The sequence below is a fragment of the Tursiops truncatus genome, chromosome 2 (genome assembly GCF_011762595.2).
Source record: "Tursiops truncatus isolate mTurTru1 chromosome 2, mTurTru1.mat.Y, whole genome shotgun sequence".
NCBI lineage: Eukaryota > Metazoa > Chordata > Mammalia > Artiodactyla > Delphinidae > Tursiops > Tursiops truncatus.
In genome coordinates this window covers 76,367,696-77,296,525 of record NC_047035.1, presented here as the reverse complement: position 1 = coordinate 77,296,525, position 928,830 = coordinate 76,367,696, and the positions used below count along the sequence as shown (strand labels likewise).

At 42.1% G+C, this 928,830-nt stretch overlaps 4 protein-coding genes across 5 annotated transcripts; 2 read left to right on the top strand and 2 right to left on the bottom strand.

The window, feature by feature from the left end:
- Positions 1 to 303,960: 303,960 nt before the first annotated feature.
- On the top strand, positions 303,961 to 670,000 carry RYR3 (ryanodine receptor 3). The gene is made up of 104 exons (XM_073799899.1): positions 303,961 to 304,107; positions 304,841 to 304,999; positions 334,044 to 334,151; positions 360,717 to 360,791; positions 363,095 to 363,173; positions 369,658 to 369,770; positions 370,685 to 370,784; positions 373,866 to 373,959; positions 379,039 to 379,113; positions 381,374 to 381,530; positions 397,546 to 397,719; positions 401,244 to 401,365; positions 408,466 to 408,634; positions 409,980 to 410,115; positions 412,245 to 412,340; positions 413,812 to 413,930; positions 419,505 to 419,638; positions 421,455 to 421,696; positions 429,764 to 429,956; positions 443,960 to 444,176; positions 448,656 to 448,760; positions 450,417 to 450,520; positions 451,785 to 451,868; positions 453,501 to 453,660; positions 455,368 to 455,515; positions 456,365 to 456,570; positions 457,163 to 457,337; positions 466,494 to 466,702; positions 468,390 to 468,565; positions 469,436 to 469,472; positions 471,330 to 471,493; positions 474,440 to 474,605; positions 480,527 to 480,613; positions 481,023 to 481,249; positions 482,908 to 483,703; positions 486,718 to 486,918; positions 498,309 to 498,411; positions 499,227 to 499,364; positions 526,476 to 526,749; positions 528,998 to 529,112; positions 530,611 to 530,740; positions 531,894 to 531,997; positions 535,731 to 535,866; positions 545,875 to 546,055; positions 547,544 to 547,652; positions 550,322 to 550,442; positions 556,296 to 556,465; positions 558,863 to 559,083; positions 562,150 to 562,240; positions 563,933 to 564,073; positions 565,412 to 565,575; positions 567,991 to 568,069; positions 571,505 to 571,594; positions 572,674 to 572,820; positions 573,030 to 573,092; positions 574,283 to 574,358; positions 574,473 to 574,596; positions 577,368 to 577,483; positions 578,012 to 578,079; positions 579,045 to 579,166; positions 582,554 to 582,603; positions 582,997 to 583,057; positions 584,958 to 585,196; positions 586,565 to 586,646; positions 595,223 to 595,353; positions 601,650 to 601,970; positions 604,201 to 604,441; positions 611,210 to 611,297; positions 611,393 to 611,485; positions 616,144 to 616,158; positions 618,931 to 619,101; positions 619,823 to 619,882; positions 621,398 to 621,529; positions 621,988 to 622,100; positions 624,863 to 624,959; positions 626,578 to 626,684; positions 627,093 to 627,144; positions 628,243 to 628,299; positions 629,170 to 629,269; positions 629,422 to 629,501; positions 630,971 to 631,047; positions 633,866 to 633,939; positions 634,196 to 634,213; positions 634,627 to 634,707; positions 635,156 to 635,244; positions 636,249 to 636,377; positions 639,252 to 639,356; positions 641,104 to 641,185; positions 641,841 to 643,168; positions 645,400 to 645,458; positions 646,637 to 646,805; positions 647,867 to 647,953; positions 649,460 to 649,660; positions 652,781 to 652,911; positions 656,725 to 656,767; positions 657,251 to 657,378; positions 657,819 to 657,879; positions 658,149 to 658,295; positions 662,943 to 663,077; positions 664,388 to 664,544; positions 666,385 to 666,449; positions 666,858 to 666,958; positions 667,984 to 668,035; positions 668,913 to 670,000. The coding sequence occupies exons 1-104, from the start codon at positions 303,961 to 303,963 to the stop codon at positions 669,006 to 669,008; spliced, it is 14,742 nt and encodes a 4,913-aa protein (XP_073656000.1). The 3' UTR covers positions 669,009 to 670,000.
- A 35-nt stretch (positions 670,001 to 670,035) lies between these two features.
- On the bottom strand, positions 670,036 to 864,229 carry AVEN (apoptosis and caspase activation inhibitor). The gene is made up of 6 exons (XM_033851414.2): positions 863,739 to 864,229; positions 825,029 to 825,206; positions 680,245 to 680,315; positions 674,532 to 674,627; positions 671,350 to 671,710; positions 670,036 to 670,535 (listed from the first exon to the last, which is right to left on the bottom strand). Exons 1-6 carry the CDS (start codon positions 863,982 to 863,984, stop codon positions 670,420 to 670,422), a joined length of 1,068 nt encoding a protein of 355 aa, XP_033707305.1. The 5' UTR covers positions 863,985 to 864,229; the 3' UTR covers positions 670,036 to 670,419.
- A 13,436-nt stretch (positions 864,230 to 877,665) lies between these two features.
- On the top strand, positions 877,666 to 879,305 carry CHRM5 (cholinergic receptor muscarinic 5). Its single transcript, XM_019935114.2, has one exon. It carries the CDS (start codon positions 877,666 to 877,668, stop codon positions 879,265 to 879,267), a length of 1,602 nt encoding a protein of 533 aa, XP_019790673.1. The 3' UTR covers positions 879,268 to 879,305.
- Positions 879,306 to 894,215: 14,910 nt separating this feature from the next.
- On the bottom strand, positions 894,216 to 906,242 carry EMC7 (ER membrane protein complex subunit 7). Of its 2 annotated transcripts, XM_019935229.3 has the most exons (5): positions 905,934 to 906,229; positions 902,273 to 902,392; positions 898,301 to 898,439; positions 896,919 to 896,999; positions 894,216 to 894,712 (listed from the first exon to the last, which is right to left on the bottom strand). In XM_019935229.3, exons 1-5 carry the CDS (start codon positions 906,164 to 906,166, stop codon positions 894,560 to 894,562), a joined length of 726 nt encoding a protein of 241 aa, XP_019790788.1. In that variant the 5' UTR covers positions 906,167 to 906,229; the 3' UTR covers positions 894,216 to 894,559. The 2 variants fall into 2 exon arrangements, with proteins under 2 accessions (XP_019790788.1, XP_019790789.1); XM_019935230.3 differs by lacking the exon at positions 902,273 to 902,392 and having other exon boundaries at positions 905,934 to 906,242.
- Between the last annotated feature and the right edge of the window lie 22,588 nt (positions 906,243 to 928,830).

Genomic DNA, 928,830 nt, shown 5'->3' with positions numbered 1-928,830 from the left:
GCCTTCTGATTGCATCTGCTACTTGTCCTTTAATGCCTACATTCTGATGACCCACATGAATATTATTTTTATTTATTTATTTTTTTGCGATACGCGGGCCTCTCACTGTTGTGGCCTCTCCCGTTGCGGAGCACAGGCTCCGGACGCGCAGGCTCAGCGGCCATGGCTCACGGGCCCAGCAGCATGTGGCATCTTCCCGGACCGGGGCATGAACCCGTGTCCCCTGCATCAGCAGGCGGACTCACAACCACTGCGCCAGCAGGGAAGCCCCCACATGAATATTAAAAAGTCCTGCCTAGGCAACTTTCATTCCAGTTGCTGGATAGGGCACTCAGAATGTTCACTGGAAAACCCAGTGCCATCACCAGAGACACTGAAATTGTAAACTAGCAGATTCATCAAATTGCCACTGCCTGTCCTCACTCCACCATCAAGGAGGCTTTGAGCGCAGCATCTAGAAATCTTCTTGACCAACTGCCCGGTGGACTCAAAAACGGGGTCTGTAGTTTGTTCTCACCATCAATCTTTGTTTTCTTTTTGTTCCCAGTGAAATGCCCATTACTAAGTGCCTCATTTCTCACACCACAGGGAGGCCTAACTTAGGGGGCACCTTATTCCCATCTATACCACCGACCCCTGAAATGAGACACAGCTGCTTAACTGGACTGACCTGTTTCAAGACTGAGAGGCTGATTCAACGAGCTAGGGCAATGGCTGAAATCTGTCCTTTGCTGCTTTCTCGCAGGTTGTCCCAATCTATGGTGTTGCTTTTGCTTTCTCTCTCCCTTTGTAGATGTCTTATCTTACAAACCCTAACCAGAATCTCTCTACAGCTACCCGCTCGATTTTGAGATATAAAACTTCCTGGAAAAAGGGAAGTTTCAAAGGGCAGAATGAGGGGTACCAGAATGTGCTACTGCAAATTATGCCTCTTTGGCGTATGGATTATTTTGAGTTAAATACCACTGAGTAGCAGCAGATGCAGGAAAAGCTCTAAAAACAGTGCACACGTTTTCCTTTTGTAAAGGGAATTTACATTTATAAAAGAAATTTCTATTTGTAAAAGCTGTCTCCTTCTCCCATGCCCTAAAGAGAACTCTTAACTCTTATCAATGGAGAAGTCACAGACTGAAATCCACATCACAAGCCTTACTAAACAACCCTTGTTTACCACACCTTTCCAGGTCCCAGTCCCATAACTTGCCTCCCGCACCCAGAAGCCCCAAACTCCTCTTCCTTTAGCCGAAAATGATTTTAAGCCCAGTTTCTAACCACCGCTTGGAGCTACTCATGTCTGGGGTGCTCCCACATGTAAGCTCCACGCACATGCTAATCAACTTCTGTTTGTTTTTCTCTCGTTAAAAAAAAAAGTTCTGTCTACCTCCAAAATATTTCCCCCAATAGCCTGTGACTCAGAAGACCAAGGTAAAAAGTGCTTAATTTGAAAGATGTTGGTCTTTAACAATGATCTATGACACTTGAGAAAGGAGAAACAGATACAGCCCTAACAAGATGGAATACAATACAGGTCAGTTTTAATTAAGGTAAGGAAATAGATAAATTGGTTAAAAAAAAAAAAAAAAGCAAGAACAGAAAACCTAGCCAGTAGCCCACTTCTTGCAGCAGTGAATTACAGAGGGCATTTCAGGAAAGTGGTGAGTTGAAGTGGCCTAAAGAGAGACCAGCTCTCGCCCCTCCCCAAGCCCCATAGGTAACTATGGTATTAGACATTCAAAGCCTAGAGAAATACAGAAATTCAGATTATTCAGGGACTTGTTATACATCTAGCCAGACATCTTGAGAAACCTAAGTGGGAGGGGATGGTCCATTTCCCAGAGGCTTGATTTCATATGTTGACAAGGCAGCCTCCATGTCCTTGTTCGTAGCCTCCTTCCCATCTTCCCACTTTAGTAATTATATTACAGGGCATACAAATGACTGCTTTGTCAGCGCTTCTGTGCAGACACTAAACACAGGAATGTTTCAATTCCCTCCCAAGGCCAGCCTGTTGGTGCAAGCTCGTATTTGCTCCATGAGGATACAATTCCCATGGTTTAGCATCTCTACAAGATCAAGCAAATCAGATTAGTGCCTATAACTTTAAGAACCCACAGGCTGGGACCTGCTGAGAAGAAAGCTGATTTTTAACACAGTGACTCTAAAAATAATGGCTCCTGTTAAACAAAGTCCCAACGAGAGGTTATGAGTCATCCCCAAACATGACCTAACAACAGTGGAATCACTGCATATTATTAAATATCCCTGATAAATTTTCACAATCCTACATGTCGGGTTTGAACAGGAAAACCATTAAAGCAAGATCATCTAAAATACCACTGCCTGGGATGACACACATGAGTCCAAAGCTTTGACATAAAATGACTGAAGCACCGTATGTGAGGTAGGAGAGGAGTGTTTCTGAATCTTCTGTCAAGGATGTTTACCATCATCACATCAAGTTCCAGTCTGCTCCCATTCCACCCATATTCCTCCTCTGGAGACAGCTCTACCAATTTTATGTCTAAAGAGGAAGGAAGGTTAGGATAGGAGGTCCACCCCCAGACAACCATAGGACCCAGGGGACCCCATCCCCTTAGCCAAAACCTTCATTCTAAACAGAGTTAATCAAGTCTGTGATCGAGGACTGATGGATCACAGTTCTTCCCTGGGATTCACTTTGGAACTAGAGGAGAAGGGGGTTATCCTTAGGTTACAGAGCTAGATGGATGTGAATCCAGAGCTCCTGAAGGCACTGAGAGGACAAGGTCTGTGATGGGAAGGAATAAGGCTAAGACAGAGAAAGAAGAGCAGAAATAAAAGAATCGAAAGAGATAGAGACAAAGAGACAGAAAACAAGCTAGCAACCAGAAAAGCATCTGAATCTCAGGAACTGGGGCAGACCAGCTTCCTTACTAAAACTAGACTCTGGTTGTGGCTCCGTTACATTAGCCAAAATTGCTCATTTTTGCTTAGAATTCTTTCTGCTGGGTTTCCATCCTGCACAACAAAAAATACCATAACTAATATAATTGACAATACACTCTAAATTTCAAAGTATCCCCAAAGAGCAGATAAGACTGTTAACCTCTCCTTCTATATAAGAAAATTGAACCACATTGATGTTCAGTGACTGCTTGCCGTTTTCTACGTGGGCAAAGGAAAACATATTATTCTTAGAGAATGAAAATATTGTAAAACACAAATTCTTCCATGCTGGCAAGCTAGAGTTTCTTCAATTACCAGGGGCATTTTTGATGTAGTTTTGCTTCTCCTGGGCAGAAGCCAATGCATTCACTAGTGATTCTGTAAAAAGCACAATTTACCAAGTCAGTGCACTGAACACCCACGGAGAGAGGAGCCGCCTAGGACAGGCCCAGAGGTCCAGAAACCTTCTCTAAAGCGACATCTTTAATGTATTTTAATAGAGCTTGCTAAGCATTTGCTCAAGCTGGTGAGAGAAATATCTGTCCAAACACACGCCACCTCTCTGAGTCTTAGGAGGACCCCAAAGACTACCATCCCCCACTGGAATCATCTTTGAGACTTAAAGAGGAGGGAGAAAGACAATGGGGTAAAAATGTACATTTTAAGGACAGAACACTGGCCTTTATTATCCTTGTTGGCAAGTGTTATTAATAAGAGTTACCATTCATTCTCCACTTACTATGTGCCAGGAACTACTGAGCATTTCAGCAACAACTTCCCCTATGAGGCACGTAATATTATCCCCAATTTATAGACAAGAAGTTAAAATTCAAAAGGGTAAGTGATTTGCCAAAACCCACTCAGCTAGTAAGTGGCTGATCCAGGACTTGAACCCAGGTGACACGTTTATGAGTTTAACCATTATGATATATCGCCCTCTGACTTTTACCCGTTGTTTCCCTCCAGTGAAGCCACTGCTCCTTTGTTCCTGCAGATATCTAAAGGCATTTAATTCATGGGTCCTACTGCACTATAAACACAACTGAGAAAAAGGAGACTAATGGTTAGATATCATTGATCAAGGAGACCTGGGACTTTTATATACTATTGAGGTACTTCCTTCCATAATGACAGTTAATCTGATATGCAACTCTCAGCCTTACTGTTTTCCGTCCTGAATAAGGGTTAATAAGCCTGTGATCCAAATGATCTTGTAGTAAGCCCTAAGAACAGCTGAGCAACGGCTGTTGAATACCAATGGTGTGCCCATAAGATGCTACTTGCTGTAGACAACACAACCGAATTCTCTCTCCAGGAACTTAGATTCCCCCAAGAAGGCACACAGCACATGGATGGCACATACCCCATACGCAAACATGGATCACGCTTTAGTACAGCTAGAGCCACTGTGGAATAAAGTCAGATGTTAAACTACTTGACCTGGTCCTCTTAAAGGCTTGGGTCTGGACATTCACCTCTCCATAAATGAAGCACCCATACTGCACAGGGCTGTACCACTGGTCCTGGACTCTGCATTCTGCCCATCCGGAGCGTATGAATGCCAGTGTCAAACTCTTCAGGAGTCAGCTAGCAGCAGTGTGAATGATTAAAACAAAGGGTTTTCTGTGGCAATCTCAACAGCAAAGGGGGATAAGGAAACTCCTCCCATGCACACCCTGCTCCCAGCTGCCTGTGCTTGAGTTAAAGGAGGACTTGGCTCTGGCCTCAGGGGGGCAAGGTCATTGCTTATTATTTGGGGGTCAGCACTTACATGCCTGAACAGAGACTGCTTTTGCAGAACTTGGAGAGCTCTGATGGAGGAAGAGAAATGTTGATGGTGATGGTCGTGGTGGTGTTGTTGATGATGACGATGAAAGAAGAAAACAGTGATGGTGAATGCCACCTACAAATATAAGCACAAAGCAGCAACAGATATCCTTCTGGTCACTGCCATTCATAACCAGGAAGCAGCTTCCGTTCCCAAACCAAGCCCACTGAAGTATTCCCCCTCAGAACTAAACACATCCAGCTTCAAAATAAAGCGCTGCATCCCTCCCTCCCCCACCCGCCCTTCCACCCTCCCTGTGCCAAGCTGCGAATGAGACAGCCCTGGCGGGTCAAGAGGGCTGGGAGTTAACAGACAGTTCTGCAGTGAGGAGCGTTAGGAAGACCCGGCTGGGGGGGGGGGGGGGCCAACAACGCACTTCGGAACCTCTTAGTTGTGGAGCTGGAGGAACGGACGCAGAAGGGGAGGAAGATAAGGTAGCCGGGCAAAACAGATTCGACGCCTCTTTCCGAGAGCCCTGAAGCCCCAGGAGGCGGAGCAGGCAACCTTTGGTCGGGAAGGAGAAGAGGCGGGGCACACCGCCAGCAGGACAGACAAGGTTCTCTTTACCTGACCAGGTGCAGCAGCGGTAGCGGCTGCAGCGAGGATGCTACGCTCGAGTCCAGAGCCAGAACCTGAAGCCGCCGCCGCGCCGGCCTCCGTCGAGGCCCCGCCCCAGCCCCACCCACAACCACGAGACCCCGCCTCCCTAGCACGCGCCGGCCAGACGGGCTGTTTAGGGGAGGCAAGCTGTGGACTGATCGGCAGGGCTGACGACCAATGGGAATGCACAGCGGCTCCTGGGCGGGCGGATGGCAAAGTCGGGTGGGAGGCGACCGCGCTCAATCAGCGGAGCGGCTGAGCCTGGCTAGGGCGGGGTTAGGTTATTGGGCAACGCAAATCCAGGCAGCCGGGTAGGAGGTGGTGGTCGCAAGGCTAGGTCTAAGGTAGACAGCCAAGGCAACAGCCAATCCCAGGCCCCAAGCCCCGAGCTTGCCTGCTCCCGGGCGCCTCTCAGAGCACACGCCCTGGACTGCTTCGAAGCGATGCGGGGAAAGGGAGCAGGTCCGTGGCTCCCACGGTTCCTGAGATTCCCACGCCTCGGAGACCCCGCAAGGTTGTGCCACTCCCGTGGTCAGGTCAACGGCCTCTACCCTTGCACCCCCAGCCTAGTCATTTTCGATCATAAGTGCTAAAAGGAGCCAAGGAGGAGAACTCAGGAAACAGAATCCACACGTAAACACAAACTCTTATGTTAGTCTCCCTCACACTCCCAATTCCGCTCCATATAGCTCTTTAACCAGAACCTATGGCAGGTAAATTACTTTGACTACTTGCAGTTAAGAGCTAAACAGGTTTGAGCGAAAGTGTGAGCTAGGGCCTTGGTGAACCGGGAAAGGAGGTTTGAGTCCAGATGTCAAGAGGCCTGGGCCTCACAATGGAAGCTACCTGCTTGCTGGAAAACCTTGGCGTTCAAGATCTGGTTGCCACTGTTTCTGTGCAGTTAATCGGTGTACAGTTTGATGCCAGGGTAAACTCTTTTTCCCTTAAGGAAGTGTGTAATCGTTACTGGAATGAACTACCTTCAAACGTTTCATAAGAGGATTTGAGGCCTTAATGATAGAGTGATTTGGTCTGTGATTTGGGTGGCATTTCTGTCTGTTCCAAGTAGGTAAGCAAGAAAGGGCATTGCCTTCAATCTACTTCCTGATAAATGCAAAATTTATCATCCTTCTGGCACGTAAGAAGAGAAATCTATCCTGAACAGATTCTGTACAAATAATATTCTGTTCATATCATAAATAAATGTCCAAAAAAATGGGTATTTTAAAGTGACTTTTTCCTCAATTTTTTTTTCTAGATTATAGTTTATGGACATTTTGATATATTCTTACTCATATTAGCCAAACACTAATAAGCAGTTTATATATAGTTGTCTCCTTCAAGCCACACATCTATCTCATGTAAATTCCACCTTTTAGATGAGAACACTGAGGCTCAGAGAGGGCAAATAATTGTTCAGGTTCATATAATTAGTTAGGAATAGAGTCAATACTAGATCAATATTTCTGTTTAAAACTCGTTATTATCATTTAGAAGAAGAACAAAGAGCATTAAGACAACTCATTACTTTGAAGCTTTTTGTTTTGTTTTGTTTTGTTTACCTGAAAAACTATACTAGAGGGACCCAATTCTCACACTTCTTGAAACTGCGACTTCAGAAGCACTTCCAAAGTGAAGCATCGCCTCTGAAATGTGTTAGGAGCAATTGCAAGTCAGCTTTGCTCATAGAAAAGAGATGTGATTTGATATTGATGGGTAGGAAGTAAATTTTTCCAGGGCTTGAGTCTAACTAGATTTTAACAGAAGTAGGAATCTTTTAAAATAAACCGATAAAATAACATCATGGCCATAAGAGCTTAGTCCTAGAAAGAAAAAAGAGGATATAACCCAAAGTCTTATTTTAGCATTGTTTCTAAAGCTTTCTGAAGAGATTCATAATCCTCTTCTAACCTTCTAATCAAACTTAGAAATATGGAATCCCTCTAAGTTTGGGAGGGAGAGGTGTGTAGGAAGTGGCTTAAAGAGAAAGAGAAGAAAAATATTTTTCAAAAAAGGTTATTTATAAAGACAAAATATAAGTAAGTTAAAGGTCATAGGTAATAGATAGGTATATACCAATTAACAGGTTAGCGGTATAGACATTTAGAGTTGTACATCCCACCTGGTTTAATGAACAATTACTAAGTGCCTAATATGTGTTAGTGACTGTCCTAGACTCTGGGGATATCCATTTCAATAAAACCCATTTCATGACCTCGATGAAACACAACTTAGTTGAGGACACACAATTTGGATCAGGCTTGAAGAGCTCACTTTGTAAATATCATCACTGGTCTTCATAGCCACCCAGCAGGGTAGGTATTATCCTCATTCCAAAGATGAGAAACTGAGATTAGAGAGAATGATAACTCACTTGAGGTTACATAGTTGAGAAAGTCTTAATCGCAAATTCTTCTGACTCGGAGGCCCACGTTTTTACAGTACACCATTCTGCCTTCCTAAGGGAAGAAACTGGCTCTAATGATCCCCACAGAATGCACCCCTCTCTGAAATATATGGTATGAATTTTTAAATACTGAATTTGGTCAGTTTGTTTATCAAAGCACTCTACTTTCTAAATGGAACCAAGAAAATATAAAAGACGATTCCTGCCTACTTGGGCTTCATGTAATGTTTACATGTCCTCTTTTTAAGCCCTTAGTGGTACGTAGAAAATTTTCATGTAACTCCCCATCTATTCCCAAACTCTCTTCATTACCTCTCAGTTCACTTCTAGTGAAATGAGACAGTGACATTCACTCCAGTATGTGGCCAGTAGACCAAAAGGATCCACCTCACCTCAAAGCTTATTGAAAATGCAGACTCTCAGGACCACCCCAGACTTACTGAATTAGAATCTGCACTGTAATAAAATATCCCAGGTGATTCCTGTGCACTCAAGTATTGTTTAGCTTGTGTGAAATGCATTTAATAACTCCATCAGCTTACTGCCGGAAGAGGACTGCTCCTGACCTGGGACTGGGGAGGGGAACATCTGCAATGCACACGTTCACTTATGCTTCTACCATGACCTCTAACAGCAAGAAACATTACTTGTGCTCACAGATCATTAACTCTCAACTCCTCTCAAAAGATTAAACCACCCCTTTCCTACAAGAAAGGGAGAAAGAGAGACTTAAGCCAGGCTCTAGGTCTTAGATGGATCCTCCATATACCTGCAGCTTCTCAGTCCTGCTGCTGTGACGTTCTACAGCCAATGAAAACCACAGATATCGGTTCAGCCACTAAGTGCTTCCTTTCAAAGAATGAAACAAACAGGTCCTTCCTCCATTAAGCTCCAGCTCACAAGCCACTTCCTCCCTGAAGCCTTCCCTCCTGCCCTGTCAGAGTTCATTTCCAGCTTGGCGCTTCTGTAGCATGTTGTTTGTACTTCTTTTATCCTCTTGTCCCTCGTAAAGGGCTGCAGGCATATTTGTTTCCTCCTTTGGGTTCAAAGCGACTTGAGGGAGAGGATTAGCTGTGGTTTACCACTTTATCCCCATAATGCCTTGCATAAAATAAGTGATCTGCTGTGTTTAATTGCATCTCTGCCCTTCCCTGAAGTAGGTGATTTCAATGTCAAAGAAAAAGCAGAAGAGGTGTTTGAAAAAGAAGCAAAGAAGCCAGACACAGAGCAAAGGACACAGACATTTTGGTGGTTCCCTTTGGAAGGACTCCAACCCAGGCAGGGAACAAAGAGATGAGATGTAGTAGGTGGCATCATCTGTGGCCTCAAGAGTCCCACCTTCCCATTATGTGACCAGACGGGAGCAAGGAGTTTCTTCTATCCAAGAGCTGATGTCAGGGAACGGACATCTGTAGAACCCATGTATGGATATGCCAAGGGGAGACCAGCTGGAGCGAACATGGGAACTAGACACTGCAAGTGAATTCTGGGAGCTGTGATGGGAACATGGATAGGAAGAGCCCCCCAGTGAGCACTCCCAGCGGGGTGGACTTGCCCTCCCACAGAGAAGGACCGTGCTCTGGCAGGATACGACAGCATAACAGATAATTCTAGAAAAGATCCAATATCTCCTTACACTGTGTGGCCCAAATCACCTTAACCAATCTGGACCTCATTGTCACGGACAGGGGATGACACAGTCATCCCAGAGTGCCTGCCGTAGGACCACTAATTTTAATGTTGTTTTTTGTCCTGACTGAGCTAAATTTCTACTTGCAACGTTCTCCAGGATAGATTTTGTGTTTATTTCAACCCCGGGAAAAGCTGTCCACAGGAAACGTTAAACCAATGATTGCATCCCTCTGAAATGTAGGACACAGGGAGCAAACCTAATCTCCAAGATGTTTCCACCTCATTTGCCCTGGGCTGTGTAATCAGCTTTTCATCTCAACACCGGATAAATGCATTTTGCCCGCTGCCACATTCATCCTAATATAGATGCTACTTTGTCAATCAGTAACTACTCATCACCCCCAAATTTCCTGAAAATACTTAGTGCTGCTAAGATGCCAGTCTCCCTAGCATATCCAAGGATCTAAGACACAGAAAAACAAGGCTTTGTGCTGCAACTTTGTTACTTAATATAGATGCACAGTCTGAGAAAGGATTCATCAGACCATGGGAAAGCCCAGAACTCAAATAACAATTGAATGTTACTTAGACGCCCGTTCAGACCACCAGAATAATAGCTATTTGGATTGGGTGGGCTCTGTCCCTTCTGATGCATCATCCATATTTATTTATTCTCCAACTCATTCCGAAAAGGATTTGAAATGACAAATTATCCTTGGAATGTTGCAATGTGTAGGTGAGCATTGCGGAGGCTGGTAAAATGTTTGCAGACTGGCAAGGTATTTTTAACTTGCCTACAGAAATGTTAAAAATATCTCGGATGCCACCTGAAGCGCCATATGGAGAAATTACTCTCACTGAGATACAACCATTATTGCATTTATGCTGTCAGCGGGTAGGAAGAAAGTAAGAACTTGAGTCTCAAGCTGAAACCATTAAATCTCTTGTATTAATTCCATGGAAAAACTCAGGCTTGACTCAACAGGAAAAGTCATAATGACTATAGTTCTTCTGAATAAAGGGTAGTGGAGTGGAGTAATGTATGATTGTTTCATGCCAAGAGATACAGCCTCAGACGCTATAGCAGAACTTGCACTCAGTAAAATCCCACTGTCTCATCGTTACCTGGCAAAACAGGCTTACTACACTGCTTTGTCCAAGAGTCATCTGCTGAGTCATGGAAGCCACCAAGCTGTAGCTCTGAGGGCAGGAGAGAGATAACAGCAGGAATCCAAATCCACTGCTTTGTGCCCAGTAACCCAAAGGTGATGGGCTGGGAAGACTGTCCCTAGCTGGGGCAGAATTTCAGACAATGTAGCATAATCCTGTTTCATTGCTCAGGCTAGCCTAGAACAGTAGCAATCAGGATCAGTGCCAAAGGCAGCAGGCTCTGCAGAGAACAGCTGTAGGCTCAAAGGAAAGGAGAAGCTTTTTAAAAGTGACTTTCTTTTTATTATAAAAGTATCCCATGATTGTTGAAATTTGAAAAATACAAGAAAGCACAAAGGAGAAAATTAAAATGGATTATAATCTCATCATTCATTTATTTAATTCAACAAGTATTTATTCATGTATTTAATCCACAAGTATTTCTTGAGCCCCTTCTAAATACCAGGTCCTTTTCTAGGCACGGGGGATGGAAAGGTGAACACAAACCTGCTCTCTTTGAGTGTATAGTTCATGAAGAGAGACAGATGATAATATAACCACACAAAGGAGACTCTCAGGACTTACTAGGCTAAGTATTACAAGGAAAGGAATATAGTCCTTAAAAGCAGATCAAAAGAGAGTCTGTCCAGACTTTGGGAGATTGGGGGAGAGGAGTGGTGGTCTGAGAAGGCTTCCCGGGGAGGTGACTCTTAAACTGGGGTGCACAGGATGGCAGGAAATGATTAGTGAAAAGGAAGATGAAGAACCACGCAGGCAGAAAGAATAACATGTGGGAAGGAACATGAGGTGTGTTGCAGAACTGAGAGAAGCCAGTGTGGATAGACTCAGAGCTGGAAGGAGAGGGGGACATGAGACTGGAGAGGCAGGCAGGGTCAGGCCCCACAGGGCACTGTTGACCTTCATCTAAATTCTTCAAATAGTTTATTTATTCATATATATGTATATATGTACACATATACATGTGTATACATATATGTGTATACGTATATATACATATACACGACATATGTGTGTGTGTGTGTGCGTGCACGCACATGCGTGTGTGTGTGTGTGTGTGGTTTAATCATCACCATCAAACCGCCAAACTTCCTTCCAGAGCGTATGCACCAGTTTATTCTCTTGCACTGGATATGAGTGTCAATTTCACTTCCTCTTCAGCAACATTCACTATCTTTTTTTTACCTTCAACATTTGATAAGCAAAAAGTATATCATTGAAGTTTTCCTTTAACAGTGAACAAATATGTATTGCCTGCTGTTTTTTTCACTTGCTTCACAGAGAGCGAGACTTTCCTCTCAGTGAAATAAGTATGCTATTGTCAATGTCAGTCAAAGGCAGCCCGAATAGCCCCTCTGTTGGAGATATCTCTTGCAAAGTTTCAGCCTGGGTACCTAATGGACCCACATCAGTCATCCTGGAGCTAAGGAATTAAAATGTGAAAGCAATCCATCAAATTAGTGTTTCCCGTTAGTCTTAGAGCAAATGAAAGCATGAGATTAATTTCCTCCCGGCCAATCACATAGGACAGCCCTGAGGGAAAGAGGGAAGTCAGTTAAGACCTGTTGAGAGGAGAGAAGAGGCAGGTCTGGGCTTGACAGGGAATGAGCCGATCTGAAGGAGGGAACAGAACAGTGGGAATAAAAGGCCCCATGAGGAGGCTGCATGCCAAGGAGAAAAGGATGGCCAGTAGGAGAGTGGGGCAGCAGAGAGAAGCAATTTGGACACAAGTTTGACAGCTTTGCCGTTAGCCTAGGGATCATTGCATTCATTAGCATGCATCACATGCAAAGACCCACTGGCCTCCCTTCTATCCCTAAGTCCCTTCTGCACAGACAGGTCTTGATCTGGGAAGATCAAGACTGTGATTGAGGGTGTGTGAGGGCTGCAGGGGCTTATACATAAATCAGATGTAACATAGGTGGCATCTTCTGGGACTGAAATCGTACAGTATGGCTGGCAAAAACCACAGCTGTGGGAGAGGACCAGGGAGGTATAGGAGGGAGGCAGGGAAGTTTACTTATTTTCACCCCCTGGGACACCAGAATCTTGATAGCCGTTGCTCAGGAGGGACTCAGTCCAGAGGACCAACTACAGCAACACTGGAATAGTTGTTTAACTTAAGACCTTTATGAAACAATAAGAAGAGAAATTTAATTTTTTTGTAAGTGAAGTTGCCTTTATTTTGTATTTTTAAAATTTTTTAATATTTTCAGCTGCGCCGCCTGGCTTGCCAAACAGGTGAGCTCCTGATGGGCTCAGATTTTGTCTGATGCCATGTCAGAGGGGTTTTACTTGTTTTTGAGTGTGTGTCTGCGGTGATGGAGTGGTAAATAATCCTGCCTCTCTCCCTCTGAGCTCAGAACTGATAGAGGAAATAAGCAAAGGTGCCAGCCAGGTTCCTGGGAGGCACCAGTGGGGCCGGGGATGAGGCAGTGTAAGAGCGGGAGCCCTGGCACACCTGGTCCTTCCTGGCAGGTCCCCTCCTCTCACCTTCTCACTCTGGCCTGTTGCTCCAGGTGCAGCAAGTATCTGAATGTCATGCTCCCACCCAAGATTGGCCCTGTGCCGCAGCAGCACAGCGGCATTACTGGTTAATTATTTCATACCCCAAATGTGTAAGCTCAGACACAGAAGCTTTATTTAAAACACACACATGGGCATGTGCATACTCACACACACCTACACATACACACACACATACAGAGAAATAAATAAAAATAGATCAAACTAGGGACCAAAAATGAGCAACCAGAAGTGTTTCAGTGGGAGTGTACCAGAATGCATAAAAATTAAGATGGGTGGGTGGGTGGGTAGAGGGATGGTGGATGGATAGACATGCGATAAAGCAAAAAAGTCAAAAGTTTCCTGTAGAAACTGGGTGATGAGTGTATGAGTATTCACTGCATAAATCTTTCTTCTTTTCTGTACATTAAAAAATTAAAATAAAATGTTGTCAAGGGGAGTGCAACTTGTCATATTTTGTTTGCATGTGTAGTCTGTTGAAAATCAGGGGATGTAGTAAAATCCAGATTTTTATCTTTTTGTAAAAAAATCTAAATTCCGGTAATACTGAACCTACTTGCCAAGTGGTGGGCTGAGGAGCATCTGCCTTTTCCAGGGGTGTGAGCTCACCAGGTCTCCACACCCTTACCATTTCCATTGCCTTATGTCCTCCCTGAGTCACTCAGTTAGGTTTCCTGCCCGACCCTCAGAGGTAGCTGAGTAGCAATCCCTGTCACAAATAGACACAGCAGTGGATTGATTATGTAAGGATTATTCACTTCATAAAAGTGTTCTTCGGGCTTCCCTGGTGGCGCAGTGGTTGAGAGTCCGCCTGTCGATGCAGGAGACACGGGTTCGCGCCCCAGTCCGGGAAGATCCCACATGCCGCGGAGCGGCTGGGCCCGTGAACCATGGCCGCTAAACCTGCATGTCCGGAGCCTGTGCTCCGCAACGGGAGAGGCCACAGCAGTGAGAGGCCCGCGTACCGCAAAAAAAAAAAAAAAAAAAAAAAAAGTGTTCTTCCCACAATTCCTCGAGATTTTTGACATGAAGACTTTAAGGGTCTCCTAGAAGTATCTATAAATTTCCTGAAATTATATGTGTCTGAAAAATAGTGTGCCTATATCCTTATATTCATTTTTCTGGATAGATTGTTCATAGCTTTTTATGAGGCCCTCAAAAAGATTCATGACTCAAACATAATTAAGAATTTACAAAGACGTTCTACTAGTATATTTTAAATGATTCAAATTAAAAAATGCCTTCTACACAGACCCAATCAGGTACACTGTTACCTTGGGACCCCTGTTATCCTGGGTAATAAAGTACCTGTGCACCCCTTCCTGAACCAGAATGGGTCAGGGATCTGTGTGTATGGGTGTGAGTGAGTGAGTGAATGAGTGTCTAGAGGTAAGGTGAGATTTATTGAAGAGGAAGGACAGCACATAGAGTCCCGAAATACTGTGATCCCAGCATTTGAAGTCTACCTCATGTGCATTCTTAAGGGCTGGTGATCTCCAGGAAGTTCTGCATCTTATGTGTACATAGTTCCAGTAGAACAAATTAATTTGGTGAATCGTTTCTTGGATATTAACAATTTTAAAACTCTCTCCTTCTCCTCTTCAAGTCCTTTCTCTAAGAACAGCCAACAGTACCTTGCTTCCCCTCCAAAACCTGACACCAGGATTTCTTGGATTTGTATAGACGGTAATAGCTTATTATTCTAAGTCAACGCTTGCTCACTCATCTCTCCTTCCCTGCAAGAATGTGAGAAGAGACAGCTGCGAAAAAAGTTCCTTTTTACACTAATGATTCTTCCATCAACTTGCCTGATCTTTCCATAATGACTGAACACAAACCACAAACACAAGTTAGAAATGGATTTCATCCAAAAAAACATGTGTTGTGGGCCTACCGTATTTCATGTAATGTGCTAGTCTCTAGCCCTAAGAGCAAATACGACTCAGTCCCTACATTCAAGAAACATTTGCTATGAACACTATTGCCTTGTTTTTTGTATAAGTTACAAGACATAAAAGTCCTTAAGACTATATATCTATTTGATATATAGCTTCTTGCTGAGAGTTCTTATATGGATATCAAAATTTAGTTTTACTATCCTGAGGTTTTGCCTTTCAGAACTCTCCCTAGTCCCTTTTTCTTCAGGGTTGGTCACTCTGAACTTGATCTCACGAACATCCTTCCCAGCCAAGAGGGTGTTCAGGCAGCTGTGACTGTTTCCTGGATCCTAGGCTTGGTGACTGTGGGTACAGGGGGAGGCAAGGCACAAGTGATGCATCCAGGGCAAAGAAAACATTGGAGCCAAGTAGAGGTCCAGTAGGGGCATCAGTCAACGGTCCTGAGTGGAGAAGTAGAAAGGGGTTAGGAATCAATAGCAGGATGTAAAGTAGAGGTACCCAGATGGGGAGCATAAGTGGAAATCTAGAGAAGTTCTTATAGGTATTGTACTTGAGAAGCTTCTCATAGAGAAAGGGATTTGTGGCACACTTACACTTCGATCTCTTATATAAACAATTCTCTATGCCTTTGGGTACCCCTAAATCAATCGTTAATATTTGTCTTCTCTCCATTTCTACTTTTTTGTATATTAAGCTCTTCAATTCTGTCACTGACAATCGTCTGAATAATTTCATCTTATGGATTCTAGCCTCATTGCATCTGAACACATCTATAAAAGTCAGAGTCTGGAATCACATGTGGATGAGTTCCCAAAAAAGGATATTGACTTTTCCAAACTTCTTCCAGTGACAGAACCAAGATAAGAACTTACGTCATAAATTTAAACATAACTTTTTAACTTTTGATTTTATATTGGAGTATAGTTGATTATCAATGTCGTGATGGTTTCAGGTGTACAGCAAAGTGATTCAGTTATACATATACATGTATCTATTCTTTTTCAAATTCTTTTCCCATTTAGGTTGTTACATAATATTAAGCAGAGTTCCCAGTGCTATACAGTAGGTCCCTGTTGGGACTGACAAGTATACACTGCTATGTTTTAAATGGATAACCAACATAACTTTTAATAAGTGACTCTTCTTTACTTAAATGAGCTGGAAGGGTCTTTGTAAATCCAACAAACTGGTAAGACACCAATATATCACCCCATCTAAAGCTTATGCTTACAGCCCAGCCACTCAGAGGGACCTTTTGACATAGGTACCAACTATCTCTGTAAATTCCACAGCAATGCCCTCCCACTCTATTCATCTACCAACTGGGGAGCTGAGGCCAGTGAAAACTGACAACCAGATCTATATATAACCACAAGGGACCCAGGTTATCACCTGATTCTGCACTCCCCAACATCCTCTACCCACCCTGCCCCAAATCAGCTACCTATTCTTAGTAAAGCTCTCATTTATCAGTTTCTCTGGGTCAAACAGAACCAAGAAGATGGACCTAGATAGGATTTATCAACCTCAGCACTATTAACCTTTGAGGTCAGATAAGTCTTTGCTTGAGGGCTGCCATGTGCATTGCAGAAATTTTAGGAGCATCCCTGGCCTGTACCCACTAGATAGATGCCAGGAACACCACTCACCACCCAATTGTGAAAACCAAAAATGTCTCCAGACATTATCAAATGTCTTGTAGAGGCAGGCAAAATCACAAGTGCTTTAACATTAATTCTATCATTTAATCTCACACCAACTCCTTAAAGCTCAGAGAGAAAATCTGGGATAAGATTTCCAAACTGAGACTAGAGCAAAGAACTTCCATTTCCATGACCAGGGTCCTCTCTACCATCCCACCTGTACCCAAAATGAGTGCTAAAATGCATATGGGCCAAGGTTCATTGGATTTTTCTGTTCAGTGCTAATCCTGCTTTTTAGGAACCAGACGTCACATTCCCAACCCTCCAGATGGCTCTCTTGTTGATTTGCTTACTGCTTTAGAAACTCAGCTTCATCTCTGGTAACCGAATTCATTCACCAACAGATATCGCTCCTACTTATTAGATTTTTGGTCTGTTGTGATTTCAAAACAGCCCTTCTCTAGGATAAGCTGTTCAAATTAGTTTTTCTCATTTAACCCAGAAGCATCTAATGCCTAGACACTGGAGTCATGTGAGGTGTGAGGATACTCCTAGCCAGGAAGAAGACAATGCTGACTACTGAGCTGGAACTTAACGATTCCCTATGGAAAATGGAAAAGAGGAGCAAAGGCAAGGCCCGCATAATGGGGATCTGATCTTTCCTTTCGTCCACGCTTGCTCTAGGGCACTGCCACCTCTAAGCCAGCAGGTGGTTTAGCTTTCTGCTATAGTGAAAGGAGAATGTTTGTTCCTGCGATACTGATATGCCAGCTGTTTTACTAAATGTGATCATTAACAAAAATGCAGTTCTTTGTGTGGTATCAACTCTTTTTTTAAAACTGAAGTATAGTTGATTTACAATATTGTGTTAGTTTCAGGTGTACAGCAAAGTGATTCAATTATATATATATATATATATATATATATCTTTTTTTCAGATCATTTTCCATTATAGGTTACTGCAAAATATTGAATATAGTTCCCTATGTTATACAATAAACCCTTGTTGCTTATATATTTTATGTATAGTAGTTTGTAACTGTTAATCCCATACTCCAAATTTATCCTCCCCTCTTCCCCCTTTGGAAACCATAATTTGTTTTCTATGTCTGTGAGTCTGTTTTTGTTTTATATACAGATTCATTTGTATTATTTTTTTAGATTCCACATATAAGTGATTATATAATATTTGTCTTTCTCTGTCTGCCTTGCTTCACTTAGTATGATATTCTCTCATATTCACTTAGTATGATATTCTCTAGGTCTATCCATATTGCTGCAAATGACAATATTTCATTCTTTTTTTAATGGCTAATATTCCATTGTGTGTGTGTATATATATATATATATATATATATATATATATATATATATAAACACATCTTCTTGAACCAATCAACTCTTGAGTGTCATGTCTCAAAGTATTAAAAATAAAAGCAAGTTCACACATGGAGCGGGGGCAGGACTAAGGTGATCAGATGTCTCTGCTAATCACTGGATTTATTATCTTCCCTAGTACACATCTGGCTCCATGCTGGAGCAGAGACTCATTGGCTCCTTGCCAGAGGACACGTGACTTGAAATATCCATATCTTACACAGTTCTAGAATATGAAAGAGGGAGATGAAATTAATTGATAGGAAGACAGTCTTCACTCTTAGAATTTCCTTTCTCATCAAGTTTTATTTTAGAGATTTGTGTATCATTGATTTAGGGCAGCATTCTAGAATTAGTTCATCCTGATCATTTAAGCTATAAAACAAGATCGAGACTTAAGATACTTTATCTTCACTATATGACATATATTTACATTCAAGAAAACAGGAAGGCTGGGAGGAAGCTCCTTGTTTTGCCTGGGTTTTTTGTTTGTTTGTTTTGTTTTTCAGTAATTTCCCTCAATAAGCTAATGGGTTTATATTTGACAAATTACAGAGATTAAGTTAATTTTAAAAGATTTCTTGCAATCTGAGTCCTTGGTAGAAATAGCTGGGGAGGTTTATAAATTTTAAAAAGCCCCATGTAAACAAAAGACATTTACATAATAGTAGGCTGAATCTTCCTAAAAATAAACCTCTCATAATATGTATGTGAAAGATTGGAAAGTCCCACCATTGCCCTAGGCAGAAGTTTTTATTTTGATACAATTGGAATCAATCCTTCTTACTTTCCCTTCACCCTCATAATAATGTATAAGAGGGGATGCTGCATTTGATCTTTGAGCTCTTGGGAACCTGGGATCTGCCCAGAAATGAACCTGGTAAAACTGCACGTGCAGTCCTAAGGTCTAGGACATTTAACCACACCAACAATCAGTGTCCCAGCTGAGCTAGCAAATCCAGTGGAAATTTAAGTCAACTGTCCCAAATCCTTCACAAACCAGATTCAGAAGTTGGCCCCAAACTGAAATAAAGTCACTTGGGCAAAGACTTATTAGCCAGAATGATACAATTAAGAGGATAGTTGTGTCATGATTTGACTCATTTGGGTGGAGCTAGGCTCCGTTCCGTGTCATTTCTGTGAATAGTTTTGTTTTTAAAAAAAATGGTTTTTCAGTTGTAGTTAGAGATAAAAACCTGAGTAACTTTAGATCAGTAAAGTTATGGATTGTACAAGGGCGTAACTAGTGAATATTTATTTGAGAGACGGGGAAGAGGCAATCTCATGGTGTTAACAAAAGCAGTTCCCAGGATCCTCCAGAACCCATGTTCTCACCCAGAGAGCCTGAGAAAATAGCCCCTCAATTAAGATGAATATTAGAACACGTAAAGGATAATGGTTTCATTGAATGTTCAGTTATAAGGAAACTCCTTCTCTCTGATTGGGAACACCTTGTCAATCTCAAAGAATTTGACATCAGAGAGTAAGGGACAAGAAAAAAGTACAGGCTGGACCAATTTATAAGAACAGAGTGGAGAGGATCCCTGTCGTCTTGTGAAGTTGGAGAAGAAATCCAAGGAAAAGGAGCTGGTGTTTGGGTTTAAAAGTGTTATGTGTTTTTTTATATAACCTTCAAATTAGATCATAGCTCATGTAAAAAAATCTTATTTTAGTTGTCTGGGGAGCTCACTGAGTCCATTCCCTTGACTTTGGAAACATTCTGGAAAAAATTTTCCAATTTGGTATCTCTACTTGTCTCCTTTTGAATTTTTAAGTAAATGGTACATGAAGATTAACCTTCTCAGCCACATTTTGTGCAGAGTTTTTTCTCTGCACCTCACATGTATCTACTATGTTTTCAGAAATGTGATTCCATTATGATTTACTTTAGCCATTTCATCATGTGTTCTGCCTTCACATTTCCTACTTACATAGTATTAAGAAGAATAATTTTCTATAACAAATTTATTCAGACTTCTAGTTCTTATTTTCTTTGCATTTCATCTACAAATAAGTCAAACATGCCAGAGTTTTCATTTTCCTGGAGCTTGATATCAAGTCCCTGCTAGTGGAATATGTGTACCCGTGACTGTGGGTCTTTGGCTCCTCCATTTATCTCCCCTGAATTTTAACTAGAATTCAACTTAATCACGAATAACAACATGGTCATCAATTATGGCTAATATTTGTTGAAAACCTACCATCAGCCAGACACTGTATTTAATAGAAGAAGCAATTGGCAATGTGCTCTGAGCACCCCTGCATGTTCTTCTGGGTGTGCCAGGAATGCAAAGTTCTGACCACTCTTTAGTCAGGCCATTTCTCAGAGTTGTGCTTGCAACACATAACCTTGAGGTCTGAGGTAGGGTCTCCCCCTGGACAACAAGCAAGTTTGCTTTTGCTTTTAAGAAAGTGGTAAATCCCCAAACCTAACTTAGTGTAAATCCTGCAACTTAGCCCATTGTGTGTGCGAGTGTCTATCACAGGCCTTCAGTTGCCCCGATGGGACTTGGGGGACATAGAGAACCAGTCCAAATGAGCAGGAAGCTCTGGCTACTATGAGTAATGAAGTTCTTTGTTTTTGACTTAGGAGTCTTGTGTCTTCTGCCAGCATCCTGCAGCACGCTGACTTGGTAGCTTATACGTAGGGTAAAATTACAGACCCTGTCTGCACAGTTCCCAACAGTTTTGTATGTTATCAAATTTAACTCTCAGGAAACCCCTATGAGACTCTTTTCTCCCACTTTCCTGAAGTTATTCTCAACAAAAGAATTAATCAATAGTCAATCTAAGAAAGAAATGGAAAATTTTATTTGCGCCAACCTGAGGATTATAACCCGGGAGACAGTCTTTCAGAAAGCTCTGAGGACCATTCTGAAGAAGTAAGGTGAGGGGGGCAGTATAGACGAGATTTTGGTGAAGGGGTGCGTGCAATTGAGCACACATCTTGGTAGAAGGTCACTGCTATTTGTGAGGAAGAGATATGTTAGTTAATGGTTTTACTGCTCTTCTGTGTATGGGAAGATGCAAGAAACTTGGCTCCTAAAATGTTCTCCCGAAAATACCTAACCATCTGAGGACCAGTTCTGCCAGTTTTCCCAGAGCACAAAGTACCTCATCCTGAACTTTGCCCTGCATTCCTTTCAGGGTTCACCTTTTATAGGTCAGCGACTTCAATGAGTTGATAGAACTGGTGAGCAACATTCTTTATTTCACGATCCCTTCCTTTTTGTTCTTAATTTCAACCAAGGTTTGGGAGGCATGTAGTCACTAATTTGTCCCACGGCGCTAAAGTATTTAAGCTAAGAACTTTCATTCGGTGCAGCCCAGTATCTCCCCAGATGGTCTGACCCAATAGGTTCCATACCAATTGCTATCTTTAAGGGAATTTATATATCGGCATTGTACGTAAAAAGTTCACAAAGACTTTTGTACATGCAAGGTGAGTGGTTGGTCATCATGACCTCTTACAGGATTGAGAAAGGAGTATTATCTTCTAAGCCATTACATCGCTGGCGCCAGAAGAAGAAAAATTGATCTTTAAGGTTGAGCAGGTATGTCTGCCATTGGGGTGGTCTGGTTAACGTATAATGCAGATGCACAGTGCATGCTAGAGGGAAGGGAAGAGGCCCAGATGAGCAGAGAAAAAATTCTGTTTGGATTTTTCTTATCTGGCCTTGAAATACGCATTTTATTTCATCACTATCAACACTCTACTGGTCACATTTTCCTTCATCACTGTCTCGAGTCCATTGTCATTCTCTTGTCAGCACCTTCAACTCCATATGCTTCACCTGCAACCACGAGGTAAAACCCACAAAGCTGTTCAATCCCAGGTAAGGTTCTCTACACCTGTGCTGTTAAGAGCAGTCCCTCCATCTGCAGACAGGGAGGTTCACCACATCCAGCCTCAGCTGAGTCATCTCTGACTTCTCTTTTCTTGTCTAAGGAGCGTTTCTGCCTCGCATTCTCCTCAGATGCTAAAACTTCACTCTTTCCTGAAATCTCTTCCTCTAATTCCTTAACTTCAGCGTCCTACTTCACAGAAAGCATAGATATTCCTGGGAAATAATTTCATCAACTCCCGTACACAAAGACCATTAAAGGTATGTTTGTGAACATGGTCCCCACCGCTTCCGTTCTTAAAAACTCAAGCTTTTCAAGTCAAATGCTTCCCTCTAACCCATGCCTTTGATCTAGTCTCTGCTCACCCATTGAAACAGCAGATGAAACATTGACAAGCTTAAACTGGTTTTGCCTCCTTAAGTAGGTTGTTGGTTAATCAAACCGTGAGTTATTTAACTGAGACAGCACTGCACACGTGCAAGATGGGAATCCTTGTCTCCAGGATGACCCAGAACCAAGAATCTTCAGTCTATGGAACTCAAAGAATAGAAATGTTAGCACCAATGCCTTTTGCGAAACAAGTCTGTTGATGGGCATTTAGGTTGCTTCCATGACCTGGCTATTGTGAGTAGTGCTGCAACAAATATTGGGGTACATGTATCTTTTTGAATTATGGTTTTCTCTAGGTATATGCCCAGGAGTGGGATTACTGGGTCATATGGTAATTCTATTTTTAGCTTTTTAAAGAACCGCCGTACTGTTTTCCGTAGTGGCTGTATCAATTTACATTCCCACCAACAGTACAAGAGGGTTCCCTTTTCTCCACACCCTCTCCAGCACTTGTTGTTTGTAGATTTTCTGATCATGCCCATTCTAGCACCACTTAAATTTCTAAGGTGGGTTCAAACCATGTGACTGCAATGTTATTCTTAAATAACCATAAGATGCCAAGTGTTAACTATGGTAAGAGTTGACGTTTGAAGAGGCTGGTAAACTAATAGGTAATTTATAACAAATGACCTGCAAACAGGTTATATCAGATCATTTGCTACATAGAGAAGAGCAAACTATTTTTTTCAGTTTCAGGTTAACTTATTTGCATCATTTTTGACTATTTTTATTGTGTGCTCATCGTGTATCCTGGGGTAGTATGTATCATAGCCACCACTGCTGTTCAATTTCTTTAGAAACTTAGATATTTAGCTTAAACTGCAAGAGTCAGATATTCCTTGGCCCCATGACATCCCTTGGCTGTACTCTGTATTTAATCATTTGGCAACACCTTCCCCCGTGATGTCTGCCAAGCACAGACATCAAATGTACGAGTGGAAAGGACCTTGAAGATTACTGAGTTTGACACCAAAATTTTACGGTTGAAACTAAGATCCAGGGATGCCACAGGAATTACCCAAGGCCAAGCAGCAGTTATTAGGAGAGATTAAACCGGAATTCAGTTCCTTTTAAGACTTAACAATAAATCTGCTCTTATTTCTACTTCCCTGGCTTTGCATGGGGCCACTCAAAATGTGGAGCAAATCTTCTCTTAACTGCTGTTCCATTGCCTAGAGCCTCCTTCAGCTGGAAGCAGCGTGGAGAGGTGCCCACTGCAGAGTGCTGAGCATTTGGGCACTGTTGTCAGAACCTGACTTTGACCTAACAGCATATGTGCCCTTGGGCAAAACCCTTCCCTATTGGGCCTAAATTTCTCCTTCAGAAAAAAAAAGGAAGTAGGGGAGTTAGAACAAAAGACTCCTAAGATCTCATTCAAATCTCATTCTGTGCAAATGCATAAAGTAAAACTTGAGTTACGGCTGTGAAAATTTGTTTTTTGAAAATAGAGATGTGGGTGTACTATATCCTCAAGGCATTTAAAATCTCTCTACAGATATTCAAGGAGATTTCTAAGAATTACAATTTATCATTTAAGTGAATTATATTCTTATTTCTAAAAACAGGACACTCATTGAACTTTAATAACATCAGATTAGAATTACCCAAATTACTATATATCCACTTCCAAAATGCATTTTCACCCAAGATTTTAGTGACCCCTGAGGACTAAGGACTAAGAGAGATGGAACTGGCTCTGATTTAATTAGGACTAAGAGAGAAGAAACTGGCTCTGGTTTAATTAGGACTATTTCCATCATTTGAAATATTTGAAGAAAAAAATGGTAGAAAGGATTGTGTGTCCAGGTCCTCCAAGCAGCAAACACTAACGTGATTAAACAGGCAAAGGCGTTATTAGGTGACATACCTATGAGGGAAAATGGGGAGAGAGCCAGAAAAGGGTGGGAGAACAATCAGACTATGACACAGGTTTGACCACAACTAAAGGAAAGGGGGGAGGAAGTTTGGGTGGAAGCATCCTGGATTCTCAGACAGTCCCAGGAAGGTTCTGCAAGACCATCAGGGGTCCTTGAACCAAAGCTGGCCATCAGAAGAGTTCTATCTTTAGGGACAGACTTGCTTCAGTCTCCCTCCTGTGTTCAGGGAAGGGGGATAGAGTACGGGAATCCATTCAGAGTTGGGGTCCTTGGTTGATTAAGTTCCCTTAATTAAGGTCTTTGAAGCCCATGCTCAAGGCCTCCACAAATTTATATTCCTTTGACTTTTTAATATCTTAGAAGTCTTTGCTCTGGGTACCAGTTATCATTTTACTGGCTTCCTCCTATAGGTAATCCATAAAAAGAATATGAATTCTAATTCCATAATTTCCACTTAATCCCTCTGGAATTAACTTTTTCCATACATAATGTTGGCTTTCCTTATCGATCTCTCTTTTACAAAATTACTCTGAAACATGATTGAAAGCATCTTGCAGAAAAATTTGTAAGAATGCTTTGGGCTACAGAAATTGTCACAAATATATTCTCACTTATTTAGTAGGTTAGAAGGGAGTGGAGTATTAAGAAAATATTTTCCTTCAGGTCTTAAGAGCTGGACCTGGCCTGATCTTTGCTCACAGCCCGAAAATCTAGGAACCACAGAGGGAAGATGGAGAAGATTCATGAGAAGGATCAAAAAGGATGCATCTTCACATATCCACACTTAGTCCTCCCACATGTCAACCCTACGTGTGTGGGAAACATTGCCTAAAGGGTGTTAGAGCCCCTTACTTAGATCTGTACTGTTCTTGTGCCACACCACTCCTGTTCTGGGATACAGTTTCCTTATATTGGAGAAATTATTGCTAATTGCAAGAAATGTGTATGCTCTCAGGCCATCAGTCATGGGTCAGATTTTAAATCTAGAATTCTCACCTGTATTTAGAGTACATTGCTTTCCTCCAATTCCTCTCTTTTAAATGCCTGCTGCCAGTTTTTTGTCAAATGGGAATGTGTTGCAAATGGATGTAAGCCAAATTGGTTGTGTAAACTCTCTTAGGTTCTTTTTTAACAAAACAACAGCAACACAAACTGAAAACGTAGTCACTGAAAAGTGTGAGGTGGCTGAGGATTAGCAATCCTCAGTGGCTGGAAACAACCAATTTGGAATCAAGCTTGTGGTTCCATACACAAGGTATAGACTACATGCCTCACTGGATTCTTATAGTCTCAGTTCATGAGAGAATACGGAGTGATTTAAAATATTTTGGCCAGATTTTCTTTCATTAAAAATAAGGGGGTGGGGACCAGAGGGCAGGCAGCAGAAGCAAGAACTACAATCCTTCAGCCAGTGGAACAAAAACCACATTCACAGAAAGATAGACAAGATGAAAAGGCAAAGGGCTATGAACCAGATGAAGGAACAGATAAAACCCCAGAAAAATAACTAAATGAAGTGGAGATAGGCAACCTTCCAGAAAAAGAATTAAAAATAATGATAGTGAAGATGATCTATTCCCAGAAAAAGAATGGAGGCAAAGATCAAGAAGATGCAACAGGGCTTCCCTGGTGGCGCAGTGGTTGAGAGTCCACCTGCCGATGCAGGGGATACGGGTTCATGCCCCGGTCTGGGAAGATCCCACATGCCGTGGAGCAGCTGGGTCAGTGAGCCATGGCCGCTGAGCCTGCGGGTCCAGAGCCTGCGCGTCCAGAGCCTGCGCTCCGCAACGGGAGACGCCACAACAGTGAGAGGACCACGTACCGAAAAAAAGAAAAGAAGAAGATGCAACAATGTTTAACAAAGACCTAGAAGAATTAAACAACAAACAAACAGAGATGAACAATACAATAACTGAAATGAAATATACACTAGAAGGAATCAATAGCAGAATAACTGAGGCAGAAGAATGGATAAGTGACCCAGAAAACAGAATGGTGGAATTCACTGCTGCTGAACAGAATAAAGAAAAAAGAATGAAAGGAAATGAAGACAGCCTAAGAGACCTCTGGGACAACATTAAACACAACAACATTCACATTATAGGGGTTCCAGAAGGCGAAGAGAGAGAGAAAGGACCAGAGAAAATACTTCAAGAGATTATAGTGGAAAACTTCCCTAACATGGGAAAGCAAATAGCCACCCAAGTCCAGGAAGCTCAGCGAGTCCCATACAAGATAAACCCAAGGAAAAACACACCAAGACACATAGTAATCAAATTGGTAAAAATTAAAGAAAAAGAAAAATTATTGAAAGCAGCAAGGGAAAAATGACAAATAATATACAAGGGAACTCCCATAAGGTTAACAGCTGATTTCTCAGCAAAAACTCTACAAGCCAGAAGGGAGTGGCAGGGCATATTTAAAGTGATGAAAGGGAAGAACCTACAACCAAGATTACTCTACCTGGTAAGGAGCTCATTCAGATTCAGTGGAGAAATCAAAAGTTTTACAGACAAGCAAAAGCTAAAAGAATTCAGCACCACCAAACCAGCTCTACAACAAATGCTAAAGGAACTTCTTTAAGTGGGAAACACAAGAGAAGAAAAGAACCTACTAAAACAAACCCAAAACATTAAGAAAATGGTAATAGAAACATACATATCGATAATTACCTTAAACATAAATGGATTAAATGCTCCAACCAAAAGACGCAGGCTCACTGAATTGATACAAAAACAAGACCCACATATATGCTGTCTACAAGACACCCACTTCAGACCTAGGAACACATACAGACTGAAACTGAAGGGATGGAAAAAGATATTCCATGCAAATGGAAATCAAAAGAAAGCTGGAGTAGCAATACTCATATCAGATAAAATAGACTTTAAAATAAAGAATGTTACAAGAGACAAGGAAGGACACTACATAATGATCAAGGGATCAATCCAAGAAGAGGATAAGCAATTATAAATACATATGCACCCAACATAGGAGCACTTCAATACATAAGGCAACTGCTAACAGCTATAAAAGAGGAAACCAACAATAACACAATAATAGTGGGGGACGTTAACACCTCACTTACACCAATGGACAGATCATCCAAACAGAAAATTAATAAGGAAACACAAGCTTTAAATGACACAATAGACCAGATAGATTTAACTGATATTTATAGGACATTCCATCCAAAAGCAGAAGGTTACACTTTCTTCTCAAGTGTGCGTGGAACATTCTCCAGGATAGATCACATCCTGGGTCACAAATCAAGCCTCAGTAAATTTAAGAAAATTGAAATCATGTCAAGCACCTTCTCTGACCACAATGCTATGAGCTTAGAAATCAATTACAGGGATAAAAACATAAAAAACACAAACACATGGAGGCTAAACAATATGTTACTAAATAACTAAGAGATCGCTGAAGAAGTCACAGAGGAAATAAAAAAATACCTAGAGACAAATGACAATGAAAACACGACAATCCAAAATGTACGGGATGCAGCAAAAGCAGTTCTAAGAGGGAACTTTATAGCAATACAATCCTACCTCAAGAAACAACAAACATCTCAAATAAACAATCTAACCTTATACCTAAAGAAACTAGAGAAAGAAGAGAAACAAAACCCAAAGTAGGTAGAAGGAAAGAAATCATAAAGATCAGAGCAGAAATAAATGAAATAGAAACAAAGAAAACAATAGCAAAGTTCAATAAAACTAAAACCTGGTTCTTTGAGAAGATAAACAAAATTGATAAACCATTAGCCAGACTCATCAGGAAAAAGAGGGAGAGGCCTCAAGTCAATAAAATTAGAAATGATAAAGGAGAAATTACAATGGACACCACAGAAATACAAAGTATCATAAGAGACTACTATAAGGAACTCCATGCCAATAAAATGGACAACCTGGAAGAAATGGACAAATCCTTAGAAAGGTACAACCTTCCAAGACTGAACCAGAAAGAAATGGAAAATACGAACAGACCAATCACAAGTAATGAAATTGAAACTGTGATTCAAAATCTTCCAACAAACAAAAGTCCAGGACCAGATGGCTTCACAGGGGAATTCTATCAAACATTTAGAGAAGAGCTAACACCCATCCTGTTCAAAGTCTTCCAAAAAGTCGCAGACGAAGGAACACTCCCAAACTCATTCTATGAGGGCACCATCACCCTGATACCAAAACCAGCAAAGATACTACAGAAAAAGAAAATTACAGACCAATATCACTGATGAATATAGATGTAAAAATCCTCAACAAAATACTAGCAAACAGAATCCAACAGCACATTAAGAGGATCATACACCATGATCAAGTGGGATTTATCCCAGGGATGCAAGTATTCTTCAATATACACAAATCAATCAGTGTGATACACCATATTAATAAATTGAAGAATAAAAACCATATGATCATCTCAATAGATGCAGAAAAAGCTTTTGACAAAATTCAACACCCATTTATGATAAAAACTCTCCAGAAAGTAGGCATAGAGGGAACCTGCCTCAACTTAATAAAGGCCATATAACACAAACCCACAGCCAACATCATTCTCAATGGTGAAAAACTGAAACCATTTCCTCTAAGATCAGGAACAAGACAAGGATGTCCACTCTCACCACTGTTATTCAACGTAGTTTTGGGGCTTCCCTGGTGGCACAGCGGTTGAGAGTCCGCCTGCTGATGCAGGGGACACGGGTTCGTGCCCCAGTCCAGGAAGATCCCACATGCCGCGGAGTGGCTGGGCCTGTGAGCCATGGCTGCTGAGCCTGTGTGTCCGGAGCCTGTGCTCCACAACAGGAGAGACCACAACAGTGAGAGGCCCGCGTACCGCAAAAAAATAAAAAACACATAGTTTTGGAAGTCCTAGTTACAGCAATCAGAGAAGAAAAAGAAATAAAAGGAATCCAAATTGGAAAAGGAGAAGTAAAACTGTCACTGTTTGCAGATGACATGATACTACACATAGAGAATCCTAAAGATGCCACCAAAAAACTACTAGAGCTAATCAATGAATTTGGTAAAGTTGCATGATACAAAATTAATGCACAGAAATCTCTTTCATTCCTATACACTAATGATGAAAAATCTAAAAGAGAAATTAAGGAAACCCTCCCATTTACCATTTCAACAAAAAGAATAAAATACCTAGGAATAAACCTACCTAGGGAGACAAAAGACCTGTATGCAGAAAGCTATAAGACACTGATGAAAGAAATTAAATACGATACAAACAGATGGAGAGATATACCATGTTCTTGGATTGGAAGAATCAACATTGTGAAAATGACTACCAGAGCAATCTACAGATTCAATGCAATCCCTATCAGATGATCACTGGCATTTTTCACAGAACTAGAACAAAAAAATTTCACAATTTGTATGGAAACATGAAAGACCCCGAATAGCCAAAGCAATCTTGAGAAAGAAAAACAGAGCTGGAGGAATCAGGCTCCCTGACTTCAGACTATACTACAAAGCTACAGTAATCAAGACAATATGGTACTGGCATAAAAACAAAAATATAGATCAATGGAACAGGATAGAAAGCCCAGAGATAAACCCACACACCTATGGTCAACTAATCTATGATAAAGGAGGTAAGGATATACACTGGAGAAAAGACAGTCTCTTCAATAAGTGGTGCTGGGAAAACTGGACAACTACACGTAAAAGAATGAAATTAGAACACTCCCTAACACCATACACAACAATAAGCACAAAATGGATTAGAGACCTAAATGTAAGACTGGAGACTATAAAACTCTAAGAGGAAAACATAGGAAGAACACACTTTGACATAAATCACAGCAAGATCTTTTTTGATCCACCTCCTAGAGTAATGGAAATAAAAACAAAAATAAACAAATGGGACTTAATGAAACTTAAAAGCTTTTGCACAGCAAAGGAAACCATAAACAAGACGAAAAGACAACCCTCAGAATGGGAGAAGATATTTGCAAACAAATCAACGGACAAAGGATTAATCTCCAAAATATATAAACAGCTCATGCAACTCAATATTAAAAAAATAAACAACCCAATCAAAAAATGGGCACAAGACCTAAATAGACATTTCTCCAAAGAAGACATACAGAGGTCAGGAAGCACTAGAAAACCAGCTCAACATCACTAATTATTAGAGAAATGGAAATCAAAACTACAATGAGGTATCACCTCACACCAGTTAGAATGGGCATCATCAGAAAATCTAGAAACAACAAGTGCTGGAGAGGGTGTGGAGAAAAGGGAACCCTCTTGCACTGTTGGTGGGAATGTACATTGTTACAGCCAGTATGGAGAACAGTATAGAGGTTCCTTAAAAAACTAAAAATGGAATTACCATATGACCCAGCAATCCCACTACTGGGCGTATACCTAGAGAAAACCATAATTGAAAAATTCACATGCACCCCAATGTTCACTGCAGCACTATTTACAATAGCCAGGACATGGAAGCAACCTAAATGCCCACTGACAGATGAATGGATAAAGAAGATGTGGCACATATATACAATGGAATATTACTCAGCCATAAAAAGGAATGAAATTGGGTCATTTGTAGAGATGTGGATGGATCTAGAGACTGTCATACAGAGTGAAGTAAGTCAGAAAGAGAAAAATAAATACCGTATATTAACGCATATATGTGGAACCTAGAAAAATGGTACAGATGAACCCGTTTGCAGGGCATAAATAGAGACACAGATGTAGAGAACAAACGTATGGACACCAAGGGGGGAAAGTGGTGGGGTGGTGGAGGTGGTGGTGGGATGAATTGGGAGATTGGGATTGACAATATATACACTTATATGTATAGAATGGATAACTTATAAGGACCTACTGTATAAAAATAAATAAATAAAATAAAATTTAAAAATTAAAAAAATAATATATAAATAGTGTTTATTGATACTTAAAAAAAGGGGGAATAATGAAGGGGTGGAATTGAGAAAATGCAGTTTTATTTTATAATTTTTATTATTTCCAGATGACATTTCATCTTGCTTTGCATGTCCCACTTTTATAAATGCATTGTACAGAATAGATAAGGTTTCAGTCACCTTTGTAAAATATTATTATGCATTATATTGCCCTTTGGACTTCAGAAATCACTTGGAAATCCAAAAAAAAAAAAAAAAACAATTTGTCCAGTCACAAAACTGCATACCCTTATATTAACTAGTCATTAATTTTATAGATAAACTCATTTTTGAAATTTATTTCTTTACCCAAGCTTCTGGTGTTGATTGGGTGATGGATAAGAGAAGTGCATGGAGTTGTTGCCTTTAGAATGTAGACCTTCTCATTAGATGCTTGCTGACTCTCAAGGCCAGCTGCATTATGACCGGAACAGCAGCTAAAGCTGGCTGTAGCTTAACCTAATCTGATACAGACACATCACACCATCCACGCTGTAGTAATCAGATGATTTCTTTCTCTTTATGGAACCCTAAGGCTCTTCTTTCTATCATACTTCTGTCTGCTGCAGGGATATGAGCTGGCCTTAGTGTATTCCCACTGTTGATAAGAAATGCTTTCCCTTCCTTCCCACTTCCTCTACCCCCATCTCTTCTTTCCTCCCAGCTCCACTCTGAGTGAAGCCAGTTGTTTCCTGCCTCAAGGCCTTTGCCCTTCCTCTTCTTTCTTCTTGGAGTGCTTTTCCCTTGGCTTTCAATTGCCTAGCTCCTGCTCATCCTTTAGTTCTGAATTTGAATGTCAGAGAATTTAAGGTAGAGGACCTTTCCAGTGTACCCCATCCAATTCAGCTGGCCCTTTTCCCCAGTTACTTGTTATAACATCAGCCAGAATATTTTCTGCATATATCATCTTTCTCATCTGTTTCGATTTGCTTGTTATTTATTGTCTTGTTAATAGTCTGTTGCTTTAATTGTTTCTTATTCATTGTCTTATTTTAAGGGCCAAGAGGTTGGGTACCACGTCTACCTTGTTTACCACTGTCTCCTTGGTAACTAGAGGAATAGTTGCCCCTAGTAGGTGTTCATTAAATATTTGCTGAAAGAACATATATGGTCTCACCCACTGGGCAGGAGAGACGGACCACTAAACACTTTTGCTCATAGCAGCCAGGTTTTCCTGTTAATTCATTTCAGGTTACCAAGGGCATTTTGGGGTCTTCAAAAAACAAATATTCTTTTCCATATCACTAGAGCTTTCTTCCTTCATGCCCAATAAACTCCCTTCACTTCCTGTCTGTGAGACTAGGATTGCTCAGTTTATCACTCTATGGCTTGTATAGGTGTTTTCCCACCACTCATCTAAGTTTTTGTGCCAGTTAAAGATTATTGACTCTGAGCTCCAAATTCATCCTTTTTGCCTGCTCTGTGAAAATAGATCTTGGCTTCTCCAGCATTGTTCCTTTACCAACTGACCAAGTGTCAACTTGTCAAGAGAGGACACCGGAGAGACATTGCAGGAGGAAAAGGTTTTGCTTCCTGGCTCCTCGTTTGCTAGGCACAGATTCAGCAGAGCCTAGTAACCTTGTAGAATGTCTGTTTCCCAAGGCTGCAGACAGGAGGCACTGAATAAATGTAGTAGAATAGCACTGGGTTCCTCATCTTAAGTTCTAAAATGAGAATTCAACATCTCAATAGAACTGTCTTGTCTGCAAGGCCTGGTGCCAAATCATTTGCTAACAAAGTTTCTTCTAACTTAATGAAATCTATTGACAGTGTGGCAGAGAATATGTACTCCTGGTTCCTTCCAAAAGTGCCCAATTTGTAAAGAGCTCTGAAAAGCACAAATCATTAAAACCAATCTATTAAGAGGTGCTATGCCAGAAGATGTCCAATAGACACTACAAAAGAATATGAGATAAATCAAAGCTAAAGCCCTTCATCTAAAGTGGAACAGCTATAAGTAACACAGCAAGCGCAAAGTGACATACTGCATCCGTGAACAGATGAATGGATAAACAAAATGTGGCATATACACAAATGGAACCTTGAGGACCCTACACTAAGTGAAATAAGCCAGATACAAAAGGGCATAATAGTATAATTCTAGTTATACGAGGCATAAAGTCAAATGCACAAAGACAAAAAGTAGAATGATGGTTGCCAGAGGCTGGGAGGACAGAAAATGGGGAGTTATTGTTTAATGGGTATAGAGTTTCAGTTCAGGAGGATGAAAAAGTCCTGGAGATTAAAATAGTAAATTTTATGTTGTGTACATCTTCATGAAATAAAAAAAATTTAAAGTGAATTCCAAAATGAAAACCTAAAAGGTCATCTTGTCCTGATACCTTCTACTTCCAACAACACACACACACACTCACTTCACCCTGATTTTGTGAATATCATACTTTTTCCTCTGGAAGAAGGCACAAAATAGCTCCATAACTGTGGGAAGCAGTCAGCCATGAGAGCAGGCTGCGGACGTGCCAGGCATGCCGCCGCTGCTCGAAGGGACTGTCCCTACTTGTCCCCCTCCTTGTTCCATCCCATGGGAGATAAATCACCAGGGCCCAGAGATCAGAGAGAATGTAAAATGAGACAAGCAAAGCTGTCTCCCCCCTGGACATCTAAAGACCAAGTGGTCAGATGTGCAGGTTATTTTTGATGATTCTGGGTTTATGAGTTTTCTCCCAGGGAAGTTAACCTTGAGCCAAGACAGTCTTCAGATGATGTAAACCACCGTCTGGCAACCTTCCCTTTTCTAGTCTATATATTCTGCAACTGTAGCACAATAAAATTTGCCTTGCAACCATCAGTTGTCTTGGTCCTTCTGACCCCATTCGTCGGAGCTGTTTCAGTTCCTCACCCCTTCCCTTCTGGCTCTGGTCGGTTTGGTCTTCTTCGCCCGGCTGGTCCGCGGCAAGTGGTGCCCGAACAGGGATCTGAAGCATGAAGGCAATTAAAAGAAAAAGAAAGTGCAGGTAAGAGAACCTTATGCAAAATAAGTGTGGCCACGAGTAAAAGTGAAACTAATAGTGGCATAAGGCAATAGTCAGAAGTAAGATAAGATGGGGCAAAAGGGCTCAAAGGAGCGTGAATTTTTTGCTCAGGTTTTATTTTCGATGCTTAAAACTCGGGGTAATAAAATTTCTACCTCACAGCTGACTGAGTTTTTACAGCATATTTATGATGTATCTCCCTGGTTTCCTGATGGCGGCTCTGTTGACATAGAAATCTGGCAGAAAGTTGGAGAAGATTTAAAAAATTATTACGAGCCTCGAGGGCCTGGTCATACTCCTGTTGTTACATTTAGTTTGTGGAATCTGATAAAAATATGTTTAGATTCTTCTCATGATAGTGTTGATTTGAATGTAAGGTCAGAAAACAAAAGCCTTCTTCAGAAGATAAAACTGCCTTAATGGCTTCTGCACCGCCCCTCCCTAAATCTAGGGAACTTATTAATTTTAACATATCAGATGAAGAGGAACATTTCGATTTAACAGATGAGGCTTTTAACACGAAAGACAGAAATATCCTGAGGATGATTTTCTAATGGCTGTGATAGATAAGTCAGTGAAAAAGCTGCAGGTTAATAAGGACTGTCTTCCTCAAAAATCTACATCTGTAAAGATGCTCAGTCCCTTGCAGCGCGCTGTACAAGGAGCAATAAAACGAGGAGAAGATCCTATTTTCTGTTGTCCCGTCATAGAAAGACCTGATCCCAATAATCCGCAACAGGCTATTAGGGAGCATCGGGCTCTTCCTTTTAAAGTTTTGAAAGATTGAAAATCTGCCTGTGCTCGATATGGGCCCACTGCTCCTTGTACTACTGCTATGGTTGACGGGAGAAGCTATTGCAGGAGAAGCTCTTCCCCCCGCTGATTGGAAGCCCATTGCACGAGCTTGTTTAGATGGTGGAGATGATTTAATATGGAAGTCTGATTTTTATAAACGGGCTGCTGAACAAGCAGAAAAGAATGCTGCCCATAATATTCCTGTAGATTATCACATGTTGGTGGGTGAAGGACCGTATATATCGTTTCAAGATCAGTTGTCTTATCCGTTTGTTGCTTATCCTCAAATAAATCATCTGGCGTTGCAAGCCTGGAGGAAATTACCTTCTGCACATAAAACTGAAGATCTTTCAAAAATTAGACAGGGACCTGATGAACCATATGCTGATATTGTAGATAGATTGTTACAGGCGGTGGGGAGACTCACTGGGGATGGACCCACTGGTACAATTGTAGTTAAGCAGCTTGCTTTTGCAAACGCTAATAATGCATGTCAGGCTGCGATTCGACCTTGGAGAAAACGGGGAACATTGAGGATTATATTCACCTTTGTGCAGACATTGGGCCCACTTATATACAGGGTGCTGCTGTGGCTGCAGCATTAACTAAAGTGGGGTTCAAAAACAATCAAAAAAAAACAAAGACTTGTTTTAAATGCGGGAAGGCAGGTCGTTTTGCTAGAGAATGTAGATCTTTTCATTCTAACCCTAGCCCTTCCTTCCCCGTTCAAAAACCTCCAGATGGTCGGGAAATCCCTGGTTTATGCCCTAAATGCAATAGGGGAAAACATTGGGCATGAGATTGTCGCTCGCTGATCCACAAGGATGGGACACCACTGTCGGGAAACTCCTCCCGGGCCCTTCCCGGGCCCTAACAAACAATAGGGGCGATGTCTGTGTATCCTCCTCAAATGATCAATCAGACATTAACCAAAAACAAAAACATACAATATCCTCGCTCTCCAGAGCAACACCAGGAAGCGCAGGACTGGAGCTCAGTACCTCCGCCCGATAGGTATTAACTCCTGAAATGGGTCCTCAGGCCCTCTCTACGGGCATCTGTGGACCTTTACCCAAGGGTTTGATGGGACTATTATTGGGAAGAAGTAGTGTCACCATGAAAGGTTTAACTATTACGCCAGGAGTCATAGATTCTGACTACGAAGGAGAAATAAAAGTCATGGCACAAACTATTAACAATATAATAACTATTTCTCCTGGTGATAAAATTGCACAATTGCTACTTTTGCTCTTTGTACCTCATGGACAAATTTTACAACATCAAAAGAGAGAAACAAAGACTTTTGGATCATCTAATGCTGCCTACTGGATTCAGAAGATAGGGAAAGAATGTCCAGAAATGAAATGAACCATTAATGGAAAGGTTTTTTCAGGTTTGTTAGACACTGGAGCTGATGTCTCTGTTATGACGCATATACACTGGCCTAAACATTGGCCCATTAGTCCTAGTATTACAGAACTTCAAGGAATAGGACAAAGTTCTTCTCCTATGCAAAGTAGTCAGTTATTATTATGGCAAGATAGTGAGAGCCATTCAGGATACTTCCAGCCTTATGTTTTGCCTGGGCTGCCTTTAAACCTCTGGGGATGAGATATATTAAAAGAAATGGGAGTATTGCTTTATAGTCCAAATTCTCAAGTCTCTAATATGATGTTGGATCAAGGATTTCTTCCCACAAAAGGGCTGGGAACAAATCAACAAGGAACTGTCTATCCTATTGATGTGAAAATAAAAAATGATAGACAAGGTTTGGGTTTTTGTTAGGGGCCTTGGATTCTCCTCCACTCACTGCTGATCCAATTCCTTGGCTGACTGATGACCCTGTATGGGTGGACCAATGGCCCCTCACAAAGGAGAAATTAGAAACTGCAGAACAATTAGTACTGGAACAATTACAATTAGGGCATTTGGAAATTTCCAATAGCCCTTGGAATACTCCTATTTTTATTATCAAGAAAAAAAATCTGGAAAATATAGGTTAGGATCTAAGAGCTGTTAATAAAACTATGCTAATAATGGGAGCTCTTCAACCAGGCCTACCCTCTCCAACAGCCATACCACACAATTATCATCTTTTAGTTATAGATTTAAAAGATTGTTTTTTCACTATTCCTTTGTTTCCTGAAGATAGAAAACATTTTGCTTTTAGCTTGCCTTCCTTAAATTTTAAGGAACCCATGAGGAGATTTCAATGGAAAGTATTGCCTCAGGGCATGGCAAATAGTCCTACGTTATGCCAAAAATGTGTGGCTCAGGCCTTGACTCCTGTGAGAAAAAGGTTTCCAACGTTATAGCTCATACATTATATGGGTGATATACTTTTAGCCACTGATAATATTTCTTTATTAGAGACTGCTTTTCAACTTTTACAACAGTCCTTACAATCATTTGGCCTGGTCATTGCCTCAGAAAAAATTCAAAGACAATCTCCATTTTTATATTTGGGTAAATATATAGATAACACTACTATTAGGCCTCAAAAACTGCAAATTCGAGTTGATAATTTAAAAACATTAAATGATTTTCAAAAATTACTTGGAGATATTAATTGGCTAAGGCCTTCCTTAAAACTTACTACTGCTCAGTTACAGCCTCTGTTGGATATTCTTAAAGGCAATTCAGACCCTTCATCATTATGCTGCATGACTCCAGAGGGTTTCCAAGCATTGCAAATAGTTAATAGAGCTATCAGCTCTGTGCAGTTAACTCGAATACATACTCACCTGCCAATTTCTTTAATTGTTTGTCCAACACCTCATGTACCTACAGCTGTTTTATGGCAAACTGCTGGGATTATTGAATGGATTCATATGAAAACTACACCCTCTAAAGTTATTAACCCTTCTTATGAACTTATTAGTAATTTAATAATGCAAGGTAGAACTAGATGCTTACAACTTATAGGAATATAACCTTCTCAAATTATTATCCCGTATTCAGTTAGTCAACAAAATTGGCTTTTTCAACATAGTAATGAATGGGGACTTGCTCTTGCAGGATTTCCAGGAAACCTAAAATGTCATTATGCTGCTGATAAGATAATTCAATTTATTAAAAATAATCTTTACATTTTTCCTTCTATAATCCAACAACACCCTATTCCACATGTACCTTTGGTTTTTACAGACGGGTCCTCCTCAGGAATGGCTATTGTACTCATGGATGACGGGACAAAATTGATTGAACAAACTTCATTGACTTCAGCTCAGCGTGTTGAACTACATGCTGTTATTATGGCTTTTAGCATTTTCCTTCTGTGTCTCTTAATCTGTTTTCTGATAGTAAATACCTTATTGATCTATTCTTTTGGAAACTGCTACCATAGGACATACTAATGACCCTGAATTATCACCCTCTTTTCGTTTGCTTCAACAGCTTATTCGTTCCCACGATGGTCCTGTCGCAGCCCTACATATCCGTGCTCATTCTAACTTGCCTGGTCCATTGACTAAACTTAATGCGACTGCAGATGTTTTAACTCGATCTAAACGTGATCTTTATCCCGTGCATTTTCCTCCCAAGAATAGAGTTGAAGTTACTCCTCCCCCTCAATCTCTTTTCCCTAAAGCAGGATATATCCCGATTTACCGTACTCCTTTCTGTTCATCATGCTGTCAAGAATGGCTAATGTATTGCATTCGCTACTTGCGTACTATAAATAAACATGGTTTATGTCCAGCACGCCCTTACGTTATGGTGAGTTATGATCAAACTCCTTTACAAGCAGCACAACACTCCCATGCTTTACATCATCAATCAGCTACCACCTTACGCAAACAATTTTCCCTTACTCGTGGAGCCGCCCGACAAATTGTTAAGCAATGCCCACAACGTCGACCTCACCTTCCCGCTCCACATTATGGTGTCAATCCTCGTGGATTATTACCTAGTCATTTATGGCCAATGGATGTTACTCACATCCCCTCTTTTGGGAAATTGCAATTTGTTCATGTCACTATTGACACTTATTCTGGCTTCTTTTGTGCTACCGCACAAACAGGAGAAGCTGCTAAACATGTTATCACTCATTCATTACACTGTTTTGTTTTCATGAACCTTCCCAAAATTATTAAAACAGATAATGGGCCCACTTACACTAGTGCTGCTTTCGCAACATTTTGTAATTCATTACAAATTACCCATATTACAGGCATTCCATATAACCCTCAAGGACAAGGTATTACAGAACGTGCAAATAGATATTTAAAGCTAACTATTGAAAAAATGAAAAAGGGGGAATTATATAGAACAACACCACATAACCTTATAAATCATGCTCTGTTTATTTTAAATTTTCTCACTGTTGACAAATTTGGCTGCTCTGCAGGGGAGAGGTTGGTGGCTGAGCCACGATTGGCCTCTCAATCTCCGGAGGTCCTCTGGAAAGATCCGTTAACCAGCACTTGGCGTGGTCCTGATCCTGTGTTGATTTCAGGACGTGGTCACGTGTGTATCTTTCCCAGGTCAGCTCCTGGACCTCACTGGCTTCCTGAGCACTTAGTCAAGCAAATAGATGGCTTGCCACAGCTCACAACTAGTTTAGAAGATGAAGAAGCTCTGCATCTCTCCCGAAAATTTGACAGTGTTGATTCAGAAAAAGAAGAAGAGGAGATCGCTTGCCAGGACGACTCAAAGGAGTGATGTTCCAACTTGGGGACAAATTAAACAACTGGTTTCATGAGCTCAAGGGTTAGTGAAACAACAGAATAATCCTGTTACACCTGTAACTTTATTTTTGGCTATGTTGGCAACCATTTCACATGTTCCCTCTGTTAATGCAGCAACTTACTGGGCCTATGTACCTGATCCTCCACTATTACAACCCATATCTTGGTCTGAAGCAGACTTTCCTGTTTTTTATAATGATACGATATTTGGGCCTCTTACTGGGAATATAAAACCGATCAATATATCTGTAAACTATACTAATTGGTTTAATTCGTATCCTGTTTGTTTAAGCCCACTGAATTATGAATCTGGTTGTATGAAAGTTATTGGCTTTGAACACGATGAAAAGTATGGGGGAAAAATTATGTCATATGTCTCTCAAGGCCAACCTACTGTTGTGCAATTCTCTGGTAGTAATATCACTCTTTCTTGCAAGGCCACTAAGACACAGGTGATTTAGCAAATAACATCTATTGGTACACAAATCATCAAATGTTACAAATTTCAGGAAAGATTACTTATGCTAGCCCCAACGATCCCACTAATCATTCTATTGTTATAAGCAATATCACTAAGAGCGATTCAGGAAACTATCTATGCATAAAATTGTCAGTAGAAGGGCAAGGATTGCTTGTCATTGGTCATAAAGTTACAATTGAAAATAAGGTAACTAGAAATCAGTTTCCCTCTTTTATTCCTAACATTTTTCCTGAATCTAATTTTGAACCTTGTAATTTTACATGGAATGATTCCCAAATTTGGTGTACAATTGATTCTAGAAAGGGTTCTTTACTTGTTTCTTCTGTTCCTGTTACTAATGAACATTTAATATTTCACAAAAATTGGAATTTATGGAAATTAGCTTTATCTTACTCCAACGAACCAGTAATAAGTTGTGTTGCACCTCCTTATGCTTTGTTAATTGGTTCTATCAACCTAACGAATTCCTCTAATGGAGGTTATGACATTAGCTGTACTAACTGTATTTTTAATAGCTGCATATTCCCTTCTGCAGAAACCCAATCTATATTAATACTAAAACAGCCTATGTACGTCATGGTACCTGTACACGTAAATGAACCTTGGTATAAAAATACCGGAGTACAGGCATGGGTGGAACTCTCTAAAGCCTTGCAGAGAAGGAGACGCTTTACTGGATGGCTAATAGTAGGTTGACTTGCCTGGGCTGCTCTGTCTGCTACCACGGCTGCTGCCGGTCTTGCTCTTTCACAGAGTATTAATGATGCTCACTTTGTTAATCAATTATCTCAAAATACCAGTCTTGCTTTATCTTTACAAAGTCACATAGATTTACAGATTAATAACAAGTTAGATGAATTTTAAAACGCAGTTTTGGGGATTGGAGATCAGATGGCAGCATTAAAATTGAGGATGCGTTTAGCTTGTCATGCAAAGTACACATGGATTTGTGTTACTCCTTATAAGTATAATGACTCTATTTGGGAATGGGAAAAAGTAAAAATGCATCTGCTGAGTGTTTGGTCAGATAATAATATTAGTCTTGATCTTAAGAAGTTAAATGCTGAAATTCAGGATATGCAAAATGCACATCTTGATGATATTTTGCCAGAAGATGTAATTCAAACTTTACTGGATCATTTAAAGTGGCTAAACCCTCAGTCTTCGATTACTGGAGGGTTGTCAGGATTTATTACCGTGGCCATAATTTGCCTATTATTGATAATAATCTTCCCATGTCTGTTTCGTATCCTCATGCAACAATATACTACTCTCGGCACTAAGCTTCATGGAATAATTTTGCAGCAAAAATTTAAAAATAAAAAATGGGGACCTGTGGGAAGCAGTCAGCCATGAGAGCAGGCTGCGGACACGCCAGGCATGCCGCCGCTGCTCGAAGGGACTGTCCCTACTTGTCCCCCTCCTTGTTCCATCCCATGGGAGATAAATCACCAGGGCCCAGAGATCAGAGAGAATGTAAAATGAGACAAGCAAAGCTGTCTCCCCCCTGGACATCTAAAGACCAAATGGTCAGATGTGCAGGTTATTTTTGATGATTCTAGGTTTATGGGTTTTCTCCCAGGGAAGTTAACCTTGAGCCGAGACAGTCTTCAGATAATGTAAACCACCGTCCGGCAACCTTCCCTTTTCTAGTCTATATATTCTGCAACTGTAGTGCAATAAAATTTGCCTTGCAACCATCAGTTGTCTTGGTCCGTCTGACCCCAGTCGTCGGTGCTGTTTCAGTTCCTCACCCCTTCCCTTCTGGCTCTGGTCGGTTTGGTCTTCTTCGTCCGTCTGGTCCGTGGCACCTAACATCAGTATTGTGCTGTTTTACCAATAGGTGAATTACTCACATGTTTAAGGCAGTGCTATCTAACAGCAATAGAATGCAAGGCACATGTGAAAATTTTAATACTTTAGAGACCACGTTAAAAGGTAAAAACAAACAGGTAAAATTAATTTTAGTGTTATATATCATCTAATCCAATAAATCCAAAATATTATATCACTGCAGTGTGTAATCAATACAGAAAATTACTAGTGAGATATTTAATTTTTTTTCTTTTTTAACCATTCTAAGCCGTTGAAATCTGATTTATTTTACACTTCCCTCACATCTCATTTTGGACTAGGCATATGTGGCTAGTGGCTACCATGCTGAACAGTGCAGATGTAAGGGCTCCAGACAGAAACTTTTAAAAGTAAAGCACGTTTTAAAGAATTGGATATTTGATTTTTCTACAATGCAATGTAAAAGTTACCACATGGAAAATCGTATCTCATTTATTTTGTGATTTTTGAATTAGAACTGAAAATGGTGTGTGTTGATGATGTCATAGTTTAATCAGCAGTATCTTTTTTTTTTTTTCCTGGTGGCACATGATATAATGGTGCATCTTCTAATTCGTGACATTTCAGATTTTAAGAAACACAAATCTCAACCCTCACAGTCTCTGGCTTTTCCTCCATAAAACAGGGCAACAAGAGGACCTGTGGAATAGGGTTGTTATGAGCGTTAAATAAGATAATGTGTGTAAAATATTTAGCAGCTTCTAGGTGCTGCCTCTGTTTCTTAGCTCATGGCCCCTCCCATATTTAAAGCCTTTGCTCTGACCTCTGCTTCTGTCATCATATCTTCTCCAACTATGACTCTCCTTCCCTCTTTCATTTGAAACAACCCTTGTGATTACATCAGGCCCACTTGGAAAATAGAGGATAATCTCCCCATCTCAAGATCCTCAGATATGATCCTCAGATATGATCCATTATTCATATCTGCAAAGTCTCATATAAGTCACACATTTATAGGTTCCAGTGAATAGGATGTGGATATCTTGGGGGACATCATTCTGTCTCCCACATTTGGAAAGGGTAAGGTTTTGCTTTAACCCTGATCTCTATACTCTCTCTATGCAATAGAAAAAAACCTCACTGTGCTAAAGAAACTATTCTTATCAATTCGAGGTAGGTGGCAGCAAATGTAGACCCAGTTGGAAGATGCCAGAGCAGCTGTAAATATGAAGAGAGAATGATCAGATGTGTGGCTGCAAATTGAGGTGAACTCTGTCTTCCCACATAGAGATGTCCCTGCTTCTTCTCACTTACTTTCCCAATTTGGAAATAGCTGTCCCCACCTTTCTCTTTGCATAAAGAGCCTGGACGGTTACTCTAAATGCTTTTAGACCAGTGGTTCTCAGCCTTGGCTGTATATTGGAATCACCTGGGATGAGGGTGGAGGGCTTTTCAAAACTATCAATGACCTTAAATGAAATCAAGATATGTGAGGTTGGGGCCCAGGCACTACTATTTTAAAATATCCCCGGATGATTCTAAGGTATTACTCTCTAATGGTCTCTAATGGGAGTCTCTGGTGTAAAGGAAGTAACTGAATTGCTCTTCCACAGACTCACAGAATGTTCTTTCCCTTTTTCTTCTCTTTACTAAATGATCTTTCACTTTGGTCTGAGTACCTCTAGAATCACGGGCCTTGAAGGTTTAAGAATTTTAGTGTTGGGGGCTTCCCTGGTGGCGCAGTGGTTGAGAATCCGCCTGCAGATGCAGGGGACATGGGTTCGTGCCCCTGTCCGGGAAGATCCCACATGCCGCGGAGCGGCTGGGCCCGTGAGCCATGGCCGCTGAGCCTGCGCGTCCGGAGCCTGTGCTCCGCAACGGGAGAGACCACAACAGTGAGAGGCCCGTGAACCGCAAAAAAAAAAAAAAAAAAAAAAAAAAAAGAATTTTAGTGTTGGATGAGATCATTGAAACGAGGTGACTACTGATTGACCCATGAGCTGGACCTGGGCAATCAGAGGCTCCTCGTCCCTCCCCTGTCCTTGGAATGTGTATTTCATCTGCTCCCCCGCCCCCCACTCCCAAACTAGAAGATGCCTCAAGGACATAGTCTTGAAAATGCAAGGTGTTGTTGAGACCATCTGGATGGCATACACGACTGAACCCCTGCTAAAGCCGCTACATAAACTTTAAGATTCTGGAGGGCGGGTGCGGAGATCTACTCATCTCGTGACCACCCAAGACAAGCCTCATATGTAAATTTCTTGCTTATTAAACTGCCATTTACCAATCTGGAGTGATTCGCCTCTTCGGTCTCTCCTTGCCCTTTGCATACGGGGACGCGCAGGATTATCAGAGAAATTCTCCCTCCAATCTTGTCAATATCTAACCATTGAAGACAAATCCGCTTTGGAACTCTTTCCTGCAAACCAAATGTAAGTGAATCATTAATAACATTTCTTAAACAATTAGTAATCAAGTAAGCTGCTGTTAAGATTTTCCCTCCTGGGAGAATTTTCTTTCTGTGTTCAAAGGATTAGTGGCACTCTACCCTCTCCCCGGGCAGTTTAGATCAGTTTATTTAAAAGCCTGGGGAGTATTTGAATAACCATTTCTCATCTTCCCTCAGAAAGCCCTTCCTCCTCTATCTCTGAGGGTAGAGATCCTATCTCTCTTAAAGCTTATATCAAATGACACCTCCCCATCCTTCCTTCCTGCTCTAGATATAACGATCTCCTTTGAGCCTCCTTGACACTCTGTATCCTTTTTTTTTTTTGGGGGGGGGGGTTCGCGGGGCTCTCACTGTCGTGGCCTCTCCCATTGCGGAGCACAGGCTGTGGACGCACAGGCTCAGTGGCCATGGTTCACCGGCCCAGCCGCTCCGCAGCATGTGGGATCTTCCCGGACCGGGGCACGAACCCGTGTCCCCTGCATCGGCAGGCGGACGCTCAACCACTGCGCCACCAGGGAAGCCCAACGCTCTGTATCCTCTTAATGGTACTCGCCTCACTTTGCTTTGCCTTACAGTTACTAAGTACTTTTTATTAGTTGCTAGTAGATTATAAACTCTTTCAAGGTAGAAATTATATAATCAAATACACAATTCTGCTGTGCCTATTTTTCCTAGCACAGTAGTGTAGGTAGGAAGGACATGAAAATTTGTTGACTTGACATTTTTTCTTGTAAGATTGGTCAGTGGTGATCTTCCTAACAGGACAGAACCCTGGGGAGAGGGTAGGTTTCTCATTACATAGGAAGTCACGGGTACACTGGGCTCCATGCTTTTGTTGACTTGTCAATTTCCTAGACCAGAGATGCTCAGACCCTGCCTGGAGAAGCAGGTGGACCTTTTAGCACCTTATCTCAAGTTTACCTCTTATTTATTTCCAGACTGAAGCACTGACTGTGAACTGTACAGAGTTTACAGTGTCATGTGGTTTTGTTTAAAGTTGACTGCAAATGTCGTTCCAGGTTAAACTGGCCTGGAAGGTTGAGAATCTCCTAACCACCTACATTTGCAGCAGGAAAATTCTAGCAAAAGGAGGGATCAGTAGACAGGAAATCCATTCCCCTTTTCATTAGACCCTCTTGGACGTTTCTCTCTGCCAAGCTGCCCCAGCCTTCACCTCCATCCCAGCTCACCACCCCCTGAATTGTAACTTTTAGTAGCTGCTGAAAGTCACTGCCTTTGCTCATTTCACTCCTCTGCGAATTAGTTCAGTGGGGCTGAGGAAAGCCTCAGGCTAGATCCAGTCTTCACCAACCTGCCAACAAATGTCCCAGAAGAAAAGTAAATTCTGGGCTCCAAGCCGGGGTCAGTCTCCCACAGACTGATGGCAAATAGTAGGCAACTGTACGTTAGGGCAGCTTTGCTAGCTGAGAGCCTTTAGGACAGCAGCAGGGAAGTCTTCTACCTTCCCGAGCAAGTGGAGGGAGCATCACCTGCCCATTCGTGGTTCCTGCAACAGAGCTGGTGGCTCTTGAGCTCAGGGACCATAGAGCCCTCAGTTTCAAACTCACTGAACTCCCAGAGGAAGAAACTAACGTTGTGCTTTCAAGTTGGCACGCACACACAGGGGGCGAATGACCATGGTGTAAAGGCAAGGATTTCAAAAGATCTGATGCAGTTCTAACTGGTGAGTATATATGGAGGGTGGGAGAAAGACCCACCAGGAACAATTCAACTGGGCTTTGCAAGAGAGCAATCTGCAGGGGACAATGGCACCCCTGGACAGGGCTGGGTTCCCTCCAGGTCCAGTTATTTTATACTAAAACCTGTAACCTGGGAGTGGTGTGGCCATGTGTGAGAACTAAAGCTTTCACTTGGGCTCCTCAAGGGGTATTTCAGGCAAAGCTGCTCTTGGTAGAGTCATTATCCTAATGATTACTTAGAATAATGACTAATAATGACTAAGGAACAGCGTCCCTGTTCCTCCCTCCATACAACACCCTCACCCACCTTCAGGTGACAACAGCCTTAATATTTCTTTCAGCTCCTCCCCTCCCCCTATAAAGCTCAGTTCTTCCACTTTGTATTTATACTAAGGTATGAATGGCCCTCAATGCCTTGATAAAGCATTTTTCCAAGGCATTTTTTTATTTTAATGGGAATCATTAAACGAGAGGGATAATTCAGCTCCAAAGGAAAATTTCAGACCGTGTAAGGAATGATACTGGATCTCTAGAGTAACTTTAAACTGACTATAGAGGAGAGAGGAAAATAAGTAATGGGAAAGTAACTGATTACACTCACTGATTCAACAGTTCTAGCACTTGGCAGATTAATATTATATTTGAAGATGACTTCAAGGGTCTTGATCACTCTTTCTTACTTGCCTTTCGTGTTTCCTGGGGGAATCCAGAGGTGGCCTGTGAGCCCTGGCTCTACCATTTACTATCTGGATAATCTCAGGCAGTTCACCAAACTGTGAAATGGAGAACATAGGAAGTATCTAATGCTGTATCTGTAGTTCAGTTGATGATCAATACCTGTGGTTACTGATAGTTCTGAGCCCCCATTAAGTCAGTGTTTATCGTTCAGAAAACTTGAGAGTTACATCTAAACTTGATCGGCCACACAGTTGAGTCCTTTTTTTTTTCGCGGTACGCGGGCCTCTCACTGTTGTGGCCTCTCCCGCTGCGGAGCACAGGCTCCGGACACGCAGGCTCAGCGGCCATGGCCCACGGGCCTAGCCGCTCCGCGGCATGTGGGATCCTCCCGGACCGGGGCACGAACCCATGTCCCCTGCATCGGCAGGCGGACTCTCAACCACTGCACCACCAGGGAAGCCCACAGTTGAGTCTTTGAGAGCATGCTTTATTGCTTATTTCTTCAACTGTTCCCACTTCCTTCTCCACATCCCAGTGCACTGATTGTGCAGTGCCTGGCACATAGTAGGAACTCAGTAAATGTTTGTTGAACTAGAACTTGAAACCAAACTTCTTGTTTCAATTAATTTTTATTGGAGTATACTTGCTTTACAATGTTGTGTTAGTTTCTGCTGTACAGCAAAGTGAATCAGTTATACATATACATGTATCCCCTCTTTTTTGGATTTCCTTCCCATTTAGGTCACCACAGGGCACTGAGTAGAGTTCCCTGTGCTATACAGTAGGTTCTCATTAGTTATCTATTTTATACATAGCAGTGTATATACGTCAATCCCAATCTAAACCAAACTTCTTAACTCATTCTTAGAGTTAATAGAAACACTGTTTCTTCTCAAGAAGGATTATAGAAGCACCACCCTCTGAAAACTCCTCATGATGAAAAGTGAACTCCTCATGATGAAAAGTGATGGAAGCAATTTGAGGCTTCCAGAGGGATTCCCTGGGGGAGAGGAAAGGCCAGGAAAGGGCTAAGATCACTGGGAGAGCTGAAGCCTGACAGGCTTGCAGAAGGTTAGGAGGAGGGTTGTTTCTCACTCATGCAAAGACCTGAATGGACTAGTTCGTAAAACCAAAGAATGTCAGCACAATGGTCTCGGAGGCACTCAGAAATCAGGCCCAGAGAGGGTATGGTGACTTGTAGGAAGTCAGCTACATAACAAAAAGGCTGGGACTAGGTTCCAAGTCTTGCTTCCTTAATCGATGCTTCTTTCAAGACAACACTGGGGTTTGCAAAAAGATATTATAAAGTGCATTAAAAAAAAAAGACATTTTTAATGTTATGTTTGGAACAGGAGAGACGAAAGGGGTAGGCTACTCCTTAGGGCATGGGGTGTAATGTTAAAAGGTAAGAATCCTGTTCCACAGCAGCCTTCTCTATCAAGGAAGTTGATACTTAGCATGCTAAAAAAAGATAGTCCAAAATAGTTAACAGGTAATCAGATTTTAAGATAGGTGAGAAGATATGAGGAAAGTGCTTCAAGCCTTCAGACCCAAAGACATTCCATTTCAGAACACTGAAAAAAGAAAACAAAAAACTTAGCAGCTGCTGTAAGTTTCCTGGGGGAGAGTATAATTCGCCACTTTAAAGCAAGGGTTAACTAGCTGCCTGGGGTCAACAACCGCTACAAGGCCAAAGGAGACTTCACACTCAAGCCTCTCTCCATCCAAAGTTCAGCAGTTTCTCTTCTACCAGGTGTCTCTGGTCATTAAATGGGCCAGTTAATTCCTCCACAGAATCAGGGTTTTGAATGATTGCAGCAGACTGAAAGGAAGCATCTACACCAACAAATGAAATGTTATAGGGCAAGTGGTTAAGTCCTACATGGTTTTTAATATGGTTTTATCAGTATTGTTTTTAATCTGTACAAACACAAAACAGAGAAGATATAGGATAAAAATAATTCATGTCCCCAAAGGTTAAGCATCTCAGTTGACTCCAAGCTCATATCTTTGTGTGATACAGTTGCCAAAATGGCTAATGAAATCTTAGGCGGCATTAATAAAGTGATACCGTTTAAACTAAAAGGAGAATAGGGCTACCGTACTGTGCCAGTCAGACCTCATCTGTAGTATTCTGTTCAGCTTGGTCGGTGCCAGGGAGGGGTAAATAAGATAATACAAGATCTAGAAGCCATGTCATGTGACAGCTTAGAGGACTTGGGAATGTTCATTTGGAGAACAGAAGGCTGTTCATTTTAGTGACTAAAATAGAAAGGAGGCAGTCAATTTGCTGTGTTGCTATATAAGATTAACTGCTACATGAAGGCAAACTTTAATTTAAGAAAGGAAACTCGTGCTGTGGAATGCTCTGCATGTGCCCTCTGTTGTGCTAGGTGAGTTAATTATTTTGTTAAAATCTTTCAGAAACTGATGGACGGGCGGGGTTTGGGTGTGATAAGCTCCCAGTTGCTGGAAGTGGGATGTTCGGCTTAGCACTGCTCATTTAAAGCAGCAGTAACCTCTCTTCTGCTTCCCAGACTTTTGAGTGTCATCCAGGCCCTTCTGGAGCCAGCTTCCTACTTGGAGGCAGGCTCTCCGGGTGGCAGAAAAGGCTGCTGTGCTTCTCTAACATGGATTTCCAAGACAACTTTAAGGTTTCAAATCCCCAGTGAAACGCTGACTGCAAGTGAGGGGCTACCTAGTCGCAATCTTCCTAAGCCGGTATTTCCTAGCCAGTCTTGAATGTTGGGACGGACCCACATTTGTCTAGAACGTGTTGGTGGGAAGGGCTGGGTAGTGGAGGAGAGCCTAGGCCTTCCATTTGCTTATGAGGGACTGTGACCAGAGAAGGGAATGACTCAGGAAATAATACTCTGCGGATACATCTCTCGGCCAGTTGCAGGCGTTTTTCTTCGCATACACCTTTAGTTTAGAATCACCCAAATGCTGAGATCCTCCAGCCTAAGGCATGCCTCTGACAGTGAACAGTGGATCGGCCAGGATCTTGGCAGGAGCCAGAACTCAGCTCGGAGGATTCCAATGAAGAGAGTTTAATGAGGTGTGATCAGGGAATCAGCAAAGGAACCTCAAACGCACCAAGGGGCACACTCCACGTTCAAGGCCACATACTTGCTCTCTCCCTATTGGCTGTACTACCCCCCTGGTATCCATATGCCTCCTTCATCGCCTTCAGGTCTTGGTTATAACACTACCTTCTCAAGGGAGCATTGTAACTGTTGCTCATCGTCATTCCCGCCCTCCTCCCCCATCTAACGTTTCAATATATCCTAATATCATCTGATATTTTTATATTTTAATTATTTATTATCTGTATCTACCCACTACAAGTGCAGAGATTTTTGTCTGTTCCATTCATTGCTATAATCCCAGCACCTGGCATACTGCCTGGCCTAAGGAAGAGGTTCAGTGAATCTTTGTTGAATGAATGAATGAATACTAACTGTACTTATTAGAGCTCAAAGAATTGTCCAAGACCCATCTTTCTGCTTCAACTTGCTGATCACACTCCTGCCCTTTGGAGGGAAGCCTCTGAAATGCACTAGAGCTTCGATTTGGCCACAAGAGGGTGGTGTTGATCAGCTTTTCATTTTTTTAGGAGGCTTCTGAGAACCTTCACCCTTTCCTCCTTAGACCCCCCCCAAAAAACGTGGGATAGTGTCATGTCGGCAGCCAAAGCAAACATACAGTATGTCTCTTCCACCCTGACATTGCTGTGCAAGTGAAATTCGGTTAAAACCTTTGTCAGGAATGGTCTTGGAAGGAGAAAAGTCAGCAGAAGGCAAGAACCTCAGGAATGCACAGGAGGAAGGAGCTGCCAAACGAAGGTGCCTCCGCCATTGAGCTCTGGTACCTCCGCCATTGAGCTCTGGTACCCAGTAGACACCACCAGCTGGTCACACAGCCTCGTGTTTTGTGCCACATCCTCCTACCTCCCTTCCCTTTCTTTTTTCCCCCTTCCCTTTCTACTGCCAACGCCCAGTTGGCTGTACCGGCAAAAGAAAGAGCTCTCATAATACAGGTCAAGGCTCATGGTTCCAGCTGTTACCCTCCAGATGCCACAGAAGGGACTTACAAATTCTTCAAGGAATCTTTGTAAAGACACGGTTCTTGGGGCCGTGAGGGATGATACAGAACCAAGGGGTCAGAAGCCCTGCCGTCAAGACACACAGCAACAACCCTACAAGGCACAAGTGGGCGGGACAGTAAGGGAAGCCCAGAGAAGGTGCATTTGAATTACGATTTGAATTTATTATAGCACTTGAATTTTAGGGTAATTTTCTTCTCGATTGAGAATGAGTAACCATCCGAGAACATGTAAAAGGTCAGCTTTTCAGGATATCCCACTCCTGGAAGGCATAGCATAATATAAAATAAAAGAGCTTTAGGGAAGATAATGCGTTGTTATCTTCCCTAAAGGACTCACAGACCAAATTCACAGACCAACACAGTGAACTCTGATCAAACATATTTTTTATTTGAAAGAGAGACACTTTAGAGAAAACGCGAGGGACGAGAAAGAAATGAAGAGGTCGGATGTCAAAGCAGCAGCTCTGAGTCAAAGCTCCACTTCCTTCCTGGCCCATCCCCCAACTGGGGCCACAGCCATGCCCCCCTCTCCGCTTGGGTGCAGTGTGAAGCCCCCAGGTCACTCCAGACTAATGTGGTAGAACTTCTTCTACCTCTAGAGTGAGGAAGGGAAATAAGATGTCCCTCAGCCTCTTCAAGGTGTCTCTGCTCATTACCATGGGTAGAGCATCTACAAGGAGGTCTGGGTTTATGTACTGCAGGTAGAAAAGCACATAACCCAGCAGCCTAATGAAGATCATGACCATGAAGACAAGATACCTGAAATGCCTGCAAAGAGACATTCATCGTTAGCATGGGGGAAAAAGATAGCCCAGGATCCAGCCACATGAGGTCAACTTCACACTTATAAATGACTGATGAATTGCTTTCTTCAGGCCAACCTGATGGGGAAGTGGGGAATGGAGACACAAAGGGTGAGGGTAGGGGATAGGTTATAACAGAAAAAGATGGTTGTGGTGGTAAGGAATTGAATACAGCCCTCCTGACATTTAAGCCCTCCAACAGAATAGGTGTCCACATAGAAGAGTTGAAGGTGCAGAAGAATAAGACCTTCCAGGTACTATATACGCAGGCCTTTGTGGAGGTTGTCAGAAAAGGTCCAGGACTGTCACACTTGTGAGTCTCATGATCAGTGGCCCTCTTCAGGCCCACTGTAGAAAGCAGTTCTAGAACTTGAAATAAGTCTGGGCCATCTCTGATATTAACATCCACATAAAATGGTTAAGGTTGATTTTTTCTAAACAACAAGTACCAAAAGAAACCAACTTAAATAATAATAGATTGTGTGTGTGTGTGCACCTGTGTGTGTGTGTGTTTTGGAATTTGTGTACACCCACAAATTCCACCTGGAAAACTAACCTAAGGCTTTCAGTCTTTAACTATATTGAAATGGCATAAATTGAAGCTTTTCATTAAAGTGCCACATGGAGTATTTTAGAGTTAGTGTCCTTGTTTCAAAACTTAAAAAAGAAAAGGCCGGGAGAGTTCAAGTAATTTTTTTTAAAAAAAATTTCAGCCTGCAATAAAAGAACTAAGAAAATTAATGCACCCTGAACTCTCTTTCCAGCAAAGAGGAGAGCAGATGATCAGATTTAGAATCTGAAAAACAGAAAGGGGCCCTACTATGGGTTGTAAGAATGGAAATTGAAACAGAAATGCAACCAGCAAGCTTCATCTTGAACTTCTCAGAAATAGCCACTTTCTGTTTTCAGAAAACAAGGAAGGAGGAGTTAGGATAAATCTGGGGCTGCCTGATATTTTCTGGTTGGTGGCTATGTTAATCCTCACTCCATATGCTCTTACCAAGTTACTTACTTCTACGGAGTGAAGATGACCTAGACCAGGAAAAAAAAAACAACAAAGAAACCAACAAGATTCTACCACTTACCTGCTGTACCAAAAGATTCTCTTCTGTTTCTTAATGATGGTCTTCTCCTGTGAGAAGCAATAAAAGCCACAGGGGTGCCTGTTCATGTGCTCACAGAGAGGCAGTATAGCAGGGTGGTTAGAGACCTTGACCCAGAAGTCACTGGCTCTGCCACGTCCTAGCTGCCACGGTGTGAAGCAAGGTACTGAGCCTCATTATTTCCTAACTCTTTGGTTATTGAAAAGAAGGGGAGGGGGCAGGGGGCAAGAAGAGCGAAGCCAGAGGAGGAAGGGATAGAGGAGACTCCAGTTTGGGACAAGGAAGACTTACCATGTTGCTTTGGATGGTCTCCACCAGAACTGACCCCGGTTTCACTATATGGGAGGAGTTGTTCTGGGCTTTGAACCTGGGTGAGAAAAATCAGATCCAAGAATTAAGTAACATAATCCGTGGGACTGATGAAAGGGGATTTTCTAAGTCATGCAACATCTATGATTTATTTCCTAGATTCTTGATAACATTCACAATGTACAATATTCAAAATGTATAATTGGTCAATGTACAAAGAAACAAGAACTTGTGGTCCATTCTCAAGAGAAAAGACAATCAATGAAAAGTAACATGACACAACCCTGATGTTGGATTCACACTGCAAAATGTCTGTCTTCTGGTGGCAGTTCAAACCTCAGTTCGAGTCTGATATCCTCAGCTGGGCTGTTCACAGAATGCCCTGGGCGTGCGTGGTTTTGGAGGTCAGCCTGCGATTTGGGCCAAGTTTAGATAAAATTTGAGGCTCTCCCTCTCTGGCTCTCTGTTTTTTATCCAGCAGTTTGACTACCCCAAACTCTGTTCTCTATTTTCTAGCCCAGACAGACTAAGTTTTCTCAAGGTATTTTAGTTGACCCTCACACACCAAGTTTAGCTTGCCCTCAGTCTAAAAGTGATAAAATGGGGAAATGATCTCCTGCCTTCCCTTCTTCCAAGTGTCAACCACCCTCCAGAATCTGCTTGGTTTTATTCACTCTCCAGTGCCTTCCAACTGTCCGTTCATCTCCCTTGTTTCGTTGTTCAGAGTTTAGAGCTGTTTCCTGCCGGAGGGTCAGATCCAGTAAAAACTTACTAGGCTTTACATGGGAATCTTTTTGTAATCATCAAATAGAGAAGAAAGGGGAGAAGTGACACAGACTCCGCGTTCTGGCCATGATGGAATAGCTTGTATCAGGCTAGTCCAACTCTACAAGCAGCTATAAAAACTGGACAAAATACATAAAAAAGCCATTTGAATGCATTGAAGAATGCGGTCAGAAGACGAGGGGATACAAACCCTGAGCAAAGTAAACTTACTGAGGAAAGCTCCTCATGAGTTCTAGGCTTTTCCCCAAGGGCACTTTGTGGTACAGGGAATAGAGTCCAAGGAGCAGGTGGCAGCATCAGTTGGCTGAGGAGAAAGGGATTGGAGCTTAAGACCATAAGGGGAAAAATCCAAGGCAGGGTTGGAGTCCTGAGTCTATCTATTCAGAATGTTTCAGCGTCCTGCCCTTGGGTGAGTCATTCATCAATTCCTTTGTTTTCGAGGGATAGTAGTACATGAATTTTCAACTGTGCAAAGGATTTGTGTCCCTAGCTCCCATGTTGTTCAAGGGTCAACTGAATCTATAAACCAATTGTATTTCTATATACTATCAGTAATCCATTAGAAAATCAAATTAACAAATACCTTATTTACAATAAAATCAAAAATATCAAATACCTAAGAATAAATCTGATGAAAGATGATAAAAGATGCACAAGCACACTACAGAAAACTATAAAACATGTTTATGAAAAATTAACGAAGATCTAAATACATAGAGGGATGATAATGTTCATGGCTTGGAAAACTCAATGTTGTCTAGATATTAATTAGCCTCCAAATTAATCTGTAGATTCCATGTAATTTCAATCAAGATCTCAGCAAGTTTTTATTTTTTTGGTAGAAATTGAAAAACTAATTTTAAAATTTATATGGAAATTCAAAGGGCCAAAAAATAGGGACTTCCTTGGTTGGCGCAATGGTTAGGAATCTGCCTGCCAATTCAGGGGAGACAGGTTGGATCCCTGGTCCAGGAAGATCCCACATACCGTGGAGCAACTAAGCCTGTGTACCACAACTACCGACCCTGTGCTCTAGAGCTTGCAAGCCACAACTGCTGAGCCCACATTCTACAACTACTGAAGCCCACGCGCCCTAGAGCTTGTGCTCCACAACAAGAGATGCCACCGCAATGAGAAGCCCAAGCGCTGCAATGAAGAGTAGCCCCTGCTTGCCAAAACTAGAGAAAACCACGTGCAGCAACAAAGACCCAACACAGCCTAAATAAATAAATAAATAAAATAAACATTTAAAAAACAAAACAAAGAGCCAAAAATAGCCAAGATAAGCGTTCTGTCTGTCCGGGTGTTTTTTTCCCCCCATTAAAAATCACTTTATTGAGCAATCGCTGACATACAAAAAAGCATAAGTATGCATTTGTAAAACCATCACCATAGTCTATGCCATAAACATACTCAGCGTCTCCAAAAGTTTCCTCCCACCCTCTTTATTTTTTTATTTATTTACTTTTTTACATCTTTATTGGAGTATAATTGCTTTACAACGGTGTGTTAGTTTCTGCTTTATAACAAAGTGAATCAGTTATACATATACATATGTTCCCATATCTCCTCCCTCTTGCGTCTCCCTCCCACCCTCCCTATCCCACCCCTCCAGGCGGTCACAAAGCACTGAGTTGATCTCCCTGTGCTATGCGGCTGCTTCCCACTAGCTATCTACCTTACGTTTGGTAGTGTATATATGTCCATGCCTCTCTCTCGCTTTGTCACAGCGCACCCTTCCCCCTCCCCATATCCTCAAGTCCGTTCTCCAGTAGGTCTGTGTCTTTATTCCTGTCTTACCCCTAGGTTCTTCATGACATTTTTTTTCTTAAATTCCATATATATGTGTTAGCATACGGTATTTGTCTTTCTCTTTCTGACTTACTTCACTCTGTATGACAGACTCTAGGTCTATCCACCTCATTACAAACAGCTCAATTTCGTTTCTTTTTATGGCTGAGTAATATTCCATTGTATATATGTGCCACATCTTCTTTATCCATTCATCCGATGATGGACACTTAGGTTGCTTCCATCTCCTGGCTATTGTAAATAGAGCTGCAATGAACATTTTGGTACATGACTCTTTTTGAATTATGGTTTTCTCAGGGTATATGCCCAGTAGTGGGATTGCTGGGTCATATGGTAGCTCTATTTGTAGTTTTTTAAGGAACCTCCATACTGTTCTCCGTAGTGGCTGTATCAATTTACATTCCCACCAACAGTGCAAGAGGGCTCCATTTTCTCCACACCCTCTCCAGCATTTATTGTTTCTAGATTTTTTGATGACGGCCATTCTGACTGGTGTGAGATGATAGCTCATTGTAGTTTTGATTTGCATTTCTCTAATGATTAATGATGTTGAGCATTCATTCATGTGTTTGTTGGCAGTCTGTATATCTTCTTTGCAGAAATGTCTATTTAGGTCTTCTGCCCATATTTGGATTGGGTTGTTTGTTTTTTTGTTATTGAGCTGCATTAGCTGCTTATAAATTTTGGAGATTAATCCTTTGTCAGTTGCTTCATTTGTAAATATTTTCTCCCATTCTGAGGGTTGTCCTTTGGTCTTGTTTATGGTTTCCTTTGCTGTGCAAAAGCTTTGAAGTTTCATTAGGTCCCATTTATTTATTTTTGTTTTTATTACGATTTCTCTGGGAGGTGGGTCAAAAAAGATCTTGCTGTGATTTATGTCATAGAGTGTTCTGCCTATGTTTTCCTCTAAGAGTTTGATAGTGTCTGGCCTTACATTTAGGTCTCTAATCCATTTTGTGTTTATTTTTGTGTATGGTGTTAGGGAGTGTTCTAATTTCATTCTTTTACGTGTAGTTGTCCAGTTTTCCCAGCACCACTTATTGAAGAGGCGGTCCATTCTCCACTGTACATTCCTGCCTCCTTGATCAAAGATAAGGTGACCATATGTGTGTGGGTTTATCTCCGGGCTTTCTATCCTGTTTCATTGATCTATCTTTCTGTTTTTGTGCCAGTACCATACTGTCTTGATTACTGTAGTTTTGTAGTATAGTCTGAAGTCAGGGAGCCTGATTCCTCCAGCTCCGTTTTTTGTTCTCAAGATTGCTTTGGCTATTCGGGGTCTTTAGTGTTTCCATACAAATTGTGAATTTTTTTGTTCTAGTTCTGTGAAAAATACCAGTGGTAGTTTGATAGGGATTGCATTGAATCTGTAGATTGCTTTGGGTAGTAGAGTCATTTTCACAATGTTGGTTCTTCCAATCCAAGAACATGGTATATCTCTCCATCTCTTTGTATCATCTTTAATTTCTTTCATCAGTGTCTTATAATTTTCTGCATACAGGTCTTTTGTCTCCTTAGGTAGGTTTATTCCTAGATATTTTATTCTTTTTGTTGCAGTGGTAAATGGGAGTGTTTTCTTGATTTCACTTTCAGAATTTTCATCATTAGTGTGTAGGAATGCCAGAGATTTCTGTGCATTAATTTTGTATCCCGCTACTTTACCAAATTCATTGATTAGCTCTAATAGTTTTCTGGTAGCATCTTTAGGATTCTCTATGTATAGTATCATGTCATCTGCAAACAGTGACAGCTTTACTTCTTCTTTTCCAATTTGGATTCCTTTTATTTCCTTTTCTTCTCTGATGGCTGTGGCTAAAACTTCCAAAACAATGTTGAATAACAGTGGTGAGAGTGGGCAACCTTGTCTTGTTCCTGATCTTAGTGGAAATGCTTTCAATTTTTCACCATTGAGGACGATGTTGGCTGTGGGTTTGTCATATATGGCCTTTATTATGTTGAGGAGAGTTCCCTCTATGCCTACTTTCTGTAGGGTTTTTATCATAAATGGGTGTTGAATTTTGTCGAAAGCTTTCTCTGCATCTATTGAGATGACCATATGTTTTTTCTCCTTCACTTTGTTAATATGGTTATCACATTGATTGATTTGCGTATATTAAAGAATCCTTGCATTCCTGGAATAAACCCCACTCGATCATGGTGTATGATCCTTTTAATGTGCTGTTGTATTCTGTTTGCTAGTATTTTGTTGAGGATTTTTGCATCTATGTTCATCAGTGATATTGGCCTGTAGTTTTCTTTCTTTGTGACATCCTTGTCTGGTTTTGGTATCAAGGTGATGGTGGCCTCGTAGAATGAGTTTGGGAGTGTTCCTCCCTCTGCTATATTTTGGAAGAGTTTGAGAAGGATAGGTGTTAGCTCTTCTCTAAATGTTTGATAGAATTCGCGTGTGAAGCCATCTGGTCCTGGGCTTTTGTTTTTTGGAAGATTTTTAATCACAGTCTCAATTTCAGTACTTGTGATTGGTCTATTTATATTTTCTATTTCTTCCTGGTCCAGTCTCAGAATGTTATGCTTTTCTAAGAATTTTTCCATTTGTCCAGGTTGTCCATTTTATTAGCATAGAGTTGCTTGTAGTAATCTCTCATGATCCTTTGTATTTCTGCAGTGTCAGTTGTTACTTCTCCTTTTTCATTTCTATTTTCTTGATTTGAGTCTTCTTCCTTTTTTCCTTGATGAGTCTGGCTAATGGTTTAGCAATTTTGTTTACCTTCTCAAAGAACCAGCTTTTAGTTTTATTGATATTTGCTATTGTTCCTTTATGTCTTTTTCATTTATTTCTGATCTGATCTTTATGATTTCTTTCATTCTGCTAACTTTGGGGTTTTTTTGTTCTCCTTTATCTAATTGCTTTAGGTGTAAGGTTAGGTTGTTTATTTGAGATGTTTCTTGTTTCTGTGGTAGGATTGTATTGCTATAAACTTCCCTCTTGGAACTGCTTTTGCTGCATCCCATAGGTTTTGGGTTGTCGTGTTTTCATTGTCATTTGTGTGTAGGTATTTTTTGATTTCCTCTTTGATTTCTTCAGTGATCTCTTGGTTATTAAGTAGTGTATTGTTTAGCTTCCATGTATTTGTACTTTATACAGAATTTTTCCTGTCATTGATATCTAGTCTCATTACATTGTGGTCTGAAAAGATACTTGATATGATTTCAATTTTCTTAAATTTACCAAGGCTTGATTTGTGACCCAAGACATCATCTGTCCTAGATAATGTTCCATGAGCACTTGAGAAGAAAGTGTATTCTGTTATTTTTGGATGGAATGTCCTATAAATATCAATGAAGTCCACCTTATTTAATGTGTTATTTAAAGCTTGTGTTTCCTTATTTCTTTTCATTTTGGATGATCTGTCCATTGATGAAAGTGGGGTGTTAAAGTCCCCTACTCTGATTGTGTTACTGTTGATTTCCCCTTTTATGGCTGTTAGCATTTGCCTTATGTATTGAGGTGCTCCTATGTTGGGTGCATATATATTTATAACTGTTATATCTTCTTGGATTGATTCCTTGATCATTGTGTAGTGTCCTTCTATGTCTCTCATAATAGTCTTTATTTTAAAGCCTATTTTGTGTGATAGAAAAATTGCTACTCCAGCTTTCTTTGATTTCTATTTGCATGGAATATCTTTTTCCATCCCTTCACTTTCAGTCTGTATGTGTCCCTAGGTCTGAAGTGGGTCTCTTGTAGACAGCATTCATATGGGTCTTGTTTTTGTATCCATTCAGCCAGTCTATGTCTTTTGGTTGGAGCATTTAATCCATTGACATATAGAGTAATTATCAATGTATGTGTTCCTATTACCATTTTCTTAATTGTTTTGGGTTTGTTTTTGTACGTCTTTTCCTTCTCTTGTGTTTCCTGCCTAGAGAAGTTCCTTTAGCATTTGTTGTAAAGCTGGTTTGGTCGTGCTGAATTGTGTTAGCTTTTGCTTGTCTCTAATTATTTTAATTTCCCCGTTCGTTGAATCTGAATGATACCCTTGCTGGGTAGAAATAATCTTGGTTGTAGGTTTTCCCCTTTCATCACTTTAAATATGTCCTGCCACACCCTCTGGCTTGCAGAGTTTCTGCAGAAAAATCAGCTGTTAACTTTATGGGGATTCCCTTATATGTTATTTGTTGCTTTTCCCTTGCTGCTTTTAATATTTTTTATTTGTATTTAATTTTTGATAGTTTGATTAATATGTGTTTTGGTGTGTTTCTCTTTGGGTTTTCCTGTATGGTACTCTCTGTGCTTCCTGGAATTGATTGACTATTTCCTTTCCTATGTTAGGCAAGTTTTTGACTATAATCTCTTCAAATATTTTCTCAGACCCTTTCTTTTGCTCTTCTTCTTCTGGAATCCCTATAATTTGAATGTTGGTGCTTTTAATGTTGTCCCAGAGGTCTCTGAGACTGTCTTCAATTCTTTTCATTCTTTTTTCTTTATTCTGCTCCCTGCCAGTTATATCCACCATTTCATCTTCCAGCTCACTTATCCATTCTTCTGCCTCAGTTACTCTGTTATCAATTCCTTCTAGAGTATTTTTAATTTCAGGAATTGTGTTGTTCGTCACTAGTTGTTTGCTCTTTAGTTCTTCTAGATTCTGTTAAATGTTGTATTTTCTCCATTCTGTTTCCGAAATTTTGGATCCTACTTTACTATCAGTACTCCGAATTCTTTTTCAGGTAGGTTGCCTATTTTTTCTTCATTTATTTGGTCTGGTACATTTTTACCTTGCTCCTTTGTCTGTAACATTTTTTTTTGTCCTTTCATGTTTTTGTTTTTTTGATGAGTGGTGCTGTATTCCTGTCTTACTTGTCTGTCCTGTTATGTCCAGCACAGGAGTTTGCAGGCAGTTGGATAGAGCTGGGTCTTGGTCCTGAGATGAGGACCTCCAGGAGGACCTCACTCCAATTGATGATCCCTGGGGTCTGAGGTTCTCTGTTAGTCCAGCAGCTTGGACTCAGAGCTCCCACCACAGGAGCTCAGGCCTGACCTGCAGCCTGGGAACCAAATCCCACAAGCCAGTCAAGTGGTGTTCCTCCCATCCCCTTAGGTGACTGTGATCCCCCAGTGGTGCCTGGTAGGTGCCCTAGTTGTGAGGAGATGCGAATTCCGCATTCCCCTAGTATGCCATCTTGACTCCACCTCCCATTTTCAGTTAATTTTTGAGCGAGGTGTATGTTGAGGTTCATTTTTTTTTGCCTATGAATGTCCAATTCCTCCAGCACAATTTGTTGAAAAGACTAACCTTTCTTCATTGAATTGTTTTTGCACCTTTGTCAAAAACCTATTGGCCAAACCATGGTCTTTCAGTAGGTTCTGCTGGTTAGATCCAGTTGTGGTGATACAACATTTAGCTCCTAGGCAAATGCTGTTGTAATTGAATATTTCTTCTTTTTCAGTGGCAGGGTAGAAATATACAGTTAAATCTGTTTTTTTCTGGACTTTTCAAGTAACTCTATTAGCCCTTAGTGAGCACATATGTATGACTAATTAGTAAGATGTATTTGGATCTTTCTATTTCATATAACATAGCTTGAAGTTGTGGGTCCCCATAGATATGAACTTTTACAAGTATGGCCCATACTTTTTCCTGGCACAGTGTATAATCCATGAATGTGAACCATTTGCTGTTGGATAAATACTCAAATTCATGTCTTCTTGATATAGTTCCATTCATGTGATCCTAGCAAATAGAAAGAATGATATATGTATCAAGATGACAAAGACCTTTTTAACACTTCAATTTTTAAAAAATGAATCTGAAAATGATCAGCTTTTTAGACTTCCTATGGCCCTCCCAACACCTAGCAGTACATTTGTAATGATGCGGTGCATCAGCTCCCTAGTGGGAGCTCTAAGCTTCAGCGGCTTCGGGAAACAAAGAACTGATGCCTCCTATTTACTGTTTTTTGACTTCTAACTTTTTATTCTCAACACCTTGGTTTTACTGAGAACTGCTCCTGTTTTGTTCCAGTACCTGAGGCTATAGAGGATGTTAATTTGCATGGCTGCAGAACGCAGTTTTAACCTTTTTCTTAGAAATGCCACAAGTCAGTAGGATTTCTGTTGTCATGCTATTTTAGTTCTCTACAAATATCACAACATGGCAAGACAAATTGCTGCAGTGTCAGGAATTAACTTTGTCTTCTGATTAAGGAGTATTCATTTTCATTCATTGGATTGTATGCCTGGACGATCAGATATGTAGATTTAATACATTTTAAAGATCTTGCATTCTTCACTTTATATGCAGATATGTGAAAAATGAAATCTTTTGAGATTTAGAACGGATCCACTTAATTTGCATTTTGTATAACTTTTCATAACATTAAGATTAAGTTGTCAATCAAAACTAATAGAATAAAATAAAAATTTCCTACATCATTAACAGAGAGTTGTTCACAAGGTAATGGTGGATTTGCACAATTCGTAATCAAAATTTATGATACCAGGTTGAAAATATAATAAATGACTTGATCACCAAAAAAAAAGTGTGTGCGTGTGTGCGTGTGTATGTGTGTGTGTGTATATTCCTTCCAGTCCGTCATGATAAGAAGCTTTTTTCATGATATTCTTAATATATGGGAGTGATCTATTCTCTAAGAATCACTGGGTTATTTTTAGGACAGTGGGATTATTTTAGATCAAAATAATGACAATATCAGATTCTTGAAAACTCCAAGATCTGTTTTCTCCTAAGGAGACCTATAATAATGTGTGTTGTTGAAAACTTTGCTGGTGTCTTGCCTTTTATATTAGCTGGATTCACAGAAAAAATGAAGATCTCAGTTAGACAATGTTACTTATGGCCTAATAATTTATGTGCAGCAACAAGAATCTTATACACTGCCAGTGGGATGTAAATTGGCACAAAACCATGGAAAACAATTTGGAGAAAACCACCTCTTCAGCAAAACCACTTTTGGAAAGCCGCAAATGGCAAAATAGAACATTCACTCATCCTGCAAGCCAGTAATCTCACTATATAACATATCCTAAAAATTTCTTGTGCATATACTCTAGGGGAGAATGTACAATAATTTTTACACAGCATTGCTAATAATAGCAAAACACTGGAAGCAACCCAATGTCCATCAACAGTATAATGGAGAAATAAAGTTGTGATATACAGCGGAAGAAATAATTTGTGATTATACTCAATAACATGGATGAATCCCCTAAATATAATGTTGACCAGAAGAGACAGATCGCAGAAGAATGTATGCATTCTAATTTGAGATAGACAAAGTTCAAAGTTGATTAAACTAGACAATATATTTTAGAGTACATATGTAAGTAATAAATATATTAAAAGAAACAAGGGGATAGTTATCACTAAAACTAAATAACCTAACTATATAACCACTAAAATTCATAATAGTGGTTAATATTCTGGAGGAGAGAGGGGATGAGTTCAGGATATGGTAGAGGAAAGTTCTGGAGTATATTTTGTTGTCTGGCCTGGGTACATGAGTGTTGACTACTAACCATTCCTTAGACATTACACATGTGTTTGTACACTACATTTATTCTCTACCTCAATAAAACTTGTAGAGGAAAGGTACTTTAGTTTCATGTTTTTAGTGTCTCAGTTCCCTATATCCGCAGGAGGTGTAGGGGTTGGAGGATGGAGAGTTCACAGGTAACAGCTGAAGGAAACAGAAATGGCCCTTTCACAAAAGGCAACCCCAAAACGGGCTTTCCTTTCATCCAAGTCTAGTCTAGGCCTGTTTGAAACAATCACTCTGGGTCTGCCAAGATGAGAAAGTAATGGCAGGCATGGATTTAAGCAGAAGTAGGAAACACCTGTTTCCAAAATGGCGGACTTGGTTCTGGGGCTCAGAGTTTGCAAACTGCCAATGGTGGGGAGGGGCTCATATGGGCCATGGACATGTGTTTATGATTGGACCCACATGTGTTTATGATTTTTAAGCTAGTTGGTAGCAACTTCAAAACATGAGATTTCACATGAGAATCTTAAATTTCAGTTCCTCTTGAAAAATCAAACCTGGTAGCATTGGGTGCCCATTTAGATGGAACATTCACTCTTCAGTTCAGCACGGTTCTCATCACCCCCCATTGGCTGACACCGAACTTGCTTATTTACGTGAGTGGACTGACCTCTGAAGGCATGAGCAGCACCTGGTTTGTGGGTTCTGTGACCACAGAAATGTGGCCCTTTTGCTTCTAGTACTCCAGAAACAAGCCTGGGTACGGCAGAGGCCATAGGAATGCCCATGGAGGCTGGATGCTATGTGATGCGCTCTCTGAAGCAGCCGTGATGAGGGCCCCTGCATGGATCTGGTACGGAGGGATGAGGTTCAGCAGATATGGCTCAGGCCTCACAGCAGCTTGACGGGGGGGAATGCCAGCAGGGATCATGATGGATGGCTAACTCTCCTCTCCCATTTTCCTGGATGACGAAAGCGGAGGATCCTGGTATGACACAAGGAAGAGTGGGTGGCGAGGGGAGGAAGCAATAGAAACATACTGGTATTGGCCATATCATTGATCTTGAAAAGGTAGGCTGAGAAACGGATTTGACTTGAAGAAAAAAAAGAAATATGACTTTTTTTGCACCTTGATTACTGTGGGAACATTCATTCATGCTTTTTATGTGGTGTTTTACGATGACCTTTTTTTTTTTTTTTGCGGTACGCGGTCCTCTCACTGTTGTGGCCTCTCCCGTTGCGGAGCACAGGCTCCGGACGCGCAGGCTCAGCGGCCATGGCTCACGGGCCCAGCCGCTCCGCGGCATGTGGGATCTTCCCGGACCGGGGCACGAACCCGTGTCCCCTGCATCGGCAGGCGGACTCTCAACCACTGCGCCTCCAGGGAAGCCCTACGATGACCTATTTTGATGGAAGTTAAAAAGAATATTAACGTCTAAATGTTTCCAGTCCCTCTCTCTCCTCCCATTTAGAAAAGAGAATCTTGTGTTTGCTAGTCTATCTTCTCTCTCTTCCTCACCCTCTGTTTATCAGTCCCAGAACAATTCCTATACTTGCAAATGCCAGAGCAGAATCAGAAATGGGTGAGGAAAAAGCCCAGATGACAGGAGGAGAGGGGAAATGAAGGAAAGAAGCCAAATTGAGTTCATAATAAAGCGCGGGAGAGAGGGGAGGGGTGAAAAGGAGAGGGGACTGGGTGGAAAGAGGGTGGGAGGTGGGTTGACAGGTGAATCAGCCTGAGGACCAGGTGGTAAGCAAGAAACCGGTGGAGGACAGGAAGGTAAAGACCAGCATGCTTCCATCGTGAAATAAATAAGACCCCCTCCTTAATATTTAAAATTTATTTGATATTTATAACAGACACAATTTAAAGATTGGAATCACTATTTGGCAGTAGGTGGGGACTGGGAGACTGAATTCTTATTTGAACCTGATGCCGTTACTTACGGAAACAGGGCAATGAGGATCCAGGACTCATAAGGGTTACCCCATAGCATGGAATCCAACAGACCCAGAATCCGTAGAGGGAAGGTAGGGACTTTGAATTAAGGGGAGGGACCTTGGGTTTCCCTGGTGGCGCAGTGGTTGAGAGTCCGCCTGCCGATGTAGAGGACACGGGGTTCGTGTCCCGGTCCGGGAAGATCCCACATGCCGCGGAGCGGCTGGGCCCGTGAGCCGTGGCCGCTGGGCCTGCGCGTCCGGACCCTGTGCTCCGCAACGGGAGAGGCCACAACAGTGAGAGGCCCACATACCGAAAAAAAAAAAAAAAAAAAAAAAAAAAAGAGGAGAGACCTGCCCAATTTTAGAACTGGGCGGGCAAATGAGCAGATGCCAGTGGAACAGACAAGATGTGGGCAATGTCCTGAATCCAAAGGGAGTCAGTAAGGCTGGTGCAAACAGGGATGCGATCAATCAGAGCTACAGCAGCAGCTGAGCGCTCTCTCCATTTCTCTACTGCCTGCAGGGGCAGGAGGCTCTCGTGGTTGGGAAGGAGGTCAGATGAAGTCAGGGAAACGCTGAGCTGAGCTGCTGCTGGGTCACTAAAAGGTCCTAAAAGGGAGAATATTTGGTTAAACGTTTTCCACTTATTTGCCTCACCTGACCGTGCCTCACTGTTGATTGATGGGTGTTTATTTATTTGGAATATAAACGTGTTGATTTTTATGATAGCTGTCCTGTCAGTCATGCCACTCTAAGTATTGGAATTCAAATATATTCCAATTAAACTCATTTAAATTCTATGCATATTTGCAAAATGCCTATTGTTTATATAGTATTTGAATTTTGCCAATTGTGCCAACAGTGTTCTTTACAGCATTTTTCCTATATCCAGGATTGCATCCAGGATCACACATTGCGTTTAGTTGTCATGTCTCTTTAGTCCCCTTTTTTTGGAACAGCTCTGCCTTCTTTTGTCTTTCATGACCCTGCTATTTTGAAGGGTGTAAGACAGTTGTTGCATAGAATGTTCCTCATAGTACATAATAATCTTCTTAATACTAAGAAAGATACAGAGAGAGAGAATCTTAGTGCTGAAGGAACCTGTGAAATTATTCCACATTGCTTAATTTTACAGATGAGAAATCTAGTGTATAAGCTAATTTAAAATTAATTTTAAAAGAGTAATCCAGACATTATAATCTCATTAGGCAGCTGGCACATAAAAAAGGTTTGATGAGGGCTGTAGTATATTCAGAGGATTCCATGAAGGAATCAGGAGGCTGAAGGCTGGTGGGACTTGGATAGAGAGAACACAGAGCATCAGGTGCCTCATGAACAGGACTCCCCTCAGTGACAGGCACCACTTTGTTACATTTTCCAAAGACGGCCATAATAATAGGTCTTTCTAGGACTTGGCCACTTCCTTATCAAGTGAGGAGTCCAAGTCCCTTCCTCCTCGAATTTGGCCAAACTTGTGACTGTTTTCATAAATAGAATGCAGTGGCAGTGACATTGAGTGGCTTCCAAGGCTAGGTTAGAAAAGCCCATGCAGCTTTTGCCTGATTCCCCTGGAATTCAGCCACCATGCTTTGAGGAAGCCCAAGCAGCTCACAGAAAGGCTCAAAGTATTAGGCTCACAGGCGTGGTTGAGCTGCTTGGCAACAGCCAGTGCCAACTTTCCAGCCGTGTGAATGAGAAATCTTGAAGGCAGGTCCTCCAGACCCCGGTCAAACAGCCCCACCTAACACCACGGAGAAGAGAATAGCTGTTTCCACGGGCACTTGCCCAAGTTGTAGATTTGTAAGGAAAAAGGAAAATATTGTTGACATGTACACACTGCTATATTTAAAATGGATAACCGGGCTTCCCTGGTGGCGCAGTGGTTGAGAGTCTGCCTGCCGATGCGGCGGACGCGGGTTCGTGCCCCGGTGCAGGAGGATCCCACATGCCGTGGAGCGGCTGGGCCTGTGGGCCATGGCCACTGAGCCTGCGGGTCCGGAGCCTGTGCTCCGCGGCCGGAGAGGCCACAACAGTGAGAGGCCGACGTACAGAAAAAAAAAAAAAAAAAAAAAAGGATAACCAACAAGGCCCTACTGTATAGCACAGGGAACTCTGCTCAATATTATGTAACAACTTAAATGGGAAAAGAATTTGAAAAAGGATACATGTATATGTATAACTGAATCACTTTGCTGTACACCTGAAACTAACGCAACATTGTTAAGCAACTTTACTCCAATATAAAATAAAAAGTTTCAAAACATAAATAAATAAGAACAATTAAAAAAAAGAAAATATTGTAACTGTCTTAAGCATCTAAGCTGTGTTTGTGGTTTTTTGCTGCACAGCTGTAGATAAACAAAATGCTGGCTAACCTTCGGGTGTCCTGTGAGGAGGAGGCAAGAAACCAGGAGTGAGGTGCTTAGAATCCTTCAGACACACGAGCTTCCCTGGTGGTGCAGTGGTTAAGAATCCACCTACCAATGCAGGGGACATGGGTTCGAGCCCTAGTCTGAGAAGATCCCACATGCCGTGGAGCAACTAAGCCCATGTACCACAACTACTGAGCCCGTGAGCCACAACTACTGAGCCCTTGTGCCACAACTACTGAAGCCCGTGCACCTAGAGCCCGTGCTCCTCAACAAGAGAAGCCACCACAATGAGAAGCCCATGCACCGCAACAAAGAGTAGCCCCCACTCGCCGCAACTAGAGAAAGGCCACGCACAGCAACGAAGACCCAACGCAGCCAAAAAATAAACAAATAAATAAAATTCAAAAAAAAAAAGAATCCTTCAGACACAAAACCAAATATAGGGTCCCAGTTCAAGCATACTACAACTGCAGGGACCCGACCAAAAGAATTTAAACAGAGGGCTCTTTGCATCTACTGGACCTCATAATCAAGACACAGAAGCCACCCCTGAAAGGCTGCAGCTGAGAAACTCTGAGTGTCATCCCAGGCTCCCTGCGTGGCCCCAAGGAGCTTTGCTGGATTAACCATTCAGCTTCCTACACTCCATCCTCATCCTTCACACTAAACACCACATCTCTTCCATCCGCTGTCTGCCTCACCCTAAGTGCTTAACTCCAGGTTTTTGAAACTGTGGCACTTGAAAATGTGAATGGTGAGCAGGCCCAGAGCCTGCAAAGGCAGTCAGAGCCATTGTGCCTAAGACCAACCCACTGCCACAAGAGCCATTACACCAAGAACCCAAGTCCTAAGGCTATCTCAGGAAAATAAGAGCTACTCTACAGTAAAGACTTCCCAAATGCAGGGTGGGATTTTTCTCCCACAGGTCAATCCCACCCTGCATTTGGGAAGCCCCTTGACAGCCATAGAAAGAGCTTTCAATCTTTTCTAAAATTTATTAGCGACTCGTTTTCCTTTTCTCTCCGTCTAGGGAGTAGTTGAAAGACTTCATTGCAACTGATAAGCTGTAATTAGGGACTTATGGTTTCCCTAGAGTTTAGGACCAATAGCTACAGAATCTTATTAGAAAATGTAATTAATGTATTCCCATTACATTTTCACTTACTAGTGGGGAAACTAGAATAGTGATGGGAGGCTTTTCACAAAAGTGAAAAAAGTTAGGTAAATTATCATTTTTTAAGCCTCATTACAAAAGAAAAACACTCTTTTAATGCAATCTTGTTCAGCTAAATGAATAAAATGCTTCTCTGCATTAAAAACAAAATGTCATCTCTCTTCCTCATTTTAAAACAAATTAAGTCTGAATAAGATATTACAGCTTCCAGTGAAATCAGTTCCTCCTGGATTGGGAAAAATATAATCTTGGTTATAAAGAGCAAATGAAACAAACATTACCATGGCTAAGAGACAACGTTAACATCTGATTATTGAAGGGAGGGATGATATTTCACACAGTTCTGTCCATGCTGTGAGAGTAGACATTAAAGTTACTGTACTAAGACATATCCCCACCCATCTACCAAAATGATAAAAATTCCACAAATGAAAATTCACTAATTTTCAGTAAACCTTTTTGCATTTAGAATCAACCTGTTAAACTACTATTATTCCTGGAAAGAGTACTATAACGGTTATGACCACTTTTTGAGGTTTCATCTTGAACCTTTTGAAATAAAGAATTGCTGCCTTAAAAAGCTAAAGCAGGGCTTCCCTGGTGGCGCAGTGGTTGAGAGTCCGCCTGCCGATGCAGGGGACACGGGTTCGTGCCCCGGGCCGGGAAGATCCCACATGCCGCGGAGCGGCTGGGCCCGTGAGCCATGGCCGCTGAGCCTGCGCGTCCGGAGCCTGTGCTCCGCAGCGGGACAGGCCACAGCAGTGAGAGGCCCGCATACCGCAAAAAAGAAAAAAGAAAGATATGTAATAAGCACTGTGACACCTGTAATTTCTGTGCAGTAGGAGAATTCTTTTCCAATTCAAATGCAACCCATATGTTATTTTTCCTACAGAGGCTTCAGGAACATTCAGAATAGAGATAGAAAGCACCAGCAATATGTAAATCGAGAAACTATTCCCAGTTAATGAGTATATATTGGCAAGCATTTTGCCAAGCTTACTTAACAAAGCAAATCTCCTAAGAAATAAAATCGACGAGACCCTGTTTTATAACATCTGAACCTGTACATCTGCAAATCAAAAAACAGAACTCTGAAATTGGCAACAAGTGCCTTGATACAAGGAAGCAGCTGTTTAAGGCCAGAGCTGCAAGGAGCAGGAATAGCTCCCAGTAGAATCTGAACAAGCAGAAAAGGGTGCAGAGCCAAAAAGGAACAATTCACTAATTTGCAGTAAGGATAGATTGAAGTTAATCCCCAAACACCACAATATAGCGTTTTTACTTATTCTGCCTATCGATCTATCATTTAGCTATTGAGTTAAAGGAATGGTAAGTTATTGTTTATCAGTGTGAGTTCAGGCATTCTCAATCCTTTGATTAACTTTACAAAAATTAGAAAAAATTTCTCAAATATTATAGACAGCTACCTCAATCGATTCTACCTGTCTACAAATTGCAAAGGTAATCAATATCCTGGTGCTCAGAATGAGCCCACCAGATAAGCATTTTTCCTTATAGAATTTTCCCTTAACAGGTTCATTTCTGTCTGAGTGCACTATACACACTACGAGCACACATTCTCCCTTATTTTGTATTCCCAGGTACTGGTACCATGGCTGACATAGGTTAGGCATTCCATAAGTCTTCTATCCTGTGAATGAGTCAAAAGGATGCCATATCTCCTTTCAGCTAAACCCTAAAAGTGAAGTAGTTGAGTGTTTTAAGGGTAGGAGGGAGGGAGACACAAGAGGGAAGAGATATGGGAACATATGTATATGTATAATTGATTCACTTTGTCATAAAGCAGAAACTAACACACATTGTAAAGCAATTATACTCCAATAAAGATGTAAAAAAAATGGTGGGTACATAATCTATCTTGCTGTTGGTGATAAATGTCATACAATAAAATTATTGATACAACACATTTAAAAAATGTGTTCTTGCAGAGCAGATGGATCTAAGTGGAGTCAAAGAGAACTCTGAGATATTCTTTTCTCACTTCTGGTTTAGCTTGGAATCCAGAAAATAATGGTAATGAAGAGAAAAGGTGTGGGGTTTCGGTTCATGCAAAAGAGCATTCTTTTCCAAAGGCGCATCGGGTTAAACTTGCACACCTTATTTGTCAGAAACTTCCGATGCTGTATCTCTAGGCCAAAGTGAGCCAAAAAACACTTTTCCTAATCAAATTCAGATTGATTTGGGTCGATAGCTCAAAACTAGAATCTGAATGAGGGCTCTTTGTGTCAGATTTTAGTTAGGCTATTTAAGCCATAAAGTACTTGTTATCTTTCCTCATGTACTCCTCCCAAAACAGAAAAGTAGATATTTCCTTTTCTGATAAAGACATATGCCAAAGTCATAATGGCTGCTTAAAATGGGGAAGAAGGCAGAAAAAAAATTATTTTAATTAACACTTGGAAGATAGGCATCGTTACACATTTTTTTTTTTTTTTTTTTTTGGCTGTACGCGGGCCTCTCACTGTTGTGGCCTCTCCCGTTGCGGAGCACAGGCTCGGGACGCACAGGCTCAGCGGCCATGGCTCACGGGCCCAGCCACTCCGCGGCATGTGGGATCTTCCCGGACCGGGGCACGAACCCGTGTCCCCTGCATCGGCAGGCGGACGCTCAACCACTGCGCCACCAGCGAAGCCCCCACATATTTTTGATCAAAGTATTTGGAGGCTTCCCTGGTGGCGCAGTGGTTAAGAATCCACCTGCCAATGCAGGAGACATGGGTTTGAGTCCTGGTCCGGGAAGGTCCCACATAACATGGAGCAACTAAACCCGTGCGCCACAACTACTGAGCCTGAGCTCCAGAGCCCGCGAGCCACAATTACTGAGCCTGTGCTCCTAGAGCCGGTGCTCCGCAACAGAGAAGCCACCACAATGAGAAGCCCAGGCACCGCAATGAAGAGTAGCCCCTGCTCGCCGCAACTAGAGAAATCCCGCGCGCAGCAGTGAAGACCCAAGGCAGCCAAAAATAAAAATAAGTTAAAAAAAAAAAAAGTATTTGGAACTAGACTGAATGTCAACACCATCAGTAGTTGTCACCATTTGTATTGACACAGCAAGGTAAAATTGTTACTCTGGGCTCAAGGAAAAGTAATGAATAGTGACAGTAAAGTCTTTTATTATTTGGTAAGTTGAATTATACAGAGGAAACTCTTTTCAAATTAGTCAGAGAGGTGGCGCATGCAAACATGATCCTTTCAGAAGGACTGAAATGATAATATTCGAACTCTCTTTAATTTGATTAAAATACCCTCTTTTAGTCCTTAGGAAAGATCTGGTCTCTGAGAGACCATATTTATCATTCTCAGACAATGCTTTTGTGCAGTGACTGTAAGTAATAGAACAGTTCTTAAGCTAGAACCAGAAATATGCTAGCTTGTGGGAAGCCTAACTGAATTCAAACCAAGAGGCAGGAGGGCTCAGAAACGACCTGATAGTTGTAAACACAACCTCTGCCTGGTGTCATACGGTTTGACTGGCAGACAGAAAGGGCTGGGTCAATTTTCATATTTTATAATACTGTGCTAGTTAGACGCTTTTTATTATATGGGATGGAGCCTCAGTCACTGAGTTTTAAAAAAAATGGCAAATCCTACAGATGCACAAGAACCAAGCCCTGAAAGTCGTCAGGATCTGAGACAGGTCTTTTAACCACGTACGCCTGGCTTTTACTCTTGGCTAGTGAAGGCTGCCTCTCACGAGGTCTTGCTTTACTGGGACGTATCTGTTTTATCATCCTGCTTCCTTATTTTTAGATGAGGAGACTAGTTCCTCTGCATACCGCTATTGTAATGATTAATGAATGTTACTAAAAAGCACTTAGAGCAAGCATGCATTTCTTTAATCCATTCATCCTCTCTTCTCAGAGTGTTTCTCTTTCTTTAAACCTCCCACGCTTCCTGCCCCAACCTCATTCTCAGCTGATGACTTACTTGCTTTATATTTCACTGCGAATCCAAAAGCAATGAGAAGAGGATGTCCATAAACCCCACCACGACCTCAACTTGCTAACAAGTGTCTGTGCCTGGGTACCCTGCCTGCCATCCTGGTACCACGGAGGAGGTCTGCCTGTGTATCCCTCCGCTCATACGTTAGGCCCCCTCCCTCTCTTCTACACAAGGACACCATCCCAGCGATACTCCTCTCTCTTCCCTGTATCATCATTTCCCCCTCTCTAGTAGATCATGCCCACCAACATACGAACAAAGTGTAATTGATCCTGCCATGAAAAAATCAAAATCAAAAGCCCTCTCTGGACCCTCACATCCGCCTCTGGCTACCACCACATTTATCTCTTTCCCTTTAGACCAGAACTTGCAGAAAGAATTTTCTATTCTGTTTCCAATTCCTCTTCTCACATACTGCCTTGAAACCACTCCCACCGAGCTTTCATCCCCCCACGCCTCCACCAAAACTACTGCTGTCGAGGCTCTTAACAATTTCCAAACCCAGCTGGTCTCCCCTGGCTATCTGCAGTATCTGTCACGGTCGACCATCCCCTACTCCTTCACTTTGCCTTCCCACTCCTAGTTTCCCCCCATCTCACTGGGTTCTCAACCTCAGTTTCATATCCTGGTGTTTCTTCACCTCCCAGATCTCTAAATAGTGGTGTTGAGACAGGAAGGGGGCAGAGCACGACCGTTGAGGACACCACATAAACTGGTTAGAACCAACCAAGTCCAAGATGGCAGTCGCGGTCGACTTCCGGTAGACCTTGAGCCTCAGTATACACTCATTGAAACACATCAGCACAAGCTAAATGACACACCCACAGGCGCCATGACAGTTCCAAGGCCGACCACAAAAGGTCAAAAGGTGGGCGGTGGCCCAATTCCTGGAAATCCCCATCCTTCCCCAAAAGAGCTGGAATACTCTTCCCACTCATTATCCTATGAAATTACCCACCCTCATAAAAACTGACAACCCCTTACCTTGGGGCCTCTAACCTTCCGAGATGGCCCACATTCTGTTTGTGAAGTGTGTATCTCCCTGAATAAATCTTCTTTCACTTAACTATGGCTCACTCTTGAATTCTTTCCTGTGCAAATCCAAGAACCCACACTGGGTGGCCGTCCCAGGGACTCTTTTGAGACCTGAGATGTGACCATCCTTTCTGTCCTGCAACAGCGTGACCCAGGGATAGTCGTTAGACCTTTTTTTTCTCTACCTACTTCTCCCTAGTTGGTCTCTTTGTATGTCACATGCTGGCATTCTCAATTATATGCCTGCAGGACAGTTCTCTCCACTTTTATGCCTAGTAGGCACCTCAAACTTATACCCAACTGAACACCTGATCTTCCCCCCTACAACCTGCTTCCCCACGGTTTCCCTTGTCACAGGAAATGGCAACTCTATCCTTCTGGTTGCTCTGTCAGCCTTGGTTCCCCTCCTTCTCTGAACCCTAGTTCTAACTGGTCAGCAAATCCTGACAGATCCATCTTTAAAACATGTCCAAAACTTGCCACCCGTCAATGGAAATTCTAACAATTTCCATTGCTACTGCCTCCGTCCCAGCTTCCATTGCCTGCCCCCCTGGGGTGTTACAGTAGTTGTTCGGCTACCCTGGGCTCCGACACTCTGCTCTCAGCACAGCAGCCAGAGGGAGCTTCTAAAAAGGAAATCAGAGTATGTCACTCTTCTACTTCCCACACCCAAGGACTCAAGTCACTGCATTTGACTTGAGAGGAAAGGCTGAAGTCATTACGGTCGCCTCTAAACAAAACCCAACACAAACTAGCCCTTCCCTCTACCCATTAGCCTCTGACCTCGTCTCCTCTATTCTCCTTATTGCCACACTCCAAACCAGCCACTCTGGCTGCCAGGGCCTTGGCACTGGCTCTTCCCTCAGCCTAGAATGCATTTCCACGTGGCTCACTGCCTGACCTCTCTCTGGTGCTTATTCAAATATCACATTCTCCAAGAGGTCTTCCTGACCGTTTAAAATCCTACTCTCCTCCAGCCCACCCCCCTTTCCTGACTTATTATCCTCCAGAGCATTTATCACTATTTAATATTCTACTTATCTCACTTGTTTGAAAAATTGCCTCCACGTGAGAATGGAAGTTTCGTGAGAGCAGGGTTTTGTTTTGTTTCTACATTTTCAGTGTGTGGGAGAGCACTTGGAACAAAGTAGCTCCTCAAGAAATATTCAGTGACTGGCACAAGATCAATGGTCCATGAATGTCATTGATAATTGTCACCTGCTCTCAACTGACCAGTTTTGCTTCCCTGAGCAGGGAGAAATTCAAGGGGAAATTTCAGTGACAAGGGAACGTAGGCTAAGCAAACTCCCAGGGTGTCTGTGTTTTGCGGCACACACCGCTGTCTGCTCAAGCTGCTGTCATGGCATTCAGCACATCTGAGTTCCACCCTGAGAAGCTGGTGAACTGTGTGCTCTGCTTGCCCCTCTGCCCTGTCCCCTGTTCCTCACCCAGAGTTAGAACTGACCTCTGTATGGAGAAGGGAGGGGTCAGGGGGCTACCATGTCAGAAAAGATCAGAAAAACAATGGATGGAAACCGAAGCGTCTGGAAGGATCATCAGGCTGTTAATGGCAGTTTTCTCTGGGAGGGTATCTTTTATGTTGTGTAGTTTGCTTGTCTGAGTTTTCTGTAATAAACAAATAGAAGAAAAAGGTTTGAAAACTTTATTTTATGAAAATAAGAAAGAAAAGTTACATTTGGAGATTCTTCTGCCAGCAGTGTGTCTCTAAAGTGTCCAGAATGACAAGTGCCCCAGGATTGGAAGCTACTGCCCTGGGGGCAAGTGCGCCCCTAGACAGGGCCTGAAATGCATCCATTCCATCCTCAATGGGCAGGAGGCTTGCCTGACTACTTCTGCTTGCTGTGACGCCATGATCACCGAGCAGCATTCTGATAATTTAGTATCCCAGGAAAATTGCCTACTGGGAGAGGCACACAGCATTCGTCTTCTGAGTTACATTTTCTTCAGTAAAAATTAATGTATTCGTTTTCTGGATTTGGTTTTTAAGATGATGAAATTTTTTTGCCGAGAACAACCTCAAAGCCGTCTTATTCAGAAATCTTGTGTCAGTCTGGTTAACACGTTTGCCCTCATATGTCCTTGGCTGGAGGCGAGCTCTGTGTCTCACCTGGTGGTGAGAAGTGGATCTGAATTTCAGGTAACAGCTGAACCCAATGATGGCTGCCTGGTGAAAGATCAACTATTTTGTTGCAACTATGGTGAGCAAGAGAAGGGAGACTCCACTGAAAGAAGCAAATGTGCCTTACGATAACGGGGAAGTAACTAAACCTCACTTTGGTGGATGGCTAACATTTATTTCACGCCTGCGGCTGCACATTTTAATCTTCTCCTTCTTGGAGGCTGAACGACATTATTTATGCCTGGCAACGGACTATGTCTCTTCAACTTTATTTGCATAAAGATCTCCTGGGGATGTTAGTTCACTTGGAATCCCAGGCCCCACTCTCAGACTCTGCTTTTGGCCAGCACAATGGAGAGTGGCCCTAACTCAGGGCAACTCAGTCACGCACTTCAAATCCAGCAAGGCTCAGCCCCCTCTCCTTGTTCTGCTTTCCTCAGTCTGTTTCTGCTCTTCTTACCTCCTGATCTCTGGTCTATTTGTCCTGTAGCTTCTCCCCCGGGCCCTCAGGACTGATGCCTGTTAAGCCTTCTTCAGCACTGAGCTTAGCTTCTTTCTTTAGTCCATCCTTACTCCTCGGAACCCATGGTTTGAGATCATCCCAACCCTAATCCTAGGCCCATGATGGAATGAGAATAGAGGCTGGGAGCCATTGCCACAGGCAAATGTATTCATGTTCAGAGTCCAGAAAAGAAATAAAGGAATTTGCATATTTCAATAAGAACCCCAGGAGATTCTGTTATAGTGTGCATTTGGGGGGACGTCTTTGGATCACATTTTGAAAAACATTTTATAAGGCAATATGCATTTTTCAAACTACAGATCATAATCCACTCGTGGGCCATAACATCAATTTAGTGGGTCACTACCAGCGTTAAAAACTAATGAATAGGGGAGGAGCTTCAAGATGGCAGAGGAGTAAGAAGTGGAGATCACCTTCCTCCCCACAAATACACCAGAAATACATCTACATGTGGGACAACTCCTACAGAACACTTAGTGAACGCTGGCAGAAGACCTCAGACCTCCCAAAAGGCAAGAAACTCCCCACGTACCTGGGTAGGCCAAAAGAAAAAAGAATAAACAGAGACAAAAGGATAGGGACGGGACCTGCACCAGGGGAGGGAGCTGTGAAGGAGGAAAGGTTACCACACACTAGGAAGCCCCTTCGCGGGCGGAGACTGCGGGTGGTGGAGGGGGAAAGCTTCGGAGCCACAGAGGAGAGCACAGCAACAGGGGAGCCGAGGGCAAAGCGGAGAGATTCCCGCACAGAGAGTCAGGGCTGACCGGCACTCACCAGCCCGAGAGGCTTGTCTGCTCACCCGCCGGGGCGGGCGGGGGCTGGGAGCTGAGGCTCGGGCTTCGGTCGGAGCGCCGGGAGAGGACTGGGGTTGGTGGCGAGAACACAGCCTGAAGGGGACTGGTGCGCCACGGCTAGCCGGGAGGGAGGCCGGGGAAAAGTCTGGACCTGCCGAAGAGGCAAGAGGCTTTCTCTTACCTCTTTGTTTCCTGGTGCGCGAGGAGAGGGGATTAAGAGCGCTGCTTAAAGGAGCTCCAGAGACGGGCGCGAGCCGCGGCTAAAGCGCGGACCCCAGAGACGGGCAGGAGACGCTAGGGCTGCTGCTGCCGCCACCAAGAAGCCTGTGTGCGAGCACAGGTCACTCTCCACACCTCCCCTCCCGGGAGCCTGTGCAGCCCGCCACTGCCAGGGTCCCAGGATCCAGGGACAACTTCCCCGGATGAACGCACGGCGCGCCTCAGGCTGGTGCAACATCACGCCGGCCTCTGCCGCTGCAGGCCCGCCCCGCCCTCCGTGCCCCTCCCCCCGCCCCCGGCCTGAGTGAGCCAGAGCCCCCGAAGCAGCGGCTCCTTTAACCCCGTCCTGTCTGAGCAAAGAACGGACGACCTCCAGCGACCTACACACAGAGGCAGGGCCAAATCCAAAGCTGAGCCCCTGGGAGCTGTGAGAACAAAGAAGAGAAAGGGAATAATACAGGATAATACAGGATATTCCAAGGAGATAATACAGGATAATCCAAGGAGAAACACCACAAGACACGTATTAACCAAACTATCAAAAATTAAATACAAAGAAAAAATATTAAAAGCAGCAAGGGAAAAGCAACAAATTACATACAAGGGAATCCCCTTAAGATTAAAAGCTGATCATTCAGCAGAAACTCTGCAAGCCAGAAGGGACTGGCAGGACATATTTAAAGTCATGAAAGGGAAAAAACTACAACCAAGATTACGCAGCAAGAATCTCATTCAGATTCGACAGAGAAATTACAAACTTTACAGACAAGCAAAAGCTAAGAGAATTCAGCACCACCAAACCAGCTTTACAACAAATGCTAAAGGAACTTCTCTAGGCAGGAAACACAAAGAAGGAAAAGACCTAGAATAACAAACCCAAAACAAGTAAGAAAATGGTAATAGGAATATACACATTGATAACTACCTTAAATATAAATGGATTAAATGCTCCAACCAAAAGACATAGACTGGCTGAATGGATACAAAAACAAGACATGTATATGTGCTTTCAACAAGACACCCACTTCAGACCTAGGGACACATACAGACTGAAAGTGAGGGGATGGAAAAAGATATTCCATGCAAATGGAAATCAAAAGAAAGCTGGAGTAGCCATTCTTCTATCAGACAAAATATACTTTAAAACAAAGACTATTATGAGAGATAAAGAAGGACACTACATAATGATCAAGGGATCAATCCAAGAAGAAGATATAACAATTGTAAATATTTATGCACCCAACATAGGAGCACCTCAATGCATAAGGCAAATGCTAACAGCCATAAAAGGGGAAATTGACAGTAACAAAATCATAGTAGGGGACTTTAACACCCCACTCTCACAAATGGACAGAACATCCAAAAAGAAAATAAATAAGGAAACACAAGGTTTAAAGGGCACATTAAACAAGATGGACTTAATTAATATTTATAGGGCATTCCATCCGAAAACAACAGAATACACTCTCTTCTCAAGTGCTCATGGAATATTCTCCAGGATAGATCATATCATGGGTCACAAATCAAGTCTTGGTAAATTTAAGAAAATTGAAATTGTATCAAGTATCCTTTCTGACCACAACGCTATGAGACTAGATATCAATTACAGGGTAAAATCTGTAAAAACTACAGACACGTGGAGGCTAATCAATACACTACTTAATAACCAAGAGATCACTGAAGAAATCAAAGAGGAAATCAAAAAATACCTAGAAACAAATGACAATGAAAACATGATGACCCAAAACCTATGGGATGCAGCAAAAGTAGTTCCAAGAGGGAAGTTTATAGTAATACAATCCTACCCTAAGAAACAAGAAACATCTCAAATAAACAACCTAACCTTACACCTAAAGCAATTAGAGAAAGAACAACAACAAAAACCCCAAAGTTAGCAGAAGGAAAGAAATCATAAATATCAGGTCAGAAAAAAATGAAAAAGAAATGAAGGAAATGATAGCAAAGATCAGTAAAACTAAGAGGTGGTTCTTTGAGAAAATAAACAAAATTGATAAACCATTAGCCAGACTCAGCAAGAAAAGAAGGAAAAAGACTCAAATCAATAGAATTAGAAATGAAAAAGGAGAAGTAACAACTGATACTGCAGAAATACAAAGGATCATGAGAGATTACTACAAGCAACTCTATGCCAATAAAATGGACAACCTGGAAGAAATGGACAAATTCTTAGAAAAGCACAACCTTCTAAGACTGAACCAGGAAGAAATAGAAAATAAAAACAGACCAATCACAAGCACTGAAATTGGAACTGTGATTAAAAACCTTCCAACAAGCAAAAGCCCTGGACCAGATGGCTTCAAAGGTGAATTCTATCAAACATTTAGAGAAGAGCTAACACCTATCCTTCTCAAACTCTCGCAAAATATAGCAGAGGGAGGAACACTCTCAAACTCGTTCTATGAGGCCACTATCACCCTGATACCAAAACCAGACAGAGATGTCCCAAAAAAAGAAATTAGAATACTCCCTTACACCATACATAAAAAGTAAACTGAAAATGGATTAAAGACCTAAATATAAGGCCAGGCACTATAAAACTCTTAGAGGAACACATAGGCAGAACACTCTATGATATAAATCACAGCAAGATCCTTTTTGACCCACCTCCTAGAGAAATGGAAATAAAAAAAATAAACAAACTGGACCTAATGAAACTTAAAATCTTTTGCACAGCAAAGGAAACCATAAACAGGATGAAAAGACAACCCTCAGAATGGGAGAAAATATTTTCAAAGGAAGCAAATGACAAAGGATTAATCTCTAAAATTTACAAGCAGCTCATGCAGCTCATTTCAAAAAAACAAACCCAATCCAAAAGTGGGCAGAAGACCTAAGTAGACATTTCTCCAAAGAAGACCTACAGAATGCCAAACAGGCACATGAAAAGATGCTCAACATCGCTAATTATTAGAGAAATGCAAATCCAAACCACAATGAGGTCTCACCTCACAGCAGTCAGAAAGGCCATCATTAAAGAGTCTACAAACAATAAATGCTGGAGAAGGTGTGGAGAAAAGGGAACCCTCTTGCACTGCTGGTGAGAATGTGAATTGGTTCGGCCACTGTGGAGAACAGTATGGAGGTTCCTTAGAAAACTAAAAATAGAACTACCATACCACCCAGCAATCCCATTACTGGGCATATACCCTGAGAAAACCATAATTCAAAAAGAGTCATGTACCAAAATGTTCATTGCAGCTCTATTTACAATAGCCAGGACATGGAAGCAACCTAAGTGTCCATCAACAGATGAAGAAGATGTGACACATATATACAGTGGAATATTACTCAGCCATAAAAAAATTGAGTTATTTGTAGTGAGGTAGGTGGACCTAGTGTCTGTCATACAGAGTGAAGTAAGTCAGAAAGAGAAAAACAAACACCATATGCTAACACAGACATGGAACCTAAAAAAAAAGTGGTCATGAAGAGCCTAGGGACAGGATGGGAATAAAGATGCAGACCTACTACAGAATGGACTTGAGGACATGGGGAGGGGGAAGAGTAAGGTGGGACAAAGTGAGAGAGTGGCATGGACATATATACACTACCAAATGTAAAACCGGTAGCTAGTGGGAAGCAGCCACATAGCACAGGGAGATCAGTTTGGTGCTTTGTGACCACCTAGAGGGGTAGGATAGGGAAGGTGGGAGGGAAGGAGATGCAAGAGGGAAGAGATATGGGGATATATGTATATGTATAACTGATTCACTTTGTTATAAAGCAGAAACTAACACACCATTGTAAAGCAATTATACTCCAATAAAATTGTTAAATAAATAAATAAAATAATGAATAGTGAATTCCCTAGCAGTCCAGTGGTTAGGACTCCGTGCTCTCACTGCCGAGGGCCTAGGTTCAATCTCTGGTTGGAAAACTAAGATACCACAAGCCATGCAGTGTGGAAAAAAAAAAAAAGAAAAATAGACCAGGACAAAACAGAATAGATTAGATGTGTTACTGAGTCCAAGCTCATACTTCTCACTGCACAACAGGCCAATAAGTCGAGAGATGAGTTGTAGGGGGAAGGTGTAGTGACTTTATCTGGAAAACCAGCAGACCAAGAAAATGCTGGACTAATTTTGCAAAGAATCATCTTCCTTGTGTTAGAATTTTAGCTTCTTTTATACTAAAAGGGGAGAAGGTAAAGCCCTGGTTCCTCAGACTCTAGAGGGGATGTATTAATTTCTTTCTTCCTACATCCATTCACAGCTGGCCTGGTCAGGATATTTCCTGTGAGCTAAACAAAGGTTTTAGCTTAAGGCTCACTACCTGCGAGGCAGTGTTCCCAGAGATGGGCCATTACATATAATTGAAGCTTATAGGCAACATCCCTTTAGTGATTAACTTGTAATAGCATAGAAGGTTTTTCCCTATTACAAGAACACATCACGGAAAATAAAAGGTATTTCTTATTATGGGTTACAGTTAAAAAATAAAAAAGGTTTAAAGGATACTCATGAATCGTTAACATGAAAATTCCTCATCAAACGCTGATTTTGCTTTCCATACTAGAAAAGTGAGTGATTTCTCTCTTTCTTATGATCATACTCTCTCCTGGGCCCATGGTATCTCAAGTTCTGACAGTGTGTGGGTTGCTATTGCTATGGTGATTTTGATATTGGTTCTATCCCCTTGCAGTTCCTTAACAAGCATGGCCCTCCTTATTCTCTACACTTAATTTGAGATTTAATTAGACAGGGTTACAGACCCCTCTTCATTTAAGCAGTATATATTCAAAGATTATCTTGTAGCATTTTCAATTTAATTCCTTAATGTGACAGTGGAGAGGAATAGAAAACTGTAAGAATGATTTTAACTGTTTATCAAATCATTAAGGAAGGATTCAAAGGTGATCAAAAAGCCCAGATAACTTGCATTTCTTATCTTGGCAATGGAGCTTCAGAGGAAGCAGAGAATGGGCAGTGCACTCTGTGTTACTGGGTAGCTGGTGGGACAAGCACCCCACCCCCTGCCCCATGTCTCCATTTATTCCCTACTATCGAGTATGGCCAATTATATATATATATTTTTTTCTTTAAGTCCAGTACTCTGTGGCCTTCTACCTCTAAGCAATCATGAGGCTTATTACCACATGAGGAAAAAGTTAATTCAGGGTAGAAAGAAAGGCCATTTGAATTTCAAATCTGAAGGGTTTTGCTTAAGCAATTTAATAAGTTCATAAGTCTTAAAAGCAAAGATTTATGGAGGTAGAGACGGGATGTCTGTGGCCCAAACCTTGCTTTCTTAACAGCTCCGTGCCAGGTGGTGTTGATCTCAGAGTCTTAGGTCAGGGGAAACCGGTAGATAAGATGCAGAAATGATGAGCCTGAACTTTTCAACACCTTCAGGTTTGTGAAAAGAAGAAAGGAGGCGTTGTCTCCTCTTCTGGAGCCCAAGCCTTGAGCGAGTGGGTGTGTGGGCACATTAAGGTGGGTATGGAGGCCTCCATGATCCTGAGGCTCAGTGCTGCTTCCTGGGAGAAGCCTGCAGGAGGCTAGGGCTTCTTGGGGAGCCCTGGTCCGCTGCATGGCTCCACGTCCCATGCGGTGAGAGAGTGATGGAATGGGGTGAGCTGATTGGGTCAGTGAGCATGGGGCCCTGCTCCTGGCTCCCCTCTGGTATCATCTTGCCTAGGGAGATTTCACTGCCCTGCTGAAGGGATGGAAAGTGCTGGGGGAGCCAGGGCAGCAGCAGGATGAAGAGGTTCCTATGAGAGGGGTCTTCATGTAGGAGCAGGTGGCTGGGACTGTGGACTCCAGGGATGGGTACCAGGAGGTGACCTGAGGGGGCCATATGGGACCAGCCACACTGCGGTGATTACCAGTCAAGGTGCACATCAGACAAGCCATGTCAGGAACTGGGTCAGGAACCCAGTAAAATGCCTTATAGATCTCTTAGGAAGGAGGACACGTATAGAGCAGCACTCTGGAACCGGAGAATTTACTCAGAGAGACCAAGTCATCCAAAATGTATGCTTTATACCAGACCCACTAGGAAACTGAACTTTGAATAATCTGATACCTATGAGGGTGGGGACTTCTGGAATATTAACTACATCTTCTTTGTACATATGAGTATAAAGTCTGAGTTATTTGTAACCCTGCTACGTTGGCTGAGAAAAACACACATGAAAATCACAAGAAAATTCTTTCCTTCAGTTTTGCTTTATTGCAAACTATACTTAGGGAGGCAAAAGGCTGGGTGGACCCAGGTTACCTAAGTCACCCACCTCCCCATCCATGAGCTCAGGTCACTGTCTACCCTTTAAAGTTATTTGTCTCACCCCCAGCGAATCACTCCCTGGACCTCTTCTTCTTCCCTAACTCCTAGTGACTAAACAGTAAGGCCTGTATGACCTTCCATAACTGGAAGTCCAGAGAGCTCAGGCTTGTTTGACTCAGTAGCCCAACCATCCTACAGTCTCTGGTTTTGGTCCACTCTCTGGTCTATTATTATTAGTGTTGTCTTAACTCTGAGACTGGGAGAAGGTGACCGAGGCAGCTCCGAGAGTCACATGCAGACGTAACAGCGTCCTTAGGAAGCAAGAGCATTTCTTCCTGTGCTTCCCAGAAGCCCTCAGCAGACTTCTCTCAAGTCTCATTAGCAGAATTTTGTCACCCACCTGTTCCTAGGCAAATGCTGGCAAGGGTGATGGAATTACAAGATGAAATTAAACTATCTTCAATAAAATTGGTATTGTGGGATCAACAACAAATACCCACTCCCTCTTCCCCATTTTTCCAGCTTCAGCAATGGATGAGTAATTTCTTCCCAGCCCTTGAAGTCTTGGGTACTTTTTGGGAGGGGGTGTCCCCTAATTCTTCTGAAAATTTCAGGCTGTTAGCATCATACCATCCATGGTGTTGAAGCTTCTGATGCTGAGAGGAAGGAGCTTTAGGTCCTGAGGGTGGAGCAGGGTGGGAACTCCACTGAGGAGATCTGACTCCGGCCAAGAGCTCACCCTACTTATTTCTCTCTTTCTCTTGATACCATGATCATTTAAAAAGAAAGAAAAAGGAATCTCTCAGTGTGGGAGCTAATCTTCCACCTAACATTTGAGGCTTATTGTGCCAAGAGAGTGAGCCTCTGCTTCCTGGGTGCTGGCTTGCGTCCCACAGCTGTCTCCGCCTAACTTCCATTGCTTTGCCCATTTAGCTGCAGGTTGTGATTTCTCCTCAGCAGCTCGACTGAAGCTGGTTGGCGATAGCATCATACCATCACACCAATTGTTAACTATTTATTGGAGTAGAAAATGCAAAGCCTCATAAAACAGGCGGGAAGAAGCGGGATCTGTAAGCAACTGGGGACCACAGAGATCAGTTCAGAAGTGGGAAGAGAGAGCACGAGGCCATGTCTGAGGTCTGTGAGGCTCCTAAGCTCCGGACCACGCAGCTTGCCTCAGTTCTTTCTGGTACTTGAACTCTAATAATTTGGAGCCAAAAAGGAAATGACTTGCACTTTATTTGCACAGGGTATAGCTCACTTTATAGCTACAAACTCCGCTGTAGTCATTAATGGTCAACTATCATTTTAATTCCAATTACATAGCTACAAAACATTAGCTCTATTAGAAGGTACCTATATTAACTTAATGATCAGAAGAAAACATTCAAAAAACCTTATTTTTTCCAGTTAATAATGTAAAACCTGTACCTTACTGAAAAAGAATAAAATGCAAAAACACACCGAGACAGAACTATAAACTGGCACAACTTTCTGGGGGGAAATTTGGCCTTATGCTTCAAAAACCTTTAAAATGTTCATTTTCTGGGATCCAATCATCTCTATCACTTCTGTGAATTTGTCTTAAGGAGATGATTACCTCTCACAGGCTCATACACAGATTAATGCACATGGATTCAATGTGTCTAGTACGAGTGAGAAACTGGTAGTAAACTGCATGTACAGTAATAAAGGATGGATTAAATAAAACAAAACAAAACAAACAAACAACAACAACAAAAAAAACACACCAAGAGCAAAACAGCAGTAATGCTGATGCCATCACTGGTAATAATGTGCTTTGTCTTAGTCTGATAATTTTTCTATATGCGTGAAATTTTTCTATACACATACCCACGCAGACACACAGGCACACACACACACACACATATGTCCATTATATTCATTGGGAACATACTACATGCCATTTTATAAAAATTGCTTTTTTCACTTAAAAGTATATCATGGGGCTTCCCTGGTGGCGCAGTGGTTGAGAGTCCTCCTGCCGATGCAGGGGACACGGGTTCGTGCCCCGGTCCGGGAAGATCCCACATGCCGCGGAGCGGCTGGGCCCGTGAGCCATGGCCGCTGAGCCTGTGCGTCCCGAGCCTGTGCTCCGCAACGGGAGAGGCCACAGCAGTGAGAGGCCCGTGTACCGCAAAAAAAAAAAAAAGTATATCGTGAACACTTTCTCATTTCATTATTTCGCTAAAAAATGTATTTTGGTTTTTTCTTAATAACTCTTAGTCATCATGATGAACATACTATGTTTGGGGAACTTGGGGGAGAGCTGGAGGGAACGTTAGAGACTACCTTGCTCATCTTCCTTGCTTATGAGTAAGGACGTTGTGACCCAGGCAGACGCTATGACTTAAGTATACAGAGAAATTAGTGAAAAAAACGGACAAGAGCCCAGACCTGTAGACTTCTAGATTTCATTCTAACAAACTGTTTTACCTGATGCCTTTCATCTTCTCAAATTTTCTGACCTTTTATATAAAATTGAGACCACTCACCGGCCATCAGCAATGGTTTTAAGCCATATATATATATTTTTTAAGGATCTTTTTTTTAGATGTTGGGGGTAGGAGTTAATTAATTAATTAATTAATTTTTCCTGTGTTGGGTCTTTGTTTCTGTGCGAGGGCTTTCTCTAGTTGCTGCAAGCAGGGGCCACTCTTCATCGCGGTGCGTGGGCCTCTCACTATCACGGCCTCTCTTGTTGCGGAGGACAGGCTCAGTAGTTGTGGCTCACGGGCCTAGTTGCTCCGCGGCATGTGGGATCTTCCCAGACCAGGGCTCGAACCCGTGTCCCCTGCATTAGCAGGCAGACTCTCAACCACTGTGCCACCAGGGAAACCCAAAGCCATATTTTTTTAATTGCCAGCAGCACATCAGTCTAATAATCTTAAGGTTGTAAGCTACTTTGATTGCCCAGAAAAATGTCTTTTGATCAGGGTCTGAGGAAGCATTCCTCTTCACAAGCCTTTCTTTGGGGGAGCATCTTGTCCCAACATGGTCTCCTATTCCCCTGAGGTCATTGTTAATTCTGCTTGCACAGTGGTCCCTTTCCGCCAGACTGAAGCAATTTCACCCCCCTTTCTTCCTGCCCAGCCCTGTCCTGCTGCCCCCAGCACTAGATGGGGAGTGCCACCATATATGCAAACAGTCCTACAGGGACCAGGGGCATGAGTGGCGAAGATGCATTTAGAGAGCCCAAGGTGAAGCCTATGGCTATACACCCCGAATCTGGCCTAAAATCTTGACCTCACCATCAAGAACTGCCAACCATTTGACATAATGCAGCTCAGTGCCCTTCCTGTCCAAATAATACGTAATGAGTGTTTTCATTTTGTTATCATGGTTGTAATGCAGGTTCCCTGCTGTTGGATAGTCAGCCGTGTGGAGTGCTACTCATTTAAAGAATATATACTGGGAGTTTGCTGGTTGCGAGTCACGAAGGAAAGTGGTGCATCAGACAGACGTGGAGCCTGCCTTCAAGGACTTAGAGCCCGGTGAGGATGCCCGCGTCTAAACAGGTAAATACAACATGGTGTCATAAAGGCCATGCACGCACGACAGGCGTGGGTAGAGGGGGCTGTGGCAGCACCAGGGGGACGCTTAACCAAAACTGGGGAGGAGGAGGCAGCCGGGGAAAGCCTCCCAGAGGACCGTTTCTGGGTTGAGCATGGAAGGACAAGCAGGAGTTGGCCAGAGAAGAAAGCAAGGGTGGGAGGAGTGGGGGGAGATACAACAATAGGGGGTGAGGCATGGAAACTCACAAGCGGCGATAACAGCTCAGAGTTTCCTGCCCTTAATGAGACCGTGGAGGGCTGCTTTTTTTTTTTTTTTTTTTTTTTTTGCGGTACACGGGCCTCTCACTGTTGTGGCCTCTCCCGTTGCGGAGCACAGGCTCCGGATGCGCAGGCTCAGTGGCCATGGCTCACGGGCCCAGCCGCTCCGCGGCACGTGGGATCTTCCCGGACCGGGGCACGAACCCGTGTCCCCTGCATCGGCAGGCGGACTCTCAACCACTGCGCCACCAGGGAAGCCCAGGGCTGCTTTTGTGCTTACAAATGTTCATGGCACCCCACTCCTGCCCGCACCCATCCAAACCCAGAAAGAAAACACGTAGTGCTTGTCACTTAGTAGGCATTCAACTGACCAGAATTTCATTTCCGGTAAGTTTTACTGATAACATTCCTAACAAACTTAGCTGTACATTGACACTTAGACACCATTAACTTGAGAGTTTTTATTCCCCCCATGAAACAATTATATTCATAGAGCTAAATGCTGGTTTAAAAGAAAATCCCAGTTGTACATCATCTATACTTCAATACAAATAAGTAATACTAAAAAAGAAAATCACAGCAATTACTTTGATCTACTATACCACAGAGATGGCCCATGGTACATAGGGACACTTGCCACTGGGCTTTTTGTTTTTTATTAATGTCCTATTTTAATAGGTTTTTATCTCCTCTCTTCCCATGAGATTGTCAGCTGTCCCTCCTCCCAGATGTCGGTGTCCCTGCCTACAGCCCTCCTCCCCTCCTCCAGTCAGACGTGGCCTTGAAAACCATATGACCATGTCTGTTAAAAGTGCATGCGCTATAAAACATATTATTTTTGAGTAAGGAATTCTTCTCTGAATAATACATTTCTGCCCTTGGGAGAAATGAACTTTGGGGGCATTTATGATTTTCACTCTTCCCAATCATTTTTCACTCCTTTTCAGTTGTGTTCTAAAGAGGAAAGCTTTCTAAAGAACTGAATTTCCCATAGGCAAGGACCTTTGTGTTCTGAGTACTGCCCGCCTCACGTCTGTTTCCTGATCTGTGGGCCTGTAAACATCCAGTAGGGCTGCATGTACCAGGGAGTTACCATGATGGGTCAGAGCTGTAAGGGGTGTGGGGACAAGAAACCGTATGCTCCACGGATTCAGGGTGGTTTATAGGAGGAGGCCAGAGAGGCCGGAAAAGCCAGAGGTCAGCTCTAAAGAAGGCTCCTAAAACATCACATCCAAGGGGTGAGTGCAAAGCTGCGAACCAAATAGACAAGAGAGTGGTATTTACTCATCACTTTTTGTTGTGATTATGCTGTGTGATAAACAAGCCCCAAATTCAATGGTTGTAACAATAACCCTTCATTTCTTTGTCATATGTCTGTTAGGTCGTTTGTGGCTTTGCTTGGGTTGTCTAGACTTGGGTGCAAGTTTTTGAGTCCCACTGGAGCAGCCATTAGCCAGGGCATTTGGTCCTGGCAGAGGACAGGAGGACAAGAGGGGAAGCAGAAACAGATGATACTTCTGCTTAGAACTTGCACCTGTCATTTCCTCCAGATGGCCCAGTCCATAGTCAACAGGTGGGGGAGTCCATGTGGTGAACAAAGAAGGGAAGGAAGAATTGTGAGAGAAGAATACATTTCACTACGATAGTTGATAAGCGAAGAAACTTTGGGGGAAAACCTAAGAGGGTGGAGCCTTAATATTTCAGGATATCGAAGGGCAAGCAAGAAGGCATCAGCAAGCTCTGGTCGACAGGGACCTCTCTTATTGGGCCTGATCACCTGAGTGGCATGTTAACGACACAGAGGTGGGTGGGATGCCAGGCTCTATGAGATGGCCGTTGAGTCCGAGAGGGATGGCCAGCCCAGCCCAGCACCAGTGCTCTTATGAAAGCTTATCTCACAACTAGGGGGTTTGCTTCTTTCACCTTTCAGCATTCAGTACTCTTTATCTTCTTGGGGATGGATGCAGTTCTTTTCTGGCTTGTTGCACAAATACAAATTTACCAGATGGGCCACAATTAAATTTAATTGGATACTTTAACAACAACAACAAAATGATCAGCTTACCTATTAAGTGTTCAGGAATTATAGTCTCAGTCCAAGTTATGTATTCCCCTTCATGCCTCTTTCCTAAAACTATAGTTTTTATTCTGCAATCTCGTTGGTAACTCTCTACCATGATCATCAAGTAAATGTTTCCAGCTGTGAAGGTGATACCATTCTCTCTGGCACCTTGACGTGAAAATTCCAAGTCATCTGAGCTCCAGTATCCTATCTATTGAGTTGCCAGTATGGGCACCTTTACCTGCAGGATGCTTCTTGCTTCTTTCTCCTTTCTATTCCTGCCGACACCTGGCACATATGACGTCTCATGTAGACAATTGCACTAGCCCCTTGGTAGCCTCCTAATCAGTCAATCCACTGTAATCTTTCATTACATTATGGATTTTATTTTTCCTTTAACTTTTTCTTTTTTCTTCCTTTAACTTTTATTTTGACATATTTTTGGTTCTACAGGAAAGTTTCAAGAAAAGTACAAAGAATTCAAGAATACCTTTCACCCAGATCCTCCAAATATTAATATTTTATCACATTTTAAAATTCTTTCTCTCTCCAGATAGATACATACATACATACATACATACACATATACCCCATATATGTGTAGTTGATATATACATGTGCATGTGTGTATATATCTATATTTCTGAACCATTTGTCTGTTGCATTTGGCAGATATATGTCCATTTACCCCTAAATGCTGAAGTGGACATTTCCTAAAAACACAAATATTCTCATGCATAACCATAATACAAAATCAGGAATTATACTGACACAGTACTATTTTCTAATCTATGAACCTTATTCAGATTTTGCCAATTATCCCAATAATGTCTTTATAGCTAAAAAAACAAAACAAAACCCAAGTCACCTGTTGCATTCAGTTGTCATGTTTATTTAGTTTCCTTTATTCTGGAATAATAGTCTTTCTTCACCTTTCATGGTATTAATACTTTAAAGAGTACAGGCCAGTTACTGTACAGAGTACCCTTTATTTGGATTTTTCCTGGTGCTTTCTCACTATTCACATCATTCTTTTTAAAGCTTCACTGAGGCTCAGTAACCCTCAGTTACTATCTGTTACATCCCCAGCAAAGTTTGTATCCTCTGTCCCAAAGGATCTGACTCTTCTCCTTTCTCCAGTCTAACTTTTTATAACAAGCCAGACTGGACTGTACAGTCTACAGACCTCTGTGTTCTTAAGCTGCTCCTTCTCTCTACTGTATGACACTACATCATTCTCTCCACTCCCATTCCACCAACTGATACTACTCTTCCTCTTTCAAGGATGAATAAACATACCACCTAGAATACTCATATTTTCTCCCCAGTCATGGAATCATCTTCTCCCTTTACTGAAATTCTCTAGGCTTTGATTAGAGTTTTATGTTGATCTCCAGCAAAATTAGGATGAATTATGAAACACAAGTCTATGCACACTTAAAGGAAGGAAACAGTATTGCTAGAAGCCAGCTCCCATCAGTGAGGGTAAGCTGCCTCAGCGTAATCTCATTCCCTTTCGTGATAAGGTTGTGAGATGAAGGCTCAGGGGAGCAATAGAGAATCTCCAACTGGGCGATGCATGTGACCAAGTCTTGCAGTGTGAATCAGGGGAAGAAATATGACCTGCTTATTACTGTTGACATACAGATTCCTGGCCTCTGGAGCCCTCCTCTCCCTAAACCTGGTGCCACTGATTCCTCACCTGCAGGTTCAGCCTTAGGTGGTCTAGATCAAGTCACGCTAGTGACCCGTCCAGCTCTGACTCTGTTGCAGTTCAGGTTTGCTCTCTTGCTTCTAAAACTAAGTCCTGACTTGTCCAAGTCCCAGTAACTAGATTCAGTTCTTACTGGCTTTCTATGCCCCAGTACTCTTCTTTGCTACATTCTTGGTCCTCTTTTACCTCCGGGACCATGCTTTGATTTTACTATGTCTTCCCCTGGGAATTGGAGTACTGCCCATGAGCTTGACTAGTAGCTTGGGTTCTAGTAGATCATAAACTGTATTCCTGATGTTAAATGTTCCCCTGGATTTCCAAATAGCCTCCCTAACACTCTGTCCCACTCACCTTTTAGATAAACCCATTATATTATGTAATTTTCATTCTCTGCCTCCCCTCCCTACTTGACTACTTGCTTGTTATCTGTTACCACGATTTCCAGATGCTGCCTGTTGGACCGGGTTCCCTCCAGCACTGATGTGTGGATCTGTCTTCTGATGCCTGGTCTCCCCTTTGGCAGGTACACTTTTATATCTGGATCCTTTCCAAGTTATCCTAGCCTGACCTTCCTGGCAATAGGTAACCATACTATCTCTCATTACTACAGAGTGTTAGCTAATTAAACAACCATATGGGTAGGCTGTTGATTACTGGATCAATGTCAGTTTGGCAGGAGATCTCTAGAGAATACTGAAGGACTCTAGACTTGGTGCTGCACTGTTCAATGTTTTTTATTTTTTAATCAAGGACTAGAGGAAACTAGAAGAAGAATACTCATCAAATTTTCAGATGATCTGTAGCCTGGGGAAAGAGTAATTATAGACCTTTGATATTCTGAGAATATTCTAAGACTACTATGAAAGGGCAAACAAATAATATGAGGATTAAAATGAATAACTGTAATGACTTTTTCTTAGGTTCTAAACGTAACTTCACAAGTACAGGAAAGGACAAATCTGACTTCCAGTGATTTACTCTTGACAATCCAGCAATACAGAACTACAAGAAGCTCCTCTTTACATCACGCTGGTTCTCATTCTCTGGGCCTTCACCTGACTTTTTTCTTCCATCGAGAAAGTCCTTCCCTATTCCTTTCATTCACCCAACTCCTTCTCATCCTATAAGACTCAGACAATCACCTCTTTCAGGAGTCTTACTCCTCTTCTGTGGTTCTTGTGGTTGGTCCATCATTGTACTGATCACATTATGTAGCAGGTAGATGTCCTGTGACCATCTCCCAAAGGAGGCTGTGAGAACTCTGAGATTTGGGTGTAGACCTTCTTTATCATTTATACCTAGTGCTTAGCCCAGGCCATGGCACACAGAAAATAGTGATTAAGTGAAGATGCTGGAACAGTCTTGGTCTTTTTAATAGCTTTCTCTTATTCTCTGGGCTCACTCCTGGAAGACCTAAAATTGCTTCGAGTCACCATTGTGGGTTCCACCTCTGAAACCTGCTTTGCAACCTTGCCTGTTCCTGCTTGAAGCCATTTCACTATAGATCTTGATTTTCATTTCAACTTGCTTCTTAGATGTTCAATGTCTATTTTTTGCCTTGCATTCTGGCCTGCCCTCATTCAGGACTCCCTTTTCCATTTTCCCCTAAGCCTGGACATCCAACCCCAGGACCAGGGCCAGCCTGATTTACTCCTCTGTCCACATGCTCAGGTTCTGTTCAAGGGACCCAGCAAATGTAAGACGCATTTCCTTAACTAACCTTCCCTCGCTCCCTCTCCCCTCCCACCACACACTATAATTCCCCTGGCCAGGATGGTGGCTGGAGCAGCAAGATCTGGGGCTTTAGTTGACTTCAGGTGCTACAAAACCACATACTTTTATATAGTTCATTAGTATCAATAGAAGTGTAAAAATATCGTGAGATGAGGCCCCATTACACTTCGAATAGATCAGATCCAATATGGGCATCACATTTCAAGACAATACAAAATTTAGTTCTTCCAAAAGAGGCAAATCAGAGTGCAGAAAGATTTCCAGGCTCTGTCCTGGAAAAGAAACAACCTACGAGGAGGTGTGTTTAATGTTAAAATATCTATCATGGAAAAAAAATTTTTAAGAAATAGTATAGCTTTCCAAGTAAAGATTAAATTAAGTGAAGATTTTTTTGCTTAATATCAGGAGGATTTTTTTCTCACTTAAAACTGTTCAGGGGCTTCCCTGGTGGCACAGTGGTTAAGAATCCGCCTGCCAATGCAGGGGACATGGGTTCGAGCCCTGGTCCGGGAAGATCCCACATGCCGCGGAGCAAATAAGCCTGTGCGCCACGACTACTGAGCCTGCACTCCAGAGCCCGTGAGCCACAACTACTGAGCCCGGGTGCCACAACTACTGAAGCCCGCGTGCCTGGAGTCCATGCTCCACAACAAGATAAGCCACCACAATGAGAAGCCTGTGCATCGCAGGAAGAGTAGCCCCTGCTCTCCGCGACTAGAGAAAGCCTGCGCACAGCAACAAAGACCCAACACAGCCAAAAATAAAACCAAATAAATTTATTTAAAATTTTTTTGACTTTTTTTTCAAATCATGGAATTTTATAGCAGACATTTAAGGCTCAGATGCATTTTTATCTAAGAGATTAATGTTTTTACTATGCCATATTCCTTGTAAGAAATCTTGAGACATAAAACCTTTTTGTAGTGTGGATCAGAATACATTAACTGAATAATATAGCTTTAGTTCTACTACCTAAAGTCAATGAAATAAATAAAAAAGATTCACTTCCTTGTTAATTATCAACAACAGTAGCCGCAGCGTAAATATGTACATAGCAGGGGGTCGAACCAAGAGATCATTCCTTATTTTAGAGTGGTAAGAGTTTGCCCTTGCAGTGGACATCTACTGAGTTATCTGCCCCAGCCCCCAAACCTATCCTGTTTACACTATTTACAGCCACAGTTATGTAAACCTGGATGGGCCCCTGACCAAAGCTCATTTACAGATTCTTCCTTCAAAATCTGAGTTTGAGATGAAATGTTGGGCCCTCTCCTTGTAGCTGTGTCCATAATGTATCCACTTTGATGCTCACTTCTGCCGTATTTCCCACTGTCTTTTAAATAATCAGAGGAAACCTTCCTCATGTATTCATTGTTTTTAATTATCTTTATAATGTGTGTGCACATATTATTGGGTCAATGCTGATTGCAGTCTTCTGGAAAGTATTAACATTGAGTTAACATTACTTTGGTTAATATTTAGGTTGCAAGTAATATTGAAAATATTTTAAGGAAAAAAAGAGGAAATTTATCTTAGGACTGTCAGAGTATCTAACGAAATCCAAGAACACTGAACCAGATAGCGACAGTATCAGGACGAGAAATTCAATTATTATTATTTTTCTTATCTCCTGGTTATTTTCAGTAATTGTTGGCCCTTGTATCTTTTCAGGTTCACTTCAAGTAGGTTTTGAAGTTTGTCCCGGCTGAGAACATCTCTTTCTAAATCAGAGTGTTTTAGTTGCCATCAACAGTGAAACCTCATTTATCAGACTCTGTATCAATCTCAGTAACAGAATCCCTATTAATGACACCTCTTTTTAGATAATAGTCCAATGATTATTACTTAGGTTCTTCAAGGTCCCAAACTGTTTCCTGAATTCTTTACAAGAAATTAAACGGGAATCATAATTAGTTTGTATTTCACTATTTCTTCATTCTGTAAAAATTGTGAGTTTGTATTTGCGACATATGAAAACGCTATTTGCCAGAACGTTGAACTCAAATCCGAGGGAGGGCAGGGGATACACAAACTTTATCCAGAAGCTGGATTAGCTCCTTGCCGCCAGAGGGAGCCCTAACCTAATTATGTGGATGCCTGGTCTCAGGAAGGATCTGGAGTGAGCCCCAGATTGTTGACAGGGAATATCACAAACAAGAACACACATCTGGAAAATTAAAATAAACATACACATGCCCACAATCTTCCATTTTTACCTATTCATACTTCCTTGTTTCTAAATACTTGTTCATTCATTGTTTGCTACTTGATATTTTTATGTCTTGCCTTGGTTATTTTTAAACCCTGCCCTTGCCTCATTGCTGTCTGAGGTAATAACAAAAGTGTTTCTTTAGGTCAAAGGATTATATAGAAAATAATGCACTATAATATCTGCAACTCACTGCCTAAAACTGAAGGGTGGCCCTGGGGCTACTCCTGATGCATGGGGACTACTCCTTCTTAAAGATGCACTGAGATGTTTGTTCCATTACCTCCCATCACCTCCCGTGTTGTTACAGCAACCGAGTTCTCATGACTTAGCCCGAATTCCTAATTCTAATCAACATCCTCCTCCTCTGTCCAGTAGTGATGGAAACAGCTTGTTAAACACACAGAAAGTTTTGTCATAGCCTTTCCTTGGATTTTTGCTCTTCTAGGTAAATAATATGCATTTTTTTAGCTTCTTTTCAGGCATTACCTGGCATTGCCACTTTCCAGCTTTGCCCTCTTCTGAAACAAGCGAATTGGTTGATTCCAGGTTCAGCACTCTCTAGTCCCCACCCCCTGCATTAGTTTGCCTCTTAGGGTGCCAAGTGCATCATTGGTCAAGTGGTGGGTGTTTCCTCGTTTACTTTGGTTTTAGTTCAAGAACACACCAGAGCCAGCCATTTGGTGTGAAATCATGCTGCTTTCTACTCCTTCAGCAGAACAGGAGAGCAGTCCCCAAGCCCGTCTCCAGACAAACAGCACATCGTTACCTGAAATCAGCCCTTGGATTCTCAAATGCAACCACCAGGCAAGTCACGGTCCCCTTGCTGCTGAAAGGTCTTTTTTGGGCCGGCTGATGACAGGGCTCAGTCTGTGGCTGCCTGGCGGGGAGGAGCCTTTCAAGTTAGGCGGCTGCTGTCCTGTCCAAGGCACGCATGGCTCACGGCAATCATCCCTAATAATATCTCATGAAGACAATCTTTCCTGGGAAACAAATCAGTTGACCACTGCAATCTGTGTAACGGGCTTCCAAGAGGTGTGTCACCCTGCAAATATGTGGGCATTAAGGAGTATGTTTTCCTGGCTCCAGACATGAAAACCAACTCTGTGCTGACAGTTAACGGGCAGTCCGAGGATCCATGGCAAACATGCTGCACGGTCAACACCGTGCCTTTTCCCTCCCGCAAGAGAAGCTCCTGTTCCAACACAAACAGGATCTTGTTGTATCGAAGGGGATTGTCCCAGACTCACACACACCAGAAGGTCAAATCGGAAGCACAGTTTCTTTAGTGAACCAGTGGCTGGCCTCCTTCTCCTCCATCTTTGGGCTTTTGATAAGAATGAAAAAAGAAGCAAGACAAATCTGTGTTTTCCTTTCCTACCCACAGCAAGCACTGTGGGAAACAATGGGTCTCCTTCGTGCTTAGCATATTAAATATGAACCACAAAGTAGGAACAGAAATTCCATTTTCCAGCCCCTCTACTCTGCCTAACACAAAGAAGTGTTAGATATATAAGAGCAGTAGCAGTTCCCGTTTTTTCCAGGTCTTTCGTGGTGGCCGGCCGCTCTGCTAAGCACTTGGCATACATTATATCATTTAATTTCCACCACAACCTTTTCAACTCATATTACTAGTATTCCTATTTTACAGATAGGGAAACTGTAGAGTATAAGAAATTTACTCAAGATCTCACAATCAGTAGGATGAGCTTTGATTCAGCACTTGTAACTGTACTTTTGTCTGGACTTAAAAACTCTGCAAGATAGGACATGTACACAGGCAATACACCCTGGGTTCTGTATCACCAATCTCTAATCTATAGTTCATCTAAGATCCATGGTGTAAATATTGGTGTCCTGTCCTGCCAGTTTCTTGAACCAAAGGGAAACTTCATGTGACTCCGTGGAATGAGAAAAGGCTGCAGGCTCCAAGCTGGGGTGGGGAAGGGGGACACCGGGGGGAGGGGGTGGAGCTCCCAAACTGCTCATGTCTTAGCTCCTGAGGTCGACATTAAGCTTCTTGAGCTGGATGAGAGACCTCCTTACTCCAAATTAATACATTCTGTACAATTGAAGATCAACAAAAATCAATCAATGCATTTTAAAGAGTGTGTATTGTGTGCTCACTTTCCTGCTAGGCTCTGTAGAAGATAATGAAGGAATATGAAATACGGCCTCTGATGTAGATTTGACCATAAAGGAAAGAGACAGGCTTGAGGCTACATGTCACTCTAAATTGCTCCCTATTCCTGGGGATGGCCAGTTATCCCCAGGGGCACACTGTGCTTCTTGGTCCAGCAGAAACATAATCAGGGATCTATAGCTGCGGTTTCTCAAGCATTTTGGTTTTAGAATTCTTTACTCTCTTAAAAATTATTGAGAGCACAAAGAGCTTTTGTTTATGTGGGTTATAGCTAATGATATTTCTCATATTAGAAATTAAAACAGATTAAATTTCTAAAAATAGGTACATATTAACTCATTTAAAATAACAATAATAAGCTCATTGCATATAACAGTTTATGCAAAATAACTGTTTTCCCAAAAAATTTCCTGAGAAAAATGCCCTCATTATACATTTTTTCAAATCTCTTTCATGGATGACTTAATAAAAGAGAACATGATTATTATATATGCTTTTTCATTTAGAACCTGTTGTAATATGTTGTTCCTTTTTCTTTTTTTTCAAGGAGTTGTTATTTTTAATATGCAAAGGCTTTTTATATAATCATAATAATGTATAAATATATATCCATGATACATGTGTTACATACTACTTGACTAATAATCTGGACGCTGGGACTACCTTGTAATTTAGGTTTCTGTGTGCTTTTCTCTATTTTCCTAATTTTCTTTATTGATATGTTATTTCCCACACATAACGCAATAAGTGTTACTGAAGTTAAAAATAATATCTTAGGTAGTTTCCAAAAATGATTTTTCCATCAATTATGGACAGAGAGATGGACTGGATACATACCAAATATAAAACAGCAAGGCTTGCATTTATATGACTAACGTTACTATGTTAGGTATATCCCCAGGCCATGGAAGCCTGGGGTATGGTTTACTTACAAGATAGTAATAAACCCTTCACACTTGGGAGTGCTTAGGAAATATAACTTTTTCTCAAAGGTTCACACTCCTCTTAGTTTCCAGGTGTTCCATATGCATCTATATTATATAGCTGAGCAGTGCCAGAGCAGCTGTCCGGGGACGTGTATGCCACGTAATGCCCCATTCACTTGCATGTTAATGCCTGGACAGTATGCCTGCAAGAGCAGAATGTTGCATTCTTAACATCAAGAGCCGTTCTCGCATTTTGATAATGACTTTAAGTATATTAAATATGTTGTTTCAATTGAAGTGTATGAAGAAAATACAGCATCTCATAGATATGTAGGTGGAAACAGAGGACCTAGTAGACTCCCTGAGAGTGTTTTGGGGACCTCTCGGGGTCCTCAGACCACACTTTGAGACCGGTGCTTCTTTTTCTTTAAATTATTAATTAATTAATTAATTTTGGCTGCGTTGGGTCTTTGTTTCTGTGCGAGGGCTTTCTCTAGTTGGGGCGAGCGGGGGCCACTCTTCACCGCGGTGCGCGGGCCTCTCACTATCGCGGCCTCTCTTGTTGCGGAGCACAGGCTCCAGACGCGCAGGCTCAGTAGTTGTGGCTCACGGGCCTAGTTGCTGCGCGGCATGCGGGATCCTCCCAGACCAGGGCTCGAACCCGTGTCCCCTGCATTGGTAGGCAGATTCTCAACCACTGCGCCACCAGGGAAGCCCGAGACCGGTGCTTTTTATGTGGAGTTTGGGCACAGGCAGTTTGCATGGTTTAATGTCAGTCTGTGACCACATATTGGAACAAGCACAGAAATGTAATATGAATATGGGTGGCAGATTAGGCAGCTGAGCGATAGGATTTGAAAAGCATGAAGAGATGCTCCTGCCCCAAAGTATTCCCCTTTCAGTGCCCCTCACGGTGCTTGAACCTGACCATTTGTCTTATCTTTGGGTTAAGACACTGGATGCTCCTATTTAAATGTAAACTTACCAGTCAGCCTTTAAATAAACCTGTATGCAATGGCATACATTGCAAGACTCAGAGCTAGGAATGTAAATGTGAATAAAACAGAATAATAGAACAATGTATTAGCAACTAGTTCCCTGAGAGAATGGAAAACATGACAAGCAAGTTTTGATGGGACAGGGAATAGTGGCTGAAAAAGTCTGAAGAGGGTGTTACCAAGGACTGATTCAGACCACAGGGGAGGTGGCCAGCATACATAACTTGAGGGACATCGAGAATTCTCATCTGGAAAGAAAAGAAGTATCACCCAAACCTCATTTCTTTGAATTAATCAACTCTTCTTTTAAAATGAACATATGCTTTCCTCTCCCAACCATTATAGAGACAACTTTCAGAACTATTGGACATTCCCACTTGTGTCATTTAGTGTTCCACCAGAGAAAGAGAATCAGTAAGTTCTGTATTTATCTATATATCTATACCCAGATATAGATACAGACGATCCCCAACTTACGATGGTTTGACTTACGACTTTTTGACTTTACAATGGTGCAAAAGTAATACACATTCAGTAGAAACCATACTTTGAATTTTGATCTTTTCCCAGGCTAGTATGATACTCTCTTTTGATGCTGGGCAGTGGCAGCTCCCAGTCAGCCACGCAATCAGAAGGATAAACACCTGTTACGCTTACAACCATTCTGTACCCATACAACCATTCTCTTCTCCACTTTCAGTACAGCATTCAATAAATTACATGAGACATTCAACACTTTATTATGACATAGGCTTTTTGTTAGATGATTTTGCCCAACTGGGGGCTAATGTAAGTGTTCTGAGCCTGTTTAAAGTAGGCTAGGTTAAGCTATGATGTTCAGTAGGCTATGTGTAGTAAATGCATTTTTGACTTAAGATATTTTCAGTTTACAATGGGTTTATTGGGATATGTGGTGTGTGTGTGTGTGTGTGTGTGTGTGTGTGTATGTGTGTGTATATATATATATATATATATATATATATATATATATATATATATATAAAGAAATTGACTAATGTGGTTGTGGGAACTAGGCAAGTCTATCAGGACAAGAAAGCTGGAAACTCCTGGGCAGGAGTGATGTTACAATCCACAGGCAAAATTTCTTCTTCCAGGAAACCTCAGTTTCAACAGATTAGATCAATACAACTCAGACTATACAGGATAATCTCCTTTACAAAAAGTCATCGGACTGTGGATCATAATCACATTGACAAAATATCTTCACAACACCACCAGATTAGTGTTTGATTAAATAACTGGGTACTGTAGTCTAGTCAAGTTGACATAGAACTGACCATTCTAACACATGATGATGAATTTGTTTGATCTCAACTTCTTTCTTCCTAAAACCTTCTTATAAATTAAAATTTAAAAGCAACCTATTAACTCTTGTAAAAATAAAATACAGGGCTTCCCTGGTGGCGCAGTGGTTGAGAGTTCGCCTGCCGATGCAGGGGACACGGGTTCGTGCCCCGGTCCGGGAAGATCCCATATGCCGCGGAGCAGCTGCACCTGTGAGCCATGGCCGCTGAGCCTGCGCGTCTGGAGCCTGTTGCTCCGCAACGGGAGAGGCCACAACAGTGAGAGGCCCGCGTACCACAAAAGAAAAAAAAAAAAAAAAGCGGAAAAAATAAAATACAGTGTGTGTGAAACTATATATATATATATATATATATATATATATATATATATATATATATATATATATATATATATATACACACACATTTTATGAACAAAATTTTCTTTACAAATGCATAGAAATATCTAAATTAAAAGTAATATTGTTTTTTCCAGTTAAAAATAAATAAATAATAAAAGCAACCCAGGGGGACTTCCCCGGTGGTCCAGTGGTAAAGAACCCACCTTCCAATGCAGGGGACTCGGGTTCGATCCCTGGTGGGGGAACTAAGATCCCTTATGCCCCATAGTGTAGCCAAAAAAATAAAAAATAAAAATAAAAACAACCTAGGGAATAAGAAGGACAAAGGATAAGAAAAACACAGCTCAAGAAGAAAATAAGAGAATAGGAAGAGCAAGCTGGTCAGGTGGAAGGGGAATGGAGAAGAGACACAGTATGGACAGTGAGAAATTGCCACAGAGAGACATACAAAATCAGGGTGGGAAAGACAAAGGACAGGAAGACAGAGAGAGTGAAGAGTGACTGTTCCTGAGTTAAACTGCTCTCATCACTCATTTTAAAGAAGGAATTGGAGAAATTATTATTATTCCCAGCTTTCCATTTTCTTTACCCTTAGAGCTGAATGGCAGAGTTTGCCAGGTAGGGACACATAACTCCCACACCTGAAGTGATCTGAAAATTATTAACTTAGATCCTTCCTGGAGCTGGTCCCTGGGCTAGAAATTTCCCATCTCTATGCTCTTCTGAATTTGACTCTAAGGGAAATGTGTCCCTTTCCTCTCTTGATCAGTGCCTTGGGCTCTGCGGTCAGACTGTGTGGAAGGCATCCTTGAAGATGACCCCACTGATCCTGCCCTCTAGATTATACACAACTTTTGTATTATACACTCCTTTTGAGAGTGGGTTGGACCTAGAAAATCATTTATAATGAATAGAATGTGGCAGAGTGGTGGGATGTCACTTCTGAGATTAAGTTACAAAAGATTGTGACTTCCATCTTGCTAGCACTTTCTCTCTCCCTCTCTTTCCCTCTGAATCTTCTGGCTTGCTTGTTCTAATGAAGTGAGCTGCCATGTTGTAAACTTCCTTATGGTGAGGCCCATGTGGCAAGGAACTATGGGCAGGCTTTGGCCAACATTCAGAGAGGAGCTGAGGCCCTCAGTCCAATAGGCCACGAGGAATTGAATTCTGTCCATAAACACGTGAGAGACGATGGAAGTCAATCCTCCCCCCATTGATCCTTGATATGACCAGCCCTTGCTGACACCTTGAATGCAGCCTGTGAGGGACCCTGAGTCAGAAGACCCAGCTAAGCCCACTCGGATTCCTGACCCACATAAAGTATGAGACAGTAAATGTTGTTTTAAGTCCCTAAGTTTTGGGGTAATTTGTAATACAGCAATAGATAACTCATACAGTCTGCCTGTATTTAGTTCCCACCACTGATTAGCTATGTAACCTTGGGCAAGTAACTCGAATTCTATGTCTCAGCCAACTCAACTGTAAAATGTAGACAATAATAATAATACTGGGCTTCCCTGGTGGCGCAGTGGTTGCGAGTCCGCTGCCGATGCAGGGGTCACGGATTCATGACCCGGTCCGGGAAGATCCCACATGCCGCAGAGCTGCTGGGCCCGTGAGCCATGGCCACTGAGCGTGCGCGTCCGGAGCCTGTGCTCCGCAACGGGAGAGGCCACAACAGTGAGAGACCCGCGTACCGCAAAAAAAAAAAAAATTAAAAAAAAAAAAAAAAATAATAATAATAATACTGACTGTATAAGACTACTGTAGGACTAAATGATTTAATTCATATAAAAGCCAAATAGTGCCTGGCACACAGTTAATGTGAGCTTACTACGGCTACTGCGATTACTACAATTATCATCATCATCATCATTAAAAGTTTTGGGAAGGACCACTGTGTATATCCTTCTAGAGAAACACACAAGGTCACCACCAGGCAATGAAGACTAATTGCTGCTCCTTAGGGAGTTATTCTTACATTTTCAGCATTAACTTCCCAAGCTGGGGCTAGCTTCATGAGATTCTATATTTGGAATGGCATGTCCACATACACCGGTGGTCCCAGAGAGCCCAGTGCCTCCGGGAGCCCAGGATATCCTAAACTATTTCTGAAGTATTTGGGAAATGACCTCTCTTCAGCCATCTTTTCATATCTGATCCCTTTCATCATGGTGTGAGTTTACCCAAGGATTTTTAGCACACAGTCATGGATTTATCTGATGAAGAAACGGAGAAGACCTCTGGCCTCAGGGATTGGCAAGCCATCCCTTAACCGGAACTCTGAGAAGAGCCTACAACTGCCCTTCCTAAGATTTACTCTGGAATCTTGCAGAACTTCTTCTCTGGGGATGCTGACAGGGAGATGGGGGAGGGGTGTCTACAAGAGGGAAAGGCCATATTAAAGGATCATTATTGGTCATTTCTCTTTCCTTACCTGTAAATGAAGAATAATATTTTACTTTCTCTACTTTTCTGAGCTGTCTTATTAGAAATGAATGAATGATGATATCTTTAACACATCTGTTACAGAGAAAGGAGGCTTCAGGTAATGAGTACCTTTGATTTAAAAAAAAAAAACTGCCAAAAGGTAACAGATGGAATGTTAAGTACTGGCTGAATGAGCCTTGCAATTTTTGCAGAAATGGGTCTGAACTCAGATCTCAAGGAATTCTTCTTCTCCTAGATATCCAAGAATGCCATAAAGGCACCATCGGTTGACCAGGGCAAGGAAGTTGTCACTCAAATGGACATCAATCTACTCTTTTTTGTGCCTTCCCAATTTGTTTTCTGTAAGCTTGCAGCAGCTGCTGGGAGAGAAGTAGCCTTAGAAGAGGTGCCCATAGCTGTGCTGACTCTGAGAGAGAAGAAAAAAACCTATCAATATAAGTGCTTTGGATCAATAGGATCTAATTTGACTCTCCCAAATTTCAAGTAATTAAAAGAGTTCTTTGTCTCCTCTTTGCCTGAACTGGAGGCATCAAGCATAGTGATTTGGTTTGGCTTTGAAATAAGACAGACTAAGACGTAAATCCAAATTTAGCTTAAAAGGTATTCCTTAACCCCCAATCTTAATCTCTTCATCTATAAAATGGTAATAAAAATGCCTATCTCACAGAGCTGTTGATAGCTATTATTGTGATATGAGAGATAATGTTTAAGATGGAAGATCGGTGCAGGGGCGGAGAGAGAGATTGAAAGCTGGACCTGCCTCTGCGAATGCTGGTTTAGGGAGAATGGCATCACTGCTAGCATAAAGCACTTTGCATATTCCAGGATAACTGAGGGATGGTGTGAAGCAGCAGTCCCAGCCCCCAGGCCTTCAACAGTGTATTGCTGCCTCCTGGAAATTCTACTCTGCACTGTTCGTTAGAAGAACTGAAAACCAATCATCGTATAGGGCTGAGCCTAATCCTATTTACTCAATGCAGCCCATTCTGACTGCTCCAGCCCACAGCAATCTCACCCTTCCAAAAAGCTTCTGCTCCGCTCACTGGACACTGAACAAGTCCCAATTTCCATTGCTGCTTACCTTACTGTACTATGTTTATAGTTTGTCTCAGAAACTAAGTTGCAGATCCTTGAGGATGGAAAGGGTCCCAGTAGTAGGCACCATGAACTGTGCTCCACAAACTGCTCTGTGGATCTCTAAGATTCTGTAGAGGTGACTCAGGTCTATCAGCTGGGATGAGAGAACTGGGCTCCCAGTGCAAAGCTTGGGCTCATCACCCTCACTGTCTCCTACCAGCTTTAGCCAGAAGACCCTGGCTTTCATCCATTTTGCTTTTGCACTTCAACAGTGATGATGATGATGGCGTATTTATTGAGCATGCTGGTATCTCCTTAGGCCCTACCATTGTAGGGGATTTGCCGGCCCAGTTTCCAACTGCCTGAGGGCTTTCTCTGGCAGCCAGAGAATTCACTCCCCTGGGACAGCCTTCAACACTGATAGTGTTTTATAGTATGTAAATACCTCAGTTTCCTTGACCTTCTGGGGGTGACTCTGAGGTGGGTGTTCCTTACTGACTCCCAGAGTTCCCCAATGTGATTAGGCTCCACTTTCTCACAGTGGAAACTGGCTTGATAACCTACCCCTTACTGGCTTTCTTCCCTTCCCCATCTCACTTCCTCACTTACAGGTTTTTCCTGGGATATTCTCCCAAATCCCTGTCTCAGGGTCTGCTTCTGGGAAAGCAGACATTAACTCAGCATCTGTTCATTACCAACCACTGTTTTAAAAGCTTTACAGCTACTGACCACTTCAATTCTTCCACCATCCTATTAACAACTTTAAATTGTATTTTTATTTGCAAATATGAAATTGAAGCAAGGAAAGGTCAGGTGTCTCACCTGAGTTCATAAAGCTAATATATGCTGATGCCAGGATTCAAAGCATAGGGTTCCATCATGAAGAGACTTTGAAATTTGCTGATCCACGTTGATATCGTGCCCATTCGAGAAGAATCACAGCTTCCTCCAGAAGTCCTTGGCAAAGCTCATTTTCTCCCATTAACTCCTGAATCTCGTCTTTGTTTTTAAATATTTTAAGTCTAGATGACCTTGGTCTGGGGTTTGAAGGTGACTCTATGGGAGTCATTGTTTTTTTTAATTGGAGTCGAGTTGATTATCAATGTTGTGTTAGTTTCAGGTGCACAGCACAGTGATTCCGATATACATATACATATACCTATTCTTTTTCAGATTCTTTTCCCATATAGGTTATTACAGAATATTGAGTAAAGTTCCCTGTGCTATACAGCAGGTCCTGGTTGATTATCTATTATGTATATAGCAGTGTGTATCTGCTAATCCTAAATTCCTAATTTATTCTTCCCCCCACCTTTTATTTTGTTTCTTACCTACGAAACTCTGTTATGGAGGTCAGGGCAGGGGCGATGCAACAGGGAGAAGCAGTGTGTCCTGATATCTTGACTGAGTGGTGTTTATTATTTCTGCTGGTTCCCTTGCCCGTGTCACTGGAGGAATAAGGCCTTGGTTCTAGAAATCATTCCCCTAAGGATGGTAGTACCAATAACACAGATGTAGATGTTGGGAGGAAGGAGAAGCTAGCTGGTGTGGAAAACGAGGGTTCGTGGGGAAGGCTCTTCCTCAGGAGAGGAATTCTGTTTTAAGAAATGTTTTGTGTTTGAAGAAATGGTGATACACACAGGTGGAAACATTCAGCATGAGGTTAGAAAAAGTGAGCTTGGAACTTGGAAGAGGTGGTAATAAAGATCTGGGCCTAGAGGTGGTGGTGGATGAAGTCATAGGAGAGGATAAGACTTACATTTATAGAGGATGAAGGAGGGTCAAGGATGGAATATTGGGGAACGCGCATTCCTGATGAAGAAGAGAAGTCATCAAAGGAGGCGGAGAGGTAAGAGAGTCAGGGTAGTGCTTCCCAAGGATGAGGAAGGGGAATAGTATTAGTTTCAAGAAACAGTAACTAATCAATAGGGCCAAATACTACAATGGTCAAGAAGGAGAACAAGGGCCAAAATTAAAATGTCATGCTTGGGATGTCTCTCTTGACCTTGGAGGTCAGAGACTAGAATGTTGAGGTAGAAACTAATGAGAGGAAGGGTTGGAAAATGTGAAAAGTGGTGTGTAAGTCATGCAATTTAGTAAATCAATCCTTTGCCTTTGTGAACGGTATTCTAGAACCACCCAATCCCCAAACCTCCTCAATACACTGTTTTAATGTATAAGTGTTTAAGTGAGGAATCTTTAAGGTCGACCTCAATCTTAACTGTCTGGGTTTGTTTTGTTTATTTGTTTGTTTGGTTGGTTTTAAAGACTAGTAAATCATTCCTTAGGGAACAAATACTCTAGCTAGCCACTAGAGAATTGCCACACAGGTATTATTGATTTTTAAAGAATTAGACTGTAGTCAATTTACTTAACATCACAACTTAATAGAAGGCAAAATAATTTTATTTGATGATTAAGAAGATATTCCAGGATCTGGCTGTACTTCTGGGACATCACCCTGAATTCCATTACAAAGACAGCAGGGAAAACAAATGCTAGACAAGGAGCCAGGAGGTCTGGGCCTAGTCCCAGCTTTCATCAATTCAGCTCACCTCAGAGAGCTTCAGTTTTCTTATCTTAGAATGAGGAGGTTGACTTTATCAGAGAGTCCCAGACCAGTACTGGTCTCTGATGATGTTTGCATTCTTCTCCTTTCCAGCAAAGGAAGGAGGGAAGTGGAGAGTGGGGAGAGAAAGAAGGAAAGAGAGAGAGAGAGAGAAAGGAAGGAAGGAAGGAAGGAAAGAAAGAAAGAAAGGAAGGAAGGAAGGAAGGAAGGAAGGAAGAAAGAAAGAAAAGAGAGAAAGAAAGAAAGAAAGAAAAGAAAGAAAAATTATGTAGTGAGTGTTACACTGCAACATGAGTTGTTTATGAAGTCAAATTTATTTATTTTTAATTCTAAGATTTGTCATTTCTACTGTATGCTAAAATGTTCTTTTATAAAACAATGTTCTAGGCATTAACAGATTTTTTAATATGTTTACATAGCAACATAAAAAGCTAGCAACCTCATGGTACTGCTGAAAATTTTCTCTAGATTTTTACTGGTCTATGGACCCACTGGGCTAGAATGCTTATTTCCTCTTCAATTCTAGGTTGAATGTGTCAAGTAGAGTTTAAAATCTCTGGCTTTTATTTATTTATTTATTTTCACATCTTTATTGGAGTATAAATGCTTTACAATGTTGTGTTAGTTTCTGCTGTGCAACAAGGTGAATCAGCTATATGTATACATATATCCCCATATCCCGTCCCTCTTGAGCCTCCCTCCCACTCTCCCCATCCCACCCCTCTAGGTGGTCACAAAGCACTGAGCTGATTTCCCTGTGCTATGCAGCAGCTTCCCACTAGCCATCTATTTTACATTCGGTAGTGTATATATGTCAGTGCTACTCTCTGACTTCATCCCAGCTTCCCCTTTCCCCCCGCAACCATATCCTCAAGTCTGTTCTCTACACCTGCATCTTTATTCCTGCCCTGCCACTAGGTTCGTCAGTACCACTTTCTTAAATTCCATGTATATGTGTTAGCATACGGTATTTATTTTTCTCTTTCTGACTAACTTCACTCTGTATTACAGTCTCTAGGTCCATCCACCTCACTACAGATAACTCAATTTTGTTCCTTTTTATGGCTGAGTAATATTCCATTGTATATATGTGCCACATCATCTTTATCGATTCATCTGTCAATGGACACTTAGGTTGTTTCCATCTCTGGGCTATTGTAAATAGAGCTGCAATGAACATTGTGGTACATGACTCTTTTGGAATTATGGTTTTCTCAGGGTATTGCCCAGTAGTGGGATTGCTGGGTCATATGGTAGTTCTATTTTTAGTTTTTTAAGGAACCTCCATACTGTTCTCCATAGTGGCTGTATCACTTTACATTCCCACCAACAGTTCAGGAGGGTTCTCTTTTCTCCACACCCTTTCCAGCATTTATTGTTTCTAGATTTTCTGATGATGGCCACTCTGACAGGTGTGAGGTGATACCTCATGGTGGTTTTGATTTGCATTTCTCTAATGATTAGTGATGTTGAGCATCTTTTCATGCATTTGTTGGCCATCTGTATGTCTTCTTTGGAGAAATGTCTGTTTAGGTCTTCTGCCCATTTTTGGATTGGGTTGTTTGTTTTTGTGATATTAAGCTGCATGAGCTGCTTGTATATTTTGGAGGTTAATGCTTTGTCAGTTGCTTCATTTGCAAATATTTTCTCCCATTCTGAGGGTTGTCTGACTTTTATTTGGATCTCAGATGAGAGCAACGGGAGGCACCCAGCAACACGGCCAGTGTCTGAACTCTTATCAGAGTCCGGCAGCTATCTGCCATACTTGTCAGCAGCAGTAACATATTGAGAAGAAATTTCAAAAGCAGAGCTCTCATCCCAGGACACTGGAGCTCTGAATGCCAATGAAAAATTGTGCATCCTTGTAGAGTAGAGAGAAAGAAGATGTGTTTTGACAAATTCCTTAATCACTGTAAAGGAAATTTCACCAGCTCAAAGATACTGGAAATGAGACCCGCTCAGCACAGGCTGGAGAGACAAATTAACCCGAAAGTTGACTACAGAAACATTACCTTAGAACCAGAATAAAAGTTATTTATGTCCATTTTTACCTCCTGAAATGTGGGTCTTACCCTGGCACCTGAAATAAATGACACAAAACTCCATTCATCTCCTTCCCACTGTGTACCTGCCTATTTCTGAAGGAACTCTTAAAACTGTAGCAGGTCAGAGCAAATTGTCGCTGGCAGAAGCTTCAATATATCTGTGCCACTAAACTGCAGGCAGGAAGAATTAAGATGCAGAAATTAGGAATCAAGGGCATTGAGTTTAATGTAACTGAGACTTATCTAAGTGTAGTTTCATAGATCTCAATCTCATAAAGCCCTAGGCAAAACCTGAGGTGGGCACTGATGATTCTACCGACGGAGGAAGCCATGAATTTCAATACACCATAGCAACAGAATACATTTCTCATTAAAGATGCGGACATAATACAGTTCAGAACAAAACTCCATAAGAAACAAAGAACGAAAAGCAGTGTTGGTGTTCCCCATGAACTCGCAATGAGTGAGATCTGCCCAGAATGTTTTGTTTATTGGGGCAGGAAATTGTTTTCTGAAATCAGAGGCATTTGTCTTTTTTGGTGAGTAGAGGCCTCCTGAAAGTCAAATGAGAACGGAACTTTCAGAGAGACAGGCATACAAACAGACCTGAAGGGCAGGCATTGGAAATCATTACAAAGGAAAAGGAAGGGGACGGATCTGCAAGAGAGATCTCAGAATTTTCTTTTTTTTTTTCAGACGTGCGAATTTTTGTTCCCCGACCAGGGATCGAACTGTCACTTCTTGCCATGGAGGCATGGAGCCTTAAGCACTGCACCACCAGGGAAGACCCTCATGATTTTCTACTGACCACTTTTACAAGACACTTTGATAAACCTTTGCTAATCACCAAGTCATTTAATCCTTAAAGTAACCTTGAGAAGCAGGTCTTTTCATTCCCATTTTCCAGAAGATGAAATAGGTTCTGAGAGTTTAAATCACTTGCTCAGAGTCATACAATCCTTAAATTGTAGAGTCTTACCCAGGACTCAAACCCTCATCTGCCTAATGTAAACTTCGTGCTATACACTCAGGAGAGTGTAAATTTGAGGTTAAACGGTGGTTGACCTGGAGGCAAATGCAAATGAGCCATGATACTACTGTGGCTTAATCTATCCCTTTAACAAACAGTTCCTGCTGGAGATGCCCTGAGGATGAATCAGCTCAAAGGATGGCATAGGGTGCGAGGATCCGCCTCCCAGGCTTCTGCAGGTGTGCCCAGCTTGCCTCCATCTCTGCTGAGATTCAGTCAAAACGCCCCCTGGAACAGAGCCCCCTCTTAATTTTAGGAGACTTTCACCAGAGTGGCATATTAACTCTGACCTTATTATGTGATCTTCCAATCTTAAGGTGTCAGAAAAAGAATAAAATAAAGACACTTTCCATGTGTTAACTGCAGGAGGTCTTAACTGTGAATCCTTGCCTGTGTTAAGCAGTTGTGACGTCTGTGACTTTTATGAGAGAGATAGAACAGATATCATCAGAAAAAGACAAATATTTTCCTGCAACTGTCCCCTTGCTAATGAAGAAAGGAATTCAAGTCAAGGCTTTTTGGTATGGCTTCCAATTCTTTGACCAAAGGAATTCATCAACTTAGTAGCTTATCACAAATATCTTAGAAACAAATGATAATCATTACTTAACATTAAAAAAAAGACTAATGTAAGTGTGTACACCATTATTCCTATCAGTGCAGAATCAAAAGCAGGTGCCTTTTTTAGGAATATTTCTGTTCATGGGCTTAATTGGTAACAATACCTTCTTGCCCTCCCACCAGTAAAAGACCTTCACAGTTTAAATACTTGAAAACAAGCACAGAAAGGTGTTTTTTTTTCTCTTTGTTAATGGAAAAATAAATAAATCTTCAGTCAATATATAGATAGTACTCATGTGTATGGTGTTGGATCAAAATAGATGGCAGCGGGCTTCCCTGGTGGCGCAGTGGTTGAGAGTCCACCTGCTGATGCAGGGGACATGGGTTTGTGCCCCGGCCCGGGAGGATCCCACATGCCATGGAGCGGCTGGGCCCGTTAGCCATGGCCGCTGAGCCTGCGCTCCGCAACGGGAGGGACCACAGCAGTGAGAGGCCCGCGTACCACAAAAAAAAAAAGAAAAAAAAGATGGCAGCTAGCAGAGGTCAGCCCCCTCCTCACCTCTACAGTTATTCCATCATTGCCTTTTATACTTTCCCCAGGTGGAACGTGAGTCAATGCAGGCCAAAGTCATGAGCATAATTAACTGGAGAAATGTATTTTCAGCAGATGGATGACTCCTGTAGCTGGGAGGTGAGGCTGAAATGGATATTGAAGACAGATTCAATGTTGTGTAGAGTTTAATATATCTCCAATAATAGGGGTGAAGGCTATCTTTACCAAGTGTGGCCTCTTAGTTCCTGTGTCTCCAAGAATGGTAGGTCTTAGATAGTCACCAGGCTTGGGCCTGCCTTCCCTATGGTTAAACCAGCAAAGGTTTATGAGGCTCTTGGCCAGAGTAAAGGGGCCAGGGTCTTTGACCAGCAAATAGAGTGAGACTAACTGGCCCTCCTGGAGTTGAGTCCACAACCCTGGCCTCATTAACACCACTTGAGCAACTGACCACCATGAGTAATAAAGCATAGCAAATGGGATACTGTGGCCAGATATGACTGTGGCCATTTTTCATTATTTTAAAGCTGTATCAATCTTTCTGGTAAAACACATATAAGAGGCCCTGTTATGTGAGAAAATCCTCAGAACCAATACTTCATGTGAGAATTTGCCAGAGGGAAAAATAAAATACATGAATTTTATTTCAATAATCAGGCTTCAGATTTTGTCAGGCCTTTAAAAAGTATATATGTAAAAGGTACAGAAGTGCTGAAAGGATAAAAATTAGAAATTTCTTGTTTGGCCCTGCAGGCCTAGGGGCTGTTACTACGTGCTTTCCAGCTGCTGGTGATATTGGCTGCACGGTGCCCCACATTCAAATGCTGCTGGTTTCCAGGGCGGGCTCTGAACAACTCAAGCATCCCGATGGTATTTTATTGCTCTGTGGGCACCTCACTGGACTTTTAATAAATGGCAGAGAGCTTTCAGGGGTTTAGAAACCTGGGAGGCTTGGCTTTTTCCAATGAGACTATAGAAGTTGCTATGTCCTCTAAGACCCAAAGTCCAAGTCCTCTAGCTCTCTACGAAGAGAAACTGGTTTGGGGAGATACCCAGTTTAAAATACAGGGTGTGGGGCTTCCCAGGTGGCGCAGTAGTTGAGAGTCCGCCTGCCGATGCAGGGGACAAGGGTTCGTGCCCCGGTCCGAGAGGATCCCACATGCCGCGGAGCGGCTGGGCCCGTGAGCCGTGGCCGCTGAGCCTGTGCGTCCGGAGCCTGTGCTCCGCAACGGAAGAGGCCACAGCAGTGAGAGGCCCGCGTACCGCAAAATAAAATAAAATAAAATACAGGTTGTGGAGGAGCAAACCTGATATGTGGGGATATAGGGTGGTGGGGAGGGTTCTATCAAACTGATGGTTTCTATTTGGCTGTCCTAGAAGCAAGGCGGCACAGTATAAAAAGCACCGAAAAGTATTAGGCTTGGAGTCAGACAATCCAAGTCTGAATGACAGCTCTGCCACTTACCAGATGTATAAATTGACAAGTAACTTAATCTTAGTTTATTCTCTCCCAGACGTCATGGAAGGACTAACAAAGCCCAGTATCTGAAATCTCTCTATCTACCTATCTATCTATCATCTATCTACTCTCCATCTATCTTATCCATACTAGTTTCCTTTCTTTTCGCTCTTTCAACTAACCCTGCAGACAAGGGCTTCAGCTGTCATATTCGGTGTTATATCTGCAGACCTGGATGAATTAAATCCGAAAGTGGTGAGATAATTTGATCACCTGACTACAGCATCATTACTGGTAAATTTTTGGGAAATCTTAGAGAATGCAAGAGGATTTCACACGGAGGTGAACGTTCTACTCTCCCCCCAATATAGGCTGAGCCCCGGAATAAATCCTAGACTGGGTAATTAAACAGATCACTTTTGTGCACACTAAAGCAATGTGCGGACCACCCAGAATCCAAGAGGACGCACTCAGTGTCAGAGCAAGGAGTGTCGTTCCCACTTCCTTTTGTGGTGGGGTTATTTGACCGATAAAGCAGGTAGTGCCTGTCCTACCCCACGTATCTTGATTTCAGTAAAGTGTGTGAAAAAGGCATTTGTAGTCTCACGGACAAGAAAAAATTGGGGCTGCAAAATAATATATTTAGGTAGGTTCTTTACCTATCAAATAATCATAGACAAAAGTATGAAACTTGACCCAAGAGGGTGTCTAGGGATATGGCAAAGTTATGTCAAACCATAGTTTAATGATAATTAGCACTTTGGATGGCAAAACCTAGACTCAAAAATGTCTTAAAGGACCATAGATAGACAGAAATAAATAAAATGAATTAGAAGGGAAAGAAATATTTTTTAAAGCTGGTACGTAAGTACTGAGACATGACTAAAGTGGGGAAGTCTTGACTTGAGTGGCTCATGTGGGAAAGAGAAAAAAAACTACAGAAATTCTAGTTAAATGCAGACATAAGGTGTCATTGGTGCTGCTCCAAAGACAATCCAATATTAGGCTGCGTGTACAGACTGTCCCAAACAAGGGAGGAGAGCACTACGAATTAGGAGGAAGAAGACAAACTGGAATGCTTGTAACTAGGCCATCAGAGCTGATGGAGGCTCTGAAAACTGTGCTACAGGGGATGGCCATGGGAGGAGGAATGTTTAGCCAGGAGATGGGAAAAGTGGATGGTGGGTCACAGAGGTGAGCATGACAGGTGCCCTCCCAGTATGTGAAGGGCCACGATGTGCAGATGGTTTGCTTTCCTCTAGGCAGGCTTCAGAAGAGGCACTAGGGCCAAGGGGCAGCCTCTGGAAGGAAGCAGTTTGGGTAAAATATAAGAAAAAAACACACCATTTTTCTTAGCATCTCTGATGTCCAGTAGAAAATGTGAGACTGGAGTCCAGGAAAGAGGTCTGAAGGTAGAGCGAAGAGAAGGGTCATCAACACAGAAGCTGCAAAATTGGTTGGGATTTTCAGTGTCCTCTGCCACCAGTAGCCCAGAATCGTCACACGTACATCTTCTGGGTTCCTCTTCATCCTAGGGGCACTGCTCTTCGGAGCACCCCTTCTCTTGAAAGCTTCTCTCACCCTGGAACTTCTTGGCCAGCAGACAGAAGGGGGCATCCTGTACCCTCAGCTTTAGAAAGGACCAGTCTGACAGCCTCCCACCTCCGGAAAGTGACCGAAGTCTGGGTGAGATGTCGGCAGTCCAAGGACCTGGAAGCGGTCCCACTGTATATACTATTCTCTATCTTTTTTAGAGTTCCCAGAGCTGGCACCCTAAAATGCAGAGTAAGTTTAGGAGATGAGGGGTAGTCAGAGAGAAGGGGTTTTTATGCCACCTGACCTCTGAACTGTGGATGGAATCCCTGGAAGCTCTCTGAGGTGCCGCGAGATGTTACTCTGCCCAGCAACAATGGATAGTCAAGGGCTTCGATAAAACAGACTGATTGGATTTTGAAGAGGCGACGGGGCTCTCTTAAGGTGCAGAAAGGGCTATTCAGGGAGTTGCAAACTTTGTTATGAATGGACAGACACCCTCACGGCACCGTTTTCTCCCTGCTGCTCAGACGAGCACAGGCACACGCCTCTCAGCCTTCCGCGGCTGGGGCTCCGAAGGAGGCACTCGGGTCAGAGCAAAGCATTCGTGTCGCCCCGGGCCCCACCGCGCCACACACACACGAGGGGAAAGTGGGCAAAGAGAGGGGGTTGGCGCCCAATCTGGGCACGCTGGAGCTAAGCACCTGGCCTTTGTCTGCGAGTCGGAGCGGGGTAGGGGCACCCTCCCGTCGCCGCGGGGCGCGCGTCTCCGCGGAGCTGGCGGCGCGGCGCGGCGCGGTGCGGGGGAGGCCCCACGGCCCCCGCCCGGGTGCCTGCGCCGTCCCCCGCCCGCTCCGTGCGCCCGGCGCTGCGCTCTACGCGGGCCCCGCGGCCGCCGCACACTTGGCTGGGGCGAGAGGCGAGAGGGTAGGCGGGCTGCCTGGCTGGCGTTGGCGCTCTGCAGTGCAGTGTTAGCCCAGCTCCCTATATGGTCGGGGATTAGCTCGGCGCTGCTGAGGCTGAGCCAGGAGCCGGAGGAGGAGGAGGAGGAAGAGGAAGAGGAGGAGGAGAAAGAGCGCAGCAGCCGCGGGCGCACGCCGAGCGGCTGCCGGGCGAAGCAGAGGCGCCGGAGGCAGGGGCACCGCCGGCGCCTCGGGAACCATGGCCGAAGGGGCAGAAGGAGGCGAGGACGAGATCCAGTTCCTGCGGACTGTGAGTCTCCGCGGCGGGGGCGAGGCGGCGGGCAGGTGGGGAGGAGCGCGGAGCCGGGCGAGGAGGGGCTGCGCTGCGCCGCGGTGTCCGATGCGCGGTGCCCGAAGCCAGGAGCCCGGCGCGTTCTCCGCACCAGCGGGGCCGCGAGGGGGCTGCGCGGGAAGGGGCACCTTCTCCCGCCTGTCCCTTCTTCCCCTGACGCCACCCCCACCCCAGACCTCCACCTCCACCTCTACCGCTCTCCGGGCAACTTGCTACTTAATCCGAAACCTTTGATGCCCAAACTTCCAGCCAGGGTTTGCTCGCTGTTGTTCTGACCTGGAGGATCAGAAGTGGAGGCTCTCGCCCCAGAGTCGGCCCCGCTCTTTCACCCCAACACTCCACCCCAGACCCCTGTCGCCTCCACCACGCACTGGGGAACCGCCAGAAGGAACCAGCGGGGCAGGGGCGAGCATGGGGCACCGAGAAGTGGGCGCAGGCGCTGGGTCAGTCCTGGGATCGCTCGGAAGGGAAATCGCCCGCCACTGCCCCTCGCACGTTCAGCCCCAAGCCGGCAGCTGCTGCTGGAGCGTTGCTTGACTGTGCCGAGTGTAAGAGCCGTGGCTTCTGCTACCCGCTCTTCCGAGCCCCGCAGGACAGGGAAACCCCGGGCTCTGGCTCCGCGTCACTCAGGTCCCCTCCCTGGCACCGGAGGGCGCTGCTCCGCTCCAGATTTTAGGGGAAGTGGCGGGGTTGGGGGCTGGGGTGGAGTCTGTCGTAACCACATCCACCTTGCCCCTTAGGAGTTGATGTGAAGGTTTTCGGGTGGGGGTGGACGACAACCAGTAGGGGTGGGGACATTGGGGTGCGTCCCAGCTCTGATTTTCTCCAAGTGACCTTGAGCGAGTCGCATAATCCGCCCTTCCAAGCCTCAGTTTCCTCATGGGTAAAATGAAAAAAATACAACCAGCATTTCAGGGTGATAAGGATTAAATGAGATAGTGAATGTCATAATGTTTTGTAAACAGTAAATTGCTCTATAAGTGTTAAATCATTTTATATGCGCTGCCTAGCCATCAGGGATTGGAATCCTTTCTCTCCTCTTCAAGTGCACCTTCAAACCTGCTCTCTGAAGATCACAACTTAGCTCTTGTCCATCTTTTGCACCATTCCCTCTCCTTCATGGAGTGCTTCCTTACAGTTCCCTTTAGTTTCTCTTCCAAACATGGTTTCTCTTTTGGGAGTGGGACTTGGGTCTCGTTTGGGACCCAATACCCTTTGGTACTACCTTCTGATACTGCAGAATTATCCATCTCTTCATCCTGGCTCCGATCTGCAGACCCAGACCCCATCCTCATCTCTCACACTGCACACAAGACAACCACACATACCACTCCTTAAAGCCCTTTTGCTGTAAATCTGCCTGTTCCCACCAAAGCCCTGTGAGATCCTTAGGCTTTCCTTCCAACAGGTGTTCTTGGTATTGTGTGGACGGCAGCTCAGGTGCTTCCTGCCTTGTGCCTTCCTCAATCAGTCATTTCTTCTGCTTACTATTAATGATCTTCTAGGTATTGTTGATTGAAGAAGTTCCATTCTGACAGACAGGCTCAGTGTTGGGTAGATGACCCAGAGGGTCAAGGCGAAATCCTGGTGGTTTTCTGGAGATCCGATCCTATGTGTTTCCCTTGGCTTCTGTGGCCATCTTTCCTGACTTTTCCTCTCCATCAGGCAGTATCACTGTTTTTTTGGTACATCTGTAACCAAGGCTTACCGTAGAGCAGTGCTTCTTAAACTGTTTGTGTCATGGACATCCTGCCCCTAGATCAGAGCAGGTGGGCCCCTTTTAAAGCCCATTCATGGCCCCTCGTGTGGTTCAAGGATCCAGGTTAAGAACCTGTGTTGCAGAGGTACAGCATGTCAGTTATGGCTTCTACTGAAACCTGCAAGTGACCATGGGGGCTAGTGACTCCAAATGTGACATTGATCCTTTTCCTTCTAGTAATCACCTTAAGCATTTTTAGGTGTGTTCCTCAGTAACCCTATGAAGCAGCTTAACTTCTTCATCTTTGGCTTATTGGGGAGAGAATAGGTGATGAAACTGAGGCACAGGAAATCAAGTGACTTGGCCATGGTTGCCCAGCAAGTTATCGATCACTGTCATTCCATAATGTTAAATTAAATTCCCACTAGAGTGTGACATTGAGCATTACTCCAGAGGTTATAGTCTTAGGAATATACTGAGGGCTTCCCTGGTGGCGCAGTGGTTGAGAGTCTGCCTGCCGATGCAGGGGACGCAGGTTCGTGCCCCGGCCCGGGAGGATCCCACATGCCGCGGAGCGGCTGGGCCCGCGAGCCATGGCCGCTGAGCCTGCGTGTCTGGAGCCTGTGCTCCGCAACGGGAGAGGCCTCAACGGTGAGAGGCCCGCATACCGAAAAAAAAAAATATATATACTGAGATGAGAACTGCCGCTTTCTGAACCCTGACACTCTCCCTCTGTATCCATGAATTAGACAAAATTATTTCTCCAAACCTAACTGATGTAAGTTTTTGATCTGCACAAGATTTTGGTTTTATCTTGCTGCTTTTAGAGGTGTCAGGAATCATAGGGCTGTGCTATCAGTGGAAAATTTTCACTTCTGACCAAGACTAGGTTTGAGAACGTAATATTTCAGTTTAAACTCCCCCACCTACCTTTACCTTAGAGTTTCTTTCTTTTCCCAAAACAGTATCTTTGAAAGCATTTTGGCCATACGTTAGTCATGTAATGCCTCTTCGCCTTAACATCGTCCTGGACCAGAAGGTGGTTGATTTTTGACGCTGAAATAGAATTCTGTCTTTGCAACCATGAACTTTAGAGAGTTGCTACTCCAAGAGCAGAGGCTTTCTAAGCTACTTAAAAAAAAATAGACCCTAGACTAGTACTGTGTCAAGGACCCTTGTCAAATTGTTGATGGTTACCGTGTCCTGTTTATCATGACAGTGACAAAAATGAAAGCAGCTAGAACTATCGAGGACCTGAAATGGACCAGAATTACTGCAGTAATCCCTGTAGGCATGTGTACTGGGGCTTCAGGCACTAGCTGGGTGGTAGTGTTCGTCTTGGTTGCCTCCTCTGATACATTTGAAGCCCACCCTCTCCTAAGTCGGGGGCAGGTCCTACACAAGGGGTTTGGAAATGTAAGCACATCATGTTAACTAAAAGCTCCTATGCCCCAAACTTGAGAACGGCTGTGTAAAACTACTGATTCTCTTCTGGCCTTCCGAAATCATCTAAGTGATTCGTCATGGCAGTCATGTAAGTGAATGAGAGCGAGTCAGCCAGACGGATAGACCTAAGAATTTTCTCGAAGGCTACAATTTTCTCTCCCACTGCTGCTGGCAGTGGCATCATCCTCCCTTCCGATTGCTCTTGCTGACGTAGCCAGTGTCACTGTCACTGTCAGTGGCTCTGAAGCTGCTCAGAAGCAGATAAACCTGCCAGCCACCGATCTGAAAGCCAGAAGTTACGGTGAGAAGAGTGACAATTACCCTATCTCCAGACGGTTGGTGGAGCGGCTGGCACTGCATCATGCTTTGAGAGTGCCAGGAAGAAGATGGTCTCTCCCCCCGATTTTTTTCCCCTTGGACTACAGCATCCGTGAAAAAAGAGAGAAAGGAAAACCTCCAAGCCTCAGCTTGCTGTTTTAAAATGCCACAGCCTTCTCTTTGCCAACGCCCTCTCCACCACAAAGTTAACTGAGACAGAACTCAAAATGAGATGGCATTCGTTTCTATTAGTTTCCATTAAAGATAGGTCATAGCTGCCTCATTTAACCCTCCTCGTAGAAAGTTGTCCTCCTTCATCTAAATTTGCAGCTCTCAAGCGACGGGAGAAGGCACTTGGGCTGAGAACTGAGACTGTTCCCGTGGTCTTGGCTTCCACCCTACAGGGTGACTAGGACAAATCCCTGAATTTGAGCTGCGTGAGCTCACGTCGGTCCAGAGCACGTGCTCGTGCCAGGTTGGGATGACAGTGAACTTTCCTTTGGTGGTTTATAGATTCCTGCTTGCTTCTCCCCTCAGCTGAGTCCATTTACATAACAGGGGCTTGTTGCCAATGGCGTGCTTTTGGTAGCTTTTCCTCAGGGAGGCGGGGCGAGGAGGTGGACAGCAGTGACTTCTGCCTTCAAGCACATCGGCTCTCGGGGCGACGGTGCTTGGTGATGGAGGGAGTGCCAGAGTGCAGACCCAGTACCAGGTGTGTGTGGTTGGAGAGCAGGGCTGGGCTGTGCTGCCGAATCAGGTCTAATGGTTAAAATGGCAAAAACGCAGAATATTCCCACGCTCTGGGTCTCCCAATATGGCTTCGCACTTTCTCAGTCTCTTTTCCTTTGGCTTTGGAAAGCTGATCTTACTAAGGAGCTGTAGCAGGATAGCTGGACACCTGATATCCCCACCTTTCCAGGGAAATGCCCTGGGTGGATGTAGAAGGAAGCCAGTTCCTTCTCACAGAAATTAACTTGCGTCAGAAGGTCACATCAGCACGGGGGTGGGGGTGGGGGTGGGGGTGGAGCTTCTCCCCGGAGGCGCTCATTGCCGTGACCAGGGTTGTCCTGGGGGATTGGGAGGTGCCGCGCTCCAGGGAATGAGGTGATGGTGACTGTGAACCTGGAAAGGTTTGGCATGCGTTGCAGCCCAGTGTAAGAGGAGTGGGACCAAGTACAGGTCTGCAGTTGAATAAGGTGTGTCTGGCGTCTGAATATTTTTTCTGATGCGAATATGATTGTCAAGCAGGATGAGGACACTTCAGGTGAAATACTTTTTTTTTTCACAATTCTTTATTTCTTTTCCAATACTGAATTAGAGGAAGACAAATATATTTCCTGGCTTCCTTAGGGTCGATCTGAGGGGAAAAATTGTTGGAAAAGAAAGGGTGGGAGGAATTTATCTGGAGAGCAAAATACCCTGGTAATTATGTTTGAAGGATTTGTATTGAAATAGATCTTATTATGAATATCTGTGTTCACTTGCCTCTGTTGCTTTTTTTGTGATCACCTGTTTTCACTACTTGCTGGGAAGGATTCTTTTATTTCATCATTTGACTCTTCCTTTACCTTACAACTTAAAGTGGGTTTAGTTTAGAAGACACTGGCTTCATCATTTTCTAATTGACTTGCATCCTCCTGCCTGATTCTTCCCAATCTCTTGTGTAGACCCTGGAATGTCTTCAGAAACCAACACACCAGCTCATTTCCCACAACCCTGCATCCGTAGAAACTCTTCTTTATTAGCTCTGTCTTTAAGCTACCCTTAATACAAGATTTATCCAATAGCAGTGGAATGATAGAATAAAAAAATTGAACTCGGAGGCAGGAATTCTTATTTCTAGCCCTAGCTCACTGTGACCTTGAATGAGTCCCTTAAGAAAATGGAGATCTTCCACACTGTATCGAGGTAGAACTTGCTTTAGTCGCTTCGCAGAAGTGTCACGAGAGGCAACGGTCATTCCAACAGTACGTCAAAGGGGAGAAGAGGGTGTGTTTTATCGGGTATTATCATTGTGTTTCTCCTGCACGAGGAAATCAACCCTGCCTGTGACTGGATCTTGTCGAAAAGTGCATTTCCCCTTCCTCTAAAATGCTCTCTGTCTCAGGGCCTCGCCTTCATCCCAGAGTCGTTAGACGGTCTCCAATGTTGGTCCAGCCCCAGCATATCTGGGAAATTACTTGACTAAAGCAAACGCCAGCTTCCCTCAAGCTATTTGACTAGAAAACTTGATTGAGAAGACAAGTCAGTTGGTGCAAGAGCCTTCAAAAGGCCAGGTAGGTCCCCAGGATTCCAGCCACCAAACAGAACCTTCAGTTATTTTTCATCTTCTCAGATAATTACCAAAGCTATGATTTCCCATTGGACCGCCTTTTCTTATTGAATCCCTTATCTCTTCCCTTCAAAGCTACCCCTCCCGTTTCCTCCTTCCCATTTCTTTTATGAGCCCCATTGTCCTTTCCCCCAGAGCACTGGGACCAGCTTTCTTATAAAGCCCACCCTGCTTTTCCTCCCAGGGATATTGCTGCTTCAGTCACGTCTGTTTGGAGAGTCAGGGCCTTTGAAAAGTTCCTTTCTGGCTGCACCTGGATGAAGCAGATGCTTTGTGGTGGGATCCCAGCCAATGCTGAGGCTGCAGGGTACCACTTCTCCCCAGGGAGCCACGTCGGGTCCTCGGGCTTCAGGCTGGCATCCTCTCAGCCATCTTCCTGTTTGGAAGCCGGTGGGGTATTTTAGGGACAAAGACATTTCCAGCCACTGCAGCCTCCTTTGCTTCAGTGAGTTTTGCCATCATAGCACCTCTTCAACTCAGAGAGAGGGAATGAAAAGTGCTGGCACCTGGGTCCTGATCCCGCTACAGGGATGGGCCTTGTGAGGTGCCAAGATTGTTTTTTTCCCTCCTTGTGTCATTTCTGATTCCTGATTGTTAGAAAACAAAGTTCAGATCAGCTCTGAGACTGATGATGCAGTATTCAAAAATAAAAGAGCTGTGTCTCCTCTCCTCAAATGCACTTCTTCCCTTGTCTAGCTCAGAGCACATTGCTGACTCTACAGGAATGCTCTGGGCTATTGTCCTTTCAGGCCGGACATGGCCTTACCAGTAGGAGACACTGAGGCACGAGGCCCTATTTTTCTCTTTGTTGGTTTTGTCTTTTTCTTTCACCTTCCACCTCCTTAGACAGTGAACCTCATTGATTACAGGTCTCCCAGCCCCCATTCAGGCTTGACTACTTGAAGAGGTCTTACTTTATTGGATCTGGTGCCCAAGAAGAAGGACAGCAGACATTATATCCTAAAATCAGATCACAGAGAGACTCAGAAAGTTTCCCAGGAGCCATCCCCTCCGGGGTGACAGCTGCTGGTGGCTGCTTACTTTTCAGAGTGCAAAGGAGGCAGGAGAGAGCTCTAGAGACAGAAGCTTACAGGCCATCAACAGTTTTCTACTGAGTTTAGTTTACGTGTGGTTTTATGCCGTAGGAACCAACCCGTGTGATGCGCAAGGCAGCACAACTTTCAGGAAAGTGTAAGAATGCAAATCTGAGTTGGCGTCAGTGTCAGTGTGACCCAGAAGGCTAACTTTTTCCTTGGTCTGCCTCTGGGATGAAGCATTGACTCAAGAAATTCCCTCTATCAAAGTACAGAAATGCAAGATTGTTAGCTCAGCAGGTGCCGTTAATGATTAGCATCATTAGCAGAGCCAGTTTCTGAAGAAATAGCAATTGGATTGGTGACACCTGAGAGCACTTGGGAGCACTCCTGAGAGGAGCAAGCCTGGGTGAGCACTGCACTGGTTCTTGGGGAACCCTGAGTAGGTAGAAGAAGCACCAGGGCATGGAAGTCTGGGTTCTGGGGGTGGCGGCACAGAGACTCCATCTTTATCTACTTATGACCTTTGATCACAGGAGAGGAATCCCTGAGCTGCATGGGAGAAAGTGGCCAACCTCATTTCAGGCATTGGGAAGATCGCTGTTCGCAGCCAGGACTGGTGCTAATAAATACTTTGTTTTAGATAATTCAGAATCAGAGACAACAGTTAGAAAAAGAAAGCCTCAGATTGCTATAAGATGAGGTCACTCTACTTCAAACAGAGTACCAAGGCAGCGGCTTCCCGAAGAAGAAGAGTGTTCAAGTGACAAAACTCCATTGTCAGTTATCATATTTGGTGATGTGTTGCTCATCGTTGTACCAAGCAAATGCTCCAGAGTCCCTGAAACCAGATCAGGGACAATTAGAACAATTCCTGCAGCAATAAAGGAGAATGCCAAGGAGAGCTGCCTATCCTCCAACAGAGCAAATAGAAAAGGCTCTTACTGGAAGGTACCTGCTTCTCAAACACACCGGTGACAGGGCCTGGCATTTACTCTCTAATAATTTCACAGTTGAGTTCTCTAATGGGCCCAAGCAGAGAGAGCTAGTCAGTGGGACTACAGGAAGAAATGGAAAGTTCTCCATCAATGGCACCTAAATGTTCCACAGTGTAAGAAGTATTGATTGGCACTGCTGTACTGTATGCTGTGGACCAGATCCAGACTGTAAATAACACCGGGGCGGTAAGTGGGATTTAGTTGGCCACAACTTCACATTGAACCAAAAGCTGACTCCAAGCAGTCTCATCAAAACAGGGCAGGCAACCCAGGAAAAGCGTGAGCCCCTCAAGAGCCCCTTCATCTCTATCATCCAGGACACATAGATGTTGCTCTCAACTATAGCAGCGGTCCACCTCCAAGTCGGCCTCTCTTCTGTCCAGGCTGCCTAGAAAAGAGAAGTCCAAGAATAAACCATAGTGAGGTCTTGAGCAAATCTCATTTCTTTGCAAGAGGGATTTTAAGATGAAAAACAGAACAGAACGTACCAGTCAAATGGGTGAACTCAGAGCAAAAGCATTCACTGTATTTGGTGGCATTTCCATCACCAGATACCTGCAGGACTGTCTGCCTTTCCCTAGGTTTTAGTTCATCCATTTCTGAAGACATGGCAATAATGTATATCTCCGGGATGCCTTGAAAATAGGAGTGAAGAGATTCTGAGTCTCCTCCGGGAGAATTAGATATGTGTATATGGAAGGAGTAGCTTGGAATAAAAGAATGTTTTGTTGCCCCATTGCCTGAAAAGTTTCCTATCCGCAGATTATAAACTCCAGGAACACAGAGGTCTTAAATTCAGTCTACTCCAAATCCCTAGGTAACAGCAGATTAGAGGGCTCACTTTTAAACACTTTTGGGGCCAGGCAGGTAACTAAATGTGTGAATCAGGCTTTATTTGCAAAGAGAGATGGGCCTGATCTACACATTCAAATAAAAAAAAATTCTTAAACGTGGCCAGCCAAGCAAAACACATCCGCAGCAGGATCCTGAGCTGTCTGCCAGTTTGCAGCCGTGGATGAACCCTCAGATTCTGAGTGAATGCGCTCCCTGGAATGCATGAATATTTTTATGAGTAGGATGGGGCTCACAATACACATCAAGGTCCTTGGATGAAAATGTCAACATAAAAGACAGTGTATCATCTGTTTCAGTGTATAAGAGAGAGATTGGCAGGCAGACAGATTAGTAGGGTTAATAAATGATAGACTGGATCATCAAAATGAATGCAGATTGTGTCAGCCTTTAAACACCCTTTAAAATTGTCATATAGATACAGATATCATGAAATATAAAGTAAGCAGGGTATCCATGCAACCTTTATTGGCCAGCCTGGACCTTGGCAAGTGACTGGGAATTACATAGATGAATAAGACCTCATAATGTTCCATGCCTCCAACAGCTGGAGGTCACGAGGGAGCTCAGTCTGGTTTTGAGGTAGCAAGGATATCACTTCAGATGCATTTATAACAATTCATTTCACTTTTCCATACCTCTGTGGTACGAAAATTTTCTTACTAACATCTATGACCTTGGGGACGTTTCTTAACTTCTGCGCTATTTTCTCATGGGTTAAATGAGAGTAGTAATAGTGTGTCTCTCCAAGTGTTGTGAGGATTAAATGAGTTAATCCACGTAAGGTGCTTGGAAGAGTGCCCAAAATATAGTTAAGTCCTCGGTAAATATTAGCTATTAATATCGTCTCAACAACCAGTGTAAAACAGCGACATTAGTCACACTAGCTACTCCAAATGTCATTGCACATCCATTTTAAAGTTGGAAAGTACAAAGGGACAATGCCCTGGGATTATTCCATGGTCTGGATTGCTGACATTCTGCTTCAGTATAATATGACCAGGCCTTGTGAATGGAAATGAGCCTCGGATGGACACAGCCCCAAGTGCACAGACTGAAAGGTCAGTTCTCAGAGTGTCTACTGTGCACAACCTCTTGATGCAAATGTTGATTGACTCTTCCTCTGGCAAGTTTTGATTACCTGTATCAGCATCAGCGGGTAGGCAACGTGGCTTGCAGAATCCTAAACGCAAGCAACACATTGTCCTTGGTTTGGGGAGATTTCTTTTCAACCGATGTCTTAAGTATGGAAATTTGCCTTTCAGGGAATTCGCTGTATTTTTAGCAATTCAAGGTCATCCCACTGTAAAGATCTGGCTGTGCACCTTACCTGATCCCTTCTCATGTCTGTGGATGCAAAGCTTGAACCTAAAGTAAAGCTTGATTTTTGTTACGTACTTTCGTGCCCTCTCCTCTGAAGGGTCCTGCTGCAGGCAGTGGCCCAAGCTTCTGATTTTTACCTCCCTCCTACTCTACCAGACATCATTTCCATTATTTCTCCTCTGCTTTCCGTGGAATTAAATTTGGATAATGTTGGTGATTTAATCTTTAGCAAGAATTTTCCCTTCCCTGGATGAGGGTAGATATTTACCTAGTTAAAATTCTCTCGTCCTTGAGGAGTGTAATGGGAGTCTAGGTGTGTAGGCTGGCTGGTGGTTCCTTGTTTTTGATGAGGTTGTAGCCTCTAGCTGGCTCTTTATTTTCATCCATAAAGCTGGTCCCAACAACCGAAACAATTGGGCCAAGTAGATGGGAAGTTATATTTTAAAAAATTAAAGTGAGATTTCCCCCAGCTAATAGAGAATGGACGGGGGGCTTTTGATTTCTTTAAAGAAAGGAGGAGATTTTTTTTTAGTGCTGAATCTGGATGTTTCACTAGCCATAAATTTCACTTTTTTAGTGTTGAATAGAAAACTAAACTCTATGGATGAGCTATTTCATTGAATCTAGCCTCAGTTTCCTTCCTAATCTATAGAATGGTGACTGTCATAATTAATTCACAGGAAGGGGTCAGGATGAAATGACCACACCCTGAGTCTCTCCAGAGCCAGGCCCTATTTTGTTACTATTGGCTGCCTCCTTCCCCCCAACATCTGATAATGTCTGCTGCTTGAGGATGTCCTCAGAAAGCATACTTTATAAAATATAAAATGCTATAAAGATGTCACACATGCACATTAGAACCTGGGCAACAGTGAAGTCTGATTACATATGTCTGGAGCTCACTATTCTAATCAAATACATTTTAGATCAAAATTATTCTGACATATTTATTTTTGTACATAAATATTATTGTAGTGACTCATAATTAGGCATAATTGTGCATGATCACATAAATGACTATAATTAGTATAAATTTTGCCTAGCCGGACCAATTTTTTAAAATTGTATGTCTTAGTTCTCTCCTATTATGAGCCTTAAAGGTGATGGTTTCTCTGGTACCCCCGCCATTTTCAGATCACCATTATCATCCCTGTCATCAGCGTCAACACCGTCGTCACTTGTAGTCTTTGATAAGAGAGTGTTTAAGAGCTCAAAGGTAAAACAGACCTGAGTGTGAATTCTCGATTGATCATTTGCAGGCTGTAAGACCCTGACTGTCTCCTCATCTCTAAAATGGGAATATTGATAACTTTTCATGTAGCTTTTGAGATCATTAAAGGTGGTAATATTTGTAGAGCTGTAATGAGCACAGTATCTCATACTCTGCATATTTTCTCCTCTGTGCTACAATATATGATGTGATATAATACATATTCTCATGGTAGGTCCTCCTCCCCGGTGGATGGGGATTCCCTTTGCCAGGTCCCCAGCACCCATGCTCAGCCTGTGCTTCTACGAGCCACCTGGGATCCTGAAGCAGCTGCTCTGCAATGATTCGGGAACTGTTTAGAGGGTAGACAATGTACTTTAAAACTGTTTATTTACTACGATTTCTAACTCAGTTAATTGGAAAAAAAAATCTAAATAGCTCTCCCACCTGCTCCCTAGAAGCCTTTGCCAGATGAAATCCTGTGGGTGTGCACGTGTTCCTGCTTGGGTTTCTGCATGTAGGAAGGTGGCAGTCCCAAATCGTGCTTTTTACGGACAACAGGAACCTGGGCCTGACTTCCAGCTGCCTTATAGGTGGTGACAAATACATTTACTGATTCTTGGGCTTTGCTCTGGTCTCTGGCTGTGCTAAGTGCATGTCACTCATGTTCATGTCCTGGTGAACCTTCCAGAATACATGTAAGAAGGCAAATAACTCACAGAGCCCAAAGAGGCTCTGCATCTAGGTTAAACGCCCCACATCAAATGGAAATTAAAAGTAGGTTTACTGGGGTTTTAGAGTACAAGAGATTTAAGGTTAACCTCTGTCTCACCCATAGGTTAGGTTATAATATGCTGTTGGGGAAGATATGCTCCTTTGCCCCAGACTTCTCTCTCACCGTATGACAAGGTGCATGGAATTCCTGACATTCGAGATACTCCTTTAGATTAAGGCATTATCTCCATGGTAAATGGAGTGGTTTGGGAGTGGATTTCGATGTTGCTGTGCCTCCTCTTGGATTATCAGATTACCTAGAAATAAAACCTTGATCTGGGGCTTCCCTGGTGGCGCAGTCGTTGAGAGTCCGCCTGCCGATGCAGGGGACACGGGTTCGTGCCCCGGTCCGGGAAGATCCCACGTGCCGCGGAGCGGCTGGGCCCGTGAGCCATGGCCGCTGAGCCTGCGCGTCCGGAGTCTGTGCTCCGCAATGGGAGAGGCCACAACAGTGAGAGGCCCGCGTACTGCAAAAAAAAAAAAAAAAAAAAAAAAAAACCCTTGATCTGGCATTATGGCATATGGGGTTGAAAGAAAAGGAATGGTCACCAGAGCACTGGCAGGTTCAATTCCGCAGTTGGTTACACTGGATCTCCTAGGGAAATAGGGGAAAGAGAGGGTATGTTAACAAAAGGAAAAAAATATGGCACCTAAAGGGTAAGGATAAGGAGGAAAGAGGCCAAGCATCAGTAACTTCATAATTTTCACCCCAATATTATTGTGTAGATGTTAATATCTTAGACAGAACTCCGTGTTTTCAATTAAGAGTGACTTGTACGTTAACTGTCTCTTTCGTACTGCTGATTTTTCTTCACCTTTCACACTTATCACCATCTAACATACCACATATTTTATTTTCTTATTCTGTTTGTGTCTCTCCTGCCACTCAAGGATCAGAATTTTGTCCTTTTGTTTTCTTTGTTATATTCTCAGTACTAAGGATGGTGCCTGGCACATAGTAGGTCTCTGAAAATAGTTGTTGAAGGAATGAATACATTCTCACATGCTGATCTTCCAGCCCACGTCCCTACCTCATTGTGTCCTCACTGCCTGAGTTCCCCTCTCTGTGCCCTTATAGTTGGTGACACTGATGTAAATGTGTTACAGTGAAGATTAAAAACCCCAAGCATATCATAGAATCTTCCAATCCAGGCTTGGGAATATGGGGACTAATGTCTCAGTTTCTGACCTCCATGACTGACGTGAAGTCAGCTTGTGAAAAATGAGAAATGAGGATGGCTCTGACTTCACATATATGTTTACCTGACTCTCAGGACTAAACACACACGGGACATTTCTAGGTCCTTATGGAAATAGAAAATGGGTATGGGACAATTCCATATGTATGGAACATATGTCTGCTGTATATATCATTGATACGAATTTGATGACTATTGATATTTTTATACTTTTTGTGTTTCTCGGTATTTACAAACTGATGCTTATTTGAGTAGCTGAAGGCTATTTTGATGTCAGTCTACCTTGGAAAAGATTTCTATGTGCTCTAAAAGTCTCTAATCTATACCAGATAGAAACCAGAAACCACTCTGTATAGCCCCGTTATTTCCACGTTGAGCGCCAGCAACAGCATGTACCACCATCCTCCACTGGCACGTGAACATGCAGATGTGGAGTAAAACTCAGCCACCATTCATATTTACAGATGAAAGGAAGCCATTCTATTAATAGTTCAAATTATTGATAATTCAAGATTGATTTTTGTTTGCCTTTGAAATGGACTTTAATACTTTCATGTTGCTCAGCTTGTTTCTACTTATATACTATCTCTGTTTCCTCCAAGCTCTAGCCCTCCTTTAGAGCCTAGAGGAACCTGGGCCTGACTTCCAGCTGCTTCTGGACCTTCTTCTGAGATTTCCTCCTGTAGGGTCCTGAATAAGACTATGGTGAGGCTTCTCTTTCTTATGTGAGTCTACTGAGGTGTTTTTTTCCCCCCCAGTGTCTACTGAGCTAAATCAGAGCTTTATTAGAGCTTTATTATTTATTAGCTTTATTAGAAAGCTAATAGCTTTCTGAAAGTATCCTAAGACATTTATAGCTAGGTAATGACCCTTGGCAATCATCTGTTAATTTTTCTGTTAGGAAACTGAGATACTATACGTTATCCGTCTATCCATCCATCCATCCAACAAATATCTGTTGAGTACATACTATGTGAAAGACATGTGCTAGGAACTGAAGAAGATTTAAAGGGGAGCAAAATACATAATCCTATTCTCAAGCATCTGAAAGTTTAGTGGGAGAGCTTAGACATCTAAAGAACTAACAGTAGATTAGGACAAAGATAGAAGTTACACAGCCTAGAAGGAATCCTTAATTTTGACCAGGGAGTCAGGGACAATTTGAAAAGAGAGGGAGTATTTGAACTGGGTGGGTTCTATAAGGTGTTGGTAGATGGAAAATGGGGTTAAAAGCACATTTCAGACAGAAGGGTCACCATCAAGTAAAACCCAGAGGTATGAAAATATGTGACACATTCAGGGAACTATGAAGACTAGAGTATAGGGGGTACACGGAAGACTCTTGGGAGATGAAAACTATTCTGCAGGCAAATCAGGGTGAACTGGACTTAATTCTTTAGGTAATGGAGAACCAGCTAACATGAATATAATTGATCCTAAAGATTTCAAAATATATGCTCATGTTAATTCACTACTGTGTGGGTTTGGTAAAGTAGAATAGATAGATATAGATTCTGTCAGGGTACTCTTTTATACTGGTTTCTTCAGTTCACGACTGTATATGTGATACTTTGAGAATCCAGTTGGCCCTTAAAGGACAGATATAGAAGATCACTTGAACAACGGCATCTGTATATACGGGACTTAGAGGTGTGAGGCTATTACCGGAGAGAACCTCCACTGACAGGGACCTGGCCTTGCCCCTGGAATGGAAATGAAAGAAGAGTCTCATGCTGCACCTCAACTTTTCTTCATGGAGTGAGAACTACTGCGTAGCTATAGGAGGTGATTCACCTTGGCTTGGGCAAGGGGTTTAAAGTAACAGAAAAGGAAGTAGGCCCTCCAAGAACATCTGGAAAATAGAAACTGATTAGCACTGAAGGGCTGTAGGTCTATTACAGGCCTTCTTGAGGGAGGACTCTGGGTGTTAAAAGCTCAGTATCAGCAGTGTCCCTCATACCTCAAACTGTTAAACTTAGGCTCCTGTACTCCTGCCAGAGGCCATTTCTAGGCCATAGGGCACCTGAGCCCTAAAGTCACAGCAGTAGTGGAATGCAGCCCTTTCTTGAATAGACTATAGGCTTTACTACCCTGGCTCTTTTTGCCTTTGGTGACCTACCATACGGTTACATATAATAGTGAGAAAAAAATAGGAGATCAAAATTCAAATCAGCACATTCAGATGGTTTGTTTAAAATTTTGCTAAAAGTTTAGTGAGGAATATGACTGGAAAGTACTTGCTAATTATTGTTGTCTGAACTAAATAATCTGGTGCTTGATCATATGGTGCAAACTTGGTTTCATGGGACCTAAATTTCCTTTTCTCCACAAGATTGAATATCTCCCTGGGGGCAAGGTCGTCTTTTATTAGCTAGTTTGATTTCTTACAGCTCTTTCAGTGCCCATATGTGTGTGTACAGTGGCTCAGTGATTTCTCGAACGATTTTTTTTATTCAGTGTTTCTGCAAGACCTCATTGCTTAGAGCAAATGGCATGTTTTAATCTAGTTCCTTATAAAAAGGGACTCCACCTTCAGAAATTACAGGTTCCATTCTGAATTAGACAATGTGAACTTCTAATAGGACTGACTCTTTTCCCATAAAGTTTAAAAGGGTGTGTGTGTGTGTGTGTGTGTGTGTGTGTGTGTGTGTGTGTGTGTGTGGTGTGACTGTGATTAAGGCATTTTTGTAGTTGTTTCTGATGTATCCCCAGTGGCAAACAGAGCAGAGCCTATAGCATGTGCTGAGTAAACACTTATAGAACAACCTAATAAAACAAAATGGAGAAGACAGGAGGAAACTTAAGTTTACTTGAAATCTGATACCTAAACTCAATCCAGGAAATGGAGGTAAGAGTTGGGAGTTAGGAAGACAACCATTGGTAAATCAAGATGGCGGTACAGATGGGCCAAAAGGAAGCGATCCTGGATCTAAACACAAAGACCCGGAGGGTCCTTCGGGGCAACCTTCTTACACAGGCTTGAGGCATTCTGGGCCTAAGTCAGGCTGGTCAGTTTTTACTTGTGCTACATTCTGGGCAGCACCATTCTGACCAATTAATAGCAAGAGTAACTCATCTCGAGGTGGTGGTTCTTCAGTTTTGGGTAACATTCTCTTCATCCGCAAATTATTGGGGGTACACCATGTTATGGGTTCCCTTGTCTTCCATTCACCAACGAAACCTACTTGTACTCCTTCCTCATGCCCCCTATTTACTCCCAGAACTTATACTAAATAAAGCTAAAAGAAGAGTGTCATGGTTTTCGTTTTCTTTGTCCTGGTATCCCCCTTTCTGAAAGAGTCTCATGGGAACAGTTGCCAGCATGTCATGTTTTGCTCCCCAGCTTTCCTCCCACCGACTGACTGAACCTTCCTACACACATACTTGGGGGTGCTGCTCATAAGCTAGCCCTTCCAGCAGGCTAGCTGTGCTGTGCTCGAACTGTCCTACTTTTCCTCCCCTCCAAAGTCTGCCTCCCCAGTGTTCCTTTACATCACGATTCTGTTTGATATCTTGTTACTGTTTCTATGAATTAATTTGAGCTAGGCTATTAAAGATTGACCAATGCTGTACCTAGAGAGTTTTATTTTAAAATCAGTCTTCAATGTTTTGATTCATATAAGTAAATAATAACTGGAATTGTAGGCATACTACTAGCAGGATGGCATAGATTGTAGCTACAATAAGAATAGCTACTCGGAGCTACCCTGCTTCCCCGGCTGTCAATTCCCTTCATCAGTCTTAAGGATATTGTTGCACAGAATTAAAATGAACTAAAGAGCAGTGAAATACTAGTTTTCACGGAATTGTTTCTTGAAAGTACCCACTCATTTAGCATTTGGGTTGTAGTCTGCCACTGATTCTGTAAATTTGGACTATTTCTCATTCATCTCTAAAATGAATGGGGCTAGATAATTTTTAAGTTCAGTTCCGGGTCTAATATTCTCTGACAATAACAGTAACTGACATTTCATTTATGAAGAACTATACGCCCTGGGGAAGGGTAAGCTGGGACAAAGCGAGAGAGTGGCATGGACATATATACACTACCAAATGTAAAATAGGTAGCTAGTGGGAAGCAGCCGCACAGCACAGGGAGGTCAGCTTGGTGCTTTGTGACCGCCTAGAGGGGTAGGATAGGGAGGGTGGGCGGGAGACGCAAGAGGGAGGGGATATGGGGATATATGTATTTGTATAGCTGATTCACTTTGTTATACAGCAGCAACTAACACACCATTGTAAAGCAATTATATTCCAATAAGGATGTTTTAAAAAAAAAAGAAAAAAGAACTATATGCCCTAGTAAACATTTCATTTATTCTAGTATTCAGTGAATATTTTTAGTGCCTACTATGTACCAGGCACTGCAATAGGCACTAGGATATGATAGTAAACATGACATATGGAACTCCTTCCCTCATGAAGCTTACGTTCCAGTGAGGGAGACAAAGAACATATAAACAAGGAGTAAATGTGATTTCATATAAGGCTGAAAGCTATGAGGAAAAGCAATACATGATCAGGGGACAGAGAGTGACAGTTTGCAGAGGTCTAGGTGGTTATTTAGGGTGAAATTGTTGTAAGGTTACGTTTCAGTTGTGCTCTGAATGGTATGAGAGAGAAGCCACAGAGAACATTCATTTCTCTCTCAAAGAAAAGAGAGAGGAAAGGTCAGAGGCCCTAAGGCTGGAGAGGCTGGTATGGAATGAACAAGGGGAAGACTGCAGGACGTGGAGTTAGAGGTAGGCAGGGGTCGGATCTAACAGGGTCTTGTAAGCCTTGCTAATTGTATGTGGGAATCACATCAACCCTATATTGTAGGTAGGCATTATTATTATCTCCATTGTACTCAGAAGAAAACTGAGGCTCAGAGAGGACAAGCAACTTCTTCAAGTTCACACATGGTCTGTCTATGCCACAGCCAGGTGGTCTGTCTCCAGGGAATCTACCCTTGACCACTGTGTTTTGTCTTTAAATAGGAAGTTGAGATGAGATTGAGTTGAGATAGTGTTCTGATGAGAAGTGGTTGGGAGGTTTTCAGAAGGGAGTGACATGGTTGAGAGCCCTGGCTTCCATGTAGTAGGAGAGAAGTGGAAGCAGGGAGACCAGTTGGAAGGTGACTGCAATGGTCCAGGTGAGGGGGTAGTGGCTTAGATAGATCAAGGTTTGCTGGAACACTGAGCCATGTCAAAGACCAGTCCATGTGATTAGGTACTTGTGCATCTTTGTGCTTGCTTTTATTTTCAAATAAACATTTAAGCTAAAAAAAATCCAAAAAACAAAAACAGTTAACCCATTTCTTCTACCCACCACCCCCTGCCTCTGGCAACCATTAATCTGTTCTCTGTGTCTATAAGCATAGATCTATATATACATATATAGATATATGCATACATACACACACACTATATATATATATGTATTTTTAAAAGTCCACATTTAAGAGAAAGCATATTTTTTTTCTCTGACTTATTTCACTTAGCATAATGCCCTTGAGTTTGTCACAAAAGGCAAGATTTCATTCTTTTTTATGGCTAAAATCTATCTATCTATCTATCTATCTATCTATCTATCTATCTATCTATATCTGTCTCACAATTTCTTTATCCATTTATCCATCAGTGGACACTTAAGTTCTTTCCATGTCTTGGCTATTGTGAATAATGCTGCAATGAACATGGGAATGCATATATCTTTTTGAGTTAGTGTTTTTATTTTCTTCGAATAAAAACCCAGAAGTAGAATTGCTCGATCATATGATAGTTCTACTTTTAATTTTTTGAGGAACCTCCATGCTGTTTTCCATAGTGGCTCCATCAGTTAACATTTCCACCAACAGTGCACAAAGTTTCCCTTTTCTCCACATCCTCACCAGGACTTGTTATTTCCAGTTTTTCTTCTTTTTTTTTTTTTTTCTTGATAATAGCCATTCAACAGGGGTGATAGCTCACTGTGGTTTTGATTTGTGGCATTTCCCTGATGACTAATGATGTAGAGCATTGTTTCATGTAATACCTGTCTGTCTTCTTTGGAAAAATGTCTATTCAGGTCTTCTGCCCATTTTTAAATTGAATTATTTCCTTTTTTGCTGCTGAGTTGTATGAGTTCTTTAGGTATTTTGGATGTTAGCTCCTTATCAGATACATGATTTATAAATATTTTCTCCTATTCAGTAGGTTTCCCTTTTCATTTTATTGATGGTTTCCTTTGCTGTGCAGAAGTTTTTTGGTTTGATGTAGTCCCACTTGTTAATTTTTGCTTTTGTTGCTTTTGCTTTTGGTGTCAGATTCAGAGAATCATTTCCATGACATATGTCCAGGAGCCTCCCGCCTATGTTTTCTTCCAGGATTTTTTTGGTTTCAGGTCTATGTTCAAGTCTTTAATCCATTTTGAGTTAATTTTTGTGCATAGTGTTAAGATAGTGGTCCAGTTTCATTTTTTTGAATGTGACTGTCCAGTTTTCCCAACACCATTTATTGAAGAAGCTGTCCTTTCCTCACTGTATATTCTTAACTCCTTTGTCGTAAATTATTTGACCATATGTGTGGGTTTATTTCTGGGCTCTATTCTGTCCCATTGATCTATGTGTTTTTATGCCAGTACCATACTATTTGAATTTCTATAGCTTGGTAATAGAGTTTGAAATCATGGAGCGTGATGCCTTCGGCTTTGTTCTTTCTCAAGATTGCTTTGACTTTTCAGAAATTTTTATGGCATCTGTGTGCTCAGTATGTCTGTTTTGGTTTGGCCTCTATTTTGGGTGGAGGAGGGTACATGTGATGGTTTAATGTATTCAGATTTACCAGCGCTCTATAAATACAGAGGACTTCATCTCGTTTCCAGGTAGCTGCTCTCCCAAGAGCAGAGCACTCAGGTGACAGTGCCTTTTTTGCAGTTTTATGAGCAGAGTTGAGAGAGCCTATTTTAAAGGTTGGTGTTCAAGGTTTTCAGCCTCTTCATCCTACTGTATATTTTTTAATACATTAGGGTTAACAACTTTTTTCTAGATAAATATCCTTTGGATCTTTTGAAAGCATAATCTTTTAAAATGGATTCATTCTTTTTCAAATATGTATTAACTTAATATTCTTGATGCCAAGCACCTTAGGGTACATTCACATAGTTAAGGCAAAATAACCTGTCCTTAAATTCATCCCATCCATTATCTTATAGCTGTTTAATTTGTTGACGTTCTTATAAAGTAGATCATTAGCTAATACTACATTTAGAAAGATATACTGAAGCATAGTCAGGTTTAATTAATTTTTGGTAGCAAATTAGAAAGAGACTCTTCACTAGAAAATAAAATAGACTTTTAATAGTTTAACTAGAAATAGACTTCTAGTTTTCTTGATGCACCTGGTGATAATGCTTCTAGCTATTCTGCAGTGACAAAAAATATACACATACAATACATATTTATATGTTACATATAGTAATTATATAATTATTTTAATAAATATATAATTAATTCTGGAGTGACAAAAACATACACATAAATATATATTTATATATTAAGGTCTGAAAAATTAAGATATCCAGTGAAATGATCTTTCAAGTGTAAAGACTAAATAAAAACATTTATAGACAAAACTAATCCAAGGAAGTCTGCCACCAACAGGACTTAACTAAAGGACGTATTTTATGTGGAATAAAAATGATCCCAGGAAGAGGGTCTGAGAAGAAAGAGGAAGCAGTAAGAAAAACAAAACAAATAAAAATGGTAAACAAGGTGATATGAAACAGTAACAATAAGAGTGGGGTTTAAAAAATCAATGTATACCCACAATTCTGGACAATAATAGCCTATAAATCAGGAAGGAGGTTATTGATGATAAACAATTCTTTTTTATTGTTGTGGGAAGGTAAAGATATTAATTTGAGACTTAAATATGCAAGTTAAAATTTCTAAATTAGCCTTTAAAAAAAGAAAGAAAGAAAAATTATATAACTTTATAGCAAGTAAAGAAGAAAAAAAATATAGTGGAGGAAATGTCAATCAATCTAAAGGGAGACAAAATGAGAGATTAAAAAATCAGATGATCAAAGTAATCCAGGTACATCAATAATTACGATCAACTAAATGGACTTACCATCCAATTAAAGTTAAAGATTCTCAGAGTGGATACATAAACAAAATTCAACTATTTACTGTTTATAAGAAACACACTTAAGACGTCATTAGAAATGAATAGGGACAATGCTTATCTTCATAAGAGAATTAGTTCACCTTGAAATTGTAAAAGGTTTAATTGTTATATATCTGAAAAAATAAAGCAAAAATGGACAGTGCTGTAAGTGAAACTGATAAATCCACCCTTTAGAGGGAAATTTTAACACTTTTCTCAATAATTCATTGGTTAAGCAGACCATCAGTAAGGATACAAAAGATTTCAAAGATACGATTAATAAGACACTACATATACATACGTGTAGAGACTACACATTATTTTCAAACATACATTAAGAAATTACAAAAGTGATTGTATACTCGGCCAGGAATAAAATGTTTAGAAAATCAGTATCACACAAATCTACTCTCTCATCACAGAACAAATTAGTTAGAAGTGAATTACCAAAAGATAGCCTTGAAAAAAAAACATGTTTGGAAATTCAAGAAACACACTTTCTAAATGACCCATGAGTCAAGTAAATCATACTAGATATGAGAAAACACTAAGTTAAGAGTTTTGAAAACACTATGTAGCAAAATTCATGATGTAACTCAAGCAATACTTAGAGAAAAATCTATATCCTTAAAGCAGAGGTTAGCAAGCTTTTTCTGTAAAGGAATAGATAGTAAAATATTACTAGTTACAGTCACAACGCTGTCACAACTACTCTACTTTGCTACTGTAGCACAGAAGTAGCCAGGGACAATAGGAAAATAAATGGGTGTGCCTGTGTCCCAGTAAAACTTTATTTACAAAAACAAGATTCAGTGGGCTCTTGGTTTGCTGACCTCTGCCTTAAAGGCGGATGTTAGAAAAAGAATGGTTGGAATAAATGACTAATCATCTAACTTAAGAACTCTTAAAACAAAACAGAAAATAAACCCAGAGAAAGGAGGAGGAAGGAAATGATAAAGACATTAGCAGAAATAAATAAAAAGAAAGACTCCCTAAACCAAAGCCAAACTCTGGTTATTTTAAAAGACTGTTTTAGCCTGGGTGCTCCAGAAAGCAGAACCTTAGGTCAAGACTAAAGTTACTAGCACTTTTTAACTTGAGCGGTAGAAGCCCAGGGCTATGAGAGTGAGGTAAAAAAAGAGTAGCAGAAAGCACAAGGAGCTATCAAAGGGCACAGCGTGTCGCCCGTCAGCACATTCACTCAGCAGTGTGATCTTGCATCCAGGTGACAGTGGAGGGGTGATCCAGTGTGGGTGGGCTCCATACGAGAGAGGGAAACAAGGTGGTCAAGAAAATCCAAGAATGCACATCGATTTGTGTTGCAATATGCAGACTAATAATGCTTCTCAAAGTCTGACAAGACTAATGTAAAAAAGAAAGAAGGGGCTTCCCTGGTGGTGCAGTGGGTTGAGAGTACGCCTGTTGATGCAGGGGACACGGGTTCGTGCCCCGGTCCGGGAGGATCCCACATGCCGTGGAGCGGCTGGGCCCGTGAGCCATGGCCGCTGAGCCTGCGCATCCGGAGCCTGTGCTCTGCAGCGGGAGAGGCCACAACGGTGAGAGGCCCGTGTACCGCAAACAAACAAACAAACAAACAAAACAAAACAAAAAAAGAAGGCGTGAGTAAACAGTATTAGGAATAGTATTTTTAAATCTCTGATGCAGCAGAGATTTAAATGATAAGAGAATATCATGAATCACTTTATGCCAATAATTTTGCAAACTTAGATGTTAGGTCAAATTCCTAGAAGAGTATAAATTAGTAAAACTGATTTAAGATGAAAAAGAGAATTGGAATGCTCCTAAAGACTATTAAATGAAATGAATCACTGTATTAGAAAAAGTTTCCTTCGAAAACACAGGACTAGGTAATTTTATAGGCAAATTCTACAACAGCAAAAAAAAAAAAAAAAAAAAAAAAAAATCAAGCAACTGATAATTCCAATCTTGCAAAACCTTTTAAAAGAGTGTAAAGAGAAGAGAGACTCCCAAATTAATGTATGAGGTGAATACAACCTTTACACCAAAAACAGTCAAATATTATTTAAGAAAGGAAAGTTACCAAATTCACTTTTGAACATGGATGCAAAATCTTAAACAAAATATCATCGATTGAATTTATCAATAGATGAAAAAGTTATGACTATCAATTGGTAAAGCCACTTTAGAAAACAAGTTAGCGTTGCCTGATCACATACACACACCCTGTGGTATGTTCTGGATACAGCCTCTAAACTCATACGTATGTATATGAACATGTGTTTAAGCATGTTCATAATATTGTACAAACAACCGCCACACCAATCAACAACAGACTGGCAAAGCGTGTGCATAGCATACATATAAATAAACAGATTTATAGAGAACAGTGAAATGAATTCTCTCCCTGCAACGATGTGGGTAAATCTTATGAACATCATGGTAAAGAAGCAAGTCCTCGAAAACTACAAACATTTGTTTTCTCTTAAAAACAAGCAAAACCAAACAATATTATTCATGGGTACTTATACACGTGATAAAACTACCAGGGAAATCAGGAGACTGAAAAGCCTGCGAATCAAGGAGAGCTGCTGCCTCCGGCAGATGAAGGAGGGTAGGTGGGAGGACAGACTAGAAGGGCAGGTAGCATCATGAAGAGTCTTGTCTGAGATCTGTGTTTTGGGAGGAAGACTTCTGACCACCTTTTGGAGAGAATGTGAAGGGGTGAGGTTGGTGATCAGGGGACCAGTTACAAGACTTCGAGTTTAGCTCAGGCAAGAGATGATGAAGGTATCGTCAAAAGTAGTGGCAGCCGTCTCACCTAGAGTCTGTCATACAGAGTGAAGGAAGTCAGAAGGAGAAAAACAAGTACTGTATACTAATGCACATATATGCAATCGAAAAAAAAAAAAAATGGTACTGATGGGGACCTCCCTGGTGGCGCAGTGGTTGAGAATCCGCCTGCCAGTGCAGGGGACACGGGTTCGAGCCCTGGTCTGGGAAGATCCCGCATGCCGCGGAGCAACTAAGCCTGTGCGCCACAACTACTGAGCCTGTGCTCTAGAGCCCGCGAGCCACAACTACTGAGCCTGCGTGCCACAACTACTGAGCCTGCGAGCCAAAACTACTGAGCCCACGTGCCACAACTACTGACATCTGCATGCCTAGAGCCCGTGCTCTGCAACAAGAGAAGCCACTGCCATGAGAAGCCCATGCACCACAACGAAGAGTAGGCCCCGCTCACCGCAACTAGAGAAAGCCTGCGCACAGCAACGAAGACCCAGTGCAGCCAAAAATAAATAAATAAAATAAATAAATTTATTTAAAAAGTGGTACTGATGAACCTGGTGGCAGGGCGGAATAAAGACGTAGACATAGAGAATGGACTTGAGGACACGGGGGTGAGGGGAAGGGGAAGCTGGGACATAGTGAGAGAGTAGCATTGACATATATACGCTACCAAATGTAAAATAGTTAGCTAGTGGGAAGCAACTGCATAGCACAGGGAGATCAGCTCGGTGCTTTGTGACCACCTAGAGGGGTAGGATAGGGAGGGTGGGAGGGAGGCTCGAGAGGGAGGGGATATGGGGATATATGTATGCATATGGCTGATTCACTTCATTGTACAGCAGAAACTAACACAGTATTGTGAAGCAATTATACTCCAATAAAGATCTGTTTAAAAAAAAAAAAATGTAGTGGCAGCCGGGAGAGAGAGGAGAGGAAGGATTTGAAAGATATCTCAGAGGCAGAATGAGCGGGATCAGATGGTACCTGGTGGATATGAAAGAGGAGGGAACCAAAAGGTCAAGGTGACCTCAGGGATTCTAGCTGGCATCATCAAGGGGTAAAAATGCCATAACCTGAGCCATGGAAACAAGAGGAGGCATGTTTTTGTGGCCCAACAGGGAAGGGAAGGGGAGAGAAAGATGTCAGATTGAGCTTGAGGTGTATCCAGGATTGGCATGTTTGGTCACTGCCCTTCTAGAACCTGTCCTACTACTACTGCCTGCTTCTTCTGGGAAGACAGGGACCTCATACCTTATGTTACTCAATCTTCCTTAACTTTTCCCAATTTAGTGGCCCCTTTAAACCCTCTTATAAGGACCACAGCTCTCATACGACTGTGGCAAAACAGTTACACAAGTTGCAGGTTTGGAGAACTTACCCTCTGATCAAGTGTCTGGCCTGTGCACATGGTCAGGGCTCCAGCAAGTCCTCTTCTTGCCATTTGTCAAGCTGACAGAACAGCCATCCTAGGGATTCACTTGTTTCTTTAGGTGTTGGAGACTTATTCCAGAATTCCAAAGTTACTTAATTGAAATAAAAGATTCATGTCCAGAGAATCAGAAGACCTGGTATATTCATTTGCTAGAGCTGTCATAATAGAATACCACAGACTGGGGGGCTTAAACAACAGAAATTTATTTCTCACAGTTCTAGAAGCTAGAAGTCCAAGTTCAAGGTGTTGGCAGGTTCGGTTTCTCTTGCGGTCTCTCTCAGTGGCTTGCAGATAGCCGCCTTCTCTCTGAGTCCCCACATGGCCTTTTCTTTGGGTGTCTGGGCGTCTCTTCCAGAGACATTCTGGGAGTCTCTTCCTCTTGTTATAAGGATGACAGTCCTATTGTACAATACTAGGGCCCCACCCTTCTGACCTCATTGACCTTAATTACATCTTTAAGGCCCTGTCTTCAAATTCAGCCACATTGGGTGTTAAGGCTTCAACATATGAATTTGGAGGGAGGACATAATTCCGTCCATAACACCTGATTCTAATCAAGGCCTAACCACACACTAGAGGGGCCAGCTTGGGCAAGTGACTTTTCCTGTACTCCTGCCCTCCTCATCTGAAAAGGAGGGTACAAGGACTAGAACAGTGGATCTCAAACATTGGCATGCATTAGAATCACCTGTATGGCTTGGCGAAACACAGATTGCTGGGTCCCATCCCCAAAGTTTCTGATTCAGTGGGCTGAAGTGAGTGAGACTTTGCATTTGAACAAGTTTTCAGGTACTGCTCTTGGTTCAGGGACCACACTTTGAGAACCATTGGGATAGAACGATACATATGGTCCTTTTAGCTTTGCATTCTATGATGATGCTACGGGAAGGTAATATCTTGCAGCCTTTCTCAACTGGAGTTCCTCATCTGAATCACATAACCTGGAATTTAATCTGAGTGGCTGTTTTCTCAGTTCTCCCAAGGATGGTACATAACTAGTACCAATCTAGATGCATAGGGGGGAAGTTCTTTCATCACAGAGAGGGGACGTCTTTGGACATGAAAGCTTCATCCCCTTGTGGAAACTTCGTTGAAAAGGACTGATATTAGAGGTCCAAGCATGCTCAGGGGACTCCTGTGATGAACTTTACTTTTCCCAAGGTGGTGTCCACAGCCTGCAGGAGAGCAGAAACCCTATCTTACCTGTCACCACCTTCTGGCCAAAAAGGATTCTTAAAAAATCAAAAGATGTTAGAACTCAAAGAGATTGTAAATTATTTCTAGACCAGAATTCTAATTTTTTTAGAAGAGGAAACTGAGGTTCGAGGATGACCTACCCAAAGCCACACGGCAAATTAGTGGCCGGGCTGGAACTAGATTTGAGGTCTAATGATTCATCTGGCCAATCCAGGTGCTACATACCTACTTAGCATGATAAAAAAATGATTCAGCAGGACAAGTGAAAGAAACAGTATGGGAGTGGACGGGCAGGATTTCTGCTTTCCAGTGGAGCAGCAGGTCCTGCCCCAACAGATGTGGTGGGGTGGGTTACTTCAGCATTTAGGAAGGGCGGCATATGTTACATAAACGCTCCTGCGGGGAGGCTTCGCTGACTTATGGCCCCTACCATCTGCAAATTTCCATAGTGTGGAGATTAGAAAGCTGATAATTTGTTGCATTGCCTCAAGCTCAATTTTCACAAATTAAGAATAAAATACAGGATAATGAAAGTTGCATGCCTAAAAGAAATTTGTACCTGATGAAAGTTGAGAGATGTTCATTCTTCTCAGCTGAGTTGGGATGTAGTGTTCGTTTCTTGTACTAAGATCACAGCCCTGATGCCAGTTTTCTGCTTGATGCATTGATATCCATCGACTAAGGATTGAAAATGTATTAATAGGGGAAATTTCCATAACCTGCAATAGTTTAAAAAGTCATTTCAAGGAAAGCAGGTCTTTCATTGATGTACCTGATATTATCCAATGACCTTGTTTAGTGTAGTTATAGAGCCAGTTTGTTTCCTCTTTCAGATTCCTTTTTCCATCCCCCAAACTCAAACTCAGAAGCAAGATGCTTCCCTTCAGAATTGTAGGATTTTGTTAAAATTGTTTTTCTCCAGTTACCGGAATCTATGCCTCAGCTTGTGGCTCTTATTACAATTATAATCAAACTATGAATTTCCCAGCCATACTCTGAGACTCAACCTCAAAACCATTTCCAAAGGGAAAAGACATTTCTTATTAACTCACAGCTCAGAAGTTCTGTTCAAATTCTGGCCCCTAGGTCCTTCCCCATAGGTAATGTCAGAGGACAAGTTGTGATCTGTGATGAGGTATCTAGATATAATATCTCATCTCAGGGGATTCTAAAGGGGCAGAGTATCAGGTTTTGAGCAAAACAGAGTTGGTTGTTCTAAATGTTCTGTCTTGCTCCAGTTAATTAAGACAGAAAAAACATCCACAGCAAAGCCCTTTTTGATCATGGAAATGAGAAATTGGAGTCAGGGAGCATGATTTTCTTACTTTCCCATCTCCCCACTATATATATATAAAAGAGCAGCCATTGAGGTAATGCATGGACTGTCTTTACTAGGAGTGCAGTATTTTATACTGCATCATCATGGTGTAAGTAAAATCTGCTTCCACAGGTCCTCTGAAAGTTCTGAGTTCTTTAAAAGCAAGGGGATGGCTCTCTGCTTCCCCACAAGCTCCTAGTTTCCCTAACCTGCCCTTTGTTGTCAAATGAAAAATAAGAAGTAGCCTTCATCTTTTATTCCCTTTCTCTTTTGAAGTCTAACAAACACCTCCTTTTGTGTTTTGTCTTTGTACTGCCTTCTTTGTGGTACCTCCTGCTGAATCACGCAAGAGAATTTATTTTGGGTTATCTTGTCACTGTTTTTTTGCTTTCCCCCAGCCCCTACCTTGACTTCCCAGAAGCTCTCACTTCACTATCTTTTGAATTTTTCTGCCCTTTCCATCTTCACAGTGATTTGTGATCATCCGTGCCAATTTTTCACTGTCTCAGGAAAAGAGATCGCTCCTATAAGTGGAAAAACATTTTTTCCCTTTAGTATTATTTCCTGTCCACCCATTTTGATATTTTCAAAATAGTTGGACATTTATTATTATCTTCTGTCCCCATTGTTTTGATCTCATTTTTCAGATGAAGTAACCAGGAGATGTCCCATCCCAGGAATAGAAGCAAGTTTTTGCCTTGGTTTCTAATTATCTGGCCCAATTGCAGACACCTTGACTACTTAGTTATTCAGAAAGATGTCTTGGTCATTTTCATTTTTCCCGTGCAGTAGTAATTCATAGTATCTTCTGCCTATGGAGCGGAGCATGATTAGTGAAATGGAGAAAGGTTAAGGGGATTTCCAAAGATGGCCGCTTCTAGCAATCTTATTTTAAGATTCAGAAAATTCTCTGCCAGAGGAAAAGTCCTGAAATGCTTTTGCAGGTTTGTATTTAAAAATGTTCATTCATGGGCTTCCCTGGTGGCGCAGTGGTTGAGAGTCCGCCTGCCGATGCAGGGGACACGGGTTCGTGCCCCGGTCCGGGAAGATCCCACGTGCCGCAGAGCGGCTGGGCCCGTGAGCCATGGCCGCTGGGCCTGCGCGTCCGGAGCCTGTGCTCCACAACGGAAGAGGCCACAACAGTGAGAGGCCCACGTACCGCCAAAAAAAAAAAAGTTCACTCACTTGCTAGAATTTTTGTTGTTGCTTTTTACAAAGCGGTATTACTGCCGAGTAGTGTGAAGTTACCATGAGCCAGAGACAGAAAACTCTTTGCCTTTATTGAAGGTGAGGTTTCAATCCATCCTCATAAACGTCCACTGGAAAAGGAGACTCCATTGACTTCATTAAACAGTGGACCTAGTACCAAAATCTGCCAAATGTCTGAACAGATGTGTCTTGGTAACATTGAGTTGAGTAATGAAAAGTCATTTCATCCTGGAAAGTATTTCCCAGTACTGACCACTTGCCAATTGAAGGTTAAAATTAGGAAAATTAGACCTCACTGTGGCCGTCTCCCCACTGGCAAGTGTTTCCTGACAAAACTCTCAGTTCTCCATCTGCTTGTTTTTAACATATTCATTCTTAGAGGACATTTTTTTTTTTTTTTTCCGAAAGAAGTTTTAGAATCAGCCAGTTCATATAGAAAAAAAAAAAAAAAAGTTTATTTTCCCAGGCAAAGTGTTTTTTCTGGGTGGTTTTTAAGACCACTGCCTTCAAAACATTTCTCAAATGTTTCAACTCAACTCTAACTTTAAAGACTGGCTCTGGGTGAAAGACTCTTGATGAGTATGATAGTACAAGTATTTTGAAAATGGTTTCTTTAGACACCAAGATCTATTTTCAATTAATTCTACTTTCAGCTGAGTTATTAAATCTCCAACCACTAGAAAGCTGAAGTGGGTGGGGAAGAGGGGTAGGAGATGTGACTTAATATACAAAATAAGATACCAAGACATAAAGGTCATTTTTAATAAGTATAATTGAAAAGTCCTGGGCTTAGGCATGACTACTTATATAGGATGGCAAAAGTCTTGATGCTGTAGCTGATTTTCAGAGTTTTATTGTTGAAATCCACCTTCCCAACTCTCCCCATATTTTACAGATATTAAAAAAGAGTTCAAAGGTGTGAAATGACTTCCCTACATTTGCACAGTTGATAAATAGCACAACCAGAAACAGAACTCATCTTTCTTGGTTTCTAAGTCATTGCTTTTTTTGCAATTGTTGCTTTTTTCAATACTAAGTAACTGTGTGATGTAGTGGCTAAAATATATGATGCAAACTCAGGTAAAAGAAGACTAGAGCAGAGTGGAAGCCTACCTCTTCTCAACAATCAACTTATGCATTCAATAACTATTTATTGAGTAGCTGCTATATGTCATGAATTATGCTAGACACAGCATTAAAAATGGCTATGCAGGGTGTGATTGAACAGCTATTCTGTAATTTTGAGTCACATGTAGAATTTTTTGAAAATATCCCCAAACTCCTAAGAATAAAATGGCTGTCTCATGAGGTAGCATGGTCTCAGTGTCCAGCCAGGAGCTGGGTAACCACCTGGTGGAGATTCAGTAGAGCATTTCTGCAATGAATGACTTTACAGCTTAAAAGTCCTAAGGTTCCTGAAAAAGCTTCTATAAATGTTTTCATGACAGGGTTTTAGATATGGGTTGAGCAGAGGAGAAGGTAGTGTGTAACCTACATCAGTTATAGGACTAAAGAAGGTCTCAGACTTCCTTCTCTGTCAAGCGTGGGCCCAACCTGGGTCCTGGAAGAACTCGAAGGGTTCATAGATCTCTCCAGAATTTCCAGCACCTTGTTGCATCAGGCCACATAATATTCAAGAGGAAATACATAGACATTTTTTAATATTGCAAATATTTCAAATTAAAAAATTAATATGCTCTGTTTATAAAAGTTCAAACATGACAGAAATCCCTACATAAAGTCCTTTATCACATCGTCCTCCTATAGAGCAGTTTGGAGTGCATTTCTCCAGATAGTTTCCTCTGAATATACTAACATATATTATTTATACATATTATAACTTATTAACATATTCCCTTTCTTAATAAACATCAAATTACGTTATACTTAGTTTGCAACTTTTTAAACTTAATTATCTTAGATATTTTTCCATGTTAGTATATTTATTTTAAGAGGCTATGTAGCATTCCATTGAATGGGAGTATCAGAATATAAAACTTTTATATTTTTTTCTATTTCTAAAATAACAATACTATACCAGCTTCTAAAGGATGTTGACCTTTATGTTTTTAAGATAAAGGTGACAGGTGATTTTTGGAATATGAGAGAGAGAACAAAACTTTCTTATTTTGGGGTGTGTGTGTGTGTGTGTGTGTGTGTGTTGGGGGAGAGAGACATAGCTGATGGGGAATCAGTCATAAAAATATATTGAAAAAAAGAAATTGTAATTTCTGGACAAACAATGACATTCTGTTGTTCCTACTTACTGACCTAAAGTGGTTTCAGTGCAGTGCTACTGAAATGAATGAAGTAAATCCTCTTCTAATTATCTGCCCGCATCCTTACATGAAATGTTCACCAAAGCGTGGCAGTGCCCTAGGGAGCCACAAGACCAGGAACCCCAGAACCATTTGGGAGGGCACAGTGATTTACTCATGGCTTTACCTTCTAATTTGAAAAACTGTATCCAGGGGAATGTTTCAACTATCGATACCTAAATGTAAGAATTGACATGGGTTTAACTGCATGAGTTCAGAATTCTTCAAAATCCCCTATTTTGGTGTGTGTGGGGATCTTGTCATGATTAGAAATCCTATTGACATCAGAAAAACTGGTAGGCAAGGGTCTCCTGTGACTCCTATAAGGGACCCGAAAGAGTGACTGGTCACCAGCATAATCGTGTTGCTTTATTGGTAAACGTCCTAAAAAATAGCACGCCAGAAGACAAACTAGTGTTTGTGGATTTTTTTATTGATAAACTTTATTGTTTAGAACAGTTTTAGATTTACAGAAAATAATGAGTAGAGAGTGCAGAGTTCCCCTATTACTCCCCCTCTTTATCATAGTTTCTCCTATTATTAGCATTTTACACTAGGATGGTCCATTTGTTACAATTAATGAACTGAGGTTGATACATTATTATTAACTAACATCCATAGTTATTCAGGTATCCTTAGTTTTTACCTAATGTCCTTTTTCTGTTCCAGGATCCCATCCAGGATACCACATTACATTCAGGTGTCATGTCTCCTTAGGTTTCTCATGACAGAGTTTCTCAGACTTTGTTGTTGATGACCTTGACAATTTTGAGACGTACTCGCCAGGTATGCTAATGTCCCTCTACTGGAATTTGTCTGATATTTTTCTCATGATTAAGCTGGGGTTCTGGAGAGGAGGATCTCAGAGGTGAAGGGTGGAGTTCATCACATCATATCAAGGGTACATGTTATCAAGATGATTTATGAGTCCATGAGCTGACCTTGATCACCTGGCTGATGTAGTGTTTGTCAGGTTTCTCCACAGTCAAGGTGCTTTTTACTCCTCTTGCCACTCTGCTGTCCTTGGAGGGAAGTCACTTTGCACAGCCTGCATTCAGAGTGGGGAGTTAGGCTCCACCTCCTTGAGGGCAGAGCATCTACATAAATTATTTGGAAGTCTTCTGCATAGGAGATTTGTCTCTTCTCCGCCTTTGTTAATTTATTCAATCATTTATTTATGTCAGTATGAAGTAATGGATATTTGTTTTATACTTTGAGTTATAACCCAATATCACTTTATTTATTTATTTATTTTTTGCGTTGCGTGGGCCTCTCACTGTTGTGGCCTCTCCCGTTGCGGAGCACAGGCTCCGGACGCGCAGGCTCAGCGGCCATGGCTCACGGGCCCAGCCGCTCCGCGGCATGTGGGATCCTCCCAGACCGGGGCACGAACCCGTGTCCGCTGCATCGGCAGGCGGACTCTCAACCCACTGCGCCACCAGGGAAGCCCAATATCACTTTATTTTGACGCTCATATTATTCCAGCTCTTGGGAGCTCTTTCAGTTGGCTCCTGTGCCCCTTTGATGTACTCCCATCATCTTATTTTTTTAGCACTTCCTTACTTTCTCACCCTGAAAGATGCTCCAGGTTCATCTTGCATAGCCCCTGCCCTAGTCCTAGAATCAGCTGTTTCTCCTTTTATTGGAGAATGGTATTAGAAACCAAGTTCTAGGTGCTAAGTGTGCCGGTTGCTACTAGCGTTTTGCTTATTTTAGGTCCCTTTTACTAACAAAGGGATGTACACATAATAATAACCTTTGTATATACATATATCTATAAATATTCTGAGTGTAATCATCTATAAATAATCGACATCTATATTAAGTAAAACATGACTGCTTATCGATGTCTCCAAACCTAATACCTTACCACGTGGATTGCACTAGACTTCTCCGCTTGCTTGTCTGTAAATTTCACTCCCAGAGTGAGAAACCTGTCTCCTCCCATCCACCATCCATTTACTTACTGGTTCACTTCCAGTCTACCTGTATCGGAATTGTTGACTCATACCCCTGTGGGAAACAACTGAATCGACTAGAGTACAGGCTATGTACAGTTCAATTTGCCTTTAGTCTTACCAACTTCATTTATTTTCAGAGTTACATAGGTTAGCATCTTCTCCCTACTCCCCTCAGTGAGGTTGTTTCATGCATTGGCAATACAATGAGATTTTCTTTGTCATCATCTTCATTCTTTCCTGTTGTTTTCTGATCTCCTGAATGATTTTTCCAAATGTGCGTGCATTAAGATTCACTTTTTATTCCATAAAGTTCAATGGGTGTTGACAGATGCTTAGTATCCTATATCCACTATTATAGTATCATACAGGATAGTTTCCTCACTCTAAAAATCCCCTATGCTTCATCCCGCCCTTCCTCCCCCTGAATGCCTGGAAATTACCGATCTTTTCACTGTGTCCATAGTTTTGGCTTTTCCAGGTCACATGTGTAATTAGAATCATATAGTGGGTAGCGTTTTCACACTGGTTTCTCTCGCTTAGCAATATGCACTTAAGATTCCTCCATGTCCTTCTGTGGCTTGATAGCTCTTTTACTTTTTTCAGTGAATAATATTCCATTGGATGGATGTATCCTGATTTGTTTATCCATTCACCTATTGAAGGACATCTTGATTGCTTCCAGCTTTGGCAATTGTGACTAAAGCTGCTATGAATAATATTCATGTGCAGGCTTTTGTGTGGACATAAAGTTTCAAATCAATTCAGTAAACACCTAACAGCGTGAATGCTGGATTGGATGGTAAGGTTGTTTACTTTGTAAGAAGCTGGCAAACAGTCTTCCATAGTGGCTGTACCATTTTGTATTCCCAGCAGCAATGAATGAGACTTCCTGTTGCTTGACGACCTTGCCAGCGTTTGGTATGTCAGTTTTCTGGGTTTAGCCATTCTAATAGGCGTGTAGTAGCATCTCATTGTTTTATTTATTTAGTTATCTAGTTATTTATAAAAATGTATTTATTTATTCTTGGCTGCGTTGGGTCTTCATTGCTGCGCGCGGGCTTTCTCTAGTTGCAGCGAGCAGGGGCTACCCTTCATTGCGGTGCGCGGGCTTCTCATTATGGTGGCTTCCCTTGTCGCGGAGCACGGGCTGTAGGCGCGCGGGCTCAGTAGTTGTGGCACACGGGCTTAGTTGCTCCACGGCATGTGGGATCTTCCTGGACCAGGGCTCGAGCCCATGTCCCCTGCATTGGAAGGCGGATTCTTAACCACTGCGCCAGCAGGGAAGTCCCTCGTTGTTTTAATTTCAGTTCCTAATGACAAATGATGTTAAGCATCTATTCCTTTTCTTTTTTCTTTTCTTTTTTTGGGGGGTGGGGGCTGCATCAGGTCTTAGTTGCAGTGCAGGCTCTTTCTTACAGTGCTCGAGCTTCTCTCTAGCTGTGGTGTGCGGATTTTCTCTCTGTATTTGTAGCACGCAGGCTCCAGGGTGCGTGGGCTCTGTAGTTTGTGGAACGCAGGCGCTCTTGCTGAGGCGCATGAGCTCAGCAGTTCTGGTGCACGGGCTTAATTGCTCTGCGGCATGTGGGATCTTAGTTCCCCAACCAGGGATTGAACCTGCGTCCCCTGCATTGGAAGGCGGATTCTCTACCACTGGACCACCCGGGAAGTCCCAGACATCTTGCTTTTGGCCGTCTGCATATCTTCTTAGGTGACTATTCAGATTTTTTTATCCATTTTCAATTGGATTGTCTGTTTTCTTACTGTTGAGTTTTAAAGTTCTTTGTATACATCTTTAGATACAGGTCCTTTACCAGATATGTGCTTTGCAAATGTTTTCTCCCATTCTATGGCTTGTCTTTTCATCCTTTTAACAGTGTCTTTCATGTGGTGTTAATTTCATCACCATTTTCTTTAGTCTCAAAGAGTAGCTCTAGGATTGAAGCCTTCTGGTACTACACAGATCAGTTGTTCTGATACAGCCAATGCTTCCTTCCTATCTTGATAACCACTGTTCCAGATTTTCACTGCCAGGCCAAGCCTGCCATACTTTGGAGCCTTTCTCATTGACTTAACTGATTGAAGCAGTGGGGAAGTAGGTACATAAAAACCTGGGAGACTTGGTGCTTAGTTCTGGCTCTGCTCATTACTAGCTGTGTGACTTTAAAAAGACAGTGGTTATTTCTCCGCATCTCAGTTACTTTGGATCTGATACTCTTTTAGCTAGTAGTTTATGAGATATCATTCACAAGCAAAAGCTTTAGTGTCAAAGTACTTGATTACTCTCATTGAGTTTCAAAGTTGGATACTACAATTAGCCTTTTAAAAAAATTGAAGTATAGTTGATTTACAATGTTTCAGGTGTACACCAAAGTGATTCAGTTATATATACATATATTCTTTTCCAGATTCTTCTCCATTATAGGTTATTACAACGTACTGAATAGATTTCCCTGTGCTATACAGTAGGCCCTTGTTGTTTTATCTATTTTATATATAGTGGTGTGTATCCGTTAATCCCCAATTCCTAATTTATCCCTCCTCCCTTTCCCCTTTGGTAATCCTAAATTTGTTTTCTAAGTCTGTGAGTCTGTTTCTGTTTTATAAATAAGTTCATTTGTATCATTTTTTTTAGATTCCACATATAAGTGATATCATATGATGTCTTTCTCTGTCTGACTTAATTCACTTAGTATGATCATCTCTAGGTCCATCCATGTTGCTGCAAATGGCATTATTTCATTCTTCTGAATGGCTGAGTAGTATTCCACTCTATATATATACCACATCTCCTTTATCCATTCCTTTGTCCATGGACACTTAGGTTGCTCCATGTCTTGGCTACTACAATTAGCTTTGAAAGCAAGAGTCTGTTCCCACTTCTGTTCACGCATGGTGGTGAGTTAGAGAGTCAATGTTAAAGCTGTAACTGGATCATTTCTAGAAATATGTATAAGCAATTCCAAATGTCTCACTTACATATCAGGACTTTGTGGGCCCATTTGCTTTTCTCTTAGTATATTTAGTATGGGCTGTGACATCTCCCCTAGGCCTAACATGAGCTCTCCTTTGGAAAGTGCTTCCCAGAATGTAGAACCTACCTACAGGGTCTTCTTCAGACATTGTTAGACCAAGTAGAAAAGAACAGTAAACCCAGTATTTTTTCATCTTCTTCACTTCTCTAAGGTATATGACTGTGTTTTTTATTTAACTTGAATTTCAATAAGAACAGCCTAAGTTGGCTCTTGAGAAGGTAGTAATGTACAGCCAAGTCTGATTTTTGCCTTGATAAGATATTTCTATATTATTCCATTTGCAAAGGGAGCAACTGAAAGATTTTAAGGAGGATATTGATGTGATTTGATCTCTTTTTAAAAGAGATCACTCTTGATGGTTTGTGCAAAAGATATTTTATGGGGACAAGAGTGGAAACAGGGAGACACATTAGGGAGTGATTATGATAGGCAAAGCTAGAAAATGGCTTGGACCAGCGGAGTTGGAGAGACGGCATCAGAGCTGAAGCCTGTTTGGGAGGCCGGGCTGAGTAGACTTGCTGAGAGATTGAACCTGATTGGGGGATAAGACCACCAACCACACTGGTTTGCTCAAGACTGTCCCAGTTTTAGCATGGGTCATGCTAGCAGGGGATTATCCACTCTTTAAAATCAGAGATTGGATTCACATATCACGAAGGTTCTTCTTGGCTCTAAAGTTCTATGTTGCCATGATCCTGTGAAATACTCCTGTAGAGCAGTTTTCCCCCAATTAACAGAAGGTCTAACAGCAATCTTGGTATTTTTTCTGCCAGGGCCAGGCAGGCACTTCAGAAGAAGGCATCCTCTATAAGAATAACATACCACCCCCCCAAAAAAAAAACAGAAACAAAACAAAAACAAACAGAAAAGAATACCATATCCCATCCTTATAATATCTATGTGAAAGAGAGTTCCTTCCCAGTAAGGGAGCGTTAGTGTCTATAAAAGAGATAATTTTCCAACTGGATAGCCCTGGGAAATGGAAAGCTGTGACTCCTCCCTTCTGAGAGATCTTTGAAGAGCAGTTTGGACATCCATTCATCTGAAGGCTGCTCAGAATCAAAAGAAAGGTTGCATGACCTTCTGAAGTCACTTTGGGATTCTGGCAAATGGTTTGAGTTCTATAGCAAAAGAAGTTGGCAAATGCAAAAGTTAATGAGTATTTATTGTCATTACCCAAGATAGATGTTTAACATCCCACTTTCTCAGATACAGGTGACATCCATGAGAGTCCTTAGAGATGCATTTGATCTTGCAGCTGTTCAATTCAGCCTCTCTGCAGCACCTCCCAGAAATCACTTGTGAAGGAACCACGTAGTAAGATGCCCATTTGTTAGTGTTTCATCCACTCAGTTCTAACTCTCTCTTTGGAATCTGGTCTGCCCCCACCTCTTCTGATACAGCATTGCTTTCGATTTGCTTTTCTTTCTTCAAACTGCACACATCAAGTGCAAACATTGTGACTAATGCCACGTGTGAAGCCCTGAACCTACCCATGGGGAAATATCAAGAGTCTTTTCAAATCCTGTAAATGAGAGCATCGTTACAAAAAAGAAAAACTGCTAACTGTCAAGTATCACTTCCTAAGGCAGCTCTTGACTTCTTCTTATTCAAGAATGCTAGGGCTTTCATCTACTTCACAAACCTGCTCGGGAATTGGTTTAATCAGCTTTGCGAGCATGGCGGGAAAGACATGGTCTAGGAATGTGGGTAGGGAGTAGTTTCTCACTAACTCTCACATACACTCTTTATAAAATAAGGAGATCTTTCTTTCAGGGAGGAGTTTCTCAAGGCTGATCTGCAGGTGTACCCCTTTCCTGTGATCCTCGATTTCCTTAGCAATTCACAAGTAAAATAGTTGGACTTCATTGGCTAGTCTGTGACAGAACCGCCTTTCAGCACATTCACCACGTACCCTGACAGCCAAGAGCATGTCATTAGCTGCTTTGGGCGGGCTTGCCATCCTTATTTATGGGATTACAGAAAACTATGTTTTCAATATTTAATCATGAAGGTTTCTAACTTGCGGTCCTTTAATGGCAAGGAGAATAAGACCCATGCTTATAATAACAGCCAATATTTATTTTGCATCGGACAATACCTCAGTTAGCAGCCTCCTACCAGCACTGTGAGGGGTATTATTAACCCCATTGAACAGATGAGGAAACTGAGGTTTGGAAACTTCAAGATGCTTGTGCAGGCTCCCATTGCTGGTAAGCATTAGAGATGGGTTTGCTGCTACTGTGGCTACCGTAAGACAATCGAAGCCGTGATTATCTTTCTTCTGCCATATTTCCTCCTGGGATCTTATAGAAACAACCTTTAATCCAGTCTTGAGACATCTGGAGTGTCTGGGCCTCCCAGGCTGGTGTTGCTCCCACTGCAGCTGGCTCCGTGGAGGCCCTTTGTCACCTGAGCTGCCGGAAGGAAATGGCTGCCTCTCGCCCCTGGTCTTCTGGGCTGGGCAGCACTGATGCCAGTGGTACTGAGTGCAGAGGAAGAGAGCTTGGTACCTCCTACCAAGGTTCCTACGCTGACCAGGTCCTCACCACCTCACTTAGCTCAGTTGTGGGGCTTTCTTTTTTTCTTTGAAGTCTTCTTTGAAGGACTTCTTTGAAGTCCTTCATTTATTATTCAGTAATTGCTATTAAGTGCCCACTTCATGAAGGTCCCTGCTGTAGATACTGTGAGGGAAACAAGAATAAGACCTACAGCTAGGACACTCAGATGGAGATGCCCAGCAGATGCATAGTAGAGTTGTACTTGAATTTGGGAGATAGATAAGGACTATAGTATAGATCTGTGAATCATGTGTAATGAGGTCTGTAATGAGGGCTTACTGGAAAGAGCCCAGAATTTGACGCAAGAACGTCTATGTTACAGTGTCATTTTTGTCTCTTCCTAGATGGTTGACCTCTGGCAATCTATATAATCTCAACTAAACTCAAGACTCCTTATCTCTTAAAACAGAATAATTATCATTCCTACTTCACAGCACTGTCACAAGGATAGCAATGAAGTATTCTTGCATGCTTCTAATGTACTATCAAATTTAAGTTGTTTTTTTTATTATTATTGTTACTGTTATTAACAAGTGAGAAAGACAAAAGTAGGTGGGGGTGAATCTCCATGGAACCAACCTCCTGGTTCCTGGCTGATTTGGGAGGTAGGCTTAGAAGTCTGAAGTTGAATTTGTAGACCTTTCTCTATGGACAGATGCCATAGCACAGATAGAAGAAACAACGGTAGTTAAGAACATAGCAAAAAAAAATAAAATTATATATAGAAAAAGATCGTCACATATTTTCTCTAAATCTTGGTTTCTTCCTCAGTAAAATGGAAATGATTATATACATATCATATGTTTACTTTGAAGATTAAATGAGATTAAAAATATACTTTCAAAACCCCTTAGCATAGGCCCTGCCCATAATAACAATGCAAGAAGTTGGCCCAATGACTACTTAGAACAGTCTGGTGTTAGGATGGCTGGTTAGCCCTGCCAGTTGCTTTGACCAGTTAGTCAAGTGTTCGTCCCTCTGCTCCCTCATCTGTATATAGATGGCTTATTGTGACAGTGGCTGCCACATAGTAAGCATGCAATAATTGGGAGGTACTATTAACAGTAAGTTTATATAATGAGCTAGTAGGAGAGTTGAAACCCATGGAAGCTAAACGTTTAGACAGATGGGACCAAATGGGAATTTCCCATCTGTTTTTTTCATTAGTCAGGATCAGTTGTCTACATTGGTAGGATGTTAAGGCCTACTTCTGACCATTCTAATATTCAACAGAGCCAGAGACAAAGGACCTAGAAAAGACAGGTGGACCTGGAATTGTCACAGGTGAGCTATATAGGAAAGAGTGGGAAGCAGAAGTGAAAGCAGAATTTATTGCCCAAAATTGTGTACGAAAAAGGAAAGATCAGCTCATTTCACTCACTCGCAAGACTGTAAGCAAACACAATTTTAAATTTATGGGCTTATGGATTCATTAACTTCAGTAAGCATCATAGTTAGGCTGTCAAACAAAAGATGTTAACTCCAAAACAATAATTAGAGTGATGGACTGTTATGGTAAGTCACAGTTTGTCAAAAGTAATTTATAAAAGTTACTGTTCTAAGTTTATGTAAGAGTCTTTAGTTGTATTCATTGTATCAGAAGCACTAGGATCTTTCGGGGGGGCTTGCTATTAGCGAATCTGAGAACGTTTTCGTTAAAATCTGGTGATTTGGTGATTGCTGAAATTGAAGTGTATACAATACACCACTAGCATGAACAGCATGAATGATAAAAATCTCAGCACTCTACATCTAGTCAGTTTTTTTTTTTTTGAGATCTACCTTGTATAGTCCATTTTATTTCTATGCAACATCCTTGATACTCCATGTCATAAAGCACTTAACATACAACGAACAGTAAGAGAATCAGTTACAGACTGGAAAAGACATAAAAATAATTGAACACTTTTTTCACATTGCATTTTCTTACCAATTAATTTCAAAATGAGTTGCTGAGGGTTTTTTTAATGTTTTTTTAATGTGGTAAAGGTCACATAATATAAAACATACTATTTTAACCGTATTTAACTGTACAGTTCAGTGGCACTAAGTACATTCACATCGTTGTGCAGCTCCCACCATCATCCATCTCCCGAATTTTTCACTTGGCTAAACTGAAACTCTGCCCCCTTTAAACACTACCTCCCCATTCACCCCACCCCCACCCCCAGCCGCTGGCATCTACCAATGTACTTTTCTTTTTTTTAAACATCTTTAATGGAGTATAATTACTTTACAATAGTGTGTTAGTTTCTGCTTTATAATAAAGTGAATCAGTTATACATATACGTATGTCCCCATATCTCTTCCCTCTTGCGTCGCCCTCCCTCCGACCCTCCCTATCCCACCCCTCTAGGTGGCCACAAAGCACGGAGCTGATCTCCTGTGCTATGCAGCTGCTTCCCACTAGCTATCTATTTTAAGTTTGGTAGTGTATATATGTCCATGCCACTCTCTCACTTTGTCCCAGCTTTCCCTTCCCCCTCCCCGTTTCCTCAAGTCAATTCTCTAGTAGTTCTGCGTCTTTATTCCCGTCCTGCCCCTAGGTTCTAAATGACCATTTTTTTCCGTTTTTTAGAATCCATATATATGTGTTAGCGTACGGTATTTGTTTTTCTCTTTCTGACATACTGCACTCTGTATGACAGACTCTAGGTCCATCCACCTCACCACAAATAACTCAATTTCGTTTCTTTTTATGGCTGAGTTATATTCCATTGTATATATGTGCCACATCTTCTTTATCCATTCATCTGTTGATGGACACTTAGGTTGCTTCCATGTCCTGGCTATTGTAAATAGAGCTGCAGTGACTCTTTTTGAATTATGGTTTTCTCAGGGTATATGTCCAGCAGTGGGATTGCTGGGTCATATGGTAGTTCTATTTTTAGTTTTTTAAGGAACCTCCATACTGTTCTCCATAGTGGCTGAACCAATTCACATTCCCACTGGCAGTGCAAGAGGGTTCCCTTTTCTCCACACCCTCTTCAGCATTTATTGTTTGTAGATTTTTTTATGATGGTCATTCTGACCGGTGTGAGATGATATCGCATTGTAGTTTTGATTTGCATTTTTCTAATGATTAGTGATGTTGAGCATCTTTTCATGTGTTTGTTGGCAATCTGTATATCTTCTTTGGAGAAATGTCTATTTAGGTCTTCTGCCCATTTTTGGATTGGGTTGTTTGTTTTTTTGATACTGAGCTGCATCAGCTGCTCGTAAATTTTGGAGATTAATCCTTTGTCATTTGCTTCATTTGCAAATATTTTCTCCCATTCTGAGGGTTGTCTTTTGGTCTTTGCTGTTTCCTTTGCTTTGGTCTTTAGTTTCCTTTGCTGTGCAAAAGCTTTTAAGTTTCATTTGGTCCCACTTGTTTATTTTTGTTTTTATTTCCATTTCTCTAGGACCTTGGTCAAAAAGGATCTTGATGTAATTTATGTCATAGAGTGTTCTGCCTATGTCTTACTCAAAGAATTTTATAGTGTGTGGCCTTACATTTAGGTCTTTAATCCATTTTGAGTTTATTTTTATGTATGGTGTTAGGGAATGTTCTAATTACATTCTTTTACACGTAGCTGTCCAGTTTTCCCAGCACCACTTATTGAAGAGGCTGTCTTTTCTCCACTGTATATTCTTGCCTCCTTTATCAAAGCTACGGTGACCATATGTGCGTGGGTTTATCTCTGGATGTTCTACCTGTTCCATTGATCTATATTTCTGTTTTTGTGCCAGTACCATACTGTCTTGATTACTGTAGTTTTGTAGTATAGTCTGAAGTCAGGGAGTCCGATTCCTCCAGCTCCGTTTTTTGTTCTCAAGATTGCTTTGGCTATTCGGGGTCTTTTGTGTTTCCATTCAAATTGTGCAATTTTTTGTTCTAGCTCTGTGAAAAATGCCAGTGGTAGTTTTATAGGGATTGCACTGAATCTTTAGATTGCATTGGGTAGTATAGTCATTTTCACAATGTTGATTCTTCCAATCCAATAACATGGTATATCTCCCCATCTATTTGTATCATCTTTAATTTCTTTCATCGGTGTCTTACAATTTTCTGCATACAGGTCTTTCGTCTCTCCTTAGGTAGGTTTATTCCTAGGTATTTTATTCTTTTTGTTGCAATGATAAATGGAATTGTTTTCTTAAGTTCACTTTCAGATTTATCATCATTAGTGTATAGGAATGCAAGAGATTTCTGTACATTAATTTTGTATCCTTCTACTCCACCAAATTCATTGATTAGCTCTAGTAGCTTTCTGGTAGCATCTTTAGGATTCTGTATGTATAGTATCATGTCATCTGCAAACAGTGACAGCTTTACTTCTTTTCCAATTTGGATTCCTTTTATTTCTTTTTTGGCTCTGATTGCTGTGGCTAAAACTTCCAAAACAATGTTGAATTACAGTGGTGAGAGTGGGAAAACTTATCTTGTTCCTGCTCTTAGTGGAAATGGTTTCATTTTTTCACCATTGAGGATGATGTTGGCTGTGGGTTTGTTATATATGGCCTTTATTATGTTGAGGTAAGTTCCCTCTATGCCTAGGTTCTGGCGGGTTTTTAATCATAAATCTGTGTTGAATTTTGTCTAAAGCCTTTCTCTGCATCTATTGAGATGATCATATGGTTTTTATCCTTCAACTGGCTAATATGGTGTATCACATTGATTGATTTGCATATATTGAAGAATCCTTGCATTCCTGGGATAAACCCCACATGATCATGGTGTATGATCCTTTTAATGTGCTGTTGGATTCTGTTTGCTAGTATTTTCTTGAGGATTTTTGCATCTATGTTCATCTGTGATATTGGCTATAGTTTTCTTTTTTTGTGACATCTTTGTCTGGTTTTGCTATCACGGTGATGGTGGCCTCGTAGAATGAGTTTGGGAGCGTTCCTCCCTCTGCTATATTTTGGGAGCGTTTGAGAAGCATAGATGTTAGCTCTTCTCTAAATGTTTGATGGAATTCGTCTGTTAAACCATCTGGTCCTGGGCTTTTGTTTGTTGGAAGGTTTTAAAACACATTTTCAATTTCAGTGCTTGTGATTGGTCTGTTCGTATTTTCTATTTCTTACTGGTTCAGTCTTGGAACGTTGTGCATTTCTAAGAATTTGTCCATTTCTTCTAGGTTGTCCATTTTATTGGCATATAGTTGCTTGTAGTAATCTCTCATGATCCTTTGTATGTCTGCAGTGTCAGTTGTTACTTCTCCTTTTTCATTTCTAATTCTATTGATTTGAGTCTTCTCCCTTTTTTTCTTGATGAGTCTGGCTAATGGTTTATCAATTTTGTTTATCTTCTCAAAGAACCAGCTTTTAGTTTTACTGATCTTTGCTATCATTTCCTTCATTTCTTTTTCATTTATTTCTGATCTGATCTTTATGATTTGTCTCTGTCTGCTAACTTTGGGTGTTTTTGTTCTTCTTTCTCTAATTGCTTTAGGTATAAGGTTAGGTTGTTTATTTGAGATGTTTCTTGTTTGTTGATGTAGGATTGTATTGCTATAAACTTTCCTCTTAGAACTGGTTTTGCTACATCCCATAGGTTTTGGGTTGTCATGTTTTCATTGTCATTTGTTTCTAGATATTTTTTGATTTCCTCTTTGATTTCTTCAGTGATCTCTTGGTTATTAAGTAGTATATTGTTTAGCCTCCATGTATTTGTATTTTATACAGATATTTTTTCTGTAATTGATATAGTCTCATAGTGTTGTGGTCGGAAAAGATACTTGATATGATTTCAATTTTCTTAAATTTCCCAAGGCTTGATTTGTGACCCAAGGTATGATCTATCCTGGAGAATGTTCCATGAGCACTTGAGAAGAAAGTGTATTCTTTTGGCTTTGGATGGAATGTCCTATAAATATCAGTTAAGTCCATCTTGTTTAGTGTATCATTTAAAGCTTGTGTTTCCTTATTTATTTTCATTTTGGATGATCTGTCCATTGATGAAAGTGGGGTGTTAAAGTCCCCTACTATGATTGTGTTACTGTCGATTTCCCCTTTTATGGCTGTTAGAATTTGCCTTATGTATTGAGGTGCTCCTATGTTGGGTGCATAAATATTTACAATTTTTATATCTTCTCCTTGGATTGATCTCTTGATCATTATGCAGTGTCCTTCTTTGTCTCTTATAATAGTCTTTGTTTTACAGTCTATTTTGTCTGATATGAGAATTGTTACTCCAGCTTTCTTTTGATTTCCATTTGCATGGAATATCTTTTTCCATCCCCTCACTTTCAGTCTGTATGTGTCCCTAGGTCTGAAGTGGGTCTCTTGTAGGCAGCGTATATACACGGGTCTTGTTTTTGTATCCATTCAACCAGTCTATGTCTTTTGGTTGGAACATTTAATCCATTTACATTTAAGGTAATTATCAATATCTGTGTTCCTATTCCCATTTTCTTAATTGTTTTGGGTTTGTTATTGTAGGTCTTTTCCTTCTCTCATGTTTCCTGCCTAGAGAAGTTCCTATAGCATTTGTTGTAAAGCTGTTTTGGTGATGCTGAATTCTCTTAGCTTTTGCTTGTCTGTAAAGGTTTTAATTTCTCCATCAAATCTGAATGAGATCCTTGCTGGGTAAAGTAATCTTGGTTGTAGGTTTTTCCCTTTCATCACTTTAAATATGTCCTGCCACTCCCTTCTAGCTTGCAGAGTTTCTGCTAAAAAATCAGCTGTTAACCTTATGGGATTCCCTTGTGTGTTATTTGTTGTTTTTCCCTTGCTGCATTTAATATTTTTTCTTTGTATTTAATTTTTGATAGTTTGATTAGTATGTGTCTTGGAGTGTTTCTCCTTGGATTTATCCTGTATGGGACTATCTGCACTTCCTGGACTTGATCAACTATTTCCTTTCCCATATTAGGGAAGTTTTCAACTCTAATCTTCAAATATTTTCTCATTCCCTTTCTTTTTCTTTTCTTCTTCTGGGACCCATATAATTCGAATGTTGGTGCATTTATTGTTGTCCCAGAGGTCTCTGAGACTGTCCTAAACTCTTTTCATTCTTTTTTCTGCTCTGCTGCAGTTATTTCTATCATTTTATCTTCCAGGTCACTTATCCACTCTCCTGCCTCAGTTATTCTGCTATTGATTCCTTCTAGAGAAGTTTTAATTTCATTTATTGTGTTGTTCATCATTGTTTGTTTGCTCTTTAGTTCTTCTATGTCTTTGTTAAACGTTTTTAGTATTTTCTCCATTCTATTTCCAAGATTTTGGATCATCTTTACTATCATTATTCTGAATTCTTTTTCAGGTAGACTGCCTGTTTCCTCTTCATTTGTTAGGTGTGGTGGGTTTTAACCTTGCTCCTTCGTCTGCTGTGTGTTTCTCTGTCATCTCATTTTGCTTAACTTACTGTGTGTGGGGTCTCCTTTACGCATGCTGCATTTTCGTAGTTCCTGTTGTTTTTGGTGTCTGTCCCCAGTGGGTAAGGTTGGTTCAGTGGGTTGTGTAGGCTTCCTGGTAGAGGGGACTAGTGCCTGTGTTCTCGTGGATGAGGCTTGATCTTGTCTTTCTGGTGGGCAGGTCCACGTCTTGTGGTGTGTTTTGGAGTTTCTGTGGCCTTTTGATTTTAGGCAGCCTGTCTGCTAATGGGTGGGGTTATGTTCCTGTCTTACTAGTTGTCTGGCATAGGGTATCCTGCACTGTAGTTTGCTGGTTGTTGAGTGGAGCTGGGTGTTGGCGTTGAGACGGAGATCTCTGGGAGATTTTCGTTGTTTGATATTACGTGAAGCTGGGAGGTGTGTGCTCCAATGTCCTTAACTTGGCTTTCCCACCTCAGGGGCACAGCCCTGACACCTGGCTGGAGCACCAAGAGCCTGTCATCCACATGGCTCAGAATAAAAGGGAGAAAAAGAAAGAAGGAAAGGAAGAAAGAAGAAGATAAAAGAAAAGAAAAGAAAGTTATTTAAAAAATTAAAAAAAATAAAGAAGAGAGCAACCAAACCAAAAAACAAATCCACCAATGATAACAAGCGCTAAAAAACTTTACTAAAAAAACAAAGAAACAAACAAAAAAAAAACCGGACAGACAGAACTGTAGGACAAATGGTAGAAGCAAAGCTATACAGAAAATATCACACACAGAAGCATACACATACACACTCACAAAAAGAGAAAAAGGGGAAAAACTATTTATATCTTTGTTCTCAACGTCCACCTCCTCAGTTTGGGATGATTCGTTGTCTATTCAGGTATTCCACAGATGCAGGGTACATCAAGTTGACTGTGGAGACTTAATTCGCTGCTCCTGAGGCTGCTGGGAGAGATTTCCCTTTCTCTTCTTTGTTTGTACAACTCCTGGGGTTCAGCTTTCTATTTGGCCCCGCCTCTGTGTGTATGTCGCCTGAGGGCGTCTGTTCTTTGCTCAGACATGACGGGTTAAAGGAGCAGCTGATTCAGGGGCTCTGGCTCAGTGAGGCCGGGGGGAGGGAGGGGTACGGATGCGGGGCGAGCCTGCTGCGGCAGAGGCTGGCGTGACGTTGCACCAGCCTGTGGCACGCCGTGTGTTCTCCCGGGGAAGTTGTCCCTGGATCACAGGACCCTGGCTGTGGCGGGCTGGACAGGCTCCCCGGAAGGGGGGTGTGGATAGTAACCTGTGCTCGCACACAGGCTTCTTGGTGGTGGCAGCAGGAGCCTTAGCGTGTCATGCCCATCTCAGGGGTCCATGCTGTTAGCCGCGGCTTGCGCCCGTCTCTGGAGCTCCTTTAAGCAGCGCTCTTAATCCCCTCTCCTCGCGCACCAGGAAACAAAGAGGCAAGAAAAAGTCTCTTGCCTCTTCGGCAGGTCCAGACTTTTCCCCGGACTCCCTCCCAGCTAGCCGTGGTGCACTAACCCCCTGCAGGCTGTGTTCACGCCGCCAACCCCAGTCCTCTCCCTGCACTCCGACTGAAGCCCGAGCCTCAGCTCCCAGCCGCGATCCGCCCTGGCGGGTGAGCAGACAAGCCTGTTCAGCTGGTGAGTGCTGGTCGGCAGCAATCCTCTGTGCGGGAATCTCTCCACTTTGCACTCCGCACCCCCGTGGCTGCTCTCTCCTCCGTGGCTCCAAGGCTTCCCCCCTCCGCCACCCGCAGTCTCCGCCTGTGAAGGGGCTTCCTAGTGTGTGGAAACATTTCCTCCTTCAGAGCTCCCTCCCACTGGTGCAGGTTCCGTCCCTCTTCTTTTGTCTGTTTTTTCCTTTTTCTCTTGCCCTACTCAGGTACGTCTGGAGTTTCTTGCTTTTTGGGACGTCTCAGGTGTTCTGCCAGCGTTCAGTAGGTATTCTGTAGCAGTTGTTCCACATGTAGTTGTATTTCTGATGTATTTGTGGGGAGGAAGGTGATCTCCATATCTTACTCTTCTGCCATCTTGAAGCTCCTCCTACCAATGTAATTTTGACTCTTGAATTTGACTATTCTAGGTACCTCGTATAAGTGGAATCAAACAGTATTTGTCTGCACCTACTGTGTACTGGAATGCATTTTTAAGGTTAACTTGATACATGTCCAGCAAACAGATTGTACCTTCTTTTTTTTCCTGTGCTATACAGTAGGTCCTCACCAGCCATGTACTTCATACATAGTAGTGTACATATGTCAATCACAATCTCTCAATCCATCCCACCCCACTCCTCCGTTGGTGTCCATATATTTGTTTTCTGCATTTGTGTCTCTACTTCTGCTTCGCAGATAGGCTCATCTGTACCATTTTTCTAAATTCCACATAAGCGTTAATATACAATATTTGTTTTTCTCTTTCTGACTTACTTCACTCAGTATGACAGTCTCTGGGTCCATCCACGTCTCTGCAAATGGCACAGTTTTGTTTATGGCTGAGTAATATTCCATTGTATATATGTACCAGATCTTCTTTATTCATTCCTCTGTTGATGGACATTTAGGTTGCTTCCATGTCTTGGCTATTGTAAACAGTATACTACAATGAACATTGGGGTGCATGTATCTTTTGGAATTATGGTTTTCCCTGGGTACGTGCCCAGTTGTGGGATTGCTGGGTCATATGGACGTTCTATTTTTAGTTTTTTAAGGAACCTCCATACTGTTCTCCAAAGTGGTTGTATCAATTTACTTTCCCACCAACAGTACAAGAGGGTTCCCTTTCTCCACACCCTCTCCAGCATTTATTGTTCATAGATTTTTTGATGATGGCCATTCTGACTAGTGTGAGGTCATACCTCATTGTAGTTTTGATTTACATTTCTCTAGTAATTAGTGATGTTGATCATATTTTTACGTGCCTTTTGACCACCTGTATGTCTTCTTTGGAGAAAAGTCTACTTAGGTCTTCTGTGCATTTTTTGATTCGGTTGTTTTTTTTTTTTTTTTTGATATTGAGCTGTATGAGCTGTTTGTATATTTTGCAGATTAATCCCTTGTCAGTTGCTTCGTTTTCAAATATTTTCTCTCATTCTGAGGGTTGTCTTTTTATATTGTTTATGGTTTCCTTTGCTGTGCAAAAGCTTTGAAGTTTAATTAGGTCCCATTTGTTTATTTTTGTTTTTATTTTCTTACTCTAGGATGTGGGTCAAAAAAGGTCTTGCTGTGATTTATGTCAAAGGGTGTTCTTCCTATGTTTTCTTCTAAGAGTTTTGTAGTGTCCAGCATTGCATTTAGGTCTTTAATCCTTTTTGAGTTTATTTTTGTGTATGGTGTTAGGGAGTGTTCTAATTTCATTCTTTTACATGTACCTGTCCAGTTTTCCCAGCACCACTTATTGAAGAGACTGTCTTTTCTCCATTGTATACTCTTGTCTCCTTTGTCATAGATTACGTGACCATAATTGCATGAGTTTATCTCTGGGCTTTCTATCCTGTTCCAATGATCTATATTTCTGTTTTTGTGCCTGTACCATACTGTCTTGATTACTGTAGCTTTGTAGTATAGTCTGAAGTCAGGCGCCTGAGTCCTCTAGCTCCGTTTTTCTTTCTCAAGATTGCTTTGGCTATTTGGGGTCTTTTGTGTTTCCATACAAATTGTAAAATTTTTTGTTCTAATTCTGTGGAAAATACCATTGGTAATTTGATAGGATTGCATTGAATCTGTAGATTGCTTTGGGTAGTGTAGTGATTTTCACACTATTGATTCTTCCAATCCAAGAACATGGTCTATCTCTCCATCTGTTTGTGTCAGCTTTGATTTCTTTCATCAGTATCTTATAGTTTTCTGAGTACAGGTGTTTTGCCTCCTTAGGTGGGTTTATTCCTAGGTATTTTATTCTTTTAGTTGAAATGGTAAATGGGAGTGTTTCCTTAATTTCTCTTTCTGTTCTTTCATTGCTAGTGTTTAGGAATGCAAGAGATTTCTGTGCATTAATTTTGTATCCTGCTTAGCACCAGAAGTTCATTGATTAGCACCAGAAGTTTTTGATTAGCACCAGAAGTTTTTGATTGATTCATTGATTGATTAGCACCAGAAGTGCTAATCAATTCATTGATTAGCACCAGAAGTTTTTTTCGTGTCATCCTTAGGATTTTCTATGTATAGTGTCATGTCATCTGCAAACAGTGATAGTTTCACTTCTTCTTTTCCAATTTTGATTCCTTTTATTTCTTCTTCTTCTCTGATTGCCATGGCTGGAACTTCCAAAACTGTGTTGAATAATAGTGGCAAGAGGGACATCCTTGTCTTGTTCCTGATCTTAGAGGAAATGCTTTCAGTTTTTCAACATTGAGAATGATTGCTATGGGTTTGTCATATATGGCCTTTATTATGTTGAGGTAGTTTCTCTCTATGCCTACTTTCTGGAGAGTTTTTATCATAAATGGGTGTTCAAGTTTGTTGAAAGCTTTTTCTGCACCTGTTGAGATGATCATATAGTTTTTATTCTTCAGTTTGTTAATGTTGTGTATAACATTGATTGATTTGCATATATTGAAGAAACCTAGTTTATTTTTAAAAGGTGTCGTCTTGGACTAGATTATCAGCTCTTAGCCTCAACTGAAGGAATATTTTCTTTAGAAATGAATTTAATAATAGAAGCTTATGCTTCCTTTGTAATGACACTGACATCTGTGATTGTGTTTCTTGACACTGGCAGAGCTCCCCTCTTGGACAAGCAGTCTCATGGGACTCTGGGCTCAGCCTTAGCTCCTGAGGTTCTGGGCTGAGGGTGGGGGTCAGGCAGGGCTGATCACCATAAATCAATCAAGGCGATCCGAGAAGACCCTGGGAGTGAGTTGGAAATCAAAAGCCAGGCAGCCCTTCTGAAGGGGCTCCTGAGAGGGGACAAAGACACAGGATGGAGACAGGGACACAAGCTCAGATCAAGAGAGTGTGTGAACCTGGATAAGGAATGAAGGGGGGAGAGTCCCCTGAGTCACAGGGGTGGAGACAATGGCATATCTTACGACACTTGCAAGCCTCCACAAGCTCTGATGTCTGGAACGAAAAAGTTTCAAGTCCTAAGGAAATTGGTCAATAGATAAGACTGAGGTTTACTCTCTAGGCACCAATGCAACATTTAACTTCCCTCTAACTTGGCGTAAGATAAGCATCTAATAAATGGTAGATAGGAAGAGTTATAACATGGGAAGATGGGACTTTGGGGGCCATAGTTCAGCAAAGTCATTGATTATAAGGTAATCTAGTCCAGATGCTTCTTTGGAAAGGAGTGAGTCCTATGTCTCGTGACATTGTCTGACTCTCTTGGACATGTCTTTAGGAAGTAGAAGGTGTGTGTCCCATCCTTCCCTTCTGTCCTGCCTGCCTTCACCTATCTGTTTGCCGCCTCTGTCTTTGATTTCTCATCATGTCTCCTGGTGCTAGACATGTACGGTGTTTGCAGCAAACAGAAGTCTAACAATGTTGAAAGAGGGTCTAGCCCTCCTTTTCTGACACTTATCAGGCCTAGATTATTTAGGGACTACTGGACTTCTTGAAGATGACATCATCTCTTTTCTTGAATGATTTGAGAACGAACAAACAACAACCACCAAACAAACAAAATCCTCTGCCCTTGTAGGGACTTCCTTGTTTGGGAAAACTTACTTGCCACATTACTCATACTTACTTGACAAGAGAAAAGGTAAGGCTGTGTAGATCAGAGAGTGATCTGGGTATCACTCTCATCCTCAAGTGACCTACATGTCACTCTGTATCACCCTAATCTGTCATGCAGTCTCCTAGATTTCAGAACTTCTCTGCTGTTCAGACACCTTCAGGTTTTAAAATTTGAATCTAGTTCTCCAGACTAACCCATCCAGATTTCCCAACTTGCTGCATTTTTGTGTTTTGGTTTATTTTATAATGCATATTTAAAATGAGCGATGATCTTCATAAGTATGCTGGAAACTTTAGAATTAATTTATGAATATTTTAATGCATAGCTTCTCCTCTCACTAATTTTTTTTTTTTTTTTTCACGGTACGCGGGCCTCTCACTGTTGTGGCCTCTCCCATTGCAGAGCACGGGCTCCTGATGCACAGGCTTAGCGGCCATGGCTCACGGGCCCAGTCGCTCCGCGGCATGTGGGATGTTCCCGGACCAGGGCACGAACCCACGCCCCCTGCATCGGCAGGCAGACTCTCAACCACTGCGCCACCAAGGAAGCCCCTCTCACTAATTTTTAATTACCATTTGAAAACAAACATACAGGGTATTTTCCCCCTCCTGCCATTGCCGTTGAACCTGATCATGTTTGGGATCTTTTAGATGAGAAGTGTTTTACATGAATGGCAAACTTGTATTGGACTAGATGGGAAACTTCACTAGAAGAAGGGCTGTGTCCAAGCTCTTTGTAGACCAATATAGCATCACTGCCTTTCACCTTGGTAACAGCATGGTGGGGACTGTCTTCACCTCTCATTACTTCCTTCTATGCTGGCAGATTAATCAGAAGAGTATGGAGTCAGGTTGGCTCAAATTCTGGCTGAGTGACCATTGGCAGTTCACATATTTGCACCGCACCTCGCTTTTTTTCCTTGGTGAAATGAGGATAATTATGCTAAGTTCATGGACTTGTGCAGAGCAACCACAGTGGATCAAGCAGGCTGGGGAGCAGGGGAAGCTCTGTGCCGGGCACTGCTGCTCGTCAGTGAGCTCAGACTCAAGCAACAATCAGGGAAACGTACCCAGGGTTTCTCCACTGGAAAATTCTCTTGGCCTCTATTTGGCTTACTCGGAATTTGTTTGACAGTGTCTTGAGCTGACCCATCAAGAGAGGGATTCAGACCTGTCTCCACAAATAAAACGCTCGGTTGTGTTAATGTGAAAAGGGGGCTGCAGAAACATGGTGACCTGACATGGTTCAGCCCAGGACCTAGGTGGAGCTCAGGTCCTTAATTCCTGTCCCAGAGTCTAATATTCACAAGAGCTTGTCTGTTTGTTTGTTTGTTTTTGCGGTACGCGGGCCTCTCACCGTTGTGGCCTCTCCCATTGGGGAGCACAGGCTCCGGACGCGCAGGCTCAGCGGCCATGGCTTACGGGCCCAGCTGCTCCGTGGCATGTGGGATCTTCCCGGACCGGGGCACGAACCCGTGTCCCCTGCGTGGGCAGGCGGACTCTCAACCACTGCTCCACCAGGGAAGCCCCCACAAGAGTTTTGACTTAGTCTTCTTGTAGTGACTACTGAAACAGGGTAACAGTTGTGTGGAAAAAGCAGGAATAATTTTACCTTAATTTTAACACTTTATTAAATTTTGCCTCTCTCACAGTCCCTTGCACCTTAGCAGTAGTTAAACCAGGGAAGATGAGGCCCTCTCACAGCCCTTCGGCCGAAAACGCAAAGCGCTGCCTTCCCTACGGGGGTGATGACCGTTCTTCTACCGCAAAGGAGTGATAATCCTAGCTCACAGCGCTGAGGCCTAACTACATGCCGGGTGCTATTGTCAGCACTTTTCAGGGCCTTAGCGTATTCTAAGCACATTTCTATTCTAGTTTCCTTAGAATGGTCTAAGTACTATTCTAAGCAGCATTTCAAGTGCTCAGAGTATTCTGAGTACTTTTTAGGTACTTAGGTACACAGAGTATATGAAGTTCTTTTCAGGTTTTCCTCAGAGCCACCCCCAAAAGGTAGGTACTGTTTACTCCTCAGAGTTACCCTGACCGCCTTCTGCCACCTCCACCTACCCTTACACCCTAGTCCCGTCACTGTCACCTCATGCCTAGGTACTACACTAGTCTCCTCGTAACTACTGCTTCCATCTTTCCTCCCTTCCACCTCTTCTACACAAAGCAACCAGCATGATGCTTTAAAAATATAGATCAGATCAGATCAAATCATTTCTTATTTAAAGATACCATAATAACAACAACAATAATAACAGACAAAGGCTTCAACTCACTTTCCAACATACCATATTCCAAATTCCCTACACAGCTTTCCTGCAGGACCATGTCTTTAGTCTCTCACCCTCAACTTTGATCAATTGGCTTCAGTCATAGTAGTTTCCCAGCCACCCCAGACATAGTTCTGTCTCAGGGCCTTTGCACTTCCTGTTCCCAGTACTTGGAATGCTCTTCCCCCAAATGATCTCCTTCTCCTCTCGCTCTCTCTCCCTCTCTCTCTCTCTCACTTCATTGAAGCCTCTGCTCGAAATGTAGTCTCTGCAGAGAGGCCTATCTCTGACCCTCTATCTAAAATAGCACCTCTGTCCCTCTGTATCCCCTTACCTGTCTTTATTTTGATGATGGAACTCATCACAACAAGTTGAATCCATTTTTAGGCATTGATTATCTTGTCTTCCCTCTTTAGAAAGTAAGCTTCATGAGGGCAGACTCTGTGTTTTGTTCATGACTGTATTCTAGCACCTAGAACCATACCCGGCATAGAGTAGTGCCATATATAAATAAATTTTATTACTGAGATGCTATTTAGATACAATCAAATGTACCCACTTAAATGAACAGTGTGATGAATTTTTTTTAGTTTATTTATTTATCTATTTTTTGGCTACATTGGGTCTTTGTTGCTGTGCGCAGGCTTTCTCTAGTTGCCCCGAGCAGGGGCTACTCTTCGTTGTGGTGCGCGGGCTTTTCATTGCGGTGGCTTCTCTTGTTGTGGAGCACGGGCTCTAGGTGCGCGGGCTTCAGTAGTTGTGGCTCGCGGGCTCTAGAGTGCAGAGCTCAGTAGTGGTGCCCGGGCTTAGTTGCTCCTCGGCATGTGAGCTCTTCCCAGACCAGAGCTTGAACCTGTGTCCCCTGCATTGGCAGGTGGATTCTTAACCACTGCGCCACCAGGGAAGCCCCAGTGCGATGAGTTTTGACAAATGTATAAACCACTACTACAGTCATTGATGGAGCAGTCTCCCAAAAGTCTCCCAAAAGAGCAGTCAGTCCCTGCCCACTGCCCACCCTCTAGTCCCAGGCAAACACTCATCTGCTTTCTATCCCTATAGATTAGATCTGTCTTTTCTAGAATTTCATGTAAATGGAATCCTGTAGTGTGTACTCTTTTGTGTCTGGCTTCTTTTGCTTACATAATGTTATGGATAGGATATATATCTATCTCTAGATCTATCTATCTATCCACCTATATCATTTCATGTACCAGCAGTTCGTTTCTTTTTTTTGCTGAGTAGTGTTGCATTATACACATGTATCGCAGCTTATCAGTTCACCTGCTGATGGTTGTTTATAGTCTTTGGCTCTGATGAATAAAGTTGTTATGAACATTTATGTAGAAGTCATCTTGAGGATACATGTTTTCATTTCTTCCTACTAAACACCTAGGGTTGGCTTAATATATATTTGAATGAATTTTACAAATGGGGAATTGGAGCCGTAGAGAGGGTAGATGACTTCCCAAGAACCAACAGTCGGTGGGGGAGCTGGGGTTTGCCCCTGAGTGGTTTAACTCCAAAGTGCCTTAGTTTTGAATCTTTCCTTGAAGATTTCTACAGCCCCAGGCAGCTAAGGAATCTGGCACGTGCCTCAGAGTGGCCAGCTCTCTACTCTTGGAGACGGAACGGTAGACTGGGGTCTGACTGGACCCTGATTCCCTTCCCTGTCTTCTCCCCTTCCTGCCTCTCTTTCCCAGCCTAGAGCGGTAGTGGCTTTATTAAGGGAAAGATGCTGTGCACAGCAGCTCCTAGTCTAATTGGAGCACATGGCATGTTCCCTGCTAGCTGGAGGCTTCTCAGCCTGCACGCAGCTGGGGCCCACACGGTTCGTGGCCCTGGAGGCAGGTCATCAGCTGGGCTGGTGTAGCTTCGCTACTGCACCCTCATGTGTACGGTGAGAAATAGACACTAGATCTCACCTTTCCTATTGGTAAAGAAGCTCTTTTCTTCCCACCTGGGACTCTTCACTGAGTGCCTGCTAAACATGTGACAATTATTACAAAGGATAGGACCCCTTGGCAATCTATAGCCTCATTAGAAGGATGGTGAGCAACTATGTAGCATGACGGGAATAAAACTACCTGCCCATGCATGGCTATCTCCATTCTAGCAGCAGGGGAATCCCATGGTGGTATCAACAGGATAGACTTCACAGGAGAGGATGAGGAAGAATGAAGTTCAGGGCTGTTTAGCATCACACCTTTTGAAGAGTCGCCAGAGCAGAGAAAAGTAAAAGAAACTGCAAGAATGGCAGGTGCCCAGGCCTCAGGCAGCATCATGAATGCAAAATACAGGCTAAATGAGCAGCAGAAAGGGCTTGCTTCACCGTGAGGTTAACAGCTCCCAGCCTCGAGGAGCCCCTTTATTCTGTGTTTTTCCCTTCTTGATTGGCAGTAGCTTGGCTGATACAGAAGCCAGTGGTCCCCGGTTCCCAGTATGTGAAAAACCTGGTGCCGTGTTAAAAACACAGATTCCCAGAGCCTACTCTCAGTGCCTGGGAGATAATCTATCTGGGATGGGGCCCAGGAATCTGTAGTTTAGCAATTCCCAGATGATTCGGATGCTTGTTGTCCGGGAACCATACTTAGAGAAAGAGTGTTCTAAGCCCAGCATCTTCCTCTGTGAACAGAGTTCATTGGGAGCCCCGCAAAGGTAACTGCAAGCCAGCTGATGAGGCATCTGGGTCCCAGGAGCTGAGCCACTTGGCCACAGGCCACGTATCCATAGCCAGGCAGGACCCTCTTCCGACTGTCTTCACGGGGTCCCATGGGAGGTGAATCCAACAGATAAGAGTTGAGTTATTTATAGCACATTGCTTTTGCCTCCTGCAGTGTGTTACTTCTTATTTTTTGTACCAAAGGCTCTGCGGCTCTTGTAAATAAGAACTCCCTGTTGGCTTATGTTACTGCATTTATTGTTTGATATTTTTGTCTTCTGTTCTCTTTTGCCTCGCTGTGTTCCAAAATGAACAGCCTGATGTTTCCCCCTCTCCTCTACATCATTGGGTTGTTGGGGGAATTAAGTGAGATACTGCATGTAAAGCATTGAGAGGAGGGCCTGACTCTCATAAGCACTCAATAAATGTTAGTTGTCATCATCATATCATCATTATGATCATCATTTCACGGGTATAAACCTGCACATTTGTATAAATATATACATATGTTTAAACCCTCTGTTCAGTTGCTAGAACAGAGACCCCAGGACTCAACTCCTAGCCTGGCAGCCATTGCTGACCGCAGCCTTTCTTGTCAATCGTAGCTCTCTCTTTCACCCAGTGTTTTAATAGAGCTGAATTGCTCAGCATATCCCCCCGCCCCCATGCTTTTCCATGTGTCTTCTCACACCTGACTCCAGGCTTGGAAAGTCCTTCCCTGAAACATCGTATTCCATGACCATGCTTTAGGCCCAAGACAAGACACTAAAGTCATCCCCTCCCCCACAGTTTCCCCAGCCTTCCTGGACAGTATTAATGTTTCCTCCTGTGAAATCTGTATGATTTATTTCCCTTCCCTTATGCCACCTACACGTTCTACATTATGATAGTATCAGCTGAGCTTGGGTCTTCTCTCCCCTATTAGAGAATAGGGGCCGTGGCTTCAGGACAAGGCTGTGAATTATGTCCTTCTTTGTATCCTCACCCTGTCCTAACTTCTTCCCCAACACGGTGATCCACACATGGTGGCAGTTCCATGCACATTGATTGAATAAAGAAATAAACACAGAATGAACATCACAAGGGTGCCATGTGTATCCATCAGCAACAGAGAGAAAGCAGGCAGCTTTTTTGCAGTGCCTGCCCTCCTTGTTCACCTCTCTCCATCCTTTGCAGGGAGGCTTACTTAGCCAGTGTGGCCACTGTTCCGAATTTTCCCTCTTACCTTCCTCCCTCATTCCAGTTAAAATGTCTTGGTTCTGTGTTGATTGTTGGCTTGCTAACATTTGATAATTAATTTTTGTGAGTATGCTAAAGGTTGAAAATAGCTCCAGAGCTTTCTCTTCCATTTTAACCAGTACAGATCTCTAATGTTCAGTTTTGGGGTGCAGGGGAATCCTTTGGCTGGTGGATTCCAGCTGGCAGCATGAGGATTCATAGGTTACAATAGCAGTTACTAAAGTGGGTTTTCAAATCCACATGTGTACTAAAGAAGTGTGTGCTGGCTAAAAAAATCCACTCTTTTGAGATATTTATATTAGTATTTTTTTAAATTTAATTTTTATTTTGTATTGGAGTATAGTTTTTCAAGCCTATGTAGGTATAACTGTGATTATGAAAATGAAATTATTTAAAGGAATTACTAGATACATCTTTTTTGCCAGTGTGCATTTTCTCAATCATGGGATGTTAGCTTAAAAATCACTATTATGTGTTGAGCTCAAGAAATTTTTGTTAAAGGAGAGGTTATCACATTCAAAACTTACAGTGTCTCTACACTGTACTGTACAGTGTTGTAGCCACTAGCCCCCTGTGGCTATTAAGCCCTTGAAATGTGGTGATGCAATTGAGGACTGGAATTTTAAATTTTATTTAAAATTTGAAGTTTAAATTTAAAAAACTGATACTGGATCCGGCTATTGGAAATGTTTTAAGTGTGGTTAGAACAAGGTGGATATAAGAATTTACTTTTTCAACTAAAAATTTTATAAAATATAAATACAGATCAGGTATTTCTGATGAAAATTTAGCATCTGAATTGAGGTGTGTAGTAAGTTGGAATTATACACCAGATTTCAAAGACTTAGTATAAAAATATATAATATGTCATAGTGACTTTTTATATTGAGTCTATGCTGAGGTGACAATATTTTGGATCTATTGGGTTAAATAAAATATTATTAGTAGTTATTTCACCTTTTTCCACATGCTTAAAATGTGGCTCCTAGAAAGTTTACATTACACGTGTGGCTCACTTTATACATTTGTTGGACAGTGCAGCACTAAACCGTATCTCTCAGTGGTTAACTGTTCACAGCAGAAACCTGTTCTCTTATTCTCTGTGTTTCATATGGAGCAAAGGGGTTCTGCGATTACCTTAAAACAAGTGATTAAGCAAAATTGCTGCCTTCCATGCATACCTCATGAGCACCCCTTTGTAGGTTCCCTCTGTTCCCCATCTGTACCTTTCCTCTAAATTCTCCTTTTAACGAGATCATGATTTTTGTTAGCAGCTTGTAAATCCATGGGCACAATACTGGGAGAAATGCAAGATAGAGTAACAGTGGGAGACTTCAAATATTTGAACCTGTGTAGGCAAACACATTCAGCTGAAAAGCAGAGGGCCAGACAATGCACAATGCATCAACATGCTCTGCAATAAAAGTCCTTTCCTAAGATATTGTAGAAGTGACAAGGTGGACAGAATTCTGTCCAACAGGGAAGCCCCAGATTGATGAGCCGCAGAAGAATGCACTCTAGAAGAAAAGTGATTCCTTAGAGTTCATCAGAAAAAAAAATTAAGGAAGACTAGACAGAGGAACCCTAGTCTCGAGCAAGGCAGGCTTCAGAAATGTCAGAAAAAGCAGGAGATGTGATTCCATGGTATCTAATTCTAACAGGAAAGAGGGATCAGTACTGTTGGGGCATTCTCAAAAAGTAACTTAACTACTTTCAAATGATCTCAGCAAGGAAGAAAAGCAGATATTTAAGAACATATATATAAGAACAGACCTTCTTTCCTTCATTCCTGAGATCATTTGCAGTTGCATTATGAATGCTTAGGGAGCTTCTTCAAGAGCTCAGAGGCAGAGAGGACACATACCAAAGATGGACAGAAGAACATGTAACCAAGAGGAGTATGACAAAGTAGCAGTGACGTGTAAGAGCAATACCCAGGAGGCTGAGGGTTCAGATTAGCAGATGCTGGTGAATAATAATGGCAATTCTAAGAGACATTTTAGTTCAGTTGGTGCAGAAAGAATAACAAGAAGGGACAGTCCGGATAGACTTCCTCCTTGGGGCCACAGTGCTTATCCTTGTCTTAAGATTGGGAGAATGAACATTCATTAATAATGGGGAATTGAGAGCTCATGGCTTCTAGCCTGGATGAATTACATCCAAGGGAACAGAGAAGCAGTCAGTAAGACCACTGAATTTTCTACATAATCTTTAAGAGATTGAAAGGGGGAAAGAGGGATATAGAGTTTCTAGATTTAACAAAAAAGGAAGTAGATTGTAAAGACCAGTAGATTGTAAAGAGTGAGTTCTACATCAATTCCATCCGATACTCTGGAATAAGTTATGAAAAAGTTTGTGAAAATTAGAAAAAGCTATCAGTGATCAGTAGAAGCCAATTTAGGTTCACCAAGTGTACGTCATCTCAGAGAAGTTAATTTTCCTTACTTTGTTAAGATTGAGATAGTATTTTACATATATATCTACAGTTTACACAGCACTTGATAAGGTCTCCTATAAAAGTGTTGTAAACAAAAAAGAGAAATGTAAACTGAATGATGCCAGAATTGTGCTTGGTAACTAATGCTCATGCTTAAAGGAGACTTAACTAGAATGCAAACAATTTTTTCAATGAATTTGGTAAGGTCTAGTGTATGTGCTGCTGAAGAGAGCACAAGGTAAAGTCTAAAAAGACATGTTTTTCAATTTGTAGATATCATGAAGATTTCAGGAGTAGTTAATATATTGGATGGCAGAATTTAAAAAAAAATCTTAATAGCTAGGAATGATGGGCCCTATCCAAGAAGAATTTTTTAGGAATTAATGTTGGTCTCTGCACTTAGTTTCAAAAAACAAAGAGAACCAGAAGTAGTGGTACATGTGAACAAGACTTAGGGGTTTTAAATTGATTGTAAATTCAGTACGACTTTTCAGAGTGGTGTGCTTGATGAAGAACTAATGTGAACTTGGACTACACTGAGATAGACAAAGATAAATTGGAGGAGGGGTTTGCTAGGAGAATGACTGGGTGTTGAATAGCTTAAGCACTGTGAGCTAGAAGGAGCTATCAGACCCATGGAATCATGGAGCCTGGAGACACACAGTCAATAGCTTTACTCAAAATATGAGAGAGTTTTGCTCTATGTTAGAGACTTGCTATACATAGCCCAAATGCAGAACAATAGGACCAATTGGTAGAAAATGAGGGAGATGGATTTGAGCCCAACAAAAGGAAGCATTTTCTAATAGTGAAGATGGAATGGAATATCATAGGAGGAAACAAGCCACCCCGTCTCTAGAGGGATGCAAGGATGCCTGGATGACACTGGGTATGTCTCATATCAGAAAGATTATTCTAGCACTGAGAGTAAATATTTTATTCATTCATTTAAATGCTTCTAAGGACATTGCAGATGATTTAAGAGCTGTGAAAAATAAATAACAAAACGTTTTTTTTTTTTGTAAGTACATTATTTTCAGCAGCCAGGGGCTGTGATACCACCAGTGGTTATGTCATAAATCAGAAAGCATGCAGTTTACTACCAGATGTTTAGTTCTGTCACACTGCATTTCTGAAAAGAAGTTCAGAAAGTATAAAGAAACTAAATAACCAAGGAATAACTACAGAACCTTGTATTTATCTCCTCTGAATTCTTACTCTCTTTTTTCATCTCTATCTCCTATTTCTGCCCTTTTTCCTGACTCTGTTGTAGTCTTCAGAGCTTTTAGATAGAGTTGATTTAATTTATTTATTTTAAAATTTATTTATTTTGACCTCAAAGATTTAAAAACATTTTTTTCCACTCCTGGTTATATATCCAAAAACAATCAAAACCACTAATCCAAAAAGATATATGCACTCAACGTTCATAGCAGCATTATTTACAATTACAATTATTTACAATAGCTAAGATATGGAGGCAACCTGTGTGTCCATCAACAGATGAATGGATAAAGAAGATATGGTAAGCAAATACGATGCAATACTACTCAGCCACAAAAAATAATGAAACTTTACCAGTTGCAACAACTTGGATGTTCTTTAAGGGTATTATGCTAAGTGAAATAAGTCAGACAGAGAAAGACAAATACTGTATGATATCACTTATATGTGGAATCGAAAAAATACACCAAATTAGTAAATATAACAAAACAAAACAAAAACAGACTCACAGATTTAGAGAACAAACTAGTGGTTACCAGTGAAGAGAGGGAAGGAGGGAGGGACAAGATAGGGGTAGGGGATTATGTATAAAATAAGGTATAAGGATATATTTCAAGCACAGGGAGTATAGCCAATATTTTACAATAGCTGTAAATGGAATATAACCTTTAAAAATTGTGAATCACTATGATAAAAATGTGTAACTTACATAATATTCTACATCAACTACACTTCAATAAAAATAAATGAATCACACAACAAAATTTTAAAAACATTTTTTTCGTTTAAAGTGTACAGCATGATGATTTGATGCACATGTGTATTGCAAATTGATGACCACAATTAGGTTAGTTAATACCTCCATTTCCTCACATAATTATCACTTGTGTGTGTCTGGTGTTAACATTTAAGATGTACTCTCTTCACAACTTTCAAGTATATAATACAATATTGTTAACTATAATCATCATGCTATAGGTACATTATATCTCCAGAACTTATTCGTCTTATAGCTGGAAGCTTGTACCCTTCGACCAACATCTCCCCATTATTCCCACTCCCTAGTTCTACCCTGGTAACCATGATTCTACTTTCTATTTCTGTGAGTTTGGCCTTTTTGGAGTCTATAAGTGAGAACATACAGTATTTGTCTTTTTTCTGTCTGACTTATTTCACTTAGCATAAGGTCCTCAAGGTCCATCAAAAGGCAGAATTTTCTTCTTTCATGTGGCTGAATAATAATATTATTATTTTTTAATCCATTTGTCCATTGATGGAAACTTAGGTTGTTTCCATATCTTGGCTATAGTGAATGGTGCTACAATGAACTTGGGGGTGCAGTTATCTCTTTGAAATAGTGATTTCACTTCTTTTGGATATATACTCAGACATGGGATTGCTGGATCATACAGTAGTTCTAGTTTTAATTTTTTGAGGAATTTCCATACTGTTTTCCATAGTGGCTGCACCAATTTACACTCCCACCAACAGTGCACAAGGGTTCCCTTTTCTCTACATCCTCACCAACACTTGTTATTTCTAGTCTTTTTGATACTAGTCATTCTAACAGGGGTGAGATGATATTTCATTGTGGTTTTGATCTGCATTTCCCTAATGATTAGTGATATTGAGCACCTTTTTATGTACCTGTTGGACATTTCTATGTCTTCTTTGGAAAGATGTCTATTCAGATCCTCTGCCCATGTTAAAAGCAGATTAATTTTGTTGTTGTTGTTTTGTTTTGTTATTGAATTTTATGAGTTCCTTATATATTTTTGCTATTAACCCCTTATTAGACGGATGGTGTGCAAGTATTTTCTACTCTCCCATAGGCTGCCTTTTCACTTTGTTGATTGCTTCTTTTGCTATGCAGAAGCTTTTCGGTTTGATGTAGTCCCACTTCTTGATTTTTGCTCTTGTTGCTTGTGCTTTTGGTGTCATATGCGAAAATTTGTCTCCAAGATCAACGTCGAGGAGCTTTTTCCTTACCTTTTCTTCTAGTAGTTGTATAGTTTCAGGCCTTACATTTAAGTCTTCAGTCCATTTCAAGTTAATTTTTGTGAGTGGTGTAATACAAGGGTCAAATTTCATCCTTTTGCATGTGAATATCCAGTTTTCTCAACACCATTTATTGAAGAGACTGTCCTTTCCCCATTGAGTGATCTTAGCTACCTTGTCAAATACTAGTTGATCATATATGCATGGGATTTTTCCTTGGCTCCCATTTCTGTTTCATTGGCCTATGTATTTGTTTTTATGCCAGTACCACACTGTTTTGATTACTATACCTTTATAGTAAAGTTTGAAATCAGGAATTGTGATGCCTCTAGTTTTGTTCTTCTTTCTCAGCATTGCTTTGGGTATTTGGGTCTTTTGTGGTTCCATATGAATTTTAAGATTGTTTTTCTATTTCTGTGAAAAATGCCATTGGAATTTTTGTAAGGATTGCATTGACTCTATAGATGGTTTTTGGCTATGGACATTTTAACAGTATTAATTCTTCTGATCTGTGAACACAGATATCTTTTCATTTATTTGTGTCTTCTTCAATTTCTTTCATCAATGTCTTATAATTTTCAGTGTACAGATTGTTTACCTCCTTGGTTAAATTTATTCCTAAGTATTGTATTATTTTTGATGCTATTGTAAATGGGGTTGTTTTCTTTATTTCTTTTTCAGATCGTTTGTTGTTAGCATATAGCAATGCAGTTTAGTTTTGTGTATTGATTTTGAATGCTGCAGATTTACTGAATTTGTTGATTAATTCTAACAGTTTTTTGGTGGAGTTTTTAGGATTTTCTATGTATAAGATAATATCATCTGCAAACAGAAACAGTTTTACTTCTTCCTTTCCCATATGGATGGCTTATGTTTCTTTTTGTTGCCTAGTTACTCTGGGTAGGACCTCCAGTACTATGTTGAATAGGAATGTGAGAGTAGGCACCCTTGTCTTGCTCCTATTCTTAGTAGGAAAGCTTTCAAACTTTCACTGTTGAGGATTATGTTAGCTGTGGGTTTGTGATATATGGCCTTTATTATGTTGAGGTACGTTCCTTTTATACCCAATTTTTTGAGTTTTTTATTATGAAAGGATGTTGAATTTTGTCAAATGCTTTTTCTGCATCTATTCAGATGATCATATCATTTTATATTTCATTCTGTGAATGTGAAAATATATCACATGTATTGATTTGTGGGTTGAACCATCCTTGCGTCTCAGGGATAAATTCATCATGATGGCGTGTGATCTTTCTAATGTGCTATTCAATTTGGTTTGATAGTATTTTGTTGAGAATTTTTGCATCTATGTTCATCGGGGATATTGGCCTGTGATTTCCTTTTCTCGTGTCTTTATCTGGCTTTGGTACCAGGGTAATGCTAGCCTTGTAAAATGAGTTTGGGAGTGTTGTGCTGGAGTCCTCGGGTGGGCAGGTATTGTGTCTGGGCTAGAGAGTGGGAAGGCTTGATGCTTGGGTACATGGGGGCAAGCCTGGAGCCTGCTGTCCCTGAGGTTGGCCTGGGAACTGGATCTGCATGGGCAGGCTTGCATCCTGGGTCAAACCGGTGCCAGGGACCACAGGTTTGGGCCTAGCACCTGGGGCCCTGTGCAGTAGTCTGGTACTGGGACAGGCCAGGAGCCTGGTTTCCCAGGAGCTGGCCTGGAGGTTGGGTCTGCCGGGCTGGTTTGGTGGTGGGGCAGATCAGGAGCCTGGGTCCATGGGGGCTGGCCTGGCTGGGGCCTAGGGCTTCAGTGGTCAGCCTGGCTCAGGGCCTATCTGGAAGCTTAGGTTTGTGGGTGCCCACCTGGAGCCTGGGTTTACAGGAACTGATTGGGAGCCTGGGGCCGCAGGAGCTGCCAGGGCCACGAGCTCTGGCAAGTGCTGGGATGTGCTGGGGGCCTGGGTTCGAGGGAGCACACTGGGAGCCTCTTTGGGTCACAGGCGTCGGCTTGGTGCTGGGGTGGGCTGTGCTGGAGTCTTCAGTGAAATGGGCACCTACTTCACTCTCCATTCCTAGAGGAAGGGTATCTACCTTTGAGCTGGACTGCCTGGCTTGGGGAAGGGTGATGGGAGTAATTTGAATCTATCTTTTCTCCCCTCATCAATGCATCTTTTCTTATTTCTGCGCTTCATCCAAGTGCTATAATTCCTCACCTGGAATCCTTAGATCTTGTGAAGGTATTTTCACCTGTGGATAGTGGTTCAAATGAATGTTTCTGGGAAGGGACAGGTGTTAGAAACTCTTATACCGCCATTTTGTTGATGTTCCCTCGGTTGATTTAATTTAAATGGTGATGAAGTCCAATTGCATTAATGAAAAAAATCTGAATAAGAAAAGGAGCCTACAGGCCGGTATCCCTGAAGAATATAATATAGCTTTTCCACTTACAAGAACATGTACACAGAATAACCCTGTGGCAAGAAGAAAATGAGACCCCAGAATCCTGCCCAGGCTTAGGCTGGATGAAGACCATTTCTAATGAGCACAATTATTGGTTTGGTACTAAGGTTGCCAGTAAAGAGATTTGTTCTTAACAAGTTAAACAATGCCTGCGTACGCGATGATTTAAAAACAATGCAAAATTCAGCCTCCTTTTCATGCAGAAGTACACATTATCAATTTCTGAGCTGCTTCCATATCCTGGAGCTATACCCAGGAGCAGTGCTGGCTGATCTGTTGACAACACATTCCTCTAAGTGCCCAGACTCCGTATGTTGCGAAGAGCTCAGGAGATCTCCCAGTTCAGCCTCACCATTTTGCAGATGTGAAAACTGAAGTCCACAGAGGTAACTGACTCATGTAAAGTTGCGTGGCTACTCTGCAGCCATTGATCTCTTACCAGAAGTTTCCCTTCGCTTTGTTTATATGACACATACTTTCCATTATGAATGTATATAGGTACTGTTACCAGTGTAGGCGGGAAGGAGGAATAGAGGCTTAAATTGAACTTTAGTTTTATTGAAATTTCGTTGTTCTGCCAGTAAATTGCAGAAACCCTTTAACTTTGCCCAGGCTGCCTAGTGAATTCCCTTTGGAAAATCCAGCCTAGCTACCAATTCACCAAGGTAAATCACAAAAAGACATAAGGACTCAGCATAAGGAACAAACACACCCCTACAGAGATTGAATTGCATCAGCTCATCTGAATATATCCTTTGGACTAGATTCTGGGTCATAGCCTGGTTTTGCAGCTTGAGAAGGGGAATCTCTCTCTGTTATAACATTCTTTCTCTCTCTCTCTCTTTCCCATGCTGGTTCCTTATTGTGAGGCCTGGCGAACCGCTTTGCATCTCCCCTTTCAGCATCAGCAGGGCTTCTGAGCTTGGTGAGCAGTGGGGTGGAGGGTGTGTGTGGGTGCAGGGTTCAGCTTCAGCAGCCCCCATGCTGGTCTGTGCGGCTCACATCTGTTGTTGGCTCTGCCTTTGGGACCTTTCTGAGACCGTTTAAGCTGTGACTGCAGGACGTGGTGAGATGGATGGATGTGCCTCTCCTGGTCCCACGTTAATGGTGGTCAATTCAGTGACCTGTTCAGTATAAAATGATCACACCATTGCTCCCAAGAAAATTGCGGTGAGCTGCCTCCTTCTTCTGGTCCACCCAATCGGAACGCAGTCTCCTCACCTGCGGTGTCCGCAGCACACCACCCTCAGCAGTGGATCGGCTCCCTCAGCAGGGAGAGCAGTGAGAGAAAGCCTTCATCTGATGGTGGGTCCTAGTGCCTTAAGACCCGAGAAACAAGCCTGAAGGGCCAAACTCACAGCCAGGTCCAGAAGAGAACATTTCAATCGGAGAGAAGGCAGCGTCCCGAAAGATTTACCTTCCTCAATGCACCTCAGAATAATGGGTCATTACCAGGGACATTTAGTCATCATCATGGATGTTTCCCAAGTTTGGGGAGGGCCTGAGTGAGCCCTTGCTTTGCACCAGCACTGTTAGACAAGGCCTTTACCTCTCTCTCCTCGGTCGTAACACACACCGTTAAATGCCAGATGCTACTTACACGTTTGAATGATATAAAATTATTTAATCCCTGAAACAACAGTGTAGAGACTGCTGTTCCCCAGTCTGCAAAGACTGAATCACCGAAAAGTGTAGGTCACACACCTAGGAAGTGGCCAAACCAGGCAAGCTGGTTCCAGGACAGAGTCCTAGCTGCTGTGCTCTGCTGTCCTGGCATGGACCTTGTTAGCTTCCTGCTTCCTGCTTCAAGCATTCTCCTTACATTCTAGCCATTCCACTGTCACAAAGACCGCTGGCACTCTTCCACCTCTGTGTCTTTGTTCAGTTTCTTGTCCTTCAATGCTCTTGGTCCTCTCCCTGTTTGGTAAACCTCCTCATCCTCCATGGCTAGGCTCACATGCTGTCTCCTTCCTGAAGCCTCCCTTCTCCTTCCAGCTGTAATAATTTCACCATCCCTGTGCTCAGGAGCACTTTTAGTATAGGATCCTGTCTGTTACCTTCATGGCAACCACCAATTTGTAATCTCTCATCTGTCTGCCTATCTATCTATCTATCTATCTATCATCCACCTGTACATCCTTCCATCATCCAACTATTCATCGATCATCTGTCGATTATCTATCTTTATCATCATTCATCTCTAATTTATCATCTATTGCTCAGGTCTCTCCCTGCCCTAGTTGATAAAGGAAGACATCCTGCTTCTTTTGCTTTTCTTTTTTTATTCTTTTCCATTATAATTTATTACAGGATATTAAATATAGTTCCCTGTGCTATACAATAGGACCTTGTTGCTTATCCAGTCTATATATACTGCTTAATTTTCTTATCACTGGATACCCAACATCTATAGGAGAGCTTGGACTCAAATATTTGTTTAATGAGTAACTAAGTGAATAGATATTTGTACATTTCCTTTAGTAGCTGTCACACTCTGCCTTATGTTTTAGTTCTCTTTGTGAAGTATTTCTCTGCCAAACATGATCATAACCCCCTTGGGTAGAGCATGGAGAGCATCTTATTCATCCCAGCCTCCATCCTACCCCTAATACAATGTGCCTAGCACATAGTAAGTACTCCCCAGTGGATGTTTGCTCACTTGAATTGCAGGGGCCTCCTGACACTTTCAGCCATCACACTGCCATTTATTTGAATATTTCAAACAAGTATTTGAAAATGCATCTTTTCCCCCCCGTAGGAGCCTTTGGTACCATGGCAGTCAAATTGGTTTGACTTGGAAGTATGTCTTAGGAGCTAAAGGCTTTTCCTTCTACCTGCTGCTATAAAAACCACGCAGTGAGACACTTTCCCCCAAAGACTGTTTTTTCCACCTAAGCAGATTTGAGTAGGCAGAGTCCGTCACTCCCTGCCCTCTGACATGGTTTCCACCTGGCCTGCCCCACCTCCACCTCTCATCCCATTACTGATGAGTTATCTTGGGACCTGTCATCATGATGTCAGAAAATCAACAGTGATCATTCCCTTGGTGCTCTTCTTGGCTCAGAACACCGAAGTCCAGAACTCCCAGGCCAGATGTGCTGAGAAAGGCAGCTGGCAAGCCGTGCTCCTTGCAGACTGGACACAGCTGTCTGGAAAGAGTGCTGACTCATTGCTTGGCTAGGCTTCTCATCTTTCCTGTAGGTAATCACTATTGTGGCCCTGATGCAAAATAAACTTTTTGGAGTGGCGATATGCACCCAGTTTTCCATTTCCCAGCTGGGCATTTTATGGGAATTGTCATGCCAGGATGTTGGCAGCTTTGGTGCAAGACAAGCAAGGCCAGGAGCCAGGGTGGAGAAAGTCAAGTAAAGCAAGTCAAGTAAAGCATCCAGAGGCAAAACTCACCCTCGGGTATCTCTCCTTATAAGGCCACTAACCCCATCGTGAGAGCCCCACCCCCTTGTGACCTCATCTAACCCTACTTACCTCCCCAAAGCCCCATCTCCTAATACCACCACGTTGGGAGTCAGGGCTTCAACATGAATTTGACATCATTGCCAATAGTAGACACTATCTCATACTTCTCAGGTGTGTCTCTGCCGTTGTTCCCATCAGTGAGTTTACTGACCCATTCATTTTCACCTAGTTTACCAGGAATGGTGGATTTATGTTGATTGAGTCCTTGCCTTCCTAGTCTCTCTTGGATTCATCAATAAGCATCGGCAAATGGCTGACCAGGAGAGTCCTAGTTCATCACCTTCTGTCTTAAGAATACATCTCTAGGGGCTTCCCTGGTGGCGCAGTGGTTGAGAATCTGCCTGCCAATGCAGGGGACACGGGTTTGAGCCCTGGTCTGGGAACGATCCCACATCCCTAGTTGCCACGGAGCAACTAGGCCCGTGAGCCACAACTACTGAGCCTGTGTGTCTGGAGCCTGTGCTCCGCAACAAGAGAGGCCGTGACAGTGAGAGGCCCGCGCACCGCGATGAAGAGTGGCCTCCGCTCGCCGCAACTAGAGAAAGCCCTCGCACAGAAACGAAGACCCAACACAGCCAAAATAAATAAATAAATAGCATTCCCTTTAAAAAAAAAAAGAATACATCTCTATTTTAGAGTCCTTACTTGTTTTTGCCTTCTTTTTCTATCATCTCTATGTAAATACCAGAGAAGATCCAGATCATGTGAGGTATTTATTCCTAGTTCACCTACCAGATGAGAGACTTTCAACAAGTTAAATTTAACTTCTTTGAACTTTATTTCTGTGTCTGTAAAATGGACTGAGTAATACCTATTTCCTAAGCTTGCCACAAGGTCTAACCAAAATAATGAGGCAAAGGGTCTGGTATAGTAAATTATCCACCTATTTTGAGGAAAAATAATAGTGTTGGGGATACACCCCTGAGTGGAATCTCAACATATATTTCTGGGCAACTGTCAGATATTGATTCAACAGCTGCTCTGTGTTTTTGTTTTGTTGTTCTGTCCAGGATAAGTTTCCAAGAGGTGACTTGCTTTTTATATTCTGATGTGTTTTAAATTGCATGTAATCTTAGGAAAAGGCATCGTAATGCTTAGTTCTGCTGCAGACCCACAACAATGAAATTGGATTCCCCTGAATAGGTTCAAGATGCTTAAACTGAGGGCTGTCGGAAGTGGCCAACGTGGATAAGAAAAGGCAGTACACAATCTAATTTGTCTCTCAGTCGTCGTGGCTACGTGAAGATGCAGTTGGTCCCCGGGATTTGCGTGGAGAGGGGGAGAGGGAACTGTGCTCTGCAGGGTGGTGCAACCAGCCCCATCCCCACTACCTCCCGTGTGCTGTGGACGCTACGTCATCTCAGAGCACAACACTTCCTGAAGGGCCCTAATGGCTTAATTTATAAGTGGCTTACATGGTATGTGGGGCTGAAAACATAGCGTTTCCTTTAAAAATAGCTAAGAGAAGAGATCTGACCTTGCAACCTTTAAAATACAATACACATCTCAAGGGGATTGGGCAAACAGATATTCCATGGCAAGGGATTTGGTCCCTAAATGGTATCTATTTCTTTTTTTTTTTTTTTTTTTTTTTTGCGGTACGCGGGCCTCTCACTGCTATGGCCTCTTCCGTTGCGGAGCACAGGCTCCGGACGCGCAGGCTCAGCGGCCATGGCTCACGGGCCCAGCCGCTCCGCGGCATGTGGGATCCTCCCGGACCGGGGCATGAACCCATCTCCCCTAGCATCGGCAGGCAGACTCTCAACCACTGCGCCACCAGGAAAGCCCTAAATGGTATCTGTTTCTGACTCCCAACAGAAAGTGTCTAAGGCTTTCCCCCAACAAATGCCAATATTTATGACATTTTGTAAAAGTGCAAGACAGATGAAATGGAAGTTAAAACCATTTGTATATATGTTGCAGTAGAAATAGAGAATAAGAAAATGGATAATTGAAATTTATAGATGATTAAAGAAAATAAATGTAATTTTCTGTGATGGTTTAAACCACCTTCCTCATAATGCCTTGAATCAGGGATTCTGTCAGAAAACAAAATTGGCTGGTTTCATTTGGTATCTTTTTATTGTCTCTGTCAAATCTCCAGTGGAGCAGCTAATCAGTAGTGAAATGTTGAAAAGATAGGTAACTGGAGGGAGGAAGATGAGCAACCAAAAAAAAAATTTTTTTTAAAAGAACGAAGGTTAATTTCGGAGCCTGGATCCTCAGCGTCTGAATAACTGAGTGTTAACTGTGGCTGCCTCCCCAGCTGACTGATATGTGACTAGTTCTAAGCTCATCCCTCGTTTAGTTAGTGGCTAAATATCTCTCTCTCTCTCTCTCTCTCTCTCTCTCTCTCTCACACACACACACACACACACACACACACACACACACACACACACACAGCCAAATCCCGTCCTTTGTCAGTCATCCTCAGTGCCATCTCTACCTTCTTTGCTTTGAGCAGCCCTGACAGAGGGCAGTGAAAGATATCCACAGTCAGTGGCATCTAGAAAGATTTCTTAACACGCCAGATCACACATGCTTCTTTGGGACGGTTTGAAGTTGTATCTGGTGGCCTGGAAGGAATCTCACTGGGGTTTAAAAAGAACCAAAAGCAAATCTGTGCTCTGAATGTTAGTGAAATGGTAATGTTATAATTGAGAGCAGGTGAAGTGTATTGCACTAAACGTTCAATGAGCAGAAATGTAATTGCGGTAGCGTGTGTTTGGGGCATTTGGGGTGTCTCCCAGAGCCTGCCAGGCCTTGGCTCTCTGTGGGCTTTATCCAGCCTAAATCAGAGCTTCAACTTGATGCCCCTTGTTTCTGAACCAAAAAAAGTGGTGTTATTTATTTTTAAAAGCTATCTTGAATTCTTGTTATAACCATTACAGTATTAAAAGCATAGCTATCTTTTTATATTTGAGTAAGATATTTTATTAAATATGTGAAAAGCAAATAGTGTCTAGTGGAAAGGATCCAGCCTTTGGAGTCAAGTTGGATTTGAATACTGGGTTTTTTATTTATTGGCTCTATGAATATGTATAAGTTGCAAAATTTCTCTAAGTCTCTGTTTCCTTATCTGTAAAATAGGGATAATAATACCTGCTTTAAGGAGCTGACCTGTTTTTAAGTGAGATAATGTATAGACTGAATGTTTTTCTTCCCCCAAAATTCATAGGTTGAAACCTAACCCCTGAGGTGATAGCATTAGGAGATGGGGCCTTTGGGAAGTGATTAGGTCATGAAGGTGGGGCCATCATGAATGGGGTTAGTGCTCTTATAAAGGAGATCCCAGATCACTTCCTTGCCCCTTCCACCATGTGAGGTTCTGTCTCAGAATCAGGAACTGAGCTCTCACCAGATGCTGAATCTGCTGGTGTCTTGATCTTGGACTTCCCAGCCTCCAGAACTGTGAGAAGTAAATTTCTGTTGTTTGTAAGCCACCCAGTTGGTGGTATTCTGTTACAGTAGCCCAAATGGACTAAGACAGTAAACGAACCATTTAGAACACTGCTTGACCCGTGATAAGAACTCAAGAAAGGGCAATTACTGTTATTGCTGTTGTTGTTATTATTAAGTCCTCCCTGGTCTGGGGATGGAAGAGAGGTTGATTTTTTTTTTTTTTTGAGAGGTTGATTCTTTAGCTGGCAAAACAGTGAGTCTGACCATCTGGACTCAGAGATGGAGAGTACATGAGGAAGGAAGTTGTCATAGTCTTCAAAGAACCTTAAAACTCCTAAAAGGAGGGAAATCCAGCTCCATTAAATTCAGGAGGGAATGAAAGGAGAAGGGCAGAGTTCTGAATGAAGCCAGATAGGGAAGTTTCAAGGCTTTGGACTCGAACATGGGAGTCACCTTATGAACCACTCTTTAAAGCCACTGCAGTGGGATCGGCAGTGACAGAGAACTGTGCCCACAGCTGAGGGTGAGAGAGGAAGCCCAGATGCGAGGCAAGCATTTTTTATTGAAATAAAATCTTCATCCAGTAAAATGCACAGAGCTTTTGGGTACACTTTGATGAGTTTTGACAATTGCATCCACCTGGGTAACCACTATTCTGATTAGGATATAGAACCTTTCTATCAACACAGAAGGTTCATTTTTGCCATTTTTCAGGGAACTTCCCTCTCCTCACTCCAGAAAAGCACTTTCTAATCTCTAGTACTGTAGTTTTACCTGATCTGGTGTTTCATATGAATGGAATCATACCATATGTACTTTTTTGTGTCTGGCTCCTTTGGCTCAACCTAATGTTTTTAAGATCCCCTGTGATGTTGGATATATCAGTAGTTTGTTGCTTTTCATTGCCTAGTAATATCCATTTGTATGACTATCCCACGATTTGCTCATTCTCTTTTGATGGACATTTGGGTTTCCCATTTGGGGGCCATCGTGAATAAGGCTACGGCAGACATTCATGAATAAGTCTTCTGTGAGTACGTGTTTCATTTCTCATGGGATAACCCTTCAAAGTTGTCCCAAATTGAAACAAAGGGGCAGATCTTTTTTGTCCCCAGTCATTGGACAAAAGCTGTCTCTGGGGATAGAATATTACTCTGGGTGAGGTAGATCCCTTTTGCAGAAGGAAACATCTGGGGAGAGACTCAGCTGCTAACCACAAGAGCCAAAACACTTGCAGCTGGGGGAATGAGGGTCTTGGTCTGATGGGGGGAACCTGGGTAGCTCACCACAGCATCTGCTACACCAATCTGAGAAATTTTCTCCAACTGCAATGTCATGCTTTCTCTTACGTTTTCCTCTAGAACTTCTATGGTTCTTTTACATTTATGTCTGTGATTCATCTCAAATTTATTTTTATGCATGGAGCGAGTTAGGAATTGAAGTTCGTTTTTTTACATACAGATATCCAGTTCTTCCAGCACCATTTGTTGAAAAGACTTCCCTTTCCCTATTGAATTTCTTGGTGTCTTTGTTGAAAATCAATTGACCACATATGTGTGGGTCTATTTTTGGGCTCTCTATTCTGTTTCATTGATCTATTTATCCTTACATGAGGCAGTGTTTTGAAAGTACTCTGGCAGAAACGGCGTAACCCTTTTTGATCAGGAAGGTAATTTAGTAGCTTAGGGAAGCAAGGAAAACAGTATGGTTCGTGCAGACTCACTTAGACAGATGTAAACAATAATGGGCCCCAATAATTAAAGTCTGAAGTAAATTGCATGGAATGTTACAAACCAATTTTAAAATCTTAATGGCTTACTCTTACAGAATTTTCTCTCTTCCTCACGTCACTATTTGGCGTGAGCTGAGTGGCTCTCCTGGATAGCTCTTCTCCAAGTAATGACTGGGACACCCTGGCTGCCTCCATCTTATAACTATGCTATCTGGAACTTATGCCTTCCAAGGCTTCATGGACCGGGAAGAGGGAGCTGAAGGTCCTCACGGGACATTTTTAAGTGTCTGCCCTAGGTGTGCTCACATCATGTCTACTCACCTCTGACTGTCCAGTACCCAGTCCCATGATGCAACCTAACTGTAGGGAAAGCTGGGAAATGTAGTCTTTAGTAAACATGAGCATTGTCTCGGCCACAGGTGAGCCTGCGCAGTGAGGATGCAGGACTTCCCTTGTGGAAGGCTTTGTAGCAGAGCTCTTAAATGCCTGAGCTCTAGAGCTATTATAGATTCCTCCAGGTTCAGTCCTGTCTCTTTCCCTTACTATGTGGGTGATTTTGAGCACGTCACATACATTTCCTGATACCCCAGATCCTTTATCTGTAAAAAGTGATGGATAATAATACTTAAGGGGTTGTGGTGACAATTTAAAGAATTAATATACATATAGCGCTTAGCATAGGCTTGGCATAGAATAAGTATTTAATAAATTGTAGTTATTATTCTGTACATTCATAGAGGCCTGTAGGCATTACTTGAAAGGGTTCAGATCCAGAGGAGCCAGTCAGCCTAGCTTCCTCCCTCTTTATTCACTGCTTTGTTCCACAAGTCCTGGGAGCTCTTGGAGGGACCACAACATTGGAACTGAAACAGCTGTGTGCCCACTGCCTGCTTCTGAGCCTCACACTGCTTGTTTTCAATAAAAGACATTTATCTTTTTTTAATTGAACTATAGCTGGTTTACAATATTGTGTTAGTTTCAGATGTACACAGAGTGATTCGGATATATGTGTCTGTGTGTGTGTATATTCTTTTTTTTCGATTCTTTTCCATTACATGTTATTACAAAATATCGAATATAGTTCCCTATGCTATACAATAAATCCTTGTCATTTATCTGTTTTGTATATGGTAAGCCTCACCCTGCTTCAAACTTACAGGTGGTGTTTCCTGGGAGAAATGTTGTCAAGGGGTCAGAGGCCATACATAGCAGAATTTTAAAAGAATTTTTAGTCCCAAGCATCTTGGACTGTAAGTATTTTGAGGCTGTCTCTTCATCTTTGACAGAGGCTGATGTGGTTGGTGATACAGCTGGTTTGCAGTGACAGCCAATGAAACCCAAGTTGTTTAAACGAGAAGCAGGTGAGGAGAGGGGGCTTAGTGTTTCCTAATGGAGTAAACTTAGCTGTACTCAGGGTGTTTGGCTTGTCAGAAGTTAGTTTTAGGTCAGAAAGTAGATTGAAAATGTGTTTTAATACTACGCTTAATGCGAGTGAAAATCGTGTCTGTGTTACTACAGAGGTTCCCTTTTCTTCCTTCTAAATGACCGTGGATAAACTACTTCACCCTTCTGGATGTCAATCTCTCCACATCAAGCTTTCCACATATGGAAAAAAATGGAGATGGTAAAAGACAACAGATTCTGATAATCTTTTAGTCAGGAAAGAAGAGAGTGCAGGCAGTCTGGCTACTGCTGGGCAACCACATAAAACTGGAGAAATGTTTGTCCGAGATGTTGCGAAACACTATGGTTTTCAAGAGTCTGAAAGGTTGCTGATGTAATATTCTGAAATAAAGATGGAAATGACACTTGGTTATCGATGACTAGCCATGTGGCTCTTCCTTATTATAGTCTAAAAAGAATGGAATTGAAGGGTTGTGCTGGTGGGGGCAGTGCTGGGGCAGATTGGACACTAAGGTCTGGTTTGACTTTTTTTTTTTTAAAGAAGATTTTGTCATTATTCTGTTAGCAAAGTCCACTTGACTTTGACTTGGACTGTCCTGCCACCTAGATTTCATCATTCTTCAGTTGGCTTCTTTGTTTTTCACCTAATTGGAAGCAAACAATGGAACTGATAAGTCAAGGAGAACAGAGCTGAGATTAAGCCATCGACTTCTGCTCCACTTTCTAAACTGGTCACTTCTCTCCCTGCCAACCTTATATAAAGGGGCTCCCGGCGCCCCAGGGTCAGCAGAGGGACTGACCAGAGTCTGCTCTTGGAGGAAGGAGGTAGGACTCGGCATGGGAGAACTTAAGCAAGTGCCTATTACTTGCCCCAGGGAAATCCTTCCAACATTCTATTTTAAGGCATTTTCTGGCAGGGAACATTTATCTTTTTTTTTTTTACATCTTTATTGGAGTATAATTGCTTTACAATGGTGTGTTAGTTTCTGCTTTATAACAAAGTGAATCAGTTATACATATACATATGTTCCCATGTCTCTTCTCTCTTGCGTCTCCCTCCCTCCCACCCACCCTCCCTATCGCACCGCTCCAGGCGGTCACAAAGCACCGAGCTGATCTCCCTGTGCTATGCTACTGCTTCCCACTAGCTATCTATTTTACATTTGGTAGTGTATATATGTCCATGCCACTCTCTCACTTCGTGCCAGCTTACCCTTCCCCCTCCCCGTATTCTCAGGTCCATTCTCTAGTAGGTCTGCCTCTTTATTCCCATCTTGCCCCTAGGTTCTTCTTGACCATTTTTTTTTTTTAGATTCCGTATCTATGTGTTAGCATACGGTATTTGTTTTTCTCCTTCTGACTTACTTCACTCTGTATGACAGACTCTAGGTCCATCCACCTCACTAAAAAACTCAAATTTGTTTCTTTTTGTGGCTGAGTAATATTCCATTGTATATATGTGCCGAATCATCTTTATCGATTCATCTGTCAATGGACACTTAGGTTGCTTCCATGTCCTGGCTATTGTAAATAGAGCTGCAATGAACATTGTGGTACATCACTCTTTTTTTTTTTTTTTTCGGTACGCGGGCCTCTCACTGTTGTGGCCACTCCTGTTGTGGAGCACAGGCTCCGGACACGCAGGCTCAGCGGCCATGGCTCACAGGCCTAGCCACTCCGCAGCATATGGGATCTTCCCGGACCGGGGCACGAACCCGTGTCCCCTGAATCGGCAGGGGGACGCACAACCACTGTGCCACCAGGGAAGCCCTACATGATTCTTTTTGAATTATGGTTTTCTCAGGGTATATGACCAGTAGTGGGATTACAGGGTGGTATGGTAAGTCTATTTTTAGTTTTTTAAGGAACCTCCATACTGTTCTCCAGAGTGGCTGTATCAATTTACATTCCCACCAACAGTGCAAGATGCTTCCCTTTTCAACACACCCTCTCCAGCATTTATTGTTTGTAGATTTTTTGATGATGCCCATTCTGACCGGTGTGACATGTTATCGCATTGTAGTGTTTTTTTTGTTTTTTGTTTTTTTTGCGGTACGCGGGCCTCTCACTGTTGTGGCCTTTCCTGTTGCGGAGCAAAGGCTCCGGACGCGCAGGCTCAGCGGCCATGGCTCATGGGCCTAACCGCTCCGCGGCATGTGGGATCTTCCTGGACCAGGGCACAAACCCATGTCCCCTGCATCGGCAGGCAGACTCTGAACCAGTGTGCCACCAGGGAAGCCCATCACATTGTAGTTTTGATTTGCATTTCTCTAATGATTAATGATGTTGAGCATCCTTTCATGTGTTTGTTGGCAGTCTGTATATCTTCTTTGGAGAAATGTCTATTTAGGTCTTCTGCCCATTTTGGGATTGGGTTGTTTGTTTTTTTGATATTGAGCTGCATCAGCTGCTTATAAATTTTGGAGATTAATGCTTTGTCAGTTGCTTCGTTTGCAAATATTTTCTCCCATTCTGAGGTTTGTCTTTTGGTCTTGTTTATGGTTTCCTTTGCTGTGCAAAAGCTTTTAAGTTTCATTAGGTCCCATTTGTTTATTTTTGTTTTTATTTCCATTACTCTAGGAGGTGGATCAAAAAAGATCTTGCTGTGATTTACGTCAAAGAGTGTTCTTCCTATGTTTTCCTCTAAGAGTTTTATAGTGTCTGGTCTTATATTTAGGTCTCTAATCCATTTTGAGTTTATTTTTGTGTATGGTGTTAGGGAGTGTTCTAATTTCATTCTTTTACACGTAGCTGTCCAGTTTTCCCAGCACCACTTATTGAAGAGGCTATCTTCTCTCCTTCGTATATTCTTGCCTCCTTTATCAAAGATAAGGTGACCATATGTGTGTGGGATTACCTCTGGCCTTTCTATCCTGTTCCTTTGATCTATATTTCTGTTTTTGTGCCAGTACCATACTGTCTTGATTACTGTAACTTTATAGTATAGTCTGAAGCAGGGAGCCTGATTCCTCCAGCTCCATTTTTATTATTTTATTTTATTTTTTTATTTATTTTTGCTGTGTTGGGTCTTCGTTTCTGTGTGAGGGCTTTCTCTAGTTGTGGCAAGCAGGGGCCACTCTTCATCACGGTGCACGGGCCTCTCACTATTGCAGCCTCTCTTGTTATGGAGCACAGGCTCCAGGCGCACAGGCTCAGTAGTTGTGGCTCAGGAGCCTAGTTGCTCGGTGGCCTGTGGGATCCTGCCAAACCAGGCCTCGAACCTGTGTCCCCTGCATTAGCAGGCAGATTCTCAACCACTGCGCCACCAGGGAAACCCTGTTGGAAGATTTTTAATCACAGTTTCAATGTCAGTTTTTGTGATTGGTCTGTTCATATTTTCTGTTTCTTCCTGGTTCAGTCTTAGAAGGTTGTGCTTTTCTAAGAATTTTTCCATTTCTTCCAGGTTGTCCAATTTATTGGCATAGAGTTGCTTGTAGTAATCTCTCATGATCCTTTGTATTTCTGCAGTGTCAGTTATTATTTCTCCTTTTCATTTCTAATGCTATTGATTTGAGTCTTCTCCGTTTTTCTCTTGATGAGTCTGACTAATGGTTTATCAGTTTTGTTTATCTTCTCAAAGAACCAGCTTTTACTTTTACTGATGTTTGCTATCATTTCCTTCATTTCTTTTTCATTTATTTCTGATCTGATCTTTATGATTTCTTTGCTTCTGCGACCTTTGGGGTTTTTTTATTCTTCTTTCTCTAATTGCCTTAGGTGTAAGTTAGGGTTGTTTATTTCAGATGTTTCTTGTTTCTTAAGGTAGGATTGTATTGCTATAAACTTCCCTCTTAGAACTGTTTTTGCTGCATCCCATAGGTTTTGGGTTGTCATGTTTTCATTGTCATTTGTTTCTAGGTATTTTTTGATTTCCTCTTTGATTTCTTCAATGATCTCTTGGTTATTAAGTAGCACATTGTTTTGCCTCCATGTGTTTGTATTTTTTACAGATTTTTTCCTCTAATTGATATTTAGTCTCACAGCGTTGTGGTCAGAAAATATACTTCATACGATTTCAATTTTCTGAAATTTACCAAGGCTTGATTTGTGACCCAAGATATGATCTATCCTGGAGAATGTTCCATGAGCACTTGAGAAGAAAGTTTATTCTGTTGGTTTTGTATGGAATGTCCTATAAATATCAATTATGTCCATCTTGTTTAATGTATCATTTAAAGTTTGTGTTTCCTTATTTATTTTTATTTTGGATGATCTGTCCATTGGTGAATGTGGGGTGTTATCATCCCCTACTATGATTGTGTTACTGCTGATTACCCCTTTTATGGCTGTGAGAAGTTCCCTTATGTATTGAGGTGCTCCTATGTTGGGTGCGTAAATGTTTACAGTTATATCTTCTTGGATTGATCCCTTGAACATTATGTAGTGTCCTTCTTTGTCTCTTGGAATACTCTTTGTTTTACAGTCTATTTTGTCTGATATGAGAATTGCTACTCCAGCTTTCTTCTGGTTTCCATTTGCATGGAATACCTTTTTCCATCCTCTCACTTTTAGTCTGTGTGTGTCCCTAGGTCTGAAGTGGGTCTCTTGTAGACAGCGTATACACAGGTCTTGTTTTTGTATCCATTCAGCCAGTCTGTGTCTTTTGGTTGGAACATTTAATCCATTTACGTTTAAGGTAATTATTGATATGTATGTTCCTATTACCATTTTCTGACTTGTTTTGGGTTTGTTCCTGTAGGTCTTTTCCTTCTCTTGTGTTTCCTGCCTGGAGAAGTTCCTTTAGCATTTGTTTTAGAGCTGGTTTGGTGGTGCTGAATTCTCTTAGCTTTTGCTTGTCTGTAAAGGTTTTAATTTCTCCATCGAATCTGAATGAGACCCTTTCTGGGTAGAGTAATCTTGGTTGTAGGTTTTTCCCTTTCATCACTTTAAATATGTCCTGCCACACCCTTCTGGTCTGCAGAGTTTCTGTTGAAGATCAGCTGTTAACTTCGTGGGGATTCCCTTGTATGTTGTTTGTTGCTTTTCCCTTGCTCTTTTAGTATTTTTTATTTGTATTTAATTTTTGATAGTTTGATTAGTATGTGTCTTGGTGTGTTTCTCCTTGGATTTATCCTGTATGGGACTCTGTGTGCTTCCTAGACTTGATTGACTATTTCCTTTCCCATATTAGGGAACTTTTCAACTATGGTCTTTTCAAATGTCTTCTCACTCCCTGTCTTTTTCTCTTTGTATTCTGGGACTCCTGTAATTCAAATGTTGGTGTGCTTAATGTTGTCCCAGAAGTCTCTGAGACTTCCTCAATTCTCTTCATTCTTTTTTCTTTTTTTCTGCTCTGAGGTAGTTATTTCCACTATTTTATCTTCCAGGTCACTTATCCGTTCCTCTTCCTCAGTTATTCTGCTATTGTTTACTTCTGGAGAATTTTAAATCTCGTTTATTGTGTTGCTCATCATTGTTTGTTTGCTGTTTAGTTCTTCTGAGTCCTTGTTAAACCTTTCTTGTATTTTCTCCATTGTATCCCCAAGATTTTGGATCCTCTTTACTGTCATTACTCAGAATTCTTTTTCAGGTTGACTGCCTATTTCCTCTTCATTTGTTTGGTCTGGTGGGTTTTTACCTTGCTCCTTCGTCTGCTATGTATTTCTCTATGTTCTCATTTTGCTTAACTTACTGTGTTTGGGGTTTCCTTTTTGCAGGCTGCAGGTTCGTAGTTCCTGTTGTTTTTGGTGTTTGCCCCCAGTGTGTAAGGTTAGTTCAGTGGGTTGTGTAGGCTTCCTAGTGGAGGGGACTGGTGCCTGTGTTTTGGTGGATGGGCTGGATCTTGTCTTTCTGATGGGCAGGACCACATCCGGTGGTGTGTTTTGGGGTGTCTGTTTGCTTATTATGGTTTTAGACAGCCTCTCTGCTAATTGGTGGGGCTGTGTTCCTGTCTTGCTAGTTGTTTAGCATGGGGTGTCCCACACTGGAGCTTGCTGGTCATTGAGTGGAACTGGGTCTTAGCGTTGAGATGGAGATCTCTGAGAGAGCTGTTGCCGACTGATATTCCATGGGGCCAGGAGGTCTCTGGTCGTCCAGTGTCTTGAGCTCAGCTCTCCCACCTCAAAAGCTCAGGCCTGACAGCCGGCCAGAGCAGCAAGATCCGTCAGTCACATGGTCAGAAGAAAAGGGAGAAAAAAAAGAAGGAAAAAAATTATTAAATTAAAAATATTATTAAAATATAAAAGTAATATAAAAAGAGAGCAACCAAACCAATAAACAAATCCAGCAATAATAACAACTGCTAAAAACTATAGTAAGATGAACATAAAAATCAGAAACTAGTCAGCTGCATACAGCAAACCGCAAGTCTACAGTTTCTCCCGAAGTCTACCACCTCATTTTTGGCATGGTTCGTTATCTATTCAGGTATTCCACAGATGCAGGGTACGTCAAGTTAACTGTGGAGATTTAATCCCCTGCACCGGAGGCTGCTGGGAGAAATTTCCCTTCCTCTTCTTTGTTCGCACAGCTCCTGCGGTTCAGCTTTGGGTTTGGCCCTGCCTCTGCGTGTAGGTCGCCCTCTGGCTTCTGTTTTTCTCCCTGACAGGAGGGGGTTAAAGGAGAGGCTGATTAGGGGGATCTGGTTCACTCAGGCTGGAGGGAGGGATGGGTACTTAACGCGGGGCGAGCCTGTGGCGACAGTGTCCAGCATGACGTTGCACCTGCCTGAGGCACGCTGTGTGTTCTCCTGGGGAAGTTGTCCCTGGATCATGGGACCCTGGCAGTGGTGGGCTGCACAGGTTCCCAGGAGGGGAGGTGTGGATAGTGACCTGTGCTTGCACACAGGCTTCTCCGTGGCTGCAGCAACAGTCTTAGCAGTTCACACCCGTCCCTGGTGTCCCGCTGATAGCTCCAGCTTGCGCCCATCTCTGGAGCTCGTTTAGGCGGTGCTCTGAATCCCCTCTCCTCACGCACCCTGAAACAATGGTCTCTTGCCTCTTAGGCAGGTCCAGACATTTTCCTGGACTCTCTCCCGGCTTGCTGTGGTGCACTAGCCCCTTCAGGCTGTGTTCACGCAGCCAACCCCAGTCCGCTCCTTGGGGTCTGACCTCCGAAGCCCGACCTCAGCTCCCAGCCCCCACCCACCCTGGCGGCTGAGCAGACAAACTTCTCAGTCTGGTGAGTGCTGGTCGGCACCAATCCTCTGTGCGGAAATCTCTCTGCTTTGCCCTCTGCAGCCCTGTTGCTGTGCTCTCCTCTGTGGCTCCAAAGCTTCCCTCCCCGCCCACCCACCATCTCTGCCAGTGAAGGGGCTTCTAGTGTATGGAAACCTTTCCTCCTTCACAGCTCCCTCCCACTGGTGCAGGTCCCATCCCTATTCTTTTGTCTCTGTTTTTCCTTTTTTCTTTTGCCCTACCCAGGTACGTGGGGGAGTTTCTTGCCTTTTGGGAAGTCTGAGGTCTTCTGCCAGTGTTCAGTAAGTGTTCTGTAGGAGTTGTTCCACACGTAGATGTATTTTTGATGTATTTGTGGGGAGGAAGATGATCTCCACGTCTCAACTCCTCTGCCATCTTGAAGGCCCCCTGGCTAATGATTTTCTACAGGTTTATTGGGGGTGGTGTGGGATATCCAAGGCTATCTCATAAGCATTTAAAGCTAAACAAATGGAAGGAATAGGAATTTAAGACTGTGACAGAGTAGTCTTGATGTTTTCCCCTCCACACCTAGGTGGTCCCCACAAGTTATAGAAAGAAGAAAGCTAAACTGCTTCCTAGGAAGTTTGATGTAAACCAGTTCCTCAGCTTTTTCCTTATTCTCCTACTTTTTCATCTATTTTAAGTGTTGTTTAATTTCAGCATGTGTACAGCACTTGCCATTTTACTCATGGAAGCAAGATGCTGTATTAGTAAGTGTTTATTGATTACTTCTGGGCCTCTCGGCAGAATTGAATTAGAGCCAGCCAGGTGCTACCCCTTTGTGCTCAATGGTAATTTTTGGGGGCGGGGATTTCCTTATAGACGATGAAGAAATATATTCTCTTTGCTGACAACAGTGACAGTGGAAATTTTGTTTTTTACCCCTGTAAATGCCAGGGTACTTAAGTGTGGCTTCTTATTTTTAGCCGAATGGTGAGTAATATGATTCAAGTCATTGTTTTCTGTAGCTGTCTCCAGTACTGTTTTTATATATAAACTGAAGAGACCTGAAGTTAAAAAGTGACTTCTCCTTTCTGCATTAAAAAACAAAAAGAAAACCTCAGAGTTTAAAATCTGAATGACAAAGCCAAATATTCATCCTCTATGTTATCCCTGATTTGGGGCAGGAATGATTTGCCTCTACATCAGGAATTCTCATGAAATGTGCTGATAGCAGTACCCTCGTTTCTTTTCTCTAAAAGTGTCTTTACTTTTGTAAAACAGAAACAGTACTTTTTCAAGAAAAGAATATTCATGGATTCAAAAGCCTGAAATCTTTATAAAATTTTTACCTTCTGTGTCAATTTTTCATAAGTTGGTAGCCTTTCATTTTATTCATAGAGCCTGAAATTCTTTGCCTTCAAACACCACCCCCTTGTTTGCTTTATATCTTCTTAGAAGAAGGTATGAATTAAGAATAAGAACTGCTAAGTTCTTCAACTCACTGGCCTTTCATTCCTTAAGGCCTATTTTATCATAATTAGGTCTTATTTCCAAATACAGAGCAACTTTTTAGGTGTCAGATAGCCCATCCTCTTGGAGAAGAATGTTTATATGAATGTGCAATACTAATACTGATCATTACCATGTCCCAGATTGATAAAATTGTCATGAACTGGTACACTCAAATCTGTCTGGAATCATGCCAGCATGGGCTGAAATGGTAATTACTGAGAAATAATGGGCAGGATCCCAATGTGTCTGCTACAGCTTCCTGTAAATTGTTGTTGTTTTTAACCATCTTAACCACTTTTAAATGCACGGTTCAGTATTCAGTATATTCACATGATTGTGCAACCATCTCCAGAACTTTTTCATCGTGCAGAACTGAAGTTTTATGCCCTTTAAACAACAGTTTCCATTTCCCCCTCCCCTAGCCTCTAGCAACCATGATTCTTTATAGTTTGATTGCTCTAGATACCTTTTATAAGCGGAATCATGCAGTATTTGTCTGTGACTGGCTTATTTCACTCAAGATTCATTCATGTTGTAGCATATGTCAGACTTCGCTTCCTTTTTTAAGTTTACATAAGAGTCCACTGTATGTATATACCACATTTTGTTTATCCATTCATCCATTGATGGACACTTGAGTTGCTTTTCCCTTTGGCTATTGTGAATAATGCTGCTGTGAACATGAATGTACAGATAACTCTTCAAGACTCTGCCTTCGTTTCTTTTGGGTATAATCACAGATATGGGATTGCTGGATCATGTGGCAGTTTGTTGAAATATTTTTTGAGGAATCACATACTGTTTTCCATCGCAAATGCATCATTCTATATTCCCACAAACAGTGCACAAGAATTCCAGTTTCACCACCTCCTCACCAACACTTATTTTCTGGCGTTTTTTTCGTAGTAGCCATCCTGATAGGTATGAAGTACCTGTCAGTTTTTTATTGCTTGATTCTTAATTATGAATAACTAAGGATCACCAGATGTTCGCAAAGTGAAAAAAAAAAAAAGAAAACTGAATAGAAAATAAATGACCTCACAGAAAACAGAAATAAGTTAAACAGTAAGAGAGCTCGTTTTATTATTTTCAGGAAAATGTGAGTAGATGCTGTATCCATAAAATAAGATGCTCTAAAAAATGAACAAATGACAAAACATTTAAAATGTGACTACTGATAAACACAAGGTCCTACTGTATAGCACAGGGAACTACATTCAATATCCTGTAATAACTTATAATAGAAAAAATCTGAAAAAGAAATATATACACACACATATACATACACACACACTATATATATATATATATATATATATATATATATATATATATATTAAGTGAGTCACTGCTGTATACCAGAAACTAACACAACATTGTAACAATTAAAAAAATGTGATTATTGAAATTTAAAAAATACTGAAAGCATGGAAGATAATGTTGAGGCAATCTCTTACAAAGGAGAACAAAGAGATACAGTAATGGAAAATATGAGAGAAAAAATAAGTCATAGAGATTAAGTCTATGAGAGAGAACAAAAGAGAAAGAAGAAACTTACCAAAGAAATATTTTAAGATAATTTTCTAAAACTGAAGGACCAGAATGAAAGGAGTCACTGAATGTCCAGTACAAATGAATAAAGTATGATCTACAGAGAAAACATGCAGTTTCAGAAAGTTCGGAAACATGCAGTTTCAGAAAGTTCGGAAAGTTCTGAATAAATGGAAGCTTCTATAAGTTTCTTGAGGAAGAAAACAAGATAAACATAAAAACAGGCAACCCACAAAGGAACAAGAGTCACAGCAACAAGGGATGCAGTCTGTTCAAGGGGTAAAACTAGGTTTTTGAGTGAAATTTTCCAGTTTAGATTTCTCTGTCTAGCAAAATTCTCAGGCAAGTGTGAGGGTAGAGTACAGATATTTTCGGATATGTCCTAAGAGGAAGAAAAAACGGGAAGTTGAAATTCTGAAAATAATTCCAGCCCAGTAGTATAATTCAGTCCGAGGATGACAACTAGGTTGTACTAACTAATTGGTAGCAATTAACCATGATTAGAGCAGAAGAAAAGTGATTTAGGAAGAAGTTATCAGAATAGGTATAGGTGAGGGAAAGGGATTCCACAAATATATTACTCCCTTTGATTCTTTAGAAAATATAAGGAGGTGAGACAGATAAACATTACAAGAGGAAAAACAAAGGCAACTAGAAACTCAAGGAAAAGTAAAGAGCTGTACAGAAAGGAAATAGAACCATATTATACCATTTAGCTCTAAGAGTGAACAATATTTATGGAGTCATCATTATATAGATACTGTTTATTGATTTCAACTTTTAGAATTAAACTATAAACAAAGCATGGAAGACAGTCATGGCTACAAAACAGATGTAAAAGATACCAATCTTACACTATAAAAGTGTTAGTGTGAGCAACAGAAGTTCAGAATTGGAAGTTAGAGAAGAGAAACGAAGGGTACTCATAACTCTTCATTCTCACAGAGTGGGAAATTAAGAAAAATTCTTCCATCTGTAGCAGTTGGAAGGAGAAATGAAGAGATAAGTATAGTATCTAAATACAAAGAAAACCAACAAGGAAACTAAAAGTAACAACTAATACCTAAAATCAATAACTTGAGAAATAATAAGTATGCTATTTAGTGAAATAAAGATAATCAGAAAAAAAGTTGAACATTTAAATAAAAATGGTTGCTACAGGGGAATGGCAGCAGCTGGGATGGGGTAAAGCAGGGGACTGTGATATTATAACTCATTTCTTGACCATTTGATTTTAAATAATATGTATAGATTACATTGATTAAATGAGAGTTTTTAATAAAAACATGTATTAAAATTAAATCTGTAGCAATAGTGGAATGGAACAATAACACATGGCGTCTATAGAGAAACATGGAAAATATTTGCTGTATGTTGAACAATCTGTGAAAGTACAAGTGTAATATGATCATAACTTCATCAAATATCTGTGCATTTAGACAGAAATTAAAAGGTAATATGCCAGGTATTGTGTAAAATTGTGAATGATTCTCTTTGCAAACTTTAATATTTTTACATTGGTTTTTCAAGGATACAGTTTAGTATTTATGGTTATTATATGCAGCTGTTTAACCTTTCAGGAATATTTATGAAAATGTAATGTGACAGTGAATTACATGAGAAAATAGCATCCTATAAACACGCTGCCTTGGCACTAAGAAAGGTCACTTTGGCTATAAAAGAGTTACAATGAAGAGGACCATTTATTTAGGCTATGCTGATCAGTTTCCAATTTCTCCCATTTCAGATATGTAAATTATTGCTGAAAACATGGTTTATGTTTATCATAAATGGATTTTATGTCACTGGATGAGTTGGCTTCATTGCTGGAAATCTGCACTTTTATTCCAAGCAGAGTCTTGCTGTTGGGAGACAGGAGAAGAGATGGTCTTAGTTTTTAATATGCTTTGCAAATGATTGCTTTCATTAAGTGATTTGTGTTTTCTATTGGAGACTTACAAAAGAAGTGTTTTGGTTGGTCTGTTCTTTTGGTTGGTCTGGGCCAAGACTGGCATCAATACTTGTATACCTGGAGGCACCTAAACCACACCTGAGCTAGTTAATACTTATGCTTCCAAACCACTCAGGACCAAGTTGCTGCAGAATAGAATTCCTATAAAACTTCCTATTAAGTTACTTTTCTTTCTCTGTTGATCTTATGATGCTGAAATTAGGGGAAAATGTGTTCTATTTGTTTTCACAATGTCTTATTTACAGGGGTGGTAGACGTGCAGAAAAGAGTTAACATAACAGGCCTGAGGGCTTCTTTAGTAGGATCTGCTTGCAAGGCTGGCCTTTGGCTGGCACTTGAGAATTTCACACTTGACTCATTCCCTTAAGAGATAAGGGTGATCCACTGGTCCTAGACTGTCTGCATAATGTGATTATGCCAAACACCTGCTTGCTTCTGGGAATCTAAGATAGTGGTATGTGCTAGGCAGAGGGTGCCTGTGTGACCATACCCCGGTAAAAGCCTTGTGTGCTAAATCTCTAATGGGATCCCCAAGAAAAACATTATATACTATTGCATTTTTAGTTGCTAGAGAAAGGAATATTCTCAAGTGTACACTTTCTCAGGAGGGACACGTCAGAAGGAAGCCTGGCATTGATTTTTCTGCCTGTGTCTTTTCCTATTAGGATCCAGCTGTATATCCTTACTACATGGCTGTGATAAATCCTAGCCAGGGGTACAACTATATGCTGAGTTCCACAAATCCGAGTGAATCTCCGAAAATGGAGGTGATATTTGGGATCCATGAAACAGTAGGAAATAGATTAATCATGCCCCTTTTCTCTCATTTCTCCAAACCACCCCCTACCACCACCAGGTCAAAGATTTAAGAGTAATTCTCAAACACATTTACTTTTTTCTAAGAAAGGACTAGTAGTCCAACCAGTCTGAACCAGTGTGCCTCCACTGAGGTTATACTTTCAGCTTAACTTTAGAACTACTTCAAGATTTCATGTTTTTAAATGGGGTTTAAAAGTAATCAAGTTTTTTTCTTCTTTTTTTTTTTAACACATCCTCTACGATACAGTGAGCTACCAAGAATTTTTTCTGCTTCCCTGTTTGGAAAAGTACATAGAACTTTTTAGACTAGTACTTCCGGCAAGTAATACCATCTTCTCTGACCAATGGTACTACAGGTACATTCAAAATACGGAACTGTTCATGTCCTCTAAGAATAAAATGCAGAAGTCACATGGATATTGAAATGAAGAGAACAAAACTATCCTCAAGCAGGCTGCTCAGTTGTGGCCAAGGGGGTAGAAACCTAAAAACACCCAAAGGACTAAACGTGTCACTCATGGTTAAAGATATCTGCCAGGTGGAATTATCAAAGATTTATAGGCTCTGATGAGCTGCTGATTAGAGCAGTGAGCAGCCTTGCTGAGTGTCAGAAGAGTGACCTACTAGAGCCAATCTGCAAGGACTGGAAAGGAAGGGCCAGATACAGTAACTTATTCATGGCTATAAAAGGGAGACCTTGACATGCCCACACCACTGGACCTCTAGAAACTTTCCTGAGTGAATTACAACAGGAGAAAAATCAGACTTCTATGCAGCGGATGCTTGATGGATTTTTAGAAGCCTAAGCCATAGAGGCGAGGACCTTCAAGATGGTGGAGGAGTAAGACATGGAGATCACCTCCCTCCCCACAAATACATCTACATGTGGAACAACTCCTACAGAACACCTACGGATTGCTGGCAGAAGACCTCAGAGTTCCCAAAAGGCAAGAAACTCCCCCACGTAACTGGGTAGGGCAAAAGAAAAAGAAAAAACAGAGACAAAAGAATAGGGATGGGACCTGCACCTCTGGGAGGGAGCTGTGAAGGAGAAAAGGTTTCCACACACTAGGAAGACCCTTCACTGGCACAGACATGAGGTGGGCAGGGGGGAAGCTTTGGAGCCATGGAGAAGAGCACAGCAACAGAGGTCCAAAGGGCAAAGCAGAGAGATTCCCGTGCAGAGGATCAGGGCCGACCGGCACTCACCAGGCCGAGAGGCTTGTCTGCTCACCCGCCACGGTGGGTGGGAGCTGGGAGCTGAGGCTCAGGCTTCAGAGGTCGGATCCCAGGGGGAGGACTGGGGTTGACTGCATGAACACAGCCTGAAGGGGCTATTGCCCCACAGCTAGCCAGGAGGGAGTCCGGGAAAATGTCTGGACGTGCCCAAGAGGCAAGAGACCATAGTTTCAGGGTGCGCAAGGAGAGGGGATTCAGAGCACTGCCTAAATGAGCTTCAGAGGCAAGTGCGAGCTGCAGCTATCAGTGCGGACACCAGAGACGGGTATTAACCGCTAAGACTGTTGCTGCAGCCACTTACAAACCTGTGTGCAAGCACAGGTCACTATCCACACTTCCCCTCACAGGAGTCTATGCTGCCCGCCAGGAGTCTGTGCTGCCGCCAGTCTGTGCTGCCAGTGTCCTATGATCCAGGGACAACTTCCCCGGGAGAACACATGGCGTGCCTCAGCCAGTTGCAACGTCATGCTGGCTTCTGTTGCCACAGGCTCACCCTGCACATACCCCTCCCTCCCTCCAGCCTGAGTGAACCAGATGCCCGTAATCAGCCGCTCCTTTAACCCTCTCCTCTCTGGGCGAAAAACAGACACCAGAGGACGACCTACATGCAGAGGCAGGGCCAAATCCAAAGTTGAACCCCAGGAGCTGTGTGAACAAAGAAGAAAAAGGGAAATATCTCCATGCAGTCTCAAGAGCAGTGGATTAAATCTCCACAGTCAACTTGACGTACCCTGCATCTATGGAATACCTGAATAGACAATGAATAATCCCAAAATTGAGGTGGTGGACTTTGAGAGTAACTGTAGACTTGGGGTTTGCTGTATGTGACTGACTAGTTTCTGATTTTTATGTTTATCTTAATATAGTTTTTAGAGCTTGTTATCACGGGTGGATTTGTTTATTGGTTTGGTTGATCCCTTCTTTTTTTATTACATTTTAATTTTTTAAATGTTAACAATATTTAAAAATTTTTTATTTTAATAACTTTATTTTACTATTTTTTTTTTACTTTCTTTTTTTTTTTTCCTTTTCTTCTGAGCCGTGTGGCAGACAGGGTCTTGGTTCTCCAGCTGGGTGTCAGGCCTGAGCCTCTGAGGTGGGAGAGCTGAGTTCAGGATATGGGACCACCAGAGACCTCCCGGCCCCACGTAATATCAATCAGTGAGAGCTCTCCCAGAGATCTCTGTCTCAACACTAAGACCCAGCTCCACCCAACCACCAGCAAGCTCCAGTGCTGGACACCCGATGCCAAACAAGTAGCAAGACAGGAAAACAACCCTATGCATTAGAAGAGAGGCTGCCTAAAATCATAATAAGCTCACAGACACCCCAAAACACACAACTGGACATGGTCCTGCCCACCAGAAAGACAAGATCCAGCCTCATCCACCAGAACACAGGCACCAGTCCCCTCCACCAGGAAGCCTACACAACCCACTGAACCAACCTTAGCCACTGGGGGAGACACCAAAAACAACAGGAACTACAAACCTGCAGCCTGCTAAAAGGAGACCCCAAACACAATAAGTTAAGCAAAATGAGAAGACACAGAAATACACAGCAAATGAAGGAGCAAAGTAAAAACCCACCAGACCAAACAAATGAAGAGGAAATAGGCAGTCTACCTGAAAAAGAATTCAGAGTAATGATAGTAAAGATGATCCAAAATCTTGGAGATACAATGGAGAAAATGCAAGAAACATTTAACAAGGACCTAGAGGAACTAAAGAGCAAATAGACAATGATGAACAACAGAATAAATGAAATTAAAAATTCTCTAGAAGGAATCAATAGCAGAATAACTTAGGCAGAAGAACGGATAAGTGACCTGGAAGATAAAATAGTGGAAATAACTACCACAGAGCAGAATAAAGAAAAAAGAATGAAAAGAATTGAGGACAGTCTCAGAGACTTCTGGGAAAACATTAAGCACACCAACATTTGAATTACAGCAGTCCCAGAATAAGAAGAGAAAAAGACAGGGAGTGAGAGGATATTTGAGAAGACCATAGTTGAAAACTTCCCTAATATGGGAAAGGAAATAGTCAATCAAGTCCAGGACGCACAGAGAGTCCCATACAGGATAAATCCAAGAAGAAACACACCAAGACACATACTAATCAAACTATCAAAAATTAAATACAAATAAAAAATATTAAAAGCAGCAAGGGAAGAGGAACAAATAACATACAGGGGAATCCCCATGAGGTTAACAGCTGATCTTCAGCAGAAACTCTGCGGACCAGAAGGGTGTGACAGGACATATTTAAAGTGATGAAAGGGAAAAACCTACAAGCAAGATTACTCTACCCAGAAAGGGTCTCATTCAGATTCGACGGAGAAATTACAACCTTTACAGACAAGCAAAAGCTAAGAGAATTAAGCACCACCAAACCAGCTTTACAACAGATGCTAAAGGAACTTCTCTAGGCAGGAAACACAAGAGAAGGAAAAGACCTTCAAAAACAAACCCAAAACAATTGAGAAACGGGTAATAGGAACATACATATCGATAATTACCTTAAATGTAAATGGATTAAATGTTCCAACCAAAAGATATAGACTGGCTGAATATATACAAATACAAGACCCATGTATATGCTCTCTACAAGAGACCCACTTCAGACCTAGGGACACATACAGACTGAAAGTGAGGGGATGGAAAAAGATATTCTATACAAATGGAAATCAAAAGAAAGCTGGAGTACTAATTCTCCTATCAGCGAAAATAAACTTTAATACAAAGACTATTACAAGAGACAAAGAAGGACACTACATAATGATCAAGGGATCAATCCAAGAAGATATAACAATTGTAAATATTTTTGCACCCAACATAGGAGCACCTCAATACATAAGGCAAATGCTAACAGCCATAAAGGGGAAATCGACAGTAACACAATCATAGTAGGGGACTTTAACACCCCACTTTCACCAATGGACTGATCATCCAAAATGAAAATAAATAAGGAAACACAAGCTTTAAATGACACTTTAGACAAGATGGACTTAATTGATACTTATAGGACATTCCCTCCCAAAAGAACAGCATACACTTTCTTCTCAAGTGCTCATGGAACATTCTCCAAGATAAATCATATTTTGGGTCACAAATTAAGCCTTGGAAAAATATAAGAAAATTGAAATCGTATCAAGTTTCTTTTCTGACCACAAGGCTATGAGACTAGATATCAATTACAGGGAAGAAATCTGTAAAAAATACGAACACATGGAAGCTAAACAATACGCTACTAAATAACCAAGGGATCGCTGAAGAAGTCAAAGAGGAATTCAAAAATACTTAGAAACAAATGGCAATGAAAACACGATGACCCAAAACCTATGGGATGCAGCAAAAGCAGTTCTAAGAGGGAAGTTCGTAGAAATACAATCTTACCTCAAGAAAGAAGAAACATCTGAAATAAACAACCTAATCTAACACCTAAAACAATTAGAGAAAGAAAAAGAAAAAAAACAAAGTTAGCAGAAGGAAAGAATTCATAAAGATTAGATCAGAAATAAATGAAAAAGAAATGAAGGAAATGATAGCAAAGATCAATAAAAGTAAAAGCTGGTTCTTTGAGAAGATAAACAAAATTGGTAAACCATTATCCAGACTCAAAGAACAAAAGGGAGAAGACTCAGAGCAACACAATTAGAAATGAAAAAGGAGAAGTAACAGAAGACACCGCAGAAATGCAAAGGATCATGAGAGATTACTACAAGCAACTATATGCCAATAAAATGCTCAACCTGGAAGAAATGGACACATTCTTAGAAAAGCACAACCTTCTGAGACTGAACCAGGAAGAAATAGAAAATATGAACAGACCAATCGCAAGCACTGAAATTGAAACTGTGATTAAAAATCTTCCAACAGGGCTTCCCTGGTGGTGCAGTGGTTGAGAGTCCGTCTGCTGATGCAGGTGACACAGGTTCGTGCCCCAGTCCAGGATGATCCCACATGCCGCGGAGTGGCTGGGCCCGTGAGCCATGGCTGCTGGCCCTGCGCGTCCGGAGCCTGTGCTCCATTACGGGAGAGGCCACAATGGTGAGAGGCCCGCATACCGCAAAAAAAAAAAAAAAAATCTTCCAACAAACAAAAGCCCAGGACCAGATGGCTTTACAGGCGAATTCTATCAAATATTTAGAGAAGAGCTAACACCTATCCTTCTCAAACTCTTCCAAAGTAGAGCAGAGGGAGGAACACTCCCAAACTCATTCTATGAGGCCATCATCACCCTGATACCAAAACCAGACAAAGATGTCACAAAAAAAGAAAACCAGAGGCCAATATCACAGATGAACATAGATGCCAAAATCCTCAACCAAATACTAGCAAACAGAATCCAACAGCACATTAAAAGGATCATACACCATGATCAAGTGGGGTTTATCCCAGGATTGCAAGTATTCTTCAATATACACAAATCAATCAATGTGATACACCATATTAACAAATTGAAAGATAAAAACCATATGATTATCTCCATAGATGCAGAAAAAGCTGTTGACAAAATTCAACACCTATTTATGGTTAAAAAATCCTCCAGAAAGTAGTTATAGAGGGAACTTACCAACATAATAAAGGCCATATATGACAAACCCACTGCCAACATCGTTCTCCTGGTGAAAAACTGAAACAATTTCCACTAAGATCAGGAAGAAGACAAGGTTGCCCACTCTCACCACTATTATTACACATAGTTTTGGAAGTTTTAGACACAGCAATCAGAGAAGAAAAATAAAAGGAATCCAAATCAGAAAAGAAGAAGTAAACTCTCACTGTTTGCAGATGATATGACACTATAAATAGAGAATTCTTAAGTCACTACCAGAAAACTCCTAGAGCTAATCAATGAATTTGGTAAAGTAGCAGGATACAAAATTAATGCACAGAAATCTCTTGCATTTGTGTACACTAATGATGTAAAATTTGAAAGAGATGAAAACACTCCCATTTACCGTTGCCACAAAAAGAATAAAATACCTAGGAATAAACCTACCTAGGGAGACAAAAGACCTGTATGCAGAAAACTATAAGACACTGATGAAAGAAATGAAAGATGATACTAATAGATGGAGAGATATACCATGTTCTTGAATTGGAAGAATCAACATTGTGAAAATGACTATACTACCCAAACCAATCTACAGATTCAATGCAGTCCTTATCAAACTACCACTGGCATTTTTCACAGAACTAGAATAAAATATTTCACAGTTTGTATGGAAATACAAAACACCCCAAATAGCCAAAGCAACCTTGAGAAAGAAAAACGGAGCTGGAGGAATCAGGCTCCCTGACTTCAATCTATACTACAAAGCTGCAGTAATCAAGACAGTATGGTACTGGCACAAAAACAGAAATATAAATCAATGGAACAGGATAGAAAGCCCAGAGATAAACCCATGCACATGTGGTCATCTTATTTTTGATAAAGGAGGCAACAATATACAATGAAGAAAAGACAACCTCTTCAGTAGATGGTGCTGGGAGAACTGTACAGCTACATATAAAAGAATGAAATTAGAACACTCCCTAACACCATACACAAAAATAAGCTCAAAATGGATTAAAGACCTAAATGTAAGGACAGACACTATCAAACTCTTAGAGGAAAACATAGGAGGAACACTCTGATGTAAACCGTAGCAAGATCCTTTTTGATCCACCTACGAGAGAAATGGAAATAAAAACAAAAAAGAAGCCAAGTGGGACCTAATGAAACTTAAAAGCTTTTGCACAGCAAATGAAACCATAAACAAGACGAAAAGAGAACCCTCAGAATGGGAGAAAATATTTGCAAACGAAGCAACTGACAAAGTATTAATCTCCAAAATTTATAAGCAGCTGATGCAGCTCAATATGAAAAAAACAAAAAACCCAATCCAGGGCTTCCCTGGTGGCGCAGTGGTTGAGAGTCCGCCTGCCGATGCAGGGGACACGGGTTTGTGTCCCTGTCTGGGAAGATCCCACATGCCGTGGAGCGGCTGGGCCCGTGAGCCATGGCTGCTGAGCCTCCGTGTCTGGAGCCTGTGCTCCGCAACGGGAGAGGCCACTACAGTGAGAGGCCCGTGTACTGGTAAAAAACAACAACAACAACAAAAAACCCAATCCAAAAATGGGCATAAGACCTCAATAAACATTTCTTAAAAGAAGACATAAAGATGGCCAACGAACACATGAAAAGATGCTCAACATCACTAATCATTAGAGAAATTCAAATTAAAACTGTAAAAAGGTATCACCTCACACCAGTCAGAATGGCTGTTATCAGAAAATCTACAAACAATAAATGCTGGAGAGGGTGTGGAGAAAAGGGAACCCTCTTGCACTGTTGGTGGGAATGTAAATTGATACAGACACTCTGGAGAACAGTATGGAGGTTCCTTAAAAAACTAAAAAGAGATTACCATATAACCCAGCAATCCCACTACTGGGCATATACCTTGAGAAAACCATAATTCTAAAATAGTCATGTAGCACCGTGTTCATTGTAGCACTATTTACAATAGCCAAGACATGGAAGCAACCTAAGTGTCCATCAACAGATGAATGGATAAAGAAAGTGTGGCATATATATAGAGTGGAATATTCCTAAGCCAGAAGAGGAAGCGAAATTGAGTTATTTTTAGTGAGGTGGATAGACCTAGAGTCTGTCATACATAGTGAAGTAAGTCAGAAAGAGAAAAACAAATACTGTATGGTAATGCATATATATGGAATCTAAAAAAAAAGGTTCTGAAGAACCTAGGGGCAGGACAGGAATAACAACACAGACGTAGGGAATGGACTTGAGGACATGGGGAGGGGGAAGGGTAAGCTGGGACGAAGTGAGAGAGAGGCATGGACATATATACACTACCAAATGTAAAGTAGATAGCTAGTGGGAAGCAGCTGCATAGCACAGGGAGATCAGCTCGGTGCTTTGTGACCACCTAGAGGGGTGGGATAGGGAGGATGGGAGGGAGGTGCAAGAGGGAAGGGATATGGGGATATACGTATACGTTTAGCTGATTCACTTTTTTATAAAGCAGAAACTAAAACAACATTGTAAAGCAATTATACTCCAATTAAATGTTTTAAAACAAAGTAATCAAATTCTTGAGGGCTGGACCGAACAGGCAGAACTGATAAATCATTAGATGAGTGAATTAATAGTGTGTTGACTTTTCAACTGTCAAGTGAAATTCAATGGTCCTTTGTTTCTTTAGGGTCCTTTGCCCAATGTGATAATTCACAAGGGATTAGAAGAGGGTGTAGGCTGTTCTAGGTGCTCCAGCCACATTTGCCTTCACTCTGCAACACTGTCTCTTTAAGCCTCAAGGCTTTTATACGTGCTGTTTCCTCTGCCTGGGACTCTATTCCACCTAGTCTTCACGCTGCTCACTTCCACTCATGCTTTAGCCTGTGGCTAAAAGCTTCTTCCTAAGGGAACTCTTTTTCCCAGACATAGGGAGATCTCCTTAAATATACTGCTTGTGTTCTGCACTTCATCTTTATGCATCTGTCAATTAAATCCTTGTGTGATATCTGTCTCCCCTGCTAGTCTATAAATTTAATGAGAAACGGATGGTGTCTGTCTTGGTAACTATTGCAGCCCTAGAACCCAAGATAGGACCAGCTACATAGGAAACCCTCAAAATATGTTGAATAAAGGCATGAAGAAACTGTTCGGTTGTAATGGTAAACCATTTTGGTCTCACTGCATGTGTCTGTGTCTCAGGTTGGACTGAGCCACAAACATACTTTATTTTTCCCTCCGGGACTTACTAATCTCTTCTTTTTTAAAATTTTATTTTATTGTATTTATTTTTTTATACAGCAGGTTCTTATTAGTCATCAGTTTTATACACATCAGTGTATACGTGTCAATCCCAATCGCCCAATTCATCACATCCCCACCCCCACCCCCCGGCTGCTTTCCCCCCTTGGTGTCTATACGTTTGCTCTCTACATCTGTGTCTCAATTTCTACCCTGCAAACCGGTTCATCTGTACCATTTCTCTACGTTCCACATATATGAATTAATATACAATATTTGTTTTTCTCTTTCTGAGTTACTTCACTCTGTATGACAGTCTCTAGATCCATCCACGTCTCAACAAATAACCCAATTTCGTTCCTTTTTAAGGCTGAGTAATATTCCATTGTATATATGTACCACAACTTCTTTATCCATTCATCTGTTGATGGGCATTTAGGTTGCTTCCATGACCTGGCTATTGCAAATAGTGCAGCAATGAACATTGGGGTGTATGTGTCTTTTTGAATTATGGTTTTCTCTAGGTATATGCCCAGTAGTGGGATTGCTGGATCATATGGTAATTATATTTTTAGTTTTTTAAGGAACCTCCATACTGTTCTCCAGAGTGGCTGTATCAATTTACATTCCCACCAACAGTGCAAGAGGGTTCCCTTTTCTCCACACCCTCTCCAGCATTTATTGTTTGTAGATTTTCTGATGATGCCCATTCTAACTGGTATGAGGTGATATCTCATTATAGTTTTGACTTGCATTTCTCTAATAATTAGTGATGTTGAGCAGCTTTTCAGATGGCTTCTTGGCCATCTGTATGTCTTCTTTGGACAAATGTCTATTTAGGTTTTCTGCCCATTTTTGGATTGGGTTTTTTGTTGTTGTAATACTGAGCTGCATGAGCTGTTTATATATTTTGGAGATTAATCCTTTGTCTGTTGATCTGTTTTCAAATATTTTCTCCCATTCTGAGGGTTGTCTTTTCGTCTTGTTTATGGTTTCCATTGCTGTGCAAAAGCTTTTCAGTTTCATTAGGTCCTGTTTGTTTATTTTTGTTTTTATTTCCATTACTCTAGGAGGTGGATCAAAAAAGATATTACTGTGATTTATGTCAAAGAGTGTTCTTCCTATGTTTTCCTCTGAGAGTTTTATAGCGGCTGGTCTCTAATCCATTTTGAGTTTATTTTTGTGTATGGTGTTAGGGAGTGTTCTAATTTCATTCTATTACATGTAGCTGTCCAGGTTTCCCAGCACCACTTATTGAAGAGACTATCTTTTCTCCATTGTACATCCTTACCTCCTTTGTCATAGATTAGTTGACCATGGGTGCGTTGGTGTATCTCTGGGCTTTCTATCTTGTTCCATTGATCTATGTTTCTGTTTTTGTGCCAATACCATATTGTCTTGATTACTGGAGCTTTATAGTATAGTCTGTAGTCAGGGAGTCTGATTCCTCCAGCTCTGTCTTTTTCCCTCAAGACTGCTTTGGCTATTCGGGGTCTTTTGTGTCTCCATACAAATTTTAAGATGTTTTTGTTCTAGTTCCGTAAAAAGTGCCCTTGGTAATTTGATAGGGATTGCATTGCATCTGTAGATTGCTTTGGTTAGTATCGTCATTTTCACAATATTGATTCTACCAATCCAAGAACATGGTATATCTCTCCATCTGTTGGTATCATCTTTAATTTCTTTCATCAGTGTCTTATAGTTTTCTGCCTACAGGTCTTTTGTCTCCCTAGGTAGGTTTATTCCTAGGTATTTTATTCTTTTTGTTGCAATGGTAAATGGAAGTGTTTCCTTAATTTCTCTTTCAGATTTTTCATCATTAGTGTATAGAAATGCAAGAGATTTCTGTGCATTAATTTTTTATCCTGCAACTTTGCCAAATTCATTGATTAGCTCTAGTAATTTTCTGGTGGCATTTTTAGGATTCTCTATGTATAGTATCATGTCATCGGCAAACACTGACAGTTTTACTTCTTCTTTTCCAATTTTTATTTCTTTTTCTTCTCTGATTGCCATGGCTAGGACTTGCAAAACTATTTTGAATAATAGTGGTGAGAGTGGACATCCTTGTCTCATTCCTGATCTTAGAGGCAATGCTTTCAGTTTCTCACCATTGAGAATGATGTTTGCTATGGGTTTGTCATATATGGCCTGTATTATGTTGAGATAGGTTCCCTCTATGCCCACTTTCTGCAGAGTTTTTATGATAAATCAGTGTGGAATTTTGTCAAAAGCTTTTTCTGCATCTATGAGAAGATCATATGGTTTTTATTCTTCAATTTGTTAATATGGCTTATTACATTGATTGATTTGTGTATATTGAAGAATCCTTGCATCCCTGGGATAAATCCCACTTGATCATGGTGTATGATCCTTTTAATGTGCTGTTGGATTCTGTTTGCTAGTATTTTGTTGAGGATTTTTGCATCTATATTCATCAGTGATATTGATCTGTAATTTTCTTTTTTTGTAGTATCTTTGTCTGGTTTTGGTATCAGGGTGATGGTGGCCTCATAGAATGAGTTTAGGAGTGTTCCTCTGCAATTTTTTGGAAGAGTTTGAGAAGGATCGGTGTTAGCTCTTCTCTAAATGTTTGATAGAATTCACCTGTGAAGCCATATTGTCCTGGACTTTTGTTTGTTAGAAGATTTTTAATCACAGTTTCAATTTCATTACTTGTGATTGGTACGTTCATATTTTCTGTTTCTTCCTGGTTCAGTCTTGGAAGGTTAGATCTTTCTAAGAATTTGTCCATTTCTTCCAGGTTGTCCATTTTATTGGCATAGAGTTGCTTGTAGTAGTCTCTTAGGATGCTTTGTATTTCTGCGGTGTCCGTTGTAACTTCTCCTTTTTCATTTCTAATTTTATTGATTTGAGTCCTCTCCCTATTTTTCTTGATGAGTCTGGCTAATGGTTTATCAATTTTGTTTATCTTTTCAAAGAACAAGCTTTTAGTTTTATTGATCTTTGCTGTTGTTTTCTTTGTTTCTGTTTCATTTATTTCTGCTCTGATCTTTATGATTTCTTTCCTTCTGCTAACTTTGGGTTTTGTTTGTTCTTCTTTCTCTAGTTCCTTTAGGTGTAAGGTTAGATTGTTTACTTGAGATTTTTCTTGTTTCTTGAGGTAGGCTTGTATAGCTATAAACTTCCCTCTTAGAACTGCTTTTGCTGCATCCCATAGGTTTTGGGTTGTCGTGTTTTCATTGTCATTTGTCTCTAGGTATTTTTTGATTTCCTTTTTGATTTCTTCAGTGATCTCTTGGTTATTTAGTAACGTATTGTTTAGCCTCCACTTGTTTGTGTTTTTTACATCTTTTTTTCCTGTAATTCATTTCTAGTCTCATAGTGTTTTGGTCAGAAAAGATGCTTGAAATGATTTCAATTTTCTTAAATTTACTGATGCTTGATTTGTGACCCAAGATGTGATCCATCCTGGAGAATGTTCCGTTTGCACTTGAGAAGAAAGTGTAATCTGCTGTTTTTGGATGGAATGTTCTATAAATATCAATTAAATCTTTCTGGTCAATTGTGTCATTTAAAGCTTCTGTTTCCTTATTTATTTTCATTTTGCATGGTCTGTCCATTGGTGTAAGTGAGGTGTTAAAGTCCCCAATATTACTGTCTTACTGTCTATTTCCTCTTTTATGGCTGTTAGCAGTTGCCTTATATATTGAGGTGCTCCTATGTTGGGTGCATATATATTTATAATTGCTATATCTTTTTCTTGGAATGATCCTCTGATCATTATGTAGTGTCCTTCCTTGTCTGTTGTAACATTCTTTATTTTAAAGTCAATTTTATCTGATATGAGGATAGCTACTCCAGCTTTCTTTTGATTTCCATTTGCATGGAATATCTTTTTCCATCCCCTCACTTTCAGTCTGAATGTGTCCCTAGGTCTGAAGTGGGTCTCTTGTAGACAGCATATATATGGGTCTTGTTTTTGTATCCATTCAGCAAGCCTGTGTCTTTTGGTTGGAGCATTTAATCCATTCACGTTTAGGGTAATTATTGATATATGTGTTCCTATTACCATTTTCTTAAATGTTTTGGGTTTGTTTTTGTAGGTCCTTTTCTTCTCTTGTGGTTCCCACTTAGAGAACTTCCTTTCGCATTTGTTGTAGAGCTCGTTTGGTTGTGCTGAATTCTCTTAGCTTTTGCTTGTCTGTAAAGCTTTTGATTTCTCCATCAAATCTGAATGAGATCCTTGTCGGCTAGAGTAATCTCAGTTGTAGTTTCTTCCCTTTCATCACTTTAAGTATATCATGCCACTCCCTTCTGGTTTGTAGAGTTTCTGCTGAGAAATCAGCTGTTAACCTTATGGGAGTTCCCTTGTATGTTAGTTGTCGTTTTCCCCTTGCTGCTTTCAATAATTTTTCTTTGTCTTTAATTTTTGCCAATTTGATCACTATGTGTCTCTGCATGTTTCTCCTTGGGTTTATCCTGTATGGGACTCTCTGTGCTTCTTGGACTTGTGTGGCTATTTTCTTTCCCATGTTAGGGAAGTTTTTGACTATAATCTCTTCAAATATTGTAGGGTCCTTTCTCTCTCTCTTCTCCCTCTGAGACCTCTATAATGCGAATGTTGTTGTGTTTAATGTTGTCCTAGAGGTCTCTTAGGCTGTCTTCATTTCTTTTCATTCTTTTTTCTTTATTCTGTTCTGCAGCAGTGAATTCCAGCATTCTGTCTCCAGTTCACTTATCCGTTCTTCTGCCTCAGTTATTCTGCTATTGATTCCTTCTAGTTTAGTTTTCATTTCAGTTATTGTATTGTTCATCTCTGTTTGTTCTTTAATTCTTCTAGGTCTTTGTTCAACATTTCTTGCATCTTCTCGATCTTTGCCTCCATTCTTTTTCCGGGGTCCTGGATCATCTTCACTATCATTATTCTGAATTCTTTTTCTGGAAGGTTGCCTATCTCCACTTCATGTAGTTGTTTTTCTGGGGTTTTATTTTGTTCCTTCATCTGGTACATAACCCTCTGCCTTTTCATCTTGTCTATCTTTCTGTGGATCACAAGCATATCTTGAGATATAAGGTTGGAGTACAAGTAGTTTATTTAGAAGGCTATTTCAAGAAGTGTTGGTAGGTGCAAGGAAGTGAGGCAGGGAAGGGGAGCCAACCCAGGGTGAATAGCAGGTCACCCCAATGGGCAACTGAGGCTCAGTCCTGCTGGGGCCTCAGAGATGGTGTAGAACTTGCCTCAGAGCTGTTCTGAGCAGTGAGGAATTGGATATTTAGTCACTAATTTCCTCCTATCTTGTTTGAAGGCTACCCCCTGGATCATTAACTCCCTAATACTTCTTGGCTTGAGGGCCTTGCAGGCTCCTCTGGCTAGGGTTGCCCCTTAAGCAAAGAGGAGAATATGCTTGTAATTGCAAGACCTCAGCCTTAGTGGAATGCTGTTGAGGTCATATGATGATAGGTCACCAACAGCTTATGGGACAGTCAGAAATTCAGCTGGATGAAACTGAAGCAAGGAGCATCTATAATTGTGTCCTATGGTGAAAATGAAAGGAAAAAGATAAAACTTTATATATGCAATTGTTATCATTGCTCACATATATTTGAGAAGTATGTGGGGGCAGTGAGTTGCACGAGAAGCTAGTACACGATGTGTGTATAGCTGTGGCCATAGGAACATCATATTGGCTATAGAGTTGGAGATGCTGAAGAAAGTTCTTTCAGAGTCCCTGAATGAGTGCCTGGGACCATCTCACCTCTGTCCCATGGAGCCATATCTATCAAGAGGGACATTGTCTGCAGTGTTTAAGTGTGTTTTGTAACTGCTTAAAGATTTTTAGGAAACAGTCCTCCTAGGTTGATGTTATCAGATGGAATCTAATAACTGACCTGACTTTAACAAGGAACTGAAACATCCCCAGGTCTGAGTATTGGGCCATAATCATTACTTGTTTTCAGAACATCAGCATAAATATCAAGTGGACTGTCTCCATACCTACTGACTTACTTTCCCCTCAGTGGAGCGGTTTTATTTCCACAGCAAGGTTGTTATAAAGACTACAGGAACCATGCTGAGAAATTATGTAACGTGTGAAAATGCAACACTTTTTTATGCCATTTCTGGGAATTGGAGGAGAAGGAACCACATATTAAAAAATAAGGGGTGGAAATAGGAAAATGTTTATTATTTATAGGAAAGGAAGCAATTATATGTTCTAGATTGAAATTGATAATGAGCCCACTCAAACCCATTATAGTTGAGGAGCAAGATGAGAAAAATTCAACAACGTGGGGGTATTGTTGGGCAGGACTCTGGAGTAGGAATTCTCTGTCCCATATTTTAGGCCTGGCAGGTTGCCAGTTTGGTAGCTCTCAGAACCTCTGTTGGATGCTGGTGTGGGATGATCAGCTTCAGTTCCAAACCAGGGAAAATCACAATCTTGGATCCTCAGACCACCACAAGGCATCTCCTGTTGGCTTTCCTGATCTATCCCAGGGAAAGAGAACAAGCGTTACTGAGCAAGGACCACGTGCCTGACCCAACGTTAGATATATCAATATTATCTCATTTAACACTTCTAGCTGCCCCATGACCTAGACATTGCAGTCCCAGTTGCAGATGAAGAACCTGAAACACAAAGCATTAAGCATTGTTTCCCAAGGTCACCCAACTAGTAAGTGGTGGGACCAGACTCATATTTATCTGGTTCCAAAGTTTGTGCCTTTGTACCACCCTGTGTGGCACAGGTGACCTCTCCATTTTCCCATGACCTTGGGAAATCAGTTGAAGTGTTATTATCCTTGTTTCCTGTGTTGGGGAATGTAAGGCCGTGCATTTAACCCTGCCTGGCAGTGTCGCCTTCCCAGAGCAAAGTAGCCCTTTGTATTAGCGTGGTGGCAACCCTATGATGGACTGAGATGGTGGGCAAGGAAGCAAGACATTACAGAATACAGAAAGCTCTCACTAGAACTCAACATTGTTTAAACTATTTTCTGCAGAACCCAAAAGAGAGATGGGAGAATCAGAATATCAGAGCGTCTGGTACTCTGAATCCAGTGGTCAGACAGAAGGAAAGAATTTACGTTTCACAGTCAACTTTCCATGTGGTTTTGGTTGGCCCAGATTTCAGATCTTTTGTTTTTTAGGCTTGGGGGCAGGGAGGGAGGTGGCTATGAGACATCTTGTTTTTTTCCATCATATTGAGTCACAAGTTGTCACTTTGGCTGCTGAGCTGATTTTTTTTCCTCAGTATCTCTTTGGGGTGTTACCCTGTGAAGAGAACTGTAATTTCAGTGGAAGAATTCTTTCCTTCATTGCATGAGATTCTTGGCTGAGGCCACAAACTAATTGGATTCTGAAATGATGCTGTATAGAAAACTCATCTCTGAATCTCTGGGGCTTCCACCAACCAAAATGGGCCGACTCTGTTTTTCACAAGTCAAGCTAATTTCCAAATAATGTAGCAACAGTTCGGGCAATAAGAAGAGGGAGGGAAATTGATTTTGAAAGCCAATTTTGAGAGAGGAATGGAAAAAAAAATTGGAATTTGGAAGGTAGGGAGAACCAGACTGGTATATGGTACAACATGAGTCATGAGGGATTTAAAAAAAATATTGGGTCCCAGACGTTCTGGTTTCACTGGTATGGTATGGACTGCAGCCTTGACATTGGGATTTTACGAAGCCAAAATTTGAGAACCACCAGATTAGAAAGTCATGTGTGTTCTTCTCAGGATTTTGATGTCAAGGTAATTTTTAGAGGAAAAACAAAATTTGCTCAGATATACAAAGAAGGCAGTTCTAAAGTCTGATTGTGAGAAACTAGTGCCCACCCTCACAGCTGTGCACACATCGCTTTCGGTATTACTCACAAACATGGGGGTCTAGCTGGAGCAGGTACCTCAAGCAGTGGACTGATTGGAAGGCACTTCTAATTCAGAGATGATGTTTTTATGTTTCATATTTTATTACCCATAGTTCCTGGAGCACTGCTCTGTTTGTGATAGTTTGAAATTTAAAAATGGAACCCATCCAGGGCCCTTTTACCTCTAACATTGGCTGCATAACGCAAGGCGCAGAAGCAGTTTGACACTGGGCATTTCTAAATGTCAGGCTAGGCTGTTGGATGACTGACAGGCAAACCAGAGAGACAGGCAGAGCATAAAATTTGAGCTAGTGATAGAATCTGTGCCGGACACAGTAACTGACAGGCTGCTAGTGACCCAGGCAGGAGATCTGCTAAGTCCTTCCTCTGGAGCTGGAGCCCCACGTTTGTCAGACATCCTAGAAATCATATCTGGCTGCTCCAGGCAGTGACAAACGTGGATGTGCTTCACTCTGGTGGGCTCCCTTGTTAAGTCTTCTCTGGTTAGCAGAGTGGTTTATCTTGGGGGCTGTTCACCTTGGAATTGAGTTCTTATCTGTCCCACTGTGCCTGTCCCCTGGAGATATCTGGCCTGAGTGAGTGAGTGAGAAACTCCATCCACCTGTGTTGTCATTCAGGGACACAGATGTTTTGGATTCGTGACTTTTCCTCGGTGCCTGGAGAGATGTGGGTGTTGTCTGAAGTGGTCCTGTATTCAGTTGTTGGCCCACTCGGGGAATTCTGAAAACTGAACGTATTCTAACCCAGAATGGCACATCTCACTAAAAGAGCCATGCACGGGCTTTGTTGAGACTGCCCTCATTCAGATTAAAAGTTGGAAAATATATGCAGTCTTTGTGGGTGGGAGTGGAGTGCCCCATCCCCCAACCCTTGTCACTGACACATTGGGTGGCACATCTGACTCGTGCCCAATGGGGATAGTCATGGCTTTCACCTCAGTGGTCTTCTTCTGGCCTGTGCCCACCTGAGAGCCACATCACCTGCTCTTTGGTGAAGTAATGGGACTTTATCCCAAGTTCCAATTCCTCACCTCCTCTCTCTCTAGATCAGAGATCTCAAGCCCGTGTGATCACATGGCCAGACAGATGAGACGAGGGGAGAGAGGCCAGGGTAAGAGACACTAGGGGTGCTAGGCACTGCGGCAAACTGGAGAAGAGGTGACCCATCTGCGGGGCACACCTGCTACTTAGCTTCAGCCAGTTGTTGCCAAGAAAGAACTCGAGACCTAAGAGTTTCAAGAGAAATTGTAACTACAGAATAATACAAAATCTTTGGATTTTGTATGTGGACAGCAAATTCATATTTTAAAGAGAATGAGACAGACAAAAACTGCTATGTGTTAGATAGGATCTGGGGCTCCACTTCCGGTCACTCTAAGAAGCAGCTTCTTTCCATGCCTTTGGATCTCCCTAGACCTCCCACCCCACCCCTGCCTCTCCCTGCCTCTCAGTACTATACATGGGCATGTAGGAGGGGTCCAGCCGTGATATCAGGGCTCTCTGTTATCAGTGAGATAACAGATGAGCTGGGTATGGGGTCCTGGGGAGATGTTTGCCTTTCACCCATAGAAACCTCATCCCACAGGAGAGAAGACTTAGAGAGGCGCCTTCCTCCTTCAACCCCCTTCATAGCCTTTGAAACCCAACCAACCTCTTTATTTCCTTGGTCAAGAAACTAAGCCAGTTGTATGTTGTTAATACGGCTAAAATAAGGTAAGGGATAATGTCTGCAGAAGAATTGGAGCTTATATATTCCCTGAGAAGGAAACAACATACATTTGATTTTTGTGATCTATCAAAAGCCTAGTCTATCTAATATAATATCTATATAATGATATAATCTATTTAAACTCTTTCTCTGGTGTCCCATTATGATAAAATATTCAACTCAGGACTCCTTAAAGAATGATCCTTTATAATTTACAGTACCTTTAAATAAAATGTAACAAACACATAATGTTTACAGAAACTACTGAGGAATTACCTTTTTTTAAAGTTTTTTTTTTTTTTTTTTACAGTGTATAGATCATGAAATGTCAGTGGTCAAAGTTGACAGGTTTTGTTATTAGAAACTATCAGCAATAAAGACGTAGACATAGCGAATGGACTTGAGGACACGGGCGGGGAGGGGAAGCTGGGGCGAAGTGAGAGTAGCATCGACACATATACACTACCGAATGTAAAATAGCTAGTGGGAAGCAGCCGCATAGCACAGGGAGATCAGCTCGGTGCTTTGTGACCTAGAGAGGTGGGATAGGGAGGGTGGGAGGGAGGCTCAAGAGGGAGGGAATATGGCGATACATGTATGCATATAGCTGATTCACTTTGTTATAAAGCAGAAACTAACAGCACTGTGAAGCAATTATACTCCAATAAAGATGTATTTAAAAAAAGATATGGGGATATATGTATATGTATAGCTGGTTCACTGTGTTATAAAGCAGAAACTAATACACCATTGTAAAGCAATTATACTCCAATAAAGACGTGAAAAAAAAAACAAATTGTCAAGGCGGCCATTCATCCACAGCGTTTGTTATCAGGTGTACTAGATGTTAGTGTAGCAGCAGTGAGAAGAATTTGGGACTTTGTAATATCTTAACTGTCAAGAACATAAGTAGTGGACTCAGGGAATGGTGTCTGGCAACTTCACAGTCAGAAAGTTGGGGATCTGAGTCAGAATTAAGTCACAAAAATTTGGTTGTGCTGGGGCTTCCCTGGAGGCGCGGTGGTTAGGAGTCTGCCTGCCAATGCAAGGGACAGGAGTTTGAGCCCTGGTCCAGGAAGATCCCACATGCCGCGGAGCAACTAAGCCCACGCACCATAACTACTGAGCCTGCGCTCTAGAGCCCTCAAGACACAACTACTGAGCCCACGTGCCACAACTACTGAAACCCACATGCCTAGAGCCCGTGCTCCGCAACAAGAGAAGCCACCGCAATGAGAAGCTCACGCACCACAAGGAAGAGTAGCCTGCGCTCGCCGCAACTAGAGAAAGCCCTTGTGCAGCAACGAAGACCCAATGCAGCCAAAAATAAATAAATAAAATAAATTAAAAAAAATTTTTTGGTTGTGCTAAAATATACTATCTTGACAGAACGTCTTTGAATGGCAAATCGATCTGTACTAGGTTCACTCTGTGTAAAGCAAGAGAGTTCTCTCGACGTGGGATTTCAGGGAGATGGTTTGTCCCGTGCTCTTCTTACCTAGGCAGTGGAGGCTTTGGTTGCCTCCTATGGGAGTGAGGTGGTGTCGGGAGCACCGTGAAGCACAGAGGTGAGCAGGGACCTTGAGCTGAGGGGTGATGGGTTGTTCAGACCCCCCGGGGCAGAGTTGAGCCACGTGCCTGGCCCTAAGGAGAGTGAGGCCCCAACCTGGAGGGGTTCCCTCACCCCGGAGAACGTGGGCATCTCCAGTAGTCAGGGTACCTGGGTGCTGAAGGGCACTGTAAGCTGTCACCTGCCCACAGCATGCTAAGAATGGACCTTCCAGATTGTGCCGACATTTCTTGGGTCTCTAGGTTGACTGTTTAGTTTCTCCAAACTGTAGCATTAGATGTAAATCCAGAATCCTACACAAGGGTTGGGATTTAGATGAGTAAGCACCGAGAGTCCTAAGAACACAGAGACCTCGTAGTAAAGAGCACAGGCGTTAGAACCCATTACACCTGGGGCCAGATCCTGGCATCACCTTTCATAGGTGACCACCTCTTTCTAAGTCTCTATTTCTTCACCCGTGAAATAGACCTGTTTTGTGGTGAGACTTCGATGACATAATTTTTATTTGCTCATTATCAATTTAAGCACAACATTTATAGTACTCTTCAGGTCCGAATTGTCACAATTTAATAAATTAGTTGATCGAGAATGAAGTTCTCTCTTGTGACTCCTTTTCCTTTAAAATCCAGTCTCCGTGATGAAGATTATTGATTGAACCTGTTGCTCTTTTTGAACTATTTATTTATTTATTGGTTGCGTTGGGTCTTCATGTTCGCACTCGGGCTTTCTCTAGGTGCAACGAGCGGCGGGCTGTTCTTTGCTGCGGTGCACGGGCTTCTCATTGCGGTGATTCTCTTGCTGCAAAGCAGCTGCTTTAGGCGCACAGGCTTCAGTCATTGTGGCACGGGGGCTCTAGAGCGCAGGCTCAGTAGCTGCGGCGCACGGACGTAGTTGCTCGGCAGTATGTGAGATCTTCCCGGACCAGGGCTACGAAACCGTGTCCCTTGCATTGGCAGGCGGATTCCTAGCCACTGCACCACCAGGGAAGTCCCGAACCAGTTGTGTTCATGTGCTGGGAGAGAACAGATGAGGCCCTGAGCCATTTCCCTGCTTAGAGGTTGGTGAAAGCTGTAGAGGGCTGAGTTCTATCGTAATTTGAACTTCCTTCGCAGAGACCTTCTTCCTTCATGAGAGCTGCAAGAACAAGGTAAGAGAAAGGGGCAATTTCCTGCAGTAAGTGAGGAAGTAAAGAGTACGGGTGCTTGAATTTTTTAGAGTCTGAAAGGAAAAAAATAGCTTCCATGGCAAGGTGCCTGAGTTGGCCTCCACTGGGGAGTGGTGTTGCTAAAGTTACCATCACTGATTCTTTCTTCCCCCAGCTCACACTTCAACATACTAAAGCTCTGACCTGAACGAGAAACAATATTCTGTGAACCTTCTTTTGTAAATTTTTTGTTCCCTTTTCTTGCCTCTGATCTGTGAGCGACTGTCTGGGTCAGTCATACTCACCTAGAGTTAAGGCAGCCTGGGCAGCTCCATCTTAGAGAAATCACTTGCTGGGCCAGCAGGATGCCTTACCACCCACCGTGACCTGGTCACCCAGAAACAACTTTTGGTTGCGTAAGACATACTTTCCGGTTACCAGGACATGTTGAAGGCATTAGCAACCCTGGGCCAGATATGAACTAGGGCTCTTCTTATCTGCACTTTGTGAGGTGTGTCCCTCAAGAGTCTCATTTAGTGCTATCTTCTGCTCAGCTGTTATGAGGTCTTAAAAATAGCCCTGCTTTGTTGGGTGAAACATCCTGAAGGAGAATGGAGTCAAGGAGCCCCTGGATGCCTTCCTTCAGATGATGGAAGTAGTGCATTACATTTAGAGAGCACTTTTAACTTCTCAAAGCTCATTCAGAAACTTAATAATTTTATCCTCGCAGTAATAGCCTTGGTCAGGATGGGTGTAACTTTCTTGTTGATTTCACAAGCACTCTATATATTGCATGAATTGAAACCACCTGGTAAAATCCTGTAACAGGCCATCCAGAGATTATATTCAGCTGTCCCCCTCCCCAGCTGAATCCTGTATAGCCATTAAAATGATGCTGTAGAAACTCTGGAATTTCTGACGTGTAGAATACTTTTTACACGGACAAATGTTCACATTATTTTACTGGAAAAATTGGGCTATAAACAATATGTTCAGTGTGATGCTGTGTGGAAAAAATGTCATATTTCTTTCAGACTAATGTTGTTTTCTGTTAACATTTGTAAAATGTATCCTTATTTTAAAATGTATTTGCTCCACTCTTACATGATTCTTATTATAAGAATGGTAAATCTTATATTTGATAGCATTTGGGGATCAATTAGGATCTCTCTCCCTCTCTCTCAAATCCCTATCTATGTAAATAACTGAACAAGGACATCTACCAAAATCTTAACAGTGATTATCTCTAGTGGAGGACTGTGGGTGATTTCATTTTCTTTTTCTTTCCTTTGTGTTTTCCAAATTTTCTGAGCAAATATATTAATTTCAACAGTGACTTTTAAATACTTGATTTATAATATGTGTTAGTTTCAGGCGTACAGCACAGTGATTCAGTTATACATATGTAATATATACTCTTTTTCAGATTCTTTTCCCTTACAGGTTATTATAAAACATTGAGTATGGTTCCCTGTGCTATATACAGTAGGTTCTTTTTGGTTACGTATGTTATATATAGTAGAGTGTATATGTTAATCCCAAACTCCTAATTTATCTCTCCCTGGCCCCTTTCCCCTTTGGTAAGCATAAGTTTGTTTTTAAAAAGATAGTATACAGATACTTAAGACCCCAAGACCCCTTAATCAGGGCAGTGCACTCTAACAGAGAAAGATGAGGTTCTTTTCCCATGATTATTATAAAGTAGCAGATAGAGAATCAAAACAGCTACAAATACCTCCTGCAGAAATGGTTAAATGTATTTAGAGAGAGGTTGCTTTGGGGAAAAGGGAATATAAATAAGTGTAAATATTGTGTTTTAAGAGCTTTTTCTTGGTCATAGATATTTCTGTATAATGTAAGAATATCAGATAGGAAAGACACTAAAAAATTCCTACTTGTTTTTGTGGTTGATTCGTTCACAAGTGTTTTCCTCATAGAACAGGGAGACTACAGCTGTTTCCATTTTATAGCTGAGGAAGGGCAATGAATAGCACTGCTGAAGTGGTGTGATTAGTAAATGACGTGGAATTCAGATTTCCTAATTTGATTTTCACTCCCCAAATACTGAAGGTGCAGAGGAGGCTTGGCTACATCTTTTGCATCATATATGCGAAAAAGCGTTCACCAGGTACTCGGTGTTACCGCCATACTTGTGTAGATTCACAGCCTGCCCGGGATGAATGTCCTTTATTCATCACCTTAACCCAGACCTCTACTTGAGAGCCTGATTTATGGCGGAAACATAGGCTAGTGTTGTCTCTGTTAATACTGGGCTGAACTTAACATATGAAACAGCTTTGCTAGACTCGGGCCACACTAGCTTTGGGGATGATCCGTCCATTTGGCATAAATCCTGCACAGACTAAGAGCGTGTCTGTCAGAACTGGCCCTAGGTAGGGGGCTGCCCAAGGACTACTACTGAAGGACTCAGAAGACTGCTGCTGTGGGATATCAAGTTTGTGTTTTTAGACTTGCTGCTGTTTGTTGTTATGAAATCCTGTGACCAGTAAGGGCCGAGACTAATGAGGTTGACCATGGTGCCAGCTGCAGAGATGCTAGTGGTCAGAGAACTTCCCACAGAGGGATAGCGGTAGGCAGTGCCAGCCCCTTGGTCTCAGCATGACCCTGCTGTGAGTGACCACGTCTACCATCACATGACTAGAGACAGAGTTATTTAAATGAGCATTTATTGGCATTTCACTGTGGTACTTTATTTTAGTTTGCATCTTTATTACGAGGGAGCATAGAAATGAATGAGAGGCTGGGACCGCTGATTTGGACATGAGGAACCATAAAGACTTTGCTTCTGAACGACTCTGTAAAGAGGTTTGAAAGCCAGTAACTGATGAAAGATCCCTTTAGCTACCTATGTTGGTATTTACTTTCTAACCAGGTATAAGTAGCAAATTAAACCTGTTTGTGACAGTGCTTTTTCTTTTTTTCAAACTCTGAGCCAATATCTTTATCTTTATAAAATATCTGGGTTTGTGAAGATAAGCAAATTTAAACGCTAAATAAGATATGTGCTTAAAGCCATGAAGCTAATTCTGAAGACTATACTGAGAAATGCCGAGATTTGTTTTGTTTTGTTTTTTCTGTTAGTGGGTATTAGATGCATTTAGTAATCAGAGCTGAATTGAAATACTTTATATGTCAAAGGTATACTTTACCCAGTAATGTATATGCCTGATACATAGTAAATGTAAACATCCTTAATATATAAATATATATACACAAGAAATGAAGATGTGAGTCTTTCGGTGTTAATAGGTTCGATGAAATCTCTGAAGATTCTTCTAGGTCAAATTGTAAATTTCACCGTAGAATGATAATTCTGTAACAACTTTCAGTAAACACGTATGATGCGTTGATATAAACGTAATTTTAGAAAACTTAAAATGAATCATTTTTCTTTTTTCATTGAAGTCAATAAATAACCACAATTTCGTCTCCCATCAGCTTCATGGCCGATAATTACATTCAGATATTTCTGTGTATCCTTGACATTCAACGCCGAACTTAAATGGTTAAGAGGAATCGGTTCATAATCAAGTCCATTGTTTTCTCCGATTTCTTCACAATATCGTTACTCCTAGTTAGATTTGGCTGAGTTTGTTCTTTAAATAACCCTTGGATGGTTTCCAAATTAGAGCCAGGAGAGAGATTCTTAGCCAGCCATAATTTTAGAGGAGCTGTAAAAAAAAAAAATGCCATTGCCACAAAGCATATGGAATATCTTGTCAACCCAGAGATAAGCACTTGTTTGGTGTGGATATTTGTCACTTATAATAGCAGGCCACATGTTCCTGTGCTGTCAGAAGTGTTTTGCCTCTCCCTTTCAGGGGTGATGTGGCAGTAAAGTAATGGGTAGCCTTCATCTGGAGTGGTGCCTTTTATTAGTAGGAATGATGACAGGATATAAAATCAAAATATTGCTTGCACCGTCGTCTTTTAGCTTATACTGTTGACTATAAAGGGAACGTATTGGTGCTATTTAAAGGGAAGGAACTCACTTTTATTGAACTTTTACATGTTCGTGTGCTCATTTAATCCTCACAGCAATTCTAAATGGTAAATGTTCATCCCTTCTTAACCACTTTAGAAAACAAGCTTCAGAGCTGCTAAGTAACTTGGCCAAGGGCCCATAGATGGGGGTGGCTGTGATCTGAATTGAAGTTGATCTGATCTCAAAGCTCAAGTGCCTTGGGCTAGACCATTCTCTTAAGCCTTCTGGTTTGTGCATGCACAATGACTGTCATTGAAATACCGAATTCAATTAGCACAATAAACATATCACAAAATAGGGATCTATTTATGATTTTAAATGAAGAATGTCTGCTGACTTACTGTTGTTACTTTTTTTTTTTTTTTTTTTGGCGATACGCGGGCCTCTCACTGTTGCGGCCTCTCCCGTTGCGGAGCACAGGCTCCGGACGCGCAGGCCCAGCGGCCATGGCTCACGGGCCCAGCCGCTCCGCGGCATGTGGGATCTTCCCGGCCCGGGGCACGAACCCGTGTCCCCTGCATCGGCAGGCGGACTCTCAACCACTGCGCCACCAGGGAAGCCCTGCTGTTACTTTTAACTGTCAAAATTGGAAAGTATTAAGCTTGAGTTACTGTTAAAAGCATATAAACCAAGCAAATTATTAAAAAACTGAAAGGCATTATCACTGTAACAAAGTCTTAATGTAAATGGAAAATAGTTGAGTTCATAATACGTTCATAATAAAAGTATAAACAGGACTGACGTGAATTCGATTTTTGAAAGCTGTAGACTAATTGTTTTTTCTTTCTAGATAGAATGTATACTTTTAATCTATACATATAATCTTTGTTTAAAGTCTTTTTTTTTTTTTTGGTATTGGATGTCAAGTGTCCGATGGGCTATCTCTCGGGGAAACTTGGAAGCAGAATGAAAAGAGCGTGAATCCTTAAGTCAGATGGCCCGAGTCTAAGTCCTGGTTCTGCCACTGACTGGCTTGGTGACCTTGTGCACATGGTAAACTTGGAAAGCCTTGGTTGTCTCATTTGGAAAGTAGGAACCATAACATTTCCTAGGTTGCTGCAAAAGCCCCAGTGAGATAATATTTATGGAAATATTGTAAATACACAGAGTTCTGTGAGTCAAAAGTGATGATACTTTCTATCAAACATACAAAAGAAAACTTGGGTCTTCTTGGGTGAGTATTTTTAGTGTGAGACGTGGCTTAGTGATCTGAGTGAGCGGCCATGGCTAGTTTTCATGTTCTAAGGCCACAGTCCTGGTACCGGAGACCGAGGCTGTAAACCACACTCCTGACATACTGCATTAACGATGTGGCTTAGAGTTTAACTGGGTGATATGCGACCTTATAAACTTTCTTGTGTCGACTCGCTAGGGATGTTCCCAGGGGCTTTTTACTGAGTTATTTGGCTAAGCTTCTGGGCCAGAGATAAGATTCTGGGACCATAGGAAGTTTATCTTGCCTTTCACAGTGAAAAGAAATACCGTTGAGCAAATCTGGAGAACCATGAAATCTCTCTGGTGTGCTGATGTATTCTTTTAGCCTGGATGTATTATGTGTTCAATAAATAGTTTCTCCAGTAGAAAACAGTGCTCAACTCATTGGGTAGATGCTTCTCTGATACTTACAAGCAGGTGAGGTCTGTATGTAGTAATGATATGTATTCATGATGTTTCAAGTGTGAAAAACCCAACTCAAATGAGCTTGCAAAACGGGAAGATTATTTGCTAGTGTAATTAGATAGTCCAGGTGATGATGTTGGCTTCAGACACAGTTGAACTGAGGATTTAGACGATGTCATCGGAATTCTCCTCTGTGTCTTTTGGTTGGCTCTGCTTTATTTTCAGGCAGGTTCTCTCTGTGGGGACAAAGAGACCCACGGCGGCTCCAGGCCCTTAGCATCCTCACTGCTGTAGATCTTGGAGAAAAGAATGTGTTTCTAAACTCTTCTCTACCATCCCTATTAATTCTGAAAAGTACTTTTAATGGCCTTGCTTAGGTCATGTGCCTACCCTTGGACTAAACAGCGTACCTAGAAGGGTGTGTTATTCTGACCATCCAGCCTGAGCTGTCTGCTCATCCCTGTGGTTAGAAATTGTGGTGTTCAATTATAGTAGGGGGTTAGGATGGAAAGAGCACCCCAGTGGTTCGTTAGCACTTTGTGTGCTTTGTCGAGCATACATGGACATGGCATTGTGATTGGATGTCAAAGAAATGCCTTCTTCCGTTAACATCTTCTCTGATTAGAGAGGTGATTAGGGAGGAGGGAGTCTCAAGGAGTAGATAACTGATGACAGATAAGTTGCTCCCTTTGGCCAGATGGCTGGACCTCCGAGGGTTTCAGTGCCCCTCTCAGGAATCCTCCAACCGTTTTCCCCCGACCTCTGGCCTCACCCCACCTCCATAAAACCTCTATCTGTGATCTCTTCATATCAGCCTGACATGAACGTGTAGACCAAATGAGATTTACTTGCCTCTGAAGAACATTTACACTGGAGTGTTTTTCAAAGATAAGCTTTTAAGAGCCAAAGAATAAAGAATTACCATGAAACAATGGACAGAAGGTCTCTAAATGGGGGTCAGGCAGCCCTGCCCTGCAAATCCTCAAGTAATACAGTGCAGGCAGGCCCCTAGTCTGCTGCGGGCTACAGTCTCCAGCCCCTGTGTTCTGAAGAATCAGTTTGGACATAGCTGAAAGCCGGCCGATGAGAGCCCTCCCGTTGGAGAGCGAAGAACCACCTCGGGACGGTCCATTGATTCCTTCCACAAATGTTGATGGAATTCCTGATCCATGCCAGCTCTGAGTCTGGGTTCTGAGGCTACATCAAGGAGCACAGCAAAGTTCCTGACCTAACTGAGTGTTCATTCTAGGACAGGAGAGAGAGCAACAGTAAATAGAAAGGCAAATGAATGAATGTGTTGGCAGAGAAGTAAAGCGGAACAGTATGGTGGAGGGGAGAAGCCTCACTGGACAAAGGCCTGATGGAGGAGTGAGATCGAGCTTTAGAGTTGCAGGCAGAAGGAACAGCAAGTACCTGGGCCTGAGATGGGCCGCGCTTGGCGTGACAGAGGAACAGCAGGTGAGGTAGCTGGAGCCAGAGTGCTGGGGGCCTCGGAGGCCACTGTAAGGACATGGACTCGTACTCTGAGAGAGGTGGGAAGGCCCTGGAGAGGTGACATGCCCCTTCACCCCGGTAAAGACCCGAGAGCTGGGTAGCTCGTTTTGCGTTGCTGGATGGAGTGGGACGGGCTTCATGTAGCTCCCTACCAGCTAAGTGGAACCCTCGCTCCTTGGCAGTGGAAGAGAGTGAGTGAAGAGAAAATGGTGGCATCTACAGAGAACAGGAGTGTGAAACAGAAAGGCATTTACTCCTCCTGTGGCTGCTGGGTTCCAGATTAACCATGAGCTTTACAGTTGCCATCTGAGCGGCTCCTGCAGCATGTGTATTCTTCCCTTCCCCTTTTCTCTCAAGAGTCAAATCTAGTAGTGTTCTCCCGTACAGTGTTGCTTGGGAGTAGGGTTCCCAGATTTAGCAAAGAAAAAGAAAAAAAAAAAAAAAAAAAAAAAAAAAAAGGGACACCCAGCAAAACTTGAATTTCAGATAAACAGCAAATAACTTTTCAGTATGTCCCAAATGCCGCATGCCATCTGGTATTTTATCTGGTACTCTGTCCCGTGCACACTAGCTGTCTTGGTCTCTCCAGATTCTCAGCTCTGTCTCCTTTACTCAGGCTCCTCCTGAGGGTCCCCTCCATATGCCACAGCCTGGAACCCCTTAGGCAGAAAGCAAGGCCAGCTGTTGGGCTCACCACCCTTCTTTGCCTGATGGCCAGTGTCTTGAAAACCACTGTTTCATACACACTATCTTGTCCTAGTTTTATTTATTTATTTTTCTCTATTGTCATTTCAGGAGGGAGGGTAAATCTGGTCCTTCTGTCTCATCTTGGCCAGAGGTGGGTGCACAAGAGGCAGTATCATAGGAGTTTATCTCTCCTGGAGTTGTAGCTATGCTTGCAAAACAGCTGAATTAAAACCAACCTCTTGGAGGGAATCAATCTATTTTGTAGACTAAAAAAGATACGAGGGAATCAGGCAATGCCAGTTCCCATTCCCTTTTTCCTTCAGGCCTGGATTGGAGGAGGATTGCAACCCAAGAGATACCTGAAAGTACTGGGGTCTAGTGGTCCTGGGATTCAAATCATGTCCATAGCTTAGAGCAGTCCAAAGAGGTATAAACCCAAAGACTATAGAAGTCAAGTTCAAATAGATTCTGTTCTGTTTCCTTTCTTTCATTGTTTGGTTTTGAACCTGGAAAAATTGTACATCTCACTGCATAAACACGACCTGGGGCTCTGTGTACAGTGATAAATGGGAGCGAGAGGAACCGTGTAACTGGCACATATAATGCAGCTGCCTGGGGAAATCGCGTCACAGCACTGATGAAGCAGAGATTTGGGCCCAATCTGCTAGGTCATCAGACTCGGGCGCATTATTGCTCCTCATTTATTTTTAAATAGCTGAACACGATGCTTAGCCTCCTCAGAGACAGGCCCAAGGCTCCCTAATTTGGAATCATCTGAGAAGAATTGAACAGGCAGGTCGCCTCTACAGTGGCAATTAATTATTCACTACGCGTCAAGATGTTGAGAATGATTTGTTACAAGTTTAGACAAACTTTTTGTCGCTCAAGTTCATCCTCATTATTCAAGTGCAGGACCAGCCATCCGTAATGGATTCAAGAAGAAAAGCTTGTCAGGCGAAATAAACTGACTGGTTAGAAAGCAACGAGCAGTCTGTGTGTGCTTCGCTGCATTATTTTCATCTAATTGTCAGAGTTGGAATGGAGTTGTAAACATCTCTCAGAGAAGTTTGCTCTTCACCCTAGATTCTTTCAACTCCCGAGTGATAGGAGGGTACAAGCCCTCAGACCACACAGCAGTGGGTGGAGGGCCCGGCCGGGTACCATTACCACATCCATCCTGGGCTTAGAAGCTGGCTTCCTGCTGGTACTCAGCTTCTCGGCCCCCTCCACCTGGATTTTTCTTGCTCGGGCTGTTTGAAAGTTGTTTCCCTAGGGCTGAAATTGTCTTGCTGAGCCCCTGAGAAAAGTTATGAGATATCCAGACTAAATGTAAACAATAGGTTGTTGTTGTGTTTACACAACACTCAGCTATGACATTGACATCTTTGAGGGATTAAGTGAGGCAGGCAAATGTGCTTCCTGCCTTAAGAAGTAGGGGCAGACGTTTGTAATCAAAGCAAACAAATCTATCTGCTACATTCTATTCAAATGTACGTGGTGAGGGGAGTTTATGTGGCCACATATAGACATGAGAGGGAATAAGGTGTAAGGCTTGTTTAGATAGGATACTTGTGGGGTCATTAGGCAACCTCACCTGTTCCCTGGGCATGCTCTGTCTTCCAAATTACTACTTTTTTTTTTTAATTAGTTGAGCAAAGCTGCCAAAATCTAAATCATAGAACTTCCCACAACCTCAAATTTACCTTGAGTTAATTTCCCTGACTGCTCACATGCAAAAGATCATGAGGGCTGCAGAGGTTTCACACTTTCTGAGAGGCTATGTCTTTGTCAGAAAATCCTGTTTCTGTGCAGGTCTCTGCCCTTTGGCTGTGCAGCCATGGCTTCTCATGGACCTTGCTGGTGGCCGTCACCTCACCAATAAGCCCCAAGGTGTAGGGAGAAAACTGTCTGACCCTTTGCAAACGTCTGGTCTGTCTTTCCTATCTTTTGGAGGTTTTCTGTAGTCATCAGCTCCATGAAGACATTTTAGGGCCAAATTAACCCCCAAGAAAGAATTTGCCACAGTTGTCCGCCAAGAAATCTCATGTTACTGTGAATGTAATAGCAACTGTATGTTTCTTGGGTGTCGGTTACAGCTGTTGGTGCTACTCATTCTTCTTCTTAGTGAAGAGTTTCTAAGTTACTTAGGATAGTTACTTAGGCAAACAGATTATGAATATGACCACTGAAATGAAATAGACTCATTTCCCTTTCAGAAGCAGTTATGGGCTCACAGAGGCAGTAGTCTCTGGCAAAAGAATGCAGCTTTTCCATCTAATGACCCCTTTGGCCTGCGGCCGGGAAGGGCGGGCTGTACTGGGCACTGACTTGCCGGTGACCTCTTCCAAGTGCCAGAGGTATGTTCCTGAGCTCGATCTGGGCTTTGATGCCGCTGCTCCCCAGGGGGCAAGCTGATGGTGGAAACTCCGGCTCTCTTTAAGCCCTTGGGAGAGGCAGCAGGTGGTGGTGTGTGGGTTTCCATCAAATAACTCAGTTGTCAGCAGAAGGATCACTTTGCAGCCACCCCAACCAACAGAACGAGTTTGTTGGCAGAGGTCTCCCTGCCCACTGGGGAAAGGAGAGGAAAACCCCATGGTTTCCCTTCAGGGCCTAACCTTTGTCACCAGGGCTCAGGAGGATGGGACTCAGGCCTTTTCCTGTATCTCTGGGGATGGACAGGTTTGCTTGTAACTCTGAAGCTGAGCAGCGTGGCTAAATCGAGCTTCTGCTCCACTGGTGCATTTGCAGAACGGTCCTCCGGTTTGCCTGTTTCACACCCTCCCACTTCGGCAGCTTCCTGTTTGCAAACAGATTTGCTTGTTAAATGGAGAAAACCAAGTCTGTGTGCATTTGTGTCAGGGAAAGGAGGAGGAAAGCCAGTCTTCCTGGAGGAAGGCAGCTGGGGTTGAGTCTGGATCAAGAGAAAAAGATTCTGTTTGAGAAAATAAGATTCCATAGGATGGTTTTTCCGTCTTTTTATTGTGTTCTTTTTGAGCATAGGAATGGTCTGTCCATCTCTAAACCTAAAAGGCAAGTGTACCGTCTTGATAATCATGATTTTTTTAATACCAAGATTTCTTCATGTATAAAGTAACTCTCCTCTTTTGAAGAAAAAAAAATGAGACATTCTTGCAACCTCTTGAATTCTGGCATTTGTGCTTCTAGGAGAGGTTTCACTATGCTTTAGAAAAAGAAGGTAAGTTGCATTTCCCAGGAAACATGGTAAAAGCACATTTGTATTATCCAAATGCTTTTCTTGCTGATTTAGAGGATTCTCAAAAGATTTATGTCTTGGGCAAGAGTTCATACTATTTTAGCAAACTTTTCAAAAGATGAACATTAGGAAGAGATGCTTATCAAGCATGATTTCCAAAAGGCCTGAAAAAACTCTGAAACCAAAGTAAAGAACTGTTCATTCCTAGTGGAAGAGTCATGCATTTGATAGACAAGATAGTCTTCTTTTAAAAGTAGTCATTGCAGTGTAGTATGTTAAGCACTACGATAGAAAGTGAACCAGTGCTCTAGGAGCCCCGCGGACAGCAAGAGGGGGAGTGATCACTGCAAGCCAGGGAGTGGGGAAGGCTTCAGAGAGGAGCTGACACTTGAACTAGACTTTAAAGGAAAAGTAGAAATAGAACAGATGGAGAAAATGGAAAGAACATATTCCAGGGAGCAAGAAAGGCATAAAGGAAGAGAGCAAGACAGGGAAGAGCTGGACAAAGTGGGTTGTATGAAGAGGTCAGTGTGGCCAGAGGTGGAAACACATAGAGGAAAATGATCCTGGAATGATAGTTGGGGAAACTGGACTTCATCCTATAGAACATAGCCTATAGAATAAGTTAGCCTGTCAGTGATGTGCACTTGAAGGTTTTTGAACAGGAGATGACTTTAGGTTTGTATTTTAAGACAACTAACTCTGAAGCAGTATAACTGAGTACCTGGGAAAGGCAAAGTTAGAAGCCCCACTAAGACCAGGCATAAAGTTATTGTCCAGAGACATGAGGGCCTTGACTTCAGACACTGGGAATAGGGATGAAGACAAGGTGACATAGTCACAAAATATTTCGATGATGTAGAAAACAGGATTTGGAAGTTGACTTGTTTTGGGGGGAATCGGGGCAGTCTGCTAGCGTGTTGAGGGCAGGAGCTAAAATACAGCTCTGAGTTCTAAGGGAATGAATGGAGGTAAAGAAGAGGCAGCCATGAGGATAGAGGAGTCTTTATTTCCAGAAGCTTGAATGTTCAGGAAAAGCAGAAAGCTGAGTAGTCTTTGGTGGGAGGACATGGGAGTGGTGAATGGCCATCCTGCTATGTGTGTCATAATGAGGGAAACTTAAGTTTTTGGTGGCAGTAGTTGGTGGAGGGGGGCGGGTAGGACAAAGTAGGAAGAGAACAAATAGAGATATAAGAGCAAGGGGATAGTTAGTGGGCAGAGGTTCCTGAAGAGACATGAGCAGGGTCTGGGAATCAAGAATTAGGTAAAGGAGAGAAGTCAAATTCAAAAAAAGCCACCGTGGCAAGTTGAGGTTGCTGAAACCCTCAGTTCTACCTTTTCGGGAACAGTGACTCCACAGACTTGGAATTCTTCAACTTGGAGCGAGCATCTTAGAGTTCTTTCCTGTTTCTACTTGCTGCTGACCTCCCTAGAAGGGACAGTGAATCCATTGCAAGTTGGTTCTGGCTCTTGGAGATGGGCTGTGCCAGGAAGCAATCAGTATGATGTTGGACTCTCCTGACTCCAATCATAACATCGAGCTCCTGCCCTCCCCACATTTTTTTTTTTTAATCTATGTGCTTTCCTTTGGGCTTTAGTTTGAAAACATGTGCGGAAATAAAGTATCTTGTAAAGGGTTGTCTGACACTTAATGGAAATAGTACCTTTACCTGACAATGTGACCACATAAAATACACTTTCTTTCTTTTTTGGCCTTTATTATGTTGAGGTAGGTTCCCTCTATGCCCACTTTCTGAAGAATTTTTATCATAATGGGTGTTGAATTTTGTCAAAAGCTTTTTCTGCATCTATTGAGATGATCATATGGTTTTTCTTCTTCATTTTGTTAATATGGTGTATCACATTGATGGATTTGTGTATATTGAAGAATTCTTGCATCCCTGGGATAAATCCCACTTGATCATGGTGTATGATCCTTTTAATGTGCTGTTGGATTCTGTTTGCTAGTATTTTGTTGAGGATTTTTGCATCTATATTCATCAGTGATACTGGTCTGTAATTTTCTTTTTTTGTAGTATCTTTGTCTGGTTTTGGTATCAGGGTGATGGTGGCCTCATAGAATGAGTCTGGGAGTGTTCCTTCCTCTGCAATTTTTTGGAAGAGTTTGAGAAGGATGGGTGTTAGCTCTTCTCTAAATGTTTGATGGAATTCCCCTATGAAGCCATCTGATCCTAGACTTTTGTTTGTTGGAAGATTTTGAATCACAGTTTCAATTTCATTACTTGTGATTTGTCTGTTCATATTTTCTATTTCTTCCTGGTTCAGTCTTGGAAGGTTATACCTTTCTAAGAATTTGTCCATTTCTTCCAGGTTGTCCATTTTATTGGCATAGATTGCTTGTAGTAGTCTCTTATGATGCTTTGTATTTCTGTGGTGTCCATTGTAACTTCTCCTTTATCATTTCTAATTTTATTGACTTGATGCCTCTCCCTCTTTTACCTGATGAGTCTGGCTAATGGTTTATCAATTTTGTTTATCTTCTCAAAGAACAAGCTTCTAGTTTTATTGATCTTTGCTGTTGTTTTCTTTGTTTCTATTTCATTTATTTCTGATCTGATCTTTATGGTTTCTTTCCTTCTACTAACTTTGGGTTTTGTTTGTTCTTCTTTCTCTAGTTCCTTTAGGTGTAAGGTTAGATTGTTTATTTGAGATTTTTCTTGTTTCTTGAGGTAGGCTTGTATTGCTATGAACTTCCCTCTTAGAACTGCTTTTGCTGTATCCCATAGGTTTTGGATCGTGTTTTCATTGTCATTTGTCTCTAGGTATTTTTTGATTTCCTCTTTGATTTCTTCAGTGATCTCTTGGTTATTTAGTAATGTATTCTTTAGCCTCCACTTGTTTGTGTGTTTTACGTTTTTTCCCCTGTAAGTGATTTCTAATCTCTTAGTGTTGAGGTCAGAAAAGATGCTTGAAATGATTTCAATTTTCTTAAATTTACTGAGGCTTGATTTGTGATGCAAGATGTGATCTATCCTGGAGAATGTTTCATGTACACTTGAGAAGAAAGTGTCATCTGCCGTTTTTGGGTGGAATGTCCTATAAATATCAATTAAATCTATCTGGTCTATTGTGTCATTTAAAGCTTGTGTTTCCTTATTAACTTTCTATTTGGATGATCTGTCCATTGGTGTAAGTGAGGTGTTAAAGTCCCCCACTATTATTGTTACTGTCGATTTCCTCTTTTATAGCTGTTAGCAGGTGCCTTATGTATTGAGGTTCTCCTATGTTGGGTAATATATATTTATAATTGTTACATCTTCTTCTTGGATTGATGCCTTGATCATTTTGTAGTGTCCCTCCTTGTCTTCTTGTAACATTCTTTATTTTAAAGTCTATTTTATCTGATATGAGGATAGCTACTCCAGCTTTCTTTTGATTTCCATTTGCATGGAATATCTTTTTCCATCCCCTCACTTTCAGTCTGAATGTGTCCCTAGGTCTGAATTGGGTCTCTTGTAGACAGCATATATATGGGTCTTGTTTTTGTTTCCATTCAGCAAGCCTGTGTCTTTTGGTTGGAGCATTTAATCCATTCACGTTTAGGGTAATTATCAATATGTGTGTTCCTATTACAATTTTCTTAAGTGTTTTGGGTTTGTTTTTGTAGGTCCTTTCCTTCTCTTGTGTTTCCCACTTAGAGAAGTTCCTTTAGCATCTGTTGTGGAGCTGGTTTGGTGGTGCTGAATTCTCTTAGCTTTTGCTTGTCTGTAAAGCTTTTGATTTCTCCATGGAATCTGGATGAGGTCCTTGCCAGGTAGAGTAATCTTAGTTGTAGGTTCTTCCCTTTCATCACTTTAAATATGTCATGCCACTCCCTTCTGGCTTGTAGAGTTTCTGCTGAGAAATCAGCTGTTAACCTTATGGGAGTTCCCTTGTATGCTATTTGTCATTTTTCCATTGCTGTTTTCAATAATTTTTCTTTGTCTTTAATTTTGGCCAATTTGATTACTACGTGTCTCGGCGTGTTTCTCCTTGGGTGTATCCTGTATGGGATTCTCTGCGCTTCCTGGACTTGGGTGGCAATTTCCTTTCCCATGTTAGGGAAGTTTTTGACTATAATCTCTTCAAAGATTTTCCTCGGGTCCTTTCTCTCTCTCTTCTCCTTCTGGGACCCCTATAATGCAAATGTTGTTGCGTTTAATGTTGTCCCAGAGGTCTCTTAGTCTGTCTTCTTTTCTTTTCATTCTTTTTTCTTTATTCTGTTCTGCAGCAATGAATTCCACCATCTGTCTTCCAGGTCACTTATCCGTTCTTCTGCCTCAGTTATTCTGCTATTGATTCCTTCTAATGTATATTTCATTTCAGTTATTGTATTGTTCATCTCTGTTTGTTCTTTAATTATTCAAGGTCTCTGTTAAACATTTCTTGCATCTTCTCGATCTTTGCCTCCATTCTTTTTCTGAGGTCCTGGATCATCTTCACTATCATTATTCTGAATTCTTTTTCTGGAAGGTTGCCTATCTCCACTTCATGTAGTTTTTCTGGGGTTTTATCTTGTTCCTTCATCTGGTACATAGCCCTCTGCCTTTTCATCTTGTCTGTCTTTCTGTGAATGTGGTTTTTGTTTCACAGGCTGTAGGACTGTAGTTCTTCTTGTTTCTGCTCTAAAATACACTTTCTGTGCTTCTTTTTTTTTTTTTTTTTTTTTTGTGGTATGTGGGCCTCTTACTGCTGTGGCCTCTCCTGTTGTGGAGCACAGGCTCCGGACGCACAGCCTCAGCGGCCATGGCTCACGGGCCCAGCCGCTCCGTGGCATGTGGGATCTTCCCGGACTGGGGCACGAACCTGTGTCCCCTGCATCGGCAGGCGGACTCTCAACCACCGTGCCACCAGGGAAGCCCTGTGCTTCGTTTTCTTTTATCTGTATAACTTAGACATTGGGTTTGATTACCACTAAGAATCATCCTTTTAGTTCCAAAATTCTGTGGCTCTAACTTGAATTGGTGCCCATTTAAAAGACATGAATCTGAACGAAAAAGTGATACAGAATGTGCTCATCAGTGAGGGAGCCAGTGTTGATGGGCCACATATGTTTAAAGTCCCCATGTCACCTTACCAGGTATCTGCAGTACAAGGGCATTTTGCCTGTGTAAGCAGCGTATGCTTCAGCTCAGAATATATGCCAAGCACACTTGAGAACTTTCATATTTTGCAGCTGAAATACAACACAGCTGGCCTCCTAAATGATGTAAAGTCTTCCTCTCCACCAGCAGAATTAAAACTAAGAGACTGTTATGGTGCCTCTAAGAGAGTGGAGATGCAACCTATAATTATGAATTTATCAGACAGTAGGTGACTTTCCACAAGCAATCCTTAACATGTTACCCTAATCATACTTTCTCCTCTGGAGAATCCACCCTTGTTTTCACAAATTTGAGTTGCATGGAGGATGGAATAGGGGAAAGAGATGTGTTGCTCATCCTTCACGGCTGAAAAAAGAAAACTTGATGGGTTTTCTCCTTACCTGAAGCTGAGCAACCAAAAGATAGAGGAATCAGAGTGTCAGGGAGATGGGTGTTCAGTAGGTGACCTGGGCGTCTCAAGCCCAGGGTCCTGTGTATATGTCTCCACAGAGCTTAATTCATGCCTTTGTGTCATGTTACTTGTGTTGGTATTTAAGTGTAGCTAATATTTTTCTAATGGCATAGAAGAGCAAGGTGAAATCCGTTGCATTTCTTGTAGGCTCTTCCTTTCACAGTTGAGGTCCCTTCACATCTCTTATTCGTTTTTGCAACACCCTGGTTAAGTAGTGTTTACCATCCTCATTTTGCACAGGAGGAAGTTAAGGCACAAAAGAGTCAGATTCAGCCTGGCAGGTGAGGGACAGGTGAAGCACTAGAGTCAGGTCCAGCACGTCATTGTCCTTCTCTTTAGACGGAAATAAAAAGAAATTAAATTTTTAAAAAGCAACTGATGTTTGAGTTGTTTGCCTCGTTCTTTGCCTGCCTTATAAGAAAGGAATCTATTTGCTTCTGATCAGGGCCTACCATGAAATATGCCCAAATAGGAGAAATAAAAGAGCAAAAATATTGTGGGTCAGTACCCACCATTGGTAAAGTGGAATCCCACTATGCCCGTTGCCTGTATGTTGCAAATGATAAGCTGTCATTCTAGGAGTGTTTTTGAGCACTTGTGTTGTGTCAGGCAGTGTGCTAGGCACTGAGGATACATGGTGAGCCCTCACAGAGCTCACAGTCTAGTGGGAAGAAGAGGCAAGGAAACAGATGATTCAGATTATATGAAAAATGCTGTGATTGCAGTAGTACAAGGTATCACAAAGAGGAGGACACGAGAGAGGAGCCAAGAAAAGGAGCCTCTTTTCTTGGGGATGCTACATAGTTGGGGAGGATTGCCTTGAAAAGATGACTAAAATACATCTGAATAGGTTAGCCAGGTCAAAGAGAGATTCACTTGCTATTTATTCTATCCAGAACACAGGCCTGGAGGTAAAAAGATCCCTGTGAATTAGAGGAGAAACTTAATGAAAGCTGAGTTGGTGCCTGATGAGACAGGAGAGAGAGGCAGAGGCCAGATATGGCAAGACTTTCAAAGCTGTCAGGTATTAGAAGGGCCTTCAGCAGGGAGTGCATCTAATCAGAGCTGTTTCCAATCAGTCATTCTGGGTCTAATGATAGGCTGGAGACAAGACTAAAGGCAGAGAGCCCAGTTGGAGTTTGTTCGCCATCCAGATTGAAAATCCAGGCCTGGACTAGGAGAATGGTATTGAGGATGGAAGTAATCTACATGGGGTGGGAAAGATTTAGTGGAACTCGGTGATCATTGTACGAGGAAAAAGACAAAGGAGTGAGGCTTCAGGGATGAGGCCTGGGTTTCTGGTTCTGAAACCCAGGGAAATGGTGAGGTAAGGCAGTGGCTCTGAGGGATGGTAGGAGACAGTGAGCTTGCTTTTAGACACCTTTAACTTTATCTGTGAGAAATTCAAGGAGAGACACCCAGGAGGCAGTGGAGGAGGTGTGGACCAAAAGCCCAGTTGAGAGATGTAGGCTGGAGATCAAGATCTGAGTCTGAATCCTTAGCAAAGGAATCAAAGCTTTTGGGGCTTCGAGGTCAGGGGTGAGATGACCCAGACACACAGCGGAGAGCGGAATGAGGGGAGGACCTATGCGAGAACCAGAAGGCAGGCGCCATATAAGGGAAGGAGAGAGGGAGAAGGGTCATCAGAGGAAATTGAAAAGGAGCATCAAATGCAGCCAAAAAAGACAAATATTGCGTAATGCCTGCCACTTACGTTAAATGGCCGGGACAGGCAAATCCATAGAGACAGGAAGCAGACAAGTAGTTGCCAGGGGCTGGGGAGAAGGGAAAATGGGGAGAGACTGCCAATGGGTATGGCATTTCTTTCTGAGGTCATGGAAATGTTTTAAAATTAGGCGCTAGTAAAAGCTGCACAATTCTGTGAATGTACTGAGAACCACTTAATTGTACACTTTGAAAGTATGATGTGTGAGTTATATCTTAAAGTGTCCTGTATAAAAGGAGCTTCAGTAAACCAAACACCTTGATTATGGGAGAAGTAGAGTTAATGCAAGGTTGCGGGGCACAGGAATTTTGTAAATTGGTATCAACTTTCACCTGCTTTTCTCTAGATCCTTCAGTAATCAGGCTGAGCCCATCCACCTCTGAGAATCGCATGTGCCTACAAGTTTATGCTTACAATTCAGTAAATTAAAAACAAGAGACCAACATGAGAAGGACATCTCATTTCAGAACCACAAGACTGTGAAACGTGTTTTTCTTGTTACAATAAGCACAAAGCAGCCACAATGTAAAAGGACTCGGAAGGCATCCAAGGCTTTGAATTACCATCATTTTTCACATCACTCCTGAGTGAACGGTTATTTTTTAAATTTTTAAAAAATTTAACCCAAGAATAAACAGAACCTATTCTTGCAGAAATGGCAATTTAAAATCTTTTGACTTAAGTCAAAAGTGTGTTTTGCATTCCTGCTTCTGTGAGCTTAGCCTCAGCCTTCAGTCTTCCTGGGACCCTGCTGAGCTGCTGTCTCCCTGTTGCTTTAATTCTCCAGGGCTACCCGGGGAGTTAAAATGGATAAGTTAACATGGAAGCGATGCAAGGAAAATCCAGCCCAGCCACTAGTGAGAGCCGGTACATGGGCAGCAGATTTGGAAGAGCCAGGTTCATGAATCAGTCTTAGGAATTAGTCCAGTTCAAGTTTATGGCCCTTATGTTTGTAATGATCAGCTCTTAGTAGAACTGTTTTAGGGGACCAACTTTTCAAATGTAAAGGATGTCTATGCATGTATTAAAACTGGGAATGCGGAGGCTCAGAGGAGTGACTGACAATCCCAGCTTCACATGTGGGATTAAGTCAGGGAGCCAGCGTTGAAACCTAGGGCTTCCCCCCTCCTGTGGAGCTCATCATCTTTTCTTGCGACATCAGCTGCCCCGTGGGTCCAGCCTTGGGTGTGGGAGATGGGGCACACCTGAGTGAGGACTTATGGAATGGACTTGCTAAAGGGCATAGGTGAACCTCCTCTGGGCCTGGACACTCAACACTGGGCCAAGCCACATCCTTCTGAAATGAGCATGTTAAAAGCCTCTTTGAGGTTCTGATGAAATGCGGCATGACCTTTAGGTAAACTTCTCAGCTAGGCCCTTGGGGACTTGATCACAGAAGATTCCAGCTTGTTTCTTTTTGGAATGCCTCCGAAGACCAGCACGGTCCCTGACGTGGTGTCAGATAGTGGCTCCAGGAGAGAGGACTCAGAACACAGGTCATTTCCAAGTGCTGGGCGGGGGCCTGGCTGCCATAATGGAGCAATGGCTCAGGCTTACTGATACTACGCAGTTCCAAAGAAGCAGAAGAGCAAAACTTGGATATTTGGGTCTAATTCTTTGTTCTCTAGTGGATCCAGCATGCTGGTAAAAGTAGGAACTCGTTAGCATGACCAGAGTAGCACAGGGGAGGGAGAAATTCAGTGGTGATTCCTGTCCATTCAGGCCAGGGGTACTAAGTAAACTCCAACTGAAAAGTAGTCAAAAGTTTACTTTAAAGCTGGTTGTGAAGGATGTGGAATAAGTTTTCCAAATGAAATAATAGTAGAAATGGGGGTTGTAGGTAGTAAAAAATTGAGCAGAGCTGGAATTAGCTAACCGATGAAAGGGGAAATCCAGGGAGCGTCGCAACAGGCAGCCTCTTGGAGGGGAAGAAGAAAGGAGGTGACTGGGGAAAGATCTTCCTTAATATAGCCTCCATTTCAGCCATAAAGAAGTGCTGTAAGCCCAGGATGATGTCATTCCTAATGTTGGAATTCTCAATCCTAAAGAACTAAATGCTCATTTTTAATTATGGTCATGTAGGGCCGGTTAGGCCCTAATCATGCTGACCAAACTCATGGGAGTTTATCAGAGTCTCAGTCTGTTAATTTTTATTTAGAAACATATCTTTCTGATGACTGGAAAACCCCCGATGTGTATCAACTCCATCTGCTAGATAGTGCCTCAGAGTAACCCAATTATCAGATGTATTTAGAAGCAGAACGACAAAAAAATGGTTGGATTTTAAAGAAGGTTTCTTGAGTCACATAAAACGTGGAAGCTCTTCTGCTTAGAAACAGACATATTTAGTGACAAAAATAATCAAATTACCCATCTGAGGTTGGTAGGATTGGATGATTACTAACATTTTTATTTTTCACCCTTCGTTGCAATGCAACTCGGTGCATCTCTATAATTGAACAATCCGATTTCACAGGGAGCCCATTTTCAAAAAACCGCGTCTCATTTGCCTTCTCAGGAAACTTCCTCAAGTTCCAAAGTGTATGGATTTCTCACAGTCCCACAGGTGTGGCGGTCCTCTGCAGCTTTTCTGACTTTGATTGTTCGATGTTTTATTTCATACCTTGTATTCAAACCGAAATTTGATGTCCATTGAAGTACATTGAGGAAGTATTGATACCAATGCAGGACCACTCCTTAGAATTTGAGGGATCTGAGTTTTCGTTCCCCAGCTGAGTGCTGGGCTTACTGTCTTGCCCATTTGTTAGAAAAACACTTACGGAATACTAGTCCCTGTTGAGAGAAGTGAAATGGCATATTACTACTTTCAACAGAATAACGGTCTAGTAGAATACAGACATGCAAGTAAGCAATGAGAATATTATAATTGCTATTATAGAGGGATCAATAAATAAAGGCAACGGACCATGGGTAAGGAGGCTCGGAAGTCCAGGGAAGTCTTCATGGAACTGAAACTTGATGATAGATTGTTTAGGCATTTGCTAGATGATAGAATTTGGGGAGGGGAGCAGTTAGTGAGCCCTTCCTAAGCACATGGAATAGCATAGGCAAACAGAGGTACGAGAGAGCCCAGATGTCCTGGGGCCTGTCAGTATCCCTGAAGCATAGTTACAGAGAAAGCAGAGGTGATGTGGGACGAGCCTGGGCTTAGATGGGTAAGTGGGAACCAAATTAGAAAAGGTGTTGCATCTCCTGTAAAATAGTTTAAATATTAGCCTGTTGGTTGTAGGAAGCCAGTGAATTCTTTTGAATAACATATTTTGAAGGTTCTCAGTTCATTTGCATATATTGTCATTCTTATCCAGCAGGGAGGCCAAGTTCCACACAGTTCTGTACACAAGAAGGGTTGTGTTTATTCCCTCTGGCAAAAACGGTTGAGGCAATTCTGCACATTCGTTTTTTGTTTTTCTTTGAGGGAAAATTTTTCTTATCATGGTAACATATGTATAACATAGAATTTGCCATTTTAACCATTTTTTAAAAAATTAATTAATTTTTGTCTGCGTTGGGTCTTCATTGCTGCGTGCAGGCTTTCTTTAGTTGTGTCCTGCAGGGGCTACTCTTAATTGCGGTGCATGGGCTTCTCATTGCGACGGCTTCTCTTGTTGCAGAGCATAGGCTCTAGGCATGCGGGCTTCAGCAGTTGTGGCACACAGGCTCAGTAGTTGTGGTGCATGGGCTTAGTTGCTCCGCGGCATGTGGGATCTTCCTGGACCAGGGCTCGAACCCGTGTGCCCTGCATTGGCAGATGGATTCTTAACCACTGCGCTGCCAGGAAAGCCCCATTTTAATCCTTTTTAAGTACAATTTTTAAAGTACATTTTAAGTAAAATCCAGTATCATTAAATACTTTCAAAATGTTTGTAACTATCGCTGCTATTTCTAAAACTTTTCCATCACCCCAAATAGAGGCTCTAACCAATAAGCAAAGACTCCCCGTCCCCGCCCCACAGTCCCCTGGTAACCTCTAATCTTTCTGTGTCTGTGAATTTGCCTATTCGAGGAATTTCACGTAAGTGGAATAATCATGCAATATTTTTCCTTTTGTGTCTAGCTTATTTCACTTAGCAGAATTTTTCCAAGGTTCGTCCGTGTTGTAGCAGGTATCAGAACATTGTTCCTTTTTATAACTGAATAATATTCCATGGTATGTATATACCACATTACGTTGATCCATTCGTCTGTTGCTAGGCACTTGAATTGTTTCTACCTTTTGGCTATTGTGAATAATGCTGCAATGAATATTGGCCTACATGTATCTGTTTGGATCTCTGCTTTCAGTTCTTTCGGGTATAAACCTAGAATTGGAATTGCTGAGTCATATGATAAGCCTATGTTTAACTTTTTAAGAACCGCTAAAATGTTTTCCACAACAGCTGCACCATTTCCCATTCCCACTGCCACTGTAGGAGGGTTCTAATTCCCTTACATCCTTGCCAACACTTATTTTCCATTTTTGGTGTTGTTTTATTTTATTATTATGGCCATCCTAGTGGGTGTGAAGTACAACCTCATTGTGGGTTTGGGCCCACTAGTTTTGAGATATGCAAAGACCTTTTCTAGTAAGTAATACCAAGCTTTGAAGATATTTTTGTTCCTGAGGCTTCTTAAGATGTGTTCCTATTTTTGCCGTGAAAAATGATGTTTGATTGTAGATTTGTATTTCCAAGTGAATGGTTGTCATTGGAGCATTCTTTCAAATTTTTAAAGTAAGACAATTCTTTTTTTTTTTTTTTTTTTTTCGGTACGCGGGCCTCTTACTGTTGTGGCCTCCCCCGTTGTGGAGCACAGGCTCTGGACGTGCAGGCTCAGCGGCCATGGCTCACGGGCCCAGCCGCTCCGTGGCATGTGGGATTTTCCCGGACCGGGGCACGAATCCATGTCCCCTGCATCGACAGGCGGACTCTCAACCACTGCGCCACCAGGGAAGCCCTAAAGTAAGACAGTTCTTTGCTCTGTAATACCCTCTATTGCATTCGGGATCAATTTGCTAAAACAGCAGCTCCTGGCTATCACTCTATGCTAGTGATACAAGTCGTACTTTCTTTGCCCTGGTTCAGATCCTCCTTGTCTCTATGCTGGACTAGGGCACTGGCCTGCCTGCTGCCCTTCCTGCCTGTGATCTTTCCTTCTAGTTCTAAGAACATGAACGTTGGAATCAGACCCTGATCGGAGACACTGGTCTATCTCAGAAGTGTCGCTCCCTGTGACACCTTGGGAAAGTCATTTAATCTCACTAAACCCTGTGTCCTTACCTCTAGAAAGGGGAAGCAATAGCATCGGCTTGATTGGCCTGCTGTGAGGACAGTACATGCTGAGCCCTTGGTACTTGCCTTAGTACATATAGCAGGCTCAGTAATTGTTACGTGGGGGCTCGTTGTGCAGCCTGCAGACTTACTTTTCTAAAAATCTGATAGAACTCTGCTTGAACTAACTTGGATTTCTGTTTTCTCAAAACAAACTTCAGACTAGTTGGCAGTGCATACAAGGCCCTTCACAGCTTAGGTTGCTAGCCTTGTCTGCTGCTTCATCCCTTTTCCTCAGCCTGTGAGCCACTGACCAGTGTAGACCAGACACATTCATGTGACCAGAGATTAGAGCATGCTCTTCTCTCTGCCTGACTGAACCTCCTATAAGGAATTTGTCCTTGACTCTCAAGCCCACAGAAAGACGTCTTCTCTTTGAAGCCCCACCTGACATGCTGGGCTGGGTCATGGCTCACTTATCTATGTTACAGTGATTATCTGTTGTCACATGGGTGTTGTGCCTTAGACTCCTCTGTCTTATTCATCTCATTTATTGGATCTCATTTATATTATGCATACTGTGGGGTTTGATCAAGATGTGAATATGGGAAATACTTTACCTGCACAAGTCATTTATGGAAACCAGCCCTACTCCCTTGTTCTCTAGTGACATGGTTGGTCAGAATTAGAGGTAGAGTTTCTGTATCTTAAAACTTACCTGTCTTTCCTGGTGGCCATGTAGTCCTCAGAACAGACTCCTTAAAAGTGAATCCTATTTGCTGCTGTGGACCTTGACTGTGTTTTATTTATTCAACAACTTTATTGAACACCCAGTTTGTGTAAGTCAAGGGACACAAAGAATTGCATTAAGACACAAGAGAAATCCTGCTGTTTGCAAAGAGGTTGAGAGGGAGATCACAGTAGGTAGCAATTCAGAAGTAAACACTCAATAAAATAATCCTGCGACATCTACAGTCGACAGTGAGTTTTCTGATGCCGGCTGTTAAGTCTGAAGTTCTACTAGGTTAAGACTCACAGTTTTGTCAGTTTTCATCTTTTAAAAACAATGTGTTGATATGTTCCTTCATTGTTGATAACCCGCCTTCCTGACTCTCTAACCTTAAAAGCTACAAATTCAGTAGCATTCTTTTGAAAAGACGTTAACGAAAGGGGGAGGAGGTGTGAATCAGGAGAAAAGTTCTAGCAAAAAGCACAGCCTAAGCATTGTTTTTAAAACTAGACATAAAACTTAATTTTGAGCTTCTTGACAGTTAACGCAAAAAAGAATAATAAAGTAAATATTAGGAACTGAATTAACACTTTGAAATATTATGATTGTAAAACTTTGAAATCGCTTAGTTAAAAGCTTTTCTTTGTTTTCAAGAACATGTAGTGATTGTAGGCATCCACTGTGGTCCTTCATGTGCTTCAGCCTTGCTTCCAGATCTGAGATGATGTTGGATCCAGACTTGGAAGTGAGGATGGGCCTTTGTTCCTAAGTTTGAAAGATAGTGGACTATAGGCTCTCGCTATTATTCCATGTTTTTTAGTTAGTCATTAAAAATGTTGCCTCTGGAAGTGGCACCTGCCATCCTTTTAGTGGTAAAAGTGTAATATTTTTGTACTAACAGCCGCTTAGTAGGTACAAAAAAGACACAAGAGTTACATGGTTTAGTAAATGCCTTTACATGCATCTAATTGGATTCAGCCTTCCCAGTAACTCTCTAATGTTTTGAATCCATCCACATTTAACATGGATCAACCTGAGACTCATAGAGGTTAAGTAAATCAACAGCTGATTTGTGGCAGAACCAGGATTGGAAATCAGGTCCGGGGATTCTCTGGGCTCGTTTGCTCCATTCCACCATGCTCAACAAATATTTGTTAGGTTCCATAGCTAACTGGCTAAACAGTGCTTCTGATGGATGCAAGGGTCCAGAGGAGAATACGCAGCAAAGTGTTGAACTTGAGTGTGTATGGATATGTGAGTCAGTGGGTGTTCGTGAAAAAAAGTGCAGTAGTATCAAAATTTAATGTTCTACTCTTTCTTGAATTTAGCTCCGATCTCATTTTAGAGAGCTGGTGTCAGAAGATATTTCTGCCTAAGGATCAAAAAAGATTCAAACTGTGATGATTGGTAACCAGTGATAGAGAACTCTGCTCATAGCTACAATTTTGTGTGTTTATGAGTGTGCTTTTCAGTAAATATTTATAAGTAGCATTCTTTCTTCCTTGAAAAATACATTTTGGGAGGATGACTTTAAAAAAACAAATTTGATTTTCATTTTCTGAAACTGGCTATTGTATGGCAGCCCATCACTGGAAGTTTATTCGTGACTGTCTCTGAAATGAACTTTTATGCATCTGTGCAAAGCTTGCCTCATGTCTCCAAGTGGGACCAGTCACCAATCAATGGCATCACAGTGAAAGCCAGAGGTGGAAAGGGAGCAGGTCCAGATCCACTAACATAACACATGAAACTAGAGACTGACATTAAAGAGGTGTCATGACTACATATCCCTTCCCCTATTCCTGCTGAGAAGTCTTATTCTAGATCAGAGCTCTGATTCAAAGAAAATAGCGAAGGGCAGGTCTTGAGTAGACTAGAAATGTTGATGCAGGAAATGCCATCTTGGTGAATCCTTTCTCTTTTCTCTCCTTCCAGCCAAAGACATCTCTTTGACCTCACCTCTTCCTCCTTGTCTATCCCAACCATGAGGTATAATAATCTGCCATGTATGTCCATTACGTTTGCATAGTAAGCTCCTTGAGGGAAAGGTTCATGTCTTTGTCTTTGGCTTGTAGTAGAAGGCCACCTGAAATTCTTGAACAATCTGGAATTCCTAGATAAGCCTCATGTTCATCATACATCTAGAACTATGGTGCATTTCCTTACTTCCCTACATCTTTCTCCATCTCTTGTGTTGCATGAGAGTGAATAAGCTACTCCTGTATCAAATGACTCTGTGACACTTGACATATGAGCACTTGGTAATTAGTAATGATATGGGCACTATCTCAGGTTTAACAAGCTCTACTGCAAGAAGGATTTCACTTTCTCTCCCTTAATTTCCTTTATGAAAATTATCGGGCTTCCCTGGTGGCGCAGTGGTTGAGAGTCCGCCTGCCGATGCAGGGGACACGGGTTCGTGCCCCGGTCCAGGAAGATCCCACATGCCGTGGAGTGGCTGGGCCCGTGAGCCATGGCCGCTGAGGCTGTGCATCCGGAGCCCGTGCTCCACAACAGGAGAGGCCACAACAGTGAGAGGCCCATGTACCGCAAAAAAAAAGAAAGAAAATTATCTTGGTGTGTGCAGATATTAAGATCTGTACTTTGAAGATTTTAATAATCCTTACCCAAATATCTTGGATAAACAAAATCCTCTATATTGTTGGACAAACAACAAAAACTATCTCAGACCCTTTTTTCTGGGTCTTCTCACATCCATTTAAGGCAAGATAAAATGCCCATGTGGAAGTACAACCTTAATCTAATTTTATTCAGGGTTTTTTTCTCTCCTTTCTTTGAAGAGGAAGATGCATGGGAAAAATTCTCAGATTCATTCCAATTCTAAGATTACTTGATTCCTGATTCTTTTCTAGCATTCACATAGACCCAATTTGGTCAGACGTTGTTTCTGACTTGATGTTTTAAAGTGAATAATATAATGAGTTGTAGCTTAGAAGAAATATTTCAATGAAAAAAATAGAGTTGTTAACATGATTCTCTAGGGTACTACATTAAGCTTTTCACTAAAGTGGGTTTTTTTGAGAGATAATTGACGTATTATATTAGTTTCGGGCATACAACATAATGATTATATGTGCATATGTTGTGAAATGATCCCACGATAAGTCTAGTTAACGTATCACCACACAGTTACAAATTTTTTCTCTTTTTTGATAAGAACTTTTAAGATCTACTTCCTTAGCAACTTTCAGATATAGAATACAATATTATTAACTGTAGTCACCATGCTTTCATTACATCCCCATGACTTTTTCACTTTATAACTAGAAATTTATACCCTTTGACCATCTTTACCCATTTCACCCCCTACTTCCCGCCTCTGACAACCACGAGTCTGTTCTCTATATCTGAGTTCAGCTTATTTTTAGACTCCATATATAAGTAAGATCATACAGTTTTTGTCTTTCTCTGACTCATTTCATTTAGCATAATACCCTCAAGGTCCATCCGTGTTGTCACAAATGGCAAGATTTTATTCTTTTTTATGGCTGAATAATGTTCCATTGTGCATATATATATCATAGTTTCTTTATCCATTCATCCATTGATCAACACTTAGATTGTTTCTATGTCTTGGCTATTGTAAATAATGCTGCAATGAATATAGGGGTGCAGATAGCTTTTCAAGTTAGTGTTTTCATTTCCTCTGGATAAATACCCAGAAGTGGAATTGCTGGATCGTATTTTTATTTATAGTTCTAATTTTAATTTTTTGAGGAACCTCCATACTGATTTCCATGGTGGTGGAACCAATTTACACTCCCACCAATAGTGTATAAGAGTTCCCTTTTCTCCACATCCTTGCCAGCACTTCTAATCCCCTTTTATTCTTTTTAATAATAACCATTCCAACAGGTGTGAGGTGATATCTCATTGTGATTTTGATTTGCATTTCCCTGTGATTAGTGAGGTTGGGCATCTTTTCATGTACCTGTTGGCCATCTGTATATGTTCATTGGTAAAACGTCTATTCAGATCCTCTGCCCATTTTTAAATCAAACTGTTTGGGGATTTTTTGCTATTGAATTGAATGAATTCTTTACATATTTTAGATATTAATCCCTTATCAGATATACGATTTACAAATATTTTCTCACATTATGTATGTTGTCATTTTATTTTGTTGATGGTTTCCTTTGCTGTGTACAAACTTTTTAGTTTGATGTAGTTCCCACCTGATTATTTTTGCTTTTGTTGCCTTTGCTTTTGGTGTCAAGTCCAAAAAATTGCCAAGAGCCATGTCAAAGAGTTTATTGCCTATGTTTTCTTCTAGGAATTTTATAGTTTCTATTTGAGTTATTTTAATCCAGTTAGAGTTGCTTTTTATGTATGGTATAACATGGTGATCCAGTTTTTTCCTTTATTATGTGGTTGTCCACTTTTCTCAGCACCATTTATTGAAGAGACTGCCCTTTTATCATTTTATATTCTTGATTTCTTTGTCATAAATTAATTGACCATATATGCACAGGCTTTTTCTGGGCTCTCTATTCTGTTCCATTGATCAGTGTGTCTGTTTTTATGACAATATCATACTGTTTTGATTATTATAGCTTTGTAATAGACTTTGATATCAGGGAGTGTGATTCCTCCAGCTTTATTCTTCTTTCTCAAGATTGCTTTGATTATTCAGGGTTTTGTGGTTCCATACAAATTTTAGGATTTTTCTTTTACCTCTGCAAAAAATACCATTGGAATTTTGGGGTTGCATTGACTCTGTAAATGGGTTTGGGTAGTACAGACATTTTAACAATATTAATTCTTCTAATCCATGAGCACAGAATCTCTTTATATTTATTTGTGTCATCTTCAATTTCTTTCATCAATATCTAGTTATCAATGTACAGGTTTTTCACCTCCTTGGTAAAGTTTATGTCTGTGTATTTTATTATTCTTGATGTAATTGAAAATGGTATTATTTTATAATTTCTCTTTCTGGTAGTTCATTATCAGTGTATAGAAATACAAAACATTTTGGTGTGTTGATTTTGTATCCTGCAACTTTCTAAATTCATTTATTAGTTCTAATAGTTTTTTGGTCGTGTCTTTGGATTTTCTATATGTAAGATGACATCATCTGCAAACAAAGCAGTTTTACTTCTTCCTTTCTGATTTGTATGCCTTTTATTTCTTTTTCTTGCCTCATTCCTCTCTCTAGGACTCCTAATACTATGTTGAAAAGAAGTGGTGAGAGTGGGAATTCTTGTCTTGATCCTGATCTTAGAGGAAAATTTTTCAGATTTTCACCATTGAGCATGACGTTAGCAGTGGGTTTGTCATATATAGCCTTCATTATGTGAGGTACATTCCCTTTATACCCATTTTATTGAGAGTTTTTTATCATAAATGAATGCTGAATTTTGTCAAATGCCCTTTCTGCCTCTATTGAGATAACCATATGATTTTTATCCTTCATTTTGGTTAATATGGTATATCACAATGATTGAAATGCAGATATTGAACCATCCTTGCATCCTTGGAATAAATCCCACTTGATCATGGTGTATGATCCTTTGAATGTATTGTAGAATTCAGTTTTCTAACATTTTGTTGAAGATTTTTGCATTGATGTTCATCAGGGCTATTGGCCCATAAGTTTCTTTCCTTGTAGTGTCCTTGTCTGGTTTTGATACCAGGGTAATGCTGGCCTCACAAAATGAGTTTGAACGTATTCCCTTCTGTTCTAGTTTTTGGAAGAGTTTGAGAAGGATTGGTATTAATTCTCTTTAAATGTTTGGTAGAATCTGCTAGTGAAGCCATCTGGTGCTGGGCTAAAGTTTTACAAATACCCAAGGTAATGAGACCTCATACCAGAGTGTGATTTGAATGTCTGGTGACTTCTGTTCCTTTAAGCTGTTGAAATTCTTTACTATTGAAACCTGAGAATTTTAAGAGGAGCACCTACACAAGAATCTTGTCCTCGGCCATCAAAATGGCCAGTGGCTCCAACATCTTAGGAAAGAAACAATACTTTATGTTTAGGAATGGGACACTGCAGGAGTTTATTCCTCCTTTTCTCCCACTCTGATCCTTTGTGTTTTGTATTACTCCCTTAAACTAATTGTTGAAAGAGATGTTGCAGGAGGCCTATGAGGCTAATTTTTCAATGTGTCTAAGTGTTTGTAAGAGTTACACCACCAGGGACCTCAGAGAAGTTATAATTTTATTTCTCAGTTTTTATGGGTTGATGTGGAAATCTGTGAGAAAGCAAGGAAACATTTTTTAGCTCAATGAGTACCCTACATTAGTGAAGAGTAGGAGTCACTAAGGATTGTCATGTTGCTCAAAGAGATTTAATTTTTTACTTATAAACTACCTTCCTTGCAACAGTAAAGGCAGCCTCTTCTGAGAAAGGTTTAAAAGATCTGAAATAATAAATTATAAGTATGTCATGATGCAGGATTCCTCTCTTTCTTCCTCTTAGCTTCTGGGAGGCTAAGCTTTTAATGGTGATTACGTATCAGATTTGAGCTTACGGTGGTCTTCTAATTCACTGGTTAAAAAGTGCCATTGATGGCACTAATGTTTTCATTGTGCTTTTAATAAAGTTCTTTGGATAGAAGAAACACTTCCCAGAATTCTGAATGCTTCCCCAACAATCCTCTACATCCCCTCTCAAAACACTGTTTTGAGGGACTTCTTCCTTTGTACATTTTGCTTAAATAGATTTATTGAGAACTTTTTGAACATGTATAGGAAAATCACAAAAATCCAATGAATAATGTAGGAAGCTTCTTAAAATGACCGGATACCTCTGACAGTTGGCTTTTGGAAAGGCAGAGCTCTGTTAAATATTATATGACACAAATAATATTTCTTTGCAGAAGATGGGTTATTATTAGTGTTTCTTTAGGAAATGGAAATAGCAGCAATGGGATAAAGACATTTGTTTGGTTTTCTACAATTCCTTCAGCCAGAAGCTCTTCAGAGCACATAGGGCCTTCTGGCTGGGTATGCCTGGGGTTGGTCTAATAGGAGAGGGGCATTCATTTTACCAAATGAACGAGTGAGATTTCTAGCCAACATCAGAAAAAACTAGGGAAGAGGAGGTGTAGATTGTTTGAGAGACATGACATGACTGCTAGTAAGCTCATCAAATCCTGGCAGCCTTAGAAGAGAGTCTAAAATGCTTTCTTACCACTCCACTTTTTTTGGACCCACCTTCTGTATCCCTGCTCAGAAAAATGACTGAACTCAGGGGTCCAAAAGAGAATGGGTCAAAGTGAACTTCCCTAAATAAAGATGTTGACAATATCAAAACTAGCTGAGAATGTGGGGTAACTTGGACCCTCACTCATTGCTGATGGCACTATAAGTTGGTACCACTACTTTAGAAGGTGAGTTGGAAGTTCTAACTCAGCATTTCTGCTTCAGTATATCTAGCAGGAGGTAAGCATGAGAGTGTCCACTGCCAAATAATAGAGTATTTCTATACCATGGGAAAGTAACTATGAACCATTTAAAGGGAATAAGCTAGGTCTGTTCCAGCTCAACACAGAGGAATCTCCAAGATGCATTGAGTGGGTGGAATAAAAGTTGAGATATATACATATATATGTATATATATATACACATATATATACACACATACATATATATTTACATATACACATAATATTATATTTGTATTAATGCCTTTTATGAGATAGTGTATAGTTTCTGTTGCTACATTTACATACAACCACACATAGATATGAGCATGTATACGAGTGTGTAGGTGTGTCTGGAACGAGATTAACCTAGTTTTACCACTGGGAAGAAAGAGGAAACAGGGATGCAGGATGATCACAGAGGCTGTAGACTTTTCTGAAATACCAAAAAGTCTTAAATAAATACATGCTCATGTATTACCGGTGTAATTTAAAGCTTAGAACAGAGAGGAGAGCATTGCCCTTTTCGTAGAGGGTGGGACTGGGAAGTTTGTGGGGCTAGGGGAGGTTTTTGCATGAAAGTGATCTGCGACATATTTTAGAGAACAAACAACTTGACTGATTGGAGATAGGAGTTGCTTCTTCTAAGTCAGTGGGTTACCCTCATGTACAGTGCTTTCCCTTGCCTTACTTCCGATTTGGCTACTTGTAAAATGTGAATGTAACGGCTAGCTCTCGTTTATCTCAAAGGTGCCTCAGAAACATTATTCAGTTTCAGATGAGAATATGTTCTTTCCATGGCTGCATAAGTTTTTTAGAGAAAGCCAAGATGAGTGTCACAGAAGGAGCTTGTGAAGATCATAAAAAATCATAGGTGCCAATGTACAAAGATGACTAGGACAGCAGGAAAAGAGCCGCGTTTGCGCACAAAGGATATTATTGAACAGCACAGATGTAGTTTTCAAAACAATACACCTACATTTAACCTGCCAGCCCTCATCCTGTGGCTGCAACATCTATTTGATAAAAGTCACTGTTGCAAGATTTTTCCTTCCCTCCGGGTTGTGCAACTTCCTCACTTTAAGAATCCCGCTCCTGGGCTTCTCTGGTGGCGCAGTGGTTGAGAGTCCGCCTGCCGATGCAGGGCACACCGGTTCGTGCCCGGTCCAGGAAGATCCCACATGCCGCGGAGCGGCTGGGCCCGTGAGCCATGGCCGCTGAGCCTGCCCGTCCGGAGCCTGTGCTCTGCAACGGGAGAGACCACAACAGTGACAGGCCCGCGTACCGCAAAAAAAAAAAAAAAATCCCACTCCTGAGCTTTGCAACAAGGCTGCACTTAAGTCGAGTTTTCAGACTACCATGGAACTAGGCTTGAAGTAGAGTCAACTATGTTATCCATCAGTTTTTTTTTATTATTATTGTTAAATTACGGTGAAATTCTTTCATTTATTTACAGAGAAACAAAATATTCTGTAGGAAGTATTAAGCAGGATACAACAAAAAGGATACATTACATTCCTATTTGTCTCTTATGAGAAAAGAAGGGGAGAATTTTTTCTAAAATTTTATCTACATTGTTTAAAATATTTTCTGGCAATTTGAAACAGTAAGTTGAAAACAGTCATCTTTGTGTTAAATCTAGAATGTCTATTTTTTTTACGATTATGCCAGTAGTCATTAAAATTCTCTTTTACTTGTTTTTTATTCTCTACCTCAAATAACCCTTGTTTATTGCACTTAATACCTCTATAAACTAGTTGGCTGAAAAGTGGCCTTGTTGGGAAGCAGGTACAGAAGGTCTGTTGTAAATAGTAAGTAAAATTATCCATCAGTTTTTGGCCATGGGAAGCACTTATATTCCACTAGATGCAAAGCTGTTTCTAGTTCCACTAATTCCACACTGAATTAGTTTTTCAGTGTGTGGCTTATACGAAGTGAGGATAGAAAAGTCAATAGAATCCATCTCTTTGGGTTAATTTAATCTAATCTTACAACCTTGGAAATAATGCCCATCATATTGGCTGCATTAAATTAGTTTATTGATTAACCCTTTCACTTGGTTTGTCTATTGCTTGAAATCTATATTAACCTTTACCTTTGTCAGGCTTTGACTCAGGCTAACATTCTGGAGGAAAATGAAATGGGATCTTCCAGTTCATTGCTCTCTGCTGTATAGAGATGCATTTTAAGTTGTATATAGTCAGGTATGTGTTTTCTGTTAGTGTTTACGGAGCATAAAACCGCTGCCCAGAGTTGGACCCAGGGGTCACCACACTGCTTAGTTTGCTGTCTCCCACAGGAAATCCACTGTTACAGAAGAGCATCCTGGTGTGATTTCTGTTTTACAACGTTAGTATCAAAGGTTAGGCCCCCAAACCCTTTATTCCATTATTAGACCCTGAGTATACCTTCCGATTTATCTAAAGCTATTTTGGTCATTCATCATTTCATTTAATATATATATATATATAAGTACATATTAAGTGCTCAAAACTTGTCAGGTTCTGTGTGTTGGACATAAAAGATGGAAAAGAAGTACATACTCTCAAAGAGTTTAAAGGGCATTTGGGAAGATTAATGTGTAAGTAAATAAATGCAGTATTAGGAGTATGAATAAAGGTAAGAAAAGTTAAAAATGAGAAGTAGCCCATATATATCTTGATTCTGTAGCAGCTTTTGCAGTAATGAGTTTCACATGATTATATAAGAAGTACTTTTAGTGTTTTAAAAATAAAATGTATATGTGTGAGAAAGCACCTAACTTAGTAGCTAGTACATTTCAGGTTTTCAGTATATGTTAGTTTCCCCTTCTCTGGAGCTTTGAGTTGCCTGGTCTATACCTTGGGATGATAAATTGATAGATTCCAGTTACATTCCTTTTCTAGTCTCATCTTTTAGATTGGCTAACTCTTGTATTTTAGTGTGACTTCATTTGGTACAACTTCCTCCCCTTGATCATTATACTTAATCTTTTTGAATCTTTTCCAGATCCATTACATTTTTCTTTAAGAACAACAATTTGAACTGCACACAATGTACCAAATACATAAGCACCCTTGTTCTCCAAAATTATAGGATAATATTTTGTACCTTTTCTAATGATCATTGACATTCTGTTGGCCATTTTTCCAGGCAATAACACACTGGGTCAATGTCATTAAAAATAGTTTGTGATGTCATCAAGTCTTCTTTTCTAAGTTGTGCCAGAGAGAAAGCTTATTAGGCAGCTGCGAAAATATGGGTTAATTTTTTTTTTTTAGTAAAAAAATACTGTCTTGTGCTCGCCCATGGTGACATTCACTAGTTGTTTGTTTGTTTTGTTGATTGTTTGCCACTCATAGCTTCAGAAGTTTGCTCTGCAAATCACCTCTAATGCCATGGTGGTTGTGGTACTTACAGTTCATATTGCTGCAGAAGCTCTGTGTCATCTGCACACTTAAAGATCTCAAAGTATATTTGCTCCAAAAGGTGTTAGAACTCAGTTGAATCCATTCATTCCCTCCCATATTTCCAGTGTGCCTAAAACTACCTCCTTTCTATAATACAGAACAGCACTGACCAATTTCATGGCAACATTTTTGAAAAGAGAGTTTGCTGTGGAACCTTGGCAATTTTATGAAATATTTCATACATGTAAAAATACATAGTGCCTATATGTGAGCTACAAAGAATAAAGGTAAAATGAGCCCATGTACTTACTATTCAGCTAAACCAACCTTATTGATAACCGTTCTCCTTACCTAACTGTATTTCTTTACCTCCTCCCCAGAGGAAACCTCGGACCAAAATTTTGCATTTGTCATTCTCTTGCTTCTCTTTAGGGTTTGCTACATTTCTCTAAACACTAATAAACAATATTTTTTTCTTTTTGAAAATTTTAATGTAAATGGTATATTCTTCTGGAACTTGTATTATTACTTAATATTGAGAGTTTCATTTATGTTGATATATATAGTTCTCATCAGTTAATTTTCAATTGTTCTCTGGTATTCCAGTGCATGCATTTGTCACAATGTATTTATCCTGTCAGTGGAGAGTTTGGGATTTATTTTACATGTGTGTTTGTCTGTGTGCTGCCCTATTATGAACATTCTTGTACTTGTGTGAGAACTTCTGTAGGATTTATACTTAGAAGTGAAATTGATGAGCTGTGTACATCTTCATTCATATTGTCTAAAGCCAAATTGAATTCCAGAGTTGTGCTTTATACTAGTTTACGTTCCCACCATCATTTTCTGAATCCACCTTGCTGTACTGGTTTTTGTTGGACTTGTATATTTTTTGCAAATCTGATAGAGTGAACTGGTGTCATATTGTGTTTAATTTTTATTACTATTGAGGTTGGGCATCTTTTTCACGTTTTTACCAGACATGATCTGTGTTTCTTTTCTTTTCTTTTTGTTTTTTTATGGAAACGCCTGCTCATAGTTTTTTTTTTTTTTTAACATCTTTATTGGAGTATAATTGCTTTACAATGGTGTGTTAGTTTCTGCTTTATAACAAAGTGAATCAGTTATACATATACATATGTTCCCATATCTCTTCCCTCTTGCGTCTCCCTCCTTCCCACCCTCCCTATCCCACCCCTCCAGGCGGTCACAAAGCACCGAGCTGATCTCCCTGTGCTATGCGGCTGCTTCCCACTAGCTATCTACCTTACGTTTGGTAGTGTATATATGTCCATGCCTCTGTCTCGCTTTGTCACAGCTTACCCTTCCCCCTCCTCATATTCTCAAGTCCATTCTCTAGTAGGTCTGTGTCTTTATTCCTGTCTTACCCCTAGGTTCTTCATGACATTTTTTTTTCTTAAATTCCGTATATATGTGTTAGCATACGGTATTTGTCTTTCTCTATCTGACTTACTTCACTCTGTATGACAGACTCTAGGTCTATCCACCTCATTACAAATAGCTCAATTTCGTTTCTTTTTATGGCTGAGTAATATTCCATTGTATATATGTGCCACATCTTCTTTATCCATTCATCCGATGATGGATGCTTCGTTGTTTCCATCTCCTGGCTATTGTAAATAGAGCTGCAATGAACCTTTTGGTACATGACTCTTTTTGAATTATGGTTTTCTCAGGGTATATGCCCAGTAGTGGGATTTCAGGGTCATATGGTAATTCTATTTGTAGTTTTTTAAGGAACCTCCATACTGTTCTCCACAGTGGCTGTATCAATTTACATTCCCACCAACAGTGCAGGAGGGTTCCCTTTTCTCCACACCCTCTCCAGCATTTATTGTTTGTAGATTTTTTGATCATGGCCATTCTGACTGGTGTGAGATGATATCTCATTGTAGTTTTGATTTGCATTTCTCTAATGATTAATGAAGTTGAGCATTCTTTCATGTGTTTGTTGGCAGTCTGTATATCTTCATTGGAGAAATGTCTGTTTAGGTCTTTTGCCCATTTTTGGATTGGGTGGTTTGTTTTTTTGTTATTGAGCTGCATGAGCTGCTTATAAATTTTGGAGATTAATCCTTTTCAATTGCTTCATTTACAAATATTTTCGCCCATTCTGAGGGTTGTCTTTTGGCCTTGTTTATGGTTTCCTTTGCTGTGCAAAAGCTTTTAAGTTTCATTAGGTCCCGTTTGTTTATTTTTGTTTTTATTTCCATTTCTCTAGGAGGTGGGTCAAAAAGGATCTTGCTGTGTTTTACGTCATAGAGTGTTCTGCCTATGTTTTCCTCTAAGAGTTTGATAGTTTCTGGCCTTACAGTTAGGTCTTTAGTCCATTTTGAGCTTATTTTTGTGTATGGTGTTAGGGAGTGATCTAATTTCATACTTTTACATGTAGCTGTCCAGTTTTCCCAGCACCACTTATTGAAGAGGCTGTCTTTTCTCCACTGTACATTCCTGCCTCCTTTATCAAAGATAAGGTGACTATATGTGTGTGGGTTTATCTCCGGGCTTTCTATCCTGTTCCATTGATCTATCTTTCTGTTTTTGTGCCAGTACCATACTATCTTGATTACTGTAGCTTTGTAGTATAGTCTGAAGTCAGGGAGCCTGATTGCTCCAGCTCCGTTTTTTGTTCTCAAGATTGCTTTGGCTATTTGAGGTCTTTAGTGTTTCCACACAAATTGTGAAATTTTTTGTTCTAGTTCTGTGAAAAATACCAGTGGTAGTTTGATAGGGATTGCATTGAACCTGTGGATTGCTTTGGGTAGTAGAGTCACTTTCACAATGTTGATTCTTCCAATCCAATAACAGGGTATATCTCTCCATCTATTTGTATCACCTTTAATTTCTTTCATCAGTGTCTTATAATTTTCTGCATACAGGTCTTTTGTCTCCTTAGGTAGGTTTATTCCTAGATATTTGATTCTTTCTGTTGCAATGGTAAATGGGAGTGTTTTCTTGATTTCACTTTCAGATTTTTCATCATTAGTGTATAGGAATGCCAGAGATTTCTGTGCATTAATTTTGTATCCTTCTACTCCACGAAGTTCATTGATTAGCTCTAGTAGTTTTCTGGTAGCATCTTTAGGACTCTCTATGTACAGTATCATGTCATCTGCAAACAGTGACAGCTTTACTTCTTCTTTTCCGATTTGGATTCCTTTCATTTTCTTTTCTTCTCTGATGGCTGTGGCTAAAACTTCCAAAACTATGTTGAATAAGAGTGGTGAGAGCAGGCAACCTTGTCTTGATCCTGATCTTAGTGGAAATGCTTTCAGTTTTTCACCATTGAGGACAATGTTGGCGGTGGGTTTGTCATATATGGCCTTTATTATGTTGAGGAAAGTTCCCTTTATGCCTACTTTCTGCAGGGTTTTTAATCATAAATGGGTGTTGAATTTTGTCAAAAGCTTTCTCTGCATCTATTGAGGTGATCATATGGTTTCTCTCCTTCAATTTGTTAATATGGTTTATCACATTGATTGTTTTGTGTATATTGAAGAATCCTTGCATTCCTGGAATAAACCCCACTTGATCATGGTGTAAGATCCTTTTAATGTGCTGTTGGATTCTGTTTGCTAGTATTTTGTTGAGGATTTTTGCATCTATGTTCATCAGTGATATTGGCCTGTAGTTTTCTTTCTTTGGGACATCCTTGTCTGGTTTTGGTATCACAGTGATGGTGGACTCGTAGAATGAGTTTGGAAATGTTCCTCCCTCTGCTGTATTTTGGAAGAGTTTGAGAAGGATAGGTGTTAGCTCTTCTCAAAATGTTTGATAGAATTCGCCTGTGAAGCCATCTGGTCCTGGGCTTTTGTTAGTTGGAAGATTTTTAATCACAGTTTCAATTTCAGTGCTTGTGATTGGTCTGTTCATATTTTCTATTTCTTCCTGATTCAGTCTTGGCAGGTTGTGCTTTTCTAAGAATTTGTCCATTTCTTCCAGGTTGTCTATTTTATTGGCATAGAGTTGCTTGTAATCTCTCATGATCCTTTGTATTTCTGCAGTGTCAGTTGTTACTTCTCCTTTTTCATTTCTATTTCTATTGATTTGAGTCTTCTCCCTTTTTTTCTTGATGAGTCTGGCTAATGGTTCATCAATTTTGTTTATCTTCTCAAAGAACCAGCTTTTAGTTTTATTGATCTTTGCTATCATTTCCTTCATTTCTTTTTCATTTATTTCTGACCTGAGTTTTATGATTTCTTCCTTTCTGCTAACTTTGGGGTTTTTTTTATTCTTCTTTCTCTAATTGCTTTAGGTGCAAGGTTTAGGTTGTTTATTTGAGATGTTTCTTGTTTCTGTGGTAGGATTGTATTGCTATAAACTTCCCTCTTAGAACTGCTTATGCTACATCCCATAGATTTTGGGTCATCCTGTCTCCATTGTCATTTGTTTCTAGGTATTTTTTGATTTCCTCTTTGATTTCTTCAGTGATCACTTCGTTATTAAGTAATGTATTGTTTAGCCTCCATGTGTTTGTATTTTTTACAGATCTTTTCCTGTAATTGATATCTAGTCTCATAGCGTTGTGGTTGCAAAAGATACTTGAAACAATTTCAATTTTCTAAAATTTACCAAGGCTTGACTTGTGACCCAAGGTATGATCTATCCTGGAGAATGTTCCATGCATTCCATGCACTTGAGAAATGTTCCATGCAAGTTCCATGCACTTGAGAAAAATGTGTATTCTGTTGTTTTTGGATGGAATGTCCTATAAATATCAATTAAGTCCATCTTGTTTTATGTATCATTTAAAGCTTGTGTTTCCTTATTTATTTTCATTTTGGATGATCTGTCCATTGGTGAAAGTGGGGTGTTAAAGTCCCCTACTATGAATGTGTTACTGTCCATTTCCCCTTTTATGGCTGTTAGTATTTGCCTTATGTATTGAGGTGTTCCTATTTTGGGTGCATAAATATTTACAATTGTTATATCTTCTTCTTGGATCAATCCCTTGATCGTTTTGTAGTGTCTTTCTTTGTCTCTTCTAATAGTCTTTATTTTAAAGTCTATTTTGTCTGATATGAGAATTGCTACTCCAGCTTTCTTTTGGTTTCTATTTGCATGGAATATCTTTTTCCATCCCGTCACTTTCAGTCTGTATGTGTCTCTAGGTCTGAAGTGGTTCTCTTGTAGACAGCAAATATGTGGGTCTTGTTTTTGTATCCATTCAGCCAGTCTGTGTCTTTTGGTGGGAGCACATAGTCCATTTACATTTAAGGTAATTATCGATATATATGTTCCTATTCCCATTTTCTTAATTGTTTTTGGTTCATTATTGTAGGTCTTTTCCTTCTCTTGTGCTTCTTGCCTAGAGAAGTTCCTTTAACAGTTGTTGTAGAGCTGGTTTGCTGGTGCTGAACTCTCTCAGCTTTTGCTTGTCTGTAAAGGTTTTAATTTCTCCATGAAATCTGAATGAGATCCTGGCTGGGTAGAGTAATCTTGGTTGCAGGTTTTTCTCCTTCATCACTTTAAATATGTCCTGCCACTCCCTTCTGGCTTACAGAGTTTCTGCTGAAAGATCAGCTGTTAACCTTATGGGGATTCCCTTGTGTGTTATTTGTTGTTTTTCCCTTGCTGCTTTTAATATATTTTCTTTGTATTTCATTTTTGATAGTTTGATTAATATGTGTCTTGGCATATTTCTCCTTGGATTTATCCTGTATGGGACTCACTTTGCTTCCTGGACTTGATTAACTGTTTCCTTTCCCATATTAGGGAAATTTTCAACTATAATCTCTTCAAATATCTTCTCAGTCCCTTTCCTTTTCTCTTCTTCTTCTGAAACCCCTATAATTCGAATGTTGGTGCGTTTAATTTTGTCCCAGAGGTCTCTGAGACTATCCTCAGTTCTTTTCATTCTTTATTCTGCTCTTCAGTAGTTATTTCCACTATTTTATCTTCCAGGTCACTTATCCGTTCTTCTGCCTCAGTTATTTGGCTATTGATCCCATCTAGAGTATTTTGAATTTCATTTATTGTGTTGTTCATCATTGTTTGTTTCATCTTTAGTTCTTCTGGGTCCTTGTTAAATGTTTCTTGCATTTTGTCCATTCTATTTCCAAGATTTTGGATCATCTTTACTATCATTATTCTGAATTCTTTTTCAGGTAGACTGCCTATTTCCTCTTCATCTGTTAGGTCTGGTGCATTTTTATCTTGCTCCTTCATCTGCTGTGTGTTTTTCTGTCTTCTCATTTTGCTTATCTTACTGTGTTTGGGGTCTCCTTTTTGCAGGCTGCAGGCTCATAGTTCAGCAAATATATGGGTCTTGTTTTTGTATCCATTCAGCCAATCTGTGTCTTTTGGTATCTGTCCCCAGTGGCTAAGGTTGGTTCAGTGGGTTGTGTAGGCTTCCTGGTGGAGGGGACTAGTGCCTGTGTTCTGGTGGATGAGGCTGGATCTTGTCTTTCTGGTGGGCAGGTCCACATCTGGTGGTGTGTTTTGGGGTGTCTGTGGACTTATTATGATTTTAGGCAGCCTCTCTGCTAATGGGTGGGGTTGTGTTCCTGTCTTGCTAGTTGTTTGGCATAGGATGTACAGCACTGTAGCTTGCTGGTTGTTGAGTGAAGCTGGGTGCTGGTGTTGAGATGGACATCTCTGGGAGATTTTCGCCATTTGATATTATGTGGAGCTGGGAGGTCTCTTGTGGACCAGTGTCCTGAAGTTGGCTCTCCCACCTCAGAGGCACAGCACTGACTCCTGGCTGCAGCACCAAGAGCCTTTCATCCACGTGGCTCAGAATAAAAGGGAGAAAAAGTAGAAAGAAAGAATTAGTAGAAGTAGAAAGAAAGAAGGAAAGAAGAAAGAAAGAAAGAAAGAAAGGAGGGAGGGAGGGAGGAAGGAAGGAAGGAGGAAAAAAGAAAGAAGATAAAGTAAAATAAAATAAAGTAAGATAAAATATAATAAAGTTATTAAAATAAAAATTAAGGAAAAACATTTTTAAAAAAACGGACGGATAGAACCGTAGGACAAATGGTGGAAGCAAAGCTATACAGCATAAATCTTGCTCTCAAAGTCCACCTCCTTAATGTGGGATGATTCGTTGTCTATTCATGTATTCCACAGATGCAGGGTACATCAAGTTGATTGTGGAGCTTTAATCCGCTGCTTCTGAGGCTTCTGGGAGAGATTTCCCTTCCTCTTCTTTGTTCGCACAGCTCCCAGGGGCTCAGCTTTGGATTTGGCCCCGCCTCTGCATGTAGGTCGCCGGAGGGCTTCTGTTCTTTGCTCAGAGAGAACGGGGTTAAAGGAGCGGCTGATTCGGGGGCTCTGGCTCACTCAGGCCGGGGAGAGGGAGGGGCACGGAGTGGGGGGTGGGCCTGCAGCGGCAGAGGCCAGCGGGACGTTGCACCAGCCTGAGGCGCGCCATGTGTTCTCCTGGAGAGTTGTCCCTGGATCCCGGGACCCTGGCAGTGGCGGGCTGGACAGGCTCCCCAGAAGGGGGGTGTGGATTGTAACCTGTGCTCGCACACAGGCTTCTTGGTGGCGGCAGCAGCAGCCTTAGCATGTCCTGCCCGTCTCTGGGGTCCGCGCTGTTAGCCGCGGCTCGCGCCCGTCTCTGGAGCTCCTTTAAGCAGCGTTCTTAATCCCCTCTCTTCGAGCACCAGGAAACAAAGAGGGAAGAAAAAGTCTCTTGCCTCTTCGGCAGGTCCAGACTTTTCCCCGGACTCCCTCCCGGCTAGCCGTGGCGCACTAGCCCCCTGCAGGCTGTGTTCACGCCGCCAACCCCAGTCCTTTCCCGGCGCTCCGACCGAAGCCCGAGCCTCAACTCCCAGCCCCGCCCGCCCCAACGGGTAAGCAGACCAGCCTCTAGGGCTGGTGAGTGCCGGTCAGCACCGATCATCTGTGCGGGAATCTCCCCGCTTTGCCCTCCGCACCCCTGTTGCTGCGCTCTCCTCTGCAGCTCGACGCTGCCACCCTCTGCCACCCGCAGTCTCCGCCTGCGAAGGGGCTTCCTAGTGTGTGGAAACCTTTCCTCCTTCACAGCTCCCTCCCACTGGTGCAGGTCCCGTCCCTATCCTTTTGTCTCTGTTTATTCTTTTTTCTTTTGCCCTACCCAGGTACGTGGGGGGGGGGGTTTCTTGCCTTTTGGGAGGTCTGAGGTCTTCTGCCAGCGTTCAGTAGGTGTTCTGTAGGAGTTGTTCCACGTGTAGATGTATTTCTGGTGTATCTGTGGGGAGGAAGGTGATCTCCGCGTCTTACTCTTCCGCCTGCTTGTAGCTTTCCCCCATTTTTATACTGAGTTACTTTCTTTTCAAAATAGTTTGTAAGAATTCTTACATCTTATAATGTACATTATAGCTGTTAAGCTGTGGGTTATATGTTATAAGATCTTCCAGGTTTTGGCCTGTACTTTTACTTTGTCTGTCTTTTAATGAAACTGTATTTTTAGTTTTAATGCAGTCAGATGTATTAGATTTGTAAGATATGTGATATTCTTTGTTTCTTAAGTGATCCTTATTTATCACAATGCGCAAAGTATACTTCTTCTAAAATTTTGAAAGTTTTTCTTTTTACACTGAAATATTTAATCCACTGGAATTGATGTTATATGTGTTGTGAAGTGAGGATTTAGTTTTATTATTCAGGTAGCTAGCTAACCAGTTGCTAGGTGTCATTTACTGTAATGATTTATACTTGCACCTCTGTCAATATCAAGATTGTATGTGTGTCTGTACGTGAGTTAAAGTTCTATTTGATTATAAGCAATAGAAAATATTAGTAAAGTAGCCTGTTAAATTAACATGGGACTTATTTATCTCATGCAGTAAGTTGTCTGATGAAAGGCAGCTCAGGCTGGCATAGCAGTTCAAAAGCATCATCAAGAGCCTGAACTTATTTTACATTACGACTCTGCCATCCTTCACATCCTTAACATTTTCCTCATGGTTACAAGATGGCTGCCGCACCTCCAGGCATCATATTTGTGTTCAAGTCAGGAAAAAGAGGGGGAATTGTAAAGGACAAAGACCCAATCCTTGTGATGCTTTACCTTGTATTTTTCAGGAAGAGAAATTTTCCCTTAAGAAATCTTATTGTATTCAACTGTTAAAAAATGCTAGCCTTAGCTTAAAGGAGACTAGGAATTTAAATAGAGTGTTTAACTGGGTAGCGTCCACTGCAGAGGAAAGCAAGATGGAATGTGGTTGAAATAAGTATTGAGTGGACCAACTTACTGTATCTGCCACAATGGCCTGTTTCTGAGCTATACTTTTCCATTGGTCTTATATGCTTATGTTGGGCCCATTACCACATTATCTTACTTACTATAACTTTGAAAGAGTGTTGTTGTGTGGTAGGGCAAGTCCTTCTTCCTTATTCCCTATTGTTCTTCTTTCAGGCATCTTAGCTATTCTTTTTTCTTCCATGTAATTTTTAGAATTATCAAGTTAAGCACACACACACACTGGTTATTTTTGTTGCATTGTACTGAATCGATAGATTAATTTGAGGATAAATGACATTTTTACAGTATCTTTTTTCTCTTTGAGCATGGTCCATTTATTCAGGTCTCCTTTAATGTCTTTTAGTAACGGTTATATGAGTTTCTCCTGAAGTTGATAGATTTGAAAACATAATGATAACTAAAAGAAAGCGTGCGATCAATGACACATTACCTCGTATGTCAGATAAATATACAGGCACATAAAACAGTAATCTGCACTTTATAAGGACTCATACAAAGAAGGATACAAATCAAACACATTAGGATGTTTTCTATGGGTGCTCTGGAATCGAAGTAGAAATGAAAGTGAATGGGCCAATGTTGATTTATGGGCCAAGATGTGAGGAGTGTTATTAGCTCAAAGTTCAAAAAGTTAAAAAACTAAAAGTCCCATCATCTTTTGTTAATGTATTTTCCTGGTTTATTTGTTGTTATTTAAATCTTGTTGTTTTTTTAAACTTCATTTTGTAAATTTTTGTTGCTGGGACATAGAAATGCCTTTGTTTTTTTGGATGTTTATCTTAGAACCCACCACCTTGTAAATTTCATAATATTTCTGTTTGTCTTTGAATTCACTTGGGTTTTCTATACACGAAAGTATATAGACCGCAAACAATGACAGTGTTTTTCTTTTGCGATATTGCATGGTACAATGTTGAATAGTACTAGTGATAGTGGATATACTTGTTTTAATTTTTAAAGGGACTGCTTCTAGTGTTTTATCACTGAAGATGACTTAAGCAAGTTCCCTTCACTTCCTAGTTTGCTAGGGAGTTTTTTTGGTTTGTTTTTTTATTTTTTGTAAATGACTATTCCAGTGCTGCTTCTGCATCCATTAAGATCATCATAGCATTTTTCTGCCTTATTCCATTAATGTGATTGGTGCAACATCAGAAAGTATATTTATGTGCTCAACCTTAGAATCCCTGGAATGTGCTCAATTAGATTATGATATAATATCTTCTTCTTACTCTATTGGATTCAGTTTGCCATTATTTTGTTATTGTTGTTGTTTTATAAATTTATACTCATGAATGAAGCAGTCTTTGTCTTTTCCCCTATTCCCCTTAAGTGGTTTTAATCTCATAAAATAAAGTAGGGAAGGGAATATTTCCTATTTCTTATCTCTATTCAAAATGTTTTAAGACTAAATTAACTACAACCATAAAATGGTTGTGTGACTGTGGATGAGTTACTCAGTCTCATTAAGTTTTCACTTTCCTTATAAATAAAATGGGGACGATGATAGTACCAATGCCATGAGATTATTGAGAGGATTCACTGACATAACCTTATGAAGCATTTAGCTCGTTGACTGACATACAGGAAGCAAGAGTACAAAAATGATGGATACGGTTGTATTATCCTTCATTAGTCCCTTTTCATCCATAAACATATGGACTTGCTCTTTTCTTATGGAAAACAGTTTGCCTTTCATGTGCTGTAATTACACAAGCATGGATATTTGAAACCACCGAATGCACTAGGATTAATTCCCTTCGAGCACAGGTAGAATAACCAAGCATCAGAGGGCAGGTCTGTGGCAACAGGAGCTTGTTCCTTGGCTGATAACTCTTGTTCTGGTTTGATGTCAGAGCAACTAGCAACGTGTAGGTCAAAACAAATTCCCTTTAACTTCTTGAACTATAACTCATCTTTTAACAAATTGAGTTCAACCTCGTGCAAGGTGTTACGGGAAATATGAATAAAATTGAGACTTGGTTGTGGCGCACCACCTTGAACCCAGGTAAGCAAGGAAGCCTGTAGGTGTACACATATGTGAGCCTCACAGCTTCACTGAGGCAGTCACCTGAGCCTTGATCCTGCGTGAGTTTAAAGATAGACTAACTAGTAGTTTTCAACCGGGGGTGATTTTGTCCCCCAGGGGATATTTGGCGATGTCTAGAGATGTTTTTGGTTGTTACAACTGGGGTGTTGGTGGCGCTCCTGGCATCTGGTGGATAGAAGCGAGGGATGCAGCCGGAACATCATACGATGCACAGGGCCGCCCTGATAACCAAGGTCCAAAATGGCAGTAGTGCTAACTTTAAAACCTGGATGTATTGAAGTGACTCTGCAGCATAGCATGTCTAGGTATCTTTTGGGTTTCTTGTTCAAAATTCTAGAAATTTTAGGCTCCATCCCTAGAGATTCTGTTTCAGCTTACTAGAACCCTAAAACCTGGATCTTTAAACATGCTGATGAATCTGATGTGGGTGATCCAGGAATTTCTTAGGAAATACTGAAATAAGTACAGTGTGAACATTTTAGTGAATGCGTTGACCAAGTACCTGGAAGCCAAAGGGGAAAGAACAGTAGAGCAGCACCAAGAATAATAGTGCTTAGAGCTCAGGTTTCAGGAGCAGCCAGGCTCTCATTGGCTTGTTCTCCTGCTGGTAACAATGATTTCTCAAGTCACTCGCCTTTGTGCAGCAGTGGCTTCTTACCCCAGGTACATACACAGCCCAGCTGAACAGTTTGCCTTATTGCACACTCTGTGCTCAGCCAGCCACATCTTCAGGGTCACTTCAGTGGCAAGGATCTGCCATCATTTCTAGGCAGGCTGCAAACAAGGCTGAGTGCTGTGGATTAAAGTTACAGTACTCTTCACAGAAATGTATGTATTGCAATCCTGGTTGCAGTTAGGGACAAGAGAACCCAGAGGAAATTGCACATCAGATTTTATTCTCTGTTTGCCAAATTGTTCATTCTGGCTTTTGGAACATCCGTTTCAGCAACAGTGTTAACTAATGTCACTTTGACCAAAAGCCCCTTTGTAGGGATCGTCTTTGTATAATAGGTGCTTTTTTAGCTAATACTTACATAGCAGTTACAGTTTTCCAGGAACTTTTCTGAGTACTTGACATTGATGATTTAATTTTTGAAATAACCTTGGTGAGTAGGTGCTATTATTATTCTCATTTTTAAGGTGAGGAAATTGAGGCAGAAGAAGATAAATAATTTCCCCATGATCACACAGATAGTGCAAATGGAGACTGAAATCCAGACACTTGGTTCCAGAACCCGTGCTCTCAGCCACCTGACCAAACCAACTCTCTCAAACATTATGATCGTAGAATTAAATTTACAAAATGCTCATGCCCTAAAAGTTCATTGTTTAAAGACCTGTGCTTTTAACTGAATGCTCTGCTTTATACATTTGGCTTTTTAATTCCATTTTATTTCTCAAAATGTACTAAATACCTTACTGCTGTTGACTATGAAATACCTGTTGCAGGTCCTTACATGGTCACCACATTGGATTCCATGGTGAACATCTTGCTGGAGACTGAATTATTTCCTTGAGCATAGGAAAGAGAAGAGAAAAGATATTAATTGTACAGAAAGGAAGTGTTTTTCAGACATTTCACTGGACTATCATTCAGCAAATTAATTCTCAGTTACCACTTTGGGGATTATCCGTAGGTATTTTCAAACTTCATTTTCTCTACTGCTCAGCCGGGCCATAGGCTGTTGACTGTAGGATGGAACCAGAGAGAAGGCAAAGCTAAAAACTGATGTGTCAGTGAGTGGCTTTTGAGTGAACCAAAACAATTTTTGTGATTTCTCAACTTGGTATTGTCTGTCCCCTGCATTTGGAAGTTGACTGTAATGATAAAGTAATCAGTGTAATAAATTACCTATTTTTTTTCCCATCCAAGAGTGGAAATGTAGCTAAAAGATGGTTGTGAAAACAATATTCAGCTAAGCAGTTGGATTTCCATAACGAATTAATTATGTCATTTCATGCCATTTCATTTTTATATTCTCCCGTAACCAGGTTAGCTGTTTTCATACAACTTACCTTTGAGCATTTGTGTTCAATTTTTCTGTTTATTTTGCTTAATATGAGGTAGTTTAAAATTTTAAATGTATTTAATGTCCTCATATTTTGCTTCTAAAATTCTTTTCAAAGTTTCAAAGAAGAATTAGATTTGAGGATTTCAGTGTGAAATGGTTTTCTGCGATGCTTCCGGCCAAACTAAATAAGAGAGGATATTGCAGAGAAGTGACGTTCAAAAATGGCAATGCTGATGACAAAGACAATTAGTACTACGGGTTATGACCACCTGACTATATCAGCAGATTGCACATGGCTTGGAAATGTCACCTTTTATTTCCTTTCCTCAAGCCAAATAAATTTTAGACAGAAATTTCCACCAAGGCAGTATTTCCTTTATCTGGAGGTCACTTATCCAGTATCTGTGAGCATTTAAAATATAATTGGCAATCTAATAATAAGCAGAGGCCTCTGAACAGCCAAAATGGATGTCACAAAGCCAAAACACTAATTGCATGTATTCACTCACCGAAAAGGGCCCTAACCAAAAGACCTTTGTTCCTAAAATAAGTAGTTCTAATTGTTTTGCTAATTAGGATTTCCAGACCACAGCACAGTAGAAGGTGGGAGAAAGGAGGGAATTACAAACTGCATAAACAAAAGCACAACATTTCTTGTGGATAGCTAAAAAATGAACCAAACCCTGGAACAAGTCAGAAACAAGCCAAGGCTGATGCCCTGGGGCCCTTCAGATACAGTCAGGCCACAGCATCATTATTTAACTTGATTAGATGACCCTAAGTGATTAACCGTAGGCTAAATTGTGTTCAGTAGGGGCCATTTAATAAAGCAGAAGTTTATAATCCATTTAAAAAGAGATTAACCCATTTTTCCCCCTGAGAAATTAGTGAACAGCCCCTAATAACATGATAATATCACATCAAAAGTGCTGCGTACTTAAGGTGGCAAACAAGGTTGTGATGTTGTTCAGAGTAGTAATTGTCAGGTTGTCAAGCCCTTTTCTGTTTTAGGTGACACGGGGACCCCAGAGTCTGGAAATGATGGAGCAGGCACAGTTAACATGCCCACCTTGCTCGTGCATTTGGGAATTCATGGGCTGTGTCGCAGTCACCTGTACACAGCAGTCGGCTGCTCTGTCATATTTCCCCTTGTAATTCCCTCTTGTTTTCTGCCTTCATCTAGCTCCTGCTGTCTTTGGGGACTTCAGCCTACGTGTTGACAGTTCATCTGGGGTTCCTGAAAATCTGTTACCCCGCAGCACAGCACAGTTCCTGGGGGGAGGCAGCCATGGCCTGAAGCCGAGCTCTCTCACAGCCTGTAGGTTATATTGGGGTGATCATTGCAAGGTGCCCCGTGGGCCTGAAATGAATTTGAGGGCTTTGTGGTTATCAGTTTTTTGAAATAAAAATTTCAGTCTGGAAAACCAAGTTGGGACCCACAATAATACACTCTGGGGGGCATTTTGCCCTTTGTCACGGGCTGCGAATGGGGTCCGTGCTCAGAGCTGGGAGGCTATCACAGACTTGGTCTAGGCAGGTAGGTGACACTAATTATTCAGCTCCCTGAGCAGGAAGCTTGTTGTTAGAGCCAGGAGTTTTCTTAGCAGTAGCTCCTCCAATTAAGCCGATCTGCATTTTAACTTCCTTTCTGAAAAAGAGAAGGTTTAAAGGTATTTCTTATTTCGCTAATTTCAACTGCAGAGTAGTAAGGAAAATGTGAGAGAGCCACAGTCCCTACTTGGAGGACTCTTGTTTGGTGGCTGTTTACCATCACTGGCCTTGCTCATGGCACAGTGGTGAGGGCAGGACCTCCCTGCCCTCGGGATGCTTACATTCCGGTGGAGAAGAAAGACAACAGAGAAAGCACTTGAATAAATACAGATCGTGGTAGCTCTCTGGTATATTAGCAGTGGTGCGAGACAGGGCAAAGGCGGGGGTGGGGGGTGGATAGCTCAGCCTCACGTTTCTGGCTTAGATCCGAGGTGTGAGTGAACTGCCACATATTAAAACTATCAGAAGAGCGTGGCAGGCAGAGAGAATGGCCAGGGTCAGAAGCCCTGAAAGGGAAGGGCTTGACATGTGCAAGGACTGAAATAAGGCCAGGGTGAGTGGGTCCTGGTGACCTGGAGGGACAGTGCTGGCAGTTAAGGTAGAGGTGAAGGCAGTGGGCAGCTCATGACGGGCCTGGGAGGACACGATAAGGCATTTGGATGAAACCTGAGGAAAACTGGACACTACTGAAGGTTTGTAGCCGAGGAGTGGTTTGATCTCTTAAGTTCTATAAAGATTGCATTTGACTGCTAAGATGACCGAGGAGAATGAAGCAGGAAGTTTGAGTTAAGAAGCTTAAGTGGTGGCCAGAGCAGAGGTGATGAGAACTTGGGCTGAAGAGTCAGCAGTGAGGTTGCTGTGAAGTGGGAACACGGGTATGGTTTGCGGGTGATGGTGATGGGAGCTGCTGAGGGGCTGGATGTTGGAGGGAGATAAGAGAGAGGGTGGGATTGAAAATGAACATGTGAGCTTTGGACAGCTGGGTGAATGGTGGTATTTGCAGTATTGAGGAAGACACAAGAGGAAATTAAAAGGTCTGTTTGGGGCATAGTCACATTGAAATGACTATTAGCCATCTAAGTGAAGAAATAGATCTTACTTTTCCTGATTGACGTCCCCTCTGGAGAATGCGGCAGATGCGTGGTAGGCCTTAGGTTGGCTAAATATCATTATAAATTATTTTTTTTTATTTGTGGCGTGCAGGCTCAGTAGTTGTGGCTCGCGGGCTTAGTTGCTTCGCGGCATGTGGGATCTTCTCAGAGTGGGGCTTGAACTTGTGTCCCCCGCATTGGCAGGGGGATTCTTAACCACTGCGCCACAAGTCCGGGCCCATGCTAAATATCATTACATTGCAGAGAAGCTGCCTCTGTTTTTCATTCTCAGATGTGAATGTCAATTCCCATCTCTCCTTATCTCATTTTGCCACAAGAATAAGTACACACACACATATACATACATGAAAACCCTTTTGAGACTCAAAGAAGAAATTCAAGGGAAGAATTCCATTTGGATTTTGATTGAAAAGCTAAAAAATCATTTTGATGAAATGATTTTTTATTTTGATGGAAGTTAAAATATCAACATAATTGATCCTTATTTTGTACTGGGATACTGGATTATACATTTTATAGCCAAAGAGGAAGATTGATGTAATTTTTTGTACCATCAAAAATAACAGTAGAAGTGCTTTAAGTTAGATAATGAAGATGTGCCTTAAGATTCTGAAGGTTCTGGGACCTTGAGCCACCTTAGTAGGAGACTTGCTTCCCTTAAGCCTGTACATGAACTCTCAGGCATGGCTTCAGTGTTCAAAGCCCTGAGGATAGTGGATGCAGTTTCTTAAGAATATTCCCACCCCTCATGTTTATTTTCTGCATGAGAAAGTTTTAGAATGGGAACAAAAACCTATCCTTTTCTGTGATCTGGAGAAAATGCCTTTTATTACTATTGGCCTAGCTTCTGTTTTCCTCTTCTCTTGCTCAAATTAGTGTTCTCATGAGAACCAGGCAAAAGAGATTAGGGTAAAAGATTTTCTTTTTAACTTGAAGACATAGGAAAAACTGAGCTTTTCCCTCCCAGGTATGGAAGTTTTAGAATAAACACCAACATCTCTTTTTATGGGTAGAAATTGTTATAAAAACAGACCCAATGCGTTTGTATTAGTTTGCTAGGACCGCTGTAACAAAATACCGTAGACCAAGTGGTTTAAAGAAAGAAATGTATTTTCTCACAATTCTGGAGTTGAAGTCTGAGATCAAGGTGTCAGCAGGGTTGGTTTCTCCTGAGGCCTCTCTCTCTGGCTCACTGATGGCTGTCTCTATCCAGTGTCTTCATGGCCTTCCTTCTGTGCCTGTGTCTGAATCTCCTCTTCTGGTAAGGAGACCAGTCCTAGTGGATTGGGGACCAGCCTAATGACCGTATTTAACCTTAATCAGTCTTTAACCTTAAAGAAATAATTAAGGTTAAACATAACATGGTCATTAGACTGGTTATCTCTAAATGCAGTCGAATTCTGAGGTACTGAGGTTAGGACTTCAACACATGGATTTTGAGGAACACAATTAAGCCCGTAACAGTATTTCAATCTTATAAGACTCCTCCCCCCATAAAACTCACTCTGGTGTGGAAACTTCCATCCTTTCTATTAAAAACACCAACAGTTGTTAGCCATTGTGGATTCCCTGTCTCTGCCCCTTCCCTCCACACACACCGTCCCCTGTCTCCTGCGCCAGTGCAGGTGTCTTCTAACTGATGCCTGTACCCTCCCTCCAGTCCGTCTCCCACACGATGTTCAGAGTGACCTAACACACAAATCCTGTTATCATCCTGTTTGATATCCTTCAGTGGTTTCCCATCTTCTAAGAGAAAATCTAAACTCCTCAGGCTAGCCTCTTACGTCCTAACCCCACTTCCTTTTCTATATTCCTCCCAGATTTGCCCCCTGAGTGTCAGTCACGAACTGTGGCTGCTTCTCTAAGGTGCCGGGCTCTGCACGTGCTTCTTCTCTGCCAAGGGCACCCTCCCTTCCCTTACACACTTTGATGCGGGCAAGTTCTGCAGCGCCTTCACAGCCCTGCTCAATGGCCTCCTGCTCTGAGAAAGCTTTTCTGCTCTGTTTCCAACATCTGCAGTCGATTGCGGACTCTTTATGAGGCCATATTGTACTTCTCATCTTACACCACGATTCTTTACTTGCTTCCCTAACTTGGATTAGAGAGAAATGAGGTAAAGAACTGTGTTCAATTTTGTACTCTAGTGTTTAGCCTGACATATAAGTGCTTAATCAATACGAAGGTGAAATACGTATAGGTGTTAGTATTAGCTTGAAGGAAGCTTACATTTCACTTATGGTTCATTGCTTAGGACTTGGTATTAATTACTTTAAATTCGCATGCTCTCATCAGCCTCACACAGAACCCCCCGACTTCAGCCGGTAGCCATTAAGGTGACTAGATGATGATGATGAGAACTGGGTACAGAGTGGCAAGTATTCTTCAGAACAGGTAGAACTGAATATCCTGTTGATGAGCAGGTCAGACGCACTCTCTTTGACTGAGACGGCTTCCCTGTCCATCCCATACCCATTCACAAAGTGCTCTCCTCTGAGCAGTATTGCACTCTTGGACTCTTCAAGGGGTCAAGGTGATATTTTGCAGTGCTCTCTGGTCATGCAGCCAGTCTGCTTGTGCTCCCTGTGGGAAGGACAGGAGAATGGCAGGCTGCTTCAGAAATACGCTATCCCTCTAAAGCTGAATCGTCAGATATGGTAGCCACTGGCCATACGGAGCTATTGACATTTGAATAAAGTAAAATAAAATGAAAAATTGAGTTCCTCAGTTATACTAACCATATTTCAAGTATTAAATAGCCACATGTGGCTGGCGGTTACCATATTGAACAGCACAGACTGTAGAACATTTCCATCATCACAGAAAGTTCTGTTGTTCAGCCTGGCTCTAAAGATTAGATCCAACTTTTTTGCTGGTCATTTACTTCAGTAGATGATAATCACAATACGCACCATTTAGCGTGCGCTCACCGTGTGATGGACTCTAGAAAAATCTCCAGTTGAGCCTGTGGAAATGGAAGCTCAGTGAATTAAGTGGATGACTCAAGATCCCCAACTTAGAAAGTAGCAGAGCTAAAATAATCATAAAAATATAGTCGTTTTTTAAAATTACTAATTTAATAGGTACAAAATGGTCCTTCATTGTAGCTTCAACTCGCAGTCTTCAACAGTGAAATTGAAGAGCACGAAGCTAGTCCTAGAGAGATTGTGTCTTGTGCTAAGCTGGTCTCAAGTTCCCCCTGCCCAACTTGTCTTGGTCCCCAGTACCTTGAGGTACCTTGGTACCAGTACCTTGAGGTACTGGTACCAACTGGTACTCGGTCCCCAGTACCTTGAGGTGGCCGAGTCTTCCACTGAGGGGTTCCCAAACTCGAGCAGCCCCTCTCGGGGAAGGAGAAGTTTCTCCAGCTGCCAAACACGAGAAAATGTGAAGGCAGTTGCCCATCCTGACATATCTCATGACAAGGAGAGGTTTGAGCTCCGTATTGCTTTTTGTTCCTCCTCCTTTTCTGGATCCAGATCGTGTTTAATTGGGACTAAAGTAGGTAAGACTCTGAGGCAGCCCAGTCTACCAATGAAAAGATGCTCTGGTTGAACAAGAAAAGGACCTTGAAAGTCTTAAGGATGTGAATCCTTTATTCGTGTTTCTATGTGACTTACAGAACACCTTGATCGGGGGAGACTATTGTAGACTTCCTAAAGAAATGGACAAATATTTCTAAAGAAGGGAACAAAGAAAAAGCCTTGACAGTAAGATTTGAAGGTGACTGACACTTGTGAAATAAGGAAATGTGCATAAAATACCAGTCACAGAGAGCAGTTTCCACAGACTGTGACAAAGTAATGACGGGCCTTTAGCTGATAGAGCAAAGGAAAGATTTATCTGGAAATCAATTCTTTTTGTTTCAGTGTAGTTGGACTCCTAAAGAAAATTAAAGACAGAGTGAGGGAACTGAGGCCATGGGAAGGGGATTCTGGGCCTCATTAGGTGACAGAGGATGACAGGTGATGGCACTCTTCTCATACAGTCAGTTCCTGAAGACAAATGGCTTTGTCTTGGTGGTCCATTCTGATTGATTGGAAGGGGCTGCCCCCTGGAGTGTGGGGTGATTAATTCTCTGTACCTTCCACAGGTTCCAAAAGGGAAGTGTAGTACAAATGTCAGGTATTTGTGATACAAGTTGTCTGAGAAGAATGTCCTGGGGAGACTATCAGTGCTCAGAACATCTGATATACAGAGTAATTAGTTATCTGCTGCTGCATAACAAGTTACCCCCAAACTTAGTGGCTTCAAACAACTTTTATGATCTCTCCGTTTCTGTGGGTCAGGAATCTGGGTGTGGCTTAGCTGGGTCCTCTGGTTCAAGGTGTCTTACAGACTGCAGTCATCTCAGAGTTCTATCGGGGGAGGAGATATTTCCAAGCTGACTTTCCTTGCTGGCTGTTAGCCAGAGATAGCAGTTCCTGACCACACGGGGCAGCGGACGTCCACCAGAAACAGCAAGAGAGGACAAGGAACAGGGCAGCCAGGGTCTCTTTGGAACCTAATCTTGGAATGACATCACACCATTTTGCCGCATTCTTTTCATCAGAAGGAAGTCCCCAGGTCTAGCAACACTCAAGGGGCGGGATTCCACAGGGTGTGAACCCCAGGAGGGCGGGGGTTCAGGGGTTCCCTGAAGGCCATATGAGAGCCTGTCTGCGCCATATTGTAGTGGGAGGGCAGGATATTGAGCACGTTACAGAAATACATTTGTGTTCCTGGTAATAAATTTTAAAATGTAACAGTGCCGTGTGTAGTCCCGTACTGCCTATTAAAAATAACACAAATGCCACAGTGAAACCTGGAAAAACCCTGACAGTTCCCTAAAGTGATAACATCATGAGCCTGGAAGTTTTGACAAAGTGTGTAGGAGGTCAGTAACTTTGAAGCAAGGATCTCTTTGCTCCAAAGACCTGGAGCCTGTGTCAGTGTGAAACGAAGGTATTCAGCCAGAGGGAAGTGCTGAAGACACTGACATTTTGGAAGGAGAGAGACAAAGGGGAGTCAGGGAAGTGGAATGCAGTCTGAATGAGGTGGGAGACTACCCCAAAGGAAATGTAAACCTATTGTGAATTTTTGCTTAGGGGCAGTCCTGTCATTGCCTATTAGAGAGCAGAGTATCCAGGGGTTCTCTCTCCCATCTCAGTCCCCTGTCCCCTGCCTTCCTGTGACTGAAGGATTGAGACCTAAAGAGGATGGAGCAAGAGATAAGGCAGCAGCATGGAGCTAGTTCCATTGACACCTTAGCAGGAACCCCCCTCGATGGAAGAATGCTGGGGGTATCACTCACCTGCATGGCCTCACCCAAAAGGTCTGAGCAAGAGTCTGATATTCTCCAATGCCCTTCTACACACACAAAAAAACATCCTGCTAACTAATTAGCTCTTGAGTCTATTGGCTGCACTCGATTTGGGAAAACAAGAGCCTGATCGTGAGTTTCTAACACGTAATTGATTCCTCAGGCCAGGAGGAGAGAGGGGAGGGACTGGGTGCCGCCCAGCCCCAAGCCATGCACTGCAGCTCTGCCCGCAGCAAAGGCACGTTTCCTGCCTTTATCTCAGGCTGCCCCAAGTCTGAGGTTTCTGTACTGCAGTTTACAGAGCCCGAGTGCTGAGGCGAAACCTACGGATGATATACGTAGCCTTTGTTTAGACTGCAGAGTCTGCAGGATCCTTATCTTTGCAGAAGCATCAGCCCAGGCTCCCTGATCTTCCCAGCAAGTAAACAGATTTTGGTCATGCCCAGTTCGAGTGCACCTGTAGGTGCCAGGAAAGAAAAGACTTCCAGAACACGTGCTCTGGACCACAGGAAACAGAGCAATACTGTGTGTCTCCTATCCGGGGTGCTCGTCACTGCCCTGCTCCAGAGTGGGAGACATGCTTACTGACCTTCCAGCTCACAAGTTCCAGTGCCTATACCCAGCCCTTCTGAGCTTTGCAGTGATCTCTGGAGGAAGCAGAGATGGGGTGTGCTTTGGGTCTTTGGAGGCTCGTTGAGGTGGCTGAAGCAACCCAGCGCTGGCAGAGGCAACATAAAGATGAGGTGACTTTTCCCCTATCTCTTCCAGCAGACCTGGATTCTTTTCTTTTCTTTTTTTTTTAACTCCCTACTTTGTACATTTCATACCCATGACTCATTTATTGTGCAACTGGAAGTTCGTACCTCTTAATCTCCCTCCCCTATTTCTCTCCTTCCCCAGCCCCCCAGCAGACCTGGATTCTCATTTCATCCCTTCCACTGTGTGGCTTTGGGTAAATGACATGTACCTGGAGCCTTATTAGTTTTCTCCTTTGTGAGATGCATATGAGCTTATAATCACTATTGATGAAGTACTGTTTACAAACTGCCTAGCATGGAACCGGTGCGTAATAGGCACTCAGTAAACGGTGGCTTTCTCCTTCTTTTCCCCAGCAGATAGCAAGGGCTGTCAGTCATTACACCTATTCAATCCTGTGCCCTAATCTCCTCTCTCTCTCTCTTTCACCCTCATGCACCTTTCAGGATACTAACAGTTCCCATTTGCCTGGTAGAGCCTCCCACATAGGACTGGATGAAAAAGAGTGCCCACGGGCTGCGAAGCTCTGTTAGAAGTTGTCAGGATCGTCAGGAAAGAGGAGCCCAAATTAAAAAAACAAACAACAACAAAAAAAACCCTGCAAAGAATGTATAATCATATTAGTGAGGCAGACGAGCAGGTTCTGTTAGCGTCGGGATTATTAACGTGTCTGTGGCACCTGCAGCGGCCTGCCAGAATTTGGCTGAATGGAAGAGAACCCAGAAGATCTAGAGGTCAGAGGTCAGGTCCCGAGAGGAGCCTGGGGCTACAGAGCAAGGATGATAGGGTCCCAGGCAAATCGGCAGACTGAAAACTAAAGTTGAAGGCTAAGAATTTGGGCCACTGATATTCGTTATGATCTGATTGTTTCCCCGCATGCATGACTACGTCACTTCTCACAATCGTCTCGGACTTGGGCGTTATTAACCTCATTTTGTAAATAAGGCTCACGGAAGCGAGGACTTACCCAGAGCCACAGAGCCAGTGAGTCATCTAATCACTCAAACCAGGGACTTGGGAATTGCATTTTGGTGCTTCGTCTGTTACGTCTGCTGTCGCAGACTTCATCAAGGGCACTGGAAGTCTGGTTAAAGGACAGGAAAATGCCTCTGTACGCCAGCAACCAGCTAGGACTTGAGAGTGGGGCAGAACTTCGTAGGCCAGGGCCTGTGTATTTGTCTCTTTCTCAGAAATACAGCTGGTTTCAAAGAATGGGAAAGATCCCAGCGTATTGGGAGTGGACTGGCAAGCTTGGTTATGGGGTCCAGAGCGGGCTGTTATTTGCTGTTTGGTCGGTGCTGGTGATTCCTCAGAGGCTGACAGTTCATTGCAGGACAGAAACAGGACCCTCCTCATTTAACCTACAACTTCCAAGAGCAGGACTGATACTTCAGGTTTGGGTCAGCAATCTGTTGGGGGAGTTTACATTGTTTAGGTTTAAAGTAGCATCTCAGTTGTCAAAAAAAGCAAAAAGCAGCCCAATGTCTCCTTCTAAACCATGGTTGTAACTTTGGAGACATCAATGATATGTCTGTGAAGATCAATCTATTCTATTGTTATACATAGGCCTTTAAATATTGGTTATTCTTAAAGGTTTCTCAAATAAAATATGGTAGTAATATTAACAAAATACCATTATCTATGGGATGCTTGTTATGTGCAAGGATAGTTTCAGGGGTTTTATGTTTACTCATTTCATCTCAAACGATGCCTGAAGCAATTATTTATTATTCCCATTTCACAACCAAAAAAAGTGAGGCAAGAAGGTAATAAACTTTGCCAAAGCCTACATGGCTAGATTCGGAGATAAGATGCCAACCCAGCCAGTCTGATTTTCAGAGGCTGGTACCGTTCACTACTCTGCTGTAATGGGTTTTCTATGAAAATGGAAGTAGCCGAATCAATCAACTCACAAGACAGACTTGAAAAACATCTTAATGCCTTAACTGTAATTACATAAAACCCTACAGAATATGATCCTGCCAGTGGAGGTTATCTGTCTTTGCATGCGTAACTTGTCAGATGAAATCTCCGGAGCAGCAAGGCCCACAGCACTCTGGCTCCTTTTCCCTCTCTTCGAAGACTCCAGCGAGGTTCGCTGCTATTGAAACTAGGATTTTCGTCTTAGGGGCAGCAACTGGAATTGCAGCTTATAGCTTCAGAAGGGAATCTAGGGAAGCAACGAGTTGTATCTCTAAGCTCTAAATAAACTAAGACCTTTATTAAAATATCTGTCTGGGGCTTCCCTGGGGGCACAGTGGTTAAGTATCCACCCTGCTCGCCACAATTAAAGAAAAGCCTGTGCGCAGCAATGAAGACCTAATGCAGCCATAAATAAATAAATTAGTTAATTAAAAAAATACATTAAAAAAACCATCTGTTTGTCAACTGAAATGGAAGAAAGTTGAGAAGGCCAGGTGCCACCTTAGAGCAAGATTCGTGGACAAGTAAATCTTAACTACTACTATTCAGAAGGCCTTTTGGCATTTTGTGTCCGTTTAGCTCTCATCCTGGCCCAGATGCAGTGGATTCCACAAGCTTATTCCAGCTTTGCTGGTGGTTACCTTTAACTGTTTGGGAATTTTTATGTATTCTTCCTCTAGAGTCGTCTCCCCATAAAAGTCTGGCATTACACGTGGTAGAAAGAGAGAACATCCATTTGCATGATTGCCTGGGTGAGAAAATCCTACATACCGATTACTTGTCCATAAAAAAGCAGAAATCTGAAGAGGAACATATGACAATTCTGTAGGTTTAATGCAAAAAGATCAACTGGTATAGTATAAAGAGTAACAGTTTAGCCTCCCTAAAAGTGTACATCTGTATGCAGATGTTGACGATGCCGTTATACCACAAACTCGTTACCCTTGGAAAATAAGCAGATGGTATTGCATTGTCTTTATGTTTCTGCAATAGTCAACACACAGGTTTCAGTTTATGACTTTTTTATTGTTGCAAAAGCAGCAAGGATGTTGCTTCTAAAGGAAGTATTAGCTTCAGAGGGGCAAACATAGGGTTAACTCACACACAAACAAAGGAACCGAGATGCACAACAGTGAGTAACTCTTTGACTCAGTTGGAGAGGCGCAGTGAGTTAGACATAGACTTTCCATTCCATTCCGTCCTCTTTCTGAGGATACATAGGTAAATGCTGGACTCATGTTGAACTAGGAGTTGCTGGGTTCTCGGCAGGCTGAGGCTCGTGGGATGGAATTGCCCCTGAAAACTGAGTCACGCCAAACCTGAACAACAGGCATAGTGGGAATTCAACTAAGGCTCGAGGACATCCCGTTGGTCTGTTCCTTTCGTTCTTTCTGAGGTGGAGGTTCCCTTGGCAAAGTCCTGTGATGACACTGGAGAACTGGAAACCATGGCTCCTGACATCAGGGAGCTACCCGTAAAGAGAAGACTTGAAGGCTAAGAAACAAGGAGCCGCACTGTTGCTGAGCACGCTCAAACCAGAGCAACTGGCCAGAGAGGGCAATCGAGGTGCCTGCTCCTGGGACCGTTTAACCCAGCCAGCTACTCCGATGCATGTGACATCGGCCCTTTCTTTCTGCCTGCTTCCCCCTCCAGTGGCCTGGCTTACCCAATAACAGCTAGAAGTTAAACAGTGACTATATTGGTGCAACAGGCTGAGGTTAAGACCCTGGGCCAGCGAAGCTCATCATTCATTCCTGAGGCATTTACTGGACACTTCCTCTGTGCAAGGCCTTGTTCGAGGCACACAGACGAATCAGACATGGTCCCCATCTTCAGGGATCTTACAGCCAGCAGACGGAGGCAGACAAACCTGCAATTAGGGTACAAGGTAATAAATGCAAGGCCAGAGGTGTGCAGGGAGTCCTCTGGAAGCACAGTGGTGGGCCTTTCCAGATCATGAGTCTCAGGAAATAGGGAGTGTGATGGAGACAGGTGTTCCAGGCCTGTGCAAAGGCCCAGAGGTAAGAGGAAAGCATGGCACTCCAGTAGTAGCTCCAGAGGGCTGAAGTTTAGCATTTGGTGGAGGAGAGTGAAACAGAAAGCCCGGCTCAGGAAGGAATCTATTGTGATCCTAGGGGCCTAAATCAAGGCAGGAGCAGTGGGAATGGAGAGGAGGGGAGGAGGAAAGGAAATTCTAATGGGGTATGTGAGAGAGGAGCTGTGGGTGCCTTCCAGCCTCCTGCCATGGGTGTGTGCATGAATGCCGGTACCTGTCCGCCCATACAGGGGGTGCAGAAGGAGCAAGTTTGGGAAAGGAAGGATAATGAGATGCTTTGGATGAATTGACTTGTGGTGTGTCAGGGACATCCAAATGGAGATGACCATTTCATTCATTCTAACGCGGGGGCCTGGGAGATCGAGGAGGTGTAAGTGAAGGAGGTGTGAGTCGAAACCAGTGACTTGGATGGAGTTATTCGGTAAATAGTACGAGCAGACAGAAGCCTGAGGAACTCCCAACTCTCAAGGCGTGAGAGAGGCTGAACGAGAGGGGAGATGATGGGAACGCACTGGGAGAGTCGTGCGTTGCCTTAGAAGCCAAAAGAGAAAACGTTTCCAGAAAAATGAAGAGATTCGCAGTGCCCATGGCCACATAGGTCAAGAAAGACCAAGTCAGAAAAGATCTCCCAGATATGACAAATTGGAGGTTACTGGTGATCTAAAGTGAAAGCACCTGGCTGCAGGAGCAGAGAGAATATCACACATTATTGACTAAATGGTTAAGGCTTTGTCGCATTGTCACAAGGGACAGACCCCAGGAATCCGGGTCTCTGGATGTTGGTTCTAGACAAAAGTATTAGGCACAACTGCCTACCTTGTTAAACAGAGAGCAACGAAAATACTTTATTGCCCGTTTATTTGCACATGATGCCATGCTAAACGGAGGACAGGGAGAATTAAACACAGTTTATGCATTTTTTGTGGAGCTCACGTCAAGTGCATGAGTATCAAGGTGCTAAAATTGGGTAAATCGACCCAAAATAATCTTATTTTAATGGCTATTTCCGCAGAGTTGTGTTCTTACAGAATTCCAATCATAAGCTACTTTAAACACTCCCAGAGGAGAGGTTTCTGTATTCCGTTTGTAAATAACTGTAATCCAATCTTGATAACTTATGGTCGTGTTTAACCCTCCCTTTCAGTAAGACCTTCCTCATATCGCATTTTAGTCTTTTCTGCTATATCTTTAGGGCTCTCCTGTCTCATTCTGACCTCAGCGGATAACAGATGGTTACCTCTTCCATATATCAATCCTGCCTATCCTTGCAGATGAATAATACATTTCCTTCCTACTTGGAATTCCCCAGGCCAAATAACTCTAATAAAGCCTAAAGAATTGATCTCACAGAATACCAAGAGGATTAACTAGTTAACAAGCACTGGCTGTGGGTAGGCAAAGCAGGGTAGCACATGACAGAGGAGGTTTTTAATTTGGAAAGAGAAGTGTGCAAACTAGTATTCAGTATTACAGCTTTCAGCAGCTTTTTATGATATCTTCTGGAGCTTCACATGTGAATTTTCCCCCTCATTGGTGTGAATGAACTCCCAAGAGTTCATTTGGATTCAATGACTGCTGAGGTGCTTCTCTAAACATGCTATGATTCCACGTAGACCACTTTTCCTCCCCTTATCTTGGTCTGAAGGGATATTTGCACAGGAGAACCTGGTCATGGCAATGCAGGGAAGAGTGAGGGCATGTGCACTTTCTTAGCATTTTGCTGGTGGAGGTGGATACTGCTTTGGGCTGTTCCTGGTGTGGTCTGCTCTGTACAGTCTTAGTCAGTCAAGGCTGAATCAGAAAATCATCAGAACTACAATTAGTTGCAACTGTAGGATAAAATAGGGGCCTTTCTGTATCATTGATCTGCTTCATAAAAAAGAAAACTAATATAATAATAATTATGTATACATAATATTGTAAATCACCTATACTTCAGTTTTTTTCTTCAGAAATGTACTTAATCCCTTCTAATATCTTTTATTTATTTATTTATTACTTTTTTTTTTTTTTTTTTTCCCTGTACGCGGGCCTCTCACTGCTGTGGCCTCTCCCGTTGCAGAGCACAGGCTCCGGACGTGCAGGCTCAGCGGCCATGGCTCACGGGCCCAGCCGCTCCGCGGCATGTGGGATCCTCCCGGACCGGGGCACGAACCTGTGTCGCCTGCATCGGCAGGCGGACTCTCAACCACTGTGCCAACAGGGAAGCCCCTATTTATTACTTTTTAATTGAAGTATAGTTGATTCAATGTCATGTTAGTTTCAGGTGGATATCACATGATTCAGTTATATGTATATTTATATCTATTCTTTTTCAGATTCTTTTCCCATATAGGTTATTACAAAATATTGAGTAGAGTTCCCTGTGCTCTACAGTAGGTCCTTGTTGGTTATCTGTTTTATACATAGCAGTGTGTATATATTAATCCCAACCTCCTAATTTCCCAACCACCTATTTTTCAATTTTTAAAAAGCCAAAATAATAAAAGCAGTGGATGGTAATGCTTAACTCTAAGTCAACTCAGGGTTTTACAACTGAAAATCATTAAAGGAAAGGTTCTTGATCCCTGGGACCATAAATACTGCAGTGACTAGACTTCTGCTCGCGTTCAACACATCCATAGCCACCTATAGATGAGCTGTGATTTCAAAAGTTTGTTTGAAATACATTTACTTCTAAGTCACACAAATTATTTAGCATTGTGTGATCCCAACCATAAATGTTCCTCACCTTTCGGCAAGAAGACTAACATGCGCTCCCTGTTTCCAGGTAGAAAAGAATACGTGCCAAAGAAAAAGATGGATACCTGTTAGCTTTGGAAGCTCGTTTAGATATGCTGACTCCTGCCACTGAGAAGGAACTGTGTTACTGAGGAGGGGTGGAGAGCACTTGCTTCTCTTCCAAAATCGGCCACTGGGCAACTCTGAACAGTTCCCTTATATGTTTTGAGGCTCGGTTGTCCCTAGCTGCAAAGCACTTCCGTTTCTTTAGGGAATGTAAAGAGTGTTATTCATTCAAAATGGTTTTACTTGCTCTTCGTTGAAGTTATCAGAGAAAGTCACTCACACTTGTCAAGGAGGGGTTTGGGAGTGGATTGGGGAAAGGAGAGGAAAGGGCCACAAGTGTCATGGCATAGATAGTGTCAGGCACATTGAGAACATTCAATAAGTACTTGCTGGTTTGTTGGCAAGCTTTCCGTTTCAAACTTCCCATCCATTGTGCATTTATCATTCCCTAGTTTTGGAGGAGTCTGCGAGATATTAGTTTCTCCTGGTGATTCGCTTATAGCTGACAGATCATCTTCCTAGTCGCCTGTACTCAGGGAGAAGGAGCCTCATGAGGCAACATTATAAAGGCCTAGCAAAAAAGAGGAAGAAGCAATCAGGCTATGTTCTAGGGAAGCACACCTGACCTGCCGAGGGGCCCGCAGATGACAGCCTTTGGTGATTGGAGGGTCTTGGGTCAGCCGTGGCCTAGCTTTTGGATCCTTGATTAAAAGGAAATGGGGATACCTGATCTTTCCCCCAGGATTTTCCTTTTATCACACCCAGAACTCACTTACTTTTCCCCTGTGATTCCATACCTGTATCAGGGTATCTGCCGGCCGCCTCTGACTTCCCTAGTTGTCACCTCTGACCTGAGTCTGGAAAGGAGTTCTCCACCCTCGCTGTGCATCGGTCACCTGGGGAGACCTGCACCCAGCACCCTTCCCTAGAGATTGCCATCATTTGGATCAGGGTAGGGCCCCGGAATCAGCATATTTTAAAAGCGTTCCAGGTGATGCTCATGTTCACGTGTGGTTGAGCGCCACCGCTTTGCAGCAGAGGCAGGTGTGTTTTTTTTCCCGTTGACTCGTCAAAGTGAGAAAAATTGGGGACAAAACAATACAGAATAAAAATGGGTTTTTTCTTTCTCATCAAGAAAGGCTAGGCTTTGTGTCCTGGAGATCTGGGGCTTCCTTCTGCTCTGAGGACTTTTATTTCCCAAAGTCTCTTGGAGGTGAAAATTTGAGTGGTCCTCGTAGGGGATGGGTCCCGAGACTTGGACAGGGTGAGGCCAAGTTGCCAAGCCTGGCGAAGCCTCGCTTTGGAGGCTGGAGAGAAGGGCGTGGCAGGGGCTTCACAGGTAGCAGAGACCTTCAGCCCTGCCCGTATACTACCCAGGAGATGGTAGGGTAATGGAGATCAAGATGCTGATTCTGAAACACCAAGAACTCGGGGACCACAGTCTCTGTGCCTAAGAAGGGTAAAGAACTACTGGATCCCTGCCCGCAAATGGACCACACAGACTTAGAAAATGAGCATCTTGGCAGCAGTCTTGATGGACTTAGGACCCGCTGCTTTGCTCCAAATTTTGTGGACTGTATAAATCTCCTGGGATTGTTACCCAGCCCTGGGGAGGGGAAAGCTTCCCTGAACATGACTGAGATTGAAATTATTGCAAGTCAGGATTCAGAGCCAGACGTTACTATATTTAGAAAAAAAGGCAATATGGCATTTTTTTTTTTTAGATATGAGGGATGTGGAATAAATACTACTCTGTGTAACAAAAGGAATTAAGCAATCCAATTAAATAACCCCATCTCATATGCTTTTAATTTTATTGGGTTTTCATTAGATTTTGGTTTGCCCAAGAACTCTGAGGACTTTTGCTGCAGAAGGGCACTTGCATTTTCTAAGGCTGTTCATAGAACGTAGTGCTCTCTGGAATTTAAAAAAAAAAGTCTCGGCAGGATTTAGGGGCGGCAGTGGTAGTGAATGGTGGAGGTGGAGTGTGGACGAAAAGAATGACCCTGGGGTTTGAAGTTCTATTTGCACTTGACTAAGATCAAGAAACAATTGGGTGTTTATCCTTTATTTAAGAAAGAGGAAGCGACCCCTTCAATGAAAGTCTTCCAGCTGCAACCACCCACCTGCCACCAGCCCCAGTAAGGAGAGAAATTGAAAAAACAGCATTGCTAAGTGGGAGTCGTGTCAATTATTAAATTACTGAAATGCTTTCTTCACCAAGGAGCCTCCGTATAGTGGGAAGAATGTGGGTTTTGGAGTCACACAGAACAAGATTGAAATCCCCACTTGCTAGCTCTGATGCATGTTTGTCTTCTCAGGACCTAGCAGTGCATGGCGTATAATAGGCATTAATAAATACTTCATAAATTAATGAATAATGCATGAACGAAAGCAATAGCTATCTGACTCCAGGCCATTACTTAACCACATCTGAACCTATGCCCAAGTGGCTTTACCTATAGGACAGGCATACTGATGACTAACATGATGAGGTTTTTGAAATTTTATAAACTATGAAGTTTTTCGACCTGTGCCTGGTAGGTTCTCCTTATATTTCATTCGCCTGCTAGCACACACCTTCCCTCAGCACCGTGTATTTGCTGATTTGTGATAGGAAGAGCCTCACTGAATTGAAACCATCAAGTATGGGACATGGTTGCACACAGGAGCCAACTTTTAACCCCAGACTAGACTCTGAGAACCGAACGCTGAGTCCTGCCCCAGGAGGATGTGTCAGAGTGAATCCCTGTTCGTAGGAACAGGCTCGGCTCCGCTTGGCCTGGCTTTCATGGGTCCTCCGTCTCTTCATGAGGTGTGTCTTATGATCCCCGACAGTGTCTGGTTTTGATTCCTGACTTTCAGGTCCTCGTGGCCTACAGCTTTTTACTCTGCTTTGACCAACCGTTCTGATCCACTGTTTCTTCTCACCTTCCTGATTTTCATTCAACAAGCATCTGTGGCATGTTGGCCACGTGGTAGGTGTTAGGGATACCACACAAACAAGGTGGAGATGAGCAGATGTAATCCTTGCCTTCCAAGCAGGAAAAAAGAATCTGGTGAGAGGGGATTTCAATAAGAAATCCAAGAGGGGTAAGTTCTCTGATAGAAGCACATACACAGGAGCTCAGCCTGGACAGAAAAGGCGTCAGGGAGGGGAGGGAGAAGTATCTCAAATATTCCTGGGTTCTTTTGTCTTACTCAAATTCCTCTGGTCCTGAATTATATTATCCTCTCTGCAAACCACTACCACAGAAAGCCCATTTGAGCCAATCTATACGGCGGTATAGTCACCCACTTAGATTGGGGGCTCCAGGAGGGCAGACGCCTTGCCTTTGTTCACTACTTCACTCCAGGACATGAAACAGAATCTGGTGTATCAGTAGGCACACAAATATTTCTTGAATGATTGTATGTAAGCTGGAAGACATGGATAACTTTTTAAAGAAACTAGTCCTGGACAGTTCATAGGGCTTTATGCATCCTTCAACTATGAAAACACTTCTTTTGCCTTTAAGTGATCTATTTTCAAAGACTTAGCCATCTAAATGTCGGCGCATAAATTCCATTATAACCTGTTGGCTTCATCAAGCATCCTTTTCAAAAAAGGAACAGTGTTCCCTAGCTATTAGATTGTGTATGGAAATTGCTGGATGCTTTGTTCTTGCTTTCAGATACGACATCTGTCAGTAAGTTGGAGTGATTATGGACACACACAGAGTAGTCAAGTGTATCTTACATGTAGGATACTTGAGTTTTTTGTTTGCTTTTTCTACAGATCTTAAAGGGGAAAATTTCAGACAGCTCCCTGTCTGAGGCACTGCCTTATGCTAGTAGAGAGAAACTCCAAAGTTAGTTTATGTCCCAGAAACAGAAACAGATGGTCCTGTGACCCACTCCCCCCCGAGCATAGGGATTGTTAGAAGATTTGACTTAAAAGGCGTTGACTGTCAAGGGTGAATTGCATGGCCTAGGGAAGGCATTATGCGTCAAGTCAGAAGCCACAGATCCCAGAACCAATGACAAAAGCAAAGGAAATTGACCTAAAGGATAGATCTGATCACATAAACACGCAGGTATCGTTGCACGATTCATCAAGGTCTCTCAGTAGTGCTGTTGGTAGAATCAGAATCGGATGCTCTGTGTCTTTCTGGGGTTACGGTGCTCAGGGTGTATCAAGATGGAGAAGGTGCGCAAACTCATCAGCTGTTACAATACAAACGTGGGAAGTTGAAGTGTGCTGGTCAAACCCCCTTTTTCTTTTTTAAATTAAAAAAATTTTTTATTTTATATTGGAGTATAGTTGACTTACAATGTTGTGTTAGTTTCAGGTGTACAGCAAAGTGATTCATTTATACCTATACATGTATCTATTCTTTTTCAGATTCTTTTCTCATATAGGTTATTACAGAATATTGCATAGAGTTCCCTGTGCTATACAGTAGGTCCTTGTTGTTTATCTATTTTATATATAGTAGTGTGTATATGTTAATCCCAAACTTCTAATTTATCCCTCCCCACTCCCTTTTCACTTTGGTAACCATAAGCTTGTTTTCTAAGTCTGTGAGTCTGTTTCTGTTTTGTAAATAAGTTCATTTGTATCATTTTTTTAGACTCCACATATAAGTGATATCACATGATATTTGTCTTTGTCTGACTTACTTCACTTAGTATGAAAGTCTCTAAGTCCATCCTGTTGCTTCCAGTGGCATTACTTCATTCTTTTTTATGGCTGAGTAATATTCCATTGCATATATGTATCACATCTTCTTTATCCATTCCTCTGTTGATGGACACTTAGGCTGCTTCCATGTCTTAGCTATAGTGCTGCTATGAACATTGGGGTGCATGTCTCTTTTTGAATTATGGTTTTCTCTGGATATATGCCCAGCAGTGGGATTGAAGGATCATACAGTAGCTCTATTTTTAGTTTTTTAAGGAACCTCCATATTGTTCCATAGTGGCTGCATCAGTTTACATTCCCACCTTTTTAAAATTAGTTTCAGAGCAATGTTAGATCCAGAGACTTCCCTGCCACAACTATTATCGACCCTTGCTCCCTCTTAGGTTAGACATCTAACGTCATGATTTGTTTTAGTGTTCTAGCTTTTTCCCTCTCGCTCTTCATCCCGGCTGATGTGCCTAAAGAAGAAAGAAAGCAAAGGGGTGTGTGTATGCTCCCAGGTGTGGTCACTGGTGTAGGGGAGAAGGATTCAAAATATCAAGTTACAAATAATTTTATTAAAACAAAACAAAGCAAAACCCTTCCTGTGGGGCCTGAAATTCCCTTGGTACCAACTAGATCATTATTTTTCTATCCTGTGAGAATCAAAAATTTAAATACATTGACCATTATATCTAGGAGAAGATGTCATAGGTCACTGCATTCTTCCATGTCGCATAGCAGCATGTTCTATCCGAGAGGGACTTAATTGCATATGGGAACCCTAGTGCCTGCGGATCTCCCTAATAAATTCAGGGAAGGCTTTCCTCTTTGCCTTCTTCTCTGCAAGTTCCAAAGGGTCCAAGCCATGGGGGAGGCCGAGTCGATTTTATCATCAGACTTCAAATTCAGCCTTCTCGGCAATGGGAAACGTTTTAAAGAGGAAACAGGACACTTCTTTCGGTTGCTGGAGCATAGAGGGCCAGAGGGTTGTAGGCTGTGGGCTGCTTCCTTTGTTTGTCAGCCCTTAACATAAGCAACTCCAGCTGAAACTGAGGAGTGTTTGGACGCTTCCTGTAAAGGAATAAAAGGGTGTGATGAATTCATCGGTTTTGGAGGGCACTGTATTTAATAGGAAATAAAACCACTAGTCTTTTATTTGGTGGCGGAGTGCCTACCTGTACCAGGCACTGTTTAGGCCATTGGAGATACAGTGGTGAGCAAAACAGTATTCATGGAGGTTACATTCTAATGAAGGAGGAAAGAGATAAGAAACAAACAAGCACATGTTCTTAGGCGGTAAGTGCTAGTGCAGAAAGAAGGAAGATTAAGCAAAATGGGGAGCGCAGAGTGGGAATGGGGTTGTAATTTTATATTATCAGAGAGGCCTGGGAAGGCCTCTCTGATAAACTGACACTGAGCAGACACCTAAAAGAAGTGAGGAAAGGAGCCCTGCAGGGATCTGGGGAAGAACATTCTGGGCAAAGAGAACAGCCAGTGCAAAGGGTTGCGGGGAGGAGCATGCTTCAAAAATTTGAGCTCCTAGAAGGAGGCCAGTGCAGCTGAAACTAAGTAAGCAAAAAGAGTGATAGAGGAGGGATCACAGGCAGGTAGACCTATTTTTAGGACCTCGTAGGCCACAGTGAGAATTCTGCCTTTTTCCTGAGTAAGACAAAGCCCCTGGCGAGTTTTGAGTAGTGGAGAGACATGATCTCAGTTAAAAGCCTTCCTCTGCCTACTGTGTCGAAAAGAGATACGAGTGGGGAGTAAGCAAAGGTGATTGCAGTAATGGTGACAAGAGGCGATGGCATGACCAGGTGGTGGTGGTGAAGAGGATGCAAGATGGTCCAATCAGATGTATTTTGAAGGTAGAATGGGTGGGATTTGTTGCTGGTGTGAAAGTGAGGTGAGAAAAAAGAGGAATCAGTATGACTTAAAGGTTTTTCTTTTGCCTGAGCATCTAAAGAATGGAGTTGCCACGTCCTGAGATAGATCACAGGAGGAACGTACAGGGGGGATGATTAGGAATTGGGCGTATTAAGCAATTGGAGATACAAGTCTGGAGCTCAGAGGAGAAGTTTAAGCTGGTGATGCAAATTTGAGAGTCATTAATATTAATGACTACATATGGTTTTTAAAGCCATGAAACCAAATGAGATGACCAGGGAGGGGAGTTCAGTTAAAGGAAAGAACTCTGAGGAATAGTCTGGGAGCACAGCTCCAGCATTACACAGGCTAGGCCAGCCAAGGAGCTGGAGAGGGAACTGCTAGTGAATAGGAGCAAAAAGCAAGAGAAAGTCTACCCTATGAACCAAATGATGAAAGTATTTCAAAAAGGGAGGAACGATAAACTATATCATCTTTGTCTCTTGGGGTCCTGTCATTTCCATTTTATTGCATTTCGCAGCAACCCATGAGTAGTAAGGAACCAGAGACAGGAGCCATTCCTAAGTTTTGACAGATTGGAAAAACAACGAGTTCCAAAGGTGTAATCGTACTAAAACCGAAACAGACAATAGCAACAGCAAACCCCTAGAAATGTTATCCTTAGAGGCACAACATAATGTCAGCCTCTAGAGCTGGACGTCAGGCGAGTTAATCTCCTCGCTCAGTCATCACCTTTAGCTTCATAATTTTTTAAATGGGATTAAGAATATTTGTAGCTCCCATAGGGCCATGGTGGAAGTGAACAGCGTATCATAGAGCCTTTTATATATCCCAACGATGTCCATGTTGGCATTCTAGACCCTGCAAGTAAGAAAATACAGAAGTCTCTTTACGGTGCAATTTTTATACATAAATATTTTGTTAATATTATGAGTTGTTTTCAAAATATATGATTCTTTCATTAAATTCACAAATATCTGTGCTTTTCTACGCAGTGCCAGGCACTGAGGATCACGGGGAAACGAGAGGCCCCCGCTCGTAAGGAGCTTCGACACTAAGGAAGCAAAGAGTTAAAATGATTGATACTTAGAATGTCCAGTAGACCGCCAGTGCCATTAATCCTTGTGAAATCATCTGCGGATGGTCTCGTCATCCCAATAGCCCACTTATTTTTCATTTAAGAGATGCTTTGGGGTAAAGCCTTAGAATGAGCTCTGTTACCCATGTCTGTATATATTTAGCAGGTAGCTCTAACCGTATCGGTTCCCAAAATAGTGCCTGATGTTCAAGATGAGTAGCTAGGCCACATATTCCTTTTTAAAGCAATAAATGGTTATGGATTGTCCTCTGCAGTCATATCTGCACTTAAACGTGGACCATGAAATCTGCTGGACTGCACTCTGTCCCACGTGCTCCCGCGCTTCTCTGTACCAGTGATGTGCACAGCTCACTATGGGGCTGTCATCTGCTGCCTGATGATCTACCTCAAATAGGGCTGTCAGCCATTTTGTTTTGTCCCAGAGTCCTTTGCGAATGACCCAGAGAGAAGAGGGAGAGCCAAGGTGCCTCTGGCCATCAACTCCGAGATGGCGAAAACGGACACTCCAGTCCTTGGGCTGGGAGGCAGGGGGTAAGAAAGGAGCAGTAGGGATAGAATAGGCAAACCCCATTCATTTTCAAGTTCAAAGTTCTTTAGCTAGCAGAGTACAGAAAGAACTTTACTTTGTCAGAGGCGACCTGTGATAATATGAAATCTCAGCAAAGAGAGCTGAAGGCTGTAGATTCTTGTTCAGGGACAGTCAGTCAACACCAGCACAGGCTCAAGCTATGACAGGAGCAGCTGGTGCTCGTGAACCACATAGCTTGGAGGGATGCTGATATATGATATACCTTGGATTTTAATCTTTTTCTCCCCTCTGCTACAAGTTTGGGGATGATGGTCACTCCTTCCATTGTTATAGTCATGGGACACAGGGAAGTTTGGTTTTCTTCTTTAGTTCTCCGGCTGTTCTCTCTGGCATTGTGCTCTGTGATTTGGTTACTTTATAAGTCGTATGGCCACGTGAGAGGGCTGGGCTATATCTATTTTTATCGACACCATCACCATGGGCCTTAGAGTCTGGAAGACAAGTTTCAGACCTATTGCTAAGGTCAGTCTCTTGGAGTCGAGAGCCAATTTGGCACCATGGTAAAGAGGACAGGCTCCTGATTCATGAAATCCTAGGTTCAAGGTCAGAATCTGTCACTTGCATGCTCTGCGGTGTTATTAATTAACCTCTCTATGCCTCGACCGCTTTATCCACAAATAGAGAGAATATTAGTACCCATCCAAGGGTGGTTGTAAGGATTAAACTGAGATTTTGGAACGTGGTGGCACATCATGGCTGTTCATTAAATGGTCATTCATTAAAATTGGCTAATTCCTTAGAGCTTTGGTCTCCTCATTCTCAGAACGGTTGTGTTGATATGAGTGTTAAATAATCTGGCGGGAAATTTCAGCAGAGTGTCTGGTATGGAGTGACTGGTTATTATTATCAGTAATAATAACAGCTAAGCAACAGAAACTAGAAAATTTTGAAATGGACTCTAAGGCCTCATCGTTGCTTGTTCCCTATTACTTCGTTATGTCAACGTCTGTTCTCTTTTGATGAGATTACTCAGTTCTGACTCGCCAGTGAAGCAGGGACCCTTTCTACACTAACTGTTGTTACGTGAGAGTAGAGAAATCTCGTCTTTTAATCGGATTCCGTATCCCAATCAGTCAACGTGATTTTACCAAACGCATTATGTTCCCAGCTTGGCTGGGGAAGCAGTTTTCTGCTCTAGCAGAGTTTGTAAATAACTGGGCTTACAAGGTGAAAACACGCCCATTCAATAAGTTATAACTGGGTGTATAATGTGTATAAGGTGCCATGCTTGTGAGTATCCTGATAGGTGTAAACTTGAACCAGATGGGGATCCTGCCCTCAAGGGGTACAAAGTCAACCGAGAGGAGCTGAGAGAGACCATGGATATAGAGCCTAGACTGGATACCAGGCTCTACCCCTTGCCACCGTGAGACCTTAGGCAAGTTACTTAACTGCTCTGCACAGGGGCTTCTCATTTGTCAAATAGAGATTACAATAGTACCTACATCATAATGTTGATGTGAAGCTTAAATGGGTTATGGTGCATAAAGCACAGTGCCTGTTACACAATCAGAGATTAGCCAACGGGAGGCATTTCCAAATATAACATGGAGCTGGGGATAAGACATGCATGTGAATAATCATAATGCAAGAGTAGGGTGATAATTGCTACGGAAGTGCGGCAGGAGAGGTGACATGACCTGGGCTTCATAAAGGATGTGGTATTTGAGCCAAGCTTGGGAGGCTAGGGAATCTACGAACTTGGAAAAATAGGGCAAATCATGGCAGCTTTAGAATTAGAGACAGCATGAGCAAGGGCGTGGAGGTAAAGAAGGCCAAGGACGTCTGTAGGGAAGAACTTGGGAAGATAAGTTGGAAGGTGAAGGTCCTCATATGCTAGTTCAAGAAATTTATATTTGTTTTATGGATAGTGTAGACACTCATAGTGGATTTTCAGCAGGAAAATGATAAGGTAGGAGCTATGCCTCCAGGAACAGACCAGAGGAAGAATGTTCTGGGTGTTGTTATAGCCTTGTCCTGGGCTCTAGAACTCCAGTCTCTCCTTCCTCTGGCCCATTTGCTGTAAGACAGGAGGGAGAGGGGGCTCATAGATAGACAGGGGGTGACGATGCTGAGCCTGGGCTGCAGAGGGGTTGGATGTGTCATGAACAAACACAGGAAACATAAAATAAGAGTAGATGGAAAAGGAAGCCTTTTGATGCATTGGGACATATTGCTTTGAGGTGTTGGTAAGTCCGTGGATCAACCTAGGAATAGGTGGAGGTTTGGGACCTTGGGATGCCTTCAGGTTGGAGGTACAGGTGGCATAACGACTTCTCAGAATAAAACTGGAAGCCTGAAGAATGGATGGGGTTGCTAAGGGGAAATGACAAAGACCTATCCTTGGGCAATCCCTATATTTAGGGGTAGCTGGAGAAAGGGAACATGGGAAGGATCCATTGGAAAGGTAGGAGAACTTAGGAGAATACAGAGTCGAATGAAGGAATGGAGGGATTTCAAGAAGGAGCATTTCATGGAGGCTGAGCAAGACTTATTTGGGAGGCAGTAGGCAATAGGAATGGAGGAGAGCTAAGGTTAGAGGTAAAGGGGAGAACTCAACAGTGGTGGGGAGGGACGCTTTAAAAGCCAGACAGAGGGCTTCCCTGGTGGCGCAGTGGTTGAGAATCCGCCTGCCAATGCAGGGGACACAGGTTCGAGCCCTGGTCCGGGAAGACCCCACATGCTGCGGAGCAACTAAGCCCGTGTGCCACAACTACTGAGCCTGCGCTCCAGAGCCCATGAGCCACAACTCCTGAAGCCCGGCACCTGGAGCCTGTGCTCTGCAACAAAAGAAGCCACCGCAATGAGAAGCCCGTGCACCGCAAGGAAGAGTAGCCCCCGCTCACCGCAACTAGAGAAAGCCCGCACGCAGCAACAAAGACCCAACGCAGCCAAAAATAAATAAATAAAATAAATAATAATTATTAGAAAAAAAAAAAGCCAGGCAGAGACCTTTTGACTTACTTGGTAGAAATCCAGAAACCTTTATGTGACCTTACAGAGATTATTTCCTGGGGACCTAGGGGATTCATACCCCTCACCCTTAACGACAGAGGCTGGGTCTGAAAGGTCTCACCATTCCTGATTATTGTGCCCTCTTACAGATGGAAGGTATTATTATTTGATATTGACCGTGTTGGATCTGCTATTAAGTCCTACAAAAAAGGACAAATTTTATGGTCTGTTTCCAGTGAATAAAGATTCAAACAAGCTGAGAATGCATTACCAGAAAAAAACCCCATAAATTTATAGTAGACCAAAACTTCAAAATTGTGTTGTTTTCTCTATCAAAAAATCAATCATTTTCCTTGCTGGGGTGGTGGAAATAATGGAGCTGGCAGTGCCCTCTTGGAACTAGACGTCTCGATGAAGGGGAAAGCAAGAATAGTGAAAGAGAATGAGAACGCAGGCAAGCGAGGAGATTGCATCTATAGAGTGAGATAGTCTAGTTTTGGATTTTAGAATTGGAATCATTCTAGGTTATGACAGGGAATGTTCATTAGAGTGTGTTACTAAAACAGAGCGGCAGTCATTAGGTCTAGGTGTTCTTCTTGAATAGATTGTCCACATGAACCTTGAAGCTACTTGAGATGATGGCAGAAGCAGAGTGGAGAAAGGCTGTGGGCTGGGCTCTCAGCTGTCAGCTCCATCATGACAGTATTAACAGATCTCCTCTTATAAAACCTGGTGTACTCCACGGTAGCCTGGAAGAATTCTGTGCCCTTGGAAGGTAGTCAGTACCTGTGTGGTGAAATCACACAAAAATGTTTATCAAAGTTCCTGATTGTCATTAAGAGTCAGATAAATGGTGGGAGAAATAACTAGTCTGTTGATAGATTGCCAGAGAAATGTGGAGATTGGCTATCATGTGTCTCAGACTAGAAGAGTGTTTGTACCTGAGTAGAAGAGGAATGATCTGAGTTGGCACTGGGTGTGAGGAGAGCGTGAGCTTCTGGGGAGAGGAGATAACAAATGTGGAAGAAGTTCCAACCTTCAATTAAAGGGGCTTCCTTGGAAATGGAATTATCTGGAAATTCCCAGGTTTGCTTTAAATCAAAGGGAGAAAGGAAGTGAGATAACAAGAGGGGAGAAAGTATACATCAGTACAGGGATCAATAAACTAGATAGGGCTGGTAACTGGGGGGGACTTGTGTTCTGTGTTTCACTAGGGAGTGAGAGAATTCATGAGATGGGTTAAATGAACTCATCTTATGATTCCAACTGGTGCAAAGATTTCCGGGTCAAGCGCTCCAAGGATCCAGATGTCTGTCTATTGAAGGTTTGTGGAGATAATAGCTGCTGTCTGGAGCGAAGGCAGGTACGGGCTGCCATGCCAGATGGCGTCTGTAGCCAGGTCAGCACGGAGCATACGGTTCCAGACAGCATGTGGAAAAATGCGAAAGTGTTTGGAGAAGGGTGCGTTTGACCCAGAGTCCCGCACCACCTGTGTCCCCCACGGTGCTGACTTGGACAGCACCTGTACATGGGTGCTCTTTAGGAAGTGGTTGCTGAGCCAGACCAATTCTTTTTTTTTTTTTTAATAAATTTATTTATTTATTTATTGGCTGCGTTGGGTCTTCGTTGCCGTGTGCGGGCTTTCTCTAGTTGCGACGAGCGGGGGCTACTCATCATTGCAGTGGCTTCTCTCTGTGGTGGAGCACAGGCTCTAGGCACGCGGGCTGCAGTAATTGTGGCTCGCGGACTCAGTCGTTGTGGCTCGCGGGCTTAGTTGCTCTGCGGCATGTGGGATCTTCCCAGACCAGGGCTCGAACCCGTGTCCCCTGCATGGCCAGGTGGATTCTTAACCACTGCGCCACCAGGGAAGTCCCCAGGGCAGTTCTTTTATTTCATCAGTTGATTGGCAGCCTAGGTTGTGAGGTTGTGAGTTATAGCACAGGTCAATTTCAGAAGACAACGATCCCACAGCAGCTAGTGCAAGGTGGTTTGGGCACTTTGGGGTGGAAAGAGCATGGGAAAGGAGATCATGGAAAGAGATTCTCTAAGACACATATTGGAAAGAAAACCCCGTCGACTTTCACTAGTTCGTGAAAAGTCTGGTCCATAGAACCACTCCTGTGATTTCCAGATTTTCCTGTTTTCACTGGGGAGTGGTGCGTAGGTGGGAGATATTTAGATATTTCTCAACAGGGGTCCTCTTGACATTTTGGACAGGTAAATTATGTGTTATGAGGACTGCCTCTTGCAGTACAGACCACTGAACGCCCACGGCCACTGTTTTGTAGCACTCTTCCATCAACTCAGAGTACTCCCCCACGGCCTGTGCCCCTTAGGGAGGATGGTGTCACCGCTGGTTGCTGTGGGATCTGGGGGAGACTGCCCCCCGGGGAAAAACTTCATCCTTGTCAGAGATTTCCCTGAGCCCGCATGTTGAGAATAGTGGTATTCTGGAGTTTTCTTCTGTCTCAGTTCGAACGAAGACTGAATTCTGGCTTCACTAGACGCAGAGGCTTGAATTTATTACTGACTCAATTTAGTGATGAACAGTGACATTTCAGTGCTAGTGAAAGTGTGGAGCTTTTTTTAATTCCCTCAGTCTGCACCTCGTATGTCTGTGGTTTGTGGCTTCTCGAATTTCCCTGCTGTCCCTAGCCAATCCCTGGGCACCTACAGCCATCTTTCTGGGGGTTGGTTCTATTGACTCTCTTCATGTTCCCACCAAGTAGAGGATTTCATTTTTCCACATGACCACGTAGGCTATAGACACAGGTGAAGAAAACCCATGCCCATTTAGTATGCCTTTCCAATACTCCAGGACAGACACTAACACCGGGGACAGGGGAGTGAGACGGGGAAAAGGACAGCCATTGCTAAGGAGAAAGCTCACCTGGTGCTTCTCTGGTTACTCCTTTTTTTTTTTTTTTAACATCTTTATTGGGGTATAATTGCTTTACAATGGTGTGTTGGTTTCTGCTTTATAACAAAGTGAATCAGTTATACATATACATATGTTCCCGTATCTCTTCCCTCTTGCATCTCCCTCCCTCCCACCCTCCCTATCCCACCCCTCCAGGCTGTCACAAAGCACCGAGCTGATCTCCCTGTGCTATGCAGCTGCTTTCCACTAGCTATCTACCTTACGTTTTATAGTGTATATATGTCCATTAACTTCACCATGCCTGGAAATCTTTTTGATCTTTGCAACCCAAAGTCAGGCGGTAGTCGAGAGAGAGCATGTGGACTGACAGGTGGGAGGAGTAAGGAGGGAGTGGTTGGTAAGGAGAAGGTTTTCCTCTCCGCCTCAGGCAGGGTTGAGCACGAGGTGAGCATATTAGTGTAAACGGAGATCAGCCTCATTTCTGGACCATCAACCAGAGGAATGCCATTCAAACAAGGTGTCTGCAGTTGGAGGAGGGCTGCTTTTGAGACTGATGCCTCCTTGGGAATCCAGAGTGGCTCCCCCACTCGGCCTTCAGTATCTCCTTCCAGCCTGGCTCCTCCAGGTTTCTTTCTGTCTTCCTTTCCCATATGTCTGACACCCATCTGCTGCCTCTCTCCACAGCCTCCTCTGTCACCTCCGGCAGGTGCGTTATCACTGCATGCACCCCCTCCCCCCGACAAAACACGTCTCTTCTCTCCCTGACATAAAATGGACTTTCCCTCCACAACTCCCACCTCCTTCAGATCTCTGCTGTTGTCTCTGTCTCCCTCCATCTCACCTCATTGTTTCATTGTTTCTTTGGAGAGATCGCTTAGGTTTACTTTCACGTTCACTCAAGTGTTGAAACCAACTGCTGGCTTGGATGGTGGGCAGTTTGTACATTTCACAAGTGAGGCTCACGCGGTGTATTTAAGTAGTACCTCTGTTCCATGTACTTGCTCTCTCTGACGCCACCCCAGATTTGAGGAGAGTCCTAACTCAAGGGAGGAGCTCGGTGGTGCCACGAGAAGAACGAAGTCTCCTTTATCTAATAATCAAAGACATGTGCCCCTCAGTGCACCTGGTAAAGGCACAGCGAGGTGCCCTGGGGGCTTGGCTCTGCGTGGGGATGTAGCCCCCTCCCTGCTCACGTGGGTCTCTGTTCCCCTGGCAGGAAGATGAAGTGGTCCTCCAGTGCATCGCCAACATTCACAAGGAACAGAGGAAGTTCTGCCTGGCAGCTGAGGGACTTGGGAATCGCCTGTGCTTCTTGGAACCCACTTCAGAAGCCAAGGTGAGGTTGACTGTCTGCCCTGCACCTTCCCGTTTGGCACCCCAAAGTCGTCTGGGGGATGGGACTGCTGGGATATGGTGGTGAGGGTGATAAGGATGGTGAGGAAGAAGTCTGAAAGGACACATTTATTTTTAAAATGGGAAGCAGATCAGAACACTGTCTGTCAGTGTTCAGCAGGACACGGAGGATGCCTTGAGGTCATTGTCAGTCTTCACGGAGGAGGTTCTTTTACTACCTCCAGCGCACCTTCCTTGTTGTTAATTCCTAGAAATCCGAGTGCGTGTTCTGTACTCCCAGCTATCGTTTTATTGCTACAGGGACTCATATCCTTGGACCTGTGTTGCACAGCAAGCTCATCACTTTCAGCCGTGACTGTGCTGAGATTGTTGTAACTGCCTGCTGTGCCCTGGGGGCAGAGAGGAATGTTTGCTCTGGTTCCCACCTGCGGGGTGGCATGTAACATCATCTCTCCTCAGCCAAACTTGGTTTCCTGCATTTTCAGTTGCTTTCTGCTTTTCCTGAACTGTATGTCAGATGGATCTGTGTGCCCAGTGTTCTCACAGTACTTTGTAGTGCTGGAAAGACCTTTATATCAGTCAGGGTTTTCCAGAGAAACAGAACCAATAGGATCTCTCCGTTTTTCTAGATAGGTGGGTGGATGGATGGGTGGATGGATGGATGGCTGGATGGGTGGATGGATGGATGGATGGATGGATGGATGGATGGGTGGGTGGATGGGTGGGTGGATGGATGGGTGGATGGATGGGTGGATGGATGGATGGATGGATGGATATATATGGATTTATTTTAAGGAACTGGATCATGCAATTAGGGAGGCTGGCAAGTCTGAAATCAGTAGGTTCAGATCAACTGGAAACTCAGGAATTAATGCTGTCTTAAGGCAGATTTTTTTCCTCCTCCAAGAAACCTCAGTTTTTATTCTTAAGGCTTTCAACTGATTGGGGGAGGCCCACCCACATTATCAAGGGTAATCCCCTTTAAAGTCGACTAATTGCAGATGTTAATTACATCTACAAAATGCCTTCACATCAAAACCTAGATTGGTGTTTGATTAAATAACCGAGTACTGTAGTCTAGCCAAGTCGGCGCACAATTAACCATCACCCCTCCACGCTCAGTTTTTCTTACAGAATCTTTTTAAATTTTAAATCAGAAGATGGTTACATTTTCCAGTGAGCCCACCTGATTGATATGTCATTTCTCCGTGTGAACATACACAACACAGGCACACATGCAGAGTCTGTGCTCATCGTAGCGCAGCAGATGTGCACCGTGATGGCTGTGTCTCCCAGAAGCCCTCTCTTCTCCCTCACCCTGCTCCCTCCCGTGTAGGTCACTGATCCACAAGCACAGACATATGTATGTCAGTGGCATGTAGGACAGGGTCACGTTCAAATGAATGCCAGAGCAAAGAGACAAGGAAGATTTTTATCTTTTTAAAGGTCTTAGGCTTGATTTCCCTGAAGCCTTTTCTCATTTACTTTTGTTCTTAGCTAGGTTTTTTTCTTTTCATTCCCAGCAGTCCGGGATAATAGGAAGCTCATTAGATTATAAGTCAAGCAGTTAATTCTCAGCCATTAGCTCATCATGTGACCATGAGCAAGTCGCTCAGTCTTGTTTTCAGCTTTCTCACCTGCCGGAGAAGATGCAGCCTGGTGCAGTAGAAAGAGCATGGGCCTGAATTAGAAACCCATGGTACCATTTTCTAGTCATCCACTGAGTGGGTCATAGGACGTTGGTTTGGGGCACAGCTCTGGAACCGGACTGGCAAGAGTTGGAATCCTGTCTCCACCACTCACCAGCTAAGCCAGGGCCTTGAGCAAGGTATCTCACCTTTCTGAACTTAGTTTTCCCCTCTGCCTAGTGGGAATTTAATAGGACCTACCTAATAAGGTCGTTATTAGGATTAAATGAATGAATACGTGTGAACCACCTAGCACATTGTAAACTCTGTTTAGCCACTGGCTATTGTGATTTACTCTTACCTAGACCAGATTACCTAAAACAAATTAAAGAGAACTGTATATCATAATCTAAGAATTCTTTGTATCTCACAGGTGTAAAAATAATAAACTACAGCACTCATAAATACATTAGGGTTAAGACGAATCCTTCCTAACCCCTGCTTGACTAAGTGATTGTCCTTATTTTAATTTTTCATTTTAAATGTAAAACAAGATAACACGACTGAAGAATTTTTAAACAAAATAGAATGGGTCATCTATAACTGTATTCCCTTGTCACAACTGTTTTCATTTTTGTTTTGCACTCTGGCCTTTGTCCACGTGTACCCATATATTTTCAAAGTCGTACTCATAGTAGATATTCAGACATTCCGCTTTTTTTCTTTCATGTTTCAGTCAGTTCCATATTGCTATGTAGCCCTCGTGGTTATTTAAAAAAAAAAAAATCATGTATGTGGTTTTGTTGGTTTACTGTTGCTTCCTGGAGTAATGTCCCGGAGAAGAATTAATGATATCAGAAGGATAAACAATATTAAACTACTTTCTTAAAAGGAGATACCAGTTGTTACAGTTAGCACACCCACTATCATGTGAGTGTCTCTCTTTTATATACAGTATGAAGAAAATGTCCCATGAGGGCTTCTTACAGAAAAACAGGGTAAAGTTCCTGGAAAGGATAGAGTAGGTCTTCAGAATTTCCCGTCACCACTCCTGAGAGCAGCCTGCTAGATGAGCCCATTTTCTGTGGCTTCAGGCTTTCCTACAACCAGCTCCAACTATCGCACACACCTCTTCTGGCCTGTCCCCTCCCTTTTCAGTAGATACTTCTCCTAATTCTCTACCATCAGATTTCACAACCAGCTGTGCCATTCTTAGGCTTTTGGAAACTAATATAAGCCATGCAATGAAGTGAGAAGGCGTGTGTATTCCCAAGGCTGGCACTGGGCATGAGACACAGATCTCAAATGTCACTCTTATCAGCTGGCTAGAGCCAAATGGTGACCTTGGGCATTCCCAGTCAAGGGTATTTCAAGCTAGTTGAGGCTCAGAGAGAGAAAACTGAGATGAACTCTAGGGAGAAGAAAGACCTCAGAGAAAGAACAGTTGAGATAAGGTACTTAAAAGAGATTCTCAGTATATGAGCCCTGAGAAAAAGAGGTCATATTGAAGCAAGGAGTGAGAGGGCAGAAGAATAAGAAGCAAAAGTATAAGAATGTGAACACTTGCTATAGACCTGGAGACTGTTGAGCACTTGGGAGAGTTCTTGTGACTTTGATTCCTATTTGTCATGGCCCACCCTTCTCTGAAGGCCCCTTAAACTGCAGATATTAGTTCATGAAAGCACCCTTATTCAGCTTTCCATTCTAATGAGCACAGCTTGGGGAGTTAAAAGGTATTTTGTTTTGTAGGGAAGACTCAGGGTTAAAACCAGAGACCAGGAAACATCGAGGGGAAGTGTTGCTTCTCTATTTTATCAGTAGCAGCAAATGTTTATTGACTGTCATTTTTAAGTGGAAAATGTGTTCCCAGGAATCAGGAATTTACTACTTTTCCTCTGGTTCTTATTATATCTCATCTATGATGTATCTGCAGTGTCCACAAGCGGGTTGTCTTTGGTTCAACTTCACATCCAGACTCATAAGATGCTGATAGACCCCAGTCTGCTCAGTAGGACAGGGACCACAGCTTGCCTGCTGGGAAGTGTTAGGCACTCCTGCGGGAATCCTTGCAGCCATCCAGGGGCTGCCTTCCGAATCCCCACCCCAAATGACAGCTCAAGTTCAAAGAGACAAGGTCCACATCAGGCAGGTGTGGAGTCATGGCTTAAAAGCCATGGCTTAAAAGCTTCATGGACCCCAGGAGCCGGTGTATCTTGTAACAACTCCATAGACGTAGCTTTTGAGATGCCCATGAAGGACCACCACCACTACAAGTGTCATCGTACTTGGGGAAATCACAAATATAGGACTCTCCATGAGATACTGGTGGTCTTTCCAGTCCAGAGACAGGCTACCAATCAGGGATCATTTTTACCCTAAGTAATGTTCCCTAGTAACATAATTAACATATCAGTTTTCTCAAGTTGTCCCAAGAACAAAACTGGACAATTAACTGAAGGTCAGATTCTCATGGTGAAAGAGAAAATTTCATAAGCCTTATCCCATAGGAGTCTTCACTGATGACCATCACTTAACTACTGCAGCCCAACACCTTTCCAAATCCTGACTTCCACCTTCCTTAATTGTATCGTAGATCATCAAAAGGGAGGAAAAATATGGAAACTTTTGTTTAAAATCAGTTGCAACAGACTGAGGTTTGTTTGTTTCACTGATTTTAATGATAATGAAACTGCGATTGATGAAGTGAAACAACTTACTCTAGTACCCTTCAAAAGCCAGTGTCACATCTAAAGCCTTTGGGCTCTAGTGTCTCAGAAAAAAGTTCTACCTCTGTCGGGGAACATTGTGTCTTACTGATCATGGTTTATTCAAAGTGAAAAATCCAGTTTCATATCTAATTTTCAAACTGAACATTTTCAGGGTAAATTTTATTCCTATTGTTTTCACCTCGTCTTTTGAAAACTGAAAAATAGTCTGCTCTGGTTTCTGAAAACTTGTATAGGTTCTCAAGACCCAGAATTAAACATTTGCGATTGTGCAAACATCATTATGTCAATGACATGAATTAGGATAGAATTCTTGGCTAAAAAACCCTTATTTTCTGTTGCTTTTATTATCTTCAGCTCAGAAAGATTTACTGTTTATTCCTAAAAAACTAGGCCTATGCTAATTTACAGACAGGCTCAACCTGACGTTGTATACCCTTTTTTGAACTTCTGATTGTTACTTTAGTGTGTAGTATTCTCTATGGACTTGAGATCTTATGAAAGGCCAAACTATTATAAAACTTACTTCAAAAAATTCCCTTGTCTTACAATATAAAGAGACTTACACATTAATATAAAGAGACTTAACACATCTTTTTGGTTTTTTAACAGTTATCAAGCATCATATGCCGCGGTGCTTACATACTTTCTTTCATTTAATCTTTACAACCCTATGGAGCAAATATTATTCTCATTTACAGAAAAAGAAAGATAGAACAATTGAGACAAAGTTAGATGACTTCCTGAAGATGATTCATTACAAACTCGAATCACTGTCTAATTTCTATAATGCTCATCAATAAAGAGTATTATGACTCTAACTTATTTAATTATAAAGAAGCCATATTTCTTCAAGTGGTTAGATTTTAAGAATACCTGGGCAGATCTCCACACGCCTCCCACAACCTTCCTTCATGTGTCCTCTGAATGCCTGACATTCCAAAGTTAGAAATATGTATTTTGCCTAAATCAAACAATCTATTAAAATGCAGATGCTCTCAACACATGAAGCAATATTAAAATTTTTATAGCTAATTTTTTACAATATAAAGATTATCATATTTTTTCCTAGAAAGTAAGTTTATAAAGGGGTGATAAGGCAGATTACTAAGTGCCTCAGTATTGAGATATAAGGCACAGAAACACTGTAAATGGGGTAGTGGAGGGGTGATCAAAACATCCATTGCATTGCAGTAGGATGGTTTACTTGTCTTTTCTCCTGCCCTCCACCATTCTGTGATCACTAAAGTCACAGACTGTATAGGCATACCTTAGAGATATTGCAGGTTTGGGTCCAGACCACTTCAATAAAGCAAATATCGCAATAAAGTGAGTCACACGAAATTTTGGTTTCCCAGTGAGTTTAAAAGTTATGTTTACACTATAATGTAGTGTATTAGGGGTGTAATAGCGTTATGTCCAAAAGTAACAATGTACATAACTTAATTTAAAAATATTGCTAAAAAAATGCTAACCGTTACCTAAGCCTTCAGCCAGTCGTAGTAGTAACTCAAAGATCACTGATCACAGCTCACCATTACAAGTATAATAATGAAAAAGTTTGAAATATTGTGAGAATTACCAAAATGTGACACAGAGATGCAAAGTGAGCAAATGTTGTTGGGAAAATGGTGCCGATAGATTTGCTCAACATAGGGTGGCCACTGACCTTCAATTTGAAAATAAAGCAATATTTGCAAATCACAATAAAGTGAAACATAAAAAAAAAAACTATGCTTGTATAGTATAGCAGTTAAGAAACACAGCCGTGGAGCTAGAATTTCTGGGCTGGTAATTTTGGCTTCACTGCCTAATAGCTTTATGACCATGGTTCAAATGACTTCTCTCTCTTTGCCCCAGTTTCTTCATCTTTAAAAATGTTCCCATCTCATAGGATTATCATGAAGATTTAATAACAATGGTTTATAATTGTAAAGTACTTACATAGGGCCTGACACATCCAAAGTGCTATTTAAGCAATAGCATTTATTATCCCCAGCAGAGGGTCAGACACACATTAGGTCCTCAGGAACTGTTGCTTTATTCAGTTAAGTTACCCATGTACTGAATTAATTAATTAAAAGGCCTGGATTTGAGGATCAGCAGGACATTTGTGACCTTAAAAGTGACATATAAAGGACAGTCAGAGAGAGTAAGTTAGATAAAAAGGATTAAGCAATAAGCGAATGGTTTTAAAAAGTAAGATGAATTAGTGGGATGTAGATTTTTATGTTACTGATTTCTAATTTAATTTTAATATGGTCAAAGAACATACTCTGTATGATTTCAATCCTTTGCAATTTATTGGGACTTGTTTTTCAGCCCAGCATATGGTATATCTTGAAGAATGTTCCATATGTACTTAAAAAAGCTGCATTCTGTAGTTGTTGAATGTAGTGTTTTATGAATGTCAAGATGAATATTCTTACTAAATTGTATCTACTTATTCTGTCAATTACTGAGAGATGTTAAAAACTGAAGATTTGCCTGTGTCTTTCGTTAGTTCTGTCAGTTTTGTTATGTGTATTTTAAAACTCTGTTTTAGGTGTGCACATTTAGAATTTTTGTTTGTTCTCTGATGAATCGGTCCTTTTCTCATTATCGAATGTAACTGTTTATCCTTGGTCTTACAATATACATTGACTGATACTAATCTAGCCGTAAGCTTTCTAATGCTTACTGTTTGTGTGGTATATCTTTTTCCATCTTTTTGTTTTCACCTTGTTTTTATCTTTATTTTTAAAATATGTCCCTTATAAACAGCATAGAGTTAAGTGTTGATTCCCCCCCATTCTATAATCTCTACTGTTTTATTGGAGTGTTCAGTCCATTTACATTTATTGTAATAGTTGATACTATTGGGTTTTAGTCTACTATCTTGCTATTTGTTCTGTGTGTGTATATATACCCTAGTTTTTGTCCCAGTTTCTCCTTTTCTGCCTGCTTTAGAATAAATCAAATATTTTTAAAAATGTCCCATTTTATCTCTTCTATTGGCTTTATAGCTCTACTTCTTGGTATTGTTTTTCACTAGTTCCTTTGGGGATTACAATATGAATCCTTAACTTATCACAATCTTCTGTGAGTTACTATTACATTACTATCCTTATCCTTTGTGCACTATTGACATGTGTTTTATTTCTACAAGTTATATAGTGTGCAATACTTTATTATTTTTGTTGCAAAGAGTCGATTGTCTTTTAAAGAAATTAAGAAAAGAAAAAAGATGGTTTTTATAAAAATAATATCCAGGTATGTAACATTTTTAGTGCTCTTCAGGTTTTCCTTTAGATCCAGATTTCCATCTGGTACATTTTCCTCCAGCCTGAAGAATATCCTTTAGCGTTTTTTCATAGTGAAGATCTGCCAGAGACAAACTCACCCAGCTTTTTTTGTTCACTGAGAATATCTTTATTTTGTCTCTGTTTTTTGAAGGATATTTTCTCTGGTTATAAAATCCTGGTTTGACTTTTTTCTTTCAGCACTTTAAAGATGGTGTTGTGTTGTCTTTGGCCTGCATTTATTTTTTTTTAATGAAAAATGAGCTATCATTTTATCATTTCTCTATATGAAATAAGTCTTTTGCTTTGGAAGGTTTTAAGAATTTTTTCTTTATCTTTGATTTTCAGCAGTTTGAATGCTGTATTTGAGGGTGGTTTTCCTTCTATTTATCCTGCCTAGATGTTGCTGAACTTTATGGACCTCTTGGTTGAGTTTGTCTTTTTTTATCAAGTTTGGAAATTTGACAGCTGTTACCTTTTTTCTTCGTTGCTTCGCATGGGCTTTCTTTAGTTGCAGTGAGCAGGGGCTACTCTTCCTTGCTTCTCATTGTGGTGGCTTCTCTTGTTGTGGAGCGTGGGCTCTAGGCACATGGGCCAGTAGTTGTGGCTCGTGGGCTCTGGAGTGCAGGCTCAGTAGTTGTGGCGCATGGGCTTAGTTGCTCCGCAGCATGTGGGATCTTCCTGGACCAGGGCTCAAACCCGTGTCCCCTGCGTTGGCAGGCAGATTCGTAACCACTGCACCACCAGGGAAGTCCCCATTACTTATCTTTCTTTTTTTCTTTTTATTTAATATCTTTATTGGAGTATAATTGCTTTACAATGTTGTGTTAGTTTTTACTGTATAACAAAGTGAATCAGCTATATGTATGCATATATCTCCATATCCCCTCCCTCTTGCGTCTCCCTCCCACCATCCCTATCCCACCCCTTTAGGTGGTCACAAAGCACCGAGCTGATCTCCCTGTGCTATGCGGCTGCTTCCCACTAGCTATCTGTTTTACATTTGGTAGAGTATATATGTCAATGCTACTCTCTCACTTCGTCCCAGTACATTTCTCCCTCCCCATGTCCTCAAGTCCATTCTCTACATCTGCATCTTCTTTATTCCTGTCCTGCCCCTAGGTTCATCAAAACGTTCTTTATTTCTTTTTTTTAGATTCCATATATATGTCTTAGCATACAGTATTTGTTTTTCTCTTTCTGACTTACTTCACTCTGTATGACAGACTCTAGGTCCATGCACCTCACTACAGATAACTCAATTTCATTTCTTTTTATGGCTGAGTAATATTCCAATGTATACATGTGCCACATCTTCTTTATCCATTTATCTGTCGACGGACACTTAGATTGTTTCCATCTCCTGGCTATTGTAAATAGAGCTGCAATGAACATTTTGGTACATGACTCTTTTTGAATTATGGTTTTCTCAGGGTATATGCCCAGTAGTGGGATTGCTGGGTCATATGGTAGTTCTTTTTTTAGTTTTTTAAGGAACCTCCATACTGTTCTCCATAGTGGCTGTATCAATTTACATTCCCATCAACAGTGCAAGAGGGTTAACTTTCCTCCACACCCTCACCAACCTTTATTGTTTGTAGATTTTTTGATAATGGACATTCTGACTGGTGTGAGGTGATACCTCATTGTAGTTTTGATTTGCATTTCTCTAATGATTAGTGATGTTGAATATCCTTTCATGTCTTTTTTGGCCATATGTATATCTTCTCTGGAGAAATGTCTATTTAGGTCTTCTGCCCATTTTTGGATTGGGTTGTTTGTTTTTTTGATATTGAGCCGCATGAGCTGGTTGTATATTTTGGAGAGTAATCCTTTGTCAGTTGCTTCATTTGCAAATATTTTCTCCCATTCTGAGGGTTGTCTTTTCGTCTTGTTTATGGTTTCCTTTGCTGTGCAAAAGCTTTGAAGTTTCATTAGGTCCCGTTTGTTTATTTTTGTTTTTATTTCCATTTCTCTAGGAGGTGGGTCAAAAAGGGTCTTGCTGTGATTTATGTCAAAGAGTGTTCTGCCTCAGAAACGAGTTAGTCTCAGACAGCAAACCTTCAGTCTGCAGTCGATCCCAATGTCTACTGGCTCAATTTTGGGACAATTCGTTGTCTATTCAGGTATTCCACAGATGCAGGGTAAATCAAGTTGATTGTGGGGATTTCATCCACTGCTCCTGAGGCTGCACGGAGAAATTTCCCTTTCTCTTCTTTTTTTGCACAGCTCCTGGGGTTCGCCTTTGGTTTTGGTCCCATATCTGCATGTAGGTTGCCCTCAGGCATCTGTTCCCTGCCCAGACAGGAGGGGGTTAAAGCAGCAGCTGATTAGGGGGCTCTGCCTCATTCAGGCTCGGTGGAGGGAGGGGCACGGTAGTCATAATTGGAATGTGAGGCGAGCCTGCGGCGGCAGTAGAAGCCAGCATGAGGTGGCAACAGCCTGAGGCGCGCGGTGTGTTCTCCCTGGGAAGTTGTCCCTGCATCATGGGACCCTGGCAGTGGCGGGCTGCACAGGCTTCCAGGTGCGGAGGTGTGGATAGTGACCTGTGCTTGCACACAGGATTCCTGGTGGCTGCAGCAGCAGCCTTAGCATTTCTCGCCCGTCTCTGGTGTCCTCGCTGATAGCCACAGCTCTCACCTGTCTCTGGAGCTCGTTTAGTCAGTGCTCTGCCTTCTGTGTGCAGAGAGGGAAGGAATCCCCTCTCCTCGCTCGCCCTGAAACAATGGTCTCTTGCCTCTTAGGCAGGTCCAGACTTTTTCCCGGACTCCCTCCCGGCTAGCTGTGGCGCACTAGCCCCTTCAGGCTGTGTTCACGCAGCCAACGCCAGTCCTCTCCCTGGGATCTGACCTCTGAAGTCCAAGTCTCAGCTCCCAGCCCCCACCCGCCCTTGCCGGTGAGCAGACAAGCCTCTCAGTCTGGTGAGTGCTGGTCGGCACCAATCCTCTGTGCAGGAATCTCTCCGCTTTGCTCTCTGCACCCATATTGCTGCGCTCTCCTCCATGGCTCCGAACTTCTGCCCCGCCCAACCCCTGTCTCCACCAGTGAAGGGGCTTCCTAGTGTTTGGAAACTTTTCCTCCTTCACAGCTCCCTCCCAGAGGTGCAGGTCCTGTCCCTATTATTTTGTCTCTGTTTTTTCCTTTTTCTTTTGCCCAACCCAGGTGCGTGGGGATTTTCTTGCCTTTTGGGAAGTCTGAGGTCTTCTGCCTGCGTTCAGTAGGTGTTCTGTAGGAGTTGTTCCACATGTAGTTGTATTTTTGATGTATTGGTGGGTATAAGGTGATCTCCATGTCTTACTCCTCCACCATTTTGAAGGTCCCCTGTTACTTCTTAAAATATTTATTTTGCCACACTTATTCTCTCCTGCTGGGACTCCAATTACGTATACATTAAACCATTTTATGTTATTCCATAGGCCACTAAAACTCGGTTCATTTTTTTCAACTATATTTCTCTCTGTGCTTCAGTTTGAATAATTCCTATTGACTTATTTTTGTTTCTTTAATTTAAAAGTGCCATTAACTCTCTCCAGTGAATTTATTTCAGATATTGTATTTTTTTAATTACAAAATTTTCAGTAGTTTATTTCTAAGGTTTACATATTCTCATCTTCCATTGTTCTTATTTTTTTCTGATAAATTCATTAACATTTATAATAGTTATTTTAAATCCTGCCTACTAATGCCAGTATATGGGTTGTCTGTGGATCTGCTTCTTATGACTGGTTTTTCCTTTGATTATGAGTCACAGTTTCCTATTTCTTTGCATGTCTAGTAATTTTTATTTTATACTGAAGATTGTAGCCGATGTTTTGTAGTTATTTTGTTTTCACTTTTCTTTCCCTAAAGAGTATTGTGTTTTGTTGTAGCAGGCAATTAAATTACTGGTGGAGCTCCTTGATCTTCTGGAGCCTTGGTCTCTTTTAGTTTTGCATTTAGTTTTAGGATATAGTCGTTAGTCTTGGGATGTAGCCCATCTGGGTTTTAAGGAAAATCCTGAAGTGTTTCCTAACCCCGTCTAGAGAGTTAGGCTTGAACACCAAATTCTGACACTCCAAAACCAGGTAGCTACTGAAACCTTCCTTCCTTTTAAGCATTCCAGCTGTTCCTTTCCATTTGATACTTGGAGTGCTGCCCTGTACAGTTGATGAGTGGGCCAGAATTTGAGGGGTATTTTTATTGCCGATTTGGAGTTTTCATATACAGTGGTTCCCTCCTTTTTCCACATTCTCCTCTTCAATTTCCTGACATTCCAACAACCCCAAACTCAGCCCTCTGACTCCACAGCAGCTTTTTTTCTTGCCATCAATCCCCTATAAAATCCGTAAACAAGGGAGTGGCCTCAGGGGAAATTTTAATTAAATGTGCATATCACCTACTTGGCTTCCCTTCTTTCAAGAGTCATATTTTTCCCTCCGGCTTTAGATTGCTCTCCAGTACCTTCAAACAGTTATCTTTTTAATGTGTTTCCAAAATTTATAATTGTTATTGTCAGGAAGATTATTCTGCTGTAAGCTTCTCCACTGTTACCTGAACCAGAACCTCTTCAGTGAGTGTTCACTGCTCTGTGAAGCAGCTGAGAGTTAAAAGAAGAGACAATGGTGTTGAAGCAAAATCTGGGTTATAAAGAAGGAGTTTCCATGATGAGAGAGACAGGCATGTTTTAGGCAGAGAAAAAGGAGGCCGTAGAGAAGGAGAGACTGAAGCCATAAAAGAAAAGGCGGTGGGGGGGGGGACTAACGTATGGCACTGTTAGTGAGGGAATTAACTGAGAGCAGCTTTGGCATATGCAAAAGAGAAGAGGCGAGGGCACAGGTTTTGAAGTAGCAAAGATGGGAGTTGAACACACACGGGCTGATTGTCAGGCGAAAACATGAACTTGTGGAAACTGTATAGGTCCTTCATATGTAAAAAGGACATGAATAGACAGGGATTAAATTGACTTCAGGTGTGGTTAATGGGACGTATAGGGTGGTGAAGGGATCAAAGTGGGAGGAGTCAAGTGTAACTAGAGTTAGCTGCCTATGGATGACATGTTGTTTAGTGAAATAGGGCATGTGGGAGAAGGAAAGTGTTAGGACAGATAGTGCTTATGAACTGGATTTGGGGCATATTGAATTCAAAAGGCCTGGAAAGCATCCAAGAGGAAACTTTGATAGGCATCTGGATGTATGGATCAGAGAGGTTGGAATGGAGATAACATTTAGGAGATATTGGCTTAAGGATAGCAAATCAAGCTCTGAGAGGGGAAATAATATGGATTAAGAAGGGAAGAGAAGAGGTCTTGGAAAATGTAGATATTTAAAGATGAGTAGAGGAAGAGAAACACAGCACAGAGAAGGAGGAGGAGAAACCTAAGAGATCAGAGGGAAAATAGGCATGGACAATGTCATAGAAGCCACAGAAATCACGGGAAGAGTGTCAAGAAGGAGTATGGTCAATAGGGTAGGATGTCCCTTGGAGGCAAAGTAATGTGAGTTTGGAATGTGTCCATTAGATGTAGTGACACGGAGGCCAATGGTAGTCTTGGTGAGAGCTCGCTCAGTGGGGGGACAAGGGCAGAGCCAGTTTAGCCGAGGTGGAGCGCAAGCAGAAAAGGAAGACAAAATAAAGACAGCCAGTGCAGAAATCTCTGAAAGAGAGAGTGACGGCTGGAGAGGGTCAGAGGATGGAAGGATTTTTGTAATAGAAGAGGCTTAAGTGTGGTTAAGTCTTAAGCATGTTCCCATGCTGATGGAAAGGTACAAGTGGAGAAAGAGAAGAAGGAGATGCAGAAGAGGGAAGGGATGCTTTAGTGTGCAAATTGCTGATACAGTGGAAAGGGCTGGTATTAAGAACAGAGATGAGGAACTGGCCTTCAAGCAAGGAAGACCTCCTATTTCCACTGAAGAGGAAGAAGGCAAGGCTGGGAGGAGACCTGTAGGTTTTGTGCAGAAAGTTTTGGTGAGTGAGCCGCCTAGAGGTGTGAGGGCACAGCAGGGAGGGCCAGCTGAGGTTGGTAACCATGACTTTCCAGCGCTACCAATTTTCTGAATTGTGTCATCTTGTGCAGCAGCTCTCCGCAGGCCCAGCGCAGGCATGGAGAAGGCGGATAGTTAAATTCTGCCGGGTGAGTGGGGTAAGTGTCAAAACGGCAAGAGAGTGTAGGAGACTGGACCATGGAATCTTGGAATTTAGGCTGAATGAGGAAAGAACTAAAGATAGGAGGAGACTGTGTGAGTGAAAAGGATTAAGGGGTGTAAATAGTGATGAGAGTAATTGAGTAAGGAAGCCCGCTGAAAGGGGACTGCATGGTTAAATCGTGGGGTGCGTCCATCAGAGGTTTCCGAGTAGAGCAGTTTGGCTGAAACTAGGCCCCAGCTGTATGACCATGAAAGAGGGTGGCTGAACTACAGTATAGAAGATCACTGATGAAGAAGAAGCAAAATAACTGCGAAGCTGTAACATGGGATAGGTTATTCATAGAGCCCATTAGTTTCCTAGGGCTACTGTAACAAATTAGCATAAACTAGGTGGCTTCAGACAACAGAAGTTTATTCTCTTACAGTTCTGGAGGCTAGAAGTCTGAAATCAAGGTGTGAACAGAGCTGTGCTCCCTCCGAAGCCTCTGTGGGAGGATCCTCCTTGCCCATTCTAGTTTCTGGCAGCCCCAGGTGTTCCTTGGTTTGTGACAGCATACCCCCAATCTCTGCCTCCATCTTTATATGGCCCTTTTCTGTGCGTCTGTCTTCACATGGCATCTTCGCCTTCTTGTAAGGACATCAGTCCTATTGGATTAAGTCCCACCCTAATGACTTCATCTTAACTTGATTACATCTGTAAAGACCCTATTTTCAAATCAGGTCATATTAACAGTTGCTGGGGGTCAAGACTTCAGCATATATTTGGGGGGAGCACACAGTTCAAGAAATAGCAATGTGAGTGTTCTAATCAGCAAGAGTGGGAACGAAAAAGGGCCAGAGAGTTCAGTGAAGATGGGAAGGTCACAGAAATAAACAAATAGCAAAAAGGGAGGCAGCAAAGGGTGATGTCTCCAGGCACAGGATGCTTAAAGGAGAAGGAGTTAACTTGTGGAAGAGCAGTGATCTAGAAACAGTCCCGGGAAGGAGAAGGACACAGACCCAACCTCCTAAGCCCAAGTTATCTGAAGAATGAGAGAATAAGCATCTGGAATCGAGAGGGCCCCAAGGGAAGATTGTTCACACTGGGTCAGGGACTATTGTTGTTTTGTGTAGGCAGGATAAAGGGCTCATTTCCTACTGGTCCATATGTGAATTCATCAAGTCGAAGGGTTGGAGTCTAATCCTAGGGATGCTCAGATTCTGAAAATCCTGGCTCCACGGTCCCGTTCTTCCCATTCGGCAGCTAAATGGTTTTCTTTCCAGAAGTCTTCTTTCCATTTCTGCATCCACATTGAGCCTCACGCTCTGCTGTTTCTAACGGTTAAGAGACGAGAAGGGAAACAGATATCCAAAGGAATAGCATAGAAGTCGGGAGCAACGCATGTCAAGTTTATTAATGCATTTGTCAGTTGCCGGATCTGAGGACCTAGTTAAAGAGAAGGAAAAAAATGTCAACCCTGAGATCTCCTCTCGTCTATATTGTCCTTCTTACTATTTGAGTTATTAATACTGTGTTGATAACTTATCTGCTTGAGGCAATACCGTCCCCTCTTTTTCTTTAAAGACAGCCTGTACCTTTAGTGGTGGGAATCTTCACAAAGAATTTATTCAGTGTGTAAAGTGGCACCATTGCTCTGCTGCTCATTTGTCATTTACTTGTTCACAGCAGGCAAATGGCCCCAGGTGAATTATGAGTAGGTGTTATTCATACCCGGGCTCCTCTGCAGCGCTTAGTACTTTGCTCTTCAGACCTAATAGCTGCTATTTTGGTCTTGATTAGCAGTATTTTTTCTTCCTCCCCCAACTCTTGAACTTACTAATTAGACCACAAAGACTTGCCTTTTCTTCCTGTGATTGGGGGAACATCTCTCTTCCAGTTGTTACTTTTACATGGAATTAAAAGGATGCATTGCGTTCGTGTTAGAATTTGAGTCAAAAACCCAAGGCATGTTACATCCATCATTTTCATTCCTTGTGGGTGTTTTAAAACCTGGGGATAAAACCTAAGCCATGCTGACGGCCTCTTATGTGATCTTTTGAAATGATGTGCGTATTCATAATTCCCAGATGAAAGTATTGTTTACAAAGAACGGAATAGTGATTCAAGAGATCTGGTTTTGCTCTCCCTCCAACGTGCTTTAAAATGTTACACAAAATAACCTCTAGGATCTGATTTGCCAGCCACCGCATGAGGAGAGTTTTGTAAAGGAAATGTTCAAAATTGTTTTAGAAGTTAAGATTTACAGACAGTTAAGTTGACAACTTTATTTCTCTACTTTTCAGTAGTTCGTTGAGTAGTTTTTAAAGTGACCTGAACAAACTACATGAACTGAAACATTTTACGAGTCATTTGGAAACAAATCTTGTTTGCTCTTAACTTCCTGTTGTGTAGCAAATAGTTGATTTTAAATAATTCAAAATGCTATGGAGAATTAATTTGTGTTTCTTCATCCAAGTTATTTCAGGGAGTGATTACAAATTGTTTTTAAAACAGTCATTCCGGGATTAGCTGCTTTCTCTGTCAGTATGTTTTCCAATCATTTTTCTTCCATTCCACTTAAACTCAGCTGAGCTTTATGCAAAGCCTTTAGATGAGAACGACTGGTACAGGAAAGCTGTTTGTAAGCCTCTGTCTGACAGTTCTTTTTGAGCTATTGAGTGGTTGACAGGATTTTAAAACCCTTGACCCTAATGATCCATTTCTCATTAGAGCGCTTTCATCAAAGACTTTTGCCTTAAGCGCTACTTTAGCACTTCGCTATACATCCCAACATATTTCGACTTCAAAATAGAATAGATTATCATCTCTTTGGGGCGGTTCAGGTACAGTACTGCCTCAGAGCACTGAGGGCGGAATAATTGATTTCCACCCCACCTCCTCCATCCCAGGGGCAGTCACTTGAGACTTGAAATCTGAATCATTACCCTGGTAAGCTGTAGCATCTAGGTTCAAACAATTCTTCTTTTACCTAAAGATGAGGAGAGGTTTTAGAATTTAATGCAAGCTCTGAGACTGAGTGAACGCAAGAAGGCTTACTATTGTCATTCAGCAAAACCTCTTAGTAAACAGCGAAAGGGAATTACTTTTTTTGTGAAAAATTACAGCCAAGAAAGATGAGAACTTTTTGATGTTCATGTGGAAGTTTCCAGAACCTCCTCTGATCACCTTTCTGTTTGAAAAATGAGCACTGTGGTTTTGCTCACTCCCTGATTTCCCAGGTAAATTGTGTCATGAATGCTGTATCTTTGAAGATGATGATCCTAGCCAGTACCTGTGAGGTTTGGCACTGAGCTCACCCAGAAAGGCTGAGGTTCTCAAACTGGAATGAGCATATCCTTCAATCCCCAGCCTTGTCTTGCGTAGGGCCAGAAATCTGCTTTTATTTTTTTTCAAACAAACTCCTGTCTGGTTCTTATGCAGGTGGTCCACAGACCTCACTTTCAGAAATCGTGGAAGGTCTGAATTTGCAGTCGTCGGCCTTATACATCTGTTTCCTTGTTTGACTAAGTAATGACAAAGTAGCTAGATGTCATCACAAAACGAGGCAAAGCTACCACCGACCTTGGCTTCATTAGTATCATGTTCACCCTTACCTACAGCCTGCCATGAAAAGTTTCGAATTGCCGTAGTAATGAATGAACTTGCTTCTTTCCCAAAATGTACGCGTTTACTAGAAAGCCAGACATGGCACTCATCTTCATCTTATTCACTAGAACATAAGGATAAATGCTGCTGGAGAGCAACTGACTAATTTGAGACACTTTTAAAAATTAATTAATTAATTTTTGGCTGCGTTGGGTCTTTGTTGCTGCGCACAGGCTTTCTCTAGTTGCGGTGAGCCAGGGCTACTCTTCGTTGCGGCGCGCAGGCTTCTCGTTGCAGTGCCTTCTCTTGTTGTGGAGCACGGGCTCTAGGCACACAGGCTTCAGTAGTTCTGGCACGTGGGCTCAGTAGTTATGGCTTGTGGGCTCTAGAGCATGGGCTCAGTAGTTGTGGCGCATGGGCTTAGTTGCTCCACAGCATGTGGGATCTTCCCAGACCAGGGACCGAACCTGTGTCCCCTGTATTGGCAGACAGATTCTTAACCACTGCCCCACCAGGGAAGTCCTAATTTGAGACGTTTATCTTCATAAGGTCTGACAAACTTATCTTGGGTCACCATGAGCAAGGACTTTCCTTTCTGAGGTGTGGCATTGCTCTTTCAGCTTCTGTCAGTGTGTTCATCCTCTCTCATGGCACCAATGGTTGACACAACCATTGTGTGTTGGAGGTAACTCCTGATGAGGTTTTCCCTTTCCCCTTCCCTCCTGAGTAATGTGCCCTGCAACACCTATTCTCTGTCCTCATTGTTGATGGGAAACCTCACTAGCCTGGCTTAGTTGTCTAGCGTGGATAAGGAAGGGAACTGAAGTGAAGGTTCTGTCGCGTGAACTTGGATGGTTGGTCAGAGGCAGTATTTGACATGGTATTTCCTGGTCACCTTCACCAGATGCTGAGTGATGTGTTGGGTTCAAATAGGAAGAGACTGAGTCTCCTACTGGTTTCCTTGTGTTTATCAAAGCTGGCTCACGACCTGAGTGAAAGGTATCAGTGACTTCAATGGGAGACGGTTTGGAGAGAATGGAACCCAACACGTCTGCACAGTTGAATGAGCATTTTGATGTTTGTTCATCCTTCGTACTTGGAATGCTTCCTGGTAAGGGTGGCACTACTGAAGTAGATATAGCCCACTCCACTGAAGCAGCGCTTATTATTAAGTGAACATTTTTAACTCATGCAGCTACTTCTGACTGGCAGTGCTAAATTCCTCTCTAGTATACATGTTTTAAAATATCTGTGTTGAATATTACATGCCCCCTTGTAAATGGGGGCATGTGATACTAATCCTTGCACATGTAAATATCTAGCGGTAGTAGGTTAGCTCAGACACTGTGAGGCAGTTGAAGGGGGTAGGATATAGGAGGACTTCTTCCATATTGGAGCAAAGTATTTATAACTGTTATTTATTTCCACAAAGGCTTTTTAAAACCGAAACTTTTATGAACGTCTATCCATATACTCCTGCCAAAAGAAAAAATTTGAATCCAGAACTTAGTTTATAGTGACATGTTTATTTTTTCCAAAACAAAACTTCCATGGAGGGGACAAAAAGTAAAAACTGCATTTGCACATTGGAATTTGGATTCAATCTGAGAGTGGGAAGGAGGCATTGGAAAAAAAATTCAGACCATTTGGAAGCCAAGCTGTCGTCCTTGCCCTTTGGCACCCCGAGCTTTATCCACTTCAGATCCAGAGCCTCATGGAGCTGTTACTGTAATCAAGCAGGACTCAGTACACAGGAGGTTCTTCCCGATAATAATAGTGGTGAGCATTGCACCTAAGGGGACAGAGCTGCCATTGCGTACACGGTGTCTCTGTTCCATCAGCCTTTAGTTGAGCTTGGCATTGTCTCTTCTCTTGTGGGCTCTTCAGAAGGCTTTCCTCAATCTTCCCCTTCCTGTGTGTGATGAGAGGCCAAGAGACACACATTGTCCCCTCCTGAAGCTGCTGGAGGAAATGGAGAAGCGCCTTGCCATGGAGAAAAGCTTTACCATGGTTTCTAAATTCTCTGACAAACACGTCATTTCTCAAAAGGGAGGAGAGGGCAAGTGGAATTGCCAAGGAATATATACACTGCTGGTCAGTGTTCCTCCCACCAAAACTAAAAGAAACCAAGCTGGAGACTAAAACACAAACATTAGGTTGAGACTAGGCTTTCCTGCCAGTCCGCCCCCCCTCAGCTTTGATCTCATCTCTTGATATTTCTGCCTATCACACCTCATTCCGACTCCACCATCCTGTACCCTGTGCTGTTCCTCCTGCTGAGGCTGGTACCCCTAATTTATTCATGGCACATGGAACACACATGCTGGTTTCATCTCCTTACTGACATGCTGCCTTTCCTCTTTCCTGAGCTCTGCTTTTTTTCCCAATATGTAAGCTCTTTGGAATAACAACTTCAGTTTCTCACAGTAGATCCCATTGAACACTAGCAAATTAGGGTCCCATTCCTTACCACAGAGCGTTTTGTATTGCCTGTGCTACTCATTAAGCTAGAGTTTCATTTATGACCGTATTTTTTTTTAGGGCCGTGCAAAGAGTCATTGTTTCCGCTACCTCCGTCTATAAACAGTGGGTATTGTTTGCTGCTCCTCCGCACAGCTTGTTTTTTCCAGGTGCGAGTGTTCCACATTTCTACCTTTTGGCACCTTTGTTATTCTACATGCCGACCATGCCAGGCAGGGAGGCAAAACTTGGCTCAATCAAGACCCAAGTCCACCCTCCAGCCTGTGAGTGATGCATTTTCCCAGCAGGCAGTTTTACAAGCCAGCTGCCCAGCGTTTTGACTCTGATTCTTTGGCCGCCCCTTCTTCCTTATTTTAAAGAACACAAGCTTCACAGCACTGATTTTTGCCAGACTCTTGGTGACATTTTTCCTATGTACCAGAAACAACTGATGCTTGCAGAATAGAGGCGTCCAGGGTACCTCAGCATTACTCTTGGTTGGGGCCATAGCAGGCAAGATCATAAAAACAACAATTATGTGGATTTCAAATTATTGGGTTATTCATTTGAAAGAAATTCTTGTATTTTGATGAATTGAACTCGTTTAATGAAAGATCTAGAGTAAGAATCAGTTACTGTCCAGGGACCTGACTTTACTTGTTTGGTCCGGTTACTCTACAGTATCTTTCAAATTGGGGTCAGAGACATCCTGCTTCAGAATCACCTGGGAGATTCTTTTAAAGTACCACCTGGAGAAGGGTGCCAGGAATCTGAAATGTTAGCATCCTTGCCCGGGAGATGCTTGGGCCAACTGCATTCACACTTCCAAAACAAGCTTATTTGTGTTACCTCTTGTGAGAAATCTCTGAGCATCATCAAAAGGATAGTTGATGTTGCAAGTGTGGCTCTTACTTGAATTAATAAACATTCTCCCTATGAGAGGCTAGACTGTAATGGATCCGTGGATCAGTGTGAATTAAACAGCCAATATCTGGGCATTTGAGGGATGAGGCAAAGAAACAGTGATTGTGGGTGTTTTTAGTTCTTTATCACTTTGGGCTGGTATTTCTTGGCAGGACTTTTGTCAAAGGATATTGGTCCTGCAATTTGGATTTCCTGCTTCTAGGTGGCAGTGGCTTCTCGCTCACGTAGGAAGTGTTTCAGCAAGTGTTCTGCTCAAGTAAATATTTAACTCCCTAGTAGAAGCTTATTATTTTATTTTTTTTAAATATCAACAGCTTTCTGTAACTTGGTAATCTTCCTCTCCCTTATGCATAATCAACTTATTCCATCCCTTTCCTTCTGCATACTCCCTCTTTCTTGGAGTAAAATCTCAGGCCAGCATGGCGTCAGATGCTGCAGTTGTTCTGCTCACGAGCATGAGTGCTTTTGCTTCGTACGTCTCCTTGTGCTGTGGTAGTGATTCTCCACAGCTGTCAGTCCTCCCAGGGATGCTCACTGTTCCCTAGAATGAAGAACCGCCAAGAGACTGGGGGATACTGAGAGCATTGCCTTCCTGTGGTTGATTCCTCGGGCATCAGAAGGCATCTTCTTCACTTCATTCCTTTAAAAGATAATAGAATCTTTCTCCTCTCTGCCCAGAAGGAATGTTTTCCAGCTATAAGTTTAAATTCTATGTGCCTTACTGTTTACGGATAATGGGTTTTGTTAGCAAAGTTCAGGCAAAAATTGGAACTCAAATGTTTCGAATAGTTTCTGTATATATTTTCAGAAAGACCTTTCTGAAAGATCCTTTTCCATAGCAAAATATGTTTTTTAAAAACTTAAGCGAGGTTTTATACATTTTAAACTTGTTTCATGATAGCTTTTAACACAGATAGGCAAAGTCTCTTCCCTCGACATGTTTAAAATCTGGACGTACACACGTTTAAAATCTCCACATGTATGTCCTTGGTGGAAACTTGTCCCATCATGCCCAGAGTTGAATTGCTTTTTGGAAGAGAGAGCTTACGTGGTAAGTTGGTTTCAGATTTCAGAACTGCATGAAGATGGAAATGAGCGTGCTTGCCAGGAATCTCAATTTTAGAAAGCTCTTGAGTCCCGATAGTCCCACAAACTGCAGCCCGTAATCTTTGCAGTAGCCATTCCAGAGTAGAGAACTCTTCCTGAGATAGTCAAGAACCTAATATGAAGTCCTTAAGTTATTAAAGTATGAGAATTGGAAGGAGACTTCCCTGGTGGTCCAGTGGTTAAGACTCCGTGCTTCCACTGCAGGGGGCACGGGTTCGATTCCTGGTTGGGAAACTAAGATCCCCACATGCCGCTCGGTGTGGCAAAAAAAAAAAAAAAAAAAAAAAAAAAAAGAATTGGGAGGAGGTAGCCTAGTAGAATTAGAGTTCTACAACACAATGTTCGTATAAGGATGAGAACCTTCTCTTCAGGAATATTGACACAGTATCAGAAAGTGTTGAGCTTGGAATTCCCGATTTAAATGCTATTCTCAGCATGTGGTTGTGGGGAAGTGTTTCAACCTTTCTGAGTCTCAGTTTTCTCATTTATAAACTGTCTATCTATAATCTTTTTGCTAAAAGAGTTGATGTAAGAGTTAAATGAGGTAATATTTATAAAGGATTTAGTACAGTACCTGCTACAATGATATAGATAGGTAAATAGATACATTTTAAATGTATATATGAATTCTATTCTTATTTGTCCACTTGCTCATATAAGTTTTACCTAATTCCTTTGTATCTCAGTTGACCCACCTCTAAAATAGTTGTAAAGCCACCAACTATTTTTGTAGAAATACAGAGACTGGGCAACAGCTTCAGGTTTAAATGTTCACTATATAACTTTCTTCATTATAATCTATCAAAAACTTAGCAGAGGTGACAAAGGTAGATTTAAAAGGCGCTTAACTGCATAAATACTTAAAACCTGCTTGGGGTGAGATGTAGGTGTTAGTTTGGTTAACGATCGGCTCTGCCTTTGAAGTATAAACACAATACAAATAATTATGTATTATCAATAACAGAGCTCCACAAATGAGCTCATGTCTGCTGTAGGTGGATGAGATCATGTCTGTGAAGTGCTTAAAGCTCCTGAAATACAAGCTACATGTCCCATCTCTAGCCATCGTGGTGCTCACCCATAGAAAGTTGGTCTTATCCAATGCCACACTGTACCTAGTGGGGCCAGATTGACCTGGAACATTTTCTGGAGGAGAGGATAATTTTCTGCCCCCGAGGGCTTGGGAAGTCTTCTCATCCATAGTCTTTGAGTAGGACTGCATTGAGCCATCATAGGGAGATGGTTTTCAGTCCTGTGGGAGGCACTGTGGTGAAATGGAACAGACAAGGCGTGTAGAAGCCAGACCACTGGGGACAGCGTCCAGCTCTGCCTCTTGCCAGCAGACATGGTGCCCATGGAGGTGAGCTGGGGGGATGGTGAATTAGGTGAAAAAGCAAAGGGAAGTAAGGACAGAGGCTCTGGAAAGCCTATAACTTAAAAATGCTGCTTCAACGAATGGAATTTTAAACAGAAGGGAAGAATCCACACAAGGAAATGGAAGCATAACTCTCCCATCTTGTTCATTCATTAAACAAAAATTTGAGTTCTGGCTCTGTGCCAGGAGCTACTTGCCCACGTAAACCCTCTTTAGGCCACGCTCCAGCCTGGGCTGGCCTTTCCCCATCCCAACATGGCAGAGAGGCCTCTTGGTCCTGTAAGACATATACTCTCCAATTTAGCATTGAATGTAAACTTTTTTATTGTTTCATAAAGTCTCATCTATGGTAGATCTGTCTCTTCAAATAGCTTAAGAATGCCTTAAAGGATAGAAACCATGTCTTTTCTCTTTTGTTCCCCACAGCAGCTAGTACAATACTGCATGCATACTGTTAGGTTCTCTAAATACTGGCTGACTGCCTAATGGACATGGGAAAGGGAAGTAAGGTTACTTGGGCTGACTTTGGTTGCTGGGTCTCCAGGAATTCTCCTTTTGTGGAGAACATGTGTCATTCTCTCAGGTTCCTCCTCTTCTCCCAGGTGAACCTTCCTCTGCTGACACCTGCAGGGATACCACTACATCATCACAGAGACTTTGCTCTCCCATCATCATTCTGTTGCCCAAATGGAGATCCAGGGACAATCTGCCGAGTGCAATTACTGTCTTTGTGGTACTTTTGACCCTTGGTGTGGCTTGTTCTACCTGAATTCTTTTTTGCACTCTTTTTCCATCCGATAGAAACACTGGTTATCTTCCACTCCTCTCCTACGTCCAATTAGTCACCAGATCTTCTCTCTCTGAACTTCTGAAGATTTTTCAAATTCACTGCTTTAGCTCCATTTCAACTACCATTATTTTAATTCATGCCATTGTCCCCTTGTAACCAGTTTATTGCAACAACTTCCTAACTAGTTTCTCTGCCTTGGTCTAGCCCACTTCACACTGGACCTGCAGTGATCTTTCAAAGATGCACATTTGATTTGGTCGCTTCCTTGAATGTAGGCTATTGCACTGAAGACAGAGTCCAAAATCCTTGGCAGGATGACTCAAGACCCTCAGTCTAGCACCTACGTCTTTCTCAGCCTCACCTCTCCCCTCCCTTTGCTTGTTCCCCTCCCCCTCCCCCTCTCTCCACTGCAGCCCTGTTCAACTCTGGGTGCTTCCTCATGCTTCCTTACCCACCTATGGGCCTTTTGAATCATACTTTGGAAATTTTCCGTTTGCTCCCTCAATTCTCCACGAGACCGCACAACCTTGAAGAGCAGGGATTTTGCCTTATCCTTACACAAAATAAGAACTTCAGAAATAGTAGATATATACATAAACATTTAAGTGAGTTATTGATACGTGGATTTCACTGCCCTGTGTGGACAACATTTGACATTTATTGAGTACTTACTATGTGCCAGACCATATCGTAAGTTCTTTAAATATAAAAAATTAGTTTATTCTGAGAAGCGGGTACTATCAGATCTCTACTTTACAGGTAAGGAAACTGAGGCAAAGAGACTAAGTTATCTGCCTAACGTCATTCAGCTAATAAGCGGTTGAACAGAGATAGGACCTCAGGCAACCCTGTGCTAGAGGGTTCGCTCTTAGCCAATATAACCTGTACTGCTTTTCATTCAAAGCCATTGCCGCACTTACAGGGTATATTGTGGAGGCGCGGCCATAGGAGAGCCAGATGGGCTAACAGGGAAGTGGGAGGAGACCCATGACGATGAGAGAAGAAGGGTCCCTTGAATCTTAAGCAGGAGGCTTGGGGAAGGGGCTCAACAGGCAAGGGCATGCTTAGCGCTGCAACCACCGCTACCATCGGTCACATACTCTCGGATAGTCTAGGACACACAGAGTCAGCTCAAGAAGGCTTGAGTTGAGCACTTGCTGTTCTGTCTACTAAGGATAGCAAAAGTAGAGTCAGACACAGGTTTTGCAAGATACCCACAATCTAGGGGAACAGACTGCGTTGCGTGAAGAACTATGTAAGCCACAGCGACTGTGGTTAACAGCGTAATAGAGGGAGAACATCCCTGTTTCTGTTAACTATTTCTTCTCTTCGTTCCCCTGAAGGATTGCCTTGTACAAACTAGTACCCTGGTGAGTGTACATTGTGGGGTGCTAGGTAGAAAAATGCTAAATGAATCCAATAACAGGAGTGTTAAATTCCCACCTTCTTGGACTTAGTAAGCCCCAGAAAAATACGTTGAGTGCAGCGAGGTATATGTTACATAGACTTACGGAACTTGGAGGGTCCATAGGCCTTCCCTTTCACTGCTTTCTACACGGTGGGGTTAAATGAATACCTAGCTCCTGGCTCATGCAGAGCCCTGGCATCTCAAGGTTTTCTGTAGGACATTTGGAAACATGGTGCTTCTCTAGGCTGAGGACAGGGCTGGGGAGAGTGATGAGGAGCTATTTCAGAACAGATGTCAACAGAGCCCTTCTCTCCGTGCTGAGAATCATCAAACACATGCCCCACGCCTGGCAGGCAGTGACCGACGCACAGGCTCCAGAGCCCAGACACAATGAGCCGGCCTCCTGGGGGAATTCTCATGCTGCAAACAAATTAGCTTTGATGGACCAGTGGCCTTGGCTTATTCTTGGCAAATGTGGAGGTGGGAGCTCAGGCCGGTGTGGAGTGTAATTAAGGATGGCAGCTGGTGGAGCAGGTCAGATGGCTCTGTGCTCTGCACTCCATGTCACAAGTTGCTAGCTATATTTTGTTTTCCTCCAGATATTTCTGTTGCCCTGTTCCCTCCCCTGCCGCTGCCCACATGTTGTTCTGCCTGCTCTTGGAGTGGTGTGACCTTATCCCCGAGCATGGAGAGTCCAGGCAGGACCACACGCTAGAGGAAGAAAAACTAAACTGTAAGGAAACTATGTAAACCAGTGGCAGATACAGTGTTCCCCTGTGAGATGCTTCCCCCCACTCCCCGTGCTCACTCTCCCTCTGTCAATGTACCCATCTGTACCAGGAATTAAATCACGACCACCTTGGGACTTTTAACTTCTGGAGGGAAAAGAAAAATGTAATTGGAGCACGCCTCATGTCTGGTATCCATGGTCCTCTATCAGGATGGGGGATGGCATCGCCGGGGGAGAACGCCTATCCCTGTCCAAGCAAACCAGAACAGGAGGAAAGAGAGCTGACAGAATCACACAATCTCATATAAGGACAGGATCTCTAGCACTTGGAGCTGTGAACGTTTCTGTCTTAAAGAGACTGGACTAAATAGGGTTCTTGTAAAAGTGAGCGTGAATGTTGGGGTCGTTCAGCTGATTAGCCAAAACGCACCCTTTAAAGTACCAGCCATACCCGTAGACATTCCTGAATAGAGAAATCTCCAAATCGCATGCTCTAGTGAAGTGAAGGAGGAAGTGGACACACTCAAACCCTAGCTCTTTTTGCTTCCTATTCTGGTGACATGAGATCAAGAAAGACCAAGATGTGGTAGGAAAAAAACCTCTGTAAAATCTTCTGAGTGGCATCGTCTTTTGGGAGACTGAGTCGGACTATATATATTTGTGGCATATGGTCTTTAGGGAAATACTTTATCATATTATTGCCTGGTACTTGTAATGATGCGATATGTACTCTAAAAACACTTCCTGATGTGAAGCCTTGCCCTGCATCACCAGCCGTCTGCTTGTTCAAGTCTCATACAAATGAGTTAATTACCTGCAGCAGGAACAAACGTTGACAACGAAGCAAGAAACGTAAAATAAAGGCTGTTGTCTCCTCGTGTTACATACAGTTTCTCCTTGGTTACATCATGTTCATAAAGAGAACTGGGCAATTTCCTGTAACACCAGAATTCTAGGGAGTCTGGGTTTTTAGGATTTCTGACTGTAGAGATCCTAAGTAGAAAAGTATTTAAGTGGCAAAATGTAAGTCACCCATGGGCCAGTAGCCTTCAGGATAGGATGAGCCACTATTGGCTTACGGGGGTCTCAGAACTTTACTAAAGGGAAAGAGTGGGCAGGTCCGACAAGTGGGACGTCAGTTTATTTTTGAGGGCATTGAGGTTGGGGAAGAGGAGGAAGAAGGTACAAATACAAACACTTGGAAATTAAGGGGAAATCAAAGATCACCAATTCCATAATCTTTATTTAAAAAATGAAAATGTTGAAAATCAGAGGGGTTGTATGTGCTTTAATAGCAGGCTTGCTTTTAGCTTTTAAGTTGGAGCTCCATAGAAACAGTGTTACCTGTCTCGGAGTGTTAGACATAGCTGTGGGTGACTTCCGGTCCTCATTCCTTATTCCTGTTACTCTGATGGTGTCAATGTTCAGCCAATATCACAGAGGAAACAAAGGCTTGGTGTGCGAGGTGACTATAAGCTGTGTTCCCAAAGAAAATGATGTATCGTGGAACCGGATTGTAAACTCCTGAAGAGCATTGATTTTGTTTTGCATGTTTTTATATCTTTTTCAATACCAAGCACTGTGTTTTGCAGAAATATAAAACTTAAATCTTTGCTGATTGAAAATAGTCTAGGGCTTCCCTGGTGGCACAGTGGTTGAGAATCCGCCTGCCAATGCAGGGGACACGGGTTCGAGCCCTGGTCCGGGAAGATCCCACATGCCGTGGAGCAACTAAGCCCGTGCGCCACACCTACTGAGCCCACGTGCCACAACTACTGAAGCCCGTGCACCTAGAGCCCATGCTCCGCAACAAGAGAAGCCACCGCAATGAGAAGCCCACGCACAGCAACAAAGAGTAGCCCCCACTCGCCGCAACTAGAGAAAACCTGCACAGAGTAACAAAGACCCAATGCAGCCAAAAATGAATGAATGAATGAATAAATAAATAAATTTATTAAAGAAAATGGTCTAGTTGTGAAAAAAATCAGTAATGTTTTCATCAGCAGCAGGAACAGAGTTAAGTGTATGGATTTGGAGACAGAGTGTCTAGATTTGAATCCAACTCACCCAAGTGTAAGCCATGACCTTGGGCAGGTGACCTAACTCCTCTGTGCCTTAGTTTCCTCGGCTGTAAACTGAGAGATAAACAGTATGTATACATGGAGTGATTGTGAAGATTAAATGAGCCAATATAAGCAAAGCACTTAAAACAATACCTGGCACAGAAAAGCACTCAATGAGCATTAGCTATTACTAGTCAATCTGCAGAGAAGGCTGTCTGTTATTGAGAAATGTTTGAAAATATCATGGTGTTACCTGAGCATATAATAAATTAGAATGATTGTTGTAGGGGTCATCAATTTCTTTGTTCAGAATTAAATTTATGTAGCTCTTAATCCTCTCTTTTTACACTGTGGCATCCAGATTTTCTTAACAAGGAATTGGGTTCCCTATTTTGGTCACTATTGCTGAGTGTTTGGTCACTATTCTGGTCTTGTCCTCCTACAAATTATTGTGGATGAGATCCCAGTGACTTTCTTCCTTTGGTCCCACCCAGACATCAGTGTCGATCAGCCTTCGCTCCTTCAGCAAGGCTGGATGTGTATTCTTCTCCCATGTGTGCCCCCAGCCATTACTCAAGCTGATCCTGACATTTTGGTCGCTGTTCCCTTGAGACTTAGGGCTTTTCTTCTCCTCATCCTTTAGAATCCAGCTTGAAACCCATTTTAACGTGAATAAAAAGAAAAAAAGCTACCTTTTGTACTCATTCATCCATCCATCGATCCAAGTGTTACTTTGATTCATAGGCTCTTTGCCCTTGAGATGTTATTGTGTGACTGATCCCCAACTGATATGAGTAGGTATCCTCATTCTGGTTTTATTTCCACAGTATGTTCCTCCAGATCTCTGCGTCTGCAATTTTGTACTGGAACAGTCCCTCTCTGTCAGAGCCCTACAGGAAATGCTTGCCAACACAGGTGAAAATGGCGGCGAAGGGGTGAGTACCTGAATTATGTCCTTGGTGGGGTTTGGGATACTCCATAGCCCAAAAGTATACAATTCAATTCATTCCTCCAGTTTTGAACTAGAAAACCTTAGTTTTCTAGTTTCCTTGAGTCAATCCTCTTATTCCTCTTACTTAGCAGCCCTAACTCTGCTTCCTTTGGGTTAACGAACTTCCACCAGAAAATAGACCATCATTAATGCTGCCTGAACAGGGCATAGGACATTGAGCCCATAATCCACTGGGAAATATGGAGAGGCTGAAAGGGCCTTGGGACGTGGGGTGTGGATACCTGTTAGGCTGGTTGTTTTTTCTTGGGAAAGTCTCATCAGAGATTTATGACTGTCTCAGTGCAGCACAACCAGGTTACAGCATTTTGGAGAGGATTTCCTGTAGAATGCAGAATCTTTGACATGTACCCAGATTTCCACAGTTTCACTCATGATGAGCAAGTACAAAGCTGTCTTGGGTTTCTGTTGTTGGTAAAATTGTCTCTAAGTCTTTAACTGAGGGATGATGGTCTCCCAAAGGTCTCCCAGGCAAGACTTTGGCTAGAGACTTCAGAGTAATGTTGACCCTTTCACTGATGACCCACATCTATTTATATGCATTTAGCATCAAGTATTTTAATTCTATGGCCTGTATATCTGAAGTCCAAACACCCCTCTCCACCCCCGTTAGATACTTTATTCGATGACTGTCCTTTATCTTCTGCGTTACTACCTCAGACTAACTGCTTTGATTCCTTCTGTGCCTACCTCCCCTATGATTTTTTTTTCACTCAACTGTCATAATGTTCTTTCCAAAATGCAAATCTAATCACTACACTTTACTATTTTAAACTTCTCTGTCTGCCCATTACCTTAAGAGAAATCCCAAATTCCTTAACTAGGCATAAAGGCCTTCAGGATTTGGTGAGCCCTGCTTACCTTTCCTGCCCCGTCTCTCACCCCCCCACCCCAAGCACTCAGTGATCCAACCACGTTGAATTCCCTTCACTTCCTCAAACACGACAACTCTCTTTACCCCCAATCATATGTGTCAGCTGTTTCCTCCATGTAAAACAGCTTTCTCCTCTTCTCTTCCTTTATGTAATCTTTACTTCTCCTTCAAGGAACGAGTCTAGATATTAGGTCGACTGAGAAGCCTTTGTTGACCCCGTAAGTCTAGGATGGGTGCCCTTGCCTGAGCAACAGTCAATAACTAGTTCTTACCATTGTGTACTATAATTACAAATCTAATTTTTTGCATCTTATACTGCACATAGGTAGGAGTATTTGCAGGACCTAGCACAGGTTATTACTTGAAAGAACTCATACATCATAAAGAAGTGTCTCATTGGTGGTAGAAGAGACAATGACCGTAGACTCAAGAGAACCAATGTTTACATTTGGGTCATCTTGCGGCTCTTAATGTGATCTTACATAAGTCTTCCAATCTCTTGGCGCCATAGCGTTCTCATCTATAAAATTAGGATGTTTAATTAGTTTTCTAGGGTCCTTAACACCAATACTTGCGATTCTTTACTCTTTCGGCTTAGAATAGTATGCTTTCATCAGCCACCTGAAAATAGCTTTTCCTTAGAGCATTAACGCAGGTGAGTTTTTGTTCTTTTGATGTTCACTGAAATCTGAAACCTGTGTTCACCTCCTCCTGACACAGACCTCAGTACCCCATGCTTTCCTCCTTAGGTACATACCCTCAAACGTTTCCAGTTCAGTGGAACAGATTACTTTTTTTTTTTTTTTTTTTTGTGGTACGCGGGCCTCTCACTGTTGTGACCTCTCCCGCTGCAGAGCAGAGGCTCCGGACGCACAGGCTCAGTGGCCATGGCTCACGGGCCCAGCCGCTCCGCGGCATGTGGGACCTTCCCAGACCGGGGCACGAACCCGTGTCCCTTGCATCGGCAGGCGGACTCTCAACCACTGCGCCACCAGGGAAGCCCCAGATTACTTTTTAATTGTTCCCTTTTCTTTCTAGTATACTTAACTCATGATTTACAGACACCTTTGGTGAGAGAAACCTGCTTGATGTGGAATATCACCACTTTCAGTGTCAACCAAGATCAGCTAGACCCTGCCAATATATGACCGAGTATAGAAATTGGGAAGATAGAGAGAAGCTGTGTTAACTGGAGAATTATCTTGTGTGCATTCTCTTATCTTGTTTGTTCACAAAGTGCATTTCAAAGGACTTCTTTTTCTTTACCGTTTAGTTTGAGTAGTTCAGGGAATCCTATAGATGACAAAGTAAATTGAAAAGTTCTGTTTATAACCCTTGCTCTTCTTTGTTGCCAAGAACTTAAACAATAGTCTTAACTTGATTTGTCTTTTGAAAAAGAATAAATAACAATTCATTTTCCAAACAGAATACTAATGCCAACTTAATAAGATTGAATTCTTAGTTTGGGAACATATGAATAAGACATACCTGAATTACCAGCCGTGTTATAGCAGAAGTGTATTCCATACAGTTACATATTTCAGGGGCCATCTTTAATTTATAATATTTAAGAACCAATATGTTCAATCTTATTGGAGGAGCCATTCTCTTTGAAAAATCAAGTCCAAAATAAACTATCCATGACATTTTTAATATTAAAAAGTCACTGGATAACAATCAGCATGTTGGGTCAGACTCTGCAATTTCCCCATGTGTCATATGGCTGTTTTGTGCCATTTTACCAAAGAAAAGAGCGTTCCAACAGTTATTTCCCACCTTGATACATTATTGCTATTATTATTAATAACTAGAGGTCTTAGAGCTAGAGGAAGGGATTTGAAAAGAGAGCTGGAGTACAGATAGGAGAGGGCACTCTTTTTAAATGATTTAGATTTTATTAGTTATTGGTGGCTCCACTAGTTACCTGAACAGCAGCTTCAGTTGCTGTAACTGAAGTTATAACAACTGAAGCGTTGCTATAACTGAGAGTCCTTGGAACTCTCTCACAATTCCATCTGGGCTCTCAATCTTTATAATGAGAAATAATATTTTTATATAACCTCTTGAGCCTGAATGTTTTGCTTTTCTGAAGTGACTGCTGTGCCCACTTACTATTAGTACTTAATTTGATTTGAGATGATAATATTCAGCAGGGAAGAAAAAGAAAAAGTGGAAAAATCAAGAAGGAAGTGAGTTAACACGACAGAGCATAATGATTCTCCGGGGAGCCTGGGGATGTTTGACTGGGTTTGCACCTCCTCCGCATGCCAGTCCATTCTGTTAGGAAACAGGCATTTACTGCTTTTTAACAGATATTACTTTCCCTAATGATCACGACTGCCATCAAACGGGTTGCTTTGAAGACGGTCATTTTTCCTTCTAGGCATAAACTGGTCCTTTTGTGTCTGTTCACTGCTGCACAGCAACTGAACTTTTTTAAAAAAATGACGTGGGTTATTTGTTTATTTGTTTGATGAGCGTATAGAAGCCTTTTTGCAAGGATAGACGGTTCTGCAGCAATTCCTTTGGCCGGCAAAGAAAACAGAGGTGTCCAGCTTGGTTTAACGACCGAGTTTATTATGGAAATGTCCTTAGCTACCGCCAGTAGCCTGTGGGACCCAGCTTTATGTTGAAAAGGAGAATGAATGATGAGGAGGCCCTGGGGGCAGAGAACGTCAGTGCCCCTCAGAGTCCGCGGTCGCTAAACTCATCCTTGGGTCACTTTACCGCTGATTAAATGCTATCTGATGTTATTCTGGGAATATTACCAAGAGATGGATGCTTGGCACTGTGGCCAATTAAATAGCTGGAGTTTGATGTAAAATCCCTGCATACGAATATTAAGGTATTTTCCCATTTTGGATTGATAGAACCTACGGTTTGTGAGGTCCCCAACCACCTTCAGCAGGACCTGGGGCTAAAAAGGATGTCACCATCTCCCTCTGAGTCCTCAGTCGTCATCATCCTATGGCAATGACTTTGAATACAGACCTAGCAGCATTTGTGGTGAGAGAAGCTCCGTTTTTGGAGTTAGGCAGATGTGTTTTCAGTCCAGGCTAAACTGGAGTGAGTGACCTCTGGGACAAATTGTTTCCCCTTTCTGTACTTGACTTTCCACACCTTCAAAATGCAACCTCCCTCATAGGGTTGGGTGAGAATTAAATAAGTGCTGACAGGTGCCTGTGGGTGTGGAAATGAATATTGGTTCCTCTTTTCATCTCGGGTCTACTTCCTCCTGTCACAGATCCTCAGGCATATTCAAATGCCTCAAAGGAAAGAGAGACCCACACTGTATGACCAGGTGCATGTTAAATCGAGGGCCGAATAACTACAGATGGGTTTTGACGTGAATGAACGTAATGCTTTTAAAAATGAAAGGCCTTGGGCTTCCCTGGTGGCGCAGCGGTTGAGAGTCCGCCTGCCGATGCAGGGGACACGGGTTCGTGCCCCGGTCCGGGAAGATCCCACATACCGCGGAGCGGCTGGGCCCGTGAGCCGTGGCCGCTGAGCCTGCGCGTCCGGAGCCTGTGCTCCGCAACGGGAGAGGCCACAACAGTGAGAGGCCCGCGTACCGCAAAAAAAAAAAAAAAAAAAAAAAACAAGAAAGAGATAAAATATACGTGTAAGAAGAATTAATGTTACGGTTGTATAAGATCACTCTTGACTTTAGATTCTAAAATATCTAGAATGCAAATACACACTCAGCCTTTTAAACTTGATTGGGAAATGTGACCTGGAAAGATACTGTTTATGCAAGAACCTGTCTCACGGATAAGCTCACTGAGAGGTGGTCCTTTAATTCCCCTTATTACTTATGAGATGGTCCCGTTAACACTAAGGGGAGCCTCAGGCTCCTTTCACTTGCCCCTGTCTTTAGAATAGGGAATACTACACGCAGCACGGTTGCTAAAGAAATGCGTACATGTGGTGGAACATTTGTCAGGCTCAGGGATGACGTGCCCATGCTTTCTGAGAAGCTAGGGGTTGCCTCCTGGCGTTGTGTGACCTTGTAAATGGCCAAGGAGGCATAATCTTACATTTTGCTTACGAAGTGTCATCAGGTAAATGTTATTTAAAGTCCATGTCATGAGATACTTACCTTGTAGCCAAGATCAAGACATTCATCCATCTGATAAGGTCACGGAAAATTTAGTCACAGAAAGGTGACAGCATCATTAAAAAAGAACGTGCTCAAGATGCCTCTCCCCTGACACGGTTAGGTAATGAACAAATCAAAACAGATGCTGATGAGGGGAATTAGAAGCCCATTGTCTAAAGTGTGAATCCTGGCTGTGCCCAGATTTAGAGATCTTGTGCAAACTCATCCAAAATGAAGAAGGCAAATAGGAGGCTTACCTTTTTATTCCTGGGACCCTGAGTTCCCACCATCATTTCTGTATTATAGAAGAGAAGGGACACCCCCCATCATCCAGATGTAGTCTCTCAGTTTTCTGAGGTTTTTGTCTTCCCTTCGTCATTGGCAGAAAAGAGCCAGAATGAGAATTTATTTTGGTATGTATGTGGGGAGGAAACAAGACTGATGGAGAAAGTTTGTACACAATTCTAAATAAACCTGGTCCCCACTGACGTTTTTTAAAGGAAAGAAATTATTTAATGAGTCAAATCTAACAGTGGGCATTAATTACACCTTTAAAATAGAACGTAAGATTTCCTTTGGAGAGAAGGTACAAAGTCATTTCTGCATGTGTCATATGTCAGTCCCAGGACCCGCCCATATATGCCCTAAAGCTAGGGTAGACAGGATGCATCAAAAATCACTTTATTAGGTGTTCAAGTCTGAACTTCCTTTGCACTAGTTGGTAAAAAGCCACTGCGTCAAGCTCTCCAAGTACCTCCTCGTTGCTCCCACTCAGGACCTCCCCTCTCCAGTGCCACCGCCTGTCGGGTTGTTCATCCTGTGGATGTTACCTGTGCCTGCTGCCTAATGGACACGAGCCAGATACCACAGTATTAAATCCTTCACTTGTTTGACTTGATCCTACTTTTTCTTTTGAAAGGGAGAAAAATAACATTCTGATTTGGGATGCTTCCATTTCTTTTTTTAACCTTTGGCTGGTCATCCACACCTGCTACAAAAAAATAGTATTTTTGTATTAACAAAATAACCAAACCTATTTGGTGAAATTGCGCTTACCTGCAAAAGCTTGAGGGGTTTATATACCAAAAACTACTCTTCAGAACCTGCCCCATGTTAGAGCTCATGGCAGCCTGTTTGGTGACAAAGCTGTCAGGTGGTTTAGTCCTAGTACTGCCACCTACTGGAAGTTTAACTGCGGGCAAATCTCTCACTGCCCTGGGCTTTGGTTTCACCATCTCTATAGCACAGAACATCAAGATGAAAAAGAACTTCCTCCTGTCTGTGATGGTTGCAATGCACCAAGTTAAAAGGGAAAAGTGTCACCATCTCACGTCCTCTGGTGTGTCCCATTGACAATAGCCCATCATCAGTTAGCTGTGGAAATTTTAGCCTGTTGGTATTAGCTGTTATTTTGGAGACCCCGGGTCCCATAATTTTAAGTATTTGGATAAATGCATTTAAGTAGATGGATAAATGCATTTATTCTCTTTCCGCCTTGGTGTGGACAAAGGGAATTTTTTTCCAACTCCATCCAAAACATCAACCCTAAATCACTAAGTGATGACAGTATAGTTTTAATTTTTTTTTTTTTGAGACATGAATCTCCTATAAATTGTCTTTTGGAAGAATATGGGATGTATTCTGCAGTTTTGACGGAACTTCTTTCTTCAAAGAGCCAGATATTATTTTCAGAAATTAAACAATAATGAAAGGCCTCCAAACTAAGGTTTTTAATGTATTTTTCCACAGACCAAATTGTCATTAAACTTATGTCTCTTCTCACTTCTTACTGTTCTCGCTCACGTTAGGCTATGATTTTAGAGTTTTATGCTGATATAATGGATTTTAATGTTTCTCTGATAAGCTAATACTAATGAAAACGTGTGCAAGTAACTCATATTTCACTGTTGAACCGGTCTTTCGATAACATGATATCTCATTAAAATTTGCTATCTGGAAGACCTTACTTCATGGTAAGAAAACTCCTCTTTGGTAAAAGAAAAACTCTAATTGATTGTTTGCAGTATTTCTAAGGAAAAGAAATTCCAAATTTTCTGATGTGGGTACTGCCCATTTTCCTTGGATGGATTTTCTTGCATAAATGTAATTACAAAAAACAAATACTGCAGACAGATTTCGGCTACAGCATGTTGCTTGCTTGCTAGTTTCTTGATGACATCAGCACAGTACTGGAAAAGTAAAAACAAACGTTAACATCTCATGCCACTGCTTACTTCTAGCCAAAATCACAAAATATTCACCAGGTAGGAACTTCATACCCGCTGTTCCCATTGGGGTCTTTCTCTATTGTAAATATCAGCAGATTCCTCAAATGACTTGAAAGCTTTCAGCGAGACTGGCACACACACTGGCACACACACTGGCACATCCATTTACTGTTTTTGCTTTGGATTTTGCTAGCTCAGTGACCTCTCGGAATGGGTATGTTATTCACTCCTTTACTGTACATGTACTTTGCATGGACAACTGACTCCAGCTGTATTTGTAACGAACTGGGCTTTTCACTTGTGAGCGTTCAGGACAGTTTCCATCCTTTGTGCCTCTGCAATTCAAAAAAACACCACCGCACCACACACTTCAATCTGGTGGAATTAAAGGTGGCTGCACTTAGGAATTTGTTGCCAAGAAGCTTGTTAAACTGCTGCTCTGAAATTACAAGGATGGCTTGCCTGTGGACTCATTGTTTTTCCTTTGAGATATTGAAAATTGTTTTTAAATTCTTTTTCCCTCTGACTATGGTCTAGATGGCCTGTGGCCATAGGGTTCAAGTTGGTGAGATGACAGAAGTGTGCAGCCTTGCCTTACTCCAAGCTTCTCAGTACTTCAGACTCGCCTAGTCTATTATGCAACTCCAGCTCTGCTCCTCCGGAAGGCTGGAATTCATAATAAAAATGGAAGAAGCTAGTTGGATATTTTCCCTTTCTCATGCAACATCCCCAAAGTCACCCAGCAGGAAAATCAAATGTTAATTTCAACAGTTAAGAATAACCATTAAAGTTAACTGGCTTTTTACATTTATTCATATCCTGAGTAGAAGCATTTTCAAGTAAAGAACCCACAGAATTAATTTTTAAAGCTCCAGATTCTATCAAACCTCCCCCCCTTTCTGAATATAGTGTTTCAGCTTGAGTGGAATGGCCTTTTCTTTGGTGGAATTTTTTTTCATTCTGAAGTCAGTACCTCCTGCTTAAAATCAGTAGGCCTGTGTGATCTTGGGGTTATTTAGCAAATGTGATAACTATAGCTTGGCTGCTGTTACACAAACCCTGGAGTTCTTCTCATTGTTGCTATGGACATTCGAATGCTCTGTGAATATAGTCCGGTCACAATGACCTCAGTTGTCTTAGAAAGCTTGAGTGTCTTCCCCAAGGCTGGACTAAATGTAGTTTTCAGTGGTTGTATATGTTTGTGTGTGTGTGTGTGTGTGTGTGTGTTTGCGTGTGCTCTTTACATTTTAATTGTAAAAAAATTTAAACATCTTCATTAAAGTTTCTTAGAGGAGCGAGGCGGGATTGGAGTACTTAAGCTTTCTCCCGTGCGTACTAATTAGGTAAATAGTTGTATTCTTATGTGAGACGTTTGGAAGAGAAATTTTGCTGATTTTTTTTTTAATAACTAGTTTGTGGGGGGCGGGGGCAGAGATGAATTTCAGCTGCATTTTTAGAAATTTTTTAAATCCCTAACTGTGGGATATTTGAATTAGGGGAACTCTTTCATGTTAAGAGCCTTGCTTACCTTTTTAAAAATGAAGCACATTTGGAATTCAAGAAATCCTGGGAGAAGAGAAACCTTTCAAGTTATTTATTAGCCTTTTCCTTTGATCGTGTAATTTACTTTTAATAGCTACCAGAGTTTAAATTATATATTTGTAGGGAAAACTCAGTGAACTAGAAAAAAACTCCAGCTTATTTTCATTTCATGAAAGTTTAATGAAATTCTATTCTATTTGGAAATTCTGGTAAAGAAAAATTAACTTGGTTCCAGAGAAACCCTTATCTCAACTGGCGCTTTAATCCTCGCTGGAGTAAAAACCCTGTAGCCAGTGTCCCAATCCTATGATTACTAATATCTGGTTTTACAATGGAAGGATCTGGAATGACCAAATGGCATCGAATGGAAAGAAAATAAGAACAAGATGCAGGGAGTTCATGGGGTAAAAGGGCCTCCAGCTCTGTAGAGGAAGAGGAGGAAAGCTAAAGGCAGAACGCTTGTTTTTACCTGACGTCTCCCGTTAACTGAGACTTAGGTTGGTACCGAGTGGGGAGGGGGGATCTGATGGGAGGGAGGGAAGTGCAGGACCAGCAGGGGCTGGGCATTCTGGCTCGGGCCTTGCTGCTCTCTGGGCCTTGTTCTACCCCTCTGCGAGATGGGGCCTCTGAACTACATTATGGCTCCTGGACATCATAGGATGCTCTTCCAGGACCGGTGTCTGCCCATGAGGAAGAATCTGCAGGTCATCAGGAAAAGTAGGAAAATAAAGACAGTGTATAAATTGTTTCATTAAGCAAACTTTATAAATGGAAAGTTCTGCCTTTCTGATTTTCTGTGATTATGTCCTTTTTAAAAAAATATTTATTTTTTATACCATCTTTAAAGGTTATACTCCATTTACAGTTATTACAAAATATTGGCTATGTTCCCCATGTTGTACAATACATCCTTGTAGTCTATCCTACACCCAATAGTTTGTACCTCCCACTTTCCCCGCCTTGTATTGCCCCTCCTCCCTCCAGCTGGTAAGCACTAGTTTGTTCTCAATATCTGTGAGTCTGCTTCTTTTTTGTTAGTTAGTTGTGTTTTTTAGATTCCACATATAAGTGTTATCATACAGTAGTATTTGCCTTTCTCTATCTGGCTTATTTCATTTAGCATAATGATTATGTCCTTTTTAGTATTTTATAACTGTAATAAAGTTGGTATGTTTTCTTTTTGAAAATTATAGTGATAGTGTAAGTGACAGCTTTCTTTCTTTCTTTTATAAATGCCTTTATTGGGTAAAAAGTAAGATGGGCAACCATGGATGATCTGTTTTGGTCCTGTTGTTGAAATTGCACCAGTTCTTGAGCTTGTGAACCCCTAAGGCCTATTCTCATGTACAGCTTGTGGACTCCATGTTCTAAGGAGCTTCAGCCAAACACCACACATGTGCCTCGGCTTATTTACAAAAAATTTTTGACTTTGTAACCCAGATAGTTGGTGCCCTTGTTGGTGGTAGTTATTCACATCTTCCCTGGTGGATAGCTCCAGGTCTTAGCTCCGTGATGGAAGGAAGAGGCCTCTGAGTTCATAGGCACCAGTTGTGCCTCTTTTGTTTTTGTTATGGAGAGAAGTGGAGTCAGCACGTTATTAAGAATCACCCGCTTCCATCTCATTAGTGATGTGCGGCTAGAGGCTGGTTCCCTGCCCCATTTCTCTGCTGCTCCTCTGCTTTTATAAGGTGGAGGGCGGTGGGCAGGAGAGCCAGGATGTTGTTCTTAAGCATGAATTTGGAGCTGTGCCTGTGTCAGTGTGGCCAGCACCATGCAGGCTTCTGCTGAAGAACAACCTTTGGGGATTTGCTTGAGGAAGTGTTTCCTCTTCCTGACTCCCCTGAGTCCTGCTCTCTGGTTGGTGCTGGGCCCAGTGATGGAAACTCATGACCACTCCTGAAAACACCTGTTTGCATGTCTTTTGTGAGGTATTAGAAAGGTAAGTTGAATTCATCCCTTTTTTTTTAGCTATGTGTATATCTTTTAATAGTTGTCCCTTTTCTGAAGTTTATGACTTGGTATTAGGAATCTTCAGAATTACTGCTGGAGTACAAAAATCTCTAGATTTTATCTTATGAGTGGATACCAGTAACTGAATTGTAATTCTTGAGACACCTTTAGTCAGGCAATCAGAGAGTGCTATCCATGGTGCTGATTCTCTAAGTTAACGCAGTACGTTGTGTGTTCAGTTCAGGACACAGCTCCAGGGGCCAGAGGACCTGGCATTTTGCCCCAATAGTTTGTAGGACTGTTTCCCCATGTTACAACCATGGCAACTTTACCTTATCTCCTGCCCTCATGGGGATTTTCCCACATCAGCTTGCTAAAGGGACCGTTGGCAAACTCTGATCCAATTTTAGGATTTACACAGATTTTGGAAAAAATGACCTGATGTAATACAATATCTCAAATTCACATTCTTTTTCTCAGCCTTTAACAGGGTCCAATAACATGTTTCTATACCAATTTCATCCAGAGATTTCCAATAATGGGGAAAATGGAGGGTGTATATTTAGCAAGATGCTAGCATTTCGGAACCTCTTGCTCCGCTCAGGGTTGTAAACTTTGTGGTGGATTCAACTTCCTCTTCTACTCCCATATTGCACCCAGGCAGGCCTCAGCCCCCGGTGATGCTAAGGGCCTGGGAGAGGTCTGAGCTGCAGCAGCCACACTTCTCTGACCCCAGGCGATTGACCTGGGTCGCCAAGAGAATGAGCAACTGCTGTTTCCCAGTTCATTGTTCCCTCTGGGCAGCCACTTTGGTGTGTAGGGCAACAGGGGTATACAAATCCATGCTCTATTAGCTATGCTGATTTCAGTCAATGTCAGTGGGAGAAACAGTAGGACTGTGGTAGTCCTGGGCTCTCTCAAGAACGCAGTCTCGGCTACTGTGAACAGCTATAGATGCAGATTAATTACTAGACAGTGATAAGTTACCAGGAATTTTTTTAGCTGCTCTGGTTCAAGACAATCTATCTGGTCCTCTGACTTTCCCTCTCCCTGCAGACTCTTTAGATAACATATTTACTTCTTCAGGTTTCTGAAGATCATTCACAGTCAGCAGTGATCGCTCCGAGTATAAAGAGCAGAAATCAATTGCAGTATTCTTTTTGTTGTTGTTTAATTGCGATATAATTGGTGTACAACACTGGTCTACAGCACAACAACTTGGCATACACACATTGTAAAATGATTACCGTGATAAGTTTAGGTGATATCCATCACCTCATATACATAATTACAAAACATTGTTTTTCCTTGTGAATTTACTCTTGTAGCAACTTTCAAACATACCATACGGTAGTGTTACCTAAGGTCATCATGTTGTACATGATATCCCCAGGGCATATTTATCTTATAAATGAAGTTTGTACTTTTAACCACCTTCACCCAATTCCTCTACTGCCCATTCCTTGCCTTGGTAACCACAAATCTGATATCATTTTCTATTAGTTTGGGTTTTTTTTTTTTTTTTTTTTTTTTTTTTGCGGTACGCGGGCCTCTCACTGTCGTGGCCTCTCCCGTTGTGGAGCACAGGCTCCAGATGCGCAGGCTCAGCGGCCATGGCTCACGGGCCCAGCTGCTCCGCGGCATGTGGGATCCTCCCGGACTGGGGCACGAACCCGTGTCCCCTGCATCGGCAGGCAGACTCTCAACCACTGTGCCACCAGGGAAGCCCCTGAGTTTGGGTTTTTTTTAGAGTCCACATATAAGTAGATTATACGGTATTCGTCTGACTTATTTCACTTAGCATAATGCCCTCAAGGTCCATCGATGTTGTTGCAACTGGCAGGATTTCCTTCTTTTTATGACTGAATAGTCTTCCATTGTACCACATTTTCTTTACCCATTCATCTGTTGATGGACGCTTAGTTTGCTTCCATATCTTCACTATAGTAGATGATGCTGCACTGAACATGGAGGGTGTAGACATCTCTTTGACATAGTCATTTCATTTCCTTCAGATAAATACCCAGCAGTGGAATTGTTGGATCATATGGCAGTTCTACTTTAAATTTTTTGAGGAACCTCCGTGCAGTTTTCCACTGTGGCTACACTAATTTACATTCCCACCAGCTGTGCACGAGGGTTCTCTTTTCTCTGCACCCTTGCCAACACTTGCTATCTCTTGTCTTTTTGATAATAACCATTCTAACAAGCACGAGGTGATATATCATTTCCTTAATGAGTACCGATGTTGAGTGCCTTTCCATATACTTGGCCTTTGTGTATCTTCTTTGGAAAAATGTCACTTCACATCCTTTGCCCATTTCTTAATTGAATTACTTGGAGTTTTTTGCTATTGAGTTGTCTGAGTTCTTCATATATTTTGGATGTTAACCTCTTATCAGATATATGACTTTCAAATATTTTCTTCCATTTCCATTTTGTTGATTGTTTGCTTTGCTGTGCAAAAGTTTTTATGTTTGATGTAGTCCCACTTGTTTATTTTTAATTTTGTTGCATTTGCTTTGGGTGTCATATCCAAAAAATCATTGCCAAGACGTATGTCGAGGAGTTTTTTCCTCTACATTTCTTACCAGGAGTTTTATGGTTTCAGGTCATACGGTCAAGTTTTTAATCCATTTTGAGTTAATTTTAGAGTGGTGTAAGATCATTCTTTTACATGTGAATATCCAGTTTTCCCAGAACCAGTTATTGAGAAGACTTTCTTTTCTCCACAGAGTATTCTTGGCTCCCTGGTCAAGTATTAGCTGATGATATATGCATGAGTTTACTTCTGGGCTCTTAATTCTGTTCCATTGGCCTATGTGTCTGTTTTTTATGCCAGTACCATAAAGGTATGATTATTGTATCTTTGTAATACAGTTTGGTTCCATACAAATTTCAATATTGTGTTTTCTATATCTATGAAAAATGCCATTGGAATCTTGATTGGGAATGTATTGAATCTATGGATGGCTTCGCGTAGTATGGACATTTCAACAATATTCTTCTAATCCACGAACACAGGACATCTTTCCGTTTATTTGTGTCTTTTTCATTTTCATCAATGTCTTGTATTTTTCACTGTAAAAATCTTTTACCTCCTTGGCTAAATTTATTCCTAAGGGTTTTATTTTTTTGATGTTATTGTAGATGGGATCATTTTCTTTATTTCTTTTTCAGCTAATTCATTGTTTGCAGTGTTCTTTTCTGTACCAGATCATCACATTGTATTATATTAACCATCACATCACAACCCCACTGGGAAATGATTGATTGATTTTTCTCCAGCCATTGAAGGAGGCAAACATGGGCACAACTGAGATTTAGTTTTGCTTATGTTGGCGTAAGTGTTTTCAAATTGTAACCCATACTTGGTGTTTCTGAGCCAGCCACTCTCCTCCTCCTCTCATCGATAGCAGGGGCCATTTTAATGTGCCTTTCTTCCCTTGCCCCCAAAGATTTGCTGTGGTTTCTTGCAGCTCTAGTTGGTGTTACTGTCAGTCCCAGTTGGTTATCCTCTCAATGTCAGTGTGATGAATTTACTCCCTGCACAATGGCGAGAAAATAGATCAGATAGTGCTTCCTCTACCCAAGTCCTGGCTTCCATTCACAGAGGAGACATTTTTTTCAAAAAAAAAACCCTGAAGTTTTTCTCTTTGACAGAAGAACTAGTTGGTAGCAAGAACACTTAGATTTAAGCTAGGCTTTTGAAAGCAGCTATGTGAATAGCACTGCCCAAGTGTTAGATGATTCAAAACAACTCTAAGAGACCTTACAGATGCAGGGAAAAAAAGTAGAATGTTATAGGTGAGAATGCAGAAGGGCACTCTTAATGGCTGGGGACACAGCAACCAGAGTGAGAACAGAAGACTGGAAATGACTGATTGGGGAGGGGGTGACCAAGTAGTGAGACATGAAAAGTAAAAGTTCCTCCCCCCTAATCTGTTCTGCCTTTTGCCCTCAACTTCATCTCTTCCCAGGCCTTATGAAGTCCAGATTGGTGGGAGAGGGAAGGCCAGATTGCAGGTGACAGAGAACAGGAAGGGTCTAGCTGGCCTTGGACACCAAGAAGATGGGTGTAGAGATCTAGAGGTCATTGTGGTGGGCCTGGAACTCTTTTCCTACCAAGTCTGAATTGTCTAGAGCCCTCACCACACAGGTTTTACGGCAGAAATTTGTGTCTTTCCACCTGTCACATACATGGCAGTAGAGCTAAGAGACAGAGAATTATAGTTGAACACTAGTCCTAGAGCTATCAAGGGCAAGGGGGAACAACCATGTTTATTCTTTGCTTTCGTAGGATTCTGGAGAAATGCTAAAAGGAAAATCAGCCACTGGTCCAGAATGATGCTTCTGAGAATGGGGAAATATGGGGCTGGCCAAAAAGTTCGTTCGGGTTCTTCGTCCCATCTTACGGAAAAACCTGAACGAACTTTTTGGCCAACCCGATACTTGCTGACTGTAAGCATCATACCAGTTACTTAGATGAAGGGTCCAGTGTGGCTGGGGAAGTCCTGGAAGGGTGGTGGCTCTCAAGCTAGGCTGTTCGTTAGAATTACCTAGGATCCCGGGACTCACCAGAGACCTACCAAATAAGAGTCTTAGGCAAATGGCCCTGCCTTTAGGGCTGTAGTTTTTTTTTTTCCTCACTTTGTTTTCATTTTGAAAGCTCTACCAATGATTCTGAGGGATAGCTGGGATTGAGGAGCACTTCTGTATAATCAACCCATGAGAGGTTCAGGAGAACCATTTCCACTGCCCTCCGAGCAGTGTATGGTCCACGGACACATAGGAAGTACGAAGAGCACCTGTTCTATTCATCCACAGGCCCACACCTACACAGAACTCTTTGAGAATCAGCTTCTCCACCTAAGGCCACTTCATATACTTCAAGGAAAGGTCAGGCTTTTGTTTGTTTGGTTTGCTTGGAAATGTAAACTTGACCCTAGGCTTATTTTGTGGATGTAGAGAAAACAGGATGAATTTATCTCTATCCAGCAAGATCATAATTGGGAACAGTGCAAGGGGGTTAGAGGGATGAAGGAAACAGAAGTTGTGTTGATAAAGGACATCCAGGAGAGAAAAATAATGGGTTAAAGAGTGCAGGAGAGAGAGAGAGATCAAACAACAAGATATATTTGAGTTCATTTTCTTCCTTATAGCCCACATGAGTAGAGGTGTTTGCAAACAGTCGGACTCAATAGTGGTTTTATGATAAAAACTTAACGCCTATTTTGTTAATTCCCAGGATGAATGGTGATTTTTTTTTTTCCTAGAGACATAGTAGATAAAGACAGTGTTTGATTTTTCATGTCCAGGTAATCTGACCTTTCAGATGTTAAACTGTTTGTAGGAAATATTTGTTGTACGATGCCTTGGGTGAAAGGAAATGGTTGAGCAGAGTTCTTAGTCTTGACCCTATGTGGCCACTCGTCCACCATCCCATCAGAGGTCTGATGAACGATGAGGATGTATGGTTCAAATAAAAACTAGAGCAGTGCCTGGAAAACAAATCTGGCTGACAGGGTCCTTTTATTTAGAGAATGAACTTGGCAATGTCAGATTCTTAGAAATTTGTTAGTCAGCTATAGGAGAAAGGGGGAAATTTAATTCAGAGAAGAAAATATTGCTTCACCTCTTTCAAAGGTCATCAATCTAAATGTCTTTAATACCCTGACAAATATGTCCTGTCAATTTGCTCCTTTAAAAGATACCATAATAGGAAATATGTTCGAGCTGCCATCCTGGCTGTCTGGTTTCCCTGTGGTGTCTACCTGCAAAGAGAAGCACAGGTGCAACTAGAATGACCCCGGGCTCAATTTGGAGGCGTCCCAATGGCCACCATTTTTCCCCTCAATGGAGAATGCTTATCCTCCTGTTTCAGAATCAGCATTTGTAAAATCCCAGCCCGAGTGGGAACCTCCAAAAGTCATTTAATTTGTTCCCCAAACATCGTGGGTTGGGATGGGAACACGGTTGCATGTGTCCACCATTCTCAAAGAGCCGAGACCTTTATTTTTAAAGACTTGAAAGGCAGGAGATTCCTCAGTTGCCTTTAGTCGTGCATTCAGGGCTCAAATCTGCACCATCCACAGGCTCTTCCTTCTCATGACTTGAAGTGCTCACAGGAAATAATGAACTGGGGGTCATAACAACAGCTCCTCTGCGATCCCTAAGTCATCTGAGCCATCTCTCTGATTTTCCTCACGCCTTCGGCCACATCTGTGCAAAAGAGAAGACGTGTAGGCACTTTCCTGGAAGAAAATACCTCCTTGCAGTGCAGGTTCTTGTTACAGATAAGGCTTATGACCCAGAGCTTACGTTTTCTCACATAAGGCTCTGGCCTTTCATCCTTTTGTCCTGAACTACTTCCATGTGGCTATGAAATTAATGACTTGAACAAAAATGAGATTGCCAAAATGTTCTCACCCAGGAAGGAGAATTCTAGGTGCTTCCAGGAGGTTGGGTTGGCTGAATTCAATGAATGATAAACTATGGAAATGGTAAATTTGGCATTCCGTGCTCGATGGTCGGGGGATGGATTGTTTGGGTTTTGCCTGTGTTTTCTCTATTTAAGAAGTGAAAGAAAGAAAAGAGACTAGCCTGCCTTTGTGCACAGCTTTTTGATCACTCTGTTCTTGGGCCCTGGGATATGCAGTGATGGTGAGCGAGCAGTATTGAGGGCATGGGAGGTCGGGCTCCTTGAGTCACGGCCACCCTGCTGACCTTGCTGGGAGGTCAAGTTCTGCCACAGGCCCTCTGCAGACCAGCTTTAACCTTTTCTCTTTGGGGTTGTACTGTGCCTGCAGCTTGTGAATCGTGGGTCCGTCTTGTCAGTAGGGCAACTGGGCAGACTGTCGTGATCACTGAACGTGGGGAAGTGGGCTATCAGACGTGCACTTCCTCTTTTCTGAACTTCATTAAAATTCTATTTCATGACTTCGGTTTTTAACAGTATCCCAAGAGACCCATGAAGGATGCTAAGAATGTGTCCTCCTTTCGTGTGTGTTTACCTTAAGGGCCTGCACTGTTGTGGTCGAGTTGGCCCAGACTCACTTGAAGTGTTTCTTATAGAGGAAACCTCGTTAGGGGACTCCATCCTGCTACTGTTGCTTTCTGTACAGCCAATGGCTCAGAAATCTTTGACTAAGAGTTTTAGATCCATATTAATCCTCCTTTTATAAGTGAAAAATCAAGGTGTCAAATTGTAAGAATGATACCTTAGACTTCTTAGAGTGTCTTTATATCCCAAAGTGGGGAACCAAAAGCTGGACTTGGCAATTACCTAGCTGAAGAGTAGGGTATCTGATCCAGAGAAGGTGGTGAAGAAAAGAGTTTAGTTTCCTGTATTGGGTTTTTCAGGATTTCACACATAGTGAGGGAGTTAGGATGGCTAGAAAGCGCTTATGGAATTGCTATTGTCTAATTCCCTGACTCTGACTCCAAATCACCGGTCATACTAATCTGTACATGTGCCTTCCCACCCCTGGACTTTGTAAATTCCAGTATGCTACTTTAACTGTCATTAAAGAGGGAAAATTATCTCTGTTCCCAGGAATTTCCAATCCAAGACCTGGTTGGAAAGTGCCCCAGCAGTCGTGCCATTTGAGCTGGGGAGTCCCATCTGTCCCACTGATTATGCGGTTCTGTCAACCCCTCCTAGAACAGTGGGGTGCTTGAGCGGAGTCTTGGGAATTTGGCCAGAACGGTGTGATGGCTTGTAGCAGTTGGGGGAGGTAGACCTGGAATCTGATGGCTGGTGGGGGCAGCCTTGGGAAGCACGGAGTAGTGTAGAAACCATGTCTCTAGGGACAAGGGTGGGATCCAAGGTGAAGGATCCACTAAGGGCTGTCAGAAGAGCCAGGATGTTTGAGATCCAAGTGAGAGTGACTCCCTGGGCAAGAGCTTTTCCCTGTGGAGTCTGGGGTAGGCCTGAGGGAACTCAGGGGAGGACAGAGGTGTCTTGGATAAAGCCTGCCTCTCTGGGCTTTCTATCCAACACCAGGGTAGGGCTAGACTCTGGAATCACTGCCTAACTGCAAGCATGCTAGGTATGCCTTGCCAGCCACCTTTCAGACAGGTGAAGTCATTTACAGAGGATTCTGGCAAATAAATCACACCTCGAGCAACTGAAGTTTTAACGAAGAGACAGAACACTTTTGTAGCCCTCCATTGTTTTAAACACATGCAGCACGGTGTTGCATCCCGGGCACACGGACGTTTTACTGAAATGGTCACGTGGTAGTAGTGCTAAAGAAAAATTTGGAAAAGGAAAGTCCAGTGGTTCTGCAACCACCCAAATGGCTATTTCATTTTTATAGGTTTCCTTATCATTCTTTCATATATATATATATATAATATATATATATATATATATATATAAAATAGTAGAAGGCATTTTGCATTCTGCCTTTTTCACAATGGTCTATCATAACCATTTTCTGTGTTTCCAGTAGCCTCTGTAAATTGTCTCCTTTCATGGTTGCAGGGTAGAACATCCTGAAGAAGCCCCGTGTTTTACTAGACAATATTTTTCTTTTGGATAGTCAAGTCCTTTCCGGGTTCTTTGTTTGCCCCATTATGACGCTCTTTTCACAACAGTGTGCAAACGTTTTGCTTTTTTTGAATTACTCCCAGAAGTAGGATTACTACAGCAAAGTTTACTGACTCCTTTATGGCTCTTTTTATATACTACCATCTTGCTTTTCAAAAGAGTTGTATTCAGTGCCACCTTACAGGGTAGCACCAGCTAAATGGCGACGCTGATGACATTAAGGCTTTTTCCCCATTTTTGAAAATTTAGTTGATGAAAAATGATACATCAAAGTTGCTTTGTCATTCCTTTCATTACTAGAAGAGATAAAATCTCTGCCATATGTTTTAATGTTATTCCTGATATGAATCATTTATTCATATCCTTTGCCCATTTCTTTATTTGATGATTTTTTCTTACATTTCAATGAGATGTTAATCCTTTTGTCAAAGTGATACAAAGAATTCCTGTAGTCTATTAAATGTCGACGTTTCCATTGTTCTGAAGTTGAGAAATCTTGGGAAAATCCTGTCTTTTTATTTCCTTTGAATTTATCTGTTGCTTCAGAGCATAGATAAGTATTAGCTCTGTAAAAGAATGTGGACTGTTTATTACATGCTAGTTGTCTTAGAGTTTAATTTTAAAATAAATTATTTAACTCTGTTACCCATCCATAATCTATCTTTTACATTTCCTGTAGATCTTACGGAATACTTTTCTATTTTGCTCTCCACGTATCAAACAAAGGGACATTTGCTTAATAATCCTGCCTTCCCCGCATTGTACTAAGAATCTGCTTTATCATATGCTGCATTTCAGATTTGTTTATGGGCTGTCTGTATTGTGCTACGTTCTTCCTTTGAACCATTACCAGAATGAATGAATGAATTTTGCTTTGTAACATTTTCTGAAACTTGGTTCCTTTTCAGAATTAATTTCTTAATGTTTATGCTTGCAGATTAACTGTAGAGTGATCTTGTTGAATGCCTAAATACCCTACTGGAATTTTCATTAAAAGTACATTAAGACTGTAAGTTAAATTTAGGAGACTGAGCATTAACAAATACTAGTATTTTCATTCTGTAACAAAGTACACATTTCCATTTCACCAAATCAAATTTTGTTTTATAGAGCAAAAGTTTGTGGTTTCATTTTGAAGGTTTAGCTCAACATTTAGGTAAATTCCTAAAATTTTTAATATCTTGTAGCAATTATGAATAGAAACTTCTGTTACGTTTTCTAACTGAAAATACTAGGTTACTTGTTTTTGCTTCTGCTATTAAGTGTTACTGCTTTTTACCTGTATGGCAGCATTGTTTTTTTTTTTTTTTTGTGGTACGTGGGCCTCTCGCTGTTGTGGCCTCTCCCGCTGTGGAGCACAGGCTCCAGACGCGCAGGCTCAGCGCCCATGGCTCACGGGCCCAGCCGCTCCGCGGCATGTGGGATCCTCCTGGACCGGGGCACGAACCCGTGTCCCCTGCATCGGCAGGCGGACTCTCAACCACTACGCCACCAGGGGACCCAGCAGCATTGTTATTAGTTGTCGCTTGTGTCAAAGGAAACCTCCTGGGCGATGTAAAGGGTCTCCAGCGTGTTGGAGGAAACATTGCTCTGTGACCTTCTAGCAAGGCTCCTTTCTTTCTCTGATAGCCTGAAAGAGTGGGAGGGAAGGGAGTGGGGGAGGAAAAGAAAATGAAAGTACACACAGGAAGTGATGTCGTGCCCTGCAAGCCCTCCAGGAAGGTAGCCCCCCAAGCTTTCACAGCTTATGTTAGATCCACACGGAGTCTTTCCAGATCCTGGGACCCCCAAAGTGGAACCTGGGGTTCCAGATTATAAAAGAGGTGGCTTAGAGATCTGACAGTCTTGAAACATTTATGTATGGCTGGAGAGAAGCAGAGTTCCCCTCTCCTTTGTTGCCATATTGGGATTATCTTACTGGGTGACAGTGTCCTCTGGGAACCTCCTAAAGAAATGTTAGTGACAGAATCACTTTTGAAATTACAGACGAGATGATTGAATTAATGATCTAGTGGAACATTTTTCCTCAGGACGTGGCATCAGGGTGCTTTTGCTGGCTTCACCCCCTGCTGCACTCCCATCCCACGAGGTGGTACCATCTATCCTCATTCTGCCAATGATGATAGCCAAGGTCACTCCCAGCAGGGACAGGACTGCCATCCCAATAAAGTCTCACAGTCTTGAGGTCTGGATCCCGCTTGGGAACAGACCCGTGAAGTCTTCTATGTAGCATATCACCTCCTGGAATGTTATCTAGAATTAGCATCAAATAGTGAAAAGAGTTGGTAGCATCTGTCGTTAGACCCAAGTTGAAATCCAAGCTCGCTGCTTACAAGCTGACCATAGGAAAGCTTCTCTTTTTCCATTTGTATAAGGCAGACAAAAGGACTGTCTCATCCAATTATTATTCATTTGTTCGGGAAATAGGAAGATGAAATATGAAAATGAGTGCCTCGTGTTTGTCAGGCCCTGGTAAAAGTGATGTTGATGTGGCAGAGAACACACCAAAGACTCATGGAGCTTATGTCCTAGGGGGAGGGAGGGAGGGGAGATACATGTCAAAAACAATATATCAGCTAATAAATGCCATGAGAAATAATAAAGCAGAAAAAATGTGATCACGTAAGGGGGATTGTTCTTTTAGAAGAGATGATCAGAGAAGACTTCTCTAATAAGATATCTGAACACAGAGATGAATAAGGATGGAAATGAGCCATGAGAATATTGAAGGAAGAGCATTCCGGGCAGAGAGAAGCATATGTGCAAAGGCCCTGTAGTAGGAGATTGCTTGTCTGAAGAATAGAGGCAGGGCCATGGGGCTGGAGCAGAGGGAGTGGTGGAGACCCTCCTGCTGGCAGGTGATGAGGTCAGATAGGTGGAGGGAACCAGATCGAGTAGGGAGGGATCGCAACAGCAGGCCAAATCCAGCCTGTGCTTGTGTATGTACAGCCCTCTAGGTAAAAATGGCTTTTAATTTTTGAAAAAGTTGTTTAAAAAAGAAGACTCCATGACATATGTGTCCTGCAAAGCCCCAGTTATTTACTGTCTGGTCTTTTATAGGGAAAATTTGCCAATTCCTGATGCAGGGCCTTAGAAGCCATGGTGAGGACGTCCATATTTCTAAGTGTGAAAGGAAGCCATTGGGAGGGTTCTGAGCAAGACAATTAACGTGAGGTGATTGACAGTCTTAAACAGATGGCTCTGACTGCTGTGTTAGCTCAGACTGTAAACGGGGCGGGTGCAGCAGGGAGCATAGTTAGGAGGTGTTATAGTCAGGGTGAGACAGGCCAATAGGTTGGACCAGACTGGTAGCAGTGGGACACTGAATAGTCGGATAGAGAATACATTTTGAAGGTGGCACCGAAGGTGCTTTGGATGGACTGTGGAGTGAGAGAGGGAGGATGGAGTAAAGGATGACACCAAGATTTTTGGTCTACCTCCTCTCCTGAGGTTGTCCTGGAAACTGAATGAGAGAATGATCTTTTCTGTCCTTAGGGTTTGATGCCTTCAGTTCTTTTACCATTCTGTAGTCAGGGTTACCTTCCTAAGGGACAGTTTTGATTGTGACATTCTCCACATAGCACAGGGAGATCGGCTGGGTGCTTTGTGACCGCCTGGAGGGGTGGGATAGGGAGGGTGGGAGGGAGGGAGACGCAAGAGGGAGGAGATATGGGGATATATGTGTATGTATAGCTGATTCACTTTGTTATAAAGCAGAAACTAACACACCATTGTAAAGCAATTATACTCCAATAAAGATGTTAAAAAAAGAAAGAAAGAAAAAGAAAACAAAACATTTACATGATTAAAAAAAAAAACAACCTCTACCAGTGTCCCATTAGCTGTGGAACGGTCAGGTGTGGCCCTCCCTAAACTGACAGGCCTGTGCCTGCGTCCTAACTCATTTCCAGCTGTTCCCTTTCATCAAACCCAACGCTAACCAGTGAATCGTCCACCAGTCCCGTGTACTTCATACTCCCACCTCCAGAGCTTTGCCTATATGGGTTCCTCTTTTTTTTTTTAAATTATCATTACACATCAACAGTCCTACTAGAATGTTACTGTCTACCTTTTTGATAAAGCAATTCCTTAACACCCTCGTTACCCTCCTGGTCTGTTCCAATGCTGTTTGTCTTCACCTCTTTGAACAGGGATGTCATTTCTATTTGTAACATGGTTTTTTTATACACAAGCTTTGTCTCCTGCCAGAATACAGAGAGGGAGACAATAGAGGATCTGGTTAAATCCCTTGTCTTTGTTAAATCCCAGCTTTGCCCTTGGAACCTGTATGACTTTGAGCAACTTACTTTACTTCTTGCAGCCTCGGTTGGTGCTTCCATAAAATGGAGGTAATTCCATGGTTACTTCGCAGCACTCATTAAGAGATAGAATGAGATGATTCCCGTGCAGCACTTAGTGTAGTTATGTGCCTGCCATGTGGTTAGAGCTCATTTAATTCCAACTGTATCAATTTACCTTCATTAAGGAGCTGAGGAAGTATCTTTCTATCCTATTCTTCCTGGTGCTGTGTACCCTGGTTTTGTACACAGTAGGCAAATGAATATATTGTAAAAAGTGCAGTGAAATGAGTCAGGTTTGGGAATTAACTCTGAGTTCAGTTCCCACCACCATCACCACCACATCCAGCTGTGTGACTTGTGGCAAGATCCTTTCCTCTCTGAGTTTCAAATTCCTCACGTTCCAAGTGGATGAAATGATTCCTACCTTGAAAAGTGAGGAGGATGAACTATGATGGATGTAAAGCACCTGCGGCATGGTGTGTGCCAATGATAGCTCTCACCAGGATGGCGATTATCAAAGCTTCTGCAGAGGGCTTCCCTGGTGGTGCGGTGGTTGAGAGTCCGCCTGCCGATGCAGGGGACACGGGTTCGTGCCCCGGTCCGGGAAGATCCCACATGCCGCAGGGCGGCTGGGCCCGTGAGCCATGGCCGCTGAGCCTGCGCGTCCGGAGCCTGTGCTCCACAATGGGAGAGGCCACTACAGTGAGAGGTCCGCGTACCACAAAAAAAAAAGCTTCTGCAGAAAAAGCTCTGTTACCTTTCTGGCACGGAAGCTCCATCATTCCTTAAAGCACTGGTCCTCAAAATGTGGTTTCTGGACCGGCAGCATAATCAATGTCATTTTCCCTGGAACTTATTAGAAATGCAAGCTCTCAGGTTCCACCCCGAGCCTAGTAAAGCAGACACTGTGGAGTGGGGTCCAGCAGCCCGTGTATTAACAAGCTGATGTGCACACGCATCTGAGATCTTAGTGGAGGGAAGAGTTGGCATGGGTCGTTCCCTTCAATCCCAGAGGGGTAGTTAAGTCACTCTGCTTTTCTGTTGGCATCATAATTGAGGACATGAGAGCCAGGAGATGTTTCCAGCATTGCCAAAGAAGGATAGCACAGGACCCTTAGTGTCACTTTGGGGGTCAGCAACTCCTGACTCTTTACCTACGATTACTCACAGAGTTGACAGGAACAAAGAAGAATTGGAGGAAGGTGTGACCCTTGGTTAACAATGGGAAGTATAGTTTAGTGAGTAGTTCAGTTTGAGGCACAGGACTAGTCTGGGAGCATAAACCCACAACATAAGCCATCGTGAGCTATTAATTAACTTGTAATATTACAACTGTCAGTGAGCCTGACAAGATAATGAAAATTCTTTAGTGTGACTGATTTTAATGTAAGCTGTTGACACATTCGTAAATACAGCAACTAAAGTTAGTTCAGATGGTTTCAAGAAATTCAGAAATATTGTGAAGAACATTTAATCCTTCCGTAGTATTAAGGTGTAGAGAGCGTTTAAATATCTCTATAGCTGTGGGAGAAAAAGCACAGCCACATTTATATATAGTTACCGGCTTTTTTTTTTTTTTTAACATGATACCACATTTATCTTTTTCCTTTTCTTTAGGCTCCTTGTATGACATGAAAAATCATCTCTTTGACAGGGTGATTCTGTTAATCCAAATAGAGTTGAAATAGAATTACTTCAGGCCTTACCATCTAGACCTCTGCCTTCTCTCCACCACCAGCTTCCCCTTCATCACCCGTGGCCCTGATGAGGGGTCGACACAGGAGAGAAGCAGACCCTCGAACCAGCCCTTGGGCTTGCTGCTGTGTAGTTCTAATACATGATGCATAAGAGGTGCCCTTGGCATATGGAAGGAAAATGTTAGAATTTCTGTTTGTGACTCATTTTAATCTCAGGCTTTGAACTCTCTTTTTGTCCACCTTTGGGGATGGTGGTCTATGCGCAAATATTTCTTCCTAAAAGGGGTGTGTGATCAAAAAAATGTGACTTGTCTCTGAGGGCAGGTTAACACGACAGGGAGAGATTTGGGTAAAAGGTTGAAAATGTTGATGCCAAAACATTCTAGAATTTTCTGTAGATTTCAGTTTTCCATGTTACCTTTTCACCTATAACTGGAAACATAATAGCCTTGTCTCCTATCATGTGCTATTCAGTTCAGATCACGGGGTGCCAATCAGATAAGGGGAAAAGTAAGAAGCAGACACCGGTGGCTTTACGTTGGGCTGTCTCTTCCTCTTGGGCCTCTCCCGCTGCTTGGGCTGCCCTTGAGTGAACAGCCAGAGTGGAGCTGCCTGGTGGGGCACAGAAAGGGCACCTAGACGGACCCTTAACTAGCGGATCTATTCTCGCATCACTGGTTGCCCTTTTAAAGCCCTGGACTTCAGAGCCATCTCTCGTTGCTGCAATGTGGGTACATAGGACCCATTTAAGTGAGTGGGCAGGAGGCAAAAGTGCCTTGAAGAGGAAAGACCACAAGGCACAGACTGTGACCATATGCCTGCCCCCAAGCTGCCTTTTTGTCGCTAGGCTGTAGTTACATCACATGTGTTTCTCTCTCTCACTCTGAACGCTTCTGAGAAGTTTCAAAGGAAGGTAAGCAGTAACGATCTAATTTACGTGCTTCTCTAGTAGAACGGCTCTGGGTTTCCGCTGATCCCAGGCAGGGGCTGTTTTCAAGAAGAAGCCCCACACACGCTCTCCCAGGGATGTTGCATGGCTGTGGTCACCAGTCTCCGCCCCGCCCCCCTCCGCCCCGCCCCCACCCCCCGCCTGTAGGCTGGCCACTCGCTTCTAGAATGAATTCCTTGGGAGCTTCTCCATGGGTCTTTTCTTTGTAGTCTGTCTTCCAAGAATTCTTGTGCTTCTTTGCCATCAGAGAGGCCGTGCCTGGCCGGTGCTGACATTTCTTGCCCTCCTTCCCCACAGGCTGCACAAGGGGGTGGCCACAGGACCCTGCTGTACGGCCACGCGATTCTCCTGCGGCACTCCTTCAGCGGAATGGTAAGCATCTCTGGATCCGCTTTCACCATTCAAGGAGGAGGGGAAAGATGAGGAGGGAAGAAAGGGCAGGAAACCAGCAAGTGTCTAGATCAGGTTAAGTAATCAGCGGGAATCATTTGAAATGGAAGTAACTATAGCACGTTACTGTCTTAGCGTTTCCTTCCTGGAACTTACCTCACTGAGCACTTATATATTTGTGTTTGTTTAATGTCTGACCACCTTCCTCCCCACTCCAGAGAAGGACCGTGTCTTGTTTTAAATTTATTTAACTAAACCTACCTGGACCGAGTGCAGTGCCTGGATATACTAGATGCTCAGTAAATATCTGTTGAATGGATGATCAAATAAACCGTGGAATAACTGATGACTTGCACATATGACGTATACGAGCATAACCAGTGTAGGAGAAAAAGCAATCAAATGGATTTTTTGTGAAATTTCTCCTCTTTTACTAGCGAAAGGAAATAGGATGGTATCTGGTGCCTTTAGTCCTGGAAGAATTTGAAGGTATTATGTTAATCCAGAGGTGGGAGACAGACAATGAGCAAAGCAGTCACAGGAAGCAGGTCAGGCTTTGATCTATTCAGGGATCTAGAACCAGAATTAACTGAAATGGCGATTACTCACTATAACTTGAAAATTTTTTCAAGTTTTAAATAAATATAATTTGTTAAACACAGATACTGCAGTTCTTTTGCAGGGAGTGTTAAGAGGAATATCATGATCTCGATCAAGTATAATATGTACCAACTCTAATAACCTTTACCCCCAGTTCCTACATGTATCATTCTCCCTCGCTATCAGTATAAGGAAGATTTCTTTCTCTAGCCCTAGTGGAAAACTGTGACATGAATTCAAGACTTTATTTTCACACATTTCATACCTGCAGCAGCTGCAAAGTTTGTCTCAAAGCTTGAACTATCAAATTGGCAGCGAGAGCAGCAGCTGCCTCTTAAATGATTTATTTATTGCAGCATTTTTTTTTTTTCCTGAGCACTGGTAAGAAGTTGACCTTTTCAGCCTGAACATTCATCTGTGATAATCCCTCGTGCCAAAGGAGAAATAACAAAAGTGACCAAATCGAAGGTTATCTGAGCAGGAGATGGGGACAGAGAGTGGGGAAACTTTTGCACCCTGACACTCTCTAGAATTGAGAGGTGATCATTCATCTTTAAGCATCTGGTCCTTATCCATAGGGTAAATAAAACCCTAATACCTCTCTTTTTCTACCTAAATAGAATAAACAAAAGCTCAAAAAGCACGCTTCTGGCTTTGAAAACTCAGGCTAGCATTGTGCTAGAGAGAGGAAGGTTTACATTATTCATCCTTAGGTTGGTTGCCCCTCACTCCCAAGAAATACCACTCATGGTTAACATGAACTCTATCCTGGCCAGTTCCTTTTAGGAGCAGCATTGAGCATGCAGCCTGTGAAGATGACTGTATAATACAGTGATTCTCCATTTTCCTGTTGCAGTGAACTAGAAGTATAACTCAGCAAGTTTGTGCCAAGTGCATATCCGCCTCCCAGTCTAATTCTAAGACCACCCACTGTGCCTGTCAATAAAAGGAGGCAGGGAACAGGCTGTGTACTTTTTTCCTTTATTAAGTTATTTTTTAAAATAATTTTTAACTTTTACATGCACATGTATTTTTATCATCAGAAAAAAAAAACATAGGCGTTATTTGAGAAGTTCTAAAGCTCATAGAAAATTTGAAAAACAGAAAATAAATAGAAATGGGGGCATCGTTGCGGTCGCTCCCACTGTCCAAAGACAACTTGTTATCAATTTGGTGTAATTCCCTTTAGCCTGGGTGCTAGGCATTTAAGTTTTGCATACGTGGCAACTATATAAGTACACTATTTTGTGTATATTCCATATTGTTACACTCTTGAAAAATATGCTTCATGGTAACATAATATTCCATAAAATAAAGTACCAAAGTTTATCAACCTTTCCATTATTGTTGGCCATTTATGTTCTGTTTATATTGTTCCCAGTTTAAAAGTTTCTCAGAGTATCTTTGAACAAAAGCATATTTAATATTTCAGCCTTTTTCTATTTCAAAACTTATTCCTCATAGTCCTATGAGTTAAATCACTGGGTCATCAGGTAAGAACATCTTTGAGGTTTTAAATATTTTACAAAAATATGTCCCAGAAGCACTGTAGCAATGAACAAGATAAACAGGCCCTTTTCATAGTAGCTCAATGTTGAAATTGACAACTGGAAGCCAACTAGTGGTGAGATGCCAAGATTTGACAGAAGAGTATGACTTCACTAGCATCTACTCTTGTTCCACAGTATCTAACGTGTTTGACTACATCAAGATCCCAGACAGATAAACTTGCCTTTGATGTAGGTCTACGGGAACATGCCACAGGTAAGTCAACATACCTAGGTCTGCTGCTCAGTGGGGTCTTGGGCTAAGGGCTTTTGAGAAGGGTACTGAATGCTACTCATTTGGGATTCCAAACCAAAGTGGTCAGTATCAACCTGGTCTGATAAAACTTTGGAGAATTTAAAAAAAGAATGTGTAATGAAAACATAGGAACTAAGAATGAGGGCAAGCATAATGTTTTAACCACAGTCTGCCAGAGTCTCAAAGAAAAACAATTTTTAGGGTTAGGAACCAAAAGTAAGTAGAGAAGTTATTCCTGAAAGAAACCAATGGTAATGAATAATCGCTAAAAAACAAAGATAGCATAATAAGTGTTTACATAATGAAGTATAGTGTTGAGATCAGAGAAGTAGTTCTGGGACTTCCCTGGCAGTCCAGTTGTTAAGACCTCGACTTCCAGTGCAGGGGGTACAGTTCGATCCCTGGTTGGGGAGCTAAGATCCCATATGCCTCGTGACCAAAAAACCAAAACAGAAGCAATATGGTAACAAATTCGATAAAGATTTTTAAAATGGTCCACATTAAAAAAAAAATCTTTAAAAAGAGTAGTCCCATTTTATTCTGCAGTGAACCAGCTATTTTTAAAGCAGTGTTTCCCAAATGTTAGTCAATGACATCCACCATCGCGGTGTTTGCCATTCCTGTACATCACTTTTATTATTATTTATATTTTTCTTTACATTTACTTACTTTGTACTTATAATTTTATAATAAGACTAAACTAAAATCATTGGTATAAGTAGAAAACTGGTATTGCTTGCCTTAAAAATAAATATAGAGAAAAGAAAACCATGTCACTAAATAATTGAAGAGGTGTTGGCAAATATTAGAAAAGTGTTCATGATATACGAGCTCCGAAGTGAAAACTTTCTGGTAGAATCAGAAGGCTTAAAAGTAATAAAAGAAATTTCTCACTATATGATTCAATGTTGTTTAATTGCCCTCCACCGCCAGTGCTATACCTCATATACCATCATATAGTTTGGGGAACACTGGCTGTTTTTTTTTTTTAGTTCAGTCGAAAATAATGACAGTCAAGTGATGGATCCTAAGAAAGGTGGTGACCAGGAAGATGCAGGTTCTCTCTGGACACCAGAAATGAAGAACAGAGGGCTAAGATAATTGTCAACAAATATTTCTAGTTATAGTATCAAAGAAGGGGCTGACTTGCTGTGGGTTATTCCAAAGACCAGTGGAGCAATGGATAGAAGTTGAAAAGAGGCCCATTTCGTCTCAAAGAAGGAAACCATTTTGTAATATCTGCAAGTATCCAGTAGAGGAACAGCTGGCCTCGGGAAGGAGGATGTTCCCTGTGGCTGGAAGTATTCATGGGCAATCTATCTGCCAAGGGCATTACATACATAATTTCTGCTCTATTTAGAGGTTGGGCTTATGGACCAATCAGGATTCTTGGTTGCAAACAGCAGAAACTAATTCCATTAACTCAAGCAGAATGAGAGTTTACTGGAAGGATATTGTGTAGACCTGCTCTGAAGCTGAGCCCCAGCCTTAGAAAATGGGCAGAAACAAAGGCAAGGGAAGAGCAAACAGCCTAGGTCACACTGCAGGAAGAGTCTCAAAGTCTCAGTCTTTAATATCATGACATTTTCCCCCAAATAGGAAGAGAGTTCCATTGTTGGGTAGTCAAACAAGGACAAAGTCCATATGGTCTTGCTGAAACTACGTCCATTCATAAGGGGATGATCCAGATTGTCTGATTTTACAGATAATCTAGAAAAAAAAAATCTAGGGTTTAACCCATGTGCATTTGCAGTTTCTGCATCGTGCACAGTCACATCCAGAATGCCTGACGAGAGCCCCTCCCTCTCCTCCTTTTTGTACAGAGCAGAAGAGTGAGCCTGCCTCTTTAGGGTTTTTTTTTTTTCTTCCTGAAATCAGATTATATTTGAATTTGATTTGAGGTTGCTTTGTTTTCAGCTAAAGTGTTATTCTTAAAATATAATTTCCTCTAAGGTGTTGTCAACCTTTGTTGAAAATGACAAAATGAGTGGAGTGCCACACATTCTGAGTGTAAGTTGACCTCTAAGTATAAACCAGCTGTCAGTCTTAGAGCACATAACCGGAAAAGTCATATATGGTCATTCTATTTATACCAGTAAAATGAATTCAGACTTTTTGAGAATTGGGAAGAAATTTGAGAAATAACCACTTTCTAGTCGTGTGTTCAGGAAACCTATTTTTTTTTTTAATTATTAGAGCCTCCAATAAAAATAGAGGGAAATAGCAGCAGAGAATATTACTCTTTCTAGCACTTTTTTTTCTAAATTCCTAAAATCAGACTTGGTGTGAATTCTGCTGACAGATTAAGGAAACACATGCACCAACCCAAGTTCAAGGTAGCTGATCAGAAGCTGACTTTGGCAGAAAGACAGAGGGGAAGGTGTTGACCAGGTGTTCATGAAAGCCTAGAGCCTAAAATAATTTATTTACCTCCCTCACCCCCAACCCATTTCATGTTCTCCTTGAAGAAGACCAGCTTGCTGTTTGCTGGGGAGGAGGAGAGCGCTCGTGCAGCTCAGATATGGTTCAGTATGGCCTGGAGTGGGTCTTCTGTCTTCAAGAGGAGAGTCACTCAGGATCCAACAGAAAAGCCTTGTTTTTTACCCAGGTCATTCTGTGAATGCACTTTTGGCTCAGAAACCTCTTCTGGGTTGAAAACAAGTAGTTGAGTTGAATCTCTAGGAGAATGTGAGTAGAAGCTTGGAAGCAGTTTCTTGAACACTTCTGGAAACTTTTCCCCCTGCACAGTGGGTAATAAATGGTTTGACTGACCTAACAGAACTGGTGACCATTTTGCCCTTGATTTTGCTTATTGGGTTCTTTCTTTTCTCCTTTTAAAAGTTTTTTGTTGTTGTTTTGGTTTTAGACATAGCTTTAGAATTAGGTTAGAATTGGAAAAAAATGAAAAAAAAAATCCCCACTAAATGTACTATTAGGTATTTTAGGACCTTCGCCTGGCCGGTGCACATCCTACTGATTTGGGGATTGGCCCTGTCCCTGGGCTCCAGGCCACTACGCTGTTCCCAGGAGAGGACGAGAGAACAAGGATTCTCTTCTCCCGTGTGCCTCTTGAGGACCCCTTCATCCTGGTCCCTCTCAGTGGTCCAGAGCACATAATGGATATATACAGATGTAGAGGGCAGCCTCTTCTGTTATGAAATTTTAAGTTTAATCAAAACGTAATCAAAATGATCATACTTATTTATCCAAAGTAAATCAAAGTAATACCCGTACATAGTTAAAAGAGAGACACAGTAGTCCTATGCTTACTGGAAACATCCATCTCCTGCCCACCCCGTCCGCGTTCTGGATTCCTGCGTCTCTGGGGCGTCCACTTTCAGCTCCTCTAGTATGTTCCTCACTTGTGTGCGAGTCATACAGTTTACTGCTATTTAGTTATTCTTTCCAATTAGGTATGATCTATTGATGTCCTAAATGAATAATAAAAATTTAGCTCTTAGTCTCCACTCTTCCCTGTCTTCTTTCCACCCTCCCAATATATTTGCATCCATTTTTTATGTAACTACCAAAGTCAATATTAACTACTTACATTGGCATAACTGTAACTTTCATTTGCAAGTGAGACTCATGATATACTATGGTCAGTTCACTTTACTGTATTGCTTTTGAGTTTTCCAGTACTCAGTAATTGCCTTGTTTGTTGCTTTACTTTCCGTGACCCAGTCATTCATTTCTAAACCGTCCCATAGAACAGAAACTCTCCCCTGATTACATTCAGTCACAAGAGCTGTTCTGTCAGTTTCATCTTCTTAGAAACATCCACTGTCATCCGGGAAATTCCCGTTTTCTCTCTCCAAGATCCTGTATTTCCTGGATCTCATGTTTTTCTCCTTTATTGGTTTATCACATCGTTTGGGGGGACTCCATTTCCAGTAGCTTTTACAGAAAAGATCCATGGGAGAAAAATTGTTGTCTGAAAGTTTCTTAATTCCAGCTTTACAAGTAATTCATAAGAGTATTCTACGTTGGAAATATTTTTTTCTCAGCATCCTGGAGGTTTTCTTCTAGCTTTTGGTCTGGCTGTGAGATGTCTACATTCTGATTCCTGATCTTTCGTGTGTGACCTGTTGACATTTTCTGAGAGCTACTTGGATCTTCTCTTTTGCCCTGATGTCTGCAGTTCTGCAGTGCTATGTCTTGTCCTGGATCCTTCTTGTTCTTAGTGTCACAGGAGTGGACCCTGGTGTGTGTGTCCATTCTCCACTGTGCTAGGGACTCTGCAGGCCTCTTCAATCTGAAAATGTTTGTCTTTCAGCCTTGGGAAAATTTTAATATTATCTCTTTGTTAATCTCTTCCCTTTGTTTTCTCTGTTCTTGCTTTTTGGAACTCCTCTAGACCGGTTTTCTAATTTTCTTTTCAGTCTTGTTTCTAATCTGTTTTCCTTCGTTCTTCATTTTGGGAGAATTTTTCAACTTTATCCTCTAACCTTCCTGTTTCTTTCTCTCTTTTTCAGGAACAAAGATTTTTCTTTTTCTTTGAAGCGATCCTTCATGGTTACTCTCATAGCTGCTTCATGAATGTTACTTTTTCTTATCTCTCTGAGATGATTAATTCTAAGATTTGCTTAAAGTTATCTTTAGCTGTCTGTAATCTTCGTGTTTTCCCTTTACCCACTTTTTGGTTTGTTCCCGTCATTCACGTTAGAGACTTTCCTCACATGTCAGGTCATCCTTGGTCCCCACTGATGTTTAGATCAAGGCGGTAAAAAGCGACAGGAAGTCCTGACTGTGTGAGTGGCTTCCCATCTCTTAAGCCTCGCTTTGGGGTAATCTATCAGGGACCTAGGCATTGCACTGGAGATGCCCAAACAGGTTTCTTTTATGTTGGGTAGTTTGGCTTCCCTAAAGAGTAATCTTCATTTGGGTTGGGGGGAGGTTCAGCATCGCAGCTGGCATTCTGGAAGCTGAGGAATGGAGGTAAAGGAAGAGGAGCTGGGGTTTTACTAATCAGGGCAAAGAATTCTAATTATTCTCCATTTTCAGCAATACTCTTTTTTTTTTTTTTAATATTATTTATTTATTTATTTTTGGCTGTGTTGGGTCTTCGTTTCTGTGCGAGGGCTTTCTCCAGTTGCGGCGAGTGGGGGCCACTCTTCATCGCAGGGCACGGGCACTCACTGTCGCGGCCTCTCTTGTTGAGGAGCACAGGCTCCAGACGCGCAGGCTCAGTAGTTGTGGCTCATGGGCCCAGTTGCTCCGTGGCATGTGGGATCTTTCCCAGACCAGGGCTCGAACCCGTGTCCCCTGCATTAGCAGGCAGATTCTCAACCACTGCGCCACCAGGGAAGCCCTTCAGCAATACTCTTTACTTCCTTGTCTGACAGTGCCTGATCCATGGAAGTCGTTCCATGGATTTAACTTCTATTCTTTTGTACAGTGGAGGGGGAAGAGTCACCTGGCATGCAGGATAAAGAAAGGGATGCAGAAGGTTAAATGTTTGCTTAAAACCTTCAGCCAGGGCTTCCCTGGTGGTGCAGTGGTTGAGGGTCCACCTGCCGAGGCAGGGGACACGGGTTCGTGTCCCGGTCCGGGAAGATCCCACATGCCGCGGAGCGGCTGGGCCCGTGAGCCATGGCCGCTGAGCCTGCGCATCCGGAGCCTGTGCTCCGCAACGGGAGAGGCCACAACAGTGAGAGGCCCACGTACCGCAAACAAAAACAAAAACAAAAAACAAAAAAAAACCTTCAGCCAGTCCTCCTGTTTTCAACCCCATCTTCTATGGTTGCCTTCACAGGGAACTGTTACCTCCAATTCCAGAGAGTTTCTGGAGAATATGTAGCAGGAGTGGCCTTATTTCTTGAGATCAACTTGTCATCCATTTTCTTACCCAAAGACTGGACTTGTAGCTTTCTCTTGGCTAAAAGCATCTATCTACATTCCTTTTTCCAAAATGTCAATTTTTCTTCTTTGCTATTAACTTCTCACCTGCTGTCTTAGTCCTCGTAGATTTAGGCCTTCTGAAAAACCTCTGATTTTTTTTTTTTTTTTTTTTTTTTAGTGGAATTACTGATGATTTAGTAGAATTTCATGGGGAAGGGGTGGGGCAAAGATAAAAGTCTGTAAGTGGTCAGTAGACCAATGAAGTCATTTCTTAAAGATTTGTAGGTACTTGTGAAAAAAAAGCATATTACCATATGAATTAAAAATACTCAAAGCCTTCTGTAGCTTCTGACCTCCAGTACTCTTTTCCAAATACTGTCTTTCTGTCTCTAGAGAAAATGAAAATGATAAACACACACAAGCGCAGATGTGGGGGTAACTGGAATGCTTATAGATAAATAGAAATTGGAGTGTGCGTGAGCACGTGCATGCGTGTTTCAGGGATTCTCATCAGGAGGAAGGAGAATGAGGGACAGAATGAGGGACAGAATTAGGGACACGGGCTTCCAAGAAGCAGTCACTAACTCAAGGAGCCTTTGTGTAGGAGAAGCCTGTTGGTGGACCATACATCCCGCTTCCAAGCAGAGGTCTGAGGGAGAAAAGGTTCGAATTGGTGATGACCTCATCCTTGTCAGCGTATCCTCTGAAAGATACCTTGTAAGTACCTCCTAACACAAGCATCTTTCATTTCCAGAGTAGTTTCTTTTAGGAATAGATGGCCAGGGAGAACAGAACCACGTTAGATTGAGTAGGATAAGATACCTTTACACGGTATAATTGAGAGGTGATTAAATCCTCTCTCCGGCCAGTTTATCATGGGGCCTGGAATGTAACTGTTAGTTTTTTAGATTAAAGTACTGTTCCCAGCAAACTCTGCTTAAATGCCCCCAGGCTCTTCCTTAGAAAGCCAACTATTAACACATTAGTTACCATCACTCTCAGTTTATCACGTTGTTTAGCTCTTGTCCAATGAAGAACAAGCCAGAAAGTGTTGGATATAAAAACATAAACTTATGTTTGGAGGGAGAAAGAGAATTGTACATGTTTCAGTGTGTGGGATGTCACAGTGGTTAGAAGAGGCAGGTGAGATTTTGCACCTGGGGATGGTACTAGGCAAGCATCGTTGAAGTCAGGCCCTTAGGGGGTGGAGGTGGGGCAATACCTTGCAGATCAGAGAAATGTCAGAGATAAGTTTTTAAGCTTCTCAGCGCCAATCCTACCAGCACATTTTACTTTGCCTAGACCAAAGGCTGGAGTAATTTTTCCCACTTGTGAGTTCCCTCCTCCTACCAAGAATAGACATTTTATAACTTCCTGTTGAATCAGGGATCCAGCTGAGGAAATGGAGTCTTGTCTGCCCCCTCTGTAGCTGAATACTTCCTCTTCCCTGAATAAAGTGTCCCGCTTTGAAGCTGCTTCTAGATTGGGTGGAACAATCTCCCACAGGCTACGTAGAAAAAGCCCGATGACAGTAAGGCTGTTTAATTCAATCCTTGAAGTTCTAGGTGAGCTGCTTCTGTCAGGACTGGCCTGGTGATTTAAAGGATGTCTCATTTCTGTTTCTGCTGCAGCATCTCTCAATATCAAATGGTAACATACAAGTGGATGCCTCCTTTATGCAAACACTCTGGAACGTACATCCTACGTGCTCGGGAAGTAGCATCGAAGAAGGTGTGCTTCTTTGTGTGTATTCAACCCTCAGCCTGCCCGTTTGTCTTGTGCTACGTATATTGTCATTTTCTGCGACTTCACAGCTCCTGCCTGAATGTCCCGGTACACAGCGTGATTTTGGTTCACCTGAATTCCTTTCTCTGATGTTAGTGTGGATGATTTTCTGTCCTGATTTCTGATTACGTGAGCACTCCTGACATGCTTTTTCAATCCTTTCGAGTTCACTATTGTTTTGGCACTGTGTGTATTCAGGACCTTGGAGATGTACCTTCCCTCTCCCACCGACTTTTCATTTTTATTTATGGTTAGAAGTATACAGACCTTAGCAGGTTCAGTTTGAGAAGACATTATTTGCCAAGAAGGTGGCTTTTTAAAATATTTCTCCCCAGTGCACCTCTCCATACAGGTGGGAGAAGGACTTTATAGTAAAAAGATATTTGGCCATTTGCTTTTACTTGTATTTATGGAAGCCCATTTAAAAACAACAAATGGTATTTTCTCCATATTTTCTTGTTCTCTTAGAAGTAAGATCATCAAAGTTTGTTCAACATATCCTATTTCTTGGAGCCAGGCAAAGACAATACACCTTTCAAGTTGTATAATAAATACACTGGCCTTACCTTGCGCGTGGGTAATATCACAGTTGAGCACAGTAATCAAATGTCAATGACGTATCACATCACATTCTAGCCCTTTATAGCAAGATTAGGATTTTTAAAAATACTCAACTCACAGGCTTTAACCCTGTTTTAAAGCTTGAGCCTAGTAGTTTCAAACTTGGAATGCCTCTCTGTTTCATGATGTTGGAAAATAGAGGGAAACCTGAGAGTTGTTAAGGTGATACCCCCGTTTCAGGAGACGTCATAGCTAAATTGAATAATCAGGAAACAACAAATTTGTAACTCTTCTGGCAACTGATGGAAGACCTTTCAAAAGCAGGATATGTTTTTAGCTCTCTTCTTTCACACCAGAACTCACCCACCGCTCTAAATCTATTGTCAATCATTCCCTTTCTATCAGGAGTCAAGGAACTGGGTTAAAAAATCTTCCCCAAGGAACTTTTGACTGACTCTTCTCCGTGTTGATTTTTTTTCATTTCCGCTATAGGAATAAAATTATTGCCCAGTCCCAAAAGAGGGCTTGTGGAGATTAATTAATTGCATATCACTTCACAACAATACTTTTAGAAGTATTGAGTGCCCTTGTGATAGAGCCTGGGTAGCTGATCACTTGAGTCATCCGACTGCAAAATGCTCTCTCAGCATCCGCTGGTGAGAAACCCACTTCAGCCCTTGAGAGAGTGAGTGATCTTTCTTATGACCCTTCTTTCCTGATTACTGCCCTGGTATGTTTCAACTAAGATGCTGTGATGCCCCAGCATTTAGCAGTTTCCTCTGTGGAGTCGGATATTGATTGGAGGAGCCTGAGGACTGTAAATGGTGGGCTCCAAAGGGAGCATGGCCTCACCATCATGAGACGATGGAGAGTTTAATCGAGTAGCATGGACATATATACATTACCAAATGTAAAATAGCTAGCTAGTGGGAAGCAGCTGCATAGCACAGGGAGATCAGCTCGGTGCTTTGTGACCACCTAGAGGGGTGGGATAGGGAGGGTGGGAGGGAGACGCAAGAGGGAGGGCATAGGGATATATGTATACATATAGCTGATTCACTTTGCTATACAGCAGAAACTAACACAACATTGTAAAGCAATATACTCCAATAAAAATGTTTTTAAAAAATATGATCATGGAAGGGGTTAATTTTCTAAACAAACTGGCTGTTAACAATTCCCCTACAGTATATCATGAATTATTTTAATGCAAAAAAGTATGCAGTTGCAAATATTAGTACAGTAAGAGAGAGGAAAATGATAAAATGACTTCTAAATATTCGAGGGAAGTTTAAAAAGAACTTGCCTTGCCTGGATGAAGAAAAATGAACCAGGGAATATCAGACTGTCCCTGTATAAGATGCATTGATAACACCCTTTTCTACTGTGGCATAACTTTTCCTTCTTGCTGTTTTGCTCCAACACCCTAAATAGTTTGACAGCCCCTAAAGTGATCTAATTATGTGATTTTCTCAAAATCCTGATACAGACATGGAACATATTAAGTCCATTTGTCTCCTGAGAACTGTCTAGCTGGGAGAATTTTTTAATTCAAAGGGATAACGAATTTCATTTCTTCATGCGAGATAAAGCTCAGACTGGGGCCCCTCTCCTACTACTGTGTTGTTTAAATGGAGGCTCACAGTTTATTTGAAGACTAACTGGTCATCGAGTCCTTGAAGTTCATTGTTTCCTATCCATCTCTGAACTCCATGGCTATTGAGATTCCTTTCCTTATTCTGAAAGCTAAGGGCTCGTTGATAGCTGCCTCTGTGCTTGTCCACTCAGAGACACTGGAATGTTATTCTGCCTTCTCCTTGGTGCTGTAGAAATAGTGTCCTGGTTTGATCTGTGTTTATTTAACGCGTTGGAAAAGTAGCTCCTCCTAAGAGAGCTCGGAATAACAGTTTGCTTCCCCCTTCCCCGCACCTTCTTTCTTTCTCATGGTTGCAGTTTGATTGGGAATTTGCCACAAAGTATACACATCCAGATTGTAACAGTTTATCCAGGAACTTGGTGTTGGATGTATTTATATCCTAAACAACTGGAAAATCCTTATCCTCCTAAGAGTAGCAGCTTAAATTTCCTTTTGGCCTTGTGTGTGTGTGTATTTTTAAATGTTGCATTATTTTTATTGAGGCATAATTGATACACAACATTATATTAGTTACAGGTGACCTTTTGGCTTTTAATGATATGAATTGACACATTGTTTTCACCCTCCCTTTTGGTATTGGACTTGCTCATCTCTGAAACCCTGTTTAACTTTCAATGTTAGAATTGTTTTGACTTTCTTGTCTTTTCTACCTGAGACCTGAAGTCGTGGAATCTGTCATTTCCCAAATGCTTTTTCTCTTGGTGTTTTCCATAACTGACTCAGATATGAATGAATTTACCCTTTTTAAATACAGTGTTCTCATTATTCAACTTCCTGTAAGCTCATGGTAGGATATAATTCTCTTACAGGATACCTACTTGGTGGGCACGTAGTACGTCTTTTCCATGGTCACGATGAGTGTTTGACAATACCATCTACAGACCAGAATGATTCCCAGCACAGGTAAGGCAGTAGCTTCATCCTTCTCTTGTCTCCTGTCTCCGGTGACTCAGACTAAAGAGTTGGCTTTTGGATGTGGAGACAGATGAATTCTGTAAGTGTTAGTTAATTGACGAACTTCCCTCCAGTCATGGGTTGCAGTTGTAAAACAGGAAAGGCAGTGTGCTTGAGCGTGCTCACAGGAATAGCTATATACACATGCTGCTTCTTAGGCAAGCAATTCTGTGGTGCTTTTCAATCCCTTTGTTTTCTGTGGTTGCTTCCAAATCTAAGGAGTTTCTGGTAGCATTAATTGTAGACTGAAGGATGCTTTTTTTTTTTTTGCGGTACGCGGGCCTCTCACTGTTGTGGCCTCTCCCGTTGCGGAGCACAGGCTCCGGACACGCAGGCTCAGCGGCCATGGCTCACGGGCCCAGCCGCTCCGCGGCATGTGAGATCTTCCCCGACCGGGGCACGAACCCGTGTCCCCTGCATCGGCAGGCGGACTCTCAACCACTGCGCCACCAGGGAAGCCCTGAAGAACCCAATTTTGTGATGGAAATCAGGATGGTCATTCTAGTGAGTCTGTGCACTTACATAAATTATTCACCAGGCTCTTCAAAGGCAGATTATCTCTATTACTCCCCCTTTTATGTGCTATGAAGGTGAAGTTCAGTGATTTCATTCTGCTTATCATCAAACAGGATTGGAGAAACCAAATGTCAGTATCCAACCAGAGCTGGATTAGCAGGGGATGGTGCCGGGGCGGCATGTACTGCTGAGGATGATGCTTTCTTTGGATCTCTGGTTATCTACTCAAAGGATGCTTTTCCAAAATTCAAAATCAGGAGATGGAAGATATTAATCTAGGTCTTAAATTCACACTGAAGCATCCTTTAGTATTCTGTTTATATATAGAGGAACAGAGTATAAAAAGCTTGGCCTCTGTAACTATGGAACTCTGATATATTTTAAAAAATCAAATCTCAGATGTAAATTAGACTGAACTTAGGACTGCAACAAGTCTGATCTCCCAGATCGCTCGTAATACATTCTTTGGTTTTGCACGATGCCTACGGGAACCTCATTAACTGCATTTCTTTTACTTCATTAGAAACACATGATCACATTCACACATCTTAGAAATCATCTAAGTCAGGCTCCTGCCAAAGGTCACACACTGGATGATTTCAGATGGGAGCCTGAAACCCAGAGATGCTGAGTCTCCAGCCAGGGCTCCTTCCTTATTTTATGTTCCAAAGGACCCCCAGGAGCAATGTGCTTGAGTGTGTTACTGTGCATCTTAGAAACTACCCATTGGCAATGTATATCCTTTATTGTTCTGAACCTCTTTCTGCTTGCTCTGTCCTCTGTGTATCCCTTCATGGGAACCAGATGTGACCCGGAATGGTGTCTAGCCTTCCTGGCACTGGTCCAGTGGCTGGCAGTTATCTCTGAGTAGAGAAGTTAGGCTGACCTGATTTCCCTTGGAATTAAGGATTCCCTACACTAGATAATGTCATGTGATCCTACTCAGTTGCGATTTTCTTTTCCTTTTTTAAACTTTTAATTTATTTTTTAAAATATTTATTTATTTACTTTTGGCTGTGTTGGGTCTTTGTTGCTGTGCACAGGCTTTCTCTAGTTGTAGCGAGCGGGGGCTACTCTGTTGCAGTGCTCAGACTTCTCATTATGGTGGCTTCTCTTGTTGTGGTGCACGGGCTCTAGGTGCACGGGCTTCAGTAGTTGTGACACTCAGGCTCAGTAGGTGTGGCGCATGGGCTTAGTTGCTCCACGGCATATGGGATCTTCCCGGACCAGGGATCAAACCCATGCCCCCTGCATTGGCAGGTGGATTCTTAACCATCGCACCACCAGGGAAGCCCTCCTTTTTTTTTAAACAGTGAAATTATGCAGTAGCCCACGTACTGTCTCTTTAATATCTTATCCTGCTGCAGTAAGGCAAAAGCTTGCAGTTGGATACAGAACTGAAGTTTGTTAGTGAGTTTGGCAGAGTTGGCTACATGTAAGATGGAACACGTCAAAACTCACTAGTTCTCTCTTCCCTTTCCTATTCTTTTTTTAAGGAAAGGAATTTGGAAACAATTAAAATAACATTTGCATGGCCCTTTACTCCTCCCCCCCACACACATGCACCTGTCATTAAATTTAGAACCAAATTAGAAGCATCTGGGCAGAAACAATGCTACTTGGAGAAGCTTGTCATTTGGTGGGCACTCCTATTGAGTGGTTCAACAAGATCCTGACCCAAAAGAAAGGCTGGACAAGTATTTGAAAGAAGGTGCTGGGGAGAGTGAAACAGATAGGAATTCCCAGAATGGGCCCCCTGAGGAAGGCATGCATGCCATCATTGAGTTAAGAGCAAAACTGGCCTTCCTTTGGCTGAGGATTTCACGTGATCTAATTTGTATTTGGGGGGAAAAAAGAAATCGACAGATAAAAATAAAAAGGCTCTTCCTTTCCTTTGTAAGGAAAAATAAAAAGACTATTCCTATGAAGGAGTTGAGACTGGGGGGAGTCAGCAGTGGCTCCTTATACTGGAACTCGGATTTTTGTAGCAACTGGTCTCTCATTCAACACAGGATGCCTCGGCATTTTTTGCTTGTCTAGGTGAGGTGCGTGATAAGCCTCATCATTGTCACGTGTCATCAGGTCAATCCTCAGAACTGGCCAGGATAGCCAGGAATACCGAAATTTGGGAGAGCACAAAGGAATAGGAAATCAAGAATACACAAAAAGGTGCCCAGCGTCAGGAAGGCATGCAAGTGATTCCACTGTAATGGGGCTGACTTTCCAGAGGAAATCATTCCTTGTAAAGCCTGAGAGCAGCCAGGCTGGGTAGAGAGGCTGACCGTCCCAGGGTGCAAAGCCGAAAGAATAATCTAACATTCTGAGCTCTGATCCTTGCCTCTGCCTCAGGCTTGTCAAGCATCCTGGAATAAGTCACTTAACTCACTGAAACTAAGGCTAAGCTGTCAGCCAAGCTTTCAGAGCACCTCAGCTCCCCACCCACTCACCTCCTCTCCTTGGGTAATTGTTTGAGAGCGGGGGCAGGTTGTTTCAACCTCTGTAACCTTTCGAGATTCAATGGAGCAAACCACCCGCATTTCCTAGGTGGGAAGGACTAACCTTCTAGAATTCTTTAAATGTCAGAGGGAGAGAGTTCTCAAATCATGTGACCTAGGGTGATCTGCTCCACCGTTTCCACCTGAGAGACCGCTTTTGCTTTCATTGAGGATGGAGAAGCGTCAGTGAAAATCTCAACAAATTTTCCTGCAGGGCTAGGTCAGTACAGCATCATTACTATTCTGGGCCTGGCACAGAGACACCTGGGGTGTTGGAGCTCTGCAGTAGCCTAGGATTTCTTTCTTAATATTTACTACATATTTCCTGGTAGTACATACATTTGAAAAAGGTTTAGAATATCTTCTATAATCCCACCACCAAAAGGTAACCACTGTTAATGCAGTGTTTTATTGGATTTCTGTGCCAGGTAATGTAGCTTTTGATGCATATTTATAAACATCTATATTTAAACAAAATTTGGAAAAATCAGCAATACATAGTATTTTGTACACCCATGAACATCTTTGTGCACATTCATTATTTTTTTAAAAAACCCCATTAAATGCTCACAACCATTCTGTGACTTAAGTACCCTTATTAGGCTCATTTTACAGGTGAGGAAATTGATGCACAGAGATTTGAAGGGACTTGACAAGGTCACACAGCTAATAGATTCAAATTCAGGTCTGCCTGACTCCCAAGCCCATATTTTTAACCAGCTCATAATTATAATACTTCTTGAGAGAAGGAAATAATCACCACATATTTCCTCTTCCCCTCTATTGATTACCTGTTGTCTTAAAATTTAGATCAAGATTCTTCTGGAGTTTGAGTAATTCGATTGTGATATATACAAACCCTCTATAGTAGAGGTAGCATTTTAAATTAGTGAAATTAAATGCAATTAAATGATCAGTGTTGATCCAAGGTCACAAGATTCTCAAAGTATCTGGATTCAGTATACCTGGCAATCCAGGGACCACTATCATGAGACATACCTTTAAACTAAGATAGTTCATTTAATTCCTCATAATCTGTGCTATAGATGGGTTGGTCCCAATTGTATGGATTAAAAATCAGACTTTGATAATCATCAGATAAACATCAAACACACCCATTTCATGGGACATGTTACAGAATGCCTGCCCCGTACTCCTCAAAACTAGCAAAGTCCTGAAAAACAAGGAAAGACTAAGAAACTCTAACAGACCAAAGGAAACAGGGAAAACATAACAACTAAATGCAATGCAACTTCCAGGATGGGATCCTGAAACAGGAAAAGAATTAATAGAAAAACTGATGAAGTCCAAATAAAGTCTTGAGTTTAGTTAGTAATAATGTGCCAATGTTGGTTTCTTAGTTCTGACAACTGTACCATAGTAATGTAAGATGATAACCGTAGGGGAAACTGAGTGAAACTATACAGAAGCTCTCTGGACTATCTTTGCAACTTTTTTTTTTACAAATCTAGAGTTATTCCAAAATAAACATTTTAGTTAAAAACACATTAAAAGATTATTGTTAATGCAGGAAAGGAGACAACAGCAACTGAGAATAGAGCTTTGTGCCCAGCTTCCTAGAACAATGGAAATGAATTCACACAGTACTACGTATATGTTTTACAAGTACAAATACATTTTCTAAAGATGTGAAACTGCATCAGCGAGCTGAACGAGAAAGAATTGGAGCATTTGGTATCGCGTCTGATGATGTGACTGGACTGTTTTGACTCCTGATGTGGAAATAGAGACAGTCCTTTTTCCATTGTACACCTGACGGTCTATGAGTGTCCATGATGAGTATGTGGCTAGCAGTTCCCTCCCCTTTAGCACCCTTTTTCCCTTATAAGAGAGACTGGGAAGTAGTGCCTTCCTTTGGCTCTTGCTTCTCGTTTTGCTGACTCTGTGAGGGCTTCGAAATACAGCGGGTTCTGAGCAGCCTCTGCAGGGAGCTGTTCCCTGCCCGGTGCTGGTCAGCATTCGGCACAGAGGAGCTAATCTCCAACTCTGCTCACAGGAGGATATACTACGAAGCTGGGGGAGCTGGCACGAGAGCCAGATCTCTGTGGAGAGTGGAACCCCTTCGGATAAGGTAATGGAGTGTCCGGGGGGCATTCTTTTCAAGGATTTTCTTTTCCAGGACAGTCCATTGTCTTAAATGTTTCATTTGTTCCGTATCGCCTGGCAAACTCTCAGAAGTTCCTTGGCCAAGAGCTAAATTCTGAAATGTCTGTGACTGTGTTTTTTGTTTTTAAAGTGCACGCACACAGGCGCACGCACGCACGCAGTCACACACACACACACACACACACACACACACACACACGCACACACATGATTTCCAACACCTCCGTTTTGACTCTGAAGCCAGCAAGCTCTGGTGCCTTGAACCAAACCCCCAGCTCCTGCTGCCCTTGCAGTGGCTATGTTATAAAAGGCAAGCGCAGACATGTTCACCGAGAGTCATCAAAGCTGTTCGCCCATTTATTTTCTTAAGTAGATTCTCTGGAACCCAGGTAAGTTTTCCTCCTCCCGGTAGCCTTGTTGGCTCCAGTGCAAAATTAGCTTTAAATGACAGAGGGCTGTAATCGCATGAGGGAGGGAAGACTAAAACATCACTGGAAGTGTAGCTGTGAAGGAAACTGTATTTATCAGAACTTGTCGGAAACAGTTGTACCTGGAGGAAGGAATGGGAGGCTGAGACTTTGGATACAGGTACTTGAGTAAAAACATGGCATCTCTAAACATCAGACTACTGAAGGGGGGGTCCAGTTAAGCTCTGGACCTTTATTTTGCCTGGAGGGGTCACAAGTTAGGTTAGAGCTAAACTGCTCGAGGTGAGAGGAGGGTCAGTGTTGCCATTTTTGGTTTTCCCTCTCTGCCTCTCCCTCTAGCTCTCTGCTCAGTCTCTCCCTGAACACTTGTTCAAAGTAAAATCTCTCTAATCGGGGGGTGGCGGGGGGGACGCTATATGCCCCCCGGGGGGTCCTCAAGATAATCCACTGGAGATCAGGAGAAAACATTAGAACTTCTCTCACACATACACATGCAGGTACATTCACATTTTTTACTGAGAAACTCTGGAGGTGGCTGGTTGAAAGAATCCTGGTTAGCTTGTGGTTGTTAGCTGGCTTGTGGTATTTATATTCTCTTTCAAGCCTGTTGAAATTCTTATAGTGTCATACTCTTTTTTTTTTCAGGGTATTAGGGCTTGGTTCTTGTTTAATGGACTTTTTAAAAAATCAAAATAAGTATGTGTATATATATATATATATATATATATATATAGTTCCAGTTATGGTTCTTTGTTTATTTCCCCAGACTCTTAAATATGAACAATTTAAGCCTTTTATCAGTGTTATTTGGATTCTTTGGGGCTCCAAAGAATTAGCTCGAGAGGAGGGTCATTTTAAAAGCTGATACGTGTATTCCTGAAACATTTCGTTCTAACTGAAAGGATAAATTAGATACAGATTATTCGGTGCATAAGTCCTACCCTAACACTTAACATGACTTTTGCTGAATGCCAGCCTTTTGATGCAGGACCATGGAACTTTGTACCTCTTAATCCCCTTTACTCACTTCTCCCACCTCCCCAACCTGCCTTCTCTCACAACTGCCAGTCTACTCTCTGTATCTATGAAATTTATGTTGTTTTCTTTGTTTGCTCATTTGTTTTGTTTTTCAGATTCCACAGATGAGTGAAATCATATGGTATTTGTCTTACCCAGTCCGATTTATTTCACTTAGGATGATACCCTCAAGGTCCATCCATGTTGTTGCAAATGGCACAATTTCATCCTTTTTTATGGCTGACTAGTATTCCACTGTGTATGTGTATACGGCACATTTTCTTTATTGATGGACAGTTAGGTTACTTCCATATCTTGGCTGTTGTAAATAATGCTGCAGTGAACATAGGGGTGTGTATCTCTTTTCAAATTAGTGGTGGTAGTAAAATGCTTGAATTAAGGTGGCACATTTGGAAATGCTTTACTTTCGCAGAAATAAGTTTCTCTAAAAAGGCAAGCTTCCCTTTTTTTTTTTTTTTTTTTCTTTTTTTGTGGTTTTGGCATCAAGACACTTCAGTGGAGTGAAGGAAAAATTGGAAGCTTGGGACTTCCAGTTCCATTAAACCACTGACCTGCCCCCGGGACCATGTTCCTTGTTGGTGATCTTAAGAGAGTTCATTAGAGAACACCATGCTGAGTTGTAGGCAGGCATGCAATCCTAGAGCAAGCCAGGAGTCAGGGGATGAACCCCAGAAGGCCTGTGTGAAAAAGCACAGGGTAAATATTGAAAAGGACTGATTTTTGTGTAAATGCAATTTCTTGTCTGTTTCATCTGCCCAGTTGGAGCGGCAGTAACATCAGATGGGGCCAGGCTTTCCGACTTCGGCATCTCACCACAGGCCACTACCTGGCCTTGACAGAGGACCAAGGCCTTATACTGCAAGACCGGGGAAAATCAGACACCAAGTCCACAGCCTTCTCTTTCCGAGCATCAAAGGTGAGGTGGACTTCGACCTCGTTCTCAAAGTGAAAGCTCTGAAACCTCCAGGTAGAACGGTGACTGAAAAATAAAGTAGGCTGGGACAAAATGGAATTGGAAATGAGACCTATGATAAACACTTTGTTCTCTTATCTTTTGAATTGAGTTCATAGAGGAATGCTTGCCTGGGTTGAAGGTTGAAGTCTTAGGAGGGAAAAACTTTAAAGGAAAGTAGAAAGCCCTAGAAAACAAAAATGTTCACAGGAAGGGACAGTGTCGCTCAGAGGCTAATGGAAAATACTGTTGTTGTTAAACATGTTCTGAATTGTTTTTAGTACTTTTAAGTCATATGCTTCACTCCCCATAAAGCAGGGTAACACGGAGGCATAAGTTTCAGCGCTACATTTAGCTAAAGCAAGGAAGTGATTTCTTTCAGAAAGATGCAGAGAAGGTGTAATTCTGGACACGACATCGTCTTGCAGTTATTTATATTATACAGAGTTACTAGTTCCTCTTCCCAGGTCGTCTGTTCTCTCCAGATCTCTTAGCTCTGGCCTGTCCATCCCCAGCCTTCTTTAAGAGTGAATTCTGTGGTCACCATGTTAACCCCAAACATGTAGCTTTGCCACTTGGTGTGTGGAGAGACAAATATTTTTTGAAGCCTCTATCTTTAACGGTCAGCCAGGTTTTGACTCCGCGTAACTCAGAGCTGGATCTAGTTGGATGGTCGGAATTGCACACGGAGCTAGCTTCTGACAGACAGTTCGGTGCTCTGTTACTTTATGATTGTTCTGGAAAGATTAGCCAAGCATGAGAAGGGCTCTGCCCAACATACGCATAGTTGTCAGGGAGCCTGCACCTCCTAAGAGGACAGCTCAGCATCTCCGTTGGGAACTTCATCTCTAGCTTCATTCTTCTTTGCTCTTTTCCAGAAATAGATCTTGATTTGTGTTCTCAACACGATTTCAGTAAAGGCTTATTGATGATTCCGTTCATGTAGGACTCGGTGTCAAGCTGACAGCTGCATTCCTGCGGGACATCTCTGCTTCATAATGAATCAGAGAGGCCGCACTGTCTTCCTTGAAGCAAGGAGTCACACTCCTTTTTTCCCTCCTTTTATGGTCCTGAAGTATTTTTAGGCAGAGAATCTCTGGCACAGAGATTTTCTCCCCTAGTTGCCCTGTATCAGAGTTAGGTTTTTCCTACACCCATGGTTCAAACCTTAAGAAATGAGAGCTTCCTGCCATCAGTTCCATTCAAGCATCTCCTTCTGTCTGCTTCTCTTCCAATGGCACGTTAGCTCCTTGACTTCATTCTGGTTTTCGGAGCTCATCTCCTTCATGTTACCCTCGCTTTTGTTTTTTTTTAAGATTCTCAACACAAGAAGGATTTTAAATTCAAGTTGATGACCATGGAATAAAACATTCTGGCCTCCAGGAAGTGTGTTAGGACATTGCAACTGGCTAAAAGGAGCAGTGAAACAAAGCAACAGAAAAGTCCTCGAGACAACTTGGACATGAAGTGGGCGGGGAGAGCAGGTGTGGGAGGGTCGGGAGGGGTGGAAAGTAAGAAGTGACTCATCATAGCTGGTGACCATGTAAATACCTTTCTAAGATGCCAGCTTGGCTTGTCCCTTATTTGAGCGTTCTACCCCAGTCTCCTCAGCCCTGGGATGAACCCTGACACTGAGGTCTTTACCACTGCAGAAGGAGCCTTCTCTTGTGACAGCAGAAGAATCAGGTGGCCTTCCAGGCAGCTGGCGGGATCCTGCTCCAAGGGGACTCTTGCATTCCGTTCCTTTCTTGGCCTATCCTCGTGGAGTATGGCTCAGCCCTGTGTTGTGGCCTCTGCGGGAAGCCAAACAAGCTCAGAGTACCCCGGAGAGTCCTCATAACATTCCTTCTACTCGGCACCACTGCTAGCCTGTGAGCACGTTTTACCCTCCAAAAGCTCATTCCTCATCTCCGCAAGTCCCCCAGTTTCCATGCACAGGGAGGCCAGCAGCTGATGGCTGAAAGGCATCATGGTACCAGGGGGCTGCCAGCATAGCAGAGCTGGATGAAAAGTCACCCGTGAGTCACATTGTCCTGTGCACTTGGCAATGTGGTTGCATTTCATTGGCATCACAACGTTGGAGGTTTAAATACCTCTCAGTGCAGCAGTGTTCAGTCTGGCTACCTTCATTTTAACTTGAAAGGAACTGAAATTAAAGTGACCTAGTCTCCGTGTCAGGCCAACATAAGGCTGCATCCCCCAGGAGATCGGAGCTTCCTTGGGACATTGTGTGGACAGGGCATTGGGCATCTTAACGGTGAAGCTGCACGGGAAGGAAGAACATGTGGGAACATGGAGTTCTGCCGTCCACGATCCAAAGAGCTCCTGGGGAAGAACTCTAGAGATGCCTTGATTTCTCTGGGCCTCCAGACTCCTCCTTAGTACATGTACTTTTACCTTACTTGGTGCAGGCTCTCTTCCTTAAGTACACTCTCCACTGTGCTTCCCCTCACTGGGGAACAGTGTTCCCCAGCAGACAGATTTGTGGCTCTGATTTTCAACAGTGGGAAGGCTCTGAGTTGTCTTGCCAGCTCTCACCTGTACCAGGTGTTAGGTGATGGAGCAGACGGCAGACAGGGGTCTGAAATAGCGTGTCAGGACCTGGGTGGTGGCACAGGGTTTGGGGGGACTCAGTGGGAAGGTTGAGAGGGGGAGATAGTGTGTCCTTTGTGCCTCATTGAATGGGGTTGAGTGGGGCTATTCCTCTGATCTTCTCTGTATGCTGGAGAATCTGGAGAACAGGAGAAGAGACTCCCGAAAGGAGCACGATTTAGGCTCCTATGTTCTGGGAGGACGCTGGGCTCTGAGTCACCGGCAGTGATGGGCTTCCCGCCCCACGTTTCCTGTCAGGCTGCACGAGCCCGTGACAGCTATGACTGCACGACCCGGGGCCCTAGGTCGGCCGCAGGTGTGTGTTCATATCCTCAGCAAACTGTCCTTACAAGGAAGATGGCAGGTGCCCCTGTGAATCTTGTATCCGCATGACAGGACGGGGGCGTGACTGAACCTTGCTGGGTTGGGGGTCAAGTCCGAGCATCGGCCGCAGTCATTGACCTGGCCCGGCTCAGATGGAATCAAACTGTGGTCTCTGAGCAAACTATGTGAATGAGCAGAATGGGATCTCGGTCAGAGCTTGCATTCCTCTCCTTCAGCGGGGGATCCAAATCAAACTGGAGGCCTGGGAAGTACTGAGGGCTCCGAATCACAGCATCGCACCTATTCCCTTAATCTGGAAGGGGTAGCGCGTAAGGTAGAACATGGCTTCCAAGTCACCTAGATCTGGCCTTGACTCCCATCTACCCACTGTGGAACCTTGAACACAATTCTTAATCTAGTTGCAGCTCATTTGAAGTCTGTCATAAAAGATGCTTTAAGGGCCGACCCCTGCCCGCCCTTCCATGGTATCACTGGCCACCAGCTCACGCTTGCCTTGAGCTCTAGCATACGAAGTACGTATCGTCTTTGAACGTGTTATCTTTTCTCATCGCTAAACCTGTACCCTTTTAACCCTCCATGTACCGTCATCAGCGAACTCCTCCGCATCTTTCAGACAAATGTCAAGTGCCCCTCACAGGAAGAAGGCCCTTCCCCTTCCCTCCAGCAGGGCCCTGTTCACGATTCCATTACAGTCACCACTCACTCGACGGGGAGCTCCTGGATCACATGCCCCCAGCCCTTTCTGTACCTCTGCACCCCACACAGTGTGTAGCATGTAGTAAGTTTGAGCATTGCTTGCTGAAGGGATACGTAAATGAGGTCATAGGTTCATACAGAGTGAAACCCATTCCATTTTAACCTCCATCCTCTTCATAGATTTTCTCATCATTGTGTAATCATTTTCGATCATAACACAACCCCTATAAACACTTAAGGAGAGACATTCATTCGTTTGAACATCGAAGTCAAATTTCTGTGAACTTGATCTCACATCATTTTCCCATGGTCTTGACATTGCAAGGCCATTCCCCAAGGATTGTCGGGTAATGCGATTTAATATTTACTTTGGCACAGCAAGACCGTCTATTTAGATGTCATGTCTCCACGTCAGTGTATAACACTCAGTTCCTTTCAGGGAAGGGTGAATTACTAATGTTAAAGCAAGCCTTATTATATGAAGCCATTTATTTTATGGCTACTTTTAATGACTCTACCATAAGTTTTGAATGATTGAGATCGTCTCACATTTTGCCTCCTTTGTTACATAAAGGCAGACAGCTATCACTGTTCTCAGTTGGAGGAAATCTTTCCTCGGTGTGTAAAAACATCCAATTCAATTGAGTCAACATTTATCACATATCTACTGTATGTTAAGATCTGTGTTCTTGGCCAAACGTGACTTCCCCTTTAAAAACTGCCCACTGCTCTCTCCGCTATGAGTGGAAAGCATCCCTGTAGACGGGATCCTCTTGAGCATTTTAACCTCAGCGGCCCCGCCCGAAACAAGAGGGCAGCGGGGCTCACAGCATGCCTCTGTGAAATCGCAAGCACTGAAGTAGTGCTGTTTGCGCCTGTCCCCTTGCTGGCTCTGTCCATTTCCTCACCAAGTTCTCAGTTGGGGAAAGAGAGGGTATGAAGGAAAGGAGGGAAGGGGAAAGAAGGAAACATGGACCTTGAGATTCAATCATCCCAAGACAGCACCACCTCCTGCAGTTTCATTTTAAATGGAATCTACAAAGCATTTTTAAAATTTAACTCGACAGTTTCCCAAGACTTGGTTGTTCAAAGTGGACCAGATAGAGAGGCAGTCAAGGAGAACCCTGGGCTTTGAAGTGGAGGAAACCTGGCTTTGAATCCTGGCTCCACCATATGCTGTTCAGTCTTCCTGTCCCTTTTTGTAAAACACGAGAGTGAAGGAGTATGTCCCGAAGGATTGTTATGAGGATTAAATGAGACCAGGAAGATGACCTAAGAGAGTGTTTCCTTATCCATGAAATGGCAGGAGCGCGGCCTACCTGAAGGTGATCATGTAGGGAGGGATTGATGAGAAAGACGGAGGAAAGAGCCCAGCACAGTGACCTCTGCTCACGAAATGCACCTTCCCTAACGAGCCGGACAGGCCTGCTCCCCTAGCGTGCTGGAAATGGCAGAGGATCTGTCATTGGCTTCCCACCCAGCAGAGGCTCTGCAGCCAGCCCTGGGGCCAGCCAGGCTCCTTGCAGTATCCTGCAGCGTGCAGTTTTTTTAAGCCCATTCTAAGACCTCCCATTCGAGATCAGAAATGCAGAAGGGGACTATATTGGTGGAGAAGTGAACCTAAAGGTGATTTCTCAAGGTTTCTCCTGCGACTTTTACAAAGGAATGGTCTCACCGGCACTTTGTTGATGGCTGACCCCAGCATCCATGAATGGGGCCCATCTTCCCATATCTCCTTTTCCTCTGAATCTTTTTTGATTGTTTCCCGTCTTTTGGAAAGGTACTTTTTTGTCCTCTGTGAATGTAGGTGGCTTCAATATGTCAAATGCAGCAAATTTCACTCTAATAATAAACACGAATTAGGACCTACTCTGTGCCAGGTATCATGCTAGATTTCTAATACCATAGCTAAAACTCGTCCATCTCTATGCCTTTGTTTCTTTTCAATCCGTCATTCACATTGCTGCTGGAACAATTGTTCTAAGATGCAACCCTTGTGTTATCCCTCACTTAAAATTCTCAACAGATTCCCATTACCTATGCTAGCTTTTTCCAAGAGGTGTTCCAAACAATAATTCTATGAAAAAAAATTTTTTTAAGTAAAATGCTGTGTTAAACAGAGTTGAATAAGTTGTTTTGTTTCTTTTTGCTATTCTCATAAGAGTCCATTTTATATTATCCTAATGTTCCCTTTGACCCCTGGAAGAAGATACTGTCCAAAGTCCTCTTTTCCCACAGAAAGTCTGTGAACAGTGTGAGTTTGAGAAACGTGCACCTATAGGATAAAGTCAGAGTCCTTGTTGTTCAGGTCCCTTTCTGGACTTCACCACCCACTTGCCACACTATACCCATCTTAGTAGAATGTCCACCCCTTCCGCATTCCCCGTCTCTCCTCTTTCTCCTAGCCAAGCTCACATAAAGTGGCAATTGGTATAAAATCATCACGAGCTCCCCAGGCAGAGTGAGTTGTTCTCTCTTCCAAATTCCAGTTGCACCTTGAATATAAACCATATCACCTTGTTGTCATTAGTGGTTTGTATGTATGACTCCTGAAGTTTATACTTTAGAACCCAGAGCCATTTTTTTCACAAAATGATAACATATATTTTCCACTTCTTCTTTATAACAGCATTCAAACACATAAACATTAATACAATCAATACTTAACTGTACTGATAGTTACCATTCAAGAAATTATGTTCAAATCACAAATGGGCTGTGGAATTGCACTTGTCTTTGGATTCTCTTCCATTGCTTACTAGCTACAGGGCTTTGAGCAAATTACTCCAACTCTGCAAGCCTCAGTTTTATCATCTATAAAGTAAGAGAAATAAAAACAGCAGGGCCATTGAAAGGTTTAGATAAAATGTTTTTAAAGTGTCATGTCTAATACACATCACTGTGTAGGTCTTTGGTAAATTCACATGTTGGTGTTGCCATTGTAAAGCACTTGGCAAAATACTTCACTCAAAGTGGGCACTAAACGAATAGTAGTTCCAGTTCCCTTTCGTGTCCTTCTAGAAATTTTAAATCAATCTGGAGAGCAGCAGCTTATCATCTAAACTAAATACATACTTATGTGACAATTATGATGTGGTCACAACCATTTCCTTATAAACTCTCAGTGGAGACAAAGGGTAATGATTATTATTACCCTTCAACACATTATTAGGCCAAGTAACCTGTTCCTTCTTGGAATCCACTCATGATCTAACGTAGGGGAGGTTGATGCAGATAAACAGATAACTTGATGCCCGCAGACCAATAAAACAAAAACAAGGCAGAGCATTGTGCGAAATGTAAAGACAAACAAATCTCAGTCTTGCCCTTGGAGACGGGACAGGAAGTGTACCAGCAAAGGATTCATATTGCAGAAGATGGTAAAGAGTCTTGAGAGAGTGGAAGGGAGGTGCCATGAGATCAGAGAAAATGCACAGGTGGATCTGCAAAAGGCTTGATGGATAAGATGAAAAGATACAGAGATGAAGTAGGGGCAGTCCAAGCAGGAAGTGTAATGTCAGTAAAGGCCCTGAGGGAGGGAACACTTGATATGACACAGAGACGTAGTCCAGTTTGGTTAAAGCATGTGGTATACAAGAACTTTAGAAGTGAGAATTGTGTTCTGTGGGAATTGGGGAGTTATTGAAAGGGAGTGACTGAAATAGCCCCATCGTATAGGAAGTTTCCATTTCTAGCAGTAGAGTAAATACATCTGGGGCCATGTTCAAGTGAAGACAGAGAGGGGAGCATTAGTTCATGGCTTAAGTCAAAAGGAGCTCACCCACCTGTGGTCAGCCAAATCCAACTTCTCTATCTCGGGATGCTCTCACTTCTTTAAGCTGTGTCGTCGTTGTTTAGTAGAGTTGGCTTTAGTGTCGGTTTGTCTGTATGTTTTAGCTTTTGTTGTTATTGCTTCTGTCTTTCTTTTGAATTTCAAGCAGCCCCTGTAGTGCCAGCCATAGAACTTTGGGAGTTGATGCCATTTTTTAAAAGCAAAGATACCATCGTCTATAAACAATAATGATGCATTTATTTCAGAGACTCTTAAAAAAAAAAACCCTAGTATTTATTTTATTTTTGGCAAAGTCATATTTAAATCAATGAAAAGTGATAAAACAAGTGAAATGACCATAGTCACTGATCATTGGGGAATATGTGCTATTTTAACTATGAGCTCTTGGTAACCAGTGTAATTATTCATATTTAACAGCTGCAGCGTGTAATATTTTTATTTTGCTGCATTGCCTATGGTTAGAGAGCAGGCTAGAGATGAAAACTTTGCTGTATTTTAAATCCACCTACTGGCTTGAGTGTCTATAGAACTCTGGATATTTTTGAAACGAAAATCAAATATCCATTGTTTTATAGAATAAATGCATTTTTGACCACTTGCCTATTAAGAATCCTAAAATATCAAATTCTATTTTCCCACTGACTTTTGTTATAAAATCAGAAATAAGTTCCTTTGGAAATGTTCATTTTGAGAAATAAGTCATATTTAACAATCCAGCCGGTGTTTCAACATATATTTAAAATAAGAATGTTCCTGCAATATATTAACATTGCTCAAAATGATCCTTAAATGTGTGCAAAATAACTAATTTTGCTTTTATGAAGATTTCAAGGAAAGAAATAGGAGCTGAAATGAAAAATTATATATATATTTGAAGGAAAAAAATTACTCAGCTATATATATTTGTTCCTTCAATTTATGTTTGTTAAGTAATTGATAATTCTCTGTATTAGGAATCCAAAATTAATTGTCATCTGGCCCATGCCCTTCATTCTCTTATAACCTGGCATAAGGAAAGTATCATTTAAACAAGCACGTTTACATTGTGATGTGCTAAGTACTCAATAGAGGGATGAGACTGTGCTGGGGAAATACAGCAGGAGAGACTAACTCCGCCTTCACAGAGAAGGTGGCACCTGAGCAGGGTATTAAAGGGTGAGTAGGAGTTTGGGGCCATCGGAAGAGCACAGTCTCTGGAGTTGGACTTCCTGGTTTAAATCTTGGCTCTTTCACTACTTCTTAAATGACCTTGGACAAATTACTTGTTTCTCTGTACCTTCATTTTCTCCTCCGTAAAACTGGGATAATATTTGTAGCTACATCCGGGGCCGTTATGAAGAGTTAGTGTATGTAAGGAACTTAGGGCACTGCCTTACACGTGAGAAGAGCTTAGTGCACGAGTTCCTGTTTTTCCATCATTAAGAATGAGAGTAAAGTTGGCACAGCGGAGGGAACAGGGTGCTACATTTTTATTCTGTAAAAATGCAAAATGCCACCTAGCTGATGGCTTCTACAAATGAGCAATTTAACACAAGATGTAGAGAAGAAATGGAAATAGGGTAGAACCATACAGAGGCCCTGATTGATGAGAAGGGGACAGAGTTACCAGTCCACTTCCTGAGTCACTCTGTGACAGGCACCTCAGGTTATCACCAAGTGGACACCTGGTGCACAAGCAACTCCTTTTTCCATACTAGACAGTAAGTTTCGTGAAACTGTGGCAATTGAAGAATGAAACCCATTGACTAACACACAACTGAGGAGGCCATAAAAAACTAATACAACAATTACTGCATGGGACTAGCTCCTGACCTTCTCCAAGAGTCTGTTTCCTTTGCTGATTTCTGTGAAAGATACTTATATGATTTTTTTTTTAGTTATTTCTGAGATATACATTTTAAAGTAATAACTAGAATTATGACTTATAACATTATACCAGAACATATAAGATTATTAGAAATTTCATGTAATGTGTGAAACATTTATATTAACATATTTCCATAAAAATAACCCAAAGAAAGTTTAGTATTCGTTGTTTGTTTGATTGTTTGTTTTTTTATACTGCAGGTTCTTCTTAGTCATCAATTTTATACACATCAGTGTATACATGTCAGTCCCACTCACCCAATTCAGCACACCACCATCCCCACCCCACCGCGGTTTCCCCCCTTGGTGTCCATACGTTTGTTCTCTACATATGTGTCTCAGCTTCTCCCCTGCAAACCGGTTCATCTGCACCATTTTTCTAGGTTCCACATACATGCATTAATATACGATATTTGTTTTACTCTTTCTGACTTACTTCACTATGTATGACAGTCTCTAGGTCCATCCACGTCTCAACAAATGACTCAGTTTCGTTCCTTTTTATGGCTGAGTAATATTCCATTGTATATATGTACCATATCTTCTTTATCCATTTGCCTGTCAATGGGCATTTAGGTTGCTTCCATGACTTGGCTATTGTAAATAGTGCAGCAATGAACATTGGGGTGCATGTGTCTTTTTGAATTATGGTTTTCTCTTGGTATATGCCCAGTAGTGGGATTGCTGGATCATATGGTAATTCTACTTTTAGTTTTTTAAGGAACCTTCATACTGTCCTCCAGAGTGGCTGTATCAATTTACATTCCCACCAACATTGCAAGAGGGTTCCCTTTTCTCCACACCCTCTCCAGCATTTGTTGTTTGTAGATTTTCTGATGATGCCCATTCTAACTGGTGTGAGGTGATACCTCATTGTACTTTTGATTTGCATTTCTCTAATAATCAGTGATGTTGAGCAGCTTTTCATGTGCTTCTTGGCCATCTGTACGTCGTCTTTGGACAAATGTCTACTTAGGTCTTTTGCCCATTTTTGGATTGGGTTATTTGTTTCTTTAATATTGAGCTGCATGACCTGTTTATATATTTTGGAGATTAATCCGTTTATTCGTTTGCAAATATTTTCTCCCATTCTGAGGGTTCTCTTTTCATCTTGTTTATGGTTTCCTTTGCTGTGCAAAAGCTTTGAAGTTTCACTTGGTGTCATTTGTTTATTTTTGTTTTTATTTCCATTACTCTAGGAGGTGGATCAAAAAAGATCTTGCTGTGATTTATGTCAAAGAGTGTTCTTCCTATGTTTTCCTCTAAGAGTTTTGTAGTGTCTGGTCTTACACTTAGGTCTCTAATCCATTTTGAGTTTATTTTTGTATATGGTGTTTGGGAGTGTTCTAATTTCATTCTTTTACATGTAGCTGTCCAGTTTTCCCAGCACCACTTACTGAAGAGACTGTCTTTTCTCCATTGTATATCTTTGCCTCCTTTCTCATAGATTGGTTGACTGTAGGTGCATGGGTTTATCTCTGGGCTTTCTATCTTGTTCCATTGATCTATGTTTCTGTTTTTGTGCCAGTACCATATTGTCTTGATTACTGTAGCTTTGTAGTATAGTCTGAAGTCAGGGAGTCTGATTCCTCCAGCTCCATTTTTTTCCCTCAAGACTTCTTTGGCTATTCAGGGTCTTTTGTGTCTCCATACAAATTTTAAGATGATCTGTTCTAGTTCCATAAAAAATGACATTGGTAATTTGATACAGATTGCATTGAATCTGTAGATTGCTTTGGGTAGTATAGTCATTTTCACAATATTGATTCTTCCAATCCAAGAACATGGTATATCTCTCCATCTGTTGGTATCATCTTTAATTTCTTTCATCAGTGTCTTAGAGTTTTCTGCATACAGGTCTTTTGTCTCTGTAGGTAGGTTTATTCCTAGGTATTTTATTCTTTTTGTTGCAATGGTAAATGGGAGTGTTTCCTTAATTTCTCCTTCAGATTTTTCATGATTAGTGTATAGGAATGCCAGAGATTTCTGTGCATTAATTTTGTATCATGCAACTTTACCAAATTCGTTGATTAGCTCTAATAGTTTTCTGGTGGCATTTTTTGGATTCTCTATGTATAGTATCATGTCATCTGCAACCAGTGACAGTTTTGCTTCTTCTTTTCCAATTTGTATTCCTTTTATTTCTTTTTCTTCTCTGATTGCCATGGCTAGGACTTCCAAAACTATGTTGAATAATAGTGGTGAGAGTGGACACCCTTATCTCATTCCTGATCTTAGAGGAAATGCTTTCAGTTTTTCACCATTGAAAATAATGTTTGCTGTGGGTTTGTCGTACATGACCTTTATTATATTGAGGTAGGTTCCCTCTCTGCCCTCTTTCTGCAGAGTTTTTATCATAAATGAGTGTTGAATTTTGTCAAAAGCCTTTTCTGCATCTATTGAGATGATCATATGGCTTTTATTCTTCAGTTCGTTAGTATGGTGTATCACATTGATTGATTTGCGTATATTGAAGAATCCATGCATCCCTGGGATAAATCCTACTTGATTGTGGTGTATGATCCTTTTAATGTGTTGTTGGATTCTGTTTGCTAGTATTTTGTTGAGGAATTTTGCATCTATATTCATCAGTGATATTGGTCTGTAATTTTCTTTTTTTGTAGTATCTTTGTCTGGTTTTGGTATCAGGGTGATGTTGGCCCCATAGAATGAGTTTGGGAGTGTTGCTTCCTCTGCAAATTTTTGGAAGAATTTGAGAAGGATGGGTGTTAGCTCTTCTCTAAATGTTTGGTAGAATTCACCTGTGAAGCCATCTTGTCCTGGACTTTCGTTTGTTGGAAGATTTTTTTTTTTTTTTTTTTTTTGCGTTACACGGGCCTCTCACTGCTGTGGCCTCTCCCGTTGTGGAGCACAGGCTCCAGACCTGCAGGCTCAGTGGCCATGGCTCATTGGCCTAGCCGCTCCGTGGCATGTGGAATCTTCCCAGACCAGGGCACGAACCCGTGTCTCCTGCATCGGCAGGCGGACTCTCAACCACTGCGCCACCAGGAAAGCCCTGCTGGAAGATTTTTAATCACAGTTTCAATTTCATTACTTGTGATTGATCTGTTCATATTTTCTGTTTCTTCCTGGTTCAGTCTTGGAAGGTTATGCCTTTCTAAGAATTTGTCCATTTCTTCCAGGTTGTGCATTTTATTGGCATAGAGTTGCTTGTACTAGTCTCTTAGGAAGCTTTGTATTTCTGCGGTGTCTGTTGTAACTTCTCCTTTTTCATTTCTAATTTTATTTACTTGAGTCCTCTCCCTGTTTTTCTTGATGAGTCTCGCTAAAAGCTACCAGCTTTTAGTTTTATTGATCTTTGCTATTGTTTTCTTTGTTTCTATTTCACTTATTTCTGCTCTGATCTTTGTGATTTCTTTCCTTCTGCTAACTTCGGGTTTTGTTTGTTGTTCTTTCTCTAGCTCCTTTAGGTGTAAGGTTAGATTGTTTACTTGAGAATTTTCTTGTTTCTTGAGGTAGGCTTGTATAGCTATAAACTTCCCTCTTAGAACTGCTTTTGCTGCATCCCATAGGGTTTGGATTGTCATGTTTTCATTGTCATTTGTTTCTAGGAATTTCTTGATTTTCTCTTCGATTTCTTCAGTGATCTCTTGGTTGCTTAGTAATGTATTGTTTAGCCTCCATGTGTTTGTGTTTTTTACGTTTTTTTCCCTGTAATTCATTTCTAGTCTCATAGCATTGTGGTCAGAAAAGATGCTTGATATGATTTCAATTTTCTTAAATTTACTGAGGCTTGATTTGTGACCCAAGATGTGATCTATCCTGGAGAATGTTCCGTGTGCACTTGAGAAGAAAGTGTAATCTGCTGTTTTTGGATGCAATGTCCTATAAATATCAGTCAAATCTATCTGATCTATTGTGTCATTTAACGCTTGTGTTTCTTTATTAATTTTCTGTTTGTATGATCTGTCCATTGGTGTAAGTGAGGTGTTAAAGTCCCCCACTATTATTGTGTTACTGTTGATTTCCTCTTTTATAGCTGTTAGCAGTTGCCTTATGTATTGAGGTGCTCCTTTGTTGAGTGCATATATATTTATAATTGTTATATCCTCTTCTTGGATTGATCCCTTGATCATTATGTAGTGTCCATCCTTGTCTCTTGTAACATTCTTTATTTTAAAGTCTATTTTATCTGATATGAGTATTGCTACTCCAGCTTTCTTTTGATTTCCATTTGCATGGAATATCTTTTTCCATCCCCTCACTTTCAGTCTGAATGTGTCCCTAGGTCTGAAGTGGGTCTCTTTTAGACAGCATATATATGGGTCTTGTTTTGTATCCACTGGCAAGCCTGTGTCTTTTGGTTGGAGCATTTAATCCATTCACGTTTAAGGTAATTATCTATATGTATGTTCCTATGACCATTTTCTTAACTGTATTGGGTTTGTTTTTGTGGATCCTTTTCTTGTCTTGTGTTTCTCACTTAGAGAAGTTCTTTCAGCATTTGTTGTAGAGCTGGTTTGGTGGTGCTGAATTCTCTTAGCTTTTGCTTGTCTGTAAAGCTTTTGACTTCTGCATCGAATCTGAATGAGATCCTTGCCGGGTAGAGTGATCTTGGTGTAGGTTCTTCCCTTTCATCACTTTAAGTATATCATGCCACTCCCTTCTGGCTTGTAGAGTTTCTGCTGAGAAATCAGCTGTTAACCTTATGGGAGTTCCCTTGCATATTATTTGTCATTTTTCCCTTGCTGCTTTCAATAATTTTTCTTTGTCTTTAATTTTTGCCAGTTTGATTACTACGTGTCTCGGCGTGTTTCTCCTTGGGTTTATCCTGTATGGGACTCGCTGCACTTCCTGGACTTGGGTGGCTATTTCCTCTCCCGTGTTAGGGACGTTTTCGACTGTATTCTCTTTAAATATTTTCTCAGGTCCTTTCTCTCTCTCTTCTCCTTCTGGCACCCCTATATTGCGAATATTGTTGTGCTTAATGTTGTCCCAGAGGTCTCTTAGGCTGTCTTCATTTCTTTTCATTCTTTTTTCTTTATCTGTTCTGCGGCAGTGAATTCTACCATTCTGTCTTCCAGGTCACTTATCCGTTCTTCTGCCTCAGTTATTCTGCTATTGATTCCTTCTAGTGTAGTTTTCATTTCAATTATTGTATTGTTCTTCTCTGTTTGTTTGTTCTTTAATTCTTCTAGGTCTTTGTTCAACATTTCTTGCATCTTCTCGATCTTTGCCTCCATTCTTTTTCTGAGGTCCTGGATCATCTTCACTATCATTATTCTGAATTCTTTTTCTGGAAGGTTGCCTATCTCCACTTCATTTAGTTGTTTTTCTGGGGTTTTATCTTGTTCCTTCATCTGGTACATAGCCTTCTGCCTTTTCATCTTGTCTATCTTTCTGTGAATGTGGTTTTTGTTCCACAGGCTGCAGGATTGTAGTTCTTGCTTCTGCTGTCTGCCCTCTGGTGGATGAGGCTATCTAAGAGGCTTGTGTAAGTTTCCTGATGGGAGGGATTTGTGATGGGTAGAGCTGACTGTTGCTCTGGTGGGCAGAGCTCAGTAAAAGTTTAATCTGCTTGACTGTTGATGGGTGGGGCTGGGTTCCCTCCCTGTTGATTGTTTTTCCTGAGGCACCCCAACACTGGAGCCTACCTGGGCTCTTTGGTGGGGCTAATGACAGACTCTGGGCAGGCTCACGCCAAGGAGTACTTCCCAGAACTTTTGCTGCCAGTGTCCTTGTCCCTGCGGTGAGCCACAGCCACACAGCCACCCCCTGCCTCTGCAGGAGACCCTCCAGCTCTAGCAGGTAGGTCTGGTTCAGTCTCCCCTGGGGTCACTGCTCCGTCCCCTGGGTCCCCTTGCGCACACTACTTTGTGTGTGCCCTCCAAGGGTGGAATCTGTTTCCCCCTGTCCTGTCAAAGTCCTGCAGTCAATTCCCACTAGGCTTGAAAGTCTGATTCTCTAGGAATTCCTCCTCCCATTGCCGGACCCCCAGGTTGGGAATCCTGACATTGGGCTCACAACCTTCACTCCAGTGTGTGGACTTCTCTGGTATAAGTGTTCTCCAGTCTGTGAGTCACCTACCCAGCAGTTATGGGATTTGATTTTACTGTGATTGTGCCCCTCCTACCATCTCATTGTGGCTTCTCCTTTGTCTTTGGATGTGGGGTATCTTTTTTGTTGAGTTCCAATGTCTTCCTGTCGATGATTATCCAGCAGCTAGTTGTGATTCTGGTGTTCTCGCAAGAGGGAGTGAGAGCACGTCCTTCTACTCCGCCATCTTGGTTCTGTCTCCATATTTATGATTTTAACAGATATATTTAAAGCTCTGAGTCAGGGCGTTTATATAACATAACCATTAAAATCATGGAAGATACAATAAGTTACAATACAATAAGTTATTTGTCCAGTAAAGCATTAGTTATTAAAGCATCTAAGTCGGGATGAAGAAAGTAGAAAATATAATGGACAATTATATAAAACCAGAACCAAAGAGTGATTAAATAATCACTAAAGTAGCCAAAACTTGAAATCCATTGATTTTACAATTAGCAACAGATAGAGGAAGCAAGCCTTTCTGCAGTCCTGGCTTGGACAGGCACATCATGATTATACTGGTAATCGGTTCCCTGGCTTACAAATTCTGCACAGATGACTTGCTTTATACATTGCATTTCTATTTAATCAGACATGCCTACCTTTGTTTCATTTTCTGTGAAATAGGAAATCAAGGAGAAACTGGATTCCAGTCACAAGCGAGATATAGAGGGCATGGGAGTCCCAGAAATCAAGTACGGAGACTCTGTCTGCTTTGTCCAACATATAGCCAGTGGTCTCTGGGTGACCTACAAAGCACAAGATGCCAAGACATCCCGCCTGGGACCTCTGAAAAGAAAGGTGAGGGGTTAGAAAGGCTGGAAGCAACTAGGCAAGAGAAGTGATTGTGAGAATCAGGTGAACATGATGTATGTTTACTTCTTACTATTCTTACTATTCTGAAGAGTGATTTCTGTGACAGATTGTGTAGCCTAATGTGGTTACTCTGACCTCATGTTCAGTGGGGAAAAAAAAGAGCTACATAGATGACAAATCTGTGAGGAGAGGGTAGAATATGTTCCATGTGCTCTAAAACCTGAACTAAAGGACTTTTGGTGGTATGCTGTTTTGGGAGTATCCACATCATTGCGCCTTTTATTTAAGTGGATACTTGAGTTATTATGCAGTTTTCATAATATACAGACTAAATAGAATCTCCACAAAGAAAAAGGCAGATAGCATGATAACAAGCGCACAGGAACCAACGTGCAGAAATAGGAGATACCTATTTAGGAATGATACTGTATTCCCAGAGAATGAATGCAGATCTGAGTGGTCTGTCACAGCCTGCTACAGTGGGAAATCTGGCTTGGATACATACAACATCTTTTTTCCAGAAAGTCAATTGCCATAATAGGGTTTCTTTTGATAGGAACCAGAAAATAGATGCTCCAGGCATGATAATTTTTTTTTTTTGAAAACCCTTAACAAAACATGGGTTTGGGTAGCCAAGGAGTCCCATAATAAGGTTCTAGGAAGCACTGTACACTGTGTTTTCTATATGTCAGCCTAATGGGAGGTGATGAAAAGTTTCCCAGAATGCTGGTTATTGTAAGAAAGGAGGTTGGGAGGAAACCATAAAGTAATAAATAGCTTATTTTTGTATAAAGTAAAATGTACCAGGAAAATATCCAGAAAGGGAAAATAAAATTACAAAGAGGAGGTAGAAAATAGAATAAGTAAGAGGCCACAAAGACTAGCTTGTATGAACCCAGCCCTTCCTCTGCCAACAATTATAAAGGCTGGATTAAACACAGAAACAAACCGTTTGAAGGCTTCCACAAGCAAGGCACCCAGGACATGGGTACTAAAGATCCCAAATAGAATGTAAGTGCACTAAGGTGAGTTCCTCCTTTGTCACCACTTTCCCCTCAGCATTTTTCTGAGTTGCAGCACAAGGAGTGGGGTCTTATGTTAGTTTCACCGGGCTGGGGAGACATATTTGTGATAAGGTCAGTCGAGGTTTCTGGGACTTGAGGGGCCACATTCCCCAGTGGAGGAAACTATAGAAACATGAACCTGAAATTCTATATGCAGTTTCCCCTAGCATCTTAAGCTGACTGTGGATAGAGTATGAGGCTAAGATAGCGAACAGAAGGTGCCAGCTATGGTGGAGAAGAGCAAAGCAGAGATGTGGACAGTATGACAGTACTAGGAGACATAGTCCATAGTCGAAGTCCCTCAAGCTGGAATGGCCCCTGAAAATACAGTAGGTTTTCAGCTGCATCCCCAAAAGGGCTCTAACCCAGGAGTAAGGGCTGCACCCTGGAAATAAGGGCAAATTGAAAATCGATGCCAAAGGCCCATCATCTACCCTAACAGCCAATGAGAAGAAAATTAAATCCTCTAAAGAGTATGATAATATCATCTAGAGTTTCCACAGTTTTTCATACCTACTAAGATAAGAATGACATTTAAGAAAGTAGAATTTGTGGATCTTGGCTGTGATTCTGTGTGGGTGGGGACACAGTTGAAGGACCCTGTCAACTAGGAGAGATCCCAGTTTACGGTGTTGATTTATTGTGCCTACCCCTGACTTTTTCATCTGGCCATACTCCAGAGGTCCATTTAATTGCTGAAATGTGCATGTGGATTTGGGAGATGCTTCCAGAAACTCTCTCTAAATGGTGCCATGATGCTCAGCCCTTCATAGGGCTGCCCGGCTCCATTTCGCGAGGAGCCAGTTAAGTTCCCCTCTATAAATACAAAGAATGTCCAATCTGTGTTAAGCATTTTATGAAACAAAATGGGAATTCAGAAAAACCAATCGGAAACAGACACAGTGAAAAACCTGACGAATGATACTTCACCTTAAAGGAAGTACCTTCTTTCCATCTTGGGCTTCTGCTCTCGGGTTACGGAATTCCTCCGAGAGAAAAAGGACCTTAGGAAGGACCTGAGCTGCCACGATCAATAGGATACATAATAACAACATTCTAACAGCTGCATTTCCCCCATTTCTCATTATTTTCTTGTTTGGTTGGCTGGTTTGAATGTGTTATCTGAACAAGCAAAACCTAAGGTCTTTAGGGACTGACCCAAAAGCTGGGACTGAGGCCAGAGGTCTTTTTTCGAAAATGAACATAAACTTGTACAAGCCAGCATTCTACTTCCTGGGTGAATTCATTAAATCAGGATATGCTTTCAGAAGAATAAAAATAAGGAAGAGATTTTCACGTGGAAAGGAAAATAAGTTGTTTCTTTGTGCTAAAAATGAGATAACAAAAATCCTTATTCTCAGGATATTTTTAGAGCCACATATTTCATTGTCATAGAGACCGACTGACCCCCATCCCCCTTCCCCAGGACCTACAAATGGCCTCCCCTCACTTACTCACCATCCAGAGGAAACCATGCCAGGAACTTGAATCAGGATTTGGCCCTGACTTGAACCACAGTCAAACCATCCCAGTTAATAACAGTATATATTTGGCCCTTCTAGAGAAAAAAAAACAGCTGACCTCCACGCCAAAAGATGCCAGCCCCACCCAAAAATTCTATCATGATGTCACTGGTGAGCAATAAGTATACTAGCTTCCAGACAACTGATCTGAGATCAGTAATATATTTCCCCTTATAACAGATATGCATCGAGTACCTTTTATATTCTAGGAAACATGCTAAATGACTTACATGTAAATCGTCGAATCCTCTAAACAACCCTCTAAATAACACCTGCAGATGGTGAAGTCAAAGCAGAGGTTTGCCCAAGGTCACACAGCGGGGATGTGGCCTAGCAGGATTAGAACTCAGGTCAGCTGATACCCAGGCCCAGGCTTTCAAACCCCCTCTCTAGCCTCCATGAGAAGCCAACTACCATCTCGAGCCGCTTCCCCAGTTCTACAGTCAGCTAACTCGGTGTAGTTGTCACTCAGGAGAGAAAGCCATGCCTGATCCCAGTAGAGGGTTTTATTTTAACTTGTCTTTCTTCTTTCTTGGTTTATCTCTGGAGGAAAAGGCTCTGAACAAAGTGATTTTTCTCATCTCCAAGGATAAGGTTTTGTGTTCATTTTAAGAGAAAAATCTCTAATAAAATACGTTTTCACCCTTTCAAATTGGCCATCTAGACCCAAGGAATTTATTGTAACTCACATCACAGTGGCACATGAAGTTTCATTTTCATCAAAGCACCGTGTCTCAGGAATGAGTCATAGGTCAGCAATAGGGAGTATGGGGAAAATAACTTTGTTAATGTCCCACTTTCAATATGGGCCTGTGGGGAACTTGACTGGGGAGAAGGAGTACAAGGGATGAGGGAAATACTGCCAGAAACGTTGACTCTCCAGCTGTGTAACCTGGAACTGGTGTCCTTGGCTCTGGGGTAGGTCATACTCCATCAGGAAGGCCACATGGATGACGGGTTAACACTGCAGAGATGCCAGCATGAGGAGTCCCAGGCTGCCCGGATCATCCGGAACACGACCGCTTTATTCAGCCAGTTTGTGAGGTAGGTGAGCTCCTTCCGTTTCTCTGCTCGTCAGTTTCTATTTTGTGGCCATCCAATCCCACCAACCATCCCCTGTTAATACTATGAATTTTCAGGAAATAAGTATGCACCAGCAAAGAGTTTTGCCAGAAAGAGCTTGGGATTGAAACTTATTTCCCAGTAGGTAAGCTCCTCCCAGCTTCACTCTTGGCCCAACAGATGCCCAAGACGCATTAGTTATTCAGGTTGGTGTCACACACACCCAAGGTCTTCTCATGAAAATTAAGTGGAAAGATCTGGAGTGCTTTAAGTCCCATTTGTATTAGTGCGTGAAGCGGGGAGGAGAGAGGAGTAATGGATCCACACCCTCTGTGCTATTTAGAAAGGCTTTTCTACATCATTCAGAATTGTTGCTGTGGTTTGGTTCCAAGGAGATTTACGTGGAAGGCTCGGGTTAGCCACCTATGGCTGGGACTTAAATGGGGGAAAGTAACTTAGCCTGCTTGGATCGTAATTCCTCCAGCCTCAACAGTGCTGCCCAAACAGAACTCTGTGGATTATGTTCACCAGTTACCACGAGGAAGGGGTTCTGTTGTAAACAGTGCAGTGTTGCAAGCCATCCTTCTCTCATAGGAAAATTTCTAAAGCCTAGAGGGTTTCAGTTGTGCGTGTGAATTTGCATGAAATGAGAAAAAATTTTTATACTTGTATTTTCCTTCCTGTTGAACCACTGTGATCCAAGGGATGTGTGTTAGTTAGGATACAGGCTAAGCTGCCATTGTGGTTCAGAATAAACTTTTATTTCTTTTTCAAGTAATAATATAGGGGAGGCAGGTGCTTTGGGGAAAACAGACCATGCCGCTACTGGGGCTCAGTTTTCTTGTTTGAGATCTCCTACAGGTTCTTAAAGTATGTCCCTGGACCAGCCCAGCAGCATCACCTGGGAACTTGTTAAAAATACAAATTCTTGGGTTTTACCCCCGACAGACCTACTGAATCAGACACCTAGGAGTGGTACCTCAGAAAAACTGAGTTTTAATGGGCCCTGCAGTTAATGCTGATGCTTGCTAAAGTTTACAAACCACTGCCCTGGAGTAAAGGTCTTAACCTTGGCCAGATGTTAGATTCATCTGGGAAGCTTTTAACACCCTGATGCCCAGGTGGCATCTCCAAACAATTGCATCAGAGTCTCTGGGGTGGGATCCAAACACCAGCTTTTTATTAGCACTCCCCAGAAAATTCTTATATTCAGCCACAGTTGAGAACCAACTGTGCTGGTATGTATACTTCATCCGCGTGATTAAAAATAGCTTACTGGGGCTTCCCTGGTGGCACAGTGGTTGAGAATCTGCCTGCCAATGCAGCGGACATGGGTTCGAGCCCTGGTCTGGGAAGATCCCACATGCCGCGGAGCAACTGGGCCCGTGAGCCACAATTACTGAGCCTGCGCGTCTGGAGCCTGTGCTCCGCAAGAGAGGCCACGATAGTGAGAGGCCCGCGCACCGCAATGAAGAGTGGCCCCCGCTTGCCACAACTAGAGAAAGCCCTCGCACAGAAACGAAGACCCAACACAGCCATAAATTAATTAATTAATTAACTTAAAAAATAGCTTACTAATACCATGTCTGAGGTCCATCCTGAAAAGATGGGAAGACAGAGGAAGTAGAGTGCAAGCCATTTCTTTTTTAAAAAAATATAACCCAGAATTAGATCACCTTATCTTGCATTCTGTTGGCTAACAGTAGTAACATGGCCACATCTAGCTGAAGGAAGGCTGAGAAATATCACCTCTGGTTGGTTGGCTGTGTACAACTCAGGGGTCCTGATACTAAATTGAAGGCAAGTAGACAATAGGGGTATTCCTGCTACAGGGTGGGACTGAGACCTGCAAATCAATGATCTTTTGTCTGCTTTTGGCTCTACCACTGGTTTTCTGTGAACCTTGAGCAAAATATTTCCTCCTTTTTATTCTGCATTACATCCAGACTGTTCTCCTTCTTCAAAGAAAGAGCCTAAGAACGAATGGCTTGGTATGGGCAGAAAAAATTAGCTGCATGTACACATGAAATTTTCATATAGTCTGGGCTATGACCACAACCATCACCATAGGGAGTGGATGGTTTTATTAATGTGACCCTCAATTCTCTCAACCTCTGTCCTTATATCTTTCTTAAGTCAGGGGCCCATACCTCACACATATACAAAAATTAATTCAAAATGCATTAAAGACCTAATTGTGAGACCTTAAACTATAAAACCTGGAGAAGAAAACATAGGCTCAAATCAGCATGACCTTGAATTAGGCAATAGTTTCTTCAATATGGTACTGAAAACAAAACCTACAGAAGAAAACGTAGATAGATTGGACTTTATCCGAATTAAAAGCTTTTTTGCTGTGAAGGGCACCATTAAGAAAGTGTAAAAACAACCCATGATGTGGCAGAGAATATTTGTGAATCATAGATCTGATAAGGGATTTGTATCTAGAATAAAGAACACTCACAACTCAGCATTAAGAAGACAAATGGAACCAATTTAAAAATGGGTGAAGGATCTAAATAGACATTTCTCCAAAGAGGATATATAAATGGCCAATAAGCACATGAAAAGATGTTCAATACCATCAGCTATCAGAAAAATGCAAATCAGAACCACAGTGATATAACACTTTATTCTCAATAGGATGAGATGGCTATAATCAAAAAGACTGTCAATTAGAAGTGTGGGATAGGATGTGGAGAAATTGGAACATTCATACCCTGCTGGTGGGAATGTAAAATGTTGCAGCCACTTTGGAATACAGTCCGGGAATTCCTCAGAATGTTAAACATAGAGTTACCGTATGACTCAACAGTTTCATTCCTAGGTATTCGCCCAAGAGATATGAAACATGCGCACACACAAAAACTTGTATACGAATGTTCAAAGCAGCATTACTCATAGTAGCCCAAAAGTGGAAACAACCTAAACATCTATCAGGTGATGAATGCATACATAAAAGGTGCTATATCCGTACAATGGAATATTATATGTCCGTAAAAAGGAATGAAGTACCGATATACACTACAACATAAATGAACCTTCAAAACATGATGCTCCGTGAAAGAAGCCAGTCACAAAAGAACACATATTGTATTATTGCATTTATATGAAATATCCAGAAGAGGCAAATCTGTGGAGACAGAAAATAGATCTGTGGTTGCCTAGGGCTGGGGTGGCAGCAGGTGAAAAGAGGAGTGACTCCTAATGGGTGTGGGATTTGGGGGAAAGCTGAGGAAAAATTCTGAAGTTGATTTAGGTGATTATTGCACAACTCTGTAAATATACTAAAAACTAGTAAACCATTAAACTGTACCCTTTAAATAGATGACTGTATGATATGTGAATTATATTTCAATAAAGCTGTTATTTTTAAAAATTCAGTGCAAGTTACACGCCAAGCAATCGGAAAATTATTTTTAAACAGCTTTATTGGCTTATAATTTACATATCATAAAATTCATCCTTTTAAGTGCACAACTCAGTGAATTTTAATAAATTTATGAGCCGTATAGCCATTGCCACAATTCAGTTTTAGAACATTTTCATCATCCCAGAAGGATTCTTATGCCCGTTGCAATTTATACTAGTCGCCACCCCCAGCCTTAGGCAACCAATCATCTATTTCTATCACATTTTAATGCATTAAATTGATAAATCACACAATATATGATCTTTTGAATCTGGCCTTTTCATTTGGCATTACATTTTTGAGGTTCATCCCTGTTGCAGTACATAATGGTGTTCTGTTCCTTTCTATTGCTGAAGAGTATTTCTGTGTATGTGTTTTATATATATATACATATACATATATATATAAATCATACACACATATGTACACATAAAGGTACATATGTATGTATATACATGTGTGTGTATACATATAGATATAGAGAGAGAGAGATACACACATACAGGTATACTCATGTCACATGCTAAAACATGTGTATGATAATACAACACTGTCTTCCTTAATGTAGCTTTATAGTAAGTATTAAAATCAGGTAGACTGAGTCCTCCTACAATTTTGTACTTTTTCTCAAAATTATTTTGTCTCTTCTAGGTCCTTTGCATTCCCATATAAATTTTAGGGTGAATTTGTCAATTTCTGTAAGAAAGTCTGCTAGGATTTTGATAGATGTTGCATTGGATCTATAGATCAGTTTCAGGAAAGTTTTATCTTAATAATGAATCTTTCAATCCATAAACATAGAATGTCTGTCCATTTATTTATTCTTCTTGGATTCCTTTCAGCAAGATATTACAGTTTTCAGTGTATAAATCTTTCCCTTCTCTTGTAAAATTTATTCCTAAGTATTTATTTTTGATGCAACTACAAATGGAAATGATTTCTTAATTTCATTTCAGATCGTCCACTGCTGGTGTCTATAAATACTGGTATAGAGATTAATCATGTATCCTATGACTTAAATGAAATTTTTTATTCTACCGGGGATAATTTTTGGTGTGGATTCTTTAGAATTTTCTACATACAGGATCATGTCATCTGGGAATAAAAAGGTTTTTTTTTTCCTTTCCAATAAGAATGTCCTTTATTTCTATTTTATTTTATTTTGCATGATTGCACTGGATGGAACATCCACTGCAATGTGGAATAAAGCAGAGAGAACAGACATCCTTGTCTTGTTCCTGAACTAGTGGGAAAACATTTGGTCTTTGACCATTAAGTATGATGTTAACTACAGGGTTTTTGTAGATGCCCTTTATCAGGTTGAGGAAGTTCTCTTCTATTCCTAGTTTGCTAAGAGCTTTTTATCTTGAATGAGTGTTAGATTTTGTCAGGTTCTTTTTGTCTATTGAGATAATGATGTGGTTTCATCCTTTATTTATATAGCTTATTACATTACCTGCTTGAAGATGTAATTGAAGTCTATTATTGTTGAATTGTCTATTTCTCCCTCAATTCTGTCAATTTTTGCTTCACATATTTTGGTCTCTGTTGTTGGGTGCTTTATGTTTATAATAGGTATATCTTCCCCCAAAATTGACTCTTATAATTATAAAACGTTTCCCTTTTTTTTTTCTTCAGTTTTCCCCAAGTGTTTCTTTTCTTTGAAATTGAAGTATAGTTGGTTTACAATATTATATTACTTTCAGGTGTACAGCATAGTGATTCAGTATTTTTGCAGATTACACTTCATTATAAGTTATCACAAGATAATGGCTATATTTCCCTGTGCTATACAATATATCCTTCTTGCTTAGGTATTTTATACATAATAGTTTGTCTGTTAATCCCATACCCCTATTTTGTCCCTCCCCACTTCCCTCTCCCCTTGGTTAACCACAGGTTTGTTTTCTGTATCTGTGAGTCTGTTTTGCATATACATTCATTTGTATTATCTTTTAGATTCCATATATAAGTGATATCATACAATATTTGTCTTTCTCTCTCTGACTTGTTTCATTCAGCATAATATTCTCAAGGTCCATCCACATTGGTGTAAATGGCAGAAGTTCGTTCTTTTTTATGCCTGAGTCCCTGGGCTTTCCAACCCTCTGTGTAGCAATGCGCTGCCCCATCAAGCTACAGAAATGCCTACAAACCTCTTGTTTCATCCTCATTTCTTATCAGATGAAGAAACAAACACACTTTTCTCTAAACTGGCATGAGTATCTCTAGTAAATGCAAAATATTTCAAAAGAAAAAAAGAAAAGAGAGGGAGAGAGAAAAACAAACTCTGCAACTAGACCAGAAATATTGAGGAAAATGAATTCATTCTTCACTGAATCTAGAATTGGGGAGTCATTTCTGATTGGGTTTTTGTTCCCAAACCTTCACCTCATATCCACATGGGATTCTCTTCCTCACTGTCTCTGTGTCCAATAATGTCCCGGAGAGTCATTAATAACCACTTCCTGAGCACCTGCCATGGGCCAGAGGACACACTGCAGAGAAATACCTCCTGCCTGTAATTCACTCTTCTCTCATCATGTGCACTTGGCATTTTTATACAATAATGGAATTATCATTACCTCATAACCTGAGTGTTTTCAGGGCTTGTTCGTAAGCCTTTGCTTTAGGCCTAGATCACGATCTTTTCTTAGCATGTGTCCAGACTGATATATAAGCGAATCTGCTGTAAATGAAAGGACAGCTCATTAGAAATCGACCACCGAGGAAAAACCCTGATGTTATTTACACATGCAATCAGTTCCCATTCTGCTGGGGCCACAGATGCAGTTCCACGGGGGCTGGGTCCATTTCCCCCTTCCTCTTCTTAGCCTTGGCCTCTGAAAGGCTCACTGGTGTCCCCCTCTCAAGGAGGTGGGAAAATGAAGGGTCATTTTGTCATCTGTGGAGGTTTGTGGTCTCTCTGTGTTGAAAGGATTTAATTATAAGATTTGTTTGGAAAATTATGACAGAGGGAGTCAGATGGACACACATACAGGATGGGAGGAACACAGCAGAGCAAGTGAGGGAGATGATGGGGATGTTGAGACAGAGAGGAAGGATGTTGAGAGATGGGACGCTAGGGGAGAGGCAGATAAACAGAGGAAGGGCACACAGAGGAAGGAGAGAGAGACAGATACAGAGAGCAAGGGAGACATCAACAAATGGGGTGGGGAAGCACACACACAGAACACATGGGGTGCCTGCACACACACAAATATGAAGAGAAAAACACACGCAGAGGTATCACAAAGATGCATGGAGAGAGACAGAAGACAAAGATGTAGATGGGGGAAGAGATCTACTGATGAAGCCCCTTCCAGCCAATGCTTAACCTGTTCCTAGAACGTGTGAGAGTCTAAAAGAGCTATGGGTTAATACGTTTATTATTTATAAACGTGTTTCCACTTAAAAAGGAAAAATGATGGCAGACAGCCAAGGGTCATTTCCCTTGATTTATGAAATGGCTTTAACATTGAATCAGAAGTCCTCTCCCTTTGCTCTGTTTGTCGGCAAACTACAATTTGTGGTCATCTGTACAGCGACTAGCCCAGGCAGCAGTCCGTGTGCCCAGAGTGGGGCAGGGAGGAGCCAGAACCTAGTGGACACTTGTCAGAGCCCTGCTGGGGACCCACTGCCTGAGCCGCGTCCATATTTGTGGTTTTAGTGGAAACAGCCGCACAGCAGCCCCTGTCACCCTGCCGATAGAAGAGGTCCTGCAGACCTTACACGACTTGATCGCCTACTTCCAGCCCCCGGAGGAGGAGATGCAGCATGAGGACAGGCAGAACAAGCTCCGCTCACTCAAAAACAGACAGAATCTTTTCAAGGAAGAGGTAAGTCCAAAACGTTAGAAATTGAGATTCTCTTTGTGTCCAGAGCTAAAGTACCCCCAATGACTACAATTTAGCCTTGTCTCCATGCATGCACGTGTTTAAGAAAGAGACAGAGAACGAGAGAGAGGAAGCTGGAAAGAAAAGGATTCCCTGGAAGCCGCCCTTCCCTGTAGGCACCCCTGAGCACATTAGCAGTGAACATTGTCGTGCTTGTATGTTGGCACGTTCAAACCAGATTAATTTAAAGCCTCAGTGTCACCTATGTATCCAAAATTCATCTTCCATAAATCTCAGCTATGAGCGTATGGCATTGGCTGTGATCACCACATTTTGGAAGGTGTCAGAATTACCCTGGAAACTTGTTGGAAAAATACAGATGCCGAGGTTCCACCACATCAGAAATGCCTGAGGAGCTGGTTTGAGAGATACAGATGCTGCTATGTCTCAAGTCGAACTTGAGCCTCTAAGTCACTTGGGATGGGGCCCGGATATAGGGGAAATGCTAACTTGGGGCTCTAGGGACCCTGGCCCTAGTTCTGGCTCCATCCCTGGCTGTGTGTGTCCTTAGACAAGTCACATGCCTTTTCTGAACTTGGACGTGATGATTTGGCACTAATTTGAAGCCCATGGTCATATTCCTGCAGCCCCCCATTCCTGGGGACAGGGCTCGTCCCTTGGGCGTTTCCAAAGTTGATGGCATGGGAAGTAGACCCCGTCCCTACCCAGCTTTCTGATGTGAGCAGACTTTGGCTGGGGGAACATTCTGTGTGCCTTATAGGTCTGCTGAAACTACACTTAACACCTCCCTCCTGCTCTTTAAGAACAGCTGGGCACCGATATTTTTACTGGGTGGCATGGTATTGTAAATTAGCTGAGAAGTAGTTTAAAATCCTCTTTTAGTCTTATTGTCTGTAAATTCCACCTCTTTTCAAGGGGATGGGGAGATGTCTTGTGTATCTAAGAGAAAAATAGGTCCTATATCCAGGGCTGTTTCTGGGTGAGTCAGAATCATTTCACACCTGACACAGGGCAGGCTTCTGTGAGACTCATTCATGCTCCCCCTTCCTCAGTATGTCCTTGGATTGAGTTAAACACGTGGGGAGCAAACCCGTCAGAGGAGACTGCTGATACTCCCCAGATGGATGCTATTTAGGTCTCTAAGGCATAAAAATGCATGTTTTGTTTCGGGGAGGAAACAACAACATCCAAACTGGCACCATGAAGGTCTTTTTGCATATTAGCGTCATCGGCTTTAAAAGGTGAACGATATTGGAGAGGAACGAACAAAAGGGATCCCATGATCTTAATCAAGTATTTTTTCTTTTTGCCCAACTCACCTTCACAGGGAATGTTGGCCCTTGTGTTAAACTGCATTGATCGCTTAAATATCTACAATAGCATAGCGCACTTCACAGGGATTGCCAGGGAGGAGAGTGGGATGGCCTGGAAGGAAATTCTGAACCTCCTCTACAAATTGCTGGGTAAGTACATACCCAGAGCCCTCTCCCTGGGAAGGTGGCCAAGGGTGGTCTGTAGGTATTTCCATGGGACGAGCTAAGGCTGTCATCCAGCCTCATTCTTTGGAAGCTTTTGTTAAATCATTTGATTCTAAGCCAGCCATTCATTCTGTTAACTGGTAGCGTATCGTACTTTCCAAACGGACAGCAAGATGTCAGCAAGTAGAAGCAAATAGCAATCAGTTTTGCCAAAACTACCTGTGAAACCCTTAACAGTCACACTCCCCGAACCTCAATGCTTCATCTTTAAAATGAGGGAGCAAGACAAAAATACGTTTCAGGTACCCTCCAGTTCTAGATCTTTGACACCTGCAGTTTGAGGATGTTTACCCTCGACTGTGTGCCCTTTCACTGTCCACCTGTTGAGCCGTCATGATTCCTGCTGCTTTGGCCTGTTCCTTATTTCATTTTGGTGGAAAGAAAAAGGCAAAGAGTAGGGATGTCCCAGCATCCAGCCTTTCTTTTCACAATTGTGAGTGTATGGTGACCTTCCAGTGCCTGCTGTCACTGATGCCATCACATGGGCCCAGGCTGCCAGGCTGCAGGAGGAAGACAGCATCAGCCTCTGCAAGAAGGTGGCCGCCAGTAATGGCTCAGCCATGGTAACATAGCAGTATTTTAGTACTTCGCTGTGATGTAAATGCCCCATTGAGAGGAAGCCCATGGAAAGCTGAGCGGGCCAGACGGGAGGCCAGAGGAGTCAGGTTAGACTCATTCTCCATGTCAAGGGTCAGGCAGATTCGATTGCCGCTTTATTTAGTGACCTCATAAAGTCTCTTCCAACTCTAACATTTTGTAGTGATGTGGCTTGAACTCAGTAGTCATTATTACAATAATAGCTAACGTTTGTTGAGTTCTGTATGCCAGGCAGTAGAGTATCTCTTTTTGATCCACAGAGCAACACTGTGAGGTGTAGGTACCAATTTATTGATGAAGAAACAGACGCTCAGAAATGCTCATAACTTATCTGAGGTCACACATGTTGTAAGTGATGGAACTGTTTTGAGCCCAGACAGCCTGACCCCAGAGCCTCGAGGTTAATCCCTCGCTAGGGCCAACCCGAAAAGTGGGGTAGGAGCTCAGACTGAATTCTGCCCTCCAGTGACCGTGGAGGTACAAAGCAGAGGTCCTGAGGAAGACATTTCCTTATCCAAGTACCTTACAAACATCTGTCAAACCCGCAGTCTTTGAAAGCCAACAGCATGAAGAACGGGCTACTTGGGGGCCAGTCAACTTACATGGACTTATTCCAGAGTTGCATCTACAGTACAGGCCTATGGAGGGAAGTTTACTTGGTCTAGATAGGTGGAAATCTAATGACAGCATATTCTCTCTCTCCCTTTACAGTATCACCTACCAGTGGTCCTCAGATAATGAACAAGCACCAGAATCAGCTGGAAGGCTGGTTAAAACACAGATGTTGGGCCCCATCCCCAGAGTTTCTGGTTCAGTAGATCTGGCCAGAGAAATTGTGGCCAGTGAAATTGTGTTTTTAACAAGTTCTCAGGTGATACTGACATTCCTCTCCAGGGATACACTTTGGGAACCACTGTCATGTACTGATGTGTTTTAGATATTTTAGAGTTTCATGTTTTGTTATGACTTGCCTATTAGTTTAACCAGCCTTTTCAGTTGTGTTCATTTGCATGCCTTCCTTTAGCACTGAAGAATAGCAGGTCTCTAGCTCGATTTAAGAAAACATTAGAGGAAATTGAATTCTTAAGCCAGTAACCAAGCAGATATTATTTTCTTGCTTATCACTATCTGAAGTAATTTTATTAATTTGTGTGTATATTGTCTCTCTCTCCTGTTTCACGGAGTCAGGGAATCTTGTCGCATTCCCACTGCTTTATTCCCAGCAAGTAGACAGATGCCTGGTACACAGTAGAATCTCTGAAAATATTTGAGTGAATGGTAGATATTTTACTCTCCAAAATGTAGAAACAGGATTGTATCAAAGGGCTTGGGAGGGGAAGAGTGTTACTCTATTCTTTTTAGTTGCTAAGCAGGTGGAGTATTGAACAGCACCCCAGGTTCTCAGGCCCATCACTGTGCCCTTTAACCTGCATGATCAAATGTGTTCTTGTTCACAGCTGCTCTCATTCGTGGAAACAGAAACAATTGCGCTCAATTCTCCAATAACCTTGATTGGCTAATCAGCAAATTGGACAGACTAGAATCTTCCTCAGGTAAGATGTGATAGGAAACAACTGGAGAAGGTGGGGTTTTTCAATTTCTGTTAAAAAAAGAAAACAAAGTTGAATCTCTGAACAATTCTTTTTTCCACTGGATTGCAAGCAATCCTCAATAATTACTTCAACGAAAAGAAATATAAAGTCCTAAATTTTCCTGGCACTCTTATAACTTTATTGAACAACTTGAACCCATGCTTCAAATATCTTTCCTTTTCTGCTTCATTTTTCACTTTTTGCCTTCATCTCCACCCTCTGGGTTCTTGACTCGCGCTCTGCCCACCCCAGGGTGCTGGTCCCCTTCTAAATGCTACTTGGACTGTTATTCTCTGGGTTTCTAAACCCTGTCTGGACGTAGTGCTCTCAACTCTTTGGTTAGAAGCAGGTCTGAAGGATGACCAAGAACTTAGAGGAAATGAAAATCCTCATACCCCCTGAATCACTCTTAACATCCTATCTAGAGCCCTTCGTGGTGACTCCCAGAGAATTTGAGTAAAGAAGAGTGGTCATCGTTGGTAAGTGACCATGCCCTGAGGCTCTGCAGTTTGCTTCCTCAGAGATGAGAGAACGTGAAAGGCGTGCGCCCCCATCTGGGAAGCTAAAAGGTTTTTAATGCTCTTTTCATCGTCTAGAGATGGCAGGAGCTTGGACAGGCCAAGGCAAGCCTCCTCCAGGACCATCCACCTACATATGTCTTCTTCCAAAGCCTCTGTTTTCTTCAGTGCCTCCACCCATGGGCCAGACTATATTTTAGGGTAATTTATGAAAACCTTGAAAGAAACAGAATCAAGAGGAATCTTCTCAATAGAACCAATAAAGATATTGGCTAACTACTTCCCATGCATTTCCACTCCAGTGTTAACCCCGTAGGTGCTAGGCTGCAAGGGCACCTGTTAGTTTTTCTTCAACCTTCACTTAATACAGAAAACCATCCAGTGGCCCAGGAAAGGGCACAAAGCCAAATAGCCTTTATTTGTGAGCTTATAGTTTACTGACATACCAGTGCATCTAAAATAAAATTCTGGGATGATTCCTAGAAAAATTCTTATTCAAGGAACACTCAGACTATTTTCTAAATTACTTGAATGGCCTTTAGAATTTATAGTAAACTAAGTATCCCATTTTCTATCTGTTTTTAAATTAAGTAGTGTTTGGTTTGATCAAATTAAGAATTCTCTTTTAAAGCTGCTTCTCTACACAGAAGGATCCTGGCTTTGTCCAGGAAGAGGGAGATGGGGTTAGTGATGAATAAACTCACTTCTGAATTACAGACTGGTTGACCTCAGGGGCTCCTGAAGTGAGCCATCCGAGGTGGCTGCATTTTTCTTCTGGCTGGAAGTATTTAATAGATTCAAAGAAATGATGATACTCTGTTCACTCAGGATGGTCCTTTCACCCTCAGGTTTCTAATTATAGTCAGCTCTGCAGGTTATTTAATGTCCAAATGGTTTTTGTGGTATTCGCGTAGGTATCTTGGAAGTTTTGCACTGCATCCTGATTGAAAGCCCAGAAGCCTTAAACCTGATAGCGGAAGGCCACATCAAGTCAATCATCTCCCTGTTGGATAAGCACGGGCGAAATCACAAGGTGGGTATAGAAGGAACCCCAAACGGTGATTAACTTTACCTGGCTTTTCCCTTTCTGCCGCTTAATAAGCGTTCTGTGTTACTGAGAGGATGTTGACTACTCTCTTTCTTGGCTTTGATTTAAAATAATAATAATGATACTACCTTTGGAAACTGAGGTCCTGAAGGACCCTTCCTCCCTAGGAGCACACTCCGAGCCAGTCACACTGGGTCTTGGGTGGTCCCCTCAGTTTCCACCAGCTTCCCGAGCCTGGCTCATCATTACCCCTTAACCCACAGCTGGCTGTGTGTGGGGTACTCAAGCCCATACAAGGCCAGCTGCAGGATTCGCGCCCACCCTCAGGTCCAAGAGCCTTAGTAGTGAAACAGCTAATACCAAGCTTTGTAAAGAAGCTGTAGAAAAATCAGATTTAGAATAATGTAGAAAGTCTTGGCAACATGGCATGTTCTTAAATGAAATCAGACTTGCCGTGAGTCAAACCAGGTGAAGTAAGTGGATCTGCGTGAACAAGCCGGAGGGGGCGAGCTGTGGGGCTCTCCCTCTGATACAAAACAGGTGTGTGACCTTGCGCCCCAGTCATTTCAGCCGTAAAACGGAGCCATCGCCAGCTCACTTATGAAGGTGGAATGCTATATCAGGTATTTCTGAGGTCTCTTAAAGTTCTAACATCTCCATTGTTATGACATTATATCTCTAAGCCACAATGATCTCGGGAAAGTCTATTAAAATATGTCTTATCCTGACCCTTCGACATCTGCCCCATATATGGGGGTTGCCGTGATGACTTGTTAGCGAGCAGGCAGGTACTCCGAGGCTGAGGGGGTGCATTTCAAGAGCAGATGGCATAATTGGATGTGAGGGATGGCCGCTGGGCTCATGTGGAGGGGAGAGAACCCAGCGTGGTCACTGGCCCTCTCTGCTCGCCATCAGATGGGGGCGCTGCACATCGGAGACGTGTCTCAGGCGGTCCAGGAGAACAAGCCTCCGTAGCACTGCTTGGGTGACATGCATCATCCTTAGGAAACAACAAAAAAGAGCTGTGGTCCTTAGCATCTGTGAAATTGCCTGGCAGAGAACAAAAAGAAATATCTGGGGGCTGTCATTGCTTTCCCAAATGTGGTAGATCAAAAGTAGGCATGAGGCCCCTGCTTCAGCCCAGCTTCGCTACGTTCCAACATGTTCCTTCCTGTCTGCAAAGTGTAATGAGGGTAATTGATGAGCACCCGAGTAACCTGTGGCCTGAGCCACAAGCTATGGGCACATGTCAAGAGGAGCCCTCAGACAGGAAAGCTGCCCTCGTTTCGTCGCTCCCAGGGCTGCTTTACGATCAGAACACACTTAGTAAATAACCAGCTTTGCAATGGCTTCTTTCAGCTTTTCCAGAAACCATCAAAACTGTATCTGCCTTCAAAACTTAGTTCAGATGCCACCCCCTCCATGAAGCTTTTTCTGAATCCCAGTTGGATATGATCTCCTCTCCTCAATCCTTGTACAACTGTGCACACTGTTACATGGTGTTTTCACTCTGCCTTTCCTTATATTACGTGTATACTTCTCTCAGAGATTCAGTTCCTTTACAGCAGGGACCTTGTAAACCCCATAGTGCCCAGCTCATACGTTATACACGACAGGCATTTAATCCATGTTTGTTGAAGGTGTAATGAATGAATTAGAGGAGTGGATGCGTAGAGCCAGAATCTACTCCTGTCTCACCTTGAATGATTGGCTGGTAGCTCACATATACGTACAAGTCTCATCTCATCCCACAGATGGCTATTAGTAGTAAGAAACACACTTACTATGTTGGTAGCACCAATGTTATTGGGTAAAAAGAACAATTACTGAAAATTATAACAGTTACCCTCTAATTTTTCCATGGAGTAAGCATGTAATAATAAAAGCAAACTATGCCCTTTTCACTTGTCCCCCCACAACCTACCTTACTCCAAACCTGCTCAGTGTTATCACAGATTAATATGTTTTATTATCTTCTTTGTTTCACAAGGATTTGGAGCCACTGTGAGAAACATACATGGTAAAGTAGTAATATCATTGGTCCTGAGAAGGTATAAATCAGACTTGAAAAGTTAACCTGGGGTGGGGATTTGGGGCAGGAGGGGGCGGTGCAGAAGAGAGCACAGGGAAGCAAACCATTAACTCCCACAGACCTACAGTAGCTCCATAAAATCACCTCCGAGTTCCCAGGCAGCCAATGTAGACGCGTTCCCAACCACCCAGTTCGCGCATCCACAGCGAGGACAGAATCTGTTCCTCAGGGGCAGCAAAGCACTCATTTCTCAAATATACAACTTGACCAAAAATTCACAGAATTAAGTACATTTTGCATTTTTTTAAATTGTTTTTATAGATAAGTCTGAGGACAAAACTGCAACAGCCAAATGATATGTCCATGGATGTACAATACCTAGTTCTTACCTTTAAAGCAGAATTCCCCCAGGAGCCTGTGTCTGGGGTAGTGACTAATGGAGATTAAAAGCACAAGAGAGGATCTTAGATGAAATGTGGTGTCTTTGATGAAAATGAGTACAACTAAGTAGCAAATGAATCCACAAAGTGGGCCAGGGAAATTCTCAAGTTGGGCCAGTGTACAGATTAGAGGAGCCTGATGCCTAAGACAGACAACCCCAAATTCTCACAGTGAAGTCATTGTCTGAGGCCGGCCAGTGGGAGGGCTCCGTGCTGTGTGGTCGTTCAGAAACACAGGCTCCTTCTGTGTAGCGGCCCCACTGTCCCCCAGGACAGGACTTCACAGACTGTCATGTGCTTATGAATCTCTTGGGAATCGTGATAAAATGAAGGCTCTGATCTGGTAAGTCCGGGGGTAGGTCTGAGCATCTGTACTTCTGGCAAGCTCCTAGGTGAGGCCAGCGCTGCTGGATCCCAATAAGGAGACCCCTGGGATTTGTAATCCTTCCTTGGATCTCCACATCCAGCTGGAAAGAGAGAGGGAGGGTAGGGGCTAGGCCTGAAAGCAGTGTACATCACATCCACCACTTTCCACTGGGCAGAACTCAGTCACATGACCCCACAGAACTGCAAGGAAGGCTGGGAAATGTAGCCTCTCTGCTCAGGACAAGAAGGCAGAGTCTGGTGACCACCGGGCAGTACCTGCCACAGCCAGCCACTCATCCCAGAGGTCACTGGGATGCTCCCTCTCTGTCAGAAAGTACAGATGACCCCTAGCACTGTGTGCATGTCCCCCATGTGGACTGGCCCATCTATACTCCCTTCACTTTTTAAAAAATTTTATTGGAGTATAGTTGATTAACAATGTTGTGTTAGTTTCAGGTGTACAGAAAGTGATTCAGTTACACGTATACGCATATTCATTCTTTTTCAGTTTCTTTTCCCATGTAGGTTATTACAGTATATTGGATGGAGTTCCCTGTGCTGTGCAGTAGGTCCTTGTTGGTTATCTATTTTTTATATAGTAGCGTGTAGGTGTTAATCCCAAGCTCCTAATTTATCCCCTTCTCCGCGTTTCCCTTTTGGTAACCATAAATTTGTGTTTGAAATCTGTGAGTCTGTTTCTGTCTTGTAAATAAGTTCATTTATATCATTTTTAAAAAATCAGTTTTCACATATGAGTCATATCATATGATATTTGTCTTTCTCTGTCTGACTTACTTCACTTAGTATGTCATCTCTGTGTCCATCCATGTTGCTGCAAATGACATTATTTCATTCTTTTTTATGGCTGAGTAATATTCCATTGTATATATGTATCACATCTTCTTATCCATCCCTCTGTCGATGGACATTTAGGTTGCTTCCATGTCCTGGCTATTGTAAACAACACTGCAGTGGACATTGGGGTGCATGTATCTTTTTGAATTATGATTTTCTGCAGGTATATGCCCAGGAGCGGAATTGCCGGCACCCTTCACTTTTAAAAGAACCCATTTAAACTTTTTCAGAAAAGGGAGTTTGCCCCTATTTCCCATTTTACCCAAAGAAATGCCTTCTAAAACAAAGCCTGAACGATGTCAGCACATTTATGGCATCATTTATTTGTAGGCGACATACTACTCCCTTAGTCTGTGTGCTTTTCACCGAGGCTTTTTTCTTCTCACTGTTCCTATTGTATGTGGATTAAGCTCTGCTTTTCTTCCGGCTGTGACAGCAAGGCTCCTACAGCTGTCACTCCAAGGCAAAACAGATGAAAATGTGTGATAGGCTGGATGATAAGTATTTAATTTCCTGGCCATCTATGGCTCTTTTCTTAGAGTGGGAAATTATCCTCTGGATTTCCAGTGCCACAGTCAATATGTTTCACGGAGTGGTAATGGTGAGAATCCTCCGTAAAACTGCCTTTGGGGTTCTTTTCTGCTTGTCCCGTAATTGTACTTTGTATTTATCTGGAATGAAATTGACATGCAGGGAGTCAGGTAGAAAATTAGTTTGTGAGAATTACGGATACAAATGCCATCAACAACCTGAAGCCATCCAACCCCACCAAGCATTGAGTCTTCGGTGGTCACTTTGTGAGACTGAACTGCGGCTGCCCCCTCCCTGTCAGCCCAGCCTGCCACAGTCCTGGCCATTATTTAGCCCCTGCTGTTTGCACAGTCCTCCCTGTAGCGGGGAGAGGGAGGAGAGTGCCTGGCCCAGCAGCTTGCTCTGCCACAATAGGAACACAAAATCTGTATGAATGAGGCCTCAGCACAAGGAGGCGGGGCAGACAGGCCAGCACGTGGCGGAAGCGGCCAGAGGCTGTTCCCACTTCCCAGGTGGCTGGAGAACGATGTGGATTAGGGACAGTGCACGACGGGTCTGGTAGATTCAGGGGCCGCCTGGTTTGCTTGCTCTTGTGGTTTGCTCTCACTCTAAGGGGGAGAAACGGTAGGTGAAATGTTTCTGAATCGGGATTTCTAGGAATATAAGGGTATCTTAGTGAACTTTGATAATATCACAGCAAGAGACCCAAGACTCGGAATCTGCCCTGCTCTCCTCTCTACCCCACCCACGTGAGTCGCAAGCCTGCTCTGACCAAGGGACCGTAGCCAAATGGGAATCGCAGTGTGTTTCAGGAAGCACTGTATGAATGCCTACTGATCTTCTGCAGAGGGCCCCCAGGGCCAGGCAGGAGCACAAGTGTCAGCTTGAGGCCCACAGAGGGCCTTCTAGCACCTACCCTGAGAGGAAGTTGTGCCTGGGTTTTGTGCCCTAGATGACTCACCTCTCCCTAGTCCTGGCCCCAGCTGGGATATTAACGTAGACAGGCTGTCTTCAGAGCTCAGACTCTTACCCACTTTAACAGAACAGTGAGCACAGGTGCCATGCCTAGTTTGGAGGGATGGGGCACAAGACTAGGGCAGAGCAGTTAGAAAGAAGCCCAGCCTCATTTTCCCGAGGGGCAGCAGGCTCCCGGGCATCCCTCACTCATGCCTGGTGAGACAGGTGTAGCTTTCTTGACTCTAAACAGGTCCTCGCACCTGTCACCTGGCCCCCACCTTCACGAGACCTGCTTCCTTCATGTGCTGTGGCCATCAGGTCCTGCCTGCTGTGCCCTCCCAGGGGTCCTAAGGTCTGGCGGCGTGTGTCCTGCTGCAGGTTCTGGATGTGCTGTGTTCCCTCTGTCTCTGCAATGGGGTCGCAGTGAGAGCCAACCAGAATCTGATCTGTGACAACTTGCTGCCCCAGAGAAACCTGCTCCTGCAGACGCGGCTCATTAACGATGTGACAAGGTAAGGCCACCACCGTCATTCCAAATGCCCATCTTGTCCCCAGAAAGGAAAGGAAGAGGGCTGATCTCAACTCCAAAGCCACCTGCCCATCATTTCTGTGCTGATGCAGCCGCGTAAGACGAGACCAGACAAATGTGTACTTTTTCAGGGCCTTGTACTCCAATCCCTTCAGCTGAGTTTCTCAAACTTCTCCTGTAAAGCAGCCAAAGGTAGAGTAAATATACCATCTGAGAGCTAAAGAATTTGGCCTTGAGAGAGGGGTCTACCATGTTTTATATTAAATATTAATGCATCTCTTATACCTTCTTCCTAACGTATTTATTTTTATTTTGCTGTACCAACACTTTTTTCTAAAAATCTTTTAATAGAGTGGATGTCCCATGTTGAGACCATGATTTCTTGTGTCCTCTGGCACATGGCCGTTTACCCCAGGGCCATCTGTGAAGGCCAGGATGAAGTTCACGGGCCCATGCAGAACCCTGGTCTACTGGTCCATACATGCGGCCACATAGGAGTCATGAACTCACTGGGCCTGGACTAGGGACCAACTTCAGCAACTTTCCACCTAGACCCGCTCTCTACCCTGCAATGTGAGAAAAGAACCTCCCCTCAGAAGTGTAGAGCAGGCTCTGGTCTGCAAGCATCACACAGACTTTCTGCTGGGTACCAGTCTCGTTTTTCCCCTGTGAACCCGAAACTGACATAGCCCCAGCCCAGGCCAGTGGACCTCTAAGAGTAGGATTCCAACCAGGACAACTCCAAGTAGTTTGTGCCAAGCTTTTTAACCATTTCTGCTGGATACATTCAAACCTCTATCCCTTGACAAAGTTGCCTAATAGTCATGTCTCCACACACCCCCTCCACCTTTTTTGTCATCAAGCTTGAATTTTTTTTTAGCTTTAGTGAGGTGTAATTGACAAACAGAAGTGTAAGATATTTAAAATATACGATGTGATCGTTTGGTACACATATACATTGTGATTCTCCCCATCGAGTTAATTAACACATCCAAGCACCTCACACATTTACCATTCTTTTTTTAATGAGAACGTGTGAGTTCTACTCTCTTAGTGAATTTCAGCTATACAATACAGTGTTATCAACTATAGTCACCATGTTAAATCCTCAGACTTTATTCATCTTATAAGTGAACGTTGCGCCCTTTTACCAATCTCTCCCTATCCCCCCAACCCTACCCTTGCTCTCTGGAAACCACTTTTCTGCTCTTTCTAGGAGTTGGACTTTTTCTTTTGTTTTTTCTTTTTTTTTTTTTTAAGATTCCACAGGTAATTGATACCATGCAGTATTTCTCTTTCTCTGTCTGGATTATTTCTAATAGTGACTTCTTAATGCTTTCAAGAGGCCATTGTTATTAATAAGGCCTAGGGGGAAAAGCTGATGCTATGAAAATGGTTTGGGGGTCCTTAAACCAATTTACCAGAAGATGGAACTTGAGTGAGTCAGTTCTTTCACTTAGAGAAGGAAACAAGGGTCTGTAATCATGCAACTCTGTATGATGTTTTCATCATCTTTACCTGTGGATGGCACTCCGTAAATGTTGGTTGCCTTGAATAGAATATTTGAAGAGATATCCTTTATATTTTATAAGGGAATTACTCTTGTCCTGACACCTCCCGCTAAGAACTTGATCCAGTGTTGGAGGCTCGAAGCTTTTTGTACTTTAGAACAAGATAAAAATCACAAAATTGCTCTTGCCCTTGGTTTACTTGGGCCGATGCCTCCTATGGTCTCGTTCAATTTGCTTTTTTACTTCTTAAGAGTCTGTTGATGCCACCTGTCCCATGTTTAATTTCAGTATTCGGCCAAACATCTTCCTGGGAGTCGCTGAGGGCTCAGCACAGTACAAGAAGTGGTACTTCGAGCTAATCATCGACCAGGTGGACCCCTTCCTCACAGCAGAGCCCACACACCTGCGGGTGGGCTGGGCCTCTTCCTCAGGCTATGCCCCATACCCCGGAGGCGGAGAAGGATGGGGGGGCAACGGTGTTGGTGATGACCTGTACTCCTATGGCTTTGATGGACTTCACCTTTGGTCAGGTGAGCACCTTGCCAAAGCTTTGGCCCCTTATCTCTTCCTGAGGATGACTGATGCTCAAATTGTTCAAACTGAGATGGTCACTTCTTGTTGAAATGATATAGACTCAAGTCTCAACTAATCAGGTGGTTAAGCAGGAAGAGCATCACATCTGAAATGAGACTGTCCTGCATTTAAACCATGAAGCTAGCACTTCAGCTGCATGGTCTAGTACAGATTACTTAACTTTTCTCAAGCTCAGTGTCTGCTTCTGTACAATCCTAATTGCATAGACTTGTCAAGATTATATGGGTAAACAGGGAAGGAGAAAAAGACTGAGCATTTACTTACTGGGCAGTAGGCTACATATCTTTTGTACATTTTTTCTCTCATTTCATTCTTACGGTGACTCCCTAAGGTGGATAATATTGATCTCATGTCACAGACATGGAAACTGAGTACAAAGATGTTTAATTAACTTACTCCCAATCACGCTGGGACGGATCCACATCTGACTACAAGTCCGTCATTCTGTCGATGCAACATATTGCTTCATGATACACTTTGTAAGGTGTCTGGGTCTGTGCCTGACACACAGTAGATGCTAATCTCTTAAAGGAATTCAAAGCTTCCTTTTTTTATATAGACATTGATGCCTTCCCCAAAGCATGTCCATGGCCTGTGCCTGTGGACGAATGGGTTGGCTTCTGCCTGGGTGAAAATGGAAAACTAACCCTCAGGCTTTCACCCACAGCAGAAGCTCTACTCCTCCCATCTGTTGTCCACAGTGTGTCTTACTGTACCTTTTGTAAAACTGCAACTGGAGACACTGTGTCCCTTATAGAAATTCCTTAGGTAAGCGTTGTGCTGCATGCGTCTTACATAAGGAACCAGGACACACATTTCTCCTTAAATCCAGTACCAGGGAAAAGTTTGTCTCCACAGGACAAAACTATGTATTTTCTTTTGTATCTGAGAACTACATTATCCATCATGTTTTCCTTCTTCCCTTAGCTTCCAGCTAAAACCAGTAGCTCAGGTCCTGGTCACATGTTTCTTATCATTGGTCTTTACTTTCAATTGATCAGTATGGGTTTTTTTTGTAATTTTGTGCTGTTTTATATTCAGTATAAACATTTTTTAACTTTTAGGAATGGTGTAAACGTATTTATTTAGGTACTTCTTTATCTGGGATCATTTATGGGAAGAAATCGTCTGTGTCTGTTTTTGTGCGTCCCAGGAGACAGTGTGGTACAGACAAAAGTGGGTACAAAAGGGCAGGATGATGGGTTAGAGGGAAATGGCAGTCTTGTTCTCATATCCTCCCAGCTTAACCTTCCCTGGTTCCATTTTCATGGGGGGTGGGGATGGATCTTCTCCTCTTGGTTCTCAGAGCCCCATCGTAGAGCCACTGTTTCCGTGGTGATACGGTCATAGTAGCCTTTAGCCTAGATTATCATCAGATGGCATAAGGCTCTCAGGAAGTTGTCTCCGGGGAAGTGATTTGAAAAGAAGGAGTCCTTATGCTCACACACATCTACAGCTCCTGAGTTTGATAAAATTGAATCTGTGGGGGAACGAGTGGGATTGAGGTGAGAAAATCATTACCTCCTGCCTGCTGGTTGCCACTCAGCTCCTGCCCTGTCCTCACTACGAGCCAAGCGTATTCTCTGGATCCCAGGCTGCACCTAACAAGAACTCTGGATTGGTTAAGGAAATACGAAGTCACCAAGACCCTTGGATGAAGCAAAATGGCCCCTAGTTTCGAAGACAAACTAACCATTCTCAAAGGAAAACACTTACCCCATCTTTTCTAGATTTTGCAGCCCTCTGTGCCCCTCCATGGCATATCCCTTTGTAAAGTCTGCAGAATAAATACATCAGTGAGTCAGGAGACAGACGACCCACTCGTTGTACATCCAGAAAGGGCTGCTGTCAGTGCATTTCAGGACGTGGACATCCATCCAGTTGTGTATTGTTCCAGGAGTGGACGGTGCCCAGGAGTGTACAGTGTTCCCTTCTTTCCTCTTGTCCGCTCAAGACCAGGAAGCCAGATGTGCTGAGCCCACACGGTCATTACTAGCAAGGGCTCATCTGATTGGAAATACAGGGGAAGGGGGCTTGGGATTCAGTTTTTCAAAAGCTGACTGTGGCTCTCTGAACATTATTCACATAGTAATATAACTCCGTATAGGTGCATTTGGGGGACTTCACCCCTCAGCCTTCAGCATCTGGTGAGATGTAGAGAAACCAGCATCTACAAAATTGGCACCTTTCATGCTCACTAAAACACAAAGCTTCCTTGGGTTTGGGCATCATTCTGAATTCTCCAAGCAGCACACAGGGAACATATATCTAGCAGAAGGCACTACAGATGGATATGTCATCGTGTGCTCCAGCAGAAGAAATAAGGTTTCTGTTAATGGCTTCTACCAGGACAGCAGTGAATTCTGGACTATCTGATGAAAGGGTAATTGTCTGATGTAGAAATGAAGTGAAGTGACGCTTTAACTTACTACAGGAGGGAATGGAGGGTGGCTAGGGAGAGAGAGTGGAAACTGGTCTGACAATTTTTCTTCTTTTCCTTGAGATGTAAATGCCCGGGTCCATTACCTTTATTTTTTTTTTTTTTATTGGAGTAGAGTTGATTTACAGTGTTGTGTTAGTTTCAGGTGTACAGCAAGGTGAATCAATTATACATATACATATATCCACTCTTTTTTTTTTTAAGATTCTTTTTCCATATAGACCATTACAGAGTATTGAGTAGAGTTCCCTGTGCTATACAGAAGGTCCTTATTAGTTATCTATTTTATGTATAGTAGTGTGTATATGTCAATCCCAATCTCCCAATTTATTCCTCCCCCCCTTATCCCCTGGTAACCATAAATTTGTTTTCTACATCTGTGACTCTACTTCTGTTTTGTAAATAAGTTCATTTATACCCATTTTTGTAGATTCCACATATAAGTGTTATCATATGATATTTGTCTCTCTCTGTCTGACTTACTTCACTCAGTATGACAGTCTCTAGAAATGGGAGAAAATATTTGCAAACAAAGCAACAGACAAGGGGTTAATCTCCAAAGTATACAAAAAACTCATGCAGCTCAATATCAAAACAAACAACCCAATCAAAACATGGGTGGAAGATCTAAACAGACATTTCTCCAAAGAAGGCATACAGGTGGCCAAAAAGCACATGAAAAAATGTTCAACATCACTAATTATTAGAGAAATGCAAATCAAAACTACAATGAGGTATCACCTCACATGGGTCAGAATGGCCATCATGAAAAAATCTACAAACAATAAATGCTGGAAAGGGTGTGGAGAGAAGGAACCCACCTGCACTGTTGGTGGGAATGTAAATTGATACAGCCACTGTGGAGAACAGTATGGAGGTTCCTTAAAAAACTAAACATAGAACTACCATATGACCCAGCAATCCCACTCCTGGGCGTATACTCGGAGAAAACCATAATTGGAACAGATACATGCACCCCAGTGTTCACTGAAGCACTATTTACAATAGCCAGGACATGGAAGGAACCTAAATGTCCATCAACAGGAATGGATAAAGAAGGTGTGGTACATATATACAATGGAATATTACTCAGCCATTAAAAAGAACAAAATAATGCCATTTGCAGGCACATGGATGGTCCGTTACCTTTAAACTTATCTATGTGCACAAATTAAGCCACTGCCTTGAACTGGTCATTAACTACTTATTAAAGCACAGAGGATGTTGCCGAAGTTGGAAAGAATGGCAGAGCCCTTAACACTTTGTCAGTAGAGAAGTTCAAGAAGGAACAGCATGGCTTTGGAGGTATGCCTGGGTTTGAATCCCAGCTCTTCACTTATTTGGGTTTTTTAACCAGGCAAAAAGACTTGGTTTCAGAGACTTGGTTTCCTCAGACGAAATGAAGATGATACAAGGCTCTTAGGAAATTTAAATGAAACGAGGGATGTGGATTTTTTGACACACACTAGATGCAAAGTAAATATGATTTCCCTTCCTTCAGTGTCTATGAAGTCAACCGTCATCATAAGGACCAAGTCCAGAGTTTCTCACTCAAGATCATGAGATTAGCCCCATCCTGAGGGGGAAAAGATCCCAGGTTCCATGCTGAATGGGAAAGGAAGTTTTAAAGTGACATCCTGGGAATATGAATGAGCTTTTTCTCTGGGTAGGGGGAGGGCAGCCTTAATCGGTCTTTTTAGCCACCAGAGCCTATGAAGTCACTTTCAAGCACAGCTGTACAAACATCCCCCATCTCAGCCCTGCCCAGCCCTCCCTACAGACTCCTGAGTCAGCCCAGCCACTGTGATTCTCCTTTCGGAGGAATGGCTCATTTCTTATCATCATTTTCTCCCTCCTGATGTAGCCTTTACATACGTAGCCTCTCAGAACTGCAGTCGGGGGTGAATTTGGCTCAGGGCAGCCTATATAGTACGTCACTGGTTAGGGAGCAATTTCACAGGAGGAAATCACACCTACCCTTCCCTTTTTGCAACTTTTTCCCTTGCAGAATTGGAATAAGCAAAGGAATTCACCTTCCCAAGAGATAAGTGATACAGAAAGTAAATGAATGGAACGAAATTGTATTTCCTGATTTCTTAGAACTTCTGACTCATGAGGAAAAATTAGCTCTACAGTCAAACTTGGATGAGAGGGTCTTTACGTATCTCCCTACTAAGATGAGCTCCAGGGTATCGGTTCATCTATCAAAGCACACCCTACTGTGACTTGGACTTTTCCAACCCTAGCGCTGTGTGGAGAGGGGTCAAGGAGTAGGTGTAGAACACCAGCATTTTTATGTATTTGGATCTTCTCTCTTTCCAATTGCCTGAATATTTGTGTTTACGTTATAATGCCAAACTCTGCGGTGCGTGGGGCGATGGAAATGCTGAGCGACAGTGTTTCCAATTGTCTACATTACTCATCAGGAGAGATGAAATCCCTCAGTATTACACCCTTGGGTTCATTAGAAGATGTACGGCATATGATAAAGTGGCTTTTCCCTTTATCTTAAAAATGCTAGGCTTGGAACAGCCTTTCCAAGCTTCCTGGGACCTTCAGGTGGTCCTGAGCCTCTAAGTCAGGGGAGGTTTCTTCAGACTAGCAGAAGAAACTAGTAGCAGAGGCCACAAGACTTCCCAGACTGTCTCAGTAGGTGGTCCGATGATTACTCAGAGTTCCTAATATCTGGAAAAGCAGTTGAGGCGATTTAGAAAAACTGTGACATGTTTACTTTTCCTTTCTACAGCATCACGTTTCTATTGGTTGTGCTAAAAGCGTCAAATATATCGTACATGTATTTGAAAGTGACAGTTTTTGAGCACAGTCTTTCAATAAAGGGATTTATTGGTTTGAGTAACTCAATTTTCAAATCACTTTCCTAGACTCAGCCCTCAATGCTATGATTCTCCATATTGTTATTTTTACCTAATATTATAAAGGACATACTATCCCTACAATGTTCGGGTAAGCTTATCTGCTGTTAGCCTAGTAATTAACAAGTCTGGAGTTATAAAAGCTATAGTAATAGCATTTATTGTGGTTTGCAATGTGTCAGCCTCTTCCAGTTACTCTCTATGGAATAGTTCATTCAAAACTCACAATAGGGCTTCCCTGGTGGCGCAGTGGTTGAGAGCCCGCCTGCCGATGCAGGGGACACGGGTTCGTGCCCCGGGTCCGGGAAGATCCCGCGTGCCGCGGAGCGGCTGGGCCCGTGAGCCATGGCCGCTGAACCTATGCATCCAGAGCCTGTGCTCCGCAACGGGAGAAGCCACAACAATGAGAGGCCTGCGTCCTGCAAAAAAAAAAAAAAAAGGGCTCAGACTATGATTTTGATTTGCCTATGATGCTCTTAGCAAATGTTCCAGCAGCAACTTCTACTAGAACACGGGAGTTAAAAGACAGTGTCCTTCACCACAAGGACATAACTTCTCGTCCTGGTGGTGGTTTTCAAATGAGAGAGCAGACTGGACAGGAGAGATACTCCCAGCCATCCTTCCTCAGTAAGGCTCTTGGTGCTACGGCATATTGAAGGCTAAGTGACGCTCAGAACTCAGTCTCAGGTGGCATCAAAGCAGTGCCGTATGAAGAGCATCCCCCGTGAAGGGTGCTCTTCATCTTTACTGGCTGAGGCTCAGACTGGCACAAAAACCAACAGTGAATTGTGAGAGGGTGGGACGAGAGGGCCCTGGAGTCACAATTCAACCCTGTCAGTCTTGTCCTAGTTGATGTGGATCTCAGAAAGCTAAAGGTCCTCCTCATTTGTATTTTTATCCAGTGAGGATCTCGATACTTTTAAAGGTAGTTGTCCAACCCAGCATTTCGAGAATTTCCTGGTTTTCCCAAATTCATGGAAATCTCTCAGGATTGGTGCAAATGACTCCAGTGATATTTTCCAGAAGTTAAACTAATTGAAAAAGAAATAGTTGAAGCAGGAAAGATTGGTTTTTACTGGGAAAACAAGAAGTCTTAAGAATGAGACCATTATGGCAAAGTTTGCTGAGTTTTAATACCAATTACAGACTTGAATATGATAAGGAAGGGAAGATTCTGGGACCCTGGGATATCTAAACTCCGTAAAAGGAGCTGAGAGGACTCAGTCTTGTCAAATGGAGACATTGGAAAGGTATCAAACCTACACACTCATCAAGTTTGCTTAGATTTGTTTTGTTTTAAATAGTGTTGACTGTAGGTCCTACAATGAGGAAGTTGTTCTTCATCCTCAGTGATGAAACAAGGTATAAAGTTGTAAAAACAGAGTCTGAGGCCATCCCAGGCTAATCTGCCAATATGCATCGAATATATTAGGTGCTGTTGCCCCGTGGCCGTGCCGGTGGTCCAAGTTCTACATCCTTTATTCCCCTATCACCCCTCATCAGGCCCCCATAAAGCCCCACGTTCCAGCCTCACCAAACTCTAGCAATTCTGCAAATGTCATACACTCATACACTCCTCTTGCATAAGCTGTTCCTGCTGTCTGGAATGCTCGTTTCTTTCTCATTTATCTGGTGAACGTTTCATTCTTCCAGTTTTAACTTGTTCCATACTCCCAGGCTGACTTTGCACCTTGTTCTACCTCTAAAGGCATCTCGTCATGTACACCTTCATTCCAATAGTTATACTGAATTGTAGTTCTTTATCTGAATGTTTATTTTCCACAAGACTATGGATTTCTTAGGAGTGGGAACTGGATCCTCAGTCTTTGATCCCCAGCCCCAAGTACAGCATGTGGCACAGGGTAGAGCCTCATTACTGTTTGTGGAAGGGTGGGAGGGAATACAATATGATTTTGTCAGTCAACCAAAACAACCACAAGGGGGTACCTACATTTTTTTATTAAGGAGAATGTAGTAGTTTCACTATTTTAAAATCCACCACTTAGTTTGGAATCTATTACTAGAATAGCAGTAACCACTGAAAAGGAGTTCTAAACTAAGATTAGGAATATTACATAGCATAGATATATGTACAAAATTTATGAACTCACATAGTCATCATAAGGGGATTTTTTAAAAATTGCCTTTTCATGGCGTATTATGAAGCTATTAAAAATCTAGTTTCTAATGAATATTCCATTATACAATCAAATATTTGCAATGTGATAAGTAGAAAAAACAAGTTACAAAATCTACCTTATCCCAGTTTGGGTGAATATTTAAATATATGTGAAAAAGTCAAAAACATGTATTGTAACATTTTTTTCCTTGTTTATACTTTTCTGTATACACAATTAACATTTATAATGAATGTGTATTAGAGGAAATAGAAGAGAGCAAGATCTTGGGGCATCTGTGAATAAACACACAGACATAACACACTCTAGGAGCCACACCCAGCAAAGTGGTTTGCCCGTTACTTCAGACACCAGGCCAGAATCTGAGCACACGTTGAACGGGTTGAATTCTTGTTTGTTCTCATTCCTGGCGGCTTGAGTCTTTCCTCTGGGACTCATCTCGTCTTGGGCTGCCTGTTCACAAAGCTTAGGAAACCATTTCTCATTGCTCACCTCACCTGTGAGCATCTCCCCAGAGTCCCACACACCTTCTTCCTGTTCTTTGCTCACCAGGCCGCATACCCAGAGCCGTGGCCTCCATCAACCAGCACCTCCTGAAGTCGGACGACGTGGTGAGCTGTTGCCTGGACCTCGGAGCACCCAGCATCTCTTTCCGCATCAACGGGCAGCCTGTGCAGGGGATGTTTGAGAACTTCAACACAGATGGGCTCTTCTTCCCTGTGGTGAGCTTTTCAGCAGGTGTCAAGTAAGTTATGGCTGTGATCTCACGGAGAGTAGCTGTTTCCCCAGCTCCCACCACTCTTATGAGCTGGCGAGTGTGGTAATCTCCGGGGCTTCAGCACCATAAGCCAAACTCCCCGAAGAAAGCGATGGTGAAAGGGGAGGAGCGATTCAGAGTCACGTGTATATATTTGTGGGACACGTACCTCCTGCCAGCGTTTATGTTATGTCCTCCGATAAATAGTAAGATGAATAAGATAAATCCTATGTAGAAAATTACCTTAATAATTGTAAAAAGTATTTCATGCTCATTACAAAAAAATTTGAAACATATAGATAAGACAGTAAATATCACCCATAATCCCAATGTTTAGTTCTAATCTCTATTAGTATTTTGGTGTATTTTCTTCAAGTCTTTTATATTACAGATATATGTATTTTTTAATTGACATCACACTAAAAATGAAGTTTTGTCTTGATTTTTTTTCATTCAGCAGTAAGTACAGAGCCTTTTCCTGAGTTATTAAGTATCCTTCTCGAAATGACTTTTTTGGCCAATAATATCCTTTCATTTGGCTGTCCCACAGTATAACCATTACTTTATGTTAGTCTTCCCTGCTGATTTCTTTTTTATTGTTATAAATGAAATTATCGTGAACATCCTTGAGGATAATTCTTTTGTCTGCACTTCTGTTTAGTTCCTCCCAGAAGGAGGTCAAAAGGTATAATCTTTTTAAAGTCTAAATTTACAATCGTGTGGCCAAAGAGATTTTCAGGAAGATTGTACGAACAGTTCAGAATTCATTATCAACAATTCTGAAACCTAAAAAACTCTGAAAACCATACATTTTTTTCTTAACTCATTTCACTGCAAACTCCGACCCGAACTTATTTTGTGTAAAAAACTGGCATCAACAGAAATGAGGCTGTTTTCAGTCCTTCGTGTATTCAATTTCTTGTGAATATTTTCATGCTTAACAGCAAAAATGTATGTGTTTGATTATGGGGTACAGCCTCTCACCTAGCTGGAGGTTCTGTTTAATATACACTACGTCTTATTTTCTGTCTTCTTTAAAATCTGAAGCATTCTGAAGTCTGAAACACAGCTCCAAAAATTTCAGATAAAGAATTTCAGCCTGTAGTATCATTTAAAGTAACATATGGGAATACCCAACTGATTGGTTCCCCATTAACTTTTACTGTTATGGGTTATTTTTAATCTGTGCCAATTTGAGAAAATTGTGTCTTAGTTTTAACTTCCTATTTGTTTGATAACTGATGTGGTTAAACAGTTTTTATGCTGATTGTTCTTACATGTTATTTCAACGCAAGATTTTTTTAAAATTCCCTGTTCTCTGCCTTTCTGGTATTAATTTGGGGGGCAATATTTTATATATTAAGATTATTAAACTATTATTGCTTTCAAATATTTTTCCCAGTTTGTGATTTACCTTTTTAAACTTAGTTTTTTTCTTTTTTTGTTGTTTTTTTCCCCTTTTACAAGAATAATGCAAGTCAAAAAAAAAAAAAAAAACAGCCCATAATTGTACCACCCAGAGATAACCACATTACCTTTTTATTTATAATCTCAATAATTTTAAATTAAATTGGGCTTGTACTATGCATGTTGTTTTTCTTCATACTGTTGACAACTGTTGTGTTCATTGTTCTACCCCTTTCCTTTTTTTTCTTTAAACATCTTTATTGGAGTATAGTTGCTTTACAATGGTGAGTTAGTTAGTTTCTACTTTATAACAAAATGAATCAGCTATATGTATACATATATCCCCATATCCCCTCCCTCTTGCGTCTCCCTCCCACCCTCCCTATCCCACCCCTCTAGGTGGTCACATAGCACCGAGCTAATCTCCCTGTGCTATGCGGCTGCTTCCCACTAGCTATCTGTTTTATATGTGGGAGTATATATTAGTCCATGCCGCTCTGTCACTTCGTCCCAGCTTACCCTTCCCCCTCCCCATGTCCTCAAGTCCATTCTCTACATCTGCGTCATTATTCCTGTCCTGCCCCTAGGTTCTTCATAACCTTTTTTTTTTTTTTTTAGATTCCATATATATGTGTTAGCATACAGTATTTGTTTTTCTCTTTGTGACTTACTTCGATCTGTATGGCAGACTCTAGGTCCATCCACCTCACTACAAATAACTCAATTTCATTTTTATGGCTGAGTAATATTCCATTGTATATTTGTGCCACATCTTCTTTATCCATTCATCTGTCGATGGACACTTAGGTTGCTTCCACGTCCTGGCTATTGTAAATAGAACTGCAATGAACATTGTGGTACATGACGCTTTTTGAATTATGGTTTTCTCAGGGTATATGCCCAGTCGTGGGATTGCTGGGTCATATAGTAGTTCTATTTTTCGTTTTTGAAGGAACTTCCATACTGCTCTCCATAGTGGCTGTATCAATTTACATTCCTACCAACAGGGCAACAGGGTTCCCTTTTCTCCACTCCCTCTCCAGCATTTATTGTTTGTAGATTTTTTGATGATGGCCATTCTAACTGGTGTGAGGTGATACCTCATTGTAGTTTTGATTTGCATTTCTCTAATAATTAGTGATGTTAAGCATCATTTCATGTGTTTGTTGGCAGTCTGTATATCTTCTTTGGAGAAATGTCTGTTTAGGTCTTCTGCCCATTTTTGGATTGGGTTGTTTGTTTTTTTGATATTGAGCTGCATGAGCTGCTTGTAAGTTTTGGAGATTAATCCTTTGTCAGCTGCTTCATTTGCATATATTTGCTCCCATTCTGAGGGTTGTCTTTTCGTCTTGTTTATGGTTTCCTTCACTGTGCAAAAGCTTTTAAGTTTCATTAGGTCCCATTTGTTTGTTTTTATTTCCATTTATCTAGGAGGTGGGTCAAAAAGGATATTGCTGTGATTTATGTCATAGAGCGTTCTGCCTATGTTTTCCTCTAAGGGTTTTATAGTGTCTGGCCTTACATTTAGGTCTTTAATCCATTTTGAATTTATTTTTGTGTATGGTGTTAGGGAGTGTTCTAATTTCATTCTTTTACATGTAGCTGTCCAGTCTTCCCAGCACCACTTATTGAAGAGGCTGTCTTTTCTCCATTGTATATTCTTGCCTCCTTTATTAAAAATAAGGCGACCATAAGCATGGGTTTATCTCTGGGCTTTCTATCCTGTTCCATTTTTCTATATTTCTGTTTTTGTGCCAGTACCATACTGTCTTGATTACTGTAGCATTGCAGTATAGTCTGAAGTCCGGGAACCTGATACCTCCGGCTCTGTTTGTCTTTTTCAAGATTGCTTTGGCTATTCGGGGTCTTTAGTGTTTCCATACAAATTGTGAAATTTTTTGTTCTAGTCCTTTGAAAAATGCCATTGGTAGTTTGATAGGGATTGCATTGAATCTGTAGATTGCTTTGGGTAGTATAGTCATTTTCACAATGTTGATTCTTCCAATCCAAGAACATGATAGATCTCGCCATCTGTTTGTATCATCTTTAATTTCTTTCATCAGTGTCTTATAGTGTTGTGCATACAGGTCTTTTGTCTCCTTCGGTAGGTTTATTCCTAAGTATTTTATTCTTTTTGTCACTGTGGTAAATGGGAGTGTTTCCTTAATTTCTCTTTCAGATTTTTCATCATTGGTGTATAGGAATGCAAGAGATTGCTGTGCATAAATTTGTATCCTGATACTTTACCAAATTCATTGATTAGCTCTGGTAGTTTTCTGGTAGCGTCTTTAGGATTCTCTATGCATAGTATCATGTCATCTGCAAATAGTGACAGCTTTACTTCTTCTTTTCCAATTTGGATTCCTTTTATTTCTTTTTCTTCTCTGATTGCTGTGGCTAAAACCTCCAAAACTATGTTGAATAATAGTGGTGAGAGTGGGCAACCCTGTCTTGTTCCTGATCTTAGTGGAAATGGTTTCAGTTTTCCACCATTGAGAATGATGTTGGCTGTGGGTTTGTCATATATGGCCTTTATTATGTTGAGGTAAGTTCCCTCTATGCCTACTTTCTGCAGGGTTTTTATCATAAATGGGTGTTGAATTTTGTTGAAAGCTTTTTCTGCATCTATTGAGATGATCATATGGTTTTTCTCCTTCAATTTGTTAATATGGTGTATCACATTGATTGATTTGCATATATTGAAGAATCCTTGCATTCCTGGAATAAACCCTGCTTGATCATAGTGTATGATCCTTTTAATGTGCCGTTGCATTCTGTTTGCTAGTATTTTGTTGAGGATTTTTGCATCTGTGTTCATCAGTGATATTGGCCTGTAGTTTTCTTTCTTTGTGACACTTTTGTCTGGTTTTGGTATCAGGGTGATGGTGGCCTCGTAGAATGAGTTTGGGAGTGTTCCTCCCTCTGCTCTATTTTGGAAGAGTTTGAGGAGGATAGGTGTTAGCTCTTCTCTAAATGTTTGATAGAATTCACCTGTGAAGCCATATGGTCCTGGGCTTTTGATTTTTGGAAGATTTTTAATCACTGTCTCAATGTCAGTGCTCGTGATTGGTCTGTTTATATTTTCTGTTTCTTCCTGGTTCAGTCTCAGAAGGTTGTGCATTTCTAAGAATTTGTCCATTTCTTCCAGGTTGACCATTTTATTGGCATAGAGTTGCTTGTAGTAATCTCTCATGATCCTTTGTATTTCTGCAGTGTCAGTTATTACTTCTCCTTTTTCATTTCTAATTCTAATGATTTGTGTCTTCTCCCTTTTTTTCTTGATGAGTCTGGCTAATGGTTTATCAATTTTTTTTATCTTCTCAAAGGACCAGCTTTTAGTTTTATTGATCTTTGCTATCGTTTCCTTCATTTTTTTTTCATTTATTTCTGATCTGATCTTTATGATTTCTTTCCTTCTGCTAACTTTGGGGTTTTATTGTTCTTCTTTCTCAAATTGCTTTAGGTGTAAAGTTAGGTTGTTTATTTGAGATTTTTCTTGTTTCTTGAGGTAGAATTGTATTGCTATAAACTTCCCTCTTGGAACTGCTTTTGCTGCATCCCATATGTTTTGGGTCATCGTGTTTTCATTGTCATTTTTTTCTAGGTATTTTTTGATTTCCTCTTTGACTTCTTCAGTGATCCCTTGTTTATTAAGTAGTGTATTGTTTAGCCTCCATGTATTTGTTGCCCCTTTCCTGTACCAGTTGGATGCTGTATTAATTATTTTAGTCTGACAATACATTTTAACGTTTGTAAGGCAAGACCTCATTATAACTCTTTTGTCGCAAAACTTTCTTAGCAATTCTTGATACCTGCTTGTTAAGGAGATCGTAAGTGATTGAGTGGGAGACTAGAGTCAATACAGTTAGAATCATGCTGGTTTCCATTGGAAAGGGCCATGAAAAGAGGAGAGTTGTGGAGAGCAGACACTTAAAGCTGGGACCACAAAAAATCCATCTGAGAGCTTCTAGTATCCAACTGATGGGACTTCCAGAGTGATACCACTGTGATAGGTCTCAGTACCTCCGGAAGATGGATAAATCAAGGCATATACATATATTTTCCAAAAAAGGATACAACTTTCATTCTGTCTCAGTTAAATAGACTATTTAGGAATAAAGAATTATCCTTTGGATATGATATTCAACTTTTGGAATTTGACGCAGATATGTAAACATACATACTATACAGCAGGGGTTCCCAACCCCCGTTAGGAGCTAGGCCACACAGCAGGAGGCGAGTGGTGGGCAGCAAAGCTTCATCTTCTCCCCACTGCTCGTGTTACCACCTGAACCATCCCTTCCCAACCCCTGTCCATGGAAAAATTGCCTTCCACGTAACCAGTCCCTGGTGCCAAAAAAGTTGGGGACTGCTGGTATACAGTACAGGTGTACCTCGTTTTATTGTGCTTTGCTTTATTGTAATTTTTACACATTGTAGCTTTGTGGCAAGCCTGCATTGGGCAAGTCTATTGACACCATTTTTCTAACAGCATTATTTTTTAATTAATGTATGTACATTATTTTTAGACAGAATGCTATTGTACACTTAACAGACGACAGTATAGTGTAAACATAGCTTTTATATGCACTGGGAAACCAACATATTCATGTGACTCACTTTATTGTGATACTTGCTTTATGTGGTGTCTGGAACCAAAGTCACAATATCTCCAAGGTACGCCTGTAATGTATGTTTGAAAACATACATAGCAACACAGTATACACTTCCCTACACATGTACACACACATATATAGACATATTTATAAACATACCCATGTAGATGGATATAATATATTGAAATTAAGCATTTTCATTGTTTGAGGTTCTTGTAACAAATGGAGAACCACTATAGTAAAACCTTACTAAGGTTGTAAATACGCCCATCACAGGTTAAGCCAGAGACTCTAACATCAGCCTTAGGAACTATATTCTAAAGAGCTGAGTGTTCTTTACCTGTGTTTCTCTGTGCTGAGAATATTTCCATGAGAATTTCACCCCAATTCTCCCCTTTGAAGTGTGATAGAATGTATCATTCCTATTTCTATCCATAGGGAGCATGTAGAAAACAAGAAGTGGTATTGAAAGACAGAGGCACTGTAAACACAAAGAAAACTGATTGGAACAAAGACCCTCTGGCAATCAGGGGGAAAACCAGCAGAAGCCCCATTGTACATCTTTCCCACCCTATTCCCCGGAAGTAAAGAGAATGAGCAGAAATCTAAATCCAACATAACAGCATTTGGACCTGTTGGCTCAGTGCCTTCTCTGGAGAAGCAAGGTCACTGAGCAGTTAGTTCTCAGGACTGCATTTTCCTGGGTAGTTAATGGCCTTGGTCACCCAGCATCAGTGCCCTTCCCTTTTTTCTTTGTTTTGACCATATCCTACTCACTGGGTTTCACTAATTTTCAAAGAAAGCTCACCTACTTCCCAAGCATCTCATCTGAGAGAAGTGCTTAGCTAGAAGTCAAATCTCCGGAGGAGAGGTCTTTGCCAGTCTGCTGGCTAGTGGACTTCTCTGCATATTCTGTGTTTAGCAAACAGTATATCCGATCTCAGACGTTGCATGACTTTTAATCATTAACTCATCCACTCGCTCCTCCTCAGGTCAAAGAGATAGGAAATTTTGAGTGTGATATGATTTTTGTTGTTGGGGATTTTTTGAAATCTTCTCTTTGCAAAGATTGTGGCTAGCAGGGGAAGAGATAGGGGGCTCAAAGGTATTCATATATAGAAGACGTTTCTAGTATCTTGTGTCTAGGTCAGCATCCTTCCAGTGCACAGGAGAAAAGAAGCAGAGTTCCAGGATAAGAACGATGAGACGTTTAACCCATTTAGAAGGCACAACTGCTGAGAGAATTTAAGAACTAGGGATCCAGATGCGTTGACGTGAAAAGTTAACAGCTTAGACATAAGAACCTCTTGCTCGTAGCAGTTGAATGAGGGTAAGCTGAAAAGTTATATCAGGGGACTTGATGTTTCTTAAGCCTCCTTTCGATCAGGAAAATATCACCTGTGTCATATTCCTGTCTTTGGTTCTCAGAACCTGATATGGTCTGAGGAGAGATGGAATCACAGTTGGTTGCATACTTGGGAAATACATGTTACTGAAATACATCCAGCCCGTCACACGAAGTCTTTGCTCAGGGTCAGTGCTGGTCCTGTGTTGGAGTAGCCAATTCTTTTATTTTCACTTATGAGCAAATGAGATCAATATACCAGTACTTACTCTTACGTCAGTTGGTAAAGTACGATTTGGTGCTGAAACCCAGCACGTCCTCTCTGTGCTACTTCAGTTCAGTTGTACGAAAAGCTAGAAAGAGAAAACAAGATATTAATCCAAGTACCTTATTGAAAATAAATGTGTTTAATAACAAAATTGAAAAGAAGTTATTGTTTTCACCCAATATAGTAGAGTACTTGCCTAGTTTCATAGTGTCCCTCCCAGCAAGGTACAAGGTTATTCCTATCTAGAAAGAGATTCTTCCCTCATCATACAAACATTGAGAATTGTTTCTCATATTTACTTTCAACTTCTGTGAGGACTCTAAATTAGATTCCTCTCCATTTTCCTCCTCGGTCTTTACCGAGGTCCTTGTCTTGAATTTGTGACCCCACAATTATTTTTATAATTACAGACTATGTTGTTAATGATACCTGATGAGGCTGTCCTTGCCAGCGGTCATTGGAGAGCAAAATCTTTTTCAATTTGATTTACCCACAGTGACGTCAAAAGCAGCCTGAGTAATTACTAATAAAATCCACAAGTCAATACGTGCTCTCTTTTCTAACTATTACGAATGTGCCTCCTTAGTTTCCTTCTCACTGTGGTTTGTTTGTGGAGTGTATTATTAGTGTAACAGGCCCTGAGTGTAACAACCCTATTCATTCTGGGACAGAATTTGGGATGAGGCATGCATACCTTGGAGCCCACCCAAAAGGTTGAATTACTTAAATACCAGGAAGCTCTTATTAAAAGGTAATCTCACCCTGCCAAGCGGTATGATGGCCCGGGCCACACGGAGAACATTCCACAGAAGCCACAGTGTGTAGTGAAATTTGAGAGCTGCTTTTAGTTTTGCAGAAAATTGATGAGTTAGTCACTGTAGTAGAATCTATTTCATAGCTATGGTTAAATTCCCCGTAGATCTGCTTAATCTTCTCATGTAACTCTTTTACCAGCCCGTTCTCGTTTATAAAAGCAACACGAACCAAAGATGGTTGGTATTTGCGGTTGCTGTTTGTTTTCTGTTGGTATCCACCAGGCTTGGCTGAAATTCAGGTAACCAGTAGCTTAGCTATTTCCAGCTTGCTGTGGTCAATGCTGTGGAAATTATTACTGAGATAAATATACTTTTGCAGAGAACGTGATGAGCGCTGGCTGGATTGCCCTGGGCTTTCATCAAACGCTGGCCAGAAAGAAATATGAATGTGAGAGCATACATAACTCAAATTGTTCTCCCGTCTTAGCGATATGGACTAAAGATGCAATTATGAATCATGACTTATGAGTTGAATTTAGGTCAACAGAAGCTCGCTAATTCTTTCTCCTGCTAACCACAGCCTGTATCTTTATCTTCTTTGGAACACTATCCCAACTCCTGGGAGGGATTCAATAAGAATAATGGGACATCTAGTAAGACTAAAATGATTTCACAGTTTGCTAGTACGCTATGAATAAGGAAACCTAGACATCCTTTTTGAGCATAGCAAAGGTTTGTCTTGATTTTTACTCTATTTTTTTTCATGGATCAGTCTTTCAGACTTGGGGATTTGTGATAGGTATTCTCATCTCTCCTGCAAACTGGCAAACAAAAATGCACAAATCTTAGAAGATGAAATTGGAAATGCCAGTGGGGATTTTTCAATGCAATTTTTCTCTGTTTTTTTAAAATTAGTCTAGTCAATAAAAAATTCCTCTACACATCCTCAAACTTCACTGCTCCCAGGCGGCTATTACTGAAGCCATTACTCATCTCTAAAGTGGAGAAATCTAAGGACACAGTCACTGACTGTAATCACTTTAGGAAGAAAAAAAAACCTTGGAGAGCTGATGGCATGTCTGAGTTATAGGAAGAACCCCAGAAGATGATACATGTACTGTAGTGGAAGAGATTAAATTGATTAATGAAATTGATTTTTTAAATCTATTAATGTAGAGAAAAATTGGAGGGTAAAGAAGAACTGATTTTAATGAGCTCCGTTCTTAAATTATCTTTTTATTTGCAATTTAACATTTTTTGCGATGCTGAGAGATTCAGTGGAACCCAAGGAGCAGGGAAGAATATACTTAGAGAAGAGAGGTTTATATTCTGATTGGAAATTTAAATCTTTTAAATTTCAAAGGATTTAAAAGATAAACAGTAAATGCCAGAAAACAGACTTATCAGAAGAAGTAGACTAGATAGGTGTAACTTGTTGGTTCTCTTTCCACCCCTTCAAATCCATGCTCTGGACTCCTGGATAAGTTCTTGGGCCAGTTCTATAGCCTTCATTACTTCTTTTAAGGCCAGGAACCATCTTGCCAATACTTAAAAAAAAAATTCCATCTTCTGAGTAGTATAAAAACTCCAGATTTGTATCCAGTTAATATTTGAGCCCGACCCCACTCCCCCTGCAGTTTGAGGTCGGGCTCCTCTTCAGTTAGCTGGCTCCTTTCTCATGCCCCCCAGGGTCTAGGGTCCAGCCCAGACCCAAGGTGACTGGGGGATGGGCACATCTGATGGAGTTGGTGCAGCCGCCTTGTGGCATCAGGACTTTTGTAGCGGTTGCACAATTGCTGCTTCTTTCTCTTCTGAGGCCCTTTTGTAGCTTTCTTGGAGAGCACCAGGCTGGAAGCGTCCAACTTCAGTTCCCTTGACTTGGCTTTACCACCTGTACTGGCTGCTCCCTTCTGGCTGACCCCAGACCTCCCCCCTCCCCTCCCCCTCCAGCTGCATGGGCCTCCTACCTCCCCCAGCTCCTGGGTTTCTGATCTCTGCTCAGTCATTTGCCTTTCCGGCCAGAATTCCTTTCTGATGGCTGGCAGCTGGCTCATTTCCCCCTCTGCTCTTCACTATCACTAGGCAGATATGACCCTCACTACATCCAGGGGGTACTCACAAACTTCTGAGTAGTTCCTTACAGCCCTCATTTGACTCCTGATGGGCAAGACCTCCCATCCCTTTCTCCCTGATGGTTTTCTCCAAATGAATTCTTTACCTTCCCTATCAGTGTGGAGGTATGGGGTGGGCTAAAGCTGAAAAGGTTTCCCAGTTTTTTGGTGGATCCTCATAGTTGGTCCAGCACTTCACTTCAGGATGAGAAAATAGTGGCATCCTCTGAATTAGCTGCCTTTGGGACCTCTGCTAAAATGGAGACAGAGGGGATCCCGTTTTCATATCCTCAAATAATTAAAGTGGGCTTCAGGTATTTTCTTTCTTTCTTTGGATTGTTTCCTTTAAACCTGTATTTTATCCCCATGATTTCCTTTGACCTGGACCATCTGGGGTCCCAGAGAGAGTTCATGAGGACCACCAATATTGGTGGTGGTTTGCTGGAGCCCTTCCCACAGACTCTGGGCAGCGAGGGAAGGATCCACAGATGGCGGGTGTGCCCACACCGGCTCCCATCCAGTCCCGCCTGCTGGGGAGCAGGGCTCTTGTCTGGAAGGACTTGGGAAGCTACCCAGAACCATGCCTTCTGCCCACTGAAGCACAGCATAATGGCGTTGGAAGACGAATGCTTCAGTAAGCAGTAAACGCTGATTTCTGGCTACGTTAATTTTTCATTTTACGGTCTTTGTGGCCATTCGAGGTGATAAGATTAAGCTGTAAAACCAGATTACCATTCTCCTTTTAATAGCTGAATATAAAAGCAGCACTGTTCTCCCTAAGTGCTACCCTGGCTTCCCACCTTTCTTGATATGTTATCTATCCGGAAGACAACAGCAGATTTAAAAGCATAAGAGAAGTGTTAAAACTAAACGGAACTGGCGAGAGAGCTTATGAATAATTAAATCCATCTAGACATCCTCGTAAGAGATCGTTCGCTTGGCCTTGGAATCCATACGCTAGTGAGTAACAAAGAATACAGTTGCTGTACGAGCTCCCAGGAAGCTTCAGCTCTTCACAGGAAGGATGCTCAGTGAGAAGGGAAAAGCAGAAAACTGCCCACACAAATTCTTTGTTCAAAACAATTTAGTTTTATCCCATAGTTTCAACATGTCAGTAACACAATCTGTTATGTTGCAATTGAATTTTGGAAAGTTCTCAAGAAATTTTAAGTCTTAGTCATTATTTCCTGAAGTTCTACTAAATTAGTAACATTGCAGGCTAGTGACTCAATTTTGTTCTTATATCATTGTTCATAGTCTTAATGCACATAGATCGTGCCCTGTTATATAACATTTAACGTAGGAACATTCACAAGGGACACTTGTGGTTCTAATTCTATATCATTGTTGCTTACTACTTTAAAATGGGAAAGTGGGAGGCTTCATACGATTTCTGTAATTAATTTTAAAACAGCATTTTATAAAATGCTGTTTGGATAAAGATTTTGTTTATATTGGGAAGGGGGGGAAAATCCTAAATGTCTTTTACTCAGAGAGATTTTCATTTTCCAGTTTTATCATTAGGCTACACACAATCACAGTTACTCAGCCAACACTGAGACTCTCTTGCAAAGCTGCCCCACCAGAATATTCCAGTAAAAGGACGTGAGATCTAGTGGAGAGTGTTGTTGTTAGAGCTTTGCTAGATCATAACCTTTCCCACATACACCTCACCCCCCTCCACACACACAGGTTCACTCCATCACCAGTTCCGAACAGAATTGGCATCTAACTGCTGCTTTCCGGCTTGGCCTTCATCACCTTGGTCCAACCCCCCCTCATGTCTCACGGGGACTAGATTGGTGTCAGGTGCCTCCTACATAGAGCAGCTAGAAGAATCCTGTATTTCTTCCTCCTTAAAATCCCTCAGAAGCTGCTCACCGGGAAGAAAATCCCAGCTCAGAGACCTTGCCTGATCCAGCCCTGCCCCCTGCCACCTCATCTCTTAGCCCCTTGGGCTCTCTGTGTTCTCACTCACACTGCCCTCCACCCAAGCACTTCCCTACCTCAGGGCCTTTGCACGTGTTGTTCCTCTGCCTGGAATGCTCTTCCTCCAGATTTTGAACTCATTGGCTCCTCCTTTTCCCTCGGGGTTAATAAAAATATCTCCCCCTCGGAGAAGCCTTTCTAGCCTCCAATCTAGGACCCTCCTCCTTCCCCGAGTTGTTTCAGTCTCCCTCTTTATTCCCTCATCAGATGTCTCCCAATCAGTAATTATCCTATTTGTTCCATTGGATGCCTGCTCTGTGACACCAGGGACAGGGTATTCTTTGTTCATTGCTGAATCCCCAGTATGGAGAACAGTGCAAGTCGTATGGGCTCGAATACAACTTGGAGGGAGTGAATACGTGTAGCTGCTACGTGTATGGATGGATTTTTCCTATGTAAAATTATTGTTGATCATGCAGGGCTGTGTATCTTGCCATGTCTTCATTATTTAAAATTGCAGTCATATTTTCTCATCAATTTAACATAGTTGCAGTCGATCTGCAAAAGCTCTATTTCTAGTCCCAAACCTAAGAGCCTATGACCCTCGCTTTCACCCTCTTCTTGCAGAGAATCTATGGGCTCTAACCCTAACCCTAACTTAATCATATCTATGGGGCTGAAATGCAGCCAGAATGCTGAATTAAAATATTGAAAGACTCCAGTTTGTGGGTAATTAGTGCCTGCCATGACTGTGGCCCCCCAAGGATCCTTCCCTCTTCCTTGGGAGGCCCCTGTGGGCACTGCTGGAGTGGGCCAGAGCATGAGGCCTGGATGACAGCAAGGTGGTGGTGCCCCGAGAAGGCACTGGGACCCTAGCGAGCAAACACGTGACGCCTATTTGGCACCCCCATGGCTGTAACCACCTGCTGATGCTTCCTCACAGTCGCCCTCATATGGCTACTTTGGGGAACTGCAGCCTCTTCAGTGTTACCGTTTCTATTAATGCCTCTTGGCATGTGTACCATTTCTGTTTAATACTCTCGTGTTACTTGATCTTTTACCTGCACTCTAAAATGGGAATGTCCTATTTTTCCCAAATATTTATATCATGTTTTCTTTCATCATTGTGTGAGTAAACTCTCTCAAGTAAAAATACTTGAAGTTCTCATGCTGTAGTTTGAATGTGATCTTTTCAGAAAATAACGTCATCATCATCACTGTTACTCTTGTCAAACTGTAGTAATAATATCTACAGTAATGATTCCCCTACTAGAGTAAGGATGAACTTGATTTTTAAAATCTAGTGGTTTTAAAGTATAAGTTCATTTTTAAGAACTTAGCTGACATGGTCAACTGAGAATCAGGGGCACTATGAATTGACAGTCAGCTTTCTCTCCACTGCTTTGTTGCGTACTTTTGAGTGTTTGCTGTGATGAATCTGAAATCATTCACTTCCCCCAAAAATAATTTGGGTGGGGAGAGCTGATCTTTAACTTTCACTTATTTGGGCTGGCATATATATTTTTTAACCTCTCTCTTCCTGGTCTCTCTAAATAACAGAGTACGTTTCCTGATGGGGGGACGTCACGGAGAATTTAAGTTCCTGCCTCCCTCTGGCTATGCCCCTTGCTACGAAGCCTTACTTCCAAAAGAAAAGATGAGATTGGAGCCTGTCAAAGAGTATAAACGTGATGCTGAAGGTGTTCGAGATCTGCTGGGTACCACCCAGTTCCTCTCCCAAGCTTCTTTCATTCCGTGCCCCATAGATACCAGTCAGGTAGGTTTGAGCTGCCAGCAGAAGGCAGCCCACGGAGATGATGCTGCATTGTCTTTGAAACATTCTTATCATACATTCTACTGAATTGTCGTGATGTGTGAACGACCATTATGCTTCACGTTTCCACCATATGTGCAATTGAGCTCTTGAAGGATTTTGCAACCAATGAACATGTTAAGCACTTGCTACATGCAAGGCACTGTACTAGGTTCTGTGAGGCATAGGCAGACGTGTGACAGTATTCTCTGGGAATGCACAACCAAGCTGAAGAGATAAGAAGCAAATGTGTTAATTTTTTTCAAGTCCAAATGTAATATGCAGAATGATCGTGTACACAAATAAATGCTAGAGACGTCCTTTATGCTAGAATGTTTCTAAAAGTCTGTGTAGAGAGAATGGCATTCAGTCAGGACCCTTTAATAAACTTAAATGGGGAGGGGCGTCCAGGGGTGAAGTAACAGGAATGGGATGAATAAGAGCCTGGAAGTAGAAGCACAAAATAGGGACAGGTGGCAATGAATATTCTCCTGTGGCTGGATGCTTGGAGGACGAGCAGGTAGGAGAAGCGTGGGAAGTAAAACTGAAAGCAACAGGGGAGAGCATGGAGACCTCAGAAGGTGCTGGTAAATAGACATTTTCTTTTTTTTTTTTAAGTCTTTATTGGAGTATAATTGCTTTATAACGTTGTGTTAGTTTCTGGTGTATAACAAAGTGAATCAGCGATACGTACAGACATATCCCCATATCCCCATATCCCCTCCCTCCTGCGTCTCCCTCCCACCCTCCCTATCCCACCCCTCTAGGTGGTCACAAAGCACCGAGCTGATCTCCCTGTGCCACACGGCTGCTTCCCACTAGCTATCTATTTTACATTTGGTAGTATGTATAAGTCCATGCCACTCTCTCACTTCGAAATGGACATTTTCTTTCCCTTCCCAGGGTCTCTGTTTTGACAGACACACGTTCACACAGTTATGATGAGGAACATACAACAGCTTTCCAGTGCCTCTGCCATGCCAGTGCTATTCACATCACTATTCTAGATGTTAGAGAAAATAAGTGTAAAGGCACCTTGTCTCTGAGGCACTTGGGATAATAGTTTGTAGGATTATGGCTCTTTTAACCTGTAGATGGTCTCTACAGTATATTTTCCCATAATACCTCTATGGCCCTCTTACATTCAGCTCTGTGTGTGTGGTCATGCATCTGCTTCTTACCTCCTGTAGCTAATGATTGTGAATTCTCATTGTCTAGAAATCACAGTGTCTCTCTGTCTGCTTCACAGAGCCTAGTACAACACCAGGAATGTAGCTGGAGTTGAGAATGTTGATAGGAAACGAGGTAGGAGTTTGTGAGCCAGAGGTAATCCTAGGAATCGGATCATCTGCTTGCTGTGTATTTTAGATAAGAAGTTTGAGGGCCAAAGAACTAAACTAGCTTTTCTGTGGACACAAGGTGGTTAGTGCCCAAGCAGGGAGAGGTTGTACACATGGACATGGTTCCTACTTCTCTGTGCTGCCCTCCTTACCAAGTTATCAGAGACGTAGATATTACTCAGAAAAGGCTTCCTGGAGGAAGCAGGCCTCAAAGAGAGTTCAAAAGAATGAGGGGAAGTTTTGATGAGGGAGGAAAGAATACTGGACCAGAGTGAGAAGAGTTTCTAAACATACAGAATAGAAGATTTGAAAATCAAAGAGTGGAGATAAATCAACAAGCCAGATGAACTTTGATGTCTGGACCCAAAGCTGAATATGTATAGACCCTGGAATGAGGGAAATGTTGCTGGGAATCAAATAATAAGGAAGTTCTCTTTGGAAAGGTGCAATTTATTATTTTGAATGAGACTTTGTAATTTTTTAGAATCTATCAGTCTGTGAAATTATTGTCTAAAGAGAAGTTAAATACAAGATACACAGTCAACTCCGTCCTGCTTGGGGCACATTAACCAGTTTGCAGATAAAATGTTGTTGACTAGATCCCTGTCCTTCAGTGCTACCTGTGTCCAGTGCTTGAAGCACCCCCAGGCCCTTGCTGAGCGCTGCGGGGGAGGAGCCCAACTCCTACCAGCCTTTCCTGGGGATGTCAGTCTCAGGCCCCAGACACCCAGGAGGCAGTTACCAAGCCAATATTACTCTATCCCAGCTAGTCACCAATTGAGGTCACTGAAATTATGATGCAGGATTGTTTGTGGAGGCTTCTTTCCACGTTTCCCCCTTTTGCTGAAGCAAGTGGTTCCTTCACATGGAAATCCCCCTTCAGGCTGTGATTAATTTAAACAGATTAAATTAGTTAACCAAGAAAACTCAAATACAGTTGTCATTTGTTTACTAATAATTTTCCCCACTTTGCTCCTTATCAAAACATTATGCCACGTAACTTTGACTTTTCAATAATAAGTTGGTTTTTTTTTAAAGAGTGTCTTTAGTTGAAAGGCCAATAGTGGTTATGACACATAGTTAAAATATTTTATTGCTACTTTTCTCTGTGGTCTCCTTATACATCACTGACTTAATATACTTTTTCTACAAAAAAAAATATACACTTTTTTTTCCATGAGCGCCCCTCCTTGAAAATAATTGGGATTTTTGCAAGTAGTGGAAACACTAATAATCATTATAATAGAGCTAGAATTGTAGGAGCCAGGGAGGTGATACAGAAGGGAAACAGGTCAAGTGTGCAGGCCCTCCTAAAGCAGGGGGCCATTTCTTAGCCCCAGCTGACTAGTTGCCAGGCAAAAGTGTGGGGCCAATGTTAGCAATCTTTCAACTGGTCAGGGGAAATTAGAAATCTGGATTTTTATATGAAATCTCCTATTTCTTAGGAGCTATCAACTAATAAATGAAAATGGCAATAATTAATTGTTTACTGTTATAATTGTAGTAGTAGTAAATTAAAGAAAGGGGGAAAAAAAGAGAAATTTGAGTCCTCAGTTGGTGACCTTTGTGGAGAGACATGAGCAAGGTACCAGGAAAACACAGAGAAACTTTTCCTGAAGGTACCTGGGGAAGACCTCCAAAAGGTAGTGAGGAATTTGAGCTAACTCCAGAAAGATAAATACTGAGGGAGTTTGTATTAAGACCAGAGCTGGACAGCAGCTAAAGGGGTAAAGACAGATTTTTGCTTAGAAGTTATTGCAGTAGGGGAAAAGGAACTCCACTATAGAGCTGGGGTCAGTTCTGAATACAACACAAACAACTGGGGATTTGCAGCCAAGGAGCAGGTTTGGGGTGCAGGTGGGGTGGGCGTGTCAGTGACGGAAAATTACTAAGAGGAACATCACGGGTTGGGATGGATTCTTGCTAAACTGATCTAACAGGATTCTTACTGAGGGCAGGTCAGATAGATCTGATATCACCTGGGGGAGGATGGGGGATGAATAAGTTTGATCAGACATGGAGGATGATCACATATTCAAGGGTGTAGATTGTCACTAAACTAATTTAGCAAGATTCTAGCTAGAACTGGGATCTTGAGGACAAGGCCCAAGGATCGAGCCTAGTCAGAAATGGCTCAGATGCACCCATCTAGAGCTTGGTCCAAGGAGAAAGTCTTTGTCATTTGCCATGTAGCATGGGGGTAGGAAGTATACATATGATGTGTATCATGGGGAGTACTAATAAGAATTAAGGTTCCGTGTGCAAGGGCACAGAACTGAGCGACAGTGTGACCTTTGGGGAGAATGTCAGGAGCTTTGAAAGGATGTGTTTGGGAGGACCGTGACAAGAGGACTGAAGAATGGCACTATATGCTTGGTTAATACATCTAGTCTGTGTCTTGGGAGTGTCAAGGGGCACTTGGATGTACTCAGGAGGAGAGTGTTTTGATGTGGTTGTGTTGTCGTGAGCTCATCACTCTGGCCACAGTGTGAAGAATAGATTGGCGGGGAGTTGGGGAGACCAATTGCAAAGCTCTTGCGATGGTCCGGGTAGAAAATAACGAGGTTGAGTGACGTAGAGGAGGGGAACCTTCAGAAAGATGATTAGGAAATAAACATGTTGGATTTTGTGACTCATTAGGTGTTGTTGGTGGGGGATGTAATGCCAAGAGAAAAGACACTAAGATGACTTTATGGTGGGGTCCTTCAACGAAAAGAGAAAATACAAATAAGACAAGAAAAAGGTTTTGAAGGAAAAATAATGAATTCAGCTTTGAATAACATGCTGAGTTCACTTTGGTGGGAAAATCCTGCAGGTAGTTGGAATAGTAGGTCTGAACTTCAGGAGAGACCATGGCTGGAGGCTGGATGGTCAGGAGTGACCATCTGCAAGTGGATGAGATCTCTCCCAAGGAGCGAGTATAGAGGAAGGGGAGATACGGTCCAGGGGAAGCCAAGAGAGGAAGGAATCTCTAGAAGTAGCCCCTCCTGGGTGATGTGTAGAGAATTCAACTGGGGCACACGATCTGTCTAGATTTTATGACAGATTTCAGTACGGTTGATTCTTGCAGTTGTCACTTCTCACTTCTTCCTTTTCCTTTTAGGTTGTTTTACCACCTCACCTAGAGAAGATCCGAGACAGGCTGGCTGAAAACATCCACGAGCTTTGGGGAATGAATAAAATAGAGCTTGGCTGGACTTTTGGCAAGGTGTGTGTTTGAGTGGCCGGGCCAGGGTGGAGGGTTGGGTTGCCTTGTTACCTGGAAGCGTTCTTCAAAGACTCACATGAGAAACAAACCTCACAAGCCCAAACCCACTGGTTCTTACTGACTCCCATCCAGCTCTCACTGAGTACAGCAGCCTTGCTTGGGAGTTTGTTGAACTGCAGTCAGGAGTGCTGGGGAGACCAGCACTGCACAGACAGACCCAGGAGCCTGTCTCCTTCTTACTCCCAGATGCTCGTCTTTTTCTTCAGGGAATATCGAATGTGGTTAACCCTTAGCTCCTCCTTCAGAGCCTCACATCTCCCTTTCTCTTCAGAAAAAGCTGTTCTCTCTGCATGGCTGGTGAAAAGAGGCTGATTCATTGTTGTGAGTCAGAATTTGTTTAGTGTGGTTTTCAGATGCATCACTAAGATTAATGGACACGCAGAGGAGGTTAAGGAATCTCTTTCACTAGAAAACATTTTTCAAAGAGGATGTAAATTGACTTTGTTCTGTGACTTGTATAAGGTCATGTCTGAGGGCAGAAGGATCTGTGATTCTGAAGCTCCCTACGACCCTGGCACTCTCAGATTATGCACATTCCAGCTTAGTTACTGAAAGCGCCCCTGCACTCTAGCGCTTATATATTGATATAGCTCCCATACATATCCTCCTTATATACGACCACCTCTTTGCTGTATGCTCTTTTAACACCACAGACCTCTCCTTTGAGAACGAATTACAATTGCAATTGTAAATTTATTTCTATGATGATTGTATTACTACTGCATCAGACTGTATCCTTCATGGGGCTGGGGCTACCCCAGCTCACCATTGAACTCCTAAGGTCTAGCTCACTGCCCACCACATAGTAGACATTCGACAAATGTTTGTGGAATGAATGAATGAATTAGTTAATGTCTGGATCTACACCGTCCAATACAATAGCTATGGGCCACATGTGGCTACTGAGCATTTAAAATGTGACTAGTCTGAGTTGAGACGTGCTGTAAGCGTAAAATACACATTGGATTTTCAAGACTTTCTATGAAAAACTAATATAAAGTAGCTCAGAAATAATTTCTTATATTAATTACTTGTTAAAATGGTAAGGTTCCAGGTGTATTGGGTTCAGTAAAATACATTATTAAAATTCATTTCACCTGGTTTTTTCGTTTGTTTTGTTTTGTTTTTGTTTTTTGTTTTCTTGCTTTTCTCATATGGCTACTAGGAAATTTGAAATTACAAATGTGGTTCACGTTGGTGGCTGACTTTGTGCTTCTGTTGGACAGTGCTGGCCCAGATTCTGTATTCCTTTATGTTCTGAAGAATGCTACCCTGCAGTGGCACTGTGGTTCCATGAGTTTTGGACAGGCAGGAGCATGACTACCACGCATAAAATGGCTTCTCTAGGAAAGTATGTTCTGAATGCAGACACTTGACTAGAAGCAGTCCACAGAACACAAGCCACTGGCAGCCTGGGGACGGCGTGTATCATCTATTAGAGGGAAGATCGTCTATTTGCCTATCAGCAAATAACTGTCTTTGTCTTGCCTGATATGAATTACCTGGGCCATGTTTCCAAAGCGTGTCTTTTCTGTTTCCTAAGGCAGTGCCAGTTGTCAAAACTTAAATTATATTCTTTCTTATGTTGTCACCTAGATACGGGATGACAACAAAAGACAACACCCCTGCCTTGTTGAGTTTTCAAAGCTACCTGAAACTGAGAAGAATTATAACCTACAAATGTCAACTGAAACCTTAAAGTGAGTGTTTAATTGAATTGAATTTGGACTAAACAGTGAGTGGATGATTTAATGCCTTATAACTAAACTACAAACCTGTTGTCTCTCGAAAACGTGATGCATTCTGACAGATTAGCCAGGATGGGGATTATTCATGCCACGAAAGGGTTCAGCATCGTGAATAACACATCTACTATTGTTATTTAGCATATATAGTTCTTTAGAGACCATTTGCTATTTGCCAGGGACAGGGAAAAGGTAGGCAGAAATAAAGAAGAGAAACTTAGAATCAAAGGACCAAGTGCCTCTTCTAGTTCATGTATAATCAAGGAAAGAAGATAAGATACATAGTAGGTTCTAGGTCATACTGAAATTGGACAACTTAACCTCTCTAAGTCTCCATTTTCTCATCTACAACATGAGGATAGTAATAGTTCTTATCTCTATATAATTGTTGTAATGGTTCAATGAGATGATAAATATTTTTAAAAAGATAAGGCATTTCTAAAAATGAATGGGAAAACATGGTTTAATTCACAAAAATTCCATTTAAAAGTAACTTTTAGCTTCTCTGTGATCCCACCTGTGGTTTAAACCCTGATTCAGATCTTCATTTTTTTAGCCCCATCTTATATCTCCCTTCTCGAATTCCCTTTGTGCTTGTTACCTGTGCTTCTCTGCATTGTATTTCTCTGTCTGATAGTTGGTGCAGAACTTTTTAACACTGTGGTCTTGCTGGCATAATGATGCTCTGTCAGGTTGCTTTGTCTCATAGGCTCCCCGTATGTGATGTCTTCCATCACACCGACCCTTCTTGAGGATGTGGCTTTGGTACCTCATGGTGTCCAACACAGCTCAAGACACTTCGTACAGGGAGCACGTGGGAAATACTTGCTGACCTCTGGGTTCTCCCAAAGGGGCTATTAACTAACTTTTTGTTGCATTCTTGCTACCGTCTAAATCACGAGTTGGCAAACTAAGGTCCACAGGCCAATCTAATCAGCCACTTACTTTGGTAAAAAAGTTTATTGTAACAAAGCCAAGCTCGTCACTTTGTGTATTTTCTATGGCTGTTTTCGCTCTGTAATGGCAGAGGTGAGTAGTTGTAGCGGAGACATAAAGACCACAAAGCCTGAAACGTTTCCTCTCTCGCCCTTTACAGAAAAAGTCTGGTAACCTCTGGTCTAAGTGAATGAATATTGTATGTTTTTATCACACAGGTTAGGGTTCTCGCTGTCCTTCACCTTGCAGTTGACCCTTGTTTCCTCTCTCTGTTACGTCACAGAACCCTCCTGGCCCTGGGGTGCCACATCGCTCATGTTAACCCGGCTGCTGAAGAGGATCTCAGGAAGGTCAAGTTGCCCAAAAAGTAGGTGATCATTTAATGGTCAGAGACTTTAATGCTTCAGTCTGAATTTTTAAACTGGGAGGACAGGAGGCCCACGCACAGAGGCAGGTGATGGCCCCAGATACTTCTAGCACCAGCTCAGGATGTCTCCACCAGGTACCTAGACTGCCCTGAAACCCCCAGACGGAAGCCGGCTGAAGTAGAGTATTTTCAGTGCTTCTGCCTGGACCTATACTACTATCTACTAGGGTTAGTTTTGAGCCAGATGTGGCACTCAGATGGATACGCTGTGTTGGTCTATAAGAATAGCAGTTGGCACGGGAGCTTGAAGATCGTCGGTAGCCACAGCAAAGATTCAGTCCTCTGTCACTGGGCCAACCTTGCAAGTCCCTTGTGGAAATGTGCGTCACTGCCAAGATTTAATTTGGCCCCTAAATCTGCATGTGTCCTCTCCCTCTCGCCCGTGCATTCACCGAGCCATGTGTTCTCACACATTCAGATGCGAGCCCACGGGCGCATCCCCTGGCTCATTGCTCACCCGCACGTGTGCCAGCCTCGGGTGCGCACGCATTCACACCCAGGTGTCGTAATGACTTATGAGCCAAGGCAGTGCCAGCTCTTAATCAAATGCTTATCTTCCCCTTCCTCCCTGTGAAACTCCCAAGCTGCCAGGCTCCACTCTCAGAGGCAGCTCCTGGTGCCAAGAGCAGCTCATCTGAGAGGCAGCAGCTGAGAGGTGGCTGGGGGCGGCGCTCAGCAAGCAACACGTGTTGACTCTGCCCAAAGTCAGGCATCCCTAGAAGGTGGACGAGGGGCAATATCACGCCTACAGTCGACCTTGTATCTCGCGCTGCTCACAGGTTCTTGGGTCGAGTAGCGCTGGTCTGCAGGTCATCACATTTGGGCTCTGGCCCTGATCTGGGCAGTCCGTGGCCTTGGGGCCCTGGATGCCCCTGGACTCACATTCCCACGTGACTGTGGTCAGTTACTCTCCTGTGAGTCACTCCACACAGGGCCCTGCTCCTCTCCACTCACACGATGCGTCTGCCTGGACTCACACTGAGCTTTTCCCGTCTTCACGTTATCTATCAAATTATCTGTCGAATTACAGACATTTGTGACTCCTGGACTGGACAGCAAACCATGAAGATCATTCAAGCTCACAAACTCTCTCATGTTATGATTTTTTAAACTTCTCAAAATGAAGGTTTAGTTTTCTAAGACTGAGTGATCATTCTTTGCTGATTTGTAAGAAACCGTTTGGCTCAAGGTCCTGTCCGTGCCAATGTGGTCATAAGCTTTTGTGCTTTTGAAGCGAGACCAAGGAGCTTCGGGTGATGTTACATTACACGGAATGTGCCCATCGTTTGTAGGGCAGAGTAGTTTTCTTAGGAATAAGGGTGGATTTGCACAGACCATCCTCTTTCTCCAACGGTCGCCTTAATCTGCGACATGCATTGGCAAAAAGGATGGTGGATGGGGGTCTTCTACTAAAGACTTGAGATAGAGCTGAGCTGTCCATTCTGCCAAAGATAGAATCTGTGACTGTAGCCTTGTTTTCCTAGTGTTCTGACCCTGTGCTATTGGTCTCAAATCTGGAATGGGGGAGCCGTACAGTTCTGTTCAAAATATGTATTTTCCATTTACTTGTAGCTACATGATGTCCAATGGCTATAAGCCAGCCCCTTTGGATTTGTCTGATGTGAAGCTGTTACCTCCTCAAGAAATGTTAGTGGATAAGCTTGCAGAAAATGCACACAATGTTTGGGCAAAAGACAGAATAAGACAAGGATGGACCTATGGCATTCAACAGGTGAGACGTGCTGGGTCAGGCCTGCTGGAGAAGCCAGGTGATGTGATCGTGCATTAAAATGCCATTTTGCTTTGGTGGGTATTAGACTGGAAGGTGGAGGTTGCCCTTGCACTCTGTTCCTCATGCCTCAGCACCTTCCTTATTTATAGAATCATGGGGCTGGATGGAATTTGTAATGGTCACATTGATATTAACTCCAGGCATAATTCCAGTTTTTCAGCAATGGGTAGGCTTACGTTTCCTTTGTTGGTCGGGTTCACTTGTGATCATGTTGCCCTGTGTATATGGCCACTGGCCGCATCTTCTCTCATTCCCCGTCTTGTTGCTTGCCTCACGGAGGGCTGAGCTTTCGTGCACTCTCCAAGGCCAAGGTAAGGCTCGCATAAATCAGTGTCACAGCTCAGCAGTATTTCTGGGACGGTCCCAAGTATCTACCACTGAAGGGAAAGCTAGCCCAGGAGAGAGGCAGACGAGCCCACCAAGAAGCCTGTGCCCCCTTACTTCAGTCCACAGGGCCAAGATTCTTGGGCAGGGTTCTTAGTTTATCCAGAGGCAGCCTGAGAGCCCAGCAAGGAATTAAGTGGAGTTTAGAACCAGGGTTCGGCCCAAACCATCTGGTACACCTCTCACTCTGAAATGTCCCCCTCATCTCAGTAAGTACCGGGCTCAGGGAGGTTCAAGGATAGCTGTGTGCACACGTGTTCATTCATTCCTGAGCCTCCAAACCTGCACACGTCTGGAACCAAGAAGACCACAGCTGTGGAAACTGCGGCAGGGAAGGGAGTTGGGGGTTCAAAACAGCAGGTTAGGTTATGGTGACGTGTCACTGCTGTTGTCATTATTGTCTTCTTAGTCCCCAGTAAGGAACCGAGGAGGACTGTAATACAAATGTGTGCCTGCTACAATGAAATGGCCCCACTGTGGCTCTGCCACCTTTTCAGATGTTTCTCTGTGAGCAGAGATGTCTATTAAGAACTATTGGGACTTCCCTGGTGGCTCAGTAGTTAAGAATCCGCCTGCCAATGCAGGCGAAACAGGTTCGAGCCCTGGTCTGGGAAGATCCCACATACCGCAGAGCAACTAAGCCCGTGTGCCACAACTACCGAGCCTGCAAGCCGCAGCTACTGAGCCCGCGAGCCACAACTACTGAAGCCCGCGTGCCTAGAGCCCGTGCTCCACAACAAGAGAAGCCACCGCAATGAGAAGCCCACGCACCACAACGAAGAGTAGCCCCCGCTCACCGCAACTAGAGAAAGCCTGCACACGGCAACGAAGACCCAATGCAGCCAAAAATAAATAAATTTTAAAAATAATTTTAAAAAAAGAATCTGTTGTGAGGAGGCCATAACTGTTTGAATCATGGCATGCTCTTTCATAAGGGAATAGTTACGCAAACCCCCATCTGCCTTGCCTTGGGAATGGAGGTTTCTAACCAATTTCATGACACTTCATTTTATTCACAGGCTGGCATTATTGAAATGGGTTTTTTACTGCTAGTTTTGAATGTTAGTACAAATTTTCCATTTATACTCATTTAATCTTGAAGCAGCAAATATGTACATTGGTAAATATCAAGGCACTGGGAGAAGAGCTAGCAGACTCACCCGAGAAAACCAGGACCGTTGCTGGGAGTGTGTGAGTGGGACAAGCTCTTTGTAAAGATGATAATGCATTTTCTCAGCATCTCTTTTCTCTGGCTTCACATAGGATTTAAAGAACAAAAGAAATCCCCGTCTGGTACCCTATGCATTATTGGATGAGCGTACCAAGAAGTCAAATAGGGATAGCCTTCGTGAAGCTGTCCGGACTTTCGTTGGCTATGGCTATAACATTGAGCCATCAGACCAAGAACTAGGTAATCAGCGGAGATTGTTCCCTCTGGCCCCAGTTTACTAAACAGGTCTTCTTCTGGCGGAATGCTAACTTTCAACAGGTCTGACTTGCACTATTAGAAATGCTGGTGGTGCTAAACTCAATGGTGTATTTTAGAAGTGGGGGGAGGGCGGAGGGGCCGTGTTGATAATAAAGCAGTGTCCCATGGACAGATGTTTCTGTAACGAGCACGTCTATGACATAGTCCCACAGGGAGTAAGTTATCCTCCAGCATAGCTGAGCTTTTCAGGATATTCGGTCACAAAACCAAGTTACCTTTATTTCTCTTGTTTTCCAAACATGTGAATAGCAGCTTACTTTGGGGCCAGGTAATGTCATCTCTAAATTGAATTCTAGCACTGATTAAAATCACCAGCTTATGGTTATTTAACATGTCACTGCCATCTCATACCCCAGGGGATACCATAGGCTAGTGGGACAGTAAAACCTGGTTAAGGGGATGGATTTGGAGGAAGACAGACCTGGGTTCAAATCTTTGCTCTCCTTGGTTTATGGGGTCTAAGACCTTGAACAGGTGAAGCTCTCTGAGCCTCAATTTCTTCCAATAATACTGATTTCATAGGATTATTGTGAGGAAAAACCAAGATTTAGTTTCTACTGCAAAGCAATCACTCACTGAATGGTGGCTTGTATTGTTATTATGATACGATGACGAGTGATGATTATATTATGAACAGAATACTGTATTGGCTAGTAGCAGATCTGTCATCAGCCTTTGTTGTTGAAAGTCTTTCGAGGCATGCTCCCTAAATATTAAACCTATGTTCTCTCTCTCCCTCCTGCACCCTCTACTCCCTTTTCTTCTCGATAGCCGACCCAGCTGTGGAGAAAGTCAGCATAGACAAGATCCGCTTTTTCCGGGTAGAGCGCTCTTATGCAGTGAGATCTGGAAAGTGGTATTTTGAGTTTGAGGTAGTGACCGGAGGAGACATGCGTGTCGGCTGGGCCAGGCCAGGCTGTCGGCCTGACGTTGAGCTGGGGGCTGATGACCAAGCCTTTGTGTTTGAAGGCAGCAGGGTGAGTCTGGCTGGTGTCCGCACGTCCTCAGTCCGGGTTTTTCTGCTTCAGATATTTCCCCAGAAGTGAAAAGTGCTGAGTATCTGGATCTCTGGCTTCAAAAGGGAGGAGCCACCGCACTGGCTAATTGAGACCATAGAATGATCATCACTTAGTGTTTGTCCCTTCACTCTTTCCTCTGGAGAAAGGGAGGGCTGCACACTCTCGTCCTTTCCATAGCCACCTCCGTATCTGCCTTGCCTCTGAGCCCATGTTCGCCTCTTCAGGGGAGGCTCACAGAACACTGTGCAGCCAGTATGAGGGAAAATCTTACCACTTTGTCTTAGAGGGAGTTCGGCTTGTTTTCATAGCTGACTAGGTATTGGGAGACTCAGGCCACCTTTTCTGATGCGCCTTGTATATCTTGGTTTCATTCATCTGTAGATAGACCACTTCTCCCTGTGAGTTGTCCTTGGTAGGAAGGGAAGTGCCTTGTAGAAACCAGGTACCACTGCCCATTAGGAGAAGTTATTCATGGGGTCATTTCTCCAGTAGTACAGGGCCCTCTAGGCTAGGACCTCCATTGCTCTGAGCCCTCGCTCTTGTTTTCTAGGGCCAGCGTTGGCATCAAGGGAGTGGGTATTTTGGACGGACCTGGCAGCCAGGAGATGTGGTTGGATGTATGATTAACCTGGATGATGCTTCCATGATCTTCACGCTGAATGGGGAGTTGCTGATCACCAACAAAGGCTCTGAGCTTGCCTTCGCTGACTACGAGATTGACAATGGTAAATCCACCAGCTTTCCCCCCTTCCACCTCTACGAGATGAAAGGGAATCTAGGGAGCGGGGTGAGATCTTCTACCTCCTCACTTAGGACACACTGACCTTTGCAGATTTGAAACCCTGGTGGTGAAGATGAGGTCTTATGCTATCATTTTTGAAGGATCGAGACAAATAATATTAGATGATAGTTGATGTGTGCAGTGTAAATCTAAGTCTGAACTTGCCGAGAGGCTGACCAAGGGGCTCTCCTCTAATCCCCTGCCCTGTGCCTTGGCATGTTAAGGTACCTCACGTTTCCCGGTATCACAAAGGAAATGCTAATTGCATGTAGACTAATAACCCTGGCAGGAGAGAAAAGGTGGTGAGTTAAAGAATTATCCTCATATTCTGAATTGAATTGTCAATCTGAATGTCTGTGTAATTGACCTTGATGCTTTGATGAGAATCACTGAAACACAGAAGTTTGACTTAGCTATTCCCTTGAATGAAACAGAATTTATTTTGAAAGTCAAGCATGCTATGAAACCCAAGCACACTTGCACTTGTTAATGGCCGTGAATAGACTGCAGTCAGGGCAGTGCTTCCGGCTACACAGAGGAGCGATGGGCGCTTCTTATTTCCCATCGACAGAGCTACGTTATGTACCGAGGCTGTTGGCACCAGGAGAAGGGAGTACTGGACTGGGAGTTAGCTGACTCGCTCCTAACAAACTGTGTGGCTCCCAGACGGGCTTGGCTTGACTTCTCTGGGCTTTGCCTCCTACATCTGTACCAGAAAACAGGATGATAGACTGCATAAGTGCCAACATCCTTCTCAGTTGTAAAATTCTATGGCAGTGACTGAATACCAGCTGTGGTCACACCCCTGTGCTGGGTGCTTTGCCACTCTCTGCTGCTTCAGTAGAGACGAGAAGGAGGCAGGGAGGTCGAGAGGAAAAGAGGCTGCTCTGGTTTCCTGTCCTGCCTCTGCCCTTCCCACCTGTGACATCTCGGGTTGACTTTATTTAATGTCTTTTTACCTCGTTTCCTCCTCCGTAAATGATCAGGGTTCCTGGTAGCTTTAAATGTTTGAGACTTTACAAAAAGAAACAGTCCTCCCTCCCCACCCTGAAAGTTAAAAAAGATAAAACTGCACAGGCAAGAGCAGCAGAAATACGTGAGTATATTTTTTTGTTTTTTGGGTTTTTTTGCGGTACACGGGCCTCTCACTGTTGTGGCCTCTCCCGTTGCGGAGCATAGGCACCAGACGCGCAGGCTCAGCAGCCATGGCTCACGGGCCCAGCCGCTCCGCGGCATGTGGGATCTTCCCGGACCGGGGCACGAACCCGTATCCCCTGCGTCGGCAGGCGGACTCTCAACCACTGCGCCACCAGGGAAGCCCGAGTATGTATTTTTAATACATATAAAATATTACGTATTTACAATGTGTTTTGGCTTTACAAATCACTTTCACACTTTTTGCAGACATCTATTATCTGCAACATGCATATCCAACTGTACCTTAAAAGAGCTTCAAAGATTTTTCTAAGAGCCACATATCTGGGGTAATAGAAAAGTTGCAAATCAACGTATTTTCCTAGAAAGACAGGGTGACTGAAGCCAGATGGGGTCATATTTTAATGCCTTCTAAAAAGGTTTAAAATCAAAGTTTTGAAAAACATTTTTCTGGAAACAACTGGGAAAGATGTTGCCAGCAGAAAGAATGGTTTATGCACTGGTTCAGAGGCAAAGAGGGGGAAATCATGTCGGTGGGCATGAGGGCAGTGGAGAAGAGTATCCTCTGGCACTGCTCTTTGGAAACAGATATTTACCAAGTACCCATCACAGGCAGTGCTCTCTTCATGAGGCTGGAGGAAAATGAAGAATTAGAAGATTCAGATTCATCCCCAAGGAGCATAGCTCCCTAGAGCAGGAAGAGTCCAAAGACCAGAGACCTTGTTATGGTTCCCCTGAGTGTGGATTTGGGGAGGTTACTTGTCTATGAGACTTTGGCTCAACCTAAGGAGGAGACAAGACTCTTGTCTATGTGCAGAGTTCTAAGAATTCTGTAAAGTCTGAAGCCTTGCTACGCAAGGTGTGGTCCAGTTGTTATAAATGCAGACTCTCAGACCCCATGCCTGTCCTACTGATTCAGAAACTGCATTCAGACAAGACAGTCCGGTGGTCCCTATGCACTTGAAGGTATGAAAAGCAGTGGTCTAAAGTATACACAACTGTAAATAGTAGCAAAATTAAGGAGTTCATTTTCTAGTTGGAAAAATAAATCAGATGAAAATACGGAAAGGTAACTACCAGTGTGAAGCGGTGGGTTAAAAATGGCAAACGACCAATGCAGGATAAAAATTCTATAAGAATGGGGTTGGAACTGAAGGTTGAATAAAAAATATGAGCTGTCTACCTCTGAGGAGAAGGGTCTTCTTCTAAGGGGATGTGAGTCGAGTAACAGTGGAATCAGGAAACGGCAGGAAAGAGTGACGATACATTTTGGAAGATTTGTGTACGGAATTTACAGAAGATGAAGGTGGAAAGAAAAAGAAGGTGCAGATTATAGCCTCCAACATCAAGACTTGGTCTTTTTATTCAAAAAACTTTCTTTATTGTCTAATCTGGGCCCAGCATCCTTGGACTCCACTCTCTATGACATGGGGAGCTGTCCTAGGGTTTGTGCAGAAGAATACTATAAAGAAGAGGGATGTTTCAGGAGAACTCTGTTTTTAGAGATCAGCTGTGCTGTAATGAAAGAGATGCCTCATAGACCTTTTGTGTACAGAGACATGATTTAACCTTCAGAATAACTGAGTCTATTATTAGCACTCTGTTTTATCATAGAATTGTACTGTACTGTGTTAACACACTGTACTGTAGTATTGTATCGCACTTCAATCGCACAGAGACAAGATCATTGGGAGGCTCTTTCGGTTCTGTGATGGCTCAGGAGTCAGAGGAAGGGCAGTTGAGAGGGAGTCTGCATGCTTTTCTTTGATGACCATAACCCAGAGGCCTAGAATCACCATATAGCATCTCTATTCTCTGCATAAAGTGGAAAGAGGCAGCACTTCTTGCCTTGAGCTGTTAGGAAAAGCATCTGTTGAAAATAAAACATCTTATGCATTATAGCCCCATATCAAGCAAAATCCCCTATATGTTTGTGTTCTGGTCACCAGCACCCCAGCCTTGATGCAGGCCATTCGCCCCAGAGGGAGTTGTGCTGTGCGAAGTTTTTAGTCCTTTGGGGGAAGGAATGGGGGCAGGCACTACAATTCGTGGCTGATTTTTTTCCTCTGGGTTATTTATAAGTTGTCATCTCCATCCTCTCCTGTATCATAGATGATCTACTCTTAGCGGCCTCATTAGAATTTTCCTAATCATTGTTCCCTGGCCTGGACCATCACAGCTCACAGTGTTATCGCCAAAAGGCATCTGGAAGCTCAGAAGCTTCCACGGTGAAACCTTTGCTGTTAGTGTTCTCTTTTATCCCATTTAAAGGAAAGGAAGAGAAAGTTCTGCACATGGTGCCAGACCTCAGAACATGCTGTCTGGAAGAGGCTTCAGTGCTGGTGTCCTGTTCTGCCTGTACCGGGCACTCTCCTGGGGCACCTCCTGCCTCGCTCCAGCTTCAGCGTCTGCGGGGGCAGCCTCCCAGGCTCTTCCTGCCACTGGCCCGTCAGGGTTTAACAGATCCCCCAGCTCTGCTGGCAGCTCTTCCGTAGGCAGCAGATGAAACTTCCTTGCGGGCAGTGTTGCCACCATCTGCGCAGAGACACACTGGTACCCAAGCTTCCCCTGTCATCCTCTCCCCGGATGGGTGCTATGGTAGGGGAACGTGGCCTCTTGTTTCCTGTGTTTTCTACAAGGCTTGTGACCATCTCAGTGCCGTCCCCGAACACCATCTTTGTGAGGCTTAGAGAATTAAAATTAATGGGTAAAACATGAGCTGCTGGATTGAGACTCTCAGAAACAGCCCAGGGGTGGTCTGGGCAGTCATTTAACCACCTCTCCCCAAGATCTGAGTCTTTCCATTACTGGGAGTGATTTGCTCTCATGTCTTTCTTCAGCTTGAAATGGACTAAAAATGGATCCATGGTTGGGATTGTGTAGATAATTGGTTTCTTTCCAAGCTCCTGAATTATAAAAAGATGACCTCCTGGCTGACTCTCCTCCTAATCACAAAGCCGTATGAGGCCTTGTGATTCAAAGTTTATCAGAACCTGGGGTCCTCTGCAGGATTTAAATGCGGGTGTTCTTGACATACCTTTCCTAGAACAGGAATTCTATGCACATCTAGGTTCCAAGGAAGGCCGTTTGCAAATTTTCTCCTCAAACCTCTTCAATGATGTCAGCGTAATTACTTCTACTAGGCCGCATGTAGGGATGGAGTACTGCTTTTCCCCTTTATTTTTCCGTTTTCTTACTTCTCCAGTCTCATTTGAAGCTAGGGATTCATTGAGTTGTGTGTAAAGTGCAAATCCTTGTGTGTGCACGACATTGTTCATGGTAATGCCAGGTGGCCTTACCAAGTGGATCTGTCCCTCCAGATCAACTCCAGGGAGCCGTGTGGCCACTTGAAGAAGGCAGCCCCTCTCCTCCAAGGGGCCTGGAGTGCTTTGTGGTTGTAGGTCTCCAGCTGCCTGATCTAGAGGCAAACTAATCAACTACACGACACTTAGGAAAATCATCTGAAAAGTGAAGGAAGAGTTCATCTCAAAGCCAGTCACTGGAGATAAGAATTAGAAAGCAGTCATCTGGGCCTCAGTCCCCATTGCTTGCTCTGGACTGTTCTCGGGCAGCCTTGTTCACATGCTGGCTCCACATACTTACCAAGAGACAGAACTTGAGCAAGTAAGTTATCAACTTGCTAGGCCTCGGTTTCCTCATCTGTAAAATGGGCACAATAATGAGCTATATCTGTAGAGCGCTGAGCCCAGGGCCTGACACCTAGAAAGTACTTGATAAATATTAGCTGGTAGGGTTTATCATCATTGTCCCCCCTTATCTGTCTATCAAGCAGAGTTATCAAGTTACATGAAGTTGTAACTTCTCAAGTAAAGAAGTTGTAGAAATGGAGCAGAGTCTCTCCACCAGGTGGAGGGAGCTGATTAAATATATCCAGTTTTCAAGTATTCTTCCCCAGGAGAAAGTGCTGGTGCCTCATGAAGATGTAGCTTTGCTCTCGGTCCTTTCTGGAGTTTCTCTTTTCTGGCTCAAGCCTGGGATTTAGCTTCTCGTCTGCTGCTGTACAGAGCTGTCCCCGCTGTGCCCACTTAGTCTCGAGGAGGTCCCTGACACTCCCTCCTGTTGCTTTGACATCCCCAACTTCTGTTTCAGAGTCTGTTTTCAGTCAGTGTTCAGCTCTCCCCCCATAGAGATGGCTTCTGCCTCAGAGGGACAGCGCTCTGCTCTGTAATGCGTACAGCCCTCTGCCCTAGGACATAACTGCTGTTTAAATTCATCCCCTGTAACCTTCACCCCCTCTCTTGCACACTGACTGTCAGCTGCTCTGTGAGTCAGAGGGTGTGGGATCTTTTCCCATTTTGTCACTTGCCCTTCTTACAACCTTGGTCAAGTCTGTTAGCTCCTCAAACCTTCAGGTTTATCTTCAGCAAAGTACTGTCCCCTCTGCTGATGGCTTAGGAACAATGAGGAGCCCAAGTTCCTTAGAAAAAAGACCTCATGCAGATATGACCTTTCTTCCTTTCTGCATGCATCTTGCATTGTCAGGGGGTCTATAACTAGGAAGTCGTTGATATGATCTGGGTTATTCAGAAGTCCTCATTGTTTTTGAATCTGCTGCTTACTTACCCCATCATTCAAGTTATTGGAGAAGAAAGGGGAAGAGAGACTTTCCTTTTTTTATTGATTTTATTGAAGTATAATTGATTTACAATGTTGTGTTAATTTCTGCTGTACAGCAAAGTGATATATGCATTCTTTTTCATATTCTTTTCCATTATGCTTTATCACAGGATATCAGATATAGTTCCCTGAATGTTTATCCATTCTATATATAATGGTTTGCATCTGCTAATCCCAAACACCCAAATAGCCCTCCCCCACCCCTACCCCTTGGAAGCAACAAGTCTGTTCTCTATGTCTGTGAGTCTGTTTCTGTTTCCTAAATAAGTTCATTTATGTCATATTTTAGATTCCACATATAAGTGATATCATATGGTATTTGTCTTTCTCTGTCTGACTTCACTCCCTATGATAATCTCTAGGTCCATCCGTTTTGCTGCAAATGGCATTATTTCATTCTTTTTTATGGCTGAGTAATATTCCCATTGTATATATGTATCACATCTTCTTTATCCATTCATCTGTCGATGGACATTTAGGTTGTTTCCATGTGTTGGCTATTGTAAATAGTGCTGCTTTGAACATTGGGGTGCATGTATCCTTTTGAATTATGGTTTTCTCTGGATATATGCCCAGGCATGGAATTGCTGGATCATACAGTAGCTCTATTTTTAGTTTTTTGAGGAACCTCCATACTGTTCTCCATAGTGGCTGCACCAACTTACATTCCCACCAGCAGTGTAGGAGGGTTGCCTTTTCTCCACATCCAAGAGAGACTTTCTTAAGATGTCCTGTCTCTGCTCACATCACGGATGGAACGCTTCAAAATCATGTCTCCAACATAAAACTACTGTAGTGGTACTTTCCCAGGTTGAAAACCAAAGTACTCTCTTGCAGGTGCGCATGTCTTACCACACAACATTCACTCTTGTGCGTTCCATTTGTCATCCCCACTTCTGTAAGCTGCTGGTGATCAAGATGGTTTCTTTTCCTTCCTTCACATCTTCTCATAGCATAGAGCAGAGCCCGCTGGCCCAGTAGGGACCCAAAAGTTTTGCCAACAATCAGTCCTTATTCCATAGTGGAATCAGATCTCCAAAGATTCCTCATTTATAAAAATCTCTGTCTCTAGAAGGGGATAGTTTCATCTATCCCAGTCTCGAATGCCATGCCAGAAACAGCAATGCTCAGGACGGTGCATGAATCTGTGCTTGTCTGATGGACCAGACCGTCTGCCTTACCGAGTGGTGGGACCACCAGTCCCCGATGGTCCTGGGAGGAGGCTCTTTGTACAGATGTCACCGTCATTGCTAGGAATTCACTGGAGCTCTCTTACTCAGAAATAGTATTAAATAGTGTCCTAAATGAGTTCTTAGTTTCTGAAAGCAACCAGCTCAGTTTGGGAGGGATTTATCTTTCACTTATGAGACTTATTTACATAGAAACTTTGTGGCTTAGATAATAGTATATAAGCACTGGTTTTAGGACGAGTGCATTTTGCCTTTGGTCTCTATGAGCGACTTACTGTTGAACATAAATTCTCTCAAAATAGACCTTTAAACATCCCCTTAAATAAGCACCGCCATCCTAGGAGTGACACGGTTTTCCTTGTAGGGACTCCAAGCCCTGCTTTAGCCACCAGCCTCCGAGCCCTTCCTCCTTTTCTGAGCTCTCCTGGCAGCCTCAGCTGCCCTCTGGCTGCCTGCCGCACATCTTCCCAGATCTGGGATAATTAGTGCTTTCCCAGTTCTGCTGATTTGTTGGTCCACAATTATGATTCATAAATAGCCTACAAACAAGAACACCAGATAATCTGAACTTCTGCCTTGGGTCTGTTCTGCCTGGCAGTGTTATAATATGATGAGGATACAGAAGAGAGCTTGGAGAGGCAGTCATTGTAAGAGTGAACAGGGTTTTCTGTGTCTCCTGCTTGAAAATCTCGCTTTCCTGCTTAGGAGGGGGCTACAGCAGAAGGCTGGGAGGATGGGGTTTGTAAACTGTATTTTGTAAACAAGCAGAATCATTGTGTTAGCATCCAAAACTTCTTAGGAGCATACTCTCAAAATGACACGAGCCATTAGACCTCTCATTTCACTGGAGAAGATGCTGAGACCTAGAAAAGTCAGGTGGTTTACACCAAGTCATTCTTTAGGCATTGTTTTGTTTGGGGGCAGTATTTACAATTATGTAAGGGCCTAAGATATGGAAGCAAGCTAAGTGCCCATCAACAGATGGATGGATAAAGATGATGTGGTGTGTGTCTATACACACACACACATACATACACATACAATGGAATATTATTTAGCCACAAAAAAGAATGCAAATCTGCCATTTGCAACACCATGGGTGGATCCAGAGAGTATTATGCTTAGTGGAATAAGTCAGACAGAGAAAGACAAATACGCTGTGTTATCACTTATATGTGAAATCTGAAAACTAAAACAATTGAAGGACTATAACAAAACAGACTCACAGATATTGAGAACAAACTGGTGATAACCAATAGGGAGAAGGAACTGGGGAGGGTCAAGTTAGGGGTATGGGATTAAGAGACACAAACTAGTGCTTCCCTGGTGGCGCAGTGGTTGAGAGTCCGCCTGCCGATGCAGGGGACACGGGTTCGTGCCCCAGTCTGGGGCATGAACCGCATGAACCGTGGAGCGGCTGGGCGTGTGAGCCATGGCCGCTGAGCCTGCACGTCCAGAGCCTGTGCTCCGCAACGGGAGAGGCCCCAACAATGAGAGGCCCGCATACCGCAAAAAAAAAAAAAAAAAAAGGGACACAAACTACTGTGTATCAAAGAGATAAGCAACAAGGATATATTATTGTACAGCACAGGGAAATATAGCCATTGTTTTGTAATAACTTTAAATAGAGTACAGTCAATTAAAATATTGAATCACTATGTTGTACACCTGAAACTAATCTATTGGAAATCAACTGTACCTCAAAAATGTATATATATATCTCCAGAGATAAATAACATAAAATAAAATTACCCAGGGCCTAAAATCAATTTTAGCTAAGGCATGGATAAAGAATTTCACTTTTTCTCTTATTGGTTTTACTTTTCCAGCTGACATTTATTTATGTCTTAAGAAGAATTTTACCTAGATGATTGTTTTTTTCAACAAATCATTTTGAACCAGACTCACTTTTCTTTCCCATATACCAAGGGCAGCCGTAAACTCCATGTGACTTCCCGTTGCTGAGTTTATGTGCCAGGAAGAAAAAAAAGGCCGCCGTCCCATCTTTCCGTCTTTCCTGCTGAGACTTTCCTGCTGGGAGGAAGCAAAGGTTCCGCTTCCTCCCCGCTTCCCAGGACAGTCCCGCGGGCTGACTGGGCTCTCTCACCGTTCTGCAGGCTTTGTGCCCATATGCTCTCTGGGCCTGTCTCAGATCGGACGCATGAATCTCGGGATGGACGCCAGCACCTTCAAGTTTTATACCATGTGCGGCCTCCAAGAGGGCTTTGAGCCTTTTGCTGTCAACATGAATCGCGACGTGGCCATGTGGTTCAGCAAGCGCCTCCCGACATTTGTCAACGTGCCCAAGGATCATCCGCAGATAGAGGTAATGCTGCACATTGCGGGGACCCTGGCAGGCCGGGGGGACCAAGGCCCTGAACTCCCGCTGAGGCTTCTGTGCCCAGGTGGCGCTTGCCTAAGTCCACACCCTGGCTGCCCCTACCCCGGTCACCTCCTCGCTGGCCCTCAGAGCTGTCGTTGCAGGTACCTTAGTTGGGGCAGCTGAGTGGCATCTTACAAGTGGTAAACACCTTGCAGATCCATCCCCAAACCTTTGGGCCACAATGTTTTCTCCAGACATTCCTATACCGGTATTATAGCAATACAGTATCCAGAGACCTTCAATGTTGTTTTCCTAAAAAAGTTCAGTACCTGCGCTCAGGATCATGTGTTCCAAACATGATTCTCCTCTGCTCATAACTTGACGGCTTTTAGGCTTTGTTCAATTCCTGCAGAACCGTCTCCAGGTTTTTAAGGGGAGGTGTAGTAGTTGATTATGATGCTCCCACCTTGTCGGGGGAGCAGAGAGGCAGAGAAGCCAAATATTGTAAGGAGACTGATTCGGATTCTGGTTCTACATCTGCTTGCCTCTGTATCGCCCAGCCCCACCATGGTTTTTTCATGGCGTAGGGGTGGGACGGGAGCTGATGGGATGTCAGACAAGTCAGCTCCACCGAAGCGTTAGATTCAATGGCTTGATTCCCCCAGACTGTAAGTCCCCTTCACTCCCTGCCCAGTTTGAATTCAGCAAAGTATCAATTCTTCATCCTCCGCTTTTCCCCACGGTCTTAAATAGTAGAGACTTTAATTTCTCTGATTCCTACCTGGCCATTACTTTAGAAATCTTTTTGGAGGTCATGAACCCCTTTGACAAACTGATAGAATCTAGAGACCCTCCACTTAGCAAAATATACAAACCACACAAAAATATGTAAGCGTACTCACGGACCGCAGGATAGGAACTATTGTCTAGAATGCAGGGAGAAATGCTCAGATCGTAACAAAATTGTTATTGTAAGTCTGTTTACTTCCTCTGCTCTTCCCTCCCACCCCCCCTCACCCCTCCACACACACACACACACACACACACACACACACGCACACACACACACACACACACACACACACACACACACACAACAAAAATCCAGTTTTGATCTCTCATCCTCCAGTGCATCCCCTGCAGTGCTTGTGCCCTGGAGCTGGGAATTTCCTCAGTATGTAGAGGAGTCTCCAGGAGCTTCTGCGCTCAGGCTGTAACTGTGGGAAAGGTGGGAAAGGCGCTGGGTGGGAGACAGTGCCCCCCAAGGAAACTCTGATGTCTCTTCTTGAGCTTTGGGCTTTCTGGTGCCTTCTCCCTTAGATGTTCTCATGCCCACTGACAGGGGAAACCTCTGGAAAGATTTTCTCCTTTAGCCACTTGTCACCTTCCTGAAAGGTCAGCATCAGCAAATCCAACACTGCATTACCCCCCTGCCCGGCATCCTTGACCTTGCAGAAAGCCCAGTGAGCATTTTTAGATCCCTAATTTAGATCCCTCATTTCCCCAGCCAGAGGCAGGTCTGTGTGATATTTTATAGGGCACGGTCCACGTAAGGATGAGTGTAATGGTTTGTAATCACTCGGGACACCCTTTGTAGTTCTCATAAAGCCTTGACGTAAGTAGCCAGTGAGGGGAGGAGGGGTGCGTCAGAGTCAGGCTGTGTCAGGTGGGGACCCCGTGGCATTTCCAGGTGGTGAGGATCGATGGCACCATGGACAGCCCTCCGTGCCTCAAGGTGATCCACAAGACGTTCGGCACGCAGAACGGCAACGCCACCATGATCTACTGCCGCCTGAGCGTGCCGGTGGAGTGCCACTCCTCCTTCAGTCACAGCCCGTGTCTGGACAGTGACGCTTTCCAGAAAAGGTGAGGGAGGAGCCTCCAGCTCTCAGAGGTGCTCAGCCTGTCTGTTGCAAAGTCGGCTTTCTGTCTGTCTCCTTCTCACTCTACCTCGGCACAACTCACAGCACTCCTCTGTGAGGAGGGTTCCCTCTGCTTTCAGTCAGGAAGAAATGAGGATGGGTGTGCACACAAGTGCATGCCCGTGCACATGTGTGCGTGTGCAGCGTATAATTAGGGGACCAATCAAGCTTAACTGGGTCACATCCAGTGAACAAGTTTCTGTTCTTCCCAAGCTGAGTCCCTAGCCTCCTTGCAACCTATAATTCGTATGTTTTTGGAGTAAAAAGAATGTAAGTGCATGAGAGGGTGCAATTGTGGTTGCCTTTGTGTGAAAGCTTCTGTAGGCAAATACTGCCTTCTTTGCATAACTATGGCCAGTGTCCAGCCCAGCAGCTGTGTGACTTCCTGCTTCCTGATAGGGAATATATTCCTTGCTATCTTTCTTCCCTTCAATGTCTATTTTTTGTTGGTGTATATCTGGTCCGGGTTTCCTCTAGAGTTTTACTATCTACCAAGCTTTAAACAAGCAAAGCTGCTTAAGAGAACAGGTTAATGTATTCCAAGTTATCCCTGCCTACATTATTAGCATCTCCCAACCTCCCCCTAGCTCTAACTTACACCTGGGCCGAGAGCCAAGAGTTGGAAGGCACAGCCCTGCCTGGTGGTATCAGGTTGAAAATGAACAAGTCTCAAGACCAGTCAGGATCACTCATGTATAGGAAAGAGCCAGCTTCTTAAACTTGCTTTCATCATTAAAGGTAGATCAGTTGCCTGTCAGACTTGTGGGCTTCTCTATAGACCTGAAGAACTAAAACATGGATTTCTTCCCCCCAGGAAACAGATGCAAGAAATACTCTCTCATACAACAACAGTAAGTAAATGTGCTCAATTATGGTTTTAATTATTTGATTCTTTGCTGTGCCTGGTAATATGGCCCCTACAGCAAAGATCTGTCTAGAGATCCTCTTTAATTGCCAATTACTCTGTCTTTTAATATCCTTCTTGATGCTTCCAGAACAAATCTATGGCATTTCTCAAGTGGGGGAAAGAGAAACAGTTATTCAGTGCAAAACAGAACTCTACCTGGAGCAGCTAATTGGGTGTCATTGTGTAATTGGTGCCTATTTGCCACCAGGGACCCAGCACTGCCTTTCTGATTGAAATGAACATCAGTTGGGGGAGAAAGGGGGGACTCTTAATGTAATCCTTTTGTTTGCTCTTTTATGTAAACTTCTATGAATCAATTCTCCCGTCTCTCTGAGCAGTGCCAGGAATAATGTTGAAAGCAGTCAAATGAGAAAAAGGAGCAGGGAGCCAGCCCAGAAGATGGAGGCTGCCTTGGGTTCTTTTCCTTCAAGCTAGGCAGTGGTCAGAAAGCAATGCTTCTTAATTTCTTTCTTTCTCTCATCCTTCTTTAGCACCTGACCAAAAAACACACATACACACACACACACACACACACACACAAATTCCTTTGGAAGAAATGCATGTCACCCTTTCTATAAAGTTATCCTGCAACCCCAAGTTTGTAGGTTAACTATCAAGAGTATGATTCCTGCAGCGGCACGTCACACACTTACTATGTGCAGGACACTTCACGGAGCACATTGTATCACCTTCCTTCTTAAGTTCCACGGCAACCCCAGGAGATGAACAATATCATGCGCTCTGAGGCACAGAGAGGACAAATGACTTGTCCAAGGTCACATGATTAATAGCTGCCAGAGCCACGATGCCAGCACAGGTGTGTCTGGCTGACCCTTTTCCAATCAGAAAGTAGGACAGACTACACATAAAAGGACTTCATTTGCACTACTGACACTATGTATAAAAGAGATAACTAACGAGAACCTACTGTATAGCTCGGGGAACTCTACTCAGGGAACTCAGTGCTCTGTGGTGACCTAAATGGGAAAGAAATCCAAAAAAGAGGGGATATATGTATACGTACGGCAGATTCACTTTGCTGTGCGGTAGAAACTCACACAATATTGTAAAGCAACCGTACTCCAATAAAAATTTAAAAAAAAAATAAAATAGACGCAAAATAGAAAAAAAGAATAAATGTGCTCGTTTCATAAAGAAAATGATGAAGCAGTCACTTACCTCAATGCTTTAGTTGTTATGATAACACAGTGATACAATTCACAAGTTGTTACAATGCCCAAGAATGGCTTTAATTTTCAGCCCTGCCTGTCACTGAGTCTGATGACCACACAAAGCACGTTTGGCCACATTGTGGGCTTTTTCTTTTGTAGCATGTTTTTCAAGACTTAAAAAAACTTAGACTTCCTGCAGAATTGGAAAGTGTAGCCCGAGTTCTCTAACCCCCGGCCCCCAGGGCAATTTCATGGCTCTTCTCTCTGAGGGCAAAGGTGTGCCTGGCTCTCCCTAGCAGCCCTGGTACCCAGAAGAGGGTTAGGGTTCTGTGCTGACCATTCTGAGTGGCTGCCCCTGATCTCGGCAGCAGCATCTTCTGGGCAGTGGGTGGTATATTAGACGCCTGATTTTTTAGGCTAAAGCACAACAGAAAAGGAAAAAATAAGGAAACCAGATTCTCTCATCAACTCTTCACCCAGTCCAGGGTGTAGTGCAGTACACCCCCAGAACAGTGTGTGCTTTTTAAGAAAAGGGAGTCAAGGGGGCTGCTGCATAATTTCTGCCTCTTGAGCCCGCTCCCCGCAACAGGGGCGGGGGTCACTCACGCCCCACTGTGGTCTCTCCCCAGCAGTGCTACTACGCAATTCGCATCTTTGCTGGACAGGATCCCTCCTGCGTCTGGGTCGGATGGGTGACTCCCGACTATCATTTGTACAGTGAAAAGTTTGACTTGAATAAAAACTGTACCGTGACTGTTACTCTGGGGGACGAAAGAGGCCGGGTCCACGAAAGGTAAGAGGACTCCTGAGGGGCAGGGTTGGCCCTCCCCCAGCCGTCTTTTTCCCTTCCCCTCACACCCCAAAGAAGGAAATATCAGCCTCTATTATAAAGGGAGAATGAAGCACAGGCTTAAAATCCTTAAGTAAATGGCGGGGGTGGGGGAGGACTATGGTGGGAGAAGCGTTATTAGCCAAAATAAAGGGCAATTTCATCACATGTATAAAACATGACCCAGGGATGGGAGATACAGATGGACAGTTGGGAAGCCTGGGCTCCCTCTCAGACTCCGTGATTTCTAGGCAAGCCCCAATTTCTACAACATAAGAACGAGACAGAGAAAAGTCCCTGGGTGCTTGAGGGAAGTCAGTTGCAGAAAAGAAGAAGATGTACCACATCACACAGCAACTGATAACTGAGAACTTCTCATCCCAAAAGTTTGTAATGGCTGAAAGCATAAAGAACATGAAAGAGACATGGCAAATTTATAAATAATAACCACTGAATAGAAATTAGGGATTTCAAGGAAAATGTTTTAGGCACACCCATCCCCTCCCACTGGTCCATTGGTACTACCACCAAGGAAGGATCTTTAGCCAGTGATGCCCCAGAAATGAACCAGCAGACCATGCCTTATTTCCACCTAAGTGAGATACTAGAGTCCTTGCCCATATGGCAGGCTTGTATAGAAATGTAATAAGTTGTTTCTCATGATAACTTTATCCCTACAAAGTCAGGAATGTTTTGCTCTTCAGATGCTACTGGCTCATCAGAGGCCAATGGCCCGAGGTCAGGCACAATTGCTGTTTTCTGGGGGACCATTGTTGGTGGGTGGTTAAGAGTACAGACTTTGGAAGCAAACCTCCTGCGTTTTAAACTGGGTTCCAGTACTTACTAGAGGTGTGACTTTGGACCTGTTGCTTAACCTCCCTGGGTCTAAATTTCCTTATTTATAAAATGAGAATAATAGTTCTCATCTCACAGAGTGTTATGAGGATTAAGTGAGATGATACATAGATAAGAGCCTACAACAGTGCCTCAACTCAAGTACTCAATAAACAGCACTCTTATTACCATTACTGAATGTTCATCATGTTATGAGACCCAGCGTAGATGCTATAACCAGATGCAGCATCTGGTTTGGTTTAAAGGAAAGTATGCGAAAGCAGTTGACCGCTCCAGACTTTGCTCTTCAGCCAAAAGAACAAAAAGCACAGTCTCATCCCAGCTGGGTCTGTTGCTCCAGTTTGCTCGCTCTGCCATGCCAGACTGATTATTTTATTTATCTGAGCCTCAGTGACCACATTCATTGTGAAAATTAACTGACACATCGGCACCTAGCGTAAGACGCAGTAGATAGCAGGTGCTCAGTAACTCTTAGTTCTTTGTCTTGTGCAATAAGTAAACACAGGATCGATTTTCGGATGTTTTCAGGCATTTCAAACATGGACCCTTTGAAATATGACCAAAGTGTGGCACTTGACACTCCTGCGGCTTCTGTACCTTATTAATTGAATTCTGTAGTCATTAATGTACTTCGTACTTTAATCACTGAAAAGAAGTAATGACATCGCCACAGTTTGACCTTAGTGGAAATCTAGCAATGGCTATAACTCTTTGGAATGAGCAATTTGCACTGGCCCTGCCTGTGGGCATTCACCCTGAGAAACCAGCCTGACTGGTGCCGCAGAGGAGGGTCGAGGGGAGGAGGTGAAGGAATGCTTACAAACGGGATTTCTAGTTGTCTGGGAAAGTGATGGGCTTCTAGAACCGGAAAAAAACTGGGAGAATTCTAATCAAACTCTGGGCTTTCCAAGGCCAGATCAGATTGACCTTAGGAAGTTTAAAGGGGCTGCTCTAGCATCCCGTATAGAGTCACTCTCTCCTTTAGCCTGAGACAAATCACTTGGTGTTACTTTAAGCAACTGGGTCCCTCAGATGAGCCACACCAGGACTGGGCTTAGGAAGAGACATACCAGCTGCCTCCTGCCCGCAGCCATCGTGAGGGGCTCTGGGGATCCACAGCACTTCTCCAAAGCCCACCCAGGGTTTGAAATCTTACCATTAAAAAAACAGGCTTTGGGGCTTCCCTGGTGGTGCAGTGGTTGAGAGTACGCCTGCTGATGCAGGGGACACGGGTTCGTGCCCCGGTCCGGGAAGATCCCACATGCCGCGGAGCGGCTGGGCCCGTGAGCCATGGCCGCTGAGCCTGCGCATCCGGGGCCTGTGCTCCGCAGCGGGAGAGGCCACAACAGTGAGAGGCCCGCGTACCGCAAAAAATAAAAAACAGGCTTTGGAGTTGAAAGGCTTTTTAGTTATTATAGTTGGCTTTTAAAGCTAAATGCCTATGGTGGAGTTTTCTTTCTGGGGGGTGGTAGCCAGCTAGCTGAGAAAGGGACCCAGGTTGGTAGGTGGTGAAGAGTGCAGGGGGTAGGGCTCCAGGGAGCTGGGGTCGGGGGGGGGGTAGTACAGATCAGGAGGTGGGAGGCCATCAGAGACTAACTTTATCTACTTTGCAAGTCTTCCTGGGGCCCAGGCCTGCCATCCTAGGGAATGTGGGCCTGAGTTCTCAAGTGTCAGATGGCCTTTTGCCCTGGCACTGAAATGGAACTGAGGACACAGAGTTTTTGTTCCTGCCTCTTATGCCAAATTCCTCTCTAAGTCCCCCTGAGGTAGTCATCCTCTCTGCACATCTATCTCCCACTTCTAAGGTGGGAATACTACCGTCCCCATCATCTGTTTCAGAAACATGAATGGATGATGGGCCAGGAAACAACTCTGCTCTGTGAAGCAGATAGAGTGCCACATTCCTAAACTGAGTGAATTCATTTAAGGAAAAAAGGTTATTCGGGGCTGATTGGAAAGCTTCATTGGAAGCTTTGGGGGCATTTCAATCCTGAGTCTTGATTCCAAACCGCCCCCAGTCCAGATTCTGTGCTTTTTCTTCTCTCTGGCTCCTAGTGTGAAGCGCAGCAACTGCTACATGGTCTGGGGTGGGGACATCGTGGCCACGTCCCAAAGAGCAAGTCGCAGCAACGTGGACCTAGAGATCGGCTGCCTCGTGGATCTGGCAATGGGCATGTTGTCCTTCTCGGCCAACGGGAGGGAACTCGGCACCTGCTACCAGGTAGGGGCGGCTCCTGGGGCCGTGACAGCAGCATCCCCGGCCTGGTGCTCAGGGCACAGCTCGTCAGTCTTCTCCACAGGTGGCATCCCCACCACAGCACATGGAGTTGATGTACCCACGTGGTCCTGTGCCGTCTAGGAAGACAAGAGTAAAGTGACTTCCTTTTGTTCAGAGAGGGAAAGATCTCATTTACTGGTTGATCAGAAATGCTGGTCATCCTTGTAGAAGATGAGAAGGCTTTTCCTTGGTGATGGGCTCTAAAAGGTTATTTGTTGGTTCCATCGGTATTTCTTGTGCGACTTTCATGTTACCTACACTATATAAGATGCAAAGTTTAAAAGGTCAACAGAGATACTCCTCACTTTAAGAAACTTCTGTGCTCAAAATATAGACCTATAAAAACTGATTGATCTGCCAGGGGAGTATTCCCTTTGCAATAAAAGGTTATTCTCATTCACTATGGCTTCTTTACAGGGTGCTTTAAAATGCATTTACATAAATAATTTTTCTCTTTCATTGACTATGAACTTCGACAGAACTACTTGGGGAAGCCATTAATTATACCCACGTAGGTTTACCCGTCATTAACCACAAGAAGCCTAATCTCCTTTAAGCTTCATCTCTGATGGCCAAGTAAGCTTGGGAAATGCCACAAATTATATCTTCCTTTGGAAGTTTCGCAGTGAGTGTTAGTACAGGAAAACTTTAAGGAATGCTTCAGAAAGAAACCTAGCCAAGCATTTCTCATATTATTTAACCAAGAAGAGCTTTTTTTTTTTTTTTTTTTTTTTAACAATTAGTAATCTTCTATAAGCCTAGAGTTCTACAGAGCATACTGTGAGACAGGCTAAGTTAGGAAGTCAGATTTCCTTCTTGACACTCCAGGGGTAGAATGGAGAGCCTCATGTATGTGTGGACAGAGTGTTATCCGAGTTCAGAGAAGGAAGAGCCTGCTTCCATTGAGAGTGATCAAGAAAAGGTTTATTACAGAGAAATCTTGATTTTGAAACAAAGAATTCTTCCAGGGGGAGAGAGAGGAGTGTACTAGATTGAAAGAACGGCACAAGAAGCGTAATGGAGACGGGGGCATAGTGTATGTTTGAGGAACGATGGACAGAATAGAATGGGTTATGGTTCATAGTCACAAATTTGGAAAGGTAGGGAGGTATTAGGAAGAAATGTGGAACTCCTGAAGAGTTCTGACCAGGACAGTGGCAGGCAGCGTCCAGGGAAGGTTACCCAGCTACGGCGGACTGAAAGCATCCGGCTCCTGTGTAAAGGGCTAAAACCCCAGATTCCAGAATCAGCCCCAGGTTACAGCCTCTGGGCTGAAAAGCCCCTTGGCAGCAAGTGTCTGAAATGTTAGGTGACCAAAATCAGATGGGCAGAGCCCTTCCTGGGGGCCAGGGACGGCCTGCTGGTGTGGTGGTCCTCTCCAGGACCTCCTGCAGGGGGTAGCCCCCTGCACACCTACTCTTCCTCCTGGGAAGAAGTGGAATCATCACTACCACCCACGAGCCGCTCCCAGGAAGAGGCCTCTGCACAGCCAGGCTTTGAAGCATTCTTCCAGTACTTTCTCGTGATTCCACGTTCCCTTCCCCACCAGTACCGAGAGGAGGCTTGTGTACATTACTGCCGTCCTTCAGAATCCATTAGCTTTTTCCCATTAACTTTTGAAATGAGTTTGACTGAAGGGTCCTCCCTGAGCTACAGAGAGCTCCAAAGCATCGAATCACTTTTAAGGTCCCTAAATAAATAAATAAATAGCCCATGGCATCTGCAGCAGCAGTGACTTGCCTGCTTCAGGAAACAGCCCACGACGGTGAGAAGACGTTACAACAAAGAGCAGAACACATTTGTATCCCATCTTTCACACATGACACTGGGCTGGTCAGCTGTCTGAGCTGCATGTTGACACCCGCACCCCGGGATGCCTGGCGTGACTCCATATGCGTACAGATCCTGATGACTCTGCTCAGGGGTCCAAACCCACTCCCACCCTCAGGTGGGAACGGGGAGGAGGTCACGACTCTGAGCACGGACCCTCGGGAGGCTCATACCCACCCAGCACCCTTCTCATTCCCGTGAGACAGTAACGTGTCCAGCCATGCGTCTGGGCTCCCAGCAGTGGGATAATTGTTATTCTGCAGCTGTAGCCATTTTCATTTTTCAATCATCTCAAGAGGAGCAGGGCAGCAATATTTATATACTGGCTTTCCATTCAGAAAGGACCAGTAACCAAAACAATGAGAGGAGGGTTCTCTCAAACAATGTTTCTAGACCTCCCCGTTAAATACTGCTACGCGATTTGAAAAGCTTTTTCTGTCTCACTTAATGTAATCATGGGAGAAATGAGAAATAAAATGTATGTACAAGAGATACTCCTCAGTTGCTGCCACTCCGGCCACACTGCTCCGAGAGCAGAGCCAGCCGTGAGATTCCGATTTACGAGAGGGGTTACCCTTCAATTCAGGCTAGTTCCTATGCCCTGACCTTCACACGTGATTAGAAATAGAATGTCTGTCGTTGCAAAGACAAAACATAGCAGCCAGTGATAAAAGGTACCTTAAACACAAAGGGAAGAATGTCCGTGGCACTTTGTGGCAGCCTCAAGTCTGGGCTCACTGCTTATTCCATTAGAATGCAGCCTCCCCTTCCAGAATGTAAGCTCCTTGAGGGGAGAGGCCATCTCTCAGGTTCACTGCTGCATCCCCTAACACCTGTAGCTAGGTACCAGGTACATGAGACGGTACCTGGTACCTAGTGAGTGCTTGCTAAGTATTTATTATCAAATTGACCAACTCGGCTGGGAAACCACTAGTTTCTTCATTGCTGCCTAACAAGTTACCACAAAATTAGCAGCTTAAAACAGCATCCATGTATCATTTCATAGTTCTGTAGATTTGACTGGGTTCTCTGCCCAGGTTCTCACAAGGCCAGAAATCAAGGTGTCGGCTGCAATGAGCCGTCTCTGTCCTGAGGCTCTGGGTAGCATCCCCCGCAAGCTCCTTCACGTTGTCGGCAGGATCCAGTTGTGGCTGTAGGCTGAGGTTCCAAAGTCCCCATTTTCTTGCCGGCCAACCCCTCTCTGCTTCCAGAGGTGCCCACATTCCCTCTCACGTGGCCCCTTCCATCTTGAAAGCCAACAAGGGCGCATCTGGTTCTTCTCGGGCTTCAAGACTCTCTCTGATTTTCCCTTCTGCCCCCAGCAGGAGAAAACGCCTGCTTTTTTAAGGGCTCGTGCAATTGGATTAGGCCCACAAGGATATTCTGTCTATCTTAAGGTCAGCTGGCCAGTAGCCTCACTAACATCTGCAGAAACCCTTTTGCCCTGTGACATACACGATCAGGGGACTAACCCCAGGGGTCAGGAGGGCCGTCTAGTATTCCACTTACCACACCACCAGTTGCAGTTTCTCTCCTTATGTACACCCATCAGGAGCTCACCCTTGTGTGTTCTTGTTATTTTAGTGGTTGAAGAGACGTTCCCATTGTTCATCGTGGTGGGAGTGTACTCTGCACGGTAGAAATAAACCCATCCCAGGGCACCCATCCTAGATGCTTTCAAGGACCTCCTCTCCGCAAGGAGGTTTGAGGAGGGCCCTGGCATTTGACTGGGTAGTTTATGAAGTTTGCAGGGGCAATTCCTGAGGGACCTAAAAAGGTACCACCCTCTTCAGCCTGTCACTCCCTATACTGGTACAATTTAGCTCAGCAAAGAAAACCTCTGGCTGAATGCATTTCTCTCTCTCTTCACCTGGCTGGTCCAGGTGAAGTTTTCTCAGCTGCCAGCCCTCTGCTTGCTTCAAGTTCACACATTGTTCTAGATGTTACCTGTTGGGTATTTGAGAAATCTGGGGCCAGACCAGAGATGAGTCTTGCCTTGTGGCCAGAGTCACACAGCATCAAATCAGAATTTCCCATATGTGTCTCTCACCCATAAACCCAGATCCTGGCACAAAGAAGGTACGTGATAGGCACTAAATGATTGTTGAATGTCCTTACCAAAGCTTATTTCAGACATAGCCTAGGCAATTCTAGCAGCCCCCTCCCTACCTGTTAGTTTTACTGGCATCATCCCTTCACATCATGCATGGGTACCTGAAGCATCAGGTAAAAGCAAATGTTTCATCTGAAACGTAAGCCTACTACAGTGTGCTCAGATGCCACGTGCTGGGTGCACGCCTGGGGTCTAAGCAGTCTGGCCTCTTCATCGTGAGCCGATGATAGCACTGGACCAGACAATCTTTTAAGTCACTTCCAGCCATAAAAATGTATGTTTATAATTCTTATGTCTAAATGCCTTGAGGAAGTTCATTATTTACAAGAAGCCTGTAACAAATATCCCGGCAGAAAGGAAAACTGCTCTATTCGTTTTCTGTCGCCTGATAAATTGCCACAAACTCAGTGACTTAAAGGCATTCACTTATTGTCCCACAGTGTCCACGGGCCAGGAGTCAGGGCACAGCTTAGCTGGGACCTCTGCTCAGCGTCACACAAGACTGCAGTCAAGGTGTCAGCCAGGCTGCATTCTTTTCTGGAGCTCGGGGTCCTTTTCTGAGCTCACATGGTTGTGGGCAGAATTCATTTGCTTACATCTGTAGAACTAGGGCTCCATTTCTTGCTGGCTGAAGCCAGGGGCCAGCCACTCTCAGCCCCATGAGACCCCCCCCCCCGGAACTCCTGTCACATGGCCCTCTGGCAACATAGCAGTTTACTTCTCCGAGGCTGTCTGGACCATCTTCCTCTCCCATCTGCTGAGATGGAGTCTTGTACAGTGTAACCCAATCAAGGGCATGACAGTCGCTTTTTGCCATATTCTGTTTGCTGGAAACAAGGCACAGGTTCTAGGAGAGGGGATTGTACAAGAGGGTGACTCATTGGGGGACACTTTTAGGGTATGTTCCCAATACCCAGCAGCCCCTAATGTGACGGGTCGGGAGAGTTGCAAGAATGTCCTAATGTCTGAATTTGCTTAAAGGCAAAGGACTTTAGTTGGTGGAATTAACGTTCCATTTCTTCTTCCGAGTCTGATCAAAAGCCCGACGTCAAGGCGAGCAAGGGATAAGCAGAGCCCCTGATGTCATAAGTAAATCAATCCACATGCCTCATCTCAGTGGCAGCTAAAAGGCAGCTGGTGAATCCCGCACCTTTTAATGTAAGAACTAAAATCATGGAGAGTGAGGAAGGGGTGGAGAGAAGTCCAGCGGAACCAAGTGAGAGGGAACGGTTTTGAGGGAGGAGAGAGGCTCCAGGAGCAGCCTCTTCGTGTAATTCCAGGGAAGCGCCGCGTGGTCCCTGCCTGCAAAGTGGGCTCTCGAGTGGGGGCACTTTTCCCTTCAGGGACACTTGACAACTCTGGAGACATTTATCGATAGGGCTGAGGTTGCGATGCTCTGCTGTAGGTCCCCCCGGCTTTGCCTGACTGACGCCCGTGTGCCTTGAGAAAGAATACTGAAGCCACCGCACCACCCTCCCTTGTCACCTTCCAGGGCAGGAATGATAGATGGTGGTGCTTGCTGTGGGCCTGCGGGGGGGGCGGTCTCCGTGCTCTGTGAAGAGCCAGCGCCTCAGCTCGTTCTGTGACCAGAGCAGGCCCTGCCTTCGGTGGCCGGTGGGTTGCTCCCCTGAGCACTGCAGAAAGCTGCTGGCTTTGGTTACCCGAGGGAGGAAATGAAAGGGCATGAGATTGTTCGGCCCCGAGTGGAGAGAGGAAGGGAGTGTTGAAGGTGGGAGCAGTGACAGTTGCTACGGTTAGGCACCGGGTCTCTGGGAATCTCTGAGCAGTGGGCAATCAGCAGCCCGTTAACTGCCCTCTTTCAGCTCAAGTTGGAGTGAGGGTGTTGATTGAAACACCCATGACTTAGCCCCCTGTGGGTTTATAATTCTGGGCAAACATCTGGATTTGTTTTGCTTTCCAGGTGGAGCCCAATACCAAGGTGTTTCCAGCGGTCTTCCTGCAGCCTACAAGCACCTCTTTGTTTCAGTTTGAACTTGGGAAGCTGAAGGTATGTATCTGTCCCCTCATCTAATATCTGTGACATGAGGGGGCATGCTGACCATTAGGGGGAGAAGCTCAGGCCTGAGAAAACCGGGAATCTGTCACCTCTTGCTTCTCATATGCCTCCCAAACGTCTACACTTCCATGTGAAATTCATGCAACAGTAGAAAGGTTCCCATTTTCCCCTTCTCCCACTTCTGTTGAGTACCGAAAGAATTAATGAATGTTCACATAACCCATTATGTCAGGTCTTCATTGATGCCGGTGAAGCCCTCGTTGGTCCCTGGATGCATTTGTCTCTTTTTAATGTATGCTCATCCTTTTGGTCAACATGGGCCAGGTGTATTGTCCAGCCACTGAGCATCTCTGTGTTGCACGTGTATTCTCCTCCCTGATGCCTTTCTGCCTTGCCCCAGAACGCCATGCCCCTGTCGGCAGCCATATTTAAGAGTGAAGAGAAAAACCCCGTCCCGCAGTGCCCACCACGGCTGGACGTCCAAACCATCCAGCCCGTCCTCTGGAGCCGCATGCCCAGCAGCTTCCTGAAGGTGGAGATGGAGCGGGTGAGCGACCGCCATGGCTGGGTGGTGCAGTGCCTGGAGCCTCTACAGATGATGGCGCTCTACATCCCCGAGGAGAACAGGTAGTGGGGGGGCCCAGAGAGGAAGGGCCGGGCCCGGGAGGCAGGGAAGCAGTACCCAGCAAGCCCAGAAGGGAAGGAGTATCATCCCCATTGGCAAAGGGCCCAAGACGACTGCTGATTGCCCCGAAGGCTCGGTTTCTCTTCTTTCCCTTCCCCACTTTGATTATTCACTCAGAAACAGCATGATATTCACAGTGATGTGTCTGCCACAGGGCTTTCACTGTAGCTCCGAGTACCTGCACTCAGGGATATTTCCATGCGCTTAATTAAAAACCCTAGCGTGGCTCAGAAATTATATGTTATTGATGGCAAGAAGGGGAAGAATGAGGCATGCCTAGCTTGCTTAGAGAACCAAGAATCAGGCTCCTGGTCCCCACTCTTTAAGAGGTGCTCCTGGGGCTTCCCTGGTGGCTCAGTGTTTGAGAGTCCACCTGCCGATGCAGGGGACACGGGTTCGTGCCCCGGTCCGGGAAGATCCCACATGCCGCGGAGTGGCTGGGCCCGTGAGCCATGGCCGCTGAGCCTGCACGTCCGGAGCCTGTGCTCCACAACGGGAGAGGCCACAGCAGTGAGAGGCCCGCGTACCGAAAAAAATAAAAATAAAAAATAAAAATTTAAAAAAAGAGATGCTCCTGGATTATGACCTAGATTCAATTCCAGCGCTATCACTTCCTGGCTGTGTGGCCTTGAGTGAGTTACTCATGCACTCCAGGCCTCAGTCTTCTCATCAGTACAGTGAGATCAATGCCCACCCAAAGGATTGCTGAGAGAGAAAACATTAAATTGTGTAGGGAAAATCTAGTTCAGTTTCTGTCCATAGAAAAAAATTAAGTAAGTTTTATTTTGATGGATGTTATTACCCCTTGATCTCTTGGACTGAAAAGATAAAGCAATAGAGGATGGAGATATTTGACACCGGCACAGCTCACATTTAGGTATTCCACTGGGTCATGGGCAGCAGAAGGGCAGGCTAGTGTAGGGAAGGAGCAGCAAAGACCAGGAGACCAGCCAAGTAAGCCAATTGCAAAGTGTCCTCAGGTTCTCAGTGAGAAGCAAGACAAAATGGAAAAATCTAAGCAGAGATCAGAGCCCCGGGCCCCCGCACACACGGGAATAATACACAGCAAATAGATCTCTACAGTCAGGATGGAGAAAGTGAACCGGCTACCTGACTACGCCAACTCATCACAGGTTGGAAGGCGTTTCCTCTCTGGACAAGAGCGCGGGTGTGTGTTTGTTTTCAGGAAAAGGATAGCCCCATGGCTGATGGTAAACTGGAGATTCCATAGATGAGGCAGATGGTAAATTGATGGGAGGGCTTTACATCAGGAAACAGAGGATCCCCTTGAGCCTACAAATAAGAGGACCGAGTCACCTGTCATGTACCTGAATGTTTTCAGTTCTGAGTTGGGTTTTTCCCTAATAGTGGGGACTTTGATATTTGGTAAGCTAGCGGCTTTTAAGTCTTACAGACTTTTGAGACCCTCATAGTTAGAAATGGTGGGACGAATGATAACCCGTGAGAGACTCCTCCAGGTTCTACCCGCTCTGCCTTCCTTGGCTCGGGTGAGACGCGTGGGGATTCCGAGGGTCAGCGCTCTGCTGAATTCTGGCAGTTTTCTCCCCCTGGAGTGGTTGATTGCTTGTCTCCTCCTCAGGTGTGTGGACATCCTGGAGCTCTGCGAGAAGGAGGACCTCATGTGGTTCCATTACCACACGCTGAGACTCTACAGCGCCTTGTGCGCCCTGGGAAACAGCCGGGTGGCTTACGCCCTGTGCAGCCACGTGGACCTCTCCCAGCTCTTCTACGCCATTGACAACAAGTACCTCCCTGGCTTCCTGCGCTCCGGCTTCTATGACCTTCTCATCAGCATCCACCTGGCCAGCGCTAAGGAGAGGAAGCTGATGATGAAGAATGAGTACATCATCCCCATCACCAGCAGCACCAGGAAAATCCGCCTGTACCCGGACGAGTCCAAGAGGCATGGGCTCCCTGGGGTGGGCCCGAGAACGTGCCTCAAGCCAGGGTTCAGGTTCTCCCCCGCCTGCTTCGTCATGACCAGCGAGGAACACCAGAAGCAGAGCCCCGAGATTCCCTTGGAGCTTCTCAAGACGAAGGCTCTGAGCATGCTGACGGAGGCAGTGCGGTGCAGTGGGGCTCACATCCGGGACCCCGTCGGGGGGTCCGTGGAGTTCCAGTTCGTGCCTGTGCTGAAACTCATCGGAACCCTGCTGGTCATGGGGGTGTTTGACGATGACGATGTTCGGCAGATCCTCCTTGTCATCGACCCCTCCGTGTTTGGGGAGCACAGTGGGTACACACAGGACGGAGCAGAGAAGGAGGAGGTGACCCAGGTGGAGGAGAAGGCTGTGGAGGCTGGGGAAAAGGCCAGCAAGGAGGCTCCCGTCAAAGGCTTGTTGCAGACCCGATTACCGGAGTCCGTCAAGCTGCAGGTAACTCGGGGCAACCAGCATCCTGCCCTTGGAAAGAGCTGGGGAGGGTGACAGTGCAGCCTGGTGGTGACGCCAGGACTGTGTGCATTGGCTTGAATGTGGAGTGTAGCAGAGATGCTCAGGGAGAGCGCCCACTGGTCCTGCTTGTTTCTGAGCTGGAAGGTACTCCCTAAGTCTCCCCAAACCAAAACGAAAACACCAGCCCTCGTCAATAAAGCGTGTGCTTTAGAACTGTTTTTCTGGTCCCAGCGATGGATTTTCCCTGGTCTTCTCTCCTACCCTTTGGGACTAAAGCGCTCATCTGTGACATCTTGTCTGGAGACGGGGAGGAGCCTTTGGCCGTGGAGTTGACCAGAGGAACTGGCTTGTAGAATGACCACACTCATCAGCCGCTCTCATTTGTTGCCGTGCTCCGATCACAAGCCTGACGTGAACCTGTTACACTGGCACTCAGAGAAAGTGCCGTCTGCGCTGGGCGTCCTGCTCACTGAGAGCTGCCCCCTCGCGCAGCTTAGTCTTACCAGACGTAAGCTAGCATCAGTGATGCGCGGAAGAGGATGGTGACCTTTGTCTTCTTAGCACTGAGAAGAGAGAAATGAAAACAAATAGAGGAGAAATTAACACAACACTGTAAATCAACTATACTTCAGTAAATTTTCTAGAAAGTAAAAAAAGAGAAAAGAAAAGAAATAGAGGAGAGCAGTTGATCTTAGTGGAGTGACCCTGGTTCAGGCATCCCTGGATTTCACTTCCTGTGCCTCAGCCACTTACTAGCTAAATAAATTTGCCAAGTCAGTAGCCCATCAGTCTTGGCTTTATGATTTGTAAAATGTGGATGATGATATAGTAAAACATAATAGTAAAATGTGTTGTTAAAAAATATAATTTGAAACATTTTACCATAAAATATATTATAAAAAATAATCTGGGCTTCCCTGGTGGCGCAGTGGTTGAGAGTCCGCCTGCCAATGCAGGGGACACGGGTTCGTGCCCCGGTCCGGGAGGATCCCACATGCCGCGGAGTGGCTGGGCCCATGAGCCGTGGCCACTGAGCCTGCGCATCTGGAGCCTGTGCTCCACAACGGAAGAGGCCACAACAGTGAGAGGCCCGTGTACCGCAAAAAAAAAAAAAAAAAAAAAAAAAAAAATCTGCAGTCGAAGCTCTCTTATCCAATATGATGGGATTGGTAGGTGGCCATTTCATCAAAACATTGAATATAGAGGAGAAGTACAACGAATTTTACATATGTACCTTAAATATATTATTAAAACAGAAATGTGCTATTCTGATGGAGGGCCAAGACCTCTTCTTTTTTTTTTTTTTTTTTAATAATTGATTAATTTTTTTAAAAAAAGATGTTACCTCAAGACAAATGTAAATGAAAACAAAAATTACCAAAACCTATGGGATGCAGCAAAAATAGAAGAGGGAAGTACATTGCAATAAATGTTTACATTAAAAAAAAGGAGAAAGATCTCAAATAATCTAACTTTTTACCTCAAGGAGCTAGAAAAAGAACAAACCAAGCCCAAATTTAGCAGAAGGAAGGAAATAAATATTAGAGCAGAAATAAATGAGATAAAGCAGAAAAACAATAGGAAAATGTCAAAACTAAGAGTTGGCTTATTTTATTGTAACTTTTCTTAACTCTAAAATTAAGAAAATAAGTATGCCTGCAGTAGCCAGTTTAATTGAAGCAGGTATCTATATGCACATGATTTGGGGCAAGACCTCTTCTTTAATGTGAGTCCCTGACGGGCACATAGAGTCCCCTCTTTTCCGTGGATGACACCTGTCATGCGCCATCTATGATTACAACTTTGGGGTCTTTAAGGTAGGCTGCAGACTTAGAGGTAATTGAAAGCAACCTGAGTGCAAAATGCTTCTAGATTTTTATGATTTTCCCCAACTTTTTATAGTTGTCTAACTCACACTCAATTTTAGCATTTTTTTAAAAAAAAACCTTGCCTTTCACAGATGTTCCCTAGTCATTCAACTTGGTTTTCCTATTTCATTCACCCACATGACTTTAAATGTTGTAATTATAATCACAAGTAGGACGAGCATAAGCTCTGGGTCCCAGTTTACCTGGCTGGAGCAGAGGTGGGCAGATGTACAGAGACTGTCCTGCTAGGTGACAGCACCCCACCACCAGGGGCCTTGTCTGTGCCCAGACACACTGGAGAGTGTTCTTGCTCTGGGCGCGCAGCCTCAGCGGCCATGGCTCACGGGCCCAGCTGCTCCGCGGCATGTGGGATCCTCCCGGACCGGGGCACGAACCCGTGTCCCCTGCATCGGCAGGCGGACTCTCAACCACTGCGCCACCAGGGAAGCCCTGGAGAGTGTTCTTTAGTCACGTGTGATGGGTTAAGTGGAGGTGGGTAAATAGAACTTCTGCTTTAGTAAAAATATGAGGAACACACATAAAGTATGGCAAGTGCCTGGCCCAGTGTCTGGCACGTAGCTAGTGCTCAGTAAGGTAGGGCTGTTTTTTTCTTATTAGTATAAATTCTAATGGCGTTAAGATTAGTTATAACAATCGATCATAGAAAAACAGTGCTGGTAAACAAAAACAGTGAAACATGGGGAGGGAAGCAGAAGTCTCTCTTTCCCATCATCCAGCACCAGAAGATGTCAGGAAGGAGACCCAGTGCTCATATGTACCATTCAGTGGTGGTTTCCGTACTGAGCTTAGAGCCCTGGGAAAACGCTCTCCTACATGCTGTTCTCTGTCTCCACAGGCAGACACGCTCGGTGTTTAATGAGCTCATTTTCCTGTTGTTCTCCTGGCTCAGCGGTAAAGAGCTGGGCTCTGGGTTCAAGTACTAATCCAGAGTCATCCAGTAATGGCCAACTTGGACTCCAGTAATAGCTCTATGCTTACTGTGTGACACTGGGCAAGTTCCTTAAATCGCCTAAGTCTCAGTGTTACCATCTGTAGAATGGGGATGATAGCCGCTTCACCAATGTACATGAAGTATTATTATATTCACGTGTGTGTACACTTTTGCAGATGTGTGAGCTCCTCAGCTATCTCTGTGACTGTGAGCTGCAACACCGGGTGGAGGCCATCGTGGCCTTTGGCGACATTTATGTCTCCAAGCTCCAGGCGAATCAGAAGTTCCGCTACAACGAACTCATGCAGGCCCTGAACATGTCTGCGGCCCTGACTGCTCGGAAGACCAGGGAGTTCCGCTCACCCCCGCAGGAGCAGGTGAGAAGCCCCTTCTGAGCCTCCATCCCATTCCTAGGGAAGAGCTTGAACCCGACAAAGCAGGGTACGCAAAGCCTTCCTGGGACGTTGAAAGACCCCGGCCAGCACCAGGAGACAGGCTAGTCCTGTGCTGAGACAACTGGGAAGCCTCGGCCAGCTGTCTTGGGTGGAAAGATAACCTTCCAAAACCACACACAGAGCCAGGCTTCCTCCTTTCCGTCGCTCGCTCATGCCACCACTCCTGTCTCTGTTAGGATCCAGCTTCTACCCCTTAGAAGCATTTCTGTCCAGTCCTTCCAGAAGTCAGAACACTACTCTCCAGCAGAGATCAACAGAATGTGGTCCGCATTTCCTGACTCGTGAGGGCGGGTGCACGGTCTTCCTTGACCGAGACCCTCCGGAATCCCCCCACCGCAGCCCCAGGAAGCCTGGAGGGCACGACATGGATGAGGGAGTCCTCTCCTGGGATGTGTTGTCTCCATTCTTTGTGCTACCCCACCTCGTAGTCAGCCTCATCCAGGTTGAAAGGCTGCTTTGAAAAGAATGAAAATCCTGGTGAGAAACTTGCAGATGAGGGAGGGACAGCTTATAAAATAATGGTCCCAGCGGGCTTCCCTGGTGGGGTAGTGGTTGAGAGTCCGCCTGCCAATGCAGGGGACACAGGTTCGTGCTCCGGTCCGGGAGGATCCCACATGCCGCGGAGCGGCTGGGCCCGTGAGCCATGGTCACTGAGCCTGCGCACCCGGAGCCTGTGCTCCGCAGCGGGAGAGGCCACAACAGTGAGAGGTCCGCATACGGCAAAAAAAAAAAAAAAAAAAAAAAAATAATGGTCCCCACTCGTCGCCGCTGCTCGGCCGCTCACGTATATCCTGCAGGCCATTTGTCACAGCTCCCTCAGTTTCAAAAGACAAGATAGATCTTCCAGTGAAGAAATTCATTTTCTGTCGTCGAAACCAAATCTTTGGATCTTATATATAGTTAATAAGCAGCCTATCCATAAATTGTTGTCGATATAGTTACCACCATTTTGTAACAATGGCGAGGCCACCACAGCATGGTCCAGTTACGTTCCTAAAACCCAGTTTATAGGCTATAGATACTTATATTGGCTTAAAAATGAACCACCTATCTTGGCTTTTTAAGATTCCTTTGAATGATACTGGCCTTGATAGAGAGCAGACAGAGCTTCACATCTCTTTGCTAGAGGCAAAATGCGAAGGCCCTGTGGATTGGTGAGAGCAGGTACTTTGCACTGTGGTGAGGAAAATGCAGTGAGTGTGAATTATTCTTGAAGGCTTTACAGATGTTGTCAGGCTGCTTTTAGACTGGCAACAGGGGCGAACATTCCCTGTTTCCCTGGGCAGAGGCTGACTTGTATTTGTGAAGAATGGGAAGGTGGATGAAGTGGTGATTAACACTGCTGTTGGCTTCAGAGCCTGGCTCCCATTCCGGCTCCGCCATCACTCACCGGGTAGTCTTGGGCGCATTACTTCTCTTTGTCTCTCAGTTTCCTCAGGCTGCAAAATGTGGATAATGTTTGTGAGAAACCTATGAGATAATTCATTTAGATCGCTTAGCAGGTAATCTGTCAGGTAGTAAACATTCTGTAAGTACTACAAGCTCTCATTAGTTTTAGTGTCAGAGGTATTTGCATTTGCCTCATGCCATGTACTATGACCTTCTGTCAGTGAGCCAGTGACTAGAGTTTCTGCATGTTTTCTGACATCTCCTCAAGCCAGCCGGGACTTGGTTGTCCATCTGACACCGTCATCCCCATAGACACAGCTCATGATCCTGGATCCTAGAAGGGCCCTGCTGGCTCCACCCTCTTCTAGCCCCATTCTGCCTCCTTATCTTCTCTTCTGTCATCTTTGGGACCTACCATCACTTCCTTCTTTAGCCTTCTAGACAGTCCTCTGAACAATCATTTCAGACCCATTTCAGAAGTCTGTATCTCAAGAACTTGAGCAGACCTCAGAATCCCTGGAAGGCTGAATAAAACACAGATTGCTGGTTCCACCTCTAGGGTTTCTAATTCAGTAGGTCTAAGGTAAGGCCTGAGAATTTGCATGTTTAGCGAGTTTCCAGGCTATGCTGATGCTGCTGGTCTAGAAATGAAATAAAAGCAGGGACCCTGTTACCAAATTCAGCTGTCCCATCTGCCACCCCTCCCAGAGTATTCATTTCTAGAAGGAACCTACCCATAGAACTTTCTGAGTAATTAAGAATTTAATATTGATAAAGGATAAGGAGGGTTTCAATTTCAGGGCAGAGGAATGCAAAATCACTGGGAATATAGGATACATAGGAATTAGAATTTTAAAACAGTGATATGATTACCTCATTCTTCTGTAACCTGTGAGGATAAAATAGAGGTTTTCAGTCCTATATCCATACACTATTCAGAGAGATGAAAAAAACATACTTGGGGCATGTAACTAAATACAAAAGTAGGTAAAGCGAAGATTAGTCCAGTGATTGTTGGCAAATTAGCCAAGCACAGCTTGCAAGCCTTTCACTTTGAAAAGGACTTTCATTAAAGGGGATGACCTGGCAGAAAATTCAGTTCACTCCCCTTTTGGTTACGCCCTGAGGGCTGATGGACCACTTGCTTCCTAAGTGTTGCAACAAAAGAAAGATCATTCAGTAAGAAATTAACTTTCAGATTCTTGAAATCAGACCTTCAGATCTGATTTTTATTTAATAAACAACCAATCCATATATGTTGCTGATATAATTACCATAATTTAACATTGTGGAATAACCACAAAAATCACTTTTCCAATCTGTTTTATCAATATTATTTTATTACAAACAATACCTCTACCTTCTGCCGGAAACTTGTCTGCAGTAGAAGCTTTGAAAAAGTATCTTCCTAACAATATTAAATAAGGTTCATGGTTTAATAAATGAGACTGTAAATTTTTTTCACCTAGATATCCTAAACAAAAGTAGAAAATACCCCTTTGCCTGGTGTTTGGGTTACTCTGCCTGACACAGCAAAATGGACAAGATTACCTCTAGCTATTACTTCAGTGCCTCGAGATATTCACTAACCTGGGGTCATGGGTCTGTGGAAGAATTTAGAGATCCAAAAATCTTAGTGACAGCTTTATTTTCACCAACTTTTATTAATTTCTAAGAGCATTTCTTTCAGTTATTGATACAGGCGACAAAGCAAGTACCTAACCTTGTCACCCACAGAAACTACATATTTTTTCATATCATATTACAAAGTTCTAATACCTTGAAATATCATTTGCATTCATCACTACTTCAAGATCTCAGTGCATGTGAGACCTGCTGCTAGATCTTTTTGTATATATGTTACTGTATCACAAATTTGTTTTTTATCATCTCGATAACTAGATTGCAGTATAATTGTTTCTCTTTGTAAATCCTCTCTGTTTTGTTTTAGGTATTTAAAATATTAATCTGAGAAAAAATCCATGGGTTTCACTAGACTGTCAGAGTGGTCCATGGCACAGAAACAGTTAAGCATCTCTGACACAAAACTATAGAGGAAAAGATGACAGGCTGGCTGCAAAACATAAAACCTACACGTCAAAAAAAATTCTGTAAACAAAATTAAAAGCTCACTAAAAACTGGGAAAAGTATTTGGAGTATATATTACCAAGAGTTAATAAACTGCAGATGTGCAAAGCACTCACCGATTAATTTTTAAAAAGATAATCACACAACAGAAAAATGGAGGAAGAACATGGATGGAAAATATATAAACTGTGAGATAAAAACAGTCCTGTGTGGAAAAGCAAAGTTCAACCTCACCAATTAAATGCAAATTAAAGGAACAGAGGGCTACCCTGGTGATGCAGTGGTTAAGAGTCCACCTGCAAAATCAGGGGACATGGATTCGAGCCCTGGTCAAGGAAGATCCACATGCTGCGGAGCAACAAAGCCCCTGCACCACAATGACTGAGCCTGCACTCTAGAGCCCACAAGCCGCAACTACTGATGCTACGCTCCACAACTACTGAAGCCCGCGCACCCAAGAGCCCATGCTCTACAACAAGAGAAGCCACTGCAATGAGAGGCCCGCACACTGCAACAAAGAGTAGCCCCAGCTCACCGCAGCTAGAGAAAGCCTGCACACAGCAATGAAGACCCAACATAGCCAAAAATAAATAAATAAAATAAATGAATTAAAAAGATTAGGACTGTTTTAAAAAAATGAAAAATAAAAGGAACAGAGATATGACATTTTTCACCCATTAAATTGGAAACTATTTGAAAATATGTTAACTCTCACTACCATAATGGAGATGGCAAAGTAATACACACTCTTGTATAAATTTGGTATTAATGCAAATTGTTGTGAGCTTTCTGGAGAGCAGTCTGGCAATTAATATCAAAAGCCATTAAAATGGCAGCTCCAGTTGGAATTACTGGGTGGTGCATGCCAATGTGACTGCGCTGGTAGTGAGAGGTGCTTGGGTCATGCAGAGGCCTGTGGACTTTGCAATGGTCCCACAGAGACTTTGACATAAGAAGCGGCCATGCAGCTGGGAGGGTCTTGGTGCTCCGGCCGGGTGTCAGGCCTGAGCTGCCAAGGTGGGAGAGCTGAGTCCAGGACATTGGACGACCAGAGACCTCCGTGCCCCATGTAATATTAATCAGCGAGAGCTCTCCCAAAGAGCTCCATCTCAGTGCTAAGACCCAGCTCCACCCACCGGGCAGCAAGCTTCAGTGCTGAATGCTCTATGCCAAACAACTAGCAAGACAGGAACACAACCCCACCCATTAGCAGAGAGGCTGCCTAAAGTTATACTAAGATCACAGACACCCCAAAACACACCACCAGACGTGACCCTGCCTACCAGAGGGACAAGATCCAGCCCCACCCACCAGAACACAGGCACCAGTCCCCCCCTGCCAGGAAGCCTATACAAACAACTAAACCAAGCTCACCAACTGGGGCAAACACCAGAAATAAGAGGAGCTACAAACCTGCAGGCTGGGAAAAGGAGACCCCAAACACAGTAAGTTAAACAAAATGAGAAGACAGAGGAATATGCAGCAGGTGAAGGAGGAAGGTTTTTACCCACCAGACCAAACAAATGAAGAGGAAATAGACAGTCTACCTGAAAAAGAATTCAGAGTAATGATAGTAAAGATGATCCAAAATCTCAGAAATAGAATGAAAAAAATTCAAGAAACGTTTAACAAGGACCTAGAGAACTAAAGAGCAAACAAACGATGAATAACACAATAAGTGAAGTTAAAAATACTCTAGAAGGAATCAACAGCAGAATAACTGAGGCAGAAGAACAGATAAGTGACCTGGAAGATAGAATAGTGGAAATAACTGCTGCAGAGCGGAATAAAGATAAAAGAATGAAAAGAATTGAGGACAATCTCAGAGACCTCTGGGATAACATTAAATGTACCAATATTCTAATTCTAGGGGTCCCAGAAGAAAAAGAGAAAAATAAAGGGTCTGAGAAAATATTTGAAGAGACTGCAGTTGAAAACATCCCTAACATGGGAAAGGAAATAGTCACCCAAGTCCAGGAAGCGCAGAGAGTCCCATACAGTATAAATCCAAGGAGAAACATGCCAGGACACATATTAATCAAACTATCAAAAACTAAATACAAAGAAAAAATACTAAAAGCAGCCAGGGAAAGCAACAAATAACAGACAAGAGAATCCCTATACGGTTAACAGCTGACCTTTCAGCAGAAACTCTGCAAGCCAAAAGGGAGTGACAGGACATATTTAAAGTGATGAAAGGAAAAAACCTACAACCAAGATTACTCTAACCAACAGGATCTCATTCAGATTTAATGGAGAAATTAAAACCTTTACAGACAAGCAAAAGCTAAGAGAATTCAGCACCACCAAACCAGCTTTACAACAAATGCTAAAGGAACTTCTCTAGGCAGGAAACACAAGAGAAGGAAAAGACCTACAAAAACAAATAAAAGACAATTAAGAAAATGGTAATAGGAACATACATATTGATAATTACCTTAAATGTGAATGGATTAAATGCTCCAACCAAAACACACAGACTGGCTGAATGGATGCAAAAATAAGACCCGTATATATGCTGTCTACAGGAGACCCACTTCAGACCTAGGGACACATACAGCCTGAAAGTGAAGGGATGGAAAATGATATTCCATGCAAGTGGAAAACAAAAGAAAGCTGGAATAGCAATACTCATGTCAGATAAAATAGACATGAAAATAAAGACTGTTACAAGAGATAAGGAAGGACACTACATAATGATCAAGGGATCAATCCAAGAAGAAGATATAACAATTATAAATGCTTATGCACCCAACATAGGAGCACCTCAATACATAAGGCAAATGCTAACAACCATGAAAAGGGAGATCAACAGTAATACAATAATAGAAGGGGACTTTAACACCCCACTTACACCAATGGACAGATCATCCAAACAGGAAATAAATAAGGAAACACAAGTTTTAAATGACACAACAGACCAGATAGATTTAATTGATATTTATAGATCATTCTACTCAAAAGTGACAGAATACACTTTCTTCTCAAGTGCACATGGAACATTCTCCAGGATAGATCATATCTTGGGTCACAGATCAAGCCTAGGTAAATTTAAGAAACTGAAATCATATCAAGTATCTTATCTGACCACAATGCTATGAGACTAGATGTCAATTACAGGAAAAGAAAACTGTAAGAAATACAAACACATGGAGGCTAAACAATATGCTACTAAATAACCAAGAGATCACTGAAGAAATAAAAAAATACCTAGCAACAATGACAATGAAAACACAATGATCCAAAACCTATGGGGTGCAGCAAAAGCAGTTCTAAGAGGGAAGTTTATACTAATATGATCCTACCTCAAGAAAGAAGACAAATCTCAAATAAGCAACCTAAACTTACACCTAAAGCAATTAGAGAAAGAAGAAGAACAACAACAACAACAACAAAAAACCAAAAATAGAAGAAGGAAAGAAATCATAAAGATCAGATCAAAAATAAATGAAAAAGAAATGGAGGAAACAATAGCAAAGATCAACAAAACTAAAAGCTGGTTCATTGAGAAGATAAACAAAATTGATAAACCATTAGCCAGACTCATCAAGAAAAAAGGGAGAAGACTCAAATCAACAGAATTAGAAATGAAAAAGGAGAAGTGACACTGCAGAAATACAAAGGATCATGAGACATTACTACAAGCAACTATATGCCAATAAAATGGATAACCGGGAAGAAATAGACAAATTCTTCGAAAAGTAAAATCTTCCAAGACGGAACCAGGAAGAGATAGAAAATATGAACAGACCAATCACAAGTAATGAAATTGAAACTGTGATTAAAAATCTTCCAACTAACAAAAGCCAAGGACCAGGAGCCTTCACAGGTGAATTCTGTCAAATATTTAGAGAATAGCTAACACCTATCCTTCTCAAACTCTTCCAAAATATAGCAGAGGGAGGAACACTCCCAAACTCATTCTACGAGGTCACCATCACCCTGATACCAAAACTAGACAAAGATGTCACAAAAAAAACTACAGGCCAATACACTGATGAACATAGATGCAAAAATCCTCAACAAAATACTAGCAAACAGAATCCAACAGCACATTAAAAGGATCATACACCATGATCAAATGAGGTTTATCCCAGGAATACAAGGATTCTTCAGTATATGCAAATCAATCAATGTGATACACCATATTAACAAATGGAAGGATAAAAACCATATGATAATCTCAGTATATGCAGAAAAAGCTTTTGACAAAATTCAAAACGCATTTATGATAAAAACCCTCCAGAAAGTGGGCATAGAGGGAACCTACCTCAACATAATAAAAGCCATATATGACAAACACAGCCAACAGCATTATCAATAGTGAAAAACTGAAAGCATTTCCTCTAAGATCAGGAACAAGACAAGGGTGCCCACTCTCACCACTGTTATTCAACATAGTTTTCAAAGTTTTAGCCACGGCAGTCAGAGAAGAAAAAGAAATGAAAGGAATCCAAATTGGAAAAGAAGTAAAACTGTCAATGTTTGCAGATGACATGATACAATACATAGCGAATCCTAAAAATGCTACCAGAAAACTACTAGAACTAATCAATGAATTTGGTAAAGTAGCAGGATACAAAATTAATGCACAGAAATCTCTTGCATTCCTATACACTAGCAATGAAAGAACAGAAAGAAAAATTAAGGAAACACTCCCATTTACCATTGCAACAAAAAGAATAAAATACCTACAAATAATCCTACCTGAGGAGACAAAAGACCTATATTCAGAAAACTATAAGATACTGATGAAACAAATCTAAGATGATACAAACAGATGGAGACATATACCATGATCTTGGATTGGAAGAATCAACATTGAGAAAATCACTGTAGTATCCAAAGCAATCTACAGATTCAGTGCAATCCCTATCAAACTACCTATGGCATTTTTCACAGAACTAGAGCAAAAAATATTACAATTTGTATAGAAACACAAAAGACCCCAAATAGCCAAAGCAATCTTGAGAAAGAAAAACGGAGCTGGAAGAATCAGTCTCCCTGACTTCAGACTATACTACAAAGTTACGGTAATCAAGACAGTATGGTACTGGCACAGAAGTAGAAATATAGATCAATGGAACAGGATAGAAAGCCCAGAGACAAAACCACACACATATGGTCACGTTATCTTTGACAAAGGAGGCAAGAATATACAATGGACAAAAGACAGCCTCTTCAATCAGTGGTGCTTGGAAAACTGGACAGCTACATGTAAAAGAATGAAATTGGAACACTTCCTAACACCATACACAAAAATAAACTCAAAATGGATTAAAGACCTGAATGTAAGGCCAGACACTATAAAACTCTTAGAGGAAAACATAGGCAGAACACTCTTTGACATAAATCAGCAAGATCCTTTTTGACCCACCTCCTAGAGTAATGGAAATAAAATAAAAAATAAATGAATGGGACCTAATGAAACTTAAAAGCTTTTGCACAGTGAAGGAAACCATAAGCAAGACAAAAAGACAACCCTCAGAATGGGAGAAAGTATTTGCAAAAGAAGCAACTGACAAAGGATTAATCTCCAAACTATACAAGCAGCTCATACAGCTCAATATCAAAAAAAAACCCAGTCCAAAAATAGGTGGAAGACCTAAACAGACATTGCTCCAAAGAAGATATACCAATTGCCAACAAACACATGAAAGAATGCTCAGCATCACTAATCATTAGAGAAATGCAAATCAAAACTACAGTGAGGTATTACCTCACACCAGCCAGAATGGCCATCATCAAAAAATCTACAAACGATAAATGCTGGAGAGGGTGTGGAGAAAAGGGAACCCTCTTGCACTGTTAGTGGGAATGTAAATTGATACAGCCACTATGGCGAACAGTATGGAGGTTCCTTAAAAAACTAAAAAAAGAACTACCATATGACCTAGCAATCCCACTCCTGGGCATATATCACGAGAAAGCCATAATTCTAAAGAGACATGTACCACAAGGTTCATTGTAGCACTATTTACAATAGCCAGGACATGGAAGCAAGTGCCCATCGACAGATGAATGGGTAAAGAAGATGTGGCACATATATACACTGGGATATTACTCAGCCATAAAAAGAAATGAAATTGAGTTATTTGTAGTGAGGTAGATGGACCTAGAGTCTGTCATACAGAGTGAAGTAAGTCAGAAAGAGAAAAACAAATACCGTTTGCTAACACATATGTATGGTATCTGTAAAAGAAAAATGGTTCTGATGAACCTAGGGGCAGGACAGGAATAAAGACGCAGACGTAGAGAACGGACTTGAGGACACTGGTGGCAGGGGGACGGGGATGCTGGGGCGAAGTGAGAGAGTGGCATGGACTAATATATACTACCAAATATAAAATAGATAGCTAGTGGGAAGCAGCCACATAGCACAGGGAGATCAGCTTGGTGCTTTGTGACCACCTAGAGGGGTGGGATAGGGATAGTTGGAGGGAGGCTCAAGAGGGAGGGGATATGGGGATATATGTATACATATAGCTGATTCACTTTGTTATTGAGCAGAAACTAACACAACATTGTAAGGTAATTACACTGCAATAAAGATGTAAAAAAAAAATCATAAGGGAAAAAAAGCCATTAAAATGTTCAAACCTTTTGGGCCAGGCATTTTGCTTCTCTGAGTTTATCCTAAGAAAATGATCAGAGAAATTCAAACCAACTTTATTTTACGAGGATAAAAAAAATGAAAACAACTTAAATATTTCATAGCAGATCATTAATTTTACATGCATTTTATATAAACTGCTGTTCATCCTTATGATGAAATGTAATGCACCTGTTAAAGATCGGGTTAAGAAAAATTTTAAATTCTCGAGAAAGATTAAGTGGAAAATTTGAGTTTCAAAAAAGTTGATTTAGAGTGTGATCTCAATCTGCATACATGAAGATATTAACTAAAAACAGTGGCTGTCTTTGAGTGGGGAGATTGCAGTAAATTTTCTTCTTTAGGTAATCTCCAAGTTTTGTGTAATTAATAAATTACCTTTATAATCAATCAGAAAAAAGTGAAAGCTCTTTTATTTTTTTTTTTAGCATCTCATAGTTTATGGCTTTATTTCATTAGTGTAGTTTTTACGTCTTTGTATTCTCATGACTCATCTCTCCAAAGATCATTTAAAATGCCCTGGATGCATGACTTTTTTCTCAGAATCATGCATTCTTTCTTAAAGACAGGAATTAGAGCCATAGTCACCAAAATAATTACTCTAAAGAAGGAGAGCAGAGACAGTGTCTTGGTGATGCAAAGCAATATTGCTGGAATTTTTTCTTTTTCTTTTTTTATTTGTAGTGGATTTTTTTTCCCCAGTTATTGAGATCTGGTTAACGCATAACACTGTATAGTCTAAGGTATACAACATAATCATTTGATATATGTATATATCGTGAAATGATCACCACAGTAAGCTTAGTTAACATCTATCACCTCACATAGTTATGAATTTCTTTTTCTTATGATGAGAAGTTTTAAGATCTACTCTCTTAGCAATTTTCAAGTATAGTATTGTTAACTACTGTCACTATGCTATACATTACATCCCCAGAACTTATTCATCTTATAACTGGAAGTTTGTACCCTTTTTTAAAATTTTTATGTTTTATTTTTTATTGACGTATAGTTGATTTACAATGTTTCAGATGTGCAGCAGAGTGATTCAGTTATAGAAAGCTACTTTTAAATGTTGGCCATCTTTACCAAAAAACTAAAATAATAATAATCGAGTTAAAAAATTTTGCAGAGAAATATTAGGTGTCTGACTAAGATTGGATCTGAGTTCTTTGGACAGACATTGAGAACCAACTAGCCGTTCTTCTTTGTCCCTCAAAGATCAACATGCTTCTTAACTTTCAACTGGGGGAGAACTGCCCGTGCCCAGAAGAGATCCGGGAGGAGATGTATGACTTCCACGAGGACCTTCTCATTCACTGCGGTGAGCTTCCGAGAAAAAAGCTTTATGAAAGACAAGTCTGTTCATGATTCCTTCGTTAGAAGCTCAGGGGGGGTTGCGAAGTTAGTTTTCTATTTTAAACTACAATACCAATTGTCCAAGAAATGATTCTCTCCAAAACTATTTGGGTCAGAGAAGATACAGGACATCATCCTGGCATAATACATAACTGAAACTACTACCTAGAAGAAATTTTGCTGAGATCTAAGAGAGAACTGGGTCTCTAAAGAAGGAAAGAAAAGAACTGATCTTTATATAAACCTCACCCAATTTACCTCAAGTTAGATAGTTGGGACTGTGTTCCCAGCTGAGCCAAGATTCCGATCCCCTTTGCTTTTTAGCTTCTGTGATGATGTAAGTATGGCCATGTCTGCCCTTAAGGATTCGAAACCAGCCATCCCTGCTTAGATACATATCTGCTCGTTTTAAAGTGGCTCTCAGCAGTTGTGCTGCTTGTACATGGGTGGATTGAGTACTATGTGGATAAGAGATGACTTTTTCATTTGAAGTAACTCATGGTTAACTCTTTCTTTGTGGACACTCTGGAGCCCATTTTGGGTATGGGTTAGAAAAAGTTAAGTCTTGGGATTGAAATTACTTAATGTTCTTGTATACAAGAAATCATCTTTTTAAAAAATTTGCCAAAAGACATGATGTAGATAAATACTTATGGGAGGCTGCCTATAGTATCCTTAGAAAGTTCCAAAGGGTGGAAAGCAGTGTTCCTATGTTCTTTCCATCATCTGGTGGCTTCATGTACTGTTTGAGGTTATCACTCTGTTATGTGACTTGCTTAGGGGTTCCCCTGGAGGAAGAGGAAGCGGAAGAGGAAGACGCCTCCTGGACTGGAAAATTCCGTGCCTTGGTGTATAAAATCAAAGGCTCTTCCAAGCCAGAGAAGGAGCGGCCGACAGAGGAGGAGGAGAGATGCCCTAGTAAGTTCCAGAGCCTTTCAATCACACTGCCCCCAACCTGGAGCTCTTCTAAGACTTAATTAAGATCACGGACTTTCTAAGCAAATACTGTGGGATAGAGAAGGGATGCTTAGCTAGCTTCAAGGAAGCATTCTGTTATGATTTGTAGAACTTATTGCTATGTGTTTGGGGCTATGCTTTTCTTCTGACTTAAGGAACTTCCTTTGAGTCGTCTTTTAGGGATGGATTGCTTGGTGGGTCTGCTCTTATCTGTCTACTTTTAAATGCCTATAAACAGAGTTCTGTTCTTTCTTTTATGTGTTCATAATCTTCCTCTTCTAAACCACTGTTGTTTCTGTCACTTTTTTTTGTGGTTCCTTAGCGTTGAAAATTGCCCCAGCAAGGAAATAATGTAATAATAATAAGGCAGAAGTAAAGGGAATAGATTGTGGGGTTTGGAGGGGGGGGTTGGGTTTTGGCTACGATTTTCCTAATATAACATCCCAGAGGAATTGGACCTTCTGTTTTTCAACATTCACGAACCTTGTTCAAATCATTTCTCTAATCCTTATAGTACAGATGACTCCTACCATTTCGACCCATGTTGAAACAAGATCATAATTTGTTCTGCAAGGCAGTTGACTGTCCATTGCCATTAACATTTCAAGAGGAAGATTGTCTGCATATTATAATCAGTCTGCTCCATCGTACCAAATTCTGTAAATATTTCAGTGTCTAAAGAAGAAGGAATTTCCCAGGTTTAATATAGTTGCCTTTTATCTTATTCCCTGTTCCTATCCATCTTAGAACATGCTTTCAAACTATAGACTAGAGCAATGGACTGTCAAGATGTGCTCAGTTTGTTTGAAAACACTGCTTTGGGGTTCGTACATCTTATTGCCCTTTCGATTGACCTTCCATCTTTGTCAGACTATCTCTGAAGGGAAAGAATCCTCCGCACTTATCAGCAGAAGTGTAGAAGCCTCTGGAAGCAGTTGCACTGGCAACCCTTGGTCGGTCCTATTTGTCACCATGGCGTGGGGGGGGGGGGGGGTCTTTGGTGAGGACAGGCCAGCATGATTCAAAGGTCCAAAAAAGTGAGTTTAGACTCCCTTTGTGGTACTGCCAAAGCAGAACTAAAAATAGGCTGAGCTGACCCATATTCCCTGTGGAGAGTCAGTTTTGAAAGTGGTTGCTTCTTTCTAAAACAATATGTCACAGCCAGGGGGTCCTCCAAGGTGACCGCTTCATGTTAGGTAAATGGAGTCACTTAGATTAAGTCACCAAGCTCTGTGAAGTCTCCCTAACTCTAAGAATGGTGTCCAAGCTCTAAGGACTGCAATCTTTAGCATTGCTACCCCGGGCCTCAGGCAGAAAGATTATGTTCTGTCTGTTCTGGCAGGACGTGCAAACCTGAAAGGCTACCCCAGCATGAGACTCCATGGAGCGCCCCATGCTGCTTCCATTCCACAAGCAGAATTCTGAGAGGTTCAAGCTTTGTGTCATAAGTCTTCTTTCCTGCAGTCCCAAAAGTAGAAATAGAAGGTGGCCAAGCATGTCTGGTTGGCAGGATACAGGTTCCCTGCCAGATGTTCCAGGGACATAAAGCTCCTCACTCAGGGCTGACATTGTTTTTTTTTTTTACATCTTTATTGGAGTATAATTGCTTTACAATGGTGTGTTAGTTTCTGCTTTATAACAAAGTGAATCAGTTATACATATACATATGTTCCCATATCTCTTCCCTCTTGCGTCTCCCTCCCTCCCACCCTCCCTATCCCACCCCTCCAGGCGGTCACAAAGCACCGAGCTGATATCCCTGTGCTATGCGGCTGCTTCCCACTAGCTATCTACCTTACGTTTGGTAGTGTATATATGTCCATGCCTCTCTCTCGCTTTGTCACAGCTCACCCTTCCCCCTCCCCATATCCTTAAGTCCGTTCTCTAGTAGGTCTGTGTCTTTATTCCTGTCTAACCCCTAGGTGCTTCATGACATTTTTTTCTTCTTAGATTCCATATATATGTGTTAGCATACGGTATTTGTCTTTCTCTTTCTCACTTACTTCACTCTGTATGACAGACTCTAGGTCTATCCACCTCATTACAGATAGCTCAATGTCGTTTCTTTTTATCGCTGAGTAATATTCCATTGTATATATGTGCCACATCTTCTTTATCCATTCATCCAATGATGGAAACTTAGGTTGTTTCCATCTCCGGGCTATTGTAAATAGAGCTGCAATGAACATTTTGGTACATGACGCTTTTTGAATTACGGTTTTCTCAGGGTATATGCCCAGTAGTGGGATTTCAGGGTCATATGGTAGTTCTATTTGTAGTTTTTTAAGGAACCTCCATACTGTTCTCCACAGTGGCTGTATCAATTTACGTTCCCACCAACAGTGCAAGAGAGTTCCCTTTTCTCCACACCCTTTCCAGCATTGATTGTTTCTAGATTTTTTGATGATGGCCATTCTGACTTGTGTGAGATGATATCTCATTGTAGTTTTGATTTGCATTTCTCTAATGATTAATGAAGTTGAGCATTCTTTCATGTGTTTGTTGGCAGTCTGTATATCTTCTTTGGAGAAATGTCTATTTAGGTCTTCTGCCCATTTTTGGATTGGGTTGTTTGTTTTTTTGTTATTGAGCTGCATGAGCTGCTTGTAAATTTTGGAGATTAATCCTTTGTCAGTTGCTTCTTTTGCAAATATTTTCTCCCATTCTGAGGGTTGTCTTTGGGTCTTATTTATGGTTTCCTTTGCTGTGCAAAAGCTTTTAAGTTTCATTAGGTCCCATTTGTTTATTTTTGTTTTTATTTCCATTTCTCTAGGAGGTGGGTCAAAAAGGATCTTGCTGTGATTTATGTCATAGAGTGTTCTGCCTATGTTTTCCTCTAAGAGTTTGATAGTTTCTGGCCTTACATTGAGTTCTTTAATCCGTTTTGAGTTTATTTTTGTGTATGGTGTTAGGGAGTGATCTAATCTCATACTTTTACATGTACCTGTCCAGTTTTCCCAGCACCACTTATTGAAGAGGCTTGTCCTTTCTCCACTGTACATTCCTGCCTCCTTTATCAAAGATAAGGTGACCATATGTGCGTGGATTTATCTCTGGGCTTTCTATCCTGTTCCATTGATCTATCTTTCTGTTTTTGTGCCAGTACCATACTGTCTTGATTACTGTAGCTTTGTAGTACAGTCTGAAGTCAGGGAGCCTGATTCCTCCAGCTCCGTTTTTCATTCTCAAGATTGCTTTGGCTATTCGGGGTCTTTTGTGTTTCCATACAAATTGTGAAATTTTTTGTTCTAGTTCTGTGAAAAATGCCAGTGGTAGTTTGATAGAGATTGCATTGAATCTGTAGATTGCTTTGGGTAGTAGAGTCACTTTCACAATGTTGATTCTTCCAATCCAGGAACATGGTATATCTCTCCATCTCTTTGTATCATCTTTAATTTCTTTCATCAGTGTCTTATAATTTTCTGCATACAGCTTTTTGGCTCCTTAGGTAGGTTTATTCCTAGATATTTTATTCTTTTTGTTGCAATGGTAAATGGGAGTGTTTTCTTGATTTCACTTTCAGATTTTTCATCATTAGTGTATAGGAATGCCAGAGATTTCTGTGCATTAATTTTGTATCCTGCTACTTTACCAAATTCATTGATTAGCTCTAGTAGTTTTCTGGTAGCATCTTTAGGATTCTCTATGTGTAGTATCATGTCATCTGCAAACAGTGACAGCTTTACTTCTTCTTTTCTGATTTGGGTTCCTTTTATTTCCTCTTCTTCTCTGATTGCTGTGGCTAAAACTTCCAAAACTATGTTGAATAAGAGTGCTGAGAGTGGGCAACCTTGTCTTGTTCCTGATCTTAGTGGAAATGCTTTCAGTTTTTCACCATTGAGGATGATGTTGGCTGTGGGTTTGTCATATATGGCCTTTATTATGTTGAGGAAAGTTCCCTCTATGCCTACTTTCTGGAGGGTTTTTATCATAAATGGGTGTTGAATTTTGTCGAAAGCTTTCTCTGCATCTATTGAGATGATCATATGGTTTTTATCCTTCAATTTGTTAATATGGTGTATCACGTTGATTGATTTGTGTATATTGAAGAATCCTTGCATTCCTGGAATAAACCCCGCTTGATCCTTTTAATGTGCTGTTGGATTCTGTTTGCTAGTATTTTGTTGAGGATTTTTGCATCTGTGTTCATGAGTGATATTGGCCTGTAGTTTTCTTTCTTTGTGACATCCTTGTCTGGTTTTGGTATCAGGGTGATGGTGGCCTCGTAGAATGAGTTTGGGAGTGTTCCTCCCTCTGCTATATTTTGGGAGAGTTTGAGAAGGATAGGTGTTAGCTCTTCTCTAAATGTTTGATAGAATTCGCCTGGGAAGCCATCTGGTCCTGGGCTTTTGTTAGTTGGAAGATTTTTAATCACAGTTTCAATTTCAGTGCTTGTGATTGGTCTGTTCATATTTTCTATTTCTTCCTGATTCAGTCTTGGCAGGTTGTGCATTTCTAAGAATTTGTCCATTTCTTCCAGGTTGTCCATTTTATTGGCATAGTGTTGCTTGTAGTAATATCTCATGATCTTTTGTATTTCTGCAATGTCAGTTGTTACTTCTCCTTTTTCATTTCTAATTCTATTGATTTGAGTCTTCTCCCTTTTTTTCTTGATGAGTCTGGCTAATGGTTTATCAATTTTGTTTATCTTCTCAAAGAACCAGCTTTTAGTTTTATTGATCTTTGCTATCGTTTCCTTCATTTCTTTTTCATTTATTTCTGATCTGATTTTTATGACTTCTTTCCTTCTGCTAACTTTGGGGTTCTTTTGTTCTTCTTTGTCTAATTGCTTTAGGTGCAAGGTTAGGTTGTTTATTTGAGATGTTTCCTGTTTCTTAAGGTAGGATTGTATTGCTAATAACTTCCCTCTTAGAACTTCTTTTGATGCATCCCATAGATTTTTGGTCATCGTGTCTCCATTGTCTTTTGTTTCTAGGTATTTTTTTATTTCCTCTTTGATTTCTTCATTGATCACTTCGTTATTAAGTAGTGTATTGTTTAGCCTCCATGTGTTTGTATTTCTTACAGATCTTTCCCTGTAATTGATATCTAGTCTCATAGCGTTGTGGTCGGAAAAGATACTTGATACAATTTCAATTTTATTAAATTTACCAAGGCTTGATTTGTGACCCAAGATATGATCTATCCTGGAGAATGTTCCATGAGCACTTGAGAAAAATGTGTATTCTGTTGTTTTGGGATGGAATGTCCTATAAATATCAATTAAGTCCATCTTGTTTAATGTATCATTTAAAGCTTGTGTTTCCTTATTTATTTTCATTTTGGATGATCTGTCCATTGGTGAAAGTTGGGCGTTAAAGTCCCCTACTATGAATGTGTTACTGTCGATTTCTCCTTTTATGGCTGTTAGTATTTGCCTTATGTATTGAGGTGCTCCTATGTTGGGTGCATAAATATTTACAATTGTTATATATTCTTCTTGGATCGATCCCTTGATCATTATGTAGTGTCCTTCTTTGTCTTTTGTAATAGTCTTTATTTTAAGGTCTATTTTGTCTGATATGAGAATTGCTACTCCAGCTTTCTTTTGGTTTCCATTTGCATGGAATATCTTTTTCCATCCCCTTACTTTCCATCTATATGTGTCTCTAGGTCTGAAGTGGGTCTCTTGTAGACAGCAAATATATGGGTCTTGTTTTTGTATCCATTCAGCCAATCTCTGTCTTTTGGTGGGAGCATTTAGTCCTTTTACATTTAAGGTAATTATCGATATGTATGTTCCTATTCCCATTTTCTTAATTGTTTTGGGTTCATTATTGTAGGTCTTTTCCTTCTCTTGTGTTTCTTGCCTAGAGAAGTTCCTTTAGCAGTTGTTGTAAAGCTGGTTTGGTGGTGCTGAACTCTCTCAGCTTTTCCTTGTCTGTAAAGGTTTTAATTTCTCCATCAAATCTGAATGCGATCCTTGCTGGGTAGAGTAATCTTGGTTGCAGGTTTTTCTCCTTCATCAGTTTAAATATGTCCTGCCAGTCCCTTCTGGCTTGCAGAGTTTCTGCTGAAAGATCAGCTGTTAACCTTATGGGGATTCCCTTGTGTGTTAGTTGTTGTTTTTCCCTTGCTGCTTTTAATATGTTTTCTTTGTATTTAATTTTTGACAGTTTGATTAATATGTGCCTTGGCGTGTTTCTCCTTGGATTTATCCTGTATGGGACTCTCTGTGCTTCCTGGACTTGATTAACTATTTCCTTTCCCATATTAGGGAAGTTTTCAACTATAATCTCTTCAAATATTTTCTCAGACCCTTTGTTTTTCTCTTCTTCTTCTGGGACCCCTATAATTTGAATGTTGTTGCATTTAATGTTGTCCTACACATCTCTGAGACTATCCTCAATTCTTTTCATTCTTTTTTCTTTATTCTGCTCTGCGGTAGTTACTTCCACTATTTTATCTTCCAGGTCACTTATCTGTTCTTCTGCCTCAGTTATTCTGCTCTTGATTCCTTATAGAGAAGTTTTAATTTCATTTATTGTGTTGTTCATCATTGTTTGTTTGCTCTGTAGTTCTTCTAGTTCCTTGTTACATGTTTCTTGTATTTTCTCCATTCTATCTCCAAGATTTTGGATCATCTTTACTATCATTACTCTGAATTCTTTGTCAGGTAGACTGCCTATTTCCTCTTCATTTGTTAGGTCTGGTGGGTTTTTATCTTGCTCCTTCATCTGCTGTGTGTTTTTCTGTCTTCTCATTTTGCTTATCTTACTGTGTTTGGGGTCTCCTTTTTGCAGGCTGCAGGTTCGTAGTTCCCGTTGTTTTTGGTGTCTGTCTCCAGTGGCTAAGATTGGTTCAGTGGGTTGTGTAGGCTTCCTGGTGGAGGGGACTAGTGCCTGTGTTCTGGTGGATGAGGCTGGATCTTGTCTTTCTGGTGGGCAGGTCCATGTCTGGTGGTGTGTTTTGGGGTGTCTGTGGACTTATTATGGTTTTAGGCAGCCTGTCTGCTAATGGGTGGGATTGTGTTCCTGTCTTGCTAGTTGTTTAGCATAGGATGTCCAGCACTGTAGCTTTCTGGTCGTTGAGTGAAGCTGGGTGCTGGTGTTGAGATGGAGATCTCTGGGAGATTTTCACCATTTGATATGTTATGTGGAGCTGGGAGGTCTCTTGTGGACCAGTGTCCTGAAGTTGGCTCTCCCACCTCAGAGGCAAAGCACTGACTCCTGGCTGCAGCACCAAGAGCCTTTCATCCACACGGCTCAGAATAAAAGGGAGAAAAAGTAGAAAGAAAGAATTAGTAGAAGTAGAAAGAAAGAAAGAAAGGAGGGAGGGAGGGAGGAAGGAAGGAAGAAAGGAGGGAATGAAGGAAAAAAAGAAATAAAGAAGATAAAGTAAAATAAAATAAAGTAAGAAAATATAATAAAGTTATTAAAATAAAAAAATAATTAAGAAAAAAAGATTTTAAAAAAATGGAGGGATAGAACCCTAGGACAAATGGTGGAAGCAAAGCTATACAGTCAAAATCTCAAACAGAAACATACACATACATGCTCACAAAAAGAGGAAAAAGGGAAAAAATCATAAATCTTGCTCTCAAAGTCCACCTCCTCAATTTGGGATGATTCGTTGTCTAAAGGAGGGAAGGAAGGAAAGAATGAAATAGATAAAGTAAAATAAAATAAAGTTATTAAAATAAAAAATAATTATTAAAACAAACAAAAAAACGGACGGATAGAACCCTAGGACAAATGGTGGAAGCAAAGCTATACAGACAAAATCGCACACAGAAGCATACACATACACACTCACAAAAAGAGGAAAAGGGGGAAAAAATCATAAATCTTGCTCTCAAAGTCCACCTCCTTAATTTGGGATGATTCGTTGTCTATTCATGTATTCCACAGATGCAGAGTACATCAAGTTGATCGTGGAGCTTTAATCCGCTGCTTCTGAGGCTGCAGGGAGAGATTTCCCTTTGTCTTCTTTGTTCTCACAGCTCCCAGGGGCTCAGCTTTGGATTTGGCCCCGCCTCTGCGTGTAGGTAGCTGGAGGTCGTGTGTTCTTTGCTCAGACAGGATGGGGTTAAAGGAGCAGCTGACTGGGGTCTCTGGCTCACTCAGGCGGGGCGGAGGGAGGGGCACGGAGGGCGGGGCGAGCGTGCGTCGGCAGAGGCCGCCGTGACGTTGCAGCAGCCTGAGGCGCGCAGTGCGTTCTTCCGGGGGAGTTGTCCCTGGATCCCGGGACCCTGGCAGTGGCGGGCTGCACAGGCTCCCCGGAAGGGGGGTGTGGATAGTGACTTGTGCTCGCACACAGGCTTCTTGGTGGCGGCAGCAGCAGCCTTAGCGTCTCCTGTACGTCTCTGGGGTCCGCGCTTTTAGCCGCGGCTCGCGCCCGTCTCTGGAGCTCCTTTAAGCAGCGCTCTTAATCCCCTCTCCTCGCGCACCAGGAAACAAAGAGGGAAGAAAAAGTCTCTTGCCTCTTCGGCAGGTCCAGGCTTTTCCCCGGACTCCCTCCCGGCTATCCGTGGCGCAGTAACCCCCTGCAGGCTGTGTTCACGCCGCCAACCCTATTCCTCTCCCGGCGCTCCGACCGAAGCCCGAGCTTCAGCTCCCAGCCCCGCCCGGCCCGGTGGGTGAGCCGACAAGCCTCTCTGGCTGGTGAGTGCCGGTCGGCCCTGATCCTCTGTGCGGGAATCTCTCTTTGTCCTCCGCATCCCTGTTGCTGTGCTCTCCTCCGCGGCTCCGAAGCTTTCCCCCTCCGCCACCCACAGTCTCGCCCGCGAAGGGGCTTCCTAGTGTGTGGGAACCTTTCCTCCTTCCTGGCTCCCTCCCACTGGTGCAGGTCCGGTCCCTATCCTTTTGTCTCTGTTTATTCTTTTTTCTTTTGCCCTATCCAGGTACGTGGGGGCATTTCTTGCCTTTTGGGAGGTCTGAGGTCTTCTGCTAGCGTTCAGTAGGTGTTCTGTAGGAGTTGTTCCACGTGTGATGTATTTCTGGTGTATCTGTGGGGAGGAAGGTGATCTCCGCGTCTTACTCTTCCGCCATCTTCCCGGAAGCCCCAGGGCTGACATTTTAAGAGAAAATCTTGGCGATGGTTTAAGTGCCATACCCCCCAAAATAGTTTTTCACTTGATTGAATGGAACTGATGTTTCTGAATGCATAGCTAGTTGCCATAAAGGTTTCTAATCCTTTAAAATCTTGGTGACTTTGCTTATGTTATTGCTTATGATTTCTTACCCTTGCATTTGATAAAATATTAAAAGTTTAGATAATGAGAATTGCGTGCTATAGTGAACTGACAGTTTACCAAATAGTTCATATATATTAGTTTACTGCTGTTAGTTTTTTTTCACTCCTCCATTGTGTAGGTGGTGAACATAGGACTGGGAAGAGTTAAGGGATACTTGTTCATTCACTAATTCTTTCCACTCTTACCTAGTTCCAGAAAAATTTCCAGATCTAGAATGTCAACAAGATGAGTAAAGCTGTGACTTGACTGAGGTCTTCTGACTCTGATTCCACGCTGTTTCCATTGTCCCATGATACGACATTTGCCAAAGAATTTTTCAGCATGTGTATCCATGAGCCCTCAACCCACATATTATACATATTATCAGTACATACAGAATGGCTTCTTAAAACCTTCATCTTTTTATCTTGCTTACTGCATGTGTGAGGTAACTTGCTCCTGTGAATCATTGTTATGCATAGGAATCTGAACCCAACAGAAGTCAAAATTTTAACATCAAAAAGTTAACCCAGCCAAAGATCTGGACTCAGGGTTTTCAGGGCAGGTGGTACAACTTCTCCTCTATGAGCAGTTGGTGTTGGCCAGATAAACTGCAGGGGACCTCAGCTTTTAGGAAAGAGGAAGCAAGTGTCCTGAAACCCATAAGAATCCTGCTAACTGGTTCGGTGTTACAGGGATTTGCCCAAACTAATTCCAAGTCATATTGTGCTGGAAGTTGTTACAATCTGATCAAAAGATTATATGATAGTGAAGAGGTTAAAAAAAAAAACCCTCTAATAGTAGCAGCCCACCATACTAAGTCACATTTCTTTTTTAATATCCCATCCATCACATTCCCTGGAAAATCTTTTGCCTGTTCGTTGGAGGCCAGTGCTTCTTGCACACTACAATGTAAGTAGGGTTTCCTTGAATATATATCTGTAGCCCCTGAGTTATCCCTCCAGAAGAGGCCAACCAGCTCTTTCTGCTAAATTCTAAATTTAACAAAATAAAAATCACCTGTCACTTCACAGCTCAAAGTTGGTGCCTTCCTGACCTCTGTCATTCTCTGAGCGCTTTCTCTATGGCAGGTTTTTTCGTAATCTCTGCAAAGAAAGCTGCTACCTGTATCAGCTCTCACCCAGTCACTGCATAACCTGAGCCCTAGACCAAAATCCTCCCCCCACCTAAATGCTGCAGCCTTTTCTCATGCTGAGGAGGGGAAAAAAGTCTACTGATCGCCACCAAAATAAGTCTTGGGCCCCAACCCAAATACTCACACACAAAGTAAGATAACTTAGCAGTAGGTATATCTGTGGCACTCAGGCAGTATTTCTAAGCCTCTTTAGATTCTCTCCAAACAGCTTCTCCCTGAGACATACACACACAGGTACCTCCTCCATGTTGTCCTTTTTTCAGTCTCATCCTCCGTCACCCTGCCCCTGCCACATTGTGGAATTTCTAACAGGGCATGTGTGACTTTCCACCTCAGGTGGAGTGTCTGTATACCTGTTTATTTTCTTACTGGGACCACACCTTACTTGTTTCCACATTCAGCTCATGGGCACAAATCTTTTTGACCTCCAATGCATGTTAGTCATTTGAGGCTCACAAAGATGAAGAAAACAAGGACCTCACAGACAAAGGAGTGAATATGTGTGGACAGGCAACTCGATATAACATGAGGTCAGATGTGCTATAGTTAAAGGACAGTAGGTGACCAGAGGAGGGGGATTGGAAAAGTGTCCATAAAGAACATAGTTGGGTGGATACATAAGGGAGAGGTATTTTTGGTGAAAGGAGCTACTTCAACAAAGCCCAGAGGCAAAAAAAATTCATATTCCAAGAGTGGCAATGAGTTGAGATTGGCTGAATTATAAGAGGAGTAGAATAAGGAAGAGTGGAAAGGTAGGGTGGTGTTAGAGCAGAGTGTCTTGAAAAATCCAGCAGTTAAACTATATTCCGTCTTGGAGTGTGACATGTTACTGTTCCTGCGTATTTTATACTACTTGGCCTTACAGCTGCTGGGAGGAGGCATTGACATTTACATGGTACCCACTGTGTCCTGAGCATTGTCTTAAGCACTCTGTAAGTATTACCTCATTTAATTCTCACAACGAAAATATGCAGTTGACAGTATTATTCCTATTTTACAGTTGAAGAAACTGAAGTAAAGACAGATTAAATAACTTTCCAGAGTCACACAGGGGTGACATAAAAATTCAAACCTTTGTCCACCTGAGCCTAATTCCCATCCATATTATTTATATAATAACATTATAGCAATGACGATGAAAGGTTCTTGAGGACTAAATTGTTCTTTTATTCAGTAATAGTGAGGTAGGGACTTCCCTGGAAGTCCAGTGGTTAGGACTCCACGCTTCCCCTGCCGGGGGCCCGGGTTCGATCCCTGGTCGGGGAACTGAGATGCCGCAAGCTGTGCAGCGTGGCATATATATATATATATACACACACACACACACACACACACACACACACACACGTATATATACAAATAAAATTTTTAAAAAATAGTCAGGTAGTTATAAGCACAGGACTCTGGAGTTAGGCTGCCTGATCTTAAATTCTAGCTCTGCTACTCTCACTATGAGGGTGAACATGTGACCATGTCTCTGTGCCTCAGTTTTCTCATCGTTACGATGGACATAGCGTTAATGCTTCCCTCGTTTGGTTGATGTGATGATTAAATTAGTTAATACATGCAAAGTGCTTTGAAGTGTGCCTGGCACAGAGTGAGCACTAATTTCAGGCATTTTTTGGCTATTAAAATGTTTGTTGATCACCTGCCATATCTCAGACACTGTATTTAGCACCGGTCGATCTATTTTAGCAAGATAACCATCCACAGGACTGCAGCGGGGATACATTGGAGGTATGGGGGCCCATTGGGACATCGCTGCAGTGCCCTAGATGTGAAGTTCTGAGGACTGAAATAAGGGTGGTGTGGTAGGAAGGATAGTGATCCCACAGATGTCCATATCCCTGGAACCTATACATATGTTAAATGACAAAGGGAAACTTAATTGCAAGAGGAATTAAGGCTGCTTATCAGCTGGCCTTAAAGTAGGGAAATCTCCTGGATTTCTGGAGTGGACCCAAAGTAATCACAAGGGTCCTTAAAAGTGAAAGAAGGTGGCAGACGAGAGTTAGAGGGTTGGGGACACGAGAAGGGCCTGGCTTAAGTCTCCTGGTGGAAGAGCCCATGAGCCAAGGAATGCCAGAAGCCTCTAGAAGCTAGAAAAAGCAAGGAAATGGATTCTCCCTTAGGGCCTTCAGAAAGAAATGCACCCTGCCACACCATGATTTTAGCCCAGTCTGGGTTTACCCATATCTGGGTCAGACTTCTCATCTCTAAAACTGTAAGATAGCAAATTGGTATTGTTTTGCCACCAAGTTTGTGCTGATTTGTCACAGCAGGAAAAAAAAAAAAAATTAATACAGGTGTTAACAGCGAGGAGTGAGCTCAAGGGGCCCAGCCACATTCTAAAAGTAGGGTTGGCATATCTTGATGACCAGTTGGAAATATGAGGAAGAGGAAGGGGTTACAGATGGTCTTTGCATTACTGATGGTACAGGGTGGGTGACTGTGTTAACAGACATGGGGGTGGGGGGAGGCAGAGCTTAACTTTTATTTAGCTCCATAGGAGACACAGGAAGATTTTCCACACCTGGTCTCAATCTACTGGCTAGCCCTGCATGGCAGGTGAAACAGGCATTGTGAGTCCCAGCTTAGAGATGAGGAAGTAGAGAATCCGAGGCATGCGGTGACTTGCCCACCGATAGATGGCAGAGCAGGGTCGGAACTCGTGATCGTGCACTGGCTCCCAGTCCAGAGCGCCACAGAAATCCATGCGTAAGAGGTGCTCTGCCCACCCTCGGAGTAGCTTGCATTCTCGCGATGGAGAAGGGAGTCTGTCAGGAGAGGGAAAAACTACCATCGACTGAGCACCAGCTTTGTGCCAGGTTCTGTGCTAGAACCTGAGTTGTACCTCATCTGAGTTTATCGCACAGCAAACAGCCAGATAGAGTGGCAGGCAGATACCCATTTTGTACGCTACGCCGCTAAGCCTGAGAGAAGCAAAATAATTTGGACGACGTTCTTGCAACATGTGAAAAAGAGGCCAAGATGGGAATCAAGCTTCACATCCAGGGCAGGGACCCTGCCCTTTCAGAACTGTTACAGGGATGCTGGGCGAGGGCGGGAGGGAGTGAAGGGGCGGACAGGGAAGCACAGACATCAGGGACGCATGGCTGGGAGTTTGCCTCACCGTCAGTTTATTCTCCACGGTGAATAAGACATAGAAACTAAAATACAAGCAATTTGAGTGCTTTCCCAACAGAGTAGAGACAGAGACCTCAGGTCCCTGAGTCCTTTGCTGTCCCATCTGTGCTTCATCTTCATCTCAGAGATTTCCCTCCCTACCACATCAGCAAACATCATCTGTTCTCTCTGTTCTCTTTACCCTGTTGTCATCATCGGTCATTTAATCGCCTGAGTGTTCTTGAGAACGTGATTATGAGGCTGGTTGACTATTTTAGAAACAACAGGCTAATTATCTCCATATGATGGATGAGACCCCGGGAGGCTGCAGAGATGGGCTGGCAGAACCGGCACCGTGAGCCCCACCGGTGCTTTGCGGGGCTGCCTCTAACGGGAGGGGGTGGCCGGCCAGCTGGGGAAATGGTCCTGGGGATGAAGCTGTCTGCTTCACAAGTGGGGATGCTCTGGCCAAGGTAGAAAACCACTGAGAGAGGGAAACAGATTTAGCAGAAATAGCCAACCGCCACGAGACTGTCCCCATATGGCGTGCCCTGAGAGCCAAGGTCCAGGGCAGCCAGGCCAGCGAGACTGGGCAGTTTGTAGGGTCCAGGTGTGCAGAGAGGTGAGCGGCTCCGTCTCCTGTACAGCACTCACTCCCCCGCTGCCTCAGCAGACCCCCTATTTACAAGATCCTTGGTTCGTTTATTAAATTGAAGTGCTTCTTTGCCAACATAAAAAATAAAGTGAGGGGCTTCCCTGGTGGTGCAGTGGTTGAGAGTCCGCCTGCCGATGCAGGGGACACGGGTTCGTGCCCCGGTCCAGGAAGATCCCACATGCCGCGGAGCGCCTGGGCCCGTGAGCCATGGCCGCTGAGCCTGCGCGTCCAGAGCCTGTGCTCCGCAATGGGAGAGGCCGCAACGGTGAGAGACCCGCGTACCGGGGAAAAAAAATAAATAAATAAATAAATAAATAAATAAATAAAATAAAATAAAATAAAAAATAAAGTGAGGATTAGTCTAACAACGGCCATCCATGTTGGAGAAACTCAGTTCCTGCCACGTCTGTCTTTTCTATTCTTACATGGTGGTCATGAGGGTTAAGTAAAAATTCAGATTCAGCATTTAGCACAGAGTCTGACACACAGGAAGCTCTTAGTAAATATTGGCTACTACTGTTGTGAGAAGTACAATGTTCTAGCAAGCAGCCTGAACTTTCATCCTTATTCCCCAGCCAAGGAAGCCCGTAGAGAAGGAAGCGAGTAGACATGTCCCACAATTAAATGGAGAGCTGAGATGAACGAGAGCTGGGTGCTTTCTTAGACGTTCAGCTGCCTGCTGCAGAGCCAGGCAGTGGGGTGCGTGCGCATCACGTGTCTCTGGGGGTCTGACAGCCAGTGCCTGTTCATTGGGCCCCGTCGTAAACAGAGCGGTTCTTTCTTAGAATAACAATGTCCAGTTGTCTTTGCAGGCTTTGCCTTTCAGGTTTTCAGGGCCTTGTAACCTTGTTCTCAGTGATCTCAATAGCATCCTTGTTCTACCGAAATGAGGCAAAAGTGCCACCAAGGGCACAGCCCGAGACAGAGAGGCACCAGGCAAGTTCAGAGAAATGAGCATGATGAATTTTCCAAATCTCCTTGGAGTGGATGGGTTTGACTTTCTCCCTGACCTTCTCTGCTCAGAAGTCTAGGTATTTGGATACTTTGTAACACAGACCAGACATTCAGCCCCAAGGAAGCTCTGGAGCTCAGAGCACAGAGGGCATGAGACTTTCCCCAGTAAATCTCCCGAACTAAATCTGGAGAGTGTTACTGTGCCATCTGACCCCTGGCATAGGAAGGGCTCTTTCTACTTCAGCAATCAGGACGGTCATCAGAAAGGCCATCAAGTTTCCACAGCTCACCTCCTCGATGTAAGTGATTAGCGGTGTGCAGTGATGCTTTGATAATGACCACTTCCTCACCATGGTCAGGAACTGCTGGCATTTGAAGATTTTACTTCCTCAATCTCAGGTTTCAGTATTAGTAAGAGCAAGCTGGGTAACATCATGGGTAAGAGCAAGCTGGGTAGCATTAAAAAGCAGTGGTAGGGCTTCCCTGGTGGCGCAGTGGTTGAGAGTCCGCCTGCCGATGCAGAGGACACAGGTTCGTGCCCTGGTCCGGGAAGATCCCACATGCCGCGGGGTGGCTGGGCCCGTGAGCCATGGCCGCTGAGCTTGCGTGTCCGGAGCCTGTGCTCCGCAACGGGAGAGACCATAACAGTGAGAGGCCCACATACTGCAAAAAAAAAAAAAAGAGCAGTGGTAAAATTCTTGGTGCTCATCAGTTTTACCCGATGAAGCCATAGGCATTCATTTACCATTTTAATAAATTAGAACAATACTTTCAAGAGCTCAGTGGGTTGGATAGACACAGAATCATAGAATATAAAGCCACAAGTGACTTGACTTCATAGAAGTGAACAGAGACACAGAGGTAAAGCATCTTGACCAAAGTCACACAGGCAGAGCAGGAACAAAGTACCCCGCACTCTTGTCACTAGACCGTACTCCCATTCATTTTCTTCAACATGGATTTTATATTGTTCACTTCATTTTATGGGTGAAGAGTCCAAGGCTCTGAGAGAGTAGCTCATGTGCCCAGCTAGAGTCAGTTAGAAAAAGAGCTAAAGCTTTATGATTTTCAGGATTTATTTCTGAATCCATTTTGGAGTTTATTAAGAGACCATCTAAGCAGTATAATATAAATGTAAAGCATTAATAAAGGTAACTATTTCTGAATTTTATGAAGCTATTGAGAGTAAGCAATGCTAAGATGGTAAAGCAGATGGGTTTAGTTTCTAGCAGGCAAGGTTTGAATCCCTGCTCGCTCATTTACTACTTACAACGTTAGGCAAATTTCTGTAACTTCTGTATGTTTCAGTTTTCTTCTCTGTAAAAAAGAGAACAATAATTCCTACTTCACGGGGTAAGGGAAGGGAATATAAGAATTCACTAAAGCAGTGCTCAGTTTAATGTTCTGATACTTAGAAGTTGGTATCCCTCTCAGCTTCTGAAGTGAATATACAAAGCACAGGTCATACGTAAGAACTTCACCTCCACAATTATCATTTCAGATGCTTTCATCAAAAAAGAACAGAAAGCCCAATTCAGGTAGAGTAGCTGACAAGGGACTTTTTTGACTGGCGTATCTGGAGGTTTAGAGATGGAGCCAGGCCCCGGTTGAGTTAATCCCTTGGCTCTGCTCACGTCCCCAGCCAGCATGGTGGCTGTAGTTCTGGGCCTTACATCCATGCATTACAGTGTCCAAGGGAAAAGCAAGGAAGTTTCTTCTGCCCTGATATTCGAGGCAAGGATCCTGAGATCACCTTTGATGGGAGAACTCGATCATGGGTCAACTTATGAACCGATGAGTGTGACCTAGGAAATAACATGTGCTGGTGACTTAGTCAACAGAGCCACCTTTGTAGTGGTGTTGGGTCCTTTCACAGAGGAACATGGGCCATAAGGCAGAGAGGCAGATATCAGTACAAAAGCAGAGTTCTGTTAAGAAGGAAGGATGGTCAAATGGATGCTGGCTCATTGTCAGGAGTATTCATTATGCCATGATGGTCTTCACCTACAGCATCTTTCATATACTCAGTGGGTAGTGTTGAGATGTAGGCATTTCTACCCTTGATGTTCAGAGGGGGAGTAGAGGCCAAAAAGCTGTGTTACGGGAACTAGAGAAGGTGCTGTCTGTGATGTGTGTACCTTATCTAATGGGCCACAGCGGTTCTACTGTAGGTACTTTCTGCATTTGATGTTGTTCTCGTCTGACACAAGCTCTGGGCCAGATCCAGAGAGGCTCTGCTTTTGTCAGCAACCCTGTCATTTATTTACTCCAGTTGCCTCATAAAAAATTTAGAAAACCGGCTCTCTCTCAGGTCCCAGGGTCTGTAGTACTTGCTCACTGAGATGCTCCAGTCTGATTTGGAGCTTCAGGAAAACAGTCAGATATCCTCAACCCAGGACTTCCTATCCGTGGAACTATATTAGTTTCCTGTTGCTGGTGTAACAAATTACCACAAACTTGGTGGCGTAAAACAACACAAATTTGTTAGCACCCAGCTGTGGAGGTCACAAGTCTAAAACAGGTTAGTAGCATTGCAGTCCTCTGGAGAGAATCCTCTTCTTGCCTTTCCCAACTTCAAAAGGCCTCCTGCATGTTTTGACTGGTGGCCCCTCCAGCAGTTACCGGTCCAACCTCTGCTTCTGTCATCACAAGTCCTTCTCTGACTCTAACCCTCCTGCCTCCCTCTTAAAAGGACACTTGTGATTACATTGAGCCCACCCAGATAACCCGGGATAATCTTCCCATCTCGAGATCCTTCACTTAAACACATCTGCAAAGCATCTTTGCCATGTAAGGTAACATATTCACAGGTTCTGAGAATTTAGAGCTGAACATCTTGGCGGGGGTGTAGAGGGGCATTATTCCCCCTACCCCAGGGAGGAAGAAAGCAGAGGTCAAAATACACTTGTTCTTTCTACTCGGAATTGATCGACCAACTGTTACGCCTCCAGAGCATTTGCAGCATGCCACAAGCTGACTGTTTAATCACCTAGAATTTAAAAATAAGTGTACGTAATTTAGAGACACATAATTATTTTTCTTTTCCCATTGTAAGTGTGAGCATTATAAATTGCTTTCTAAGTTTAAACTAAGGGCAGTGCCGTTTTGTTTGCACCCTCTCCACAATGTAATTGGGAACACTTTTTCTTCCAAACTGACCCAGATTTAAGAGCACACTCAAAGAAATGTAACACCAGCATAGGTTTGGAATCTGTAAGCTGCAGGGATTTGCTTTGCCAGTGGCCAGCATCTCTCTGATAATAAGCATGCACTTCATTGTTTGATGGCCACTTGGACTGCGGTCTAAATTTAGAGATGAAAAGATTCTTTTCAGACCTCTGAAGCCTAAAAATTTAAACCTGCACCGTGAGAATAAATGGCCTTTCTCTTATTGTAGTTGGCATGGCAAAGCTGGTAATTTGACCATTTAGAAAAGCGTTATACCGCGTATGATGGGTGACTCCCCAGAGAATTTGCTTGCTAGGTTCACAGAATGGTTGGGCTTGAGGTTCTGAGGTCCAATAGGAGGTTACAAAGTGACAAGAGGAAGGAAATAAACAACTTACCAACAAATGACTACCTGGGCTCCCAAACCGGTGTACTAAGTAAGGCTAGTTCTAATTTGAAGACACTCTAATCCTTTCTTCTTATGTGGAATGTCTGACTAGTCGAGAAATTAAGTAGTGAAGTAGCTGTTTTTCTTTTAGACTACCTTTCAGTCATCAAGTCTCCCTAAACAATACAGTGCCTTAGAAATATTTCCACTCTGAGTTAGCCTGAGCAATCATTTAAAATGCGGTTTCTAGATCATATACTTGATATAATTGCCTAGATTTGGCTATCCCTAATTAGACTAATTACAAAAGTAAGGTGTGAGTCAGAATGTTAATAATTTCATAAGCGAAGCCGTTTATAATCATCAAGGAAACCACACGTACACGTCTAGCATCCCAAAGCCGTTCTGTTTCTTAGGATTTTTTTCTCTCTCAACAGAAAAACAAGGGCTTGGTTACATATCTTTCTTTCTTTTTCGTTTTTGAAAAGAGCACGCTAGCTTTTTCAAAATCCCATGAGCTGAACCATCCAGTTCACTTGACAAGGGCTTCTTGGAACAGGTAAATTGGTGGATAAAAATCCTAGCATTGCAACCAAGACTGGGGAAGCAATTTTGTCACATGGGGTGGAGGTTCTGAGTGGAGCAATTAGACGTGTGTGCACATTATGAGAAAGTAACAGGGGCCAGAACATGATGGCAAACAGTAGATTGACCTCTCCGCCTCACCTTTACCTTATTCCCAGAGCCTCGCCCCCTTCAGGAGATGTATTTCTTTTCTTTTCTTTGTAGTTTTAGCAATTTTTTTCCCATTGATTAACAATGTTGTGTTAGTTTCAGGCATACAACAAAGTGATTCAGTTATACATATACAAGTATCTATGCTTTTTCAGATTCTTTTCCCATATAGGTTATTACAGAATATTGAGTAGAGCTCCCTGTGCTATACAGTAGGACCTTGTTGGTTATATATTTTAAATATAGCAATGTGGACGTGTCAATCTCAAACTCCCAATCTACCCCTCCTCCCCGCCCCGTTCCCGTAACCATAAATTCGTTCTCTAAGTACAGAAACAGACTCACAGACATAGAGATGTGTTTCTTATGAACACCAGAGTGTCTTTAGTCATTAAAGGGCAGCATTTCCAAAGATGAATTTAGAAAAACAGCAGAAATGAAATCAATATTTAGTTGTATCTGTCTCTGCTTAAGAAAGAGATTCAAATATATCTCGAGAATCGCCTCCGTTTGCTTTGTTGAAAATCCTTCCAAAATTGTCAGCACTCTCCCATTGATACCAGAAAAAAAAAATAAGTATTTACTATGTGAACTACTTGTGTGAATCATATTTTGAAGGGAAATGGCATTCCAAACCATTGGAATGTCTTTTCTCTCAGATCGTTTTGTATCTCCCCTGGAGGGGCCCTCTTAACTTCATGATAGAACTTTTCCCTCCCTTATTCTTTAGTCTCCATGTAATGTGGACCTATTCTAGAAACATAAAGAACTTTAGATAAAGGACTCGTTAGGGAAAAAAGTAAGAAGGGAAGATCTGATCATTTCTCTTCTCTGATTTCTTTTGGGTATATGTATTACAATGGAAGGTGTACCTTCTTATAAGTTGTCTTATTTCTAAATGTCTTAGGCAACACAGTTTCGCCCGTTATTTTACACTTTATTTCTTCTTCACGTGTATGTACTTAGTTTTCCCAGCTAGGCTGCTGTGGGTAATTACTGTGTCTTGAAATAGTTTCATTTAGAGTTCTTTACTCAAAATTGGGCACATAACAGAAATTATCGTTCTATTATTAATAAGCTTATTTAGGAGGGACACAACTGGAGGTAATTCAGCTACTAAGATGAGGAGAGCCAGAAACAGGTGAGTGACGTCTGTCCTGAGGCCTAGATATACGTGGCCTCCAGAGCAAAGCCTTCTGGAATTGACAGCCCTGGTTTCCAGCGTTAATGAGGGTGAAGTCTTCGCTGAAAGGTAAGCTAATGTCGGGGGCAGAGGTTTAATGCCTCCCTCTGCAGCCTGAAGCCCACCTTTTCTCTGTGTACCCCATTGTACTGGCCGCAGAGCAGGCTGCAGAAGGTCCAGCAACCTCCGTATCAAAGATACTCGGCCCCCTCCTTGCCCCCAAGGTGACTTCCATTTCAACCCAAATGGAAGAGGGAAGCATTTAGGGCCCTTCAGGCTGGCGGGAAGCCCTTTGGTGATGAATGAGTAACAGCTGGGCCCCTTGCTGACTGCCGGGATTCAACTTTCGAGATAATGATTCTTTAATCTTCACTTTAATTCTCAGTGTGAGCTGTCTTACTCTTTCTGTACTCTCATTTAATCTACCTCCTATCCAGAAACAAACAGAGAAAGCTTCCTAAGCTGCACTTTTCAAGGTTCGAGTCTCAGCCACTCGATTAGAATCACATAGCCTAATGGAACAGGGTTTCATCTTAGCTGTAGGGAAAGCTTTGCTTTCCAATCACAGCCATCACCTAACATAGGCCTTTTATAGAGACCACTGATTCTCTAAATTTTGGTCTTGAGACCCCTTTATGCTCTTAAAAATTACCAAGGATCCCCAAATGCTTTCGTTTATGAGGATTATATCTATCACGTTAACACATTTAAAACTGAATTAGAATTGTTTTACATTCTAATTATGAGTTTTATGGGAAAATGATTATTTGTTAATTCCTTTAAAAATAATAAACCCAATTATGCTTAGTGAAATAAGTCAGAGAAAGACAAATACAGTGTATTATCACTTATATGTGGAATCTAAAAACTAAAACAAACAAATGAATATAGCAAAACAGAAACAAGCTGACAGATACAGAGAACAAACTAGTGGTTACCAGTGGGGAGAGGGAAGAGAGGAGGGGCAAGATAGGGTAGGGGATTAAGAGGTACAGACTACTATGATAAAATACATAAGCTGCAAGGATATATTGTACAGCACAGGGAATATAGCCAATATCTTTTTTTTTTAATGATGGGGGTTTTTTGTTATTATTAATTTTTGGCTGTGTTGGGTCTTCGCTGCTGCATGCGGGCTTTCTCTAGTTGCGGCGAGCGGAGGCTACTCTTCCTTGCAGTGTGTAGGCTTCTCATTGTGGTGGCTTATCTTGTTGCAGAGCACGGGCTGTAGGTGCACGGGCTTCAGTAGTTGTGGCTCATGGGCTCTAGAGTGCAGACTCAGTAGTTGTAGCGCACGGGCTTAGTTGCTCCACCGCATGTGGGATCTTCTCGGACCAGGGCTCGAACCCATGTCCCCTGTGTTGGCAGGCGGATTCTTAACCACTGTGCCACCAGGGAAGCCCACCAATATCTTATAATAACTTTAAATGGAGTATAATCTATAGAAATATTGAATCACTGTGTTGTACACCTGAAACTAATACATTATAAATCAACTGTACTTCAATAAATAAATTAAATAATAATAAATAGTAAACCCATTACATGTTACATAAATAACATACTTCTATGAAAAACAGCTGAATTTTTAAAAATTAAAAAAATGAGTGACATTGTTTTGCATTTTTATAAATCTGTGTCTGACTTAGAAGATAGCTAGGTTCTGTTTTTTGGTGTTTTTTTTTTTTGAATTCTTATATCTGGTTAGAGAATTGGCCTCAAACAGATATATAGTTGCAAAGGGAAGGAGTGTTTTTAGTAGGTTTTTCAGTTAATTGTGGATATTCTTCTCTGGTACTGTGTCAAAACTCAGCAAGTAATAGTTCCTCAAAAGTTAATTTGCTATGTGGGATCTGAAATCATATTAAAGAAATTTTTGTATTTGGTTACATAACAATCCATTGGTCTATCTTGCATGTTAAATGGATTCTGTTACCCATGATGCTTTTGTAACATCATGCATTGACCTTTGGGAAATTATTGGTTCACTGAGTTCTACAGAGCTTTCAAATGTTGACTCATGTTATTATAAAATAGTTTTAAATCATTCATTAATATCAACAACTTAATCAGAAAAGTCTTTAAGTGCTGGGAAGCTGTCAAATTCACAGTGGCAGATAAACATTTTGCAAAATTCTAGTTTTCACTTGAAAGCTCAAATGATAAACTTGGCGATAGGTACTATCAGTTGTTTTCCTTCAAGTGACAGGCTTCTTTCATTTTTAAGAAAATATTTCTCTGATACTCAAGAGAGTATTATGGTTAATACTCAAACTATTAACCATAGTTTGTCGTTCTTTTAATTAAGATGTCATTCCATGAAATAAGCACCTCGTTTAGCTCATAACAATGACGACAATTGCACAGGTGTTTTTCCTCAGGAAAACCACTGACCTTTGTACAACAGAAGTGCTTTAGGCATGCTTCCCATTTTGTCAGACCGGACATTGAAAGGATGTATACTCAAGAGTTTATTGTTAGTAAAATTAATAATCTTTATGTTTCACTCAGAACATTCTTATGAGACCCTGGGCGTTGTTTCAGGGATGTGGCAGGAAAGCGTAGAGTTTGGTGCTGCTGCCTTTATTTGTGCTACGTCCCCAGCAGTTTTACTCGCTGTTGCTTTTGCACCATCAGTGTTGCTATCCACACAATTAAAAAGGCAAACGACATCTTAGAATTATTATGCAAATACAGTAGGCCTTGCAAACTGCCTGAGGGGTCTTGGAGACCCCAGGGGTCTGTGGATCACATCTTTATAGCTACTGGCATAGATAGCATAATGGTTACCCTTTATTAAGCCCATGGTATATGCCAGACATGGTTATGTGCATTAATTATTTTAATCCCCAGATGTACAGACACATGGAGAGCCTACCACATTCTAGAAAATGTGTTGAGCTTCCCTGGTGGCATAGTGGTTGAGAGTCCGCCTGCCAATGCAGGGGACACGGGTTCGAGCCCTGGTCCGAGAAGATCCCACATGCCGCGGAGCAAATAGGCCTGTGTGCCACAACTACTGAGCCTGCACTCTAGAGCCCGCGAGCCACAACTACTGAAGCCCGCTCGCCTAGAGCCCGTGCTCCGCAACAAGAGAAGCCACCGCAGTGAGAAGCCCGTGCACCGTAATGAAGAGCAGCCCCCGCTCACCGCAACTAGAGAAAACCCATGCGCAGCAACAAAGACCCAATGAAACCAAAAATAAATAAATTTACTTTATAAAATAGAAAAGAAAAGAAAATTTATTCTTTTTAACCTTTCTACCCTGGTTACACTTCTCTGATGCTGGCTCGTGGGAGCTAATTAAAATCTGAGGAATTGTCAAGAGCATTGCTGCCAGGGGTATAACGCTCCATTTTCTCAGTCCCAGCAGTGTTTAGGCCTTTAGAAATTCATGATTCAGTCTACGTTTGCTTGGTGGGTGCTAGGTCTTCAGCATACGTCAGGCCACAAAGTATGCTTCTCAGGGTTCTTAAGAATGTTTCCTCCCACCCCCCAATTTGTTTTCTTCTCATAGTTATTCTTTCTCTCACTTTCTGGACCTTGGTCTCACCATTTGAACCCCTGTCCAACAAGAATGGCCTTAAATGTCATGCCTTTGGCTGAACTACATCTGCCCATCAATACACAATGATGAGTTGCTCTTTCTGTCAGGATCTTGGGGTCACACTTTTTTAACTGAGCGTTAGCTTGGTCACACACAGATAATTGTTTATCCTGTTGTCTCATCCGTGCCTTGAGGGCTGGCCTGGATGAAGAACCTGCGGGGTGTTTCCTGCTCCACCCTTTTGGGTTAAAGAGCTGTTTCCCAGAAACGGACTCACAGACACAGAGAACAGACTTGTGGTTGTCAAGGAGGGTTGGGGGGAGGGTGTGATGGATTGGGGGTTTGGGATTAGCAGATACAAACTTACATAGAGAATGGATAACAGCAAGATCCTACTGTATAGCACAGGGAACTATACTCAGTGTCCTGTGATAAACCATAATAGAAAATAAAACTTTAAAAAAAGACTGTCTGTACATATATATGTGTGTGTGTGTATACATGTATATATATATGTATAACTGAATCACTGCTGTATAGCAGAAATTAACACAACATTGTAAATCAACTATATTAAAATAAAATCTTGCCCTTTCCAAAAAAAAAAAAAAATAGCTTTTTCCTTTCCCATTTGCCCTCTCATGAGATGCTTTGCTGGCAATGTTTCGTTCTCTGGGCTACAAATGTTGATTTGGATTGATAAGTCAGTGGTGGCTAAGAGCAAGCCCAAATCCTGAATTAATCTGAAAGCCAGGCTAAGGGAAAGCTAATATTTGCTTGGTTTCATTATGACTCTGTAAAATTCCCGGTTGGAATGACCCTTGAGCTGATTAACAACTCTGTTGGTTGCTTTTCAAGTGTGGCGGGGACTGTGGTGATGTGTGTTATCTCTGCAAAGTATGTGGTTGTAAGTATTGAGAACTGTAATTCTTTCAGGCCAAATTCAGGCTTAAGAGGGAACTGTACATACAGGACTAGGACTAGATAAAATTACGTTGCATCCAAGAGTGTCTATGGTTCTGCCCTGCTTTTATTCCTTAGTGTGACTATTAGGTAGGAGAAACAGGAACTTTTGCATTCGGCTACTGAGGAAACAAGTTCCTGAGAGGAGCCCAGGCTTAGACCACAAACAACTTTTCTCTCTCAGAGAGTACAGATACTATCTAACCTAACAGATATTAGTCAGTAATCCCTGCCTAGTGAGATCTCTTAGGAACATCTTTTAACTGTGCTTCTCTCTGCCTTGGGTATCCTTTTTTAAGTTTTTCAGCTTACGTCTCCTATCTGAACCTAAAACACCCACAGGGTTGATTGACACAGCGGTAAATTAAACTAATCTATTACATCTAGATCTCTTCTGCAGCTTTGGTAATGAAGTTCTATTTTTATATCCTTATGATGAGCCATTACTGTATGTAGAGCAGATATCTGCCATATTTAGTGATATGGAGTAGAAAACTAGACTGTTCAAGATGGGGCACAGGCTACCGAGAGCACCCATCTGAATTTATTCCCAGTCATTTCACTGATAGACTATGTGACCTTCATCATCCCCTGAGCTCTGCCTTTATCACTGGGTCTGAATTAACGATCTTGGTGCCATCCATACCTTGCAGGAGTGTGACAGGCAGAGCTGGACTTGGATGAAGTTATAAGAGCAGCATTTCTAACTTCCGTTAGGGCGTCTTCTGGAAATGTGTATGACGTGGAGAGGGGTGAGCAGTGCCTTCCCAGACATTCTGGCAGGGCCCCCTATCACTCTGTCCTCCTGCACAGATCTACCTCTCTCTTTTGGTCATCTTCCCCCACCAGTGCCCATCAGCACTTCTCAGGGGCTATTCAGTTCAACCTCTGAAGGTCCCAGTGCTGGTTTGAGTCCCACTTCAGCCGTCTTTCCTTTACTTGTGCAGCCAGTGGTGTTTCTGTGCAACCAGCGTGAGCCCTGATAAATTTTGAATTCAGAGTCATACTGGTTTCTCTCTTGATGCTTGTGAAATTAGTCCCTGACATAATGTCAGCTGACTCCTGCCAAAGATCCAGGACAGGGCTTCCCTGGTGGCGCAGTGGTTGAGAGTCCACCTGCCAATGCAGGGTACACGGGTTCGTGCCCCGGTCCGGGAAGATCCCACGTGCCGCAGAGCGGCTGGGCCCGTGAGCCATGGCTGCTGAGCCTGCATGTCCGGAGCCTGTGCTCCGCGACAGGAGAGGCCACAACAGTGAGAGGCCCACGTACCTAAAAAAAAAAAAAAAAGATCCAGGACAACACAACCAGATGTCCAGTGTTGCAAAGTCTTTGGACCTAAAAGAGTGTTGTCAGTCTACTTCTCTGCATCCCCTAATGTCCTTTTATGTTTGTGTCAACTCAAATATATTTTAGAGTTCTTGAGTCAATGGCATGGCTTACTCAGTTCGTGGTACGTGGTATCTTTAGAACACTTGGAGAATAGCAGTTATGGTAGAGAAATCCCAGCACTTAATAGTGCTTTACTCTAAAGAAGCAGTGACCAATGTCTTCTTAATGTTTTCATCCATCCAGAATCACTCACTCCCCAATCTATCCCGTGGGGCTTGCATCCATGTTAGTGCGTATTACATTATATTATAAAATAAAGATAAAACGTAACTTTTAAGTCAAAATGAAAATGTAAAGAACCAGCTTGTGAGCACCCTGAAGGCAAGAAGGCGTCTTATTTCGTCTTCTACATCCAGCATCATTCAAAGGTCATTTAATGTCATTTAATCCAAATAGAATATTTAGGTTTCTCAATTCAAAGTGGAGATACTCTTTTCTTATAGTACGGCTCACGGTCCTGCCTTTTGGTAATATGTTCTACTTCTCTACCTGCCATACCCCACCCTTAAAAAAAGAATTTTTTAACCCTGCCCAGCTGATGATGTGTGTTATCACTGAATGACGTGGCGGAAGTATGCAGCTCTCCTGAGCCTTGACAGCCTCAGTACTGGTCCTTCCTCTTGTCCTTCTAGCGACGCTGAAGGAGCTCATCTCACAGACCATGATCTGCTGGGCCCAGGAGGACCAGATCCAGGATGCAGAGCTGGTTCGGATGATGTTCAATCTCCTGCGGAGGCAGTACGACAGCATCGGGGAGCTGCTGCAGGCTCTGCGGAAGACCTACACCATCAGCCAGGCCTCCGTGAGCGACACCATCAGCCTGCTGGCTGCCCTGGGCCAGATTCGCTGCCTGCTTAGTGTCCGGATGGGCAAGGAGGAGGAGCTGCTCATGATCAACGGGCTGGGGTAGGTCATTTCCATAAGGGCAGGTTCTCCAAGAAGCTTCCGGTGGGAGGGCTTCCCTGGTGGCGCAGTGGTTGAGAGTCAGCCTGCCGATGCGGGCAACGCGGGTTCGTGCCCCGGTCCGGGAAGATCCCACGTGCCGCGGAGCGGCTGGGCCCGTGAGCCATGGCCGCTGAGCCTGCGCGTCCAGAGCCTGTGCTCCGCAACAGGAGAGACCACAACAGTGAGAGGCCCGCATACCGAAAAAAAAAAAAAAGAAACTTCCGGTGGGAAAACTGGTTCAACTTGCTACATGGCAGTTCTGGAAGCAAATCACATAAAACCTACGTGTGCCCCCATCCTGACTTCACCCCTCATGGGATTATGTGCTCGTTAAATCAGTCACCTTCGATAACCTGAGAGACCAGACAGTGGGCTACTGGGGATGAAGGGGCATGGCCAGAAGAAGTGGGGAGGAATCTTGGAGAAAAGCAGATATTTAGTTTGAATCTGATAAAAGTAGCCCCAGGGAGGCAATGAAAAAATCCAGAGGAAGGGGCAGTGTGTTCAACTCCACAAGAGAGAAACGTTTTGAGCCCTTGAGTTTTTGACTGGAGATCTTCTGAGACTTCCCTCTGAAAAATTACAGCCCAATTCCTCCCTTTTTTCAGGACTGATGTGGAGTCATTTTCTTCAGTTCTTTGAGACCTTTTCCCAATGACAGTAGCTTGTGGTTCTTCCTTGGAAGCCACGTCACCAGAAAGATTGCATTTTATTTATTTATTTTTATTTTCATCATTTAAAAATTTTTTTTATTTTATACAATTTTTAAAGGTTACTTTTCATTTACAGTCATTACAAAATATTGGCTAAATTCCCCGTGTTGTACAATACATCCTTGAGCCTGTCTCACACCCAACAGTTTGTACCTCCCACTGCCCCACCTCTATGTTTCCCCTCCCCGCCTCCCCACTAGCAACCACTAATTTGGTTTCTATATCTGTGGGTCTGCTTCTTTTTTGTTGTATTCACTAGTTTGTTATATTTTTTAGATTCTACATATAAGTGATATCATACAGTATTTGTCTTTCTTTGATTTATTTCACTTAGCGTAATGCCCCCCAAGTTCATCCACGTTCCTGAAAGTAGCAAATATTCATTCTTTTTTATGGCTGAGTAGTGTTCCATTGTATATATGTACCACAAGCAAGATCACATTTTAGACATCAAAAAGATTTCCTTTAATTAGGTAGCATAGTTCCCTTTTGCAGGTGAGAAAACTGAAGCCCCACAAGGTTCACTGACCAGCCCACAGTTTTACTTGATTAAAATCAAGCACTAGAGCTACAACCTTCCTGCCGCTGGATGTTCCATCCTACCACCCACGAGCCTGCAGAGTAAAGGAGCATCACTGAGCCCCAGAACAGGGACTCTGAGGACACCTGCTGGGAGTCGGGGGAAGATGCATGCATTTTTTAAACTCATTTCCAAAGAGGAATCTTATAATAGAGATGAAGAGACTTCTATGGAAAGAGAAAAAAGCCACAGAATTAGCCTCTCCCCCAGCCCTTGCAGTAGACACAGCTGCGCTAAAAACTGATTGTGTCTCCTCTTAACAGCTGCAACCCTTGGGGGAATGGGTATGGGCAGAGAGTAACCACCTGCGAGGGATTCCACAGCCCCGTCACAGGCTGCTTCTGTGTTTTGATTTGCCTGCAGCTTTATTATGTGAATTTATGTTGAATGACTTAAAAATATAATTCCTTTTATGTTTCATTGTTGATCATTTCATTGATTTTTTAGCACTGCTGTCCAAAAATGTCATTGGTACCTAATACACAATTGCCTTAAGGAAAGGGTACAGCCCTACCATTTGGATAACTGAGGTACATAGAGGCATAGATATAAGGACAAGAGAACAGAAAATAGAAGACCCTTAGCACACAGAGGAAGAGAAATCCAGTGATTTGAGCTGTCTCAAAACTATTACAAGCAAAAAAAGCAAGGGACAACAGTTTAATGTCATTAGAAGGAAATATTTCAAAGAAAGAGAGCACTTAGTAGAAATAAAGGAGCACAAAATATTCCTTTCAGCTAAAGAAAGGCCCTCCATGTATATTCTCACCAACCTAGTGCCTTCTTAGCATCTTTCCAGCACGTCACATGTACGTTACTTCACCCCGAGTATGTTTGTGCATTTGTGTGTTCTCGCCCCTGAATTGTCGTAGCGTTGAAATCAGCAAGGGCTGACCTCTCTCTCTGATTACCCTAGAGACATAATGAACAACAAAGTGTTTTACCAGCACCCCAACCTCATGCGAGTCCTTGGCATGCACGAGACAGTCATGGAGGTGATGGTGAACGTGCTGGGTGCAGAGAAATCTCAGGTAATGCTCCGAGGAGAATTTAACCAGAACTTGACCCCTGGGCAGGGACACATGAGGGGACCTCTTCACAGCCACATGGCTGGTGCCAACTGCCTAGTGACTCTTCCCAAGGAGGGGGCGGGGATGAGCACACAGCCAGGAAGGAGCCCTGAGATGGGGTCCAGCCAGTGTAGGAGTTCTTCTCGCTCATTCCACTGGGCTGCTTAGTCTCCTTCCCATCCTCTGCAGCCCTGCTCCTTCGGAGATGGAATGCCTCTGGCCCCACTTAGGAGCCTGCTGTGTTTGGTGCTGTGTCAGGAGAAGGCTGTTCTAAAGGAGAACACGATTTTAATAACGATCCTGGCAGTGTTCCCACCAGAGTACGCGTGTTTCCTCTCTGAGCCAAGTTCCTGACGATGCTGGAATTCCTGGCCAGCTCCCCCATAAGGAGCCTGCTGTCAGAGGGAGCTCCTAGTTGCCAAGGGGCAGGGAGTGCCGATTGGGCCCACCTGGGCCTGTATCCCAATTTGTCTGGGTCCTCTTCAGAGCTAGAGAGCTTCTGAAGGTAGACAATGGGGTGTGTTTTCAAATATCGGAAATTCCGAAGTGCCTGATCCTAGGAAGCAGCCCCACCAGCATTGACAGGTGAGCGCTGTGAGGTAGGAAGAGGAGCCAGGCTTACTTTCCTCCTCACTTCCTTCCCTCCGGTCTCTTTTGAAAGTGGACTCTCTCCAGGAGATCCCTGAGCAAATGTCTGGACGCCTCAGCAGGCAGGCAGACTGGAGCTTCCAGAGCCTCCGTGATTCTAAAGGCAGAAATTAAGGGCTTTCTAGGGTCCTGAGCCAACACTGATACCATTTACTGAGCATGACTGATCGGACGGAAGATGTGGCCAAGCCCTGGAGATGCTAATTACTTTGTTAAGCAGAGAAGCCAAGCACTGTAGATGGTAATAGAAGTTGGCATCTCAGTGCTAAATTGTAAGAATCATATTACGAGTACTATAGGAGCCCATAGGAGAGTAGTTATCAAGGACAGAAGTAGGGGGAAGGCTCACAGTCTGAGACGGTGATGCTCTGGGGACTGCTACAACTGTAGGAGCCAATCTTTACCCAGAAGACTCAGGTTTGATCATAGTTTTGGGTCTTGTTTGTTGTGACCACCCATCTGCCTTTCTGTCTGCTCCCTTCCTAGTTAGAATAGTCTGATGTAGGGTTGTACAGTTTCTCATGACATGTAAGGATGACTGGGTTTCTGGTTTGACATCTATTTTCTTTGAAAGAAAAGATACTTCAGGAATTATAATTAGCTCTCAGTATTTTTAGAAGCCTCTTTTAGGTGTGTATTCTCTGTCCCTCCTATGAATCAGTCTTGGAACCATCTGGAAGTAAGGAGAAAATTCATTTTCCAAACTGTTGGCAGCTTGCAAGACTTCACCCTAAGACTCTTTGAAGTCAGCCTTTTCAGAAAGGCCTCGTGATAGATTCTTCTCCCTGACACTTTCTACTTCTCCCTACAGATTGCCTTTCCAAAGATGGTTGCTAGCTGTTGCCGCTTCCTGTGCTATTTCTGTCGAATTAGCCGACAAAATCAGAAGGCCATGTTTGAGCATCTCAGTTACCTGCTGGAGAATAGCAGTGTTGGCCTAGGTAGGTCACATCATAACGTCTGCTGTTGGCTCAGAGGTTACCCTCCCCCTGCTGACCACTCAGGCAATAAAGGGAAAGAAGTCACATGCATGCTATGGTATTTTTAAATATAAGAAGGAACCCTGCCTGATCTAAAAACAGGTGAGATGATAATAATACCATGTCTCCGCTCTCCAACCTAAGTAGAGAGGTTGCTGCCGACCAGCGCTGGTGACAGATTTGCGTCAGCATAGCCACAGTTTGACTCTTCTCTCTGGAGACCAGTGGCTCATGGTATATGAAATGGTGCCTGAGACTGTGAGTGTAGTCTGGAGATAGAGCGCCTCCCAGCCCATTCAACTGACCAGGGAGCAGTGCTCACGAGACCAAGGTCATGGATCCAGTCCCCTCTTGGGCTGCACGCCTGTCCCATCAGCCAACCAGCCAGTGCGTTCGTAGCTGCAAGGCAGACGGGCCAGGAGCAACTATGGGCAAAGAGTGTAAATCTATCACCACTGCTAGAAAACCCACGCGTGCACATGCCTCACTCACTGTTGTGGACGTAAACCAGATGAATGTGTGGAAGACTCACATACACACATGACGTGCACGTGAAATCTGACATCTCAGTTTTCCTGTTTATCAAAGGCAACCATACACGGACCAACCTTTTTATAAAATGCCACCTGAAGTTTTTCTCAGTTCTAGCCTAAGAACCAAACAAAGGAAACGAAAGACAACGTTGGTGACCTGATTTAACTGTAAGAGCTAATTCTGTTTGAGGCTTTTTTTAACTCTAGGTGGTGACCCCAGAAATGGCCAAGTTATGTGAGCTTAGTTGATCAAGTGGCATCTGAGACTTTTGAATGATCACCAAATGGGGGCCCAAGAACCTCCATGTTAGAAAAGCACTTGAAAATACGTGGTCCCAGCTGATCCTATGAACTGATTTTCTAACTGAAGCTATATTCACAATCAGTAATGAGTGTGGGGAGGCAAGATAGCAAATAGAGCTGTTCTTAAATTGGGTGGGCAGCCCCCCTCGGGGGACAGCGATGTGATCCAGGTTTTGTGTTTGCTGCCCTCTCCTGGCCATTACTGTGCACTGCAACCTCAGCTCAGCGCTAGATGGCCTCTTTCTCTCTTTCTTTCTCCTTCTCTCCTCCTTCCTCAGCCTCCCCGTCCATGAGAGGATCCACCCCGCTGGACGTGGCTGCTTCCTCTGTGATGGACAACAATGAGTTAGCGCTGGGCTTAGAGGAACCAGACCTCGAGAAGGTAACTGGCCCTGGGGAGGCACTGTGCTTGCTCCCCACTGCCTACAGCACAGCCAGGCCAAGGAGAAGCAGACGGAAGTCTGGGTCTCTGTCAGAACCTCTTTAGCGTGTGACAAAAATATGGGGGGGGGGGGGCTTCCCTGGTGGCGCAGTGGTTGAGGGTCCACCTGCGGATGCGGGGGACACGGGTTCGTGCCCCGGTCCGGGAAGATCCCACATGCCGCAGAGCGGCTGGGCCCATGAGCCATGGCTGCTGAGCCTGCACGTCCGGAGCCTGTGCTCCGCAACGGGAGAGGCCACAACAGTGAGAGGCCTGCGTACCGCAAAAAAAAAAAAAATATATATATATATATATATATACACATACACATGGATGTGAGTCACTGGCAGCTGTGTGATAATTAGGACCAAGCATCTCCTGTGGTCTGGGCTCGCCAGCTCCACAGACATGGACATGTGGACATGTGTGTTCTTTTTGTGTGAAGGCCCAGCCTCACTGGTCTGCATGGGCCCACCAGAGACCTGTGGTTCCTAATAAAGTTCTGTGTCATCGAATTTACATGTTTATACACTAAAGAAAGTGACATGACAGAAAACGGTATAATTACTCTAAAGATAAAGAGGGCCCACACATGTCCTCTCCGTGGACAGAGGAGACGAAACTGAGCTACCCCACGTCGTCGGGACTGTGAAGTGCACTCCTGGTGGGGGTCAGGCCACCTCGCCTCCATCATTTGTCCTGTCTTGGGACTGTTTCCTTGACTAGACAGCTGACGAGATTGCCAGTGAACTTCCCGAGTACGGAGAGGAGCAATCTAGTAGGGGGACAAGGAGAAGGTCGTCCACCGCGTGGTGGGTTTGGGAGCACCTAGGAGTGGGCCCCTGACCCTGACAAGGGGATCAGAAAAGGCCCTCAGCAAAGAGATGACCCCCAGCGTGGGCAGAAGCTACTCGGTCACATCGTGGGGAAGCGCGTGCCAGGAATGTTTGAAGTTCAGAGAGGAGAGCGTGGCATGCTTGAACTTCGGAAAGCTGGGTGTGACCAGAGCGCAGAGTGCGAGCAGAAAGGAACGGGCCTTGTGCTGCCATCGCTGCTAATAACAGAAGTCCACTCTCCTCCGGAATCACTGTGTGACATACCCCACTCGGGATTAACTCACATGACCCTCAGGACAAGCCTTTTTATTGTTGCCCTAGTTATAGGAGAGGAAACTGAGGCACAGAGAGATTAGGGAGCATTCTCAGTGTCGTGGGGTTTGTAAGTGTCAGAGCCAGAGGCCAAAAGCACTGGGCTCCAGAGGCCGTGCTCTTACCTATTACATTATGGGACCTCCCTGTAGAGCCTGGAGCCACGGAAGCCACTGGAGGGCTTCAAGCAGAGGAGCAACACAACACCGTTCATATGTTAGAAAACACTTTCTGGTTTCAATAAGAAGAACTGACTGGAACAGAAACAAGACAACCCCCCTGCCCGCATACACGCAGGGACTCAGCAGCTCTGCACCCAGCAGCATGATACGTGATAGCTGCTCCGTAAATGCCCTGGGTATTCCTGGCCTCTGCCTCTGTGGGACAGACTTCAGTCAGGCTCAGCTCCTCACACATTTAGACAGCAATAAATATCACGGGTTTTATCTGGGTGCTGTGATGATAACTGACACCTGTATTTAAAAGCAGTTAACGGTTCTCTTTTGACAAGACAGTGCCACAAGCCTCAGTGCCCAGCATCCCAGCGTCAGCCTCGTTCACCTGTTCAGTTGATACTGCTCGACAGGGACCACAAGCCTCCCTCAGAAGATGCAAGATATGTTGAGTGGAGGCCAGGAGGCAGGGAGAGGGGAGAAAGGGGACCCAGGGAAATCTGTAGAGGAGGATGATGGGGTTGCTGCCTCCTTTTCCGGTGGTTCTCGTGGCTCAGCAAAGTGCGCAGGCTTTACTCAGACCAGTGTCAGGAAACGCCCCAAGTGTGGTCCCTGGGGGAGAAGGCGAAGGACCAGTGAATGCTGCCATTCCGTTCCACCCTTCTATGTATCCCAGCAGGAATCAGGCCTGAGACGGAACAGCAACCACACACACACACACACAGACACACACACACACGAGCACTTATTTTTGTGGCCAGTGAAATGCCCTGCACCTGTAACCCTGAAAACTCTGCCTAATTCCTGCTTTTATTAATGCTTTTCCGGACTTTATTTATTTACTTATTTATGGCTGCATCGGGGCTTCGTTGCTGTGCGCGGGCTTTCTCTAGTTGCGGCGAGTGGAGGCTACTCTTCGTTGCGGTGCGCGGGCTTCTCATTGTGGTGGCTTCTCTTGTGGAGCACAGGCTCTAGGCACGTGGGCTCAGTAGTTGTGGCTCACACACTCTAGAGCGCAGGCTCAGTAGTTGTGGCGCATGGGCTTCGTTGCTCCACGGCATGTGGGATCTTCCCGGACCAGGGCTCAAACCCATGTCCCCTGCATTGGCAGGCGGATTCTTAACCACTGCGCCACCAGGGAAGCCCTTTTCCAGACATTTTTAAGACCAAACAAAATCTAAACTCCAAGCATAATAATATTCTCGCTCCTTTAAGTAGGAAAAAGTGTGATGATAGTTTCTTACTGAGTTTTGACTTAGATCCATCAGTCTTTCAAAATGACTTAGAGTATGTGCTGTCAGCAAATACATGAGTCATTTGCCAAATGTTTATTGAGCCCCTACTCTGTGCTAGGCCCTGGGGACTAAAAATTGAAAACACCATCCTGACTTGGAAGATTAACAGCACGATGGATTCCCCTCTTCTCCCCGCGTACATAGAATATCAGAGGCTAAATTAGAATGACAACTGCATTTCAAGCACAGGAGGTCTATTTGCTAAGCTTTTAGCCTGGTACCTTCTGAAAAGTAGGGAGATTCTAAAATATTCTACCAGATCGCAGAGCTGAGATCTTCTGCTAAGTGTCTGGTAACCTGGAAGTGAAGAGAACACACTACCCATCCTAGTCCTTAAGTGGCCATGACCTCTTTGCTAGCCGTCCCACGTTGAACGTCTCAGCTCCTGACTTGGGACAGCTGTTGTTGAGCCAGAACTTACCTAGGGACCCCTGATTAGTTGAAGGCCCACCCAGTCAACCAGTGACTGAACATTTTGGTCTTGAAATAGCATGGCCAAATGAACATGGCCAGCCTGCATCCACTGTTGCCTCCCCAGAGACACCCTACTTAGGCCTACTTTTAAATGGCAGATCCCTCTTGCCAGAACTGGAAAATCCATGGAACTATAGCACGTGGAGTGTTCCTACATAGCAGTGATCATCAGTCTCGTCAACTGCTTGGAAACAAAAATGAATGAAAGGGGGCTTCCCTGGTGGCGCGGTGGTTGAGAGTCCGCCTACCGATGCAGGGGACATGGGTTCGTGCCCCGGTCTGGGAAGATCCCACATGCCACAGAGTGGCTGGGCCCATGAGCCATGGCCACTGAGCCTGTACGTCCGGAGCCTATGCTCCGCAACAGGAGAGGCCACAACGGTGAGAGGCCCGCGTACCGCAAAAAAAAAAAAAAAAAAAGAATAAAAGGTTCCAATTTCAAATCTACTAAATTATTTACCTGGAAAGTCCTGGGCTCCCTCTAGCTTCTAGGTAAATGAAAGCCCTTCAGTTCCCAGAATTTTGCCTGCCGTATAGCTATGTAAAAAACTCACATAAAAAAAAAAAAAAAGCTGGGCACTTACTTTTGTATTGTTCTTGGCAGGTGGTGACCTACTTGGCAGGCTGTGGCCTACAGAGCTGCCCCATGCTTCTGGCCAAAGGATACCCTGATGTCGGCTGGAACCCCATTGAAGGGGAGCGCTACCTGTCCTTCCTGAGGTTTGCCGTCTTCGTGAACAGTGAGTCTCAGTTTTCCATGTTTTTCAGACCTAGGATGGCATAACTGTGGTGGATACTAGGAAAAGGAAATCCTTTGCACTGCTTCCTCTCCATAAATATGATAGATTCTATAGGTAGGTGGCAGCTGGAAGAAAAATCTCAGGGAGAATCAGGCTAGACAAGGATCCAGAGTAGAATCCAATGGACAGTCCTGAGCTCTAGTGCCAGAGCCTGCAAGGAACTCACTGCGTGGGCTTGGGCTTGTCATCTCTCTGTACCTCTTCTCCTAAAAGAGGGGGCTTATTAATATCTTGATCTCACCTGTTTCACAGAATTAAATGCAAGTGTGCCTCCAGATCCTTAGACTATTAGTTGGTTGGATAGATGGATGGATTGATGGATGGATAGATGGATGGGAGGAAGGATGGATGGATGGATGGTTGGATTGATGGATGGATAGATGGATGGGAGGAAGGATGGATGGATGGATGGATGGATGAATGGATGGTTGGATGGATGGATGGATGGATGAATAAAAATCAGGAATAACTGATCGCTGTTAAAGGTAACTAAACTCCCAGGAGAAAAAAATTGCTATAGAAACCCTAAACATTATTCTTCTTAATATTGATACAAGTCACCTCTCATTTATAGTGAATTCCAAGTTGACACAAATTCTGTATTTTCACTAGTTTAATGTGCCGAATATTGTGTAAAATAGTAACCTACTTTCTTAAAACTGTACCTTGTCTCCCTAGATTCTGCTAAAATACTAATTCACTTACATTTACGTTATAGTTAAAATAGTTCGCCCTTTTCCCAGTTTGGAGTTTCAGGCCAACAAATTCAGCTGGGCCGGTTAAGTGATCACAAAGAGGGATTGCACCTAATAAACAATCATGCCGATTTTTCTAACTATGAGAATTCACCTAAAAATATATTGGCGATGGGAATTCCCTGGTGGCACGGTGGTTGAGAGTCCACCTGCCGATGCAGGGGACACGAGTTCGTGCCCCGGTCCGGGAAGATCCCACATGCCGCGGAGCTGCTGGTCCCGTGAGCCATGGCCGCTGAGCCTGCGCGTCCGGGGCCTGTGCTCCGCAACGGGAGAGGGCATGGCAGTGGGAGGCCTGTGTACCGCAAAAATATATATATATATACATACATGTATATATATGTGTGTATATATATATATATATAGGTGTGACGTGATCATTATATTCCCATGTGTTCTTCTTGTCTTCCTTCCCCTCCCCCCCCCCCCCCCCGCTTATTTTCCTACACCATAATGCACTCTATTCTTAATACTTGAATGGTTTCCGTTGTCCCGGTTTTTCCCCTTTCCTGACTTGGTGACAGACCTTGAGGTGTCTACCTCTTGTTCCCCTGGGACTCATCCAGCCAAGTTTTTAGGAACTCGGGCCTTCTGCTTCTCTCTGCGTGTTCGTCACTGTCCCTCCTGTCTGTCCATCATCAGCATTGCTAAACTCCATTTTCTTCCTCTGAGGCCAGTTTCAGAGCATCCTCTAATAGTCTGTCTTACTTCTAATCCAGATGATTGCATGTCCAGAATTAGCACAGAGTTACTGTGGTAATAAAGGGAAATTTTTTGTTAACTAGATTTTAAAGATTCATAAATGTCACCAAATTATGTAAGTAGACTGTATGGACACAAACCAGATACAGGCAGGACCCATTTATTCATGTTGGCCACCTTCACAGTCAAGATCAAGTGCTTTATGAGTCAATTAGTGGGACTGTCCACATGGGTTATGAAGGTAGAGGAGTCCACTGGCTATGGTCTTACCTGGATGGCCAAATTCCAAAACTTCCTTATGCTTATTAGGTACTACCATATTCAGCTAAACTCTAAACCAAAAGCATTTGGTCCACCCTCTTTGCTTTCAGCTTGTTTTATGTCTTTTTAATATATTCTCTGCAGTACGATTTCATAATGCAATACATTCTAGCAAATCTATTAGACCATCAGTAGGAAGATATGTGCACTTTAATGTTTATTGTGTCTCTATTATATAAAGGCCACATTTGGTCTTGGCAAAGGATGTTGGCTTTTGCATTGAAAGAATTAACAGTCTAGTAAGTGGAACAGGCATGGAGAGAGGTCACTGTAATAAGGAGTGGAGTAAGGTAGGGACAGAGTGATAGAGGATTTCACGAGGGGAAGCTCACATCCTGTTGAGATCAGAAAAAGCCTCCTGGGGGAGGTGATATTAGAGATGAGCTTTGAAGGGTCAGATTTCCAGATGCAGAGATGCAGAAGAGGTGATCCAGGTAGGGAGAAGCTTGAACAGTGGCCTGAGAGCTAAAGCACACATGCTTAGGAAACACAGTGATTGGCTGATCTAGAGGATAGATACATGGTTGACAGTGGTAAGAGACCAGGTTTAAAAGGTAGGTAGGCAGCTATACTAGGGAGAATCTAAATGCCAAGCTGAGGCGTTTTGTCTTGATTCAGTGTGCAGAGAACTGGGAAAGAAGAGAGATTGATGGCAACCACTGGGAGCTTCTGTGCCCAGGTTAGGATAATGAGTTTCTGAATTATAATGGTGGTGATGGGAATGGGATGGAGGAGATCAGCTGGAAATAAATTGCAGAGACAGAACTTACAGGACTCGCTGGTGGTGATGACTCGCTGGTGGCGATGACTCTGGTGGCTGGGCCCTGGGTATGTTGGGAGAAAAGGAACAGAAGTCACTTTGAAGGTTAGAGATTTTGTGTGTGTGTGTGTGTTGGGTCTTCATTGCTGCACGCGGGCTTTCTCTAGTTGCGGCCAGTGGGGGCTACTCCTCTTTACGGTACACGGGCTTCTCATTGCGGTGGCTTCTCTTGCTGCGGAGCATGGGCTCTGGAGTGCACGGGCTTCAGTAGTTGTGGCACGCGGGCTCAGTAGTTGTGGCTTACGGGCTGTAGAGCACAGGCTCAGTAGTTGTGGCACATGGGCTTAGTTGCTTCACGGCATGTGGGATCTTCCCGGACCAGGGATTGAACCCGTGTCCCTTGTCCCCTGCATTGTCAGGTGGATTCTTAACCACTATGCCACCAGGGAAGTCCTGAAGCTTAGAGATTTAAGGGTAGGGAGAAAAGAAATAAGGATGGTCAAAAGGAGAAAATGGTTTGAGACGGAGGGTAATGAGCTTGTGTGATTCAGGTAATGATTTGCAAACCCCAAATGGAGATGCCCCTAATTGGGGCAATAGGATAGACATCAATCAGGCAACAGATTGGGACCGAGTAGACTTGCGGGTCACCTGCAGTTGAAATGGTAGGAGTGGACTGTCACAGGGGAGAGCATGAGAGAGAGAGGGATGGCAAGTATGGAAAAAGAAAAAATTAGAATCTTGTTGAGCACCTAGAGGAGACAGAGTGGCTCAGTCACAGCAGAATGACATGGAAGAGGTTGGGCTGGAGGCTGGAGTATCTTGGGTTCAGATATGGCTCCATCACTAGCTCTGTGAATTTAGGCAAGTTACTAAAACTTTCCTAGCCTTGGGGGTTTTTTGTATATAAAACAGAGATAATAATTGCATGTAACTCACAGAGTTGTTGTGAGGCTTAAATGAAGTAATCCATGGAGAACTCAGATTAGCACACTGCCAGAAATGTAGTAAGCCTACAGTTGTGTTAGTTGGCATTGTTTTTGTGATCCTTACAAGAGTATTAGGACATTTGAAATGGGAAGACTCTCATAAACAGATTCCTTGGGGTCTCAAAGCTCTTTGTCTTTACATCTTTATTTCAAAGTCTTTATATCTAAGAGGTGATTACAAAGGACTTCCCGGCCACTTTTGTGGCCTCTTCTCAGCAGTGAAAGATGAAGGTGTTATGGGTGATCATGATAGATAACGGGAGTGGTTATGGTGGGTGATGGGTGATGGTGGGGGTCGGTTGGTGGTAGGTGGTGATGGTGGGTGAGTCATAGTGAGGGTAGTAATAGTGGGTAGTGATTGGTGATGGCAGTGATGATGGGATATGATGGTTGAGTGGTAGCCATCGTGGGTTTTGTGAGGTGATCGAGGTGAGTGGTGGTTAGTGATGGTACGTGTGGTGATAATGTTTCGTGGGTAGTGGTGAGTGATGGTAGGGGTGGTCATAGTGGGTGATGGTAGTGGTATATGATGGCTGGGTGGCAGGCGGTCATAGTGGGTTGTAGGGGTGACTGTGGTAGGTGGTAGTGCGTGGTGAGGATGGTGGCGGTGGTAATAACAACTAACACTTAGCATTTTCATGTGCCAGGCATGGTTCAAAGCAATTTTATATGTATTAACTTCTTCATTTGATGCAACAATCCAATGAGTTAGTTACAGTTATCTCTATCAGTTTATGGATAAACACCCCTCTGCTGAGAGAGATTAAGTACCTTTCCCAGAATCACACAGCTAGTAAGACTTTTCCTAAGATTTGAACCAGAGCAGTTTGGCTCCAGAGGCCAAACTGTACTCAAACCATTATGTAGTATTGCCTTGATAACACTTCCTCCCTAATGAACAAGGAGAAATAGCATTTCCTCCTTTGAGCTGATCAGTAATTGTGGAATTATTTAATTTCTGTTTGGTGCTAATGTTTAAAAAAAAATTTTTTTTTTGAAGGCAAATCAAAAGCTCTTGCTAAGAGGGAGGGGATATGGGGATATATGTATACATATAGTTGATTCACTTTGTTGTACAGCAGAAACTAACACAACATTGTAAAGCAATTTTACTCCAATAAAGATGTTTAAAAAAAGTAAAAAAATTTAAAAAAGCTCTTGCTATATCAAAATAATAGAATTAGAAAATTCTTTCTAACATTATTTTACTAGTTTCTATTACAGTTGGTGTTAAATCTTCTTCTTAAAGCATATCATTTTCTCCACTTTATTTTTATTAGCTTGCTGGGAAGCCTTGGGTTGTGTTTAACGCTAGGAGTCCTGAAGCTGACAAGTTTCTGTTAACCCAGGAGTTGCAAACTTTATAGCCAGTGTACACACAGATGTGTCTGGGTGTCTGATTAACCCCTTCCTAATGTAGCACCAAGTAGGAAAAGATTCCTTACAAAGCCTCAAAAAGAAAGCAAAAGTAATTCTGTGCCTCGTTAGCGTCCTCGGAATATTTTAGTGATATCTTCCTCAGGCTACAAGCTTATCTGTGAGGAACACAGCGTGTCCTAGCTTTGCTGAATCTTGTTTCCCTAGGCAGCTTGGTCATCAGTGGTCATAAGCTGGGCATCCATCATATGACGTGTGCAGAGTACATGAGGGGTTATGAGAAGTGACAGGAGACATGCTCTAGAAGTTCTGCCCTGAAGTCACTTACGAATCAAAGCAGCAAACAGAGCAAACCCAAGTAAAATTATCGGCAACGTACATACATACTAAAAACTCGACTACACCTACCTACGTAGTGAGACGTGTGACTGTTGGCAGGCCAGAAGTGATGGTGCTTATTGGAATCTGGTGAAGTGAATATAGGAATGCCTGGGGAAGAAGGCAAATGTTGAATAACATCTTGAAGAAAGAAATGGACATAGTTTAACAGAGTAGTTGGGGGAGAGCATACTGGGGGGCGTTGAGCTGGGAGCCATGAAACTTTTAGGATGTGTCATTTATGTCTCAATAACAATGGAAGAAAAGTCTTTTAGGATCAAGGGTACAAAGTAGCATGTTAGCTTTGAAGGGCAGAGTAGGAATGAATGCTTAAAAGAATCAGCTGGTTCGTATATTCATGTTTTTAGAGTTAGAAAAAGATGTAATAACCATTCTTCAGTGTGATTGGTACTGATGACCGGGGATGGTTAGGATTAAAATGTCTAAGATGTCCTCAAATTTATAATCCTAGGAAACGGACAGCCTTGCTTCCTGCAAACAAAGGCTGATAATTGGTCTGATAATGCAGTGATGGAGAGTCACCCTCAGCGTTCCGTCTGATCATTTCAAACCTCTACATGATGTTAACAAGAGGCTCGAGCATACAGGGTTAGATAGTTCAGACATGAACCCTGTTCTTATTAAATATACGGTCTAGCGAGAAAAGTAGAAACAGGTACAAACAATTCATTCATTATACTTGTGTGCGGTGCTTTAAGGAAGAGGATAGGGTATTTGAGAGGACCCTGGGGCTTCCAAGCTTAAGCTGGTCCTGAAGGATGAAGTGGAGTTACCTAGATCAAGGTTTTATGTCAAAGGAATGAGAAAGGCAAAGCTCCAGGCAAAGGAACTTAAAACAGGGATTGTGTTTAGAATAGAGAGAGTAAGAAAAGCGATGGGCGGAAGGTAAAATCATTTCATCCTTCCTAATCATCCCTGTGGCGAGAATGACCGCTTCTGGTTAAAATGGGGAGAATCATCCCATTTCCGTCCAACTTCTTAGGAACATTGAAAAGAAGGTCCTAATGCGAAGGCAGTGTTGAGAGCCTTTGAAGAAAGGCTCTGTGAACATACACACTGCTATTAAGCTTATTATTCATTTGGAACTCCAGCAAAAACATTGCTGTAAGCCCCTGGGCAAAGCTAGCTTACCTCAGATCTCTCTCTCCCTTGAAAAATGCCCTCAAGGTCAGTATTCAGCTTCCCCACTGTGGATTTGGTTGGCAGTCCAACTTCCTGAACTACAGGTAATTAGGAAGAGAATGTTCTCTCTCTTCTAATCAGGCCATCCTCTCTACCTTGTGAAGCCTTGAGAAATTCTTTTCCTTGGTCCCCTCTCCAGTTAGCATCAATGGTTGCACTTCAGTTCCTTCCTATTGCAGGGCGCCCTCTGCATCCCCCACGGATTGACCACAATTCAGTGATCAAGCGACGGCTTCCTGGGTCCATTGTAGCTCCAACCCAATTAGCTTAGATTTGAAGACCTGAAATTCAGATAAAATAAGGCTAATTTGGCAAATGAATTTCAATAGCAAACTCAATAGAACTCATAGCCTAATTTTTCAAATTCTTTTGGACATTGTGGTCCACGTTCCGTCAAATTCCATGATGCTGATGGCTTCGGAAGGAGCTAAGTTAATTTCAGTGTGCTGGTAAAGACAAGGGCTGACCCACAAGTCTTTCCATTCTGAGAACTGAAAGAATCAGAGCACAGTGTTTAAATAAGCTTGACTAACAGGGTTGGGTTTTTTCTCCATTTTTTGACACTTACAATTTCAAAGTTTTAGCTTCATTATTCTTGTCATAGAAAATGACAACTGAGAGTGTGCTACCTGGTAAGTTTTGTGGGCGAACAACATTTGAAAGTAGCCAGCTGTGAGTTATGTCTGTAACTAAGAATATTTGCTTTCAAGTATGCTGATGATCATGGTGCTTTTCTTTAAGTATCCCTCTGTGATTAAACTCTATCATGTATCAATGCCAGGTTCACCTCATAGGAAAATATGTCCTTAAGACTTAGCATCACCTCTTTATCTGAGCTCTTCTGTAAACTGTACGGTATCACTCAACCTTGTCCTTGGGTTCCTTTCCTGCCCTGATTCATTCCACCATACCATTATTGTGATTATTTTCCCTTTATAGCACCTCCTGAGAATTTTCTTCACATGGATTCTGGTTTAATTAAAAACAAATTCTCTTTTGATGTTATATTAGATGAAACCCGAAGAAAAGCTTCTTTATAAAAATTTCAGTCTCTTCTTGAAGGATTGAGCTATAAAATAGTGAATGCATGCTGATGGGCTGTATAAATTCAGTTTAATGAAATATTCTGAATCTAGTTACACAGTTCTAAAACTTACAGAGGTATATACTTACAATCCTGAATTTTCCCTGTGCTGTAGAAGGTCCGGTGATAAAAGAGGACATCAGCAGGCCAAGCTCTTGACCAGGACTACAGGTAGACCCTCCAGGGCTGTGAGACACAGCAGTGTGTGTTCACTTGTGAGTTTGTGTGGGCACAAGTTAGTTTCAAATATCTGAACAGCAAGCTCAGCCCTTCTGATGCTGTGGACATGGTGGAAGAAATCTCTGCATATAGGTTAAACTAATAGACTCACTCTAAAACTAGAAGAGGCACAAACATCTCAACAGGGCAATGAGACCCAGTGAGACTGTGCAGTGTACATACTCACACAGGGATTTGCTAAAAATCTGGAAGAGAAGCCAGATTTTATGGGTTCCCATTCGAATGCTCTACTCTAAGTTGATTCATAAAATTTTTCATCAAACAGAACTTAGACTCCTGTGATAGTTTTAAAATATATCTATAAATTCTTCCATGCTCCTTTTTCCAAAAGATGGAACCTGTTTCTTCTCCCTTTTTTATTTTTTTTATTTTTTTTTCCGGTACGCGGGCCTCTCACTGTTGTGGCCTCTCCCGTTGTGGAGCACAGGCTCCGGAAGCGCAGGCTCAGCGACCCCGGCTCACGGGCCCAGCCGCTCTGCGGCATGTGGGATCTTCCCGGACCGGGGCACGAACCCGTGTCCCCTGCATCGGCAGGCGGACTCTCAACCACTGCGCCACCAGGGAAGCCCTTCTTCTCCCTTTGAGTGTGAGCTGGACTCAGTGAATCACTTCTCATGAATAGGATATGGCAGAAGTGACAGTATGTGACAAAGTTGTAAAAGGTATTGCAGCTTCTGCCTTACCCTCTCTCTTGGATCCTTTGCTCTGTGGGAAGCCAGCTGGCATGTCATGAGAACACTCAAGGAGCCCTGTGGAGAGGTCACATGGTGAGGAACGGAGGCCTCCTGCCAACAGCCATGTGAGTGAGCGTGGAAGCTGATACTCCACGTCCAGTCACGCCTTCAGGAGACTGCAGCACTGGCTGACATTTTTACTGCAACCTCATAGGAGATCCCAAGCCAGGACCACCTCACTTAGTCACTCCCGAATTCCTGACTACAGAAACTGTGAAATAATAGTTACTGCCTTAACCTGCTAAGATTGGAGGAAAATTTTAATGCAAGAATAAATAATTAATATTACAACAGCATATCAAGATGCTATCTATTATAGAGCTCAATCCTCTAATAATATCTGATGATCTTATTTAAAAGTTTTTCTTTAGGCTTCATCCAATATACAACATCAAAAAGTCTTGTCTTTGAGACTTCTTATTAGCCCAGGGATAAGTTCTTAGAAACAAATTAAGTTGTCATCTGAGACACTGAGACAGAAAGTGTGTTTCATGAAATTGTTTGAACAAGCTGTAAAACTACTTTTGATTAAAATATTGTCTCTGAGAAGCATTGGCTATCCCTCTCTACATGTCATAGTTCACTGCTTAATTATTTCTTTGGGAAATGATACCCTGTCTATAGTTGTCTATGGTTCTTCCAAAGAAAAATACCAGCAAAATACAATTGTCCAACCTTTAGCTCCCCACAGAGCTAGTCTAAGAGTAACCAAGATAACTTTACCAAGTAGATTCTCACCTGGATAAATGATTTCAGAAATGCCCTGAGGTTCATCCCCACAGACCTGGTTGTTCTAGGGTATGTATTCGACTCTGAGAGAAGACAGCTCAGGAGCTAGCATGTCACTTCTCGGGATGTTAATTGAGGCACACCCGATTGAGTTACCATCTTACCTCCTCTCAAAGGAAGGAAGGAAATACCTATTAAGCACCCCTCAGGGAGTTAATAAAGAGGTAAAGTCACTTGTGAATTGATCAGTAATCCATGGCAGACTCAGTAGTGTATTTCTTGCCCTCTGAGGACCTAAATATAGCGAAATAATGTGAATAGCACAAAATCCTGAACTGAGAAGTAAGACTATTCTATATCAGTTAATCGTAATACTTCAAATAAATAGAGTCTGATGTAATTTATCAAAGCTCCCCTCTCTCTGCATCAGTATTACCTCCTAATCTTAAGAGTATGTGACAAGATCAATCAAATACTGTCCTCCCAGCCTCGTCAATTAGAAATCAAATCTGGGGGAATTCCCTTGTGGTCCAGTGGTTAGGACTCTGCACTGTCACTGCTGAGGACATGGGTTCAATCCCTGGTCTGGGAACCAAGCCACCTGGCGTGGCCAAAAAGAAATCAATTCCGGGGTTGTTCTCTCCAATGCGATGGTAATAATGCTTCTTTCCCTTAGGTGAAAGTGTGGAAGAAAACGCCAGCGTTGTGGTCAAGCTGCTCATTAGACGCCCCGAGTGCTTCGGCCCGGCCCTGCGGGGTGAAGGAGGAAATGGTCTGTTGGCAGCCATGCAAGGCGCCATTAAGATCTCTGAGAACCCAGCCCTCGACCTCCCCTCGCAGGGGTACAAGAGAGAAGTGTAAGTGAATGAATTGCCTTCTCACCCCAGTATGGTTGTCGAGCTCTGAAATATTCTCAGTACACGCACGGTAAAGCAAACGTCCATAACCTCCATAACCTCCCCCTGGCAGAGAAAGCACAGGCGCTCTGCAGTTGTGGCTCACACATTTTAGGTCACTGTGTCAAGCTTGCTGTTATCTTGACTCCCAGTAAGCCTAGTGATCAGTATCATCTTCATCCCTTTGCATTTCTCCTACTCCACTCAGGCCAGTTGGCAAATGGAGGAGTCAGCAAGCTCTTTCAGCCCTCGCTGCGCCTCCCTATGGCATCCCCATGGGAGGAAGCTGTATCCAGGCTAAGAGGCCTGGACCAACAGGGTTCCAGTCACTGTCTAACCCCAGCCCGTTCCCTTCAATATTTTGAACCTTGGTGTCCCATCTCATACCTCACTTTTAAGAAGAGGGAGTACCCTGCACTCCCTCTTCCGAAAGTGTTCGATTTGATTCCTTAGGTAAAAAGAAAGCTGCAGAATGTGAAAAACCACAGCAGTAAAAATCTTGGTATTTAGGGCTTCCCTGGTGGCACAGCGGTTTAGAGTCCGCCTGCCGATGCAGGGGACACGGGTTCGTGCCCCGGTCCGGGAAGATTCCGCATGCCGCGGAGTGGCATGTTAATGTAATATTGAAGATCCCACATGCCGCGGAGCGGCTGGGCCCGTGAGCCATGGCCACTGAGCCTGCGCGTCCGGAGCCTGTGCTCCGCAACAGGAGAGGCCGCAACAGTGAGAGGCCCACGTACCGCAAAAAAAAAATCTTGGTATTTAATGGTTAAAGACATAGTTAGTATGTTATCAGATTGCCTTGTGACCTTCCTTTCATTATGTCTTGTGAACATTTCCCTTTTATTGCAGCCTCTAGATTAGACCCCAGAATCTAGAGATGGGATATAACTCAGCAGAGGTAACTTTGCAGCCAGTGGCTCCTTTTTTTTGGGGGGGGGGGGTGGCGGAGGTGGTTATTAGTTCTGGTAGGTGATCTGGTAGAGTTAGATAGAATCCCGAACATAAACTGTCCTAAATTTCTCATGTAAAATGAGAAAAACTGAGGCCCAGAGTCAAATAGCTTGTTAGCAACAGGGCCAGGACCTGGACTTGACCCTTCTGACTTCTTGTCCAATGTGCTTTCCATGTCTATTAAGGAAGGAAAAGGGAAGGAATGGTTGGTAGGAGCTTTGGGGGTCCCAGTGCAGCTCCATGAGTATGTGTGGTCTGCATGATGCATTCATGTCAGTAAAGTTCATGGGACCCTAGGAATGTCATGAACAAATATTTGGGTCCCTTGAGCCTGGTGAGTTAAACCATCTCATTGACAGCTAGAGGGAGAGAAGGAGCCCAACGGAAAGGATGCGTGATGCCCAGGGTGAGCAGAGAAAGTGTTTCCATATCGTGTCTAAAACAGGGCCCCACCTGCCAGGCTGCCTACACCTTGTGTTGGTTCTCTCTCAGCAGCACGGAGGACCATGAAGATGAAGAAGAGGTTGTGCACATGGGCAATGCAATTATGTCATTTTATTCGGCTCTTATAGATCTGCTGGGCCGCTGTGCTCCTGAAATGCACGTAAGTGATGAGTTCCCAGAGAGCGGATTTGAGGGGCTTGAACCAGGAACACTGTAGATTTCATGAATGTCATTTCTTCTTCCGACTCTGACATTTGTGAACATGCCTTTCTCTCTGTTCCTTTTAGCCAATATCAGAAGTAGTTTCCATCTCTCGTACCTGATTCTACAGTTTTCCAGGGAATGACTCCTGGGAAGATCTCTGCGTTGTGTGATTTCTCTGTGACACTAATAGGGCATATCTGATACATGTTCTGTTTCAAAAGCCTCCCAAAACTATGTTTTCCTATGCCTCGACTTGGTCAAAATGTGACCAACTTGATTTCTTGATTGTGTCTATCAGGACACTCCACATGGAAAATCCTTTCTTGACAACCATGGTGTCAGGCATCAGGAAGGTAGTCACAGTTCATGTTTGCTTATTTCCCAGAGGTAAGCTTTACAGACATACTAAAAAAATTGTTTCTAGGGCTTTCCTGGTGGTGCAGTGGTTGGGAGTCTGCCTGCCGATGCGGGGGACACGGGTTCGTGTCCCGGTCCGGGAAGATCCCACATGCCGCAGAGCGGCTGGGCCCGTGAGCCATGGCCGCTGAGCCTGCGCGTCCGGAGCCTGTGCTCCACAGCGAGAGAGGCCACAACAGTGAGAGGCCCGCAAACCGCAAAAAAGTTATGTTTTCACCTTCCTTTTTCCCTCTCTGCCTGGGGGTGGAGAAGGAGATTGGCCTTATTTCTCATAAAGACTCACATCATAAGTGAGAGAGGAAATAATTACTTCTTGTAGGAAAACAGAAAAGATAGCTTTTTATATTTAAAAAAATACTTGGTTAACTCTTTAAAAGAACTGTTGGATTTGCTCATTCAGGGCTCCGGCGCCTGCCTCTCTCCGCAGTGCTCACTGCCTTTGGATTATGTCAGAGCGTCTCCTGAAAGTACTTGCAGTGCAGATTGGGATGACATAAACAGTGGTTTCTGGTATGGATGAGGTTATATATTTGGTCACTGCCAAGAGAACAGTGGATATGTTGTATTTGTTTAATGCTAATGAAAGACAGAATCAATTAAAGTAGTGGCTTTCAAACTTCCTTTCTGACCAAAAAAAAAAAAAAATTTGTTTTGATCATAGTAAGACGTACAATTTACATTGCAACCTAGTATACATATATTCCAGAAACAAAGTTTATCCTTACTATGGATAATGCACTCTAATATTTTCTATTCTATACTAATTTATTTCATGCTTTTTAATGCTGGTGACAGTCCACTAAATGAGGTTACAGCCCACTAATTGGTCATGACTACAGTTTGAAAGACATTGCATTAAAGCATTCACTCTTACCTTTCTTCCAGTTTGTCATGGTCTTATCTAATAAATGATGTAGCCTGTTTGCAAATCCATCTACAAGTGTTTAGGGAAACTATTCCAGTATGGAAGAATCTAGGATAAAAGTACTGTGGAGAGGAGAAAGTCTAAATCTTCGAAGTGAGGCTATTCTAGTTCCCACTGTGGAACCTGTACCTTACCCACATAGGCCCATCTTTCCATTCCTGTGCCCTTATACAAATAAAGGAAGCTTGAAAGGGGGCTAGGGAAATACTGGGGTGTCCTACAGTCTTGGGGCAGGGTGTCATTTCCCCAGATCACCTGTAATCACTTCAAAAAGCAGGTTACACCGTTTGCCTAGTCTCGGGAAGACAGGCCGCATGGGATAGCTAAGTCATCAGAGCCCCACTGGGAAGGCGTTTCCTCCTTGCTTACTGCCCCTCAGATTCAATACCTTATACACACACACACACACACACACACACACATACACACACACACACACACACACACACACACACACAGACATTTCTCCCCTGGCCCCTCCTCTGTTAGTGAGGGGGAGGGCTGATGCCGTCATCACTGACAGCCTCCCCTCTGCCCGCAGGAATGAGAGGTGGCAGCTAGGGTCACACACAGGTGTTCTCCTGTCTCCAGTCCTTCAAGCATTATGTCTCAGCATGTCATCCACCTCCCTCCTGGGTAGAGTCTATCCTGAGCTCATGACAGTTCCATTGCTGGCTAAGAGCCTGTGCCCAGAAGCGCACCTGCTGCCCCCAGATCCAAGAGAGTGTGCACCTGCACATCCCACCTGTGGCCATAAGGATCAGGTTATCCGTCCCCGGATAATTCCCTTGAGATGTTCACGTTCTCTCTGACATCCTCTACACCCCTTTTATTGCCCTAGTCCCAGCATTAATCAAATTTTTAGGAAATAGAAATTCCTAAGTCGTTTCTACATTTAGCAGAATTCCAGGGTCTGGAATCGTGGCCACATTGTCACCACTCCTGTCATAGCCACCGAGAGCTCCTGGTGTTGCAGTCACACTGAGGACAGGCTGCACCTTCACTGCTGAGACTTGATGCCAAAATGGCGTGACCATTGCTGTCGCAGCAAAGGAACACACTAACCCTCCTTGGCCAGAGTCATTCCCTCAGTAGCAGCTCTTCTAGAAAATCAGGAGAAAGCTCCTCTTTTCCCTGTGGTCACACATGTCTAGAACAATTAGGAAAACATAGACGTGTACCCACCCCATCCCCCCGACAAGGAGAACCATTTTACTGCCCCAGGCTTCTGAAGCAGGAGTGTGGGAACCTCATTTATCTTACTCTCCAAACCTGCCTTGCAGCTTATCCAGACAGGAAAGGGGGAAGCCATCCGGATCAGGTCCATCCTGCGCTCCCTGGTCCCCACCGAGGACTTGGTTGGAATCATCAGCATCCCCTTGAAACTGCCCTCCCTGAACAAAGGTAAGGGAAGCTGCTGGAGGCTGAGTTCTGCCAGTCTCCCCAGGGCCACCTGCTCACAGCAGGACTCCATCCGCAGTGCAGGGCTCCTCCCAGCCTCCTACTGCAGGGCAGGCTGCACAGGCGAAGTATCTTGCTCTTTTTCTGGTGTTGAGGGGTCCTCTCCTCCCAGCTCCAGCCGGCTGCTGTCTCCCCTGCTCCCCTGCGTTGAGACTCTCGTACCCCATTTCCTATCAGTACGGCTAGTCCAGACCTCAGTCTTCTGAACTCCAGCCCTCTGGAAGGAGGCTGATGGACTGGAACCAATGAGATCTCTCACCAAACCTTCCTTCTCCTTTGCCTCTGTGCCCCCAGCTTGTCCAGCCAGCCAGAGCAACAAAAGGATAGGGTCTGACCCAGGCTCCCCTGCACCACAGTACTGTGTCCCTCACAGCCATGGATCATAAAGAGTTTTCCCCCTGTGCTACATGTGACATTGGGCATCAGTCCTTATTAACTTTGCAAAACTTATACTCTCCCAAAAGCACACAGGTTCTCCATGTCACTCCACCTGCTACCCAGGCAGTTTCCTCTTAGCAGACGGAAGAATTGGAAAGATAGTATGATTTTGTTATAGAGTTTCCCAAAACTAGTGTTCCAAGGAACATTTTTATAAAAGATACTAATTGGTGTACATGTCAGCAAGGGGTTTGCAGTCAATCACTTTGGGGAACCTATGGAATATATCACATTTTTTCCATCCTTATTGAGATATAACTGACACATAATGTTATATAAGTTTAGGGTGTACAATGTTATGATTTGATATTACAAAATGTTTACCAAAATAAGGTTAGTTCATGCATACTTCACCTCACATAATTACCATTTGTTGATGTTGTTGTTACGGTGAGAACATTTAAGTTCTACTCTCATAGTAACTTTCACATAGTAACTCTCATAGTAACTTTCACAATACAGTATTGTTAACTATGGTCACCATGCTGTACATTAGATCCCCAAAACTTATTCATCTTATAACTGAAAGTTTGTACCCTTTGGCCAACATCTTCCATTTCTCTCACTTCTCCCAACACCTGGTAACCATCAATCTACTCTCTGTCTCTATGAGTTCAATTACTTTAGATTTGACACATAAGTGAGATTATACAATACTTGTCTTTCTCTGTCTTATTTCGCTTAGCATTATACCTTCAAGATCCATCCATGTTGTTGCAAATGGCAGGATTTCCTTCTTTTTGTGGCTAAATAATATTCCTCTGTGTGTGTCTGTATATATGTGTATACATACCACATTTTCTTTATCTATCTATTAGACTATTTTATTTCTATATCTTGGCTATTGTGAGTAATGTTGCAGTGAACATAAGGATGCAGATATCTCTTTGAGATAGTGATTCCATTTCCTTTGGCTATATATCCAGAAGTGGGATTGCTGGATCATTTGGTTGTTGGATTTATAATTTTTTTGAGGAACCTCAACTCTGTTTTCCATATTAGCTGCACCAATTTATATTCCCACCAACAATGCACAAAGATTCCCTTTTCTCCATATCCTCACCAGCATTTGTTATCCCTTGGTTTTTTGTTTTTGTTTTTTATAATAACCATTCAACAGGTGTGAGGTGATATCTCATTGTGGTTTTGATTTGCATTTCCCTGATGATTAGTGATGTTGAGCATCTTTTCACGTACTTGTTAGTCATTTGCATGTCTCGGAAACATGTCTATGTGGGTCCTTTGCCCATTTTAAATCAGATTATTTGTTTTTGGTTTTGCTGTTGAGTTTTTATAGTTCCTTATATATTTTGTATATTAACTCCTTGTTAGATATATGGTTTGCAAATATTTTCTCATATTCTGTAGGTTGTCTTCTCATTTTGTTGATTGTTTCTTTTGCTATACGGAAGTTTTTTTAATTTAATGTAGTGCCACTTGTCAATATTTGGTTTTGGTGTCATATCCAGAAAAATCATTGTCAAGGAGCTTACCCACTATGTTTTCTTCTATGTTTCCGGAATTTTTCAGTTTCTTCTGCGTTGTCCAATTTGTTGGCATATAAGTGTTCATAGTAGTCTCTTCTGATCCTTTCTGTTTGTGTGTTATCAGTTGTAATGTCTCTTCTTTCATTTATAATCTTATTTATTTGAGTCTTCTCTCTTTTTCTTGGTAAGTCTAGTTAAAGGCTTGTCAATTTTGTTTATCTTTTCAAAAAGTCAACTATTAGTTTTGTTGATAATTTTTATTGTTTTCCATTCTCAATTCATTTATTTCTGCTCTGCTCTGTCTTATTTCCTTCCTTACAGTATTAGAATATTCTGGATCTGACTATATACTTAGCTTTAACAGTGTGTGATATATTTTCATGTTATTAATTAGTATCCTTTCATTTCAGTTTGAAGAACTCCTTTCAGCATTTCTTATAAGTAAGACCTAGTGGTGATGAATTCCTCCCACTTTTATTTGTTTGGGAAAGCATTTATCTCACCTTCATTCCTGAAATACAATTTGCTGGGTACAGTATTCTTGGTTGGCAGTTTTCTTATTTCAGCATTCCGAATATATCATTCCATTCTTTCCTGGTCTGCAAGGTTTTGGCTGAGAAATCCACTGATAGTCTAATGGGGGTTCCCTTGCATTGAAAGAAATTTTTTTCTCTTGTTAATTTTAAAATTTTCTCTTTGTCTCTGGCTTTAGACAGTTTTATTACATTGTGTCTTAGAGAAGATGGTTTGGGATTGAAATTTGGGGGTGACATAGCAGCTTTATGAACTTGGATGTCCAAGTATCTCCCCAGGTTTGGGAAGTTCTCAGCCATTATTTCTTTAAATAAGCTTTCTGCCTCTTTCTTCCTCTCTTCTCCTGGGACTCCAGTGATATGTGAATTGTTTCTCTTAATGGTGTCCCTTAAGCCCTGTAAGACCTTCATTCCTATACATTCTTTTTTCTTTCTGTTCTGCTTACTGGGTAATTTCAAATTATCTGTCTCTGAGTTTACAGATTCTTCTGCTTGGTCCAGTGTGCTATTGAAGCTCTCTATTGAATTTTTCCATTCAGTCATTGTATTCTTCAGCCCCAGTATCTCTTTTCTGTTCTTTTTTATGTTTTTAATGTTCTGTTCTATCTCTTTGTTGAACTTACCATTTTATTCTTGTATTGTTTTCTCTATATTAAATTGTTTATCTGGATTCTCTTGTAGCACTCTAAGCATCTTTAGAATAATTATTTTGAATTCTTTGACAGGCAATTCATGTATCTCCATTTCCTTGAGTTCAGTTACTAGAAGGTTACCGTGTTCTTTTTGTGCTGTCATGTTGCCCTTATTCTTCATGATTCCCGTAGCCTCGCATAGGTATCTGTGCCTTTGAAGAAGCAGTCACCTCTTCCAGACTTTATGGACTGACTTTGGCAAAGAAAGAGCCTCACCTTCAGGTGGGGTTCATTAAATTGTACTGTGACCCAAGGTCTAATGGTACAGGGCACCAAGTACAGGGGTGTGCGGCAGCTTCAGGTCCAGAGGGGGCATGATGTCTTACTGACTCAGGCCACTGGGGTCAACAACACTGACAACTGCATGGACCTTGGCAAGTGCTGCCTGGGGTCCGCAGTGGCTTCAAGGGCTGTTGGGGTCCTAAGCAGTGCTTCTAGGTTCTAGTAACTAGGGACCAGGGTAGGCAGTAGTGGTGGCCAGAGCCAGTGGTACACATACACTTGGCTGCAGGGACCAGCTGCAGGTGACTGTGTAGTGGCAGAGGCCAACTGCAGACACACACTTAGTGGCAATGGCAGGGACCAACAGCAAAGACCAGAGCCAACCGTGGGTACAGTAGCACCTGCAGAGACCCTGGCTATCAGCGTGCACTCCCGTGCTTGCAGGGTCTCACCTGGGTGCGTGCACAGCAGTGGAGGCCAGTGATGAGAGCTGGGCTGGCAGCATGCAGCTGCACAGCTGGAGTGACTCACCCTTCAGCTGAAGGGGTCTAGGTGGCATCTTGTACTCTCACAACCACAGGGCTGGGGCTGGCTGCCCGTGCGGATTTTGGGTTCTGGCTGGTGCAGGAGAGGCACTGGGGAGAGAGTCAGGTGACTGGGCATCTGTGAACACAAAAACCTGTGGGACAAAAACCGGTGAAATCTGGATTTTGTGGCGGCTGTGCTGGCTTTTGGTTTCTTCAGTGGCAGAAGCTGCTGGGTCCTCAGCAAGCAGGTCACCGGGAACCACAGTGGCTCCTACTGTGTGGCTGATACTGGTAGCCCCTGCCCTTCTTCCCTGTTCCTAGCCATCTCTAGACACCTCAGCTTTGCCAGTCTCTGGGTGGGGTGAAACCAAAGCTAGTCCTTCACGCAGTGCCCCAGAAGGCTGGGAAAGCCGATCTCCCACCACACTCTCGCTTTCTGGCAAAAGGAACTCTTTCCAGCTGAGGAGTTCCACTCTTGCCACTGCAATGCAGGCAAAATGAAGCTACCCTTCCTTCCCTTTTTGTGCACTTACTCTGAGATTTTGTTCCATTCTGTTGAAGTTTCTTAAGTGGATCCCTGAGCTCTCCCAAACTGGTTTGGTTCATGGATAGGTGTTTAATTGGTGATCTTTGGGGGGCGGGGGGCAAGGCTGGGGTCTCCTACCCCCCCATCTTGGTGACATCATTCTTGAATATATCACATTTTATAACTACATGAAGCACATTAAGATTATAAAGGCTCTGAGAAAACAAAATATAAAGAAAATAAATGTTGAGCTCAATGTTTCCCAAACCTTTTGAACACAAAGCACTCATTAGTATCCCGTTAAAATACTGTTCTTCAGAACACCACGTGTCTGAGAGATTAATTCAGCCTCCGATGTTCGGAAACAGCGCCCCCTGGTGCTCAGGGGAGGAGAAGCAGGCAGCCTCCTATCTGGAAGGTGTCTTCTCTCCTTGCTCTCCCAGAGCCCTGCACAGGTGCCTGGGCTGCCTTAGGTTCTGGACTGGATAGCGCTAAATGTTTGCGGCTCTCAGGGTGCCTTACGAAGTACAGTATTTATAGACGCTGTGACTTTAGCTTGATCATTTAGGGGCTCTCTTTCCTAGTTTTTGGTGTTAACAAAACAGTAGGAGGAAGACTTTCTTTTTTATCCTCTTTCAAGATCCTTTTTGTTCTCCAAGTCAAGAAATTTTTATTTTCTTCATGATATTTCCCCCACTTTATCTTTGAACTGCTCTATTAAAATAAGGTTAGAATTCTTGGATGATCTGATCTAAACTTCACCCAAATCAAATAATAGTTTCTAAATACTGAAAGAATATTTCCTCGGTTTTGTGCTATTTATGTTGCAATGGCTGTAAGCATGACACACTTTTCAATTTAATCTGCCTTACATTTTTCTCCCTCACTTTCTTCATCATTCAACAAAGCAATAAATCAAGCCCTGATTCCTAGCATTTACCCACCAGTTTCAAGCTCCCAATGTGACACCGCTGAGCATGGAGTTGGACAGAGAATGCACATAGCACCCTGTTGTACTGTGCTTCCAACATACAAATACAACAGATGTAAATAACCTCAAGTATAGTTTATAGTACAATAATTAGGAAGTGGTGATCTTTGAGTACTTGTTACCTTTTAAAATACAATACACTTAATTGCAAATCATAATTTTTAATAATGGATATATCTAATAACTGGCTCACAGAATTCCTGCAATTTTAACAGTCAGTTCTTCCAAGCCAGTATAAGCTGACTGTAGCACAACATTGTATTATTTCTAAAATTCCTGTTTCTTGTCAGGAGAACAAGCCATAGCCAGACAAGCTCTGTGTTCCATCTGAGACCGTGGAGCTAGAAAAGGGGAAATGACATTCTCTGTGTGTCTTTCAGATGGATCAGTCAGCGAACCAGATATGGCGGCCAACTTCTGCCCCGACCACAAGGCACCCATGGTGCTGTTCTTGGACCGTGTTTATGGTATAAAGGATCAAACTTTCCTGCTCCACTTGTTGGAAGTTGGGTTTTTACCTGACTTAAGAGCCTCTGCCTCTTTAGACACAGTAAGTGGTTAAAATAAGAAAAATTATTTTTCCATCATTTTAAATGATTAACATTGGAATTAGAAGTGAATAGTTTCTATCTACTCACTGATTACATACTAACAGTTTGCTTTAAAGGGTGAGAAAATAGAGGAACCAAGAAATGGCAGATGAATTAATTAGTCCAGAGACTGTTATGTAGGTAGACTGGACCTCAGATATTCAATCTAGCTCCCTCTAGGGCAAGGCTTCCCAAGCTCAGCACTCTTTGAGGTGGGGGTGGGGAGCATCCTGTGCATCGCAGAATGTTTAGCAGCATCCTGGGCCTCTACTGGTACTACATGCCCCCTGGTAGCACACCCCCCCACAAAGCAATTCACCAGAGGCACCCTGGGAGACAAAACCTCACATGAGAACTATGGCTCTGTCACTTATGGAAAAGGATGGCTGGCAGCAAGATAGGCTGGAAATACTCTTCATACCCTCACTCCTTAAGTTACGTGCACTGACCATCAGGAAGGATAGTCTGAAGCTCACGGCATGACAAGGTCAATGTAAGAGGCCAAATGCAAATCCAAGTTTGGAAGTCAAGGGTGAGGTAGGGTAATCCAACATCAAGAGACATCAAGACAGGAGGCCCCAGGAGTTAGAACACATGGAGGCCAGATGCCCCAAGTCAGGATGAAGCAGAGAGATCGTGTACTAGGAATCCTGGGTCCAAGGAGGAAAGACCAATTAGATCAGAGTAAGTTTTCAAACAAACCTTGGCCAGTTTAGGGTTGTTTTCAAAGAGCCAGTGGCATATCTTCTTGATCAGTCGTAAAGTTTCTCAAAGGCTCCACCTGGTGTCCAACAGCAATAGAGGTCTGAGCTCTAGTGATGGGTGGTCAGCTAACCAATATCTTAACTGGGGTGGATTCCATTTGAATGAGTTACACAGAAATGGATGGGGTCACCCAGAAATGGAAAGCAGGAGGAGCCCCAGTCTGAATGGGAGCTCTGCCCCTATCTGTGGCATGGAGATAAGAAATGGTATATCCATGAAGGCATTAGAGACATATGGCTGTTTTGTCAAATTAAAACAATGCTTCCACAGCGATTTTTTTGAGGTTTCCTATAAATTCCTTGATTTAAAATATTAAAATATTTTTAACTTGTGGGACATGCCCAAGTTTCCTGATCAAAGCATTAAACTTGTTTATACATCAAATAAACAGCAAATACTGTTCTAGAATTTGGTGTTCAAAGCACATGCTTGTCTACACACCACCTACCACAAAAGAAGTTTTGTATTCGGTTCCTCAGCACACGTATTTTCATGCATTCTCTTTTGAAAACTCTTAAGCCACCGGAATCAAAGCTCTTCCTTCCTCATTTTAACAACTCTGTCTTTTAAAGTGATAAATGTGGAAGATTAGCTGTTTCTTTCCATATGATTACTGCAGCTCCTAGAAGGCAAACTTTTGATAATTAATAGAAACACCCAGAAATGTGTACCATTCAAAGAAAACAGTTTATCAGATCATAAGTTAAAGGAAATGTGTTACAGATACGATGGCTGTGATCATGACAGGAAATAAGGATAATATTTCATCTCTGTGGACCTCAAGGTTTCTTTGGCAGTTCTGCACTTTTCAAAGATGGTAGTTAAGCGTGCTTTGGCTATATTTAGTGTCACTAAGTGGGCCTTCCTTAAATCTAACCTGTATAAATGAGCAAGAGATAACATTGTGAATGAGGATTACAGCAGAGTTTAAGAGAAGGCCCTTGATTTCTATTCCTTGTACACTTTTTCCCCATGCAGAGTTAGGTTCCCTTCAGTGATGTCTCACCCTCATGCCAATGATCAGATTGCAAATTGCTCACAATGCTCAAAAATTAGGTGATGGGGGTCAGAGCTCCACTTCCTCTCTGTAAAATTGTCACACAACCAGTGAGTCTGAGAGCTTGCTCAGCTCGTAACTGTTTACTAATCTCAGAATCGCGAGAGGACAGCTTGTGAGTCTCCATACGGTGGAAATAGAGAGCGAAAACCAGAATGGTAATACGGTAGCCTGGCAGTTGGTCTTTGCAAATATCAAGGGTGTTGGGTTAGACTGGTCATCAGCTGAGTTTAATAAGCGTTTAGGCTTCTTCTTTGAAGGGAACAGATGTTTGTGGACCATTTGGAATGAGTTAGCGCTGGCTAGCCTTTGCTTTTCTTCTGTTTATTGTTTCTTTTAACCTGATTCTTTTTCATTTAAGATGCAAAAGAGAAATGGGTCTCTTTAGACAAGGTAGAAAGTTGTTCAGCCTGTCACTGTGAAACACGCATATGTGTACACCTCCCCACCCTGCTAGATGAGAGCTCAGTACAGGGGGAAGCCTGGCTCTGTCTTTCCCAGGAGACTAGTCAGCGTCTCAATCTTCTTTCTTTAGGTCTCCCTAAGCACCACCGAGGCCGTGCTGGCACTGAACAGGTACATATGTTCTGCCGTGCTCCCGCTTCTCACAAGATGCGCCCCTCTCTTTGCTGGAACAGAGCACTATTCCTCTTTGATCGACTCCACACTGCAGACAATATACAGGCTTTCCAAGGGCCGTTCCCTCACCAAAGCTCAGAGGGACACCATAGAGGAGTGTTTGCTGGCCATTTGCAAGTAAGTACCCGGTCTTAGGTTCTTCACTTCCGCATATGCGTCCACATCAGCTGCACTGAATTGTGTAACCCGAAACCTGATGAATCTAGTCTGAGGATATGCTCAGATGCTAAGGATGTGCTGGGTCCCCTACTTGCTGCAGGCTCTTTTTTCTTTTTTAAAAATTTTTTTGAAATATAGTTGATTTACAATGTTGTGTTAGTTTTGTGTACAGCAAAGTGATTCAGTTATACATATATATATATATATATACACACATATTCTTTTTTAGATTCTTTTCCATTATATGTTATTACAAGATATTCAGTATAGTTCCCTGTGCTGTACAGTAGGTCCTTGTTGGTTATCTATTTTATATATATATATAGATATATATATATAGATATATATGTATGTATGTATATTTTAATCTGAAACTTCTAACATCCCACAGGTTCTTTCTGATCGCCTCTCCCTTGGGGCTCATCTCTCTGTATTAGACTCACCTGGGAGCTACTAAATACCCCCCAATGCCAGGCCACACCTCGGCCCAAAAGATCAAAACCTTTAGGGATAAGAGCCAGACCTCTAGCTTGTGAAGCTCCCCCGATGATGCCATGATGTAGCCAAGACTGAGAATCACTGCTGCAGGTTGTCCTGGAGTCAGGACCAGCAGGTGCCCCCTTTAGCGGCCAGCTGGGTCTGGTCCTGATTCTTGCTGAATGGGTTGTTTCCTAGTCACACAAGAGATGACTACGCAGTGAGGGTCTAGGGCTGCCTAGAAAAAAGAAATTGGTCCGTCCTTTTAGGACATCAAGTTAAAAGGCAATCTCACATTTATATTTCAAGTGTAACAATGGTCCTTCCATTTTAAATGCTTTATTAAAATTAACCTCTATCTGCTACCTTTCTATCATCTAAGGCCTACAGGCTTCAACTACTTTAGGGACCAAACTGTGTCATGCACAGTACTGTTTGCCTAGGGTGTGGAGTGGAAGGTGGGAGACCTCCACCCAGGCCCCACAGAAGGGATTTCTCTCTGAGATCCTCTGCCAGAATCAGGCCCTACACTCTGACACCACTTCATTCATTCCAGTATTATTAGAACTGGCAGAGAATTAAGCTCATTTGAATACTGGTGGTCTTAGAAGAGAGACAAAGCTTGGTAAACACACTATAGGCCTCTAGGAATTAATAGGGTGACTAGGGTTTCCATGCTGCCACTTCAAAAGGAGGGACAAGAGCCCCATTACTGGTGTACATGGGCTCCTACTTTCCTTCTGAGTAGTGGCCAAGGGAATAAACAGTGAGTCTGCACAGAAAGAAAGTCTTCTATCAGCATCGAGTCTGTAATTGGCTGGTAGCCGCATCGATCACAGCTATAGATCTTGTTCTACCTTTTGCTAGATCTGAACTCAGCAGGTATCTTAGAAACCAAACCAAAAGTCCTGTCTCCCAGCATAAGCTGTTTCCTAGTTAAAAAAAAAAAAAAGTCATGGTGAGACTGATGTTAGCGCAAATGTTTTTAAAGAATCAGATCAGGGCTTCCCTGGTGGCGCAGTGGTTGAGAGTCCGCCTGCTGATGCAGGGGACATGGGTTCGTGCCCTGGTCCGGGAGGATCCCACATGCCGTGGAGCGGCTGGACCCGTGAGCCATGGCCGCTGAGCCTGCGCGTCCGGAGTCTGTGCTCCGCAACGGGAGAGGCCACAACAGTGAGAAGCCCGCGTACCGCAAAAAAAAAAAAAAAAAAAAAAAAAAAAAAAAAAAGAATCAGATCAGGCCTTGGGGAAATTAGAATTTTACATCAAACCAAAAATAGAGCTCACAGCCCTATTCCTGTACTCCTAGGAGCTTCCCCACTCCTCCTCTTGACCATCTGAGCTCTAGAAACACAGACAAACTGACACTTATGTAGATTTTTAATTTATTTTTAGTAAGTCAGGAATTAATCAAGTTAGAGATTTTTTTTTTATTTCTTGATTTTATTCATTAGTCAATCTAAGGTGATATTGCTAATTGGGTAAATGATGTTAAAAAAATGAGGAACTTTATATGCTTGTAATTACTACATTTAGAGACAAGCTTTTTTTTTTTTTTTTTTTTTCCTATGTATTATGCCTGACTTGTTCACTCCAGGGCTTTTTATCGCAAGGCCAGCTCTACCAAAAGTTGTGAAACAGACGAACTCTGTTGTCCATCTCCATTCATGTCCATCCTTCTTGTTGTAGATGCCTCCAAGGCTTTCTTCCTGGCATTTTAACATTCAACATCAGTTATTAACTTTGCCTCCAGGGCTCTTAGGCATCTCTGAAAGGGGCTCATGGGCTGAACTTACGTGCCAAATTGTGTGTAAGTGTGTATTTTCACTGGGAAGAATCCAGAGGTTCCACTGGGTTTTGAAAGGTTTGGCAATCTGAAAATATAGGCTAAATCAGCGTTGCTTATCTCTCCTTTCTCTGTCTCAGAATTTACTTGCACCAAATACCAAGGCCATGAACACTTTGATAATTTGGTACATTGTTCTCTAATTACTCAATTTGCCTTTTAAAGGAGTTTTTTGAGGACAGACCCTTAACCCAAAGAAATGATTTCAATAATGAGAATATCAGGGATCAGGTAGTAACTCAGAGCACCCTTCAGATCACACCAGAAGGTGGCCTCAGGTTCCACCTGTGCAGCTGATCACCTCTAACTTCTTCCTTTGCAGAGTTCGGGAGGATGGTCAGTTCGTAGCAACGGCTCTAAAATCACCTGCACTTTCTTTCTGTTATAGACTTCTTTGCACATAATCAGTGGCTGTATTTTGAGTGTGCATAGACCCTAGGACATCTTGTCACATGCTGATTGGAATTTAACCTTAGGGATCTCAAGCCATGAGCCCTACTCCCTCTTTCTGCATTTTAACTGTACTCAGTTTTTAAAGTGTTTTATCGTAGACTGTGGTTTATCCATGATCTTTTGATTTAGGAGCTAAGTGTTTTGAAGCTTAGCTCTAATATATGGTTATAGCTGAGTATTCCTTTCATTCCCTCTTCCTTATTTTTTTTTTCATTCTGTCCTTTTGTTTTTCTTATTTCATACTGCAGTCACTTGAGGCCTTCCATGTTACAGCAACTCCTGCGACGTCTAGTTTTTGATGTGCCGCAACTCAGTGAATACTGCAAAATGCCTCTGAAGGTAACCCTCTCTATTGTTACAGAAAAAACAGTCTATGGCACAGGAAACTCGCCTTGTAAAACATGATCTTCACAACTGGGGGAGCAAAGTACATCTTAAATGGGTTTTACTCCTTTAAATTGATAGCTAACTAAATACAGTCTCCAATATCAAATCCCTTCTTGAGTGTCAAGGTTGGAAAGAGTAGTTCTGCTAGATTCATTAACTGCTCCAATTTTCCTTAATCGATTTCTACCAATTACTTGTTATTTAGCAGAGGTTAGTGAGGGCACTTGGATTTTGTACTTTCCTGCCCTAATTAGGTTTTCAGAATGTTCTTAATCTCAAAAGGCTTTGAAGGCCCTGTGATTCTTCATTTAGGTACAGAAAATAAAATGTCCCTTTTCTATTCCATACTGTGTTGTGCCTTTTTTTCCCTTCTGTAACAGGTCCTCTTTTTCTTTTTTTTTTTTTTTTACTTCTCTTCTCTTGTTTTATTAATGAAAAGTAAGGCCACAGAGCCCTCTCTTAGCCACCTGATTCCTGATTTTCCCCCAAATTACCAACATTTTGTTGCTGGTATAGGGAGCGTCAGGCCTGGGTAGAAGGACACCAGACTCTGCCACCCACACAGAGGGCAGTGTTTTTCATCTTTTACCTCTGAGGCACCTGCCCTATTAGCATATTCAAAAGGGTCAGCAGTGACCAGCCACACCTGAAGATTCTGCCCAGTGATTTCAACAGAACTTTTCCCTCTTTTCAGGAATATCACTAGTTCAAGCAAGGATTTCAAGAAGCATTTTACTGGGATAAACAGAATTCCCAGAAGCCTTTAATTCATCCTCTTTCAGCACGCCACGCAGAAGACAGCTTGTATGCTGTCAGAGATTCCACAGTCCTCCACGGGCTCATTCTTATGTCTAACCCTAACACTCCCAGTTTTCATCCCCAAAAAAATCCTTTAGCTAAAAACGACAGTTTTTACAGTTCAGCCTGGCATTGCTTCCTTGGCAGACCTGTGCCGTCAGCTGGATTCTGGTTCCCAAAGAAACAACATCGATAGCACTCAGTAAGCTCACCTTTACCCCTTAGATCAGCGGGATTTTTCTTGGAGGATGTGGATCCCGCCGGCTGAGATGGGACCATTGGCAGTGTACGTGTGCCCTCTATTGGCCATGTGGGGAACTGCTGCAACATGACTGGACCATCAGAAGGCTCACGTGAAAGGCAGGGAAGCCAGGGGCCGTAATCAATGCTGAGAAAATCTGCAGACCCACAGCCTACTCCCCACCCTCCCCTCCCCATGTCAGCATTACCAGGATCTCCCAGATTTATTATAAGCAAAGATCTCAGAAGAAATTCTCCCCATCCCTGACTGGCTGGAACAGCACACGGTGACTACTTCCGGAGGGTAGCATTTTCTCAGTAGGAGTAGAAACAGTTCCTCTCCATTTTCCAGGAAATACGAGGGACGAGTTAGGAGGCACAAGAATTAATCAGGTAGATTGCGTTCAGGCTGGAGCTCATTAGGCACAAGAGCAGACCGTTCCCAGCGGCGTTTGGGGGCCACTCTGTAGATAACCGAACAGTTTCCATCGTTGGTTTCACTCTCCTGAGGCGTGTGTGCTGTTTTCTTCTCCCCTGTGTGCTGTTGACACCTGTGGATCATCTCTGCCCCACCCCACTGGCCCACATCCGTCCTCAACCTCCCAGCTTCTGACAAATCACTACGAACAGTGCTGGAAGTATTACTGTCTGCCGTCAGGCTGGGGGAGCTACGGTCTGGCTGTGGAGGATGAGCTGCATCTGACAGAGAAGATCTTCTGGGGGATTCTTGACTCCCTTTCCCATAAGGTAATGGCAGTGCTTCCTGAACAGAGAAGGGGGGGTCGCCCAACCTCGGTGATACAACCACCTGCACGTAAGAATAGCTGATACCTCGTCAGCCTCTATCTACCACGTGCCCAGAAGTGTGCCAAGCACTTCACAAGCAGATCACATTCACTACCCCAACTCTCTCAAGGAGGAACTACCCCGACCCTCATTTGCCAGGTGAGAGAAAGAGCAGCTGATGACTTGCCAGACTCACCCAGCGAATATATGGAAGGGCAACTTCCAGAGTGAATCACAGAAATATTTCCTGGTTCCAGTATTAATGACTTACCCCGCCCCCATCCCTTCCCTGCTATGTTGTATGGCCCCGGTTAGCTGGCCTTCACCAAGTTCAAGCCTAGAGAAGTCCTAGCGTCTGCCCCGATGCGGGGACGTGGGATTCCCAGGAGACCTTACTCCATTCAGGCGAGGTGCTTCCCAGCCACGGAGGCGAAGGAGCTTGAGGGGGGGACGCGGGCCTCTGCATCCCAAGCCTTCCTGTGCAGTCTGATTGGATTACAGCCCCGACCTGTATGTAGGCAGCCTCACACCTGCCTCCCCTTCCCTTACCCCAGATTTAGGTTTGTGACGTCACCAGCTTTAGACAAGCTCGGGAACATTCAGGGTGGTCTGGCCATAGACAGGTCACCAGCTTTAAAGGTAGAAAATGAGAAGTTTTTCGGGTTTTCGTACAGAAGTCTGGAGCAAGTGTACAGCCGCAGTCTGGTGTTTACCTATACTTAACGTGATCTTCCCTCCTATCTTCCTTTGGTCTAGTGCAAGCAGATCAAAGGTTGTCCCTCACCTGACACGTTTTAACTGAGATTCCTTCCTGGCCGGGTTCAGGAGAGAATGTCTGTGATACAGAGCAGCCTGCTGATCGTGTCAGCATATGACCCGCGTCAGCCACCGAGGGAGCCAGCAGAGCCGCTGTGCCCTCTCCAGGCACAGGGTGGGTCACTTTCTGTAACCATCTGTGGCCGACAAGTTTGTAGCCTCTGTTGGCCTAGTGAGAACCGCTTTAACCTTTAGATATCCCTGCAATTAACTAGTTAGGGGATACTGATTTAAACCTTGATTTAAGGTTTCTCAACCTACCGCCAACGGTGACTTGAAGGCTTTACAGATGGTCACTTTTCTGTGACAAGGATACCTCAGTTTCCACCAGAATGGATTACAGGCCTTACACATTCCCCATTTTGGTTAACGTGGGCAAATGCACGTGTTTTTTTTTTCTTCCCAGCTAATCGGTGAGTGGTTCTGCCTGGCGGGCTATGGTTTTGGTGTGTGTGCTAACATGGTCTTTGTCTTTCCTCACAGAGGTACGACCCAGATCTTTTCCGAATGGCCCTTCCCTGTCTCAGTGCTATAGCTGGGGCCTTGCCACCAGACTATTTAGATACCAGGATCTCAGCCACATTGGAGAAACAGATCTCAGTGGACGCAGATGGCAACTTTGACCCCAAGCCTATCAACACCATGAAGTGAGTTGAGTCCAGAATCATCTCTAAGCTGGTCCTAGATTTTGCCCCGTGGCCATTGTTTCTGTTTCAGAAGGTAGCCAGAAATTTAAGCTTCCCTTCCTTCCCTCCTGCCAACATGGTTCATCATGTCCCTTGACACTACAAGTCACATTAGGTGTTAGATTTTGTCCTCAACTCCTGAAAGATTAATCCATCCATATCTGTATTATTATATTCTGGGCTTTTTTTTTTTTGGAGGGTGGGGTTGGGTTATTTATTATAAGAGGTGGATGCTCTCCACATATGTCTCCTGAGGCACTGCAAGAACCCTGACAAATGATGCAATTAATTTATTAATGAGTTTTTTGACAAAATCTTTGCTCTTTGTGAATTAGGCCTGTACAGTACTAATAACATCATACATCAAAACATCTCCATAAATAACACTCAGCTGAGCTCCAGCAGGACTTCAGGGTGTGAGGGCAGAACAACATGGGGTCCTTATTTGAGCGACTGGACCTGCTCTTTGCCAACAGATGCTAGATCTTTGGAAAAACTCTACAATAGCGCTTTTTCATTTCTCCCCCTGATCCTCCAGCATTCCTCACTGGTGATGATTAGGCCACGGACAAAGTATTAGACAAGATCTGCTCAATTTTGCCTTTGGCAGTACGGCCCCAATTATGATTATGGGTCGTGGGGCATACAGGCTTCATCTCCAGCTGCAGTTTCAATGAAAAGCTCCAAAACTGCTGTAGAATGTGCAGGGAAAAGGAGGCATCCTCTGTGAGCCCCTTGAACTTATGTTTTATGGCAGTAGTTCTCAGATGAGAGCCATAGCCTCAGCCCTTCCCCGGAGCTGTCAGCTTGTGATAACATATAAAATTCATCTTTGGGAAAAGTAAATACATATTCCATCAGCAGAGCCTTGAGCTGAGTGGATGGTGGGAAACCGAATTGAACCTGCTGTAAGGAAGAGGTAAGGGGTGTGGTGAGCCTTCAAGCTAAGGCCAAAGGGAAGGCAGGTATTGATTTGGAGAACGTGGCCCTATGAAAACATAAGTGTGCTGAAGGAGGACAAAAGGTGTGATCGCTTGGACGCTTTTATAAACATTATGAGACAATGCGGTACTCAAGCAGTGGTGTGCTAATGGTGACTCATTCGGTGTTTTTTGTTCGTTTTTTTTTTTGCGGTACGCGGGCCTCTCACTGATGTGGCCTCTCCCGTTGCGGAGCACAGGCTCCGGACGCGCAGGCTCAGCGGCCATGGCTCACGGGCCCAGCCACTCTGTGGCATGTGGGATCTTCCCAGACCGGGGCACAGACCCGCGTCCCCTGCATCGGCAGGCGGACTCTCAACCACTGCACCACCAGGGAAGGCCCAGTGTTTTTTTGAGAGTTCTGATTTCTTCAAATAGACCTCTGACGTCAGTATGGCTCTTTGAGTAATATGAGTAATGGGGACTGTGACCAAAACTTAAACAGAAAAGGGCCTTATTGCAAGGATGTGGGGTCATTATTAAAACCTAGTGAAAGGCTGACTGCCCAGGCCTCAGCCAGGGCAGGAACTAAGGCAGAGTGACCAGATGGACATTCTCCAGGTGTCCACATTGGATGAGTCACCCTGAAGAGTTTGCTGTCCTGGTCTCACTCAACTGAGGATTCACATTCCAAGTTCCCTGGTGGTCTAGTGGTTAGGATTCAGTGCTTTCACTGCTGTGGCCCAGGTTCAATCCCTGGTCGGGGAACTGAGATCCTACAAGCCGTGCAATGCAGCCAAAAACAAAAAAAAAGATTCAAATTCCAGGAAGAGTGAGCCTGACTGGCCTCATCAGAGCCATTCCTCAGAGACAGTTCACATAAGCCTGCACGCAAGTCAGGAAGACTTATTCCTTAAAGCGAAGTGGAGGCGTATTGCCAAACAGAAGGGGCAAAAGCTGCAGGGCTAACAGAACTGACAGGTGTGCCTACTGGGTTGCCATGATTTCAGTATTTAAACATGAATCACCAAACCCCAAAAGGTAGACAAGCACTATTTTGGATCATTTGGTCCTGTAGCTACCCACTTCTGCCATCCGCAGATCGGAGTTGTGAGATGGCAGGACAGTGTCTTTGGATGAAGGGATTCTCACGGTCTAACCCGGACAGTTGTGGCCCAGGAGCCAAGGGAACCCAGAGCAGCTGGAGGGAGGCCACCTGTGAAGCAGAGGCTGCTGCAGAGACGCCCTCTGATTAGCCGTGGGTGTGTCTGCGACCTAGTCCTGGACATGCTTTGAGCTCAGGAAGGTCACTGCATCTGGGGTCCACCTTCAGATTTGGGGTTAACTGGTTGATCACATGCCACTTCTGATGGCTGTTAGCTCTGGCCATCTTTTCGGCACACGTGACTGAAGTGCTTGGGGAGGTTGTAATTTTATTTTTCCCCTCATTTCACAGTTTCTCCTTGCCTGAAAAATTGGAATACATCGTCACCAAGTATGCTGAGCACTCACATGATAAATGGGCCTGTGATAAGGTAGGGATCCTCATCCAACCCATAACTGTCAGGGGAAAAAAACAGCCGCCCAAGAATATGAAAGGGTCCAATCCTGGAAGTCTGCCTGACTTGTCTAAGCGACACACTCGCCACGCCAACGGCATTCGTTATTTCTGAGCGGCAGTTTCCCAGGGTTGGTGGAGATCGGAGAAATGGGCGGGGCAGTTGCTGATGCGGCTTTTTGTGTCTCTCAAGAAAACGATCGCTTTTGGGAGTGTTGATGTCTGTCTTCACGTTGCATTTCCTGGAGTCGGCGCCCAAGCACGTGCTTGCGTGTGTTTGACATAAGGGCTTAACGTGGGGCCGGAGGCTTTTATTAAATGTTTCCTTTGAACGTAGTGTCGGAAAAAGGGAAAATTGAATGGAAAGCTTTACCCTTGCATTTTGCCAGCAAGCTGAATTTTATTCTAGGGAGGACACGCGGCTTCCTGTGGTGGGCAGTGCTGGAACTTCCAGACTCTCCCTTATCAGTAAGCCTGTCCAGCTGGTGTTTAAAATTCTTCACCACATGAGGTCAGGCTGCTAATAAGTTTAATTGCTCTGTCAGCCCTTTAATGCTGGCAGGCACATGGGGAGGAATGCCAAAGACATCTCGGAGTCCTGTGGGCAGCCAGTTAAGCACTGGGCCTTTGCCCAGAGGCAGCTTACAGCCCGTAACGGTGGACCTGTCTCCACAGCAAGGCCGCAGCAACCACCTGTCTGGATGCACCCTGGATGAGGGACAGCTTGAAGCCCTGGCTCAGCCTCTGCTCTGATTCTCTCCTGAACCCCTGTTGAGAGCTCCTGATGACTCCAATCGTTGTATCTGTAGAATGGGCTAATACTCATGATTCTAGAGCAGAGGTTGGCATGCTTTTTCTGTAAAGGGCCAGAGAGTAAACATTTTAGGCTTTGTGGGCCGGACAGTCTCCACTGCAACTACTCACGTCTGCTGGTGTAGCACAAAAGCAGCCGATGACGACACATGAATCCATCGCAATATCCAATCCATCCCTAAGCCATGTGCATTTCACCTCCTTGTCGCTTTGGAATGTGGATGGTTCTCTCTGTGCCCATGCCGTGGTTTTCGTCCAAGCTGCTCTCATCTTTCACCCAGACAACGTGATAACCTTCTAACTAGTCTGCCCACGTGCACTTTCTCCAGTCCGTTCTTCACGCTACAGGCAAGTGATGGTTTCAGTGTGCAAATTTGGTCAGATTCTCCCAAATGGGTCAAGTTCTCCAACCCAGCCCCTTCTCCTTGTTAAAATCCCTTAATAACTTCCAACTCTTTTCAGGTAAACGTCAAAATCCTTAATATGGCCTGATAGGCACTGCTTAATCTGGTCTCTGCTACCATCTCTAGCCTCATCTCTCCCTTCACCCTCTGCCCTCCAGCCATATCGCCTTCATTTAGGCTCGTTCTCTCTCTCTCTCTCTCTCTCTCTCTCTCTCTCTCTCTCTCTCTGCATATGCCTGAATCTGCCCCCTGTCTGAGCCAGGTACCCATCTGCACTCACACGTGTGAAAACACCATTCACCAATTCCTCCTTCAAAATCTGTTCAAGTGTGAATTCCTAGGACGCCTCTTTCCCAGATTTCTCAGATATAGGCCCTCTTAGCACCTTGCTCTTTTCCTTCCCAGTATTTTTATAGCAGTCTTGTATAGTTGGATTTGCAACAGTTAGACATTTATATATACCAGTTACCAACTCTGCATTTACTGGCGTGGTATTTGATGAATCTCTCCCATCCACTAGCCTGGAAGCTTCAAGTTTGCTCACCCTTGCCAGGTGGGCATTGATAATCTGACAGGAAAAGAGTATTTTCCCCTGTCCTCAAGGACCCCACAATCGGTGGGAGAAACCAAGTAAAGCAGCCATTAAACAGGTTGTACCATGCTGTGATGGGCATGAGCACGGGGTGAGAGCACACAGGAAGAGACCCCAACCCAATAGGGAGGGTCCGGGAACGCTTCCTCGAGCTGCTGACACCTACAGGGTGTGGTGAATGAGGGGCCATTGTTCAGGCACAGGGGAGCAAGTGCACTGCAGGCCATGGAAGCAGTGGGTGCAGACCCCGAGAAGCAAGAGAGTGTGGTGGCTTTAGGGGAGCTTGGTTCGACACATTGGGGTCACGGAGTAGGGCAGGGGAAGAAAGGCAGGACATGAGCCTAGAGGGCCAACAAGATCTTCGCTGCAGCAGTAGAAGCCAGAAAGAATTTGGATTTTTACCATGATGGCAGCTGGGAATCAGAAATTTTTAAAGCAGCAGAGTGCCCTGAGCAGGGTATTTTATAAAAACCACTTGACAGTGGTGTAGAAAATGGAATCCGTGAGAGACAGCAAGACTGGAGATGGGAGACCGCACAGGAAGCCGTTGCAGTAATCCAGGTGACAGCTGACGGCGGCCTGAGCTAGAGCACTGGCAGGAAAGCGAAGGAGGGGCGGACCAATAGGTCTGGGAGGTTGAACACACATGAGAGAGTGCAGAGAAGGAAGAGTCCCACACTTCCAGCTTGAAAAGTGAATGTAAGCTAGTGCTGTTCACGGAGATACAGGGAACCTGAGAGGAAGGGCCACTGAGAGAAGTGAAATTCCAGGTGCTGTTTCAGACCTGTTGAGAGGTACCTATGGCCATCCAAGCAGAGCTTAAATAGGTCTGGAAGTTAGGAGAGAGATCTGGGCTGGAAACGCTGATTTGGGATTAATCCACTTAGGGACCATGGGCCTAGATTATATCCCGCAGGGACAGTGTTCCTTGAGAAGAGACAGAAACTTGAGAAACAGCCACATTAACGAGGGCACATCGGCAGAGGCTGAGAAAGAGCCACCGGAAGTCTTTGGGCTGCGAGGTTATGGAAAACAGAGCCTTATTTATCTCTGTATCCACCATCCCTGGGACAGAGTTTGGCACCTACTGTCATAGGCATTCCACCGATGTTTGTTGCATGACTTTTGAAATTCTTAAACCTCTATGATTCTAGAAACATGCCTTGCTAGAGCTTTGCTGTGGGATTGGCGGGCAAGGGGTGCAAACCAGAGCAGCCTCCTGCACGCCGTGGCCAGTAGGTCCAATACTCACAAGCGTTCAGCCTTGACATCTGTCCTTGCCTGTGATTGGGACACATGGTTCTGAAAAGCATTGTTCTCGGGTCTTTTGAAGCATGCTTCTGTCTGGTGGGCCTGAAACACAAGCGAGTAAGTGGAGGGGACAGCAACTAAAATGAGAAGAAATAAAGGAGCAGGGTTCAAAATTCAGGGGGCAGAGCGCCTGACAGCCCTAAAGGATCCGTTAGACGTTTTGGAGGGAAATTTCCAAGCTCTGTCACGTTCCATTATTTTATTTGTTCAGTGAAAATTGAAGCTGGGATGTGGGTCACATAGCAGGGCTCTCTGGGTGCCAAGGATATTTGAACTGAGAACATTTCTACAGAGTCAGAATGGATGGAAATATGGAATTTCCCTGGATGAAAATGTGAAGACCCATCCATTGATCAGGCCTTTCAAGACGTTAACAGAGAAGGTAAGGACCGGGCCATGCTAATTTCCCTCCCCTGGGAATTATATCAGATGGCAGAGGAGTGGAGGGCACATTCACCATCCAGTTCCTCAGAGACTTCCCAGGACTCGGCAGACTCCTCAGGAGCTGGCCCATGGACCACAGCCTCAAGACTGGTTTCTGAGAACCCAGCCTCCCATTCTGCTATTTGGTTCTGAAAGCCCATTGGAGAGAGAAGCACCAATCAGCACTTAGAGGCTGGGCCAAAACGCATTTGTGTTTCACTTGTAACTGAACTAGGAAGGGCTTCTGTTAGATTGTTGCAGGGGGCGGGGGGACTTGCATTGTTGGAGAACATTCAGATAGAAAGGACTTCCAATCGTGACGGATAAAAAGAATAGAGGAGAGAGTCCCCAGGGAAACGTGGACAGGTCTCTCGGTTTGTTTGTGTTTTTTTTAAGTTATGAGATTTGGTTCAACTCAACTCTGAATTCCTATCTTGCGACCAGTAAGAGTTCCTTGCAGGCTTTAGACCGAGTGTCACAGGTAAAGGATGACATGTGTATCTTTATGTGCATATTGACCAGTTATAAAATTGTGCGTGGCTCGAAAGAGAATTCTAAATCTGAGAATGTCTATTTCCCATGCTCGGAGGAGAGCTTTGTGCAAATGCATTTTGACGTGTCCCATCTTAAATACCTACTAGAGGACAGAAGTCACTCTGGAGAGAAAGGGGTGGGTCCAGGGCTGGCATTGCTTGTGCAGTGGGCGGGGCACAGAGGAGGCAGAGGTGGCAGCGCTGGGGGGTGGGGGGAGGGAAGAAGTCATTCTCCTGTTCTCGTTCTGCTTTCTCCACAAACTGTGGATATGTCTGGCACATTCCCTCTAAAAGCAGGAGACTGTGGGGTCCTATACTTAAAAACCTCAGAAAGACGGATGACGTGTTTCAGACGGGATGCTGCAGAGGGTATTCTGACCCAGTGAGAGGAAGCTGGAGCCGCTTAGCCCCCCTCCACTGCGGGAGGACCTCTCTTCCGGGAGACAAGCCAGCCACAGTGCTGGGGCATGCCCTGCACAGCTCTTCTGCTCCAATGTTCTTCCAGGAGAAGGAAATTTATCGCTGGCCTGCCAGAGAGTCCCTGAAAACCATGCTGGCTGTGGGCTGGACGGTAGAGAGGACCAAAGAGGGAGAAGCCCTATTTCAACAGCGGGAAAATGAGAAGCTTCGAAGCGTGTCCCAGGCCAGCCAGGTATGACCATCACGCCCAGAGGCCAACACTAGGCCAATGGAACCCATGGAGAATCTGGGAAAGCTATCCCCAGGGTATCAGAGATGAGGCCCACCACCAGTGAGCCCTGGGAATCTTTCGGGACATATCTTTGGCCACTGAAGTCAGGGATGCTGGTGAGACTAAGGCAAGTAACGGGAAACTCAGTGATTCTGCCTTTGCTTTCCTAGGGCAACAGCTACAGCCCTGCTCCCCTGGATCTCTCCAATGTTGTGCTCTCCAGAGAGCTCCAGGTCAGTGTTGATACTTTCAGAACAGCGTAACGGACTTTCTAAAACCCCTCAAGTGCAGGACATATTGCCCTCCAAAGAATGTTCTAGAAAGGGGCGAGGGGGAAGAATGCCTAAAACATATCACCACTGAAATATCAAAATTAGAGAGGGCCACAACGAGCAGAGGCCACTCATCTGACACAGTCTCAGCAGAATTAACCAACAGTCTGAGAAGGTGAGGCTCTGCGCTTCTTCCGGAGACGTCATAGCAGGTCATGACTCAATAGAAGGAAGATCGAACAGCAAATTACTGTACAAAAACCCAAAACAGAACTTATAACAGCCAGGAGAAATAACTAGTAACAAAGCTATTAACAACTAGGAGAAAATGTACAAGGTGGCCCCTGGGTTGGGCTGCTGGACTGCTCACACCGGGCCCCCCAACCTTGAGGACAATCGCATATCCCGTGGTGGATTCACTTGAGTTGCCCTTGGTGGTACAGACAAGTCATCATTGTAGGATTTAGGGACTTACACCCAAGAGGATGAAATTAAAGGCTTAAGCTTCCTCACCCCCATTCCTCCCCTGTGCACATGTCAGTGACCGTGACCGGCCCCAGCCTGAGGCCGTTACTCCTTAGAGAGTCCATCAGACCAACGCTTTGGACCTTAAAGAAAGTTTCTTTCCAAAGTACACCCTTCATTCCGGGTCACTATTTTATGAACCTCATAAAGATGCATTCTATTTGAGAAATCTTATGTGCGGCAGTTTTCTCCAACACGTGATTATTTTTAGTGTGCAAAGCTAAAGGCTTTCGGGGATCCTAGAGTTTTGCTTGACCCCCCCCCCCCCAACTCCCAGCTCCCTATCTCAGGTCAGGAGTAAAATACTTCACTCCTGTGACAAATGGAGTGCCACCAGAATGCAGTTTCCAGTGGAAATGTGTGTTTCTCAGAAATGCATCAAACTGCCAAGATAATAAGTTACCAGACAAGGACAGAATTAGAAATTGTTTTCTGTGTGTATGGGAAGATATAAAACTAACGGGGTGCATAAGCAAAGACTAATTAATGATGGGAGACACTCAGCAATGTGCCATTAGCGTTTGGTGGTGCTCTGTTCCCGAGGCTGCCTGCAACAGCGGGGCAGATATGAACCCATTTTTCTTGCTTGCTTTCTCTCTGACTGTCATCTCCCTGATGGGACACAGGGGATGGTGGAGGTGATAGCTGAGAACTATCACAATATCTGGGCCAAGAAGAAGAAGCTGGAGCTGGAGAGCAAAGGTGAGCTAGATTCACAGCATCTCCTACAGAAGGTGAGCTGGGGGGCAGGTGTGTTTCCCAGAAGTGCAAAGGAAGAGCCACCTATTTTGTCATCTCTCACTTTACTGACCCCAGGTGGCGGCAGTCACCCTCTTTTGGTACCGTATGACACCTTGACTGCCAAGGAAAAGTTCAGGGACCGGGAGAAGGCCCAGGACCTGTTTAAGTTCCTCCAAGTGAACGGCATTGTGGTTTCCAGGTAAGTCATCTTCCAGGTGACGTTAGCGGGCCAGGGGCAGGCTCGTGTGGTCTCTCGTGCTCTAGATATTTGATCACCTGCCTGCAAAGCAGATCAGAGTAAGGATAGCGGTTGAGTCTTTTGAAAGGAATAGATGTTTATTCTGGAGTGTGAAGCCCTCTCTTCCGACATAAATAAGACTGGTCGATATCAATTTCTAAAAATCAGTTACAGCAGAGAATCGTGACAAATTATACATCTATACCTTAAACATTTAATTTTAATTAAAACAAACACACATGCATTCATTCACAAATCTTGTACCATAGGCCCCCAGATCTCATCTTTGTTGGTTGTTTTATTGATTGGAATTATAAACCACATCCATAATGCATCCCCAAAGCTCTGGAAGTTGGGCTGAAGAGCAGTTAAGGTACAGTTAAGAGAATTAAGGTACATACAAAACAATGTAAATGCAGTATTCTGGGTTTGTTTGTTTGTTTTTTCAGTTTCCTCCCTATCTTTTACGGTTGTCTCACACCTAATTCAGAAACGCCGTTTTTGGAAACTTACAATCGCAGGTCTTTGCAAAATATGCAGCTTAGTTCTCACAGAATCACCAGTTCTCTTCACACTTGTGTTTTTTTGTTTTACGTGATATTTAATGAAATGCCATAATAACAATAGGGAAGATGAGCGACATCAACAACCTTTGAACAAAGATGGCAACTCCACTGGAGAGACTGAATGAATCATGATTTCCTAAGACTTTCTCTCAAACTTATGTTTGTCAGAATCATCTAGACAAATGTTTTAGGTGAGGATGGTCTGGGCTGCTTAAGTCTTAAAGGTAGAACCTGTTTCCCCCGCTGGTCAGGTGTCGGTGATGGGCTGTGCTTGCGGCGTCCTTTGTAGAACGAAAAACAAGGCAGTGTCCCCACCTCGATAAGCCATTCCTCCTGAAAGAAATGTCTGCTGAGCCAGCTGCTGTTTCTTCTTTTAGTTTCCTACAGAATTTTTGCCACTGAGTGACAGAAACCTAAGTAAAAATCTATACAAATATTTCTGTTGTAGCTCATATGAAAAAATAACAAAACCTATTTGCTGTATTGTTGAGTGGGAAAGGTCAGGCAGCAGGAGACAGCCTCTGGGGAAGCATTTAAGAAAGACTCCCCTCGTCATTTTAATCCTGTTCTTAACACCAAGATGCATGCAGACTATGATTTGCCAATAAATAACTTGCTCACAGAAGTGAAAAATTCCTCTTGACTCTAAGAAGGGAATCAAGGAAATAGCAGGGGGAAAGGAAAAAGACCACTGAATTCAGCAAACATACCCTTGTAGTGGTTTACCCTGAGCCAGAGCCCGTGGTGTGCACTTGGATGTACTGATAAGGTGGTAACATCCCTGTCACCAAGGAGAAACCCTAGGTTCCCATGCCTCAGACCTGCTCCATCCTCAACTTGCCCATCACTTGACGACAGCCTGTTCTTCCCGATGCCCAAACCAAAAACCTTGACTCCTCTCTTTTTCCCTCAACCCACATCCAATCCTTTAGGAAATCCTGACGGCTCTCCCCTTAAGATACCCGGAATCTGACCACTTCTCACCCTTTGTTTTGTCACTGCCCTTGCTGAAAGGGCTTCCTTCCTGGGCCCCCTGTTTCAATCCTTGCCCTCGGTCAGTTTTAATCCTAGCAACTAGAGTAATTCTGTCACAATGTGAGTCATATCATGTCGTTTCCTCTACTCAAAACTTTCAATAGCTTCCCATCTCAAAGCAAAAGCAAAATGCTAAGGACGGCCCACGGCACCCTGACGGTTGCCTCCACTGCCCACCCCACGCCCCTCTGACTGCCTACTCACTTCCATCCCTCCACACTGGCCTCAACTCAGCATGCATGTGCCCACTCAGGAACTTTGCAGCCCCGCTCCCTATGCCTGGAAAGCTCTCTCCCCTCATGTCTCTATGGCTCACCTCCTTCAAGCCTATACTCCAGTGTCGTCCTTCCAATAAGCCCAGCACTGATTTAACACGACAGTCTGCTCAACCCCACTTCAGGTACTCTTGGGCCCTTTCATCTTGCTTTAGTTTTTCTTTTTTTCACAAAACTTATTAACTTACAGCATTCCAGATAATTTTTTAAATTTATTTATTTTATTTTTGGCTACGTGGGGTCTTCGTTGCTGCGCGCAGGCTTTCTCTAGTTGTGGCAAGCAGGGGCTGCTCTTCGTTGCGGTGCGCAGGCTTCTCATTGCCATGGCTTCTCTTGTCGCAGAGCACGGGCTAGTCTAGGCACACGGGCTTCAGTAGTTGTGGCTCGTGGGCTTAGTTGCTCCGCGGCATGTGGGATCTTCCCGGACCAGGACTTGAACCTGTTTCCCCTGCATTGGCAGGCGGATTCTTAACCACTGCACCACCAAGGAAGTCCCCAGATAATTTATATTTCGTTTTATGTAGCGTTTGTACCTGTTTATAGCAAGCACGTAAGTTCCATGAGCGCAGGGATTCGTGTTTGTATCTCTGATTTATCCCCAGCTCCGTATTTGTTGAATGAATGACAAAGATCTTTCTGAAAAACCTTTTCAGAAATTATTGTAGCTCAGGTGTTGCATGCTCACAGAGGCAGGTTTCAAGTGCAAGGGGAAATGAGTCAAATGATGAGTCAGGTCGCTAAGCCAGCATAGCCATCAACATTTGGAAAGCAGAGTTGACGTGGAGAAAATTGCTTGTGCACCAAAGTCACATTGTTATCTCTGTTACTCCCTGGGGTTTACCCATTTCCAATCTAGAGGTATCAAGGCTATGGGGCTGGATGCCTCCTCCATGGAAAAGAGGTTTGCCTATAAGTTTTTGAAGAAGATCCTGAAATATGTTGATGCTGCTCAAGAGTTTATTGCCCATTTGGGTAAGTATCATTGTGAAATATCAGAAAAATGTGTGCTTCTCATAATACCGAAAGGAATTAGATATTCCTTTTATGAAGAACGATGCTTTCATACTGTAGCTGTTCATGATTCTTTGAAACATATGGTTTAGGGAAAGACACAGTGGCTGAGATTTCACACACACACGCACTTAAAAAAAATCAGTTTTGTCTTTGGTTTCCCTTCTGGGTTTGATTGAATCATTTGTCATTTTTCACATAACTCATCCTCCTCTAAGTTTTCCATCATTTTGTTTTATGCCTGTGAGCATATGACTCAACCTCTCTGAAGCTGCCTTCTTATCAGTAGAGTAGAGAAAAGAGTAGTGAAACCCTAGAAGAAATAACCAACCCTCACAATTATAAAGTACTTTGTAAAATATTAGATATTTTATAAAATCAAATGGCCTTTTCATGACGAAAAGCTGCTCTGTTTCTTTAATGCTGTGACTCTTTTTGTTTTTGTTTTCTTTAGCTCTGGTCAACTTTGTGTCACTTTTGTCTTTGTAGAAACCATTGTCAGCAGTGGGAAAACTGAAAAGTCTCCCCATGACCAGGAGATCAAATTCTTTGCCAAAGTAAGTGACTCTCTGCATTTAACCGGATTACCTTCTTCTTGGGATCTGTACAATTTAGGGTACAAGTTAAGCAGATCCAACAAAGATATCCAAAACTCCAGTAATGACTTTGATGAGATGGACGTGTGTTTCCCTGTTGTGGAAAGGTCCTGAGGCAGGTGGGTGGTCCGAGGAGGTAAGCAGCCTGCTGTGCTCTACGTCGTCACCCAGGGACTCGGGTTCTTCCTCTCTTGATGCTCTCTCATCTCCTGAGATGTGGTCCCTGACAGTGGTCCAGACTCACTTGTACCACATCTGTGAGAAAGGGGGGAAGGATAGCGGAGGGCAAGCTGTTGTTTTATTAAAGTTCTAAAGTTTAATAAATGTTGTTTTATTAAGTGGCTAGAACTTACTCATCTCAGCCTCAGCTAGCTGCAAGGGAGGCGTGTAATGCATGCTTTAACTGGGTGACCCCATGCCCAGATAAAACACGGGGATTTCTACTGCTAAGAGAAAGAAGGGAAGAACGAATGTGGGTGCCAGTGAGCTGTCTCAGCCACATAACCCTACTCAGAGGACTAAATACAAGTGAGACTTTGGGGTAGCCATGTTCTGAGAAGCAGAGACAGGATGGTCAAGTCCAGTAGTGCTGGGCCATGCCTTCAATATTCTGTTGGGTGCCACGCCCAAGAAGCCACATCTGAGTGCAGATGTCCTACAGGACACCCCTGAAAATGTTGATTCAGGATGTGCATTTCTTTGGGCCCTTAGTCAGTGTCCTGCCCTATCCCTTCACATATTTCTAAGGCCTCCGGTTACAGGCATAGAAGAAAAAAAATGTTTTGGAAACTGGGATTCCCAGGGTAGAGTTTCCTAGAAATTCCGGGACCAGAGTCTTTTTGCTCATTAAGGATGAACTTTTTCAAAGGAACCAGAGGAAGGGCTTTGGCCAGCCTCTTAGAAGTTCATCTCTGGTGATCTTTCAGGTTCTTCTCCCACTGGTTGACCAGTACTTTACCAATCACCGCCTCTACTTCCTCTCGTCCCCTCTGAAGCCCCTTAGCAGCAGCGGGTACGCCTCTCATAAGGAGAAAGAAATGGTGGCCAGGTGAGTCTACAGAAGAGAAGGTCACGGTGCTCCTGTGATTTATGTAAAACCCCAGCCTCCTGGGGCTTCAGTGGTGAATCTTTTGGAGAAATGAACTGTGGCCTGATGATGGGTAGCTCAGAGGTTTTGGTTATCATCTTGGTTTTGAAAGTGACTTTATTCACACTTATCTGTATATTATTTTGGCAACCGAGAGAGGTGCACTGTTTGGGGGTATCAGTAGGGCTTGGGGGAAACTTATATCCTCAGGTCAGCTTCTATCCTGAAATAACATTTAGAAAAAGGAGAAGGTAATTCTGAAGCTTGGGAAAAGCAAACACACAACGTTGAGAAGAAACGGATTAAGACTGTTTTCATTCTCATTCTTCTCAGGCTTTTTAAGCTTAACTTTTTTTTAAGGAATCAGATCTTACAAGTCTTGGTGTGGATGATCTGAGATTTGAAATCTAGAGTGACATAATTCAATTTAAATTCCTAACAGGAAACAAATTTTCATCAAAAGCACCAGCTTCCCTTCTCATTCCACTAGGCATGACACGTGGATGCCTCAGCAGAGCTGAGAACAAAGCAGGTGCTTCATGGTCAGGCTACAAGTGGGTACCACTATGCCTCAGGTTCTCTGTGTTTGATTTACGAATGACAAGGGATGGATTAGACTTCTAAATGGCAAAGAGTTAAGGACTGCAGTAAAGGCAGTCTATCAGCCCTTTCCCTGGCATCCACTGATGGTGAACAATGTACTTTATATTTTATAAGGGCCCAGCCATTGAATATCACCATCTTTGGGAGGATATTCAACTTTAGGATTTAGCTAACATTTATCAAGCACAGCATGGCTCAGCAGTGAGCTCGATTTTTTGATATGCACAAGTTATTGCCCACCTGTGGAAATATCATTGTGAAACACCACAATGCTTTAAATTCCAGGAACCACCTGTGTGTTATGATCTCCATTTTGCAGATGAGGAAACTGAGGTTTGGGCAGGTTCACTCCAGTGCCTAAAGTGACCCAGGTAGTAAGTTAGAGCAAGAATGAAAGCGTAGCCCTCTCTATCCAGATCGAGTGCCATTTTCTCTACACTCTACATTAATATTTGTTAAGCAGGGAGGAGCGCATGATGTCAAAATGAGATACACTTAGAATCAGTTACTGACCCAAGATTTCCTAGATATTTTCATGACACACCGGTGTTTTTTGTAAGAAGTTAAGGAAATGGAGAGCGAAGTGAGATACTCAGATAAGCCAACAGAGGGCAGGTGTGTCTGTTCTCTTCATCTGTTTTTCTTAGGGTATTAATTCATGGAAATGTAACATTTGTTCAGCCAGGCACCATTTGTCACAGCTGGAATAGAAGCTGGAGCTCGCTGATCGGCCTTGCAAATAGCTTTCAGATCCATCAGTGTGCCCGCTGCCCTCCCATAGAAGTGGCCACATCGGCACTGAACGTGCTCACATCTCCAGACCCCTTTTGTTCCCAGCCTTCGCCCATACCCCACCTCTTCTGCATCTGATGCAATTCACCAGTGCTTTCCGGAATCTCTCCCCTGGGATCTCTTTAATTTATCACCTTCAAATTCTGAGATGAGAGAGAGGCGCCTGGGGACTCTGGCCCCTCATAACTCTGGGTGAAGGACAGTGCTCCTGCTTGCATCGTGGGTCCCACAGGCAACAGAAAAGGGCCTTTGGAAATTTCAGGCCCCGGCCTTGACATACCTGAGAAAGCACTTCCGACAGCAAGGGGAGCCACGTTTATATTAGGATCAAACAACCCGAGGATCTGCTTTAGTTAGAAAAATGTTAATTTTGTATTTATACAGAGTGGGTTCATTTTGAAGCATTTTGCCAGAAATAACTGAGTTTATCAGCCCCTTATTCTACAGGCTAAAAGGGTCATGTGATTAGTCGCTGACTACAGACGAGAAAAAGCTAAAACACAGAGCGGGATGAGGTCGCTTCACCACGACAGCCCAGCTAGTCCTGGCAGAGCCACAGAAACTCATATTCCTCCAGGATCTCTGCCAACTCCATGAGTTTTCATCAGATACATAACTCTGAAAAAAAACAAACATCCGGGGAAGAGAAAAGAAGCAGCAGTTCATATTTAATTTCACACTCGCGGGCTGCCAAATTTCTGTTAACTTACTCTGAGCTCTCTTAAGCTCTAGGCCAGTGTTTCCAACTTATTTCCACTGCAAAAACAAATGACTAAGCAGCAGAGACTTTGGCTGTGGTGTCCAGTAGACAGCCCAGAAAGGCTCAGGGTATTCATTGAAAACCATTTAGAGGTGAACAAGTTTTCATCCCCACCAACACTTGGATGGATTTCTTCTCTATTTGAGCTGTCCCCTAAAGGTTTTTGCCCTGTGTGGGGCAAGATGCCCATGACTTCTAAGAAGATCTTGGGAAGGACTTCAGCTAGGTCTCACCTTGGCAGCCCATGGCCTGTACCAGGTGATTTTATTTTACTTCCCCTCTTTCTGTTCCACCAGGAAGGACTGCTTTCTGAAGGGATTGCTAAGTTCTTACCTAGTTGTGCCAATGTCAAGTAATGTCAGCGTTCTGAGGAATCTCCTCCCACGGACTTCAGCAACACAGGTCAAATGATGGCCATAGTGCCCCTAGACAGGGGCTATCAGGAGTGTGTTCAGAAACATCCATGGGCTCTTTGCTAACTGCACAAAGCCCTCTATTAGACACTGTGGAAAGTAAAACAGTAAGACACAACTGGACTCCTGGGGGTTCCATGGTAGACAGTATGGGTGAAAGCATGGAATAGGGTCAAAAAACACGAAAGTGTAGCAGATGGGATTTCCTAGCTTCAAAGGCACAGATAGGACAGCAACCCAGTCAGGCCTATAGGCTAATGGAGATGTCAGAGAAAAGCCATTTCTTGAAATGTTTCTGGTTCAGCACAGTATTGCCCATACCTGAACCTTTAACTTTCTTCCAATCCCACCATCTTGCACACCTCCAACTAAGGCCTCACACCCTGTTCCCCCGAGTGAAGGCTACAGAAAGGGCTTGCAATCCACTGCAGTAATAGAAAAACCATGCTTCCTTCCAGAATCCTCGTTTATCCATGAATGTTCTACAGATGAACCTTTCAACATATAGTACGCTGTAGCAAGAGGTGGTTTGCAACAGGTGGCTCATTGCAAAACATGGTACTTGCTGCAGAAGGATTGTTTTCTGCCTGCAAGGTACCTCTCGTGATTCTCCAGCAGGACAGTGGGAACCACATGTTGTCCTAGTGTGGTCCAGAGGATTCTTTAAGGGGACCACAGTGCATCTTGCCCTAATTACTGCACAGGGGCCAAGGGGTGGGGTACAAATGAGTCTTCCTTGAATCTCTGTCCCTTTCTGACTTTCATTCTTTTCTGCTTCAGCCTGTTCTGCAAACTCGCTGCTCTTGTTCGACATAGGATTTCCCTCTTTGGTAAGAGAAGTATTGCTAAAGGCTTCACCCTCTGTAATTACCCTGAACTTGTGTTTTGCCTTCATCTGTGGCTCCTGCAGACAAGCTGAGCCTTAGGACTAAGGTGTCACCTACATTTGCCATAGAAAGTTGGTCTGAAGTATGATAAACCCCTCTCTCCCGCCTTGAACAGCTCAGATTTTCCACGCCAATGAATGCTTTAAGCCCTGCCTCTAACTTCCATCATAAAGCCATGCGTCAGGCCAGAGATAAATGCTTTGGCCCCGAACGGAGGCCTGGCACTTGGTGTGCTGGTGGTTAATAAGGCTGGGCTGTTTATGCTTATTGAGAAGATTGTGTTTAAATGACAGGCTGAATGCTTTGGGGAGTCACAGGTGATACTTTTGATTTTAGGGAACGATTCTACTACAATGGTGAGCTGTCTTCACATCTTAGCTCAGACACTTGACACAAGGTAAGTGTGCCCAGAATTTTCCAGTCGTTTCTCAGGACTCCCTCTCTGGCCCTCTCTCCTTGCTTATTATTGTACTGAAGAGGAGATGTGTCACCATTATGCAGGAGCTGGGGAGAAAAGGGAAGATGGGGAAAAGGTGGATCCCACCATGACGTTAGCACACTCTGTTTCTCAGCTCACATGACGGAGAGCCACCATCATGGCAGATACCGAAAGCTGAGCATTTGATCAATTCTTGTCTTCTCTTACTGAGAAGTTCATCTTTCAGAAGATAAAATATGTAACGTGGCAAAGTACCACTTCGTATCTAATTCTCCACAAAAAAAGAAAAAGGAAGAGCTGCCTGATGGGTGGCAATGCCATAAGACTCCTGGGAGAGGGCGCCCGTAGCACTCTGAATTCAAAATGGCCAAGGAGGGGATGTGATTACCAGAAGATCAAAGACAAAGATAGATTCGAGCCCATGACCTGAGGGTCTGATGGGAAAGATGGCTGAACAAGAAAGGAAGTCTTCCTTTTCTTTCACATACATACGTATATGTGTGTGTGTGTGTGTGTGTGTGTGTGTGTGTGTGTGTGTGTATTCTGGTAGTATAAACATAAATTATTTGATGAGATAAAAAAGAGAAGCAGTGCAAATAACTGACAGGGAGTTTTCTTTAACACACTCATTAAGCAGGGCCCTTGTCAAAGTTGAGAGAACACACATCCCAAAACCCAACGCAGAAGAGAGGCACCAACCTGAAAGAGTGGCCAGATGATGAAAATCCTCTACAAACTAAGAATGTTTTTTTTAAAAAAGTTAAAGGTAGTTAAAGGGGATTTTCAAGTGTCGGAGAGAAACAAACATGTTGTGGAGATATTACGACAGCACAACATTTTCACGCCCAGACCAAAGCATCCCAGGGGTGCAACTGGGACGAGGAATCTTTCCCAAAAGCAGGCAAAATGCCTTAAGAGAGAGTCCTCTTTCTTAAACGTACCGACCTCCACCGACCTGCATTTTTTTTTTTTTTCGTAGTCATTCCTGAGAAACCTGAGGAGGGTGGTTCATAAATACTTACAGCAAGCCTCCCTGACTTTATTTCCTTGTTTCTATTTTTCTGATTGGCTGGATGACTATCATGAAAATGCTGTAGATAAAAAGCATCTGTCCTTATAGCAAGCCTGTCATAATCTTGTGAATAAGATGTAGAAATATGGAAAAGAATAGATGACTTGTAGGCTTTGTTCCAGTTCTAAGTTTTATAAAATAGTTTTTAAGGGAAAGCCCCAGGTACCCATAGCTAATCTCCATTCCCACATGTTTTTTTCGGTGGTCTGATTAAGCTGTCTGTTTTAAAAGGGGCTGGCTCTTCTCCACTCCCCTTCTCCAAGCTAGAACATCCCTGAAAACTGATAGAAATCTAAGCTTCAGCTGATTTAATTCTCTGTTCTCTCTCTCTAAGAGGTCCTACATCACAGGAGAGCTAATATTTCTAACTAGTCCTTATGAAAGTTGCTGAGCCCATGTGGAGCTGGAAGAAAAGCTCCCCTCGCCCTCCTTTTAATTAGATACTTGCAGAAGAATGTAGCCAGCTGCAATATTATATAGATAGCAGGTGACCAATATCAGTTTCTTTCTAAGTCGTCCTGCCATTTCCAAAGAGTTGAGCAGTCATTCCCTCAAATCAAGCATGCCTTCCAGTTGCTGCCCACCCCCCTGCCCTTTGGGCTTGTGGATCCCAGTTTCTTTCTGGGTGCTAATAACCACTCTGTCCATTTCTCCCGACTCGGTGTCTTCCAGGTGAGTGGGGTGTCAAACATCTGCCCAGGTTGCACTGCAAGCCACCAGTCTCAAGAAGGGGGTTGGCCAAAGATTCAGATTATGCTTCTGGTTTTGAACATTGTTTGCTTACAGGACAGTCATGAAGTCAGGCTCAGAGCTGGTGAAGGCCGGGTTACGAGCATTCTTTGAAAATGCAGCCGAAGACTTAGAGAAGACTTCAGAAAACCTGAAGCTCGGGAAGTTTACCCATTCCAGAACGCAGATGAAAGGCGTCTCTCAGAATATAAACTACACCACGGTGGCTCTGCTCCCCATCCTGAAGTCCATCTTTGAGCATGTGGCCCAGCATCAGTTCGGGGTGGATTTACTCTGTGAGTCACCTGCTGCCCGTCATGCATTCATGTGCATCTGGCCACGGATCAATAGGACGTGTGTGGCTCATTCCCTTAGGCTGACCTTGAGGACAGAGTAGAGAGAACTCTTCCACACTTTTCCCTTCTTAGATTTAAAAATGAAGTCATAGACTCTTGGAGGGGAAGAAATGCCCAAATTTGAGTATATAATATTTCATCTTTTCCCACTGTTTTTCAGGACCAGAATTTTCCCACCCACTGGTTTAGCTCTCAGCCATTGTGTTCTCACTTAATTTGAATAGGTTATCTGAGAAATCCAGCAAGAGATATAGGTTGCTCCCAGACCACCAATTTTCCTGTAAAGAAGCTTTAATGTATTCATTGGATACCAGGAGCAAAGAGAAGCTGCTAACATTTCATTGTCTAAGCCTCCAGAAGAAGACCGTAGTGGGTTGGTTTTCTTTCAGTTTGCATTTGGTACCATGTCCGGCCCTCTTATACTGCCACCAAGCTTCAGTTTCACACTTTAAATGGTGGCACATGATTTAATTAGTTTAACCAGTTGTCAGTAGCCAAGGCTGTGTCTTCCATAGCCTTCGACAGGGCAAATCAGTTATTTCCATGGGGTTAGGGGGACAGGTAGGGGAACATTCAAACTCGCTACTCTGTGTCATGGACACAATGCACTTCCTTGTTGAAAAATTAAAAATTAAATTAGTTCTCTTTATGTTAAATTGGTTCCAGTCTTATCATGAGTTCCATACATTAATAGAGGCACGTAGCCTGCCCATTAAGTTCCTAAGCGAAACACGCCCTTCCCTTGGGAAACACGGCAAAATCATGATACAGTTGAACTACCTTTTGAAAAACATCAGAGGGCTTGGAACAGGTGGACAGGAGGAATTTTGCTCTGTCTCTGCAGAGGTAGGGACATTGTACATATCTCCCTAAGAAAGGAACAAAAAGCTCATTCAAACTTCTTTGATTTCTTGCATTCTTCCTTTCAAAAGAAGGAGATCGTGCTCTGGATAAAATTTGATTACAGCGTCTCCCTCTATTGGAGGGGAAAAAAATACCCATATGGAAGGACTCATTAGTCAAGTGATTCCTTTCCCTGAGAAGCAATGTGATCTGTGTCAGGAGTCCTACAAAGGAATTGGTATAGCTCAATGGAGGGTGTTTTTCTGTTGGTGTTTCCTCTCCCAGTTCAGCAACTGGCATTTGAGTAGAGAGGGGCTATATTTGTTAAAAAGAGAGAGAGAGAGAGCTCTTTGGCTCTTAGGTGATGCCACCACATGTTTTCTGTTTGCAGACCCTTTCTGCGTGCAGGAGGTGGGCCACTGGGATTGATGAACAGGAATGACAGCTCTTGTTTGGTCTTTTCAGTGGGTGACGTGCAGATTTCATGCTACCATATACTGTGCAGCCTCTACTCCCTTGGGACAGGAAAGAACATCTATGTTGAAAGGTAATTAGCGAACGAAAGAAGCTAACACGTTCAGGCTGAATGTGTTACTTACGTCTTTAAACATTTAACAATAGCATCTTTTCAATCCAGCAAAAGCGAAATGCTCACTGAAATGGCTTGGTGATTTTGAGCCTAGGGTATGAAATGTTTACGGCAGTATAAAATGTGTTAATGAGGCTTCTGAGATGTATGACTTCCCTGGCGATAGCTGCAGAGTGTATGTGGCTGGAGCAGCAATATAGCCAAGCCAAATCATGTGCTGGTGGCCAAAAAAATGTCGAAGAAATGTCTCTTTTTTCATAATCACAGTTTCCAAATAGCCTCCAGAGTTCCTGTGGTTAAAGCTTGCTGAGAAGCTCAAGGGACGTGAGGCGGTTGCTTTAGTGTTTAATGAGTTTCTGTGTGATACAGCCCTGGACCTTTACCATTCTCGGCTGTCACATTAGCTGTAGTTTTAGACAAGTCCACACTTTGAAAGCAGAGATGCTCTTCAATGGTCTTGAGTCTGAACAGGCAGATTTGCTGAGGTGCTTAGCTTCCTGCTCTACTCACTACTCTGCCTGGAGCGATGGAGGCCTTCGGTGACCGCCTGCTTTTCACCATCAAATGCCGTGTGTTGTGTGGTTCTGTTTAAATCCACGGGGAAGATCAGGAAGATAAACACAGTGTTAGCCAAACCCTAGACTTAGTCTTATCCTTGGAAGACGTTTTTTCCCTTTTCTGCCTTTTCAGTCAATGATACTGAAGGATTTTGATCTGTGCTTAAAATTATTTAATCTAAACATCCCCTTGGTATCCATGCTCCATGGGCCTCCTCAGTTTATGATACCTTTACAAACAAACCAATGGTAAATCCCCATTTCACATCGAAACTTACATAAATTCTGATTGCAATTTCTCAATAAAGTAAAGACAAGACTTGGGCTCCTTCAAGAACTCAAGAACTGATGACTTGAAATCATGTGCTAATAACCAAACAATGTTGAAGAAATGTCTATGTCATCATAATTACTGCTTTTAAGTAGCTTCTAGAGTTCAAGAAATCAACTGGAGGACTAATGACTAATTTATTTTGATTATGATTGTAATTCCTTAGAGTTATGTAGCTTTCCTTATTGTTTTACATGAAATATAGATAAATAGTTCTATCCTTTAATAGGAACTGGGCAGACAAAAGTCATAACCATATTTTATACCAAATCAACAAGAAACTTAATAAAATTTTTTCTGTTTAATACAGAATTTCACTTAGGGAAGGTATCTTTACTTTCATTAAGCATCTGTGAATATTTTCTCAATATCTTTTCTTATTCTGTCAGTTTCTATGTGCGTATATACATACATCTATATGTGTATGTGTTTCTTTATACAATCTTTTGAAAAGCTTATGCATTATTCTCTTTTTAAAAAAGAAAAAAATTCAAAGAAAGGTCAACTCTGAAATGTCAGACCAGAAAAAGACTTCTTCATATGACTTTTTATATTTTATTCATATTCTCACAGCACTGTGAATATTGGTACCTGTGTTTTATACTCCACACAGGTAGAAAGCCAGGCTTGAAGAAGCCCCTAGATCAAATATGCCCCTGTTGTCTCTCCATTAGTTAATGAAACAACTAAGGACATAAAGATTTAAAATCCTCAAGTTGTGATGCTGCCACCATTAATGACTTTTATTTGTTTATTTTCTCTTGTATTGTGAAAGTAAGACATACTTATTCAAAAAAGAAATCAAACAGTACAGACATATGTAAAGTTAAAAGTCTGCTGTTTTCTTCACCCCAGATCACCCCACCTAGTAACAGTTTGGTGTATACCATTCCAGGTGTTTTCTACATGTGTAAGTTCTTACACATGTTGGATCATAATATTGCTTTGCAACTTTGTCTTGTTGGATGAAGCTAAAAACTGAATTTCTTTATCATACAACTCATATTTTTAATTTATCATTTAGATAAAATCATCATTAATTCTCTACTTTAAAAAAGATTAGCAAGTTTAGTACATTTACATTTCTAGCTACTTCCTATCCTTTCTACCTTTCCTTTTTTGCTATGTAATTCCTTATAACACATACATTTTATTTTGGAATATTCTAGAACTAATGTTCCTTGAGTTGTTTACCTTGGTTTGTATTTAAATGATTCAGTGTGTAGCCAATCCTTTTGAACTGTGACTTTCCCATTCCAAAACTCTTATTTTGATTTATCTCTTTCTTTTGTTTTTTGGCGGTACGCAGGCCTCTCACTGCTGTGGCCTCTCCCGTTGCGGAGCACAGGTTCCGGATGCGCAGGCTCAGTGGCCATGGCTCACGGGCCCAGCCGCTCCGCGGCATGTGGGATCTTCCCAGACCGGGGCACGAACCCGCGTCCCCTGCATGGGCAGGCGGACCCTCAACCACTGCGCCACCAGGGAAGCCCTGATTTATCTCTTGGTTGGCCAGATTCATCATATGTAGTTGCTTCTGTAAGAGCCCTACTCTTGAGTCTTTGCATATTTTGGACTATCATCCTTTGACTTTATATGTGCACAGTTTCCGTGGTATAAAATCCTTGGGTCATAATTCTCCTTCCTCGGAAGTGTATAGCCTTTGCTTCTTTGTGTTCTGACAGTGTGTGTTCCTTGGATCCGGTGATTTGTTCCCCACACACGTGACTTTGCCGTGGGAGGGGAGAAGCTGCTGCTCACTGGGTTCTTTCTTTGGTCTTGAAGCTCATTCACTTCACTACTACCGTCTCCCAGGGTTGTCCTTTCTGTATCAGCCCCTGCACTTCTTCTCAGAACTTAATATGCCCCCTCCGTCTTCAGAATTAGGTCCTCGTTTATTTAACAAGTCTTTCATTTTATTATATTGTTGTTGGGTTTTTTGTCTTAGCTGTTGTTCAAAGAGCGAAATTATGTGTATTTATTGGCTTTTTCCTTAACCTCCCACATCTCTCATTTTCTCCTCAGTAACTTTTAGCTAATTGTTCTTTTCTGAAACTATCTCCATGTTAATATCTCTTCTTATATTCTGTGAGGGTAGAGAGAAGTTTTCTGGGTTTTTCCTGGATAATTCTTCCTCTGAACTCTATTTCTCATCTATTTCTTGGTCATTAGGTACATTTCTAGTTCTCAAGAAGGGAAAGGAGTACGTGTGTGTGTATGACGCACGTATGCGTGTGCCTGTGTGTGTGTGTTCGGTGGAGGAGAGTGGACAGGGCTGAAACATCAGGCAGCTTCAAAACCTAGAAGCTGACTGAGAACTCTTTCTCACCGTATCAGCAGTGCCTTTAGCCCTAGGAGTCATCCACCCTTATCCTTTGGTGTCCTTCCTCAACCAGAGTAAACAGCTGGTGCAGATGAGAGGTTGGTGAAATTCCTGGTGCATCCTATAGAATAGGCCTTTTGCTTAGTTATTTAATGTATGTTTCTTCTCTGCTTTAGAGGAGTTGAGGCAGCAGCTACAAAACAGGTTACTTCTCACTCTTTCACTCTACCTCACCTCCACTGGTTCTCCAGGCCAGGCGTCCAGGTCATAGTTGTGGCAGATGGCATGCACACTCCTTCCTACTCTGGTCCTGCCTGCCACTCTGCAGGATGGAACCTGAGTCCCACACACGTCCGACAGGTCTCCCAGGGCCTGCTCACACCCTTAAGTCTCATTGTTTCAAGCAAAACTCCTTTCCTGGGCTCCTCAAAACCCCCATATTTACTTCCAATGATGTCTACACTCTGCTCTAGGTCTTGAAAGAATGTTTCAGTTTCAGCATCTTCACTTGATTTGGTCCATACTTTGCAGTATGAAGTTATCACACATTTTCTAATTTCAGCACAGATCTAAATTTCTTCCCAAATTTTTCCCCAGCTCTTGTGGGTTTTAGGGAGGAAAGTATTGGCTTGGCCAAAAAGTTTGTTCCAGCTTTTCTGTAAGATGTTACGGAAAAACCCAAATGAACTTTTTGGCCAACCCAATATAACGAAACCCACCATTTCTCTACCACCTTTTACTGAAGTTTCTTTGGCTAATGAATGTCTGTAGGGTTGCAAAGGAACCACTCAATATAGCTTGAGTGCATTGTGCATAGAAAAGAACCGGACACCTCAGTGATAGTGTTGACTGTGAGAAGGAAAACGTCATTGAAACAGAGTGGAGACCTCTTTCGGGATATTTTCTAATTGAGGCAATACTGAGATGGTCACTGACAAGCAAAGTTTTCAGATACAGAATTTCAGGGTAGGGTAAAGGCTTTCGTGTATTTAAACATGGAGAATACTTAACATTCTTTAATCTGGATATACTTTGATTAATTGATAGAGCATTTGATGGGGGTGCATCAAGAAAACTAAGTTTTGTAATTAACTGCATTGAGCATTGACTCTCCATTTTATTTCAAATTAAAACTTTATTTTTGCCTTCACACTTTAGAAATGTTTATATCTTCCTTCCTGCTTTGCCCCCTTTGACCAGTTTTGTTCTGATCAAACATGGCTTTCCCTAAACCACTGAGATTACTAGTATTTCTATCTAGAACCTTGCTCTGCCTCCACTTTCTGCCCCTGTGCTACGTGTTGCTTCCTCTCCTTAGCATCCTCTGGAATTTACATGAAGGAACTTTCAAAATTGCAAAGCACCAGATATGTGCAGGCATAATTATTATTACCATGATGACTTTGTCTCTGCCTGTGTCCCAGATGATAGACAGTTGAGAAGCAAGGTCCCAGTCCATGGAAATAAAATTGAGAGGTCAACTTAGGAAGTAACAAGAACTGAAATACAAATTGAACCAAAGTGAAAAGCAGGAAGGGAGGGATAAATTAGGAATTTGGGATTAACAGATACACACCACTATATATAACATAGATAAACAACAAAGACCTACTGTAGAGCACAGGGAACTATATTCAATATCTTGTAGTAACCTATAGTGGAAACAAATCTGAAAAAGAATATATACACACACATACACCAAATCACTTTGCTTCACACCTGTTACATTGTAAATCAACTATACTTCAACTAAAAAAAAGTAAATTGAACCGTCTGCAGTCTGTCAGCATTGACCAAGTACTATTATATGAAAAATACTGTTCTAGGCAATAAGAGCTAAGGCAGGGGGTGGGTGGGTAGGAGGAGAGTGAGTTTCTCTATCCACTGATAAACTCTTCCAGTAGATCCTTGAGTTGCCATGGAACTGTTTCTGTAGCCCTTGCTCTGCCTGGTCTATACCCACACTGCCCCCTGGGGGGGGCACTAATGATCAGAGAAGCACTTTAACAGCAGGCCTTTGCCGGGCTCAGTCCCCCTTGGACCTGGAGACCAAGGTCATTCACTCTGGTATTTCACAGCCAGGAACATTAATTGAAAGACTTCTGGGCTTTACTTTTACAGAACTTCTAACAGCGAGGCCAGGAGAACCGTTGTTTCTCCCTCACAACTGATTAGCGTCACTGTGTGCTCCAGACTAGAAAATGCCAGTGTGGTGGGCTTGTAGAGACGCAGCTTGTCAGTAATTAATATTATACTTGTCCCTCTCCTTTGAGTCAGGGAATCAGCAGAGCACTAGAGAACTGTCTTTTGCTCCAAGGATTGCCTTTTATCAGATGAACTTCCTATAAGTCCACTTTCAGGAGATCACAACTTTTCATTTTGGTGAGAGAAAGAGAAAGGAAGGAATAATGGGTTTAGTACCAAGACAACCCAGGACCAGCTGTTTCCAAGGTTCCCCTCCCTGGGCCAAGTAAAATTTGCTCTCAAATTTGATATTACCCCTGGTCATCCCTGATTTTCACCCAGATTTTTTTCCTTACTCAAAGCTCTCTCTATGGTATTTCTTTCCTTTCGTAATTTAACTCTTTATTTCCTTTTCCTCCTCAAAAGGCAAGACTAATGAGAGGAAATGGGGTATCTCTCCTCACTGGCTGGCCCCTGGGGTTGGTTAAAATGGAGAGACTGTTGACTAAAAAAACAGCCCCTGTGTGTCCTCATGTTTGATGTGTACAGGCCCTCGCTCTGCTCAGCTGTCCCTGAGGGTGTTGGGCCCTTCTCATGCCTCTCCACCACCACCGTGAGCGTAGCAAAGAAGGGAGGGGTTGGGGGAAGAAGAGGTGGAGAGAAGGGGAGGTGGGAGAACAGGCCTGGCCGGGGCCTGCTCAGAGGTGAAGCAGCTTTGCAAAGCTTCCCAGAGAGGAGGCCTGGTCTCTGCGGTCTCCACAGCCCCACTGCCTCCCCTGCTTTCTCCCTCCACCACTGATGCAGCCTCCAAATGGAGCCGGGCAGCACACACAGGGCCCAGGGGGGCTGCTGCTCTGTCTCCAGAGCAGACCTGGATGGGGCGAGTTAACAGTCAGACCTTCCACAGAAGGACAAGGCTGTGCTGTTAGCTGAGAGCTGCTTGTCCGGTTGAGGGCATTCTTGCTTGCTAGAGGCTAATTTGAAAGTTATCTGCTCAAATACTTCATGGCCAAATAAGGTGTCAGCTGGTCCCCTAAAAGCTGAGCCCAAGAAGAAGATACAAGATAAGGAATAAAACCATATATATTAATTGTCTTTGAAAGTAATGAAAAGATCTCATTTTTCATAAGTTTGCTAACTTGGCTAAGATTGTGTGGGGATTCCAAGGGATACACAGCTTTCTACCGATTCACTCACCCACCCTCTCCCTCCTTCCTCTCTCTGGTCCAGTAGATTCCTCTGGCATCTCAAGCAGAACAGTTCTGTGGACCCCCAGGCTAGCCCCCTGCAGATTCTGATTCTACCCCAGATAGCCCTGTCAAGTCAGTTTTTCAGGACGAGTTAAGATCCCATTTTTAATCCAGCTCAAATGTGTATCTTCCTGTGTGCTATAATGAAGTTGCAGGTTGATTTTAATCCTTATAATTAGACCATAAAGACGTGTTATTTTGTCATACTGCATCAGGGTTCTATGTTTCCTTCCCGCATTCATTTCACCACCTGGAAGCCAAAGGCCAAGGTTAGGACTACCTCGCTCACCCCTCAGTAAACAGTGACTCCCCTAGCCAGCCCCCTGCCTTGCCCCATAGTAAATGCTTGTTATCCCATCCAGAGACCCTGCAGCTTTGACATTCTTTCTCTTGGTGCTGCTGGAATTGTTGACTGTTGTCATAGTGAAGGGCAGTTAACGCGGTCTTGGGTTTGGGTTTTGGCGGGAGCTGAAGGGAACCCTGAGAACTGAATGCCTTCCTGTTTCCACAGAACTGCAGTAGTAGGTTGTTAGCTCTTGGCTCCAAGTGTGCCCTCTCTAGCTGGCGGTTTTCTCCATGATGATTCTGTAACATCCCCCAAGATGCAGCCTGACACCCTCCACTCCCAAAGCTTCTGCTACTGGGCTTCACATACACAGTATCCACGCTCAGTTTGAGTTGATCAGTCACAGAGGAAGGCAGCAACCCTGTAAGCCTGAACCCTGTAAGCCCTTCCAACTCTTCATTATCGACCTACTGTCTGCATTTTCCACTGGCTATCTTTGTATCACAGTCTAACAAAGGACTCACGTTATTGGTTTATTGGAAGAAATTTTTCCCCTTGTTTGGAAACTGACATCACTTGTGTAACTCACAAGGCGGGCATGTAGTCTGTCTGTGATTGAATGCCAGTGAGTGGCAGAGAAAAGATATTGATGGGTGGAAACCAGATGGCTCTGGTCTCCCATTCATCAGAAAGCAACAGATGTCAGTCCCCATATGGGGCCCTTCTAGCCAGCACTGTCACTGTGTCATCTCACTAGCAGAAAGGACCTGCGGGGTTAGAAAGTACAACTCCAAGGCTAAGCCCAGGTCTGCGAGGGGGAAGCACTATTTCAGTACTAGCTCTGCTTTGACCAGCTGGTGGGCTGGTTCCCATCAGTTATTCTTGCAGCCTTGGTTATCCTGCAAGGAGCACAACGCCTCTTAGCTTGAGAACGATTGGGTTGGCCAAAGAGTTCGTTCGGGTTTTTGGCCAATCCGATACAAATCTGAACTAGGAATCCCAAGCGTTTTGTTTTTGACTAATTGCTTGTTTCACAGAAGGACTTAAAACCCAGAGCTTAATACATGGTGGACACACAAATGTTTGTGGAAAAAAAGAGAAGTAATAGGTGTCAGAACTCTTTCGTCTAAATCAAGCAATGTGTTTTAGGACCTGTCGTTTCTCTCGCAAAGCAGGCTTTTAGTTTTGTGCCTTATTGGTGCTTTTGGCCCATTATCTACTGTTCCCACTGGTGGACACAAGCTCCAGTCACAGGGAACAGACACAGAGAAATTACACAGATTTCAAAACATTCTGGGAACCAGGAAGATCCGATTCAATTTGGATGCCAGCAAAACTTGCCCTCAGAGATGCTGGGAGAGAAGAACAAAGCTACACAGTGTATTATATCACCTTAGTTGCTTAAGAACTAGGTACCAGGGAGTGAGACCATTGTAAACCGTTGGTTAGTGTCCAGAGAAAGGTGAGGGAGGGGGAAGAGCATGCAACCTTGCTGAGCCTGGGGCCCAGGCTGTCCAGGGGAGCCATCTATGGGGAAGTGGCCCACCGATGCATGGGGCCAGCATGGGGCTGTCACCACTTCTAAATGGGACTTCTTTGTTTCCAGGCAACGTCCTGCCCTCGGAGAATGCCTGGCCTCACTGGCAGGTGCCATACCAGTGGCATTCCTGGAGCCCACCCTTGACTGCTACAACCCACTGTCAGTCTTCAACGCCAAAACCCCCAGGGAGAGGTCTAGTAAGTATCATCCCACAGAGGTCATCACTGATGTGCTTGAAGAAAGCAGCGGGAGGGAAGGCCACGCAGGCAGGGACGGCAGCCTGCAGCACTGTGGCTGGTTCACGTGGTCTGGGAGGGGCCGGGAGGTCAGAACTGGCACCGTGTGGCACGTCTCCATCTTGCTGGAAAAGTGGGCACAGGCAGGTACTTTGTTAGCGCTAGACTTTGGTTTCATCTTCTGTAAAATGAGGAGACAGTGTAATTGATTTCTAAATCCCCTGCATCCTAAAAATTCAGGTTCTCCTGTCTTCCCTGGTCTCTGTTCTCTTTCTGCACCTGGGGATATGGCTGCCCTTTACAGTTCCTCTCCAGAGTGTCAGTGGGAGGGGCACAGCTGCACTAATAACCTTGTTACACCCTTTTTTTTTTTTTTTTTTTTTTCTGGTACGCGAGCCTCTCACTGTTGTGGCCTCTCCCGTTGCGGAGCACAGGCTCCGGACGCGCAGGCTCAGCGGCCATGGCTCACGGGCCCAGCTGCGCCGTGGCATGTGGGATCTTCCCGGACCGGGGCACGAACCCGCATCCCCTGCATCGGCAGGCGGACTCTCAACCACTGCGCCACCAGGGAAGCCCCTAACAATTTGGCAGGTTTTTTTTGTTCTGTTTTGTTTTTGCGGTATGCGGGCCTCTCACTGTTGTGGCCTCTCCCGTTGCGGAGCACAGGCTCCGGACACGCAGGCTCAGCGGCCATGGCTCACGGGCCCAGCTGCCCCGCGGCATGTGGGGTCTTCCCAGACCGGGGCACAAACCCGTGTCCCCTGCATCGGCAGGCGGACTCTCAACCACTGCGCCACCAGGGAAACCCTCGTTACACTCTTCAGGTCCACAGACAGGCCGTGTTTCCAAGGATGATAACCACGTGTTCTCCATCTTCGGGGAAAATGAAGCAGAGAAAAACACAAGAAGGAACTGAAATTCTACAAGAAAGAGAATTTGACAGGAGTGTTGATGCACTGAGTTCTAGAACAGTGGTTGGCAAACTCTGGCCACGGGCCTCATCTGGCCCGCTGCTGATTTTTGTAGATGGTGCTTTATTAGAACATGGCCACACCCACTCATTTACATGTGGTCTGCAGCTGCTTTAGCACTGTGTAGGGGAGGAAAAATAATTTTCCCTCTACCCTTCATCATTCTTGGCCGAGAACCCCCCACTAAAAAAAGACAGAATGACAGGAGAAAGACAGACTTTTACTTATATACCTATGTGTACATAAGGGAGCCCCACAAAGATATGAGGCTCAAAACCAGCCCAATAATTGAGGCTTATACACCATCCTGATCTAAGGAAAGGGTTAGGAGTCGAGGCTTCAAATGGGGTAGCCATTCATGGGAAAGTGAGAAGAGGAAGTGTTTGGTAAACAGTTTGCCCTGCCACGCACATGAGTCTTTCAGATGAAAAGGTGATCTTGGGCAAGAGCTCTCTTCTGGTACAGGCACTTGTATCTAAGGTGAACTTTCCTTATAAATGCAGATTTTCCTTACAAAAGAGTAACTCTGTTTTCAGACACTCTCCTGGGTCTGCAGTTTCTTAAAACTAATCAGCTCAAAGTAACCCCTCTGCCAAAGGGGCGTATTTGGGGGTGGCCCATTCTGTTCCCCTTCAACTGCAGTGACACCATTGAGTAGTGGCAGCAAAGACTGTTGGGCCTGCAATGGCTAACATATTTACTGTCTGACCCCTTTATAGGAAAAGTTTTCCCACCCCCTGTTCTAGGGTAACCTAGAACTGGAATCCAAGGCAGGTGGTAAAGCTGCTTCTGGAGGGTAGAAGAGAGAGTCCCCACGTATGGATGAATTGTGATCCTGCTGAATGGCAATGGATTAGAACAGAGGAGCTTCCAGCAGGAACCTTGAAGGAAGCTTGGACTCCAACGGGAAAGAGCTACAGTGATTTGATGCGACATGAAGCAAAAATTACCGCACCGTGGGTCTGATCAATATTAAGAAAAACAGACCCCCAAAAATCATAGTAAACCATTTCTAACCAGAACCTGTCCTATTCAGAACCCATATTTTCTTAAAATATTGATGCACGGTACCAGCAGGTGACTAGACTGTGCATCCTTTCCACATGGTTCAAGCCCCCTTTTCAAGCTCTCATGGGTCCTAAGGGTTCTAGGAGAGGAAAGGTTCCTGTTACACTCTTCTCTGTCACCACTCTTCTTTCCGTCTAAGGATCCAGAGTACTAATAAGCCTTGGTGGCTTTATTCTCACTTGCTTTTATTACTTCAGATAAAAGAAGCACATGAGCCCCAGAAAGGATGACCAGGACAATTTAGACAAGACTGTTTAAAGTTCTCTTCCTGAACTAGAATACAGCAGAGACTAGTGTTCTCAGAGCTCGTCGAGGGAGAAGCATCGCCAAGATGCCTCCACGTTCCAAAGTCTCTCAGTTAATTCCCCAACCTCCTTAGCCTCATCTCACCCTTCCTCCTCTTTCATGGACTAGGAAAAATATAGTTCCAACCTTGTTTTTCTCTGCCATCTCATGATTCCGAATGAGTCACATCTTGCAGCTAAAGTAGGAGCTGAACAACTGAGCAGGCTTTGGCAATGTTGAGGAAGGGCTGTGACATCTGTAGGCAAAAGCCAGCAAAAATGTTGCTCCCCAACTCCAGAGGGACATGGGTCCAGTCATGACAGTGCTGGATACGTATACGTTTATTCTGCTCCAACTGTGATTCAAGAAAAAGTGTGTCTCTGTCTGTGTATCACCAACGTATAGAGCTTGCACCTTGGGAAAGAGAGAGACCTACTCTGCTCTTGAGCTCCCAGAGGTAAGCCTGTGCGCCACAACTACTGAGCCTGCGCTCTAGAGCCTGCGAGCCACAGCTACTGAGCCCACACGCCACAATACTGAAGCCCGCCCATCTAGAGCCCATGCTCCACAGCAATGAGAAGCCCGCATACCGCAAGGAAGAGTAGACCCCGCTCACCGCAACTAGAGAAAGCCCGTGCAGAGCAACAAAGACCCAAGGCAGCCAAAAATAAATAAAATCAAATCTTAAAAAAAAAAAAATGAATCAACAAAGACTGAATGCTGACCATGTGTATGGCTGTTGAAAAGTAGAGTGTACGCGAATATTTATTCTGGGATAACCAGGTTTGCCTGGAGCCAGAGAATGACTGATGGCTTGATGGACTCTGAGAAGGTAGACTTCATTCATTATACAAAGTAGGTGGCCTGAGGGACCAAGCAGGGAAAGGAATGTGACAGATGATGTGACGTGACAAATGATGCGAGTCTTTGGTTGAGAAATACAATATGAACTGATTTATCAAGGCTTCAGTCAGTTGGGCATCTCTCTTAATTAACAGTTGGTGTTTTGCCAGCAGAGTTACTCATATTAGGAACTCTTCTGTCTTGTAATGTCCTGGAGCATTTTCTGACTCATCCAAAAACTGGAAAAGGTCTAATACTGTTATGTGCTAGATAAAACTAGATAAAATCTTTGGTTATGTGTGGCAGTGGTCTATTAATCAGAATAGTAGATTGACCAAAACATCCTACTCACCAGCCAGTTTACTTCCCAAATCCTTATTGGAAAAATCAACCAGAGGGAAAGGAGGTCCAGTTTCCATGTAAGCTGTCTGCCTATACTACAGAGACGGTGCTCTCTGATGCTGTCTTCTTGAGGGAGGAGCTGCTTGGTGAAGAAAATACTACTTTGGAATCTAACTCAGTGGTTCCCAGTGGTTCTCAGACACTAGCATGTATTAGAATCATTCGAAAGGCTTGCTAAAGAATGCCAAGTCCTACCCCTAGAGTTTCTAATTCAGTAAGTCTGGATTCTGAAGGTCCTAACAAGTTTCCGGGTGATGCTGCCACTGCTGGTGGGAGGATTTCACTTTGAGAACCATTGATCTAGCAGATGAAAGGCCAGCGTGTTCTAATGGTCCCCTCTTACATTCTTGTGTCTGATTCTAATAGGACCCAGCTGAGCTGTTTTTCAGGTAGATAACTCAGCAGCATTCGTTCTGCAGGTTTATTATGTGGCATTTGAAGAACAAAACAACACGTAAATCACAAATGTTTCTTCCCCTCGAGGACCAATTACATATAAATAACTTTTAAAGGTCATTGTAACGACTCCAGTGAAGCAACCGCAAGCAACTCTGTGTTTCTCTTAGGTAGGAAAAAAAAGCGTCCATGATGATGTATTCTCTGTGTAACATTTAAACACACACACGCCCCGAGCCTTCTCACGTATAATTTTACAACAAACAGTTGTAAACGTCAGCTGCATCTGTGGCAGTTGGCATTGTTCTGTGCGCAGAGCTTGACGGTAGAATGTTTGACGGTACTGTTCGTACCTATTGATTCTGACACTGTATGTGTCAAACGATTTTGTTCGTGAGAGTCTCCCCAGACCCCCATGTTGATGTCACCCCCGATTCTTGCTGCTCTGCAGCAAGGTACAGGCTGGACTTGTTCTCTGCAAATGACCAGCATTGGCAGTGGATGGTGTCTAACCTGTATAATTCCCTTACGCTGTAAATCATAGGAGTTCGATGTTCTTTGGCTTTCATGCTACTAGTCCTTTTGAATTGTCTGGATTTAAAGGACACTGGTTCACTCCTAACTTCCAAGGAAGAGAGATCTGTAGCCTTCTACCTGCCAAAAGGCCATACCGATAGCAACAGAAAATCACAGTTAGGGAAAGGGTGCTGGCACCTCACAGGGCCTGCTCCATAGCAGGGAGGCTCTTCCGAATCGTCCATCACTGTGCAGCTGCACACCATCTCCTAGAACCACTTGTAACAGCTACCGATTCACTGTCTCCAAGGCAGCCAGGATTATTCTGGAGCTCGGCTCCAGGCAGGACAATTATGACAGAAATCAAGACAGTCCCTTCAATTGGCCAATATTCCTAAAAGCCAAGGAATTTGCTGTGGCCTCTGATTCATTAACACTTCCATTCCTATGGACTTAAAATCTAGGAAAGAGAGAGACTTCACACCAGCAGTAACCCCGTGGCAAAGGGCCTGCAGGCACAACCCAGTTCACTAAACGTCACATTTTATTTGAAGTTTCTGCTTTGTCCTTTGAAATTCATGAGAACTTTACACTTTACTCCTAATACCGAAAAGAATTTCCTCAAAGCTTCTAGTGGATCTAATAGGCTCCACTAGTGGATCTAAAATGCACCACATTTTCCTGTTGCTTCTCTGACTCCCTAGCCCCCCTGGTGTCTGATGCTTCGGCCCCGCTGTGAGAAGTTTGGCCTGTGGGTGGAGTCTGCAATGAGCTGCCTCCCAGGCCCAGGTGGACCCTGGGGGCTATGACATAAATGGACGCTCTGCAGAGCTTTCGGCTGGTGCTTCTTTTCAACCATGCCCCGCCCTGCCACGCAGAGCCCTTGTTTTCGTCTCACCCGTCAGGAGCCTCAGGATGTTTCTGGTCTCTCCTCCTGTCTTGGAGGGAAAGAGTGTCTTTTGCCTTAAGAAGAACAAGACACATATCCCCTTGGCTTCTTCTTTTTGCTATTCTTGTATCTGACAACGTTTAATGTTGAACGCTGTCATCATCTCATCCTGTGTGTCCTCGTTCAGTGAAGCGGCCTCAGTCACTCAGTGTGAGGAAGAGATAGGGCTGACTCACTATTCCTTGCACATAAACCTTCAGAAACAAAAAGGTTTAAGCGAATGACAAGAGGTCTTGGCAAAGGTTCCTTCAGGTCATCAATAACTTCTTTTGTAAATGCAGAAATCAATGTATGTGCAAAGTTTTCTTCCCCGAGATTTCAACTGGATGGAAGGTGTTGTCTCTGGTCCAGCTGAAAGAATCTCTGATGCAAGATGTTTCTTTTTCCTTTTTGAAACAGTACAGACATGATCCAGGTGACCCAACCACAAATAGGCAACTCAACACCGATGGGTTGCTTTTCTCCTAGCCCTGCCTTTGCTGCATGCACTGAGGCCAAGATGGAGAAGCAAGAGACTGACTGTATCACAGAGAAGTCTTATGAAATGTCCCTCGGCCATGTCTCTGTTATGCTCCTCTAAGATTCAGTTTAAGTGTTCTAACCTGAGTATGACATCTAGAAGATAACCCAGCCTCTGGAAGCTTTAGTCTTTACAAAGGCAGCAGGAGAGCATAAGCTCCCCTGTATCCGGAGCTGACTTGTTTGAGGCTCTGGGGTGGAAAATTATGTCTAAAGACCAAAGGAGGGGTGGACAGAGAGAGAGAAGGTCGCACTATTTGTGCTTTTGAATTACTGTCCCTTTATTCTTCCTGTACCCTCTCGGTCAGTTCTGGGGATGCCAGACACGGTGGAGGAGATGTGCCCTGACATCCCCCAGCTGGAAGGCCTGATGAAGGAAATCAACGACCTGGCCGAGTCAGGGGCCCGGTACACGGAGATGCCCCACGTCATCGAGGTGATCTTGCCCATGCTCTGCAACTACCTGTCCTACTGGTGGGAGCGGGGGCCTGAGCACCTGCCCCCCAGCACAGGGCCCTGGTGCACCAAGGTCACCTCTGAACACCTCAGTGTCATCCTGGGCAACATTCTGAAAATCATCAACAACAACCTGGGCATCGATGAGGCCTCCTGGATGAAGCGCATTGCAGGTACCACACATGCCTTTCCTCCCCGGCCCCGACCCCAGCACCGAGACGCCTGGACTTTCTTTTCTTCTCTTAGTCTATCTTTAAGCTATTCCCCCTCCCCGCACTTAGTTATTTAACAGTGAAAAGAATTGACTTATTCCCCTGTAGAGCTTCCTGGAGCAAATGCTCCTGCCTAACTCCCCAGCTAATCCAGGTCCCTCGAATCTCCAGGAAGCCCTTCTTGATAAACTCTACCCAACTCCCATGATCATTGCTTATTTGCTTTTGGTACTTAAGAATTCCATTTGCTCCTACAGTAATAATTGTCCATATTTTCTCGGTAAGTGATCCTGCGTGTTTTCCACACGTACAAAACTCACTCCCATCTGGGCTGTACTGTAAGTTTCTAGCATTTGTATTTCACTTTATGCTTCCTAAGACGCTCTCTAACTTAGGTTCACAGTAGCCTCACTAGGAGTTCCGTCTTGTCTTGTATTCCTCCTTGCATGCAGTAGGCTCTTAATGAATGTTGTTGGCTGATTTTCTGCTCCTGAAACAACTCCAAAAGAGGAGAACCTTGGAAAATTAGTAACCACACTTTCCACAGTCAGGAAACCATGAGTATTTTAGTGTCCTCTGTCAGAGTAGAGTTGAGAAGACAGAAGCTAAAGCAAAGTCATTGCCTTTATGGACCTGCGGTTTTGATGGACCATAGCTGTTTCACCCCTACAATCTCCTAACCATAAAACACAGCGGTGGGATCAGTGGTAGCTATTAGCTTCCCGGACAAATGAGTAGATATTCCAAGGAAGAAAACTTCTACCGCCTTCCTGTCTCTGAAATGAACTTCAAATTATAAATACTTCGGGTACTGATGGCTCCTAGACAGTATAGACCTCTGGGAACATATGAGTAGATAAAGTTGGCCTTCCTTTCTTACCTAGTAGCCCAGGAATATTGTTAACCCTAAGGCAATTTGTTGAGCAGCTCTAATTTCTAAATCTGGATTAAGGGAAGGAAGGTAATGGAAGGATGGACTCCCTCAGCTTCCCCAGAGGTGCGGTGGAAAGATGTCACAGCACCCTGATGGGAACTGAACGGGACCTGTTATTTCACAGGTGAACCCATATCTCATTCAGTTAGGCCGCTTCATTCCTGGTGCCTGAACAGAGTCCATTTTAAATAGCAACCTCACATCAGCCATATCTGGAACAGCCGTTCCGATTCCAGATCCAGAGCAGAAATGCAGCCCGGTGAAGGCTGGAGTGTGAAACGTGAAGTTTCCACCTGTTGGTTAATGCTTCTCAGCAGAGAACTGTTTTCGCCTTCTCTTTCTAAAACAGCCGTATTTATGAAAGCAAAAAATAAGATAAAGTGAGATTAAAAAGAAAAAGTGCTGGATTATAGGCTGTTTCTAGTCGAAACGCCCTACATGAAAGAACCTTTGAAATACACAAAACACGCATCAATGCACTTTGTGAATGGTTCATGACTCTTGAGAATTTTATTTCACTTATCTTTAAATAATTACTCTGATTCTCATCTTTATTATGGATTAGACCAATAGGATATTCCATTTAAGAAACTCGATGAGACATGTAAGTTTTATCTTTCTCTTCAAGAAGGCTGGAACCATAGTCCCAGGTCCCACTGATTGCTTGTTTCTGCTCATCGACTTCTAGTGGCGACCCCAGTCTGCCTCTCAGTTTATTATAGATGATAGTAGTTTCTCTGCTTTTCTCAGGGCCCAGAGGAGTCCCCAGGCAGTAGGTTGGCAGTTCTCAAGTCCTGGGGGCTGAGAACTGTGGTTGGGTCCATATGTTTTTAACAAGAGATTTTTCTATAAACCAGAAAACGTAGTATTGAGTGCCTACTCTTGACACAGCACAGTGTTGGTTATTATGAATAAAAGGCTTATAATCTCGCTAGTGAGCCAAAACCAACGTGAATGTACTCTAAAATGAAACAAGATAGCCTGTTATGAGGAGCTCAGAGGTATAGCAAACACCATACGTGAAAGGTTAAAGGGTGGCAAGGTTTCCCCGTGGCCTAGAGAAGCAGAACAGGAATAGAGACCTTCTCCTGTAGCTCCACCCCCACCCCCAGCAACTGAGGCTTCACGAGATGGAAGGGCAAGTGCTATCCTGAGTTGAGGGCTTTTCGCAGCCTCACCTTTGAGTATCCCTTCTTTCCTTTCATCGATTGTCATAACATGCAAAATGAGGGGGAGGCCCTTTGTTTGCAAACACAGTGTATGCCCAGCCAATCATCGGCAAAGCCAGGGCGGACCTGCTAAGAAGCCACTTCATCCCAACTCTGGAGAAGCTGAAGAAGAAGGCTGTGAAGACCGTGCAGGAAGAGGAGCAGCTGAAAGCCGACAGCAAAGGGGACGCCCAGGAGGCAGAGCTCCTCATTCTGGATGAGTTTGCCGTCCTCTGCAGAGACCTCTATGCCTTCTACCCCATGCTGATCCGCTATGTGGACAACAACAGGTACGGAGGAGGCCTAGGCAAGTCCCCAGGATGGAGAGACGGTATTGGGTTTTGTTACAGGTGAGAGAGGGAGGTCACAGCTGCCACCGCCAGTGCCCCTCCCCCACAGAATCCCCAGTGTGGGACCTCTGGGCAATGCTCTCCTTGGTCAGTGATTCTACATGATCAGTGGCATGGCCACCCCTTCCATCTTCACAGGCTACCACAGGGAAGAGGGAGTTAGTCGAATAAGGGCAGCAGCGACCCACTTCTGCCCCTCTGCTGCTCTGTCACACATTCATTCAACAGACATTACCGACTGGGTGTCAGGCACTGTTGTAGGCATTAGGGGACAAGAGAGAACAAAACAGAAAGAGCTGTTGGCCCAGGGAGCTTTCATTCCGGCAGGAGAGTGGGGCAGGCAGACAATAAGCGAAACAAATACTTGCATGTTTACAATATACTTACTTATACACTTATAGATCTACTTATACACTTTACTTATAATTTACTTATCTGAGTAAATTATACAAGCAAAGTAAAGGGAATTAAGAGTGCCAGGGTGGCAGTTTTAAAAGAATGTTAACTGAGAAAGCGACATTTGAACACTGACCCGAAGGAGGTGAGGTCGGGAACCGTGCAGGTCTGGGGAAGGGTTATGTTCCCAGGAAAAGGAAACATCTGGTGCAAGCCCCAAGGAAGGGGTGTGCGTTGGGATGTTCAGGGCATCACGAGGAGGCCAGTACACCTGGAGAAGAGTGAGGGGCCAGGAAAGCAGGAGGAGACGTCCGAGAAGCCATCTTCTCTCCACGGGGCCGAGCGAGATGAGCATTTGGTGCAGGTTTCAAGATAAGCTGTGATGTGATCTGACTCAGTCTTTGACCGCTGTGGTGAGGGATCAGGGCAAATAAGGAAGTGAGCAGACCGGCCGAGAGGCTCACGGTGAGCCAGTCAAGAGCTGAGGGTGCAGAGCAGACGAGTGGTGCCAGGACTGGGGCAGAGGATGGGGCTGGGGTTTCCTTTCAGAGTCCTGAAAATGTTCTGAAACTAAATAGTGATGGTTGTACTAAATGTTGCTAATGAGTAATTTTATGTTACGTATATTTTACCATAATTAAAAAGAAAAAAACAAAGAGTTGGTGGTGGCTGGGACCAGGCTGGTAGCAATGAAGGTTGACAGAAGATGTCAGATTCTGGGCCTGTGTTAAAGGTAGAGCCCTTGGGACTGCAGATTGGGAATAAGAGAAAAGAGGGGAGTCAAAGATGATTCTGGGCAAATGGAAGGATGGAGTTCCCAGCAGTTGAGTTGGGGAGGATTGTGGATACAGAAGTTTTTTTAGGGCAAGATCAGGATATCACTTTCAGTCGTGTTAAATTTGAGTTTCCTCTTCAATACAAAAATGAAAATGTTGAGTGGGCGGTTGACTATATGAGTCCAGAGTTCAGGAGGGAGGCCTGGTGTAGACATGAGAATTTGAGAGTCATCCATACGTTGATATATGGTCTTTGAGCGACATGAGACTGGATGAGATAAGTAAAGGCTTGAGAGGGAGAGAGAAGAGTTCTAAGGACTGAGCCCATGTGCTCAGGTCAGGCAGAAGAGAAGGAACCCGTGAGTGAAACTGAGAGGGAGCCACCAGTGAGACAGGAGGAAACCAACAGAATGTTGTGTCCTGGATGCCAACTTCACAAGGGATTTCCAGGAGGGAAGAATGATGAATGAAGGTTGTTGGTGACCTTGACAAGAGCAGCTTCAATGGAGCGATGGAGATGAGGACCTCTTTGGAGTAGGTTGGAAGAGAATGGGAGAAAAGGACTTGGAGATAGCAGTACAGACAACTTATTCAAGGAGTTTTACTCTAAAGGGGAACAGAGAAACGGGCTGCTAGCTGGGGGAAGAAGTAGGCCCAAGAGGAGAGTGTTTAAGATAGAGAAGGTGCTTGGAGGTTTGAGGAGGAAGGAGGCAGCGCCCAGGGAGAGTGGGAGAGCAGGTGGACCAGGGAAGTGGGTGGGATTGCCGGGCACGTGCAGGGCCCCACTGGAGATCTGCGCTCGTGAATTGAAAGTGGGACCCATTGGCAAGTCGTGTTTTTCTCCAGCCAGTTTGGCTGCCAGGTACAGGCCCAGACTGGGAAGAGAGTTAGATTTAACCAGGGTTGGGGCTTTGCAAAATGAGTGTGACAAAGAAAAATGGGTTAGGGAGTTGAGGGTGTATATTATAGGGTAATTCTAAAGATTGGCCATGGGATTTAAGCTGGATGAGGGGGAAAGGAAGGCATAGGAGCCTAATGTTCATGAACAGGCAAAGGAACAAAGGACTGTAGGTCCCAGTGGAAGGCAAAGACCAAATAGATGTCTTTATTATACCACACCCTCTTAAAGTTTAGAGGCCTAAACTGTAAGTTTGGGAAGGTTTAATTTTCAAATACTCCATTGTAGTTACTGAAAAGACCTAGGGATATTGGGGGGAACGTTGCTGACCTTTTGAGTGATATGCCATTCTGTCATGGGCAAGGAATACGTCTGGATATGCCCATTTTAGCATTTAGCATTTAGCATTTCATAAGGTAAATTGTACTTACTGTTTAAAATATTTACTTAAGATTACTTATATTTAGCTTTACAAAATAAACATCTTACACACACTATATATAAGTGTGTGTGTGTGTGTGTGTGTGTGTGTATGAAATTCCTTACCTATCTGTGGGGAATTTTACTCACTGTCTCAAAAGAAATCCTGCTTTCAGGGTCATCATTTTAGTCATTTCTGATAACATAATTATGTTAGCAGGTTAGCGAAGGAATTTGTCAGAGTTTGAGGTGAAAACAGCAATGAAAGTAGAGTAAGGTTGCCCCTGGAATAGCTCTTTAACTGCATTTGTCACTATTGACAATCAAGATGCAAGATAGAGTGTGTTCCACTTACACATTGTTTGACAGTTGCTAAAAATGGCAATGTCAGAGAGTCTTTGAGATCATCACTAATTCATTCATCCCCACTTCTCAACCCTTTCTTCCCTGAACACCAGGGAGCATTATGGCCATCTGAGCCTCACTTAGAAATACTTCTTTCCTGTGTGTGTGCCTTTACCTCCTTCAAGTTCTTTCTTCACCCAAAAGAATTGGCTGGCTTGGAAGCACGGGATTGTGGAGTTGGCAAGAATAATAGAGGCCAGCTCATCTTACCTATAGCTGGATGAATCAATATCCTCTTCCCTTTTCCTAGCGGTGCATTTCCTGCCTGATTGTCCACCACGGTTATGGATGACAGGTACAACCATACTGTGCGTGCCTTCCCATTCTCGTGTCAGACAGTTAAAGCCATTTTGGTTCAACTCTTTCTCATTCATTTTTTTTCTTCCAGTTTTATTGAGATATAACTGACACACAGCCCTCTGTAAGTGTAAGGTATACAACAGAACGATTCGACTTATATACATCATGAAATGCTTAGAATAAGTTTAGCGAACATCCATCACCTCGCACAGATACAAAATAAAAGACACGAAAAAGTATTTTTTCCTTGTGATGAGGACTCTTGGGATTTACGCTCTTAACTTTCACGTATAACATACAGCGTTAATTAGATTAATCATGTTGCACCTTACACCCCCTGGGACGTACTTATCTTACAACTGGAAGTTTATACCTTTAACCACCTTCATCCAATTCCCCTTCCCCGCACTCTGAACCGTTTTTGAGTTCAGATCTGTTATCTCCTATCAACTCTGATTTTGCTCTCTAGAGCCACACAAAACTACTCCAATCTCTCTTGTGGCAGCTCTTTAAACATTGAAGAGAGCCATCTTGTCCTGTCCTCCCCTGTTTTCTCTCGTCATATTAAACCTTTGGACTTCTTCAGCCCTGTCACAGCAGTGTTCCAAGTCTCTTCGACAGCTGAAACAGTCTTCTGAAGAGAAGCTTCAGTGGGTCAGTGTTGAACCTGAAGCTGACCCAGAATGAGCAAGAGCTCCCAGCGTGCTGTGGTCCGAGCAGGGCGAATCAGGGTTCCATGTCCTCATGCCGGGAGGTTATACATCAACATAGGTTCAACAAACCTCTCTACACAAGGCAGCAGCGCCTCAGCCTCCTTTCTGGAAATCGGACACACTCTGAACAGAAACGACCAACTTTCAATAGTACGATTTTGGGTGAAAACCCATCTCTCAGACTGTTGAAGGGAATCCAAGTGAATCCTGTGTGGTGACCACCTCGGGCTGTATCCTCTACAAGAGGCTCAGGAACAAGGCAGAGATAAGCTCTTACCTCTTAGTCAGACAACTGGGCAGTGAATATAGGAACATGGCTTTACTTTCTTTCAAAACCTGATAACTGGCTTTACTTTCTTCAAAAACATGTTAAGTTGTCATTTTGACAATAGCAGTCTAACTCTCCTTTATTCTCCTGCCTTTTGTTTCTGTTTTGCCTCTAAACCCAACTGTCTTCCCCACCTACAGCTTTGCATTTCCCAGCTGCCTTTTGGCAGCATGCAGAGCAGATGATACAAGAAACCCAGAGGTCGGTTAAGTACCTCCAAAAGGATCAAATATCTGAATGTTGAGAAAGGTCTGTGTTCTGTGGAAGGCTGGGAGCAGGGAGGAGAGAGTCTGGTTGCATCATTTGGGGGTAGGACGTATACGGGCAAGTTGGAGAGGCAAGGTCAGGTTCTTCTGTCCTCCTGCAAATACTGACTTAATCTGGTTTGAGAGGTGCAGAGAGTTTACGTGCCTGGGGGAAAACACTTAACGGTGGGTTCATGTGTACCCACCATTCTGAACCTGAAGAAGGAACCTCACTAAAGACAAAGAGTAAAAATCTGCCTGTTGGAAGAAGGGTGTTGAAAACAAAATTCATTCAGCTGAAACTGCATTCTCATATGAAGGCAAAGGTATGCAAAGCCTCTTTCTCCCGTGAGCAAATGTTTACCTGAGATTTTGTTTTCAGTGTTCCTGCGACTCACACTGGCGGTGGCTGTGCTTTTCCTGGGCGGGATAGGATGTGACCCCTTGCCTCTTCCCACTCAAGGCACAGTACAAGCCTATAAAGCACATTTAAACCAAAACGGTGCAGAAGGAACAGCTGGCGGCTCTGATAAAACCTGACACTTGACCCTGAAAAAGCGCTCCTGAAAAATCAATATGAAAGAAATCAAAAAGCATTACCAGTCTCAAGCCTCGAGTTTGGATTGCATTTGGCTTCTAGTGATGGATACCTTATAGAGTGGCTTAAATTAGAAGTTAAATCTCACACGTGAAGGAAGTCCAGAGATAGCCAGTCCATGGCCAGTACGGCCGCTCTTCGTTAGAAACCCTCACTCCTCTGTCTTTCTGTCCTCAGCATTGGCGTCCATGTTCAAAGTTACTTCAGGTGCAACATGCCAGTTAGAGTTTGAGCTGTCGTGCTTTCATTCCAGAGAGGAAGTAGAAAGGCAGAAGGGCACCTTCAGCTATCTGATCCTTTTTAGAGAGTTTCCAGAAGGCTCATCCAACAGCTTCCTCTTCCATCTCATTGATCAGAACTTAGCTCCACGGCTGTCCCTCGAGGGGGGCTGGGTAATGTGACCTTCAGCAGGGCACAGTGCCACCCGGAGTAAAATGGGGGTTTGTGCCTAAGGAAGAAGAGGAGAATGAGTGTTGGGCAGACCACCTGTAGTGTCTGCCTATAAAGGAGAGGCTAGTTGAGGTAGAAAACAAGGAAGGTTAGACAAAAATGTCCATGAGGCTGGAACTCAGGGCGGGAAGGAATTGAGGAGATGAGAAAGGAATCCAGAGGTGGTCTTGGCCTCATGAGTCTTCACCTTTCTTCCTTAGCCTGGTGCCTTCCGTGAATGGGCAGACGGTACAGGCTGCTCAGAGCAATTCAGTCTGATGTCCCAGGGCTTAGGGAACTGGCTTTTTGATAGCTATTACCATGCATACAACCAAGGGACATTAGGTTTTTTAGACCATTCATGACAGCCCCAAAGTTTTCTTTAAGAAAGACGAGAGACAATTTAATTTCTAATGTGTTACTTTATGCAGATATTTACTCACCCAGCCATTTCAAAATATAATTCAAACGCACAAGATAGGGGCAAGACAACTTTTAGGAAATGACTGAATTCTACTGCAATTGAGCCTTCTTGCCGCCGCTGTGAAATTTCTTAACCTAGCCTAGTATTTTTTTTTAATGAGTAATGCCTATTTGTAGGGAATTTGCAAACCATTTCAAAGGGCATAGGAGGTGTGTGGTCTCTGCCTATACACTTTATATAACAGTTAAAAAAAATTATTGTCTTACAGATTTCATTCATAAAAGTGGCTTTGAAAGGAAAACGGGCAAGGCCTGAACAGTTTATAGAGTGCTCACAATTTCAGAGGTTTGACAAGATTAGATGTCATACTGACCAAGACTTTCCTAGTCTTGCTAGACTTGAGGATTAAAGGAGGCCTGTCCCGAAACTTAGAATGTAACCTGCATCACCTCTTCAGTTTAAAGGAAAACAAAACCTTACCTTTGACCATTTTGAAATGTTGATTTCTGACCTCTGTTTGCTAAGAGAATCCTGGAATCCTTTGGTAACATGGAAATGATTATTGTAGGTCTTCAAAAATACCTACAACAATTGCATGCCTATATCTAAGCATGCAAGGAATATATTGATATTTAGTCTCTCTGAAGATTGCCTTCTATGGGAATGCAATTTTATCCGGATAAATGTGTGCATCTGGTGTCGGTATAATTTTTAGAGTGTGACTCTTTCAATCATTGCTGAATTCCACATGCATATTCACTTATCTTTCACCTCAGATCTAACTGGCTCAAAAGCCCCGATGCTGACTCTGACCAGCTCTTCCGCATGGTGGCAGAGGTCTTCATCCTGTGGTGTAAATCTCACGTAAGCACAGATGGGGGCCCTGGATTTAGAGTTGGTGGTGAAAGGTACACCTCAACTTTCTTGTAATGTTTGCTTTTTTATTTCCCCCCACTTAGAACTTCAAGAGGGAAGAGCAAAATTTTGTGATTCAGAACGAAATTAATAATTTGGCATTTTTAACTGGAGACAGCAAAAGCAAGATGTCAAAAGTAAGTCCATAGAAATCAATTCCAAAGACTCTCCAACCTTGACCTAAGCTACATGTCTTGGGTGTATGAAGGGATTAGCTCCTACTGCGTTTAGGTCAAACAACAGAGACCAACAGGTCCACTGTTCTTTCTTTGAGAATGAGCCAGAAGAAACTGCTCTCAAACAAGCATGGTCATCACATTTTATGAATAAGTAGCTGCTTTGTGCATCAAAAAGTTTAAGTTTCAAGACTTGCCTAAGGCCAAAACAAAAGCTGCTGTTACTTGTTTTAAAGTAGAACTACTTGCTGTGTAGAAAAGCTACAAAAATACATGTGCCTAGAGCCACCTTTTAATTAGCTGTGAGGACATCGCCTTGCTTTGAAGATTTCGTAGACACATATTCTTACAGTGCACTTATTTTCTTCCTATCTTGAACATCTAGTAGCTGCTTTATTTCAGCTGTGCTGACCTCTTAATGCCTTCTGTTTATTTTCCACGTGAGTTGCATTCAGAAACCCAAACATTTGTCCATCCCCCTGCAGGGAAATGTTTGAAAGAGGGCGTTCCAAAGATCTGTCTGAAAACAGAGTCACCTACAGGGAGGGTGTCGCAGTATTGAATACAGGAGGGGCAGCCGGCCTCCGGGTTCCCCCTGAGTCAGCTCTGCACAGTGAGGTTTTGCTGTGTTTATTGGAGAGAATTCTCAGACACACTCCTTTAGGTGTACACACAAAAACAAGGCTTACCTAAATGTGCTGTTTCGTTCCCGGCTGTCATGGCTTACCTGGACTCTCTTCCCCTGAGAAGCGTGCCTGGGTGAGGGTTGACTGTACTGTCACGTATAAGAGACGTGTGACACCTGAGATGCGCATCTCTCTCACTGCTGGTACAGTGCTGCCTCTGAGGACCAGGAAGGTGGAGTGTGCACGGGAACCCCTCAGAAGTGAGAACCAGTTCTGGAAAGATGACAGTCGCGGGTTTGTAGCAAAGCTCTTGGGGCAACCTTCCAAATAACCATTTGTGATAGAAGACCTTTGTATGCAGAGTTGCAGACCAGGGGCCACCAAAAGTGAAAACTTCAACACCCAAAACTTCACCAAGCGTGCCTAGCTCTGGTCAGCTGCAATCACTCTGCACTTTCCATCCCTTCCATCTTTAAGCTATGTTGACATTAACACTTCTTCCAGCATCCAAAATTTGATTCTTGGAGTTTAGAATCTGGTATGCGCTGTTTGGTAAAGTTTGATAAATAGAACTGTGCACATACGATGTAGAGAGATTAGGTGTATATATATTCACATTCAAGAGGAATCTTTGCTGCAAAGGAAGCTTACTTAAGGTGCATCCTTTTGTGCTTTGGATAATTTTTATTTGATTTTCCAAAGTTTATTTTGCATTTGACTTTTGGCATACACAGCTGCTCAGGTGAGGTACAGGAGGAAGGATATTTTCAGACTCCTGATCCCTGGATATCTATCCCTAAGTTCCCTCTGAAGGGTCTTCTTACAGCCATTACAGTGTCTCGTTTGACCCTGTCCACCTACCGAAAGTCACTGAATCCCAGACAGATTCCTTGCTACCTTCAACTTGGGGTAGATCTTTTGGCTTTTGACTGAACCAGCTAGCATCCATTGTTATTGTCAGCGGATGGCAAAAAAGCAAAGAAAAGGATTCTGGTACAAGGATTTGGATCCCAGATGAGCAGAAATGGCAAAGATAATCTCAGCCCTCTGGTGATGAATGGCTACTCAGGGTCCTTGGGTTTATACTTGGAAAGAGAAGAGGTGACAAAGAATGATGTTTCAAAACTAACCTACTAACAGACTAACCTGAAGTTGTTCACTCACATCACTGAACGAGGAAAAGGGTATGTTAGTCTTGTCAGAGGATGAGCGTATTCAGAACCTGTGCATCTTTCCTGCTGGTAAGGTTAGTCCATAGGGGCAGATGCTTTCATTTCATTTCCATTGACATTGTATGCCAGTTTTTTCTGAGATGTGTTGGAGAGGGTCAAAGTTACAGTGTAGTGGATGTAAGGACACTCCCTAGATGTTAAATAATATTTGCTGTGCTTCTCAGGGTAACAGATATTCATATTGTTCCTGTGGCCTCAGTTGAGGCACAAAGTGTAGTAGCAAACAGGACTAGAGCCTGAAAGGAAGCAAAGTCCCACTCTTGGCCCAGCTGCTCGGTATAGGTATGGCCTTGCATCGTCCACTTAACTTCTCGGGGCCCCAGTTTACCAATCTGTAGAATGGGCTAGAGCTTACTGCCTGGCTTCTCGCAGCTCTACTAGTAGGCCCTGTTGGAAAGTCAGTTTTAAATGCATCTCTAGAATTGAATAATGTTACATAAATGCAGCACATTATTTCAGACAGAGAGATATCATACCTCCAATAAACAGCAACTCATAGCCATTTCTGGTATTTTTTGGATGTAGAACTACATATTGCGAGGATGGGGAGGGGGTATTGTCTTTATTATCTGCTGAATCCCCATTGCCTTTGCCTCCCTGAAATTACATGTTCTCTCTACTACCTGATCTGCATGGTCACCTGTGCTTGCTTTTATCTGCACTCATAATTGAATTCTGGTGTTGGATAAATGAAGTTGGCCTCCGTGCATGTGGCAGAGATATGTGTGCTGGAATGCTGCACGCCCACACACACTGCACATGCCATTGCAGATGGAAAGGAAGTGGAAAAAATATACAGTGGGCCACACTGTTCTTACTTGATCAATTGAAGGTCAGTTCAAAGATGTGTCCTTTTTTCCAGCAGCTAAAGCACGTTTTGGGGAGAGCTCATTGTATTGTCTTTTGTTTGTATAACACCAGTTTGCAAATATATGTTCAGCAATACATAACTAAGCTGAGCACGGTGGTTTTTGTTTTGTTTTTAAACTCGTTTTGTTTTCTGGAAAAATGGCAGCAGCTTCCTCAGAGGGGAATGGTAAGTTAGAATGTGTTTAGCCCAAGAAATGCCAGTTCCTTGACCAAGATTATAAACAGTAAAAGAGTTGTGATGCAGCACATGTTAGAGTGCCTCGTGTAAAGCCACTTCACCCCATGAGCGTGATTTCAGTGAATTGGAAAAGGGCAGGGAGGAGTTGAGAAGACACCTTTGTGCTTGTCCAGGGTATTCAGAATGACGTGTGTGACTTAGTTTGCTTCTTCTTCCCATCCCCCTAGCTGCTCACTCGCTTCTCTCATTCCCTCCACCCTCCCCCCACCTTTTTTCACTTTCATTTGTATTCCCTTTGCTCTTGCACTTGTGTAGTTCAAGTACTCTCTCTCCCTCTGCCCCCGTCCCCCGTCTCTTCTCTCTCCCCCTTCCTGTTCCCTCTCTCTCTTCTTCTCCCTGTCTTTCCCCCTCCCCTCCCCCATTCACTTCATCTCTGTCTCCCATCCCCTCCCCCTCTTCTCTCTACCATTCCCTCCTCTACCCTTCCCTGTTCTCTTACTGCCCTCCCTCCTCCTTTGGTGCCTCTCTCTCTCTCTTTCTCTCTGTCTCACTCTCCTTCTCCCTCTTGCTCTCTCATTCTCAGACTGGCTTCTGGACATTCACCTTTCCCTCTACCATCTATCGTTGGGTTGACTGGTCTCTACTTCCCTCACCCCCTCAGTGGGGATGAGCACTTCAGATGGTACAGCTCTGCCCTCGTTCCGAAGCCTCCCCGTGTGCTGTCTCAACACAGCACACCACCTACCGTGTGCTGTGTCCTCCTCCAACTCCTTTTCCCTTAAGAGTCTCTGTTTTTTTAAAGTTCACACATAAATTGTCTATTTGGTCATAAACTATTGGTGATAAAGTGTGGGGAAATGACATGATTTTGAAGGTATAGGAATTTCTAGATTTCTGTTACGGAAATAAAAAGTTTCAGCTAACATTTAAAAGATGCATAAATAGATCGATAGATAAATACATATTTACATACACACATAAATAAAAGCATTTCCAGCATTAGGGAAATGCATTGAGTTAACTAATCCTAGCAATATGTGAAGAAAATAATAAAATTAGAACCTATAGCGTGTAGGAGCCTTTGACCTAAGGTATATATTTAAAGGTCACAGCACAGAAGGGAGATTCCCCATCCTTTGGGCTGTGGGGTGATCCTGAACCACCTTGGATATTCCTAGAGTACATTTTTTAGAAACTTTTTTTAGGGGAAGCACACACATGGCCCGTTAGTTCAGTTCTCCCTACTCTTTTTGTAACCACAGATCTTCTGGAGGTGATAATGTGGTGGGTGGAAGGAAAAAAGAAAATTGGGGTCTTTGGTTACATGACAGATTGTCTGCATCCCACCCAGGTGCCAGGAGGGAGGTGGGAGGTGGGGAAGGCATGAGATCTAAGAGTTCACTTGGGTGGCCAGATCTGAAGACCACCAGGGTCTGAGGGTCACACACTCTGGAAGGCTGGTCTCTGATGACCTTGCCCCAGGGATGCACTGCTTGGTCTGGGTGTAAGTCCTTTTGATCCAATTAACCTCCATCCTAACCTCCCACCCGCTCTTCATGCTGTGCTCAACCGGCTTCCAGAGCCGTTGGTTTTCTATTGTGTTGGCAGAGGAATGGGGGTGAAAGAGCTGTGACTAACATGTGGTGCCTGTGTCTTGGACCCCTGCTTTCACTGACTGACTTCTTGTTTCTTTTCTCTTGTCTTTCCACACAGGCCATGCAAGTAAAGGTACAGGTCAAATGCATGACGTGTCTTTTCTGTCCTAGTATTAGAGGTGCCAGGCTCTGGCCACCCTCTGCACTGTGATCACCGTGGGGGTGGTACAGAATGGATTTTCCCACCTGGAGGTCCCCAGGGCCTGCTTCAGGGAAGACAACTGCCTGTCAAAGAGTGAATGTAGGCCCCACCCACCCTCGGAATGGGGAAGCCGGGGAAGCCAGCCAAGCCTCGCCCTATCCGAGGTCTCCTTGCTATCTCTGCTCCCTTCCCCAGCTGCCCACTCTGCAGCCCGCATACTAACAGATAGGGACGCTGACTGGGGCCGAGAGCTCGGGAGACTCACTCCTCTTATCTGCTGTTAGTGATCCCAGCCCTTCCACACTATACATGTCTGCCTCTTGTGCAAGGCTCCTATGCGTCAAAGAGAGTTTTCCAAGGACTAAAGTCAAGGATTTGGAATCAGCAGCAGGGATTGGAAATAGCCATGAGTTTTTGCATAAAATGTGGAATAAACCCTGGGACAATTTTCTAGTAACCTATACAGGTTATTGCCTGGAAATATTTCTCTATGCCTCCACTGATGCGTGTCTGCTGCCACTCGTCCCAAGCCCTCTGCACTCAGGTCTGTAGCAGAGACAGGGAGATGTGCAGGAACCAGGTCATGTGCAGCTCTTAGTTAGAAAAGGAAAATGGAGCCTTGGCCAGGTAGATGTCGGCCTGGATGTTGGCCCAGACTCTTAACTGCTGTGTGACCTTGGAAAAATCACTTAACTGCTCTGAACATCATGTTCCCCTTTATAAAACTGACTGGGTATCTCAGCCTTGTTGGGAGGATTAGAAACGCTTTATTTAAGTAGCAGGCACGTTGGAGCCACGTCATATATTTAGCATTTGTAGTTAGAACAGCATGAGATTGGCCAAATAAAATAGTGAGCAAGAAATTATTTAAATTGCATGTCAAATCCACAGAGTTCTATATTGCATACTTCCTTGATTGTATACTGCATGTTACTATTTACCTCTTACATTTATATGTAATGTATATGTAACAATACCTCATAATTTATATTCACAAAACTGGGTTCTATCCTCTACGGACAATCTGAAGATAGAACCTCACAAATTACCCTTACAATTTTCAAAGGTAGTTTAGACTTTAAATGAGTTCTGCGTTAGGCACAACCTTTAGAATTCTCTACCTGATAGAACATCTAAGGAACCCAGCGAGCACTCGGTAAATGATAGAGCTCTTGAGGTCTTTGTGTGAACCAGCCGTCTACTGTGTGTCTAGAACATAAGACACTGTGTATCTTGCCTGTCTGTCTCACATCCCCCTCCCTCCTCATGTTTCTCACTGCCGCCTCCCACTGCTGTCCTGGATCTGACCTGTTGTTTTGGAGCACGAGGCACAAGTAGAGTCGTCTGGCAGTATTTGGTCAGACTGGGTTTTGCTGGCCAGGGATTTCACTGTGGTTTCTGTGGTGTAACCACCCGAAGGTTTAGCCACCACAAGCTGGGTAGAAGAAGTCGCCACTATTTTAAGAGTGTCCATTAATAATTATGAACTTCCTTCACACTTTGGGAAGTAATTTAAAGAGATCAGCCCCAAGACGGTGTGAATTCTGACCGTACTTAATCTTCTCTCAGAAAGCCAGTCCTTCACAAAACAAATTCTGTTCCAGCCCAGGGCCCCAGGTCTTACAAGCCAGTTCCAGAGGAGGCATCTGGACTCTCCCCTGCTCCCAGAGCCTCATGTGTTTGGGTTGTTGTGAACCACAGCGTGACCGCCTGGATGCTGCAAACACTTGAAGGCCCTCATAAAGCAGAAGTTTTAATGAGCCCCGATTCTGCCCTGTCATGGTCCCTGACTTCATTCTCTGCCTCTGGCCACCCAGCCCTTCCTCACTTCCAGCAAGAGCCCACTCAGCTGAGGCAGGGTCCAGCAAATGACGTACCACGCGGGCCGCTTTGCTCTTTTGGAACCTGACTCGGGAAAATCGGGTCACCGCAGAGCCTTGTTTTGCTGAGCCCACCCATACCCGCCTCGTGCTGTGGGTGCAGAGGGTCCTCAGTCGGTTGCCTGGGGCCGCCATAGCCTAGTGCATTGGCCTCTTCTCTCAAACCTCCCACTTCATTGGATGAACGCTCCCAGAAAGGGGTGAGCAAGTGTAACCAGAAGAGGGCAGACTCCCCCAGACTTGGGGCGTTCCCTCACTTGTCTGCACTGTTTCTCCTAACTCTGTCCCAGCCAGATCCCAAAGCAGCCCTACCTACTTGGGGGTTCCCCTTTTCCTGCAGGAACGTGTGCTGCCTTGAGCAGAGGCTGAGTGGGATGCAGGTGCTCCAGAAGGCTCGCTTCAGCCCCGGCCACCAGCAGTTGTTCTGGGGTAGATGCTCTTTCACTTGTTTACTGCCGCCCAGCATCAGGATTCTCAGTTCTTCTCTGCAGTCATTTTGTCAGTTATCGAATCATTCTTTTAGTAGAAACACCAGTTTGTTCATACTGCCCAGATGTCAGCGAACAGAGACCGTGCGTGTCCGTGGTGTGTGTCTGGTCACGTGGTTCCGTGAGCATGCGCACAAGGAGAGGGCTCAGGGTCAGGGCCGGTCTTGAAGGGCCACCTGGTTGTCTTTGTTTCATATGCTCCTTTACTGTCCTCTGAAATGTTTAATAGAAAGGCCCACCCTGTACTGATGGGGCCACAGGAGGCAGGCTGCCTCCAAGGTGAGGCGGTGCCTTTCAGAGTCACTCAACCCGTTTGTTTCAACCTCATCTCCTAGTCTGGAGGACAGGACCAGGAGAGGAAGAAGACGAAGCGGAGGGGGGACTTGTATTCCATCCAGACCTCCCTCATCGTGGCTGCACTCAAGAAAATGCTGCCCATTGGTTTGAATATGTGCACCCCAGGCGATCAGGAGCTGATCTCCCTCGCAAAATCACGGTACAGCTATGTAAGTCGCCCATCTGCTTTGGTGGAGCATGTAATACAGGTGGTGGTGATCAGTGCTCAGCCCCTAAAGGATTTGTCCTTCTTCCCTGGAGACCAATGGACACAGAGGTGCCAAGGTGCACAGTGGCAACGCACCATCATCTTTTTTTCTTTTTTTTAATTTACCATTTATATATATATATATATATATCTTTTTTAATTTATTTTATTTTTGACTGCATTGGGTCTTCATTACCGCACCTGGGCTTTCTCTAGTTGTGGCGAGTGGGGGCTACTCTTCGTTTCGGTGCTTGGGCTTCTCATTGTGGTAGCTTCTCTTGTGTGGAGCACGGAATCTAGGCACACGGGCTTCAGTAGTTGTGGCACGCGGGCTCAGTAGCTGTAGCTTGTGGGCTCTAGAGTACAGGCTCAGTAGATGTGGCACATGGGCTTAGTTGCTTTGCAGCATGTGGGATCTTCCTGGACCAGGGCTCAAACCCGTGTCCCCTGCATTGGCAGGCGGATTCTTAACCACTGCACCACCAGGGAAGTCGCAACACCCCATTGTCTTTACAGCTGACTTGGGAGTCAGCGCATGCCCTTTGGGACGAGTCTCTGTCAATTCTATTCTTTTGTCCTCGTAATAAAGATTGCAGCAAAACTGTCCATTGGCCCTCAGTGCATCCCTGCTTTATATTTCCATATTGACCTGTAGGAATAAAATTCAACATCTCTTTCCACAGAAGGACACAGACGAAGAGGTGAAGGAACATCTGTGGAATAACTTGCACTTGCAGGAAAAGGTGATGCAGCAGGAAGACAATGAGAACTCACACAGGCTTCCTTCTGGCTGCAGGGTGCCACACACCCACTTAGTTTACTCATGTTTTTTTAAATGTGTTCTAAAAACAGCCTCAGAGTACTTGTGCTTAATCGGTAGAACTAACTCTCTGCCCTTAGTTTTTCATTTTTTTGGCCCTTAATTTTTGTTCTTTCCTTTGCTGTTGCAGAGAGGCCCAGTAAAACATGTCTTCCCACCTCCCACTGTGTGAGCATCAAGCCATAGCAGGGGGGTTAGATTAGGTCTCAGAATTTACTGACTGTGAGCTTTGTTAAAGAGGGGAACAGACACCTGGGGGAAGTTTTAGCACTTCCAGCTCTAGAGATTTGTAAACAAAGTAACTTTGTACCTGAGTTGATATAACCCAAAAAAACAAACAAAAAAAAATCAAGACCAGTTTTGATTTTAAGGCTATTTAAGATTTTTGCAAGCCTGCACATCTGAACAACTCTTTCCTCAGATACATTATATTATGCTCTGAGATGGAAGATTAAAGTGACACAAATAGCCTCTCCTTTCCATCCCAAATATGTAGGAATTCCTGGTGGGTAAAATATACTACAAAAAAGGCAGTAAAAAGAAATTCCAAGTGCCAGAAAATAGGTGCTCTAAATCATAGTAATGAAGAGAAGATGATGCAGTTGGGAAAACTTGCAGAGCTCTCCTGACCAGATATATATATTATAGGGGCTGGGGTTTTTAGTAACCTGGAACAGGAGTGTGGGGCCTAACTTCCCATGCTGTGCATGAATGTAGAGCAAGAAACGTACATAAAACTGGCCTTGAACCAGTGAACCCCATGAATCATCTGTAAAAACAGCCATGGAACCACTTAGAGAGTGTCTACCTGCTAGAATATGGGCTGAGATGCTAGTCAACAAAACTCCTCCTGAATACAAGCTCATAAAAATACGGTGTGAAAGGAAATCCACCACCATTAGAGAGTCAGAAAATGCCACGAAATGAAGAATTCAAGCCTAAGGAGCTACCGAAAGGAATTTTTAAAGTGTGGTTGAAATATTTAAAGAGATAAAGGCAGCAATGTAAACTATAAAGCAAGACTTGGACATTATTTTTTAAAAAGGAGAGGGGAGGTGGCACTGAAAAAGACCTCACAGTGATTTTTAGAAGTTAAAAATAATCATTGAAATTAAAAATTCAAGTTATAGGTTAAAAAATATAGTAGATACAGCTGCAGAGAGAATTTATGAATTGGAAGCTCGATTTAAGGAAATCGTAAGGCAGAGCAGAGAGAAAGGGGTGGAAAATATGACAGAAGGTTAAGAGACATGTAGGCTAGAATGAGAAATTCCTACAAAGCGTCTCCATTGTTCCAGAAAAAGATAATAGAGAAAATGAGAGAGGAATTAATAGAAAAGACTCTTGAATACTGTGGAACCATGCTAGGAGTAAAAGGCCTTTTCAGTTCAAGAGGTATAAGAGATTGCTCATTTCATGTACATGCTTCAATTTGCAGTCTGATGACCCGGCTGTAAAGTGGCAACTGAACCTATACAAGGATGTTTTGAAGAGTGAAGAACCTTCCAACCCAGAAAAGACAGTGGAGCGTGTGCAGAGAATTTCAGCAGCTGTCTTCCACCTAGAGCAGGTAAGTAGCGTCTACCCTGAGGATTGAGGAAGGAAGACTACCCTGCAAAATATAAAACTTCTCCACACTCAGCTCTTAGTTAAGAGCACCCTTGTAAGACAGAAAGCAAGGAACAAGGATCATCCTGGCCTACCCCCAAAGTGTCATCTTGGTGCCTCGTTGTAGCAAGACTGCTCAATGCTTAACATTCCCAGTGTTTGAAAAATTTTTCCCATTAGTTCAAATGACCCATCCAAGCTCCCTACTCATTTGTAAAGCAATAAGCCACCAGAAGCAGTTGGGAAAAGAAAGAAAACCTAAGCCTCCCACAGACTGAATCATTTAGTGCTGGGTACCTTTTGCTGACTACAGTTGAGAAATCAAAATTCTTCTAGGGTTGAGAAGTCTGGGCTGCAGGTGACTACCTTCTGCGACCCAGATCAGCCTGGTGTGCACCTACCCATGTGGTTTCTTCTCAGGTGGAACAGCCTTTGAGGTCCAAGAAGGCGGTCTGGCACAAACTGCTATCAAAGCAGCGGAAACGGGCAGTGGTGGCCTGTTTCAGGATGGCCCCTCTCTACAACCTGCCCAGGCAAGTATTCTATCATTTTCTCCTGGCATGTGAGTCAGAGATGAGAATTAAGGTATCCTCCCAGAGCTGTGCTCTCTTCTGGCCCTGACCCTCATGATCCCAGAGGTAGAGATTGGAGTCCTTCACCCACAGAGCCATTACAGTCTGCACGTAGTATAATGGCCTGCTAAGGTAAGCATAAAAACTGAAAGTAGATGAGATTCCTTCGTGCCCCCAAGCCTGCCTCAGCTCACCGTTTTGCACTGTAAAGTCAGCCACGTAAGCAGATGGAAGCTCTCTAGTTTTGCCCTGTGGGATTCTTTGTGCAGCTGTAAAGGCACCCTGGAAAAAGGGAACTGCTTTCTAAAATACTTTACCCCAAATTCCATCCACAGATCAAACAATATTTCCATGTTCAAGTATTGGATGACACCAAAATTATTATGTTTCCTCAGCAAGTACAGAAATGTAACCTGAGACTTCTTCAGCATGATGTACTTGCCTTCAGGATAAAGAAAGGGCACTGGTTAGAGATGGCCCAAGAGGCCAGTCATGGGCATGAGGCCTTTCCCTGGATGTTTAGTCTATAATCTGAAGTCAAATATATGTGAAGGCTTTTCTGGATTGTGTGTGAACACATGCTGTGTCAACATAGGGCAGAGCATGGGTATAGACTGGGCCAGTGTCGACCCCTGAGGCTGACTCGGTGTCATTGGTGATACGGCAACGTTCCCATCCTCAAACTAATTGCACAGTCAGTAAGGTTGAGCCTGTGATCATAAACAAAGCTGGTAGTTGAATAGCCACTGCTTCATCACCTTTCAAATCAATAGGAACGTCCTCACCTGGTCAGGAAAAATAAACTGACTTGGCCAAGTAAATTCTGAATCCCATGTAAATAAATGTGTTTCTTTGGAATATCAGATGAAAGAGTATTCCTATGCTTGACATTTTGCTTTCATCTAATTGTGCATCTTGGCCATCATCTGTCGAGAGTGTCCTATATCCCTGTCCTGAGCCAGCTGGCCAACTGAGCTCTCCTAGTTAGGGTCTTTGAAGATGGTGGAGAATCACGGCCTCTGAGACACACACCTGCTCCTACAGGTCTCCTGAGAAAATAAACTAGTGTCTCTGGAAAGGTGGAGGCAAATCAAGTAGAATTCATGAATAAAAAGCTGAAAAATTAAGTCAGGAAGTCATGGGCATGAAGCCTGCTGAAGCCCTGGCAGACAAATGAAATGTATAGTCCAGTAGAAAACGCAAAAACGCCTAGGACTTTTGTCTGTTTTCTAGAAGTGGTAAAACATCAAGGAGGCATTGGCTTTCCCCTCTGGTAGAGAGCCATACCTGATGTGCTAACGTGACCTCCAGAAGGGCTCAGCTTTAAGCACATGCCTCCAGGGCCAGCTAGGCGGCAATTACATCTCTCAAAAACAAGCAGTTTTTTTCTAAATCCACTGACAATGTTAGTACCGTAATATTTTGGTTGCTCCTTCAACGACTCTGTCCCTGTATGGATAATAGTAAGTCCAGGAATTCACTGTGTCCTTGATGAAACGTGGCCACCCCAGCCCCTAACCCAGCTGTTTTAGAGGGTTGCCCTGGATTTCTCCCTAGCATGGAGAATTATACGGAGATTTCATAACGACAATAAAAACTAACTACCTAAGAAGCTAGTGGTGGAGTCCGCTCCTTTTCTCCATTTTATGAGGATCTAAACTACATGGAGTCTTCCAAACTAAAGGGCTAAAGGGATTTATTTTATCATATGGAAACTGTTTCTCTGATGTGAGTTTTTAAAAGAAAACCTGTATGCTTTTCCCCAGACACAAAATTAACAATTTCTTCCTGAGCACCTTTCAACGGGTTTGGCTGGAAAAGGTTAATGAAAAAACTCAGTATGACAGGCTTATACTCATTTTAATGGTAATGTAACCTGTGGAGAGACCCGCTCATTCTCTGCACACTCCTCCTTTCTTGACCATGATTTAACATGACCCATAAAGACACAAATTTGTACAATTTTTAAAAAAAACTCTGATTGGTCAGATTTTGAAGAAAGATGGTAAGGGCTGTGTTCTACTGGAAACCATGACCAGGTCTCGATGACTCTGGTCTTGACCTTCCTTTTCTCTCCTTTCCTCCTCACATTTGGGTAACCGCTTACTGGCTCTTCAGCGGCTAATATTCCCAGACGTCCGTCTTGTCCTATAGGGAGTGAGTGGCTTGTGCCAGTGTGTCCAGTGTTCCCACATACCAGGGCCACAGCTAGAACCTGTGAAGCACACGGAAGTTGTGCAGCGTGCCCAAGCTTTGCTTCCTGGAGCCCTTGCAGCTGTGGTTCCTCAGAGGCCCTTAAAGGAGCCACGCTTTGCTGCTTTCAGCGTATCTGAGACTGACCCCCTCACCATCAGCATGATTTAGATCGGATCACCTGGACAGGTGATCCGCCAAAATGAATAACCGAATTGCCGTATTTAGCAGATAGTTCAGGACTGTTCCTTGGCCTAATGAATTCTCACTATAGGGAAAACATGATAAAGACCCAAGGAGACCGGAGGAGGGTTACGGTGACCTCCAGGTCTTGAACCAGATATTCAGGATCCGCCACGTTAGAGGGTTCTGGTTTCTTTGAAACGAATGCTTACGGTGTGCTCTTGGCTACCCTGACCAATCAGAAGATAAGGATTGTACAAAAACTGCTTACTAACCGTTAACCGCCCAAACTAAAACAAGGTGTCCCGTGGACCCCTCTTGACCTCACTCTCACCCCTTCCGCTCAGGCACCGCTCTATTAACCTCTTCCTCCATGGCTATCAGAGATTTTGGATAGAAACAGAGGAGTATTCCTTTGAAGAGAAACTAGTACAGGATTTGGCTGTAAGTACTGACTCAACTGGGAGCAGATATGGGTGCGAATGCATTTGATTTTTGTATTCATGTGTGTGCGTTTTAACCGTTAAAGATGCGCAAAGAATTGGGTGTATAAATCTGAAAGGAGCTAACTGTATAAGTTATCAGGGGAAACCCTGCTAATAATGGTCATAAGAGCCAGAGGATGAATTTCACTTGGAGGGGCTGGTCCTGTGATCATCCTCCCCCGTCCTCATTAACAGCTGATGTTGCTTGGGATGTGCAGCCGTGCCTCGGAAGGTTCATGCTAAGTTAAGTTTTGAGCACCCTTGGTTGCAGGAGGCCAGCCACCCCAGCCAAAGCCCTGCATGTCCGGTCAGTAGCTCCACTTTGGGGAAGGCATATCTAAATGCCCTTCCTGCATCTCACAGTTCTGTATTTGGCCCTTCTGAAGATTTGCCACGCCTCGTCTCTAACAGGCTTCATGCTCTAAAACTACTTGAAACAACACGCAAGGGGAAAAGCTTATCGCGGCAGCAACACTGAGCTTCATCCTGGTTCAGAAAGAAAATACACCCTCCTCTCCTTTGGCCAAGCCCTGGTTCTTTTCCTCTTTTTCCTTATTTCTCCCATCTATCTTTTTCTCTCATCCCTACTTCTCTCCATTAGTCTTGCCCTGTGTTTCTCATATTTACACTTTCCATGTTACATTCTCTTTCCCTTTCCTCATCTCCCTCTGTTTCTTATCCTCTTCCTGGCTTTTTTCCTTTAATCCTTCCTCCCGCATTTTCTTTCCATTTCTCTCTATGCCCTTCAGTCTTTTCATATATTCCTGTCGGTGAGAAAGACAGTCACTTGGTTTTCCCAGTTTCTTGATTAGTGTGAAGTTGGCAACGAACATCATTTCAACCCTCTCCCTTCTTCTGAACCATTCACACAACCTGCACAGTTCTCACCAATTTACTGAATATGGTCCATCCTGCTTGTTCTGCCACTGCTGGAAAATCCACTTATACATCTGGCATCAGCTGAGATTTCCCTTTCTGTAAAAGGAGAGAGAGAAAAGAGGAGAAACTGCAAGGCTCACAGCTCCAGGATGGCATCTCTCAGGAACAGCAAGATTTTCAGGGTCAGGGGTGAGGGCAGGAAAGAGAACTGTTTCCGTGGGTTGAGTCTAGAATAGTAATAGACCCCAAAACAGCCCCAGTGCTTTATAACTCTTGCCCAACACCTATTCCCAGCCCAGCTCTCCAAGAGGAATGTCAGGTGTTGACAGAGAGACACGGCCTCTCGGGGACTCTCCAGGGCTTCCCTCCTGACCGAGGGTGCCCAGAGCTTGCATGAGAGTTCTGCTGACTCGGGTCTGTAGCGCCTCCCCTGCGGTCAGGCTTTTGCTTTTCCTTTCATTTCGTTTTAACCCCCCAAACTGCAGTGTTTCTTTAATTGGCTGAAAAATACATATATTTCATTCCCAGACCTTGCATCCTTAGGGCTTCTGTCCTGAAATAAACATATGACGTCGCGGTTTCTCTCTGTGCTTTGAGGTGATGCGCTCTGTGCCTGGTGCTCTTACCTTTGTTCGCATGCGGTGGTGTGCCATGTGCTGGAATCCGCGCCTAAAACCTGTCTGCCTTGGTTTGTGTAGAGATCTCCCAAGGTGGAAGAAGAAGAGGCGGAGAAGACAGAAAAGCAGCCGGACCCACTTCATCAGATCATACTCCACTTTAGCCGCAATGCTCTCACAGAGAGGAGGTCAGCACTGCCGGAGCGCCCTGCTCGTCCCAGGCACAGGCACAGCTGTGTCGACCCCAAACCGTCCTCCCGCAGGTTGCAGTGTGCACAGAGGGGATGCCAGAGTTGAGCAGCCCTCCTGGCTGCTCTGTTCTTGGCCGTCAAGAAACCTCTAGGGGAACTACCTAAGCCCTTTCGTCATAACGCCTGACACTGAGTCTGAAGATGAAGCAGCCTGAAATTGTAACTTCCTCCCTGAATTCCATGTCAAGCCAAGGCTGATTCAGATTTTCACAGTGGTTTCTAAGAATCGGGGGGAGGGAGGGAGTTTCTAATTAATTCACTAGTACATTGAAGATTTATACGGCACTTGGTCTTTCCTGCTGGGTCCAAAGGTAGCCTGCTAAATATTTCCTCCATTCTTTCCAGCAAACTGGAAGACGACCCTTTGTACACCTCCTATGCCAGCATGATGGCCAAGGTACACGTGGGTTTTCTGCCCATTGTCTCAGTCTTTCTATTTCCCTTAGACCTCTTCAGGCACATGAAAGCTGTCCCAGGAAGCAGCAGGCCTGGGACTGGGTCATGGCCTGGGCTCCAGGCCTCGCACAGTTCACGTGCCGTACGGGCAGCATTAATAAGCCACTCTCCCATCATCCTATAGAAACCTTGAAGCTTTGCAGAAACAGTGGGTCTGGTGGCTGGGTTCTCATGATGCTTCTGAACCAGCTAATCAGGGCTTAGGCATCCACTTCATCCTCGTATTTTTACTCAGTGCTCAGAACACGTCCAGCTGTTCAGACACATCTGTAGGTGAAGGAAGTCCGGTACATTTGGAAACAGGCCTAGAGACTACAGGAAGTTCCTAGTGCTCTGGAAGAGATGGAGTGACCAGAGATGACGTTTCTGTGTCACAGAGAGGGACGGTGGCCTCTGGAATGCCAAGTGGTTAAGCAAACTGCTGCTTCTCAAATGGGAGAACTTCATGTCGGGCAGCAAGGGGGGTAGGTTGGGGTACAGGAGCGCCCGTTCCCCTGCCAGCTGCACCACGGGGTCACTTTGGGATTCACAGTCTGGGTTTCCCTAATCTTTTGTCCAAGCCCCTGGTTCTTGTTGAGAAAGGCCAGCTCCCTGTGCTCTTGTCTCTTGATTTACACCAGAACTTCACTAAGTAGAAGAGTTCAGGTCTGTGGTTAAACCCGATGGGTCCCCATTGACTGTGTGATCTCGGCTGTGTTCCCGTTTCTCATTTCTGAACCCCGTGGTAACTGCAAAGGTGGCCTTTATAGTTGAATGTTGCCTGCAGTGGTCCAAATGTTCTTGGTTTTACAGAGTGCTGAGGTCCTGAGGTACCTGTGAATTACATCCTGTCCCCTTCCTCACACAGTAGAGTCTTGTTTACACGGCTCACCTTTTTGTTTTGTTCTGTTTTGTTAGCATCTTTATTGGAGTATAATTGCTTTACAATGGTGTGTGAGTTTCTGCTGTATAACAAAGTGAACCAGCCATACATATACATACAAGGCTCACCTTTAATTTGATTGTCTGTCTCCTCCTCTCCCTGCTGCATGCAATTCAGAGTTGTCAGAGTGGGGAAGACGAAGAAGGGGAGGAAGACAAGGAAAAAACGTTTGAAGTAAGTTCTCACTAAGATGGAAGACAGCAGGAGGGCCTTCAGGGGTGGGTGCTGACATTAGCCACATGGCTCACCCACCACAGGTGTCTGGCGGCAAATACATTAGTTGTGGTTGCTGTCTGTCTCTTGGCTCAGTCAGCAAACGGCCCCACAGCTTTGCTCTTCTGGAAAATCTCCTACCTCTACCCAAGTGTGGTGGTAACAGGGGCCGTAGAAGGGCACATTCAAACGTTCAAAAGTGAAAATTCACAGCGGTAGAGACACTGGATGGTTTTTTGCACCGTTATTCTGTCAACGTACTTAATCACAATCTTAATTTTGAGGCAGTGCAGGACCCTGAATCTCTCAAGATAGAGCGACATGAGTTTACTTGTACTGTTTTACAGACAAAGTATACAACAGTAAAAGTAAATGAAGACGATTACAGTTCTGGAAGGCCTTGACATTCTAGCATCTCATAGCTGGTAGAGTCTCAGTTAAGTGTGGTCTGAGCATTCTGGGTAAGTGGGTGTTTCCTACAGATAAACTCCAGCTGAGCCCTCAGCAGGTTTTCCTGTATGACTGAACATTGAAAGCAAGCGCATTTTAATCTGGGGTCACTTCCTATAATTATAGTATCACAGGGGAACAGACTGTGTTACCTATCAGTACAAAAAGTAGAAAATTCCGCATCGAAAGGTGAGTAAATTATGGGTGGACAGTTTTGGAAAGCTGGACAGCATCGAAAAATAAACTTCCAGAGTCTGTTTTGTTCAAAATTATGTTTGTTGCCTTCTTAGGCAAGTAAAGATTCTCTCTCTCAACTCACCTGACCACGGTGGATTCTCTGGGGGTAAACAGATCTTTTCCCGCTTTTTTTTTTTTTTCTAGGAGAAAGAAATGGAAAAGCAGAAAACCCTCTATCAGCAAGCTCGGCTGCATGAGCGTGGAGCCGCAGAGATGGTCCTTCAGATGATAAGCGCCAGCAAAGGTGATTTCTGGGATTTCTACACGGGCCCCTTAGCTACCACAGAGATGTCACACCATGACGTGACGTCATTATTAACGGGTCCAGGTAAAGCCCAGTAGATGTGATTTACCCTCTGTTTCCTTGGTGATTCAACGGAATCTTTACCACGGCAGGTGAGATGAGCCCCATGGTGGTAGAGACTCTGAAGCTGGGGATCGCCATTCTGAATGGGGGCAACGCTGGCGTGCAGCAGGTAATGGGGGCTTGCAGGAGGTGGGGCAGACTTCCTGGGGTATTTCCATTTGACAGCTGTCACACTTCAGGGAAGAGATGTTGACTCTGCTACAGAGGTGGCCGCCCAGAATCACCTTTGCTGGTGTTTTGTCCTTAGTGACCAGTTATATCAGAGTAACTGGGAACACAGATAAAACCAGGACTAGGAGTCTTTAGACAAAGGTATGCTTAGTAAAGAGGGCTTACCTAGGCTTCAAAAAGAAAAACATTACATTTTTTTCATCATTTCTACAAAAATATGCTCTAGAGGAAGTTTTCTAAGCCTTAGGTTTTTATTTCGACCCTTTCCCTTATTAGCTGCCTTACTGTGAGCAAAAGGGGCCTGATCAGTTAAGTGAGGTTCATAACCCCACACACCTATTGTTCGTTCACTCATTCATTTATTCATTTATTTAACAGCTGTTTAGTGATTGTTGACTATGCACTAGGGCCAGGCTCTCTTCTGTGGGTAGAGGGTGTAGCAGTGAATAATGCAAATAAAAACTCCTGCCATCATGCATTAAATGAGGGAACACACAAAGACATACAAAGTGGAGCGTCTGGCACATGGAGTTCATTCAGCAATCTGATTTGGAACTGGCTACAGGAGATAGAAATGCACTGGTGTCTCCTGAGTACTCCAGGCTCTGGCTAAAAATAAAAGCATCTGTGTGCACAGGAAAATGAAATTTCAAAGACTTTTGGCATTCATAAGGGTTATATCCCAGGGCCTTTGAGAATTTCCAAATCCATGACTACCATTATTGCGTATAATTTTTCCCAGGCTTTAACTCATCACAAACAAATTTCTCATTAAGAACTACCATTTTCAAAGGCACCTCTCACTTTCTGTTCTCTTCCACCATCACCCCATCAGTTGACTTTCTTACAGAGCCCTTTAAAAAAAAAAAAAAAGAAAGAAAATTCTTATTATGTCAGACAAAGTTCCTGGCTTGCCAGTAACAGGGAACAGAGGACACTAAGTCTTATTGTGAGAGAGATACTGAGCTCTCAACTAGGCTCATTAGTAGGTAAGCTCCTTGCTCCAGTGCGTTAAAATCATTGCATGAGCTGTTCAGATTATACCTCAGCAACCGTAAACATTACTACATCCCAGTCCTGGCACCTGTTCCCAAATAGAAGAGGCTTCAAACAGTAAATCTATGAATGTCAAAGATCCACTATACTGTCAATACCAGTGGACCTTTATAAAATAAAACATCTGCCCTAAAATATTCTGGTTCCATAAGTGGAGGGTGGCGCTCAGGCACACTGAAGGTTTAAGTCCACAGGTGGAGTATCTCGATGCTTACCCAGGGTTACAAACCACCATCCTGGATCTGACTCGGTGTACCTGCATGGCTGCCATCTGTCCATCACAATTAGGAGGGTTAGTACGTGTGCCATAGTTTTCATTGTTTTTCCCTTTTAAATGTGTCTCCCTTGCAGAAAATGCTAGATTACCTAAAGGAGAAAAAGGATGCTGGGTTCTTTCAAAGCCTTTCTGGTCTTATGCAGTCTTGCAGGTAAATATGGGAAAACCACCCATAGCATTTTTTTAAAGTTCTTCACTATTCAGGGAAAGGGGAATGGGGTAGGGGAGGGCCACAGAATAAACTGGCTTGTCACGGAATTATTGAGAAAGGAGTACCTACTTCCGAAAGCTAAGAGGATGGGTATTGTTTCCTCCAGCCCTCAGGATTACCTTCAAATAGCATTCAGAGGGGAAAATGTAATCTACACACACACACACACACACACAGACACACACACACACACAGACACACAGACACACACACACACACACACACACACACACACCCCTACCAACACCTGTTTGGTGTTTGAATCGCCCTTACTTCCTTTTTTCTTAGGTTGTTTTATGTGGAGCTGAGTGAGTTTCTCTTAAACATGTATGCTCATAAAAGTCAAACTAGAAAAGAACGGAAAAGAGGAGGAATCCCTCAGTATGACTCAAGGCTATGTGTTCGTTAGACCCATTAGGCATTTTGTTAATCCTTAACAGTTCTTTCAGCCTGAATAGATATTTTGTGGGTACATATTTTGACACATCCATTCTGACAGAGGCACATCCTGACGTGGGAACATTTTGACATTGTCTGAAAAACAAAGCATTAAACTTTCCATTTATATTACCCAGTGGCGTAAGCCTCCCCTCATGGCTGAACCCTCTGACAGATGAACAATAGGTAACCAAAAGTCGTAAGGTTACCATACTTGCTCATTTCAGAAACAAGCCAGCAATCTTTCTAAGAAAAGTGTCAGCTTGTTCTCCGAGATTCATATGTATTTTGAACCGTCTACAACTCATTCTGAAAGAAGTCAAAGTTATAATTATCTAGCTCGTTTGCCTCCAATTAATAATTCTTAAACTTGGAACGTTAGTCCAATTGAAAATTTGGAGGATGGATGTTCTTTTTTTGGTGGACCGCATAATATTGCTAGTCGTATTGGATTGGGTAAATGTTGTACCCTGGGGTTATACGGAGCATATTTGAGCATATTTGAGTACAATCCCTTGTCCTCAGCTCCATTTTTCCCCCACCGACAGCCAATTCATTTATTACCTCCCTCAGGAAAAGAAAATGTAATATTGCCAGACCTGACTCACTGAGGGTGAAATAGTACATGTGGACTCAAAGATGGCGAAAATCAAGGCAGTTCAGTCCCGTATTGCTCATGATATTCTCGATTAACTTTCTAAGAGTTCTCTTGGTAGTCTGTAGTACTTCATATTGCTAAGCTAATTTATAATGATGGCTTAGAGGGACAGGTGACATACCCTTAGAGGCCAACTGAATTCTAACAGAAGTTTTAAGGTATTTTAATGGTTTTTTGCTGATTATAAAAATAATGTGTATTTGTAAAATGGTTAAGCATTGAAGAAACCAGAACATTTGAAATGGGGATTTCGGGATGGAGTAAGGGTCAGAAATGTCCACCGCACAGATTGTCTCCTGAATCAGCAGTGATGCTTCAAAGCAGCTATGTCCAAATGTCCTGGTTCCGTATCCTCCTCCCAAAATCAAAGGATAATTTTGTATTATCAAGCAGACCCTTTTTATAGCAAGGTCTGGGGAAAACCAATATAATGGCAGTAGGAATTTTCACTTTCTCTTTAAAAGTCATCTAAATTACAGAACATATGTGACTCCCTAAAAGGGGAAAAGGGGTGTTGGATTTTTCCCCAAAGTCTTTCCAATCCAACAGTCATTTCCTTTGCCCAGTGATAAAAGGAAGAGGAGCTTTTGCAGAATCTTACTGGACTCAGCCATAAGCTTCTCTAAGGTCTATATTCTTGTGAAACTTTGTGGTCTTATGTTCCATAAAATCTTTTTTATTGGCTAAGGAGTTAGACCCTATTAGAGAAATGGAGTGAGCCCCAGTTGGAAATCACACGATCATTATTCTCATTATAGCTTTGCGGTTGTCCTAGAGGTTCCTGGCTAAGCAGGTTTTGTTGGTGGCTGTGGCTGGGAAGGTTGTGGAAGGTGAGGACAAAAATGAAAGCCAACTTGTCACAGGTTCAGGAGCACCTAGGGACACCATTGCCTCTAGAAAGCGTGATCTTGGCTACTTTTGGCTCCTGAATGATAGAATAAAAGGGTGTGGCCCTTCAAAATCTGAAACTTTGGGGCTTCCCTAGTGGTGCAGTGGTTGAGAGTCCGCCTGCCAATACAGGGGACGCGGGTTCGTGCACCAGTCCGGGAAGATCCCACATGCCGCGGAGCGGCTGTGCCCGTGGGCCATGGCCGCTGAGCCTGCGCGTCTGGAGCCTGTGCTCCGCAACGGGAGAGGCCACAACAGTGAGAGGCCCGCGTATCGCAAAAAAAAAAAAAAAAAAAATCTGAAACTTTGTAGCTCTCTCCATCAGTATTCATCCTAAGCACTAAAAGCCGCTATTCCTTGTGATTCTCAGAGAAAGTAGGTTAAATGTGGAAGGTGAGCATGAATTAGTACAGTTTAAAGTAAACTTTCCCTTAAGAAATCTTAGAAACAGATTATTCCTTCTTGATTTGGAAAGCCTTTCTAAATCTTCGTCCATAAGCAGGGACTCAAACTGGACAAACAGTGACAATCACATACATGTTTCTGACCCCTGTCCTTGCACATGGCAAGGGCTGTGAGCTCCAGGCATCCTTGGACAACACGGCTTAGCACGAACCCAGGGAATCATTAGACTCTCAACCATACCACAATACGTTGGCACATTTATGATAATGCAAGGACAGGGTATTCTTAGTTGATGGGTTCATTGATGTTAAAAACCCATTTTCCCAGTGCGTGTAGCCCTGAACCTTGTTTTCTTTCGTCTGTTGCAAGTGTCCTTGATTTGAATGCATTTGAGAGGCAGAATAAAGCTGAAGGCCTGGGGATGGTTACTGAGGAAGGAACACGTAAGTAACTGATGAAGGTGAAGGCTTCTCTGTTTCCAATTCAAATCCTAGTTAACCATTTCTGGTTAGAGCCCCTGTTCACTGCTGCTTCATCTCCAAGGACTTGCTCCATTTCAGCAAGATGTTTCCATCCATAGTTTTGATAAGGCATATCCAGACTGATGTGTTCACAGAACCAGTATTAGCTAAAGAGAGTCTGTCTTGACGTCTGTGGTTTTCTTACTCTGTATCCTTCTGTTTTTCTCTTAACGGCTAGTCATCGTTCGTGAGCGTGGTAAGTTTGAGTTTCCGGCCCGAGCTCCTACCGTGTGTGTGAGTCCCAAGAGATCTTATTTAATCGGCTCAGCACAGACACATTTTCGGCTTGGTGGTTGCATGTTGAGTTTAACTCAGCAGTTTGTTGTTTAATTAAAGAAGTGTCTTCCATCTTCCAAAGCATGTGTTATGGACTGTGAATCATTACTGCCTAGCTGTTTTCCTTCCAAATGCATCCCGGGGCTAACAATTCTAGCTTTGTTGGGTGTTGCCTCAGTTCCAGTTTTAATTGGGTCTGTCACCATTCATCCACAGTTCCCTCTCCACGCTGTTCTGACACAGCTCCTTTAGCATTTTTGCAGTCATGTGTGGTGGAAGGTATTCTATGTTGAAAAGCCAAACAGATGCTCACCAGTGTTCTGTGTTTTCAAGGTGAAAAAGTACTCCAGAATGATGAGTTTACACGAGATCTCTTTAGATTCCTACAGTTACTTTGTGAAGGACATAACAGTGGTAAGTGGAACAGATTTGATTTGTCAAGGGACAACAACATTCAGGTACAAAATTTTGATTCATTTCAGGTTGCCACATTTAATACAGCCAGTTGCTAATTTAAGAACAACAGTTAATCCATTCCTTAATAAGAAACCCTATGTAACATGGCCTTTAACTTCATGGCTAATGTTATTTAGTGCCACCCAGGCTAAGTTGCTTCCAGAATCTTCAGATATTGAAGCTAAACACCCACCCCTTGCTGTCAGGTCCCTCAGGGCTCATTAAGTCCAGTTTCTGGTGCCGCTGGGAGGGGAGGGCTCAGGGCAGTGCTCTGTCCTTCAGGACCTAAACAGTGTGCCCTTGTAAGGCTTTTCACATGGTGAGTCTCTTCTGAGCTCAGCTGAGAAGAAGCTTAGAGCCACCTGCTCTGCAGGGATGGACTCTGACCCAACCCTGGTGTTCTCAGATTTCCAGAACTTCCTGCGGACTCAGATGGGCAACACCACCACCGTGAACGTCATCATCAGTACCGTGGACTACCTTCTGCGTCTGCAGGTGAGTGGGCGTTGGATGGTAGTACACCTCACATACACTTCCAGAAGCTAAAGACAGTTACACAGCCTCAGGGACGGCCCAGGATACAGTCCAGCCTCAGTAAGGAAGGTCTTGTAATCTTATGTCCACACACTTACGGGAAGTCAAACACCTAAATGTGAGTTTGAAGACGGAAGTCGGGGGAGTGGTTATCTACCAAATCTTCTGTTATAAACTGCTGATTCACTTTAGTTTTGCCAGTGTAAGCTTAGCCACAGTACTCCAGGCAAGCTGTGCATGGGAACAGGCTTTCACTAGGAAAAAGAGGTACAGAAAGCGGGAATAAGATGGGTCCACAAGTTCTTAGTGTTGAGACGTCATCTGGTTGAATGGTTTGAAGGAAAATCCAAATAATGTCAAGAAAATCTGCACAAACATAAAAAGGATGCCCTCTTCTCTTTGCTGATTCCTCAGCCTGGTTCTGCCACTCACCAGTTCCTGACCTGGAGCAGTCTGTTTAACCTCCTGGTGTCCAATTTCCTCATCTATAAAACGAGTAGTCCTGTCTCATTGAAAATGAGTAGTACTGTCTCATTGGGTGGTGGTGAAGATGGAGAGGTTTAATACGTGTAACGTGCTCAGAACGATGCCCGGCACTTACGGTGTCAGCTATCATGTTGCTGCTGCAATCATGATTATTTGGATGATCAATATTATCTTTAACGTACATTTTTCATTGTGAATAAATTGTCCTATAACATGGTCACCCAGGTCCAGCTGAACGCTGCCCTCTCTTCTATGTGTTCTTTCCTGCGGAGGGGGAATATCTGTACTTAAAAGGTGCTCGGGATCAGATACCTCTGTGCTTCTTCACAGAGTCCCAGGCTCCTGTCATAACAAAGGGGTCACAGAAATGTAGGACGCTCTTGTACCCTTCCCGAACATTGGGTTTAGCTTCATGGACTGAGAAATACTAAACCCTCTCACTATGTGAGAAATACCAAACTCTCCTTTTTTGTTCTTAGGAATCAATCAGTGACTTCTACTGGTATTATTCAGGGAAGGACGTCATTGATGAATCTGGACAGCACAATTTTTCCAAAGCCCTGGCGGTCACCAAGCAGATTTTCAATTCTCTTACGGAATACATCCAGGTATGTGCTATAGAGCGCATGCCTGAGAACAAAGAGAACATCTTTAACCTTCCCATGTTCTAATTCCCTACAGAATACTTGGCTGCATATGTGGACTGTGCATCCAGCTATAGCACTGACGATATTCCTCACCTATAAATAGAAACCAGTGGTACCTACACTCTACGAGAAGCTGTAGTTTACGGACCCCACTGTGACCTGTGAATAGCAGTGTCACACTTTATCTGCATTTATCTGGTTAACATTTTGCCTTCCCTCCTAGTTTGAAATCTTTTTGTCAACAGAAGATTTCTTATTCGTTTTAAAATTCTTCATTTTTAGCATGTGTGGCACATCAGAGGTGTTCAGTAAGCATGGAGAGTGGAGTGGAGGAATGATTGATAGCATGAAGGAATAAAGGGACAAGTGGTATTATCTTGAGCCTTGAGATTAAACACAGGATTCATGAGAGCCTACCAATTTGTCAGAAATTCACTCTATGGAAAAGGTAACTTCAGAAGCACATAAACTAAGTGCAGTGGCAGTCACATCAACAGGTAAATTTCAGGTTGAACATCTCACAGCAATCTTTCTCTGTTCACAGCATTCTCTACTCATTGCCTACAGTGGTCTAGCTACTGTGAAAAGGAGTAGAGGACGTCCTCAGGCAGAATTTGCTGTGAAATTGGTAGCCATATCATGGTGCTCTGTGATGTAATATAAGATTTTTTAAGATCTATATGTTGAGCCAACTGGCACACTCAGATCATATTTGCTTACTAAAATAAACACAAGACTAAGACTTGAAAAGAAGGATTTTAAGGAAGATATTGATCCATGCTTTACTCAAGGATTGTAAGAACATAGGGAGATAAACCTAGGAACAGGTGACTGAGCTGAAGTTTCACAGCGTGTGAAATACGTAGGAAGGTCATTGAACTGATCTGACAAGCATCTGATTTGCTCTCTGCAGAGCCCATCCTAGTCTCCAGAACTTCCTATGGAGCACTTAACCCAAATGTAAAAGAAAAGTGTATCTGGGGTGAATGTGAGTTTTTTTCAACAACCAGTTTTGTTTCAACAAAGAATCTAGAGGCTTCTAGGGATCAGACACCAAATGTACATGAACAGTGTTTTTTAAACAAGCTTACTTGATTTAGGGACGCAGGCAAAATTTCTCCTGCTCACCTCTTCCCTGGGAATTCTGCCAAGCCTTTTCTAGAACTTGATACTAGAACACCAGTACCAGTGTTCCTTTTGAAAGTTTGTGGAAGCGGGATTTGGAGAGTGATTAAAGTGTAGAAAAATATAGGAAAAAGCTATAAGGAAGAGTTAAGGATAAAGAACATAGGCAGAATGTGACAAAAGACTCTAAATGTATAAAATACATATATATAAAACAGCCTCACTCAAGAGGTAGGGAATAAGGTGCTGGCCTAAGAAACTTTGGAAATGAGTACAGTCTGAAAGACCAAAGGCAAAAGGAGCTATACATAAGCACTTTGGTTGATGAAGTTTTTCCCATGTGGATATGTGTTAATAATTCTGAAACCATTATACATATATAATGGAAGTGAACGAGGTTTCTCACTGTTGGAGTGGGGAGTTACAGAGGAGCAAGCAGAGGAGATAGAAGATCCCTGTGGGAATGAATGAGAGTCAGAGACATTTGTATGCTAAACTCATGTTCAGCTTAACATAGATACAAATGGTTACATATGGAAATATTTATGGAGATGTGTATACACGTGGATTAGGACAACACACATATTTCTGCTGCTCTGTCAGCCAGGAGGACCTAAAAAATGATGCCCCAGTAGCAACAAGCACAACTAGAGCCCAGATCTTGGTTTCTAATACCATTGAAAGGAAATAGGGCTCCGTAGAGAAATGGCTGATTCTAGAACTAGGGCTGGAAACATACAGGATGAGCCTGGAGAATGCTATAGTGCAAGAGAATGCTAAAAAAAAATGATGGGGGTATGTCAAAGGGATACAGGAGCCAACTGAAAGAGCTCCCAATGGCCAAAACTGGAAAAATTAGAGCTACAAAAGAAAGTAAATAAAGTAGTACTGCATTATAACCCAAAGCATAAAATGAATGTGTGGCGTCCATACTGATATAAATAAATGATTAAATAAATAAGAAAGAATAGACAACTCTCCATTCAGAAGAATTTCAAGTAACTTATTTTTAAAAAGAAGAGAAAAGAAACAGTGGTTCAGTAATGATCTTCCAAAATAGGAAAGGCTATTGACATGGAAAATGCAGACTGGTCATCAAGTCATCCATCTATGTCTGGCTTTCAGAAAAGATAGAGATGATGTACCTGACATTTAGGTTAATGATAAGAAAATCCTAAAAGTAGTTGAGCATTAGGAATGTAATTCAGATTTTTTCACTTAAGTAGATAGCCCTGTGGTCATCACATCTAACATGCAACTTTGCCTGCAAACAACGCGTGCACAGGGGCCTGGTTTTCAAATTGTGCCCCTTGGAACCCTGGAGTTCCTCAGAACCCCTCTTAGGCCAAGGTGTGGGCCAGAGTCGGCAGTAGTACCCTTCAGTCCTGTTTCAACCAGAGCATTTACCTCTTAAATAATGTTCTCTAGCATAAGAACGGAAGCTAAAAGAAAATCTCTGAAAATCACCGCACTGTGACATTCCTAGTGATTTTTCCTAGAAATAGGATCTTAGGATTGGGCGGGGCGGCGGGGGGGACCCGATGGAGTGGGGAGAAAAGTAATATCCTGGGAAAATACTGAGCTGCAAAATATGTGACCTTTGGAAAGAGCTCTCTACTTATCTGAGCTGATGTCAAATGCCCTTACTAGGGCAAGTTTCAGAGCAGCTGGTGATGCTCCAGTGAAATAAGAATGTCCTCCTCTCCGTAGGGCCCCTGCGTTGGGAACCAGCAGAGCCTTGCTCACAGTAGGCTATGGGATGCAGTGGTCGGCTTCCTCCATGTATTTGCTAACATGCAGATGAAGCTCTCTCAGGTACTGTGGCCCGTTCCCCGTTCCCGACGTGTGGTTGGTGTGAAACGCTAAGTCAATCCCCACCCCCTGGTCTTCCCATTGTGGATGTAGCTGCTTGACGAAATGATTGGAAAAACCATGCAGATCAGGTCTCATTTTTAAAATGAGGGCCTAAGTGGGAGATAGGAATGCATACCTGCGGGAGTCGGGGGTGGGCGGGGGTGTCCCAGACAGGCTTTTGCATGAATGCAGCTTTCTCCCTTGTGTCCTTTTCATAACAGCCTCAACCCTTGCTTTTTATGGTGCTAATCCCTTTTGCTTCCTTGTCACTGTTTTGCAATTTATGCACATGATCTACCCCCCCACCCCCACCCCCCCCCACCCCGTCTGCTCTGTCAAATGTCTGCATGTCTCTGTAATTCACATCTCCCTTCTCTGTCACCTTTGCTTCCCCTCTTCCCCATCTCTGCCTTTCCTTCTCACTCCCCATCTCTCTGGCAAGATGAATCGGAATCGCTCAGAGCATTTATTATGAACAAATAAATGTAGCGTCTGTAGTAGTCGATGGCCTCTCTCCATGGCAACACATGAGGGAGAACTTCAGGATATGTTTCAGGCTGCTCAGAGTAACATTGGCAGCGTTAATTTAAATAATATGTATCTAAAATTGTCAAGGCTGTCACATCTGCCTCTCTCTTCTGGAATGTGCTATTTACCCCTTTCATTTTTCCCCTTTTGACTCTGGCCTTATGGGAGGAGAGAGTTCTTGGGAGGGCTGCCGATTTATCAGCCCAGTGGGGCAGTGCGGTGTAGAGGCTCCAGAGGCAGGATCCTGACCCTGCCACCTCCTCACTGGTGTCTTCTGGGAAGTCACTTCCCCTTTCCGGTTTTTGCTTTCATCATCTATAAGATATTGGGAGTTAAAATAGACGCCCTTTGAGGGCTCTTCTAGCTCTGGCAATCTGCACCTCTCTGATGTTTTGTGGGCAGCTGTGACACACTCCAAAGGTGCTAGAAAATCCTTTGAAGTCTGAAGGGCCAGAGAACTATGTCTTTGTGAGAGAGAGTCTGGAAAAGAAGTGTGGCCCAGAATGCGTTTTCTAACCTCACCCTCAGATTCCCCACCTCAGATCTTCCAAGGCTTGTTTTGCTTCTGTGACATAGGTATCAAGCCCGGAGCTCACTTGGCAATGCCCCATCTGCAATGCTGAAATGAAAACCAAACAGACTGGTATCAAAACCATCCGGAGGAATAGCCTCGATGATATATTAATAACATTTTAAGGGACCACTGGCACCCAGATCACCACCAATTAGAATCAGGAGAACCTAAATTAAGAAAGAAAGGAGAACCCAGTTGGTGATTAGAACCTTGCTACTTTAATTGGATTGCAGTAGTATTCCCCAGAAGCTCACTGGTAATGCTTCTGTATGAAAAATGGCAACCTAAGCTACTAGAGATACCTAACGGCTCTCTGGTGGATTGGGTCGTTCAGTAGTTTTGGACAACAATTGGTATATCTGCCACGTTGCGTTAATAAAAGGAAAACCGTAAAGGAACTCTTTTGTATGAACCCTGCTGCAGCGAGCCTCCCGATGCTACAAAGAGAGGATGCTAAGGCATCCGCATTCACCATGAGAAGGGAGCTCATTCTGGAGATGGATGTAGCCTTCACCTGACCTTCCCAGAGCAGGCTCTCCTTGCTCACTGCCCCGTACTTTACTGAGGGATCAGATAGCTCAGGGGTATCTCCTGTTTCTGTTCTAGGATTCCAGTCAGATCGAGCTGCTGAAGGAACTCTTGGATCTCCTTCAGGACATGGTGGTGATGCTTCTGTCCCTCCTGGAAGGTTGGGCTGTTTGGTATAACTAGGCAATCACACGACTGTAATTGGTCCAAGCACTAACCGTACTAATCACGCAGATTGTCCTTCTGGCAGGTCATTGATGCCATATGACATTGGTTAGAAAACCAAATTTTCAGAAACAAAAAAATGAGTGAGGGGCACATGGTCTGATGGACAAAGCCTGAAACCAACTCATTTTATCTCAGTAGGAAAGCCAGAATGAACTGGGGAAAACCTCCAAGCTTTGCTTTTCCCTATCCTCTCCCTCTCCCCATTGCTTTTTCGATACATCTGGCTGCCAGTGTGTATGCCAGCCATCTAGTTGGGCACCCTCCTAGGTCTAAGGGGATTAGAGGGGCACCACTTATCCCTATGTGTCCCTGATAATCTGATAATGAAACCACTCTCCAGGCCCCAGGCCAGACGAAAGGCACTGGCGTGGCCATCTCCTCCTTCCCTGTGTTTCTTTCCCCCTTGGCTCCTGGTGGTGTAGTCTTTATGGCTTGCTGCTCCCTCCTACCCATTTCCAAGTCATCACGGTCAGAAAAGAGCTGACCGATTTGGCATATAAGTCTTCTAAGAAATATCTGCCTGACCAGTTACATGATGACATGGGTTTATTTATGTATCTGTATGTCTTTTTGAACCTGCCTCACAGGGAATGTGGTAAATGGAACTATTGGCAAGCAGATGGTTGACACACTGGTAGAGTCCTCTACCAATGTAGAAATGATCTTGAAATTCTTTGACATGTTCTTGAAACTTAAAGACTTAACTGGCTCAGACACCTTCAAAGAATATGACCCCGATGGGAAAGGGATCATCTCCAAAAAGGAATTCCAGAAGGCCATGGAAGGGCAAAAACAGTACACGCAGTCGGAGATTGACTTTCTCCTTTCGTGCGCAGAAGCGGATGAGAATGACATGTTTAATTACGTTGACTTTGTAGACCGGTTCCACGAGCCGGCCAAGGACATAGGGTTTAACGTGGCGGTGTTATTGACAAACCTCTCCGAACATATGCCAAATGATTCTCGCCTTAAGTGTCTGTTGGACCCAGCCGAAAGCGTACTCACTTACTTTGAACCGTACCTAGGACGCATTGAGATCATGGGTGAGGCCAAGAAGATTGAGCGTGTTTATTTTGAGATCAGTGAGTCCAGTCGAACTCAGTGGGAGAAGCCCCAGGTGAAGGAGTCTAAGCAGCAGTTCATCTTTGATGTCGTCAACGAAGGCGGAGAGCAGGAGAAGATGGAGCTGTTCGTGAACTTCTGTGAAGACACCATCTTTGAGATGCAGTTAGCCTCACAGATCTCAGAATCGGACTCAGCCGACAGGCCGGAAGAGGAGGAGGAAGAAAATGAAGACTCTTCCTATACGTTAGAAGTTGAGGGTGAAGAGGACGACAAGGCTTTTGAGTGTGCCTCTGCGTTTGCCGTGGCCTGTGCCTCAGTGAAGAGAAACGTGGCCAACTTTCTGAAGAGGGCCACCCTGAAGAACCTCAAGAAGCAGTGTAGGAAGGTAAAGAAGATGACTCTGAAGGAGCTGGTGAAGGTGTTCTTCTCTTTCTTCTGGACGTTGTTCGTGGGGCTCTTCCACTTGCTCTTCGCCATACTGGGAGGAATCTTTCAGATTCTCTGGAGCACAGTGTTTGGAGGGGGCCTCATAGAAGGCGCAAAGAACATCAGAGTCACAAAGATCCTGGGTGACATGCCTGACCCAACCCAATTTGGTATCCACGATGATGCAATGGAGGCTGAGAGGGCAGAAGTGCCCGAGCCAGGTATCGCCACGGAACTCGTGCGCTTCGTAAAGGGGGAGAGGGGAGATGCGGAAATTATGTCAGATCTCTTTGGACTCCAGTCAAAGAAAGAAGGTGGCTCAAAGCATGGGCCTGAAGTGGGTTTGGGTGACCTCTCTGAGATTACTGGCAAGGATGAACCCCCCACGTTAGAGAGTACTGTACGGGAGAAAAGGAAAGCACAGGTAAGCATGATTTGTTTCTATCATCTTTCTTTATCCCTAGAAAAAGACTTGCCACTCTACCTTGCCGTCAGTACTGACACCAGTTCCTAGGAGGCAATGTTGTGTTAGACACCAGCTCATCTGTGATTACCCTGATCTGATAATTCCAGCTCTGCCGTGTCTGGAGAGAGGAGACTTAGGTGGTTGTCTCAATATCTAATTGCTGAATGGTCTTCCAGTTTACATTGTAGAGTTCAAACAGGATGGTCCTTGACCCTCAGCTTGCTTCCACACCTTTATTAGGTTAGTTCTCAAGGCGCACAGGTTCATTCAGTAACTGAAAGCATAGAAAACCAGGTATAGCATACGAGGAGACCTTTCTGGTGAGATAAACTTCTGCAGTATCCTAAAAGGTCCAGACGTTATCATATGATTTAGTACAGTGCCCAGTGAGTTTTTTCATGCTTGGGACATTTTCATCCTTGTGATGCAACCACTAGCCAGTTTGGACTTTGAGTCAGTCAACTAGATTAAGATAGCAGTAATTCAGAGCCCTTTGGCCATGGAAAGTTCTGGGCGTTGCAGCATCCAACTCACAGCATCATTCTAGCGATAAAGAGAGTATGGAGAGAAATGTAAAGAGATCAGAGCCCAAAGTCAACCTTTATTCATTTTGTTAAAAATAAATAAAGTTATTTATTTATTTATTTATTTATGGCTGAGTTGGGTCTTTGTTGCTGCACGGCGGGCTTTCTCTAGTTGCGGCGAGCGGGGGCTACTCTTCTTTGTGGTGCACGGGCTTCTCATCGCGGTGGCTTCTCTCATTGCGGAGCACGGCCTCTAGGCGCGCGGGCTTCAGTAGTTGTGGCACACGGGCTTCAGTAGTTGTGGCTCACGGGCTCTGGAGCGCAGGCTCAGTAGTTGTGGCACACAGGCTTAGTTGCTCCGCAGCATGTGGGATTTTCCGGGACCAGGGCTCAAACCCGTGTCCCCTGCACTGGCAGGCGGATTCTTAACCACTGCGCCACTAGGGAAGCCCCTTTATTCATTTTTTACATGAATGTTTATTGAATAGTTAATATGCACTTGTCACCATTTTAGGCTCTGGGAGTAGAGTGGTGAATGAGAAATGTATCGTCCCTATAATTTAGTGGAAAAGATAGACATTGGACAGGTCAGTACAAGCATGAAGAACATTAGGAAGTCTATCAGGTGCTATGGAAATGTATAGGAGAGATGTCTCACCTGGGTTAGAGAGTCAGGGAGAGAAGTACCAGAATCATAAGCATTCTGACAGAATTTATTTATTGTTTTGCTCCCTGATGTCACCCAGGGCCTAGAACAGAGTTTGATACATAAAAGGGACTCATTCAAGGCCCGCTACATGCCAGGCTGTGTTCCTAGCATATGAGAATACATTGATTAACAAAAGAGACAACACTTTTGTTTCAAAGGAGCTTAATTTCTAGTGGAAGAAGACAACAACTAATTATCATTTTTGACATATGCTAAAATAAATGAACAAGGTCGTGTGTTACAGAATGAATGTGGGCCCTACTGTAAGTAGGATACTCAAGGAGCATCTGCAAAGGTATCATCTGAACCAAGTCCTGAAGAATGGCAGGCCCACCAAAAGCCAGGGCAGTCATATTCCAGGCAAATGATATGGCATGTGCCAAGGTCCTGGTGCAGGGAAGGATTTGGAATGTCCCAGGAAAGGAACGAAGGTCTGAATGTTTGTGCTGGAAATGAGTCAAGTGATGCAAGGTGAAAATGGAGAGAAAGGCCATGATCATGTAGGCCTTATAGGCTTTGGTGTTAGGGAGCTTGAATTTTATTCTAAGTGCAATGGTCATCAATCAGAGGGATTGGGGTGATGGAAGAGAATTGAAGATACTGTCTGATGGACGCAGGTTCTGGATTGGACCTGTGTTCCATCTCTCCCCAACCCCGTGAAGCAGTAGGACCACTGCCACGGGGCACTGACAATGTCCTAGCAAAAGTTTTTTCTTTGGGTTGAATAATAACAGGGCGGTTATGTTTTCAAGCTTGAAGTCTTTGTCTTATCACTCTAGAGCAGCTTAATATATAGCAGGACATCTGTGTTCTGTGATCCTGAGAAAAGCAGAAGCATAAGGAGAGAAAGCCGTTGGGACTTCTGACCATGGAGAGCAAAATGGCCAGTGATACGGCTCATCACCATGAACTCGTTTATTTTGAGGAAAGTTTGACCGATTGTTATTTTTGTCTAGGCAGCAGAGACGAAAGCAGCTCATGAAGCCGAAGGGAAAGTGGAGTCTGAGAAGGCAGAGTAAGTTCTTGGTGGCATGGACTGTTCTAACTGCTGTGCTTAATCGTTCTTGATGGTAACCGCCATTTTGTTGTTATGGTAAATAGAAAGCTTGATTTCTATTAATATAAGAAACAGATATTGTGCAGGCCCTGGATATATTTCTTTTTTTTCGTTTTTATGGCTGAGTAATATTCCATTGTGTGTGTGTGTGTGTGTGTGTGTGTGTGTGTGTGTGTGTATCTCTTCTTTATCCATGCAGCTATTGACGGACACTTCAGTTGCTTCCATATCTTGGCCATTGTAAATAATGCTGCTGTGAACACTGGGGTGCATGTATCTTTTGGAATTACTGTTTTCGTTTTCTTTGGATGTATACCCAGGAGTGAAATTGCTGGATCATACAGGAGATCTATTTTTAGTTTTTTGAGGAATCTCCATACTGTTCTCCATAGTGGCTGCACCAATTTACATTCCCACCAACAGTGCACGAGGGTTTCCTTTTCTCCAGATCCTGTCCAGGACTGGTTATTTGTTGTCTTTTTGATGATAGCCATTCTGGCAGGCGTGAGGTTTTGTGGTTTTGTTTGCATTTCCCTGGTAATTAGTGATGGTGAGCATCTTTTCATGTGTGGATACATTTCTTTTTACCCCATCTATACAATAAACACAGTCTAATAATTTTGTTCCCTTTAGACTCCAAATAGTAGATCAGAGTTTCACCATCTGACCGAGCAAATTATCAAACACTCACACTTAGCAACTTCATATAATGTTCATGATGGTGATATCTAGTAATTACTGAATAACTGTGACATACCAGGCCTTTTGCTAAGCTCTTTTGTACAATATCTCATTTAATTCCTACGACAAACTCAGAAGAATAGGTACTATTGGTAATGCCCATGAAAGCCTAGAAAATAAAGGACAACATTTCTGAAGGGGAAAAAGGTTGGTAAGGCTAAGTTCAGAAGAACTTGTATATAACTGATGTACACCTGTGACTGTGGCTCATCAAAGCAGGCACCGCTCCTAAATACAAAGTTGACATCCAAGCACTATGGGTAATAAAGACCTGAGGTCCCCACCCTCAAGGAATAATACATCTCCCACCCCCAGCCAAGATTTCTCTTTAGCTTCCCTGCCAGGGCCAGGCCTCCCCCTCCCCTCCGTGATGAGTGGGCTTCTCATTCCTGCAGCACGGAAGATGGGGAGAAAGAGGACACAGCCAAAGAAGAGCAGGCTGAGGCCGGGTGGGCAGATGCGACCAAAAGGAAGAAGCGATGGTGTGGCCAGAAAATTGAGAAGCCTGAAGCCTTCATGGCCAGTTTCTTTAAAGGGCTGGAAATCTATCAGACCAAGCTGCTGGTGAGTGCTCTGGCCCTGGCCCCGCTCGGGTGCAGGCGCTGGCCTGGGCGGACCTCGGAGAAGCGGCCACTGACTTTGTTTCACGTTTGGTTAGTTGTTCTTCCTCGTCTTTCTCATTCCTCTTCTTTCCCTCTTCTCGATTATCTGTCTGTCCCTTCTGTGTTGGAGGGAAAGGAAAAGGGAAACGGCAGGTGCTGCAGCCCCTCTACCCCGCCCTCCCTCTAGAAGATCTGCTCCTTTACGTGTGCTAGGTGGGGACTTGGCCCATCCTGGTCCAAAACTTCAGAAGTAGTGCGATCATTCAGATGCAGAAAGAACATTCCTGTGTTGTGTCAGGTTCTCACACTAGTCCTCAAAAGCTTTGTTACTCCACACACCCTCAGCCCAGCTTGTAATATCCTTTCTCTGGCAAATTGCCCACTGAGGCACAGTTGCTGAAAGCCAGGACTACACCTCCCAGCACCATTGGTGGGAGCCCCCCTCCACGGAGAGGGTGAGAGCTTCCCCAAGCAGCTACCATTCCAGGCCTCAAGTGTCGATTTTTCCCGGGAAGATGGCAGTAGGTATGGGAATGGTTCCCCCTAAAAGGGGAGAGGCAGAAGCGCTGGGTCTGTGACTTACAAAGAGACAGAGACTCTCAGCCTCAGTCTGGCTGCAGCCAGGGTGGGAGCTTCAGGGGTCTTCGGTGGGCCTAGATCACTCATAATTTCCAAATGGGCCGCTTACTTGCTGTGTGGAGGGTACACGCACACGTGTGCACACGTACCTTCATAACAGCATGAGTCCTGTGCTGGCGGCGTGTTTAGGCATTTGCTTCCCTGAGGTTTAAACCAGAGCAGGGTTCCCTTGAGCATCATTCTAAGCAATTTTTAAAAAAATCATCCATTTTGGTCCCCCCAAATAAGTTGTAAGAGGGCCAGGACAGTCCTAGATGAGTGGTTACCAAAGAGTGGGAGTCGTCCTGTGTAAACTTCTAATCAGAGAAGATCATCTGTGTGAAAGAGGGAAGGTCCTTCTCCCTGCCAGAGCTCTTCTACTTCTGCCTGTCCTTTTCTTTTCAGCACTACCTGGCCAGGAATTTCTACAACCTGAGGCTCCTTGCTCTGTTTGTAGCCTTCGCTATCAACTTCATCCTGCTCTTTTACAAGGTGATACTTCATTCAGGGGGTATTTGGTGAATAGATTATATACTTTTTAAAAAGTAATAGAGGTTATGCTCTTAATTCAAGCAAAAACTTTAAGGAAATTTCTAAGACACTGGCTCCTAAAAAAAGGACACTGTCTTTAGCAGTGGGAAGAACAGAGAGACGGGTTGTAAGGGAAGCCAGTTAGGGCACCATTTCAATCATTCAGGCTTGTTTTAGTTACTACTTAATTCTTCAGACATTTGTTGGGTGTCTACAATGGGCTAGACCCTATATTAGGAGCTGTAAGGTATTTCAAACTGAATGATAAATACAGTTCTTTCCCTGAGGAATAAGGTAACAAAGAACCATGATAGTTGGCACGTGTGTTAGAATTATTATGAAGGAAGAATTAATAGGAGTTGGTTTCTGGATGTGGAAGACAGGGACTCATCAAGATAAATGAAGATTTTGAATGTTGGTAAGTGGGTCCTGTACACTGTAGATGCATAATAAATGTTAGTAGAATGAACTAATGAATGCTGTAGGTCCTGGATTCTTTTTTGGCATCGTCTTTAACTGGCTATTCTGTCTCTTGCCTCTCTCCCTTCCTATTGAAAACCACAAATCTAATTTTTATAAAACATGCTCTTATCCACATCAATAGTGCACTTGATAAACTAATGGCTTGCTGTTGCCCATAGCGGAAAAATGGAAGTCTGTAGAGGGGTATGGCGAAGGCTAGCTTTAAACACAGGGAGAGGTTGAGGTGACTCAGCCATGCATGTGGAGACAGCCAGCAAGCAGCTGGACATGCACGGTAACAGCCTCAAAGGCGCCAATTTGGGAGTCACTGTGTAAGGATGGCAGTGAAGCCACGGGTGTTAATGGCATCTAAGAAAGAAGGGAAATGTCTGCACTTGTGCATATGCGAGTTTGTCCTAGCCTCCTCCCAGGCTGTAGCATTTTTTTTTTAATTTATTTGTTTTATTTATTTATTTTTGGCTGTGTCGGGTCTTCGTTGCTGCGCGCGGGCTTTCTCTAGTTGCGGCGAGCGGGGGCTACTCTTTGTTGCAGTGCGCGGGCTTCTCATTGCGGTGGCTTCTCTTGTTGCGGAGCACAGGCTCTAGGCGCGCGGGCTTCAGTAGTTGTGGCACACGGGCTCAGTAGTTGTGGCGCACGGGCTTAGTTGCTTAACCACTGCGCCACTGGGGAAGCCCCAGGCCGTAGCATTTCAAAGATTACCTCCTGCAGCTGAAGGATTGTAGCACATGTAGTAACACTTTCCTAACTTTTCAATTTTTGGCTTGTTTTCAAGAGAGAGGTTTTGTCTCTTAAAACTTTTGTTTGCAGTTATTAGAGATCCTGGAGATTCCCAGGAACGAGGTACCTAAAAACCTCATTCCCTCATCGAGTAATACGGAATCACTACTATTTGCACAGCAAATGCCAGCAGTATAAAATACGTGGGGAGAGCCCAGTGGCGGAGGTCTTTCCGGTGTTTCTAAGAGAGTGTGTGTTCTGGGCCAGGTCACCGAGGAACCTTTAGAAGAAGAGACAGAAGACATTGCAAACCTGTGGAATTCCTTTAATGATGAGGAAGAGGAAGAAGCAGTGGTATTCTTTGTCCTGCAGGAGAGCACTGGATATATGGCCCCAACATTGCGAGCCCTGGCCGTTATCCACACCATCATTTCTTTAGTCTGCGTGGTGGGCTATTACTGCCTGAAGGTAAGTTGCCAGCCACTCTGAATGTAATCAGACTCCTTGGGGAAGAAGCATCATTTTTGAACCCAGCCAGCCCTTTGTTCTCTAAGACTTTAGACTAATAGCCTAAGGTTGGTGAAGCCACAGCCTGGGCACCACCCAGGAGCGGGTTAAAACTGCAGACTCTTGCCCCCTAGCCAAGCCTTTTAAATCAGAATCTGCAGTGAGCATGATCCGCAGGTGATCTGTATTCACACTCTGGCTTGAGAAGCCTTGGTCCAGGAGCCTCACTTCAGCCACCCCTCGTGACATTGCACAGAATCCAAATCGTCGGGCTAAGTCACGCATGGAGCTGGTAATGAGGGGCTCTTCTCACCTTTGAATTTATGTTGAAATTTTTATAAAAATGCTTTTCACCTTTCAGAAATGATTAGGTCTTAGCTATTTGAGATGAGTTACTGTTTCCGTTGTCCTATTGCTGCATAACAAATCACCCCCCAGAATTCAATGGCTTAAAATGATAACCATTTTCTCTCTGATTCTGTGTCTGCCTGGGCACATTAGAGCGGTTCCTCTGCTCCCTGTACAAGTGGTCACATCAGCAACCAGCTGGGAGCTCAGATGGGCTACTGTCCAAGACGGCCCATGCACGTTGGCAAGGGAACAGCTGGAGGGCTGGGCTCCGTTGGGGTAGCTGGGCCTCTCTCCCCCTCCTTGTAGACTCAGGGCATCTCCCTTTCCACGTGGTCTCTTCACATGCTCTCTCCAGCTGGGTAGCCGGACTTCCTGCACATGATGGCTTGGGTGTCCAAAAAAGAGCACAAATGGAAGCTGCTAGACCTTCTTAAGGCTTAGGCCCAGAACTGGCAAGGTGCCATTTCTACCACATTCTGTGGATTCAGGCAGGTCACAGGGTCAGCCAAGATTCAGTGTTGCACAGAGGGTGAAGGGGGCTACACAAGGGCATGAATAGCAGGAGATGTGGTTCTCTGGGACCATCTTCAGACACTGCTATAGTTTTGTCAATCTTCAGTCATTCTGTTTTAGGTGTTCCAAGTCCAGTTCTGTTTCTACTACATACACCACAATTGTTTTTTCTCATTACATTTTTTCTTACTTCTCTTAAGTAGGAAGTTTCCTTGGCCCTATACCAAGCCACCTTTTCCCTGAGAAGACTCCAGGAAGTCTTTTTCCTATCCTTGTGGCTCTCACTTCCCCCAGTGGACTGCAGTATCACTTAGGAAGTCCAGCTGCTCTACTGGAGAGACCATGTGTCCTAAACTGCCCTGAGGCCTCCACTGTAACAATGAAAGAATGGATTCTGGAGCCTGGCCTCCGGGGTTGGACCCACAGCTCTGCCACTTAACCTCGCCATTCCTCTGTTTCCTCATCTGCAAAAAAAATGACTATGATAATAATAACACCAACCGTTAAAGTTGCTAAAGGGAGGATTTAAATGAATTAACATGTGTAAAATACTCAGGGCCAGACGTAGTAAACATTAGAGCATGTTCGCTACTATTCCTTAGTTCACCATCTAGAGCTCAGCTTGTCGGCTAGGGTACAGGTAACCTAGAGAAAACAAAAATAAACACTAGCTAGGGAATAAAAATGTGGAAGTTGTACTTACGAGGGAATACAAATTCCTAAAAGATTGACGGAGAATGCTTCAAATCCCAGTGATCAGTACTGATCTAAAACTTGATATTATTATTGTAATTCAGAGTCACCGTGACACACAGCAGACGCTAGTCAGGGTGGCTTTCCCTGCTTCCCCTCCCACACGATCCACGAACCAACACCAGGCACTGATTCTGCAGTGTGCAGTGTCCATTAGTAGCCTTTGCCACCTTCCTGTCATGATTCTTTTATTTTCTCAGTGTTGTTGCCTTGTTTAAAAAAAAGGGTAAGCAGGAACTATATTCAATATCCTGTGATAAACCATAATGGAAACGAATATGAAAAAGAAGGTATATGTATGTATAACTGAGTCACTTTGCTATATACCAGAAACTAACACAACATTGTAAATCAACTATACTTCCGTGAAATAAATTTTAAAAATAAAAAATAAATAATTAAGGGAGGAAGAAAAAGGGTAAGCAGTAACTCTTTACGAACCATTATCTAAATTTTGCCTTTTTGTCTTGGAAATAAAGGAGCAGCGTGGGTTGTACGGATATCATGAGATTTGAGAGGGAGTTATTAGAAGAAACAGTTTGGAGACCAAGGTCTCAGGGATGTTGCCAAGTAACCAGTAGCTTCCCAGGTGGATGAGAAGCCCTAGCTCTGAGTTAAGCTTTTCTGGCTAGTGGAGCTCTGGCTTTTCTGCCTTCTCATTTCCTGGGATTCCAGTCGTATCCTCTGACCTTGCTCATTCTGTCCCTTATCTGAAGTGTGTGTGTGTCTGGCGATGGCTGGAGCAAGTGGATTATCTTCCCAGCATTTTCTGTGTATGTACTGTTTTTGTGATAGGTCTTTAGAACCATGCCACCATGTGTAGGCTAGAAGCAGTCATAACTATAAGAGAATGGGAAACGATGGTAGGGAACAAATAAGTGTGCCAGGCAGGAGCTCTTCTCGGAAGGAATGTCAGGAGGAAAATTTCAATAGCGAAAGCCTATGCACAGAGCCCAGTGAATCCTCTCATTGTAACCATTAAGCCATATTTCATTAATCAGAATTCAGAGACATGAGATGAGTATGACCCTAGCCATTGAAGGGGGTTGGAACTCTTCATCGTATTTCTGCAGCTGTCCAATATATTCTAGAATAGTTTATTATGCTTTCTAAGTCTTGGTTTACCTCCAGCCTAAGTGTTTTAGGAGACCTAAGTCACTCGGCCCTGTGATTCATCTAAATATGGTCTTCTCACCAGGACGGGTCAAGAAGTCCACAGTTTGTAATACTATCAGCTCTTTAAAGGATGACCCAAATCATATCAGCTTTGGAGAGGGAGGTGTGTGAGCCAGAGGACTGAGAAGTGATTTCTTTGGCTTTGGACCCACAACGAGGCACCCTAAGAATCCCACTACAAAGAGTTTGCTGCCCTGAAGTTGGAAGGCCAATTTGTGAGATACGCGTGGGAGAGGATGCTTTCGTTAGAAAGCGTTCTCTGAGTAACCGGTGTCTTCCCACTCCTAGGTTCCTTTGGTGGTATTCAAAAGAGAAAAAGAGATCGCCAGGAAGCTGGAGTTTGATGGCCTGTATATCACCGAACAGCCTTCTGAAGATGACATCAAGGGGCAATGGGATCGCTTGGTAATCAACACACCGTAAGTGTCCCCCCCACCCCAAAAAGAAAACGGAGTTTCTGTTGTAAATAGGATAATACCTTCTTCAGCAGCCCTGGAGACTGATTAATATAAGCCTTCCTTTGGTTTCTGGGACTTGTTTTCTCCCCTGCCTTTTCACAAAGCAGCCTGTCCTGCCTCCAACAGTTATATGTGTCCCTATGCATTTAATGGGGGACAGAGGATATCATCGGAAAGTGCTGAGCATTTTTAATTAAGACCAGATGGTCCAGCACAATACTACTTAATCTAGTTTTCCATGTTCGAGTCGTACAGTGTTTCCCTGGCCCGGGGTTTCAGTGATCAAACTGATCAGCTTCTCCAGAGTCCCCAGATGGCACAGCAGCCCTGTGACAGCACCGTCTCTGAAGTCTTCTCCCTAAACAAATAGCCTGGTTGGTACTAGAACGCCTCCCAATATAATTTGATAGGCAGTCCCACGGGCAGTTAAAATAGGCCCATCTGGGTGGGGATGTTAGGACCCGTGGGGTGAAGCCTGCCTTCCTGGTAGGCACGTGTACAAGTGCTAACGTGGTGGAGACAAGCATTGATTCTAGAGGCAAAGAGGTAGAATACTGAGTCAGCTTGATAACGTAGACACCCGTGACCTAGGGCGAGGGAATCAGGTTTTATAAACCTCAGTTTCCTCTTCATTAATAGAGGGATGAGAATACCACCGCCTGCAGTCCTGGGAGGCCTCGTGAATGGACTGTCACGTGCTTGGTACAGTGCCTGGCGCATGGCTGTGCGTTATTCCCTTCCCCTGTTACAGAAAAATGGCCATCACCAATAAGTCGGACAGAGAAAGGCAAACACCGTATGATATCACTTATCTGTGGAATCTAAAAACACAACACAGAGAATGTAACAGAAAAGCAGCAGACTCACTGATACAGAGAACCAGTGGTTGCCAGCGGGGAGAGGGAAGGGAGAAGGGGCGATATAGGGGCGGGGATTAAGAGGCATAAACGATTAGGTATAAAATAAGCCACAAGGATATATTGTACAACACAGGGATTATGGCCAAATGATTAAGATTGTACATTTTAAGTTATGTATATTTTACCACAATAAAAATTTAGGAAAATAACGACCGTCACCGTGAGCAAAGGTGATGCTCTAACGCCGGTGTATTCACAACAGGGAAATGAGAGTTGCAAGATGCATTAATGGGATGAAAGGAAAGTCAAGAAATAGGGCTGAATATGTGAACAAGATGACTGTTGAGTCTCTCGGCTGTGCCAATAAAATATGCACATCTAGAAACGACAACCCTGACCCCTGCAGGAGAACATTCTACTCTTCAGAGGCGGCCAGGCAGATGGAGAGAGGCAGCTCCACACAGGCACCGCCGAGCTTTTCTTAATGGTCCCGAGAAAGGGAAGACTCCTCTCCTAGGGAAAAATAGGTGTGAGCAGGCAAATCAAAAGCGTGTTCAGGCCTGCAGGTCACTGCCAATCTCCTCACTTTTAAGGAAGAATAAGGGAAACTACTAAGACTTATTTCTGACCCTTTGTTATTATAGTATAGAAAGTTTGAATATCAAATAATCTCATTCCTTGGTAAGCTTTCTGTAATTATCAGTGACGCTCGTGTCTGCGGCACAAGATGATATAGCCTAAAAGTCCCAGGAAGAACGCAGTTCACTTTCTAGAAGTTTACCCTAAGGAGGTAATGAGACAGGAACACTAAACTGTTTTAACAAGGACAGTTGCTGACATTTATTTGAAGTGGCTGAAATGCCCGTGAATAGGGAAACGCGTGTATAAGAAAAACAGCTGTTTTAAAACATTTAGATCAATGAACTTCCGTTATTCCTTCACGATAATGGCATCAGTGTACATGTAGTGCTTTGTAACCTGCTCTTTTTTGAGTTAACTGTATGTCATGGAGAGCTTTCTTTTTTAATTTTATTTTTGTATTGTTAAATACACATATAGAAGAAAACATAAAAACGTACATTTTAAAGTACAGTAATAAAATGAACTACAAAGCTTTAAAACTGGAACATCGCTGAAAACTTTGAGGTCCCAGACGTTATCCTCTCTGGCCCGGATCCTCCCCGGACCCGAGCTAACCACCCTCCTGACTTCAGTGCTATCCATTCTTTTGCCTTAGTTTATAGTGTTACCACTTAGGTATGTGTCCCTAGATACATGGTTTCATCTTAACTAGTTTTGAGCTTCATATCCATGGAGTTATACTATACGCATTGTACTGTCGTTTGAATCTTCTGTTCAGCACCCTCTTCAAGAACTCATCAGTTGAATACGTTGATATGTGTGGCCCGAGTTGGTCATTTTCAAAACTGTAGCATTTTCCATTAGGAGTATATTATTGTGCATTTATCCATTTTCCTGACCGTGGCTATTTCAACTGTTTCCCACTAGTGTCTGTTGGAAACAGTGCTGTAAGGAGTATTTTTATACCTGGTGCACAAATAAAAGAGTTTCTCTGGAGTAGGTAGCAGGAGACGAACTTGCTGAATAGTAGGATATGCAAATGTTTGCCCCCATTTACATTAAACCAGCACCCTGTGAGCATTCCTGCTTCTCTGCCTCCTTGTCAGCACTTGTTATCCTCAGATAACTTTGCTCATCTGGTAGGTGTGTAATAGCATCTCATTGTGCATTCTGCTGGTTTCCAAGAGGTGAGCAGCTTATGTTGTTTTTCTTGACCCTTCATATATAGATCTGTCACTTATTTATGCATTTCCCTTCTGAAGGTTCTTGGCCTACCCCACACTTAAAGGAATATTACCAAGTGGAATTATGGCTTCGACCTTGAAGGAGCTTACATACCTGGTCAGGAGCCAAGAATATTCAGATCAAAGTAAGATCACATCTGTGAAAGGGTCTTGACCAGAGCCTTTAGTCACTGGCCCTGCAGGATCACTTGTGGAATTTTCCACTTTTTGGATTCTAAATACCATTCATGAAAAAGATCAAGTAGCAGAATAATGGACAAAGAAGGAGGTCAAAATAATTACTTCCATCCCCCGTAGATAAAATCTATTAGCAGTTTGCTTTGTTTTTAAGTGGCATTTGGATGTTTAAGACCAAGACTGCTGGGGACTTCGCTGGCGGTCCAGTGGTTATTGACTTCGCCTTCCAGTACAGGGGGTGCGTGTGCGATCCCTGGTCGGGGGAACTAAGATCCCACACGCCTCGAGGCCAGAAAAGCAAAACAGGAGCCATGTTGTAACAAATTCAATAAAGCTTTAAAAACGGTCCACATCCCAAAACAATCTTAAAAAAAAAAGCACACCCCACAGGAGTTATGCAGGAATGGAGAACAGAGCAGAAGAGCGCTCCATTAAGAAAACCCCCACGTAAATTAACTCACGGTGATTTCCAGACTGGAAACTTCATAGTTAGGGACCTTGTCTACACCTCCCACCACCGTGTCCCCAGCACCTACCCCAGTTACTGCCATAAAGTGGGCACTCAGTGAAGGAAGGTTGAATGCATGTGTTTCCTGCAGGGTTTGGTTTCTAGTTACACTGAGCTCAAGACACATATCCCTGCCTCTAGCTAGTCTGTCATCACGATTCCTGGCTCTTAACCATAATTTTGAAGTAGAAAATGCAAAGGAGCTTTCCAAGTGTTTCAGAACTCACCGCAAAGCAGTGAAACCAGAAATCAGACCTGCGGTGACTCTGAACTTCAATCAAGTCTTGAATTCTTCAATGAGCAGGACAAAACCCCAAAAGATCACAGGTCCAGACAAACTGCAAAGTTTCTTGATGTGCTTGCCTTGATGTTAAGAATCTCCCTGTTTCGTTTTCTTCTTCAGATCTTTTCCTAATAACTACTGGGACAAGTTTGTAAAGAGAAAGGTATGCCTTGTTGGGGGGCGGGGCAGGGGGAGTAAATTCCATGACCTCCAAAGAAATGTAAATTGTTTTTTTAAATTCTCCATATACGAACATGAATAAATGTAATGGTGCTTTTATGATGGCATCTCGAGAAGAGTAAGCCACAGAAGGGGTTTTATATGAACGCATGTAGGTTTGGGGCTTAGTTCCTATACTCATCTGCCTTAATCAGCTTAACAAAATCACTGTTTTCTACATACTAGGTTTTTTCTCTCCTGCTAAATGATAGCTAGAAAAGCAGTTTTCACTTAATTGTCTGTATCACTTCTGTTTTCTCTGGAGGTTATTTTTTTCTCTTTATTTTCCTTTTGCATTTTGACTCATGTCTTTATCAACCCCTTGGAAGAGCCCAGAGCATAACACAGCTCTGACGGCACTGGGGCTGGAGAAAACATTGGTGGTGCTGCACGGCCTGAGCTCACCCTGTCCTCCTCTCTGCTTTAGGTGATCAACAAGTATGGAGATCTCTACGGAGCAGAACGCATTGCTGAACTCCTGGGGTTGGACAAAAATGCCCTCGACTTTAGCCCAGTAGAAGAGACCAAAGCAGAGGCAGCCTCCCTGGTGTCATGGTACAGAGCTTAGGAGTTAAATCCCAAAGTCTGGCTGACTAGACCCTTTATCTTTCCAGTCCTCTTCCCTGTGCTACAGGGAAAGCTCACAGTCATGTCTTCGCTGTCTTAGACTCTGGTCTCGCCTAAGTGTTTCTTCTAGGTTCTAAAATATGGGGGGGGGGGGGGGGGGGGGCGGTGGAGAGCACTGCTTTAAAAAAAATTGAAAGACTTATCAGCCTTTATGCCTGATAGAGCTGAAAGAGAAAGACTAATTAAAATTTCAGGGTGTGTGATTCAGCCACTCTCATTCTCATGGTGAACACATACAACTTGATAAACCTCAGAGCTGTATTTAGGTTATTAAACCCAAGAGAGAAAAAAATTCATTTTTTCCCCTTATTAAACACTTAACTAAATCTTGACATTTTTAAGTTTTGAAATGATTTGTTCCCCTTTAGGCTAAGTTCCATCGACATGAAGTACCATATCTGGAAGCTGGGAGTTGTTTTTACTGACAATGTAAGTATGGCATCTGGGAAAGCAAAATTCTGTGCCCCAAGTCCAGGGATGTCATTAGATGCCACAAAGAAACAAGCTATGGAGGCAGCTCAGGAAGATGCAGGGAGTGCTGGGCGAAGACAGAGGGCCCTAGGGTGCTGGGGGGACACTCCTCTCTTGTGCAGTAGTATGAGGCAGATGGGGCTTGACTTGGCAATTCTTGGGCCAGCTCAAAGCACCTCAGTCCCCTGAATGCCTGAAAAGCTGCTCAATTTCTTCCATTTCCACAGTCCTTTCTCTACCTCGCCTGGTACACGACCATGTCAGTCCTGGGCCACTACAACAACTTCTTCTTCGCTGCTCATCTGCTGGATATCGCGATGGGCTTCAAGACTCTGAGGACTATTCTGTCATCTGTCACTCACAATGGCAAACAGGTATGGGGTTTATACTGCTGCAGAACAGGAGGGACCTAGATACGGTTAGGAAAGAACATAACCAGTGGGCTTCCCTGGTGGCGCAGTCGTTGAGAACCCTCCTGCCAACTCAGGGGACACAGGTTCGAGCCCTGGCCAGGGAGGATCCCACATGCCGCGGAGCAGCTAAGCCCGTGTGCCACAACTACTGAGCCTCAGCTCTGGAGCCCACGAGCCACAGCTGCTGGGTCCACGTGCCACAACTCCCGAGGCCCACGCACCTAGAGCCCGTGCTCTGCAACAAGAGAAGCCACCGCAATGAGAAGCCCATGCATCGCAACCAAAAGTAGCCCCCGCTTGCATCAGCTAGAGAAGGCTCGCGTGCAGCCACGAAGACCCAACGCAGCCAAAAAAAAAAAAAGACCAATGACTTAGATATATATAGATCTATACATATATACACATATATACAGCTATATGTGTACATAGGTAGACATATAGAGCTATATATGTTATATACATGTATGTGTGCAGTTTCTATATATACCTATCTAGTCATTGCTCTACATCCAGTCTCATCAATATCTAGTCTGTCTTCTACAGAATTGTCAGGGTCAATCCCTCGATTAAAGTCCTCTAATGGCTCCTCCTGTGAACAGATTCAAACTCCCTAGCATTTTATTCCTCATTAAGTGCAAATCCACGAATGAGACATGTTCCCTCACATCTCTAAATCTCTACAGGAGAAGGGAGAAAAGAAAGGAGTTAATATGTACCCAGCTTGGTACAGCCATTAGGGGAGACAGTATGGCAGTTCCTCAAAAAATTAAGTATAGAACTGCCACATGATCCAGCAGTTGCACTTCTGGGTATATATATCTGAAGGAGACGAAATCAGTATCTCAGAGAGCTATCTATATTCCCATGTTCACAGCAGCATTATTCCCAATAGCCAAGATATGGAAACAACCTGTGTCCATCAGTGGATGAATGGATAAACAAAATTTGTTATGAACGTACAGTAGAATATCATTCAACCATTTACAAAGAGGAAATTCTGCCTTTTGCAACAATATAGATGAGCCTAGAGGGCATTATGCTAAGAGAAATAAGCCAGACACAGAAAGACAAATTCTGTATGGTGTCACTTATATGGGGAATCATAAAAAGGGCAAACTTCTAGAACCAGAGAGTAGAGCAGTAGTTACCAGGAGCTGGGTGTGTTGGGGGAAATGGGGAGCATTGGTCAAAGAGTACAAACTTTCAGTTATTAAATAAATTAGTTCCAGGGATCTAATGTAAAGCATGGTGGTTATAGTTAAAAATGCTGTATTGTATGCTTGAAATTTGCTAAGAGAGTAGATCTTAAGTGTTCTCAGCAAACACACACACACACACACACACACACACACACACACACACACACGGTAACTGTGTGAGGTGATGGATATGTTAATTAACTTGATAATGTATGCATATATTAAATCATCACATTGTACACCTTAAAAAATAAAAATTCCAACCAGAAAAAAGGTCAGATTAACCTTTAATTGTTCTAAAATGAAAGGGTGCCAGATCATCAGGTATTACGATGGTTTATTTCTTCTAGGCTTCTGGTAGTGGCGCCGGTTTCTCAGTTGACACTAAAAAGAAGGGAGGAAAGCTAGAGATAGAAATTTGCTGCCACATACAAGAAGCTGAAGTTTGGGGAGGTAATAACAGAACCTGTGATATAGATGTTTGCTTAGAGAGTGGTAAATACTTCCTTATAGGTTCCTGGGAGAAAGGGCATTGTGTATTATTTTTCCATGTGTGTCTTGGGAAGTTTTATCCTATAAAGGTGGCATTTCCCAAAACGGGATTTATGGAATGCCAGTTCTACAATTTGTTCTTTTAGAATTCTTTTCTTCCCCTTTACTCAGATATAGAAAGTCCAGATTTTGTTGATTTGGTTTAACGGCGTTATACAAAACTGTACCTTAAATGAAAAGTTTAAACAATGAATTTCTTTTAATTAAAAGACAATTTTTATTGGAGTATAGTTGATTTACAATGTTGTGTTAGTTTCAGGTGTACAGAAAATTGAATCAGTTATACATATACATATATCCACTCTTTTTTAGATTCTTTTCCCATTTAGGCCTTTATAGAGTATTGAGTAGAGTTCCCTGTGCCATACAGTAAGTTCTTATTAGTTATCTGTTTTATATATAGGAGTGTATATATGTCAATCCCAATATCCCAATTTATCCCTCACCCCCTTATCCCCTGGTTAGCATAAGTTTGTTTTCTACATCTGTGACTCTACTTCTGTTTTGTAAATAAGTTCATTTGTACCCATTTAGATTCCACATACGAGCAATATCATACGATATTCGTCTTTCTGTGTCTGACTTACTTCACTTAGTATGACAGTCTCTAGGTCCATCCATGTTGCTGCAAATGGCATTATTTTGTTCTTTATTATGGCCGAGTAAGATTCCATTGTATATATATGTACCACATCTTCTTTACCTATTCCTCTGTTGATGGACATTTAGGTTGCTTCCATGTCCTTGCTATTGTAAATAGTGCTGCATATTGGGGTGCGTATATCTTTTTGAATTATGGTTTTCTCAGGGTATATACCTAGGAGTGGGATTGCTGGGTCATATGGTAATTCTGTTTTTAGTTTTTTAAGGAACCTCCATACTGTTCTCCATAGTGGCTCTATCAATTTACAGTCCCACCAACAGTGTAGGAGGGTTCCCTTTCCTCCACGCCCTCTCCAGCATTTATTAAACAATGAATGTCTTATATGGGCTTGCCGACTAAACTCTGGCAAGATTGTTAAAAAAAAATGTGCCCAGTTTGTGCCATATGCCGGGTATTGCAATAGGCTCACAACCACCCTATAAGGTAAGTGTTACACTCACTTGAGAGAGAAGAGCACTGAGGCTCAGCGAGGCTAAGTATTTCACCCAAGAGCACACAGCTGCTAAGTTGCAGAACTTAGATTCCAGCCCATTTGTTCCTTGGTGCAAAGCCCACATTCTTTCTCTTTTTTGAAACCGGCTGCTTTCCGTGAGGTCTGCTATCCAGGGTTCAAATCACTAAGTTCATTGTTCAAGAAGCTGCTGAATATGTCTGTTCTGGTACTTATCATGCCCACTCCCTTTTGTGTAGCAGCTTGAGGGCAAAGAAAGATTTTATGTTGTTGATCTTCACAGCTCCAGCCCAGCACCTAGTCCCTGGTATAGGCCCGATGAGCAGGTCCTGCGTAGTCCTCATTTATTGTGCCTCTGAAAGCCGAGAAACAAACAGGCCCTATGTCCCTGGCAAAGGTCCAAGGCAGGTTTCTTCATTATGAAAAATGTCACTTTGCTCAATTATAATTCTTATAGTAACTTCAAAGCTGTGACAGTTATCCAGTTCATGGTTAGTTATGAAATATTGTGATGTAGGGATACCCATGAGCCCAAGGAATCTGTAGTTTCTTTTTTTTTTTAATTTTTAAAAAATTTTATTGAAGTATAGTTGATTTACAATGTGTGTTGATTTCTTCTGTACTGAAAAGTGACTCAGTTATACATATATGTATATATATATGTTTTAAAATTTTTATTGAAGTATAGCTGATTAACAATGTTATATTAATTTCTTGTAGTTTCTTTAGAAGCAGCATTAGAACTTATGGTTACCAAAGCGGGGTAGGGAGGGATAAATTAGGAGTTTGGGATTAACATATACACACTACTATATATAAAATAGGTAAACGACAAGGACCTACTGTATAGAGCACAGGGAATTATACTCAATATTTTGTAACAACCTAAGTGGGAAAAGAATTTGAAAAAGGATACATGTATGTGTATAACTGAATCACTATGCTGTACACCTGAAACTAACACAATATTGTAAATCAACTCTACTTCAATTAAATAAATAAGCAAATAAATAAAAGCAGCGTTAGAGTGAAAGCGACATCTTGAAGCCTTGGGTCCCTGCTATCTCTGTGAAAAAACAAAGTAACCATCCTCAGAGCACCGTCACTATTCTCATCCTTAAATCCCTGTGTAGTTTATATGCGCCCCGTGCAGTACCCCAGCTGTTAGTCTGCCCGGGCTGCCTTAACAAAATACTGAACACTGGGGGCTTAGACAACAGACATTGATTTCCTCTCAGTTCTGGAGGCTGGAAGTCCAAGATCAAGGTGTGGGTAGCCTGGCGTGCAGCTGGCTGCCTCTTGCTGCTTTTTCACTTGATTATCCTTCGATGCGTACGGCTACCTGGTATCTCTCCTTCTGAGTCCTAACCTCCTCCTCTTGTAGGAACACCAGTCAGATTGAAGCAGGGCCCACCCTCACGGCCTCATTTTAATTAAATCACCTCTTTAAAGGCTCTATCTCCAAGTGCAGTCACCTTCAGAGGTACTGGGGGTTAGGGCTTCAACATATGAATTCTGGGGGAACACAGTTTGTTCCATAACAGTCCATCATTACTCTTTTCTCCCAATAAGCCTGTTTCTCTCTGTGATCTTGCTTTCCTTCGGCACCTGCTGTATGACAGCCTTCGTTCCAGACCCCTCATCTTTCCCCTTTCCTCTGTTTTCTTGGAGTCTCCCACCAACCTTTCAAGGTGGAGAAGACCCACCTCCTCTTCCCTCTCTCTCTCTCTTTCCGCTGCCAGTTGGTCCTGACTGTCGGTCTCCTGGCCGTGGTGGTTTACCTCTATACCGTGGTGGCGTTCAACTTCTTCCGCAAGTTCTACAACAAAAGTGAAGACGACGATGAGCCCGACATGAAGTGTGATGACATGATGACGGTGAGAATTCCCTGTAGGGTCACCTGGCGTGGCTGGGACAGAAGGGCTGTGGGCAGAGCAGGACAGAGATGAGAGTAGAACACTGATGTCTCATCCGAAAGGGAGGTGGGTCCTGGAAAGACAGAAGTGATGCAATAGACCACTTGTCGGGGCCCAGGCGGAAGGAGAAACACACAGCTAAGCAGATCACCATCCATCCACATCTGTGTGTGGCGAAGACGTGAGTTACCTGTGTCTGTATCTCACGGAAGTCAAACTCTGATTCTTTGCCTCTGAGAGCTAAGAGCAAAGTCCCATGAATCTGGTGCTCCGTTTATTTCAGCAAGCCAGTGGGGCTTGTTTCAGAACAGCCATGTCGTCTGAAAAATGTCACAGCAGCAGGACTGGGTCAGGGCGGGGCTGGGGCTCCTGCGCGCATAGAAGGGCACAGCGCAGGGTGAGCCAGCACAGCTGCAGTAGCATCTCTAGACGCTTATCGTGACCAGATTTCAGGAAAAGAATGTGTGTATCAGAGACAGGTGACAGTACACTGACCCCCTGCCCCCGCCTGTGATTGTTTCTCCAGAAAATAGATATGCTTTTTGGCTAAAATCTCTGCATGAGTTTTCTTGGGGCAAGCAGCCCATGAGACAGCAACACTACAGGCACAAGAGCAACCGTATGACCAGCGTGGGCTCCGTGCTGCCACTGGCTTTTGATCTACCAGCCATGAGACTGCCTCCACACTCCCATCCCAAAGCCATCACTGCCAGTCAGGAGAGACAGAGGGCAGCCTGCTCTGTGAGCCCTGGCCCAGGAGCCTACCTGGAGCACACGGGCACTTGGGAGGAGATTCTGCAGGGAGCCCCGCCCTCCCGGGTGCGCAGAGGATGCCAAGTAGGGGAGGCCTCTTCCCGGAGGCTGTAGCCCGGCCCCAAGTCCAGGCTGGCACTTGAAACTTAAGTGAGAGAAAACTCGTATCCGGCATAGGCCATCCTCATCAGGGCAGAAAGTTCTTTTAACTTATACACACCTAGAGTGAATTCTCACGTGTGTGTCAAAGAGTTCAAAACTGTTTTTAAGAAAAGAGCAAAAAACACCTTTTAAAGGCTACGTGGAACAGCAGCCTTTCCATCTTTATAGACACCAAGCTAACCAGAGGGTGGAGAGGACAGAGTTAGCAGCATGAATGTGTTATTGTGAAGAGCACCCTTCTCCTGCCTCAGGGCTGTCATGTTTTGATCTTGTTACATGAATGATCTGACCATCTCTGTAAAAACAAACAAAACTCTGCACCTTTTACCTGAATCGCCATCATTTTTCTTCTCTAGTGTTACCTGTTCCACATGTACGTGGGAGTGAGAGCTGGAGGTGGCATTGGCGATGAAATTGAAGACCCCGCTGGGGACCCGTATGAAATGTACCGCATCGTCTTTGACATTACATTCTTCTTCTTCGTCATTGTCATCCTGCTGGCCATCATCCAAGGTATGCTTGCCAGTTATGTCATCTGCATGGGGCTCAGTCAATCTGATTCTCTTTGCCTTTCTGCACCTGACTTAACTGTTTTATGTAAAGAGGTTTATGCATTCGCTTACCTGTTAATTCAACAGACATCTCTCTTTTGTGTGTGTGTGTGTGTGTGTGTGTGTGTGGTACATGGGGCTCTCACTGCTGTGGCCTCTCCCGCTGCGGAGCACAGGCTCCAGACGCGCAGGCCCAGCGGCCATGGCTCACGGGCCCAGCCGCTCCACAGCATGTGGAATCTTCCCGGACCGGGGCACGAACCCGCGTCCCCTGCATCAGCAGGCGGACTCTCAACCACTGCGCCACCAGGGAAGCCCCAACAGACATCTCTTGAACGTCTACCATACATAAAGGCAAACATACACCCAGGCACTGATACAGGAAACTTGAGCATCCTTACAGAGGACTCCCCTCGCCCACTCCCTCATTACCCACTCTAAGTTGATCATTTCTGTCTCATTCTGCTTCCTAAATATCTCCATTGGCTAGTGTTGCCCCACATCCTCATGATTCCTGCCCTGATCCTTTTCCTCCCACGCAATGGGGTGGGAAGCAGCAGAAAGAGGATCTGTGAGAGTGTGACATGTGTTTTCCTTCCTTGCGGGGTAGAGGTAGTGGTATTTTGGTCAGTAGCTTGTCAGGAATTAGAGAAAGAGGGTGATGAATTTAGTTTGAGTCATGCCAAGTTGAGGTACCTATGAGACATCGTGCAGGTGTTGAGGGCTAATAAGCAGTTAACTGTAATGGGTCTTTCAAGAGACAAGTCAGGAATGGAATAGGATAGAAATATTACATTCAATAAGGACACACAAGACAAATATTAATGAATACAAAAATCAAAGAAATGGGATCCATTGGTGGTGGTGGTCAAAGATGTAGGCGTAGAGACTTCCCAGAAGGAAAAGCAAAGAAACTGAGGAGGAGCCCTGATGATGCATATCAGTGCCTCAGGGACTAGAAGAGGAAGAGCCGATAAGGAAGACAGAAAGGGAACAGCCAAGCAAAACAGTAGGACAAGGAAGGAAGGACAAGAAGAGAGTCCAGGAGGAGTGAATAGTTAGCGTCAAATACTGCTGAGAGGCGCTGTAAGAGGAACCATGAGAAAGCATTAGCCGGGACTCAGCATTTGAAAACACAAGTGTTTTTCCTAATTTTGATTTAATTGTATCATTCAGCTTTATAATTCATTTCTTTAACATCTTTATTGGAGTATAATTGCTTTACAATGGTGTGTCAGTTTCTGCTTTATAACAAAGTGAATCAGTTATACATATACATATGTTGCCATATCTCTCGCGTCTCCCTCCCTCCCACCCTCCCTATCCCATCCCTCTAGGTGGTCACAAAGCACCGAGCTGATCTCCCTGTGCTGTGCGATTGTTTCCCACTATCTATTTTACGTTTGGTAGCGTATATATGTCCATGCCTCTCTCTCACTTTGTCACAGCTTACCCTTCCCCCTCCCCATATCCTCAAGTCCATTCTCTAGTAGGTCTGTGTCTTTATTCCCGTCTTACCCCTAGGTTCTTCATGACATTTTTTTTCTTAAATTCCATATATATGTGTTAGCATATGGTAGTTGTTTTTCTCTTTCTGACTTACTTCACTCTGTATGACAGACTCTAGGTCCATCCACCTCACTACAAGTAACTCAATTTTGTTTCTTTTTATGGCTGAGTAATATTCCACATTTTTTTTTTAACAGAACAAAATAGCCTCTGCCATTCCATCTATCATTCCTCTGCCCTGACTAAACAGGTTATTTGAAGTGTTTTGTTTGTCTTTGTATTTAAAATTCCAGGTCTTATTATTGATGCTTTTGGGGAGCTGAGAGACCAGCAGGAACAAGTACGAGAGGATATGGAGGTACCGTTCTACTAAATCCCAACTTGATTTCCGTTATCTCACAGCACATGGATTTTTTTAAACAGTAGGTTCTACTCTTATTTAGGGCCAGCCCTAGGCAAAATTACCAACCATGATTGTTTTCCAAGCCTGTCCTCTTCTCTGGGCCCATCTACCTGCTCTGTACCCTACCACCACCCCCACCCCCACCTGCTGCCTCCGCCATGCCCCAGGCTTAGGAAGGAGCAAGTACCCTCCACTAGGTAGAAGCTAGGTATGTGACACTCTGGAGAAGACGACTAACAGCCTAAAGCATGAAAGACAGAAATATTTTAGTGTCTCTCAATTCAAGCAGAGATCCTCACCCTTTTGCTACCTGCCTGTAATGTCACGCCTACTCATGCCTTTTCTCCCTGTTATTCTTCTTAGACGAAATGTTTCATCTGTGGGATCGGCAATGACTACTTTGACACGACCCCTCATGGTTTTGAAACACACACCTTACAAGAGCACAACTTAGCCAACTACTTGTGAGTATCCTTGGTCAGCAAAGGTGATGGGGCAGGGCCAGGAACAGTGAGTAAAATACAGTTACGTCCTGTAGTTCACGCTCTGCCAATGCCTTTTCCTCCTTGGTCTCCGGAAAGCAGAGGCAATTAGGAAAGAGCTTGCAGGAGTCCCCGTGAGCCCGTGTCTTTGTCCATAGGCCCTGCCCCTCCCCGTTCTGATTGACAGGTGTGCGCTGCAGACTGTTTCTGCTCCAAGCAAATGTCAGCCCCTCAACCTGGAATTAGCTCCCATCCCTTCTCAATCAAGGTCATATTAACTCCAGCAAGTTTCCTCTCTGCTGAATTTTTCCTATCACCATATAATATTTTTTAATCCTAAACAAAGAAAAAAGGCTGTGACCCCACTTTTCCTTCCAGCTGTTGTCCTGCTTCTTCCCCTTCCCTTCCAGCAAAACTGGAAAAGTGTGCATGTTCGGGGTCTCCAATCTCTGTCGTCCCACTCTCCTTTGAACCCCCTCCAGTCAGGCCTTCCTCTCAACCAATTCATATTTGCTCTCGTCAAGGCGGCCCGTCACCTGCGTGCTGCTGAATTCCAGGGCAACTGAGTGAGAGTAAATATTTTTACTTTTCCATAACGTATCTTTGAGACACACAAAATTTCAATTCTGTATTCTTATAAGATGATAAATTGGCCTACTAAGAATTATATGGTAAGAGTTTTGGTTACCATTTTATTGTTTACCTTAGGACTTTTTTAAAAAACAATAAAATGGTAGCCAAAATTCTTCCTCACAAGTGATCTTAGCTCAAGGTTTAAGGACCTCTGCTCACAAAAAGGCTAATTTTGAGATAAATGTGTATTATTATTAGAAGATGATGGCGTATGTTGTCATGCCACGTTTCCCCTATTCTGAAAGGTATAGGAGTCAGCATGATGCTGAACAATGTATTTAATCCTCTCTCCAGCTCACTTGACTTTGGTTTTCTAACCAAAGAATCTAATATTGTCTTTTTCTCAGTTGTTAAACCTTTGTTCCTCGTTCCAGGTTCTTCCTGATGTATTTGATTAATAAAGATGAAACAGAGCACACAGGTCAGGTGAGAAACACCTTAAGATAGAGCTTCCCCTTTCTACGTCAAGCCTCAGTAGAGCACAGGATATCTGAAATAGAGAGGTGACCCCCATTTGTCTCTTCTGTGCGTTTTCCCACTGCTTCCTGCATTGTTCCACCATCTCTTTGTGACTTAAGAAGCCAAAATTCTAAGGCAACTCCCACCTATTCCAAAAGGCCCCCTTGGTTATCCTTCCCAGCAAACACTGACATTTTCTAAATCCTTATAGTTGCTGCTTCAGGGCAGAATAGCTGGAGGTGGGGAGAACGTTACAGAGAAAAAGACAATGCAAAGCTGAGTGGGTGGCTCCGACAAAGAGCAGGAGAGTCGGAGCAAAATGGTGAGACGACAGCCTAAGAAAGATAACGACCTCCTGTGTGGGTGACACAGGGATGCGGAGGTGTGGGTGTGACAGGGTGCGTGAAAGTATGTGTCAGAGGGGTTCTGTGACTAAGTATGAAAAAGCAGTGTAAAGACAGAGAATAGGGGAGGAAAAGGTAGCTTACCAAATAGTCAAACGTCATTGGATTCGTATATTCTGCCTTCTACCAGTTACAAATGGCATGGAGTCAACCCTCTGCTAAATCTTTAAGTATTTTTAGTGGCGATCATCGAGTTGGTCTCACTGTGGGGTTTTTGTTTGTTTTGGTGGGGGGGCGGTCAGAAGAAGGGAGAAAAGAAGGGAGAAACTTCTTGCTCCCAAAACAGCCTGAGCTGGGAACAGTGCAAGAAAGAATGTACCAGTTGGGCCTCACATTTATCCACATCAGGATTCCCAAAGGGAGACATAGAGAGGGAAAATAAATTGTGTTCCAGCTTACTGTGGTTTATAAAGAAGTCTCCTTTGTTCCCGTTATTTCAGGAATCTTATGTCTGGAAGATGTACCAAGAAAGGTGTTGGGATTTCTTCCCTGCTGGTGACTGCTTCCGGAAACAGTACGAAGATCAGCTTGGATAAATGGGAATGAAAGAAGCCTCCACCATTCTGGACGGTCAATAAAATCCTTCTCTTAACAGTTCTGCAACACATTTGAAAAGTGACATTTCCTAAAATGCCTCCCTTACAAGGAAGTGTTTGTTACACATCTGTGGTATTTTGGAATTGATTTGGCTTTTTGTATCTAATGGACGTACACTGTGCGAGATAACCTGTCAAAAATGTTGAAAGAAAAAAAGAGTACGGCCCAGCTTCAAGGAAGCTCTAGTAGAAAGCCTTCAGGTTTCTCAGTTCTAACTAGGTCGTTGGGATGGTACCACTGAGGGAAGGGCTAGAGAAGCAGGAAGTTTGGGAGGCACAATACCTGGAATTTTAAACACTTGAATTCCACATGATGGTACTCCACTAGTGACTCACGGTCTGAGCTACAAAAAAATCATTTTAAAACTGCAGTCTAATTTTTCCCATGGTACTTGCTAGTGAATGTATCCAGAATCAGCTTGAAAAGCTTTAAGCAGTTAAAGAAATAGAAACAAACAAACAAACCGCCACTTTGTCGACACTGAAGTATCGAGTAAGTGCCTTACAAAACCTCTTTAGATATAGCTATGCAAGTTTTTTACATTTATGTTCGAGACGGACAGTTCCATTAATTAGTTGTGTGGATCTTCTGTCTTACTTTATGAAACTGCACTCAAAGGTTATTCATATGTTTTTTTTTTTTTTCAGTAACAGCTTGTCAACTGCTGTTATCAGAGAAAAAAAGTACTGTACTGAAAATTCAGAAAAAAATCTCAATCTTATGCCAAATAGAGTAACGCTTTATGGTCTCCCTTGTAAGTAGTGGAGCTGCTCTGTTTAGGTGAATCTCCTTAAATAAAACGAAGTGCCCACTGCAATAAAGTCATAATCACCAACTCACGGTTTGGCCTCTTGTAACGCCCCCTTTCTGGATGATTTACAACCACCCTGTGGTGCTGGGAAAAGGGACAGGAGACTAACAAACAGCCCACGGCTCCCCGCACAAGAAAGAAAGGAAGGAAAAAAATCCACAAACCAGCGTTTGTTTATTTTGGCCAAATGCATGCCTGGTTTGCTTAGCTTTCTTCATCAGCTGCACCCGCTATGCTGTAAAAATTGAGAGGAAGAAACTGGACACAAGGGCCGTAACATCTCCTGCCCTTAAGAAGTCTATTCAGTTACTAAGCCAGAGAACAAATGCAGCGAGCCGCTTACTGTCTCATTTCGGATTTGTTGAACATGGGGGAGGTAGGCGTCTACTGCTAAGCGTGATGGCCGCACGGGCTCGGGCCTTGCTTGTAAACCAGCTGTTCTGGAAGGACAGCCTTGGGCCCGCCTTCCCTTACAAGGCAACCAAAATTGGCTTCAGGCACTTTTCATTTTCTTTCTCTTTTTTTTTCTTTCATCGAGTTTAGGAAATCATGCTGTCCAACCAATCTTCAAGCTCTTCCTCAGTAACATTTCTGGATATACTTGGTTGCTCAGATGCCACGTTCTTTCCTTCCAACGCAGACGGTTTTGCAGGATCTAAAAAAATAAAAGCAACGTTAACAACTTCACGTTAGTGCCAGAACCGAGGGTTAACGCTTCCCTGGGGTTTGATCCATGCTGGAAATCAGCCAAAGTCTGACTTCGCTCACGATAAGGGGAAACGTTCTATTATTTTCCTGCTCCCTAAGAAGATCCAGTGATACCTAAACAAATTCATAAATGGAGTAGAGATTTGCTCTTCTATTTATTTGGATGATGAATCTCACAGTTCACTAGTTTTTTTTTAAAAGACTAACAGCTTAGTTTCCTGGAAACTAAAGCCATTAAAGGGTCCTGAATGCAGTGTATGGACGGGGCAGTCACTAGGCCTCTCCCTGTCAGATGGCCCGCCATCTAACAGAACATGCACAAATGAGGAAGTCTTCTTTTGTAAAAAAAAAAAAAAAAAAAAAAAAAAACCACCAAGATCGAAATAGCAAGCAAGAAGCACAAAGCACTGATCAACAGGCCTGTTCAGACAGTCGATTAAAAGGTCTGCTGCTGCACAGCTGAGGCCACGGGTATCGAAATGCCTTTTACAGCACGAGTTCAATTTGTAGCCCCGGGTTTAAGATTGCAATCAGGCAGGTAGCAGCTTTGGAAGCCCAGTAATATCGAGTGAGAGCAATGTTGTCAGAAAGGTCAGCTCAGGGGGAAGCAGAGACGTGAGCACAGAAATAGATGTCAGTGGACAAGGCCAGATCGATGTCAGACACTGATGAAGATGTGTAGGGATGTGACAGAGGTGAAGCTATTCTCAGAAAAACACCAGAATCGAGAAGATGGATGGGGAATAAAATGAAAACCATACCTGTTTCTTCTTGGGCCACCTCCTCATCTTTCTCAGATTCCAGGTCCTGAGCTGTCTGGTCTGCTAAGATGTCACCGCTCTCTTTTACAGACGCATCTAAATTAAGCAGCAGATCTAGTTCTTCTTCCAAATCATCTGCTGCCGACTGCAGTGGGGAAGCGGGGTTCTGAGAACCCTTGGAAGGGCCCGGTCCTAGGCTGTCTTTACCCAGGTACATGGGGCAGCCAGCGGCAGCAGATTTCAGCTCAGAGATGGACCCCTTTCCTCCAGGCCCCAAGGGCCCCTTTAACTGCATCCCTAGTCCCTTGCCATCATTATTTCTCTTTGGTTTCACCTGAGGAAGCTCTAAAGGAAGGGCCGTCTGAAAGAGAAGCACAGTATCTGAGTTAATGTGAGTCCTGCCGTATTTGCTTAAGCAGAAATTAAAGCAAAGGAAGCCATCAGACTCTGTGGAGTAGGAAACTCAATTCAGACAGGAAGGTCACAAAGTGTCTCCATCCAGGTCCTGCCAGCACCCCTCTTACTGCTGCAGGGGTAAGTGTGGGAGACCTCCCTACCGTGCCCACCTCAGCCCTGTGCCAACCTGCTCAGAGCTGAAATCAAAAGGGCTGTGCACTCCTGTCACCAGCCTGAGAATGGACAGTCCTGTATGTCTATGTGAATGTACACTTAAGCCTGCGACGAGGCAGGCTTTGTAAAAAGTCACGGAGAAGTAATTAGCAAGTCGGATCTGTTCACTGAACTAAGATGCACAAATATAGGAGATGAAGGAACAAATTCACCAAGAAGAAAAGAATGACCGTTAGTAACATTATTTGAGTAAAAATTGCCAGACAGGAAAGAAAACATTCCATTTGATTACATTTGTAAAAACGCCCCCAACAGGCAAAACTAATCTTTAGTATGAGAAGTCAGGATAGTGGTCTTAGGGAAGTATTGTCTCGGGGGGTGGGGGGAGGTTCTGGGTGGTGGCGGCGTTCTGATCCTTGATCTGCATGTGTAAAGACTTACGCACGCACTTCTCTATATGTTATAATTTAATAAAGTTAAACCCTCCCCCCAGGTGACTGTAATGTAGAGGAAGGCTGAGAACCACAGTTCTGGAGGGAGGCCTGTGGTGACCAGGCTGGCATCAGTGGGTAGGTTCAGAAGGAGGGTCAGCTGCTGTTGGAGGTGTTGTCCCCTTATTTGTACATTTAAGCATCCTGAGCAGATCCAGTTTGCTAATAGCTCCTTAGGGCTTTTAAGACCGCGTGGCTTTACACAGGAACTTAAATATTCATCCAGCACTGTCAGTGTGCAGGGCGAAGATGGGATGTGGTCCCCTGTTCTAATCCTGGAATCATTCAGTGGGTCTGCACTGGCTGGCTGGCATTGTCTTTGTTTGTTTGTTAACTCCCGGGTGAGTCTAACATGCAAACACAGTTGAGAATAACCGCTCTCCCTCATGGGAGGAGTGGGAAAACCTGGCTAGATAGTTAAAAGTTACTATTTACAAAAGTACAATTATTTTATATCTTTCCTCTGAGGCCTGCCTCTGACAACATCATCCTTCACTTTCAAATGCTCACACCACTTCCCGTTTCTCTCCTCAATCCTGGGGCCCCCATCACCTTCATCTGTGTTTCCCTGATGTGTTCTGTTAACCACTCCTCATTGTGTGGGATCAAACCAAGTATGTCAGGACTTTGACCATCTCTGGACAGCCAGAGGAAGAGGAGTGCTCACCCAATCACTAAGACAAGCCCCAATACCCCCAAACACTCCTAAAGACGTCCCAGGGTGATTCCCCATCAGAGGCAAATGCTATCCTCTCTACTTCTCTGCCCCTAAGTGTCCTCCAGCCTGAGTTCTACTTGCTGCCCTAAATTTGACGTGAGTGCCACAGAGACAGCTGGGTGGATACCCACTGATGCCTGCCTATGCTCACGCTTAGCATCACATTCAACTGCAGAACAAAACTGATCACTTTAGTTGCTGGGATTCTATTGACAACTAGTACTGCCTAGGGTTTCACTTTTTAACAAAATCCAATCTAGCCACAATTACATTTCAAAGTTCCTTCTGGTATAGCCCTTGGGCCCCTCCTCTCTTAGCCGATTCAATGGCTCCGCTCTTAGCTACCTTACAACCGATATCTCCCAAATTTATATTTCCAGCCCTTGATTCTGAACTATAAATTTCTACATCCAATTGACTAATATTTTCACTCTGACATCTCAGAGACACAAACCCATAATGTCCAAGCCTCACCCTTCCTAATACTAGCTACCACTGAGTTGCACAGGCTGGAAAACCTAGAAAATTCTTTCCCTGCTCCCTCTCCATTTCCAGTATTTCACCAAGTCCTGTTAATTTTACTTTTGTAATACACCTCTTGGTAAAGTCCAGTTCCCTGCCATCTCTACCATCATTAGCCTGGCCCAAGCTACAGTATTACTCACCTGAGCCGTGCAGTGGCCTCCTAATTTGCCTCCCCTCATCCGCTCTACTCTTGCATGGGTGTGCAAGTGCAGATTTACCCTAAACACAGACACCCCAATACAGCCCTCTCTCCATCCTGCAGCCAGAATGTTCTTTGTTACTGCTATTGTTATTAGCACAGTTGTTAATGCAGATCTGACTGGGTCACTCTTCTTTAAATCCCAACTCGAATGTTCTTATGCTTTGGATCTCGGCTTATCTGCCACTTCTTCAGGAAAGCCATTCCTAATCACACCAAAGTCGATCAGGTTCACTATTACATATTCTCACAGCATACTGTCCTTCCCCTTCACAGGGCTTATAATTTGATAACTTGATCAATACCCGTCTCTCCCAATAGATTAAGCTCCATGAGGGCAGGAACCGTGCCTGTCTGTTCACCACGGTAACCTTAGTGCCTAACACAAAGCCTGGCACATAAACATTTTGAGTACAATACAAGGCAGACTCTATACTTTTACATTTCATTCAATTCTATTACATTTGATCCTTTAAAATGTTTCAAATATAAAATGAAAAAACCTTTAGAAAGTATTTCATTCTCCCTCAAAACTTTACGAAATTCTACCTGATACAAAACGCTCAGCTTGATGAAAGGAAAAGCTGAGTCTGAAACATCCTGCAGGGGGATGTTTTTCATTCTTCTTCTTCTCCTGCCCTAATTCATACCAGCCTCAGGATGCTGTCAGGGTTTTTACCTGGACCAATTCAGCAGCAACATTGAGTCGGAGTGAGAGAGGCAGTTCTTGAAGGGCTCGAACCAATGACTCACAGTCCACATAAAATGCTGAATTCTATATATAAAAAAAAAGATAGATTATTGATCAAGATGATTACATATGGGGCTTCCCTGGTGGCGCACTGGTTGAGAGTCCGCCTGCCGATGCAGGGGACACGGGTTCGTGCCCCGGTCCGGGAGGGTTCCGCATGCCGCGGGGCAGCTGGGCCCGTGAGCCATGGCCGCTGAGCCTGCGCGTCCGGAGCCTGTGCTCCGCAACGGGAGAGGCCACAATAGTGAGAGGCCCGCGTACCGCAAAAAAAAAAAAAAGATGATTACATATGACCTTTCAGAAATAAAAGAGCACAAGACGATAGGTAGTAACTGTAAATAAATCATCTATTACTTTTAGCTGGGAGTAATCAGATCATAAATCACACTTGATATGGTTCTAATTTCTACCATCTCTGCATTAAGATAAGCAAAACCAAAAGCACCTTCCTGAGCCACAGCTCAGGCTGCCAGAGCAGCAGCAGGGTGGTGATCACCTCACATCAAGGCTGCACGGAAACCTGGAACCTGCGGATGCTCTTGGAATTACTGAAAAAAAAACTCAAAGCACTTAATGAAATCTAACTGGACATCTCCCCCCCAGATTCAGATGGCTGGCCCTCAGGAGAGCAGGGAAGAGCTGTCTCAGCAGTCAGATGGGGAGGACAGTCACAGCCAAAGAAGCCCATGAGGTATACGCTTCTCTCTCTTCCAACCAGAAAGCAGAGGATGGAAACTTACCCTCCAGCTGGCAGCACTTTGTGTGAGGCCAACGCTGTAAGTCCCTTGAACTCCCTTCCCGTGCATAGACGCAAAATCCCATCCAGGCAGTGCCCTCACAAACTGACCACATCTGAGAAAACGGTCCAGGTTATTGCATGACCCCTAACGGCTGTTTCTAGGTGCCCCGGCCACCCAAGAGAAGGAAAAACTAGAAGGTGGCCGCCACACTAGAGGCAGACACCACGGCCCACCTTGTCTACCAGGGACTATCACAGACCCAGGTAGAACCATGACTTACGCTGCAATCACTGATATCAAGTTAGGGAACACCACCCAGGGGTCATGGAGTCTAATCCCCATTCCACGGTAAGGAGGCCTTGGGTAGATGGGTTTATAATGACTGGAGGTGGGGAGTCATTCCTGGTGCTCTCAAGTAGAGCGCCGACACTAAACGCAGACCCACTCGAACCCCTGAGCCTCACAACAGCAGGACACAGGGATCAAAAGAAGCAATACAGCTTTTCAACTGCCCTTCTGAAAGTTTCCGGAGATGGCTAGCTCTACGGTAAGCAAGGTTGGCGGCAGCAGATGTGGCCCCTCACCCTGGAAAAAAAAGGAACTTACATCTAAAAACACAGAGTATTTAGGGAGCAGGAGAGTGGGAAATGCACTACATGTGCAGGCCTTGCCGCAGTCCTGCACTCAGCACGTCAAGTGCTTGATCAAGACCAGCATGGCCAGTCTTTGTTTCGAAGTTTGGAGAAGACCTCTCAAACCACTAGAAAAGTGTGATCCTGAATGCTTAACCCATGAGTAAGTCACCACATTACAAACTGGAAATCTCACCCTTCCCACTGCCAAGGTGTCTGCAAAGTCACCCGGGTAGACCCCCTGCTTTCAGCCTATAAAAGAGCAAGAACTTTCCGTCCACGATGCCTGCCAACCATTCACATGCTGCTGTCTCAGCTCTCTGGAGAAGGCCCGCTGAGACGTGCTGGGGTCCAGCTAGAAGTGCCCAAACTTCCTCCCCCCTTTTGCATCATGTGTGACACGGCTACAAGGTATATCGTTAACAATGAAAAGTCTGTGAGATCCAGGGAATGGCCAGGCTGTGCTTATGTGCCGAGTCCCAAGTGATGGACCTTCAGCTGCTGGGGTGTCTCCTTTCCCCACGTCTCCAATTCCCACCCACCATCCAAGGCCCATGTGATAGGGCACCGCCTCCATGAGGACCTCAAGACACTTCAGCCCAGCACAGTGATTTCTCCTCGTCTCCCTGCAGCAGTCCTAGAGCCTAGAACCTACCATCAAACACCACGATGTAAGAAGCCTTCCCCTTTTTTGTCACCAGTTTGTCCCCTAAAGGGCTACAGCTGAAGGCCTTAGATATAAAGGGAGCTGAAGTGAATTGCTTGTAATAGTAAAGTGTGAATTTGAAAATAGATTTAATTGGAATAACCACCATGAATTAGCTTTTTTGCTCCATGTTGTAAATAACTGGTGGGTCATCTCTGCCCGGAGAGCCCCATCCCCACATCCACCTGGCCAACGCTGACAGTCACTCACAGTTGAAGCACGCAGCCTGGCCACCCCAGCGCCTCTTCTCCTGCAGATTCGGAGGCTGGGGGCAGGAGGCCAGCCTTGACTGTTAGAACAAAGTCCCTCCAACCCCACTTCTCCGCCATCAGTGTGCGCACAGACTCAGTGGTGAGAATCTATTCCCGAAGGTTTCCTCCCTGTCCAGGAAGCCAATCAGACTCCGAGTCTCAGTGTCTGCGTAAAGGTACACCACTTGGTGAGGAGCGAACCTACTAGAAACTCCACTTACAGCCTCTGATCAGACCATTGCACCTTCCTCGAGAGCCACAGCACTCACAGTCCACATTCATTTGGGTACTCAGGGACCACGGGGACACTTTACAGTGGAAGTGCTCAGATCAAGCGACACTTCAGAGAAAGCTGGGCGCCTTCCGTGTACAGAGCGTCAGGCCTCATTCAGAACTGCGCTCTCAGGGGTGGGCCTGAGTGTCTGTTCCCTTAAAAGCCACGCACTCAGGAACCACGGCGTGCCACCCAGTGCTCAGTGGTTGCTCGAGGAAGCTCTACTGACTAAATAAGTCGCTAGTCAACACAACTGAAGAATGGAATGAAAAAAAAGCTTCAGGTGATTTTCAAAAAATAATGGACCTATTTTTTTCACCCTCAGTTCTCCTCCCACCCATTCCCTCCTCACATGTCCCCACACTGTCCAAAGGACAGGTCTGAAAACGCCACTCATGGATTGAAGGGACCAACTCCCCTGCGGTAATGGGGCCAACACGGCTGAAGCAGGGACCCTGACTGCCAGGCCACCTTCCCCTCACCCTGCACGTGAGCCACAGAGACATGAAGGCAAGTCACAGGGACAGCACTGGGCCCTCTCCCATCAGGGTGCCCTTCGGGGCCTCCGCCAGGACCCACTGGCAAACTCTTCACTGCTTCATGTCACTGGCTGTGCTGGGGACAGAGGAGCACATGAGGAACAACTGATAGATAGACAGACAGGTAGATAGACAGATAGATTCTTCTCTTCTTTTTCTCTCTCAAGTAAGCAAAAATAAAGAGGACCGAGTGAGGGGAGATGTGGGACACGAAACAGTGCCGGTGGCGAAGTGATGAATTCAGTTTGGGATGTGCCCTACTAATACTTCAACTCAAGATGCTCACAATCAGGCTTGCCTTCTCTCGCCCCATCAGTCATCACTGCTCACCTCATCAGCGTGCTGGGAAGCTCAGCGCCCCTGCGAATCTTTCTTGTCCTCATGTCTCACGTCTGGCCCGTGACGCAATCTACCACGTCCTCCACTGCAGTCCCATCTGCCAGTGAACTGTCTTCCATCTCACGGCCCATGCTGTCGGCCCACGTCCCCTCCCGTTCACGTAATATCCTCCTCCTACCTGGTCTCCCAGCCTCCAGCCTCTGACCTCTTCAGTCGCTCCTTCCCAATATTGCAGAGGTCCAGTCTAGCCATTTCCATTGTCTTGCTAAACAAGACTTTTGTTAACAAGTAACAGTAGTAATAAGAGCTAATTTTGAGTGTTTCCTCTGTGTCAGGAACTGCACAGAAGGACTTTTATTTATAATCTAATATAATCCTCATGACAACTCTGAGTTACATTTTATTATTAGTTCCATTTTCCAGATGAGAACTAGTATTTACGCTCAGGTTTGCGTCTCTGAAGTCTATGCTCTGACCCACAGGCTAAACTGCCCCTAGATAAAAATGAAGACCAAACCACTGGTACTAAGTGACCCAGACCCACACTGGAAGCCGCCTCTTCTGAGAATCCACACTCCAGCTACACTCCAGCTACGCTCCCGACTCTGAGCACAGCCTGGTCTTTCAGATCTCATCACTCTCCTGTTGTTCCCCAGACAGAACCTACCAGAACCATACTCATCCATCCACCAAGGCCCATTCAAATGATCTTTATCCCATGCTCCCACTCTCAATCACCTCCAGCCCAAAGCAGCTTTCTCCCACAGTATTACGTTCATTCATTCATTATACCTCTTACTTTATGTTGCATTCTTTTTCATTTATCATGTAAATATTTACCATCTACTATGTGTCAGCCACTGTGCTAAGGTAAGGGGCCTAGGGCGATGAACAAGCATGGTCTCTGTCTCACTCATCTTCCAATAAGCTACATCTAATAAAATATCTAATAAAGAACATGTGTTTTGATAAATAAAGAACCTTAGAATTATTTGAAACTCTCAGGATACCAAAATGTTCTCTGATAGCCAACCTGGTGCAAAGGAGTTGAAATGGGAGTTGTCTGGCTTTCACTGAATTCCTCCATGATCTGCGTTCGTCTGTTTACAACTTGTGCTAGAATTCTAAAGCATACTCAGGTACATGCCCAGACAGACCCGAGCAAAAACAAATATTTTTAATTCCCAAATTTTTCTATATTATAAAACATACTCTTTGTACAGGAACAGGAAGTCATTTTACAAGTCACTTCCCTCCCCTCTGTCTTTAAGTCAATGTCCGTCCCAAACAACTGAACGTGAAGCCAGCCCACCTGGGGGTGTGAGCCACCTACTCTGTGTGTACTGAGCTGACAGCGGAATGGGGAGGAAGGTCCCGCCCTTTATCCGTCAGGTCTGCTGCCCGGTCTCCTGTCTGAAGCTGTGGGCAGGCTGTCTGATCACTGTATCAGATAGTATGCTCCAGCCCCGGAGTCGGAAGCAAATGCCACGCCAGCACTTACTCATCCTCCGTGCATTTTAAAAAGGGTGAGAATACCTGTCGTCTCTCGTACGGAAAGGTTCAGTGAAATCCTGCCTGGAGAATCATCAAAACTCCTTGGGAGGAAAATATGGCAGCAATACAAAGCAAATAACGTGCGTGGGTGCTACAGATTCACTGAAAGACTTCTATGATGCTTGTTCTTATTTTATAGCTTTATTCTCCTAATTATAGAAGAAGAGTTATTTAAAACTATAAAGTTAAGGATTTTCTTACCTAACACCAAAAACTGTGTGGGAGAAATAAATTAATTCTCAAGCCTTAGATGAATTTTCACAGAAAGAGAAAAGAAGGAAGGCCAAATGGCAAAGTAATCCACTCAAAATCGTGACTATAAACTTTCAGCCCTACAACCCAGTCTATATGAACTATAGTCATATATGAGCTATATAAGTAGTTCACATAGACGGCCAGGTATAAAGGTCAACTCCAGCTCCAAAAGCCTGTATAATTTAAGCTCCCTGAAAACCTTCTGAGCAATTTAGGTAACTGACGCTGAACTGTACATGAATGACTAGACTCTTCTCTATGTGAAGTCTCTATCACAACAACAATGTGAAAGGTGCTGGTCTCCAGCCTTGAGAAGAGCCAGTCCACATTCCAGACAGAGCTTCACCTTACCTGTTTGGGGCAGGAAGCTTCACTATCCCACTCTTTCTCCTCGGCAAACCGGAACTGTGAGAAGGAGTCCCCTGGGAATAGAAAAAACATATAATTTTATGTCAAAGCTAAAAGGAAAACACTCAGTTCTCTCAATTTCCCCTTGGGAGTAAAAGTGCTGTTTCTGAAGAGCTGACCATCCCAAACTCAGTGATGATATTCAATAGAAGGTCCTGGCTTCCGCATCTTTCCACATCATCTGTGCAGAGTGGGTACTTGAAAATACTATTGGCAACTGTATTCATTGCTTCATTCAACTCTCAATAAGCCACCATCCTACATGCTTCTTGAGAGACAACTGAACAGTCCAGGCCTGCAGACGTGGCCATCTCCCCATATTTAGCATATTTTCATCTCATCTGCTTAATATATGCAAGGAAACTAACATTTATGATTTGGGGGTGGGCAAAAGCAGAAAAGGAAGGAGAGAAACAGAACTGAAGGAAAGCAGTTCTCAACTGATCCACAATATGACAGACTTAAAATATCTCTTTGAGGCAAGGTTACCAATCTGAACCATCACTCTAAAAATCACCTGGTTAGAATGTCAGATACAAAATAAAACTCAAAGAATGTGCATTAGATTAGTTAATGTGAATCATGGTGCACTGCTCTGAGCTCTTGGAATAAAGGAAAATGAATCAAGATAAACAAGCTTGACAGATGATTCCGTACAGCGAGCTTTGACACAAAGCTTATTTTGTAAATATGTACTTATCTGGTTATTTGCATTAAGAATAGCCAATTTATAAAGAATTACTTTTCCACCTGGCTTTCAGGATCCTCCAGAATGTGATCCTACCTCATTAACCCACATTTGCTTCCTATTTCTTGACTTCCTGCTCCCGAGAGCCTCTTTTCACATTCTGAACATACTTCATTTTCTACCCTATCCTCATTTCTTTTTTAATCCTTCTCCCTTGTCTGGAAGGCCCACACACTTCTACCCATTCATATCCTATTTATACTTTAAGACTCAGGTACAGGCCCACTTTCTCCACCTATGAGATCTCTCAGGTTATTTAACCATAGAATCCATTCTTTACTTCTAACCTAAAAGAGGGGGAAAAGAACTGAAGAATCCTGAATTAAAGAGACAAAGACAAAATCAGAATCTACACCATGCCCCCAGCATTTCCAAAACACATGGATCATAACATTTTAACACTTGACAAGATCAAATTCTAGGTAAAAAAGACCAAGAACATCACTCTTTATCATGAGAAAGGGTAAAATCACTACCATTAGTCATTGGCAAATCAACCTTGATCCCTCAAAAATTATGATATAAAGAACCTGAGTGATATAATTAATAATGTCTTGTCTGTGCATGTGGATGTATAAGTGTATTGTGATTATATGTGGGTAGTTTATAAATATTTGTGCAATAGTAACATTTTAAAAGGACAATAGAAAGGCTACAAAAAACCTTTAAAAAAATCCTAAAAGGTAGCAGTTAGATAAACCATATTTGCTGGTGATAAACATTTGTAGCACATATAGGCAAAGAGCCTGTCTCTTACATACAAAGAGAGCTTTTGCAAATCAACCAGAACAAAACCACCTAGTAGGAAAACAGGCAAAGGGGTGAGAATAAGAAAGGAAGTAAGGATCAAGGAGGAATAGGACAGCTTTACAAAGTCTGAGGCAAAGCAGTGAATCAGCTCAATCTCTGATTCTGACTAAAAGAAGCAAAAGTTAATCCTTTTTGGAGGAAAATGACATTATCAATAACCTAGAATTATCTCTACTATATTTTATACACAGTATCCGAAATTCAGGTGTATCAGGAGATGAGACCAAGATGACAGGAAACTAAGAGAGAGGGGAAAACAAACAAAACCCAATCAAAAAATGGACAGAAGACCTAAATAGACATTTCTCCAAAGAAGACATACAGATGGCCAAAAAGCACATGAAAAGACACTCAACATTGCTAATTATTAAAGAAATGCACATCAAAACTACAATGAGATATCACCTCACACCAGTCAGAATGGGCATCATCAAAATGTCTATAAACAATAAATGCTGGAGAGGGTGTGGAGAAAAGGGAACCCTCCCACCCTGTTGGTGGGAACGTAACTTGGTGCAGCCACTACAGAGAACAGTATGGAGGTTCCTTAAAAATCTAAGAATAGAATTACCATATAACCCAGCAATCCCACTACTTGGGCATATACCCAGAGAAAACCATAACTCAAAAGGACACATGGCGGGCTTCCCTGGTGGCGCAGTGGTTGGGAGTCTGCCTGCCGATGCAGGGGTCACGGGTTCATGCCCTGGTCGGGGAAGATCCCACATGCCGTGGAGCGGCTGGGCCCGTGAGCCATGGCCGCTAAGCCTGCGCGTCCGGAGCATGTGCTCCGCAACGGGAGAGGCCACAACAGTGAGAGGCCCGCGTACCACAAAAAAAAAAAAAGGAAAAAAGACACATGGTGCCCCAATGTTCACTGCAGCACTATTTACAATAGCCAGGACATGGAAGTAACCTAAATGTCCATCAACAGAGGAATGGACAGAGAAGATGTGGCACATATATACAATGGAATATTAGCCATAAAAAGGAACAAAACTGGGTCATTTGTAGAGAGGTGGATGTGCCTAGAGACGGTCATACAGAGCGAAATCAGAAAGAAGAATAAATATCGTATATTAACGCATGTAGGTGGAATCTAGAAAAATGGTATAAATGATCTTATTTGCAAAGCAGAAACAGAGACACAGACTTAGAGAACAAACATGGATATCAAGAGTGGGGGTGGGATGAACTGGGAGATTGGGATTGACGTATATACACTATTGATACTGTGTATAAAACAGATAACTAATGAGAATCTACCGTATAGCTCAGGGAACCCTACTCGATGCTCTGTGGTGATCTAAATGGGAAGGAAATCCAAAAAAGAGGGGATATACGTATATGTATAGCTGATTCACTTTTCCTTACAGTAGAAATTAACATAACATTGTAAAGCAACTATACTCCAATAAAAATTAATTTAAAAAAAAACTAAAAATAGAGTTGCCATATGATCCAGCAATCCCACTCCTGGGCATATATCCAGAGAAAACCATAATTCAAAAAGATACATGCACCCCAATGTTCACTGCAGTGCTGTTTACAACAGCCAAGACATGGAGGCCCTAAGGTCCAGTGACAGATGAATGGATAAAGAAGATGTAGTACATATATACAATGGAATATTACTCAGCCATTAAAAAGAACGAAATATGCCATTTGCAGCAACATGGATGGACCTAGAGATTATCATACTAAGTGAAGTCAGACAGAGAAAGACAAATATTATATGATATTGCTTATATGCAGAATCTAAAAAAAATGATACAAATGAACTTATTTACAAAACAGAAACAGACTCACAGACTTAGAAAACAAACTTATGGTTACCAAAGGGTCGAGGGTTGGGGGGAGGGATAAACTGGGAGTTTGGGATTGACATATAAACACTACTATATTAAAAATAGATAACTAACAAGGACCTACTATATAGCACAGGGAACTCTGCTCAATATTCTGTAATAACCTAAATGGGAAAAGAATTTGAAAAAGGATATATATATATATATATATATATATATATATATATGTATGTATGTATGTATAAGTGAATCACCTTGCTGTACATCTGAAAATAACACATTGTAAATCAACTATAGTCCAATATAAAAATAATTTTTTAAAAAAGAGACAATAGAAAAAAATCCAGTTATCAGACCCAGATCTTATGATTTGCAATGTAAAATTTTCAAAAATAGGAAAAACTATAAAATCACAATGACATCCATGAAGTCATTTTTTTTTCCTTTTCCATTATGGTTTATTACAGGATATTGAATATAGTTCCCTGTGCTATACAGCAGGACCTTGTTGTTTATCTATTTTGTATATATCATTGTTTGTATCTGCTAATCCCAAACTCCTAATTTATCCCTCCCCCACCCCCTTGCCCTTTGGTGACCATAAGTTTGTTTTCTTTTTGTTTGTTGGTTTTTATAAATTTATTTATTTTTGGCTGTGCTGGGTCTTCGTTTCTGTGCACGCGCCTTCTCTAGTTGCAGCCAGCGGGGGCTACTCTTTGTTGTGGTGCACAGGCTTCTCATTGCGGTGGCTTTTCTTGTTGCAGAGCACGGGCTCTAGGCACGCGGGCTTCAGTAGCTGCAGCACGTGGGCTCAGTAGTTGTGGCTCGCGGGCTCTAGAGCACAGGCTCAGTATTTGTGGCGCACAGGCTTAGTTGATCTGCAGCATGTGGGATCTTCCCAGACCAGGGATCAAACCCGTGTCCCCTGCATTGGCAGGCAGATTCTTATCCACTGCGCCACCAGGGAAGACCCCATAAGTTTGTTTTCTATGTCTGTGAATGTTTCTGTTTTATAAATGAATTCATCTGTATCATATTTTAGATTCCACATAAGTGATATCATATGGTAACTGTCTTTCTCTTTCTGACCATGAAGTCATTCTTGATTGATACAAAATAAAGTATTCACATAAAAAATTCAAAGAAAAGAAGAAAATGTTTGAGAAAAATAAGGTACTTTAAGCACATTTTGTTTATAGTAGTCAAACTCCAAAACAACACAATTTAAAAATCTTAATAAAGTACACAGAGGCTAATTTTGAAAAATAAGCTGGTTAAATGACTATTAAAGAAAGCCAACCTCTCTAATCCTCTCATTGAAGATGAAAGTGTGTCCAGACTTGTCAAAATTATGACTCCTAGAATCAAGAGTACTTCCGGAAAACCTGTTACCAAAATTCTCCTCTTATACTGAGACATGTACAGAACAATGGTGGTATTAGTAAACATGCTATTCCTGTATCTTGTACATCAGACATTTGGATGTGCGGGAACAATTGGAGACTTCCATTAAATAAGACAGTGCGGTGCATTCACAATGCATTCAATTCTGCTCCTGCTTTATTCTCTGGCTGAGAGAGTTCCTGTCTCTCACACTAACAGAATGAATCAGAATGAAGAAGTATAGAATGGAACCCAGTGAAGAACAGGGAAAGCCAACTATTGTTGACAGTGGAACAAACATGGTGAAATGTGTCTTGCAAGTCATAAGCATTCAAAGTTTTGGTCACACTCACCAGCTGTGTGTTCAGCAAGTAATTACAGCACAGTGTAGTGAACAGAACCAGAAAGCATAAAAGGAGTATAACACTTTCCTCCTCCTCCTTCAGCCAAAGATTGATTTCATGATGTATAAGAGGCTGTGGGACTGCCTTGCTGTGTACTTATACCATATCCTCAAACAAGATGGAGAAGAGCTAGTACCTATTACATAGGCTGCTTGAATAACAGCAACAAAATCCCATAATATTCTACTTTGCAGATAAGAATACAAAAATAGCAGGCCTGCTAAATCCAATGATTATTTATTAAGAAGTAATTTATTCATTAGAATCTGCTCAAAAAAGAGGGGGGAGGATTTGAACAAAACTGATGTACCTGGAGAGTTCACATTTTTCCTACATAATAAGAAGTCCCATGTCATTCTATTCCAACAAAGCTGAAGTTGGTGTACACGCAATGAAAGCTGACATACAGGCGATACTGAAACAATTCTGTATATCTTGAAAGTCAACAACATTGCTCTACTGCCACATTTCTGGAGCCAAAATTAATGATGGATTTTTTTCAATCAACTAATTGTATAAAGCAGCAAAAATATTAGAAAGTTAGATATATGTGATCTTAAGTATGCTTCTGAAAATAATCAGAAAGAATGTTTCGAGCAGTGCACATGAAGAGATGTTCAACATCGCTAACTATTAGAGAAATGCAAGTCAAAACTACAATGAGATATCACCTGACACCAGTCAGACTGGCCATGATTTAAAAGTCTACAAATAATAAATGCTGGAGAGGGTGTGGAGAAAAGGGAACCCTCCTACACTGTTGGTGGGAATGTAACTCGGTACAGCCACTATGGAGAACAGTATGGAGGTTCCTTACAAAACTAAAAGTAGAATTGCCATATGATCCAGTAGTCCCACTCCTCGGCATACATCTGGAAAAAACTCTAATTCAAAAAGATACATACACCTCAATGTTCACAGCAGCACTATGTACAATAGCCAAGACATGGAAGCAACCTAAATGTCCATTGACAGATAAATGGATAAAGAAGATGTGGTGTGTGTGTGTGTGTGCACACACACACACACACACATATATATGTACAATGGAATATTACTCAGCCATAAAAAAGAATGAAATAATGTCATTTGCAGCAACATGGATGGACCTAGAGATGATCATACTAAGTGAATTAAGTCAGACAGAGAAAGACAAATACCATATGATATCACTTATATGTGGACTCTTAAAAAATTGATACAATAAACTTATTTACAAAACAGAAACAGACTCAGACATAGCGAACAGACTTGTGGTTACCAAAGAGGAAACGCTGGGGGAGGATAAATTAGGAGTTTGGGATTAGCAGATACAAACTATTATATATAAAATAAACAACAAGGTCCTATTGCATAGCGCAGGGAACTATATTCAACACCTTGTAATACACCATAATGGGAAAGAATACGGGGAAAAAGGCAGTGCACAGTGCTTCAATTTGGGGGATTCCTTCAATGAAACTCATGATCATCAAACAAATCTCCAAGTCTAGCAGTTAACGAGGAGATAAGTCTTCACCTAGCCTATTACCCAGTCTTTAACTAGTTACTCTTAGAGAGGACAAATTTAATCGCGAGGGGCACCATTACCCTCGACCATTCTGGCAGAACCAGCCAAAGAGTATTGTGCTCCTCTACCCACCTCAGCCAAGCTACCAGCTATTTAGTATGACGAATGTGTAGGATGGTACCGTGACTGCAGGAACAATCTAACAGCAGACAGTGGTGAGAAATGAGAATGCCTGTAGATCGTCAAAAGTAAATCTGGCCGCTAATAACTTTTATAATAATATTTCAATAGTTTTGCTGAAATTTCAGATTTTTTTCCATGTATTCCAGCACATCCATTCTATGACAGAGATATTTAGCTTTAGCTTCAGCTGAATATGATTCAACACTTGACATTCTGGCCAAAATGTATATTTAATCTGCCTCCAATAGTGAATTACTAACATTCTATGAGGTTATTTTAAAAATACAATAGTTAATGTAATGTACAGTATGGTGACTATAGTTAATAATATTGTACTGCATAACTGAAACTTGCTAAGAGAGTAGATCTTAAAAGTTCTTGGGCTACCCTGGTGGCACAGTGGTTAAGAATCCACCTGCCAATGCAGGGGACACGGGTTTGATCCCTGGTCCGGGAAGATCCCACGTCCAGGAAGATCCCACATGCCGTGGAGCAACTAAGCCTGTGCGCCACAACTACTGAGCCTGCACTCCACAACTACTGAGCCCACACGCCACAACTACTGAAGCCCGCACGCCTAGAGCCCGTGCTCCGCAACGAGAAGCCACCGCAATGAGAAGCCCACGTAGCGCAACGAAGAGTAGCCCTGTAGCGCAACGAAGAGAGCCCTGTAGTGCAAGGAAGAGTAGCCCCCGCTCACCCCAACTGGAGAAAGCCCATGCACAGCAACGAAGACCCAACATAGCCAAAAATAAAAACAAATAAACAAATTTTTTTAAAAAAGATGTGTGCTTTATTAAATAAAAAAGTTCTCATCACAAGAAAAATAAAATTGTAACTATGTATGGTGATGGATGTTAACTAGACTTATCGTGGTGATCATTTTGCAATATATACAGATGTTGAATCATGATATTGTACACATGAAAATAATGTTATATATCAACTATACCTAAATTTAAAAAAAATGTAGTTTTATATGTACTGACAAATGGAAAGATGCCCATTATCTCAACTGTTACATGAAAAAAATCAAGTTTTAATACAGTATGAATAAGATATATATATACACACATATATACACACACACCTATGCACATACTATATACACATATATATGTGTGTATATATCACAAAAATATTAATATATGCATAGAAATAAGTGGAGATCATTAGATAGCTATTTTAAGAATGATTCTCTTTCAGAGGGCGGGATTGAAGGAGACTTCCGTTCTGCACAATACATTTTCCAGTTGAATTTTCCTTTGTAAACAACAAACACATGTTATTTTTGGAACTGAGCCAAACAGAAGTAAGGAACTCTAGAAACAAAGCTGAAACTTCTTAAGGGCAAAGACCATCTCAGAATGCCTTGAAGACAAAACATCCATAGATCTCAAAGCTGGAACACCAGATGTCATTCATTCTAACCCTCACTTTATAGAACAGTAAAGAGCCTTAGGTCAGGACAGGCTCAATGGCCTGACCAGCCAGTTAATGGCTGGACACCAAGACCTCTTGGCTCCTAACATTCCTTATTATACCTATAACTAACAAAGCTCTTTCCACTACTTCCACTAGGCTTCTCAGCCATCTGAGTTCCCTAGGACAATACAGATACTCAATAAATATTTTATGACATCTGATATACTACTATTTGACATGCTGACAATGGCTGAAGATTTGAAAATCCAAAAACAAAGAATTCCTCATTTTAGGAAAGGAGTCATTTCAGGGATTCCTTTAAATAAGTACTTTTAAAAAATAAGAGTGTTTTGATAGCCCTCTAAGAATTCTAATAGGGATAGCGTCAGAGAAATAAAGGCGATACACCAATTGTCTCTGTGTGGACGATACCCAGGATTCTCACTCTGCCTAATTTCTCAAAACCAGTCTAACACAAGTCTCAGGATCAGTGACAAAGTGGACACTAAACTTGCTAGAATTCCACAATACCAACATACTATCAAAAAACTTACACTTTAGTCATAAATAAGACAGCTTTGAATTTTAGGCTTACTCCTACAGCCACATCAACAAAAAAGAGCTTCCAGCCAAATAAAAGAGCTCTTCGGTGGAAGTTCAGGTGGGATGACAAGGAACAATCTTTATCTGGGCAAAGAAACCTGCAAAGACTTTTGGTTTCAACAATACAGATCAGATGTATACAAAGAGTGAGTGTGAAAGATGGAAAATGTGCCCAAGTCTAAAAATACCCAGTTCCGATGATTTGGGAGTGGCAGTTCCCATAACTGACATCTGTCCTAGGTATTTAGATCTTTTCCTTATAAAACTGGCCCAGACTGTTGTGGTACGTCCTTTCGGAAACCAGCTCTAGAAAGCAAGAGGAATGTAGCACTATTTCTGGATGAGTACTTCATTTTAAGCTCCATTTTCCTGGCTCTTCTTTATCATGATCACCTTCCTTTAAATTCTCCACAGCCCTTAGAATATGCCCTTAACCAGGACACCATGTCTATGGGAAATCACAACTTTATAGGTTGACAGGTTCACAATCTTCATAGAAAGACACTATGTCTCAATGGTCAACACCATGGCTGCTACAGAAAATGAAACATACCCTTTCTTCTCTCTGAATTTCTCTAGCTCATCTATGGGACATGGCATATTTGGAAGGTCCAGGTAGATCCTAAGTCCACAGGCTGACACAGATCAATCCAGAGGCGATCTACAGTTCAGCCTACACGATATAAAAAGTCCTTACTACCCCCAACTTTCTAGCTTCTACGGATGAGTCTTTCTAGATGCAGATGTCAAGCATTTCAATATTTACCCTAAAACAAAGCAACAGCTAACATTTTGGTCTTTGTGAGGAAGATCATACAAGCCATGATGAATTTAAAAAGTTAGGTTGAGCCAAAAGAACATGAGAGGTAAGAAAATTCTCTCCTGCTCAACAGTGACCTATAATGAGCTTTCTCACCAGGTGTGCGGCCCCAAAGGCCCCTGAGCATCAAATATCCACATTGAGCATAACAGGATGTGCCTATCTTCCCAATACCCCTAAAAAGTGCTTCCCCATCTGCACGGATTATGTTGAAGGAAAAGCCAAATATACTCAGGTACCATAGAATGGTTCTAGGCTTTATGAGTGAAGGATGATGCTGACATTCTGGAATTTAGAATCTAACTTGTTTTCCCCAAAACAGTTGGCAGATATTCTGTGTGAACCCTGTACTACAGTAGACAATCTAGTAACATTTCTCATATCAATGATTTTCAGAAACAAGGCCAACATCAAACCCTGGCACAGAACTCCAAGATGACAGCAAATTTTTAGACAAGGCTGAATAAATAATATAAAGATGAATCCTCAACACTCATGGTGTCTATTTCCTCAAAAAATATTTAGCCCACCTAACAGCTTGTTTTTTTTATTTATAACCTATCCGACACCCAAAATGTTGACTTTGTTGGTTATTGCAGCTGATGGAACCATCATACATATACTCTAAGGTTCCAGGTCTAATGCCTTAAGGAGTAGACTCCCCTTTAATCCCATCAGCGATCTTGCAAGGGCAAACGATTCACTTCCAGAGGGAGTAAGTGAGAAAGAAAAATCAGATCAATGCCAAACTGTCATTATCTGGAAAACAGTCTGTATCAGGAGGATGCCATGCAGATTCAAACACACACTCGCACACACTTCAGTGCAGGACAGAAAAAGCACAGTCCCACTAGGACAACGACACTCTCCAAAGGTCACTGCAGAACTCTCAGTAACCTGGGTCCCACAGTGGAGCCAAACTTTCCCTGAATTTCCTGGCCCACCATCCATTCCTCCTTACAATTTCATTTTCTTTCCTATACTGAGTACTTTTTTGAAAGTCAATTTATCCCTATTACCACTTACATCTCTCAAACATGGTATTTTCTACCTTAATCTGCCCAAGATTTCTTCTTGCAGTTAAAAGTATTCCATGAAGGTGAATGTTAATAATTAAAGTCCCCAAACACTAATCCCATGATGAAGCAGACGGCTCAAAGCATGTCCTCAGAGAATACTGTGGGGTTTGTGAGAGAAAATGACTGAAGCCCTTTCTATCAGGAATATGAGGTTGCTTTCAATTTGTTGTTTACTGACTAAATGTATGCCAGAGACTCATATATTAAAGGATTAAGAAGTCTTACCCATGATCTTTGATCTGTCTCATTATTTTCTTACTATATGTTAGCTCAGTTCATTGAAATTATCTTTCTGATACTAATTCACATCTTCTTAGTATAAAATCCAAATTCATATCCATACCTTTAGCTACTGACTGGCCTTTTCTCTCTCCTACTTCTAGCTTCTACTCTCATTCATAAGATTCCATAAAGTCTTTTTAAAAATCATGTAAGAATTTACTGCTCACAAGCACAACATTCTTTATAAAATCTCCAACTGGGCAGCTCCAGCAAGCACGAGCAATACCCAAACTGAAGACAGGAGACCATTAGTCAATATACTTTTTTTGAGGTCAACTCATGTAGGCAACATGAAACCTACTACAGTTAATTTTGATTAACTTCTTCATGTCCCAGATCTTTGCTTTTCTTTTTTAAAACTCTTAATTCTAGCTTTCGAGTACGCCTGCAATGAGTTTGGTAAGGCAACATCTCCCCAGAGGAAACTCATGAGCAGAGGCCTCAAGACAGAAGGAAGTTTGGCCATTGGAGGAGCAGAAGGCAGGCCAGTATGACTCGAGCACAGTGAAGGATGAAGAGGCAAGAAGAGAGTGAAGAGGAGGCTGAGTCATATTCTTTATGTGACTCAGCATTCTCCAACCAGGGGTCAAGTTTCACTGCTTAACACTATATTCCACAATAATAACCAAGGTTAGTGAAACTCAACTAGTCGAGTTCTTATCTGTTAAACACATTTGACACGAGTACCCAAACACATACTAATTCTCAAGTGACAATTACCCTTACCATTTACAGATTAAACAACACAAAATAGTAAAAAAATAAAACAGCAGTGTCTGTCAAATTGTCACCTTCAAAACAGAGGATGGCTACCTTACTGGGCCCCAAAGAACCTACTCTGCAGATAATTTTCTTCTAGTAAGAGATCTAACTGTGGACTGTGTATATTTAATAGGTATGAGAAGAACTGTTCTCATAGTTAGTTGACCCATATAGTAGAGACGACTTTTAATGAGTCGATATGTAAACAGTTTTTTTTAGATACCCAGAAACTTGTTCTGGGAGGAGCTAGGGCAGGTCAGAGTAGGCCTGATGGGTAACTCAGGTAAAGATGTTTTTCTTTTATCTGAACCACTGATTGCTTTACTTTCCGTTTTTAAAATCTGGAACTCCAATAAAGGAAAGGACTGTAACCTTGGAAACAAAACAAAAAAACAGAGGGTGGAAGATACAAAGTTCTCTTTGCTAGGGTAATGATTGTTCTAATTAGCGTTACCATGGTTATACGCCATCTCCCCCAGCCATTCCTGAGAAGCAGACATGCAAATGTGACGCTATGGACTTTGGGAAGCTACCCTAACGGTAGTAAGTTGCTCAGGAGAAAATGTGGTGGGGCCTCTACGAAGTTTGGGCACAGGAAAATCTCCGTGCCTAAGAACATGCCACTTTTCTAATTAATATCCAGAGGCACTGATCTGGAAAGCTGACCTTCTCATTGGCGGTGACAGAAGGGAGAGGAAATGTAGGGGGAGAGAGAATGAAACGGGGGAGTTTACACCTCACCTAATAACATGATAAATCCCTGCCGCCTGTTCCAGACTGGCAGGGAGGTAACGTGCAGCATTCTGGTTCTTTGTGCCTACTCAGAGCTGCCCACAGATTCTAACCCCAGTGTCTGGTGTTGGCTACAGAACCCTGTCTCCCAGACTTTTGCTATTTAAGACAGTTGTTTTCATCAGCACCTTTCCTGATCCAACTCCTAAATATGAACCTCGGCCTATGTTCTGACCACATTTAACTTCCAGCCTTACCAGGTCTGCCATTTCACCCTGGTATCCATTTCATGGCTGTTTTTTTCTTCTCATAGATGGCCAGTACGTATTTTAATGATAGTTTACGAGTGTTCAATGCTTAAGTGCAGTACTATGAAGCAAAAATGCAAATGGCATATTCAGAAGCCTTAGTATTTGGTTTTACCGAACACAGTTTGATGGGCACTTTTTGGGTCCTCGCATTACTTATGTGAATTACATGTGCTGCCTTTATTGGACAGTCACAAGTTGCCTTGTACTGGGTAGATCTGTTTGAGAATGTCAGTAGTACCGATGTTGATTCTCATTATTTACAGCTGCCTTAGAGTGTACTTGGTTTGCTTTTATCTGAAGTTTCCGTTCCACACCTAAAAGACAGAGTGCTGAGTTTTAAGAAAATCTGATATACAAAAAGTCAACATTATAAGGCAGTAACTTGGTAAGTCGAACTGTAATTTATTGATTTTACCGATGGATTCATGAACGGATTCACTTAGTATTGAGATTCCTTGACATACTTAAAATGGGACTGAATTTCCAAAAGCTTTACTTAAAACTTTTTACTGTTCAATGGTAGGAACATCAGTGAATTATCTACAAAGAAACATCTGTTGTCTGGCTGCTAACTCAACAGTGCTCTCAGTTTGATGATCATATTTGTATTTTATTATATATCATAATAAATAGTTTGCTTTTCATGGGTACTGTCAAAAGTAGCAACATCTTTTCAAGGCTTCAAAGCCTAAAGTAGAATTTCTGCAAGTGAACCACCAGAGTAATCTCTCTAAATCACTGGTATATCTCTCATGTTTTAAGAGTAGGACGAGCGTAGTCAATGTTGGGTTTGTGTTTTTGCTATTTTAAAGCAAGAATTATCTTATAAATCTTTTTACCACCACTATATGAGAAACTTCAGCTCGGCAAGGTGCCAGTGGAATGAATCTGTTTACCAAATTCCATTTGACAAGTTTTAGCAATTATTTTTGACATAATTAAACAAGCTTTGCCCCATTTCATGTTTACTGTGTTTCAAGGAGATGCCACTGGGAGAATTCAGCCAGTTAAAGGCCTATTTGCTTTAAGCACTCACATCTGCAAATTTATCCCCATCTGGGGCTTTCCAGGTATTAACCAAATAGCAAGCTTTTTTAAAAACTTTGGTATATGCCTCTAACGTATAAGGTCTCTTTTGAATAATACAACAATAATATTATCATATGTAAAACAGCAGCAGTTAAAGAATAATATTATCAACTACACAAATAATATTTAAATATCCCCATAAAATGTTTTGTTTCTTTTGGGAGCAGGAGAGGTGGAACACTGGGAGTATTTTTTGACATCTTTACTGGAGTATAATTGCTTTACAATGGCGTGTTAGTTGCTTCTGCATAATAAAGTGAATCACCTACTTATATACATATAACCCAATATCCCCTCCCTCTTGCGTCTCCCTCCCACCCTCCCTATCCCACCCCTCTAGGGGGTCACAAAGCACGGAGCTGATCTCCCTGTGCTATGCGGCTGCTTCCCACTAGCTAGCTATTTTACATTTGGTAGTGTATATATGTCCATGCCACTCTCTCACTTTGTCCCAGCTTACCCATCCCCCTCCCCGTGTCCTCAAGTCCCCTCAAGTCCATTCTCTATGTCTGTGTTTTTATTCCTGTCCTGCCCCTAGGTTCTTCAGAACCTTTTTTTTTTTTTTTTAGATTCCATATATATGTGTTAGCATAAGGTATTTGTTTTACTCTTTCTGACTTATTTCACTCTCTATGACAGTCTCTAGATCCATCCACCACACTACAAATAACTCAATTTCGTTTCTTTTTAAAATTTCTTTTTATGGGGGGCTTCCCTGGTGGCGCAGTGGTTGAGAGTCCGCCTGCCGATGCAGGGGACACGGGTTCGTGCCCCGGTCCGGGAAGATCCCACATACCGCGGAGCAGCTGGGCCTGTGAGCCATGGCCGTTGAGCCTGTGCGTCCGGAGCCTGTGCTCCGCAACGGGAGAGGCCACAACAGTGAGAGGCCCGCGTACCGCAAAAAAAAAAAAAAAATTTCTTTTTATGGCTGAGTACTACTCCATTGTATATATGCGCCACATCTTTATCTATTCATCTGTCAATGGACACTTAGGTTGCTTCCATGTCCTGGCTACTGTAAATAGAGCTTCAGTGAACACTGTGGTACGTGACTCTTTTTGAATTATGGTTTTCTCAGGGTATGTGACCAGTAGTGGGATTGCTGGGTCATATGGTAGTTCTATTTTTAGTTTTTGAAGGAAACTCCGTACTGTTCTCCACAGTGCTGTATCAATTTACATTGCCACCAACAGTGCAAGAGGTTTCCCTTTTCTCCACACCCTCTCCAGCATTTATTGTTTCTAGATTTTTTGATGATGGCCATTCTGACTGCTGTGAGGTCATACCTCACTGTAGTTTTGATTTGCATTTCTCTAATGATTAGTGATGTTGAGCATTCTTTCATGTGTTTGCTGGCAATCTGTATATCTTCTTTGGAGAAATGTCTATTTAGGTCTTCTGCCCATTTTTGGATTGGGTTGTTTGGTTTTTAGATATTGAGCTGCATGAGCTGTTTAAAAATTTTGGAAATTAATCCTTTGTCAGCTGCTTCATCTGCAAATATTTTCTCCCATTCTGAGGGTTATCTTTTCGTCCTGTTTATGGTTTCCTTTGCTGCACAAAAGCTTTTAAGTTTCATTAGGTCCCGTTTGTTTATTTTTATTTCCATTTCTGTAGGAGGCGGGTCAAAAAGGATCTTGCTGTGATTTATGTCATGGAGTGTTCTGCCTATGTTTTCCTCTAAGAGGTTTATAGTATCTGGCCTTACATTTAGGTCTTTAATCCATTTTGAGTTTATTTTTGTGTATGGTATTAGGGAGTGTTCTAATTTCATTCTTTTACATGTAGCTGTCCAGTTTTCCCAGCACCACTTATTGAAGAGTCTGTCTTTTCTCCATTTTATATTCTTGCCTCCTTTATCAAAAATAAGGTGACCATATGTGCATGGGTTTATCTCTAGGCTTTCTACCCTGTTGCACTGATCTATATTTGTGTTTTTGTTCCAGTACCATACTGTGTTGATTAGTGTAGCTTTGTTGTATAGTCTGGAGTCTGGGAGCCTGATTCCTCCAGTTCCGTTTTTCGTTCTCAAGATTGCTTTGGCTATTCGGGGTCTTTTGTGTTTCCATACAAATTGTGAAATTTTTGTTCTAGTTCTGTGAAAAATGCCATTGGTAGTTTGATAGGGATTGCATTGAATCTGTAGATTGCTTTGGGTAGTATAATCATTTTCACAATGTTGATCTTCTAATCCAAAAACATGGTACATCTCTCCATCTGTTTGTATCATCTTTAATTTCTTTCATCAGTGTCTTAAGGAAAACTGGTTTTTATAGTTAATGTATTCAAACCATAATCCAAATAAATTCCCCACAATGCATTTAGTTGATGTGTCTCTTAAATCTCTTTAGTATTCATACTTTTTTGTTGAGGAAACCAGAGCATTTGACCTGTTGGTTTTTTCATTTCCTGATTTTGCCGATTTGGACTCTTCTTTTTGTCTAATCTATTCTTTTATTCCTTCTATTTCCTATAAACTGGTAGCTAGATCTAGAGCCTTGATCAGGTTGAAATTCGATTTTTTGGAAGGATGCTTTTTAAATCAGAGAAAATTAATTGAAATGTATAAGGACAGAATCCAATTTTAGATAAAGGTGTGATGTTGTGTTTTTAGAGCTGTCTGGATACAGAAGGAAAGTACCCCTACCATTTGCCTGAAATTTCTAGGAGAAGAGTAGACCTTAAAGTTGCTCATCAGTAGTATCATTTAGTAGTGAAATTAAGACAAGCTTCGATTATAATAGAGGAAATTTTTTTAAAAAGCTGAAGTGATTGATAATAATGCACAACCTGTATGGTCATCAATAATGACATCATATTAAATCCAGGATGTTACTGACAATAAACTTTTATTCAGATGAGAACAGATTAGATCATGATCAGCCAGGGAAATGGACAGAGAGTCCCCAACTTATGATGGTTCAACTTATGATTTTTTGACTTTCTGATGGTTCCTACAAATTAAGTAGGAACCATATTTTGAATTTTGATCTTTCCCCCAGGCTAGTGATATGCTGATACTCTTTGGTGATGCTGGGCAGTGGCAGCAAGCCACAGCTCCCCATCAGCCACACAATCATGAGAGTAAATGGCCAATACACTTACATCCGTTCTGTACCCATACAACCATTCTGTTTTCCACTTTCAGTACAGCATTCAATAAATTACATGAGACATTCAACACTTTATTACAAAATAGGTTTTGTGTTAGATGATTTTGCCCAACTGTGGGCTAATGTAAGTGTTCTGAGCACATTTAATGATGTTCAGTAGGTTAGTATATTAAATGCATTTTCGACTTAATGATACTTTCAACCAACGTAGGGTTTATCATATGTAACCCCATTGTAAGTCAAGGAAGGTCTGTATTTCTTTCCAGTTTTGAACCCATCCTGTTTTCCAAGGAAAAGAGGTAGCAAGAGTGGAAGAGATGAGTGCCGCTTCCCATGCCACTTTCCCACCTTGGTCATTTAGAGATGGAATACAAAGAGAAGCAGATACATACCCAGGGCAAATCCAGAAGAATTCTGTTCAAGGAAATTTCAAAAACTGGTGCATGAGGGAGATTAGCTGGGTGCTTTGTGACCACCTAGAAGGGTGGGATAGGGAGGGTGGGAGAGAGACGCAAGAGGGAGGAGATATGGGGATATATGTATATATATAGCTGATTCACTTTGTTATAAAGCAGAAACTAACACACCATTGTAAAGCAATTATACTCCAATAAAGATGCTAAAAAAACAAACAGGAAAAAAAAGAGACTGGTGCATAATTAAACTGGGATTTCTAAAAGGGGAATTATAAGCTGGCTGAGGTTCTTCAGCCCATGCTCTGGGCTGGCTGCTTTGTGAGGCTCATGGAATGGCATGACCCTTGCCCCTGCAGAGTTCACACGCTGAAGGAAAAGAAAGGGTGCACGCACCCACCACACACGGGGTCCCCACCCCAATACACACACAACCCCAAGGTCTACAAGTTTGATGCTTTCATTTCCTCACCTGAATATGATGTAAGAACAGCCTTCTCCCACTAATCCAGGGCTTCCAACACTGAGGGGAACCTAACCCCCTTCCTACTCCACGTGCCTGTTTCCAATGAATTGTACAAAGCTTTCTTTTGTGTTCTCAAGTTAAATTTTGGTGAATGATACATATTAAGCCCATTTATTTACAACTGTCATTGTGAAGATGTAACCTCGCTAAAATGGTCTTTATGTCAGAACTGAAATTGAATTGTAAAGTAGTATTTTGCTACAAAATAAAATTTCAATTTTTATCACTTCTCTCCAGGAGAGAATGTTAAGGTTTTTCTTTTCTGGTGGAGAATAAGGAAAAAATAGCGATTTGAAATGTCAGTGTTTCTAAACCCAGTAGGTATTTTAAACTGTTTAAATGTATCTGGCATTGCTTTCCTTTGGTTTCTTTTCTGGAGAGGTCCATCCTCCTACCAAATAAGACATAGGTTTTTTTGTTTTGTTTTGTTTTGTTTTACAGTTGTGACATTCAAAAGCTAATAATTCTTTTTATAGATGTAAAGCCCTTCAAGGTAACTTACTGTCTCTAAGTTATGGGTTATGTCTGGGTTATGTCGTTTACTTTTTATTATTTTACACTTTATGTAACTTTACACTTTACACTTTATGTCGTTTACTTTTTATTATTTTACACTTTAAAATATTTTGTGAACTTGTATAGTTAACATGGTTAATTTTTTGCTTTTCTTGGGTTGGTTGCAGGGCCAAATGCCTGAAGACCATAGTAGGCCGGCTTCACAGTGGTGTACTTAAGCAATGAATATTCATAAACTACGTCAAAATATACACTAGCCATCGATGTGAAGGAAAACATAGCCATGACACAGATCCCAAAATAAAATGGCAGAGATCAGCATTATGCAGAGGGCCGTCAACCTAAAGGGAGGGCTCTCCTATGCAGACTTCCCGAAGTTCTCGAAGCAGGTCTACTCATCGAGGACTATGAATCACGACATGTGTGTGGCACACAAGGCCACGTGATCTCGGACAAGCAAGATCCAAGATGATGTGTTTGCTCTGACCCAAGACTATGAACCAGACCTCGGAGCTCACCCTCAACTGCTGCTGCCACTCAGCCCCCGGGCGAGAACCCACAGGGATCAGAGTGAAATGTCAGGCAGAGAGAGGTCCATCCTCGACACTGCCAGCACCAGGTAACTGATTACATGTAAGAGTCTTATCTGACTCCAGAGCGTCAGATCCAATGATCATATAATACCAACACTGCTGACAAGGGCTATGGTAACTGGACATGATGGATGGAAAATGAAATTCACAGACTATACGTTTGAGAGTTTAAGATGGACTTTTGATTTCATAATGTTTTAAAGAAACAACAAAGGTTTGCATGACAAATTCAATGACACTACAGAATGTTGCTGAATAGTCAGTGACACTTTTAAAGGTGAAGAACTGGGTGCCAAGGGGAAGATCAGATCAACCTGAAGGATACCAAATCAAGTCCTCAGACCTAATTTTCATGGAAGAGGAAAAAGAGAAAGAGAGATAAAAGAAGTAAACTGAGCCACTAGAGCAAAATTGGGGATGTTCATTGAGAGGTAATCATTTTGGTAAATCAACGTACAAGTAACACATTTATCCTTTTATGGTGGTTAAGTGATTAGGCTCTGAAGTCAGACTGTCTGAGTTTGAATCCTGGCCCCACTGTTTAGTGGCTGTATGTCTTTAAGAAAGTTGCCGGTACTTTCTGTGCCTCCCCTTCCTTTCTGTCAAATGGGGATAATAATAGTTCTCAGCTTCACACGATTATGAGGATTAAATGATCTATGCACATAAACTGTTTTAACACAGTCATTGGCAGACAGCAAATGCTTAGTAATTTTAGTTGAGGTCAACATAATCACCAAGCAAACAGTGAGTGGAAATTATGATGCTGCTCTATCCTATTTTGTGTCCCCCAAAGCCAGTGATGCCAGGGCTCTCCCAAAAATGCCACTCAGGCTGATTTCCCTGTACCAATTTTGGAAAGATAAATAACAAAGAAAAAAATCTTTTGCCATGAGACCGCAGGCGTTAAGTAAAATTGAAAGAGTAATAGCCAAGTATAGTGATTATTTGAAAGCTCACAGTTGCTTTCTACTGTATTAAATTTCTACTGTAACCTTGAATTAGAGTGAATAAAAAGGTTAAGGTTAGAAATTCCACCTGATTAAGTAATTGCCTTCAAAGACCAATCATTTACCGTCCAACATCGTGTTGAGCCTAAATTATGAGAACTATAGAAAGAACTGTCATTGTTCCAAGACATTCAAAGTAGTTTTTAGTACACTGATGTTAAAAAAAAAAAGACACTATAAATTGTTCCTGTATCACGACAGAAAGAAAATCATATAAATCCTAAATATTAAATCTTTTATTTCTTTACCTAGAAAAAACTACATCAAATATCAGTACATAATTTATCATTATCACAAAAAGTGATTCTGGATAAGAGGGAAAGATAATCTCAAAATTCACCCATCAATTATCAGGATGTTCCAATGACCAAATCAACCTCATGCTCACCTTGTTCATCTGCATAATTCAATATTAATATAACAAAACTTGCCCCAACTATATATTTTTTAATCGTACTTAATCATTTGGCTAAGATTTGCTGGGAAGGAAAAAAAACCCATATAATATAAGGTAACCAAATATAAACTTAGCTTACTTCTTACTCAGATTATAGTTAATCGACTTAATATAAAGAAAAACTGAAAGTATCTTCTGAAATAATATATCTAATCTCCCTTTAATAGGAAAACATTTTTTAAAGCATAGAATACTTTTTTGTTTTTTTTTTTTCCGGTACGCGGGCCTCTCACTGTTGTGGCCTCTCCCGTTCCGCACGCTCAGGCTCAGCGGCCATGGCTCACCGGCCCAGCCGCTCCCCGGCATGTGGGATCTTCCTGGACCGGGGCAGGAACCCGTGTCCCCTGCATTGGCAGGCGGACTCTCAACCACTGAGCCACCAGGGAAGCCCTAGAATACTTTTTTAATACTTATCTCTGTCACTTCCAGCCACCTCTTCCCACGCTATACTAGCAAGAATTTAACACCAGCCAAGGGAATCTACCTGAAGAACAGAGAAATTCAGTAGAAGGATGATTACAAGATAAATGAAAAAAAAAATCAACAACTTTTCCACATACTATCAATAAACAATTAGACAATGGGATGGAGGAAAAAAGAACCCCTTCATGACAGCAACAAAAACTTAATATATGTTGAGGCCTATATGAAGAAAATTATAAAATTATAAAGAAGGATTCTTGTTTATTCATTTAACAAAAATTTACTAAGAACCAGGCTGTATTAAGTGCTGAAAGAATAGCACTGTATAGGACATTGCTGCCCTTGATGAGTTCATGGTTACATGAAGAAGCAATCACAGAACGTACAACAAAAGACGCAACATTTTATGGGAGCGCTGTGTGTCTTGTGTGTGGGGAGTGGAGGGATAATTAATTCAGGTTAGGGCAGCGTCAGGATTCCTAGAAGAGGTGATGCCTGACCTGAAGGATGACGAAGTTTGGCCAAAATCAGAAAGTGAGAAAATGCAGGCATTGTGGGTACCCTCATGCAGTTTGGTGTTACTAGAGCATAAAATTTGAGGAAAGAGTAATTAAAAATAAGGAAAAGGTACAAATGGAAAAATACAGCATTCCTAGATGAAACCTAGGAATGAAACAATTGTAAAAACATCGATTTCTCCCCAAATAAATATTTCTATTCAACACAATTCCAATAAAAATCCCAATTTGGGGTAGAGGGAGAATTTTATCAACTATTCTGTTTCATCTGCAAGAGTAAATGGATTACAAACAAGACTTTTCTGAAATTTTTTAAATAAAAAGGAAGAATGAGCCCTACCTACCAAATCAAAAGAGCAGACTATAAAGTTATAGTCATTACACATTATAGTCCTGGCAGAAGAATAGGAAAATAAGATACACACTTCAGAAAGAAACCCAGGCACACAACTTTGTATGTGATAAAGATGGCATTTCAAATCAGTGGGGGAAAACATAATAGCCCATGAGTGGGACAATTTTCTTATCCACGTGGAAGAAAATTTACATTAGGTTTTCACATTTCTTGCTACAGACACACACACAACTTCAGAAAAATTTAAAATATAAATGTAAAAAATGAAACTACAAAATATTAAGACAATCCAGAAGGGAACAGTTTTATTATCTTAGAATGGGGTAGGACTTTTCAAATCAAGACTTGATATTTAGAAAATCCATAAAGGAAAAGATAAACAGATTTCACTACTTAAAATTGAAAACTTCTGTTAAGCAAAAGAAAAAGATTAGAGAAAGAAAAACTGACTTGAATTTTTAAATGAGCAAGATAAAAAAGACAAAGAGCTAATATCCCTAATATACCGAGAGCACTCACAAATCAACTCAGAAAACACACTCAGTAGAATAGAACTGAGGACGAAAGAATAGACCAATGAAGCAAACATAGGAAAAGATGCTCAAACTTGCTAGTTGTCAGAAAATTCAAATTTAAAACTCATAAGAGACTGTTCCATTTTTTGACCATGAGGCACAAAAATTTAAAAGACTGATACATCCAGGATTAGTAAGAATGTGGAGAGATGGGGCATTATACATTGCTAGTGGAAATATACCTTGGAGCAAGTTTCTGAAAGATAATTGGGTAGTACCTATCAAAACTGACCAAAGCAAATCTACTTTTAGAACTCAGTGTATATGTGCAAGCATTGTTTATAAAAAGGAAAAACTCGAAGCATCCTCAATATTCATTAATAGGAGAATGGTTAACTAACTCACAGCATACTCCTAATATAGACTACTACTCAGCCATTAAAAAGAATGAGATAGGTCTGTATAACTAACACAGGAGGACGTTTGTAATGCACTGATGAGTCAGAAGAGCAAGCTAAGGAACACCATTACGTCAGAGGTCCCTGAGACCATCCTCAGGTTGAATGATTTGCTAGAAGGACTCTTAGGACTCAACAAACAGTTGTACCCGTAACTATGATTTATTACAGCAAAAAAACACAAAGCAAAATCAGGGAAAAGGGGCATGGATGAAGGGGCGTGGGTGAAGTCCAGAGGCCCAAGCTCCCAACAGTCCTCTCCCTGGACTCACCTGGATCCAATTCCTCCAGCAACGAAATATGAAAATTCATGTAAAATAGGCTACCAGGGAACCTCATTAGAGACTTGGTGCCCAGGGTACGTACTGGGGGCTGATCACATAGGCACTTGCTGCCTAGCCTGTTCCAAAATTGCAGACACTCCGAGGAAAGCAGGTGTCCAGCATAAACTATATTGTTTGTACAAACAATTGAGATACAGTGAGCCACTCTAATCAGTTCCGGGGATGGTGAGAATCCTCCCAGGTTCCAAGTTCCCCACACCAGCCAAGGGCCAACCTGGCAAGCAGGCCCTTCTGTACATAAGCTGTCTCAGGCCTCCTCTGTTAACGCTTTTCTGTACAACCATGAAGAGTAAAAACAGGCCACATAACGGGAAGAAGATGTATTTAGAGTTGGCACGACCAGGTTCTAGTTCCACCTTTGCTAACTCCATTTTCTCATCTGTAAACTTCATTCGTCCTTAGGTACATTGGTTCAGCGTTTATTGAGCACCTATTATACACTGTCCCAGATTGGGGGGGGTGTGTGTGTACAGGGGTGAATAAAACAAATGCCCTGCCTCTTGGAGGTTACATTCTATCTACACAAGATCAATATGTAGTGTGTCCAGTGGCTGTAAATGCTGTGCAGAAAAACAAAGCAGGGTAAGAACAGCTTGGACCGAGGAGGGAGGGCGGGCGGACTGCTAATGCATCATGGAAAGGTCAGGGAAGACCTCTCTGATGGGTAACACTGAGGCCCTCTCAAGGAAGCAAGGACCGGAACATGCAGATTTCTGGAGGAAGAGCACCCCAGGAGGAGGGGAAACATGCAAAGCCTTGGGATGATGCTTCACACATGTGAGGAGAAGCAGCGCCCAGAGTAGCTAAAGCTATGGGTCATTACCTTTCTTCACAGGATTGTGTGAGGACCCAAAACAATGTGTAAATGTACTTCATAAGCCAAACTGACATTTTTATTAAATAGCTTTAATTTGGGGGAACTTAACATATTATTTATAGGAAATACTTTTGGAATTCTGCTTTTTTCCTATATTGGTACTTAAGTAAGATGTACTCTGGGACTTCCCTGGTGGCACAGTGGTTAAGAGTCAGCCTGCCCATGCAGGGGACAGGGGTTCAATCCCTGGTCCAGGAAGATCCCACGTGCCGCAGAGCAACTAAGCCCGTGCACCACGACTACTGAGCCTGCATTCTAGAGCCCGCGAGCCACAGTTACTGAGCCCTCGTGCCACAACTACTGAAGCCCACGCACCTAGAGCCTGTGCTCCACAATAAGAGAAGCCACCACAATGAGAAGCCCGCGCACCGCAGTGAATTGCCCACTCGCCGCAATTAGAGAAAGCCCGCGCACAGTAACGAAGACCCAACGCGGCCAAAAATAATAAAGAAAATTTTTTAAAAAGATGTACTCTTACTTACAGATATTCAAAAGAGATTATTCTTTTAACTTACATGTACAAGAAAATATACCTTTCAGAAAATATTTAATTACCATATTTTACATTTTGAACATTTACCATTTTATTTTTAAAAAATCAAGAATCTATTCTATTAATAAAGCTATAAAAATGGGCATCTTTGTTGCACTACAAAGACTTCAAGTGACAAATATATTAAATTCAACAGTTTTAAGACCCCATTATCCAATAATGATGCCCTTTTTTTTTTTTTTTTTGCGGTACGCGGGCCTCTCACTGTTGTGGCCTCTCCCGTTGCGGAGCACAGGCTCCGGACGCACAGGCTCAGCGACCATGGCTCACGGGCCCAGCCGCTCCACGGCATGTGGGATCTTCCCGGACAGGGGCACGAACCTGTGTCCCCTGCATCGGCAGGCGGACTCTCAACCACTGCGCCACCAGGGAAGCCCTAATGATGCCCTTTTAATCTAAGTCAGTGTAACGAAACATTTCCAACCAATACTAAGATCATTTCTGTTAGTATCCGGCAGACTTCTGGCTTTTATTGTCTTCTCCATTGTTGGCTTATGAACTTTGTTTTGTTGTTTGTTTTTGCATATACCATGAGCTCAGCTGAAAACTCTAGAATAATATTAGGCTCATTAAAAAGTTCATGCTGTCCCCTGGATTCGCCCCCTCACATGCCAATGTAAATCTTAAATGTCTGTTTCTCTGCCTCATCCTCATACCATTTCAACCCAATGGATATGAAATGTTTCTACATGGGAAAAAACCATCAACCTTCTCATCCCAGTAGATTTTCTTTCCTTTTATTTTTACTTTTGAAAAACACTGAAGTATTATTCTACTGAGCTACGATTTAATGGGCAAATATATGCAGAGTAATTTGAATTTTAAAAGTTTTTTGTTTTGCCTTCCTGTCAAGAAATAAAGCAAATAATGTAAGAGCTGTGGTTTTCTCTGAGTCGTGTCTTTAGAGACTTACAAAGCAGCTATTGTTCCTTTTCCTCACCTACAGGGAAATCTGGCACACAGTTTGACCTCAGGAGGGGGTTGAGAGGCAGTGGTCACAAAGCCTGGCTGTGAAAATTACGTGCAAATGAATGTGCTTTCCACCCATGGGGCAGGGGCACAGAAAGGTGGCTGCCAGCCCAGCGTCCTGCAATACTAAACTTCACCCAAATCCAATTTGCCGCAAGGTATCAACCCAAGTTCCCTTCACCGAGTGTCATGCTGATCTCACTGGTGGTGTTGACGCATCACTAACAGTGCCTCGGTTTTTGTTCTTTGATACTGTTTGGGTTTTTTTTTTCCTATTCCTTGAGAGAAAATGGGTGATGCAAATGATCTGACCTTTGTGGGGGACCCACTCCACCTTGCTCCACACAAAGCCAAGGTCCTTTCTGCATCTTACACACACCTTCGCTAAAGCAATCATCTCAAGTACGGTAATCGTCAGAGCCCGCTGGTTCCGTTATCACATACTCCTGGGACTAGTGAAGTTTCTGGCACAGCAGTAGGCAGTTAGTACGTGTGTGTTTACTGGATGAACAATGCGTAAATCTATGCGTGCAAGAACGAATAAGCAAATGAGTAAATGTACAGATCAAAGAACAAATCAGCAAATGATATAAGTGGTCCGTGTGACTTAAAAGGGGTAGGTGATCAAGAAATAAGACAAAGAGTAAACATTCTCTTTTCATGAAACGTGCCAAAATATCAGGCAGAAACATAAAATACAGAATTATATTTGCAGCCAGAACCTTCTGTTAAATCAAGGACCTCAATTAAGAACAAGCGGGAAGGAGGAAAAGACACAGAGATTTTCAGTTGGAAAACTTACACTGCCCTCAAACCTGGAGAAAGACGCAAAGAAACAAAGGATGGATCTCAAAATGAAAATATTCTAACAATTAACACTATCCAAGGCAAGTGAATGGTGCAAATTGAAGCAAAAAGTCCAACAGCCAACTAATTTTTGACAAGGGCACCAAGAACACACAACGGGGAAAGGACAGTCTCTTCAATAAATGGTGCTGGGAAAACTGGACAGCCACATGCAAAAAAATGAAACTGGACCCCTGTCTTATAACACTCAAAAAATTACCTCGAAAATGGATTAAAGACTTCAATGTAAGACCAGCAACCATAAAACTCCTAAAAGAAAACATAGGAGAAAAGCTCCTTGACATTGGTCTTGGCAAAGATTTTTTTTTTTTTTTTTTTTTTTTTTTGGTACGCGGGCCTCTCACTGTTGTGGCCTCTCCCGTTGCGGAGCACAGGCTCCGGACGCGCAGGCTCAGCGGCCATGGCTCACAGGCCCAGCCACTCTGCGGCATGTGGGATCTTCCCGGACCGGGGCACGAACCCACGTGCACTGCATCGGCAGGTGGACTCTCAACGACTGCGCTACCAGGAAAGCCCAAGATTTTTTTTTTTAATTGGAGTATAGTTGATTTTTTTTCATGGAAAGGCATTTTATTTTAAATATAGCAATGTGTACATGTCAATTCCAAACTCCCAATCTATCCCTCCCTCCCACCTTTTCCCCCCGTAACCGTAAATTCGTTCTATAAGTCTGCGAGTCTGTTTCTGTCTGGCAAAGATTTTTTGGTTAAGACACCAAAAGCACAGGCAACAAAAGCAAGTGGGACTACATCAGACTAAAGCGCTTCTGCACAGCAAAGGAAACCATCAACAAAATGAAAAGGCAACCTACAGAATGGGAGAGATATTTGCAAACCATAGATCTGATAAGGGATTACTATCCAAAATATATAGAGAACCCGTACCACTCAATAGCAAAAAAGCAAATAACCCATTTAAAAATGGACAAAGGACCTGAATAGACATTTTCCCAAAGACAACATACAAATGGCCAAAGGTACATGAAAAAGTGCTCAAAATCACTAATCATCAGGGAAATGCAAATCAAAACCACAATGAGATCACCTCGCACCTGTTAGGATGCCTATTATCAAAAAGACAAGAGATAATAAATGTTGGTAAGGATGTGGAGAAAAGGGAACTCTTGTACACTGTTGGTGGGAATGCAAATTGGTACAGCCATTACGGAAAACAGTATGGTGATTCCTCAAAAAATTTTAAATAGAACTACTATATGATCCAACAAACCTTTTCCTGGATATAGGTATAGCCAAAGGAAATTAAATCAGGATCTCAAAGAGATACCTGCACACTCATATTCATTGCAGCTTTATTCACAATAGCCAAGATACAGAAGCAACCTAAACATCCTTAAACAGATGAATGGATAAAGAAAATGTGGCGCGTGTGTGTGTGTGTGTGTGTGTGTGTGTGTGTGTGTGTATACAATGTAATATTAATCCATAAAAAAGAAGGAAATCCTGCCATTTGCAACGACAGGGATGAACCTAGAAAGCATTATGCTAAGTGAAATAAGCCAAACAAATACAAATACTGCATGATCTCACTTACATGTAGAATCTAAAATAGAAAACCTACAGAAGCAGAGAGTAGAATGGTGGTTGCCAGGGGCTTGGGGAGATGGAAATGGGGAGATGTAGGTCAAAGGATACAAATTCTCAATTATATGAAGAATAAGTTCTGAGGATCTACTGTTCAGCATGGTAACTATAGTCAATAATACTGTACTGCATACTTGAAAGCTGCTGAGAGTAGATCTTAAGTGTTCTCACCATTAAAAAAAAAGCTAACTAGGTGAGGTGATGAATATGTTAATCACCTTGATCTTGGTAATCATTCCACAATGCATATGTATAGCAAAATCATTACACTGTATACTTTAAATATATACAATTATATTCGTTAATTATCTTCAAGAAAGCTGGGGGAAAAAATCATAAAAATAAAAGGGAAGGGGTTTCCCTGGTGGGGCAGTGGTTGAGAGTCCGCCTGCCGATGCAGGGGACGCGGGTTCGTGCCCCGGTCCGGGAGGATCCCACATGCCGCGGAGCGGCTGGGCCCGTGAGCCATGGCCACTGAGCCTGCGCGTCCGGAGCCTGTGCTCCGCAACGGGAGAGGCCACAACAGTGAGAGGCCCGCGTACCGGAAAAAAAAAAAGGAAAAAAATCCTAAAATATTTATTAGAAAACACAGCTTTAAAATATTCCACTTGTACAAGGATCTACTATGTAGCACAGGGAAGTGTATTCAATATCTTAATTATCTATAATGGAAAAGAATTTGAAAAATAATACATATATATGTATGCATGTATAACTGAATCACTTTGCTGTAGTATAACTGAATCACTTTGCTGTATACCTGAAACATTGTGAATCAACTATAGTTCAACAAATAAAATATTCCACTTGTTATTAATAAGTAAGTTTTAGAAATGCATCCTCAGGGAAACTTTAATATACAGGAGAAGATGCAGGCAAACACCAGCCCTGCTTGCATTATAAGGCAGTATTTTCCTGAAGATTCTCTACTTCTAAACTATTTTTTTTTTTGCAATACCTAATGACCTAATATAAATTCTTTAGAAACTTACTTTTGTTCTTTTTGCGCTTTATCTTTCCTGAGTAAAAATCGTGGTCCTCTACTAGGAAAATGAAAAGGGCCTGAGATGTCTCGGAACTGATGAGAGGAACCGCAGCAGTGGGCATGCACTCCACGGGCCCTCCTTCTTTGCTCTGCAGCACCTCAGAGCAGCTACTTCCGGTTCACACCAAATGTGCAATAAATGGAAGAAGCAGCTGGAAGAGAGTATGGCCACAGTGTTCCATCGAAGATACCAAGTTCCTTCTCAAAACTTCTCAAACAGCAAAGAGTGGGAAGGAGGAACAACCATGATGCCAAGAATTTCAAATAGGTTTTCACCAGCTCCTAAAAATGGAGAACTGGGAAGAAGCTGCTGAATCCTATCACACCTCTGGAAGGCGCCTGCTCTGCATAGTCTGGTTACAGAACATTCAGATACTCACAGACCTTTCTCAGGACTTCAGTTCCTAGGGCAGTAGCACAAAACGGGTGGCTTAAAACAACAGAAATTTCTTCACTCACAGAGGCTAAAATTTGGAAGTCAAGGTGTTGGCAGAGCTATGCTCTCTCTGAAGGCTCTAGGGGAGGATGCTTGCTTGCCTCTTCCTAGCTTCTGGTGTTGCTGGCAACCCTTGGTGTTCCTTAGCTTGTAGCTACATCATTCCAATAACTGCCTCTGTGGTCACATGGCCTTCTTCCTCATGTATCCTTCCTCTGTGTCCAAATTTCCCTCTTCTTTTAAGGAAAGGACATTGGTCACTGGATTACAGCTCATCCTAATGCAGTATGACCTCATCTTAACTTGATTATATTTGCCAAGACCTTATTCCCAAATAAGGTCCTATTCACCAGTACTGGGATTAGGACATGAACATATCTTTTGAGGGGACACAATTCAATCCATAAGACACACAAGTAGCTATGAAACAAGGCAAAAATATGACAACACAACAAGAAGAATAAAGGGCTTTCGTTCAGAAGCTCTAGGGGTGTTAAGAGAGGGCTTCATCGTAATTGAAAAATAGTATTTGAGAAGACAGTCCTGAGACAGAGGAGTATGATTTGTGCCAGGAGATATGCAGGAGAAAGGTGGGACATTCTAAGTTAAGTGAAGAAATGCTATGATGTTATCATCCAGAGGCAGGAAGGGGTGAATAAGCAGAGAAGAATCCAATTTAGTGGAAGCATTAGCTCTAAGAGTGATATATAGAAAAGGTAGGTGGGAACCAGGTAGCAGGTGGTTGAATATCTAAATAAGGAGCCTGTACTTCACTCACTAGATGCTTGGGGGCCATTGAGGGACTAACAGTGGTAGAAATAGCCCACTTTTCTCACCCCTGCCTAGATAACACATAGAAGGGGTTCACATAACATGACAGGGGACTTTTCAAAGTAGTTCTCTGGACAGTTCACATAACCCAGTTTGCAATTACTGGGGCCCAAACTGGGAATTTTCCCTACTGATTCGGCTAACACCTAATATCGGAATTAGAAACAGCTGGAGGGGCCCAAACACTTTTACTACCTGTCATCCAGCGGTCCCCAACCTTTTTGGCATCAGGGACCGGTTTCGTGGAAGACAATTTTTCCACGGACTGGGGGAGGGGGAATGGTTTCGGGATGATTCAAGCGCACTACATTTATTGTGCACTTTATTTCTATTATTATTACATTGTAATATATAATGAAATAATTATGCAACTCACCATAATGCAGAATCAGTGGGAGCCCTGAGCTTGTTTTCCTGCAACTAGGTGGTCCCATCTGGGGGTGATGGGAGACAGTGACACCCAAGGAGTGTTGCTTATGTTCAGTCTACTCCATAATCTCATTTTGGCTGCTGTCCCTGCAGAAAACCCTGCTTCACAAAGATAGGATGCTGGAAACGGAAGCAGGCTTTTCACTGCTTTTGCGGCAATCTCAGGATATTCCACCTTGACTTTAATCCAGAACGTATGGAGATTTGAAGTTGTCTCAAACATACTTTTGAGGGCACCGTCATTTGCGATCTCGAGCAGTTGATCCTCTTCTAGCATGGACAAAGTCGATTCACCCGGCTTATTCACAAATGGGTCACGGATCCATTCCTTCCCAGTTCGGGTGTCTTTGTGGTTGGGAAGTGATGCTCAAACTCCTTTGAAAGCTGAGATAGGCGATCATGCACCAGCTGGGAGAAAGAAGGCCCCGCCTCAGCCTCTTTCAAAATCTCCGCTAATGTTTGAAACATTGTCAAAAATCCCAATGTTCACTCGTCGCCCCCATAATTCCGGTTTGGCTTTGAATGAAGCCACTTTATCTGCCGACTTGAACACAGTTGTTATTCTCCCCTGAAGTGACAGATTGAGTTCGCTGAGCGGGTTGAATATGTCACATAAGTAAGCAAGTTTTGCGACCCATTCTGTGTCGCTGAAATGTGCTGCCAGAGGCGACTGTTCTTCTAAAAGAAATCTCTGGAGCGGCTCTCGTAACTCAAAAACTCTGGCCAGTGATCTACCTTTAGAAAGCCATCTCGCTTCTGTGTACAAGAGAAGACGTGTATGCTCTGCGTCCATCTCCTCACAGAGCTGTGTGAACAGAAGTGAATTAAGGGCATGTACTTTAATGTGGTTGATAATTTTAATCACAACCTGCAAAACGTTGTTAAGTTCAGGCGACATTTTTCGGCTAGCCAGCGTTTCTCTATGGGTGACACAGTGCGTAGACTCACATTCAGAAGCGACCTCTTTGACCCAAGTAGTGAGACCAGAAAGCCGTCCAGTCATGGCAGCCACTCCGTCTGTGCATATACTGACACAAAATGACCAATTCAGTTTTCCTGATAAGTAATCATTTGAAGACTTGAATAGTTCTGCAGCTGTGGTGTTGGTTGGCAACAAAAGTGCACATAACATATCCTCATGCACATCCTCCTGAAAAATGTACCGCACAAAAACAGGCACTGTTGCCTTGTCATCAACATCAGTAGACTTACCAACCTGGATTGTATGCCATGATGACTCATTAATCCTCTCTAACAATCGTGCCTCAATACCCTCTGCTATTTCATCAATTCGTCTAGCTATGCTGCTAACCGAAAGAGGAAAACGTGCCACCTTTTGAATTGCAGCCTCTCCTAAAAGTTCACAACAAATGTCCTTAGCAGCAGGCAGGATCAACTCTTCACCAATAGTCAAGGGCTTCTTAGCTTTAGCAATGCGGTTAGCCACTAAGAATGATGCTCTCAGTGCAGACACATTTGATGAAGTGGTAGCCTTCAATAATCGCTTCTGTTTTTCTTGTTCCTGTTTTTTTCTTTTGAAAAACTCCAAAGGCTTGTCTTTTAATGCAGGGTGCTTGGTTTCCACATGGCAAAGCAGTTCTGAAGGTTTCATAACTTGGTTGGATAGCCAGTAGCCACATATTATACAAAGGGGGCTTGGAGAATGTGAATCACCTGTTGCAATAAACCCGTAATTTAAGTAGGACTCTTGGTATTTTCTTTTTTTCTTTCTAACATCTTTATTGGAGTATAATTGCTTTACATTGTTGTGTTAGTTGCTGCTGCATAACAAAGTGAATCAGCTATACGTATATATATATCCCTATATCCCCTTCCTCTTGCATCTCCCTCCCACCCTCCCTATGCCACCCCTCCAGGCAGTCACAAAGCACTGAGCTGACATCCCTGTGCTATGCGGCTGCTTCCCACTAGCTATTCATTTTACATTTGGTAGTGTGTATAAGTCAGTGCTACTCTCTCACTTCGTCCCAGCTTTAAATGCAGCTTTCTTTTTGTTGGCAGTCTTAAGAGTCTTCTGCTGTTTCATCATTGTGTCTTTCCCCCTTTTCAAAGAAGCTCTCCAGTGACGTTTGTTTTTTTACTCATTTTGGCTAGGGTTAGCTTGTGGGCTTTCCAAAACTGACTGAGACAAGTGCGCAGTGCGGGAAAGAGGCACGGACGGAAGTGGTAAATAAAATAATGGGTGGGCCACGTGCGGACTAAAATAAGTGTCAGATTCTGACTTAAAGCCTGCCACCAGATGCAGCTGTGCAATTGAAGTACATCAACTCACTTGTCACTATTAAGCCTACCACCAGATGCAGCTTAATCGTCACTTGCCACTCACTGACAGGGTTTTGATATGAGTCTGCAAGCAACTGATTTATTATGGTCTCTTTGCAGTCAAACCTCTCTGCTAATGATAATCTGTATCTGCAGCCACTCCCCAGCGCTAGCATCGCTGCCTCAGCTCCACCTCAGATCATCAGGCATTCTATTCTCATAAGGAGCGCACAGCCTAGATCCCTCACAGGCGCAGTTCACAGTAGGGTTCATGCTCCTGTGATAATCTAATGAGCTGCTGATCTGACAGGAGGCAGAACTTAGGCGGTAACGCGAGCGATGGGGAGCGGCTGTAAATACAGATGAAGCTTCACTGGCTGGCCCGCCACTCACCTCCTGCTGTGCCACCCAGTTCCTAATAGGCCGTGGACCGGCACCAGTCTGTGGCCCAGGGGTTTGGGACCCCTGCCATAATCTATTTCACTCACCTGCTGAAATAGTTCCCTCTTGAAAATGCAACATTAATTCAAAAGTGTTTATACTTATGTGCTTCAGTAAAAGCCTTTTCTAGTGTTAGCTTGCAAGCTAGTACACAAAATTTAGTAAGATTTCTAACTCACAGGGGAACAATTCTTGTAGGTAATTCCTCTCTCCAAAAGAGTATTCCCGGAGTGTAAACCAACTCATTCTTTTAGGTTACAAAGCTGAGGATCCTCAAATCATAGCTTCATTATTTTTTACATACAGGGAGAAAGCATGTGCAAATAAGTACATAGAACAGAAGATCTAGTTGACAGCAACCCTGCTGAAATTCACAGGGAGAATGCCACGGTCACAATTATTGCTTGTACTCTTGTCTAGCATCCTACATCTGTATTTAAGAACCTTCTTTCCCCCCGCCCTTTTCTTCTAAGCCCTCTTCTAGGACTATGTAATTGTAACTGCTCTATGGAAAGGAGTCCTTGAAACCTTTCCCATTTAGGTCACCTCTCCCACAAAGCTACATTGTGTCTAAATGTTCTCAACTGTCTGAGATCACCGCAACTCTAGCACAGAAAAGTAGATGGAAAAACATTTTTTCTTATTTTAAATACAAAAAGTGTGATTGCATAGCCAGATAATTACAACATGTCAATTACATGATGTCAATTACAACATCATTTTGGTGTCATCCTTCTCTTCTACTACAATATAATTTCCTTAAGGACTAAAACTTGACATTCAGCTATAAATGATATAAGATAGATCTTTCAGAAGATAAAATATGATAAAAGGTATTAACTTTTAAAGAAGCAACAGTCACCTACTGGAGCCATGTATCATTCTTTTGGCCACCAGATCTGAATCCCCTTGCTTATGAAACAGTCCTCTTCCTACTATCACAGCAGAAAATGCCAGATACTCCCTTTTCACTTCTGTAAAACATGGGCACATAAACAAGGCCACACTGATCATTAATACTCATCCCAATATTTGAATCAAAAGCTAATGACAAGGATAAGGGACCATTATTCAGAATCCATTATTAGTATTGGGTGGTCCCAACTATAACCAGTCTCTAAAAGGACAGAGCAGTGCCCAGTGTCAGTGACACTGGTGTGGGTGGTACAAGCGGCGGTGTCCCTCTGCACAGCGGTCAGTTCTGCAATGTAATTTGAAGCCCTGCTCCTGGCCCTCTAGCCCTCATCCTGGTCACCAGGCCCTTGCAGAGAGGCTGTGAGCTGCCCAATACATTTCTACTAAATTCCTTTTCTGCTTAAATTAGCCTAAGTCAGATACTGTTGCTTACAACTAAGACCCTGATTGATACAGTATCTTGGTCTACTTAATTTTACGTATTTTTGGCATTATATAATCTCATTAACTATAAGTTTCCTCAAAGCACAGATGGGATCCTATATAAGGAGATAGGTTCGGGGGGGGAAAAAAAAAAATATATATATATATATATGTATGTGTGTATATATACACACATACATATATATATATACAAACACATACATATATATATATAATGTTAACTCTTTGCAATGAATAGATCTTCATTGATTCTAAAAGAATGAAAAACAGTATGGCTGTAAAGGAAAAACTCAGCTTTTTCCTTTCTATGTAGGGAAAAATCCAGTTCTTTCCTACTGCATCTTTCTTTACCTTCAGAAAGAACACTTCACTGCTAATCACCAAATGTGTGGAGGTTTTTCCCCACACCAAGCAATTCTCTGCAACACCAGCTAGGTGTCCTACAATTGAAAACAATTCTGACACTATCTACCCATAGATAGCATCAGATTCCACAGGTTAATGGCTCAGTCCCACAAGACTACCCTCCCTAACCACACACACACACACACACACACACACACACACACATACATATAAACATGCAGACACCAGTCCAGCTGCAAGCCCAGATTGTCACCTGTGCTTCTGACCAACCCACTATAGACTGGAGATTCAACTAATTTGCTACTACAGCTCCTAGAACTCAGGGAAACATTACTTTCATTTACCAGTTTATTATAAAAGGATATGATAAAGGATACAAATCAACAACCAGATGGAAGAGATACACAGAGCAAAGTATGGAGAAAGGGCTTGGAGCTTCCATGCTTCAAGAGCATCACCTTCCCTGCACCTCCAAGTGTTCACAAACCTGGAAGCTCCCTGAACCCCGTTTTGGGGGATGTTATGGAGGCTTCATTACACAGGCATGGTTGATTAAATCACTGACCATTGGCAACTGACTCAACCTTCACTCCCCCTCCCCTTCCCAGAGGTCAGGAGGGTGGGGCTGAAAGTTCCAACCCTCTAACAACAGGGTTGGTTCTCCTGGCAACCAGCCTCCATCCTTAGGTGGGGTCCAAGAGTCATCTTGTTGACATTAACAAAAGAAAACCTTTGGCTCTCAGTTGTTAGGAAATTCCAGGAGTTTAGGAGCTCTGTGCCAGAAACAGGGAGGAAGATCAAATATATATTTCTTATTGTAAATCACAATATCACAATGGCATATATATAAAAGAACATGAACTTTGGGTCAGAAAGAACTACTTTTCATTGCTTACTTGCTGTGAAATCTTGGGGAAGTTCTTTAAACTCTCTGGGCCTCAGTTTTCTCATTGGAAAAACTGAGGATGATAACACTGATTCTGTAGGGCTATTTCCAGGATAAGAGATAATACGTCTAAAACACGAACTCCAGAATCTGACATGTATTTGATGCTAAACAAACTTTTATACTCCTACCCTCAACAATCTGCCCATCCTCTCAATGTCAAATCCAAACTCATCTCCAGGAATTCTTTGTTCCCAACTAGGGAAAAGGAAAGTAAAATTCACTACTGAACCCAATCTAACCAAAGCACTGGTGTTCGGTGTACTAGTTAGAATACTGTCTTCCCTACATTTCTAATATACTGTCTTTCTCCTATTTCTAGATTTTCTGATTACCTCCTACACATGAATTACTGTCCTTATATCTATGAAGGCATATATTTATATTAAGTTGTCAAATTTGATTTTATTAATGCAACTGTCCTAACAAAACGAAAACGATTAAGGTCAACTCAACGCCACGCAACTATCTAAGAGTAGGTGCTAGTTTCCCTTTACTTCTTGATCAGAGCTGGAGTCAAACGCACGTGTGTTTGTTCTCCTGCATATGTCAGACGGGTGGGACTGGCAAGGGGCAGCGAAGGCAAACACTGAAGAGGAAATGGAACTCTCGCCCGCAGGGGGTAGGAGCCCTCCGTGCCAATGTAGTCCAGAGAATATTAGAGACACCTGAGGGGCTCTAGCAGTCCTCTGATTCAACTGCTTCACTTTACAGACATAAAAAATGAGGTCCAGGGAGATTGGTTGAAGATGGTGGAGAAGAATTCCTGCGAGAGCACTGCAATCACAACTAACTGCTGAACAATCATTGGCAGGAAGACACTGGAACTCACCAAAAAAGATACCCCACATCCAAAGACAAAGGGGAAGCCACAATGAGACGGTAGGAGGGGCGCAATCACGATAAAATCAAATCCCATAACTGCTGGGTGGGTGACTCACTAGAAAACAATTATACCACAGAAGTCCACCCACTGGAGTGAAGCTTCTGAGCCCCACATCAGGCTTCCCAACCTGGGGGTCCGGCAACAGGAGGGGGAATTCCCGGAGAATCAGACTTTGAAGGCTAGAGGGATTTCACTGCAGGACTTTGACAGGACTGGGGAAAACAGAGACTCCACTCTTGGAGGACACAGACAAAGTAGTATGTACATCAGGACCCACAGGGAAGGAGCAGTGACCAGACCTGCCTGCTAGTGTTGGAGGGTCTCCTGCAGAGGTGGGGGGTAGCTCTGGCTCACCACGGGGACAAGGAAATGGGCAGCAGAAGTTCTGGGAAGTACTCCTTGGCGTGAGCCCTCCTGGAGTCTGCCATCCACCAAAGAGCCTGTAGCCTCCAGGGCTGGGTGCCTCAGGCCAAACAACCAACAGGGAGGGAACTCAGCTCCACCCATCAGCAGACAAGCAGATTAAAGTTTTACTGAGCTCTGCCCACTAGAGGAACACCCAGCTCTACCCACCACTAGTCACTCCCATCAGGAAGTTTCCACAAGCCTCTTAGATAGCCTCATCCACCAGAGGGCAGACAGCAGAAGCAAGAAGAACTACAATCCTGCAGCCTGTGGAACAAAAACCACACTCACAGAAAGATAGACAAGATGAAAAGGCAGAAGGCTATGTACCAGATGAAGGAACAAGATAAAACCCCAGAAAAACAACTAAATGAAATGGAGATAGGCAACCTTCCAGAAAAAGAATTCAGGATAATGATAGTGCAGATGATACAGGACCTCGAATAAAGAATGGAGCAAAGATTGAGAAGATGCAAAGACCCAGAAGAATTAAAGAACAAACACTTGGAATAATTTAAAAAACAAACAAACAGAGATGAACAATACAATAACTGAAAGGAAAAATACACTAGAAGGAATCAATAGCAGAATAACTGAGGGAAAAGAACGGATAAGTGACCTGGAAGACAAAATGGTGGAATTCACTGCCACAGACAGAATAAAGAAAAAAGAATGATAAGAAATGAAGACAGCCTAAGAGACCTCTGCGACAACATTAAACACACCAACATACACATTATAGGGGTCCAAAAAGGAGAAGAGAGGGAGAAAGAAAGAAGCCAGGATTATGGTCAAAAACTTCCTAACATGAGAAAGGAAATACCACCCAAGTCGAGGAAGCACAGAGAGTCCCAGACAGGATAAACCCAAGGAGAAAAACACTGAGACACATAGTAATCAAACTGACAAAAATTAAAGACAAAGAAAAATTATTAAAAGCAACAAGGGAAAAAGGACAAATAACATACAAGGGAACTCCCATAAGGTTAACAGCTGATTTCTCAGCAGAAACTCTACAAGCCAGAAGAGAGCGGCACGATATATTTCAAGTGACAAAAGGGAAGAACCTACAAGCAAGATTACTCTACCCGGCAAGGATCTCATTCATATTCGACAGAGAAATCAAAAGCTTTACAGACAAGCAAAAGCTAAGGGAATTCAGCACCACCAAACCAGCTGTGCAACAAATCCTAAAGGAGTTTCTCTAAGTGGGAAACACAAGAGAAGAAAAGGATCTACAAAAACAAACCAAAAACAATTTAAAAAATGGTAACAGGAACATACATATCAATAATTACCTTAAATGTGAGTGGATCAAATGCTCCAACCAAAAGACACAGGCTTGCTGAAAGGATACAAAAACAAGACACACATAAATGCTGTCTACAAGAGACCCACGTCAGATCTAGGGACACATACAGACTGAAAATGAGGGGATCGAAAAACATATTCCATGCAAATGGAAATCAAAAGAAAGTTGGAGTAGCAATACTCATATAAGATAAAATAGACTTTAAAATAAAGAATGTTATAAGAGACAAGACAGGATACTACATAATGATCAAGGGATCAATCCAAGAAGAAAATATAACAATTATAAATATATATGCACCCAACATAGGAGCACCTCAATACATAAGGCAAATACTAACAGCTATAAAAAAGGAAATCAACAGTAACAAAATAATAGTGGGGGACTTTAACACCTCACTTACACCAATGGACAGATCACCCAGACAGAAAATTATTGAGGAAATACAAGCTTTAAATGACACAAGAGACCAGATAGATTTAATTGATATTTGTAGGACATCCCATCCAAAAACAGCAGATTACACTTTCTTCACAAGTGCACATGGAATATTCTCCAGGACAGATCACATCTCGGGTCACAAATCAATCCTTGGTAAATTTAAGAAAATTGAAATCATATCAAGCATATTTTCTGACCACAACGCTGCGAGAATAGAAATAAATTACAGGGAAAGAAGCGTAAAAAACACAAACACATGGAGGCTAAACAATACATTACTAAATAAACAAGAGATCACTGAAGAAATCAAAGAGGAAATCAACATATAGCTAGAGACAAATGACAATGAAAACACGATGATCCAAAAACTATGGGCTGCAGAAAAGCAGTTCTAAGAGGAAGTTTACAGCAATACAATCCTACCTCAAAAAACAAGAAAAATCTCAAATAAACAATCTAACCTTACACCTAAAGGAACTAGAGGAAGAACAACAAACAAAACCCAAAGTCAGTAGAAGGAAAGAAATCATAAAGATCACAGCAGAAATAAATGAAATGGAAATGAAAAAAACAGTAGCAAAGGTCAATGAAACTAAACGCTGGTTCTTTGAGAAGATAAACAAAATTGATAAGCCTTTAGCCAGACTCATCAAGAAAAAGAGGGAGAGGACTCAAATCAATAAAATTAGAAATGAAAAAGGAGACGTTACAACGGACACCGCAAAAATACAAAGCATCCTAAGAGACTAGTACAAGCAGCTCTATGCCAATAAAATGGACAACCTGGAAGAAATGGACAAATTCTTAGAAAGGTATAACCTTCCAAAACTGAACCAGGAAGAAACAGAAAATATGAACAGACCAATCACAAGTAATGAAATTGCAACTGTCAGTAAAAATCTTCCCAAAAAAAGTCCAGGACTAGATGGCTTCACAGGTGAATTCTATCAAACATTTAGAGAAGCACTAACACCCATCCTTCTCAAACTCTTCCAAAAAACTGCCGAGGAAGGAACACTCCCAAACGCATTCTAAGAGGCCACCATCACCCTGATACCAAAACCAGACAAAGATACTACAAAAAAAGGAAATTACAGACCAATATCACTGATGATTATAGATGCAAAAATCCTAAACAAAATACTAGCAAACAGAATCCAACAATACAATAAAAGGATCATACACCATGATCAAGTGGAATTTATCCCAGGGATGTAAGGATTCTTCAATATATGCAAATCAATCAATGTGATACACCATATTAATAAACTGAAGAATGAAAACCATATGATCATCTCAATAGTTGCAGAAAAAGCTTCTGACAAAATTCAACACTGATTTACGATAAAAACTCTCTGAGAAGTGGCCACAGAGGGAACCTACCTTAACATAATAAAGGCCATATACGACAAACCCACAGCAAACATTCTCAGTGGTGAAAAAGTGAAAGCATTTCCCATAAGATCAGGAAAAAGACAAGGACGTCTACTCTCACCACTCTTATTCAACATAGATTTGGAAGTCCTGGCCACGGCAATCAGAGAAGAAAAAGAAATAAAAGGAATGCAAATTGGAAAACAAGAATTAAAACTATCACTGTTTGCAGATGACAGGATAGTATACACAGATAATGCTAAAGATGACAACAGAAAACTTCTGGTGCTAATCAACGAATTTGGTAAAGTTGCAGGATACAAAATTAATGCACAGAAATCTCTTGCATTCCTATACACTAACAATAAAAGATCAGAAAGAGAAATTAAGGAAACAATCCCATTCACCAATGCAACAAAAAGAATAAACCACCTAGGAATAAACCCACCTAAGGAGGTAAAAGAACTGTGTGCAGAAAACTATAAGACACTGATGAAAGAAATAAAAGATCACACAAACAGATGGACAGATATACCATGTTCTTGTATTGGAAGAATCAACATTGTGAAAATGACTATACTACCCAAAGCAATGTACAGATTCAATGTAATCCCTATCAAACCACCAAAGGCATTTTTCACAGAACTAGAACAAAAAATTTCACAATTTGTACGGAAACACAAAAGACCCCGAATAGCCAAAGCAATATTAAGGAAGAAAAACGGAGCTGGAGGAATCAGACTCCCTGACTTCAGACTATACTACAAAGTTACAGTAATAAAGACAATATGGTATTGGCACAAAAACAGAAATATAGATCAATGAAACAGAATAGGAAGCCCAGAGATAAACCCATGAACCTATGGTCAACTTATCTATGACAAAGGAGGCAAGACTATATAGTGGAGAAAAGACAGTCTGTTCAACAAGTGGTGCCGGGAAAACTGGACACCTACATCTAAAAGAATGAAATTAGAACACTTCCTAACACCATACACAAAAATAAACTCAAAATGGATTAAAGGAGAGACCTTCAAGATGGTGGAAGAGTAAGACATGGAGATCACCTTCCTCCCCACAAATACATCAGAAATACATCTACATGTGGAACAACTCCTACAGAACACCTACTGAACGCTGGCAGAAGACCTCAGACCTCCCAAAAGGCAAGAAACTCCCCAGGTACATGGGTAGGGCAAAAGAAAAAAGAATAAACAGAGACAAAAGGATAGGGACAGGACCTGCACCTCTGGGAGGGAGCTGTGAAGGAGGAAAAGTTTCCAAACACTAGGAAGCCCCTTCACTGGCAGAGATGGGGTGTGTGTGGGGGGGACACTTTGGAGCCACGGAGGAGAGCGCAGCAATAGGGGTGCAGAGGGCAAAGCAGAGAGGTTCCCGCACAGAGGATGGGTTCCAACCAGCACTCACCAGCCTGAGAGTCTTGTCTGCTCACCCGCCAGGATAGGTGGGGGCTGGGAGCTGAGGCTTGGGTTTCGGAGGTCAGATCCCAGGGAAAGGACTGGGGTTGGCTCCGTGAACACAGCCTGAAGGGGGCTAGTTCCCCACAGCTAGCTGGGAGGGAGTCCGGGAAAAAGTCTGGACTTGCCTAAGAGGCAAGAAACCACTGTTTCAGAGTGCATGAGGAGAGGGGATTCAGAGCACCACCTAAATGAGCTCCAGAGATGGGCGTGAGCCATGGCTATCAGCGCAGACACCAGAGACGGGCATGAGACGCTAAGGCTGCTGCAGCAGCCACCAAGAAGCCTGTGTGCGAGCACAGGTCACTATCCACACCTCCCGTCCAAGGAGCCTGTGCAGCCCGCGACTGCCAGGGTCCTAGCGATCCAGGGCCAACTTCCCCAGGAGAACACACAGCGTGACTCAGGCTGTTGCAACATCATGTTGGCCTCTGACACCACAGGCTCGCACCGCATTCCGTACCCCTCCCTCCCCCCTCCCCGGCCTGCATGAGCCAGAGTCCCCTAATCAGCTGCTACTTTAACCCCATCCTGTCTGTGCAGGAACAGACGCCCTCAGGCGACCTACACGCAGAGGCGGGGCCAAATCCAAAGCTGAGCCCCTGGGAGCTGTGAGAACAAAGAAGAGAAAGGGAAATCTCTCCCAGCAGCCTCAGGAGCAGCAGATTAAATCTCCACAATCAACTTGATGTACCCTGCATCTGTGGAATACCTGAATAGACAACGAATCAGCCCAAAATTGAGGCAGTGGACTTTGGGAGCAAAGATATATATTTTTTTTTCCTTTTTCTCTTTGTGAGTGTGTATGTGTATGTTTCTGCACGTGATTTTGTCTGTATAACTTTGCTTTTACCATTTCTCCTGGGTTCTGTGTGTCGGTTTTTTGTTTTTGGGGGTTTTTTTTTAGTATAGTTTTCAGCACTTGTCATCATTGGTGGGTTTGTTTTTTGGTTTGGTTGCTCTCTTCCTTCTTTCTTTTTTTTCTTCTTCTTTTTTTGTTACTTTTTAATTTTACTTTTAATAATTATTTTTATTTTAATAACTTTAGTTTATTTTATATTCTTCTTTCTTTCTTTTTTACTCCCTTTTCTTCTGAGCTGTGTGGCTGACAGGGTCTTGGTGCTCCGGCCAGGTGTCAGACCTGTGCCTCTGAGGTGGGAGAGCCAAGTTCAGGACATGAGTCCACCAGAGTCTGCCCGGCTCCACATAATATCAAACGGCAAAAGCTCTCCCAGAGATTTCCATCTCAACGCCAAGACCCAGTTCCACTCAAGCAACACTGCTGGACACCCTGTGCCAAACAACCAGCAAGACAGGAACACAGCCCCATCCATTAGCAGAGAGGTGGCCTAAAATCATAATAAGGTCAAGGACACCCCAAAACACACCACTGGACGTGGTCCTACCCACCAGAAAGACAAGATCCAGCCTCATCCACCAGAAAACAGGCACCAATCCCCTCCACCAAGAAGCCTACACAACCCGCTGAACAACCTTACCCACTGGGGGCAGACACAAAAAACAACAGGAACTAGAACCTGCAGCCTGTGAAAAGGAGACCCCAAACACAGTAAGTTATGCAAAATGAGAAGACAGAGAAACACACAGCAGATGAAGGAGCAAGGTAAAAACCCACCAGACCAAACAAATGAAGAGGAAACAGGCAGTCTACCTGATAAAGAATTCAGAGTAATGATAGTAAAGATGATCCAAAATCTTGGGGAAAAAAAGGGAGAAAATACAAGAAACATTTAACAAGGATCTAGAAAAACTAAAGAGCAAGCAAACAATGATGAACAACACAATAAATGAAATTAAAAATTCTCTAGAAGGAAGCAATAGCAGAATAACTGAGGTAGAAGAACGGATAAGAGACCTGAAAGATAAAATAGTGGAAATAACTACTGCAGAGCAGAATAAAGAAAAAAGAATGAAAAGAACTGAGGACAGTCTCAGAGACCTCTGGTACAACATTAAATGCACCAACATTCAAATTATAGGGGTCCCAGAAGAAGAAGAGAAAAAGAAAGGGACTGAGAAAATATTTGAAGAAATTATAGTTGAAAACTTCCCTAACATAGGAAAGGAAATAGTCAATCAAGTCCAGGAAGCGCAGAGAGTCGCATACAGGATAAATCCAAGGAGAAACACGCCAAGACACATATTCATCAAACTATCAAACATTAAATACAAAGAAAACATATTAAAAGCAGCAAGGGAAAAACAACAAACAACACACAAGGGAATCCCCATAAGGTTAACAGCTGATCTTTCAGCAAAAACTCTGCAAGCCAGAAGGGACTGGCAGGACATATTTAAAGTGATGAAGGAGAAAAACCTACAACCAAGATTACTCTACCCAGCAAGGATCTCATTCAGATTTGATGGAGAAATTAAAACCTTTACAGACAAGCAAAAGCTGAGAGAGTTCAGCACCACCAAACCAGCTTTACAACAAATGCTAAAGGATCTTCTCTAGGCAAGAAACACGAGAGAAGGAAAAGACCTACAATAACAAACCCAAAACAATTAAGAACATGAGAATAGGAACATACATATCGATAATTACCTTAAATATAAATGGATTAAATGCTCCCACCAAAAGACACAGACTGGCTGAATGGATACAAAAACAAGACCATATATATGCTGTCTATAAGAGACCCACCTCAGTCCTAGAGACACATACAGACTGAAAGTGAGGGGATGGAAAAACATATTCCATGCAAATGGAAAGCAAAAGAAAGCTGGAGTAGCAATTCTCCTACCAGACAAAATAGATTTTAAAATAAAGGCTACTACAAGAGACAAAGAAGTACACTACATAATGATCAAGGGATCAATCCAAGAAGATAACAATTGTAAATATTTATGCACCCAACATAGGAGCACCTCAATACATAATGCAAACGCTAACACCATAAAAGGGGAAATGGACAGTAACACAATCATAGTAGGGGACGTTAACACCCCACTTTCACCAATGGACAGATCATCCAAAATGAAAATAAATAAGGAAACACAAGCTTCAAATGATACATCAAACAAGATGGACTTAACTGATATTTATAGGACATTCCATCCAAAAACAACAAAATACACTTTCTTCTCAAGTGCTCATGGAACATTCTCCAGGATAGATCATATCTTGGTTCACAAATCAAGCTTTGGTAAATTTAAGAAAATTGAAATCATATCAAGTATCTTTTCCGACCACAACTCTATGAGACTATGTATCAGTTACAGGAAAAAAATCTGTAAAAAATACAAACACCTGGAGGCTAAACAATCCACTACTTAAGAACCAAGAGGTCACTGAAGAAATCAAAGAGGAAATCAAAAAATACCTAGAAACAAATGACAATGAAAATACGATGACCCAAAACCTATGGGATGCAGCAAAAGCAGTTCTAAGAGGGAAGTTTATGGCAATACAATCTTACCTCAAGAAACATCTCAAGTAAAAAACCTAACCTTATATCTAAAGCAATTAGAGAAAGAAGAACAAGAAAACCCCCAAAGTTAGCAGAAGGAGAAAAATCATAAAGATCAGAGCAGAAATAAATGAAAAAGAAATGAAGGAAACAATAGCAAAGATCAATAAAACTAAAAGCTGGTTCTTTGAGAAGATAGACAAAATAGATAAACTATTAGCCAGACTCATCAAGAAAAAAAGGGAGAAGACTCAAATCAATAGAATTAGAAATGAAAAAGGAGAAGTAACAACGGACACTGCAGAAATACAAAGGATCATGAAAGGTTACTACAAGCAACTATGTGCCAATAAAATGGACAACCTGGAAGAAATGGACAAATTCTTAGAAAAGCACAACCTTCCAACTCTGAACCAGGAAGAAATAGAAAATATAAACAGACCAATCACAAGCACTTAAGTTGAGACTGTGATAAAAAATCTTCCAACAAACAAAAGCCCAGGACCAGTTGACTTCAAAGGTGAATTCTATCAAACATTTAGAGAAGAGCTATCACCTATCCTTCTCAAACTCTTCCAAAATTGAGCAGAGGGAGGAACACTCCCCAACTCATTCTACGAGGCCACCATCACCCTGATACCAAAACCAGACAAACATGCCCCCAAAAAAGAAAACTACAGGCCAATAGGACTGATGAACATAGATGCAAAAATCCTCAACAAAATACTAGCAAACAGAAGCCAACAGCACATTAAAAGGATCACACACCATGATCAAGTGGGGTTTATCACAGGAATGCAAGGATTTTTCAATATACGCAAATCAATCAATGTGATACACCATATTAACAAATTGAAGGAGAAAAACCATATGATCATCTCAATAGATGCAGAAAAAGCTTTTGACAAAATTCAACACCCATTTGTGATAAAAACTCTCCAGAACGTAGGCATAGAGGGAACTTACCTCAACATAATAAAGGTCATATATGACAAAGGCACAGCCAACATCGCTCTCAATGGTGATAAACTGAAACCATTTCCACTAAGATCAGGAACAGGACAAGGTTGCCCACTTTCACCACTATTATTCAACATAGTTTTGGAAGTTTTAGCCACAACAATCAGAGAAGAAAAAGAAATAAAAGGAATTCAAATCGGAAAAGAAGAAGTAAAGCTGTCACTGTTTGCAGATGATGTGACAGCATACACAGAGAATCCTAAAGATGCTACCAGAAAACTACTAGAGCTAATCAATGAATTTGGTAAAGTAGCAGGATACAAAATTAATGCACAGAAATCTCTTGCATTCCTATACACTAAGGATGAAAAATATGAAGGAGAAATTAAGGAAACGCTCCCATTTACCATTGCAACAAAAAGTATAAAATACCTACGAGTAAACCTACCTAAGGAGACAAAAGACCTGTATGCAGAAAATTATAAGACACTGATGAAAGAAATTAAAGATGATACAAATAGATGGAGAGATAGACCATGTTCTTATATTGGAAGAATCAACATTGTGAAAATGACTATACTTCCCAAAGCAATCTACAGATTCAGTGCAATCCCTATCAAACTACCAATGGCATTTTTCACAGAACTAGAACAAGAAATTTTCACAATTTGTATGGAAACACAAAAGACCCGGAATAGCCAAAGCAATCTTGAGAACGAAAAACGGAACTGGAGGAATCAGGCTCCCTGACTTCAGACTATAGTACAAAGCTACAGTAATCAAGACAATATGGTACTGGCACAAAAACAGAAATATAGATCAATGGAACAGTATAGAAAGCCCAGAGATAAACCCAGGCACATATGGTCACCTTATTTTTGATCAAGGAGGCAAGAATATACAATGGAGAAAAGACAGCCTCTTCAATAAGTGGTGCTGGGAAAACTGGACAGCTACACGTAAAAGAATGAAATTAGAACACTTCCTAACACCATACACAAAAATAAACTCAAAATGGATTAAAGACCTAAATGTAAGGCCAGACACTATAAAACTCTTAGAGGAAAACATAGGCAGAACACTCCATGACATAAATCACAGCAAGATCCTTTTTGACCCACCTCCTACAGAAATGGAAATAAAAACAAAAATAAACAAATGGGACCTAATGAAACTTAAAAGCTTTTGCACAGCAAAGGAAACCATAAACAAGACGAAAAGACAACCTTCAGAATGGGTGAAAATATTTGCAAATGAAGCAAATGACAAAGGATTAATCTCCAAAATATACAAGCTGCTCTTGCAGCTCAATGCTAAAAAAACAAACAACCCAATCCCAAAATGGGCAGAAGACCTAAAGAGACATTTTTCTACAGATGATACACAGATTGCCAACAAACACATGAAAGAATGCTCAACATCACTGATCATTAGAGAAATGCAAATCAAAACTACGATGAGGTATCACCTCACACCAGTCAGAATGGCCATCATCAAAAAATCTACAAACAGTAAATGCTGGAGAGGGTATGGAGAAAAGGGAACCCTCTTACACTGTTGGTGGGAATGTAAATTGATACAGCCACTATGGAGAAGAGTATGGGGTTTCCTTCAAAAACTAAAAATAGAACTACCATACAACCCAGCAATCCCACTACTGGGCATATACCCTGAGAAAACCACAATTCCAAAAGAGTCATGTGGGCTTTCCTGGTGGCGCAGTGGTTGAGAGTCCGCCTGCCGATGCAGTGGACACGGGTTCGTGCCCCGGTCCGGGAAGATACCACATGCCGCGGAGCGGCTGGGCCCGTGAGCCATGGCCGCTGAGCCTGCGCGTCTGGAGCTTGTGCTCCGCAACGGGAGAGGCCGCAACAGTGAGAGGCCCGTGTACCCAAAAAAAAAAAAAAAACAAAAAAAAAATATATATATATACACACACACACACACACACACACACACATAAAATAAGTTTTACCCACGTTTTTTTCTAGCACTTTCACCTTTTTAAAATCTTTAAATCTTTGCTCTGTAGCGTTTATTTTGGTGTTGGGAATTTAGTGGTTCAGGACAGTACAGCAAGGATATTTCTAGTGCTTTATTATTTTCAAGGATTATTAGGACTTGAGGGAAACAGCCTTTGCTCTCTGTTTGATTCTTACACACTGCTGAATTTTGACTTGTATATGGTTGTCGGAATGAAGAGGTGAGGGGAATGAAAACCACATGGCAACACGAAATCTGTGCTTCCAGGGTGACTACTTATGAGGACATTTATAAATTCTGAGGACATTTAGAACATGCAGGCCTAAAGCAGGGTTACATTTCATTCGTTCTGGATGGACTGACTTAGCAAAAAAAAATTTTTTTTTAATGTGTGAAAAACATGGAGCAGAGGGTTGGCAATGTCTCTTAAGAACCAATGTCTCATTCAAAAAGCATAAACCAGTTTGGAAGCAAAATAACCTTCGTACCTCAGGCTTTCTTTCCTATGAGATACCCCTTAACATTCCCAGAGCCTGCTTTAATAGCCGGCCTCAGATGGCTGCCCTTGAGACAATGCAATGTCTGAGGGGGTAGGAAAGTGCATGGCCTCCAGTTCCACCATTTGAAGACTCAGTTGTAAGTAGAGACCAGATAATCTAGTGCCTCGTAGGTGTCAGCAGGGAACTGGAGTTGGGTGGGCAGGGGCATAACCTGGTGATACCTGGAATACTGTAATACTAGGCCAGAGGTGGTCCAGATGCTGATGGGGAAGACACTCCAAATACATCATCATTTTTCTTTTCATTCATGGTTTCGTGGGAAAAGCTGTGGACCATCAACTAGAAGAACTTGGCCCTAATCCCTGTTCTATTATTAACTGGTTGCTTTGGAAAGCCAGTTAACCAATGTGGGCCTCATTTTTCTTTTTAATTTTATTATTTTTTTTAATACAGCAAGTTCTTTTTTTTTTTTCGGTATGCGGGCCTCTCACTGTTGTGGCCTCTCCCGTTGCAGAGCACAGGCTCTCAACTGCGCCACCAGGGAAGCCCTTATTATATTTTTATAACCTCAGGGGTGAAGATGACCTTTATAAACACAATACAAAATGTCTGTAACTCCATCAAATGTAAAGCATCTGTATAGCCAAAAGCCATCAAGTCAGAAGACAAATCACAACATAAGAGAAATATGTGTGACACAACAGATAAAAGACTATTCATCCACTACAACGTACACTTTACAAATCAATGTTTAAGAAATTTTTGTGGTAAAACAGAGCATAAAAAATGAAATTGGTAAATTCATTAAATTGTACAGTTCAATGGTATTAAGTACATTCACATTGTTACACAACTATGGCCACCATCCATGTCCAGAACTTTTTTCTCCTCCCACACGGAAACTCTGTACCCATTAAACAATGAGACCCATTCCCGCCTCCCCCAGCCTCTGGCAACCACCATTCTACTTTCTGTCTCTATGAATTTGACTCCTCTGAGCACCTCATGTACATGGACTCATATATGTCCTTTCTTGTGACTGGCTTATTTCACTCAGCATGCCCTCAAGGTTCCTCCATGTTGTAGTATGTGTCAGAATCTCCTTCCTTTCCAAGGCCGAATAATATTCCATTGTGTGTATATAGCACATGTTTTATCCATTCATCCATCAAAGGTCATTTAGGCTGTTTCCATATACCGGCTACTGTGTACAAATCAATTTTTTTGAAAGACAAAGAATCCAGTTAATGGTCAAAACTCCAGCAGGACCGAGTCCTAGCTCATGCAGAGAACTGCTGCTGGGGAAGAGAAGCCAGCTGAGATGGGAGCAGTCACGTAGGTCTAGAGCGACAAAGCTGGAGATCTGAAGCGTGACCAACGTCCCTCGCACGATGCTTGCTGAGTTCTGAAGATGCTGCAGAGACTAACATGTTTTCGTACATTCTTAATATCCCCTGCAGCAGCCTCCCACCATTAGGAGCTGCCTGCCTGGGCTGTCCCTCAAATGATCTCCCTAAGCACTAGTTATTTTTTCCGTGCTTGAGTCAGTCAGTCATCTGGTCACAAACTTGCGTAAGTTCCAAGTGGCCAGCTTCTACTCTATTTGTCCCTTAAGCCCTATTATGTTTGTGTGTGATTTTGCAAAATCCCAGGTTTCTCAGGAAGGCATACAGCAGAAACATCTTTACTTCCACACCCGGGCACAAAGAAGATATTTTGTGCCTTCTCCTTTAGAGAGAGGAAGAAAGCTAGGTAACAGGCTGGCAATTCAGAGAAAAAGACAAAGGTAAAATGTGCAGGGTGAGGGGGCTGTAAGAGCTCTCATGTAAATAAACTGTTTGCCCATTTGTGATTATAAAATGATTTTACACTAAATCAATGTACTAACAGTAATGTGAATGAATAATGATATGTTACTAGTTCAAGGTTTGAACAAGAAAGCAGGAATCTTTTCTTCCCATTAACAATAGCACTTGCTGGAAGACACAGAATTGTCATCTACAAAGGTGAGAGCTTCTTAATTGCAGACACTGTCGGCACACTGTTCCTTGGAATTAGCAATTTAGCTTTATAAGTGAAAGAATTTTGGTTAGATGCTAAAAAGTGTCCGTTATATTCCTACCTCCATCAAGCTACCAGTTAAAAATCATCTAAGTATTTTTTTTCAAATGTTTAAAATCAAAACAATTTTAGAATGACTGAATTACTATAACAGGTATATAAAATTATAAACACCACAACTCTGCATTTATTTAGGACTTCTTTTTTGTTAAGCATTAAAAGCATGTGCATAGTAAGCAAGGTACTGCTTGTTAAAATGAGTCTCTTTCAGGGGTCCCCTTGGTCTCTGTGGGAGATACACCTTCCTTCTCTTTCTCTGAGATCTGTCAACGGGGAGCTCCAGGGAGCATTAAAAACAAACAAGGTGGGAAGTTGTGAGCTGGCTAGGAACTCTGCCGGATGACTACTGAGTTGTCTCTTTAGAAATCACCCGCAGGAAAGATCAGAAGAAAAACAAAAATAATACAAAGCAAAAACATGTACCACATACATACCCAGTATCTGCAAGGCTTTGTGCCTGGTGCTCTAAGAACCAGGCAAAAAGTGGATGCAAGTTACTGGGGCCTGAAGATCGTGCCACCCATATTGGTGCCTATTTACTTGTCCCATGGCTAAAGTGATGCTGGACAGAGGCTTCCTCTCTCACAGACACTAGTGGAATTTCTGCTCTAGGCTTTTAAAGTGACCGAATGCACCTCATAAATGCTCGACTCACCAAAGGCAGACTTACCCATTCTGCTAGGAGGAGATCTGTCTAGTAGACACAATGGTGAGGTTTGAATAACAGTAACATTCTACAGGTGGACCAACGCATTTACTCCTATAAGGACAGACCTAAAAAGAAATCAGTTTTCCGAAGTCTAGCCAAGAGAAGGCAGCTCTAGTGAAGAGGCAGGGGACACACCAGTACCACGGCGAGTGCCAACTAGTTACCACTTCAACTCTCCATTTGCCCACTTCTGGGCAGATATCAAGATCGTAAATATTCTTTATTAAGGTGCCTTAAGCTCTTCGGAAGAAAAGCAACCTTACACAAATGAATCACTGTGACTCAATGCCGAATTAGGGGGGAGAAGCTAAAGCAGTGAGAACAGTTTCAAAAACTAAACTGCACTGAATGCAATTCATTACAATCCTCTCTCAAAAATATGTATAGATGTTAAATCTATGTTCCTTATTCCTCTGGGGACAAACTCCAGCACCCTCACTTTTCCTCACCACTCGCAGCATCAAAACCACTTCTGTGCCAATGCCGTATTAGGGGTCAAGCAAAATACATAGTGAAAGCTTGCTCCACCGACCAGATATCACCATAACGGAAGCAGATAAGAGCCAGTGCTGGACACCTCGTGAAGAACCAGAGAGGGACACAGGAACGACGTGCCCAACAAAATCAACAGTGTCACTAGCTGTCATTTTCATCTGTGCTTCGTGTTTCCTTTTCTCTTTGATGAACTACAGCTAAATGATCAAATATTTCACATGGCCTTTCACAGAGCACTACACACCTTTCATTCAAAGTGACTGTTAGAAATAACGCAATGCCTGGAAAAAGAGGTATACGTTTTATCCAGTATAACAAGACCAAATGGGAGAATAACTCTTTGTCAAAAGCATACGTTGCGTGGGATAGGGAGGGTGGGAGGGAGGGAGACACAAGAGGGAAGAGATACGGGAACATATGTATATGTATACCTGATTCACTTTGTTATAAAGCAGAAACTAACACACCATTGTAAAGCAATGATACCCCAAAAAAGATGTTAAAAAAAAAAAAAGCATACGTTGCATTTGAAATCTAAGGCACTCCCAGGGCCAAGGTTTTAAAATAATCTCTGAGCCATAAACTGAGACAGTTAAAGAGCTATACACAATAGATAATAATACAGAGCTTGGAAAATAAAAGCATATATTATTTAAACATTGAAAACCACTGTGTATTCATCTCACTGGCAATATGAAAAGATGGAACTCTAGTTTGTTCTAAATTATACAGAAAAATGAAATAGCAATTAAGAATCATCTTAGTAAACTTCCCATTCCTTAGAGGCTGACAACTAGCTAGTGACTTACATAGTTCCCTTGCTTTTTCTCAGTTGTATACTGGGGGGGGGGGGGGGGGGGGGCGGGAAGAGAGAGGGAGGGGTGAAATGCAAGTCAGTTAGCTATTTTTATATTGGATCTTCCAATAACTATATTTGAAGACAGGAAAAGGAAGGAACTCCAGGCTTCAAGAAGGCTTTGTGTCACCTATACATTCCCTGCATGATGTAAATTATCTGTGGCTCTTTGGAAGCAGCACAAAGTAATGGAAATCAAAGAGACATATGCCTAAAACACACCTCCACAACTCATCAGCTCTGTGACCTCAGTAAGGTCAATTAATCTCTCTTAACCTTCTCAACTGTAAAAATAAGATTTAATCCTATCGACTTCACAGAGCTACCGTCAAATTGAAGTGAAAGAACAGAGAATGTCTTTCAGAAGAGGCACAATCAACATTAGTGCTCCCTACGTGCTCTCCTTGTTCACCACTTACCATGCTAACAGATCATAGTTGCAAGGTATCCTACATAATATGGTAGTTTTTGCTTAATATTTTAAAATTATCAATTATGGAACAGTAGCCATTAAAAGTCGGTTTACAAAATAAAATTTTAATACAAGAAATGTAAAATATTCATAGGAAAGGTTATTTAATATGGGCATCCAAATGAGATTCCTCACAAAATTATCATCTATAATGTTAGGGACAATTCTTGGTAAAAGGGCAAAACTACAATATAAAACATTTCCCAGTATGGATTTCCATTAACATGTAAACTAACTCCTCTCAAAGAGAGCACCTTAGTTGATGTTCTGCCCATTGGAAATGCTTTCCTCTTCTGACCTTAGCTCTCCTGTGTTCTCTTTTTAAGGGAGAAGCTTGTCTTTCACTGCTAATTGATCAAATCAATCATCGCACCCAGACTGGTGACACAAGACACTCATGTGTACTACATTGATGCACTGATGGCAAAGGGAAAAAACTGAGTCCCTAGAGGCCAGTGACTAGACCCCATATGGCAAGAACTTTCTAAAATTCATTAGTAAAAATCAATATAACACGTATATAGCCTGCATATATTATTTAGAGATTACTGTGTAAAAGACATAAGAGAAAAAATAATATAAAGAGGCTTTAACTTAAACACAGCAGCTACGCCTACTTTTAAACAAAGGCTGAAACCAAACGTTCAGCTTTTAAACTGACTGGTTTTAAAGAGAATAGAAATATACACACAGGTGCCAAATAATACTGATTCCAAAACAGTCAACACTACGATTGCTCAATTAATGAAGAAGGTAGAAGAGACAACCAAAACATCACTAATTTGGGACCGTACAGCACATTACAGAACATAAGGGACTTTGAGCAGATTTACATTCATAATTACGTTTTGCTTAATCTAATATTAAGATTGCCTTGCAGTTTTCTTAAGCCTCGTGGTGGGATGAGTAGCAATACACTAAGTGGCAAGTGCAGTGGGCCTGGGATGAGATCTAACGCAGTACACGCTCATGTACAAATCGCCCTAAGTTTATACGTTTCCCCTAAAACTGAAAAGCAGCCCACTGAGTCCTAACAGAATGACCAAGAATATAATTAGTCGTAGCATCTTGAGTGCTTTTCCCATAAAATCTGAAACAAGATAAGAATGTCCTCTCCCACTACTCTGAGAACAAAAAGGAGACTTGAACGCATCAAAAGCTATCCCCTGCTCTTGCTATGGACATCTCAGCGTCATCAAAGGGTACCAGATGGAAACTGGGACCTACAGACATTGCTGAAGAGCACTGGAAATGGTTAAGTATGTGAGGAGATATAAAAGACCATTTTTCTTCTTCTCTCTTAATTTCTTGGAAAAAACAACTGATGCTTAAAGCAAAATAACATCATAAGGTAGGGGTCATTGCCCTATGTAGTAGTAAACAGCAGCACAAAGAGTGAGGAGGAGGTGAATGGAATTATACTTACATTTGAGGAGTGGGAAGAGTGAGATGTCAGTTCTCCTTAAGTTAATGTATCAATATAATGAAATCCCCCCAGGATAGCAATGAGCTCTTTCACGGCAGTTTTATAGTCATTCTTTACAAAGCTCGAACGTAAAAATAAACATATAAGAATAGCTAGGAGCACACGGAAATGGAAGAGCCGTGAAAAATATTCAAACACATTAAAAAGCCTCTTTCATTAAAACAGTATCTAGCACACGCACACAGAGATGCCAACGGAACAGAAAGTCCAGAAATAGACCCACTTCTACCATATGTGGGAGATGTATCTCAAACCACAGAGGCAAAGACAGCCCTTTTAATAAACAGGACTGCTACAAATGGACAGTTATTGGAAAAAGATAAAATTAGATCCATGCCTCAAACCATACAGAAGAATAAACTCCACATGCAACAGAGATCTAAATGTAAAATATGAAACTCAGCAAGTACTGGAAGAGACTATAGGTGAATTCCTCTTTAATGTGAGTAAAGAGAAAGGCTTTCTTGCTATGATTTAAAATCCAGATGCAAAAAAAAAAAAAGATTGATAATTTGACGACGTAAAAACTTTTGCATAAGCAAAACTCAAAGACAAACTGGGAGAAAACATTTGCAACATACTACAGAGATAAAGGGTTAATACCTCTAATATACAAAGAGCTTTTAATTTTTTTAATTTTATTGAAGTATATAGTTGATTTACAACAAAGAGCTTTTTAAAATGGAGGAAAAACATGAATAAAAATCCTACAGAAAAACAGGAAAAGACAATTCATAAAAAGATATAATGGCCCTTAAAATATGAAAAGACATTCAGCTTGACCCACGAAAAGAGAAGTGCAAATAATAAGATCCTATTTTCCAGCCATCATATTGGCAAAGTTGGAAATAAACTCTGTTGGCAAATTATGGGGAGAGAGACACATTTTGCGTTGTGGGAATGCAGAATGGAGGAGAACCGGCATTATCTTATAACTGCATATGCATTTTCCCTTTGATCCGGTAATCCCACTTCGAGGAATGTACCCTGAAGATAACCCTCAACAGTGTGAGGATGTATTTACACATGATTATTCATTGCAGGACCATTTATAACTGAAAAAGATTAAAAACCACCTAAATGTTCAAGAACAGGAGAAGAGCTGAATAAACTATTTTATATACACACAACAGAGTACTAAGCAGCTAGTTAAAAAAGTCGTGTGGCATGCGGGATCTTAGTTCTCTGGCAAGGGATCCAACCCATGCCCTCTGCATTGGGAGCATGGAGTCTTAAGCACTGGACCACCAGGGAAGTCCCACATTTCTTCTTTTTTTTTTTTTTTTTTTAATAAATATCTTGAGTTAGTTATTTCTCCCTTCCCTGCTCCTTCAGCGTGGTTATGATATTCATTTGAAATACAAAGGAGTATTTTTTATTTCCTGTTTTAGGTGTTTCCTCTCGTACCCAACCATACTGATTCAGTTGTACGTATAACATTGCTAAGCTTCCAAAGGTTAAGACTTTACACGGTACATCCAGAGAAGTATCACTCCCTTCTAACTCTCTTCCACCCTGCTTCCCCTACCCCTTGTGGATAACTTCCATCATTGTTTTCTAGTTTATCCTTCTTATGTTTCATTTTATATGGATGGGCATATATATGCTTTCTTCATTTCCCTTTCCTTCTCACACACTGTGTCCATAACAGGCACACTGAAGAGACCGAAAGTAGATACATGTTTGCCTAGGGCTAGAGAGCCTGGGGGTAAATGAGGAGTGACTGCTGGTGCTTCCAGCAGTGAGGAACCAACAGTGGTTCTTCCTGGGATGATGAAAATGTTCTCAAATCGTGGTAGTGGTTGCACAACCCTAAAGGTACTAAAAGCCATTGTGCACTTTAAATGGGTGAGTTGTATGGCAATGTGAGTTATATCTCAATAAACAGGAAATTTATAAACACCATACTTGACTGTATACTCTTTTTTGTTGTTTTAACATCTTTGTTGGAGTATAATCGCTTTACAACAGTGTGTTAGTTTCTGCTTTATAACAAAGGGAATAGCTATACGTATACATATATCCCCACATCCCCTCCCGCCTGCGTCTCCCTCCCACCCTCCCTATCCCACCCCTCTAGGTGGTCACAAAGCACCGAGCTGATCTCCCTCTGCTATGAGGCTGCTTCCCACTAGCTATCTATTTTACATTTGGTAGTATATACAGACTGTATACTCTTAATTGTGGGGTAAAACAGCAAATAAATCCCCATCTCTTTCTAGAGGTTTTGGGTTTTGTAGTGGAAAATGAGAGAAGCGGTTTGGAAATTATACTAGTATGCTAGACGAATTATAAGATGGAGCAAATAAGTAAATGGGTTGATATTGCTGAGTGCCAGAGTTCTCACTGTGAAAGAAAAAACATACAAATATGAAGGGAGAGGCAAGAAGGAATCTTGTGGGGATAGATTAGAATTGGAAGTACTGGTATGAATTCATGACTACAAAAGAAAAAAAAAGTATATGGAAGAGAATGGACTTGAGTATACGGGGACGGGGAAGGGTAAGCTGGAACAAAGTAAGAGTGGCATGGACATATATACACTACCAAACGTAAGGTAGATAGCTAGTGGGAAGCAGCCGCATAGCACAGGGAGATCAGCTCGGTGCTTTGTGACCACCTGGAGGGGTGGGATAGGGAGGGAGGGAGGGAGACGCAAGAGGGAGGAGATATGGGGACAAATGTATATGTATAACTGATTCACTTTGTTATAAAGCAGAAACACACCATTGTAAAGCAGTTATACTCTAATAAAGATGTTTAAAAAAAGTATATGTAGAGATATATTCATGCATATGTATGTGTATTCCTGTGCATATGCATATATATATTTGTATTTTCCCCACCTCTGACCACCTAGCAAAGGCACCCCAGGAGCAATGTACACACGTAGCACCGTATCTTGGTCTTTAGAACCATCAGCACTGAAAGGAACCAGGGCCCCTGAGATAAATGGCCAATTCCAGGATTGGGACTGGGGGCAGGTACAAGATGAGTTTGAAACATCTTGAATGACAGAAAGTAAGAAAGTACCCCCCAAAATGATGGGGCATGTCACAAGCATACAGCAGCCAGCTAAAAGGGGCTTCCAAATGGCAAAATCCAAGATAATCTGAGGTGTGCTCTAAGTATAAAACACACACCAGATTCCAAACGTTTAGTACTCTCCCATCAAAATACATATGTGTGGGGTGTGTGTGTAATATCTCAATAATTTTTACATTGGTTAAATGTTGAAATGATAATATTTTGGATATATCTAATTTAAAAAATATATTATGAACCTCAATTGCATTTGTTTCTTTCTACCTTTTATAACGTGGCTACTAAAAAATTTTAAATTGCATACGAGGCTCTCATTACTGAACAGTGCTGCTGTCCATTAAGAGATGTTTTTAAAACAGATCAATTTTTTTTTTTTTTTTAATGAGCTAAACTATAGTGTCTAGAGCTACATTTGGGTAATAAAACGTTTTGAAAACACAGGAAGTCATTACTACAAACCAGGATGGTGGTTACAAACAGAGGGAAGGACTGGGCTATGATGGGGCTGTGGTGTAAGGAGGACCCCTGGGGTACGAAGTTTTATTGGGTTGGCCAAAAAGTTCGAACGATATTTCTGGACCCAGGTGGTGATCGCAAAGGTATCTGTCTTGTGCTTAAGCTATAAATTTATTTTGTGAAGTCTTCTGTACCTGTTTTACTCTATAATAAAATTATGCAACAAAAACAGAAATAAGATATTTCACTTTAGGCTTTCTTATGTAAAAGCAGATTCTTATACGTAGCTAAGAAAAGCGAAGCAGAAACGATTGACAGGTCTGGAAAAGATTAATCAACTTTTAAAAACTTCTTGAAGGTTCCTTTAAATGACCATAAAATTTAAGCTAATTTAGCTCCCACTATGTACTTTCAAAATCAAACTGATGTTATAAATCTAGCAACCTTCTCCTAAATCTTGCTTATTAAATAATTTAGACAGCACAAATTGAACATCGCTAAAATTTGTGTCAAAGAAAAACAGAGCATTTTATAAAATTTAATGAAGCATGTTATCGCTTCCCAGTCTTTTAAATTAAAGCATGCTTTTTTATAATAAAACTTTTTCTTATAAATTATATGGTTTCAAATGACTAAACAGAATTTCCTCAATATGGAGAAAACTGATCTACCTTTTTTTTTTTTTTTTTTTGCGGTACGCGGGCCTCTCACTGTTGTGGCCTCTCCCGTTGCGGAGCACAGGCTCCGGACGCGCAGGCTCAGCGGCCATGGCTCACGGGCCCAGCCGCTCTGCGGCATGTGGGATCTTCCCGGACCGGGGCACGAACCCATGTCCCCTGCATCGGCAGGCGGACTCTCAACCACTGAGCCACCAGGGAAGCCCTGATCTACCATTTTTAACGGAGGTTAATGCTGTTGACTTCTCATCAAACATGAATAGCACATACCTCTGCTTTTGTTTGTGTTTTTAAGAAAAAGATCCGCATTAGTATCTTGCTGACAAATTTTCTGAGAAAGAAGAAAATAAATTCCAGACTCTACTCCAAACTTCAATAATGTCTGAAAACATTGGGTAATGGTCATATTGTATACCAAAGGCAAATACAGTAATGTAATTCTAACATTAGAAAGACAAAATTGGTGTTTCTCAAAAAGTAGGTGTGTAACTTTCGTGTATTTCAGAATCATCCAAGGAGCTTGTTTAAGGTAGAAATGCTCAGGTCCTACCCGAAAGCAACTAAATCAGAATCTACAGCGTGGAGTTAACGTCCATAAAATTGTTCCCAAATCTCAGTGGACTGTCAAGTGCCCTTAGACAGAAAACAAAGAGGGTGTGGGGATGGACCATATGAATGCTGAGCCCTACTGCCGAACACCTCAGCGATCTGTGGCTCAGAATAAGACACAGAAGGAAAAGATGGGCAAGCAAAAGGCATTTTCTAGGTGTGGGATGCTCCTTCCAAATACGGGAGACTCAATATATACACATTCTTCAACCGATCATTTTACTGAGCACGTTTACAGATTTTGTCTCATTCCCTCAACTATTACGAAGTACAAATAAGAACAATTCCAAGCCACCTCTAAGGAGCTTCCCATCGAATAGGAGAACTGGATTTATAATGAATGTTAAGTATCCCTCCCACAGAATACATTTAAACTTCCATTTCCTGTTCTCGGATTACAATCTCCTGTCTCTTTGGCATCTTCTCAATATGCACGCTCTTTAAGAGCCCTTCCTAACCTCTTATTTCTTCCCTGTCCATCCCCTACCCCAGAATTAATTGACCACGTGTGCTTGCTCTCATCAGCACTCCCTACTGCCTTCTACGCTGGTCCAGCAAAACCCTAACCCTGGATTCATGACTTACCTGTTTCTCTAGGCAACAGGGCACTAGAGATTAACTATGGCATGAGGATTTGTCCTACTTTTTTTTTTTTTAATTGTGGTAAAATACACATAGAATTTACCATCTTAGCCATTTTTAAATTTACAGCTCAGTAGTGTGAATTGTGTTCCTATAGTTCTGCAACCCATCTCCAGAACTTCCTCGTCTTGCAAAACTAAAACTCTACACCCATTAAACAACTCCTCACTTCCCCCTCACCCCGCTCCCACAACCATTTCTACTTACTGCCTCTATCGGTGTGATTACTCGTATAGGTGGTCATGTGGGCATGTGTCTCTTTGTGACTGGCTTGTTTCACTTGGTCCTATTATCTTCTCGTCAGTACTTTATGGTATTCCTACTTACAGCAGTCTCATCCCTAAATCTGATGGGTATCTTAATCCCGGTACTCTCTTTAATCTTTCTCCTATTACTTTTAAAAGGACATGCCTATATATGTCCATGCCATTCTCTCACTTTGCCGTAGAAGAGATAGCTAGTGGGAAGCAGCCGCATAGCACAGGGAGATCAGCTCGGTGCTTTGTGACCACCTGGAGGGGTGGGATAGGGAGGGTGGGAGGGAGGGAGACGCAAGAGGGAGGAGATATGGGAACATATGTATATGTATAGCTGATTCACTTTGTTATAAAGCAGAAACTAACACACCATTGTAAAGCAATTATACTCCAATAAAGATATTAAAAAAAATAAAAGGACATGCCTTTTTTTTTTCTGATTACAAAAGTAATCCATGTTCAAAGCAAAATACTTGGGAAAAAAAAAATGAAAAAAGGCATTGGCTCCTGAATTCCTACTACCTAAAAAGAGTCACTATTAACATGAATGATATTACAGTCTTTATAAGGTCCTTACAGTTATCTTCTGTGTGTCTTGTTTCTGTATACATACGGATGCAGAAAAAAATTTTAACAAACTGGCATTGTGACATACATACTAGATTTTTCTTTCCTGTTTCATCAATTGTCCTATTGGTTTTTGCCCTTCTCCCGGTCCTGTTCCCCTCATGTTCTAGGTCCACTCCTGCAAAGACCATTAAACTGGGGGCTCTTCCTGCCTTTAGTCTCGTACCTCTAAACCACATGCCATATATGCCACCAGAGAGTCTTCCTAATTTTCAAATCTCATTGTCACTCCGCTTAAAACCCCTGAATAACTACTACGCAGAAATCAAAGTCTAAGACCTTCAGGGCTCCAGAGAGGGTACTGGTACCTGCTCTCTGCCTTCCTCAACAGCCTGACCCCTAACAACTACCTACTGCCTCCTTATATGCCAGTAGGGGGTACACACACCCCTCCACTCTGCAATATACTGGGATGTGCATTGCCTCCATGCCCTGGCTTTTGCTTTTTGCTGTTCCTTCTCTCTGGAATGACCGCCCCCTTTTCTCCTTCATCCAGCTCACTCCTATGCATTTTAAGAGTAACCATCGTCAACCTTCTTCATCATCGCCTTCCAGAAAGAGTTCCTTTTGCCCACTCCAGCCTACATTAGCGCCCCTCTACTGCTCACTGTAACAGCCCGGACTTTTCTCTGCTACTGGACGTACTACGTGGTTTCCTAACGACCCACTGTGTGTGTGTCTACCTCACCAGTGGATTGTGAGTTTGAGGGCAAGGGCCACATCTGATTCCTCCTTGGATCTCTAGCAGAGGGGCAAGTACATAAAAGACACTCAATAAATGTTTGATGATTAATTTTCTAAATATACTTCCTCATTTTTTCAATTTTCAATAGCTAACTTTTTATTTGCCCTTGATAATTTTTAATGCTTTTCTACAAAGTCTAGCTTCAACCACTTATTGTGACCAAATTCCTTCCACTGAATTTCAGTTTTTTAAAAAAGTGACACTCTCTACAATTAAGATTCTCACTCCTTTAGGCTGCCAACAGGCAGAGGCAAAGTAATTAGGTCCAACCTACCTAGAGGTTAATTTCAAATCAAGAAACATTTATAGGACACCTGTTTTGTGCCAGGCTATACTTATTGCTGGTGAAACAGTGCGTTTATTAGCTTACACTGACATGTGCCATTAGAGAGCCCTATGATGGGGGGTGCTCAGGCCACAGTAGTGTACAACCATTCATTTTTTAATAACATTTTTTCTAATAAAAGTAAAAACAAGGGTTCTTTAATTTCAATAAAGTATATACAGAAAACTAAAATTACCTGTTATTCCACCATACTGAGATAACCCTTCACTGTATTTTCATTCGGTCATGCTCCGTGTTTATAATTTTATATAAATTGTACACATTCTAAGTACACCATTTAAAAATCAATATTAAATCACAAATGTGTTCAAAGTTACCCCGTATTCTTCTACAGCCCAAGTTTAATGGCTGTACAATGTTCCCTTTTATAGTTATCAAACAATTTAACCATTGCAATATTGGTGGAAATTTAGATGGTTTCCCATTTTTTCATCATAAATGATGATTCAATTAACTTTCTTATGCATAAATCTCTATCTGATACTCTATTTCTTAATGATAGTCAGAATAGTAAAGTTATTAAAAGGAAGAACTTCTTATACCTGGAAACACATTAATACAATACTTTAACGAACAGTTCTATCAATTACATTGCCAATAACTACATAATCAGAATGCCTCTCTCACTATACCTTCATCAGTAGTGAACATTATCATCTCATTTATATTCAACGATTTGATAGGAAATGGTATTTTACTATTAATCATTTAAATCTGTATTCAGTTGATATCAAAGTAACATTCCACCTCACTATTTAATAGCCACCCCTGTTCTTAACATAGTCTTAAAATCTGGCTCTTGAAAGACTAATCAGAAGAATCTCATTGAGTTAGCTGATCCGATAGCCCCTATCTTCTTCTGTCACCCTCCTTACCATGCTCTGCCCTTATAAAGTTATTATTGAATACCTAAAAGCTTAGAGAACGACAACTACGTTTTATAAGCTCTGAGATAGCCCCCACTCCTTACCAGTTCTCCTTGTCTTAGTGAATATGGATTCCATTTCCACATGTCGATTTCCTTCCCCTATTTATCACTCTCTACACCAGCTCTTTTTCCAAATTAAAACAATAAACCTACAGCATCTTACTTTGTACATACACTTCTTTTGGAGCTGTTAGTTATCATGTCAAGAAATCGGCTGACATCAGCGCTCTCCTTGCGCCACCCCATTAAGCCTCTGGGGCTCTCACAGCTTAATGAAGGGTAAACGTGTCCAGTCAGACAGGATCTCCATTATAGAACATGTGGCTTTGGATATCAGCGTGCCCTGAGAAGCTTCTTATGTTTAGGTAGCACGAATTCCTCTGGCATCAGAATTCATCTTCAAATGTGGTCAAAATCTCTTGAAGGCATAACCAGCTTCTGCAAGTAACTTGACGACCGCTTAACCACCAATGAACAATTGACTTATTTTAGGACATTTAAAGAAAAACTGTTGGCTCTTACATTTCGTATCTCAACGATGACAGAAAGCAGCAGCAGAAGCTCCCCTGCACGCCAGACACTGTTCCACACTCTGCACATTACTCACATGACTTTCACCACTACCACATGCGGTAAGTACTATTATCGCCCCATTTTACAGATGGGGAAACTCAGGAAAAGAAGATTATATGACTCGCTCAAGGTCAGACACGAGCAATCCTGGTGGCCCTGGGATTTGTAATGGCTACAGAGTCCTCCACTCTTACCACCCTGCTGCCTCTGTAGTGCAGTCCTCATGCAGGACTGACAGGTCTGATTTTCAAAAACAAACACAAAACATGGAAAAACAAAGAAAACAAGTATCTCACCAACTTGAAAAATATGGCCCTGCCCACAAGTTATTACTATTATTATTATTATTCAAATACTCTCAACCCATGGAGCAACTCCTAATAGACACAGACTAACCTCTGCAGTACAGTACCTATACACCTAATGTACATAAAACAGTGCCCAGCCTTCAGGAGCTCGCAAACTAATTAGGGAGGAAAACTGGCATGTTCCAGGCGACAGACACAAAGAGTGACAATTAGTATTTCAGAAGAGAGCCTGCTGTAAACTGACAGTCAGAAACAGTTTGGCAGGACAGGTGAGATGTCATCCGGAATTGAGAGGAGTGGAACTCAGACAGGCTGCAGTGAGAAGGGGCATTTGTGGCAGAAGGAACTTATCAGAAGTCACAGACGTGAGGGAACCATGTTGGTGGCAGGAGTGGTTCCCTCTCGTTGGCCAGGAGGGTTCTTTAGGAAAATGGAAACCAAGAGAGTTGGAAAGGTAAATTGGGACCAGACTGCATCGCCTAAAAATGGTGGGAGAAGATATTTAAACTACAGCCCACAGAGTGGCAGCAGAAATGGTGAGAAAGCAATGACATAGTGAGGATTGAGAGAAAGATTCATTTGTCTTCCTATCCTGAAAATACAGGTAACAAGAATCATACTCAAAATGTAAGCACGTCCACAAATCTCCATAAATGTTAAGAAAAAGGAACAAAAGCAGAACTCGGGGCACACGCTGACTGACACGGCTTTATCATCCGGCCTCCTCTTTCAGGTCTGTTATCAGCTTCCACAGCACAAATGTTTGTATGTGAGCAGGGGCGGCAAGGAGGGAGGAGGGAAAGGCTAGGGAGAGAGACTGGGAAGAAATGGTTAGCAGCAAGCCTGTAAGTCATCTTCTCCCTTTGCGGGCTGGGAGGGACTGGGGTGTGGAAATGCCCTAGGAAAGAAAGAGGGCAGTTAACCTGGTCTGGTCTTCTTGTAAGCAACTAGTGTCAGAGCTCTTCACAAAAAAGAAGTCTAATGATGTTTATTAGCAACAGAGTCCCTATGTATGGAATTACTTCAGCAGGATATATACCTAATCTGTCTAGGATCACTTATGGTTAACAAATCCGGAATCTTTGAATTTATGGAGTATACGCCCTTGGAAAATATGGCACATAAGTTTTGTCACCATCAGAGCACAAAACAGAAATGCCTCCCAATGCAAACAGTGTACTAACACACCACAGGCACTGCTTAGAGATGTGGTACCTTAAATGCGGACCAGAAGATCCTCATACAGCCAGAGAGGACCTGGGGGCGGGGGTCAGTGGCCGGAGGTGGGGGGCAGTCCTGGTCTTCATCATGCTTTGCTGTGCCTCAGGACCAACTGTACCCTTAAAACATCATTAGTAAAGCCTAATGGGAGGTAAGATCTGATTCTTGTGAATCTGATTTGACAATCGAATCCTCTGTGTTATCCCAGAGGCCTTCTCTTCTGAACAGCTTATTTCATGAAATGTTGTTTTCTGCTTTACTTCTGATACTTAAACGTTCCTCCTTTCTTTTGTCCTGTGACCATATCCTAAGGACATTCACAATTCCCTGTACAAAGCTCAAAGTTTCATTAGGAATAAATGGGTGAATGAATGTTAAATTTACATCTGCTTTACGGGTATTCTAACCAGTATCATATATATGTTTAATAAATATCAATTTAAGATAAATCTTACACTTTCTGGGTTAACCTAAGAACACATATTTTACGGATACAAATTTCATACAATAATTAGCAAGTTTTTTACAAGATTAAGGCAAACTACGTTAAAAAAGGACATACTGAAAAGAAGGGGATATAAGCTTGGTAATTACCATGCTTTTGTTCCATTTCAATGAAACATCCTTATTAGGCAGAGAAAAAGAATTAGTAATGTAAGATTTAGTCAAACATTGTTTTTACCAATTGAAGGAATGAGTACTTGGGAGTTCATTCTATCCCTGAAATATGTGTTTAACTCCCATAATGTTAATGATCATTATATGTAACCTTACAATAACAGTCGAGCAGATGCACGAATGAAGCCTAATCACAGTCACTTCACCTTGGCACACTAAGTGATATTCTGTGACTACCACATTGTAAGAGCCTGCGATGTTACACATGCACAAATGCGGAGCGAAGATCAGCAAACTTTTTTGGCAAAGGGACAAGTAGTAAATATTTTAGGCTTTGGGTTACCTAGTTTCTGCTGCAACTACTACCTCACTGTTACAGTGCAAAAGCACTCTTAGGCAATAAGCAAATAAATGAGCATGGCTGTGTTGCAATAAAACTTTATTTACAAAAGCTGGCAATGGGCCAGATTTGGGCCTCAGGTAGTACTCTGTGCACCTGTTACGCAGAGTGTCTTCATCTCCACTAACCACTCACTGAATGCAGAGGACTGGGGGTACAGTCTAAACCCTGTCCTCTCCAAAGTAACAAAGCTGCTCGGTAATATAAAGCAGTACATACTGAGCCTAAACAAAGTTGAAATAAGGTAGGATTTAGACAGATGGAAAGAGGTGAAGCAAAGGGTGCTTCTATTGGGGGGAAAGCTGCTGAGTGAACATGCAGAAAAGTTTAAATGATCATGGAGGTATGACACAAATTTTGAGAGGAAGGCAGGACAGGTAAAAGAGCTCGGATCAGAGGGCCAGCTCTACATAAAGTACGAGAGGAGGTCATTTTCAAACCCCTAGAGACCTGCACGTGATTAGTAGGTAGTCAGCGAGAGGCTGTTGATTCAACACAACTCTCAAGAGCAGCACTGTCCAGAGGAACTTTCTGCAGTGATGGCAACGTGTTACATCTGCACTGTCCAGGATCCAGTCCGCAGAGTCTGATAGAGCTCCTGAGAATCTTCCACTCCATTAAATCATACCTCACACTACGTTTTTCATAGCACATCATTTTAAATGTTTTACTATGATTGTCTCCTACTATTTTAATGAATATGCTCCTGGAATTTTTCAAAGCATTTTGAAACATTAAAGTTATACAGGTGTAAGCATTCAGAACACACTCCTGCTTCTCATGTAGAACATTCCGCTGTTATCATGGATCCAGAATTATTGGCATTGTTTGAAGAAGCAGGTAGGCAATAAATAATTGAAACAATTTGTTTCTACTCTGAATTAAATAGAGAAAACATGTAATTCTATATTTTAAAAGCTATGAGTTATGTTTGAAACATAAATTATATAACTGTGATTAAATGTCTTTTTTAAGCTCCTTATCACAGTGCTCACTTCGGCAGCACATATACTAAACTCCTTATCACAAGCACCCCTATGGTATAAAAACCTTGCTTTAAAAAAATAATTTAATTGTTCATGTCAAAATTAGAACTGAAACTCATCCTTCATTAAACTGGAAGCCAACCATGTTAACTTTTACATATCTTCTGGTTTATAAAGCAACTCAGTGATGACTTCACACAAGCCCCTTGGACCTTCCTCCTGATGATTCCCTAAAACAATTACCAGAAAAAGTACCACTCCATCCCCCCTAACAATATAATTTTTACAAAGTCCCAGAAGGATAAATCATTAGTGCTGAGAGTAGATGGAGAGAAAGCTGCCTTCAAATCTCCCTTCTGATACCTTCCTTTAAGGCAAAACCAGGGCTGCTCACCTGATCCCAACAGGACGAAGGTATAATAAAAGTGACAAAGAAGGAAGTCTTTGATGTCTATCTATGACACTTTGGTTGATGGGATGGGTAAAAGAAGAGTGGGATCATTCTACTGCCATTAATTTCTCTCATGCTCCAGTCACTACAGTGGTAGCACTGCAGTGGTACTGCTGGCCATCGGAACCATAAGGCAGGGCTTCTAAGATAGGGTTGTAGGTTAGTGGTTGTTAAATGCATGAGATACTTAAAGGTGATTCCTGCACATAAGCACAGGTGAGGGCCGAATACTATAAAGTAGTAAGACTGCAGTGAATGAGGTACACAATAAAAGAGACTTATCTAAAAAGGTACCATGGCAAAGTTAGTTTATGTGCTAAATCTCTCTTAAGTGACAGCGAAGTTTTCCAAACCATAGCTAGAATTCAACCCTTAGCATACTGGAAATGGAAAGCTCTTAATCATATTTATATACCTTGAGAAACTGACATTCTATACCTCTTTTTGGTGCAGTGGTCTAATATCATCATTAAGAAAGCGTTACTTAGGTTCCATCAAACTCCTCCTATATTACTTAACCTATTTCCTTTTAATTATTCCTTTTCAGCAAATGAAGATATTGGGCAACAGTTTTTATAGCAACCCTGTATGTGTTGTTTTTGCAAGACACCATTTTCATTTGTAGCATCAGTTTAAAAACATCTTTTCAGATGGGGGGGGTGGGAGAAATATGTCACCTATACGTATCTGTAAAGCACATATTGACTATAAACATCAAAAATGTGAAAAGAAGAACTTCTTTAGAAAACACAGTAAAATTAAGTAGCTTTTCAATCACTGCCCTCTCCCTGGCTAAACAGCCTGAACTCTTATTTTCTTAGGAACGCTATTTATCACTTCTTTTATTGTAGTCTCTCTTCTATGAATCTTTCTCTCTTACACAGCCTTCTTACAATAGGAAAAACAGAAGACATCCATCCTAAGGACACTGGAAGGTTTCCTTTGTTCCACTGCAACGAAGACAAGAACAAACTGACCTTCTGCGTTGGGTCAGGATTATGGCAGCTCTACCAGGATTGAGACGCGGTCAGTAGGTGAAGGACTCAGACGGGGCAGCCTGAGCTTTAATCCCAGCTCTACCGTTGATTGGTGGTGGCAGGTTATTTAAAGTCTCTGTGCCTCAGATTTCTCCTCTTTAAACTGAGAATTATAATGGCACCTAACTTGTAGTGTTGTCCTAAGGATTAAACGAGATAATATGTTAAGGGCTCCTGACAGAGCCTAGCAGGTGGAAAGTGCTAACTAAATGCCCACCATTATTACCAATAATGCCGTGTATACCGGCAGCTAATTCGCTTCAATGAGTTCTCCAGCGCCAACTATAAAACACTCTAAAAGGCACTGCTCCAACCATAGTCAGACAGGACACTCAGACCTTTCTCTACCACAGAAGCTGAAGAATGGCCAGAGGCAGTTTACAAGAAACCTAATGAAGGTTATACTTCAGGGCCCCTCACTCGCACAGGCTCCTTCCAAGGCCCTGGGAAGCCTAGGAACATATTCATGCGATCGGATGTTTTCGTAGAATTTGCGAAAGTAAGATATTTTAACTGCAATCTGTTAAGAGCACTCTTTCTACTCTGATTTCATACTTTCCCTTGCGTGGGGCAGCATTGGTGTGGCCCTGGGCCTTTGAGGGATTTGGATAAAGGGAATTTGAATTGGAGACATAGTTGGGATTTAGTGGGATGGGTGCATGTGGTTTGCAGTCACTTCTGTAGTGCTGACCGTCTTGGTACAGGGATAGCTTTCAGCAATCCCTATACACACAAAGGTCCCTGCGTGTCCTTCCAGACCTGGTGATGAAGTCTGTGGGTAGTGGAGTGGAATCAAGGTCTGAAATGTATCAAGGCAGGAGCTAATCCATGCCAAAGTCTTCCAACCGTCAAACGAGTAAAGTTGTAAGCTAAAGATGTGGTTCTCTTCAACACTTAGTCAAAATGGAAGTCCTCTCCATTCGATAATGCACTGGTACTACTATTAAATAAACATTCCGGGTTTCCCTGGTGGCGCAGTGGTTGAGAGTCCGCCTGCCGATGCAGGGGACACGGGTTCGTGCCCCGGTCCGGGAAGATCCCACATGCCGCGGAGCGGCTGGGCCCATGAGCCATGGCCGCTGCGCCTGCGCGTCCGGAGCCTGTGCTCCACAACGGGAGAGGCCACAACAGTGAGAGGCCCACGTACCGGGAAAAAAAAAAAAAAAAAAATTCCATGAAACTCATGATCAACAACTGCAACAAAGACAAGAACAAACGGTTTACCAAGCGCTATCAATTCAAAGGTGAGTCTCTGCATGAGAAAACTGGAAAGCTCTGTAGTCTTACAACTCCTGTTATGAAAGAAACCTAAGAGCGGTGTTCCCAAATTTGACAGAAGTAAGGCCAGCAGCGTGAAAGCAGGAGACCAACCGAGGCGGGCAGGGCTGTAAGGGTGGTAGCAAAGGTGGCCATGAGAGAATTCGAGGTAGGGAGTGACACTGCCAGCAAGCCTAGACTGAAGAATGCATTTTGAGGACTAACAGACAGTGCAAGAGTTTGAAGCTGAATGATGAGGAACAGTAAAACGGGCAGAGCGCTCTCCAAGAAGCAGCTGATTGGGGGCGAGAGAAAACTTGCTCTTGGTGGAGCTTTAGGACCACGGATGTGCAGAACGGGATGCCCGACCCAGAATAATCAATTATGCCCAGCATATGAAGCATACAGGTTTTATCAGTCTTAGCACCTGAGTCTTACCTGATGCATTCTGCCCTCCCATATTCATTCTATTCCCTCCCAGGTCTTTATGCTGACTGTTAGTTTACTGAGCCAGCGAAATGCTAAACTTAGTCACCCAGGAAAGTTAAAGTCATACTGCCAATGTCCTGACTTCCTATTTTGAGCGATGATTTCAAGCAAGCTGTCCCCACCACGTAGCCGTAGACACTCTTTCAACAGACAGGACTGGGGCCAACCTCTGGGTCACGGGAAAAAAGGAAAAACACTGCAGGATGGGTGCTGGCGCCAGCCTTGTGGGCAAGCAAAAAAAAAAAAAAAGGAGGCTAGTTTTGAAGGCTGCTGAATGTACACGTTTCAAGGATTCATCAGATTTTTAACTGCTTAAACAAACCATGAAACTAAAGCAAGAATTCTCTACCACCATTACAAAATTAGAATCTGTTTCAGGAAGCAACCTAAAATTGCACACAAAATGGGGAGGGGGGAGCCATTACTGTGACTAATTACTCTTTACTACCCTTTTCAAAGATAGATCAAAACACCCTTTAACAAATGTCAATTTAATCCTACTGCTGAAGGTTAGCAGCAGGTGATAAATGGGAAACACGGTGTCCCTAAATACACAGTGAAGCAGATCAGTCTAATCTTCACATATCTGAGAAGGGAAATTTATTCAGAACAAATAGGAACATAAGGCATTAAACTACTAGCGAAATGAATAAAAAGTATATGATAACAGACTGATGACTAAAGCATGCTCGGTTATAACTGGCACAACTGCTGTTAACAAAAAAAAAAAAAAAAAAAAATCCATCCAGTCCTTTCTTCATCAGTGCTGCAAATCAAGCATCTGCTTGAAACATACCAAAGGGTCCTGTAAGTGCACCAGCATCTTGATGAGCAGATTAAGTAACTGTCCCAATATGACATGGTAAGCCCCCAGGACAACTGAAAAAATTAACAAATACCTTCCATCGTTTTACAAATAACCTCCTGTTACCTTTCTCTGTCCCTCTGTCTGTGATTTCCTAATCTTTTAGGAGTGAGCAGAACCATGTTCCAAGGTTGAGAAGATTTTATTGAGGGAATAAAGATCTGATTCAGGATAGCATCTTGACACCTAGCCACTCGAGACAAGATGTAAACCATGACACGAGGACTATTTTGAGTCCATCTGTGACAAAGAACCACTCTAGTAATCCTTAATGACAGTTTATTAACCAAATACTAATTTCAAGTCCAGTTTAAGCCAAGAAAAAGTAAGGTCCTAGACATAAAGAGACTTCCTACAAAAGAATGTTAGCATGAATAAAATATGCGTAAATTATAGTCCATAACTCTTTAAGCAAAATATTCCCTCTTTCACATGAAACAGTCTATAAATACTTTTCTGCTAAATGTAAAACGCTGTAGAAATAGTCACTTAGACCCCAAATTAAGATTATCACATTGAATATGAAATTCTGAATGAAAAGCAATCTGTTATCATTTAAGAAATACTAAGGGGAGATTGCACGATAATCATAATAACCACGATTTCATGATTTTTAAACATCCCCTTTTCTTCCCTGGGCAGATCCTATATTTTACTTGCATATACCACCCACTCCTTAGAAAAAATAGAAGTTACAAATAGGTGCTTTTCTTTCAGAATGACTACAATGACAAGTATGGTATAAACAATGAGTAAATTATCTACAGCCTGAATCATAAACCATTATCACTCTTCACTTAAAGAAAGGCAGCTTTCAAATACTGAAATTTAAATATTGCATTCCATTTATAGGATCATTTGTATGGATTTATTTTGAAGTTATTTCAGTCAGCATATGAGCATCAAATTAAGAAAGACGGGCTTCCCTGGTGGTGCAGTGGTTGAGAGTCCGCCTGCCAATGCAGGGCACACGGCTTTGTGCCCCGGTCTGGGAAGATCCCACATGCCGCGAAGCAGCTGGGCCCGTGAGCCATGGCCACTGGGCCTGCGCGTCCGGAGCCTGTGCTCCGCAACAGGAGAGGCCACAACAGTGAGAGTCCCGCGTACCGCAAAAAAAAAAAAAAAAAATTAAGGAAGACACCTTTTTAAACCTGTTTATTTGCCAGAAAGAAACTACACTGAATATTTTCATTAAATTCATTAAAACAAACAGTATTACAGCAAAATTAAGTATTTAATTTTGAATATTTCATTTCATCTTTTTTTCTTAATAAAGAGATTGGTCATTAGAATTCATGTGGTAAGAAGAATACAAGATCTAACTGGTTAGAAAGATTCCTTTCTCACATTTAGAAGCATAGCTAATTTGCAACAGAGAAAATAGCTCATCATAGTCAAAATAATCCCTCCAACAGAAGAGAGGGATCAGAGAAACAATAAAACATCCAGTTCACACTTACTTGAATAGCTTGATTCTGAGATGACATTGATCTCCAGGGAAATAACTCATAATGAGAAGTAAATACTATCTAGCATCCTATAAGGTTAGTTTGAACAGACTCCCAGCATGTAAAAATTTGAAAATCACTAAGTCACTAAGTACATCTTACCAGGTCAAGATGCAAGCCACTAGGGACTTCCCTCGTGGTGCAGTGGCTAAGGCTGTGTGCTCCCAAAGCACAGGCCCAGGTTCGATCCCTGATCAGGGAACTAGATACCACATGCTGCAACTAAGAGTTCGCATGCCACAGCTAAATTCCCTGCACACCACAACTAAAGATCCTGCATGCTGCAGCTAAGACCCGGCACAGCCAAATAAATAAATAAATATTTTTTAAAAAAAGGATGCAAGCCACTAAGAGTAGCGTTAGATGGTATAAACAAGCTACATCTACTGACATGAATGAGCAAAAATCTGAAGAATAGAAACAAGTTCTGAGAACCTCTGGTCCTCTTTGTAATATACACTAGTCAATAACATATATTCAATCTGGCAAGTTCGTAACTACTACCTCTAAATCAACAAAATAGTTTGGAGTCTCCATTTCCACCAAAGGACACGCTTGTTGAAAATGCATACAGTTGAAAAGGCATCTTGTCAGTTACATATGCACACACAGAAGACAAAGAGTTCGAGAACAACAATGTGTTATGTCCACTACATCACAAGGTACACAGTTTTGGAAGATTATTTCCATGAGGAAGTTAAACTGTAACAGGAATAATAAGCAATTATGAAGGAAAATGATAAATGGTCTCCTTAAGTCAGTATTGTTTTTAAATTGCAAGTCTTGGCATATTAGTCTTTTGTTAAATCAATATAGAAGGCATTTTCAAATTAAATAAATAGTAGGATATATCAAAGACATTGCATGTAGTAAATATAAGATTTTATGAGTCTTATTTCTGGTGTGTGGGGAGAAGGGGTGGCAATATAAACTGTATTTCTTACTTGGATGCTATTCAAAACAGTTTGAAAGTCACTGCCTCAAGCACTGCCTTTACAAGACAGAACATGATTAACCAGAGCTTGAGATGAAGGGAACCCTGAAAGAATCACGTTCCTTCTCAGAGCCTGCAGCTCCAGAACCACAAAGGTTATTCTAAGCAGCTCACAATCACTCTGCATCACTGGAGAGGTGTAGGACGTATTCCAAAGACAGCTCTTGCCTACACACTGCTGGAGTAGAATGGCCTTTCGGAAGCAGAAACAAGGCTGTGAAGCTCCGAGAGAACAAGGTTAGACCAGAGTTACCTGTCTGGCTCCATGTGGAGATGAAGAGAAACTCTAGGCCAGGACATATGGCAACTATATAGTGGCCAATAACAAAAGCTTCAGTATTTCAGTAATCATTACAGGATGAGAAGCTACAAGAGAGGAAGCTGGGCTATCGTCACCATGACACAAAAGAACATCCTGTCCATATCTCTGTCAAATGGCTGTGAACCTGACAAGTCTAGAATACAGACTAGAAAATTAAGTTTTTCAACTGTAAAGTTCAATCTGTTAAAATGACCATTGTTTTCCCATAGACTCACCCCGCTCCCCAGTTAACTTTACAATACTGATGAGATGTGGCCTATGATCCAGTCACTTTCTAGCATCACTAGTCAACATATTAACACTGGCTGTGATGCAGGTCTCAGTGAGAAGCTATCTGTCCCTTTTTAAAAGCCAAAAGTGAGAAATCAAAAGAAAGTTCATGACAACTAAATTGTAGAGTCCAGACATCACATCTGGTAGAATTAAGGCATCTAAGAATGGGGAAATCTTTGTTCTAGAGGAATCAAATGGTCCTGTCTCCAAAATAACTTCAAAGACCCAAACTTGCCAAAGGTACTTTGAGAGATGATGTCTCTCTTCTAAGGAAAAAAAATCAGTCATAAAGCAGACTAAATAAAATAATAAGTGTGCAAATCTGTTAAATGTGTATGGCCAACGTACTTTTTATGGCTACACATAATCTTAAATATGTACCTTCACAGTGTCAGAAAAGGTTCTAAAAGTATTTGAAAGAGAAAGTAGTGAAGGCTCATTCAAAATGTTATTTGAATTTTTTAAAAAAAAATCACCAAGTCAGTTAATAAGTGATTTTCCTCTTGCAATGAAGATTTGGATCACAAGTTATTAAGACTGATCAACCAACCTAGATTCTACTTATCAAACATGTTTAAAATAAAAAATAAGCAACAGCAAAAAGAAGGACCCATAATGGTAAAAGATTGGTTTAAGGGCTTCCCTGATGGCACAATGGTTGAGAGTCCGCCTGCCGATGCAGGGGACACGGGTTCGTGCCCCGGTCTGGGAAGATCCCACATGCCGTGGAGCGTCTGGGCCCGTGAGCCATGGCCACTGCGCCTGCGCGTCCGGAGCCTGTCCTCCGCAACGGGAGAGGCCACAACAGTGAGAGGCCCCCGTACCGCAAAAAAAAAAAAAAAAAAAAAAAAAAAGATTGGTTTAAGAAAAGGAATTTTCCTTGCTAAAGAAATCCCTCTTTGTTCATTGCTGAGGCTCAATCTATTACTTAGCAGAAGTACCTAATAAAATTAAGATAACATGATTAAGAAGATCTTCAGGAGCTAGATTTCAAGCGATTCTTCTAGGAGCCCAAAGAATAGAAAAGAATTTGCGGGGGTGAGGGAAGGACAAAAATCACACAAAGTGTCATCTATGCCCAGGTTGACTCTATTTTGTTTTTTTTATATTGATCTCAGAATAGCCCTGGACAGCCATTCTGATCAATACAAATGTCAGCTGGCCCCCTTCCTGGCGGTCTCTCTGTTAAGTTGGCTCTCCCAGCAGCATACTAACATCCTCACCAAACATGACTGGTAAACAGTAAATATACTTAACTCTTGGCACCGTGAAAGCAATACGCTATAGACACAACCTGAATGTAATGTATTTACAAGTATCCTGGTTACACGGTCTCCCAGAAAGGAAGTAACTTAAAGAACACGGGCTCTATTATCAGAAAGACGTGGTTTCAAACTCTGTTTCTACCACTTTCTGATTGTGTAACTCAGGAAGTTACCCACCTAAATCCTAAACCTCAGTTTCCTCAACTGTAAAGGGTGAATGAGAATACCTATGTCATACGGTTGAGTAAAAATCAATGAGATCATGTATGGAAAGCAGATAGCACACTGCCTGGCAAAGTATAGGTCTGAAATATTATTTACTTTGAAAGTAATCATACCCATGCCAAAAACAAGAAATAATTTCTGATTTTCAGGTTGTTCATCTATAAAATAGGAAACTGAACCAGATGTCACTTAAGCCCTTTTCAGAAGTGGTGTGATCCACCAAGGTGTTGTGATTCCATGGTAATAATGTGCAGACATGATTCATGTATTCTGATGGCTGTATTTTCTCCTGTTTTGAACCACAAATGCACAAACTGAAAATTTTGAGACATTTACAATGAACTAATTTTTACTTCCTTAAATGTGTTTGAGTATTTTCCAAATTTTCTATAATGTACCATAAATGTTGAAGACTGTTGGGGAGATTATCATTCTACTTTTTTAAAAAGTTAGTCTCACCGAGTCAACATATGGTCACACATTTAGTTTTGTAATACCACTGGCAAGAAATGTGTCTAAGAGTAACCATTTAATTTCCTGAAAACACAATCATAAAATGAACCACTGTCAAGAATAAAAATCAAAACCAAAATTAGGAATAGAAGGGAACTTTCTTAAACTGATAAGTTATCAAAAATCTTCAACAAACACACATAATGGTGAAACTTTAGAATCATTTCTAATCAAGTAAAAACCAAAAAGGATGCCCTCCAACGCTGCCTCCATTTAACCTGTGGAAAAACGAGTGTGATAAGAAAAAGAAATCAATGATGTAAGAAGTGGAAAGGAAGAAACAAAACTCATCTTGTACTCAGACAACCCAGCTACGTACATGGAAAATGCAAAAGCATTTGCAGACAACTCTCAAGAATTAATGAGAGTTCTCTAAGGTTACTGAATCAAATCTGTTCCAATGATAACTAGAAAATATAACTGATAAAAAAAAATCCTATGTACCATAACAACAAAACTACCAGTTACCTAAGAATAAATACATCAAAATATGTCAAAGACTCCTGTGGAAAAATGTTACAATATGTTATTCAAGAATAGAAAAGAGCCGAATAAATGGAGTCTGTGCCATGATCATGGATGGGAAAACTCAATATCATAAAGAAGTCAGTTCACCCCAAATCATCTATAAATTCAATGCAAATCCAAACAAAATCCTTAAGTTTGGTATTATTTTTTAGTTTGTGTGTGATTTAACTAACTACTCCTAAATTTCACATAGAAGGGCCAAGAATGGCCAAGACAATTTTAAAGCCTAACAAAGTGGAGTCTCGTCTTCTCAGATATTGAGACTTACTATATAACTATAATAATTAAGACAGTGTGGGACATAGCACAGGGAGATCAGCTCGGTGCTTTGTGACCACCTAGAGGGGTGGGATAGGGAGGGCGGGAGGGAGATGCAAGAGGGAAGAGATATGGGGATATGTATATACGTATAGCTGATTCACCTTGTTATAAAGCAGACACTAACACACCATTGTAAAACAATTATACTCCAATAAAGATGTTAAAACAAAAAAAACTGTGGGAGTAGTACAATTAAAGATGAAGCAGGGGCTTCCCTGGTGGCGCAGTAGCCACCAGTGCAGGGCACACGGGTTCGTGCCCCGGTCCGGGAAGATACCACATGCCGCGGAGCGGCTGGGCCCGTGAGCCATGGCTGCTGAGCCTGCACGCCCGGAGCCTGTGCTCCGCAGCGGGAGAGGCCCCAACAGTGAGAGGCCTGCGTACCACAAAAAAAAAAAAAAAAAGATAAAGCAGTGATTAAAAATTAAGCCTCCGGGCTTCCCTGGTGGTGCAGTGGTTGAGAGTCCGCCTGCCGATGCAGGGGACACGGGTTCGTGCCCCGGTCCGGGAAGATCCCACATGCCGCGGAGCGGCTGGGCTCGTGCGCAATGGCCACTGAGCCTGCGCGTCCGGAGCCTGTGCTCCACAATGGGAGAGGCCACAGCAGTGAGAGGCCCGCGTACGGCAAAAAAAAAAAAAAAAAAAAAAAATTAAGCCTCCAAAAATAGACCTTTATAGCAATTATAAATCAGTGGGGAAAGAAAAGCTGATGCAATTAATGATTCTGGGACAACTGGTCAGCCATATGGAAAAACATAAAACAACATCCTGCTATGAATTGTGTCCCCCTAAAATTCATATGTTGAAATCCTAACCCCCAATGTGATGGTATTGGATACGGCCTTTGGAGAGTAATCAGGTTTACATGAGATCATGAGAATGGGGTCCCCTTGATGGGATTAGTGCCCTTATAAGAAGGGACACAAGAGAGCTTGTACACTTTCTACCCACCCCACCCACCACTACCACGTGAGGACACAGAAAAGGTGGCTGTCTGCAACCCAAGGAAAGAGGTCTCACCAGGAACCTACTATGCTGGCACCTTGATCTTATATAATACTTCTAGTCTTCAGAACTGTGAGAAAGTAAATTTCTGCTGTTTAAGCCAGCCAGTCTATGGTATTTTGTGACGGCAGCCTAGATGATTAATACAAATGCTTCACACACACACACACACACACACACACACACACACAACCACCTGAGAATTAAGGTACTAACTTTGAAAATTAAGGAATTTAAAAGAAAGTAAATATATTCACATAAGATTTTAAGAGAAAGGAAGGATTTCTTGAAGTAATAGACCTGAAAGAATACAGGGAAATGCCGGTAAATTTGGTTACTATAAAATTTAAAAGTTACATTCAACAAAGGACACCATAAACCAAAGTAAAAAACAGGCCTTTCTCTTCCCGTCATGTGAGGGCAACAATGAGAAGTCGGCAGTCTGCAACCTAGAAGACAGCTCTCATCTGAACCAACCATACAAGCACCTTGATCTTGGACTTCCCAGCTTCCACATCTGTGAGAAGTTTCTGTTGTTAAAAGCCACCTAGTTCATAGTGGTACTTTGTTACAGCAGCCCAACCAGACTAAGGCAGATGAAGACAAATTTATTAATTTTTCTCTTTTGTTCATTTGGAGTCCTTTCTAAAACACACTCACCCAACTCAGGATCTCAAAGATTTTCTTCTGTTTTGCCCAGAATTTTTAAAATTATAGCTCTTACTTTCAGGTCTATGATCCATTTTGCTTTCATTTATTAAATTGTGCAAGGTAAAAAAAAAAAATTTTTTTTTAGCAGGCCATTCCCTGGGAGAAACTATCTTAACACATGCAGCTAATCAAAAATTAACATCTAGTTCTAGAGTATACAAAGAACTCCTACAAATCTAAACTACTTGCTGGACGTTTATATGGAACCTCTTAGCAGCACCTTATTAATCAAATTGAGAATGCACTAGTCATATAATCAGAATAAATGATAAAGTTGCTTTTTAAATGAACTCGAGATGTCTTACCACCAGCATCAAGTGTCCTGCCAAACCCCCAGTGTCAGACATGCCTGTTTCCTTTAACAGCACCGTCACTGTCCCGGCCACTAAAGCCTTGAAAACTCCCAGCAGTCTTTCACTCCTCCCTCTGAATTATCACTAAATCTCCAACGTGATCACCAGAATTTGGTTCAATTTTAAGAATCAGTTATAATTCATGAATTGCCAGAGTATAAAACGGCACCATTTTAGGAGATATGATAAGCTAGAAATCAGTATCAATTGTTTTCTTTACGGAGTAACACGTACAGCTGAATAAAATATGCTAAAGACAGAGTCCTCTACAGCAGTAAACTCTAAAGGAACAGGGAGGGATCACAGCCACCCTAAGAAGTTGCAAAATGCACTGGCAAGAATTTTAAACTAGGAATCAGGAGACCCAAATGCTAGTCTAAACCCCACCATAAATTAGCTGTGAATGAAGTGAGCAGCATAAAACCCCTAGTCTTCAGCTTTCTCATTCTCAAAAATAGGGTGAAATGATTGTTAAAAGCTCTAAAATTCTATGATTCTATAAACTCTTCTCCACAGATGGGGGAAATGTGGCACAGTGAGCTGAAAATAATAATTTGGACTGAACAGGTAATGTAAATCAGCATCTCAGTTTCCTTTTAACAATCTTGAACAACTATTAAGGTACTTATTATCTCTTTTAATATGTAAAATTCAAGAGTATAAAATCAAGTAATACCGAATATTTCAAGAAAACAAACTTCCTTTTATTTTTCCTTTCAACAATCAATCTTTCACTTCCTTCCTGTGTTCTGAAGCACAAATACAATATTAGGAGTTCCTGACTGGCAGGATATCTTCTCCCCATTGTTCTCTGTCCCCAAAGTAGACTTCAGTCATACCTAGGAAACTGGGGAGGAGGATGCACACGTAAAATATAGTTGAAATGTTTCTGTGATCTGTCAGGTTTAATTTCATTTGGACCATACATCCTTCTTGTAACCTACAACAAACTGGCTCTAGCAATTCCTAGTCCATCTTTCTACAGTTTGTTCTACAGAATATTAGTCCTGCAAGATGCCCTAAGAAAAAAGAATGCCAGGAAAGTTTCAGAAACGCTGCATGCTATACCTCATTCTTGAGCAATTAAAAAAGAATGTGCGAGGGCTTCCCTGGTGGCGCAGTGGCTGAGAGTCCGCCTGCCGATGCAGGGGACACAGGTTCGTGCCCTGGTCGGTGAAGATCCCACACGCCACGGAGCAGCTAGGCCCGTAAGCCATGGCCGCTGAGCCTGCACGTCCGGAGCCTGTGCTCCGCAACGGGAGAGGCCACAACAGTGAGAGGCCCGCGTACCGGAAAAAAAAAAAAAACTGAAAATGGACAAATCTTAAGATACACTATACAAAAGAAGAAAAATCTATGTGTAAAAAACATAAGACTTATGGATCAACAGTCTTATAGTCAGCATTCATACTGAAAACATAACTCATCACTTGAATTAAGACTGACTTAGATCCACACAAGATGGGCCAATACTTGCAAAAAGTAGAACACTTTGTTAGCTATCTATACACTTAAGTTTTTCAGCATTTGCTTTCTTGACAGTAAGAGTTCTTTCTTCCTTCAAGCCATGTCAAAGAAAAAGAAAATAAAGGCACAGCCTACCCTAAATCATAATCATCAAAAACACTTGGTCCTAGGGGATTAGCTAACAAAACGGTGTCTATCAAGTAGTCATCAAAACCCACTCTACAAATTCAGTGACACAAATCATCATGGTATTTGAAGCCTTACTGTCAGATCTTGAAGAAAAATCGAAATAAAAATTCTCAACCTGTCCTCATTAAACAAACTCACACTGGCTTCCCTGGTGGTGCAGTGGTTGAGAGTCCGCCTGCCGATGCAGGGGACACGGGTTCGTGCCCCGGTGTGGGAAGATCCCACATGCCGCAGAGCGGCTGGGCCCATGAGCCATGGCCCCTGAGCCTGTGCGTCCGGAGGCTGTGCTCCGCAACGGGAGAGGCCGCAACAGTGAGAGGCCCGCGTACTGCAAAAAAAAAAATAAAAATAAACTCACACTAACTACATCCAATTACAACTATTACTAAATATGAAAGAAAAAGCAGTGAGTATTATCTATCAAAGTCAACTTCTATGATTGTGTCATTATAGGATCACTTTTTTTGTTTTTTTTTACATTAATGCATATTCTTCTTGCTGTCAATTCACATTTACCATCCTCCTTCAAGCTCCTATTCAAAAAGATCACTTTCAGGAAATCTTGTGTTACTGACATAATTAGATTTCACTCTCCAGCTAAATGCCTGTGGCACTAAATGTTGAAAGATTAAGTTGTTCTTTGTGACATGCTGCTTTGGGAAAATGTTCTTTATCTTCATGTATGTGCATGAATTCTTCTCAACTAGATTATTCTGAGGAATTCTTTTACAATTCAGGGCTTCTCAAATGTTTCTACCAAAGTACTCCTTTTGTCAGAGGATCTGCCTACAGAAGCAAAATTTACCTGAAGTCTTCTGTTTTACCTTTAAAAGTCATTCAAAATGTAAGATTCAATACCACAGTACATTTGTTTTAACATAAAAATAAAAATGTGTTAATGTTGGTGAAGATGTGGAGAAACTGGAACACTTGTACACTACTGGAAGTCTGTAAAATGTTGTGACTGCTATGGAAAACAGTATAGAGGTTCCTTCAAAAAATATAAAAAAGAACTACCACATGATCGGGACACTACATAATGATCAAGGAATCAATTCAAGAAGAAGATACAACAATTGTAAATATTTATGCACCCAACATAGGAGCACCTCAGTAAGGCAAATGCTAACAGCCATAAAAGAGGAAATCAACAGTAACACAATAATAGTGGGAGACTTTTAACACTCCACTTACACCAATGGATAGATCATCCAGACAGAGAATTAATAATCAAACACAAGCCTTAAATGACATATTAGACCAGATAGACTTAATTGATATTTATAGGAAATTGCACCAGAAAGTAGCAGAATACACTTTCTTCTCAAGTGCATATGGAACATTCTCCAGGATACATTACATCTTGAGTCACAAATCAAGTAAATTTAAGAAAACTGAAATCATATCAAGCATATTTTCCTACCACAATGCTATGAGATTAGAAATCAATTACAGGAAAAAAACTGTAAAAAAACACAAACACATGGAGGCTAAACAATATGCTACTAAATAACCAAGAGACCACTGAAAAAATCAAAGAGGAAATCAACAAATACCTAGAAACAAATGACAATGAAAACATGACAACCCAAAACCTATGGGATGCAGCAAAAGCCGTTCTAAGAGGGAAGTTTATAGCAATACAATCCTACCTCAAGAAACAAGAAAAATCTCAAATAAACAACCTAAACTTACACCTAAAGGAACTAGAGAAAGAAGAACAAAACCCAAAGTTAGTAGAAGGAAAGAAATCATAAAGATCAAAGCAGAAATAAATGAAATAGAAATGAAAAAAACAATAGCAAAGCTCAATAAAACTGAAAGCTAGTTCTCTGAGAAGATAAACAAAATTGATAAACCTTTAGCCAGACTCATCAAGAAAAAAAGGCAGAAGACTCAAATCAACAGAATTAGAAATGAAAAAGGAGAAGTTACAACTGATACCGCAGAAATACAAAGGATCATAAGAGACTACTACAAGCAACTACATGCCAATAAAATGGGCAACCTGGAAGGTATAACCTTCCAAGACTGAACCAGGAAGAAACAGAAAATATGAACAGACCGATCACAAGTAATGAAACTGAAACTGATTAAAAATCTTTCAAAAAACAAAAGTCCAGGACCAGATGGCTTCACAGTCGAATTCTATCAGACGTTTAGAGAAGACCTAACACCCATCCTTCTCAAACTCTTCCAAAAAATTACAGAGGGAGGAATGCTCCCAAATTCATTCTATGAGGTCACCATAACCCTGATACCAAAACCAGACAAAGGTATCACAAAAAAAGAAAATTACAGGCCAACACTGATGAACAGAGACGCTAAAACCCTCAACAAAATACTAGCAAACCAAATCAAACAACGCTTTAAAAAGATTATACACCATGATCAAGTGGGATTTAATCCAGGGATGCAACGATTCTTCAATATACACAAATCAATCAATGTGATACACCATATTAACAAATTGAAGAATAAAAACTATATGATCACCTTAATAGATGCAGAAAAAGCTTTCGACAAAATTCAACACCCATTTATGATAAAAACTCTCCAGAAAGTGGGCACAGATGGAACCTACCTCAATATAATAAATGCCATATATGACAAACCCACAGCAAACATTATTCTCAGTGATGAAAAACTGAAAGCATTTCCTCTAAAATCAGGAACAAGACAAGTGTGCCCATTCTCACCACTATTATTTAACACAGCTTTGGAAGTCCTAGCTACGGCAATCAGAAAAGAGAAAGAAATAAAAGGAATCCAAATTGGCAAAGAAGAAGTAAAACTGTCACTATTTGCAGATGACATGATACTATACACAGAAAATCCTAAAGATGCCACCAGAAAACTACTAGAGCTAATCAATGAATTTAGTAAAGTCACAGGATACAAAATTAATACACAGAAATCTCTTGCATTCCTATACAGTAACAACAAAAGATCAGAAAGAGAAATTAAGGACACAATCCCATTTACCACTTCAACAAAAAGAATAAAATACCTAGGAATAAACCTAGCTAAGGAGGCAAAAGACCTGTACACAGAAAACTATAAGATACTGATGAAAGAAATCAAAGATGACACAAACAGATGGAGAGATATACCATGCTCTTGGACTGGAAGAATCAATACTGTGAAAATGACTACTATACTACCCAAAGCAATCTACAGATTCAATGCAATCCCTATCAAATTACCAATGGCGTTTTTCACAGAACTAGAAAAAAACATTTTACAATCTGTATGGAAACACAAAAGACCCCAAATAGCCAAAGCAATCTTGAGAAAGAAAAACAGCTGGAGGAATCAGGCTCCCTGACTTCAAACTATACTACAAAGCTACAGTAATCAAGACAGTATGGTACTGGCACAAAAACAGAAATATACATCAGTGGAACAGGATAGAAAACCCAGAGATAAACCCATAGATTATGGCCACCCAATCTATGACAAAGGAGGCCAGAATATACAATGGAGCAAAGATAGCCTCTTCAATAAGTGGTGCTGGGAAAACTAGACAGATACATGTAAAAGAATGAAATTAGAACATCCCCTAACACCATACACAAAAATAATCTCAAAATGGATTAAAGACCTAAATGTAAGGCCAGAAACTATAAAACTCTTAGAGGAAAATATAGGCAGAACACTCTAAGACGTAAATCACAGCAAGATCTTTTTTGACCCACCTCTTAATGAAAATAAAAACAGAGATAAACAAATGGGACCTAATGAAACTTAAAAGCTTTTGCACAGCAAAGGAAACCATGAACAAGACAAAAAGGCAACCCTCAGAATGGGAGAAAATATTTGCAAATGACAAAGGATTCATCTCCAAAATATACAAAGAGCTCATGCAGCTCAATATCAAAAAAAACAAAAAACCCAATCAAAAAATGGATAGAAAGGGCTTCCCTGGTGGCGCAGTGGTTGAGAGTCTGCCTGCCGATGCAGGGGACACGGGTTCGTGCCCCAGTCTGGGTAGATCCCACATGCCACGGAGCAGCTGGGCCCGTGAGCCATGGCCGCTGAGCCTGCGCGTCTGCAACGGGAGAGGCCACAGCAATGAGAGGCTTGCGTACCACAAAAAAAAAAAAAAAAGGGTGGAAGACTTAAACAGACATTTCTCCAAAGAAGACAGGTGGCCAACAAACACATGAAAAGCTGCTCAACATCACTAATTATTAAAGAAATGCAAATCAAAACCACAATAAGGTATCACCTCACACCAGTCAGAATGTCCATCCATCAAAAAATTTACAAACAATAAATACTGGAGAGGGTGTGGAGAAGAGGAAACCCTCATGCATTGTTGGTGGGAATGTAAATTGATACAGCCACTATGGAGAACAGTATGGAGGTTCCTTAAAAAACTAAAAATAGAATTACCATATGACCCAGCAATCCCACTACTGGGCATATACCCAGAGAAAACCATAATTCAAAAAGACACATGCACCCCAATGTTCATTGCAGCACTATTTACAATAGTGAGGACATGGAAGCAACCTAAATGTCCATCAAAAGAGGAACGGATAAACAAGATGTGGTATATATATACAATGGAATATTACTCAGCCATAAAAAGGAACGAAATTGGGTCATTTGTAGAGACGTGGCTGGACCTACAGACTGTCATACAGAGCGAAGTCAGAAAGAGAAAAACAAATATATATTAGCACATATACATGGGGTCTAGAAAAAATTGGTATAGACGACCTTATTTACAAAGCAGAAAGAGGGACACAGACATAGAGAACATAGAAAACATATGGATACCAAGGGGGAGTAGGATGAACTGGGAGATTGGGATTGACATACATAGACTATTGATACTATGTATAAAATATATACCTAATGAGAACCTACTGTATAGCACAGGGAACTCTACTCAATGCTCTGTGGTGACTAAATAAGAAAGGAATTGAAAAAAAAGGGGATATATGTATACATATCGCTGATTCACTCTGCTGTACAGTATAAACTAACACAATACTGTAAAGCAACTATACTCCAATTAAAAAAAAAAAAACTACTACATGATCCAGCAGTTCCACTTCTGGGTATATACCCAGAAGAATTGAAAGCAGAGTCTAAAAGAAATATTTGCACACCTATGTTCATAGCAGCACTATTCACAATAGCCAAGAAGAAGCAACCCAGGTGTCTATTGACAGAAAAGCGGATACATGAATTGTGATGCATACATACAATGGAACATTATTCAGCCCTAAGAAAGGAAGGAAATCCTGTCACATGATAAACATGGATGAAGCTGGAAAACATTATGCTAAATGAAATAAGCCAGTTGCAAAAAGACAAATGCTGTGTGATTCCACATATATGAGGTATCTAAAATAGTCCAATTCATAGAAACAAAAAGTAGAATGGTGGTTACCAGGGGCTGGAAGAAAGGGGGAAAGGGGAGTTGTTAGTTAACAGGTATAAAGTTGCAGATTTGCAAGATTAAAAAGTTCTGGACATCTGTTTCACAGCCATATGAATATATTTATCGCTACTGAGCTATATACACTTAAAGATGATTAAGGTGGTAAATGTTACATTATGTGTTCTTTACCACAATTTTAAAAATTTTTAGTCAATTTGTCCCAAATCTTCAAGTAAAATTGATGTTACCATATTTACTCAATATACACAGGCACCTTACTGAATAAAGCAGCCTCAGCTGCCATGCAGCTCTGAAAGTGGCTCACAGAACAAAACCTCCTTCTCTCAGCTCCCCTCCTCAATTCACCAGACATCAAGCAAGCAGTGAGACTGTGGTAACTGAAAGAGAATATAAAGATTAAGTAGGCCATGATCCCTGCCCCTGAGCAGATCAGAGAAACCAGCTGCACCGAGCTCAGTGCTGGGAACCTATTATCCGTGCAATGGATCAACCAGTTCTACAGTTCTCCTCAATTAGCTGCTAAATGACAGGAGAAAAGTGGGATTTCTCAGGACTGAAGTTTCTCTGGGCAAACTTCCCCTATAATATAGCACAAAGAACAATACCCACATGTGGGACAGAAGAAGTCAGTATAAATTGTAAAACATTCAACTAACCCAAAGTTCTTTTGTTAAAAGAAAAACTTGAAGTAAAAATGAAAGAAACGCCCTTCCACTAAAGCAGATATGTATAAAGAATCCTTAAGGCACTTAATAGCCTAGCAGAGCAGGGACGGACTCTGCATAGCAACAAGAGCGAGCAAACGCCGTCCAACAGAATAAAAATATGCAACCCAATAAAATACAAAATTTATGGCTGTGATAACTATAAAGAAATGTGTTAGTACAAATTCCAACACTTTACCCATCAGACCAGTTGAATTCAGTACTGGGCAATGTCTCATCATGACAGCACCCGGAGTTGTCCCGTGAACAGTAATAAGCCGTGTTACTTTCTGGTGGGTCTTTTCGTGTACGGCAGTATCAATTTTGTCATAAATCTTAGTTATTTCGTCTCTGGGTACAACCACAAGAGACAGTCTCTAAGACCAAGCTTCCTTTCCTTAATAATGGTATATCGGCAGGTTGCATTACCACAGAAACAGCTTTACTTCCAATGGTATCTGATAACATGAGCATTATGGGAAAAGCAGCTTTGCTCCATCCTCAGGGTCTCATCTTAGGCCTTCATCATTTCTGGATTATTGCAAAAGCCTCCTACCTGCTCTCCCTTCCTCCAGTCTTGCATGCCTCAAACCCATCCTAGTTTACACTCAGAGTTAATCTTTCTAAATCCAAAACTTATCACCGCACTCCCCTGCTTAAGACCTTCCACGGTTCACAAAGCCTTCAGAATCTCTGACATGGCACAGGAGAGGCTCTTGACGATTTAGTCCCTATGTGACACATTAAAAAAAACCAAACTTCGTTTTTAAAAAATTTCAAATTTACAGAAACATTGCAAGAATAGTAAAAAGAACTTATTCTTGTGGAATCTAAAATATGACACAAATGAACTTATCTACGAAACAGACTCAGAGAACAGACTTGTGGTTGCCAAGGGGGAAGGAGGTGGGCAAGGGAAGGATTGGGAGTCTGGGGTTAGCAGATGCAAACTATTATATACAGAATGAATCAACAAGGTCCTACTGTATAGCACAGGGAACTATGTTCAATATCCTGTGATAAACCATAACGGAAAAGAATATGAAAAAGAATATATGTATAACTGAATCACTTTGCTGTACAGTAGAAATTAGCACAACATTGTAAATCAATATACTGATTCTTTCATCCAAATTCACCACTCATGAACCCTAGGACACAACCTCAGTGAGAGCAGGAACTGCATATTTCATTCATAGCGTCTGGCACAGTGAAGGAGGAACTGATGAGGGGCCCAACTTCTAGTTAAAAAGAGTGGACCGAACACAAATGTTACTCTACTCCCTCCTGAACTCTCACTTAAATAACCGTTAAAGTCATTTTCTAAAGAAACATAAATCCATAAGGACAAAGAGATGACAGCAGCCAAATGGGGGAAGACAACTGACCCAGCAGCCCGAGTCATGTGAATCTCAGAAGGGCAGCCCAGAGGAAAGGCTTAGGAATGGAGGCACGGGTGTCTCTGATGCATGGGTGCAGGGAGGGCTGCAAAGGGAAAGGCAGGTTGAAAAAAATCTTAGAAAGAGCCATCAGGCTCCCCAGAGCTCCCGCCCAACCCTACACAAGCATGTAACCAACTCTCCCTCCAAGGCCAGCAGGGAAACTTCTCTAGAGAAACTGTTCACCTGATGGACAGCAAGCAACTACTCTGTGCCAGGCTCAGTCCTAAATGCCCAGAAATCTCCATGGGATCACAGCCAAGGCCTGCCCCCATGGAGCTTCCGCTCTAGTGGGGAGAAACGAGCAAGTGGCCCTGTGATAACTGCTCTGGAGCAAGGTGCAGCAGGGCAGGAACCTGACAGAAAAGAGAAGTGAGCCACGCAGATACCCAGGGAAAGATCACCCCAGACAGACACAGCAGGCTGGCTGCACAGACCTCGATGGGGGAGCACGCTCAGTGGGCGAACCACGCGGAAGCTGATGTGGTGTGTAGGTGATGGGGGAGGGGCCAGATCACAGAAGGACCCGCTGGAGCAATGATTCCCTTAACCTGGCCTCACTTCGGAAGCACCTGGAGAACTTTAAAAAATGTGAGTGAGTCCCACCCCAGAGTTTCTGATCCGAATTTTGATAGGTATGAGGCGTGGCTGGTCATCGGTAGTTTCAAAATCTCCGTGGGTCGTTCGAACGCGCAGATGAGGTTAGAACCATGGAATCAGAGGAGCTCTGGGCTCAGGGATGCTAGGCGTAGCTGTGGGAGGAAGTGGGGGGCTCCACTAAAAACGGGGAGACTAAGTAAAAGGTGACGAACTCCCAGCCCCTCCCGTCTCCTTTCCCATCTAACTCCAAGTAACCACTGACAGGAAACCCGGGCAGCCAGACTCCTACACATCTGCTGGAGACGGACATGGGCAAAGAGCCACAGTGAAGGCTCCCAGCGTGAGGCAGGGAAAGCCAAACAGCTGGGGTGCTCCCTGGGCTTTAATTGCTTAAAAACTGAGAGATATACATACCCCAACGAGCAGAACAGGAAAAGCGCAAAACCATCATAAGAGGCTGAGACAAAAAGATGAAGAAAATAGAAATATCTGTAATATGTAGACATATTTGGGGACTATGTAATTAAATAAGTGATTTAACCATGAAGTATAATCGCTTAGACTCCCTTGGACGCAATCATTTGGAACAAAAATGATAGCTAGGCTGTATCTGTGATGCATGGAAAATACTGTGATAATAAGTTTCTACTATTTCTAAGGTAGAAAATATATGAATAATTCCAACAGTTTTAAAGGTTTTTCCTTTCCAAGAATGACATAAAATTTTTTAAAACTATATGTGATTACATGTTCAAATATATATACAATGAGATATAAACATAAGACCACATGCTGTTTCTAAAAATATCTAACACACTTATAAGAATATCAAATTATGTCTCTTAATTGCCTATGTCAGCTGTATCAGTTGCTATACTAACTGATGTAAAGAATCAAGCACCTTGGGCTTCCCTGGTGGCACAGTGGTTAAGAATCCACCTGCCAATGCAGGAGACACGGGTTTGAGCCCTGGTCCAGGAAGATTCCACATGCCGCGGAGCAGCTAAGCCCGTGTGCCACAACTACTGAGCCTGCGCTCTAGAGCCCGCGAGCCATAACTACTGAAGCCCGTGCGCCTACAGCCTGTGCTCCACTGCAAGAGAAGCCGTCACAATGAGAAGCCTGCACACTGCAACGAAGAGTAGCCCCCGCTCGCCACAACTAGAGAAAGCCCACACACAGCAATGAAGACCCAATGCAGCCAAAAATAAAATTAATTAATTAAATTTATAAAAAAAAAAATCAGGGCTTCCCTGGTGGCGCAGTGAAGGCAGGAGACATTGAAGGCAGGAGACATTTGCCCAAAGGTCTCCACATCCATTTCTTCTTGAGTAGTTTGTGTCTTTTAAGGAATCTGTCTGTTTCACCTAAGCTATCAAAATCATTGGCATAAAGATGTTTACGATATTATCTTATAATCCTTTTAAAATCTGAAGGCTCTATATTGATATCCTCTCTTTCTTTGTTAACACTGGTAATTTATGTCTTGCCTCTTTTTTCCTTGATCAGTATGGCTAGAAGTTTATCAATTTTATTGCTTTCTTCAGAGAATCACTGTTGACTTCATTGATTATCTCCATTATTTTTTTTTTTTTTTTTTTTTTTTTTTTTTTTTTTGCGGTACATGGGCCTCTCACTGTTGTGGCCTCTCCCATTGTGGAGCACAGGCTCCTGACGCGCAGGCTCAGCGGCCATGGCTCACGTGCCCAGCCGCTCTGCGGCATGTGGGATCTTCCCGGACCGGGGCACGAACCCACGTCCCCTGCATCGGCAGGCGGACTCTCAACCACTGCGCCACCAGGGAAGCCCCTCAAAACACAATTTTGACTATGGCAACTTCTCCTGCCTAAGTACTTTTAATGGCCAGTCTTTACTGCACAGATCTCGTCTTCTTCATCTTTCATCTCCGATATCAAACAGGGTGTTCTATGTTATCCACCCTCTTCCATTAGCTTCTTTAACTTTCTGTTATTGCATTAGGTTATAGCAAACTTTCTGAACAAAAACTGGCTTTTGAACATATAATATTTTATTTTTTTAATATTTATTTATTATTTATTAATTTTTGGCCGCACCGGGTCTTAGTTGTGGCATGCGTGCGGGATCTTAGTTCCCCGACCAGGGATTGATCCTGGGCCCCTGCATTCAGAGCATGGAGTCTTACCCACTGGGCCACCGGGGAAGTCCCTGAACATATAATAAAGATGTTCAGCTTCACTTAGAATGAGAGATCTGAAAATTAAAACTAAGTAAGATATTATTTTTCATCAGTTTGGCAAAGATAAGGTATGACAATACATTATTTTGGCTAGGGTATGGGGAACTATTCTCATACATTGTTGACGAGAGCGTAAATTAGTACAATCTTTTTAGAGAATAATTTGACAATATGTATCAAAAATGACCATAACTTTGACCCAGCATCCCATTTATCCTACAGAAATATACATACAAGATATATATGGAGAATACTCACTGCAGCATTGGAACAGCAACAGGTGGAGAATAACCAAAATGTCTATCAACAGGGCGATGGTTATGTAAATTGCAGTATAGCCACACAATGTAATTCTAAAGAGTCAAAAAGAATGGTGCAATCTCTGTGCAATGATTTTTTTTTTTTTTTTTCAGTACGCGGGCCTCTCACTGTTGTGGCCTCTCCCATTGCGGAGCACAGGCTCCAGACACGCAGGCTCAGCGGCCATGGCTCACGGGCCCAGCCGCTCCGCGGCATGTGGCATCTTCCCGGACCGGGGCACGAACCCGCATCCCCTGCACCTGCAGGCGGACTCTCAACCACTGCGCCACCAGGGAAGCCCTGTATTGATATATTTTAAAAGTAAATTTTAAATACGTAAATGTCTAAGGAACATCAATATTTTAAAGATGCCATTAAGGCAGAAGGCATAACAATAAAGAAAGTAACAATACTTTTAAGGAATACTTTTAGTATCTTTTAATAAATATCTAAAAATATTACACTAACCAGGTAAGGAAGAACGCCTTCTCTGTATTCGTGGATACTGTGGCAGGAGACCCCAAGAATGCATCTAGAATAAAGTCTGGTTTTTGAAGGTTGTTTAAGTATGAAAACTCAATTCATTTCAACAAACATCTATAGATGTCCTACTATATGCCAAGTAACCCGCCAGGTGCTGGCGCCTCAGAAATGAAAGGCACTGCGTCTGCCCTCAAGGAACTTAAAAGTCATGAGGGAGACAGAGCCCAAACATTACAAGTTGTCATTACAGGTCATTACCGCGGTTGTGAGAACACAGGTCCAAGGGACAGAGACAACATAGAGAAAGGATTGACTGGTTGTAATGGGCCATCCGGGAAAGTTCCAGGAAGGAAATGAGGATGACTGAGGGTCTAAGAAAAAGGGAAGAGTTGGTTAGGGGCGTAATCAGATAAAACAACCGGTAAAAGGGTAGAGAGTCTGGTATGTTCAGGAAACTGTAAGTAGCTGCTATCGTTAAAAGAAGGGTGAACTTGAGAGAGGAGACAGGACCTTGGCCAAGGCCAGATCTTGGGAAGTCTCGTGTGGCACTCCTGTCTACACCTCCAGCACCAAAACCTTTATGAAGGCCTGCCTGGGGGAGGGAGGCCAACACTGTTCAGCCTCCTGGGTTCTGCGTGCTTCACAGTATTCCTGAGACAATTTCTTAACCATTAATACACCTTGACCATGTCAACGTAATACTTACAGTCATTATTCCCTGAGCCAAAAATTAAACAAGCCTTCAAATCCCTTCATTCATTTCCCTTTTCCTCCTTGAGGCATCTCTCATCTCGTTATCCTTGAGCCCATGCTCTTCCATTCTCATCAAACCTGTCTCCTTGAAGGCGGGAGACGTTTTGCCCAAATGACTCCACGTACATGAGAAACAAATTTCCTTCCCAGTCTATGGGAATAGACACAGACTCTCAAATTGAAGCTCTGCATTCACGTCCTTTAGCACATTTTCTCTACAACCTCAGTAATTCTATAACCTCTGTGCTCAGTTTCTAATTCACACCCTTTCTGAATTCACCTAGCATATACTAAACATAACACTGGACCCTTGTCAAGAATTATGCTACTGATTTTATATCTACCGTATTTCCAGTTTGCCTGAGCGTAATACTGCTCTTTAGGGTTCCAGGAGAATAAAGAGTGTAGATACAAACAAAACAAAATGACCTATGGCATTAATTGTTTATATTATACATCCTCTTCTACTTCCTCTGACTTTGAGCTAAAGATTATCGCTCCTTTTTCTTTCATTTCAATGTCACCCTTTACAGCTTCTTCTCAGCCCACTTACAAGCTCAAGTTTCCTACACCTGATGATGTTTTAAATATTCTACAATCCATGCACACCCTTTCCTTGGCCTTGTCTCTCCCTCAACCTTTGCCTCTTCTCCAACAAACTTCTTAACATGAGCTACACCTACTTTCCCTCCGTTTTCTTCTCACTCATCCTTCAGACCCCAACACCCTGGCTTCTGTATGCATTGCCCCATTGAACTTGGCCCTCGCCAAGGTGACTGCCAAGCCACAACTACTGGCACTTTAAAATCCTCATCCTGGGACTTCCCTGGCAGTCAAGCGGTTAAGACTCCACGCTCCCAATGCAGGGGGCCAGGGTTCAATCCCTGGTCAGGGAACTAGATCCCACATGCCGCAACTAAAGATCCTGCGTGCCACAACTAAAAAAAAAAAAAAAAAAAAGATCCCACATGCCACAACAAAGATCTGGCACAGTTAAATAAATTAATTAAATAAATAAATTTTTTTAAAAAATCCTCATCCTGCTTTACTGCTCTATGGCATTTAACATCTTTGATCACTTCCTTTGCTTTCTTCCTTTCCACCAGAAACTCTTTCTTATCTCTACCCCTCTCTCAAGCCCAAACCCCTCCTCTGTACATCAAATATTGACATTCCCTAGGAGTACCTCTCAGTACAGGTTTCCAAGGAGAATACTCCCTTCCTCTTTTGTGTTCATACCCTTTCTATGTACCTCTGTCAGGTGCTCGGCACATATTTGCATATCCATCCACTCCACTAGCCTGAAAGCTCCTCAAAGGCGGGAACCAAGTCCTGTTCCCCTTTGTACCCCTACCAACCTCCCCAGGGTCCTAGCACAGTACCCAAACACACGGTGTTGTATAACAGATGTTTCTGGCATGAACATCAAATCAGTGATCAAAAGTTAATACAGATTATTTGTATTTTTAAAATATATACACATGTAATATTAAGATTATTCTGCTTACAGTTCCTACAAATGAAATTCATTTTAAATATTTAACCAAATAATAAAAGCTAGAGTATTTATAGTTTATCATTTTAGTTACCTCTACAGCATCTAGTTCATCCGGTCTCAAAGGCTCTAAAAAGTTACCAGGTACTTTCAGCCAAATGAGCCAGCGTGGCCTCAAAAGCTCATTCACTTCATGCCAAACGGCAAGCATCTCTAGTGTCCATTATAGGACAAGGGAGAAGGGGCGGCAGGTGCCATGCTGGGCCACGAAGGTAGCAAGAAGAAGCCCCTAAAGCAACCCAAGGAGGAGGCCAAGGAGATGGACGAGGAAGATAAGGTATTTAAACAGAAACAGAAAGAGAAGCAGAAGAAACCTGAGGAGCTAATAGCAAAGGCCGGGATTTCCCTGGTGGTCCAGTGGTTAGGACTCAGTGCTTTCACTGCCGTGGCCCAGGTTCAGTCCCTGATTGGGGAACTAAGATCCCACAAGTTGCATGGCACAGCCTAAAATAAAATAAAAGCGAAGGCCGTGGTGGAAAAGCTCCCTGGCCACAGGTGGAATACAAATCTGGCAAAAAGTAAGCTGTTCCTTGTGCCTGAGGCAATGATGATCCTTAAATGCATTCCTGTTTAAACATCTGGATTCGCCGTCGTAACATCTGTTGTCACCTATAGCTAGAATGAAATATTGTCTTGGACCCTGCTGTACATTTAAGAAAACACTTTTGTAAAAAACAAACAACAGCAACAAAAAAACAACTAGGGAAAATCTTATTATTTGTCCACTCCCAACTATGAGGGAGAAGGTACTTACATACTCAATTACGGTCACCCTAGAATAAGCCAAGCAAGCCAGTAAGGCAGAAGAAAATGGAGGTGAGGGCTACTTCCCAAGTTCAAGGACCATGTCCACTACTAAAGTATCACACACACCATGAATACAAAATAATTTTAAGAGGAAATTATTTGGGAAAGACCACGGTAGCACAGGAGGAAAAGTTTGATAGACTTCAAATTTAAATTGCATCTTAACTGAGAAGGATGCTTCTATCCTTCAGGGAAATCACTCTCACCTCTATCTATAAGGTCACATAAAACCACTGCCAAACATTAATTTCCTAAATACCTACCACACACAATTCACTCTTCTCCATTCAAGTAAACACAGCTCTAGAGCTCAAAAATCCATTCAATTACAATAGCAAGATGTCTAGATCACCCAGGGTTTATGTGGCCATAGTAACAAAAGATATATTTTAGAGCCAAATTCTCTTCGTCTGGCCTAGTTTGAATCAGAGTCGGTACCAAGGTGGCTCTACAGATAACAGCAGCTCACAAGCACAGGACTGGGATGGGAGCGGGGGTGATTATCTTCAATTAGAAAAATGCCAGTTGTTTTCCACATCAAAAAAGAAAAAAATCCATCCTAATTTTCAAGGGTACAGGTGGAGAAAGTTGGAAGAAGCAAAGCACTGAGAAGACAGCAAAACACCTTGCAACCTATTCCCTGAGCTATTAAAAGATGACTCCTAAATTTATCCTACTTTGTCTTTCAATATAGAGGCTCGCCCATAATTGGTAGCACCTGTAGTATTTGTTGGTTAGAGGGAAGTGTGAAATTAAGTCTCATTTACTGCAATTTCAGTATTTCTCCTCTTTCTGAGTCAGTCATCAACAGGCTCAAGGGCAAAAATTAAGATAAATCTCTGATAAGATATGAAATTGCATAAATAATGAAACAGAATTAACTCTTTTTTTTTAAATGGCTCCCAAACAGCATAAACAGAAAAATAGAGAGTAATCATGCATTAGGTTTTTGTATAACAACTCAACTCAAATTTATCTAATTTTCTCAGATAGTTGAACCGGATATGGGATGAAACTGTCTGAGGAAAACAATACAGACAAAAATGTCAATCAACCAAAAACTACATTTGAGTATCTAACATGGCGCTACAGGAAGACAGCCACATACACACAAGAATGCCACGTCTGACATGACCTTTGTCCACAGGATCTAAAAAAGGAAATAAACAAAACATTTCAAGGACACACACAGATTTCCAGGTATCCCAGTATTAGTAAACAAGATTTTTCCATCTACTTCTAGTCTCACAAGCTCAACTCTTTTTTTTTTTTTTTTCTTTTTTTTTGCGGTACGTGGGCCTCTCACTGTTGTGGCCTCTCTCGTTGCGGAGCACAGGCTCCGGACGTCAGCGGCCATGGCTCATGGGCGCAGCCACTCTGCACCATGTGGGATCTTCCCGGACCGGGACACGAACCCTCAACCACTGCAGCCACCAGGGAAGCCCTCAACTCTTAATTGAGATGAATAACACCTGAGTTATCAGTGTCACCATTTCTTAATCATCAGATTCTTAATCATCAGATTCTCTACCTAGACAAGTCCCTGAAAGGACCACTGACAAGTATCAGACGGTTATCTTTCTACAACTTTGCACTGAAAAGGGTACAAAACATCTTGGTTAGTGACTACCTGTCCAAGAATTCAATAGAAAACGATATGCTTACCTTTCAGATACCACAGAGGATACTAATCATGTAACATCACTGCTCTTTTTTTTTTTTTTTTTTTTTAAATAGCACATACATCCTTGCCTATCAGAAAACCCTATAGGATCTACACTCATCAGCATTCAAAGTACTCTCTTAAGGTTTATTTTTTTGCTAAAGCATTTGCCTTAGTGACTCAAAGAGACTACTGAAATATACTTGGGCAAAGGATTAATTTTTTTTTTAAATCTAGATAGCAACCAAATTGTGAGAAAGAAGGAAGATGTAAATTAAGTTGACTTTTTGGGTTGAGCATATAATTACATTCTTTGTTAAGAATGTAAGCAGACAAGAATCTCATTAAGTATTTGGTGCCCTATTTGCCCCTAATACTTATAAAATCTGAAGGCATAATCCACAATGTACAATGCTTAAACCATGGAGGCTGCAGAGAATAACATTCTAGACCAGAAGGTATCTCAGGCAGTTCTCATCTCACCTTCTGCCCTCCAATACTAAACTAGTCATGAAAAAGTGACAATAACCTCATTTTAAAGAGCATCGTGAATTTTAGAATTCTGAGAATAAAGTGAGCAATGAAGCAGGAGTAATAAAAGAAGGATAAGAAATATGAGGGGAAGGGAGGGAATGGGAATTAAAAATAAAAGCACCATTCTGTTAAATTCCACATATTACTTGCTTTTTCAAAATCAAACAGTAGTAGCTCATCTCTCTCCCATAATCAGCAAATGATGTTACCTATTCCTTGGCAACCAGAGAGAGACAGAGGGGTGACTACTGGCCTAAACATTCAGTGATGTAACATAACTCACTATAAGAGAAGCTAAGAGTGGCAATAAGCAACTAAAACAGTAAGAAATGCACTTCCTTTACTAAGCATCTTCAAATGCAAAGTATCCTCTATAAATTAAAGATAGCTGAGAAAAACCTATCCTTGAACGATCATTTGAGTGTGCTAAATTTAATTTAAAACTCTACCCTAAAGCTTTCTTAAGTAAAAAATTGGGGGCATAATTCAACCTTTTATGGTGACCCTGGTCATTATAAAGTGACACTCTTAGGATACTGGTACCTGTCGGCCTGTTTGCCTTCACTGTAGTGAACGTTTTGAGCTATGGCTTTCGACGTCTAGCTTCCCCGCCTTCTCCCCGACATGAGTTTGCTGCTGTCACTCCTCGCTATCGTCAGCATGCTTGCCCCCATTTTCCCTGCCCTGCTCCAACTTCCTGACCCTACTTTTCAGCCTCCGTGTCTCTTCTCTTGCTTTTCCCTCAACCCCAGTGCCCTTCTCCAACGCGGTCTCTCGCCAAACTCTCTGACGTCTGTCCATCTGAAAGGTGAAAAGTATGGATTTCGGTTCAGTTTTAATTTGCATTTCTCTTATCTTGAGTGGGTTGAGCATCTTTTCACATGTTTAAGAGCCATGTGCATTTCATTTCCTGTGAACAGTCTGCTGATAGCCTTTGCCCATTTTTAATAAGGTTGTTAAAACTCACTATATACATACTGGAAATTAGTCCTCTGTGATATGAGTTATGATCCTCCAACTGCCACCACCAGGCACATCATCACATGTATTTTGGCTCTGTTTATGGTCTTTGCCATGCAGAAATTCTTAATTTTTATGATTAAATTTAAGTCTTTTATGGTTTCTGGATTTTGTGTGATATTTAGAAAGACCTTCCCCATTCTGACATTAGAAAAGAATCTGTCAGTGATTTGTTCTCTAATACTTTTATGGGTTTTTTTTTTTCTTTACACTTAAAACTTGACCAGGACTTCCCTGGTGGCACAGTAGTTAAGAATCCGCCTGCCAATGCAGGGGACACGGGTTTGAGCCCTGGTCCAGGAAGATTCCACATGCTGCGGAGCAACTAAAGCCCGTGCACCACAACTACTGAGCCTGTGCTCTAGAGCCCATGCTCCGCAGCTACTGAGCCCGTGTGCCACAACTACTGAGCCTGCGCTCTACAGCCCACGCACCACAGCTACTGAGCCCGTGAGCCTAGAGGTCATGTTCCATAAGAGAAGCCACTGCAATGAGAAGCCCGTGCACGCAACAAGAGAGTAGCCCCGGCTCGCCACAACTAGAGAAAGCCCGTGTGCAGCAACGAAGACCCAACACAGCCAAAAATAAATAAATAAATAAATTTATTAAAACAAACAAAAAAAACTGGACCCACGTAGACTTTATTCACTTATACAGCCTGAGGTTTGCATCCCACTTTTTTCCCAGATGGTGACTCCACTTGGACCAACATCATTGACTGACAAATCTGTCTTTTTCCCAGTGATATGAAATGCTTGAAGTTTGGGGTGTTTGGGGTATTTGTTTATGTCATGATTCTTTGATGCTTAGGATTTCTAGGATAATGGCATTCAGGTAAGCTAGAATTAAGAGCAATTTATACTTTAAAGCATTGCTTTATACCTTCTTAAAGAATTTACCTGTGAGCTCCTTGGGGCAGACATCTTGACCTATGTACCTTTCTGTGACTAGCACACAGTAACTGCTTATTAAAGGTCCTTTGAATGAATAGTGATCTACATTTTTTTAAGACCAAGTATAGATATAGATTCTCTTAGGACTCGGAGGAGAGTTGCATCACTGTTGTTTAATTATGTGTATGTCCCAAAGGGTAGTTTTGCCAAACTTCCCTGTCCACTCTAGCCCTTTCTCCTTCAACAAAAGTCCTTCAGTCTAGTCAAAATGTAGTATCCTCCCTAGAGTCAATTAACATTTTTTTAACGTATTTTATTTATTTTTGGCTGTGTTGGGTCTTTGTTGCTATGCGTGGGCTTTCTCTAGTTTTGGCGAGCGGGGGCGACTCTTTGTTGCAGTGCGCGGGCTTCTCATTGCGGTGGCTTCTCTTGTTACGGAGCACGAGCTCTAGGTGCGCACGCTTCAGTAGTTGTGGCCCACGGGCTCTAGAGCACAGGCTCAGTAGTTGTGGCACACAGGCTTAGTTGCTCCATGGCATGTGGGATCTTCCTGGACCAGGGCTCGAACCCGTGTCCCCTGCATTGGCAGGCGAATTCTTAACCACTGCGCCACGAGGGAAGCCCCTAGAGTCAATTAACATTTAATCACAATTCAACCAGTTATATTACAACCACTATGGAAAACAATTTGATAGTTTCTTAGAAAACTGAACATGTATCTACTCTATGATCCAGCATACTCCTAGGTATTTACCTGAGAAAAATGAAAACATGTGACCACAAAAAGACTTGTATGTAAGTGTTCGTAGAAATTTTATTCATAATAACCCACAACTGAAACTAAAACAAATGTCTGTGAACAGAATCAATAAACAATTGTGCTATACTCATATGACAGGACACTAGTCCGCAAAAATAAAAAAGGAATAAACTGCATGCAGCAACACAGGTGAATCTCAAATCATTACACTGTATGAAGAGAAGCCAAACATAAAGAGTATATACTGTGTAATTACATTTGTATCATGATGACAGCAATCAAACCATGGTTCCTTGGGGAGCAAGGGAGAGAGAGGAAACCGCCTTTCTGGAGAGATGGTAATGTATTCTATCAGCGATTTTCAATATGCTGGCTCTGAACCAGCAGCACCTGGGGACTGTTGGAAATGTAAGCTCAAGTCCCCACCCCAGACCTACTGAATCGGAAATTCTGGGGGTGGGTGCAGCAATCTATGCTTTAACAAGCCATCCAGGTGTTTCTGATGCTCCCTGAAGGTTGAGAGCCACTCTTCTATATCTTGTTTGTGAGAGTGATTACACAGGTGTATACAATTGTCTAAGCTCATCTATATGTTCGCTTAGGATACGAGCATTTTGTAAGTGACGACTCGATTTTTAGAATTTGGATCTATTTCTTTAAATATTATCTTTAACCCAAATCTATCTCCTCCTCCAGTTTTCTGCATCTTGATACATGGCAAAAGAATCCATCTGGAAGCTTGAATGAGAAACCTCCCTTTTCCACTCCTTCCCCTCCTTTGCTCTATGCACCTCTGGAATGCCCCTCCCTCTTCAATTCTTACCCTCCATTTCTAGTATTTCTAATCCCACACCCTAGTTCAACAGACACTCTTTTTTTTAACCTGGTCTAGCAGAACAGCCTACCTCTGTCCTTGTCTGATTCAGGCTCTAAATTGCCGGAACTATTTCCCTATGTCAGTTCAGTGCTTTCCTGCTGCTTTTCTAAAGACCATGGCTCCTATCTATCGAAAGCACAAAGTCTACACCAAAAACCTTTGACAACCTGGTCACAGCCCAACATATCCAGTCTCATCCCGAGCCATTGGCCCCCTTGGACCTTACACTGCACCAACATTGGCAGTCAAGATTCTCCTAATATGCCAACCATGTTCTTGCCTCCAAATCCTTCATTCAAGGTGCTTCTCGTCTCTAAAATGCCATCTCTCCCACCTCCCTGCCTGGTGTAATCCTAGCTGCCCATTAAAATCAAGCTAAAATATCACCACTTTCAAAGTTCCCTATCATCATACCCCAGGCAGAATTCATTCCTTCCTTTTCTGTGCTTAGATTTTTCTACTTCAGAGAATGTGTATCTATCTATGCCTCACTCTTTTTTACATGCATTTGAGTCTTCAAGTCAGTAGGTCTAGGTAATCTCTATCACTCCACCACTTAATGACCTTTCAATGGGTCTCTATTACCTACTAGACAAATTGTAAATTCCTTAGCAGAAGGTCCAGTACAAGTCTATCTTCAGGCCCCTTAATATCTCTCTGACCCACGTCTCACACTGTTAGCAAAGCGACAGCCCTCAAAGAACCATGCTCTCCTGAGTTTCCAGACGTTTCCCTGGGCTTCTGCCTCTGCCACGAACATCCTCCCTCCCCCTCATCTCTTCCTCTTTCCCGATCTCCTCGATCTCCTCCTCTCCTGCTCTCTAGTGAGAGGAGAGTGCTAGGAGTCAAACTACAACAAACCAGTAACAGGTCACCAGGTCTAAGAACGAGGAATAGGCAACAAGGAAGACCAGAAGCTCAGGAAACGTGAGTCAAGGCAAGAAGGAAGAAGGGGCTGAGCTGACCTCTCCCAGCAAATGCTGGAGACATGCGTAAAGCCTGGTGTCCACCTTTGAGAAGCTCTTTCAGTGGAGATTGAACAGACATATAAACAAATGTCTGCAATGCAGTGTATGACAAAAGAATGCTGTTATACGAAAAAGGACACACATCAAATATAGACAGACACATAGTTAGATAAATTAAAGGCATGTCGTGAGATTTAACCAAAGATCAAGGAGATCACTAAGCACAAACTGTTGAACTCCAACACCATCACTGCTGTAATGTATTAACTAGTAAATCCCTGTTGAATTATTTGACCTCAGGCAAGTCATTTAACCCTTCAGAGCCTCAATTTCCTCACTGTAAGATAAGAGAACTTGATCAGATATGGAGGTTTCTTTGAGCAGTAAAATATTCACAAACAAAAGCAGAATCCTAGACACCGTCAGCAAGAGGGGAGAGGAGAATGACTTTTGGGTACTCAACTAGATAAGAAAATAAAACCAATGGATGGGATTTTATATTCACGTCGGTGATTATGACATTGAATTTTAAAATCCTGAAAACTGCAGCTTATAATGGATCTGCTGACACAACCTCAACCATACTAGCAAATGCACTCCCATAATCGGGTTGTTATGGCAACTAGAATACTTGGGTTAAAAAGAGGAAGAGAGTGTATGTGTGTGTGTCTCAGACTGCTGCCACTCCTATTATTTTAAATGTTTTACACATATTATCTCAAACTAATTCTCCACTTAGCACACAACAAGCCTCTTGGTTAATGTTTCGCGATAAACAAGAAGAATAAAATGAACTTCTTAAAACTGATTCTTCCGGAGGGGTTCAAAGAGCACCCAGCCAATGTCTACCCCCGACACACCTCCTCTAGAAAACCTCCCTAATCTCTCCAGGTAACACTGTTTCCTCCTGCGTGTAAGCCCCATGTTATTGACTATTCTATAGCCACTTTAGTAACTGTCACACTAAGGACAACATTGTTCGTTTGTATGCTTGTCTCCCTCACTCCACGTCAGCTGCCTGGGAACAGTTTATCCTTAGTCACCCTTGCACAATGATCCAGATATTTTAGGCGCTAAGCTGTTCAACTGAGGACTAAAGTATCAATCCTATCAAATAATAAATAGGAAATCTCTACAGAACAACATATTTTACTTTATCAAACATATTTCTTATAAAACATTATTTCACTTCTCTTATTATTCATGAGAATTTCTCCTACGAGAGAAAATTGAGAAGTAAATGGTATGTCTCATGGAAAGAATTATAGGCTGGGATTCTGATTCTTGAGGTTCTAATGTTCTAATATATCTACTGTTAACCAGCGGCAAGATCTGCATCCTTGGGTAAACGCCAACCTCTCAGATGCTCAGCATTCTTCTCTAGAAAATGAGGTGTCTGGACCATCTGAGGAGAGCCCTTTCTGCCTATGAGCCAGTGCGACCAAGAAACCAAAAGAAGGTCAAAGAAATCTGGACATGTCGAAAACCATTCACAGAAGAATTTTTTCTTAATTATTCTCAACCAGGTAGGGGTGGGAATGGAAATATGCATGGGCATATTTTCTCCTAGAGTGACTTTTTCAAACCATACCCCATACAGAGAGATTAATTTATCCACTCCTTTCCTACCTCCCTGGAATACCCGCATGGAGAGAAGTTATGATGAGTATGTGTTACATGTAAATAATGGAGACAAGAGAAAACAAAGTGAAGCTGAAACCACCATTTAAAACAGAGAAAAAGGCCTATTACAAAGATTACATATAAGAGTATGTTGACCCCTGCCTATAAAGATTGTATTCTTTCACATGCCCCAAGTAACTAAGAAGGTACGCCTTACCAGATCCACAGCCCAGCTTGTTCAGTATTTTCTCTAGTGATCTTTCCCCTCCCAAAGCTCCTCCTCAGGGAGCTTCCCCAGTTTCAGCAAATGGCATCTTCATCCACAGTTACTCAAGCCAGAGTACTGAGAGTCATTCTCAACGTTCACATCCCCGTCACTTCACTCTCCATCACTCCCCAATTCATCAGCAACTTCTATCTTTCATACTTGCAAAATATTCCTTTAATCTGTCCACTTCTTTCCTTTTCCACCGTTATTACCTTAGTCTAAGGAACTGTTATGGACTGAGTGTTTGTGAGCCCCCAAATCCATATGTTGAATCCCTAATCCCCAATGTGATGATACTAGGAGGTGGGGTCTTTGGGGGGTAATTATGTTCAGATGAGGTCACAAGAGTAGAGCTCCCATGATGGGATTAGTGCCCTTATAAGAAGACGAAGGGACAACAGAGCTTCCTTTCTTGGTTATGTGAGGATACCGAAAGAAGGGAGCCGAGGCAGGAAGAAGGCCCTCACCAGAACCTGACCATGCTGGTGCTCTGAACTTGGACTTTCCAGCCTCTGGGACAGTGAGAAACAAATGCCTGTTGATTAAGACACCAGTCTATGCACGGAAACAACCAAAATGTCCACTGAATGGATCTGAATGGATAAAGAAGATGTGATTATATATATACAATGGAATACTACTCAGCCATAAAAAAGAATGAAATAATGCCATGTGCAGCAACATGGATGGACTTATCATACTAAGTGAAGTAAGTCAGACAGAGAAAGACAAATACCATATGCTATCACTTATATGTGGAATCTAAAATATGACACAAATGAACCTATCTACAAAACAGAAACAAACTCACAGACATAGAGAACAGCCTCGTGGTTGCCAAGAGGGACAGAAGGTGGGGGAGGGGTGGATCGAAAGTTTGGGATTAGCAGATGCAAACTATAATATATAGAATGGATAAACAGCAAGGTCAATGGCACAGGGAACTATATTCAATATCCTGTGATAAACCATAATGGAAAAGAATTTTTTAAATATGTATAACTGAATCACTTTGCTATACAGCAGAAATCAACACAACATTGTAAATCAACTATACTTCAATTTTAAAGCATACATACTGGTGAATTACAGATTTATTAAACTTAGATTAAGCATTTCTAATCAATTCTTTACTTAATTTTTTTTTTTTTTTTTTTTTTTTTTTTTTTTTTTTGGCGGTACACAGGCCTCTCACTGTTGTGGCCTCTCCCGTTGCGGAGCACAGGTTCTGGACGCGCAGGCTCAGCGGCCATGGCTCACGGGCCCAGCCGCTCCGCGGCATGTGGGATCTTCCCAGACCGGGGCACGAACCCGCGTCCCCTGCATCAGCAGGCAGACTCTCAACCACTGCGCCACCAGGGAAGCCCTACTTAATTTTTAAAAACACACCAGTCTATGGTATTTTGTTACAGCAGCCTAAGCTAAGATAGGAACCATCATATTTTGCCTAGATCATCACAATCATCTCCTTACTAGTCTACCAATCTCTTAATTTCTTACGATGCCACAGAGGACTCAGATCTTTTAAAAACATGGCAAGGGGACTTCCCTGGTGGTGCGGTGGATAGGAGTCTGCACTCCCAATGCAGCGGGCCCGGGTCCAATCCCTGGTCAGGGAACTAGATCCCACATGCATCCCGCAACTAAAAGTTCGCAGGCCGCAAGTAAGGAGCTGGTGAGCTGCAACTAAGGAGCCCGCCTGTCTCAACCAAGGAGCCAGTGAGCCACAACCAAGGAGCCTGCCTGCCGCAACTAAGACCTGGTGCAACCAAATTAATTAATTAATTAAAATAAAATAAAAACACGGCAAATCATGGAATGATTGAAACCTTCCTATAACTCCCCCCTTATCTTACGGCCTATCATTACATAGCTTCCATCAATATTATTTTTACTTACTCATGCCCACAGTAAAATGCATCTACCACTTCCCACTCACAGAGCTCTAGTCTAGAATTTATCCCTAACAGATTTATATACTACTACCTAATCTTGGGGCTTTCCTCCTATCCTCTGTCTTTCAAATAATCTATAAAAATGTTAAATGAAAACTGTCTCAACTCCTAGACGATCCCCAAAGCTCCTCCATTCCAAGAACTGACGTCTATTCCTACGGTTCTCTTGCTGGCTCAGACAACTGGGCTATCCACTTAAAGGTCCCCAAGGTTACTTAAGTGTTTAGCTATTTACTAAGCTTTTATTTTAAGGTATATACTTTGTCAAAATATATTTTTAAATCTAAAATATAACCCCCGTTTCTATTCATTCATATAGTTATTTATTTCTGAAACCAAGCTACCTTTGCTTCAATAATTGCTCACCTAAGTATTCAAGGATTCTACACTTTTAAAAATAGATCTAGCGGGCTTCCCTGGTGGCACAGTGGTTAAGAATCTGCATGCCAATGCAGGGGACACGGGTTCAAGCCGTGGTCCGGGAAGATCCCATGTGCCGCGGAGCAACTAAGCCCATTGCCACAACTACTGAGCCTGCGTACCACAACTACTGAAGCCCGCGTGCCTAGGGCCCAGGTTCTGCAACAAGAGAAGCCATCACAATGAGAAGCCCGCACACCGCAACGAAGAGTAGCCCCCACTCGCTGCAACTAAAGAAAGCCTGCGCGCAGCAACGAAGACACAATGTAGCCAAAAATAAATAAATAAATGAAGATAAATAAAGTGGCTGCACAATTCTATATCAAAAAAGAAAAAACGGATCTACCAAAACAAACTTATGGTTACAAGGGGGAAAGGTGGGGGGAGGGATAAATTGAGAGATTGGGACTGATATATACACACTACTGTATATAAAATAGGTAACTAATAAGAACCTACTGTATAGCACAGGGAACTCTACTCAATATTCCGTAATGACCTACATGGGAAAAGAATCTAGAAAAAGAGTGGATATATGTATATGTATAACTGACTCACTTTGCTGCACAGCAGAAAGTAACACATTGTAAATCAACTATACTCCGATAAAAATTAATTTACAATAAATAAATAAATACATACATAAATATCAACCCTCCAGAAAGTTACTAGTCTATAATTTTCAGAATTCCCTCTGGAACTTTTGTTACAGATAGAAGACTAACAAATTGTCAGGTTTTCTATACCATCACTGTTTATGTAGAAATGTTTAGTGCTTTCCCAATTTCACCCTTAATTTCTTTTAAAACACACAATTGCCATTTACTTCAAAATATTTATCCACAAAAAAAACCCTATGAAATAGTGTAATCATTAAGCTGATAATGACCAAATCAAAATTTTGGCCCTCCTACTCTGGAATGGATAGCACTAAAGATAACAATTCCAGTTAAACGGCCCATCTGAAAAAGAACATTAAAACTTACTGTGTAAAATGGGTGGTTAGAATAAATTATCTCTGAAGTTCTTCCAGCACTAAAATTAAACTAAATCCCATAATCATAACTGCTGACATTTATTGAGCATTTGCCATCTATGTGGGGCACTGTGCTGGGTACTCTTCATGGATCACTCAGAATAAGGCTATAAGCATGTCACTAGGAGACCACTCCTAACACAGCGAAAGGCAAACGGGACACAGACGCTTTCTAAAAAAAAAATGTCTCTGGTATAAAGCAAAATGGAAATGGAAGATCCCAAATTGTGGGGATTACCTTGTTCCCTGGGATTGGAGAGGCTGACTCTTGTATGAAGTGATTCCCTAAAGACTAGAGGCCTAGAGCCACTGAGAAGGGCATCAAAAACAAAAAACAGAGCCTATCCAAATAATCCAGTTCGCTCCAGAGAATGGCTCCTTGCCAGACTGATGAAGATACAGTATCAGAGCTCACTGAGAAAGCAGAAGTGATCTCACAACAGATGAAGAGCTACAGAGAAGTTCAAGAGTATTAGAAGAGCTCTAATAAACCTGGAAATCTGAAGGGCCCCAGTAACTGGGATCTAAAAGCATATGATGTGGCCATACCTAACATTCGGTTTGGGGACCATGTGTTCACTTTAGTGTCCCCACGAGGCTGCAGGGTTCTCAAGGTTCTTACCTTTTTCTTTTCTTTTGTTTTTAATCTACCCCCAGAACATAGCCTAGTCTAGGACCTGGAACATTAGAGGCACTTAATAAATATTTAATGAGAAATATTAGTAACCAATCTCCCCAGGAGCATATCTATCCCACTCACTGGGGTGTGCCTGTAAACTCAGCCTTCTAAATTGTGGTCTGGAGACCTCTAGGGGTTGTCTGCAGGTCACCAGGAGAAGTCAAGATCTGAAGGAGGACAGATTGGATGGAAAGGGCCAAACACCAGGACACAGGTTAAAGCCCAAGATAAGAGAAACAAGTAAGTGCTATGGTAGAGTAATGAACTAAAGAAGTTTAAAAGTGAAACATAAAACGAATCCAAAGAAGATAAAATTGCAATCAGTTTATCTGAATGTGACACATATGAAGACTTGTTTCCTATCAATTTTATTATAAAGTACAAGTCTAGTTCATATCCCCCCATAGCACCACACTCAGTTTAAAAATTTTTAATTAAATGTGAGTGGTATTCTAAAACATACTACTATTTGAGAGCCCATAAAAGAATAAAATGAATAATTTTAGAAGGAAAACATCACCCCCTTTATAAATGTTAAGCAGGGAAGCTAGAAAGGCAACATTCGTTCTATATTAAATTCACTGTCCTTTTCTCAAGAACAGTCAATTCTTAGGGTCATCTGCCAGTCATCTGGGATCTCAGAGAAACTGCAGACCTCATTCTGGTAAAGTGTGGATTATGCTGGGGACACACCACTGTCAGAACTATCCTGGGAGTCTCACATGTAAAGGAAAAGGCTCCATTATCTTTTTCCTTAGTAGGGCATCCTACTGGATTCATACCACAGTTCAACATCTTACTAGTTGGGTCAAATTGAGCAAGTTACTTAGCCCCCCTGTATCTCAATTTCCTCCTTTACAAAATATGATTGATAACAGTCTCTGCCCCAAAGCTACAAAAAGTAGATTATTACACACTCAAAGAATCTAGAATTGTGTCGTGTACCTAGGAAGGAATCAAATATTTGTTAATTATTACGATTAATGGGCTAAAGTGATCTAGAATGACCCATGTAAGCCAACAAAGATTTGATGTCTTTAACAAGAGCAACCAAAAAAAAGCATATTTTAGAAAGAATTTGCATGATTCTACAATACTCTTAAAATGCAACTTTTTTCTTTCTTTATTAACTGAAAAATAATGACACTTGATTGAGATTATGGATATTTTAAATGCCCTGAAAATAAGTAGCTGCCACAGAAGCAGTCCTGAAACACAAATCCTACTCATCTAAGAACTGGAGAACATGAAGAAGGGGCTATTTTTTTTATTTTTCCTTTATAAAAGCAGTTATGATTTTGCAAAGACTCAGAAACAGCTGTAAGCATACTTCTTGGTATGGACAAAACATTCTTGCAAGAAAGAACTTTGTGGGGAAAAGTCGTTTATCTTATTATACATGAAGCTCTTTAAAAATCTATAAAGACTATGAAACTTCTGAATTTCTTTGGTCAGTTTTATAGTGGAAATGGGTGAGTTCAGATTAACTTAAATTTAGAGAATAAAGGGAGTTGCAAAATGGAGGATAGGGGGCTTCCCTGGTGGCGCAGTGGTTGGGAGTCCGCCTGCCGATGCGGGGGACGCGGGTTTGTGCCCCGGTCCGGGAAGATCCCACATGCCGCGGAGCGGCTGGGCCCGTGAGCCATGGCCGCTGAGCCTGCGCGTCCGGAGCCTGTGCTCCACAATGGGAGAGGCCACAACAGTGAGAGGCCCGCGTACCGCAAAAAAAAAAAAAAAAATAGGAAGATGGAAGTTGAAACACCTGAACAAAAGAAAATTGTGTTTTATCACATGCATCAAAGAGAACATAAAATCCATCTCCCTGAGACTTTCCCTCCTCTTCCTATGGAGGTGGAGGTGAGGAGAACAAGCCATTCACCCAACTAGCCGCTCAACCCATTAGATCCCCGAACAATATTATTCACAGCGACAACGCCTTGCTTCAAAGCAGAAAGTCCATCCTACAGAAAGTAGAAGCATTTTGCCTCATTTTTTCTATTCCATTTACGTGTATAAAATGGTCATAGTCATTAACTATTTACCAGGCTTTCACATATGTAGATAATAAACACATATAAACCTCGTTAGGCATAATTTGACAACATAAAGAAGTGTTACACAAACAATCATGCCGTAACTTGACATGGGACAGGAGATACAGCCAGGGGTGTACCATCCATGGACAACTTGGGAGAGCAGAATTCTACAGCCTCCAGAGAAATGGGAGCATGGTCCTCAGCACTGGCTCTGAACCTGAGTATAATGTCCATCCATGCCCTTTTGGTGACCCCCCCCCCCATATTTCATCTTCCCCATTCTCATTTATCTAGCCAACCTGGAAGATGGAGAGGGAGAGAGAGAATCGGGATGAGAATGAAGAATGAATGTCAACAGGGGAGAAGGCAGCACACAAGTTATTCAAGGACCTCATGTTGTTGCACTCCTGAGAAAGCTAAGTAGGCAGCCAAATGCTCTGCTTTTTCAGAAAGGAGCTGGGAGTTCAAATACCACAGGAAAATAAGAATTCATAGGAGAAAAACTGCTATTATTGGAAATAATTATACAATAATTTATAAAATTATACACTATTATGGATATTATGTAATTATACAGTATTACAGTCATTGGTCCTCATGAACACAATGACCCCATCTGATTCTTACGTCTCTCTTTTTAGATCTTCATGGAACTCTTAGGTCACATTCAAATGTTGAAAGTGGCTTAATAATCAATGGCTTTAAACTTGGAGTGTTTATTATCGCAATGTTCTACTGTGTTTGATAAGGTAAACAAGCAAGATGGTCTTTTTCAGCAATAAAGCAGAACTGACTGGAATGCATTGGATTGAATTTGCCCAGCCCAAATGGTAGGCTCAACAGCTTGGGCAGAATCCTGCATTATCAATACATACTCCAGAACAAGTCAAAACCAAAACTTATAGAAAGCAATGAACCTAACGGATGGCCAATCATTACCGTATAAAATTACATTCTTGTTTGGTATCATGCATAATGTTAAGTGGGAAAATATTCAAGAAAATATTCTAGAGATATGTTGTCTGTAGATATTCATATTATGAGTGTGTGTAGAAACCACAATAAAAGTAAATTTTACCTCTTCCTCATATGTGATCATCTGAGTCAGAGTTTAAAATTCTAATGCCTAACAACTAAATGTGTGGACTTTGTCTAGATCCCAATTCAAAAAAAAACCTATGTAAAGACACAGTTTAGGACACATGAGAAATTTTAAATAGTCTGGATATTATATGACCCCAAATGATTATTACAATTAACCCCTTTGTTAATTATTAATTATTATTATTGTTAAGTGTGATAATGGCACAGTAGTCATGTGAGAAAGTGTTAATGCTTTAAACATATACATACTGAAGTATGCAGGGGTGAAATGAGATTTGCTTTAAAATATTTCAGCTACTGAAAAAACAGAGCTAAATGAAGGTAATATGGCAAAAATCTTGGTACTTATTGAATCTGGGTAATAGGTTTATGGAAGTTCATATATTATTTTTTGTGGTTTTGTACAAATTTGAGATTTCTCATCATACTTTTTTTAAAAAACATTTAAAAGCATTCTGTTGCCCAGAAACCCTCCTTAAAGGACTCTATGAACAGGTAGGGGGAAAAAATCATCTTGTGATATTTCAAAAATGAAGTAAAAAATTATGAAATTGACATTTTTAGATCTATTCATTTATACAACTACTCAAAATTCCCTCTAATTTAAGAACTGCTTAAAAGGAAGACCCTGCTAAATTTTTACGTCAAGTGATGCTTTATTCCAAAGCAACAAAATGCATGTGCCTAAAACATATATAAAAACATAAAAATATATTTTTTAAAAAGCAGCCTTTTCTCTGCTTACCCTCAGATTTATGTCAGAACACAGCTTACAATTTTTTTTTTACACATCTTTCACAAAAAAGTAGACTTTTCCCTGCTACGAATTTTTTAAACTCACAATATACTTTTCTATCTCAAAGACTTTTTAAAAATTATTTTCCTTCTTTAGGGAAAGCTATATCATGAGAAAACAGCTCAGCAAAATCCCTGCAAATAATGCAGAGGTAAAATGCAGATTACTTTCTTCCAGCCAAAAGGACTAACAGGGGAAAGTGAACATTTTCAAAAGCATTTTGGAACCTTATTCCAGCTACCTCTGTGCTCAGCTCTTTTTTTCCTCCCAAAATACGTCACTTAACTGTCAAAACAACTCTTGCCCGCTCTACCTGATCACATTCCAAAGCTGCAGCTTTTCCTGGACTCACTTCTCAATGACAAGCTGCTCAGAGAGCACCTATTAAACCGAATGTGATCATCTGCTCCTTCCTTTTTTCCTTTCAGGGCATACTGCTGTCCATCAGGAGAAGTAATTAATGGGTTTATTATGTTATGAAAGCGTCATCCCATCAGTTTGCTGCTTGGTTTGAATAGCTCATATCAGCTCTTCATTCATGACAAGCGTGCTCAGTGTCCGGAGATTACGATAAAGCCGTGCCTCCTTTTGGATTTTCCGCTCACTATTCACAGAACAGTGGAACAGAACTATGTGTTACAGAAACACAAGGACAGAAGAAATCCCTTCAACCTCTACAGAGAGGAAGCTCACGGACTGAAAAGTTGGTAAAGGGAAAAACAAGGAAAGCAAGAGAATGCAAGAGAACATCCACGCTTCTAGTCCAGACAATTTTTTAAGGCAACTTGATTCAGGAGCATGTGTAATTCTGAAATATGGACAGAACTTTTGCAGAAGGTAAAATGTCTATATAGAAAGACCCAGGATTTCTCAATTGCTGAAACAGTCAATGAATTTTTAGTAAGTTCTGAACACTCAAGTTGTCTGCGGTCAGATGGACGGCTGTCATCAGATAGAGAAAGGCAAAATTCACCCTTCTAGTTCTATAATCTTATCCAAAAGGAGGTTTCATCTATTATTGCATGCTGTCCTAACTAATGCTCCAAGATTACCAGGAATACAGGTAGAGACTGCAGGAAAGAAAAACACAGTGGTAAGAGAACACGAAAGGACGTAGAGACAGCATTTCAGGTATCGAAGCTTGCTATTTCCAGCCGGAGTTCAAATGACCGAGCTTCAAACAAACCACTGCCAGGTAAGATTTAATTTTGTAACATTGTCTCGACCACTGAAGCTAAACCTGCTGATGCTGTGAATGAGCTAGTAGATTTGAATTTCATGTGACCCTCCCTTGAGCTCTGGGCAGATTTAAGCCTTGTAAGGTAAACACTTGTTTTTACTTATGCTCATAATCATCCATAACTAGGTAAGAAAACACTCCAAAAATTCCATTCATTTTTCAATAGATTTGTCCCATGTTTGTCTTCGTCTTAAAACTCCCAGTTTTGTTTTATTTAATAGCTTGGGGGGAAAATGCACAAAGAGAGCCCTGAATGGGGCAGAAGAGCCATTCAGATGCTATTTACCAAACACATTCAAATGTAATTTATTTCCCAGGGCACTTGGTAAAACAAAGAAAAATGATTGTTTTTAATATTATTTCTATTGATGCAAAAGAACAAAGCTCAATGACTGGTTTTTATCGTTAGCCAAAAAAAAAAAAAAAAAAAAATCCCTGTGTTGTCATTCTCATTCACACTCAAGAAAAACAATCTCTAGTAAACTAAGGTATAGCAAGCACTTCAGTAGAATGGAGCTAAAATACCCAAAGGTTCTGGGCATATTTTCGTAACATTTATAAATGAGGACATTTTTCTGATTTAACAACAGAACAAAAAAAAATGGTATCTTAATGCCTCAAAAGCTTTAACTCAGATCAAATGGCCCAAACCGTAAAATGCAAAGAACTACTGAAACCATCAAAGAATTTTAAAGGGTACAGTGGCTTTTAGAAATTCCCTAGAAATCACTCCATAATGCAACTTTCAGAGAGACTATCTTATGTTTAAAAAAAAGAAAAGGATTTGTCAGAATCTGAGTTCCCTACATAGATTTTTAGCAAAAATTCAACCACATTAGTTAACTTCAATAGGAAAAGTTCAAAGCTTAATCTTTTCATAAAGAAGCCCTACAAATAATATGCTTCTATTATCTTAGAAGACAGGAGATAAGTGAAACAATAAAAGCAAATCACACCTAACTGTAGAGATCTTCTGAAAATATAAGGAAATTTATCTAAAGTAATTATTCAGTACTTGCTTAATAAATCAAATTTGAAATTCTTCCATTTCACTGAATTCTTTCCTTTTTTCAAAATTTAATTAATAGAGTGAATTACATGATCCCATCACTCTTTTCAAGACAGTCTATAAATAACCTTAAATGTCATAAATCTTGGGCGTCGGAATTCATTACAGAAATTCACCCATCATTTTCCAGTAAAGGAAAGCAGTAATTCAAATACAAGCAGTAATACTGTAGTGTATCAATTTGTTGCAGAGAAAAATGTTTATTTAAAATTTTCAAAATACTTTGTATACCTAGCCCTAACTAAAAGTATTCTTTAACTATACTTACATGTACCTGAACCCTTAAGAATTCATCTTTTTCCTCATTATATTTTGTAAACTGACATGCTTTGAAAATATGCATATATTTTTTAAGTTAAAAAATTATTTCAACTCAAAGAATTGTTTAACTTAGGCAAAAATAAGAGATTAACAATATTATACTCAAACAATTTGCTTCCAATAAATAGAATTGAAGGGGGTATAAAATTACATTCCTCAAGTCTTCTGGATTTTATTTACTCATTGTAATGTACAAAGAGACCCACGTCCCACCAGTTTAGGGACTTTGCTTCTATGATTTATCTTCTAAAGACAATGGATGAGCAAACCCACCTCCCCTTCAGCCCCGGTTAGCATCAGTCCCAGTGAATCTTCATTCTTCTTTCCTATCTAAATCAAGCTATTTCTCTATAATAACCCATTCTGAATAATGATTATTGAGATTTAAATAACTGCTTTCAAAAAAAAACCCTATAGCAATTTATTCCAAATTAGCCCAATCTACAGTTTCTTCTTCATTTTAAGTGAAAAAATAAAGAATAAAAACATAAGCTAATTTTTAACACATCATTTATCAATGATTCAAGTTGAAAACTGCTTCAACTTTAGCATCTCATGGGTACAAACGGATAAGGAATTTTAGGCTAGAAGATTTGGTTTGATACCTGAAGACCTGGTTTATTTATGAGAGTTTCTGTGTTGTGTGTTGATAGATTTAACAATTAAAGAGATTTTGAACATCTTGGGAAGTATTCAATGACTGTCTAATTGTTTCTGTAATTTGGAATGTTTTTCATGCACACATGATATAAAAAGTATTATAGTATAAAAGTAATATAGTTTTGTATTAATGGATTCTTTCATAGAAATGGAGCAAATATTTTGGCTACCAAATCCTTGCAATGATATTTAGTACTGTATTTTTAGCTTCTGCTCTTTTTAAATCATCCAAAAGCTGTACTTTTTATTTAAACCATGAGAATATAAAAGTAGGTGTATAGGTCAAAATAAAGTACATCCATTTTGTGTCTTTGCTGACTCTTTTCAGATTGATATGTCATCATTGTCTGAAATAGCAAGCCACATAATTTTGCATAGAAAATAAGAAACATACCTATAAGTTATTTTTAAGTGTTAACATTTAAAGGGACCAGCACTGCATAATATTTTTAATTCCATAAATATTTACTGATATCTGCATTATTATAACTCTCAAATTTTTCCTTAGAATTCTGAAAGAATTTCCTTCATTCCAGTATCATGGAAAAGTTTTTCAAGCTTAATTCAACAGGGTATTTCAACTAGCCGGTATCTTTGATCTTTATTATGGTTAATTTTTCTTCATGAAGTGACCAAATTTGAATAAGGCTGATGGTTCATCATGGAACCATCCTACTGAGAGAGAATCATCTTTGGTTTGTGACATCACAGTCTGAGCTGGGGAAGTGGCTGTGATGGGAAACCGATGATTATATGCTTTCAGTGTGAATGAGCTGCAAGAGATGTGAGCGCTATCATTTCAAGTCCTGTCACAGAGACACTACTGAGATGCATGACAGGAGCCAAGTTAGGGAAAGATGCTTGCATTGCATTTGTCACTTTTACAGCATCGGCCGTTAAAGATAAAAGTACCATTTCACGGTTTACTTCATTATTAATTTAAAAGAAGGAGTTAATGTCATGTTAATAAAACTCACAGATAATGATAAAATGGGAGGGAGGAAAGTACCAGCAAGCAACCAGACAATAAAGGAAGAGGGACACGGAGAGTGAGGGATGGGTGCACAACTCCACCCTGGTTCAAACAAACACTGACGCCGCTCAGGAAACTGAGAAAATTATCAATACACTCAAAACGGGAAAGAATCTCTGAATGAGAAAGAGACCCCTAAATATGGGTTATAAAGTGATCCCATGAGATATTTAATTAGTGTGAGGCACATACACAGTACTGTAACATGGGGGGGGGGTGAGGAGAAAGCTGGTGAACATCCTTGTGAGAAAACATGAATTCATAAAAGAGGAATCTCTTTAATAAGCAAACCTAGTGTGTTCTAAAAAAGTCTTCAACAAAAATTTGCAAAAAATAATTTGGAAGTTAGAGTTCAACAAAGGAGACAAAATGAGACTCCTCTTACAAACACATAAACATATATAGACCATCTCTCCTCTTTTTATCATCTTTATGCAGCTCTCGCTGCAAAGGACAGAGCCACCAATCCTTCCACAGTGAACACATGTGCAGTTTATCCTTTGATTAGTTGCAGTAGCCCCAATTCAACATCAGTCCTTTGTGTCTTAGCCTCCTGAACTCAGAGTCTGTGTAACGATTACGTTACTCACAAAAAATAACAACTCCATGAATTACTAGAAGCCAACCTGAGGACTTGTCATCTACAGTTACTGAGTTTGCTTGAAACAGTGCTGTGTTAGAGAATTCCTAAAGCATTCTTCCAGTCCCACACACTGGTTAATTACTACCACTTTATTATTCAACAGCTGTTTGAAGATCCTGTCACTCTCCACTTTTCATATGGTATTGAAGGTAGTAGTGAAATAGCTCAATAACCCAGACCAAATTTTATAGACCACTTTTATAGACTAATAGTACGATGTCACATGTTGTCATCATCAGAACACATGGGTTTCCCATTTACTGACTGTCATCATAGGAATGTAGCGTTGAATAATGTTCTTCAAGTAGCAAGTCAAAGACAGCTTCCAGTTCAGTTATCCCAATAAAAATCTTTAGCTGTTTATAGAATTTTCTTGGTGCAATCATCTGAATATGCTGGTTGATGCACAGTCTAAATCTATGGGGCTTAGTGCTTAACATGCTACCACTCTAATATTTAATCCTTCATCGACTGCATGTTTTCCTTCCTATGTGTTGCAAGGACACAGTCCTCTGCATGCAGTAATTTCTGGGTAGTTTGTGGTAATACCTACAGAAGAGTTTTCATGCCTAGAAACTTCCATAGCATTTTGGTAACACCTCTTTTGTAACATCTTGTTAGATTGCACTGAATATCTATTTATATACTTATCTTGCCTATTAAACTCTGCACCCTCCTGGGTGAGGGCCTCATCTCATTAATGTGTCTATTCCCCAGATAAGCACAGGACTAGTGAATCAATAGTTAAGTCAATGTACAAATGTATCCTAATACATTCTCAAGTACAATCTCAAACAGGCAGAAGAAGAGTGATCCTGAAATATACCTTAGCTTCAACTCACTAGTAATGAGCAACTAAGACAAATACAGAAGTGTCTCCATATGAGGAATTTTTTGGAGCAGTCATACAGAAATAATGGCTACAAAGAGATCAGATCTGTTAAGCATATTATGTGATGTTATGAGGTATGCAAACACAGGATAGCAAATTTATCCCTTACACGTTTGCTGTATTTGACATATGGAAATCACACTTGCCATACCATACTGTGGTCTAGAACTTCATCAATAGTCCAAAGGGACCGAAATTGATCTTGCTATTAAAAGGTGATTACAGGAGAATTGGGATAAGCATTTTGCAAAAGAAACTGAAGCAATACTACAATCAGCTTTCAACTCAAAGATGAGAATGGGGAAGTGGCATACTTACAATCTTACGTTTATTCTATGCTCTGTGTGAGGAATGAATCTATGTGGGTACCTAAGTTTAGTCTCCTTTCTGAGTTTGAGAGCCACGTTATCCGATTCATCTGTCAAATCTATGCCAACAATGGTGATCTCTTTCAAAGTAGGGACAAAGGCTAGAGTCTATGCTGTACCTGATCCTCTCTGATAGAAATTAAGGTAAGAAGAGTGTGGAAGCAGGCCAGTATCACTCTGGAATTCATCAGCATACGTGTTGGGGTGGAGTCAGCTACAATCTCTAGAGATGCTCAGGGTATGTGGACGAATGTATTCATTAGTCCTCATAAAAATCTGTGGTTTGATGTTGGTGGGCACAGCTCAAGGGTTTTGTTTTTTTTTTTACCTTTATCCCATCATTTTTCAGCAGTGTTGCATTCTTTCAAACAAGGTCTCAGATAGATCATCGAGATAAAGCATATAAAAGCAGACCTCCCCTGGTTGGGCTGAGATAGAAAGCCTGGAGCCATGCTAGCTAGAAGGTCCCCTTGGCACCCCATCTCTCCTTGCTCTCCCCTCCCCATACTTCTTGGAAAGGCTCCTGAGGTATATTTGTTGTAACTGTTCTGCCATCTAGAGGATCCACCAAAGCGTTCCTCTCTATTTTAATACACACACTTAAAACCTTATAGACCCTGATGAATACTCTTATCTAAAATTCCTGGAATGAGTCATGTCAAGTCCTAGCTTTTGCTAGCCCAAGTGGGCACACGTTGCAAAACAGTGCAGCGTAGACATGCAGACTGCTACTCATTTATTCTGTTGTCTCAACAGTGATCAAGCGACCAAGACCAAGGAGTCTAATAAATTACAAGTTGATAAACATGGACTAAACATCTGTAATTTGGGTTAGGATATTGCAGAAGTAACTAAAATTAACAAAATCTCAGAAAATTATATCATTTGCAATCAAGAAGTAAGGCATGGAAATCAAAGAGTGAGACTATGTCATAAAAGGAGTCAAAATGCAGTGTGAGGGCTTCCCTGGTGGCGCGGTGCTTGAGAGTCCGCCTGCCGATGCAGGGGACACGGGTTCGTGCCCCGGTCCGGGAGGATCCCACATGCCGCGGAGCAGCTGGGCCTGTGAGCCATGGCCGCTGAGCCTGCATGAACGGAGCATGTGCTCCGCAACGGGAGAGACCACAACAGTGAGAGGGGCCCGCATACCGCAAAAAAAAAAAAAAAAAAAAAAAAAATGCAGTGTGAGAAATCAACAGAATTTAATTGTTGGAAATCCAAGAAGCTTCCTCTATAATATTCTTTCGCTGATAACATTGTGCCAACCATTTTAGTTACCGTCAGTTTATTCCAGGTTTGTGGGCTCTGTAATTTACTCTGAGAATGAGATAGGGCTCAAGTATTTAAACTACAAACCATACACAACTAAATTTTATACCTAGCAGGATATAGTGGATAAAAGCAACCTTTGTTTTTTTCTAAGAGGAAATATCATTTTCCATCCCCAAAAAAATATATTTCAATCACAGTGACACACTGGTTATGTAATAATTTATTCATTTCCATTCACTGATCAGCTCCAGCACTATTTCCTATTTACTAAGGAATGTGCACAACTATTATTCCAAAATCTCAAATGATTCCTATCTTGAAGCCAATCTCCCAAGTGAGCAACATCTTTTTCCCCCTAAAACGTTTTAAAATACTCTGAAATATATCTTGATATTCTATTTATTTTTAATATTTTACTTTGAATTACTTCAGACAGCCAGTACCCATGTAATTACCACCCAGCTTTTAGCAAGTATCAATTTTTGCCATCTTTGCATCATATTTTATGTCCCCTCCATAAATAGATCTGTGAAGAAAAACTCCAATAGGCAATACAACTGTTTTCTCTAAGATAAGCATATTAGGAGCTAGTTATAATTCTACATCTATATTAAGGTTTTTAAGTATCAGAAGGATACTTAATTATTCTTTATAGAACTACCTTCATTACAAATATTTTAAATAAATGTAAATACCAAGGCAGAGATAAAGACTTTTTTAAAATTTATTGTACCCTTCCTGTCTCAGATGCCCAGCTGAACTTTTGTGGTACGCGGGCCTCTCACTGCTGTGGTCTCTCCCGTTGCAGAGCACAGGCTCCGGACGCGCAGGCTCAGCGGCCGTGGCTCACGGGCCCAGCCGCTCCGCGGCATGTGGGATCTTCCCTGACCGGGGCACGAACCCATGTCCCCTGCATTGGCAGGCGGACTCTCAACCACTGCGCCACCAGGGAAGGGAAGCCCACCCTGCTGAACTTTTGAAATAAATGTCCTTGATAACAGAATCATAGGCTAGTTTCTTTCACCTCCACACTGTGTCAGCTTCCTGTGGTGTAGTAACATCCTGGGTAGAAGTAAAATAATCAATATTACAGGGTCCCTTGGGAAGGAAACCAAGCCTCAACAGTGATTTCTTATGTAGAAAAGAAATACCTCAACTTGTGGTCACAAAGGCATGAACTAGGATGGTAAGGTTAATACTGTGTTTTTAAATAATGCATTTTTGGCTCAAGTCAGTACCAAAGAGCTAGGAAGACTGAAAACGTGCATCTCCTAGCTCGAAGGACAGTCGGAAAATCCAGCCACTCCCCTTTTTAGAAACAAAATAAAACAAAAACCAGAATAACCGCCTTTAAAGGGAATGTAAGGCTGGACTTCTTACAGGGAGACAAGGAAGCCTTCCTTCAGGATAACAATTGGGAGTGAGCTCCAGTACTCTCACCCCTTAAAAGGTACTGTTTCTCGGGCTTCCCTGGTGGCACAGTGGTTGAGAGTCCACCTGCCAATGCAGGGGACACGGGTTCGTGCCCCGGTCCGGGAAGATCCCACGTGCCGCAGCCCGTGAACCATGGCCGCTGAGCCCGCGCGTCCAGAGCCTGTGCTCCGCAACGGGAGAGGCCGCAACAGTGAGAGGCCCGCAAACCGCAAAAAAAAAAAAAAAAATACTGTTTCTCAAGGGGAAAGGTGGAGGGTGAGATAAATTAGGAGTTTGGGATTAACATATACACACAGTACTATATATAAAATAGATAATCAACAAGGACCTACTGTATAACACACGGAACTCTACTCAATATTCTATAATAACCTATATGGGAAAAGAATCTGAAGAAGAATGGATATATGTATAACTGATTCACTTTGCTGTACACCTGAAACTAACACAACATTGTAAATCAACTATACTCCAATATAAAATAAAGATTAAATTTTTTAAAAAAAGGATACTGTTTCTGGTATACTGTTACCATAGAAAGATCATCTGATTTAACGTGTCAACAAATGCTGACAATGAGACAGTTTCAGACAAACCCTCCCCTCCTCACCACCTCCTGCTACTCCCCCCTTGCCTTTATCCACGACACATCAAATACTGCACATCACAGTAAGTTCCAATTGTACACATTCACCTTCTCTCTCGTTACGAGGCTCTGACAGCATACTTAAGAGTCAGGCTGTTGTATCCCAGCCCAGTGGCTTCACTGAGCACAATTCATATGTTCTCTCTCCTCAAGGACACTTTGAAAGAAAGGATGGCCCATGCATATTTTCCTTTTCATTACATCCCTATACCTCTGTGCAATTTTGAACCTTGAAACTCTATTTCTACGAATGAAGGATCACAGGTGCTCTATTACTCTATGTTTCCAATAATAAGATCTTCAGGTAAGTGAGTCCTATCTGTTAAAGTAGCCAGGCTTCAATCAGAAAGACCGGTTCAAAATTCACTGCTTCTATTTAAAACTACAAATGAACTGGTCCAGAAAGACTGGGGGATCAGAGGAGATGATGAGAGAAGAAAATCTCTCTGTAGGCAGAGATCCAATATAGACTGGCCATTCTGATCAAAGTGGCACTTAGGTATTATTAGTATTTCCCAAACAGCCTCTGAACATGTTGGGGAACCAGACTGTGGTAAATCCATTGTAGACAGAAGTCTCTACGAGATTTAAAAAAAAAAAAAAAAAAGGAAAAGAAGTACATTTTAAAAACTGGGAAAAGTACCAAATGAAAAATAAGTTGTACAAATTGGTCCTTAAAGGGTCCAAAGAGAAAAACAGAAATCAGCCTCTGTTTTTTCCTTTCCCATGGTTCCTGCACCCAAGAAACATTAGAAGGATATAAATCACAAACATGGAAACTAATCAGTAATATTCGCTTCCATACTGAAGTCCAAGGTCTAACAAAAGCAAACGTGGAAAATGGACAGAGGAAAAAGATATATATCCATGTCAGGCAAGAGTAGAGAGTAGGGGTAGCAAAATGAGACAGCCAAAAGTCAGACAATAGATGGAACTTTGGGCTTGTATGGTACTCCAAGTTTCTTCTTCATCCTGTATGAATATGTTTGGGAAAGTTTATAAACTGGAGAATATTCACAATTTTTAACTCTGAAAAAAATGATCTCTATTTTCTCTCTACGTACCAATCTGATTATTGTTTACCCCAAGGACACGACCCCCAAGGAATCAACTCAAATTCCTTTCCAAATAAAAACTGGAATTCAATGAGATGTCTACTGCTATGACATGGAAACCACTCTACCTTATGAGCCTTCAGAAAAGATACTCATCTGAGCAATTCATCTCCAACAAATACCTATATGGCCTTAGGTTAAACCCCAACTTATATGAGTCTCAGTTTCCCAATTTAAAAAGTGAAAGATTTGGACCAAACGATATCTAAGATTGTTTCAGGGTGTACATTCTACGATGCCCCTTAAAGAATGAGGAAAAAGACATCAAAAGTTCAAAACAAACTATCTTCACTCAACTAAGAGTAGTTAGCTTGGGGAATTCCCTGGCGGTCCACTGGTTAGGACTCGGTGCTTTCACTGCTGGGGCCTGGGTTCAATCCCTGGTCAGGGAACTAAGATCCTGCAAGCCATGCAGCATGGCCAAAAAAAAAAAAAACTTTTTAATAAAAAATTAAATTAAAAAAATAAAAAGTCATTTTAAAAAAGAGTTGTTAGTTTGTCGCCCTTGGGGATCTTAAAGGGTACATGTAAAAAAGCAATAGGGACTTGAAGTGGTCAGGAGAAAAGCGACTTATGCGTGGCTGTATATGTTTATGTCAGCCGCTGATTACTGGAATAGCAGGAGCAACCCAAGAGATTTAAGACTGGTTATTAGAAGAAACCATTCAGGTGAGTCCTTACTTGTTTTTAGCTATGAATTCATTATGTAATGATAGTTCTATTCTCTGGGTTTCAAAATAAGAAACAATTCACTTTTTCACTATGATTTTGAGTGTTAAAGGGAAAAAGAAAAGCATAAGAATAACAGGGGCAAAGACTTAAGATATTCTGGTTGAATAAGATATTCTGGTTGAATAAGTACTATTTTTTTTTTTAAATGATCCCACAGTAAACGGTACAGCTCATAGCAACCAGGCACAGTAGAGATGAGGCACAAGAAAATCAAACACGCAGAGCTGAAGACACATTGCTTTAAAGTTACATCAGGAACAGCAAATTCTTCTTTAGGAATTATACTGTATAGCTGACACATGCACACTCCTACACAGACCAGATTTAATAATATCTTTTTGTTTGCAGCTTACCTTTTAAGTAGCAGTGCACCGGGAATGTCTTAACTTGACAAGACCTCACCCAGCAGCCTGCTCTAAAATGATTTCACTCCACCTGTTGCTTTACTTATATAAGGGTGTCCTGGTATAGTCCCTCACATGAACACTCCAGTGGACTGACCCTCAAGCAACACTCCCTCTGATTTCTCCAACTGTGGCCTGATGGTCATATATGATATGAGCACGACGTACGAATATCAAACATACACAAATGGGCTTCCTAGGAGAGGTACCCTGAGAGCAGGCAAAGCATAAGTGAGTACCTAAGAGCCTTGAGCATTACAATATAGGTGGTCAAGTACCTAAATGGGAAAGAAAAGGGAACACCACAGAGGTAAAAAAGGGGTGGAGGTCTAACGATAAAACTGGTCCCACAACTTGGCCCATTTATCATTAGCTATACACAGAGCTCAAAATTACTTCCTCTCTGAAGAGAGGTATAGGCAACTCCCTTAGCTGTTCCCAAATTCCATTTACACCGTAAGCAAATTAAAGCATCAAGAACAGTATGAAAACTACTCATGTGCAAATACCATCCTGACTTCAAAATATAAGGGAGGGACTTACCTGGCGGTTCAGTGGTTAAGATCCCTGAGGCTTTTGAAGTATACTCATTCTGGAGCATTTAAAGAGGCATTTAGGGACGTCCCTGGCGATGAAGACACTGCGCTTCCAATACAGGGGATGCGGGTTCGATCCCTGGTTGGGGAACTAAGATCCCACATGCTGTAGGGCAACTAAGCCCATGCGCTGCAACTACTGAGCCCGCGTGCTCTAGAGCCTGCACACCACAACTACTAAGCCCACACGCCGCAACTACTGAGCCCGCAATCTGGAGCCCACGCGCCCCAACTAGAGAAAAGCCCGTGCACTGCAATGAAGAGCCCGCACGCTGCAACAAAGACCCAACGCAGGCAAATAAATAAATAGATAAATAATATAAGGGAAATGATACAGTTCTCATATAGGTAACCGTAGCCTACCTTAAAAATGACATCATGACAGCCTCCAATCAAAATGCAAAAAAGACTAACCTGGGATTCAGAAACGTGTTGCAAATAAGGACTCTCTCACTTTAAAATGGGGATCAACAAGTTGTAAAAATGCTCAAGGGCCTACTGAGGTTACAGTGAGTTTATGTGTAAATATTACAATCAACTTTTTCCAAGACTCCTCTAAGCCCTGGCCACAATCCCTTTGGATTTTCTCTCAAAATTATATGAAGACATCCAAATAAAAAATCCAAGCGGGTAATGTGAAAAATATTAACAATAGTGACGCCTTGTCAATTTTCCTAATGTGAAGCAGATGAATTTCATTCACACATACGCTGCATAAACAGGTTAACACCTAATTATTCTCTTGCTCCAGCTGCTAATTACCAGTCAAGAAAAACTCATTTCCGTGTTAGAGCTCCTGAGTACCTGTCATAATAAGTCAGAGAGTTGAAGTAAATCCCTATTTTTCCATGCTTTTCATTATAAATGAAACAAGTAGCAGATAATAAGAGTAATGTTTCCATTCTCATGAGCAGATCAAAAGGCAACAAACTATACAACAGAGATAACTTTTTTAAAGTAGCTAAACGTTTTGTTTGTTTGTTTTTACTACAAGGGGGGCAGGGGGGTGGGACATAACTATTCCCAGACCACGAAATGACTCATTTTCTATACAATATACCAAAAGGGACTACTGCCACACAGCCAACTGCGTGCGTAGTCAGAAGGTAAGAGTTCAGTAAAGAATAGTGATGGGTTTTGGAATCAGGCTGATAGAAAATTACACTGCAGTTTCACCATGTACTAGTGATGTGACATTAGGCAAATTATCTAACTTCCTTGAGCTTAATTGGCCTCATTTGTAAAACGGTCCAGTACCAACCTTGCAGGGTTATCTTGAAGTTAAAGAGAATGTTGTACATAAAGTACCAACTACCTGGCCAAGTGCTCTACAAATAAGAACTATTTTAACACATTTTGTTTGAAATTTGAATTTGTTTATGTCTACACCTCATCAACCCCCTCCACCCCAAATTAAGGCAGATATTGTTATTCAACCTAAATTAATATGAAATGGCCCCAATACATATCACAACAATGTTACCTTCTCCATTGCAAATTCCTGCAAGAATACCCCCTCCTCTCATCTAAACCCTACTCTGATGACCTCAAGAATTAGAAATGCTGTGCTTTGCAAAAAAAAAAAAAGAAAGAAAGAAAAAAGAAATGAAAGTATTCCTGACAATAGCTCATCACTAAAATCTGTTCTGGTGCAAAGCAATAACATATGGTTAAGAAACCAAATTTCAGTCCAATGGTTTGATCACTGCCAAATCGTGATCATATAATTTTTTTAAGATTTTACAAATTCTTTTTTTTTTTTTTGCGGTACGCGGGCCTCTCACTGTTGTGGCCTCTCCCATTGCGGAGCACAGGCTCCGGACGCGCAGGCCCAGCAGCCATGGCTCACAGGCCCAGCCGCTCCGCGGCATGTGGGATCTTCCCGGACCGGGGCACGAACCCGTGTCCCCTGCATTGGCAGGCGGACTCTCAACCACTGCGCCACCAGGGAAGCCCACAAATTCTTTTTAAATGCTGTAAGTCCTTACCCATATCTAGCACCGTAGCACTGTACCAAATACTATTCCAGATTTTCTCTTACTCAACTCAAGTATCTAAACAAGAGTACTTTCAGATGATGGGGCTGCTGAGAATAGCAGTAAGGATAAATGGTTATGTCATACATCAAAGTGTCAGGATGTTTTTCCCCTTATCCATCTAAAGACACATTAAACAGATTCTCTCTCTGGACCAGCCCCTGTTTGGACAGCACCTGGGGCAACAAAGGCTACCCTAGAATTGCCCCAACTTCCATGGAAGATTAGCCACATAGGTGGTACGTGCTGGGATGACTGCTGGCTAACAGAAGCATGCCTGCCTCTCATCTGTCCACTGCTAGAGTACCTTTTGGAAGACTGCACCTCCTGATTGCATGGGACATCAAGACAGTCTCTTGCACAAGAAGCACAACATTAAAAAAAAGTTTCTTTTTTAATTGACGTGTAGTTGATTTACAATGTTGTGTTAGTTTCAGGTGTACAGCAGTGATTCAGTTATACATATACATCTATTCTTTAAATGAAGTTTTTCTGATCAATGGACTTTAGACATGTATACAAGTCATTTGGAATGAAGCTATTCATATATATACACACACACACAAACACATGCATAAATACACACACACACACACATATATATACACACATACATACGTACCTTCTTAATTGGTAGCCAACACATCCTCAGAGATAAATAAGCATTTTGTAACTGATTAATGAAGAAATTAAAATCAATTATTGATGTTTTACCTTGTTTAACAAATGTACCCTCATTCACCTGATTCAATTAATATAAATGCTTTGTCCCAGGCAACTCTTGGCCTCATTCTGAGAGAACTAGTTCTCCTGAGCCTTTAAGGAGCAATAGGACATTTGCATAACCTAAAAATATTTCCCCCAAGAGAGTTATTATTTACTGTCACTATTTTAGCATATGCCCACCAATTCCTTGACACTCCTCCCCCGCGTAGGTGAAGCTTAATTCCCATCCCCTTCGGTGTGAGGACTCAGTGAACAGAGAGTAGGAAGTAACGTGACAGTGGAGAAACCTGATAGATACCATCTTCATCAAGGGATCAGAGTCAACACAATCAGTAATGTCACATTGATAGCATGTGTGCCAACGAGAAAGGCACACCACCTCTGTGGTATTTCCCCCAAAAAATCCATGACCTCAGTCCAATCACCAGAAAATATCAGAAAAACCCAAACTGAGGGATCCTATGAAATACCTAACCACTATTCTTCGAAAGTGTCCAGAGAAGACTGAAAAACTGTCACAAATTGGAGGAGACTAAGGAGCTAAATAAATGCAATGTGGTATCCTGAGTCAGAACAAAGAAAGTGGGGAGAAAATGGGGAAATTCAAATAGTCTGTAGTATACCAACGTTAATTTCTTAGTTTTGATAAAGGTACCATGTTTATCTAAGATGTTATTTAACATTAGGGGAAGCTAGGTGAAGGGTATAAGGGAACTAGTGTTGCAACTCTTCTGAGAAATCTAAGTAGTATTAGAAAATTAAAAAGTCAAGAAACAAATAATTGGGCCTTAATATTACTTAGTATTAAATGAATCCACATGCAAGATATCCTGCAACTTGACCACCTTCCTCACTTGTTGGAATAGATTTATGCTAGGCGTCGAGGTGAGTTGCTTTTCATTGAAGACTACCTTCCCAGGACTACAGTTCTTAAAAAGGAGACAAACCGTAGTAGCAAATATCTGGACCACCAATGCAGTAAATCACAACCAGCAGCTACAAGTAACAGTTTACTCATCCATTCAGCAAGCTTATAGTCATGAACCATGTGCTGGGTACCGTGCCAAATACTGAGGATAAAAAGATCTACCCTCAACAGACACACAATCCAGTAATGATCAGGTCAACGGCAATGCACTCAGAAAAGCCTCTCTGACCTTCCCAAGATGAACTGGGTGCCCTCCCTTGGTTGTTCCACAGTTCTGTGCTGCCCACACTGAACTGTAATTGTTGGTTTTCTCACCTGTATTTTCCCACGACTGATACTTGCCAAATACTATTCAGGGTCTGAGATTTTATCCTATTTGTAAGATAATAAGTTAGCCTATTACGGTTCCATGGATGCTGGCAGAAGACATGAGACTCCTGGATCAGAGACCAAGGACATGAATACTCATGGCCAAAGCTTCATGTTCGTCTGCATTGGTTTCTCAGGCCCCCTCTGCCTCAGAGCAGTAATTCAAAGAGCCCGTCATGGAATCCTCCACATGCTATGGGTCATGTTACAGGAAAGGAACACTAAGCTTAGGAGACTCACTGCTCTTACAGTAAGTGGAAACAAGCCCGACCTTTGCCTGGGGGAGGTGTTACCTCATCCCTCACGGTTGCTTGTTGCCTCAGGTAGAGAATGGGCAGGGTCCCGCATTCTTGGCTCGTCCAGCAGGAACATGCAGGAATGCTCAGGACCCCTGTTGCCTCTCCCAACAATCATCTTTTTTTTCTTAATTAAGTTTTATTGGAGTCTAGTTGCTTTACAATGTTGTGTTAGTTTCTGCTGTACAGCAAAGTGAATCAGTTATACGTATACATATATCCCCTCTTTTTTAGATTTCCTTCCCATTTAGGTCACCACAGAGCATGGAGTAGAGTTCCCTGTGCTATACAGTCTGTTCTCATTAGTTGTCTATTTTATACATAGTAGTGTATATATGTCAATCCCAATCTCCCAGTGCATGCCACCCCCTTCCCCCCTTGGTGTCCATAAGTTTGTTCTCTACATCTGTGTCTGTTTCTGCTTTGCAAATAAGTTCATCTGTACCATTTTTCTAGATTCCACATATAAGCGATATTATCCAATATTTGTTTTTCTCTTTCTGACTTACTTCACTCTGCATGACAGTCTCTAGGTCTATCCACATTTCTGCAAATGGCACTATTTCGTTCCTTTTTATGGCTGAGTAATATTCCATTGCATATATGTACCACATCATCTTTATCCATTCCTCTGCTGATGGACATTTAGGTTGCTTCCGTGACCTGGCTATTGTAAATAGTGCTACAATGAACACTGGGGTGCATGTATCTTTTTGAATTATGGTTTCCTCCGGGTATGTGCCCAGGAGTGGGATTGCTGGATCATATGGTAATTCTATTTTTAGTTTTTTGAGGAACCTTCATACTGTTCTCCATAGTGGCTGTATCAATTTACATTCCCACCAACAGTGTAGGAGGTTCCAACAATAATCTTAACCACAGGGAATGTTTTAGGCATTTCTGTACCCTTAACACCTGGCATGACATGGGACACAGTGTAGACACTTGTTAAGTGTTTGCTAAAGGAATGACTACAAGTTAGAAATCCTGAGTTTGAAGCCAAAGAGCTGCTCAATATCAAGACCATGGACACTGTCACTTAATCTCCTTAAGCTTCATTCTCTTAATTTCTAGAAAATGTTCAAAAATAGAAACTCAAGAAAGGAAATGAAAAGATAATGAAAAAATTACCTCCAAGGATTCTTCTATCTCTAAAACTGAAAGTTTCTATAATTTTCTAAACAGGAGATGCCAGAAAGCCTGGGTGCCTGACTGTCTCTCTGACAGATGTGATTCCCGTTGCATTCCCACCATGGAGGTAGAAATTCGTGACAACAAACTTAGAATTCTACTAATGTTGGTTATCCAAAGTTATTCATGATAACCTCAAATTTCACTATAAAATTTCATAAAGACTAAACTCTATAAAAACAAGGCAGAAACCTCTACTGTCACAGAATTCTCAAGGTAAATATTAAAACCACATAAATTATCTACTTACCTAGTAAATGATAGATGAATAGATGAAGAAAAACCTTCTCAAACTTCATGATTTTAAGAGACTAGCAGTGTCATTAACACTGAAACATCTCCCTCTATGTACAATACACAGGATGCAATATTTAAGGGATAATAGATAATGATCACGTGACTATTAAGTCCCTTCGACAAGTGCCAGCAAAACGTGTAAGATACAGATTTAATTTCCAAGAGGAATTCCCACCACAGATAATGAAAAGCTATGTGGGGAATGTACACCACACTCAGTCACAAACTTAAGCAGTATATATTGGTATTTCATTAACATCAGTTCCATTCTTAGGTTAACTGAAAATGCTGAGACAGATGCAGTATTCTCGTAACAAATCATGCGAAGGTATTCCTTCCACTCCCTTCAAGTATGACGATACACTAAGAATATACAACGCAGTATCCTGTATGGGTTTTAATCTTTTGAGTTATGTCACTTTTCAGGTGGAAAAGACATATTTGAGGTTTTTTTCCATCAAATTCATTTGATATTGGCTTTTTTTTTTTTTGACCAAAAGAATCAACAGCACCAGGCAGTCCTTGGACCTGTCTCTTGCCTCAGCAGTGTTAGGTGGAATAGACCCAAGATTTGCCCCCTTACTCCAGCCTCTTGATCACCCCTCAAATCCCCTCTCCAGCTGCAGCCTCCAGGACATCTCCTTGCCATCCTTTGCTTCCCACAACAGTTAGCCCCAGATTTTGTGCTTAGCTCCTTGTCGCCAATCAACCGTGAGCTCCCAGATCCACCAGAATTATTCCACCAAGGTCAAAGCTGCTATCACCTACCTGATCAACCTGCATCTGTAGGCTTCCTACACCTCCCTCTCTCTGGGCTTCCATTCCAGCTGCAAAAGTGTGGCTGGCGATGAGCTGCCGGGAAAATGCAAGGGCACCAAACGTCTCTAGAAGATCCAGAACCAGGGCTGCAGCTGAGTCCTCTTCCAGGACATGAAGAGGCGGCCTCAAGATGAGTGAGGTCACAGTCTGGGTGGCAAGGAAGGGGCCCTGGCCCTAGAGGAAACCCTGAACCAGGTCCTGCTGAAGCTGCACACCCTGGGTTTTGCCCACAGAGACTCCCATCTCTTGGACTTCCTGGAGAAACACTTCCTGGAAGACGAGGTGAAATTCATCAGGAAGGACAACCACCTGAGCAACCTCCTCGGGCCAGCCTGAGGCAGGGCTGGGCGAGGCCTCTTTGAAACGCTCAGCCGTAAGCATGACTAGAAGCCTCCAGGGGCCGCACCTTCTAAGGCCCTGCTGCAGCTCCCTGGCCTCTGGACGTCTGCCTCCAGCCCCATGGCAGCTTCTTAACCAATCACAAACCCTGTCCCAAGATGCAGACCAAGTGTCGACAATAAAGCTTCCTTTTGCAGAGACAGATATACAAGAGAACGTGTATCTTAGATAATGATGTACATGTAGACTTTAATGGAGAGTGTCAAATGGGAAAGACACCAACTCTGAAGCCAGGCATACTTACGTTTGAATCCTTATTCTGCTGCATATTAGACGTGTGACTGTTGCATATATTATTTAACATTGTTTTTAAGGCTTAATTTCAACACATGTAGAGATAATGAAATCTACCCTGTAGTTACCATTCCAAATCAATGATATAGAAAAAGCCTACATCCTGCACCTGGTAGGTATTCAGGAAATGGCAGTACTTATTGCCATCAGCTTGTTAGCTTAAGGTCATTTGCTGTCACAGGGTCACTAATGGCCACAGGCATCCATTTACACACACACCCCTTACTTATTTATTTTAAGCCTAACCCTGCTGAGAACACTGGAAGTGTTAACTTAATGCGCTTGAGTAAAATGCTATAGAATCATTGCGAAATTTAAAGAAGCCAGGAGAACAGAATTATAGGATTTAAAAAAAAGTTCCCTGGAAGTTCCCTTGTGGCCTAGTGGTTAGGATTCGGCACTTTCACTGCTGTGGCCCGGTTCAATCCCTGGTAGGGGAACTGAGAGATCCTGCAAGCTGCGAGGCACAGCCAAATAAATAAATAACAAAATTAAATTCCTTGACAAATCACCTGGCCTGTCCCTGTGCCGCAGGAAGGACAATTGTCGGATCCATTCCAGTCAAATGAGACCATATCTATTCTGCAAGGTTTCCACAGTTAGGATGATTCCCCAACTCTCCCTCGGATGCCCAGTTAACATCTCACGTACAAAATGTACATGAATATCTAATCGATTTCCCTTACATTTTAGTTGAGCCCATTTGGTTTTTTCCATTGTCTTTAGGGCCTGGAACACATATGACATAATTATTAAATCACTTCTCAGACTTCTTTTCCTTAGCATCATAAACCTTTCATCACAGATCCAATTTTTCCCATTTTTAATCATCTTTCAAGTTCCCTGTGTCACCTCTGTTGTTGTAGAGATTGAAAGAGGTCAACAAATCCCATAAGAGAGAAAATGAGCTAATGGCCATTGTGTTCTATATTCTAATTATATATGTCAGTATTATGCTGTTACTTTAATGATGGCCCCATGTTAATGGCATGATTTTAAATACAACTAGATTTTCTCAATCGTCACACTTACACTGTATGTCTACCCCAACAGTTTGCTTGTCTTTGCCTATAAAATAATTCTTAACATTTTACAGCACTTTATAGTTTATTTAATAGTTCTACATGATCCCTACAACCATCCTGGATTAAAGCAAGGCAGGTATTATTTTTTACAGTTTAAAAAAATAAAAAAGGAAGTTCCGAGAGTTTCACTCCCCCATAGGCATGTAGTTAGTAAGTGACAACCAGAACCAAGACAGTTCAGCTGACATCCTTCAATCCAATGCGCCTTCCATTCTACAACCAAAATACACATACAACACTTTGGGTACACTTACTGAAATAGATGACTTTGTTATCACAATCCTATGGTTATGTCTGCCCTTTTCATAGCCTTTAAATTCATGTTCCATGCTCTTTATATTAGAAGAGGTTCTACCCTGACCTTCATTAAAGCTTTTACCAAAATAACTCTTTTATTCTCTCTCTTTCTAGAGCAAGTAAAGAGAACTTATCAACTTCCACTTAAATATGACATTGATCATGAGCATTTATTTGCTCTGCTTCCCAAAACCCTCTTTTAAATGAGGGTAATTTTTTAAAGGGAAGGATGAGTCCACAAGAATAAACAGACTGAGAGGGTAGACAGCAGAGTTGAGAGGAATATGTAGATGCTGTTAGAATGTAACATGCAGATTGGATGATGTAGCCAGTTAGACATTTATCAACCAGAACAGTATCTGGAATACAAGTCAAATCCAAAAAGATTCAATAATGTTCTCTCAGTAAAATTTCTAGTAAGAATAATCTAAATTATCTAATAGTCTAAATAAACATTCAGTTCATAAAATGAACTTGAGACATTTCAGTCACCACGGCTCAGCTCTGAAGGACTGGGCTCAGGAAGACAGCAACAACAGCCAAAAATGGTGGTGGTGAGAAAATGGCTGCTCTGGGACCAAAATCAGTCATCGAACCAAGTGTTATTTGACTACAGTTTGCCATAAGACAAATTTTTTAAGGAACAGATCAAACTGGATGAAAGCTGGGTACCTCTGGAGATAATATAATTCAACAGGTTAAAATCCCTCAGACTTTAATAGAAGTAGTAAGAAAATCAAAGTCAAAACCCATGAAAATAAATAAAGATAAAGCTAAAATCAGAAGCTCTCCATGCAAAACTCTCTGATGAGTATAAAATGTCTGATGACTGATGACCATAAAAAATGATGTAAAAACAGATCCATTTATATAAAAGGCTTCTCAACTGGTACAACCCTAGGTGACAAAAAGAAAGATTAGAAGATAAAGGTGAAGCACAAAATATTCAAATGAGAAACTGAGACCTCTGACCAAAAGCATAAAGAGAGACTCTCTAATACTTTTCGAGAAAGATTAATTTGCAAAAAAATAAAAGAGAGAGAGAGAAGGCAAAATGAAGTATAAGCTAAATTGAGAGCTAAAGAAGAAGAAAAACAGCAGTGCTATAAATGCTGAAATGAAATCTCTAGAAGATTAGATTTTTGCTGAGTTTTTTGGATGACTTAGATGATCCGACCTGTAGAGAAGATCTACACTTCCTTTCCTCAAATTGTGGGGAAATAAAGTGGATAGACTTTATCAGAGGTGCAAAAGAGAGAAATAATTCCATTTCATGAGAAAGCCGAAGCAGCACTAGATATAGCCGAAGAAGCCAATAATGGTAACCTCCAATTAAAGAACAAAGAAGAGAGGTGGGGAGTACCAGGAGAGAGAAAACACAGCGCTGAAAACAATCGTGGCGGATCAACCAGAATCCCTCAACAAATGGAAATCAAAAGGTCACAGATTTAAAGGAAAAGGAAAAGGAATTAAAGCTGCCTAGGCTGCGTCTGTTTAAGGAAAACTACAGTTTCAGAGCAAGAGGATGAAAATTGACAGTTAATGATAAACATGATAAAAATGAAGCAGCTGGACCAGTAAAAGTAGACAAAGAGTCTTCATCAAAACAACAGAAAACACAATGGTGCAGGAGACCAGTAGGGTAGCAAACAAATTTCTAGGTATTCAGCTGCTTCTATCTTTGGAGGTTTGAAAATAAGAAAATCAAATTAGACCCACTTCAATGTCCAGCTGTAAGAAAGGAAAGATTTGTGTGTGTGTGTGTGTGTGTGTGTGTGTGTGTGTGTGTGTGTTTTAACCTGTGTGTGTGGTTTAACCTGTCTTTTTGTTGTTGTTGTTCAAATAAAGATTTTTTAATGTATAGTTCTGCTTGTGTTATTTCAAATGATTCCAATATCAAAGGGAATGTATTTCCACTAAATTGCCTTCGTAATATAAGAATATATTAGTAAAAACTAATAAAATACATATCAAATAAAAAGAAAAAAAACAAAAGAACTCAATCAAAGAGGGCAAATACAACTCAAACTGTCCCACTGCTTCATGGGAAAAAAGGTTCAAAGTTTAATGAAAAAATACAGGCTGCTAGAGTGACAGCCTTCTTTTCCCTTTCGGTCTAATTGCTGGCAAAAGGATGCAGAGGCAAGAAAATCTAATATTATAATTAAAATCTCCCCCCAAAATCAACTTTTCTTAAAATTACACTGAGGAAGATATATAGTAGCTTTTTTTTGAAGGTCTAATTGGCTTTATTCAATGATTCATGAATCAGGCAGCATCCCATCTATAGGATAGATGGGCTTTTCCTATAACAGCTTTAAATGAAAATATGCCTAGAGAACTATGCTGACCAAACTGTAGTCTAATCATTTTTATTTGTTCCACTTAAAATAAACAGCTTAGGGCTTCCCTGGTGGCGCAGTGGTTGGGAGTCCGCCTGCCGATGCGGGGGACGCGGGTTCGTGCCCCGGTCCGGGAGGATCCCACATGCCGCGGAGCCCGTGAGCCATGGCTGCTGGGCCTAAGCGTCCGGAGCCTGTGCTCTGCAGCGGGAGAGGCCACAAGAGTGAGAGGCCCGCGTACCGCAAAAATAAATAAATAAATAATAAATAAATAAATAAACAGCTTATAGACTTGCACATAAAAGACTGTTTTCCTCATGTTTATCTTCAACGTTGCTTCAGTGCATCCTGCTCACACTGTAAACACCTGTCTAACTCTGGTTATCTGTGACATCTGAAAAGAAAAATAATAAAGCACATGGCATGGTTTCAATAACTCACCATTTGAAAAAAAAAGTAGGAGGCAGAAAAAATGCCTAAAGATCTAAGTTTTTATGCCTGAATGTGAGAGTATGGTGTCATTTTCAAAGGTTTTGAAACATAACCTAGAACTGCAAGAATACTGTTCAAAAAGAAAAGCTGAAGGCATGATTAGCTATAAGATGAAGGCTTCCAGAAAGAGTACTAAACAGATGTCTGAAGACTCCCAATCCTACCAGAAAAAGGACTTCAAGCAAACTAGTCCCCTTCCCATATCCTCCATTTATAAAAATGAGATGCCACTGCCCCTGGTCAGAAACTCAAACAAAGCAGAAAGCACCTGCATGTTGAAGACACAGGTTGAAGGTGCTGAAAAGGGCTGCTTCTCCCAAAATGTTTCCCATGGTCTATGGTAGTAACTGAAATTCTACCGTGAGAAGTCCATTTTTAGACTTTTTTTCCCCTTGTATAGAGAGATACGTAAAGAATAGGCAATGGATATAGACAACTTAAAGGATTTTTAAACAAACACAAGGAACCATTATCCAGATCAAGAAATAGAATACCGCCGACGCCACAGAAGCCTCCCTACCAACCCCACCGCACACCTACTATGCGCCCTCCCCAATCATTTCCCCTCATCTCTCCACTGGAGGTGACTGCAGCCCTGATTTTTGTAGTAATCATGTCCTTGATTTTCATTTTACCATTTAAACATGCATCCCTAAATAACACAGTTTACTTTTTGTTGTGTTTTAACTTTCTATGGATAGAATCATACTGAGGTATTTTGGAGGTATTCACATAAGGTTTCAGAGATTCATCCACTTACAATATTTATGTACTCATCCCACTGTTAATGGGCATTTGAGTTGCTTCCATCTGTGGCTCTTCTGAACAAATACAGCTATGCACATTCATGCACATGTCTCCTGATACACATGTGTTAGAATTTCTCTAGAGTATCTTCCAAGGTTGGAAGTACTGGAGCGTCAACTTTACTGGAAAATGACAAACTGTCTTCCAAAGTTAATATACCAACATACATATACACCAACTGTGTGCACAACAGAAATTCACTCTTTGAATTCATTCATGGTCTTCAAAAATTCACCACTGTAATGGAAATCCTACTAGGAGAAGAACACCCCATTAAGCTAGGTGTACTCTTAGCAGAAGGTCTGCCTTCAGAATGGCAGTTGAGAATTAGACCAGAGGTGTACGCAAAGCACAGCTAATTCTGGAATAGGAAATCATGTCTAAAGAACAGTCCAAAGAAAAGAGCCCCTGACTGGGAAACCAAGTCTGGATGACACATTGCAATGGCAATGGTGATCCTTCATGACATGTGGCGGACACCGAGATGGGGGAGAAAAGCAGATTAATAACTATAGGGAACAAAGCGCTGGAAAGGGGAAAAGACTGTTTTATGACTTAACTTAAGGCCACCAACTTTTAAATGTTTAGTAACTCAGACCACCACCACTGATTATTCAAGAAATAGACTCAATAAGTCAGTTATATTATACCCAAGGATAACTTTTAATTTCTCAGGAAAACAAAGATATATAAATTCTGTTGGCAACCATTGCTATTATGTCTAACATTCAAGGAAAAAAAGAAATTGGACTTTATTTTACTGAACACAGTTAACTAAGCTTCTATCAACAAAAAATTTCAGATAAATACTAAATCTAGGTACCTTGGTTACACATTAAGCAGAACTAAAATCAGTGGTAAATTTGGGATAAGATGCTGACATCACCAAATCAAACACTGTTACTTCCTACTATTCCTGCATTTCCTACTGAGAGAAATAGCGTTGCCTAAGATTAGACAAAAACATGATAGAATAGGATTCAAATCCAGATCTGTTCTACCGTCAAAAGTTATATACTCTTTAGAAGACTGAAATGCAAGGTGGAGTAATTATGCCACCTCACTCCACTAATCTAAAAATGGTTGTAAAAGTTTCAGTTATACAAGATAGGTAAGCAGTAGAGATCTACTACACAGCAGAGTACCTGTAGCTAACAATACTGTATTGTATACCTAAAATTTGCTAAGAGGGTAGATCTTAAGTGTTCTTACCACCAAAATTAATAATAAGATAAAGCAGATGGGAGGAAATTTGGGGGGTTGATGGACATTCTATGGCCGTGACTATTTCACAGGTACAAACTTAATCCCCGAACTCATCAAGTTGTATATGTTAAATATGAACAGCTTTTTATATGTCAATAATACCTCAATAAGGTTTTTCTTTTTTAAAGGTTGTGAAAGAATGTAGCAACTGATAAAATTTAACACGCTTCAGAAAACAAAGCAAAATTTGAATTTGTAAGAGGATATATAAGAGAACATATCTTTGTGATCTGGAGGGAAAGATGAATTTCCCAAACAAGGCACAAAACAACACAAACTGTAAGACAGAAAGTTGATAAATTCAATTACATTAAAACATAAAACCATGCACCAAAAGATACCATTACAAAAGTAAGAGAAAAATCCCATAATAGAAGGTATCTGTAAAAATAAACATCAAAAGTATCAAGAATATATTAAAAACATACGTCAATGAGAAGCAAACAAGCCAAATGGTCAAAGAATGTGTGCAGGCGTCCACAGAAGCAAGCTAGCACAGCAAAAAAAAGATGCTCGGCCTCAACAGTTAGCTCAGGAAATGCAACAACCCAGGCCTCCATGCCAGCTCAGACACTCCCTCACGATTTCATACTAGAGTACATCATTATCATCATTTACAACCTCTGCCCCACTAAACCCAAACTTGAAATGCTCCACTCTATGGCCACCTCTTCCCCACTTTCCGACTCATACCCCTTCAAGGAGGTCAACAATCCTTCTGCACGGAGAAATCTATAGTCCACTGATCCCACTGTCTTTCCTCTGCCCCTCACCTCTCTCGTGCCTGCCCGTCTCTCTTTACCCAGCTTGAACGCAACGGCAATCATCCTAATCACCCCTTTTATTTTCTCACCTCGTTGCATTTGCTGGGCTGAACAACGATATAATCATGATTAAATCCTACTCTCCATCCCTCCATACCTGCACCCACACAGCAGGATGTGAATGGGGGAAAACACACCTTTTCTCACCTTAAATTCATGACCATCAACCTCCCGTGGGCGGCCATGAGCACCCAGCAACCATACCACATTTTCCTATTTCATTCAGTTTCCCACTCTCTAGACAACTGTTTCTTTTTTTTTTTTTAGTACTTTTCTATTACTGAAATGCAGTTGATTTACAATATTATGTTAGTTTCAGGTATGCAGCAAAGTGATTCAGTCTATTTTTTCAGACTATTTTTCATTATAGGTTATTATGAGATACTGAATCTAGTTCCCTGTGCTATACAGTAAATCCTTGTTGCTTATCTATCTTATGTACAGTAGTTTGTACTTGTTAATCCCATGCTCGTAATTTATCCCCCTCCCTTCCCCTTTGGCAACCATGAGTTTGTCTTCTATAGATAACTATTTCTTAACTTCTACTCTCTCCTCACATTTCCAACACCTCCTCCCTGACTCTCACTGACAGCTTTCTCATTTCACTAAGAAAACAGAAGCAATCAGAAGACGGCTTCCTCAAGCCCCCATCACATCTACCCACCTACTACCTACACCTATGCCCAAATATTCTGGGTTTCCTCCAATTACAGTTGAAAAACTGGCCCAGCCCCTGGCAGTGGGCAATCGCTCCATCTGTACAAACGATTCCATCACCTCATGTGGACCAAAGAACACAGATCCAGCAATTCTCACCTCTTCTCACATTATTTTTGACCTCTTTTCTGGATCTTTCTATCAACAGATAAACATGCAATCACTTCTCCCATGTTTAAAAAATATGTTTTGACCCACTTCCTCCACCAGCCCATTATTCTCCTTCCCTTTATAAACAAAATTCCTCAATATTAATAGTTGTTTATACTTTCTGTCTCAAATGTCTCTCCTTCCATATTCTTTTTGAATCCAAGAAAGAATTTATCCCACCACTCCAACAAAACTGCTGTAGCTAAGCTCACCGGTAACCTTATGTTGTTAAATTCAACTGTCAATTCTTGGTTGTCGTCAGCTGTGTTTGACACAAATCCCTCGTTCTTCCTGGAAACACTCCTTCATTCCTTCTTCATTCTCCTTGCTGTTTTTTTCTCATTTCCCTAACCTCTAGACACTGTGGTACCCAGGGCTCAGTAGTTTTCTACTCAATAACTCCCTTGGTCATCCTCACGCATTCTCATGACTTTAAATACCATCTGGCATCACCCAAATGTTTATCTCCTGTCCAAACCCGGGTCCTGAACCCCAGATACCTTTATCCAACAAGCTACTTGGAAATATTTCCAATACTTCCTGTTGGGTGTTGTGCTAGGTCTCTTGCAGTTATCACTCCAGGTTCACTCTCCATCCGTCCCCTCTCTGTTCTGCCCTAGGAGGTTGATCTATATGGATCACAGCTTCAGGTTTCCCTTGCCTTCTGACTTCCAGTAGGTTAGGCTTATGGGGGAGCTTTGGAAGGAGAATGAAGGAAAACAGGAGTCTAAGACCAGAGCACTTATTCCCCTGTCCCTCTCCCTGTAGAGTCACCTTTGCTGGCTACATCTTTAGACCAAAGGTGATTCATCCTCTCAAGGCAAACTTCTCACATGAAGCTCTCCTTCAGAGTTCTAGTAACAGGGGTGGTAACATCTCTGCCTTTACCTGCCCTCCCAATGCTGTACTATCTTTGTGCTTTCCCTACGTGCTACCTGTAACTTTGGAAATGCTTCCTTCATTAAAACTTCTTTATAATTATATTGACTGTACCATCTAGTTCCTACAGGATTTGGACTAATACAGATGTCTAACTGGCATCTCAATTTTAACACGTGCAAACTGAGCACCTCCTATAGTTTTATCCATCTCATTTAATGTCAAACCCCTTCTTCTAGCTCTGCAGGCCACAATCTTGGTGTCATCCTCGTGCATCTCTTAATCTCACACCCCACATGTGCAAGTCTGATCTTATACCCTACATTTGCAGTTCTTTCAAAATAGATCCGAAACTCAACCATGTTTCACCACCTCCACCGCTACCACCCCTAGCCCCAGCCACCATCAGTACTTGTCTGCATTGCAGTCGGCCCTTCATATCTGCGGGTTCCACATCCGCAGATTCAACCACAGACAGAAATCTGCAGATACAGAACCCACGGAAACAGAGGGCTAGCTCTACTACACCATTTTATGCAAGGGACTTAAGCATCCACAGATGTTGTTATCTACTGGGGGTCCTGGAACCAAACCCCCATGGATACCGAGGAACAACTGTATTTCAGTAGCCTCACTGGTCTACCTGCTCCCTCCCTCACCAGTCTTCAGGTTATTCCAACTCAGCAGCCAGAATGATCCCGTTAAAACAAGAGTTAGCTATATCACTCTTCTCTTCAAAACCCTCCAGTGGCTGCACACTTCACTCTGAGTAAAAGCCAACATCTTTATAATGGCCTACAAGCCTCCAGGCGACCTGGCCACGCGACGCATCTCTGACCTCACCGCCTGCCTGCTCACTTTGCTCCAGCCACGCTGGCCTCTCTGCTATTTCCTTTACTCCTATCTCAAAGCCTCTGAACTTGCTCCCGCCTCTGCCCGGAACACTCTTCCCACAGATATCCTCAATGCCTGCTCCCTCACCTTTCTCAGGTCTTTTATTCAAATGTCATCCTATCAGTAAGACTTTCTCTGGCCACCTTTCTAAAATTGTAAAGGCCCCTCCTCACTTCACTTCTACCCTAAGCAATTATAGCCATTTGACATCTTACATAGTTTCCTTTTCTTTATTCTGTGTCTGCACCCTCTAGAATGTCAACTCCACGAGGCAGGTGTTTGTGTCTGTTCTGTTTCACTTGTGTATGCTCAGCCTCTGAAACGGTACCTGGAAATGGTGGGTGCTCCAATAATTGAAGGAGCCTCAACTAGATACCACTCAATCAATTGGCCACAATAAAAAAATTTTTTAAAAGCCTAACAGGGCTTCCCTGATGGCGCAGTGGTTGAGAGTCCGCCTGCCAATGCAGGGGACACGGGTTCGTACCCCGGTCCAGGAAGATCCCACATGCCGCGGAGCAGTTAGGCCCGTGAGCCATGGCCGCTGAGCCTGTGCATCCGGAGCCTGTGCTCCGCAACAGGAGAGGCCACAACAGTGAGAGGTCCGCATACCGCAAAAAAAAAAAAAAAAAAATGTCTAACAGTGCTACATATTGGCAAAGACAACGGACCCTAGGAAGTTCAGCTCATCTCCTCTTTGGAGAGCATTTTGGCAATATCTAGGAAAGTTTATGATGCGCATGTCTATGATGTTTTTACTGGGTTGTATATTTATTAATACAAACAATGATAGTATACTAAAAAATCAGAATCATTCCAAGGAGTATGGTCAGTGATATTTTTTCTGGGTTGTATATGTATTTATACAAATAAGGACAGTATACTAAAAATCAGAATCATTCCAAGGAATATGGTCAGCCTATCTAGAGGACATTCTTAATATTTTATGATCACAGAATGAACTCCACTTCTCAAAAGTAATCCAATATAGCCTACCCCACCATAGAGGAAGAAAGCACGGAAGCTCTTCTCAGGCTTACGCTGTAGTGAAAAGAAAATGATAGATCAGCAGCAAACTGGGAAAGAAATGTAAGCACATATCAAGATGTGACAGTTGTGATCTCCCAAGAAACTAATCACCGATAAACAAACCACTTAAGAAATCAGTAAGCAAAGACAGACTACAAGAAAAATATACATATAAGACCCAAACCATGCCAGGCTTTTAGTTATACATAAAACGCTACAATAAATAACCAAAATCATAAGCCAATGTGCATAACTGTTGGATTAAACTAGCATTCTGAATTGCTTTCAAACATTTATGCAGTCTCTTTTATTGCCAGATACCGTCCTAGTAACTTGACTACACAACTGATTCAATTAAATCCACTGGTAGGCAGTCCACATGTTAATTTTATGCACTACTTCAATTTGCCCCCTAAATCTTTTAGTGGGACAGCTGGTAAAAATTGAAACTGATGAGCCCACATTTTATCCTTCTCCTATCTTGAAAAAAAGTGCTTATAAATCCATAACTGGCCAAAATGCAGGTAATGAGAGGGAAACACTCATCTGAGTGGCAAAAAGATGAGCTACCAGTCCCTGAACAACGAGTTGGATGCCATCATCCAAACAAGGGGGTTACGCTACGTGGCATAAACATAACGACCCCAGGCTGAATCTGCTCTCCTACTCAAATCTAATACTCTCTCCACTTACCTCTTCGTTTCCTACTCAAAGGGTTTATTCTATTAACTTGGAAGACAATTCATCACTTTATGATACTTAGTTTGGTGCAGACATTCAAAAATACAGGCAGATGAGAAAAAAGAAAGGCACAACTCAACAGCAACATAAAAGCTGGGGAGAAGAAGAAATTCAAAGCCAACTGTCTGAAAATATTACTTTCACTTTATTTCCATTTCTCATAGCTTCATCCTTTAAATTTTTTTTAACCTGGCAACTTTTTTGAGGTAATTGTAAATTCAGATAGTTATAAGAAATAATACAGCAAGATCTCCTACACGGTTGGCCCCGATGATAACATTTTGCACAACTATAGTATAATATCCCAACCAGGAATTGACATTTGACATAGATAGAATCCACTAATCTTATTCGGATTTCCCGTTTTATTTGCACTCACTTTTACGTGTGTGTATGTAAGAATTTGTGTGTCCACCACCACAATCAAGATATTGATCGGTACCAGCACTGCAAGGATCCTTCGTGTTGCCCTTTCATGAGCACATCCACCTCCCACCCACTCCCCATCCGTAACTCCTGAAAACCAAAAGTCTAGCCACCATTTTTCCTTTGAATTCTTATGCCACACGCTGGTAGGGAACAGCCCTCTATACAACCAGCTCTGGTCCATTTCCTGTTACTACTCTCAGGCTTCACACTGCTGTGCGTTGCTCAACGGAGTCAATCTTAAACAGCTGGTCAAAGAAGGGATGAGTGTCTCCCCTTGCTGACAGAGAAGACTGTCCAAAACCAACAAAGAAAGTATCAGTATTCAGACACATATGGCTACAATATGTGCCTACCCACTAATATGTACGTTCTTGAGTATAAAAGGAAAAAAGAATGTATATTCTAGAAACTTTGTAAACCTTTGTATAAACTTCAGTACTAATTCCTCTGAAATCAAAGAAAACACTTCTGTTTCTCAGCCTACCCAATTTAGAGGGGCATAGTTTAGCATTTTTCATTCCTATAAAGCCTTTTACCTTTCAACCAGGACTGAAGTCTTTCTACATCAGTACATGGAAACCCAGATTTCCATTTAAAGAAATGTCACTTTTTCCTTGCCAACCATTAGACACACTGTCCTTTACCTGGATTTAAAATCCAAAGAACAAACAATGAATTTCTAGTTATTAAAATGCTATTTAAAAAGGAACATAAATGCCTATGCAACTTTCATAGCACTAAGCAGTCCGCACGCAACTGGAATTCATACCTGCAGAGCTGAGGAGAACGCTGAAATCTGTCCCCCTCTGTGATTCTCCACTTTCATTATCGACCTCTTTTTCAGTATCTTGATATCGATCCCAGTTAGAAACTATCTTCCTTTTAGAATAATTTCCCTGTTCTTCATTCTCTTCTCCATAGGTCTCTGCATCACTGTCATCTTCGACCTGCAATCATTAGAGACAAATCGATAAGCAGGCAGTGGAAATCTTAACCTTAGTAGCCTTAGCAGTAAAAATTTTTAAAAACAAATGAAAACAAAAAAAAGTACATAGGTATAAAGAGCACATCTTATAAACCAAGCTTTATGCAAGTATTAAATAATATTTCAAGAGAACCCCACTACATCAGAATGTACTTTCAGTGTAAACTCTTCATTTAGCTGTGCAAAGGAAATCTGATGAGATCCTACCTAAAATCTGTGTAACTGAATCACTGAAGTCTACCCCCAATGTAATCCTATTTCAAGAGTTGTTTCTTCCTACTGAAATAGTCAAGGCTGTAAGAGTCTTAAATTCAAAAGACTTTAGGATGGAAATTAGTTCTTCCAGTTTACAGATTTTACAAACACATTCCGTAAGTATATTTTATAAGCTTTAAATGGGAACCTACTCAGATGCATTCCAGAGAACAGTTTCCAGACTTGGGCATTAAAATGTTAAGACAGCATGCAGAAAAATGCAGAATGTGAGAAATTACAAAAGATAAAGGGTCTAGTTTCTTCAACAAATAAATTGCAAGGAAAAAAAATGATGGGGGAGGAGGGAGAAACCTATAGATTAAAAGAGCTTAATAACACACCATTGTAAAGCAATTATACTCCAATAAAAATGTTTAAAAAAAAAAGCTTAGGGCTTCCCTGGTGGCGCAGTGGTTGAGAATCTGCCTGCCAATGCAGGGGGCACGGGTTCGAGCCCTGGTCTGGGAAGATCCCCCATGCCGCGGAGCAACTGGGCCCGTGAGCCACAATTACTGAGCCTGCACATCTGGAGCCTGTGCTCCGCAACGAGAGAGGCGGTGATAGTGAGAGGCCCGCGCACCGCGATGAAGAGTGGCCCCCGCTTGCCACAACTAGAGAAAGCCCTCGCACAAAAACGAAGACCCAACACAGCGATAAATAAATAAATAAAGCAAACTGTCAACAAGTAAAAATAAATAAACACTAAAAAAAAAAAAGCTTAATGGACACGTAACCATTGTAATGTTGGGAACTTATCTGTACTCTGATTCAAACACTATAACTAGAGAAAATCACTTATAAGACTATTGAAGAAATGTGAACAAGACATTTTCTTATATTAAGGAAATATTGTTATTTTATTTACTTATTGTTTGGTGTGATACCATTATTTTTTTAATGTTTTTATCTTTTAGAAATAAATATTGAACTATTTATGGATGCAAAGATATGACATGTGGGTTTGCTTCAAAATAATAGGTGGAGAGGAATTGTGGGTAGAGATGAAATAAACGGCATAACTGATCATTTCTGAAGCTGGATGATGAGTACATGGAAATTCATTATATTATTCTATTTTAATATGTGTTTGAAATTTTCCATAATAAAAGATTAAATTTTAGGGGCTTCCCTGGTGGCACAGTGGTTGAGAGTCCGCCTGCCGATGCAGGGGACAGGGGTTCGTGCCCCGGTCCGGGAAGATCCCACATGCCGCAGAGCGGCTGGGCCCGTGAGCCATGGCCCCTGAGCCTGCGCGTCCGGAGCCTGTGCTCCGCAATGGGAGAAGCCACAACAGTGAGAGGCCCGCGTACCGAAAAAAAAAAAAAAAGATTAAATTTTTAAAAAGCTGTATATAGAATCTAAAGATACAATTCAAAGGAGTATCCCAAAGATTATAAAATCCTTACCAAGAAAAGAATTTGTGAAATATATTAAAATAATCCATCTGTACAGGATGAGTTAGACTTTTTTAAAGTAAGTTTTTAATAACACAGAAACAGGCGTGTACATTGCAGAAAATTAGGAGGGAAAGACAAGTAAAAGTATTAAAACCCCACATTCCCATCACCTGGGAGTACCATTACTAACACCTTAAGTGTATATACTTCCAGATCTTTTACTATATAAATATTTATATATACTTTTTCTTGGTCACCAGAGTTATTCTCCACTTCTGCATTTCAGTAAATTTCATTTCACGTAACATCCAGACTATTTCCAAATTTCCCTAACTGACCAAAAAAATTTCCTTTACAGTTGGTTTGTCTAAGCCAGTATCCAATTCAAGATCATGCGTTGTATCTCAGTGCTTGTCCCTTAAGTCTCTTTGAATCTAGTACAACCTCTATTTTTATGACATTGATTTATTGAAGAGACCAGTACAGGTAGAATGCAAAAGGACCCATCTTCTGTCTGGCTGATTCCTTGTGGTGTTAGTATATTAGTTTACAGGAAATAGTGGATAAAAAATTTTTTTTAATCTAAACACCCAATACAGTCAGGTATTTTTTGGCTAAAATACATCACAGATGGTGCTCTGAACCTTATATTACATCACATCAAATGACAGCTGATAAATGGCTAAGCCAACATAAGTAAAGCTGAGATTAACCAATGAATTTGGATGATGAAGCCTGATCCACCCACTGTATGGATATGTTTTCCCTGTTACATCTAGGAAATTGTCTGTGTAGTGTTATTTTGGTCCACTACAAATTTCTAGTTCCCCAATCAACCATTCACGTAACAAATTTAACAGTAGGCAACAGTCCTCACCTGAATCAAATTTCGTAAGTTTTCATGAAACAATGGAGTAACTGACCTTTCACAATCACTTTCAGCACTCAAATATCATCATAAACCTCCTTGACAGCACACAAAAAAATGGCAATCCACATTATATTCTAGAAATTGCAGACACTGCCTGAAACCTAGAGGTTTCCTACCATTCCTGCAAGTTTCTCAGAACCATAAGATGCTGGCAGATTAAAGGTATGTGACTGAATGATACCTGCTATATAAGTAACAAATACCAGGAACATTCCAAAGAAAATAGCTTCCCAACTGATGAGAATTTGGGGAATAGAACTACAGCTGAAAAATACTTGCAGGGTTTAATTTGAGAAAATCCAATATTCTTTTGCTGACCCACTGGGTGAACAGAGTTCAGAGAGTCTTCTCCAGTTAGTAAAAAACTTTGAACACAGATATAGCCATAGCAAAAATGTAACCCTGAGCAAAATAATTAGCTTGATGTGAAAGGATTATGATCTGAAACACCCAAGGAAGTATTAACACAGAAATAACCACTGAAATGGAAGACTGGAGACCTAGATAGAATTAATGACCCTGCCATCACCTCATTTAATATTTACAGAGTGTTTATAATAGGCTGGGCCTCACACAGCTGAATGACTCACTAATTCCCAAATTAGAAGAATCACTGAACAAGAATCTCATTACCTCCACCCAACAGTGGAGACAAGAAAAGTCGTCATTAGCCTCCATCACAAGAGGGTAGTAAAAGTAATAAAGTTTAGAATACATTTGATGTAACTTAGAGAAAGGTGTATCTTAAAAACTCCTAGAGATTTTATGTTTGGTTCATCTGGCAAAAATCTGGGACAAAAAATAAAATATGCATAGTCCCATGATGGAGAGAAAGAACAGAACAAATAAGAAAATACTGATGAAAGCAATGTGAAAACTAAATAGGAAGGCATCATTATTATGTTAACCTCATCATTATGAAATAAGTCTGGTGTATACTGTGAACTATAAGTCACTGATGAAAGAAATCGACAGTACAAATAAATGGAAAGCTAGTTCCTGTTTACAGATTAGAAGAATTAATAGTTAAAATGTCCATACTACCCAAAGCAATCTACAGATTCAGTGCAATCCCTATCAAAATTCCAATGGCATTTTTCACAGAAATAGGACAAACAATCCTAAAATTCGTAAGGGAACACAAAAGACCCCAAATAGCTAAAGCAATCTTGAAAAAGAAGAACAAAGCTAGAGGCATAACACTTCCTGATTTCAAACTATATTACAAAGCTATACCAATTAAAACAGTATGGTATTGGCATAAAAACAGACACATAGCTCAATGGAACAGTATAGAGAGCCCAGAAATAATCCCATGCATATATGGTCAAGTAATTTATGACAAAGGAGCTAAGAATATACAATGGGGAAAAAAACAATCTCTTCTTTAAATGGTGATGGGAAAACTGGAGAGCCACGTTCAAAAGAATGAAACTGGGCCCTTATCTTACCCCATACACAAAAATTAACTCAAAATGGATTAAAGACTTGAATGTAATACCTGAAACCATAAAACTCCTGGAAGAAACATAGGTGATAAATTCCTTGACATAGGTCTTGGGAATGAGGTTTTGGATTCGACAACAAAAGTAAAAATAAACAAGTGGGACTACATCAAACTAAAAAGCTTCTGCGCAGCAAGGGAAACTACCAACAAAATGAAAAGGCAACCTACAGAATGGGAGAAATATTTGCAAATCATATCTGATACAGCCTCTCTTCCAATAACTGATTTTAAAAGCAACTGTACAAAACAATATGTGCACAATTATATTTCTATACGTTATAGACCCAACAATACATTTGCCAATAACAGCAAAAAGGATGTGAGTGGGAGCAAAACTGTATTAGTCTAAGGAAATAACTCTATATGGGGAATACACAAAAACAAATGAAAAAGACTAGAAATAGGAAATAAGAAGGCTCTTGTAACAAAAGCCATAAATATATGCTTACTCTTCTTTCTTCTCTCATATTCTTTAAAAGATATAAAATTATATAAGGCAATAATTATAACAATGTGTTACTGGTTTTGTAACATGGATGTAATATGTATAACAACAATGCCACAAGAAGGGGAAATGGGGACTAGAGTGTATTGGAGTAATGTTTCTATATCTCATTGGAATTAACTTATCTGATGCAGATTCTAATAAATTAAAAGGTATATGGTAAGCCCTAGAGCAACCATTAAGGAAATAACTACAAAAAAGTGAAAAAAATCATTAAAGGAATTAAAATGTTACATTAGAAGTATTCACTTGGTGCAAAAGAAAGCAGTAAAGGAGGAACAGAGGAATGATATACATGAGACATGTGGAAAACAGAAAGTAAAATGCAGATACAAATATCCAACTGTATCAGTAATAACATTAAATATGAACAGATTAAATGAAACAATTCAATCAAAAAGGCAGAGACTAGCAGAATAGATTTTTTAAAATCCAACTATATGCTGTCTACACTAGACATGTTAGATTCAAAGATAAAAATATCATTAAAATGAAGTAAGAGGATGGAAAAAGATATTCTATGCAAAACAGTTCGCCAAAGAGATCTAGAGTGGCTACACAAATATGAGACAAAACAGACTTCAAGGCAAAACTGTCATAAGAGACAAAAAAGGACACTATACAAGGAGAAAAGGGGTCAATCTATCAGAAAGATAACAACTGTAAACACTTAAACATATGTTCCTAAAGATCCCCGTAATGTATGAAGCAAAAACTGACAGAATTGAAGGGAAAAATAGTTCAACAATATTTGGAAACTTCAACACCTCATTTTTGATAATGGCTAGAGCAACTAGACAAAAGGTACCAATACACACAGCAGAACAAATAAAAATGTTTACTCACTGAAGCTGTAGTCCTATTTAACTTACGACAATAATTTACATTAACTTGCAATCAGCTTAATTTAACTGGCCAGCCTATGAACATCATGTTTGGGCAACATTATTTTTTAAATATCCTCTTACCTTTTCTTTCAAAAAAGCAACAGTCTTTAAAGATTATGTTTATCATTAAGAGCTTGCAGATAAGCCAGTAAAATCTAGGAAGTTACTAATACATAACAGCTAGACAACAGATCCTAATTAAAGCCTTTTATCCTCAGGAACCTAGCTTTTGAAGGTCCCTGTTCTACTTTCTTCTGGAGTAAATGGGTGTAGAAAAAGCTTTCCTGCTTTGAACCTAATAAGGAGGTTGAAAATAGTCAATCACACATTTTTCAACAAACTCGTATGTTTCTCACAAAATGTAATTATACCACAGAAGCGAACAGGTGGGATAGAAAAATATGAAAGAACACTTTTAAGGAAACCCTCCTACAGAAAGTAACTGGAAACTGATTTCAGTAATTAAGTAATAATGTCAAATATATCCAACCAAAAATGTTACACTGTGTATAATTTGAAAATTATATTAATTCATCCTACTATAAAATTTTTAAATGTTATCAAGCTTTAAAATATATCATTAGTTAATAATCTAGTTGCCAACTTTTATATTTTTAACCCTATTAAGGTTATTTTTTTCTCACATAATCATTTGGACCCTAAGCAGCAACTGATACGTCACTATTTTTTATTGAAGTGTAGTTGATTTACAATGTTGTGTTAGTTTCAGATGTACAGCAAAGTGATTTAGTTACACCTACATATTTATCTACTTTTTTCAGATTCTTTTCCCTGATAGGTTATTACAAAATACTGAGTATAGTTCCCTGTGCTATAGTTCCCTGATAGGTTATTACAAAATACTGAGTATAGTTCCCAAGGGCCAAGTAGGCCCTTGTTGGGCATCACTATTTTTTTTAATTATGCTTTTAATAAAAAAAAATTCACACGCCATCATGGTTAAAGAGTTCAATGACAGCTTTCGGTATTAGAAAAGTGTGCTAGCAAAAATAACTTTTATATATCATTTCAAGAAGCTAAATTTTAATAAATGATTGAATAAAAAATATAGTATATACCTAGTATACAGGTATACTAAGAAGGACATTTCCATTTGTCATTGTGTATTAAATAAAATACACATTACAGCATGATCATACTTGAAAAAATTAGTAAATGCAATATATGGCATATATATATAAATTATCTATTGAGCCCAGAACAACGTACGGAGTATTTGAGCTCCAAAATACTGTGGCCATTAAGGATGGGAAAAAAAGTGATCCAGACTGTATTCACATTCAATTTGTATTCAATTTGCTTGTTTCTCTAGCAAGAGAATTATGTACAGCCTCTTTTCTTGTCCCTCCTTGTGATCAGTATACGGGAAAGAAGAGAGGGTGGAGGCATCTGAGAACAGAGAAAATGGTAACCCAACCCTCAAAGCAGCTGTTCAGTGACACTTCTCCACAGGCCCGCTCACTCACCCCAGTCATTATATCTTTCTTTCTCAAGTCTTTCTTTCTCACCTGTGTTATTGTTTCAGCACATTGCCTAAAAACAGGAGGCATAGAAAGCCAATTACCATTTGCTGGCAGCCCACCTAAGACCCTGAGAGTTTACTGCTTCCATGATTTAAGGGCAGTCTGGGAAATTAGACTGCAGTAACTTTCATTGGGCCAACTGGTAATTTTATTTTTTTCAAATTTTAAAATAATAGCTTTATTGATGTATAATTCACATACCATGCAATTCACCCATTTAGAGTATGTAATTCAATAGTCTTTAGTATATTCACAACATTGTGTAACAATCACCACAATCAATTTTAGGACATTTTCATTACCCCAAAAAGTCTGTACCCATTAACAGTCACTCTCCATTTTCTAGAAAGCCCTAGAAAACCACTAATATACTTTCTGTCGCTATAGATGTGCTTATTCTGGACATTTCCTATAAATGAAGTCACTTCTATGACTGAATTCTTTCACTTAGCATAATGTTCTCAAGGCTCGTCCATGTTGTAGTGTGTGTCAGTACTTCATTCCTTTTACTGTTGAATAATATTCCATTGTATGTATAGACCACATTTTATTTATCCATTCGTTCCAACTGGTGATTTTAAACTCTACTTTGTGTTTGTCCTTTTATAGAGTCCTTATGGAAAGGAGGGTGGGAGTGGCAACAGAACGAATCAGTTTCACTTTATCTGCTTTACATCTTGAGCTCCATGTAAGAATTCAGGCTTAAAAAGGTTGAAACACTACCAAATTAATCCACCTTGTAAGTCCCAACTCCCAGGTAAAATTCTACGAAGTAACATCAACAATTTTTCCGGTAGAGAAGGCACTAAATGCAACTATAAGGGAGACAATTTGCTTCTTGCTGTGGTTATGCTCTAAGTCACACAAATTAACCAGAAAAGCAACTAAGAGGCCTTCAAGTAAGAACCCTGCTTTACCAAAACATTTGACTAAAAGGTTTTACATACACAAAAATAATCAACCTTCGTACAAAGAGTGCATGTAGACCAAGCATCCCTGGGTAAAGCTCAGTGTACAAAACATATTCCCCTCTATCACAGCCATTGACAGTTTACTCTTCCTAAGAAGGCAAATGGTACTTCAGGTGCACCTGCCTCTGTCCCATCGTCCCAGGGATTACACTGCATGGGCTTAACACTGGAAATCAGATTTTCTTTTTCTTAGATCGAAGTAGAGTGATGTACAATATTATAAAATTTAAGGTGTACAACACAGTGATTCACAATTTTTAAAGGCTATATCCATTTATAGTTATTATAAAATATTGGCTATATTCCCTGTGCTGTATAACATATCCTTGTTTGTAGCTTATTTAATACACAGTGGTTTGTACCTCTTAAACCCCTACCTCTATCTTGCCCCTCTCCTCTTCCCCCTCCCCACTAGTGTGTTCTCTATAGGCCAGATTTTCTTTCAACTCTGTCTCAGTTAAATTTTCATCTCACTTCTCTACCAGCACAGGGTTGGTTTCCTTAGTTACTGAGGTTTTAATGTCATCACCTTTCATTTTCAAGAAAAATCACAGACCACTAAATAGCTGTTGTTTATCTGGCCAACTTTAAGACACTCCCCAAACCCTCAAAACACCAGAGAGAACTTAATTAAATTAGTAATTATCAAGCTAAAGGGAACCTGGGTAGCCCTGGTCCACCCTCTGCCCTCAAGCAAGATCATGTAGAAATCACATTGGGCCAGTCTACCTGGGTCTATGATTATGTTCTCTACCTAAATTAATCATATTTCTTCCTTCATAATGACAAAGTTATGATTCCTTAATCATTATCACTGATTGTTCTACATCTCTTAAATTCCCCATGACCATTTTTCGTGGTTATAATCAAAATGGACTTGGTAGATGTGGTTTGACCACTGCCACCCTCTCCCCACCGGAAATTTTGAAAATTAAAATTAAAATAGTCATCTTCAGAGTTCCATACCAAGACACATTTTTTCTTTAAATACAAGCCTAAGTGGCACTTTCCTTTCCCTCTGTCTATCTTACAATATATCTGAAGAGGGCTGCTGTTGTTCCTTGCACCACTCGTTTGCGAGTGTTCCTTCAACAAGCATTTCTTGAGTAGTTGCTGAGTGCCAAGCACCAGCTCAGGCACTGGGAATATAAAAAACAAGACAAGGTCCCTAGCCTTAAGAACCGCTGTTCTGTGGGGAAATCAGAGAAGCAAACATACACTTAAAGCAGTGTGATATGTGCTTTGAAAAAAAACCTAAGACGCTATGGGAGCAAGAGAGCATCAGAAATGGAGGAAGGAGAGGGATGGGGGACGTTTGCAGGAACAGTCTTGCACTTCAGGGAAGGCAAGAAGGTTGAGGGAATGGTATACTTCGGCTCTAGCTGTGAACACATGGCCTGAGATTAGTCTAGTAAAGGAAACAGCTGCTATCTCCTGCTGGAAGGCGGTCCCCAGGTTCAAGGAGAATTAGCAAAAAACATGCTTCTAACTATGGGATGAGAGCTGTTCAAAGCACAGCCCAGGGAGGTCAACCATGGGAAAGGGTAAAAAAGAAAAACATGTTTGAGGATTCGAGGAAGATGGTAGCAGTAGTAGCAGTTTTTTAGTCTTCCCAAATCTCCTCATAAAGTCCACACAGAACCACGAGGACAGAAAAATCAAAAATACACAGAAAACATCCACAAAAACCTAGGTGGCAAGGTACGGCCACAAAGTGACAGAGATGAACAGGGAGAAACCAATCACCAGCAGTCACAAGCCCCACATGTACCAGCACCTGTGAGAGGAAGCAAAGAGAGCAATGGAGCACCTAGGAGACCTGAGCATCCCAAAATAAACAACAGGTGCTCACCAGAAGAGGTCCGTGGAGAGCAGCGGCTAAGAATCTTGGGTCGTTTGTATTCCAGTAGTGGGTGTGTACAAGGCGTTCACAGGAAAGCCTGAAGGGGCTGAGTAAGCCAGGGCCTTATGAACTCTCAAAAGTAACAGGGCAAACAAAGCTCCTTTGCAGGACAAGACTCCACTCTGGAGAAACTGCTGGATGTAGGGGCACAGCTGAGCAGAACAGGGGAGGGAGGGAGGGAGGGAAAAGAAGGGCCAGGTTTGGGGGTAGGGGTGGTGAGGACGCAGGGATATACCAGATGTGAGATGTCTATATCTATATCTATATATATATATTTTTTTTTTTTTTTTTTTTTGCTGTACCCGGGCCTCTCACTGTTGCGGCCTCTCCCGTTGTGGAGCACAGGCTCCAGACGCGCAGGCTCAGCGGCCATGGCTCACGGGCCCAGCCACTCTGTGGCATGTGGGATCTTCCCGGACCGGGGCACGAACCCATGTCCCCTGCATCGGCAGGCAGACTCTCAACCACTGCGCCACCAGGGAAGCCCAAGATGTCCATATTTTTACACTACAAAATAACAGAAGAGGGGGCTCCAGAGACATGAAATCTGAAAAGCCAACCTTAAGTGTGTCTCCCTTTTAAAAGTTCCGGAAACTGCTTTCACATGAAAATCAGGAACAACCGAGGATCATGATCAAATCCCATACAAAGTTGTTATTGTAAAGGACAAACATACTAAGGATAAGCGCATTTTTACAATAAATCCCACACAGCATCCAGAAATGTTTTATCGTAATACAATTTCACTGTTTTAAGTATGTAACTAGAAATTCTACCGAGTCTTTTGGGGCAAAGGATAAAAAAGAACAGCTGTCCAGTCTCAGTGTTGCTCAGAGATGTCAATACATGATAAGAAAAAAAAAAGTGAGGCGGAAAGAATCTGAGAACAGAGAAAAAAGGTAAAACAACCCATGAAGCAACTGTTAATGACTCGGCTCATGGGGCCCTTCATGCCATCCCTTTCCTTCTCCAGGTTATCTCTTTCTCATTGGTGTTATTTTGGTTCAGAGTCTGATAAAAATGAGGTATGAAAAACTGATTACCATTTGTTAGCAGAATCAAGAAGCTGGGGCCATACCGCTCATCTCCATTCCTAGCTCCTCAGAGGCTCTGCACCTTTCCTTCAAATGATACACCCCAGATCTGAACAGTAACCACTATGCGAACACAAAATGGGGCGAAATTTTCTACTTCCTAGGTTCCTTATCAGAATGAAGTTCCCAGCACTATCGGATCAGCACAACAGATTGTTTCAAAATTACCTAATAAACGTTATATTAAAGATAGCTTCTGAGATGGACTCTGATGGGTATCTGTCTCACACGGTCACATTTCCTTGTTACTTCCTTCTTTGCATGGGGCAGTCTCTTTGCTCACAAGCTGCCCCCTTTCTTTCATATTACACTTTAGTCAAAAGTTATCTCAAGCACTATTTATCTCCAGAGCCGCAAAATGAAACTGCATCTCTTCTAAAATATTTCTACCAGTTTTTGGTCCAGCTAACAAACTTTTCTCCATCAAACTTGTGAACCCACTGTGAGCTAAACCCAAGTGTCTCTGGGTGCTTGTGCGCTAGAGTCCGGGAGAATGAAGAAACAGTTTAAATACTTAGTGAATACCCTCCTCTGGTGAGCACAGGTATTGAGACAAAAGCAAGGCTTTTGTCTTCTTTACGTTCAGAGTTCTGAACCACTGTCTTATAAATAATCTCTTGGGCTTATCAAAATATTGTGTATGATTTGCCAAGTGTCTCTTCACCAACTACGCACACACCCACCCATCCCAAATTCACCCACAGTCCACCTGTTAACAATTCATCACAGAGCCTAGAATGGAGTGCTACACTCTCCCTACGAAATGAGACAAAGTAACCGCCTCTACCTGCCTTTTAAACAGCGTGGAGATCTCATCCTTGTTTCAGTAATGCTAAGCGGCTTCCTCAAAGAAGTTAGCTATTTTGAAACATTTATCACTTAATTTTTCATACAATGTCCCTGTTATCACGTAGCTATTAATTCTAATAAGATGCCAATTACCAAGGTAAGTGATTTCAGTAAGCCTTATTCAGAGATTCTGAAAGGATTGAAAACTGTTACCTGGCAACCATTTATTCCAGCAGCACTTAGAAGAAGCACAAAGTCATATACAGTTCTTTTGTATGCTGCTGTACTTTATCCTGTGCACATAAGAGTCAATAAATTTATTTTTTTAATGAAGTCATCTACCCTTTTCCATGCCTCAAAACACGTTTTACTACTAGATAATGTCATTTTCTACCTTTAGAACAGAATTTCTTACCAATACCTTTACAAACTTGTTCCACAATAATCAACCCAAGGAGACAAATTGAAAATTTGGTTGAAATAACAGTATTTCTCTTAAAGGATCTTTGTAGATCATCTGGTTTAAGCCCCAAGGCTTTGGAGATGAGATGAGGTTCAGAAAAGAACTTGCCCAAGGTCTTACTGGCAGAGGCAGAATGACAATCTGCCTGAGATGCAATTTAGTGCTTTTGCAAATATGTCTCTTCACTGAGCAAAATCTTAGTGAAACAAATCATTCTAATGTTTTTAGTCTTTTAGTTTCTAAAGCTTTTGTGAAGGTCCTGCTCAAAACTCCTAACTACCAACAGAGAAAAATAATGAGACTGTTTAACGGGCAGAAGAGATGTAACCAGCCAGAGACTGATAGTTCAAGAATCATCTTCTGATGTGTGAAACTACCTTCCCTACATCAATAACATGAAGAAAAATATGCAATTAAACAGGGGAGTTGATGAGCTTTTGCAAAAATTGTCGAAACTAAAATAGAAGATGATGTCAATGGGTGACAAACTGATAAAATGTGGGAAAAAGGAAACAATAAGCAAATAGGTGTGATTTACATCTTATACAATCTATATTAATTAAAGGACGAATGCTACCATCTGGTAGAACACACTTCACACCACCTCACAACTCAGTCAAGTGGACTGCAATTTTCACTGCACTTTCCTTAGTGACTGATCTAAGTTACAGCTGTGCAGCTAGAAACTTGTGGGCCTTCATACAAGTTCTGCACATCACCTCATTTAGATCCCTTGACTGAATTACAGTCTTACTCTCCTTGTGGCAAAAACCTATAAGCTTAACCTATAAATTTAACCTATAGGTCAAATTTCTGAAGACAACAGCTACCCTTTTTAGCTGTTCTCCCTTTAAAGACAAGGGCTAAACCCAGGCCCTACCCAGTGAAAGCTGTTGAATTTGCCCTTTCACATGAAAGAACAAACGGACCTAAGAGAATTCTCTTCCTGTTAAGTCCCTACCTTACGTGATGTGGGGCAGCCCATGCACACACTGACCGAATGAGGAGGAATGAATCACTCGACCAATCATTGGAAAAGTGTTTCTTTGTGCATGTATTTTATCTGACACATAATTTAACATATGCTTCCACGGTCTCTCGCTTTCTACCATTTGAAGTGCCTCTTTTGAATTCATCCCCCTATTCAGTTCTTCCCTGATGAATAGAATCTGTACAAAATGCATATCATTTCTCTTTTGTGGGCTGGCTGATTTTTTTTTTTAACACTAAAATCTTTTATCTTCAAGAGCACTTACACATGACAACATTAGTCTGAAGAGAAAAGGACTGGGACACTTGGAGCACTCTTGTCAGTCGGCTCCCTTAACATCCATAAAAATCGGATGACAACTTCTACAAACATCGTATTTAGAGATTTCAAGGGCAAATATTTTGTAGATGGCATTGTTTGCAATGAAGACAAACGCCTGCGTTAAACGCAAGCCTTACGTTTGCCCCATAATGCGTGACATTTGCAAGGAGCTCAAGCCGCCACGCTCTTCTTTTCGGGCTGAACTGCCTTCTCTGTTCCTCTGCCATCAACAGAATGACATCATGGCTACATGTCAGCAAAAACTCTTTCCTTCCCATCCGCACCACTTTAACCAAAATTGAGAAATGAGAAAAAGAAAATGCACTTTCCGGAGGCAGAAAGGTTCGCAAGACAATTTCCCCTGTGAAAGGACAGAAGACTATAATCAGCATTTCCCTTCTGCAGCTCTTTTCAAGTGTGACCTTTAGGAAGCTCTTCCAACATTAGGGAGGAAAAAACTTTAATTAAAAGAAAGGGCAGCAAAGACACATAAGGAAGGGAGAGAGCTTTTCACCTTGCATTAGAGAAAGGTGGATTTTCTCAAAGCCCTCAATCCACAAGGACAAAACGCAAATCTCAGGACCAGGATTATGAAGTGCACACAAGCCAAGGGCCTTGAAGCTGGGCCACGGAACAGCGAGCCTGAATAATCGCGTGTCGGCAAAATTCCCTTGGAGTTAGCGATACTGACGTGACGTGTGCCTCATCTTCTGTGTAAGCGTGAGACTATCTCCGCTTCATAGAAATGTAAAGCAACACTTAATTCCACCTTCTCTAGACCCCCACCCACAGTGTCCAAATACTCTTTTGTGGAGGAAGCACAAATTAAACTCGTAGTATTGCTTTCCTCTAACGCGGCAGCCTGTGAGTTTAAAATCGTAATCGAAACTCTCAAGAGGAATAAATATGAAAAAGCTACTGCCTATTAGAACATGAGCTCTAGGCTTGGCAGAAGGAAAATGCTGTATCTTTCCATAATATGCTCAGCACAAAAAGTGTCCCCAAATAGTGTCCCCACCGGATGTCTAAAAAGGCAAACACTGACTAGATTAAAAAAACTTGAAATTCAAAGCCCTTCCCTGAGAGTAACACACTGTCATTATCACAATTTTGACAAGAGGAGAAGAAAAGAAAATGTCTGGAGTGTGACTTGTCATTAAGATAGCACAGGGAGATCGGCTCGGTGCTTTGTGACCACCTAGAGGGGTGAGATAGGGAGGGTGGGAGGGAGATGCAAGAGAAAGGGGATATGGGGATATATGTATAGGTACAGCTGATTCACTTTGTGATACAGCAGAAACTAACACACCATTGTAAAGCAATTATACTGCAATAAAGATGTTAAAAAAAAAAAGATAGTTCTGAACAGGCCACCTCAGAGACAACCCTAGAGGACAGAAGCAACAGGAAGAAGGCCCTGGGTCTGTCCCAAAGAAAATGTCACAATCACCAGCAAGATAAACCTTGCCTCCTTCTGCACACAATCCCGAGACCAGCCTTCAGGCATTATTCACAGCAATTCACTGCACTAAACGTTAAAAAGAAAAAGGGAAATTCCTCTCATTGTTTCTAATGGTCCTGAAGCCACTCAAAAAGCAGTAAGATCCAGAGTGGTAGATTTCGTTAGCTGAGGCACACAATTCACTTAAAAAGACATCACAGGTTTACAGGTCTACTAAACAGACATGCTCTTCTCTCACCACTGAAGAGGGCTGATGACTTACCTCAAAGCCAAAGTATATCATGTGAAAAATAATAGCCCTCTCGGTCTGGAATACTTACCTTTTTAGGATCTGCTAAAAATTATAACTAGATAATCCCCAATAATTATTTTATCAATTTCCATATAGTAAAATACAAAGTACTGTGAGCTTAGACAAATGGAATCAATATAACCACCACCACGATCAAGATACAGAACAATCCCATCATCCCAAAGTTTCCCTTCATACCACCCTCCAAGCTTCTTTCACTTAACCGAGTACATTAGTGGCAGATCCATCCATGTTGTTTTGAGTAACAGTGGTTCATTCCTTTTTACTGCCAAGTTGTAGACCATTGCGTGGATAGTTTGTGTCTCCATTCACCAGTTAAAGAATCTTTGGGTTGTTTCTGGCTTTTGGCAATTATGAAAAAAATGCTGCTATAAACATTCATGTCCAGAAAGTTTTCATTTCCTTGAGGTAAGTAAATACATACCTAAGAGTGGGACTGCAAGGTCATATGAAAAGCTTACGTTTAATTTGATAATAAAGTGCTAGGATTTGGTACTGTCAGGGTTTTTTTTAAGCCATTCTAATAGACATAAAGCGGTTTCTCATTGTGGTTTTACTTTGGATTTCCCTAATAACAAATGACGTCGACCACCTTGTGCTATTTGCCATCAATATATCTTCTTGGGTAAACCATCTGTTTAAAAATGGGGAAAAGATTTAAACAAATTGTTTACTTTCATACTGAGTTTTGAGAGCTCTATGTGTTTTCTGGCTACCGGTCCTTTGTTGGATATGTGATTTGAAAATATTTTCTCCCAAGTCTGTGGCTTGTCTTTTTTTAATAGAATTTATTCTTTAGAGCAATGTTAGGTTCACAGCAAAATTACATGGAAGGTACAGCAATTTCCCATATATTCCTATGTCGCTTTTTTTTTTTTTTCCTCAACAGTGTCCTTCCCAAAGCATAAGTTTTTAATTTTCAGGAAGTCCAACTTAGCAATTGTTTTCTTTGCGGATCATCTTTTTGGTGCTATACCTAAGAAATGTTTGCCTGATCCGAGGTCACGAACATTTCCTCCTATGGTTTCTTCTAAAAGAAGAATAGCTATCCTTCCATTCATGTCAAGATACTTTAACTCATGGAGGGAGCAGACTTATAATAACTGCTTGAAAGTCTCTGGCTCAGAATTCCATTATCTGGGCCATCTTGGGGTTGGCATTTATTGATTGTCTTCTGCCTCAAGAATTGGTCACATTTTGCTGGTATACTGTGAAATTTTAGATGTAGAATAACATTGTGAATATGAAGGTGTTTAGACTCTGGATCCCATTAAAAATCCTCCAGAGAATGTTACGGTTTTGTTTGTTCCATTTTATCAGGCAACCAATCTGGTTAGATCCAGACAGTAAGTTCTGTCTCATCTCCTGTGGGCAACAGTTCCCATGTCACTTCTCAAGGCTTTTGCTACTCTGCTACTTCCAGTCTGTCTCCCCGATGTGCAGCTCAGGGTGAGCCCCTGCCTTTGGACATTTCACACACAGAGAGGATCCCCTTCCAGCTCTTTCCTCTCTAGGATTCTCCCAATCCTCTGGCCCAAAGGTCGGGTTTCTCTTAGAGTTCTAGCCGCCCACATTGCCCCTCAGAGGGCAAAGCTGAAAGGGGGAAAAAAAGAAAGTGGAAAAAAAAAAGAAAGAGAAAAAAAAAAAAAACGGGGGCTTCCCTGGTGGCGCAGTGGTTGAGAGTCCGCCTGTCGATGCAGGGGACACGGGTTCGTGCCCCGGTCCGGCAAGATCCCACATGCCACGGAGCGGCTGGGCCCGTGAGCCATGGCTGCTGAGCCTGCGCGTCCGGAGCCTGTGCTCCGCAACGGGAGAGGCCACAACAGTGAGAGGTCCGCGTAGCGCAAAAAAAAAAAAAACAAAAACAACGGGCATTTTCCCATACTCTTTTGACTGCAGGAACCCATTTTCCTTGTCCTCTGGCCAGAAAAACAGACTTCTACACGTTTTAGCTGCTAGCAACACCAGCCAGCCTGACTCTCCAAAAAGTCTGGTGCTCCCCGACCCCGGCGCTCATCCCATGATTCAAAAGAAGGAGGGGACCCCCCACCCCATACTCCCCAACTTGCATTTTCCTAGTCTTCTGGTCAGAAAGATGGACTTTCTCTTGGTTTTTGGCTACCTCCGCGCCATGGCTGCAGCTCTGCTGAGAGCCTGCCTTTGGTTCAAGGCCAGAGAGAAAAGGAAAACGATGAGAAACTCGCCTCCCTGGTCCCCATACAGGTCGCTTACCCGGGTTTTCACTCCCTTCACCACGTGCCAGCTTTTCCTTGCTTTTCTGAGTCCTCGGGCAATCTGTCCATGGTGTTGAGCTGCACTCAGCAGAAGAAACAGGCCATAGTGGGCCAACTCCACCTTGGTCGTGTCTGCCCAGTGACTCCACCGTGGTTTGCTGAGGCAGCATCTCTCTCAGCCTCTCGGATTATGAGAGCTTCCACACACCTGAGTTGAGGGCCAGCCCATTTCTCACCTTCCATTTGATGGTATCGCCATTTTATTGACTCTTATGAAACCGTGATATTCGTGCACATTTCTTATTCTCCTCTTAGGTGTCACAATTTACCTAATACCCTCAAAAAACAAAAAAAGAAAGAAAGAAAGAAAACCAAAACTTCCTGACCTCTGGAACACTCTCCTCTTCCAGTCCCCACTCTGTAAGCCTCACCTCTTACCTTCCCTGCCACTCAAGCTGGGTTTAAGAGGCCAGGAGGGGGGGTAATTATTCATTGGAAACAGCTGCTCATCAGGTATGTTGCTAGAGACTAAAGAAAAGTAATCTACATACATTCCCCCTGTTAAGGGCATTGAAAGACAAAACACCTGTTGGAAACGGACAGATGCTTATTTCTTTGGCAGAGGCATTTAAACTCCTTCTGGCTCTTTTCACGGATGGCAAAATAGAGGACTATAATGCAGAGAGGAGCCCAGAGAGTGGAGTTGGTTTCAGAGTTACTACAGCTACACCCAGCCTCCCTTCACTACTTTCAGTTGTAATAGGAAAAGCATAAAGCTGCTAACAAAAAATAAATGTGAATATTTCCAGAATATTCTAATGCCATGCTTAAACACAAAACCCACTCTTTGCTCACATAACAATTATCTATTGAGAGCCTATACTATGCCAGGCACTGTTTGGTGTGCATGGAACATTCCCTGCCCTCCTGGAGCTGACATTCTACTGTAGGAGTCAACCAACCAACAGATAAATAGATAGACAGTGTTTGAATAAATATATGCATAAAACACTGTGCTTTCAGGTAGTGACAAATAAAACCCTACAAATATAAAGCAGGATAATGGCTTGGAGAAGGATGAGGGCACTATTTTACACAGAATCATCAGTGAAACATCTTCAGACAGAACATTTAAGCAGAGAACCAGATAAATGAGGGAGGAGGCCATGCTGGGATCTGGGGCAGAAAGGCAGAACATTCCAGGCCCTCAGGAGAGAACAATCCTGCCACATTCAAAAATCAGAAGTAAAGGGCTTCCCTGGTGGCGCAGTGGTTGAGAGTCCGCCTGCCGATGCAGGGGACATGGGTTCGTGGCCCGGTCCGGGAGGATCCCACATGCGGCGGAGCGGCTGGGCCCGTGAGCCATGGCCTCTGGGTCTGTGCGTCCGGAACCTGTGCTCCGCAACGGGAGAGGCCACAGCGGTGAGGGACCCGTGTACCGCAAAAATAAAAAAAAAAAATCAGAAGTAAAGCCAGTATCCCGGCTACACTGCATTGAACCTGGAGGAAAGAGTGAAGAAATGAGGCCTAAGAGGCTCACAGGAGTCAGAGAAGAGCATTATAGGGCAGGGTAAGGAATTCAGATTTCATTCTAAATGTGATGGGAAGGCAGATCCATAAAGACATGAAAAGTGCAAGGTGTAATCTGACCATCTCTCAGTCCTAACCAGAAAAATTACTTTCAAACTCAGAGCTAAATCTAACATTCAAATCCACTTCATGGTCAGTCTTCACAGATCAAGAAGCCAATACAAAGTCAAATCACAAAGTTAAAGATGAATAAAGCATAATTAACTCACCCCCCAAAAACACATTATTTATATTTCATAAGTAATATTCTCAAATGCCAAATTATTCCTTTTCTACTAAAAAACAAAACTGACATCATGGCTTTTTGTTAATAACAATATATCAATATTGGTTCGTTAATTGTAACAAATGTTCCATGCTAATGTGAGATGTTAATAACGGGAAAAACTAGGTATGGGATCTATGGGGACTCTCTATACTAGTCTCCCAATTTCTCTGTAAATCTAAACTCTTCTAAAAAGTCTATAAAGTCTATTTTAAAACTATATATATAGATATAGTCATATATAGTTATCTAGAGGTAATACATAGTTATACAGAGATATATAACATCTCCATATATTGATAAATATATAAAATCTCAGGGCAGGATATAATATGCTCTGAAACCACATACCAACAAAAGCAATCACCTTATCCTACTGCTATGAGTTATTTCAGTTGATACAACAATGAAACTGAAAATTAGCTTCAAATCAAGTAAGCAATTAAGATTGCAGATACTCACTTCTTTTGAACAAGCACTGTCCATACTCTACCTACCTCTTAAGTATATGGACATGTTTAGAAAATATGTTAGGCATGCTTACCTCTTTAAATAAGTTCACGATAGCAATAGCAAATAATTACTATTATGGGGGAAATGGAGCCGGTAATAAGAATAAAGCAAACCCTAGGCAGATTTTTAAGTCAAACAAAAGGGCAAATGTTATATCCCAGAGCCTAAAATACTCCAGAAGTCTGAAACAATGGCCCAGATATAGGCGAAGTACAGGTGTGACAAACCTTATTTAGCTCAAACACTTGGGGGATGCGGGGGTTATGTGAATATTTTAGAGGGGAAAAAACAAATATGTTTATTATCGACCGCAGAACAGACGAGGTTTGTTTCTCAAAAGAGGACATAGGTTTAAATAGTTGAAAAATAGACCATGAATCTTCCAATAAAAGACAGGCTGAAACACAAGAGCTCCAATAATTTTCCAAGCAAAGTTTTCTCATACTTTATTAAATATAACACTTTCTGCCTGTGATAGGCAGAAGAATCGTTCCCCAAAGATGCCCACATCCTAATCCCCTGAATCTGTGAATGTTAGGGTACACTGCAAAAGGGAATTAAGGTTGCTAACTAGTCCACTTTAAAGCAGGGAGACTGCCCTGGATTATACAGGTGGCCCACTGTAATCACAAGAATCCTTACAAATGGAAGAGGGAGGCAGAAAAAAGGAGAGAAAGGAAAAGAGATGTGACCACAGAAGTAAAGTGAGACAGACCCTACGTTGCTACCTTCGAAAACAGAGGAAGAAGCCAAGGGCCAACGAACGTTGGCCGCCTCTAGAAACTGGAAACATTCTCCCTGGAGCCTCCAGAAAGGAATGCAGCCCTGCAGACACCTTGATTTTAGCCCAGTGAAACCCACGTTGGGATTCCAGAACCATAAGATAATCAATTTGTATTGTCTTAAACCACTAAGCTTTACGGCAAGTTGTTACAGCAACAATAAAAAAAAAACAAATACGCCTCCTCTAAAAAGAACTCTCCTGCTTCAAGGAGAGAGCCCTTTTTAACCCAGTATCAGGGGGTGTCTTTACCACAGACGAGTGAAAGGGGGAAAAAATGTGTCATTCGCATGTGAAGTCAACAATCACAAATAAGAAAATCCGAAGATCAGTATCTAAAAGAATTGATATATGTAAGCTACAACAAAAAGCAGACTGGGCTATTCACGTCAGTAACAGTCTTAGTGGTCTTAGTTTGCATTAAATTTCCCATCAGTTTCTTAATCTATTTCATCTGAAGTCTTCACATTACCCACTATAAAAAATACCTATTTATTTATGGTTAGAAAGTTAGCCATCTGTATTAGCCATACAGACCACCCAAACAAATTACCACAGACCATGTGGCTTAAACAACAGAGATTTATTTCTCAGTTCTGAAGCCTAGAAAGTCCAAGATCAAGGTGCCAGCAGACGATGTCTAGTGAGGACCGGCTATCTAACTTGTAGATGGCTGCCTTCTCACTGTATCCTCACATGTCAAGGAGAGAGGGCTCTGGTCTCTCTGCCTTTCCCGACAAGAGCACCAGGTCTATCAGATTAGGGCCCCGCCCTTATGACCTCATTTAACATTTATCACCTCCTCACAAGCCCTATCTCCAAATACAGTCACCTGGGAATTAAGGCCTCAACATAGGAATTTGGGGGGAAACAGAAACATTCACTTCATAACATCATCAGTAATCATTATTTAGGTCAGAAAACAAAAAAGAAAGATATTTTGCCCAGAGAATATTCATTAGGGAAAACTATTAAGTCATATAAATTACCATAAACAAAAAGGAAAAAACTGGGAGTATAAAGCACTTCCAAATAGCATATTAATATACAACTTATATGAGTATGTTAATGAATATATATGTGTAGATACAGAGAGGGCCACATGCCGGTTGTGGGTGTTGACAGAACACAGACGGTCAGCTCCTGCACTAAAAAAGAAAGGTGCCCCTTTAATTTGTTCTTTTAAAATAAATGTGTATTTAAAGATATACCAGCTTTGGTAGTGGAGAAGTACAATGGCTGTGGCACCAAAAGTCACTATATATATATATAAACTGCAACTATCAACTCAGTTTCTACAATACAGAAAATGAAGGAAGTAGCATAAACGAAAGTCCATATATCAGAAGAGACTCAACGCAAAATAAAAGAACAACTCCCTAAGTTTGTTGTTTATTCCACAAAATTTATTCTCTAAGTTCTACCTTAACTCTAAGCCACTAATGCTGAAAAATCAATGAAACTATATTGAAATTTCACAAATATGATAATACATGCCAGATCTGGAGTTTATACTGCAAAAGTCCATTTCAGGCAACATTTTCATCTAGAAATACCTACGTTAAGGATAAAATATTAAGCAGCCTATTAAGCTTACACATTTGCTAATTATCCTTGCCTGAATTACCCTTGGCCATGACATACACACCAACAATCAGAGATAAAGCCCACACCCCCAAGAGATAAGAAACCCCCTCAGTAAAGAAGATTTTCTCCTACAACTTGTCTCTCTGATTCCCACTCTTTTTTCCTCTATGGGTAAGACGGTATGATTCTAACAAAACAAGGGGAGGAAGAACACAAAAGAGAATCGTGAGTGTACATCATTTCTCAGATCTCCAGTCTGGCTTGAAATGATATCAACAATCTAGGAAATAGAATTGAGAAGATTTATAATCACAGTGAAGAATTTGTTGCTGTTGCTGTTGTTTTAGTCTACTCAGCTAAGGTTTGAACCCACTCGGGTTTGCACGCATTCCGTGGTTGTTCAATCAATGACTAGGTATGAAATGAACGTTACTCCCATTTGGAAAAATGTTTCACTGCTTACCCCACCTGCTGTTCAAGGCTAAAACTGTACTTTGGCTGCTGGTTTCACGTCAGCTGCGAGCAGACACACGTTCTGTGCAGCAGACGATGCCTGGGAGTGGCCTGGAATTTTCTTTTCACTCCTGTTTTGGACAAGGGCACTGGAGTTCATACATCTAGTTCAACCTGCATTTGACAGATGGCTCAATTGTCCTTTATTTGATTAGGCCAAAGAGCACTTACACATTTGCTTTTCTCTCTACTATTCACTTATTTAAAAAAAAAAAATCCTTTTAACTTTTGTGAAGAGAAATGAAGCGTCACCATTTCACAGTCACTTGTAAGCAGTCTGCACTTCCAGAATGTGGACTTACAGAGCAAATCGGAATCTTACACGATTTTTTTTTAAGCTACAGGATGATTTAATTGATTATAAACTATAATGATGACATTATAAAACTGAGTGGTCTCTTAAAGGCTTTTCACACTTAAATGTTTTATAAGTGAGAGAGAGAATGAGAATGAATAAATACTTGTTTGCTATAGAGGTCCCAATTTTAGAAAAAGAAACTGAGAAGGGAAGGTAAGTGGGATGCTAAAAGTTTCCCAGTCTTTTTAATATCACAGCAGCCCATTTAGAACCCCTTATGTTTAAGGAACTAGAAACTGAGGGATAGAAGCATGGCTTCTTACCGCCTAGGGGGTACAGTGTGGTGAAGCCACACACGTAGACCTAGCATACTGGGCAGAAACCTCCATTTGTGTCATTTGGTGAAAATCTTAAATTCCCATCTCCACATTTTACTACCCCACATTTGCTATCTCTAAGAGCAATGAGATACATATTGAATAAACTAAAAAAAAAGTCAACAGATCTAAGGGATAAACTACAATTCAATATAGCCTAACCATTTGCTATATTAGAAAAGATATATATGTTTGATAGGAGAGCATGAAAAGTACATAACCCCCCTTCTAGGAGGGGAAAAAAAACAATTCACAATTCATTGTTTTGTTCATTCATAAACAAAAAACTTGTCCCATCCTAGAAGTTAGAAACCTCAGGTATTCATTCCACCACCAACTACCTCACTATATCTTTTAAAAGGCCTAAATCCACCCAACTACTAATATCTTCATCTATAAAACTACACTTAGGACTTCCCTGGTGGCACAGTGGTTGAGAAACCACCTGCCAATGCAGGGGACACGGTTTCGATCCCTGGTCAGGGAAGATTGCAGAGCAACTAAGCCCGTGAACCACAACTACTGAGCCTGAGCTCTAGACCCCGTGTGCTGCAACTACCGAGCCTGTATCCTGCAAATACTAAAGCCTGCACGCTACAACTACTGAAGCCTGCAGGCCTAGAGCCCGTGCTCTGCAACGAGAAGCCACCGCAATGAGAAGCCCACACACTGTAACAAAGAGTAGCCCCCTCTCGCCACTAGAGAAAGCCTGAATGCAGCAATGAAGACTCAGTGCAGCCAAAAATAATATTAATTTTTAAAAAAAAACAAAACTACACTTAACACTGCCAGCCTCCTTCACAGGGAGGTTCTGATCAGTTAAATGTAAGGATGCCTTTCAGGGCCTACGAAGAAGCAGTTCTAGGTAATTTAACTTAATGCTTGTTTCTTTACTCATATGAGTAATGCATGTCCATGGCAACAAAATAAAAATTCAATAGTACAGAAAGATATAAAGGAAAATCCTCCTTTTCTCCTATTCTTATTCCCCAAAGGTAACCACTTCATGTTTCTTATACAGCCTTCCATTGTATGCCTTTGTATGAATATCTTTTTACACAAATGTAACACTAAGTTTTCTGAAGTAACTTTTTCCCTTGATATTAGACATTTTCCACATCTACCCCATTCTTTAATAGCTACATGGTATCCCTCTGCATAGACATACCATGATTTACTTAACCAGTCCTTCTTAACAGACATTTAGAAAGTTGTTTCTAGATTTTCCTTATTTTAAACAGTGTTGCAAAGAACAATCATCTACTTACATTTGCTAACTATTCAGACATATTTGTAAGATAAATTGCTAACATGGAATTGCTGGGTCACGGGCTAAATCCTGATGTCAAATGGTTTCATTAATGAGTTGTATCAACTCCCACCAAGAGAAGAGTATCTAAGGTCACGGGCTAAACCCTGATGTCAAATGGTTTCATTAGTGAGTTGTATCAACTCCCACCAAGAGAAGATTATCTAAGTATTGAATATGATCAACACTTTTTTTAAAAAACATAGTTTTAAAGGTTCTTTCTGTATATGCTTTCATTAGGAAGTTTATCTGCAAGGAAATTAACATCTTTTTTTTTTTTTTTTTTTTTGGCTGCGTTGCGTCTTTGTTGCCGCGCACGGGCTTTCTCTAGTTACGGTGAGCCGGAGCCACCCTTCGTTGCGGTGCACAGGCTTCTCATTGCGGTGGCTTCTCCTGTTGCAGAGCAGGGGTTCTAGGTGCACGGGCTTCAGTAGTTGTGGCATGTGGGCTCAGTAGTTGTGGCGCACGGGCTTAGTTGCTCCGCAGCATGTGGGATCTTCCTGGACCAGGGATCGAACCCGTGTCCCCTGCAATGGCAGGCGAATTCTTAAACCACTGAGCCACCAGCAAAGTCCCTAACATAGATTTTTAAATATTTGTAAGCAACCTAATTTATGTTCCTACCATCTCTTTGAAGCAAATAAAGAACCTACAATTTCTACTTGGCAAAAGAAACAAAAGTAACAATAATAATAAAATTAGGGCACAAGAAATGCTCTGTCCTAGGTTAGTCCTGACCTAATTTTACAGCATAAAGAAACACTACTAAAAAGCTAGTTACTTTCATTATTCCCTGCTAGGTAAAAAAATTTTTTTTCTCCAATCCCGTTATTCTATACATAGAACTAACACAGCACATTTTTATAAATAAATTCTACTTTAAATTTAACAAACATGTACTCTTGTCAATTCATTAGTAACAGATTAGGAAATAGTTAAGAAAAAACAGAAAAATAAACACTAAAATTTCTTATGGATGCTAACATTTCAAATATAAGTTAAAATATACAGAACCATATAAATCACACAGCTTTAAAAAAAACTTTTCTATTTAATAACTGACCAAAAAAATGGCAAAGATAAAAGTGGCAAGGACTCCAAAGTATAGACGAAATAAGAATCAAGTCTGAATAATACATACAACAAATGAGTTTAAAACATAAATAGAAAACAAAATAGTGAAAAGGGGCGCTATACATATAAGACCTCTGGATACTATAATTCCTGTTTTATTCTCACAGTCTAAAAAATCTGTGGCTTGCATTACACTGGAAAGTTTAAAAGATTTAGAACAAGGAAAATATAAAATCCAATGTGATTTAAAGCTCTTGTGTAGATCTGGCCCTTGGGAGAGCAATAACTTTTTAGTTACTGAGCTCTCAACCACCAATGAAGGGTACTTCAAATAGCATAACAAAGGCAAATGAAACATAAAGGGTTCCCCTGACCTGAACTCCCAAATGACACTGTCTAAAAACACACACTCTCTAGCTTGCTCCATTTACCTTCTAAATTACCTTCTATTGATAAATCCTATCACTCATCTGAACACCACAGTGCTATATCATGTACAGGCCTTCAAGTAGCTTACAATTAATGAAGGAGACATACAAGTAAATAACTGACTATAATAAAATGAAGACTAAAAATAAGTGCTCTATTTACAAAGTACCACATTGCTAACTGAGGAAAACTGGAAGCTTCACTGAAGGTGGCATTCGAACTAGCATGTGAGGATGAACAAGATTTTGAAAACCAGAGAGTGTGAGAAATGTAATATATCAGTCAAAGTTTGGGTTGCAAACTATAGAAATCAATTCTGGCAAACCTGGGCAGCAAATGAATTTACTAAAAGAATTTCGAGTAGCTTATGAAATAGATAAGAAGTCTAGAGGCTGGGGGAAAAAAAAAAACCCAAAACACCCAAGCAGGAAACGAGCAACTAAGAACTCAGTCACCTAACAGAAATAGTGAGGATGCCATGATCATTGCTATAGCAAATAATCTCTAATTATCCTACATCTATATGTCATTTCCTCAAGATTCAAAGCCTAATAAAGGACATTATTGGGTCAACTGGAAAAATCTCAATCAAGTTAGATGATAGTATTGTATCAATTTAGTTTCCTGATTTTAATAATTGTTCTATAGTTATGTACGAGATTTCCTTGCTTTTAGAAAATACAGGGCTTCTCTGGTGGCGCAGTGGTTAAGAATCTGCCTGCCAATGCAGGCAGCACGGGTTCGATCCCTGGTCTGGGAAGATCCCACACACTGCAGAGCAACTAAGCCCATGCGCCACAACTACTGAGCCTGCGCTCTAGAGCCCAGGAGCCACAACTACTGAAGCCCGCATGTCTAGAGCCCAAGCTCAGCAACAAGAGAAGCCACCGCAATGAGAAGCCCGCGCACCGCAACCAGGAGTAGCCCCCAGTCACCGCAACTAGAGAAAGCCTGCGAGCAGCAACAAAAACCCAACGCAGCCAAAAATAAATTAATTAATTTTTTTAAAAAAAGAAAATACATACTGCAGTGTTTAGGGATGAAGGGACATCATGTCTACCATTCACTCTTAAAGATTCAAAATAAAATCTTTAAGAAAAAACAAAATAGGTCGGTGCTTTGTGTACATCTAGAGGGGTGGGATAGGGAGGGTGGGAGGGAGAGGCAAGAGGGAGGACATATGGGGATGTACGTAAATGTATAGCTGATTCACTTTGTTATACAGGAGAAAGTAACACACCATTGTAAAGCAATTATATATAGTCCAATAAAGATGTTAAAAAAACAATAGTGTGTGTGTATGTGGAGAGAGAGAAATAGGAGAGGGACAGGAATATAACCTGTCCAAACTAAAGTGATTGTCTTCCGCACAAAGTCCTTTGTACAGTGCATGACACCACACAGTCCCTTCACCCAGAGATAATCCCTATTATTTGTATATGCATCATCTTGCCTGCCCATCTTGTCATATTTTCTAATCAAAGTTTATTTGTAGAATCCTCTTTTCAAATGCAATGTATTTATGTTGCTAATAATATACAACTATAAAAAATTTGAATAAAGAGAAAGACAAAGTTCCACATAGTCCCTATATTTTCCCCACTCCAAACACAGATTAATAGCTTGATACGTATTCACACCCTCTCAGGATTTTAAATGAATGTACACATCTTATAATTTTGACATAAATACATATTATCTTTTTTCCTTAAAGTTTTATCATGACATCTTTCCAGTTTTATATCAAAAGACCATACAGCAAAATGTTGACTGATTATTTCTGGGTAATGATAGTACACATAATTTTTATTTTCTTCTTGGTATTTTTCTGTTATTTAACAGAACAGGTAGAACTTTTGATCTTAGGAGATACCTGTATCTCTGATACAAAAGGGAAGGAAAAGAAACAGATTAATTTTGACAACATAGGGAGGAATATTGGAAGTCAAATTTGAGAAGTTTAGAATTGAAGAAATCACATGATAGAGACCATGATGTGGTGTGTATCAATCCCATGTAAGTGAGTGTCACCCAGGATGTACTAAAAAATATAAACTGTAAATTAGGTGCCAAAATCTTCAGAGGAATCAATCATGAAAATAGTCTCATAAAATGATAAAATATCATATTTGACTAAATAATTAAAAATCATTCATTTTTGCCTACTTACTTACCATACTCTGACTATATGTGGTCAATCCCAAGTTGAGTTTCAGGAAAAAAAAAAAAGTCTCTCAAATTAAACATTAAAAAGTCCCCCAGGGCATTTTTTTTTTTAGTCTCAAGGGAATTCTTCCTATGTTTTGGCTCAGTCAAAAACACTGTTGTTGGGGCTTCCGTAGTGGCGCAGTGGTTGAGAGTCCGCCTGCCGATGCAGGGGACATGGGTTCGTGCCCCGGTCTGGGAAGATCCCACATGCCGCGGAGCGGCTGGGCCCGTGAGCCATGGCCGCTGAGCCTGCGCGTCCGGAGCCTGTGCTCCGCAACGGGAGAGGCCACAACAGTGAGAGGCCCGCGTACCGCAAAAAAAAAAAAAAAAAAAAAAAAGATTCTGTTGTTCCAGAGAACAGAACTCTGTCCTACACATAACAGCGTTACGGGGAGACAAGTTTTGTCACAAAAAGAAAAAGAAGTTTCCAACAATTAGAAAGAGTAGCAACGGCTGCTTCAAAAAACAGTAGGATAGAAGCACTTCCAGAATGGCGGAGTAGGGACTTCCGAATATCCACTCTGCCACAAAAGCAACAAGAACACTGACAAAAAATTGTTAAAACCAACACTTTCAGAACTATGGAAATTAACCAAAACTTTGCAACAACCCAATGAGTGTTTATTCAAGGAAAACAGCTAAATTTCTGTAAGAACAGCAACTTGCTTATTCCAATCCCACTCTACCCAGCTCTACAATAGCCCTGAAAACCAAAAGCCTCACTACAATGGTGACTGTGAAAACCAGCAGCCTTGCAGCCACTGGATAGGGTAGAAGAGCTTGCCAAAGTCCCATCCCCAGAGAGCTGTCACTATTTGACTTTTCTGGAAGCTCTGTGAAAGGCTCCATTCTCAGATCTTGCTCTTTTTTTAAAATAATTTATTTTATTTATTTATTTCGGCTGTGTTGGGTCTTCATTGCTACACGCAGGCTTTCTCTAGTTGCAGTGAGCAGGGGCTTCTCTTGTTGCAGGGCAAGGGCTATAGGCGTGTGGGCTCAGTAGTTGTGGCTCGCAGGCTCAGTAGTTGTGGCACACATGCTTAGTTGCTCCACAGCATGCAGGATCTTCCCAGACCAGGGCTCAAACCCATGTCCCCTGCATTGGCAACCAGATTCTTAACCAGTACGCCACCAGGGGAGCCCTCAGATCTTGTTTTTATTTGAGCAGACTTAGAACTCACCCTGGGTAAACAGTCATATAACCAGGAAGTTTGTAAAAAAGAAAAAAAATCAGCAGCAAAAGTTTAAAATCATAGCCACTTGAGGCAGTGATACCAGGTGGGCTCAAAAGAGGCTGAAACTTATAAGGTAAAACTGGAGAATGAGATGCCCAAGAGGGCATTGTAAAGCTTTGACATATTCCTGAGAATCTAGGAGGCCACGCACATGTGCAAAGCTGTGGGCATGCCCAGGAAAGATCTGAGAAGGCCCTAATCTTTTCCCTCAGGCCAACCTTGAGGCTCTGCACAAGCAGGAAGTGAAGTTAAGGCAGAGCTGTAAATTTCCTGATAGAGCATTGAAAACATACCCAAAAACACACGCACAGAGCCTCTCAGTAAAGGCTGGGAGACTTACTGCTTCAAAGCTTTTAAGGAAATTCTAAATGAAAAACGATAATATCTTATTCAATAAGTAATATAAATTCTAAATATTCTATACATCTGTAAGTTCCTGTGTGTGACTAAGTGTAGTTTTGCATTTGACCTGCATACTCTAAGAAGATTAACACTCTGCATGAGGGAGGACAGCAGCAAGACTGTAGATAAAAGAACCACCTTTGACTGTGTTCATCTAATTTCAATCTTTACAACTTTGTAAGGCAGACACTCTTAGTCACCCTTTACAGGTAAGGGAACTGAGTTTCAGAAAGCTTATGCAACTTTCCTGAGGTTTTACAACTAGTAAGTAGGGGTTTGGAAGGTAGGTTTGTAACCAGTCGGCTACACTGCAAAACACGCATCACTGACCGCCATGTGATATAGCCTCTGACAGGAAAATGAAAAAACAGAAAACAAAAAACATGGGTGGGGGCTGGCGGGGAGGAGAGAAAGGAAGGAAGAGAGACAGGCAAAAAGCAGAACTTAGGTGGGTTTTGAGAAGTTATACCCTAACTATTCATTTGTCTCTCAAGTCCTGTTATCTACCACCTTGAAACAGTAATTCCTATTTGTCCATAATGCTTCAACTCTGATACTTATGTTTTCAGAGACCCCATCCCACATGGGATCACCATGATGCCCCCACCAGCATGGACACCCATCCTCAGGCTTCAACAGCACTTTCCCCTCTCCTCCCTGCCCCCACGAAGCCACTCAGGAAACAGATGAGGTGCAAACCTGAAGCTCCCCTCCCTGCCAATTCTGTCTAAAAACCCTCCATTTTAAGTCTACTTCCATACGGTAAAAATGAAAAACCAACTTATCTGCTTAATTTTCCCCTCCAATATACATAAAATAATTGCTCTTAAAATAACATTTTCTATTAACCTCTTAATTCAATGATTCTCTTGACTGTGAAAAAAAATACTTTTTAAAACTTAATAGGTAAACAAGGACCTACTGTATAGCACAGGGAACTCCACTCAATATTCTGTAACAACCTATATGGGGAAAGAATCTGAAAAAGGATATATGTATATGTACAACTGATCACTTTGCTGTACACCTGAAACTAAGACAACACTGTAAATCAAATCTACTCCAATATAAAATAAAAATTAAGAGAAACTTAATAGGAATTGCTCTACAAAATCATAATACTACTGACATAAAAAAAGAAGCAGTAAACCAAAATACAACCTGGGAGTGGGGTGAAGGACAGTAAAGGAAAATAGGAAGCCAAGCTTTGCCTTTAGAAAAATACTCATTTCTTAATCAGGCTTTGCTCCCAGAGAACTCACAAGTTCTTCAGAAGGACCTGAAGTTTGTGTATCTGCAACAGGGATTAAGCCTTCTTCAGTAGTATAAAATAAGACTAGGCGTTAGTTAGTCCAAGTATTAAACAAAGACATGTTATTTTATCATCAGCATTGTAGTAAAAGAAAAAAAAATGAGAGCAAAATATCCTAGTCTTCAATATCGTGAATCCAGCTACTGGGAGGTGAACTTTAGATTCATAATAGAACCACAGAGCCAAACCCATGATTTAAATGAAATTCACACTGCATTAGACTTTGAGAGAGAAGGCTAAGTATTTTACATTTTCCCAAAATGCAGCTGTTAATGGTCCTTTCAAGCCAGAGACTACAGACATCTAAATTTGGCGACTAATTATTTCACAAAATACACATCCATTGACAAAATCTCCCAGCGCTAGTAGCTTCCCACAGCTAAACACAGAAATGGAGGGATCACAGCACTGATAATCCAAGAGTATATATGAATTGGGGGCAACAGTCCTGTCACCCCAATACTTTGCTTAGGTTAATATTAAAATGTGTTTGCTAGCCCTCAGTATAGGTTTGACTTGGTACTAAAGAAATATGGATCAGACGTATTTGTATCAGTCCTTAATAGCAAGAAGAAAAAAGGCGAATTAAATATGTACAATGGGGAATTCATTCTATCAGTCTCTTACAAATTTTTTAATTGTCATGCTATGTGCACATACCAATGATGTGCATGGATGGTAGAAATGGCATCCTTGGGAGTACTGTTCTTTACAGAAATTGTCTTTTAAGTAATTTAAGGCTGACAGACATCAGGTTAGTCAAATTCTAAAAACAGCATCCTAGCAACATCAGGATAAAACTAAGCATATCAATTTGTACTTCTCAACACCCTTTGACAAAATCCACTCAAAGTGTGATATTATCTATAACAATTATCAATGCACTGCCCCATGAAAACTCTGTAGAAAATATTCAGACCAACAAAGTTGTTGATTATTTCCATCCAAAAGGAAAAAGTATTAAAGAATTTATTCTTGGTACCTCAACACACACGCACAAACGGCTCTAACAAAAGAAAAAGAAATTTTAAAGAGAATGAATGTAGTGCCCTAATAAGTTAATTGGGAGCTTCTATAAAATAGAAATAATTGTGTCAGTATGGTCTTTATTTCTCCCTTTGGTATTTCAAAGTGCATCAGGAAATAGCGACATCTGAAGAGAAAACACCTTTACAACCACTTAATTTCTTAAAAAAGCCTTGTCAGTCATGCTGTGGTGTGGCTAAGACCAAATGACTTCTTACACAGCCTCTCTAGAGGTCACCTGCACAGTGTCCGGTACTGTGAAACATAATCACTACTTTTTCTGAAGAAAAAAGGAAAAAGCAGAAAAGGCTTACTACGTAATTCCCCAGGAAATGTAGCCGTGTTGAATTATGAGCTTGCCATTTTCCATTCTAGCACTAGTTTAAATCAGAGACAGTAACACTACTAAGAATGACAAAAAATTGGAAACCATACTCTGCATAGCGTGAAACCCACCCCAAAAAAACCCAGAAAAACAAAAACGCTCCAACCTTCTGGGTGAATACATGCAATAAACTATCTTACTAAGGAAAGAAAAAAAAAAGTAAGTAATGTGATTTTTTTTTTTTTTTCCCAATTTAACAGTGAACAACACAAGCTCCTGTCCTCTAGGACAAAGCAGAAAGTCAAGGGCTAAGGCAGCTCAAAGACGGGGCACCGAACTCAGTGAGAGAGAGGGTTCAGGTCACGAGGAGATGAGGGGAAATCATCCCTAAGAAGGAGATCCTGAACAGGGCCTTCTGACAGTAGTGCAATTAGCAGAGCCTTCACGTATGGATTTCCTCTTTTCCCTGGTACTACCCTTTTTCACAGGGCTCTACACAGGCTCCCGATAGGGAGGAGAGCTCGTAAGTAATGTGATCTCAGCAGGCCCCTGATGGAGCAGGCATAGGCCTGGGGGCGGGGGTCATATAGATTTTCCTAAGGGTTTTTGAACAAGCACGTTTTTAAAAGAATCAAGTTCCAGTTCCAGATATTCAATGTCCATACTCTTTCCTAAGAGCAGTCTATCTTAGAAATACAGGACACTTAGCACTTGAGGACAAGGCAACCCCTTCTCGGCCATTCTCAGTCTGACTGTGGTGCATTCCCTGAAGCCCAAGCAAAGGGTAATGAAATACAGGTGTAGATACTGGGAAAGTATTGAGACCTTTCACAAATCAGTAGTTTCCAATTCCTTGTTTTCAACAAAATTGAAGGAGGACCTAATCTAGTCGTCAGCTGACAGATCATTCAAATGTTTTACAGTAATGATTTCAGCATATAATCAGAAAGGTGTTCAAAGAATTGAGTGACACTTACATGACAAAACTCCAACCAGTCCCATCTACCAATTTATGAGAACTATGTTTCTCAGTACTTACACCTATAAAAAGAAAAATTAGGAAGAGAATTGACAGTGAATCCTGTCTCATTCAGGCAATAAGTAATATTCATTCATGGATACCCAACTAAACTCATTAGGGAAAAAGATCATTTACATGATATTTTTACATAAAATTTTACATGTTTAACAACTGCTAATTAAAATAGATTGTATATAAATCAATGTGATTTTAACTTAATCTAAAAGAAAAATTTATACCCAAGCCTTAAGGTTACAGAACATTTTTTTAAATCACAAGTTGTTACAAGGAAGCAAAAAGGGTAATCACTAGAAGATTTTCAAGTTCAAAAATATATTACGGGCTTCCCTGGTGGCGCGGTGGATGACAGTCCGCCTGCCGATGCAGGGGACACGGGTTCATGCCCCGGTCCAGGAGGATCCCACATGCTGCGGAGCGGCTGGGCCCGTGAGCCATGGCCACTGGGCCTGTGCGTCCGGAGCCTGTGCTCCACAACGGGAGAGGCCACAACAGTGAGAGGCCCACATACCGCAAAAAAAAAAAAAAAAAAAAATATATATATATATATATATATATATATATATATATATATTACACTGGGTCAAGCTCTAAGGGAGATGTGGAATTAAAAAACAAGTTAAAAAGAATAAGGAATAATGTAAGTCTTCTCACTGTTAATATTAATGTGATTCTTAAATGGATGGTGGTGTACAAACTTCCAGTTATAAGATAAATACTAGGGATATAATGTAAACATGAGCAATATAATTAACACAGGTGTATGTTATATATGAAAGTCAGAGTAAATCCTAAGAGTTCCCATCATAAGGAAATTTTTTTTTTAATTTTGCATCTATGAGATGACAGTTGCTCACTAAACTTACTGTGATAATCATTTCATGATGTATGTACACCAAATCATTATGCTGTACACCTTAAACTCATATAGTGCTATACATCATTTATAACTCAAACTGGAGAAAAAAATAACATTGAGGGACTTCCCTGGTGGCAATGGTTGAGAATCTGCCTGCCAATACAGGGGACACGGGTTACAGCCCTGGTCCGGGAAGATCCCACATGCCTCAGAGTAACTAAGCCCGTGCGCCACAACTACTGAGCCCTTGTGCCACAACTACTGAAGACTATATGCCTAGAGCCCGTGCTCTGCAACTAGAAGCCACCACAATAAGCCCATGCACCGCAACGAAGAGTAGCCCCCACTCGCCACAACTAGAGAAAGCCCGTGTGCAGCAATGAAGACCCAACACAGCCAAAAATAAAAATTTTTTTAAGAACAGAAAACCTTGAAAAGAAAATTTTAAAAAATAATAACATCGAAAAAAGCAAAAGGTGGAAAAATAGATAATGATGGCGAATATTAAATGACTATAGTATTTAGACTCCATGTATAAGAATGATGTGACACTTCTATTTAAAAAGTCAATACAGAGACTTCCCTGGTAACGCAGTGGTTAAGAGTCCGCCTGCCAATGCAGGGGACACGGGTTCAAGCCTTGGTCTGGGAAGATACCACATGCCGCGGAGCAACTAAGCCCATGCGCCACAACTACTGAAGCCCACAAGCCACAACTACTGAAGCCTGTGCGCCTAGAGCCCATGCTCCACAAGAGAAGCACTGCAATGAGAAGCCTGCGCACTGCAACGAAGAGTGGCCCCCGCTCGCCGCAACCAGAGACAGCCCGCGCACAGCAAAGACCCAACACAGCCAAAAAAAAAAAAAAAATTAAAATTTATTTAAAAAAATGAATAAGAGCAGCTGACACATTAACATGGAGCAAGAAAGCAAAGATCTGACACCCACAATAACTGAATATGGTATCTGTATTACCTTAAAACCTATAATCATATCAAAACATCAGGAAAACAGGTATCACTCAAGTCATCCATACATCCGCTCTTCACATCTCTGAATCACTCCAGATGCAGTCTGGGGTAGTAGTTAAAAGATTCAGCTGTGGAGCCAAAATGCCTGGGTTAAATTCAGACTCCTTAATTTGGTGGTTGAGTGATACTGGGTAAATCACCTAAGCTCTCCTAACTGAGTAATCTAACTGTGCCTCAGTTTTCTCATCTCATACTAAGTGCTCAATAAATGTAAGTTACTATTAATATTACAGGGAAGAAAAAAATTTCCAAGGACTGCCAATAGGCCTTGACTTCCTCTCTGTTAACAGTTCATCAAAAATATTAATATAATACTAAGCAAATCCTAGTATTGGGTTTTTTTTAAGTTAATGATTGCATTAAGTATAATATTACACCTAGTCGGTATTCAGTGAAGATAATTAGCCTTATGACATGCTTACCCAAACTCCATAGGCTTGGGGTTCATACCATCTATAGAGGAAATGATTTAAGAGCAAGAGACTAGCAGATGCAATGTACTCAACTAAGTTACCTTGGAGTATTACATATCAAGAAGTTGTTTGGTTTAGTTTTATTTTGGCCTGTTTTCCACTTATAAGCCATGTATCCGTAGTAGTCTACGGTAGCAAAGGGAATAGACAGTATTCAATTCTGGAGTTAGGTACCTGGTCCTTACACAGCTAAAACTCCACTGTGAACTTTTTTTCTTTCTAATCATTTCAATTAATCTCCATTTGGGGCACAAATGCACCACAGGATATGAGAGCAAGGAGGCCTCAGGCACCTTAATCAACCTTCTCCCACTTAGTCTTTAGGCACCAAGAAATGGTATTCTTAGCAAGCCTAAACAGGAAGAGCACTTCAGAATCTGAGATGTGGAAGTGACCTTACAGGCCACCAACCCAAACCAAAATGAAGGAATAATCTTTCCAACCACTCTTCATCCACCTCTGCCTAAAAATATGATGGTGGTAGTAACAGTGGCTGCAGCTATGCCCCAGGCACTGTGCAAAGCATCTACATTCACTGACACACTGAATCATTAAACTGTGAAGTGAGAAAATCCTAAAAGAAAACACAAGATGGAATTTTTCAGACCATTGTAAAAAAGGATAAAAGCCTAAAGTTTTAATACAATGGTTACAATATTAGCATAAATCAAAAAATACATTATGGTGTATGGTGTATGGTGTATCTCTAAATGATACACCATCATTTCATTCAATTTAGTTCAACAGAGACCAAATACCAAAGGTACCATTACTACAATTACTGTTAAAACATGATCCCTGCAACCAAGGAGTGTCCCCTTTATTCTCAGTAAAGCAGTGATTGGTTCACAAATATGTAAGAGATAAAACAGTCAAGTCAAAGGCAGCTGGGTATAAATCCCAGCTCTGCCACTGGCTTCAACAGCTTAGGCAAGTCAGTTAACCTATAAAAATGAAGATTTTATAAAATATACATATAAAAAATTTGTTATCAAGTTGTTTAAACAACTTTCAAGTTACTAAAAAAATTAAGTTGTAATAAAGTTATATAGGTAAATAATGTTATAAAAACAAGATGTGATATATAATGTGCACTAGACTCGTCAGTTTCCTTCATTTCCTGATGAGCTGACTCTAAGAATTTCTTCATACCTCTCTCAAATTTTACTTATTACCTGCCTTAATCCTAACAAGGTTAAATATGGCACACTTAAGTTTTGTATTTTTTCCAACTCTACTTCTGTACACAACTCCTATCTTTAGGGACATCCTACCTACTATGCCCTTAAGATGTTACAAATATCAATACTTCAGTAATAGGAAATTTAACTCAACCCAAAATAATTTTTTAATCTATGCACATGGGAATTCAAAATATAAAGACAGTTTTGTACTACAAATGTTAAAATAACAGAACAGCTCATAAAGAAAGTAATTTAACTCCTTTAGCTAGGGTATCAGTAGAGTAACAGTTTGCCCCCAAACCATTCCCTGCTCCAAGCTCTAAGACACTTCCAATTATGAATGTGTGAATATGGCCGATTATATTGCTAGTAAAATTGAGACCTGACTGCTGAAACATTTACAGATAGAAAATTCAAATAGACGAAGGCCACCACCCCCTGATTCCTACACATATACAATGAAAGAGAACTATGCTATTAAAAAAAAGAGAACTATGCATCCGATCCCGCCCCCAAATACTATAGAGTCCAGCTTGTCGGGGTCATTCTTTCACTGAGTAAACATTTATTATGTGCCTACTGTGTGCCACGCATTGCACAGGCAGTGAACAAAACTGACCCCCAAATCCCTCCCTTCTTAATAATAGGAATGTCTCCCTGTGAGGTTAGGCACTAGGAGACCAAGCCCTGGTTGTCCCTACCCCAAAAGAGTTAATCACACTGACACCCGCACCCGAACCCAACCGGCCCCCTTGACTTGCGGACACAGCCGCGGCCGCTGGGTTCTTTAATAATTGGGCCAAGACCTCTTGGGCAGGCGGGGGAAGCCCATGGCCTTGAACCTCAGCGCAGCCCAGCAGAGAGGGAGGAAGGGACGCACACCCACCCCCCACGCCACGTGTGCACCCCAGCGCACGCCCCCGCCGCCCTCCGCCCGCCCTGCGCAGGCGCTGCCGCCGTCCGGCTCGCGCATTCACTGCACGCCGCTCGCGGCTTCTGACTCTGGGCCCGGACCCCCACCGGGCCTGGACCCACACCAGCCCCGGTCCCACGAGGCCGCGACCCCGACCAGGATCCCACCAGCTGTCGCCTCTTACCGGCGCACTGGCCCCAGCGCCCCAGCCTCGTGGCTCTCGGCGGCCGCCTCGCGGACCTCCTCCTCCTCGGCCTCCGCGGCTGCCCCGGAAGCCCCTGCCGCGGCCCCGGCGGCCGCCTCCATCCCCGCCGCCGCCTCTCGCCACCGCCGCCGGGGCGCCGGCCCGCTCGCGGTCGCGATCCCCGGTAGGCCGGCCGCGGCCGGGTCGGCGTCCTCGGCCGCCCCGAGCTCCTCGCTCCGCCTGCATTTGGCCGCCGCCGGCGGTGCTAAGCGCGCAGGAGCCGGGCCGCCGCGGAGACGCCCTTGCCCCACCGGAAACGGGCCGCACGGAGGAGCCGCGAGCGACGGGCCCCCGGTGACAGCGAGCGCGGGGTGCGGGGCCGGGTATGAAGCTGGCCGCGGCGGGGGCGGGGCGGCCCCGGGGCCTGGCAGGTGGGGCCGGAACCTGGTCTCCGGCACGGCCGGGGGCTCAGAGGAAAGGCCTGACTAGTAGAAGCTGCAAGTGGGAGACAGTGGTGTTTCTGGGGGAAGGGCCGTAGTATAAGTAAAAGGATGGGTTATAAAATAAAGTTTATATAATATGAATTCGTTTTTTAATTAAAAGAAGAAAGACATACTGATACGGTGTATTTGCCTAAGAAAAGGTCTTAAAAAGTATATACCAAAACATTAGTGTTACCGAGTCCAAGCTCCTGGTGCACGCTGCAGAGGACAGGCCAATGAATCCGAGAGATGACTTGTTGGGGCAAGGAGTGAAGACTTACTTGGAGACACAGCAAACCGAGAAGAGAGTGGACTTCTACCCCCAAGGAACCAGCTGCCTGTGTTGGAACTCAGGCTTCTTTTATACTAAAACGGGAGAGGGCGGGCGAAGTCAAACAGGTTCTCTTCCTCCCTGCAGTCATTCACAGGTGGGCCTGGTCAGGATGTTATCTTGTGAGCTAAAAAAAAGGTATTTTAGCTTAATGCTCACTACCTGGGAGGCAGGGTTCCCAGAGATGGGCCATTATGTATAATTGAAGCTTACAGGCAACAGCCCTTTAGTGACTAACTTGTAATAGAATAGAAGGTTCTTCCCTATTACATTAGTGGTTAACTGCGGGGTGAGACTTCCAGTGAGTTAATTTTTCCATTTTTTTTCCTATTTAGTCTTCTGATCATCAAAAATGAATAGGTGTAATTATTAAAATTCCTTCATACCTCTGGGTTCAGGAGGAGGTATGAAGGAAGGGGGGGGCAGCCCTCAGGTGAGAGGTGTGGCCTGCAACAAGCCACTGGGAGTAGAGAGAACAGTGCAGCCTGTCATGGACAGAAGGGGCTCCCAGGACGTCAAAAGAATTTTTATAGAAATGGCTGCTTTAGCTCACACTTACTGAGCACATGAGCATTTAATTCTCCTGTCAGCCCTGTGAGGTAGGTACTACTGTCATCCTTATTTTACAGATAAGGAAATACCCCTAGAGAAGTTAAACCACTTGTCTGATGTGACACAGCTACGGTAGTGGTGGAAATGACATTCTAATTCAGGCAAGCTCAGTCTATTCATGTTTGTGTGTCAGTGTCACTTAGTAGACAGTTTTGGGGACTCACCCATATCTTATGATTTAATATTTTGTTCCTTTTTATTGCTAAGCAGTAGTTCCTTTTATGGATCCAGTCTATTTTAACCAAGGGGGAAAAGGGCCTTTTGTTACATGGGAGCCATTTTTAACTTTGTATTACCAGGACTTCCCTGGTGGCACAGTGGTTAAGAATCCACCTGCCAATGCAGGAGACACAGGTTTGATCCCTGGTCTGGGAAGATCCCACATGCCGTGGAGCAACTAAGCCCGTGTGACACAACTACTACTGAGCCTGCGCTCTAGAGCCCACGAGCCACAACTACTGAAGCCTGCACACCCTAGAGCCCATGCTCCACAACAAGAGAAGCCACAGCAATGAGAAGCCTGCAATCGCCACAACTAGAGAAAGCCCGTACGCTGCAACAAAGACCCAATGCAGCCAAAAATAATAAATAAAATTATTTTTTTAAAAAAACTTTGTATTGTAGAAACCACATGAAAATAATACAGAGAAGGGTTAAAACATCCATCATCCAATCAGTGTGGTGAAACAGGTGTCTTTTTCCCAATCCTTTCTGTCGCTTTCTTACATTCATACATAGTTAACACTGTTCATTGCTTCTAATTATCTACTCTGTGTTAGGCGCAGTGCTTGGTCTTGAAGATTTAGAAAAAAAGAAAAGAAAGAAAAGCCACAATCCTTGCTCTCAAGTATGAATAGCTCACTTCCCAGAAGGAAGAGAATAACTCTGTAAGCAGGTGATTGCACTATTGTGCTGAGTGCAGTGAGAGATTCAAGGTGAAGTCTGGAAGGAAGAAAAGTTAAACTGCCTAAATGAGTCTCCCAGGGCTTCATGAGAAACAGACCCAGGAGCCAAATCCTGATGGTTGATCAGGAGTTTGCCTGGTTGATAAGTGGGACTAGAGAACTGCTGAAGGGTTGTAAACTGCAATCTTGAACAAAGTAACGCAGAGCACAGTTCTGAGTACTTCCCATATAGCACTTCCTTTAGACCTCACAGCAGCCTTATGAGGTACTACTAGTGTCATCCCTGTTTCACAGATGAGGGATCTAAGACGGAAACGTAAAGTAACTTCCAAATCACACAGCTAGTGAGTAATGGAATGATTGGAACCCAGGGAAGTCTGGCTTCAGATTCTATGCTGTTAACCACTGTACTCAGAAAACCATTCTGTAGAGGAGACTCAGAATTCCAGGCAGCCATCAGGAAACTACTGGAAGAGTCCAAGCCACAAATAATTAGGGCCTATATTAAGTTGAGAGCTAAGAAGGAAGATAATGGGACAGATAGGAGATGGGAGAACTGATGGGACTTCGTGTCCAATTCTAAGTGGGGAGGTCAGGGTGAGAAGTTAGGGGTGATGCCCAGGTTTCTTGCTTGAGTGACCAGGTAGCTAATGATACTATTAGTCAAGAGAGGAAATACAGGGTTGGGAGAGGAGATGTGTCAGGATAATAGTATTTTTTTTAACACTGTATTATATATTTTTCTCTATTCATTGTCTTAATAGTTAACATTTTTGTCAATAGACACTGTCACTTCTCACACAGTACATCAATTTTTCTTTCTTTTCCCTCTCTACTCTTCCCATTTTTTATTCCTCCACATCCTATTTCTCTGTTTTTCTACCTTATCTTTTTGTGTGAAATTCACACTGTCAACGGCACTCAGAATTAAGTTATTCATCCTCATGCTCAAATTCATAATCCCACCCCTAGAGAAACACTAAACAAGCAGATGGGAGTAGTAACAAGAATTTTATCCTTTTCTCTGCGCCCCATAAAGGAACCAATAGGAGAACCCCTTGGACAGCCTGGGCCCCCATCCTCTATGTGGCCAGGAACTGTAATGGTCTGGTGCGTTATCTCTTCCTAATTCTACGTGCAGTGACATAAAGTTGGTTGCTTGAAACGGGTTACAGTGGGAATTTTTACACCACGGAAATTGGCAAAATTCTGCAAATCAGTGGGGGTGGAAACAGGTTGTTAAATATTGATCAACACACCACAGATTCAGGCTGTCACCAAGATGAAGATCCGCATATGAATCTCACACCAGACAGCACAAATCGGGGCTTCTCAACTCTGGCACATTTAGGACTCGGTCATTTTTTGTGGTGGTGGTGGCTTGTCCCGAGCATTGTAGAATTTAACAGCACCCCCAGCCTCCAGCCACTAGGTGCTACCCACTGGCGACCCTCCCTCCCCCCAGTTATGACAACCAAAAATGTCTCCAGACATGTATCCCAAGGGGCAAAATCACCCTGCATGAGAACCACTAGCAAAAATGGATTTAACTGTATAACTATCCCTCAAGAAGCCTCCAAAATTATGACATTGAAAAGATCAGTGGGGGCGGGGGGAGCAGGAATTCCCTGGCAGTCCAGTGATTAGGGGTCCACACTTTCACTGCCGAGGGCGTGGGTTCAATCCCTGGTCGGGGAAATAAGATCAGTGGGTTTCAGATTAAGCCAACTTCGTTCAAGCAGAGAGACTTGTTTGTGGGTAGTAACAGGTAACATTTATTTAACATTTACTTTGTGCCTGGCACAATTCCAAGCACTTTACACACACTAACGCATTTAATCTTCATTTATATTTCTATGAAGTAAATACTATTATTCCTATTTTACAGATAAGAAAACTGAGTCACAAAGGAGTTCAATCATTTGCTCAAGCTTTGAGTGACAAAACTGAGATTCATACCTGGTCAGTCTGGTTTCAGAATCTGTGCCCTTATGTCTATGCTGCGGATGCCATCAGAAGTCCAGGGACTACATTACTCTGACCTCCCCATCTATGAGTTCAAGGTTTTTTCAATTCAACCAGGAGTGTTTAGGATATGGAGAATTTGAAGGTCTCCTGCTAACACTTCCTAATTGGAGGACATCACTGACAGAAATTCTTTTAACCAGTATGTTGAGAATGCTTTCCTCATTTGATTCTGATCCACATGGGAAAAGTATCATCAAGAATGAAAATGGCACACAAGTACCTACTGCACTGCAACAAAAAACAACAGAGAGCTTTTAGTTTTATAAATAACAAAGGGAAGGAGGATTTTCTGCAACTGATTTGACATGATAGTCCTGATTTTAAATATACGCCATTGCATGAATAAAAAATTCAGTTTTCCCTTAGGTAGTATTCATGAGATATCTAAAACAAAGTCCTGAATTACATAGGTAACTCCTAAGAAAATAAACCGCACTTGTTGCATATTTTAAAATATATATGACCGGGCTTCCCTGGTGGCGCAGTGGTTGGGAGTCCACCTGCCATTGCAAGGGACGCGGGTTCATGCCCCGGTCCGGGAAGATCCCACATGCCGCGGAGCGGCTGGGCCCGTGAGCCAGGGCCGCTGAGCCTGTGCGTCTGGAGCTTGTGCTCCGCAACGGAAGTGGCCACAACAGTGAGAGGCCCGCATACCGCAAAACAAAAATAAATAAATAAAATAAAATATATATGACCTAATTTTTTTAAATGAAGCCAATTCCTTAAGGTAATAGTTCTCAAAATGTAGACCAGCAGCATAGCATCACCTGGGAACTTATTAGAAATGCAAATTCTCAGGCCTCACCCCAGAATCAGAAACTCTGGGGATAAGGCCCAGCAATCAGGAGTTTCACAAACCCATCAGGTGATCGTGATGCGTGCCCAAGTTTGAGAATCACCATCTCAAGGTAGTACTGGGCATTTAAACACCACAAGAATACCTCCTAATTCCTAGTCCAAGATTTTATAAACTCTCACTGTTTGATGAAAGTAGATGTTATTTTTCTTCTTTTTTTTCAACTTTTTTTTATTGAAGTACAGTTGATTTACCATGTTGTGCCCATCTCTGCTGTACAGAAAAGGGACTCAGTTATGCACATATAGACATTCTTTTTTATATTCTTTACCACTATGGTTTATCCCAGGATACTGAATATAGTTCCCTGTGCTATAGAGTAGGACCTTGTTGTGTATCCATTCTAAATGTAATAGTTTGCATCTACCAACCTCAAACTCTCAGTCCATCCCTCTCCCTCCCCCCGTCTCCCTTGGCAACCACAAGTCTGTTCTCTGTGTCTGCAAGTCTGTTTCTGCTTTGTAGATAGGTTCGCTTGTGCCATATTTTAGATGCCACATATAAGTGATATCATATGGTATTTGTCAGAAAGTAGCTGTTATGATAGGATTTTTTTTAAAAGGCACTGTGCCCTTGCAAATAGAATTCTTATGGGGAAAAAAAGCGTCTTCCTGATTCTTCTCTTTATAGGCAGGCAGATTTTCTACAGTCTAGTTGATGCTTTGTCTATGAACAATGCAAATTGGAAAACACTGATAAGGTCTCTTATGTCTGTTTATTTACTTTGTGTTTTGAACAGCAGCATGCGTCAGTGAGGGGTGCTCTCTGGCTGAAGGGGGAGGGAGTCTGACAGGAGTCATTCTTTCAGGCCAGGTTCCCCAGCCTGTAACCTGCGGATGATGAGGGCAAGTGAACCGCCTGTCAGCTCACAATGGTGCTTTGGCTTCCAGAGCTGGTGTCAGGGGTAGAGAACTCCCAAAAATGAACGGAACAAACTCCGAACATACAGAATTCATGACTTGATCCCTTCTCCTCTCTCCCTCCATCCTCACTCCCACTCCTGCTTTCTGTTTCACGGAGAAATGGGAGCAATCAGAAAAGACTCTCCACCACTGCCATCACTACAACTCCCAGCCTACCTGTGCCTGCACACATATACCTTTCCTCCTCTCCTGTTCCTGAGAGGGGCCTCTGCTCCAGTGCGAGGTCAGTGCCTTTAGTACGGCGCTGGGTCCTATCCTTGCTCACCTATCGGAGGACATCTCTCTAGCAACTACCCCTCCTCTCTCCTACACATGAGTTCTTCTCTTCTAATGACTGGATCGCTCCCATCAGGCTGCAAACTGCTATAATTTACACCTTTCTTAAAAACAAAAACTAAAACACTCGGTCCCACCTTCTAATCCAGCTTCTGCCCCATTTCTCCACTCCTTTCTACAGCAAAGCTCCTCAGAAGAGTCATCTACGGCACTGTCTCATTTCTCCTCCCATTCAGCCTTGAATTCACCCCACAGGGCTCTCGTGCCCACCACTTTACCAACATGACTTACGCTCTCCATGTAACTACATCCACTAGTCAGGTCTCGGTCTTAATCTTTCTTGTTTTATCAGCTTCATTTGATACCGTTGATCGATCACTCCCCCCTCCTTGAAACATTCCCTTGTTGCTTCCAGAATGACACACTATCCTTGGGAATTCAAAGATGAATATATGATCCATGCCGCCAAGTCTGTTAGGAAGACTTGGACAACACCGTCAAGAGCTTCTGGACTTCCAGAGTCTCACATAAATCCATTTGTGGCGGTACCGCCCAGACGTTTTCATGTCCAGGCACACGTAAAAAGATGATAACACCTGCCCCGTACTTCGGGATAAGGAGACAAGACCGACCCCAACAGAAGACAACCCACCTAGGCAACTCCAAGGCCTGAGGGTCACAACACGTGCTTTGAATGGCTCCAATGTATGCCTTCATGTAAAGCAACCCACCTCTGTTTTCTTGGGCTACAATGAAAATACAGTCATTTGATGGCCTTGGTCATAGACTTCTCTGTCGCATAAATGTGGTGCAAAGGCTCAGTAATTCTTATATACTCTTTTTCTTAGAATTGTAGAAGTTTAACTCCTTCAGTTCAAGGCCTGTTGTATATCCCTCTTACATGCCCTGCAGCACCTAGCACAGTGGTGAACACAGAACATATTTTTTAAAATATGTCAGAATAAAATTCTGTGCCAGATACTATTGCTTCAGCAACATTGTCTTTTTTTTTTTCTTTTATGTGAAAGCAGGTTTATTTAGAGAGATACACATCCCATAGGCAGATGCAGTCTGTCTCAGGAGGCGAGAGTGGCCGAGAAGTCCTTTCTTAATCGCCATACATTTTTGGACAGCATTCTGTTCTATCAGTCAAAGGTTAGATAGATCTTACTTGAAAGTAGAAACCAAAAAAGACAAGTCCAGAACCTCCCTTACTCACACACTGTGTCACTGGAAGTTCTTCCTGATATCTAACCCGATGGTACCATGAGTCTAAGCTTACTTTCTATGATTTAGCCTTGAAAATAAAGGAGAGGAGGAGCTGCACATGAATAGTCTGCATAACAACACAAGCTGGTGATGATGGTGTCCTGATATCACTGGATTGTAGATGCTGTTAACGGTTTCCACTGTGGTTGCTATGGAAACAGTGAAGAGTGGTTTGAGCATAAAGCTTCTCAGAGAAAAGCAAAGCCCCAGAAGTCATCAAGTCCACTCCACAAGGAAAGGAATTCATTTGGTACACCGTGTTACCTTTTTCGGTTTTTATGTTGTTTTGCTCCATTTGTAATTTGACAACAAAGAAGCAAGAAGCAATCTACCAAGGTTGGGAACAAGGACACTTTTATTACTCTGAGATTCTTGTTTTCTGTTCAGTAGTGGAAAATAAACCAGGGATGATTATCTGTTCTCTGCTGATGCAGGCATCCTAGAAATAAACATATTCTAGACACTATGGTGAAAAATGGAAACTTTTAAAGTTTGAGTGACCAAATAAGAACTCAGAAGAATTCTCACTCCTCCCCATAACCACTTCTATTTCATTTGCCTCCATAACACACACAAAAACATTGAGTTTCCCCTCCATAAATACAATCTTTCAGTCAAAAACATTTTAATGATTCATAAAGTTTATTATGGAAGACTAAGATGCCTGAAACTCAGTTTTCACCCTCAACTATCATCCAGCTATCAGAACAAAAAGAAATCAATCCTCAGTCATGGAACCTACCTCACGTCCCAGATGCCTCTGTCTGTGGAAAGTCTGTCCATTCCCAGCAGTTTAGGAATCAGGAAAATCACTCTCAAAAATGAGGCAGGGGAAAAAAAGGAAAGAATAGAGGGAAGCAAAGCTGGAAAGGAAATATGTATTAATTTCAAATAAGAAGAACTCAACTGTCCTTGTGATTAATTTTTTTTTTTTTTTTTGGCTGCGCGGCATATGGGATGTTAGTTTCCCCATCAGGGATCGAACCCACACCCCCTGCATTGGAAGTGTGGAGTCTTAACCACTGGACCACCAGGGAAGTCCCTCAACTGTCCTTGGAAGGCAGAGGGGGATCCGAATTGTTACCGAACATTTCAGTTGGTTTCAACAGCACATTGTAAGCTATGGTTCCCCTTTTCTAAGAAGTTCAGAAATTACCCTCAGCCTTGCTATTTAAAGTATGGCTCATGGCTCAGCAGCATTGAGAGGTTTTGAGAAATGTGGAATTGCAAGCCCTGCCCTTCTGCAATTTAACAAGATCCTCCAGGTAATTCGTGAGCATTTTGAGAAGCACTGATCCTGGTCATCCTTCAGTTCTAATGTGCTCTGAGGTGATGCCGACACTGCCCCTCTATCAACCGCACCTTGAGTAGCAAGGATCTAGAGAAGGCACTGGCTTTCCACCCTGGCTGCAAGTGAGAATCACCTGAGGAATTTCAAAACAACATGATCCTGAGTCTCTCCTACTTAGATTCGGAATTAACAGGTCTGGGGTGGGGCCCAGACATTAGGATTTTTCAAAAGCTCCCAGATGACTCTAACAAGTGGCCAGTGGTGAGATCCATTTACCTAGACTAACTCTTCATTTTTTAATAATTAAAACCCCAAACTGCCATTAGAATAGGACTTGGTGGTTTCCCTACATTATCTCATTTGGGAGTCCTCAAAACAACTCTGTAAGGTAGATACAGCAGATATTGTTATACCTGTTTAACAGACAAGAAAATTAGCTGAGAGCTGCTTTCACGACACTAACTTAGGGCGCAGCTAAATAACTGCTATTTCCCTGGTTGAGAATGGTGGAAAGTTGAGGTCTAAAGTTAATACAACATCCAGTGTTTTCCACTGTGAGTCTATAGGAAAAACCTGAACTCATTTTCAAGGATAAATCACCAATGCCAATCTCTTAATTTTATATGTGAGGAAACTGAGGCCCAGAGATTTGTCTCAAACCACAAATTTTAGCTGAAATGGGAACTCAGATCTCCACGCTCCTAGTTCAGTATGTTTCCCACTAAATTGTATTTCCCACGCATGATCCATCTTGTGGGATTCCACAAGATACTAACAGATGTTCCACTGAAAAAGGTTAGATATGCTAAGCCACATGTGGGTTAAAACAAATTCAATAGTGTCCTTGACCTCACGACTTCTCGGCCTTCACTGGGCTCATGTGTCCTCCAAGTCTCTGAGAGCTTTATGTAATATACGGCATTTCCAGAACTTATTTGACTATGGAACCACTTTTTTTTAGTCAAGAATCTGGAAATAGTCCTATTCAAATAAGCAGACCTTGAGGAGGACTGTAGGCTACTCTGCTTGAGGGGTTGGAAACAAGGTTATGCCCTCAGAATTAGGGCACCAACTATAATAACTAAAGGGAAAAGTATCATTAGCACCACAAGACATCTAAAACAGTCAGCTCAAGGCTGCAAAAGTATGGCCTCATCATTTTATTCCACGTTGTCCCTTAATAGACCGTGCCTCAGACCCATTCCCCCAATAGGAAGTCATTGTGATGTCCTTCTTGCTGGTTTGCTACTTTGTAATGAGCAAATCCCTGTGTCAGGCACTAGGCAAAGCACTTACCCAGATAATCTTGTTTAATCTTTAAAACAATCCTATGAGGTAAGGACTCTTAGTATCCCTACTTTAAAGTTTAAAAATCTGAGACTTAAAAGAGGTTAAGTAGCATGTCCAAAGTCATACAGTAAGTAGTGGAACTAGGTTTTGAACCTGAAGCTGCCCAATGCCAGATTCAGTTATGTGATTATGACATGATGTTGCCACTATAAATGATCTTCTTTTCCACTTATCAGAGTGTATTCCATTTATCAGAGAGAGACAGAGACGGAGAGATAGAGACAGAGAGAGAGCTTTTGGAGAAATGTTTAAGGACTGTGAGGGCTAACAAGTCTGCAGTGTGCAGCGCAGGCCAGCAGGCTGGAAATCCCAGCTGGAGTCAACGCTGTAGTCTTGAGTCTGAAGGCAATCTGGAGGCAGAATTCCTTCTGGGGACCTCAGTCCTTTCCCTTAAGGATTTCAACCGATTGGACGAGTCCCACCCACGTTATGGAGGACAATCTGCTTTACCCAAAGTCTACTGATTCAAATGTTATCACATCTACAAAATGCCTTCACGGCAACACCTAGACTCAGGTGTTAGACCAACAGCTGGGTACTGTAGCCTGGCCAAGTTGACACTTAAAATTAACCATCACACTATGTAATAAACAAAAATTTTTAAAAATGTAGGTATCCTAGATTGCATAGTCCAATTTCCTTATTTTGCAAATGAGAAAACAGATCAGAAAGGATAGGCACCCAGTGATACACATGCGTTCACAGGAGAACATGCACACCCACATTCGCAGAACCTTTCATAAGTTGCTCACTACCTTCTAATACAATTAAGTGGAAAAATTAAATCCCTCCAAAACACCATTTATTTTTATTTTGAAGACTTGATTAGAAAATTCAGCAAACAGTCCATTTTATTACTTCTCTCCAGGCTAATGCTCCCACATGCTGGATGTGGGGACTACTTTCAGAGCAGATGGGGAGTCTGGAAATAGCTGACACTTTTCTCCCCAAAAGCGGACTTACTCTCAAGTTCATTCCTGTCCCTCCTACTCACCCCCTCAACCTCTCCAGTCTCACCTGTCACTTCTCAGGCTTCCTCCAACTTGATGCCTCCTTTTGCCTCTGGGCTTGCAAACATGCTCTTCTGTCTGCGGCACTCTTTCCTCAACCCCCTACCCCTCCACACACACACACCCCTTTTGCCTGGTTAAAGCCCAGTCATGCTAAGTCTCAGCTGAAACATCTTTTCCTCAGGTAATGCCCCTGCCCCTACCAGACCGGGTTAGATGTCCTTCCCATGCACCCCTATGGCATGCAGTACCAACCCCTGATATGTACTGTTTATTTATCTATATCCCCACTAATGGTATCCCCAGCATGGTATCCCCAATGTTAGAGTGTATCACATAAAAGACATTCAATAAATGTTTATTGGGGGAAGGAAGAAAAGGAGGAATGAAGGAAAAAGGAAGGGATTTCTGTAGGGCCTATCTTGCACTGCATGACTGAGATCTGACTATTAGAAACAGTCTGTGATGAAATTTGCCCAGGGAACTGCAGGGGGTAGAGCAAATTTGGTCATTTCAGGTGCTAGGGAGTCTCTATCAAGTGACCTGGCATCCTGGGGTTTTGTTTTGCCGTCATTTGGACATTGATATCACCAGGGAGTTATCGGTGTAAAGTAACAAGAAGCTGAACCAGGGTGGTAGCAGCAGGAATGGAAAGGGACCCATAAAGGGATGTTTCATGGCTCATTTGGACTGCATTCGTTGGGATGTGAAGGAGAAGGGTGCAAGATCAGGAAGCTGGGAGAATCTGATTTCTGGTACAAGACAATATCATCAATTCCATACTGAATTGGAGGTATTAGGAAAGCATCTAAAAATACAGCTGAAAATATAAAACAAAGCCAAGAAGATCTACAGTCCTTCACAAATTATTTATATCAATTCCTGTTATCAGAGAAGTGTCAAAACTAGCCAGTAGGCAGAACCGGTATTGCCTATACGATGTGCTTTGAGGGTCATCAAAAAGACTCTTCTCCTTCACGATCTATCATCATGTCAAGGTACCTGAAATGTAATTAAAATGGTACTTTTCGTATATCACCACATATAATTTGTATGCACATATTATATCTCTGGAAGGAAAGATAAGTCATGGTAACAGTGGTTACCTCTGGAAAAGGGGGATTAGGAGATTGGAGGTCAGAGGTGGGAGGGAAACCTATCTTTTACCATTTACACTTTTGTACCCACTGAAGCTTTTATCATGTACATAAATCTTTAATGTAGAAAAGAAAATTTTTTATTTTATTTTTAAAAGTTGGAATTTGTCAATGGGCTGTTGGTTAAATAAATTATAGTACATCCATTAAGTGGGATAATGTACAGTCATTAAAATGAGAAAGATAGCTTTGATCCAAAAGATGTACTGATCCAAAGATGTCCATGATGATTATTTAAGTAAAAAACAAAATTTAGAGTGTAAACATTAAAAATCCACCCATTAGAAAAAAATGTGTTTAAATACCTGTTAGCATGTATATGCATAGGGAAAAGCTGTCAAAATACACCTGTTAGCGTTGATTACCCTGGCAAGATGGAATTAGAAGAATCTTTCGCTTTCTAAGTTATATATTTTGACATTGTTTGACATTGTTTACAAGGAGCATATTACTTTATAATCAGGAAAAAAAGATAATTTAAAACATTTGTGACAACGCAAATAGCCCCAAAAAGGAGGGAGGGTCATCATCTTCAGCAGCTGGGGCAACTTTTAAACCCTCTAGATGAAAACTAGGTACTCATGGGGAGTGTGTGCATTAAGTCAGGGAGAAGTGCTTTAATACAGCCTTGGCTCACAACAGTGCCTCAGCAATATTTAATAACTGAATTTATAATTAAACTCAATAAAGTTGGACTATAAAGTAGATACAACTTGTCTTTTTCCCAAGTGAATGACAAAATAGATACTTATCACCAGGAGCTTAAGAAACAGAGGATCTGGGGCTTCCCTGGTGGCGCAGTGGTTGAGAGGCCGCCTGCCGATGCAGGGGACACGGGTTCGTGCCCCGGTCCGGGAAGGTCCCACATGCCGCGGAGTGGCTGGGCCCGTGAGCCATGGCCGCTGAGCCTGTGCTCCGCAACGGGAGAGGCCACAAAAATGAGAGGCTCAGCGTACCGCAAAAAAAACCCCCAAAAAACAGAGGGTCTGACCTCAAGGCCATAGTCTAAGATAACTTAACATCACCTGTTTTCCCCTCTTCCCTGCTTTCCAACAATCTGATTCTTTTCTTTTTGTTTGCCCTTGTCATCTTCCCAGCCCTTTTTTAAAAATTGCCCATTAGAACCACAAGAGGGCAGCAGCCTCATGTACAAGAAAGGCTCTCAGGCATTGGTAATCATAAAAAGCAAAGGGAGGAGATGCCTTTATAAAAAGTGTTATCAAAACTTTAGAGATTTCAGCATCTTGCTCTGAATAGATGTGGAACCACATTTAATGTTCTGTTAGAAATTATAAACAATGAGTGGAAAAGAAATTCATGCTGGCGAGTGGAGCTAATGTATTTCCCTCTCTTCCAGAAACTGGCCAGAGAAATGAGATAGAAAAGAGAACAGTCTAGAACCTAAGACTTACTCCTAATGTAAACTCTTGCACCAGGATGGAAGGGGAATCTTACCACAATGCTACTACCGTCAATGGCACCCCAGTGAATCACCAGCCTTTGGAACGCCACAGGTTGTGGGAAGTCATCACCATCGCAGCTGTGACAGCTGTGGTGAGCCTGATCACCGTCGTGGGCAACGTCTTAGTCATGATCTCTTTCAAAGTCAACAGCCAGCTGAAGACAGTTAATAACTATTACCTGCTCAGCTTAGCCTGTGCAGATCTCATCATTGGGATCTTCTCCATGAACCTCTACACCACCTACATCCTCATGGGACACTGGGCTCTCGGGAGTCTGGCTTGTGACCTTTGGCTCGCACTGGACTACGTGGCCAGCAATGCTTCTGTCATGAACCTTCTGGTGATCAGTTTTGACCGATACTTTTCTATCACAAGACCCCTGACGTATCGGGCCAAGCGTACCCCAAAGAGGGCTGGCATCATGATTGGCTTGGCCTGGCTGATCTCCTTCATCCTCTGGGCCCCAGCGATCCTCTGCTGGCAGTACTTGGTTGGGGAGCGGACGGTCCCACCAGATGAGTGCCAGATCCAGTTCCTCTCGGAGCCCACCATCACTTTTGGCACTGCCATCGCTGCTTTCTACATCCCTGTTTCTGTGATGACAATCCTCTACTGCCGAATCTACCGGGAAACAGAGAAGCGAACCAAGGACCTGGCCGACCTCCAGGGCTCTGACCGCGTGGCTGAAACTGAGAAGAGAAAGCCAGCTCACGAGGCTCTGCTCACGTCCTGCTTTAGCTGCTGCCCCCAGCCCACACTGGCCCAGAGGGAAAGGAACCAAGCCTCCTGGCCATCCTCCTGCAGGAGCACCTCCGTCACTGGGAAGCCATCCCGAGCCACTGGCCCGAGCACTGAGTGGGGCAAAGCTGAGCAGCTAACCACCTGTAGCAGCTACCCATCCTCAGAAGATGAAGACAAGCCCACCACTGACCCTGTCTTTCAAGTGGTCTACAAGAGTCAGGCCAAGGAAAGCCCAAGGGAAGAATTCAGTGCTGAAGAGGTCAAGGAAACTTTTGTGAACGCTCAAACTGAAAAAAATGACTATGACAGCCAAAAATACTTCCTGTCTCCAGCTGCTGCTCATCGACCCAAGAGTCAGAAGGGCATGGCCTATAAGTTCCGACTGGTGGTGAAAGCTGATGGGACCCAGGATACCAACAACGGCTGTCGCAAGGTGAAAATCATGCCCTGCTCCTTCCCGGTGTCCAAGGACCCTTCAACGAAAGGCCTTGATCCCAACCTCAGCCATCAGATGACCAAACGAAAGAGGATGGTCCTCGTCAAAGAGAGGAAAGCAGCCCAGACCCTGAGTGCAATTCTCCTGGCTTTCATCGTCACGTGGACCCCTTACAACATCATGGTCCTGGTTTCCACCTTCTGCGACAAGTGTGTCCCAGTCACCCTGTGGCACTTGGGCTACTGGCTGTGTTATGTCAATAGCACTGTCAACCCCATTTGCTATGCCCTCTGCAACAGAACCTTCAGGAAGACCTTTAAGATGCTGCTTCTCTGCCGATGGAAAAAGAAAAAAGTGGAAGAGAAATTGTACTGGCAGGGGAACAGCAAGCTCCCCTGAAAAGTAACGACTCCCCTCAGAAGAATGACCAAGGTCAAGGTCCTCTGAGGACGGGTGAGCTGATTCTGCTTTACTTTTCAAAAAGACCTTTTGAGTCCCTGAGGACATGGAAAGCCTCGAGGTCCGTCGCCAGAAGGAAAGAGTCACAGCTGCCACAGTTACTGCCATATTGAATGATTCTTATCCATGACCAGGGTCGCCTGATGCTGCTGGAGTGTTTGCCACCAAAGTAAAGAGACAGACTCATGACCCTTCACAGGAGGAGGAGCAGTTGGTCACAGCAAACAACAACTGAGGGAGCTCCTGTCCAACCTTCTGTGGGCAACAGCAGGACCGGTGGAAACCTGTCACAGAGTTTTGTGCAGTATGTATGTGTCTGTGAAGTTGTCTCATTTCAGTGAGAACGAGGAGAATGTAAGTCAGTGTCACCTGTTAACAAGAGTGATATTCAACTGGCTTCTAAGGTTCTATTTCTTTATGAACTGATCAGTATTTATTATGCAGCTATTATGTGTTCTGTACTGTGGTATGTTTTCCTGTCCCTACATCTGAGCAAAGCTCTTGCTCTTCCTTTTCACAACTGATGCCAATTCCTGGTACCCACTGAGGCCAGGCTGGTCCCCACAGAACCACCCTTCCTCTCAGAGTCCTGGGTCTGAAAGGACACTGGAACCTGATCACACCCAGTCCTACAGAGAAGCCTCTGTTCTGCTAATAAAGGCGATCAGGTCTCCACAGTCATTTATTTTGTTTTTACCAGTGGGGATTTTTTTCCTTTTATGTAAACAAATATTATGTATTGTAGTTTGTGCCCTTTGAACCCATTTATTTATGCTGTGTCCTCAGGAAGACTAATTGTATGACAGCTCTTCACTGGGTAAAGACCTTCTCCAGTCTGTTTAATCATGGTTCTCTTAAATTATTTTCAGAGGTCTTACTTTCTAATCTCTTCACAAGGCAAACCTGAGGCAAAATGTGCAAAACAAATCTGGTTTCGCTCCATGCTTTTGAACTTCTTCCAGGCCCTTTTGCAGGCCCTCATCCAGACCCTCAATTCACACCCAGGCACAAGCAGGTCACTTTGCTGTCTCCAGCCAGAAATGCTATTTAGAGGGACAGCAGGGGAAAGGCTCTTTTAAAAAAAAATAGGTCCTCCAAATCATGGCTCAGAAATGACTTACTGGGCTTCCCTGGTGGCACAGTGGTTAAGAATCCACCTACCAATGCAGGGGACATGGGTTCGAGTCCTGGTCTGGGAAGATCCCACATGCCGCGGAGCAACTAAGCCCGTGTGCCACAACTACTGAGCCTGCGCTCTAGAGTCCGCGAGCCACAACTGCTGAGCCTGCGCACCTAGAAACCACCATAATGAGAAACCACCATAATGAGAAGAAAAACCACCACAAGAGAAACCACCATAATGAGAAGCCCGTGCACCGCAACGAAGAGTAGCACAAGCTCACCTCAACTAGAGAAAGCCTGTGTGCGGCAACAAAGACCCAATGCAGCCAAAAATAAATAAATAAATACATTTATTTTTTTAAAAAAATGACTTACTTAGTCATTCCTCTCCAAATTCACAAAAATGAGAAGCCCAGAAAAATACAGTTGAGGTCCAGTAATGACCTCATGGTCATTAAAAATGACCATGTTTTCTTTAAAAACAAAATGTAGGCCATAATAATGTATAAAAATAAAAGTTATCAACATACATTTAAATATCAGGATTATCCAAAAACCAAATTTTAACTGAAATCTCTGTGTATATAAACAGACCAAATCTAAGAGGTTTCTTTGATAATTCTGAAAATAAACCAATGTGCAAGAAATCAAAACAATACAAAAATGCATAAAATTAATGAACAGTCCACAAAGAAAGCATCAGTATAGCATACAACAAGGATTTTAAAGATGAAACATTCCTGTCAGACAGAAACTCAGTATTTAACCTGTTAATTACATCTGCAGTTGTATATAAAAATCTCTGGGCTTCTTTTCACCTAATGTGGGCCAGTTTTTTTTCAGCCTCGTTTGCTAAAGGGATGTAAAAATAGCTGGTTTAGTTGTCCTGGGACTTTGGTACGTACTTGAGTATAGGAGAGTTTCAAGCTTTCCACTGAAGAGTGAATTGGCCTCTTCTACAGAGTAGCAAGGACGCTTCAGGGAAGTGGAAACCCAGGCCTCTCCAGCCCTGTAGGGACTTGATGTTGAGACGGAACATCTTTGAAGCAATGTAGCTGCTGAGGCTTTATGAAGGGCAGGTTGACACCCACCAAGAATTTGGTAGAGAATATTAACTGGCTCAATTCCGCAAGACAGAGACTCCCAGGTCTACAAGATGCCAACAGGACGTGGCTTCATAAGCTCTGGATAAACAGTTGATTCTTTGAGTTTAAGGCTTTGACAAAAGTGAAAATCCCTCCAAGAGAATAGCACTTTGAGCTCACTCACTGTTCACAGTAGACAGAGATACAACCTAATTCAAACAAAAGAACACAGAACTGAGGGGGTGGGCTGGTGGAGGCACACTTTTCTCACTCCACAACTGCCTAGAACTAAGCCTTTTTTGTCTTTTGTGAAATTCATTGAGAGGCCTATGCCTCCTACATCACGGGCTTTGGGAGGCAACCAGTTATGAAGACTACCTATGCCCCTTGACAAAGACAAAAAGAATGCCCCGAACTACTAGGGGAAAGGAGACTTCTTTAGAATAGGGCCTCTGGTGGGGTCCTCAGAATGAACAGATCCAACTGTAAACTACAGGGACCTGATGGGTGGATGGGTAGGGTGTGGACTGACTTTGGATCTTAGGCCGTCTTACGCCCCGTCTCCAAAGCTCTCTTTGTGGTACACTATGTGCAGCTTTGATTAGTGGCCTGTCGGATACTGCTATGTTGCTAACATTGTGGTTTGTTTCTCCTCGCTGTGAATTTGATGGCTTGTCGAGGAATCTGTTTTCAGTACAATGTTTGGTTAAAGCATTTTGTCAGTATTCCTGGTCTCTGCTTTGCTCCTCTGGTGAATGTCTTTTGAGGGTGATGCTGATGTTTGGCTCTTTGTCGTTGTAAAATCTGTACCTAATCTCTGGAGAGAAAAATCCCATTGTCTACTGTAAATACTGGAATCACAGCAAAGGATGTGGGGACTGGACTGCTTTTCTGTATCATACTAGCATTGTTCTAGATATTAAAGAAATTTAACCACACAGTAGTCCAACGCAAAGTGTTTAAATAAGAAAATGGTCTCGGGCTTCCCTGGTGGCACCGTGGTTAAGCATCTGCCTGCCAATGCAGGGGACACGGGTTTGAGCCCTGGTCCAGGAAGATCCCACATGCCATGAAACAACAAAGCCCGTGCGCCACAACTACTGAGCCTGTGCTCTAGAGCCTGCAAGCCACAACTACTGAGCCCATGTGCCACAACTACTGAAGGCTGCGCGCCTAGAGCCCGTGCTCTTGCAACAAGAGAAGCCACCTCAATGGGAAGCCCGCGCACTGCAACCAAGAGTAGCCCCCGCTCACCGCAACTAGAGAAAGGCTCCATGCGGCAACGAGGACCCAATGCAGGCAAAAATGAATAAATTAAATAAATAAATTTGAAAAAAAAAAAAGAAAGAAAATGGTCTCAGTGAGCTTGACAGATCCATCTATGTTAGAGATTCCACACACATTCGCATTGCCTGGCCTTTTAAGGGAGCAGGGGTTGATATACAATGTAGATACATGTCCCTCTTGCCACCTTTGTGATTTTCCCCTTTCCTCTCAGTTACCAAATGACCAAATTAAGATGAAATAATGATGACAAGATTCCTGTGACTAAAATGATCCCATCACCCTCCAGGACGAGGGAGGTGAGGCAGACCTCAATCCAGGGCACGTTAGCCAATACAGACCCTGCAACGAACCAGAACTGCAGCATTTCTTCTCCAACTGCTCGAAGAGCTGGTGCCCCAGTCATTTCATTCCATTGTAAGGGATACTAATTCCCACCTCCCCCCACTCATATTACCAGTAAAGTTTGAGATTATATAATTCTTTCCGATAAGAGCCCCAGATTGAGAGTGAGGAGGAAGGGAAATACGTTTTTTAAGCATCCAGGAAGGAACCAGAAGAAAAATTATTTAAAACATACAACTTTTTTTGGGGGGGAGGATAATTTTAAACTTAGAAAAAAAGCTGCAATAATAGTACTCTGATATCCTTCTCCCACATTCCCCAGTTGTTAACATTTTGCCACATTTGTGCCGTGTGGGTGAGTACACTTTTTTTTTTTTTCTCAACCATTTGGAGTAAGTTGCAGACATCACATCCACTGACCTCTAAATACTCCAGTGGGTATTTCTTAAGAACAAGGAATTATCTTACATTACCACAATACAAATACAAAATCAGGAAATTCAACATTGCAGTAATATTATTATGTGAATCATAATTATGTAATACAGTCCATACTCAACTTTTACCAGTTGTTCAAACAATTTTCATTATAAGAATTTCTTTTCCAGTTAGGATCTAATCCAGGACCACACACTGCATTTAGTTGTCATGTCTCTTGGACTCTTTTAATTTGGAAGAGGTCTTCAGCTTTCTTTCGTCTTTTATGATATGGTCATTTCTTTAGCGTACATTCAATCCAATTTTTAAAAAAGAATTTCCAGGGACTTCCCTGGTGGTCCAGTGGTAAAGAATCTGCCTTCCAATGCAGGGGATTCAGGTTCGATCCCTGGTCGGGGAGCTAGGTTCCCACATGCCACAGGGCAGCTAAGCCCTCTCACCACAACTACTGAGCTCCCGTGCCGCAAACTACAGAGCCCACGCGCTCTGGAGCCCACACGCCACAACTACAGAGCTCAAGCGCCCTTAAGCATGCACGCCACAACTAAAGAAGAGAAAAAAACCCACACGCCACAACTAGAGAGAAGCCCGTGCACCACAACAAAGATCCCGCATGCCGCAACTAAGACCCGACACAGCCCCCAAAATTAATTAATCAATTAAAGGGTTAGTTTAAAAAAAAATGAATTTCCGTCAGTTTGCGGTTGTCTGATGTTTCACATCAGATTCAGTTTGTTTGTTTTGATTTGGGCAGGAATGTCACAAATGTGATATTGTGTCCTCAGTGCCTCACATTAGCAAGACATGATGTTTTATCCCAGTAGTGGTGACGCTAACATGGATCGCTTGGTTAAAGTGTACCTTCCATCCACCCCTCCACGTTTCTCCACTATAAATTTACTATTTTTCCCTCTGCAACTAATAATTTTGAGAAAGAGATTTTAAGCCTCTATAAACGTCCTATGGGTCATCAGGTTTTCACTCAATAATTGTAGCATATCTTTATTATTCTCATCAAGTTATTCCTATGATGATTGCCAAGTGGTTGGCATTCCACTGTAAGGAAGACTTGTTCCCTCTTTATTATCTATTTATTTACTTATTTATTATAGACTAACAAACTCATAATAATTGGTTAAAACCCATTACTGTCATTATTTCAATGTTAAAATTGTCACAAATTTATGCAGTAAGAGCCCCTTCAAGATGATTCCTGTGACCCTTTGACATAGTTCAAACATTTGTTGAGCACTCCCTTAGTTTCTGGTACAAGAAGATATTCCAGGCTCATCTTTACTCTCCCCACCCCAACCCAAGAATCAGCCATTTCTTCAAGGAGCCCTGGTTTCATTAAGTAGAGAATGGTACCTGACTCAGTTCTAGAATCAGTATGTATTCATTGCTATTAGGCCCTTTCAGTGGATGGAACTAAAAAATATGTATATGTGTATACTTACTAAAAACAATGAGTTCATATTGACATCTGCAATTCAAACAACAGGGGCTTCCCTGCTGGCGCAGTGGTTAAGAATCCACCTGCCAATGCTGGGGACACAGGTTCAAGCCCTGGTCCGGGAAGATCCCACATGCCATGGAGCAACTAAGCCCACGCACCACAACTACTGAGCCTGTGCTCTAGAGCCCATGAACCACAACTGCTGAGCCCATGCACCACAACTACTGAAGCCCACGCGCGTAGAGCCCATGCTCCGCAACAAGGTAAGCCACCACGATGAGAAGCCTATGCACCACAACGAAGAGTAACCCCGCTCGCCTCAACTAGAAAAAGCCCATGCACAGCAACGAGGACCCAACGCAGCCAAAAATAAATAAATTTATTTTTTTTAAACGTTAAAAAAACAATCAGTAACCTTTGTTTCATTTTTACTCACAGTCATTTTGTTTTTGTTTTTCTTTCCTCTATTTTTCACTGGCGCCACCTTCTCCAAATGCCCCAAATCTTTGTACCCTCTTTCCTTCACCATCTTCTTAGATCCAAGAACCATCATCCAGGCAACCTGATTACTCCTTTGTTTGGTTACTCATTTGTTCAGCAGATAATTATTTATCTCTGTGGGAACCACGTGACTTCAGAGGGGAACAAGACACTGTCCCGGCCTCCAAGAACACAGACTAACAGAATGAGGGACAGTACAAAGAGAATCACCCCAGTGATGGCTGGAGGCCTCCAGGTCTCCTCCTCCCCAAGCACAAACATTCCCCTTCTCTAGGCCTCTTTTTTTCCCTGCTCTTTGGCAGAAGGGGAAACTAGCACCAAAATCTGAACTGCAGAGGGTAGAACCCTTATATGATTGAAAAGAGAAAGTGAGTGAAGAGTAACAAGATGAATGTGGATTATATCCAACATTCCACTTAGAAGCTCTCACAAGCAATCCTCTGGTCTTTTTTTATCCAGTCTGGTTCCCAGGCCTTTCAGAAAGGAGTCTTGCCCTGTCAGGATACAGCCTAACCTTCCTATTCCATAATCCAATCCCTTCTCAAGGTAGAGGTCAGGTAGGAATGCAGAAATTGGAGAAGTTGTCAGTAGGATTCTGCAAGGACACTTTCAAAATCAAATACATACAATCACACACATATTTACATACATAAAACTTGAAGCAGTGAGGATGGAAAAGAGCCTCAAGCAGTTGGTTCAGAGTGGGAGGGCTGAGAGCCTACCAGGAGCTCAGAGTCCTTCGAGACGCCTTGAAGAAGAGCAGGAACTTCCTTCCCAACCAATCCCCACCAGCCCCAAAGAAGATGAAGGGAAAGAGAAGCTGCTTTATGTCACAGACATCTGCTGGGCCACATCATTTAAAGATGTGAGGTTGGGCCAGAGAGCAAGTCAGGAGGGAAGGCAAAGCTTGTTTTTCTTCCATTAACATATTATCTCAAAGGTTTTGGGTACCTGAGGTTTCTACGAAAGACTCTAGGCTTTGGGGCAGTGATTTTCATATACCACAGTTAGTTTAGAGACTGGTTAACAGTAATCAGTCATACCAGGTGACCATGGAACGCCACACACAGGATTTTCCCTTACTGTTTGTCCTGAGAGGAGCGAGGTGTGTCCTCGAGAAGATAAGGCGAATTCAGGCCTGCAAGGCCTCCAGGCGGCCTCTGCCTACCTGTCCAGGCCTTCTCCGCTCCCCTCTTCCAGAAGTGGTCCAGCTATATGGCTCTCTCAGTTCCTTCAGGGGCCGACCTCCCTCCCACCTCAGCTCACACTGGGAAGCCCCTCATTCTCATCCCTTCTTCTCAGCCTCAGCCTAGTTTATTCCTATGTAGTCTTTCGTCTTACCTCATAGGTCACTTTCTCAGCAAAGTGGTCCTACATTGGCCCTCTACCCTCTCATCCAGATTCCCATGTTATGAGCTTTTATAGCACCCAGGACTTTTCCGTGGAGCACCTATCAAGGTTTTCATTACATATATTTATGTGTTTGGTTATTCATGTCTATTTCTCCCACTAAACTCTAAGTTCTGAAGCCAGAGTCATGCTGTTTTGCTCATCATTGTGCCCCCTCACCTAATAGCCTTTGGCACATTCAAGAGTATAGGTGCTTCACAATGTAGTCTTTACTAAACAGTAAGTGCATACCTGAGATAAGCGATGGTTGCAAGGTAAGATTCCTGGGTTTTTTCTAGCATGGTTAGTATCTTTGTGCTTCCCTGAGAAGTAGCTTAATTCACCACGAGTCTCTGATCTCCATTTTTGTCTGATTTGAGTTGGGATCCCTAAAAATGATGAAGCTGTATGTGGCAGCCACCCAGAACTGTTATAGTGGAGAAATTAAGATTCTTCCCACCCTTCCCTGAGAACAGGACTGTTGTATTACTAGTGCTTTCCAGTCCAGGTAGCTTAGAGTCCAGAGAGGAAAGTCAGAGAAGTAAACAGGTAATCCGATAAAATGAAATTCTATAACGGTGTAAGCACAGGCACGAAAGGGGACAAAAAAGAGGCTCTTATCCAAGCCTTTGGGGCATCTGGAAGATTTTTGTCAAAGGTGAGTTCTACACTAAGTCCTGAAGCAAATGTAAGAGGTAGACAAGGGAAAGGGATGGGGGTGGGGTAGAGAGTTGAGAGGAAGAAATAATCAAAAAGGTCCAGAGGTGAGCAAGCATATAGAACTTAAGAGTGGGGAAATGAGGAAAACTCAAGATGTAAGTGGGATCAAAGTGGCAAGACGTGAATCTGGAGGGACCATGGTCAGGGTCCCATATTTTGAAGTCTGTGGAGAGTCTACAAAGGGTTTTTAATAAGGGAATGACCCCATCGGATTTGCCTTTTAGAAAGATCTTTAGGTTTACAGTGTCTGAAACTCTAGGCACCAGACATTAGGACTAGAACTGCTTTGCCTTGGAAGTCAGTTTCTCTTGACTACACCACCCCTTCTGAGGAGTGTTTGGAAGGAGAGAGGCAAGTCCCCACATCATGCCAACAGCTGTAGGCAGAGGGTGGGCAAGTGAATAGATGTATGGCTATGTGTTGATCATGGGTATGTGAATGTTTAGTTTTTTTAGTTTAGCTTATGAGAGAAGCACTGTAGGAAGTAGTTAACAGGACTTGCTCTAGGTTACCAGCAGGTGAGCTTGGGAAAATTATAACCTCTGTTTCCTCATCTGAAAAGTAAGAATATTAATAATTATGAACTTTCACTGAGCACTTATATGAATAGGGTTAGTATGAATATTAAGTGGGATGATAATACACGTAAAGTGTTCTAAACAGTTCTACTTATGAAGTAGATATTTCCCCCATTTTACAGCTGAATCTTTGATCCATTTTACTCATAATGAAACTGAGGCTCAGAAAGGTTTCTTTCCCAAGATCACACAATTAGTAAGTGACAGAGCCAGGACATGTATTCACCCAATTTACTCCCTTAAGTTAGAAAGTTCCTTCTGACCCATTCATTCAAGATGGATATGGAGGCAACACAGCCAATTTTGCATTGACTGAGGGAAAAAGAGAAGGCTTTCAGCAGGTTGGAGATCATTTTGGTCAGTTCTGGATAAGTGCATAAGTCAGGACACTGGGTTCAAGTGATAGACACCTACTGGAACTAGCTTTAGTAAAACACATAAACACTATACTAGAGGATATACCAGTGCTCCGTGGAACGCAAGGGCAAGAACACAGCGACCTCAGGAAAGGATTTGAAAAAAGGTACAGTTCTCAGATTTCTTCTTCCACTTCAGCTTGGAACCTGTTTTCTCCTTTTCTGTAGTGTACATGGTAGAATAAAGAGCCATGAACAGCTTGCAAGTTTATATGTTGCAATCTACGCGTTTAGTCCCTGAGTTTTCATTTTAAATTCCCCAGGAACAGCCTTTGGCCTAACCTGGATGAGATGCCCATAAAAGCAGAGCCGCACAGCACAAATATGGTTGCTGGGACAACATCTTTGCACCCCCTTCTCAGGGGAGAACCAGTTACAGGGGTAAGCTGGGCGACAGCTCAACAGATGTACATTAAAGGAAGGCAGGCTCTCATTGTCAGAGTTTAGATTTTCCTCTGCCCTTCCCCACTTTCCAATTGTGCTAATATATCTCATTTTCTCCTCCATAAAGATTCAATCCTACCATTCCTCACATTCTGGGAATAAAATAATTTACTTTTGGGGATAGAAAGAAATTTGAGAGACCATCAGGTAGGTGCACATATAAACCTCCTAAGAGGTGACTTCTGCCCAATTTTTTAACAACGCCAAGAAAAGTAAATCTCACGGTCACTGGCACCTCACAATCTTGTTTACTATGCCAAGAAATTCCTCTTCACAAGAAACTAATTCCTTCTGCTGTATTTAAGTCCATTTCCTTTCTCAGACTTCACAGAGTGGTACACAGCTCATCAGAATTTGCTTTAAAGGGATTATCAAGCCTTTGAAAAATCCCCTCAGCATTCTCTTTACCAAACTAAAAATTACAGCCACTTTAATCCTTCTTAAAGTATATCTAGTTAATATAGTCATGAGGTCAGTAGAATCATTTGTATAGAAAAGTATGAATATTAATCGCTGGCAGCTTTTCTCTAGACCTGCTCTATATATCTTATTATAGAGGCTAAAACTGAACACAGTACTCTCCAAATCAGGATAAATGATAAGTAAGGGGCTAGGCTGGAGATGGTGGGGGAAGGGATTCAAGAGGCTTTCACTGAATCCCTGCACGAATTGCAGCTGAACCTCCATGGACTCGAAAGGTTGTCCAGCAGCTACTTGCTCCACCAATCTCTGCCATACTCTCTTTGTGGGCCAGATTCCTTAGACTGTTGATTCTGCTTACCTGTGGCTCAGGATCAACATACCGGCTTCTCTGATACAGTACCACCCAACTGACTGGCTCAAGTCCCACCCTCAGTCCAACCAGCTGTGGGTGGGAAGGCAGGTCCATCCAGGCCTGTGAAGAGACAAATGCAAAATGAAATTTTTCTTTCTTGTGTATAATGCACAAGATACCGTGACAGCAATGATTGCAAGGAAGCTTTTCTTACATATCTTCTCATGGTCCCTTATGAATCACCTCATAAAACTTTTAGAATGATTCCGTTTCTTAATCTTCATGCCAAATTTTCATGATCGCTTAATTCTGAAGATTTTCTAATTTTTTTTTACTACAGTTATTTAGAAATATGCTTTAAAATATCCAAATATATGTAGTAGGAGCGGGATTACTTCGAGTGGGATTACTTTATATATACATGTTTTCCATATGTATATGGAAATTTTTGTTTACTAAGGAGGTACAGATACAAATCTTCAGTCATTACTAGTTCATTAAATTTTAGTGGAATTAAATGCCTTGTCAAAGTTTTCTATTGGAAATGCTGTGCCCAGATAGTTTTTACGGCCCTACCCATTCCTCCTGTTTACCACTTGACATTATTAATTTACTCCTCCCTCTTCTCAGGTTTGCCCAGGCTGGCTCAATGCTATCAGACTGCAGCCGCTGTGAAAAGCTTCAATTCCCTATGCTCCCATGATGAAGCTGTGTTACTGTGGGAAAGGAGATAAGCTAATACATGGTGCTATTTGGGGGAGGGGGGATTTTTATCTAAAATAGCTATTTTAGTATTTCATCATCTTTTTTTCAGGAATATTAAAACAATGTTCATAATTTATAGGCAACATCTGAATTTTGCAAAACCTACCCTCAAGTTCTCCTAAATAATTATAAACATTTGTACCAATTGGATATTCTCATATACTTTTCAAATTAAAAAATAATTGACTGTGACGACAATAATCACACCTAAAATGCTAAGGGGAGAGCACAACTAGGTCCTGCCTCAACATACTCTTTGAACAACACTAAAGGACTGGGTCGCTAGCTTCTATTGTGTTCCCTAATGTTAGTGCTTAGCAGAATTTTTGTTGGGTTAAAATGCAAAATGCATATGTAAACCATCCTAAGAGGTGAACTTTTTGCCCAATTTTTAAAGAACTGATTGTAACCATGCAAAAATATGACTATTTTTGACCTGGAAGGCAATTCTAAAAAATGAAAATAGTTTTTAGTTTTTTCTTTAGGATATTTAATAAAAATATTTTCAATAGATTATTTTTAGTTGAACACTTAAAAAAAACCCCAAACTTTCTGAAAGTTTGAGTAACTATTTAAATGAAAAAGGTCTTCTTTATTATTGACCTCATCAGGACTTCGAAACCCTTCCAGCTACTGAAAAGTATGCTGAATGGTTGCTTCCTCTCTCGTCAGAGGAAACATAAGAAAAAAAATGATAACAGACTTTACTACTCTGGGCATGTTAGGTAAAATGCCCATTTTTTTCAAAATGTTAACCAGTCTCGAGATGAGTTCTGAGGATTTGACTCCTAAAAAAATGCTTGGAAACTTGGGAGCTATGGATCCATCCCAGGCACTCAGGGCTTCCTGGCAAGAATGGGCCACAAAGATCTGTTTTGCACAAAGTTACTACTCAGGTTTAATTTAGCAGAACTGAAAAAATTTTAACCACAAAGCTTACATTTAAAAGGAGATACATGTAAACTGAATCTAAGAAATACCCTAAGGAAGAGCAAAACACTTTGTCTCTGAGAGAGGAATAGCAGAAAGAACCCAAGGAAGTTCAAAAACTTGGCACCAATCATATGGTTCTCAAAGGTAGGAAATAATAGTATTGGGTTAAAATTATACTGGAATTTTGGATCTGAAAAGGGATTTACAGGTCTAATCCAAATCCCTCAATTTATAGATGATGAAACTTGAGGCCTGTTTATTCATTCAACAACATTTATTATGTGCCTACATGCTCAATGCTGGAAATACAACAATGAACAAGACAAGACATGGTCCAAAGAGGGAATGTGACTTGCCCAAATTCACTAAGCAAGTTAGCAACTAAACGGGCTGCTTGCACTCAACTCCAAATTGTCTAATAATATACAATCTTTTCTGTACCTGAAAATACACTAAGCATTTGATGAAGGAGCTGTGCAAAGATAAGATTTTCATATACAATTGATGTAATAACATTCTGTAATAAGGTATATGTTTATATTATATTCAGTGTTAAAACCTACATAAAATAAAGAGTTTTTTAATTAGCAAATGAAATGGTAATTTCCTTGGAAGTGCTTTCTAATTTCTAGTTTACTACGTATTCCATGTGCAAATTTTGACAATCCAAATTTTGAAATTTTTTAATATGATTTCTGATTGTACAACTATGACTCTTACTATATTCTGGCTGCTTTGAATTTCAACTTTTATGCAATCTGTGTTCTAATATTTTAGTTATTTTCAGTAAATAACTATTTTAAAGGATTCTAACCATTAACCAGTTTACCCACCTTATTCAGTCATAGCTTAACCAGCGTGGTAGCTTTAGTGTATGTAATATAATCAGAGATACAGCTTTTAAAATGTCCTGCATTGGAACTTATTTTTTTCTTTTTTCTTTTTTGGCAGCGCCACACAGCATGCAGGATTGTAGATTGTAGTTCCCCCACCAGGGATCGAAACTGTGCCCCCTGAAGTGGAAGCCCAGAGTCCTAACCACTGGACCGCAAGTGAATTCCCTTTTTTAAAAAAATATTTATTTATTTTTGGCTGTGTTCGGTCTTCATTGCTGTGTGTGGGCTTTCTCTAGTTGTGGCAAGAGGGGGCTACTCTTTGTTGTGGTGTGCAGGCTTCTCATTGCGGTGGCTTCTCTTGTTGCAGAGCACGGGCTCTAGGCGCACAGGCTTCAGTAGTTGTGGCGCATGGGCTCTAGAGCACAGGTTCAGTAGTTGTGGCACATGGGCTTAGCTGCTCCGTGGCATGTGGGATCTTCCCGGACCAGGGATCGAACCGGTGTCCCCTGCGTTGGCAGGCAGATTCTTAACCACTGTACCACCAGGGAAGTCCCGAATTCCCTTCGATTTTTTTTTTTTGAACTCAATTCTTTAAAAGAAAACTCATGTACCTTATTTCAAAATGAAAAATGGCACCTATAATAGGATAATAAAAGGGAAAATAAGAGTTTGGAACCAATCTTTTGTTGTTGTTTTTTTTTGCTGATTTAATAACCCCAAGAAAGCAACAGGGGAGTTCTCTAACATAGGAGAGGATAGGAGCCCTAATAGAAGCAATACTGCAGCCTCAGCATTCTTTAATTAAAACAATCCAGGGCTTCCCTGGTTCGAGCCCTGGTCCGGGAAGATCCCACATGCTGCGGAGCAACTAAGCCCGTGCGCCACAACTACTGAGCCTGCATTCTAGAGCCCGTGAGCCACAACTACTGAAGCCTGCACACCTAGAGCCTGTGCTCCACAAGAGAAGCCACCGCAATGAGAAGCCCGCGCACCACAACGAAGAGTAGCCCCCGCTCGCGGCAACTAGAGAAAGCCTGCATGCAGCAACGAAGACACAACGCAGCCAATAAATAAATAAATAAATACTTAAAAGATTGCTAAAAAAAAACAACAACCAAAGTCCAAAAGAAAAGGTGTTGTAACTTACTGAAATAAAAAGGTTTTGAGACACTCCTGATATATGAGATATCCTGATTGGATATTACAACACCTCTGAGAATCAATAGTGGGGAAGATGAGGGGATTTATAAGCTACCTCTGCTATACTACCAACATTACAATATGGAGCTCTAAGGTTGATTTTCCATCCTCAGACTCTACAAGGCTCTCCTACTGCTGCACTTCTTTCCCCTGGCCATTCACTCCCTGTTATTATTTGTGCTTCCTCCCTACATAATAAGCTCTACGGAGGACAGGCACTGGATACCATCCATCTCTGTATCTTACCTTGAATCACAGCACATAGCTGATATTCAATAATTGTAAAATGAAACCAGAGATGGTAACCAGAATTTAAAAATTGGTTAACACCTATCCTAATTCATATACCCACACTCTGAAACTAACTGTAATAATAAAAATTAAAACTACATCAGGAACATGTGGTTCTACTTCAAATATCAGGGAATCTTATATGGCAGGGCAGGACTAAGAATTTTGAAAAGTCTAGTTACACAAAAACCCACAGTGCATGCTGCTCTAAAAATATCAACCACTTCTTTTTAAACAGGAAAAAAATCAATTTCAAGCCTCCGATAATGAAAGATAGAAGAAAACTGTCAGAAATAAAGGAAACATTAAGTGGAAAAAAAATGACAAGATAATTTTATCTCTGGATTAAGACTTATTTTAATATACATAATGTATAGTACTTCATATAATTTATTAATGTCATTTTCTATAGGACACTGTAATTAATTCAGTGACATCAATATTGACCTCATACAGACAAAGGATGAAAGCTGGGTTTTCTTGTGTACCAAATACAAAACATGTGCTGAAGAGTTATCACATACAACAGTTATACGAGATCAACTTTAAGGATGACTCAAGTTTACAGTAGTTGCTTCACACGGTTCTCCCTCAAGACTTGGATGTCACCCAGTGTTGCCATGCTTGTGCAAATGCCATCTCTGGCTTGCCTGACTACCTCCTTTTGCCAGCCCCACTTTTGCCTGTTTTACTGCTGCCACTGCTAGATTTGCCAGATGATTTTGAAGAGAAGAGTCTTGTCATGAACTCAGAAACATCAGGCAATTCATGATTGGAATTCAGCATATTCATTGACTGCTCCATCTCCTGTGGGAAGACAAAGCACAATGATATGAAAGGCACACGTCATTTAACAACACTTCCCTTAAGGAAGGAGGAGAGAAATAGAACAGGTAAAAGGTACTGGTTCTGAGCAATGATGTAATGTCATACCCAACAGCATTTCAGAAACCATGTTTCATGCCTCCTTTATATCACTAAGCATTTCAACCCTTAGTAAATGTCCGATAAGTGTTGCCTGGGGTTTGATTCGGCTTATATAGCCGAATATATATATATAAAGGGCATTTTCTCGGATAATGGACATATGTGATCATATTCCTGCCACCTTATTTTGTTTTCTGATCAGAATGCTTTCTTATTAACAAGTGTTTTCTTAAACTCATGCTTTTTCTAGATGCATATAACCAGAACATCAATCTTTAACCATGTATCAAGGTATCAGAAAAGTCTGGAAGGTAACTGTAGCATTTCCAAGACTTGATTCCTAAGGGCCTTAGTAGTAAATCTATGAATACTGTATGACTTGGGTGACCTCAGTTACAGCATCTAAAGCAAGCAACATCAATGTTAAAATGTTACAAACAGTCACTGGCAGGACCTAAGGACATGGCACTTTTATTTTGAGGTTCTTGTCCTCCCCCTTACTGAGCCAACAATCTATAAAGTACTGTTCCATTTTTGACAATATTAATGTAATGTCTGCTTCATTTGAATTATATGTGACATTCCAAAAGTGAACTTAAAATTGTATTAGTTCGGACATGAAAAAAATAGCAAATACTCTATTATCTATTATTTAAAATTGAATTTTTTGTTCAATTATTAGCTTGGGCTTTCTCCCCAAATGTAGAATATATACATGAGTTTTCAGGGAGAAATCACCTTTACAAATATGGCCAGGAAAGAAACATTATGTTAACATGCCCTAGTAATCAAGAATTAAATGTTTATTTTAAATATAACAGGTCTTGAATCCCCACAAAAATATATCAACTCTATTTTTGAAGCTGTTCAATTCTGAAGCTCTTGAATGAACAACTTTTTACACTGCTTACTATATATGCAAAGCATTTTGCAAGAAATGAATTTTTAATCCAATGTGACTTCTAATGTTTCCTTCTATTGATACCACAGAGAGTTAACTGCCTTAACAGATACAAGGATATAGGATGTACACTTTCTGACCAACACTGAGGCAAAGATGCCAAAATTTAGCAACAATACATTTTGAAACATCATAAAGTTTTCTTTTTTCATGAAGCTTTTTCTGCCATTCCAGCTTGGGATAAGTGTCTTACCTTCTACAGAACTTAATCACCTAGTACCTCAGCAAACATTTTTTATTTATGTATATCTTGTTTTTCCATTTAAACCCACACATGCGCACATACACACAAACACAATCCTCTGATGGCAAGAAGAGTGCTTTATAAATCCATTCTACTTCCTACATTTAACTGGACTATGAGCTTGTTGACAACAGGGATGACATATAGTCCATTTTTGTGTCCCCTGTATCCAGAACCTAAAAATTGATTAATAAATGTTTATTCAGTGATGAATAAAGTGTAAATACATATATATTAAATACAACAGAAAAACCTGGAATTCAGGAGATATCTGTTGATGGTTTTTGGGTGGAAGAATAGATAATTTTTTTTCTTTTAATTCTGAAGATTTTATACGGAAGCAAATATTTAAAAGAGACAAAGTGGTGGCACTAAAAATTTGAAGCATCTTACTTGGCAACTCCTCTCCCCTTTGCCAAACAGTATGATCTTGTGGTAGAGAGTTTGAAAACCACTATTCTATTTTTCTCCCTTGGTCTATCCAAATTTCTTCTGTGTGTCTGAACACATAAACTAAATGTGTACTTTGAAGAGTTTTGTAAAGTAAAGATAGATTATAAGAAGCTACCATTCTGTGAAATATTTGGATTAGGTATACCAGAATTATTATGCTTTTCAACTATTAAACAAGCGAGGTGCAAAGAGGCAAGTACTAAGCAGAATGTTTTAACTATATGAAAAGACCCAGGCTTTTATCAGGCAGAACCAACTGAATTTATCTGGTCCAGTGGAAACAATTAATTAAATGCCAGGAACATAATGCTGTATCAACACAACCTGTAGATGAATTTGGCTTGGTAATTAGGATAAGGCTGAACAAACCCAAGCCATTCAGCCACAACGGACAGACCAGGCATCAGAACATAGTTCAGTCATCTTACCCGCCTCATGTCAGGATCACTTGTGTTGACCACTTTGGGCAGAAGCACAAATATCAATAATGGAAGAACCATCATCATAACCTGTGAAAGAAAAAAATTCAGAAAATGTTTTTCCTCCTTAACTGCAGAACAAAATCTGCACTTAACAACCAATGATGGAATTAAATATTGTAAACAGAATAAAACTAGCAGCCACCACTTCAATTCTACTGAACGAGCCCTGGTGACAGCAAGGTGCTCCTCAGTATCTGACTGTTGTAATATAAGAGTCTTACCTATAAGTGTGTGGACTTCATATAGACACCTTGCTTCACGTCTGTGCTACCTATCATTTTGCAGAGTTTAGAGTTTTATCTAACACAAATAGTTTGCAAACTGAACTATTCATTCACTTTCTTCAGTCTGCAGTCTGGCATTGAGATTGGTGATCCTGATGGCTCACCATCAGGTTGGATCCACAAGTCTTTCCAGATGACTTGTGGTTCTTGGAGAAAACACCACATCCCCCCTCTAATGTACAATATACCACTAGGCAACTACTATAGCAGGCAAGTTTTAAAAAATGACCTAGGAGCTTCTACCACTGCATGTTCCCATGGAATTTCAGAAATGAGAACATGGAAGATATTTCTCAATTAGCTTTGGAGTCTCATTGCTAACTTCACCCATCCACTCTACCCTCCTGCCTCTTTATGCCTAACTGCAGATTCCAGGTACTAATTTATTCCTCTCAAAGGAGGTACAGCCTGAAACGTCCCTATTTGTGTTCTAAATAGCTATCTGCAAGAAATATGATCAACATTTAGATAATTCTAAGGTAATAATTCAACTTTCAAAAACAGCAAAGAAAAAAAAAAAGTCAAGCTGTTTCTAAATATGCTATTAGTATTTTATATTAGTGGACACCATAAAATCGTTTCATGAAAATACCAAGTACTTAAATTACTACAGAATAACTTCTCTGTTCATAACACATCAAAAAAAAAAAGCCTTTGTAAAAACCTTACTTGTGCCATCAAGAGGGGAAATTTATTAACTGATGGCACATTCATCAATGGACTAACATTCAGGTAGTATGAAGGATGAGACAGCTAGCTCCATGTGTGACTTACCACATACTCTTACTCTATTTTAATTTTAAACGTAAGTACTTATCTAATTTCTGCTGCACATTTCAATGTCAAATCTACTGTGTCATTCTCACTATCTTTTATTATGTATTCCCAAAGCTACTATTTTCATGAAATTCATGAATTGTTCACAGTAATCCTTTGATCCAACAATCTGACTCTAGCTTTCCTTTCACAGGGGTTAGAATTTTTCAACTGCCTGGAAGCAAATTACAGATTAGTAAAGATACTTTATTGTAGCCTGATACATACCATTGGGTTCATCAGAAAGTCTGTCCAGCCCCAAGATTCCCTTTTAATAAAGTAAGAAGGTGGGCCTGAAGATTTCATTTGGAGAGGATAGGGCAGTCTGACCACTTCTGATGTTTTGATGTAATTCACATATCTCGCTCTGATAAAGCAACATGAAAAAAGCATCAGTAATCCTACTAAAAGCATTACTAGTTAAAAGAAATGCTTATAATATATTAGCAATGCCTTATAATTACCTTTAGCTTTTTCCAAAATGCTTTGGCATCTAAACTTTTGATCTTGAAAATCTGATCAAAGTAGCTTTATCTGTATGTCTAAAATACTTAGCAAAATGTAGAGGGAGAACACTAGATTTGGAATCAAGAGACCTAGTTTCTAGCTATAGCTCTGTTATTACCTAGGCTTGTGGTCTTAAGTTCTTAACTTTTCTGGTTATATCAGAAGTTCTCCTGGAATTCTTCTAGCTCTAAAGCTCTTTGATTCTATTTAATAATAAATTTATTTTGTTATAAATATACAAAAATGCTGGAATTTTTTTGATTGTCTGAAACATGCATTGTTGAGTACACCTAATTTTAAAGGGTATTTTGCAAGAAAAACTTAATGATTTAAGAAAGTCCTGCAACAGTGCCATAGGTAACATTACATTTTTACCAGACATGCCAGTAATTTTAATCAGCCATGTTCAGACATATTCCAGTTTACTTTTTGAAAATTGCCTCCCCTATTTTTTCTATCATTTCCTTCTGGAACTTCTATTAGACACATGTTAGACCTTTTCATTCTTTACTCCACATCTTGTTAAACTCTCACTTTCACAGTGTCCTTTCCTTTATCTGTATTGCTTTCTGGGTAATTTTTCTGATCTGTCTTCCAGCTCATCAAACCTCTGTTCAGTTGCTTAGCACATCCACTGAGTTTTGTATTCCAAAGCATATACTGAGTGTAAAAGTTCAATTTTATTCTTTTTCCAAATATCTATGGCTTATTTCGATATTATGGTAAAAGCATTTCTTTTATTTGTTTAAAGCATTTTAAATATATTTTAAACAATTTTATAGTCTATATCCAATAAGCCTACTAACTAGAGTTCTCAGAGGTCTGATTCATCTGCTGACTCCACGTACATTGTTTTCTTGGGTATTTTATAAGTTAAGTAGACTTTATTTTTGCATGGGACTGGGACAGAGAGTTGTGCATTTGTCTCTGCCAGGAGTGGGGGATTATGACCAGGGGCCATCTTATTAATTGTTCAGATTGGAAGTTTCTGGATCATGCAAGAACAAATTCATATCCAAATTTCAATGAGGGTGTGACTATCAATTTTCAGGATAGATTTTTCCCTCCAAAAGCCAGGGAATCTGATCTTTTGGATTTCAGGCCAAGGGTCAAAGGGGAAACCAAGTCTTAGATCTAATTCTGACTCCAAGCATGCACAGGCTTGCCTCCCGCCTACACACTGCTAATAAAATCTAAGGCTTTTGGTGAGAGAATAACAAAACCCCCAGGTAGGAAAGTAGTTTACAGTTTATCCTCTGAGGATTTCCCTTACTTTTTTGGGAGCTATACATTTAAAAGGAAATGTTTATCATGCTTTACCCAGCATTTCTAAAATTTTTCATTCTGACAAAATGTCAGAAATGTAAGTCTCACATATATTTGAAACTAACTTCTGCAAAATATTGGTCAAGAATACAAAATATTGGTCAAGAATATTAGTATCTTATATGGATCCCTCTTTGTTCTCTACTCTGTCCTCCCCAATTATTAAAATGATAAGGGCCTTGTTTTTTTTTACCTATGTTTCAGGCATCCAATCATCAGGGATGGATCTGAGAACATGAATCCAACTGCTGCAACCAGTCCTTAAATACTAAAGCAGGAAGTACTCTTTACCCAAAGTGAAAAAGCAAATAAAACTTTATATTTAGAAAAATATTTCTAATTGCTTAGACTAATTTATTCAAAATTCAAAGTAAAAAGAATAAATAAAAATAAATTATAGTTTTTAATCGACAAGTATCCCCCTTTAACAACTTTCATTCTCTCCAGTATTCAGTTTTGTTTGTTTTGTTTTTTTGACCCAGGCCACGCGGCTTGTGGGATCTTAGCTCCCCAACCAGGGATTGAACCCGGGCCCACAGCAATGAAAGTGCAGAGTCCTAACCACTGTACCCCAAGGAACTCCCAGTATTTTCAGTATTTTTAAAAAACTTTTAAACCTATATAAAGTTCATATGGTAAATCTACAAACCACCCCCATCTCCAAGCTTGCAATTCTAAAATACATAAAAAGTCATGATAAGTCCTTTACAGTTTAGATTTTAACACACTAGAGTTTTATACATATATTTTAAAAAACTTTTATGCCTCTAAAAAGACATGAGAAAGTCAATAGCTAATGTGGTTCAGTTACTATGAAACAATCCATTTATTACATCAAAAATATTTATAAACATATTTGCAAGGTATTACCGTTAATTCATGCTCCACCTTGCTCTCAATAGCCAATAGCAAGAAATATTAGCATTTGGACAAAGTAGAATATTCTAAGACAATTTAATTTCAAAAATAGAGGGGAAAGTAGTTTGTTTCTAAAGAACGTGTTTTTAGTAGCATCACAGTATTGGTTTCGTAATAATATCAAGAATTTAAATTACCACAGAATAACCATCTCTGTTCACTACACATCCTAAAAGACGAAAAAGAAAACTCTGTCAACAGGAGCTGACTTCACTGGACTAATATGCAGCTGATATTAAAGGATGACGCAGCTCAATATATGACTCACTATTTTAATTATAGCATATTTACACATTACGCTTTAAAAACTTTCAATGACCAAAAAAAACAAAGGAAGAGGGAAAGCATTTTAGGAGTAAACACTAACTCAAATATAAATATTACAGTACTAACCGAACATCTCTCTTATGTCAGCTCTATTTGGGGTCTGTACAAATCAACCTAAATATGCTAGGCACATAACAAAAAGGTCAGTAGTAAAATACAGCTCCTCTAACCCCCAAATTATTTTTGCCTTTGCATGACCTCTTCGTTATTACTGCAACATGAAGTAATTCTGTGATAGCTCAAACAAAGAAGAGACATTACCATTTAAAATTGTTTGGTATTTGTCAATTACACCTCAATAAAGCAAGCAAGAAAACTGCTTCCTATACTTCCTGGTCAGATTAGACTAAAGAGAGCACTATTGGCATGAGACTAATAACAAATAAATAAATTGGGGTTATAAGAGCATAAGGCTGAATCTGAACACTGTGGAAATCTATACAACTGATTCTAACTTCAAATGGGTTTGTGGTATTACAGGATCAGAGCCTGAATTAGTCCAAAATTCTTTTCACCTCGACTTCAAAGCATGTGTTCATCTACTTAGAACTTCTGAAACTTTTCCCTAGTCTTCCAGCCTCTAATACTGTACTTCTCTTTTTTTTATTATGATCCTCACTTTGAAGTAAACTCCATGATGTAATCTACCGTTTTCCAAAGAAATACTAAATTTCCATTGCACACTAAATGTTCCAGACAGGAAAAACTATAGAAATTTCTAGATCAACATACTATCAAATATACTAAGAGGTATCATCAAAATATCCCAATGATGAGTATTTTCAACTTAGAAAATTTAAATTATTTCCAACTTTAATAATCACATTTCAATTAAAACTTTCACAGTGCTTTTGCTCCTATAGTAAGTAACCTTACCTCTTCTCTATATAATCATATTAGGAGCTTTAAAATAAATATTAAGCCAGAGCAGGAGAAAGTTCAACTGTACAATATTATCAATGCTCAGATTAGAACAATATAAGGATGTTTTAAATATTTTAAGGAATACCTGTAGTTTAAATAGGAAACTTTCCAACCTTAACTATAAATTCTAAAAGGAATATATATAATGAGGTATTCAGTAGCCTAGCCTTTGGTAAAAATTAAATCAGTTGTCCTCACCTCATTTTGCCTTTTGAAGTGATATCTACTCGGACAGGATCAAACCTGTAAGCTGGAGAAATAACTTCCACTACATAAGATCCAGAAGGTATATCATGAACCACAAAACTCCCATCTGTCCTGGAACAATGAAATTATCATATTTAGTCACTTCTGATCAATAGCTTATTCTTTTCTTATGTTTTAAACCATCTGTTAACTCCCAAACCAACACCTCCCAAAATGACAGTCAGAGTAATTAGCAAAAAAAAAAAACCCAAACTGGCAAGAGTTGTCCCACATTTCAGCTTCCATAATTAACACTGCACGAGTTCTGAAAACGCCCCAGACCATTCCACAGAGACATAGAAAGTACTTCTATTCCTTCTGTGAAATAGAGATGACAGGTGACAGGAGCACAGGTCCAATTCTAAAGCCATGTCTTTATTCAAGGGAATGAATAATATATGTCATTCCTACAAGTTTAGGGGTTCAATTTTGCAGATCCCCTCCAACAATTTCTTAATTAAAAATGACCTTTTTTCCTAGGTTTAATTTGCATTTTGTTTTCTTTCCTTTTTTTCTTTTTTATGGAAAAGGTAATTAAGTACTGTTTGTTCCACTTGTTACAAATAGTTCCCATCTACCTTGGTTACTTCTTTTTCGGTATGTAGAAATTTAAAATGTTTATGTAGTTAAAACCATCCACCTTTTCCTTACTGCTTTCTTCTAAACTTCTAGACTTAGAAAACCACCCCATCAAGAACTGATAATTTCATGTTCACAGACCAAAATTAATTTGTTTTGCTAATGAGAAACTGCCATTCCGAGGAAAAAGATGTTTCTGATTCAGAACAAATGGTTCTAAAGGGATTGACTTTATCAGAGAATTGCCAGTCTCACAATAATGTTAAAATAATGCTCCTTAAATCATTAGGCTCTTTCACAGTTAAAGGAATAGCTGATTCTGTCACATCCACAATGTTTACTAAAAAGTAAGAGGAAAAAGTTCCTTACTACTTCAAAGTACACACTGAGCTGAAACAGAATCAAAGTGCAAACATCAAGTTAACTCCTTCCTGAGCTGGATGTCTTCTATTTGCCCTTCAGATCATTCTCCACCCGTCTCTCCCCACAGCAGGAAGGGAAGAAAATGAGCTTAGTATACTTTTCTCCCCCAGCTCTCTCCCGTGAGAGGCCCCTAACTGGCTTTGTCAAGGGACACAGCTCCTTTCAAGGCAGTTCTTTCCTCTTTTCTAGGTTCCAGTAACCTTTACTTCCCCGCCTCCCTTCAGGCTTAGAGGTGACAATAGCCTTGAGGTTGTAAACTCTGGAGTACTGCATAATCTGGTTGTTTCCCTACACCATGACTACCCTGGTTAATCCTTTCATTAAACTTTCCTTGAATTATTCAGTTTCTTGATGGGATCCTAACTTAATGAATTTCAAAACATTTTCCTAGGTCCAGAAAAAAGAGAATTAATTCCAGCACAACACAAATAATACCAGAACTAATGGCGTAAAGAAAAAGCAAATATATTTTTCCTCCTAAGGTAAATATTTTGCTTTAAAAGATAACATAGACATTGTATAATGAAATTTTAAAACTTGGCTTTTAAAATGTACTCTACAATACAATGACCTTGTTGGACCCTGATTTGAAAGAACAATCACATAAAACTATTTCTGAGATAAGTGGGAAAACATAAAAATGGACTGGGTATTAGATGATATCATGGCATTATCATTTCTTTTGTCAAATCCATAACGGTACTGTGGGGGTTTTTTTAAGTCCTTATCTTTCAGAGATACATAGTAGTGTTTTTATAAGTGAAATTATATTATGTTTAAGATCATCATAAATATTCCAGAAAGAAATTAATGAGGTGCAGAGGAGATATAAAATCAAACAGTAAATTGTGATGGGTTCCTAAGCTATTCTGTTTATTTTAGTGTATGTCTGTAATTTTCCATAAGAAAAAGTTCAAAAAATTATAGTATGTAATCTTACGTATAGTACATAATGCATAGCACATAATTTCAAAAAACTGAAAACTACCTAAGTGCCCCCAAAACAGAGGACTAGATAAATAAATTATGGTTTACATACACAGTGATGAGAGCAAGAAGTGGCATGGGAGTCCTCAGTTGAAACTCCCCTGATGTCCATTTAGCCAAGTCCCAAGCCACCTCCAACAAGCATAAACATAGTCAAAATTGCATGTTACTTATGCATAACAGGTACAAGACAAATTACCTATCCCTCTTCCAAAAAGGTTGCCACCATAAGCTCTTCATATTAATTCTCAATTAACCTTTCTACATACAAATGAAAGAACATGAAATGGTATCAGAAGCTGCTCACAAAATATTAAATGAAAAAAAGCATGTTACAAAGCACTGTATATTGTATATTACTATTAAAAACGTAGGTCATGTGATTCCAAAGAGATACAATAAAATACTAAGGCTTGTTATCTCTACTTTGTTTACATTTTCTTCAATAGACACATCACATATATATTATTTTCAAATAAAAATAATGTTTATTTTAAAAAACTGTATACTGCAGAAGAAAAACAAGAGGTCAAATGGTTAATTATGGCTAATTTTCTAAAGCTTAATGAGTTTTATTATTAAAAGTTCATTTATATTAGGGTAAAACTTAAAGAATGCCCTAATGCCATATTTGTAATAATATACAGCACTTTAAAAATGATTGTAAGCTTGTCACTATTTATTAATCTGAGGTTGAAATTTCATTCAAAGGCACCTGGATACTCTGAATATTTCCAAAACAGATTTAGAATTAAATGTCCACACTTAAATTGTCTGGTTTTCAGATACCACTTGCTGGTATACAAACCTACCAGAGAAACGCTTCCTTTACCAAATGAATTTTCAGTTCAAAGTTTCACTTTCCAAGCAGCAATTGAAAGATTTAAAACATTATACTTGTGCCTAGACATCTGAAAAGCAGGCTGCTGCAGAACTGGACTGCTAATAAATCTACCACGTCTTTTAATATAGGCTCAAATCCTATTTCTACTAACAGCTAGAAAGGACAGAAGGGAGTAAGCAAGCCCTGTAGAGTCTCACATAAATGACAATAGTGATGTCGCAAATCCCTCGATGAATTCAAGCGTAAAAAAGAAGAACAATCTCACCTCCAGGCAAAAAAGGTGCTTTGATTAGGGACTTCAGGGCCCATTAATTTTAGAAGCAGCAACATTAGCCTCCCAGTCTGTGTCATCACTAAAAGCCCTGTGGGCTTTGAGAATTCCCACTTGCTTAGTATCTTTCTACACAACATGAAGCTACCAAAAGACTGAAATAGATGCAAAAAGGGGCCAGATTCCAGGGAAACCAGATGAGATGCAAAAGAAAGAATTCAGCAAAAGACAAATAAGGGGTCCATCTGTGCCCAGGGCCCAGGAGTGGTCGTCCCCATTCAGTGCCAAAATGGAGTTGAAGATAACCGACTCCACTGCTCCGGCCCTGGGACGAGCGCCAGCCATCCTCATTTCTGAGGTACGGGACCGGGAAGGGGAAAGCGTCGACTGCCTCGCAAGGGTCACCCTCGGACAGCAACGTCGTCAGGTCTTGACACTCAGCTCCACTATGGGGAATTCCCTCCCGGCTCCCAACCCAACCACTTTCGCGCTGCCCTCAGGATGCTCACTTAAGAAAGCCGACGTGCTCCTCTCCGTCTACCAGCACTCGGGCCGCCGAGATCCAGTCCTGGGGCTTCACACCAGGAACAACCGCACGCCCCTCAATCTTGAAGCGATCTCCGATACTGACCCCACTCCCTCCTGAGCCCTCGGAGGTAGCCCCAGACACCTCCGAGCTCTGGGCATCCCCTGAGAGCATCAGCAGAAGGAAGGAAAAGAAGCCCCACACTGCGGCCGCCATGACTGCAGCTCTCGGCGGTTAGGCCGGGAGCCCCGGAAGCCCTCCCCGTCTCTCGCCGTCGCCGTCTCCGCAGGCTGATGTCGTCATCCCTGCGCGCCGGGTTCGGGCACCAGCTGTGGGCTCAAACCCGAGCGCAGGAGTCTTAGCTAATCCACTTGCGTGGCGGAAGAGTTGCGGATACCTCCGCGCGGTCCGGGTTGGAGTGCGGTGTGAAGAGTGCCGCTTAAGGGGGCCGCCCACAAGGAGAAAGTGAAGTGTGTGTTGCTGTGGCCGCCGGGGGCTGAGGACCTCACGCGAGTGAAAGATGATTAAAACCGAGAGGAACGAGGATCTTAAGTAGCGTTTGCAAACGAGGCGCCGACTTAGGTAGAAACAAGTCCGGAAGAGAGCGTTTAAAAAGCTTCTAGATTCCCCAAGACGTATAAGATGAAAAGCCTCCCGCTTGAGTGTTTGAAGGAGATACCACTTCTGCATAGAAAAATAGCTGGAAAAATACGTAAACTGTTTACTAAGGGCTGCGTCTGGTGAAAAGGGAAGGAGTTGGAGGACATTTATCTGCATTTATTTATCTATAATCCACCATTCGTCCAGTTTTGAATGCTTTACCGTGATAACAGATGAGTGGGGGGGAACCTGCCAATGTTGATCAAGAGGGCTAAGCCAAGATTTCAGAGAACATCTGCTCCAATCCTTAAATTTCTTGATGATAGAAAGGAAAGTGGCTTGACCAGGGTTTCTGGTGGCCTTAGACATTGCCACTCTTAGAGTTAGCTTCCCAGAGAGGAGTAACCAAAAATTGAAAAAAGATAAAAGAGCCGAGGACTCTGAACCCCTGGCGTGGGGTAGTGACGCAGCCCTCGGGGACCACCCCATACTCTCTTCTGAGCGTCGGCCTCTGCTGCTTTAGGGGTACTTTCCCCGAGTCTTCTGAAGATGGCCACTTCTTCACATTTAATCTTTGGAAGGAGGAGGGATGCTCTAAAAAAGATCATGTGCTACAACCCTCCCCATCAACACCAACCGTCAAAACTATGCTAAATTATAAAGTTAAATTTCACTTTTCTAAAATGATACAAATTTACAGAAATAGAAATAGCTTCATCCCAAATTTTTCTTATTTTCTTTCACATATTTTTGGTGACACTGCTTTGCTGGTGTCTAAGGCACACGTTCAGTTTGACTAACAGGTCATCAGTGTTGGTCTTAATACTCCAGGTAGAAGCTGGGAAGTTTACTTTTTCTGTGGGGCAAATGGTGGGAGAGGACCAGCAGCACACAGGAACTGAACCCTCTGTATCCCCATTTCTGCCTTTCTCTTTCTGCCCCTACCTTATAGTCATTCTAATACAAAAGTATCCACTGATTTGACCCCTCAATTGCCAGGCTTATACCTCCGCAGAGGCGTTAGATGGAGGAGAGAAGCCTAAGTAATGTTTTCAGGTGGTGTGAAATTCTGTTATCTCTCGTGTTTTCCAGGTAAACCACAGGAATTGCATAGATATTCAGCTCCAAATTATACAAGAGTTATTCCATAAAGTAGCCCTTGGACTCGTGCCTTATGAAAGAAACTATAATTATAATGAAATATTTTAGAAAGATTTTGTACTGGACTTGCTCTGTTTGCCCAGTCAAATCCACTTTCTACCCCTCACTCTGCCTTGTGCCCTGGAAGGCTGGACCTTGAAGGACTGCAAAAGCTTGGTTCCTTTGCCCTCTGAGTGCTTCCAGTTGGGTTCAGCCAATAGGAAGTATGAGTAGGACATCCCTTTCAGTTTCCCTTACCAATGCCCATACTTCCAAGAAAGTTTAATGAAGGAATAATTTACAATCACCATTTAAGTCTTCCATCTATTTCCTCAAAGGTCCTGACCCATGTGGATTTCAGGCAGACCTAGTTATCTTAATTATGGAAAATATTGTTAAAGTGAGAGGTGATCAGTTTATCATTCAGGATTTTTGCTTTCTCTTCCTTTTTTGCTCCCTGGTTCTTGGCTTCTTCATATCATGGCCGCAAGGGGGTGAGCAAGGATAGGGACAGAGACAACACTCAAAAAAACCACACAAGGAATTTTTATAAATGTTGGATTATACCAACTGAGGTTGACTCTGGGTTTTACAGGTAATCTTTCTTTTCTTTTTCAAAGAGTTATGTGTCTGATTTTTTGAAATATTTTTATAATCATAAATATATTATAAATATATAAATTATTAAAATATAAAGCTATTTTTAAAAATAAAAGAAGCTAAAATTGCTAAACTATATATAATAGTATTTACTTTGAACTCTTAAAATTTGAATCAGCCAAAAAACAGTTGCCATTCTTATCTAGAGTTTTGATGATCACTTAAAGTGGCATCTTTGGTGATGATTTTGATCTTTTTTCCCCATCTCAGTATTCTGCTTGTCAGCATCTCTCAGTGTCACGGTGCTTTTCAAACTATTCTTCACACTTTGGCTGTCATAGTAGGTTATAAGGTGTGATGACAAAGTAATGGGGATCATACCCTTAGCTGCTTTGCTTATATTTAAGTCAGTGGGTTTATTTTTAAAAATAGAGTAATACTACCTGAATGCTTGGGAAACTTTAGCTGTGGTAATCCCCAAATACCCTGCTACTTACTTTAAGTGATTTTTGCCCTTTGAGTTTTCAAACCTCATTTACTTCAAGTAGATAAGCTAATCTTTTTCACTCAAGTAAACTGGAGCCAATTTAAAAATGCCTATCATCCACTAGGACCCGAGGTTTGGCTTTCTCAAGTTCCCTATGGAAGCCTTCTGAAATGGACTTAGATGGAGTTCAAGAGGCATCTAACTTGCCTTAATGTCCTACAAAAATAAATTACAATGGAAAGATTTCACTTTTCTTGTTTTACCCTAAATTCTCATCCCTTCTACCAAATTCTGTGAAAAAATAAGTAAAATAAAGTAGGGAAGTGTGAAGATACGCTAAACAATTTATAAACATGAGGAGAAAACAATCATCTTTAATATTAAGCAAAGGCAAAGAGGCAAAAATTTAAACATCCCATGATGTTCTAGCAAAAGTGTTTTGTCAATGCTAAAATATACATACTGCTAGTTAGTGTATTTGAACAATAGTGAAAAAGAAGCCAAAGTGTTAGAATAAAGGTGTTATGTAACACTTACTGCCCTCTGTGCTTTTGGGTTCTTCAGGCCTGGTAGACCCACTTCCCACTGGCTTGTGGCTGCAGTGTAGGAATGTTCAATGCACCACAGGAACCAAGGCTAAGGGATTGGCTCCAAGACCAGTCACAGTACCTGAGAAGTAACGGTAGTTGAACTCTAGGCTCAAACAAGTCATCCCCAAGTCTACCTGGTGCCTCCTCTGTGTTGCCTGCCTCACGTGCCAGCCCTTACAAAGCAGTAGCCTTCTATTTACATCTGTGCATAATAAGCCTGAAAGTTGGATAGTCTTCATGCCTTGATTTGAGTCTAACTGCCTTTTTAAAAAATAATTGTGGTAAAATACAATAATATAAAAGTTACCATCTTAACCATTTTTTAAAAATATATTTACTTATTTTTGGCCACATTTGGTCTTCGATGCAGTGTGCGGGCTTCTCATTGCAGTGGCTTCTCTTGTTGTGGAGCACGGGCTCTAGGCGCGCAGGCTTCAGTAGCTGTAGCACGTGGGCTCAGTAGTTGTGGCTCACGGACTCTAAAGCACAGGCTCAGTAGTTGTGGCGCACAGGCTTAGTTGCTCCGCGGCATGTGGGATCTTCCTGGACCAGGGCTCGAACTCATGTCCCCTGCATTGGCAGGCGGATTCTTAACCACTTCACTGCCGAAGAAGTCCATCTTAACCATTTTTAATTGTACAGTTCAGTAGTGTTAAGTGTATTATTTACATTGTTGTGCAACCAATCTCCAGAACTTTTTGAACATGCAAAACTGAAAACTCTATACCCATCAAATAATTCCCCATTTCCTCAGGCCCAAGCCTCGGGAACTATCATTTTACCTTCAGTTTCTATGAATTTGACTACTCTAGATAGCTCACGTAAGTGAAATCATACAGTATATGTCTTTTGTGACTGGCTTATTTTACGTCGTATAATGTCCTCAAGGTTCATCCTTATTGTAGTATGTCATAATTTTCTTCCTTTTTAAGACTGAATAATATTCCATTGTATTTATGTACTACATTTCTTTTTAATCCAATTGTTGATGGGCTTTTGGATTGCTTCCACCTTTTAGCTATTGTGAATAGTGGTGCCGTGAACATGGGTGTACAAATATGTATTCAAGTCCCTGCTTTCACTTCTTCTGAGTACATACCCAGAAGTAGGATTGATGGATTATATGGTAATTGTACGTTTAATTTTTTGAATAAGCACAATACTGTTTTCCCTAGCAGCTGCATCATTTTACATTCCCATTAGCAATGCACAAAAGTTCCAGTTTCTCTGCATCCTCCACAACACTTATTTTCTGTTTTGTTGTTGTTGTTTTAAATAGCCATCCTAGTAGATGAAAAGCAGTATCTCATTGTGGTTTTGATTTGACTAGTGCTATGGTCTGTATGTTAATGTCACCTCAAAATTCATATGTTGAAATCCTAACTCCCAAAGGTGATGGTATTAGGAGGTGGGGCCTTTGGGAGGTGATCTGGCCATGAGGATAGAGCCATCATGAATGGGATTAATGTACTTACAACAGACACCCCACAGAGATCTCTAACCCTTCCCCCCATGTGAAGACTCAGTGAGAAGATGGCCAATCTATGAACCAGGAAGCAGGACTGCCTCAGAGCAAGACCATGCTGGTGACTTGATCTTGGACTAACCAGTCTCCAGAACTGTGAGAAATAAATTTCTGTTGTTTATAAGCTACCCAGTCTGTGCAACTTTGTTATAGCGGGACTAAGACAACTAGTGATGTTGAATATCTTTTCAAGTGCTTGTTAGCCATCTGCATATCTTCTCTGGAGAAAAGTTTTTCAAATCCCTTGCCCATTTTTCAAGAGACTTGTTCTTTTGTTGTTGAGTTGTAGGAGTTCTTCATATAACTGGATATTAACTCCTTATCAGATATATGACTTACAAATATTTTCTCCCATTCCATGAGTTCCCTTTTCATTCTGTTGATAGTGTCCTTTGATGTATTACAAAAGATTTTAATTTAGATGTGGTCCAATTTGTTTATTTTTACTTTCGTTTGGTGTTATCTCTAAGAAACCGTTGCCTAATCCAATGTCATGAAGCTTTTCCCTTGTGTTTTCTTCTAAGAGTTTTATTACTGTCTTTTTTGACCATCTTCCACATTTTCTGGATGATTTCTCTGCTTCTTGTAAAATCTAAACTACTCATTTTTGATGGGTAGAGCTGTTGATTAAGGATTTTTTTTTTTAAACTCAATTGTATTACTTTTGGAGAAGTCCTCCCTATTAGAAAGCAGAATATTTCCTAGGTACAGAGTCTTCTAAAACTGACTGTGCTTCTCAATTTTCCCATGCATACATATCACCTGAGGATTTGTAAAATGCACATTCTGATTAGCAAGTCCTGGGTAGGGCCTAAGTTGCTGTCCTATGGACTACACTTTGAGTAGGAAGGTGTGGGGGAGAGCTGTGATCATCAAAGTATGGCCCTCTGTTCATGGGTTGTCTATGACAATCTTCCAATTCAGATGCGAAAGTACAAGTTCTTTCTTTAATTCTTATCATGTGACAAGCAGTTCCGTAGAATTTCATATAGCATTAATTGCTATGTTTTGTGAGTTATTAAGAGCCATTAAAATGTGGATCTGTGAGCAACGTTAGCAGAGTATTAGACTTTACAACAGAGCCTTATCATGATTTTAGGGGACCCTAGGCACTCTTGCCTTTGTAGACCCCTTCCTCCATAAAAAAATTTTAAATTCTATTTTATGACTGCATTGGTATAAAGACAGATATAATCCAGGAAGATTCATTATTGTGGAATCATTATTGTTTTATTTATTTTCTTCTATTTTAAAAGATATTAAGACCTTTGTGGGCTCTTAAGAGTATCCTGGGCCCTAGGCACTGTGTCTACTGTGTCTAATACATGAGTTGGCCTTGGTTTACCATAGATTCTAAATTAGAATTCCATGAGGAAGACTGGCAGCCATACAATACTTGGCAGATTGTTGAGCTCCCACAATTAATGAGCAGAGGCAGATAGTTGGAATTCCTACAATTTTCAGACGGGATGCTGTCTGAAACACATTAGCAGTGCTGTGCGTTCGTCATAATTTTCAATTGTTGCTCATCCTACTTTTTGCTTATAATAAATTACTGTTAGTACACTTTATCTGTTAGTTTGTGTGGGAATTAACCCTAGAAAGTTTAATGATACAAATCGATATATTTTTGCCTATAATTTTCCAAAACTCAGACTTTAAGATAAGATACATGTTATTATAGTTCAAATGTCGTTCAGTCCCTTTTTGCTAAACAGGTGTATAGTTTCCCACGGTAAAATTTTCGGTTGTCAGAGCTTGTCCATAAGTTCATATTCTTCTCTCATAAAATAAATACAAGTGACAAAATGGTTTTTCTTGTACTTTGTTTTACATCTGAAGAATCAGCTTGAATGTTGAAAATGTCATCAATAATGGTAGGAGTCTAGAGAGAACCAGATGCTAAAAAGGTGGTGGCAAAATATCTTGAATAGGTTGGTTAAAAGTGACAAAAAGAGATCACAATAATTTCAGGAAAGAAGATCCATGATGGAAGGACAAAAGTCTGGACGCATCAGGGGAGATAGAGGAGAATGCTGGCCTCTCACTCTGGCCCCAGGAAAAGGATATTGGAGAAGGGACTGTCTCTTGGACACAGCTAACCTTTACCATAAATTGTAATTGAACTGCAGATTTTCTATGCTAGTATATGCTAATATAGAGTGTTGTTTCCATCTGTGATTAGTGTATTAAAGTTTCTTTCACCCTGGCCAGCCCATCTGAATGGTCATATTAGTAACTAACATTTGTCTTGCTTATCTCCTAAAATTTGGACTTTATATCCAAGAGTACCTACAGCAAGGAAGTCCTAGGAAAATGTCTCTTCCCAACACTGACCTAACTTACTATCTTAGCTTCTACCTGTATTTGACTCTCATTGAATCCAGACCATTAAAAGTTAACATTGGTGGCAACTGCACCACTGGTTAGTGACGCATTCGCTGTTTTTCTCTTGGGCTCCAGATCAAGTTCTGGTCTGTGGGAAAGGATGGTGAAAAGGAAACGTATATCTCAAAGAAGGAATGTTAGAATCAGAAGTTCTTGGGCAGTGAGGACACAAACGTTCTTTTTCTTTTGAGCTTCAAAGGAACAAATGAATCATAGGAACTTGATGTACAGTATATTTCTCGTTTAGAAGAGACATATTAACAACTACCAGGTTTTTAGAAGGTTCTGAACAACTCACAGAGAAAGTAAACAACGTGTTAAACTTTAAATCTGGCTACTACATCTAATATATCATGCTAATGACATTAACATAAAATGGAACACTTAGAATGCTTTAACAAAATGTAAGATCACATTTCTTTTCCTGTCATATGGGCCTCTATATTTAAATACCCCCAATACAAACTACTATATATAAAATAGATAACCAACAAGGACCTACTGTATAGCACAGAGAACTATACCCATTATTTTGTAATAACCTATATGGGAAAAGAATCTGAAAAATTATATGTATATATATGTGTGTATATATATGTATATGTATATATTTAACTGAATCCCTTTGCTGTACACATAAAACTAACACAACATTGTAAATCAACTATACTTCAATAAATAAATACCCATATATAGAATTACTAAAAGTTATTTTTTAAAAAACCAATATGAATCAATGAATGTAATGAGTCCTATAATTGTAAGTGCAACTCTAAAGAAAATAGTCTGACAGATGATGACCTGACCATGGAACAAACAGTCTCAGAGAGGCATCCTGTGAACTTTCAGAAAATAGCAATCAGGGAGGGACTTTCTTGACCAAAGGTTTTGTTTTGGCTGATTTGATTTGACTAAGAAGTTCTGATAAGGGGGTTAGAACTAGGACCAATGTAGGAAGCCCTAGAGAAATCAATTTCACTTCATTATAGGGAAAATTTTCCTAAGTCAGAACAGGCTGTTCCCAGGAAGAACCAGCTATCTAGCAGAAATAAGCCACTTAGCCACTTGGTGGAGATGCCGTAAAGGAGAATTCAAGTAACATATGGCTGTACACGATGGCTTTAATCTCGGGATTTTGTGATTCTTTATTTGGAGTCTGAACAGTTGTTGTTTTAAACTGCTTGAGATTTTATTAATAGTGGTTACAGGAAATATCTTTCACATACCAAGTGAAAAAGACTCAACACATACAAAACAGAGTGCTAGTTGTTATCACTACTAAACAATCAGGAAAAAAGAAAACAGGAAAAAAGAAGAATGAGATGACAATCAGTTACATTATGATAGGTCATAACATAGACATTGCCAATTAATTATTATCTGAATTTAGACAGGATGATGGTTTGGAATTCATGAGTTATAATTTAGCCATTCCCAAACTACTGTGAGGCCCTAAGTAAATTTACAAACTTGAGAATTATCATTCCTAAAAAAATCTTCCCACTGTTCACAGACATCAGTGATTTTCAAACTTCTATGTGTGTCAGAATCACTTGGGAAGCCTTTTAAATAACAGATGCCTAGTCCCTACCCACAGAGATTCTGACTTAGTGGGTCTGGGATGGGACCCTGGGTATTTTCACGTTTACAAGCTCCCCAGGTGATTCTGATGCACCTCAAGTTTGAGAGCTGCTGACCTATCTCAGGAGAAAGCATTTGCATTAAATAAGTAGTCTAGTAAAGCTCTTAGACAACAAAGTATAATATAAATGCTGAGCTTTATTCTTTTAAGCAGAATGCTTCCTATGCAGCTATTAATTATTAGCAAATTTCCAGAAGCAGAAATTATGATGTCCATATATCAGGATACTAATTTCCCTCCAGCTCCAACTCAACACTTACAACACCATAGGGGTGCTTCCCTGGTGGCGCAGTGGTTAAGAATCCACCTGCCAATGCAGAGGACACGGCTTCGAGCCCTGGTCCGGGAAGATCCCACATGCTGTGGAGCACCTAAGCCCACGCACCACAACTACTGAGCCTGCACTCTAGAGCCCGTGAACCATAACTACTGAGCCCATGCGCCACAACTACTGCAGCCCGCGCGCCTAGAGCCCGTGCTCTGTAACAAGAGAAGCCACTGCAATGAGAAGCCCGCGCACCACAACAAAGAGTAGCCCCCTCTCGCCACAACTAGAGAAAGCCTGCGGGCAGCAAAGAAGACCCAATGCAGCCAAAAATAAAGTTAAAAACAAACAAACAAAAAAACACTTTAGGGGTTAAAAATGCACACACAGGGCTTCCCTGGTGGCGCAGTGGTTGAGAGCCTGCCTGCCGATGCAGGGGACACGGGTTTGTGCCCCAGTCCGGGAAGATCCCACATGCCGCGGAGCGGCTGGGTCCGTGAGCCATGGCCGCTGAGCCTGTGCGTCCGGAGCCTGTGCTCTGCAACGGCAGAGGCCACTGAGAGGCCCGCGTACCGGAAAAAAAAAAAAAAAAATGCACACACAGGCTTTAGAGTCAAAGTAGGGATTGAGTATTGGCTGTCAATTACGAACAGTGAGACCTTGGTAGAGTGGCTTCACTTTGCTGAGTCTCAATTTCTTCATATGGAAAAAACAGGGATTAGGGTACTTGTCTCACAGGGTTGTTATGAGGATTAAATGAGATAATGGAAGTGACAGCTAGTCAATAAATGGAAGTACTGTTATTATTATGGTGACCAATCCTAGATGATTTCAGTGTGACCTTGCTGTGATTAATGCAGGATAAGAAATAGAATCAATTTAATGAGCTTTCTGTGACCATATATTTGTTCCAGGGAAGGGTGAAACATAGATGTGTTTCCATTATACACAGTACAATCAAATGTTTTATCTATATTAAAGTAACTTTATCAGATCTCTTCCATTCTTCATTTGTTTGTATCACTTAGAAATAAACTCCCTTACAGTCACATAAGGAGATCATTTTACAGAAAGAAATTAATATCCTAAAATGCCCACCTGTGTGATATTCTAGGCCACACAGCAGACACAAGCTATGGAAATCCAAGATTTGGAAGACTAATTTTATATCCCAGACCAAAGTTCTCCCTCAAAACCAGAATTTTTTTTTTAATTAAGCATTTAATTTCTTTTTTAAATTAAAGTATAGTTGACTTACAATATTATATTAGTTTCAAGTGTACAACATAGTGATTCAATATTTTTATAGATTCAGAATGCTTTTCTAAAACAAAAAATAAAGTAATCTTACAGTGGTGAGAGGCTTATGTCCTAATTCTAGAGAGAAAATTGATAACAGTAATCAGCAAACAGCATTAATCATTGTTCTTTCAGCTGGAGTACTTTGACCCATTACATTAAAATGAATATGCACAATTTTCAGACAGTCTTCAGCAACTAGATTTCCAATAGAGCCGTTCAATTCCCCTATCCCAGACTTACCCAACTCTGGTTCTCAAAGCTCCCCAATCTTTTTCTAAAAGAACACCTTTTCATTTCCAGACACTATGATTTTGCATGGGTAGGAGGGGGTGTGAGGTGAGGCCAGAAAAGGCCCAGGAGCTAACAGTGAAGTCCCTGAACATAGGTAGATAGTGCTGACAATAGAATTACTGAGCTCCCTGCTCCCATCCCTGTGTGGGAACTTGTCAGAGGAGAAACAGATAGGGTGGGACCAAAAACATTCGTGCCTGATCTACTAGTAGAAATACGGATGAGCTGCTGGAGGTCCCCTGGGTTTTATCCTAATTATCAGCACACATCTACCAAACAGTGAAACTGTAAAGGGTAATGTGCTGGGTACCTTATTGAGCAAGCACTTTACATTAATTCTGCAACAAAATATACAGTCTTACAATTAATGATCCATGTGTTAGGCAGCAAATCCCAATGGCAGTAACAGAGGAGGGTTTGCAGATGTGTTCATGACAACATGGCAGGGTCCTGTTACAGGAATTCTGTTACTGAATGAATTGTCCCCGATAGAAAAACAGGTGCGAGTTGGCAGCTAGGCGGCTACAGCCAAGAAGAATGGATGACTGATACGTGCAGACACCTGGATCTTATCTGAATATTCTGGTTCAGTAAAAAACACCCAGTAGCCCTTTGTTCCTTTGTTTACTCATTTAGTCAACAGATTTGTATTGCACACTTCTTATTTAGGATGCATGGAGCTGGTTCCTGAGGATACAATGGTGAGTTAAACAGACTGATACTACCTAAGAGCTACTGACAAGAAAGTAAATAAAATGAAGTATTGCCAATCATATCAATATTTATGTACCATGGTAGGAGCAGTGCAGAATACCCTCCAAGCAGACAGAGGATCACCCGACATAAACAAAAATTGGGGGAATTCCCTAGTGGTCCAGTGGTTAGGACTCTGTGCTTTCACTGCTGAGGGCCTGGGTTCAATCCCTGGTTGGGGAACTAAGATTCCCCAAGCCACAAGGCGCAAACAAACAAACAAAAATGTGAAGAGTAAGCTAAGAAGCAAAGATTCAAGGAAGGGTTATTTTCAGAGGAGGTGGAGAGGGTGGTTGGAGGGAAAAAACAGAGGGGGAGGGAGGAGTGTTCTTGGCTGAAGGAACAGCGAGTTTGAAAGCTTGGAATTGAAATTGCAGGGTGTGTCAGATGAACTAGCTGAAGAAAAAACTGGCCCCCAGTGGGGGTATGATGTCAAGATGAGATGAGGCTGGAGATGAAAGCAAAGCCAAGAACATGAGGGACCTAGTAAGCCAAAGTATTTTATCCTGAGGCAATGGACAACTACGAAGTATTTCAAATCTTGATCTTCTTGCATGTTAGAAAGATCCCTCTAGCTATTTGCTACAAAAGATAAGGGAGAAGATTTAGTAATTTCCTTCATCTCCTCCCTCAAAGACAACTTGCCAAATAGGTTCATAAAGCTTTACCTTAGTATTTTCAAATTTACTAAAATCATGTGAAGGTGCCAGGAAGGTCCAGTGAGGTCAGTTGCAACATTGAGTTGAAGTGATTAAATCTGAGCAGATTCTGAGCCAGACTGAAGGGGGTTAGGCATTTTTGTTTCCACTGCAGCTGTTGATGCGTTCACCCCTTACCTTTCTCAAGCCCATCTATCCCAATCAACTGTAAAATATGAAGAACACAGCAGTTTGGTTGACATCAGTAATAAAACTATTCCAATTAGCACATAAAGAATTTCTATCCACAGTAAGTTGATAAAGGTTTCATCTGAACAAATTTGGTATTTGGTATGTACTGCTTGAAATTGCCAATTTGAGTACAGAGACCATGTTTCCCAGATTCCTTCAAACTAAAGTAATCGGACCCTATGGGGCCTTCCCGGGAAAGAGGCTTCCATGTCCTCTGCCTGCCTCCTGTTAGTAGAAAAACTTTAGCCTCCTAGGCCTTCCCTGAGTTCCAAAGAGCAAATTTAATCAGAGAAGTGAGAAAATGCAGAAACAAAGGAAACAGTCAAATAAGGCAAAATAATATTTAAGCCATTAAACAAAGTCAAGGACCTTTAGTTCCTCCTCAAGGGCTATGGATAATATTCTGGGCCATATCCAGAATATTTTGTGAATACTGAAACCCCCACGAGGTGGAAAAAGTTAACTGCATGCTGACCACCAGCACGTAGACCCCAGACCAGTTGGAACTAGAAGGTTGATAATGTTGACTCCCGTCTACCTCACCACCAACCAATCAGAAGAATGTCCACAAGCTGGTCACACATCCTGCAACCCTCTCCCTCACCCTGTCTCTAAAAACCTTTCCCTGAAAGCCATCAGGGAGTTCGGGTGTTTTGAGCACAAGCCGCCGGTACTCCTTGCTTGGCCTTGCAATAAAATGCTGCACTTTCCTTCACCACAATCTGGTGTCAGTAAATTGGCTGTACTGCACATGGGTGAGCAGACCCAAGTTTGACTCGGTAACAAAATGATAATTGCTGTCCTTGAAGAGTAAATGATAGATTCCTGGGCTTTTCATGGTGCTCTGTGGTACTCCTGACTTAGGCTACTATCCTTTACTTTTCTGAAAGAGCAGGTCACATGGAAAACCTAAGACAGAGGTTGGCAGAAGGCTGCCTACTGCAACATGAGAATGTTCTAGGCTTAATTTTCATTCTGCCATCTTAGGGAGAGATACACATTAACAACTTATTTCTTATGTTAAAATATTAGGTAGAAACAAACAAACAAAAACAAAGCACAAAATGATTGCAAGCTTCTTTTAGAGAGGCTTCTGATATCATTCCATTTCATTTTTTCTTTGTACTTAGCTCTAATACTCAAATTAAGAAATCCTAATTTGTAGTATTTTCTAATATTTGTGGTATAAATACTCTCACCATGACCAATGACAATTATTATGTCATGCCACTGAAGGGAAGGTGGAGTTGGGATGTGCACAACTGGCTATTCCAGAAGTTGGTGCAAGCTGGTTGCAGCATACCATTGCATGTGATCACAGTTGAGCCATACCAACCAACTCAAGACAGTCGATTCACCCCCACTTATGATCCAGTCATGGTTAGAGTAGATATAATCTGTTCCTGCTGTGCTCTGCCCAGATTCCTGACTCCCCAAATTGTGAGAGTAATAAAATAGTTTTGTTTTAAGCCACTAAGTGTTTTTTTTTAAAAAACAGCTTTATTTGAGATCTAATTCACATACTATGTAAATTCACCCATTTAAAGTGTACAATTCAGTGGCTTTTAGCATATTCATAGTTGTGTGTCCATCAGCATAATCAATTTTAGAACATTTTCATTACCACTCCCCCCAATCCTTCCTCTTTAGCTATCATTTCCCAATCCTTCCCCAAAACCCTTCCCTAGGAAACCAATAATCTATTTTCTGTCTCTATTGATTTGCCTGTTCTGGACATTTCATACAAATGGGATCATACAATGTGGCTTTTTGTGACTGGCTTAATTTACTTAGCATAATATTTTCAAGGTTCATCAATGCTGTAGCAAATATTAGTGTGTCATTTCTTTTTTATTATCAAATAATATTCCATTGTATGGATATACATATTTTATTTATTCATTTATTAGTTGATGAGCATTTGGATTGTTTACACTTTACCTTAGTCCCTCCAGGCTGATACAACTCGTAAATTAGGAGCCTTATTTTCGTTTTGTGACCCTTACTATACAGCGTCCTAGTTAGAAACAGAATGAATGATAAAAGGACTTTCCATATTACTCTTTACAGATTTTCTGCTTTATGGCTATATTTGAATAATGAATATGTTTCACATACACAAGGAATGTACAATGAGACAAATTATCTAAATTAAACTGTGGTAAAAACAAAGTACTTTAGATATAATAGCAACATAATTGTTCCTTTTCTCTGCCTTAACGCACAGGCTTATTAGAGTTATTTTAGCATCAATTTTCTTAAATAGTTTTGCTTATATTTATTAGGGTATTGGTAGATTATAATTTAGCCACAGATTAGACCTGATCTTGCCAATTTTGATGCAAAGGAGGTTTTGATGTCTACTACAACCTCCATAGTTAAGGAAAAATATAAGCAGGAACACCTTTGATTTCTTGCTATATTTAGCACAATAAATTTTAAACGGAAATTTTCTTGCTCCACCTATAACTGAAAAGGCATAGCACCATGGGAATGATGTGTAGTGCTGCAGTAGCAGAGAGACATGGTTAAAAGTATACATAACAGGTATGAACACACAGATATATTTTAGATCTTATAGAGAAATGACTGCTATTAAGAATAACTGAAACAGCAGAAACTGATCAAAAACATCTGTAATTAATATGTATCATAAAAATATTAGACACATATTTTGGGAGACTAAAACATTCTTTGAAGAATCACAAAATTCACATATGTCAGGCATGATAGTAATACCTAATTAAATGCCATATTCAAATGTCAAATTTTGCTTAGACTGCCCCACCTCCACCCCTTTTGCCCACCTCTTTTCTCTTACTATTTTAGGGGAGGAAAATAGCTCTATGGTTAAGAGCACAGACTCTAGAGTCTAGTTGCCTGCTTTGCTACTTATGAGCTGTGTAGTCTTGGGCAAGTCAATTAAACTCTCTGTACCTCCATTTCCTGATAAGGACAATTACAGAACCTACCATATGGTGGCTGTGAGGACAAAATGAGTTAACATCAATACATGTAAAGTGCTCAGATCACTGCTTGGCACACAGTTAGTATTCAGTAAGTGTTAGATATCATCATCTCCAGAAACTTTTTCTTCTGAGGGCCTTCAATTAAAACAAGGGCTTCTAAAAAGGGTGAAATATTTGTGTTCCTTAGCATTATCACTTCTGATCTTCAATTAGACATACATATGCACAATATCAACAAGAAGTCAAATGATTAGAAAAATGTTTATTAAGGTAAAGCTGCAAGGGACTTCCCTGGTGGCACAGTGGTTAAGAACCTGCCTGCTAATGCAGGGGACACAGGTTCATAGCCCCGGCCCGGGAAGATCCCACATGCCGCGGAGCAACTAAGCCCGTGCACCACAACTACTGAGCCTGTGCTCTAGAGCCCGCGAGCCACAACTACTGAGCCCACGTGCCACTACTACAGAAGCCCGCGCGCCTAGAGCCCATGCTCCTCAACAAGAGAAGCCACCGGAATGAGAAGCCCGCGCACCACAACAAAGAGTAGCCCCCGCTCACCCCAACTAGAGAAGCCCACGCACAGCAACGGTGACCCAACGCAGTCCCTAAAAGGGCTGAAGGGATCACAAACCGAATCAAGTGACTCAGCAAATCCTGTTAGAAGGCAATGCATTTATTGAGTACTCTTGCAAATAAAGTGTTGTAATATTTCTATAAATACAGAAACTTAAAACTAATCAGCTAGCTGTTGTGTATTTATTGAGATCTTTAATATCTTAATATACAAAAAATGGGAAGATCAGGCTACAGTGAAGGAGCTAAGCTTATTAAGGATTAAGGATTTAGCTCATTTTCTGGCACAGCATTCAGAAATATTAAAAAAGAAGTCTCAGTTGATATAAAATGGTGTGTAAATCTGCCTTTCCAAACCAAATTTGACATAGCTTTATCAAGATACTTTTTCTCTGTGGAGCCAAAGCAGAAGTTGTATAGCATGCTGAGGACTAATTGTCATGGACCAGAGTTAATTATTATTTTGGGTATTGAGCTAAAGTCAGACCCATTTCTCCTAATCCACATAAATGAAAACTACTTCACCTGATAATTTCTCTGAGCCTGTTGTCAAGTGTTTAAAACTCAGGGTCCCCTGATCCTAATCCAGTACTCTTTCCCCTCTGCCACACTACTTGTGACTCTGCATGTGCTAAGGAACAGCTTCCTTCTGAATCCTTAAAAGGAAAAACTCAACTTCCCCAGAACATAAGCAACTTTGGAATGAAAAGTTCAGCAATTTCATTTGAGATAGTTCAGGGAATGTATTTATTTCAGGCTAACCACACCCCTGCAGAGGAAGTGCTTTTGGCATATGGCTTCATCTTGTGCATTAGGAATGCAATCTGCAGTCATTGCATAACTACTGTACAATGCCAGTTTCACGAGGCAATGGTATTTTAGCTAAAATAGTTATCTCAGGGAGGAGGTGAGTTGTTGGTATACTTAAAGGCTATGATTTTACCTAATTTATACATAACTTTCTATAAAAGATAATGGCATGACAAACCCAAAGGAGAGCTACAGTTTTGCTTTTACAAACCATTTATAATTAAAATGGGACTATTCTCTGAAGAGCCAAAAGTAGCCATTTAGAAAGAATGTTGATACAACAATTCAGGAAAGAAAAAGCGAAAAACAGATACTTAGAATTTACCAAGTAGCCATTTACTCAGATGATACAGGACACAAGCACTGAGGGCACATGGAGACTAGCAATTTACAATCTAAATGAATATGAACAAGGATGTTCATGACATGTGGAAAAAAATTAAAAAGCAAAATATCAAAAAGGAAGGTGAAAAGAATATTTTTAGCAAAAATTTGAATTAGTTTCTTTAAGGGCGCATTCTCCTCAGCTTCCAAAGGTATTAATGGTTAAATGAGACAATTATTGTTAACTATAGGCACTATGTTGTACAGCAGACCTCTAGAACATATTAATCTTGTATAACTGTAACTTTACACTCATTGAACAACTAGTCTCCATTTCCCCCCTCCCCCCATCCCCTGGTAACCATCATTATTTTCTTCTTCTTTAAGTTTGATTATTTTAAATACCTCATAGAAGTGGCATCATGTAGTATTTGTCTTTCTGAGAATGAGTTATTTCACCGAGCATGTCTTCAGGTCCAACCATGTTGTTGCAAATGGTAGGATTTTCTTCTTTTTTAAGGCTGAGTTAATATTCCATTGTATGTATACAGCAAATTCATCTGTCTGTCAGTGCACATTTGGCTTGTTTCCTTATCTTGGCTATTGTGAATAATGCTGTACTGTGCACTTCAAATATTTTTAAAATTAATTAATTAATTTTGGTTGTGTTGGGTCTTCATTGCTGCACATGGGCTTTCTCTAGTTGTGCCGAACGGGGGCTACACTTTGTTGCAGTGCGCTGGCTTCTCATTGTGGTGGCTTCTCTGGTTGTGGAGCACGGGCTCTAGGCATGCGGGCTTCAGTAGTTGCGGCTCGTGGGCTCTAGAGCTCAGGTTCAGCAATTGTGGCACACGGGCTTAACTGCTCCACAGCATGTGGGATCTTCCCAGACCAGGGCTCGAAACTGTGTCCCCTGCATTAGCAGGCAGATTCTTTTTTTTTTTTTTTTTTTTTTTTGCAGTACACGGGCCTCTCACTGTTGAGGCCTCTCCCATTGCGGAACACAGGCTCCGGACGCACAGGCGCAGCGGCCATGGCTCACGGGCCTAGCCGCTCCGCACGCGGCATGTGGGATCTTCCCGGACCGGGGCACGAACTCATGTCTCCTGCATCAGCAGGCAGACTCTCAACCATTACGCCACCAGGGAAGCCCAGCAGGCAGATTCTTAACCACTGCACCACCAGGGAAGTCCTGTGCACTTAAAATTTTGATAAGAGGATAGTCCTCGTGATAAGTTTTCTTGCCACACACGCACGCACACACACACACACACAAAGGACACAAGGAAATTTTTGGAGGTGATGGATGCTTTTCTTTTTTTTTAAGATTTTTTTTTGATGTGGATGATTTTTAAAGTCTTTATTGAGTTTGTTACAATATTGCTTCTGTTTTATGTTTTTTGGTTTTTTGGCCCCAAGGCATGTGGGATCTTAGCTCCCTAACCAGTGATCAAACCTGCACCCCCTGCATTAGAAGGTGAAGTCTTAACCACTGGACTTCCAGGGAAATCCCATGGATGCTTATTTTTTGATTGTGGTATGATAAACATCAAATTGTATGCATTAAATATGTGCAGTTTTGGTATATCAATTATACCTCAATAAAGATGTAAAAAATTAAAATAAGTTTAAAAATGATCTGGAAATGTAATCAAGAGTTCTTCTGGGTCAAATTCTTGTAAGGAAAACGTCCCAGCATCTACTCATTAAACAAGTGATAGTATGCAGGGAAGGGTGGAAAGAACCCAAGACAAAATGTCCTTTAAAGTTGTACCTTAGTCCACTGGATGCCAGTACTTCACCTGTACTCAAAGCCAGTACTCAAAAACATCAATATGGACAATTAACTAATACATAGGCATATGTTATTTTAATTGAAGTATACTTGCTGAATAATATTGTATGTCACAGGTGTACAACACAGCAATTCACAATTTTTAAAGGTTATACTCCTTTAGTTATTATAAAATATTAGCTATATTCTCCATGTTATACAATATATGCTTGTAGCTAATTTACTTTATGCACAATAGTTTGTACCTCTTACTCCCCTACTCCTACATTACCCTTCCCTCCTTCCCTCTACCCACTGGTAACGAATAATTTGTTCTCTATATCTGAGTCTGCTTCTTTTTTGTTATATTCACTAGTTGGTTTTATTTTTTAGACTCCACATAAATGATATCATACAGTATTTGTCTTTCTCTGTATGACTTACGCCACTTAGCATAATACCCTCCAAGTTCATCCATGTTGCTGCAAATGGCAAAATTTAGTTCTTTTTTGTAGCTGAGTAGTATTCCATTGTGTGTGTATGTATGTGTGTGTATATATATGCCACATCTTCTTTATCCTTTTATCTGTTGATAGACACTTAGGTTATTTCCATATCTTGGCAATTGTAAATAATGCTGCTAGAAACACTGGGTTGCATGAATTGTTTCAAATTAGTGTTTTTGTTTTTTTCAGATATACAATATATCCAGGAGTGGAAGTGCTGGGTCACATGGTAGTTCCATTTTTAGTGTTTCGAGAAACCTCCATAGTTTTCCACAGTGGCTGCACTAATTTACATTCCCACCAGAAGTGTGTGAGGGATTCCTTTTCTCACATCCTCTCCAACATTTGTCATTTGTGTTCTTTTTGATGGCAGCCTAACAGGTGTGAGGTGATATCTAATTATGGTTTTTTTTTTTTTTTTTTTTTTTTTTTTGCATTATACGCGGGCCTCTCGCTGACGTGGCCTCTCCCGTTGCAGAGCACAGGCTCCGGACGCGCAGGCCCAGTGGCCATGGCTCACGGGCCTATCCGCTCCACGGCATGTGGGATCCTCCCGGACCAGGGCATGAACCCATGTCCCCTGCATCGGCAGGCAGACTCCCAACCACTGCGCCACCAGGGAAGCCCTAATTATGGTTTTGATTTGCATTTCTGTTATGATCAGCAACGTTGAGCATTGTTTCATGTGCCTGTTGGCCATCTGCATTTCCTCTTTGGAAAGATGTCCATTCAGTTCTTCTGCCCATTTTTTAATTGTTTTTTTTTTTGATGTTAAGTTGTATGAGTTGCTTATATATGTTGGATATTAATCCCTTTATAGGTCACATTATTTGCGAATATTTTCTCCCATTCAGTAGACTGTCTTTTCATTTTGTCGATGGTTTCCTTTGCTGTGCAAAAGATTTTAAGTTTAATTAGGTCCGTTTGTTTTTTTGCTTTTATTTTCTTTGCTTTAGGAGATGGATCCAAAAAGATATCACTGTGATTTATGCCAAAGAGTGATCTGCCCATGCTTTCCTATAGGAATTTTATACTATCTGGTTTTACATTGCTGTGATTTATGTGAGATTGTTCTGCCTATGTTTTCTCAAGGAGTTTTATAGTATCCATTTTGACTTTATTTTTGTATATGGTGTTAGAGAATGTTTTAATTTCATTCTTTTACATGTAGCTGTCCAGTTTTCCCAGAACTTGTTGAAGAGACTGTCTTTTCTCCATTGTATGTTCTTGCTTCCTTTGCTGTAGATTAACTGATCATATAAAGGTGGGTTCATTTCTGGGCTCTCTATTCTGTTCCATTGATCTATGTGCCTGCTTCTGTGTCAATACCATACTGTTTTGATTACTGTAGCTTTGTAGTATAGCCCAAAGTCAAGGAGTGTGATTCCTCCAGCTCTATTCTTTGTTGTCGATTGTTTTGGCTGTTTGGGGTCTTTTGTGTTTCCATACACATCTTTAAATTATTTGTTCTAGTTCTATTTAAAAATGCCATTGGTATTATGATAGGGATTACATTGAATCTGTAGGTTGTCTTGGGTAGTATGGTCATTTCTTAAAATATAAATTTATTTAATTTATTTATTTATGGCTGTGTTGGGTCTTCGTTGCTGCACACGGGCTTTCTTTAGTTGCAGTGTGTGGGGACAACTCTTCATTGCGGTTTGCAGGCTTCTCATTGCGGTGGTTTCTCTTGTTGCGGAGCACAGGCTCTAGGCACACGGGCTTCAGTAGCTGTGGCACACAGGCTTAGATGCTCTGCGGCATGTGGGATCTTCCCAGACCAGGGCTTGAACCCTGCACTGGCAGGCGGATTCCTAACTGCTTGCATCACCAGGGAAGTCCCAGTATGGTCATTTTAAAATTCAAAAACATGTTACATCTTTCCATTTGTTTGTGTTGCCCTCAGTTTCTTTCATTAGTGTCTGATAATTTTCTGAGTGCAGGTTTTTTCCTCCTTAGGTAGATTTGTTCCTAGGTATTTTATCCTTTTTGATGTGATGGTAAATAGGATTATTTCCTTAATTTCTCTTTCTGATATCTCATGTTTAGTATATAGAAATGCAACAGATTTCTGTATATTATTTTTGTACCCTGTAACTTTACTGAATTCATTGATGAGATCTAGTGGTTTTCTGGGTGGTGTCTTTAGGATTTTCTATGTATGGTATTGTGTCATCTGCAAACAGAAACAGTTTTACTTCTTCCCTTCCTATTTGGATTGTTGTTTTATCTTTTTCTTCTGTGACTGCTGTGACTAGGACTTCCAAAACTATGTTGAATAAAAGTGAGAGTGGGTATCCTTCTCTTGTTCCTATCTTAGAGAAAATGTTTTCAGTTTCTCATCATTGAGTATGATGTTAGCTGTGGGTCTGTCATATATGGCCTTTATTAAGTTGAGGTATGTTCCCTGTATGCCTATTTTCTGAAGAGGTTTTTTTTTTTTTTTAATCAAAAATGGATGTTGAATTTTAGCAAAAGCTTCTTCTGCATCTGTTGAGATGATCATATGGTTTTAATTTTTTGTTAATGTGGTGTATCACACTGGTTAATTTGTGGATATTGAAAAATCCTTGCATCTCTGGAATAAATCCCACTCGATCATGGTGTATGATCCTTTTAATATACTGTTGGAATCAGTTTGCTAGTATTTTGTTGAGGATTTTTGCATCTATGTTCATCAGTGACATTGGCCTGTAATTTTCTTTTCTATGATATCTTTGTCAGGTTTTGGTATCAGGGTGATGCTGGCCTCATAGAATGAGTTCAGAAGTGTTCCTTCCTCTGCAACTTTTTGGGATAGTTTCAAAAGGATAGGTGTTAACTCTTCTCTAAATGTTTGGTAGAATTCACCTGTGAAGCCATCTGACCCTGGACTTTTGTTTGATGGAAGTTTTAAAATTACTGATTCAATTTCAGTACTTGTGATTGGTCTGTTCATATTTTCTATTTCTTCTTGGTTCAGTATTGAGAGATTGTGCCTAAGAATTTGTCCATTTCTTCTAGGTTGCCCATTTTATTGGCATATGGCTGCTCACAGTAGTCTCTTAAGATCCTTTGTATTTCTGTTGTGTCAGTTGTAACTTCTTTTTCATTTCTCATTTTATTCATTTGGGCCCTCTCCCTTTTTTTCTTGATGAGTCTGGCTAAAGGTTTATCAATTTTGTTTATCTTTTCAAAGAACCAGGTTTTAGTTTCATTGATCTTTTCTATTGTTTAGTCTCTTTCATTTATTTCTGATTTTTATGATTTCTTTCCTTCTACTAACTTTGGGTTTTGTTCTTCTTTCTCTAGATGCTTTAGGTGTAAGGTTAGGTGGTTTGAAAATTTTGTTTCCTGAGGTAAGCTTGTACTGCTATAAAATTCCCTCATAGAACTGTTTCTGCTGCATCCCATAGGTTTTGGATTGTCGTGTTTTCATTTTCATTTGTCTCTAGATTTTTTGATTTCTTCA

Excerpts from the sequence above, each read along its gene's own strand:
- RYR3 (XM_073799899.1), top strand. The coding sequence starts at position 303,961 with ATGCCTGGAAATCTTTTTGATCTTTGCAACCCAAAGTCAGGCGGTAGT. Across the intron at positions 444,177-448,655 it reads GCCCCATAGATACCAGTCAG|GTTGTTTTACCACCTCACCT; the intron begins GTAGGTTTGAGC and ends TTTTCCTTTTAG. Across the intron at positions 481,250-482,907 it reads TACATCCCCGAGGAGAACAG|GTGTGTGGACATCCTGGAGC; the intron begins GTAGTGGGGGGG and ends TCTCCTCCTCAG.
- AVEN (XM_033851414.2), bottom strand. The coding sequence starts at position 863,984 with ATGCAGGCGGAGCGAGGAGCTCGGGGCGGCCGAGGACGCCGACCCGGC. Across the intron at positions 680,316-825,028 it reads CGTTCTCCTCAGCTCTGCAG|GGGACTCCTTCTCACAGTTC; the intron begins GTATGAATTCCA and ends TTCTATTCCCAG. Across the intron at positions 674,628-680,244 it reads AAGCTTCCTGCCCCAAACAG|AATTCAGCATTTTATGTGGA; the intron begins GTAAGGTGAAGC and ends TTTTATATATAG.
- EMC7 (XM_019935229.3), bottom strand. The coding sequence starts at position 906,166 with ATGGCGGCCGCAGTGTGGGGCTTCTTTTCCTTCCTTCTGCTGATGCTC. Across the intron at positions 897,000-898,300 it reads ACTTTCTGATGAACCCAATG|GTTATGATGATGGTTCTTCC; the intron begins GTATGTATCAGG and ends TTTCTTTCACAG. Across the intron at positions 894,713-896,918 it reads GTGATCCTGACATGAGGCGG|GAGATGGAGCAGTCAATGAA; the intron begins GTAAGATGACTG and ends GTCTTCCCACAG.
- CHRM5 (XM_019935114.2), top strand. The coding sequence starts at position 877,666 with ATGGAAGGGGAATCTTACCACAATGCTACTACCGTCAATGGCACCCCA.